The sequence below is a fragment of the Dama dama genome, chromosome 11, assembly GCF_033118175.1.
Source record: "Dama dama isolate Ldn47 chromosome 11, ASM3311817v1, whole genome shotgun sequence".
Taxonomy (NCBI): domain Eukaryota; kingdom Metazoa; phylum Chordata; class Mammalia; order Artiodactyla; family Cervidae; genus Dama; species Dama dama.
In genome coordinates, this window is record NC_083691.1 from 33,507,220 (window position 1) to 34,606,182 (window position 1,098,963).

The 1,098,963-nt window shown below is 42.6% G+C and overlaps 14 protein-coding genes, 3 long non-coding RNA genes, 2 other non-coding genes and 2 pseudogenes across 29 annotated transcripts; 12 read left to right on the forward strand and 9 right to left on the reverse strand.

The window, feature by feature from the left end:
* Positions 1–211: 211 nt before the first annotated feature.
* On the forward strand, positions 212–38,584 carry SPATA31H1 (SPATA31 subfamily H member 1). Its single transcript, XM_061156102.1, has 15 exons — positions 212–355; positions 18,570–18,666; positions 19,276–19,330; positions 19,543–19,638; positions 20,013–21,838; positions 22,847–23,585; positions 24,129–28,175; positions 28,254–28,326; positions 28,471–29,818; positions 29,984–30,157; positions 30,416–30,703; positions 31,568–31,939; positions 32,441–32,515; positions 32,627–37,989; positions 38,438–38,584. The coding sequence occupies exons 1-15, from the start codon at positions 212–214 to the stop codon at positions 38,582–38,584; spliced, it is 14,844 nt and encodes a 4,947-aa protein (XP_061012085.1).
* On the reverse strand, positions 7,266–7,399 carry LOC133065712 (small nucleolar RNA SNORA69). Its single transcript, XR_009694972.1, has one exon. It is a non-coding gene; the product is annotated as a small nucleolar RNA SNORA69 (small nucleolar RNA).
* Positions 38,429–67,096, forward strand: ZNF512 (zinc finger protein 512). 4 transcript variants are annotated; one of them, XM_061155057.1, is made up of 14 exons: positions 38,429–38,613; positions 39,139–39,197; positions 47,495–47,679; positions 48,628–48,723; positions 49,015–49,098; positions 49,750–49,874; positions 50,375–50,461; positions 50,861–50,959; positions 51,550–51,717; positions 54,505–54,699; positions 57,855–57,956; positions 58,833–58,895; positions 60,366–60,464; positions 65,128–67,096. In XM_061155057.1, exons 1-14 carry the CDS (start codon positions 38,584–38,586, stop codon positions 65,434–65,436), a joined length of 1,701 nt encoding a protein of 566 aa, XP_061011040.1. In that variant the 5' UTR covers positions 38,429–38,583; the 3' UTR covers positions 65,437–67,096. The 4 variants fall into 4 exon arrangements, with proteins under 4 accessions (XP_061011040.1, XP_061011041.1, XP_061011039.1 ...); XM_061155056.1 differs by having other exon boundaries at positions 38,433–38,613; positions 47,492–47,679; XM_061155058.1 differs by lacking the exon at positions 58,833–58,895 and having other exon boundaries at positions 38,431–38,613; positions 47,492–47,679.
* Positions 67,097–71,962: 4,866 nt separating this feature from the next.
* On the reverse strand, positions 71,963–74,663 carry CCDC121 (coiled-coil domain containing 121). 2 transcript variants are annotated; one of them, XM_061155062.1, is made up of 2 exons: positions 74,547–74,663; positions 71,963–73,134 (listed from the first exon to the last, which is right to left on the reverse strand). In XM_061155062.1, exons 1-2 carry the CDS (start codon positions 74,636–74,638, stop codon positions 72,180–72,182), a joined length of 1,047 nt encoding a protein of 348 aa, XP_061011045.1. In that variant the 5' UTR covers positions 74,639–74,663; the 3' UTR covers positions 71,963–72,179. The 2 variants fall into 2 exon arrangements, with proteins under 2 accessions (XP_061011045.1, XP_061011044.1); XM_061155061.1 differs by having other exon boundaries at positions 73,943–74,616.
* GPN1 (GPN-loop GTPase 1) lies at positions 74,654–100,697 on the forward strand. The gene is made up of 14 exons (XM_061155064.1): positions 74,654–74,782; positions 75,457–75,550; positions 83,381–83,420; positions 84,221–84,287; positions 85,158–85,195; positions 89,273–89,351; positions 89,563–89,657; positions 90,605–90,650; positions 91,507–91,653; positions 92,424–92,506; positions 93,745–93,784; positions 94,684–94,774; positions 98,034–98,141; positions 100,031–100,697. Exons 1-14 carry the CDS (start codon positions 74,672–74,674, stop codon positions 100,114–100,116), a joined length of 1,125 nt encoding a protein of 374 aa, XP_061011047.1. The 5' UTR covers positions 74,654–74,671; the 3' UTR covers positions 100,117–100,697.
* Positions 100,698–103,415: 2,718 nt separating this feature from the next.
* SUPT7L (SPT7 like, STAGA complex subunit gamma) lies at positions 103,416–114,808 on the reverse strand. The gene is made up of 5 exons (XM_061155063.1): positions 114,486–114,808; positions 112,292–112,909; positions 108,455–108,779; positions 107,266–107,503; positions 103,416–103,778 (listed from the first exon to the last, which is right to left on the reverse strand). Exons 2-5 carry the CDS (start codon positions 112,702–112,704, stop codon positions 103,516–103,518), a joined length of 1,239 nt encoding a protein of 412 aa, XP_061011046.1. The 5' UTR covers positions 112,705–112,909; positions 114,486–114,808; the 3' UTR covers positions 103,416–103,515.
* Positions 114,809–115,005: 197 nt separating this feature from the next.
* On the forward strand, positions 115,006–136,692 carry SLC4A1AP (solute carrier family 4 member 1 adaptor protein). Its single transcript, XM_061155060.1, has 14 exons — positions 115,006–115,665; positions 115,897–116,092; positions 117,885–118,007; positions 118,855–118,915; positions 119,247–119,386; positions 124,500–124,660; positions 125,748–125,817; positions 126,194–126,380; positions 129,571–129,682; positions 130,341–130,578; positions 132,359–132,445; positions 133,126–133,193; positions 134,728–134,797; positions 136,355–136,692. The coding sequence occupies exons 1-14, from the start codon at positions 115,006–115,008 to the stop codon at positions 136,402–136,404; spliced, it is 2,223 nt and encodes a 740-aa protein (XP_061011043.1). The 3' UTR covers positions 136,405–136,692.
* A 39,919-nt stretch (positions 136,693–176,611) lies between these two features.
* Positions 176,612–309,505, reverse strand: RBKS (ribokinase). 4 transcript variants are annotated; one of them, XM_061155069.1, is made up of 9 exons: positions 309,387–309,505; positions 278,713–278,845; positions 266,477–266,540; positions 265,443–265,505; positions 262,101–262,265; positions 254,457–254,548; positions 249,139–249,327; positions 212,865–212,966; positions 176,612–179,826 (listed from the first exon to the last, which is right to left on the reverse strand). In XM_061155069.1, the coding sequence occupies exons 1-9, from the start codon at positions 309,479–309,481 to the stop codon at positions 179,806–179,808; spliced, it is 924 nt and encodes a 307-aa protein (XP_061011052.1). In that variant the 5' UTR covers positions 309,482–309,505; the 3' UTR covers positions 176,612–179,805. The 4 variants fall into 4 exon arrangements, with proteins under 4 accessions (XP_061011052.1, XP_061011049.1, XP_061011051.1 ...); XM_061155066.1 differs by lacking the exon at positions 176,612–179,826 and adding an exon at positions 210,594–210,787; XM_061155068.1 differs by lacking the exons at positions 176,612–179,826; positions 309,387–309,505 and adding exons at positions 210,594–210,787; positions 282,463–282,627.
* Positions 202,354–210,542, forward strand: MRPL33 (mitochondrial ribosomal protein L33). The gene is made up of 4 exons (XM_061155070.1): positions 202,354–202,474; positions 203,341–203,359; positions 204,982–205,088; positions 210,236–210,542. Exons 1-4 carry the CDS (start codon positions 202,453–202,455, stop codon positions 210,283–210,285), a joined length of 198 nt encoding a protein of 65 aa, XP_061011053.1. The 5' UTR covers positions 202,354–202,452; the 3' UTR covers positions 210,286–210,542.
* A 355-nt stretch (positions 309,506–309,860) lies between the features above and the next one.
* Positions 309,861–717,301, forward strand: BABAM2 (BRISC and BRCA1 A complex member 2). Of its 2 annotated transcripts, none has more exons than XM_061155072.1 (12): positions 309,861–309,983; positions 313,325–313,476; positions 356,025–356,101; positions 392,415–392,509; positions 429,412–429,606; positions 446,316–446,390; positions 521,367–521,476; positions 611,507–611,606; positions 615,522–615,592; positions 618,309–618,391; positions 680,383–680,536; positions 716,609–717,301. In XM_061155072.1, the coding sequence occupies exons 2-12, from the start codon at positions 313,349–313,351 to the stop codon at positions 716,670–716,672; spliced, it is 1,152 nt and encodes a 383-aa protein (XP_061011055.1). In that variant the 5' UTR covers positions 309,861–309,983; positions 313,325–313,348; the 3' UTR covers positions 716,673–717,301. The 2 variants fall into 2 exon arrangements, with proteins under 2 accessions (XP_061011055.1, XP_061011054.1); XM_061155071.1 differs by lacking the exon at positions 309,861–309,983 and adding an exon at positions 310,456–310,480.
* Positions 352,260–352,574, reverse strand: LOC133065482 (large ribosomal subunit protein uL16-like). The gene has a single exon (XM_061156227.1). The coding sequence runs from the start codon at positions 352,522–352,524 to the stop codon at positions 352,285–352,287; it is 240 nt and encodes a 79-aa protein (XP_061012210.1). The 5' UTR covers positions 352,525–352,574; the 3' UTR covers positions 352,260–352,284.
* On the reverse strand, positions 352,645–352,784 carry LOC133065708 (small nucleolar RNA SNORA70). The gene has a single exon (XR_009694969.1). It is a non-coding gene; the product is annotated as a small nucleolar RNA SNORA70 (small nucleolar RNA).
* On the forward strand, positions 503,155–504,448 carry LOC133065483 (BCL2/adenovirus E1B 19 kDa protein-interacting protein 3-like; annotated as a pseudogene).
* Positions 641,482–643,303, forward strand: LOC133065484 (craniofacial development protein 2-like). The gene is made up of 2 exons (XM_061156228.1): positions 641,482–642,187; positions 643,059–643,303. Exons 1-2 carry the CDS (start codon positions 641,755–641,757, stop codon positions 643,073–643,075), a joined length of 450 nt encoding a protein of 149 aa, XP_061012211.1. The 5' UTR covers positions 641,482–641,754; the 3' UTR covers positions 643,076–643,303.
* Positions 717,302–744,943: 27,642 nt separating the features above from the next.
* On the forward strand, positions 744,944–745,917 carry LOC133065486 (large ribosomal subunit protein eL13-like; annotated as a pseudogene).
* A 23,401-nt stretch (positions 745,918–769,318) lies between these two features.
* FOSL2 (FOS like 2, AP-1 transcription factor subunit) lies at positions 769,319–792,348 on the forward strand. Its single transcript, XM_061155073.1, has 4 exons — positions 769,319–770,195; positions 779,974–780,225; positions 785,154–785,261; positions 787,615–792,348. The coding sequence occupies exons 1-4, from the start codon at positions 770,094–770,096 to the stop codon at positions 788,134–788,136; spliced, it is 984 nt and encodes a 327-aa protein (XP_061011056.1). The 5' UTR covers positions 769,319–770,093; the 3' UTR covers positions 788,137–792,348.
* An 84,797-nt stretch (positions 792,349–877,145) lies between these two features.
* PLB1 (phospholipase B1) lies at positions 877,146–996,367 on the forward strand. The gene is made up of 58 exons (XM_061155074.1): positions 877,146–877,261; positions 896,388–896,449; positions 897,720–897,801; positions 898,990–899,039; positions 902,631–902,671; positions 903,246–903,289; positions 906,989–907,079; positions 907,435–907,486; positions 907,817–907,903; positions 913,658–913,720; positions 914,464–914,543; positions 915,480–915,555; positions 916,504–916,608; positions 917,642–917,698; positions 922,711–922,782; positions 923,578–923,652; positions 925,903–925,966; positions 932,376–932,434; positions 933,960–934,033; positions 935,701–935,744; positions 939,176–939,284; positions 940,556–940,607; positions 940,931–941,011; positions 942,173–942,238; positions 942,570–942,670; positions 944,666–944,747; positions 947,621–947,725; positions 947,829–947,924; positions 948,153–948,224; positions 949,289–949,327; positions 949,889–949,949; positions 950,777–950,835; positions 951,796–951,869; positions 955,915–955,958; positions 956,404–956,512; positions 958,036–958,087; positions 958,474–958,554; positions 959,113–959,178; positions 960,137–960,237; positions 961,155–961,236; positions 961,877–961,981; positions 962,976–963,071; positions 963,622–963,693; positions 970,011–970,076; positions 973,665–973,725; positions 974,265–974,323; positions 976,137–976,204; positions 976,451–976,494; positions 976,711–976,810; positions 980,876–980,927; positions 982,036–982,116; positions 983,648–983,713; positions 984,271–984,365; positions 985,539–985,620; positions 986,469–986,567; positions 987,294–987,389; positions 994,406–994,480; positions 995,976–996,367. The coding sequence occupies exons 1-58, from the start codon at positions 877,207–877,209 to the stop codon at positions 996,177–996,179; spliced, it is 4,386 nt and encodes a 1,461-aa protein (XP_061011057.1). The 5' UTR covers positions 877,146–877,206; the 3' UTR covers positions 996,180–996,367.
* Positions 961,991–978,321, reverse strand: LOC133064676 (uncharacterized). Of its 3 annotated transcripts, XR_009694672.1 has the most exons (5): positions 976,955–978,321; positions 976,681–976,851; positions 970,281–970,369; positions 969,016–969,094; positions 965,958–968,605 (listed from the first exon to the last, which is right to left on the reverse strand). It is a non-coding gene; the product is annotated as an uncharacterized LOC133064676 (long non-coding RNA). The 3 variants fall into 3 exon arrangements; XR_009694671.1 differs by lacking the exons at positions 976,681–976,851; positions 976,955–978,321 and adding an exon at positions 961,991–962,320 and having other exon boundaries at positions 968,522–968,605; positions 970,281–973,658; XR_009694670.1 differs by lacking the exons at positions 976,681–976,851; positions 976,955–978,321 and having other exon boundaries at positions 970,281–973,658.
* A 5,456-nt stretch (positions 996,368–1,001,823) lies between the features above and the next one.
* On the forward strand, positions 1,001,824–1,012,419 carry LOC133064675 (uncharacterized). The gene is made up of 4 exons (XR_009694669.1): positions 1,001,824–1,002,123; positions 1,004,346–1,004,513; positions 1,009,707–1,009,788; positions 1,011,297–1,012,419. It is a non-coding gene; the product is annotated as an uncharacterized LOC133064675 (long non-coding RNA).
* Positions 1,012,420–1,020,511: 8,092 nt separating this feature from the next.
* On the reverse strand, positions 1,020,512–1,022,223 carry LOC133065487 (protein adenylyltransferase FICD-like). Its single transcript, XM_061156230.1, is given in 1 exon segment — positions 1,020,512–1,022,223. A coding segment is annotated over 1 exon segment (1,377 nt). The 3' UTR covers positions 1,020,512–1,020,846.
* Positions 1,022,224–1,035,281: 13,058 nt separating this feature from the next.
* LOC133064677 (uncharacterized) lies at positions 1,035,282–1,062,674 on the reverse strand. The gene is made up of 3 exons (XR_009694673.1): positions 1,061,910–1,062,674; positions 1,060,896–1,061,034; positions 1,035,282–1,035,485 (listed from the first exon to the last, which is right to left on the reverse strand). It is a non-coding gene; the product is annotated as an uncharacterized LOC133064677 (long non-coding RNA).
* Positions 1,062,675–1,098,963: the final 36,289 nt, after the last annotated feature.

Below are 1,098,963 nucleotides of genomic sequence, written 5' to 3' on the forward strand. Positions count from 1 at the left end.
AGAAGAATCATAAAGGAGCTTCCTTGAGCACTGGCTGTCAGAGCAGGGCACAAAGGCAGCTGCAGAAAAGGGCAGCAGGTGTGTGACTCAGAGAAGGGACTCAAGCAGCAAGCACATTGGCTGGACTCCTGGGATGCCCATTGTGACGTCATATGGAGTTACAGCCTTGAAGGATAAAACTGTTTAGCTGATACGGGCATGGGGTTGAGTAATGGCTCCGATTTGGGGGCTCACCATCCCACTGCCACCATATGTCAGCCTTCTACTATTATTTGGTTCCCTTGTCTGGGGGCTTTGGATGCTGTTTTCTGGGAAACAGAATAGGGAACAGGTGGCAGCCAAGACATGCTCGGAGGTACGTGATGCAACAATCTCTTGAAACTATCTGCTCCTTGCCTCTGCTCCTGGAGACATAGAAATTCCTAATCTTGGCCTGTGGGAGGAACTGACAGTGGAAAGAGGGGAGTTGAGATAGTGCCTATGGATGTCTTCCTATAAGTCGCTCTCAGTCCTTTTCCTTTCAATTCATTTCAACAAACCTTGAGCACCTATTATATATGGCAGCATACTGGGCATTGAAGAAGAATAAAACACCATCTCCACCTTTTCAAGGTGTAGCGGGGGAGACAGACAGATATACATATATACATATAGCCCAAGGAAAGAGAAAGGGATGAGTTAATAGATGTATAAATATTGCTAAAGAGATGAGAGGTAAAGAGTATTGTAAGATCTATAAAATATCTTTGGGGGGAGCTTAGGTTTGAGTTGTGCTTCAGAGGAAGGATAGGATTTTAAAAGTGGATAGGATGGGGGGAGGAGGGTAATGGATGACTTTCTGGACAGAAGGAATTGATTGGGGGAAAGCAAGGGAAGCAGAAGAGTGTTGGGAGTGTTTTGAAGAGAGGTGAAGACACCTACCTGAATGGAGTGTAGAAGTGTAGAGAACGGTTTGGGGAAAACTGAGAGGAAAAGAGGTTAGAAAGAGGAAAGAGGTTAGAAGTCCCCTTGTAGAGGGATTCAAATGCCAGACTGAATAGTTGGCATAAATACTACTCTGTCTGCAATTGAAAGATATTAAAGATTTTAAAGCCAGGTGAAAGTGTGCTTAGATCTGTGCCATCTAAAGATCTGTGCTATCTAAACAGAATTTAAACTTAAAAAAATTTAAGCTTTTCCCCTCAAACTTATCACCTGGGAGTCTAATTAAAAAGCAGATTCTGATTCAGTAGTCAGGGGAAGGGATCGACAGCCTGCAATTCTAAGGAGCTCCCAGGTGATGCTACTGCTGTTAAACTGAGCACCATACGTTGGGTTTTCTGTTCATATTTGTACTTGTTTGGTGTTTTGTTTTGTTTTGGTTTTTGGCCACGTTGCCTGGCAGAAATCTTAGTTCCATGAGCAGGGATTGAACCCTGGGCCATGGCACCGAGTCCTAACCACTGGACTGCCAGAGAGGTCCCAAGTACCATACTTTGGATGTGAGGCTTTACATACCTCCAGGGAGTGCTTCCCGAGTGGCTCAGCTGGTAAAGAATCCACCTGCAGTGCGGGAGACCCGGGTTCGATCCCTGGGTTGGGAAGATCCCCTGGAGAAGGGAATGGCTACCCGCTCCAGTAGAATTGCCTGGAGAATTCTAGGGACAGAGGAGCCTGGTGGGTTACAGTCCGTGGGGTCCCAAAGAGTTGGACATGACTGAAGTGACTTAGCACAGCACAGCACAGTGGGTGTCTACGCTAGTTCTCTGGCTTGGTTAAACCAATAGAGGCTACGTTAAAAACGTAGTGAGGAGAGAAAAGGAAGTGAAAGAGTCAGAGCAGCGAGATGGGAAACAGGACCTTGATTCACTCCCCCAGCGTTTATCACCTGCCACCAGCACCATGTACAAGGCATTCCTCTGGGAACCACGGATGAAGTTAATGGAAGGAAGGAAAATCTGCCCTCTGGGCTGTAAAAGGATAAGGGCTTCGGGTGAAAATTTGGGTGTAGGAAGCAAGGCAGAAAGAGTGAAGGGGGAAATTCCAATGGTTAGAACTCTGAGCTTCCATTGAAGGGAGCATGAGTTTGAGCCCTGGTTGAAGAACTAAGATCCTGTCACACTATGTGACCAAAAAAAGGACAAAGAAAGAAAGTAAAGAGACTGAGTCTTTTTTCCTGATTGGACCTTAAATACAAACAGTTGACTATAAACATTATCATCATTTTCCTACAAGGACTATATTCATCTTTGTATCCTCTATGCCTGGTATACTACCTTTCATGTAGTAAGCACTCCACGTAGGTTTGTGAAATGAAAGAATGGCTTCTCAGTTTTAACCCTGAATGATTGAAAAGATGGCATTTTAAACAACACAGGAAACATCTGACAAAAGTTACAAGTGTGGCAGGAGGCAGAAAATGTATGTAATGTGGAGATATTAATCAAGCTTCTCAAATTAATAGTCTAGACTTGGGCTATCCAGTCTAATATCTGTTGGCTACATGTGGCCATTTAAATTTAAATTGACCAAAATTAAATAAAATTTAAAATTTGGTTCCTTAATTGCACTACCTACATTCAAGTGTTCAGATAGGATGATTTCCATCATCATAGAGTATTCTGTTGGGTGGCATTAACCTAAACTTTAAATCTTGGAGATAGATAGTGGCTGTCTATGTATTTGGACACAAAATCCTTTTAATTTTTTTTCCTCAGAAACATTTCTCAAGTGTGGCAATCCAGATTCAGTGTCAATGTTTTAACTACAATTCCTCTTGAACTGTTTTCAGTCTCTAAGTGGTTTCCTACAAATGTTTTCCAGCCTAAGAACATAGACCCTGGCTCTACAAAACAACACGAGAGCACACACAAAACCTCCCAAAGCTGATTGTGCCACTCCACTAAAAGTAACTCAAGAAACTGATAGGGACTTCCCTGGCAGTCCAGAGGTTAAGACTGTGCACTTCTAGTGCAAGGGGTACACATTTGATCCCTGGTTGGGGGGGCTAAGATCCCACATGTCTCCTGGCATGGCCAAAAACAAACAAAAAGAAACTAACAAAAATTTCTCAGCATCCCACTGCCTGCAGCAGCATTTCTTAAACTTTTTTACTTTCAAACTTCTTTGCCAAAATTTGTCAATCACCTTAAGAATTTAAAAATTGTTTCATCACTTTTTCATAAAAAATTTGGGATAAATAATATTTCATTTTACAACACTGTGTTTTCTTAAAATTGCAAAGTTCATTTTAATATCATCTGTTATAGATAAATGTTCACCTTTTCTCATGTAACAAGTGATGCATGACATTTAATTGACTTTAACTTAACAGATATGAACCCCCCCTCCACATTTAGGTATGAAAAATGGTAAATGTATTTCTTTGTCTACATCAAATATAATCCAGCTTAAACTTCCTATCACCTAGGTTGGCACAAAGTCTAGTATCTGTTTTTCTTCCCCAATCTGTGTGCCATATGAGAATCCTGGAGTGGGTGCAATTTATCCAAAATAGCAGAGGGCAGATCCTTAGCTATGGAAACAGCTTTTCTTCTTTGCCATCTTAAGGCAAAAATTGCAGTTGTGTGCCAAGCTTGATCACAGAGACCTTTGCCAAAGCCCCCAGTCCACTGTATCTGAACTCGTAAGAGCAGGAGGAATAAATTGCATCAGGCTGAGGGCCTCACTGCCCAGCAAACCTGTAGTGTCCCTGTTGTTTCCCAGTTTCAGTGAGTCAGCTCATCTCTTCTTAACTCCAGAAGCACCAAACACTAGACCTCTGGTACAATTCAACTTAAAATCCTCCACAGGCCTAGTTTTATATGAGGGTTATCTCACATATTGAGATATATCATACACTGGAAGTTCCAACCAATCTTTTCAGCACCCAAAAACTATCTCCCTACTCTGGATTAGGAGAAACAAGACTGTAAGAACACATTCCTGGCTACCTTTTTCGGTGAGGGGAAACATTAGTTTCTCTCAACAGAAGAATGCAGCAATAAACACAAAGTGGAGTATAACTTATTCCATGCTGCTCTTCTATATAAAAAAAGAATTCTCACTACATATTTATGTAAGAAGAAGCTATTTTTTTCAACAATCCTACTTTTTATTCACATACACAGGTTCCCCTTGACTTTTACCACAATAAAAAAATTAAAACAAAGAAAAGTAGAGTGACTCTATGAAACCTTTTATAAGCCAAAATGACACAAAGAGAAGCGATTACCTTAGCACATTTCTTTCTAATGGATACATAGAATAAATTGAGATAAAGCGCAGATGCTCACAGACACATTTCAAAGCTATGATGGCCTGATGATGAGATGCTGAGTGTAGTTCTCAGGGAAGCTGTGTGGCAGGGCCATTCTTGCTGCTGGAGTGCGTGCTGCTTCTACAATAACTCGCCACAAAATGAATGTTGAATGATTTTTGCCTTTGTTTCCCCTATAAAAATAAAAATCCTCTGTAGATTTCTTTCAGTTAGCAAAAACATACTAATAAAGGTCTTTCTTAAAATGGAAGCAGCATAAGACAAATTTTCAAAAAGTGGAGGATACTTGTAGTTACATGCAGTAAAATGCACAGATACTAAGTGTACCACTTGATGAATTTTGATAAATTCATACACCCATTAACTAACACCCCGGTCAAGGTACAGCAAGCATTGCCATAATCCTGGAAAGTTCCCTCATGTTCTTTTCTACTCAAAGGAAACATCATTTCTGATTTATATCATCATGGATTAGTTTTGCCTATTCTTGAAACATTAAATACACAATGTTTTAATATACAATGTATATTCTTTACTATCTGGCTTCTTTTCACCCTGCTAGGGCAGGGACTCAGTGCAATTTAGTTGCTCAGTTGTGTCTGACTCTTTGCAACTCCATGGACTGCAGCATGCCAGGTTTCCCAGTCCATCACCAGCTCCTGGAGCTCACTCAAAGTAGGGCAGGGATGAGTGTGAAATAAATGAGGCACTCAACTTGGGGACAACATTTAAGGTCACCATAAAACTTTGTGATTAAGATAATATTTAATGCAGTATTGTTAAAAAAAGACAAACTTAATGTGGAAAATCTATGATGAACAAAACATTAGAATTTTAAAACTGACTCTGCACTTACATGACCATACCTCACCACCTCACTCTAAAATCCTGGGCCTTTCTTCCAACACCATTTATTGAAATAGCCATCATTTTCTCATTGACTTGCACTGGTGACCCTGTCATAAATTAGGTAATTACATATAAGTGTGGTTCTGTTTCAAGAGTCTCCTCTTTGTCACACTGGTTTATTTTCTATACTTGCACTGACAACTGTTCTTAAATATATAATTATTTTGTAGATAGTCTTGAAATCTGGTCTAGTAAATATTCCAACTCTGATCTTCAAAATTGCCTTAGCTATTCTAGGTCATTGAACAAATTTTAAAATCATTCTGTTAATTGTCTCATAAAGACATCCAGGATTTTGATTGAAATTGCATTGGATTTGTAGTTCAGATTAAGGATAACTGACTTCCTAAAAATAATGAGTCATCTGACCTATGAATGTATTTGTGTCTCCATTCATTTAGGTCTTCTTATTTCTTCCAAAAATACTTAGTTTTCAATAAAGAGGGTTTTTTAAAATTACAGTAAGTGATTGTTTCTCATTTTTATTAGGAAATTTTTCAAACAAATCAACAGCATACAGAAGTATATAATGAATCTTCATGAACCCATCACCCAGGTTTAATTCTCATAATAATTTAATTATTAATAATTAACCACATAATTTTGTAGCAAATCTCAGATAATATAATTTCATTAATAATTAAATATGAATATCTGAAAATTAAGTGTTCTCTGAAAATAATAATAATATCATTATTATGCCTAAAATTTTAATAATAACTCTTGAATACCACCAAATATCATCAGTATTCAAATTCCAATTGTCTCATAAATGATATAAATTATTGTTTACAGTCTGTTTAACTCAAGATCAAATAAGGTCCACATATTGAGATTGACTGGTGTGTTTCTTAAGTTCTTTCTAATTTGTATTAATAGATTCTCCACCTCTATATTTTTCTTTGCATTATTTTTTTTCTTTCCATTTTTGTATTAAAGAAAGATTGGTTGGTGGTTTCTTACATTCTTTCTAATTTGTAGATTCCCCACCTCTGTGATTTTCTTTCTTTCCATTTTTGTATTAAAGAAAGGGATTGTTTATCTTCTAGAGTTTTTCAAGCAGAATTTTGCTTATTAAATGCTCCAGTTGTCATTTATCATGTTTTGTTGTCTTCTGCGTTTCCTATAAATGAGGAAGTTGGATCTAAGTCTTATCAGAATTAGGTTTGTTTTTGGGGGGCAAGATTATTTCATAGACGATGGTGGTTATCAGGAGGTTCAGAGCGTTTGGTTTGGTATAGTATAAGTGTCATCTTCTAAATGATGCCAATGCTTGGAAATAAGTAGATGTTTTTATATTGATCTTCTACTCAGTGAAGTGAAAGTCGCTCAATCGTGTCTGACTCTTTGCGACCCCATGGACTATACAGTCCATGGAACTCTCTAGGCCAGAATACTGGAGTGGGTAGCCTTTCCCTTCTCCAGGGGATCTTCCCAACCCACGGACTGAACCCAGGTCTCCCCCATTGGAGGTGGATTTTTTACCAGCTGAGCCACAAGGGAAGCCCAAGAATACTGGAGTGGGTAGCCTATCCCTTCTCCAGGGGATCTTCCCGACCCAGGAATCGAACTGGGGTCTCCTGCATTGCGGGCGGATTCTTTACCAACTGAGCTATCAGGGAAGCCCCCTTATGCTCAGAGACTTTGCTAAATTTGCCTATCACTCCTTGAAACTTATCTATAGATTCTTGTTTGAAAAGTATATTGTGATATTCTACACAACCATATTGTTTGAGAGTGATAATTTTATTTCTTCCTTTTCAATCCTTATGCCTTTTATTTCTTTTCCTTGCTCTTTTGCACTGACTAGAACTTCAAGTACATTGTTCAACAGAAGTGATGCTAGTGGAAATCTTTATCTTCTTTTTATATATTTAAAAAATATATCTGCGTATCTATTTCTTTGGCTGCATCACCCAGAATCTTGGGCAGAATCTTCTGTTGCAGCACACTTAGTTGCTCTACGGCATATGGGATATTCATTCCCTGACCAGGAATCAAACTCTCATCCCCCAAATTGCAAGGCAAATTTTTAATCACTGGAGCACCAGAGAAGTCCCTTCCTTTTTTGTTTTTTATTTTATTTTTTTTTCTTTCCAACTGTTTATGTCAATCTGTCATGATTTTACCCCCATAAATGGCAAAATCAAAAAACGATCAACACAGATTTTCTTTCAGCAGGATAATGTCAGTACTTCCACAAAAGAAAGCACTGTAATTGCAACCTGTTTCCTTTTTTGTTTTTAATACAGAAGGAGGTTTTCCTTACCTCATCCTTCATGTATATTGTTTGCTATGTGATTTTTGCAAATGTTCTTCATTAGACTAAGAAAGCTTTCTTTCATTTCTAGTTTGCTAAGGATTTTAGCATGAATGGGTATTGAATTTTATCAGGGCTTTTTCTGCCTCTATTGAGATGCTCAGATGCCTTTTCTTGTTTATTCTACTAATGTGCTGCATTACAATTAATGTCTAAAATATTAAACTACCTGTGAATTCCTGGAATAAATATGACATGTTTGTGATGTTGTTCATGATCTTTTTTATGTATTAATAGTTTGCTGATATGTCATTTAGAGTTTTTACATCTGTATTTTTAAAAGTATCTTAGAAAACATTTGCATTTTTTTGCACTTGTAATGATGAAAATGATTGACCTGTAATTTTCCTTTCTAGTACTATCTTTATCAGATTTTAGAATCAAGGTTATTCTAGGCCCCTACAATAAAGGGAGAAGTAATCCCTTTTTCTTTCTCATTAACATAGCCAAAGCATTTCTACCACTCAGGAAATTGCAAGGGTTTTTGGACCTTTGGGCCAGGAACCCAAGACAAACACCAAATATATTCTTTGTTATCACACACGACACTGCTGTGCGCCGTGCTTAGTTGCTTAGTCGTGTCTGACTCTCTGCGATCCCATGGACTGTAGCCCACCAGGGTCTTCTGTCCATGGGGATTTTCCAGGAAAGAATACTGTAGTGGGTTGCCATGCCTCCTTCAGGGGATCTTCCCAACCCAGGGATTGCAGGCAGATTCTTTACCATCTGAGCCACACACAACACATGCACACCTGAACACATATGTGAGAGCACGAGAGAGAATTGGCTTACAGAATCATACAGGCTGACAAACCCAATATTCTTATGGCAGGTTGAAAACTCAGGGTTCTATTTTTCAATCTTAAGGCAGAATTCCTTCCTCTTCAGGAAACATACCTCATTCTCTGCTCTAAGGCCATCAACTAATTGGAAGATGTCCACCTACATTATGTAGGGTAATTTCTTTTACTTAAAGTCTACTGATTTTAGATGTTAATCATATCTTAAAAATACTTCTACAGCAACATCTAGACTAGTGTTTGGTTATAACCAGGGGCACCATTGCCTAGCATATAAAATTAACCATCACAACATAAAATTAACATAAAACTAATCATCACAACCTTTTTTTTTCGAAGAATGTTATAGTTTTGGCTCTGCGATCTAAGTCTTTGATACATTTTTAGTTAATTTTTGTAAATAGCATAAAGGGTTCAACTTCATTCTTTTTATTTTTGGCTGTGCTGGATCTTCCTTGCTGTGTGGTCTTTTCTCTACATGCAGTGAGCAGAGGCTACTCTCTAGTTGTGATGTGTGGGCTTCCCATTGTAGTGGTTTCTCTTGTTGCAGAGCCAGGCTTTAGGGCACGTAGGTTCAGAGTTGTGGTTCCCAGGCTTGAGAGCACAGGCTCAAGAGTTGTGGTGCATGGGCTTAGTTGCTCCATGCCATGTGGGATCCTCCCAGATCAAGGACTGAACTTGTGCCTTCTACAATGGCAGGCAGATTCTTTACCACTAAGCCACCAGGGACGCTCCACCCACCCCCACAACTTCATTCTTTTCTATATGTTTATTCAGATGTCCCAGCACCATTTGTTGAAAGACTGGTCATTCCCTATTGAATGGTCTTGGTATCCTTATAGAAAATCAATTGGTTGTAAATATGACAGTTTATTTCTAGACTCTCAGTTCTAGTCCATTAATTTATATATCCATCCTTATATTAGTACCAAACTGTTTTTGACTACTGTAGCTTTGTTGAAAGTTTTAAAATCACAAAGAGAGAGTAGTTCAACTTTTTTTTCTTTTTCAGGATTGTTTTGGCTATTTAGGGTCCCTTGTAATTTCATATGGATTTTAGGATCAGCTTTGCCATTTCTGCCAAAATGAGAAATAAGAGGCATCCAAATTGGAAAGGAAAAAGTACCTGGGATTTTGATAGGCTTATACTGAATCTGTAAATTGCTTAGGAGTATTGCCATCTTAACAAAATTAAATCTTCCCATCCATTATTAAGGCTGGACTGCAAGGAGATCCAACCAGTCCATCCTAAAGGAGATCAGTCCTGGGTGTTCATTGGAAGGACTGATGTTGAAGCTGAAACTCCAATACTTTGGCCACCTGATGCGAAGAGCTGACTCATTTGAAAAGACCCTGATGCTGGGAAAGATTGAGGGCAGGAGGAGAAGGGGACGACAGAGGATGAGATGTTTGGATGGCATCACTGACTGGATGGACATGGGTTTGGGTGAACTCCTGGAGTTGGTGATGGACAGGGAGGCCTGGCGTGCTGTGGTTCATGGGGTCGCAAAGAGTCGGACATGACTGAGAGACTGAACTTAACTTTCCATTTAAGTCTTCTTTAACGTCTTCAACAATGCTTTGTAGTTTTCAGTATGTAAGACTTACATCCCCTTGGTTAAATTTATTTCTACATAGACAAATACTGTATGATATCATTTATGTGGAATCTAAAAAATGATACAAACAAATGTATATATAAAACAGTGTCACAGATATAGAAAAAAACAGTCATTACCGAAGGGGGAAGAGCAAATTAGGGGTATGGGATTAAGAAATACAAATTACTATGTATAGAATAAGATATATATATATATATATCATATAGTAATATTTTATATTACTATGTATAGAATATATACATTGTGCATAAGGAATTATAACCATTATCTTGTAATAACTTTTAATGGAGTATAATCTATAAAAATACTGAATCACTATATGCTGTACACCAGAAACTAATATTATATTGCAAATCAACTATACTCCAGTAAAAAAAATTAAGTATTTTATTTTTTAATTAAAAAACTTTTATTCTTTATGACACTAAAAATGGAATTATATTCATTTTCTTTCCACATTGTTCACTGTATGTAGAAATACAACTTATTGTTGTGTGTCAGTGTTGTATCTTTTAACTTTTAGAGGTAAATTTATTTGTTAGCTCTAATAATTTTTTGTGTATATGTGTTCTTTAGGATTTTCTGTAAGGTTATATCATCTGTGGACAGAGATAATTTTACTTTTTCCTTTCCAATTTGGGTGTCTTTTATTTCTCTTTCTTACCTAATTGCTCTGGTTAGAACTTCCAGCACAATGTTATGAAGAAGAAGTGAAAGTGGGCATCCCTTTTTTAAATTGAATTATAATTGATTTACAATGTTGTGTTAGTTTGAGAATGTCTCTTTTTCATATTTAATTTTTAAAAATTTATTTATTTTTTTATTTGAAGGATAATGCTTTACAGAATTTTGTTTTCTGCCAAATGGATAGTTTCATTGAGTACAAAGGTCTGAGTAGTTATTTTCTTTTAGCATACTGAGGATGTCATTCCACTGTTTTCTGGATTCCATTATTTCTAAAAAGATATAAACTATTAATCTTATTGCTCCTTTGAATGTTATGAGTCCTTCATCTTTGGCTCTTTTAAAAATTCAGCAACTTTGGTTTTCAGCACTTTCTAATGTACTTAAGTTTGGCTTTTCTTTGTCTTTACATTGCTCATAACACTTCTTGCATTTATAGCTTGACTCTCAGGCTTTCTCAGTTTTGGAAAGTTCCCAGGGATAAACTTTCCCCCTAATACATGCTTTAGTTTTTAGAGCAGTTTTTAGGTTCACAGCAAAACTGAGCAGTAAGTACAGAGAATCCCCATATAACCACTACACTATTAAATTTCTCAAATATTTCTCTATTCTCTCTCTTTCTCTTCTGGAATGTCTATCACTTTGTCCTTCATATTTCTTGGTTCTTATATCTTTTTTCTCTTTTTTTCCTCACCATGCTTCAGTATGAATATTGCCTTCAGACTTCTCTTCAGTTAGTTGTGTCTAATCTGCTGTTACACCCATTTTAAGTTCTTTATTGTTGTTCTAGAATTTCCATCAGATTTATTAAAATAGATTCTAGTTCTTGGTTAAGATTCTCCATCTTGTCACTTAATTTCGTGAAGACATAAAGCATATGTATTTTAAACACCATGCCTTTTTAACAACATCTGGATTGCCTGAGAATTTGTTTGTAGTGCTTGTGTTTGTCTCTTAGTTTTCAATCATTCAGTCTTATCTTCAAGTATACATGGCAATTTTTATAATAGATATTTTAAAAGTAAAATTTAAGAGATAATTTAAAGCTCTGGATAAATTACTTTCCTCTAAACAGTAGAATTGTTTTTGCTTCTGGAAGTCATCTAGAGTAAGGAAAGATGATCTTAATCCAATCAAGGGTTAGATTCATTGAAGGCTGAGCTTCAGTTTTAGAGACTAGTTTATTTCAGGTTTATTACCAAGATATGGCCATTTGGAGATACCAGCTAAAAGCCTGGAATTTCTATTAAGGCCCCTCCTTCTTGGTCCCTGAAGTCAGTTTTTGTCCATTAGCCATATAAAACTACTGAATGTTCTGCTTAGACTTTTATACATAATTTAAAAAATAATTTTATTTATTTATTTTTGGCTGTGCTGGATCTTTGTTGCTGCATGGGCTTTTCTGTAGTTGTGGTGAGTAGGTGCTACTCTCTAGTTGCAGTGCAAGGGCTTCTCACTGCCGTGGCTTCTCTTCTTGCAGACAGAGTATAGGCTCTAGGGCACTCCAGCTTCACAGTTGGGGCACATGGGCTCAGTAGTTGTGGCTCCCGGGCTCTAGAGCACAGGCTCAATAGTTGTGGCCCATGAGCTTAGTTGCTCTGTGGTTTGTGGATTCTTCCCAGAACAGGGATCAAACCTGTATCTCTTGTATTGACAGGTGGATTCTTTACCACTGAGCCACCAGGGAAGCCCTTGCTTAGAGTGAACATCAACATTTTAGGAGTCAGTGAACTAAAATGGACTGGAATGGGTGAATTTAATTCAGATGACCATTATATCTACTACTGTGGGCAAGAATCCCTTAGAAGAAATGGAGTAGCCCTCATAGTCAGAGTCTGAAATGCAGTACTTGGGTGCAATGTCAAAAATGACAGAATGATCTCAGTTCATTTCCCAGGCAAACCATTCAATATCACAGTAATCCAAGTCTATGCCCCAACCACTAATGCCGAAGAAGCCGAAGTTGAATGGTTCTATGAAGACCTACAAGACCTTCTAGAACTAACACCAAAAAAAGACGTCCTTTTCATCATAGGGGACTGGAATGCAAAAGTAGGAAGTCAAGAGATACCTGGAGTAACAGGCAAGTTTGGCCTTAGAGTACAAAATGAAGCAGGGCAAAGGCTAACAGAGTTTTGCCAAGAGAATGCACTGGTCATAGCAAACACACTCTTCCAACAACAAAACAGACAACTCTAAATATGGACATCACAAGATGGTCAATACGGAAATCAGACTGATTATATTCTTTGCAACCAAAGATGGAGAAGCTCTATACGGTCAATAAAAATAAGACCAGGAGCTGACTGTGATTCAGATCATGAACTCATTATTGCAAAATTCAGACTTAAACTGAAGAAAGTAGGGAAAAGCACTAGGCCATTCTGGTATGACCTAAATCAAATCCCTTACACTTACAGAGTGGAAGTGACAAATAGATTCAAGGAATTAGATCTGATAGAGTGGCAGAAGAACTATGGACAGAGGTGTGTAACATTGTACAGGAGGTGATAATCAAAACCATCCCCAAGAAAAAGAAATGCAAAAAGGCAAAATGGTTATCTGAGGAGGCCTTACAAATAGCTAAGAAAAGAAGAGAAGCTAAAAGCAAAGGAGAAAAGGAAAGCTATGCCCATCTGAATGCAGAGTTTCAAATAATAACAGGGAGAGATAAGAAAGCCTTCTTAAGTGAACAATGCAAAGAAACAGGAAAACAATATAATGGGAAAGACTAGATATCTCTTCAAGAAAATCAGAGATACCAAGGGAACATTTCATGCAAAGATGGACACAATAAAGGGCAAAAATGGTATGGACCTAACAGAAGCATAAGATATTAAGAAGACGTGCAAGAACACACAGAACTATACAAAAAAGATCTTCATGACCCAGATAACCACAATGGTGTCATCACTCACCTAGAGCCAGACATCCTGGAGTGTGAACTCAAGTGGGCCTTAGGAAGTAGCACTAGAAACAAACCTAGTGGAGGTGATGGAATTCCAGCTGAACTATTGAAAATCCTAAAAGATGATGGTTTTAGAGTGCTGCACTCAATATGCAAGCAAATTTGGAAAACTCAGCCGAGGCCACAAGACTGGAAAAGGTCAGTTTTCATTCCAATCCTAAAGAAGGGCAAAGCCAAAGAATGTTCAAACTACTGCATAACGCTCTCATTTCTCATGCTAATAAAGTAATGCTCAAAATTCTCCAAGCTAGGCTTCAACAGAATGTGAACTGAGAACTTCAAGGTGTACAAGCTGGATTTAGAAAAGGCAGAGGAACCAGAGATCAAATTGCCAACATCTGTTGGATCATCGAAAAAGCAAGAGTTCCAGAAGTCTACTTCTGCTTCATTGACTATGCTAAAGCCTTTGACTAAGTGGATCACAAGAAACCGTGGGAAATTCTTCAAGAGACGGGAATACCACATCACCTTACCTGCCTCCTGAGAAACCTGTATGCAGGTCAAGAAGCAACAGTTAGAACTGAACATGGAACAATTGACTGGTTCCAAATTGGGAAAGGTGTATTTCAAGGATGTATTTTGTCACCCTGCTTATTTAACCTATATGCAGAGTAAGTATACCATGTAAAATGCCAGGCTGCATGAAGCACAACCTGAAATCATGACTGTGGGGAGAAATACCAATAACCTCAGATATGCAGATGACACCATCCTTATGGCAGAAAGCAAAGAGGAACTAAAGAGCCTCTTGATGAAGGTGAAAGAGGAGAGTAAGAAAGCTGGTTTAAAACTCGATAGTAAAAAACTAATATCATGGCATCTGGTCCCATCACTTCATGGCAAATAGATGGGGAAACAATGGAAACAGTGACAGACTTTATTTTCTTGGGCTCCAAAATCACTGCAGATGCTGACTGCAGCCATGAAATTAAGAGACACTTGCTCCTTGGAAGAAAAGCTATGACAAACCTAAACAGCATATTAAAAAGCAGGCACATTACTTTACCAACAAATGTCTATCCAGGCAAAGCTATGGTTTTTTCAGTAGTCATGTATGGATATGAGAGTTGGACCATAAAGAAGGCTGAGCACCGAAGAATTGATGCTTTTGAACTGTGGTGTTGGAGAAGACTCTTGAGAATCCCTTGGAATGCAAAGAGATCAAACCGGTCCATCCTAAAGGAAATCAGTCCTGAATAGTCATTGGAAGGACTGCTGTTGAAGCTGAAGCTCCAATACTTGGCCACCTGATGCAAAAAGCTGACTTATTAGAAAAGACTCTGATGCTGGAAAAGATTGAAGGCAGGAAGAGAAGGGGATGACAGAGAACAAGATAGCTGGATGGCACCACCAACTCAATGGACATGGTGAGTTGGTGAAGGACAGGGAAGCCTGGCATGCTGCAGTCTATGGGGTCGCAAAGAGTTGGACACGACTGAGTGACTCAACAACAACAATAGTCATGGTAGTTGTTTGAAGCTTAGGATGAAGATCTTTCTCAGAGAGTATCTCATCTGTTTCAGACTATGGTGCCATCAATCCAGGATGACTTCAAAATCATGGTTTGGGGACCATGCAGATGATGTGAACTTGAGCTGCAAATTACACAAAAGTTCATGACAGAGGATGAGATGGCTGGATGGCACCACCGACTCAATGGACATGGCTTTGCGTAGACTCCGGGAGTTGGTGATGGACAGGGAGGCCTGGCATGCTGTGATTCATGGGGTCGCAAAGAGTCGGACATGACTGAGCAACTGAACTGAACTGAACAACCTGTAGTTACAACTTCTCAGATACTTCCTTCCAGTCCTCTTAACTTCTCAGGGTCAAGGCAACTTTCCCTTCAGGCCTCTGAGGTTAGAATTGGCAGATTTGTCATTTTGTTGTCCCAGTTGGATATGGTAATCTTCTATGGATTCCCGCCCGCCCCCCCCCCCCCCCCCCGATTCTGGTATTTTTGAACTTTTTTTTAAGACGTTATTCTGTGCCCTAGGTAACAATGGTTTTCTCCAACATTTTTTTTTTTTTAATTTTCTAGTCTACCTTTCACATTTTAGTTTTTAATACATTTAGAGTACATCTCTATATGCAGTATTAGAAAGTGATCCAATTTTATTTTTCTGTTTATATTGAGCCAATTTTCTCATCACTATCTGTTAAAGAATCTTTTTCCCATTCATTTGTAGAATTCCTTTTTTTCATATTAAGTAGCCATATATATAGGAGTCCCTTTTGAGTTCTCTATTCTGTTCTATTGGCTTACTTGTTCTTGTTTCTATTACTATATATTGTAGTGTGTCTTAGCTTTTGGTACAGCAAGTCCTTTCTTTGCTCTTCTTTTTAAGGTTGATTTAGCTGTAAATAGACCTTTATTTAGCCATACAAATTATAGATATTTTTTACAAGTCCTTGAAATAGTCCAACTGAAATTTGAATTGGGAATGTATTAAGTATAATTTAATTGGGGGAGTACTGACATCTTTATAATCTTAAATTATTCCAGCCAGAGCCTAGAATGTCTCTTCATTTATTCAGACTGTGCTCTATGTCCTTTAATAGAGCTCTAATAATCTTTTACATGATGCTGTTCTGTCTTTTTAGTTAATATCTTGGTATTGGTCATTTTATTGCTATTGTGAAAAATATCTCTCATTATTTAAAATTACATTTGTCTACATTTTTTGCTACAGTAGAGAAATGCATTTATAAGGCATTTATAAGTTGTGCTTGTATTCAGAAACCTTGGTGAGTTCTTTCATTAGCTCTGATGGAGAATGTCTTTGATTATCATTTCAATTGCTTTCATGCTTACTGTCCTACTCGATCTATTTTTTCCCCAATTTTGATATATTTTTTCTAAGAAGTTAACCATTTCACTAGGTATTTCACATTTATTATTACAGTTATTCAAATTATTTTTCTTTTCTCTTTTCTTCTACTTCAATTTTCAAGGAGCTTTATATTTACTTTTGCCTTTTGCCCAGGCCCACTTTTATTTTCAGTTTGAGGGCTCCTGACTACACAGGGCATATAAATTAGAATTTCAAATCAGTATGAGGGTAGATTCTTGGTTAAAAATTTCAAAGAAGGCTTTTTCCCCACCCAGAGTTCAAGCTTCCTTGTCTGGCAATATATATATATTTTTAATTTTCTTTTTTTGTCTGTACTGGGTTTCTGTTGCTGCTCGGGTTTTCTCTACTTGCAGTGAGTGGGGGCTACTCTCTAACTGTGGTGCAATGGCTTCTCAATGTGGTGCCTTCTCTTGTTGGGGGAGATGGAGTTCTAGGCATACGGGCTTCAGCAGTCGTGGCGCTTGGGCCTAGTTTCCCTGAGGCATGTGGAATCTTTCCTTACCAAGGATTGAACTGCATTTTTTGAGGAAGGACTTCCTGCATTGCAAGGCAGATCCTTAACCACTGGACCACCAGGGAAGCCCTGGTGGCATTTTTTTCTAGCTATCTTTTTATCAAGTGTGTAGTAATTTGTGAATCCTGGCTTTTTTTCCCTGGGGTCTCATTTAAATACCACTTCACACAGGCCTTGTCTTTGTCCCCACCTTGCTGTTCCCTCAGTGGCTGACACTGCAAATGACCGAGAGCATTTAAGTATTAACAAGTTTCCATTCTTGTTTCTCAGTTTTCTCCTGATTTTTGGCCTGGAGATTTCCCTTACTTTCTTGTAAGGAGCTACATTCTGCATTTAAAAAGATGTTTGTTGTATTTTATTCAGCATTACCAAGTGTTTTATAATGGGAGATTATTTTAGGTCTATAATACATAGAGATCATTTTGAGATAAAAATAGAGAAAGGTTATATGTAAATATATCAACTTGTATTTCAACATTAATTTTCCTTTTGCTTATTTTTTAATCAACAGTCCATTATGGATGTAAATAACATATCATGAAGTATAAAATCAATTTTAAACTGTCTAAAAGTAAAAACTACCACTGCATCTAGGACTATTCTACTGAGTAATAAACTGAGTTTCTTCATTATCAGCATATTCATGAATTCCCAACTAATCGTTGTAGGCTCTTTTAATACACTTTCAGAGACTGATAACCTAATTTAAAGAAAAGAAAAAAAAATGTTTAGTTGAAATTGTAACAATGTCACTTCTGCCTTCAAAAGCACCTGGAACACCCTTGCAGAAACACTAGGAGTTTATTACCTACTGGATGGGAAATTCTGACCTGCAGGATGAAATGAAAATCCCATATAATCTGGCTTCCCACCTATTTTTTTCAGCTTCATCTTTCACTACTTAGCAAAGATGCATCTGACAGGGACTTCCCTGGTGGTCCAGGAATTAAGAATCTGCCTGCCAATGCAGGGGACACAGGTTCGATCTCTGGTCAGGGAAGATATGATATGCCGTGGGGCAACTAAGCACATGTGCCACAACTACTGAGCTCCTGCTCTAGAGCCAACGAGCCACAACTAGAGAGAGAGGGTAGACCTCACTCTTCACAACTAGAGAAGGCCTGAGCACAGCAACAAACACCCACCACAGCCGAAAATTAACTTATTTAAAAAAAGTACCTGACAATTGTGATGCTCAGTGATAGTCCTGCTTGCCTGGACGGCTCTTTCTTCACCTAAAAACCTTCTGTTGATTCTTCAAACTCCAGTACAAATGGTAACATCTTTGAGTAATTCTTCCTTTCTCTCCCAGGCAGTTAATCACTATCCTTTTTATGCCCTCACATTTCTATTTGTGTTATAGCATTTACCCCATGGTATTGTAACTTACCTGTTTAGACTTCTCTTTTCCCTACTAGCATAAGTTCCTAGAACACAGGAATCATATTTATCTCTACAGTTCCAGCACCCCACACATCACATTGAACATAGTAAGTACTCAATAAATGATTCAGTATTAAATGAATGAAGTAACTGTTGCTGTCTTTATGAATGCCAATTGTTTATATTTATGTCTATCAATAAAGTTTCTAACCTAGAGCATTACTTGATTTTATTTGTTCTTTTTGTGCCTTTCTAGGCTTCAAAGCAGCATATATTGAAAAAGATCCAGAAATTCACAGGTCAGAAAGATCTTTTATTCTTCAGTTCAAGACTAATGACAAATCAACTGCAGGGTCTGCTTTAAGACTTTAACCTGTAATAGCAGGTAGAAGGAAGAAGGTTGAAAAGATCGTGTTATTGGAAGAAATATGCCTACTCTTTCTAGCAACTACACTTCTGAAGAAATGTAAATGGCTTCATAATTCTTTTCATGAATGAAAAGAATCATGAATTCTTTCATTTCTATCCTCATACTTCCTTTCCTAATCTCCTTTTGTGCAAAGCTTATTTAAAGTATCAGGAAAGAAACTCTGTGAGAGGGGGTAACTGTGAAGAGTTTGGTGCAGAAGTTTTGATACCTTTTTTCTCTACCATAGAGACTGGATAATACATATCTTTTCCTCCAAAGATATGTATTTCTCTGTTTTCCCCACTTCTCCTTACCATGATTATTCCTGCTGCTTCCAATGGCTTACACTGACTACATGGTGAAGACAGCACACTGTAGCTTAAAAGAGAAACAAACGAAAGGAGACATTGGTTAAATCTGAGCTCTTCCACTAATTAGCCTTTTGATCTTAGGCATGGTTTTGTCTTTGTTTCCTTATTTGCAAAATGAGGGGATTGAACTAAGGTAAGGCCAAGAGTCATAATTCTAACAGATTCTTCACCTCTACTCCCAGATCCACAGTTGGAAAAAAATCTCAGGATGAGTTGCATTGAAGCTAACCTGAAACAGTGAGTAAAATCAATCTTCTCTGTGCCTATTTTTTCTCTCTTCAGCTTACCCTACTGATAAATCCTGTGAAAGTCAGGAGTAAGATACCTGGGATTCTGTTTCACTTTCCTCACTATGATAGCTGTCTCCTTTCTAAGTCTCTTTTTTCATTGTTCTCTTACCAGTATATTAATATCACTTCAATTACACTAACACACTCTGCTGCACCCAGTTTTTCAGAACTCCCTGTGGGATGGACCCAGGAATATGTACTCTGGTCAATGGATAGGAGTCTTCAACAGATCCTACAACACCTGGAAAGTACAAGGTCAGGTGGTTTCTGAGTGGAGGTTGAAAGTGGTAGAGCTTTTAAGAGGGAGGAAGGAAGGGAGTGAAGGAAGGAGGGAGGGAGGGAGAGAGGGAAGGAGGAAAAGAAGGGGAGGGAGAAGAAAGTTTTCGTAGTGGGGCAAAGTTTAAGAACCACTGGTCTGTGAATCATTTCTGATTGGAATGGGGACAAATGTCTCCCTTTTTCCTGGTGGAGGAATTCTTTCCATAAATAAGCAATTAATGTTGGGGAAAGCCACCTTTTTTGTTTTCCCTCACTCCAAAATATTTTGCATTCAAAATGGCCATTGTCTTTCCATTTTCCTACTTTTTCCTGTTTCAAAACAAATGGGAACTTTTCTCTTTATTTCTTAGATCAAGTCTTATGGAATTGGGTTTGCCTGAACCACAGGATATGATTTCTTCTTCCACCTCCTCTGTTTTTGTGGCTCAGGAGCCTGTTCTACCCTGTTGTGACTGTAAGAATGCAGAACATTCTACTGACAGTAGTATCTCCTCTGGATCATCCTACAGCTCGAGCCTGTCTCACCTTCCTGTCTTTTCTGAAGAAACAACTTGGCAATTCCGGAGCCGTAGTTTACCTATTTTACCCCAAAATCAACCTCCTGTGTTCAGGAACCAAGGCAGATCTCTGCCTTCTTTTAGGCTTTCAGAGCTTGGGAAATCAGAATTTTTTCAGAATTTGGAAACTCTTTCATCCTTAAGCCATCAAAGCACTTTTATCAACTCTCTTTTTGAATCCCCAGATCTCCACAGACAAGGAGAAAAAACAAAGGATAAGAGAAGGAGCGAGAGTGATTTGACATCAGATCATAAGCCAAATATTATCTTCAAAGAGAGACCACTATTGTCAGGGTCAACTCCAATCCAGCTCTCTCCTTTGGCTAGGTGGGAGTTAGAGGGACATATGGCTTGGAAGGTTTGTACTTTGCGGGAACAAACAGTGCCTCTGCCTGTGAGGGAATCATGGGCAATGCTGAATTATTTAATTGAGGTGCAAGGAGGAGTCCCTGAACCACAGAAACCCCAAATCCAGCTATCTATGCCCATTCATCAAAGCACTGAGCAAAATATCAACAATGAATCCCCAGACCTTCCATCTCTTCAGCTCCAGGGGAACACTGGAGTGGAATCTGGATTAAATAGAACAGAAACAAGAATTTCTCAGACTCTTATCCCAGGTAAGCAGTCACAACCTGGATATGGCCCGCAAATCCTTGCATCCAGGCCATTAATGACATCAATAGATATTCTACCTCCCAAAAGCTTAGGAGCTGACATCACTCAAGAGGAAATGACTTTACTGAAGAAGGACCCAAAACATGTGCTAGAGCTTAATATAAAGCAGAGGGTCTTAGGTCTTCCAGAAAAAAGGATACAGCAGCAACAGACCCAGGTGCCTAATATGGAGCTGACCCCACAGCGACCATACCAAGTCACAGATAGTGTAAAAGTTACTCCACTGGCATTACTTCAAGTCATGGATTCAATGGGGATGATTCCAGATTCACATTCAGAAGTGATAGAATCTGTGGGTTTGTTCCAATGGCCATCAAATGAAGTTGTAAAACCAATGGAAGCCATGGAAACAGTGCATGTAAACCAAAAACCATCATATAAAGTTATTAAATCAGTGGAGGTAACCCCAAGACCTCAGCAGCAGGTTATGGAATCAAGAAAGATAACTCCAAGACCGCTGAATCAAGTCATAGATAATGTGAAGGTAACTCCGATAGCATTGCTTCAAGTCATGGATTCTATGGGGATGATTAAAAAATCACATCCACCTATCATACAGTCAATGGGAATGACCCCAACAATGCAATATCAAGTTGTGGAGTCAGTAAAAAGGAGTACATTGTTGGACCATCAAGTCATACAGTCAGGAAAGATGAGTCCAAGACTACAACATGCAGTCATAGAAACTGTGGAAATAACCCCAAGGCCACATAAAGTTATGCAATCAGTTGATGTAACATCAAGGCCACAAAGTCCAGTCACAGAATCACTGAAGATTACTCCAGGGCCAGTATGTCAAAATATGAAATCACTTGAAATGATCCCCAGGCCACTGCATCAAGTGATGGATTACATGAAAGTGACTCCAGTAGCACTATTACAAGCTATGGACTTTATGGGGATAATTCCACCAACAAAGTCACATGTTATAGAATCTGGGGGTTTGATCTCAGATACACAGTCTCAAATTGCAAATTTAACCCAAAGGGCAATTCAATCAGATGGTTTGACTTCAAGCTCTCTTACTACTATTGGTACACTTGGAGTGGTAGAATCTGTGGGCTTACCTCCAAAGCCACCACATAAAGTCATGGTATCAGGAGGAGTGATCCCAATATCTCAAGCCAACTCCGGGAGTCTGGAATTGACTCCTGGGTCATGTATTCAAATGCCAGACTTTGAGGGAATGACTCCACAACCGTATTATCAAGGCACAGAATCTATGGCATTAATACCAGGGCCATCTCATCAAGTCACGGAGTCTTTGAGGTTGATCCCATGGCATCAAATTCTGGAGTATTCCGAGATGAGTCCAAGGCAAAGTCATCATGTCATAGAAACTATGGAGTTGACCTCTGACTCCTGGCTAAAAATGGAGAAATCTGCAGAGGTGACACATTCACATCATCAAATGATGGAATCTTTAGGGACAATCCCAAGGTCACTGGGTAGAGGTACAAAATCTATGGGAATGAGCCAAAAGCCACTGCCTCAAGTCACAGAATCTGCAGAAATGTCTACTACATCAGTTCAAGATGTGAAATATAGAGAGATGAAATCAATCCCACAACTTAAGGTTATGGGTTCTATGACATTATGCCCAAGATTGCAAAATTTGAAGTCTGGGAAACTGGTTTTAGCACCAGAGTCACAAAATATAAAATCTGTAGACATAACCACAGGTTCAGTCCCAGAATTGGGAAATTACAGACAGCCAGTCTCAACTGTGAACTCTATAGGACTGGCCACAGAACCACAACAGCAGAGTGTAAAACCTGAGGAGTTGGCCACCACACCACAGGGGCAAAATGAGAAATCTGTGCAGTCAGCCCCAGGGGCTCAGCTTCATGGTGCGAAATCTATCCAACTGATGCTGGGACCCCAACAACAAAGTAAAAAATCTACTGGGTTAGTTCCAGCACCACAGTTGCAAAGTAGGAAATCTATAGATTTGGTCCCCAGTTCACAGTTGCAATGTATGGAATGTGGTCATTTGGCTCTACCATCAGAGTTTCCAGGTATAAAAACTGTGGAATTGTCTCCAAGAATAGTACAAAAAGATGTGAAACCTGTGGAGTTGGCCCCAAAGTCATGGTCACAAGATATAAGATCTGAGGAGACAGCCCCAATACCATTGCTTGAAGATGTAAAAACTCCTCAAATGGTAGAAAGCACAAGACTGACTCCTAAGAGACAGGTAGAAAGTATGAAAAATGAGGAACTGATCCCAAGAGCACACATTCAAGCAGTAAACTCTGTAGAGGTAGACTCCAGACCAAATCATCAAGTCACAGAACCTGAAGGACTGATCTCATGGTATCAAGCTTCAGAATCTTTAGGGATGATCTCAGAACCAGGATATTCAGAAACAGAAGCAAAGCTAACCTCTGACACTGGTCACCATGCGAAAGAGTCTATGGGGTTGATACAATCATCTTTAGGAAGTACCCCCAGGTCATTGAGCCAAGCATCTATGCAGATGAACTCAATGTCATTCAGGGGCACTCTTGAGCCAATGTTCCAAAGTGTGAGAGCCATGGACGAAACTCCAGTGTCAGAGCACACTACACAAGAATCTCTGGAGTTGGTACCAGGATCAGAGATGCAAGGTATGAAATCAAAGATGTTGACCGCAGAGCCTCAAGATACGAAGTTTGTTCATCTGAATCTAGGACCATATTCAGAGGTTATGAACTATGAGGAACTTATCTCAGAACCACGATTTCAAAATGTGAAATCTGTGTCATTGACCTCAGAACCACAGTCCACAAGTATAAAACCTGAGGAATTAACTCTAGGGCCATTAAGGCATGATGATAATTTTGTGGATTTACATATACCACTGGAAGAATCTAGTAGGTTAATTCCTGAGTCACAGTTACAACATGTTGAATCAAGGAAAGTGACTGTGGAACTGCATTTACAAGAACTGAAATCTGTGGGTCTACCTTCCAGACCAAGGCATCAAGACATAGCACTTACAGAGTTAGCTGCTGAGAGCTGGCCACAAGAGGAGGAATCTGTAGTCTTGAAACCTGGTGGTGTGATGCCCAGGCTGCATTTTCAAAAATTTTCAGAGTTGACTCCAGGTCAAGATCGTGAAGACACAGAAACTGTAAGACTGATTTCTGAGGCTTTGCCCCAAGTTAATTTGCCCCAATTAATGCAAAAACCAACAGATCAAGTTATAGAATCTGCAAGAATGACTCCTCTAAGGCCACATCTTCAAGATACAGAATCATCAGAGATATCCCTAAGGTCAGAATATGCAAACACAGAAACTGTGGGGTTAGCAACATTTCCAGTTGAAAACATCCAGGAGGTAATACCAGTACAACCAAATTCAGAAAAAGAATCTCTGGAGTCGACTTTGGAACCAAGGATGCAATATGAGATATCAGAGCCACTACTGCAAAATTTGAAATATGTGAAGTTAACCTCCGAGTCATCCCCATTAGTGGTGGAATCTAAACAGTTTGTTACAGGACCAAAACCACAAGTTACCGAGTTGACTCCAGAGCCACAGTTCCAGGAAGTAATGTCCAGGCAGTTGGAATCAGAGCCAAAACTACAAGACATGAAATATGTTAATTTACTTCAACAGTCAACTACTACCAAAATGGTAGAATCAGAGAAGCCAATACAAGAGTCAGTGCTACAAAGTATGATACCAGAGGAACTGACTCAGGAGGTACAGCTCCAAGGTGTGTCCCTGGGACCAGAGTTGCATAGTGTAAGATTTTCAGAGTTATCTCCCGAGCCACCACTTCAAGGAGAAAGACTTTTAGATTTAATCTCAGGGTCTCCACATCACAGTGTGACATCTGATGAATTGACCCCAGGTTCCCCAATGCAAGAAATAAAATTGTCAGATTGTATCCCAGGACCAAAGCATCAAAGTGTTGTATCTATACAGTTGATGGCAAAACCACAAACTGAAAGTACAAAATTCGCGGAACTAAGCTCAGGACCATGCTTACAAGGTGTCAGATTTTCTGATTTGACTCCAGACCCACAGCATCAAGGTTTTGAACATGTGCAGTTAATGCCAGGAACACAGCTTCAAGATACAAAGCCAGTAGGATTTGTAACAGAGTCATCTTTGCAGTTAAGTCAAGGGCTCCCGGTTGAAAATACGAAATCTATTCTGTCTATTGATGGGTCACAGTTTCACAGCATGAAATCAGTGAAACTGACCTCAGAACTACAATTTCAAGACATGAAATCGGAGGAACTGAACCTAGGGTCAAGGCAGCAAGATGTCAAATTTTCTGAATTGACCTCAGGACCAAAGCTTCAAGGTGTCAAATTTGGGAAGCAAATCCCGGAATCACCGTTTCATAGTGTGACTTCCATGGAGACAACTCTAGAGTTAGGGCTTCAAGATTCTAAATCAGCAAAGATGTCTCCAGGGCTTCAAGGTGTGAAACAGGTGGGGCCATGGCTACAAGATGTCAAATTTTGTGATCTAACATCAGGAGTTCAGTCTCAAGGTGTGAAATCCTCTGAGTTAAACTCAGGGCCACAATTACAATATGTGAAGATTTTTGAGTTAACTCCAGAACCAAAGGTGCAAGGAGAAAGATCTATGAAGTTGGCCTCAGGACCTGAACAGCAAGGGGTTAAGCCTGAGATGTTAGGACCAAAGCCACTGTTTCAAGGTATAAAATGTGAAGCAGCAGACCAAATGTCAAGCTTTGAAGGTGACATTTCTTATAAATTAGTTTCAGAGCCACAGAGACCAGATGTAAAATCTATGGAGGTGTCTCCTAGACTCCAGTTGCCAAGTGTAAACTATTCTGAGTTGGCAAGAAGACCACTGTTACAAGTTATGAAATCTTCTGGATTGACCCAAAGACCACAGATGCAAGATGTAAAACCTGCAGTGAGGACCCCAGTCTCAAAGGTTGAAGGTTTACAATCTGAGGCACTAATGCCAGAGCCACAGCTGGAAGATATAAAATCTGTGAAGTTAACCCCAGGACCACATTTAGGAAGTATGAAATCTATTCAGTTAACATCAAAGCCACAACTGGGAAATGTTAAATCTATGGTGTTAACCCCTGGGTCAGAGGGGGAAGATGTGAAACCGGTAGAGGTGACCCCAGGCTCAAAACTTCATGGTTTAATATCTGAGTTGCTGTCCTCAGAGTTGGAGTTGAAAGATGTGAACTCTGCAGTCTTAACTCCAGGACAACATCCAAGAGGTATGAAATCTACATTGCTAACCCCAAGTCCACAGCTGGAAGGTAAAAAATCTGTGGAGATAACCTCAGGACCACTGAGAGAAGATGTCAAATCTGTGAAACTCACCTCAGATTCCAAGCTTCAAGGTCTGAAATCTGATGTGTTGGCACTGTCCTTAAGAAATCAAGGATTAAAAACTGTGACGTTCATCCCAAGAACGCAACTGCAAGATGTGAAAGCTATGGAATTGAAACTTGGGCCAAGGATGCAAGATGAGAATTCTGTGTTTTTGGCACCATGGTCATTGCTCCAAGGGCCTCAACTGCAAGGTATGAAACCTCGGGAATTGACTGCAAAGCCCCAAATGCAAGATGTGGAAATTTTGCAGCTAACTCCATGTCCAAAGCTTCAAAGTTTAACACCTGTAGAGGAGACTCCAGATCAAGAGCTGCAATTTGCAAAACCTATGAAGTTGACCCCAAGGCTAAAGAAGCAGGTAGTAAAATCTGTGAATGCGAGCAGAAGACAAAAGTTTCAAGGAGTAAAATCTGTGGATTTAGCCCCAAAGCAACAGTTTCAAGAGACGGCACTTGTGAACTTAACTCCTAGGCCAAAACAGGTTAGTGAGATATCTGTAATCTCACCAGAGCAGCAATGTGTGAATTCAGAGTCACTGAAGAGAGGGTCTAAGTCAGAAGATGGGATGTCTTGGGAGTTAATTCCAGAGCTAAAATTTAAAGATGGAAAATTAGTAGATCTCAACTTTGAATTACAGTTGAAAGGTAGGGAATCATCTGAATTGACTCCAGAATCAAATATTCAAGGTATAAAATCTAAAAGGTTAAAACTTGAACCACAGTTGCAAAGTATGAAGTCTCCCAAGCTGACCCCAGGACCACAGTTACACCAAGTAAAATCCTCAAAGTCAACTTCAGAGCCACAGCTTCAAGATGTGAAAACTGCTAAGTTTAAACAAGAGCCACAACCTGAGAGTATGAAACATATTCAGTGGATACCAGGATGTGAGTTCCAAGACGTGAAATCTGCAGGGTTAAGTCTTAAGTCACAACCTCAAGGAGGCAAATTTGTAGAGTTGAAATCTTCAACACAGTTAAGAGATGCGAAGTCATCTGAACTGCATCTGGGGCCAAAAATTCAAGGTACAGCATATTTGAAGTCCGACCTTGGGCCACAGTTGAGGAGGGTGAAAACTCCTGAGTTGTCCCCAGGACCACAGTTGCAAGAAGGAAAAGTTTTGGCATCAACCTCAGGGCCACAGTTTCAAGGTATGAAAATTGTGGAGTTAAACCAAAAGCCACAGTTTGGAAGTACGAAAACTGTTCAGTGGATGCCTGCACCAGTGTTTCAAGGTGTGAAATCTCTGCTAAATCTTGAGTTGCAACCTCAGTGTGTCAAACCAACAGAGTTGATACAGTTGAGAGATATGAAATCATCTGTATTGACTCCAAGGCCAAAGCTTCAAGATGTACAATCTTTGACATCACTCCAAGAGTCTCAGGCTCAAGGTCTCAATGTGAAACCCTGTCTACAGTTTAGCAGTATGAAATCATGTGACCTGACTCCCAAGTCAAAGCTCTGTGATATAAAATCTATGATGTTCAAATCTAGGCTTAACTTGCAAGATGGCAAATCTCCTTTGTCGACCCCAGGACCATGGCTTCAAGAAGTGAAACCATTACAGGCAGCCCCAGGAACACAGCTTCAAGGTGTGAAGTCTCCACTGCTTACACAAGAGCCACAGTTTCCTGAGGTGAAATCTGAGGTATTAAGCCAAGGGTCACAATTACAAAGTGATAAAACCATAGAGTTGAACTCCCCACTACACTTGAAAAGTATGAAGTCATCTGAGTTGACTCTTCAGCCAAAGCTTCAGGGTGTGAAATCTGAGGATTTCAACACTGGGCCACAGTGGCAAGGTCTAAAATCTTCTAAGCCACCGTTTGAGACAAAGTCCCAGGATAAGAAAGTTACTGAACTAATCCCTGGCTTACAGTTGCAAGGTACAATGTTTTCTAAATTGACCGTGGGAACAAAGACTCAAGGTGTCAAATATTCAGATTTTGACCCTGGGTCATTGTTAAAAGGTGTAAACTCTTCTGGGTGGACCTCAAAGGCCAAACTTCAAGATGTAAAACATAAAGAATTTAGCCCCTGTCCCCAGTTGCAAGTTCTGAAATCTTCTGAGCTGATCCCGGCATCAAAGCTTCAAAATGTGAAATTGGTGGTCAACTCTGAGTCACAATTTCAAGGAGAGAAATCTTCTCAATTAATCTCAGACTCAAAGTTACAAGATGTGGAATCTGCAAAGTCCAAATCTGGGCCACCATCGCAAGGTGTGAAATCTGAGTTGACACTGGGGTCAAAGCTTCAAAAAGTGAAATCAGTGGAACTCAAGTCAGGTCCACAGCTGCAAGATATAAAATCTTCCAAGTGGATCACGGGTATAAAGCTTCAACGTGTAAAATCTATGAATTTCAGGTCTGGATCAAACTTGCAAGGTGTGAAATTGTCTGAAGATATCCCAAGGGAGAAGCTTCAAGGTGTGAAGTCTGTAGACCTGAAACCTAGTCCAAAGTTACAAGGTACAAAACCTGACTTGACAAGGAAGATTCCAGTTGTGAGATCAGTAGAGTCAGACTCAGGCCAACACTTACAGGATATGAAATGTTCCGAACTGATCATGGGTATAAAGCTTCAACATGTAAAATCTAAAGGGTTAAGTTCTAGACCACACTTTCAGGGTGTGAAATCTTCTGAAGCGGTCTTAGGGACAACGCTTCAGGAAGTGAAATCGATGTTCAACTCTGAACCACAGATACAAAGTAAAAAATGTTCTGAATTGACCCAAGGGACAAAGCTTCAAGATGAAAAATCCTTAGAGTTCAATCATGGACTGAAGTTACAATGTGGGAAATCTGATTTAACCCAGAAGAGGGAACTTCAAGGTGTGAAATCAGTGGAGTTCAACCCTGAACCACAGAGACAGGGTGATAAATCTGATTTGAGGCTAGGGTGGAGGCTTCAAGATTTGAAATCTGTTGTTCCACCTCTGCAAGGTATGACATCCTCAGAGTTAACACCAAAGACAAAGCCTCAAAGTGGAGAATCTATGGAATTCATCACCAGGCCAATGTGGCAAGATATGAAACCTTTTGAATTGACTCTTGGTACAAAGGTACAAGATGTGAAATCTTTGGGGTTCAACTCAGCTCCACAGTTACAAGATAGAAAATTATCTATGCTGACATCAAAGGCATACCTTCAAGGTGTGAAATCTATGGAATTCAACCCTGTGGCAGAGTTGCAAGGTGCAAAATCTTCTGGACCTATAAAGCTTCAATTGATGAACTCTACAGAAGTCAATCCTGGCCTAGAATTTCAGGTTGCAAAATCCTGTAAGTTGGCCTTGGAATCAAAGATTCACAGTGGGATATCGTCTAAGAGCAAAGCTAGAAAGCAAAAGCAAGATGAGAAATTGTGTAAGTTGAATCCATGGCAAGAGCTTCAAAGTGTAAAAGTCATGGTGTTCAGTCCTAGGACACATTCACAACATATAAAATCTTCAGAATCATGCAAAGGGACTAAGTTTCAAAATGTGAAGTCTTTGGAATTCAATCCTGACCAACAACTGCAAGATATGAAATCTTCTGATTTGCGTCTGGGAACAAATCACCAAGGTATTCAATCTTTAGAGTTCAATCCTGGACCACAGCTGCAAGAGGTAAAATCTGAGTTGAGCACAGAAATGAAGCTTCCAGATGAGAAATTGCTGGAATTTAACCATGAGCCTAAATTACAAGGTGGGAAATGCTCTGAACTGAAGCCAGGGCCACAACTTCAATGTGTGAATTACACACCATTCAACACTGGGTCACAAGTGCAAGATACAAAATCTTCAGAGTTGAATCCCAGTACGGAGAATCAAGGTAGAAAATCTAAGGTGCTCTGCGTTGGGCCAGATTTGCAAGGTGTGAATTCTTCTGCATTCATTTCAGAACCAAAACTTAAGTGTGTAAATCCACCTGGATGCCAGCCTGGGTCACATTTGCAAGGTACAAGCTCTTCTGAATTAACTTCAGTTTCAAAATTTCAAGGTATGGAGTCTTCTAAGTTAAATTCAGGGACAGAGCTTCAAAGTGAGGCATCTATGGTGTTCAACCCTGGACCACATTGCCAAGGTCTGAAAGGAGCAAAATCATCTAAGTTGACTTCAGGGAAAAAATGTCAACATATGGGATCTGAGGTGAGACTAAGCACAGAGAATCAGTGTGAGACATCTATGGTGTTCAACCCTGGACCACACTGCCAAGGTTTGAAATCTGAATTGAGGCCAGAATCAAAGTCTCTAAGTGTAACACCCACAGAATGCAACCCTGGGCCACAGATGCAGTGTGCAAAGTCTTCTAAGTTGAATCCAGAGCCAAAATCACAATGTTTAAATTCTATGGGTTGCAAATGTGGGCCACCCTTGCAAGATATAAAATCCCTTGAGTTGACTTCAGGGGAAAAATGTCAATATATGGGAACTGAAGTTAATCCAGGCACAGAGAATCAATGTGAGACATCTATGGTGTTCAACCCTAGGCCACACTGCCAAGGTCTGAAATCTGAATTGAGTCCAGAGTCAAAGTTTCTCAGTGTAGCACCCACGGAATGCAACCCTGGACCATGGATACAGTGTGCAAAGTCTTTTGAATTGAATCCAGAACCAAAATTACAATGCTTAAATTCTATGGGTTGCATATGTGGGCCACCCTTGCAAGATATAAAATCCCTTGAGTTGACTTCAGGGGAAAAATGTCAATATATGGGAACTGAAGTGAATCCAGGCACAGAGAATCAATGTGAGACATCTATGGGGTTCAATCCTGGACCACACTGCCAAGGTCTGAAATCTGAATTGAGTCCAGAGTCAAAGTTTCTCAGTGTAGCACCCACAGAATGCAACCCTGGGCCATGGATGCAGTGTGCAAAGTCTTTTGAATTGAATCCAGAACCAAAATTACAATGTTTAAATTCTATGGGTTGCAAATGTGGGCCACCCTTGCAAGGTATAAAATCCCTTGAGTTGACTTCAGGGGAAAAATGTCAAAATATGGGGTCTGAAGTGAAACCATGTAAAGGGAATCAATGTGAGACATCTATGGTGTTCAATCCTGGACCATACTGCCAAGGTTTGAAATCTAAATTGAGTCCAGAGTCAAAGTTTCTAAGTGTAACACCCACAGAATGCAACCCTGAGCCACAGATGCAGTGTGCAAAGTCTTCTAAGTTGAATCCAGAGCCAAAATCACAATGTTTAAATTCTATGGGTTGCAAACGTGGGGCATCTTTGCAAGGTATAGAATCCCTTGAGTCAACTTCAAGGAAAAAATGTCAAAATATGGGATCTGAAGTGAAGTCATGTACAGGGAATCAATGTGAGACATCTATGGTGTTCAACCCTAGGCCACACTGCCAAGGTCTGAAATCCGAATTGATTTTAGGGTCAAAGTTTCTAAGTGTAACACCCACAGAATGCAACCTTGGCCCACAGACACAGTGTGAAAATTCTTCTGAGCTGAATCCAGAGCCAAAATTACAATGTGTAGATTCTATGAAGTGTAAATGTGGGCCACACTTGCAAGGTATAAAATCTCCTGAGTTAACTTCAGGGACAAAATGTAAAGGTAGGAAATCTTCTGATTTTAATCCGGGGTCAGAACTTCAAAGTATAAAATCTGTTATGTTCAACCCTGTGCACGATTTACAAGACATAAAATGTGAATTTACTCCAGGGACAAAGTCTCAAGGTAGAACCTCAACAAAGTTCAACTCTGACCCACAGCAGCAAGGTGTGAATTCTACTGGGTTGAATTCAGGGTTAGAACTTCAATACTTAAGTTCTGTAAAGTCTAATCCAGGGCCACAGATGCATGGTATGAAACCCTCTGAAATGAACCCTGGGCCAGAATCTCATGGTACAAAATCTATGTTGTTCAACCTGGAATCACACTTGCAAGAAGCAAAATCTCCTGAGTTAACTTCAGGGACAAAGTTTCCAAAAGTTCAATTTTTGGTTAACCATGCTGGGTCAGAGCAACAAGTTGTGCAGTCTGTGTTCACTTTGGGCCCTCAGTTAAATGTTATGAAACCTATGTTATTTTTACCAGAGCAACTGTTTGAAGATATAAAATCTATGAAGATGAACAAAGAGCCACTGCTTTGTGGTACCAATTCTACAAAACTGAATTCAGACTCTGAGCTACAGAATTTGAAATGGAACGTGTTTGCTCTAGAGCCATGCTTTCAAAAAGTGAAATCTATGGAGTTAAACTCAGGGCCACATCCTCAAGGTATGAATTGTGAGGAGTTGCCCTCACACCTCAGGCAGCATAGTATAAGATCTGTGGTGTTTGCACCAGAGCCATGTTTTCAAGATGGGAAGCCTCTGGAGTTGAAACCAGAGATACAACCTCAAGATGTGAATTCTAATAAATTGATTTCTTGCTTCAGGCAGAAGTCTGTAGTATCTGTATCAGTGCCATGTTCTCAAGATGTGAAATCTATGAAGTCAAACCTACTGCCCCAATCTCAAAGTATGAACTTTTTAGGATCATCATCATGTCTCAGGTCACAATGTGTTAAATCTGAGATCTCTGCACCAGAACCATGTCTTCAAAATATGAAATCTGTAGAGTTGACACCAGGGTCTCAAGAGCAAGGCATGAATTGCCAAGAGCTGACTTCAGGATTGCAAGGTGTCAAATCAGGAATCTCGGCACCAGAGTCAACTAAGAACTTCATACCAGGACCAATGTTGACTAGTGTCAAATTTTCAAATTTGTCTCCAGAATCACAGCAACAAGGTGTGAAACATTTGGAGTTTACTCCAGAACCAAAGTTGCAAAGCACGAGGCATGCAAAATCATCTTCAATGTCTCTGCAACAAGCTATAAAATCTGTGGAGTTAGCATCAGAGTCACTGTTTCAAAGACCAAAATCTGAGGATCTAACTCCAAGAACAAGCTCTCAAATGACAGGCTCCTCTGAAATCATCCCTAGGCCAGGGCATCAGTTTGTAGAACATGCGGAGATGATTCCAAAGCCAATGCATCGAGTCCCTAAATCTGTTAGTTTGACTTCAATACCAATTTATCAAGTTATAGATTCTTCAAAAATGCCACAAAGTTTGGCACATCAAGACACAGAAACTGTAGAGAAATCTGTGAAGATGACCCAAAATCCAAAAGGAAAAGCCATGAAAGCTTCAGGAATGCCTCTGAAACTAAATCTTCAAGTACCAGAATTTGTTGATCTGACTCCAGTGCTAAGGAATCAAGGTTTAAAATCCTTAGAATTAACACCAAAGAAAAGCCACCAAATCCTGGAAACTCTGGAGTTGCTCTCTCAGTCAGGGTCCCAAGTTAAGGAGTCACATACAGGGCAGCTGCAGCAAGTTGTGGAATCTGAAGGGATGACTTCAGGACCCAAGAATCACATTACAGAAACTATGGGGTTGACCTTCAAGACAAAGCTGCAAGGGGAGGAATTTCTTGGAAGGAGTCCAAAACCAATAAGTAAAACCACTGATGCAGAGAGATATTCAAGGCCCTACCCTCAAGCCCAGGAATCTGTGGAGGTGATCTCCGAGCAAAAACTGCCAAGGGGAGAGTCTATAGCATTGATTACAAAGACATTTCAAGATGTCCCAGAATCTTCAGAGATGACAGAAGGGATACAATATCAAGTTCCTGGGTCTATGGGTTTGACCTGTAAGCGATTCCTAAAGGCGAAGCAAATAGGTCAAATTGCAGGACACACAGAATCTGCAGAGGTCACCACTGAGACATGGGAACAAGGGGAGGGAAAAATGAAGCACAGAATCAGTCACAGAATCAGTCACAGAACCCAGTCACAGAATCAAAGTATGAAATACTCAGAAACAGCCCCAGGACTACTGGGTCAAATTACAGAATTCATGAGGATTAGTCCAAAGCCATTAGAACAAGTCACAAACTCTACAAAGACACAGCTTCAAGTTGCTCAAGCAATAGGGGTAAAGCCAGTTGCTCCCATCAGAGTTGCTACACCTGTGAACGTGACTCCTGGGCCACCATATCAAGTTGTGAAGTCTGTAACATTAACATCATGGCCAAACTCTCAAATGGTAGACTGTGTTGAGTTGACTTCAAAACCACAAGATGTGAGACCTTCAACCTCAGGCCTAAGGTTGCAAAATGCAAAATTTAAGAAATTAAGCACAGAACCAAAGTACCAAACTTTGAAAAGAATGGATTTGACAGGGTTTCAAATTGTAAAGACTGTGGGGCCACCACTTCAAATTGTAAAATCTGAGGAATTAGCACCAGGGCCAATTCCCCAGATTGCAGAACCAATAGGAGTGGGGCTTAAGGCAACAAATTACTTGGATTTATTCCCAAGGCTACATCTTCAAGAACCAGTAGAATCTGTAGAATTAACACCAAGGCCAAATACTGAAGTGAAATCTGCAGAATTAACCACACAGCCAACATATACACTCAAGGCACCTACAGTGTTAAATCATAAACAAGGGCTTCAGGCTGTGAAATCTACAGGGGTAAAAACAGGACCTCCTCAAGTCATGGAATCTGAGGATTTGAATCTAAATGAGGTGTGTCAGAATAAGGACTTTGAGGAGGGATCATCAGAAGAAGATTTACAAATAGGGAATTATTTCTCTAGGTTTCTACACAACTCTTCAGACTCACTCATCTCAAGTTCTGTCAGAACATCTGAATTAGATTTTTGGGATTCTAAGATGCCCCAAGTATCAAGTGTATTGGATATAAAAAACCTTGTGACAGATATTTTGCAACCTGAGGAGTCTTTTATAGACCTTGATATGATACAATCTTCAACTTTTTCCTTATCCCTTCATAACCAATCCCCTGATGAGACAGTTATTCCTGTAAAAAACTCAAATTCTGAGATGCCAGGAGTGGATGTCATACCTAATGAAAGGACTAAGAGGAAACATGTGGAGGAGTCAGAAAGCTCACTCCAGAGACCCTCACAACATTCACCACAAGACTGGATATCACCACCTAGGTTTTTCCAGGCAGAGTCAGGGGCTCAAAGAGCCCTTTCCTGGCCTGTCCTGGGCAGGCAACGGAATGTCTGGGAGAGTCGCTCCTCGAGGCCACGACTACCTAGAAAATATCTCTCCAATATGCTAATGCTGGGGAATGTCTTGGGGACCACTATGGAAAGGAAGCTTTCTTCTCCAACATCGTTAACAGAAAGAGCCACTGAAGATACCTGTCAATCTATTCAGAATTTATTTGGGGTTCCAGCTGAATTGATGACATCTTCTGAGAGATTATTTGAAAAGGGTCAAGGTACTATTTCTCAGCCTTCAGTGGTCAAAAACTACATTCAGAGACATACTTCATGCCATGGTCATGGAAAAAAAACACCCTTAAGAATGTGGACACGTAGTTCCATGCCCTCCATAATACAGCACTACTCTGGGAGTAGAACGAGAATAAAGAAAACAAACTCAAAACCCTGCAATATATCCCAGGAAGTCACTCAGTACATGCCTGTTTCATGCACAGGGAGTCAGCCTCCTGCCCCAGCAAAGTCAGAGTCTTCCCTCAACATATTTTTTGCCAGGAGAGATTCTGTTCCAATGGAAGAGACTGAAAACTCACAGAGTGATTCACAGACAAGGATTTTTGAGTCCAAACACTCCCTCAAGCCAAGTTATCTTTCCCAGGCCAAGACTGACTTCTCAGAACAGTTCCAGCTGCTACAAGATTTACAGCTAAAAATAGCAGCAAAACTGTTGAGGAGTCAAATACCCCCTAATGTACCTCCACCTTTAGCTTCAGGTCTGGTCCTAAAATATCCTATCTGCCTACAGTGTGGCCGATGTTCAGGATTTAATTGCTGTCATAAATTACAGGCTGCTTTTGGGCCTCACCTTCTTATCTATCCACAGCTTCACCTTGTAAGCACTCCTGAAGGCCATGGAGAGATTAGGTTACATCTTGGTTTTAGGTTGCGAACTGGTAAAAGACCCCAGCTCCCAAAGTATCACAGAAGAGACAGACCAGTCACGCCAAGGAGCCTTAGATCAACATCATTAAGGAAAGCCAAAGGTTACACACGAGCTTCCAAGAGTCCTACTTCTACAATAGATTTCCAGTCTGGGTCTTCCCAGTCTCCATCTCCTATAGAAGTCCACATCAGGCGAAGGCAATATGACAGCTCTAGCCTAATAGAAAAGATAGAAATTAGAGAGCCTGGACACTATGAGTTCACTCAAGTTCACTCACTATCAGAGAGTGACTCTGAAAGCAATCAGGATGAAAAATGGGCTAAAGTGAGAACCAAAAAGACCCATGATTCAAAATATCCAATGAAAAGAATCCCCAAGGGAGTTAGATCACAAAATACAAAGTTCTACACAAATGGTAGAGCTATAATACAGAGTTCCTCCAGGGAATTACCAAACCAGTTAAGAAGGAAGAGGAGTGGAGCATCTCAGACAACGACCGCCTCTTTAAAAAGACAACCTAAGAAATCCTCCCATCCAAAATTTATTCAACTGCTTTTTCAGGGCCTAAAGCAGGCAATTCAAACAGCACACAGAATTATGGCTTTGGCTGGGCAGAAGCCTGAGCACACAGCAAGGTCAGACTATTTCTGGTCAAGCAAAACCTACCTTCCAAAACAAAAAGCCAGAGACTATTGCTTAACAAGAGACAGCAAAAGACACAGGATGCCAACTCTCAAGCTAAGGCAATCAGAGTCAGTCACCAAGCAGGAGAGCACACGGTGGGAAGAAACAGACCAATTCAGACCAGCTCAACAACCAAAAAGGGATAGCTCTTTCCAACTCAGACCTAAGCAATTACCCAAGCCCACAGTTTCCCAAAGAAGTGCCACTCTCAAAAACACCTCAACTAGCCAGTGTTTGGGTCCTGTTCAAAATGACAGTAGTAGCAGAGCTAAGAAAAACTTTAACAGAAATGAAATCTCTAACCAGGAGTCCAAGAACTTCAAACCAGGAATCAGAGTTCATGCTGGAGGGAGACTCTTACAACCTGGTTCTCTTATGAAGAGGACCTCACACAGTCACCTTAAAGGGAAACCCACACACAAGGAACGAAACCATCAGAGCTTCGGCTTCAGTAGGGAAAGAACCCCATGTTATTCTTCTGGAAGGAGCCAATACAGTCCCTCTGAGAGGGGCCAGCACAGTACCTCTGACAGGAGCCATAGAAGTGCCTCTGAGAGAAGCCACCACAGTGCCTCTGAAAGGAGCCACCGAAGTGCCTCTGGGAGAAGCCATCGAAGTGCCTCTGAGAGGAGCCATCAAAGTCCTTCTCAGAGGAGCCATCAAAGTGCCTCTGAGAGAAGTCATCACAGTGCCTCTGAGAGAAGCCATCGAAGCACCTCAGAGAGAAGCCATCGCAGCGCCTCTGAGAGGAGCCATCGCAGCGCCTCTGAGAGGAGCCATCCAAGCCCTTCTCAGAGGAGCCATCACAGTCTCTCTGAGAGGAGCTATCGAGGTCCCTCTGAGAGGAGATGCCGCAGTCCCTCTGAGAGGAGATGTCGCAGTCCCTCTGAGAGAAGGTGTCGCAGTCCCTCTGAGAGGAGCAATCGCAGTCTCTTTGAGAAAATTCATCGCAGTTCCTCTGAGAGGAGAGAACACAGTGCTTCTGAGAGAAGACAGCACAAGCCCTCTGAGGGGAGCGGACAAAGTCCCTCTGAGAGGAGCCACAACAATCCCCTCAAGGACAGACTCAAACACAGCTCCCCTAGGGAGAGGCCCAGACAAGGTTTGAGTAAAGATTTCAAGAGTAACTCTAACACGTCTCCTAGAGACCACACCAAAAATCCCCAAAGGAGGGCAAGTTTGGAGGCCTGACGCTAGTAGATGGAAGAGACCCGCCCCCGTTATTCATTGCCTAGCTCAAGTCTCCCCTGAGCGGCCCTGGCTTCTTTCCTACTCGGCCAAGGCCTCCACTTCCTAAGCCCTCAGCAATGAAAGAGCTTCTTTGTCTCTCTACCTGGGGGGAGGGAGAGCGGGAATGGGTCTGTCATTTCCCTAAGATAAATAAAGGGCAATAATTGACCTTCCTGTGCATCAAGAAAGACCACTCTTCTCGCGGGGTGGAGCCTGGGGGCGCCGGAAGGGCAGGAGAGGTTGTGCAAACCGAGGGAACGAAAGGGAGGGGCTCACAGGCCAAAGTTGACGCTCCAAACCCCACCCCCAGTTTCCCGGGTCCCACCGCGCACTGCCGGGGCGGGGTCTCAGAGGAAAGGGGGGCTAGTCACGTGACTCGCCCCTGCCGCAGCCCCCTCGGAAGCTGCTAGGCGGAAGTACACGTTCGCCACCGGGCTCGCGGACCCGACTCTACATCCGGGAGCGGAGAGGAGAGCGGAAGTGGCGTTGGTCTGGCCGGAGCCCTTGGGTGAATTTGTTAGGCGTGGAGAGGGAGTGATGTCTTCCAGACTCGATGCAGTGCCCGCTGTGAGTTTCTCGGTTTGACCGTTACGCTTTAGGGATAGCGCTGTCGAGCGCGCCACACGCGGTGTGCCTCGCTTTTGTCCCCTGCTCAGAGTCGGTTTTCTCAGAGCTCAGCGTAGGCCCCACCCTTCTAGGTCAGATCTGTGAGCCCCCATATTCCCCCCCCTCCACTTTCTGCTGCCCGTTCCCCACCCCCTTGGACTAAGTTCCTCATCAGATTACCGTTAGTCTCTATTCCTTTTACATCCCTGATGTCTCCCATATCCTTTGTCCTGTCTTTCCGTCTCCCGTTTAGAGTCTTTCTTGGACCAGGGCTTTGAGAATGGAAGAGATGAAGGCTCTGGTGGTGTCACCTGCCTTGACCCCGTAGGTAGGGCGGCGCACTTTCCCTAAAAAGTCTTGCCTTGTTCAGTGTGCAGTAGTAGCCCTGGGAGAGCTTCAGTTCTTGGCGCAGGGGGATTCATCTTTTTGTGGTCAAGTTTCAGAGGTCCCTAGCATACACTCACTCATGTGCTTACCATTTGCTAGACCCCGGGACCCACACCCTTTAAGCAGCAGAGGAGCACGAGGATCGTGGGAGCTAAGAAGTAAGTGAGGTTTTCTGCAGTCCATTTATAATTGTGTCACCAGTGTTGTCCAGTAGAACGTCCTGTGATGATAAAAATATTCTACATCCACACTGTCAAGTGTGATAGCCACTAGCCACGTATCATTTTTGAGCGCTGGAAATGTGAATAGTAGCAGTGAGGAACTGAATTTTAAATTGTATGTTGATTAGCTTAAATTTAAATAGCCACCTGTGGCTAGTGGCCATCTGATTAGACAGTGCAGGTCTAATCTTGGTGTGGGGGAGGAAAACGTCCCTTGCAAAAAAAAAGTATGGATTATAATAAAAATGGAATGTGTGACTGTGTAGCCCTGCATTTCTTTAGACATCGTGTATGTACTCATGAATACATTGATGAACTTGGGAAGGACTGATGAAAATGACTAAGAAGTACTTATATTTTCAAACTACTTGGCTTCAAGGCTGGTTTATTATATTGTATATTGAATGCGCTAAGCTTTTCCATATTCGTTAATACAAAAAAAAATTCTTGTTCAGGAGATACTCAGAAAGGATTAATTCCTTCATATAACATTTACTAGATACCTGCTTTGTCAGTTGTGTGATAGGTTAGATATACAGACATGAAAAACACAAGATCAACACAATACTGAGTAATGAAATATTTTTATTTCAAGAATTATATATAGTCTTTTGGGAAGGGGAGTGATGTTTGGAAGGGAAGGGTTGCTGGTGCAAATCACTCCTAAACAGACTTGAAAGTCAAGGAATAATGCATTTAACCATAAGGAAAAGGATTTTTTTGTTTGTTTTTCAGAAGAAATAACAGAATGTGAATTTGTAAAAGGTTTTAATGGAATAGCAAATGGGTAATTGTTAGGAAATGTAAAGGCTTATGGGCTCTCATCCATTGATAATCAGAATCATTGGGCATCAGAATCCCTATTTTTAACTGGCCTAGGATATTGTGAAGTTTGAGAATCACTGGTGAGAATTGAGACTAGAAGAGTAAAGGATGAAAACGTGGAAAAGATCAGTGTTTAAGGTTTGGGTAGAATAAAAAAAGGCTGCAGATGATACTGAGATGAACTTAAAATATTTTTCTAATAAAATATAACTATTTTCACCTAGAGAATGAACTAGGGGCTCTTAAAAGTTCTTGGTAGATCAGAAAGGAGTTGAAAATAGGTTAAACTTCTCATCTTCATGATAAGAAGCCAAGACTAAACAACAAATTATTTTAAAGTCACTACCATTATGATAGTCATTGTTGAAGCCAAAAGCTATTTCTTGTCATATTTATGGAAAGAAAGAGAGTGAGTGAGTGAGTGAAAGTCGCTCAGTTGTGTCCGACTCTTTGAGACCCCATGGACAGTAGCCTACCAGACGACTCTGTCCATGGAATTCTTCATGCAAGAACACTGGACTGGCCTGGGTTGCCATTTCCTTCTCCAGGGGATCTTCCAGACCCAGGATCAAACCCGGGTCTCCTGCATTGTAGACAGATTATTTACTGACTGAGCCACCACAGAAGCCCCAGGATAAAGAAGTTTGATATTAATCTGGTTTTTAATAAATAATAAAAAAATTAATGAACCCTGAGTTGATAGGTACTGTAAAATACTTGAGAATTGTTTTTGTTGAGTGCTTTAAAAATAAGAAACCTGGAGAGAGAATTCCCTGTCCACAATGACTTAATCCTCAAGTTAATCATGCTGACATATAAACTAGTTGATTTTTCACTATACACATGCTTATTCATGAGCAGGGAGCTGGGTATGTCTGAGTCCAACATTGACTGTATAGAAATTCCTATGAGGATGTTACCTAAGAGGAGTCAATTGGGACTTGACTCTTTATAGCCTGTTGATACTATCAGGTCTTTCTGGTAGAGATTATTCCCATTGTTTGGTATGGTGGGTTTTGGCCCTAGAGGACTGCCTATTCCCATTAAATTATTTTTATACCTTCACTGAGGTATAATTGAAGTGTAGTTGGCTGCATATATTGAAAGTATAGGGTACCTTCAGCTTTGACATAATGTAAGTACCCATGAAACTGTCACCACAATCAAGATAAGTTTCCCTGTCTCCCATAAGTTTTCTCATGTCCCTTTGCAATTCATTCCTCCCTTCACGCCTGTTGCCAGACACCCACTGACCTGTTTTCTGTCACTGTACAGTGGTTTGCATGTTCTAGGATTTTATATAAATGAAATCAGACACAATGTCCTCTTTTTGCATTCTTTCTTTCACTCAGAATAATGATTTTGAGTGAAAAATAGTTTTTATTGCTAAAAAGAATTCCATTATGGATATGCTATAGTTTGTTTAGCCATCTACCTGAGAGATGTTTGCATTATTTTCAGTATGAGGGTGTTAGAATAAAACTGCCATGAACATTATGTGCAAGTTATCTGTGTGGAAAAATATTTTTGTTCTCTTGATAAATACTTAACACAATATATATTTATAAGATGGTACTTACCATCTTAGATTGATTAGCTCATATGTCAGGAGTATGTTTAAGTTTTTAAGAAATTATTTTGCAAGTTGGTATGATTTTACATTCCTACCAGCAATGTATGAAAGTAAGTCTCTTAATTTTAGCAACTTTAATGCTGTGTAGTGGTGTTTCATTTTGGTTTTAATTAGCATTTTCCGGATGAATAATGATGTAAAACATCTGTTTATGTGTTTTATTGGTCATTCATGTATCTTCTTTTGTCAAATGTGTGTTCATGTCTTTGTGTGTGTGTGTGTGTGTGTGTTCATGTCTTTTGCCACCAAAAAAAAAAAAAGTTTTGTCTCACTATTAAATTTTTTTTGAATACAATTCCTTTGTTACCTATATCTTGACTATTTCCTCAAGTCAGTGGTTTGCATTTCATTTTCCTAATGGTATCTTTTGAAGAGCAAAAGTTTTAAATTTATCATTAAAAATAAAAAGAATTTTATCATGTTTTTCCTTTTATGTTTTGTGCTTTTTGTGTTTTATTTAAGGAAACTTTGCCATCTCTAATTGCAAAGATTTTTTTCCTGCGTTTTCTTCCAGATGTTTTATAGGTTTTGCGTTCAGGTCTGTGGCTCATTTAGAGTTAATTTTTATGCATGGTGTGTTATAAAGATCAGTATTAATTCCTTATATATCTAGTTGTTGAAAAGACTTTCCTTTCCCTATTCAATTGCCTTTGCACCTTTGTCCAAAATCAGTTAAATGTACATAGGTGTGGGTTTCCTTGGTGGCTCAGTGGTAAAGAATCCACCTGCCCATGCAGGAGACATGAATTCCATCCCTAAGTCAGGAAGATCCCCTGGAGAAGGAAATGGCAACCCATTACAGTATTTTTGGCTGTAAAACACCATGGGCAGAGTTGCCTCGTGGGCTACAGTCCATGGGGTCACAAAAGGAGCCGGACACGACTTAGGGACTAAACAACAGCATATATAGGTGTGGGTCTGTTTCTGAACTCCTGTTATCCTATTCCATTGATGTATATGTTTGTCTTTTTGCTAATACTGAACTGTCTTGACACTGTGGCATTAGAGTAAGTCTTGAAATCAGTTGTCATGTACTTTCTTGTTTTTTCAAGATTGTTTCAGCTGTTATGTTTTCTTTGTTTTTTAATATAAATTCTACAGTTTGTCATCTCTATAAAAAGAAGCTAAAATAAAAATAGAAAAGGAAGCATGCTGGAGTATTGATTGGTACATATATTGAATCTGTAGGTAGATTTAGGGAGAACTGCCATTTTTAACAATGTTGCATTTTCTGATTTATAAGCATATTTTCCATTTGTTTTGGTCTTCATTTTTTCTTACCATTGTGTTGTAGTGTTCATTGTAAAAGTCTTGGATGGCTTTTTTTTAAATTTTAATTCGAGGCTAATTATAATATTGTGGTGGTCTTGGATGGCTTTTGTTAGATTTGTTTTTAGGTTCCTAGATTTGTTCCTAGATTCCTGTGTTTTTTGTTATTGTCAATGCTATTATTTTTATAAGTCTATTTTCTAGTTGCTTGTTGCTAGCAGCTACGAATAAGTTGAACTTTTGTACTTTAACCTTGTATCCTGCCACTTGCTAAATTTGTTTTTAATTCTAGTAATTATTTCATATATTTCCTTAGATTGTCTTTGTAAACTGCGAAAAATCTGTTAAAAAAATCTGCAGATCAGTTCAGTTGCTCAGTCGTGTCAAGACTCTTTGTGACCTCATGGAATGTAGCGCACCAGGCCTCCCTGTCCATCACCAACTCCTGGAGTTTATTCAAACTCATGTCCATTAAGTTGGTGATGCCATCCAACCATCTCATCCTCTGTTGTCCCCTTCTCCTCCTGCCTTCAATCTTTCCCAGCGTCAGGGTCTTTTCAAATGAGTCAGTTCTCATCAGTTGGCTAAGATTTGTAGAATTGTCTGCTTTTCTTTTTCTGTCAGTTTTATTTTGTATACTCTGAGCCTCTGTTGTTAGACATGTGCAATGAGTAATTATGTCTTCCTGATGATATTTTTATTATGAAGTGTTTCTTTTTATATCTGGTAATACTCTTTGTCTTGAAGTCTATTTTATCTGATAGTAAAATAGCTACTCCAGCCTTACTGTGTTTGCTGATGGCATAGTATAATTGTTTTACACCTTTACTTCCAATCCACATATGTCGTTTATGTTTAAAGTGTGCCTCTTGTGGACAGCCTATATTAAAATACTTTTTAATTTACTCTCTCAATGTCTGACTTTCACCTGGAGTAATTAGGCCATAAACATTTAAATTAATTATTGACATGATTGGATTTAAGTTTGCCATTTAATTATTTGTTCTCTTTACCTTGTTTTTTTTATTCCTATATACCTTCTTTTGGATTATTTAAATGTTTAGTGTTCCATTTTATTTTATTTAATTTTTACTCTCCCTCCCCCCTGCCTTTTTTTTGGTGGGGGAGAGATTTGGTAATGGTTGCTTTCAGAGTTAACAAATATACATACCTATCGTTTCATCATCTACTTAAAGTTAATATCCAACCACTTTGCTTAAATGTAGAAGCCTTACAACCATATAAATTGCTTTAACTGCCTATTGCTGACTATTAAATTATAGCTGTTGTATATGTTATATCTACATTTACCTTACTAGATAATGTTAAAATTTTGCTTTAAACAGATTTTAGTATTTATCCACCTATTTACCATTTCTCTTACTCTTTCTTCATTATTAAAAATCCAAATTTCCCTCTAGTGTCATTTTTTCCTTCAGTTGAAATTATTTCCCTTTGCATTTTTCACAGAGCAGTTCTGCTGGTGACAAATTTTCTTAGTTTTTGTTCATCTTAAGGGTATTTTTCACTGAATGTGGAATTTCAGGTTGATAAATCTTTTCTCTCAGGATCTTAAAGATGATGTTGTGCTGTCTTCTGTCCTTGGTTTCTGTTGAGAAAATCATCATTTCAATCACTGTTCTCTGTATGTAATATGTCATTTTTTTTCTAGCTGCTTTCTGGATTTTTTAAATCTTCAGTTTTAAACAGTTTTATTAAGATATATCTAGGTGTGTTTTTTTTTTTTTTTTAATTTATCCTATTGAGTGTTTAATTTACAGCTCTGTGAATCTGTGAAGTTTAAGTCTTTCATTAAATTTGGGGGATTTTTTCCACCGTTACCTTTTTAAAAATATTTTTTCTTAGTCTCTATCTCTCTTTCCTCTTCTGTGATTACAACTATATCTAGGTTAGATCTTTTGATATTGATCCACAGGTTGTTGAGGCTCTGTGGACTGTTCTTCAGTCTTTTTCCCTCTTTGTTCTTCAGATTGGTTAATTTCTCCTGATCTGTCTTAAGTTCATAGATTCTTTCCTCTGTCATCTCCCTTTTGTTACTAGTCCATCCAGTGAGTTTTTTATTTTATTTGTTATTTTTCAGTTCTTAAATTTCATTTGGTTCTTTTTTATGATTTTTATTTTTCTGCTGATGATTCCTGCATTTTCCTTTATTTCAAGTGTGTTTTCCTTTCATGAAGTGTAGTTATAATAGCTGCTTTAAAGACTTTGATAGTTCCATCATCTGCATCATCGTGGAATTGACATCTGTTTATCTGTCCTTTAAGAATTGCTTGCATTTTACTGGTTCTTTGTATGCTGCATAATTTTGGATTTTTATTCTCAAGATTGTGAATGTTATTTGTGTAGACTGTGGGTCTTTTTAGAATCTTCTGGGGATCATTGCTGCTTTTATTTCTGTTTAGGTTCAGACCATAAATTCTGTTCTGCTTTCTGAAGGCATTGGTTCAGTCTTAGTTCCTTTCTTTGAGTCTTTTTTATGATGGTTTAGAGCTTAGGGATTAGTTTTAGACGTTTTCAGGTTTTTCAAATCCTGTTTTCAGTTTTCCAATTTTCTAATACATTGGTTTGGATCTGTTTCACACTGATAACTTAGGGGTTAGTCTGAGACTTGTGTGCTTTGTTCAAATCTTATTACATTTTTCAAAGCCTTTGCTAAGCTGGTTTGACTATGTTCCATACATACATAACTCAGGTTAAGCAGTGATTTGTGTGGATTTGTACACAGAATTAGGAGGTTACCTTCTTTGCCTGCCTCTACTCTGTGATTCACTCACGTTCTCTAGTATATAGAGACCCCTTTTCATGGATTCTAAGGCCAAAAAGTTTCTACTGGAATTGTAAGCTGTCCTTGCTGGTCTGCACGTGGAGCCCATCATGTTGCAAAGCCACTTGTGAGAGGGGGAAAAAAACTAGAAAGCATACCCTGTGTAACTCACTTCTACCAGTTTTAACTCTTCTGCACAATCCATCTGCTTTTGTTTACTTTTTGAGGTCCAGAGTTTTTCGTTGTAATCAGCAGGAAGAATGGGCTATAGTGGGTGTATGCCACTATGCAAAAGCGGGACATTTCTATATTAAAGCTGTAATATTGGACCTCATGTACAGAGAGCTGAGAATCATTTTTCCCTTTTTGTAGCATACTGACATTGTAAGCCTCTGTTATTTTTCAATCCCCATGTCTGTCCCCTTCCTCCCAGAGACAGCCATACTAACAAGTTTGGTATTTGTCCTTAAATAGTTGAGTCCTTGTAAAATGGCTAGTGCTATTTGTGTATTTGTTAATTTACTGAGTTGACATTGTACTATAGATCTGTTCTGTTTCTTTTTTTTATTCCACAATATGCCTTTTAGTTATGTTCAAAGATGTGTAGAGATGGTTTATTGCTTCTAACAACTACATAGTATTCTGTAGTAAGCATGTATCACATTTTACTTTTTCCCCCCCTAAGAATGGTCACCAGTGTTACTTCTAACTCCCTGCTACCACAGACCTCTATGTGTAATTCTTACCAACTCTGCCTCTAAAGTATTGTCTTGAGTTTTTTGGTTTGTCATCTCTACTGCGAAACTTTAGTTCAAGCTTAAGCTTTTGTCATCTCTTACCCATACTGTTGCAACAAACTGCTAACTCTTCTCTTTTCATTCACTCATCCTCTGTGGGTCATTTTTCGTACAGCATCCAGAGTGGCCTTTCTAAATCACACATCTAAGGTAGGTCTCACACAGTTGGTTGGAAAGGGGATGTCTCAGAGATCCTGGACTAGACAGTTTGAGAACTGCTACTCTACCACACTTTGAGCCACCTAGAAGATACTATGTTGCTACTCAGTAATGTTTGTTAACTGCGTAAGTGACTGGTCTTAGATTTGGAAATTTGGATGTAGCTGTATACCAGATTTCTGGCCAGTGTAACTCAGATAAGATAGCACCCTTCCTTTAGCTATGAAATCTTAAGTATCATGTTGCTTAAGTAAGACAGGGTGTCCTGACATCAAGGCTTAGGGCTGAGGCTAAGGGAAAAGGAAGATGGATCAGACTAGAGCTTACAAACTGTTCTTTTCCTTCTTTATTCTAAGGGGTACTATTTGGTTACTGTCCCTCTGCCAGAGAAATAGAGAAGCCTGGATATACCTTCTTATAGATCAGGAGATCTTCTGAAGGGTCATCAAACACCCTGTTACTTTTACTACTTTCTTTTCTTTGATGAATTTAGGAAAGAATACCTATTTTGGCTATAAAGTGATGATTTATGGAGAGTGCTTATTCTTTCTGATTATAGCAAAGTGTAATAACAATTTTATGTATTGTATCAGGTCAACTATTTTAATTGTTAGAAAATTACAATCTAAATTGTTTTTATTATCAGGCTTCTTAGTTTTTTTGCACAGGTAACCAACTTGGTTATCTTCTTAGGATATAATATAGTTAATAGGAACTTTATCCCAGACCCTTCTTTGTGGTATTTCTCTTTGTGTCATGTTAGTAGCAGGACCCAGTGCTCCATAAAGGATAATAGTTTCCAGTACACTATCCCTCACGATGACTCCTTAAGCGGCTCATCATCTGCTTCTTCATGTGAACCAGTGAGTGATTTTCCAGCATCTTTCCGAAAATCTACCTACTGGATGAAAATGAGAAGGATCAAGTCAGCTGCTGCTTCCCATGTAGAAGGTATCAGTATTATTATTTTATTCTATCTTATTCCAAAGACAGAGAACTCTCTACTTAATATTTTGAGGTGGTGGTTTAGTCGCTAAGTCATGTCTGACTCTTTGTGACCCTATGGATTGTAGACCAGACTCCTCTGTCCATGGGATTTCCCAGGCAAGAATACTGGAGTGGATTGGCATGTCTTTCTCCAATATCTTGAGGTAGCTATTGTAAATGACTTTTAAAGTGTTAAGTACCACCTACGTGTTTCTTATTAGTGATTGAATTTTTTTTTTTTTTTTTGGCTGTGCTAGGCAGCTTGTGGGATCTTAGTTCCCCAACACGGGATTAAACCTGGGACCCAGCAGTGAAAGCAGAGTCCTAACCACTGGACAGCCAGGGAACTCCCTTGAAATTTTTTAAGGTGTTAGGCTGTCACACACTATTAGTTTCGTGAACTGTTCCTCTATTTTACTGAGTGAAAGTCTGCAGATCTTATTTCTCTAGGCTATACTGGTATCACCTTTCCTTTTCACATGAATTGAACTTTTTTTTCCATTGTTCTAGTTTCATCCTCTGTTGAAGGTTTAGGGACTGGTGGTAAAAGGGCTGGTCTAAGTAGAATTTTCTTAGTGGTTATAGCCTGAGGGGTTCTTAGGAGCCCTTTATCTTGGACAGTTAGCCTCAAATCAGGATCAAACAAATCACACTGCCTAAAGGACCTTATTAGTCATAGGGAACAATTAATCACTTGGAATGGAGAACAATACAGAAGGAAAAGGGGAGGTTGAGTCAATTAATAGAAGGTTATATCAACTTCCCTAAAAAACTTATGAATACTTCATGAGGCCTCGCTTGCTGATGATTTTTTTCCTTTCATGATCTTGTGATAGATGATTTAGAGGCAGGCCTAGATGTTCATATATAAACCATACTAAGATTTTGTTTTGTTTTCTTATGTTATTTCAGGGTCAGGTGGAGTATCAACCAAAGGAAAAAGGAAACCGAGGCAGGAAGAAGATGAAGACTATCGAGAATTTCCTCAGAAGAAGCATAAGCTTTATGGTAAGGGAGTAACTTCGCTAATTCCTTTTCCCTGGGTGCCTAGGTTTTGTTTTTTGAAGGTGAAAGGAACCTTAGGTTTTGGCCTTAAGCACTTTTGAGCCCTTTGAATTTTTTGGCAAGGAATGGCCTCCAACCTGCCTTATTTTTTACCCTTTTCTTCTCTCTTGACTTAAGGGAGTCAGTTGGTTGAGGGAGTGGGGCACAGCGTGTTGAGGAGGGAAGAGATTTTTGGTGGTAGCGCAGGATCAGCAGAGGTGATGTGTCAGGCTTCAAGTTTCTGTTTTGCATCAGGGAGGAAGCAGCGGCCCAAAGCTCAGCCTAATCCCAAAGCCCAGACTCGCCGTATTCGGAAGGAACCACCAGCTTATGCAGCAGGTATGCTTTCAGAAGCTTTGTGAGATCTAGTTCTCTCATTCTGTCTTTGTTGTTGTTGCTGTTGGTAAAGGAATGATGTACCAAAGCATTTCTTTAGGAGGCACTTATTAGGGACATAGGTTTGAAGATAAGTTTGTTCAAGTTTTGGCTCTTTGTTAGTTCTTTGACCTGCCTCTTAATTTCTGCAAACTTCAGTTTCCTAGTCTCTAAATAGGAATAATAAAGCAGTCAGAATTGTTGTGAAAATTAAATGGGATAAAAACATTCACCAATCTCTGGCACATACGAACACTTAGCAAACTGGTTGTTACATATCTCAGTTACATATCCCATTCTTACATGCTGCAATGAAAAATGTTACTCATTGTCACTTATAGGTCAGTAAAACTGGGGAAAAAATTATTGTCCATTTCTATAAGCCACTGGGCTTGGGAGTGGTTCTTGGATGGTTTTTGTCATGGGAATTGAGTAGGAGTTTCAGAAGCTCTTCACTGTCTGAAAAAATTTATTTCTAGAAGTTATATACAGCAAGAGTCTTTACCCCAGGAAAAGAAAAAGCCACTTTATGATACTTTTCCTAAAGTCTGAGATTGTGCTTTTTGTATCTGGAGAATACCGCAAATTTTAAGTGTTCCTTTCTCTCCTTTGTAGGCAGTTTAGAGGAGCAGTGGTACTTAGAAATTGTGGATAAAGGCAGTGTCTCCTGTCCTACCTGCCAGGCAGTGGGGAGAAAGACCATAGAGGGCTTAAAGAAACACATGGAAAACTGCAAACAGGTTAGATAATTTGTGGCATTTCATAACTCTTATGAATTTTTACCCAAACTTGAAACCTCCGGCACTGCGTTGGATATGCTGATTATTGTGGAGAAGAGGCAGCATTGTGTCATAGAGAGTCTGACAGACTTGGGTTTGAATCGTCATTCAGCCACTTACTTGTTGGGTCATTTAGTTTTTCATTTGTAGACCTCAATTTTCACATTTATAAAGTAGCAATTATTACTACCTGTGTAACCCATGAGGATAAAAAAGTGCCTGTCCCATTTCTTGACAAATACTGGCACTCAGTAAATGGTAGTTCTTATTATTTTAAAAATGCGTAGCCTTTACCTCTTTGCCCTTGAGGACATGACAGTGAATTATGGGGGATTTTGAGATTCATTATTATTGTATAATTTGGGAAATGAAGATACAGATGAGAGCGTTTGCATAGGACTTTGTGACATCCTATTTCTTTGTTGAACAGTTTGGCACTGAGCAGCATTTTTCCCTTGTAGGAAATGTTTACTTGTCATCATTGTGGGAAACAGCTTCGTTCATTAGCAGGGATGAAGTATCACGTCATGGCAAATCATAATAGCTTGGTAAGAGCATCTTCTGTCCCTCATGAGCGTGTGATATTTGAATATCTTTACTTGGATGAGTGTAGATACCTCAGTGGAGATGGCTAAAGCTCTGGGACTTAATAGGGATGTAAGGAAGAAGAGATCATTTTGATAGAAGAGTTACACACAATGAAATGTGGATACGGAAGTATTTGAGGTATTTGTGTGTTTAGGTTAGCCCAAAGGTTCATATCCTGAGAGGCAGAGACTTTGAACTCTTAGTTCCTTTACATTCACTTTACTGTTCAGGAGAAGATAAAGCCAGGACTCAGATAACTTAGATTTCGTGATCATCAGCTTAGGTTCTAGTCGAGTCCTTGATTCTCATGGAATTTTTTTCTGTGAATCAGCTGGCTGTTTGTTTCTCTTGTTTTCAAGCCCATTTTAAAGGCTGGAGATGAAATAGATGAACCAAGTGAGAGGGAACGTCTCCGAACAGTTCTGAAGAGACTGGGAAAGCTGAGATGCATGCGTGAGGTAAGAGCCCAAAGACAGAAACTCCATTTGCCTGGAGCCTCAGGTCAATGTGTTTCTGTTACTTGCTCCCATCTCTCCTTCTCCCTTACAGACCTGGTTTTGTGTCATCTTCCAGCATCAGAGTAACTTCTGATTTTCAAGGTCTCCTGAACTCATTAACAGTTCTTTATTTTCTTTCTCATCTCCAGAAATGTGTGCTTCTCCCTTTTCCCTTTGTTTGAAGGAGTTTCTTTGTCATCCTTTCTTTTGTGTGATAAAGAGGATCATAGTAACCTCATATTGAGGAACTTTGATATTGCTGGGTATTTGGTGTTGGATTGGAGCTGGTTCATAGATCAAGGAGGAAGCTCTGACACAGAGGAGGTATACAGTTCTAGTTTGTTGAATGCTGACTAAACTGGTTGAATTTCATGCTTGGTGGTAGAAAGGATAGCACTTGGGCCAGGGAAAAGGAAGGGTTGTGCCAATGGGAAATGTTGAAGAGGGTCTAGTAATATCAGAGTGTCTAGTTGTGTGATATGGCTCTTTAGAAATTAGAGGTTATATCAAAATATGTAAGATTAAAATATAGGCATTTCTCCTGTGTTCAGAGTTGCTCTAGTAGCTTCACCAGCATCATGGGATATCTGTACCATGTGAGAAAATGTGGCAAAGGGGCTGCTGAGCTGGAGAAGATGACCCTGAAATGTCACCACTGTGGAAAGCCGTATAGATCGAAGGCTGGACTTGCATATCACCTGAGGTCAGAGCATGGTCCTGTGAGTACTGATTACTTTCCAGACCCTGTTTGGGGGTCTGTTCTGTGGTGACCGCTTTGCGACTACATGTTCTGTACATCCTTGGTTCCTCATTTGTAGTTCCTTTTATTCTGAATGTTTTTGTTCTCTTTTTCCTTGTTTCTGTGCTCTTCTTTCTGCTGTTTGATCACTATTAGGTTAGAGAAATCAAAGTTTATTGTGTAGTCTGGGTCTAAGTAAACTCAATACTATATTTTTAAAGCATAAGGCATTCTCCTTTAGCTAGAAATTTTATGGGACTCTATCCAGCTGGTTCGGTCCCTCTATTCCAGTTTTCTTGTCCTGACTTTTTCTTTTCCTCATTACATTTCTAGGCTCTCCCACCTCATGTTTCTTTTTAGCACTAAGTTTCAAGGTATAGTTTAGATATGGTCATTAATATTCACCCTTTTTAGTGTACATTATAAGAGTTTGAGAAAAACATATGTAACTACTACCATAATCAAGATATAGAACAATTTAATCATTCCCCCCAAATTCTTTTGTGTCCCTTTGTAGTCAGTTGTTCTTCCCACTCCCAGCTGGCTCACCACTGATACATTTCATGTCCTTATAGTTTTGCCTTTTTTGGAATGTTATATAAATGAAGTTGTACAGTATGTACCTTTTTGAGTCTGACTTCTTCCACTAAGCATAATACATTTGAAACTTGTCCATGTCTTACATGTATCATTAGTTTATTCCTTTTTGTTTCTGTCTAGGATTCCATTCTGTCTAGGATGTTTCACAAGTTGTTTATCCATTCACCAGTTGAAGAGCATTTGAGTTGTTTCTAGTTTTTGGCAATCAGGAATAAGCTGCTGTAAATATTTACATAAAGGTTTTTGCATGAAAATAAGTTTTAATTTCTCTTGGGTAAATAAATACTTAGGAATGGGATTGCTAGGTCATGTGATAAATGTATGTTTACCTTTTTAAGAAACGGCCAAACTTTTCCAAAGCAGCTGAGCCATTTTCTCACCAGCAGAGGATGAGAATTTTAGTTGCTTTGCATGTTTATCAACTCTTGGCTATTGTCAGGTTCATTTTTGAAATCCATTCTAATAAATATATAGTGGTATTTTATTGCTGTTTTAAATTTGCACTTCCCTAATGACTAGTGATGTTGACTGTCTTTTCATGTGCTTATTGGGAATGTCAGTCTTTAGTGAAATTTCTTCTTTAGTGAAGAGTATTGAAATCCTTTGTTCATTTTATTGTTGGAGTATTTGTTGTTTTACTAATAAGTTTTAGGGCTTCCCTGGTGGCTCAGAAAGTAAAGAATGCACCTGCAATGTGAGAGTCCTGTGTTTGATCCCTGTGTTGGGAAGATCCCCTAGAGGAGGGCATGGCAACCCACTCCAGTATTCTTGCCTGGCTTCCCTGATAGCTCAGTTGGTAAAGAATGCACCTGCAATGCAGGAGACCCCAGTTCGATTCCTGGGTCAGGAAGATCTGCTGGAGAAGGGATAGGCTACCCACTCCAGTATTCTTGGGCTTCCCTTGTGGCTCAGCTGATAAAGAATCCACCTGCAATGGGGGAGACCTAACCTGGGTTCAATCCCTGGGTTGGGAAGAGCCCCTGGAGAAGGGAACAGCTTCCCACTCCAGTATTCTGGCCTGGAGAATTCTATGGACTGTATAGTCCACGGGGTCACAAAGAGTCGAACAAAATTGAGTCACTTTCATTAAGTTTTAAATAATATTTTGAATCTTTTTTAATATATTCTGGACACAAGTCTTTAAGCAGATACATGTTTTACAAATATTTTCTTCTGGTCTTAGTTTGTCTTTGCATTTTTTTATAGTGTTTTTCAAAGGGAAGAATTCTTAATTTTCATAAAGTTCAGTTTGTCTTTTTTCTCCCTTCATGGATAATGCTTTTGTTTTTATAGCTATGATATTTTTGCTCAGTATGATGTATAATTTTCTTTTGCTGCATTAAAACAATCATCATAAAATTAATGGCTTAAACAACATAAATGTATTATCTCACAGTTTATTAGGCCAGAAGTTCAGGCTCAGCTGGTTCTCCTGTGTAGAACCTCATCAGACTGGGCTCAGTGTTAGTAGGACTATTCCTTTATGGAGGTTTGAGGGGCAGATCTGTTTGCAGGCTCATTAAGCCCAATCAAGAATTCAGTTCCTTGCAGGTATAGGACCTTATTTCTTTGCTTGCTGGGAGATGTGCTCAGCTTCTGAAGGCCACCTGCAACCTTTGGCTCATGGACCCATTCGTGTTTGAGTCAGCAAGAGTATTGAGTCTCTCTCACCTTGGGAATCTTTCCTGTCTCTTTTTTTCTGTCACACCTGTCTTACTTAAAGTCAGCTGACTGTGGACACAAATTAGATTTACCTTAAAATTAAACCTAGGTTAATGTTTGATTGACTTAACTGATGACAGTAGCCTAACGAAGTGGACACATCAGAACCCATCATGCCCAGGATCACAAGAATGTTCTCCCTAGGTTTCTCCTAGAATTTTTATACTTTTTATGGTTTATATCTAGGGCTATGATGCATGTTTATTTCTTTTTATATGGGTATGTCTTGACTTTTAACCACTTGTTACAATATAACAGATTTTATCCTGCTAAGAAGCTTTTCTACCAGTAAAATATGCAGTAATATGGTGGAGCTTGATACTAGTGGTTAGCAAGCTAGTAAAGAACTATTTTGATTTTTAGGGCAGGAAGGACAGCCTTTAATCACTGGCTCTAATGGAAACCATTTCTCAGGCCTGTGTTTTACTATGTCTTATTCTTGCAGATATCCTTCTTTCCAGAGTCAGGACAGCCAGAGTGCTTGAAGGACATGAGCTTGGAGTCGAAGAGTGGAGGCCGAGTTCAAAGACGTTCTGCCAAGATAGCTGTGTACCACCTGCAGGAACTGGCCTCTGCTGAACTGGCCAAGGAATGGCCTAAGAGAAAGGTGCTTCAGGATCTGGTACCTGATGATCGGAAGGTGAGGCAGAAACTTGTATTAATTTTGAACCGTTAGGTCTGATATTGTGCTTACTACATGCAGAAAGGTAAACACATTTGAAATTACATGACAAACAGTATTTTTCTCCTTTATCCTCGGAGATGGAGTACATATGATCCAGCTTCAGTGTTTGAATTCATGTAGGTCCTAGAGTGACAGTCTTTTTCAGAAGTTCTTTAAGGAGCCCTCTTAATTTTAGACTACTTCCAGGGGAACCTGAATTCCCAGATTTTTGTTTGGTCTTTGCCCAGTGTGTTTTTACTTTGTTAGTTCATATGTAGTAGTTTAATATTTAGTTTAGGTAAGAACTCCTCTTATTTGTTTCAATTTGTTTTTATAGCAGTAGACTTCCTCTTCCCACCTTCTTTCTTTTCCCAAATAAAAGCTTATGCAAAACACCATTTTATATACTAAAAAGGGAGTTGCACTGACTGGGGGTAGTGAGCCCAAAACTGAAAGAAAAAAATCTTAAAAGCAGCAAAGCAACTGGATATGTACAAGAGAACTCCCACAGAACTATCAGTTGACTTTTCAGCAGAAACTTTGCAGGCCAGAATGGGGTGACATAATATATTTAAAACCATGAAAAAACCTACAACCAAGTACCCTACCCAGCAAGGCTGTCATTCAGCTTTGAAGGATAGAGAAAAGATTTTACAAGACAAGTAAAAGCTACAGGAGTTCAGCACCACTAAATCAGCTTTATAAGAAATGTTAAAGGGACTTATGGATATATGAAAGAAAAAGATATAGAATATGTCTAAAACATTTGATGGGGGTAGAATAAAAATGCAGGGTTGTTAGAAAGCTTTCATACTTAAGAGAACAGCAAGTATATATATATATGTGGCTTGCTGTTGGGTTTTCTCTGGTGGCTCAGATGGTAAAGAATCTGCCTTGAGTGCAGGAGACCTGGGCTTGATCCCTGGATTGGGAATAGCCCCTGGAGAACAGAATGGCTACACACTCCAGTATTCTTTCCTGGAGAATTCCATGAACAGAGGATCCTGGCTTGCTATAGTCCATGGGGTCCCAAGAGTCAGACACGACTGAGCAACTAACACTTTCACTTCCAAGGGTTGCTGTATGTAAACCTCTTGGTAACCACAAACCAAAAATCTGCAATAGATAAACATGAAAAAAGAGAAATGAATCCAAAACTGTCACTAAAGATAGTCATCAAATCACAAGGGAAGAGAGGAAAAGAAGAAGGAGGAACAAAGAAGAATAGATAACCTGAGAACAGTTAACTAAACACAGTAAGCACATATCTGTCACTAATTACTTTAGATATACATGGACTAAATATTTCAATCAAAAAACAAGGTTACTGAAGAATGGATATGAAAATAAGATCTGTATATATGCTGTCTAAAAGAGACTCATTTCAGATCTGACTGGCTGAAAGTGAGGGGATGAAAAAAGGTATTCCATGCAAATGGAAACAGAAAGAAAGTTGTTCAATACTTATATCAGACAAAATAGAACTTAAAGACTATAACAAGAAACAAAGTACATGACATAATGATAAAGGAGTCAATCCAACAAGAAGACATAACAATCTCAAATATATATTCACTCAGGGTGCTCATGCTCGGTTGTATCCGACTCTTTGCAACCCTTTGGACTATAGCCCACCACACTCCTCTGTCCATGGGATTTTCCAGGCAGGAATACTGTAGTGGATTGACGTTCCTCCTCCAGGGGATCTTCCTGACCCAGGGATCGAACCTGCATCCCCTGCATTGCAGGCAGATCCTTTATCCGCTGGGCCAGCGGGGAAACCTATTAAACACATGAAATGTAAAAATAATGTGTCTTATGTGGGTTTAGGATGGAATATATATATTTACTATATAAAGTCCATGTGGTATAATGTGTCATTTAAGGCGAGTTTTCCTTATTGATTTTTTTGTCTGGATGATCTGTCTGTTGATGTAAATGGGGTGTTAAAATCCCGTGCTGATATTGTGTTACTGTTCTCCATTTTTGTTTGTTAAATACATAAAGCAAATATTAACAACCAGTTCTGTACTCTGACTTATCAAAGGTTCTTTAGTTTACCTTCCTTACTTCCCCCATTACCTCTCCAGACTTGATTCTGTCTATCTATCTCAGAGAATTAACTTCCTTTCAGATACTTTCATTTTTCAAGTAGGAGGATTCTTTACTCACCAGAAATGCAACTATCTGTTACTAGTGGTGAACTTTGTAAGAACTATCTCTGCAGATGTTAAAACTTTTTTCTGGAAACTAGTTAACAGGACTTCTCTGACGGTCTAGGGGTTAAAACTGTGTTCCCAATACAGGGGGTTTGAGTTCGATCCCTAGTTGGGGAAATAAGATTCCGCATGGCTGAAAGCATGGTCAAAAAAAAAAAGTCACTGGAAACTAATTACAGTTGTAAGAAGAGACCAACTGGTGTCAAAACGTGTGAAAGAAAGTTCTGGGAATAATTCTAATTTTGTAGTATAAGGAAATAATAGGTGTTCTATACCCTGAGTCTTCTCACATTCTTTCAGGTTGAACCTTAGTTTTTTGGTGTTAGAATTTTTTGAATATCAAAAATTAACATGATTTCATTGAAGAAAAATGATAAATGCAGATAAGCAGGAATAAAATGAAAACCACTCAAAATTCTAGCACCCAGATAATACTGCTGTTAACATTTTGATTTCTGTCTTTTGACCTTTATACATCATATTTATATATATTTATATATTATATATGTATAAATATATAATATTTATATATAATATTTCTTGAGTATAATGTATACATATATAGAGAGAGGACATATCTGTATTGCTTTCTCTCTCTTTTGTAACAAATATTTTTACTGTGTAATGCTCTGTCACTAGCTTTTTTATTTTCAACTTTAGCTGAAATGTTATATCTGAAAGTCTCCTGTCTTCTGTTAAAAGTCAAACTATTTTAAGACAAAACAGTAGGCAATGTTTTGAAACAAACAATATGTTTCAGGAACTTAAAAGGATCTTACATGTTTTTTGTGTATGAAAATATACTTCTGTAAATCCAGAATTACATGACCTGAAGAGTTCACATAATTCTTTTACATGGGATATTTTGGTTGACAGTTAAGTTCCTCCAGTAAAATGTTTCCTGTCTTATAGTTAAAATATACTCGTCCTGGGCTCCCGACCTTCAGCCAAGAAGTACTACACAAATGGAAGTCAGATATCAAGAAGTATCATCGCATCCAGTGTCCTAACCAGGTGGTTCTTTCTCATTCATCTAGTCATTAAATGTTAATCAAGTATCTGCTGTTGTTTCAGTTATTTATTCCTTTGTGACAAAGCACGTGAATCTTAAAGAGTTAAAACATTGATTACTTTATTAACAGTTCTGTAAATTACCAATTCTATCCACACTCAAAGTGCAGTTGTATTAATACATGGCATCAGCTGGAATCATTTATGGGTTGCTTTCAGCTGGAAGTTCTGAGTGTTGAATGGCTTCTAAGCAGCCACTTCAGCTGGGATATTGGCTGCCCATATGCACTCTCTATCTTGCATTGTAGTTGGATTACCAGCAGGATGCATGGTGACTGAATTCTCAAGAAGAGTATTCTAAGAACATAAAGCAAAAACTCGGATCTCTTAGGCCTAGCTTCAGAATTTGTTCAGCATCATTTTCATAGCATGCTGTTTGTCAAAGGAATCACAGGACTTACCCAGTTTCAAAGGGAGAGTGTATGACTCATTTCCTGATTGGAAAAGTGGCATAGACTTTCCCACCATCGTTAATCAACTGCAATTGTATATGCAGTGCTTTGGGGAGGAGTAGATACACAAGAGACATTTATACTAGAGAAAGTTGATTTTTGCAAAACCTGAGCATACAATTTTTTATGTTTTTCTAAGTATTGGAAAAGCACAGGGAAGAGAATGTTTTAAGCTTCATTAAGCAGCTTGCTTATCTCTTTTTCTTTTACCTCTTGTTCTCTGGCTTGCATATGTTTCTGTGTGGTTGTGGTGCAATTTATTTGACCTCTTCCTCCCGGGGGCAGAGTGGGTTAATGTGAATGGCCAGATTGCTAAGAAAACGATGCTATTTGGTGTCATCTTCATATGCTTTCTTCTCTTTTACAGGGTTGTGAGGCTGTCTACAGTAGTGTATCTGGTCTTAAAGCTCACCTGGGCTCTTGTACATTGGTTTGTAACATTCTGAACTATTTATCTGAACATGACCTCTAAAATAGTCTGACATGGAAGAGAATTCAGATTCAGTGAACAGCTACTTATCCTGTTGTCTGTTATCTTCAAAGACTGGTTTAGTTTTTTTGTGTGTCCCAAAAATTCTTGGTTTGTTACTAGGTGGGATACCAAGGCATGCCAAAGATGCAGAATAGCCCAAAATAGCCATAAGTCATATCAGTGAAAACATTTGGAGAAAAATACATAGTTCTCAGTGCCTATCAGGGATTTAACTTTTTCTGCTTGAGCCTATGCTACACTGGGCCTGTCCTGCTTTACTGGACCTTCAGCTTCCTAGAATCAACTTAACATGTGTTTATCTAGATGGGTGACGATCTCCAGAGCCATCTGAACTATACCGTCTTCTGGGGATGGGAGATGGGATCCCTGGATGTCAGGTTCACAGCCATTCACTTCACTGAATCTTTTCCATGTTGACCCAAGGGCCCTATAGCCCACCAGCCCTGGGATTGCTGCCACTTTCTGTTCCTGTTCAGTATCTGCTCACACAAAATGAACACCATGGAAACCTGAAGCCTTAGGAGGGGAGAGAAGTCTTAATTCAAGGCAACAAGGGAGTGGTAGGCTCGCAAAACAGACCTGTGCAGGAATGCTTAGGGGTTTGTCATCTTGATCCTAGTTTGAGTCATTCAGCTAGGTCTTATTGAGGGTGATCTTCTAATTCTGAATTTCCAAGGCATTCTTTACAGCATTGGATGATTCTAGTGGGAAGAATTACATGTTGGTTCCTCATTGAACTTAAGGAGTTTGATCATTTAGGGGGAGAAACCTGGAAGGAAGTGGAAGACATAGGGAAGATAGAACAATGTGACATGTTACATAACAAAATCGGGGAACTTCACATTGTGTTGGGGTCTTAGTGGGGGCAGTGTTTGGTATAGAATTACATTAGAATAGATGTATTATGGTGATAATATACCCAAATGAGTTTTCCTAAATATATTGCTGTGCTTCACTTTGCTGAAGTCATATTTCCTCTTTTCATCTCTAATAGTCCCTACCCATTGCCCAGGTAGCACATGTGGCTTGTTGGAAGGGTAGCATTAACTATTTAACATGTAATGGTGCACTTTAACTTTTACCTGGGATGTTGTCTTCTCCATACTTTGAGGAAGGGAGGGTCTCTGCTGGCACTAACTTACTTATCTGCTGAATTAGCTGTTTACTTGTGCTGTAACCATTATTTGTGGGTATGACTTAGGATAGGCTTAAAGTGCTGGGTGGTGATTTGCATTCAAACAATAAATTGTATTTTTTCAATATTGTAAATATATGTATGTGTATATGGGTGTGTGTATACACACACACACACACATAGATAACATAGATACATTCATTACTGTTTGAGATTTTCCTAAATTTGCTCCTAAATTGACCAATCATGCTTTTTTTCTTTTTTGAAAATAGGGAACGTTTGTGGCTGGAAAATACAAGTGTCTTCTCTGTCAGAAAGAATTTGTGTCAGAGAGTGGTGTCAAGTATCACATCAACTCTGTCCACGCTGAGGTGAGGTTCCTTCTTTCCCACAACTTCATGATCTTATGGACCCCATGACTGTGCCACAAGGGTACATGGATTTTGTGCTTCCTACTATGGGCTGGGACCGTCAAGAAAAACTAAAGGGTCTACTGGACTCATTGGAGTTAAACGACTTCCTTAAATCAGATGTAGACTAGTATTTTTCTGTGAAAGCATTTGGGCTTCCTTGGTAGCTCATCTGGTAAAGAATCTGCCTGCAATGCAGGAGACCCTGGTTCAACTCCTGGGTTAGGAAGATCTCCTGGATAAGGGAGTGGCAACCCATTCCAGTATTTTTGGGCTTCCCTGGTGGCTGAGACAGTAAAGTATCTGTTTGCAATGTGGGAGACCTGGGTTTGATCCCTGGGTTGGAAAGATCCCTTGGAGAAGGGAATGGCTACTGACTCCAGTATTCTAGCCTGGAGAATTTGATGGACAGAGGAGCCTGGCATGCTACAGTCCATGTGGTCACCAAGAGTTGGACATGACTGAGTGACTTTTACTCACTCATTCATGAAAGCATTTGAAATAACTGTGGCTATGAGCATCCCTGATTATTCTAATTAACTTGTATGCACGGGCTCAGTCATGTCTGACTCTTTTGTGAGCTCATGGAGTGAGGCCTACCAGGCTTCTCTGTCCATGGGATTTTCCAGGCAAGAATACTGGAGTGGGTTGCCATTTCCTTCTCCAGGGGATCTACCCGACACAGGGATTGAACCCATGTCTCCTGTGTCTCCTGCTTTACCACTGAGCCACCTGGGAAGCCTTCTGATTTCCTGAAGTCTAGTTAAACTAGGCATTTGACAACCAGGTTGCATTTACACCTTTGGAATTCTTGTTTCACAGCAATGTCTATACTCCTGTTTTCTGGTATTCCAACATCTTTGAGTAACCTGTTTTGAATATTGTTGAAATACTGCATAGAAACAATGTAAAAGATGTTATTGAGAGGACTGAGGTAATTTGAATACTAACTACTACAAAGTGATAGTAATAAGTCAATGTTAATATTCCAAAATGTGATAACTGTATTGTAGTTATGCAGGGAATGCCCTTGTTCTTAGGCAGATAGATGACATTTTTAGGAATGAAGTACCATGTCGGTAACTAAACTGAAGATGGTTCAGAGGAGGGAACAAAGGGAGAGTTGGAGGGAGGGAAGGAAGGGAAGAGAGATTAACAGAGCTCAGTCTCGGTGTTCATTGAACTATTGTAACTTTTGTGGAAAGTTTGTAAATTTTCAAAATTAAAATATTAAAAGTTGAAAATGCTTTAAGTTCAGAAGATCAAGAGTTTTCTCTTGGGGAAGGTTTTTAGGAGTCCAGATGAACAGAGAATTTGTTTGCTGTAGAATTAAATCCCTTATTGCAAATGCTCAGGGAGAAGAGTGTGCATTCTCTTGGCATATTTTACTGCAGAAACTATTGTTGCCTGCTGGGGAAAAATAGCAAGCCCCTGCAGCAGTTCTCTGCCCTCAGATATAATAGTTCTTAGCCATGTGAGCTTCAGTTCAGTTCAGTTCAGTTGGTCAGTCGTGTCCGACTCTTTGCGACCCCATGAACTGCAGCATGCGAAGCCTCCTTGTCCATCACCAACTCCCAGAGTCCACCCAAACCCATGTCCATTGAGTCAGTGATGCCATCCAACCATCTCATCCTCTGTGGTCCCCTTCTCCTCCTGCCCTCAATCTTTCCCGGCATCAGGGTCTTTTCAAATGAGTCAGCTCTTCTCATCAGGTGTCCAAAATATTGGAGTTTCAGCTTCAAAATCAGTCCTTCCAGTGAACACCCAGGACTGATCTCTTGTAGGATGGACTGTTTGGATCTCCTCGCAGTCCAAGGGACTCTCAAGAGTCTTCTCCAGCACCACAGTTCAAAAGCATCAATTCTTCTGCACTCAGCTTTCTTTATAGTCCGACTCTCAGATCCATACATGACCACTGGAAAAACCATAGCCTTGACCAGACAGACCTTTGTTGGCAAAGTAATGTCTCTGCTTTTTAATATGCTGTCTAGGTTGGTTATAACTTTCCTTCCAAGGAGTAAGCGTCTTTTAATTTAATGGCTGCAATTATCTGCAGTGATTTTGGAGCCCAGAAAAATAAAGTCAGCCACTGTTTCCACTGTTTCCCCATATATTTGCCATGAATAGTGATGGAACTGGATGCCATGATCTTAGTTTCCTGAATGTTGAGCTTTAAGCCAACTTTTTCACTCTCCTCTTTCACTTTCATCAAGAGGCTCTTTAGCTCTTCTTCACTTTCTGCCATAGGATGGTGTCATCTGCATATCTGAGGTTATTGATATTTCTCCCAGCAGTCTTGATTCCAGCTTGTGCTTCCTCCAGCCCAGCATTTCTCATGATGTACTATTGCATATAAGTTAAATAAGCAGGGTGACAATATACAGCCTTGATGTACTCCTTTCCCTATTTGGAACCAGTCTGTTGTTCCATGTCCAGTTCTAATTGTTGCTTCCTGACCTGCATACTGGTTTCTCATCTGTTATTCTCACTGGCATTCCCATCTGTTTCAGAATTTTCCACAGTTTATTGTGTTCCACACAGTCAAAGGCTTTGGCCTAGTCAGTAAAGCAGAAATAGATGTTTTTCTGGCTTCAGTTAGTGTCATCTGTTGTGGTTCCTGTTGCTTTACTGGTTGAAGCTTTGGGAATCCCTTTCCTCATCTGAGATTTCTTCAGGAAGGCCAGTCCTTATTTTCTTTTTTAATAATACTATAACTTTTTATGCTACAGGAAGTGTTTGAAAGATAATTATCTCCTAACAAAATAGGGTTTTGTGTAGTTCACTTGTTTCTACAGTTTCTTCCTCAAAAGTTGGAACCAACAAATTTCACTTAGTCTTGGACTTGCTCCCAAGCATTTGTTCAATGATTAATGATGGTATTTATGAACTCTGTACTGTGGTAAACGTGTTTACCTTGTTCCTACCATTTTGCCTCACTTTCTTAGGCTACATTTTTTTAAACAGACGTTCAGAAACAGTGTAAGTGGACAGAGTAGTGTAATGAACAGCTTTCACAGTCCTCTGTGTGGCCCATCTTGTGTCACTGATAATTGCATCCACTTTCCTTGTCCTTTTAAGGCTTATTTTAAAGCAAATTCCACATCACATATTAGCTGTCAATACTTCTTTCAACCTGTGTCTAGAAATATGAGGACTTTAACTGCAACCATCATCACACGTTAAAATTTAACAAAGGTTCCTTAATATCATCATATATGTACTCAATATTTATACTTCCCTGTCTCATCAATTTATTTCAGATTTGGTTTATTCCAATCAAAATCTAAAACCGGACTTCCCTGGTGGTCCAGTGGTTAAGACTCTGTGCTTCCACTGCAGGAGGAAAAAAAAACGAAGTAAATGAATGAATTAATTAAAATAAAAAAGACAAATGCAATATATGGACCTTTGTTTTAGATTTTTTTTTTTGCCTCACCACATGGCATGGGGAATCTTAGTTCTCCGAACAGGGAACCAGTGCCCTTTGCATTGTGAGTGCCGAGTCTTAACCACTGTACTGCTAGGGAAATCCTTCTGTTTGTTTTAATCTAGAGCAGTGCTATCTAATAAAAATATAATGTGAGCCACATGTGTAATCCCAAGTTTTCTACTAACTGCATTTTTAAAAAGTATAAAGAAAACTGGTGAAATTGACTTTAATACTGTATTTTATTTAAACACAATATATCTAAAATACTATCTTTTTAACATGGTAGTCAATATGGAATTATTAATGAGATACTTTACATTTTTTTTCTTTTTTTTTTTTTTTACATTTTTTTTCACAGAAAGTCTTTGAAATTTACTGTGTGTTTTACATAGAAAGCATATCTCAATTTGGATTAAGCACATTTCAAGAGCTTATTAATGACACATGGCTAGTGACAATCTCATCAGGCAATGCAGATGTTGCTTTTCCCCTATTATTTAAGAAACCAAGCCCTTGGTCACTTACTTACTTGGTCACTTACTTACTCACGCTCTGGACTTGGCTGTTTGCATTCCTATAGCAGTGATTCTCTATTCTGCTATTTCCTATAAATTGGTAGTTAGAGCTAGAAGACTGAGCAGATTTCTTGATTTAGGTTGACATTTTTTTATTGAATTTATTTCTGTGTTTTGTTTTGGTTTTGGTTTTCTGCAAAGCAGGAATACTTCTTCATTGGGTGCCAGTTCCTCCAGCCCTTAATTTTTTAAACTGAGACTCAGAGAGGTTAAGTAGTTTTCTGATGGTCACATGGTTCGAAACAGATCTGAGATTTATACTTAGGTGGTCTGACTGCAAAATTAAAAATTGAAATAAAAATCTCCTATGGCCAAATGTTTTATGTTTCATGAGGAGATCTTCAAAAGGAGAGGAATGGGTGGGATGATGCTAAGTAATCAGACTTTGTAGATCCCTTACAGTAGTACCTGAAGTCATGTCTTATACAAGAAATGTTTGTAATGACTGCTTTGTACTGAATTTCTCCAGTTTATAAGACACAGTTCTAAGCTCTGGTTTCATATCTGTTTCCTCCTTACTGTGTTCTGCCCTAATCCTACCTTAAAAAAAAAAGTCTTCCATACCGCTTCCTCGGGCACTGTATTTTGACTGGATGGTGTTTCTGTTTTGCCTCTGTAGGACTGGTTTGTTGTCAATCCGACAACAACCAAAAGCTTTGAGAAGCTGATGAAGATAAAACAGCGACAGCAAGAAGAAGAGAAGCGGAGGCAGCAGCATAGGAGCCGACGGTCTCTAAGGCGGCGGCAGCAGCCTGGCATTGAGCTTCCTGAGACAGAGCCAAGTCTTAGAGTAGGGAAGGATCAGAGGAGGAATCATGAGGAACTGCTAGTGGCGACATCCCGTAAAGAACCAGAGCAGGAGCCAGTGTCATCACAGTTTCAGAAAGTCAAGTCCCCAAAGACAAATCATAAACGAGGAAAGAAATAGGCAGGCAGTGTGAAAGCACTCCTGGGAGAGTGTATGGGAGGCTGTGGTCACAAGGACCTCTGTGGAGAGGCCTGAGTCACGGGGGCTGAGTGAAGAGAAATTTACTCTTTCAGCTGTTTGTGTAATGCTGTGACACTCTCAGCTCTTTCCTCCTGTGTAAATTTCACTGTTTTCCCTACTGATTCTTGTGAACCCTCCACCACCCCCACCCCCCCCATCTCCTTTTTGGTAGATTTTCGTGCTATTCTCATTGGAGTCCCCCTGTTTTTCTCTCATCGTGCCCAAAGAGCTCCCCCTTAAGGTCCACTGTAGGCCCTCTTGCCCTGTACAAGACTAAGAAACCTGTTTGATTATCCTTTCCATACTGGGGTATAGAATGTTCTTGGAAGCGCCATTGATTTCGTAGTTACTCCATCATCTATCTTATAAAATGATTCCAAACTAACTTTTTAAAACCATACTGATTTGATGATTTTGTATTTGTGATATAACAAGCCTAGAACCTAGAACTGTTGTCGCTCCTTTAATAAGGGTCCCCTGTCTGCTTGGGTGACAGAATATATGGAGGCTGTTTGTTGTCTCATTATGGTTTTAGGATTGAAAGTGAGAAAATACTTAGAATAATAAAACTAGACCCTCTGGATGCAGGTTTTCCTGGGAAATACTTCGTCCCAGGTGGCAGTAAGTAACTAGATGCACAGGCATTATATGCAACCTTAGGAGGAATATGTCTCACATAAAATGACTGGAAAGAAGAAGGCAGCAGAAATAAATACCACCTCAAATCAACTTTCCTGCAGTTTATTTTGTTCCTGCAGTTTTGAGGATTGAGAAGTAATACCCTTTTTCCTCTGATATTTGATATAGAACCCTAATATTGCTGGTACTGCCATGAAGATTGGTAGCCAGCGTGCACATTCCTTCTCCCCTGGACTTGACCTGATGGTTAGTCTGCACTCTGTTAAGTCCTCGTATCTCCCTTTAGCCAAAGTCTGTCTCTGAATTTTCTGAGAATGTTGTTCTCTACCCTTTTTTAGATGTTGTGTTCTGTCCTCTTTATAACCTGAGACTTTGACACCAGGTGTAGATACTTATCTGGAGTTGGAAAGAAAAGTTCTTTTTCTGATACTCATGCCTAGCTGATAGTATCTGTTAGGCTGTTTCTCCTTGAGGCTGGCTTTCCCTGGAGCATTGATTAGAGCAGCTCTGTTATTGTATTTCTGAATTCTCTTCCCCTTTTCCATAAATATTGGTCTTCTATATTCTTGCCAGTTTTTGTGGCTTATGCCACATAAAAAGCCAGAGACCCTTAACCCTGATGTGGACCAATACTGCCTTTTCAAAATCTAAAAGGCTGTTACCACTATTAACTGTTCTCCGTGCTCCTCCATATAGCCTTAAAATGTGGGCTTTTGTGAAGACCACTTTGACACATAGGAGCATTGAAACCTGGTTGGGATACTGCCAGAACAGGTAGTTTTGAAACGAAGGACATGGTCTATCCACTCGACATTGTCATTGGCAGTTGCTATCTTAAAGCCCTTTCCATTCATGAGGATTGTCAGGGAGGAAAATGGAGAAGCTCTGTTAATTTCTGGTGAGTAAGATTTGGGGAATGTTTGGCAATGGCAAGAAAAATAAATGACTGTGTTAGAATGATGTTTTCCATTGTTCATTGACTCCAATGTGCTACCTGTCTCTTTGCTGACACTCTATGTGAAGGGAGGGAAATGATGACTAGAGATGGGAATGAGTTTTGAAGAAGTAACATACAGTTGTCTCAGTAGTTGCTTAGGTCCAAAATTATGCTGGTTCAAATGAATCTACTCATACCTTGCTTTATTGCTCTTCCCTTTAGAGATACTGATTTTGACTGAAGTATGTACAATTGTTGCTTTAGACACAGTGATACTGCACACTTTAAATCAACTACAATGTAGTGTAGTCTACATTGTATACCTTTTATATGCACTGTTCAGTTCAGTTGCTCAGTAGTGTCCGACTCTTTGCGACCCTGTGAACCGCAACACGGCAGGCCTCCCTGTCCATCACCGACTCCCAGAGTCCACCCAAACCCACGTCCATTGAGTCGGTGATGCCATCCAGTCATCTCATCCTCTGTCGTCCCCTTCTCCTCCTGCCCTCAATCTTTCCCAGCATCAGGGTCTTTTCGAATGAGTCAGCTCTTCGCATGAGGTGGCCAAAGTATTGGAGTTTCAGCTTCAACATCAGTCCTTCCAATGAACACCCAGGACTGATCTCCTATAGGATGGACTGGTTGGATCTCCTTGCAGTCCAAGGGACTCTCAAGAGTCTTCTCCAGCACCACAGTTCAAAAGCATCAATTCTTCTGCGCTCAGCCTTCTTTATAGTCCAACTCTCACATCCGTACATGAGCACTGGAAAAACCATAGCCTTGACTAGACAGACCTTTGTTGACAAAGTAATGTCTCTGCTTTTTAATATGCTGTCTAGGTTGGTTATAACTTTCCTTCCAAGGAGTAAGCGTCTTTTAATTTAATGGCTGCAATTATCTGCAGTGATTTTGGAGCCCAGAAAAATAAAGTCAGCCACTGTTTCCACTGTTTCCCCTTCTATTTGCCATGAAGTGATGGGACCAGATGCCATGATCTTAGTTTTCTGAATGTGGAGCTTTAAGCCAACTTTTACACTCTCTTTCACTTTCATTAAGAGACTCTCTAGTTCTTCACTTTCTGCCATAGGATGGTGTCATCTGCATATCTGAGGTTATTGATATTTCTCCCAGCAATCTTGAGTCCAATTTGTGCTTCATCCAGCCCAGCGTTTCTCATGATGTACTCTGCATATAAGTTAAATAAGTAGGGTCACAATATACAGCCTTGACATACTCCTTTTTCTATTTGGAACCAGTCTGTTGTTCCATGTCCAATTCTTAACTGTTGCTTCCTGACCTGCATACAGATTTCTCAGGAGGCAGGTCAGGTGGTCTGGTGTTCCCATCTGTTTCAGAATTTTCCACAGTTTATTGTGATCCACACAGTCAAAGGCTTTGGCATAGTCAATAAAGCAGAAGTAGATGTTTTTCTGGAACTCTCTTGCTTTTTCAATATGCACTGGGAAACTGGAAAATTCATGTGACTCGCTTTATTGTGAATTTCACATTGCAGTAGTATGCGCCCAAGCCCCCAATAATAGATGTGTGCCTGTAATTGGTTTGAGATTAAACTTGTCCAGTCTCATCCAGGGCCCTCACAGGGGATCCTTTTATTTTTGCTATCTGAGCCAGGCATCAACAGGACACAATAGAGAGGATTCTAATCATTACTGAGTGTTTAAGTTTTTAAACCAAATTCATTAGAATACATTTTCCTGAAGTTGGACTGTATTAGGTCCAGCTAGATTTTGGAGTAGTGTGAACTCCCTGCACTTGGGAACAGACATCGGTACAATTAATTTATAAACAAATTGGCAAGATCTCTTAAAATTGAAGATCTGCCCTGTGACTCAGCACACCCTAGGGCTATATAGATTCCTCCTGCTCAGGGGTTCCAGTAGACATCTACAAGAATGATATTTCAGTCTAAAAATAATGATACTGCAATCTTATTCCTAATTTATATTGGAAGCATCCTTGTACCAGACTACTGACTGTCCAGCAAAATTGGACAGGCTTGCAGAGTTACAGGGTTATAGGACAAATGACTACACTTCCCAGGGCTCCACCCAATCCCCCTATAGTGATGGAGTAACCAGCTAACGTCTCTCCAGTGGAATGTGAGTAGAAATGTGTCAGTTCTGTGCCAGAACTTTTAAGAGGGTGAGTGTGCTTCCATGCTTACTTTCCCCTTCTGGTAGATGCGTATGATAAGGCATCTCTAGGGCCTGGTAGAGAATAGCATGGAAGATGTTTGATTCCCTGAATCACCTCAAGAAAGAGTATTTGCCCTTCAGGATGATCTCAGATGGGTAAAAAATAAATGTTCTTTGAGACATGATACAGTCTGGTCTGTTAGTGAGCCTAGTCTCCTGTATAACCTGTCTGTCCCCTCCCACTAAGAGTCAGTTCCCCTCTATGCCTTCTGTTCACTCCCATGTTTGCCTTTCCATTCTGAACAGTCCTCACCTCTTGGCTTTTCAAGAGCTTCCTTACTGGATTCCTTCTTTTCACTGCCTTGGTATATTCCACATACAACTGTGCTGAGTTTTTTATACTATAAATCAGACTTCATTCACTTGCTCAAAGCCTAATGATTTCCCAGTGCACGTAGAATAAAATTCATCCCCCTTTGTCCTACAAGGCCTCCTTGCTTTCACCGTTAACCTTTTTAACCTCCTTGGTCTCTGCTCCACTCTTTTTTTGTCCTGTCCCCAACTATACTTAGCCACATTGACTTTTGTTCCTTAATCCTCCCAAACTCCTTCCCATCTTGGGGCCTTTGCATTCTCTGTTCCCACTGTCTAGAATGTCTTTTTCCCTAGTTGTTGTACTGCAGGCTTCATTTTATCACTTAAGTCTTAACCTAAATATCACCTCTGAGGTCTTTTCTGTCTAACACACTTTCTGTAACATCATCCTCTTTCCTTTCCAGCATAGGGAAGCAGACAAAAAGTAGACTAAAATCCTAGAAGGCCAACCTACTGCTGGCTTGCTGCTAAGAATTTCCAAGGGCTTTTATCAGATGACCTACCCCTTAAAAGTCTTCAAGTCCTCAGAGGCCTCACTCCCAACAGAGAAAGCCAGAAGTACTACACCAGACCAGATCCTGTTATCTGGGATGAGAGAAATTTATTATTATTATTATTAATTATCCTTAGTTATATATTTTCCTGTTGTTTTTGCATCCATAGAGAATAAAGGTTTCAAATGTGTTTTGGATACCACGTTTTGAAACACGCTCTATTTTCAGCTCCACTGACAAACTCTTTAGGTTTCTGTGTGCTACCTAACAATTTGTACACTAAAACTGCATTTTTATATACACTAGTATGAGGAAGACATTCAGAGTTGGTAAGAAGTGAGAAAAGATATGAAGTAGAAGGTATATTACATTGGAACAATAATGAAATCACTGGGTATTATAATCTTTTTTTATTTTCAATAAAAAATTAGGAACCAAGACATTACACATTTAACAGCAAGTTGTTAAAGCTAGAAGTAAAGGCATATGGAGGCAGAATCCTTTTCTGAATCTTAAGTACAAGAATTCATTTTACATATGAATGAAACAAAACTGGGAAAATCATTCTGAAGTTTTTCATCACTCACAGTTTCTTAAAAACATAAAGCTGATTCTATTTTTTCATCAGGGAGTGATATTAAAATATGAAGCTATATTTCTGTACCAGGATTCAGCATTCAAAGAAATCCCTGATTTGATCATTAGTATGTCCTAAGTGCCAAAAATGTAACTATCCTAAAAGTCTAGACTAATTTAAAATACTATTCCTAGTTCAATTGAAGGGGCGTAGATGTAGGATACACATGACCTAAAGCTAAAGTGCTCTTTCTATTGAAACTTCAGTCATCTTTGTAATCTTAGAATTAGGATGTTGCTAGGGAACAAGATGGCAAAAGATCTTCAAAAAGTTCTCCAGATATATGATCACTTTCTTTTGATACATTTTTCTAAAACAGGCAGAAGCATTCAGTCATCTCACTCAGGTTAGTGGTATTTCTCCACAGAAAACTGACTAGTTATACTGTGCCTTCTACCCTTCCTTCACAGAGTTTGAAAGTGTAAGTGAAAGTGTTAGTCGCTTAGTCCTGTCTGACTGTTTGTGACTCCATGGATTGTAGCCTGCCAGGCTCCTCTGTTCATGGAATACTCCAGGCAAGAATACTGGAGTGGGTTGCAATGCCCTTCTCCAGGGGATCTTCCCAACCCAGAAATTGAACCTGGGTCTCCCGCATTGCAGGCAGATTCTTTACCGTCTGAACCACCTTCGTAAAGAATCTGCTTGCAATGCAGGAGACCCAGGTTCGATCCCTGGGTCAGGAAGATACCCTGGCGAAGGGAATGGCTACCCAATCCTTGCCTGGAGAATTTCATGGACAGAGGACCCTGGTGGGCTACAGTCCATGGGGTCACAAAGTGTCAGACACGACTGGGCAACTAACATCACACAGTTTACTCAAAATTGTATGGGCTGAGCATCAGACAGCAGGTCGTCCTGTTTACACTTGCTGTTACTAATCTTTCAATCATGAGAAAACTACAGAAGCAGCTACTTGATCACCAGCACAGACTTTATAAAGAAGTTTGAAAACAATGCACGTGTGTGCTAAGGTGGCCAAAGAAGGGAGGATACATGGACATTGGTTGTTTACAGAGCACAAAGCAGAATCTAACAATCTGAAATGCTATTCCTCAGGGGTTTCTTTTTCTGTAAAGAAACCTAACTTAGCTAGGGGGAACACACCACACAACTGTTTTTCTGTCACTTTCTCAAGGTGTTTTCTTGAGGTGGTTTCACAGGTGAATTTTTGGCAAATGGTACTGGGTTATCTGGAGGTATGAGGAACAGCCCAGTTATTACCAGGAGCTAATTAAAAAAAAAAAAAAACCTAACTTAATGGGAAGCCAGTGCTACCAATAATCTAGCAGTACTGGTTGAGAAAAACACCTACTCCTTCACATTAACACATTATAATGGGTATTTTATCATAGCAATCTGATATCTCAAAGCCTTCCTAACCAGGGTTATGTTATATAGCACCTAAGAACCCGTGCTCCAGTCTAGACTTAGTGTTATTTTAGAAATTACTTTGGATGCACCTTTGATTTGGTGCCTACGGCAGGGTTCCTTGTGGTCTTCGGAGAACCCTGTCCATTTGGGCACCGATTACGCCTTTCTTGCAGCTGTTGCCTCCCTCGCCTTAAGCACTCCACGTACCAGTGCTCCTGTTGCAGCAGCTGCTGCTTCCTTTTTAATTGGCTGTGAGTATCCTCCAACTGATGGCATTTCTGAACTAACTCCGGCAGTTCCTTCTGTAACTGTTGGTGCTGTCTGTTGATGTTACTGTGGAACTCGGAAACGTGCTGCTTTGCTGCCTTCTCCAAGGCCTGGTTCTTGCTTTTCAGCTCCTTTGTTAACTTCTTTCCTGACTCCCTTGCCTCTAGCTCACTCAGCTGTGCCTCCAGTAATGCTTTGTCCTGGAAGAACTGGACGAGCATCGCCTGTTTCTTTGCAGCTGTCTCAACGTGGGTCTTCTTTATCTCCTGCTGAAGTTTCTCAATTTCTCTGTCCTGTTTTTCCTTTATCACTGAAATGTCCCTCATTGCCTCCAACTGCTTATTCAAATTGGATAGGGTGTTTTCCTTCTCCAAGAGCTCTCTTTTAAGTGCTGAATTTTTGTTCGCATATTTGGAGGTTAATTCTCGTTTTCTTTGTTCAATCTTCACACTTTGTTGTAGATAGTAGTTCCACAGCTTCTCGGTTCTCTGTCTAGACTCCTCCGTTTGCTTGGTCAGGTATTCCTGAAAGAACTGGTTTTCCTTCTGTATGTGATCTTTTTCCTCCAGTAGCTGCCGGGTTTCCACCACTAAGGGTTCTAGCCGAATTTGAGTTTCTTTGATTTCCTTGTCCAGCTTCATCATTTCCATTACTGCTCTTCCCTTAAACCTTTTCTCGACCTTTGTTAGTTTCTCTGGCTTGAGAAAAGTATGTATGAAATTAACATCTGGTTGAAGGGAATTACTGGAGTCCTCAGCCAACCTGAAAGAAGAACAAGTGAGACATTTGCTCATGTTTTTCATGAGAAATTAGAAAATAATTTAAAAAATGCACACTTGTACTGTAATTCATATATCAAGTATTTGGGAGGACAAATCAATGTCCCTCACACAAGGTAAGGGGGTAGGAGTGGTGGGGGGAGAGTGGTAGAACTAGGGGTAAAGACAAGGGAGTGAAATTTACAAGTGACATGTCTTCGCTGCAACCCTGAGAGGTAGTATCTCCAGCTTAAAGAGGAGAAAACAGGTTCAGAGAATTGAAATGACTTCACCACAATGTACACCCCCAGAAATTCCTAGTTTCTCCAAACTAGGCTCTATGTATCTCCGGGCAGCCCAGCAACTCTGGGGCTTGGATCCTTCCAGGGTCCGGAGTCCTGCAGTCCTAAACCGCTTAACGTCCTCAGCTGATGGCCAACCCTCAGTTCAGTTCAGTCGCTCAGTCCTGTCGGACTCTTTGCGACCCCATGGACTGCAGCAGGCCAGGCCTCCCTGTCCATCATAAACTCCCGGAGTTTACTGAAACTCATGTCGATTGGGTCGGTGATGCCATCCAACCTCTGTCGTCCCCTTCTCCTCCTGACTTCAGAAGTTAACTCCAGGAATGTACAATGTACAACAGAGCCTGGGTGTAAAACCCACATCTCACAGCTTACTGAACACTAGAGCCACTCCAAAGGGCCATTGGAGCCAATCGGGTGATTGGGAGGAGCACATGCCTCAGCTCTTAGCTTCAGCTTTCCGGGTGCCAAGGGCTTTAGGGTGGAGGGAGGTGCCCCTTCAGTACCTACTTGACAAACTCGTCAGCCGACTGTTTTTCCCCGATGTCACGGTTCTGTCCCTTTCGGGAGACAACCAGGGAGCGAGAGCTACTTTTGGGGGCTGGCAACACTCGAAAATAGCGTGTCATTACGGGGGTTATCCCCAGTTTCTCTGAACTAGGCTCTGCGGATCTCGGCGTGGCCAAGCAACGCTGGGTCTCGCATCCCGTCAGGGTTCCCTGTCGTGCAGTCCTAAGCCGCCTAACATCCTCGGCTGACGGAACAGCTCTGACGGCCGGTTCTCCAGAGGCTCGGTTCCCCGCTCCCCGGGGGCTGACAGGAAAACGCACTTTCTTCACTAACGTAGCGCGGGAATCCCTGGTCGTCCCTGGGGTTCCTGGGGTCCCCGGGGTCCCTGGTGGACCCTGGGGTCCCTGATCGTCCTGCCCGCCCGGGATCCAGAGCTTTGACCTTCCCAGGCCCTGCCCGACGACCGTGAGCAGCTCTTTGGTTGGCCTTTTCCAGCCGTCCTCCCAGTGCCTCCACTTCCCTGACGGGGTCCCTAGTTGGGCCCCCATCCGGATCACAACGGACAGAAAAAGGTGCACGTCTCGCCCCTTGGCCCTGCCCTTACTGGCCGGTTGGGCTGGATTCGATTTGGTTTTGTTGGGTTCTAGTCTCATTCAGAATCCGGAAAGTCGCGGGTGTCTCTCTGGCAAGTAGCATCTCTATGGTCTAGTGGGCGGAGCCAGGAGCAAGATGGCCGCGCCCGCAGCTGCCACGGAATCTCAAGCTTCAGGAGGTCCCCAGTCCCCAGCGTGTCTGTTGGTTTTGGGAATGGCGGGGTCTGGGAAGACCACCTTTGTACAGGTGACCTACATTGCGCGGGCGTAGTCGGGGCGCGCGACAAGTTGTCTGTGGTGGGAGTAAGGCCAGGGGAAAAAGTGAGGAGGTCTCTCTGGGGAGTTGGAGGGAACCGGCGCCTGCTTTCAGGGACACACCGGCAACTCCGGTTCCTTTCTCCGCGAAGCCTTCTCAGATCCTAACCTGGGTTCATTTAGACTCTTCTACGCACCACCAGTGCCGATTTGGTACGACCGTAGTTGGTATAGAAGTTGTCATGTTGCCAACTCCACAAGGCAGAGGCTTAAAGGAATTCTGGCGGTTAATAGAGTGCTAGGTTTCTGAAGTGTAGATTTCTAAAGAATTCTTTCTGGGATGCCTGCCATGTTTCAGGCACTGGGGATACAGCAGAAATGACAAAGTTCCCGCTTAGGTGGAGCTAATATTTTGGCGGGGAGATAGAAACCCCGCCCCCGCGCCAAGTTAAGTGATGGAGAGTAGAGGAGACTCTTGGATGTGCGACGAAGAAAGGTAGCATTTCAGCTGAGAGTGAATGTTGTAGGTGGAGATCAGAGACGAATAAGGTAGAGGGAAATGGAAGTACAATTCTTCTGGTAAGTTGGATAAAGGGGAGGAAGTTCACTCTTGTCCCTGTGTCCTGCTCTTGGTCTCAGTCCATCCCTCTCTCCATGTCACTGCAGAGGCTCACAGGATATCTGCATAGTCAAGGGTGTCCACCTTATGTGATCAACTTGGACCCAGCTGTGCATGAAGTTCCCTTTCCTGCCAATATTGGTGAGTAAACTCTGCCAGAACTTGTGTAAAGTTTCCTAGAGAATGGGAAGCGGTCAACCTATCCTACCCGTCTTCAATACTTTCATTTTTAATGTTTTCTAAACTGCCTGATTTCATTTCCCTTAGATTTGCTAGTATCCTGAAACAGCCTTCTTCCTATTTCCCATTTTTTTCTTTGTTTACTCCCTCCCCTTCCATGTTATTGTTGTTCAGTCCTTCAGTTGCTCAGTCATGTCCAACTCTTTTAGACCCCATAGATTGCAGCACGCCAGGCTTTCCTGTCCTTCACCGTCTACTGGAGTTTGCTCAAATTCATATCCGTTGAATCGGTGATGCCATCCAACCATCTCACCCTCTGTTGTCCCCTTCTCCTCCTGCCTTCAATCTTTTCCAGCATCAGGGTCTTCTTAAATGAGTTGGCTCTTCCCATCAGGTGGCCAAAGTACTGGAGTTTCAGCTTCAGCATCAGTCCTTCCAGTGAATATTCAGCGTTGATTTCCTCTAGGGTTGACTGGTTTGATTTCCTTTCTGTCCAAGGGACTCTCAAGAATCTTCTCCAGCACCAGGTTTGAAAGCATCAATTCTTTGGTGCTTAGCCTTCTCTGTGGTCCAACTCTCACATCCGTACATGACTACTGGAAAAATCATAGCTTTGACTACACAGACCTTTGTCTGCAAAGTAATGCCTCTGCTTTTCAATGTGTTGTTTAGGTTTATCATGGCTTTTCTTCCAGGGAGCAAGTGTCTTTTAATTTCATGACTGCAGCCATCATCTGCAGTGATTTTGGAGCCCAAGAAAATAAAGTTTGTCACTGTTTCCATTGTTTCCCCATGTATTTGCTGTGAAGTGATGGGACTAATGGATGCCATTAGTTTTTGAATGTTGAGTTTTAAGCCAGCCTTTTCATTGTCCTCTTTCACCTTCATCAAGAGACTCTTTAGTTCCTCTTTGCTTTCTGCCATTAGAGTGGTGTCATCTGCATATCTGAGGTTATTAATATTTCTTCCAGCAATCTTGATTCCAGCTTGAGCTTCATCCAGCCCAGCATTTCTCATGATGTACTCTGCATATAAGTTAAATAAGCAAGGTGACAATATACAGCCTTGATGTACTCCTTTCCCAATTTGAAACCAGTCTATTGTCCCATGTTCAGTGCTAACTGTTGCTTCTTGACCTGCATACAGGTTTCTCAGGAGGCAGGTAAAGTGGTCTGGTATTCCCATCTCTTTAAGAATTTTCCCGTTTGTTGTGATTCACACAGTCAAAGGTTTTAGCATAGTCAATGAAGCAGAAGTAGGTGTTTTTCTGGAGTTCCCTTACTTTTGCTATGATCCAATGGATGTTGGCAATTTGATTCTGGTTCCTCTGCCTTTTCTAAATCTAGCTTGTCCATCTTGAAGTTCTTGGTTCACATACTGTTGAAGCCTAGCTTGAAGCCTTGCTTGCGTGTGAAATCAGTGCAATTGTGTGGTAGTTTGAGCATTCTTTGGCATTGTCTTTCTTTGGCATTTGAATGAAAACTGACCTTTTCCAGTCCTGTGGCCACTGCTGAGTTTTCCAAATTTGCTGACATATTGAGTGCAGCACTTTCACAGCATCATCTTTTAGGATTTGAAATAGCTCAATGGGAATTCCATCATCACCACTAGCTTTGTTCATAGTGATGCTTCCTAAGGCCCACTTGACTTCACACTCCAGGATGTCTGGCTCTAGGTGAGTGATCACACCATTGTGGTTATCCAGGTCAAGACTTTTTTGTACAGTTCTGTGTATTCTTGCCACCTCTTCTTAATATCTTCTGCTTCTGTTAGGTCCATGCTGTTTCTGTCCTTTATTGTGCCCATCTCTGCATGAAATGTTCCTTTGGTATCTCTGATTTTCTTGAAGAGATCTCTAGTCTTTCCCATTCTATTATTTTCTTCTATTTCTTTGCATTTATCACTTAAGAAGGTTTTCTTATCTCTCCTTGTTATTATTTGGAACTTGCCCATTCAGATGGGCATATCTTTCCTTTTCTCCTTTGCCTTTTGTGTCTCTTCTTTTCTCAGCTATTTGTAAGGCCTCCTCAAACAACCATTTTGCCTTTTTGCATTTCTTGGGGATGGTTTTGATTACTGCCTCCTGTACAATGTCACAAACCTCTGTCCATAGTTCTTCTGGCACTCTATCAGATCTAATCCCTTGAATCTATTTGTCACTTCCACTGTATGAGTGTAAGGGATTTGATTTAGGTCATACCTGAATGGACTAGTGCTTTTCCCTACTTTCTTTAAGTCTGAATTTTGCAATAAGGAGTTCATGATCTGAGCCACAGTTGGCTCCTGGTCTTGTTTTTATTGACTGTACAGAACTTCATCTTTGCCATTATGTTTGTGAAGAACATAATCAATCTGATTTTGATATTGACCATCTGGTGATGTCCGTGTTTACAGTTATCTCTTGTGTTGTTGGAAGAGTGTGTTTGCTATGACCAGTGCGTTCTCTTGGCAAAACTCTGTTAGCCTTTGCCCTGCTTCATTTTGTACTCCAAGGTCAGGCTTGCTTGATACTCCAGGTATCTCTTGACTTCCTACTTTTGCATTCCAGTCCCCTATAATGAAAAGGACATTTGTGTGTGTGTGTGTGTGTGTGTTAGTTCTGGAAGGTCTTGTGTGTCTTCATAGAACCATTCAACTTTGACTTCTTCAACATTAGTGGTTGGGGCATAGACTTGGATTACTGTGATATTGAATGGTTTGCCTTGGAAATGAACAGAGATCATTCTGTCATTTTTGAGAATATATCCAAGTACTGCATTTTGTACTCTTTTGTTGACTATGAGGGCTACTCCACTTCTTTAAGGGATTCTTGCCCACCATAGTAGGTATAATGGTCATCTGAATTAAATTCGCCCATTCCGGTCCATTTTAGTTCACTGATTATATTGATGTTCACTCTTGCCATCTCATGTTTGACCACTTACTATTTACCTTGATTCATGGATCTAACATTCCAGGTTCCTGTGCAATATTGTTCTTTACAGCATCAAACTTTACTTTCACCACCAGACATATCCATAGCTGGGTTTCGTTTCCTCTTTGACTCAGCCTCTTCATTCCTTCTAGAGCTGTTTCTTGACTCTTTTCCAGTAGCATATTGGAAGTTCATCTGACCTGGGAAGTTCATCTTTCAATGTCATATCTTTTTGCCTTTCACATTGTTCATGGGGTTCTCAAGGCAAGAATGCTGAAGTGGTTTGCCATTCCCTTGTCCAGTGGACCATGATTTGTCAGAACTTTCCACCATGACCCGTCCATCTTGGGTGACCCTACACGGCATGACTGATAGATTCATTGAGTTAGAGAAGGCTGTGGCATGTGTGATCATTTTGGTTAGTTTTCTGTGACTGTGGTTTTCATTCTGTCTGCCCTCTGATGGATGAGTATAAGAGGCCTGTGTAAGCTTCCTGATGGGAGGAACTGGCTATGGGGAAAACTAGGTCTTGCTCTGGTGGGCAAGGCCATGCTCAATAAATCTTGAATCCAATTTTCTGCTGATGGATGGGGCTGTGCTCCTTCCCTGTAGTTTGGCCTGAGGCAGCCCAATCTTAGAGGCTACAGATTCTATGGTTCAGTTCAGTTCAGTCGCTCAGTCGTGTCTGACTCTTTGCGACCCCATGAATCGCAGCACTCCAGGCCTCCCTGTCCATCACAAACTCCCGGAGTTTACTCAGACTCATGCCCATTGAGTCGGTGATGCCATCCAACCATCTCATCCTCTGTCGTCCCCTTCTGCTCCTTCCCCCAATCCCTCCCAGCATCCGGGTCTTTTCCAATGAGTCAACTCTTCACATGAGGTGGCCAAAGTATTGGAGTTTCAGCTTGAGCATCAGTCCTTCCAATGAACACCCAGGACTGATCTCCTGTAGGATGGACTGGTTGGATCTCCTTGCAGTCCAAGGGACTCTCAAGAGTCTTCTCCAACACCATAGTTCAAAAGCATCAATTTTTCGGCACTCATCTTTCTTTCTTTCTTTCTTTTTTTTTTTTTGCTCATCTTTCTTCACAGTCCAACTCTCACATCCATACATGACCACTGGAAAAACAATAGCCTTAACTAGACGGACCTTTGTTGGCAAAGTAATGTCTCTGCTTTTTAATATGCTGTCTAGGTTGGTCATAACTTTCCTTCCAAGGAGTAAGCGTCTTTTAATTTCATGGCTGCAATCATCTGCAGTGATTTTGGAGCCCCCAAAAATAAAGTCTGACACTGTTTCCACTGTCTCCCCATCTATTTCCCATGAGGTAATGGGACCAGATGCCATGATCTTAGTTTTCTGAATGTTAAGCTTTAGGCCAACTTTTTCACTCTCCTCTTTCACTTTCATCAAGAGGCTGTTTAGTTCTTCTTCACTTTCTGCCATAAGGGTGGTGTCATCTGCATATCTGAGGTTATTGATATTTCTCCTGGCAATCCTGATTCCAGCTTGTGCTTCTTCCAGCCCAGCGTTTCTCATGATGTACTCTGCATATAAGTTAAATAAGCAGGGTGACAATATACAGCCTTGATGTACTCCTTTTCGTATTTGGAACCAGTCTGTTGTTCCATGTCCAGTTCTAACTGTTGCTTCCTGACCTGCATACAGGTTTCTCAAGAGGCAGGTCAGGTGGTCTGGTATTTCCATCTCTTTCAGAATTTTCCACAGTTTATTTTGATCCACAGAGTCAAAGGCTTTGGCGTAGTCAATAAAGCGGAAACAGATGTTTTTCTGGAACTCTCTAGCTTTTTCGATGACCCAGCGGATATTGGCAACTTAATCTCTGGTTCCTCTGCCTTTTCTAAAACCAGCTTGAACATCTGGAAGTTCTCGGTTCACATATTGCTGAAGCCTGGCTTGGAGAATTTTGAGCTTTACTTTACTAGCGTGTGAGATGAGTGCAATTGTGCGGTAGTTTGAGCATTCTTTGGGATTGCCTTTCTTTGGGACTGGAATGAAAACTGACCTTTTCCAGTCCTGTGGCCACTGCTGAGTTTTCCAAATTTGCTGGCATATTGAGTGCAGCACTTTCACAGCATCATCTTTCCGGATTTGAAATAGCTCAACTGGAATTCCATCACATCAACTAGCTTTGTTCGTAGTGATGCTTTCTAAGGCCCACTTGACTTCACATTCCAGGATGTCTGGCTCTAGGTGAGTGATCACACCACTGTAATTTTTTGACTCTATGACAGGGCTATAGATTTCCTTTTTTCCTTACCACTACTATTCTCTCTACCTCTTTTTGACCCGAGGGTGTCAGAGTATGGCTGTTTGGAAAAATGAAGTGACAGAAAGTCAATCCTCTGTCTTCTAAGACATAAACCCTTCAGCAGGCTCTGATACATAAACCTTGTGTATGCAGTTTCTTGTCTTCAAGTTTAGAGCATGAGGGTTTGGTGCATAGTCTGCTTACTGATCTGTAGCCATCTTGCAAAGTTACATGGGAAAATGTGTGTGTATATGCTGGTGTGCATTGTCATGGTAAGAGGTTCCCTCCCTCATCACACTCTGTGAGGATAAAAAAGATTAAGAATGGGTGAGAGCCAGTGTCCTGATACTTGATAGGATCTAGGCCTCCTGATTTTCAGACTATTCCTTGGTGTTAGTCTTTTCTCCCCTGGTCTCTTTTTAATCTCATTAAGATTGTACTCCAAACATACTAATTAAGGAAGACCTGGTATTAAGAAGCAGAAATCATTATGGGAACAATTTTGGAGAAAAAATATTTCCATCTTTTCACTTAAAGGCTCAGTTCAGTTCAGTCGCTCAGTCGTGTCCAACTCTTTGCGACCCCATGGACTGCAGCTTGCCAGGCTTCCCTGTCCGTCACCAACTCCCCGAGCTTGCTCAAACTCATGTCCATTGAGTCAGTGATGCCATCCAACCATCTCATCCTCTGTCGTCCCCTTCTCCTCCTGCCTTCAATCTTTCCCAGCATCAAGGTCTTTTCCAGTGAGTTGGCTCTTCCCATCAGGCCAAAGTTTTGCAGTTTCAGCTTCAGCATCAGTCCTTCCAGTGAACACCCAGGACTGATCTACTGTAGGATGGACTGGTTGGATCTCGTCGCAGTCCAAGGGACTCTCAAGAGGCTTCTCCAATACCACAGTTCAAAAGCATCAATCTTTGGCACTCAGCTTTCCTTATGGTCCAACTCTCACATCCATACATGACTACTGGGAAAACCATAGCTTTGACTAGATGGACCTTGTTGGCAAAGTAATGTCTCTGCTTTTTAATATGCTCTCTAGGTTGGTCATAGCTTTTCTTCCAAGGAGCAGTAGTTGATGGGGTAGGTCTACCAACTGCTGCTTAGGTTTAGTTAGATATTACTGGATAGATCAATTTCCTTTTTATTTTGAATTCCATCCAAATACATTTTTTTCTAGTTCTGTTGAGATATAATTGACATACATCATTGTATATGATTAAGTTGTATAACATAATGGTTTGATTTAGAAATTCAGGAAGTGATTATCATAGTAAGTTTCAGTTCATTTCAGTTCAGTTGTTCAGTCATGTCCAACTCTTTGTGACCACATAAACTGCAGCACGCCAGGCCTCCCTGTCCATCACCAATTCCCGGAGGCTACCCAAAATCATGTCCATTGAGTCAGTGATAGCATCCAACCATCTCATCCTCTGTCGTCCCCTTCTCCTCCTGTCCTTAATCTTTCCCAGCATCAGGGTAGTGAACATCTATCGTCAACAAAGCGGAAATAGATGTTAAATTAAAGGAATGCAAAATCTTTTTCCCCTTGTTATGAGAACTCTTAATAGCTTTCATATGTAACATATAGCAGTGCTCGTTACGATTATAATATTGTATATTACATCCCTAGTATTTATTGGTGTTAGCATTGGAAGTTAGTACCTTTTGCCTACCTTTGTCCAATTGTTGCCTCCCTCTGTACCCACTTCTGGTAACTACAGATCCAGTCTGCTTTTTCTGTGTGTTTATTTGTCTTGCAGTGTAAGTGACCTGCCAAAGTATTATCATTAGTTCCTGGTACACAACATACTAATTTGAAATATCTGTAAACATTTCAAAATGATCGCTGTGACAAATCGAGTTAATATCTGTCACCATACAACAGTATTATATTATTATTGACTATATTCCCCACACTGTACATTTCACCCCCATGACTCATTTGTTTTGTAACTGAAAGTTTGTACCTTTTAATCTTCATCACTTATTTCTCTCCCTGACATCCACTCCCCAAGTTAATACCTTTATAAAAGTATTATCGGCTTTAACTTAGTTACTAGTAAGTGAGGAGTAAGAAATAAGCCTTTTTTTCTTGATTTAACTCCCTTTTTCTATATATATGGTCGCTGAGAAAGTATTTAAGTTGTATAGAACTTTTCTTTTCATCTCAGACCATCCCTACTGTAACTGGAGAACTCCTAGCCTAACCTTCTTTTTGGGTTACTTGGCAGTTATCCTTGGCCATAAGGAAGTAAACCAGTGTGAAACTGGAGAAATTATTAACAGACAGTGCTGAACATAGAAGCTTCAAAAGCTGGTTTCAGTTTCTTGTCGGGAGGGAAGATACTTCCAGGGTACCTTTTCTCCTCCTAGTCTGTTCCTGAACTTGCTCCTTTTGCTATCACAGTTCAGTGATCTTAGCTTGAAAATTTATGAAACAGATTTGAAAAGTGACTTGGATGCTAAGAGAGAAACTGATTTGTTTCCTCAGAGGAAGCAGAGATGACTTGAGAGGTCAATTGGCTTAGATATTATAGAGAGTCTGAAATTGTATTGTTTCTTATGTGTTAAATTCCATTTCTTTTTTTTTTTCCTCTGCAGACATTCGTGACACTGTGAAGTATAAAGAAGTCATGAAACAGTATCCTTTTCCACATCTACTTTGTTGTTGGCTCATCCCTGGTTAGTTACTGTCTGTGTATTGTGTAGCTTTGAAAAAATATCTGTGCCTTTCCTTGTGAATTATACTAGCAAAAGCATTTGATAGCTTTCAAGTGACTTTATAAAGAGGAGGGATGATGAATGTGAGGAGAGGCACTGTAGGTGATTAGACATCCTATTTCAGCTTGTGAGTTCCATTTTCTGCCTTTGTCCCAAACTGCAGGATGTTGTGATTAGCACGGAGGATGAGAGGCTAGCTGGTGGTGTGCCTGGGTCCACAAGGTAGTATTACCTGGGTGGATAAAGCTATTGGTCACCATCTCTTTAGACTGGGAAACTCAAAGGTTGGTAAGATCAACTCTAAGTTTTGGGTTGGTCAACTCTTAGTGCATTGCCCATAAAATGTGTACTTTCCCTTTAGGTCCTACTGAGTAGGAAGACTGACTCCAATCCTCAGGTGACTTGATGAGTGAGAATCAGAGCAAGGAGTGGTACATAGATGATCTTCATGGCTAATGCTCTCAGGCTGTCAATGCCTGAAATATCTGTCCATTCCATTTGGCCCCATTTTACGTGGCTGTTTTTAAACAATAAATGAATGAGGTAGATATAAATAATGAATGTTTCCCTATGAGGTTAAGATTGTATGGTACATTCTAGTCAATGGAACACTAATGTTATCCTGGGTTTTTGTGTGTGTGTGTGAGGGATTGTCAAGATAATAAACTTTATCATCTAAATTGATCTATAAGCAATTTAAATCCTTAACTTAATGTCTAGGTATGGACTTGGACCTAATGGTGGCATAGTGACCTCACTCAATCTCTTTGCTACCAGATTTGATCAGGTATATCTGTCTCTATTTACATAGACATGGCTGTGTTAAAACTTGTGACTCTTAAATGCCTTGGCTTGATCACATCGGGAAAGAAGGGCAATCCATCTGGATGTCCATATAGAACATAAGGAGGCATTTTGGTAGACAGAGAAGTAGGCAATGTGAGGATGATCAACATGGCGAGAGACTTCACACTGAATGTTTGTGGCAGCCAAGACAGCAGACACCTAAGAGACTTGAGTTCTCTTGCTATCTCTTTTTTTCTTTTTGGCCATGTGTCTTGCAGGATCTTAGTTCCCCAACCAGGGATTGAATCCTGGGTCTTTGGCATTGAAAACACGAGAGTCCTAACCACTGGACCGCCATGGAATCCCCCCGGGTTCTATTCTTGATCTGTTGTTGGCATGCAGTTTTACTCTGAGGGTGGGTTGGAGGGATGGGGAGTGGGAAGGTCTGCCAGGCAGAGAATGGAATGATTATGGGGCTTTTCACTTCCAGTAGATAGTTGTCATCTATGAGGTTTTCTCTGTCACATTCCACTTCCTTAAGAGTTTTGCATCACTATTTTTTTTTTAACCCCGGTTTCACCCAGTGAGACAAGCTGTTAATATTTTACCAAAGCACCAAGAAAGAGACTTGGGAGCGACAGATCAAGTCTTCAGCTGCTTAGGCCCTTGCCCTGTGCTCCAGGGGGTTGTGCTGCTGCAGGTGTGGCTTTGCTTCTGTAGTTCCATGAGCATGTTAGCTGGTGTCCTCAGATGGAGAACATAGAGATTCAGTTTTGAATGGTGCCTGTGAGGTGGGCCACTCTGGACAGGGCCCTGCAATTTTTTTTTGTTGAACCTGGATCCTGTTGTAATTGACATCTTTCCCTTTTAGGTGATGAAATTTATTGAGAAGGCCCAGAACATGTCTAAGTAAGTGATTTCAGTCTAATGCCTATTTATTACTCTGTAGTAGACGTGTTTCTAGGTGTTTTGAAAGATTTTGGGATACTCTCAAGATTTGAAAGAGTGAAGTTTGAGATGAAACCATGACAAGTCATTGAGATGCTCCACAATGTGGAGCTCGGTTTAATAGAATCACACCCCCAATCATTTTGGAATATATTTCTGGCTTCTTAGGAGGTATCTTTAGAATTTGAGTCAACTCACTTGTTCAGTTGCCTTCTCTTACTTATTGGCATTAAAGTCTCTGAGATACCTTTCTAATCCTTATTTAAAGTAATATAATTCACATGATTCAGAGAGACTGTTTTTTTTTTTTTTTTTTTTTTCTTTTTTTTATTACTATTATTTTTTTTTTCCAGTGGGTTTTGTCATACATTGATATGAATCAGCCATGGATTTACATGTATTCCCAATCCCGATCCCCCCTCCCACCTCCCTCTCCACCCGATTCCTCTGGGTCTTCCCAGTGCACCAGGCCCGAGCACTTGTCTCATGCATCCCACCTGGGCTGGTGATCTGTTTCACCATAGATAGTATACATGCTGTTCTTTTGAAATATCCCACCCTCACATTCTCCCACAAAGTTCAAAAGTCTGTTCTGTATTTCTGTGTCTCTTTTTCTGTTTTGCATATAGGGTTATCGTTATCACCTTTCTAAATTCCATATATATGTGTTAGTATGCTGTAATGTTCTTTATCTTTCTGGCTTACTTCACTCTGTATAATGGGCTCCAGCTTCATCCATCTCATTAGGACTGGTTCAAATGAATTCTTTTTAATGGCTGAGTAATATTCCATGGTGTATATGTACCACAGCTTCCTTATCCATTCATCTGCTGATGGGCATCTAGGTTGCTTCCATGTCCTGGCTATTATAAACAGTGCTGCGATGAACATTGGGGTGCACGTGTCTCTTTCAGATCTGGTTTCCTCAGTGTGTATGCCCAGAAGTGGGATTGCTGGGTCATATGGCAGTTCTATTTCCAGTTTTTTTTTTTTTTTTTTTTTTCTATTTCCAGTTTTTTAAGAAATCTCCACACTGTTTTCCATAGCGGCTGTACTAGTTTGCATTCCCACCAACAGTGTAAGAGGGTTCCCTTTTCTCCACACCCTCTCCAGCATTTATTGCTTGTAGACTTTTGGGTAGCAGCCATCCTGACTGGTGTGTAATGGTACCTCATTGTGGTTTTGATTTGCATTTCTCTAATAATGAGTGATGTTGAGCATCTTTTCATGTGTTTGTTAGCCATCTGTATGTCTTTGGAGAAATGTCTTAAAACATAAAATAGAGTAATATTCTTATTATCATTATCTATGATTAACTGTTGTTAAATTTTTAATAGGTTTGCTTTTTTAAAAGAAAGGAAGATAATTTATTGTTTTTGTAAAAAGTGTATAGACATTACTGTGAATATTTCCTACCATTCATAGATTTAAAATAGGAAGCTATCATCCTTCTTATCATTAGAAATAACAATCATTATTATCATTATTGCTACTATGAGGATATAGTAGCAGTGATTTATCATCCCAGGTGTTTCTGTTTATATGTACATAGATAGAAGGATGGCTGGATAAGGTGTTTTTACAAAAAAAGGATTATATAGGAGTAGTTTTTTATTTTTATTTTATTTTATTTACTTTTTTTTAGGAGTAGTTTTTTTAAAGTAACAGCTTTATTACAGTATGAATTCACAGACCATAAAGTGCACTCTTTAAAAGTGTACAGCTTAGTGGTTTTTGGTATATTCACACATTTGTGCATTGATCATAATCACCTGATTTCAGAACATTTTCATCTCCAAAAGAACCCCATTCTCATTAGCATTCATTCTATTCCCTGTTCCTCCAAGCTCCTGGTGGCTGCAGGCACCATTTTACAACATACATGCATTGAGGGTTCCATTTTCTATACATACTTAGCAGTACTTATTACTGTTTTTGATTAGAGCCATCTTAGTGGGTACGAAGTGGTGTCACATTGTGTTTATGATATATATTTCATAAATGATTAATGATGTTGAGCATCTTTTAGTGTACTTCTTAGCTATTGATATATATTCGGAGAAATGTCTATTCGAATTTTTTGCTTTTTTTTTTTTAAATAAGTTTCCAGTGCCCATTATAATTTAACATCTGTGTACACTGCAGAGTGATCACCCCCAAAGGCCAGCTATCATCTGTCACCATACAGTTGATCCCTTTCACCTCTGTGACCCACCCACAACCCCTTTCCCCTCTGGTAACCACTGATTTGTTCTCTGTATCTGTGAACTTGCTTTTGGTTGGTTTTCTTTTCTCTTTGTTTCATTTTCTCTCTTTTTCCCAGATTATTCCACCTATGAGTGAAATTGTACAGTAGTTGTCTTTTTGCTTCTGATTTGTTTTACTTAGCGTCATCCATGTTGTCACAAATGGCAAGATTTCATTCTTTTTGTATGGCTAAATAGTTTTCTACTATGTGTATACCACGTCTTCTTTATTCATCCATCCATCGGTGAACACTTGAGTTGCTTCTGGGTCTTGGGTGTAGTACGTAGTGCTGCAATGAACATATGGGTGTGTATATTTTTTCTAATTAGTGTTTTTATATTCTTTGGGTAAATACCCAGAAGTGGAATCACTGAATCATATATGGTAGCTCTACCCTTCAGTTTTTGAGGAATCTTCCTGCTGTTTTTCATAGTGGCTGTACCAGTTTATACTCCCACTAACAGTGTACGAGTGTTTCTTTTTCTGTACATCTGCTTCAACAGTTGTTATTTGTTATGTATTCGATAAGAGCCATTCTAACAAGTGTGAGGTGACATTTCACTGTGGTTTTGATTTGCATTTCCTTAGTAATTAGTGATGTTGAACATCTTTTCATGTGCCTATTGACCATCTGTGTATCTTCTTTGGAGAAATGTCTACATATTATATCCTCTCTCATTTATAAATCATGTTGTTCGTGAATTGTATGTGTTCTTTATGTATTTTGGATACCAATCCCTAATCAGACGTGATTTGCAAACATTTTCTGCTGTTCAGTAGGTTGCCTTTGGGTTTTTTTTTTAGCCATGCCCAGTGACTTGTGGGATCTTAGTTCCCTAGCCAGGTATTGAACCCTGGGCCACCACAGTGAAAATGCCAAGTCCTAACCACTGGACCACCAGGGAATTCCCACCTTTTAGTTTCGATGATGTTTTCCTTTGCTGTGCAGAAGCTTTTTCATTTGATGTAGTCTCATCTTTTATTTTTGCTTTTGATTTCCTTGCTTTTGGTGTCCGATCCCCATCACTAAGACAGATGGCACTGAGGCTACTGCCTCTGTTTTCTTTCAGGTGTTACATTCAAGTCTTTCATCCATTTTGAGTTCATTTTTGTATGTGGAGTCGTCTGGTTTCATTCTCTTGCATATGACTGATTTTCCCAGCACCATTTCTTGAAGAGACTTCCCTTTCTCCATTGTATGTTCTTGGCTCCTTTGTTGACAGTTAATTGTCCATATATGAGTGAATCTTTGTTCTTTTTTACAAACAGCTTTATTGAGATATAATTCATGTGCCATACACTTTACCCATTTTAATTGTGCAATTCTGTGGCTTTTATGGTAGTTATAGAATTGTACAGCCATCACCACAAGTTTAGAACATTGCATCCCCTCAAGAGGAGACCCTCTTCTTTAGTTACCACCTTCTTTTTCTCTTCCTCCCTTCCCTCTGTTTTCTTCCAACCCCACTGCTAAGTAAACAGGTTTCCCAAGAGATTTACATACTGGTTTTGGTTATCTCTCATTTTTAATGCAGTGTGTTTCTAAAACTGTCAGTTTCCTCTGTGACTGCAGTACTGATGTATTGCTGCTCCTGCCAATGAACCTGAATATTGGACACTGACCAAAGCCTGGGGGAATGTGGTCTTCACTTTAATGGCAATGGGAAGACGTGAGACTTGGCATGGGAGGTTATTTCTTGTCTTAAATGCCCAGATGTTAATGTTTTGTGGTCTGGAATATCTTTCAGAATGCGCAAATAAAAACTTCTTTTATGATCTTTTTTGACACAGGTATGTCTTAATTGACACACCTGGACAGATTGAGGTATTCACATGGTCAGCTTCTGGGACAATTATCACTGAGGCCCTGGTAAGTATTTTAGGACTTGTTAATGAGGGTTAAGTAGAGAGCCAGACAAGAAAAACTTCCATCTTTCTGCCTGGGAACTTATGTGGGATAGAGTCATAGAGCTCTGCACACCCTCCTAAAGTGGTTCTTCCTCTCCACAGAGGGTAGGAGAAGAGTTTGGGGACAGGTCAAGGACCTTTTGACTAAAGCTGTGATTATTCTGTGGCTTTAGGCATCCTCGTTTCCAACGATCGTCATTTATGTAATGGACACATCTCGAAGTACCAACCCAGTGACCTTCATGTCCAATATGCTCTATGCCTGCAGGTAATGCATTATTGTTGGGCATAGTATTGTGTCAAGAAGTGAAGTCTCCACTTGTTCTTTTCCTTCATTTTTGAGTTCTGAGTGCTTCCCTCTCAGTTTGTGCTGCCCGCACCCTCTTTAGTGGCTCTGGATTGGTGAGGGAAGAAAAGCACATATGCCTTGGCATCAGCCCCTGGTCGTCTTTCCCCTTTGCTTATTACAGAATAGGTGATGAATGAAAATGCACCTTCTGGTAGATGCATTGCCCCAGTTGAATGAAATACAATTCTGAATAGAATAGAGGCTCTGATCTAAATGCTTTTTCTTTTTCTTTTTTTTTTTTCGTGCTAGGAAAAATGAGATGATAACATGAGGAGAGACTGAATTAAAGATTGATCCGTGACTCTGCATGCACATATTTTCTCAAGTGTGGTGCTATTAGGAGAGGAAGGGCATCTCCTACTAGGCTATGTTAGTGTGTTAGACCTAGGAGCAAGGTGGGCCATTATTAACACTGAGTTTAATTTTAGGCATTTGCAAAAAGCAAGCACTCCAGTTTGTCTCTTCTGATGTGACCGGGGATGTTCCTTCCTGTTAAACACAAGAAATCCTGGTCCAAATAGAAATCTGATGTTTGATAGCATGATTTTGTCTTCAGAGTAGCTGTTTAATAAACAGTTAATTTGGTGAAAACACACACACACACATACACACACATAAATATACCCAGGATCAGTACCAAAGCATTATTACTCCAAGAATAGGAGAGAGTGTGTATGTGTGTTATTTGCTTAGTGGTAGTGGTTTCCTGCTTGGGATGGGAACACACGTGAGTGCTGTGTGAAAATGGATACCTGTATTTAGAGTCTGAACCCCTCTCCCTTTTAATTACTCAGTTTCATTGGATTAATAATGCAAGCAGGAGCTTAAGTGCTTTTACTAATAATGCCTTCATATTTGATTTTCAGCATCTTATACAAAACCAAGCTGCCTTTTATTGTGGTCATGAATAAAGTAAGTGGAGTCTTCTTCCTGTCTTGCCTGAATATTTCTTTTCATTAGAACCTTGTGTTAGAAGTTTGGTTAGGTGAGAGGGATGATTTCAGATGCTGGAGAGCAGATTTAAGCTAACTGAAAGCAAAGTTGTGAGCACTTCTCAGAAATGGACTCAATTAAATTGAATGAATATATGTCACTGATTCTTCTCCAAAGTTAATTTAGGCTAAATAGAGTAGCTCCTGGTCCACAGCATATGGGTTGTCCCTCAAGATCAGGACTGTGTAAATGGGGGAGGGCCTGCCAGTCTATGGGGAGTGGCAATTAAAACAAAACCAAAACTTCTCTGTGGTTGGTTGTTGGCCAGAATGCAAGAGACTGTGTACTTGACTTTGGAGCCTGGAAAATGCTGGCCTCCACTGTGGCCATGGTCACTTGGCAGTGGATAGTGAAGGGTCTGTTTTAACCTGGAATATACAGATCTTCATTTAATTATTTATACTGCACAGCAGTCTTGGCTCTTTGTGGCTTGTTTCAGTGGAGGAGGAAATGGGGGAAGCAGAGAAGGAAAATATATGAATGATTGCTGTTTGTTGGCACCACTTAATTAAAAGAAATTGGGAGGAGGAACTTCCCTGATGGTCCAGTGGTTAAGATTCCACACTTCCACTGCAGGGGTCATGGGTTCAATCCCTGGTCAGGGAACTAAGATCCACATGCTGTGGGATGTGGCCAAAAGTTTTAAAATTTTTTAAATTAAAAATAAATAAATAAAAATTTTAATTAAAAAATTAGTTTAAAAAAATAAAAATTCCCATTGTTTGGGGTCTGACCTCATCTCTGGTTGCTGATAATTGTCTTCTCTCTGGTACAGACTGACATCATTGACCACAGCTTTGCAGTGGAATGGATGCAGGATTTTGAGGCTTTCCAAGATGCCTTGAATCAAGAGACTACATATGTCAGTAACTTGACTCGTTCAATGAGCCTGGTGTTAGATGAGTTTTACAGCTCACTCAGGGTAAACTTTCTCTCTTGCTTATGCTGTCCATCTCTCCAGTTAATCTATTAATCCAGAGGGCTGGCTTTGAACATATCTTTGGAGAGGAAGTTCATTACTTTACGAAAAGTAATTTGTAAGGCATTGCTTATTAAAAACTGGAGATTTAAAAGATAAATATGATAGAGACCCTACTTTCAGAGAGTTTATCATCTAGTTAGGAAAGAACGCTAAACACAGAGTTGAAATACAATGTATTGTAACTTATATTGTGATATATTAGGAAAAATTAAAAAGTTGGCCTGATAGTGGTTAGGTGGTAGATCACTTTTGAAATGAGGGATTTTGGAGGATATAGCACATATAGGTGTGCTTTGAAGGAAGGGTAAGATTTGTGTAAGGAAAAGAGGGTGTGGGTAGCAAGGAGTATATTCACTGTCCAAGCAAAAACATTGAGATACTAATTTTTATAGAGAACAGACTGTGGTTTGATGTGATAGGGAACAGATGAAAAGAACTGCTGCTTGTTTGGTCCTCATTTTCTTTTTCACTTCTCTACTTTCCATGGACTTATTACCATGACTTTTAAACTTAAAAAATTAAAAAATTTTTATTTCCATGACTTTTGAGTAAGCATGCTGTTTTGTATTGTTTTAGCATCATTCTTTACCAGGGACTTCTTAACTTCCAAACTTCTTCTATGAAGATTTTATGAAATTTGAACCAAATAATGTACACTGTTTAAAAATATGCAGTTGTTTCCTCAGTGGCATTAATGATGCTTTTGGCAGGTGGTGGGTGTGTCCGCTGTTCTGGGTACAGGATTAGAAGAACTCTTCGTGCAAGTTTCCAGTGCCACAGAAGAATATGAAAGGTGAGGATAAAAGAACATTTTATTGATGACATTCTTAGTTACTCACAATTCTGATATGACAGCAGTTTTGTTAGGCAAAATGTTTCGGTTTTCATGTTTGTATTATATTTTCCATGTAGATGTGTACCGGGTCTCATCACATTTAGGGTTAACAAGTACCCATTAGTTTAAAAAAAACCAAAAAAACCCACAATAATATAAAATCTTCACTTTATTGAATGATGAAGAACAGGAGTCATCAGGTATTGTAAAAGTCAGATATTAAATATTTTTGGCTTTGTGGACCGTAATAACTCTTATCATTGTGGTGCAAAAGCACCTATAGACAATTCCTAAACAATTGGGTGTGGCTGTGTTCCAATAAGACTTTATTTATAAAAATAGACAGTGGGCTGGATTTGGCCTGTTTGCTACATTTGTTGACCCCCGATTAAGAACATAGACTTTGGAGTCAGATAGACATGAGTTAGACTTCTTTTTCCTTCGTTTAATAAGTGAGTAACTGTAGCATTTATTGTTAAGGTTGGTCATTGTGAGGATTATTTGAGATTATTTGAGATGATATACCTAAAGCACCTAGCATAATTGCCGACACAATGAAAGCATGTTTCTTTATAAATGATTGTTATAACTGTTGTTGTGGTTAATACTGGAGTTCCATTTATCTAAAGGAAAGTGGAGTCAGAGCACCTATACACTTCCCTTAGGTCCGATAACTGGCTGCTTTCTAGCAAGCTTCATACTTAGTACGATCCTAGTAGCCACATTATTATTTTCAGACATTATTTTTTGTTCATCAGACAAGGGTTGTGGGTTTTTTGTGGTTTTTTTTTGCGGGTGTTATCAAAGTCTCAGGATAGACTCTTTTCTGTATCCTTTGTTGCCCAGATGAATGACATAATTTATATACTGGGCTTCCTGAGTAGGCCTAGCTTCTTTTACTCATGATTTAAACATCTTTTATTCATGTTCATCCAAGTGTATGATGAACTCATCAGTCATGGTCTCTCCAGAGTTGATCTTCCCAGCTCAGCAGTCAGTCTTTTGTCTCTGCTGGTTTCAGGGTGGGGGGCATGTACCTTGCTTTTAATTCCTTAGGGATAGAGTCTTAGTGACTAAGATTTGTTACATCTGATGTTTGGTGACATAAGATCTTTTGTTATCATCAAAATACTAGGAAAATAGAAGTAACATGATAAGTTATTAATCAAAGGGATTTAGAGTGTTTCTCTTTCCAGAGAGTATCGTCCCGAATATGAACGTCTGAAGAAATCACTGGTAAGATAAGAGGCTGTTTGTGTTTTAGGGCTACTAAAAAACAGTCTCAAACTATGTCCTAATCCTTCTATCGTAAGTTATTTTGTTTTGGTTTATCCTTTAGATACTTGTAATGGCTTTCCTTGTAGCTCAGCTGGTAAGGAATCCGCCTACAATGCAGGAGACTTGGGTTCGATCTCTGGGTTGGGAAGATCCCCTGGAGAAGGGAAAGGCTACCCACTCCAGTGTTGTGGCCTGGAGAATTCCATGGACTACAGTCCATGGGGTCGCAAAGAATCAGATAGGACTGAGCGACTTTCACTGTCACTTAGATACTTGTGAAGGATACATGTATCTTTTAGATATAATGTATCCTTTAGATACTTGTTAATTTGATCTGTAAATTTGTATGTATGCTGTCTGGATGCAGAAAGATCTCTTTTTTTCTTCTCTAAATTTGAAGTAATAAAAATCAGGTTTATCCTGTTATATGTGCTGAGCCCTTCTAGTGCTACACCTCCACCCTGACTCCAAGGTCCATTTAAAGGCTGTTGTAGAATTTTGTTTAAGAACAGAGAGGCAGTTCATAACTCTTACCCCAAATGATCAGGTGTCCTGTCCCCATTGGCTCCATTGGACATCTTATCATTCAGCCTTCCTGCTATGTATACTTGAGGGTTCTTTTGAAGATTCTGTGTCCAGTTTCTGAAACCTCTAATACAGTCTGCAGAGCCCTTTAGAATGAATTTATGCTAATATGGGCCCACACTGATTAGTGTTTCTGTCATCATTCATCCCTTATCTCCCTCATTGTTTAAGTAGCCTCTAGTATTTGTATAATTTGTCATTTCCATTAGAAGTCTGGCATCTAACTTGGGCCTTCTTTTTTAATATAATGACATATTTTTCTATGTATATAGGCCAGTGCACAGAGCCAGCAGCAGAAAGAACAACTGGAACGCCTCCAGAAAGATATGGGCTCTGTAGCCTTGGACACAGGAATTGCCGCAGGTACTGGAGGGTCTTCTGGTGTTAGGAACTAAAAGAAGGGTACAGTTATCTCCACTTAGTAGTTACGTGTTTGGATTTAAGGGAGAGAAAGAGAAAAGGATAAAGTAAATGTGGTATTTTATATCTGTCAATCAATTTAGATAAATCCTAGATCCAACAAGTAATTGGCCACCCATGTTTCCCAACTGAGCTTTTTTAACCTTTTAGGCTCCTGAAGAGGGAGTGGTCGAGACATCCCATGGCCTTAGGTTACATGGCTTGATGTTAGGTTCTCCTAGAGACCATTCCCTAACAAGCTGAATCCTCTGCTCAGGACTCAAACCCACTTGATTAGACTTTCTCCTGATTATTGGAGCTCAGCCCTTACTTAGTTTCCCTGTGTAGGGAGCTTACTTCTATTAGTATATTCAGTTTTCCATTTTTTTCTATTTTTCTTTTAAAATTAATTTATTTTAATTGGAGGCTAATTACTTTACAATATTGTAGTGGTTTTTGCCATACATTAACACGAATCAGCCATGGGCGCACATGTGTTCCCCATCCAGAACCCCCCCTCCCACTTCCTTCCCCATTCCATCCCCCAGGGTCATCCCAGTGCACCAGCCCTGAGCACTCTGTCTCATACATCGAACCTGGTCCAGTGATCCACTTCACATATGATAATATACATGTTTCAACCCTACTCTCTCAAATCATCCCATCCTTGTCTTCTCCCAGAGTCCAAAAGACTGTTCTTTACTCCTGTGTATCTTTTGCTGTCTCACATATAGGGTCATCATTACCATCTTTCTAAACTCCATATATATGCGTTAGTATACAGTGTTTGTGTTTTTTCTTTCTGACTTACTTCACTCTGTATAGTAGGCTGCAGTTTCATCCACCTCATTAGAACTGATTCAAATGCATTCTTTTTAATGGCTGAGTAATATTCCATCATGTATATGTATCACAGCTTTGTTATCCATTCATCTGCTGATGTACATCTAGGTTGCTTCCATGTCCTGGCTATTGTAAACAGTGCCGCGATGAACATTGGAGTACACGTCTCTCTTTTAATTCTGGTTTCCTTGGTGTGTATACCCAGAAGTGGGATTGCTGGGTCATATGGCAGTTCTATTTCCAGTTTTTTAAGGAATCTCCATACTGTTCTCCATAGTTGGCTGTACTAGTTTGCTTTCCCACCAACAGTGTAAGAGGGTTCCTTTTTCTCCACACCCTCTCCGGCATTTATTGCTTGTAGACTTTTGGATAGTAGCCATCCTGACTGGTGTGAGATGGTACCTCATTGTGGTTTTGATTTGGATTTCTCTGATAATGAGTGATGTTGAGCATCTTTTCATGTGTTTGTTAGCCATCTGTATGTCTTCTTTGGAGAAATGTCTGTTTAGTTCTTTGGCCCATTTTTTGATTGGGTCGTTTATTTTTCTGGAATTGAGCTGCAGGAGCTGCTTGTATATTTTTGAGATTAATTCTTTGTCAGTTGCTTCATTTGCTATTATTTTCTCCCATTTTGAAGGCTGTCTTTTCACCTTGCTTATAGTTTCCTTCGTTGTGCAAAAGCTTTTAAGTTTAATTAGGTCCCATTTGTTTTTCTTTGCTTTTATTTCCATTACTCTGGGAGGTGGGTCATAGATTTATGTGTGATTTATGTCAGAAAGTGTTTTGCCTATGTTTTCCTCTAGAAGTTTTATTGATTTATGGTCTTACGTTTAGATCTTTAATCCATTTTGAGTTTATTTTTGTGTATGGTGTTAGAAAGTGTTCTATTTTCATTCTTTTTCAAGTGGTTGACCAGTTTCCCCAGCACCACTTGTTAAAGAGATTGTCTTTTCTCCATTGTATATTCTTGCCTCCTTTGTCAAAGATAAGGTGTCCATAGGTGTGTGGATTTATCTCTGGGCTTTCTATTTTGTTCCATTGATCTCTATTTCTGACTTTGTGCCAGTACCATACTGTCTTGATGACTTTAGCTTTGTAGTATAGTCTGAAGTCAGGCAGGTTGATTCCTCCAGTTCCATTCTTCTTTCTCAAGATTGCTTTGGCTATTCGAGGCTGTTTTTATTTCCATTACAAATTGTGAAATTATTCGTTCTAGTTCTGTGAAAAATACCATTGGTAGCTTGATAGGGATTGCATTGAATCTATAGATTGCTTTGGGTAGTATACTCATTTTCACTATATTGATTCTTCCTATTCATGAACACAGTATTTTTCTCCATCTATTTGTGTCATCTTTGATTTCTTTCATCAGTGTTTTATAGTTTTCTATATATAGGTCTTTTGTTTCTTTAGGTAGATTTATTCCTAAGTATTTTATTCCTTTTGTTGCAATGGTGATTGGAATTGTTTCCTTAATTTCTCTGTTTTCTCATTGTTAATGTATAGGAATGCAAGAGATTTTTGTATGTTAATTTAATATCCTGCAACTTTACTATATTCATTGATTAGCTCTAGTAGTCTTCTGGTGGAGTCTTTAGGGTTTTCTATGTAGAGGATCATGTCATCTACAAACAGTGAGAGTTTTACTTCTTCTTTTCCAATCTGGATTCCTCTTATTTCTTTTTCTTCTCTGATTGCTGTGGCTAAAACTTCCAAAACTATGTTAAATAGTAGTGGTGAGAGTGGGCACCTTTGTCTTGTTCCTGACTTTAGGGGAAATGCTTTCAATTTTTCACCATTGAGGATAATGTTTGCTGTGGGTTTATCATTCATATATGGCTTTTATTATGTTGAGGTATGTTCCTTCTATGCCTGCTTTCTGGAGGGTCTTTATCATAAATTCTCCTTTTCTTGAAAAATACTCAGCTCCTCTGTCATTTCACCCTCTGTTCTCTTCAGACCCTCTCTGAACTTAAATTTCCATCAGGAAGTTTCCTGAACACTTCACACTTTTATGCTGGACTTACCAGCACACTGGGTCTGCTCACATGTCTTTAGCCTTCATAGGAAAAACCATAGCTGCTTTCAAGCTGAGAGCTAGTAAAAACAAATGACATTACTACTAAGACAAGCTTCTTGAGAGTTGAGTTTTTCCTCGACTTAAAAATGAGACCTCTTGGGTTACTGGCACTTTGTGAAATAAACTAGTGTAGAAATGTTTAATGGTGTGAATAGTACATTTAAAAGAGAAAAGATCCTGCATTTTATCATGATCACTTTCATCCTGCTAATTTTTAATCATAGTTACTTACTGATTCAAAATTACCCTTTTGAGGAGCCCTGTGTTCCTGACATGCTGCTGATAGTATTTTACATGCAGGGAGCTCATCTCCTGTGCTGGACCCTTCTGATTTGATCCTGACTCGGGGAACCTTGGATGAAGAGGATGAGGAAGCAGACAGTGATACTGATGATATTGACCACAGAGGTGAGAGGTGGCTGAGGTGACTCATGAAAACAGAACAACTGCTTATCCTCTCATTGTTTGCCTGGGAGCTTTCTGTCATTGAGAGACTTTAACCATGCAGCCAGTAATAGGGGGGAGAGGAAATGGTAAAGGATATAGCACCAGGAAGGAGTTCCATACATTGAGAGTTCCTGGCCTTCCACAAGAATGGTTAGTACTGAGCTTGATTATGGCCTTTTCTTAGTCTTGTGTCTTCTCATCTTTAGGTCCTAACTCAATTTTGAGGAACCCAGGATTGTTTATTATAATTGTTTTAAGAATACAGGAGGCCTTAGTGAACCTAAACTAGTCAGAAGGGACTGTAACATTGAGGAGAGAATGGCTTTGGAAACCCTAAAGGGTTTTATGTGGCATAGTTTTATGGACTGTGGACAGAATCTATTTCTTGAAACAACCCTTTTAGGTCCTTGCTGTGCTCAAGGGTAAACCTCTATTTCAGTGTGCTGGATGCTAACATGTAAATTGCCTCATTTAATAATATTTATTGAGGTATAATTTACAAACAATAAATCCCACCCCTTTAAAGTGTATAGTTCAGTTCAGTTCCGTTCAGTCAGTTGTGTCCAACTCTTTGCAACCCCATGGACTGCAGCACGCCAGGCTTCCCTGTTCATCACTGCCAGAGCTTGCTCAAACTCATGTCCATTGAGTCAGTGATGCCATCCAACCATCTCATCCTCTGTTGTCCCCTTCTCCTCCTGCCTTCAGTCTTCCGCAGCATCAGGGTCTTTTCCAATGAGTCCATTCTTCGTATCAGATGGCCAAAGTATTGGAGCTTCAGCTTCAGCATCTGTCCTTCCAATGAATATTCAGGGTTGATTTCCTTTAGGATTGACTGGTTTGATCTCCTTGCAATCCAGGGGACTCTCAAGAGTCTTCTCTAACACCACAAGTGTATAGTTAGATGAATTTTAATACATATAGTCTTGTAGTAATTACCATCATAAGCAAGAAACAGAACACTTCCATCACCCTAAAATTTTGCTCATGCCCATTTTTATTTAGTTCCTTTCCCTACACCAGTTCCTGGCAACCACTTATCTGATTTTTGTGCCTATGATTTTGCCTTTTCCACAATGTCATGTAAGTGGAATCACATATTTAACTTGACTTTTTTCATAGTGTAATGCTTTTGTGATCCTTCCATGTTATTGCATGTGTAATATGTTTTTTTAAGATTGCTTAGTAATATTCCATTATGTGAATGTGCCTTTGTTTGTCCATTCACAAGCCAAGTGACATTTGGGTTGTTGCCAGGTTTAAGCTGTGGTAAAATAAATTGCTATAAAGATTGGTTAATAGGTTTTTGTGTGGACACAGGTTTTCATTTCTCTCAGTTAAAAATATGTAGGAGTGGGACCTCATTTTAGTTACTTTATGAGGGAAGCATCTCCCCACCTATTGGTCAAAGAAATTGTACATTTTGGGCAACATGGTAAATAGAACCTGCTTCTAGGAAATACTTCCTTATTGGGAGAAGTGAACATGTAGTGTCTTAGAAAGCGTACAGTTGACTCTTGAACAACTCAGGGACTGGGGTACCTATTATCCTTGGTACAGTTTTTTTTCCCCCCCTTGGTACAGTTTTAACAGTCCTCATACAACCAACTTAGAGTTGGCCCTCTGATTCTGTGGTTCTGCATTTGTGGATTTCATCAACCGTGGATTATGTAATACTGTATGTTGTATTTACTACTGAAAAAAGTTAGTGTGTAAGGTGACTCACCCAGTTCAAGCCCATGTTGTTCAAGGTTACATGTACTATTTCTTATGGATGAGAGACAGTGGCTCTAATCCACCTGTCTAATGGGTAGAGTTTGAAAATAACTCAACTTCTTTTTTCCTTATAGTTACAGAGGAAAGCCGCGAAGAGCCAGCATTCCAGAACTTTATGCAAGAATCAATGGCACAGTACTGGAAGAAAAACAACAAATAGTTTCTAAAGTTCAAAATTTTGGAACTCTGTGTGAAGGACTATCTTTATCTCTGACTGGGGGCTACAATCTATAAAGGATGGTTTTGTTCAGAATAGCAGTTTGTCTTACTAGTGAAACTTTCTGACTCCAATGAAGCCAGGAATAGATTATTTGGACCTGCTGATTACCATTGGCCTTCCCCTTGGATTTATGCAAGGAAGCATATTCTGTTTTTGGACACTGATATCCCTTTGAGCCTAAAACCGTAAGTTGTTATCATTTGAGCTCACATACTTTTGTTACTGATGGATGAAACAGAGAACTTAGTAGGCTGTATCTCTAGCCTCTACGTCCCAAGCATTTGCCTTTGAACTTGCACCATGAGTTCCCTTCCTTTTTAGTAGAAAGGGCGAGAGGAAACAGGAGCTTGTCCAGAATAACAGTGGAGTCTCCTTGGCAACCAGTCAATGTTGGTATGAAATGTGCCTCCCACTGGGGAGCTCATTATAGAACATCAGGTTCACTGAAGAAAGTGGGCAACATGTAGTTATTAAGAATTCTACTTTAGATGCTGGCTTGGATAAAGAGTTTTTAATTTTCACTTTGTTGTAAGCCTGCTTGTCATCATTTCAAGTAAGAAAATCATCACAAATAGTCACTTCAGTTTAGAAGAGAGATTTAAAGCCACATGATGTTTATTAAAGTTCTGTGTACACACCACACCTAATAGCGAGGTATGAAGCCAGGCCCTGTTTGAATTGTACTTTAATGAAGTGTGTCCTTCCTTAGTGATTTACTCAAAGGACATGGGTTTGGGTCAGGTGCACATTCCATGCATAATAGCCCTGGTAAGGGTTTGCTTCGCCTCCACATTCTTCACAGTATCTTAAAACATAATATTATTTCTCTTAAGAAATTTTATTCCTGCCTAACCTGTATTTCAGTTCAATGGTTCTCAAAGTGTGGTCTCTGGAACAGAAGCATCAGCATCATCTGGGAAGTTACCAGAAACGGGACATTCAAGACCAAAATCAGAAACTGGGGGTGGGGCGTGGGGCCTAGCAGTCTGTTTTAAAAAGGCCTCCAGGGGATTCTGATGCATGCCAAGTTCAGAACAGTGCTCTAACTCAACAGGCTATGGCATAATTCCAGGCCAGGTGAATCTCAGGTATCAATGCTCCTATGACCTGCTTTATCAGAGTACCCGAACCTTGGCCATCTAGTGCCTATTCTCCAATTTAAACCTTCTAAAAATAAAAATATTTTGTTTTACATGAAGTATTAATTTCAATACTGTGTAACTAATGGGAACCACTGGTCTAAAAACTTGAACTTGTTCTTTAGGAGGGAACCACTTGCACAGCAAACCTGTGCATACCTGTTTTTCTCCCTAGTGCCTTCGAATACTTTTTCATTAAAGAGGAAATCATCTGGCCTAAGCTATAAGCTCCATAATGGCAGAGACAGTCTTACTCATCTGTGTATCCTTTGCAAAGGACCCAGTACATAACGGGTACTCAATAAATGTTTGCTAAGTGAACCAACTAAATACTAAATGGCTACTTTCTGGAAACTGACCACCAGATGTGTACTTTCATCAGTAAATAAGGGGAAGTGAAGTGAAGTAAAAGTTGTTCAGTCATGTCTGAGTCTTTGCGACCCCATGGACTACAGTCCATGGAGTTCTCCAGGTCAGAATACTGGAGTGGGTAGCCTTTCCCTTCTCCAGGGGATCCTCCCAACCCAGGGATTGAACCCAGGTCTCCCGCATTGCAGGCAGATTCTTTACCAGCTGAGCCACCAAGGAAGCAAATAAGGAGAAATGAAGCTAAACCTGGAACAGGAAAGGTTTAAACATGGCAAGGATGTCCAATTAGCAAACTTATAAATGCTTTGGCAACAGTTTAAATCATAACCTTATTTTGTTGCTGTTGCATTCATATTTATTCCCACTACCTGAGACATTTAAGGCACTCAGTGATATAGGCCTTGATTTCTAGTCTATTAAGAGTGTTCTAAATTTCACAAGACTTGTATTCTGCACCCCCAAACCAAACATCAGCATACTTAACTTGCACACATTTACTAATTACTCCTGATTATTCCAGTGCTACATCAAGTACTTAATAAATAATGATTGACACTATCAGATGCCAAGTAGGGCAGATACTGCGATGGATGAGTAACAGCAGTCAAGTTGTTCAGGACATGATGTAAAGCAGAAAGGTGTATATTGTTAGCCTTTTAGAGGCTGCCCATCCAGTAGAAGCACAATGTGCAGGTGTAGAATTCTGGTAAAGGAATGGACCACTGTCCTCTGATGGCCAAGCAGATGCAACAAATGAAATAGGCACAAGTCTGTCTATGGACAGGTCCTGTTTGCTTCATTCACAAAGTGAAAATGTTAGTCCCTCAGTCATGTCCCAACTTTTTGCGACCCCATGGACTGTAGCCTGCCAGTCTCCTCTGTCCATGGGATTTTCCAGGCAAGAATATTGGAGCAGGTTGCCATTCCCTTCTCCAGGGGATCTTCCTGACCCAGTGATCGAACCCAGGTCTCCTGCATTGCAGGCAGACTGATGAGCCATCAGTTAGTTTCATTATTCAAAGAGAAAATGAAAGGAGCAACTGAAAAATGTACATGCTGAAAATACTGGGTTGCCCTCGTTTGGGTTTTTGTATAGAATATGGAAAAGCCTGAATGAACTTTTTTGGCCAACCCAATGTTAAAAATCTGACTGGAAATAAAGAGGATTGGAATACCTGGACTAAGTCTAGAGAAGGAAGAAGAAAAATATATGGTTGAGATAGGAGAGGGCTATTTAGATAAGCAAAAAGGCTGTTCACAGACTCTTCTGATTTCATAGGAGATTCTGTGGGCAGCAGAAACAGTTCGAAAAAAAAGACTACTGATAGATAAGCTGTGCAATGTTGAGCTATTTTCATGGGATTCCCAATGACTTGAACCAAAAATGAAGCAAGTTAAAAGAAAAAAATTGACATCTGATATCAGCATATATGTAAGTCTGTTCAAGCACAGCTGTGAAGCTTAATAACATCTTCATCATCATAATATCCCTGCAGTGTAGGCCAGACCCAGTGTGATTCTTAGTGTGCAAGAGAAACAGCTTGAGAGAAGCTAAGTCACTTGACACATGGTAAAGACAAGTCAGGGACACTGTTTTGGTCTCTGGATCACCATCCCGGTATGATATCTGTGAAAGGTGGCTTGGTTGTGGAAAACAACAAAAACTGGATGCAAAAGGTAAAAGTAAACTTATTTGGTTAAATCCAGCTCCACTGATATCAGGAAAACCCATTGTGTTTAAGAGTTTAATCACTATTTGTGGAAACAAATAAGAATTCACCAGAGTTTCTGTTAGGTCTTTTAAGTCTGGAGAGGTCTCCCTCTTTGCCTTTTATATTTTCCTCATCCTCTTTTTGCAGCGTTGGTTGAAAACAGGGGAGGAGCCCATGAGGCTGTCAGTGGAATGGGAGCCGTAGCTGCTGTCTGAGTCATCAGGGCTTTGGGGGATCCCAGCTTCACTCATGCCTGACATCGGCTCCTCAAACACATCGCTGCCCAGTACGCCGTGCCCAGAGACGTTGCCTTCTTCACTTTCTTGAGGCTCCATTTTCACGTGGGCCAAGTTCCAAAAAGGAGAAGCATTTACCTCTGTACCTGGGGATGGAAAAGAACACAGAACTAACTAGCAGCAAGAAAGGCTGGAACAAAGCAGGTGGCATACACCACCCAGGGCTGGCTGATGGCCTTTGAACTCAGTTTTCATTCTGATTCACTACTTGCCTAGAGAATATGGTGGTTATTCTCTGCTCAAAAAGTTACCAACTCAAAATATCTTCTTTTCCACTTCCTCCCCTTCCTTTACCTCACCTCATCCATCTCCATTTCCCCTAAACCAGGGAAAGTAAAGCTATGCAGGTGGAAATAGTCACGGTTCAAAGGCAGGCACAACCATGGGTTCTTGGGCAAGTGTTACATTTGCCTGTCCATGTATGGGGCTGTCTTGTTTTTCTGCCTTGTGTTTGGGTCCCTGGTTCTCTCTCACATTATGAAGTTAGTGATCACTACAAAACGGTGGCAGCAGTTCCCAGACTGCTGAAAAGAAACATGACCCTGATGTCTGAAAGAATTTCTTTCTGGCTCTCCTGCCTCTGTGTCTTCTAGCAAAGCTGTTCTGTGGTTATTACGTCTTCCATAGTGAAAGGCTCTCTGCCCAGTACTTTGAAAATGTGCCCTAATTCTGTTTAGGCCACACTGGAGGACTGGCTGTTTGCATCATTAGTTCATTGATGACATAATTTATATTTCTAAAGAAATGGGACTTCCCTAGAAGTCCATTGGTTAAGACTACCACTGCAGGGGGCTCAGGTTTGCTCCCTGATTGGGGAACTAAAATCCCATATGCTGTGTGGTGCAGCCAATAAATAAATAAATATATTGTAAAGAACTGAGCCTCTAGAGTTATTTGCAGCCTTTTTGACTTAGGGATCATTGAGCCATCTGGTTCTGAAGGGAATCACAGAGTCTATCTGGAAGAAGCAGCCAGCTGCCTATAATTGAGTTGCCCTATTTTAATCCTTTCAGGTTCAACTTGTTGGTACTACTGTGGCCAAGGAACCCCAACTATTCAAACATCCTTGAGCAATTAACATTACTCCACCTATCTGGAAGTTGCCTTAATTAACCCAGCACAAGCATTGGGAAAGACCAGAATACAGAGAACAGGAGGCCATCTGTCCACCTAGCTGGGTCGGCTGAATTAATTGTCATCAAGAGAGTAACAGCAAATTTGGAAAACTCAGCAGTAGCCACAAGACTGGAAAAGGTCAGTTTTCATCCCAATCCCAAAGAAAGGCAATGCCAAAGAATGTTCAAACTGCTGCACAATTGCACTCATCTTACATGCTAGCAAAGTAATGCTCAAAAATCTCCAAGCCAGGCTTCAACAGTATGTGAACCATGAACTTCCAGATGTTCAAGCTAGATTTAGAAAAGGCAGAGGAACCAGAGATCAAATTGCCAACATTCGTTGGCTCACTGAAAAAACAAGAGAGTTCCAGAAAAACATCTACTTCTGCTTTATTGACTACACCAAAGCCTTTGACTGTGCAGATCACAACAAACTGTGGAAAATTCTTAGAGATGGGAATACCAGATTACCTGACCTGTCTCCTGAGAAATCTGTATGCTGGTCAGGAAGCAACAGTTAGAACTGAACATAGAACAACAGACTGGTTCCAAATTGGGAAAGGAGTATGTCAGGGTTGTATATTGTCACCCTGCTTATTTAACTTACATGCAGAGTATATCATGAGAAATGCTGGGCTGGAGGAAGCACAAGCTGGAATCAAGACTGCCAGGAGAAATATCAATTATTTCAGATACACAGATGACACCACCCTTATGGCAGAAAGTGAAGAAGAACTAAAGAGCCTCTTGATGAAGGTGAAACACAGTGAAAAAGTTGGCTTAAAACTCAACATTCACGCTATGGAAAACAGTGTGGAGATTCCTTAAAAAACTGGACATAGAACTGCCATATGACCCAGCAATCCCACTTCTGGGCATACACACTGAGGAAACCAGATCTGAAAGAGACACGTGCACCCCAATGTTCATCGCAGCACTGTTTATAATAGCCAGGACATGGAAGCAACCTAGATGCCCATCAGCAGATGAATGGATAAGGAAGCTGTGGTACATATACACCATGGAATATTACTCAGCCATTAAAAAGAATTCATTTGAACCAGTCCTAATGAGATGGATGAAGCTGGAGCCCATTATACAGAGTGAAGTAAGCCAGAAAGATAAAGAACATTACAGCATACTGACACATGTATATGGAATTTAGAAAGGTGATAACGATAACCCTATATGCAGAACAGAAAAAGAGACACAGAAATACAGAACAGACTTTTGAACTTTGTGGGAGAATGTGAGGGTGGGATATTTCAAAAGAACAGCATGTATACTATCTATGGTGAAACAGATCACCAGCCCAGGAGGGATGCACGAGACAAGTGCTCCGGCCTGGTGCACTGGGAAGACCCGGAGGAATCGGGTGGAGAGGGAGGTGGGAGGGGGGATCGGGATTGGGAATACATGTAAATCCATGGCTGATTCATATCAATGTATGACAAAACCCACTGGAAAAAAATAATAATAATAATAAAAAAAAAAAATTAAAAAAAAAAAAAAAAAAAAACTCAACATTCAGAAAACTAAGATTATGGCATCTGGTCCCATCACTTCATGGCAAATAGATGGGGAAACAGTGGAAATAGTGGCTGACTTTATTTTTTTGGGCTCCAAAATCACTGCAGATGGTGACTGCAGTCATGAAACTAAAAGACACTTGCTCTTTGGAAGGAAAGTTATGACCAACCTAGATAGCATATTAAAAAGCAGAGACATTACTTTGCTGACAAAGGTCCATCTAGTTAAAGCTATGGTTTTTCCAGTAGTCATGTATGGATGTGAGAATTGGACTATAAAGAAAGCTGAGCACTGAAGAATTGATGCTTTTGAACTGTGGTACTGGAGAAGGCTCTTGACAGTCCCTTGGACTGCAAGGAGATCCAACCAGTCCATCCTAAAAGAAATCAGTCCTGAATATTCACTGGAAGGACTGATGCTGAAGCTGATACTCCAATACTTTGGCCACCTGATGTGAAGAATAGACTCATTGGAAAAGACCCTGATGCTGCAAAAGATTGAAGGCAGGAGGAGAAGGGGATGACAGAGGATGAGATGGTTGGATGGCCTCACTGACTCAATGGACATGAGTCTAAGCAACTTCCGGGAGTTGGTGATAGGGAAGCCTGGCATGCTGCAGTCCATGAGGTGCAAAGAGTCGGACACGACTGAGTGACTGAACTGAAGAGAGTAACATTGCATCTACATCCTAACTAGGAATAATTTCAAAGAATGTCTGTAAAGCTGTGTTAGTTCCCTCTTCACCAATTAGGAAGAGAATGTTGGTATCTCCAGATCAATGAAGCTATATTTCTTTTTAGACTTTCCACTCCCCTGCCCATCCCTACTTTTGCTCTTCCATCTCCAGACTTTGAGTCTAAAATGCAAGAAGTACTTAGGCTGGCACATCTCTCAGAATCAAGATGGGTAGGTTGTTCTCTCTTACTTGAAGCCTGTGGTGAAGCCTCGACCTCCAGGTTAGATGGGAAGCGCTCGCTCTGAGCCCCAAGGACTCCCATGGGCAGCGACTGGTCTCCAGAAGCAAGGTCGGCCTCCAGTTCTTCACTGACAGGGAAGGTGATGTCGCTCACAGGTTCCTCCTTGATCTTGACAGGCTTCGTGTCCTCTGTGGCCTTCTCAGGATTGACGATCCTCTCATACTCTTCAGAGAGCTGCTTACTAATCTGTTGGCAACCAAGAGTCAATTTTCCAAAGGAATGTTAAAAGCAAGTTGGATAGTCAGCTTGTGGCATCCAGTGGAAACAGAATATGAATACAAATAAAGCATCACTGCTAATGGGAGGAATTTGAGTTTGAAATTTATAAATGACAGGGACATGTAAAGAAAATTTGTTTGGCAGAGAACGTGTATGTAATTAATTGAAAGGTACATAAAGGTAAAATATTTAGATGTATTATATTGGCAGAGAATGTGTATGTGATTGATTAAAAGGTACATAAAGGTAAAATATTTAGATGTATTATATCAGAACTGGGATGAAAGGTGACATTTTTGGCTATAAAAACTAACATTTGACATAAATACAACGGGTGGCTAATGAGCACTGTAGGACATCTGGATCACTTAGCAAAGCCAATTGGGTGTTATGAATTCCTTATATTTCAGATTTGGGGAAACCAAAACAGTGAACAAAATGCTTAAGGCCACAAGGGAGGGAGAGATTAGATAGTTCTGGTTTTAATAAAAAACGGTGTCTCCCCCACCACACTCTACCTTTGAGGGCAGTGTCATCTCACTGTTTTGCTCCTGGTTCATAACACTTAACGCCATCTGAAATGATTCTGATCATTGTTTACCTGTTTTTGTCTCTCTCTCAACAAGAATGCAAGCTCAAGGAACTTGTCCTATTCAACTGCTGAATTCCACAATAGGCACTCCACAAATATGTGTTGAATAAAAGCAGGCTAGCCACATGCTATAATTTCACTGCCTGAAGAAGAACCCTGGGTCTGACCAGGTCAGTGTGGGTCATAGCCGGGGCCAAGAGGAAAGCCAAGTTAAGCTCACTCTATTCCAGGCCCCGCTCTCTGCACCCTAGGGCAAGTGTTAGGGATCCCGCCTGAACATCCCCAGATCACACATCCTTGTGCATCCCTCCTCAGGATCCTCTCACCTGCAGCATGTAACTGTGATAGTCCTTGATGCGGTGCTGCCAGAATTTCTGGAGGGAGAGCACGCTGCCGATGCCCACTTCATGGAACACCTGCTCCATCACGTCGGGGAAGGGAGTCTGCCCCAGCTGGGCTTCCTGATCCACAGCAAAGCGCAGCAGCTTAGTGAACTTCAGGCAGTACTCGTGTGCCACATCAGTCAGGGTCTCCAGGACGCTCTCATTAGCACACTCAAAGCCCGCGTGGGCCAGGATTGTGGCCACTGCCTGGTAGAGGAGCTGTCGGCAGGAGTGCCAGCTGAGTTCAGTCACAGGCTCCCCTTTCCCCCTGAAAGTGGAGACGTGATGAGTGTCATTGGTTCTCTTGCAAAGGGGTGACCTGTCCTATCTTCCTAGGTGGTTTACAATCCTAATTAAACATCTGGCTCAGTTTTCCAGGAGAATTTTAGGCAGGTTACATAGCCTAGTTTTACCTTGCTGCCATTTCAGGGCATGTCTCAACGACCCACAGTCATATCCCTGAGCGGTTCCAATTACATAAAGCTTGCATAGGTTATATGTGTTTATAGTAAACAGTATAAAAGGGTATCTACTGAAAAGTAAGTTCCCATCTTCTTCTATCAACTGCTGATTTTGATCACTTTTTCTGATTAAGAGCATAGCTCAATGGTGCACATTTTCAGCATAGTATAGGTTCCTCACATGCTGGGCAATATATGGACCTCTAGAATTTAACTACAACAAACTGTTTGTAAAATAGGAAAGCAATTCAATTTTATAAAAGCAGTTTAAAACATATATTGCAAAAAAAACCACATATATTGCTTACAACTGACAGAGGATGAGATGGTTGGATGGCATTACCGACTCAATGGACATAAGTCTGAGCAAACTCCGGGAGATAGTGAAGGACAGGGAAGCATGGCTTACTGCAGCATGGGTCGCAGAGTCAGACATGACTGACAGACTGAACAACAATTGCTTACAAAGCATTTTTATCCTACTTTATGCTGTGAAATTGGTAGGGGTCCATATTATTATTCCTATTTGGCAGGTGAAGAAATTGAAGTTCAGAGGGGGTGGTTTGCCAAATGTTTTTTGGTAATATAAAGTAACAGAGCTTATGACTCTAGATCCTGTGTTCTTCACAATACTCTGTTTTGCACCTAATCATTGTGGCAAAAATCCTATCTAAAACAAAACAAAAAAACTTCAAAAGCTGTCTGATTTCCTAAAAGTAACTTTTAATGAGCTCCTAGTAATTTACCTGGTCTCCTGAAATTTCCTATCTTCTGCCTTCCCCTGACAAAGGAAGTAAATAGATAAAAATAAAATAGGGTACAGAAAATGACTCTTCCCTGTCCACACTTGGCATTTGTCACCCTGTGCTTGCTGTAGAGAGTGCCTGAGGAACTATTCACCCACACTGCTATTATCTGCTCATTAGCAACTACTGCAATTCACCTAATAATTGGAAAATAAGAAAACCAACTGTCAAGTAATTTTTCATTTACTGTTTATATCATCATTTCCCATGGCCAGTCTCTCTGGATAAAAAGCTAAAGACTTCAGATGTGCCTAATAAACAGAGCTAAATCAATTCTGTTTTACTTAATACATGGACCCATTTCAAAGGAAAATAATTCTTCCTGCAGCCCCATAACTGATGCAAATTATTTTTGTTACAGTCTCTTAAATATATATAAAATAAACTATGTGTAAACATCTGATGTTCACAGAATCTTCCGAACAATTAAAATTAGAAAACTGACACAAAACTACAAATTCTAAATAACAGCATCAATTTAACATGAGGGACAGTATTATTTTGTTAAAGCTAAGTTGCTCTCAAAATATAAAGTTGGTACTGATTGCTACAGAGTAAGTGTTCTGAAGTTGGGCACATCTATACCAATATGTGCCAAGCATGTAATGACACATTTCTCATTCCCTTTTTCACTATTCCAGTATCTTCAAAACTTCCAATTAGATAACACACCATGATATCATCTCGCCTTAATATGGCCCAACTGCAAACCTTACATAATAAGTCTATTTTTCTTCTTTTTTCATTAGTTTGGGACAATTAAAATAGTAGCAACATCATCAACAGGCAGATGCAATAGGTGATGTACAACACAATTAGTTATGAAGCATTTTTATCAAACATTTAATCTGAATCTTATCTTGAGAAAATAATCAGCAAATCCAGTCTGATTTGGAACAGACAAATGACCTGAACTCTTAAAAAAGATTAATATCATGTATTATAAAAGGGGAAAGTTATTCTAGCTTAAGACACTAAAGAGGCAGAGAAAGACAAATACTGTATGATATCATTTATACAGAAAACAAACTAGTGAACACAACAAAAAATAAGTAGACTCACAGATATTGAGAACACCTAGTGGTTAACAGTGAGGAGAGGGAAGGATGGGGCAAGATGGGGTAGATTAAAAGGTACAAACTACTATGTATAAAATAAATAAGCTACAAGGGTATATTGTACAGCACAGGAAATATACCCAATATTTTATAATAACTTTAAAAGGAGTATAATCTATACAAATATTGAATTACAGTGTTGTACACCTGAAACTAATATTGTAAATCAACTATACCTCAAAAAAAAAAAAAAGACACTAAAGAGGTATAACAAGGAAATGGAATACATGGTCTGTATTAGGTCCAAGACTAGGGAAAAACATACCTAATAAAAGATATTTCTGGGACAACTGGAAAAATCTGAATACAGATGTATTAAATGATAGTACTTAATTCGTGTTCACTTTGATGTGATACTGGTTATTGGGATTATGTAGAAAATTTATTTTTAGGCTAAGATGAAGAATTTAGGGGTGAAATATGTGATATCTACAACTCTAAAAGATATGGCAAAAAAAAAACCTGTATGTGTATATGTATACATAAATATTTGTATATTTGTGAGTAAATGTGTGCATACACACTTATACATATGTGAGAGAAAGTAAATGTAGTAAAATATTAACAATTGTTGCATTCAGGTGAAGGGTATTTGGGTTTTTGTCATTCTATTATTTAAAATTTTCTGTAGGTCTGACGAATTTCAAAATGAAAAGAAAAAAGTACTTATTTGGCATCAAATGCAAACTTTCATACTGAAATCCAGTAGTAGCACTAGCTTTTAAGGCAATCACTCAGCGGATCTGGAGCAGGGTTTCTCAAATTGAAATATATGTATGAATCTCTGGAGATCTTATTAAAATGAAAATTCTGACTCAGGAGGTCTGGGTGAGTCTGAGACTCTGCATTTCTAACAACCTCCCAGGTGATATTGATGTTGCTGATCTCAGATCAGATTTTGAGCAGCAAGGATCAGGAACATTGTTATACTATTATTTCTTGAACTGTGTTATCAAAATGAAAATACACCATTAAAAAATTCTTGTATAGAACTCATGGATTCCTAATAGTAAGAGAATAAGTCCATAAACCTCATCTTGAGGACAATGAGCTAAACCCACAGTATGTCTTTTAATTAACAAGAAAAACTAGATTTGGAGGACCATGAGACCACGGCCTGTTTTACAAACCAGTGTAGTACTCTGCTCCTGGTAAAGTGCTTGGCATATATTAGGGACTCAATAAATATTTGTTGCATCAGAAAATAAAAAAATACAGACTCTGGAATTGTAAGGACATGGTTAACTCTTAGACTTTCCACTAATTACCTGAGCAACTCTGGCCCAGTCATTTACTCTCATCTTCAGTTTCCTCCTGGAAATGTGGTGACATGCTTAACAGGGCTGTTGGGAAGATTTTTTGAGAAAAGTAACATAGAGCAAAGCCTTGCCTTACCGATAAAAGTCACTCTCTGGGTCACTGTGCCGGACCTGGAATGGTGCATTGGGATTCTTACAATCTAAAGGAAGAAGATCATCAGGAAGAGGAGGCGACCCAGGGCAGGATGGAAGAGGTTCACTCTCTTCAGTCTTTACACCTTCTGTCTGTTGCTGATTCTGGGCCTGTGCTGTGGCAATGAGGTTACGCAGACGTCGGTTGTGCTGGATTAGCTGAATGGTGTGGATGGTGAGGCTGCAGGGCTCTGAGGGGATGTCCAGCATAGTGGGGGGCTTGGGCTTGTTGGCTGAGGGTTGGTGCAGAGGCGGGTCATGGACTTCTACCAGTCGGAACTCCCGAGGGAGCAAGTCAAAAGAACTTCTGTTGGTCTGGCTTGATGAGATTGGTATCTCTCCCCAGTATCTCAACATTTTGGAATTACAAAGGAAGAGCTCCCAAGTTAAATGTGGATGGTATCCTAAAGGCAGTGTTTTAAAATCTCTAGCAACTGCAGGTTAAGGGCTTCTGTAGTGAAGAATACGAGGTCTAGCCAGGTATTGACATAAAAACTAGGCAGTTCAAGACCACTTAGAAAAAGTCAGTGTCAGCAACACTGTTGGACCAAGGACGTTCTTCCTGAAGAAATTAAGAGAAATATAACTGTTAATATCACAGTCATACACTGTGACAATTCCTACTGGACTGAACCACAAGGTAGAGTCTGGGTCTTTAGTAGACTAATAGCTGCAAGAGTATATAAGGCTATAGTGTCCATATTTTCCAACCCACCCCACTAACTTATTACCAATCCTGAATGATTTGCAAGGCAAGACACTTAAATGAGACCTGGAATATTTCTCAGAGTATCTTGACACATCTCTCCTAGATCTGCAGGAGAAAAAGGAGTAGAGTTAAAGATAAGAAAAGGTTCTTCTTCTTTTTCTTCTTTTGCCATGCCATGCAGCCTGTGGGATCTTAGTGCCAAGTCCTAACCACTGGACTGCCAGGGAACTCCTGAGGTGGTTATTAATCTGTGAATGCTTCCCAGGTGGACTAGTGATAAAGAATCTGCGTGCCAATGCAGGAGTAAGAGACATGGGCTCAATTCCTGGGTCAGGAAGATCCCCTGGAGAAGGAAATGGCAACCCACTCCAGTATTCTTGCCTGAAGAATCCCATGGACAGAAGAGCCTGAGGGACTACCATCCAAAGGGTCGCAAAGAGTCAGACACCACTGAAGTGACTTAGCATGCATGCATACATGCCAAACATGGGAACCTTTAACTAATCCTGGTGGGAAAATTTATGAACCACTATCCTAAACAGTCTTATGCATTCAACTTCTGACACTCATAGGGAAGAATCTCAGCTATTTGCTATCTCTTAAATAATATCCCTTCCTTTAGTCTTTCCTTGTATCAAATCTACTCCCTACAGTGATGCTGTGCTGTGCTTAAATGCTCAGTCATGTCCAATTCTTTGTGACCCTATGGACTGCAGCCTGCCAGGGTCCTCTGTCCTTGGGATTCTCCAGGCAAGAATACTGGAGTGGGTTGCCATGCCCTCCTCCACGGGATCTTCCCAACCCAGGGATTGAACCCAGGTCTCCCACATTGCAGGCAAATTCTTTACCAACTGAGTCACCAGGGAAGCCCAAGAACACTGGAGTACCCTATCCCTTGGCCAGGGGATCTTCCCAACCTAGGAAGCACAGCACTTCCTATGTCTCCATCACAGCATTTATCCCTGTATTTAAACTAGTACTTGTTTCAATTTTATTCTTCCATCTGTCTCTCACAGCTGTGATCTTGGAGTCTAAGATTTGAGTGTCTACTATACATGCCAGGCTTTGCCTCTACTGTTAATTCAATTCTCCCAACCTTTCTATAAGTAGATATCATTTTTTTTTTTTTAAAAAGTAGATACTATTATTACCCCACACTTCAGACATGGAAGCTGAGACCTTCTGTCTTGCCTAATGTCAGAAACAGCTGAGAGGGAAGATGGAGATGGTCAGGCTCCAGGGTCTGCACTCTTAACAACTACACTATGCTGCCTCAATTGGTTTCAAAAGAATAAAAGAACGAACGAATACATGAATGAACCAAGTGACAACAAAAATCGCCCTCTCCCCTAAATTGACCCAAAGGAGCAGGAAGAACAGGCATCAAGCACAAGCAATGCCCACATCCCTACCAGGGCTCCTCTCTCACCATCAACAGACTCGGGCGCCAGTCACAGTGCCCTGGGGTCGTTTAATGCTGGGGCAGCCCAGACACAGGGAGATCTGGACCCGGACCGAGGCAAGGAGGCTCCACTATAGACTGCCACTTCGCAGGTACTGGACTGGGCGGCTCATCGTTTCCGAGAGGCCTGAGACGAGGTTCGTATCAGGTCCGGAAGGCTGGTGTGTTGACCGGCGGTTCAAGGCTGCCGGAAGCGCTTCTTCTCAATCAGACTCTGCTGCAGGAAGTCATTACGACCCGGTTGCAACCTCTAAAGATGTCCCCATTCTGACAGTACCTGGACCGCCTTTTTCTGTTTTCCTCTTACTACAACTTCCAGGGATAACTCGATTCTTCATACAGCTCTGGGTCGTAAAGGATCAACTCCACTATCGCTGCTAGAGAAGCGGCTGGGGGACTGGAGAGAGAAAGACGTGGAGAGGAATGTAGAGACCCGAGGAGGGTGAGGTTTCCCAGGGACAGATTTTGAGGCTGCTCCCGATTGAGGATGGCTGATAGTCCCTCTCAGTCCGAGCCGCTGCCTTCGCCGGAACTCAATGACGACTTCAAGAAGCCAGCCCTGCCGGTGCCCCCGGTGGCGCAGAGTAAGGCCCAGGCCAACAATCCTCCAAACCCGGAGGAAGTGAAGGAAAGGCCCACGGCGCTGCCGGACTCTGATTCCGGGGAGCCTGATGTCCCGCCGGCCCTGCCGGACAGCGGGGAGACTAGGGGTCCAGCGGAGGAGCAGCCGCGGCCCCACACGGCGGCTCCTTCCCCTGGCGGCCCGGCCCGGGCGCCCCCTTACCGAGAGCCGCCGTGGGGCGGCCCCACCACGGCCCCCTACAGCCTCGAGACACTAAAAGGAGGCACCATCCTGGGCACCCGGAACTTGAAAGGACTGAGTTGCTGCCTTTTCGGGAGGCTGCCTAGCTGTGACGTGTGCCTGGAGCATCCTTCGGTGTCTCGCTACCACGCCGTGCTGCAGCACAGAGTGTCCGGCCTCGATGCAGAAGGCGACGGCCACGGGCCTGGCTTCTATCTCTACGATTTGGGAAGCACCCACGGCACTTTCCTTAACAAAACCCGCATCCCACCCCGCACCTATTGTCGGGTCCACGTCGGACATGTTCTTCGGTTTGGAGGCAGCACCCGGCTCTTTCTTCTTCAGGTGAGTAGAAAACCCTAGAATTGAAATCTCTAGAATTGGAAAACACCCTACAATTGAAATCACCCGGCTGCGTTCCTGAGCTCCTTGTTTTCCTTGAGAGAGGAGATTGTCCTTTATGAAAGTGCGGGAATCTGGCTCCTCATCTCCAGACGTCTGTACGCATTGCTTTGTTTCTGAAAGTGACTTTAGCCATCCTAAACTCTAAAAGAATTCTTTCGCTTGATTCATCAGGGACCAGAGGAAGATCGAGAGGCAGAATCCGAGTTGACAGTAACGCAACTGAAGGAATTGCGCAAGCAGCAACAAATGATGTTGGAAAAGAAGATGCTGGGAGAAGACTCAGATGAAGAATTGGAAATGGATACCGCTGAAAGAAAGAGAAATACTAGTAGTCAGGACGATGAAATGGGCTGCACCTGGGGAATGGGTAAGGCATTAAAACTGCTGCTAGAGGTTAATAAATTCGTTTCTATTGGTACAGTTAATTTCTAAAAATCATACAGCTTTCGTGACTCTTTGAGAAAGATAGGGCAAATACAGTTTGCACATAGATTACCAAAACTTAGATTTATTAACTTTTCTGATGCCAAAAAACTGAATTATGGGCCCAATTGATTTATCTTCTTGTGTTTTACATTGCACTCCCTTGTTCAAAAGTCTTAGAGTATGGAGAAGGAAATGGCAACCCACTCCAGTGTTCTTGCCTGGAGAATCCCAGGGACGGGGGAGCCTGGTGGGCTGCCGTCTATGGGGTCGCACAGAGTCAGACACGACTGAAGTAACTTAGCAGCAGCAGCAGCTTTTGTTCTATCGTGTACAGAAAACAGTAATGGCATCATTGAATATGTTTTTTTCAGAACCATATGTCTGTAACATTAATACTTCCTTTTAAGACAAATATAAATTCAAAAGATTTTATTTAGAGAAACTGTTCTAACTAAAATTGTTTTCCTTCATGCTAAGTTAATATTTAGATTCATAATTGTTGAGAGAAAAGAATTCACTGTAAAATAATGCCAACCTATATAATGCTGTAATAAATTATTTTATACTTAAAAAAAAGTCTTAGCATATAGTTTAACAATTAAAATTTATTTCATTAATTAAGTACTGACTATCTCTAGAGGGAGTGAAATAAAATGGAATGTTATCTAATGTAGTAGTTCTGTCAAATTTTTTGTACTTTGTGTAAACACCCTGAAGTGTGAATTATCTAATCGGAGGGATAAATTGAATTTTCTGTAACACCAGACATTTTGGCGGATAGGTATTCAGGGGTGGAGTCTGAAAAGCTGGATGACCTTAACTGTGTTATGGGGAAGACAGATAAATCTTATGAAATTACTTGTGGTAAGTGCCAAACAAAAGCTGGAAACCACTAGTATGCTGGAGTGAGGGTTCAGAGAAGGGAGCAGCCCCTGACACCTAGACCTGCACTATGCAGTATGGTCATCATCAGCCACACTGGGCACTTACGGGGTGGCTAGTCCAAACTCACAAGTGCCGTAAAGGTAAAATACACACTGGGTTTCAAAGTCTTAGTGTGAAAAAAGAATGTAAAGTATCCATAATGCTTTTATTTTGATTACATGGTAATTTCACCTGTTTCTCTTACGTTTTTAATGCAGCTACTAGAAAATGTAAGATTGCATATATGGCTTTCATTATAATGCCTGTTGGGTAGCACTGACAGAACTTTGGGACAGTGTATTAGTTTATAAACAGAAGGGTTTTAAGCTGGAACTTGAAGGAAAGGAAAAGAAGCCCTTACGAAACTGAGCATTGGGACGGTGTCCAGGGCAGGGATTGATGATTTTTAAGGAAGTACTGAGTAGATCAGTCTGTTGGTGGACATGATAAGTATTGGGAAATTATATTGAAGACAAAGTAGAAGACCTGGCTGTGAGAATGAGAATGCAGGACTGAGGAGTTTAGATTTTTCTTTTTTTACATAGAGAACGTGGTAGGCAGTCTTGCTTTTAAAATACATATAGTGATGGAGAAAAAAGTAAGGTGCCATGAAAACAAGTTTTAACTTGTCACCCAATGTAGAAACCCGAAGATGTTCAGACTGATGGTTTTGTGCTTGTTCTTCCCCACCCCCACCTTTCTTTTCATCGCTGGTAACTGTATCTTTGTGCAGCCTAAAAAGATAGTGAGTGCCATTCAGATAGTCTCTTATGTCTGATTGGCATTGCTTTCTTTCCTGTATCCTGTAGGAGAAGATGCTGTAGAGGATGAGGCTGAAGAGAACCCCATTGTCTTAGAGTTTCAACAGGAAAGAGAGGCTTTTTATATAAAGGATCCAAAAAAGGCTCTCCAAGGTTTTTTTGACAGAGAAGGTATGTATACAGATTCTGACCCTGCTGATAAAAATGTATCCACAAGAGGGTGCTTTTCTAGATCTTCAAGTACTTAGAAATGCTGTATTTTATCTAATGTCCTCCTTGTTCAGTTCTTGCCTGTGTGGTCAGTTGCTTCAGGTTTGTTTTGGAAATTGTAAAAATTCTGTTAGTCTTTTTTCACATCTTGGAAAAAGGAAGTACTTTTTTCCAACTCATCTCATCCTTCTCAGAAGATACAGGATGGGGTGGTTGGGAGACTGACCCAATTTATTACAATTTCTTTGTTTCTAATTCCCCTGATCTTTTGTCATTCTTAACATGGATTTACACTTTATGTGATTTAAAGAATGTTTCCATTAAAAAAATAATTAAAGCTGGAATAAAGCCTTTGAGATAATAATTACAAAAAGAATGTTTCTGCAGAGAATTGTTTCAGTGGATATGCTTTTAGAGAACATTTATATGTATGTGTGTGTATGAATATAAATATATACATATGAACTGTTGGCATTCTTCACTTAATAGTTACACTTCTAAAAACTAAGCAACTGTGACAAATTAACATCAAGTCTACAACTTACAAGTGTGAGAGCTTCTATTTAGTGGACAAACCTGTGTGTGGAGACTCGATTGTTTTGAGTTTGTAGTTCTCTGTCTCAAGCTCATCTTAATTTTATTATCAGATAATAATTCCTAGGAATAGGAAGTGAAATGCTTTGAAATTTAGTGTTCAATGTGGTTTGAGACTTTGTATTCTTATTCAACCTCTGCTCTCTTTTCCCTTTGTATTAACTTGTAATTTTCAGATGCTATTAAAATTGTTTTGCCTTTCTTCCTCCCACAGGAGAAGAATTAGAGTATGAATTTGATGAACAGGGTCATAGCACTTGGCTCTGCAGGGTGAGGTATGTTCTTTTCTTAGTAACATCCATTTCTGGAAAGTGGCTAATTTCAAGTTTAATTTATGGTTACAAACAACAACCCAAAAGGCAATTTTAGTCTTTTTGAGACTATTCGTGAATTTGGGGATTGATAGTTTAGTAACACATTGGGGTTATAGAGGGATGGGTAAAAGGTGTAAGGAAAAGAATTGAAATTCACCCTTGGCAAGATAGAACAAAATGAACTGAGATTAAAAAGCTATCTCAAAAATATGACTGTTATCATAAAATATTAATGTTTTTCATGAGACTTGGAGCTTAGTTCTGTGCTTAAATCCCTCCCATACCAATGCAGATTACCTGTGGATGATTCAACTGGAAAACAGCTAGTGGCAGAGGCCATTCACTCAGGAAAGAAAAAAGAAGCAATGATTCAGTGCTCACTGGAAGCTTGTCGAATCCTCGATACTTTGGGATTGCTGCGGCAGGAGGCGGGTGAGTATGCGGGAACTCTTCTTCCCTTTTAAAAAAAAGATGAATAGAAGGAAGGAAAATTTAACACATAAAGTAATAAAACCTCTTTTAGGGGAAAAATGTAAATTGTACAGAATTCTATGAAATGAGAAGAAAAACATTCTCTATGTCTTTAACCAAAGGTAACGTTTGTTTTGGAGAAGGAAGTGGCAACCCACTCCAGTACTCTTGCCTGGAGCATTCTGTGGACAGGAGCCTGGTGGGCTGCCGTCTGTGGGGCTGCACAGAGTCGGACACGACTGAAGCGACTTGGCGGCAGCAGCAACAGCAGTCTCTTTTTATTTATATTCTCCCAGACATTACCTATAGACGTGTTCAGAACTAAAACCTTTAACAAAATACAAACACTCAAGCAAATGCATTTATGTTTATATTCTTGTGACTTTAAAAAAATTTTATTTATTTTTGGCTGCACTGGGCCTTTGTTGCTATGTGTGGGCTTTCTCTAGTTGCAGAGAGTAGGGGCTACTCTCTGGTTACAGTGTGCGGGCATCTCATTGTGGTGGCTTCTGTTTTTTGCGGAGCACCAGCTGTAGACTGCTGGCTCAGTAGTTGTGGCACATGGGCTTAGTTGCTCCATGGCATGTGGGATCTTCCAGGACCAGGGATCAAACCGGTGTCCCCTGCATTGCAAGGCAGATTCTTAACCACTGGACCCCCAGGGAAGCCCCTTTTGTGACTTTTTAACATAAGAATGTATCATGGATAGTTTTTATATCGTTGTGTTAAATTTACCTTATTTTGGTAATTTATCATTGCATTAAATTTACCTTATTTTTTAAAAAACTGGGTATGTAATTTTTTTTATTCTGAAGTTACTTTTTATTATTGCAAAGTAATTACATATACTTTAAAACTACCAAAGTCTTATAACAGAATATACCTGTTCTTGTCCTGCCCGTCTCCAGTCTTCGACTCTAGAAGGTCTTTAACTCTTTCAATTATTTCTTCTAGCATTTAAATATATCCATATGTCTAATCCAATATCTTATAATAACCTGTAAGGGAATATAACCTGCAAAACAAAAATGAATTACTATGCTGTATACCTAAAACTAATGCAGTATTATAAATCAGCTATACTTCAATTAAAAAAACGTTTAAAAAATTTCATATTTCTAAAAAACATGAGCATGCTATTGTATTTTTAGTCATGTAAACATTGACTATAACAAGTATTTAATGTTTACAAGGTTATGTTTATGCAACTATTAATCACAATTGAGCAGTTTTATTTTGTTGTTTTTCCTGGAGTTAATAATTGCATTTGTGTGTCATATGTTTGATTTTTTTGGTACCTCTTTCTCATTCTTCCCACACATTTCAATAACCTTCTAGTGTGTTTTTCCATATGGTCAGTTACGTTAAGTAATTTATCAGTCCTGATTTTTGGGGAGACATTTCTCCTGAAGAGCACTCTTCTTTTAAGGATGCCTGCTGCAGAACAGTAATCTAGGGCTTCATTTGCTATCTTGAGATTTCCTTTCTTTTTCTCTAGGGTTGGATTTTCTGTTTCATGATTCTCATATTTCTTGGTTTATTCATTTGTTTTAGTGAAACACATCTTTCTGTAGTTTTGACAGGTTAGGAAGCTGGTACCAACAATAAGGGCATGGATGGTAATAATCTTCAGTGGAGTTCACATCTTTCATTTTTCTTGCTCTATTGTTGTTTTGGTGGACATCCTCTAGTAGATTCCTAAGAAAGGACAGATAGCAAGTCAACTTTATTAAACTCTCCACTCTGAACATAAAATTATTCTGACTTTACTTTTGGTTAATAGTTTGGCTGGGAATAGAACTCTAAATTGGAAGTAATTTTCCTTCACAACTTGGAGGGCATTGCTCTTATATGACATCCAGCACTGCTGTTGAAGTCCTAAACTATTCAGGTTATGGATCTATTATATGTTATCTTTTTTCCCCTCCTCTCACTAGAAGTTTGTAAGAGTTTCCCTTTGTTCTTAAAGTTCTGAAACTTAACTATGATGTACCTTTCTGTGGGTTTATTTTTATCCATTTCCCTGGGTACTTGTTGGATCTGTTTGACCTGGAAATCTGGACAGTTCAGGAACATTTTGGGAATTGTGCCATTCCCTCATTTTATCTTTCTGTTTTTTCTGTTCTCCGGAATTTTGTTTGTTAGATAGTGAACCTTTTGGGCTGGTTGTCTATGTTTCTTTTTTCCCTTCTCTATCCTGTTTCTGTGTCTCTTTTGTTCTTTCTGGGATATTTCTATAACTTTCTTTTTGTATTTTGCTATCAAGATTTCAATTTCCAAAGCTCATTTTGTTCTTTGGATATTCATTTTTAAAACGTAATATGCCATTGTTGTTCATGGATTATTAACATATCATCTCTCTGCTAATCTCTTTTCTCCAGGTTGTTTTTTCTGTTTATTTGATGTCTATCCTGCATGGTAGAGGTCTTTCTTAGGTGTCATGTAGTTCTTAGTTGTAAAAACTACTTAGGGACAAAAAGGTGATGAGCAGCTTGGAATATATAGATGGGGCTATTTAAGTTTGAGGAACACTATAGAAGGATGTGGGTGGGCATTTTGCAGGGGAGTTCCTCATGTAAGTATCTTTAGATTTTCCTTTTTCTGCTGGCAAGATTCCCCCAAGAGTACTCCTCAATCTCCTGCATGAAGGGAGAGGACTGGCTGCCAGCATTCCTGGACCTATGTGGTAGAGATAGCTAAGAATGTTCTCAACATTTAGCCATTTTCAGGACAGTGCTAGTTTTTGAACACAGTACCCATGCCCTCAATTATACTAGTCAGTCCATAGTTCAAAGACTTTCTATCTTAAACTCTGGGTTTTTCCTGGGGATGGGAAGGAGGTGAGTAGGTGGGGTGAATGATCTGTTTCTCCGTCAGCTTTTACTCAGGCCTCTCTATTTTGTCACTGCTATCCAGCCCCAGTCCTAGATCCTTTTGAGGATTCTGTAGTATAATCAGATCAGTTCTGTTTTCCCCCCCTGTTGGGTTAGGATCCATTTTTTTTTTTTTTAGTTTTGCTAAGTTAGTTTCCACTCATCTGTCTGCTTTCTAATTTCCAAAAATTTGGTGGTGTTGCTGTCCCCACTCCTATTCGTCCTGTCTTTGTAGATTAGTGTGTTTTAAAAAAAGATCTCTTTGGTGCAGTCTTAGTGGGGTGTGGGGAGAGAATGAAGTTAGATATGTGTGTTCAGTATACCATCTCAACTTGGAAATTACCAGGTTTATTATTAATAAAGACTGTTTTGTTTGCAAATAATAGAAACCTAGTGAAAACTCACATGGGGAAAAGGTTATTGGCTGCAGAAGCTGGAAAGAGTAGCACACAGGATTGAAGAAAGAACTGCATGAACCAGGACTGCAAGTTCTGGAAGCAAAACTTAGTGCTGTGAAACCAGAACTCGGTATCCTGAGGACACATGCAACCTGTATATGTGTATCTATATTTCTGTCTCATGAGTGCATGGTTTTATTTTGCAGAGATTCTAACCCCATAAGGAAAAGCTGGATGCTTACAGCCTGTCTGTAATAACCTCATTGGAAAGAGAGCCTCTTTTTCTCCTATATCTAAATATAACTCTGGGGGAAAGATTCTCGTGAATCTGGTGTGGTCACATGAATACCTAATCTAGATGGAATAGGAGAAGAATTTTCTAGAGAAAAGAGGGCACTTTTACCACACCCAGGGGAGTAAGATGACATAGGATAGAAGTTCCCTGCTGATGGACTTTCTAGATTCTCATTGTTACAATGTTGCATTGATAAATATGTTATAAATTCCTTATAAATAGAATTGCTGGATTAATTGCATCTTTAATGTTGATGGATGTTGTAAGACTGACCATCAAAAACATTGTGTCAGTGTGCATTCCCACCAACTGTTTGAGAGTCGTTTCCCCATATCCTTACCAAGTGAAAGTGTCAGTCGCTCAGTGGTGTTTGACTATTTGTGACGTGGTGGACTGTAGCCCACGAGGTTCCTCTGTCCATGGGATTCTCCAGGCAGGAATACTGGAGCAGGTTGCCATTTCCTTAGATATTATTAATCTTTGTATGTTCTTTTTAGTCTAATATATGCTTCCCTTGTGGCTCAGCTGGTAAAGAGACTGCCTGCAATGCGGGAGATCTGGGTTCAATCCCTGGGTTGGGAAGATCTCCTGGAGAAGGGAAAGGCTACCCACTCCAGTGTTCTGGCCTGGAGAAGTCCATGGGCTGTATAGTCCATGGGCTTGTGAAGAGTTGGACATGACTGAGTGACTTTCACTTTCAGTCTAATATATATGAAGTGGTATCTCATTATTTTAGTTGGTGTTTTTCAATTATTCAAAAATGTTTGACATCTTTTTAAATGTTTGTTGGCCATTTGTATTTCTTTTCTGTGAACTTTGATTATTTTTAAGATTTTCTTTTGGATTATTGGCCCTTTCCTCATTTATTTTTTTCCTTTTTCACTAATTGATTTTTGAGAGCTTTTGCTCGTTAAATAAATTAGCTCTTCCTTTGTTTTAACTTTTTTATTGTGGTAAAACATACACACCCTAAAATTTACCTTTGTAAGCATTTTTATGTATACAGTTCGGTGGCATTAAATGCATTCGTGTTGTGTAACCATCACTACTATCCATCGCAGAACTTTTTCTTCATCTCATACTGAAACCTTGTGCCCATTAAATAGTAACTTCCTATTCTTCCTCCCTCCAGCACCTGGTAACCAGTGTTCCACTTTGTCTTTATGAATTTGACTAGTTTATGTACCTCGTGTAAGTGGAATCATGCAATATGTGCCCTTTTGTGTCTGGTTCATCTCGTTTTTAATAATGTCTCCAAGGTTTTCTCATTTAAATGTCACTATGTCGTGTTGGATCTTTTGAGACCCCCATGGACTGTAGCCCTCTAGGCTTCTCTGTCCATGGGATTTTCTGAGCATGAATACTGCCCTTTGTTTTTATATGTATTTTGGCAGCTTGTTGAGTCCTCTCTTAATAATTGGTGGCGGTGTTTTAAGCTGCTTGCCTACTTGCCTTCTTTCTTTTTATTTTATTTTTCTAATTTTATTGTTTATTTTATCTACCTCTAGTATCTCGGAAAAGGAAAGCCAAGAACTGGGAAGATGAAGACTTTTATGACAGTGATGATGACACATTTCTTGATCGGACTGGCCTGGTTGAAAAGAAGCGTCTGAATAGAATGAAGAAGGCTGGGAAGATTGACGAGAAGCCAGAGACCTTTGAATCACTGGCAAGTTTTAGTTATAGAAGTAGCTGTGGTAGTATTATAAATAATGTATTATTTATGTTTGTTTTTTAATTTTTAAAGCAGTGGCATTGAAATCTGGTAGTGAAGTATAATTTTTGTGATCTGTAAGTTTGATGGTAATAAACAACCATCTAGTCTTATCCAAGTTGGAAAAAAGTTTGGCTTGTTGCTAGAAGCTGCATCTACCTCTAGGTGGGTAGTGATCCATTAATGAGCATTCTTTGGATATGATCTTACCATATCTTTGGATATGATCTTTTGAAAAAGAAAAGGAAAAAGTTCCAAATAGTGACGTTCTGAGGTGCAATTGACCTTGGCTTTTGGTAGTCAAGAATTGTGAAAGGAATTTTTGAGGAGTATAGTTCCAGTAATATAGGCACACCTCAAAGACATTGTGGGTTCAATTCCAGACCACTGCAATAAAGTGAATATTGTAATAAAGTGAGTCACATGAATTTTTTGGTTTCCTGGTGCATATAAAAGGTATATTCACACTATACTGTAGTCTCTTAAGTGTGCAGTAGTACTATCTCTAAAAATATATATATATATTAAAAATACTTTATTGCTAAAAAATGCTAACCATCATTCTGTCAATGCAGAGTTGTGACAAATCTCTAATTTACAATATCTGCAAGTTGCAAGTAAAGTGAAGCTCCATAAAATGAGCTATGCCTATAGTCTTAAACAGTGTGTCCTTCATGAAATTATCATAAGATGGCCTGCATTTTCACTATATTAATTAGTATTCAGTTTAAAACATTACTCAGTGTCTAGCTTTTTGATTCATCAATGAAAACAAATGCCTTGGGTTCTTTTGAGTAAAATAAAGTCTGTGTTTTGTACATTCTTTCTATTTAATTCTTGGTTCTTTAATTCAGAAATAAATTCAATTAGAATTAAATAAATGAAAAATGTTAACTCCATGAGGAGCAGATTTAAATGCACTTCTGAATTAATCCTCTTAAAACTTGTCACAATAATGAAAATAAGAGGAAGAAGAAAAGGAAAGCTACCATATTTTGAAAGATATAAAACATATGCTAACCCTGGTAATTTGGTGTTCTAGGTTGCGAAGTTAAATGATGCTGAAAAGGAACTCTCTGAAATTTCTGAGAGACTGAAAGCCTCCAGCAAAGGTAAGGGAGTGACTCATTAAACAAATATTTATTGAGTGTCTACTGTGTGTAGTGCACTTTGCTAGGTACTAAGGCTGTATTGGTTAGTAAGATATAACAGATATGGAGCCTTTCTAAGGAGCAACATATAATTTTAGAACTACAAAGAACATTATAAATTATTTGTTTCAACCTTTTTATTTAATAGATGAGGAGAATGAAGCCCGTTGAGGCACAGTGACATTCTAAGATCTGGTACAACCAGTTTCCTTATTCCTAATATCAGTATGTTCCTCTGTCCAGCTTCAAGTTAGTGACTTTTCTATGGAAACTTGGGCCGAATTTTAAAATATTTTCAGCCATCTTTCTGAATACGTATTATCCCTTTCTTGGACAGCTCTGTCAGAGTCACCGTCTCAGGACTCTTTAGATGCATTCATGTCAGAAATGAAGTCAGGGAGTGCATTAGATGGTGTGTCCCGGAAGAAACTTCACCTGAGAACTTTTGAACTGAGAAAAGAACAGCAGAGACTTAAAGGGTTGATAAAGATTGTAAAGCCAGCAGAGATTCCAGAACTAAAAAAGTAAGTGAGTCTTAATTATACTTGTAAGTTTAAATAAGCATGTTTACATAGATACCATTCTGAATTATATCTTTGTTTCTTAGCTAATCACTTTGGACTAGAAATAGAGTATAAGAAACTCTTTAAAGCACAAAAGGCAGTGGTTTTGAAATGGGTAAAAAAACATTTCATTTGTGAAATATAAACTGCTACAAGATTTTTGAAGAAAACATATTGATTCCTGTTTCATCGGAGGGCTCTACATTTTTACTTAATCTTTTAGTGCAGAGTAAACTTCTTTAAAAAGCAGAGACATTACTTTGCCAACAAAGGTCCATCTATTCAAGGCTATGGTTTTTCCAGTAGTCATGTATAGATGTAAGAGTTGGACTATAAAGAAAGCTGAGCACCGAAGAATTGATGCCTTTGAACTGTGGTGTTGGAGGAGACTCTTGAGAGTCCCTTGGACTGCAAGGAGATCCAACCAGTCCATCCTAAAGGAGATCAGTCCTGGGTGTTCATTGGAAGGACTGATATTGAATCTGAAAGTGCAATACTTTGGCCACCTGATGTGAAGAGCTGACTCATTGGAAAAGACCCCGATGCCTGGAAAGATTGAGGGCAGGAGAAGAGGACAACAGAGGATGAGATGGTTGGATGGCATCACTGACTCAATGGACATGGGTTTGGATAAACTCCGGCAGTTGGTGATGGACAGGGAGGCCTGGCGTGCTGCGGTGTATGGGGTCGCAGAGTCGGACACGACTGAGCGACTGAACTGAACTGAAACTTCTTTAAAAAACAACATGCACAAAAGGCTAATTTCCCTAATATATAAGGACCTATCCACCAAAGAGATAAATGGGCAAAGGGTATCAACTGAAAGTCTACTGAAAAAGAAATACAGATAACTCTCAACTATATAAAAAGAGAAATACAATTACTATACTTATAATAAGAAAAATAAAAACACTACAATGTATTACCATTCTTACCTATGATTTTAAAACCAGAGATGAAAAGATATGAGTAGATTGTCATTTTAATGCCCATATCTATCATTCTCAAGAACAAATTGATAACCCTTTAGTATATTTAAATACTTTTTAAAAATGGAATCTGTTCCTTTAAAGGGGGGAAAAAGCACAATCCCCTGAAGTTGATTTTATCGTTAACTTTGGTTTTAGGGCAATTATTGGACACAAGTGATATTTGAATTACATTATTGATAGGTGGTAGATTAGCACTAGAGTTAGACTTTCTAGGTTTCATTCTCAACTCTGTCAATTACTTTTTGGGAATTTTTTTTTTTTTTAATACAAAGCATCATTTTGTTTATAAAGTAGATTTGGAGTCTATCAGTAGTTTAGCTTGACAGTCGGTCATAAATTGTACATAAATGTTCTTTTTTTAAAACTCTTTTTTATTTGGAGGATAATTGCTTTAGAGTATACTTTTTGGGAATTTTAAGGCAAGTTATATAACTTCTTTGATCCTTACTTTCCTCTTCTGTAAATTAGAAGAAATGATGTTGCAAAGATTAACTGAAAAGCACTTAACAATGTGCTGGCATATATATATTGTCATCTTGTCATAATTTTTACTGTCGCTGATATACTTAGCAACTATTTGTGGAATTGTTTTTGTGGAACAAAGGTAAAAACTCAGGAACCGTAGTCCAGAGCAAACAAATTAACAGTGAGTTTCAATTCCAATTCTATAATCCTTTAATCTGCTAAGTCAGCTCTGCAAAGTAGTCCAAGCTAGAAGACACACATCAGCTTCCTCCAGAACCTCCCCTCCTGCTGTCTATGTGTCTTCAGAGTTTCTCCTCCCTTTCTTACTTTAGAAAGTAAAGTGAGAAAAAACTGCTTTAGAAAGCATCTGGCCTTCAGATGCTGTGTATCTTCTCCCTTCTATTCTCACTTGAGGGTTGAACTTCTAAACTTCCTACCTAATTCCATTCCTCCTCCACCCACAAGCAACTCTTGATTGTGGTCCCATCTTCTACTTTTTCATCTCCTTTGGGAGTCTTTGCGTGTCCTCCAGGCCAGCCAGGCTATTTAATGGCGCTGAGAAATACCTATGTTGCTCTTGCCTTTGCTTTTCTGTGCTTCCTGACGCTTGTGGGGAGGGGATGTGAGGGATGTTTGACAAAGCATCTTTAAGGGCAGGCAGGCAGGATTTCCTCTGGTGGCCTTCTCAAGGCAGTGGGTCTGTCTCAGTAGAGAAAGGGGGAGAGTACCTCTGAGCGGGGAAGACTAGGTAAAAGAAGGCAGGATTGGAAGTGGGGCTTCAGTCGAGCAGAGTAATCAGTTTCTTGTATGAGTCCCTGTGAACCAAGGGTGCCAGTGCTGTCCTTATGTTCCAGAATGCAGGGTTGTCCTCTTGTCATGCAAAGAAAACATAGGGCTTTCTTCCCTCTATCTCCTCATGCTATCTTATTTCTGCCTACTCTCTGAGTGTCTTGTCAACTCAACTGCTATCCTTTTTGTTTTGCTTTGTTCTTTTTTCCTTGCATCTTTTCTAATTTTTACAGTCTCTTCTTTTTGCTCTTCCTTAGCTTTACCCTCAGGTGCTTAGCTTTTAAAACTATATTCAGCCAGTGATAACATTGACAGCTCACCAACTGTGGGGTCTCTCATTAAGTCTTTGTCAGGATATCCTGCCTCCCACCCCCTACACACATACTTTTTTTTTTTTAAACTTCTGTGCTTAGAGCTGTTGTGTGTGGTTATGATAAGTGTGGCCTCCAGGTAAGTAAGGTATTGAGTACTTTTCAGAGGTTGGTGGAAAGTAGGGCTTTACACCATGGACCCATCTCCTAACACTTACTGGGAATGGGTCATGTCTATGTGTCCTGTCATGTTACGAATAAGTAACATACAGGCAGTACCCAGGTCAGTGTCCTTTGTCAGTACCTGTGTACTGTACGTATCGTTTTATGAATGTGAAGTCAGATGGCACGTTGTAAATTAAGCACCTTGTAAATGACTGGACTGCAGTAGCAGCCTCATCTGACCCTTAATAGCTCTGTGTCTGTGTTGTCCATTCAAATTCTGCTGGCCTGAATCCCTCTTCATTGGTGTATGCGTAACTGTTTACTTTATGGAAAGTTTTGTTTCGCCAAAAGTTTCTTTCTCATGGTATTTTTAGATAAAACCTTGGCCTCACTGGGATATATATATATTTAATTATTCTTTCTTCCTAGAACTGAAAGTCAGGCTACAGATGGAGAAAACAAAGCTAAAAAGCTCACATTGCCTCTCTTTGGTGCCATGAAAGGAGGAAGCAAATTCAAATTAAAAACGGGAACAGTAGGGGTAAGTTGTAGGTCAAGGTCTTAAACTTTTAGCTCTTGAGTTATCCTGAGTGAATTTTTCTCTTTTCTTTTCAAAACTCAGTGACTCATTGCACAGTAATGTAAAAAGAGGCTGTGGACTTGGTACAATCACATCTTTTCCAGGATGTGGTTCTTGGATTTTTCTCTTCAGCCTAGGGTTATCAAGAATTGATGAATTGGGAATTCCCTGGTGGTCCAGTGGTTAAGACTGCACTTCCAGTGCAGGGGGTGTGGGTTCGATCCCTAGTTGTGATCTAATATCCTACAGGCTGCTCAGCTGAAAAGAAAAAAGAATTGATGAATTGATTCATGCCAGTTTGCATGTAGCTAATTTATGAATTAGAATACCAGTTTATTAATTTGTGATCAGTGTTGCATTTAAGAAAGGTTCTCCTGTGTTTTTTTTTTTTTTTCCCTGGTGGATAGATGTTAAAATATTCAGACTCAGCTAACACTTGTTAGTAACATAATCTATACACTTGGTTCTGCTATATGGTTTTTCTTCCTTCATTTAATCCTTCCATGACTTTATGAGACCTTCCCTGGTGGCTCATATGGTAGAGGATCCCCTGCTAATGCAGGAGACATGAGTCATACTGTAAAGCTGCTTGTTCATGGATTTTTTTTCCCCCTCATAGAAGTTACCCCCCAAGCGTCCAGAACTCCCTCCAACTCTAATGAGAATGAAGGATGAGCCTGAAGTAGAGGAGGAGGAAGAGGAGGAGGAAGAGGAAGAGGAGAAAGAAAAGGAGGAGCATGAAAAGAAAACGGAGGCTGGGAGCAGTAGGCTGCAGCAGGAGACAGAGCCGGAAGAAGCAGTGCAGGAGACGAGTCCTCCCATAGACTTCACATGTTCTAAAGAAACAAAAAACCATGGTAATGTCTTCTCTCTCCTTCTTATGCTGTGCAGTGGGCATTTGCATTCATCATGCATAGGTTTGAAAAAGCAAAGCCAGTTCTTGCTTATGCATTTTGACTTTGTGACACTTTGTGATAATGTGATACAACTGACTCAAACATACCTTCCTGGTCTTTCTTTGATTGCCAGTTATTATTTATTCTCACTGCAAAATAAGGGCAAGTATTTCCAGTGTGTTCCAGAATTACTGAAAGTTGAAAGCTGTGGAATCTGAAACCTCAACGGCTGTGAAACAGTCCTGAGCTGCTGCCTCTCTGTGACTGGAGGCCGGTGGAACAGGGTGGATGACGGGGCCTGACCAGATGGTCTCAGGGAAAGCCTTCCCTTAGTCATTTTTCCCCCACAGAGGCTAAACATAATTGTATCTGCAGCTTGCACTTCTTAGGAAGCATCACACCTCATTCATCTTTTTGTCACAGTACCTGGCCGAGAACCTGGCATGTAGTTTTCACCTACCTCAGCAAAGGGCTAATGAAAAATGTAAAAGAGGAAATTGATTGGTTTTTAAATATTAAGTATAGTTTCTTCTGCTTATAAAAGGAATATATGTTCATTTTAGAAACTTTGGATCATACATTAAGTCCAAAGAAGAGGAATCTGCTACCCCTAGATATTATTATTTTTTTAGTAGCCCCTTAACCCTTGTCAGCTGCAGGGGTTATTTTCCTGCTGGTTTGTTGAACTGCTTTGCAAGATTAAGACTGTAGAGAAAATAGGGAACATTAGGAAAAACATAAAACATCGGCAGTAAGCATGTGTGGAAATGTGTGCATATGGACTTCCAAAACAAACCAGGCATGTCCATGTGAAAACACGGAGCCTGCCTGGTATTTTTAAGTTACTTTCAGCTGTTTTAGGCACAGAAAAGTTACTGTTTCCTCATCTATGAGAAGTAAATCTTTTGTTTTTGCATTTTTTGTTGTTACTGGCACAATGCTTAGCCTTTTCAAAAAAGGCAGTTATACATACTTTTTTTAGCATCTAGTCTTTGATGCATTCATTATAAGGATGATACATAAACAGCATTATAGGGGATCAGTAAGTATTGTGGTTTTTGTTTGATTGTTTGTCTAAGGGCCCAAAGCAAATGTGTGTTTCTAAAAATAGCCAATTAAAAAATTTGGCTTATAAGATACATTAATTAGTAAATGCAACTGATTAGGGGTTACTCCAGGCATTCATTTATTTTTTAATTTACTTATTTATAAAACAACATTGGGATCGTATTGTACATGCTATTTTATAATCTGTTTTTTCCTATGCCTTAAAAAAATATTCTTTTAAGTGTGGCTAAGGGGCAAAGTGGTCTATCACATGAATGTGCCATAATTCATTTAATCAACTCTATTTTATTATGCATGTATATTTTTATTAATTTTTGCTGTTATAAACATGCTTGTATGTAATAAACCTTGGTGCTCATCTTTGATTATTTTATTTGAATATATTCCTTGAAGTAGAATTTTTGGTTAAGGAATATGTCCTTTTTTCAGGCTTTCAGTAAGTATTGCTAAAAAGTTTTACTTCAGAGATGGCCAGTTTTTGAAGTAGAAAATTGGTGGTTCTCTGTTAGACATCTGGAGGCACGTTTATCGAAAACCTAATTAAGCTTATTGAAGCTAATGATAGTAAAACTGGATGATTACGTATGTGCTTAGCTTTTCTTGCTTTTTTTTTTCCTTGGGTCCCCACCACAAATTAAGTTAATACAGTATGCTTTGGTTCTGCATTCTATAGAAAACATGTCTCAACTCAGCCAAGTGGAACAGAATAAAGATTACCAAGAGATTAGTGAAGCAGCTGCGTCGTGTGAGGAGCCCTCAGGCAAGTAGAACAGTGACTCCTCTGCTGCTTCTCACACAGGCAGCCAGCCGGTGTCAGAGAGGGGATGGGAGCTGAGCTGCGGGGCGCAGACCGGGGGTTGATGCTGCTGCCAGGGCCAGGGACAGAGTCGGAATGTATGAGAGGTGTCTGTTTGGTGCCATCTCATTTGTCCTTCTTTTCCTCCTCTTGCCTCCTGCGGGTCCCCCAGGAGGTTCCCCCCCAACCTCCAAAGCACCCTAATACCTTCGTTTTCCTCTGGCTCTGCAGAGCCCTCTACAATTTTACCTCTTCCAGAGTTGAGTATGTGCCTATCATGAGGGTAATTCCAACATTATTAAATTGGTTGAAAGATTGGCTTATTAAAAGGACTGTTTTTTTTTTTTCCTGGTTTTTTACTGCTTTAACTATAATGATTAAATTGTAAAATAGTAGAGTCACCCCATTTTCCTTTACCTTTTCAAAAGGTGTGATTAAATTCAAGCTTAGGATTTGAAAACTAAGGTTATTAATGAAGGGACAGCTCTCTCTTTATGTAGTCTTTACAGTAGTCAGAGATTTTGAGAATTAGATTGTGATGTTTTCTTCAATAATTAGAATACTATTTAAGGAGGAATTTTTCTTTTTTATTTTTCTGAAATAGCCATTGCCTCTTTTTTTTTTTTTTCTTTTTCATAAATTAGCATCAAAGAATGAGAATGAGAAAAGCAGAGATGAATTCAAGAAAAAGAAAGCTCCTGGTCCAGGAAAAGTAAGTATTTTAGTCATAATCTTCACTTCTGAAAGTAAAAATGAGTCCCTTTGTCATGAGCCATATCCAGAAGAGTGAATCCAGGGACTGTCTTAGCAGAATTCCCAGATGTCTACTACTATCTCTTCTAGAAATCTGGGCTCTTTTATTTTTATTTTTGAATTTTTATTTTTTTAACCTGTGGTGGAAATCTTTGTATTAATATATTCAGTGCACTGAGAGCTTCCTACTGTGTGAAGTGAAGTGAAATAAAAGTTGCTCAGTCATGTCCGACTCTTTGTGACCCCATGGACTGTCTATGGACTTCTCCAGGCCAGAATACTGGGGTGGAAAGCATTTCCCTTCTCCAGGGGATCTTCCCAACCCAGGGATTGAACCCAGATCTCCCTCATTGCAGGTGGATTCTTTACCAGCTGAGCCACAAGGGAAACCCAAGAACACTGGAGTGGGTAGCCTATCCCTTCTCTGGGGATCTTCCCGATCCAGGAATTGAACCAGGGTCTCCTGCATTGCTGGTGGATTCTTTACCAACTGAGCTATCAGGGAAGCCCTCCTACTGTGTGGGTGTACTCTATTGAACCAGTTCCCTACTGATGGACACCTGGGTTCTTTCTAGTCTTTTATTATAACGGTGCTATAGTGAATAACCTTAATGTATATATAATTGTGTTAGGATAATGTAAGTTCCCAGAAGTGGAATTGCTAGGTTGTGTTGGGAGGTCCACCCTCAGGCTGGGTAATTTCACAAGAGGCCTCACAGGACCCAGCATGTGATGGAACTTACAACTGTGGTGTATTACATCATTCACATGGATACTAAGCACAACCAGCAAAGAGAAAAGGCACGTGGAGTGAAGTCTGGGAACCAGGTACAAACTTCTCAGGGTCCTTTTCCAGTGCAGCCACATAGGCTGTGCTTGCTTCCCTTCACAACAAGTGACAACTTGTGAAACCAGAGAGGCTCATTAGAGACTCAGTCCCCGGGATTAGTACCGGAGACTGATCACATAGCAATCCTGCCTGGCATCTACCCAAATTCCATTGTCCTAGAAGGAAAGCAGGTGTTCAGCATAAACCACATTGTTTTTCTAGTTTTGGCTCAGTAGGCCCCTCTTGTCAGGTAGGGTAGTGGGAACCCTCCTGAAATCCAAGTTCCCAGATGCCAGCCAATAAGTCTTTCACACAGGCCCTTCAAAGGGTAACAGTTAGGTTTCTTTGTGAACTTTTTTGCACCTGGATCAAAAGGCAGATGTCAAATTTTCCTCTCTGCAGTTATATCATTTAGAACTCACACCTGCAATGACTGCCTCTTTTAGAAAAAATGCCACTCTCACTGGCTGAAAATAAGCTTGTTGAAACTTTATGGGAAAAAAAAAATCAAGATTCAGAGAGAGAGTGATTCCCCATTTTTGGTTACTTATGTCAAGATCATTAGTGGAAACTGTTCTCTCAATTTTTGTTTGCTAACAAAGATAGGGACAGTGGTTCTTAGAGTTAAAATTCATTTGAATAAAATAACATCTTTTCTTTGCAGGTTCCACTGATACTTTCCTCCAAATATCCAGAAGATGACCCAGATTACTGTGTGTGGGTCCCACCTGAAGGTAGATGGTTTTTACTTTTCTTTTACTATAAGATTTATTTATTTAAGGTTTCAAATAGGTAATATGTACTGAAGTATAAGAACTTTACAAGAGTATATAGCAGAAAAGTCTCCCATCTGGAGGAATAGGTAGATATTTGATGATACTAGGAAATTATTGTTAATTTTTTTGAAAGTATGAGTGATATTGAGTTTTTCTTTTTAGAGAAAGTCCTTATCTTCCAGGAATATTGTATTGTATAGAGGTGTTTGCAAATGAAATGATAGCTGGGACTTGCTTAAAATAATCCCGTGGTGGAGGATGAGGGAAGATAGAGGAGGGGCAATAGATAAAGCAGGATACCACATACTGATAATTGTTGAAGCTGAGTTCTGGGTACATGGAAGTTCATTATATTTTCTCTTTACTTTTACATATGTTTTAAATTTTCTGTAAAGTGGCACAAAAAAAAAAGTTTTCTAGCTGTGCTTAAGCTACTCAGTTTTTTTTCTTTAAAGACAACCAAATATCAGTTTCTTATCACTTCTTATATGCATTATATAAAATGCCTTTGAAAGCAATAAAATTTCATTACTTTTTTTTTAGTGTAAATGGAAATATATCCTATACCTTACTGTTTTGCACTTAATAGTATATGGAAATCCTTCCATAGCTGTTTACAGATTTCTTTTCTTTTTTTTATGGTAACATAGTTCTTTTTTATGGTATGGATATATCTTTACGTATTTAACCAGTTCTCTCAATGTATATTTGCTGTGTTTCTAGTCTTGTGCCATTACAAACAAGTCTACAATAAGTAATTTCTAATAAGTATAATTTTGCAAGTGTAGATGTGCACTTGTAGAAAACAAATTCATAAAAGTCAACATATTGGAGCAGAGGCTATGAACATTTTTAAGATAGTATAAATTGCATTCTGTAGGGATTGTACTAGTTTATGTTCATACATACACCCTTAAGGCAACATAGGGCGTCCCTGATAGCTTAGTTGGTAAAGAATCCTGCAATAAAGGAGACCCCGGTTCGATTCCTGGGTTGGGAAGATCCTCTGGAGAAGGGATAGGCTACCCACTCCAGTATTCTTGGGCTTCCCTTGTGGCTCAGCTGGTAAAGAATCCGCCTGCAATGTGGGAGACCTGGATTCGATCCCTGGGTTGGGAAGATCCCTTGGAGAAAGTAAAGGCTACCCATTCAAGTATTCTGGCCTGGAGAATTCCATGGACTGTATGGAGTCCCAAAGAGTTGGACACGACTCAGTGACTTTCACTTAAGGCAATATATGAGATACTTGTTTCTCCATGTACTTACCACAAATTGCTTTTTCTGTGGATTGGGTTTCTAATATGTTAGCAATTAATAGAAATGTAGGTACTAAAATGCTTGCTTTTTATTTGCTAGTAAATGTTAGAGTAGTGGTGAAAAGACTGTAGTTTGAAATTATATACAAAAGGTCATGTTTGTTTTACTTTTTGGCCCACTGATGACTGGATATCTTTTCCCTCCTGACTTGGAAATGTGAATATCTATTTTTCTTTGTTTCTTTTTATGCTGATATAGGCCAAAGTGGAGATGGCAGGACCCATCTTAATGACAAGTATGGGTATTGATTGCTTCTGAATCTTAAAGGAAGACCTTGTGGACCATGTGACATGGGGTATTTAGGATAATATATCAAGTTGAATGTCCGGAGAAGGAATTCAGATGCTCATTTGTAAAATCTGGTGACTGGCATTTTCTTCTGTACTCATAGCTTCCTAAATTTACCTACCTATCTGATTCTCTTGAATTTGATATTTATGTTTAAAAGTGTTTGTGTATATATGTAAAAAGGAACCATATATTTTGAGAATTAGTAAAGTGAGAGACATGAGTCTATTAAAGTAAGAAACTGAAAATGTCTCATGTTTATTTAAGGCCACAATGTCTTTCTTAAGCTTTAGGGACTATGGTTTTACTGAGCAATAGGGTACTTTTGTCAGATGGGCTCTAGGATTCACTCATAATTGCCTCCTCAAGTAAGTGCCGAAATAGGAGGTCATGCCAGAGCATAACCCTGAGTTCTGTGTCATTCTTGGAACTAAGAATAGATACACAGTGGGGGTTTCCTACTCCCTCCCACTGTAAGCTTCCTGCCAAGTTTGAGGACAAACCCTGGCCTACCAGGACACAATTCAGGAACATATAACACACCTCATGCACTCAGGCACCAATGCTGATAGAAACTCAGCCCTTTGAATATCCTGGATTCTGACCAATTGGGTTAGTCACTCCTCCTGTGGAAAGGTGCAGATAAGGTCACAGAATGAAAAGCTGGATGTCTTCTGCCCACTGTGGGGCTTCTCACCTCTGTAATGAGGGGAATCCAAGTTCCTTCCTCTCTGCAAACATGAAGAAATGCAGGACTATGTCTATTTCCACTCCACTTCCCATGATTAGTGCCTCTTTTCCACAGGAAAGGAGAGCCTAAGAGTGGAAGCAAGGTGGAAAACCTGTGGATTAGGCTGGAGGCAGACATAGTAAGCAGGCAGGAGAAAGGCTGTGGCCCAGCGAGAGGGAGTGGATTCTACGGGATGATGAGGTGGGCAGGAAGCGGTAATGAGAAACTTCAGTTACCCTGACAGATGTCTGGCCTGCTAAAAATAAGTCTGACTTCTCAGAAAACAATACCAATATTGGCATTAAGAGAAACTACTATTTTGGACTTCATTTAGACAAACAGATAAGAACTTGATGTAAGGAGTGACTGGAATTTGGGGGCCATGCCCAAATATCCCTAGGTAATTCTAGTATCTTCAAAACTGTGTAAAGCACATCTGACATGGGATCCAAGTATTGGAATCAAAAACTTTTAAAATATCCCTGCTGCTGCTGCTAAGTCACTTCAGTCATGTCTGACTCTGTGTGATCCCATAGATGGCAGCCCACCAGAATGGCCATGCCACTGTAGATCTAAACAGTGGACTGATCTGGATCACTGATCTTCAAAGGTAAAACTCTTTATTTAAACAAAATTGCATGTGGAATCCTAATACTTGAACAGGTGAAAATATACCTAACTCTGGTTGAGTTGAAGGCATCAGGATTGGATGTACACACATACACACACCTGCATGCCTGTCTTCCCCTCCTCACTCTACTCTTGCAGTGACCTTAAGGAATCCTAGGTGCTGCACAGAGCACAGTCTGCTTTCGGAAGGCAGATTTCTAAATGTTCTGGGAATGGTAGGTACGGTCCTGTGTCTGGAGAGCATGAGAGCAAGTAGGACTCCACTGGCCAAAATAAAATATAAACATGTAACTTGTACAGTTAACATCAGTGTTCAAAAGACCTGCACATGGATCTTAGCTTCTTTTTACCAAATAGGAGGCTTTGGGGACATGACTTATATGCCTTGAGCCTCGGTTCTGTCATGTTTGAAGCCGGGACAGTAATGCTTTTAGCACTTTGGATATTCGAGTTTATTCTAGGATCAAATGAGATCATGTAGACAGAGGTGCTTTACACAGTTTTGAAGATACTGGTAGCTGTTAATCACCACAAAAAAGATCATAACATCTGGGCTGACTTATCTGTGAGAGAGACTGGGTCATATCAGTGATTCACCACTGTAGTTGTATATTAGAATTACCTAGGGATATTTTACCCCACTCCAGTACTCTTGCCTGGAAAATCCCATGGATGGAGGAGCCTGGTAGGCTGCGGTCCATGGGGTCGCTAAGATTCCGAGATGACTGAGCGACTTTACTTTCACTTTTCACTTTCACACATTGGAGAAGGAAATGGCAACCCACTCCAGTGTTCTTGCCTGGAGAATCCCAGGGACGGGGGAGCCTGGTGGGCTGCCATCTTATGGGATCACACAGAGTCAGACATGACTGAAGTGACTTAGCAGCAGCAGCAGCAGGGATATTTTAAAAGTTTTTGATTCCAATACTTGGATCCCATGTCAGATCAATCTAATCAGAATCTTTGGGCTTCCCAGGTGGTCCAGTGATTAGGCCACTGCACTTCTGCTGCAGGGGACACGAGTTCAATCGGGAACTGAGATCCCACATGCTGTGTGGTGTGGCCACAAATAAATCAGAATCTCTGGGTCAATCCCTTTTAAAAGCAGTCCAGGTGATTTTAATGTGCAACCATAGTGGAGAACCTCTGAAGCAGAGTTGGCAGACCTTTTTTTTTTTTAAATTAATGGCCAGGTATTTTAGACTTGCACGCCATACAGTCTGTTGTGTACTCAGCTCTACTGTTGGAGTGCAAATGGCATAGACAGTATACAATGAATGAGTGTGACTGTGTTCCAATAAATATTTACTCATGAAAACAGGTGGCAGGCCAGGCTCAGCCCAACCTCAGCTCTGGGCTAATTCACTTTTCAGGGTCTCATCATATTGAAGATGTTCCTTACAACTTCTTTAGGATATTTGAAAAGTTTCTAATCAAAAGGCTGATTACCCACTCCTGTACTATATGGGTTGTAGTTTTTTGGTTACCAGAAATCAAAGTGATCCAGTGTCCTTTTCACAAAAATGGAGAGCAAGGTTATTAGACAATACAAAAAATATTGTTAACACCAAGAATTCAACAGGTTATCTGTGAGCAGGGTGTCCCTGGTCTACTCTCCTGGCCTCCTCAGGAATTCTGCATCATATCTGCCTCTGAATTTAAAGAACAATGGGAAGCCACTGGGGTGTCAGTGATAGTGAAATGGTCAGATTTGGGTCTTTAAAAGAACACTCAAGCTACCGGTTGGAGGAAGGATGGAAGAGGAAAGAGAATACAGGAAGACCAGTCAGGAGTCTGCTGCAGAGATCCAGCTGAAAGACGATGGTAACTTGAATTAAGTGGAGATCAAGATGCAGAGACAGAAAGGGGTCCTTGCGACAATTTAACAGGTAAGATGGCTGAGACTGAGTGATGGATTGTCTGGGAGTGAAGGGGAAGGAGGCTGGAGGGTAATTCCTCAGTCACTGGCTTGTACATTTGAATGGCTGATGCTGTTTGCTGAGATGAGGGGACACTGGAGGAGGACCTGCTGGAGGTGGAGGATATCATAGATACCATCTGGACAAGTTGAACTTGATGTCCCTTTAAGACATCTAAGTAAAGATGTCGAGAAAGCAGCTGGATAAAGAGGTCTGGATTTCAGAAGAGGGCTTGAGAACAATTTCAGTCTTCACCAGCTGAGCCTAAGATTCAGACCAGGTGGCAGGCAGAAATTTTGCAAGCAGACTCAAGTCTTAGACAACTGGTCTCCAAATCTTTGGTACTGGGAACAGTTTTTCTTGGCTACCGGTACTCATTTATTTGGGGAAAAAGTAAGTGCTACAGTGAGCAGCATTCTGTAAAGAAAAGGTCAGTGGTGTGAATTTAAACAGAATCTCTGTCTGCTTTCAGACATTTCTAAGGATTTTGCAAAGTACCTGGTATATGCAATAAATTTTTGTTGAATGCCTGCTCTCAAAATTTTCCCTGGAATTGTCCCAATTTAGGATAGGAAGTATGAAGTCCCATTATTTCCCTGTAGCCCATTATAAGCCTTTATCCATTACTGCTTCACTGGAACTGGAAGGGGTTAACTATGTGGGAAATAATGACACAATTCCTATCTATTGAACTTTGAAGTCATCACCACAGCCTGGGGATCTGTTGCTTTACCTTTGAAATGCTGCCACCTCCCGGATAGGGTGTGACAAGTGACCAGCAGCTGTGGACCGCTTCCTGAGAATGGGAGCCAGGGGGAAGCCTGCCAGCCCTGTGGCAATCAAAAGCAGGAACCCAAACCCCTGTTGAGGCTGAGTTCCCATGCAAGGTTCGGTCCACCCCTGTTTGGACCCAGCAGGTTTGATGAACTGCTGGGAAATGACATAAAACTCTCCTTGACCTTTTTGGAGGGTGGGTCACAGCGTCAAGCTGGTATGGCGTCTTCTCGTGACAGGCTGCTCTTTGATCCTGAGATTCCTTACTTGATGTGGGTGTTGAGAACCATTTTTCAAGATTTCTTCTCAGCAATCTGAGAGGACTTTGTGCTGCTTTGTTTTAGAGGTTTGGCGCAAGCACAGTCCAGGATGGGACTGAGAGAGACTTCTATTATAGGGTAGACCAGAAGTTTTTACCCCCAAAGAGGACCCAGCATGGATGACAGGTTTGAGAGCTCAGCGTGTGATGGGAACAGTGGTTCCCACTGAGTGTAACTCCACTTTCTTTGCCCCCCAAATCAATCTATTTCAAGTCTTCATAGAATTTGTTACTCATTTTAATGAGATATCAATAAAATTGATGGTATGACTTTGAACAGATTTCTATTTGGAAAATGTGAAAAGATTTAAGAGTAACTCCTTTTAAACTTAGTCCACATCCTTGGTTCTGACTGTAGTAATTGCCAATTTGATATGGAATTTTAAGTGTAGCATTTAGAGTCCTCACTTATCCTTAAAAGTAAGAGTCTATTTACTACCTGCAGAGGACAATTTTTCTTGCCATCTAACCTGTGAAAGAGCATCTTATAAATCAATGTGTATATCTTATATCTCTTGAGGAAGCATTTCTGCAGGCTTCGTAAACTTTTAGTTGAAAAGGATTCTATAACCATTGTGTCTCAATGTTTGTAGTAGGAGGTAGTATAACATGAAACATATATCTCTTGAGGTCTTTGTCTGAAACCAAATACTATGATTTTGTTTTGCTCAGCCATTTAAAGTACCTTCTTTTTTTCCCTTTTAGCATTAAAAAAAGATGGACCCCAGGTCAATCTCTTTTTTTTTTTTTTCCAAGTCAATCTTAGAAATTTCTCCATGTAGGGGTTTTAGGATTCATTCCTCTGTATCACCCACTGCCCTGACCCAAGCTTCACTTCCCTTATGATTCCTCCCAGATTTCCCTTCCTTTAGTCTGTGCCTCATCCAGCTCTTGTTCACACCTCTGAGCTCTCCTAAAGAGAGAAAAACCCCAAGGAACTTCTTGGGCAGTACATCACTGAGCAGAATCCTTGTGTCTGAAACCTCAAAAGCCTCTCCATTATCCAAATTCATTTGAGGCTTTAGAATCTGTATCATAGGGTTCCTGTAATTTTTTTTATCATAACTCATTCCCATATGCTCTTGTCCCTTCCCTTTCTGCCACCCGACCACCTGTACCCTATACTCTAGTAACCATAGATTTGCCCTGAACAGAACTTTTCCTTTTACTTCTTCCCATATTGTCCATCAAGCCTGCTGTACATGGCCTTTAGCCTCAGTTTCCTTGTTTATTAAATAGAGAAAATATGAGCTACCTCAGAGTATTGTTGTGGAGATTAAATAACTGAGCTGTCTATAAAAACTTTAGCCAATCTTGATACATAATCAGCTCCCCAAAATGTGGTCCTCTTGGGCTTTCCAGGTGGCGCTAGTGGTAAAGAACCCGCCTGCCAGTGCAGGGGACGCTAGAGACTGGGGTTCCATCCCTGGGTCGGAAAGATCCCTTGGAGGAGGACATGGCAACCCACTCCAGTATTCTTGCCTGGAGAATCCCATGGACGGAGGAGCCTGGTGGGCTACAGTCCACGGGGTCACAAAGAATTGGACATGACTGAAGCAACTGGGCATGCGGCATGCGTGGTCTCCCGGCTTGTGTCCACTGGGTAGAGTCCTGCGCATTTTTCAGAAGTTCAGCCTGAGTCTCACTGTCTTCAGGAAACCTTGATCATCCTGGTTGTCACTAAACCCCCCTTTCCCCAGCAGCCCTACAGCAGTTTATTTCTGCTTCTGTGATGGTTCTTGCTTGGATGGCCTGACAGCTGTTAATTATGTGTGTGCTTGGGCATTCTTTGCTCACTCCTTCTAGTTTTCATTTACGTTTGTAAGTGTTCCGAGTTGAGGACAGGAACTATCTTATTTTGTACCCCACCTGCACCTCATGGAACTTACCAGTTCACAAAATAGGTGCTCAGCTAACTTGCTTTACATGACTGAGGGGTGGAGGGCAAGTTCAAGGCCTGGCCCTTCCTACCATTGGGTTTTCCAGGCAGAGAAGGGGCCTTAGAGCTCTTTGTTTCCAGAACTTTTCCAGACAAGCTGGATAATCTCAGCACCTACCATTTTAGCAGCGTTAACGCAGGCAGAGGCCTGGATTCCTGTCCTACTTGGGGCAAAATCAGGCAGAACTACCCCTTCCCATCAAAGAGCTCTGGGTTACAACAGCTGGCTTTAATTTGGGCTCTAAGTCCTCTGCTGGCCCTGGAAAATCTTGATCTGGAGGGTTGGCTCTGGTTTCCTCTGGCTGTCACGCACAGCCCTTCAAAAGTCAATGCAGCTATGTCAGGGAGTGACCACAAGAGGGCAGTAAAGCTCCATCACTATACAGGAGTTGGATGCCAGAAGACAAACGTCTCTAAGCAGAAGAAAGAAGATCCTGAACTCTTTCACAATCAGGATTCTGAAAGACTTCAGGGCAGCAAGCTGGTTCAGGTCACCAGAGTCTTCCCAGGCCTAAGACCCGGAAGCAGCAAATTAGGGACACTGACAAGCTCCCCAAATCTCTTCCCAGCCTGTTGTTTCTGGTGCTTCGTTTCACCTGGAGAAAGTCATCCTCCAGTCTTAATGCAAATATTCTATGGAGGAGCTTGCTGCAGCTGCTGCTATCAGTCTTAAAGGTAAAAAGAGCAGATATTATCACCTTTTGTCTAAGGAAACTGAGGCTCAGAAAATGAAGCGACTTGCTCAAAGGCATGCCAAATTCATGGTGGAACCATAATTCCAGATTCTTTGCTCATTCCTTCTAGTTTTCAGTTGTTTATGTTTGTAAGGTTTGTGAGTTTCTCAAGCAAAGACTACAGCCCATTTGTCTTTTTGTCTCTGCATGCTGCTCCCTTAACCTTTAGGACTGTGAATGGGTGTGCTGTGTAAGACTCTGTCCCTTATGAGTTGGATTCCATGACCTCTCTTATCCCCTCTGTTTTAGTAATTCTGTGATTTGGAGGCACAGCCCTAACAACGACAGTGGTGGCCCTGAGTGATCCTACTGGCTGAACATTTCAACAAGGGCAGCCACTTGGCTGCCAGCCTGTGACAATCCATCATTAGTAATGCAGGGAGGGCGGAGGACAGTTGGACAGTTTCTCGAAGTGTGCACCAGCATCGCTGGCATTATGAAAGTTGACTTTGGGGGAGGAGAATGAACATGTTTAATTTTAGCAGTTGTGAATATAAATACATGCATTATTACTTATACATACACACACGTATGTAATGTTGCATAGAATGAGGTCAACTTTTAAGGTGAGTTTATTTAAAGAAGGACATTAAGTAACAGTGTGGTGGAATGAAACAGCTATACCAATGAGTGAAGTTCAAGGAACTGTGGTGGGACTACCTGGTGGTCCAGTAGCTAAGACTGTGCTCCCAGTGCAGGGGGTCCAGGTTTGATCCTCGGTCAGGGAATCCAGACTACAACTAAGATTCCATATGCCGCAGCTAAAAGATTCTGCCTGCTGCAGTGAAGACTGAAGATCCCACATGCTGCAACTAAGACCTGGCGCAGCCAAATAAATAAATACATTTTTAAAAAAGGGACTTCGATGAGTTGGGAAGATACTGTAATCACAAAATTATTTCACATTTGGCTCTGTGACCCTTAAGCCATGAAGCCCTAAGTTGCTGACCTTAAACAAGTCTTGGTTTTCTCATCTGTAAAGTCAGAGAAGAATTATTGCCCTCCTTAACTCAAATGAGAACAAATGAGAGCACAGTGAAGTCTGGAAAAGTGTCCAGTGGTGCTGTATCACGATTCCCGCTTCCACCCAGCTCTCCCTGGGACCTCCTCTTTACCACCACAGAGGGGGCCCCTCAACTAGCATCCGCTTCCCAGATCCCAAGGACCGAGTCCAGTTCTGCTTGTTGTTCACACCTGGGCCTGCCATTCCGAGGAGGAGGAGGAAGGAGGGGCTGGAGAAACCCTGGAATCAATCAGGGAACAAGTCCCAACACGTCACTGTTTGCTTTGTCATCCTGATTCAATGACCTCATACAAGGAAGGGAGGGAGCAGAAGGAGCTGTTCTCTCCCAGATACCTAAGGAGGCTTCTGACATCTCCTGTTTTCCTTGTCATGAGAAGAGCAGGCGCCAGGCTGCGATTTTTAAGGTCTGAGCTAATGCTGGAAGCGAAGGAGAACAGCACCTCCCATAAACTGGCCAGACTCTGCTTCTTGGGAGCTGCTTGGAGTAGAGGGGCAGAGGTGGCTGTGATGGGCATTGGAATCCAGGCTGTTGCCCCTGCTCCACGGAGGGCTCAAGAATACACAGCCTTGTCCTCGGGTTCTGAGCAATCTCAGCGCTATTTGGGTGAACCCTAAGGATTTGCAGTTAGCTGTCCCTGAGGCTAGGACAGCTCCTGGACTGGTTATTCATCTGGTCTCCAAGGGGCAGCCACTAGAGTTGACAGAGGCTTCAGTGACCCCAGTGTCATCATTCTCATATACCCTGCACCTTCACGTACAGTATCCAGTGAATACTTTCTGAGCATCTACTGTGTACCAGGCCTTTTGGGGAAATGAAACAGCCGTGTGCATCCAAAGGCTACATGGGACTTTAGACTCACCTTCTTACCATGGAGATTGCTGCTGTTGTCCTTACCATCTTCTCTGGTGGCTCAGACAGTAAACAATTTGCCTGTAATGTAGGAGACCCGGGTTCAATCCCTGCATCAGGAAGACCTCTTGGAGAAGGGAAACGCAACTCACTCCAGTATTTTCGCCTGGAGAATTCCACAATGGAGGAGCCTGGTGGGCTATAGTCCATGGGGTCGAAAAGAATCAGACACGCCTGAGTGACTAACACACACACACCCCCATCTCTTCTGCTATCCTGAACTTAATTAATATTTAAATGAATTATCTTGTCAGCCAAACAAACTGCATTTGTAAGGTGTTTATTTCCAAGTTTTTTGTAATCAAACATTTATGTAACTGCAAATAAGTGCTTCTGATCAACACAAGATAGCATTATGACACCGAGTATCTAGTCACACAAAAGCAAAGAAATTCAGCATTTTTGCTATCCTGTTTATCCTGGTTTGGCTTTTTAAAACGTGAAAGGTAGCTGGCAGTCCACCTGGGGAATCAGTTCAAGGTTTTTGAGGCAGTGACATCTCAGCTGGGTTTAGAAAAATAAGCACGCTTTCACAAGCAGGAAGAAAGAGGTCCCTGCAGGCAGAGGGCACAGAGCAATCCAGGTGCTGGGCCCAGCAGCTCCATCCCTGGGCTGGTCAAGGGGATCAAGCTGTGGCTTGAACTCAGTGGGGGGAAGCTGCAGTTTGGGATGGAGCTGATGAGGGTGGAGATGGGAACCAGGGATCTTACAGTTGAGTCTACTCATGTGATGGTCCTGGAGAAACCGAGGCGGGAAATCCTCGGTATGATTTCCTGGCAGTTTTCCTAGGCAGGAGTCCCTTTGGTTCCCAAGGGCAGGAAGGAAAAAGACAGCAGAGGCCAAGCCAAAACTCTGCCCCAGAGCTGGCCGGAACCCCGTCTCCCACCCTGGCTGCCCCACCTCTTAACTCCCAGAGCAAACCATTTTTCTGTGATTTTTTGGCTCATCGCTTAAATGTTCCAGAGTCAGAACAGGCTGTGCCATGGTTGAACAAACCTGTTGAACAAATAAACAAGGCAGGCTGTGGGGCTGGGAAAGCACCAGACGTGGGCCCCCAACCAGACCCATGGGTTCCAGTAAGTCTGTCCCAAGCCTGGGCCTCAGCTTCTTCCTTCAACCATGAGAGGTAGGAGCCTGGCAGTTTGAGGGGGTCCCTCCTAGCTCTGTGATATAAGCAAGTTGCCCACAGAGAGGAAGACTCCAGAGCTGCCAGTTCAAAAGAAGCCTCCTTTATTCTCACTACCCAATGCAGCTAAGGGCAGAGAGAGGGGAGATTACCTCATGGCAAATATTGAAACCAAAGGACATCCGTTCACTCATTCATTCATCAAACACTAACCGAGTGTCCAATCTGCTGGGTGCTGTGCTGCCCCTTCCCCCCAGGAACATACAAGGAGTTATAAATGCTCCAGCTGAGGAGACAGGGTCACAGTTCTTGTGTGTAACTAGTTCCCACCACCTCAGGGCCTTTGCTCCTGCTGTCCCCATCCCCTAGACCACCAACCCCTCCTTCCTCCTTCTCCAGGCTCAGCTTCAATGGCATTTCCACTGCCTACCCTCCAGGTGGTAGGGCTTCCCCATTTCTCCCTGTCTCTCCGGCCACACTGCATCACCCTCATAGAATCTATGGCAGTTTGTAATTGCATGTCTGCCCTTCATTTAGTCATTGATTTTTTTCACCTTTTCGACTTGAGCATGAGCTACCCGAGGGCAAGAATTCTGTTTGCATTTTTCACTTCTGGACACTTAGCAGCATATACTTGTAGAATTTGGCATGGGCTGGATTTTTTTACATGGACTACGTTATTTAGTCCTTTAGATAGCCCTAGGGGAGAGGCATTGCTATTCTCTATTTTGGAGTGAAGAGACAGATGTCCAGAGGATGTTAAGTATCTTGCAGTTGGCAGGGCTGAGTTTGGACCTTGTCTTTTAATTTTAATTCTATTTAATTGTTATATCTCTTTAGTTTTTTTATGATATACATTTTAAGACTTTTTTGATGTGGACCATTTTTAAACTCTTTCTTGAATTTATCACAATATTGCTTCTTTTTTATGTTTTGTTTTTTGGCCTTGAGGCACATGGGATCTTAGCTCCCTGAGCAGGGATTGAACTCACACCCTAAGAAGGCAAAAGTCTTAACCACTGGACCACCAGGGAAATCCCTCAGTCATTTTGTAGAATGTCCTTTTGCTTGGGTTAGTCTGATGTTTGTTAGTGATTGGATTAAAGGTAGGCATTTGTTGGCAGGAATCTCACAGAAGTGCTACTGTGCATCTCAGCGCATCATCTCAGGAGCCAGCGTGCTATCTGTGTGTCCCGGGACTGGTGATGTTAACTGCCGTCATTAGGGCCGGGAGGTGTTGGCTAGGTTTCTCTGTGGTAAAGTTACTATTTTTCGCTTTTTAATTAGTAAGTAATTTAAGAAAAGATACTTTAAGCCTGTGAATACTCTGCCCTCATCAAAATTTTCCATCTATTTTTTATTTATTTGGTTAGTTAGTTATTTGATTTTGGCTGTGCCGGGTCTTTGTTGCTACTCGGGCTTTTCTCTAGATGCGGCGAGCAGTTGCTCTAGTTTCTGTGTTTTCTAGTTTCTAGTTTCTCTAGTTGCTGTGTGAGGGCTTCTCATTGCTGTGGCTTTTTGTGTTGCAGAGCACAGGTTTTAGGGAGCTCGGGCTTCAGTATTGTGGCATGTGAGCTCAGTAATTCCAGCTCCCTGGCTCTAAAGCACAAACACAGTAGTGGCACAGGGGCTTAGTTGCTCCACGGCATGTGGGATCTTCCCAGACCAAGGATCACACCCATGTCTCCTGTATTGGCAGATGGATTTCTTCCCACTGAGCCACCAAGGAAGCCCCGAACTTTTCCACCTATTGATGATTGTTGACTGAATCAAGAATTAGTTGTAAAATCAAGATCCTGGCTCTGATTTTAAGGCTGCCTGTCTGTATTTCAGAATGATAGCATAGGATAGAAGGGAGGAGGAAGCAAGAGACAACATCTGACTCTGTAAACTGTTTCTGAGATGTCTGTCCTGGAAAATGGAAGGTGACTGATAGTGACTTTCTAACCCTATTAAGAAAAAAACTGAGGGGGTGGAGGATTGGGAGCTTAGGATCAATACATGATCACTATTAATACTATGTATAAAATAGATAACTAATGAGAACCTACTGTATAGTGCAGGGAACTCTACTTAATGGTCTCTGGTGACTGGAACGGGAAGGAAGTCCAGAAGCGAGGGGGTGTATGTGGACGTACGGTTGATTCACTTTGCTCTACAGCAGAAAGTAACATAGCATTACAAAGCAACTATATTCTTATAAAAATTAATTTAAAAAAAAAGAAAAGGAAAAAAACGACCTGCAAAATCAGACTGGGTTTTAAGCAATAAAAGCTTTTACTTCCTAATGGAATAAGAATTTCCCCTTATCTAGCACTAACTCCCAAACACCACACCAGCCATTTAGCAGACACAATATTTTAGTGCTCGTAACCATTCTTCTTAAGAGTACTGTAATCTTCAATTTATAGTTGAAGAAACTGAGATCAGAAGGGAGGAGGTGTTTGCCTAAAGTTACACATCTAGGAGTGGAAGAGTGTGGATTCTGACTAAGATCCGTTGGGCTTCACACTCTTACTCTTTTTAGAGGGAAGGAGCTTGGGGTCATGTCATGACTTTCAGCCTCAACACACATCCCGCCAGTGCCAGTTTTCAATGAATTCCCAGCTTAGGAGTGAGGTAATTCCCACTCCCCACGTGGATGTTAAGCCCTGGAGTCCTGCAAAGAGGCTGATGAGGTCCCAGTGCGGCGATCTGGCCCCAGCCAGCTGGTCCTTGACCCCCAGCAGTCCCCTGGCTGCAGTGTCCTGAGAGGACCTCCCTCAGCTCTGCTGCTGCCCCTGCGGCCCAGGTGGCAGGGCCATCCAGACATTGACTCAACAGTTCGCCTCGCCTGCCCAGCACGGCTGCATCTCCCATGCTTAGAAAGGCAGGAAGTCGAACTCCGGTATTTTAGAAAGTCTTTTAACAATGAGCTTGATTAAAAGGGGATTTTCCAGTTAACCCTGGAGAATTTCAGCTAACCAATGACTTATTGTGTTCTAGTTCTTTGAAATGTGGTTATCTATGTTCATTGTGTATTTAGGGTAAATCTCATTTACCAGACGATTCAATTAAACAGGATTTCCCTCTTTAGGGAAATCCTAAAATTACTGTTTGGTATAAGCCACAGAACCAGAGAATAACCATGTTGAAAGGTTTTAGGGATCATTTAATAGGATTTTTTTTATTGTTCAGATGAGGAAACTGAGGCCCAGAAAGGACTATAACTTACCCAAGGTCACATGGTTTATTATTGACATACTATTAAATAGGAACCTCGCATCCAAAGTGCTTTCTGACACATCAAAAATAATTACAAGGCAGGAAACCTTTATGTCTAGGGTTACCTGCAGGCTGAATTTATCTTGTAGCTGTGTCCTTTTTTTGTCCTGCACAGTGTGTTAAAAGTTGGGAAGCTTCCTGTAAAAATCCAAATTTGGTGTTTCTTTGGAAAAGCTGTACAATCTAGCCACACTGAGCCCAATGGCGATGAAGGGGGGCTGAGCTGCAGCAAGCCCTCTGGAGTGGGGTCATGGGATCTACATTCCTCCATACCCTGTCAGCTCACACCTGGGTAAGCTGACATTTCATGACCTGCTGGTCCCTCTAGGCATTGGGATTTGGGTTCTCTGCTCTCTGGTGGAAGGCACTCCTTAGTTAATTAAAATAAATAAATAAACAAAAGAGGGCTGGAGTGGCCAGACTGAAAAATAGGGGAGACAATGAGGAATCAGAAACACTTGTGTTACATGCCAGGGTGCAGTGCCAGGCATGGAGCTGGTCCCAGGCAAGCTCAGATCAGGGGCTAGAAAGAGCTCCAAGAGCTTCTCATTTAGGTGAAGAAGGTAAAAAGCTCAACAGCAATAGGAGGGACTTCCTTCAGGGTCCAGTGGCTAAGACTCTGTGCCTCCCAATGCAGGGGGCCCAGGTTCGATCTCTGGTTGAGGATCTAGGTCCCATATGCCGCAAAGGAGTTTGCATGCTGTAACTAAAGGTTTTGCACACTACAATGAAGATCGAAGATCCTGTGTGCCACAACTGAGACTCAGCACACCCCCCCCCCAAAAAAAAAAAAAATATATATATATATATATATATATATATATAAAGAAATAAACAGTAAAAGGAGATAAAGCACCTGGCAAGATAATAGGTACTGGTAAAGTGAGTGGAACAGGAAAGATGTGCTAGAGTAGTTCAGATGGTCAAGGAAGTTCTAGTGGAGGTGGATCCTGACTCAGAAGTTGACTTATTTTAAAGAATGGAGACACTGTGGGCAGAACAACTAGCCAGAAAGCTATTTCAGCCATCAGAGCCAAGAGCCAGGGTTAGGTGAGTGGAGACAGAGAGGGAGGAAAGAGGTGGACGCCAGAGAGACACCAGCGGGGATGGACAGTACCGGATGCATGCATGGAGGAGAGGGAAAGAGAACAGTCAAAGCTGGTGGATCCTTTGTGCCTGTGTGACCAGGAGGAGGTCATGCCCCAAACAGAGAAGGGGAGCTGGGAGGAAAAGCTGGGTGGGAAATGATGACGAATTTATTTCTAGACATGTTGAGTTTGAGGTGATAATAGGGTCAGGCAGGTCCAGGTGAGGAATCAGAATGTAGACCCAGAGCATGCCCCCAACCCCCAATAAGCACTTTACAATCCAGCCTCCCTTTGCCCATTTGGGAGTGAAATCCTTAAACATACAGATGCACTGATTAAATATAAGGAGGCCTACCATAGGGGAGGGGAACAGCAGAAGGGAGTGGTGAGCATGGTTGGGAGGAGATGAGTACTTAGGACTTCTGTGCTGGAGCTTTTAATCTGGGGTCTTGGGACACCTAGGGTCTCATGTATAGCCCTGTCCTTAGAGGCAGAACTGAAGTCTGTGTGTGTGTGTGTGTGTGTGTGTGTGTGTGTGTGTGTGTGTGTGTGTGTGTGTGTGTGTGTGTGTGTGTGTGTGTGTGTAGTGGAGGGGTGGGGGTTGGACACCTAGGGTCTCATGTATAGCCCTGTCCTTAGAGGCAGAACTGAAGTGTGTGTGTGTGTGTGTGTGTGTGTGTGTGTGTGTAGTGGAGGGGTGGGGGTTGGACACCTAGGGTCTCATGTATAGCCCTGTCCTTAGAGGCAGAACTGAAGTGTGTGTCTGTGTGTGTGTGTGTGTGTAGTGGAGGGGTGGGGGTGGGGGTTGCCTAAGGACATTTTTTGGAAAGAGGGTGCATAACTTTCATTAGATTCTCAAAGGGGACTTGTCTCTCTGGCAAAGTTGAAAACCACTGAAATGGAAGCCCCTGCAGTCCCCCTGGTGGATCTGGAACACAGTGGTGTCATTTATCCTGGTTCCCTGTCATTTTTTTTTCCCAGATCCTTGCCTAGAAGTATATTCTAGCTGGCCTCTCTCACCCGGAACAGGGGGAATGTCCCTCCTCCTTAAAGGCCTGTTTTTTGGGTTGGGCGTGGCTGAGTGAGTCCGAGAAGCCCCTGGGGTGCAGCGGAGAGGGGTCGAGGAGGCACAGCTTTCAGGGGACGGGAGGGGGAGGCTGCGGGGAGCCAGAGCGGATGTCACGGCTTACCTCAGAGCCCGAATTAGAAGGCTGAAAAAATCACAGCAGGAAATAACGTGGTGCCTAAAATAGAAGCATCAACTGGGAGAGAGGCCGGGAGTAGGTGGCATTTGAGGCTCCCGCCGCGTCCTCCCCAGCGGCTGCCTGACAAGCGCGTCGGAGGAGGAGGCGTGTGGATGAGCAATGGGGCCAGAAAAGGCCAGAAAGGCCAAGGCCGCGTTTCTGCTGGGGAGAAGGGGAGGAGGATCAGAAAACAGCCATAGTCTAAGGAGCAGAAGGGGCCCTGCTGTCCTGGTCATCTCCTCGACCCCCCCCCCCCGCCCCCCCCCCCACACACCCCTCCACTGTCCCCCTAACCTCCCCCTTCCTTCTCACCTCCACCCCGCCACAAAGCCCCCTCTCCCCTTCCTCTTCCTTCCCCCACCTTCTGTCTCTCACCTTGCCCACTGCCTCAGTCTGGCCACCCCCCCGCCCCCCCAACCTTTCCAGTACCCTCTGTCCTTCCGCCAAAGTCCCCTCCAGGCTTGTCACCCACAGCAGCGCCTCCACTTCCACCCACTCCCACTGGCCCTGCCTCTCTGCTCCAAGCCTCTGGACTGCAAGGCCTTGGTCTCCAGACAGGAAGCTGTCCAGCGGTCCTCACTGCCTTCCTGGGCCATGTAATCAGAGGTCATTCTAGGAGCAGCAGCGCTCAAAGTCAGCCTCCCTCTGCCTGACTGTAGTAACCCCTCCACCACCCCCAGCCCAGCCCCTTCCCCTCCTCTATGAGACTGCCAGGGCATGGTGCCTTGGGAAAGGCAGGGGTCCTTCACCTGGACTCTTGTCTCAGGAAGGATTGAGCCCACACAAAACCTTTGCCTGCAGACCTGGGCTGTCCCTCCTTCCATGGCCATGTCTATAGAGAGGACTCTCAGAACTGTTCCCTGACTGTTGGTTCTCCCAGCTCATGCCTGCTCAGAGCAAACAGCCAGGAACAAAAACAGTAATGGCCACTACTTATAGAGCATTTATGTGTACATATTAAGTCGCTTAATCCTCACAACTCCATGAAGTAGGTATTTTTATCGTTCCCATTTTAGGGATGATGAAACTGAGGTTAAGACTCTTTACTTCCACTGCAGGGGGCTTGGGTTTGATCGCTGGTCAGAGAAGTTCTACATGCTTTGAGGAATAGCCAAAGAAAAAAAATTTTTTTTAATTATGTAAAAAAAGAAAATGATGAATTAACTTGGCCATATTCACAGAGCTAGTCAGGGGAAGGGCCAGGCTTTGGGCCCAAGGGGTCTGACTGCAGGTCCTAACTGAATTTCACACAACATTGCCTCTCAGCTTAGTGCTGTTCTATGCAGCTCTTTTTTCTAAAAAAGTAGATTTTGTTTTATTTATTTTTTTTTTTTAATTCTGAAAATAAGCATAAGGTATTTGAGATTCTAAGCATGATGAGTGCTTGGAAATTTCAATTTTTAAAAAAATCAGATAGTTTTATTTTTACTTCTCTGGGTTGTTTTTCCCCCCAGCTGTTGCTCTTCTGAAAACAAGTGTTCTCATTTTTGCCAGTCTCGAGTGCTGAGCGTCCTCGTCACCATCTGGAATGAAGGGGCATTCACTCGTGCTCAAGTGCACTGCCCACACACATACGTGCACCACTCGCTCCCTCCCGAATCACGCCTTTGTGTTGTTCTGGGGTTAATGGCTGACGATTGGCCAAACAGAATTCTCAGGGAAGGTATGTGGCTAACGTGGCTTCACGCAGGCTTTGTTCCCTGGAGGCTGAGAGTTATTGGAATCGTGGTAAGAAACAGTGGCTAAGGTTGTGGGTAGGGGACTCAAAAAAATGTCAGAAGGAAATAATAATGTAGTTAACATTTATTCATGCTTACTAAATGCAAGGCTTTGTGCTAAACATTTTACAGGAATGATCTCATTTAAGTGACACAATAACCCTGTGACATTAGTAGTATCGTGACCATTTGACAGAAAATTTGAGGTCATGTAAGGCTTAAGGGCAGAGGTTCTGATGTACTGAACCAGCACTTACTGCCATGAAAACTTGCTGGTTTCTGCAAGGTTTTTTTTTTTTCTCTCTGATATGGAAATATCTTTGTCATCTGCTAATTATAAAAGTAATACATGCTCAGGACTTCCCTGGCAGTCCAGTGGTTAAGACTTTGTGCTTCCAATGCAAGGGGCAGGGATTTAATTCCTGTTGGGGAACTAACATTCCACATGCCATGTGGCTCAGCCAAGAAAATTTTTTAAAAAAGTAATACATGCTCATGGAAGAATTAAAGCAACACAGAAGTGTATAAAGTAAAACATTGAAGTCTTCCCCAATAATGCCCCTCTGTGTAGACTTTTAATGCACTTATCCATTTTAAGATACCTGGTATCCCACCATTATACTCCACAGTGGACAACTTTGCACAGTCAGTACACACTAGATGATTTCCTTAATTCTAGCAGGGGAATTGGTGAGTCAGAAGGTAGAAGCATTTACATTTTGGTCACTTGTTGAAATGGATGAAGTATTTTATTTTAAGCCATGGTATTAAATGGAGGGTAAAGAGGCAGTGAAAATAGGCCTTTGTTCTGCTGGCAATAGTTTAACTAGTACAATCTTTCTTTTTAAAGAAATGTTGTTTATTTATTTATTTGATTGTGCCAGGTCTTGGCCACACGTGGGATCTTTGATCTTTGTTGTGGCATGCAGACTCTTAGTTGTAGCATGTTGGGTCTAGTTCCCTGATTGACCCAGGAATTGAACTAAGGCCTGGGTCTTGGTTGAACTAGACCCTGGGTCTAGACTCAGGGATTGAACTAAGGCCCCCTTGTTGGGAGCATGGAGTCTTAGCTGCTGGACCACCAGGGAAGTCCCTAAGTAGTACAATCTTAAAGAAATTTGTTAACATATATTTAGAGACTTAAAAATGTTCACACTTTTTACTTTAGAGCAACTTATGGGAGTCTATTGAACTCAAGGAAATAAGTGAAAATAATATTTAGCATGATGATAGGCAAAATCTGGGTATGACTTAAATGTCCTTCAATAAAGGAATGGTTAAACAAGTCTTGAAAAGAATTATGACCATCTCCATGCTGGAATACTATATAGTCATTAAAAATGATGGTTTTGAAGACTCTCATAACATGGTGGAAATGCTGAGAAAGTAAAGTCAAGTGAAAAAGTAATATACAAATTAAATGCATGTATGGTTATAGTTGGAACCCCCCTTTAGCTCAGTTGTTAAAGAATCTGCCTGCAATACAGGAGACCTGGGTTTGATCCCTGTGTCAGGAAGGTCCCCTGGAAAAGGGAATGGCAACCCACTCCAGTATTCTTGCCTGGAGAATTCCATGGACAGACCATGGGGTTGCAAAGAGTTGGATGTGACTGAGCAACTTTCATTCATTCCATGGTTACAGTTGTACAAAAAGAAACAGTAAATAAATAGTAGCAAAATGATATCATTGGTATATTAGAGTGTTGGGATTAATGCGGTTTTTCTTTTTCATTCTTTTTGTAATATGGTTTATTTTTGTAGTAAATGTTATATTTGTTAAAAACTGCAGAATTGTTGGAAATTATCAAAAGACTTTGCTTCCTTTTTCGTCTATGGATTTGAGTTCTTATCTCTATAAATGAAGCAGTTAGTTTGAAGTTGATGACTTCTAAGTCATCCCAGTCCTGTTATTGTATATTCTCTGATACAAGCAAGCAGTTCTTTCTGTTACAGATTCAAAGCCAAAAGTCACTCTTCATACTGAAAGTGGACAGATCACACTGGAACCTATTTTGTGACCGTGAGCTCAGGTTATGCTTACATGTGTCAAAGCCTCCTTAGGAATTTGAAGAAGAAAACAGAATGTTGGTAAAATCTTCATAGATACATCTTTAGGCTCAGTGTTTCCCCCCAGAACATGGGGTGTTTGAGCAGTGACTGCCCAGCTTGTCCCAGTGTTGAGGGGCTGTGTCTTAGACCCGCTCTCTCCCTCATTCCCCCTGCTATGAGTCTGTTACATTGGAGACCCAGTAGGATTTCACAGACCCTGGTAAACAATGGGAAATAAGTAAGGCTAGCAGTCAGGGGAGGCATGTTGAATTGAGCTGGAGAAATCCAGTTGATCTGGAGAAATGTGTGTGTGTGTGTGTGTGTGTGTGTGTGTGTGTGTGTGAAGGGACAAGGCTGGAAGAATGCCACTCTGCTGGCACAGCCTTCGTCAGAGCCCTGAAAAGGGCTGAGTGGGCTCTGACTCAGCTCTGTGACTCACCCTCTGTACTGCCGTCTCCATGCTCCATCCTCTAGACCATTTCAGCCCAGCCTCCAGTGGAGGAAGGTGAGATCTGGGCTGGCAGCTCCGGATGACTCATCCTGCTGAGCTGGAAGGAAGGGGCCACAGCCCCCTCTCCTACACCCTTCATCACCACCCTGCCTCCCCAGGGGTTCCCATGCAGGCCCAAACCCCATGTGTTATGGCTGCTCCACTAGAAGCCCCCATCGAGGCTCAACCCACCCACCCATTCACATACCTGCTCCCATACCATCATTTCCTTGGTCCCTTTCCCTAGTTGTCCCCTGTCCTTCCTGTGGGCATCTGAGGTCAGCTTATAGGGAGGCTTGTAAGCTTCTCTGGATTGCTTGTCATTCTGTTCTTTGCCTCTCACAACTTCCCAGCTTACAAAATAGTTTTACATCCCTTTTCTCATTTGATTCTCTGAGACCCTAAGAAGCCTGGCAGGGCAGTAAATATCACCATTCTACAGGGAAGGACATGGAAGGTCACAGAAATGAAGGAAATATTTAAAGGAATTCATGAAGGGCATTGAGGTCTATGATGCAAGAGGCTTGCTGGGAAAGGGCAGAGCTGTTAGGGCAACTGCAAGGCTTTTGACTGGACAGTGAGCTGGGGAAGAGGGACAGTGCTGGCCACTATGTGACATGACAAGAAATGTGCCTGCCTGAGAGCAGAAAATGGGTGAGGTGTTTTGACTTTATCCCAAGACCAATGAGAGGTTCCAGTGAGAGGTTTTAAGTGGGGGGCCTGAGGGTGGCATGCCAAGGAGCCAGAAGGCTATTTCCATGGTTCAGATGAGAGTGGATGACCTACCTGTGAGCAGTGGCTCCTGGGATGATGTCAACCCTGAGAAAATTGTAATTTATTCCTGTAAAGAGGCCTGGAGCTCTCTGTAGGTGGTGACTGGAGCCAAGCAGAGGGTGAGATGGCTGGGGGAAGAGGGAGGGACACGGGGGACACCACACTTAAGAGCTGAGCCAGGGAAGGAGTGCTTTACCCTCTTTACCTGAACAAAGGCATGTGTGGCCCCTGCGACAACAACCTCTCTGGAAGAGGGCTCGTAATAAGTGAAAGCAGTGCCCACCATGACCTCCATCCATGTGGACAAGACCCTGTGAAGGAGACGGGCTAATGTCACCTCACAGAAGCAAGCATGAACACCTGAGGGAACCCCTTGCTCCCCCTTCTGTCATGGTCCTTCTCCTCTTCTACCCAAGCGCTGGGCTACGTGGGTCACCAACTGAGGACACAGTCTTGGCAGGCACCCAGCAAGTGGCCTCTCGGGAGAGTTCCTGGAACCTCCAGTGAGCTGTGGCTCCAGACTCTGGGAAGGGACTGGGCTTCCTGAGCCCTTTTACCCTCGGGCATTGGTGGAGGTGACAGGGTTTCCAGATAAAATAGGGAATGTCCAGTTAAATTTGCATTTCAGATCAACAACAACAACAAAAAGAATTTATTTTTTAGCATAAGTATATCCCAAACATGAGATATACTTATATTTTTAAAGTATTTGATATGTATCTGAAATTCAGGTCTGACTGGGTATCTGTCCTGTATTTTTATTTGCTAAATACAGGACAGACATCCATAGGGGTGCCTCACTGCCCCCTGCCTACCAGGGCCTCAGGGATTTTCCTTTGTCTGAGGTCACAAGAAGACCCAGCCTCTGCGTCCCTCAGCCTGCCCTGGGACTTCATGTGGGGCTCAGGGTTGCCTGGGGAAACATGCCTGCCCTGATGGCCTCCCCCTTCTGGTTAACTAGCATCGAACCCAAGCTACTGTGACCTTCCACGTGTCCGTGGCTCCCCACCTGGATGGACAGCTTGCTGCCTCTGCTTGTGAGGCCTAACTAGTGAGGGGACCAGGGCTCTCCTCCGGCCATCAGCATTCCCCAAGGTGTTGGTCGCATCCAGGCCCAGTTGGTGGCCCCAGGAGCCTGCCGCTCCCAGCCACCAGCAGCTTGCACAGTGGGGCCTGGGCTGAGGAATGGAGGAAAACGAAGGTGTAAGCTCTGCACTTGGGGTAGTGTAGTGTGTGTTTGTTCAGAGGCCTACGTTAGAAAACAGCACAACCACACCTGGCCTGGCTTTACAGAGTTCAAGGTGCTTTCCCATGTCTGAGCTCATTTGACCCTCACCAAGACATGGTCAGGGGAGCAGAGAGGGAGCTGCCTCCTCCTTTATGGATGAGTGACCTGGGGCTGGGAGAGGTTAGGTCTTTGCCCAGAGTCACCTATCCTAACACATGCGAGAGTGGCTGCTTCACCCTAGCACAGAGCAAAGTGCTACAGCTCAGAGGAGTTGGTGAGTTGGTGCTCTGGGCGAAGTTCCTTTGTTCCCACAGTAGGGGGCAGACCTGAGGCCTTGCATTGAGACCCAGGTGGACCAGGTGGACAAGTCCGCTGCCCTGCCCTGGCCGTAAGCAAAAAAGGCAGGCCTCCCCACCCCACACCCTGCCTTGCTCTCACTGGCAGAACTTGGAGAGCTTCCTCAGGATACATCTTATCTCCCTGCTTCTCCGACAGGAGAGGGGAGCCGAGATCTTGGTGAGGACTTCCCTGGGACAGCAGGGCTGGGCGCTGAGTGCCCTGAGTGAGGATCTGACTCAGTCACAGCAGAGTCTTATTGAATGCTGAACAGACTTTGAAGGAGGAGGTCACAGTGAAGAGTGTGTACATGAGGAATTGTATATATCTACTCCACAGATATTTTCTGAGTATCCACTGTGTGTCAATCACCATTCTAGATATTGGAGATACTTAGTGAAAGTCACTCAATTGCGTCTAACTCTTTGCAGCCCCGTGGACTGTAGCCTGCTAGGCTCCTCTGTCCATGGGATTTCCCAGGCAAGAATACTGAAGTGGGTTGCCCCTGGAGAAGGATCTCCAGGGGATCTTCCCAACCCAGGGATCGAGCCCAGGTCTCTCACATTGCAGGCAGATTCTTTACCATTTCTTTACCAAGGAAGCCCTGGGGATGCTTAAGGATAGAACAAATATGCATACACTGATGCCTCACAGATTGCCCTCTCTTGCTTGTGAGCTATCTTGACCCCAGCTAACAGAATGTAAAATTCAGCCCCTTTACCAGTTCCTAGAAAAAAACTTTTTCCTCCAGATATGGGGGTGGGGTAGGGCATGTGTGTATGGGGTAGGGGTATTGTACTAAAGATTTATGGGGCCATGATGAGAGGTTGTCACCCCCTCACAGGCTCTCACTGTGAATTAATCCTCAGTGTAGGAGACCCTTCTCCCAAGTCCCCGTTTTGGCCCTGCAGCCATCCTGGGGGTGCACCTCCTTCCCTCTGCTCTGCCTCCCACCTCGATATCCCAGCCTAGCCCGGCTTTCTCCGGCAGTTTTCTCTTAGACGGCCACTCTTGGGAGGGAAGTCTTTTGAGTCATTCTGCTGTCACTGTTTGGTCTTAAAGGACACAGTCTCTTTCTGCAAGGTCCCTACTTTCTGACATGGGGATGCTGTCCCTATTCCATTTCTGCTTCTCAGAATTATTCCAGGGTGAAATGACCTTGTATCTGAAAAGAATTGTTCTCAGAACCCTCTAGCACCGTAGGTCATGTCAACGAGAAACACATTTGACAGTGACTTGCTCTCAGTGTTAGGTCAGCCAACGGAAAAGCAAGCCCAGTGTGTTTACAGGAGGAAAGCGTGAGCTGAGCCCCTCTAGTCTGAATCGGATGTGATTCAGCATCTTATTCTCACACTTTTGTTAATAAAATAAAACAATAAACACACACTACCATCAAAAGAACATTGACAGCCTGTGTTTATGTGTTTATGTTGTGTCTGTCTCTAATGTAACCGCTATGTAGGTTTTTTAACAAAAACAGTGAGTTTTCACTCACTGTTGGGGGGTATGTTAATTAAACCAAAGAGGGAGAGCCGTTCCTTTTACTGTGTCTTTCTTTCTTGCTCTTTCTCTTCCTTTTCTTTCTTTCTTATTTTTTTCTATCTACCTTGAAACAGAGATGTTGGCCCTTCCATTGATGTTGATTTTAGCCATCTCTGACAAGGCCAAAGCAGAGAAACTGGGTTCTGAGCATGTCTGTTTTCACTCTGCAAAGACTCCAACCAGAGTCAGGCAAATACTCTTTCCATCCGCTGTTCCCAGGGGCTTTCTTAGCTGCTCTACCCTCCCCTCCCTGGAAAGGACCTTCCTGTGAGATCTGGACACCTGAATATGGTGCCTAGGGCAAGAGATGTGTGAATGCGGAGAGCAAGGAGAGAGGAAAAGAATGGAAAAGAAGAGAAAAGAAAAAAGGAACATTGAGAGAGACAAGAGAATTAGTGTAAGCTTTGTGAACTCAGTGACAAGAATGACAGACATGATGGCATCTATCCCTTTTAATGAGAAGTTTGATCTTTTGGCTGAAAGTAACAGAAACACAGCTGTAATTAGCTTGGGCCCCAAAGGAGGAGGCATTAGTTCACTTAAGCTGACTGTGGAGACTGTGGAGAGAGAAGAGTTGGGTTCATGGACGCCCTCAGGACTCACCCTCCTCTTTTGGGTGTTGGTTCCCCGAAGCTGTCAGGGCTGTGCCAGGGTAGAGAGAGCCCCTCCCACCAGTGCCAGCACTGACACAAACCCCTGAGACATCTTGGCAAACAGCAACATACCATTTTTCAGTCGTCAGATTTCAAAAATGTTCAACTCTGATACTCTCAACTATCAGTGAAGAACGGGGAAAATAGAGATGCTAAGGCTCTGATATACTGCTGGAGGGGATGTAACTTGTCCCAGCCACTTTAGAGGGACAATTGACCCTATTTATCCTCTTTTTTTTTTTTTTTTTGGCCTTGCTCTGTGACTTGTGGGATATTAGTTCCCTGATCAGGGATCAAACCCATACCCTGGGTGGCGGGGTGGCAGGCAGTGAAAGTGCAGAGTCTTAACCACTGGAACACCAAGGAACTCCCTCTGTTGTGATTTTAAAGGGCTTCCCTGGTGGTCCAGTGGTTAAGACTCTGCTTCCACTGCAGGGGGTGTGGGTTCAGTTCCTGGTTGGGGAAGTTCGCATGCCTTGAAAGTGAAAGTTCCTCAGTAGAGTCCAAGTCCGAATCTTTGCAACCCTATGGACTGGGGCCTGCCAGGCTTCTCTGTCTGTGGAATTTTCCAGGCAAGAATACTGGAGTGGGTAGCCCTTCCCTTCTCCAGGGGATCTTCCTGACCCAGGAACTGAACCAGGGTCTCCTGCATTGCAGGCAGATCCTTTACCAGCAGAGCTACCACTGCAGCCAAAGGGAAAAAAAAAAGAAAAACAATTTGCAAACTATAAAAAAAAAGTGAAAAAAAAAGTGAATATTATCACTCTGATGATGCCACTTCTCAAAATCCTGACCAGTAACTTTCCCACGTGTACATAAGGAGATATAGGCAAGGGTGTTATTTGAAGTGTTGTGTGTAGCACAAAATTAGGAATAACTTAAAAGTCCATCTTTAAACTATAGTATCTTTTATACTCTGAAAACATGGAAATTTAAAAAGAATGAAATATACACTGACATAAACCCCTAAGATATCTTGGCAAATGAAGAAAGTAATTTGCAGAATGATACATACAATATGGTGTCACTAAAGTATAAACAAAAACAAAAGTTTGAAGTAATAATAGGTATGTCTGTATGTATGTTTATAATATATATTTCTAAATGTGCCCAAATGCATAGAGAAAGTTCTGGTGAGGGACTAAGATTAGGGGTGGGGGGGTCATAGGAGACTGTCAGGCTTGAATTTTTTCAGTGATAACAAATTATGTATTTAGACTTAATTTTTAAAACTTAAATGAAAAAGCTATGGAGGCATTCTGATTAGTTTAACTTTGGTCATGTGACTATTTCTAGACCAAGCACTGTAGCCAGGGAGCCCCTAGGGTTCTATGACTAGCCCCAACTGGGTTACACACTCACCTCTGTGAACCTGGGAGCAACACATTTGATTGGCAGCTCTTTCCATAATTTCATGTTGGAATGGTGAAAGAGGAGTTCCCCTGAAGGAGGGAGGTATTGTTCTAGACAGGCAACATGATAAGTCCCTATAGTGAAAGCTTTTGAGCCAGCATTGTTGTGGGTTTATGTAGGTGTCATCCAAGGCTGACGGAGAAGGCAATGGCACCACACTCCAGTACTCTTGCCTGGAGAATCCCATGAACGGAGGAGCCTGGGGGGCTGCAGTCCATGGGGTCACTAAGAGTCGGACACGACTGAGCAACTTCACTTTCACTTTTCACTTTCATGCATTGGAGAAGGAAATGGCAACCCACTCCAGTGTTCTTGCCTGGAGAATCCCAGGGACGGGAGAGCCTTGGTGGGCTGCCATCTATGGGGTCACACAGAGTCGGGCACGACTGAAGCGACTTAGCAGCAGCAGCAGCAGCATCCAAGGCTGAAATACTTTGTCCAGTATATTTCTATGACAATACAGGATAAGGATTTGTTCTGCTCACTGGAAGTTCACCCATGGAAGTTCTGGGAATACAGTTGTTGTTCAGTTGCTTAGTTGTGTCTGACTCTTTGCGACCCCATGAACTGCAGCACACCAGGCTTCCTCGTCCTTCATTATCTCCTGGAGTTTGCTCAAACTCATGTCCATTGAATCGATGATGCCATCCAACCATCTTATCCTCTGTTGCTCCCTTCTCCTCCTGCCTTCAATCTTTCCCATCATCAGGGTCTTTTCCAATAAGTTGGCTCTTTGTATCAGGTGGCCAAAGCATTTCTTGGTTTAGATATTAGTAGAATGGAGACAACACTACTATAGTCTATGATTATTTTCATAGTAATCTACAAATGGACAACTGCAAAGGCAGCTCCTCCCAATGCTCTCAGCAAGGGTAGAAGAACAAAGGAAAAGGAAGACAAACCACCAGCTCGGGACTCCTCCCAAGGCCAGGGAGTTGCCGTGACACAGGCTGGGACAGTTTGACGATGATGTGGACTAGGTGTGGGGTTGTGCAGGGGGAATGTCTTCAACCCAATTGCTCACACCCACTCATGACTAAGTGGCGATTTCTTTCCAGGCTACTAAGAGTTTGTAAATGCTTGTTTAGCCAGTGTAATACCTCACAGTGCAGCTATGGGAGATGGAGACACAGTGGAAGAGAAGGTGACAAAAAGGCCCAGGTCACCCAGGATGGGAGACCCTTGGAGGGGGGAGTCACCTAACTCATCTAGATCCTTCCCTCCTCTGCAAAGTGACAAAGATCTCATAAACAGTCTCTCCGTGACCCCGTGAACATGTTCCTTCACTATCCATTGCAAACATGGAGACATCAGCAACAACCATGATGAGGGTGTGGTTTTTGAAGAGAGCCCCCCTGGAGAAGGAAGAGCAGAGTCCCAAGGATTGAACCCTGGCGGGTACCCCCAGCAGGGAGGGAGGCTCAATCCTGAGCCCCAGACCTGACTCTGGCCATTGTCACCCCCTCTGCAAGATAACTGGATCCTGCTGGGTCCTGCGCCCATCCCGCCTCTCTAGTCCCTGTGGGCTGAGGTCCTCCCTGGAAGGGCCCAACCAGTTGGAACCTCTCTTCCCAGGCCTGGCCTCCCAAGAGCATGATGGCGGAATGAGCTTCCTTTAGCCAGCTCCAGAGCATGCCTGCCCAGAACCTCGGTGTTCCAGACCATGTGGTTTTCCTGTTTACAGTCTCCCCTGCCAGGTATGCTGTTGAGTTCCCAGCATGCCTCTCACTTAAGCACACTTCCTGAATGGAGAAATAGGGGAGAAATAATATGGTCTTAAGACACAGCACTGAAGTATTATAATATTAGATATATACATAAATATATAAATCATATAACATTGTAATGTATATAGCGTCCATATTCCTATTAATATCAGTTTATTTTAGGGGGTTGAGGCTTTACTATAGATACACAATTTGTATCTCTCTCTCTTTTTTTCTCACATAACACCAAATCACAAGCATTTTACCAGGCCATAAAAAAACTTGTGAAGGCATTTTAATTAAGGCCAGGAGAGGCCAACGTAGAAACGAGTATATAGTTGTAGGCAAAGGAGAAGGTGTGAGTGGAGAAAGAAAGCACAAAGATGCTACAAAATGAAGGAGTTCAGCCAGGGGTCCCAGTGGGGCCACGAGGGCGGAGGCTGAAGTGGCAAGGCTGGTGGTGTCCAGGATGAGGAGTTGGCTTGCCCCCGAGTTTGCTGACCCAAGTTTGATCCCAGGGTTGGGAAGACCCTCTGAAAAAGGGAATGATGGCAACCCCCTCCAGTATTCTTGCCTGGAGAATGCCATGAACAGAGAAGCCTAGTAGGCTATAGTTCACAGAGTCACAAAGAGTTGGACCCAACTGAAGTGACTTAGCACTTACTCACTGCTTTACTCTCACTCCTGCAGGTACTCTAGTGACCCTCAGAGATCAGGCAGGGAGTCTACACTCTTCAGGGTCTATGGGTTTTTCTGGTTGGAGAAACTTGAGAATTTTAATTGTGGCAACCAAACCAATTTAGTTGCTGTACGTTGGGCTGAGTCTAGCTTGGCTCAGTTTTCCCTAAGGAACCAAGAGGAGCTAGAGCTGTGTATGTCTGGTAGAGATGAGAAACCCAAGCCAGATAGCCCACGGACTGTGCACATTCCAGGGTGGGTTTTCAGATACATTTCTTTCATTTCCCACCACCTTGTCCCCTCCCCAGCCTCGTCATCGCTGGCCACCTCACTTCACACAGCTGGGATTCTACCCTGGTGAACACCTCCATCCTTTGCTGTCATCTTTACCCAGCATTTCATTCTTTCATTGGAAATATTTAACGAGCATCTCCTTGGTGTCAGATATCATGTTATGCTGTTGTTATAAATCACACCCTTGTCCTCAAGAAGCTTCCATCTACCCAGCAGTCAGCTCAAGGGACCACAGAGATCACCAAACCTTTTGTCTGATTATCAGACTTCTCCCCTCATCATGAACTGATGACAGCTTTGCACACTTCCCCAGAAAAATACGCACATGCATAGATATGTGCATGCAACTGTGGGCAGCACCAACCTTCTGAGGCCCATTTATCATTTAAGGATCTATGTTCCCCAAGTTGCAAACAATTGATCTAATTTAACTGTCTCATTTTATAGATCAGGAAACTAAGACCTAGAGACAGAAATGACTTGTCCATAGTGGATTATGGGCTGAGTCAGCCCTGGAAGCCAGGTAACTGGCTCCCCAGACACTGCTCCACTGGGCTCCTCTGTCTTCCCTGTTGGCTGGAGGAACCAGGCTGGAGAGGGGGACCTAGGCCAGTTCCCTTTTCAGCTGCCAAGACCAGGGTGTCCAGCCTACAGGCTCTGGCCTTCACCAGCCCTCTGACTCCTGGGGTATACGGGCTGGTGATCAGGAGCTCCCAGAACAGTCTCTCTAACCCTGACCACCCCAACAGGTTCCCCCAGACGTCAAGGGAAATGTGATAGAGGGAACAGGATGTGTTTTCCTGTAAAATCACTTGTCTCACAAGATGATTTGCATACTGGTGGGACACAAATGTCAGTCCCTGCCCATTTCCTCCCTAGGGAAAAGTGTTCCCATCACAGCTTTCCCTTCAAGGGAGGAGACAGCTGTGTGGGCACAGCCCCAGGCCCCTGGGACGACTTCCTGATAGAAGGGAATCAGACATTAGTGAGGACTCCCGGAAGTAAGGAGGTGCCTTTATTTGACTTCTTCCCACTCCCAGGGCTTGGCTGGAAGGGGCTCATGGCTCCAACTCTGGGAATCAGCCTGCTTCTGTGATCCCTGGAGCACTGGGCATCCCACCTGGCTCTATATTTGTTGTTGTTGTTTAGTCGGTAAATTGTGGCAGACCGTTTGTGACCCCATGGACTGTAACCCATCAGGCTCTTCTGTCCATGAGATTTCCCAGGCAATAATATGGATCTTTCCTCTTCCAGGGGGTCTTCCCAGTCCAGGGATCGAACCCATGTCTCTCGAGTCTCCTGCGTCTCCTACATTGGCAGGTGGACTCTTTACCACTGCACCACCTGGGAAGCCCTATATTATTGGAGTTAAATAACTGGAGGTTCCCTTGCTAAAAGAGAGGGTTGACGTGATGATAGGTGAAAAATAATAATAAATACTTAGTGTTTACTCTGTCAGACATTCCTCTAAGCATGTTACATGGACTGTAAATTCATTTAATCCTCACAAGGATCCATTGTCTGTATGAGAAATCAGAGTTCAGAGAGGTTAAGTACCTTGCACGCATTGCATTTAGTTGTCATATTCTCTTCCAGTTTGGAATAGTTTCTCAGCCCTTGTTTACCCTTTAGTGGCTTTGTGAAATGCCCCTCAGTTCAGGTTTATCTGATATCTGGCTGGCTGAGCTTGCATGGTCCATTTGGTGGGCGCCGAGGTCAGGTCCCGCAGCTGCAGAGGGGAGGAGCCCGGGCCGAGCACAACCTCCGGAGAGGGGCTCAGGGGAAGCTGGAGGAGGAACCTGGGCTGCTAGATTCCCCACTTGGTGGATTTACTGGGAAGTGCCCCGAGAACGGCAGAGGCTCTGTGGGGGCTTCTCCGTCACCCTTTCCCAGGAACAGCCAAGAGAGAACGCAAGGGTGTGTCTCGAGGCCAAGTGCTTCCCGTTGTGGCTTCACTGAGGGTTCCTGAGGCCGCAACCAGCCCGGCCCCGCCTGGGAAAGGCAGCAGAGAGAGACGTCGGGATGTCCGGGAAAGGGCGGGAGGGGGGAGACCAGCAGGCCCAGTGCTAGGAAGGAGCTGCCCCTTTCTGGGAAGGACTTTGATGCAAGAGCCCACCCCTTCACCCCTCCCTCCCCCGTGCCCTGCACTCCAGCTTCCGGCGGTCCCAGCCCGGTTCTCTGGAAGGCTCTGGGGGAGGAGGCTGCAGCCTGATTCTAATCAGAGGCTGGAAGTGGAGATGGGAGGATGGAAGGCGGCTGGCTTCGCTTGGCCCTGAGCCTGTGTGTTCCTCAAGGACTTCCAGCGCAAGGCCCTGCCCACCTTTGCAAAAGGCCTTCTAGGAGCTCCATCAACAGGACTGAGGGGAGCAGAGTCTTTGATCCTGCCCCTCAGCTGCCCAGAAAAGTTCTGCCTCAGGCAGTAGTGGCTTGTTTGTTCCTTCATTCATTCCTTCATTTTGTGGCTGAAGATCCGTGTTCCTCATCCCGACCTCACCCTCCTGGGGAAGCTTGGTGGGCCTTCCAGGTGGCTGTCTGGGACCGGGCCTGCTTCTGTTGAGAACACAGGTCCTCGCTCAGCTACAGGGCCTTGAGTTCAGGCCACAGCCAGGGCTGAGCCAACCTCAGCTCAGTTTACAGTGTGGTAACAGTAACCACCTGGGGAGGGCGGTGCCTTAGAGAGCCAACCAGAAGCAGAGCAGGGAGAGGAGGAAGGAAACTAATGCAGAGTGAGCCCAGAGGCCAGCAGGCAAGTGGACATCACCTGAGTTCATGCATTGATCACCAGCAGGTATGTTCTGTTCTGCCCTCACCAGCTGTTGACAATTGAACAAGTTCATGTGAAAAATCCAGACTTCTGATTTTTCTTGACAAATAGAAAGATCTGGCAACCCTGAGCCTGCCTTCTGCGTGGCAGCCATGGTAAATCAGGAAACTTGATTGCAGAAACTCTCTTCACTAGTCCCATTACCTGCCTGTTTCCTAAGGGCACCTGTGATCTCATTCGGGCCTTACCACCATCCTGGTGAGGCCAGAAGCATTAACTCCATTTTAAACATGAATAAAGCGAGGGGAGACGTCGGTAGCCTCACCCGAGTTCTGGCCAGGGAGAGGCAGAGCTGGGCTTCTCATCCAGGTAATCCTCTCCAGGTCTGGGTTCTCTGCATGCTCCTCAGCTTTTCCCTGGTCAGAGAGCTGGTACTCCTAGCAGCAGCTGGGGAGACTGCAGATGCAGACAGCAAATGAAAACCCTCTGACTTTCCAGATCTGGGGCCTCCTAAGCCTCAGCAGAGTCCTGAGCTGGGTGAAGCAGCACTTAGCTGAGGCACTAGAGAGGCAACTCTTTACCCACACACGGAGCAGGAAGTGGCTGGTCATCGGTCCCACCTCCACAGATAGGCGAGAGGACCTGGGCACTTCTGGTCTGTCTAGGTGGTGTCTCCCTTCCTGGCTTCTCTCCCTTTGCTGGAAGCTGGATCCTATGGCAGGATCTTGCTCCATTTAGCCTTTTTGCCACACATGGTGCAGGCCAGAACCATTGCTGGTTGCGAATCACAGCACAGTTCAGACCAGTAAGGCTTCCTTGAGTGGAAGCCCTCTTTCTGGTCAGTTGTATATGCTCCTTCCTTTTGGAGAAGCTTGCTGACCCTTTTCCTGGAACGGTTTGTCCAGTGTTCCCTGGCAGTTTTTAGGAATGAATGGAGGAGCAGTGCCTGAGGATGGCAGGGTGTCGGAGGTGGAAGGGTAACTGCCTTATAAAAATAGCTCCACTGTGTATGGCACCCTATAAATCCATTCACATCCTTGTGTGGTATTTGGTTCTCACAACTTGGTGAGCCAGATAGAGTAACAATTGGCAAATAAGGCTCATCTAGGAAATGGCACGGGATTCTGAGTTCCATTCTTAATCGTACAACTTACCTTGAGCAAGTTTATGCCTTCTCTTTCAGCTTTTATTTCCTCATTGACTAAAAAAGATAACAGTTTCTTTATAATGGGTGGTTTTTTGTTTTGTTTAATTAAAAAAGGTGATAATCTCTCCCAGCAAGGCTCCTCTGCTTTAAAACTTCCGGGAGTATTGTTCACATGGACTACTATGGATCCCCTTGAAATTGTGCCACCCATGGAACGCCTCATGTGTGTGTCGTGATGTAATCTATGTGCTAGCACAAAGCCTGGGAGATAGTAGGTGACTAACAAATGTGTGTTGAGTGGATGAACTAATTTACTCCGTCAGAATGGATTTTGAGGGGAGCTCACAGGAAGAAGGAAGTAGTGCTGGCTCCCTGTGGCTGGTGTTGCATTTCCTGCCCATTTTTACTGTGACTCTTGCCAAGTTGCCCTTTGTCCTAGGCCTCTGGGCTCCGAGCTGGCTCGAGGCACAGACTTATCTGTGGGGACTGGAGAGCTGGGTCTGGACTGGGTAATGACCAGCCTTCCGCTCACTTGAAGTTTCCGCTGAGGGGACTGGAAGCCACAGCATCCAGATGGCTAATTGCTTTGTGCCTGTTTCTGCAAATCACAGTGATTCACTGTCCCTGCTGAAAACACGCTCTCATTTCAAAGATTTAATGGTTTCCAAAATTAATTTAGCCTCATCTGTTATCCCCCTGCCCTTCTGCACTGTCCCCGCCCCACCCCACCCCCCACCCAGTATCCTCCCCCATCCCAGGATGGAGTTTTCCGATCCAGAAAACCCGCTTTCACCCTGTAGGGCATAGTGGAGAGGGGTGGGGAAGGCAGGCCCCTTTCCAGGGTCACCTGAGCACATACTGAGTGTGGATTTTGGGGGGAAGAAGCCTGGGAGGGCAGGGCTAGTGTTAGGAACACGCTTACCTCCCACCATCCTACATGCTTTTGACCACCCAGCTCACTGACTCTCCTAGATGAAGAACTCCCAAGAAGCTCCCATTTGCACTGCTTTGCTTATAAGACTCCCAAATATCATCTGTTTCTTTTTTTTTCCCTTCGCATGTAAGAGACATGGGCAGCTCTGTTTTAGGCAGCTCTTTATGGTTCCATGAGACCTTGGGGCCAGAGCTCTGGTTAAGAGGCCAGACTTTATGAAGTTTTCCTCCATCTGATTCTGAATTGTTTCTTGACCATCTTAAGACTTCTGTTCTTCCCTGTGATATAATCCTTCCCTCTGCCCACTATTCATTTATTTAATAAACAGTTATTGAGCTTCTCTGTATATCAGGCATGTGCTAGGGATTGAGAACACAGTAACCAAAAACCTCCACAGTCCTGGCCTTTCAGGATTAACTTCCAGTCTAGAGTAGAGAAAGGAAAGGCCTGAGGCCAGCAGGCTGATACATTCTGTGTTAGGGAACAGTGGTGGCTAAGTGAAGACCCCATCTGGAGGAGCCAGGAAAGACCACTGGACAAGGTCTTGCCTGAGCTGAGCCCTGAGTGATTAGAAGGAGTTATCCTGAAGAAAAAGGAAAAAAAGGGGAGGAGGAGAAGAGGATAGATGAGCAGTGTCCAGGTAGAGGAAATAGCATATGCAAAAGCCCAAGGCAGGAGAAACCGTGGTTCATTCTGAGGATCTGCACACCAGTGCAGCATGACTGGTGGGAAGACAGGGAAAGCAGGAGTGGTGAGGAAGGTGGCTAGGACAAATGTGGAGCCAGAGCAACAAAGTCCTTTTAGCACTTTGTGGAGTCACTGTGGGGTTCTAAGCATGGTCCAGTGTGTGCTCTGGAGAAATCACTCTGGCTGCAGTGTGGAGAATGGATTGGATGGATAAGACTAGAAGTAGGAAGTCAGTCTGCAATGGCTGCATCTTCAAAGCATTCTGAGACCCTGGGTGAGATATTGCTAACCATATTTTATGATACATATCGAGAAAATATCTTTATGGATTTGTAAATTTCTCTCTAACTCTTTTGGATTTTGCTTTATATATTTCAAGACTGTTGTTGAAAACATTCAGATTCCCAGTTATTACATCTTCTTGGTAAATTGTTCCTTTTATCAGTATGAAATGTCCCACTTTTATCCTTATAATGCTTTTTACCTTAAATTCTATTCTGTTTCGTCTGTTAGTAAGAGAGTCATTGAATCAATCATGGTATATCTATGGCCAATAAAATCACAGAGAGAGGCATTCAGATATAACATGCCTCCTGATGAAAGTCTACAACACTGTCTATTAAGCATTCTGGCCAAAAGCTGAACCTGAATCAGATAAAAATTCTGTATCTTGTTATTGATTGACAGAAAGTACAGGGTACCAAAAAGATGTAAAGAATATACAAAAAGACAATCAGCAAAATCCAGACCAAAATCCAGAAATTCTACAAAAAGGATACAATTCAATAGATATAATAGAGAAATAGAATTTTAAATGTATTTAACATATAATAAATATAATATTTAATATACATAATGTAAGTATATATGAAGAATAAAAAAAGAAGAACCTTACAAATTGAAAGAGACTTAAAAGATATATAGAACAAATACAACTTGAAAAAACTTGATAAAAACATTTTCAGTGTGATACAATAGCCAAGAAGTGGAAGCAACCCTAATACCCACTGACGGATGAATGAATAAACAAAATGTGGTATATACACAGAGTGGACTATGCACTGCCACAGCATGGATGAACCTTGACGACGTTAAACTAAGTGAAGTAAGCCAGTCACAAATGGACAAATGCTGTATAATTCCACTTATATGAAGTAATCAAAATAGTCAAATTCATAGAGACAGTAAGAAGACTGGTGGTTACCAGGGATTAGCTGTTGTTTCATGGATATAGAATTTCAGTTTTGTGAGATGAAAAAGTTCTGGAAATCTGTTTATAATAAGGTGAAAATACTTGACGCTACTGAAATATATGCTTAAAAATGACTAAGATAGTAAATTTTATGTTATGTATTTTTTTTTAACCACCATTTTAAAAAAGAATAGGTTCAAGGCAAAAAAAAAAAAATGTGTGATAACGACACTGGTTATTTTTAAAGAGAGTCTTTAGCTGTTCTGGACATGTACTGAAATATTCACAGTGTAAATAATAAGGAATCTTGGGCTTGCTTCAAAATAATCTAAGACAAAGACGGAGGAGTGAGTGGGGCTAGAGCTGAAATAACATTACTTACGTGCTGCTGATTATTGAAGCTTCTATAATGGGTATCGGGAGCATCATTATACTATTTTCTTTATTTTGCTTACGTTAGAACATTTCCATAACGTATTAGTCAGCTTTTCTGTGCTAACAATTCTTTAAATCTCATTAACAAAATTTAGGGAGGCACTCACTCTCTGGTGTGGACTCAAAGGACATTTTATATCCTAAACTGTCACAGTTTCTTTTTGTACAGGTTGGTAGTTCTTTTGATGATGCAGTTTTCTCGAAAACTTTGCCTTTTTTTTTTTTTTTTAAAGAACTGTTTGATTTCAGTCAACTCTGTGTGTCCAACATTGTACCCATAATTCTTTTGGAGACTTGCCTCTCTTTCTAGGCTTTGTTACAGATGATTTGAGTTAATCTGCTCCTGTGGAATGCTGTCCATACTCCTTTTTTAATCCAACTGAAAGAATTTACTAGGGGCTATCTCATAACGGGCTTCCCTCATGGCTCAGATGGTAAAGAATCTGTCTGCAGGTTTGATCCCTGGATTGGGAAGATCCCCTGGAAAAGGGAATGGCTATCCACTCCAGTATTCTTGCCTCCACACGCCCAGGCTTTAGGTAATCAGTTCTTTTTGTCTCTTGACTTCAAAACTTGAAAATTTATTCTTGATATTCTCTTGATAATGTTTTTGATGTTATCTCATTTCTGGAAAATTCTCACATATTCTTTGAAAAAAATTACTTTTTGTCACTCTTTTCACTTTCTTCCAGAATTCTTACTATTGGACTCTTGCCACTTCTTTCTTATCCCATCTTTTTATCTCTTTGATGTTTCTGGTTATGATCTAGAAAACAGCCCTTACTTACTTCTGTTTTCTAAATCATTGAAGTGTCACACCTCAGAATAGAGCTACAGAGTGTAAAACTGCTTAGCCACAGTCTAGAACTGGCCCCACAGTTAATGTGCATCCCACAGTTCATGTTTCAGTCATCTAACCCGCTTCGTTTCAGTTTGTCTGACTGTTTGGTGTATGGGACCAGGAGCACAGGGAACTGGCATCTTTGGCTTCTTCCTTTGCTGTCTATGTGAGTAAAACATTGTCTAAGTCTCAAGGTGGCTAATTACATCTTTACTGGTTAAATCAGTTAGGTCTTGACTTTGCTTTGCCTTGTATGCATGGACTTGACAGATACTATCTATTGATTTTCTCCATGATAATTGAGGTGTTAGTTCTCTTACATTTCCCCTTTCTCATATTCCCATATAAGTGTAGACATGATTTTAAAAATTAGTAGTCAAATGTGAAACCATACAATCATACAACCCTGGGACTTGACCCACATCCTGGGACACAGCAGAGCCTCCTTCATCCCTGTTGCAAATGCTTATCTTATGATTTTGTAAATATCATTTACTGCTGAAAAATAGTATTATATAATTATATTCCCTCTGACTTTGTGATTTTCTTGCAGTTAACACTTGTCACAGTTTTTATTTTGCTTAGTTTCTTTATAATAGCTGTTGCTTATGTTCAAAATGTTCTTTCATTTCAGTTCAGTTCAGTCACTCAGTCATGTCCAACTCTTTGTGACCCCAAACACTGCAGCACGCCAGGCCTCCCTGCCCATCACCAACTCCCGGAGCTTGCTCAAACTCGTGTCCATTGAGTTGGTGAGGCCATCCAACCATCTCATCCTCTGTCATCCCCTTCTCCTCCTGCCCCCAATCCTTCCCAGCATTAGGGTCTTTTCCAATGAGTCAACTCTTCACATGAGCTGGCCAAAGTATTGGAGTTTCAGCTTCAGCATCAGTCCTTCCAATGAATATTCAGGACTGATTTCCTTTAGGATGGACTGGTTGGATCTCCCTGCAGTCCAAGGGACTCTCAAGAGTCTTCTCCAACACCACAGTCCAAAAGCATCAATTCTTCGGCACTCAACTTTTTTAGAGTCTAACTCTCACATCCATACATGACTACTGGAAAAACCATAGCCTTGACTAGACGGACCTTTGTTGGCAAAGTAATGTCTCTGCTTTTTAATATGCTGTCTAGGTTGGTCATAACTTTCCTTCCAAGGAGCAAGCGTCTTTTAATTTCATGGCTGCAGTCACCATCTACAGTGATTTTGGAGCCCAAGAAAATAAAGTCTATCACTGTTTCCATTGTTTCCCCACCTATTTGCCATGAAGTGATAGGACCAGATGCCATGATCTTAGTTTCCTGAATGTTGAATTTTAAACCAACTTTTTAACTCTCCTCTTTCACTTTCATCAAGAAGATCTTTAGTTCTTCCCTTTCTGCCATAAGGGTGATGTCATCTGCATATCTGAGGTTATTGATATTTCTCCTGGCAGTCTTGATTCCAGCTTGTGCTTCCTCCAGCCCAGGGTTTCTAATGATGTACTCTGCATATAAGTTGAATAAACAGGGTGACAATATACAGCCTTGACCTACTCCTTTCCTAATTTGGAACCAGTCAGTTGTTCCATGTCCAGTTCTAACGGTTGCTTCCTGACCTGCATACAGATTTCTCAGGAGGCAGGTCAGGTGGTCTGGTATTCCCATCTCTTGAAGAATTTTCCACAGTTTGTTGTGATCCACAGTCAAAGGATTTGGCATAGTCATTAAGTAGAAGTAGATGTTTTTCTGGAACTCTCTTGCTTTTTTGATAATCTAACGGATGTTGGCAATTTGATCTCTGGTTCCTCAGTTCAGTTCAGTTCAGTTCAGTCGCTCAGTCATGTCTGACTCTTTGTGACCCCATGAATCGCAGCACACCAGGCCTCCCTGTCCACCACCAACTCCCGGAGTCTACCCAAACCCATGTCCATTGAGTCAGTGATGGCATCCGGCCATCTTATCCTCTGTTGTCCCCTTCTCCTCCTGCCCCCAATCCTTCCCAGCATTAGGGTCTTTTCCAATGAGTCAACTCTTCACATGAGCTGGCCAAAGTATTGGAGTTTCAGCTTCAGCATCAGTACTTCCAATGAATATTCAGGACTGATTTCCTTTAGGATGGACTGGTTGGATCTCCCTGCAGTCCAAGGGACTCTCAAGAGTCTTCTCCAACACCACAGTCCAAAAGCATCAATTCTTCAGCGCTCAGCTTTCTTCACCATCCAACTTTCACATCCACACATGACTACTGGAAAAACCATAGCCTTGACTAGACGGACCTTTGTTGGCAAAGTAATGTCTCTGCTTTTTAATATGCTGTCTAGGTTGGTCATAACTTTCCTTCCAAGAAGTAAGCGTCTTTTAATTTCATGGTTGCAGTCACCATCTGCAGTGATTTTGGAGCCCCCAAAAATAAAGTCTATCACTGTTTCCATTGTTTCCCCATGTATTTCCCATGAAGTGATAGGACCAGATGCCATGATCTTAGTTTTCTGAATGTTGAGCTTTAAGCCAACTTTTACACTCTCCTCCTTCACTTTCATCAAGAGGCTTTTTAGTTCCTCTTTACTTTCTGCCATAAGGGTGGTGTCGTCTGCATATTTGAGGTTATTGATATTTCTCCCAGCAATCTTGATTCCAGCTTGTGCTTCATCCAGCCCAGAGTTTCTCATGATGTACTCTGGTTCCTCTGCCTTTACTAAATCTAGCTTGAACATCTGGAAGTTCACAGTTCACATACTGTTGAAGCCTGGCTTGTAGAATTTTGAGCATTACTTTGCTAGCATGTGAGATGAATGCAATTTTGTGCTAGTTTGAACATTCTTTGGCGTTGACTTTCTTTGGGATTGGAATGAAAACTGATCTTTTCCAGTCCTGTGGCCACTGCTGAGTTTTCCAAATTTGCTGGTATATTGAGTGCAGTACTTTCACAGCATCATCTTTTAGGATTTGAAATAACTCAACTGAAATTCCCTCGCCTCCACTAGCTTTGTTTGTAGTGATGCTTCCTAAGCCGCACTTGACTTCTCATTCCAGGATGTCTGGCTCTAGGTGAGTGATGACTCCATCATGGTTATCTGGGTCATGAAGATCTTTTTTGTATAGTTCTTTTATGTATTCTTGCCATCTCTTCTTAATATCTTCTGCTTCTATTAGGTCCATACCATTTTTGTCCTTTATTGTGCTCATCTTTGCATGAAATGTTCCCTTGGTATATCTGATTTTCTTGAAGAGATCTCTAGTCTTTCCCAGTCTATTGTTTCCCTCTATTTCTTTGCATTGATTACTGAGGAAGGCTTTCTTATATCTCCATGCTGTTCTTTGCAACTCTGCATTCAAATGGGTATATCTTTCCTTTCCTCCTTTGCCTTTAGCTTCTCCTCTTATCTCAGCTATTTTAAGGTTTCCTCAGACAACCATTTTGCCTTTTTGCATTTCTTTTTCTTGGGGATTGTCTTGATCCCTGCCTCCTGTACAATGTCACGAACCTCAATCCATAGTTCTTCAGGCACTTTATCAGATCTAATCCCTTGAATCTATTTGTCATTTCCACTGTATAATCATAAGCGATTTTATTTAGGTCATACCTGAATGGTCTAGTGGTTTTCCCTACTTTCTTCAATTTAAGTCTGAATTTGGCAATAAGGAGTTCATGATCTGAGCCACAGTCAGCTGCCAGTCTTGTTTTTGCTGACTGTATAGGGCTTCTCTATCTTTGGCTGCAAAGAATATAATCAGTCTGATTCAGTACTGAGGTGATGCCCATGTGTAGAGTCTTCTCTTGTGTTGCTGGAAGAGGGTGTTTGCTGTGACCAATGTGTTCTCTTGACAAAACTCTATTAACCTTTGCTCTGCTTCATTCTGTACTCCAAGGCCAAGTTTGCCTGTTGCTCCAGGTATTTCTTGACTTCCTACTTTTGCATTCCAGTCCCCTATAATGAAAAGGACATCTTTTTTGGGTGTTAGTTCTAGAAGGTCTTGTAGGTCTTCATAGAACCATTCAACTTCAGCTTCTTCAGCATTACTGGTCAGGGCATAGACTTGGTTTACTGTGATATTGAATGGTTTGCCTTGGAAGTGAACAGGGATCATTCTGTCGTTTTTGAGATTGCACCCAAGTACTGCATTTCAGACTCTTTTGTTGACTATGAGGGCTACTCCATTTCTTCTAAGGGATTCTTGCTGACAGTAGTAGATATAATGGTCATCTGAGTTAAATTCGCCCATTCCAGTCCATTTTAGTTCACTGATTCCTAAAATGTCGATGTTCACTCTTGCCATCTCCTGTTTGACCACTTCCAATTTGCCTTGATTCATGTACCTAACATTCCAGGTTCCTATGTAATATTGCTCTTTACAGCATCAGACTTTACTTCCATCACCCGTGACATCTACAACGGGGTGTTGTTTTTGCTTTGGCTCCATCTCTTCATTCTTTCTGGAGTTAATTCTCCACTGATCTCCAGTAGCATATTGGGCACCTACCGACCTGGGGAGTTCATCTCTCAGTGTCCTATCTTTTTGCCTTTTCATACTGTCCACTGGAGAAGGGAATGGCAAACCACTTCAGTATTCTTGCCTTGAGAACCCCATGAACAGTATGAAAAAATGTTCTTTATGTATCTGTTAAATATCTAACAATGTTTTTCCCCTCAAATAAATAAATGTATCAAATAATCTATCACTGTTCTCTCTCCACTGCCCCACCCCTCAAATCCTCTGTTTTCCTGCTTCAGTTTGAATGGGTTTTTCTCTACCCGGGGCTCAGGTGTCATCTTAGGACTTCCTTTTATCAGTCTTCTCCTTTGAATTGTTCTTCTGTTTTCTGGAATTTCTTTGTTCCTCCTTCTTGGCTTAGTCTTGCATTTCACTGAATCACACCCTTCACTATCTTCCTAAGAAAAGGTATGTGGGAGGTAAAATTTTTGAGTTCTTACATATCTGAAAATATCCTTGTTCCACACTTACACATAGCCTTTATTTGGATAAGTATAGAATTCTGGGATTAAAATAGTTTTCACTCAGAACTTTGGGTTCCCAACACTACTATCCTCCAGTATCTTGTACCACTGTTGAGGTATCTGACGCCCCAGCTTTTTACTCCTTCACATACAATCTGATTTTTCTCTCTAGACGTTATGATTTCTTTCTTTTATCTGGGCATTCTGAAATTCAAGTTATTGCCTTGGTATTTTCCCTATATTCTACTGGACATTCAGTGGGTGTTTTCAATTTGGATGTCTATCTCTTTCACTAATGGGAAATTTTCTTACATTGTTATTATTTTTAAAATAACTTACTATTCTTTGCTTTCTCTTTCCTGAAACTGCATACAGATGTCAGAACTTGAATAATCCTCTAATACTCTTTCTCTCCTCATTTTCATCTGTCTTTCTATTCTACTTTCTAGGAGATATCTTCAAGTTTATTTTCCTACTCTTTTGTTTAATTTTTAGTTTTAGCTATCTGTTTAAAATTCCTAATTGCTCTTGCTCATTCTCTGATTATTCCTTTTTTTACACCATGGCTTCCCCAGTGGCTCAGTGTTAAAGGATTTGTCTGCAGTGCAGGAGACCTGGAGACTTGGGTTTGATCCCTTGGAGGGGAAGATCCCCTGGAGGAGGAAATGGCAACTGATTCCAATATTTTTGCCTGGAAAATCCCATGGACAGAGGAGCCTGGCAGGCTACAGTTCATGGGGTCGCAAAAGAGTTGGCCACAACTGAACAACTCAACAATTCTTTTTCATGGATGTGTATCTTCTTTTAGCTCTCTGAGGTGACTAAATATATACATAAACTTCTAAAATTCAAAAATCATTTTCTTAAATTATCTCTATTTCTTCTGAGTTCCTGTTTTATTTTAATGTTTGTTTGCTTTAGTCTCTTTCACTTTCATGTGGGATACTTTGTGTAGATTTCTGGTGATTTCAGGCTGTCCATTCCTATGTAACAGTGAGCATCAGTGTGATTGACAGCTGTGTGTGTGGGCAAGGATTTGACTGGTGGGCTTCATCCTCAGGCCATTTCATTGGGAAACCATGAAAAGCCAACACTTTGAGGATTTCTCTCGGGGGCAGGTAAATTTTTTTCCAGTGAATCTTCTATCCCCGGGGACATATGCCTGAAAGTTCCTTTCTGGGAAGGAGTCTGGTGGAGGGCCCTACTATTATCATGTGAACTGACACTTAATCAGACATCTGCCCTTTTTCTTGCTGGAATCCCGGAATTTGGGGATGCTCTGATTCAATTTCTCTAGAGAAACCTCCACTCTCTGGTAGGGGCATGGTTCCTGACCGTGTGATGGAAGGGTATCTAGAGTTGTAATTTCTTCATAGATCTCTTCTAGCCAGTTCCCTAGAGTCTAATCCCATGATTCAAACTTGCTTCTTGCAGAACCTGCTGCCTCTAAGACCCCTGCCTCTCTGGCCTCTGTGGGGAGAGTCTGCTCACTCATCACCATCAGTTCCTCTCCAGGTCCTTTAAGTCTTAGTTTCCTCTATTCTGGCGACTCTGTTACCGTTCTCCCAGCCACTTTTTTTCTTCTAAAAAATATTTATTTATTTGGCTGTCACGTGGCACACAGGATATTCTATCTTCATTTCGGCTGCAAGATCTTTAGTTAGGGCATATGGGATCTAATTCCCTGACCAGGGATCAAACCTGAGCCCCCCTGCACTGGAAGAGCAGAGTCCTAGCCATTGGACCAGCAGGGAAGTCCTTTCCAGCCCAAATTACTGAACTCAATCTTGTCCATCGATGTCCTCATTTCCACCCTCTGTATTCTCATGAGTCTTTACTTTAAAAAGAATTTTGTGGAGTCTGTGGAGGAAGAGGAGATAAAGATACATGATCAGTTTGTTATCTCTAACTGGAAGTTCATACCTACCTTGAAAAATGGTTTCAGATTATATAAATAGTACATACTTGGTAGAAAATTTGAAGCAAACTTGTATGATCCTACCATCCAGAAATAATCAATATTAACATTTTAGTGTATGGTACCTTTTTTTTTAAATAAACTTTTTGTTTTAAAATAGTTTTAGATTTACAGAAAAATTACAATGATGGTACAGAGTTCTCATATACTCCTCACCCAATTCCCTCTATTATTAACATCCTACATCAGTATGGCACATTTGTCATGATTAATGAATCAGTGTTGGTACACCATTATTGTTGTTCAATCTCTCAGCTGTGTCTGACTCTTTGTGACCCCATGAATGACAGAGTCCAATCTTAATTCAGTTTTCTGTAGTTTTTCCTCCAATTTCCCTTTTCTGTTGTAGGATCACATCCGGGATACTATGTTATCTAGTTGTCATGTCTCCTTAGGCTCTTCTCGACTGTGACAGTTTCTTGGAATTTTCTTGTTTTTGATGACTTTAACAGATTGACAGTCAGGTATTTTATAGAATGTCATTCAATTTGGATTTGTCTAATGTTTTTCTCATGATCTGACTGGGGTGTGGATTTTGGGGAGAGGAAGACCACTGTCATCATATCAAGAACACATATATCAACATGACTTCTCCATCTCCTTGAAGGCAGAGTATCTGTAATACACAAGTTATTTGGAATTCTTCTATATGGAGGTTCACCTTTTCTCCCTCATTTATCTAATTATTCAATTTTTTATTTGTATTAATATGTACTCATGAATATTCATTTTATACTTTGGGTTATAATACAATAACACTTTATTTTCTTGTTCAAATTGTTACAGTTTTAGCCCTTAGGAGCTGTTTCAATTGGCTTCTGTATTCCTTTGTATTCTCTAGCCACTCCAAACCCCATCATTGTGGAGTTTTGAGCTTTGTAAGATGCTCCTGGATCATTCTGTATATTTCCTGCCCCAGTTCTAGATCAACCATTTCTTCAAGGTGACCTAGTCCTTTTATTGAAAAATGGTATTAGAAACCAAGTTCTGGGCAGTAGGTGTGCTTGTTGCTACTGGGATGTCATTGCTTCTTGATCCTTTAGACTGACACAGCAAGGAAATAGATGTGTGTATACTAACCCATATATGTGTACATATATCTGTAAATATTTCCATATGTAACCATCTGTATTATATCAAGTTATACATGATTTCCCACTTATGTCTCTTAAGTCATTACCACATGGATCATTCTACCCTTCTCCTGTCTGTCTGTAAACACCTACTCCAACAATAAGAAACCTGGCTCTCGCCATCTGCCATTCATTTACTTAATTATTCAATTCCAGTGTACAGGTGTTGTCAACCACCTGCTTTTTAAGTTAGGAATTTAATTATCCCCAAACTACTTATGTAACATGTCCAAGATTCCATAAAGGACTTTATGCACTCAGTCCTTGTAGTCCCTGATCTGCTGCCAATCTTCAGTTTGCCAAACTAAAACGCCGATTCTCACACCAATGTCCTCTCTAGGCTTGGGTTGACTGAGTTTTTTCTAGTCTCTGTCCAGCTGAAATGTCCTTCTGTAGGTCTGCTGACAGGAATGCATCATTTCAGACACTGCCTGAATAACAAACTTGTATTCTACCAGATCTATGCCTAAATGGTTGACCAAGTGGTATAAAAGGCAGAGCTTGCCTCTGCTGTGAGGAGAGGAGTACGTTCTCTACATTCTTCCTCACTGTAGACAAAGTTCTCAGAAGCCACTTGGGCCGCAATGAGAGATAGAAGTATCCCTTAAATGGTGTGTTCCCACATCACCACACACCACACTGCCTGAGGAAACACTGCTATAAATAGCACATGGTCTCCTTACCAGTCGGCCACAGCCGGGTTAATCCAGACATGATGGAGACTTGGTAGGAAGAGGAAAAAGCAGAAAACTAGATAAAGCAAGAAGAGGGGAGGAAGAAGGATGATGTGGCAAGGGTGGTGATGATATTAATAATACATGTAATTAATGATTTTAGTAATCACTGATATTTGCAGAAATCTTCCACATGCATGGTCTCATTTATTTAATTAAGTGTAACAACTTGAGAAAGTAAATATTTAGTTCATTTTAAGCTATCTTATAGGTTAAAATGACTTTTGTGGGTTCTAAATTCAGAGTTCCTTGAGCCTGGAATCCAAGCTGGGCCAATGAGAGTTCATCCTGGGACTGTTGCTATTAATAGAACTATTGGAAAATAGCATGTTCTCTTTTCATTGGAATTATAAAATAAGCATGGGTGGGTGTTCAATATATCTAGTTATCTGTTTGTTTATTTATTTGTTTATATGCATAGAGGAAGATCTGAAGATAGTATCCCAAATGTTGACATCGATTCATTTTGAGGGGGTTAGGTAATTGGTGATATTTATGGTTTTTACATGTTCACATATTATTTATGTTTTTTATAAAGTAGCATATTACTTTATATTATCATAAATTTTTCTGTTGTAAATTATTGTTTTAAATTTTATACTATATGTATGTTAAAAAATATATCATAATATATTTATGTTTTCTTATTAATAGAGTAATTTTTATACTAATGTAAGACAGAAATCCTTTACCCCCATTTTTTAAGAATCATTTTGCACCTTCATAGCTGTTACTTTATTTTTTAAAAAAATGTTTATTTGGCTGCATCCAGTCTTATAGTTGTAGCACGTGGGATCTTTGTTGTGGCACATGGGTACTGTAGTTGTGGTGCATAGGCAGTTTAATTGCTCTGTTGCTGTGGAATGTGGGATATTAGTTCCCAGACCTGGGATCGAAGCCGTGTCCCCTGCATTGCAAGGCAAATTCTTAACCACTGGACCACTAGGGAAGTCCCCATGTAACCTCTTGATGTCCATTGATTCCTTCCCTTGGTTACTGACTCAAGCCCAGTTCCCTATGCCTGGTAGGACATGCACCCTTAATCCCAGGATGATCCAGTTCCCTAGAATAACTTTTTCAAAATAAAGTTTTTTACCTTTTCAAAGTAAAGTATTTGTGAAAAAGATTTTTCAAAATAAGAATATTTAGGAACTGAGAGGTTCTGTTGGTTTTGGCCACATTCCGTCAGACACTGCTGCTGCTGCTAAGTCGCTTCAGTCGTGTCCAACTCTGTGTGACCCATAGACGGCAGCCCACCAGGCTCCCCTGTCCCTGGGGTTCCCCAGGCAAGAACACTGGAGTGGGTTGCCATTTCCTTCTCCAATGCATGAAAGTGAAAAGTGAAAGTGAAGTCGCTTAGTCGTGTCTGACTCTTAGCGACCCCACAGACTGCAGCCTACCAGGCTCCTCCGTCCATGGGATTTTCCAGGCGAGAGTACTAGAGTGGGTTGCCATTGCCTTCTCCGCGTCAGACACTAGGCTTCATCAAAGAGCAGAGTGGAAAGGTGGGTGAGGTTCTGGTGTCATGGAGGTGCTCCTGCTCCAAGCTGACAGTGGCAGGGGTGCCAGGGGTGGATGGGTCAGTTTCACTTGGTTTTGTAGTCATTTTAGAAGAAGCTCAGTTTTTTTTTTATGTAGCCCTGCCAGAGGGAGGAACAAATCACAACCCCCAGACAAAAGAGAAGCAGCGCCAGTGGCCACGATCTTGCTGGGGTTTCCTCCTCCAGGTTTGTGAGAAATCTGGGAATTGTACGCAGACCTGCCCTCCCTGCCCATCACCCACTCAATCCAGCTCTCTCCCACTGTAGACACAGGCCCCACTCTCAAGTCCCCAAAGCACAGCTAAGGCCACTCTGCAACATTCAGAAAACTTCCCATAAACCCTGACGAGATGCCACTCATTCCATAAGAAAACCACCTTTTATAATTATGATGCAGAGCCTGTAGTTTCACATTGTTCCACATTGCATTGTCTCTTTTCCAGAAAAGGTTTACGTTTTATCCCTGCATAACCCAAAATCCTATTAAAATACTTGCCTAAAAACAAAAGGGATTATTCCCACAAGAACAATTTGCTTCCCCCTCCACAGGAGATAGAGGAACTGGGATGAAAACCCAAACCCACACAGTTTAGACTAGCACTTTGTTCCCTTTTCTCATCATTGCAGTTTTCCAAAATAGTAGAGACCACTTTCTTCTACACATTTCAGTATCTACCCATTTGGAAACAAAAGCCTGGGTCTAACAAGGGTCGCGGGCTTGGGTGGGGTGGGTGTGGGTGGGGAGTGTGGATAAAGGGGTGAGGTGTGTGCTCTGGGATTGACTTTAGGAGGAGGGAGGGAGGTCAGGACACAGAAAGCACCAATTTCCCTTTGGCTTGGATTTTACATCTTGGCGTCAGAAGTAGGGAAAGAGAGATAGACAGCCATCACGGGCAGTTGACCTGACCACTGAGTGTTTATTTCGTCTTTAAAGGAGGCACCTAGAATAGATGACTTCTCAGGTTCCTTTCAGCTTCCAAGCTCTCTGGACCTCAGCCAGGTCAGTGAGGTAAGGGGCTTGCTACCCATGTGTAGGTCGCTACAGACCTTTTCCTGGATTGCAATCAGAGGCTGCCTGCCCACCTGCCAGAGAGCACTCATTCTCCTGATTCCAAGGGCGCCTACACCTCCCAGACTTCTTAGCTTGAGATAACAGCCTTTTGTCCTCTCAGTGACTCCACACCCATGGGGAGAGGGAATGAGGAAACCTTCGGGAGAGTGGGGCCTATCTGATGAAGGTAAGAGGTGGGAGGCTGCCCCGTTGCTTCTCGTGCCTTCCAGGTTCCCAAGGGCCCCCACCCAGCTCAGGAGGCGTTTCTGGGCTTGGCTTCCTGGCAGAGGAGGTTTGCAGGCACTGGGGGAACTGAGGAGGGTGGTGAAGGCCCTTGGCTCATAAATCTTCATCTTGGGGCTTCATTAGGGATTTTTTCCAAGGACTCTTCCAGGGTGGAGGTGGGTGTCTTCTAATGGGTTCCCATCAGACTCAGGATCAGGTCCCAACTCCTCAGCCTGGCATCAGGATTCTGCAAAATCTTGCCTCAGCCTTCCTGGCCAAACCCCTCTTCTGTTATTTTTCCCAGACCCACTGAGCTCTAGCAACATAGAACTACACTCTAGCAACATAGAACTACATTTCCCTGGACACATTATGCATGTTCACATCTCTGTGGCTACTTTGCATATTGTTTCCTCTGTCTGAAGTGCCCACTGACACTTCTCAAAGAACTCCTATTCATCCTTCAAGACCCTACTCATTGCTTCTTCAAAGCCTTACTTGACTCCTTACACAGGGTTGATTGCTCTGTGCTCCCAAGGGATAGGGTTCCTTTCCTGGCTCATCACCCAATAGGGTAATTATTGGGATTTGCATGTTTATCTTCCTCCTAGTGGCTCCTCTAGGGCGGGGACCGTGTCATTTACTTTGGTAAACCCAGGCTAATAATTCTTCAGGCAACATTTGTGTTAGAATGAACACCATTTCTGCTAGATTCATGGTATTTTGAGTAGCATTAAGAGAATGCTTCTGGGGACTTTCCTCATGGTCCAGCGGCTGGGACTCTGTCCTTCCAATGCAGGGGGCATAGGTTCAATTCCTGGTCAGGGAACCAGATCCTACATGTCACAACTAAGATCTGGCGCAGCCAAATTAAATAAATAAACATTAAAAAAAAAAAAAGAGAGAGAGCAAGAGAACACTCCTGTTACCATGGCCATTTCTTGGCCCACAATACTATTTCTCCAGACAGAGGTCATATATCTGTGAGTCTATGTATTCACATAGCATCAGTACAGCACTCTTCAGGTAATTTCATATCTGATTTATTTATTTTATGCATTTACCTGATGGGTGGTTATTATAGTTACCATCATAAGATGAAGAGACTGAGATGCCAAGAGATTAAGCAGCGTCATGTTCAATGTTACAGTCTGTGTATGGCAAAGCTGGACCTTGAACCTGGGTATTCTTACTGTAAGATCTCTGCCGACACCAGAGATTCTCAATAATCTTTGTATCAGCATCACCTGGGAACTGGTTAGACATGCCCATCATCGGGCCCCACCGCAGACCTACAGAATCAGAAACTTCTAGGGTGGGCTCAGCAATGCTTTAACCACCTGCAGGTGATTCTGTTCCGCACTCAACTCCAAGAACCCAGGCCTACATCCTCAGAGCTACTCCAGTGGCTGCCCAGAGCCAGAGGAGGGCGCTCCAAGGCAAACTTTTACCCCTGAATAGTCATGGCTTCTGCGATAGAAACCTAGCCCCTGGGTAAAATGGAAGAAAACACGTTGACTGGGAGTTAGGAGCCAGAGTTCTAGTCCCATGGGTTCTGCAATTATTGACGGTGATTTTGAGCACCTCCCTGGGTCTCAGTTTTCACATCTGTAAAATGAGGATGTTGACTAAATGATCTCATCTCTAATTTCCCTTTATGCTCTGTTATTCAGCTCTCCTTTGGACTATGCTGTCCATGGCAGGACTGGGATGAAGATGGAGTATGTGTGCTCATTTTTCATGAATTTTCCCCGTACTTGAAAATTGATCATTTCCAAATTCCAGATCCTTGGGCCAGCTATCCTCTTATCATCTTCTTCTTTGGGGGCAGAAAATGGGAGCAAACATTTGAGTTGACTCATGAAACTTAATTAGGCAAAAGATAGAGAACTGTTTAATAATGTTGGATTGGACCCCCTCCGGTTGCCTGAGGCTCCTCATCTGAGCCTCTCCCCTGGTTCCTCTCCTGTCGCCTGCTTCCTCACTCTAACTGTGCCAGATGCTCTTGCTCACAGGACTGTCCCCTGTCCCTGTCCCCACTGTGAGCTTCTGTGTCCTCTGCCCCTCTCTGTGGGGTTGCCTGATTCACGGGCTCTTGATAAGTGCCCATCCTTCTGAGGAGGGGTGAAGGGTGATGTGTCAGGGTGACTTCCTAGGTGCTTGGTGACCAAATGGGAGAGCCCCATGAACAGAATGAAGCCCTGTCCTCCTGTTTTCATGTGGACCCCATGGCTCTCCCAGGAGCACACCTGATAGTGGATGATGTTGTGTTCATTGGTACCTGCTGGGGCCCAGCATTTAACCGGCAGCTGGAAAATCTCCTGTGTGCAGCAGGCTGAAAAGAAGGAAAAATGCCTCTTGCCCCTTTGAGATAATGTTAAGAAATTCAAGGTGAATAATTGCATAGTAAGAGTAAAGCCCTAAGGGACTTCCCTGGTGGTCCAGTGGTTAAGAATCTGCCATCCAACGCAAGGGACACGGCTTCGATCGAGGATGCCCCGGTGGAGGATGCCCTGGTCCCACATGCCTCAGGGCAGCTAAGCCCACACATTGCAACTAAGACCCAACGCAACCAAAAAAAAAAAAAGTAGAGCCCCCCTGAATCAGAGAGGTGGATTGAAGAATTTTAATCTCTTAGGACCTGGGTGTCAGCAGGAAAACATGGCTGAGCTCTCAAGTCCTGAGGGGCTGTGAGTATGTGGGCCGTTCTAGAAGTCAGTTAAAGAAGATATTGCCTTCAGCAAAGTCACAGGTGCCAGATAAATAGCACAAGTGTCTGTTAAATCAGTGTCAGGCTCAGAGGGAGACTCAGCATGAGGTTTCCAGAGTCCAGGAAAAGCCTAAAAACTGCAGGACATCACGTGTTGCTGGCAGCCTTTGGGTTAAAAACCAAAAAAGGTGGTTCTTAAACAAGGTCCCAGAGAGAGCAGGAGCCGATGTTGATCCATCATCAGCTAAAGCTCAATGAGGCTGCCCTTCTCAGCTGCAAGTGACCCAGGAAGCTGGACTCCTCTTGGACTGAGCATCGGTGGAACTACACGTAAATAAAGAACATGTGTGTATTCCAAACTCATCAAATTGTGTACATTAAGTACCTTCAGCTTTTTGTGTGTCAGTCATACCTCAATAAAATGATTTTTTAAAAAGAATATGTATGTGGATTTGTGTGTAGCTCTAGCTTCTGTTGTTGTTCAGTCACTCAGCCTTGTCCGACTCTGCCACCCCATGGACTGCAGCACTCCAGGCTTCCCTATCCTTCACTGTCTCCCAGAGTTTGCTCAAACTCATGTCCATTGAGTCAATGATGCCATACAACCATCTCATCTGTCACCCCCTTCTCCTCCTGCCTTCAATCTTTCCCAACATTAGGGTTTTTTCAAATGTTTTTTTGACTCTTCTAGGTTTTTTTTTTTGACTCTTCTAGGGTTTTTTCGTCTCTTCTCATCAGATGGCCAAAGTATTGGAGCTTCAGCTTCAGCATCAGTCCTTCCAATGAATATTCAGGGTTAATTTCTTTTAGGATTGACTGATTTGATCACCTTTCTGTCCAAGGGACTCTCAAGAGTCTTCTCTAGCACCACAGTTCAGAAGCATCAATTTTCCAGTGCTCAGTTTTATGGTCCAAATCTCAATATACCCTTTAAATCAGCATACATTGTCAGTAGTTATTGATCTCCATTCAGTGCCCTGGAGTCCCATGTTCATAACTTCAGCTGATGGATGCTTTCTTTGTGCATCCTGGTCCCCCACAGTGGGCCTGGTAGTTGAGTTCAACCTGGAAACTGATGACCTGCCTTAGTGGACCTGAGACTTCTCAGTATTCCGGGGACTTGAAGGCTGGGGGAAGAGCCAGGCATTGGTTAGGCTTTCTGGGACTGCTCCAGAATGGGTCCCTCCCTTCCCCAGTCTGCTCCTGTCCAGCTCAGTCTAAAATTGGCCTGCTCTCCTGCAAGACTTGGATTAAGGGATTCTTCTGCACAGGTTCAGAATGGATTTCAACCTCACTCATTAGAATCTCCTAAGCATCCTACTCTACATCTTAAATGACTTTACAGATCTCAGAGCACTCAGTTCTGGTGTTGTCTTCCATTCAAATATTTCTCAAGTCCAAATACTTTGGTCCTTTGTTTCTGAGGTTGTGCAAGGAGAGAGGGGAGCTGTGAGCTATAGACTGAGCAAGCTGATTCACTCTAGCTGTGGGCTCTTTGGCAAGTCATTTTGCTTCTCTGGGCCTCAATTTTATCATCTGTAAAATGGGAATGTTGATTCAGGTGCCCTCTGAGGTCTTCTGGCCCTAACATTCTGAGATTCTAGATTCCAGTTTGACCAAAAGAGAAGGCTCAGAAGTCCTGTCTATCACCGCATGATGTCCAGGTGGAGGTAGAAAGGGCTGCGTGTAGTGTTAGGACAGCTGGGAGGACTCCGGGCCCGAAATGTGCTTTCCCTTCACGGACTTGGATTAGGAGTGCCTGTTGGGTGGGGCCTGGCTGGAAGGAGTGAGACAGTCTCTTCCAGACGTCCCTCTGCCTGAGTGGTTGCCTCACAGGCTGTTACGTAGCTCTCCCTACCACTTTCCAGGGTGGGGCGGGGAAGGGCAGCTGGGGAGCAACTGATGCAATAGGCAGGCTCAAGCCTGTGTTCTTCGACAACTAACTAAGCAAAAGTCGGCTGGCTGGGCTGGGCCGACCTGGACAACAGCTTCAGGGCCCTACTCTTTGCAGAGTTTCAGCTTCCTCTTCTTTTCCTGTAATTGAAATGGGGTTCATTCTCTGGTCACCAGAACCAGTAATTGACATTTTGTATTATACGTTTACTCGTGAAGCTCTTTAATCTTATAGCTTAAGAGAATATCCTTCCTTGCTAGGAATGGGGACATGCACGAGTACACATACACAGTGTAAGGACACACACACACGGTGTGGGGACATGTGTGAGTACACACACACACATATACAATGCGAGGACATGCATGAATATGCACGTGCACACACACACAGTGGGGTTCTCCAGAGGTAGGATAGCTGTTTTGAGAATCTGCTCCCACCAGACCATGCTTCCCACCAGCTCTTCCAGGAGGAAGTGGATCCAGTCAAAAGGATCAGAGAGCATCCGAAGATGGGGAAATTTCCTCTGTATAGCCAAAGCCTCCAAATATGCCCCAAGGGATGCCATTTCTATTCAAGGCCCATCTATCAAATATAAATGAGTCTCTGGGCTACTTTCCATCTCCCAGGGATCTGGATGCCCAGAACATAATAACTAATCTTTTAAGTTAGTGAGAGGGAAAAGAAAGGAAGTGCATCAAGTTCTCAACAAAAGGAAAATGGCTAAATATTGCACTCAAACTAGCTTGATAATGAGCAACTATGCCTCCATCATAAATTCCAAGGAACTTTGTCTTACTAAACCCATGCTTCAAGGCTCTGTATTCCTTGCAAAAGGCTCAAGAAGGAAAGTTGAAGTCCAGTTGGGCTCTACGTCCCTTGTAATTATCATAATTTACTTTGTACTTGCTGTGTTTCAGGTCCTACGCTAAATGATTTATGTGAATTATCACATTTCATTCTCACAAAAACCCTATGAGATAGGCTACTATAATCCCCATTTTACAGATGCAGAAACTGAGGCACAGAAGTTTAAGTAACTTGCCCAAGGACACAGGGCTAGTAAGTGGTAGAGTCAAGGTGTTAACCTGATTCTCCTGACTCCAGGGCCTAGGCTCATAACAGTCTGAAAAACCCACATGTACAAATAGAGAGTTTAAGTGGCATAGAATCCTTCAGATTACAAAAGGATTTGTCAGAATGTTCTCTAAATCACAAATTCCTCTATAGCTTTAGTCGATAAAGTCCATAATTTTATTTTCCAGAGTTTGTTTTATTTTTTTATCTGTCATTATTTTTTTTGGAAAGTTTGTTCCAAATTTTTAGGAATGTATTTTTTTCTTTTTTAAAAAGTTATTTTTATTTATGCTGGATCTTTGTTGCTGCACAGGCTTTTCTCTAGTTGCGGCAAGTGGGGGCTACTCTCTAATTGTGGTGTGCAGACTTCTCATTGCAGTGGCTTCTCTAGTTGTGGCTCCCAGGCCCTAGAGTGCAGGCTCGGTAGTTGTGGTACATAGGTTTAGTTGCTCTGCAGCATGTGGAATCTTTCCAGATGGGGGATCGAATCCATGTTCCCTGCATTGGCAGGCAGATTCTTATCTACTGTACCACCAGGGGAGTCTAGGAACATATTTCTTAATCTAACACACAGACTTTTGCTCTTTGGGAAGTGTCACTCCTAGACTTTCATCAAATCAGTTCATTCTGTTAATAGTTAACAACTGACTTGCTGTCTTATTGGCACTGAATACATTTAGAAAGGAGCTTCGGGCAAGGTAGTTCTAATTTAAGTATGAATTGTATAATTATACATTTGTACATATTCACACATAATCACATTGAATCAAAGGGGGACAGCCTGAAAGAGTGAAATTGGAGTGTTTTCATGGTAGAGCAGGAGTTGGGGGCTTTCTTCTTGATTCGGCTGTCATCTTGATTTATAGATGTTTTATCTCATTAACCTTAATGTCATGGAGCTAATTAGTAACTCTGAAAACTGCAAAACACACTTGAAGCACTCCTGTAGCTCTTTAACTTCACCAGGCACCAGATTAAACTGGACTCAGTTATTCTGAATCACAGAAGACATCTTTCGAAAAGTTTTGCCTCCTTCATTTGGAATGGCTTACTGCCATGAAAATCAAGGTGGATGTGGATCCCAATTTTCCCTTTTGGCTGCACATCACGTTACATCAAAACTGTCTGAATCCATCAAATCTCTTGCCTCACAGAGAGACAGACACATGCAGATTGCTGTGATTACCTCTGTTTGGGTTAAGTAGTCCCAGGACCCTGTGGAGGGGCCTAAGGATCTCACTGCCTGCGTTCTGCCTGCTGGTGAGCATCAGGGCAGCCATGTGGGGACCCAGCGCTGTTCAGGAGGCTGCCATCTTCAGGATGCAGAAGGTCCCTTGGGTCCTAAGAGTACTATGGGCATCCTTTTCCTTCTTTCCCTCTTCTCACCTCTGGACCAAGACCCCGATGCACAGGTAGTTACAGTCTCTTCCCTTCTGGCTTTCTATGGGAGGACTCTGGGCTGCTTGGCAAGTCCTCCCTGCCCACCCCCTCCCTTTTCTTATGGCTGAATTAGATGGTTGCTAGGATAGAGGATGGCAGACATCAAAGAGGCTAAATTAATCTACAAGATAAAGGGGAAAGCCATTCTCTGGAGAGAGAATGGGCTAGGTATGGCTATTGAATGGGACTTTGGGTGAGAAAAATGGTCACTTCTCAGGAAACTTCTCAAAGGTTTCCATGATTTTTAAGGCATTTGGAGTTCAACTTATGTTTCTTTTGAATAGGATACCATGTAAAGATGGAACTATATAAGGAAGGAAGGGGGCTCAGGTTTATTCAAGTTACATTTCAAATAATTTTTTTTAAGAAAGGAAAATGATTTTTCTAAGATGCTGACTTGCAGTGGGGTTTTCTGAATTTGCCTGGCCCTGGAACAGGACTGTGAATTGTAGGAGTAATAGAGAGCGACCTGTGATGACATATTATAAGGTGGGGAGCCTTAGATCTGTGCGTGAAGCTGAGATTTCTCCTAGGAGGATTTCGCATGAAGAATAAACTCCAATGCTGGAATAGGTGATAACAAGTGAATCTCTATTCTTGATTCAGTTTGAAAATGGACTAGATTGTTAACATACAGATGAATTTTTGTGTGGGCCTTTGTTCCTTAAGTGCCAAACTGATGTTCTAATGCCATTTGACATGTCTCCCAGCTGAGTGACTCAGCCCTGGCCTCATGGACCCTCCGCAGGCTCTCCCTCCCTCAGGGGTGCAGGTGTGTCCCCACCTCTGTCAGAGGCCAGGAAACTAACCACAATCTCCTGGCTAGAGACACAGGCTTCTGCCTTGGAGGCAAAACAGGGTGAAACACAGGCAGGCAGGATCCCAAACCACAGAAGCTCAAGTTAGGTCATCCTTGTGAACATGACAACTCGCTGTCTCTCTCGATCAACAAAAAAGAAACACAGACCCATTCAAAATGGCCCTAGAAAACTGAAAATTTGCATGACTATGGCAACTCGCCATTGAATGCTATTCCTAAACAACATGAAAAGTTAATTAGCCATTCTTTTCACTAGGCAAGAAAGGTGCAATGATACATTCACGCAAGGACAGTGGAGTACAGGAGTTTAAATCACTTTTCTGGCAGCCAATGAGTACAGTATCAGAGTTCATGATCCCTCCTTATATGCACCTGGCAACTTGGGGGATTGGGTGCTAGGCAGGGACCATCCTACCAGGAGATGCCAAGACATTCAGAGGATTGTTTCCCTCTGTGGGACCCGCCTCTCTGGAACACTTAGAAATTATGTTGAGGATTGGGTTGAAAGGGAGGAAGTCATGATGGAAAATTATTATTCTTTTGAAAACAGTTATTCATGGGGACGTCCCTGGTGGTCCAATGGCTAAGACTCCATGTTCCCAATGCAGGGGGGCCTGGGCTCGATCCCTGGTCAGGGAACTAGATCCCACATGCTGCAACTAAGACCCAGTGAAGCCAAATAAATAAATAAACTTTTTTTTAAAGAAAGGAAAATAGTTATTCATTGAAACTTTGCCATGACTAGTATGGCCATTACCATAGTCATTTTACTTTACCTTAAACATGGACCCCAGTTCAAGACAGAGGTACATGAGCCCTAGGGAATGCACAGTTACTATTTATTCAATTCATTTGCAGGAATCAAGCAAATGAAATTGATGATTAAAATGACATTGCTTTAGAAGGCATTCTCTCGTGTTCACGGTATATTTAAAATAATCATTAGGAAAAAGGTCATGGTGTTTTGAAGAATCTGTCAGAAATCTTCAGCCCAATTTGTTCCTAGGGCAGGTTGAGAATGGATTTCCTTTGGCTGGAATCCTAGCTTCTATTGTTAGGATGATGCAGACATTTTGGATAATAGTACACATGGGAAAAACAAAGAGAAATATTTTCTCTTCTAGACAGACACCCTTGAAGACTACTTCAAATATGAATTATTGGTCTGTTCCTCTAAGGCTAGTTAATAACAAACACGTTTGTCCTTTGTAGGATCTACTATTTCCCCAACCCACAAAAGCCATACTGGTTGCCTTTGACTCTGGGGTAGGTCTTACTGACATCTATTTTAAACAGAGGAAAGAGGAGGTATACTAGAATTGTTGCTGAGTGTAATTAAATTCTACCCGCTATAAACATGTTGGAGTCAGCTTCATGGATTCCCTCCTCCAGACCAGAAGGGTTATTTCTGGAGCTGGGGCTCCTTTGGCCACCCATACCCCACTAGTTGGCTCAGCCCCTGGTTCTTGTAGCAGACCTACTTGAGAAGACCAGTGTTATTTTTTGGCTGCAATTTCGTATAGCCTTTTCATCTTCACAGATGAGACAACTAAATACATTCCTGCCTCACATGGCCATGAGTTCTGCTCTGTGCCAGCATCAGGACCAATCTTGTCTTGGACAGAGGGCTAGAAAGACTTGGACCCTAGAAGTTGGCATTTAGTCACGGTGATTACTGGCCCCACTCTAGCCTCATACCTGGCCCCAGAGACTGGACTCTTAGCTCATCCACTCACTTGACAAATATTTATTGAGCTCTTATTATGTGCCAGGCTCACAAATATGGCAGTAACTGAAAGAAGTGAAAATCTCTGCCCTTCTCTAACTTAGACTCTGTTTTAAGGAGCCGAGCCTTGTCTTCCCATTCCTCTTTCAACCTTGATTCCCTAAGCAGTTAGTCACTTCTAGAACAATCTTTCTCGAACCTCAAGGTGCTTATGAATCACTTTGAGTTGCAGATTCTGATTCAGTGGGTCTAGGGTGGGGCCTGAGATTCTGAATTCCTCACAAGCTCCCAAATGATGCTGCTACAGCTGCTGGGGGTGTTGCCTGGATTACGCTATGAGTGGCATTGATGCACCATCGGTGAGTCTTTCAGAAACACAGAATCTAAAAAAAAAGAAATCTCAAGCCTTACTTTGGACCTCATGGCTGAGAATCTGCCTTTTGACAAGATCCCCAGGAGTTTCTCCCCACGGTCTAAAACAGTGATTCCCAAACCACATGAAACATCAGAAGCACCAGGTGAGAGTTACAAACCACCTGCAGGCCCCCATCCCCCACTGAGTTGTATTATTTGGTGTTGAACACCCCACATGATTCTGATGGATAGTAGGTTTGAAAACCTCAAAGAGCATTTTCGGAGGGCACTTTCCTATGCTCATGGGACCTCACAGCGAAAAAAGCCTTAGAGATGACCTGAGGATAATCATCTGAGATTGTGGTCTCCTCTGAAGTTACTGTCACACAAGTTCCAGGTAAGGAACTGAGGCCATGTCCTCGAGCAGGGCCCCTGGCTGGTACACGGTGGGGTCAGGCCTTATACCAAGTTCTCCTTCCACCGCAGCTGCCTCTCCTGCTGCTGTGATGCAAAACAGCTCCCACCACCCCCCCCCCCACCAGATTGCTTCTCCTTGACCACACCCCAAATCTTCCTTTCCTCCCGCCAAGAGTTGCAGCCCATTACCTCCACACCCTCACACCCGCTTTATTTCAGCACCCACAGTTGCCACCTTCTCCCCACCTGTGTCACCAGCCATGTATTTAACTGGTTGACTTTCCCCAAAGGCTGATTCTGCCAGCCCTTTGATAACGTTGCAGCTCTTCTTGGGGAGGTGCAGTGTGTGGGTGGGAAGGGTGTTGTCTGCGGGCCTTCCATCCATCTCTCAGGAAGGCAATTAAGCTTCCTGCTCTTTGTCTTCAGTTCCAGCGCCTTTTTTGCTAAGTATTCTGCAACCTTCTGGAATGCAGGTGAGCACCTCCTCTCTCTACTGACAGCCCCAAGACTTCCTCATTCTTTCAAGCTGGCTATATTCTCCCCTCCCCTGCCTACACAGGTAGGTGCTGCTCACCGTCAAAGTTAAATGGACACACATGGACTTTATGGTCTACGCTAGGGGCCTTCACTTGGAGTCCACAAATCTACTTTAAAATTTTGAGTGTACACTAAAATCTCCTCAGTTCAGTTCAGTTCAGTTGCTCAGTCGTGTCCGACTCTTTGCAACCCCGTGAATCGCAGCACGCCAGGCCTCCCTGTCCATCACCAACTCCTGGAGTTCACTCAAACTCATGCCCATCGAGTCAGTGATGCCATCCAGCCATCTCATCCTCTGTCGCCCCCTTCTCCTCCTGCCCCCAATCCCTCCCAGCATCAGGGTCTTTTCCAATGAGTCAACTCTTCACATGAGGTGGCCAAAGTACTGGAGTTTCAGCTTCAGCATCAGTCCTTCCAATGAACACCCAGGACTGATCTCCTTTAAAATCTCCTAGAGAGTTTAAAATTCCAGACTGCACTGAGATCAATTAAATTAAAAACTCTGGGGGTGGGAGGCAGGCATCAGTTGCTGATAAATCTCCCCAGGCATTTCTAGTGTGCAGCCAAGGTTGAGAACTACTGGAAAGTCCAGGTAAAATTGTTTCTGGACAAGTATATGTCCATTTGGTGGAAAAACTAAGCCACAGCTTTTAGCAGATTCTTAAAGGCTCCAATGACACTCTTCTACTTCCCTTTCACCCCTTTTCAAAAAAGGTGAGTTGACTGGAAGCAGGAGGAGCTTACCAGTTATTACAGAAACACCAAATACATGTGTTAACTAAATAAGCAGGTATTAACATGTAGGGCAGAGAAAGTGCCTATTGTTGCTTCACGAAATGAAGAGGCCTTGCCAATGTTGTGTTTGGTGAGATGGGTTGGTCCCTGCCTCTCTCCCAGTTAACAGGAAAAAGGTGTGATTTCAGATGCTACCACTACAGAGATCTGATCACATCACTTAACTCCCCTACTGCCCACAGAACCAAGGCCACACCCCCACTACATCATCTTGGCTCCTTCCTTCCTGGTTACCTAGCTCCAGGGATCCCTTCTAGTCACTGTGCTCGTTTCTTCACACACTCTAGCCCCAGGAGGATGTGCACTGCTTATTTTATTTATTTATTTTTTGGACAAGCCTGTGCCTTTGCTTCTATTCTTCTCCTGGTTCCTCCCACTCTCCCTGTCTCAAGTGGACCTGGGAGGGGAGGTAGGATTGAAGAGACGGAGAATGGCTGAAGGCAGGGTTCCCTAGTACAGAAGATGCTCAGTTCATACTTGTCAAAGTTAGTGGGGCACCGCTTTGTGTTAAGAGCTCCTGCTGACAGGGAGTGGAGGGTGGCACAAGTGTGGGATTGGGAAGATATACAGAGACTTGGAAGCTCTGGCTCTCAAGGGACTTAGATGCCAGTAGGGAGGCAGACCAGTGATCCAAGGAGGGCAGAAAACATAACAAGTGCTCTTAGGGGAAACTGTGGAAGGTAGGATGGGAAATGGAGGGTCAGGAGAGACTTCCTTCAAAGAGTAACTGTTACTCTTCCAGGAAGGGCACGCTCCATGGAAGAGAGATGGGGCTGAATTAGGAGAGTGAGGGCAGACTATAGAAGGCACTGAATGCCAACTTGAGGATACTCTCTGCACACAGATTGAACCTGGTTGGTGCCCCTAGGTCTTGCCAGCCTTTAGTCTTTCTCCCTCAAGAAGTTTTTGCTGTAATACTAAGTTGTTGAGGTGGAGGATCCAATTTTGAAACTGTCCAATCTGCCAGGAGGTGCCTGAGTTGGTGAAGTGAAGGTCACTCACTCTCTGCTACCCCAGGGACTGTAGCCTGCCAGGCTCCTCTGTCCTTGGGATTTTCCAGGCAAGAATACTATAGTGGGTAGCCATTCCCTTCTCCAGGGGATCTTCCCAACCTAGGGATCGAACCCAGGTCTCCCACACTGCAGATGGATTCTTTACCATCTGAGTCACTAGGGGAGTCCCTACAGATGTGAGAGCTGGACCATAAAGAAGGCTGAGTGCAGAAGAATTGATGCTTTAAAACTGGTGTTGGAGAAGCCTCTTGAGAGCCCCTTGGACTGCAAGGAGATCAAACCAGTCAATCCTAAAGGAAATCAGCCCAGAATATTCATTGGAAAGACTGATGCTGAAGCTCCAATACTTTGGCCACCTGATGTGAAGAGCTGACTCACTGGAAAAGACCCTGATGCTGGGAAGGATTGAGTTGGTGAAGGTAGAAACTATTTGCACCTTGTCCTGTAGTCTCCCTCCCTCAAATGCCCATGTGCCCAGGCCCCTGGGACAGCCAGGCAGCCAGGATTACTGACCCTGTAGACAAGAACAGTGGCTGTACTTCCCAACTGTAAGTCAGGCAGGATGTAGGTAGGACAGTGGGCTGAACAAATAGGCAGTTAGGGACCTCTCAGCACAGCAGAGAGGGGAACAGCTGTGATCCTAGGTCCTCACGGCCGAATCCCAGTGCTAAGCAGTGTGGGATTGACCAACACAATGCAGACACTGGCTAAGGCCCTGCAAGAGCAGATATTCAATAGATGTTATTGTTTCCCTCCATCTATTTTTCTGGACTGAGAATCTAAGTTAAACAGCTCTACCTTCTCCCAGGTGCCAAAAGAGGATGAGTGCCCCTCCCCTAAGGATTATACCCTTTCCATTTGGGCTGCCAGGATGCTCTAATTGTTCTGCACTTTAATAAGGCACAGAGGGCTCATTATGTAAATTCAGACAAATATACACACACATCCCAGATCATAAATTTCATCTATATTAATAAACATTTTAATTAACACTTACCAACTGCCAACAAAGTGTTAGGTGTAAATAACAGGTGGATGCAGGGTGAAGTAGTAAGACTAGAAAGGCACTGCTTCTCTCTACTCCATACAAAAATTTCAACAAACTGTACATGCTCTTTTTAAAAGTAAGCTTATAAGTTTGCCTGAAGCCTGAAACAATCAACAGTATACAAATTCTTATCATTGTTTGCCATTTAAATGTAAGTATTAATAATTTAACATTTGTATGGTGTATCTCATTCCAGAGTCAATTCATTCATTCATTTATTCATTCATTCAACAGATATTTAATAGAGGCAGCAAGCATTGTTCCAGGCACCAGGATACAGAAGTGAGTAAAGAAGACAAAATTCCTGATCTTAAGATATTTACATTCTGGTGAACAAAGATAGACAATAAGGAAATGAACCAGTATACAAGTAATATTAAATGATAATAAGAACTATCAGAAAATATAAAAGTGGGGTAGAGTGAATAGGGAGTGTGTGCCTGTGTGTGCATGTGCTTGCCCATTGCTTTTTTACATAGAGTGGGCACAGAGGCCTCACAGATTAGGTGACATTTGAGTGACAGGACTTGTTGATGGGTTGGATATAGGGTGTAATAGAAAGAGGTATCAAGTTGGCCGCCAGGGTTTCCATTTTAGCAACTGGAAAAGTGAAATTGCCACATACCGACATAGAGGAAGCCTGTGGGGTGCAGTGCAATTTTGGGAATTTGATTTTGGATGTGTGATGTCAAGGAGGCAATTAAATGCACCAATCTGAAATTTGGAGAAAAGATTGGGACAGGAGACATAAATCTGAAAGTCTTCTGCTTGAAAATTAAAAAAAAAAAATTTATTTGACTGTGATGGGTCTTAGTTGCAGTATGCAGGATCTTTGTTGAATCATGTGGAATCTTTCATTATGGCCCACAGACTCTCTAGCTGTGGTGTGTGAGCTCAGTAGTTGCAGTACACAGGCTTAGTTACTCCACGGCATGTGGGATCTTAGTTCCCTGACCAGGGATCATACCCATGTCCCCTGAATGGCAAGGTAGATTCTTAACCACTGGACTGCCAGGTCCCAGCTTGTAGATTTTTAAAAACATAAGCCAGATGTGACCATAAAGGGAATTAGTGTGGACAGAGAAGAGATCCAAGAACTGGATCTGCCCTCATGACCTCATCACCTCCCAAAAGCCCCACTTGCAACCATCACGTTGGGGATTAGGTTTCAACATATGAATTTGGTGCAGGCGAGGGGATACACAAACATTCAGTCTTTGGCAGATACTGTATAACTGTGGTCCTGATTTGATTCTGAAGTGCTCTTTCCTATCTCTGAGGAGGTGTAGGTTTTGAGTGGTCTTCTGCTGCATGCTGTTCCTGCTGCTGCCAATGTGCCCATAAAGCTCTCTCCTCCCTGGACCAGGCCTCTGCATGGTCAGACAGTTTGGGAAGGAAGACAATGGAAGTATGACAAAAGACTGCAGGGCCTGTGGGTGGGATTTGAAACCTCAAACTGGAATCCAGAGCAATGGCACTGGAAGAGAATGTGGCCATTTCCATAATCCAGAGTTTCCATGACTTGTGGAGTCCAAGATTCTGAGGACATCCCTCAAGAGATGATGCTTCATTTTACACTGTGAGCTCTGAGACAGATTTCATTTAAATGAAAATTCTATGGCTTAAAATAAAACTTGAAATCCCCTAAAATCTAGTCCAGTGCTGTGCATCAAATGGTGACTCCTGTATATCACTTCCTTCCAAAAGAACCAGGGTACCTTGAAGAAATGGCTGATTCCATGTTTGGGCCAGGAAAAGTACAAGGTTAACCTGAGATAGTTGGTGACAGAAAGCAAGGAAGGAAATGCATTGACAAAACACTGGACCAGCTTAAAGGAACTCCTAATGACCTCCTTTGGGAAACTTTGAACATCAAAAATAATAATAACCATGTTTGATTATAAAACAAGGAATAAAAATCCATTATAGTAATACTAAAAATTTAAAGAAAATTACACAAAGGGGAAAATGTCTTTGTCACCATTGGAAGTGATTCTTATGCTAATATCTTACTTGAATTTTAGTAATTAAAGAGAGAACAATTAGCATTTATCTTGCCTTTTTAGGAAGAATTATAATTCTGCCTCAATTGATTATAGAAAGCTTTTCTTTACAGAAGACAACTAACAAATGAATAAGGAATGAAATGTTAGAAAAATTACCACTGTGTACCCAAAAACATAATTCTTGAGTAAAAAAAAAGATCATCAATGAATGCTAAAACCATTGAGGAAAGGTTGATGGGGAGCAAGATATTTTCATATGCTGAAGTATCACCATACAGAAAACTGCAAAGAGAAACAAAATCTACTTTTACAATGAAAAGTAGGGAAAGGTTGTGATGTCTCCAATTTGCTTTTACACAGCTAGGCAAAAACTAACCAAATAATATATATATATATAACATATATATGTACATATATATAACATATATATATACACACATATATGACATATATAACACCTATATATGTTATATATGCATATTAAAAATTCAATATACATAGCAGAATCTTAACATTTACTGAATTGGGTATACAGTTTGTTCATTATACTATCTTTTTTACTTTTTGATATATTCAAAATGGTTCTTCATAGAAAATTGGGGAAGGGGAAGAAATACTGTATAGACTCTGGGCCTTAACTCTGGCATCCAGGCCTTTTAAAGAGACCCAAGATGACTGATACACTCTCAGGAATGAGAATCACTGATTCAGTGCCCACATTGAGCCTGAAACTGAGGTCTGAAGAGTTGAAATGACTTTCCAAGGGACAGAATAAACACTAGAATTCATGTTCCTTGGCTTCCAGTCTTGTGTTTTTTCTTATAAATCTTCAAAAGGAATTTCCTAAATAAAAAAAATTATCCTCTTGAACACCTGAAGCTCTTGTTTGTCAGCAGCTGAACGACACAAGGTAAGGAAGGATTTGGTCACCTAGAGGGTGCTCATTTGTTGGAATCTAGTTATGGGAAAAAAACCATCAGAGGTACCCAGGGCAAGGACAGTCCTAATTTTAAAAATTGAGTTGTAATGGATAACATTTTCTCTTTTTAATAATTTTATTACCTTCAGTGAGGATAATCCATGAGAATAAGTCTTTCACTTGTTTGTAATATTTAATATGTAGATAAAACCACAGATTAGAAAAAACAAATTCTAAAATCCTGATTTTAGCTGGGAAATGAGGTTTTGGCTGAAGTACCTGGTGTTGCAGGTACTTGCAGGTTTCTTGCAGAGAGATGAAGACTGGAAGATGGTAAAGTGGTTAGGTCCCAATGTCTAGTGGGAAAGGCATGAGTCTTTGCAGTCAGACAAACTTTGGGTTCAGATTCTGACTTTGCTATTCACTAGTTTTGTGACATTAAGCAAACTATGTGACTGCTCTCAGTCTCAGTTATTTGCCCCCTATTGCCAGGTAGGTGCTTAGATACAGCAGTTAAGATGCTCAGGGCCCAGCCCTCCTAGAAATCCAACACATAATCAAGGAATAGGGATATTCAGGTGGAGTTCTTAATTCTGGAGGGACTGACAGTAGATGTTAACCAGATGGAGATAGAGCTGGGCTGGAGGAGGAAAACGAAGGCAACAATTTAAGGAAATAATGCAGAAGCCTGATAGCCTGGAGTGGGTGAGGAACATGCAGAGTTCCTGTAGCTTTAATGTAGTCGACTGCGATTATTTAGTGAAACATGTATGGAAAACATCTAACTCTGGCCCAGAAGTAGGAGTTACGGTCTGGGGCGCGAACCCCGAGCGATAACAAAGGTCTTCTCCCAAAATGAAAAGGACTCCACACCTCAGCATCACATAACAGACACCTGGACTGTAGAGATCACAAATAAGAGGCGGGCTCAGCCCTGAGGTTTATGTAGGGGGCGTGGCTGCGGAGAACTTCCGGACATCCTTTTCCGGAACAGGCCTGTGCCCCGGAAGCAGTTGTTTGTTGCGGGAACTTCGGGCCCGTTACCGAGTCTTCAGGGGTACTGTCGCCATGTTCCTGTCAGCGGTTACGTGTAAGTGGGGCTGGAGGCGGCGGCAGGGTCTGCAGCGCGGACGGGAGGTGGTGACAGGTGGGCCCTGGGACATTGCAGGGTGGAGTGCGCGCGCCGGTGGGGAAGCTGCCGCTGCGACTTCCCAGGCCTTCAGGACTACAGCACCCGGCATGCCCCGCGGCGCGCTCCCTGCGGGGTGAGTGGGTCTTGGGGGGGTCTTCGGCGCAGATTTCGGGGCTGTTGCGGCTCATTCGGACGGTAGAGTCTGGCCGGCAGAAGTGGGGCTCTCCCTCGCCCTCTGTAGCGGTGTGTCAGCAGAATCGCTGGACGTTCTAACTGAGAAAACTTCAGAATTTTTAATTCACTCATTTCGAGTTCTTTAGGTGAGAAACAGTGATTGATCCTAGGTCGTACAGCGGGCTGGTAACGAAGCCCACTGGCTCCCAAGACTGTTCTGCGGTGCACCAGGCTGACTTCCCGGGTGGATTTAATTTCCTTTCTCCACCTGACGTGATGGTTGTTGAAGTTTGCATAGGTTAATTTACCAGAGAAAAGGCTTGTTCTAGTGCAAATATTTGCACCTTAGAAGAGGAGCAGATCTTACTTTGGGAGAATTTAAAAGGTAGTTCAACTGAAAAGAGATTGTGTAGAGCATTCCGTCCAGAATTGTGGTGGTCCGATTGGATTTTTGAGAGGCTTCTATAAAATCCTAACGGGATCCCCAATAGCTTGGGAGTAGTTACTTGAGTGACAACTTATGACATATTTCATGATTTAAATATTTTTATTATAATCTTAAAATTTGAGCTTTATTTGAATTTTGCATAAACAAGATAATAAATTGTTTTTTTTTCTTTTCTATCCGACTTTTCCTGCCTATGAAAAAGTTGCCAAGAGCAAGTCAAAGTAAGTAGCAGTTTTTCTTTTTTTTTTTTAAAGCTTGTTTATGTTAGACTCATTAGTTCAGCTACTCTCAATGAATTCTTGTGTTAAATTAAGCATTTGGCTTCAGTTTTCTAAAGTTTGATTTGAGGATTACACTCGAGGAATTGTTTTGGCCCTATGAACTGTTTCCGAAAATATTTTCCCTCCCTCCCAACTGATCTACTTAAGTGAGCTCTCAGTTAATTTACTTAAAAGTTGCTTTTGCTGTCTTGTTCCTAAAGAAATCATCAGGGTCCCCATGCTTTTTGGACTATGACTGCAGTTCTGTTTCCTCAAATTGAGGATCTGGGGCCATTTGTCTGGAGTTCACTACGGGAATATAGCAAAAAAAGCTGTGATTTGACTATCCACAGAGCCAGTTTTGAGTTTTTTAATCTTTTGCATTCATGGTACAAGCATTTCAGAAATCACAAAGGCTAAAGATTCCATGCTGTACCAGAGAGACTATTAATACCAAACTGGTATTTCAAAAATAAATTTTGAAGTAAGATTTTCTGTGTTAAAAATAGAAAAATTCTAAAACAGGCAGCATTTGGTTACAACCCAAGACACATAATCCTTAAAGCTAGGTTTTCTGGATTAAAGTTAATGAAAAACATGTTAGTATTGTTCCCTCAATATCTTTTATTGCTTTATATATATCTTTTCACATAATCCAGCTACTTATTTTTTTTCTTCACATTCTGGGGGAATCTGCTGTGTCTTCAGTTTCTTTAGAGGTGCGCCCTACCGCTCATGTTCTTTGTGTCCTTCTGGTGCCATTTGTCACATATGTCTTGCCTTACAGACCTTGTGTACACAACTCACCTTCCATACTGTTAGTGTTACTTCTCCAGGGTGCAGATGTAGACTTAGAGGGCCTTGCATATAGTGCTTTCCATAGGGCAAATACTTAATATTGTATCACTCTAATGCATGAAGCACTATGCTGAACCTTGAAAGGGATGCAAAGATGTGTAATATATCTTAGGTGCTTCAAATTCTTTTTGGAATTAGACGAGAAATCAAATAGCATGATCTATACAGGAAGATAAGACACCTAAAAAAGTAACAAATGTATGAGGTATTAAATGGTCCAGTGGGACAAAACATGAATTTTGTGCTTTGAATGATTGTAACTTAAACTATGAAAGGGAACAAGGTTTTACACATTGTCAGTATGAAAGTTCCAATCCCTTTATTCTGTTGCTTCCTGATTTCACTCTTACTGCTCATACGTGAAAGATAAAGCTCTTCGGAGACAACTATCTTCCTGACTGGCCTACTAGGGTTACCAGTACTTGTGTATTTTCCTTGTTCTGATTTCTCCTCCTGAAATGTGGGGGCCTGAGTCTATTCCCACAATGCAGTTTGATTAGTCTTCTTGCTTTGGTTAGGTCATTTCCAAAGCACTCTGTGTAATGGAACAAATCCTGGGAATCAGAACCATTCTAAGACATAGACTGTCTTAGAACTGAACTTAAGGTTTAATTGATGTTCCCACAAGTAATACTACTGTATAGTGTTCTCAGAATGTGCCATCCCTCCTACGACTGATTTTAGTCTATTTCCTTAGCTTGTAACAACTTGCTTTTAAATCTTAGAACAATTCTGGTGAAAATGGTGAGCCAAGCTGGAACAGGTTTTTCTTTCAACACTAAGAGAAGCCGACTATGGGAGAAACTGACTCTACTGCATTATGATCCAGTAGGTAAGATTCCAGAAAAGTTGCTCCATAATAAATTCAAGGCCTGTTGCCCTTTTCAGATGACATTGAACAAAGGCAGTTTTGTAGCCCCTTTGTCACTATAGCATTCATTCCTAGTGTATATTGAAAGTTCACTTTGGTGCTAGTTACTATCCCAGGTATTGGGATAGTCATGGACATAAGATAGACTCACTGCCTTCAGTCTTGGCGATCAAAGTCTGGTTTTGGAAGGGAGAGGAAGGAAGACGACAATTAATGCTCAGTGCCGTGTGAGGAAACAAGCAGGATGCTGAGATACAGGATAGAGTTGCAAGGAGGTAGATCCCCTCTTTATTTTTTAGGTAGGATAGTTCAGGGAATGTCTCTCCAGTAAGAGATAACCGAAGATTTGAAGGTGAAAAACCAGATATGTAAATAGAATAGGCAGTACTGTTTGGGAAACAGAAAGAGAAGTATGTCAAGGTTGAGTTGAATTATAAGACACTTGGTTGTTGATTAGAGTTGGAATTGGTGCTAGAATCTTATTTCTTCAAATTAATCCATTACATAATGAAATATAGGCAGTTAATGTCATAATCCCTCAGGGAGGAAATGGCAACCCACTCCAGTATTCTTGCCTGGAGAATCCCATGGACAGAGGAGCCTGGCAGGCTTCAGTCCATGGGGTTGGAAAGAGTCAGACATGACTGAAGTGTCTTAGCATGCACGCAGCATCATAATCAGTTATTTCGTTACTTAAGAACAAGGCCTGATAGACTCACTTCTGGCCAAGATGGAGCAATGGGACTGAATTTACCTTCCCTCCTGAAACAACAACAACAGAAGGATAATATAGGCAACAGAAGGCAGTGACCCTTGAGAGAAAGGAAATGAGTACTTGTGAATAACCAGACAAAATGGAAAATTCTGTCTTCTTTGTTTACTTGCCTAAGTCTTCAGATACATGAATGCATCGCAACACAAGCACCCATACTCTCCAGGCAATCTGAACCCCATTTTATAGATGATGAGCTTGATGCCAAGGATTTTAGTTAAGGACACATAACTAAAATATGTAAAGATTTGAATTTAGGACTGTCTGACTGCAAAACCTAGGCCCTGAGGTCACTCTACGTATGAACCTCTTATGGAGAGAGGAGGCTAAAACTCACTTATTAGTGTGTGAGCTCTGGTTGGGCACTAGTATGAATCTGGCTGACAGCCACCTTAATAACTGCTTTCAGAATTTGCAAAGATCATCTTACAAACTGTTCATTATGCTGAATTCATCAAAATAAAAAATAATATCACCTTCAAAAAAATCAGGGCTGTACCAGTGTAAAGAGGCATTTAAAGAGGGCTCTGAGAGGGATTTCCCTGGTAGTCCAGAGGTTAAGACTGTGCTTCCACTGCAGGAGTGAAAGTGAAAGTGAGAGTCGCTAAGTTGTGTCCGACTCTGCAACCCCATGTACTATATAGTCCCTGGAATTCTCCAGGCCAGAATACTGGAGTAGGTAGCCTTTCCCTTCTTCAGGGGATCTTCTCAACCAGGGGTTGAACCCAGGTCTCCCGCATTGCAGGTGGATTCTTTACCAGCTGAGCCACAATGGAAACCCAAGAATACTGGAGTGGCTAGCATGGGTTTAATTCCTAGTTGGGAAACTAAGATCCTGCATGCCATGTGGCCAAAAAAAAAAAAAAAATTGGTATGCGTTCCATTCTTTAACAGAAATAAAATTTCCTGCTGTTTTTATGATGTGAAACTTTCTGGTCATTCTTTAATAAAAAGGGAATTCTAGGTTTGTCCCTGATGATTAGGAGTCTGAATTTCAGGATGATATATCTCAAATGATGAAAAATTATTAGAATGATAAGGCATATGTCTTAGTCTGGGTTGATATAACGAAGTACCACAGACTAGATGACTTATAAACAGCACAGTTTTATTTCTCACAGCTTTGGGACCTGGAAGATCCAAGATCCAGGTGCCAGCATGGTGACTTGCTGGTGAGGGCCCTCGTCCTGGTTTATAGGAGGGGGTTCTTGGTGTGTTCTCGCTTGGTGGACGGGCAGGCAACCTCTGTGGGGTATCTTTTACGAGGATTCATCCCATTCACAAAGGCTCCACCCTCGTGACCAAAACACCTCTTCAAGGCCCCACCTCCTAGTACGATCATCTTTGCGGGTTAGGATTTCAACATAAATTTGGGGATACACAAACGTTCAGACCAGTAGCAATACGATATTAGATTGATGTGGTGGTTTTCTCTCTGATTTCTTTGTATCAGCTGGTGAAAACCCAGAGTGATGAACTTTACAATAAAGTGGTTTTCTAGCATTTTAGCTCCTTTAGAGCTTTTTTAGGAACTTGTACAACGTTAATAAATGTTGATTGAATAACCTTCTGTGAGATTTTAAGTGTGAAAATGTACTGGAATTTTCAGTCTTAGTATGGAGGTATTAGGAACTTTCTGTTAGATTGATTTTACATTTTGAGATCGGGAAAGGATACAACCATAAACAGTTCTAACCATGAGTTGAAAGTGGAAGAAAATATTCATATGTAAATTTCAGACAGACAATTAAAGCTTTTCTGAGAAGGGATCGTTGGTTCCTTGACAACACAACTTTGTCTCTTCTGAAGAAAAGAATGTTCTGGGATAGCTGACTGCTTGGTTTTCTGCCCACCTACTGAATGCCCTGTAGGCTTGCATGATGTTTGCCTTGCGGCCTGCCCCATTGCCCAGGGTACCAAATAGCTTGGCAGTTGTCCTAGCATGTTTTACTGCAGTGAGAAAATGGTTTAAGGGTTTGGTTTAAGGGTAATGTTTTGCTTGTCTGCTTTACAAAGAAAATCAGGCAAGGAAACATGGAAAAATTCCCAACTATGTGAGTACTTCATGGTATACTCTATGGCTAGAACCAGCCTGTGTCATTTCAGACTTCTTTTCCTCATATGAAACTAGATGCAAATTTCCCAGGAGGAAGGATTAAAGGTTGAGGCATAAGTGTATTAAACTTTGTTAAATATATGAAGGTTTATTATAAAGAAAATGAAAACTTGTCAGTTTTAATTCCTTGGATGACTAAACAAGACAATATAGGCTTTAATTGAAGCAGAATAGGTTTAGGTTAGATGTAGGGCAAGAACTTGACAGATTCATTCTTCTATGAATTAAGCAGCAAATATTTTGACAGAAAATTAATTTATGTTTATGACTGTGGATAGCAGCATGTCATTTGAACTCAGCTAACACATAGGGAGTGTTTGCTCTCTGGCAGCCCTGTGAGGGAGATGGAGTTATCCCTCTCATGGGGAAGAAAACTGAAGGAAGAGTATTTTGAGAAATTTGCCCAAGAACTTACAGTAGATAAATGGTGGAGGCAAGGCTTGAACCCAGTCTTTCTGATTCCAGGCCCACTATTTTTTCTATTACATGGAGCCAATTTAGTCTATTTTTTTCCTTTTTTAATCAGGACATTCCCCTGCGATCAGCACTGTTGTTCTTACCTCCTGCCACCATTTGTCTAAACTAGATGCTCTTCCCTGTTAGTTCATCCAAATGCTTGAGAGCCTAAACTTGACCCTCTTTGTGAGATGCTTGCCTCACCATTCCAGTCCCTTTTAGTCTTTAGGTTCCTGTGGGGCTTACTGGATGTTCCTACAGGTACCTCATGGTATATTGGTACTAAATCAGGGACTCTTCTTAGACTTTCATAAATTCCACATTGCCTAGCACAGTTCTATGAATTTTTGAATTAAGGGAATGAATGCAGCAAGTATATCAAATTTTCATGAATGGTCTTCATCAGTTATTCCTATCCAGGGTCACTTGAATAATCTCCTGACCAGTTTTCCATGAGACAGGTTCTTTTTTTAATCCATTTTTTAGTTCCATGTGGAAAAACATGGAAATACTTCTTGCAGTGAATAACATTGATGGAAAGTTGTTTGGGTTCTTTAGTACTGTCTTACAATGCTTTGTAGTCTTCCTTTGAATTTGAAGGAGCACTGGTCCTACTTATGTTTAATACTAGATCTTTTGAAATATATTAAAAATATTCCTATGTACAAAGTAATAAAATACATTATTAAATTTACAGATAAGTTTCTGTTGACTGGTTAATGGTTATTTTAGCTGCCATCAGAATCATCCTAAGAGTTTTAAAATATACAGACTTCTAGTCCCACTCTAGTTCTATAGAAGTAGAATTAGGGTAGAGATGGAGGTAAAAGTAGGAATGTATTTAAAGAAGCTCCCTAGCTAACTGTTGATAATAGACTGTTTGGGGATCTCACATACAGGGTATCCATATTAATTATCAAAGAATAACAAAAAACAAAGCTAAAATTTCTTGTGTGGTAGGGACAAGTGAGTTGCTGTCATGTCATACATAGTCTTTGGAGTTCCTGGATCTTCCTTGGTACACTGTTCTTGTTTTTTTGCAAAGAAGAATTCAGGTGGGGTGGTTATGTGTGTGAGAGAGAGAGAGAGAGAGAGATGTGATGTTAGTGGAATGCTATATAGGGCATTACAGGAACTATCAAAACCTTATTGCTTAGCATCTAGTCTCTAATCTTTCATCCAGGCAGTGAGCACTTTTGTTTGGTGTGTTTCAGAGAACTATACTCTGTTATGATATTCATAATAATAAGATTTGGGTTATAATAGTAAATCTGTACTTGGGTATATGAAACCATTTCTGGAAAGTACAAGGTTTAATGTGTATTTACTCTTTCAGCCAGGCTTCCTTTTCTTCTGTGGTCTGCTCAGTTTTTCCATTCTTTTTCTGGAGTCCAGCTTTTTCCTACAATCTGTCCTTGCTTTACCTCATACAAGAGTGGGCATTAGCTGAGTGAAGACATTTTTTTGCCTGTAATTTTTTTTTTTAAATTTGAATATTTCACATTGGTTAAATGTGACTTTGTGGGGTATTAGGGATGCCACGGGTTGGCTGATGGGCCTTCCCTGTTTTCCTTACTATTTTTTTCCAGTCCTGTCTGGTCTCTGGGATCAGTGAACTGAGTTTGCAAGTCAGCTCCATCCTCATGACAAAGGAAAGTAAAAGAAGAGAAAGGAGAGGGCTCATGGTCTGATGTGTATTTTTATTAAAAAATGCTGATGATACTTTTTAGTTTTCTGCTACAATCCTTTTCTCTCCTTCTACAGTGAAAAAAAAAGTCCTCTTTGTGGAACAGAAAAAAATACGCTCCCTCTAAACAATGGATTGAAAATGAATTTGATTTATAAATGAGAAGATCGAGGGTGGGATACTGATTCAGAAATTCTGCAGCGTGTAATAAAAGAAGAGGAAATAGCACGGAATCACTGCCTCCTGTGATTTGAAGGCCATTGTGAAGGAAAACAATGCAGTGAAAACAAGTTCTTCATATTAGGACATATACCATTGCATCACATTTATTTATCTTTCTGGATATTTTTATAGCCCTTAATAAAATATATTAAAATAGCCTGAGCTATTGTCTCTTGGTGATGTTTTCCCCCACTATTTGAAATTTTAAAACTACAGTACTAAAAAATAACCATTGTTTCATATAAGAAAAGAAAATTTTCCATAGTGAGATTTGTGCAAGAGTTTCCAGTCTGCCCTCACTTGTACTTCATAGAAAAGGCAGGGTCATGGTCCAGAGAGATCTTGAAAGAACTCCTGTGCGATAACACGGATGGCAAAGGGAGCAGGAATGAAAGGAGGAAGCCAGCCTGTTAACACAGAAGAAACCAAGAGAACTTGTATTTTTGATCTGTGCTTATATAATTAGAAAAATGCCAGTGGTCCACACTCTCCAACTCAGGTCACCAAAGCAGTATCTAGGATTTTCTAGGAACAGTTTGGACTACTTCTAGAATTTTTTTTTTTTAATAAGAGGTGCTATAGTGTATTTCCATAAAGCTCATGGCTCAGCTCCTGGGGCAGTGGTACTACACAGCCAACCAGCTTGGAAGTTCCACTGATTATCCCAAATGTACAGGTAGGACTCCTGCCCTACCCAGATCTGTATGCTTTCCCACCCAAGCTATTGTTTACCACAAGTTTTCAAAATTGCTCATTTCTCTCCCTGTCAAATTTCTTGTTGAAGGTAAGGATCAGCTCATATTTTGAGCTCTGCTGGTATGTATCCTATAGCATTTAAAGCGTTTACAGGGGAGAAGGATGGAGTGTCCACCATGACCACAAACATTAAGAAACCCATGCTGTTGTTTATAATAGCCAGGGCATGGAAACAACCTAGATGTCCATCAGCAGACGAATGGATAAGAAAGCTGTGGTACATATACACTATGGAGTATTACTCAGCCATTAAGAAGAATTCATTTGAATCAGTTCTAATGAGATGGATGAAACTGGAGCCCATTATACAGAGTGAAGTAAGCCAGAAAGATAAAGACCAATACAGTATACTAACGCATATATATGGAATTTAAAAAGATGGTAATGATAACCGTATATGCAAAACAGAAAAGGAGACACAGATGTATAGAACAGACTTTTAGACTCTGTGGGAGAAGGCGAGGGTGGGATGTTCTGAGAGAACAGCATTGAAACAAGTATACTATCAAGGTTGAAACAGATCACCAGCCCAGGTTGGATACATGAGACTGGTGCTCGGGGCTGGTGCACTGGGAAGACCCAGAGGGATGGGATGGAGAGGGAGGTGGGAGGGGGGATCGGGATGGGGAACACATGTAAATCCATGGCTGATTCATGTCAATGTATGGCAAAAACCACTACAATATTGTAAAGTAATTAACCTCCAACGAATAATAATAAATAGAAAAAAAAAAAGAAACTTGTGCTGTTCCTGAGTAACAGGTGTTCCCTCCCTGTGGCCCAGTCTTGTCTCCTGAGGAAATGTGAGCGCGCCTCTCTGGAAATGGAATTAGACAGTTGTTGAGTCTTAGAGGCTTGTGGCATTAGTCAGTCAGCTATTTTTCTGGCATCTTTTGTTAAAGCTCTAATTGAAAGCAATAATAGGTGAGATCTTAGCTATTTTTAGATTGAAACTCTACATTGTGGTATTGGGTTACAAGAAAAATCCTTCACTTGATTCTACCTAAACCCAGTGTAAAGGGGCTGTGACATGCCGGAATCACTTAAAAAAAAAAAACCCAACTTAAAATCTGGCTTAGCAAATGACTTGTCTATTTAGCACATAGGCTAAAAGTGGCCCACAGGTGGTGTTTACAATGTTAAAAAACTCAGTTGCTGATACTTAAATGTTGAAAGATTTCAATAAACATGTAAACTTCTGGCTTCTCTTGCAAAACCAGAAGCTCTGACAACACTCAAGGCAAAGCTGAATATCAGCTGCCCTTCTTAGGAACTGCTTGTGTGGCCCAAGTCATCTTTCCCTTATTTAACATTCTCTGCTCTGATTAGACACAGTTGCTCGCAAATTCTGCGTTTGGTGTACATAACAGTACAACACAGTATGATGTGTTGGCAGTAGAGTTTGCTGGTTCCTGAATGGTGGGGTTGTTTGTACAGGTCTTTGTTGTAGTATCCTTAATTCTGTCTAGTTGACTTTTGCATGAAAAGCAAAGAAATCATTATAAAGAAATAATTGAAGGCTTGAGGATGACTTGGTAAATGAACATAGTATTTGCAAAGAAAGGAGGTGACATTTTATAGTAAGCTGCTAATTAACAGTGACCATCCCTAAGTACATTTTATTTCTAGGTATATTTACTTTGGAGTTAATAGCAATCAAAATAGATCAAGGGGTAGGTCTTTTTTGTATGGATAAGATGACTGTGTTCCTGTGACCTGGACACTGACCGCTGCGATGAAATTAGATCTCTTGAGCATTTCTTCCAAGGATAGATTTGAGTAGTAAGCCAGGTAGAAGGCCAAAGCTCCCACAAAACTGTCACCAGCACCCTGTAATTCAAAGCACATTTGTAGAGATAAGCATATAGTCATTTGTTGCCCAGTCTGTGTTTTCAAAATATTTAAATATACTTTTAACTTTAGTTTTAGATTTACAGAAAACGTACAAGGGTAGTAGAGATTCCGCATTGCACATAGCCAATTCTGTAAACATCTTACATCACTAGGGTACATTTGCCACCACTAATTAAATAACAGTGTTAATAGTATTAACTAAACTCCGTCCTTCATTCTGGCTTCCCTGATGGCTCAGTGGGTAAAGAATTGCCTGAAATGCAGGAGACAGAAGAGATGTGGGTTTGATCCTTGGATGGGGAAGATTCCCTGGAGGAGGATATGTTAATCTTCTCCAATCCTTGCCTGAAAAAATCTAATGGACGGAGGAGCCTGGTAGGCTACAGCCCAAAGGCTCATAAAGAGTCAGACACGACTGAGTGAACACACATACACAGCCATACTGCATTTGGATTTCATTCGTTTTGCTTAGTGTCTTTTTTCTGTTCCAAGATCTCATCCAGGATACCTGAATTACATTTCACTGTCATATCTCCTGAAAGTCCTATAGGTTGTGACAGTTTCTTAGACATTCTTTGTTTTTGATGACCTTGATAGTTTTGAGGACTGGTTGAGTATTTTGTAGAATGTACCTCCACTGGGATTTGTGTCTGTTTTTCTCAAGATTAGACTGTGTTTATGGTTGTAGGGAGGAAGACCACAGAGGTGAAGTGTCATTCTCATCAGAGCATAACAAGGGTACATACTGTCAACATGACTTACCACTGTGTTGATCATGATCGCTTGGCTAAGGTAGTCTTTGTCAGCTGTCTCCACTCTAAAGTTACTTTGGTTCCACTTATCACACTGTGTTCTCTGGAAGCACATCACTAAGTGTAATCCATACTTAAGGGGTGGGGAGTTATGCTCTACCTTCTTGGGGGTTGAGTATCTCCATAAATTATTTGGAATTCTTCTCTATGGCAGATATGTTTCTTTCCCCTCATTTATTTATTTAACTGTTTATTTATATATCAGTATGAACTCGGGGATATTTATTTCATTCCTTGGGCTATAATCCAACACTACACTATTTTGTTGCTCAAGTTGTTCCAGCTTTGACCATTGGGAGTTCTTTCATCTGGCACTTGTGTCCTTCTGATAAACTCGCATTATTTTGTTTTTTGAGTGCTTTCCTTATTCTCTGACATTATAAGATGCTCCAAGCTCATCTTGTATATTCTCTGCCCTAGCGTTCGAATTAGCTGTTTCTCCATTAAAAATTCATCAAGTGGTGAAAGGCATTCAGATGTTATTTTCAAACTAAATGTAAATAAGCCTTATATAAGGCTTATTCCATTTTCCCTGAATTTCCAAAGGCCTACATTGGTGAAGGCCATATAGGAACTCATGGAAACAAAAACCACCAAAGAAAGTCTGTTGACCTCGCCTTCAGATTGGGCAATACTTAGTCATGTGTTCATCCAACAAATGTGTTTAAAATAAATCTGATGACACAATTTCACTTGAAAAATCACTCTGGTATTTAACAGCTTTCAGGGTCACTGTCCAGTTTCCCCAGTTTGTTGCTTCCTTAGTCCCAAGGGCTTTCATAAAAAATCTTGAGGCTCTACTCGAGCCTTTTTAAAGAGCCTTGGTATGCAGTACTGTTTCAGTTGCAGTTTAAGTATTTAATGAGCTATGTGCCTAGAATAGTGATGGGTATTTGAAAAACAGTAAAAAAAAGAAAAACAGTAAAATCCATTGTGGATTAAATGCTAATATGGCAGTACTTTACATATACTGTTGAACTACAAGGAAGGGTTTGAGGAAAGCCTGCTTAAGGGGAGTCCTTATGAAATGGGACAGATTTATAGGGAGAAGGAAGGCCTTAGAACAAAGATAAAGGAGGCGGAAGGAACTGAGTGAGCTCATGAGACAGTGAATGGCTTTAAGGAGAATGACATTTCCCCTTGTTTACACAGATAAGCCTGCAATATTAAACTTGCCAAGGAGTCATAGTAACACAGGTGTGAATTCAACACTTTCCTTCCTCCCATAAATGTTTTCTGAGTACCGAAAATATGTCAAGCACTGTGCTAGGTGCCTTAAAATTGTTTATTAGTGTTTCCTAATGGAAACAATGGAAAAAGAGACAGACATGCCCTCCCTGAGTTTGGAGCACAGCAGTGTGACAATAGGTCTGAAGCAGAGAAATTAGGAGCTAGGTCGAGGGTGTATTATGAAAACATGGGAAATACTACAACATATGAAGAGTTATGGCAAACCCTTTTTTTTTTTGGCAAACTTAAGATTTCACATTAAGATTTCTTCATTCCTCCTTATATCATACACAAAGTTAAACTCCTGGTAGGTTAAAGGCTTGAATGTAAAAAAATAAAACTAATATAATATGAAAATTTAGATGAATATTTGAATAATTCCAAGCAAGGAAACCATAAGCAAGTCACTAAACCCAAAAACCATGATGAAAAAAAAGAATAGATTTAATTTATAAAAATTAAAAAATATATGTCCAAAGACACTGTAAATAAAGTTAAATGAGGGACTTCCCTGGTTGTTCAGTGACTAAGACTCTGTGCTTCCTCCGCAGGGGGCCCAGGTTCAAGCCCTGGTAGGGGAACCAAGAACCCACATGCTGCGTTGCTCAGGCAAAAAAAAAAAAGCCAAATGAAAAAGTACAAATTTGGTGAAAATTCTAGTATATATGACATGTTCCTAATATTCAAAGAACACCTTCAAATTACTGGGAAAAAGACAAATCCAGGATAAAAATGGGCAAAAGATACAGGTTTGCAACTTCAGAAAAGGAAAAGTAAATTGCCAATAAACAAGAAAAGATGCCACGTTATCAGCTATTAAAGAAAATTCAAATCAATATTTTTTACCCATCAGACTGATACAAGAATAAGATTGACAGCAAAAGTAGCAAGATGAAGATAGAGAGGACAATGATACTCTCATATAATAAATTTGTTGGTTGGAATGGAGAAGAGCAATACAGTATTTGTTAAAAAATGTGTATGTCTTTTGATCAGTGGTCTTGCTTCTGGAAATCTACAGAAGTGAAAGCTCTTATATATTGGGATATATGCTCAAAGATGTTTACCGCTGCATTGTTTCTAAAGACAAAATACTAGAAATAACGTGATTTTCTATCAAATAGGAGAATGGATGAATAAACTTATACTTTTGTATTACAGAAAAAATATGCAGCTGTTAATAAGGAAAGGTTAGCAGTATATGTACATACCTGGAGAAATGTCCACTACTTGAGGCAAAAAAGATTTTAATATCACAATCCCTTGGCGGGTTGGTGGGAGAAAAAAGAAAAACACCTGTGCCTAGAGTATGTATGCATTTTTTAAAAAAAGAATACAGAAAAAATCAAGAAGGGTATGTATTAAATTGTTAAAATTTATTTTTCTTATCTGCAAAGAATGGCAAATTCTTCTTTTTCCTATCTACCTTTATATTATTGTTTAACCTTGTTATTTAAGCTTACTATTTTAAGCTTGTAATACTTTTCCAAAAAAATTTAAGGCAATAAGCATATTTAATGAGAAGTTAAGTCATGCCTCTGTGCCTTGCTCATTTTTAACTTGCAGCCTAACCAGAGCAGAGGCACGGGGCTGACAGGAAACATTCTAGCACCAATGAAGACATTAGTCTCACAGACCCCTGTCAGCTAATAGGGCATTTGACTACAAAGGAGATGTTTAAGGAAGTTTAAAAAATACTGTACCTATATCTGAAAAGACTCTACTAGATCACTTAAATATTTTCCCACTATAGCGAAAGTCATGGAAACACAGTGCTTGGTAGAACTGTGTGTGCCAGAAGCATTATTTCGGCACCAACAATTTTTACAGCTTGATTTACATTTATTCTCAGTGCTGTACACTGTGTTGGTAGACAGCAAAGGCAAATCCTTTCTGTATTAAAAAAAAGGGGATTTTTTTTTTTTTTGCAAAGAAAACTGTAGGCTAGATGAAAGAAAACCGAAGTCTAGATGACTTCACCGGAGAATTCTAGCAAGTGTTTAAGCAAGAAACAATACTAATTCTACATAAATTCTTTCAGAAAATAGAAGAGACAAGGGAACACTTCCCAAGTCATTTTATAAGGCCAGCATTACTGTGGTACCAAATTCAGACAATGACATTACAAGGAAAAGCAAAACAGAACAACAGATCAGTTTCTCTCATGAATATAGGTGTATAAACCTTAAAAATTTTAGCAAATTGAATCTATATCATGACCAAGTAGGGTTTATCCCAGGAATGCAAGACTGGTTTAACATTTTTACAAAAGGAATTCACTATATTAAAAACCTAAAAACATTGTATATTACTTATACTCAAAAAAAAAATAGAAGCAGAAAAAGCATTTGATAAAATTCTACATTCATTCATGATAAAAATTCAGTTTGGAATAAAGGTATAACTCGATCTTCTTGCTAAAGAACATTTATGAAAAATCTATAGTTAACATCATTCTTAATGAGAAAGACTGAGAGCTTCCCCCTCTAATACTGAAAACAATTCAAGGATTTGTTCTCACTGTTTCTGTTCAGCATCATACTGGATTTCCTTGCCAGTGTAATCAAAAAGGAAAAGCAGGAAAAGGTATACAGATTTGAAAGGAAGAAGTAAAACTCTTACTATGCAGATGGCATAATCACCTATGTAGAAAATCCTAAGAAATCTAAAAAAGTTACCAGAAATAGTGGCTTTAGCAAGGTAACCAATATTAAATCAATTTTATTTCTGTGTACCAGCAATTATTAATAATAATCATAAGAAATTAAAATTATCAAAGCAGTAGCATTTGCAGTAGCATAAAAAAATATGTTGTCAGTTCTCCCTAAACTGATCTACAGATTCAATGCCATTTCAATAAAAACCCTAGCTTGCAATTTTTAGAAACTGGCAAACTGAGTCTAAAATTTACATGGAAGTGCAAAGGACCTAGAATAGACAAAACAATTTTGAAAAAAGTAGAACGAAGTTGGAGGATGTCAACTATCTGATTTCAAGAGTTACCATAAGTTATAGTAATCACAGATATTGATGTAAGGATAGACATGTAGATCAGTGGAACAGAAAAGAGAATACAGAAATAGACCCACAGATATATATGGTCAACCTATTTTTGACAAGGTAATTCAATGGATGAAAGGACAGTCTTTTCAACAAATGGTGCTGGAACAAATGGGAATCTATATGCAAAACATGAAACTTTATTTCACACCATACACAAAAACCACCTTCAAATGAGTCAGAGACCTAAATGTGAGAGTTAAAATGACACAATATCCAGAAGAAGAAAATATAGGAGAAAATCTTTGTAACCTTGTATTAGGCAGATTTCATAGGACACCAAAAGCATGAAATATAAAAAAAAAAATGATAAACTGGACTTTGTCAAAGTTAAAAGTTTTTGCCCTTCAAAAGAATATCAAAAGGCAAGCCACAAACTGGGAGAAAATATTTGCAAATCATGTGATAAAGAACTCATAACTCAGTAATAAAACTCAATATGACAAGCCAATAAAAATGAGCAAAAGATTTGAACAGAGGTGTCTTCAAAGAAGACATATAGATGGCAAAAAAAGTATATATAAAAATTCTAGACATTATTAGACACCAAGGAAATCCAAATTAAAAACAATGAGATAATACTACATATTCAGTAGAAAGGAAAAGATTAAAAAGACTAAAATACTGACTTTTGGTGTAGATTTGGAACAATCTCATTCATCATTTGTGGGAATGCAAAATGACACAGACACTTTGGAAAATAGTTTGGCAGTTTCTTATGTAACATACACTTATCATATAACCCAGCAGTTCTCCTCTTAGATATTTACCCAAGAGAAGTGAAAACATATATCTCCATAGAGACCTATATGTGCTGTTTATAGCAGCATTATTTATAATTGCACCAAACTGGAAACAATACAAATGTCCTTGAAACTGATGAAAGGGTAAACAAACTGTAGTATATCCATATAATAAAATACTACTTAGCAATGAAAGGAAATGAACTGCTAATACAACATCATGAATGAATCGCAAAAGTATTATGCTTAGTGAAAGAAGCCAGTCAAAAGACTACATACCATATTGTATAATTTCATTGATATGAAATTCTAGAAAAGGCCTAAGTATTGAGATAGAAAGTAGGCCAGGGGCTGGAGAATATCAACTGCAAAGGGACTGCACAGAGAGCTTCTAGAGTGATAAAGTTCTATATTATGATCATATTGGTAAATGATTATATCATTTGTCAAAACTCATTGAATCATAAACTTAAAATGGGTGAAATCTTATTACATACTAAAGTGATATCTCCATAAAGCTGATTTTTAAAAAATAAAGACTGGGATAGGGTGGGGGCATTCAGACATGCAGGGTCATAAATTCTGAAAACCTTAACTTTCTTAAGCACACTGGGCTTACTATTGATTTACTCTAAAGTGCATGGTTGGGATACTTACTGAGATGTTATTACTGGCACATAGGAACCTATCTGTTTTTATATTGAGAGCCCTAATTCTATCACTGTTCTTCCATTACAGATGTCTCTCTTTCTTTTGACAGCATGGGCTTTGAAGTTAGATAGATTTGTGTTTAAATCTTGGCTTTAAACTTAGTATTTTGGGGACATTGGGAAAATTAAATTTTCTGTGACTTAGTTTTCTTATAAATAAAATGAAACTATTAGCATCTTCCTCATGGGGATTTTGGGAATCTGTCATGCCCTGCTGCTCAGTATTCTTACCCAAAGTCATCGAATAGAACTCTTAACTAGTTCACATACCTTTCCACCTTACTCCCTTGACCTCCCTTGCGCTTCTGCACACTCTACCCACAGACTGGGCATATTAATTCCACTTTGGGTTCTTTCCCTGCCCTTCCCCCATCCTCAACATTTCTGCTGAGTCCCCCTTTCTCATTGATTGTGCCTTCTCTCACCTATCTGTGGAACCCCTTTCCTTCCTTTTTCAAAAAGGCCTCCCAGAGTACCCCATTTTGCCACAGCTATTCAAAACACTTCAGTCACCTATGTGTTAAGCTTAAAAGTGCCATAAACGTTTTCTACTTCCTGTTCACCTTTGCAGATATTGAGGTGTAGACTAAATGTTCAAGTTCACATAAAAAAGAGATCCACTTGCAAGTAGGTTGACCTAAAAAATGGAGATGTAATTTATCTAAGGTGTGGATTCCAAACATAGATAAGTTGCTAGCAATTACATTAAAATTTATTGAGGGAGGACTTCCCTGGTGGTCCAGTGGTTAAGAATCCATCTGCCAATACAGGGGACATGGGCTTGACCTGTGGTCCGGGAAGATCCCACATGTCGCTATGGAACAAGTAAATCTGTGTGCTGCAACTGCTGAGCCCATGTGCTGCAACTCCTGAAGCCTGTGCAGCCTAGAGCCTGTGCTCCACAAGGAAGAGTGGCCCCTGCTCGCTGCAACTAGAGAAAGCCTGAGTGCAGTGGTGAAGACCCAGCACAGCCAAAAAGAAATAAATAAAAAATTTATTAATAATCCATAAATCTAGACTGATATTAAATAAAGGGAAAAAGTCCTGGACAAAACTCATCCTTAAAGTAGAATGCCAGCTAGTAAATACAGAAATCTGAAAAATCACCATTTTGAACCCAGAGTAGTAACAGCTAATTCAGGGAAAAATCATCAATAGATACATTAAAACTGCTGAATAAAGGTCTGGTGAAGGCAGAATATTTACAAGTTTCAAAGTATCTCCCCACAGATTACCTATTAATTACAAAAGGGAAAGAGAGTAACTACATGGAGCACCTTGACCAAGTGATTGATGTACCAGTAAAGAGAGAAACTGACATCACACACTCCCTGATGTGGGGCCTTGAAAAGGAAATACGGTCACTTGTGTAGTATTCCTGCCCCAAGTGCATAACCTAACTTGGGTTATGGGGAAGCACCAGACAAACCTAAACTGAGAAAAATTATATAAACAATGAGGTTGTGCTTTTCAAAAAAGATCAATATCAAGAAAGGCAAAGGCTAAAGACTGTTTCATAGTAAAGGAGACGAAAGCAACATGACAATTCAGTGAGATACATAATCTTGGACTGGCTCCTGAACAAAAAATTTATAAAGAACATTATTGCGCTGTGCATGGAAGATAAGATTATCTCAGTGTTAAGTTTCCTGAATTCAGTAATTACATTGTAGTTTTTTTATGTCCTTGTTCTCAGGTGATATATCCTGAAGTATTAAGAGGTAAAGAGTCACCATGTCTGCAACTTACTCTCAAACTGTTCATCAAAAGAAAAAGTATCTTTATGTATTTTGAGAGACAGCAATAAAACAAACTGGCAAATTTGTTAGCATTGTAAAAATGTTAATAATTGGTAAAACCATGAAGAGTATATGGGAGTATTGCAATTTTTCTGTTCTTTTAAAAATTAAAATTTTTGTTAAGAGAAGTTTTTAATAAAAGAAATTTTACTAAAGAAGTTTAAAAAAATCAGTGTCAGTCACTCTTGAACTTTTAAATGGTCCAATTTCAGCCTCTGAATGATTTCCCTCTTTTTCTAAATTCAATCAAGTGGACATCTGAGACAAGCTGGGGAGAACTGAATTGAGAAAACCTCCTTCCTGCAGTTGGGAATATCCCATCTCATTAGGCAATTTCCTTTGCAACTGAGGACTAGGCAGTGACACCCTCCTGCAAGTCCAGGGGACTGGAAGGAACATTTTCTGGCTGTGACACTGACTGCAGAGAAACTGAATTCTGGGATGTCAGCGGTAGCATTGTAATGGTGTCCAGTGCTCCATGCCAGTAACACAACTGGTTTTCAACCAGGAGCTTTGATTAAGGCAATTCCATGTGTCAAAACTCCTCTGAGAGGCCAGAAATCTTTTTTTTTTTTTTTTTTTACATATTTAAGGACTTTATTTTCTTTTTTTTTTGGGGGGTTTTGTCATACATTGATATGAATCAGCCATAGATTTACACGTATTCCCCATCCCGGTCCCCCCTCCCACCTCCCTCTCCACCCGATTCCTCTGGGTCTTCCCAGTGCACCAGGCCCGAGCACTTGTCTCATGCATCCCACCTGGGCTGGTGATCTGTTTCACCTTAGATAGTATACATGCTGTTCTTTTGAAATATCCCACCCTCACATTCTCCCACAGAGTTCAAAAGTCTGTTCTGTATTTCTGTGTCTCTTTTTCTGTTTTGCATATAGGGTTATCGTTACCATCTTTCTAAATTCCATATATATGTGTTAGTATGCTGTAATGCTCTTTATCTTTCTGGCTTACTTCACTCTGTATAAGGGGCTCCAGTTTCATCCATCTCATTAGGACTGATTCAAATGAATTCTTTTTAACAGCTGAGTAATATTCCATGGTGTATATGTACCACAGCTTCCTTATCCATTCATCTGCTGATGGGCATCTAGGTTGCTTCCATGTCCTGGCTATTATAAACAGTGCTGCGATGAACATTGGGGTGCACGTGTCTCTTTCAGATCTGGTTTCCTCAGTGTGTATGCCCAGAAGTGGGATTGCTGGGTCATATGGCAGTTCTATTTCCAGTTTTTTAAGAAATCTCCACACTGTTTTCCATAGTGGCTGTACTAGTTTGCATTCCCACCAACAGTGCAAGAGGGTTCCCTTTTCTCCACACCCTCTCCAGCATTTATTGCTTGTAGACTTTTGGATAGCAGCCATCCTGACTGGCGTGTAATGGTACCTTATTGTGGTTTTGATTTGCATTTCTCTAATAATGAGTGATGTTGAGCATCTTTTCATGTGTTTGTTAGCCATCTGTATGTCTTCTTTGGAGAAATGTCTGTTTAGTTCTTTGGCCCATTTTTTGATTGGGTCATTTATTTTTCTGGAATTGAGCTTCAGGAGTTGCTTGTATATTTTTGAGATTAATCCTTTGTCTGTTTCTTCATTTGCTATTATTTTCTCCCAATCTGAGGGCTGTCTTTTCACCTTACTTATAGTTTCCTTTGTAGTGCAAAAGCTTTTAAGTTTCATTAGGTCCCATTTGTTTAGTTTTCCTTTTATTTCCAATATTCTGGGAGGTGGGTCATAGAGGATCTTGCTGTGATTTATGTCGGAGAGTGTTTTGCCTATGTTCTCCTCTAGGAGTTTTATAGTTTCTGGTCTTACATTTAGATCTTTAATCCATTTTGAGTTTATTTTTGTGTATGGTGTTAGAAAGTGTTCTAGTTTCATTCGTTTACAAGTGGTAGACCAGTTTTCCCAGCACCACTTGTTAAAGAGGTTGTCTTTTTTCCATTGTATATCCTTGTGAGAGGCCAGAAATCTTATCTGGTTCTTTCCTATCAGCTGACTCCCCAGTTACACAATCCTTAAAAGTAGTATGTGCTCAATTAATGACTGCTGATGGGCCAACTCTCAGCTCCCTGATATCCACCTTCTCACCAGAAAAGAGGTGGTGGGAGTCCAGGGTGGTGGTGGACTACATTCTTCTTCACAAAGAAGGCAGCCATCTGGCCTCATTCCAAAAACAGTACAAGAAAGCAGGGAGGCTCCTGGCTGACAGGGGGCCGTCAGCTCAAAGACGTGAAGGCCAGTAAATACTATCTTAGAAGTCACATTGCATCAAACTGGAAAAACTCTGAAATTTAAGCATGAAGGGGTGGGACAGTACTGCTTACGTAGAAGAGTGTTAGGGAAAGGAAGGGAGTGAACTTCTATTGTCTGCTCTGCATCCATCAGGAGGCAGCAAATCTGGGTACTTTGATACACATGAGACTGACCTCATTTCATCTTACAATGTCGTCCCCTCTCCGCCCCCCACGCACTCCAAACCAAGCTGAAAAGAGTCTCCCTCCCTTTCGAATATTTATTTGGCCACACAGGTCTTAGTGTGGCACTCGGGATCTTTAGTTGTGACATGTCAGCTCTAGTTCCCCAACCAAGGATTGAACCTGGACCCTCTGCCTCTGCATTGGGAGTGTGGAGTCTTGGCCACTGGACCACCAGAGAAGTTCCTCCCTCCCTTCTGATGTATTTGTTTGTACTTCTTTAGTCACTGTAGTGACTATCTGGTGTACAGGCCTAGAGTCTAGGACAACTTAAAACTCCTTGAGGGCAGAGACCGTATCTCCATCCCCTCTGTCTCTTTGACTTCCTCACTCAGTGCTGACTGGGTGAGCTGACCTGACTCTCGGTCCTAGCTTCACTGTGTTTTTCGCTCCTGGTGCTCTCTTCCAAGGGGGCCAGATGTCCCTCACTGAACTACGTGTGACTTTGTTTTGTATCGGTGAAAATGGAGGTTAGGTTGCCACAGCCCAGTTACTTGATAGTCTCATTGTTGAATCTATTTATACCACAAGACTTTCAAGTGCCAATAAATTACTCGGCTGTTGATTCACATCTTCAGTATAACTATTTTTATACATTGGTATAATTTTTTTTTAATGGAAAGTGCTTTAAAAGTAGAAGCTGTATTGTATCACTGTGATTTTCCTGTAAGTAACGTTCTTTCCAATCAATCATTCTTGGAATAATGGAATAGTTCTCATTGATACAACATGATGGTTTTAACCTTTTACTGAAAATTATTTTTGTGCCAAAAGGGGTGATGGCATAATTCATCTATCTTCAATAAAAGTACCCAGGTGGCTACTATTCATTGCCTTCTCAACAATAACTTCCTCTTAAGGAAGAGCCACCCTTAGAGAATGGATGTGGCATTCTGAAAGTCCTGCTCTCCCGAGGGCCTGCCTCTCCTGGATTCTGAGGGGTGCTGCTCTGAGGGACCTGGGAGACAGCTGGAGTATCCATGAAGTGGAAGGAGCAAGACACGCCTGTGGAGAACCTGAGGCCTCCAGTAGGGTGGAGGGTGGAGGGCAAGGCACTCTGCAGGGCTGGTGGGGTAGAGATGACACTCATGAGCAGCTGATGACAGGAACCCCAAGGGGAGAATCTGAGAGGTGGGTGGGTGCTCCTAAGGACAGCACCCAGAGGTGGCTTGGGGAGGGGGCAGCCTCTGGCACCAGGACTGGACGTGATGTGGCCCTGGGGAGGCTGGTGGCTCTTTTTCCTTCTCCTCCCTTTCAGACCATCCTCTCTGTCTGCCTGCCCCCATTCCCCATTCCCTCCCACTGCCCCTTGCCTGCCTGAGTCCTGGACTATGACCCTGGTCTGTTCCTGCACTGAGCTCACCGGCTCAGTCTCTCAGGGCTCTGCTGTCTGACAAGAGACACAGTGATAAACCTCACAGGTATTGATGGGGCTGCCGGGTCTGATACAAGGCGGTTCTGCATGAGGGTGCCCAGGTGACAGGGTGACCCTGGGTCTGCAGGCCATGCTCAGCACTCCGAGGGTGCCCATTCAGAGGCACCTTCTGATTTGCACAAAGTGCCTCGGGTTGGCAGCAAGCCTGGGGGATCCTTATTTTAAAACAGAGGAAACTAGGATTTAAGGAGGTTAAGTAACTTGCCCACGGTAGGAATAAAGGAGGTAGATGGCAGTAAAGGCTGTACCAAGGACATCTGGGTGGAAATCTAGTGGCAGAGCAGGTGGATAAGCTATTTTGGGAGTGAGATTAGGCTTCTGGTTACTGCTCAATTTTTCCTGTTTCCCCAGGGGAAGGACATGTTTTCTGTAGTGATGAAGAATGCCAGGGATGAGTGAAGACCATGAATCTTTAATGATGTCCCTCTGGAGGGGGTCCCGTTTCTCTCTGCATGTTTGAAGCAGGAGCAGAGAAGAGTATGGGAATCAGAGTTGTCCTGAGCAGGTGTGGTGGAAGAGGGCGGGTCCAAAGGGAGCAGAGATTTCAGGAAAGAATAACCAGATAAATAATCAGTCTAGCCTGGGTAAGGAAGGAAGAGGTCAGGAGGGGTCAAAAGGTCAGAAGAAAACAGGTAACTAAGGAATGTGAGAACTAGTGTAGGAGAAGAAGGGTGAGAGCTTGTTGTGGGATGTGAGGTTTATTCCCACAGAACGGAAGCGGTGCCAGGTATTAACCATTTCCTGGGAGTCGTCATGGGAGTGGGAGGCTGGAGTGGAGGTGAAGAGTCCCTTGAGGTGAGGGCATCTAGGAACTATGGGACTTGGTGATGGTTCATCCTCATGGTACTGGAGTCATCTTATGTTGGTAGCATTGCAGGGGTGGGAGGGGGATGGAGAGAGAAATGGTGATATGGATGCCAGCATCTTACATAAACAAGAGAATGACCAGGAAAAGAGGTCCGGGCTTTGTAACTGAATTGCATGGGCCTCAAAGATGCAGGAATCTTTACAGGAGGGGAGAGTAGGGGTGGCTGGAAGCCGCAAGAATGTGCCTTAGGACCAGGAGCAGCTTTCACCTACAGGGGCTGTGTGGGGAGTTAAGGATGTGAAAGAGCTTACTTATGAAGAACAGGACAGCCAGAGGTTTAGGGGGCAGAGAAGCACAGAGCAGTAAGGCACTCTCTTGGGGCCCTGTGGCTCTCTGACCCTCCTTTGTCTCTGCCCTGGGTCTGTCTTCCCCCTCCTGCACCATGGCTGTTGGTATTCTCTCAGGTTCTGTCCTTCACCCACTGCCTTTCTCTTCCCCCTAATATCCTGGGTGTGTCAAATACTGTGCTGTTATGGTTTTGACTGCTATGAATCTGAGGAGTCCTCAGTCATTACATTTAGCCCAGATTCTCTTCTGTCTTCAGGCTTGTGTATCTTACCTACCTGTGAGTCAGTTCAACCAGCCTCATGTCTCTGGCAGTCGATTCTAACTCCACATGCCCAAATCGAACTCCTAATCCTAACTAAACATGAGCCTTTTCTTATCTTTTTAGTTTGTGGCACTTCCACCCTAAAAATCTTGGGGTCTTCTAGATAGTCACCAGCTGCCAAGTTTAAATTCTAAATATTTCTCTAATCTGTCCCCTCATCTCATCCCTAGTCCATCCCTATCGCATGCTCACATAACCACCAGAGGACCAGGTTCACTTCCTTAGCTATTCGCCTTGTCTCTGATCTGGCCCTTTCCACTCCATCCTCCATACTGCTGTACATCAGGCCACCTCACTTCCAGCTTAAATCCCTTTGAACATTTCTCATCTTTCTTAGGATAATGTTTTAACTCCTTAGCGTGGCACATGAGGCTCCCCCTGCCTACCTCCCCAGTTTCATCTCTTATTTTTTCCAACTCACACATGTGACCTTGGGTCTTCATTCATGGAGATGTCTCTGCTTGACCTCATTCCTACACTAACTCCAACTCTTCTAAGACTCAACTCGGGTATGAACTTAGTCATCACATATTTACTGACTGGTACCATATTCAAAGCACTGCGTTTTCCCTGATCCCACAAGTCTGGGTTACGTACCCTCCTAGACACCCCCGCCCTCCTCTGTGGTTTTCATCACTTCCATACCCTCGGACTAGTGCAAGGCCAGGCTCACTGCTGAAATATGTGCTGAATCAAGGACTGTCAGGAGGCTGGGTGCTGAGTGATTAGGTGAGGAGCACGTGCTGTCTCAAGATTGCCCTGTAGGAGGGATGACAATGAGACAGACCTGTGAAAGTCCTGGTTTGCCAACTTCCAGTTGATAGAAAAATGGAAGAGTTGTAAGGTGTGATGGGTATTAAGTGTGGCTAGGAAAAAAAAAAAAAACTATGTGGTGAAAATACCCAAGGTAAGAACTTGTCAGGCGCCTATAGCAGAACCTAGATGATCTTGCTAGAATGATGTCATCACGAGGGTTCATTTGTTAGGAATCTGTACCCACACGGGATGATTCATCACCCAAACTGCAGAGGGACCCTAACAGTTAAAGTCCTTGCATTCCTGCCCAATGTGTTAACACATTCCATCTGACAAGCAGATACCACTTTCCTTTCTTCTCAGAACCTCTCCCTATACAAAGCTATTCAAATCCTACACTGTGGACCTGAATTCCTCAGCCAGGCTCGTGGTTTTTGAGGCCAGGGAAAAGGCAAATGGGATGACGCATGACTAAATCCCAAGTCAAGGCGCTACTTCTTCATAAAAACAGAATATTGCAAGGGGCTCAGGAAAGAGACAGAGGACAATGGAAATGCACCAGGTTCCCTGCTCAATTCCACCCCTGTGCAGGCAGGGTTGCTAAGGTGGCACTGAGGTGGCACTGAGGGGCTCACCCTCAGGCTAGCTTGGTGGCAAGTCCTACTTTGCTCTTGCCTCCAGGTTCCAAGAATGGGGCTTCTGCCTCATTCCTGTGTGCTGGAGGTTTAGGCATGAGCATCTGGTTAGACCTGGGAGAAGAAATGTCATCCTTTGTCCTTAAAGGGCTAGTCATGGATGGGCAGGAGACCCGGTGTCATGCACTTTGGTCTTGGCTTTGAAGGAACATAGAGGGAACACACACATAGGATTAAATCCCACCTTCTTCCCTCTATGTTACCTCTGTCATCATTCGGGAATGGTAAACCTACAGTGAAGTCCCTCTGTACACAGCTGGGAAAAATGTGTTTCTCAAGTGGAAACATGTTTTCTCAAGTGGGACAATGCGGTAGACGGTGTGGAGTCAGACAGACCTGACCTGAAGCCCTGATTTCACCACTTTGGCGAGTGACTCAACCTCTCTTGTAAATACTGAACTGGATAACGTATGTGAAAAGGTCTGGTACAGTGCCTGGAGCACAGAAAGTGCTCACCAAGGTGGGGGGTACTGGATGGTACCATCTCAGAGGCCCTTTAACTTGCTAGCGTTTTGGGAAATGAAAGCCTGTGATCTAAGTTGGAGGGTTCGAAGGGACAAAGGTCATGTTCCTGTGGATCCCATGGCTGGGGGTTTCTGCTGTGCCTGGCATTATGTCCCCAGCTCCGAGCAGAAGAGGGCCTCCAGGAATGCTCCAAGAATCAGGGAAGGCAGAGGAGGCAGAAGCATGTCCTGCAGCTTTTAATTACAAGGAGGCCAGGCTCCAGAGAGTTCTAGCAGTGACTATCCATGTGTGCTGGGGTCTCTGAAATCCATTTCTCTGTTGGGGCAAGGGAGATCTTTATGAGGCCTTTATAGAGTTTGTGAGCAGAGACTGAAGAATGTAAAGTGAGAAGCAGAGAGGTCAGTGCAAGACTGGGGAACCTGGTAAATCTCCTGCTTTCATTTGATGAAGGAACAGAGAGAACAGTGAGCAAGGGTTCTGGGAGAGGCTAGAGCTGGGAGGGGCTGGAGGACAGCCCGGGACAGAGGGAGCTGCTGCACAGAAATCTGTGCATCTCCACCTGCGCTGCTGCTCTGATGGAGGAGCTGCCTGCGTCCCCGCCAGCCAGTCACTGGGCAGAGGGCTCCTGCCAGCGAGAGGAGGTGGTGGCAGAGCCCCGAGGGTGGCAGGCAGGCTGCATGGATAGTTGTGGGGACAGTATGACTCAAGAGGACAGTCCTCAAGCTGTGCTGGAACCTGATGTCAGGGCCTCTCCTGGTTAGTGATGGACACTGGGTCACCTGGTCCACCTTCTCTGTGTGACTGACCGTACCACTCCAAATGTGAGCAGAAAGAGAAAGGCCCTGTTAGACTCTTCATTCCCTCCAGGGCATGCATTCTTAATGGAGGGTGAAAATTCATTCTTGTATGCGTGGGAGAACCACAGTATGTAAACAGACATACACATATATACACATATGTGTACATATTATATACATATATAATTATATATACACACACATTTATTTATGTATATATATATGCATATACAGAGAGAGAAAAAATATGAATGAGTATCTGTGGTGTTAAAATTTCATGGGAGGAGATGACAATTAGGGAAAAAAAATCTCTTAGGCTCCTTGGGGTGGTGGGTGGTGATTAATGATAAAAAAAAAAAATGTTTGAGATACACCAAAGTAGGGCCTGTTACCGCAGAGAACTGCCAGTGGCCAGTCATATGCTTCTGGTGCATTAAGGAGCCCTAACCAGCAGCCTCCAAACTGCAAGGCTTGCTAGGCAGGTGTTGGTAACTCCCTGGTTTCTTTCCACTGAGCCAGAAATTCCTCCATCTCCCAGCCAGTTCCTTTCCTGTTTACCTCATTTGACAGTCTCCATGGCCACCAGTGAGCCAAGGGCAAGCCCCAAACCCTGGAGTGAGGACTTTCACAAGGAGATTAGAACTAGTGTGGCCTGGCCTATCTTGCCAAGGCAGGAAAAGGGCAAATGTTCTTTCATGGGCAGACAAAACTGAAGCCTAGACGATAAACATACCACAAGATATGATGCTGCTTATACAAGAGCCCCATTTCATAGCTTGAATCTGAGTATTCCTGTCTTCTCTTATCAACACATATTCCCATCATCAGGATGAGATCACATCCTTTCCAACTTCACCTTCCAGCCTTCCCTAACCAGATCAGCTTAGGGCATCATGATGGACAGTGAGAATTCAGTTTTCTTACCATTATTGTGTAAATGCTGCTGATTTTTATTCTAAATATATCTTAGGGAACATGGACTAATTATTCTGTCATAACTGTTTTTTGACTTTGGTTTCAACTACTAGTCACCTTAATTTATTACATTTAAATTTCAGTTAGTTGGCTGAGATAATCTGCTTTTAAAATAGTGTGATTAAAAGAAAGCAAATATTTTCTGCCTTAATGTATTTCAAATGATCACTATTTCATATTTATCAAGTAGGAAGCCACAAGCAGCAAAGTTTTGATGTGATTTTTATTTCTGTCTTAAATAGACACAGCATTTTCCTTGGCTCCACAATTTATTAGCAATTTGACTTAAAAAAAAAAAAGCTTGGTTGCGATGTAATTCATATTCCAAATAATCTGTCCATTTAAAGTATACAGTTCAGTGTTCTGACTATTCAGTTCAGTGTTCAGTATATTCACAGGGTTGAGCAACCATTAGCACAGTCTAATTTTAGGAAATTTCATCCCCCCTAAAAGAAACTTTGGACTCATTAACAGTCACTCCTCACTCCTCCCTACTCCCCCCAGACCTAGGAACCACTAATGTACTTTCTGTCTCCACAGATTTATTTAATAGGCACACATTTGGAGCAAAATCATTTCCTATTCTAATTTCATAATTAACCAACAGCTTATTTTCCCATAATTAACCAATAATTTAACCATAATTAACCAATTAGATTCCTATAGAATCTCTTGACTTTAGCTGCCACTGTGTGTGAAAAGTAAAGCTGATGTTGGCCTAGCGGGAATTGTTCCATGTCACTAAAACTGAATTCTCAGTAAGCACTAAGGCCACAGATTTAGCTTTCTTCCTGCCCAGATATGGTCCCTCAGGAGTCTATAAAGTTTTCAAGTTAAGTTATAAACACACCAGGAGCTTGGTGTTTATGAATTCCTATGGTGAAGCTGTTTGTAAGTGCTAACCTCTGAGGGAAAATCCACCCACACTCTCCTCAAGCACAGACACATTAACGGGTCTGTTTTAAAATCTTGGTTGCTCTAGATTTGGTTTGCTGGAGGGAGTTTCTCTTTGGCCCTCTTGTAGCAGTGGACACTTAGCTTCCTTTTTGAAGGTCATGATTCCCTTGCACAGGGCTGATGTGGGTGGTTTCAGCATAGACCCTTTCACTGCTAGTGTGTGACACGTTCTGGCATGAGTGTGCAGTGCCCACATACATCGTCCATCCATACTCACCATCACTCATCACGGAGCTTTCCATAGAAAATAGCATGTCTGAAAATGAATATATTTTTCTTGCCCCCTGTAGCCACTAGTCAGGCAATAGTTTCCCTCTCTTAACACCAAATAAATTGGTGGGTTGCAATGGCAGAATCTTAAACATATCTACCAAGGTGATGAATCGGTCATAATATGAACAAAAAGGTGGATCTGGCCAAGTGAATGCTAACTACAGGCCTTTCCCCAACTCTTTGTCCTGACATAACACCAGGACTACCAGAATCCTATCTGCAAAATGACGTGACTTTTGCATTTTCATAGTACTTTCTGGTTTCCAGCGCATATTTGTAGTTGTGACTCACTTTGAATCTCATTACAATCCTGTGAAGTAGGTAGGGTGGGCCTTTCATTTTCCAGATGAGAAATCAAGTGTTAAGAAGTTGCTCAAGGTCAAATGGCTAGGTGGCAGACCTGGAATGTTTCAGTGGAAGACCAGTCTCTATTAAAGCAGTCCCCTGGAGAGGCATACATGTACTCCAGCCTTGCTCAGAAAGGTTTTGAAACCCGTTCTTTGGAAGGTCTTAAAAAAGCAGTAGCACATCTTTGAATATCCTCAATAAAGGCAATAGTTCATCTTGTAAGTCAGTGGTTCTCAAACTAGGATTGCCTTGCTAAATGCAGATTGTTGAGCTCTACCCCCAAGGTTTCTGATCCATTAAACTTGGCCCAGGATATGTGTTTCTTGGAGAAGGAAATGGCAACCCACTCCAGTATTCTCACCTGGAGAATCCCATGGACAGAGAAGCCTGGTGGGCTACAGTCTATAGGGTCACCAAATGTCAGACATGACTGAAATGCATGCATGTGTTTCTTATGAGTTCCCAGGTGATGCTAATGTTACTGGTCTAGGGCCACACTTTGTGAGTCACTATCCTCAGGAATTTATTTCTGGCAAGAGTAAATCATTTAGAATCAAGCCTAGCAATTAAGGTGGGGGATCAAGCTAGGAAGTTCCACCAATGGCCAGAAACAATGGGCAACTGTAAAGAACAACACTGGCTGTAAGGGAAATCTGAATAGAGAGCTCCAAAAGGTGCTGAATAACGGCCACTCATTGGATGAGTGGATGTATGCTAAAGAATAGTTCTCCAAAGTGTCAGGAATACCTTTTGCAGTTGTACATGTCTGAAATGTGCATTATCAACCTTTTATTTTCCAGCTTTAGGAAAATAAAAGAAACCATGGACGTAATACCCACATTAGAAAGAATCCATATTAAGGAAGAATTAATAGCTATCTACAGCAGCTGAACTAGTCAGACTGGTAGAGTGGGGTCCTTTCTGTGCTGAAAATGTGATGGGTGTGGAAGATGAGGGGAGGAAAACGTTGAGTATTCCTACCCTGACTTTTCTGTTGAGATCAGGATGGAAAAAGTGAAAAGATCTAATTTTGGATGCCAAAGATAAACAAGCAACATTTTATGGGGAAAAAAAAAATACCAGCAGAAAAGAAAAATGAACTGCATTAGGTACTTAAGCTGGGAGTCAATCCTTCATGTCACAGTAGGGAAGAAAGAGGTGGAGAACTGCCTAAATATTGCTTCTAATTTTATTTTCAATTCTACATTACATTAAACTCTCCGTGTACTCGTCTTTAATTTACAGCAACTGCTGACACAAATTGGTGTGCCTTCTCTTCTTTGACATCAGTATTTCTCTTGAATTATGCATTTCCATCTGGAATGAGGTTTATGGGGCTGAAGGCTTCTTTCATTTAGATGGATGAAAAAAGAGAGGGATCAATGGGGGGTCGACTGCAAAATCTAAGTAAGGTGGGGCCAGATATGTTCAAGGCAGCATTTCACTCTCCCCAAAGATTGTAAGTGGTATTAAAAAATGACTCTGGAAAAAAAAAAAAAAAAATGACTCTGGTCTTTCAACCTTCAACATATTGATTAAAATTCAACTACTAGAGAATAAGAAAAACTCTACCAACCTTCATCCCAGAACTGCCAGATTCTTTATTTATTGGTACCCTACTAATATTTAATAATAATTTGTAAGAGTAGGGTGATCATAATAACTGCATCACTTTGATCTGATCTAAAATTGAGTCAGGGACTTCTGCGGTGGTCCAGTGGCTAAGACTCCATGCTTCCAATGCACGGGGCCCGGGTTCAATCCCTGGTCAGGGAACTAGATCCCACATGCTGCAACTAAGAGTCTTAACCTATTCAGGAGCAGGGGCAGGGGCATGGCCAGCACGTGCCCAGCATGCTAAACCACACAGAATGGCCTGTGGAGACTGAAATTGATTAAAAACCCCATTCTGCCCCAAATGTCTGTGGTGTATTAATTTATGCTATAATTTAAAGAATCCCACTATTAACGAGAGAGAAGTAAAATCCTGAATATGAGCTAAAACTGGAATAAAAAAGGCCCATTCTTCAGGCACTATTAATGGAAGCTTTGTATATACATAACTTTATATATTGATGAATAAATGGCACTGACAACTAAAATGTCTGTTCATCATTCACTGGGTTCTAAAGACTGCCTTGGCCTTCTGTGGTCAGTGATCTTTTTCCTTTGTCACTCCACCATTCTAGACAGAACAGTTAATCCAATATGATTTAGTATCTCAGAGAAGATTCTTCTACAATATTTTCTGCCAAATGTTCCTCTTCTAACAGCTGCTTTTTTATTTTGGTGAAAGCTACTTGAAATAAAATCATTGTTCTCTGTGAAAACTGCATGCTAAATAATATAGAGCTACCAGATTATTAAACAGCAAAGGCATCTGATAATATTAGCACCAACCACAGGTCCCACTTCTGCTGATGCACAACATTTTGAGTAATTAGTCATTGCACAATATTGTATTTATATCCTTTTTTTTTTTTTGCTTGAGCTGTTAGGCCACAAAATCAGCAGGCAGTTGCTGTTATAAAAGGGTTCTCTGGGTTATTTATAATATTTCTGCTTCCTTACAGTTACTGCTTCACTCTTGGGTCTTGGGCCAGGTCTACACTGTGAAGGAACTGAGCAATTGTTCTGTGACTCTAACTGCTGAAAGCTGGTGTAGGTGATTCACAGTGCACTGTGTGTGCCTTGGCTGGAATACCTGGTATTTTTGTCTGCACAACCCAGATTCATCACATACTGGCTGATGTGTCACTTCATCAGCAGGGAGACTGTGTAGTTTCATGAAGGCTGTGTCTTTATCAGGCGTCAGCTATTGTCTAGGGCACCAGTGGTAGGGCGAGTTAGGTGAACTAGCATTCTGTTGCAAAAGAGTTTCCTTCAAATGTTATTTACTTTAAATGAAGGATAAGTTTCTCTTCCAAATGTTTCTCTGTTGCATAGACCAGTGATTCCCCCAAATGGTGGCAGGCAGCCAGGCATACCCAATAGAAGGGCACAGAGGAATCAACAGAGAATTTCATTTTCTTTTTTTTTGTAAATGACACAGGCGTCTTCCTGTGCCATCTGCAGAGAATCACTGATGATATGAACTATTTCTAATGGGAGGAGGTCTGAGCCTTAGGTGAGTCTGAGCTGAACAAAATGCTGAGAACCAGAGACCAGTAGAATGATCTATTTGTTCTGACGATGAAATAGGCATTTTATAGAGCCCCCACCCTGCCACCCCCATTTGTAAAAAAAAGCAGATAAACTACCATAATGTCCTCTGAATTCTTAAGAGCTCTCAAACCCACGTCTCCACATCCCTCGTTGCCTTGTTGCCAGTCTAGGCTGCCATAATCTCTCAGATCATGCAACACTCTTTGGATGGTTTTCCCTGCCTCCACTCTTGTAATCTCCAATTTAGTCTTCACTCAACAGCCACGTTAATCTTTTTATAAAGTACAAATCTGATAAAATCTATCCCTTGCTTAACCTCTTTTCAATGACTCCCACTGCCTGCCAGAGAAAGTGCAAATTCCCAGGAGTGGCAAACCAAGCCCTTCATGACCCATCCCCGTTCCAGATGTGCATGTGTACATGTGTGCTCAGTCATGCCTAACTCTTTGTGACCCCAGGGACTGTAACCTGCCAGACTCCTCTGTCCATGGGATTCTCCAGGCAAGAATACTAGAGCGAGTTGCCATCTCCTCCTACAGAGGATCTTTCCAACCCAGGGATCAAACCAGCGTCTCTTGTGTCTCCTGCATTGGCAGGCAGATTCTTTACCCCTGCACCATCTAGGAAGCCCTGTCTTCCAGCTGTATCTCATCCTTTCCCACTTTTCTTGTACTTTGACCTCTTTACAATCAGAACTACTTGAAAAAGCACAAGCAGGACCTGTTCTCTTGCTTCTGGGCCTTTTCATGAGCTGTTGCTATAGATTTTAAAGGAAATTAGGAGGGGGAAAGCAAGAGTGACTAGTTACCCCTTTAACCTCTGTCCCACTGTAGTACATTTACTCACCCCCCCTGCCACACACACACACACACACACACACATACAAACACGTGGCATTCATGCAACTCATCATTCACATGAAGCACACATCATCAACACTGAAAATACACAAAGTAGGCATATCACTAACCTAACACACTTACACTTTATAACACACTTATACACAAAGGGCAGACAAATGTTCAGCAAGCTGTGCCCCACACAGCTGTTTTCTCACTTCTGTGTCCCCCTGTCAGCAAACATGGGCACCGAGGGCAGTGGGTTCCAACTCATTGGGCTCTGTGGTTTGGCTCCAAGTGGGTTTTTCAGCTCCTTATTCCAAGCCTACCCAAGAAGTGTCCTCACACAATGGAAACCTCTTAGGAGACCTACAGTACAGTCCTGGGAGCTCTGGTCCTGGGGACACTACTGCAGCATCCTAGGAAGATGAGCAAACAGCAGACTGCCAGTCACTGCTGTGCCCTCACACTGATGCCCAGGACACTGAAGGAGCAGGGAGAAGCAGGCATAGGAAGCTAAGAAGACTTAATCATGGATGGATAAGCAAGCTCCCACAACCTCATCCTATCCTTTCTTACTGGGAGAGGGACTGTTTCCTGTCCCTTCTGTTAGGGGCCTACTGGATTTAGATTTTGCTCTCCTGACTTTTGCTAAGGCTATAACAGTTTTTTTCCCACTACGTCCTACTTCCACACCCTTGCCCCTCTTATCCCTTACCACTGCTCTTCTTTAGTCTCTGGCCATTACAGCTTCTGAAGCAGGGCCAGGGGAGACACTTAGGAGCACCTAAGATGTCCAGCTCTAGGCACATGTACCAATACATGCAAGTCCAGTTCTGGCCATGGGATGGTACTTTAGAAAAATGGAAAACAAACAAACAAACAAAAAAAAGCCTTGTATCTGGCCCTGGTTCAATTCTTCAAAGTGAAGATGATATTTCTGGTAAGCAGTTACAATTAGATTTTTAGAACCCTGGGTTTTCAAATGATCACATGCAGGATTAAGAAAGATAATTTAAAATGTTTAATTCTGCCTGATTAGCTAGTAAATGAGGTGATCTGCTGATGTGGAAATAACGTAATAGAGTTAATAAGGCTCCCCGGCATGACAGATGTCTTGTGCCTTGTCGATCAGTCTCCTCAGCAATTACCTTGTCCTCTGTCCTTTTTTTCTTCATTTTTTTTTTAAGTCAGTGAACTTCATTTTGTCATCTTCATCTTTTCTGGCAGCCGGAGTTGGCAGAGTTTGCACAGACATCATGCCCATTTATTAGTATCATTCCTAAGGTGAAGATGGCTATCTCAGAGCTCATTTAGATGTAGGTTTTCTTTCTTCTATGATGCCGATTTCAGAGATGTCATTTAGCCTCTGTAAGTTTTTTCTGGGGGGACCTGGCCTTTCTATGACTGAAGGTAAAACAATCAAAGGGTATGTTTTAAAATGGGAAAGTGGGTAATTATTTTGTTTGCAAATCATGAAAAAAGAGCATTTGTACCTGAGGTTGAGTCTCTCCCTTGGCGTACTCAATGTAGCACTGAAGTACTGAAAGGCATCCTGTAGCTTCTAGTACCCCGAGAACACGGGGGGTCAGCAAGGCTGCCTGCGTGCATGCTGAGTCGCTTCAGTCACGTCCAACCCTTTGCGACCCTATGGGCTATATAGCCCGCCAGGGACCTCTGTCTATGGGATTCTCAGGCAAGAATACTGGAATGGGTTGCCATGCCCTCCTTCAGGGGATCTTCTTGACCCAGGGATCAAACTCATATATCTTATGTCTCCTGCCTTGGCAGACAGGTTCTTTACCCTGAGCGCCACCTGGGAAGCCACTCAGTGAGGCTAAGTGACTCTTACTAGTTACTTTCCCAGTAGGAACTGGAACTCTTCCCTTATTTCAGGAGGACCCAGCATTGTATTAAGCACTGGGGTTGTCCAAAAAGAACTCTCTGAGCTAGACCTTGGGGATGGGTAGGTGTTTGCCAGGCAGGGAAGGAGTAGTGCTTTTTCTTTCCTTAAACGGGAGGACTAGTTTGGGGGGAAATTAAAGAAGAAGAATTGTATTTTCCTTAGCCTTGCTAGTTAGCAGTTCGTAAAGAAGTTACTTAAAATAATTTAATGAAAGATGTTTTTGGTTACAGACTCTAGGAGTGGTACACATTTCCTCCTTGATCATTCAAAGACAAGAATGAATGAAATGATCTGGGTCTGAAGCTTGGATATCTGGCCTGGCATCATCCTGCCACACGGCTACCTGTGCAATCCAGCTTCTTGTCCTGTACAGGAAGATGCTGGAGTTGAATGGCAGTGGGACCTCTGCCTTTCCCAACATTTCTGGGTTTCTCTCCAACAGTGTACAGAGCCAAGGTCATAACTACCCTGTGTAATGGTGAGTAATGCAAGCTCCTGGTATGTGCCACTGGTTACCCACCCCCACACACCCTAAAAAAAAAGAGATCCAGGTAAAGTGAACATTTAGGCACATAGGGACCTACTAATAAGCACTAAGGATGTATTGAGCTCTTACATGAGCCAGGCCCTGTTCTTAGGACTCTATGTGGGTAATTGCATTTAAGTGAGGCTGCACTGTTCCACACAAAGCAGGTGGTGCTTTGGCAAGATCTGGAACTTTCTGAAAAACTAGAGACATGGAGCAATTTTTCAGAAGCCTCTATCATGACAAATACAAGGAGACCATGCTGGAATGCCAAGCAGAAGAGACTGGACACTAGGTAGACTGCTACCAAATCAAGAGGGTGTGGTAGAGAGTACATGGATGTCAGACAGATGGGCAGGCAGACCTAGAATCATTTCCTGACTCTTTCAACTTATAAGCTGGATGATTCTGGGCAAGTTGTTTACCTTTGGGAGTATAAGTTTCTCCTCTCTAAAGTGGGCATTAGCCCATCTTGCAGGGTTGTTCTCAACATGTGAGAAAATGCACAAGGAGTACAGCACAATGCCTGGCCTAAAGTAGTACTCTGCTTTTCATTATTAGTCAAAGGATCCTTGTGTTCCCAAGAATCTGTAACAACCAAGGAATTTCAGAGGTTGAAGACACCTCAGAGATTGCCCACTCCAAACACATCATGTTTGGATGCACCACCTGAACCCCAAACATAGTGAGTCATTTCCCCAAACTGTCTGCTAGTTACTGGTTAAATGAGGATGAGAACCCAAGACTTCACCTGCCCCTAGCTGCTGGGACCAGTGATTCCAGTTAACCCATAGGCAATCCTCTTGAGAAATTTCATTAAAAAGGTGTTTTACACTGACCCTAAATTTAGGGTTAGTTAGTTTGCTTCAGCTTATTTTTTCCTCAGAGAACAGCTGACCTGTTGAGATTCACTCTTGGTCACCTCTGAAGCATGCTCATTTGGTTTCTTGTGCCAATTGACTTGGGTCAGTTCAGTTCAGTTCAGTTCAGTCGCTCAGCCGTGTCCAACTCTTTGCGACCCCATGAACCGCAGCACGTCAGGCTTCCCTGTCCATCAGCAACTCCTGGAGTTTACCCAAACTCATGTCCATTGAGTTGGTGATGCCATCCAACCATCTCATCCTCTGTTGTCCCCTTCTGCTGCCTTCAATCTTTCCCAACATTAGGGTCTTTTCAAATGAGTCAGCTCTTTGCATCAGGTGGCCAAAATATTGGAGTTTCAGCTTCAACATCAGTCCTCCCAATGAACACCCAGGACTTATTTCCTTTAGGATGGACTGGTTGGATCTCCCTGCAGTCCAAGGGACTCTCAAGAGTCTTCTCCAACACCACAGTCCAAAAGCATCAATTCTTTGGTGCTCAGCTTTCTTTATAGTCCAACTCTCATATCCATACATGACTATTGGAAAAACCATAGATTTGACTAGACGGACCTTTGTTGACAAAGTAATGTCTCTGCTTTTTAATATGCTGTCTAGGTTGGTCATAGCTTTCCTTCCAAGGAGTAGGCGTCTTTTAATTTCATGGCTACAATCACCATCTGCAGTAATTTTGGAGCCCTCAAAAATACAGTCAGCCATTGTTTCCCCATCTGTTTGCATGAAGTGATGGGACTGGATGCCATGATCTTAGTTTTCTGAATGTGGAGCTTTAAGCCAACTTCTTCACTCTCCTCTTTCACTTTCATCAACAGGCTCTTTAGTTCTTCTTCACTTTCTGCCATAAGGGTGGTGTCATCTGTATATCTGAGGTTATTGATATTTCTCCTGGCAATCTTGATTCTAGCTTGTGCTTCATCCAAGCCAGCATTTCTCATGATGTACTCTGCATAGAAGTTAAATAAGCAGGGTGACAATATACAGCCTTGACGTACTCCTTTTCCTATTTGGAACCAGTCTGTTGTTCCATGTCCAGTTCTAGCTGTTGCTTCCTGACCTGCATACAGGTTTCTCAAGAGGCAGGTCAAGTGGTCTGGTATTCCCATCTCTTTCAGAATTTTCCACAGTTTATTGTGATCCACAAAGTCAATGGGTCACCATAACATAAAACCACAGTCTAGGTGGTTTAAACAACAGAAGTGTATTCCCCACAGTTCTGGAGGCTAGAAGTCCAAGATCAAGGTGCCAGGAGGTAAGTTTCATTCTGAGGCCTCTTTTCCTGGCTGGTAGGAGGCTGCCACTTGCTATGTGCTCACATGACCACTGTGAATGCACACACAGGAGAGTGAGCTCTCTGGTGTCTCTTCTTATAAGGGCACTAATCCTACTGGGATCAGGGCCCCACCCTTATAATCTCATTTAATCTTAATTGCCTCCTTATAGGCTCTATCTCTAAATGTAGTCACTTTGGGGGCAAGGGCTTCAACATATAAATTTTGGAGGGGGCACAGTTCAGTCCAAAGGCTTGTATTACATATGCTCCTCCATCCCTCATGAACCCTTCCATTTAGGTTGGTTTCTTTCTTTCTTTCTTTTTTTGCCCTACCATGGTGGCATGTGGGATCTTAGTTCCCCAACGAGAGGTTTGAACCCATGCCCCTTGCACTGAAAGTGTGGAGTCTTAACCATTGGACCACCAGGGAAGTCCCTCAGGTCTGTTCCAAATAGGAGGTACATGAACAGTGAAGTCCATGAACTAGTAAGTACCTCAACCTAAGGCATCTCCTATGGCCTAGCCCCTTTTACAGCTCCTCCAGGTCATCCATTAGCCAAAGATCAAGAGATGTGGTAAAGCCAAAGTCTGGATCATTCATTCTGCTATCAATTGTGAGAATGAGGGTTAAAGAGTTAAACTGAGATATATAAGCAGACTCATTCAGAAAGAAAACCTGAACATGAGTGAAGTTTCTCTGAAGATCTGCTGTGCATTTGAGTGACAAACAGACACAGTGCAGCTCTGACATTTATTCTGATATTTCCAAAGAAAACTGTATAAAATAACATGTTTTTGAGGGAAATTGTTTCTTTAGAAAGATTAAGGAAAAACCTGTCAAAAGTGTGTAGTGAAATATCCAGATTTATGGAGGCTCAAGTACGATGGATCTGAAGGACATGCAAATCTACGTGTCCATATATAATCAGGACTGTCCATTCAGAGGTCATCCGAAATCAAACGGCTACTCAACCTACACATATAGAGACTTGGGAATGCATGAGAGGTTCCTTGTGAGACTGGGAGTGAACTGTGGTCCCTTTGTGAGAACAATGCCCAGTTTGCGCTTTGAGAAATATTACCTGTCTTACTTGCTAGATGTGGCTCCAGATAGTTTTTTTGCTATGTCTGAAAGTCGTATTTACTCCAAATTTCAAAGTAATACATTAAAAATACAGGTTTATGGAAAAATGCAAACAAGTAAGAACGATGTGGAGCAGAACACAGAAGTCCTCGTTTATAACACTTTCCTATCCTCCAGTTTATTCCCTTTTCCATGAGTAATGGAAAACAGTTTGGTGTTTTATCTTTTTTATTTTTATATTTCTTTTAAATTATACTTACGGATAGCTAGAGTTATTTTTAAATCAATGGCACCATACTATACCATTTGCCCTTCTACTTATGATTATGTAGACCTGTCTAGTCAATTTTTTGGTTATAACAAACAAAGCTAAAATAAACATTCTAGGACAAATATTTATATATGTGATCAAGTCTGTAGGACAGATTCTTAGAAGGAAATATACTGGGTTAAAGGCAAAACATGTTTTAAAAATTGCTATTGTCAAATTGCCTTCCAAAAACATTCTGTGAATTTATACTCCCACCAGAATTACATGAGAGCATGTGTTTTCCAATTTATTTGGATTTTGACATTAGCTATTTTTTATTTTTTGTGACCTAATGGGCAGTGAAGGGAATCTCACTATTATTTTGATTTGCATATTCCTGATTTCTTGTGGGGTTGAACAGTGTCTAATTTCTTTATCTTTTGTATTTCTTCTTAAGTGAATTGCCTATTTACATTATTCTAAAGAAATGTTTGATTTTTTTGAGTTGTAGAGCCATCCCATAATAACACATTCACATTTGCTGTTAACAGATATTCAAAATTATGCATAGAAATATCTGGATGGATTTATACTAAAATGTTAACAGTGATTACATCTAAGTGGTAGGATCATGAATATCAGACTTTCTTTTTTATACCTTTCTATGTTGTTTGTTCTTTTCTCCTCTTGAACACTAAGCATGTGTTAATTTCAGAAAGTGGAAAAAAAATAGTGTGATTGAGGGGGTAAAGGTGATGAAGGCTCTCAAGGAAATTCTAAAAGAGCATTTCCCAAGGTACTCTGAGTATTGGCAGTATCAACATAGATGTAATTCTCCTAAGGTCAAAATTTGAAAGAAACAACAGTCACTTCTTAAATAGTAAATTGATAGTTAAAGTTAGCCTTATTATTTTATAGTTACCTCTTTAGCACCCAAGATCCTGTCATTCAGGATGTCATTCATTCATTACCTACCATATTTTATGGCCCAACCCTTTCTGAAGTATTGGCAATCAACAGTGAGGGGCACGCAAACATTTTGGCTATAACAGAAGTTTCTGGACAGAAATGTGCAAAGTCTCTATTGAAGGACAAAATGGCTACTAAGCTTCAAAGACCCCTCAGAAACTCTACCAGTTATTAACAAGTGCAAAGAATGTACATGTTGATCAGAAAGAAGGAGGCGGGAGAAAGAAAGGCTTGCTAGGGAAACACAGTTTAAGGAGCATCACAAAAACTACCACTGGCAGGGCCACATGAGACCTGGTGAGTCCCCAGTCCTCTCAGGAAGACTGTGGCTCTGGAGGAAACAGTACCTAAATCTGCTGGAGTTGAGAAACACCTCTTGATAGCACCTAAATTCAGTGGTCCTAATGTATGGATGTGAGAGTTGGACTGTGAAGAAAGCTGAGTGCTGAAAAATTGATGCTTTTGAACTGTAGTGTTGGAGAAGACTCTTGAGAGTCCCTTGGACTGCAAGGAGATCCAACCAGTCCATCCTAAAGGAGATCAGTCCTGGGTGTTCATTGGAAGGACTGATGTTGAAGCTGAAACTCCAATACTTTGGCCACCTCATGCGAAGAGTTGACTCATTGGAAAAGACCCTGATGCTGGGAGGGATTGAGGGCAGGAGGAGAAGGGGATGGCAGAGGATGAGATGGCTGGATGGCATCACCAACTCGATGGACATGAGTTTGAGTAAACTCCGGGAGTTGGTGATGGACAGGGAGGCTTGGCGTGTTGCGATTCATGGGGTTGCAAAGAGTCGGACATGACTGAGTAACTGAACTGAATTATATCTGACAAATGGCCAGGTGGCTGGGGATGGGAAGTGGGTGGAGGTTGGGGGCAAGGTCACACCAAGATGGAAATAATGATCTTTCCATTGTTGGATTATCAAAGACTGAACTACCATTCTGGATGATATCTCAGAAGTGGGTCAATGGGAACCTATGCTTGAGAGCTGAATAAGCCTGTGCTTGGATGGCTGAAGGCCAGACTCCAGGGTGAGGGCAATATACCAAGGAGGTTACCTTAGAAAGCTGTGGGTAGCTCACCAGCCCCAACAACCTCCCTACCCTCATGAGCTGGCTTCCAGATCAACTTTAACAGTAACAGTTCCACTTCCTACTGGTACAGTCTCCAGTTTGGAGCTGATTCTCCAGCCCTGTATTGTCCCTTGGGGATATCCTAGTTGGGCTGATGCTGTCTAATGCCTCATCAACAACCGCGAATACTACAGGACTCAAATGGATAGAAAGAAAGAGGAATAAAAAATAGGGAAGAGGAATCCCTCATCTCACTGGCTTCTGATTTTTCTCAGCTTACTTATATACCCTGAATTATGATAATTTATTACAAAGTGAGTGATTATTGAGAAGACAGATTTAGCCTTTGGGCTGAATTCTTGAAATTAAGAGTGTCAATGTAGCTTCTAGGACTTAACCATTTACACGTGGAAACTTGTAAATCAAGAATTTTACAGAGTCGACAGACGGTCACAATAATCCTACAGTATCACCATGCTTATCTGTGTGTAACTCTGACAGTGCGGCGAATGTTCAGTGCCGTCATGAACACAAGAAAGCAAGCCCCTGACCTTCAGGTTGGAAGGACCTGAGCGAGGACATGAGTGCAGAGATGGGAAAAGAGACACATCTGTCATGTCTTCCAAACTGAGCTGAGGACATCTGCAGCTATTGCCACCCTCTCACTCTAGTACAACAGGAAAAACAGATTAAAAATAGAAGCGATACATCCAACTATTAACACTGAGGCAAAACCGAACATAGCAGCCTGCAGAGGCCTGGTGTAGAGGGGGCGATGGCTCCTTCTAGGGCTGGCTGGCTCCAGTGGACAACGTGCCTACTAACTAAAGAGGTTTCCACCATCCATGCCATTCCTGATGTACTGAATTCCCCCCAAGCTTTACTGAGATATGACTGGAAAATAAAAAAGGTGGCTATATTTAGGTTGCACAGCAGGATTTTTTGCTAAGGTGTAATGGATGAGGAGGAGGAGAAAAGGGAGACGGTTATAAACCACCTGAGAGCCAGTAATACCCTCCTGACAGGAAAGTGAAGGAGCCCATTTGTTCAGAAGAAAATGCCTCCCTAGGAGTTCCTCACCTCACCAAGTGAATTAGCTCCTCTTTACGAGGCTTATGAAGAAGCTCAACAGTTGAGTGCAGAACAAGCAAGATTTTAATAATGAGAGTGCTGGATGAGAGGAGAAAGACAGCATACAAAAGCTTGAGGGAGATTCTACGCCCAGAAAATAACTACCCTTGTTTCCTGTGGTACCTCCGTTGCTCAAGGTTGGGGAGAGGGATGTTGAGTGCCCATTCAGTAGATTTAGTAGAGCAATTAAGTGAAAGATTCTTTATTACAAGAGTATCCATTAGTGAAGTGGCTTTTTGTTATTTTTGTCTGTTCTTTGTTTTCTCAATTGAGAGAGAAATACACATACCATGAAATTCACCCTTAAAAAGTGCAGAATTCAGTGATTTTGAGCATATCCACATGGTTGTGCAACCATCAGCACTATCTAGTTCCAGGACATTTTTATCACCCCCAAGAGGAACCCCTATACCCAATAGCAGTCACTCCCCTTTCTCTCCTTTCTCCACCCTCTGGTAACTGTCAATCCACTTTCTGTTTCAATAGATAAATGTACTCTGGATATCTCATATAAATTGAAGTGAATTTATATGAAGGCTACAATATGTAGCCTATTATGCCTACCTTCTTTCACTTACTATAATGTTTCAGATGTTTATCCATGCCATAGCATGTATCAGGATTCCTTTCTTAGGCTGAATAATATCCTATCATATGTGTCTACCACAATTTGTTTATCCATTTATATCAGTTGATGAAATTTGGTTTGTTTCCAATTTTGGTCTGTTATGAATAATGCTGTGTGAACACTTGTGGATAAGGTTCTGTGTAATATAAATTTTTATCTCTTTTGGCTATATACCTGGAAGGAGAATTGCTGAGTCTGTTGTAATTCTAAATTTAACCTTCTGAAGCACTTCCATAGAGTTTTCCAAAGTGGCTACATCATCTTGCATTCCTGTCAGCAATGTTTGAGGCTTCTGATTTCTCACATCTTAGTCCACAGTTGCTATTATCTGTTTTTGATTATGGCCATCCTAGTGAGTGTGAAATGGTACCTCATTATCTTTTGCCATTAAAAAAAAAATCCAAGCCATCCATATACATAGTGGATGTACACTAAAAGACAAAACTTAAAGTGTAAATGCCCCATTCCACTCCCATTTCTATGAAGCAAATACTTTAAATTCTTTTATTGCTTTCCTCTGTTTTTATCTTCTATTTCTTGGAGTGTTTATACTGTTTTTTTTAAATCTGTTTTAGATATTATCGGTTGAATTCTAGATAAGGAAGATGAGCATTTAGTTCTCTTATCTTCCCTGATATGCACGCAAATACACACTCACTTTATCTTTCCATTTTCACGATATGATTATAATCTCCATGTTTGGTTAATTAATTATTGTTTCACCCTCAAATTCTGCAAGAGAGCTAAAAATCTCTGGGCATATTCAAACACATGGGATAGCTGGATGTTCCACTATTTCTTTCTTTTTCTTTTTTGTTTCTGGAAGACATTCCTTCCGGAAAGGAAGAGGCCGCCAAGCTCCTGCTCTAATCTGGACTGACTGAGGATGGGGTTTCTGCATAGCTATTGTCCTGGAACTTTCCTTCATTGTCACTGACTTCTCTCTCTCTCTCTCTTTTTAATTAGATTATTTTTTTAATTGAAGGATAATTGCTTTACAGAATTTTGTTGTTTTCTGTCAAACCTCAACATGAGTCAGCCATAGGTATATCCCCTCCCTTTTGAACCTGCCTTCCACCTCCCTCCCCATCCCACCCCTCTAGATTGATACAGAGCCCCTGTTTGAGTTTTCTGAGGCATACAGCAAATTCCTGTTGGCTCTCTATTTTACATATGGTAATGTAAGTTTCCATGTTACTCTCTCCATACATCTCACCCTCTCTTCCCCTCTCTCCATGTTCATAAATCTGTTCTCTATGTTTGTTTCTCCATTGCTGCCCTGCAAATAAATTCTTCAGTACCAAGTTGCATCACCTGTTTCCTGGATCCTACATCTTCCTCAGTCTTAGTTTTATCCCAGTTTACAACAGCATATCTTTCAGTATCTTTATTCCTCTGTCCCTCCATTAACTGTCTTCCTTTGTGTTTAATAGATATTTTCTAGTGTACCATTTTAACTATCTTGATTTTTTCTTTCGTTATTCTTAGTAATTGTAATTAGTTGGTGATTCCAATTAACACCTTAATTTAACCTAGTTTAGATTAATACTAACTTAATTTTAAGAGCATACAAAGTTGTTTATGGATACTTTCATGTTACCATGATAGTGCTGAGTGGTTGTAACACAGCATGGATGCATATGGCATATAAAGCCTAAAACTCTACCATCTGGCCCTTCACAGAAAAAACTTGTCAATCCTGATCTAACACCCTGATCTTCCTGATCCCATCTTCTCTCTCCTGCCTCCAAGTATTAAGTAATCTGTTCTCTCTAAACTATCACTGTCTCTCACCTTTCCTGAACCTTAAAAATTAACTGCAGGAGCTCAGAAACCAAATGAAAAGGCACAAGACAGTATCAATGAAGTGTGAAAACCTCCTTGGTGCACATGGCTGTACGTAAGATGCTCAAAGTTATAATCCATCCTGATCTGTGAAAGCCAGTCCTTCAATATGAAATTACTCAGCATTATTACTATTGATTCCAATTTGAACATTTCCAAGGCTAGTTTCTCCAATCAGTCCTATACCCAAGCAGTGCATTTCCACATGAATGTTCTGTGGTGGGCACAGATGGCTTTCTCTGATCAATATTCACTTCCCATCCTCTGAAAAGAGCTCTTTGATTTCTATTTGACATCGAGGATGGGATCATGATGTGAGACACAGTGTGGGAAGGGGGCTGCCAGGGGCTACCACCCGGAGGGTGCCAGTCTGAGCTCAAAGCCCACCACAAGGCAAGCAGTGCTGACAGGGCGAGGGTGAACAAGTGAGTCCTGAGGACACGGTTTAGTCTCTGCATTCTCCCGTACCTTTGAACGTTCTACTTATGTGCACCAGGTACATCCCTTGTTCTGGGTTAAGTCATTTGAGTTGTGCCTGACACAGATGTTGAGCAGAGGCTGAGCCACTTCTCGGCAGCCACAGAGGTCCGACAGCTTCACAAGGACCCTTCGTTTTATTTTCAGAAAAAGAGAACAAACTCTTCTGCTCTAGTTCAGGACCTGGAATAGTTTTAGTCTAATGGAGGACTGAGTTCAGAAATAATAAGGAGTCTTTCAAATCAAGTTACTGTCTTTCTTGACAAAGCAGAAAAACTAGTGGTTTCAGAAATAAGTAAATATGATGAGAATAACACTGCCAAGTATAGTTTATCAAATTCCTAATAAAGCACATTTTAAAAAGCATTCAGGATGTAATTTTATGTAAGAAGTAATTTCATGTAAGAAGAAGTACTCCTTGCACTTATGTATTTCAATGTATATTTGTGTCTAAAACTTTATCAAATGCCCATAGGCTTCTTTTTTGATAAATAAGCCACATTTTATAGTCTTTCCTAAGCAATGAAATAAACATACTGTCTAAATATAATAAAATGTACAATATATAATACAATAAATTAAATATATATTATCTAGTGTATATATATATATATAATACAATAGTAACTAGTGCTCTTTGCTATTTCATTCTAGGCAAGAGGCTTGTAAGATCCAGCAGTGTGCTTATTGTTTAAAAATCTCGGCCCATGAGGGCAGAGACTTTGTCTTGTACATCACTATACATATGCACCTAACACATGACTGGCATATAGCAGGCATTCAATCAAGGCTTATTTAATGAATGAATGAATAAAGGTAATATGGGTATAATTTTACTGATTTCAGTTTTATGGAGGAAACTGATTCAGAGAGGCTAAGGGGACTTGTATAAAGTCCCACAGTGGGCTAGAGAGGGTTAAGATACAGTTCTCCAGCCTGATTGATTGTTCTTCTCTTCCAACATATTACCTCTTAGGGCCTCTACTACATGATCCAAAAATTCAGGTGCAGTATCTTAGTTACTAAATGATGATTTTCAAAGGCCAAAAGGATTCTGAAATTGAAAAACCTACCGTAGTATCCACAGCCTTGACTTTCTCCGTGGGAATGTGCTTTGGGACAGGTTCTGTCTGTGACAGCATCACACATCCTTCAGCACCTAAGGTGATGATTACGACCTGGCAGCCCCTTTCCAGGAGCACCAACGCAGCCTTCCCAGCTTCTGTGGGGCTGCCGACCTCAAGGCCGGTCAGAATCTCAGCCTGAAATACACAAAAGAGAAAAGAAACTGTTGAGAATAAATGACTGGGTCCACTTCTAGATTAGATCTGTTTTTCTAGGAGATGTCTCCCTTCTTTTTCATAACAACCAAGGCCATGGCTAACATTGGTGGATACTGGCTCAGGAAAATAAATGAAATAATAACAGTGACAACAAAAAAGCTATAAAAGATGTTCCTGGGACAACTGGGAAAATTGGAATGTGGCCTGAATATTAGATGATAGTATAGAATTACTGATAATTTTCCTAGATGTGATAATGGTATTGTGGTTCCTCTTAGGAGATGTAAGCGGAAGTGTTCAGGGTTGAGGGATCATGTCTGCAGCTTACTCTCAAATAATTCAACCAAAACAAAAATAAATACACACAGGGGAGAGGGGAAGCCAATGCAGCAAAATGGTAACAACTGCTTAGGTAGAGAGGATATGAGTATTCATTGCCCATTCAGCTTTTCCTTATTTATGATGATTTCCATAATAGTTAGGGGAAGCAAAGAGAATTTCACAAAAGAAAGAAGGGAAGGGGGAAGGGAGGAAAAGAAGGAAGCAAGGGGCCACTGCCAGTGATTTTTGATGTAAATCATACCCATAACTTTCACACCTAAATCCTTTTAGTCCTCTCTTGGGCCATAATGCCTTTTTCATATTGCTAGTTTGCAGACCATTCATTTCTTCTGTTTGTTTTGCTTGAGAAGATGGAAGCAGAGCAGGAGAGACTGATGTATAGCAGAAAAAGCAATGTGCTGACATTCAGAGACCTCCACTGCTCACTCACTCTGGAAACTTCTCCAAGTCACAAAAAATCTGTAAAATATTGGGCTTGGACAGGATCAGTAGCTTCTCCCAGAATATAAACAAGTCTCTAGCTGAAGTAGGGGTGAAGGGCTGCAGTCCTGCTTCCCTGCCCGCTAGGTACCTGGCCAGCATCTCCAGGGAACCTTTATGGTTTTGAGATAAGCAGCTGAAAATACACTGGACTAGGTGAATCATGTGATGCTTTTTGACTTAAAAAGTTTATAACCAGATTCTGTCTTTTCTGTTACAGTTTAATCATATGCTGTCTTAAGAGTGGGTTTGTCCCTTCCTGTACTTGCTCCAAACATGCCTAGATTAACCCTTCTTGTTGCCTATAAGTCATCCCCGTGTCTGCTCATTCTTGGTGTCAGTTTTCCCAGGAGCATGGGTTTCACTAACCTCACCATGCACCCTGCAACCCGATCTTTTCCATAGACCCTTTCAGTCTGAGTTGGTTATACTGTGAGACCACTTTCTTTTTTCTTTTTATATAAAAGAAGGTTTGCATTGACCTTCATTACTGGGATCACCTATGTACGTTGAGCTGGATGGTTCATTTTCAGAAACATTGACTCCTTATGGTTTTTAAAAACCTTTTAAACAGCTGTTCTTTAATGGAAAAATCTTGAACATGAAAAATAATGCATAAACACTCATGTACTTACCACCTACCTTTAATAAATTTTACTTTATTGTACTTTATTTGCTTCTAATATTTTTCTTTAAAAAAGTTAAATGATATCTTCCACATATATTATTTAGCAATGTACGTTTCCTCTTAACATTTTAAAATTTGTGTTGATATGTATAGCTTAAAAAAGAACTGCTCTGTATTCCATACTGCAAATATGCTATAGTTTAAACAAAATCTCTTCTCTTTTTCATGGACACTTTGATTTTTTTCCACTTTCCCCCTTTACAAGCAATGACATATCAGATATTCTTGATATTTATATGTAATCTTTTTTCCTCTAGCTGTTTAAAAATATTTTTATCTTTATTAAACCCCTTGATTTTATACAGTTTCACTAAAATGTACATTAGTAGAAAGTTATATTTATTTATTTTATATGGTGCTGTTAATACACTTTTGATGTTTTGAGGGCTCATGTCTTTTCTCAATTCTAGAAAACACCCTACAGTTTTTCCTCTAATAGAGTTTCTCTTCAGTTCCATTCTCATCTTCCTTCAGTCCAGTTTGACACATGTTGAAGTCTCTCAAGCTGTCCTTCATTTCTCTAATTTCCTCTTTAATAGTTAACTATTTTTCTTTCTGTACTATTTTCTAGGAGAATTGAGTTTTCTTCCTCCAGGTGAACTGATCAAGATTTTCTTTTAGTTTGCAAATCCTTTATCCCAGTTTAATGTTTATCTTTCTGTGAGTGTTTAAAAATTTTTTTCAATGACTATTTTTTCATTTTCAAGACTTCTGATTGGTTGGTTTTCATATTCACATACCATCGGTTCAATTCTGTTTTTCTTTCACAATTTCTTCTTTTTAAAAAATTTTTAATTGGAGGATGATTGCTTTACAGTGCTGTGCTGCTTTCTGCCAACAACAGTGTGAATCAGCTCTAAGTATACATTATGTTCCCTCCCTCTTGAACCTCCCTTCCACCCCACCTTTCTAGGCTGTCATAGAGAGCCAGGTTGAGCTTCCTGTGTTCTCCTTTTTTAATGAATGAGAATCTTTTTTTTTTCCCATTGAATGAGAATCTTGATCATACTTATTTTAAAGTCTTTTTTGCATTGTTTTATTATTTGAATTTCATCTTGGGCAAATTCCTCTTCAGACTGTTGATTCTGCTGGATCTCTCGCAGCAGTACATTTCTTCATCTGCAGGCTCACTGCTCTCAGTGAGGTGGAGAGTCTGCAGATTTCACTCCCACCAGGTTTATCCCTGCCTTTCTAGTGATTTAATGGCTGCATTCACTAGGTCCCCAGGGGTCTCTAAACCAGAGCGACATGTTACATTGACAACAGGGAGTTCCTCTTCTGGGGTTCTTAGCCATATTGTACCACCTGTCCAGTCTCTACGTCATCAGTTGGCTTGGTTTTCTTTCTGAATCTGAGGCAGTTTCTCTGTTCTCCTATCTCCACATGTTGGGAGCCTTCTATATGTTCTCGGCATAGCATCTTCCACCACTCTTTTTCCTTAGCAGGGAAGCCTTAGCCCAGCCTTCTGGTTTCCAGCCATGGGCACTGCTCCATGCTCCCATGAGTGGCACTCTTTCAGTGCCCATTACCCATCCAGCCACCAATGCCAGCTTCTGGGGCTGGAGTACAGCATACCCAGGGCTAAATGCTTTGTGATTCTGTTCCATTTCTGATCTGTAGAGTTATTTATCTTGTTTTTGAGCTTGTAAGTATGTTTTCATTGTCTTTTTATATTTATGAATCAGTGGTTTGTTTGTGGTGCACAAGGCATATCTTGGAGCATGAATTTACATTGTTATCATGATTAGAAGTCATCCATGAGAATGTTAAGTTTAAAATTTTTTTTTATTACATTAAGTTTTTGAGGTCAGTTTCCTTAAAGACCAGAGTTCAATTTATTTGTTCATTCATTCAATAAGGATTTACTAGGTGCCAACTATGTTCCAAATATAATATAAAAGGTGATAATTTCCAAAGATAACTATCAATATATTATCAATTGTACATGCTCTTTTCACACTGTGACAATGACAGTCTTCCATTGAGAGGGTACCAGGGTGTACTTTCCTATGTCAATCATTAGAATGGGCTAGAAGAGATGCTGTGTGACTTACAAAAGTCACATAAAAGCTACCATGTCTTCTGCCAGGCTCTCGCGCTCTCTCCTTCACCTTTCCTTAGGAGATTGGATCTAGTGAGAACCTAACTTCCATATTGTGAGGAAGCCCAGGCCACAAGGAGAAGCCAAGTGTAAGTGTTCTGGCCAACAGCCAGCATGTGAGTGAAAGAAGCTTTAGATGATTCCAGCCCTCAGTCTTTGAGTCTTCTAGCTGAGACCCCCAGATATCGCAGAGGAGAAACGAACCATGCTGTGTCCTGTCTCAATTCCTGATGCACAGAAACCATGATGGACCATAAATAGTTACTGTTGTTGTAAGCCACTGGATTTGGGGGTAATTGATTATGCAGCAATGATAGCCATTGGGATACAACAGTGAATAAGAGATGTCCATGCCCTTCCAGGAGAAGATGGAGGTATTGAATAAGCAATCCGAGCTGTGATGAGTGTTTGAAGTATAAACAGTGATGCTCTCTAAGTGTCTAACAGGGAAATCTAAACCAGTTTGGCAGTTGAGGGTAGTCTAACATCTTATTGTGAAACGGCCACTATCTCCCACAGTTTCTTTCTCCCCGCACAATGCTTGGCTGTGATGGTTGCTCAAAAATATTGCATAACCTATTGTGGCTTCTTAAAATTATTCTCCTTGTGGCAGTCCTCTTTCTTGGTTTCCTTTATGTTCTGAGAGATGAACTTAACCAAAAGGCAGATCAGGAAATCCTAAAAACCTTCATTTGGACTTTGTACCAAGTGGAAAACTACTTTTATAGTTTATTAATTATAAACTGTCTTTCTCTGTATGTTGCATTGTATGATACGTCTTGCCTCGCAATGGTGGGATGAGTGCTGGTCTAACACTGTCTGGTCGATAAAAGGGAAAACATGGAAATTTTTTCCCTAAAATACTTCAGAATGAGTGGCATAATATGAATCTATATAGACATTTTATGCCGATATATACATTATTACCCTCAGACAGACTGAGCGGGTGGTTTCCCAATAGAGTGGCCACCAAGGGCTTCCCATGGCATCAATGGAGAGCCTGTGTCTGTCTACCAGTGCGGTTACAGGGTCTTCACAACAGAAGGTAGCAGATGCTCCAGGGTTATATGTTAATTATTAATAGCACTGCTTGATAAAATATAGGACTCACAGTTAAACTTGAATTTCAGGTAAACAACAAATAATTTTATAGTACGTTTAGTATATTATTTCTTGTTTATCTGAAATTCAAGTTTAACTGGGTGTCATATTTTTGTTTGCTCTCTCTGGCAGTTCTAATGGTAATTAGTCCATAGATTATGGAATGATTAAATAAGAAAACAGAACATGGGTATGACTCAGGGAATCCTTTTTCTTCTAGGACTCACTACTTTCCTTTTTTCTACATCCCAGTCAACCAAAAAAAATCTGTTTTCATTATGCCCAAGAATTCATATGCAATAAATTTCATGTGGTTAGTCCTGGATTCTTTGCTTTATCCACATACATGAAAGTCTTTTGGTCTCTCAAGGAATGAGCACAACCTTCCATCCTTACCTCACTTTCATTGCAGCAGAACACATCTGAGAGGGTGTAGAATTCAGGGTCCAGGTCAGCAATGGCAGGCGCTGGATTGAACAATGTTTTCACTACAAAGGAGTGAAAAGGGAGTTCTGTGGTTATCGTTTTTAACATGGTGCATTTGTGAACATTCAGTAAGGGAAACCCCCATGTACAACCATTTTCCCCAGCAGATTGAAAAATCAGCTTAGTTATAGATGTAGAAAAGTTTGGAATCTCAATCTCCATGATAGCCTAGTATCAATTCCTTCTTATGTCCATTTGGTCTGCTTTTTACTTTACAACATTTCAGCCCCAAGGACAAGCATCAGTATTTACAACTAATGTGGTAACAAAGTTTTGGCAAAGAGCAAGAAGAACATTAAAGAAGAATTTGAATGATGTGACATGAAAGCACATGTGTAAATGTGAACATGCAGGCTGGTGAACATTTTTGAAGATTACTTTAAGCACTTAGTTGCAAGGCTAGTTCATAAATCCATTTTCTAGGAAAAAAATAAAGACATGATAGAAAAGAAACAATGAAGAGCTCAAAAATTTCCTGGTAAGGATAGTAAGTAGAAGGGTCATGTACATAAGCATGTTTTGAGCACCTATTTTTTAAAATACCTTATGAATATATTTCACATATGCAACCATGCACATTCACACAAAAGCTTACAATCTTAGCTTCTACGGGCAATCTGGGAACATAAGGTAAAGATTGATAAAGGAGGAGAAATTCAATCAGAGGCTGAGAGCTAGCTCAGAATAGGAGACTACAAGAGGAGAATGGATGGGGACAGCAGAAAGAGGAAAAATGAGAATATCACAGCGATCACAGTGTCAGAAGAAGTACATTTTTCAGAGGAGGAAAGTGAGCCTCAGAGAGATGAAGTCAGCCTGAGGACACACACTGGGAGATGGTTAAGCAGGGTCTCTACCCAGGGTCCTCTAGTTTGAAGTCTAGGGTTTAGTCATCTCTCAAGTGGTTGCCTCTCTGGGACAGGACTCTGTCCATAGCAACACAAGCCCCTCCATGCCAGTGCACAGTATTTAACAGTAGTCTTTGTTGTGGAACTCTGTAAACATTTAAAAAAAGTATTTAAAAATTACATTCACAGGAAGTTCTCCTTCTGTCAAAACACTTACGTATACACCAGAATACCTGACTAGATTGGTCGGTCTTTTTTTTAAACTTATTTTTAATTGGAGGGTAGTTGCTTTACAGTGTTGTGTTGTTTTCTTGGTTGGTCATCTTTTCCTTACCCACGTCCACTGACTTATGTGTTTAGTCACTCTAATTTACTATAAACCTGCAGAGTAAAATACTCTAGCTGCAGTCCTCAGAGACTCTTCTAGAACAGTGGTTCACAAACTTGGCTGCATATCCGCCTCACTGGGAGAGCTTATAAAATGCCCGATTTCTAGGCTCCACCTCAAACCCACTGAATCAGAGTCTCCGGGGGTGAGGTCAGTGAGTGTGCACAGTAACAAGTTCTGCAAGTGGCTCTCCCATGGTTAGTTTGGTGCTGATCCATCCACGTTCCTGGGGAAGATGTGTATCCATACGTGGCTAGTGAAAGCTGTCCACTCCTGCCTGGGGAAGCGAGCTGGTGTATGGCTGCACCTTCTTTGGTCTTACTCAACATTTTGGTTTGGTCGGTGGATGTTGACCAGCGGTTTGTAGGCCAATGCTATTCCCACATTTTCATTATTTTAGAATCTAGAATGTCCACCCACAGAAATTCTATGGTATATTTTTGGCTGCTCATATTTTTGCACAGGGCTATTGCGAAGCTTAAATTAGAAAATGGATGTAAAAGCCCTGTGTAAACTGTAAATTCTTGTATAAAAGTAAAGGATTATTACTGTTATTATATTGTCCTTTAGCATAGCCCCATACCCCCGCCTGTCCACCCATCTTGTCTGCCTTCTGTTGGACTTTGGATCCTGGCAAAAATCTCTCTCATTGGTTTTCCCACCTCAGCAAGGTCTCAGAAATGTCAATTATGCATAAAGGCCGTCATTGCCCAGTATTCTAAAACACTCATTTAGTTCTTAGGTTTTCAAAACAAATATATTATTCCCTATTTTCTTCAGGCATAGAGTTGAAACACCATTGTTCATCCTATCCGATCCTCAGTTCTGCACCCAGCAGCTCTGAGCGCAGGTTAGAGCCAGCTGTCAGGCAGGATGGAACAACTGGACAGAGTCATTTTTCTTATAAAAGTTCCATTTTATTGCAAAAGAGCCTTGATCTAGCAATTCCTTTTCTAAACCTGTCCTACACACACATACCCAGGCCTGCAAAGATAAGGTACAGTAGTGTTCATTGAGCTCTGCTTGTAACAGAAAAAAACAAAAGAAACTAAGTATCTATCAGAGTAGATAAAAAATTATGACAAATACTCCCTGCTGCTACTCAAAAAAATGAAGCAGATCTCTGTTTTGTCATAGAAAGGCTTCTATAATTTATTTATAAGTTAAAAAAAAGTATTATAGTAAAGTCTGTGGTAAGATCCCCCTTTTTTTAAACAAAAGAAATAAAATATAACTCTATGTGTATTTATATTTATACACCTACACAGAAGAGAAAAAAGTCTGAGAGATTACTCACTAAATTAATAAGTGATTAGTTACAAAAGGCTGAGAATAAATCTGACCACAGATTAGCTGCATGCAGCTAATATATATATACCATGCAAAGACATAATTCTTAAAATATATATAATATTTCACATCAAAAAACAAGTACACTCTGAGTGAAATGATATAATGTCTTGGCTTCATTTCAAAATAATCCAAGGGTATAAGTGAAACTAGATTGGCCAAGTGTTGATAATTGTTGAAGCTAGTATATATGGGTTTACCATGATATACTCGCATATATTTTAACTTTTTCACCATAAAAAAACAAATTTTAAAGAACAGTTACATTGAATTTTAAACAATAATTGCTGGATTGAGAAACTCTGCAATTTAATTTGACTGTAAATACTATATAAAAACCAGTCAAACCTTATTTGCTTATAGCTTACTAAGGGGAAGCATTCTTACCAAAAGAAATTGAATACATAGGATTAGAGTCCAACTAATAACTAAATTTAGGAGAAAAGTGAAAACACCATAAAGAAAGGATCCTTTTTGGCTCATGCTACCATAAATAAGCATGGATACTTTACCATGATGAAAAAATGAAGAATCAGTAGATGGAGCTCATCAAAGAAGAATGCAAATTTCTAATAGTCAAGATGGGAAAGAAAATGATGTCATCCTGGAACCATGTGAAACTAGAGAACACAGGATGTGCAATGCCATGGAGTAACTTGGAGCTGCAGAGGTGACAGACAGTACCCAACAGTAATTATTATTCATTACCACGTACAATGGACTAAACTCCCGATTGTCTTAGCCTGTCGATGGCTGGCACAATAATATCAGTGAGGAACTGGTGAGGCCCAGGGAGGCAACTGTACGGGCAAAGACAGGAAAACGAAGCTGACTCTTAATGATGTCAGCATGAAAGGCAGAGGCTGGATAGTTAAGAAGGCCCTAAGAGCGAGCTCAGGGAAACAGGAGAAGACATCACCCTAAGTAAAGAAACCATGGGAGAGCTGGGCTACCCAAAACACTGGCTAGGCAGTCTCTCACTCTCGAGCGTCTTCTCTGTGACTTGAGCAACAAAAACACCCAAAGCTTGGGCGATGTGCTGAACCATGTCATCAGAGTCGAGGTGGCCAGCCAAGAAGCCTGGTCTGCTAAATGGAAAAGGGCTAAAGTGGCATTAAAAGATATTTTGTATCCTACCTAGAATTTAATTTCTTGGCGATCTTACAATTTCAATTATTTATAATTGTTCCTGTAATGTTCCATTTGCTTTAAAATGGATATAAAGGCCAGAACCAACATGCATAATTTCATCACAAGCAGCTGCAGCGCCAGCTCTGCCGTGGGCCTCCCTCACAACACTGCGGCCTAGACAGGAGAGGGCTGCAGAGGGATCTCAAGTCATTTTTGACATTGCAGGTGTTGCGTAAGACCAATTCTTTCATTTTGGTAAATTCTGAGACAGTATATTCAAAGATGGAGGGGGGACTTTCTTCTCTGTATTTTAACACCTGATATATAATCCAATTATACAATGTGTTTAAGTCAAACCTCACTGCTTGTAGAGATAAGGGAGTTGTGAAATAAACCCATGGCAATGGGTTTACTGTTGTCAATGGATGACGACCATGATTTTACCATCTTTCTTGTAGATGGAATAATGCTGATCAGCACCTATGCCAGCCCTGGGCAATGGACAGGACACTCAGTGCTCAACAGACCTTCATGCTCTGCCTGCTCTGCTCTGTGACCAGCCCACTCTCACATTACATTAAAGGAATGTGAGGGCTCTTAGTCTGATTCCCATGTTTCACGGAAGAAGCTGAGGCCCAGTGCGAGGGACTGAAGTACTTGCACGAGGTCCTCCATTTGGTAAGTGATTCGATTCTGAATTCAGAGCCATACTTCATGACTCCCAAACCAGTGCTACTTCTATTGTACTATACACTTCTCTCAGGTGAGAATGAAGACACATTAAATTCAAACACACACACACCCACACCACTCATAGTATAGAATCTAAGCCATGTCTGACTGATAAGTACCAAATGGGGACCAACTGGATACTAGACAAAGGCACATGTGTGCGCGGTTGCTTGTGTACGTGTTTTATGTGGGCAGGTAGGGGACACACTGCCGAAAACACTGTAGGGTCTTGTCTCTGTGACTTAAGCAGTAATAACACTGAAAGCTTAGGCTACATGTTGGAGAGTATTACAATTCATTGGTTTCACTTTTCTAGAGATACTTTTCATAAAGGCTCAGTTCCTTGAAATCAATGGGACGCGACAGTTTCTTTATTTAAAGTTTGCCCTGTAATAGCCAGGACATGGAAGCAACCTAGATGCCCATCAGCAGAAGAATGGATAAGAAAGCTATGGTACATATACACAATGGAATATTACTCAGCCATTAAAAAGAATACATATGAATCAGTTCTAATGAGATGGATAAAACTGGAGCCCATTATACAGAGTGAAGTAAGTCAGAAAGATAAACACCAATACAGTATACTAATGCATATATATGGTATTTAGAAAGATGGTAACGATAACCCTATATGCAAGACAGAAAAAGAGAAACAGATGTATAGAACAGACTTTTGGACTCTGTGGGAGAAGGCGAGGGTGGGATGATCTGAGAGAACAGCATTGAAACATGTATATTATCAAGGGTGAAACAGATCGCCAGTCCAGGTTGGATGCACTGGGATGACCCAGAGGGATGGGATGGGGAGGGAGGTGGGAGGGGGGATCAGGATGGGGAACACATGTAAATCCATGGCTGATTCATGTCAATGTATGGCAAAAACCACTACAATTTTGTAAAGTAATTAGCCTCCAACTAATAAAAATAAATAAAAAAAAATAATAAAGTTTGCCCTAGGACACAGAACTTGGGTCTTGGAGTCTGGAATTATGGTTTCTACAGTGACCTTGGTTGAGCTAATTACTTAACCTCTCCGAGTCTATCTTCTCCTCTTTAATCTTGGAGAATAATGTGTGCCTTACTTTGTCATGAGGCTTTTCTGAGGATCAAATATGTATGAAAGTGCCTTCTAAACTGTAAAGTACATATAGGTACAGGTATTACTAGTCCCAGTATTACAATATAAGAAAGATCATGCAGAATTTTAATGAGGCATGCTGGCTCTCAGGAAAAATGTGAAGTAGACTAGGTGGGCTGTAGCTGTCCATCACCTACTCCCACCCTTTCCTGATGCCCCAGGTCCTCCAGCTCCTCAACAGAAAAATTGCCTGGCAGATAACAGAGGAAACATTGCTGGACCCCAACCAAATGACCGCCCAGGTCAGGCTGCCTGCCCATCCAGATAACTCTAGCCTCACCTGTGAAAGGTTAGCTCTTCAACTGTGGTTGCTATACCTTTCTCTCCTCCACAAGCTGGGTAGGTAACAGGCTATTAGACTAGGACAGAAGGAAGAGTCATCTCTGAGAAGCAAGGGATAGCAGGAAAAAAAGAGAAGTTACATGAGAACATGCTTTGACCTACACAAGGAAAGATAGGAGCTTGAATGAAGTGGCTCGTTGTACGCACATCACCTGATTACGATGAGTGCAGTGTGGAGAATGCTCACCATAAGCCTTGGACTTTATCTGTGGCGCCCTGAGAAAATGTAACCAAATGAGTTTTGGCTTAAAATTCTTTCTGACAGCTTTGAGTCCATTAGAAATACATTAAATGTCAGTGAGAATTTGCCACAGCATGTTGTCTTGCCAAGAGGAAATTTGTTAAATCAGGACATACATTTTAAAATTCTCCACAAAATCATTTTGGTAACTTATTTTCCATTTATTGCTATGTAGAACACTTCCACTTTGAGAGAAAGCACTTATTATAAACACACACATACTTTTCTCTTCCTTCTTTTTTTCCTTTTTGTCTTGATGAGAAAGTTGGATCTGGAAAAGTCAGTGTGGTTCTCTCCCTATTTTCTTCTTAGTATAAGTCACAAAACTATGGCCACAATAGCAAGAAGAAGTCACTGTCTTAGATAAGTGGCTACTTTTTATTTTGATTTTTTTCACCAAAAGGTGCTGAGATCAGGATATTATCCTAATTTTAATTTAAAAAAAGAAGTGAAAGAGGGAAGAAAATTGGTGTCTACTGAGAAGTACTACACCAAACTTGGCATCCTATTTTATTTCATTCTTAGAACAATTCTGTAGGGGAGTATGTCTATATGCATTTAACAGTTATGGCTCAAAAAAATCAGATAATTCTGCTAAGACTATAAAGCTAAAAAGGAACAGAAATGGGATTCTAACTCAGATGATTTCCTATTAGTCAGTGGTAAAAAAAAAAAAAGAAGCAAACAAACTCTTTAGATTTTTTTCAAGTTTGTTATATGTTGGGGGTGAGAGAAGGGGAGTGGGTGAGAGAACAGATGAATCAAGATTAACCACGAGTTGACAACTGTTGAAGCTGCATGATGGGTTTCCTTATAGAATTCTGCCTGCTTTTGTGTGTTTGAAAACTTCCAAAGAGTAAGATAAAACAAAACAAAAAGAGCTACTTAAAGGACACTGACAACATAGAAAATATTACATATAAATAATCTTTTGTTGTTTTTAGAAAAGATGATAAAGTTTTACAAAAAGGAGGAAGATTTAATCTTCAGTCCTTGAGATGTTTATCCAAGTGTACCTGGGCAGTGATTATCCATGACCTGCAGCCTAAACTCTTCTTCTCAGAATGGAACTCATTCTACTACGTAGGGTATATCTTGGACAAGGGGCTCTTTCAGAGATTCCAGTTACTACTTGAATTATTTCTGCTAACTAGACTGGAGATTTATATTTCAGAATATCAGAAATGCTACTCATGTTATTTTCCCCCTCCCCATTTGTAAGGTTTTCTAACATTATTGAGAATTACAAGAAGACAGTGAATCTCAGAATGGGAGAAAATATTTTACTGCAGAAAAATATGGCATTGCTTAACTTGAAAGGTTAACTTTCACTGAGACAGTGATAAAAGCTTTTATAGAAAGGACAAATGTGTAAAATTACCTCCATTGCTGTGGGCTATTCTCAGGGCTTCCAAAGAAGTTGCAGGAGTTACTTCTAGCTGGCAGATCATTACTTTGGCTCTGCTAATGGCACTGGCTGCTTCCCTCAGGTCTTCTGTATTCAAAAGTAAATTTGCTCCAGCTACTATAACGATGATATTCTGGCCTATAAAGAATTTCTAGACGTTTATATTAAAAATCAAGCAAAATCAAGCAACAACATCCTGCAGTGTTACATTCACCCTTAGAAAATCATTATATACAAAAATGTGTTATAAGTATGAATTTTAATATTTCTAAGACATTCAGGTTAAATTTTGTATTCCCCATGGATAGTCTTTTATATCTCTGTAGGAATCATATTATTCTGATCATCATGAGCAAAATCTCAAAAAAAAAAAGATTTCCCTTTCAGTTTCTTATGTACACAGAATGTTAGCTGATAAATTATATATAACATACTTAAAATAGTTTCTCTTATGGGAAATGGCTGATACAATGTATATGGTAAAGATTCTGAATCCTAAATGACAGATGTCATAATGATGAGTATAAACAGGAAGAAGCTTGCTTAACGCTAAAAACTAGCATGCAGTCAGTTCACATGTATGTCTCAGGGTATTCTGAAAAGTGTTTTCTATAAATCAAAACACATTTTATAATACTGAACAGATAAAGTCTGTACTAGGTTAGTAGGGAGACAGAACAGAAGCAGGACTGAGGAATCTTGCATGCTCATCACTTGGAGCCACTCTCTACAGTCCAACCCAAGTCGGGGAGGGGTGGTGGTGCATTTTCTCTGTCAGGTGAACTCTCCAGAGCTGTGCTGTCCCTTAGGGTAGTCATGAGTACAAGCCACATGTGGTGACTGAGCCCTTGAAATGTGGCTTGTCCCAACTGAGATGAGCTTCAGTTGCACAATACATAGCAGATTTCAAAGACTGAGTAGTAAGAAAAGAAGGTAACATATCTCATTAATTTTAAAGAACATTTTGATTGCATGTTGAAAGGATAATATTTTGGATTAAGTCAATATATTAAGATTAATTTTACCTGGTCCTTTTTACTTTTTAAAATGTGACTATAAAGGTGGCTCAGTGGTAAAAAGTCTGCCTGCCAATGTAGAAGATGTGGCTTTGATCCCTGGGTCAGGAAGATCCCTGGGAGGAGGAAATGTCAACCCACTCCAGTATTCTTGCCTGGGAAATCCACAGACAGGAGAACCTGGCGGGCTACAGTCTATGGGGTCACAAAGAGTCAGACAAAGAGTCAGACTTAGAGACTAAACAACAACAAAGGAAAATGTAAATTTATGGATATTATTTGCATTATAGTCTATAGGACAGCCTGACTCAGAGGGATGGGCTGCAGCAGTCTTCTGTGCTCTAGGCTGTTTGTGCTAATTGTGTATAGACATGACCTAAAAATCTCTTCCGACTACAGAACATGTGCTAGTCTGTCATCTTACCACAGGTATGTATGTTGACCAAGGAGGACTTGATAACATGGGGATGGTTCAGGGTAAACCCAATCTCAGTACTGGAAAAATTCAAAGTACCTGCATCCTGGAAGACAGCATACCTCCTCTCCTTTCTGCTCCAGTGGCTTCATTCTCTCGGCCACACTCCACTGCTGCTCTGTGTTGCTGATGGGTTTGGCCTGGCTTTGGCTGATGTGCAACAAAGCCCGAGCCTACAGCTGTCTGGTGGACACTGTCATATGGCTAGCTCATTCTTACCTCAAATTTAACTTGTCAGAACCACTCCTCACCCCTCCACTTAAAGATGCTGCGTGTGGCCTCTCTGGGTATCTGTGTTAGCTCTTATCCCATATGCTATAAACCAGACTAAGTCTACTGTAATAGGCAGCCCATACACAATACTAAATTATATCTTTGCATGGAAAACGTGGTATTGTGTCATCCAGATAAGGAAGAAACAGAACTTGACGATATCCCTGGAAACCTTCCCCCCCCCCGCCCAACTACTGAAAAAGAGGATTCAGACAGGGAATGAGCTGTTGTTGGCAGTGATAATTACATAAGATATGGCTTAAAGTAATGGACACAGACTGTTGTTAGAATGAAAACTTTCGCCTACTGTTTTTAAGTGAAATATATTTTTGGGGGGTTGTTACTGCAACTTTGAGATCACTAAAGTAGACTAAAAATACCATAATTTCTGTGGTAAATGATTTTGTGAAACTGCATTATAAATAAAAGACATATTGGGATAGTTCAGTTCGCTCAAATCCTAATTTAATATAGTATACTCTGACTCCTCACAGTGCAGTAGGTTCTTCTGTCCTAGGAGCTCCATGAAATGCTTGGCCCTTCTGAATATTGTGTGTGTGTGTATGTGCCCAGTCATGTCTGACTCTTTGTGACCCCATGGACTGTAGCCTGCCAGGCTCCTCTGTCCATGGAATTTTCCAGGCAAGAATACTGGAGTAGGTTGCCATTTCCTACTCTGGGAGATCGTCCCGACCCAGGGATTGAACCCTTGTCTCCTGCATTGGCACGTGGATTCTTTACCACTAGCACCATTCAGAGGGTGGTGGGAAGCCCTCTGAATATTGACTCTGATTTAAAAAAATCTTATGTAGGTGTTTTTATACTTCAAATAGTTGGCAGAAATTCTAAAAACTTTCCTTGAGGGTAAAGAGAAGTTACTGGTTTTTTTGACGGCAACTTGCGGCATGTGGGATCTTTGTTCCCCAACCAGGAATCGAACCTGCACCCTCTGCAGTGTAAGCATGGATTCTTAACCACTGGACCATCAGGGAAGTCCTGGAAAGTTACTGTTTTTAAAAGACACATTTCAGCTATTGTAAGGTCCTGTGACAGATATCGTTGTATATATAGACTTTTGAGATTTGATTGCTGTTTAAAGAGTAGACGAAATTGAACACTAACGACAAGTTATAAGCAATTGGTTGCTGCCATTTGCTCAATAAATATTCTATAAATATGATTCATCAACTTTCCTTTGCACCTATCTATTTACATGTATTTACTTAGTAACTGAAGTGACAGATGAATACTTAACTACTTTTAGAGACAAATATCAATTCTGGGTTCACATGAAGGGTAATGGGATGCTACAGAATATAAGTATAATTTTGAGGCAACTATATCACTTCATTTGTATTGGACGGACAGTTTTGTATTTGAGCGATCAACTCTGGAAGTATAAATAAAGGGAAACATATATATTTACATTGGAAAGACCATACATTAGGCCTTGGAGTGGTGGGTATGGTAAGAGATCCACAGGAATAGAGTAAAAAATGGATGTTTCTGCTCTAGTTCTGGAAACGATACTCCAATGTGCAAAACATATACCTTCATTATCGACAATGATAGAAGCAGCTCCTGTCGCAGCATCTTTAGTCTGATATGTAAATTCTAAAAGAAAAAAGAAATCATCACGTATGTACAGCCTGGCAGGGATAATCTATTTTTTAACAATTTCAATGCAACACTAATCCTTGGAAAAACTTTTTAACCTTTAACCATCTGGAATGATAAAAAAGAAATAAGTAATTAGTGCTAATTTATACCCATCACCTACACAATGAGGAACATACAAGTCTTCACACTTAGTTGTGCCTTTTTTCTACATTAGTGGCAGCCCAGCAAACCACCCCCGCTTCCAATTCCTTCAGATTATTCACATTTGTACATGTGCATTTTCCTAGACCACCATATTTCTTTTCTTCCGTGAAAGAAATGACAGACTTGAGATGAAAGACTAAAGGTCAAACTCATAAAATGAACTTGTTTGATTCTCTTCATTTTCATAAGCTTTGCATCTCATCAAGGATTATGGTCTGGCGCGTAAATGGAAATGTTGATCAGGCAGCCTTTGGCAGCAGCAAAGAGCCCTGAACTGGAGCCAAAGACCTGCATTCTAGTCCTAGCTCTGGCTCCAGCTTAGCTGTGTGCTCTTGGACACATTCAGAACCAATCTGGCCTTCAGTTTTCTCTCTTGTAAAATGATGGTATCAGCATCAGTGGTTTCTCAGATCATTTCCAGCTATGACATTCAATGACTTTTCTTAAAATATCTTCTGTGAATGCAGCACCTGTTTTCTCTTGTCACCTACTTTTGAAACATTTCTATGAGATGAAGGTTTGTAACCTCCTACCATTTTATTCCCATCTGGAGAAATGTATATGAAAGAAGTAACCAAAGGGTAGTCAAGCAAGACTAGACAAAGCTGAGCATAAAAATTCTCTGGCCACCAGGGGAGGATCTAATAACTCTATTCTACATTCGACTTTTCTTATAACCAGATTCCAGAAGAAAGTTATAAAAACTAACTTTAAGAAAGATGAAATTTAAAAAAAAAAAAAAAAGAAAGATGAAATTTTACCTGTAGAAATATCATTCTGTTTTAAGTTTTCTATATAATCATTGCCAAAGGAATCTTTGCCAACCTGTACCAAAGAAATGATGAACATTAGATGTTTTACACTTAGTAAAATGCTACAATGTAGTTTTTAGAATACTTAGCATTTTAAAAGGGCATATCTGCATGGTACTTTATAAACATTAACTAATTAATCTTCTTAATGTAAGACACTAGACTTGATTTCAACCCAAAGAATTTTTATATATTAATATTCCATTTATATCCTGCCTAAAATGTGAAGCATTTAATGACTGTCACAAGTTCCATAGCTTCATTCTCAATTTGATCTGTTCACATGAAAATTCCCATTGTGATAGAGCTGTCCACCATCAACAATCCTCAATATTTATGAAGAATCTCAGTTATTCATACTATATATCTGTACTATCTATAGTATATACTAATATACTATAAATCACTATACATGAAGACAACTTTGGAATGACCTGCCTGGTGTTTTAGAATCTTCTTTATCTTCTCCTCTGATCCTGACATGGGGGCAAAGAGGAGGGAATTTAAAAAGCCCTAGCTAACTTGGGTAAGTTGGTACAGTTGAATTCTGTTGTTTAGCATCCTAGCATGCATTCTGGTAATGATACTTCTGTTTTTCCTTTGGACTCTTCCAGTCATAGACAACATGAGTAAGGTGGCCTATTTGTTACAATTAGTCAATCTGTATTGACACATCATTATCACTTTAACTCCATAGCTTACATTCGGGTCCACTTGGGTATTGTACAATCTTTGGGTTTTGACAAGTGTATGACATGTACCCACCATTATAGTCTCATACAGAATTTGTTGTTGTTCAGTCACTAAGTTGTGTCCAGCTCTGTGCAACCCCATGGATTGTATCACACCAGGCTCTTCCGTCCTCCACTATTTCCTGGAATTTGTTCAAATTCATGTCCACAGAGTCGGTGATGCTATCTAACCATCTCATCTTCTGCCACCCTCTTCTCTTTTTGCCTTTAGGCTTTCCCAGCATCAGGGTCTTTTCCAATGAGTACACTCTTGCTCTTCGCATCAGAATATATATATAAAGCTATATATCTTATTCCTTTCATAAGAACAATATAGTCAACTGGGAGCATATCTATGCCTAGGTTCCAATGTTTATTGTATTGAAATGTGGACAATAAGCAATGGAGATCTGAGTCCTATTTAAAAAGGACTTAAAAAGTCCTTTTATTCGTGCATTGCAGAGTTGCACAGATGACTTGTGCAATGTTTTGTTGTTGTTGTTCAGTTGCTAAGTCATGTCTGACTCTTTGTGACCCCATGGACTGCAGATGCCAAGTGCCTTTGGCCTCCATCATCTCCCAGACTTTGCCCAAATTCATGTCTGTTGAGTCGGTGATGCTATCTAACCATCTTATCCTCTGCTGCCCCCTTCTCCTTTTGCCTTCAGTCTTTCCCAGCATGAAGGTCTTTTCCAGTGAGTCAGCTCTTTGCATCAGGTGGCCATAAAAGAATGCCATCTTCCCTATTTCCTCTCCCACAAAATGTCTTACACATTTATTTATTCTTCTGAATTTACTTTAAAAAAGGATGAGAGAAATGAACATCTCCCAATCTCCTTTGTTTACTTCTGACTCAAACGTAAGCCTCCTCCCCAGCAACTGGAAGTTGATAACCATAAGACCACTGACAAAATGTGGTCCACTGGAGAAGGGAATGGCAAACCACTTCAGTATTCTTGCCTTGAGAACCCCATGAACAGGCAAAAAGATATGACACTGAAAGATGAGCTCCCCAGGTCGGTAGGTGCCCAATATACTACTGGAGAAGAGTGAAGAAATGACTCCAGAAAGAATGAAGAGATGGAGCCAAAGCAAAAACAGTGCCCAGTTGTGGATGTGACTGGTGATGGAAGTAAAGTCAGATGCTGTAAAGAACAATATTGCATCGGAACCTGAAATGTTAGGTCCATGAATCAAGGTAAATTGGAAATGGTCAAACAGGAGATGGCAAGAGTGAACATTAACATTTTAGGAATCAGTGAACTAAAATGGACTAGAATGAGTGAATTTAACTCAGATGACCATTATATCTACTACTGTCAGCAAGAATCCCTTAGAAGAAATGGAGTAGCCCTCATAGTCAACAAAAGAGTCTGAAATGCAGTACTTGGGTGCAACCCCCAATATGATAGAATGATCTCTGTTCATTTCCAAGGCAAATACCATTCAATATCACAGTAATCCAAGTCTATGCCCCAACCGGTAATGCTGAAAAAGTTGAAGTTAAACGGTTCTATGAAGACCTACAAGACCTTCTAGAACTAACACCCAAAAAAGATGCCCTTTTCATTATAGGGGTCTGGAATGCAAAAGCAGGAAGTCAAGAGATACCTGGAGTAACAGGCAAGTTTGACCTTGGAGTACAAAATAAAGCAGGGCAAAGGCTAACAGAGTTTTGCCAAGAGAACGCATTGGTCATAGCAAATACCCTCTTCCAACAACACAAGAGAGAACTCTACACATGGACATAACCAGATGGTCAATACCGAATCAGATTGATTATATTCTTTGCAGCCGAAGATGGAGAAGCTCCATACAGTCAGAAGAAACAACAGCAGGAGCTGACTGTGGTTCAGATCATGAACTTCTTATTACCAAATTCAGACTTAAATTAAAGAAAGTGGGGAAAACCACTAGACTATTCAGGTGTGACCTTAATCAAATCCCTTACGATTATACAGTGGAAGTGACAAATAGATTCAAGGGATTGGATCTGATAGACAGAATGCCTGAAGAACTATGGACAGAGGTTCATGACATTGTACAGGAGACAGTGATCAAGACCATCCCCAAGGAAAAGAAATGCAAGAAGGCAAAATGGTTGTCTGAGGAAGCCTTAAAATAGCTGAGATAAGAGGAGAAGCTAAAGGCAAAGGAGAAAAGGAAAGATATACCTATTTGAATGCAGAGTTCCAAAGAACAGCATGGAGATATAAGAAAGCCTTCCTCAGTAATCAATGCAAAGAAATAGAGGAAAACAATAGACTGGGAAAGACTAGAGATCTCTTCAAGAAAACTAGAGATACCAAGGGAACATTTCATGCAAAGATGAGCACAATAAAGGACAAAAATGGTATGGACCTAATAGAAGCAGAAGATATTAAGAAGAGATGCTAAGAATACACAAAGAACTATACAAAAAAGATCTTCATGACCCAGATAACCATGATGGTGTCATCACTCACCTAGAGCCAGACATCCTGGAATGAGAAGTCAAGTGGGGCTTAGGAAGCATCACTACAAACAAAGCTAGTGGAGGTTATGGAATTTCAGTTGAGCTATTTCAGATCCTAAAAGGTGATGGTGTTAAAGTGCTGCACTCAATATGTCAGCAAATTTGGAAAACTCAGCAGCGGCCACAGGACTGGAAAAGATCAGTTTTCATTTGTCATTTTGGCAATGCCAAAGAATGTTCAAACTACTGCACAATTGCACTCATCTCACACTCTAGCAAACTAATGCTTTAAAATCCTCCAAGCCAGGCTTGAACAGTATGTGAACCACAAACTTCCAGATGTTCAAGCTGGATTTAGAAAAGGCAGAGGAATCAGAGGTCAAATTGCCAACATCTGTTGGATCATAAAAAAAGCAAGAGAGTTCCGGAAGAACATCTATTTCTGCTTTATTGACTGTGCCAAAGCCTTTGATTGTGTGGATTACAAGAAACTGTGGAAAATTCTTTAAGAGATGGGAATACCAGGCCTCCTTACCTGCCTCCTGAGAAATCTGTATGCAGCTCAAGAAGAAACAGTTAGACCCAGACATGGAACAACAGACTGGTTCCAAAGTGGGAAAGGAATACATCAAGGCTGTATATTGTCACCCTGCTTATTTAACTTATGTGCACAGTAGATCATGCAAAATGTTGGGCTGGATGAAGTACAACCTGGAATCAAGAGTGCTGGGAGAAATATGAATAACATCAGATATGCAGATGATACCACCTTTATGGGAGAAAGTGAAGAACTGAAGAACCTCTTGGCGAAAGCGAGAGTGAGAGAGTTGGCTTAAAACTCAACATTCAGAAAACTAAGATCATGGCATCTGGTCCCATCACTTCATGGCAAATAGATGGGGAAACAATGGAAACAATGACAGACTTTATTTTTTGGGGCTCCAAAATCACTGCAGATGATGACTGCAGCCATGAAGTTAAAGGACTCTTGCTACTTGGGAAAAAAACTATGACCAACCTAGACAGCATATTTAAAGGCAGAGACATCACTTTGCCCACAAAGGTCCGTCTAGTCAAAGCTATGGTTTTTCCAGTAGTCATGTATGGATGTAAGAGTTGGACGGTGAAGAAAGCTGAGCCCCGAAGAATTGATGCTTTTGAACTGTGGTGTTGGAGAAGACTCTTGGGCATCCTTTGGACTGCAAGGAGGTCAAACCAGTCAATCCTAAAGGAAATGAATCCTGAGTATTCATTGGAAGGACTGATGCTGAAGCTGAAACTTCAATACTTCGGCCACCTGATGTGAAGAACTGACTCATTGGAAAAGACCCTGATCCTGGGAAAAATTAAAGGCAGGAGGAGAAGGGGATGACAGAGGATGAGGTGGTTGGATGGCATCACTGACTGGATGGACCTGAGTTTGAGTAAACTCTGGGAGTTGGTGATGAACAGGACAGCCTGGTGTGCTGCAGTCCACAGGGTCACAAAGAATCAGACATGACTGAGTGACTGAACTGAACTAAACTGAACCAGGAGTCAGAGGAATAGAAGCCAAGTAAAGGAGTCATTTGGGCTACTCTGGTAGCTCAGACAGTAAAGCGTCTACCTACAATGCGGGAGACCTGGGTTCGATCCCTGGGTCGGGAGGATCCCCTGGAGAAGGAAATGGCAACCCACTCCAGTACTCTTGCCTGGAAAATCCCATGAACTGAGGATCCTGGTAGTCTACAGTCCATGGGGTCACAAAGAGTCGGACATGACTGAGTGACTTCACTTTCACTTTCAAAGGAGTCATTCATTGCCCATCACTGACAGCTAAGTGAAAGTACCTTGAAAACCACCGTGAATGCTACAAGGGCAAGACCCCTGGAATAATGACAGTTACAAAGAAATCCTCATGGGCATTGTTGGAAGCTTTCCCATTTTCCCTTCACACTTTGGCTGTCAAATGTGTGAAAACTTTAAATGTGGCCATGAGGCAAAATGGCGCTTGTGAGAATCAGTGCATCTGGAACTGAATTTCAGTTCTGCTATTATCCTAATTAAAATGCTTTACAGTTTGCTGTAAACTGTTCCACCTGACCCAGGCTGTAGGGTGGGACTTGTATGAGTTATCTCAGGCAGGTAGGAAGCCAAGATTTCTCAGCCTGAGGATGCCCAGGTTATACCCCAGACCAATTAAACCAGCCCCTGTGGCCGGTGGGACAGTGGCAAGGTCCCCAGGTGATTACAATGTGTGGCCTCCAGTCAAGGCTGCTGGTTGCATTGTTAGAGCTCGGAGAGTGTCTGGAAAGCTGTGTCTGAGTGGAAGTGAAGAGCGGGAGCATAGTCCTGCTTGGTTTCCATTGGGGGGTCAGCTCAGTGGGAGCCTGAAGGGACCTGCAGAATCTGCTGAGGGCAAGGGGCCCATCAGGGTCCAACACTGGCATTAAGGTACTGTAAAATCCGAAAGCTTTCTTTGGCTTGTGTTTGCTGACTCCAGACTGATTTTGACATGGCCCAGGCTTGCTTCCCCTTGCTTATATTTCTCCAAAACTCACAGTTGGCAAAATAGTAGGATTTCTGTTTTTCAGAGTGGTTAGTAGAGGCACTCCTAACTTGAATGGTCAGTGTTTGTGTTAAAAACATGCTGTGAGTACAATATATTTATGCCTATTTCCTTGCCTTCTACTTACAAGAACTCAGAAGTCCTTTCGTCTCTCCTCTACCTAATCAGACCTCACCTGTTTTTCAAGCATCAACTTAAGGCTTACCTTCTCGATTCTAGCCCTTGTTATTCCTTTCATTTCCAGAACTCCTACAGCATTCCTCATGGATACCATATAATTAAACACTTAATTGAATACCATCTTATCATGTTTGCCCAGTCCTAAAGTCTCGTCTTCCTAAAAGCTTACTGGAGACTCTAGCTTAGCATATATTTATCCCTCCCCCAGTCCTGTGCACTAAAGGTGTTCTGTAAGTATTTGATTGTCTTAATTGCTTGTCTGTTCATTTTCCTTGAATCTAGCTTATCATTCTTAAAAGGGACATGACTTACAGGCATCCAGACTATGCTGATTATGGCTACAGGAAGCTTCTAGCCAAGGTTTTTCTTTGAACAGCCTTCTTGAAGGCACCCTCACATTCTTTTGGTTGCAGCAGTGAAATACTTTCAGGAAGAAAGATTCTGGGAAAACCACATAGTCTGAGGTAGCCTGTGTCAGGCTGTTGCAGGTGAAAGAAGCCAAGTCAGCAGCAACTAGGGACAACCACTCACACATAAGCCAAGGTAACTTATGGAACTCAGGTGCTCTTCAGGAAATCCCAGGTTTCAGCCCTACCTGAACATTGTAGAATGGAACTTTCTGCAATCATGAAATGTTCTATATCTGTGCTGCCCAATACAGACACTTGAAAATGTAGCCAGCATGACTGAGGAACTCATTTTTTTTTCTTTATTTTTAATTGAAGGATAATTACAATGTTGTGTTGGTTTCTGCCATACATCAAAATGGATCAGCTATAGGTATACATATGTCCAATCCTCTGGCGCCTCCCTGCTACCTCCCTCCTATCCCACCCCACTAGGCTGTCACAGGGCCCGGTCTGAGTTCCCTGAGTCATACTGCCAATTCCCACTGGCTATCTATTTCACAAATGTTACTGTATATGCTTCCATGCTACCTCCATTTGTTCCACCCCCTCCTTCCCACCCTCTGTCCCCCTGTGTCCAGAAGTCTATTCTCTTAGGTTTGCATCTCCATTGCTGCCTTGCAAATAGGTTCATCAGTATCATCTTTCTAGATTCCATACATAAGTGTTAATATATGATATTTATTTTTCTCTTTCTGATGAAGAACTCAATTTTTAATTTCACTTGAATTACATTGAGATATAAATAGCCACATGTGGCCAGTGGCTAGTGTATTGGACAGTGCGGCTGTGGAGAGATGTGAATTAGGATCATGGAAAAGTAAAGGGCTGGATGGTGTTGGGAACAAGAGCAGTTCCTCATGCTGAGGGCACTGAGGTGCTTCATTCACTCCGAGGACTGGAAATATCTCTCTGCATCGAGGGAGGGCCACTTAGTGGCTTCCACAGTCCAGAGGTATGACCAGTGCTGAGGAGAGTAACTGCGGTTAGTGCAGTCATGATAACCAACACTGTCAAATGGGTGAGGAGTGATGGGCTGCTTGGAATCCTTGAATGGCAGAAAATATCTAGTAATTGCACCCATCAACATATACTTGAGGTAAATGAAACAGGGGACCAAGATAGCATACCCAGGGACACATGAAATGATATATACTGCTAAAAAAATGATCACATGTATTAAAACAGGTTCCTGAGTTTTAAAGTTAGAATACATGAAGATACAATTAACAGTAAATCTAAGTTGAACATAATTTAATCTTTGTGATTCAAGAGATTTTGTGGCTTTTCAGTGCCTGAGGGTCACAATGAACAGCATGTTGAAGAGACTATAAGCTGCATTTGTTGTCGCATAACAAAACTCAGCAGTTGCTTTTTTTTGGAGGAAAACCCTCATAGTAATTTTGTAACTTGTCATTTGTGGCTTTATCATAAAAGATGAAAGAAGAATACATAAAATTCCAGTTTATGCTGTCTGGTTGTTTAAATCCTAGATAAATGGGTGTTTACCCTTACTGAATGATGGCTTTTAACATGCAAAGTTAATGTTTCAATCTCCATTATCAGGCCTGCTTATCTGAGAGTGGTGGTGGGTTTGTGATAATCCAACTGTTTCTTCCATTCTTCCTATATGAGTCATATTGGTTAGGGTCATAGGATCCTAGTGTTTGAACATGCATTTCTATCAATACAGCCAACTAATTTTAGCCAGTTATCTTTCAACAGAGTTCAGAAAAGAGATTTCACTTCCTTATGTATATTATCTATAAAGGCCTGGTGACTTAGGTTTTGATCTTTGAAGATTAAAATCTCAGTGCACAATCAGTGGATTGTCCCACAGTAATCTAACATAGAGGGCTTCTCAGGTGACACTAGTGGTAAAGAACCCGCCTGCCAATGCAGAAGACTTATATAAGAGACTTAGGTTTGATCCCTGGGTCAGAAGATCCCCTGGAGGAGGGCATGGCTACCCACTCCAGTATTCTTGCCTAGAGAATCCCATGGACAGAGGAGACTGGTGGGCTACAGTCCATAGGGTCGCAAAGAGCTGGACATGACTGAAGCAACTTAGCACACGATCTAACATTTAGAAGGGTACTTTTATGGCTAACGTGATGGATACATTGCTTTTCAAGTTTTTTATGGTGAAGGATCAGGTTTCTGTTTTTTTTTTTTTTTTCTTTTTTTCATTTTCTATACATTATGAACTAATAATTTTTAAAATATAACAGTAAAATAAAAATACGAGTCATACAAAATACAAGGCCTAATTTATTACTGTTATATTCAATAGCTATAACGGTACCTTCAGATTGCTGAAAATGCTCCTAACTGCTTACTCTCAAGTTTCTGTACTGTCCTGATCAGTGACAGGTTGCCCTGAGGACCAGATTTTGAGTAGAACTGCTCTAACATACTGCCTCTGTCACAGACCTTTATGCCTTTAAAAAATAAAAAATTTTTATATTTGAGCACAGTGATTAAAAAATGTTGGGTTAGTTTCAGGTGTACATCAAAGGGTTCAGTGTATGCACATACATGTATCTATTCAAATTCTTTTCCCATTTAGGTTATTACAGAATACTGAGCAGAGTTCTCTGTGCTGCGCAGTAGGGCCTTGTTGGTTATCTATTTTAAATATGCATATGAATCTGACCATCCTTAAGAGAAAATAGATGACTGCTTATATGACAGTTTAGACTATCCCATTGTGTGAAGGAGGCGAGACCAGGTGATTTTGTGAAGGTCCTCCCTGTTTGCTGATTTGCTGTGTGGGTTGTCAGGGTCCACACCTGCTCATGGCTTCTTTCTACCCTCATGGGAAGCAAGGACCCTGGGCTCATGCTGGGTTATTGAACCTTGAGCTGTTTATCCTACCATGGTCCTCCTGAGCTGCTGGTTTTTGATGTTTAGAAATAACTTCCTTCTAACATTTGGCTTCAGTGGAATGGAGGAAGAGGAAATACTTAAATCGGGTAAGATCCGATGCAATGTATCCTAACAGGCTTTTTGCCCTGCCAAGTAGACCTTCATTTTCTATATCTGCCTGAATTTTTAATGTCAAAACATCACCTCCAATTATCCTTGGCCCATGACCTTGGCCCATGACTCAGTTGAGTACTGACTGCACAACTCTTAACTTCTGGAAGTCTTTCATTACACGTGTATCACTGTACCCATGTTGATGGATTCTTGTTTAGCAGCCCTCATCACAACTGAGAGACATTTCTCCTGAGTTCAGTGTAAGCTGTACCTGTGTCAACAAACAGTGTTCCTTCGTCAGAGCTCGAATCTGAGCTTGTTGCAAGGCAGTAGTAGAGAGGTTAATGTTGCTAAGAAAGCCATAGAACATTTTCTACCTGTTTTTCTTTTGCTTCATCTGTTCATTTTTATCTTGAGTAATTTAATGATTTTGGTTTTCTACTTGGAATTTGTTATCTTTAAGAAACTGCTATAAGGCAGTTAGGTTAATTTGCTCAATAAAAATATACCTCACAATTGAATGAAATATCATGATTAATGGTTAACAATAACTCTTATTACAAAGGATATTTTATTTTTATTTTTAAGAAGCCTAAGAATACAATGCAATTTGTTTAAGCTTAAATAAATCTACATCTAAAGGTCCCTCAGGGTATCTAAGCAAAGTAAACTTGTGCAGGTTTTAGATGAGGCCGTGTTTCCATGTCCTTTCAGTATAGACAATCAGGGTAAATTTCACTGTGGGGCTAAACAACAGACGACTAGATCAGGCACTGTAGACATAAAGAACTTTCAGAATTGTACAGGTGCTCACATAACCAGCACACACAGATCAGAATAAAACAAACAACACCACTGTTTAATCAACCTTCTTACTGGAGCATTTCCCAAAATACAGCCCTCTGTCTTCTATTCTGCTCACCTCCACTCCTATGGTTTAATGATTCATTTCCAAAGTTCCATTCCACAATTCAAATATTTCTATTTTGCATTTCTCTTTGCCTCAAGTTCAACAGACCTAAAATAAAACCAACCTCAAAATCTTTGAGTTGGATGAGATTGCAGGGGACATCCATTTTTGACTTTAATGGGCTACAGGAATAGCTTTTATAAAGCTTCCAACAGGGGGTTCTCTAAACTCTCCTTTCGTATCTCCAACTCTAGGGGACTCCCCTCTGCCCAGGGTACCCATTTTTGGTACCTTTCTTCCAATACCAGTACTAATTCTCTGTCCAGGTTTCCCAGCCATGGGAAAAAGAGGATGATACCATCCTCTTTTCACTTCCCAAGCCCCACTTAAAGCCTGCACCATCTGATTGTTCCCCAAACCCCCAATTCTAATCAGGTATAGGATGGGTCAGGCCTAATACTTTTAATCAGCTCCTTCTCCCAGTCCCATAATTCTTAGCACATAATAGGTCATCAATAATTAATTGCTAATTGATATTTTAAAAATATTAAAGAGCTCAGCCTTAGCAAGTGAAGGTTTCTTAATTTGAATTTTGTGCTTCATGTGATGTTTTTGACCAAATAGCCAGGTAAGAATTATATCATCAATTAGAATAAAGATATAGTTCCTTAGCAGATGAAGTGATAATTGTATACTTTATACATCATTTGAAGACTCCTGTGAAGAGAAAAGTGCTGTATACAATGGGAAATGACATTTCAGAGAAATTTTGGTAAAATCTACCCAGCTCACAAGAGAGAGATTATTCTTTTAAATTTCTCCTGTTTTTCTTATCCTCTACCGTGCAGACTCTAGCTAGCTTTCCTAAAGCAAATAAATGACTTTTCCCGTTATACCAATAATGCTAGCTAGCATCTTAAAATTTCATTAAAGATGCAAAAATGGAAACTTTGGCAGCAAATTTTGTTTTATTTTTAATAATTTCAGTAGAATGGCTAGAAACAGGATTTCCATATTTTATATGTCTTTTCTTAATATACCTGAAAACAGAACTAAAGATCAATATGTGCAGTTCATTAAGGCCCAGATTCCGTTCTGATCTGAGATATAGCATTAGAAGAAAACAGCTTAGAGGTGAGGAAACCACCAGTTATTAGACCAAGTTTCCAAAAGCCATGCTGCTGGAGTGAAACTTGCTAAAAACAAGATGATTCATGCCGTTGTTTAGAAGCTGGACCACAGTAACCCAACAGAGTAGGCTAATTCCCCTCACTTCTCACTCTCCAGTTATAAACTTGTTAAATTCAGGGAATGCAGCATTAAGTTATTTGAGGACTGCTACTTCCCAGAGGATTCAGTGAGGTAGAAACTAATACAAAGGACAAGGAAGATTACTCTCTCCTATTTAAATCTTTAAAAACAATGAGCCTCTCAAAGGCCCATACAGCTACTTAAACATGCAAGTACATGTACTTGTTTATAGCAGCACTGTTCACAACAGCCAAAAGGTGGGGAGAGCCCATCAACAGATACATGGATAAACAAACTGGTATATACAATGGAATATTATTCAGCCACAAAGGAATAAAAGTACTGATACATGTTATAAGGTAGATGAACCTTGAAAACATTATGCTCAGTAAAAGAAGCCAGACACAAAATGTCACATATCATATGATTCCATTTATAGGAAATATCCAGAATAGATAAATCCATAGAGACAGAAGGCAGACTGGTGGTTGCCAGGGGCTGAGGGGAGGGGGAATGGGGAGAAACTGCTTAATGGGTAAGGAGTTTTACTTTGAAATGATGGAAATGTTCTGGAACTAGATAGATATGGTGGTTGTATAACACTGTGAATATACTAAATGCCACTGAATTGCTCATTTTAAATAGGTTATAAAAAAAAACGAGCTCATGTCTTAACCAGGTTCTTGCCTCTAGAACCCTCTTCACTGTACTTTATGCTTACCTTGCATACCATGGATGTCTTTGCTCCGAGCCTAGCAGCTTGGACACACTGGTTGGCACCTTTCCCTCCAAAGCCAATAAAAAACTTATGTCCATGGATGGTTTCTCCAGTTTTTGGCAGACGAGAAGTAAGGCTATAATTTAAAAGAAAAAGAGGGGAAAAAAGCACATTGGTAACTGCAGTCAATTTGAGTTTTTCAGAAGACAGAGGGAAGTTTATCTGATGGAGCCCTGGTCTTAGCAGCCAGAACTGCAAACAGGAGCAAAAAAGATTCTCTTTTCCTTGAAGATAATATTCAGTAGTTTGTATCACTATCAAGAAGTCATCTGTTTGACAAAATTCCTCGCTCTCAAACTGCTGTAGCTCTACTTCAGGGCACAACTCTTAGAGTCTGTACTGCATCAGGGTTGTTATGGGTGCCTCTGTTTTCCTTCTCGTGGACCTCTAAGAGGGAAGTAACTTCATATTCCCCCTTCCCAGTGCCCAGCACAGAACTTTATTCACAGTGGGACTTAATAAATGGGACCAAGTTAATGTGTTCTGTACAGGTTTATCTAGTCACTTACAAGAAGGAGGAAGTGTGCTATAATTCTGGTAACCATGTGCAGAACCTAAGGAGAAGAGGGAAGTTGCAAATCCAGGCACGGAAGAATCTTATTTGTTTCCTTGGGGGTGGGGTGGAAGTAGGGTATTTAGATGGCAGGATTAGGTTTTAGTCCTAGTCCATCTTGTATACCATCCATTTCATGCACTGACTCAAAAAGAGCATTAATCAAAAAAAAAAAAAAAAAAAAAAAGGATTCTAAAGATCTTAGTTTAAAATTTTTACTATAGAAAATTCCAAACTTAAAACTATAGAAAATGTTATAATGACTTCCCCTAGCCCCATGTACCTATCACCCATATTCAATTATTGTCAACTCAAAGCCAATCTTCTTTCAGTTTGTACCTCTCTGACGTCTCCAAGTGCTAAGGAGTTTTACTGACATGTTACTGCCTAGTGAGGATAGTATTAAGTGAGGCAGAAAAAGTAAAAGACTTTCTCTAGGATAACATTAAAGATGTAAGATGTGAGGAAACAGTACCTTTGAAGAACAGACAACTTTAAAAGGAGAAGGAGTTCTGGGTATAGGGACAAGTAGAGAAGATAGACTCCAGTGGCATGAGGACTGCTCAGCTGGCCACAAAGAAGTGGGCCAAGGGCTATGCGCGTGTGTGCTAGGTCGCTTTAGTCATGTCCAACTCTTTGCGACCCTACAGACCGTAGCCCACCAGGCTCCTTTGTCCATGGGGTTCTCCAGGCAAGAATATTGGAGTGGGTTGCCATGCTCTCTTCCAGGGGATCTTCCCAACCCAGGGATTGAACCTGGGTCTCCTACATTAGCAGGTGGATCCTTTACTACTAGGGCCTGGAGCCAGCGGGGGAGAGAGAGCAGGCATTAACTAGGTTTAGACAAGAAAGAAAGGCCAAGAGATAAGTCCACAATAAGTCAACTGAGAACCTACTCTGCTTTAGCAGGTTAGAAATTTATATTCATTTCCCACATAGGCTGCAATCTAACAGAAGACAGTATCTTACTGAATTAGAGTAACAGAACAGTGCAGTTCCTCCAGGTCCCTAACAGCCTATTTGCAATGGGATGACATATGACTGATGCCAGGAACACATGATCATGTCAATAAAAACCAAGTTTGACCCGTGAACCTCCCTTATGAAGTTATAAAAGTCTCAATAAATTGGGCTAAAACATTGCTTGGTTCCCTAGCAATGCCCTGTCAAATATGGTTATTTGAGATTCAAAAGAGACTCATCAATACTTTGAAAACATCCCACTCTACTCCTCCCCTTTTCAATTCTATTTTTATCTTGGACTCTAAATGCATTTATAGTACCGATGGAAAAAATATACATCTACAAGGTTCACTTCTGAAAAAGGTACTCAATCAAGAGAAAAATGCTCTTAATGTAATGTTATTATCCTGTCATTTAATTTAGCAATGACAAGTGATGATGAGAGTTTGATTTGCATCAGAAATCTTAAGCACTTTAGGATTCTGTTATGAACAGGCAATGATGAGTAATCTGTGTGATTGAGTAACTGTGTGAATTCTTGGCTTATTGATGCTGCTACAAACAACATTCATAACAACCTTAAAAAGAAAAAAGTATCCAATGTGGCTAAAAACAGGCCGAAATAACTTAATTAGTAAGACTGTCACTAAAGAAACTTATGACTTCCACTATATTTATACTTAGATCTGGGTCACAATTCACTGGTTTGAATTAAGTGTATTTTTTATTATCAACTGTGGGAAATCATGAAAAACATATCACCAGATTATTATTGGGATGTACGTGTTTGTGGGGGAGGAGTGAAGTCAAGGGTACAGCGTGTATGTGTTTGACGTGGGAGCAGATGGCTGAGATTTAAACTTATTTCTAAACAACTTATACTAACACAAGCACTGTACTGATTTAGCCATCACTTAAATTTCTCACTCCTTTGGAATGCTACTATTTTCTTTTCTGTCTGCATCTCTGTTCTACTCTTATCTCTTCCTCCCCTCAGTTGTCACCTTTTCCAGCACGAGGACAGGGACCAATGTCTGTACCATCTTATCCCCATTTGCTGACTGGAGGAACCTTTGTAAGAGTCTCTTCTTGTCTCCGAAGGGCAGCAGAATATACCACCCCAAAACACAACTGTAGGAGTTGAGGACATGCCACTGCAAAATGTGCTGCTTTGGCATATTATCTGGAGTTGTGGGCACTTGAAAACCAGCAGATGCAGGGAGAGGTTTGCTCTGAACTCCCTTATCTGCCTATAGGAACTCAGCTGCCATCAATCCCCTTCCTGGAGATTGATCAACCAGACGGGATGGACTCTTGTCACAGGAAAGGAGAAGAGAAGTCAATACCGTGCCTAGACAGCCTTTCTCACAGACTATCACACCTCCCATCTATTTTTCTAAGGACCATCGGTTCATTTCAGTTCAGTTGCTCAGTTGTGTCCGAATCTTTGTGACCCCATGAACTGCAGCACGCCATCACCTCCCTGTCCATCACCAACTCCCGGAGTCCACCCAAACCCATGTCCATTGAGTCGGTGATGCCATCCAACCATCTCATCCTCTGTCGTCCCCTCTCCTCCTGCCCTCAATCTTTCCCAGCATCAGGGTCTTTTCAAATGAGTCAGATCTTCGCATCAGGTGGCCAAAGTATTGGCGTTTCAGCTTCGACATTAGTCCTTCCAATGAACACCCAGGACTGCCATCAGTCTGTCCTAAAAATCATTTACTCTCCCCTAAGGGTTCTACCAGGCTTCCCAGGTGACTCAGTGGTAAAGAATACACCTGTCAATGCAGGAGACGTGGGTTTGATCCCTGGTCCATGAAGATCCCCTGGAGGAAGAAATGGCAACCCACTTCAGCATTCTTGCCTGGAAAATTCCATGGACAGAGGAGCCTGGTGGGCTACAGTCCATGGGGTCGCAAAAGAGTCAGACATGATGCAGAGACTAAAAACAATGAAGAGACCTACCACTCCCCTCTCCCTTCCCTATTAAGATGTTATTTAATCCCAAATTCTAAGTCACCTTGTAGATTCATTTCTTCCCCTGGATATCTCCCATGTATATCTGAGGGATACATGTTACTGAATTTCTGTTTTCCTCTTGCTAATCTGTCTTTCACTACAGGGGTCTCAGTCAAGAACTGAGAAAGGTAGAGGGAAGGTGAGTATTTCCTCACCTACATCTCTTTTCCATGTCTCCCTTGTATGGCATCCTTTGTTTCTTCTTATTTGAAGATGTGGAGGTGTTGATGAATGGGGAAGAGGAGGCTGGGATGACTGTTCAATTGTCTGGCAATAACAATTCCATGTTTTACAAGACCTTGTCCACTGCATTCCCAATATCGGCAGCATTCCTTTTCTATTAATATAAGCAAGAACTGTAACTATCATTCTTACATTCAGACATTAATTCAACACATGTTAAATCAGTGTTTTCCAATGAACTTCCTACAGGGCAAAATCAGCTTGCTGACAAGATAAAATCTAACCATGATGCAAATAACAGAGGAGTGAAAAAAACATGTTACAGAATAAGATTAGTATAACCTGATTCATGTTTCTTAAAAGGAAAAAGATAATATGTATATATCCTCATATGATATGCAAATGTATAGAAAATGAAATGTTAATGACAGATATCCATGAGAAAGACGGGAGTGGGGAGCAAAAGTACACGGAAATGTATGTACCAAGAATATCTTTGTGTTTTGAGGGAAGCCACTTGTAACTATTTCAGATTTATCTGGCCTCCCTGCATCCCAGCACCAGTCGCCTCTAGCTGGCTTCGTGCAGGTGCAACCTAACAGAACCTTGCCTTGGGCGACCCCCTCACCATTTCAGGGTTTCTGTTTCTGTTCTGGGCTGTCCTGCAGGACAGAGAAATCTGTTAAAATACATCAAGTATCTTGGTATAGATGCTTCTGCTTCTTGGCTTCACTTTCTCTGGCTCTTGCTTCCTGGATTATAGTCCAGCATAGAGGACATGCACTCAAGCCTTTGTTTTATCGATCTGCTTTCTGCTGAACCCAGATCAAGGCAGTTTATTGCTGATTTATTATTTTTTAAAAGTGAATGAGTTAAAGAGTGGAAAGTGGACTGGAGAGCAACTAGAAACTTAATTACAAATGGGCAGAAGACTTTCTGAATTAAAGATCCTAATTTACTTTGAATTAGGTTTTTCTATCTTTTACTTTTCTTTATTAAAGCCATGAAATTAAGGTCAGGTTCATGAAAGAACCTGCACAAAGTACTGTCCTCTGTATGAAAGCATCACCATGATTCTTCCCAATTCTAACATGAGCTCTCAGTAGGGTGTCAAAGACTGTACTCAAAGGAAAAAAAAAAAGGGAAGTAGTGCTGGTAGAAATATGGGCATCCCAGGTTGCTCAGTGGTAAATAATCTGCCTGCCAATGTAGGAGACTGGGGTTCAATTCTTGGGTGGGGAACATTCTCTGGAGGAGGAAATGGCAACCCACTCCGGTATTCTTGCCTAGAGAATTCCATGGGCAGAGCAGCCTGGCAGGCTACAGTCCACAGAGTCACAGAGCTGGACACCACTGAGCACACACTGGCGGAAATACCCTGTTGCTACCATTTAAAATTTTAAATAGTACAAATTTCTGAATGAAGGAGAAAACCAGTTATAAGAAATATATTTGAATTTAAAACAAATTTGTAGCTTTAAAGTGTCATGATATTTCAAAGTTGGACAGAAGGAACAACCAATAAATGTTTAGAGGTGGCCCCCCAGTCTCCTGGGCCATGAGAGGCCATGCAGTTAGAGCTTAGTTGTACAAGGCAGGCGTGAGCCACTTACAGACTGCATTACCTTTGACAGCTTTTCCCTCTTTGAACCAGAGTCTTCTCTTGCAAAACAGGTTTAATAATACTTGTCAACTCCTTAAATGCCTGGGTTTTGTACTCTGAGTTATTTCACTGACAGGTATTATCAGAACAACTTATCAATTGCTTTTAACTTCTTGACAATGACGTCCCTGTTAAAGATTCTCACAGATGATTCATACTGAAGGAAGGAATGACCTGGTGAAACAGGGATGAGAAGCCTTTTGACCAAAGAGGTCACACTGATATTGACTCCAGCCAAAAGTCAAAGGATGTGTTGCTTTTTGGCTTTTGAATTCCATCCTTTCTTCTTTTAGGCTGCAAGCTTCTGATACATGGTACACCCCTGTAACAGGGGATTGTACCATTCGTTTTTACCCAGTTAACATTCATTATGCTCATTTATTATTCCTACAGCCTGTATTTTTCACCCATATCTATTCTTCTCAGCATTTGTGTATGTCACATTTACAAGCATAAGAATAATTCCCAAACCAAGCTGGTGACAGCTATTTCTACCCTTGTAAAAAGAACTTAGCCTCGAAACTAAAACTTCATTTTGTGGAGCCTAACCTTACATTTGCAGACATACACTTAAGATTTATTTAAAGAAATGAAACATGAATTAGGCTTTAAATGCGTCTTAACTGATTTCCATTTCTAACTCTTTTCCTGGCTAAACAAGCCTGTGGCTAAAAAGTCATTTTGTCTGAAGATACAGCTACTCTTGAATTTATAGAACAGATAAACAATATTCTAGTCAGAAGTGGCCAGCGTTTCAGCGTGTCATATACTTGACTCTTATTTATTTAAATTTTGCTTATGTGTGAAAAAGCATGCTATGTAGGCACTGGAAGAGCCAGTAAAGCTTTAGCATGTCATGGTCTTCTTCCATGTTATGGTCTTCCATGGCATTTCATTCACTACTCCGCTCAAATGTTACCTCCTCGGAGAGGCCTTCCCAGACCACCTTACAGGTGAGATACCTGTACCTAACTGAATTTTTGTGAAGTATTCATTCATTCATTCTGACAAGAAGCACTGAGTATGTGAACCAGATCCAGGCTTTTAATTACTCATAATTGTGTTAGTTCTCTGTGTACCAATCCCCCTTGGGGTGAGGTGATGAGAGAAACCTTTAAATAATGAATTTTGGGAGCTGATGCAGGACAACCGCCATAGCTGCTGCTCCTCCTGCCGTCTAGGGTGGGACGGGCAAGGAGCGAGGGTGGGAGGGAGGGATGGGGAAGAAGAACATGACCTACTGACCTCTGCTCTGCAGTGTAAACCAATCCTCTTAGGGGAAAGGAGGGGTAGGCCTCTAGGTTTATAACCCCTAGAATGTAAATAAATGTATCCAAGGAAAAGTCTAAATATCTCCAGAGGTCTCTGACTTTTAGGCTTTGTTTGGCATTCAAAAACATTCTTTAATCCAAGTGCCAACAGACTTTCTCAGAAAGTCCTGATCGCACAGCAACGTGAAAACATTTATGGAGAACTGCTTCCCAACAATTTTCTTCATAGCAACACCATTGCCCAACATTACAGCACTCACTTTTCTCCTCTTGCCCTAGTTTCTTCTGAATTCATTGTACTCTGTTTCTTCTTCACTATACTTCCCTGGTGGCTCAGTGGTAAAGAATCCGCGTGCCAGTGCAGGAGACACAGAAGACCTGAGTTCAGTCCCTGGGTTGGGAAGACACTCTGGAGAAGGAAATGGCAACCCACTCCAGTATTCTTGCCTGGAGAATTCCATGGACAGAGGAGCCTGGTGGGCTACAGCCCATGGGGTCACAAAGAGTCGGACACAATTGAGGGAGTAACAGTGATGTGTTATTGACTCTCTTTTTCTATTTTTTGAGAAGTGACTGATCTAGGGTTTACAATATGCACTTTAACTTGGTTTATTTCCCAATGTTACTACTTTACTTAATAATGTAATTTACAGTAGTATTCTTCCATTTCCCCTTCTTAACCTTTGTGCTATTATTGGCATACATTTTACTTTGACATGATATAAATCTTACAATATTGCGTTATTTTTATTTAAATTGTCAACTGCCTTTTAAAGAAATTAAGAAATGAAGAAAATAACTCATTGCACTTACCCAAAGATTTACCACTTCTGGGGCTTTTCATGCCTTTGAGTGCATCTGAATTTCCATCCAGTATTATTTTAGTTTCCCCTAAAGAACTTCCTTCAGTATTTACTGTAGTGCAGGTTTCTAGTAAGAAATTCTCTTGACTATTGTTTTTGTATTTATTTCCCCATCATATTTGAAGGATATAGAATTTTATGTTGACAGTTTATTTTTCCAGTACTTGAAAGATTTCTTTTTTTTTTTTCTCCCCTGGTTTGCATTGTTTCCCACAAGAAGTCTGCAATCAATTTTTGTTCCCGTTATATAATGTGTATTTTTCTCTTTGGATACTTTTAGGAGTTTCTGTTTATAATTGGTTTGCAGGAATTTGATTATAGTGTCCTTTGCTATGGTTTATATTGTTTATTCTTCTTGGGGTTCATTGAAATTCTTAGATCTATGTGTTTATATTTTTTATAACATTTGAAAAAAATTCAGTCATTATTTCTTCAAATATTTTTGTGCCTCTCCCACTGTTTTTCTTCTTAGATTCCATTTACATACATGATACACTGCTTGTCTCACATCATAGAAGCTTTGTTCATTCTGCTCAGTCATTTTTTTCCCTCTGTGCTTCAGTTTCAGTTCAGTTCAGTTCAGTTTAGTCGCTCAGTTGTGTCCGACTCTTTGCCACCCCATGAATCGCAGCACTCCAGGCCTCCCTGTCCATCACCAACTCCTGGAGTTTACTCAAACTCATGTCCATCGAGTTGGTGATGCCATCCAGCCATCTCATCCTCTGTCGTCCCCTTCTCCTCCTGACCCCAATCCCTCCCAGCTTCAGGGTCTTTTCCAATGAGTCAACTCTGCATGAGGTGGCCAAAGTATTGGAGTTTCAGCTTCAACGTCAGTCCTTCCAGTGAACACCCAGGACTGATTTCCTTTAGGATGGACTGGTTGGATCTGCTTGCAGTCCAAGGGACTCTCAAGAGTCTTCTCCAACACCACAGTTCCAAAGCATCAATTTTTCGGTGCTCAGTTCTCTTCACAGTCCAACTCTCACATCCATACATGACCACTGGAAAAACCATAGCCTTGACTAGACGGACCTTTGTTGACAAAGTAATGTCTCTGCTTTTTAATATGCTGTCTAGGTTGGTCATAACTTTCCTTCCAAGGAGTAAGTGTCTTTTAATTTCATGGCTGCAATCACCATCTGCAGTGATTTTGCAGCCCAGAAAAATAGTCAGCCACTGCTTCCACTATTTCCCCATGTATTTCCCATGAAGTGATGGGACCAGATGCCATGATCTTAGTTTTCTGAATGTTGAGCTTTAAGCCAACTTTTTCACTCTCCTCTTTCACTTTCACCAAGAGGCTTTTTAGTTCCTCTTCACTTTCTGCCATAAGGGTGGTGTCATCTGCATATCTGAGATGCAGATAAATAACCTCAGATATGCAGATACTTCAGTTTAGATAATCTCTATTCTGTCTTTGAGCACAGTTATCTGTTCATAAACCCCTCCAGTGAATTTTTCATTTCAGATATTACATCTTTCATTTCTTAAACCTCCATTTGCTTCCTTGATACATCTTCCACTTTTCTCCTCAGTATATTCATGTTCCTCTTTAAATCACTGAGCATATTTATAAGGGCTCTTTTAAAATCCCTTTCTGCTAATTCCATTATCCTTGTTGTTTCTGTGTTGGTTTTGACTTTTATTTCTTGGTTATTGATAACATTTGCTTGATCTTGCACATGTACAGTAACTTTTGAGTGAATGGTGAACATTGCAACTATTATGTCAATGAGTATCTTAATTTTGTTGTATTTTCCCAAAGGGTTGAACTTTGTTTTTTCAGGCAGCTAAGTTGTGAGTCTGTTTGATCCTTTGAGGATTGTTTTTAAGAGTTGTTACAGTGAGTATAGAGTAGCCTTTACTTCAGGACAAGTTTACCCCTTTTCCTAAATCCAATAAATGGTCCTTATTGGGTCTCTACTGAATGCTCCAGGGGTTCAACAATGTCTCTGGCTGGACAGAACTCAACACCTCCCATTCCTATATAATCTCTGGGACATGTTCAGTTTAGAGCTCTCCAGTAGGAGCCCAGTTTTGTGGCGTTTCTTTTTTTTTAAACATTTATTTGGCTGTGCCAGGTTTTAGTTGTGGCACACAGCATCCTTAGTTGGGGCATGTGGGATCTAGTTCCCTGACTGGGGATCAAACCTGGGCTCCCTGCATTGGGAGTACAGTGTCTTAGCCACTGGACCAACAAGGAAGTCCCCAGTTTTGTGGAGTTTCTATGTATGTCCATTGAGGATTTAGTAATAGAATCTAAGGGACTCCGATGCAGATTTCTGGACCTTTCTCTGGTTAGTTTCCTCCTTCCCAGTATGTGTTGCCATAAATTCTAGCCACTGTAGTCTTCCTAAATTATAAACTCGGTTTTCTCAGCTCATGAGAAAATGCTACCATGCTTTCCTTGAACTCCTTCTCTTTGTGCCATGGTCGGTAACATGCTTCCAGGGCTCATTCTATTTGTTTCGTTAGTCTTCTGGATAATACTCCTGTTTGTCCAGTATCAGAAACAGTTGCTTCATATGTTCTGTCCCATTTTCTAGTGGTTTATAGTGGTAAGATAAGTCTAGTATTATTTATTCTAATACGGCCAGAAGTAAGTATTTTTGAACGAATGGTCTGTACCGTAAAAGCTGCTTAGATAGTTCTTCCAATGTAAATTGAGTCCTCTTCCAATAGAAGACTGAGTACAGAAGGCACCAGGAGAGGCATATAGGTCGAAGATTAAAAACTTTAAAGTACCAGCTAATGTCAACTATTCCTTCTGAATATATATATACATACATATGTATACATACACATATACATACACACATACATACATACGTACATACATATATATACGTATATATATATACACACATATATATGGCTTGCCAGGTGGCGCTAGTGGTAAAGAACCCGCCTGCGAATGCCGGAGACATAAGAGATGCAGGCTTGATCCTCGGGTTGGGAAGATCCCCTGGAGGAAGGGACGGCAACCCACTCCAGTATTGTTGCCTGGAGAACCCCTTGGACAGAGGAGCCTGGTGGGCTACAGTCCAGAGTTGCAAAGAGTCGGACACTACTAATGTGACTGAGCACACAAACAGACACACACACACATACATACCTCCTTACTCCCAGCTAAGAAAAGTCCTGGAGAAAGAAGAAAAGCTTGGATAGGTAGGTGCAGAATGAGCTAATTTTTGAACTACAAGTTGCAAGAGGAGAGGGCAGGAGAAATACATATATGTGTTTATGAGAGATCAGTAAGGGGGGACTGGACAAGACAGGATAGCAGAAAGGTATGTAGGATGAGCAAAGAACTACTGAGGCCAAAGCATTTATCAAAGTTCCTGATGAAAATGTTTTAATTCTTTGAAGAAGACAAGCAAAGTATGATAGTGACAAATAACTATAAAATCAATATTTTATTTTCTATTTTTCCAATTAATTATAGTACATTTTAAATTTCAAAATGACTTCTGTCACCACCATTGTAATTATCTGTAGGCTACTTCTTGCCATCTGCTGGTGTGTATGCTAAGTCACTTCATTCATGTCTGACTCTTTGTGAGTCTATGGACTGTGGCTCTCCAGGCTCCTCTGTCCATGGGATTCTCCGAGCAAGAATACTGGAGTGGGTTGCCATTTCCTTTTCCAGGGCATCTTCCCAACCCAGGGATTGAACCCATGTGTCCTGGGGCTCCTGCATTGAAGGCAGGTTCTTTACTGCTAAGCCACCATTCTTTACCGTCTCCTATGACTCCTGCATTGGCAGGTGGGTTCTTTACCACATGTGCCACCTGGGAAGTCCAGCTGTTAGGTGGATGAGCCTAAATTATAATTCTGGACTTAGAAATCTACTGCCATGGTCTTTAAACCACTCAATACTACTTTTTTTGACAATCAACTTTCAATTTTTTTAAATGAAAACTTAAAAAAAACTACTCTCTTAGCAATATAGTATTATTTACTATAGTCACCTTGTTACACTACATCCTTACAATTTTTTTATAATGGGAAGTTTGTTCCTTTAGAGCCCATACCCATTTTGCTCACTTCTGAACCCCACCTCTGGCAACCAATAGTCAATTCTTTGTATTTATGAGCTTAGTTTTTAAATTGAAAAAATTTTTTAAAGATCCCACATATAAGTGATATCAAAAGGTATTTGTCTGACTTATTTCACTTAGCATAATGGCATCCAGGTCTATTTATATTGTTGCAAATTTTAATTTTTTTCTTATGGCTGAATAATAATTCCATTGTATATATGTATAACCACATTTTCTTTAACTGTTCATACATCAATGGGCCCTTAGGTTGTTAGTTCTATTTTTAATTTTTTGAGGAACCTCCATTCTGTTTTTCAGAGTGGCTGCACCAATTTACATTCCCACCAACAGTGCACAATGGTTCCCTTTTCTCCAATGCTTATTTCTTGTCTTTTTGATAATGGCCACTCTAACAGGTGTGAGATGATAATATATTGTGCTTTTGATTTGCATTTTCTTCATGATTAGTGATCATCATTAGTGACTGAGCATCTTTTCATGTACCTGTGGATCATCTATAGGTCTTTGGAAAAATGTCTATTCAGAACTTCTGCCCATTTTTTAGTTATGTGTGTGTGTATATATATATATGCTATTGAATTGTGTGAGTTCTTTATATATTTTAGATATTTTTCCTCAATTTTGACTATAATACTGGACCTTCAGTAGCTATGACAGATATTTTTAATATTTTTATGACCATAGAAAACAGCAAGTGCTGTATTCAAAAAGACTTGTAGTTCATTGCATTCCTCTACTCCCTTTGACTGTGGCACCAAGTGATATTACACAGGAGAGCAGTGGCCTCCACACAATGTCATGATAGAGAAGTGTTCATGTGGCTGCAGGACCTTTGCTGCGTCATGGGGGATCTTTCTGCTGTGCTGCACAGACTCTCCAGTTGTGAAACGTGGGCTTAGTAGTTGCGGTGTGCAGGCTTAGTTGCTTCATGGAATGTGGAATCCTAGTTCCCTAATTAACCAGGAATTGAACCTGCACTCCCTGCATTGCAGGACAGATTCTTAACCAATGGATCACAAGAGAAGTCCTGATAAATGTTCATTCTTAAAATTTAACTTGTATTTTGAATCTCTTTGCATACCCTATTCCCTATGATTGGAAATGTCTTTCCCCTGCTTCTTTTTGGAGCCAGTCTATATGCGTCCCTTAAAATTCAATTCAGTTATTACTCCCTCTTGGAGTCTGAATGTAACTGTGTGGGTTAGCTGCCCTGCCTCCACTCTCTAGCAGTCTCTGCCTGCTGTCTCTCATAGACTGTATCCCATCTGCTTCTGTATCACCCTGGCCTAAGATTTTGCCCATACACACCAAGTGTCCAATAAACGGCTGTTAAGATATATGTACATCAATAGTGCCAGATACCATTTCTTGTTCTTTTTAAAAAATATTTATTTATTTGGCTGTGCTAGGTCTTAGTTGTGGCATGCAGGGTCTTTGATCTTAATTGCAGCATGTGGGATCTTTGTTCCCTGACCAGGGATGGAACTGGGCCCCCTGAACTGGCAGCATGGAGTCTTAGCCACTGGACCACCAGGGAAGTCCTCAGATACCATTCTTTGAGTGCTTATAAGACAAATAGTGCACTAAGCATCTTATGACTGCTAAGTCACTTAATCCTTACAATAACCCCAAGACAAGGTTATTATTTTCATCTCCATTTCACAGATAAGAAGAATGAGAATTAGATTAAAAAACATACCCAAGTTCACCCAGTAAAAGAAGGCAGAGCCAGAATTCAAACCAAGGTTGGTCTGACTCCAAAACCCATATAAGATATTATGTACAAATGTATTCAATGTCCCTTGGAATTATTTATATTTCATGTTTTTATAATTTCTCACATAATTTTTGGTAGCTGTACTTTTGAAGAACATTGGAATTTTGCAAGCTGAACCAAGATGGTAAGGTGGGAAAACCAAATAATGGTGTTCTTTTCCTTAGAGTTCAGAAAGAATTAAGTTGATGGATCAAAGAAGAAATCCACTGATATTTAGGAAGTAATGGATACTGAGTTATAACAACAACAAAAAGTTACAAGCATACCTCAGAGATATTTCTGATTCAGATCCCAACCAGCACAATAAAACAAATATTTCAATAAAGTGAGTCACATGAGTTTTTATTTCCCAGTGCATGTAAGTTACCTTTATATTATACTGTAGTCTATTAATGTGCAATAGCGTTACATCTAAAAAAAAACAGCATACCTATCTTAGTTAAAAATACTTCATTGCTAAAAAATGCTAACCATCATCTGAGCCTTCAGTGAGTCATAAGCTTTTAGCTGGTAGAGTGTCCTGTCTCGATGTTGATGGCTGCTGACTGATCAGGGTGAGATAGCTGTGGCAATTTCTTAAACTAGAACAACAATAAAGTTTGCCACATCAATTGACTCTTCCTTTCATGAACGATTTCTCTTTACAGTGTGCAGTGCTGTCTGATAGCATTTTACCTTCAGCAGAACTTCTTTCAAGTTTTGAGTCAATCCTTTCAAATCCTGCTGCTGCTTTACCAACTAAGTTTATATAATATTCTAACCCCTTTGTTATTGTTTAAACAATCTTCATAGCATCTTTACCAGGAGTAGATTCCATCTCATGAAACCACTTTCTTTGCTCATCCACAAGCAGCAGCTCCTCATCTGTTCAAATTTTGTCATGAGATTGCAGCAATTCAGTCATATTTCAGGCTCCATTTCTAATTCTAGTTCTTTTTCTATTTCTACCACATGTGCAGTTACTTCCTCCATTGAAGTCTTAAACCCTCAAAGTTATTCGTTAGGTTTGGAATCAACTTCTTCCAAACTCCTGTTAATATTAATATTTTGACCTCTTCCTATGAATCACAAATGTTCTTAACAGCATCTAGAATGGTGAATCCTTTTCAGAAGATTTTAAATTAACTTTGCCCAAATTCATCAGAGGAGTCACTCTGGCAGGTTTAGCCTCATGGAATGTATTACTTAAATAATAAGATGTAAAAGTTGAGATTACTTCTTGATTCATGGGCTGCAGAATGGATGCTGTGTTAGCAGGCATCTCGAAACATTAATCTCTTTGTAAACAACATTAACCTCAGTGTACATATTCATCAGAGCTCTTGGGTGACCAGGTACACTGTCAATGAACACTAATATTTTGAAAGGATTTTTTCTTTTTTTTTCCCCCTGAGCAGTAGGTCTCAATAGTGAGCTTAAATAAATATTGCAAACAGATGTGCTGATATCCAGGCTTTGTTGTTCCATTTACAGAGCACAGGCAGAGTAGATTTAGCCTAATTCTTAAAAGACCTAGGATTTTCAAAACGGTACATGAGCACTGGCTTCAACTTTGAGTGGCCAGATGCATTAGCCCCTAACAAGAAAGTCAGCCTGCCCTTTGAAGCCAGGCATTGACTTCTCTCTAGCTATGCAAGTGCTAGATGGTATCTTCTAATATGCAGCTCCTTTGTCTGCACTGACAGTCTTCTGTTTAGTGTAGCCACCTTCTTATGATCTTAGCTAGATCTTCTGGATAACCTGCTGCAGCTTCTACATCAGCACTGGCTGCTTCACCTTGCACTTTGATGTTACGGAGATGGCTTCTTTCCTTAAATATCATGAACCAACCTCTCTGCTGGCTTCAAACGTTCCTTCTGCAGCTTCCTCACCTATCTCAGCCTTCACAGGATTGAAAAGATTAGGGCCTTGCTCTGGATTAGGTTTTGGTTTAAGGAAATATTGTAATTGGTTTGATCTTCCATCCAGACCACTAAAATTTTCTCCATATCAGCAATAAGACTGTTTTGCTTTCTTACTATTTTATGTGTTCACAAGAGTGAACTTTTAATTTCCTTCAAGAACTCTTCCTTGGCAGTCAAAACTTGGGTAACTCTTTGACACAAGAGGACCATCTTTCAACCTCTCTCTGCTTTAGACATGCCTTCCTCACTCAGCTTAATCATTTCCAGCTTTTGATTGGAGCCTGAAATATGAGAGAGAGGTGTGCGACCCTTTCACTTGAACACGTGGAGGCCACTATAGGGTTACTAACTGGCCTAATTTCAATATTGTTGGTTGTCTCAGGAAACAGGGAGGTGTGAGGAGAGGGAGAGAGACGGGGGAATGGCCGGTCAGTGGAGCAGTCAGAACACACAAAACATTTATCAAGTTTGAAGTCTTATATGGACATGATTCAGCAGCTCAAAACAATTACAATAGCAACATCAAAGATCCCTGATCACAGATCACAGTAACAAATACAACAATAGTGAAAAAGTTTGGAATAGTGTAAGAATTACGAAAATGTGACACAGAGACATGAAGTGTGCACATGCTGTTGAAAAAAACGGCATTGACAGACTCTCTCCATGCAAGGCTGGTATAAAATTTCCATTTGTGAAAAACATATCTGTGAAGCACAATAAAATGATGTTATACCTGTACTGAAGAACTGCTTATAATCTTTATCAAGTCTGAAGGACTTTAGAGTTGAATTTCTTTAAGAGTTTTGGCAGAGTACAGTTGACCCTTGAACAACTAGCTTGAATTGTGTTGGTCCACTTATAGTCAGATTTTTTTTCACTAAATACACACTATTGTGCCACATGACCTGTGGCTGGTTGAATCCACGTATGTGGAACCATAGATATGGGGGGGGGGGCGGTGACTTAACCCCTGCATTATTCAAGAGTCAACTGTACTTATTTGCAAACAGGTAACTGAAAATTTGGATTTGTTATTTCTCACTTGAAAAATGAAGATTTCTAATTTAGAAAAAATCAATATTATTGCTATCACAGTCTATGGATTATATAGCATTTTAAACCAGCGGTAAAGCTCCAGATGTAAAATATAATATGTAAGGTTCTTAAAAACTACTGCACAAGTTACTTTCTGCAATATTATGGAAGAATTGCATTCGAAAAAAAATTTTGGCCACAGAGGAAAAGCCAGTATCTAAAATGTGATATATTTGGGAAACAAACTAAAAACAAAACAAAACACCTCCAAGCCCCAAAACACCCAAACCCCAAACAAAACCCCCAAGTTTTGTTTAGAAAGCAGATCGACCATATACATACAAAGATCATTTATACCTGCCTGCCTTCTGCAGATATACAAGAAATGCCCCAAGTCAAGCTAGTATTATAAAAACTGTGAAGAAAGTAAAGTAAGATAGATGGAGATATTTAAAGTGCTCACATGAAGATTTTAAGAAGATAATCAGTTGTCATAAGAACTTTGCACAATTCAAAGAAATCCTCCCCATGACCTTTGTTGTATGACCTTATTATACAACGAAAGGGTAACTCATCACCATGTGGAGAATACTAACAAGTGATTGAAATTATATCCAATGAGGCAGATTTTGAGGTAGTATTCTTGCGTGGGAAATCTCATGGACAGAGAAGTTGGCGGGCCACAGTCCACGGGGTCACAAAAGAGGTGGACATGACTGAGCAACTGCACATAATTATGGAAGAAATACATTGGAATCATCTCAGACCTGTTTGGGATACTCAGTTCAACTGTCAGCACACATTAATTATGGTACTATATTCCAGGCTCTGTCTGGAGGTTCTGGGGACATCCACACCCTGTCCTCACCGAGCTTACAGTCCAGTGCTAACACTGCAAGCTCACTGTCACAATGGAGGAAGATCCAGCCACTTAACTAGGAGGTAACTATCCTTAGCAGAACTCATGTAATTCAAGAACTGATATCCATTTTGTCACTGTTCTGTGACACAGTGTGTCAGGAGTTAACATTCTGTATTATCACAGCTGAGAGACTGTATAACCAGGTATTTGCTGTTGTTTAGTTGTTAGGTTGTGTCTGACTCTTTGTGACCCCATGGACTGCAGCACGCCAGACTCCTCTGTCTATGAGATTTCCCATAACCATGTATGGTGCCACTTAAAAACTGATGTGCTCATCTGTACCAAGGATGACTCCCCAGGGTCAGGAATAACTCTACTCCCATTCTCTCAAAGGGTAATTTCTCCAAAAAATTGAGTGTGTTTTGCCACATTCACATGACTTCACAGTGCCTGGTTTTATTGATTAACCGCTAACCTCTACCTTGGTGGCACATTAAAAATCTATGATGGCAGGATGGGAGGGAGAAGGGAGGCTCAAGAGGGAGGGGACATATATATAATTATGGCTGATTCACGTTATTGTATAGCAGAAACCAACACAACATTGTAAAGCAGTTATCTTCCAATTAAAAAATAAAAACATATTTTTTCTCTCTGAAAAAAAAAAAAAAAAAAAAAAGAAGAAGAAGATAACTGGGCTTTCCTAGTAGCTGAGACAGTAAAGCATCCCCTTGCAATGCAGGAGACCTGGGTTTGATCCCTGGGTCGGGAAGATCCCCTGGAGAAGGAAATGGCAACCCACTCAAGTATTCTTATCTGGAGAATCCCCATGGACAGAGGAACCTGGTGGGCTACAATCCATGGGGTCACAAAGATAATTGTAAAGGTGACTACTTTAGTTATTAAATACTTCTCTATCTTTATTGATCACATTAAAAAAAATCTATGGGAGGAATTTATTTAAAAAATATTGATGACTGGGCCCTATCCCTGGAAGTCTAGTTTAATTGATTCTAAGGGCAGCCAGTGTTGAGATCTTTTTCTTCTTCATTTCCATAGTGTCTTATGCTAGTCAATTTGACTTATGGAGTCAATTTTTTAGCTCTACTTTCACTTTTACTCTGTTAGTTCCTTTGCTAGAGAAAGAACTCTCTTTCATACTAGACTCCTCACAACTTTTTTTTTTTCCTCTGAACACTCTCATTTAAAATCTCAAAGGGAGGGCAACAGAATAATGGACAAGACACATGGACAGGCAATTCTTGAAAGAAGAAATACAAACCAACAAACATCTGAGAAAAAACTCAATCTCACTAGTAGTAAAACAAGAGAACATTTATCACCTTTCAAACGAGCAGTGTGTTGGTTAGTTTTCTAGGAAATAGGTGTTTCTCACATTGCTGGTGGGAGTGTATTTCAGAACACTTTTTATGAAGGCAAATTGGAAATATATTATACAAAAATGTTATTTCCCTTGATCTAGAGATTCTGTATCTAGGAATTTTCCTAAGGAAAAGGAAACAAGTCCAAAAGATAAGAGTTCAAAGAAATTTATCAAAGCAAACAGATCAACTTACAGATATAAATTTAGGACACTCTATCTTCAAGTAATACAGTGGTGAAACCATGCTGTTGCTTAGCGTGGGGTTAGTGGAGAAGGTGTGATGTTTACTGAGCTCCTCTGCTCATCTGCTGCACAGACACCCCCTCCCCCACCAAGCGTACACTTGTAACATGTATGCATGCACAAGGGAGATACATAGTTGCATAAGAGGACATAAAAGAGGGATCACTAGGCAGGACCTGCCTCTTGAGAAACCTGTATGCAGGTCAGGAAGCAACAGTTACAACAGGACATGGAACAACAGACTGGTTCCAAATAGGAAAAGGAGTATGTCAAGGCTGTATATTGTCACCCTGCTTATTTAACTTATATGCAGAGTACATCATGAGAAACGCTGGGCTGGATGAAGCACAAGCTGGAATCAAGATTGCTGGGAGAAATATCAATAACCTCAGATATGCAGATAACCACCAACTGTGAAGAGAAAGTGAAGAAGAACTAAAGTGCCTCTTGATGAAAGTGAAAGAGGAGAGTAAAAAAGTTGGCTTAAAGCTCAACATTCAGAAAACTAAGATCATGGCATCTGGTCCCATCACTTCATGGGAAATACATGGGGAAATAGTGGAAGCAGTGGTTGACTCTATTTTTATGGGCTCCAAAATTGCTGCAGATGGTGATTGCAGCCATGAAATTAAAAGACGCTTACTGCTTGGAAGGAAAGTTATGGCCAACCTAGACAGCATATTAAAAAGCAGAGACATTACTTTGTCAACAAAGGTCCGTCTAGTCAAGGCTATGGTTTTTCCAGTGGTCATGTATGGATGTGAGAGTTGGACTATGAAGAAAGCTGAGTGCTGAAGAATTGATGCTTTTGAACTGTGGTGTTGGAGAAGACTCTTGAGAGTCCCTTGGACTGCAAGCAGATCCAACCAGTCCATCCTAAAGGAAATCAGTCCTGGGTGTTCATTGGAAGGACTGATGTTGAAGCTGAAACTCCAATACTTTGGCCACTTGATGGGAAGAGGTGACTCATCTGAAAAGACCCTGATGCTGGGAAAGATTGAGGGCAGGAGGAGAAGGGGACAACAGAGGATGAGATGGTTGGATGGCATCACCGACTCAATGGACATGGGTTTGGGTGGACTCCGGGAGTTGGTGATGGACAGGGAGGCCTGGAGTGCTGCAGTTCATGGGGTTGCAAAGAGTTGGACACTACTGAGCAACTGAACTGAACTGAACTAGGTAGGAGCTAAAAAAATAACAGACAAAAGAAAAAAATCTTACCCAGGTTTTATAAACTAGAATAGAGAAAGGAGGCTTAAACAGATAAGATGAAAAATAGGCAGTTTAAAAAGAAATGGAAGATAGGAAAGGAAAAGTACAATTGCTACGGAAAATAATATGATGGTTTCTCAAAAAATTAAACAGAATTACCATATGATCCAGCACTTCCAGGTACGTACCCAAAAGAACTGAAAACAAGGACTTGGAACAGATATTATACAGCCATGTTTCATAGTAGTATTATTTACAGTAGCAAAACTGGAAGCAATGCAGTGTCCATCAATGGATGAATGGATAAACAAAATGTGGTGTCTACACACTGGAATAGTATTCAGACTTACAAAAGAAGGAAATTCTGATACATGCTAAAACATAGATAAACTTTAAAGATATCATGCTAAGTGAAATGCTAAGTGAAATAAGTCAGTCACAAAATGACAAATACTGTATGATTCCACTTACATGAGGTACAAAGAAAAGTCAAATTCATAAAGAAAAGTAGAATGGTGGTTGCCAGGGGCTGATGGGGGAGGGGTGATGGAGTTATTATTTAAATGAGGTCAAAGTTTAGGTTTGGGAAAATGAACAGTTTTTAATTATGGACCTTCTGAGTGAGTGGTTCTCAACCCTGATACATATTAAAATTATCAGAAAGTAATACAAAAAACCCCAAGGGGGACGCTCTGTCTAGCCGGAGGAAATCGACCAAGTAGGGCGGGTCGATTTTTAAACCATTTTAAAATTTTCCCTGCTGCAGCTAGGATGACAAAGACTGCTGTAGGCCAGAGGAAATAAAATATTGTGATTTTTCTATAACTTAAAAAAATAAGTCCTGGAGATGGATGGTGATGACGATTGAATGTACTTGATACCACTGAACTGTACACTTAAAGTGGTTAAAATAATTTTATGTCTAGGGTATTTTATCATAATTTAAAAAAATCTGAAGGAAAAAAAACCCTCTAAAGGACAATATTAAGCCCTTTGATACAGGTAATTGCATTATTTGCTTTTTCTTCCTTGCAAGGAAACTGTTCCCTAGTAACATTTTGAATTCCTTCTTATCTCTTGCAAATATATGTCAAACTGCTGAAATGCTACTCTAACCTTCACAATAATGTGTTACTATCTGAGAGTCAAGAGAGGTAAATTTTAATCCGGGCTCCAACCTTTACGGGTTGGGGCCAGATCACTGAAATCTTCCCAAGTCTTGTTTCCAATAATTAAAATGAACAGGGTAGCAGACAGAAAAGAGCTGGACTCAAAGTCTCTAGTTTCATGGTATTTAAGTTTCCAAACCACACTTTTGCTACATTACAGATATCTTTGTTACATGGGTAGTTGAGTTTGTATAGTTTCTGTGTTTTTAAAAGTATTGGTATATTTACTATCTTAGTTTTATTATCTCCAATAAGCAGTTGTGAATTTCCTGAGCCAACTTTGTTATTAATTTCCCATTATAATTATAAAAGCACATCAGTGTTTTTTCTTAAATCTCAAAGCCAAATTTAGGATTCACTCCCTCCCCTACCCCCCGCCCCACCCCCCAACTCCCCACCACCAGGGGATATGACTGCCTTATAGTTACTTGATAACACTTATTTTTATTTTTATTTTATTTTTTTTTTTTATCTATGGGGCTAGCAAGGTGATTTTCTCATTGTGCTATTACAGTACCATAAAACATATTTTCCTGTTCAAGTTTCCTGGTGCATTTGTCAGACAGAAAATGCTACAGTTTAACATCTCTAAAAAGGGATGTGCTTTACAATGAGTGAGCAATAAGATTCAATGGAAATACAGTTGGTGTGGCCTCACAAGTATATACTAGATGAGTATCAGTCCTGCCAGTGGTTATAACCAGGGCAAAATTTTATAGTGTAAAATATAGAGTGAAAATTCTGGAGCCAGACCATCAAGGTTTGAATCCTAATTCTGCTACTTAGTAGCTGTGTGACCCAGGGTGAGTTATTTAACCTCCTGGGCCTCAAGCGCTTCATTTTTTTGTTGTTTGTTATTTCATCGCTAAGTTGTATCTGACTCTTTTGCGACCCCATGGTACTGTAACCCAGGAGGCTCCTCTATCCACAGGATTTCCCAGGCAACAATACTGGAGTGGTATTTTTATTTTTTAAGGAGTAGAATCTTTTTCCCTGCTAAAAAGCATGAAACAAAGAATTCTTTTGTTCCACAAAGTGCGATTCTCTCTAAGAACTCTACTTTCCAGGTCTTGTCAGTGTGGGAAAGCTAACAGGGCTTGCTCATAAAGGAACAGAGAGCAGAAGCTTGACTCATGCCCATTTTACTTAACAGATGTTTTGAAATCTTTTACTCCCTAAAGCTGAGCGCCGAAAAATTGATGCTTTTGAACTGTGGTGTTGGAGAAGACTCTTGAGAGTCCCTTGGACTGCAAAGAGATCCAACCAGTCCATCCTAAAGGAGATCAGTCCTGTGTGTTTATTGGAAGGACTGATGCTGAAGCTGAAACTCTAATAATTTGGCCACCTCATGCGAAGAGTTGACTCATTGGAAAAGACCCTGATGGTGGGAGGGATTGGGGGCAGGAGGAGAAGGGGGAGACAGAGGATGAGATGGCTGGATGGCATCACCGACTCGATGGACATGAGTTTGAGTAAACTCCAGGAGTTGGTGATGGACAGGGAGGCCTGGTGTGCTGCGATTTATGGGGTTGCAAAGAGTCGGACCCGACTGAGCGACTGAACTAACCTGAACTGAATTCAACTCACCAAATATTTAACTTTTTTCTTCTTCTTTACTTTTCACTACTGTCTTAGTTAAGGCCCCTATCAACTTTTGTGAAGACCACTGCTTTCCCTTGGGTCTGTCTTCAAGGACAATATCTTTGATGACTTCCAAACATTGCCTTCTTTTACATCTGCCTTTGGCACTGAGAGCTATGGCACTGAGCAAGCTAAGTGAAATGCAAAGCTGACTGTGTCGTTTCTATACTTTGAATCCTTCCCTGGCTCTCAGAGCCTACAAAATAAGACCCAAGCACCTTAGCATGGCTGATGGGGCCTTTCACTGAAACCTTTCATCTGATGCTCAGTGTACAGTGAACAGCTAGTGGTTGCTGTCCCTGGCACAGCCATGCATGCCCACAGCCATGACTTCACTCCTGTGTGATCATCCCAACTGTCGAGGATGTTCTCCCTTTTCAAGAGGTGGCTGGGGAGGCATCTTATCCAGGAACATTCCTTTGTGCTCCCACAGACCCTGCAGGCACTGAGCATATCACACTACAATGATCTGCCTCTGTGTCTGCCTGCTTCTTTGGTCTTCACGTTCCTCAGGAACTTGTTACACTGTGGCCATATTTCACCAATTGCAGCATCCCCAGCACTTGGCAGTCTCAGCATTCCAACGTTAGACATAAGTAATCACAACACTGGAGCACACTCAGCACCAAGCCCACCTCATCGTGCTCTCCCCACCGTGCCGACACTAGGCCGTGAAGAGCTGGCCAAGGAATGGATCGCTAAGTGAAAGTCGCTTAGTCGTGTCCGACTCTTTGCGACCTCATGGACTATACAGTCCATGGCATTCTCTTGGCCAGAATACTGGAGTGGGTAGCCTTTCCATTCTCCAGGGGAGTCTTCCCGTCCCAGGGATCAAATCCAGGTCTCCTGCATTGCAGGTGGATTCATTATCAGCTGAGCCACAAGGGAAGCCCAAGAATACTGAGGTGGGTAGCCTGTCCCTTCTCCCTGGGATCTTCCCGTCCCAGGAATCAAACCAGGGTCTCCTGCATTGCAAGCAGATTCTTTAACAACTGAGCTACCAGGGAAATCCTAAAGTATAATAATACCAAGCAATAGGTGCTCTTTCTTTGTCACACATAATTTACCTTTTAACATGTATTTTCTTTGAAGGGACCAAAATTCGCAAATTTCCCATGCATAATTGCTTTTGAATTTAGAGAATTCAGTTGACAGAAACATGTTCAATGAAATATTAACTGAAAAACTGATTTGTAACTGATAAGCAACTTTCAAGGCCAATTTAAGGAGCAGAAAGAATAATGATTATATGATATTCTTCTCATATTGGGAATGCATGATACTTCTTGGACCAGCATTACTTTGGCTTTTACTTTCCTGAAAATGGACTGCTAGGGAGATCTTTCTGTTCTAAATACAACAACTCAAGAAGCTTTTGTGAAAGGCAGGTTGCTGCTGCTGCTGCTGCTAAGTCGCTTGAGTCGTGTCCGACTCTGTGCGACCCCATAGGCGGCAGCCCACCAGGCTCCCCCGTCCCTGGGATTCTCCAGGCAAGAACACTGGAGTGGGAAGGTAGGTTAGAAGGTACTATAATTCGCCAAACACATATAACCTTTTCTAGGTATAATATAAAAATTTGGCCTTTATTTTTTGTAATCGAGGTCCAGCATTTCATTCACTTTGGATCTAAAAAGCTTCTAAATTCACTTCTGCCACCATCCAATTAAAATCTTTTGAGAATTAAGCAATCATTTCCTGACTTGCCAAGGATTAAATTTAGATGCTTGGTTGAACATGAGCCTTATCTCTCCAGCCATCACTTTTAATTGGAGCATGTAAAAGGATAACATAGGGTTTTAGTTGACATCATAGTCTATTACCATGGAAATGTAAACATGGGTTTGTATTAAACTTGTCTCCAAGCAAGTTTTAGGGGTACAGAGAGACTGGGAGACAGGAGATAAATTATGTAAAACAGATCCTCTGAATGTTGGAGTGCCCCAGGAGCACAGACCGGGGTGATCTCATCTTGTCTCATGGCTTTAAATACCATCTATACACTGATGACTCTCAAATTTATATCTCCAGCTCGATCTTTCCTCTGAACTCCAAACTCATATATCTGTCTTCTTGACCGCTTCAGCTGGATGTCTGACAGGCCCCTCAAGTCTCACACATCCGGCCTGAGCTGCTAATACTGCCCTCTCCCTATGCAATTTGCTCTATCACCATCTCAGCACATGTCAGTTTCCCCTTCCACTTGCAGAGGGCATAGAACTGGGGGTAATCCTTGACCTGTCTTGTATTCCTCCACAAATCCTGTCAGCTCTACCTTTAAAATATAATCAGAAGACGCTCACTTCTCCCTACTTGCACTGTTCAAACTACCGTCATTTCTTGCCTGGACTATTGTTAATTAACTCTGAACTGGTCTCCCTGTTTCTGTTCTTATGGGTCATATCATGTCACTTGTCTGCTCAAACCCTCCAATGGCTTTTCGTTTCATCCAGGGTAGGAACCACTGGCCTTTAACCATCAATTATCTTCTCCTCTCCCTTATTTTCCTCTTCAGCTACACTGGACTCCTGGTAGTTCACTGATCCTACGAAGTGTGCTCCTGCCTCTGGGCCTTTTCATATACTCTTCTTCTGGTGATTTGTATGGCTTCCTTTCTTTCGGTAGGCCTTTGCTCAAATCACTTTCTCGTTGAGGCTGTCTGTGGCTAATGATCTAAAATTACTATTTCCACCCCCGTTTCATGCTTTATTTTCCTCCTTAGCATTTCTGTAACAGGCTGTGAATTTTACATATTTCTACCGATATTGTTTGTTTCTGCCACTAGAATGTAAGCTCCAAGTGGCAGGGACCTTTGGCTGTGTTTTTCATTGCTGTATCCTCTGCCCTTAGGGAAGTGCAGAGGCACACGGTATAAAACCAATAAATATTTGCTGAGTGAATAATTAAAAAAATGGGTGATACATGTCATAAGAAATAAAGACTAGTGAAGCATGATTAACTAGTGTCTAAAAAAATTCATCTGTTATTGGGTTTTCATGGGAATCTGTCTTTGGAGGAGCTCTGACTTAATTTTCCACAAGAACAGACTTGATTTCTCTTATCTTTGCAATTTGGAACTTCAGAGATGATTGTTCAAGAAGGAAGAGAATAATTAAATAAATACAGGTGGGTAGTAAATAATGTTCATTGTTTGCCATGTTGGATGAGCTAATGATTTTTAAAAATTATTAGCACACAGAGCTTACTATTCATAGTGGACTGAAATTAGAAATGAAAAAAGCTGCTCAATGATTGCATTAGCAGTGTCTGGCACACAGTAATGCAATATATAAAGTGAGTTAGACTTGGATACTATCCAAGAGGGCTTAGTTACTGAAGTAGTTTCATTTCTAAAGTGATTCTACAGTATAGGCATGGGTGTCCAGGTTGGTTATGGTTAAGCTTAGACAGAAACTAAGAAATAGTAATGGAGATCCTATCTTTAGACCTGAAAATGATAAATCTTTAGTTGTTATTCCTTGCCAACTTACAAAGTAAACACTTAATGAATGCACAGACTATAAGCCCTTAAATGAACTGTAGATGAAAAGGGCAATAAATATGTGCCAGAGTTAGCGATACAATGATATAATGGAAAGATAAAGGTTGAGAAACCTGGGTTCCCACTGACTGGCTCTATGATTTGGGGTGAGTCACCTAACCTCTCTTAATTACCTCATCTGTAAAATGTGGAAGATGGACTGATAGGCTTCAGTGGTCCTCCAAGCTCTAAGTATTATAAGATTTTTTGACTTTAACCACTGTGGTAGGCAGAACTATGCCCCACCCCCACCTCAAGAATGTCTACATCCTAATCCCCAGGACTTGTGAATATGTTATGTTATATGGCAAGGGGGAATTAAGGCTGCTAATAAGCTACCTTAAAATAAGAAGATTATTCTGAATTACCCATTTGGGCCCAATGAAATCACAAGGGTACTTAAAATGCAGAAGATGGAGGCAGAAAAGTGAGTGTGAGAGTGAAGCTATGTGAGAAGGACTTCACCGACCATTACTGGATTTGAACATGGATGGGGAAACAATGGAAACAGTGAGAGACTTTTATTTTTGGGGGCTCCAAAATCACTGCAGATGGTGACTGCAGCCATGAAATTAAAAGATGCTTGCTCCTTGGAAGAAAAACTATGACCACCAGCCTAGACAGCATATTAAAAAGCAGAGATATTACTTTGCCAACAAAGGTCCGTCTGGTCAAAGCTATGGTTTTTCCAGTAGTCATATATGGATGTGAGAGCTGGACTATAAAGAAAGCTGAGTGCTGAAGAATTGATGCTTTTGAACTGTGGTGTTGGAGAAGACTCTTGAGAGTCTTCAAGGAGACCCAACCAGTCAATCCTAAAGGAAATCAGTCCTGAATATTCACTGGAATGACTGATGCTGAAGCTGAAACTCCAATACTTTGGCTACCTGATGCGAAGAACTGACTCATTGGAAAAGACCCTGATGCTGGGCAGATTGAAGGCAGGAGGAGAAAGGGACGACAGAGGATGAGATGGCTGGATGGCATCACCAACTCAATGGACAAGGTTTGGGAGTTGGTGATGGACAGGAAAGCCTGGTGTGCTGCAGTCCATGGGGTCACAAAGAGTCAGACACGACTGAGTGACTAAGCCAGTCGCTGAACTGAAGAGGCCATAAGCCAGAATGTGAGCAGCCTCTAGAAGCCAGAAAAGGCAAGAAAACAGATTTCCCTTAGAGCCTCCAGAAAGGAATGCAGTTTTACAAAAGACTTGATTTTAGCCCAGTTAGACCTGTATCAGATTCTGGACTTTCAGAATTATCAGTATTCAATTTGTATTGTTTAAGCCATTAGGTTTTTGGTAATTTGTTATGGAAGGGATAGGAAAATAATACAAGCAAAGTTGGACCCAAGTTTATTACAGACGCAGGCTTTTAAATAAAAATCCTATACTGAGGTATTCTGTAAAGATCTTCAGAGGTAGCAATAATCAGAAACCATGGGAAGCTTGTTAGAAAAATTGTGGGAGAGTGTATGTGTATGTGCATGTGCACACTCGCGCTAAGTCACTTGAGTCGTGTCAGACATTTTGTGACCCCATGGACTATAGCCGGCAGGCTTCTCTGTCCATGGGCTTCTCCATCCATGGGCTTCTCCATCCATGGGCTTCTCCAGGCAAGAATACTGGAGTGGGTTGCCATGCCCTCCTCCAGAGGATCTTCCTGACCCAGGGACTGAACCCTCATCTCTTACATCTCTTGCACTGGAAGGCAGGTTCTTTACCACCAGCACCACCTGGGAAATTTACTAGTGATTCATGTGAAGACTAGAAATGTGGGTATCTTATAAAGAAAAGAAAACGTCAAGAGAAGAGAGATCAAAGATTTTCCACAATGTAAGAGTTTCTTCTCTGGATCTCACTGTACTCATCTATAAGTACAGTGAAGGACTGGGATAAATAATCTCTAAATTTCTCTAGCTCTGAAATAAGCTTTTAAATCCTGACAGATGCTAACATGGGCATTTGAGACCCTCCCCTCCCCAAAGTTTGAAGAGTATTCATTTTAGAAAGTAACTATAATTATGTTTAATGTGTAATAGTCAAGCTTCACAGAAAGCTCTACTTAGTTTAATAAGGAGGGGGCTCTGAATTCTAACCCTGACATTCTTATTCAGGTTGAGTGCATGGGGAAATTGTTCAGCTTTCCTTCTCTTCTGTTACTTCCCCTATAGAAGTATGGTAAAATTTTAGCTAGATGGATTTTCTAAAGAATGAATTATTTCAGATGTCTCAAAGTTTAGTCCTTTATGTACTAACTACATTTTAAATATATTTGATGGAACTATATCTAAAGTATAACTCATGCCCCATTTTTATATACAATTTAATGATTACCATATTCCCTTCTCTTGAAGAGTCATGACTAATAACATCAATCACTAGAGTGAGCTGTCGGACAGCAATGCTCTAGACAGCAGTTGGCAAACTATGGCTTGCAGGCTGTTTGTAAGGTGTAGTTTTTTATATTCTGTACATGTTAAAAATAAGGTGGGGGGGGGGGGATATGTGACCTTAGACCCTATGTGGCTCAAAGTCTAAAATAAATATTATCTGGCTCTTTGCAGAAAGGTTTGCTGACTCCAGCTCTAGAGAAAGATGTGTAGGCCTCTTCATCAAATGTCCAAAACTAGACTGAACTTTGTTATGTAACTAAACAAAGCACATTCATCTTGGCACAAGGTAGCTCAAGTATTCGTGGAAAAATAAAGGCTCTGGGCAGTTTTTTTTTTCTCTTTTTTTTTTGGCTGAGCTGCACAACTTGTGGGATGTTTAGTTCCTGAACAAGGACTCCAACCCCAGGCCCACATCAGTGAAAGTGCAAGAGTTCTGTCCACTGGAGTGCCAGAGAATTCTCCAGGATCTTGGCATTTAAAATTCTTCTGTTGCTTGTTACACGCTCCTCACTTTCAGGGTTTTTTTTGTAATTTCTACCTGCCCCTTGCAGTCTCTTCCCCTTTCTAATCTCAGTCTGGAAATTTGATAACCTAGTTTATAAACATTATAAACAATGGAAGATTTAGTCAGTTATGTGAAGACCCTAAAACTAGTTTTTAAGTAGATCACAGGTGGTTGCAGGGATTTGGTGACTAATTTTGCTGGTCCCAAGGTCTTTTTATTTATTTCCAGGTTCTCAGCTGTCCTTTGAAAAGGCAAGGTGGCAGGACAGATAAGGTCTTACTGTAGTGTGATCATTTTTTTATTTTTATAATATAAAAATAGCAGTATATCTGAAAAGCCACTCACCAAAAAATTAAACTCAAGCAATCTAAATGGTAGGATTTTCTTGGAACATGTTTTTTTTTTTTTTTTTCTTTAAAATAAATAAACATTACTTTTACAATCAAAAAGGCGATTTCACTTAAAAAAAAAAAAGATATCTTGGAAAGATCTCTCCATCCAATCTCACTGCCCTAACTCAACTATTTTCATCTAGCATATTCTGTTTATTCAATCACTTTTTAAAATGGTTGTATATACTGGGTTTTTAACTTGATTCACATTTGGTTTGCCATAGGTAACCTATGATTACTCTAATACTGAAAAATAAGCTGTAAATATGAAATGCAAGAAAGCTGACAATCAATATGGTGAAAGATGACCGCCTAAAATTTAGGCCTTGGCTCCACCCATTTTCTACACATTCACACGTATAATACCCAACCTGGATAGTGTTACAGCTCAAAACACTTTCCTCCATTTAGTGTTGAAAACAACCCTGTTAAGTGGGCACATTCTCAGAGGTAAAATGACTCGGCTAAAGTCACTCGGCTAGCCAGGGAACAGGTTTAGCATCCTAGTCAAGAAAACAGGAGCAGGTCTTTGGAGGCGCTGCTAGTTAAAGGGGAGCTTTCACTACACGCTGGCTTTTATGTTCCCTCATCTGACAATGACCTTTACAAACTCAAACCTGCCTCTTCTACCCTATCGAGGCACGTGCAGCGGGCTGGGGAAATCTGTGGGTTAGTCGCCCAGTTGTGTCCGAGTCTTTGTGACCCCACAGACGGTAGCTCGCCAGGCTCCTCTGTCTATGCAATTCTCCAGGCAAGAATACTGGAGTGGGTAGCCATTCCCTTCTCCTGGGGAATCTTCCCGATCCAGGGATCGAATCCGGGTCTCCCGCACTGCGGGCAGATTCTTCACAGACTGAGTAGCTCACATCCAGACTCAACACTCCATCCCCAAAACCCTAGGGCCAAGGCAGAGAGAAGAGAGCACAGTCCGCCCCTCGCGGGAGGCGCAGCCTCTGCACGATGGCCCCGAACTAACCTGACCAGGTCGGTCATGCAGGAGCCCACCACCACCACCGCCGCCTCCGCCACCTCCTCCTGCCACTGCCTCCCAGGGTCCCCAGACGCGGCCATTGCTCAGAGTCCGCAGTGTCCAACCTGGAGGCTGCCCTTTAACCTTTGCCCCACCCCGTAACCAGAGACGCTGCTCCCACGTTCCCTAACGACGCGGGCCTTCCGGACGCCCGGGTGGGTCGCCCACCTGGATGCCCGAAATAACCCCATTCACCAACTGTCCCTAGTTCCTCCAGGAATTGTCTTCCTGCACAGCCTCTCGTAGCAGAGGCATCCTATGAGTTCCACACTCCGCGCAGCTCGCCGCGCACGAGGTAGGCGCGGAGGCAGGAACTTTCAGGCACTCGGGGGACGCCCTTCCGAGCGCCCGGCCTGGCGCGGCCGGGGACGCGCACGCCGCCCGGCTCCAGGGCCGCCGAGGGGGCGGGGCGGGGCGGGACGTCCGGGGACGCGCACGCATCCGGCCCGCGGTGCGCGCGCAGGTTGGTGCGTCGGTCGGGGGCGCGCTCGGGTAACCTGTACCCCACGTAGTCGCCGGTTACCGATCCGACTTAAGTTCCAGGTACCTGGACTGGGGCTGGTGCGGGGAGGTTGGATCCCGAGTTGCACAGGTGGCGCTGAGGACCGTGGTTTTACATATGCCCAGGGCTCGCCTTCTCTTCCTATAGAGAAGGCCCCTGTCCCAAAGATGCCCTACTCATTCCCGTCACGCTGGTCCCCTCAAGAACGAGCCCCCAAGGCCAGAGGCTGCTTTCTCCCCACACCTAGCCCGCCCCCGGTCCCTGATTAAGCTCAAGACTCTTTGCTTTTTCCTTGCTGATTAGGGGATCATACAGTTTGGGAGAAGGTGTCCCCTTTTAGAGCGGGGTGGTCATTCTTTGGGTTCGAGCTGATTGTTTTTCTTGAATGCTGCCCCTTGGAGAAATTACTTCCCTTGTGTACTTCCCTCGTGCGCCATATGACGTCGACGTGACGCAGCAGGACGCCACCCCTTTCCGTTCCATGACGTAAGCTGGGCACGTGTTTCCGTGTTTGTCATCCCATCTTAATTGCGAGAAGGTAGATGATGCTTTAGACGTGTTTGTATTCCCCAGACTGCCCATCGAAATACCTCATGTGACCCTATCTCGAGGCAGCAAAGCTCTGTAAATTGTAAAGCTCTGTAAATTGTATTTCTGCATTTCCTTCTGTATATTACACGTCAAAATCAGGAAATAGAAATTTCGCAACTAGCTTTCAAGGGAAACGGGCCACAGTAAAATTTTGCCTATCTGGGATCGATTATTGTGCTTTTTTTGTGTAAAAAATACTACTGGGAGATCATCCCCCATCTGTGTACCCCGCTCAGAAGCCAAAGAACTGTCATTTTTAGCTATTCGGTGACCTCCGATTTTGGAGTCAGGTTTTCTCCCCACCCTCTCTTGTCTAGAGAAGTCACAGCAGCTGTGCTTGTAACATTTTAATGCTGCATAAAATCTTGCACTGTCAAAAGATAGTATTATGGCTGTTCAGGAAACAAAGACAAATTCATTCCTTCAGGTGTCATTCTAAGGTCATGACAGTTGCTGAATTGGATGGGGTGTTGTCACCTTAAGTATAGTTTGGTTTCTGGAGCAGGTTTGTTCCCCCTAGCATTTTACCTAGTGAATCACTTAGGCCAGCTTCAGCAGTAGGCCAACATTAGTCTAATTTGTTTCTAGTTGTCAAGCAACCGTTAGTCTAAATTCATGACTTTTTTGTTCATTTTACTAGATGTATGCTTTAAAAAAAACAAATTCACTTTGATGCTTTTCTCTTTGGTGTTTATTTGAGAAGAAGATAGGCATAGTGGACTTTGAGGGAGATCTGGATTTGAATTCCAATGCTTCTGCTTGCTAGGTTTGTGACTTTGAGTAAGTTACTTAGTCTTGCTCAACATTAGTTTTCTTATCTTTGAAATGGGAACAATAATATTAAACAGAGGACGAGGTAGTTGTTGAGAAGTAAATGAAATTGAAGCTAGAGATGGGTAATATAGTGCCTGATATTCAGTAGATTTCGAGAATGTATTGGTTCTGTTTCCGTTTTTCATAGAAATGAGAGATGAAATAATAATAGGTATTGTGGGAAAATACATGGAAGAACAATTTTGTAGTGTAGGTAAGGTCCTTTTGCTTTTTTCCAAAATGAGTATTTCTGTTTTGCATATGATCTAGATAAGCATTCTTTCAAGAACTGTGACATCAATGAGCAGAAATAAAAGTGGAAATGTTGCAGAAATAGGAAAAAAATAGACTTCAAAGTGATAATATGGTCTAGTATACTGTTCAAAGACAAATTATAAAAGTTATCTATGTCATTTGTAAAATGGGAATTCTAATATATGGCTTACCATCCAGAATTGTGGAGGTCAAGTGCACTAATGTTTATGGAAGCTCTTTATGATAAAGTATTATAAATGTACTTGATTTTTATGACTGATAATACAGTGCATTAGATGTTTATTCTTATTTTGTGATGACATATTGGGATGGTGGTGGGAAGCCATCTCTTAAGTGGTTAGAGGAGGACCTTGTTTTATATTTGTAGAAAAGATGATTTGAATACTAAAGTATAAAGCTTTTTCTACTTCAGAGGTACTTTTGGGTGTCACTAGTATGTAGGGTCACAGTGGGTTTTTCTTGTTATTATTTGTTGTTATGATTGTTATTTATTTTTTTGCCTTTTATTACTACTCTGAAATGTTTAAAATGGGTACTAGTTTTCAGCATTTAGCAGGGAGCTGTAAATCCTCATATGGCATAGTATATGAAAACCAGAATGAGCACATCATTTACTTGCAATTGTAACTTGCAGGAAATTAATTTGCTTTTGATGTGGGATTATCCTTTCAGATTGAGGAAGAAAATGATCATTTAAATTGACTTATTCACCTCTGAAAGTGGAGGCTTTCATTTAGAAATCTATTAAGAGGAATTCGTGTATTCCCTTCTCCAGCCCCATGGGTTTCCAAGTAATTTAGAGATGATTTATTGGTTTTACTTTTGTATTTTCAAGTTTAAGAATTTCTTAGTGCCTTAGAATCAAAAACTTTTGGATCTATGATAGTTTGCGCTGCTTAGTATCTGGATAGGTGTGTGTTTTCATGATTTAATGGTTACATAGATTTTTGCTACATCTCAGATATGCTATTTTCTACCAGATTTTTTGAGGGCATAATATCTTTTCTTCATACCCACATATTTCTCTAGCTCTTGTCTCCTTATTCATCTTTATTGAAAGATGCTTCTTGGTGCTTATGGTGTATTAGGTACTTCTGTTAAACACTGGTGAGTCAAGACAGTTCTGCAGGGAAGAGATCAGTAAGCAGGTAATTATACTGTGGAGGGGAAATAAGAGGTGTACCAGTAAATACACCTACAAGTAAATAACTTGTAAGTAATAATTGCAAGTAGGTTTGCTTCTTCTGAAATTTTGCAGTTTTATCAATCCAGTTCTTACTCTTTGTGGGGACACAGGGTTGGGGGGGGACTCCTAACCTAGCAGTGTGTGTGTTTTGTGTGTCGGGGGAGAGGATTGTCAGTAAACCCTTCTTGAGAAGGAAGGACCTGCCAGTTGTAAGACAGAGTAGGGCAGCTTTTAAGTAGAGTGTGGCAGCATAGAAACTGGCTTTGAAAAGGGGGAGGCAATTAGATTTCAAGGGGTTGCTGCTCCTCCTGAAAAGTCTGTGTCTTGAGTAGGTGAGCAATAGTGAGATAGGCTTTTGGAGGGTCACTGCAAGAGGCTGCCATAAGACAGGAGATGAGGTATCAAGCAGGAGACACTTCTGTGTACTGCACCAGTTTCCAAGAAGATTGTTATATCTAACAATTTGGATATTCTGATTTGGATATTCTGATCATCATTCTTTCCTTCTTCTTTCAGTGGTGATTTGCAAGGCAAGTTAAAATGTCTCCAGAAGTGGCCTTGAACCGAATTTCTCCAATGCTCTCCCCGTTCATATCTAGCGTGGTCCGTAATGGGAAAGTGGGACTGGATGCTACAAACTGTTTGAGGATAACTGACTTGAAATCGGGGTATGTACCAGAACCAATTTATCCATTTCCTCATAACAGACCTTTCTCACCAGGCTTGTAAAAGTTGAACACCACAGAAATTCATCAAGTCATGCCCTTATCATGTGTTAAATTGGTTTTGTCCAGTTCTTGACATTTTATGTTTCAGGTTATTTAGTTGTGCTGTGGACCATTGCTTCATGATCAGAATGGGGTGTGTGTGTGTGTGTGTGTGTGTGTGTGTATGATGAAGGCATACCTCTTTGTTAACAGTGTGCTATGTGGTTTTTAGCTAGTGTGTTTTTCATCATTGACTTGTTTTCTTGTTCTGTGTTCTGCAATTCAGTAGGCACTGTAAGAGTTTAGATTTGAGATTGTGAATCTGACATTATTTGATAGTCTCTCCTAATAGGAAAATTATAATTGCTAGCCCAAAGTAAGTCATTTTTCACAATTAAGTTGAAACAGTAATATTTCATACCTAAAAATGTTGCATTAAAAAAACTCAACTTTTTATTTTGAAATAGATTTACTTAAAGAATAATTACAAAAATGCTACAGAAAATTAATGCTGTTACATGCTGATAATTGTTCTTTAAGTCTTATTTGAATTTTACCAGTTTTCCTGTTAATGTCCTTTTTTAGTCCAGAATCCAATCCATGATACAGATTGCATTTAGTTGTCATGTCTACCTTATCTTCCAAATCTGTGACAGTTCTTGTCCTTCATTGTCTTACGTGGTTTTGAAGCTTTTAAAGGTAGCATTGGTTAGTTACTTTGTAAAATATTGCTCAATATGGGTTTGTCTAATGTTTTCCCTTTATCAGAGTGAGTATTTCTCACTCTGATACCCGCCCTTGGTGTTACAGAAGGGATGTATGATTTTCAGTACATCATTAAGATTGTGTGTATCAGGTTTTGCCACTGTGAAACTGATTTTCCCTTTGTAATTAGTAAGTACATTGTGCAGTGTGTTTGAGATTGTGCAGATGTTCTGTTTCTCATCTTACTTTTGTCCGTTAATTTCAACCTCCATTAATGGTTCTTGCCTGCAATAATTGTTACTGTGGTTCTTGGATAAGAGTGATTTTTAATTTCCCCTTTCCTCCTACACTTAGTCATTTAATTCTTCTATAAAGAAGCATTACCCTTTCCCTGCCAATTATTTATTTGTTTATTTATATCAGTATGAATTTTGAGGCATTTATTTTATTTGAGTTATAATCCTTAATGAACTGTGTTCATTTATTTTATTTTTTTGCTCAGTTGTTCTAGCCTTTATCATTGGGAGCTCTGTCAAATTGTCTTTTGAGCATATCCCTATCATTTTTCGAACATTTTCTTTCTAGAGATACTACATTCTTGATTAGTTCTTCTTTTAAAAGCTCTTTTATTTTTACTTTCTACAAATCTTGCTATTTTCTGACTAAGCTGAAGACCTGGATAAAACTGGTAAGATAGAGAAGACTAGGTTAGTTGGACATTTCGTTGGAATGGTAGGATGCTTTTTAAGTAATCATTGGGTATGGGTTTCTTTTTGAGGTGATGAAAATGTTCTAAAATTAGTGGTAATGGTTACTCTCGAAATATACTAAAAATGACTTATTTGTGCACCTGTAAAGGTGAATTTTATGGTTTGTGAATTCTCTCTCATTAAAGTTGTCACTAAAAAGACAAACCTGTGTACCCAGGTTATTTACTGGCTTGAATGGATAGGACATGGAAAAAGATCTTCCTTCTCCAGTTTGTCACAAATACTCTCCTCAGAGATATTGAAGACGTGACAGGACTGATGGCAGAGGACTGGGAACTGGTTTATGTAAGATGATATAAACACATAAACCTGAACTTCTTACTCTTTTGTTGGTATCCTGAGAGAACAGTTGGATTCATCCAGATAAAGTCACTTTACTTCTTCTTTGTAGACTCCCTCTTTGGTGCTCCCAAATTCCTGAATGTTTAGTTGAGTGTCCAGGTGCAAATAGTGGATCTGATGATTAATTTGAAGTGAATCGACTAGACCTGGCCCTGTCTGGACTAACTCTGTGAAAAATACTGGAAAGGGTGTTTAATGACTTGTAGTATTTATGGAGTTTACTTTAGATTTAGAAAAGAAATAAAATTATCTCTACCTACATTAACAAACCCGCTACAGATAAAATGATGTGAAAAGCCTCATTAATCTAGAGCATTATTGATGCCTTTTATGTAGTATTTAACTGAAAGATTCATGAAAGTTCTTTTGAAGCTCATTAACAATTCTTTCCTCAGTGTTTCAACCAAAGTATGAATTCCAGAAGTTTCTATAGCAAAACAATGACAGAGTTAGAGAAAATAATTTTTTTGTTTTGGTGTGTTGCTTTTGGCTTTTCCCTTTGTTTTAGACCAGCAGCCATCTGGTGGCTCAAACAAACGGTAAAGAATCTACCTGCAATGCAGGCGATCTGGGTTCAATCCTTGTGTTTGGAAGATCCCCTGGAAAAGAAGATGGCTACTCCCTCCAGTATTCTTGCCTGGAGAATTCCATAGACAGAGGAGCCTGGAGGGCTAGAGTCCATGGGGTCACAAAGAGTCGGACATGACTGAGTGACAGACACTTTCACTTTTCAGTCCGTTATGAGAATTGGGATCCATGTTTGGAATTTCTCTTAATTCAAATGTTTAAAATGAGGAGACTGATTTTTATAGATCACAGGAGCCAGTATTGTTACCATATATAGCTACTTGTCCTTGAAGAGATGAGGTACCAGGGTTTCTGTATTCTAGGTCTGATTCACAGAGGGACTAGATAGGCAAGACCCTATGCAAAGTAAGTTGTTTGTTTTAAAATAGCAGTTCACTTTTATTTCTCTTATGGCAACTAAATCTCTCTACCTTATGTAAGATTACGTGTGTTTCCAAACTCCATTGCTAGGCTGTCAGTATCAAGGACAGGATTCTTGTTTAAAATATTTTTATGCCTCTGTATAAAAACAAAAAATATTTTTATGCCTTGAGAAACCTGTATACAGGTCAGGAAGTAACAGTTAGAACTGGACATGGAGCAACAGACTGGTTCCAAATAGGAAAAGGAGTACGTCAAGGCTGTATATTGTCACCCTGCTTATTTAACTTATATGCAGAGTACATCATGAGAAACCCTGGGCTGGATGAAGCACAAGCTGGAATCAAGATTGCCGGGAAAAATATCAATAACCTCAGATATGCAGATGACACCACCCTTATGGCAGAAAGTGAAGAACTAGAGAGCCTCTTGATGAAAGTGAAGGAGGAGAGTGAAAAAGTTGGCTTAAAGCTCAACATTCAGAAAACTAAGATCATGGCATCCAGTCCCATCACTTCATGGCAAATAGATGGGGAAACAATGGAAACCATGAGAGCTTCTGGGCTTCAAAATCACTGCAGATGGTGATTGCAGCCATGAAATTAAAACATGCTTACTCCTTGGAAGGAAAGTTATGACCAACCTAGACAGCATATTAAAAAGCAGAGACATTACTTTGTCAACAAAGGTCTATCTAGTCAAGGCTATGGTTTTTCCAGTGGTCATGTATGGATGTGAGAGTTGGACTATAAAGAAAGCTGAGCACAGAAGAATTGATGCTTTTGAATTGTGGTGTTGGAGAAGACTCTTGAGAGTCCCTTGGACTGCAAGCAGATCCAACCAGTCCATCCTAAAGGAGATCAGTCCTTGGTGTTCATTGGAAGGACTGATGTTGAAGCTGAAACTCCAATACTTTGGCCACCTGATGGTAAGAGCTGACTCATTTGAAAAGACCCTGATTCTGGGAAAGATTGAGGGCAGGAGAAAGGGACGACAGAGGATGAGATGGTTGGATGGCATCACCGACTCAATGGACATGGGTTTGCGTGGACTCCGGGAGTTGGTGATGGACAGGGAGGCCTGGAGTGCTGCAGTTCATGGGGTTGCAAAGAGTCAGACACAACTGAGTGACTGAACTGAACTGAACTGAATGCCTCTGTAAGTTCTACCATGGTGTCTTTCTAATGTAGTAAGTAAAGGTTGAATGAATGAATGCATTAGCTGTTTTCCCAGAGAAGTTGCTCTGTTTGGGGATCAGAGTAGTTTGCACTTGGGATTCAGAACATGTTCGTTGGTCTGAGAGTTGATCGCTTAAATTCTGTTTTGCATAATCCTTTTAAATGACATTCCCTGACAAATGAGTTGGTTTTAGAGATTACGGTCAAGTGTGTTACAGTACTGGGCTTACTCTTCTAGGTGAAATTTATATTGAGACCTGGAGGGGCTGAATTTTTAATGTTAGGGAATTACTCCATAAGCCTACTGAACGTTTATTAGCTCTCTACCCTATGTTAATTTGATCACAAGCATGTGTTATTTGTAAGATGCCATATTTTGTCTTTTTTTAGTGATTTACTAATCTCGAAGATGTCTAAGTGTTCCGCATCCTGGAATGATGCCTGAGAGGAAAGCAGGGGAGGACTCACTGCAACCTGTGGCAGCTGAGCCTTAATATCTTTTTTCAGCACATCACAGTGACTCAACCTTACTGGCACATGGCTGTGTTTGGGGCATCTGCTATGACATCTCATCCACCCACAACTACCTGTTGCATTTTTTGGGTCCATGTTCTGAATTTCATTACTTAGTTAAAAATAGATACTCAGTGTAGTTGATTACTAAATGGAACAGTTTTGAAAGATGAGTGCTGTCGGCTTTGAAGACTCATCTCAGATTGGCTGCTTTAGTCTCTGGCTGGCAGGCTGAGCCTCTGTCTTTAGCCTCGTGTCTAGAAGGGAGTTGCTGCCCTGAGAAAGTGTTAGTTGCTCAGTCGTGTCTAACTCTTTGCGACCTCCAGGTTCCTCTGTCCATGGAATTCTCCAGGCAAGAATACTGAAGTGGGTAGCCATTCCCTCCTCCAGGGGATCTTGCCAACCCAGGGATTGAACCCAGTTCTCCTGCATTGCAGGCAGATTCTTTACCATCTGAGCCACCAGGGAAGCATCCCTGAGAGGCAATAGTTTAATTTTGAAGATGGGCAACTTTTAACAATTTAACTATCTAGCTGTTTACTTGGTCTTTCCATTTTACTTTTTCATACTTTTCTGTGATCTTTTTCCTTTTTCCCTGAGCATATTTTTATACTTTATTCATCATGTGTAAATGTATCCCTAAATAATATGTAGTATTGTTTTACATGTTTAAAAAGTTTATGCAAATGATACCATACTGGATGTATTCTTCTGCAACTTGCTTGTTTTGCTTAGTATTAAATTCATCAGATTTATTGATAATTATATTTAATGGTTCTCATTCTTTCATTGCACTGCTGTATCATATTCCATTATCTGAATATGCCTCCCATTTTTAAATTCACTCTCATGCTGACTGACTTGTATGTTATTTTAAATTTCTTTTGACAAAGCAAGCCGCCACGAACATTGTCCCACCTTTGCTCAAGAAGATATTTTGAGATGATTTTCTGGGGCAAAGGTTTTTGAATTGGGTATGTTTACCCATTTTTGGTTGTAAAATCAGTGGAATGAGTCACCCCAACATTTGAAAACTGAATGAGAAGAGAATGGAACTATCAGAATGTGTCACACTTAATAAGAATAAGCTCCTTTTTGTGAATTTTCCTTTGAGTTGTATGCTTGAACTGGGTCACAGTATAAAATGTGTGTGATGATCAAAAAAGTTTGAAAGCTACCCCTTTAGGGTATTCCTAGAAATGGAATTGCCAACTTTTAGGGTATATGGTATTTTATTCCATTAGATATTGCCGATTGTATCAATTTCCTTCTACCAGAAATGAATGAGAGTTCTCGTTTTTCTATAGCCTTCACAATACTCTGTGTTGTCAGACTTAATTTTTTGTGAAGCTGATGAATGTGAAGTGGTATCTCACTATGCTTTTAGTTTGTATTTCCCTGATTACTAATGTAGTGAAGAATCTTTTCCTTGATTTCTTCTTTTGGGAATACCTTTGCTCATCTTTTGGACTTCCCTGGTGGCTCAGATGGTAAAGAATTTTCCTGTCTGGGAGACCTGGGTTCGATCCCTGGGTTGGGAAGATCCCCTGGAGAAGGGAATGGTTACCCACTCCAGTATTCTGACCTGGAGAATTACATGGACAGAGGAGCCTGACAGGCTACAGTCCATGGGATCAAAAAGAGTAAGACACGACTGAGTGACTTTCACTTGCCCATCTTTTAAGTGGATTGTTTATATGTGTGTGTGAGTGTGTGTGTGTGTGTGTGTGTGTGTGTGTGTGTGTGTGTGTATACAGAGATCTTAAAATGTTGTTTATGTAGTTTGGATACTAATCTTTCAGCAGTTGCATATATTACAGTCTCCATTTAGTCTGTGGTTTACGTTCTTAATTTGGTACTACTGATATCTAGCAGTTTTAATTAAATGAAGTCATTCATCAACATTTTCCTTTTTAGATTTGTTCTCTTTGTGTGTGTGTATGTATTTGTAAGAGAGAGAAAAGAACCATTTCAGGAAATTCTGTCCTACTCAAAAGTTATATGTCTTTCTCTCAGAATTTTAAAGTTTTCCTTTTTGGGTCTTTAAATAGGAATTTATTTTTCTATAAAATACATTGTAAGATAGGACTATAGTTTTTTTCCGCCAGTGGATAATCGGTTGTCCCAGCATCGTTTATTGACAAGCTCATCCTTTGCTTGTGGCTCTGTAATGCCGTGTCTCACTTTGTCAAGTGTACAGTGCACATGGATCTATTCCTAGGCTTCCTGTTCTGATCAGTCAACCTCCTTGTCCTTGTGCTAGTTTGTGCTATATTAACTATTACAACTTTATAGTATGTTGTGATAGCTGGTAGGAAAATTTCTCCTTATCCATCTGTTCTGATTCTTAAAACTTGTCTTGCTTAACCATATATCCTAAATACTTTGTTTTATAACCTCATTTATTTTGTTTGTATTTTGGCCACGCCATGTGGTTTGCAGGATCTTAGTAACCCAATCAGTGATTGAACCCAGGGCCATGGCAGTGAAAGTACTGGGTCCTAACCTCTGGAACTCCAGGGAAGTCCTTCATTGAAATGGTTGCATATGTAAAGAATCTGCCTGCAATGTGGAAGACCTGGGTTCAATCCCTGGGTCAGGAAGATCCCCTGGAGAAGAAAATGGCAACCCACTCCAGTATTCTGGTTTGGAGAATTCCATGAACAGAGGAGCCTGACAGGCTACAGTCCATGGGGTCTCAAAGAGTCAGACATGACTGAGTGACTTTCACTTTCACTTTTTACTTTCATACTGTTCTTTAAGGATATACCGTAATTCACTGAACAAAACTCCTTCTTTTTGACTCACTGAAAAAGGAAAGGAAACTGACTTGGTGAGGGGCTAATTGAGAATTGACCATCAGGAAAGCTCTCTCTGAGGAAATGACATTTAAGGTGAATCATGAAAGATGCGAATAATTCAATGTGAAGAGCTGGAGAAGTTGTTGTAAAAGGGAAATATCATGTTCAGACAGGAGAAAGCTTCCATGTTCAAGGATCTGCAAGGCCACTGTGGTTGGACTATAGGGAGGGAGTGTGAGAGGGAAATAACGTGAGATTCTAAAGATAGTCAGGGGCTAGATTATGCAGAGTCTGGTGGGCTAAATTTGGGAACTTAGATTTTATTCTGGGTGGAATGAGAAGCTATTGAAGGATTTTAAGCAGAGTGACATGATTTATTTGTATTAAAAATATTACTGGTTGTTATATGGAAAATGGTTTGTGCGGGATAAGGTAGACTAGTTAGCTGTCCATTACAATAGACCAGGTGAGAGATAATAGAGTCTTGGAATATGGTGGTGCCAATGGAGATGGAAAGAAGTCAATGTATTTATAAGTTATTTAGAAGGTAAAATCAACAGTATGTTGAATTTGGGTTTTGAGAGAGTCAGGAATGACTTCTTTGTTAGCTTGAGTGGGTAGGGTAGGTGGTCATGCCATCTGCTGACATGGGGAGGTGAGAAGATGGATGGAGGAACTGCTGTAATCTGGATTGATTGTTGTCTAGGTCTGCCAGGCAGCTCTCATTGTATCATGTGTCATTCCCTTTACCTCTTTCCTGTGTTGAATCTCATATCTTACTTTCTTGTTTTACCCTCTAGCTTTGTTGGAGCAAGTACTCCAGTAGCATCCTAAGAAAGGGAGAAGAGGAGGTTCCTTTTTGAGTTCTTGAAAGTCTGGGAATGTCTTTATTCTACTTTAAACTTAATTTGGACAAGTACAAAAGTGTAGGTTGCAAGTTGAAATTTGGGAGCCTTGATCTGTAGTCTTGGGGACTTCTAACACATATTGTAGTTTTATGGATGGAGTATTCTCTTTTCTGCAGGGATAGTAATTGTAGTTTTTTTTTGTTCAGTTGAGGTATAATTGACTAAATGTTTAAAAAACACTTCTTCTTTACCTTGTAGTATCCCTATTTTCTCTTTCATCTTGGTGGCTCTCCTTAAACTGATGATTCTTGGCTGTCCATGTCTATTAAAGAGTGAGATTCTGAAATGTGAAACTGAAGCTCTTTGGGCATAGGTGGGCTTGTCAACTGCTGAGCCTCACTACAGTGTTACCAGGCAGTATGGTGTTGTGGTTTATATTTATCTCCTATAAATTTGGTCTTCATCCACAGTTTGAAGCTCATAGCTCCCCAATTCCTTGGAGTTTCCTGAATGATAAGAGCAATGAGATAATATTTGGTCTCTTGTCCTCAGTTCCTGAACCTGCTTCAGGGAGGGTGATTATTCGTTCCCACTCAAGGTTGGGAGCTGGCCCCTTAGATCGTAGTTTTACAATACTGAGTATTCCTGCTATATAATTTTGAGTATACCTCTTCAGGAATATGGTCAATTTCTCTTCTTCACATCTGTTTTTGTATCTGTGAATAAAAGTGTGTGTTTTCTTCATTTTGTTCCTGCACATTTACTGTTAACTTATTCCTAGGTTGTTTATTCTTTGTGTGCTATCAGATAGAAATTCTTAGTGGTTTATTGGCATATATGAAAGCTATTACAGAAGTTAAAGTGGAATCAGGAGATGTATTGAAAAATTTAGTAATTCAGAAATCTATTATCAGAATACTGAAGAATGCTTAGGGGGAATTTGGAGAAAGGAAACATACCCATGACTGGAAGAGCTGAAGCATGTCTGGGGAGTGAGGCTGGGTGGGCACAAGCCAAAAGTCAGGGTGGTGGGACTGGAACCCTCTGAGCCATCTTTAGAGGTGTTGGGTAGCAGCATCATATAGTGGTGAGTATGCAGGCTTTTCAGCTGGTGAGGTCTGAGTTTGAATCCTGACTTTACCACTTAGCAGCTTGTGACCTTTGGCAATTTACATACCCTTTGCATGCTTTTTCTTACATAGGGATGATGGTAATAATTATCTTATTATGTACTTATGAGAAGCTTTGTGGAGCCCGAAGGTGCTGCTATGGGTTCCAGTGGGGCCGATGTGAACATTGTTGGCTGGGCAAATGGAGCTCCTGAAATGCCAGACTACATGGGTGATTGGCTTGAGGGCATCTACTGCCTCGCTACTGATAGGAATGCTGTGTGGAAGAACTTGATCCTCAGTTTGGGACTTTTTGATGTAGGAGTGTGGCTCGCCAGGAGTTTGAGTGACATTGATCTAATGGCACCTCAGTTTGGGGTGTGGCCAGAAAGGCGCATAGAACCTCTGTGCTGCACTCGAACCTTCTAAAAACAGAGCCTCCAGTCTGTGAGTGTCACAAGAACTTGCCCAGAGGGACAGCTTTCCTCCTCTGCCTGATGTCCTTTCTCTGCAGAGTCTCCTCAGAACCCCATTCCCTGGTCAGCAGTCAGGTTTCAGCTATAGAGTTGTTTTCTGTAAAGTTCTGTACATGGTTGCTAAGTTTCTGTAGGGAATTATCTTTGTTCCTGTCCTGTGGAATGACCTAATGGTATTTTAACAAATACTTGAGATAAAGACTACTCATAAAGATAAAAAGTAGTTATAGAGATGAAATGAGATAACTTATGTAAAGCACCTAGAGTAACTTGGTCATAGTGCTCAATAAATGGTAGCAACTGTTATATTACTATTGTTATGTTACATATAGTATATATATATTTTTATCACAGTTTATATGTATATATTTTCATAGTTTATATATTATATATATTTATTGTTTCACTGTATTATTGTCATTTGGTAGTTGGTAGAGTCACATTGGCATTCCAGAATCAGGGACTGTGTGAAGAGTGATTGTCCATGTGAGTGGTATAAAGGAGCTGTCTAATAAAACCCAGGTGATTCGAGCAAGCTAAGAACTCACACATGTATAACAGAGATCAGAAATCATAGAGCAGAAAAGCACAGGAAGGCCAGAGACTTTTGTTTCTAGGGTAACTTTCTATCTTGTTCATTGCTTTTTGGAGATCTATGGAGGGAGGAAAAAGTGTGGCTAACTGAGACCCAGCAGGGGGATATATTATTCATTTGGAATATTTGATTATGTTGAAGAATGAATGGGTGTGAAGATACAAGCTTTCTTTTTTTAAGCAGATGGAACCTAACAGTTTTAAACAGCTATTAGAGGCTGAACGTTGCTTGCCCTGAGCAGAGACAGCAACAGTTTTTAGCAGAGGGTTAATAAGCCTGCCTGGCAAGGCCTGCTAAGATGGTGTGCAGGCTAGATTAGGGAGCTCTGTTGGAGGGTGGAGAGTTAGTGTGGGCAGTGGGTGGGTGGGGTTGTGGATATTACAGAGCAGATCTTTGGCTAGGGTTCAGGGTACTTATCTAGGTACCAAAGCATCTAGAAACCTGGTGAACAGTGCATGGTATTGATGTTTTGAGTGCTGTCACCATGTTCAGGTCATCCTCTAGGAATTAGTCCTTGAGCTTTTTTAACCATTGGAAGCACAGGTTCTTCATCCTCCTCTGCCCCAGCTCCATACTCTTTACTTGTCTTAGATCTTTGTCCTGAGCAGTCGTCTTCTGATTATAATAGTATAATACAGTAATATAAATAATGTTAATGAAACAGTGAATGGGTCTTTTTAACGTTTCAAAGGGCTGTCATTTATTTTATATTTTGTACTTAGGATTTTTGGGGGAAAAGTCAGAGTGGTGATATTGTCTTTGACCCAGTGAACTCTGCCATCACTAGCCTTGGAAACTTTTGCTAGGATTCCACAGTCTTTCCACAGAGTCTGGGGTGGTGAGTGCTAGGATGAATCTGAGTCTAGAGTTTTAGATGGTTGTCAGTCTTGGGCTTTTCGTGCCTTATAGTGACTTCATTTCAGGATGGCTTCGTTTGGGGAAGGGGAATAAGTAGAGGGAAGTAGCCAATTTAATGTGCGAAGGAAAGAACAGAAGATTCATTTAGTCAGTTCCTGGCTCTACTTTGCATTGTTCAAGGGAACAAAAAAATCACTCCTACCCTTATTTTTGTCCTCTCTGTTCTGTGCAATTTTAAGGTAGTATTTTTTGACTAGTTTTTGTTTAATTAAAATGAAAAATTTGTAAGTTGCTTGATTACAGTGAGGCTCTTCCAATACATGCTAATAGGCACATCAGTTTGTTTCAGAGCTCCAATTAACTGTTCCTATGCTATCACTTATATATTAAAGGACCCTTTACATCCATGTAACACAGCCCCCTTTTTAAGCTTCCATGTTGTTTGAATTATCTTGCCTTTTGATGCCATGGTCTTGAGAAATAATTTTGTAATTTTCCTTTCCAGGGCCACATTTCCTGAGTCATTTAGTTATCTTTCTAATGGCATGTTATGAAAGTTGTTTTTCCCATTGACCTTGCTTCTCTTGACTTTTTGAAAAATGTATCCCTTTTGTTTTCTGAAAAGGTTTTTTATCTCAACCTTTGCTCTTGCCAACTTATTGATAAGAGATCTTGAATCAAGTGGAAGTTTTGGGAACCATTTTGATGTTCTACCATTAAGTAGATATACTGCCCTCAGAAAAATTGCTTGTTTCATCTGTAGACACATTTGTAGCCCCCTAAGACTTCTTCAGTTAAAAAGGATTATTTAAAAAATTTTCTGTTTCAGTAAAGTATTAACATGAAGGTTCAATTGGGGACTTAGCACATACTTTGTTTTTAATGTGGTGAAATATACATAACATACATTTGACATTTTCACCATTTTTAAGTGTACAGTTCAGTGTCATTACATACTTTCACATTAAACAAGAGCTCCCCATTCCTTCCTTCCCTCAGCCTTGGCAGTCACCATTTTATTTTTTGTCTTTGAATCTTAGCACTTGAAGTACCTCATGTAAGTGAACTCAGGAAGAATCTGTCTTTTTGTATCTGGCTTATGTCACTTAGCATAATATCTTCAAATTTTATCCATGTCATACCATGTGTCAAATTTTTCTTTTCTTTTTCTGTTTTTTGGCTGCACCTTGAGGATCTTAGTTCTTACAGAATCTTAGTTCTGTGGTTAGGGATAGAACCTGGGCCCTTAGCAGTGAGAGTGCAGAGTCCTTACCAGGGAATTCCCAAAATTTTCTTCATTTTTAAGACTGAATAATATTTCATTGTGTATATATGCCGCATTTTGTTTATCCATTCTTTGATAGATGGACATTTAGGTTGCGTCTACCTTTTGGCTATTGTGAATAATGCTGCTATAAACATGGGAGTACAAGCATCTGTTTGAGTCCCTATTTTCAGTTTGGGAATACACCCAGAAGTGGAAGTTCTGGATCATATGATAATTTATGTTGTCTCCATACTGTTTTCCATAGTGTGCTTTCTGTTCAGTCACTCAGTCGTGTCTGACTCTTTACGATCCCATGGACTGTAACCTTCCAGGCTTCTCTGCCCATGGAATTTTCCAGGGAAAGAATAGTGGAGTGGGGCACCATTTCTTACTCCAGAGGATCTTCCCGACCCAGGGATCAAATGGGCATCTCTTGTGTCTCCTGCAATGGCAGGTGAATTCTTTACCGCTAGTGTCACCTGACTTTTCCACAGTGGCTGCTGCCCTTTACATTGCCCCTAGCAATGCACAGGATTCTAGTTTTTCCACACCCTCACCAACACTTGTTGGTTTTTTTTTTTTTTTATTACTATTATTTTTTTTTTTCCAGTGGGTTTTGTCATACATTGATATGAATCAGCCATGGATTTACATGTATTCCCAATCCCGATCCCCCCTCCCACCTCCCTCTCCACCCGATTCCTCTGGGTCTTCCCAGTGCACCAGGCCCGAGCACTTGTCTCATGCATCCCACCTGGGCTGGTGATCTGTTTCACCATAGATAGTATACATGCTGTTCTTTTGAAATATCCCACACATTCTCCCACAAAGTTCAAAAGTCTGTTCTGTATTTCTGTGTCTCTTTTTCTGTTTTGCATATAGGGTTATCGTTATCACCTTTCTAAATTCCATATATATGTGTTAGTATGCTGTAATGTTCTTTATCTTTCTGGCTTACTTCACTCTGTATAATGGGCTCCAGCTTCATCCATCTCATTAGGACTGGTTCAAATGAATTCTTTTTAATGGCTGAGTAATATTCCATGGTGTATATGTACCACAGCTTCCTTATCCATTCATCTGCTGATGGGCATCTAGGTTGCTTCCATGTCCTGGCTATTATAAACAGTGCTGTGATGAACATTGGGGTGCACGTGTCCCTTTCAGATCTGGTTTCCTCAGTGTGTATGCCCAGAAGTGGGAGTGCTGGGTCATATGGCAGTTCTATTTCCAGTTTTTTAAGAAATCTCCACACTGTTTTCCATAGCGGCTGTACTAGTTTGCATTCCCACCAACAGTGTAAGAGGGTTCCCTTTTCTCCACACGCTCTCCAGCATTTATTGCTTGTAGACTTTTGGATAGCAGCCATCCTGACTGGCGTGTAATGGTACCTCATTGTGGTTTTGATTTGCATTTCTCTAATAATGAGTGATGTTGAGCATCTTTTCATGTGTTTGTTAGCCATCTGTGGCTATGGCTAACTTGTTGGTTTTTTTAAAAAAATTGTTTTTAAATAATATCCAAATGTATATGAAGTGGTATCTCATTATGGTTTTGATTTGCATCTCCCCAGTGATGTTGAGTATCTTTTCATTTGCTTATTGGCTATTTTATATATCTTCTTTGGAGACATGTCTGTTCAAGTCCTTTGCCTATTTTCATTGATGTTGTCTAGGAGTTTTTTTATGTATTCTAGGTATCAAATTCCTTACCTTCCCCCACTCCACGGGTTGCCTTTTCACTCGGTTGACAGTATCCTTTGATGCATAAAGTTTTTATTTTTGTTGAAGTTGACCTTATCTGTTTTTTTCTTTTGTTGCCTGTCCTTTTGGTGTAATATCCAGGAATTTTTTTTTTCTCTTTTAAACTAAGAAGTTATTGCAGAATCCAATGTCATGAAGCGTTCCCCCTGTGTTTTCTTCTAAGAGCTTTATCATCTTAGCTCTTGTAATTAGGTCTTTGATCCATTTTGACTTCTGAATTAAATATTTTAGGGTATGGTGTAAGATTAGGGTTCAACTTATGTTTTTTTTTGCCCATGCATATCCAGTTTTCCCAGTGCTGTTTGTGGAAAAGACAATCTTTTCCCCATTAAATGCTTTTGGTACTATTGTTGAAAATCATTTGATTATATATTCAAGGGATTATTTCTGGGCTCTTTATTCTATTTAGTTGATCTGTATGTCTATCTTTATGCCAGTACCACACTCTTGAGTATTATAGCTTTGTATTAAGTTTTGAAGTTGGAAAGTATGAGACCTTCAACTTTGTTCTCCTTTTTCAGGATTGTGTTGGGTGTTCGTGAATCCCTTGAGTTCCCATTTGAGTTTTAGGATAGCATTTTCTATTTCTGCAAAAAATGTCATTGAGATTTTGATAGAGTTTGCATTGAATCTATAGATTGCTTTGGGTAATATCAATATTTTAACAATAGTAAGTCTTCAGTGAACATAGAATGTCTTTCTGTTTATCGGTGCCTTTAATCTCTCTCAGAAATGTTTTTTAGTTTTGAGTATTCAAGTCTTTTGCACCTTGGTTAAGTTTATTCCTAAGTATTTTATTCTTTTTGATACTGTTGTAAATGGGATTGTTTTTGTAATTTCCTTTCCAGATTATTTATTGTTAATATATGGAACTGTAACTGAATTTTGTGTGTTAATTATGTATTCTGCAACTTTAATTAATTTATTTATTAGTTCTAACAGCTTTTTCCTGGTAGAATCTTTAGGGTTTTCTAAATGTATGACCTTGTCATGTGCAAACAGAAGTAGTTTGCTTCTTTCTCAGTATGGATGCCTTTTATTTCTCTTTCTTGCCTAAGTGCTCTAGTCAGGACTTCCAGTACTATTTTGAATAGCAGTGGTGAAAGCAGGCATCCTTGTCTTGTTCCTGACCTTAGAGAAAAGGCTATCAGTCTTTCACCATTTTTTTTTTTCCCCTTCAATTTATGCTTTGATTCAAGCCTTTGGCTGAGAAGGCAAAGTAAATTAAGTACTGTGAGGAAAGCTACAACAGTACTGAAGTTGTGAACTTATTCTTGAACTGTAAATTCTTATGAAACTAGCTTCTGTAAAGGAGCCTGCTGCAAGATTTATTATTAGCTAGAATAATAGCAAGGGGAACACCCTCATAGTTTTACAAACAGCTGAGGTTCTTAAAACTCAAAGAGGCTTTTTTTACCTTTTCATTCTGTGCAAGCACGTAGATTTGTGTCCACACTGTATTTTTAGCTTTATGGTGTAAATGTGTCTGAGTACATACTGTTCTGTGTAGGACTGAGGGATACAGTCAGGAAAAATAGAGGAGATCAATGTGTTGACAATTTGGGCTGTATAAGAGTGGCTTTTAGTGGACTTATGTCTATAAAATAGTCACAACAATAGTAGCAACAATAGTAGCAATAATCCTGGCTAGGCAGATTAGGTATATAACCTCCTGCAACATCACATCACTGCATAAGGTGTAGATATTAGCATTCTCTTGTTACAGGTGAGGAAGCAGTCCTGAGAGGTCCAGGTGAGGGTCTCAGGCTGTTACATGGCAGAACCAGGATTTGAAACTAAGTCTCTGATTTCATAGCCCTTTTGCTTTCCCCTGAATTTATTGTTTTTGTTTGATTTTAGTTCTGCCACCATATCTTAAGTATGGACCTTGATTCATTGTGGTCCCAAGAAAGTACCAGGTAATAAATGAAGGTACTGCATATATTTTCTTTGGTTGGTTAATTTGAACTCCGAGGTGATGTCACTTGTCTAGCCTTCTCCTTTCTTAGCTCTGTCTGTCTGTGCTTGCTTCTCTTTAAAGGCTGGAGAAGGCTGTGCTGAAATTGAGTCAGGCCTTTGTGTCAGCACCTCTTTAGAGGGAATGGAGAGCCATTTATCAATACACCTGCTTCTACCTAGAATAGAAGCCTTTTAATTGAGAATTGGTGACCTAGAAAATTCCTTGTTATTATTCCTTGTTATTATTACTGTAATAGTGTAGACCAGGCTGGCATTGGTTAACTCAAGCAAGTTTATATTGATCATGTGCATGCTAAGTCCCTTCATCTGTGTCTGACTCTGTGTGACCCTATGGACTATAGCCCGCCAGGCTCCTCTGTCCATGGAATTTCTCAGGCAAGAATACTGGAATGGATTGCCGTTTCCTTCTCCAGGGCATCTTCCCAACCCAGGAATTGAACCCTTGTGTCTTGTGTCTCCTGTGGTGACAGGTGGTCTTTGCCACTAGCGCCACCTAGGAAGCCCCAAAGTGTTAGTTGCTCAGTCGTGTCTGACTCTGCCACCTCATAGACTACAGCCCACTAGGCTCCTCTGTCCATGGTGTTCTCCAGGCAAGAATACTAGAGTGGGTAGCCATTCTTTTCTCCAGGGGATCTTCCTCACCCATGGATCAAACCTGGGGCTCCTGCATTACAGGCAGATTCTTTACCATCTGAGCCACCAGGGAAGCCCTCTTATACTGAGCAGTAAGGACAGTAATATGATAAGAGCTGTTACCATTAATAATGCTATCATTATAAGTGCTTTGAAAAATATTATCACATTTGATCCTTATAATAATCTCTTAAGGCAAATGAGGTAACTGAGATTCAGGTAAGTTAAGTGACTTGTTCAGGGTCATCTAGCTAGATGATACCATCAAAAGCAGGTCTTGCCTGTTTTTCTCCATTACAGGATCTGGCTTTTTGCTAATTTCAAGCTCAGACACACACACACACACATACACACACACACACACTCACACACACACACTCACACACACATATACTTGAAATAAATATATGTACACACACATGTATTTGTTGCCTCAGAGAAGGCAGTCTTCTCATCTGGTATCACAGCTATGTCCTCAGTGCCTAGAATAGGACCCAGCCCAGCAGAGGAGCATTAAGTATAAAGCTGGGAATCTGAGAGTAGAGTTCATGGTTCCAGGTTCAGAGCCATATCACAGTTGTCTCCTGGGGTAAACAAAGTAAGTCATTAGGACCTTGAGGTTCTAATGATCCATGAGGGCATCATGGATCAAAAAAGTGGCTAGTTGTTGCTACTGCTCGCTTCCCCTGGACATTAAAGTTTTAAGCTCATTGATTTAAAAAAACTTTTATTGAAGTATAGAATACATTCAGAAGACTACACTTAATCAAATGTGAATATAACTGAATTTTCACAAACTGAACACATTTGTGTAATCAGCACCCCCCGAAACAGAACATTACCAGCTCATGATACGTCCTCCTGGCGTTCTTCCTTCCCCATCACACACACAACTACTATCCTGCCCTCTAAAAGCATAGATTAGTTTTGCTTTTTTAAAAAAATGTTTTTGGTATAAGTAGGATTTATATTCCACAAGGCACCATTTTGTGTCTGGTTTCTTTTGTTCAACGTTATGTTTGTAAGGTTCTACATTGTGGATATATTGATTCTCCTGGCTGAGCAAGGAGTATTCCATTATTTGAACACATCAGTTATCTCTTTGACTGTTGGAGGATATTTGGGTAGCGCCTGGTTTCTGTATTTTTTAAAAAAAGATTATTTAATTTTTGGCTCTGCTGGGTCTTCCTTGCGACATGGACTTTTCTCTAGTTCAGTGATTGGGGGTGCTGTCTAGTTGCTGTGTATGGGCTTCTCTTTGCAGTGGCCTCTCCTGTTGTGGAACACAGGCTCTAGCGCTAGTGGACCTCAGTAGTTGTGGCTCCCAGTCTCCAGAGCACAGGTTCAGTAGTTGTGGCGCTCAGGCTTAGTTGCTCCACTGAGTGTGGGATCTTCCCGAACCAGGAATTGAACCTGTGTCTCCTGCATTGGCAGGAGGATTCTTTACCACCATGCCACCAGGGAAGCTCCTAGTTTTTGTCTTTTGTGAATAGTGCTGATGTAGACATTGGGGCTTCCCTGGTGGCTCAGAGGGTAAAGCGTCTGCCTGCAATGCGGGAAACTTGGGCTCGATTCCTGGGTCGGAAAGATCCCCTGGAGAAGGAAATAGCAACCCACTCCAATCCCCTTGCCAGGAAAATCCCATGGATGGAGAAGCCTGGTAGGCTACAGTCCATGGGGTCGCAAAGAGTCAGACATGACTGAGCAACTTCACTTTCAGACATTCTGGTATATTATATGTCTTTCGGTGAATGTATATAAACATGTTTGAATCCTCCAGATTTTAAATTAAGAACTGTTCATTAAGTAGAATAGATATTTAAAAATGATTTCCATTTCATATTGTATTTAAATAAGGGAGGAGGTTATGGAGGGCAAAAAGAAGGGCTGGAAAGGAGGCAGAAGGACAATATGGGGAGATAAAATTGGGAGAGGCAAAGATCAGAGAGAAGAAAGGGTAAAGAAAGCCAGAGGCCAGTATCCAGACACTGAGAGGGGCTTCTATGTACGGGGAGCCACTGAAACAGACCCCTGACCCAACCGTGAGCATGGACTTCAAGGTTACTTTACTTCTTATTTTTTTCAAGGAAATTAAAAAAAAAAAGCTTTTTAAATTATTTTTATTTGTAGGGTAATTGGTTTATAATATTGTGTTGGTTTGCCATACATCAATATGAATCAGCCATAGGTATACTTATGCCCCCTTCCTCTTGAAATGCATCTTTTTAGTCTCATCAACTCTTCTCAGAGGCTCTTTGATTTCCAGTCTGCCCATTTCCCTCCATCTACATTGTCAGCATCAACTCTTATCTAACTAGTCTCTTCATAAGTGCTCTAGGTCGTCTCTGTAATTCTCATCAATTTATTTTAAGTTAAAAATAAAAAATAGATGCTGTGACTCATTCAGAATTATTGAACAGCTTCCCTTTGCTCTTAGAATAAAATCTCCAAATGCTTATTGATTTGCCATGTGGTTGGGTGCCTCTCCCCTGTTCTGCCTTGCCTTGTGTTGCTTTCCTCCTTGTTCCCTTCCCTGAGCTTCACTGACCTCTCTGTTCCCAGAAGGCCTCAGACCCTTTTCTAGGTGGGACTTTTGCTCACCTTCTTCCTTCTTCTGGATCATTCTTTCCCATTACCAATTGTCTGATTTTTGTAATGCTTCAGATTTATCTTGAGTACAGCTTTTTTTAGTTTCAGAGGAGTCCCCCAGCCCCTATCTGAATTAGATCTCCTGACTGTGTTCTTCTGTAACATGTTATTTTAGCACTTACTGCCATTTGAAATTATGTGCACAGCTGATTATTTAATGCTGTGTCTTGCCAGACTTTTAGCGCTATGAGGGCAGGCACCATGCCTGTTTTGTTCAAAACTTAAAACCCTGCAGATGGCACAAAGTAGGCACTCGGTAAATACTTGTTGAAGCTCTAAGAAACTGTGCTGTGAGCGGAGTCATCTCAGTGGCTCACCTCTGGGAAGTATTGCCTGTACTGCCCAAGTGCCACTAGAGGAATGTTGGTCAGGACCGAATGCCAAGTAGGTTAAGTGTCAGTCTACAGCATAACACGTACTATATGACTGTGTTACACCTGTGTGCGTGTGTAAACAGGTACTATATGACTGTGTATACTTGCATGCATGTGTGCGTCCTAAGTTGCTCAGTTGTGTCCAACTCTGTTCGACCCTATGGACTGTAGTCCACCAGGTTCCTCAGTCCATGCAGTTCTCCAGGCAAGAGTGTACTGGCATGGGTTGCCACGCCCTCTCCAGGGGATCTTCTTGACCCAGGCATTGAACCTGGGTCTCCTGCATTGCAGGCAGATTCTTTACTGCTGAGCCCTCAGGGAAGCCCATATGTATACCTCTGAATTTCTAAGTGTACAGAGGAAGATTTGGAAGCATATTAAACAAACTTTTTTCAGTGTTTAGAAAGGGAAGGAGTGTGAGCAGTGAAGGGATTCTTGGTACTTTCATTTCCATATTATTGTAGTTTTTTTTTAATAGTAAAAGATTTTTACTTGTGTTTATTTTGAAAAAAGTAGATTTGGCTTAAGAACAGTTTCTGCTGTAGGAGCCCAGTGGGATGAGACAGTAGCAGGAGGTATTTGTCTCAGTATTAGGAGAAAAGACAGACATTGGGATAGAAGATAGAAGAAATGGAACTTGAGGAAGAATGAAATTCCAGAAAAAGCGTATTTTTCACTTTGTGCTTTTCCTGGTGTAGGTTTATCATCAGGATTCATTGTCTGGGTATATATTTTATATTGTAATAATGACAGAACTTTGAATAGTATTCCTGGAAAGAACGTAAAATTTGTTTTATTGTGAATCGAACAGTGGATTTAGAGCTCTAAATAGACAATATCTTTCTGTATATCTGCCTGTCTATCTTTTACCATAAAGAAATGGGTGATAAATGTATTTAGCCTTTGTGAATAGTACAAAGCTCTTGTTTCATTGGCTTTCTTTGTCTTCAGTAAATCCATGAGGAATGTTTTTGTAATCATCCGTTAAAATTTATGCATATATATATTTAAAAACATGTGAGGACATAAGTCTCAGAGAGGTTAAGCAACTCATCCAGGGTTACTTAGCTGATAAGTGGTGGAGGATAGAACTGGATCCCAGGTCTTCTTTATCAGATGTTATTTATTTTTCAGGAAAGCATTGGCCAGAAAAAGATAAGAATCACTTATTAATATAGTATGCTGTGGAATGGGTGTTTAGGCCATCTACATTTGTGAAACATCTTTATATATGACACTAACAAAACCCATTTACTGGATAGATTTTAGAAATTGTTAGACAGTTGAGACTAAAACTTAAACATCAGAAAGAGGTCAGTATTTGAAGTTATTTAGAAAAGGCTATCTGAAATAACATTTTCTAGGCAATAAGTTACTACAAATGAGCTAGTTCTCAGCATTTAAATAATTTGACAAGAGTTTGTAGATGTCTACAAATCAAAAAGACTGTGGGGAGAGAATACAATTTTATAGTTGTAACTGGAGCAGAAATTAAAAATGTGTAGTTTTTTTTATTAAGACTGTCACTGATTCATTCTTTGACCTAAATCTCAGACTCCTTTGTAGTTCTTTTTTTTTTTTTGCTTTTTCCCATTATTCAGGTTATTGAACAGTTGGAAGCTTAAGTGATATTGCACATCTTAACTAAAAGTATGTAATTATTGACATTCTGAAATAATTTCTTATAGTATAGCCTTGTATATTTATTCACCTTTTCCTCAGAGTAGTATTGATCATATTTTTTATAATAAAAATATCTTTGGGAATTTTTTGTTATTGGCAGGTTTTTATAACTACAGCTGTTCCCCTCCTCTCCTCACTTTATCCACGGGAGATACGTTCTAGAAACCCCCAATGACGCCTGAAACTACAGATAGTACTGAACTCTACATATATGGTTTTCTTTCTCTACACACATATTTATGATAAAGTTTAATTTATAAATTAGTCAAAATAAGAGGTTAACAACAATAATAAAATAGACCAGTTAGACAATGGGGCTTCCCGGGTAGCTGAAACCGTAAAGAATCTGCCTGCAATGCAGGAGACCTGGGTTGAATCCCTGGGTCTGGAATATCCCCTGGAGAAGGACATGGCAGCCTACTCCAGTATTTTTGCCTGGAGAATTCCATGGACAGAGGAGCCTGGTCCTATAGTCCACGGACTCACAGAGTCAAACACGATTGAGCGACTAAGAAACATACACAATTATAAAATATACTGTAAAAAATTGATGCTTTTGAACTGTGGTGTTGGAGAAAGACTCTTGAGAGTTCCTTGGACTGCGAGGAGATCCATCCTGTCCATCCTAAAGGAAATGGGTCCTGAATATTCATTGGAAGGACTGATGCTCAAGCTGAAGCTCCCAATACTGTGGCCACCTGATGTGAAGAACTGACTCATTTGAAAAGACGCTGATACTGGGAAAGGTTGAAGGTGGAAGGAGAAGGGGACAACAGAGGATGAGATGGTTGGATGCTATCCCTGACTCAATGGACTTGAGTTTGAGTAAACTCTGGGAGTTGGTGATGGACAGGGAGGCCTGGAGTGCAGTCCATGGCGTTGCAAAGAGTCGGACATGACTGAGTGACTGAACTGAACTGAACTGAAAGTTAAGTGACTGCAGTGTCTCTCTCAGGATTTATTGTGACCACCCTTTTTCTTCTTAGGATGATGTGAGATGATAAAATGCCTGCATGACTTAGGTGAATTGAGGTGAATGACGTGGGAATTGTGACTTGGTGTTAGCTACTCACGACTTGACCATTTGTCAGAAGGAGGATCATCTGCTTTGAGTGATCCTGGATCATTGAATCCTGACGATGTCAGTGACTGGATGTCAGGAGCAGACTGCATTGATGGTTGGGGATTCCTTATGGGATGGCCGAAAATTTCATCCTGCTACTCAGAAAGGACATGAAACTTAAAACTTATGACTTGTATATTTTTGGAATTTCCCATTAATTCTTTTGGACTTTGACCATTGGTAACTGAAATCTTGGAAAGGGGAACTGCATTTAAGGGGGGACTTGTTATTGTTGTTTAGTTGCTAAGTCATGGCTGACTCTTTTGTGACTCCGTGGACTGTAGCCCACCAGGCTCCTCTGTCAATGGGATTTCCCAGACAAGAATACTGGAGCGGATTGTCATTTCGTTCTCCATTAAGAGAGACTATATATGTATTATATCCATCTTTGTACTTATTTGTGTAAGAACTAAAAGAACATGTACGTCAGAAAAGAGTTCTGGGGACCAAAATAGTTCAAATAGAGAATTGAGAGTCCAGGAAGATTGACAGAATTGGAGATATCAGGTCTTTAATCATGAGTTCAGGATGCAGCAGGCTACTACTTCAGGTGTGGAGGCCTAGGATTTAGACTTGAGTGATAACTTTCTTTAGACTTTCTAAAACATTGTGACTTGCTGCCACAGATTCTGCTAGCAGTCATATTATAAGATTGGGTGATCCCCTTCAAACTGGATCTCAAATTACTTAATATCTTTTTAAAAGGAATGAATCCAAGAACATGTTGGAACTACATTTGGATACAAATGAAGTAGTATTACAAATTCTGAGCAGTCAGATAGATAATCTGATGATAAATTATAAGCAGTGAGCTATATTGATATTACTGGCAATTTAGCAGGGATATCCAAAGAACACTTGGCAAGGAATAAATTAATAGTGTTTGTTACTATAGTGGGAAAACCAAAGTGAGTGGAGGGACTGGGGGACTTCAAAGTAAAGCAGTTTATCTTTATAATCAAAGACCTTTGGCATTTAAATAAAGGATATTTAGCTAAATGTTTCTCAGTTGTTTTTGGTGACTAGAGTTTTAAAAAAGCTTCTAGTCTGTCACTAAGTCCTACTTTTATAAAATATAATAAAAAGGAATTAGTCAAAAAATGAAATTAAAAAAGACACATGAAATGCAAGGCCTGGCTTTTTTAATGTTAAACTCACCAGACTTAAAACTGCACTTTTAAATTGCTATAAAAATTTCCAAATTCTTACTCTCAGTATCTGTTCTTGTCTTATCATGTATTAGTAATGGTTTGTAGTCTAGTACTGGTCCATGGGCCTCACTTTGAGTATCACTGTTCAGGGGGTTTCTGCATTCTAACAGTTTAAGAGCTGGCCTTTTCAGAATTGAGTGGTGAGACAGTGGTACACTAGTGATAAGTAATTGCTAGCTACACATGGGATAATCTGAGGTAATTTTTTTCCTTTTTAAACAAATACAGTAGAAAAATATGGTAGAAGGTTGTAAGAATGCAGACTTCTCTCAAAATTACTAAAGTTTTCAATTAGTGGGTCAGTGAAAACTGAGAGCATCCTTACTTTATTTATGCTTTCTGCATATAGACCAAAGAAGCATGACTTTTGAGTAAGGAGAGAATGTTTACAATACAGTTCTTTTTTGGGAGACCTTCTTACTTTATTCCTGTACATTTTAAAGATAACTTTTTTTTTTTTTGCTTTTTGCCTGTTAAAGCTATGTATAGATTTATATTTTCTAAGTTTGTAAACATCTTAACACTATGTCAGTGACTTGGGTGGTAATTCAGTTTTTCTTTCCTTGTAACTGATGAAGGTTTTTATTGACTAGGCTAGGCACATTTAGTCAATTTTTATTATACTGTTTTTTGTTAAAATGTTAACATTTGCCATTTCAAGTTTGTTTAATGTAGTTCATGGTAGAATTCATTTCTTTATAAAAACTTAATATAGTTGTAAAGAGAAAAGCAAATATCATATATTAATGCATATATGTGGAATCTAGAAAAATGGTACAGATGAAAGTATTTGCAGGGCAGAAATAGAGACGCAGATGTGGAAAGCGGTCGGGTGGGAGGAGAGGGACACGGAGGGGAGGAGAGGGAAATGAACTGGGAGGTTGAGGTTGATGCATGTGCATTGCCCTGTGTAAAACAGATGGCTGGTGGGATCCCGCTGAATAGCACAGGGAGCTGAGCTATAGCAGAGCCGTGCTCTGTAATGACCATGATGGTTGGTATAGCTGGCAGGGAGGGAGGTCTAATAGGGAGGGGCTGTATGTAGCTGATCCACTTTGTTGTACGGCAGAAACTTACATAATATTGTAAAGCAACTATATTCCCCCCACCCCCTGCCAAAAAAATAAATAAAGAAAGAACTGGTGTTGGCTTTTGAAGTCATATTATAGTTTAACATTACCTTAATCTAGTCTGGAGTTAACAGAATTTCAGGATTGGAGGCATTAAACCCTAACAGCCGCCGTGTGATCTATTAGCCCCTCGTCATGCTTCCTTGCTAAATACCTACTCAGGCTGTGCCTGAGTATCTCCAGTCACAGGGAAACTTGAGTCCCAAGGCCACTCATTGGGCACCTGGGCTGTTAGAAAGTGCTTTTGTGTCGCTTCTGCTTATTGACACAGTAAGGAACAAACTTAATCAGTCCTCCATGTGACGGCACTTTGAATAAAGGAAGGCAGCTGTCATGTTTTGTATTTTTCTCTTCTGTCGACTGGTATATAGCCTTTGCTTATACCATATGATTTGTGTCCTTTTACCATTCTTGTTGGCTTTTCTGAAAGTGATCCAGTTGATCTCTCTGCTTCTTAAAGTGTAACACCTAGAACTGAGCGACTTGTTTGATGGATAGCTTTGACTGTTGTGTAGTATAGTACTGTTGTCTTCATTTTTCTGGAAGTTACATTCTTGGAGGTTGTTTTGGACAGAGCTTTGGTAGCAAACCATTTGGTAGGTTGTAATCCATTGGTATGTTATAAAATCATGTTAGTGGATCTCGATCCACATTTTAAAAAATATCAAATAAGATAGAGTTGAATAAAAAATTTCAGTGCATTTCATGTAGTATTATAGCTAAGTATTATAAAAAAGTTTCAATTTATGTAGACACATACACACTCTTGTGTACACTTGTATGTGTACATAAATACTCAGCACATGTGTGTGTACTGGGTGGTGGTATAAAGTGGTGACATGTAAGTTTCTTGTTGTGCGTCAGAAACGTGTGAATGTCTCTGGTCTTGACTTGAGGCTTTCTTCCGTGCCTCTCTCTGAGGGCTGCTTCCGGTCTCTTCTGGCTCTGCCACCACGTAGATCTTCCAGCTGATACTCTTTGTTCTGCCATGGGACCTGCTGTGCAACCCGAGGCGCATCCTGGGCTCCATTTGAATTGGCCCCTGGAGAAATAATTTCCCTGCTCTGATTCAGTCTCTGCACAGTGGGACTACTTCTGATAACTTTTGTCTGTAGATTAAAGAAGGTGTAGTAATGAGGTGAGGGGGTACACTGAAGGTTTTTTTGGTGGTTGCTTTAAATTCTAAAAATTATTGCTCAAGTGAAATTAAGGCTTTAATGAAAATAATGTTTGAGATAGTCTTTCCTTCTCCATATTTTTGATTTTGCAGTTGTGCAAAACTGTTTTGCAGTACTTCTAACTGTGAGTACTTACTCTGTGCCAGAATCTAAGTACTTTATCTGTATCATGTCAATGGATCCTCATAACAACTCCATGGAATGACTATCATCCCCATTTTACAGATGAGGAAATTGAGGAAGAGATAGACTATTTAACTCACACAAGGATTTACAATTCATGGTGTTTAACTGTTATATCCCAGCTGACAATCTAAGGAAAAAATCCTCTAAAACAACCTAACAATGTAAAATACATGGATGGTGTGTTTATCCCATTGTGCTGTAGTTCTTGATAAACTTATATTAATATTACTAAATCTTTTCATAATCACTTAGAAGAATTTGAGAATTAAAAATTTTTTTCCTTTCATCTTTAGAAAGGACCTCTCACCAACAGTAGTGGGAATCCTTTAATGACACTGCAGTCTGTTAATTCTCCTGCTTCCCTTCTTCTCTGCTCTCCCATTCTATCCTCGATTTTTATCTCTACCTTGTTATCTGTCTCCACTGCAGTTCACTCTTCTACTTTTTGCTTGTTTTTTTTTCTCTCTCTGTCCTCCTCTGTCCCTTGCCAGTTTCCTATCTGTTCTTTTCTGTACCTTCCCTTTGCATTGTTCATGTTCACTCAGATTTATTAATTTTTTTTAATTAGAAAAGGATATATTGAGCAGCTAGTAAGTGTGAACCACTGTGGAGATACAAACATAAATAAAACGAGTATCATGAAAAATCAGTAAGAGAAAGATCAAGGCTCTGCTAGTTCATTCCCTTGAGAATCTGAACCACTGGAGCCTGCCAAGATAAACACTCTGCAGTCCTTTCTTTTAAGGAGCAGGAATTGAGATTGAGATCTAGATACATAGGATATAAATGATATAGAATATAAAGCAGAGTTCCGAGAATAGGGAATGCATCCATTTAGGTCATGTTTGGGGTCAAGGATTGAAAATGGTGGCATAAAACTGTTATAGGAATATTTTTATTGAACAAATTAAAAGTGTTTAGTGTAAAAATTGCTTTTTCTAAATTTATGTTGTGTAATACATTAAATGTAGAGGAGTAGTATGTAAGTTGGCCTTGTCCCTGGGGATTTCTTATGCAATTTTCTTTTTTTTGTTTTTTAGTGTAAGAATTAACGGCTTTCCCACAGTTGGAATAAGAATCTGTTCAGGATGTTTATGTAACTTATTTTGACTTTGATATGACCTTGGAGTGTGCTTGTCCTCTCTGGCTCCACTTGCTCACCTGTACTATATATGCAGTAGTTATCAGGTACCTCCTGTGTGTTGTCAGGTATGCTGCTGAGCACTAAGGGATCAAAGGTTTAATGTACTCTAGTTCATCATAGAGCTTTTATTCTAGCAGACTGTGTCTTTGGTTTTGCCCTTTTAAGGACACTTGCTGGTAGGTATTTTTCCTTCCTCTGTCTTGATCAGACCCAACTCATTCTCTGAGGCGGCTTATATGCCAGTGAACCTTCTTTGATTACTTCTGCTGTGCCTGGTTTCTCTGCTCCCTCAGCTTCTCTTGTGTTTATTTTCTTTAACCACTAATTTGGTAATTAATCATGTTAATTGCTTTGTGACTTGTATCTATTGTTGTCTTGAGTTGTTATTTAAGTTGTGCCTTGTTTGACTTTCACAGATTTGATTTTTGTCTTCTGATTACAGTTCAGGGTTCTTGAGGAGAGAGACTCCTTTCTGTAACTTACAGCAGTGATCTTGTTCAATCATGAACCTCAAATAATTTGATTATGAACCCCTAATACATGCAAGTTTATTTAATTATAAAGCATGCTTGTATAGTATAAAGCAAATATAAAAAGAATGATATATCCACTACTATATATAAAATAGATGATCAACAAGACCTACTATATAGCATAGGGAACTCTACTCTGTATTCTGTAATAACCTCTGTGGGAAAGAATCTAAAAAAGAATACTTGAAACTAACAATACACTGTAAATCAACTATACTCCAATATAAAGTAAAAATTTAAAAATGATATAAAATGAAATAAGCATTACTGTAAATATAATTTATATAATTGAAAAATTGTTTTTGGCTGTGCTGTGCAAAATGCAGGATCTTAGTTTCGCTACTAGGGGTGAAACCTGCGCCCCCTTGCAGCAGAAGCAGGAGTCTTAACCACTGGACCAAGAGGAAAGTCCCAGGTGTAGCACTTTATATTCATGTTCAACAAATACTTATAATTTGATTTGGAGTAAAGAAATGTGTATTCCCAGTTACAAATTTTTAGAAAACTTTCTGGCTCCATAAGAGTTAAGAAAAATTCAGTTAAGGAGGAGATGAAGATTATGAACATAAACTATTTCAAAATGATTTGGTATCATGGAAAGGAAAATGTGAAGTTGCATATGCAGGTGGCTGTGGTGATCCACTGACAATAGAAAATCCAGCTCAGGTTACTGTGATCATGCTAAGCCTAGACATGGTACATATTCATAGCAGTGGTCAAACTGAGTGTGCATTGTAGTCTCCTGGAGGGCTTGTTAAACCATAGATGGCTTAAAATATATTCTTGCAACTTAATGAATATTAAAACATGAACGTCTTGAGTTACCACTACTCAGATCAAGAAATAAAATGTTTGGCAATGCCCCAGAAACTCCTTATGTGCCTCTTCCCAGTCACCACCCCATTCTTCCCTCATTTGTAGACCACTGTTCTGACTTTTGTAGTCATCACTTTCCACTTTCTTTGTACTATTTTTATCAGTATACAAACACTATAGTTTTTTCCTCTGATTTTGAACTTCATTTTTTTTTAAAGTAATTAATTAATTAATTAATTTATTTTTATTAGTTGGAGGCTAATTACTTTACAATATTGTAGTGGTTTTTGCCATACATTGACATGAATCAGCCATGGATTTACATGTGTTCCCCATCTCGATCCCCCCTCCCGCCTCCCTCTCCATCCCATCCCTCTGGGTCTTCCCAGTGCACCAGCCCTGAGCACTTGTCTCATGCATCCAACCTGGGCTGGTGATCTGTTTCACCCTTGATAGTATACTTGTTTCAATGCTATTCTCTCAGATCATCCCACCCTCACCTTCTCCCATAGAGTCCAAAAGTCTGTTCTATACATCTGTGTCTCTTTTTCTGTTTTGCATATAGGGTTATCGTTACCATCTTTCTAAATTCCATATATATGCGTTAGTATACTGTATTGGTGTTTATCTTTCTGGCTTACTTCACTCTGTATAATGGGCTCCAGTTTCATCCATCTCATTAGAACTGATTCAAATGAATTCTTTTTAATGGCTGAGTAATATTCCATTGTGTATATGTACCACAGCTTCCTTTTCCATTTGTCTGCTGATGGGCATCTAGGTTGCTTCCATGTCCTGGCTATTATAAACAGTGCTGCAATGAACATTGGGGTACACATGTCTCTTTCAGATCTGGTTTCCTTGGTGTGTATGTCCAGAAGTGGGATTGCTGGGTCATATGGCAGTTCTATTTCCAGTTTTTTAAGAAATCTCCACACTGTTCTCCATAGTGGCTGTACTAGTTTGCATTCCCACCAACAGTGTAAGAGTACCTCATTGAGGTTTTGATTTGTGTTCCCCTGATATTGAGTGATGTTGAGCATCTTTTCATGTGTTTGTTAGCCATATGTATGTCTTCTTTAGAGAAATGTCTGTTTAGATCTTTGGCCCATTTTTTGATTGGGTCATTTATTTTTCTGGAATTGAGGAGTTGCTTGTATTTATTTGTTCTGTATAGTTGCTCTGCAGGAGTTGCTTGTATATATTTGAGATTAATCCTTTGTCTGTTTCTTCATTTGCTATTATTTTCTCCCATTCTGAAGGCTGTCTTTTCACCTTGCTTATAGTTTCCTTTGTTGTGCAAAAGCTAGCAATCTATAGATTCAGTGCAATCCCTATCAAGCTACCAACAGTATTCTTCACAGAACTAGAACAAATAATTTCACAATTTGTATGGAAATACAAAAAACCTCAAATAGCCAAAGCAATCTTGAGAAAGAAGAATGGAACTGGAGGAATCAACCTGCCTGACTTCAGGCTCTACTACAAAGCCACAGTCATCAAGACAGTATGGTACTGGCACAGAGACAGAAATATAGATCAATGGAACAAAATAGAAAGCCCAGAGATAAATCCATGTACCTATAGACACCTTATTTCGACAAAGGAGGCAAGAATATACAATGGAAAAAAGACAACCTCTTTAACAAGTGGTGCTGGGAAAACTGGTCAACCACTTGTAAAAGAATGAAACTAGAACACTTTCTAACACAATACACAAAAATAAACTCAAAATGGGTTAAATATCTAAATGTAAGACCAGAAACTATAAAACTCCTAGAGGAGAACATAAATCACACTCTCCGACATAAATCACAGCAAGATCCTCTATGACCCACCTCCCAGAATATTGGAAGTAAAGCAAAAATAAACAAATGGGACCTAATTAAACTTAAAAGCTTTTGATTTTAAACTTCAAATAAATGGAAACACACAGTATGTATTCTCTATTTAAGCAGTATGTTTGTGAGGTTTATCCACCTTGTTGCATGTAGGTATGGTTTATTTATTTTATTGCTATACAATATTTCTTTTGAGAAAAAAAATTTCTTTTGATGATCACATCCTAATTTATCTTCCTAGCCTCTTGAGCTTCCCTGTTAGCTCAACTGGTAAAGAATCTGCCTGCAATGCAGGAAATCCTAGTTCGATTCCTGGGTCGGGAAGATTCCCCTGGAGAAGGGATAGGCTACCCGCTCCAGTATTCCTGCCTGGAGAATCCCATGGACAGAGGAGCCTGGTGAGCTACAGTACATGGGATCACAAAGACTTGTACATGACTGAGTGACTAAGCACATCCTGTAGCTAATAGGCATTTATATGGTTGTTCAGTTTGAAATTCTAGTTTAGTTGTTCAGTTTGGGGCTATTTTCAAAGATTGCTGCTGTTATTGACATAATATTCTTTGGTGAGGGCTTACCTGGTGGCTCAATGGTAAAGAATCTACCTGCCAGTATAGGAGATATAGGTTCAATCCTTGAGTTGGGAAGATCCCCTGGAGAAGGAAATGGCAACCCACTTCAGTATTCTTGCCTGGGAAATCCCATGGACAGAGGAGCCTGGTGGGCTACAGTCCATAGTGTCACAAAAGAGTTGGACACAACTTAGTGACTGTGAACAACAAATTCTTTGGTGAAGTATATGTACATATGTCAATGGGGATCATTTTAGGAGTAAAATTGCTAGATCACAGGGTTGTATATATATTTAGCTTTAATAAATACTGTCCAGTGGGTTTTTAAAGTGGCTGTACCAATTTATACTTCTGCCAGCAGAGTATAAGAGTTCTCGTTTGTCTTCATCCTTGTCAGTACTTGGTTGAGATTTTAATTTTAACTACCCTGATGGGTGTGTTGTGGTAACTTATTGTGGGTTTAAGTTGTATTTTCCTGGTGACTAATTGAGTTAAGCACATTTTCATATGTTTATTGACCATTTGGATCCCCTTTTATGAAGTGCCCCTTTGGATCTGCTAACTTAGTTGCCTTTTTCTTACCAACTATACAGGAGTTCTTTATTTATTCTGCATATGAGCTTTAATCAATTTTGTATGTTGTAGATATCATTTCCCACTCTCAGGGTTGTCTTTCACTGCCTTATGTGTGTGCTAAGTTGCTTCAGTCATGTCCAATTCTTTGAGACCTTATGGACTGTAACCCACCAGACTCCTCTGTCCATGGGATTCTCTAGGCAAGAATACTGGAGTGGGTTGCCATGCCCTCCTCCAGGGGCTCTTCCAGACCCAGGGATTGAACCCACGTCTCTTATGTCTCCTGCATTGGCAGGCAGGTTCTTTATCACTCACACCACCTTCACTCCCTTAATGGTATTTTTTGATGAACAGATCTGTAATAATATTAATGTGATCCTATTTACCCATCTTTTCCTTTATTGTTAGTGCTTTTGGGGAACTTTTGTTCACCCCAAGTTCTTTTTTTAAAGGTTTTGATTTTGTATTGGAACATAGCTGGTTAACAATGTTGTAATAGTTTCAGATGGACAGCAAAGGAACTCAGCCATGCATATACATGTATCCTTTCTCCCCCAAACTCCCCTCCTATCCAGGCTGCCACGTGACATTGAGCCAAGTTCCCTGTGCTTTAGAGTAGGTCCTTGTTTGTTCACCCCAAGTTCTTGAAGATATTCTTCCATTATCTCCCTCCATCCCAGGTTGTCTTCTAAAAATATTTTTCTTTTTTCTCTTTTCTTACATTCAGAGTTTCAGTCCACTTGGACTTGATTTTTGTGGAATGTTATGAGGGTAGGCATTGGGTTTCATATTTTTCACTATAAGTATCAATATGTCCAGCTGACCCAGCATCATTTATTGAAAACAATTTTCTTTCCTCACTTCTGTGTAGAGCTACCTTTGTCAGAAATCAAGTGTTCAGGTATGTGAGGGTCTTTCTCTGGACTCTCTCTTCTGTTTCTCTGTTCTTTTTGTCTATCTTTGTACCAATATCAATACTTTCATGTTTTATAATAATTTTTGTTAGCCAATAGAGCAGGTTCTCCTACGAGTTTTTTTCTTATAGTGGTAAAATATCACACAAACTTTACCATTTTAATCACTTTAAGTTTACGTTCAGTAGCATTAAGTATATTCATGTTATTGTGCGGTCATTGTCAGCATCCATCTCTGTAACTTTTTAATCTAGCAAAATTGCAACTCTGTACCCAGTAAACACTCTTTCCCTTCTTCTCTAAGCCCCTGGCAACCATCATTCTCTTTTTGGTCTCTTTGAATTTGACTACTCTGTGTACCACATATAAGTGGAATCATATAGTATTTGACCTTTTGTGGCTGGCTTGTTTACTTACTGTTGCATTTTCAAGGTTAATCCATATTGTAGCATGTGTCAAAATTTCTTTCTTAAGGCTACTGAATAACATTCCATTATGTGTGTAGACTACATTTTGTTTATCCATTCATCAGTTGATGGACCCTTGGATTGTTTCCACCTTTTGGCTATTATAAATAACTCTTTCAAGTTTTTCTTCATCAAGAGAATCTGGTCTATTCTTAGTTCTTAATATTCCATTTACATTTTAGATTCTGCCATTCAGGTATCAGATCAACTTAAGAACTGTTGTCTTTTCATTGGATTTCTTTTAATTTGTGAACATGGTATCTATGTTCTTTTTTTGGTTTTATTTTTTTCTTAATAATAGCTTTTCTATATAGTGCTCTTGTGCACCTTTTGTGACATTTATTTCTATATATTTGATTGTTTGATGTTTTTAATGGCATCTTTCTAAAAGTTTTTGTTTTTTAACTGTTGATGGTATATCGATATACATATACAGTATACAGTTGATTTTGTGTGTGTTCTTTGTCTAGCAGCTTTGCTAAACTTGAATGTCATTTCCAGTGACAGATGTGAAGATTTTAAAATGCTTTCCACATAAGGTCATATTACCTACAAATGAGTATAGTTTTATTTCTTCCTTTCCAATGTTTATACCCTTATTTCCTCATACTTCAAACTTTCTACTAGCCAGGATTTCCATTTCAATGTTAAGTAAAAGTGGTAACAAAGGATATCCTTGTTTCATTCTCTGTCTCAGAGGGAAAAATTTAACATTTTGTTACTAGCATGATGTTGCTGTAAGTTTTTTATAGATGGCCTTTACCATATTAAGGAAGTTTCTTTTTTATCCTTGTTTTCAAAGAGTGTGAAAAAAATCATGAATGGATATTTAATTTTATCAAACACTTATCCTGAACTTATTGAGATAATCCTCTTAATTTTCTTTTCTGTTCTGTTAACAGTGAATTAAATGCATATATTAGGAAAGAAGAAAGGTTGAACAGTAATGAGCTAAGCGTCTATCTCAAAAAGTTAAAGGATTTCCCCTTGCCTACTTAACTGTTAAAAATAGTATTTGAGCCCATTATTCCTACTGAAACGATATTATAATGTAAACCACGTTTTTGCTATAGAACACCTACTAAGATTTAAAAATATTTCCCACTCTAAAGTAGAGTTGAAACCTCTCACTTGTAAATGGAGATATAGCGGAGAAACTGAGAATAACAGTTGATGCCACATGAACTGGCACACATGTGTTTTTGAATATTTTAATTTTATAATTTTTAAAACATTCTGGGCTGAGTCACTTATTTTGGTAATGGCATTTTGAATTCCTATGCTATGAATTAAATCCCTCACTTTCTAGTAGGGTTCAGAAATAGATTTTAGACTTTAGAGATGTAGAGGATGTACTTGGTATATTAGGAACATCATATGTCATCAAGCGGGTAGTTCCAGTCACCTGGATAATCATCTGAAACATCTACCTCAGTGTGATTTTGCTGCTTTCTTTTACCAGTTTTAATCCATGAGTCTTCTTGTAGAAAGGCCTAAGACTTGCTCTAGTGGGTTTTGATGTAGTCAACTAGTTGCACCATAATTTCCTTCCAAGACTGAAGGTGAAAGATTCTGTGAATCAGAAGTTCAGATACCTCCACAGATAAAATGCCCATTTTATAGATTATTTAGATAGCTGTTAAGATATCCTACTTCAGCCTTCTAGCTTCTTTACTGCTGAATTTCAGTCTGGAAACCATGATAATTTTGAAAGTGCTTTAGTCTGAGTGGAATTTTTGATGTTAGAGTTAATTCAGAGAAAATAACTCTGTAAAATGAAACTGTGCTGAATATCAACTCACAATAATTCACTCTAATTTATGACTTAATAGTTATTTAAAATGCAGTTATTGGTCTTTGAGCCTGTTTTTGCTTCATACTCACCTGGCATTTTAGGTTGCCAAAGCTGAAGACTTCCTTCTTAGCTGATGTTAAATATTGTTGGTTAAGCACACACGTCATTATCAAGAAAACAGGAAGCTATGTAGGAGAACATGCCAAATGGTGAATTAATAGAGTAAAGGAAACTGACGTTTACTCAGGGAAGGAACCCTAGACTCATCTGCTTTGTTCTTTTTAGGTGGCTTGAAGAATAGAAATGGTTTGTCATTACTTTTTTCCAGAAAGTATGTCAAATAATAGGTTCAGCTTTAAACTGGAAAGCATATATTTTGCATTGTCTTAAAAATGCTGATGTCTTAAAGATTGTAGAATATCTTCATTTAACTTTGTTAAATCAAGATTAATTCTTGGCTGTTACTCAGATCGTGTAAAGTGTTGTGAAATTGCCTATCTTTTCTTCTTTATAGTGAAACTCTCCTAATTTGAGTATGATCTCAGTAATTAGGAACTCAAGTAATGATTTGAAAAGGATTCAAATCTAAATTTACATTTCACTATTATTTAAAGACTTTGCTGAATAAATCAAGAGTGTCAACACTGCAGCACAGATTTAATCAAATACATTTGTTGAGAAGAGTTACAATTCACATTTTTCACTAATTCTGATGGTTTTCTCTTTAATTATTGAGAGATGATTTAGTTTGGTGGTTAAGAAAATGGGCCTCAAAAAAGAAAAGAAAATGGGCCTTGGAGCTAGACATCCTGGGCTTGGATCCCAGCTCTGTCACTTACTAGCAAGTTACATAGCTTCCATTTGCCTCAGTTTCCTCATCTGTAAAATGGAGACAATAATAGCACCTATTGCTGAAGGTTGCTGTGGGCTTAAATAGTTTAATTAAAGAACTTAGTGCCCTTTGCACAGTAAACGCCCAATAAATGTTAGCTGCTATTGTTATTATTTATTTTGAAAATAGAGTAATTTTAGGTTATGACTTTAAATTCTGAGTTTCATGGGCAATTCTTCAAAGGGAGAACCTTCCACAAATAGTCACTTTTAACTTTCTCAGAAGTGAGGATGAGAACGGCTTCCCAATTCTAGTTAAATCCTTGGTTCTTGCAGGAAAAAAGCACTAGACTGGGAATCAAGGTTTATGCAAACCTTTCATTCAGCAAACCTTTACCTCCGTGCATAGTTGTTGGATTCTCCGTGTCTTGGACATAAGTGCTGCTGGATTCTGAAGATTAGAGATGATTTAAAGATGCTTAGGTCAGGGAGACTAAGATGGACTAGAGTGCCTTGGAAGTGATTTCCAATCTGTTGTCGTCTATAAAATGACAATTTTTGAGTTTAGTTGATGATTTCAGTCATCAGTGCTGGGTTTGTAGCACTGTGCTGGATTGTTGTACTAAGACATTTTGAAAATGGTAAACCAGTTCTTGGCACCAAGAATCTTAGAACTGGTAGGAAAAACAAACCAAAATTAGAAAATAGATCAAAGATAATATTGAGAGTCATGTGATTAGATGGGAAATAGGAGATTGTAGGGATGATAGTTTGAGAAGGTTATTATGCTTAGCATTTTATAACGTCAGTGGTTAGCTCCAAGTTCTTAATAAGGTACCAGAGTAAACTGCCTATTTGATGTTAACTTGAGAGGAACCTTCTCTTTCTCAGAGTACATCATGAGGAACGTTGGGCTGGAAGAAGCACAAGCTGGAATCAAGATTGCCAGGAAAAATATCATTAACCTTAGATATGTAGATGACACCACCCTTATGGCAGAAAGTGAAGAAGAACTAAAGAGCCTCTTGATGAAAGTGAAAGAGGAGAGTGAAGAAGTTGGCTTAAAGCTCAACATTCAGAAAACTAAGATCATGGCATCCGGTCCCATCACTTCACAGCATATAGATGGGGAAACAGTGGACACAGTGGCTGACTTGATTTTTGGGGGGCTCCAAAATCACTGCAGGTGGTGACTGCAGCCATGAAATTAAAAGATACTTGCTTCTTGGAGGGAAAGTTATGACTAACCTAGATAGCATATTAAAAAGCAGAGACATGTTGGCTTTGTCAACAAAAGTCCGTCTAGTCAAGGCTGTGGTTTTTCCAGTAGTCATGTATGGATGTGAGAGTTGGATTATAGAGAAAGCTGAGTGCCAAAGAATTGATGCTTTTGATCTGTGGTGTTGGAAAGACTCTTGAGAGTCCCTTGGACTGCAAGGAGATCCAACCAGTCCATCCTAAAGGAAATCAGTCCTGAATATTCATTGGAAGGACTGATGTTGAAGCTGAAGCTCCAATACTTTGGCTACCTCATGCGAAGAGCTGACTCATTTGAAAAGACCTTGATGCTGGGAAAGATTGAGGGCAGGAGGAGAAGGTGATGACAGAGGATGACATGGTTAGATGGCATCACTGACTCAATGAACGTGAGTTTGAGTAAACTCCGGGAGTTGGTGATGGACAGGGAGGCCTGGCGTGCTGCAGTCCATGGGGTTGCAAAGAGTTGGATACGACTGAGCGACCAAACTGAACTGAAGCGTCACTTGGGAATTCCTACATGCACAACCTTTCTAAAAGGGAGCTCAACACCCTTTGTTTTCTTACCTGTTAGACTTTAAAATAGTGAATCTCCAGTATAATGAGGTAATTAGAATTTAGTGGAAGGTACATTCTTAGAGCATGGTTCATCCCCAGACCCTTTATATGTTATGATGGTAAGATGATATCTTTTTGTTCTTGTCATTGCTGTATTCCCAGCATCTAGCGCAGTGCTTGGGCTTGATGTGTAGTCAACACTCAAGAAATATAGTTGAGAGGGAATCCCTCAATGGTCCAGTGGTTAGGCCTCTATACTTTCATTGCTGAGGGCCTGGGTTCAATTCCTGGTCAGAGAACTAAGATCCCATGAGCCTCCACTTGGTGTAGCTGAAAATGAATAAAAAGTAAGAAAACAAAAATATAGTTGAAAGGCAAATTTGAAGTTACATTTGAATCGTCAGCAATTTCTAAGTCATCAAAAATTACTTTATTATTAAAAGATATTGGTCTTTTTAAATTTTAGATCTAACTATGTTAGGGCAAGTTGCCATTATGCAAATATAATTTTAATGAAGTTAGTAGCTTTTTACTTACTAGCTTTTTCATACTTGGGTCAGGAAATGCCTTTTTTAGGAGTACTTGCCCTACACAAGGACTAATACTGCATTCTCTGTTACTGCGTTTGACCACAACTTCATGGGAGACCTCACACCAGAGTTGCCCTGCCAAGCCATTCCTAAACCCTGACATGTGAGAAACTGTGAGAGATAATAAATATTAGAAATGTCATGTTTTGTGATGGCATAATATAAAGAGTTTCATACATCTCATTTGAAGACTGTTCATCAGTAAATCACCCTGTCGTATTTCCTTTTGAAAAGGAGTGAAGCACTTTAGAAGAAAAAGATAAATCAGGCCATCATAACCAAGTTTCCTGAGTCAAAATGTAAAAGAATATGTTTAGCTTTAAAATATTTAATTGTAGAATGGTTCATGTTCATTATTAATCAAAACAATGCAGAAGGTCATTGAAGAAAGTTCAAAGGATCACCCTAAATCCTACTACATTTTGGTGATGCTCTTTTTGAAATCTGTTTTTGTACATAGACATAAGCACACTTAGATCTTTCTTTTCTTTTTTTTTTTTGACAGGAAATAGCATTTATTGGTGAGTGTGATTAAGGAGGGAACAGAGCTGATGCTCATGAGTGCAGGGCCTGCCATTTGTCCAGGGGACCACAATTAGGGATGTATTTGACCCCACAGCCGTCCGGGATTAGTCGCATTTCTGCCACCATGTTCTCAAATTCATCAGCATTGAACTTGGTAAATCCCCACTTCTTGGAGATGTGGATCTTCTGACGGCCAGGGAACTTGAACTTGGCCTGGCGGAGGGCTTCAACCACATGCTCCTTGTTCTGCAGCTTGGTGCGGATGGACATTATGACCTGGCCAATGTGGACCCTGGCCACTGTGCCCTGGGGCTTTCCAAAGGCACTGCACGTACCTGTCTGGAGTCTGATTGAGAAACAGCAGGCCAGTCATGAATGCCCACTAGGAAGAGTTGTTTCCAAGGTCCCTTAGGGCTACCTGTACAGGCAACAGGTTGCATACACTACCAAGGAGGCTGCTGTTTGCAGCCATTGCACACAGATCTTTCTTTTCCATACGTGGAACCTTTCTTTTTATCTGTGTTTTTCAGTATTTTTTAACCCAAACCTTTTTTTTTATTAATTGAAAAACTATTGGCCTCCTTGAGTATGATTTGAAATTTCACAGTAAATTAAATAACATGACCAAAACCAGTTTTAGACTGAGGTAATTTAAAAAGGGGAAACAGTTTAATCTTAAACGAACCATTAGGTAAGATGACATTGGCTTGTTTCCCATCAAGCTGTTTATCCGAAGAAATATGGAAGACCGCATAACAAGATATTTTAAGTAATTTGCTCAATGTTTCCTTGGAGGAGGAGCTGAGTGCTGTTTAGGAGGGGGAGGCAGCTTAGCCTTTCTTCTCTGCTCCCTTGAACAGCTTGGTTCTTGGCCCCAAATTTGTGTATACCTTTCAGCCAGACTGAAGCCCTGCAGTTAACTGGAGACTAGCTGATGTAACCCATGTATAGTCCTGCTTGAGGACTGTTACCCCTGCCATCATCCCCACTACAAGTAAGTGATCTTTCCAACATCAGACAGGGCTCTTTTTTGATGAGTTTTTCTTCGATCTTCTGTTTTGTGTGTGTGCAGCTTTAGTGGCTCTTTTAGATTGTCTGGCCCTCCCACAGACCTGCCTCTGTTTCTAGGAAGAATTGGCTGTCAACTGACACTTTCAGCTCTTGACTTCCCTTCTCCCTCAGCTTGCTTCTCTCCTAGTTGTCCCTGTTGAGTAAATCCTCTCATCTCCATCGCCCCTGCTGTTTCCCCAGCCCAAGGGCCCAGCATCTTTCTTGCCTGTAATGGATTCTTCTTTGGTTTCCTGGTTTCTGTTTCACCTTTTCATAGTCCCCTTTTCCATACAGTGTACTGGATAATCTTTTAAAAACTTAGACTCAGATAATAATACTCTTCCTAAAGCCCTCCTTTGTACTCAGAATAAAATCTGAATTAATCGCCACCACTTCCGTGGCTCTGCGTGGTCTGTCCCTTGTGTATCTCTTGTCCTGATCTTTTGCTGTTCTGATCTCCTGTAGTCACTGTGCTCTAGCTGCACTGCCCAGACTTAGCAAGATTCCTTCCCGCAGAAATACCCAACTTGTTCCTGCCTTCACGCCTTTGCACCAGCTGTTTCCTCTGCCTGGAATGCTCTTCACCAGAACTGTGCATAGTTGGCCCCTTTGTGTTATTCAGGTTTCAGATTTCACCACCTCCAAGGGTCTTTTCCAGTCTTCCAGCATCGTGTGGCTCCCGTTTTATTGCAGCTCACTGTGTTTTCTTCATCACATTTAGCAATCTTAAACTATCTTTGTACATTTGTCTCTCTCTCTCTCTTTTTTAAATCATTTCTCCTTCCCTTGCCAGAATTTAAGTATCATGAGACTGTAGCTCTTGTCTATCTTGTCCACCCTGTATTCCTAAGATGTGGAACAATGTTCAGTCAGTCTTATCTAAGTGAAAAGAATCAGTGAGTGAATCACTCAGATGGAGAAATGTATTTTTTCTGCCCCTGGCTGGAACCAGCCATTCAAGTAGAAAGGGAGGAAGGTGAAAGGGCAGAGCACAAAGACACTTTCCTAGTCCTGGTTTAAGCATAAAGTGAATAATATAGAGTATGGCACCACAGTGATTGTAATTATTTCAAAATTTAATTCACATTGTAGAAGGATGAGTTTATTCAAATTAGAATCAGATTAATCTTGAGGATTTCCTGTACTATTAATAACTTCAGTCATTAAGTGATGTAGGTGATTTGATCTTCAGGCCTCCAAAGACACTTGATTGTATGCTTATTTGTTAAATTATTTAAAAACATGGTTGAATATAATGTAAGAGAAAAAAATTCTTAGTGTTGCTTGTAGAGTCATTTCTGTCATTAGATTATACTTCATATTTTATAATGTTAATGTTTAAGTGTTTTCCATGAGTGTTTTCAAAGAACTACTATGTTGTAGGCTAGAAAAGATACTATAAGAGAGATATTTTAGTACCTTCAATAAAATGTGCCCCAAAGAATTTTTTATATTGAAAGGTAAAGGAGGCTGTGATCTTAAAACTTGTAAAAAAAATTAAAGTAAGTTACTCTATAATTATTAGTGCAGCTTTGTTGTTTAGTTTATAAACTAATGTTTTTATTAGCCCCTAAGGATAAAGAGGAATACTCGACCTGGTGTGTGCACTCAGTCACTCAGTCTGGTTTATGCTAAATACATTAAAATTTGTCTCCTTTTCTCTTTCACATTCACAGAGTTTTGGGAAAAAGTAATAGTAAATCTAATATGAGTTCTGAGTTAGTGTTTTTAGAGTCAGCACTTCTCAAATTTAGTTTCAAATGCCGGTTGCCTTTCACAGTGGCCATCTAGGGAAGTGGTACGTTTGTTCCAACAGTGCTTCCTTTCCTTAAACCACTTATGCAGGTTCTTTTTCAGAAATGTTTCATAGGCAGTTTTGGAGTTATGAAAAAACTTAGCCTTCTTACTGTACCAATGAAAAGCTTTGCTTATTTTTTTGACTAAATGAAGACATACAACTTCCTCAACTGACTTCATATTAATATTTTATTAATTTATGAAGCCAATATTGCTGCTACACAGTTGAAGTTATGACTCAGAAGATCATGAGAGATAGCTTACAAAGTAAATCTGTGTAAAGAACAAAGAACATTGTATAACTTTACGAAGTAATAGATTTAAAAAGAAACAACAAGCTGTTGAGACCTGGGTGACTAACTCACCCCCCCTCCCTTTTAAATTTGCATTTTATCTGAAACTGAGTGCAGAGCATTGTGCTCTGCTACAGATGTAAGTTATGGGGTGCCAAATCTAGAGGAAGCGCCTTGTTTTCAGGGAAAGAGAGAAAACCATCTGGTACCAGAAAAAGGCCAAAAGTGGGCTCTTTTTAGTACTAACTGAGTGAAAACTAAGAGTCTATATATAAAATATGACCATAAAACTGTGCTTCTTTTACAATTCTTGGCATCAAAGACTACAGACCTGTTTTGGATCATGTACCTGTTTTCAAAGTTGAGATACACTTCTTTGAGAGAAGTAGCTGAAGCAATGTTGGTATTTAATGTTAGAAGGCATATAGGTTTTATTGTGAGATAAATGAATTATTTCTTTGAGCACAGGTCTTATTTTGTCTTAGCCTCCATGACCATTAAGTGCTTTTATTTTGGTCTATAAGTCAGTGTTTTAATCATTGGTCTGTAAGGTTACTTTTAATTAACTTTATTAAATATAAATATGTGGGGTTTTGAGAAATGCTTTTCTTTTCTTTCTTTTTTAAAAAGCTGCACGTCATTGACTCCTGGACCCAACTGTGACCGATTTAAGTTGCATATACCATATGCGGGAGAGACATTAAAATGTAAGTAAATGATGACTGTTTTACTGAAAATGTAGATTACAGTGCTAGCTATTGGACTTTGTGCTTTAGTGTTTTTATTTCTGGCTTTTAAATGTTATCTCATAAGATATCAATCAGATATCATATGGATTTACCACTTTTTGAAAATTTGTCTCTCAGTCCTAGTTCTAGTCAAAGTAAGACAGTTGGCAGACAGTAAGTTGTGGTCAAGTAGACATGCACGTGTTTTATCTTTTATAACAAAGATCAGAAATATAAACGACTATAAGGCCAGACTGGTAACATGAATGAGGGACATAGGCTAGGGGTGACAAATTGGAGCACTCAACCCAGTTTTGAGTGGTTACCCTTACTGATTTATTGAGAAAAGGTGGAAATCTGTATTTTTATTTGAATTCTCTCAGTTTTAGACATTGGCCACTTCTTGAAAATTACAGTGTGAGCCAGCATTAGGTAGGCCAAACCAAATGTGTGTATGGGCTGCCTTGAGCTCTTGAAACTCTGGTTTGTGACCTTGGTGAATAATATGCAAGACCTCCTGTTGGATTTAGTCCACCACCTGCAGCACTTGCCTAGGTTGCGTCAGCACTTCTCTGCCGTAATCACCAGGACTAAAGCTGTAGCCTGTGATGATGGAGATGATGATCGCTTTGGTTGGTTAGTATCAGTACTCTCATCAGAAATTTTCCCTTGAGCTGAACAGGGTATGAAAGTCTGACTTTTCTTACAAAGAGGAATAAAGAACAAAGATATTGAAGGTGGGACAGATGGGTAAAAGCATTACCTTTCAGACCATGGATTGTGTGTTTTGCCATGTTAGGCCAGAAAAGGACACATCTTAATATTTGTAGAATCATTCTATATTAATTTACCGATTGCAACATGAACTGAAAAATTTGTGACGTGCTGACCTGTTAACCTTTTATTGTTAGTTCATTCTCTGGAAACCATTAAAATAGAAAAGAATTTCACCTGACTGAGATAGTAGGACATATCGGATTGCTACTTTTTTGGGGAAAAATATTATTAAGTAAATTTGAAAGAAATGGTCAAAGTAAATCATTCACATGGTGAAAAATGTAAGTAGTTCAGACATTTTCTAATATATGAAAGCAGTGGTCCTCTGTCCCATTTCTCTCCAATCCTAGACCTGTGTCTCAAAGGAACCACTTAAAACCTTAAAAAAAAATGGTTTCAGTGTCCAGTTCTCCTGGGGATGACCTCCATATACCTAAGCAATATGCTCATGCCTCTCTTTCTTGGCTTACTAGTTTTAGATGTTGCTACTTTTTGACTTCCTGCACTGATGCATGAGGTATCAGCCTGTTTTCATTGTACCAGTTCTCTCTCTTGTCATCTTCATCTTATAAAGTTACAGTGTTGTAATTATCTCACCAGTATTGGTTCCTGTATTGGGAAACAAGGGAACAGTGAGAGACTTTATTTTCTTGGGCTCCAAAATCACTGCAGATGGTGACTGCAGCCATGAAATTAAAAGACGCTTGCTCCTTGGAAGAAAGGCTATGACCAACCTAGACAGCATATTAAAATGCAGAGACATTACTTTGCAAATGCAGGTCTGTCTAGTCAAAGCTGTGGTTTTTCTTGTAGTCATGTATGGATGTGAGAGTTAGACTCTAAAAAAGTTGAGTGCCGAAGAATTGATGCTTTTGAACTGTGGTGTTGGAGAAGACTCTTGAGAGTCCCTTGGACTGCAAGGAGATCCAACCAGTTTATCCTAGAGGAAATCAGTCCTGAATATTCATTGGAAGGACTGATACTGACGCTGAAACTCCAATACTTTGGCCACCTCATGCGAAGAACTGACTCATTGGAAAAGACCCTGATGCTGGGAAAGACTGAAAGCAGAAGAGGGCGACAGAGGATGAGATGGTTGGATGGCCTCACTGACTCAATGGACATGAGTTTGAGTAAACTCTGGGAGTTGGTGATGGACAGGGAAGCCTGGCATGCTGCAATCCATGGGGTCTCAAAGAGTCAGACACGACTGAGAGACTGAATTGAACTGATTGGTTACCCTGTAGCTTCAGTTTTTTTTTTTTGAAAGATTATTTGATGTGGACCACTTTTAAAGTCTTTATTGAATTTGTTACAGTTTTGCTTCTCTTTTTTTTATGTTTTGATTTTTTGGTCCCAAGGCATGTGGGATCTTAGTTCCCCGACCATGGGTGGAACCCCCACCCCTTGCATTGGAAGGCAAAGTCCTAACCATTGGACTGCCAGGGAAGTTCCTTTCTTTTTTTTTTCAAAGACTCATTTAAAGCATTGTATTGTATAGTTGAATGAACAGCTCCTAAAAATTCTTAGTAAGTGCCTGGCACACAGTTACCACTGTTGTTTCTTAAGCAAAATTTCTGTGCAATAATGATGCTCACTTAATTTACCGTGCTTTACGTGTGCTTTTCTTTAGTTTCACATTAGCCTAAAGAATCCCGTGGACAGAGGAGCCTGGTGGGCTACGGTCCATAGGGTCGTGCAGAGGCTGATACGGCTGAAGCAACTTAGCATGCTTGCATGCATTGGAGAAGGAACTGGCAACCCACTCCAGTATTCTTGCCTGGAGAATCCCAGGGACAGAGGAGCCTGGTGGGCTGCTGTCTATGGGGTCGCACAGAGCCGGACTTAGCAGCAGCAGCAGCAGCCAGAGACGGTGTCTTTTGGCTCCCCACTTTGTAAGATGATGATATTAACCCCTGTCCTCCTTCACCTCCCAATTTTTGTCTTCTATTATTTTCCTTTTGCATTGTCAAAGTTGATAACTTATTGTCTGTTCTAAATCTGTAATTGCCGTCTGTGCTTTGTCTGTAAATTGCTTGACTGATTACCTTACAGGCCTGCTCCTGCAGTTACCACTGTAGGATTCACCTTTATTCTCTTGGGTTTGACCTTGCTTTAAAAAATTACCTGAAAAACTCTCAAATTGATACCCTTTGAGGTGCCTCAGTGCTTCAATTTGGAGGCCAAACTAAAACCTCTTTAGATTTCCAGATGGAAATTGTTTTTTAATATCTGTTGACATTAAAATATGATAGTCATCAAAATAAATGAAACCAACTGCATAAATTTTGAAACAAGTTACTGCTCTCTGATAGTATGAACTAGAAAAATTTATATAAATAAAATCAAAACAGATGAACAAACCCTTCAAATACCTAGTTAAAATTCAAGTAAAGATCCATTGAACTTATTGGACTGGTGTTTTGTGACTCTGCCCACCTAATATCAGTGATTGTATAGCAAGGTTATTTTGCTTTCCTTAATTTGCGCAACTTTTAGGCCATGGCAATTAAAGTTTCTCTCTTTGTCACTGTACTTATTTAAATTATTTCAAAATTAAATCTCTTTACAGTATTTTATACAGTTTATCCCTTGGTATCGACGGGATTGGTTCCAGAAGCCCCTGAAGATACCAAAATCCATGGATGCTCAAGTCCCTTAGATAAAATGACATGGTACATTCGGTCCTCCATACTCGTGGGTTTCACATGAATATGGAGGGCTGACAGTAAACGTTTCTAAGCGGAGTTTGTTGAATCATGATGCATCAATGGTAGTAGTAATGTAAACAGCTTCTTTATCTAACAGTTCTCATTGAAAACTTGTGGTATGTGATTTAAACTATACTTTTAACTAAGGCTGAATCAAAGTATTTGGAGTTTACTTATTACATAACTTTAAACTCAGCAAAGTTAGAGATGGAGACCTTTTTGTCTGTTTTATTAAATTATATCTTCAGTCCCTAGCACTGGAAAGATACTCAGTTAGATATTTATTGAAGGAATGTGATGAATGCATGAATGAATTTTTGAATCTTAGTGTTCAGATTTTTGTTGGTTGAAGTATGGTGTAGTAAAGAATGTGACATTCTGTTACTTGTATCAGCCTTTTGCCAACAGAAATTCAATCTTTAGAAGTTATTTATTACACAAGGAATTTGTAATTGGAACATTGCTCCTAACAATTCAGAAAACAGGAAGGACATACAGTATTTTTCAGGTTTGGAATCTGTTTTCATTTTCTTTATATATTTTACTGTGCCTTCTTAAAGCAGATTAATGAAAATCATATGTGACTAAATTTTATATTTTGGAATGTTTTATGTACTAGGAAATAGTTCTTCTATAAATGTTTCATCTGGAATAAAGGAAGCTGAATAAAGGAAGCTTTGCAGTTAATAATAGTGAAAATGAAAGACCAAGGAGAGGGCATATTTCTACCTGTAAATTTATGAATTGATTCCTAAGAATTATCCACATGTATAATGAAGTAACAGACATTAAAAAAAAAACACAGAAGATTATCGTGCACTAGGAATGATGTTTCCTCAGCTCTTTTTAATGTGAAGAGAAAACTGTTGGGCATTGAAAGAGGTGCCAATTTGTGTAAGATTCTCATAGAAAATATCAAAGGATATCTGAATTGAAGAGAAGTCCCTTGAACTGCATGATTGTAAAAGAAATAACTAGTCCTTACTTAAAGAGGATTGGAAAAGTGACTCTTCAGTGATCAAATTGATTTAAATAAAACAAATATTAAGGTCTAGGATAGTGCCACTGAAATGACTCAAAAGTTACAGCAAAATTCACAGAGGAAGATGAGAGTCATGTATTCATATTTGTAATAACTGTCATGTTCTATAACACTTAACTCTTGAAGAAATTATTGTGTTTGTGCTCTGGTGTATCCTATTTAAATAGGGCGGTAGTGAGGCTATTTTGATCATTTTATTTCCAGTCTGTATCTCATATTTTATTTCCAGTCTGTACCTGACATTTAGAGGGGCTAAATACATGTTTGTGAAATGAATGAACCATACTCATTCTTTGGATATAACACTGATGAGGTTTGATGGAGTGGCAGAATCCTGAAATACTCTCAATTTTATAGGTTTTTTGAACAGCACTATTTTATAACTCTAAAGAGAGATAACGGAAATATTTTAAGTTTTATAAAGCAGATCCGTGACTAGTAAATAGAAAGATTTCCTAACATTGGTTTCAAATATGAAATTATCTTTTGGTTTAAAATTGCTATTTTTTCATACTGACTGTTTTAATCAGGGACTGTTTGGTTATAAAAACCCATTGGAACAAACATAAACTAAGGAGTTTGTTTGTTTGTCTTTATAAGGAATTAAGTAAATTCCATGGTGCCCAAGGGCAGGAAGTATAACCAGGCCTTGTAGGGACTGGAAGGATGGTGGGCACGATAGTAACCAGTCAGTATCTGTGTTCTTGAGTGTCTTTGTCATTTAGCATATTTTCTTGTCATCATATTCACTTTATTCTTTTTTAAAAAAATTTATTTATTTTTAATTGGAGGATAATTGCTTTCTAATGTTGTGTTGGTTTCTGCCATACATCAGCATGAATCATCCATAGGTATACATATGTCCCCACTTTACTCTTTTTCCACCAAATTTCTGTTTCTCCTCACAGAGAGTAGAAATGACTTCCTGTGCCCCCCTAGGACATGGTGACTAAGCTCATGGCCAGCAGAGACAGCCTATGGTCTAAATCCCTGGGAGAGAGGGTCTAATTGGCATCTTGGGTTGGGTGTTCACTTGTGATTCAGTCGTATGGTCAAGAGTTCTGGTTAATGTCTTGGCTTGGGTACTAGAGGCCAATTTAACACAAAGTGAGCATGGGCTGGGCAGGTACCCAGGAACCTATCTATCACACTGTTTCAGGAGTTCTTTCTAAAGAGCTTCCAAGTGAAACTAGAGACATTCTCCCTTTGTCTTTAGCAACAGAAGCAAAGCCATTGTTTATCATCTGAGAGGAATGATGAATATTTCAAAGCCATTTGTGACAGAGTCAAGAAGTCATGCCAAAAAAATTATCTCCAAAGGTTTTGAAGTTGAAAGACTTTCCCAGAGGAAAAGCTTTTTTTCCACAGGAAGAAGTGAAAAAAAAAAAAAAGATAATGATTTGAATAATATATTATCTCTTCCGTGTCTTCAGAGGAACAGTATAAAATTACTGTTCATTTCCAAAGCTTTGATACTACGTCAGTAAATTTAAATTTATTTTTGAGAATTATTACAACAAAAAGAAATCAATCTCAGAGCTCCTATTTCAGTAGAATGTACCATTTAATTTAACAATGGTCAGACACATACAAAAATTTTTATAGGCAAATTGCAAATAGTGTTCCAGAATTTCTGCTTTACTGAATCTTGAAATTCAGCTTCATTTTTGATTCTGTCTCAAGTAGTTTGGCTGCTTTATGTGTGTGTGTGTATGTGCTTCTTTCATCTCAGGTCTATTATACGTTACTTTGTCTTAGCCAATCAGCATAGTAAACTCAGAAGACTCTTTTCCTCCTCTTTGTCCTCTAAGACTTCACTTTATGTAGTACTGTGTAGAGACACTCAACGTCTTCATACTGATGACCATCTAACAGAAACTAAACCCCAAACTGGTTGCATCAGAAGGTCCCAGTGGTGTTGTGAAGAAGTTTGTTGTATCAGCTGAAGGAGATACTAAGGTTCTGTTGATATATCTAAAAGAATCTTGCACTTTCCTTAGATTTGTTCTCATACCTTGTATTTTGAACTTTGGTACATCCAAAGGTTGGCTGCTGTGGCTACAACTGTTGGCAGTTTTGTTGGGATGAGAGTGTTATTTTGTGAAAAATTTCTTGTATTGTTTACAATAAATAATCCGTTTGGGAAATGTTAACCACGTAATCTTTCTCGTCTTCCCTTCAATATTTTAGCAGCCGAATCCCACAGCCTAACATTCAGGGCTGTCACAATCTGCCCTTCCAGCCCCTCCATGGGCTCTCTTGTTGGACCTCAGCTGATGACAGTCCAAGTCAAAAGCCTGTACAAATGATTTGCTTGTTGTCCTTCTCAGATATCCTGCCTGTCCTCTTTCTGCTTTTGTTCACACTGTTTAGTCTTCAGTGCTTGTACTTAATTGTTCTGTTGTGTCCGACTCTGCGACCCCATGGACTGTAGCCTGCCAAGCTCCTCTGTCCATGGGATTCTCCAGGCAAGAACACTGGAGTGTCTTGCCATGCCCTCCTCTAGGGGCTCTTTCCACCTCACGGTTCAAACCCAGGTCTCCTGCATTGCAGGTGGATTCTTTACCGTCTAAGCCACCAGGGAAGCCCTTTAGTCTTCAGTAGGGCTTCCCTGATAGCTCAGTTGGTAAAGAATCTGCCTGCATTGCAGGAAATCCTGGTTCAGTTCCTGGGTTGGGAAGATCCCCTGGAGAAGGGATAGGCTACCCACTCCAATATTCTGGACTGTGAGAATTCCGTGGACTGTATAGTCCATGGGGTCCCAAAAAGTCGGACATGACTGGGCAATTTTCACTTTCACTTTCAGGATGGACCAAAGAAATAGTAAAATGGCCTGACAGTTCTGTGACATATTTGGTTCTTCACTTGCGCTCACCAGCCTGCCTCTCCAGTGGCTGCCCTCTCTAGAGGCTCCTCGGCCAGCACTGTTCTTGTCTTCAGGATCACCTGCAAGGAGAGGAGGAGTGAACCAGTTTTACTAGGACTTGTAACAGTTGCGCTAAGTAAAAAGTTGGATGTGCAGTCCAGGGATTTAGTTTGGCATCATGCTGAGAAGCATTATAATTTTCCTTGGTAGCATAGTTCATTTTACTTTATTTTTATCTTTTTAAAAGATTCATTCACTTAAGGATTATTATTATCTAGCATTCAAGGTATTTTTAGCGGCTAATTAGGGAGGCAGGTCACCTTTGATTTAGTGACTGTTCTAAAAAATGGTCATTGAAAGGCAAGTAAAAAGTGCTAATTTTGTGGAATAGACATTAACTCTCCCTTAAACTTTGAGGATTCCTTTGTCTTGGTATTTCAGAATGTTTTTTCCTTGGAATTCATGGAATGTTAGAAGAATTTTTAAGAATAGCAACTAACATTGTTAAAATTTTGTAAAGTGAACTTAGTTATAGCTAACTGTATATGTTTAAATCTGGTTTTGACGCTAATTATTATTTATTAAAAATGATACAATTGTTGAAAGTGACTTATTGAGCATATATTTTATAGAGTATTAGACTTATTTTTATACATCTTCTCATTTAATCACACAGTAACTTTGGGATAGAAATTTATATCCCACATTTTTGTATTAACTTTATAGAGGTATAATTTATATAAAACAAAATACCCATTTTAATGTACAATTCCATACATTTTGGCAGTTATAAATAGCTATTTAACTACACTACAAAGTGTAGAAGATTTTCATCCTCCAAAGATAATAGAACATTTTCTTTCCTCCCTAAGTCAGTCCCTTTCACCATCATCCTCCAACCCATGATCTTTATCTTCTCTCTGAAATTGTAAAACAGTTCTTCCTAATTTAGAATTTCATATAAATGGAATCATATACTATGTAGTTTTTGGTGTATGGCTTCTTTTATTCAGCCTGATGTTTTTGAGATTCATCCATATTATTCCTTATATCAGTACTTTGTTCCTTTTATTGCCAAATGATAGAACATTATATGGATATAACACAGTTTTTTTTTTTTTTTTAATCATTCATCAATTGAAGGTTATTTGAGTTATTTCTAGTTTTTGGCTAATTTTCATAAAGGTGCTATTAAATTTTTGTTCACATCTTTTTGTGGAGATATGTTTTTTCATTTTTTTGGGTAAATATCTAGGAGTGGTATTGCTGTATTGTAAACTCTGTTAATGATTAAACTGTTTTCTAAAGTGATTATACTATTTTGCATTCTACTTATGAGCAATTTGCAAGAATATTTCATAGTCACACCAACATTTGATATTATTGGTCTTTTAAATCATATCCATTCTAGTGGATGTGTAGTAGTGTCTCATTGTGGTTTTGATTTGCATTCTCATGTGCATATTGGCTATTCATATGTCTTTTCTTAACTGTTTAAATGTTTTGCTCAATGTTTTGATTGGATTGTTGGTCTTTTTGTTGAGTTATATGTTCTTTATATAGTCTGGAAAGAAGTTGTTTGTCAGCTTGTCAATATTTTCTAATAGCATGTGGCTTCTCTTTTCATTGTTTTTAATGGTATCTTTTTAAAAGCAAAAGTTTTTAACTTTGATGAAGTCCAATTGAGCAGTTTTTTTCTTTTATTGTTTATGCTTTTGACTTCTTGTTTAAGCGGTCTTTGTCTACCTGAGGTTCTTAAAGATTTTCTCCTAGAAGTTTGATACCTTTATCTTTAACATTTTGATCCATTTTGGGTTAACTTTGACCACATCTGTGTTAACCAAGTGTGGGCCCATTTTTGGAGTTTACATTGTATCCCACTTATTATGTCTGTTCTTATGTGACTATAACACTGCCTTGATTGTAACAGCCTTGTAGTAAATCTTTAAATCAGGTACAGGAAGTCCTACTACTTCTACTATTTCTGTTTCCATAGAAATTTTAGAAGCAGTTTGTCAGGTGTCTGTAGAAATCCTGCTGAGACTGCATTGAATCTGGAGGTCAATTTCTGGACCTTAATAACATCGAGTCTTCCAATGGATGAAAATGATAGCCTCTTCATTTATTTAGGTCTTCTTTAATTTCTTTAAGTATTTTATAGTTTTTAGTGAACAGGTCTTACACAAATTTTGTTAAATAAATCTCTGAATATTTCATATTTTGATGTTAATTTGTAGTACACATATTTAACTTTCTTTTTCTCTTTATTGCTCATCTATTGAAAATACAATCCCCCCATGTTTCTTTTTCTTATTTTAGTGCATTGACTATAATTTTGTACATGTTGTTGGATTCAAGTGATGAGAGCATATATTCTTGCCATGTCCAGATTTTAGAGGAAAGTGTAAAGTCTTTCACCCTTAAGTATAATGTTGGCTATATATTTTTCACAGATACCCTTTATCAGTTTTAGAAGTTCCTTTCTATTCCTAATTAATTGAGAGGTTTTTGTTTTGTTTTAAAACAAAAAATGGATATTGTATTTTGGCAAATACTTTCTTCTTGAGATGATCATGTGATTTAAAAAAATTTTACTAACTTGGTGATTAACTTTTGAATATTCGGCTTATCTGGCATCTCTGATATAAACTCCAATTGGTCATGATGTATTAGCCTTTTAATATGTTGTTAATTCAACTTGCTAAAACTGTTTAGAATTGTGCATTTATGTTCATGGATGATACTGGTTTGTAGTTTCTTTTATACTTTTTACTGGTTTTAGCATCATAGCAAAACTGATTTCAGAATAGAATGAATTGTGAAAGAATCATGAAGGAAAATTGTGAACCATTTTCCTCAGTATTTGGGAATGGTTTCTGAAGAATTCATATTATTTCTTCCTTAAATGTTTGATGGGATCCTCCAGTGAAACTGCTTTCAAGTACAGATTAAATTTCCTTAATAGATATAGGCTTAGGTCATCTACTACTTTTCAAGTGTCAGTAGTTTATATCTTTAAAGAAATTTATCTGTTTCAAACAAGTTGATGAATTTATTGACATAATTTTTTAAAATAATATTCTTTTTCAAAAAATATGTAAAGTCTGCAGTGATGTCACATCTGTTTGTCCTGATGTTGGTGACTTGTTTCTTCTTTTTTTTTTTTAACCAGTCTGGCTGACTTTTTAATTTTCTCTTTTCAAAGAAACAGCTTTTGACTTCATTCATATTCTCTGTTATATTTCTGTTTTCTATGTTATTGATTTCTATTCTGATCTTTAATATTTCTTTCTTCTCTTTGAGTTTTCTTGCTCTTCTTTTTTTAGTTTGTTAAGTAGAAGCTGAGGTTACTGATTTGAGGTCTCTCTTTTCTACTATCAGTATTTAATGCTATAAATTACTACTTAAGTACTGCTTTAGCCTTGTCTCAGAAATCTGGATATGTTATATTTTCATTTTAGTTCATCATATTTTCTTATTTCCTTTTTGATTTCTTTTTTGACCCATGGGTTATTTAGAAACATATCATTTAGTTTCCAGAATTTTCTCGATTTTTCAGATATCTTTCTTTTAGTGATTTTTGAATTTAGTTCCACTATGGTCAGAGAACGTACTTTGTATGATTTACATCCTTTTAAAATTGTTGTGACTTGTTTTATGGGTTATGATTTGGACTGTCTAGGTAAATGTTCTTGTGAGGGTACAAAGTTGGTGTCAATTCAATACATGCTTACCTTAATTATCTTTGGGCAATTTCCCCCCGCTCCCCTTTTTGGCAAGCTTATGGCTCTGGCAGTAGTGTCTTAATATCAGAAAAGAGGGACTTGAAGTTTTTCAGAGTAGATAAAGCAGAGACTTTAAAATTCTGGTCTGACCTAAGAATTAAAGGAAGCCAGCTAGAACCTTACATGGAACAACAGTGGCAGATTTTATTTTCTTGGGCTCCAAAATCACTGTGGACATTGACTGCAACCATGAAATTAAAATATGCTTGCCCCTTGGAAGAAAAGCTATGACAAATCTGGACAGTGTATTAAAAAAGAAGAGGCATCACTTTGCTGACAAAGGTCCATATAGTCAAAGCTATGATTTTTCCAGTAGTCATGTATGGATGTGAGAGTTGGACCATAAAAGAAGCCTGAGCCCTGAAGAATTAATGCTTTCGAATTGTGGTACAGGAGAAGACTCTTGAGAGCCTCTTGGACAGCACAGAGGTAAAACCAGTCAATCCTAAAGGAAATCAACCCTGACTATTCATTGGAAGGACTGATGCTAAAACTGAAGCTCCAGTACTTTGGCCACCTGATGTGAAGAGCCAACTCATTTGAAAAGACCCTGATGCTGGGAATGATTGAGGGCAGAAGGAGAAAGAGGATGAGATGGTTGTATGGCATCACTGACTCAGTGGACATGAATTTGAGCAAAGTCCAGGAATAGTGAAGGACAGGGAAGCCTGGTATGCTGCCGTCCATGGGGTTGCAGAGTCAGACATGACTGAGCAACTGAACAAGAAGTCACATTCTTAATGAAAATGTATGGAGGGCCCGGATGTGCTTCTGTTTGTTTTGAACTAGTCCTTTTTCTTCATTATTTTGGTCCTTAAGTCCTTTCAACTGCTCTCACCTCTAGGATATTTCTGCAGAAGGTAGTATAAGACCTTTTGGGACATTTGATGGGCATTCCAGATGGCATAGGTACTCCAGATCACTGTAGGTTACATGGCAGGATTTGTGTGTTAGTCACTCAGTCATGTCCGACTCTTTGTGACCCCATGGACTCTCTTAGGTGGTATTTTCTGATTGCTAATCTCCATTGATTTTCATTGGGTCATTAGTCTATTTTAGAGGAAATAATTGAGATTTCATATTTCTGTTAGGTAAAAGTTAGACATGAGCAACAAGGGTTGGCTTAGCTGGAAAGGATGCAAGCTGATTTCTAAACCCCACCCCAGACACACCCAGGAGAGCTCACAGATATGCTACAAAAATAGCCACAGAGACTTGCAACTCCTGCATTTGCTCCCTAGGCATGCAGTGGATACAAACTAACCACAGGGGTTTCTCCAACTTGGTCACATGTGCCCTTGATATACAGCTATATCCTCAAGTAACCTTAGGCAGCCTGGAGTCCATTAAAGGTTCATAAATATTCTATACATACATACATCTGGTTATAATAGACTGAATTACGGGAAAGGCATATACAGTAGAACCTATTGTTATTAACTTGCAACTGTCAATCAAAACTCTCAGTCCAGGCCCACCTGGATGAATATGTAAAAGCCCTAATTTGCATGTGTCCAGACACAGCCCTTCCCTGATTGGCATTGAGCATATGGCTATTTGTATTCCCTTTCCTGATTGGCGGTAGGTACAGGCTCTATTTTGCACAGGGCCAGAACCAAGAGTTGAAGTATAAAAAGGGAAGCCAAGAGGGATCTTGGCTTCTCCTTTAGGGTTTGCCTGCTCCCATGTCAGGAGTGTATTATCTACTGTCAGTTTAATAAAAGTTCTGTCTACTTGAGCTGTAACTGAATTGTAACTAGTCTGTTGTTTCAAATCCTTGCTACAGCTGCAAGAGCCTAGAAATCCTGCCTAGTTGAACTGTAATTAGACCCTCTGCCATACCAAATCTTTGTTACAACAAGACAAGAACCAAGGCAGAGAAATAAACCAACCTGACATTTCCATTCTCCCAAAGGATATGAACCATGTCTAAATTTCCTAGTATGTGACATCATTTATATTAACTTGTATGTGTTGGTTCTTAATAATCAGTCTCTATATACTTATTTGTGTGGTAGATATGACTCTTCTGTTTCTACTGAAATTAAAAAGTGAGACTTCTGTCTGATATAAGCAGCCTAACTCTTCATATAACAGCCCTTTTAATACTTTTCCCAGGTTGCTGTCAAACTTCAAATTTATTGAAAGCCTTCTTCACATTTCCAGAATCAAGCAAAATCTTTTGATTCTTCTACAGGTTCTATATCAGTATATAAAAAAGAAAACCAGCAGTGACTTTATCCTTCCCATTTCCCTTTTGATGCCATTCATGTTAGTATCATTAGTAACCACCCCACCAGAAACAAATAAATAAAATTCTTGTTTTTCTTCTGCTTTTGGCTACAGGCAAGGTTGTAAAAAGAAGAGAACAAAATGTTTTAGTATGTTCATGTCTTTAGTGATGGGGAATTAGAGCCATTAAAAAAAAAATAAACAAGTTAACCAAAAATATGGCAAAATAGGAAGGTAGATGCAAGAGGATTTAGGAAGTTCCAGAGCGTTTTACAGATATGGGATTTCAGGTGAAGACCACATACGTCTAACTTTTTGGGGAGATGAAGGGACACAGGAAGAGAGTTAGCTTGAGGAGAAAGAGAAAGGAATTTAAAAAAAGTTTTCATGCAGTCTGAATAAAATTTATAGTTTCTCCCTCCCTGGGCCTTAGAAATTAGACTCTTTTCCCTGCTGCTGTCACTCTGTATGAGAAACCCTGTTTGATAGTGGTGCTGTAAACCTGAATTGATGTGGCTGCATTCAGTGTATAGAAAAGTTCCAACTCCATCTCTAGTTAGTTCTTCCTTTGTACTTACGCCTAAACCTCTTCATCTGGAGAAGTGCCAATTTACCACTAAATTTAAATAAATAAGAACATTTCTCATCAATAGGGGTGGCAAATTTAGCCCCTCTTTAGAGCACTGAGCAATTTATGACCATATGTTAAATACCATAAAACAGCTTTAAAGACTTGGTCCCTGGCCATTGCCAGATTGTACCGTAGGAGTAGGCAGCATTGCGAGGGACTGGGAATGTTTCCTCCGGCCCTTGGAGGCCTCAGTAACTCACTGATGTCACAGCCAGAGAGGCCTGTTTTCAAACATTCCCTTTATAAAGGTGAAATACTAAAAGATTCCATTTTGGCATTTGGGTGCAAAGAAGGCAAGGCTTCTTTTTTAATTTTTAAGGGTCGAAATTAGTATGGAAAGTGTTGTGTGGGAGAATGAGTAACTTGGCAGCAGTGAGTCCAGAAGGCAAGTCTAGGAATAGGTAATAGATATCCTACTCATTCTTTTTCTTGGAGCATGAACTGGACTTTTATAAGGCGTAAGCAAACCAAATATCACGTTTCTCAATCATTTTCTTTTTGCCAACTTTTATGGAATTAATGTTAAAAACAATTTTGAAAATTTCGTCCTATAGGGCTGCCAGTTACAAGGATTTCTTTTCTTCCAGGAGTATGACTCATTATTTGGTGAACTCCAAATATTAGTTTTTATTCTTACCATCATCACAGCCTGTGAATCATTTATGGCATTCTGTGGGCTCATGGCTGAGAAAACGAAGGTGTGTGCCAGCAAGCATGTGATTTTTTGGTCAAGTAAGTGCCATAGGATCTTTGATGGACTTCTGACACGTGAGGAAACCTCTGGTTCAGGCAGGGGGCACTTACTGTTACTAAATAGGAATGGGCCTCAAGACGCTTTGTCCAAGATCTTTCTGACTATTCTATCTGATGGAACTCTTCCTACAAAGGAAGATGATGAAATTGGGTGTCAAAGGTCTAGGAATCCTAGCCTTCTTAAATGTGTCAGTGCCAGCCCGAGGGCTGACTTCCTGTCAGTTCCTGTGTGGTTTGCACTACATCCTCTTTGCCCCAGATCAGTGTTTTAGGTCATCTGTCATAACTGCTATTCTGTGAATTCTTGGCAGTCTGATCTCAGTCTGCAGAAGGCAGCTGGCACCCTTCTCTAGGAAGTGCAACAAGGGAGCTTCTATCTCCCTCTTCCTCAGGCCAGGAAGTACACTATTGTTATCCATCGGTGCTTTCTTCCTTTGAAAGAACAAAAATCTTTCAAATTTTGGCAATTCCTAAAAGTGCTGGGTAGCAGTTTGAAATGACCCTTTCCATTTTGTTGGTCTAGGGCAAAAACGAGTGATCTTTGACATCACTAGTAAATCTTGTCTGGTTTGTCCCTGATGCATGTATATGCATTAGTGGAAGTTTCCCCCGCATTGTGATTGAAGTCATGCTTAAGTCTTCAGAGTCATATCAGAGTGCTTTGTTTTATTTTGGGCTTTGATATTCAAGGCTCTTTTGACTTAGGCCTTTTGACTTAGACTATGTCGTTGCCCAGTTATTTATTCTCTGTGTGTCTTAACAGTGGGAATTTTTAATTCCTGTTACCAGCATTCATTAAAGACTATTCACCTTGGATATGACTTCAGTATTTGCATTGGATTTTCACTCTTTGAAATAAGTGATCATTTAAAGCACATTTCTTCAATATTGAAGACAAATGTCATCGTAGTTGTCCTGATTTGTCATGCCATAGTTTGGCATTTGTCATGCCAAACATGACATAGTTCATGTCATACCATGAACTATAGTGTGGATCTTAGAATAGTTTTCTTCCTTTCTCATGACTCAGAGGTCACATTTGGGCAACTTGATTTTATTCATATAGAATAGGAGTTACCTTTAGCCCAGTTCATCTAAAAAACTTGTTTATAAGGGAATACAAACCCATGGGTGAGTTATTTTAAGTTGCATCCTTCAGTCTGTCTTGGCACACATCATTTCTACTTCTGACTCTTCTTCCTTTCATCTTATGAAAGCCCCATCTTCTGTAAAGTTTCAACATCACTAGTGTAGCTCTTGGTTTCTTTTGTATCCTTCTTCTTAAGATGGGTGAGGGGAAAGGGGAGATAAATTGTGCTTCTTTACAGAAAAAAGGTGAACTTTCTGAAGGTGGATTTTATGTTATATTTATGGACATTGGGCAGTATCATCATATAAAGAACCTGAATCCTACTAATGCACTAAGAACAGCATGAAGGAAGAAATTCGGATTTCAAGACATGAGGGAATTTGTTAGTCAGATTATTTATATCCAATCATATCTGTGGTTCCTGAAATAATACACTGTAAAACTCTAGGGGTGGTAACCCTGAGATCTCTAAGGTTTGTATACCCCACACAGTAGCTGATAAAGAAGTACGTGTTTATTAAATGAGACCAAAGCACTAAAAGAATTATTCATGTGGAAAGTCTCAATTGGAAGGATATTAAATTTCAGAGGGACTTTGAGTAGGGTGCGGGTTATCTAAAGATATTTGAGAAAGAGCATCATGGTTTCTGCATTGAAGACAGGGAAAGAGAGCTCTGAAAGTTTATCTAAATCTACCAGGTTGACATGCATATTTAGAAAGAAACAGGAAAAAGACTCACAAAGGCAGTTTTGCCAACACTTGGCTACAACAGGACTAAATGACTTAACTTTGTAAGAACAACTCTTAATCAATGAATCTCTTATTTTAAAATGATAAGTATAGTATATTGGGAAGGAAAGAATAAATTGAATTTGTCCTGAGGGTAGTATCCCTTTTGATTCTATCTTCAGGATGGATTGGAGAAGCAGATCATGAAATGATTAGTGAGACATTAAATACGTTGCTTGACAGTATGCCTAAAGCCTGTCGTGATGAAGAATGAATGCTCCTTATTGTTGAAACCAGACAATTTGGTCATCCTAATGTAGAGCAAATTGCAAAATGGTTTCTTTTGCGGTTAATTTTTTATTGTTCTTATTTTCCTGTTTCTCCTTTTTCTATTTTTCTGAGTATAATTTCACTACTCTTTGGTAAGACAAGTTCCAGGCAGTCGTCCTCAGATATCAGACCCTTTACCTGCTTTCTCAGGGTTGGCCATCTCCTGTAGAAAGGAGAGGTAAGGATCCATGAATCTCAAAGCACTTCCGCCCATCCACTCATCCAGTCATTATTGAGCACCTCCTCAATCCAAATTCTGAAGCCCAATACTTGAGGGCCTCCGCTGTTTGGCACCATCATAACGTTGTTCACATTCTCTCTTTGCCCACTTTTAAACTCTGAATAAGACTGCTTGAACAATCTGTCCCTAACCTTCATTTTCATCTCTTATCTGCCCTCTCCCTTCTGAACATCTCTTTCTTACCAGTGTAGTCTACTTGCTATCCCCTGGGCACATAATTTGCTTTCTGCCCCCAAGTTTCACTCATTCTCTTACCTTTGTCAAATTTCCCTGTTTATTGAAGCCTACTGTGGACAGCCCTCCGCAGACATTTTAAGAGAGATTTGATTAGACTGAGCATGATTTTAAACTGAAGCAAAGCAGGCAGTGGAGCGGGAGGCTGTGGCAGGTTGTCTGTAGATGGCCATGGCAGTGTCCCCTGCTCTGCCTGCTCTTCTGTACTCAGTGAGACCTTGCCGCCTCTCCTTCGAGAGTTGGAGTGTAATTTTCCTCCCCTCGAATCTGTGTGGGCTTGTGACTGTTTTGACCAACAGGGTATGATGCAGATAATGGTGTTTGACCTCTGAGGCTGGGTCATCAAAGATAATTGAGTTTTTGTCTTGTTAGCAGGGACATTTGTGCTTGGCGCTTTGAGCCACTGCATGAGAAGTCTGACTGCTTTGAAGTTGCCGTGCTGTCTGGTAGCCAGGCCACCTGGAGAGTTCACATGTAGGCACTGCAGTTGGCTGTTCTTGCCTTGGGATTATCCCAGCCCAGATATTGGACCCTTCAAACTAATCTGTCCACTAGCTGAGTACCACTTAGTGATATCAGTCAATGCTGTGAAGAGTAAAAGAATCACTCACCTGCATTCTACCCAGATTTCTTTCTTGCTTTCTCGCTCTCTATTTTTTTTTTTTTTCTCGTTGTTGCTGTTTTGGCTGTGCTTTGTGGCTTGTGGGATCTTAGTTCCCCAGCCAGAGATTGAACCCGCGCCCTTGGCAGGGAGAGTGTGGAGTCCTAATCAGTGGACTCCCAGGGCGTTTCCTCTTCCCAGGTTTCTAACCCGCAGAGTCTGTGAGCACAATAAGAAGGTTGTTGTTTGAAGCCTCTGAGTTTTGGGGCAGTTCGTTAGGTAGCTTTCGTAATTAGAATACAGACACTGATGAACAAGAGTGGATTAAGAGCCTGTAGGAGGGCGGCAGAGGTGGGACCCAGGGCAGAGACCAGAGGTGAGGTCTGCAGAGGGAAGAGGAGAAGACAAAAGGATTAGGAGAGAAATGGGAAATTACTTCTCATTTTATATTGGAGTATAGTTGATTAACAATGCTGTGATAGTTTCAGGTGGACTGAATCAAAGTGATTCAGTTCTATTCTTTTTTGAATTCTTTTCTTATTTCAATTGTTACCTAATACTGAGCAGAGTTCCCTGTGCTATACATCGGTCCTTGTTGACCCATTTGTTTTAAACATATCGGTGTGTACACGTCAATCCCAAACTCCCTAACTCTCTCTCTCCCCTTCCCCCCCAACCATAAATTCATTTTCTAAATCTGTGAGTCTGTTTCTGTTTTGTAAATAGGTTCATTTGTATCATTTCTGTTTAGATTCCTTATATAAACAATATCACAAGATATAAGTGACTTAACTTCAGTCAGTATGACAGTCTTTGGGTCTACCCATGTTGCTGCAAATGGCATTGTTTCCTTCTTTTTAATGGCTGAATGTACCCTTTTGGATGTTTTTCTACAGATGTGTGCCCAGGAGTGGGATTGCAGGATCGTATGGTGTGTCTCTTTTTCATTTTCTGAGGAACCTGTATACTGTTTTCCATAGTGGCTCCACCAGTTTACATTCCCACCAACAGTGCAGGAGGATTCCCTTCTCTCCACACCCTTTCCAGAGATTACTGTTTGTGGAGTTTTTGATGATAGCTGTTTTGACTGGTGTGAGGTGTTATCTCATTGTAGTTTTGATTTGAAATTTCTCTGATAATTAGTGATGTTGAAAATTTTTTCATGTGCCTCTTCACTATCTGTGTGTCTTCTTTGGAGAAATGTCTGTTTAGGTCTTCTGCCCATTATTTGATTGGGTTGTTTGTTTTGATGGTATTAAGATGCATAGAAATGGGTGAATTTTGAGGGAAAAAGGTGGGGAATTCACATCGATGATCTATTATTATTAATTATATATGTATATATATTAAATACATCTTTGAATTATGTTATTTATTTTCATGTTTGGGTGAGTTTGGAGTTGAGATCATCTTTCAAGAAGCAGAAGGTCTGGAGAGGGGCTGGCTGCTTGATGGAGAGCATTGAAGACAGTACAGATAACCTGCTGTCAGGTCTTGGCTTTGACAGATACTCTGGTGAAGAAAGACAGAAGCTTGGTATTTAGTCATTATGGTGTGCTTTCCTCAAGTGCATACTGTCGGTGTGAAGTACTTGGAACCCTCAAAAGTACAGGAGACCCTCCCCAGAGGGGTGCCTTGGACCTCCGTGGCTGTGTGGGAGTTCTGAACCTCAGCAAGGCTCTTCAGGATTTCCAATAACACACAGCTGCCTGTGGTTTTGGGGAATGAAAAGGATCCTACCTTTGCCTGGGGACGTTGTTTTTAAGTAGCAGCTTTCTTCAGAGAAAAGGGGAACACACCTCCAGTTTTAGTTAAGGACCTTCAGAGGGCTTTTGTCCACATTGAAGACTCAGCACATGTTATGAATTGAGTGTTGGCATTGCTTTCATAAAAGAATTGTTTTCTGTATCCATCCAGCAGTCTGGCCGCCAGCCACATGCAAGTCAGTTTATTTCTGTGAAGTATTACATGCTCCCTGTCTAAGTGGACTCTTCAGAGTCTGGGAATCTGAAAGGTAGCTTTCCATTTAGTAGCTTTCCATTTAGTAAAATATTTAATTTGTAGTCGGAATTTTTTAAATTACTGTTGTAAGGAGAGAGATGCTATAGCCTCCTTGAAATACTATTATTGGATAAAAGAGTGCTACTTTTGTGACAAAGTAACCATGATGTATCAATCCTTTGCTTCATGTATTATTGTCAGGATAGAATTTGCCCCTGTGTTATAAAGGACTCTACTATGTTTCACTTGGTCTCTGTTAGGTGCTTTTAGATTTCACTATTTCTTGTCCCCTCCTCCCGCCCCCCGCCCCCCTTACTGTGTTGAAGTGACCTTGGCACTTCTGAGATGTTGTGACTTGTTTTTGTGTACCTCTCCAACCCGTCCCCGAAAATGGCGGGGCATGTAAATAACTTGATTTTACAGATCCTGCTTGATCTGTTTCTTTCTGATTTGCAAAATTTTCCTGTCTGGTGCTTGACTGTCTCCGTCCTTTGTTATTATCAGTTTGAATTTAAATTATCAAACAGAAAACCTGTTATGATACCATCACTTTTAAAAAACTGTTATTTTCTGTTGCTTTCAGTTTTCTTTTTTTTCAGGGGGTATTTTGTTTGAATGTTGGCTAGAGCTTTAACTGTTCTTTGGTAGTGGTTTTATTTTTATGAATTTTATCATTCCTTGCTTTCTGTAAAGCATTTTCTTTTATCTACTTTTGAAGAATTTTATTTAATCTGTTCATCTTTATTGTTCAGCATTCTAAATTTTCATTCATTTGGATAGATTCCCCACCCCCACCTGCCCCCCCCACTTTAGCGTCCATGGATTACACAACTTGCTTTTGTTCATTGTTAGACTTGTTTGACTCTTGTCGTGTGTGAACTCAAAAGGATCCTTCACTATTTATTTATTTATTTATTTTTAGCATCTTTTTGGTCCAGCTGCTGGGCATTTCAGAGTTATTTGACAGTGAGAAGTATTCTGTTTTTTTGTTCTCATGAATTCCACAGGCTAGTCCTTGGTTTTCACAGTTTCTGAAAGTTTATGACTGGGCTTTTGCACGATCTTCCAAGCCCTGTTTTGTGGGAGCTGAAGCACGGGGCCTGGACTGAAATTGTTCTTTGTATGCTTGTTTGATTCTGCCGCTGGTGCTCTGGTTTATGCCAGTGGGTGCAGTCAGCAGAAGACACATTGCTAAACAGTGAACTCAGAATTGAAAGAAAGATTGGTGTGGTTTTTTGCTCCCCATCTAGCGTTCTGTGGTTATTTCTCCTGATTTTTTTGGCAAGTGTTATTTGCCTTTGTCAAGCTGTGGCCACATCAGCCTTAAATTTCTGCTTCATATAATTCAGCTAGGAATTAGAAAGAAGTATTTGCAATTGTATAGCATTCCATGTTTTTCGAAGTATTTATACTTAAATGATCTCACTCTAATTGCCCAACAGCTCTCAGAGGGCCAGTGGCTCTGCTTCTTCACATACAAGAGCGGACTTACAGAGTCTAAGTGACAAAGTCAGATAATTGGGAAGTCAGGGACCCAAATCCAAGACTTCTGAGTACAAGCCTGACGCTTTTCCTGCGGTTACCATGCTAGGAAAGAATTACTGTCCTTATTACCATACACTCATAATTGGCTTTTCAAGTAGGATCAGATAAAGGCAAATCAGCATGGTGAGAAAGTCATGCAGGAAATAAGGACAAGCAGTGGCATTGCTGAATAGGAAGTAAACACAGCATCGAACACTCATGCCTTCTGTCATACATCAGCTGGGAAAGGTGTGGTGGTCGATTTGACTAATACCTGATTGGGAAACTAACTGACATGCTTCCACTTTTGTGTGGATCTCTCTTGGACACTTGGAGAGTAATAGCTCATGGCTGGATATATTTGTTTTGTTTGTTTCTGAAGGCAGAAATCACAAGCAGAAGTTGCTGAAAACAGAATGAGAAGTTAATCAGGTTTGTGAGAGATAAAGGCTTAGTGTCACCCCCGAGATGTAGAGAATAGTCTGAAATGCTGATTTTACTGTGTGTGTCTTTAAGCCTGTGATCTTCACTTATCTTATAGACCTTGACCTAGCAACATAGCTTTATGATTCAGATCTATTATCTGGCCTAATACATCTTTCATTGTCTTAATTATATCTTTGTGATATAATAAAATCTGTTGTTTAATTTGCAGTCAGATCATAAATTAAACATCAGTTTTGAGCAACTTTTCAAAATCACTTGGATGGTTTCTCTTTAATGTGGGAAAGATGAGGGAAGAAAATTTAAAGGTCAAGATAACTTAAAGTCAAGATAATAAAATGGATCAGTTATGGAGAGCCAAACTCTTTGGGTATTTTTGAATGAAAGAATTGGCTTTTCATTTAAAAATGTACTTAATGTTTATTTAGAAATGAAATTATCAAAAGATTTTGACCTTAGCATAAGCTTTAAATATAAAATACTCAGTTTTATTTTATGAAACAAAAGGAATCTTAAAGAAATTAGATATGATCAAAAGCAAATTTAATTAAAATAGAATATTCTACCCTCAACCTATTAGTCTTGCTGTAATTCCTCTTATGAGACACATTGATTTGTTAGAACTTATGTCATCCTAATAATTAACTGAAGTAAAAGAATTTTATTTTTAGAGCTGTAGACTCTTTGATGTCGTGTAATCCACTACCAGTTGTAGCAATTTCTTTGGTAAGTGGATATATAGCTACTGTAATCAATGGGAATCTTATCATTCATAAGACAGCATTGCAGAGTGCTCTTCAAAAAATATTTTTTGTCCCAGAGACAAAACAACTTTATTTCCTCATCTGTATGACAGTTTCATGGTACTAAAAGGAATGCTTAGTGGAATTCTTGTTTGAATTAATTAGCCAAACCAAGATTCTTTTTATAGTGGTGATCTTTTTTGGAAAATGGAATTGCTGGAATTACTAGAATTACCAAATAATTATTAGGGTTGAGAAATGGTGGGTAATAAGCAGACAACAGATGAGGAAAATCATGGACCCAGTATTTAAAGAAAAAAGAGAGTTATATTCTTAAAATGACAGATTAATTTTTGTGTTGATGCTGGTTAAGCTTCAAGAACTGATTGTTTTTTTATTTACTTTTTTATTTTTGAGCTGATTGTTAAGCAAATGGTTTGAGAGCATTTAAAACATGTTATGTGTTTAGTAGCTGGCATAGGTTTACTTAGAAACAAGTTATGCCAAACTAACATTTCTTATTTTTGATACATCAGCTGACCTAGGAAATCATTTCAGCAGAAAGTCTGATCACATCTCTGTGATGTTCTTTTGGATACATATGTTAATAAACCAAAAAATGGTTAAGGAGATTTTCAGTAATATGTATAATCATTGAAAAGTCTCTAAATGAAATACTCTAGGGTTGTATTTTTGACTGTGTTTTAAGATTTTTATGAACGATATGGAACTTGTGGAGAATACAAGTTTAAAGAGGCTAATACAGTCTTTCATTACCAGGCAATATTTAGATTTCCTTGAGTCAATGTATACACACAGATACACACATACATATGTAAACAAATGTGTTTGTGTGTTCACAGTTTGTTTGGATAGTGAGAGTGTATGCATTGCAATAATAGGCTGATGCGTTATTTACAGTCATCTCATCTCCCATCCTTCCTTCTTTCTCTTGTTTTTCCTTTTTCTCTTCATGGTCTTTCATGTCCTGTTCTCTTTTCTCCTCTTCCTCCTTCTTCAGTTTTCTTTCTCTCTTTCTTTTTCAGTCTATTTGTGAAGAAACTGGGGCATTTGTCCTACAGAGTTTTCCCCCATCTGAATTTTGATGATTTCAGCCATGTGATTTAGCATGTTCCTTCACTGTTGTGTATCCTGTATGATATTGGTTATCAAAATGAGTAGTTTCCTTTGCATTTTTCAAAGATAACTTGATTGTTTTAGTGTTTCATTGTTAACTCATGGTTAACAGGTTATTGGAGTTTCCCAGATGGCACAGTGGTAATCTGCCTGCCAATACATGAGACACAGGTGTGATCACTGGGTCGGAAAGATCCCCTGGAGGAGGAAATGGCAAACTCTTCCATGTTTCTGCCTGGGAAATCCCATGGACAGAGGAGCCTGGAAGGTTACAGTCTGTGGAGTCACAAAGAGTCGGACACGACTGAGCACATGGGACTGACTGACTTAGTTGGTTATTAATGTGTTTCAGCCCAGTACGTTTATTGTTGTTGATGCTTGAAGCGACCCATCTTTGGCCAGTGAGAGCCTCTTTGTGATGTTCCTGGGTCTTTTCAGTATGACTCCAAAAGCTTTGATAGCTTTCTTGCTTGCTGGCATGACCAGATGTTCCAGGCTCATCTTGTACTTTTTTTTGCCCTGGGCCTCCAGCTAGCCTTTTCACTCTTTCTCTCCTTCCAGGGAACAACTGGGAAAGGAGTTCATTGTAGGAAATTGTTGCACTTTGCAAAGTTCTGTGTCTGTCTCTAGTAAGTTGATGAGCCAGATTCTCTCAGGTCTCAACCTACACTTTGGTTTGATTAAGTTGGTAGAGGTAGCTTTAATAGTGTGAACCATTCTTCTCTATTTGAAGTAGCTTGGTTTGTTTGTTTAGCCTTCTGTTCTGTTTTTTGCCTTTGGGTACAGGGATTCTACATTCCTTTTCTGGTTGTGGATTAGAAGTGGAAGGACTGAAGCCCAATCTCATGACACTAAACTGTAGGGGCTTAGACAGAGCCCTGAGCAAAAAACTGTTCCAGTGTTCCAACTGTAGAACTCTCCCATACTGTCCCAAGGAAAGGGCAAGGAATGTTTATATATCCATTCTCATCCTTTAGTCTTAGTGTCATTCACTTTCACTTTTTGTAGCCTTTTTGTTTTGTTTTTTGGCCAGGCTCTCTTTTAGGCCAGAGAATGCCCTTAGGGAAATAGGTGAGGTTACTTAAGCTGGGTGGCTGTTAGTTTATTGTGTGTGTGTGTGTGTGTGTGTGTAGGGGGTGTGTAGCAGAATTAAGAGGTGAGGTAGGGGAATGGGAGTGGGGTCTGGGGCAGGGAGGTTGGTTTGCTCCCGAGTGACCATTTGGCAGTATCTGGAGATACTTTTGATGGTCACAGCCAAGGGCAGAGGAGAGTACTGCTGGCTGGTATTTAGTGGGTGGAGGCCAGGGATATTGCTAAACATCTCTCTTTTAGGGTGGTCTTGGACAGCAAAGTATGGAGCCCCAGATGTCAATGGGACTGAGGTTAAGAAGCTCAGGTAGAATCCAGAGCTGCAGTGAGTGCTGCGGTGGAGGGCCAGGGGGTGTGTTGGGAGCCCTGGAGGTGTCTGCTACATTTCTTTACATATGCTTTGGGTTTCCTGCGACTCTGCTTTTTGCTCATGATGTTCCCTTCATAAATTCATTTTTAAATCTTTTTCACTCTTTAATTTTTTGGTATATATTCTGTGTTATTTCACTTTTTATAAGAGAATATATTAATGTATTTTGTAATTTTTTTTCTTTTAGAGCCATTTTTGTTATCTAACACACAGCTCAAGTGCCACTTCTTTGATGAAGCCATCGCTTACATTCCTTACTAATTACTCCATTTTCAGAATTTCCATGGCATGTTATTTGTCTGTTTACTGTGACACTAATCTGTTTTAACCTTATACCATTTTTTGTGTCAAATTTTTATTTTTAAAAATAACATCTATAAAAATTTGGAAGAACTGTACGATGAATATCTGTAAACTCTTTATCTAATTTGTCAGTTGTCAACATTTTACCATATTTATTTCTCTCCTTACTCACACACATGTGCAGATGTATGAAGCTATAGATTTTATTTATATCTATATGTCTTCATTATTTGTAGAATCATTTTAAAGTAAGTTGTAGACATTTTGATACTTCACATGTACTAGTTCAGTATATATCTCTGATGAAAAGGACATTTTTCTTCTACAGAATCTCCTGCCATTATCACACGCAAGAAATTTAACATTGATGCAATGATATTATCTAATATGTGGCTTATATTTATATTTTCAGTTGTCTGATGATGTCCTTTAAGCTTTTCTCTGCTGATCTGTGGTCCAAGGAAGAATCATCACTGTCCTTACTGCTCATCTCTCTGTTATTTTCTTTAATCTTGAAGTGTTCTCTAACCTTTTTTTGTTATTGTTGTCATTGTTGTTTTCTTTTTTTGTTCATGATATCTATGGTTTTGAAGACTCTAGGCTGGTTGTGGGTTTGTCTGGTTGTTTTTCTTCATGACTGCATTTAGCTTAAACATGTTTGTCAAACTGTCTAAACAAGTGATGTTATGTCCTCAGTGTGGTCTTCATAAGGTCCATGTTGCCTGTTCCATTGTTGGTGTTGCTAAGCTTGACCACATGGTTAAATTAAGGTAGTATCTGCCAGGCTTCTCTGTTATAAAGATAGCCTTTTTTCTGTTGTAGTTTATTAGTATCCGTGGGGGTGATGTTCGAAACTATCTGGTTCCTCAACAAGATTTTGTAAAATGGTTTTAGTATCTATTGGCTAATCCTATACTGAATCAATAATTTGTCAGTGTTTATAGTTATTTTCGTATCTCCTAGATTGCAAGCTTTATTAAAATAGAATTTCTTGATTCTTTTTTCTGTTACTGACATGACTTAGAGTATTGTATATGCTTAATATTTTTTGAGATATTGAGTGAATTAATAAGTCAAGATTATCTCTCTAGAAAATGAGAAAAAAATTCTTCTTTCATTTTGCCAGTTCAACCTAAATCTTTACAGTATGTAACTACTTCAGTGGTTACATACTCTTTTTGTTGAGCTTCTTCAAGTATAGAATAATCACTTACTGTTTTGTTTGGTATTGCTTCACATTTCAGGATTTTTTCTATAGTGTCCTCCAAATGACAGTGTCTCTTATTCTTCTCTGTAAGTGCAAAGTTACTTACTCTGTACTTTTAAATTAACCTTTTTATCCACCCAGATATGATATTTAGTTCACAGAATGTGAAATGTAAATGCATAGCAGTTTAGAGGCTATACCTAAATTAATTAACATCAGTTTTTCACTATTTCATGACAGTCATCATTACTGACTGTTTAAAAATTATATTTGATTCCTAACTACTTTTAAAAACTATAAAATAATCATAGAAAGGTTGAGAAAGCTTACTTTCTTTGTATGGTGTCAGATACATTGTAGTCATTAAAAAAGAATTGGTAATAAATTATATTAATGAAACATTTTGTGAATATGCATTAGAAAATTATTACAACTAAAATTGTCTGCAGTAGAATATTTATTACTCAATAAGTAATGCTAATTCACAGCGTTTGGCTTAAGATATTGTTATTTTATGTACTGAAATAAGAACATAGAAATTCAAGGGTAAAGGTTCATTTAAAGCATATTATAGCATCTGAAGATGGGACATTATACCCCTAATTAGCCTAAGTTTCTAAGAATCAGCAACATAGCAAATTCCCTTTGATAAACCTAAGAATTACATAGCTTAGGCTTAATTTCCTGAGGACTGTCTCTTATTGTACACCAACCACTGAAACAACTGGCATATTTTATCTGAAGAAGAGGTTATTTGCAGATAGAAGATTTAGGGACTGCCATGTAGAATAATGCTTAGGGTAGGATTTCCATGAATAGGTAAAAGTGATATACAGGCATATATATTTTTCTTATGTAAGAACGTACTTTATCCATCAACCAATAACTGTCCAGCAACAGAATATGCTGCTTATGAAGTTGTGAGCACATTTTACCTGAAAGTGGCCATGGAAGGTTGACCTCCCCTTCTTTCTTTCCTTTCATTCCCTTTGTTCTCTTCTTTCCTTTTATTTGTTCCTCTAGCTCTGTGCTGCTCAGTGTGGTTACTGCTAGCCACATATGGTTGTGGAGCACTTGAAATAAGAATAATCTGAATTTGAGGTGTGATGCAAATATGACACATCAGATTCTGAAATCTTAATAAAATAATATAAAAATCTCACTAATTACCTTTATATTGATTATGCATTGAAATGATACCATTTTGTATCTGTTGGCTAAATAAATGTTAAAATTAATTAAATTTACTTAATTATTTTATTTATGATTATTTATTAAATATTTATTTCTTAAGATTAATGATCAAGTACAGATAAGAAGACGTAAATGTATTCCACCCTATCTCTCTCAGTGATTGCAATTAAAAAGTCTAGAATACCTAAAGAATGTAAATAGCAGCTACTTGAGGACTCAGAAAAATCAATAATAGATACTAAGAAGAGAGATAAGAGCTTAAAGAATGGCCCATATAGAGGTAAGAGGTGAATTTCCTGCCCCCCATCCTATCTTTCTTCCTTTCCCTGGATCCTGGAACCGTGCAGGGTGTAGACAGAAGAAGTTTCAAGGAAAACCCTTTCTCTTGGGTCAGAAGATCAAAAGGATTGAGCGGGGCTTAGGATGGAGCTTTTTTTAAACTGCTGGCCCTAATCAGGTAATGAAACTGGACTTCCGCAGCAGCCTGGATAACTCTTTTCTTTTGTTCTTTCATCTTTAGGTGGACATAGACTTAGAAAGTGCACTTGGGGAGGCTGTAATTCCTACTTTCTATCATAACACCAGGAAGACGCACCCCTAGGAGCCAGAGAGTATAGAGAGAAATCGTGAAGCGGAGGGAGCTGGAGAAAAGCACCCTTTAGTTTGTGTGTGGAATCTCAGACTTATCCTTGGGCTGCCCGTGTGTGGACTGGACAAAACCAATAGGGCAAGGTCTTTGAGAACTGCACTGTAGTGTAGCCTCTTGCCCAGGTCCTCAACTGGTTTCTGGGTAATAAACACTTGGGGAAAACCAGGATAGCATTAAAAGGCTTTGAAAACTATACTGACATTTGAATCAAGCCCACAGAATGTAGTTCTGCACTTTTAGCCTGAACCTAACTTTTTATCAACTCAGTTGACAACTTAAATGAACAAATTCCTCAAAAGACTTAAATTATTGAAATTCACTCAGGAAGAGGTAGATAATCTGAATAATCTGATATCTATTAAAACAATTGAATTCATAGTTTATAAAAGAAATATTTCAAAAGTAAAACTCCAGGTCCAGATTGTCTCAGGAGAATTCTACTAAACATTTAAGGAAGAAATAGCACCAGTTCTACACAGTCTTTTTCAGAAACTGAAATGGACACAGTTTACCAACTGATTTTATAAGGCCACATTTTCCTGATAGCAAAACCAGTCAGAGAAAGTACAGGAAAAATAAAGCATACTATAAACCAGTATCCATCATTTGAAGAGAGAAACAACTCTTCAAAAAAATTACCAGCACCTTGAATCTGTTCTGTTCTGTTCAGTTGCTCAGTCATGTCCGACTCCATGTTGTGACCCTATGGACTGTAACATACCAGGCTTCTCTGTTCTTCACCATCTCCCAGAGCTTGCTGAAACTCATATCCATTGAGTCAGTGATCTAGTGGGAAAAAAATGTATCACTACCAGATGGGTTTTATCCTAGAAATAGATAACAGGTTCAACATTTGAAAATCAATGTTACTTCCATTGTTTACAGACTAATATAAGCTATATGAGCATACCAATAGATGCAGAAGAAAGCTTGAACAAAATTAAAAATCTCTTAATGATAAACCTAAAAATATTATGATGGGCTGTAAACTGGAGAGCTAAATCTGACAAGATTGAAGTGGAATGGGGTAAATTTAAAATCCTGAAATGGCTTCTGAAATTCAGGTGTCCAAATTAAGACCAAGTCTTAGCATTAGTGTATATGTAAAAGTTTGGGGGCTTTTTTAGTTGACAGGAAGCATAACATGAGTTAACACTGATATGGCTGCCAAAAAAGCTACTTCAATATGTAATCATATTTGTTAGTACAAGTTTAGTATCTAAAATGAAGGCATGGATTTTTATTTGTTTATTTTTTTTACTTGATCTGTGTTCTTTAGAGCACACCTGAAATCTTGTGTTTGATTCTGGGTATTACCCTCAAAGAGGACTGTAGACAAACTGGTACACATGCAGAGAAGAGAGAGGAAATGGTAATAAAGGAAATGGAGACCAAGTCATAAGAAAAGTAGTGCAAGAAGCTGGGATATTTAGCCTGGTTACGAGATGACTCTTGGTAGGGTTGAAAGAGAGGTCATAAGAACTGCCTGTGAATAATTGAAGGACTATGATATTAAAGTGAACCTATACTTGTTCCATAAATTCCTAAGAACCAGTGGATGAAGTTTTCAGAGAAAGATAAAATTTTCAGAGAAAGATAGGTTAAATTTCAGTGTAAGGAAACACTATATCAGGAGTTAGAACTAACTCTTGGAAATGAATTACTTCTCCAAAATCTTTGGTAAAACTATTGCCTAAACCTACCTTTCCAATGAAAATCTCCTTCAACCTGGCATTTCCACAAGGCTCTTGTCTGACCCTTACTTCCTATAGTTGAGAGTTTCAGTAAATAGTCATTTTATGTAGCCTCTGAAAAGAATATTTCTTCCATCACTGGTGGGCTTCCCTGGACACCAGTAATTTGCCATTTGAATTGTTTCTTTGAAACGATGTTTTCCTGGCAGTTATTTCAGCTTTAAGGTAGATGAAGTAGCACGATACTATTCATTGATGAAAATCAGGAAGGGAGCTTGGGAACAAGCTGCATTCCTTCTGTAACTGGGGAGGAGGACAAGTGGCCTACTCTGCAGCTCTGGTGACTGGGCCTTCCTGAGATGGTGCTCGTACGTTCCAAAGAGTATCAGCTGCCAAGACACAAGAATGTAGACAAAAACTTTCTTGCTTCTATTGTGCTTTTTATGAAGAATTGTAGACGTGTATTTTCAAAGAAAAAAATTTCTGCCCCATTGGTCCTATAGTTGTAGTGTGTGAATTTTCAGCGAATCATGAAAAGTAAGACTTAAAACAGCCCCATTTTGTTGTTAGGTGTTTGTACTTCTAGCCATTCTAGGAGTTTTGTTTCTTTACTTACCTTTTTTTTAAACCTCACCTTATATCGCCTCTGATTCTATTTTTATTTCTTTGTTCTCTTGCCTGCTCTTCCTTTTTATGAAAAGTTGGAGCAAGCAGTATCCAAGGGATCTGTCCTCTGAGTTCCTATCATCTTGTCCAGGGTGAAATAAAGGAAACACGTTGTTATTGCTCTTCTCCGTGATTTGTGTTGGTCTTTTCTCCACCATCTCTGCCTTGAGGTCAGGGACTGTGTTTTCTACTTCCTGTATATCTCCCCAGGTGTCCAATATGTGCATCTGTGCATGGTGGGTTTTTAATAAATGTTCTTGACTGATTTACTGACTGTTCTTCCTAGCAAGGAAACAGTGCTGCATTTTATTCCAAAGAGGCTATACAGTATTAAAGTATTTTAGGAGTTCTTTGAGGTTGAAGGTAAAGAGTTTGAGAAATTCTGAAGTGTTTAAGAGTGTGAGATTCTGGAAGACTTTTAAATTTATTTTTTGTTTGGAAAATTACTTGTATAATATTTTTTACTCTGAGTAGTATGGTAATGTCTCTCTCTCTAAAAGGATTGTTACAGTTGAGGATGTAATCATTGGTATACATTGTTCCCTTAAATTTTTTTTTGTGTATTTAAATAATTTTGGCAGCTTAAAATTTTTTTTTAGATTAAAAAAATTACCACCACCCAGTACTCTCCTTTAAAAAAACCCATTGGGAAACTTCTTGAAAAATAAAAATCTTTGTAAGTATTCATCTTATAAAAACATTATTTGCTTTTAAAAAGGACTCATTGCAGAGTTTTTGTTTTTGAATGAAGAACTCTACAATTGCATGTTCAAGATGATTTTATTTATAAAAAGTAATTTACTCATAACCATTGAGTAAACACCTTCTAATTTATTTGTGTTTAAGTTCGGAAAGTGAGGTGAATTTTTGCATCAGAGTAAAAAACAACAACAGTGGCTTTATTGAAATATAATTCACATACCATGCAATTCACTGTTTGAAGTGTATAGTTTAGTGGTTTTTAATACATTCATGAAGTTGTGCAGTCATCAACACTAATTCCAGAACATTTTCATCTCTACAGAGAGAAACTTTGAACTCATTAGCAGTAACTCCCTATTCCGTCCTTTTCAGGCCCCTGGCAACCATCGATCTACTTTCTGTCTCTATGGATTTATATATTCTGGACATTTCATAGAAGGGGAGTAATACAGTAATAATATAATATATGGTCTTTGGTGTCCAGCTGTTTTCACTTAGCATAAAGTTTTCAGGGTTTATCCACATTGTACCATGTATCAGTATCTTTTTTTATACTTGAATAATATTCTGTGTATATACCATATTTTGTTTATCCATTTATCAGATGAATGTTGGATTGTTTCTGCTTTTTGGCTATTGTGAATAATACTGCTACAAACATTCATGTGAAAGTTTTTGTGTGGGCATATATTTTCATTTTTCTTAGGTATATACCTAGGAGGAGCCGTGACATAACTAGCATTCTGAGGACTTGCCAAACTATTTTCCAAAGTGATGGCACCGTTTTATATTCTCACCATCAATAAATGAAGGTTCTGATTTCTCCACAACCTCACCAACACTTATTATATTCTCTTTCTTTCTCTCTCATTTTTTTCTTTAGTCTCAACCTTATAAGTATCAAATTATGAAAAACTCTTTTTCCCCCATTGAGTTGTCCTGGCACCCTTGCCAAAAATCAGTTGACTATAAACAGAAGATTTATTTTCAGACTCTGAGTTCTATTCCATTTATCTGTATGTCTGTCTTTATGTTGTTGCCACACTGTCTTAATTACTGTGGATTTGTAATCAGTTTTGAAATTGGGAAGTGTGAGTGTTTCAACTTTGCTCTTTTTCAGGATTACTTTCTGTTCATACAGAATCCCTTATGTTTCCATATGATTTTTAGGAGTGGTTTATCAGTTTATGTCCAGAGAGAAAAAAGCCAGCAGGATTGCTTTAAATCTGTACCTTAATTTAGGTAGTATTTCTATCTCAACAATATTGTCTTCTGATCCATGTACATGAGATGTTCATCTCCCATATATGTAGGCTTTCTTAAAGTCTTTCAACAATGTTTCGTAGTTTTCAGAGTACAAGTCTTCACACTTCTTTTGTTAAGTTTATTCCTAAGTATTTTATTCTTCTTGATACAGTTGTAAATATTCTTAACTTCATGTTTGGATTGTTTGTTGGTAGTGTATAGAAAAGCAATTGATTTTATACATCCATCTTGTATTCTTGGAACCTTGCAAAACTTGTTTATTAGTTCTCATTGTGTGTATGCATGTGTGAATTCCTTAGGCTTTTCTTTATGCAAGATCATGTCATCTGTGGATAGAGATAAGTTTGCTTTTTCTTTCCAATATAGATGCCACTCATTTCTTTTTCTTGCCTAATTGCCCTGGCTAGAACCTCCAGTACAGTGTTGAATAGAATTGGCAAGAGTAGATATCCTTGGATCAGATTCCTAGTGTTTAGTGGTTTGGAAATATGTATTACTGACAATGCTCCTTTGAGAACTTGAAAATCCAGCTTTGTGTCCTCCTGTAGTAACAAAAGTAACAAAATTTCTTCTATTGGAATTTAGCATGCTATTTATTTTTTGAGCATCAAGGCACAATAGATTCTAGCATGGCTTTCCCCAAAACTTCAATGCCTCTGTTTTATTAACTTATGAGTATAGTTGAGTAAGAATGAATAATTAGAACATTTATATTATCTTTGCCTCTTAGTCTTAGCTTGGGGTAATGCTTTATAGTTAGCACATTTGAAAGAGATTTATAATTTGTAATAGATATAGTTAAAAATCGGAGATGATGATAGTAAGGGTGAAGGAAAGGTAGTGATTTTATTACTTTTGATAATTTAACTCTACACCCAACTTCTGATGAGTGTATTTCCTTGTTCAGATTTATTCACTACAGAAAGTGGTAAAAGTAACTCTTCTATACTTTATTCCTTACTGTAGATTTTGTCAGTACTTAGATATCCAATTCAGAAAATAGAATTTCTTTCATATATTGAACATTTCTTGAATATATTCTCTATGTATTGCATTTTGCCCTGTCAAACACATGAAGTCAGTATAAGAGCATGTTTATTCTCTGACTACGTGTAAGATATGATATGTAGGAAGATCAAGTATATGCACTTATTTTGTACGTCAGTGTATCTGTTCTGTCCCTCTTACTAAATGTGAGCTCCTTGAGGTTAACCATCTTTGTATTGACATGATGTATATCATAATGCCTCACATATACCATGTGTTTATTATGAATTTGTAAAATGAATGGAGCCACTTAAGTGTAAGCCTCCAGTTAAGTATTCTCACTCAATGGCATAACTGATCAGTATTGTTGAATTTCACAAATAACAAGGATCAGTGTGTCCTGGATTTATTAGGAAAGGCTTCATACAAGAGAAGGTAATTAAAGGGGCTCACACAGGATGAATAAGAACTGAGCAAACAGAAAGAGCATTTCAACTAGGTGTCATAGTTTGGAGGTCAGTGAGTAGATTATGTTGGTTGGAATAGAAAATTAGTATTGGCTTTTAGATATCTAAAGAAAAGGGTGGATAATTAAGGAACATTGTGTTTTGGAGGCCTTAAATTCCATTTTGAAAAGTTTGCTCTTACTCTGTTAGAGAACCATTTGAAATTTTTGGAGGCACAGCAGTACTTTAAGAAGATTTGCTTTATGATAGTATGTGTTATGGGTTAGAGGTATTGGGAGAGCACTTAGGAGGGCATGGTAATAATTCTTCTAGTCTGTTGCTTTTTTAAGAACAGAGTTCTTCATTTGCTTTTTCATGCTCAGCATAGTGCCTAGATGAGAGTTCAAATATTTGTTCTTTGGATGCACAAATATATGGACTAAGTCATCTCAGCCTGGGTTGAGCAGTTAGCAGTAGGAAATGGTATATGAGAAGCACTTTGGGGGAAGAATTGAGATGCCTTGTTTTCTAAGAGTATAAGGATGTGGGTCAGGTCAAAGATGACATTGAAGTTTCAGCCTGGGTGATTAAGGAGTAGCAGTGCTATCCTTAGAAATAGGGAAATCAGTTAGGGGAAGAGAGGAGTGAGAAAAGTGACAGTCATGTACGTGTTTTTAGACTTGGTTGAGTTTGAAGTTGAAATCCATAGTACACAGGACTGGTTAGGCTCAAATGAAAACTGAAGTCTGAATGTTTAAATTTAGACGTCACTACCAAGATATTATTGTTTGAGCAGTTAAAATGATTGGACTGATATAGCACTATGTGTGTACCTGGGTGCATCGGTTGTGTGCATATATACAAGTAGATACAGTCTTAAACACTAGAACCCAGTATGTGTATGAGAGTGTGGACGGGTATGCTTATCTGTTAGTGGAATGATGAGGACTGATTCTTTGTGTGAGCAGAGGGGAAAGAAAAGGAAGTTAAAGAAGGAGAAAGGGGAGGAACAAAGAGGTAGAACTTATAGGACAAATTTGCCAAGGAGTTTTTGTCTTATGCTTGAATATAATACTAGTAATAACAGGAGTAGTACTCCTGTATGACTTGTTGAGTGCTTCTAGTATGCTAGACATCTGGCTAGACGTGCTATCTTTTTTACCCTCATAACAAACTTGTGATGTCAGTACTATTATATCTCCTTTTTAACTGATGAAGAATCTGAATACTGAAGAAGTTAAAACTTGCCCAAATGACTTGAACTAATAAATAATTAGGAAATCTTGTGAATATAAACCTGACTTTTTGGTTTCTGAGCCAAAGGTTCTTTCTATTATACCAAAGGTTTGTATGCTTAATTTCTTCAAGGCCAGGACTTTATCTTTAGAAAATCAGTCCTTGATAAAGGCTTATTAATTAGCAGGCAGCGATTGGACAGTCATGTTTGCTATTAACAAAATCTGCGTGTGCTGTGGATGTAGTTGTTTCTACTTTTCTACCTTGGTATTTGTATTTATGTGCTTCTCAGGTGGCACTAGTGGTAAAGAACCTGCCTGGGGATCAACGCAGGAGACAGAGGCAGGTTTGATCCCAGGGTTGGGAAGATCTTCCTGGAGGAGGGCGTGCCAGCCCTCTCCAGTATAGTGTATTAGGAGGTAGCACTTTTGACTGCATGTTGTGAATGTTAATTTAAAAGAAGGTATCAGTTCTTTTTGTTTCTGAATGAAAGTGCTTTTCAGTTTTTTTTTTTTTTTTTTCAGTATTTTTGTTAGAAGTTTTTCTGATGCACTGCTCCGATCATTCATACGTTTGCAAGGAAATAAGAACTGACATTTTCTGTATTACAGGGGATATAATTTTCAATGCCCAGTACCCAGAGCTGCCTCCCGATTTTATCTTTGGAGAAGATGCTGAGTTCCTGCCAGACCCCTCAGCTCTGCATGTGAGTACTACAGGCGTGTTCTGTGTTCAGATGATCTTTATTTGTTGAAAGGAAAATAAAGTTGCCTATTCTTTAACAGATACATTTGCTGAACACATAAATTTTTTTCCACCCCTTTTTTTCCCTCTATCCTGTGAAATAAGTACAACTCGTTTTGTGCCAAAATTGTTTAAATAAAATTTTTTTGTTTTTCTTCATTGCAGCTTTATTTACTTGCAGACTATTTTGAATTAAAGAAAGTCTCTAGCCTTTTGGTTAAAATATTGTTGCTTCAGCTTAAGGAGACATGTTGAAAACATTTTCTTTGTTTTAACTTAATATTTCATGCCTGCAATCAATTTTCTAATGTTTACTAACACTTCATCACAGGACTTGTTAGGGGAGTGTTTCTCGGCTTTTCATGAGGCCTTTTTTTTGCATAGAAGTGAAAGTGGCAAATTTGGACTTGTATGCGCATTATCTCAGTCTTATTATCAGAATGGTAAAGACCAGATTAAGTGTTCTTTATTAAGCAAGACCAAAAACTTTGTAATTGAAGTAAAATATTTCTGGATTTAAAGCAGAGAAAGGGGTGGTAGAATTGATACTTGTTGGAGCACATGCGGTTTGTATAAAAAGTGTTCTTTTCATGGCTGGTAGAGAAAAACATATGCCATTTTGTTTAAAAGGTCTGACCAGACAAAATGTCTCTTTCTTTCCTTTCCCAAGTTTTGATTTTGCTATGATGCTTGTACCATAAGAAGCTCTATTGTTGTTCAAAAACTTTGTTCTTAGTTGCGTTTCTTGTAAAACTTTTTGCTGCATTGAAGTTTTGTAATTAAAAGTTTGAGAGTTTGCTTTGAAATCTTGTCCTCCCTCCCTTTTTTAAAAAGGGAAGTATTAAACAGGAAGTATTAACCCAAGCTTAAAGAATTGTCTTAAATTTTGGAACACAACTGTAAAAATACAGTTGACAAGAGTAGAATGGATTTGTTACAAAATTTCCAATATTTACACATAAACTGCTACTTTAGGTGATTTTTTTTAAATTGTAGTTTATCTATTCAATGTTATGTGGCAGCCTGGATGGGAGAGAAGTCTGGGGGAGAATGGATACACTTACATGCATGGCTGAGTTCCTTTGCTGCCCACCCGAAGCAACCGTCACTTTGTTAACTAGCTATTGTACAGTATAAAGTAAAAAATTTAAGAAAAAAAGAGAAAAGAAATGCCAAAAAAAATTTAATTGAAGCTTTGAAAAAAGAATTTAGTTTAAGTTTGGACCCTTTAAATGCTTCCCTGATAGCTCAGTTGGTAAAGAATCCGCCTGCAATTCAGGAGACCCTGGTTCCATTCCTGGGTCGGGAAGATCTGTTAGAGAAGGGATAGGCTACCCACTCCAGTATTCTTGGGCTTCCCTTGTAGCTCAGCTGGTAAAGAATCCGCCTGCAATGTGGGAGACCTGGGTTCGATCCCTGGGTTGGGAAGATGCCCTGGAGAAGGGAAAGGCTACCCACTCCAGTATTCTGGCCTGGAGAAATCCATGGTCTCTATAGTCTATGGGGTCGCAAAGAGTCTGTCAAGACTGAGCGATTTTCACTTCCCTTTAAATGCTTTGTATTACAAATTCACCCCATGTTGAAGCTGAAGGCCTTACCTGAAGAAAATAAGGCAGAAGTACCCCTATAAATCTCTCCTGTATTAAACCTGCCCAGTGGAAGGTAGCATATGCTAAATGCCAAAGTTATATAACAGGCTAAGTGCTCCAGAAGTTTAAGGATACTTGTCAGAAAAGGCTTTGTTGTGGAGGTGAGATTTGTATCAATATTTGCAGAATACAGTGAAAGTGGGGGCAGTATGTTGGAGAGTGTTTCAAGGGGAGGGAATGACATAAACAAATGATAGGTATAATATATTCTAGAATAAGGTGCTTGACAGGTTTGCTGAAGAGTAAGTTAATATAAGGAAGGGCTAGAAAAGGTTAAAAAGATAAAGTGGGGTGAGATTGTGGAATGCGTTGAATTCTAGGTTAAGCGTCACTGAAGGAAATGAAGCATGGAGAATTGTCTAACAGTAGTGTGGTTAATATGGTAGATTATAAGAAATTGAGGAAGAGAATTGAGAACTGTTGTAGAGATCTAGGTGGAGGTGGGAAAGGGGCTTTAAGCTAAGATGAAGCAAGAGGAAGCTGATGGAAACAATAAGAAATACATGTTTACAATTTACTTTTTTGGAATTGCCTTTAAAATTTGCAAGGCACATCTTCAATATTGGCAAGGATTGTGAGTGTATTAGACCTTATCATTCTATTTATTTATTTATATATTTATTTATTTGTTTTGACTAGAGTGTGGACTTTAAAAGCTGTAAAGGGCTTTAAGTTTTATCTTATTACACTTTTTGGTTTTATATTCAGGAAATTTACCTAGATTTATATTGTTGTGTTGGAGTTTATATTATAACTTCACTTATCTGATGTTTAGTTTTGAGTGGAGTTACCATTAAATGTTTTTGAGAAATTAGCTGCAGAAGAACAGCCCAAAAAATCAAAGCACTATGTCTAAAAGAAAGATCACACATCTAGGGGAACACCTGTGTTTAGCTATAGTTAATCTCAGACCTCAAGCAGTCTACCCAGTGCTGCTTCATTAGACTAGTGAGTGAGCTGGGAAAGCCTGGAGAAACAACTGGATACAACCTTCGCTAGCTGGGTAAAGTCTACACAGCTCTGGAGGGTACCCTGTATCTTTCCAAACAGTACTTTGAAGTAGCTTATAGGATACCCAGAAGGTTAATAAAAATATATGAGGTGGTTATATATATTTAAATATCTTTTTTGGAGAAATGTCTATTCAAATCCTTTGTCCATATTTAAGTTGGGTTATTTGTCTTTTTATTGCACTTTTTCACCATTTGATAAATTTGGGGCTATTTATTAGGTATCTATTTCTGCTCAGGTGACCAAATGCCCTTGTTCAGGAGAGAGGGATTTTCTGGGATTTTTATGTTCACTGTTAAGATGGGACAGTCCTGGGGGAACTGGGATACATGATCACCATGTTTATTCACTGGACCGGAAGCTTCTTGAGAGAATAGAGTTTGTTTTGTTTCCTGCTGTATCCTAGCATCTACAAGAGTGCCGGGTGCATTGAGATTAGATGAACAGTTTGCATTCAAGGTTCTGTATTCCTTAAGGGACTTGTTGGTTTCCAAGACTGAAATGCTTTAAATGAAAAATTCAAACTAGAAGAAAAATTCAAGTTTTGAGAAATTTGGGGGATAAAAATCAGTTAACAGAAACTCTGAAGCAGTGATTTTTCAGCCTTGCTTTTGCAACACCCTGTGGTGTGTTCAACTGCCTCAGAAGGTATTGTGAAATTCTTTCCCCTCAAAGTAACAGTGATAATTCACTTTAATTTAAAATAAAATTGCATAAAGGAGGAAGGGTGGATCATACGTTTAAATGAGAAGAATGTGTTGCAATTATCGTGTGTTAGAAACCACTGATATCTGACTTCCTAATTTAAAGAAGGTGATGATCTTGTGTTTGGGACAAGCGTTTTCAGGGTAGGGAACCTAATGCTACCACAGGTAGTAGCTACTATTGTGTAATTCCTTTGCTGACTTCACACTTGTGTAATTCCTTCGCTGTTCTGCTCACATGGAATGTGAGTGTATAAAGAGTATTGTACCAGCATCTTGTGTCTCCTCCCCTGCTCTTCTCTGTGCTGGAAGACATCTTTTGAATGTGTCCATGCAAAACAGTCCATATCTGGTGTACATAAAAAGTATTTGAAATACATGTGAAGAAAGCACTAAGCTGAGATGGACTTCATGGCCTGTTATTGAAAAATGCCATCCAGGTGTGTGGTGCTCCCGCTCCTGGACACATCCATTGCCATGGCCACTAATGCATTATAAAATAGGATGCTCTGCATTTTTCAAATATCTGTTTAATGTTTCATTGGAGACCTATAAAAGAGTCATCTTTCACCCTGAAGCTGGACATAATGCTGAAAACAAGTAAGTGAACAGAATTGCAGCCTTGGGTGATATGAACAGGAATAGAGGTGTATGCGCAGGGTGCTATGGGACATGTAGGAGAGAAGTTTATCGGATCCATGGATAGTTAAGTGTCGGTGACTTAAAAACATATTATTTGGTTGTTTATGCTCTCTTCTTCTAGAAGGTTCATCGTTCCCTTCTAGAAGGTTCATCATATCATAGGCAGATACGCATTGATGGATCACCTTAATCTGGACAGGGACTCTGCTGGGTTGAGGCTGACTTATGGCTCTTGTCAGGATGTGTCTACCTCTGGTTTGCTATTGCTCTTGAGGTAGAGCTCTTCAGGATTTTTAACCGAGAATCTGGCATGGTCAATATTCCTAGACCCTTCAAAGTGCTTGGGCCAATAAAGGATTTTAAAATATACTGACATGTTATTTGGACTTCCCTGATAGCTCGCTCAGTTGGTAAAGAATCCGCCTGTCATGCAGGAGACCCCAGTTCAATTTCTGGGTCGGGAAGATCTGCTGGAGAAGGGATAGGCTACCCACTCTAGTATTCTTGGGCTTCCCTTGTGGCTCAGCGGGTAAAGAATCTGTCTGCAATGCGGGAGACCTGGGTTTGATCCCTGGGTTGGAAAGATCCCCTGGAGAAGGGAAAGGCTACCCATTATCAAATTATTCCGGTACTCACATGGCATGGATCTTAAATTTATTTAAATTGGAGGATAATTGCTTTAAAATGTTGTGTTGGCTTCTCCTAAACATCAACATGGATCAGTCATAAGTATACCCATGTCCCCTCCCTCTTGAACTTCCCTCCCACCCTCTAGGTTGCACACAGCACCAGGTTGAGCTCCCTGTGTCCTACAGCAAATTCCCACTGGCTATCTATTTTACATACGATAATATATGTTTCAGTGCTGCTCTCTCAGTTCATCCTTCCCTCGCAGTGTCCACAAGTGTGTTCTCTATGTCTTTGTCTCTATTGCTGCCCTACAAATAGGTTTATCAGTACCATTTTTCTAGATTCCATATGTATGTGTTAATATACTATACTTACTTTTCTCTTTCTAACTTACTTCACTCTGGAAACAGGCTCTAGGTTCATCCACTTCACTAGAACGGGACTCAAATTTGTTCCTTTCTTTGACTGAATAATATTCCATTGTCTATGTGTACCACAACTTTTTTATCCATTCATCTGTTGATGGACATCTAGGTTGCTTCAACGTACTGGCTATTATAAATGCTCACAGCATGGATCTTTGTCCTGACAGATCTCATATTCTAAATTTTGCTTTGTAAGACTGCTGATAACTCTACTCTGCTTTTCAGAAGTAGTTGCTTAAGTTTTAGCTTCTTGCCCTGGGCTGTCCAGAACTTATCAGATGTCTTGAGGGGAACTGGCTGCATGTTTGAGGTCTCTCAGGACTCTGTTCTGATGATTTTTTGGAGTTCAGCAGCAGCTTTGTGCTGTGCAAAACTTGGTTTATCAGCTTGCCTGCTGTGCCCAGAGTTTATAAATATCCCAGAGATACCTTTCTCTAATGCTTTCTCCTCTGAATTCTCAGCCCCACCAGTTTTCATTGCTTCAGCAGATGTTGAATACCTTCAGATATCTGGCTTTCTGGTTGTTTTTGTTGAGAATGCTGGTTTATACAGAGTCATTTCATTCTATCTGGAAGCAAAAGACAGTTGTCCTACATATCATTTTGTCCTTTACTTTCAAAGCAAAACTAAAAATCTTTAGTGGACTGTAAATACCCTTACTTTGTTGGTAAGAATACAGAATTTAAAAATTATTATTCATAATAAAAATAATAAAATTTTCAGTAACATTAAAAAATTAATAAAATGTTAAAAACAATGTACTTTTTTGTTTCTTATGAAAACCTAGATTTTAAATTCCAGTAGATTTTCCTAAGGTGGAAAGAAGTAAGGGTAAACATTATATAGAAATGGCATCTCTGGTTCTCTTGGGTTATTCAGCTTGGATTCAAAGGGTACATCAATGTATGGTTTCAAGTGAATGTGAGAGGATTACCAGAAATTTCGGTGTGAACTTGGTTTATATGCTGATGAGTTAAAAACTCTATATTTACACCATTATCTATTTTTACTTACCAGCCATGGAAGTATTTTGTGAGGTAGGAAGATACTGTTATTCTTTGTAAAATGTACCTCCTAAGTGGAGAGAGTAGAAAGGTCCCCAGTCTAAAAATGACAGTTTATATAAGTTCATCTATTTTTTTCAAAGGTGTTGCTACTATAACAATTGTGTATTAAAGAGAGGAGTATTAATATACACACATATGCATACACACAATTTTGAAGGCATGTGTTATAAACAAGGCTTTAAAAGCACAGTTGTAGAAAAACAGAACATATTGAAAGTACAAACAAGGTACATTTAAAATGTTCACTCTCATAAGACAAATGAAAAAAAGGCAAACCAAGTTATTTTTTGAAATCCAATGGCAAATATAACATTTAGCAGATGTTGCCAGTTTTGATTTACTCAATTGAATTTGTAAAAATGCTTTTAGGAAAATGAGGTACTGAATTGAATATGAAGCATTTCCGTTCAAAAATTGCTTACTCAGAGGATTATTTAATGATCGGTTTTGAAGATTATTCATTGTCTTTGGTTGGTCGGTCATCTTTCTTCATCATCCTCTCTTTTTTTAATTCACTCTTTTATATATAATTTTATTTATTTTTTATTTTTGGCCGTGCTGGATCCTCACTGCTGAATGGGCTTTTCTCTAGTTGGGTTGAGCAGGAGCTGTTTTCTAGCTGAGGTGCATGACCTTCTCATTGCAGTGGCTTCTCTTCTTGGGGAGCACAGGCTCTAGGGCACATGAGCTTCAGTAGCTGCGGCACATGGGCTCATTAATTGTGGTCCCGGGCTCTAGAGGGCAGGCTCAGTAGTTCTACCACACAAGCTAAGTTGCCTCATGGTATGTGAAGTCTTCCCAGATCAGGGATCAAACCCATGTTTCTTGCATTGGCAGGCAGATCCTTTACCACTGAGCCACCAGGGAAGCTCCATCATCCTCTCCTTATCACTTTTCTTTCTCTCTAGCACTCTCCTCAAATAATTGGATTTTTAAATTAAAATAATTATTTTTTTATTATTAATGACAGATTGTATAGAATACAGATAAGTACCAAGAAAACACACCCTTAATCACACAGTTAAGAGATGAATATTAAAATGTTAATTATTTTAGTGTATTTACTCCCCATATTTGTCTCTGTCACATGCATACATGTCCTTTGCACTTTTCAGCAGTTATTTTTTTACCTTACATATTACTGAAAGCATTTTTCCTTTGATGTTATGAATTCATCTGAAACACCTTTTAAAATTGACTTCTATTCTTCTTCCCTGATAGTTAGTGCCTCCCCAGGAAAATAAACATGAAAGTCACTCAGTCGTGTCCGACTCTTTGCGACCCCATGGACTATATATTAGTCCATGGAATTCTCCAGGCCAGAATCCTGGAGTGGCTAGCTTTTCCTTTCTTCAGGGGATCTTCCCAGCCAGGAATTGGAAAAAAAAAGGTATATCTAAAACCAGTCCTATTTCTTTATTTTTAAGTTTGTTTTTCATCAGAAACAATGAGCTTCACTTAAGTGAAATTGGAATAATCTGATTTCTTAAAACCTAATAGTTGATGATGGTAATAACTTAAAAAAGTTTTTTACTTCATCATTATAAATCTAATTGCTGTGAACAGGGATTCCACACATATTCCTCTTAAGAAAATAAAGGTAAAAGAAAATAAGAGGTGAAATTGAGGTTTTAGTGAAGTAACATCCATATTGTTTTTGGCTAGTTTGTATACAGCATTGAGTAGAGATGGACAACTCCACCTTTTAAGAGGACTTTGGTTTAACTAGAGAAACAGGACTTAAGCATAAAAAGAGAAATATTGTAGCATATCGCAGTGCATTGTCTTAACACTTTATGTATACTTCTGCAGCACTACTATTTGTCTAGTAGCTGTTTGTTTACATTTTTGTCTTCTCTGACATTCTGAGAGCACCTTGAAGGCTGAAGTACACACTACTGTTTTTTAAAACTACTAAGTTCTTTTTTTTTTTAAATGAATGAATATGTTAAGTACCACATTAATGGTGCAGGAGTTCTGATGAAGTAGTGGTTATTGTGCCTTGATGGTCGTATGAGGTTTTATGGGGAAAGGAAGGGTTTTACCTGGGTCTTTAAATAGGGGTAGGTTTAGAAAATGAACAGAAGGGATGGCGCTGTAGTCAGGAAGAGAAAGCTACAGAGAAGTATCTCAAACCAAGGATAGCATGTTAGAATCATTGAGCAAAACAGTTTTCTTTTCTTTTTTAAACTATTTTCCTTAAAATTGGAGCATAGGTAATTTACAGTGTTGTTAATTTACAGTGTTGTTAATTTCAAGTGTACATCAAAATGATTCAGTTTGATAGTAAGATATTCACTATAGTTCCCTATGCTGTATAACTATACAGTAGGTCCTTGTTTATTTGCTTTATATTATCGTTTAGTTCAGTTCAGTCACTCAGTCGTGTCCGACTCTTTGCGACCCCATGAATCGCAGCACGCCAGGCCTCCCTCTCCATCACCAACTCACAGAGTTTACCCAAACTCATGTGTATTGAGTCGGTGATGCCATCCAGCCATCTCTCATCCTCTGTTGTCCCCTCCTCCTCCTGCCCCCAATCCCTCACAGCATCAGGGTCTTTTCCAGTGAGTCAACTCTTCACATGAGGTGGCCAAAGTATTGGAGTTTCAGCTTCAACATCAGTCCTTCCAGTGAACACCCAGGACTGATCTCCTTTAGGATGGACTGGTTGGATCTCCTTGCAGTCCAAGAGACTCTGAAGGGTCTTCTTCAACACCACAGTTCAAAACCATCAATTCTTCAGCACTCAGTTTTCTTTATAGTCCAACTCTCACATCCTTACATGACTACTGGAAGAACCATAGCTTTGACTAGATGGAATTTGTTGGCAAAGTAATATCTCTGCTTTTTAATATGCTGTCTAGGTTGGTCATAACTTTCCTCCCAAGGAGTAAGCATCTTTTAATTTCATGGCTGCAGTCACCATCTGCAGTGATTTTGGAGCCCTAAAAAATAAAGTCAGCCACTGTTTCCACTGTTTCCCCATCTATTTCCCATGAAGTGATGGGACTGGATGCCATGATATTGGTTTTCTGAATGTGGAGCTTTAAGCCAACTTTTTCACTCTCCTCTTTCACTTTCATCAAGAGGCTTTTTAGTTCCTCTTCACTTTCTGCCATAATGGTGGTGTCATCTGCATATCTGAGGTTATTGATATTTCTCCCAGCAATCTTGATTCCAGATTGTGCTTCTTCCAGCCCAGGGTTTCTCCTGATGTACTCTGCATATAAGTTAAATAAGCAGGGTGACAATATACAGCTTTGACATACTCCTTTTCCTATTTGGAACCAGTCTGTTGTTCCATGTCCAGTTCTAACTGTTGCTTCCTGACCTGCATATAGGTTTCTCAAGAGGCAGGTCAGGTGGTCTGGTAATCCCAAACTTCTAATTTATCCCCCTCCCCACCCCCACTGCCACTGCCCTCTTTGATAACCATGTTTGCTTTCTATGCCTGTGAAACTGTTTCTGTTTCATAAATAAGTTCATTTCTATCACTTTTCAGATTCCACATATAAGTGATATCATATGATATTTTCTTTCTCTGCCTGATTTACTTCACTTGATATGATAATCTCTAGGTCCATTTATGTTGCAAATGGCATTATTTTGTTCTTTTTTTTTAATGGCTGAGTAATGTTCCACTGTAATATATGTACCATATCTTTTTTATTCATTCAACTGTTGATGAACTTTTAGGTTGCTTCCATGTCTTGGATATTGTAAATAATGCTATGATAAATATTGGAGTGCCTATATCTTTTCAAATTAGAGTTTCCTCCAGTTATTTGCTCGGGAATCGTATGGTAACTCTATTTTTAATTTTAAAGGCATCTGCATACTGTTCTCCATAGTGGCTGCACCAGTTTACTTTCCCACTGACATAGTAGGAGGGTTCCTTTTTCTTCACACCCTCTCTGGCATTTATTATTTATAGACTTTTTAATGATGGCCATTCTGACTGGTGTGAGATGGTACTTCATTGTAGTTTTGTTATGTGTTTCTGTAATAATTAGCAGTATTGAGCATCTTCTCATGTGTTTATTGGCCATCTGTATGTCTTTGAAGGAATGTCTATATCGGTCTACCCATTTCTTGATTGGTTTTTTTTTTTTTTTAATATTAAGCTCTATGAGCTATTTGAATATTCTGGAGATTAATTGCTTGTCAGTGCATTGTTTGCAAATATTTTCTCCCACTCAGTATGTTGTCTTTTTTGTGTGGTGTATTCAAACCAGTTTTCTCAGAGTGGAATTTGCATAGGTTAAGAGTAGAAAATTATAGAAGTAGATGGAGGCAAAATTGTTAGGAGTTTAGAATACAAAAGATTATTCATTATAGATTTAGGGTGTGATTTTAAGCAACTACTGCAGCCTTAGGTTTTAATTTGTTTTCCTTTTTTTAAAAAAAAATATGGTTTACCAAGACATTTTTGAGATGTTCATGATTTGAAGATTTCTTTTCCCCTGTGGTCTTAAGAATTACACACATTTTTGATGCTTTTCTTTTTTAGCTACCTGTTGGGGGGGGGTACACTTCTGGAAATAGTTATGAAATTAATATGCATACATTAGTTTTTCAGAGGAGTCAGATTTTATTCTACATTTTTAAAGAAAAATGTGCACTTGATTATTGATTATGTTCCCTCAGAATCTCTAAATTGATTATTTCACATTTTCTACTTGTTTCAAAGGCTAGTCTGCAACTAACTTACTTTGTGTCCTTTTGGTATACAGGGCCTTATGGGTGAAGGGCTATTTATTTTTTAATAAACTTTTAGTTTTAGAATTTTTAGTTTTAGATTTATACAGTTATTGAAAAGATAGTAAGAGTGTTCTGGTGTACCCCTCATTGTTTTGCCTATCACTAACTTGTTACATTACTATGATACATTTGTACAATTATGAACCAATATTGATTGATCATTATTAACCGAAGTCCAAACTTTATTCAGATTTCCTTAGTTTTCCCCTGATGCCCTTTTTCTGTCTAGAATCTCATCCATGATAACACATTGCATTTAGTTCTCTTGTCTATTTAGGTTCCTGTAGTTGGGACAGTTCCTCAGACTTCCCTTGTTTTTGATGACCTTGATAGTTTTGAGCAGTACTGGCAAGATATTTTATAGACTGTCTCTCAACTGGGATTTGTCTAATATTTTTCTCATGGTTAGATCACAGTTATGGTCTTTTGGTAGGAAGACCTCAGAGCTAAAGTGCTGTTTTCATCACATCATGTTTAGGGTGAAAGAAAGAAAGTGAAAGAAAGTGAAGTCACTCAGTCGTGTCCGACTCTTTGAGACCCCGTGGACTGTAGCCTACCAGGCTCTTCCATCCATGGGATTTTCCAGGCAAGAATACAGGAATGGGTCGCCATTTCCTTCTCGAGATCTTCCCGACCCAGGGACTGAACCCAGGTCTCCTGCATTGTAGGCAGACACTTTACCGTCTGAGGCACCAGGGAAGTCTACATACTATCAATATGACTTATCACTGTTGATACTGACCATGATCACTTGACTTGAGAGAGTATTTGTCAGGTTTCTTTACTGTAAAGTTACTCTTTTCTCATCCTTTCTGTATTGCCCTTCTTAGAAAGGAGTTACTGTGTATAGGCCACACTTAAAGATTTAAGAGAGATGGTACCTCTTCAAGGACAGAATATCTGCATAAAATTTTTGTAATTCTTCTGCATGGGAGATTTGTGTGTTCTCCCATGTCACTTATTTATATCAGTATGGGCTGATAGGTATTTATTTTATACTTTGGGTTACAATCCACTACTGTATTATTTATTTTGTTGCTAAAAGTGCTCCAGCTTTGGCCATTGGAAGCTATTCAGTTGGCTCCTATCTTCGTTTGACATGCCCCCATTATTTTAGATTTGTTTGATGGAGCACTTTCTTGCTTTATAGGACTACAAGATACTTATCTAGTTCCTGCTTTAGCCTTAGAATCAACCATTTCCCTAGGAAGGCCTAGTTCTTTTTATTTTATTGGAGAAAGGTATTGGAAACCAAGATCTGGGTGCTAAGTGTGCTTGTTGCTACTGGGGTGTCCCCTTTTGGGTCCTCTCAGCTTATAGAGCAAGGAAATATGTATATCTTGAAATATATGTATATATTAGTCATTTGTATTTATATTAAGTGAAGCGTGGTTTGTATATATTAGCCATTTGTATCTATATTAAGTGAAACATGATTTTATTACTGATGTCTTCAACTTTAATTCACTACCACATGGATCATTCTAGTCTCTGAAAAGTGTTATTTCAAGATACCGTTTGTGTGTGTCCTGATCTCTGCTCTGTTGAAATGCTATTTCCAGCTGCTTGTTTGTCAGTTAATTTCTTCTACAAGCATGTATTGAGTCTGTAGTATATTTAAGCCTTTGTATTAAGTATTAGGAATATAAAGATGGATGATTTAGTCCCGGTTTCTTCAGTGTATGTTTATCCAGTACCTCTCTTGTCAGCACCTGTGCTCCATGCTGACAGTTCAGTAGCAGAAGAAATCTGGCTGTAGATTATTATGATATAAGGTAGAAAGATAATAACAAAATTCAGATGGAGAAATGCTTCAAGAAGGGAAATCACATGATGAATTTTATCAATTAGATTCTGGTAGCATTTGAGTGACAGAAAATGTAACTTAACTGGCTTAAGTAAAAAGAGGATTTATTGGCTCAAATAACAGAAAAGACCGGGGTAGAGCTAGCTGGGGACATGACTGATTTTAGGGTCAAATACTTAGTAGCATCAGGGCTTTGTTCTACCTCCTCCTCTTCTGTCATTGTTCTCAGGTTCTTCATAGCATCTCCTTATAGCTCTAGGTCAACATCACAATACCAGAATAAGAGAAGATCTGACATCATGACATCATGAACAAAAGTCTTAGAACTGAGACTTGTTAGTCTTGGTTAGCCTCATTTGGGTCATCATATCCATGAACATTGTTGCTCTGGGGGCTAGAATGTGCTGTTCAGCTTAGCTTTGTATATGTGTTCCCTTCCTTTCACAGGTGCTGGTTTTATGATTATTAATCGAGTTATACATTTTTGTTTTGTGACCTTGTCTATGTATGTGTTTTATAATAAACCATTAAAAAATTGAATTCATCATTCAAAAAATTAGCATAATTCCTCAAATTCAGAAAGTCCAGTTGATTCTAAGAAGGTAATATAAAGAAAAACACTCTAGATTCATGATGAAAAATTACAGATAACTAGACAATAAGAAAAACGTAAGAATAGCTAGAGAAAACAAAAGCGTGACTGGGAAGACCCACAGGGGTCGGGTAGAGAGGGAGGTGGGAGGGGGGATCGGGATGGGGAATACATGTAAATCCATGGCTGATTCATGTCAATGTATGACAAAAACCACTACAATATTGTAAAGTAATTAGCCTCCAACTAATAAAAATAAATGAAAAAAAAAGACTGTTAGCTGACTTCTTATGGCAATATGGATGATAGAAGACAGTTAAGCAGTATCTTTAATGCAGTTAAACAAAACCACAGTCATTTAAAATTTGTTGCTAGCAAATATATCCTTCAAGAATTTAAGTGAAATAATTACATTTTTAGGTAACAAAAACAGAGAGTTCATCATCAGCAAACCTTTACTAATTCTTCAGGGAGAAGAAAGGTTTCATTTGGACAATTAGAGATTTATTAGGAAGATTAGGATATATTCCTTCAGAAAGGAATGAAGAGCAATAAAATATGATGAAGGGGGATAGCAGTAAAAAGAGTATAAAATTACACATCATCCAGAAGGTATTTCAGCTGCAGTTGTCTTTTAAATTTTGGTGGATGTTAGGACTTATGTTCACAATAGACTTCATGTGTGCGTGCCATGTCACTTCAGTTGTGTCCGACTGTTTGCAACCCTACGGACTGTGGCCCACGAGGCTCCTCTGTCCAAGGAATTCTCCAGGCAAGAATACTGGAGTGGGTTGCCATTTCCTTCTCCACACTTCATGCAGGCAAATATTAAAATTAAATGAGTTTTTCTTGGTATTTGCTAATTTGGGAATGAGGACGTGAATGTATGTAGGGTGAGAAAAAAAATGGCATTAAAGCTTGCCTTTACAAGTGGTTGGCTTAATATTGCCATCCTTCTTGCCATCCTTCTTGTGTAATACTGTGATTCTTTCATGGGGACCACTGGAAATATACTGAGCCTCCTACCTTAGTCTATGTTAGAGCCAGGGCACCAGTGGTTTTAGAAAGCTCATATTCGTGTACAACCAGAGCTGAAAACTAAGGTTACTGAAAAGGAATATGACTGAAACAGATCTGAATTCTAGTTTCAGCTTCGTTGATTACTATGTGGACTATACTGACTAGGGTACTAAACATCTATGTGTTTATTTATTAGTAAAACTACTAATATTAGTACCTATCTCACAAGGCTGTTGTGAAGAATAAAGAAAGTAACATTTGAATGGAAAAATGGAAATTAAAATAGAGGTGTAGAAACCAAAATGACCAAGGGCAACGTATAATCTTAACTATAGAAGGTTTAGCAGATGTTTGTGTTTTCAGAGAAGCCCTCTGGTTTCCCCGTATAACTCAAAGCAGTTTATTCTGATCTTTGAGTTTGCATTTTCATTCATATCTAAGTGAGGTTTTGTACTTATTGAACGTCTTTAGGTTTGGGATTATTTTACTATACTTGGGTTATCTGCGGGGATGAGAACATTAAAAAGGGAAACAGTATTATAAATTTGAAACTTAATTCTAATGTATGCTTTCTCCAACATTTTTAAAAAGAAAAAAAAAAAACTTTAGCCATTTAAAAACATTTTTTGGATAAATTATCTGTATCCGGCTGAGAATTTTATGCCAAACTGCAGCCCCCACATAAGCTTGGAAGAGCCAAGATAATTTAAAGCTGCAAAGTAAAGTGCCAGCACAACCTTTACACTGGTCTGATGTAATCATTTAACCATAGAATGATTTGTAGCCTTGATTTGACAATGACTCAGTAGACCTTGTATACATTTTGAAATGTTTTTAAGTTGTTGGGATTATGAAAATACCATAGGAGCACAGTATTGTCATAAGTAAAACACTTAGCATTTTTAATGAAGCTTCTTGAATATGTTTCAAGAACATTTGTGAAGAAGCCAGATTGAAAAGTAGAAAGTCTGGATTATAATAGATTTTTAAAAGAAGGTCAGCTCATTACTTACAGTATCTAAAATATAGCATACCAGAAGTGATCAGTCACATTTTTAAATCAAAGGAGTTCTTTAGAAGATTTGAAAAAATTAATTGGTAAGAATAGTGATTAGTATAACCCTTGTATATAATTTATATGTTTAAAGGTACATTTTAAAAGGATTTACTTCTTTTATTACTTTGGAGATGTTTGCAAGATTAACATGAACTTTTAGCACAGCCAGATTCTATGAGAATTATTTTAAAAATGTAAAAATTTGTCCTAATGAAGTTTGATTTAATGTAAAAACTAGTATATTATTTTTGTGTTATTATATGAAAAGTGTATGTTAACCATTTGTTTTACTTTCAACCTCTACCTAGGTAATGCTGCTCCTAAAACCAAATTCACTAAATCCACCCATATTAGATTTAAAGCATTTTAGGGTCAGAAAAATATGAAAAACTGTTTGGAACATTTAAGTTTATATGTTTGCCTTGATATATGAATAGAACTGACTAGAAATAATTTTGGTGTAGATTTATGTTATAAATGTTTCTTTTGAATTTCATAGTGAATGTATCATAGGCACCCTTAATTATATTCTTACCGAATCAGAAAATCTGTAATAGTAATTTTCAGACTTTTAGGACTAAAAATAAACAGTTGAAATATACCCATTAACCTAGTAACTTTAACTTCCTGAAGAGAGCCAAGGATACATTTCTTAGTTTTTGTTGGTACTTTTTGTACATTTTTATTTATGACTATTAAAATTGTGATCTAAAATTTTGTGCTGTTTTGCAACATGTCCTGTGAGAATTCTTTTCTAAGACAGTAATGCAGTGTAAAATGTTAATAATATTTATGGTAAAGGATGAATGAAGATTTCGAAAACTGAGAAACTCTTTTAACTGGATTAAAAAATTAAGATTACTGAAAAAGCTTCTTTAACTTTTAGTATGAATTTTTAACTAGCGATTTTTAGAAATCAAAGCATAATCTTAGATATAATTTTTAGAAATCAAAGCAAAACAAAATTCTAACTATAGAATTGCTTTATTTTGAAAAGTGCTTTATTTTCAAAAATTTTATTGTGGAAAATTCCAAGTATATACAAAAGTAGAAAGTATTATATAGTAAATCCTCATGGGTCTGTCACCCAGCTTCAATAATGGTCAGCTCATGATCAGTCTTGTTTTATCTGTACCCTCATCCACTTACTCCCTAACATATTATATTGAAGCAAATTCTGTACATTTTATCATTTCATCTGTGAATATTTTGGTATGTTACTAAAAATGATAAGGAATCTTTTAAAATGCATAACCAAAATATCATTATCTTGTCTAAAAAAAAATAACAGTAATTCTGTAGCATCGTGAAATAACCAGTGTTCAAATTTCAAATTGTCTGAATCAAAATCTATGCATTGTAATTGTTATGTTTTTAAAATATCTTCTAACTTGTCAGTTTTCTCCATCTTTCCCCCCTATTTGCAGTTTATGATTGAAGAAGCATATCTATTTGTCTTATAAAATTACCACAGACTAGATTCTGTTGATTATATTCCCATCGCGCAGTTTAACATGTTCTTCTGCATTTCCTATGAATTGGTAGGTGGAAGTATGTCCCAGATTTTGTGCACCTTCAACCACCTGGTACATAGTCACAAACCAAAAATAACCCCACCCTCCCAGAGAAAGAGGTTCTGAATTTTATGATAGGGACTACATGCTGTATTTTATATATGAGCTATAGAAGCATCTTTAGTTTTTATTTAGATAATTGTGTATAATGTATGACTGAAGATTAAAATTTACAATGGCACTGGATATAGCAAAATGAGACAAATGTTTGTATAGTAGATAGAAAAGAACTATCAAAAGAAACTGAAGGATTATTAAGGTAAAGTATCCTGGATGCATTCATTTTAAGGATAGCCTATTCACTTAAAAACCTCTAATGATATCATTGTTTTTTAAAAACAAACTGGCAGTATAATACACTCTCATAAAAACGACCTTGATTCATCAGGAAAGGTGAATTATATTTAATATGGCTTATTTTAAAGAATAACCACAACTAGAGAGTCAACAGTTTGGCATTTAAAGGACTGAAGAATTACCATAGCTGTAAAATATGGTGTTGTGGTTAATCTGCAATTCCTGTTAATAATATATGTAAATATGTACATTTCAAAGATAGGAGTCATATATAAAAATTACAAAAATTCTGCTTTATCAAGAATAACTGGGAAGTATGTGTATTGGTTAAGTAAATATTCATACTCATAAAAATTTACTGTGGACGTTATATATAGATCACCAGTTCTTTTAAAATAATTGATTTTTGATAAAAATACTCTTTACCCTTAAAGTAAAAGATAATTTGATCTTTTTTTGATGATTCAGAAGCTTTTAAGGGACTGTTTATAGCATCAGAATTATTATTAAGCTTGATTGTCATATTGTAGCTGCATCGTAGAGTTGATTAATGCAGATTTCTAAAGTAATTTTAATTATCAGAGCATTATCACTGGATTCAGAAAGCCCAAATGGGCTTTGCGTCTGTAGTGTTCACAGAGAGTCACGTAGAGAGACTTATAGGAACCAGTGTGCATGCATTTGTATGTATGGCTGCATATGTAGATGTTTACACATGTGCACATGTGTACATATTACTCTTAAATTTATAATCTATATTGTTAAACACATAACGCATATATACTGACTTGTGACATGTGTAGCCATTACCAGTGCTGAGGAAATTGCAAATTGAAGGAATTTGATCAAAATTTACCAAGAGGAAATTGGCTCCAAGGCATAATGATTTTGGCTGGAGGAGAGAGTGATCCTGGCACGGTACGCTCTCTGTTTCCTTGTGAGGGCTCCAAGATGATAAGAATTAGCTACATAGAGGCAGATGCTTGGTAGTTTTCTGGAAGCACAATTATAAGGTTTATGAAAAACAGGAAGATCAACATCTCATGCAGGTTTTTTTGAACGGAGAACTGATTTAATGTGCTATTTTGTACCCCTTAGACCTTGTCTGTTGAACCACGATAATTTGATTTTTAAAATAATTTTTTATACTTATTTTGAGTGTGCTAGCTGTTGGAGAGAAATTGTGTCTTAAAAATGCTTTTAAGATAGTATTTTTCAGATTGTTCAAACTTTTAATGATTGATGACTGTAATTAGTCATATTGCAATATTGTATTTTCAGAATTGCTGTCCCATTTCCTTTTGTCTACTTTTTCTCATAACCACAGATTAACTTGGCTCCCAAGAGCCAGTATCTGAATTGACCCTGGAAAATTTTCAGATCCTTTAATATATTTAACTTAGTTTATAATGAATTGAATAGTAGGTGATCATTTCACAAATAATTTTGAGTGCCCACATTGAATAGCCCATGATGTCTAGCATGCCTTTTGCACGCAGATGAGTAAGATACTGTCCCTATTCTTGGGTAGTTTATGGTCTTATGGAAGAAAGGTATATGAAAAAACTGTATCACCCATTCTTCATGAACATTAGTGGGTGCACTTGAATAGGAGAACTTTCTTTTCATCTTCAGTTTTCAGTGTCTGAGAAACTTTAGCCATTTCTTTTATGTTTTGCTTTTGTGACACCAATAAACACCTTATGTATCTACTGTAAGTGAAGGGACCAAGGAAGGAACTAAAAATTAATCTTAGTAAATTCCCTAGACTCTGAATTTAGGTGTTGCAAACTCAGATGCCTAGAGGAGCCAGCCAAGCAAAGCAAATGAGTGAGAAAGGTCAGTATATAGCAGTTGTAATTGGTGGTGATTGTGTCCTGCAGAAATGTGTATGCTTTATCTAAAGATTTTCAAATAGGAATTTTGTGTAGGTCAAAGAAAACGTGTCTGCAGGCTGAAGCTGCGAATTTGCAGTCCCTCTGTAATTCCTTAATAAAAATGAAACAAAAAAAATTTGAGAGAAAAGATGTGGTTTAAAATTAAACACAAATAGGGATTTTCCTGGCAGTCCAGAGGTCAAGACTCCTCACTTTCTCTACAGGGGACAAGGGTTTGATCCCTGGTCAGGGAACTAAGATCCCACTTGCCACGGTGTAGCCCAAAAAAAAAAAAAACATACACACAAATAAATACTTCCAATTTAAGAATGATCACACCATTTAGTAAACTATTTGATGCTTTCTTTCTGGAGCTTCAGTTCAGTCACTCAGTCGTGTCCGATTCTTTGCGACCCCATGAATCGCAGCATGCCAGGCTTCCCTGTCCATCACCAACTCCTGGAGTTTACACAGACTCATGCCCATCGAGTCAGTGATGCCATCCAGCCATCTCATCCTCTGTTGTCCCCTTCTCTTCCTGCCCCCAATCCCTCCCAGCATCAGGGTCTTTTCCAATGAATCAACTCTTCGCATGAGGTGGCCAAAGTACTGGAGTTTCAGCTTCAGCATCAGTCCTTCCAGTGAACACCCAGGACTGATCTCCTTTAGGATGGACTGGTTGGATCTCCTTGCAGTCCAAGAGACTCTGAAGGGTCTTCTCCAACACCACAGTTCAAAAGCATCAATTTTTTGGTGCTCAGCTTTCTTCACAGTCCAACTCTCACATCCATACATGACCACTGGAAAAACCATAGCCTTGACCAGATGGACCTTTGTTGGCAAAGTAATGTCTCTGCTTTTTAATATGCTAGATTGGCCATAAGTTTCCTTCCAAGTAGTAGGCGTCTTTTAATTTCATGACTGCAGTCGCCATCTGCAGTGATTTTGGAGCCCAAAAAGATAAAGTCTGACACTGGTTCCACTGTCTACCCATCTATTTTCCATGAAGTGATGGGACCAGATGCCATGATCTTAGTTTTCTGAATGTTGAGCTTTAAGCTAACTTTTTCACTCTCCTCTTCACTTTCTGCCATAAGGGTGGTATCATCTGCATATCTGAGGTTATTGATATTTCTCCCGGCAATCTTGATTCCAGCTTATGCTTCATCCAGCCCAGTGTTTCTCATGATGTACTCTGCATATAAGTTAAATAAGCAGGGTGACAATATACAGCCTTGACATACTCCTTTTCCTATTTGGAACCAGTCTGTTGTTCCATGTCCAGTTCTAACTGTTGCTTCCTGACCTGCATATAGGTTTCTCAAGAGGCAGGTCAGGTGGTCTGGTATTCCCATCTCTTTCAGAATCTTCCACAGTTTATTGTGATCCACACAGTCAAAGGCTTTGGCATAGTCAGTAAAGCAGAAATAGATGTTTTTCTGGAACTCTCTTGCTTTTTCGATGATCCAGCAGATATTGGCAATTTGATTTCTGGTTCCTCTGCCTTTTCTAAAACCAGCTTGAACATCTGGAAGTTCTCGGCTCACGTATTGCTGAAGCCTGGCTTGGAAAATTTTGAGCATTACTTTACTAGTGTATGAGATGAGTGCAATTGTGCGGTAGTTTGAGCATTCTTTGGGATTGCCTTTCTTAGGGATTGGAATGAAAACTGACCTTTTCCAGTCCTGTGGCCACTGCTGTTTTCTGAATTTGCTGGCATATTGAGTGCAGCACTTTCACAGCATCATCTTTTATGATATGAAATAGCTTAACTGGAATTCCATCACATCCACCAGCTTTGTTCGTAGTGATGCTTTCTAAGGCCCACTTGACTTCACATTCCAGGATGTCTGGCTCTAGGTGAGTGATCACACCATTGTGATTATCCGGGTTTTGAAGATCTTTTTTGTACAGTTCTTCTGTGTATTCTTGCCACCTCTTCTTAATATCTTCTGCTTCTGTTAGGTCCATACCATTTCTGTCCTTTATCGAACCCATCTTTGCATGAAATGTTCCCTTGGTATCTCTAATTTTCTTGAAGAGATCTCTAGTCTTTCCCATTCTATTGTTTTCCTCTATTTCTTTGCATTGATCACTGAGGAAGGGTTTCTTATGTCTCCTGGCTATTCTTTGGAACTCTGCATTCAAATGGGAATATCTTTCTTTTTCTCCTTTGCTTTTCGCTTCTCTTTGTTTCACAGCTATTTGTAAGGCCTCCTCAGACAACCATTTTGCCTTTTTGCATTTCTTTTCCATGGGGATGGTCTTGATCCCTGTCTCCTGTACAATGTCACGAACCTCCATCCATCGTTCATCAGGCTCTCTGTCTATCAGATCTAGTCCCTTAAATCTATTTCTCACTTCCACTGTATAGTCATAAGGGATTTGATTTACGTCATACCTGAATGGTCTAGTGGTTGTCCCTACTTTCTTCAGTTTAAGTCTGAATTTGGCAATAAGGAGTTCATGATCTGAGCCACAGTCAGCTCCCAGTCTTGTTTTTGATGACTGTATAGGGCTTCTCCATCTTGGGCTGCAAAGAATATAATCAATCTGATTTCGGTGTTGACCATCTGGTGATGTCCATGTGTAAAGTCTTCTCTTGTGTTGTTGGAAGAGGGTGTTTGTTATGACCAGTGCGTTCTCTTGGCAAAACTCTATTAGCCTTTGCCCTGCTTCATTCCGTACTCCAAGGCCAAATTTGCCTCTTACTCCAGGTATTTCTTGACTTCCTACTTTTGCATTCCAGTCCCCTATAATGAAAAGGACATCTTTTTTGGGTGTTAGTTCTAAAAGGTCTTGTAGGTCTTCATAGAACCGTTCAACTTCAGCTTCTTCAGCGTTACTGGTTGGGGCATAGGCTTGGATTACCATGATATTGAATGGTTTGCCTTGGAAATGAACAGAGATCATTCTGTCATTTTTGAGATTGCATCCAAGTACTGCATTTCGAACTCTTTTGTTAACTATGATGGCTACTCCATTTCTTCTAAGGGATTCCTGCCCACAGTAGTAGATACAATGGTCATCTGAGTTAAATTCACCCGTTCCAGTCCATTTTAGTTCACTGATTCCTAGAATGTCGACATTCACTCTTGACATCTCCTGTTTGACCACTTCCAATTTGCCTTGATTCATGGACCTAACATTCCTGGTTCCTATGCAATATTGCTTTTTACAGCATTGGACCTTGCTTCTATCACCAGTCCAATCCACAACTGGGTATTGTTTTTGCTTTGGCTCCATCCCTCCATTCTTTCTGGAGTTATTTCTCCACTGATCTCCAGTAGCATATTGGGTACCTACCAACCTGGGGAGTTCCTCTTTCAGTATTCTATCATTTTGCCTTCTCATACTGTTCATGGGGTTCTCAAGGCAAGAATACTGAAGTGGTTTGCCATTCCCTTCTCCAGTGGACCACATTCTGTCAGACCTCTCCACCATGACCCAACCGTCTTGTATGGCCCCACATGGCATGGCTTAGTTTCATTGAGTTAGACAAGACTCTGGTCCATGTGATCAGATTGGCTAGTTTTCTGTGGTTATGGTTTTAGTGTGTCTGCCCTCTGATGCCCTTCTGGGGCATAGATGGTGGTAAAGAATGCACCTGCAACGCGGGAGACCTGGGTTTGATCTCTGGATTGGGAAGATCCCCTGGTGAAGGGCATGGCAACACACTCCAGTATTCTTGCCTTGAGGATCCCATGGACAGAGGAGTCTGGTGGGCTGCAATCCATGGGGTTGCAAAGAGTCAGACACGACTAAGCACAGCACACAGGTGGCATTAAATTAGGGATAATGGGTTCTCAGGAGGAGCCTGGAAGATAGAAATCTAGGCAGATGAGGGGGATTGAGTTTGTAGGAATTCACAAGAGTGATGTTGGTTCTCCATCGTTAGAGATTTTCCTTTCTGGATATGGATAGCCCTGGATTTCAAATGTTAGTTGTTGTTAAAAATAGGTCACAGGTGTGAAGACACATTCTGTTATTCCTGGGAAATGTTCAGGGCAACTCGAATGGAAAGTTCTAGTGGATGGCGCCTTTAGTCATCATTTAAACGGTGGATCTTATGTGAAGGATCAGTGAGTTCATATGAAATTATTTGGGTCTTTGAGCACAATAAGAAAATTTGTCAGAAAGATGATCTAACTTCCTGGGTTTCTGCCTCGCTATCAGGATCCCTGAACATGACTCCAAAAATTACAAAACAAATTCTCTAGGGCCATGAAGTGGGTGTCCCTCCAGGCTTACTGAATCAGTGTCTAAGTGTGTTATTGTTTTTCAGTCACTAAGTTGTGTCTGACTCTTTGTGACTCCATGGGCTGCAGCATGCCAGGCTCCTCTGTCCTCCACTGTTTCCTGCAGTTTGCTCAAATTCATGTCTGTTGAGTTGGTGATGTTACTTAACCATCTCATCCTCTGCTGCCCAGAGTGCAGGATCTGAGAGTCTGTCTTTTTAATAGATACTTCTACAGTTTTTCTGGTGATAGACAGGATGGGAACTACAGCTGTAGGTAGAAAAGGTTTCATATATTGCTGAGAATACCAGATTTCTTTGGTCAATGAAGATTGTATACTGACAGACCTTTATTAAAGAATTTTTTTAAAAAGTGGTGTTTATTGATAGAAAGAACCCCATTCTGTCTGATAAAGTGTGTTGATGGTAATAGATATTGGTGCCTCAGGTTATAAGGGCATTGTTAAGGTTCTTGAGGCACATTGTTGGCAGGGTATGTATTTGTAATTATTTACTCTGAGACCCAGGGAAGATTGTTTGGGTGGTACAATTTGAGATAAATACTTCTCTTTAGTTGACTGTGAGGAGCACCACAGTTTTGAAAGAAGTGGTTAGAAAAATGGCCTTGGGGACTGGAGAGGGATTTTGAGTTTAAGGAAGTAAAAATTGATGAAACTGAGTAATAATCACTGTGTATTGCTGAGTTGACAAATGGCTTGGGGCCTTCACTGTGGCTGCTATTGTGGGGGCCTATTTTCAATCTCTCTGGAGAGAATTTGTGCAGAAGATGTAAAGGCTTATTAGTCAGAGCTGCACACTTCAAGCTTGGCATGGAACCAGCATTCATAAGACACCTAGTACAGTGTGTCCATGCTGATTGTTTCACTCAAGTGGAGGAAAGGTAAAAAATACCTCCTGTTTACAGGACCACGAAGCCAGTAAAGGCCTCTCTGAGCTCATGTTAACGAAGGGCTGGGCTGCTGCTTGTTGTATACGTTCCCAAGACACATGTCACTAATCAAAATGTTCTTCTCTGGTCTGAAACAGTTGTTCACTTTTCTCCTTTGCAACCTTCAACAGCGCTATGAATTTTTCAGAAATCTCACTTTATTACCCACTGAATCAAATACCTTACTGGTATTTGAAAAGCTCTGGGATGGGGAACATCTCCGATACCTTATTTCAGATTCATTTTAACTTAACATGTATTGAATGAGCTGTGATATATAGCGGTAGAGTCTTCCATCTTTCCTTCCTTCCTTTTAACTTACTTTTTCCTTAAGGGAAATTATTTTAATCATTGTTGGGTTTGTGGAAATAGATTAATCCTCTGTGTAGATTTTCCTGCAATAATGTAAGAAGCTTTCTTTTTTCTCTGGCAGAAAACATAAGGACCCATGTCAGATGTATACTTTAGATTAAAGGGCTCTCAAATAATGATCAGAGTTTATGAATGTTTCCCTCTGTTGTTTGTCTTAGTGAGCTGAAATAGTGACATGGTGTATCAGTACTCTTTTATTTCTTCTCTCCCTCTCCTTTTCCTCCTCCTCCCTCATTTTCTTCCAACAGAAAACCTGATTCAAATTAGCCTAAACAATAAAGGGAGAGTTCATTGACTTACAGAACTTAGAAGACCAGACATGGGCTTCAGATAAGGCTTGGTCCAGTAGCTACAATAATGTCATTTAAGGATCTAGTTTCCATTTCTTTTCTTCTCTGCTCTGCCTTCCACTGTGTTGACTTTATTCTTACTCTCCATGTTTATTCTTACTCTCCATACTTGACCCAGCAGCTCAGGTCTCTTCCTTAGTGAATATAAAATTGTTACTCCAGTTCAAACTTTGTATTCTCCTATCATGGGAAGAAAGAATACTTTTATTTCTCAGAAGTCCCAGCTGATGTCTTCATTTTTCTCATTGCACTTGATCAGATGTGTGCACACAGCTGAATTTCCTCGGTGCATAGGAAATGTTGATGGGTTTAGGCAGCCAGGACCATGGAGCTTGAAGTAGAAGTTCTTACTCAAAACACATGCCTGAGAGTGGGGAGGTGTGGTTTCCCAAGGAAATTTGGGTTTGTCTTAACCAGAAGAAGGGAAATGGATGTTGGAAATCAAACAATAGATGTCTACTAAATGTGGGTTTTGGCCAAGGACTTTATATGGACCTGGGCTGAGGTAGAGTTTTTAGGGGGAAGGATAGACATTGAATGCTTTTACTATCTCCTGTGTTACACTTTTTGGGTTTCTTTTCCTTTAGTTGATGGTCTGCTTTACACTGCTTTTTCTTCCTTGCTCTTATCGTAGTTGCCTGTGGCTGGTGTAACAGGAGGAGCTTGAAGAAGAGCCTTCTTTTCAGTGGGCGTTTCCCCTGATTATTTATATGCAAACTGTGTTACTAGGACTTTGGTTGCTTCAAGGCTGCTGGCCAGAAAGGCCCAAGACTGAGATTTTGGCTAAGAGGATGAAGGTCTGTCAAATACTGCCGGTCTGGAATTAAGTCCAGGGAGCTCGCTATGGTGAGGAGAAGCAGTTGTATAGTATAAATTATTGTAGCCCAGGGGCCAAGTCTAGCTAGGAAATCATTGATAGGGCAGGGGTCAGAAACCAGGTGTCAGAGCTTGCAGGTGTTTGTCTGGTTAAAAATAACAACTTGGTTGAAGCTGTTTGTTCTCTCGTCTTGTTCCATATGGCTCATTCCTATAGGTCTCTTTGTGATTATCATAGTTGCAAAGAAATGAGACTCTCCCCTGAGGTCTGATCCTGACTTAAGTGGAGAAGAGATTATTGTCTTGACAGGGGAGACTGGGTAGGATTCCTGTGGTGTTGTGACTCACCTATGGCTATAAAACACTCAGTGCCAACAAAGGATGCTAAGCTTGAATCATCCTCTTCCATTATTTAAATAATTTGCTCCAAGTTTAAAATCTCTGTGCAGAAATTGGGATTCTTCATCTTTTAAGTTTAAAAGACTCCTGAAGACATTTTTCTAATGAAAAGTGAAATCCTAACAAAGTGTTTGCTTTAACTAAATGGATTGCAGTTAATTTCTTGTAAAGAAACACAGAAGCACACTTTAACTTAAAATAAGCTCACACTGTTGTTTCTTGTAGTACAGCCAGGAAAACCAGAAACAAGCTGTTTCCTTCAAAATCACATCCCTGGATGATATTCGAGCAACCTGGACAATTTAAATGCATCCCCAGGAAAAACAATTTGAGTCAAGTTGGAAATCATATTTGCTAATTTCCTTTCTGTCATGGCAGTGTTGCCTTTTATTCTCAGAGTCCGAGTAGGCTTGATTGAGAAGGTGTGTGGCATTAGTGACTCAGGTGAATAGCAACATTCACTTCAGAGCCACAGCCAATCTGGGGTCATGAAAGGTTTTTTTTTTTTTTTTTTTTTTTTTAATTGGGGTTTTGGTGAACTGGATACATGTACAGCCTAGAGGAATTTAAATTTCTTTGAAACACTTTGCTGACCAGACAGAAGGATTTCTAAATGTTTAGGGATCACTAGTCAAATTTTAGTCTACACTGACATTTTGTTCAAATATTGAACTTAATAATATCATTTATTCATGCTTTTTTAAATTTGTTTGAGAAACAGTAGGTATAAAACTTAAGCATTTTGGCCCCCAATAGATTTGATTTTGTATTTAAAAGATAGCACCTTAAAGTTGCGTATGTAGAGACAATATCTTAGGGAAGAAGAGTGGATTTGGTCATTATTAAATTCAGCAGTCAGTGATTTTAGGGTCTCCAGTCTTAGTTCTTTTATATTCATTTTGGAAAAGATGCTGGTCTGTGCTCTAAGTGGTTGTACTGTTAAGAAAGGCTTAGAAAGGTTCTGGGGAGCCTCTTTTGTTTTCAACTTTGTTCTACTTGCAGCAGGGTTTCCAAGATAGAAAAGAAGCTGCTCTTTACTTTCTTCCTCTTGATAGACAAGAAATGCTGGGTCAACAGATGTGGTTTGAGATTCCTTTCTCCCCCTGCTCTCTCCCACCCTAGGTTGCTCCCATCTCTCCATCCCAGTTCCAAGGAAACAGAACTTAGAAATGTGCCGGGTGATCCTAGAGACCTATTTGAATTGGCAGTTCAGCGTGTCCTGGGGTTGCATGCTGGTCACTTTCTTTTTTAGAGGAGCTGAAAGGTCATTTGTAAGCAACTTCTCATGAGCAAGAAGCGATATTACAGGTTTTTTGGTTTTTTTTTTTGAGTTTTCTAAATGGAGCTAAAGTTCTATTTTTGAGATGTGCTGTGCTGAGTCACTCAGTTATGTCCGACTCTGCGACCCCATGAACTATAGCCTGCCAGGCCCCTCTGTCCATGGGGATTCTCCAGGGAAGAATACTGGAGTGGGTTGCCTTGCCCTCCTCCAGGGGACCGTCTCATCCCAGGGATCGAACCCAGGTCTCCTGCATTGCTGGCAGATTCTTTACTGTCTGAGCCATGAGGGAAGCCTGTATTTTTGAGATACTTTTGTATATTTTAGATTAAAAGCATGCTGGCCTGTGGAAGAAAGCAAACATGTATGTCAGTTCCAATGAGTCTGCTGAGCATAAAACAGGGATGGTAGAGAAATTCTGGTGTGATATACCAGTAGGTGGTAGATATTTGAAGATTCCCCAGAACTCCTCTGTTATTTGGAAGTTTTGCTTACCTAGCAGTTGTTGGTGAGGCTGCCCACTGAATGGCATTTAAAAAAATTCAGATTTAGGATTTATTTTGCTTTTCTCATTTGCAAACCTGTTGGTTCTTTCATAAAATCATGCAGGAGAGTGATTTTTCAGAAACCAAGGTATTTGTATATTTTACCCAACACATTACCTTTGTCCTTCTCAAAGATGTTTATCTGTCATGTTCTATATTGGGATAGGGTTAGTATCACATTACTACTAGTATCCAGAAGATTTAAGCCAGGTAATGGACTGCTGTCTTTTTTATTTTTCCTGCAAGGCAATAAATCAGACCATTTAGAAAAGCCTAGGTCACAAAAAATCCAGGGAAGTTAGTTGTTGATTGAGAGGGAGGTCAGAACCTTGGAGAGCTCTAGAGAGAGAGAGCAGGGACAGAATGCAGCGGAAGCTGCCATGGCTGGCCCCAAGCAGACTAGGTTTTTTTGAGAAGATTGTAGTTCCACTTTGTTTATTGTTAAGATATGTATGATTTAAGGAGATAAATCCCTTTTACTCCCAAGCTATGAGCTCTCTCTCTCTCTCTATACACACACACACACACACACACACACACAGACACACACATATATATATAATCTATAATTTCATGACATGGGGCTACAGCCTTATAAACCAGAGAAAATGCTTTTCTGCAGCACATCTGGAAGATCCTCCAGGCCATTGTATAATTTCAGATTCCTCCTGGGAGGGCCTCCGGTATCATGATGAAGATGGTCACAAATAGGAAGGATAAAAGAAGCATAAGATTTCAGTGAAGTGTTTACTACTTACTAGACTAGATCCATTTCCCAAAAAATAAATTTTTTTTCAAATGACATGTTAGGTAAAACTTCAACACAACCCAAACTCAAACCAAACCAAAACAACCAACCAAACAAAACCAAAAGCAGAATGACAGTGGTGTTCTGGTTAAAGCAGGTTGAGAGGCTGGGGTGCCCTCTACTAGGTTTACTCCTGGTTCCAGCAATAGCCACTGAACGCAGGCTGCAAATTGCCACATTTGACCAGAATACTTCAGTTTACTTCTCAGGCATAGTTCTTAAGCAAGTGTGAGAATTTAACTTAATTGTACTTCTAGGAATATTTTTTACTAGCTCATATTAATCCCAAAAATGGCCGTATGTTGGTCGTCGTCTTAGCTATTCATTTGGATGTCACAGATTTGCATCTCTTTCTAATTAGCTTCTGTGCTTCCAAGAACCCACTGAGTTTTCAAGACTGTAATTAACAACAACTTCAGAGAACATGGCAACATTCTCAAATCTCAGATTCAATAGGCTCTGCTTACAAGAATGAAGAGAAATATTAGACTATTTGAAAATAAAGCCATTGAGGATTATAAAACTACCCTAATTAATTTTTTGCCATACCAATATTTATTTCTGTGAGTACTCTAAATTTTAGAGGTCTCAGTGTGGCTCCACCTGGGGGATAAGAATAGTCTTTCTGGAGAATGGAGGGTTCTGATAATATAGGTTGTGAGGAAGACTTACCTTTATTCTTTATACTCTTATGCTATCAGAAAAAATGCTATTTCTCTTACCATATGTATATTACTGTTTCAATGAAACATTAGTTTATGAAAAAGAAGAAATCAATAAAATCACATTTATTTGCTAATTAGTAAGGTTATATACTTTTTACACATTGTTTTTTAACTTTTTATTAAGATATAATTGATATACAACATTTAGTTTTAGGTATACAACATGTTGATTTATGTATATATTGTGAAATGAATACCACAGTAAATTTAACTTTCATCACCATACAGTTATAGATTTCTTTTTCTTGTGATGAGACCCTTTAAGATTTACTCTCTTAGCAGCTTTCAAATATATGGTACAGTATTATATGTTGTGTACAGTACTAGATAGTTGTACATAATTTTGTAATGTTTCAGATAATTTTAAAGAAGTGTTTCTAATTTATATCTATACTTTATACTCTTATTAATTAACAGTTTTTATTATAAGCATTTTTTAAAAGAAATTTTTTTCCCCTATATAAGATTTTTTTCTCCCTCCTTGTTAGTCAGTGATGGTCCCAGGGCTCATTTGCTAATTTGCTTATTTCTCTTCTTCATCTCCCCAGTGCTGTGAATCTAGTATATTGTTTCCCAACTCTTTTCATATATTTGTGTCATTGTGAGTGAATTTTCTTTAGTATGACTGAGAAGCCTTGTTTTGAATAAGTGAGATGTGATTTGGGGGTGAAGTGAGTTAGGCATTTGCAAGAATTATAATCTGCTGTGTTCTGACATAAGGAAGCTCACATAAGAAGCTGAGGATTGAGTGCTTTTTCAAGTCTGCAGGGCCGTCGATTTGGGAGTATAACATGTGTGGTAGAATGTATTGATGAGAGAGACCTGGGAAGGTTGTGGGTCACACAAACAGGAGCATCCCTCAAGTCAGGCAGCCTATAGAGTGAGCCAGAGTGGGGAATCCAGAATTACTGCTAGATGGGACAGGTTGTGACTACAAAGAGGCAGATGCCAATTCTTCAGTTAGAAACTGATATTTTAGTGAATATCATGTCACTGAGGGTTGGCAGGTTTACATTCTACACTCTCAGTTGTCTACACTTGAGTATCATCAGAGTTGTTCAACCTCTTTAGGTAACCAGCATTTAAAAAGCACTGGCATGATATCTTCCCTGAACTGCTTCATATGTGTTTGGTGAGAAGGAATAAAGTTTCATGATAGTAGTTCATTTTTTCACTTTTGTCTGTTTTCTCTTATTATACTTTTATCACTTTCTCCTAATGCATTTTTACTCCTTCCTATGTTGATATATTACATGTCCCATGCCTACTCTTCTTGACCATCCTCTTTTAAGATTTCCTCTTTCATATATCACCAAAAATAAGTAAAATAAGAACCTTGTGCATAGAGAGAGAAACTTTTCTCTTTTTCATAAAGAGGCTTCTTAATTTATGCTCCCTCACCCTTTCCTTGAAGAAGCTTTGGGCATTTTTCTCTATCTCCTTCTCAAGAGGGTGGAAAACCCCAACGTCCTGCATTGTTAGACCTGTTTTTAAAATATGCTTCAGTCTTAGAAAGTAACCAAAATCTTGTGTATCTTCTATGTTCTCCCCTTCTAGGCCAAGTAATTCAGAGCACAAATGACTTCATATGTAAAAGTGGTCATGCAGCAGCAGTAGAGGAATTTTTATCCCAGTGAACATATCTCTGCTTCCCTTGATGGGAATGTTTTTCAACTAAGTTCTTTTCCAGTGAAGTGCGCTTTGAATGGCCAGAGAGGTCAAATGCATTTCCATGTATTGGGAGGCTGTATTTAATGGAAAGGGACTGCTTGACATGTCTTTACTATGCATTTAATAATTAGATTGAATCACTTGAAATGAATTCAAATTGGTAAGAGGTATTTGCCAGCTTATATGCTTTCATAATTTAAAAAATTTTTGTAGATATAGGCTGTAACTTGCCAGATAGCTAAAGAGAAATGATAGAATTAACGGTTTAAAATGAGAGACTTCCCTGGTGGTCCAGTGGTTAAACATTTGCCTTCCAGTGCAGGGGACACTGGTTTAATCCCTTCTGGTGCAGAGGACACTGGTTTAATCCCTGAACTAAGATCCCACATGCCACGGGGCAGCTAAGCCTGTGTGCTGCAGCTGCTGGGCCCACACGCTGCAGCTACTGAAGCCTGAGCACCTAGAGCCTGTGCTCAGCCACAGGAGAAGCCACTGCAACAAGAGCATGTGGCACCACAACCAGAGAGTAGCCCCTGCTCACCGCAACTAGAGAAAGACTGCTCGTGCGGCAAAGAACAAAGACCCAGTGCAGCCAAAAATAAGTAAATAAATAAGGTAAATAAAGAGTTTAAACTGAGGCAACTGAAGCTTTTTCTTTTTGTATTGGAAGAAGGACTTGAATACTTGACTGAGAAAGGGAAGATTGTGTATTTTTTCTGTATATCAGTGTTTAATGATGATTTCTGAAGGAAATGCATAGCCAGCTATATAATGATCATTTTGAGTTTTATACTGTGTTGTTATATCCTGTTGATACTTTAAATGTGGTCTTGAGTACCTCGAAAGGACCTCAGGCTCCTGAGATTCAGAGGTTTGCCAGTGAGGAGTTTACGCTCTTTTTGTTCAGTCACTTCATAGCAAGGGCTCTCTGTGACTCAGTGCAGAATGCTGAAGCTCCTGCTTTTCCCTCTGTTCATGGAGTCTTTACTTGGATATCCCTGAAGACCTATCTTTCCTATAAGTGAAAGAGCATTTAGTGACCTCTCCATTGTCATTTATTCCCTAAGTCAACACACTCTTTGGGGCAAAATCATTATTATCCTTTTAAAGGATGTATTTCTTTAGCTTCTGTTTGTTTTCTTTTGATAGAAGACTTCTCTGGTGAGATTGGTCATGGTATTAGTGAATGTGATTTTTTGGTGTTATATAAATGAAATGTGTTAACATTTGGAATATCTCCATAACTCAGTGAATCAGTATTTTCTAAATGACCAGTGAATGATGGTGCAAAGTCATACATGAGTAAAAGTTTCATTTAAAGTACAGGATAGACAAATGGAATTTAGGGTAAGAGTGTGAAATATTTATCAATATAATTTTAGCCTACTGTTTAACACAGGGAATTGCATTCAATATCCTGTAATAAACCATAATGGAAGAGAAAAAAAATAGTTTTAGATTCCGCATTACAACTAACCTTTAAGAAACCACCACTTGTTGAGTTTTGGTGTAGTATCAAAGAAGAACATCCAGAATTATTTGGAAAGGCTGTGGAACTACTCTTCTTTTTTCGAAGTACATATTTGAATGAGGCTGGATTTTGTTCATATACTTCAGCCAAAACAACATATTGCAACATTGAATGTAAAAGCACATTTGAGAATCCAGCTCTTTAATTAAATCAGACATTAAAGAATTTTGCAAGAATATGAAACAATGCCATGCGTCTCATGATTTTTTAGGAAAATACAGTTTTTCATTAAAAATGTTTTTATGTTAACATGTAGTAGGATTGTTATTTTTAAATGAATTAATATTTGAAACTTTCTGTTTTAACTTTTACTATAGTAAATTTTGTCCATATAATTCATATATGTAGAAGCTCCTTGGGGTCCTCCATACTTTTTAAGAGTATAAAAGGTTCCTGAGACCAGAATGTATGAGAACCTGTGCTGTAGTGCTTAAGGAGGGACTTGGAGCCAAATTGCTTAAGTTCAAAACTCAGCTTTATTGTTTAATAGCTCTGTGACCTTGGACAAGATACCAAAGTACTTTTGGCCTCAGTTTCTCATCTAAATAAAATGCTATAATAATGTAACTTGTAGGTTGTCCTAGGATTAATTTGAATATATGAAAAGTTCTTAGAATTTATATAGTACTCAGCAGGCTATATAATTATCACCTTTTGAGCATTTGTAATGTATTGGTGTTTTCCTTTATAGATGCCAGATTTCTAAATTTCTGGAAATTCAGTGTTTTGTGGTATTTACATGGTCTATCATCAGTAAAGTCCCTGATACCCTTAACTTCTCTACACCATTCCCGCCCCCCCCCCCCCCCCCCCCCCCCCCCCCCGCCGCCAACCGCCAAAGTCAGTGGTTCTCAACCTTTGCTGCATTTTAGAATCACCTGGGGAGCTTAAACAAACAGACCCTCTGTGCCCAAGACACACTTCAGATTGACTCAGTTAAACCAAAATCTGGAGGTGGGAATAGGGACCAAACATAGTATTTCTCACTCTTGAAACCTGAATATTCAGATCCTCTGCCCTGAGATTCTGTCTTTCCCTCCATGCTCTCAAATAATTTATTTATCACAGCTGATTTCTCTCTCATCTTTTGTATCACTGCACTTGGAGGGGCGGTAGGTGTTCTCCTTGCTCAATGCTGCTGCCAAGGAAATCATCATTCCCTTTTCCCTGACACCCCATCCCCAGCCTTGAAACTTAGCTCATCAGACAGTAGAACACATCCCTCCCTCCTTGTTATCTAGAGACATCCTTTGAAGATTTTAGCGCATGGCTCACAGTTATTTTCTCAGCACTGTTGATTGCTCTTTTTGTGATTGCAGGTGATTTAATATTCACATAAACGCTCCTTCCCACATGTGGGCCTCTCAGTCCCTGACTTCCTTTCCTGCAGGATCTTGTCCTCCCTCCACCTCCCTCAGCCAGACACATGCTCAGCCAGGCCTTGTCAGTACCCATTACAGATCAAACATCCCATTCTCTGACCACACCTCCTGTCTTTTAGAATTCATTCTTTTTAGAATTTCAACGGCAACAATTCTTCCAGCTCAACAGGACCATTGGTCCTGTCATTTTTCCACTAACTCTTACTTCTCTTATGAACTTACTTTGCTTTTTCCTGGCTTAGGGTGTCCATGTCCATAATTACAATCATTCTTCTGCAAGCCCTCAAAGATCTGTTGCCCTTCTTTCTTTGTATTGTACTTACCTGGCAAAATCCCAACCTTTGTTAAATCTAAATTCCTCCCACTCTACATTGCACCCAGGTGAGGGAATTTATGCTGATTGGTCTCACTTAAAAATCATACCTCAAGCTCAGTGGGGCTTTTAGTGCTGTCTGGAATTCCTCCTCCATTTCCCCAGTTCATTCATTGTTTATTGTTCTAAATGACTATTGCACACTCTCTTCTCAAACTTCCTGTATCCCCTCCTTCTTCCTCACTCTCAGCTGATGGCCTTGTTTCAAGGAGAAAATGTAAACTCTTAGAAGAGAACCACCACAAGCTTCTATCGCTGCATAGAACGACTTGCCTACATTTGTAATCCTAAGCTGGCCTTTTCTCTTGTACCTATATTCTCTGTGCTCATTTCTAAGGCATCCCTCTTCGAGATCCCATTCTGCCTACCTAATTGTTACCTTCCCTGATGGTGTTCTGTGACCACTTCCCTTTTCAGCACCATGTTACCCCCTCTCTATGGGGATATTTCCTCAGACTATAAACGTCTGAGCAAAACTTTCTCTTCCCCTCTGGTTACCAGTTTGTGTTGTCTGTATCACATTTCTGATTTCTTTCTACTCATTCTTTCTTAAAGCCTCTACAGTCAAGCTTCTACTTCACCAAGATAGCCCTTGTGGAGCACACTACTGACCTGTGTGTCCACACACCCAGCCGTCAGTTCCTAGGCCTTCTCTTACTCAGCAACACCATTTGGCACAGCTGATCACTTCTCTCTTTTGAAGCTCTTCCTTCACCAGTTTTCTCAGTAGTATTTATTACCATCTGATTTTGTTGATTATTTATTTTGGCCAATGAAACTGTAAGCTCCTTTAGCAAGGACTTGGTTTATTCCTGTCACTGCCTGGAACAATGCTTGATACAGAATAGGTACTTGATAAGTATTTGTTGAATGAATGACTGTGAGCTTAAAAGCAGCTATATACTTGTCAGATCTTTCCCATCTCCTTTCCTGGTCAGGCCTTTTCTCCGGACCTCGCATTTCCTAATTCTTTTTTCTGTCATCTCTACTCCATTCCTATCTTTTTCAGGCTGAACCACCACCATTGTGCTTACATGTCTGTGGGGCTCTAACGTTTACAGAGCATTCATTTATATCTGGTATTATAGATGCAGATGGTCTGTGGATTTGAGTTGAATGACATTAGCATTTAATGCTGAATTTAGGTGCATTTGGAAGAAATTAAAATTATGAAAGAATAAGAAACAAGTCTTTAAGGCTAAAATTATGGTCTTCTTAGGATGTTTTGTTTTCTTGTTTTGTTACTACGCTACTTTACACTTTACTGTTTCTGCCTGCCCATAATGGAATTCTCCTTGATTGTCTGCAAGAATTTTTAGAAAGCAGGAAAAATCAACAAGTTCAAGAGGCCCTTCTGACTTCAGCTCCGAGCTTATCATTAATTAAAAGTAGTTTCTTAATTAGATTATTATTAATCTAATAATTTAGATTAATTAAGAGATCTCTCTAATTAAGAGATCTGTTTCTCTCTTAGATTATTTGTGGGAATATAAATTGGTGCAGCTTCTATGGAAAACAGTATGGAGGTTCCTTAAAAAAATGAAAACTAGAGTTGCCACATGCCCAGCAATCTCACTCCTGGGCATATATCCAGAAAAACTCTTAATTGGAAAAGATACATATGCTCGCCAATGTTCATAGTAGCACTGTTTATAATAGCCAAGACATGGAAGCCACCTAAGTATCCATTTGCAGATGAATGCTAAAGAAGATGTGGTACATACATACAATGGAATATTACTCAGCCATAGAAAGAAGGAAATAATGCCATTTGCAGCTACTTGGAGGTTAGAGATTATCATACTAAGTGAAGTAAATCAGAAAGAGAAAGACAAATACCCTATGATATCACTTATATGTGAAATCTAAAAATATGATAAAAAGGAACTTATTTACAAAACAGAAGCAGACTCACGAACTTAGAAAACAAACATGGTTGCTAAGGGGGAAGGGTGGGGGAGGGGAAATTAGGAGTTTGAGATTAGCAGATACAAACTACTCTATATAAGATAGAGACACAACCAAATCCTACTCTATAGCAAGGGAACTGTATTTACTATCCTATAATAAACCACAATATGAAAAAGAATATATATATACACATATATATCTGTGTGTATAATTGCATCACTTTGCTGTACCCCAGAAACTAACAAAACACTGTAAATCAACTATACTTCAATTAAAAAAAAAAGTAGTCTATTTCGCTTAGATTTTCATCCGTCTTTCCCTCTATATTGATGAGCCAATGTGATACTGGATTTGTGTGAAAACTCATTTGTTACTGGGCTTTTCTTTCTGGCTTCTACAGAACCTTGCCTCCTGGAATCCATCAAACCCTGAATGTCTCTTACTGGTGGTGAAGGAACTTGTGCAACAGTATCACCAGTTTCAGTGCAGCCGCCTCCGTGAGAGCTCCCGCCTCATGTTCGAATACCAGACGTTACTGGAAGAGCCACAGTATGGAGGGAACATGGAGATTTATGCCGGGAAAAAGAACAACTGGGTAAGGTTTTTCGAGAAAGGGAGAAAAAGGTCACTTTATCTGTAATAGAATAAAATAATCAATTCCAACATTCATTTATAATAAACCCTGGCCATTTCCTTAGATAAACATGATTGAGGATGCCCGGATATTCTCTCAGTCTCACACCCACAGCCCCTGACTTCTGAGTGTCTGCAGCTGGGAATATGAGTCTCCAAATTTTACAGGCTTCCCAGGCGATATCTTTGAGAAACCACATAAACATTAAGGTCTCTTCAAAACTCTGAATTATGAGAAAGTATGTGATATCTCAGTCAGACGAGAGAGGTCAGTAACTCCGGAGGTAACTAGCTTATGTGGAGCCTTTTATAATTTCTTTTACATTGTGTGATCCTTTAAAGACACAAGCCAGAGTGTATCACTCCTCTGCCCAGAACTTTCATATCCCTCTCTTTTTCTATCACAGTAAAAGCCACCGTCTTTCCAGGGGTATAGAAGAGCTCAGCCTGATTCCCGTCACCACCATCCTCCATCCATCGTTCCTGCTCTTTCTTCATCTCCTGCTTTCCTGTCAAAATAATCATCTCAGCCACACTAGCGCCTCTGTGTACTGTAGACACACCAGACATGCCCCTGCCCTTGGGTCTGTTCATAGCTTTCCTGTCATCTGGCCTGTTTCCCCTGTGTAATCACAAAGCTAATGCCCTTCCTCCTCAAAGATTTTACTCATATGTGACTTTCTTAGAAATGGCTGTATTAACACCCCCAATTTTTTTAAACAACCTTTTTTGAGGTATTATTTTGATATCATATATCTACCTGTTTTAAGTGTAAAGCAAGTTGAACAACCATCATCAATCCAGTTTTCGAATGGTTCCATCATCCCAGTGATACCCCTCAATGCCCATTTATAGTTAATTCTATTCCCACCCCCAGTTTTGGGCAACCACTAATTGAGTTTCTGTCAATAGATTTTCTTTTCTGAACATTTCATGTATTTGCATACTTGGGAAATACTGTGGGTTTGGTTTCAGACCACTGCAAATAAGCAAATATCAAAATAAAGTGAGTTGCATGAATTTTTTGGTTTCCTGATACACATATGAGTTATGTTTACACTACACTGTAGTCTATTAAATGTGCACTAGCATCATGTCTATAAAAAACTTTTGATATATTCTGCTTAAGTCCAACGTACACACAGGGGAGGCATTACATAAGAGTGTGAATCCCACCAGAGATCACATCGGGAGCCTACCACACTTACTATGTTTGTTGTTTGTCTCCCCCCAATGGAATGTAAAATTCCACAAAAGCAGAGATATTTGTTCACTGGAAATATCGTAAATACTTAGAACAGTGCCTGGCATATTGTTTACATTCCATAAACATTTGTTGAGTGAATGAATGAATGAATGAGTAAACTCTAGTTTATTTAAGCACAGAGTAAGTTTAGGTTCCCTTCTCTGTGTTAAGCCTTTCAGATTTCTCTCAGTCTTTCTTTTCTTAGGTTAAACATACCTCTCCCATCTTGCTCTTCAGCTCTTTCTCAAAGGACATGTTTTCCAAGGTCTTACATGTGATTAATGCCTTTGAATCAGTGAGACTAAAATTTATCCTTGTTACAAATCATCTTGTTTGTTCAGTTCAAGGTTTTTGTTTGTTATTTTGTAAATTTATTTTGTTTATTTTATTGTGGTAAAAGACACGTAAAATTAAATTTGTCATCTTAACCCTTTGTAAGTATACAGTGAAGTAGTATTAAGTTTGTTCACATTGTTGTGCAGTCACTCTCTAGAGCTTTTCCATCTTGTAGAACTGAAACTCTGGACCAATTTAAACACTAACTCCATTTCCCTCCAGCCCTTGGCAGCTACCTTTCTACTTCCCATCTGTATGATTTTGACTCCTTTAGATACCTCATATAAGTGGAATCATCTAGCATTTGTCTTTTTGGGATTGGCTTATTTTGCTTAGCATACTGTCTTTGAGGTTCATTGATGTTGTAGCATGTGACAGGATTTCTCACCTTTTTAAGACTGCTTGGTATTCCAGTGTACACTTATGCCACATTTTGTGTATCCATTCATCCGTCAGTCAGCATTTGTGTTGCTTTCACCTCTTAGCTATTGTGAATAATGCTGACTACACCTGAGTAAGTATAAAGATACTACTTTGAATTCTTCTGAATACATCCCCCAGAGTAGGATTGCTGGATCATATTGCTAATTCTGTTTTTAATTTTTTTTTTTTTTGAGAAATCTCTGTACTGTTTTCCATAGTGGCTGCACCATTTCATATTTCTACAAGTAGTGCAGAGTTCAAGGTTTTAAACTATTATTTTGAAACTTTATTCCTATGGATAGTAAGGAAAACTTCACTGAACTTAGTTTATCCTTTAATCCAAGCATTTCTCTTATTAAACAATCAATTTAGTTGTCCTTTCAAAAGAGTTATTAGGTTAATTTGGCATGACTTCTTGATGAACCTGTTTGTGTTGTCTTTAGTACTGATAGATTCCTTTAAAGACAGGAATCACTGTCAAACTAATTGGTCTTTAGTTTTTAGGATTTTGCTTCCTACCTAATTCCCCCTTTTAATATTAAGGCTGACTTTAAATTTATCCAGTTTTATGGTGCCATTTCTGATCTAAGAATGTTTGAAATTATGTTCATTGGCCCAGCTAATACTTGAGTTGTAGTTCTTCTGAGTGTAGGAGTATAGTTAGATAGTTTGAATTTATAGTATATTTAAAACTTTCAATTTAATGTTACTGATAATCCATTCTTTACTTATAAAACCTACTACTGCTATGTTTACCCCCAGTTTATTTTCATATGCTGTTGAGTAGTATGTAAGCATCAGGGCAATGATTATGGACTGAGGGGAAGTAAAGAAACTGAGAACCTTATAACAAGATAAGGTGGACAATTAGAGGTTAAGCTTACAGCAGACCAACCCAAGGAGAAGATCAACGGAAGTAGGAGCTGAGACACTGGAAGTAAAAATACAGGTATATGAGTTAGTTCCTGGTCCAAAAACAGAACATAAAGGTGAGTCTTGCAGGATGAAACACATTGGAGCTTGATGTGCTGCTTCAGGAATATGTTAAAGGACAACTTGCTACTGGAATTCAAATATACCCCAAGAATTTGGTTGACAAACATGGGACCCTAGCAGAAAGAAAGGAGTTTGATTTTGAGGTGAGATCTTTTGAATCAGAGGCTGTATTAGTTTCCTACTGTTGCTGTAACAAATTACCATGACCTTGGTAGGTTAAAACAACACAGATATATTACCTTATGGTTCTGGTGGTCAGAAGTCCAAGGTGGGGCTCCCTGGGCTAAAATCAAGTTGTTGGCCAGGCTGCACTTCTTCTAGGGGCTCTGTTTCAGGGCTGAAGAAACCAAAGAAATGGGCAGATGTGCTTCAGAGGTATTATCTTTGAGAAATGGAGAAGCAGAAAGATCCTCAGGGCTGTAGAAAGTAAAAACATTCTGGAGATTTTTAAAAGAAATTGCACTCAGGTCTTTAAGTGGATGATTTAAATAAGAATGCAATAGTCAGTTGGAAGAATAGTTAGGTAACTAAGAAACAGTTATGGCAAACTTATTTTATCCTTTTAAGGAAGGTGTATATTATTAGATTGTCTCATTTTCAGTAAAGCATTCAGTCATTCTCTCTTGGTATTCTACTTTGTGCTCCTTTCTTAGTTGTCTGAGTCTCTGGAAGAGCTACATCTAAGAGATTGGATGTATGTCTAGTTTGCCATCAGATGTCTTGTGAAATGTCGCAGAGCTGCTCCTTTGATCCTATTTTGTTCATTCTTTTATTAGGTAATTGAAAGGCATGCTTTTCAGTTTTTCTGATAACACAGAGCTTGGAATGATAATTATTTTGAAAGACTACAGAATCAGTATTTTAAATTATATTTACATGCTCTGGAATGCTGCACCATACCCGTAAGATGTAATTCAACAGGGCTAAGCCAGTGTACAACTGATATAGAAAGTCTACTATGCTGCTAATGATTCGAGTTAAAAAAAAAGTAGTCCTGGCTTTGGCTCTTGACGGTGTTAAAATCCAGTTAAGAAGACTCAGCACGTATTTATAAAAAATGAAATAGCAACATTAAATAGATTGCCTCAAATGGAGTGGACAGCCTGTATATGAATTCAGAAGAAGACCCAATCACTGAGAAATGAAGTAACTATGGAGCCTTCACTGGTGAACCGGAACTGACCTAGGCCCTAAAGGAAGGTGGAGATAAGTAGCACTATAGGTAGAGGAGGTCAGTGGGTTATATGGTTGCAGAAAAACTTTAGAGGGAAATTCCCCAGCGTTCAGCGATTAGGACTTCCACTGCAGGGGGTCCAGGTTCTCTCTGGTTGGGGAACTAAGATCCTGCAAGCCATGTGGTGCAGCCCCCAAAAAAGAAAGAAAAACTTATAGGCATAGCATATGTGGGAGACAAGAATTATAAGTATTCATATGACTGGTTTATGGATCAGTAAATCACATCTATTACGTCTTATTGTAGCAAGAAAACATTTTAATATGAAATAAATTGATATAGGAAATAAAATATGAAAACTAATATATTCTTTTAATAAAATAGAGTAAGAATCAATATGTTCTTCCTGGGCTGAATGTGAATCCATGTATTGTGGTTCTCCTGATCCTACTAGTCCCACCTGATAAATGTTTTCTGTAAGGAACCTAAAACTGTGCATAATGATTGAAGACCTTTGGATTACAACATCCTGTGTTCATTTGAGAGGATGGTGGCTTTCTATTCCCCTTTCTGTTTCCACCTTTGTCATTACTGAAGTTTTCTTTCTAGAACGTATGTTTGCTTTCTTAACCTTCCGTTTCTGCTCTTAAAATCCTGAGATGCCTCTTCCGTTTTACCATCAGTTGGCAAAAGGAAAAATTTAAAAACCATGTAGAAGAGAGAGCGAAGGCTCTCATCTCCTGTCAGCCTTCTGACAAGCATGTTAACTTGAAATACAGTGCTTCTCCATGTCACTGCAGACACTCTTCTTTTTTCTCCTCAGTTTCCAGTTAGAAGATTTCAGCAAGTGCACATTTGAAAGTAAACACTAAAATAAAAAAAAAAAAATCACAAACTCTTTATTAATTCTTTGCCATGGTCTTTTTATGAAGCCATCTCTCTTATTGCTTTGTCCATCTCCTTTAATGAGTAGAGTTTTTAATGAGTAGAGTTTTGAACACTGTTTTCTTAGTCTGTGTTGGTTTTATAATTTTTAATAAATGCCAATTTTTTTTTTAAATTGAGAGAAACACAGATACATTGGGATGCAAGGTTACCTGTTCAGAATGAACAATTCTAATATTCCTGCATGATCAGAGTAATTTTAAGAAGATATAGTAAATAGTTACAGATTCACAAGAAGTTGCAAAATAGTACAGAGAGGTCTTGTATACCCTTCACCTGGTTTCCCCCAGTGGTTGTTTTATATAACCAAGAAATTGACGTTGATAAAATGTATGTGTATGCCATTTTATCACATGAGTAATTTCCTATAACGACCACTGTAGTCAAGATACAGATTACTGCAAAGATGTCCCTCCTGCTATTTGAGCAGTTATTTTTAAGATTAGAATTTTAATTTTAATGAATGTCCTAATGTAAGCTATAGATGCTAAAATTATATATACTGTTTTGATACAATATATCAACATAAAGGTACATTATAAGTTTTCTCAATGGACAAAATTTAAGGTCTCACTTTATACTGTAAATAATCAACTGCTTTCCTGCTTGAGTCAGTAGTATCTAAAGAACCAATGTCAGTTAATAGTAACAATAGTAACAGTAAGCAAATTTGTGAATTTTTCTTTGGCTTTTGTTTTAATTCCTAGAGCTCAAAGTTAGTTTATCATCCCTAATATTTTGATCAAAGACATTTTTCTTTCCTGCTATGAAAAGTGTTTTGAGATGTTCTAAAACCATATATTTTCACATATTTTACATATTAAAGATCACCAGTGGGTAATCTGTGAGATAAAACATTTTTTTAGCAACTGATTTTTTTCCTTTTGTGGGAATTTTCTTAATAATGATATATGATGGAGACTGAAACAATTACCCCCCCTTTTTTTTGCTGTACCTGGCCACAAATCCCAGTAAGATTTTAAGAATTTATGGCTTATAAATTAAACTCTGGCAACATTTAAAAATACCATGAAGAGAAGAAAGGAGCCATTTCATGATAGCTCCTCATCTGAATTAATGACATACTTTTGTCATCCCAGCTTGCTGTGACATTATGTTTGAAGGAAAGTATATGAGCAGTGTTAAAAGATAAACTGAGATATACTAAAATTTTTAAGAGTTTATTTGAGCAAATGTTGATGCAGCGTGGTTAGGAGCATTCTAGTCCTTAGAGTTATGGGCAAGGGATTTACAGAGAGGACTTGGAAGAAAAGCAAGTCTGTTGTTTGGCTAGAGCTTGAAGTGGTTGCATTATTTGGGAAAGACTAGTCGGCTGTTTGTGACTGGCTGTTCTTCTTAATCTTAAGGCATTTACAGGAACTGATTCTGGTTTAGGTTTCCATTTGCCTAAGTTGGCTACCAAGGCATTAGAGTTATCTCATCCTTATTGGTCTCCTTGTTTGATTAATTTTATAACAGGGTGGTTCGAGTGTAAGCTCCTCTAGGGCAGAGGCTTCAACAATACGTGAACAGTGAACTTTCAGATGTTCAAGCTGGATTTAGAAAAGGCAGAGGAACAAGAGATCAAATTGCCAACTCCACTGGATCATAGAAAAAGCAAGAGAATTCCAGAAAAACATCTTACTTCTGCTTCATTGACTATGCTAAAGCCTTTGACTCTGTGGATCACAACAAACTGTGTTATATACTAGTCATATAACATACGTGTGGCTACTGAGCACTTGAAATGTGGCTGGTCTGAACTGAGATGTATGCAAATGTGAAATACACAGCAGAGTTCAGGAAACTGGCACAGAAAGTGGTCTCGTTAATAATTTTTCATGTTGATTATATGCAGAAATGATAGTATTCTGGATATACTGGGGTATATTATTGAAATTAATTTCACCTTTTTTTTTAACCTTTTAAAATATGGCTATTAGAAAATGTTAAATAATGTCAAATTGCATAGAAAGATCAGAATAGCTGGAGGGTCTGGGAGAGGGTGACCCTTTCACTGCTGGCCACGATGATGGAGTAGATATTCTGGTGACACCATTCTGCCACATGGAGCAGGGGATACAGGGGGCTTCTCATCATCTCTGTTTAATTTATGCCACTTGGGAGTTAAACTGTGAGGCATTTCACCTGTGGCAGGGATAAACTTGTGGTTGCTCCTTTGGAAAAATGTGTAGCATGGTAGTGAAATCTATTAGAGTAACTTATAATTGTCCAGGTTTGTTTGTTTTTGTTTTTAACCGCATGGAACTATTAGGAGTTGAACATTATTTAAAGTAATAGAACCAGTGACAGGGGCTCTCACATTTTTCTTGTTTGTGTAATGGAATTTGTTATATTGGATTTTGACCTGTATGTCACTAAGAGTACTTAGGATCTTGTCACAACAGTTTATTTCTCAGGTTTTTACTTTATTCACTAAAAGTACTTGTGTGTGTATATGGGTGTATATGTTTGGGCCTAAATTGCTTTATATCTCAAGATGTTTAAAGTGAATATGATAGGTGACTACTGATCTTTAAAAGGATCTTTATTATTATTATTTTTTTTAATGTAAGTATCAGTAGAAAATTCCAACTTTCCTTTAGCAGCAGGGCCCATCAAGTAGAAAAAACCTGGTTTTACAGAAACAAGAAGCACAGAGGATATCTTTGCCTGCACCTCGCAGAGCAACGTATGAGGAAGGATTGGAATTGGGTCACCTCACTTGTATTTGTGAGGCCACTTGTTGGTTCTGAAGTCTTGGGTGCTTTGCCGCATTTTTGGTGGTACTTAGCTGTTGGGGGCACCCCTTGCACAATTTCCTCAGCATGAGGAGAAAGTGTGAGTATCTTTAAAGGACTGATTGAGTCCAGTTTTTAAAGGTTTCTCTCTACATATAAAAGGAAAAAGATGAAGAATCTCGTATTTGAAGTGTTCTGTAAGACTTTTTTAGGGCTTTGGGGAAGTGTATGTATAACTGTACCCTACCTCTCCCAAAGAGTTGCCTGCTTTTCAATGCTTTTCAATGAATTTGTGGTAACAGTAACTTTTTCATTGTAAAAACTGTGGAAATAGTGTTGATTAGATCAGGAGGCACCTGAGTCAAGCAGAGTTCTCGTCTAGGAGTTTGGAGTTAGTTGTGAGAGTAAGATTGGTCTTGTTAATAGTAGCTGGTCTGTAACATGTGTATCTGGGACCTTTTTTCCCCTCAAATTATCTAGTCAAAAGAATCAGAAAGTGGTAAATAGAGAGTAAGATGAAACACAGAGAGTAGAGATAAAAGACAGAAGGTCCTGGGGGCATTAGAGTTCTTTGAACTGAGGCTGGGCTGCTTTTAAAATCTTAGATTCCCTGAGATACCACCTATCTTTAAAATAAATTATCTTTTATTTGCCCAGTTTAGTTTGAATTAGAATTCTCTCACCTGAAACTAAGAGTCCTAACTTAGTTACCTCCAATGCATCCTGTAAATATCTCCCTCCAGGCATTCCTTTGTAATATTTTGTCTGTCTGTCAAGATAGACTTTAAGCTCTGTGAATACACAGACTGTATTTTGTTGATCTTAACATCTCTATTATCCAGCCTGGTACTTGGCATGGTGGGTGCTCAATAAATGCTTGTTGAATATATGTATGAGTGCATGATTATGAGCATCTCATTATACACACTTCTAGCTTTATTTTTCAAATCTCTTAAATTTTTTTGAGTGGGTAATATATTCTAGTGTTCAGAAATCAAAATGTACATAGTAAAAAGTCTCCCTCCCATCATTGTCTTGTGTCCACCCAAATCAAACCTCCTTCCTTTCTTTCTCCTACCCGAAAAAGCGCTGGTGTAGCTTTTATCTAGTGTAGTTTTTCAGGGTTTCTTTATGCACATACAAGCAAATACAAATACACACATACACACACACACATACATATATGCATGTGTGCCTGCTAAGTTGCTTCAGTCATGTCTGACTCTGTGCGACCCTATGGACTAGCCTGCCAGGCTCCTGTGTCCATGGGATTCTCCAGGCAGGAATACTGGAGTGGGTTTCTTTGCTTTCCTCCAGGGGATCTTCCCGACCCAGGGATCAAACTTGGATCTCTCCTGTCTCCTGCATTGGCAGATGGGCTCTTTACCACTCGTGCCACCTGGGAAGCCCCTATATACATAGATAGTCTCCCCTTTTTATGCAAGTGGTAACATATATTATATACTCTGTTTTGCAGCTTACTTCTGACTTTATATAGTTCAGATCTTTTATCCATATAAGCATACCTTTAAAAAAATTGATTGTATATCATTACACTGAATAATTGAACTGTAATATTAATTTAGTATGAATTTTATTGTTGGGCATTAAAGTTGTTTTAAATCTTTCCCTGTTACAAATAACACTGTGGTAAATAATCTTGTACGTGTGACTTTGTCTGTGTTCCAGTATGTCTATAAGATAAATAACTAGAAATGGAATTGCTGGAATAAAGATTATATGTGTTTATAATTTTATCACCAGAATGCCCTCAGAATGTTTATACCAATTTATTAACCCAGCAGCAACATATGAGAGTGGTTGTTTCTCCACAGCATTGCCAGTCGTAAATTAAACTTATTTGTAGATTTCTGTCATGTTCCGCTTTGCATAATGGCCAGGTAGCTCCTGTTAGACTAACCCATCCACAGATATAAAGCCATGTGCCTTAAGGCACTGGAGAGTGATCAAAAGGAGGCAGATATTAGATGGGAGGTTGATACTTAGAAGGGAAAGCAGAGCTTATGGGATAAAATCTAAACGTCTAATATATGTGAAAGAAAGCAGGAAAATATTTGGTTAAATAATGCCCAGATATTTTCAGATAGAATGGAAGACATGCATTTACAGACTTAAGAATCTCAACACACCCCAGCCAAGACAAATGCAGGGAAAAAACAAGGCACGTCATAGTCAAAATACTGAAAACCAGACATAAAGAGAGAATCTTCACCACCACAGAAAGGAACACTTTACATGTAGGTGAAAGTTACCTATATGTCACCACTTACTTTTCATTAAGAACAGTGGAGGTCAGAAGACTGCAGTGCTATCAGATTTCTCCCAGTCTGTTTGGTGAAAAATGATGCTCAATTTAGTTTTAATTTGTATTTCTTTTGATATGAATGAGGTTAAGCATTTTTTCATACGCTTAAGAGTCTCTTGTATTTCTTTTCTGTTTATCCTTTCTTTTTGTTCTCTTGGGTTTTTAATCTCTTCATTAAAAGCATTGCTGTTTGCGATGGAATTGCAAATATACTTCCCTCAATTTGCCAGTTATCTTTTAACTTTGCTGATGGTGGTTTTTATCATCCCAACAATTTTTATGATCAGGTAGTCAAGTTTGTCTATCTTTTCTTTTATGGCTTTTGAATTATAAAGTCATTCTCTGCTGCAGGGTTTTATAAAGACATTTGTCAGTGTTTTCTTCTATATGGTTTCAGTTTTTACACTGAAATCCTTAGTCCACTTGGAGTTTTTCCTTATAGATGATGTGAAATATGGGTCTAAGTCTTATTTATTTCTAGATGGCTACCCAGTTGTCCCACATTATCACCCAGGCACTAAATCTTCTGGACTGATTTCCTGTTCCATTAGTATGTCTGCTGATGTAACAGCAGACTATCCTGCTGTAATTACTGTGTGTTTATATGATGCTTTGCTGTTTGGTATAGCTAGCCTCCTTTCATTGCTTTTCTTCTTCACAGTTTTCCTGGCTGGTATTTTGTCTTTTCTTCAGAATAGAAGATGTTTATCAGTTCCTGGCTGGTATTGATTGTTTATTTTTCCACACGGTCTTTTGACTCAACTTTTTAAAGTTCCCTCAAGTAATGAGCCCCAAAGCCTGGACAGGGGCTTCAGGCCAGGTCTTCCTGAATATGCTCTCAGAGCACTCTGCCCTTTTATGGATATTATTTTTTGGAGATTTTAATTTATAGGAGTATTATTTTATTTTGGATTAATGACTGACTGACTCACTAGAATATAAGCTCCAGGAGGGCAAGGATCATATTTCTTTTACTCATTGTATTTGCAGTGCCTCATATAAGGCCTGGCACATGTGAGGCTCTTAATCCACAGTAATGAATAGATGAATAACTTTTGAATCTTGAGGTTGAGTTTTGACTCTGTTACACTCTCAATGACTTCAGGCAGGCTTCTTGACTGTTCTAAGCCTTAGTTTTCTCATTTCTAAAGTAGATATAAATGAATTATACCTACTGAACTGGGCTTTGGGAATAATTAAATGATATATCTTAGAAAACAGTTTTGTGAAGTGTGAGATGTTCTAATTAGACTAACTTTGGCTTCCCTTCTCACCTGTGGTAGATAATTACGTGTTTAACAAGGAACAATCTCTAGATTTAGGCTGTTGGTTCTGAGTCCATTTGAAGATTCATCTTTACCAAGCTGTCACCCAGCTGAAGTTAGTCACTCTTGAGTATTTCTTAGCTTTTAGCCACCTAAGCATTAAGACAGTCAATTTCAGATGACAGCTTGTTTGTTGACAGCAGACTGTCTCTAAGAAAGGAAGTACAATTTCACTTTGCAGAGCAACCATATTTTGGAATCCATTCTGCACAAGATGTCTACCTGCCACTTCTGAAAGGAAAAGAGAACTACGACACAGCTGCTGTTACCAGAAGAAAAGCTTAAACCTAATAAACTGCCAAAACTCAGCGTTGTTAGTTTAACTTACTTGCCAATGTACTATAACTTGAAGAAAAGGGAGGATGTGTGTATTTATTGCTAATGCTGGGGAAATTGCCATTAAAGCAGTTGGCAGAACCGCTGACATTTTAACGGTCGTAGGTCAGATCATCTTCTGCGTCTATCAAAGAGAAGATTTGACCAAGGATTGACAAAAAGGAAATCAGATGATTCTGTTGACTTGGCTGCATCTAAATGTCTCCTTTTCGGCTTACAGGAAAGATTGCTATGGAAGCAGTCTTTGATGTTGCAACAGAGTGGCTGTAAATTGCTTGAATAACTGTTGGAACTTCAAATATAAAAACACAGGAAGAGTCACTGTCTGAGGTCGAATGTGAGGAGGAGTTTTCACTTGTGTTATGCTCCTCATGTAATGTTTAGGGCTCAAATTTTACACTAAGATATGTTTTCAATCACTGTTTACTCAGTTTCACAAAAAAGGGTTCACTTACAGGTTGTAAGGAAAATCCGTGGCAACTGAAAACTGAATTCTAGAATCTTAGTCTCCAACGTTTCTAACGCTATTAGAAACAAGTGCAAAATTTTCTTTGTTCTCTCAAAGGTAAAATAAAGAATGTATAGTAGGCTTGAAAGTTAGAGATCATAAAGCACTTTTTATGGTTTCCAAAAAGTTCAAATTATTTTCACACTCTTAAGCTTTTTTTATTATTAATTTAGTTATTTAAATCAGCCCATTTCTGATAAACCAATTAATATTAATCCTGAGATCAACATTTCTTTTATTATGAATTTAGCGTATAAATCAGTCTTTTGCCACCAAACATAAATTTATATTAGTTCTAGGATCAACATTTTGAGAAGGGATAAAGTAGGGATCGTCTGAGCATTTTTAAAAGAATGTTGGTCAAAAATAGCCAGTAGAATAAAAATACATTGTGCAAGCTAAAATAGGGCAAAAGAGCTAAAATGCAGCCCGTGGACTAAAATAACTGGCAGTTCAAATGAGTCCAAGGGCTAAATATGTGAATATCTTCCGATTACCTTATATGTGGAGAGTTTTTAATTTTTTAAATTGCACATTTCACTTCTTTTGTTGTTGTTTTCGAAAATACTATAAGAGCCATTGAGTCTAACAAACTAAAAGGTCGGAGTTTGTTAACTTTAACATTTTAACCTACAGGTTGACATTTTTAGGCTAGTAGGTAGAAATGGCTATTTATTGATTGGTAGGGAGTTTATCTAGTAGGCATTTAATGTTCACTCATTTTATGCGTGATTCTTGCACAGCCTACAGGGGTTTAGCAGTGGTGCACACTGGGGAAGTTTCTAGGAGACCTGAGATCAGTGTTAGTGCTTATTTGTGCCAGAGACACTGACCTTGTTGCTGTTTCTTGAACATCCAGGTGGACTCCTGCATCAAGCCTTTTTATGCTTGTTCTCTTTACCTGAGATATTTCCACCCATGTTTCATATGGTTTACTTCCTCATCTCTTTCACATCTTTGATCAGTTGTTATCTTGTCAGATGCCTCTATGAAGAAGCTAAATCCCTACCATCTAAGACTTTTGAGCCAAGGAGAAATGTAACCTGATGAACGTTGAAAGGACCTCTCTTCCTGTGGTGATGGGAATCAGTTGCACATGAACAATGGCTGAAGCGTTTAGGTGTGGTTGCAGTCATCCAGGCTGGAGATAACAATGGCTTGGGTCAGATGGCTATGGAGATGGTGGAATGTGGCCAGACTGAGGATATAAATTGACAGTAGAGTCAGCAGGATTTGCTGCCACTTGGAATGTGGAAGAGAGAGAAACAGAAGAGTAAAGGGTGATGCTGAAGTTTTTTGGCTTGAGAGATAGAAAGAATGAAATTGCTGTTCTCTGAAATGAGGAATGACTATCAAAGGGAAAGTACAAAATCAAGATTTGGGTTTTTGTTGTCATAGCTGGATAAATGAAACTTGAAGTAGAAAAAGATTTGAGATGGAGATAAAATATTTGAGAATCATCCCAGCATAAAATCAGGAACCTGGTTGGAGTCACCTGGGGAGTGTAAAGAAAAGAGGTCTTGGGGAGAAGCGCTGGTACACAGCAGTGTTAAGAGGTTGGGGAGACCAGAGGGAGGGCCAGTGAAATAAAAAGCTCAAATAGACTGGCTTTTGGAAATCAAGTAGAGAAGGTTCCAGGAAAAGAGTGATCAGCTATGCTGGAATGCTGCTGATAGAACAGCAAGAAGATAAAGACTGAGAAAGGACATTAGATTTAGCAATGGTGTGGTCACTGGTGACCTTTGTGAGCTGTTTTGGGAGAGGGATGTGGTGGCAGGGCTGACTTAAGAGGCTTTTGGAGAGAAAAATAAAAGAGAAAATGTAGACCTCAAATATAGACTAATCTCTAGAGAAGACAATTTTGTATAGTAGAACAGAGAAATGAGATGGGACCTAAAGAGGGTATGAAGTCAAGAAAGACCTGTCAAATGATGTTTGCACGCTGATGGGAGTGAGTGGGTAAAGAGGAAAAAATAGAGTTTACAGAAGATGGAAAAGGGGGCCCATTGCTGGGAACCTGTATTCTTTGATGAGTCTTCCTCCCTCTTTAGCACTATATGCATCACTCATGGGAGACTTTTCTGTTCTTTCCAAAATCTTACTGGGCTGGATTACGCTCTTATGTGTTAGTTGCTCTGTCGTGTCCAATTCTGTGATCCCATGGACTGTAGCCTGCCAGGCTCCTCTGTCCGTGGAATTCTACAGGCAAGAATACTGGAATGGGTTGCCATTTCCTTCTCCAGGGGATCTTCCCAACCCAGGGATGGAACCCAGGTCTCCTGCATTGCTGGCAGACTCTTTACCCTCTGAGTCTGCAAGAAAGCCCCATATTCCCCTCTTGTAAGTTCCTATATAATTCTGTTTCTCCCATACATACCCCTTTCAAAGTATGACCTCTTGTACTCACACTTTACAGGGTATGTTAGTCCTCTAGCAGCTTCATAGAACACTAAAACCACACTTTCTAATAATCTGGGACTATAACAGAAGGTAAGAATTTTATTAGACTCTTTCACAGACCTTCTCCTCCCGTCCATCATGACGAGCTGTTTATAGATCCTTAAATGGCTCTCAGCTGTTCTCTTAAGTGTTCGGTTGTGAGTAACCTGTGCGATTGGGGTTCCATCCTGTGTCAAAGATGATTCTGAGGTTTCTGGCTTGAGAAACCGGAAGAATGGAATTAGCATTTACTGAAAAGAGGAACAAATATCAAAGGAAGAGCACAGCTGCTGAGTCCTAAGGAGTAGCATCATTTCTTACCATTGGCATTCCTGGTGGCATGATGACTTCTGGGACCTCAGCATTGATTCTGGCCATTTGGTTCTCTGTTTTCTGCCTTTTCTGTCATGGGATTAGGCTTGTGGTGTTGAAGAAGTACTCTGTCCTTAGCCAGAGATTGATGTTAGTTAAAAAATGTTGCATGCAGTAAAACAAACAACACACAACTATGTGGATGGTAGCTATCATTTTTATCTTTTGAGCTCAAGGTTTATATTTCTGTTTGCATTTTCAAGGTTTTAGGTCACAGTTAGGGCCAGGACCTTGAAGCCAGTCACTTGGGTGTTTGTAGAAAGGAGTGGTGACTCTTGTGAAATCTTATATAAGAGATGTGCATACATCCTTAAGTGTGTTCATCCACCCATCCATAAAAAGTATTTATAAATGCTTGCTATATTTAAAGATGTGTTAGGGAGTTTGAAGTGCTTGTTTTGTCAGGAGGGAAGAGGTAGAGATTCAGGGAGCTCTTTAATGGTCATAATATGAAAAAGGCAGAGACCACTCTTTAGAGTAGTTCTAGCTCATCCCGAGAGTTCTTTGTTCAAACAGCACATCGTAGGAAAACCCATGGTATCATAAGGAAATCCCAAGCTGTGCTGCAGGCTTTGCTGCCAGAGAGGCTGAAAGATCTAGAACCTTACTAGCTCACACCCCTCTTTGTTGCCTTTGCATAAGTTTCTTAGAACCCTGAGGTGTCTGCATAGCACAGGTGGAAAAACCCCTCCTTTTAGACCATGACGGAGTTGTTTTTCTTTTTTTTTTTTATGTCATTCCTTAGTCTTTCCCATCATAAAAAATACAATAAATTATGATGATTTGCCATTGTAAATTGAGAGGGAAACTTTTTTCTTTTAGATGAGTTTTCTGTTTCAGAAAAAAAAATAGAAGTTATTATTTAACTTGGTTAAGTGTTTTAAATCACAAAACCTCTGTACATCTTGCCTGTAGAGACTAGTTCATAGAACTGCTGAAAAATTTTAGTTGATGATAATGATATTAACAGATCATCAGGAGTTTAGAGTCTTATTTGGGATACCTGCTGATATACTCCTTTATATATGTGGATAGAAGTTTGACCTTTGTTCTTACTTCCAGATGTAGTATAAAGGATGGTGATTTATGTCAATAGCCCATGGGTTATAAATATTAGTGAAATGATCTGAATGCTTTAGTAAAATCAGATGAATTGAATGGGCAGGTCTGTGCCTATTGTTTGGATTAAAAAAAATCACACATTCATGTATTCTTTTTATACTGTTAAAAAACAGAAAGGTAATACTACTGCATTATAATTCTAGTGCACATTTAAAATGCAGATTAAAAATTCTAATTGTATTTTTTAGTAACTAATAATTTAATAATGCTTTTTGATCCTCCCCTACTTTTCCAGCTTTCTTTTCTTGCTTGATGTTAGGAAACCCAAATTGAAGATTCCTACAGTTCAAATAGGTTGAACTTGCGGCCTTGGCTGTAATTGTCACTTCATAATCTATTTTTTATTTTAATCTTATTATTAAACCTTTTTTATTTCTTGCAGACTGGTGAATTTTCAGCTCGTTTCCTTTTGAAGTTGCCAGTGGATTTCAGCAATATTCCCACGTACCTGCTCAAGGTAAAAATGTATGATTATCACTATGAGAATTCAGTTGAGCTTTTTAAGTCATTATTTAACTTTGAATATTTGTATAGTTTGCCAGCATTTTGTTTAGGTGATGAATTCTATTAAAAATTTTATTGCATGAAGATCCAGTGAGTTAGTTACCTAAGAGCTAAAATCGTAGCCCTAAAAATAATTTCAAAATGGACTTTCCTTATAAGATAAAATGAGTATAAACAAATTAAACCTTGGGAAAAAGACTGCCTTTGGTTAATGATCTTTTGGGGATGAGAGACTCTCTTAAAAATTACCTTAATGTTCATTTGTCTTTAAGTAGGATTGCATGTTAACTATTTTGTACTACAGGGCATTTCATTTTCTTTATGTATGTTAGCACTTGATCTCAGGCATCTTCAAAGTTGGACTGCCCTGGAGAGATCTAGAATTGAATTAGGCCAGTGTATGTGGTACTTTAAAATACAATGAGGGCAGGGGATGGCTTGGGAGCCGCTACTTTGGGAAGGGATCTGCAAAATGCTTTATAGAGGAGAGGTGGAACCCAAATCCACATCAGGCTGTGATTGTTGTTGTTTAGTAGCTCAGTCGTGTCCGACTCTTTGCGACACCATGAACTGTAGCCCACCAGACTACTCTGTCCATGGGATTCTCCAGGCAAGAATACTGGGGTGGGTTGCCATTTCTTTCTCCAGGGGATCTTACCAACCCACGCATCGAACTTGGATCTCCTGCACTGGCAGGTGGATTCTTTACCACTGAGCCAGCAGTGAGGTCAGGTGAAAGAAACTAAATGGACCAGTGAACTGGCAAGTTCTGAACAGGAACCCCTGAGACAGGGGCTTAAGTTTACTGTGGATGTGGTTTTGGGTATGGCCTCAGTCATATTTAGCCTGTGGTGATATAACTTTGCTGTAATGTAAGAAAAATTTCTGCCTTCCAAATTTGATGTTATTCAGAGAGTTAATCGTATTTATTACAGTTTAGAGAGAAGACAAAATCCTCGTGCAAGTATTCCTGTGTATTATTGTAGTCGTAAATAACATGAGATTATTCTTAATAGTGATTGGAATTAAAGTATAGTCTGACAGAATATAAACTATAGACCACAGGAAAGATTAGGACTCTTTTTTTTTTTAGCATTTTACCCATGGGATTTATTACCTTTTTTCCCCCTAAGTAAAACATGGGATTTTTGTGCCTCATTAAACTTTCATTTTTAATTTCTAGTTGACTGTTTTCCCACTCTGTATCCAAGAGTTGTGAAATCCAAGTGAGAATGAAAGTTAGCAATTTATATTAGTTTCTCAATACTCCTGTTGTGGAAAATATACATATTAGACCTGTAATTACCAAGCATAATTAATTTGGTTTCAACGGTTACTGTGCTCTATTAGAATAACAAAGTCTCCTTGGAGACTCTTACATAACAGACTCACTGACTTCCATATGTTCGGTTAAAACTCTATTTCTGCTAATTTAAAACAAAATTTAATAGTATATGAGAGGATTATTATTCACATAGTCACTTTAATCCATAATTTATAGTTACAGTGTCTTTGTTTTGCTCTGTTGGGCCTTATCAGTTTGAATGGTTATCCTGTTTATTTGAACTTAGTGTTGCTCTGTTCATGTTCTTGAAGGCCAAAGGCAAAAAAAAAAAAAACACTTCTTGGATCATAATCTATGTAATTTTTTTCCCTCTTCAAAATCAAATTTCTGTATTTTCTGTTCTAAGAATTCTATCTTTATATTGTTATGCCCTTACTTTCCTCGCCAGTCAGATAGGAAAAAGGTAGAACCTATTTGGCAAAATTGGAAAGTGTTTTTTATTTCCTCTCCCAAAGTACAATGAAGTACTTTTTCTACTCTTAAGTAAAACGCCTACCTTGCAACACTAATGTCTTTTTGTCTTTTAGTTCCTGCAAAGAGAGTAAAACAACAGGACAAAAAATATCAGTGTAGGCAGGTTCATTTTTTGCCATACCCTCTCCAGCATTTATTATTTGTAGACTTTTTGATGATGGCCATTCTGATTGTTGTGAGGTGATACCTTATTGTAGTTTTGACTTGCATTTCTCTAATAGTTAGCAGTGTTGAGCATCTTGTCATGTACCTGTTGGCCATCTGTATGTATTCTTTGGAGAAATGTCTATTTAGATCTTCTCCCCCTTCTATTTAGGTCTTTTTTATTTTATTTTTTTATTGAGTTGTATGAACTATTTGTATGGTTTTTTTCTTTTTTTTTTTGATATGGGGTTATATGAGCTGTTTGTATATTTTGGATATTAACCCCTTATTGGTTATATCATTTGAAAATATTTTCTCCCATTTAGTAGATTACCTTTTCATTTTGTCAGTGGTTTCCTTTGCTGTATGTAAGCTTTTAAATTGAATTAGGTCCTGTTGATTTATTTTTCCTTTCATTTTCTTCACTTTAGGAGACAGATCCAAAAAATATTGCTGTGATTTATGTTAAAGAGTGTTCTGTCTATGTTTTCTTGTAGGATTTTTATGATTTCAGAGCTTACATTTAGGTCTTTAATTCATTTTGAGTTTATATTTGTATATGTGAGAAAATGTTCATATTTCATTCTTTTACAAGTAGCTGTCCAATTTTCCAAGCACAGTTTATTAAAGAGACTGTCTTTTCTTCATTGTATATTCTTGCCTCCTTTGTCATAGATTAATTGACCTTAAGTATGTGGGTTTATTTCTGGTCTTTGTTCTGTTCCATTGATCTATACGTCTGTTTTTGTGTCAGTACCATACTGTTTTGATTACTCTAGGTTTGTAGTGTAGTCTGAAGTCAGGGCATGTGATCCCTCCAGCTTTGTCCCTCAAGATTGTTTTGGCTATTTGAGGTCTTTTGTGTTTTCATACAAATTTTAGAATTCTTTGTTCTAGTTATGTGGGAAAATGCTATTGATATTTTGATGGGGGTTGTAGTGAATCTGTAGGTTGCCTTGTGTTGTATGATTAAGAATTAATGACATTAATTCTTCCAGTGTATGAACATTTTATATCTTTCCATCTGTTGTGTTGTCATCAGTGTCTTTCATCAGCTACTTATGGTTTTCTGAATAAAGGTGTTTTACTTCCTTAGGTAAGTTTATACTGAGTTATCTTATTTTTTTTGATGTGATTATAAATGCAATTGTTGTCTTAATTTCTTTTTCTGGTAATTCTTTGTTAGTGTGTAGAAATGCAATGGATTTCTGTATATGAATTTTGTGTTCTGCATCTTTAGTGAATTCATTGATGAGCTCTAGTAGTCTTTTTCTGGCATCTTTAGGATTTTCTACGTATATTATCATGTCATCTGCAAACAGTGACAGTTTTACTTATTCCCAATTTGGATTCCTTTTATTTATTTTTCTTAGCTGATTGCTATGACTAGGACTTCCAGTACTGTGTTGAATAAAGTTGGTAAAAGTGGGATGCTATCATTCTTTTATATAGTAGGGGGAAAGAGGTAATAGCATGATCATTTAAAAAATGTGTGTATGACAGTCAAATTTTGTGACTTGTCATCAAACACTGAATTTTAGTAAATTTGCGTTTTAAAATTCCTCACTCTTCTTACCTTCCCTTAGGAAGAGGGGAGGATTTTGCATTCTGTGCAGCCAAAAAAAGAGAATTAGGCTGATTAATCTCCCTGGATTTTTTTTTTTTTTTTGGATGGATGAATACTTGCTTTGTTCTTTATTATGCAGAATTGTTTGAAAGTCCATATAGTTTTACATATTTACTAGGAAGGAAACTGATAACTTCCCCTAAATAGTTTCTTTTAAAAAATATAGCAAGCTTGTTAGGGTGATATATAATATATTGATTATAGTTTTTTCTCAGAAAGCTTAAAATAGCAAATATTAAAAAGTCCACTGATCCTGGTAAATGAATTTAAATTCAATGAATTTTTATTTAGTGAAAATAAATTTTATCCTTATAAAATTTTTTCTCTGAACCATCCATTAGATGATGCTTCAAAGTTTGAAACTTTTTAGTTTATGAAATTTTTTGGATCCAGTAAAGTCACACTTAATAAGCAGCTTTTATAAATAAAGACTGCTTTAATTCACTCCTGTGAAATCTGGTCTTAAAACAGTTGTCTGGTGCTTGAAAGACCATAAAGAATTCACAGGAAACCCTCATCTTATCTGAAAGGAAATAGTTTCTGTCTAATCAAATAGTAGTAGGCATACTTTTATAAAAGTAGGAATGTGTACCTGGAAGAAAGTGCCATAAAAGTAGGGTGCTGTTTATTCCAGTAATAAGTCTGATTTATCATTGCTAAAATTGAGCCAAATTTGCATTTGAGACTTAATCATGTGGAAAGTAGTGAGATGGTCTAGAAATAGCCTGCAGGATATTTCCCCTTATTCCTTCATTAAGTAGGAGACAAATGACTGCTTTTAGTTCATTGTCCTTGTCCCACGTCCCTTCTGTAGAGAATCAGGGCTTAGAGAAAAGCATACTCTAGATCAGGGGCTCTAGATGTCTGCACTAGAGGGCACGATAGTAAAATTTTAGGCTTGCGGGCCCTGTGGTCCTATCACCACTACTTGACTCTGTTGTCACAGCGTGAAAGCAGCTATGACAGTATCTAAATGAATGATTATGTCTGGGTCCCAATAAAACTTTATAAAAAACCAGACATTAGGTTGGCTTTAGATTGTGGGCAGTTGTTTGCCAGTCCCCTTTGCTAAATTATAGGACGGAAAGTGGGAGAAATATTGCTTCACAGTATCATCATAGAAAGATGAGAAGAAAAAGATTTGGTTCACAGAGTTCAAGTTGTTTTTTAATACTGTGGTCTGTTTGTTTTTATTTAACTAGTACCTTGAACTTGGTTGTAGTCTCCCTCCCTCTTTTCTTCTTCCTCTCTTCCTTTCCTTCCTTATTTTCTTCCTTCCTTTATTCCACCTTCTCTCTTACATTTAAACAGTCTGTTAGCAGCATATAATTTACTAAGTTCTCTTCCAAGTCTTAGTTCCCCTAACTGTTAAAATGTGGTCAGGCTATTGCATACCATATTGGGTTGTTGGGAATATCAGTGAGATGATGAAGATGGTAGTACTTAATACACTTCTGAGGTTGGAGTAAGTGTAGAATAGAAATGGTTTTGATTTTATTTAGTCATTAATTTATATTTCTAAGTATTGAATTTATTGTGGTCTAGGAAGAAAGTAAGCATTTCATTGAAATTAAGATAGAGTTATAGCTACTGCTTCTTTTTTCTTCTGTCCTGTTTTCCCCCCATCTAGAATTCAAAACCCAAATTTTCACTTGCCAAACCCAAATTTTCACTTGCCCCAAATTTTTGTATATAATTTATGGTAATCTGAACATAGTATTTTTCCCTACAGAAAATGAAGAATAGTCACAGGCAGCTTCTGTGAAATTTCTCCTTTTGGTTTTGTTTTATTGTTTTACTGTTTTCTTTTGCTTTTATTTTTTTATGGTATGCTCTTGTTTTTTCCTCTAAATTATAATTTTATAGTGGAGCTGTGTCTCAGATCACTATTAATTGACCAGCTTTGTTGCCTTGTCCCCATATATCTTGTTAGTTCTTCAAGTAGAGTGTATTCTATTACATACAATGCTTTAGTATCATGAATTAGTTCATGCATGATTGATAAACAGTGAAAGTATACCAGTATAAGGCAGAAGTTGCCATGGTTTATAGTTAATAGGTTGACCACCAAATAGCAGCTGAGTGAAAGTTCACTAGTGCAGATGAATTTAGCAAGCTGTGAAGGGTTCTTGTATGGCACACAATGTCCATTCACTTCATTCCTTCTACTTGGCTCAGTTTTGCTGTACATTCTGTTTTAAGTATTTATTGCATAGCTTCTTCCCAACTTTGTGGAAAAGAAACAAACATAAGACAATAAGCCAGAGCTCTTTCTGGCATCATTACATTTTGTCCAAAACCTGCTTCTCTGCTGTAACTTCTAATGGTGATGTCCCTCTATGCTTTCCTGTAACTCATCTGTTTCAGACTTTCCTTGTCACCCCTTTCATTAAGTTATCTTCAGCTTTTTAAAAGTCCTATACTTAGTATAATAATTCTTTGTTTATTACAACTATAGCATGTCATTTTAGGTATATTAGTAGTTTCACTGGATATACTTTGGTTTTTGTTAATGCTATAGTTACAGAGTTGTACAGGCAACTAACTGTAAGGTAAAGTCTAGACTTGCCATAGTTTCTCATAAGCCTCTTATTTTTAATGTGTGATTTATTAGAATGCAGTTTTTTAAAGGAATGCATTTTTTCACTTTCTAGCAGAAGAACTTATATTCAAACAGCCAGAGATTCTGTTCTTTTGTAGACTAGGCATCTTTTGTCCTTTCTACTTATATGTCATACGTTTTTAAATCCTTCTCTATCCTTGTATTTCTCTTCAGTAGGTATTCCAGATTGCTGGCATCTCTCTTAAACTGCGGTGCCCAGAAATATGCACAAAGCTTCAGATAGGTTTGATCAAGGCAATGTTCATTAGAACTCTGATCATCACCATTAGTATTTATTGAGCTTGTGAAGAAAAACTAAACCTCCTTGTTTTACTAATCCTGTTTTATGTAGTTGGTTTTTTAAGGCAAAACATAGATGAATCCCTTAATATTGATTCCCTTTTTTTTATCCCCCAGCTCGTTTATGGGGGAGGTATTGCCACCTATAATTCAGAAAGGAAAGTGTGGGTTGAAACCAGATAGTTCAGTGAGGGTAGCAAGAATTGTAGGATATGATCATTATAGGTTGACTGTTTTTTTTTCTTGGAGCTATTTTCTCAGTGGTGACATTTCCCCTACTCACGTCATAAAGTTACTGCCTGGCACTTGACACGGGTAGTGTCAGTTTGTCACTGTCATCTGTTACTGTTAATCTGTTTTCATCAATCACTGGACGTACAATTCAAATAAAAGTAAAATCTGGTTTGGTGTGTAGGATGATTGCATAGACAATAGTAATGCAAGTCATACTAAATTAAGTACCATAAGAGAAGTACAGAGTTCTCCAGTGGATTGGTGAGAGATTACATCTAGGTAGAAAAGACCTTTATAAAGGATGTAATATTTGAGATGGGCCTAAAAGATTTGTTTTGATAGAGAAAGTATGAGCATGGTTTTAGGTGGCAAGGAAAGAACATTTGGAGACTGTGAACAGTTTAGTTTGCTTAAATCACAGACTATGTGTACAGACTAGTGAGAAATAAGAAAGGAAAGGCATTTTAAATATACATAATGATATAGAGAGAGTCTTAAATATTCAACCACAGAGTTTAGTGATTGTTTTGAGTAGTACTGTGACTGGGATTGTATTCAGGAAAAGAAATCTGCCAGGAAACAGTATATAAAATGACTGGGGAGCAGGTTTCAAGGAATGTAGAGCTGAATATTATGGCTCAAGGTGACCATGTTTCAGACTTGATGAAGTTTTCATACATGTAGGTGGTGTGCTTACTCACCTAACTCAATGATCAACCTGAGAAAGTGGAGGAGAGGAAACGGTATAGTTGGAACCTTCTAGTCAATGCTATCCAAAGTATATGTTTTTACTCATGAAGAAATAAGAACAGAATTGATAGTCTTTAGAAGCATTTGAAGCAATTTGACAGAATAATCATATGTCTGTTGACTGTAATGATAAAAATATTGGGTTTGCATTTTGATGTTTAAAATTTTTTTCTCTTTATAATAACTCATTTTTAATGTATTTTATGAACCCATCAATCTGTGAAGGATTAGAAAAAAAAAAACCAACAACAGTAGCATCTCCTTCATCGTAGATATTTTTAGAAGTACTATACTGACTCATACCTTGTCTTCTAGGACCCTGGCTGCCCTTGCCTCCCTTATCCTGAGACACAGCAATCTCTTAAGTATCCTTGGGGGTTTTCAGTTTTGTTCTTTTTTGCTGAGCTGGGTGTTGTATTCACTGTTAGACAATGTTCCAGTCTCCTCTTTTTCTTTATAAATGAACCACTAGGATTTGGAGTAGGAAAAGGAAACTTCAGCCCTTGATTAGGATGGCATCTAATACAGAACTGGTGGAGAGGGATTTTGTTTTTTTCTTTTATAAAATAGTTTAAAACAAATTTTAACAGCACACTTATATTTTTATCTTAGTTTCATTACAAAATAATGTCACAGTGATATTTGCCCTCTTTCTACTATTTTTTTGAAGATCCCATTCCTTTCTTGAATCCATTTACTGTAGTTTTTTTTTTTTTTACATGATGACCATATTGTTGAAATGGGTGACACCCAGAAACAAGGTTGGTGTCATTCTTTGTTCCAAGGGTGCTTATAAAAAGCTTTGGCTCCCTTGAAGCAGGATGGACAATAATTTAGGTTTTTCACACTTTGTGCTAACTCTGGAAAAGTAGTCTCTAATGCTTTGAATGTCTGTTCAGTATGTGGCTACTTCATGAAAATAGTCTTTAACATAAAATCCTGGAATATTGATGGTGACAGTATTCTTAGTCTCTATTGCATAGCCTAGTACTCCGCAAAAGTGTGGTCCCCAGACCCCTGGTGTCACCAAGACCATTTTAGAGGGTCCATGAAGTAAAAACTATGTTCAAAATAAAATTAAGAATTTATTTACCTCAAGATTGAGTAGTGAAGTTTTCTAGAGGCTACATGGTGTGGTAACATGTAATCATCATTCTGATGGGCAGTGATGTGTTGGCTTATGTGTTCTTGTATTTTAAAAATTTTTCAGTGTTTACCAAAACATATTCAAGAAGAAATGGATAGCTTGAATAGTCTTATGTCTGTCATAGTTAAATGGTTAAATACCTTCCTGTAAAGGAAAGTATAGGCACATGATGCCTTCATTGGTAAGGTTCATCAGTTATTTAAGGAAAAATAATACATGAATTCTCACATTCTTTTGGAAAATTGGAAAAGAGAGAATGCTTTCTGACTGATTTTGTGAGGATAGCATTACCTGATAACAAAAATTAAACAAAGATATTACAAGAAAAGAAAAATACAAATGAATGTCTCTCATGAATATAGATGTAAAATTCAAAATAAAATTTTGTATTGTATTGAAATTCAGTACAATAATATATAAAAAAAGGTAACATATATCATGACCAAATGGAGTTTATCCCAGGGGTGCAAGATAGGCTGTATGTTTAAAAAACCAACAATGTGATTCACTGTATTACCAAACTGAAAAAGAAAGACTGTATGATCATCTTAATAGACACAGAAAGAACATTTGGTAGAACCAAACATCCATTCCTGATAAAAGTCTCCAGATAGAAGCCCAGGACTAAAAAGGGACTTTGTCATCTGGTAACTTGTATCTCTGAAAAGTTTATAGTTAATAATATACTTAATGGTGGAAAAGACCACTGTTTTTCCTCTAAGGTTAATAGCAAGGCAAGGATGTTTACTTTCACCAATACTCTTCAGTACTGGAGTTTCTAGCCAGTGCAATAAGGCAAGAAAAAGGAATAAAAGGCACACAGAGTAGAAAGGAAAAAGCAACTGTTTTTATGCACAGAGGATATGATTATTATGTAGAAAAACCTAAGGAATCTACAAAAATGTTTCTAGAACTAATACATGAATTTTGTCATGTTGCAAGATACAGGATAAATATATAAAAATTAATTATAGCACTTTCACTTTTTTCCCCCTAACAATGAATAATTTGATATTAAAACTAAAGCTGAGAGAAGCTAACTGGGTTATGCAGGTTACCTTTATCTATATGTGGCAGAGCACAGAGTTTCAGTTCAGGTTTGTCTCACTTGAAAACCTAGGCTCTTTCCACTATGAGAGATTGTTGTGCAAGCTCGTGGTAGAGCAGGCCTGTTTCTTGGCACAAAGGGGAGGAACTTTATTGTTACACATTCATAGGTCAACATAGGTCTGTCTAGCCTCTGATATAGTAGAACAGGCACAAAAGGGAGGAAATTTATTGTTACATATTTGTAGATCAGCATAGTTCTGTCCTGCCTCTGACACAGTAGAATTATGAAAATACTTCTATTTTTGACAGGAACTTTTTGGGGCAAATACATTCCACCTCCACCCCTCTCTAAAAAGTTACTTTAGCAAGTCACTTGGCCGTGAATGGAACTTGCTTCAGTCTTGCTTATCCTGTGGTCACATGTGTCCTGCTTTGTAGACTGGTAGAGTCATCTAGCCTTGTTTCATTTGAAATCTATTATAGCCTGTCCAGGAAACTTTATTAGCACCTCTAAACAATTACGTCATTAAAAAGCAAGACTTACGAGCCCTGTTAAGGCTGCATAAAATTTGTTTTCCATCCTGAATATAGTTAAGCAAGTTCCCACAGTAATTTTAGAATGATTCAGTCTTTTCTAGGTTCCATAACTGATGTTGCAAAAAAATTGGAAATCAATATGAGGCTATTCTTTTTCAGTTTTTCAGTCATTTTGAATGATTACAATACTCTACTGTTTAGTTGACAGTTGATCTCTTTTAGGAAATTTGTCATAATCCCATATGCTGAGGATTAACAGGCACAGAGCTGAGATTTTATGCTAGAACATTCAGGCAATCCATAATCTCAGTTAAAAAAAAATTTATACCTGAAATTCAACTTATTTACCTTGTTAGCACACTATCAGCTGTTTAATTATTAGACAATAACACAACAGTTCAAGGCAGTTTAATTTTAGTGAATAATGTGGCATAAAGCTCCCTAAAATTCAAATCTACAAAGCCAAGAGTGCTATCTGATTTACAATGTGAGGTCTGAACCTGCTACCACCATTACATCTCATTCAGAAATTCCATCCATGCCTCTTTTATGCTATGTATTAAAATTTTAAGGAAAAAAAGATAATAGATTCACATTAAGGGTTTTCCCATTCATGATCCTGTCACACAGCTCTTGCTTCTCACCCGCAGGTTTTACAGTTGGCAGGCAGGTCTTAATGCTGTGGGAACTCTGCTCATGAGATCCTGGCCATGATGAGAGTCACCTCTTGGATCTGATTCTCATTTAATTGTCTCTCTCTTTTCTAAGCCTAAGTAGTCTGGTTCTTCCCTTGCTTAGATATGGGATGTAAGGAAACTATATCTGCACACATGCTCTGTTTGGAAGGGCTCTTGGGATAGCTGACAAAGTTCTATTTTTTGACCTGGGAGGTTCTTTTGAGGGTGTTTGTCTTTTAGTAATTCACTGAGCTATAGATATTTTTGTGTGTCAGTTTCTGTACTTGTAGTTATATTTTTCAATAAGAAAGGTAAAAAAAAAAACAAAACCAAAAAAATTGAATGTAGAGGGTTTTAAGGAATTATATTCTAACTCCATTTGTCATGGCTAGTCTTTTGCTAAGAAACTCAGGGCTATAAAATCTATTATAAGAAAATCTGCTTCAGAGTCATTCTCAGAAAGGGGTCCATCCATTCAACAAATATCATTGAATTGTTACTGTATTAAGCTCCATACTTGATACTGAGGATATGTATGGGGAAACCTTAATGAATACGATCTGTGTCCTCACTGTGCTTTCTAATCGTATCAGTGATACCACAGGTTAAGAGGCTTTTTATTCTTTGGTATACTGTTTGGGAATATTGTCATAAAGATTTATATTTATATCTGAAGTAATTCTTCCTGGTAGACATTTATCCCATAGGTAGTATAGTGGTTATTTCCTATTGCATAATAAATTATTCCAAAACTTAATGCCTCGAAACAGTGAACATTCATTATGTCATAGTTCCCCTGGGTTAGGAATTTGGGAGTGACTTAGCTGTGAGTTTCCAGCTCAGAGTCTTTCATATGGTGGCTGTCAGGATGTTGGCAGTGATGTAGTCATCTGAAGGTTTATCTCGACCTGAAGCATCCATTTCCAAGATGGCTCACTCACAGGACTGTTGTCAGGAGAGCGTAATTCCTCATTTAGACGGGCTTCTCTATAGGCTGCTTGAGTGTCCTCACAACATGGCACCAGACTTCCTCCAGGGCAAGCAATCTGAGAGAGTAAGAAGGAAGCTTCAGCCCCAGTGTCTAAAGTCGCACAGTGTCTCCTTCGTTCACTTCGTTAGAAGTGGCTTAAGTCCAGCCCACAAAAAGAGGACTTTCTGGTAGTACAGTAGCTAAGACTTGGCACCCCTGATGCAGGGGCCCTGAGGTTCAATCCCTGGCCAGGGAAGTAGATCCCACATGCCGCTACTAAGAGTTTGCATGCTGCAACTAAAGATCCCCCTTGCTGCAACTGAGACCCTGCACAGCCAAATAAATAAATACATATATTTTTTAAAAGATTTATTGGAGATGGCACATGGAGGCCAGAAGCATAGGTTAGAGGAGACAGCAAATGTCTAGATACGTGATACAGTGGTAGTGGTACCTGGGAAGGAAAGGATCATGTTTGTGAGCTTAAGCTCTTTATGGCATAATTAGTATTCTCTTTATATTTCTCTGCATTCTAGGGTACTATCCTGAACACATTATATACTCAGGAAGAATTTGCTTTGAAAAATGTATGTGTTTGTGTATATCTCACACGCCAGTAAAGTAATGCTCAAAATTCTCCAAGCCAGGCTTCAGCAATACGTGAACTGTGAACTTCCAGATGTTCAAGCTGGTTTTAGAAAAGGCAGAGAAACCAGAGGTCAAATTGCCAACATCTACTGGATTGTTGAAAAAGCAAAAGAGTTCCAGAAAAACATCTATTTCTGCTTTACTGACTATGCCAAAGCCTTTGACTGTGTGGATCACAATAAACTGTGGAAGATTCTGAAAGAGATGGGAATACCAGACCACCTGACCTGCCTCTTGAGAAACCTGTATGCAGGTCAGGAAGCAACAGTTAGAATTGGACATGGCACAACAGACTGGTTCCAAATAGGAAAAGGAGTATGTCAAGGCTGTATATTGTCACTGTGCTTATTTAACTTCTATGCAGAGTACATCATGAGAAATGCTGGGCTGGATGAAGCACAAGCTGGAATCAAGATTGCCAGGAGAAATATCAATAACCTTAGATATGCAGATGACACCACCCTTGTGGCAGAAAGTGAAGAAGAACTAAAGAGCCTCTTGATGAAAGTGAAAGAGGAGAGTGAAAAAGTTGGCTTAAAGCTCCACATTCAGAAAACTAAGATCATGGCATCCGGTCCTATCACTTCATGGCAGATAGATGGGGAAACAGTGGAAACAGTGGCTGACTTTATTTTTAGGGCTCCAAAATCACTGCAGATGGTGACTGTAGCCATGAAATGAAAAGACGCTTACTCCTTGGGAGGAAAGTTATGACCAACCTAGGCAGCATATTAAAAAGCAGAGACATTGCTTTGTCAACAAAGGTCTGTTTAGTCAAGGCTATGGTTTTTCCAGTGGTCATGTATGGATGTGAGAGTTGGACTATAAAGAAAACTGAGTGCTGAAGAATTGATGCTTTTGAAGTGTGCTGTTGGAGAAGACTCTTGAGAGTCCCTTGGACTGCAAGGAGATCCAACCAGTCCATCCTGAAGGTGATCAGTCCTGGGTGTTCATTGGAAGGACTGATGTTGAAGCTGAAACTCCAATAACTTTGGCCACCTGATGTGAAGAGCTGACTCATTTGAAAAGACCCTGATGCTGGAAAAGATTGAAGGCAGGAGGAGAAGGGGACAACAGAGGGTGAGATGGTTAGATGGCATCACTGACTCAGTGGACATTAGTTTGGGTAAACTCTGGGAGTTGGTGATGGATAGGGAGGCCTGGCATGCTGCGGTTCATGGGGTTGCAAAGAGTTGGACGTGACTGAACTGAACTGATATAGTATCTGTAGGATGACAACATGACAATGTAGATGATTTCTTTTATTATTTTAGCAAACTCTGCTTTTTCTGCTGATTAAAAAAAACACATTATCCTCATTATAGCAATTAAAATCTTAAATCTGAAGAAAATATGGAAAAGGATATATAAGTCTAAAACTCATTCTATTTTTATTTGGTATATATATTTTACTTGGTGTGATGAGACTAGTCTAATAAAGGATAGAAACAGACTTCTGATTATGTAATAGCCTGCAATTATTTTTATGGCTATTGCATTCCAGTCTTCTTATGCAATATTTACAATGTACATGTGTAACAAGGGCACAATACAAGTTCTGACAATCTTAACCATAAATCAGAATCGAGTCACGCAATGTAACATCTGTGAACTTGCTTGGCTGATGCAGACAACCTTTGTTAAGAGTACATAAAATTCTAAGTTTACAACTCTGTAGTAGATTTGGGGTTTTAAGCTCTAAAATTTAATTACCCTTCCCACCCTATAATTAATTCTGCCAAGACATTTTGATATTGGTTTAATTGTGAAGATGGGGGAAACTCATATATTACAGTTTGAAAAAAAATGAAATGTTTTAAATATTCTATGAATGTGATGAGAATTTCAGCAGATTATGGCTACAAAAGATTATGATTCAGCCTGAAAACATAACCTATGGAAAATCATCAACTGTGCAGAATGAGCTCTTCCAGATGACAGATCTTACTAGGAAAACCTGCCAATAAAAGAGAGAACGCTAGAAGAAAAAGAATCCTGTTGACTTTCAACATATGGCCTCGACACTGACATTCTTATAGCTTTTAGTGAATAGCAACCCAAAATAACTGGGTTGATAAAAACCAAAAAAATTAAAAAAAAGAATGCATGAATTAAAAAAAATTCTGCTCTGATTTTTTTCTTTACTTTTAGTTTAGAGGACTTAAAAAAATTTTTTTTAATCTTATATTGGAGTATATTTGATTAACAGTGTTGTGTTAGGTGTACAACAGAGTGATTCAGTTATACATATACATGTATCTATTCTTTTTCAAATTCTTTTCTTAGGTTATTTTAGAGTATTAAGCAGAGTTTCCTGTACCATACAGTAGGTCCTTGTTGTTTATCTGTTTAAAATATAGCAATGTGTACATGTCCATCTCAAACTCCCTATCTATCCCTCCCCCTTCCCCTGGTAATACACGAAGGTGATGGAGTGGTACATCTTCCTTATAGTTTCACCTTTCAGGATAATAGTGACTCGTAGCAAACTGAAAATAAAAGACAAATATCCATATACATTTAGGCATTAGTGAGAAAAACTGAATCATCTCATATTATCCTCTCTATTTGTTCTCTCAGCTATATACTCCTTGCATTGGTCTTTTTCTTTCCCACTCTTTTTTCCAAGGATCCTGCATTTTACCCTTTTTTTGGTTCAGCCTTTTGAACTACTTAAAAAGAAGTGGACCACTAAAGATGATTAGTTTACTTCCTTGGAACTATGAAGATTATACAGTGTGTCTCAAAGTTTTGTGATTGTTGACTTGTGTATTTATTTTCACTTTCATTCAATATTGAGTACCTACTGCGTGCCAACCACTGTAATAGAGAAATCTATAGTTTATAGGCTAAATCCTGTCTGATAATGGGTCAAAGAGTTAGTTACAGCAAGTTAAGCATAGAGATCAAGTATACCTCTGATATTTCCTTCCCTGAAATAGAATGGACTCAGAGTATTCCCTCTAGAACGCTCTTAGTTCCTTCTCAATTCCATTAAGGTTGTCCCACTACCATGGGGATTGTGGTGCTAATTTAGAGCAAGCAGTATAGGCACCTGGAGAATCCCAGGGATAGGGGAGCCTGGTGGGCTGCCGTCTATGGGGTCGCACAGAGTAGGACACGACTGAATCGATTTAGCAGCAGCAGCTGCTGCAGATTAACTGCCAGGTAACTGCAAAGCAGTGCTTAAATTAACACGCAAGACACACAGAAGTCTCAGTGTTCCACGTCTGTTGCTTACTAGTTGTGTACTTTGGTACATACAGAGTTGCAGCCTACTTCCAAGAGTGGCTCTGAAGAGTAAATGAGTTGATATCTGTAACTGGTTAGTTCAGGGCCTACCACAGAGCCCTCTAGGAATGTTACTTACCATCATTACTCCTATTGTGACTGGTATAAAAACTAATTCTTAAAATAACAGGGCAAATATTTACTAACGACTGTGATTTACAAACAAATCCAAGGCTAGATGTTACATTGAATATAAGCTTAGACCTACTTTAAGTTAGACCTACTTTAAGGTACAGTTTCAAATAGTTTCATTAAACCTAACTGTAATCAAAGTACTTTTTCATTCTAGTTTTCTTTATAGTTTTAAGAAAATCTTTTAATTCGCACAAATCTTTCTGGTGTCTTTTTATGCCTGCTCTGGAGATGCAGAAAGCTTACCCCTTTATTAGCTAACCTATAAGTTTATGTCCACAGTAGCCCCTATTCTAATATCCCATGCCTGTCTCTTTTTTCTGTGGAGAGAAAATACTTTGTCATCTCTTACTTCCCATGAAGCCATACCCTGGCTTTCTTCATATATCCCCGGGGAAGTATTAATTGGTTAGTAAAAAAAGAAAACTGAAACACTAGATCACATAGGAAGTATCGTCCTGTCTTATCCCCAGTTCCAGGAAAAGCTCACTTACTGCTGTGGTCTCTGAAGTACTTTTCTTGTTAATCTTAAATTGTTAACAACTTGGTTTTGCCCTGGCAATTGTATTTTGTTAAAGAGTTTATGCATTTCTCTCTTTAAATGGATATTAAAACCATCATAAGAAAGCAGTGTTTCAAATGTAAAGTTCATTGGGCTTTACTCTCAAGTAAAAGTTATACTCCAAGTGTATGCACTTTAGTTTTTGTAAGTTAAACCTTAAAAAAAGGATGCTAAATTACAGATAAATCCTGGGCAGGAGCTCAAGTCTGTAGAGCTCAAGCCTGTAGTCAGATAGTCTGTGTGTGAACTACAGCCACACAGCCACCACTTACTATGTTACCTTGGTGAGTTGCTCAAACCCACTAAGCTTCAGTTCCCTTAACTATAAAATAATAATATCTGTCCCTAACAGGTGACATCTCTCTAATGTCACCTATTAGCTCTCCCTCGACTTTCTGTGCCCCATGTCAGTCACAGCCTTCTTCCTCACATCAAGGATAAGCACTACTCTGAGTTTTAGGAAAAACCATTGAGATTCTTTATGGTTTCATTAACCAAGTGTGTAGCCTTCAACTATGTAGTGAAAAATGAAAGGCGCTAAGTGGTGTATGACTCTTTGACTCCATGGACTGTAGCCTGCCAGGCTCCTCTGTCCATGGGGATTCTCCAGGCCAGAATACTGGAATGGGTAGCCATTCCCTTCTCCAGGGGATCTTACCTACTCAGGTATTGAATCCAGGTCTCCCTTCTGCATTGCAGGTTGATTCTTTACCATCTGAGCCAGCAGGGAAGCCCAAGAATGCTGGAGTGGGTAGTCTATCCCATATCCAGGGAATCTTCCCAATCTAGGAATTGAACTGGTGTTTCCTGCATTGCAGGTGGATTCTTTACCTGCTGAGCTACCAAGAAAGCCCCATCCTTCAACTATAGTTGTGTCTTATCTGTTGTTTTAAATTTGATGTGTCTTCATGTACCCCAGTGTTCATTGCAGCAACATTTACAATAACTAGGACATGGAAGCAACCTAGATGTTCCTTCAGCAGACGAATGGATAAGAAAGTTGTGGTACACATACAGAATGGAATATTGCTCAGCTAAAAAAAGAATGCATTTGAGTCAGTTCTAATGAGGTGGATGAAACTGGAGCCTATTATTCAGAATGAAGTAAGTCAGAAAGAGAAACACTAATACAGTATATTAACACATATATATGGAATTTAGAAAGACGGTAGTGATGACCCTATATTCAAGACAGTGAAAGAGACACAGATGTAAAGAACAGACTTTTGGACTATGTGGGAGAAGGCGAGGATGTGACGATATGAGAGAATAGCCTTGAAACATGTATATTACCATATGTAAAATAGATGACTGGTGCAAGTTCAATGCATGAAGCAGGGCACTCAAAGCTGGTGCTCTGGGACAACCCAGAGGGATGTGGTGGGGAGGAAGGTGGGAGGGGGGTTCAGGATGGTAGGGGGGACACCTGTATTCATGTCGATATATGGCAAAATCACCACAAAATTGTAAAGTCATTAAAATAAATTAATTAATTTAAAAATTTGATGTCTTTTAAGTCTTCTTCTCGGAGAAGGCAATGGCACCCCACTCCAGTACTCTTGCCCGGAAAATCCCAGGGACAGAGGAGCCTGGCAGGCTGCAGTCCCTGGGGTCTCGAAGAGTCGGACATGGCTGAGCGACTTCGCTTTCACTTTTCACTTTCATGCATTGGAGAAGGAAATGGCAACCCACTCCAGTGTTCTTGCCTGGAGAATCCCAGGGACGGGGTCACACAGAGTCGGACACGACTGAAGTGACAGCGGCAGTAGTAGTAGTAGTAAGTCATCGTCTTCTTTTTTTTTTTCTTTTGGTCTATGGGTTCCTCCTTTATTCCTTTCCTTTCATCTTTTCCCCCCTGCACAACACAGGTCACTTACATTTAGAGTTTCCCACAGTCTAGATTTTGCTGATTGCAGACTCATTGTCTGTGAAGTGTGTTCCTATGTGTTTCCCTCAAATTGGCAGGTAAATCAAAAGGCTTAATCAGATCTGGGTTTAATTCCTTTGGCAGAACTATAGGTGGTGGTGTGTTCTTTTCTCAAGAGGTACATAAATGTCATTCTTTTTGTGATGGTAGCAACCATTGGTGCTTAATGCTTAGATCCATTAATTCATAGGGAGTTGCAAAATGGTGGTGCTGTGATTTTATCATTGTCTTTCTGTGAATTAGCTGGAATAATTGAATAAGGAGATACTTCCTCTCATCTGCTATTTGGTTACCCAACGATTGAATTCATATGGGAAAGGCTGGTCCAAAACCACTGAATCCTAACCCCTCCCCCCATTTTTGTTTCTATAATGCAAATCTGTTTCTTTGAATTTAATTCTTAGTCTCTTCATATCAATTTACATAATGATTAAATTCCTGAAAAGTAGTTAAAATTTTCTCATATATGTTACAGTACTTTGAAGGAGAAAACAGCTTGGGTTTAGTTTCTTTGGTAAAACTAGAGGTGTTTTTGCCTTTTCCTTGAACAGTGAAGACAATTTGTGGGAAATGGACTATGTTGAAAACTTATTTATGCAACACAGTGATTTATAATGTTCAGTTTTGCTCATTCTCAACCCTGACGCCCCCTGTAAACTTGGCGGTGCCGTCCCACCGTGTTGCGTCCGATGTTGCTCTCTGTGGAGCCAGCGGCCATGCCGGTCACCTTTGCTTTGTCTTCATTGCATCTGAGGACCACCTGCCCCCCTAGTTTTATTCAGTGGTGATAACCCTTTGCTGCTTCTTATCTGGCCGTGATTTCTCTTGGAAGTGTAACACTCCCCCACCCACTAAACCACAAATGAATTCAGAGGATAATCTTGGAATTTTCTTTCAGCTAGAAAGTTGCATATGTGGTGTTTCTGTTGGGGCTGAAGCTGGTGGAGCTGATAGAGACCAGATCTTGAATGTGGTAGAGAGCAGACTGCGTTTCGTCAGTTTTACTTTTCAAAATGTTTGAAGTGGTGTGTAAGGAAATAAGAATCATTTGTTACCACAGCTTTGCTCTTGTGACAGGAGCCATGACAACAGAGTCCTTCTCTGACCCTGAACTCAGTTCCTACCTAAGATTTAGGATTGCAAAAGTGTATCCTAACAAAGAGCTAGTTATGGATTTAGGAAGATGCTTGAAGTGGGTGAAATGTCCACTTGACCTTCAGATTCTCCCTGACTCAGTTAGGAAAAGTTGATGGTGTGCTGTGCTTTGATGTCTCCCCTTGTTACTGTCTATTAATGTGAAGCTCAAGTTCAGAACACTTTTTGGTTGTTCAGCTTAACATCTCTTAGGGCCATACCAAATTCTCTCTAATCTCTGGTCGAAAATCAGATGCTACTGGTATCACTTATATTTCTTTATTCAACAGATTTACAGAGTGCCTTATTTCTGAAAGAAGGGGCTAGGACCAATGCTTATGAGGCAGAAGCAAAATTTTGTACTTGCTTTGTAGATTTGTGTGTGTATCTATAAATAAAACAGGATATTGACTCCCTCAACCCTTCCTAAGAGTGTCATTATACTATTGGTAAATCTTCAATAGACCCATTTCGCTCTCTCTGGACTTTCACATTCTCTCTTCTTTACTATTCTCCATGGCTTTAGTACAGGTAGGGGAAGATGAAAAGTGTGCAGTATTTATTGGAGGGAATGGTCATCCAAGCAGATGAGGACCAGTGGATGGCACTTGTTTATCATCCATAGACATATCTTGTTTGAAATGTAGACTTTCTTTGAGAATAGTGAACTTTATACTCTTAGTGTACATTTAACCTAAATAGTTATTTGAGATCATGCTTCTGCCAAAAATCTTCAGGAATTGGGGGGATTGCTACAGACCAGGAATAGGAGGGCTTTTTTTTTTTTTTTTTAAGAAGCTCCCATAAGGCATGCCTAAGGTAGTCACAAACTTTCCCAGTTCATGGACCATCAAGACCACATCTGTGTTGAACTTTGAAGATTTTCTATACTACTTAGTTAAGAAGTCAGCTGTTGTCTTTGCCTCCTTCCAGTTTTAATACAAAGTACACCCAGTACAGCTAATACAAGTTTGGACAAGCAAGCTTTTTTCTTGATCACAATGGAAACTATTTGAATCTAGTAGAGTATTCTGGGACATACAATTGTCAGGACTGGACCACACCTCTGGTCCAAAAAAGCTGAGAGGGCTGTTTTTTTAATTTCTTCTTTAAAAAAAAAAAAATAACTTGGCCTTCAGGCTCCTAACAAGTTAGTGAGGGAGCTGTATAACTGTGGGGCCCCATCTCTATAGTAAGCAGTGGCTCCCTACTTCATAATGGCATTCCCTTCTAGGCAAGGACAACTGATATTTACATAAGAAAGGATGAAAGTACAGTCATCCCTCAGAATCTGTGGGGGATTTGTTTCAGGACCCCCAAGGTTACCCTAATCCCTAGGTGCTCAAATTCTTTATATTGATATAAAGTGGCACAGTATTTAAATACAACCTGTACACACGTTTTAGTGTACTTTAAATCATCTGTAGATTACTTATAATACCTAATTCAATGTAAGTTCTGTGCAAATCATTGTAAATACAGTGTAAGCACTATGAAATTAGCTGTAGGGCAAATTCAAGTTTTGCATTTTAGAGCTTTCTAGAATTGTTTTTCCCCAAATATTTTTGGTTTGTGGTTGGTTTATTCTGTGGATCCAGAACCCTTGGATACAAGGGCCAACTGTAAGGTTAAGTTTGAAAAAGCATTGCATCTTCTTATTACCATTTCAAATTAGAGCTACCTTAAAAACTAAGTATGTATGTGTGTGTGTGTGTGAATGCACCTACCATCCCAGCTTTTTCCTCAGGTCCATCACTTGCATTTGTTTACAAGTCTTTGTGTTCTGCAGTTTTTGATAGATATGGAAAATCACTTTATTTGTTCAAATGCAGTGTTTGTATACAGCGTTTGCTGTTGTAGTTCAGTTGCTGCAGTTACTGTAGTAGGCAGCTAATCAAATAGAGTGCTCTGTGGCCTGTGATTCCTATAACACTAATAAAATCTTTATTTTCCCTTCATTTGAATAAGACTGTCTACTTCCATATTGTCTCATGGATTTTTCCTCATTTGCTGTATATATTTTATAAATTACATATTATGGATTATTACATTTAATTAAAATATTGAGGTAGAAAATTTCATCCCTGTTTTTTATAAAATTTTATATTTGAAATGTTTATGGAGATAACACCTGTTTTAGTAATTTAATAGTTTATTTGGAGGTCATTTCAATCCTAGATGACCACTTAACATTTTTAATAAAGAATCTTATCACTTCATTTTTTATGCTGTATATCTGTACCATGAGCTCGCAAAAGATAGATTCAGTACCTTATTTATCTTTGTATCATCAGTACCTAATTTAGATGATCAGCAGTGTTTTTCACCTCGACATATTCTTTCATTAATTGTAAATTGGTAGTGGGAGTAAATGACTGAGAAAATCTATAAGTATTCTCTCAAACACTATTATCTTTCATTTTCAGAACCTGAGCAAACCTTTCAGCCTTTAGGTTTTAGAGACAAACACTAAAATTGCCCAGAGTTTTGTCTACTTACTGACAATAGAATTAAATATAATTAATGGGGGTGGAGAGACTATATTATTATAAATATATAAATTATTATAATTATATTATTAATTATAAAAGTACAAAAATGTTTGTAATACAAAGCTTAACTTTCTGTATTTGAATATCTTCTTACAGCATATATAAGTAAACTTTTTGCTCTTTAAGGACTAGATCCGTAAGAGAAGACTGCTGCTCTTTGTTCCTATGTTTTATGAATTTAAAATACTTTTATAGAGTATATAAGATGCTATTAAAATTGTATTGTAGTAACTTTTGGCTTTTATGCTGTGGTGTAATTATCCTTGATTACAGACTTCACATGAGGTAGTGTATGGAAGAGCTGTTTATCTCACAAACATTTTCACATAAGATTCTAGAATTTACATTCTAAGAATAAAGGCTCTTCTTTTTGAGGTAATTTAAACCTAAATGAATATTATTTCAGAGAAAGATGAACTTTATTTTAAAAAAGGACAACTGTCTTTGGTTTTGAAGTACAAATATTCTTTAGCATGGATAGTTCTGAACACCCAGAATGCTCCCAATGTCTAATTTGATCATATCGCTTCAATTCTTTTCCTAACCTCCCTCCCCTTCTTTAATCCCACCCCGAAGAAGATGCTTAGGAAATAGAACAAAGGCACCAGATACTGTTGTCAGACTTCCTTTCTTTACTTCACTAGAGTTTCAGTATCTTGAGAAGGAAGGACTGCATTAAGTGCAGTTTTCATCAGATTATTTGTTGTTCAGTTGCTCAGTATTGTCTGACTCTTTGCACGGAGCCCATGGACTGCAGCATGCCAGGCTTCCCTGTCCTTCACCATCTTCCGGAGCTTGCTCAAACTCATGTCCATTGAGCCGATGATGCCACCCAACCATCTCATCCTCTGTCGTCCCCTTCTCCTCCTGCCTTCAATCTTTCCCAGCATCAGGGTCTTTCTAATGAGTCAGCTCTTTACATCAAGTGGCCAAAGTGTTGGAGCTTCAGCATCAGTCTTTCCAATGAATATTAAGGACTGATTTCCTTTAGGATTGACTGGTTTGATCTCCTTGCTGTCCAAGGGACTCTCGAGTCTTCTCCAACACCACAGTTCAAAAGCATGAATTCTTTGGTGCTCAGTTTTCTTTATAGTCCAACTCTCACATCCACACACAACAACTGGAAAAACCATAGCTTTGTCTATACAGACCTTTGTCGGCAAAGTAATGTCTCTGCTTTTTAATATGCTGTCTAGGTTTGTCATAGCTTTTCTTCCAAGGAGCAAGCGTCTTTTAATTTCATGGCTGTAGTCACCATCTGCAGTGATTTTGGAGCCTCCAAAAATAAAATCTCTCACTGTTTCCATTGTTTCCCCATCTGTTTGCCATGAAGTGATGGGACTGAATGCCATGATCTTAGTTTTTTAAATGTTGAGTTTTAAGCCACCTTTTTCACTCTCCTGTTTCGCTTCCATAAGAGGCTCTTTAGTTCCTCTTCACTTTCTGCCATAAAGATGGTATCATCTGCACATCTGAGGTTATTGATGTTTCTCCTGGCAATCTTGATTCCAGCTTGTGCTTCATCCAGCCTGGCATTTCATATGAGGTTCTGCATGTAAGTTGAATAAGCAGGTGGCAGTGTATAGCCTTGACGTACTCCTTTCCCAATTTGGAACCAGTCCATTGTTCCATGTCAAGTTCTAACTATTGCTTCTTGACCTTCCATTATTATGTCAAGACAATTCAATACTAGTAGTGAGAAAGCAAGGATGACTACTAGGTTTCTGGCTTGGGTAACTGGGTAGATAGTGGTGCCTTTTATATAGATGAGGAGGATGGGGAGGGAGAGGGGTACAAGTTTGGGGTGGGGTGAAGAGGTTGAGGGGTTGACTAAGAATTCCAGTTTTGACATGTTAATTTGGAGCTGCCTAGTGGACATTTGGGCTTCCCAAGTGGTGCAGTGGTAAAGAATCCACCTACTGATCCTACCAATGCAGGAGACACAAGAGATGCAGCTTCCATCCCTGGGTTGGGAAGATCCCCTGCAGTAGGAAATGGCAACCCACTCCAGTATTCTTGCCTGGAAAATTCCATGAATAGAAGAGCCTGGTGGCTTACAGTCCAGGGGGTTGCAAAGAGTTGGACATGACTGCGTGACCGAGCACACACACACAGTAGACATTTAGGTAGAGATATTCAGTAGATCGGATCTGTAAGTTAAGTCTGGAGTTTGGAAGAGAGGTTGAAGAGGAAATGTAAACTTGGAAGTATTGCCCAGATGTATTGGTAATTTGGATTGTTAAAATAAAATTCCTTTCCAAATCTCTTGATACTTGAAAAAATAAAACAACTTGCAAGTTTTTAGCACAGAGACATTGCTTAGACACATTGGAATGCCTGGGGTCATCTGAAGAGAAAGTACAGAGACTGAATAGTCCAAGCCCTGAGGATTATTTAGAGGTCTTGCAGAGGAGAAGCAATCAGTAAAGGAGACTGACAAGGGTGGTTAATAAAATGGTAGAAAACCCAGGAGAGAGTGGCAATGCAGAAGCCGAGAGAGGAGATTGCCCAGAAGAAAGCGCGGTCAACTGTGTCTGTTGCTGCTGAGCACTGACTGAAAGGAAGATAATGTTAAAATATGGTGGCTACGTTGCTTGTTCTTCATTTATTCATTTGTTCACTTTTTATTCACAAACAAATGATTTTCAACTCAGATCTTAAAGTTATTAATATTTGCAACTTGAACCAGTTTTTCATCTCTTATTTTTGTGTCAAACATACAAATTGATATATACTCTCAAATAAATTGGGGAATATTGATCTCAATTTCTCTAGCAAATTATCAATACTTTCTAAGTAATAGAAATTTATAGAAGAGGAAAATGACAATAAAAACCATTACTCAAAAAGGCATCAGGCATGCCAAAGTGGCCTCAAAATATTTCAGGGTGCTGGATAATTGAGAAAGGTGATAGGGGAAGGGATATAAAAGGGTGGAGGATACACAGGCACTTCTTTTGTATTTTATGTGTTTCTTTATCTGCATAATTGATAAACTGGTGTTAATTATATCTGTCTGGACTATTTCATTAAAGGGGAAAAAAACTTTTACACACATGTCTAGAGAAAGTCTTCAGAATTTGATGATGACTTCAGTGACAGTGTTTCTTCATTTTCTTTTTTGTTGTCATAAAAATAAGGCAGGAATTAGAAAAAAGGTAAATAAAAGCTTTTTGCTTCCTTTATTAGTAAATATAGCTTACTAAAGAAAAGTTTTATGATTACGTATTGAATTGCAGTACAATTTTATTTATGTAAACTTTGTTCTGTATAGTAGGTACATTATTTCACTGTTGATAAGTATGACCAATGTATTTGTTTGTTATTTTTAACAGGATAAAACCACAAAAAAGTTCAATAATATGTACATGGGAGAGATCCAGGAAATCTGAGTAACTCTCATTGTATATGTTTATAAATAAAATTTTGAGCTCTAGATCCTGGGTCAAGTATCTTTCCTTCATAATTCTTTTCATGGGAAATTCAGAGTCTAATAGCATTATTTGGATTTACAGTGCTTATTAAGGAATATGGTTCTCTGTAAATGTAAGCGCCCCCTTTAATTTGCAGTAAAGATGGATGGATTTAATTTTATTGATTGAAACAGTGTCAAAGACATTAGAAGATAAAATACTTTACATTTTTGTTCTCAGATGGACCCTTTTGAAGAAAGCAGAATTATCCTAATGTTTTGTTTACAATGGCATAAACAGTGAAAATTATTTTCTACTGTTCTACAAATATATTATGCAAAGATCAGTCATGAATCTGGGCTCATAGTTAACTATGTTCTAGAGGTATATTTCTATGGATTTACTGAACATTTATTTGTGTAATAAGTTCTTAAATAAGGAACTACAGGAACTCATTTTTTAAGGAACCCTTCAGCAGTCCTTTTGTAAAATGAGTAACTTTTTATAAGTACCAATTTTTAGGTTGGATTTTTCAAAACAGTTAGCATTGGATGCCCTGTATCCTATTTGTCCTTAATTAATCATGTTTTCTGGGGAAGTTAAGAAACCTCTCTGAGTTTCAACCTTCTTATTTTTAATTCCAGAATTTGACTAGATAATCTCTGAGGTTCATGCTTAAAATTCTATGATGGTCATTTAAAAATAACTGTGTCATACAGCATTTAAAAAATTATTAAGGGAGGTGGGAGGGGGGATCGGGATGGGGAATACATGTAAATCCATGGCTGATTCATGTCAATGTATGACAAAGACCACTACAATATTGTAAAGTAATTAGCCTCCAACTAATAAAAATAAATGAAAAAAAAAAATAGATAACCAACAACAACAACAACAAAAATTATTAAGGGCCTGTATCTTCTTAAATGAAAGCAATATTGGAACACTGGGGGAAAAGTGAGTGTGATCTCAGTTATGTAGGTGGACAGTTACATAGTCTGTCTATTGGGCAGACTACTTGGATGAGGCAGAAAAATCCGTAAACTACCTGCCTTGCCTAAGAGGAAAAAAAATCTCCAGAACTAGTGGAAGAGATGGTACTGCTTATAGATGAGCTACCTATCAGCTGATGGTTTTTTAAAAGATTGTGGTAAGATATATATGACAAAATTTGCCATCTTAATCATTTTTAAGTAGTATAGAGTTCAGTGGGTTAAATGCATTCACATTGTTGTACAGCTATCACTGCTATCCATCTTCATAACTCTTTTCAGCTTGTAAAAATGACACTCTATGCTCACTAAACAATAACTTCCCATTCTCCCGTCCCTTCAGCCCCTGGAAATCATGGTCACGCTTTCTGTCTCCATGATTTTGACGACTCTAAGTATCTCATATAAATAGAATCATAGAGTGTTTGTCTTTTGTTAACTTGCTGATTTTGCTTAGCATAATGTCCTCAGAGTTCATCTGTGTTGTAGCATAGTGCAGAATTTTCTTCTTAAAGGCTGAGTAATATTCCAGCATATATATATATGTGTGTGTGTGTGTGTGTGTGTGTGTGTCTGTGTTTGTGTATACACTATATTTTGCTTATCTGTTCATCTTTCAATGTACACTTCGGTTGCTTCCACATTTTCGCTATTGTGAATAATGCTGCTGTGAAAATAAGTGTACAAATATTTCTTCAAGACCTTGCTTTCAGTTCTTTTGGGTATATACCAGAAGTGAAATTGCTGGATCATTCAGTAATTCTATGTTTAATTTTTTGAGGAACTGTCATACTGTTTTCCACAGCAGCTTTACCATTTTACGTTCCTACCAACAGTGCACAGAGTTTCAGTTTCTCCACATCCTTGCTAATACTTGTTCTCTGTGTTTTTGAGAGTAGCTATCCTAATGTGGGTGAGGTGGTGTCTTATTGTTTTGATTGGCAATTTCCGTTATGATAAGTGATACTGGACATCTTTTGATGTGCTGATTGATCTTTCATATATCTTCTTTGGAGAAATGTCTGTGTAAGTCCTTTGTCCATTTTTGAGTCAGGTTATTTTGTTTTTTTGATGTTGAGTTTCAGGCATTCTCTCTATATTCTAGACATTAACCCCTTATCAAATGTATGCTTTGTGAACATTTCTTCCCTTTCTGTGGGTTGCCTTGTTATTCAGTTGATACTTACTTTTGATGCACAAAGTTTAAAAAATTCCTTATGGAATCAGATTTGCCTGTTGTTTTTTGTTATCTGTGCTTTTGGTATCATATTCAAGAAACCATTACCAAAGCTAGTGTGAAGCTTTTGTCCTGTGTTTTCTTCTAAGAATTTACATTTAGGTTAATTTTTTGAGTTAATTTTTGTATATGGTGTTACATAAGGGTGCAACTTCATTCTTTTTCATATGGATATTCCATTTTTCCAGCACTTTCTGTGGTAATGGTTATGAATAACAGTAAACAAAACAAGTGATCCTGTTATGAGAGACCAATCCATGCCCTTGATTTTCAGTGCCCTGTAGACCACATTGATTAGAGCATGGTTCAAATAAAAGAAAATTGCTTTTAAAGCCTTGTAAAATTACCTTGACATTCTCATTTTTAGTAGCCCTCAACAAGCATATCAATTTCATTATTTCAGTGAATTCCCTGGTTGATTAGCTGGTGACTTGATTTAGTAAACATTTGTCAGAATATGTCTTCCCTGGAGATATACTAAGCTTGGAGTATGTAAGGCATCTTTTCCTCATCCAACAATGTTAAGTTAGGAAAGTGTTGTGGTAATATTATGAGTACAATTGTCTAAGAACATTAAGAACCTTAGTCTGGATCTTTTGTAACCATAAAAGGCAATGTGTCATGCTTTCCTGTTTTGCATGGATGAGAAGGGAGTAAAAAAACACCAAAAGAATTTTTATTGCATAGAAATATTTCCTTCCTAGCAAGGAGTATGTGAAGCAATAATGAGCCTAAAAAACAATCTTATATATTAATAGTAAGAGGGGAGAAAGGCAGGGAAACACAGTGCCGCCATACAGACTCGAGGGCTGATCATGAAACTGCTGGTTCCAGCCAGGGGCCCTCTCCCTCCCTGCACAGCACTTTGCTTTAATGTGCATCTTCTCACAGCCCTCTTAAGATGGGCTGGATAAGTCGTAGCTTCCTCTGTCTGGAAGAGGAACTTGTCAGAGTCTGTGGTGCAGATAATTGATGAAGACAGGCTAGAACCACACTTCCCTAATTGCCAATCTGTGGCTAAGACCAGAGGAGTGTCCTTTGTGTTGAGAAGTTGTTTTCCATGATGCAGATTGCTCAGTACAGAAGATGTCATTTTTAGTGTATCCAGTGGTAACTTGACCATCATAGACCGTCCCCACAAAATACCATCAGTCCACCTGAACTGCGGGTTTTTTGAGCACAGCTTGACGTGGTCATCACACCTCAGCACATCTTAAGAACACACATTTTCCACCAGACTGATTCACACTGGGCCCTTCTCACATTGTTAATGACATACTGCTCACATTTCTTTTACTACCATTTCCTTCATCTCATTCCTAAAAGAACTTAGGTTGCTGAATCAAAATGACTGTGCATCTCTATTTACACCAAATTAGAAGAGGCCAATGGCTTCCTGAGTTTGTTTCAGACCCATCGCCTTTCGGTAGACCAAATCTGCTTCATTCTCTGGGTGTGGAAATGATACAGCTACTGAAAAGGCACAGGAATTAGTTCTTTCAGGTACTCTCCTAAAGATGTGTTTATGTGCAGTTGATTTTTTTAAACAATTCTGTACTGTGTATAAGAATTAAGGTAATAATACCTTAATATATGTTCTTACATATTGTTGTTGTTTAGTTGCTAAGTTGTATCCAACATCCAACTCTTGTGACCCTATGGACTGTAGCCTGCTAGGCTCCTTCTGTCCATGGGATTTCCCAGGCAAGAATACTGGAGTGGGTTGTCAGTTCCTTCTCCAGGGGATCTTCCTGACTCAAGGATCAAACCCATGTCTCCTGCATTGGCTGACAGGTTCTTTACCACTGAGCTACCTCTCTTATATAATAATAATAAATATGTTCTGTATTTTTTTTAGTAATGAGTTATAGCAACAAAGTGAAGATAATCTAAAATTATTTATTTTCTTCTGAGATGAGGAAACAAATCTTGAGGCTAAACAGAGCTGCCTAACATTTTGTTGGTGTGACTGTGATGTGTCCTTGGGATATGACTGTGGAGGAGAAAATAAAAACCAAGCCATTCACTCTGATACCAGTGATTTGAAAGTGGAGAGCAGTTGTTCTTCAGCATAATGTATTTTTCTGTTTTAGGTTAGAAGTGTCACATTCCCTGGGAAGACACTACAGTGCATTCTTAGTGCAGTGCAACTGTGTGAATTCTCTGATGTGGTTGAGAATTGGTATTGTATAGCTTTAAAAGACATGTTTTAAAGATAAAAGAATGAGGAACAGAAATGTGGGAAGAGGGAATACTTTATACCATCTTAATTCTGTTAGTGGTTAAGAACAGCAATGGCCCAGTTACCCCTGGGTTCCAGTCTCATCTTTATCACTGACTCTGACCATGGGCAAGTTATTTGACTTATTTATGCATTTGTATCCTCTTCTCTAAAATGAATGTAATGTCTATCTCATAGTCCAGTTGTAAGGAACAACAGACTGGTTCCAAATAGGAAAAGGAGTACATCAAGGCTGTATATTGTCACCCTGCTTATTTAACTTATATACATCATGAGAAACGCTGGGCTGGATGAAGCACAAGCAGGAATCAAGATTGCCGGAAATATCAATAACCTCTGATATTAACACCATCCTCATGGCAGAAAGTGAAGAAGACCTGAAGAGCCTTTTGATGAAAGTGAAAGAGGAGAGTGAAAAAGTTGGCTTAAAGCTCCACATTCAGAAAACTAAGATCATGGCATCCGGTCCCATCACTTCATGGCACATAGATGGGGAAACAGTGGAAACAGTGGCTGACTTTATTTTTCTGGGCTCCAAAATCACTGCAGATGGTGCTTGCAGCCATGAAATTAAAAGACGCTTACTCCTTGGAAGGAAAGTTATGACCAACCTAGACAGCATATTAAAAAGCAGAGACATTACTTTGTTAACAAAGGTCCTTCTAGTCAAGGCAATGGTTTTTCCAGTAGTCATGTATGGATGTGAGAGTTGGACTATAAAGAAAGCTGAGTGCTGAAGAATTGATGCTTTTGAAGTGTGCTGTTGGAGAAGACTCTTGAGAGTCCCTTGGACTGCAAGGAGATCCAACCAGTCCATTCTAAAGCAGATCAGTCCTGGGTGTTCATTGGAAGGACTGATGTTGAAGCTGAAACTCTAATACTTTGGCCACCTGATGTGAAGAGCTGACTCATTTGAAAAGACCCTGATGCTGGGAAAGATTGAAGGCAGGAGGAGAAGGGGATAACAGAGGATGAGATGGTTGGATGGCATCATCGACTCGATGGACATGTGTTTGGGTGGACTCCGGGAGTTGGTAATGGACAGGGAGGCCTAGCATGCTGTGGTTCATAGGGTTGCAAAGAGTCAGACACGACTGAGTGACTGAACTGAACTGAACTGAACTGAACTGAAGGATAAAGTTAGATAACTCATGTCCACTTCATTATAGTCTCTTGCATGTTACTCCTCAGAAAATTATTCTTAAGTCATTTCTTCACTCCTTTATGTAGTTTCCCTTCTGTTCTTAGCTTCTCTTATAGCTCAGGTGATAAAGAATCTTTCTGCAGTGCAGGAGATCCGGGTTCAATCCCTGACTCGGGAAGATCCCCTGGAGAAAGGAATGACAACCCACTCCAGTATCCTTGCCTGGAAAATACCATGGACAGAGGAGCCTGGTGAGCTGCAGTCCATGGGGTTGCAAAGAGTTGAGCACGACTGAGTGAATAACACTCTCCTCCTATTCTAAGTGAAAATTGATTCTTTCCTCTTCTGTGGAGGTCTCATTTCCCCCCCTTACCTTGACTTGTGGAGGAAGTATTAAAATGCAATCCTTTGTCAACCTGTACCGTTCTCTTCAAGTAATCATGCTAAGTCTGTCCCCCTAGGACTCATTTCTACCTTTTTAGGCAACCTCAGTACCTGGGTCATGTCTTTCCTCCATCCTCTGCCATCCTCCTTACCAACTTTGGATGTGAGATGGTGATCCACTCATCATTCTTCACCCTGCTGGAGTCTTTCCACCTTCATCTCTGCTTCCACTGCCCCTTTTTGCTGTGCCCTATACTCATCATTGCTTCTCTGCTTCTAAGGTTCTCTCCTCTGTTTGCAGAGTCTTGAGCTACTGCCTCTTCCATCCAGGTCTTTGCCTTGAGCCATTCACTCCCTGTTGTTGATTAGTTGCTACATCATGTCCAACTCTTTTGCAACCCAGTGGATGGAAGCCCATCAATCTCCTCTGTCCATAGAATTTCCCAGGCAAGAACAATGGAGTGGGTTGCCATTTCCTTGGGGATCTTCTTGACCCAGAGATCGAACCCACGTTTCCTGCTTGGCAGGCTGTTTCTTTACCACTGAGCCACCTGAGAAGCCCACTCACTCCTAGAAGCTGCTAATCCCCTACCCTTCCTGGCCCCTAAAACCTGCTTCGCCACCACCTCCTGCTTCAGTACCACTTCACTATCACCTTGCCATGCGCTTGGTCTGCTGTGTGCCTTTTCCCTTTTTGCAATCTGATGGTAGAATATTACAGGAGAAATTTCCAGAACCATGCTGATTTGGTCCACTACCAATTTGTGATTCAAATTTCACTTTGGGCCCTTTTTGTGGCTCAAAAATTTCTTATCAATTCTTTAGCATATTTTCTGCAATGACTAAAAATATATATTCCATTTTCTCTGTGCTTCCAGTTCTAAATAGCCATCCTTCCCCTTGGGAAATTATTTTACCTGTTACTTCATGAGATTACTGATGTTTCTTGCTACTAATGCATGTACGGTCATGATCCCTGGAAAACTCATAACAAAATGTTACCCAGCAGCATTGTGTCTCTGAGGTCTGATTGAACCTTTAACCAGGTATCTAACTCTTGCCTTTGTCTTAGCTTTAGAAAGTGGCCATCTTTGACATAGATGATGTTTTCTTCCTTGTATATGTGTGTTCAGTAATTTGATAATCTGTATTTATTGAGTGCACTGTCCTACATTAGGTAGTAAGAGATGGTAAAAAGAGAGTAAAACATGCAGTTTTTACACTTGTGCTAACACTTAGAGAAGGTCTAAAGACAGAAAAGTCACAGGAAGTACCAAATTGATTAGAATAAGGGTCTGAAAAGGCCTCTGAAGGGGTGTTAAGAGGGAACTCAGAGCTGGGCTTGGAAAAGAGATGTGTCATTTGATGAGATGGTCTTGCAGAGGACATCTCAGGGATGTGAGAGGCATTCTTGGCTGGAACAGCCTGAGAGCAGGCCTCAACTCTGTTGAGAGATGCACACAGATAGGCATTTCTGTAGCAGACAACATAAACATAAACCCTTGTAGAAGCTTATACATAGAATGTACCCATCATTTTTTTGTGGGTGTGTTGAATTGTATTTGAAAGTAGAACTTGGAAGGGCTCCATAACCTAGGCAGTTCCTTTCCTCCTTTCTAGAGTTATAGGTCTTGAGGGAGCCAAAGGATATGTGGAGGGGAGGATGTTCATTTTGGTTGTGTACCTTGGGTATCTCCATTTCAGGTGGTTTCCTGAAGAGAGAGTGTTGATACCTTTTCATGTGCTGTTGACATTTTAGTCTGTTGCTGAGGAGAATAATCCTAGAGATTTAATCCATTGGAGGAATCCAGGAAGCCTAAGTGGTAGACTCTGACAGCTGGTCTAGACCGGTAGTTTAGGGACCATGGTCCATGAAAACAAGGCCTAAGAATCCCTTCTTCCTTCTCATAGTCTGTTAGGAAACCATGATAAAGAAAGAAACCCAAGGTTAACTTTAAGTGCCCCCATTTTTGACACTTTCCCAGTCCTGTGTAATTTATTTTAAAAGATAGAATATGTATTCAGGCATTGCTGGTGTCGTTTTACTTAGTGTAGTGTTAGAAGCACACCAGACTAATCTCTTTTTTATTTTTGTTTAAAAAAAGAAAAAGAAGGTTGCTCTTACAGAATGAAGAGTAATAAATAGTACTAGGACCAATAAAAGGAAGGCATTTCCAGTCCATTTTTACAAGAAATAACACTTTCAACCTTTCCACTTTGTGCATTTCCCAACTTGAATACTGCTCTTAAATGTCATTTATAATAAGATATAACATAGGGAATGTTTTAAATACCACATTTCAGTTGGAGATGAATAGAACATAACTTGTATTGTGTTAACAAATACATAAGTTGCTCTAAGGTGCATATTAAGCTTTAATGGGCAAAGAGATAAATATTTTGTGTCTGTTACTGTTTAACTTAAGTAACAGTAAATCTCTAAAGTCTACCAAAACATGAAATCATTGCACAATGCATGGTATGAATGTATTCTTCAGAAGTGATTTATGCATCTGACTTTTATGGCACTGAATTTCAAAACCTCATAAAGAAGTCTTTTAGAGAAATGTCATGCTGACCTGTGTTGAGGGAGAGGTAAGATTTGCCTGTGTGATCAGCTTCATACCAACTTCACTTTCAGAATTATAGATGTAGTTGAAAAGTTACATATTGCTGATATTCAATAAGTATTTGTTAAATGAGTGAATTACTTGAGTCATGTATTAATGATCTCTCTAAAATTTGAGTTTTTTAGCCCCAATAACTGAAAGTTTATTTCTCATATATCACATTATCATTCTTTCCTTCCTGTTGGGCAAACCGAAGAGAATCTTAGTGTTTTTGGGACTTTGCCTCAGGATCATCACAAACTACTTGTATGTACTTTAAAAATTCATATCATAGCATCTTTAATATATGGCAGTTTTAATATTTTGGCATCTCCTACACATTGACTTATCAGGGAAAATTATGTCTTTATTTTACTTTAAATGAAGTACTGTTTTCAGAGATGATTTCCTTAAATCCATCTGCACTGAAAAAATGTAATTGATCTGACATTTTGTAAAGGTTTCATTGAATTATATTCTTGTCTTATGCTGTGCAAGGATACGTACGTATACATTTTCAGCTAAGATTGGCTTTAGGATGTGTTAAGGAAAAAAGATAACAGTACATATTTTATGATCAATATATTTTAATTAGTCAGTTTTCAAATGAGCTTGTCCATCTGTAAATTGTAGATAGGATATGCCCAACTGCAGAAAAAAATGATTTAGAACTTAGACAAATAGAAGAAAGAATTTTGGATATATCTGTGTGAAGCTCATATCCAAGAATAGGCTGGTTTGTGTATGACCCAGTGTTCTAACACATTGACACAGCCCTCAGTACAAGGAAAAACTTGACTTGGGCTTTAAAACACAAATACTCTTTGAGTTCATAAAACAGTTTTCTTCCCCACCCCCACTTCCTAACTAAATTAATTTAATTATTTATTAACCACTGTGAGTAAATTTGGACCCCAGAGTAAACATGCCTCCATTTTTGAGGAGCTTACATTTTTACTTTACCAGTGGAAGGGTTTATCAATGAATACTTGTTTAATACATGTGGACACCTGTTTCAGGGTTAACAGTTTTTTTCTTAAAGTTTAGTATGGCATGTAAGTTCCTTTTGTGATTGATTGAGGTTTTTTTTTTTTTTTCTTGCATGAAGGAAAGCAAATGTTTAAATATGCTTTCAAGGGCCTTATCTATTTTTCTAGTCCTGTGATTTTATAATTTTACTACTGTAAAACTTCTTAGAAATAGTAAAACAAGTACTGTGGCAGAGATGTATTTTTTTCCTCTTCAAATGAATGATTTCAAAAAGTTCTTAGGACAAGCACAAAAATGCACCTGTAAGTCTCAAATAAATTGCATTTTCCTTGATTCCAACATGGTTTCTTGAATGTTTCTAATGGCTTGTTACATCTTCAAAATATCTGTGTAGTCAGCCTACCCTCAAAATTGTTGTTGTTCAGTTGCTTAGTCATGTCCAGCTCCTTGCAGCCCAGTGGACTGCAGCACGCCAGGCTTCCCTGTCCTTCACTATCTCCTGGAGTTTACTCATACTCATGTCCATTGAGTTGATGATGCCATCCAACTATCTGATCCTCTGTTGTCCCCTTCCCCTCCTTCTCCAAATTAGGAGAAAACAAATGTTGATTTGGTTTTCTTCTGCTCTGCCACCATACTTCAGCAACCTTTTGATATATTTTTGTTTCAAGAATGCAAAATTAATTTTAATATCAATTTAAGCAGATCTTCTCTGCAAATTAGCAGAGAAGCAACCCTGCTGTTTAAACAAAACAAAAAAGTTTACTCATGTAATTCATCATAGTATAGTTGCCTGTTCATTTTTTCCTTCTTCAGTGTGGATAAACAGGAGGTGACTGTGTAGGCAGTTGGGACCCTTTTGGCCTGGAGACTCTTATCTTTCTAGGAAATTGTCTTACATTTTTCCTTTGAAAATGTACTCCATTTCATTTTCTTTGTTCTCTTTCTCTAGAACTCCAGTTTATTGGAAATTAGACTTCTGGATTATATTTCTTTCCTTTTTTTTTTTTTTTTTTTGATTATGCGTCTCCTGATTCTCTTTGCTTTTTTTCATTCTACTTTCTGGAAGTTTTTTTTTCTTTTTTTTGTCTTTATCTTCAGTTTTTCCATTGATATTTTAAACTTTGCTATCATATATTTAGGATATTAATTCTGTGTTTTTTTTAAATTTCAGTTTTTCTCTGAGTTCTTTCTTGTTTATGTTGGAAGGTTTCCTTGAAAAACTGGTAGTTCTTTTATACTCAAGAATGAGATATTAAAAGTCTAAACAGAAGCTGTGTGTTGCAGTGGGTTGGGGGGAGAAGAGAGATTGACTTTGTGTTTGTGGGTGTGTAGGGAATGCTTGTTAATTGAGGGCTCAGCTGTGGAAAAGATCAGACAGTAAGCACTCTTTTTCACTGGGAGATACTCAATGGCCAGTAACAGTAGGTGCTTCTGGAGGAATTTTTAACTTCTCTAGAGGGTAAAATTTTGTCTCCTGCCTGGAGACAGAGGAGAGGTGTGAGAACATAGAGATACGACTGCTGACATTCTAGGAATGAATTTCTGGTCAGAGTTTGAACAGCCTAAGACCCATCCTTACCACAAGAAAAATGCTGGACAGACAGATTTTTGTGAACCCATCAAAGAACCAAGGTCACAAAGCAAATGACCACCCCCAAATCTGGAAAGAGTCAGGGTCCTTCAATAGATAAGAACATAAGCATTCCCTTATCTGAGGTAGAAGTCACCGTATGGTGGTAGGACAATGGAAGTAGAAATTTTGATGAATTGCTGGAAGTCGAGGCTGTTGAGAACCTGATGTTTCTGGGGCCCACAGCCATAAAAGGACTATGTTCCTCTTTTGCAATCCTATACTTAGAAGATTGTCCCCTTGTGTTTTCTCTTAGCTTGTTCTCATCTAGATGTTTAGGATCATAAATGGCTAGTATTCTACTGAAACTTGTCATTTGGGTGCATTAAGTGGTGACAAGCATAGTTCTTTATACCTGGACCCCAGTGATGGCCCTAAAGCTCTCTTAGGATCCCCTCCCAAGCCCCAGGGCTTTAAGTTGAACTGCTCTGGAGCTGCACATGTGGAAGAAGATGGCCTGTGAACTCCTGCAATTATTCTTTCTCCCAGGTGAGGACATTTTTCAGGGCAGGGTGACTATTGAATTCCCAAGAGATTCTGTGCTCTTTGATGACAGTGGTGCTCAACTCTGGCTACATTTGAAGAGCTTTCACAACTCCTAATTGCTTAGATCACACCCAAGACCAATTAAATCAGAATCTCTGGGGAGGGGTCCCAGACACCTATAGTTTTTTAAACTCTTCAGATGATTTCAAAGTCTCTGCTCTGAAGGACAAATTAAATCTTTTCATTTCTAAGTAGCCCTCTGTATCTTCAGAGACAACCTGGAAAAATAATCTCTGACTGTATCTCAGTACACACCTGGTAGGATTCTGTAGCCTCTTTATGCCCTGTGACTGACAGGCCACACTCATTGTGTGTTTGTGTGTGTATATCTGCCTCAATGTGACAAATCTTAGGTAGTAAGAGGAAAGACAGCCTCTTCTGTTTTATTATTGTATCCCAAGGGTCCAAAATCACTGCAGATGGTGATTGCAGCCATGAAATTAAAAGACGCTTACTCCTTGGAAGGAAAGTTATGACCAACCTAGACAGCATATTAAAAGGCAGAGACATTGCTTTGTCAACAAAGGACCGTCTAGTCAAGGCTATGGTTTTTCCAGTGGTCATGTATGGATGTGAGAGTTGGACTGTAAAGAAAGCTGAGCGCCAAAGAATTGATGCCTTTGAAATGTGGTGTTGGAGAAGACTCTTGAGAGTCCCTTGGAGACTGATTGCAAGGAGATCCAACCAGTCCATCCTAAAGGAGATCAGTCCTGGGTATTCATTTGGAAGGACTGATCTTGAAGCTGAAATTCCAATACTTTGGCCACCTGATGTGAAGAGCTGATTCATTTGAAAAGACCCTGATGCTGGGAAAGATTGAGGGCAGGAGGAGAAGGGGATGACAGAGGATAAGGTGGTTGGATGGCATCCCCGACTCAATGGACATGGGTTTGGGCGGACTCCAGGAGTTGGTGATGGAGAGGGAGGCCTGGTGTGCTGCAGTTCATGGGGTTGCAAAGAATCAGACGCGACTGAGCGACTGAACTGAACTGAAGTGTCTAGAACAGTCCCTGTCCTAATAGGTTATCAAAGATATTCATAAAATTAATGAATTCAGCTTTTTCTCTTTAACTAAAAGGGGGAAAGACTGTTAAATGGTCAAAACATCATTCCATAGTCTTGATTGTTAAGGGCTGTACCAGCTTGGATTGTGTGGCATTCAGTGAGGAAAAGACCTTTCCTTTTCCTGTAATTTGTGTTTTGAATACCCATGGTTTGCACAGGGCTGTGATGGCTGTGATAAAACACACACCTTTGACACTGTGCCTCGGAAGAACTAAAACTCAGAGAGCCAAACCTTTAGAGAAATAACAAACATCTCAATACAAAAGTGAAAATCACTGTGAGCTAGATTCATTTTTCCATTTAACATGTGGGTTTTGACCATCCCTATCTTGTAGTCATTGTTCTAACTATAGGAGGCCCTGAGGTGAGTTTAACAAATTCCCTGATATTGGTCAGTAATTTAAAATTTTAACTTTAGGGCCTGGTTTTCATTCTTTTAACAGTCAGATTTTGGACCAGAACCCAAATAATGGATTTCTGGCTCTTATAATAGATGATGAAATCTGTAATTGCACTTGTAGTTTATAGTAAACAATCTGATGAGAAAAAAAGTGGATATTTTTATTATCCTTATTTTACAGATGAGGAAACACTTTAAAAAATTTATTTATTTATTTATTTTTGACTGTGCTGGGTCTTCATTTCTGTGAGGGCTTTCTCTACTTCTGGGGAGTGGGGGCTACTCTCTCTATAAGTAGGCTTCTCATTGTGGTGACTTCTCTTGTTGTGGTGCAGTGGCTCTAGGTGTGTGGGTTTTAGGAATTGAAGTTCCTGTGATCTTAGAGCACAGTCTCAGTAGTTGTGGCTTATGGACTTAGTTGCTCCAAGGCATATGGGATCCTCCTGAATTAGGGATCGAACCTGTGTCTCCTGCATTGGTGGGCAGATTCTTTATCACTGAGCCACCAGGGAAGCCCAAGATGAAGAAACACTTTTAATGTACTTTGAGTAACTTGCCCAGGTTCGTAACCAGTAGTAGGACAGCTGGGATTTCAATCTAGGTCCTCCTGTATCTTCAAATATTCAGAGTAAGAAGCTTAGTATTTTGCTTGTTACATTATGGCAGATTGGATTAATTTTGTACTTAGTGCAATGAAGTTACATACTGTTAAAAATTTAGTTACAATAAATTAGTTTCAATGCCATTAATATTTGTTTTGAAATCACCTAGAAGCTATCCCTTTTAAGCTCTGTGTTGTTTTTGTGCACGTGTGCATACATGTGTGCGTGTGTTTAATAAATTAATGTTATTTTACAGGAAGATGTGACCTTTTGAAGGTGCCTTCAGATGAGCTGGCAGAGCCACTCATTACACTTAGGAAGGGTTTTTCAGTCTCCAGTGTTCAAATAATCTTGGAATAATTTTTACCTGTCTTTGTTAACAGGGATTATACTTATAACTTCTTAACTCCTAATACACGATTAAAAGGTACTAATCAAGAGATGGCCAAATAACAGAGAGGTTGTATCTGGCACAAAGAACTTAGGTCACTGGGAAAAGTAAATTACTTCTTCCAATTTCTATTCTGGCTGTTTTCATGTCCTCATTGTCTTTCCCGAAGATTTCACCTATCAGAATATTTAGTTTTGGACTTAGATAGAAATGCTTCTAGCTCAGGGTGCCTCCAAGGGGGTTGTATTTCTTTAAGATCTCTATTCTTTAAGATAGATGTATCTTCTGGTTTATCTCTGGAAGATATTCATGTGTAAGTTATACATATAGCCAAACAAAGGACCCATGGCCAAGTAGAGTGATTTTGTTTCTGGAATTGGAGGGCAAGGGTGAAAGCCCAGACTTGCCATTTGCTGTAAGTGCAACCTTGAGCAAATTGCTTAGCTTTCTGAACCTGTTTTCTTACCATGAAGATTAGGATTGTACAATTTGTGTTTCTGTTTTCCTGGGTTTTGGGAGAATCAAGTGAGACGTGTGTAAACACACATTCTTAACTACCAAGTGCTGTGTAAATGATGTACTTCATTGTTTAAAATCTACCATGGTGATCATGTAATTTTCCTCACTCTTGAGCCTTAATAAAATATTTTCCTCCTGATACTACCTTTATAATTTTAGTTTTTCAATTTCACATAAAGATATGAAAGTAGTCAATTTGTTTTCACGTAAGTTCTGCTCTCCATCAGTACTTCTTGTTTTCCAGTCCTAAAACAATTAAAATGCAGTCAAATGTCAGTTAAAACCTTGTTTTGATGAAAAATGGTATAAAAAATGCTATTTTCTTTAATAGGGTTTTTTTTTTTTTTAATCAAATGAATACATGATACTTAGGTGTTACTTGCCCAGAGTTTGAGTGTTTTCTGTTGAACTTGCCTGGGAAAGTAGGGGTGCCCGTCCTGGTAGGGGTGGGGTTGGGGTAGGGCCAGGGAGACTAGAGTGTGCCTTGGATGATTGTAGGGATGGGAAGTAGTAGAGTTTCATTGCTGTTTATGGTGTGAATGGAGCAGTTTTGTTTCTCAGAGTCAGGGAAGCATGTGTAAAGATACAAACAGTAAGTAAATACAAATCTCTGATGTTTAACATCATCCTGAATTGCCTCCTTGTCTCTGAAAGATAAATTATTAGGACTAGGGAATATGGAGTTAAAGTGAAATATGGCTTAGTTTTCTCCTTATGCTACCTTGGGAAAATAATTTTGTCAGTAAAGCTTTAGTCGCTCAGTCATGTCTGACTCTTTGTGACCCCATGGACTGTGGCCCACCAGGCTCCTCTGTCCATGGGGATTCTCCAGGCCAGAGTACTGGAGTGGGCTGCTATGCCCTCCTCCAGGGAATCTTCCCAACCCAGGGATCGAATCCGGGTCTCCTGCACTGCAGGTGGATTCTTTACCGTCTGAGCCACCAGGGAAGCCCGAGAATACTGGAGTGGGTGGCCGATCCCTTCTCGGGGGGACTTCCTGACCCAGGAATCGAACGGGGGTCTCCTGCATTGCAGGTGGATTCTTTACCAGCTAAGCTACCCTGGAAGCCCCAATAAAGGTGTACATGCTTATATAATAATTTCTCTAATCGTCTTACATGTAAAATTTAACAACCATTCTCTGAATTTGCCATTTTCAATCTATGCGTTGCTAAAATCAGCTGTAACTTTCAGCCCATCAGTGTAGTTCAGTAAAACTGGTTATTATAAGGCCAGAATAACTCTACCAAAACCTACTAGGATACTGCAAGAATAGAAAATTATAAACTGTTATCTATCATATGTGAGAACACAGAAAGCTTTAATGAAATATTAGCAAATAGAATGAAATATTATATTTAAAATGATAATAATACATCATGACCAAGTAGAATTTTTCCCTGGAATACAAGGTTGATTTAACTTTCAAAAAACAATGTAATTAACTATGTTAACAAAGAATAAAAATCATATGATCACTTCAGTAGAAACAGGAAACACATTTGACAAAATTCAATACCCCTTCATAATGAAAGAAAAGGAAAACTTAGTGAACTATAAGTATTAATAGAAGGTAACATCTTCAGTCTGATTCAGGGCATCTATAGGAAAACCATAAGTAACATCATACTTAATGATGAAGTGTTGAAGATACTAAGATCAGGAAAAACACAAGGATGTCTGCTTTCACTACTTGCATTCAACATTGTATGAGCTGTGCTAATCTGTGCAATAAGTCAAGAAAAATAAGAGGCACAATGACTGAAAAAGAAGAAGCAAACGTGTATTTGCAAACATTACAATTGTGTGTGTAGAAAATCCAATAAAATCTACAAAAAGGCAATACCTTTACAAAGGGTGAATTTAGCAAGAGCATAAGATACAAGGTTAATATTAGAAATTATTATATTTAAATACACTAAGAGAAGAACTAGAAAATGTAATTAACAACAATATCATTTAAAGTAGCATCAAAAACATAAAATAGTTAGCAATAAGCTTAATTAAAAATGTAGAAGATCTCTACACTGACATCTATAGGATGTTACTGAGGTAACTTATAGACCTAAAAAAATGGAAAGATAAAACATGAGGTAGAGCCCAGGAATCTTGAATATACCCCACGATGCCTTGAAACGGGGGCCTGGGGGAAAAATAGGTTAGAATGGGTTCCTGAAACTCCCATAGTACTCTGTACCTAAGCAATCAATCTTAATCATTCTATGCAGTCTCCCTCAGTCCCTCCCTCCCTCCCTCCTTCCTTTCTTCCCTTTTTTACACCCCCCCCCCCCACACACACACTATCGTACCTTAATTACTTGTACTTATTTCTGCCACCCTCAGTGGACTATGAACCCTTATAGGTTCAGGATCACAGGATCATATCTTCTTTGTCTTCATATTTTCAACATTGGGCTTAGTCTCTCTGGCACGTGTTCCCTGAGTAAGCTGTGCAAAATACATTTTGCTGGTGTCATCTTCAGGCCATTCTTTTTGGTTTCCACTGAAGTATAAAATGGCAACTTTTGAGGAACTTAGTTTAAGATGTGAGTTGTCCCTGTTGTGTTTAGTCTCACTGAATTTTAATCATTAACAAATCTTTGGGCTATTTTGATCCAGATTTGAAGAGTAATCTTTTTATTCGTTGTCTGTATATACTTTACCATCACAAAACTCTCATAAAGAGTGTTTTATGTGTTAATCCCAACAATTTCCATGTGGTAGATAGGACATATACTATTTTTCTTTTTTTTTTTTCCACTCTCAGGAGGAAATTGAGCCAGGAGGTAAGCAGCTTGCACTGGGTCTTGTGGCTAGTACCTAGTAATGCTGGGAGGGCTGAACCCATTTCCTTTTTTAAAATAATTTTTGACCGCACTGCAGAGGCATGGGGAGCTTCCCTAACCAGGGATCAAACCCATGCCCCATGCAGTGAAAGCATGGAGTCTTAACCACTGAATCATCAGGGAAGTCCCTGAACTCATATCTTTTTATTTCAAATTCATTTTTCTTTACTCCACCATATCACTAACCACCATCTTAGTTGAGCCATTTGCCCCTTTTGAAGAAGACAGCATGTCAGTAACATGGTGTCAGCACTCGGCTTCCTTTATTCTCTGCATAACCATACCTTCCTTTGGGCAAGAGCCAGCTATTGTGCATACTTGTAATGACAATAAATATAGAACATTAATTTCCTTGTGGTTTCTTTTCAATATTTAACATATCCTTAATTTAGTTTTTTTGTGACTTAACCATTCCTTTGTGTGTTTACTTGTTCATTCTTTTATCCATCCAGCAAATGTTTATTGACCATCTACTGTGTTTTTCAGGTGTTGAATAAAACTGGGGCTGAGCCCTCAAAGTGTTCACAGTTAGTGGAGAAACAGATATAGAAATCAATTACTATAATCATTAAGAGAGAAAAGCAGACTATCTTATGAAATATTTGAACCAGTCTGAGAATCAAACATTAATACTGCTATTAGAGATTGACAGCATGAATCTTTGGCACACCAGGGGGTGGGAGGGCTAACTTACGAAATATGATAACCATAACTTAAGAATATGATAACCATATTCTTATCTGCCCTGAGCCAGGTTGAGGAACACATTGAAATGTCCAGTAGTGTTTTCTGGCCTGTTCAGGGCAGGCCCAGGTTAGATCACCAGAACATTGAGCTGTCCCTTCTCAAATTTAATTTAAAAGTTTTAAATCAGATTTGAGAAAGTTTTCTATAAAAAAAATTAAAAGCAACACAAATATCTATCTTTATGTAGAAAAAGAAATGACAACATTATATTTAAATTTGGTGTTAACATCTGTAATGAGGATAATTTAAGGTCTGTACAGTAAATGCTTTGTTAATTCAGAGACCTAATTTTTACTCTTGGTCATAACTATGCCTGGCCCAGTTAGGTGCTCAGTTAAATCTTCATTACATTTCAGTAAATTTAGAGGCATTAAGAAGATCTAAATATAGGTAGAAAGAGAAGATTATGTTAGTCACATAATATAGTTTTTAAGATACTCCTCTTGGTCTGACGTAAGTATTCAGTTTTTTAAAAAATAATAAGCTTTAAGCTTTCTTACAAATGAAGAATCTGATGAATATTTGGTTACAAGTTAAGTGTAGGTTAAGTCATATAATCACAGAATGTTAAGAGTAGAAGAGCTTTAGAAATCATCTAGTCCAATTTTAAAATTAATGTAAATAAATAGGTTCTGAGTCATTTACATGACTCAGAAATTGAAATACATAAACAGGTATACATTGATTAAAAAACTCACTGCCATCCCATTTTCCTGTGCTCCATTCACCTTCCGGTTCCCTATAGATAATCACTTTTATTACTTATTCTTATATATCATGGACGAGAGGAACCTGGCAGGCTATGGTCCATAAAGTCGAGAAGAGTCGTTCACGACTGAAGTGACTTGGCACATCACAGCACACACGTTTCCTTCCAGGATGTCTTTATACTAGTACATGCGTGTGCGTACATGCAGTCTTATTTATCCTCCTCGTACAGAAGGTGTCATACTACATACACTACTCTGCCTTTCAGGGTTTTTTTTTCTTTAACAAATGTATTTTGGTAGTCTTTTTATGCTGCCATATAGCCCCCCGTTTCTGTGTTTTTCACAAATGCCTAGTAGTTTATCATGTGAATGTATCATGGCTTCTTTAATCATCCACTGGAGACACCTGATTGTTTTCAAACTTTGGTTATTGTAAATAAAGCTGCAGGTGAATAACTTTGTATCTGTGTTATTTCCTGTGTTTGCTGGTATATTTTTAGGCCAAATTCCCAGAAGTAGGATTGCCAGGTCAAAGGATAAATGCATTTGTTATTTTGGTCGGCAATGGCGAGTTTCCTCCATAGCAGTCACTCCATTAGGAGTAAGAGAGTGAGGCCATTTCTCCAGGAGATCTTTCTAGACCAAGTTTTGGTCAGGTGCATGTCTTCCATGCTCCCATAATACCTTTTGCCTCCCGTAGCAAAGCCTTTATCACATGGGCTGTAATTGTTGATTTATTTACCTGTCTTCCCGACTACATGTTCATTACAATAGTTTTGATACTTAGCACAGAGCCTGATGCAGAGTTGATACTCAATAAATATTGGTTGAATGGATGAGTGGAAACAAGTTCAGTCTTTTGATTCATGGTTCTCCTTCCTTCCTACTTTCATTTTCTCTCCTTCCTCCCTCTTCTTGACCACATGAAATCAGGCAGGACCCACATCATACACCGAAAAATCTGGGACTGGCTGGGGAGATCAGTGGGGAGATGGGAACAGGAGGCAAAGCTTTGTATCCAACCCTGCCCTAATTGGATTTTCATAATTTATTCTAAGTTAGTAGTTATGGTTGTGATACCTTAAAATGGTCTTTCATTGCCTTATTAAGCAATGTATATACATTGTATATGCTGTATATCTTCCCAGGATTCATTTTTCTTGGACCACTTTTTAAATTAAATTCTGTTGATTGACTCTTTTTCTTTATATGCTATGGGTAGTAACCTTACATCACATGCATCACATCTCACCAGTTTACTCTCTCTGTCTTTTAGATACTAATATCATATTGCATTATATTGGTATGTTTGATATTTGATATATTTAGGGGAATAGATATTTTTATCATGGAAAGTAGCTTGTCTATGATAATATTTTACTTTTGGGGGAGCAGTTTTAAAGTTGTCTCTCTTCCATAGTTGGAATAAATATGCTATTCTGGTTTCTTTTGCATATATTTTCGCTCTTTAGCTTACATGTATGAATGAGCTTAAGGCTCTAAGTTAGTTCTTTGCATTTGGGTTCACTTCCCAGTTGCTTAGTAGCACCTTTTCCTCTCATAGGATTGCTTTAGCCTGATCACTATTTATGAATTCTATTCTGAGTTTTTTCTGCTTCAACTAATACCCTGTCTTTCTTTAAGAAATAATTTTCCTTTTGTAACAATTTAAATAGTTTGAAACCACTATCGTAACTTCAGTGTTTTTCTTTTGGTGTTTTTCCAACTTTTCAGACAGATGTGTTTTAGTACCAATATCAAATTCTGTAAAATCAGTATTTTATTTAATCTACATAATAATTTGGGGAATGTTGTCATCTTTACTATATTTAGTTTTCCCAGCATGGAGCAAATTATATTTCTCCATTTATCCATCGTTCTTTAAATCAGCTATTAGACCTTATGTCATTTTGAATAAGATGTCTCTAATTTTCTGATTTAAATTAATACCCACTTACTGAATTTTTTGTCATTGTTATGAATGGGGTCTCTTCCACTGCATTTTCTAGCTGTGGCTCTTGTCACTTAGGCCCATAGTAGTTTCACATGGCTTTTTATCCTGCAGTTTTGCTGAAGTCGTTACTTTAAATAATGACTTAGTTTTTTTTTTTTTTTAATTTTAAATATTTTAAAATATTTTTGTGGGCTTTTTTGTTCTGATTTTTGTTTTTTGGCCGTGCCACACAGCATGTGGGTAATTGTCTGACCAGGGATCAAACCTGAACCACCTGCACTGGAAGCATGGAGTCTTAACCCCTGGGCTGCCAGGGAAGGCCCAGCTTATTTTAAATGACTAGTTATTTTAAATTGATTTTAGTAAGTTGTATAATCATGTAATTTCATAACATGATGTTGAACTATGTCATATATAAAACATTTTTTCTTACCTTTCTATGTTTGTACTTTTGAATCGTTTCCCTAATACCTAATGGCTCATTCAGTGAAGTAACTATTAATATCTTCACTTCCCTAAGAACTAGGAAATAGGGGAATCAAATTACCCTGTGAAAGCTGTAGCCAGCACATAAACAGATGAAGATATTAACATGAGATATTCTCTTTGGGAGGTGAAATGGACCCCCAGGTGAGTGATATTACACCTGTTTGAATATGATCATGTATCTGGAGAGAGAGTATATCAAATGAAAACTAAGGAAAGAACAGGAAAAAAAGATTGTTATAGAGTCAATTTGGTAGTAACTGTTCCAGTGTTATCCAAGATATAGGAATAGGTGAATTTTTTTTTTTTTTTTTTTTTTTTTTTTTTTTTTTTAAAAGAGATGCATTTTATTTTTTTTTTTTTTTTTTTTTTTTTTTTTTTTAATTTTTATTATTATTATTATTTTTTTTTTTCCAGTGGGTTTTGTCATACATTGATATGAATCAGCCATGGATTTACATGTATTCCCAATCCCGATCCCCCCTCCCACCTCCCTCTCGACAAGTGCTCCGGCCTGGTGTACTGGGAAGACCCAGAGGAATCGGGGGGAGAGGAATAGGTGAATTTTGAATAATCTGAAAGTTGCAGGATAAAAAGCTGTTTGAAACTACTACAGACCTATGTGCCATGGGTCACAGCTAGAAAATGCACTGGAAGAGACCCCATTTAGAGTTGCATGCAGAAGGATGTTGCTCATAGTCTAAGCACTCCTAGTATCACACTGGCCCCACTGACAAGATTATTCCTAGGGTGAGCTTGATGCATCAGGCTTTATTAAAATGCAGTTCCTCTAACTCACCTGGGTTGCCTGGCAGCCCACGTGGGTCTGCCTCATGCAAAGAGCATGCCGTGATAAAGGGGCTTGAAATATTCCATTCCCCTTGACTAATTTATCGTTACAAAGTGATGGACTGGCATTATGGGGAAAGAACACACTAACCATGTGAACTTGGAATATTTTAGTACCTAATTTCCCATGGTAAACTAACAAGTTAGCATTCTGTTTGTATGTCAACTACCCTTTGGCCATGGCCATGCAGTTGGTGTGCAAACAGAATTGAGTTTCTGAGCTCAGAAGCCTCAAAAAGAATATAAATGTGCTCCTGAGGTCTCTTGGAGAGAGCCTGACAACCTGTCTGTTTTGTTTGCATTGGCAAAAGGCTGAGAATGAGTATTTTAGTTTTCTATGAGCACTTGCTGCAGTGATGCTGTGATTCTTACCATTTCTCCTTTTCATGTGACAAATTTTAATATTTTCTTTGTGTCCAGTCATGCAAGTGTAAGCTTGTGCTTGTTCATAGTGGAAAATTATTTTAGTGTTGTCTTATATTTTATTTATTAAAATTTTTATTTAGTTATTAGAGCCATACTCATAAAAAACTATTGTGACTATCTTGTCTGTTTATGGGAAATAAAACTATATTTGCTTTTATTTCATAATGTATATAAATGTTGAATCACTGTATTATGAAACAAATGTAATATATGTTAGTTGCACATCAATTAAAAAATTATATTTGCTTTGTGAAGTAGATTGAAAAGCATAACATTCTTGTCTATTTTTGGGAAATTTAGAAGCATTCTACACCAAACTGATTGGCCAGAGGCAATTTTTAAAATGGTAGTTCCTAATAACATTTCTTTTTTTGTAACTTGTTCTTTACCGTTTGCTGTTTCTGGGTACTTCTTTTTTGTTCTCCAGTTATTTTGAATTTTTATCCATTTCTATTTAACTGCTAAATTTATTAGCAGATAACTAAAATTTATATTGCCCCAATTAAAAAAAATACTATTTTCTAACATGTAGCCTTGATTTAATAAAATAATTTTTCTCTGGATTAATGTTATGTTTGCTTGTTATGTTTTTTTCTGCTCTTGGTTTTATTTTTGCCTTTTCTGACTTTAATTTGATATTCTTTTTTCTTTTCCTAAATTCTTTTAGACAGATTCTTATTTGTTTTTATTTCTTTCCTTGGCAGTCTATACAGTTGGAAAATCTTTTAAGAGGCCTGATTTTCCTTAAGATGGCCACCTGACTTTTGAAAGTTCTATGAATTGAAATGCTCTGTGGTATACATGTAGGGCCATTCCTGCAGCCACTGGTAAATCATTTGAGAATTGCCTTCTTAGTCTTCACAGTCAAATGATTTTATTACCTTTTATTTGAATAGAGATAGGAAGCACAAACAAGAAGGCACTGGAGAGGAGGCTATAACTGGAAAAGAGAAAATATTATCTGGTTTTTTTTTTTTAATGCCGCAGAGAGAAAACAGCCAGGAAGTGAGCTGTCAGATGAAAGGGCAGATGAAGGCTGCTGGTCCACGAAGGTGTAACCTTGAATTCAAAGTCAAGGGGCTGCCCCTTGGCCAAGCCAAGCAGGAAGTGGCTTTAACATCATCAGTTGTGGGGCCATTCGTTTATCATGGTTAGAAGGGACCAAACTAGAAACTGATGCTGCACAGACAGGCCAGAATTTGCCAACAAAGAGTTTATACAAAGAGAAGGCAACTGACAGGTATCATTTGCAGGTGCACAAGCCAGGATCAGAGTGTGCAGGTAGCAGGAAACAGGTGGGCCAGGTGTTCCAAGGTGATCTGGGATAACAGTGACAGTGATGTGGCCACAGTGATGGCCACCCTTTATTCATGGTGTAACTGATACTGTAGTTTTATATAACTACTCCCATTTTACAGTTGAGGAAATAGAGGCTTATCCAGGTTTTAAATAACTTACTCAGCCAAGTGGACATAGCGAGCAACCAGGGGAGAGCCTGATTCTCACTAGCTTGTCTAATCTGGAAGCCTGTACTCTTTCTATCTTTATCACGTGGTCAGGAATCTAACATACACAGACACATTCACACATGATTCAAACGACTGACACAACAGGGTTACAGCTGCTGAACCTAGAATGGAGTTTATATGTTTTTCCAAGTGTGGTTTTTCCATACTTAGTGTATGTCAACAAGAGCTGGCAGGTACGTGTTGGCAGGTGGAGTGAGGCAAGGTCTCCTGAATTCCTGCCACTGAGATTACAGTTCTAATGCCCTCTGCCTGCTTCTCTCCCCTGTGCCATAAGTGAGAAAGTGTAAGTTTACAGATCAGAGTGAGGGCTGAGATAGTCTGTCTTCCCAGGCTGTGAATGAAAGGGCTTTGCCTTCAGTTGCCCTGCTTCCCAGTCTTTGTGTGTGAGGAACCTGCAAGCCTCTTGGTTTGCCCCACTTCATAAGTTGCAGCCTGTGTAGGCAGCCAGCCGGGTTGGGAGAAAATATTTGTTTATATTTATTTTTGTCTCACCTTCCTAGAATTTCTACTGTTTGTGCATGTTTTAAGATATTTATAATGTATCAGCATAGCAGTCCATGTATATTGCTTATCAGTAAATACATAGAAGATACGTTGATCTTAAGATCTTTGATCTTCAGCCCAAACTTTAAAAAAAATTTTATTGAAGTATAGATTACAATGTATAAATTACAATGTTGTAACTACTGCTGTACTGCAAAGTGACAGTTTATACACACACACACACACACACACATACACATACACAGAGGTTTCCTTGGTAGCTCAGATAGTTAAGAATCTATCTGCAATGCAGAAGGCCCAGGTTTGATCCCTGGGTTGGGAAGATCCCCTGGAGAAGGGAATGTCTTCCTAGTCCAGTATTCTTGCCTGGAAAATTCCATGGACAGAGTCTGGTGGGCTACAGTCTGTGGGGTTGCAAAGAGTTGGACACAACTGAGCAGCTAACACACATACACATATATACATAAACACACATCTCTTTTTCATAATCTTTTTCACTGTGGTTTATCACAGGATATTGAATATAGTTCCCTGGGCTATACAGGTTATCCGTTCTATATATTGTTTTTAATCTATTCTATATGTAATAGTTTGTATCTGCTGATTGCAAACTCCCAGTCTATGCCTCCCACCCACCGCACCCCCAGCTTGGGAGCCACAAGTCTGCTCTCTATGTCTGTGAGTCTGTTTCTTTTTTGTAGATAAGTTCCTTTGTATCATATTTTAGATCCCACATATAAGTGACATCTTTTGATATTTGTCTTTCTCTTTCTGATTTATTTCTCTTAGTATGATAATCTCTGGTTGCAACCATATTACTGCAAATGGCATTATTTCATTCTTTTTTATGGCTGAGTAATATTCCATTGTATACCACATCTTTAGCCATTCGTTTGTAAATGGACATTTAGGTTGTTTCCATGTATTGGCTATTGTGAATAGTGCTGCTATAAACCTGGGGGTGCATATATCTTTTTTTTTTTTCTTTCTTTTTGTTTTTTTTATTAGTTGGAGGCTAATTACTTCACAACATTTCAGTGGGTTTTGTCATACATTGATATGAATCAGCCATAGATTTACACGTATTCCCCATCCCGATCCCCCCTCCCACCTCCCTCTCCACCCGATTCCTCTGGGTCTTCCCAGTGCACCATTGCATATATCTTTTTAAATTAAAGTTTTGTCTGGATATATGCCCAGGAGTGAAATTGTTGAATCATATGGCAATTGTATTTTTAGTTTTCTGAGGAACCTTCATACTATTTTCCATAGTAGCTGCACCAACTTACATTCCCACCAGCATTATAGGAGGGTTCCCTTTTCTTCATGCCCTCTCCAGCATTTGTCATTTGTTGACTCTTTAATGATGTCCATTTTGACCTGTGTGAGGTGGTACCTCATTGTAGTTTTGATTTGCATCTCTCAAGTAATTAGCAGCGTTGAGCATCTTTTCACATGCCTACTGACCATCTGTATTTCTTCTTTGGAGAACTCTGTCTTTAGGTCTTCTGCCCATTTTTTTATTGGGTTATTTGTTTTTTGTTGTTGAATTGTATGAGTTGTTTGTAAATTTTAGAAATTAAGCCCTTGTTGGTCACATCCTTTGCAAATGTTTTCTTCCATTCTGTAGGTTGTCTTTCATTTTGTTTCTGGTTTTATTTGCTGTGCAAAAGCTTATAAATTTGACTAGGTTCAATTTGTTTATTTTTGGTTTTATTTCTGTTGCCTTGGAAGACTGACCTAAGAAAACATTGGTATGATTTATGTCAGAGAATGTTTTGCTTATGTTCTCTTGTAGGAATTTTATGGTGTCACATCTTATGTTTAAGTCTTTAAACTATTTTGAGTTTATTTTGTGTATGATGAGAGGGTGTGTTCTAATTTGATTTACCTGTGGCTGTCCAGCTTTCCCAGCATCACTTGCTGAAGAGACTGTCTTTTTCCCACTGTGTATTCTTGCCTCCTTTTTCAAAGGTTAATTGACTATAGGTGTGTGGGTTTATGTCTGGAGACCAAATATTTTAAATTGACATTTTTAACTTAATGCTTTTAAATGTTTGGAAGTCAGTATTCTAGAGCAGTAGACCCCAAACCTAATGAGCGGTTCAAGCTCTTGATAAGTTGAAAAAAAAATCCACATTTCCTTGGCCCAGATACGTATACTGAATCATCATGGCCAGGGGTAGGGTCCAATAATGTGCTTTTAAATAAGGACCAGGGTTGGAACCACTGCTCTAGAATATGGTTCCTGAAAACTATCTTATTGCTTATAGTTGCTGGGAAAAAATCTTAGTGCCAATGGTATCAAATAGACAGTTGGAAACCTGTAGTGCTTTGAAGAGTATTTGTGAATAGGCTTACTTGTTGTTTGTTTTCCCCTGTGGAAAGGTAAGCTCCAAGAGATGGCCATTACCTAGCCTGTTCCCCACTTGTTCCTAGGACAGTGCCTGATACGTAGAAGTGATCAGCAGTAAATATTTGTTGAGTAAATAATGAGACCCTCTCCCTACTGGAGTCAGTGTGTGTCCCCTCTTTCTTCAAGTACCAATGAAAGAACTGAAGTAATCTGATAAAGTCCTTGGTTATTCCACTCTTATTGCAGTGTTTTAATGTTCAAAAATTATGTAAATTCTCATATTTTATTACATTTTAATGCCATCAAAGATAGTAGTGGAGGTTGGAAGGTGACATAGAGATCTGCTTTGATTTCATTTCTCATTTCAAATCCCTGTGTCTTTAAGGAAAGGGCTAAGCTACAACTTGGTCATTCTCCAGATCCAAGAGGAAATGGATTGTAGCAGTTGTGCCTTTGTAGAGCAGATGTTTTGGTTGGAAAGACTGTCAGCCATCTGACTCATAATAAATCCTCAATTCCAGTAAATTCCCAGTGTTCAGTTACAGTAGGTAGGATGCAAGAAAACAATGTCTTCCACTTTGGGAACTTTGAGCTTATTTCACATATTACCACTGCCCCCTGTGCATTATTGTATGTGAAAGGATGAAATACTAGGGGAGGTTAACAGCAATTCCAGGAATAGACTCAGTTGGTGTTTGTAACGGAGACCATTGGAGGTAAACCAAAGCCACGGACTTGCCTGACATAATACTAATGATGAGAAACATAATAGCATTGAGTCTTCTTACATATTCCCCTATTAAAATCATTTCTAAATTATGCTGATTTGAATAATATATAAACAGGCCTATAGTTTCCTATTGTCTTATAGGGAGGATTCCCTTTTATTTTTTTCTCCATAAAACTTTGAAAGTAAGTATATGATTACTTGCATGTTATCTTGAATTTTAGAAATTTTTTTTATGGGGAAATCTATTCATACATATAAGCTTCTCAAAATTCTGCCAAGACCTATATCCAGTGTTTTATATGGATAAATAAAGATTATAGAAATGATATTAAACATTTCACATTTTGTATTATGAGCTTGGTGGAGGGAATTCATTATTGATGGAGTAAACTGGCATCTCATTGTCCTCCCTCTTCTTTTATGTAGCAGTCAGTTTCTTTTTAACCATCACTAAAATGAGCGAAGGAAATGGCAACCCACTCCAGTATTCTTGCTTGGAGAATCCCATGGACAGAGGACCCTGGTGGTCTACAGTCCACGGGGTCGCAAAGAGTTGGACACAACTGAGCGACTTCACTTTCAAAATGAGCAGAATACCATAATATTCACAGAGATAAATGAGGAATTCAATGTCCCATTGCTTCCTCAGAGAATGACAGTCCAAGCGAGAGCACCATTGCTCTAGTCAGGAGCTTGACTCTGATTTCTGAGAGCTCCTTCTTTTTTTTCCTTAATATTTATTTATTTATTTTGGCTGTACTGGTCTTAGTTCCAGCTTGTGGGATCTTCATTGCAACATGGGGGCTTCTTAGTTGCTGGGCATGCAAACTTCTTTATTGCGGCATGCATGTGGTATCTAGTTCCTTGACCAGGAATTGAACCTGAGCTCCCTGTAACGAGCGACCAGCATCTTACCCTCTGGACCATCAGTGAAGCCCTCTGAGTGCTTCTTAGGTGACCTCTTCTACCAAGTGAAACAACAAAAGTTTGGAAGGAAGCGGTTCACTTGTCCAGAACTCCTGGCATTTCCTGGGTTGGTCTTTGGCTTTTTTCTTATCTAGTATAACATTATTTAGAAGTACTGCTATTTTCTTTATACTCCTTTTGTTCTTTCCATTTTTAGCTGATTAAGTGGTCATTGTATACTCAGAAACCTCATTTAACACAGTATGTTAAGTGCTCATTTTTTTGGTCTTTATATTCTAAGGCACATTTGTACATCTTTAGAATTGCTGTCTCATCTCTTCAATGACAGAAAAGGTAAAGAAAACCGTGTTCCTGAATTCACCCACTGATAAAAGCTGAGATGTGGGAGAGTCATAGCCGGAGGCAAGAGGAAGACGATTCTGACTGTGACATAAAGGGGAGAAAGCAGAAGTGGTTAGTTCCGTGAGAACATGTCTTATTACTCTTGTCTCTCCCATGGTGAATCACATGATGCCTTGCACGTAGCAGGCTACTGGATTGTAGTGGAAAAAGCATGGGCTATGAGTGAGAGAAACCTGAATTTATTTTCTGATGCTCCATTTATTAGTAGAAGATTTTGGACATTTTGCTTAATCTCTTGGAGAAATTTTTAGATCTGCAAAATAGAGATGACAATATCTATCTTGAAGGTTGTTGACAGTGTAAGTTTAGGTATGATGTGTGGTACCCAGACAGAAATCAGCCTTATTAAACTATTTTCTGTAAGAAACTGGGACTACTTTAGGTGTCAGATCTTGACTCCAGGATCAGGTGGCGGTCAGCCATTCCTGGTAGATAATTATAACCAAACCTGGTGAAATTCCTTAATTTGGGGGGAAATGGCAGTATTTGGAGAAATTATTTAACTGTGTTGTGATTTAAGAATTATATATATTTTATTATGCAGTTAAGCATAAACATGTACTTTGGGTTTCTAATTTAAGATTCCAACTCCTCTCCTCCTTTTTCTTCCTAAGAGAACAGTATTGTATCTTTGTATGGTCTGGTCTGGATTTTTATCATCTATTAATTCTTTCCTTTTTTATATTTGGAACAATATCAAATTCATACTAAAATTGTAAGAACGTACAAAGCATTTTTTTTTAACCATTTGAGAGTAAGTTGCAGTGTGATGCTCTTGACCTTCATATACTGTAGCATATTTCTTATAAATAAGTACACTTTCCTGCACAATTCTAGTATAGATATACAAATTGGGAAATTAACATTGTTGTAGTACTACCATCCAAATGTAAGACCTTATTCAAATTTTGCCATCTGTCCCACTGATTTCCTAATGGAGAGAAGAATTCCATTTAGAATCATGGATTCTATTCTTTTGTTATGGCTCTTCAATTTTTAATAGTTCCTCAGTTTTTCCTTGCCATTCACAACCTTTTTGAAGATTATAGACCAGTTTTTTAAAATGTATGAATATGGGTTGTCCGATGTTCCGCCATGATTGGATTCCATGTATGCATCTGTGGCAGGAATAGCATGGAAGTGGTGCTGTGTTCTCACTGCACCTCAAGTGGCACATCTGATCTGTTTACTGATTGATATGATCACTTTGATGACTAGTTTAAATTGGTGTCTGTAAGGCTCTCTACAGCAGAGTTGCTTTTTTTAAAAAATGTAATCAGTAAGTATTTTGTGGGGTGGTCCTTTGAAACTATACAAATATGTTTTTCATCTAACTTTCTTTACAACAGTATGGACCCATGATTTCCTGTTCGAGTTAATGGACTATATAGTCAGTTAGCGTTGTTGTTTATTTTGATGCTCAGTATTATTTCTATATCTAATCTGTGTGTATTAACCAGCCATGTTCATACTGATACCTCTATTTCCAATTTAATATGCTGAATTTGTTTATACATATTTGTATCTTTCTTCTTTGAAAGTGATAAATCCCATTATCCATAATATATTTTGTATATACTTCCCATTATCTATAATATATTATAGCTATATTACATTGGTTATATATGTAACCAATATGTAACCAATTGGTTACATATGTTCCATTATTTCTGCTGTCCCTCCATCATGTGGGCACCTTCTGCCCTCCACTTGGGCTCAGACATCCTGCACCAAATTGCCTTTCTTTGGGGACATCCTTCTTGTTCTGCTCTGGCCCACTGTAGAGCTCCCCCTGCCTACATTTATTCTTGCCCTGCAAGCTGCTAGAATATTCTTTGTAGAGCAATCTGATCACATCATTACTTTGTTTGTAATCCATTATTGCCTTGCCCTTAAAAAAACAAACTCCTTGGTTGTGTTGCTGCCTGAGAACTGGAGAAGGTCCTTGCTTCGGGGCTGCAGCTCTTCCAGCTGCCTGACAATGTCGTCTCATTTAGTAGAACAGCCACTGCCCCTGCACAACAACTGTGAGAAAGGTGAACAGTCTCTGCCACTGCCTGCCAGCCTCAACAGTTCCTGGGTGGAGCTCCCCATGAATAGCAGCAATGGCAATGATAATGGCAATGGGAAGAATGGGGGGCTGGAGCATGTATCCTCCTCATCACAGTGGGGACATGGAAAAGATTCTTTTGGATGCACAGCATGAATCCAGACAGAGCAGTTCCAGAGGCAGTTTTCATTGCAACAGCCCTTCCCCACAGGAAAATGGGCAGGTCATGTTTGATGTGGAAATGCACACCAGCAAGGACCATAGCTCTCAGTCAGAAGAAGTTGCAGAAGGAGAGAAAGAAGTGGATGCTCTGAAGAAAAGCATAGACTGGGTGTCCGACTGGTCCAGTAGACCTGAAAACATTCTACCCAAGGAGTTCCACTTCAGGCACCCTAAACATTCCGGTTCCTTAAGCATGAGTTAAAGTAGAGCCATGAAGAAAGGGGGGATCTTCTCCGCAGAATTTCTTAAGGTGTTCGTTCCATCTCTCTTCCTCTCCCATGTTTTGGCTTTGGGGCTAGGCATCTACATTGGAAAAGGACTGAGCACACCTTCTGCCAGCACCTACTAAGGGAAGAGAGGAGCCCCCAGGCCAGCATGTGACTTGTGAAGTGGTGTCTTGTCACAGTAATTCATTTGAACTTGAGACCATTGTAAGCATGACCCAACCTCCACCCTCTTTTAACATATCCAAGTTCCAGTAATTCTCAAATCCAGTATTTTATTCCAACTCTGTTGAGGCGTTTTACTAAGCTCATTCCCTTTTTGGCCTGTAAAACACTTTAGAATTTTCTAATAAGAGTTTACTCTTGTTTAGAAATTTGCAAGGGCTTCTTTTCCACAGACGCCACCAGCCGATGGTAATTTTGTCAAGAATGCCATTGTCTCCGTTCAGTACCACCAGACCTAGAACTGTACCTTTCATGGTATAAATCTTACTCTTGCAAGATAACTCCTACCTGTCTCTTCAAACTAGACCAGGTTGCAAATAATATGAAAGCTTTGTTGTTTTGTTTCTCAAGACAAAGGCAAGCTTCCCTAAACTTGAATTTATAGTTATGAAAAAAGAAAACAAAAACAAATAAAACAGACAAAATATGACACAAGGAAAGAAAATATCCTGGGCAATAAAGTTATTTAAAAAAAAAAAGCAACTCCTTGGCTGAAATGCATTGAAGTTGTTTATGGTCAGGCCCTTAAACTTGTCCCAGGACTTTCCTGTGGGCCAGTGGTCCAGTGGCTAAGACTCCACAGTCCCAATGCAGAGGGCCCAGGTTCCATCCCTGGTCAGGGAACTAGATCTCACATGACACAACTAAAGATCCCACATGCTGCAACTAAAACCTGGTGCAGCCACATATTTATTTATAGACTTGTTCAGCTTCATCTGTCACCCCTCCTCACTAGTGTCCATTGTTTCAGCCTTTCTGAACCCTACCCTGGGTGTGCCATATGCCTCTGTACCCCCATATCTTTCCACGTGCTCTTCTTTTTTCTTTCACTTCCTTGTACTTTCTATTCCTTCAGAGCACTGTGATTTCTTCCAACTAAAAGCATTATCTCCTTGATGTTGTTTAGTCACTAAGTCGTGTCTGACTCTTTTGCAACTATAGTCAGCCAGGCTTCCCTGTCTGTGGGATCTCCCAGGCAAGAATACTGGACTGGGTGGCAGTTTCCTTTTCCAGGGGATCTTCCCGACATAGGGATTGAACCCGCGTCTCCTGCTTGACGGGGGGATTCTTTACCACTGAGTCACCTGGGAAGCTCAACATTGTCTCCTGAAAAAGCTTCATGTGACAGCCAGTTTTGCCCTTTCTTTAACACCTCTCCTTTTTCCTGTCAGAGGTTCACACCTGTATTATAATATACCTTTATTCTAACAGTTTTAATCAAATGGTTGGTTATTATTTTTTTTTATTGTTTATTTAGTTCTCCTACTTGTCTGTGAAGATTTTGAGGGTGTGTGTTCCTAGCAGCTTCTGGGTAGTGCCTCACACATAGTAGGGCATTAATAATGTTTATAGGGGTGAATGAATGAATGAGTCTTGAGGTCAGCATCAAAGGTGTAATCAGTATAGAAGGAGAATGGAATTAATTGAAGGCAGAAGAAAATAAAAGAAATCTGCAATATATTTTGCCCATGGTGCATAAGCTATAGTAGGTCCAGTCATGGTTTATCTTGGGGAGAAGCCCAGTTTAGTTTGCTGAGGCATTGGGAAGGTGTTCTGTCTGCTCTTGTATTTTTTTTAATAGTTTGCTTGTTTGTTTTTTAACATAGTTCATGAAACCTGTTTTGGATTATTGTGCAGGTTTTCTTGTACACTTAACCAACATTTGATTCTATAATTAACAGACCCAAGAGAACCTGGAACTTAAAGGGTTCAACCTAATCTGCTTAATTACATTCTTTCATGCTTATTTGATATGATATTAATATAAACTTTTTTTTAGTAAGTTTAATCCACATTCCAATGTGAACCAGAAATGTTAAGCTGTTAATAGCTTCCCTGGAGAATTGCAACTTGCTTGGATGCTTCAGTACTTTCATCATCATTTACGCATCGTGAAATGTCACAATTTCTCTTCATAAGCACAAAACTGCAAATGTTCATCAATTGGTCTATCTTCAACCTGTTATTAGCTTAGAAATGAAGTATTCTTCACTAACCCAAGCCAGTGATAAAGTCGAACTCAAATTTTAGTTGATCTAAATCTAGTCATCAGCACTTCTATAATTAGTCAAGTTCTAAATAACAAAGCCACCTACTCAATAGTTATGCTAAGTACAACATTGAGTTTTTCATTTTGGGAACTTTTTAGTATAATAATATGTTCTTCATATGAAAATTTCCACTCTTCATAACTTCCTCCTCTTTTGGGGTCTTAACATTTTCTTTTTGATTCACACAGACCTCATTTAGTAAGTGGCACAGTTTTGGAAGCAGATTTGGATATAGTAGATTGATGTAGTGAAAAGAAGCATTGATGCAAGAGTTAGCAGTCATGAGTTTTGGTTTCAACCCTGTGACTAATCAACTCTGCACATCAGACAAATCACTTCCCTTATCTCAGTTTCTCCATCTATAAATCTACGAAGTGTGGGTGTTGGGATCAGTGGCTACAAACTTTATTTTTAATATAATAGAAACCTTCTTACAAGTGAAATCTTTCTCCCAGTGCCCAGTATACAAAACACAGTCGTAGTTGCTCTTAAGACACTCGTAGGTACACATGATCCCAAGTTTTTCCCAGAGCACAGGGTAACAACCCCTGGCCCAGATCTCTAAAGGGTCTGTGTTTTTTTTTTTTTTTTTTTTCTTTTTTTAACATTCTCTGATTTTATTTACCCTTCACTCGTGTCCTTTCACCTTTGGCACGTTACCAGTATCATTGACCCAAAGGGGATAGTGGCCACAATACCAGCTCTCTTGACCTGGCCCCTTTCTCTGGCTCCTCCATAGCTTATGGATGTGGCCAGTTAGAAGAATGTTTGAAAAATATCTTATTGTACTTTTCAGCTTCTACCACAGTTCTTCCCTCCATTTAACTCTGAGTTTTTGGAATATGCCACAGAGACTTATTTTTAAATCCTAAACTTTGTCTAAGATACCTTCCACACTCTTCCACAGCCCTATGCAACATCACAGTTCCTCTGTGTTCTCCTGTTCAATCACAGGATGAATATCTCAGTCCATTGCTTTTCAGTTCTCTATTTTTGAACCTGTTTTCTCTTCCTTAAGTGTCAGTTCTCTAAGTCAGTGCTTCTCAGACTTTAATGTTCTAGAGATCATCTAGGCCTTTATTATAAGTGTCCCCAAGGTGAAGCTGATGCTGTTGGTCTAATTAGTGAGGCTCCACCCAAATAGGCTTCAGCTGCTGGCTCTTCAGGAAGGTAATGCCACACCTGCATTTGGGATCTGGTACTGGTTCTCTGTCTCTAGGCGTTTTGAACGAGATAACCTGGAATACCGAAGTGGTAGAACTGTTTTCCTGGGAAAACACCAGGACTTGCTGTTTAGCATCTTGCAGGCTGGGAAAGTCAGAGCTGTTTTTCCTGTCTTTTCTACTGGTAAAAGTTTTGCATTTTTCCATTTAGGATGCTCATTACTCTCCTGCTTTATCTCCTTATAAAAGTCTAATGTCAGAAAAAGTCTGATGAATTCACTCTTAACACATAGAAGAACTGATGAGTTTTTCAGCCTTACCTTATTATGATTAATCATGTCCTGTCTTACTGGATCTCTTATTGAAGAAGGAAGGAAAAAATAAAAGCTTCTCATCTTCATGTTTTTACATATGAAGTTGGGAGATGTATTCTTGCCATTTTTTCCCTTACTGTTTCCATCCAAATGTCTTGCACATGGTAGGTAAATCATAAATGAGTACTGACTTAGTGATAGCACATGGTGTGTTATTTGGAAGTTGACTAGAAATGGCAAAAAGATTGCTCTTGCCTTTTTTCTTGTAGGGTTTGATCTCTCAGTCAAGTGTTAGAACTTGAATTTTCCTATTATTCTAGAGGATGACCTGAACCCAAGGATAATGGCTCATTCTGCCCAAAGTTACACTTACTGATTTATATTGGAAGGTCAAATTAATAAGAAGCATAGACCTCTGCTATTTCTTCAAGGGAAGTCTGCTTGTGGAACCCATTTTTGGATCAGTAGTTTCCTGGTAAGCATATGTAGTCATTTTTTTTCATATACATATTCATGCATTTGTTCATCAGATATTTACTGGGTGCCTATTTTTGTGGTAGGCACCATACTAGGCACTGGGAATACAACAGTGAGTGCAACACTGCCCTTAAGGAAGTTAGCCAGATACATGATCAGAGCACACATGTAAGTAACTTTAAAACACAGACAGAACAATCAAATGTTATCATATGAAGGGTGTAGCTAAACATCTGTAGGATCCCCGTGGAGAAACCATTACATCAGAGGGCAGGACCAGGAAGTCTTGTGAGAGGACATGACAGTGACTTTAGAGAGCAGGTAGAATTGGGAGATTTGGGGTTGAGGGATGCAGGGTTAGAAGAAGGCATTCAGGATTGAGTGGCAGGATGGAGTGTGGGCAGCTGCTGTAGTTAGGGTGTGTCAGTGACATAGTGTGGAAATGAGGTGGGAAAGATATCTTGTAGAGGCTGGAATGCCAGGGGGCACTTTTGAGTCTGAGAGGAAAGATGCAGTATATACTTCTCGGAGCTCTTTTCCACTCTGAAATCATTCATCCAGCCAGTTCCAGGGCTCCAAGTCACTAGATTTTTTCAGAGCTCTTAGCTGCCCTTTAGTTTCTGAAGATAACATCAATATGCAAACCAGAAGATCTCATTATAATATTTTAAGGAGAGAGTGTCCAGTAGGTTCCATTTTCTGTTCTTGCACCTGTGGTTTTTGATCGTTGCCAACTAATGAGGGTGCGGTACCAGGTGGCTGAAATCACGTAGAAGTAACCAATTGCCTAGTTGCCATGGGCACCAAACAGTTTGTGTAAGAGACTGGCTGGGTGGGTGGGTGGGTGCAAAGGTGTTATGCGCTTCTAGGGTGCCTTTCCCTTCTGTCCTCACTCACAGAACCTCCCAGGAAGAATCTCTAAGCCCCATAACTCAAAGCCACCTAAACAAGAAGAGGAAAGGGTGGAGCTTTAACAGTAGGAAAAATAGCATGGTAATGGATATGATCTCAGACCAGGAGTCAGGGAGGAAGGAATAAGAGAAATGAAACAGCATTTAACGAGACCCTTCTTCATGCCTGGTTCTTTGCTCAGCTACTTTCATACACTTTTGCCAAAGCCATGAGAACCTGTTGCTTCCTGTAATGCCCACATTTAGCACGTCTTGCTGAAAAAATACAAACACGTGCAAACTCTTAGCAATTTTTATTTTTATTTCTGTAGCTAAAAGATCACCATTTTTGTGCCAGTTGTTAAGTTGTGTGATAAACTTGCAAAGCAGTGTATGTGTTCAAATAGCCAGCCATTATGGTTTAATAGCCATTAGCGTTGGCTCCTCTGATACATTTTCCTTCATTGGTTGAGGTTAGGGAGGCTACAGAACAGCGAGGGCAGGATGTTCCATCCAAGGCTTGGGGTGGGTTACTCTGCCGTTTCAGATCTTCCTGGATGAGAAGCAGTAAGTGCAGGGAAATAGCCTCGTTGCAGCCCCAGCCTGGTGCTGAGGCAGATTGCTCCAGTAAAGCTTTCTTCTGGCACTTGCAGAGACTTGCCATGCCTCTCAGTGTTAAAAGCCCTTTCCAGGTTCTGATTAGAGCCTGGCATTTAATAGTATGCGACAAGCATTTAGATAACCCAGGGATGAAAGTCTCTTTTTAGCACTTAATTCTGTAAATTTCCATTTGCCATGGTTATCATCTGTATGAGTCAGTTTAATCATTTACAAGAGAAAATGTTGGTTGTACATGAAGGAAAACTACCTCAAACCAGCTGAAGCACGTAGGCAATTTATTGGCTTTCCAAAGTCGGAAAAAGGTTGAAGGCAAACAACAGGAGGAGCAGGACACAGCTGGACCAAGCACATGGGTGTGCGTCCTGCCAAGACTCTCTTCTCTCTCAGCTCTGCTTCTCTTGGTTGTCATTGTTACTGTTCAGTCACTAAGTCCATGTCCGACCCATGGACTGCAGCACGCCAAGTCTCCCTGTCCCTCACTGTCTCCCAGAGTTTGCCCAAGTTCATGTCTGTTGAGTTGGTGATGCCATCCAACTATCTCATCCTCTGCTGCCCTCTTCTCCTTTTGCCTTCTCTAGGGTGAGGGCTTTGTTCTCTCACAATGGCCTGGCCTCTTTTGCGGATGGGGAACATGGCTACTGACAGTTTCTTTTGCCTCTACAAAAGGACTAGGTCACTCTTCTAGGGACCCATCAGCTCTTCCCAGGGGTTTGGAACTGGTATCTCTGCCAGGTACTGTAAGGATTGGGGTCTAGGCGTGGGGACTAGATGAGAAAGGGGCTTCCTAGGAGAAGAGAAGGTGTCAGCCAAGTAGTATCACAGATGTCTACTGTATTAGCTTTCATTTCAAATCTGTGTTTTCTATCCTTTGCAAAGAGCTGTATGAACTCCTATGTAAAAGCTTTTCTACCTTTTTGTTAAGTCTTGGAGACATACTGAGGATGTGGTAAATGGTGTTCGTATTTGTTCCATATGTGCTTGAGGAAAACTCACTATTGTTTTAACTTGTTTTGTTGGGCTCCTGAACAGTCTGGCACAAGGTTTGTATCAGTAGGTGTGCGTAAAATCACAACTCAGATGTCTGAGGATGTGGTTTGGTACAATTTGTAAAACAGTTGCAGAAACTGATGCTTATATAAATAAGTTTAGCTTCTTATCAAACTCATTAAGAACACATTGTTAGAGTAATAGGGGAAACCCCCCACTCCAGGTTCTTTCTCTAAAAACGGTGAGGAGAGAAGATAGTGGAAGCCAGGAAATATTCTGTGCTTCTAATGAGGACCCTGTCTGTATTGCAACTCCCCACCTGCTCTCCTGTCCCCCTAGCCTCCAGCTTTCTAGAGAAAAGGCTCCAGTTCACACACCGTTTAGTCAGAACGTTGGTGTTCTCAAGACTGTGTCTGTTAGGTATAATAACTGTTGAGACAGTAGTTGACCAGTGAAATCTTGATTATGATTATTTTGGAAGAGCCAGGAATTCTTTTTTCCCCAAAGTTATTTGTACAACATATGTTTCAATTTAGTTTTATAAACAGAAGCTATAACCAACATATTAGGGGTGAGTACAGCTTCACAAGCAGATTCCTGCATAAATGAGGGCAGTGAAATGTTTTCTGTTTATGAAAATAATAAGCAAGATATAAATTAGAAAAATGCTAGTCCCATACTATGTCATGACATCTCATAGTAATGAACTCAAGATGTCACTTTCAGAAAACACGGGTGGGTGACAACAGCTCCATCCTGGTGTCTCGGACTCCCCCTCTTAGAGCTGCTGTTTCAGGAATATGGCACTTATCCTTTCCTGACCTGATGATCAGCTCCTCTTATTTCCACTGAGTGTAGTTAGTTAATCATGTGCTGTGCTGTGATATGCTTAGTTGCTCAGTTGTGTCCAACTCTTTGTGATGCCATGGACTGTAACTGGTCAGGCTCCTCTGTCCATGGGGATTCTCTAGGCAAGAATACTGGAGCGAGTTGCCATGCCCTCCTCCAGGGGATTGTCCCAACTCAGGGACCGAACCCAGGTCTCCCGCATTGCAGGTAGATTCTTTACTGTCTGAGCCACCAGGAAAGCCCTAGTTAATCACAGAATGTGCCTAATAGTACATACAATTGAAGGAAGGTTGCTATTATGTCTTAGAACCCCACAGCCCTCATTGGTGTTCTCAGAGAAGCCATCCTTCTTTCAATGAGTCTGTGTAAAGATGTCAAATAAATACATTTTGTTTGGCGTGGTGATCTTTATAGCTTTTAGTCTTTGTACTCTTAAAATTTTAAATTTCTTGCTCCACAGTTTCTAAAAGTAAACATTAAAACACATAAAGCATATATTCTTTTCAATTTGCTTTGAATACCCATTGATGCAGTCAGGATAGTCTTCTTGGGATAAAAAGAGAATAGGGAATGGTTCCTTAAGTTTCTCATGGTTGTTTGAAACATACAGGATTTAGACACTAAATGGAGGATGAGTACATGTACAGTAGATCTCTGCTACCTTTTCTGCATGTGGGTTTCCACGTTTTTTACATTTTTCTCTGAGTGCTGATACTTTCTTCTTTGTGCCCAACAGCATGCCAATGGGTATAACATTGTGGCTAAGAGTCTGGGTTCTGAGTCAACATCAGTTCAGTTCAGTTCAGTCGCTCAGTTGTGTCCGACTCTTTGAGACCCCATGATTCGCAGCACGCCAGGCCTCCCTGTCCATCACCAACTCCTGGAGTTTACTCAAACTCATGTCCATCAAGTCGGTGATGCCATCCAGACATCTCATCCTCTGTCGTCCCCTTCTCATGACTTCAAAATGCATTTTCACAATTTAATCACTTTCAGCCTCGGTTTCTCCATCTGCAAATGTGTAATAATGCTATCTACCTTATAAGGTTGTCATGGCGATTATATGAGAGAATGCATATAAAGCACTAAGCAAAGTGATGTTGAGTAAACACTTAATAAATGTCAGCTATGGTTATTAGACATAATAGGAAATAGATCTCTACCCTGACCTCAAGAAATTCACAGTCTATTTGGAATATAAACTATACACTGCTTAAATAGCACGAGGAATTCATAAGGCAACACGTAAAAACTACCTAGAGTAGACATAGATCACAATGCAGTTGAAGGGAATCTTAATGAAGCAAGTGAATTTACAGAGTTAACTTAAAATCACACCAGTTAAGGAAAGGAGAGAGAGAGCATTTTTAAATTATACTTTATTTTTTTATTGAAATATAGTTGAGATACAATATTATGTTAGCATCAGGTGTACTGCATAGTGATTTGACATCTGCATACATTAAGAAATGATCACCATGATCAGGCTAGTAACCAACTGTCCCCATACTAAGTTATTACAATATTATTGACCATATTCCTTATTCTATATATTATATCCCTATGACTTACTTATTTTATAACTGGAGTTTTGTACCTCTTAATCCTCTTCACCTATTCTGCCCTTCCCAACCATCACAAGAGAAAGAACTATTTTTTTTCTTTCTGGCTGCATGGCATGGCATGTGGGATCTTAGTTCCTCAACCAGAGATTGAACCTGTGCCCTCTGGATTGGAAGTGTGGAGTCTTAACTCCACTAGACCAGGGAAGTCCTGAGAAAATGCTTTTTTATAAGGGGAATGGCAAGTGCAAAAGCGTTAATCAGGAAAACATATGAGAAATAGCCCAGTTTTTCTGGACTAAGCAGAGAGAAACATTTTATTCTCATTTTCATTTGGTGAAACCAGATCTGAAGTAACTCTCTTAAAACTGTCGTCACAAGATGTATCAATACATTGAAGTGACTATTAGCCAAGAACTCAGTGTGTGGTGAGATAAGCTGTAACTAGGCTTTCAGAATCCCGACCTCAGTGCTGCAAGCCCTGCTGCATGGAACAGAGGGGCCCGGGGCTGGGAGCCAACTAGCAGGCCAAAGGGCCCAGTATGGCACCCATTGATTCCTTACTCTTGTATCCATTTTGCTTTCTGACTGAACTGCCTTTCCTTGCACTTATATATTTCCCAGCACTTTGATAAAGAGGAAATGACCTGATTTCCAAAATGAGCAGTGTCATTATTGGACAGAGACTTCTTAGCAGTGAGACCGAGGTCTTCCCTTCAGTTCAGTCGCTCAGTCGGGTCCGACTCTTTGCGACCCCATGAACCGCAGCACACCAGGCCTCCCTCTCCATCACCAACTCCCAGAGTCCACCCAAACCCATGTCCATTGAGTTGGTGATGCCATCCAACCATCTCATCCTCTGTCGTCCCTTTCTCCTCCTGTCCTCAATCTTTCCCAGCATCAGGGTCTTTTCAAATGAGTCAGCTCTTCACATCAGGTGGCGAAAGTATTCGAATTTCAACTTCAACATCAGTCCTTCCAATGAACACCCAGGACTAATCTGCTTTAGAATGGACTGGTTGGATCTCTTTGCAGTCCAAGGGACTCTCAAGAGTCTTCTCCAACACCACAGTTCAAAAGCATCAATTCTTAGGCACTCAGCTTTCTTTATAGTCCAACTCTCACATCCATACATGACCACTGGAAAAACCATAGCCTTGACTAGACAGACCTTTGTTGACAAAGTGATGTCTCTGCTTTTTAATATGCTGTCTAGGTTGGTCATAACTTTCCTTCCAAGGAGTAAGCGTGGTCTTCCCTTAGGTACATAGTTTTTCTTATTCTTCCATATTTCTTTTGCTGTTTTTCAGTCGCTCAGTCATGTCTGACTCTTTGCAACCCCATGGACTGCAGCACGCCAGGCTTCCCTGTCCTTCACCATCTCCCAGAGCTTACTGAAACTCATGTCCATTGAGTTGATGATACCATCCAACCATCTCGTCCTCTGTTGTCCCCTTCTCCTGCCTTCAATCTTTCTCAGCATCAGGGTCTTTTCCAGTGAGTCAGCTCTTTGCATCAGGTGACCAAAGTATTAGAGCTTCTGCCTCAGCACCAGTCCTTCCAATGAATATTCAGGATTGATTTCCTTTAGGATTGACTGGTTTGATTTCCTTGCAGTCCAAGGGACTCTCAATAGTCTTCTCCAACACTACATTTCAGAAACATCAATTCTTCAGCTCTCAGTCTTCTTTATGGTCCAAACTGTCACATCTGTATGTGACTACTGGAAAAACCATAGTTTTAACTATATGTACCTTGATCAGTAAAGTCGTCTCTGCTTTTTAATATGCTGTCTAGGTTGGTCATAGCTTTTCTTCCAAGGAGCAAGTGTCTTTTAATTTCATGGCTACAGTCACTATCTGCAGTGATTTTGGAGCCCAGGAAAATAAAGTCTGTCACTGTTTCCATTGTTTCCCCATGTATTTGCCATAAGATGATGGGACCAGATGCCATGATCTTAATTTTTTGAACGTTCAGTTTTAAGCCAGCTTTTTCACCCTCCTCTTTCACCTTCATCAAGAGGCTTGTTAGTTGCTGTTTGCTTTCTGCCATAAGGGTAGTGTCATCAGCATATCTGAGGTTATTGATTTTTCCCCCGGCAATCTTGATTTCAGCTTGTGTTTCATCCAGCCCAGCATTTCACATGATGTACTCTGCATATAAGTTAAATAAGCAGGGTGACAATATTTCTTTTGCTTAATGTGACTGCATTGCATCTTAGTTGTGGCAGACGGGCTCTTTCTTCCATCATGCATGATCTTTCGTTGCTTTGCACCAACTCTCTATTTGAGGTGCATAGACTCTCTAGTTGCAACCCCTGGGCTCAGTTGCCCTGGAGCATGTGGGATCTTAGTTCCCTGACGAGGGATTGAACCTGTACCCTCTTCATTGGAAGACAGAGTCTTAACTCCTAGACCACTAGGGAAGTCCCTTGTTGTCATGTCTTAATGCTAGTAGAATCCAGTTCAAATTTTAACTGGGGCTGCTCATACTGATATGTAACAGTGAGTCTAGAGGACATGTTATTGTAAATCTCCTGTCTCAAGTAATGAGAGGCCACTGCTGAGTCTCTATAAGCTGTCTTGACCACTCTTGAAACTTCTGTTCCCTCCTCACTCTTAATCCTTTTCTCCAGCTTTAATTTTCCTCCATAGTATTTGTAACATACTATATATTTTACTTACTTTGTTCCATGCTTGTTAAATGAATGGTAGCATCATGAGAGTCTCATTCTCTTGAAAAAACTTGACTTGTAAAAACCTAAATATATGTAATCTGATGACAAATCTATACTGTCAAAATTCTGGGGCCTCTAGAGTACAAACTTCATTTAGTATATTTTAAAATAAGGTTCTGTTTTGGAAATTTTTAATTTGCTTATATCTTTTAAAAAATGCATACCTTTTGTATATGAGTTGCTTACTTAGATGTAGTTTTCAGTCACCCTAGGAATCATGATTAATCCTGGGTCTTATTTAATATAATTTTAAATATAACTCAAAATAGCTCTTACTCTGTTTTTGACAGACAGGATAATAGCTTCTTTATAGTCTTTATGTCCACAAACTGGTTTTACTAGTAATGGTTATAGTTTTGTTGTAAAACTTTCTGAATTGAGAAATGCAATTTTTTTTTACAGTCTTCCTGTGTGACATGTGGTTTGTAATATATATTGTCCAGCTAATATTTTCTGTCAGCAACTAGTTAATTGATGGTTTGATCCTACATATAGGATCAACATATAGGGACTTGTTTAATGACTGCTTTCCTCATTTGGAAAATTAGCATGTCAAAAAGGTACAGCATAATGATAAATTGTACTTGTGTCTATTTTCATTTCCAAGGCTAATTATTCTCTCTTTTATACCCTTTTGATATTGCAATGAGCCCCAATGGAGAAAAGGTGTATAAATAAACCATTATAACCTAAGCAGAGTGTTAACTTTTATTGGTCAGTATATCCTTCGCTTATATATGATTTAGATTTGAGTTTTCTATGATAAAATCTGAACTAGTTGTAGATTTAAGGCACAGAAGAGATAAATATTGAGAATCTTTGTAACAGAAAGCGTTTTCTGTTTAACTCCATCATTTACTCACTCTTACAGTCATTCCTGTGCTAATTCAGTTTTTTTTCAACCAATTTGCTATATATTTACTATGTTCCAGACACTGGGGATACAAAAATGAACAGGAAAAACTCCCAGCCTGCAAGGAACTCACCATCTAGTGACTATTCACTGCAAGCCACAGGAAGCCCTTTCTGCTATAACCAAGTGCCATGCCAAATCCACTGATAATTCTCAGCAAAATATCACAGCCATGATTGCCTTGCCATATGCATATCAGTGCCTGACATGCTTTTGTAAAGGTGTGAGGCAGTATTTTTGTTTCAGCTTTAGCAGATTCGGCATTGCCCCCCAACCCCATTTTAGTCTGCTGCAGTTTCAAATGGCACAGATAGGAAGCCCTGAAAATGTATACTTGTACATTTTAAAATTTCCCCTACTACACTGTTACCACCCCCTGTTTTCCAAATGCTGCCATTAGTGGTTACAATAATCATCTGTAATGTTAGCTTCTAAGAACCATGGTACAAGAGCTTCTTTTATAATTTCCCAGATGGGAAGGAACACATGTACAGGCCTGTTAGAGCTGCAGAAACTGGAAACAGCACTGTGTAGATTTGTATTTTTGGAACTCTTTGGGCTTATTTAAGCTCTCAAAGTCAAACTTATGTATCCATTAGATATCAAATACCAACTCGGGGAAAACTCATGTGCCACACACACCAAGGGGAATAAATCTTATTAAAGAAGTTCATAAAAGGAACTTCTAGAAACAGCTATTTTCATACTCAGATTAATGTTTCATGTACTTTTTGCAGGATGCCAGATAATAAATGTTGATTATGTAAACCAGGGCCATTCCGGTTGTTTGGAGGACTGTCTCTGAGCATTTCTGTTCTTTGCTTAAATAGTAGTGAAATGCAAAGTTCAAAAAACAGGAAAGGGAAATAATTATAAGTTATTCATAGGCCTATGGAATGAAGCTGTTAATTAAAAGGATTTTTAGTGGCCCCCGTTTTTTTCAGTGTTTTTTTTAAATTTTAACAGAGTTCTGTGACTTGTAGTCAGAGACGTTTAACAAGGAAACTCAGTTGTTGGGCAAAGGTATCTGAAAGACAGTTTAATGTTAGTTCTTCTTTTACTGTTTCTCTGAAGGTGACTACCCTAACTCCAAAGGGAACTACTTTTGCACTTAGATTATAAAATGAATTTGTCTCTCTGAATGTGAATTTTTTCAAGCTCAGCTTCACCCTTATTTTAGATATTTTATGAGTTTTAGAATCATATAATTACATAGTTTCTATTTGCTGAGGCTATAAGTATTTTTAAAATTTTCCATCCTTACTTTACAGAAAGGAGCATACAAAGTTGGATTCTTTCTCATCTATAAAAGAGTAAAAAGTGATAGATAAACTCAGACTCCCAATCTTGGCTTTCCTTTTAAAACCACTAGTTCTGGGGACTTTGGTTTACTGGGGAGGGGAGGTGGGGGAGAGGACAGGAGCCAGGAACCAGTACTTAGTTCTCAGACATCACTGGTGACAGCAGCTTTTATAAAATCACTAAGTGTGGAGGAAAAAGGTTAGGAATTAACATTAAATTGTTTATTGATTTATGTATTCAGCAGACATCGAGTGGTTTCTGTATTCCAGGCACTGTACTACTTGTTCCTTTTACATACTTGCTCTGTCATTCCACCTAAAGATATAGTCCAGATATACATGCATTGCAAAATCTACATGTAAAAATAAAATTGTAACAGTGTTAGAGGAAAAACTAGGAAAATGGTTAAACAACCTCTGAGTTATTAGCCAGATTTAACCCTATAGCATTCTCAATTTTCTTCTGATGTCAGAAGAGCCCCCAGACAAAGTCAGAAGCCAAAAAGAGAAAATATTTGCATCCAACCTGGGCTGGTGATGAGACAAGTGCTCAGGGCTGGTGCACTGGGAAGACCCAGAGGGATGGGATGGAGAGGGAGGCGGGAGGGGGGATTGGGCTGGGGAACACATGTAAATCCATGGTTGATTCATGTCAATGTATGGCAAAAACCACTACAATATTGTAAAGTAATTAGCCTCCAACTAATAAAAATAAATGGAAAAAAAAGAGAAAATATTTATAATACATGGGATAAACAAGGGTTAGTAAATGTAATAAACAATAACAATAACAACAAAAAAGTCCAAAAACCTTTAAGCAAAATGGGCAAAAGATTTGATGGGAAGGTTTATAGGAGAAATGTAAATTATCCATAAATAAGTAAAAAAAAATTGCCCAGCTTCATTCATTGAATCTAAATTGAGGTACAGTTTTCCAGCTATCAGATTGCCAATGTCGAATGAAAGAGAAACAGCCAATATCATCCAGTTACTCAGGATGAAGAGAAAGAGGCTTTCTCATACTGATGCAAATTCATGGGCCCAAATGTGAATTGCTGCAGAAGTTTTAGAAAAACAATCTATTAAAATGTAAAATGTTTATAGCCTTTGACTCAGCAAGCTGAGTTTTAGTTATCTCCTAAGAAATATAAGTCCCACTACTAAAAGGTGTTTATCCAAAGATACTTATTGCAGCACTATCAAGTGGCTAAGAACTACAGGCAACCTGAATGTCTGTTGCTAGGGGAATGGTTAAATACAAAATAAATCCATGACGTGAAATATTGTGTGACTATTTAGAAAGCAGTGGTAGAGTCCTGTGTATAATAGGACTCTTATTAGGGAAAACAGAACACACAGTTAAAGAGTTATTTATATGCAAGTGTGTGTATGTTTTTATGATCATAGAAAAAGCTGTTTAAGGCCACATACACAGTTACTATTGGTTACCTTGAAAAGCAAGGATGGAAATGCCTTTTTATTTATTTATTTATTTTTGGAAATGCCTTTTTAAAACAACAACAACAACAAAAAAAACCCTTCAGTATCATTTGACTTGTTACAACAAGCCTGAATTTTGTAATGTAAAATGAAAAAACAATTGAGAAGTTAAAAAAGAGAGGAAGAAAAGAGAAGGGGAAGTGGCCAAAGAGACAAGAGAAGACCAGGAACATACAGCTTCTTCGGAGCAAGAAGGAGTATTTTCAGAGGAGAGAGAATTCCATGTCAAATACTGTTTAGAGATCAAGTAAGATGGGGACCGAGAGGCATTTGTTGTCTTTAATGGCTGTCCTGGTAGGAATTAGGGTCAGAAGGCTACCAGAGCGGGCTAAGGGGAGGTTAAGAAGAGGGGAGGGAGTGAGACAGGGAGTGTGGACCACTCTTTCAGCAGCAGTCTATGCAGTGGAGGGGAGATGTGAGAGAAAACCCAGAGAACTAAGCAGAAATCAGCATGATTTCTTTTCTTTCTTTTAAAAATTTTTATATTTTAAGATAGGGGAGACTTCCGTTCCTTGTCTCTATGTATACTTGCCACAGTTTTGCATCCTGTAGACACAGTAGAAAGCAGAGCAAGGAGACCAAAGATGCTAGAGGTAAGCAGGTGAGTGTGAGGACCCGCTTCCAAAGATGCAGAAGAATTGGGCTGAGGCCTGTTTTAGACCAAAGGAAGGACATCATGTCTGAGATTCCCAAGTATCACAGGCAGTGGTTCTTAAAGTCTGGGTTGGGACTCTCCTAGGATGTCTGCTGAGAATGTGTGATCTGATTTAGAAATGTGGGTTGGCTCTTAGCAGTGCCTTAGTGTGAAAAATGTGCAATTCTATTAAGTTTCTTAAAAAACTTGTATTTGACTTGGAGCCATTTGTGTGTGTGTGTGTGTGAGTGAGAGTCACTCAGTCATGTTCGACTTTTTGCGACCCCATGGACTGTAGTCCAACAGTCTCCATCCATGGGATTCTCCAGACAAGAATACTAGAGTGGGATCCCCTTCTTCAGGGGATCTTCCTGATTGAACCCGGGTCTCCTACATTGCAGGCAGATTCTTTACTGCCTGAGCCAACAGGGAAGCCTCTGTAGCCACTTACCAATCAGAAATAAATTAAGGGTTATTAAAATTTTTTATTCTCAAATTGAAATCACCATGCTATGAGAATTTATTCTAATTCAGTATTTGTTTCAGAAGTCTGCCAAATTCTCAGTGTTTGGCAGTGATTGTAAAGTACATTCACATAGTGGTAAGTCCCACAGTTTTAATTCAGGACAGTTTAATATATCATCAGTGTTGGCTTGAGTTGATTATGACATTTGATTGTTGCTATTCTTGTTTTTTAATTATAAATTACAATAAGTTTAGCTTTATCATTATCAGTTCAACCTCTCAATGTTTCTTTGTTTTTGTCTTATAATATTCTTATAACTAGACTTTTAAAATACATACGTCTTGTGGTTCACATAGGAGTCATCCATGATCATTTTGTTTGAACAGGTATGTGTGTAACACCCTGCCATTTGCATGTACAGTGGCACACTTCATAGTAATTTATTTCTTGGCAATGTTTACTATTTAAATATCTTACAGTATATTATCAAGATAGATATAATAAAATTCCTAGGGTATTTTAAGATTTTCTTACTGTCTGGTGATATAAATCATGTTTATAATGCATCTTCTTTCTAGGAAAAGTAAATTTTAAGCCATTTGTATGTATTATATAAATTGTAAGACATTGTATATCTTGCTAGCAGCATGTTTACTGTAACTTAACTACATTTTTGCCTAATCCTTTATTTTAACACCAGATTGACTTGTCCCTTCTTGGAATGTGGGAACAACTGAAAGATTGGTGGGGATCTTTTTATTATTATGGTGGAGTTTGATCAGAATGTTTGAAAGCTGTCAGTATTTTTTTTTTTTTTTTTTTTTTTTTTTTTGAAAGCTGTCAGTATTAAAGAGTGACTAGATATGTGGCAAAGCATGTATGGAGTCTCAAAACTAGAATCCAGGTGACCCACACAGCCTCATTGCTGGCGGACAGTAAGCTGGTCACCAGAAAAATGTTATGAGAGCAAGTACTAATGACATTGTGTTTTTCACTAACTGTTTAAGGATGTGAATGAAGACCCAGGAGAAGATGTGGCCCTCCTTTCTGTCAGTTTTGAGGACACTGAAGCCACTCAGGTGTATCCTAAGCTGTACTTGTCACCCCGAATTGAACAGTAAGTATTGGTGTCGTAGTTTTATGTAGCCTGATGATTCCTCTTGTTGATGAGACGTGATTGCTACTTCTTTTGCCAGTCTTACATTCTTAAAATGGTTTCTCTTTATTAACTTTGGTTTTCTTAAAATGAATTGTATTCAGTGTTTAGATTCCAGATTAAATACAGACAGTATTTGCCATAGTGATCTTTGGATAAGACTTAGCTGTGCACTTTGTGATGTGAATACTGTGCCTGGGTCCAAAATTGTGACTCCTTACGAATGTCCCTGGGTATGTGTGGTTGGGCTTCCCCTGATGGCTCAGTGGTAAAGAATCTGCCTGCCAAGTAGGGTTGGGAAGATCCCCTGGAGAAGGGAATGGCAACCCACTCCAGTATTCTTGCCTGGAGAATCCTGTGGACAGAGGAGCCTGGTGGGCTACAGTCCATGGGGTTGCAGAGACAGACACAACTGAAGTGACATGACACGCGTGCACTGACTCGTGGAGAGTGGGAGCCATGCAGACATGGTGGGGGCAGATCTTTCAGCCAGGGGAGAGCATTCCAGACAGCAGGAGGGAGGCTGCTGGGGACTAGGAATCCCAACTCTGAGGCTGGTGCCGCTCCTATGGGCTCCTGAAGCCCTCCCCTGCGTCCCTAGCAGAGTGCACCCTGATAGTTAATGCATGCGGGTTAACCCTCTGCCTCCCCTCCAGATAGCAACTCTGAGATGGGGCCCTGCTTGCCAAACTAATAGGTTAGCCCTATGTCCCCTGGCAGTTCATGGGGTCGCAAAGAGTCAGACACGACTGAGCAACTGAACTAAAATGATGTCCCCTAGGGCTTCCCTGGTGGCTCAGTTGGTAAAGAATCTGTCTGCAATGCAGGAGACCCGGGTTCGATCCCTGGGTCAGGAACCTCCCCTGGAGAAGGGACTGGCAACCCACTCCAGTATTCTTGCTTGGAGAATCCCATGGACAGAGGAGCCTGGCATGCTATAGTCCATGGTATCACAAAAGAGTCAGACATGACTTATCGACTAAACAACAACATGTATGGTTACCTTAAAGAGGACTGCTGAACAGCACCCTACTCAATTTCTTGTGTATTCATAACTTTTCTCATTGTTTGTAAAAATGTAACCAGTATCCTGACAGTATTAACTTATTCAGAAGTTAGTGAAGGGAATATTAGAAGCAGGTAGCTTAAAAAGATGACATGTTTGAATTATTTTTTTGCATTTAAATAGTTCTGTATCACTTTACACAACATTCAGACTATGTGGTACCAGTAGTTTGATATTACGTCTGTGTTTTAACTCAGTAACTTTGTTCATCAGTAATGGATCTTATAAGCGCTAGCCTCACAATGTGCTTATTGTTGGCTAAAATGCTTTACTAGCTTATTCTACTTCAAAGGAAGTTGAGGTTCATTGAAAATGGATTGTAAGCAGATTTGGTTGGGAACTTCTGACAGGACAGATTTTTCATCAGCAGAGAGAGTTTTTACAGACTCTGCTTGAAATGTATTATTAAAATTCTCTGTAAGTCATCTAGTCAGGGTTGGCTGATTTCTGTCTGAGATGTGGTCACCATCCACATTCATATACCAAGCTCTTTTCACCCCCCTTCTCCTTAGTTGCTCTTAATTCATGAATCATGGACATACCATCTTACTGATAAAAGACATGGCTCTTTATACTCAAATATGGAAGATTATGAGCATTTATAACCCACAGGCATTCTCTCATCTATTTATATACCTCTGACAATACCTGGAACAGGATCTTAAAGTAGCAGTCACTGAATGAATCCTTTAATTTTTAATTGAAAATACTGAACCATAGCAGTAAGAGGCCAAAGGATATTGGAGAGGATACAGTGAAGTGGTAACAGGCAAGGAATCAAGCATATGGGATTTAAACCTGGATTCTGTCACTTACCAACTGGCAAAATAGTTAACATCTCCGAATTTGTTGCCTCATCCGTAAAATGGGGTAATCATACCTTTTTCATAGTTTTGTTTTGAGGATTATATTAAATACTGTTCATAAAGCATTAATTGCAATGCCTGTCACTATAGCAAGTTGGAGCTAGTAATGTTATTATTATTGATATAGTTTACAGGAGAAGAATGAGTGACTGAGTGAGTGGTTTGTAGGACAGATTGGGGCAGAAAAGGAGGGGATGAGTAAACATGTGAGGAAATACTAGTTCCGGAGTAGCCACTCAGTACATACAGAATGCATTAAACTAAGAAGGTATTTTGATGATGAGAAAAGAGAGTTGTAAAACAATCACAAGATACAGGTAATAAGAATATTATCAATTAAGCTGCAGCCACAAATTTGCCAGCATTTACTTTATTGTTCTTTGAAGTGACTGCTTGTAGTTTGCAAGTAAACTTGCTAGTAAAATATTTCTCACTCTAAAAATCAAAGATATGGTGGGAAAAATTATTAGTAAAGGGAATGTTTTAAAAGTGATTTCCTATTTCTAAAATCTAGCTTTCTACATCCCCCCGCCCCTTTTATGTCAAGAACTGGCCACAGCTTACTTTTCCAGATCAGTTTCCTGTCATTTCTCCCCATGTATCCTGTCCTTCAGCTGGACTCCTTCACTTGAAGTTTTCTACATTCACACATACTCTCTTGCCTCTGTGCCTTTACTAAAATTGTTACCTCCATGTAAAATGCCCTTCTCTAATGCTGTCTTTGTGTTGAAATATTATACATTTTCTAAGACTTTTTTTTCAGATGCCGTCTACCACCCATTTTCCCTGAGCAAAATTAATCTAGCCTTCCTCTGAGTTCTCACAACACTAAACTTCTATCACTCTTATAATCTGCACACCATAGATTTAGTTAGTGCTGTGCTTTTTTTTTTTTTCTTCATCTTTTATCTATATCACAAGCAACTCACGTGCAAGGAGCAAGTCTTTTCATTCCTTTAATGCTTTTACAAATGCAGTGCAGGGTAAATAATATCAAATAATAGTAAATAATTGACAGTGTTCTAGGGAAGTAAGTAATTTTCACAAGAAAATGTGAAAATGCATCATTGAGAGATTGTACGTTTTTACTGTTTGGTACAAGTTCCCTTAATAGAACTGCATGTGTAATAGCAAATAAAATGACTAAACGTTCTTATATCCTTGAGTAAAAGTTGTAAAAATGAGCTTTTAGAGAAAGGTTAAAATGGAAAGTGGTCGAATTGTGGTATGATCTTCTAAGGGCTTACATAGTTGCTAAAGTTATTCATATCTTTGCCTGACTCTTATAGAGTTCAGAGCATAGGAAAGAAGTAATGTCATTTCACTAAGGTCAAGGTCATAGGATAGATTTTTAGGAACTGAGTGAAGAGAGGTTGCTACTATCTTTGATATTGTGTTAAGTTCTTGTTTCTGTGTTTCATACAATCCTGTCAACTTTTAACTGTTGAGGCACTGATTATAGAGTCAGACTTGGAGAGTTCTTTCAGGAGTCATGGGAAAAGCATCCTACATGGACCCGCCCGAAGCCAATGCCAGACGCTTGCCCTAGCTCAGGCTTGCACACTTTTTGGCTTTTGCTGTGGCTCTTTCGAGGAAGTCCCAAGTCCCATGCACTGTATTTGACAGGCAGAAGCCCTGGAGATTGACAGCCTGATCCACAGTAGGTAAAAATTGATAAAAGACTTTACATGGCATGGAAAGCTGTCTTGAGCCTGGGAAATAACCCGTTTTATTCTGGCTGGTGTAATGTCTCTGCCCCAGCTAGTTCAAGCAGTAGGCAAGGGCACTGTGCTCACATTAACTAGTCTCAAAAATAGGAAAAGGCTACTCTGGGGTCTTGTCATCACATACAGGAAGAGGGATAAATTTATTTTGCCCTAAAGATTTCTAGGGATATGGATACCAAATGCCCCCAAATTAGAGGCTCCCATAAAAGAGAACATCTGTCAGAGACACTGGGTAGAAAACTCCCAAGTGTATTATAATTTATGAAGCTCTGCAATGTGGTCTCACTTCAGAAATCTGTCCTGGCACAGTTGTCTTGTGTTTCTAGCAGTGCCGGGATGCATGACTGACTGAACGCCTGTATAGTGTTTAGATGCTTGTTGTTTCCTGGTCTCTCGCTGTGTTCCATACGTGGCTTGCAGAGTAAAAGGTTCTGAGAACTTTGTGTTCTCCAACAAGGGACTTTTATAAAATGCGCATGTTTCAGGGTCCATTCATTTGTTTTCAAAGGAACCCAAGCCAATCAATTGAATTAGACACTAAGTAATGTTCGTTTAAATTTAAAAAAAAAAGTGGTAAGGTATGCAAGACAAGCTAATGGTTAGTTATGTAAAGTAGATTTTGGTTGAATAACAGGAGAAGGGGGGTGAAAAACTAGATTCCAAACCAGTTGCCTTTTTTTCCTGGCAGGAAAGCTGGAATCATAGGGTTATGTCATCCGAGCTGGCACGAATCCTTCCTTGCCTTCACCTCCGCCCCAGACTGTGGCAGTTCCAGCGGTGACACCAGAGGTCAAATGGCAGCAGAGACTGCACAGTTCTCTCCCCAAAGGTGTGGGCCTGTCCTTGGCTGCAGCCGGTTAGTGGGAGTGGTTTGAGGAAAACCAGCTCGTCACTCCCTGTGCTGTTCCCCCTCCGAGCATAAAAAGAGGACTTCAGCCCCTGAGGCGGACCAGGTGGCATCTTTCACAAGTACAGAATTTGTTTTTAGAACTTTGCGTTGTTGAGTTACAGTCCCGCCTTGGAAATAAATACTCAAAGCTTACCAGCCCACAGACATTCGCCATTATTGAGGCCAGTGTGCCTGTGAATATCCATACATTCATTCTTTCAGGCAACAAAAACACATTGAAAAGTGACCCAGTATAAGGTCTCTTGCTCAGAGAATATCAAGAAAAAATGAGATATGGCTTATGCCCTTAGTTTGTGTATAATCAGTAAGGGAGATCAGAACAAATATGGCAAGTTCCAACTTGTGTGTAGAAATAGCACAATAAGACTCGGCATGAGAAGCCCTCTGTTCCTCCACTTGCTAACTGGCAGTCTTGCTCAAGATACTTTAACCTTTTTGAGCCTCATTTCATCTTCTGTAAAGGGAGATACATCTTAAGCTTCAGTTTCATCCACTCCAAGGGGGTATGGAAGTGCCTACTGTAGTGTTTGACTCATGGTTGATGTTCTGTTAGTGCTTCTTGAGTTATATAAACACCCAAGAAAAGACATTAACAACTGAAAGACTTCAGGGAAAGAGGAGATCACAGTTCCAATCAACTTGTTGAGGAGGAGACTTTGGAAAACTTTGGAAAGTATGGCTCTGCCAATACGACGTGGTTTTTCTAGAGATTAGATATGGTAATACTGTAGCAATAAAAATGTATTTGTTTAGTGTTTTGAAATATTCAAGTTGCTTTACAATTTACCATCCCATCTAATCTTCATGGTAATATTCTTGGCTTGCATTTTTTTTAATTGAAGCATAATTGATTTGCAATGTGTTAATTTCTGCTATACAGCAAAGAGACACAGTTATATATACACACACACACATTCTTTTTTGTATTCTATTGTGTTTTACCATAGGATATTAAATATAGTTCCCTGTGCTATATAGTAGGACCTTGTTTTTTTCATCCATTCTGTATATAGTAGCTTATATCTGCTAACCCCAACTTCCCACTCCATCCTTCCCCCAATCTCCTCCCCTTCGGTGACCACAAGGCTGTTCTCTATGTCCATGAATCTGTTCTGTTTCATAGGTAGTTTCATTTGTGTCATATTTTAGATTCCATATGTAAGAGTTATCATATGGTATTTGTTTTTCTCTTTCTGACTTCGCTTAGTGTGGTAATCTCTAGTTGCAGCCATGTTGCTGCAAATGGCATTATTTCATTCTTTTTATAGCTGAATAGTATTCCATTGTATATATGTACCACATCGTCTTCATCCACTCATCAGTAGATGGACATTTAGGTTGTTTTCAGGTCTTGGCCACTGTGAATAGTCTAGCATGAGTTTCATAATACATCTTTTCACCTCTAAAAGCTGAGTTTCTTAGATCCTTCCTGGTACCCTTCACTGTCTTTACTTCCTTTCCCAACACATTCAGTTCAGTTCAGTTCAGTCGTTCAGTCGTGTCCGACTCTTTGCGACCCCATGAATCGCAGCACGCCAGGCCTCCCAGAGTTTACTCAAACTCATGCCCATTGAGTCGATGATGCCATCCAGCCATCTCATCCTCTGTCATCCCCTTCTCCTCCTGCCCCCAATCCCTCCAGGCATCAGGATCTTTTCCAGTGAGTCAGCTCTTCGCATGAGGTGGCCAAAGTATTGGAGTTTCAGCTTCAGCATCAGTTCTTCCAATGAACACCCAGGACTTATCTCCTTCAGGATGGACTGGTTGGATCTCCTTTAAATTATGCTAAATTATGTTTCCCATGATTTCACCCTAGGCCTCTTTCATGGTTTCACCTCTTTGTGGACGACCCCCAAATCCCCATTTCGAATCCCAGCTTTTCTCCCTGTCTACAGGTCTGCTTTTCTAGCCACTTGATAGATTTTGTGTCTGTGTGTTCAGCTGACACCTCACATTCAAAGTGTCTGAAATGAAACTCATCATTCCTCAAGTAGATGTTTCTGCTTTGCAGCCTTCTTTGTGTTCACAGCACTCTCATGGTCTTCAGTGCCCAGTGCTGCATCTCAAGATCAATAACCAGCCCATTGTTTTATACTAGAAACCCTCTCTCCGCAGTGTCTTTATTTTTGTCATTCTTCCTGTCATTTTAGTTCAGTTCTTCAATTGCCACGTCTCCTGATAGCCTTTTTTTTTTTTTTTTAACTTTCCCTGTTATTTCAGTTTATTTAGCAGAAAACTCTCATGTCTTCTTAAAGTAAGTTCTAGTCATATCATGTCCTTCCATGATTTCATCCACACCACCAGTGTCTCCCTGTTACCAACTGAATTAAGCACATCTCTCTCATCATCCAGAGTATTCTCTCTTTTAATCCCGTCTGGTCTTTCTACCCTGATCTGGCCTCTATGTATTTCCTGTTGTTCAGCCAAACTGGTATTTTGTGCGTGATTTCCTGTGAACACAGTTTTTATTTTTTTCATTATTATACCTTTGCTTGGACTACTTGTTATACTTGAACATTAAATTTATTTCCCTCTCCCGTAGGGTCTGTCCTCTTAGACCTTCTCCCTCACCACCTCCTCTGTGGAGCTTTCGTGACCACCACCATCTGTGTCCCCAGCATGACTGTACTCTCCCCTCTTTGTGCCTCTGTTGTCGTATTGTCTTCCTGGACTTTAAACCCCTTATGGGTGGACTTCTTCCTCCAACAGTTGAGGCCTGGTGAGCCACAGCCCACCTCCTGCCAAGCTGGTCCTGCCCTTGGTCCCCATGTGAGCTCAGCCACAATCCCCACCGATTAGACTCCCTGGTGGGGCAGAAAGCTCTGAACTCGTTATATCCCGTGCCTGCGAATGCAAGTGGTTTCCTTCATTGTTTCTTGTTGCTGTGCTTTGTGACCAGCCAGCAGGCTTGTTCCCCTTGTGGACCCTGGCTTCCTTTGGAGAGGTGGAATTTATTTCGTAGAGGGGCTTATCAGCTGAATCCTGGAAGTGGTGCATTTGCTTGTGATTACATATAATATATAAAGTATGAAGTGTTAGTCTCTCAGTCCTGCCTGACTCTGCGACCCCATGGACTGCAGCCCACCAGGCTCCTCTGTCCATGGGATTTTCCAGGCAAGGATACTGGAGTGGATTGCCATTTCCTTCTCCAGCGGATCTTCCCGACCCAGGGATTGAACCCAGGTCTCTTGCACTGCAGGCAGATTCTTTACCATCTGAGCTATGAGGGAAGCCCATGTGATCGCATATGACCTGTCAACTCCTCATTTTGTGGCCTCTCCAACCTCCCCTTTCCCTGTCTTTTCTCTATGGTGTGCCTAGCAACAGACATAATCACTGGGAATATTTGGCTGGCCTGTAATCCACAAAGCCTGGGATAAACTGAAATTTGACCAAGGGCCTAGAGAAAAAGGGGATGAGGAGAACTGAATATTGATACTTAGAATTAGGGGTGAGAGTGAATGAGATTGTGGATATTAAATTCAGATAAACCAGATAAAATAAGTTAAAAGCAGTGAGCTAATTCAGTATTTTGTGAATTTTTATTTAAATTTGATACTGAATACAACATCTTAACAGGATGGGAAATTTTCATTTTAGATGCTAAAAAGATTTTTTAGAATAATTGAGGAGGCGTGCGATTAAACACAAATAGATTTAAAAGAAATCTTGCCCTTTAACTTTTAAAACTGCATCGGTTGTCTCAAGAAATGGACCCCAAATCTCTTGGGTTGATTCTGTGTCAGGATTTAAGTAATAGAACATCATAGTAAACATGGTTTAATTTAGCCTTACTTATGTTTACTTGAGTCACAGAGATAATCCTGTAATAAATATTGTGCTGCTGGAGATTTTTTTTTTTTTTTGCCTTTGATAAATACATAGTCCTGAGTATGCTAAGACAACCAGCTGTCAGGAGATGCATATTTGGTTTTAGTGGAGCAAGCTATCTTCGCCTCTGGGGACGTGAGATGTTCGTTTTACTAGTCTGGGAGCAGGGCCAGAAGGGTTCTTCGTGACTTAGAATGGAATTCTGAAGAATAAGTTCAGCAAGTTTTCATTAGCGAGTTTGGCCTTTTGTCTTGCCCGTGCCTCCCAAAAGATCAAGAGCTCAGCCTGCACTTTGAAACATTACAAAAAAGAACCAGAACAGAATTTAGTTCTGGGAGAAAAATCAATCAGTCCCCAAATACCATATTTTTGGAAACATTCTGGTGCAGAACTCCCACCTCCCCAGCCACCCAAGTTAGTGATAGATTAATGTTTTTAATCTAGCTTTCTTTTCAGGCAAACAGTAGACTTCCAGAAAGAAGATGTATATAAGTCTGTGAGCTTAAATCTCGCTGGTACATGGTTCTTAAACTCGTTTGACCTTTAAGCTCTTAGATTCGTTTTGTGTCTTTGGGCAGTTCTCTGCCTTGTTTCTATTAAATGCTTTTCTCTTCTCTATAGTGTAATGATTCGCTTACATTCTTACAACTTAGCTTGATATCTTTAAACTATAAGATATAACTTAAGTGTCCTCACTTAAGAGCTGAGGCCAAGCACCTTTCCATTGAATAGGTCAAAGATTTTGTGCCGAGTTTTTTCTGTAATGAAAATGAGAAGGTGATGATTTTCTATTTAAATGTATATATCTCAACAGTGAAGCTCTGAGCACTGATCATTACATATAGTTCATTTATGTTTCACAAGTAGGAAAATATTCCTCAATGGAAGGTCTGAGATAAAAGAGTGGGTGGTTCTTGAAAACATTAAGTGGTTTTATAGGCAGGAGCAGAGAAATTACGAAGCAGAAGAGAAAATGATCTAGAATGTTCCAGGACTGATGGAAAACACCAAGTAGAGGAAATACAAGGAATCTCAATAGCCTAAATAAAAAGAAATTGACACCCATACACATCATCTGAATAGCAAAGATGTAAAGTATCTGAAATCGACACATCATGTGTAAAGGAATCGCAGACTGACACAGACCTCTTTGAAAATCTTGGAGAGCCATGGACTTTATCCAGGGAAATATATAGGTGCAAGAAGTTCAAATGCAGTTTTGAGAATACCACACCTGCCCCTAAAATCAATTCATAAACTTTGTTTAAGGATCTTTGTTCTTGGTTTCATTTCTGCGTTATTAATTGCCTTCTACAGTACCTCATGCTGGAACAATCACTGAAGCTTCGAATTTAATATCTAGAGTATAAATCATCATCTGACATTACCCATTTCCCCTTCCTCAAAACCTGCTTTTTTTCTATGTTCTTATTTTCAGTAATGATTTAACTATCCTTCTGTTGATCTTAGCCATGAAACCTAGGCATCCTATTTTCGACCTTCCTCCCGCCATTGTTTCCTGAACTTAAAAACTAAGTTCATTCTCTTTTCTCATAAGCAATCACTCACCAGTTTTATCCAACTCGTTACTTTTCCCTGTATCTCCCAGGCATATTCCTTTTTTAAAAAAGAACTATCTATTCTACTTTATGCTCAAGTTCCAGCATTTTTTCCTTTATACTATCTTGAAGTCTGAACTCCTCCACGTCTGTTTCTTCTTATCCCATTGTTTCAGCTACCTTACCCTTTAATCCTTTTGGTCAAGAACTGAGTGGAAGTACAGTAGAAACCCGTGTGTAAAAAAGGTGGCATGAAGGTATGAAAAAGTTGATCATCAGTGCTATGAGACACTCATCCTCATTCTTTTCAAGTGTGAGGACCTGTTTTTAATGTTGAAACTTTTTACACAAGGTTGACTACAAAAAGTCAACAGAAGAAAATTTTTTAGTATGATGGAATTGTTCTGTATCATGATGGTGGTAGTAGATATACAACTCTATGCTTTTATCAAAACTCAAGGAACTGTGTGTCACACAGGGTGGATTTTACTGTGGGTAAAAAAAAATTTTTTTTAATGTTTCACAGACCTGTGTAGAAAGTAGTAGTACTTTTTAGCATTCCACATTATTAGTGATGAATTAAATGTGTTTTCAGTGAACTTACATTTTATTAATCAGAAATAGGTTATATATATAATTGGAAATGGATATATATATATACACACACACACACACACACACACACTTGTTTGTGCTGTATATTTGTGGATAATATGTGTATATAGGTATGTGTATGCATATATGTATCAGTTCAGTTCAGTCACTCAGTCATGTTCGACTCTGTGACCCCATGGACTGCAGCACACCAGGCTTCACTGTCCTTCACCAAGTCCCAGAGCTTGCTCAAACTGATGTCTGTTGAGTGGGTGATGCCATCCAACCATCTCATCCTCTGTTGTCCCCTTCTCCTCCTGCCTTCAATCTTTCTCAGCATCAGAGTCTTTTCCAGTGAGTCAGTTCTTCGCATCAGGTGGCCAAAGTATTACAACTTAAGCTTCAGCATCAGTCCTTCGAATGAATATTCAGGGTGGATTTCCTTTAGGATTGACTGGTTTGATCTCCTTGCTATCCAAGGGACTCTCAAGAGTCTTCTCCAACACCACACTTCAAAAGCATCAATTCTTCAGCACTCAGCCTTCTTTATGGTCCAGCTCTCACATCCATGCGTGACTATTGGAAAAACCATAGCTTTGACTAGATGAACCTTTGTCAGTAAAGTAATGTCTCTGCTTTTTAATATACTATCTAGGTTTGTCATAGCTTTTCAGATATTCCATTGGTTCTCATTTTTCTCAGTATGTTTCTATCTCCACAAGGATCCATGAATTGGTCTGTTGTTGTTTAGTCACTAAATTGTGTCTGATTCGTTGCAACCCCAGGGAATGTAGCTCTGTCCATAGGATTTCCCAGGCAAGAATACCGGAGTGGGTTGCCATTTCCTTCTCTAGGAGATCAACTCAACCCAGGGATAGACCCTGCATCTCTTGCATTGGCAAGCAGATTCTTATCATTGAGCCACCAGGGAAGCCAAATTGGTCTATGACGTTAATATGAATATAATAGCTTGTGGATGTGCATAGCGTGATGAGTCAGTTGGGTTTTAAAAATAAAGTCATTCTACCTCATCTTCTTCCTAAAAGTGTATATGGTTTGTTATGTCCACAACATGATTTCAAAGGGTAATTACTTAATACCAAAAGGTAATGGCATGGTTCTTGATTACAAGTGTTTGGTAGGAGTAGGTAATGACTAAAGCTCTTAATGTATAAAATTAATGTATAAAGTGGAACCCCTATACTGTTGTTGGAGGAAAGGTTGAACACCAATGTTGTCAGATTTTACTGTGTGACCTTTTATTAAAGAACATGTAATTTGATCCTGGTATGTCTGATTTTGAGTCTCATAATACAGGGTTAATAATTATATTGAACGTTTTCTGCACTGGTTAAAATTCAGACATGCTGTCTTTCACTAGAAGCACTAATGACTTTAATGAATGGAGAAGTCTTTAGTTTAAAGCAAAACAAATGATGAGTTAACATAATATTGTAACTAGGACCATAATAGGGAATGGACATCCTGTCTGTGAACATTATCTTTATAGACAGCTTCAACAAAATAGAGGTCATACCTGAAAAAGACTGAAATCTGCTACCTTGCCAAATTTCAGCTAAAACCAAGCCATTAATTTGAAGAATTTATACATCAGTGGAAAATTTATTTTACCAGCAACCTTTTTTTCTCTTACATCTAAAGAGCTTTGCTCTCTTACTTTTTAATCCCTCCCATCCCTACTCCACCCCAGTCTTTGAAAAGGATGATGTAAGATTGGATTATTTTGTGCCAAGTTTTCATCCTGAAACACGTTTTTATAGTCGTGTTTCTCTGAGAAAAGTTTGTGACCAAACGGCAATAACGTTTCCATGTTTCCATTTCCTCCTCTGACCTGGTGCTTTTGTGCAAACTTCAGTTTTGTCAGAGTTTGACGTGACCAGTATAATATGTATACTAAAGAAAACTACGTTGAAAGCTTTTGAGGATTTATTCATTATACTCAATATGTATTGAGTATATGTGGTTCCTTGGGAAAAACATTCAATATATGTGGTTCCTTGGGAAAAAAAGATTATAGAGGGTATTATTATTTTTAAATTTTAGATTCTTATGTTCATACAGTTAAAAAACCCTTCAAAATATTTGTTTGTAGGTATAATTTATTTTAGTGATTGGTTTCTGTTATTTCTATTCTATTAGTGACTCTTCATTTACTTTTTGCACACACTTTCTTAAGGACACAGATAAACTTTGGAACCCTGTTTTTTCTTGGTCAGTAGAGAATTTAACATTGAAGGTCCAGATGGTAGAAACAACGGAAATGGTTGTCAGTAGGAAAATGATTAAAAATACTTCGGTATAGAATGAAGCAGTAAAGAACCAGGTAGATTTCTGTTTACTCACATGGAAAGTTTTCTGAGTTAAAAAAAAAAGAGCAAATATCAGAAAGATGAGCAGAACCATGCATTTTTATGTTTAAAAAAAGCTAAAAATCAAAATCGTAGTGTGTATTCTCTACAAGTGAGTGTGTATGTATGTGGGTGTGTATATGTGTACTGGATACTAATGGTACCTGATACTTAATGAGTACTTGGGTCACATGTTTTTAGTATGCTGTACCCATTAACTCACTCAGTCCTCACAACAGCCTTATAAAGTTGGTTACTACTGTTGCCCCATCTTATAGATGATGAAGCTGAAATTCAGAAGGGGTCTCTTCAGTTCACTGCCTGTCTGCCTCCTATCCTCCCATAATCTCAGGAAGAAAGCCCATAGCTTTTTACTTGGTAACTTATTTAAAGTTTGTTTCTTCATTTGTAGCTTTGATCTTTTTCCTACTTTCCACTCCATACTCAGTACAGACAAATATTTCCTAGTCGGTCTTCAGTTTCCTTACACACTTTGTTGATCAGAGCAGTTTTGCATGTATACCTTTCTAGGCTGATTTTTATAGACTTTTTTGGAAGGATCCCCATTACTTTAGTTCCAAAGGCTTACATAGCTTGAAGACTAACTAGGTCCAAGGTCTGATTCTACCCTTTTGCCCAAATTCTCAATTCTCCATAAATGTAATTGAGCCAAGGCAGACTCCTCCTCTCTGCTTTTAATAGCCACTTCTCTTCTCTCCCTGCCCACCTACCTTTCCCATCAGGAGCAAGTCTTCAGTGAAACACCAAGGCAGAGCCCTGCTTGGCTGTAAGACAGATGGCGATTTTTGGCCTGACTGTAACTTTCTGGTTCTGTGAACCTAGTGTAAATTACATCTCTGTGACTCAGTTTCTTTATCTATAATCCTCATAGAATTTTGCTAAGATTGAATGAGAGAATGTATATAAATTGTTTTAAGATAGTGCCTGGCATATTATAAACCCCAGATGCCTAGTAAGTTGCTATTCTATTATGACTGTCATCTCAATCAACGTCATCATCTTCCTCCTCTTGAAATACCTGGAGATCCCAATTTTTGAAAAATTCCACTCCAGATACTTCCCACCAGGACCATAGGTATTATCAGTCCCCTGAATTCATTTAGGATAGGCTGGTGGGGGAAATACAGGAATAGACATGAGAATATCATGGTAACTATGACAACTATGACCATCAGTGGGCCACCTCAAACTGCTGACAGGCTAGACCTATTGAGTAAATCTGGATACTGCTCACCCTCTGAGATCTTCAGGCTGAAGTAGGCTTTCAGTCAGAACAAAAAGATCTGGGAAGTCTTCAGTACTCTAGTGAATCCATACTGATTTTGGCTTGGGTCTTAATCTTAAGAACTCTTACATGGATCAGATTTCCAGCATTTTTAGGAATTTTAAGAAAGGTCAGTATGGGCTTTTCAGTTCAGTCCAGATTTAGAGGTGTTCAGGATTCCCAAAGAGAGTCCTGGAACTAAGGAAATCTTCTTCTGAATTGACCAGATTGTCTAGTCCTGAGTTGGGCTGGTTGCAGAATGAAGTGGGATCTGAATCTGCCTGTCATTTGGGCCTTTCTGGAGATCTGAAAGGAGGCTTTTGCACATAATCCCTGTTCCTCTGCATGATCACTGTTGCTTGCATACATGACAACTAGAAAGTTTCTGTTACTTGCAGAGTGAAAAGAGGACCTATCCGGACCCTGACCTTGGACTGACGAGTTCTGAACCCAAAGATTACAGTAGGCCTCAGGGCAGCTTTACCCTGTTAAGCCTGACATGGAGCCTTTTACTACCACCAGTTCTTTGGAGCCCTGTCTGTCCTTTCTTGGAAATTAAAGTCGCTTCCTTCTTCATTTTAACAAGTCATTTTTAACTTTTACATCATGGGCTTAACACTCTTGTCAAACAGATTAAGAACTTTAAAAATATTATTTAGATTTTTTTCCCCGCCTTCCTTTTTGTCTTTCATTTTTTAAAGAGAATAGACAAGTGGTAACAAGTACATTTAAAAATTTTAATTAAAAAGTACATCAAAAATTGATTATTTTTCTCATTAGGAACTTCTTTTGGTAACATGACACATTTTCTCATGTGGATGTTATTCTTTGTTTTGTCGTGTGGTCCTGTCCTGTGCAGGGCAGGGCATTTAGCATCCTTAGCCCCACCTGCTGCTTGAATGACCCCTCAGATATTGAGACCACTTCATGGTGCATGTCCCCATGCATTTCCATATCCCCCTAAGAGGGTGCTGTCACCCCGGTTGAGAGGGAAAGTAATAACCTTTTCCCTTTGAGTTCCAGATTATAAAATGAGCACTTTGTTAGACTGTTTATTTGAGAACCTTAGTCCCATTCTTAGCAGAGATTTCTAGGAATCCCAGAAGTACTTTACTCTTACTCTGTGGTTGTCGAGCCTCTTACTTCCAGAACAGGATCTCATCTCTTGGGACATAGCATCCACAGAAACAGTGTCACATAGCTCAGGCTGGCACATTTCAGGTTTGGCCTTGCCCTTCTATGTTATGGCACCTTTCAGTTGGGCTGCACGGAGCCGCAGTAAGGGTATCATGACGTTTTAAGATTACTAATTTTTCCTAGTGTGACCAGCCCCTACTAATAAGTTACATTTCAAATTGTATGCGTATGTTGATTATTTGGACTCTGGGACATGCTTTGCCATGGAAACCATTCAGTACATAGTTAGGTTACCAAGGAAACTAGATTACTCAAGCCATAGTGCCTGCCGTGTAGAGCAGCACATTCAGAGGGATAGGGCCCGCTCCTTTTATTCCTCTTCCGTGGCTGACACTTGTACAGCTTGCCTTGCTGGGCGGTGGCAGGGGGCCAGCAGTGATCCAGTCACAGCAGATTGGGCAGACTCATTTCAGGCCAGTACAAGTCTATATACCATCTTTCTAAATTCCATATATATGTATTAATATACTGTATTGGTGTTTTTCTTTCTGACAGAAAGATGGTAATGATGACCATGTATATGAGACAGCAAAAGAGACACAGATGTAAAGAACAGACTTTTGGACTCTGTGGGAGAAGGTGAGGGTGGGATGATTTGAGAGAATAGCATTGAAACATGTATATTATCATATGTGAAATAGATCGCCAGTCCAAGTTCGATGTGTGAGACAGGGTGCTCAAGGCTGATGCACTGGGTTGACCCTGAGGGATGGGATGGGGAGGGAGGTGGGAGGGGGCGTTCAAGATGGGGAACACATGTACACCCATGGCTGATTCATGTCAATGTACGGCAAAAACCTCTACAATGTTGTAAAGTAATTAGCCTCCAATTAAAATAAATAAATTAATTTTTTAAAAAGTCTATATACCAAGAGGCCTGCAAACAAAGCTCAGGCATAGCTTCTCTCTATAAAGTATAAACACAGGGTAAACCACAGCTGAGCTGTCACTTGGCCCTGGATTGTTGTCTGAAACAGTGGTAATCGCCTTTCCTTTATTCCTTGTGAAACCCCCTATGCATCCCAAAGCCAGGGCAACTGGAGCTGGAATGAACACAGAGCGAATGGGGTACTTTTTTTTCTTCCTTGTGTTATCAAGTGTCCTTGCAAGAAATTACTGTTTCTGAGCCTCCATGTGGGCCCTCTGTCACCCAAACAAAGCCAGCCAGCTCAAACCAGACAGGAGTCTGTGCACAAATGCTTATTAACCCACAATCTAGGTTCTTGAGTATTAACCACATTTCTCTGTTATTTGTCACTTATTCCAGTAAAGATAGGAACCGAGTGACCTCTAGACCCATTGTACTCTTCTGAAGACAGGGTGATAAGAGTATTAGTGCTCTCCTGTTTTTATTGCTTGATTTGAAATTAAGCTGAATTTGGCTTAAATGTTTATAGTGCCTGTTTATCACCTGCCCCGGCATGGTGGGTTAGAGCTGCCCTGCCGAGCAGCGAGTGTATAGTGCTCAGCCCTTCCGTGTTACTCTTTGGCCTCTACTTAGTGTCCTCTAGTCAGGGCGATGGCTGCCATCCTCCTGTCTTGTCATCACCCTTTGGGCCTTCCTCATTTTATAGTCTGTTATTTCTCATCTTTGTATGCTGTCTTACTCAAAATAGTTGCACTTTACATATATATTGCACTTCCGACTTTAGAAGTATATTCTCCACAGTTACCTTTGCAGGCTAGATAGGACATGCATGGCCATATCCGTTTTCCAGAGTTAAAGTCACGGCTCAGATACCTTAAAGGCCTTGCCCAGCTCTCACCCCTTTCCCGACAGGTCTGGAGGTGGGCCTCAGAGCTTCCGAGGCCCAGGTTCAGGCTCTTCCCACTGTGGCGCGCTGCGCACCTATGTGTCGCTGCTTCCTGCGGCCCTGCTTAGGTGCTCAGTCGTCTCCGACTCTTTGCAGCCTCATGGACTGTAGCCCGCCAGGCTCCTCTGTCTATGGAATTCTCCAGGCAAGAGTACTGGAGTGGGTTGCCATGCCCTCCTCCAGGGGATCTTCCCAACCCAGGGACTGAACCCAGGTCTCTCTCATTGCAGGTGGATTCTTTACCGTCTGAGCCACCAGGAAAGCCCATGAATACTGGAGTGGGTAGCCGTGCTAACCATCCCTGGTAGAGAGCTAAACTTCCTTCTCCAGCTGCTCTAGACAGTTCTTGGCGCTTTGGCCCTGGTGTACCTCTTCAGCAAATTGGCAGTCTCAGACTGCCATGACTCCTGCCATGACTTATTTATTAGTGAATTGGTACCTTTGCATATTTTATAAAGTGAATTAATGCCTTCAGGTATTCATCTTGATGGTTAATAATCATATTTTGTTTTTATATAGTGTCTTTTCATCAGAAGCATATATTATCTTCCATTATGTAGGGGAGGTTAACTAGTTAATTACTTGTCTAAAATCTTAATAATGAGAGCAGAAGAGGGGAAAAGGGAACTCATTTCTTTGAGAAGCTCATGTGAAACAGACGTTGAACTAGGAACTTTAAATATATGATTTCATTTCATCCTTGCAAAAGTTCTATGATGTTTCTCTAAGACGGTATAGAAAAACTCAAACGAACTTTTTGGCCAACCCAATATTTTACAGGTGAAGAAACTGTAGGTCAGACAAGCCAAGTAACTTACACTGCAGGGAAAAAGTAGGTGAAATATTGAAATCTGGCCTTCTCTGTTCTGAAACTCCTGTTCAGTCTACTCTCCTGTATCCCTTCCTGTTGGGCGAAGGGCTCAGTTTGCAGGGCTTATAGTAACAAACTAAAAGGTGCCTGGGACACTGGGTGACACAGAGGGGGAGGAAGTAAACTGGAGGACAGCTATTTCTTTTTCCTGATAACTCCCAGGAAAGAGCGAACTCACTCCTTTCCTTTTCCTCTGGAGATCGTTAATGTGTTGACAAATGTTCCAATTCAAGTTAGAGCTTGAACCAGATGGTAAAGAGTCCACCTGCAGTGTAGGAGACCCAGGTTCAGTCCCTGGGTTGGGAAGATCCCCTGGAGGAGGGCATGGCTACTGTAGGGGAAGAGCAAATTAGCCAATATGGCTCTCTGGCACCACATCTTCTCGCCCCATGTTTTGTAAATAATGACTTTGCATGGTTATGCAACCGCTGAGATCATTTGTAGACCTATATAAGCACCACCTGAAAAGCCCTTGTGGCCGTGTCCACTGGGTCAACCACAAGAGAATACAGCATGTCTGCTGCTTGTCTGCCTTGCTGCTATGGCAGCCAAGAGAGAATAAAACATGTTTGCAATTCCTATGACTCCTCACATCTTCTTCCAGCTTCCCCACTTGCTCCTTGCCTACCCTGGGCTCAGTGATCAGCGATGCAATTGGCACAGTTGGCAGGATACAACAAGACAGCTACCCACTCCAGTACTCTTGCCTGGAGAATCCCGTGGACAGAGGAGCCTGGCGGGCTACAGTCCATGGGGTCGCAAAGAGTTGGACACGACTGAGCAAGTAACACTTCCAAAGTAATCAGGAGCAATGAGTCAGTGTTTTAGGAGCTGTTCAAGGAGGGCCCATTCAGAAACATCACCCACGCCAAGCAGTTAGAAAGCTGCTTGGAAAGAGTGGTGCTTCTCTCCTAGAAAGGCAGTGAAACCTGGGAAGCAGAGGGCCAGCCTGGAAGGCAGGAGTACTGTGTTGTGGTTGTGTGACCCTAGGTTAGTAAGTCGCCTCACCCGGCTGGGTCCCAGTTCCCTTACCTGTGAAACGTGGGAACTGAACTTGATGGGCCTCCCAGCAACTGCAGTTTTATTATCATAAACCTGTCTTTAGCATATTTGTAGGAAAAATCTTTAAAAAACAAGACTGAGAGAATGATGAAAACTTCTTGATACTCGGTGTCCTTGCCAATGACGGTTTTTCCTGGGGAAGCTGGTGTCAGTAGCTGCCTGGGGTCTGACTCTTTTTGCAGCAAATAGGGCACCACGGGAGGAAGTGCTGCAGTCAGACTTGTGGGTGAGACGGTTATTGATTAGTGAGTGACTGGGGACAGTGTTTAACGTCTTCAAAGATACTTGTGATTTGAGATTTTGCTCTGTAGGTTTTGAAGAAAACATATCCCAGGTTTTGAAATTTCTCTTGGACACTGTTTACAGCTCTTCTCACTGACTCCAGATGACTTGTGATGCCCTTGTTTATGCCCACATGCTCCAGGCAGATCAGCTGCTCTGGAGGTGTGGAATCATAAAGAAAGGAGGGTAATGGCATACTTGTTCACTGGACAGTCAAGTGTTCCTACAATAATTCTTAAATAGCTAAAGCTAATAGCTAATTACTTATATAATAAGTATGAAAACAAACTAAATTTAGAGCAAGATAGTTAAAAATACTTTGGTCCAATTTGATCTCTTAATGAACTACAAAAATTTTAATTAACATTTGTGGTCTAAACTGCCTCTGGCTTTCTTTCCCTAAATAGAAAATTCAGTTCAAATCCTTTCTTGGAGAAAGACAGGAGAACTTCCAGAGCTTTCAGGGGACCTTCCCTCTTCCTTGAATCTAGCGTGGGCCTTTTATTGGTCTTGGCGAGGAGAGGGGATGTTGCAGGAGCTGAGTAGCAAGGAGGAGCTGGGAGGCTTCCCTCCTCTACCGTAAAGGTGTCTGCGGTGAGAGGTTGGGGAGGCAGGACTGGACAGAAGGAATTGCAGAGAACCAACAATTGAAAGAACCCAGGATGAATGATGCTGCCTGCCCCTTGTGGATTCATGCTGGAGTACCAACAGAAATACCGGTATTTTGATTTGTAAAAATAGTATGATACCAGAATACCAAAACTAGTAAAATTTCCCTTGCTGGAATAAGGAAGAGAAAACTTCACAGAAGAAGTGTGATTTGAGCCAAGCCTTAGACAGTCACCAGCTACTAGGCCCTGAGCCCTAATAAAAGATCAGTTGATTTGGCTGGTGACGATAGGCTGGTGAGGACAATAAGAGTTCCATGTAGTGTTAGTTGCTCTGTTGTGTCTGGCTCTTTGCAACCCCATGGACCATAGCCTGCCAGGCTTCTCTGTCCACGGACTTCTCCATGCAAGAATACTGGGGTGGGTTGCCATTCTCTTCTCCAGGGAATCCTCCCAACTGAGTTACATGCTATTCCTTGCAGGAGTTCAGTCTGTAATTTAGCTGGGGGGCAGAGGAGGGAATGGTGTAGATAGGTCTTCTGTTCTTTAGTTCTGTTCTTCATTCAGCTGCATCTCTTCTACCCCTTCTCCTCTTTGTAATAAAAGCTTCCAGTAATCACTTGAGCAGTTCTGTGTGTTATTCTTAGTGGGTAACACTTTGATACATTAACACCTCATAACATTTCACATAGAGTTGTTTTTTTCTCCCCCGTGACTTTAGCATTTAAGAATGCAAAGACACATTAGGATTTTGGATCCTGTTTCTTGGATGCGCCTCTTTTCAGAGGCTTATTCACAAATAGCTTTTTTTTTTTCTCATACTTTTTCTTTAATGGGCATTAAATTGGCCCATTGTTTGTCACACCTGTTCTCTGAGTTGCTAGTTGATGTATTTGAAAATGCAAAGCATGTAGCAATCACTTTTTCTATCTAAAGGCTTTTGTTCTGCTTTATTCTGTTCATATACGGGCGTATTTCTTGAGGCTGTGTTTTTGGAACAGCTTTTCAGTTCAGCTTCTTTTTGGTCAAGATTTTAGAAATTCTAGTCCAAATCTTAGTCACTTACATTGCTGTTTAATTGAAGCTGTGTTTTTAAAAAAAGTAATTCATTTATTTCACTTGGTTTTGCTGTCTCTGAGACCTCCAAGTCTTTGTTGAATGTGTTGAATCAGAATTTTGCTGTTTTATTAGATGGCTTTCTGGAACCCCAAAGAAGTGCTTTTCAAAAGTGTGACCAGAAGACTGTTCATGTGTAGGATAGATTTCCTGTAGGATAGATTTCCTGAACTCGTCCCAGAACTACCAAATTAGACTTTTGACGGCTCTGAAATTTAGGCTTTTAAAAGCTTCATAGGTTGTGCTGTGCACACAAAGTTTGGAAAGTTCTGCCTTGAGCATTTATTTATATATTATATTTGGGATTTATTACCTAATTGTCTTCAGGACATGCTTGAGTTAGGTTTGGACTTTCTTTCTGCGGATTCTCTTTGATTTGAATTTTGTGAAGCATACTCCTCAGAAAGAGTAGGGTCATACTTTCCCTGGTATTCAATAGCATTACAGAGAAAATCAGGCTCCAACAGTGTTATCTAAACCCAAGTCTTCATACCCTCTTAGGCTTCTTGTTTGTATGACGCTTTGATACATACAAGGGCAGCACACCTACACATGATGCTTGGAAAATCACCCTCCTGGGTCACAGAGGGCCACATAGCACCTTAGACATCAGACTATAGCTAGTCTAAACTCTGGAGCCTTATAATAATAGTAATTAACATAATGATACTTTGTATTTCTCAAGTGTTTCTAAGCCGAAGGCCTTCAAGTGCCGTATTAAATATGGTATGTAACACCCGGGCAAGAGAACTCAGTGTTAAGTTTCTCATTTTATAGATTCAGAACCTAAAACTGAATAAGAAAGTTAAGCTTTGACACTTCGACACTTCTTTGGGATAATGACACATTCAGCATAGAGAAATGGGACTCTTTCCAAGAAAACGTTTGTGATTTGGGGGGAACTGGAGAAGCAGTAGTGGTAGGCTATTTTGGTGTTCCAGAGTATATCCTAAGTGAGAAAACATTTTTTGGTTACTCTAATTAATGCCTTTAATAACTAGAGGTGTTTACCTGGAAAACACCATCATTTTATTAGAATTTCTGTGCATCTTATAAATCCCATGTTCCTTTGTGCTCCTTCGTCTGCCTTTCCTTTACTGAGTCTTCTTTATTTTCAATCATTTTTACAAGTCAAAATATTAAAGATAAATAAAACCTTCTAGAAAGGACCTTAAAGACCATATCATCAGGCCCCTTTGTTTTATAAGACAAGATACTTGAGACTAGAAAGGTTAAGTAAAAGACTCGCCCAAAATGGCCCAGATAGTTTGGATATGAAAGATGCGAACATTTAAATTCTATAGTCTTAACAAATCTCAGTAGTGCGCTACTACAGCATTCTCAGCTGTATTCACCACGTTTTACATTAGACCCTCAGACTTTATTCATCTTACAGCTAAAAGTTGATACCCTTTTACCAGCCTCTCCCTTATGCCCCACCTCCAACAACTTTCCTTCTGTTTCCAGAGTTCTTACATTTGTGTGTTTTATTATATCTCTGTTCTCAAATGAGCTGGAATATACATTAAGTGAACACAGGATAGGCTTGGGAGTTAGTCCAGGTCCTTCGGAGTCCCTGTGTAGTTATCACCATTTTTTCTTGCCATTTTTCTTTCTTTAATGTTCTTTTTTTAAGTTCACCTTTGGAGCCTGAGGTATTTCCTTGTTATTGCTACCTTTTACATGTTCTCCCATTTGCTTTTCCTGTGTTCTTCCCATCATCTCCCTTCTCTTTCTTCTGCTTTTGTGAACTAATAATACTGTTGCATCTTAAATAGTTAAATATCCCAGAAACATAAAACTAAGTTTTTTAAAAATCCTGAATATGTTTATCATTTAGAAAAGGCAGACTTAATTAAAGAAAAGGTACTGAGAGACTTCTGGAATATTTGAGGTTTTTTTTCTTAAGCGCTTTAGCAACTGTAGAAATAAATCATTCTTAATTATCTCAATCTTCAGCATTCTTTAGCTCAGCAACAAGTGTATGCATAACTAGTATTCCTCTTATGGGTTATTTCTGGTGACTTTTGCCTTACAAATAAAATGAAGAACAATTCCTAAGATAACAGATTAAGAATTTGAAGAAAAGATAGGAAATTTATTCATCAAATAATTGATTGATAGAGAGGGATCATCTCCTTATAGCTAGAGTACAGTGTAAAAATCTCAATGCAGGCTAAGAATGCTGGTGATTTATGCAACAGAGTTCTTCATCTTCATACCCAGATGAATTAGCAAAGGTACACAGTAAAAGTACTTGGGAAAAATGGAAAGGGCCTGTTACAAAAGCCTTGAATTAGGAACTTCTTATTTGAAGCAGTTCAGCTCTGTAAATATTTATTTGGAATATGAAGAATAAATATTAGTGTACTAAAGTCCAGGTGCTGGAGATACTGAACTACAGGAAGAGAAGTAGGAACAGTGAGGGAACATAGTATTTATTCTTCCCTCTGGGAAAGGAAAATGGGCAGAAATACTAACCACATAATTCCCCATCTTGACCACCAGAGGGGGCTGTCAGCCATAGGCAGCTCAGTTGCTGTTGCATCATGCTTCCATTTGGAAAGCAATGGGGCAGAAGTGTGAACTAATTGTTATATATGCGGATAATTCATATCATGGCCCCTGTGTTAGGCACAGTGTTTACCAGAATTTTCTACATCACTTTCCTGTTTTTACCTCCTGTACCTGAGAAAAAAATGAGAGTAATCTGATGTGATTTGTTTGTATAATAATGCTAGTTATTATTAACTCCTCTTTTTCTGAAGCTTATAAAGTTATTTGAGGGCACAAGTATGAATAGGTTTTTCTAAGTATATGTACCCACACTTAAGAGACAGCATGAGAAAATTTATGTCCTACTTTTTCTGCCTGTAATCTTGCTATCCTAGTTAGTTTTTAGTCTTCCTTCAAGATCCAGATTAAATGTCATCTCCTCTCCAGAGCCTTTCTTGGCACTATTCTGTATAACAGAGCTAAGTGCTCTCTTCCTAGTCCTGCATGGCTTTTATGCTCAATCAGGGTTTTTAACCTCATTGAATTAAAATTTCTTCAGTTTATCTGTGTCACTAGTTGGAAGATCCTAGAGACTATGTAGTATTTATATTTCTGTTCCCACTGCTGTGTACAAAACCAAATACAAAACCTGGTGAGTATCAGGCACAGAGTAAGTAAATTTTAAATATTTGTGAATTACAGTTCTACATAGACTATTTAAAGAATATTGTATTATATATTAGTAGTTATGGATCCTTTCCCAGAATTATAAATAAACTATCAGGAGTCATCTTAAAAATAACTGATTTTAGAAGACTTTTAGAAAGTAGTATTTATCCTAAAAGGGAAGAGGTTATAGGATTAGCTTCACAGACCCGGCCCTACAGATGGTTTATCTTTTCTTCCTGTAGTTTGCTCCCAATGCAGCAGATTTATGAAATTTTGAGACCTATATGGAATTTTCATTTTGTGACTTGTTTGAAATGCATTTTTAAAATTACTTTGATTAGAGAGAAATAAGTATTTTCTTTAAATGATTTTAAGTAGTCCAGGGACATCTTTGAGTAGTAGGCCAAATTTGATTCAATGTTATAAATTTTTAAGTGGAACTTAATGGGAAAATGTGATTCATTCCATTCAATTCAATTGATAGAAATCTTTTTCATAGCCAGCTTTTCTTTAAAGTGAATCATGTGTTTCTATTTAGAAAACAAATATATTGATGTATAATTTTTAGATTTCTGTAAGGATGAAAATAGTAAGTTCTTTGACTTAAAGAAAATTGTAAGACTTTTTTTTCTCATAGAAATAACATCCCAGTTACTTCCCTGCGTATGGAAAATTTCCATTTCTCTTATCTTGACTGGAGAAGTTTCTCCTGGGCAGTTTAGAACTCTAAAGAAGAGTATTTCATCATCTTAAATGAGCATTTATCAAGTGACTGCTATAGGAAGGTCATATTACAGTCTCTTGGAAAAACCCATGGTTTATCCAAAGGTGAGACTCCTGGCAACCCCCAGGAAAAGAGGCTTGCTCCCTGGACTCAGAGAAAGGGAGTGACTCTGAGTATTGAAGAGCCTGTTTTATTTTTAAATTAATTTTTATTGGAGTATAGTTGCTTTACAGTGTTGTTGAAGAACTTGTTTTAAGGACAAACTCTGATTTTGCTTTATTAATATACTGACCTGGCAAAGTTGGTTAGCCTATTTTTACACCCACAGCATATATGAAGCAACATACATGAAGGTAGGTAGGCTGATCTACATATACTTTTGGTAGCAGTAGCAAATACAGCTTTAAGAAAGCAGGGAAAAAAAACAAAACCCAAATTACATTATATCAACTGACTTCTCCAGTGTTGGCTCTACATCATCAATAGAGTTTAATAGTGTAAAATTAACTCTGTTCAGCAGATTATTTAAGGACTTGAGTGGGGAGATCAGACAAGCCTGGGTTCTAATCTCAGATACATTCCCCCAGCCATTCAAGCTGAACTTTTCTTCTGTGTTAGGACTATCATGAAAACAATTTAAAAACAAATTGGAAAGTTATCTGTCACAAGTATAACAATAATTGACATCATTTCTGCATAAATGATCAGAAGAACACTTAAGATCCCATTGTAAATAGATAAAGAATAATGCCCTTCAGTTTACAAGAGAGGAATAAGACAACTAACAAATATCAAACCATGTTCACTGTCACCTGATGATCCAGAAACTCAAAACAAAAACAGCACAATACTTGCATCAGGTTTAAGTTTGCAGGACAGTAAACCTATACAAACAAACTCAAAGTGAAGAAGCTCACGTAGGGAGAAAAGACACAGATCTAGAGGAAAAACAAAAATGACTGCTTATATTATATAGTGTTCATCAGGAAAGTTTAAAAATGCTGATATACACACAGTTTTCTTAATAAGGTGGCTCCCACTTCATGCCTCACTATTGGTAGCAAAGGTGGTTTTGGTAAAGGACTCCCTGTCTCTATTCTGTATCTCTGTGCTGCTACTGTTTCACCCCACTGAGAGGGTTTATCCCTTAGGACTGGAGTAGTCACACTTAAATTTGTATTTTTCCATTTTTTAGACCTTTCTGGTCTGTCTCCTTTATTATTTAGAAGCCAGTTCTTACTCTTTCATCATTACAAAAGAGGCGGTGAACTCAGCTTGAGACTTCCACCCTACTCTTGATCCTGCTTGCCTAAGGCAGCTTTCGCCTGCATTATTATTATTTATTATTGCATGATTGACACTGTGACTCTTTAGCTAGGGATTGTGGGAGGTTTTTTGAATAGAAAAGAAGTTAAAGTTGGCAGAATAGGAAATCTTTGTTTATTCTCATTAATGCCTTTGTCCTTTCTTTCTGTGTTTCAAGTTATCACCTGTGGTTTAAGCTATCTGGCAGCCTCAATTCTGCTTTTAGTTCATGCCTGGAAATTTTATTGGTATGGAAAGCATATTTTGGAGCTTTAAGTACCATCAACAAAATTGTCTTTTCAGTTGAGTGGGTGAGAGAGAAAGCTTCTGTTTGATCTGAAGTTCCTATGTTCTGAGTGAATCGATTTCTGTCAAAGTATTTCAGGATCTTTTTGTTTATTTGAAGAAATGATAAGTATAGCCCTTTATTCACGCAACCAGTTTTCTGAGAGCCTGTCACATACCAGGTGGGCTTCCCTGGTGGCTCAGTGGTAAATAATCCACCTGCCGAGCAGGGTACTCAGGTTCGATTCCTGGGTCAGGAGGAGGAATCGGCAACCCACTCCAATGTTCTTGCCTAGGAAATCTCATAGACAGAGGAGCCTCGTGGACTACAGTCCATGGGGTTGCAAAGAGTTGGACATGACTTAGCGACTAAACAGCAGTAGCCCACGCAGGCACTTGACTAGCATTGTTTGGGTCGCGGTAGGGAGTTGTGAAATAAGGATAAAGATGTCACTGCCTCAAGAGTGACAGTCTCCTGGTAGAGACAAGCCCAGCAGTAACCAACTGGAACAGTGTGGTCAGTCCTGTACTGGAGGTGGGCTCGCAAAACCGCTGGAGCCCAGCCGGAAGAGTCGTGCACTTGGTCTTCTGGAGGCCCAAGGACTCACAGAAGGTATGGCTCCTGTCGTGAACATTGCAGGAAGAATAACAATTTTCCAGGAGGGGAAGGACAGCCAGAAGGAATGTGTGAACTAGTCCCAGGTGGGAGAATGTGCCTGGCATTTTCAGACACTGTCAGGGAACCACCATGGATATTTAATCTTGTGTCATCCTGGCCGTAGCTTAATCATGTGCCAGAATTTGGTTAGGTAATACATGTTCCCAACTAAAAGGTAATGATCCAGAAGGATTCTACATCCTCAAAAAAAAAAAAAAGAAAAAAAAATCCAAATTATTCTTTTGTTCTGGGCTCTATGCACAGAGCTTACCATGTGTTCAGCTGGAGCCAATGCCCATCCAGGTCCCTCAGCCCCCTAGTCTGCTGGGTTACTGTCTGTCTTCATACATTATGTTGCCAGCATTTTCCCGTTCACTTGGCCAGGGCCCTGAGCTCTGGAAGCAACAGTTTAAAGGAGCCCACACACGTGCCCTTGCGTGCTTAAGCACCACCCACACAGTCACACAAATATGCTTTTTGTATTCCTATTATTCCTAATAGAAAATTGAGCTCCCAGAAGGTACTTTCTAAATATTTGGTGGCTTTTTTTTTTTTTTCTTTTTCTTTTTCAGCACAAGCACTACATTTAGCACATGCAAATATCACATACACATTTATCCAGAGAACTGAATTAAGTGAACTGGGAAGGGACACAATTGTTTAAAAAAAATAAAGATAAAAACAGAGGTAGGTGGAACTTCAAAGGACTTCATAATGAATAGTGAGTGTGGGCAAGTGAGCAAAGGGTGTGATCTGGTGGCTATTAGTGACAGTGGTGAATAGGAGAGTTTGGAAAGTATAGAAACTTGTGGTCTAAGAGTTGTCAGAATCTGGTACATGAAAGATTTCTACTATCCATGCTTTTTTCCCCTTTAATTTAAGGCTATTTAGTCAAATTTCTGGAGACTACTACAAAGTTAAAACTATTAGTGTGGTTTTTTGTAAATTTATTAATGATGGCTTATGACTGTGGTGATCCCAGTTTTCAATTGTGAAGAGCCAGCTTTCCAACAGATTCCCATTAGAGGAAAGGCTCATAACTGAGGAATTAGTTAAACCAGCCAGACATTTTCAAGGAATTATGGGTAAGCAATTTTCTTTTCAAGTGGTTTATAAAGCATCTGAAAAATGGCACTGTGGGGCAGAGGGCACATATCCAACCATTACCCTTCTGGGGGAAGGGACACTAGTTGGCACTTGTTGTCTTTAGTTGCCTGAACCCCAGGACTATTCTGTGACCCTTAGGGCTCTTGGGGTGACTTTAGGACTTGGGGCTGGTGATGGAGGAAGCCAAAGATCTGCCTGCTTGAGCAGGTTTTAATAGTGCACATGACCCCAGAGTTTGTCATGGGGATGAGGACAAGAATTGGGTTGAGAGTAGGTGGAAAGTGGGAATTATATATTGGTTAGATAAGAATATGCCAATTTTAATTTTCCCCATTTTCAAAGAGTGTCTGGTTTGATCCAGCCTCCCAGTGTCTCAAAGCTCCTTCTTCCTTTTATTCTGAAACTGTTTAGAACCCAGATTCTCCTTCCACTTTTCCAGCAAGGATCAGCCAGAGCTCTGTGGCAGACCTGTCCCGGATATTATCCTGAAGCCCCTTGAGCAATGCTGAGTCCTGCATTCATAATGTAACAGGGAGCACAGTGGGTGTGTCCCTTCTGGCGCTTGTCCCCTCCAGCTCTTTTGTGGTCAAAGCATCCTGCGCAGAAGTTGCTCAATGCCAGGCTGGCACAGCTGCAGCTCATTTAACCACTCATCTGTTGAGTGAAGGACTGTTTCCTTTCTACATTTTGGGTAAACAGGGATGAGATGGTTAATTGTTTAATCTAAAGCCAGAGATAGACTCTGGTGGATCTTGGACCAAACATTTGGACATCCTTTTGCTTGCTTTCGATTTCAAACATAATTCACTAGGTTATACTGTTTCCTGTACCTTAATTAGCATAAGTTTAAATCTGAGCAATGGTAACCATCTTTTCAGATCAAATACTATCAAAAAATGAATACTAGTGGTTTCAAATAAAGCCTTTTGAATTTATACTCAAGTGGTTAGGTGATTGGCAGTTAGTTGTTGAAGCATAAAATTTAGAAATTTGAAATGTTGAACTTTTACTGTTTCATGCTGCCCTTAGGAGCTGGTAAGGGCAAGATGAAGACGGTACCACCTTTGGACTCTGAGTACAGGGCTCATACCTGGGCAGTAAAGATACAGGACGCTTGAAATGTACACCACTTTCTGCAGAGGGACACAATGAGAAACTAGAACTTGCATAGTGGTTAAAGTGTGGACTCCAGAGTCAGAAGAACCTGGCTTTGAATCCCACCTTCAGTGCTTACTAGCTGGTAATACTGGACTAGTTCCTTAACCTGTCTATGAGTCAGTTTTGTCCCCGGTAAACTGGGCATAAGGACAGTTGTGGGGATTGAGTTCAAACACATAAAGCATGTAAAGTGTCTGGTATACACAACCACACACAGGACACACCCGTGCAGGAGACCTCTTCCTGGAGTGACCTCCTCTGTTACCAGCCTCTTTCCTAACTAAGCACTGCTATGCTCATTAATGCATTTCATTTTCCCCACCAACCAGCCAGGTAATCCTCTTCCTTCTGCAGCTAGAACAGTGTTAGCTGAACATTTGCATTTTGAAGCATCTTGACTGAATATGACACTGCATTGGTGACATTTTGATAGCTGTCACTGCATGGTTTAGTTCCAACATCTTTCAGCACATTCAGAAGCATCAACCTTTACATGTTGGGGCATCTCCAGCAGCAATTATAGCCACAAATGAAGAAAAGCTATACATGTTCCCATAAAATATCGAGATTTGTGTCACAGGCCTCTGGTGACAAAGACTTGTTGAACTGCTAAGATGTCAGCTTTTTTTCCCCCTTCAGATAAAATTAAACTGTGGCGTAACCATCCACTCCGTTAGAATAAATTGGTTTTTCAATCACAGTTATATAGAAAATCAAAAGTGGTACCATATGTATGCATAAGCATTTTTTATTGTGTGTGGACAGATAGAGGGGGTGTCCCAAAGAAAAGATGTTGGAATTGTGTTTGAGGGCAGACTTCTGGCATGCCCCACCCTGCCCCCGACCCCTGTGAAATCCTTGCTGTTCCCTACACGCCTTCCCAGCCTCAGCTACTCTGCTTTCTCCATGACCTTCTGAATATGAAGCTCTGAGTGCTGGCACTTGTTCCAGCCAACTCAGTAGGTGGACTCTGGTAAGTTTTATAATTAGTTTTGTTAACAGCCCCAACTGGCCACTTTCAAAGTGATTCTGTTAAATGCAGCCTCTTATGTTGTATGGCATAAGTCAGTAGCTGGCTCTACCAGGAGACTTCAGAGATAATAGAAAGCTATATGCCTATGGGGAGAAAGAAAAAAAAAAGAGTTTTTTTTTCCTGGACTTGAGGCAGGTCAGAGCACAAAGATATCTGGGGGAAAAAAAATCCCATATGACTTAGATAATCAAGGCACCATGGTTATCATGACTTAAACTCCTTGTGTAAATAACACAGAGCCAGGGACAAAGGTCAAGGGAAGAAGCATAAGGCCGTCACCCCTGCCTGGTACTTAATAAAATGCCAGATTTAGACATTAATGCCATAATGAAAGAGAATCATAAAAAAAAAAAAGAAACAAACCTGTGCTCATGAGGTGTTAGGAAGAGAAAAGGCAAGTAAATTGAATGTCAGTACAGGTTTTGACTGCAGCCAGAAAGAAAGATGGAGGGTGAGGCAAAGTCTGTCTACATCTTGACACGGTGTGCTGTTCAGAGTGAAACTTGTGTAAGGGGCTGGGCTGACAGACTGGGTCAGAGGGTGCAGAAGTGGACCCACGTGGCCCAAGACACTGAGGTGAGGTGATCTACTGTCTTGAGGATGGGAATTAAAGCCACCCAACTCTCCTTGGGGGTGTTTCCCTCAGGGCACTCACTGCCCACTGAAAATTGCTAGTGTTCCCATCTAATTTCACCTCTCGGCCCACAGCTATTCATATCTACTCTGTTAGGGAGGCAGAAACTAACAGGTGATCCTGGAGACTGGAGAAGAATCTGCCCAAGGATCTCTCTCCTTAACAGAAATTCCCAGACTCAGTGACTGATTGCAAGGGACACATCTGGCACAAGGAAACAGATGCTTTCAGCGTATTGTACTGAGTATCTTGGTACCAGGGACCATAGGGATGGGAAACAAATGCTGATCCCCCTGCATGTGACATGTCTGGTGACTTTAATGGAAACAGTAAAAATGGAGTGTTGGGAGAAACCCGTACAAACAGAGCAAGGCAGTTTTGTACGTACCCGCGACTGGTGTTTGCCCTTCCCTCCTGTGTGCTTTTTGCCATGTCAAACACAACTAAAGGAGAGCTGCCCCCAGCCCCAGCCCTGACTGGAGACAGTGGAGTGTGTCCTAGCCTGGAGTAGGCCTCTTTCTAGGCCACTCTCTGGGCTGTCTGCACAGAGAGAACACAAATAGAAACCTCGGGCATGTAAGGACACACACAGGCCACAGATCCTGTCAAAGGGGCTCCATCGTGTTCCGAGTGAACAGATGTTTATTCCACAACATTCTCCTTGGGGTTTGTCCAATGCATTTAAAAAAAAAAAAAAGCAAAACAAAACAGTTTACACTAATTATTCCCTTTTGCTGCCTTTGCTTGTTTTGCTTTGCTCTTTTCTTTTTCCCATACGTTAAAAACTATTCGTGTGAGGAAAATCTGGCCAGCTGCTTGCTGGAACAGACCCTTCCATAGCTTAAACCAGAAACCCTTTGTTCTTGGATTGGAGTGGAGCTCAGATTGCCGTGTCACATGTGTCTTGGCGCTTCTTCCCTGAAGTTTATAGGCTTTTTAAAATCCATTTCCTTTTTACTCCAAAGATGATCGGCTTTCATAACTTCTCTTCAAGTGAATTAATCCAGAGCCCCTCATTGTTTTGGGTTTTCTTCTATGGTTCAGTCAGTATTTTACTCAGCAATCATGTATTAAGCACATCCTAAGTTTGGTGATTACCATACCACTATACTGGATATTAAAAGAGAAATTAAACACTTTTTGCTGTCACTAATTTGTTCACATCTTCACTTCATTATTCATTTCCTTCGTTCAAGAAATATTTTTTTGCATTCCTGCTGTGCACCAGGTCTGCACTGGGTGCAGAAGAATCAGTAATGAGGAAAACCAGGCTTGCTCCTTGCCTTCAAGGAATTTCCAGTGTAGTGGTGGAAAAAGACATGGAGAGAATTAATTGCAGTTCACGGTGATACATGCTGTAATAGCAGGGTGTTCAGGGTTCTTGGAGGAGTGGGAAGAATGTAATGGGCTCTGCCTCAGGCATCAAAATAACTTCAGAGAGTACCTGATACGGGAGAGTATTGTAGACAGAGACAACAAGATATTCACAGTCAAGGAGGTATGAAAGAGTATGTTTGGAAAATGAACATTGGTTCAGTGGGGTCAGTATCTAGGGTGCAAAACCAGGAGATACAGGAGATGAAGCTGGAAAAGTAAGATAGGCATCCAGGTTGGCAAGGTCATTTTACATGCCACGTTTAGAAATCTATAATATGTTGTATAGAAAACGGGGGGAGGGAGCAGCAAAGGCTTTTAAGCAGAGAAAATACATACTCGTTGCCAGGGGCTGAATTGTGTTCTTTCTAAATTCATATATTGAAGCCCTAACCACCCCCCTACCCCATATGTCAGAATGTGATTATGATTGGAAAGAGGATTTTTAAAGAGGTAATTAAGTTAAAACGAGGTCATCAATGTGAACCCCAGTCTGTATGGCTGGTGTCTTTATAAAAAGAGGAAGTTAGGGGACAGAGACACACAGAGGGATGACTGTGTGAAGACGCAGGGGAAAGTAGGCCATCTACAAGCCTGAGACAGAGGCCTCAGAAAAAACCCTACCCTGCCAATACCTTGACCCTGGACTTCGAGTCTCCAGAATTATGCGAAAATAAAGTTCTGATTTTTAAACCAATGACTAGTGAAACACTTTCAAAGAGAATATTTAAGTAACTTAGCACAGGAAAATATTTTTGAGACTTCTTAAAGACTTCAGAAATATATTTATTTTTAAGTACAATTGGCCCTCCATATCCAATGGTTCTGCATCTGTGGATGTGGCCAATCAGGGATTGAAATACTCAGGGAAAAAGTCTCCAGAAAGTTCTGAAAAGCGAAACATGAATCTGTTGTATTCAGGCAACTATTTACACTATGTTTAAACTATTTACATAAAATTTACATTGTATTAGGTATTATATGTAATCTAATGAGATGATTTAAAGTATGGGGAGGATTGTGCCATAGTTTTTATACAAATATCACACCACTTTATAGCAGCCATAAGTTTTGGTATCTGCTGAGGTCCTTGAACCTACTTCTGACGATTGCTAGGGGACAACTATAATCTGTGTGTTTCCAGTTCAGTCGCTCAGTCGTGTCCAACTCTTTGCGACCCCATGAACCGCAGCACACCAGGCCTCCTCTCCATCACCAACTCCTGGAGTCCACCCAAACCTATGTCTGTTGTGTCGGTGATGCCATCCAGCCATCTCATCCTCTGTCATCCCCTTCTCCTCCTGCCCTCAATCTTTCCCAGCATCAGGGGCTTTTCAAATGAGTCAGCTCTTTGCATCAGGTGCCCAAAGTATTGGAGTTTCAGCTTCAGCATCAGTCCCTCCAATGAACACCCAGGACTGATCTCCTTTAGGATGGACTGGTTGGATCTCCTTGCAGTCCAAGGGACTCTCAAGAGTCTTCTCCAACACCATAGTTCAAAAGCATCAGTTCTTCTGTGCTCAGCCTTCTTTATAGTCCAACTCTCACATCCATACATGACTACTGGAAAAACCATAGCCTTGACTAGATGGACCTTTGTTGACAAAATAATGTCTCTGCTTTTTAATATGCTGTCTAGGTTGGTCATAACTTTCCTTCCAAGGAACAAGTGTCTTTTAATTTCATGGCTGCAGTCACCATCCGCAGTGATTTTGGAGTTCAGAAAAATAAAGTTAGCCACTGTTTCTACTGTTTCCCCGTCTATTTGCCATGAAGTGATGGGACCAGATGCAATGATCTTAATGACAGGTTATTTTCACTATTTGTTAAAGCAGTGTAAGTCCCTTTGGTAAACAACATTTTGTTGGTTGAGATTTAGTTACTCTATATATTCCAAGGTAATTAACCTGTCGTACCTATAACAATAATGTTCACATATTGAGTGTTTTTCCTGTGCTGTCTTATTTAATCTGGATTTTTACCCTATAAGGTGGATGCCATTAATAGCTTTCTTATTACTGATGATGAAACAGAGTCTTAGAGAAGTACTTTTTTTCAAGACCATACCACTATTAAATGTCAGAACTAAATTATTTTATCTATCCAAGTAAATGAGAGTTTTCATTTATATGTGGAAAGACTTTTTTGGACCCCTTCCAAGAGCTTTTTGTTACAGAAGAACTCAAGGAACCCAATGTAATGCACTTTCACCTAAAAGGTGTCCTTGTGGTCTAGACTCGGAAGATACTTTTAAAGAAGATCCAGCACAGAGGTGAACCATTTTATTATAAAGGGTCAGAATTGTCTGCATTGAGTGGATTGAAAAAAATACATATTTTATCTCTTTGGCTATTATAAAAGTTTTATTCTTTGTACTAAATTAAGTAATTTAACCAGAATCTGATTTTGTTGGAAGACCATTATTTCATATTTTGCATACTGTTGTCAGAGTATGTTTGATTCTTTTATGAGCCATGGCCTAATACTTCTAGAAGTCTGCACATGGCCTGGTTTGGTATCATGGGGGTTTGGCTCTGCTTTGTACAGGTAATAACCACTCCTAGTGGCCGTGAATTTTTCTCCTTTCATTTATTCCAAATTCTACCCCATTTTTAGGTTTTGAAAGGTGGGACCATGCAGAAACTGAAATGGATTGATTTTATGACCCAAGGCCCTTTTTATTGTTTTTGCCCAGTGCATTGTTGAAAGTTATCAGCATGTTTATAATTCTCAGAGGACAGGAAAATTAGTTCTGAACAAGATTGTAATCTCTGAAACTTGACTTTTAAATGGATTTGAAGGACCTGCCTAAAAATTGAATGGTTTCAAGTCAGACTGGAAATGCAGACAAGAAATTATTAGAATCTTCACACTTTTTCCCTTTGTCTTCTATCTGGGTGGGCACAGATCTGCTAACTTCCTCCGTGGTGTGAGATAGTTAGTCTCACTTCTCCCCAGATCAGTTACTTCAACTAAACTTTCAGAAAGATAGTGACACTAGGAGTAAAGGTTCAGTCTTATTATTTAGTTATCTATTGGTTTGATTCTAATACCCTGCTTTATTCCCCTCATGGTGTGGTGGGGCTTCTGAGCAAGCTGATACAAGATGTAGCTTACTTCCAATATGTGAGCTTCTGATTATCTTCCTGCTCACATATGAATTTTAGTATGAATTTATTTAAACCTTTGCTTCTTTTTAAACCCCAGGAAGGACTATGGGTTATTTTTTAAGAGCAGTTCTGAGCTCTGTATTGGAATTTTATTTCAAGCTGGGGTAACAACACTTGAAACCTATTACTTTAACTATTCTTATAGCTGTCTTTGGTTCAGGGAGAAAAATCACATATATTTTATGTGTATGATAAAAGACATTTTTATTTTGCTCTAAATATGTCCAGTGTTGTTGGCATTGTTGCTTATTACCCCTTCTGGAAGATAACTTGAGAATATGTGTTGAAAACTTTTAAAAGGTTCATATCAATTGTTCAGGATTTCACTATGTTCATATAATTCTAACCTGGGTCTAATCTAACATGAGGGCTTTTTAGCTGTCATTTTTATGTTCTTTGTGACCTCTTCAAAGAAACAACCTAAATATCCAGTAATAAGGGACTAGCCAAGTATATTGTGACATATCAGTGTAAAGAATCCTGTCATCCATTTGAAAAATATTTAATGTCATGAAAATATATTTATAATACAGAGCATTCCAAAAGTCTTCAGTTCAGTTTTAAGCTTTAATAACCTTAGAAGTATAAATGCTTCAAATTTTCAAAAAGCATTCTTTGAAAGTTTAATTATGTGAATTTCTTTTACCCTGGTTTCACTTTGTGAATTTTGAGTCATTTAAATTTTTTTGATTTCAGGTAATATTTGTCAAAGAGACTAAAACAGAAAATTAAAATTAAAAATTTATCTGAAACTTTACAAGTAATGCATATTTTATAATCTTAAGTACAAAAATTATAAAACAAATATAAGTAGAAGTGATAATTTATTAAAGTAGACTTTTATTTATTATTTTTTTTCTTTTTTTTAATTACTTACTTTTATTTTATTTATTTTTTTTTTATTAGTTGGAGGCTAATCACTACACATCATTTCAGTGGGTTTTGTCATACATTGACATGAATCAGCCATGGATCTACACGTATTCCCCATCCCGATTCCCGCTCCCACCTCCCTCTCCACCCGATTCCTCTCGGTCCTCCCAGTGTAAAGTAGGCTTTTAAAACAATTAGTGCAGCTTGATTCCAAGTATTTAAAATATATATACTTGAATGCATTGGAAATAGAAAAGGAAGGCTATACATCAAAACTAATAGTAACTTTCTCTGGGATAGTAGGATAGTGAATTGTTTTAATATTCCTTTTTGCTTTTCTCTATTTTTCAAGTTTTCTACAGTGAGCATGCATTACTTTTTTATTCAGAAAAATGTTATTTAAATACTTTAAAGAATAGAACTAATATTTTGACTTCTCTGAAACCCAAAGGTCATAGTTACTATATGTAAAAAGCCAGGAACTATTAATTCCATCCACCAATTGTCGTTAAAGTAATTAACTTAGCTATTAATTCTGAAAATAAAGAACAACTATAAAATATAAGAAAGACTTCTCCCTAAAATAGCTAAAAACTATGTTCCAAAGCTTTTTGTTTGATTGGAAGTATCATATTTTAAGATATTTTTAGATGTTAATGAACTACAACAGAATCATACAACTGAAAGTGGGAGATTAGAGGGCATTTTGGTTATTATTGTTTTGTATTTAATGATTCTAAGAGATTATACAAAGATTAATGAATAGAAGCTACAAAGGAAAAGAATTTAACTTTACAAGAAGAAATTCATTTCTCTCTCACATTTTTAAGACATTTTTTAAAGAAAAATCAAGCAGTATATCCATAAAATAAAATTTAAATTTAAAAAATTTTAAGCAAAGAAAATGGTATAAAAGGATATACAATGCAAAAGACATTTTCTTCATTCCCAGACTACCTAGACTTCCAGTTTCTCTCCCCATTGTAGCCAGTTATAAAACTGTGTTCTTCATGAGTATAAAAGTATGAAAGTATCTTTTCTGTCACTTGTATATCATACTATACAAAGTATGCTGCAACCTTCTTTTTTTTTTTTAAACTTCACAATATATCATGGAGATTATTCTGTATTAACCCAGGTGGGTCTATTGAATGTTTGTAACATAATTTATTTTACCAAATCCTTGCTGATGAACATAGCAGTTTTTGTTTTCATTTTTCAGCCTTTTCCTACTGTCCCTAACACTGAATATCTTTATACATACCTTGTAGAATACTGTTCTAGCAATCACATATATCAGTGAGAGATGATGGTGGGATTCTCATATTCCTATAGTACTGCTAGTTTTGAAGACTTTTCCTTTATATCTTCTTTGCTTCATTTGTTTGCCTTCTGAAATGATTAGCTCTCCACTGCTGGAAGTGGGCCACCATCAGGTACATCCAAGGTTGCTATGGAGAGAGATCATTCATTTAATCGTTGGGAGTGCCCTCTGGTTAAGGAGTCAAGAAATGAGACAGTCAATTCATGTTTTCCTGTCTAATAGGTCTTCCCAAAGTAAAGGCTTCCCCCCAGCCCCCGCAGTTGGTATTGTCTTACTGATAGCAACTGAAGGCAAAGGAGGGGGAATCTCATTGTCCTCTAATTGTTTTTCATGTTTCATGCCCTATACTCATTTTTAATTGGAATACTGTAGCTGAGAGTTTCATTTATCCCTTGTTGGAGGCACCTCTTAATTCCATATTGAAAGTGAAAGTGAAAGTCACTCAGTTGTGTCCAACTCTTTGTGATCCTATGGACTATATAGTCCATGGAATTCTCCGGGCCAGAATACTGGAGTGGGTAGCCTATCCCTTCTCCAGGGGATCTTCCCAACCCAGGATCGAACCCAGGTCTCCTGCATTGCAGATGGATTCTTTACCAGCTGAGCCACAAGGGAAGCCCAAGAATAATAGAGTGGGTAGCCTATCCCTTCTCCAGTGGATCTTCCAGACCCAGGAATTGAGTCGGGGTCTCCTGCATTGCAAGCGGATTTTCTACTAACTGAGCTATCTATCAGGGAAGCCCTAATGCCATATTAATGAATAAATTATGTCATTGACACCAGGACTGACTCTTCTAGAATAGGTATAGCACTTGAAATGTTTAGTGATTTGTAGGAGACATGTCAAAGTTTGTAGATTGGGACCTTATTTTCCTCAGATTTTAAAGTTAATGTCTTTTCCTTCTCTTTAGCTAATTTGGAAACAATGGCTACTTGATTTCTTTGTGTGTAAATTTTAGAACAGAAGACTTTCTTGACATGTTGTAAGTTCTTCAGAGTTTAGTTCAGGGATGTGATCAAAAGGGAACAATAAAGTCAGAGGAACTCAGGAAATGCAGCTGTACTAAAGGCAACCTACTTCTGCTGTGTTTTCTTTTCTTTTGAGGGGTGCATGTGTGTGTTTGCATTGTCCAGCATACCATCCTTAATAGAACTGACCAGTCCTTTTTTTCCTGGCATCTGATAGTATGATCAGATAAGTGTGTTTGTTCAGGGCTTTGAAGAACAACATCTATGATATTATGCATGGGTTTATCTCCCTATCCCTAACTTGGACATTCATTGTGTTAATTTTTCTCATTGAAAAGCCAAGAATAGATTCTTGTGTGAGTTTGGAGGAGCTCCTCTGAATGGTTACAGAACAGGGACAATGCAGTTGTGTGTTTCACGCCTCTGTGTTTAGCCCCAGCATGCATTCGCCCCAGCCCACCTTCCGTGCATTTGCTTCCCTGTCCTGCTTCTGGCTTCTCTGGATAAGAAGAACACTGGAGTGGGTGGGGGCCAGGGCTCTGGGACCCTGCCTTGACATGTCTTTTTTTTTTTCACCGGGACATTCTGGAATTGTTCTTTCCATCAGTTTATGGTTCCCTGCAAAGAAGACTTATCTCGGCATGATGTGGCTGCTCTCAGAGTAGTGTGTGTTTGTGTGTGTGTGTGTGTGTGTGTGTGTGTGTGTGTGTGTGTGTATGTAAGAGGGAGGGAGGGAGAGACAGGGAGATGAGGATGGGCAAAAGTATTCCTATATTCTCCTGTTGTGAATAGAAGAAATCAAATTTAGAATGTTGTCAGCAAGCATACAAATATGCTTTCTGAGACTTGGCAATTTAATGCAACTTTTATGCATTGGAGAAGGAAATGGCAACCCACTCCAGTGTTCTTGCCTGGAGAATCCCAGAGATGGGGTTGCACAGAGTCGGACACGACTGAAGTGACTTAGCAGTAGTAGCAGTTAAGATCTAAAACCTCATGTATTAGTCAGCTCAGGCTGCCGTGACAAAACACCATAGACTGGGTGCCTTAAGCAACAGAGTTTTATTTCTCACAGTTCTGGAGATGAAGTCCAGGTTCAAGGTGCCAGTCTGCTTGGCTTCTGGTGAGGGCTCTGTTCCTGGCCTGCAGACAGCTGCCTTTTCACTGCCTTCCTCACAAGGCACAAAGAGCAATCCCTCTGCTCTCTTCTGAGTGTGTTGATCGCATTGGTCCAGGGCTGTACCCTCATGACTTCTTCTCATCTAATTACCTCCCAAAAGCCCCATCTCCAGATCCCATCACACTGAGAGTTAGAGCTTCAGCACATGACTTTGAGGAGAGCACAAACCTTCAGTCCTCATCTAAGGAAGCCTTGGTGGGTGGGGTGCCCTGGCACAGGTCACCATCTGCTTTTGACAAGACCCTAATTGAGCAAAAGCTAACTAATAATAATACATAAATAAGTGACTCTTTACTTTCCCCACTTTGGTGTGTACAATTCACAGCTTGAATTCAAGCCTCTAGGCTTCATAAGACTTCAGGCAAGGACCAGGTGGGCTGCCCATATCCCTCAGGTCCACACAGGCCCAGGAAGGCATAAGAAGGGTTTTTGTTATTGTTAATTATCTGGGGTGTCCTAGGATTCAGAGCACCAGGAGGATGTGCTTTAAGTCATTAAAAGCAGCTATGGTGACCCAAGCCAGCTCCAGTGATCTGGCTCCCAGATTGTAGAGTGCAACAGGGGCGAGGCTTTGGATCACACTGAGTGTGGCTTTAATGTGTGCAGACTGACTTCATGCCAGGATCACAGCGTCCCTAATCTTTCCTTGCTGTTTTTAGATTTTTAACTCAGTCAAATCTAGTTGTTGGATTAACGTGATGTCATTTCTTTTTGATTTATCAATGCATCACTTGACAATGGACTGCCAAGAAATCAATGACAGTTCTGTATTGCCAATGAAAGTTTCTGGCAGCTTAAAGCATTCTGTGGTACAGGTTGATACATGACCTTTGGTTTTGCAAGCCTTGGATATAATCCAGGAGAAAACGAAAAATGAAGATGAGATTGAGAAATCGAATTTCCAAAGTTTAAAGAATTAGGAGAATGAAGAAAAAGATTAACCATAAACTCCTTTAGTATATAGGAATTTGAGTAAAAAAAAAAATTAATTAAGGGGCAGAATACCTTGCTTGAAGTCATTAAAAGCAGCTAGGAATGCAGGGATCAAACCAGTCAATCCTAAAGGAAATCAACTCTGAATATTCTTCGAAAAGACTGATGCTGAAGCTGAAGCTCCAGTACTTTAGCCCACTGAAACAAAGAGCGGACTTATTGGAAAAGACCTCGATGCTGGGAAAGATTGAGATGGGGCAACAGAGAATGAGATGGTTGGATGACATTACCGACTCAATGAACATGAGTTTGAGCAAAATCTGGGAGACAGTGAAGAGCAGGGAAGCCTGGCGCACTGCAGTCTGTGGGGCTGCAGAGAGTTGCACGTGACTTGGCTACTAAACAGCCACAATCCCTTGCTTTAGAGTAGAATGGCACTTTCTAGCCAATTTATTTGTGAAGCACCTTTCACTAAGAAGTTTTGATTTTCCCATTAGTCTTTATAATAGAAGTCAGAAATATAATTTTGCATAGGACTGTGTTGTAAACACTTGGGATGGCCTATTCACCCATTCATTCACTCATTAAACAAATATTTATGGGACACTTACTGGCAGTGTTCCAGGCACTTGCGGGTAGAGCAGTGAGCAGAAGAGATGAAGTTCCTGTCCTCATGGAGAGTACACTGTACCTGGCAGAGACAGACAACAAAGTAAACAAGAAATACGCAGAAAAATAAAACCGGGAAAAGGGGCAGGTGTGTGGATGGGGTAAGGGTGAGAGATGAAGTTGCTGTTTTGGATAGGGTGGTCAGGTAATGCCTCTCTGAGAAAGCAGCATTTGAGCAAAAAGAAATGCAAGAGTGAGCCATGCATAGATCTGGGTGAGGAACACTGTGGGGAGAAGAGTCAGCAAGCATGAAGGCCTGAGATAGGAGGCTGCTGAGAGTGATCCAGGATCAGCCAGGATTCCAGTGTGGCTAGGGCACAGCCTGGCAGTGGGGAAGATAAATGATGTGATCTGTCATTTTATCCAGATCACTCTGACTTCTGTCATGTGAATGGATGAAAGGGATCAGGGTAGAAGCCAGGAGACCAATTAAGAGGCTCCTGCAAGAATCCACGGGAGAGATGATGGTAGGTTTGAGTGGAGTGATAGCAGCACAAGTGATGGTGAATGTCAGGTTTCTGAATATATTGAGGCAGTTGAGGGTTCGCTGATAGACTGGATGTGGAGTGAGAGTGGAATTATTGGAATTAGGGGTAATTTCAGGGTTTTTGTTTGGTTGGTTAGTTTTTATTAGTTTAATTTGAGAAATTAAATAGTCATTTACTGAAATCAAAAGCACTGTGGATAAGTGCAGATAGAGGAGAGAAGACCTAATCTGAGTCCTGGAGCTCCAGAATGAACCAGCCTAGGGCAGAGGTGAAAGTCTTAAGTCAGAGGTCAGCAGATTTTTTCTGGAAAGGGCCACATAGTCAAGAGTTTATGCTTTGTGGGCCAATAGTTCAGCTATGCCGGCATATCAAAAAAGCAACATAGATAATGTATAAAGTAAGAAACAAGGCTGTGTTCAATAAAACTTTTCAAAGCTAGGCAGCTGGCTGCATTTATTCCATGGACCATAATTTGCACATCCCAGTGTTTGTCTCTATGCCAGGAGTTTCCCTTCTTTCTTTCATGCTTTCTTAGACTCAGAGACTTTCTTTTATTCCAGGAGTCCCTTTTAATTAGATAGCCATACTGTGTAATAGAGCCAGGATCTAACATTACACTTTACTGTTAAATTAGTCTGGCCTGATTCAGTCAAGAGAAATCCTAAATTCAGGATACTACTTTTAAGTTCTGTGCCTTATTATTTTTTAATTCACTTATATGAGGAGAATTACAAAAAAATTACTGATGACTTGACGATGGATAATCAGTAGAAGTCAGTTACAGAGAAGGAGACAAATTTGCAGCAAGAAAGATTTAGGCTGTATATAAGTAATAATATTTTGATGGTAAAAGTTGTTAAATATTTTGCCCTATACAGTTCATGGGATAACTGTCTTAAAAGATGTCAGTTTTCTTTAGATTTTGCTTTTTAACATTATTTCTACAATTTGAAGTAACCTATGTACATTTTATAGTCTGAGGACGAAGGCATAAAGCATGGCTTTGAGTTCTCTTTTTGACCATTGATAGTAATTAATCTGTTCAGTTAGTAATATGTGTTTAAGATTCCTTTGTGTCTTATATGGCATGATCATTTCTTTTTAGTGCTGAATAATATTCTATTGTCTGGATGTACCACAATTTCATTTATCCATTCATCTACTGAAGGACGTCTTGGTTGCTTCCAAGTTTTGGCATATGAATAAATTTACTGTAAACATCCACATGTAGGTTTTGGTGTAGACCTAAGTTTTCAGCTCTTTTGGATAAATGTTAAGGCACACAATTGCTTTTGTTTGTTTGTTTTTTTAAACAAAAACTTTTTTTTGGTGTTTAAAGAAACTGCCAAACTGCCTCTCCCAAAGTGGCTGTACCATTTTGTATTCCTGCTAGCAATGAATGAGAGTTTCCATTGCTCTGCTTGCTTCACTAGCATTTGATGATGTTGATGTTCTTAGATTGGGGCATTCTAATAGGTGTGTAGTGGTGTCTCTTTCCCTGATGACATGTGACATGGAACATCTTTTCATATGCTTATTTTCCATCTGCTTATCTTCTTTGGTGTGGTATCTGTTAAGGCCTTTGACCCATTTTTTAATTTGGGTTGTTTGTGTATTTATCTTGGTTGGTTGGTTGATTGGTTGGCTGACTGAGGAGGCAGAATTAAAAGTATATTTCCAAAGAATTGTCACTCATGTGTAAACAGTCCTAAAAACCATCTAAAGAAAGCAGAACTGTGGAGAGTCAGTGTCAGAAAGGATTTGGAGTGTTTGTCTTGAAGTTCCGGGTTCTTAACCTTTTAACAGAGGACCCAAGTTGGGGTGGGTGTGTCTGCTGTGAAATTATTGCAAAGATGACAAACTGATATGAACACTCACTGTTGTTTGTAGACTAAATAATGTCTAACATCTGTATACCATTCCTTTAAAAATGAATGCAGACTCTGCTGTGATTAATAAATTGGAATTTTATTTTCAATTGTCACTGTATCGAGTTTCTTTTTATCATTACTACTGCACAGATTTTTGAAGTGTAACTGCTTTCTAATTGCGCAGATTCTTGAAGTATAACTGCTGCCATTTGATTAGGCCGAGAGAGATTTTAATGTGTTAAAATGCCCCTGGTGCCTGAAAAGTTTGAGAAACGCATTTCTAGTCCAACTGATCAACTTACAGCCTGGCACACTGAGATCAGAGGAGTTACCTGATAGCCTTGCGGTAGTGGAGATTGTCAGTAAGAAACTAAGGACTAGATCCTGGTTCTTGAGTTCCAAAAGTGAGTTGTTTTTTTTTTTAATAGGTCATATATGGTTCCCGTTAATCCAAAACATCCCTTTGAATCACACAATACACTTCTTACACTAATTACACTTCAATACACAATCACACAATACAGTTTACAAAAATATACTTCTCCCCTCAATATAAGTGAAAGTTGTATAATAATGAGGCATGAAGTAAGCAGGCCACAGCAACACAGCATGACACGTGACGGTGCCTGGGTTCACTTTAGAAAAGATGGGACATTTCTGCAGTTCAGCAGCCACCTTATCATGGAGCCAGTCACCAGTGCAGACAGAATCTAAGTAAGCCTGACAGGTGTTCACTCCCTTATCATTCTTAGGCAGATTCCGTAGACATACTGTCAAACCAGCCACACAGCTTTTGACATCACTGTTGGAGAGAAGGTGCTGCACAAAAATAAAGTGCACTGATCTGTTTGTGAAAGCTGAGAGCAGACACCAACATCTGTTAACCAAATGGTGGTGGTGTACAAAATGCGTCTCCTGTTTATGTTTGTGTGTGTGTTTCTTTTTCCTATTTTTTTTTAGACAGGACTTATTTCCCTTGGAATACCTTCATATCAAAGAGCCACAAAGTAGTTATTTGACCACAGAGATACATATATAACGCTTCCCTCTGTGCTCTTATTCACACATAACTTAACTCCCAGTCTGTTAATGACGAAGTTTGCTTTTGGACACGGGAGATAAGTGTGCACTTGCTTAGTTGGGTCCCCAACTCCTTTCCTGTTGTTAGCTTTCTTTTGTAAGTGAAATAAATTCCAGGCTATCTGTGAAGCTTAACCAAAGATTCAGGGCTATGACTTAAAAGGATTATCTGCCCTGCCTTCTATTCAATTCTCTCTCTCTTTCTCTCTAAGTAGTTTTACAATTTATGAAACAGTTACTGTGCACTGCCTTTACATATAGGACATATTTAATATTAAGTACATCACTGGATGGCATGCACACACTACTTTGTGATGTGGTTTTAATTAAGTCACTTATTTTCTTAAGACTTTATCTTGATAATTTTCTTTCTTGGTTCATAATGAGATAGAAAATATTTCTGCCCCTACTGTCCTGAAACCTTTGTGCTCTTGTCTTATGTTTATTGAGACTGAAAATAATAAATAAGGCTGTTTAAATCATGGGTGTCTGTAACCCATTTATGTTGAGAAATGGGTCTTTGAATAGATTAAAAAGAACATAAAGGCAGGTGTAGAAGATGCTTGTCAACTGAGAAGACTCGCCCGGTTTGGAGTAGTGTTAATGCCTCAAAACCTCATTTCTTATCAGAACACAGTTATATTAGAACAAAACTCCAGAGATAAATTCATCTGTCTGCAGACAGAGCCATGCACCTGAGCCCCAGGTGGGTGTTTGTGTTTGGGTTTGTTTCTAGGTAGAATGATCTCATGTTCTGCCCTTACCGCAGGATTGTGCAACACATACACACCTGTGTTTTGATCTTTAAAATCTGTCGTGCTTACATGTCAAGCAATTGTAAATAACTTCATGGATGATCCAGAACACACACCTGCCAGAAACAGCAGTGGGCACAGTTTTGGAACTGGCTTAGACTCCTGTAATATTAAACTCAAGTTATATTGAAAATATATTGGGTCTGAAGTTCCAGTCTTCTGCCTGAGACTCTTGTCTTAATGCGTATTTATCCACAAGTAATCCCCAGTGCAGGGGTCAGTGCATGAGGGATTTCCAGACACCCTTAAAGAGAGTGGGACAAACTACCTAGAAAGTGAGGCAAAATACCTGAATCACCACCTTTCTTTTATTTTCAGTATTTATCTTAAATACTTAAAGTATTTTTTGACCCTTTTAAATACATCTTTATTTTTAAATGTGACAGTTTAAAAATGTGCTAGTCGCTCAGTTGTGTCCAACTCTTTGCGACCCAATGGACTATAGTCCACCAGGCTCCTCCATGCATGGGATTCTCCAGGCAAGAATTCTGGAGTAGGATGCCATTTCCTTCTCCAGGGGATCTTCCAGACCCAGGGATCAAACCCAGTTTCTCTCACATTGCAGGCAGACTCTTTACTGTCTGAGCCAGTTTAAAGTACTTCCAAAATGAGTTGGTATGATGTGAAATATCACTGGTTTCTTTCTTTAAAAACTGGTGTATACCCAAAGGTAGCATTTAGTGTGGGAAATGATAAAGAAGAGTGAAAGAGAGAAAGCTGAAGCCAGGGCTTCCTTCTTTAAAAGACAGTGACTCATGAATGCAAATTAACACATTTCTGTCATATCTGCAAATCCGTGGTGAATTCCTACCTTAGCCTACCACCACGTTTTCATACTGTCCTTTCTGGGCGTCTATCACTTTCTTCATCCTACCTCCACATTCACCTGTGTGACAGTGGCCTAACATCCCAGCCATTCAACTGGCTTGCTGCTTAAAAAACACTGTTGATATTATCTAGGGTGAAACAGATCACCAGCCCAGGTTGGATGCATGAGACAAGTGCTCGGGTCTGGTGCACTGGGAAGACCAAGAGGAATCGGGTAGAGAGGGAGGTGGGAGGGGGGATCAGGGTGGGAAATACATATAAATCCATGGCTGATTCATGTCAATGTATGACAAAAACCACTACAATATTGTAAAGTAATTAGCTTCCAACTAATAAAAATAAATGAAAAAAGTAAAAACCAAACCAAAACAAAACACTGTTGATGACTTCCTTAAACTGTCCCGTATTCTTTGTGGCAAATAAGTTTGGAACTGACTTATTATGTGGGTTGGGGGGATCCTAGAGTTCAAGGGCTTGAAAACAAGTTGGTTACAACCTTAAACTATGCTCAGAAATAGTTAGGGCCAGAATCCAGAGTTCAGTAGTGGGCCTGAAAACACTGAAATAAATTAATGGATATTGGAGGGTAGGTTTGACCTGTATCTTGTAAACAAACAACTGCCTCTATCTTGTAAACAGACTTAATCAGATGCTAACAGCTATTTGTCAGAATGTACATACCAGAGACTGAAATGGAAAGTGGACAGAAGCCACCATGCAACTAGGCTTCCCCCGGCAACAGGCCCTGGGGCCCTTTTAGAACCGCCATCTAGGTATGAAGTGGGATGCTGTCTTCAGTGCTTTCCTTCCTTGTGAGCTCCTGAAGGACAAGAAAGCAAATCTACAGTTCCTTGAACCCCTTAGTCTGCAGGCTATGGTTGAACATAAGAAACACATATTTAATATTTGGTTTTTTTATCTGCTTAACTGTAAGGTAGTACTGAATACAGATAGGCTAGAGTTTTAGACAGGTTTTGTTTGCTGAATTTATGAGTTCCTTCATTAAAAAAAAAGATTTATTTCCTATTTGCCTATCAATATTCTAAGCATTGTAGATTTATAAATAAGTATACATTATAGTTTTACTCCCAAGGGGCTTGCAATTTAGTTGGGCAGATAAGGCATATACAAGAAACAATTAAAGAATACAACAGCAAACATAACAATGTTGTGTGATGCAGTTAGAATAAATGTGCTGTTTGGATATTATAGGCAGTGAGAGCAAAAGGGAAGAGATCAGCATGGGCCAGAGTCTTCAGATCCTGGCACATGGATTGCACAGAAAATATTGGTTGTACGGAAGGACAGAAGATTGGAGATAGTCAGAACAGAACAAAAAAAAAGAAAAAATCTTTTCTTTGAAAAGGAGCTGTTTTTGTTACATACCATTTACAGTAGTATCAAAAATAGGAAGTACTCAGGGATAAATTTAACAACAAAAAAGGATAAAAATCTAGATGCTGAAAACTGTAAAGGAAAAGTTAAAGAAGACATAAATAAGTGAAAAATATATTATCCATAGGTCATAAGGTTCAGTATTAAGATGTCAGTTCTTACCCAAATTGATCTTTAAGATTCAAGGCAATCTCAAAAAAAATGTCAGCAGACTTTTTTTCACAGGAATTGACATCCTGACCCTAAAATATATAGTTAAATGCAAAGGACCAAGAGTAGGCATAACAATTTTTAAAAAGAGCAGAGTTGGAAGAAAGACTTATACTACCTGATTTCAAGACTGACTATAATGTTATAATTATCAAGGCAGAGTGACCTTGATATAAAGAGATAAAAGTAGATAAATGCAACAGAGTATTGAGTCCAGAACTAGATCTACATATACATGAACAATTGATTTTTGACAGAGGTGCCAAGGTGACTCAACAGGGAAAGGATAATCATTCAACAAATGATGCTGGAACAATTGGAGCCATAAGCAAGATGATGAGCCTCAGTCCTTTCCCCATATCAAATACAGAATTAACTCAAAGTGGATTATAGACCTACATGAAGGAGCTAAAACTATAGAATATTTAGAAGAAAACACAGGAAAAAAATCTTAGTAACTTTGGGCTTAGAAGAGATTTCTTAAGGATGGTACACAAAAAGAAAAAAATATTAATAAGTTGGACTTCATCAAAATAATGTTTGCTCTTCAAAGGCACCATTAGAAAAACAAAATGGCAGGCCAATAGGCTGGAGAGAAAAAATATTCAAAACATGTATCTGACAAAGAACTTTGTCAATGTATATAAAGAACTGTTAGAATTTAAAAAGAAGAAGACAAACAGCTCAATAAAATATAGGCAAAAAAATACTTGAGCACATACACAGCCTCTAGGGAAAGATGAATTAAAACCACAATGAGATAACACTAAACAGCCTCTTTAACCGTGGAAATTAAAAACACCAGCCAAACTAAGTGTTGGCAAGATATAGAGAAATTGGAACTTTCATGGGAATATAAAATAGTACATCTACTTTGCAGAGCAGTGTGGCACTTTCTTGCAAAGTAAAGCATACACCTGCCAAATGACCCACTCATTCTACTGTCAATACTTAGCAAAAGAAACAAAAGCATATGTCCACAGAAATGTTTGCACATGAATTTTCATAGCAGCTTTATTTTCAGTAGCTAATAGGTGGAAACAATTCAAGTGTCCATGCAATGGGTGGTTGGATAAATATATATTGTGGTATGTCTATACAGTGGAATATTACTCAGCATTAAAAAAAATGAATGTACTATTGAAACATCCAACCATGCTGAGTGGGGAAAAAAAACTAGATAAAGAAGAGTACATATTGTATGATTACATTTATATAAAGATCTGAACACAAACAAGTCAACAGTGACAAAGCTAATCAGTGGTTGCCTGGGGATAGGAGTGATGTAGTTACAAGAGGGAGAAATTACAAAAGCAGGAGGAAGCTTTGAGGGAAGATGAATGTGTTCATTATCTTGATGGTGATGATAGTTTCTTGGGTGTAATATATACCTATGTCAAAAGTCTCTTAACATTGTATGTTTTGAAAACGTGTAGTTTATTTTATGTCAGTTTTTCCTCAAAGCTGTAGGAAAAAAAATATTGATTGCTTAATATGATCATTTTCATCTAACTGATGACATCAGTCGAAGAGATATTTCCGACAGGAGCAAAGTGTCCCCCTGATGTTGGCAGGAGATTATACGTGATGCCGGATAGAGAAGCTAAAGCATCGCAACTTGTGGGTCTCTATCTCCTGTCTGTTTCCTCATGTGTGAAATGAGAAGAGTCATAATATCTGTCCAGCCTGCCTCCCAGAATTGATACGAGAATCCTGTGACAATTTTAAAAAACTTTAAAATAGCATAAAACTGCAAGGGGTTATTGCTACTTCTGTTGTATCTCGCCTGGGATCTCATTGTCGGCATATTCGTTGCTTAGGAAAATCCAAGGTATCTCACCCTTGCAGTTTACAAGAAGGAAGAGAAGGCTATGTCATGATCACGTCTATGTAGAAACAGATGATGTGCCTAAACTTATGACATGATTGCCATGGACACCCCACCCTGCTCCTTCGGAAGCAGCGCTCTCTCTTCCCTTTTTCCTCTTCCCTCCTCTGCTTCCTCATTTTGCTTCATTCACTTAGTCAGCAGATAATCTCTGAGCACCTGCCAGGTGTCAGGTCCTGTAGGCAATAGAAATAAAACAAGGAAGAAAACAGATGAGTCAATGCCTTTGAGAAACTGCCCTTCTAGTGTGTGGGGGGAGAGTGGAGGGTATGCAGTTTGATATGTATTGTGAGGGGGAAGAAAGGGGTACTGTGGAGCACTTGAGAGGACCCCCTAACCCAGACTTGGGGTGTCTGGGGAAGGAGACGTTTAAGTTGAGACCTGAGGATAAGTAAGGGTCAGCCATGCGAAGAGTGGGAGAGAGAGTTCCACTCAAAAGGAGCAGCATGTGCAGAGGCATGGAAGAAAGCTTAGTATGACTGGAGATGAGAGTGGAAGGCAGGTGGCTGAGATGAAGATGCTTTCTGGGGTTCGTGGAAAGAGCAGGGGAGCCATGGGTCAGCTTGCCCGCTCTCTGGCTCCTGCTTGGTGGTCCTCAAGATTAAGAAGGTTGCTAGACAAGATTTTCTTGGATAGAACTAAGCTTATGGTGACCAAACTGACTTTTTTTTTTTCCCCCAAACTGACTTTGTTTACATTGTTTTCTGCCAAGAAAACAGAAACTTCTGCGAGTAAGCAGTGACTATCACTTATGCTGGTTAGTAAAACCATACTTCTCATTGTCTCCCTCACAACGTGTGATATGTTTGTGACATAGACATTTTAGATGGGAATCCTATACCAGAGAGAAAATTGTGCTCTAGCAGGAACAACTAGAAAGATTTGAGTACAAGGAAAGCTCTGAAGTTAAATGCAAAGAGTTTATTTTTTAACAGTAGAATAATTAGTTTCTGTTTCCCCTTTTCACAAATGTCACATTGGCACTTCTAAACACCTTGGGAGAAAGGCATGCTAACTTTTGCAAGTTGCAGCTTGCTGTTAAGAATGCATCTTCAGTTTTTGCTTATTGGTACTTGCATTGGTCTTCCCTTTATCTTTTTACTTTATCATTTTATATTTGTTTGGACAAGGTTTCTTCTCTACTTTTCAGATTCCTTAGTCTCTTCCAGATAGTAATACAGACAACCTTTATAGGATTTTCCCTAGCTGTCAGGGTAGTTTATTTATTTTTATATCCATGACATAAGAATTCCAAAGGGCAGAGGGCATGGACCTTATGAAGCAAACTCCTGGATTCAAACTGCAGCAACTGAGCAAAATGCATCCTTTTTGGTCGGCGGCGGGGTGGGGGCTGTGTCTCAGAAGGCCAGAGCCTCTAGTGCACTAGTGTATCCTGGTTGAACAAAATAATGTTGTCCTCTGTTTACATTATGTGTGTGTGCGTGTATGTGAACAGCCTGTGTGTGTAACAGTGGCTCCCATTGGACAGAAGGTCTCAGTCAGTGTATTTGACAAAAGACCATTAGTCAACTTACTAGCAGAAACGAGTGTGCCAGGTGAAAGTAACACATTTTCCACTCAAAATAGTTAAAAATTCAAGTCTGTTTAATACCGAAGTAGCTTTGGGCAAGTCTAACACACACATAAAATATTAGCTTGAACAAGTAAAGACAGAATCCCATCCCAGAGGCACTGGAGTTGTAACTAGTGCCAACAAGTTTGAAGGTGTTGCCCTGTGAGCCGCCATACTTTAGAAGTAAGCATCAGCTTCCACCATAGTGAGCAGAGTGCCTCTCACAATTGTGCATAATTAATCCAAAGTTAAAGACTTTTCCACAAAAACAATTTTACATGCTTTGGTTTTTTTTTTTTAAGTTAAGCCTGGCGTTTGCAACCAGGGACTCAGCAACAGTGCCCACTCCGCCATTCACTTGGACTGTGTCTGTGAGCCTGTCCCTCACCCTTTTTTTAACCTCAGTTCCTTCATCTCTGAATTGGCACACTGGTTGACCAATGAAAATGTCAGCTCCAGGAGGACTTGAGCCTTTATTTCCTGCTCCTCAGGAACAACATTATGGGTAGAGGCAAAACATATTCTTTTGAGTAACACTGACTCTTGGCTTAAAGCTTCATGCATGTGTGTCCTTGACCAGTTTATTTAGCCTCTGTGAGGTTACTGCTTTATCTTATAATACTTTACTTACTAGGCTGAAAGAAGTCAAAGAAATAGTGTGTGTGAAATCAAAAATCAGAAGACTTGTATGCTTTTCAAGTGCTCAGAATGTGCCTTCCTCCCTTTTACAAGCCCCACAGATACTCGCAATGGAAAATGGGCATGGCATATTAGAATGCTTAGAATGTTTCCTCTTTACAGTTATCTACATGTCCTACTCTTTAACCTAGATGGGAGATGAAGATGGTAAAAGAGATTAGCTAGATAATTGCTATTTTTGTTAGAAGGAATCAGGAAATTATGTCTACTGCAGCCATGGTTGAGAGCTCTTGTAACCACACCTGATTCCACATCTGAATCATTTGGGGAACTTTCTGACACAAAATACACGTCCCTGCTTCTGTTTCTCCTGGTATGCAAGATTAAGTGCCTAAACAACTCTGACCAAAAACTCTGGAAATGAAATAAAATAAAAACTGAAAGAAAGTTACATAGCTTCAAAGGCCAGAAATAATGTTTAAGCAGAAATCCAGTGGAATAGGTTAGCACTCAAGTCAGCTTTCAGTCCAGGGACATTTACTTAACTGTGATGCCCTTGGGCTTGTGTTCTGATAACTTGGTGGATGTGGGGCTTCCCAGGTGGCGCAGTGGTAAAGAATTCACCTGCCAATGCAGGAGACACAGGTTTGATCCCTGGGTTGGGAAGATCCCCTGGAGTGAAAAATGACAACCTGCTTCAGTGTTCTTGCCTGGAAAATCCCATGGACAGAGGAGCCTGACGGGCTACAGTCCATGGGTTCACAGAGTCGAATACGACTGAGCATGTGCACACACACACACACACACAACTTGTTGGATGTAGGGTACAGGAGCCAAATCCAAGGTTTTGTCCAAGGTGAGGAGTCTAGTAAGAGGGACCTGAACAAAATTGGGGCCCCAAAGTACAAAACCCTCCATATAAGGCAAAATGAGAAAGAAATCTGTAATACAGAAGGGGACAACAAGGAAACATGTCTACCATGACCTTGGGATTGGGTAGAAGGGAACACAAGCTCTTTCCTGAGAATTTACAACTTCAGGCAGCCTTCAGGCAGGTTTGCACCTGCGTTTACACTGTCAAAGGGTCTGAAAGCCTTTAGTGAAAGCCTTTCCTTTAACATAGTATTTGGTTGTTGATACTCAAGCTGCCTTCCTGCTCCACATCCAAAGCACCTGCCCCTCCTTACCTTCTTGCCTTTAGCTCCAGTAACTAAATACCGGGAGACTGAGTCTTTTTTGCCCTTCAGATATTGGAGTTTTTAGTTGGCTGCAGTATTCGTCATTAATATCAGTCTTACCTCAGGCCTTTTAGGTAAGCAGAGATCCCCCTGTGATATCCACAGTCTTTGGTCTTTACCTGCAGGATGCAACTGGGAAGGGGGAAAGAGAAAGGAAGAGGTTTTTTTTATGCCTTAACTGTATTAAAAATCATTTCTGATTGTAATAAATCCCCCAAAATAAGCAACCCTAAAGCAGGCCCTTTGTGGGCTTTAGGAAGCCAGGGGGTGTGGATTAAGAGTGTGGTCATTTTGGCAGCAGGACAGACAGGGGAGGATTTCGACTGTAGCAAGATCCCCTAAGGCAGCCAATGGAGGGTAGTGGGTGGCTGGGCCTTAGGTCCTCCAGGGCCACTCCCACTAAACAGCCTGGAAAGGCAAGCTCAGGAGTGCTTGCTGGTTAGGTGTGGTTATTAAAAACTAGAATTTGGGGTTTGCTGGGTCTAGCTTGTGTACCTGTTCCCATGGTTCCGACCCAGCATATCTTTTTAGAGTCTTTGCGATTCTTGGATTCGTTTTTTTTTTTTTTTTTAATAATAATGCAGTGCTAATCTCTTTGCTGGGTCAGCATTGAGGAGAGACAATTGATTTTGGAAGCATCGTGCCAGTTGGTGTAATCCCAGAAGCAAAGTGGCATGTGCTACATTACACGCTGAATTGACTTCTTGGCCGACGCACAGCCTCTGCTCTTGCATTACGTGCTTGTAGCAAGTTGCGTGTTTTACGTGTGTGTTCTTGGCCAGGCTGGCACAGGTTAGTGCCACCCAGCTCTTCCTGTTCCCAGCCTGTATTTGCTGCTCGGGCAGCTGTGGGTTTTTCTAGCAGATTGCAGTCTTTATTTCTCAGTGTAAAAGTTTAACAAATGATTTTGTCCACTCCTATACACCCAGCTCCTAAAATTGTGTTTGGCGCAAATAGTGAGCACTCAATAAATTCTCTGAATGAATTTTTATTTTTGTGTCGATAGCAGTTAAAGTACAGAGGATAAAACGGAGACTAGGTATGAGCTAAGGAGATTAGGGACGAGTGACCTAAGGCAGGATTGGAGAAGAGCTCAGGAGCTGTGTTGTCCCATTAGTTGGCAGTAAAGCAGATGAGGAATGGAGAACCAGCTAGAGTGCTGGGTCACATTGGCAGATTGGGTTCTGGGAAGGTTAACAATGTGTTTCTGGCCATAATTTAGGAGCCACGGTGAGGCATAGAACAAAACACCTGGACAGTAAGACAAAGTTAGTGCTCTGTAATTGACATTAAAGCAGGGCATGGGTAGAGCTGGTCTGTCCCCAATATCCTGTTATTTTGTAAAGTAAATATTAGGAAACCCCTTTCCATTTTGTGCATGTTAATGAAAATGAACTGTTAATCACAGTTAGCACTGCTCTCTTCTCTACTAAATGTGTGAAATGTGACTTTTAGGGAAATATGCGTTCTCTTCTTGTTCATGGTTGATTTAGAATCTACTTTCTGAATAACCTTCCTGTCTGCTAGACTACTGACAGTGCACAGCACTTAAAGGAAAAGGCAGGACAAAAGACTGTGGTCTTTGCACTAAAGTCCTTTCTCTCATCAGTCACCGATGAGTCTTCTATGTTCATTTTTCACGGATCATCGTTCAGTGTTTGCCTCTCGCTAAGTCCCACGTGTCTCTCCACTGAATGTATGTTATTACTGTCTACTAATGAAAGGCTAAAAAGGCTAATTTGTTAGAGAAGTGAATGAAATATAAAGTAATCTAGATATATTAACCCTCTTCTTCATTCCCTGTTAATAAAAGCAGTGTATCATTGCAGGTGGAAAAAAGGACCATGAACTATCTGTTTGTAACCATACTCTGCACACTCTCAGTTGGCCAGAAGGGTCAAGTGTATATTAGTAGGCAGCTGGGAGTTTGCCGAAGCAATTAATTGGACTTGTCATCTATAAATAATAGTTTAAATAACTTCCTCTTCTTGCTCACTTGACTGAAACAGCCATTCAAATTCAAATCATCAATGACCTTTCCAAAAATAGACTAGAACTACAAGGTTTGGCTGTTTTATTAAAAACTCTATTCAGTACTCTGTGATGGCCTACATAGGAAAAGAATCTTAAAAGAGAAAAAAGGAGTGGCTATATGTATATGTGTAACTGATTCACTTTGCTGTACACTTGAAAATAATACAACGTTGTAAATCCACTATACTCTAGTTAAAAAAAAAAAAAGACTCTAGGCTATTTATAAGTTTACCAGGTTTTTTGGATTTTGTTTATTGATGGGGTGGGGGTCTGGTAAATTTCACTAATAACCAAAGAGTTGTAGCCTGTGTAGAAAACAAACTATGGTTACCAAAGAGGAAAGACAGGGGGTCGTGGGGGCAGGGGGAAGAGAGATAAATTAGGAATTTATCTAATTCCTGTTAATTGTGGGATTAACAATACACACCACTATATATAAAATAGATAAAACAACAAGGACTATAGCGTAGGAAACCATATTTAATAGCCCATGATAAACCATGATGGAAAAGAATATGAAAACAGACACATATATATGTAACTGAATCACTTTGCTGGACAACTGAAACTAACACAATATTTCAACTGCAGTACAGTTTTTTTTTTCTAAGTAGGAAAAAAATAGAAAAAACAGAATTATGTCCTGAGTTCTATTTTTTTTAAAAAGCAGTATAATATTCTATATTTAAAAGGCTTTTTGTTGTTGTTATTAAGGATTTAACTATAAGGAGAGGAATCCTAGTATTATATGACGAGGATAGCAGAAATAAACAAGATGCCAGATTTTAGAGATGAATCTGAATTTCATATTCCTTGGTTCTAGTATCACATAATGATTGTTTTTACCCAAAAATACCATATGTCTAATATGGACCCAATCTTCTCGACATTTGTTTGCTGCTCTATACACACATTTTCATTTATATTTATTTTTTATATATGAGGCTTTGAGGATGCCGAGAGAGATGATACTTTGGAGGAAGTCAGTGCCCACTCAGAGAGGCTGTGGTGTCAGCCTGGGTGTTACATGGTGCTCTAAATCTCAGGATGCGTAAGGAGTAACCTTCAGCTTGTGGCTTTCATTGTCACCAAGGGACAGACCGTTGTAAAGTTTGCTTAAAAGTTCTTCTGTTGTGTATAGGTGGGTTTTTAATATGAAGGGAAGGAAGGAAAAAACAACCACCATGACCCAACTCTCTAGATTTGGCCCTACCAGGAATTTCATCTCCATTTTGTAGCCTCATCTGACCCTCTCCAGCTTCTTGCCAGGGATTTCTTAAGTCTCGAGACACACGAAGATCCTGGCTGGCAAGAAGCTGCAGTGCATCAGCAGGGTCAGGTTGCAAAATGAAGACAAAGCCTCTGGCAAGACACGAGGGAGCGGTGGAGGCCTGGCTGCAGAATGGAGATGAAGCCTGGGTGGTGAAAGATCACCGTGGTCACCACATACACGCAGAGACAGGCTGTTCCTCCCTCAGGGGAGTCATGTGGGGTGAGCCACCGGGAAGGTTGGCCAGGCCGGCAATTGGGAACAGCAGGCCAGGGGCATCCTTTGCCAGAGGAATTTAAAAGCTTTAGAACTGAGGGTGCTCCCGGGTCTCAGGACTGTCTCTGGGTGCAGTTCACTCCTCCATGCTGATAAGGAGTGTGCAACTGTTTGGAAAAGCACTGCAGGGTCAGAGAAGGAAAATAAATCTTAGAGAAGATACCAGAAAGGTTTGGTTAAATACTGCTTAATGGAGTACAACTTGTGACCAGGGTGCTCACCGTGTTCCCAATATTGGATTACTTTAACCCTGCTCTGTTAGTTGTCCTCAACTTTGACCTTCCTCTCACCATCCTTGGCTCCTAACCCACCCATGTGTCCCCTGCTTCCTGTTGCCTCCCCTCCCTCTTCCTCTCTTTCTTTCTCCCTCCTTATCCCCTCTTCTTTTTCCTCAGATTTAAGAAGTGACTCTTCTCTCAATACCTTTATCAAGAACTGCTTATATTCTTACAGTGTTAAGAAGTTCCTCGGAGGATAGAAAATTTTACTTTAATTCCAGCATCTAGTTGCTTCAGAAACAGCAAGGTGAATTGGACTTGCCAAAGCTGAGCTTAATGTTATTGTTCTGGTTAATGTGATGGGAACAGGTTAGCTGGAGGCTTTTGTTAATTTAATACATGCAGCTAGGGAAAGAAGAGAAGACATGGCATTATTTAATTTGTCCACATGTCCGAAAGAATATCTTCAAATGTTCAAAAGAAAAAAATTGAACCTCTGAGTACAGATCATCAAAAAAACCTCTCATCCTTTCTTTAGAGGTAATTTTGAAAATAAGAGAAAATCCAAGCAAAAAAAAAAAAAAAAAAGGAAGAGACTTAAACTTAATAAAAATCTTCAGTAAGTAGTACAAAATACAGCCTATAAACACAATTTAGGGCTTTCCAGGTGGCTCAGATGGTAAAGAATCCGCCTGCAATGCAGGAGACCTGGGTTCGATCGCTGGATCGGAAAGATCCCCTGGAGGAGGGCATGGCAACCCACTCCAGTATTCTTGCCTGGAGAACTCCCATGGACAGAGGAGCCTGGCAGGCTGTAGTCCATGGTGTTGCAAAGAGTTGGACACAACTGAGTGACTGAACACACAACACAATAGGCAAACACAATACAGATGTGTGTTTTTAGCACTTCAAACATGGGGGGGAAATTCTTTTACTACCGTTGATTATGGCAAAGCATTGGCAGGTATTTTGTACTTTAACCTCTGGAGAAAGAATACATTCTTACTGCTAAATCTTTGTGGGACACCTCCTGCCTTGTGTATGGGTAGTCATGTCTCAAAATTAACCCATTCCAGAATTAGAAAAGTCAAAATGAAGTGTCAGAGTGAGCTAAGGTGACGGGTTGTACTTTGAACCTTTGTAATGAATTCACTTGGTTTACTTCTTTTTTTTTAATTTATTTTTAATTGAAGGGTAATTACAATGTTGTGGTTTCTACCATACATCAACATGGATCAGCTGTAGGTATACAGATGTCCCCTCCCTCTTGAGCCTCCCTTTCACCTCCCACCCCATCCCACTCCTCTAGATTGTCACAGAGTACTGGTTTGAGTTCCCTGAGTCATGCAGCAAATTCCCACTGACTATTTTACATATGTTAGTGTTTATATTTCCATGCTACTCTCTCCATTCATCCCACCCTCTCCTTCCTACCCCCGACCCTGTGTCCATAGACCTGTTGTCTATGTCTGGCATCTCTACCGCTGCCCTGCAAATAGGTTCCTCAGTACCATCTTTCTAGGTTTTGTATATATGCGTTAATATATGATATTTATTTTTCTGACTTCACTCTGTATAATAGGCTCTAGGTTCATCCACCTCACTAGAACGGACTCAAATGTGTTCCTTTTATGACTGAGTAATATTCCATTGTATAAATGTACCATAGCTTCTTTATCCGTTCATCTGTCAGTAGACATCTAGGTTGCTTCCCTGTCCTAGCTGTTGTAAATAGTGCTGCAGTAAACACTGGGGTACATGTGTCTTTTTCAATTATGTTTTTCTCAGGGTATATGCCCAGTAGTGGGATTGTCTCTGTGACTGTTTCTCCAGGGCTGCCTTTTATTTTAGGATCTTGGTTTCTCATTTTACAACATCTGTCAGTTAATTCATTAAGAAAGGGGCTTACTTGTAAATGCTACTGTGAAACAATCTTGATCTACTGTAGCTGTTAAAAAGCAAATAACATCATCAGTATTTTTCATTTGCTTAAAGCCTTTTATATTCAGATCCCCATCACTCCATAGCCCATTTCATTTGTCTGCATACTTCAATCAGTAATTTTAGGAAGAACTTCATAAATGATTATCACTTAACTCTTGCCAGTACTTTTTTGTGTGTGGTGGTGGTGGTTTAGTCACCAAGTCGTGTGTGACTCTTGCGATCCTATGGACTGTAGCCTGTCAGGCTCCTCTGTCTGTGATTCTCTAGGCAAGAATACTGGATTGGATAACCATTTCCTTCTCCAGAGGATCTTCCTGATCCAGGAATTGAATCCGGGTGTCCTTCGTTGCAGGCAGATTCTTTACCGACTGAGCTGAGGGAAGCCACTTTTGTATGTGGGTATGAGTATCTGTCGGCGAAGGCAATGGCACCCCACTCCAGTACTCTTGCCTGGAAAATCCCATGGATGGAGGAGCCTGGTAGGCTGCGGTCCATGGGGTTGCTAAGAGTTGGACATAACTGAGTGACTTCACTTTCACTTTTCACTTTCATGCACTGGAGAAGGAAATGGCAACCCACTCCAATGTTCTTGCCTGGAGAACCCCAGAGACAGGGGAGCCTGGTGGGCTGCTGTCTATGGGGTCGCACAGAGTCGGACACGACTGAAGTGACTTAGCAGCAGCAGCAGCAGCAGCAGCATGAGTATCTGTGGAACCTTGGGGTGGAAAGTTGAATTCGTCCTACTGCTAGGTTAATACAGGCACATACCATGACCACCAGTCTGTTCAAGGGTTACTTATTTTCTCTGTTTACTTCTTACCCTCATCTCCATTCAATTCTCATTCCCACGAATAATGTTCTTGATAAATATATTCTGTTGTTTTGTGGACTTTACAGAAGTGATATTTTTCATTCACATAGGTGATTACTAAAGTTCATATTCTATTTCTTACATTTGCTAGGCTTTATTCTTTTAAGATCTTTCCTTTATATCTAGGTTGTTGAACTTGATTGCCATTTGGGGTTCCATATCAGGCATCCATCACATTTTCCTTTTCATCCCCATAGTGACAATCAGCTAAGTTGTCTCGGTGTGCTGTGTGTGGTGAACATTCTTACAACAAGGCCAGGTTGCTCTCCCTCTAGGACTGTGCCATGTTAGAATCTCGTCAGCAGTCCCAGAGATGCTTGTGGTCCCACAACCTCACCAACACTTTGTATTATACAAATTTATAGTTTTTGCCAATCTTTATGGCATCTTGCTTTAATCTGTATTTCTCTGATTATTAGTAGACTGTTCATCACTTTGTTTGCTCTTACACATTTAAGTTTCCCCGACTGTGAATTGCCTGTTCATATTTTTGCCGATTTTTACATTATTTCTTATTGATTCACTGGAGTTCATTACATATCTTAGTTGTTAATCCCTGTTATAATCTTTGCCATTATCTTCTCTCTGTATGTTACCTATCTGTTCATTTTTTCTATTGTGCCCATCTTTGAATGGATATCATTGTTGATTGTATTTAAATGTTTATAGCTTTCCAGGAAAAGTATAATTTTGTATTTGCATTGAACTAGAGATTGGCAATAAATGATATAAAAATTGTGATGTTTAGGCCATGACCTTAGAGAATTCAAGAAGCAGCCTGATCTCTGGGATGAGAAGCAGTGTGCAGAATGTATTCCCTGGGAACTTATAGGGAAACTGTGGACCAGGACTCCATTGCATGCTCAGTCACTTTAGTTGTATCTGACTCTGTGAACCCATGGACTGTAGCCCTCCAGGTTCCTCTGTCTGTGGGATTTTCCTGGCAAGAATAGTGGAGTGTATTGCCAGGCTCTCCTGCAGTGGATCTTCCCGACTCAGAGATCGAACATGCGTCTCCTGAAGTTCAGGTAGATTCTTCACTGCTGGCTGAGCCACCAGGGAAGCCCCAAGACGCCATTAGACAGATGGAATTAGGGAATATTAGAAAGGTCAGCAATGGAGAGTAACCAGAATTGCTGACATCTTGTCTGAGTCTTCATTTTTCGTCTGGATTCTTGATAATGATGATGATGAAGATGATGCTGATCCGTGAGATGATGATCGGGGTCTGAGATCCCACCACTGCTCCACTTACCCAGCTGCTCTTGTTGCCAAACCAGTGCTTTGGCACATTTCTCAATTGAGAGGAAGGGGCATCTTTTTGTCATTTATTTTTCGGGGAGGGGTATATCTTTTTAAAAATCTCTATAAAGATTCCTTATATGACTGCAGCAGCTCTGATTAAGTGGCAGTGCTATGATTTGACTGCAGCCCTACCTAACTACAAACCTTGGTGACTTTGTCACAATTTACTACTGTTACAACAACTACCCCTATTACTACTACAGTTACTAGGGGAGAAAGGGAATATAGCATCTGATAGTCCTTGAGTGCTTGCCGTGTGCCAAACATGGCATTCAGTGATGTACACATATTATTTTATTTCATCTTCACGGTCTCCCTGTGAGGTGAGTACTGACACTAGCTATCTCACCGGCAGTATGGGAATTGAAGCCAATCTTTCTCACTCCAAATCTGAGGGCTCACCCAGTATGGTAGTAGCTCCTCTGAACACTCAAGGATGAAGTTATCTCAGAAAAGAAAATTGCTGCACTATTAGAAATCAAACAACAACAAATTTTTTAAAGCAACAAACTTGACCAGGGGATAGCATTAGTTCAGTGCTCTGTCAATAAATGTTTCACTTAATTTATACACACAACCATCTTGAATGCTGACACTTGAGGAAAAAAATATCAGGTTAAAGTAGAGGACACAGTAAAAATAGATAAAGATTATTGTGAAAACTCTGATGGTGAATTTGGGATATTTCCAAGAGAGTTTAAGTTTGGTGCTATAGGCTGCCTATTAATCAGGTCTAATTCTTCTCCTTTTTCTTAATATGAGTGAATGTCTAGTTCACTGCTAAATCCTGGTAGGTTCTCTGTGATTTAGGTCCTTGGTTTCCTCTGTGTTTTCATTTCTGTTTTGTTCCTTTGCTTTACAAAGGGAACAAACAAAGAGAATACGTTTTTCTTGAGCAATTCATTAAGCATTGTGAGTGAGAGGGGAGGTGTTAAAGGCTGTGTGTGTGTGTGTGTGTGTGTGTGTACACACCTATGAATGGAACAGCCCACCGGCAGTAGATTTCACTGAGCTCTGATAGAAGATCCCTGCCTGCAGGTAGTTAGCTCCAGGTACCCCTCTCCAGAGTTCATACTGCCCAGCTGCAATGAGAACAGACTCAGGGTGGGACAGAGGGAGCCCGGCCCAAGATGTTGTGTCTGTAGCCGGCCGTGTATATTTATGGAACATTTCCTAACAGGGTGTTGCTATTTGAAAATAGAAAAGCTTACTTGTTGAGTTTGGTTTGTAAGTACTGTAGGACAGTGGTTTTGAAACTTTTAACTTATTTTTTTTTTAAGTTAACAAATACCTCCTTTTCCAACCCCCATATTTACAGCTTAGAATCAGGACCCAGCCTGGTGGAACCCTGTTTACTCAGTCTTTGGTATGTCCGAAAAGGGGCCCCTGAGGCACTGCCTTCTAGACAAATTCTTCTTTTTGTACCTTTCCCACAATTTTGGTTTCCCTTTTTTTTTTCTTTTCCTTTGCATACCTGCCTGAGTGTTCACCCTCTTCTCCTATTCTTCAGACCAGTATGGGAGTTCCTAAGCAGCCCCAGGAACTTGAGTCCCTTGGACTGCAAGGAGATCAAACCAGTCTATCCTAAAGGAAATCAGTCCTGAACATTCATTGGAAGGACTGATGCTGAAACTCCAATACTTCAGCCACCTGATGTGAAGAACTGATTCACTGGAAAAGACCTTGATGCTGGGAAAGACTGAAGGCAGGAGAACAGTCGACAGAGGATGAGATGGTTGGATGGCATCACCAACTCAATGGACGTGAGTTTGAGCAAGCTCCAGGAGTTGGTGATGGACACGGAAGCCTGGCGTGCTGCAGTTCATGGTCTCGCAAAGAGTCAGACAAAACTGAGTGACCGTTCTGACTGACTGAAGCAGCCCTATGCTATTAACAGTTTAATCCTGTGTTTAGATAGGATTTGACAAATCTACCAGGTGAGCAGGGGCTCTTGAGGAAACAAGTGATAGTGATCTCTAACCAAGTGTTAGGTGGGCTGATTGATAGGTGTTAGGTGATTGATTGATGATAGGTTTCACCTGCCTTTCTCTTGGTCGCCTTTCTCTGCTGGAAGGTCAGAAGCACAGACAGGTGATTCTAGTTATAATGCTGCCTCCACTGGCTCTGTGATCTCAGGCAAGCCTTTTTACATGTCTGGGTCTCAGTTTCCTAAAATGTACAAGGAGGCTAAATTAGGTCTGCAGGTCCATGAGAAGTTATTTTCAGTAATAACTTAGGATATTCTTGGCTAGCTGAATTGGTCATAGTTGCTGTCATGCCCATTCCCAAAGCTCAGAGATCCTTTACTGGATAAATATGGGCCCCCGGGCTGCATGTGTCCATAGCAGGAATCAACAGCTCACTCTGTGGATTCTTCCACTTGAGATTGAAGGTGGAGTTGGGTGAGGATTGCTTTGTTTATCTCTGAGGCAGTGTTTCCTGTCATGGCTGCATTGGGTGGAGAAGGTTCTGATTACCTATTAGCTATCTGCCTAGGGTTGACATCCCACAAATTGGGGGTGGGGACTTGGCCAATAACAGAAACTTTGGACTTTAACCTGATCTTCAGATTCCCCATAAAAGGTGTGGCCTGGAGGAAAAGAGTTACCTTGATAAGGAACAGAAAAGATTTTGAAGTTTCTACACATTGACTTTTGAGCATTGCCAACTGAGAGTAGGGAAAGCCTGCCAGATTAGTAGATGATGTGTGTGCTATAATTGTGTTGTTATTGTTGTCACATCATTCATTCATTCATTCAACATTCATTCATTCAACATACATTCACTGAACAGCCATGTGGCAGAACTTGTCTGGCTCTCTAGTCCTAAGGGCCAGTTCTGAGAACTGTTTTTACTTATACACATTTGCTCTGCAGTTATGGTTTCCTGCCATTAGGAAGTAGTGAATTTTTATTTTATACTACATAATCCAGTCTCAGTAATTGAGATATTAGACATAGTTTACTTGAGATAGGGATTCTAGTATGATTTTCTTTTTTAGAAATAAAATTATTCCATAAAATAAGCAACTTTAAACTCACTTTGCCAACAAAGCTATGATTTTTCCAGTAGTCATGTACAGATGTGACAGCTGGACCACAAAAACTGAAAAATTGATGCTTTCAAAGTGCGTTGCTGGAGAAGACTCTTAAGAGTCCCTTGGACAGCAAGGAGATCAAACCAGTCAATCCTAAAGGAAATCAACCCTGAATATTCATTGCTGAAGCTGAAGCTCCAATACTTTGTGGCCACTTGATGTGAAGAGTGTACTCATTGGAAAAGACCCTGATGCTGGGAAAGGTTGAGGGCAGGTGGAGAAGAGGGCGACAGAGGATGAGATGATTGGATGGCATCATTGATTCAATGGACATGAGTTTGAGCAAACTCCAGGAGATAGTGAGGAACAGGGAAGCCTGGCATGCTGCAGGCCATGGAGTTGCAAAGAGTTGGACACAGCTGAGCTACTGAACAACACCAGCAAACTCTAAGGCTTGATGTCTATATTTTAAAGTCATTGGTATGGAGAGAAAGCAGAAGTCTTAAGTATAATTATGTACTTTGTTCACATACCTTTAACTTCTCTAATTGTTAACCCTGTGGTTCCATTTCCCTGGTGTCTAGAAGAGGAACTATTTATTCTTTTCTTGCACCTCCTTTCTTAAATGTAGAAATCCCTGGACTCATTGGCTCTGTGGGTTTGAGTAATGCTGTTCCATCTCTACAACGTTATTAGCCTTTTGACAAAGAAAAGCCTGCAGGGGGAGCAGAGCTAGGGGAGCTCCTCTCTTCTCTGATTCTCCTCCCTGCTTCCTGCCTTTTAGTAATTTATAAGGTATTTGGTACCTCTGCCCACAATGCAGAAAACCTGGGTTCGATCCCTGGGTCGGGAACATCCTCTGGAGGAGGAAATGGCAACCCACTCCAGTATTCTTGCCTGGAGAATTCCATGGACAGAGGAGCCTGGTGGGCTACAGTTAATGGGATCGCAAAGAGTCGGACAAGACTGAATGACTAATACACATGTGTCTAGGATGGAGCCAGGTCCTACAGCTCCAAAGGTAAGTAAAATGTGTTTTCCATTCCTGAGCTGCTCACAGTCTGCGAGGAAGAACAACATAGGAAATAGTAAATTATGCTATACCATAGAATGTACTTGTGGTTTTTTTAACTTACATTTTTTTAGTTAGAAAAACTTTATTGTTAAAATTGTTCTTTTTCGTTGTTGCTTTTAACTTTTTATTGAAATGCAGCTGATTTACAATGTTGTGTTAGTTTCAAGTGCACAGCAGAGTTTTTCAGTTATACATATATATGTATGTGTATATATATATATATACACACGCATATACATATATTCTTTTTTAGATTCTTTTCCATTTTGAGTTATTGCAAGATATTGAGTATGGTTCTCTATACTATATGGTAGGTCCTTGCTGATTATCTATTTTATATATCATAGTGTATATATTTTAATCCCAAACTCCTAATTTTAGAGTACTTTTAATGCATGTAAAGAATTACCATAGCACTTGGCATTATGGTGCTACTCAAAATATTTAGCAACCAATATAGCTCTGGCATTGATCAATCAGAATTCATGGAGCTCCATCCTCAGAATGGAGCCAGCTGGTGCTGTTGCTGTGGTGTGTACAGGCTGAATATCTGTGATGCCTGGCACACACAAACTAGGATTGTGGTGCACTGACTGATCAAATCCAGTCTTTATCCCCTTTCCCTAGTAGAAAGTGCTGTGTTTGCATTATGAACGAAGTATACTAGAATAGGAGAGAGTGCTGGTGATGTCCTGAAAGACCAAGGAGTAGGACTTTCACCAAGGTATGACAGTGATTGAGCTGGGTATTAAAGAGGGCCTTGAAGCATGCCCAGTGGCAAAGGTGGTAGCAGGAGATAGTATTTCACCTTGAAGGCTCAAGAAAAGAGAAAGATATCAATAGCATGTGCTCCAGTGACTTTTGTTTTCAAAGAAAAAAGGAAGTATTTTGTTTTTCCCTTAAGAGAGAGTTATAAAATGTAAGAGAAAGGAAAAGCAAGGGCAGTCGAGATTTCCTCCTCCTAATACTTAGTGCCAGTAGATGCTCCTGGATTAGATGTTCCTTGAAACTGAAGTACAGTAGCGGAGCTTAGTCAATGAGTACTTTTGGCCAGCCCCTTGCAAATGAATCTCCAGAAGGAAAGAAAAAAGGACTTCCTCAGAGCAGATCCCTTGAAAAGATTATATTTCTTTAAAACAGAACATTTAAAACATTTAAACATAACACTCAACAGAGATTTTGGAATAGAGGTATAAAGTGATTTCATCTCAGCATTAACTGTTAATTTCTGATGCAAATGAAGACAGAGGTAAAGACAATTCAGATATTTTAAATCTGTTTTCAGAATGTGGTTTATATGATTTGGTTTGCCAAGTTTACTGTGATACTTTTCTTGGCTCAATAATAAAATTAATTCTCATTCCCTATAAATGGGGCTAATAACTGTCTCATGTTGTTATGAGGATTAAATGAGGATTATATATGTATATAGATATACATACATATATATATAATGCTTAACAGATAGTAGACATTTAGTAAATGTTGGCTGTTGTTGTTATATTGTTGTTACAGTGGTTTGTATATTTAACAGTAATTTATTAAGCTCTCTTTAGTTTGTGACAGAGTTAAGTGTAGATTTTCTTATAAGAATGTACCATTTAATTTTCAAATATTCCATATATTTGAGTAAAAGAATAAACAGTCTACTCTTCTGTCAATCCAAGACTGGTCAGTGTTTGGTCCTTATTCTTCCACTCCTTTCCTTTGCACCTGTCCTCTTTTTCTTCCTTTCTCCTTCCTCTTCATTTCCTTGTTTTTTGGTCACAGCCCAGCTTCCCAAGTGGCGCTAGTGATAAAGACCCTGCCTGCTAATACAGGAGATGAGGGCTCAATCCCTGGGTTGGGAATCTCCTGGAGAAGGAAATGGCAACTCACTCCAGTATTCTTGCCTGGAGAATCCCACGGACAGAGGAGCCTGGCAGACTGTGGGCGGGCTATGGTCCATAGGGTCGCAAAGAGTCGAACAGTACTTAGCAGGCACACACACAAACTTAGGTGAGCCAATTTCTACCCTTCCACTCTCATGGGAATTTCCTCTTCTCCTCTTCCTTTATTTTATTTTTTCAGTTTTTCATAGTTCCCATAATTGTATTTTAGGCTTTCTCTTTAATTTCTTTGTTTCCTTAGAGAACGTCTAGATGGCCCAGCAACCTCAGGACAGTCACTCCTCATGGTTTGCTCTTTTATTTCTGAGCCCAAAACGACCATGATCATGACTAAGCCATCTGAGAGACACCTGAATCCAAAGTAATAATAATATAAAATTAGTGACATTAATGTCTAAAAGCCTTGATGGTGCCCAGAATTCCTTAATAGAATCTCTTCTAAATTTTCCATTTCTGTACTCATTTTCTTCTAATTAAACCTTCTTTCCCTCAAATGACAGTATGAAGAAAAGTTAAAAGCTCCAAATTAATTTTTGTTTAATTGCCACATTTCAAAAGAATTCACTTCTATTATTTTCTCAATGCATATTTACAGTATTTCTGCTACTTTATGAATTTTAAAAAGCTTTAGTGGATTGGCCTGAGTCTAACCTCCTTTATAACATTCTTTCTGAGGGAAGATGCATTCCCCAAACTCCTCACAAACAAGCCAAGTTTAGGAACCCACTTTGTTGGTAATTTGTGCCCTCCCTGAACTAAATCTTCCAACTTGTAGAGGATTGCAGTTCTGTCAGGTATTGTAGAGAACCAAATCAGCCTGGAAGTGTATTACTTGGTTCATCCTCCTTGGAAAGAAACCCATCTAATTAGAACTGCCATGACAACTCTTGTTTTCATGTGGTAAAATAGACTTACTGACCTGAGGTCAAGGTTGTTGGAGCAAAGGTACATGATGGTGACAGAAGCCATCATTCATGATCTTAGAGTATTGGCTCCATTTCTCTCCTAGCTGCTTTTCTAATTTTTGCCCCTAATAAGCATTTATTAAGCACCTGTGGTATGGGGTGTTTATATAAGCCCATGAAATATCTACTATAACGAGAAAGAAACAGTGTAAAACCCTTTCACAGATATAGAATGAAATCCAAATATCTTAACCATCATCTTCATAATCTGCTCTCTGCCAGCACATTTGACCTTCTCCCATCTACCACTGTGCCTTCCGCTTTGTCCTCACTTGTTGATCTCTTTCTCTGCTTCAGGCCTGCCAGGCTTCTTACCTGCCGTTTGAGCTTTTGCACTTACTCTTGCCTCTGTCAAAGGGACTTTCCCCTTGGAGGTTTACTTGCTTGGCTCCATGTTAACGTTTGAGTGTCAATTTAAATTTATTTCCTCAGAAAGCCTTTTCTTGATCACACTGAAGTTGCCCCCCACATAAATAGTTATGCTCTTTAACATTATGATATTTTCTTTCTTAGTGCTTTCTGTTCTTTTCAATTACTCTATTATCATTATTGTATTGTTTGTCTCTTATTAGAATGTAAACACTGTAAAAGAAACAACAGTATGTGTCGTGTTCCCTGCCATGTGTGTTAATATTTGTTGAATGAGTGAATGAAGAGGAGGGTGATTGAGTTTCATGGGGGTCAAGAAAGGCTCCGTGGATTGGCCCTTAATTGTTTCGGAAAAGGTGATAAGTATGATTGGGCAGAAATAGTGGCCAGAAAGCATTTTATGTGTGAGGAATGATCCATACGAGTAAGTGCTGTGTGGAGGTCAAAAATCATTTGTTCGGTAAGAGCATTTTTGAGTGTCCAGATCAACTGTGGTGAAGGGACCTCTTAGAGAGTGAGCGTGAAGGAAGCTGGATCAATGAAATTCAGAAATAAGGAAGTAGTTCAGATTTGACTGAGAAACACAGGGACTCATTCCAGATTCAAGAAAATAAACAGCAGACCTACAGTAGAAAAAGCAGAAAGCCTTACACGCTTAAGCAAATCTCTATTTGAAGAAACATGTCTAAAGTTGTACAGCCTCCGAGGAGAGGGGAGGTGGGGCGAGTGAGACTAGTGACCTAGAAAGTTTACAAAGAACCTTTAATTGCTCTTTCCTCCAGGATAAACTGAGTTTTAAAGTTCATTAAAAGCATGATTTTTCAAACATTTGACAGTGGATACCCACGAAATGAATTTATTTTTTAGCTTGGTTTGAATGTTGATTCTCTTTCCTATGAAAGAAATAATTAAACTAGTACAGAAGTAGTAGAACTAAATGACAGTAAAAAATAACATTTAAAACTGTGCCTGAGGCACAAGATTCTTTACTTTTCACAGTAACCCTGTGAGCTTTATTATTACACACATTTCACAAATGAGCAAAACTGAGGCTTGTGTGCATGTGTGCTCAGTTGCTTCAGTCATGTCCGACTCTTTGCAACCTCATGGACTGTAGCCCTCCAGGCTCCAGTGTCCTTGGGATTCTCCAGGCAAGAACACTGGGGTGGGTTGCCATGCCCTGCTCCAGGGGATCTTCCCAATACAGGAATCGAACCTGCATCCCCCGCGACTCCTGCATTGCAGGTGGATTTTTTACCTAACTGAGCCACCTGGGAAGTCCAAAACTGAGGCTTAGAGAAATGTTAAACAACTTGCCCTAAGGTCAGTATACTAAATGGATATTGGATTTCAAATCCTAGAGCCCATCAGTTTCAGATCAAGGACTCAACCTCCTCATTTTTCTGGCTCATTTACACTTGAAGCTAATTTTTTAAAAAGTTTTTATTTCATATTATGTATGTGTCTCCATGCTTTTATTTGGAGTGCCAACTTTCCTACTAAAAATAAATTACTTCTTTTTAGCCTGCAGATACATACTGCTTGCCTACTATAGTCATGGTATTAAATAACATATTAACATTCATTGAAAAATCACCTAGCCAGTTATATATTGTATTACTTCAGAGAAAATTAAGTTCATTGAATTCATATTTTCCTCCTCAAAAATTCTCTTTGTATGTATAATAGTATAGTATAAGCATAAGAATTGAAAGCATAATTTATATAGTTTGGGAATAGAGTTTTTTATGTTGATATCTAAAAAGTGAAAATAAGTTACTAGAGTGAAGAACTGCCTCATACCATTTACCCATTTTCACCAATTGTTTATATTTTGCCCCATTTGCCTTACTATTCTGTGTATTTGTATTTGTGTATTATGATTATCTTTTAACACAGCCATCTGAGAGTAGGCTGGGGACATGGACATTACCCTAAACACTTCCGAAGGCATTTCCTGAGAACATGGGCCTTCTCTTTCATAGCCACAGTGCAGTTATCAAGTCAGGAAGTGTATCACTAACACAGCACTATTATCTAATCCCCAGCCTGTGTTCTAATTTTGTCAGTTGTTTCCCATAATATCCCTTTTAGCTATTTTTTACCCTGGTCCAGGATCACATGTTGCCTTTAGTTGCCATGTCTCTCTATTTTCCTTTAGTCTGGAATGGTTTCTCAGTCTATCTTTATCTTCCTTGACCTTGACAGCTTTGAAGAGTAGAGGCCAGATAGTTTGTTCCTCAGTTTAGATCCATTTGGTACTTCCTCCTGATTGGATTCAGATTATGACATTTGACTACAGACACAATAAGTGTCCTGAGTACATCATTCCGAGATGCACGTGATGTCATACGTGATATCCTTTTGTCTCAGGATTGGTGATGTTAGCTTTGATCATTTGGTTAAGGCAGTGTCTACAAGATTTCTTTACTGTAACGTTACAAATTTTCTCTCTATGACTAGTAAGAAATTTATAGAGACCAGTGTAAAGACTATGTAAGTGTCCTCATCAGACTTTAACCCATTAGTTTTAACATCCATTGATGACTGATGATTTTTCTAGCTTCGTATTTCCTTTTACATTTATTAGTTGGCCTTCTACTGAAAAGATGAGTTTTTCTTATCTATTTATTTATCTATTTATCTATCAGTATAGGACTTAGCGATTCTCTTTTATTCGGTGGAATATGCACCGCTATTATTATCTTGTTGCATAAGGAAAGATAAATTCATCTCATTGTATTTGCTTTAAAAAACAGTTGTATTTGGAGTTCTGTATTAGATTTCTACGGCTACTATAACAAATTGCCCCAACTTTAGGAGCTTAAAACAACATAAATATATTATAGTTCTGTAGGTCTCAAGTCCAGTACAGTTGTCACTGGGCTAAAATCAAGGTGTTAGCAGGCTCTAGTGGAAAACCTATTCCCTGGCTCCCTTGGATTGTTGGTGGAATCCAGTGCCTTGCAGTCATAGAACTGACATCCTGTCCTTGCTGGAGGTCAGCGGAGGGCCTATCCCAGCTTTTCAGGGCTGCCTGCATCCACTGGCTCCTGGCCTTCTTCCTCCGTCTTCAAAAACAGCAGATCCAGTCCCTCTCACACTTCACATATTTTCTGTCTCTTCATCTGTTGTCACATCTCTCTTACCTACTCTTTTGTTGCCTCTTCCACTTTTAAGGACTCCTGTGATCAGATTGGGCCCACTCAGGCAACCCAGGATAGTTGTATCAAAGTCCTTAACCTTTATTGCATTGCAGGGTCTCTTTTGCCATGTAAGGTAACATGTTTGCAGGTTCTGGCAGTTAAGGCTTGAACATCTTTGTGGAGCCATTATTCTGCCCACCACAAATGCTTATTCTTGTTCAAGACTTATGCTGGAGGCTTCTATTTAATCAGACAAAACATCAGGCAGAGGCTTGCAAGCAAATAAACTGTTCAATAAGAGACTGAACAAAGTCTGAACTTTTGTTAACTGAACTTTTAGTTAAAAGTATAGGCTTGTAGGCTACTCTGGTGGCTCAGCAGTAAAGAATCTGCCTGCAATGCAGGAGATGCAGGATCCCTGGAGGAGAGCATGGTAACTCACTCCAGTATTCTTACTTGGGAAATCCCATGGACAGAGGAGCTTGATGGACTACAGTCCTTAGTGTCGCCAAGAGTCAGACACGACTGAAGCGACTGAGCATGCACACATGCACGATAGACTTGTAGTAGTAATAGTCAAAAGTGGAAGCTGAGAAGAATATGTAGTAGCAACAGGGCCTCAACCACAGCGCTTGGAAGGTTGGACAGACCACTGAGGAGCCAAGCGAGCATGTGGGGCTTCGTGTCCAAGTGACCCTGTTGCAAAATAAAGTCATGATGCTGCTGGCTGCAGGGACTTCAGGTGCACCCAGGCTGGTGAGCAGAATCAATTGGACAGTTGTGGCTCAGGGTTTCTGTTTCCTGGATTTAGGACCTGCCCTCTTTACAGCATCTAGACCATCTGTTTATGAATGATGTGCTTTCCTTAGCTAGTCACTATTTCATAATTTGGTGCCAGGAAAGTTTGGGCATTAAGATTGGATCTTCCAGGTGTTATAGGACTTCTTATAAAGCTTTCCTTAATGGGATACTCCCAGCTTTTTGAATCCAAATATCTACCTGTCAGTCTGTAGAGTAGAATGGTGGAACTGAAAGAGATCTGAGAATGAGTTGGCTTCATCCTTGTGCATATAAGGAAACTGAACAGTAGAAGAGTTAAGTGATTGCTAAGGCCTCAGTACCAGATGGTCTGTGGTAGGAAGTAGGGTGTTGGGCAGTGGTGAAATTGTGTGGCTTCAGGAATTAAATGGCCCAGCTCAATCCAGTGTCTGTGATTTACTGGATGAGTTAATTGAGTCAGTTACTTAACCTGCCAAGCCTTACTGTTTATCTGTAAAATATATCAACCTTATAGGGCTTTTGTAAGGAGTAAATAAACATAATAAATGAGAATTCTCAATACAATGCCTGGCTCACAGAAAGTGTTCAATATGTGTTAGGCATTACGACTGCTCTTCTAAATAATGGTAGGAATCAGATCAATAATATAGAGTCCCAAAGTCCTTGGGAATTTTAGGTTCGCAACCCCAGAACCAAACAATGAACTACTCTGCACACCCCTCAGGAGCTCCATCCGTTGGGTCCCTGCCTTTTTCCTTTTCACCCTTACCTGTCCAAGTTTAGTACCTTCTCTTCTTTGCATTCACTTCTTTTTATATCCTGGTCCCCATTACCCTCACAGGTAATAAATGATGATTGTAACTTTCCAGTAGCACCAAAGAACCAAGTATACAGGGCGAAATGTCATAGCTGTGTCCTACTGCAGCTCCCCCTTGGTGTGCAGGTTGTTTTGCAGCATCATCTCCTCAGTCCCACGGGGGAATTGGAATAGAAACCCCTCTCCACTTGGATTTCCGTCAGGTGATCTGGAACTTCTAACCTCTTACCACCTCTACCCTGCTTCTCCCCCACCCACTTCCTCCACTTATTTCTTTTTCCCTGTCTGTCTCCACACAGACACACGGAGGTCCAAGGCCGGTCTCTTAGACACCCAGGCAGACCTTGTTTTCTCTGATTCTCTCCCCCTTCTGCTTCTGTTTCTCTTCCTTCCCTTCTGGCGGATGTGCTCTAGCCGTCTTCTTCCCTGGACTGGGGGCTCATCTGACCTGGGCGGGACCACCCACTTCCTTAGGACAGTCAATGAGCCTCAAGTCTCCACCTCAGTGAAAGGAGGGGAAATACAGATTTACTGGGAAGTGCAAAGTAGGTCGATTTCGTGTTTTCACAGTGTTGTCCCTGCTAGTTCATTTGGGGTTTTTGTAGTTATTGCTGTTGCTTGTGGAGAAGGAAATGGCAACCCACTCCAGTATTCTTGCCTGGAGAATCCCGTGGGCAGAGAAGCCTGGTGGGCTGCTGTCCATGGGGTCGCACAGAGTCGGACACAACTGAAGCGACTTAGCATGCATGCATGCATTGGAGAAGGAAATGGCAACCCACTCCAGTATTCTTGCCTGGAGAATCCCAGGGACGGGGGAGCCTGGTGGGCTGCCGTCTATGGGGTCGCACAGAGTCAGACACGACTGAAGCGACTTAGCAGCAGCAGCAGCAGCAGCAGCTGTTGCTTTAGTCACGTGGATGGTTTGACATCTTACAGGCTGGTCTGCAGCTTGCTTTTTTCCCTTTAACAACACATCATGGCCAATGTTCTCACTCAGGACCTTCTCGTGGTGGCGCGGTACTGCGTCGGAAGAGTTCACTCTAATGTATTCAACTCTGCAGTTGACAGATAACTTCGGTTGTTTGAAATTTGTTGTTTACGTCTGTGATTCGGTCCTACCCATATGAAGCCGTCATTTCTTCTCTAGGAGTTGGCTTCAGTCCCCCCCACCCCCTCCCCCACCCCACTCCCTGCCTCTGAGGAGGCCCCAGTCTCTCAGAATATGCCGACTGCATGTGTCGAGTCTGAAGGACATGGTGTGTTTGCTGCTCAGGCAACAAGCATGGCTGTAGCTTAGTAGTTTGGGGATGTGATGTGAGTTGAGCGCATGGGCTCCCCTGGTTCTGAAATGACCTTGACCCCATTCAGGGAGAAAATACTCAGAAGAGACAGTTGTGCCGAATTTGTCATCACCAATACTGAGAAGCAGTCTCGGTCTGACTGGGAAAGAGAGGTGCTGCTGGGAACCCAGCCCCCTCACAAGGGGCTGGAAGCTCTGAGATGGACCACTGAGCCCTGCGTGCTCAGAACTTGCCAGGTGGCCCTGAAGCTGTGGATCCCTCCCTGCCTTTCTCCTTGAAGACTATAAATATCCACATAGATTTCTATGGGATATTATTCTTGGAGAGTACTTAGGACTCCTGACAATTAAATCATGTCCTAAACTGAATTCTTACACTGAGCAGTCCATTCGGCATCTTCTGTGTGACTCTGGGTGACACTGATGCCCCGCATGCAATATTGACACATTCACTACTGCAGGGTCAAGATTCAATAGCTATGGTTCAGCCACACAGCTTGTTAAGTAAGTCATTTTGACAGTCCCTTGTATGCTCTTAATATTCCTCTGTTAGTAAATTTTGAGTGTTTGATTTTAAAGATTTAAGAGAACAGTAGTAATAAAAATTCTGAAGCAACCAAGAAAGTGAATTGCAAAGAAGTTAATGATAGGCCAACTTCAGTTATATTTGACCAATTAAATTGGCATCATCCTTGTCTACCTTTTCCAGAACTGGTTTCCTTCCTGACACAACCTTTCTGCTTCTGTTGCATCTTGTGCCACTGGGATAAAGAAAGCAAACACATCTCCTTCTGGAGTTATCACGTTTCCCCCAGACAGATTTCCCTGAGCTGCCTGGACCATGGGCTCTCTCAGGCTGCCTGCTGCTCCTCCTCAGGCCTGCCTGGCAGCCTTTGTCTGGGAGTGTGTAGACCAGTGTTTATTGTCGTGGCTGATTTGAATTATCTATTGCAGAGAATTGGATAAAAATAGGATTTAAACCAACGGAGGTATTTTTAAAGCAAAAGATGCAGGTAAATAAATTAAGATATTCAGAAACAGGCTCCAGTTTTGCACAGATGGGTGTTAACAGAACTGAACTCCTACTTCCTTCATTAGTTAGTAAACAGTTTATTTAGTAAGATAAAATGTGTTTTTAAATGACAGGAATCTACTCAATACTTTTTTTTGTTAAAGTTCTGACTACGCTGATAGCCTCCTCAGTCCCTCACCTCTTTAAGTTCCCAAGAAAGGACTTTCCCAAGAGAAAGGACTTTCTTGTTATCTTTTCCTCAGTTTCCTCTCCCTAGTATCTCCAGAAAATGGGTCCTCTGGCTTTCCGGGTGCGTTTTGGAGTACAGGGCCTGGAGGGCTGGGAGTCCCGTGGAAGGGAGCAGTGTTCCCATCCAACATCCGTGCCGTGTTTTAGTATGATGATAGCATCCCGCATCCACGTTTGTAGGCATGTCCTGGGCCAGTAGCTGGCACCAGGGCCTGGCACCTCCGCGGCAGCAGCGCAATGTGGAGCAGAGGTGGGGCTGCTGAGCAGCACCTGCCGGCGGCGCCCCCTTCCCTTCGCTGCCTTGCGTCAGTCACACGCTCTGTCCCGTTGGGCAGCAGGGGTGCGTGGCAGGGCAGCGGGGCTGGGAGAAGGGCAGGACGATCAGTGGGCAGCTGGAATGACATGGATGATTTGGCTCTTAAAGGGGTAATTAGGGCCAGACTGAACATTGCCAAAATTGGGAGACTGGCAGTTTCACCTGTTAGCTAAGAAGATCTTTATCTCCTAAGGATAAAGGACTCCTCCTTCTGTATGTTTGACATGTGATTCTTCTGCTGGTGCGAGGGCGGTTGAGAACCTATCCTATTCATTCACATCAGAACCAGCTACAGGATCTGCTTTTTCAAATCACACATTTTCCTAAGGTTCTAATATGCTGCTCTACAACAGGGATGTATGTGTTAGTTGCGTTAGTCATTTAGTCATGTCCAACTCTTTATGACCCCATGGACTGTATCCCCCAGGCTCCTCTGTCCGTGGGAATTCCCAGGCAAGAATACTGGGGTGGGTTGCCATTTCCTTCTTCAGGGGATCTTCCCGATCCAGGGATTGAACCAGGCTCTCCTGAGTTGCAGGCAGATCTTTACCATCTGAGCCACCAGGGAAGCCCAGAACAGGGATGGGCAGAGATTTCTCTTCTCCCCAGAAGAATCTCTGGAGGGTATCACATCACTTGGGTATAGTGGGGCATATGAAGGTGGACAGTCACTCCCTAGTGGCTTGTCTGTGGATGGCTCATGTTGAATATGCTAGAGATAATGTTCAAGAACAGACGAACTTCCAACATTAACCAGAATCGCATGCAACTATTGGCCAGCTATGGTTACACATCAGTGATGACACATATATCCTGAGGACAGGGAATAGTGACTTCCCAATGTTTGGAGATTGTGGCACCTTACTGTTGTCTCTAAATGGCTTGGATGTTGGGCACATGTTTTTAATTTTTTTTTTTTTAAAACCACTTTAACTTTACATAAGCCCTTTTGTGATAAGTGCAGGTATCATGAGAGCCTGACCTGAGAATTGCTATTGCCTGTAAGCTGAATGTGAATTTTCAATGTCTGCATGCGAATTCAACCCAAACTTTACTCAGCTTGCTAAAATTTGGGGTACTTCGTGCTCCAACCAGTGGTATTTGGAGTGGCTGCCCCCCTTGTAACGGCAGAAGGATGCCTGAATAATGCTTGAGGGCTCTGCTGACAACCCTGAGCTCTCACAAAACTTTGAAGGTTTGGCCCACATACCATCAAGAAGCCAACATCCCGATCCTAAGTACAGGCCTTGCCTAAGGTTAACAGTAAGACCAACATTTTGTTGCTTCATTTTCCTATTAAGCTCCAGATCGCTGATTGAAGCAGAATTCCAATGTATTGACACACCACCACATTGTTAACACGACAGGGAGGATTTGATTATGGGAGAACAAGTCCAAAAACGGTAAACTGGCAAAAAAAAAAAAAGAGAGAGAGAAAGAAAAAAAGACTCTGGGGCCTTGCTTCTCAAGGCAGCTTTTGTGGTTGCATTCCTTTATTTGATGTGGTTCCCTCCTTCTCCTGTGCCAAACGGTGCAATATGGGAAAAATGATGAAGCTGCAAAAAGGGCGGGATGGCAGGGGGCAGGGGAGATAGGGAGTGAACCATTTAGTAACAGGAGAAAGAAAACAGAGCTTAGGGATCAAAGACAGAAATACCTGTCTCTCCAAGCAGGAAGCAGAAAGAAACACAGGAGTCCTTTCCCCGTGCTCAGGGAAAGGCTGAGACGCTGTCAGCTGGCGCCTTTCAGGCCAACCCCGGCGGGCACAGTAGACAGGGTGGCCAAGAGCTGCCTGCAGGTGAGCAGAATCAGCTTGAGAAAGTCAAGGCTGAGCATGCTGTGCCTGCGTTACCAAGAACTGCAGGGTTAACCTGGGAGGGCCCCAGGGAAGAGGGGTGGGGACCAGAGGTTGCCTCCCATCAGCAGATTATGGGAATCGACACGTTTTAACACCAGCCACCCTCAGAGGCCAATCCTCGGACAGCATTAGAATCTAGATGAGGAAAAAGCTTCCGTGCAGAATCAGAATTTTATTTATTTACAATTTTCAGGCTGGGCAGCCTTTCTGTTGTGTGGTTTGTGACTTCCCAAAGTGACATTTTCTGAGTTTTAAAATTATCTCTCTTTGCACTGTGAAAAGAGCATCTATGATTCATCTTAATATTTCTGAGGATCAGTCACCAACGAACAGCTAGTATTTTGGGTAGGAGGAAGGCTTTTGTAGGCAGCTTTTTCACCTAGCATAGAAGTAAAAGCACCAGAATATGCCTCAAGCGTCATTTGAGATCATATAAATAGCTCTCTCTTGCAGTTCTAATCCAATATCATTATGAGAACTCCCACAGTCCACGAGTTGCCTAATGTTCACCTCACCCTTGCCTGAAAAAGGCTAATGCTTGTGGTTTACCTGCTGATTGAATATAGTTTCTGAAAATGCTTGTGGTTTACCTGCTGATCAAATATAGTTTCTGAGAGGTTTGACCAAAGGATCTGCTTTTCATTTTGGCTGATCTAATCTAGGTCTTTTGGCCTGTATTTCTTCCTGGATATTTTCCTCAGCTTCAGCATCTGTAGAACTGTCAAGTGATCCTTTAATCCTAGGTCAGGAGTCAGCAAACTACAGCAGCCCTGGCCATATCTGGCCTGCAGCCTGTTTTGTATGGCCCGGGAGCTCCAAATGATTTGTACATTTTTTAAATGATTAGAAAAACATTTAAAGAATAGTATTTTATAACTTGTAAAAATTATGTGAAATTCACATTTAAGCATCCATAAATAAAATTTTACGGGAACACAGCCGCGCGCACTTATTTACATATTTTGTCTGACTCTCTTCCTGCTACAGCATCAGACTTGAATAGTTTTGACAGAAATCTTAGGGCTGCAAGGCCAATGCTATTTACTGCCTGTCCCATTGCTGAGAAAGTTTGCCAATCCCTGTCCTCGACCCTTAAAACCTCCTTTTTCACAGTGACTGTTTCAGAAAAGATGGGTACATTTACAGACTTCTCATGTCCATTTTAGAAATTAAACTCTCGTCTTTCTTTATTCTTTCAACCTTAATGCCACAAATATTTATTGAGTGCATACAATGGATGTGGTCTTATTCTTATTTCTGGTGTCTTAGCAGTAAACAAAACAAATAATCCCCATTCTGGAGGAGTTTACATTCTAGTGGAGGGTAATGAGGGGAGATGGTAAACAAATACAATATGCAGAGTCTTTTATGGAGCTCTGTGCCATAAACAAAGTAAAACAAAGAAGAGGGGTTACTGGAAAAGGAGGTGGATTGTTTTAAATAGGTTGTTGAGGAAGCTTTCCTGAGAAGGCAGTGTTTTAGTAAGACCTGAAACAGGTGAGGAAGCCCCGCAAACAGCTGGGAAGAGAGCTGAGGCATGTGTGCTGAGGTGGAACAACACTTGCATATCCAAGGAGGCAAGAATCCAGACGAGAAGCTATGCTAGATTGGACTGAGTCTAAGGAGCCAATCGGTTAGAGCTGGCATGTGCTGACATGGGAGAGCAGGAGCAGTAGGTTTTGCAGGCAGTTTGCTGATGAGCAGGTTAAGTTTGAGGTACATTTTATACACCCAAGTAGAGGTGATGAGTAGGCAGTTGGCTCTATGAGTCCTGAGTTCAGTGAAGGTCTAGCAAGGGTATAAATTTAGAAGTTGTGGATATAAAAGAGCTATGTTAAGCAGTGAAGCTGGCTGAGATTCAGGCTCAAACCCTAGACTCTTCCTTCTCTTCAGGACATCTCTCACTGTAAAACTACACAGAACTTCTTTTTAAACCTTGAATTTTCTTTTCCATCAAGTTCACCATTGGTATGCCTCAGGATGGACATCAGAGCTTCTTTTCCCCTCTCCGGGCAGATGCCCTTTGATCAGTGGATATCCCAGGCAGCCTGAAGAATGAAACAGGCTTTTCTCATTGGGGCAGAAAACTGCTTGGTGTGGTCCAGGCCCCACAGCCTGCTGTCCATAGAGTTCCTAGTCTTTGATCACGTGCCTTACCTTGTGTAGAATCTGTTTCCTCCTTCCTTCCGTCTGCAGTCTCGATTTGATAGCTCTTTGCTTTGCCTTTTGGTTACCTGCATGTAACTGGACTTCATTTTGCCCATGTACACACTTAGCTGTAATTGCCTTTTTCTAGTTGTTTCCATAAATGTCTGTTCTCCCATTCTAGACTTTGAGTCCTTGGGAGCACATCCATGTGTTCTTCTTCTCCTCTTGTCCACACTGCCTTTCAAATAGTGACGTCATGCCTTGGGGATGGGAGGCAGATTTGCTTTTTCCACACGCCTTCCCATCCTCATCCCTGTTGTGCATCCTTGGGAGGTACAGGGCAGGGTGTGAGGACCACCTGCACCTGATCCACTGGGAACCAGGTCAGCTTAATCAGTCACCTTCTCTGTGGGTGGGCCTTGGGTATATGAGTTATTAACAGGCTCCTTAGATCATTCTTATGCAATCATGAAAAGAGTGCAGAGGAAAGATTCCAAACCTACTTTGACTATTGCTAGCCTTAAACCTTGGACAAATTATCCATCTCAAGCCTCTGTCTTATCATCTCTACAGTGAGTTAACACTTGTTACCTACTATGTAGTGCTCACTCAGTTCTGTCCAACTCTTTCACAGTCCCATGGACTGTAGCCCACCAGGCTCCTCTGTTCATGGAATTTTCCAGGCATGAATACTGAAGCAGGTTGCCATTTCTTACTCCAGGGGATCTTCCCAACCCAGGAATTGAATCTGTGTCTCTTATGTCTCCTACATTGGCAGGCGGGTTCTTTACCACTAGCGCCACCTGGGAAGCCCCACCTACTATGTATGACTGTTGTAAAAACCCAAATGAGGGGCACTTTGGAAACAAATTATAAAGTGCTGTGTACTAGTAGCCTGACTAACTGCATCTTCTGGTATCCTTTCAATCTTGGTGTGTGAAAGCCAGGCTCCAGCTCCAACAGGTTAGCTCTTGGAGCGCAGAGACCAGTGCTGTGTGTGTGAAGTCATTTATGCTGTTTATAGGCTTATAGCATGTGTGCTTAGTTGTTCAGTCATGTCCAACTTTTTGCACCTCTTTGGGCTGTAGCTCACCAGGCTCCTCCGACCATGGGGATTCTCTAGGCAAGAATACTGGAGTGGGTTGCCATTTCCTCTTCCGGGGGATCTTCCTGACCCAGGGGTCCAACCTGGGTCTCCTGCATTGCAGGTGGATTCTTTACCATCTGAACCACCTGGGAGGCCCATTCATAGGCCTGAACCTTCAGTGAATACCGACAAACAGGAATCAAGTGGATAAATTTCTCTACCCTGGTCAGACAGATGGTAGTTTTTTCCTCTTCTTTTGTCCATGATTAAAACCGTGTACAGTGAGGAGGAGAGAGTTATAAAAATGCTTGTGGGTTTAGTCTAGGGTAACTATTATATGCATTGATTTTTTTCCAGCTTTATTGAAGTATAATTGACAAATTAAAATGTAAGATATTTACAGTGTACAATGTAATGATTTGATATATTTGATATGTATTGATTTTTCTCAGTAAGTATGTTTCAAAAGTAATTCATAGGAAGAACAACCTTTACCTGTGTAGTAGCAGAACAGTAAAGTCATTCATTGGAGTCTCAATGTTGTAAATAACAAATTCACTCATTTCTAATGACTGGGGTTTGAGAAATTGTGATGGAATCATACTGCAGGTAACAGGCCAGGGATCAAGATACAGTAAGAGGGAAAAAAGTTTTTCCTTCCCTTTGCCTGTTCATGTCTTGCGTGGCCAGGCATCATTATAAGTAGTTCATACCAGATCTTAATAGAACATCTGCTAAGTTCATTGTTGTTTTCCAGGGCTTACTTTAAATGCTTTTCCACATGCTAACAAAATCCTGATGGTGGACATCTGTTAAGATTGTCCCTTAAAGGCTTTTCTGAGATGTTAACAAACTTAAACACATTTCTGAACAAAAACTTGGTTAGTGTTCATGTCATTAGACAGACTGTGTTTGCAATTAAAATATTCTCATCTTTTGTATTTCTTGAAGTATAAAGTTTCCTTGCTTGCATTTCCCCTCCTTTCTCCTAGAAAGTGCCCATCAAGTTTTCTGGCCTTCAGAGTTTCTAACAGTTCATTTGATGTTGAAAACATCCCTAACCGCTTCAACTTCAGGTACCTACATAAGTTTAATGAGTATTCCTGGCACTGGCTCAGGGCTCAGTCAGCCCAGGCATCTGCCTGAAGACACCCAGGCCGGAAGAAGCCTGATGGACCTGGCACACATGGAACCGGATGTCAGGCCTGCAGATCAGGATTCAGTAGTCACAGAAGTGATCAGTGAAGACCTGAGATTTGTAGACTGAGGTCAGAGAGACCTAGATTTAGATGCCGAAATGGCCACCCTCTCCAGTATTCTTGCCTAGAAAATTCCATGGACAGAGGAGAGGAGCCTGGTGGGCTACAGTCCATGGGGTCGCAAGGAGTCAGACAAAACTGAAGCAACTTAGCATGCACATACTGCCATTTTACCACCTGTATGACTGCAAGGAGGGTTATGTGGCTTCTCTAAGCTCTAGCCTTCTCATCTGTAAAACAGGACAACACCTCTCTTGTAGATTGATAAGAAGAAGAAATTATATCATTCATGTAAAGCACTCAGAATAGTGCCTAATATTACACATAAAGCTTCATAAATGGAACTGTTATTCACCACTCCGTTCTGTGGAGAATTCATTTTACTAACTAAATCCCCCATATTGCCTTTTAAATTCTCTTCTTTTATACTGCGACTAAGCAAAGAATGTGTATGTGCTTTTTCGCTCTGTCATGTGTGACTCTGTGACCCTATGGACCCTTCGGGCTCCTCTGTAAATGGGGATTCTTCAGGCAAGAATACTGGAGTGGGTTTCCATGCCCTCCTCCAGGGGATCTTCCCAACCCAGGAATCAAACCCAGGTCTAGTAAAGACTACCTGATTCAAATTTGATCATTGTAGTATGCCTACACCTTTTAAAATTACTCTCTTTAATAACTCTATAACCTTCTAGGTAATTTAACTTAGCAATTTCAACTTCTTTAGACTTTGCTCCAAATAGGAACGTTTTCTGAGTGTTTAATCCTACTCACCCTGTCTCAGAACATTTCCATTTTTATATGTCCCTTAAAAAATGGGAAACAACAAATGGAAAACAACAAATGGAATAATAAGACCTGATTTTATGCCATGAGGTATGTTTGGTGGAACTTTTTGATCAGGTACACAAATGGAATACAGCCAGGCCCACATCCATGTCTCAGTGAACCTCTCATCCAGTGTGACTCCCTGGATTTTCTCCTACTTATAAACTTAACTTGTCATTCCGATCTTTTATTTTCCTGTTATATTATTTTATTCCCCTGTTATAGTCATTGAGATTTTCAGTATTTTGAATTAAACTCTGATTTTGTTTAACTGAGTGGTGGAGAGGCTCTTAAGTAAGGGCCTTTAAGTAAGATTCAAAGCTGAATCTATAAAATGAGACAGTGGCTAACAACAGCTGTAGAAAATGCTTTACTAAGAAAAAGAAAATCCAGTTAGGAAAACAACAACAACAAAAACCCAGACTCTGCTTAGTGTAGTATTTGTACTTTTGGAAACTACATATGATTTTTCTTTATCCTACCCAGTTAATATCTTGTGACATGATATCTTAAGAAAAAGTGGGATAACAAGGTGATGAATTTCATGGATGAAGGTTTTCTAAGGATAATTTCAGCCACTTCTACTACTGTTTCAGTATATAGGTAGGGATTAGTAGAGATTAGAGTTTTAGAAATTCCACACCATCCTTCTTATGAAAAAATTTCTAAAGAAGGGCACAGGCTTTGGAACCAGAGAGACTCGGATTCAAACCTTGCAACTTACTTGCTGCATAATCTTGGACAAGATACTTAGACTCTTAGAATCTCAGTTTCCTGATCTGTAAGTTGGGCTAATTAGATCTACCTGGCAGAATTCTTGGGCAGTTTCGAGCTAATGAAACATTTAGTAGAGTGCCTGGCAAAAGTGGATACTCAATAAATAACAGTGACTTTTGTTTTATTGTAATGGCTTTCCTGGCAGGCTACCAAGAAACATACTCTCTCATTGTAGAGTGCCCTAGATTCTTGAGGTCCCTGGCATTTCTCTACTTTGAAAGGAGTTAAAAGTGGTGCTGGAGTCTTATATTCAGAATGGAAAACTCAAGTCCAGAAACAGATTTAGGCATATAGTTCATGTTTATTGGATTGAATTGAAGGCTCACCTTTCTTTAGGATTTCTCTTAACTTGGGGGCCAGTGGCGGCTGGGTCCTTCTATCATCCTTGAAGTTCTCCATTTTCATGCTTCACCCTCACACTCCCCTGAACCTTACTGTGGAGGAGGCAACCAGGTCAACTTCCTGTCCCTCAGAACCGGGTTCAAAGGCAAAAATGAGACACCAAGACCGCTTCACGCATCCCTGACCATGACTTGACATAACCCTGGACGTGAAATACTCACATAAGAGGCATTCTAGCATAACATCTCTCTTGGCGTGTGTGGTGCTATTTTCATATTAGTGTAACTCTAATTGTCACTTTAACCCTTGAGAGAGATGGGTCTTTTTGAGAGTAGTATCCCTACTGTACTCAGGGGAAAGTGAAGAAGGACCAAAGAGAGCAGATTTGATAGAAGCAAGAGCTGCAGTTGAAAATCAGTGGCCCTTCTGGTTTTCTCCAGTGCTAAATCACGTTTTCTTCATTTTTATTTGGCCAATAGGGTAAGGCCCCACAGGAAGAGGGGGGAGTTACTATTTCATAATGGGTTAAAACCCATTATCCCAAGTCAAGCTTGCAGACAGGCTGATTGCCTGCCTTTTTCCAGGTCAGAGTGCCCCAAAATATTTCCTAATGCTATCGACTGTAGCCAAGTCAAGTCTTCAATATTAGAGACACTTTGAATATTTGCAGACAGAGCAAGGTCCACAGAGGCTCAGTTAGCTGTATTTGCATGGAAACAATAATATTAGTACATAGACAGTTCTTGTATTTGACTTTTAGAACCCAAGGAAGACAGACTTGGAATTGTTTTTCTGGCTACCTTTGGGTCTGTTCACCTCCACCGCTGGAAAGGTTTCTCCAGCTCTGGCCTTGTCCTTCTCATTTCTATCCATGGACTCAGTTTCAATTCTAAGAATAATCAGCTAGTTTCATGTTTCATTGCAGCCCATAGGAAATAGAAGATGCTTTCTCATCAAAGCAGCCCTTTTCACCCTCTCCTCTCAAGTTCAGCCTGAGACCCTGCCACACCAATACAGTTTCTCCATCTTTTAACCCAGCTTTCTCCCTGAACCGCTCCAGAGATCAGAAGAGTCTACAGCCCCAGTGGTCCCTTTCATCTCCCCGTCACCCTGTCCCCAGCCCTTACTCAGCCATGGAGTGGGTTAGCGAGGCCCAGCTTTTCGCCAGCTAGCCCTGCATTCCTGAGAAGAGCTGAGTGAGGCTGGGCATGCCTGCAGAGAGAGAGTTTTCTCTTGTACACGCTCAGCACGGTATTTTTTGATTCATGAATATTAAAGGACTTGAGATCACAAGGCCTTACCTCCTCCATCTTGCACCCTTTGAAAACATAATAGCTCTTTTATTTCATGGCACTTGACTTTGTTTATTCAGCACGATCAGGGCAGCATTCAGGCTATAGCAAGCCTGTTAAATATTTACCCATGAGGCGGATATTTATACATGAATCAGCAGCACTTATCAGCATGCAATGCTGGAAGTCAGGTTCAGAATTCTCACAGGCTGAAAAACTACTGAGTTAAATAAAGAGTGCGGCAAGTGTCCGTTAAGAAATCAGCTCTCATTTAAAGCAATCCTTTGTAGTATCTGAAGTGCTTCACACATTGAGGCTTCCTTCCCCTGCACAGCTAAGTCATTCACAGTTGAACATGACAGTGGTTGGTCCATCACATCCGAGATGCAGTGAATCTGGTTGTTTGACCATCTGGGTGTGAAGACAGTCAGGAGGAATGCTTGCCCTGCTGCCATGTGAAAGTTGTAAAGGGAGATGAGCTGTGTAGCACTGTGCTTCCGTGGTGGTCTGAGTGCTTCTAGAAGTCCTTTGCTGCTGCTATAACCTCATTGAAATCCTGACCCTGCTCACTGGTAGTCATCCCCAGTGTGTCTTTCCATTCTTGCAGCCCTTTCAAGATTATACTCCACCCCTGCTGGGGTGGCATAGTGGTAAAGAACCTACCTGCTAATGCAGAAGATGTAAGAGACATGGGTTTGATCCTTAGGTCGGAAAGATCCACTGGAGGAGGGCAGGGCAACCCACTCCAGTATTCTTGCCTAGGAAATCCCATGGACAGAGTAGCCTGGCAGGCTACAGTTCATGGGGTGGCAAAGAGTCAGACACAACTGAAGTGACTTAGCACACAAACACCCTCCCCAGGGAGGTGCATAATTCAGCAGTCGCAGCAGCCTCGACACCAGCAACAGGCTTCCCTGAATTCAGATCCCAGCTGTACCATTTCCCGGTTGTGTGACTGCAGGGAAGTTTCTTCTGCTCTCTGAGCCTCAATTTCTTCACTTGTAAAATCACAGGGATGATTTCCACCTCGTTGAGTTGTAGAGAGGGTTCAATTAGATAATGGGAAAGCACCTAGCGACCAGGGTTAGTTCTTGATAATCACAGAAGCAGGGTGCGGAGAGATGGCCCTGGCAGCCGAGCAGCCGGCCTTCGGGTTTCTCCAGACCTCTGCTTCTTGCTGTTATTATAGGTAATTTTTGTTTAATGGCTGTATCTCAGAAGTAGAGAGGGAGATTCAAGTTGACTTTTCACACACAGTTTTTACTCATTGTATTCAATATAGTGAATGATTTAAAACTTATTCTGTAGTATTTTATACAGATCAAAGTCCATTGCTATCAATTCCAGGGAACTGTCCAAATCATTTTGGGGGGTGCGGTTTATTATGCTAAAGATTGTTTCTCTAAGTAACCTATGAGAAACCTGGATCTTAGTATTCTGTTATGCAGATATTTCACCAAAAACCACAGGCTATAGATACTGGATTTGTTCTCATAATGTAAAATTTTCTTCTTAATCAGTTTTCCATCCTGATGGAACCATTAGACCCTTGGAGTGAGATGCGTACCCTCTGTGTACTTTTGCATACATAAGAGGAAACAGAAAGCCTTCCTCTAGTTCACAGAAAGTCACAGGAATTTTCCTAGCTTTCTTCCTAGCTTTCTCGTCTAGTGTCTACTCTGAGAGTAGCAAGTGGAAATGATGTTCTTGCTAATTCTGTGCAGTTGCAGGGTGTATGTGATTCATTAATGTCATACTTAGTCAAACACTGTCTCAGAATCTTCTCAGTTGTCAGAGTTGTGTGTTTTACTTGTCTTCTGAGTAGGGTAAGGAAACAGCGAATCTTTCCACTCTGTATTGAGTTACTCACATCATCTGGAATTTTGTTTCTTGGGATTTCTCATTCCCATAAATAAACATAATATTCATTTTTACCTAAAAAAATTAATTTCAGAAATCTGTAGTCAACAGAGAGACAGACTGGTCCTAGAGTCCTTTGGCTAGTTACAGATATTGTTCCTTGTACCACAAACTCTGTGTGTGTGTGTGTGTGTGTGTGTGTGTGTGTGTGTGTGTGCGCTCAGTCACTTCAGTCGTGTCTGACTCTTTATGACCCTGTGGATGGTAGCCCGCCAGACTCCTCTGTCCTTGGGATTTTCCAGGCAAGAATGCTGGAGTGGGTTGTCATTTCCTCCTCCAGGGTTCTTCCTGACCCAGGTATCAAACGCGCATCTCCTGCACTTGCAGACTGATTCTTTACCACTGAGCCAGCAGGGAAGACCACAAACTCTAGACTGAGTCTCTCTGCTCTAAACTATTTGAGAATGATTTTCCAGACTGTTATTGTGAAATGTTTTGTTTCCATTTACAATCTCATTACGGTGGGGACTTGGATAATGAATAATCACAGCATTAAGGGATTGAGGGGTCTTTTTATATCCTGTTTGTCTTAAAGAAATGGTTTAAGGGGGTTTTAGAAATATACACATTAAAATAAAATTCAAGTAAGAAAAACAAATTAGGACCAAAGAAGAGTAGGAAAAAAGATGAAATCAAGATTAAGGATGATATAAAAAAATGCATGCTATAAGGTTCTGAACGATTTTCTTAATAATTCTATGCCAGTTAATTTAAGCTGAAAATAGAATCTCCAGGAAAGTTCTGGAAACTGTCTCGAGATCAGCAGTGTGTCTTAGTGCTTGGATTGATGATTTTTTACTGTCCCTTCTTCTTTAGATGAATCGAATATCAGTGTTGACTGTGATTAGTTGCACACTTTCTACCCATATTGGCCCACAGACTCCAGACCAGTATTTCAGAAAATGCTTAACTGCTTAACACCATTTAAAAATTGAGAGCTTAAATCATCTGGATTTCTGGCTTCAGTTGCAAAGTTAGAATCTAATAAGACCAGGTGTGTGTTCCTACATATTAGAAACCAGCTGAGGCTGAGCAGTGGGAGCCCTTCCCATTGTGTGCAAAATCTCCAGTCCCTACCTGGTTCTCTACATTTATTTACAAAACCTGCCTGGGCTGCCTAACCCCCAGGAGACTGCATCCCCTTCTCTCAACACCTACTTCACATGGCTCAGTGGTAAAGAATCTACCTGTAATGCAGGCGACGTGAGTTCGATCCCTTGGTTGGGAAGATCCCCTGGAGAAGGAAATGGCAACCCACTCCAGTATACTTGCCTGGAAAACCCCATGGCCAGAGGAGCCTGGCAGGCTACAATCCATGGGGGTGCAAAAGAGTCAGACACGACTGAGTGACTTTTTCTCACTTCACTCACAAGAAAGAGAAAACTAAATTCCAAAGAGGCTGCTCAAGGCAGCCAAGCTAGTGAGCTGCAGAACTAGTCCCTTTGGTTCTCTATCACACTGGCACATCAATTCAGCATTTAATGAATGATATATCTTTGTTTGGCTCAATTATGAATTGGGCATAATCAAGAGTATAAAAGTCTGTGTTTCAGTAACAGGTGTAACCCATTCGTGTTGGTAAGACATTTACCTGTGCCAGTCAAAATTTGCTTATCTGTTCTTTTGTGATAGGATCATGAGTTGTCATTTATCGTTAGTTGTTAGTTATGTGTAATGTGAACGTGCTGCCGTAACAAAATGGATTAAAATATAGAAATGGAATCATAAAGTGAAGCACCTAGTTTCACCATCATTGATTCAGGCAGTTGGTGGGCAGACTTGGACAAGAGAAACCAAGTGTGTTGGGAATGTCTCGTAAGCTGCTTGAGCCCTAAGAGATGTATCCACTATACTCTTGTCCTTTCAGTGCACTTGGCGGCTCCTCGGCTCTTCACATCCCAGCTTTTCCAGGAGGAGGCTGTCTCATTGATTATGTTCCCCAAGTGTGCCACCTGCTCACAAACAAGGTAAAAGCAAGTCCCCTGCCTCCCCAGCCTTGTAAGGCTCCTTCATCCAGTGTCATTTCCCCAGCATCATGGTGCAAGACACCATCCTCTCCACCCCATCTTAGTTTCAACCTCCATCTGACATGGCCTTTCCTGCTATGAATTAGATTTCATCAGTTTCTCTCCCACTTTGTTTGCCCTCCTTCCTCTTCTAAGGATTCTGACCTCCCTGTTCCAGTCTTATCTTCATCTTTTTTTAAAATTGGAGGATAATTGCTTTACAATGTGTTGTTTTCTACCATACAAAAACTTGAATCAGCCATAAGTATATGTATGTCCCCTCCCTCAAGAACCTCCCTCCCACCTCCCCCACTAACTCACCCCTCTGGGTTGTCATAGGCACTGGGTTAAGCTACCTGTGTTATACGCAATTTCCCACTAGCTATCTGTTTTACCTGTGGTAATGCACATGTTTTGATGCTACTCTCTCAATTGGCGCCCCTCTCCTCTCACTGTGTCCACAAGTCTGTTCTCTATGTCTCTGTCTCTATTCCTGCCCTGCAAATAGGTACCATTTTTCTAGATTTCATATATATGCATTAATATGCAATACTTGTTTTTCTGACTTACTTTACTTTGTATAACAGGCTCTAGGTTCTTCTACTTTACTAGAACTGACTCAAATGTGTTCCTTTTTATGGCTGAGTAATATTCCATTGTATATGTATACCACAACTTCTTTATCCATTCACCTGTTGATGGACATCTAGGTTGCTTCCATGTCTTGGCTATTCTAAATAGTACTGCAGTGAACATTGGGGTACATGTGTCTTTTTCAATTATGGTTTTCTCAGGGTATCTGCCCATTAGTGGGGATGCTGGATCATATGGTAATTTTATTCCTAGTTTTTTAAGGAATCTCCATACTGTTCTCCATGGTGGCAGTATCAATTTACATTCCCACCAACAGTGCAAAAAGGGTTCTCTTTTCTTCATACCCTCTCCAGCATTTACTATTTGTGGATTTTTTTTTTTTTTTTGATGATGGCCATTCTAACCGGTGTGAGGTGATACCTTATTGTAGTTTTGATTTGCATTTCTCCAATAATGAGTGATGTTGAGCATTTTTTAATGTGTTCATCGGCCATCTATATGTCTTCTCTGAAGAAATGTCTGCTTAGGTTCTTCATCTTTTAAACTTTTATCTTCTCATTCTTGAATTTCCATTATGCCCTAAGTTTTTGCTTCTTCTTATGGTTTAAACCTTCTTATGGCTTAAAAATTTTGAACTCTTTCATTTCCCAATTATTATGTGTGTATGTGTTTGCCACTAGTTAATATCACAGTGATTCTGTTGAGCAGCTCTCATCTCTTTCTGCTTTTCTGTACAGCATGTTTTAATAGTTGGTTCCTGATTCTTCCTGTCATGCCCAGGAACAGTTTGCCAAAGTCCTGCTTGTTGGGAAAGGATTTCCAGGTTAGCTTGGCTTATAGCCAGATTATAGCCAGATTATTTAAAGCTTTCCCTTAGCTGCGTTAGTGAGCCTTTACACTGGCAAGTAACTAAGCTTACACTATTGGGTCTTATCAGGTATTTCTGCAAGTATAGAATATACTTGTTAATGTCCAGCCAGTTTATTTAGCTAAAAACTGGAGCTATTAGTCCACAGACAATACTGACTTTCTTTCTTCTCCCACATGGACTTAGTTTGCTTAATTCCACAAATCCTATTTTCTTTGCTTCTGTTGACTTGTTCACAATGGCTTGGAAAATAAATCTTTTGTTTGTCTCTTTCATTCAAAAGATAGCTCATCTCTGTATAGAAAATACTTTAGAAATATAATAATATTTCAAAGTCTTCAGTATTATTTTTTAAATGTCAAAGGAACTAAAATCTGGCAACTCTGCAATCTGTGGGCTTGGCACAGATTCTAGGGTGTTTAACTCTCATGGCGTGGTTGCTGTTCATTGGACCAGATTCCCCCAGCCCCTGCCCTCCCACAAAACTGATCGGAGGACAGCATTCTTACTTACAGTGTAGGTTTTACACTGCCTTCAAATCTGTGTCCCAGTATTATAGAGAAAAATCCAAATTTGGTCTTCCAGAACTGAGAAGAAAAGCCTTTTTAAAGCTCTCCAATTGAGATTAATTTCTAGTCATACATTCTCCTCAAAAAAAATTGTAATACCATTTTCCCAGAAATACAAGAATCAGTCAGTTTTTCTTATCTGGTTCCCTTTCATTAATTTCACTTGTGTTTCGAAATTGATGTTCTTCTGCTTGCTACAAATGAGGACAGTATGGGCTGCTTTTAGAAACAATCTCTTCAAATGAATTTCCATAATTGCATTGGAATCTATCTTTATAGCCAGTTTTGTTGTGGGTTTCTGTTAAAATGGTTTTCTGTTTTTAAAATCAAGTATACAGAACTGTTTTCATCCCCTTTTTAAACAAAGCCACTTAAGCAAACTTATCATCTGTTTTTCTTTCCCCAAAATAACATTTCTGATCCTGCCTTAAGCCTGCAAAGCAAGCACTGTTTTTATAAGTTGACATAAAACCCCTATTATATAAATAGAATTGTTTTACTTTTAAAGGGTACAAATGGCTATCAGTACCAATTGTGTCAAGGTTATTTCAAGCACTTTATCTTGAGCTTTTGTTATGCATGGAGACTCAGTGTGGCTACAGCCAATATAAACTATTTGGGGGGTCTTTTTCTCCCACTGTTTCTTTCAGCCATTATAAAGACATTTTATAAGAAATGTATTTCTGTATTAGAAACTGATGGGTAAATGACTAACTTTCAGATGCCTAGCTTAATGAGTTCACGATTTTTTTTATAGAAACTGTCACTTGGTGTTAAGAAGGAAATATAAAAAGGCAAAATAAAATCGCCTGTTGTAACACTCCTTATTCTGAATGTTACAAACCTAAAAAGAAATAATTGAGCATTACTGTCCTTTTCAATAGGATTTGTAGTTCAAGATAACCAAATAGACCCATTTGATGAGAGGAAACTCTTCTTTATGGAGAATGCCAGCTGTTAAATGAGATAGAATGAGAAAATACAAACATACCATTTTTCAGGCCTCAGTTGAAGTAATTGATTCAGACAAGGATCTCCAACAGATACTAAAACCACTAAGGAACTTGATCTTCCCATGCTTTGAGGAGTGTACCCCTGGATTATTCACTCCGGCAAAAGGGAGCCATTCCCTTACAGTACTGTGGTCTGGCTGACATCACCTTAACCAGTGATCAAACTCAGTATCACCTAGGAAGTTTTCTTGCCAAAAGTGTTTAACCTGGATCTAATCACACCTTTAGCTCTAACTTCCAATTCATAGGAAATACAGAAGGTAGAGAAAAAAGGAAGGAAACCATCGGAGAGCCTAGAATGCAGGATAAGACAGCCCAATCTCTGAAAAGTCAGTATTAGGCTCTTACACTCACATCCCAGGAGCTACTACTATTCTATAGTAAAAGACTTTCTAGATTAAATGCCTGATCCCTGTTTATATCCTTGCTTTTTTCCAAACGTATTTTTGGGACAGTTGGGAAGTTTGGAAAATTGTCAGGGTACTAAATAAATTCAGAGAATGAATTACTGAATTTTGTTGAGTGTGATAACAGTATTGTGATTGTGTAGGAAACTGTCTTGTTTTTCAGAGATGCATGCTGAAGTGTTCAGGGGCACACTGTCATGATGTCTCTAATTTCCTCTGAAACATTTCAGCAAGATTGATTGACAGGTTGATAGATAGGTAGATGGCTAGATAAAGCAACTAGACAAAATATTCACAGTTATTGAAGATAGGTGTGGGAATACGGGTGTTCATTTTACTATTCTACTTCTGTGAATCTTGGAAATTTTACGTGATAAAGCATTTAATAATTCCCTACTGTACTCAGCTGTGGGTTTGTATTCCAGGTGCAGTATGTGATTCAAGGCTATCACAAAAGAAGAGAGTATATTGCTGCCTTCCTCAGCCACTTTGGCACGTAAGTTCTTCATTAAGACCTTAAATCAGTGATGCCCTCACATCCTAGTGACCCTAAGGGGAGGGCTCAGTGAAGAAAATAGCACTTAGTTCTTCTATATGATACCTTTCAGTGCTATTTTGGTTCTTCCTGGTGTGTTACTCATACTAACGCTCCCAGAAAGACACTTTTTTCAGCATTGTTTGGCAAATAGAGTCAACTATCTTCCCTGGAGCAGCCACATAACTAGCCCCAAACACCACAGTAAAAGTGGTTGTCACACCTGCTGCTTCTTGTGCTCTTTACAGTCTACACAGCACTTTCACCTCCGTCATCTCATAGTGGTCATGAGGTGAGCCAGGTGGGCATTCCTGGCACAGTCTACGAAAGAAAGCCTGCAAAACTTGACCAGTTCAGTCACCTGTGGAATTCTCAGAGAGAGCTGGGGCAAGAACCCTGTTCCTCAGAACTCAGGTCTCCTGACAGGACTCCCACTCCCCACAGGGCCGCAGAGATTTGGGAAGGAAATCTGACTTTAGACCCCAGCGCCATGACTCACACTTGGGATTAGTATGTTGGAAGAAGGCCCTGCGAGGGAGGAGGGCAGTGTGTAGCTGCAGTTCCAGGGTGGGCGTCTCCTCTGACCACCCACCCTATACTCTGGCCCTTTCCTTCATGTGGCCCCTGCTGGCTGCTCTGCAGCTGTTTCCTTAATGGTGGCAGAGCCCTTATCAACCTCCCACTCAGGGCTTAGCTTGGGGGGTGGTGGGTGGTTGCATTTTCCTCACAGTCTCTTTAAAAGGTGGAGCACACTCTGCCTAAGCACTAAGCATTTTAGTGCTCTCGTTACCTCCCACCTCATTCCAGAGAAGGTGTGTATATTAAAATTTTAAATTAGTAACTGAAGAAATTAAGATAAAAGGAAAGAGAAGATGAAATCAAGAATAAGGTTGGGATATAATTTTACAAATGTGGCATAATTAAAAGAAAATTTCTGACTCCTCAAGACAATTTTAAGAAATGTTCTCATTATCCATTGTGGAATTTCTCATATCGCCAAAATAGAGTAACAATATCTAAACAGCATAACTGTTAATGAGTCATGAGTCTCTTAACACTTAAGGTATTTTTCAGCTTTCTTTATGAGCATTTTGAGAAAGTACTCATGATATGAACAGTGCTTAATAAATAACTCTGTTAGTCTTCTCATTTTTGAGTAAGATTATTTTTTGTGTATGTTACTGGAAATGAAGATGTTAGCCCAGTGACCTGCAAAGCAGGGTGCATGTACCTCAGGGGCATGTGCCTCCCCTCACTTCATTGGTATTCAAGAAAAGGGTGAAAAATTGCATTTACACTTGTTAACAATTGTTTTTAAATCTCATTCTATGTGTGTACATCTTTGTGTTTTATTACACATATAGTAGTAGTTGTCTACAACTACAAAATCATATACAAATACTACTATATACTGTACTATATGCAGAATGAGAAGGATTCTGTCAGTGCTTGTTTTTGCTTATGGGGTGCAGGGTCTAAAGAGTTTAGATATCAGTGTTGTAATATTGAGTAAATTACATATCCATAAAAGAAATACAAACTGATGAATAAAGTTGTTGACTTGTCAGCAGACTTTAATGATGTGTCAGTCTTTGAGCAAATCATTCAACCTTCGATGCCACAGTTCCTTTACCTTCACAGTGGGGTCACCTGTTGCTTCCTACTTAAACCTAGAGGCCATCGGTATTAATGGTCTGTTTAGCCTGACTTAGCCAGGGAGAACGCATTTCTAAGGACAGCAGAGGTCTCCTTATATGGATGAGAGAGAAAGTTATACTTGTCCTCTCTGTGTGGTTAATATTGGTACATTATGGTGGTGTCACCCCCTGTACACTCAGCTCCAGAGGGAAATGGGGGAGAGGAGCCCATCAGAATTCAGTCTAGGCCCTTCTGTGTTCGGGGACTGTTCTCCTTTGACGCAGGAGGTGTGCATCTCCCATCTGAACCCCACGTCCACCCTGCCAACATTGCTACTTTGTCTTGAGCCCAGTGGGGAAGATCAGGGGACACAAGAGAAAGGATGCCAAGTACTTTGGAAGATAGTCATCTATAATCCTGAACTTAGTCATACTGTCATTGCTTGTGACTGTTCAGTACCTGAATGAAAGTGAGACTAGACATTCAGTGTATAGACCTGGGATCTTGGCTGCCCTGACTTCTTCATTTGTCCTTTTGCTCATCACTAGTGACTAACATTTGCATAGTATTTTGTGGATTGTTATTGTTGTTCTGTCACTAAGTCATGTCCAACTCTCTGCAACCCCATGATCTGTAGCATGCCAGGCTTCCCTGTCCTTCACCATCTCCTGGAGTTTGCTCAAACTCATGTCCACTGAGTCAGTGATACCATCTAACCATTTTATGGGTGACCTTACTTGTTTTTCACAACTCCATGATGAAATTTGCACATGTGATTGTATTTGTTTTACAGATAAGGAAACTGAGGCTCCAAAGGCTAAGTGATTTGCCAGAGGTCATAATAGATAGTAAAGCTGTAACTCAAACCTAGATGCTTTCATTCCAAATCCCACATCCTTCCTGTGGTAACACTCACTTGTCTTAAATGTATCTCGTATTCAATAACCTTGCTTTATGAATACATTCTCTACTTGGTTCCATCTCTTTGATACCTTGTTTTTATGAGAGTTTTTTGTCTGTGTGTGTTTTTATTACTTAGGGGTGTTGTGGAATATGATGCAGAAGGCTTTACAAAACTCACTCTGTTGCTGATGTGGAAAGATTTTTGTTTCCTTGTACACAGTGAGTATACTTTTGCTATTAGCATGTCAACATACATTTTTGAATGCACTAAACCACATGTAATAATGAATATAACAGCCTTTAGTGTCCTGACTTGGTTCATTTTACTTTAGCATAAGCATATTTATTGCATGATCTCAACCAGGTATAATTTGCTACTTGGGGGATGTTTGGTAATGTCTGGAAACATTTTTGTTTGTCATGATGGTTAGGGGACCAGGGGTGGCTTTGTTGTTACTGGCATCAGTGGGTAGAGGTCAGAGATGCTGTTAAACATCCTACAGTGCATAGGGCAGGTCCCTAAAGCAAAAAGTTATTGAGTCTCCAGTGTCAGTAGTGCTGAATTTAAGAAACCCTATGCTAGAGAGGGATCTTCCCCAGTGGTGCTAGTAGTAAAGAACCCACCTGTTAATGCAGGAGACGTAAGAGACGTAGGTTTGATCCCTGGATCAGGAAGATGCCCTGGAGGAGGGCATGGCCATGCACTCCAGTATTCTTGCCTGAAGAATCTCCTGAACAGAGGAACTTGGTGGGCTACAGTCCATAGGGTTGCAAAGAATCAGACACGACTGAAGCAACTTAGCATGCATGCATCCTAAAGAGATTTCTAAGTATCTTTCCAGATTCAGACCTCAAAACTTTCAAGATTACTCAAAGTGTAGTGCCTTGATCATTTGGTTATCATTCTTACTTTTTTTTATTTATTTATTTTTTTTAATTTTTTTTTTTTTATTAGTTGGAGGCCAATCACTTCACAACATTTCAGTGGGTTTTGTCATACATTGATATGAATCAGCCATGGATTTACACGTATTCCCCATCCGGATCCCCCCTCCCACCTCCCTCTCCACCCGATTCCCCCGGGTCCTCCCAGTGCACCAGGCCCGAGCACTTGTCTCATGCATCCCACCTGGGCTGGTGATCTGTTTCACCATAGATAGTATACATGCTGTTCTTTTGAAATATCCCACCCTCACCTTCTCCCACAGAGTTCAAAAGTCTATTCTGTATTTCTGTGTCTCTTTTTCTGTTTTGCATATAGGGTTAATAATGATTACCACCTTTCTAAATTCCATATATATGTGTTAGTATGCTGTAATGTTCTTTATCTTTCTGGCTTACTTCACTCTGTATAAGGGGCTCCAGCTTCATCCATCTCATTAGGACTGGTTCAAATGAATTCTTTTTAATGGCTGAGTAATATTCCATGGTGTATATGTACCAGAGCTTCCTTATCCATTCATCTGCTGATGGGCATCTAGGTTGCTTCCATGTCCTGGCTATTATAAACAGTGCTGTGATGAACATTGGGGTGCACGTGTGTCTTTCAGATCTGGTTTCCTCAGTGTGTATGCCCAGAAGTGGGATTGCTGGGTCATATGGCAGTTCTATTTCCAGTTTTTTAAGAAATCTCCACACTGTTTTCCATAGCGGCTGTACTAGTTTGCATTCCCACCAACAGTGTAAGAGGGTTCCCTTTTCTCCACACCCTCTCCAGCATTTATTGCTTGTAGACTTTTGGATAGCAGCCATCCTGACTGGCGTGTAATGGTACCTCATTGTGGTTTTGACTTGCATTTCTCTGATAATGAGTGATGTTGAGCATCTTTTCATGTGTTTGTTAGCCATCTGTATGTCTTCTTTGGAGAAATGTCTGTTTAGTTCTTTGGCCCATTTTTTGATTGGGTCATTTATTTTTCTGGAATTGAGCTTCAGGAGTTGCTTGTATATTTTTGAGATTAATCCTTTGTCTGTTTCTTCATTTGCTATTATTTTCTCCCAATCTGAGGGCTGTCTTTTCACCTTACTTATAGTTTCCTTTGTAGTGCAAAAGCTTTTAAGTTTCATTAGGTCCCATTTGTTTAGTTTTGCTTTTATTTCCAATATTCTGGGAGGTGGGTCATAGAGGATCTTGCTGTGATTTATGTCGGAGAGTGTTTTGCCTATGTTCTCCTCTAGGAGTTTTATAGTTTCTGGTCTTACATTTAGATCTTTAATCCATTTTGAGTTTATTTTTGTGTATGGTGTTAGAAAGTGTTCTAGTTTCATTCTTTTACAAGTGGTTGACCAGTTTTCCCAGCACCACTTGTTAAAGAGGTTGTCTTTTTTCCATTGTATATCCTTGCCTCCTTTGTCAAAGATAAGGTGTCCATAGGTTCGTGGATTTATCTCTGGGCTTTCTATTCTGTTCCATTGATCTATATTTCTGTCTTTGTGCCAGTACCATACTGTCTTGATGACTGTGGCTTTGTAGTAGAGTCTGAAGTCAGGCAGGTTGATTCCTCCAGTTCCATTCTTCTTTCTCAAGATTACTTTGGCTATTCGAGGTTTTTTGTATTTCCATACAAATTGTGAAATTATTTGTTCTAGTTCTGTGAAAAATACCGTTGGTAGCTTGATAGGGATTGCATTGAATCTATAGACTGCTTTGGGTAGAATAGCCATTTTGACAATATTGATTCTTCCAATCCATGAACACGGTATGTTTCTCCATCTGTTTGTGTCCTCTTTGATTTCTTTCATCAGTGTTTTATAGTTTTCTATGTATAGGTCTTTTGTTTCTTTAGGTAGATATACTCCTAAGTATTTTATTCTTTTTGTTGCAATGGTGAATGGTATTGTTTCCTTAATTTCTCTTTCTGTTTTTTCATTGTTAGTATATAGGAATGCAAGGGATTTCTGTGTGTTAATTTTATATCCTGCAACTTTACTATATTCATTGATTAGCTCTAGTAATTTTCTGGTAGAGTCTTTAGGGTTTTCTATGTAGAGGATCAGGTCATCTGCAAACAGTGAGAGTTTCACTTCTTCTTTTCCTATCTGGATTCCTTTTACTTCTTTTTCTGCTCTGATTGCTGTGGCCAAAACTTCCAACACTATGTTGAATAGTAGTGGTGAGAGTGAGCACCCTTGTCTTGTTCCTGATTTCAGGGGAAATGCTTTCAATTTTTCACCATTGAGGGTGATGCTTGCTGTGGGTTTGTCATGTATAGCTTTTATTATGTTGAGGTATGTTCCTTCTATTCCTGCTGTTTGGAGAGTTTTAATCATAAATGAGTGTTGAATTTTGTCAAAGGCTTTCTCTGCATCTATTGAGATAATCATATGGTTTTTATCTTTCAATTTGTTAATGTGGTGTATTACATTGATTGATTTGCGGATATTAAAGAATCCTTGCATTCCTGGGATAAAGCCCATTTGGTCATGGTGTATGATTTTTTTAATATGTTGTTGGATTCTGTTTGCTAGAATTTTGTTAAGGATTTTTGCATCTATGTTCATCAGTGATATTGGCCTGTAGTTTTCTTTTTTGTGGCATCTTTGTCTGGTTTTGGAATTAGGGTGATGGTGGCCTCATAGAATGAGTTTGGAAGCTTACCTTCATCTGCAATTTTCTGGAAGAGTTTGAGTAAGATAGGTGTTAGCTCTTCTCTAAATTTTTGGTAGAATTCAGCTGTGAAGCCATCTGGTCCTGGGCTTTTGTTTGCTGGAAGATTTTTGATGACAGTTTCGATTTCCTTGCTTGTGATGGGTCTGTTAAGATCTTCTATTTCTTCCTGGTTCAGTTTTGGAAAGTTATACTTTTCTAAGAATTTGTCCATTTCATCCAAGTTGTCCATTTTATTGGCATAGAGCTGCTGGTAGTAGTCTCTTATGATCCTTTGTATTTCAGTGTTGTCTGTTGTGATCTCTCCATTTTCATTTCTAATTTTGTTAATTTGGTTCTTCTCTCTTTGTTTCTTAATGAGTCTTGCTAATGGTTTGTCAATTTTGTTTATTTTTTCAAAAAACCAGCTTTTAGCTTTGTTGATTTTTGCTATGGTCTCTTTAGTGTCTTTTGCATTTATTTCTGCCCTAATTTTTAAGATTTCTTTCCTTCTGCTAACCCTGGGGTTCTTCATTTCTTCCTTCTCTAATTGCTTTAGGTGTAGAGTTAGGTTATTTATTTGGTTTTTTTCTTGTTTCTTGATGTAAGCCTGTAATGCTATGAACCTTCCCCTTGGCACTGCTTTTACAGTGTCCCATAGGTTTTGGGTTGTTGTGTTTTCATTTTCATTCATTTCTATACATATTTTGATTTCTTTTTTGATTTATTCTATGATTTGTTGGTTATTCAGAAGCGTGTTATTTAGCCTCCATATGTTTGAAGTTTTAACAATTTTTTTCCTGTAATTGAGATCTAATCTTACTGCACTGTGGTCAGAAAAGATGACTGGAATGATTTCAATTATTTTGAATTTTCCAAGACCAGATTTATGGCCCAGGATGTGATCTATTCTGGAGAATGTTCCGTGTGCACTTGAGAAAAAGGTGAAGTTGATTGTTTTGGGGTGAAATGTCCTATGGATATCAATTAGGTCTAGCTGGTCCATTGTGTCATTTAAGGTTTGTGTTTCCTTGTTAATTTTCTGTTTAGTTGATCTATCCATAGTTGTGAGTGGGGTATTAAAGTCTCCCACTATTATTGTGTTACTATTAATTTCCTCTTTCATACTCGTTAGTGTTTGCCGCACATATTGCGGTGCTCCTATGTTGGGTGCATATATATTTATAATTGTTATATCTTCTTCTTTGATTGATCCTTTGATCATTATGTAGTGTCCTTCTTTGTCTCTTTTCACATCCTTTATTTGAAAGTCTATTTTATCTGATATGAGTATTGCGACTCCTGCTTTCTTTTGGTCTCCGTTTGCATGAAATATTTTTTTCCAGCCCTTCACTTTTAGTCTGTATGTGTCCTTTGTTTTGAGGTGGGTCTCTTGTAGACAGCATATATAGGGGTCTTGTTTTTGTATCCATTCAGCCAATCTTTGTCTTTTGGTTGGGGCATTCAACCCATTTACATTTAGGGTAATTATTGATAGGTGTGGTCCCATTGCCATTTACTTTGTTGTTTTGGGTTCACGTTTATACAACCTTTCTGCATTTCCTGTCTAGAGAAGATCCTTTAGCATTTGTTGAAGAGCTGGTTTGGTGGTGCTGAATTCTCTCAGCTTTTGCTTATCTGTAAAGCTTTTGAATTCTCCTTCATATCTGAATGAGATCCTTGCTGGATACAGTAATCTAGGTTGTAGGTTATTCTCTTTCATTACTTTCAGTATGTCCTGCCATTCCCTTCTGGCCTGGAGGGTTTCTATTGATAGATCAGCTGTTATCCTTATGGGAATCCCTTTGTGTGTTATTTGTTGTTTTTCCCTTGCTGCTTTTAATATTTGTTCTTTGTGTTTGATCTTTGTTAATTTGATTAATATGTGTCTTGGGGTGTTTCGCCTTGGGTTTATCCTGTTTGGGACTCTCTGGGTTTCTTGGACTTGGGTGGCTATTTCCTTCCCCATTTTAGGGAAGTTTTCAGCTATTATCTCCTCGAGTATTTTCTCATGGCCTTTCTTTTTGTCTTCTTCTTCTGGAACTCCTATGATTCGAATGTTGGGGCGTTTCACAGTGTCCCAGAGGTCCCTGAGGTTGTCCTCATTTCTTTTGATCCTTTTTTCTTTTTTCCTCTCTGCTTCATTTATTTCCACCATTTTATCTTCTACCTCACTTATCCTATCTTCTGCCTCCGTTATTCTACTCTTGGTTCCCTCCAAAGTGTTTTTGATCTCATTCATTGCATTATTCATTTTTAATTGACTCTTTTTTATTTCTTCTAGGTCTTTATTAAACAGTTCTTGAATCTTTTCAATCTTTGTTTCCAGGCTATTTATCTGTAACTCCATTTTGTTTTCAAGATTTTGGATCATTTTTATTATCATTATTCTAAATTCTTTTTTAGGTAGATTCCCTATCTCCTCCTCTTTTGTTTGACTTGGTGGGCATTTTTCATGTTCCTTTACCTGTTGGGTATTTCTTTGCCTTTTCATCTTGTTTAGATTGCTGTATCTGGAGTGGGCTTTCTGTATTCTGTAGGTCTGTGGTTCCTTTTTATTGTGGAGGATTAACCCAGTGGGTGGGGTTAGACGATTGGCTTGTCAAGGTTTCCTGGTTAGGGAAGCTTGCGTCAGTGTTCTGGTGCGTGGAACTTGATTTCTTCTCTTTGGAGAGTAATGGAGTGCCCAGTAATGAGTTTTGAGATGGGTCTATGTGTTAGCTGTGACCTTGGGCAGCCTGTATGTTGATGTTCAGGGCTATGTTCCTGCGTTGCTGGAGAATTTGCGTGGTATGTCTTGCTCTAAAACTTATTGGCTCTTGGGTGGTGGTTGGTTTCAGTGTAGGTATGAAGGCTTTTGGACAGTCACTTATTACTTAAAGTTCCATGTAGTCAGGAGTTTTCTGGTGTTTTCAGGTTTTGGGCTTAAGTCTCCTGCCTCTGGATTTCAGTTTTATTCTTCCTGTAGTCTCAGGACTTCTCCAACTATACAGCCCTGATAAGAAAACTTCTAGGTTAATGGCTAAAAGATTCTCCCCCGTTAGGGACACCCAGAGAGGTTCACAGAGTTACATGAAGAAGAGGAGAGGGAGGAGGGAGATAGAGATGAGCAGGAGGAGAAAAAGGGGGGCTCAAGAGGAGAGAGACAGATCTACGCAGCTGTCTGTTCCCAGAGTGTTCTCCGTAGCCCAGTCACCTACAAAGATTCACAGAATTGGATTGGGAAGAGAAGGGGAAAGGAGGAAATAGAGGTGTTCTGAGGTAGGAAACAGAGAGTCAAGATTGGGAGAGAATAATCTTCGGTTTAAAAATAGGGCTTCTCTTCTTTTTTTTTTTTTTTGTAAGGTTATAGTGTATTGAAAATGAAAATTAAGGAGTAGTAGAGGAGTACTAGAGGACTTTAAAAGAAATAAGAGAAAAAGAAAAATAGAAGAGAAAAAGGAAAGAAAAAAAAGAAGACAAAAGAAAAAATAAAGAAAAAAAAATTTTTTTTCCCTAATTAAAAAAATCATAAAAATCTATGGAAATGAAAGTTAAGGAGTAATGGGGGAGTAATAGGGGGATTTTAAAGGAAAATAAAAGAGAAAAAATAAAAAAATAAATAAAAAAAAAAGAAAAAAGTAAAATTATATCTAGGAGTTTCTCTGGAGCTGTTGCGATCAGTGTGGGTTCGGCTCAGTTTCAGATAGCTCCTCGTTCCACCTTACGCTTCTCCATATCTATAGGCCCCTTCCGGTGTAGTCAGTGTTTTCTAGAGGGATTTTAATCTGTTGCACCAGTCCCTTCTGAAGCGGTTCCCTTTGTTTATTTGGCTTCTGTTTGCCGGTCTCTTCAGAGCCTCATTTCCGCCCTGACACAGGCGGGCGGAGGTGGACTCTTATTCAGGTAGCTAGTTCCGTCGCTCCGCGGGGCGGGGCTGACGCTGCGGGGAGGGGCTGATGCTGTGGGGACCGGCCGGCGCTGCAGGGAGGGGCTGGCGCTGCGGGGAGGGGCTGACGCTGCTTTCTCCGTCTGCGCTGCTCAGGCTCCCGGCTGTTCTATATGGAGCGCGCCCCGCGCTGCGCGAGGTTCCAGCCCTAGGGTGTTCCACAAAAGCGCGGAACGAAAAGCTGCGCCTGCTCTCTGTGCCTTCCCCGTCAGAGCGGTCCAGGCAGCCAGGGGCTTGGTGGGCGCACTCTCCCCAGGTGTGGCGCGCCCCCTCCCTTCCGCGGACCCAGTCTCAGTTTCCGCTGGCGCCAGTCGGGTGCCTGCGCCTTCTGCCCTCCGGGTCCCCAGCCCCAGTCCCCGCCCGCGCCGGTCGGGTGCCTGCGCCCTGTGTCTCGCCGCGACCTTCCCCTCCCCCCTGCCTCCTGCCTCTGGCGGGGCTGGGCCAGTCCGCAGCCTGCGAGCTCTTCTCTGGATTTTCTCGGTCTCTGTTCTGCGAACGGCCGGCAATGTGTTCGGGCCGGTTAATTTACTCTCTCTCTTTTGGTCTCCCACAGTTCAAGTTGGCAACTCACAGAAGCTCCCTCCGATTGTCCTCAAGGCACTCAGGCCCGGACCCTACCCCAAGCAATGCCGCCTAAGACTTCCCAGGACGGATCTCCGTCCGTAGCTCTTTTGTCTCACTTTTTATCTTTTATGTTTTGTCCTACCTCCTTTCGAAGACAATGGGCTGCTTTTCTGGGCGCCTGATGAGCTCAGCCAGCGATCAGAAGTTGTTTTGCGAAGTTTGCTCTGCGTTCAGTCATTCCTTTGATGAATTTGTAGGAGAAAAAGTGGTCTCCCCATCCTACTCCTCCACCATCTTGGCTCCTCCCCTCATTCTTACTTTTTAAGGCAGGGGTTCCCAACCTCCAATCCATGGACCAATCCCTCCTGTTAGATCAGTGATGACATTAGATTAGAAATACAGCAAACAATAAATGTAATGCACTTGAATCATCCCCAAACCATCTCCTCCCTGCCCCCAGTCCATGGAAAAATTGCCTTCCATGAAACTGGCCCCTGGTGCCAAAAACGTTGAGTACTGATGGCTTAAGTTACTTCCCAATAATAACTGCCTTGCCAGGCAGTGCTTCATATGGAGCTCCTACTCCATATAACTAGTCTTACATGGGAGCATCATTTCAAATACATCTGAAAAGTGCAAGCATATTGTCTACATATGCACAGAAAAGCAGAGTTGGAGAGGTGAAGGTTTTCATCTTGGGTGTGCCTCCAACTAATTATATGACCTTGTTCAGATTGCTGGGACAAGCCTCCCCCTGCTTTAGTCTCCTCTTATGTCACTGGGGATCGGGTTGTTAAGTCCTGTAGAGACATCAGCAGACGGAGCTTATCCTGCCATACAGGACCAGGTGGGAGAGGAAGTCCCAGTCAAGGCCTCCTGGCACTCTTCTCTTTGCTCACCATCTCTGTGGCCCTACCCAGCTGAGCTGTATACTAGTGCATCCAGCTCTCACTTTTGATTCTGACCTTATGTATCACAGCTTTGGTTTTCTGTTCTGAGTGTTAATTCCTTTCTGAGATCTCACTTCCTATTTGCCATGTCCGCCTTGCCCCACCATCTTGATCCTGTGATTCTGTGATTCTGTTTCTAGCTTGGTAATCTGACCCCAGGTCCTGAGTGTATGCTTGGTTTGTCTTTCATGACCCTGGACAGCTGCCTGGGAGATTAGTCTGGTGTGTTTAGGCCGGCTCAGCAAGAGGGCCTGTAACCTGCCATGAATGGTGGTGGCTGTGGGCAGAGGCCTCCCAGAGGAGCTGTGAGAGAAGGACACAGAAGGAAGGACACATGGAGAGACAGTTAGAAACAGTAAAATTTTTTCATCCCAAAGTGGCATGAAATCTCAACAGTCTTTCTGGAAACTTACTTTGGTCTCCTGGCCATGATTCCACTTTCAAAAAAGATGTTTGTTGTTCAGTTGCTAAGTTGTATGTATCCAACTCTTTGCAAGCCAGGCTTCCCTGTCCTTCACAGTCTCCCAGAGTTTGCCCAGACTCATGTCCACTGAGTCTTTGATGCCATCCAACCATCTTATCCTCTGTTGTCTCCTTCTCCACCTGCCTTCATTCTTTCCCAGCATCAGTCTTTTCGAGTAAGTCAGCTCTTCCCATCAGGTGACCAAAGTATTAGAGCTTTAGCTTCAGCATCAGTCCTTTCAATGAATATTCAGGGTTGATTTCCTTTAGGATTGACTGATATGATCTCCTTGTAGTCCAAGGGACTCTGAAGAATCTTCTCCAGCACCAAAGTTCGAAAGTATAAATTCTTTGGCACTCAGCCTTCTTTATGGTCCAACTCTCACATCTATACATGACTACTGGAAAAATCATAGCTTTAAGTATACAGACTTTTGTCAACAAAGTGATGTCTCTGCTTTTTAACACGCTCTCTAGGTTTGTCATAGCTTTTCTTCCAAGGAGCATCATCAAAAAAGATGATGTCAGGTCATATCAGATATATGGAAAAAATAAATCCTTGGCACTGATCTTTCTCGCTGTTTTTTCCACATGGGACTCAAGGATGGCTGCTGTGGTGCTGCTGGCAGGAGAGGTGTTCAGAGATAAAAGAGCATCCACCTCTCAGTTCCTGTTAGCTGTCTGCTCAGTGTGCTCAGTGTTAAGCAATTCTTGTTCCTTAGGAAGGTCTGTTCCCCAAAGAATATTTTCTGCATGGAACAGTGTCCAGTATTTCTTACAGCTCCTTCTCTACCTTCCTTTGTCAGACATGCAGAACTAAGTCCCAGAGTCATATTTTCAAAGTTACAGTTTCATTTAGTTTTGATTACTTCTTCTGAAACAGAACCCCCAGACACTCATTAGAGCAGGTACAGGGACCTCGAGGTTTGTTTGATTAATTCTTTCCAAAGTGTTTCCTCAGGCTGTTACTCCTTTCTTTCCCAGCCCATGTGCTCCCTGTTCTTAGCATCAGGGCCACATTCTTGGCTCTTTGGCAGATAAGATCTTATGCAGACAAGGGACAAGATCTTATGCACAATCAAGGGACTTTGATGCTATTTACTACTCCATCATTAACTCACAGCCTGTCTTTAAATAAATTATTTCCACCCTTTTTTCTTCTTATATCTAAAATGTGGGACTTGCTACATCATCAGAGTGAAACTTGGTTGTTCAGTCGCTAAGTCCTGTCCTACTCTTTGTGACCCTATGGACTGCAGCACACCAAGCTTGATTAGGTAATGCATTTTATTCAGTCATACTGTTAAGCATCTGAATCTTGCCTTCTTTGGGAAACACCTGCTTGCTAGGTTATAAACCACAAGGGACCACTTGTTGTTTTTGTTCTTGCCGTGAAGATGGGAGTTGAATATGGAGTGGCAGAGACTTAATGCTAGAACATTGCAGTGAATTATTCTGAGACCCCAAGAACATGAAAAAGAAAGAAGTGCCTAGAGATGGAGCCAGTTTTCTGTGGCTGGCCCACTACTCCATGGAGATTGAAGAGCTGGCAGGACATGAAATAATGTCTCTGATCTCCCCCACCCTCTGTTCTGCCCAGGCCTGGGAAGAAGACTTTTGAGAGGATAGGTGCTGGCAGTAATTCTGAGCCTTTTGGATGCTACAGGAAAGAGACACTGTTCTCTTGAGGCCAGTGGCTCTGACCTCAGACTTTGCCAGGGTGCGGAAGCAAAAATGCCCTAGGGGAAAACATTGTACACATTCTGGGATCTCTCAGGAGACACTGCAACTTCCTGGCATTCTGGTGGTTCCAGGAGTGGGAGCTGTGGCCATGATTATGGCCAGGGAGTATTTTTATCCATTTATTCCTTCTTTCCTTCCTTCATCTAGATCAGTATATCACAAGATTTGGAACCACACAAGAGCAAGTACTTGCTCTCATTCAGAAACTGTTTTCAGAATGGTTTCCTGGTCACCATCTAAGAATAATCTGTAGTGATTAAATAAGTAATTCTGTATTTGTCAAGCTGTTTGTACCTCTGGAGGTAGATGCTGTATTTAAACCAGCAGCTTTTCAGAATGCTGGGTGACAAGGGAACCAGAGACCAAGGCATAGTAATGCAGAACAAAAGTAACCACTGGGGAAAATTGACTCTTTCTTGGGCCCCTGTCAGCCACACTGGACGGAGGGCAGCTGCCTAAGGTCACAGGGTTGCTGCTTGGAAGCAGAGGGTATTAAGATTGTAACAGAATGAGAAGCTGTCTTTTCCCATTACCTGTAATCCCTGTAAATGACCCATTGAGTCATTCAGCTTGGACCACAGGCCTTCTTTCCCCGGCAAAATACCTGTTAGACCAAATCTGACTGAGGTGTTCGATTTCGTTTCTCCTCTAAGCCTAATCCAATCAGTTTAGCCCAATGCAACTGAGTTCTGCGTCTATGGAGAACCTGCTGCGTGCTCAGTATTGTGCTATGTCCCAGAAGATATAAGTAAGTAACTCAGGCTTGACCTTAAGACAGTTGGAGTCTACACAAGGGTTGACTGCCTACAACCTATGGGCCAAACTCTACCCTTAGTCTATTTTTATATCGCCCTCGAGCTGAGACTGCTTTTTATGTTTTTAAAGGGTTATTGAGGAGGGATGAGAAGAATATGCAACAAAAATGATAAAGTCTCAAATATTTACCCTTTGACTCTTTACAAACTTTGCCAACCCCTGACCTAGTTAATGAGACAAGAGATCAGATAAAGGTGAAGTATACTGATATGTATTTTTTAAAAGCAAGTATTTTGTGAGCTTGTTTACTATATACAAGGCACAAAGTGATATGTAGCCCAGAGAAAACTTCATGTGTTTTATAGATGAGAGAATCAGAAAGACACCCTCCCTAATGGAGTCTAATGAGAGAAAGAGACAATAAAGAAGTAAACTAACAAATATATGTTACAAATGGTGATAAATACCATAACGGAGCAAAACAGAGGGCTTTGAAAGAGCCTAAAAGGGGAGTTGTTGTTAGGATGGTCAGGGAAGCCTTCTCATAGGAGGTGACAATTCAACCAAGACCTTGATGAGCAGTTACTCAGATTCAGGGAGATTTCAGGGGCAGGGAATGTCCTTCCACAAAGAGCTACAAAAGGCAGTAAAGAATTCTGCATGCACCCAAGCGGCTGGAGCACAGTGAGCAAGGAGAGAGTCATACAAGAGAGGTTAGAAAGAGAGTCAGGGCCAGGTACGAGTGCCTCACAGGCTGTATGTATCAGGATTGAGTGGCAGATGCTTGAAAAACAATGGCTTAAGCAAAATAGAAGTTTATTTCTTTCTTGGATATGAAGTCCAGGGCCAGAATGACAAATCCAAAGGACACATGGGACCAAAATTCCTTCAGGCTTTATCCTCTATCATCCTTCGGTGTGGTTTCCTTGCTTAAAGTCCAAAACAGCTGTTGGAACTCTAACCGTCACATCCTTTATCCAAGTAACAGAATAGATAAATGATGGAAAGAGGGTGCAGATCTTCTTGTTTACTGAGACTTAGTTCGTATGGCCTCAGCATGTGTCCTCGGGCAGACTGGAAATGTCGTTCTTTTTCTGGGGCAACAAATGCCCAGCTAAAAATCAGAGTTCTTTTAACTTGAGTGAGAAAGAGAGAATGACCATTGAGTAAGCAACTGCTAGTCTCTTTCAATCCAAGGAGGGGACTTTAGATAAAGGTCAAATTTCCATCAGAAGACAGATGGCATATCACACAGGTGGTGGTGGTTTAGTTGCTAAGTCATGTCCCACTCTTGCGACCTCATGTACTGTAGCCCACCAGGCTCCTCGTCCATGGGGATTCTCCAGGCAAGAATACTGGAGGGGGTTGCTATTTCCTTCTCCAGGGGATCTTCGCAACCCAGGAATTGAACCCAGGCCTCCTGCATTGCAGGCAGATTCTTTACTGACAAGCTCTGAGAGAAGCCCCATTACATCTCAGGGGTACCTAGGGAGAATTCAGTAGAATCAAAAGGGCTTATTAGCAGCAGCAGCAGGGAGTCATGACCTTCCCTAGGACCCCTGGGGTGAGAGGAGAGTGTGGGTACCAGAAGCTGGAAAGAACTATAGTTGTTGCTGTAGGAAAGGGTTTTCTGGCAGGAACTGGGGACGGCCTTTCATTGAGAAATGTTGATACTACTAACAAATGCAAGAAGGATTATTTCTACTTTCAGTTCTGTCTGTTTTGTTCTTAGGTACATGTCCATTCATAATTGTTTCATTCTCCAACGTTTTGACCTTTTATCATTATGGAAAATTCCTCTTTGTCTCTAGTGATATTTCAGAACTTAAAGTCTATTTCATCTGATATTAATAACCTGTCCTAGCTCTATTTTGTTTATTGTTTGCTTGGTATACCTTTTCCAGCTCACTGCTTTCAGCCTTTTTTTTTTTTCCTAAATGCCTTTAAATCTAAAGTGTGTCTCATAGATAGCATATGTTTGGGTTTTGCTTTTGTATGCATTTAAAGAAACTCTGCTCTTTTATTAAGATAGCTTACTCCATTGACATTTTATGTAATTGTTGGTATGGTTGGATTGGGGTCTGCCATTTTGATATGTTTTCTGTTTGTCTCATTCTTTTTTTGTTCCTCTTTTACTGCCTCACTTGTGTCAAGCAGAATTTTTTAGTGTACAGTTTTGATTCTTTGTTGATATTTTAGCTACTGTTTTGTTGTTATTTTCTTAGCAGTCTTTTCTGGATATCACAGTATGCATCTTTAGCAGACCCAGTCTACTTCAAGATTAATGATGACTTGATTCTGGTGAAATATAACAATTTTGCCCCTCTGTCTCCCCCTTTTTTGTGCTCTTATCGTCATATATGTTATATTGATATGTGTCATTATGTAAATAAACAGTACAGCTTTTTGTGTTATTGCTATAATCGTATATTTTTCAAAAGAAATTAAAAGATGGTAATAATTTTCTTTGTATTTTGCTCTGTCCATTATTTAAGGTATGTCTTAGTAGGACCTTGTTACTCCATTTCATAGTTGTAGTGGAGGCAGAGGAAAGTGGAAGGGTTTATTTTCTCTAGCAGATGATGAGTTTTTACTATGATTTTTTCCTTTATTTTAAATAATTAAAAGTTAACACAGTTTTCTTAATATACTTTTGGTATTTGTTTTTATCTGTCTCTTTCCATTCATTCATTACTTTTAAGCTTACTTTTAACTGTTCAGAAAACAGTTATTTTACTTTATAAAGAGCTTAGTTTCTGGTAAAGTTTTTTTTTTTTATTTTTAAAGCTAGAGGAGATTGACATCTGCAGACTAATTTTGCTAGTCATTTAAATAATTCTTTCCTCATAGGCCTGTAATCAAGGCCAATAAGCTAGAAATCAGGACAGCTTTTGAAATTTTAAGTAAAAATCAGAGGCTTCTGTTTATTGTTGCAAATGCCCCTTCCAAGCTCTGATTGTGTCAGGCTCTGTGATTGCTGGTCTAACCAAGGAAATTATTTACATTGATGTATCACTGTCTTTTCACCACTCAAGGCAGAGCTATTAAAGTGACAGCTACTCATCTCCTGAGCAAAGTGGTGTGAACTCATCTCTTTGTCACAGAAACAAAGTCTTGTAGAATATTTAGCAGCAGCAAACAAGATAGCTACTAGATAATTTAGTAAAACCACAACTGTGCGGTTTCCCAAACCTACTTACTTTTTTAATACAGATCACATTTTTATATAAATAAGCAGATTTGAAGAGTAAATCAGTCAACAAAGTGATTAAAACTAGGAATGATATGCATGAGAATTCATTTCATACCAGATTTGTGAAAAGTGTAATATAATTTCAGAATTAATATACTTAGCTCAGATCAGGCATATATCAAACTTTATGATTTAATTTTATCATTTTGGTAGAAATAATAACTAACAAAGCCATAAGAACTAAAATTGATTACGAACAAAAGGTGAAACAAATCAATTCTCTGTACTGTTCAAAATAATTTAAAAATACAGAGAAAGATAAAAGAAAATCTACTTTCTAATGCAAAATGCCTTTTTGCTTTGATTAAGAGAACTATGGGTCTTTTAGATACTTTAAACATGTGGGTTAATTTTTATCCTGGACTTCCTTGAAAGTGGTTAGCTCTGCTGGGCAAAGTGGTTTTCGTCTTTTGATTACACATACAAACACACCCTATTCAAGGTTTACAGCTCAAATAACTCCAATCCTTTAGAAACCACTGTCACTATTTTGATTCAAATTGAAACTTCTGTTTCATGTTGAGAGTCTACTTCCAGAAAGTCTTTTTTTGTAATTTCTGACACTGATCTGAGAATTCATTTCATTAATTTTCGTCAGGAATATTCTCTTCTATCTAATACCTTGTGAGACTTTTTCAGTGACTTTAAAGGACTTCTTGTAAGGAAAGAGGTTGTGAATATCAGATCAGTTCAGTTCAGTCACTCAGTCGTGTCCGACTCTTTGTGACCCCATGGACTGCAGCACATCAGACCTCCCTGTCCATCACCAACTCCCGGAGTTTACTCAGACTCATGTCCATTGAGTCAATGATGCCATCCAACCATCTCATCCTCTGTCGTCCCCTTCTCCTGCCTTCAATCTTTCCCATCATCAGGGTCTTTTCCAGAGAGTCAGTTCTTCGCATCAGGTGGCCAAAGTATTGGAGTTTCAGCTTCAACATCAGTCCTTCCAATGAATATTCAGAACTGGATTTCCTTTAGGATGGACTGGTTGGATGTCCTTGCTGTCCAAGGAGCTCTCAAGAGTCTTCTTCAACACCACAGTTCAAAAGCATCAATTCTTCGGCACTCAGCTTTCTTTATAGTCCAACTCTCACATCCATACATAACGACTGGAAAAACCATAGCTTTGACTGACGGACCTTTGTTAGCAAAGTAATGTCTCTGCTTTTTAACAAGCTATCTAAGTTGGTCATAGCTTTTCTTTCAAGGAACAAGCGTCTTTTAATTCCACACGATTCCAAATACCTTCTTATATATGTTATAGGATTCTTTTCAACTGTAATTATTGAATTAGCGCAATTGCTAAAATGAGTTTATCTGATTTAAGAAAGGTCATGAAAACTCAGTGTTTTTAACTTAAAAATGTTTGTAGCTGCTTTGAAATTAACAAATTATAACACAACAGGGCACCTAACTCAATGAAAGAAAGGATGCTTTTTACGGAGAGTAACTTTTATAGTATCAATCTCATTTAGTGTAACCTTTCCTTAGAATTAATTTTGAGGTATTATTGAAATATGGGCATTATTTTGGTGTAAAACTTTTGGTATTGTTTAAGATAATAGTTATGGTAACAGTAGGTAGCAGATATTAACTCTATACCATGCTTCAGACATTGTTCTCAGGATTGTGCATGTATATATATGTGTGTGTGTATATATATTTATATATGTATATATATATATAGTTATTCTTCCTCATCATCCTTCTGAGGATAATTACTAGTAGTTCCCCATTTTACACATGACAAATCTGTGACACAGAAAGAATAAATATATTCACTGTGACAGAGTTGGGATTTAAATCCACGAACCGATTCCAGTGCTTATATGAAAATGAACTGCATTCTACAATGGCTTCATGTCATTGGTTGACAGTGTCCCCATGAATGTGATGAATGTTGCAAGCCTTTGGAGTTTCACAGAGAACTGTGAGTCCCAGGAACTAAAGTAAAGGGTCAGTGTCCATCCATGCAGTGGGAGATAGGCATATAGTGTCTCATCTCCCAGGAACATGGGTGAACATCTCACCAATGACGTTACTGATATGTAAGCAGTGGGGTATGAAACTGGTGTTGCTCCTCAGTGGTAGTAACAGTTTGTCCAGCTTTGATTCCCTGTCGAGTGGCACAGATATATTGGCTCAAGAAGGGTTTCACTCTGTGGCCATAGGAAGAGAAAAATAAGTGGTTTAATTAAGGAATTATCAGCTCCTGCAGCCACTATTAAAAACAGTATGGAAGTTCCTTAAAAAACTAAAAATTAAATTACCATATGATCCAGTAATCCCCCTACAGGGCATATAACCAGAAAAGATAAAACCTCTTAATTCCAAAAGATATAATACATGCACCCCAATGTTCATAACAGTACTATTTACAGTAACCAAGACATGGAGGCAACCTAGGTATCTGTCAGCAGATGAGTAGATAAAGAAGATATGGTATACCTACACAATAGAATATTACTCAGCTGTAGTATAGAATGAAATATTGTCATTTGCAGCAACATGGATAGACATAGAGATGATCAAACTAAGTAAAGTCAGACAAAGACAAATATATCACTTATTCATGAAATCTAAAAAAAATAATACAAATGAACATATTTAGAAACAGAAACTCACACATAGAAAGCAAACTTATGGTTATCGAAGCAGAAAGGGGGAGGGAGATAAATTAAGAGTATGGGATTAACAGAGACACACTATTATATATAAAATAGATAAACAAGGGTTTTTACTGTGTAGCACAGGGAATTCAAAATCTTGTAATAACTTATAATGGAGAAGAGTGTCAAAAAAATGTGTGTGTGTGTTTATCTGAATCACTTTGCTATATACCTGAAACTAATACAATATTGTAAATCAACTATAGTTTAATTTTTTAATAATAAAGATTGGAAAAAAACCAAACAAAAACGAACAAAAAAGAATTACCAGTTCCTGGCCTGAGTTTGAGTAAACTCCGGGAGCTGGTGATGGACAGGGAGGCCTGCCGTGCTGCGATTCATGGGGTCGCAAAGAGTCGGACACGACTGAGCGACTGAACTGAACTGAACTGAGTTGTTAAAAACTAGATTTAAGCTCTTTAGACATAGTGAATGTGGTCAGTTATAATGGTTCATTATATAAAGACTATGCAAACCTACAGAATCAAATGTTATGTGAGCCAAATAGACAACATAGATGGAGTAACCAGGTTCTAAGACAAGAGGGTGTGGTAGGAACTGTGGCAAGCTGCAGACTCCTTTACATGATTTTTAAAATTTTTAATATATAGAGTACAATCATTTCTGTGGGCTTGATCTATCCTGAAAGTCTATGAAACTTAAAAAAAATTTTTTTTAAATATTTTTTATTATAGAAAAAATTCAAACAAAACACAAAAAGGAGAGAAAAGTATCATGAACCCGCATGTACCCATCATCCATATCACAACTTTGTCTACCTTATTTCTTTTTTTAAAATTTTCTGAAATATTTTGAAGCATATGTGAAATATGATCTCACCTATAATTCAACATTTATCTCTAGCAGATAAGAAATTTTTCAAAAAAGAGGTAATCAAAATAACATTACATCTAAAATTCTTTAATATTATCTAATAGCCAGTCTATGTTCAAATTTTTCTATTTGTCTCAGACATGTTTCTTTTTTGTTTTTTGTTCTTTTCTTTACAGTTCGTTTTATTCAAAGCAGGATCCAAATAAGTCAAGACCCGTAAATCTTGAAAAATCTTTCTTTAGAGATGTGGGCCCAAATAATGGGTATCACTACCCATTTTCCTTGCCCTAAATTTAGTTTAAAAAGCTAAGGAGTGAAATCATTGAAGACATCACTTCACCCATGGGCCCATAGAAGACAGCTTCTCACATTAGTCTACTACCTTCCAGTTTCAAAAGTGCTTTTAATCATTTTGTTTACAATATGAGCTATCTATCTCTATGCCAGTTTTGGATAGGATTCCTAGCACTTGAATGAATGGTTAGAGGTCATCTTGCCTAGGGATTTTTAATTTTTTTTTATGCCAAAGACTCCTTTGGTGAACCCTATGGATTCATTCTTCAGTGTTTTAAAATGCATAAAATAAAGTATATAGTATACTACAAGGAAGCCAATTAAAATGCTGTTACCACACCTTTAAAAAATAATAACAGAGATATAATTCTTTTTAAATACCTTAAATAACCATATCCATGGCAAATCTAATAATCACTGCAATTTTGAAGTAGTGACGAACATAGACTATTTTGAAAATATGAGCAACAACCACAATGTGATATAAAAATACCTGTGATTTTTCTTGATACCAAAGTCGGGGTACTGCTAACTGCTACAGATGGTTGCCTGCATTCATAATTAGAAGAAATGCTAAAGTTCAGTTAAAAGTAGTGAATGTAAAGATACACATTTTTCCCATGCAAGTTCCAAGATGCCCTGAATTTTATCCAAGGACCTTTGTGGAAGGGAAGGAAGAGAAGGGGGTTTCATGGACCTCAGATTAAAAATCTGAAAACCTTCTGTAGGATGGAGTAGGATGGACTAAGAATCTGAAAACCTTCTGTAGGAGTAGGATGTGGCTCAGTGGCTGACTTGGGGCCATGCTTGATGTTAGGGGAGGAATAGGACTAGAAACCAGGTTTCCTAAATCCAATTGTTTTTCCTATGTTTGAATGGCTCAGTTCCAAGATACTAAGATAGGTGAGCACTTTTATAACAGTATGTGTTCAGTATTGTACTGCTTATATCTTAACACCAGCCTGAAGAACTAAATAATGTTCAGCATAAGGAAAATGCCAAATAATAATGTTCATATTTGAGGTTTAATGGCTTCTTCATTTACATATTGTATACTTCCTAACTGTACAACTTTCATAAGTCAGTGAGGCAGATTTTACCATGAGGATAGCAAGAAGTTACTGAAGGGACTTCCCTGGTGGTCCAATCTGCCTTCCAGTGCTTTTGACCCCTGGTTGGGGAGTTAAGATCCCACAGGCCATGGCCCAACTGAGCCTGCGTGCCAGAACTAGAGAGAGTCTGAACACCGTAATGAAAGATCCTGCATGACGTGACTAAGACCCCAAACCAAAAATAAATAAATAAATAAATATATTTTCTAAAGTCATTTAGTTTTTTTAAAAAAAGTCACTGAAGAATGCCTAGTAGAGAAGAGACAAATATTTGCTTTTTATAAAAACAGATTATTCTCGTATATAGAAGATGATTTGAGACGTGAACCAGGAAATCGGAAAGATAGATTAGGCAAAAGATGATTAGACCAGAACTAGAGTAGTCATGATAGAGATGAAGGGAAAGAAGATATTTCCAGAAATATTTTGGAAATAAAACAGGCAACACTGAGTAATTGATCCCAGTGAAGGACTGAGAAGAAGTAGGATGATTCCCAGCTTTCTTCCATAAGCATCTGTTAGCCGATGATGCCAATCACTTGAAGCAGAGGTTATGGTGAGGAGGAGCAGATTTGGAAATGCTGAGCCCAGTTTGGGATATGTTGAGTTTTCTGAGCCACTGGATATCCAGGTGAAGAATCAATGAATGAACATTTATATAAAATGAATGTGTGGTGGAATTCTCACGGGCTTCACCTGGAGTCCATCCCAAGCTCGAAACCCCTGGTCATCCGCAGTCTGGACGATTCAGAACTGTTTGGCCTGACTGAACCCTTAACAAAAGGATTCAGTCCTACGTCACACTGACAGAGTTTTGGTTTGAAACTTGAAACCTTGTTGGTAACTTTTCCTCCCATAGTGGTGGTCCAGATTCTTGACATGGCCTGGTGTGGAATGTACTGTAAGAGGCTTTAGGGAGTGACTTCTGAACTGAGAATGACCTTTGGGTAAATTTAAACCCTTGTGTTCAGATAGGTGAAGTGAATGTCAAGACACAATTAAAAGGACAAATACCGTGTGATTCTACTTGTATGAAGTACCTACAGTAGTCAATGTCACAGACCGAAAGCGGAATAGAAGTTACCAGGGACGAGGGTGACGGGGAGTGGGGAATTGTTGTTTAACAGGTAGAGAGGTTCAGTTTGGGAAGATGAGAAAAGTCCTGGAAATGGATGGTGGTGCTGTTTGCCCAGCACTGTCAGTGTACTTAAAGCCACTGAACTGTACATTCAAAAATGGCTGAAATGGTAAGTTTTATGTTTTACCACAATTTGAAAAATGAAGAAATTAAAAAAAACCTATTCATTAGTAGGTAGGCATCTTATTGACCACATGTCTTCGGTCTTAGTCGACCTGGTATTTTTTTTCTCTTCAATTCATTCTCAGAGGTTACTGAGATGATAAGAAGTGCCTTCTGGTGATAGGTGATGATGATAGTGATCATGATGATGCCATTGTCTTACTAATGCATAAATAATATCAATTATTGAATGCTCATTAAGGGCAAAGTACTATGCTTTGCCCTTAAATGTACTTAACATTCCTAATTCCATGTAATTCTCTTAATAGCCTTATAAGATGGCTACTTATCCCCATTCTACACTAAAGAAAACTGAAGCACCTAGAAATAAAGTAACTTGCCAGGGTCACATAGCTAGTAGTTGAAGGGAACAGCATTTGAACTAAAACCTTTCCAGAACTCTTGTTCTCCACGTTCACTGAAGCTTCCCAGCCCATGTACTGGGACACACGCCTGGGGTGGGGACAAGCTCCAGGTAGGCTGCTAATCATTTCAGTTCTTGGAAATGAGAACTGGGCTCAGTTCTGTAGTTAGTGATCTCTGCCTGCCTCACATATTTTTCCTGTTGTGCCATAAAATCATAGCACTTTCTGAGTTCAGTTCAGTTGAGTTGCTCAGTCGTGTCTGACTCTTTGCGACCCCTTGTACCACAGCATGCCAGGCCTCCCTGTCCATCACCAACTCCCGGAGTCCACCCAAACCCATGTCCGTTGAGTCGGTGATGCCATCCACCCATCTCATTCTCTGTCGTCCGCTTCTCTTCCTGCCCTCAATCTTTCCCAGCTTCAGGGTCTTTTCCAGTGAGTCAGCTCTTCGCATCAGGTGGCCAAAGTATTGGAGTTTCAGCTTCAACATCAGTCCTTCCAATGAACACCCAGGGCTGATCGCCTTTAGGATGAACTGGTTGGATCTCCTTGTAGTCCAAGGGACTCTGAAGGGTCTTCTCCAGCACCACAGTTCAAAAGCATCAATTCTTTGACGCTCAGCTTTGTTTATAGTCCAACTCTCACATCCACACATGACCCCTGGAAAAACCCTAGCCTTGACCAGACGGACCTTTGTTGGCAAAGTAATGTCTCTGCTTTTTTTTTTTTTTTTTTTTTTTGTCTCTGCTTTTTAATATGCTGTCTAGGTTGGTCATAACTTTCCTTCCAAGGAGTAAGCGTCTTTTAATTTCATGGCTGCAATCACCATCTGCAGTGATTTTGGAGCCCAAGAAAATAAAGTCAGCCACTGCTTCCACTCTTTCCCCATCTGTTTTCCATGAAGTGAGAGGACTGGATGCCATGATCTTAGTTTTCTGAATGTTGAGCTTTAAGCCAACTTTTTCACTCTCCTCTTTCACTTTCATCAAGAGCTCTTTAGTTCGTCTTCATTTTCTGCCATAAGGGTGGTATCATCTGCATATCTGAGGTTATTGATATTTCTCCCGGCAATCTTGATTCCAGCTTGTGCTTCTTCCAGCCCAGCGTTTCTCATGATGTACTCTGCATATAAGTTAAATAAGCAGGGTGACAATATACAGCCTTGACGTACTCCTTTTCCTATTCGGAACCAGTCTGTTGTTCCATGTCCAGTTCTAACTGTTGCTTCCTGACCTGCATAAGGGTTTCTCAAGAGGCAGGTCAGGTGGTCTGGTATTCCCATTTCTTTCAGAATTTTCCACAGTTTATTGTGATCCATACAAAGGCTTTGGCATAGTCAATAAAGCAGAAATAGATGTTTTTCTGGAGCTCTGTTGCTTTTTCAATGATCCAGCGGATGTTGGCAATTTGATCTCTGGTTCCTCTGCCTTTTCTAAAACCAGTTTGAACATCTGGAAGTTCACATTCTGTCACAGTGTGGTCCACTGGAGAATGGAATGGCAAACCACTTCAGTATTCTTGCCTTGAGAACCCCATGAACAGTATGAAAAGGCAAAAAGATAGGACACTAAAAGATGAACTCCCCAGGTTGTTAGGTGCCCAATATGCTACTGGAGATCAGTGGAGAAATAACTCCAGAAAGAATAAAGGGATGGCGCCAAAGCAAAAACAACATCCAGTTGTGGATGTGACTGGTGATAGAAGAAGCAAGGTCTGATGCTGTAAAGAGCAATATCGCATAGGAACCTGGATTGTTAGGTTCCATGAGTAAAGGCATATTGGAAGTGGTCAAACAGGAGATTGCAAGAGTGAACATTGACATTCTAGGAATCAGCGAACTAAAATGGACTGGAATGGGTGAGTTTAACTCAGATGACCATTATATCTACTATTGTGGGCAAGAATCCCTTAGAAGAAATGGAGTAGCCATCATAGTCAACAAAAGAGTCCGAAATGCAGTACTTGGATGCAATCTCAAAAATGACAGAATGATCTCTGTCCGTTTCCAAGGCAAACCATTCAATATCATGGTAATCCATGCCTATGCCGTGACCAGTAATGCTGAAGAAGCTGAAGTTGAATGGTTCTATGAAGACCTACGAGACCTTTTAGAACTAACACCCAAAAAAGATGTTCTTTTCATTATAGGGAACTGGAATGCAAAAGTAGGAAGTCAAGAAACACCTGGAGTAACAGGTAAATTTGGCCTTGGAGTACAGAATGAAGCAGGGCAAAGGCTAATAGAGTTTTGCCAAGAGAATGCACTGGTCATAGCAAATACCCTCTTCCAACAACACAAGAGAAGACTCTACACATGGACATCACTAGATGGCCAACACCGAAATAAGACTGATTATATTCTTTGCAACCAAATATGGAGAAACTCTGTACAGTCAGCAAAAACAAGACTAGGAGCTGACTGGCTCAGATAATGAACTCCTTATTGCCAAATTCAAACTTTCTAAGTACATGCTATCATTTGAACAAGGTTGGGGAGCACAGTATATAAACCATATAACACTATGTATGCAACATAATACTATATTATTGCCTCTTCTATAACAATCAAAAGACTCTATGTATGTGATCAAGAGTCCCTACCCTAGTGTACATGAGGGTTCGAGTTCTGAGTCTTAGTTCTTTTCTGTAAATGAGTTACTTATCCCTGCGTTACTTCTGATGCTCCCAACTATGAATCTATCTCTTTGTACTGAGTCTTTTGAACTCTCCCAAGCGTTGAAAAGGTGGATTAAGAATTCCCTGTCTCTAGGGAGACCATAGTACCCACCAGTGATCAGCACTTTGCATATAGGGGAGCCTAGTGAAGATAATTACAAAAATGAATCTCTCCATGAGGCCAGGGAATTAGCAACTACATTCACATTTAAAATGCCATGCACCCAGCAATCTCTGACCTAAACCTTTGTCTGCACTCAGTTTGTTTCCCAATAAAGATACAAATTTAGTTCTGTGCATGTTTCCAGTTCGTCTGTCAGGTTAGGTCTTACTTAGCTTTACAGACCCTAACATTTGTAGAAATGGAGTTTGTCTTTTTATGTCCTCCCAGGTGGCAGCTGCATTTAACTCCGTGAACATTTAAGCATATTCTTCGTGACAGGCACCATACTGAATACTAAAGATAGAGGGTTGAAGGCGACATGTTCATTTTCCAAAGGAACTCATAGTCTGCTATACTCAGATTCCCTGAGGCTTTTCCCAATGAACACTCTTCTTTTTTTAAAATCTCTTAGGCTATGCTAATATTTCTTATTTTTCCATTTGGCTGTAGCATGGAAACCTCATGTGTTTTGTAAACTGTCTCCTATGTCAGACAAATTAAAAGAATTTGCAAAGTTTATGCTTCAGTTCATGTTTGGTTGAGACCTCAGAAATGAACTGTGGTCTCAGCAAAGCATCTCCCAATGGCATAGCCTTTGTTTTATGTTGGGAGAATGGAAAGGACCAAACCTTCTGTTCACACCGTTCCACCGCAGTCAGTCAGTGAGAAGCTAGAAGCCATTTCGATTGGGACAGTGCTGGAACACTGTATTTACAAGAAAATGAAAACATGCACACTTGGCCTTCAACCAAGAGGACAGAATACTTCAAAAGGCCCATTCTTCTGGGAGGTGAACAGCCCAAGATTGCAGGCTTAGTGGACTCCACAGAGAGTAAACAAAAAGAGACTATACACTCTAAGGTTCAAAGACGGTTTATTCCACATCATTCACTGTTTCCATTATTGTAGAGATGGTGGAAGCTGCAGAAAACCAACACAGTCAGAAAGAACTGCTTCTTGATTTCAGCTTTTCAAATTTAATTCTTGTAACAACTAGAAAGTCCTTTGAGACAACCCTGGTTTTACTTTGGTACCCTAAGAGCATTTGTGTTTTAAACTGCTTAAAACCCAGAGGAAGTCTTGACTGGTGGTTATAGAGCAGATATGGGAGTAAAGACCTCAGCTGCTATTTCTAATCTCCTTTTGTCTGGTTGAGTGAGTTAGGTCAGCCTCAGTTTCCCCATATAAAGTAATCATTTAATTAAATCAGTCGGTGTTCTGAAACATTGTAATAAGCTAAGGGGCAGAAAATTGAAAAGCAAGGGTAGCAGTTCCAGTGGTTCCCCACTCCATGATTCCTGGGTATTTCCAATTTGGAGAGACAGGAAGGAGGTAAGACCTTGTCCAGAATTCTCTGGCATGTGTAGACTTATACTAAGACACACATACTGGTATACACAAATACACACCCCAGTGATAACACTCAGCAGACTTCATCCTTCTGGAACTAAGGCTTTGAGAAAAACAAAAGTAACTGTCACACCCACACACACAAAATAGGGATCCTCCCTAAGAATGTCCCTTAAATTTTGTATTTTATTGTTTGATTAGGCAATATATATTCACCTAGTTTTTAAAAAAGGCACACTATGAAAAATCTCACCCTCCTCAATCCACCCTATTTGTTGTCTTGTCACTTTTATTAGTTTTTAAATTCAGGCTTGCATAGTTTCTTTATGTGAATAAAGTAAAAATGAGTATATATTGTTGATTTTTTTTCTTTATTACATGAGAAGCAGTGTATCTCACACTCAGTCTGCACCTGGAACAAGGAGGACCTTTATCTTATTATCACAAAGGTGTAGTCCTTAACAGCCCCTCACTCCTGGTCACTAAGTTAACACAAAGACTCAGCGCCCACGGCTTTCCAGTGCTTATAAATGTAGATGGGATTTGTATAATGCTTTGTCATTGACAAGTTGTTACTAGAAATGAGTCTTCAATATCCTGTGTAAAACTTTTCAGTGTTTCAAAGTACTTTCCTATTTATCATCTTGTGTAATTTGTTTCTGCCAAAACCCTATGAGGTTTTAGGGCAGGTACTGTCCTTGTTTTTAAGGTGAAGAAACCAAGGGCAAAGGATGTTCCCTGGGGCACACACCTGGGTCTAAGGGCCATCCTCTGTACCTAACACCATTTTATTTGGCTGCTTTCTGAAAACCAGGGAGAAACTGCCTTCTTCCTTTTGTTTAATACTTCTCCACATTTACCATACTGTCTTTCACAGTTTTGTAAACCTTTTTCTTTTGAGATAATTATATAATACCTGTGAGGGTAGCACATAACACAGAGGGATCCCAGGTTCCCTTCACCCAGTTTCCTCCTTGAAAAACTGTGGTGCATTATCAGCAACCAGGATATTGACATTGACACAACCAAGACACAGAAAGTCTCCATCACCCCATGGATCCCTGGAGCCATTTTATGGGCATACCTCCCTTATTCCTTCCTCACCCCTAGCCCTGACCTGACCCCTTCTGACACACATACACACACTCTAATCTGTTTTAATGGAGGTTGTATTAGTCAGGAAAGCCTTACAGATATAACAAGCAACCCCTGTCTCTGTGGCTAACAGTAAAGGTTTATTTTTTGTGATATCACTTCACCCATGGTATTTGGGCAGTTTGGGGAGGGCTCTGCTGCTTGCAGGCATCCCAGGGCCTGGGTGTTTCTACTCGGTAGCTCCACCGTCCCTTGTGGCCTCAGCACCCTCCACTGCATCTTCTGCCTCGGGCCAGCACGTCCAGGGGTGTAGGGCCAGGTCGAGAAGGGGCATTTATCCCTCCCGTCCACAGTCCATAGGTCAGAATTCAGTCATGTGGCTTCACCTCATTGCAGAAAGGCCGAGAAATTTTGTTTGGTTTTGCCCAGGAAGAAGAGTGTTTGAGGCACACGTGTACAAGAGTAGTCACCGTGGCATTGTTAGCTGTGGTATCAACTAATGAGAGAGTGAATGTTCACTGATAGGGGAGTGGATAAATAATGTTAAACTCACCCCACAGAATATTACGCAGTTGTGGAAATGACAAAACTCTATCTGCACACAATGAAGATGAAATCTTAGAAACTCAATGTTGACTCAAAGAAGCCAGTTACAGGAGACACCCGAGGTGATAGAATTTATATATAAAAAGCTCAAAAATAAGCAGAACCAGACACTATATTATTTAGGGATAGGGAAATAAGCAGTAAAATCATGTTTTTAAAAAACAAAGGAGGGACTTCCCTAGAGGTCCAGTGGCTAAGATTCTGTGCTTCCAGTGCAGGGGTCCCAGGTTCAATCCCTTATCAGGGAACTAGATCCCACATGCCATGCCGCATCTAAGACCTGGCACAGTCAAATAAATAAATAAATATAAATATTTTTTAGAAAGGAATGACAGTGGACTGTGATTATCTCTGGGCAGAGGCAGGGGGTTGAGTGGAGAGGGAGCACACGAAGGGCTTCCAGCTGTAGGTTGTGTCTTTGTTCAGAGAGGGAGTGTGGATTCATGCATGTTCTGTTTTTCCATATGTTGTATGTGCATTACAAGTATTATTTGATATGTATCAGATATTACACAGTAAGTTTAAAAATGAACTGAAACACTATCATTAGTAGCAATACAAATAAAACTTTATTAGTTCTAAGAATGTGACAAGGAACAGACGCATCACTTGAAAAGGTGACATAGTAATTGGTGTTCCTTATGCAGTGAAAGCGACCCACTTTGGGGCTGGGTCCACCTGAGATCACGAACGTTGCTGGCCCTGTGGTCAGGGTCGGAGATCAGCCCCCGTGCCCTGGTCAGAATCCTTGCTGGTTCTCCTGTGTGGCTCAGTCATCATCACACTCTCAGCATGTCACATCACTTGATGTGTACTGTGGCAATTATTCCTTGCAGAGAAACCCTGCAAAGCTGTATTGTGATCCTTCGCCATGAAAGGCAAGCTCTGTGTATCTAAATTTCCTAACAACTGTCCCTTTAAAAGTATCTCCTGCCTACAAAGATGCAACTGAATCCCTCATCTCAGCAAACAAAAGCTGAGGCTTGTAACAAGCAGGAGTCATTGCTAGACAGTTATCATCACAGGTAAAGGCCCAACTTCCAGGGCAACCAAATGACTTAATAAACACGTCAAATCTCCTTTATCGTTAAGTGAAAAACCCAAAGAAGCAGCATGGTAACAGTCGCCAGCCAGGATCCATCCCTTATCGAGCTGCTGGCAAACTGTCTTGTAAATAATCAATCCAGCTCTCTGGGTTCCTGTTTTCTCCACCCCTCTCCCTTCCCCCTTCTCCTCCTTCTTCCAAGTTTCAGCTTCTGCTGTCTCCACCCTCTGTAGGCTCCACCTTCTGTAGAGGACTCTGCTCTCTGCACCCAGAATGAGTCAGCATATGGATACATACCCATGTTTTCAGGGAAATGGACTGAGGTTATCAAAAAATGCAATCCCTGTAACCATAGATAAAAATCAAGGCATTTACAGCAGCCTGGAGAGTGAGTCCAGCAGCTGCCCGCACACTGGAACGGACAGTACATCTCCTTTGGGAAATACCTCCCTGGGGAGTGACTTTTGGTCTCCTGGGTAAAATGTTCACTTGTCAGACAGCAAGCCCTTTGTAAAAGGGAAACAGACTCCGTCAAAACTGGGTGGCGATGAGATAAAGACAGGCCACTCCTGTTTGAATGTTTGTCCTGTTGGTGGGGATTTTGTTTAACAAGGTGCCTACCTTATCTGTCTTCTTTAAGATTTATAGCTTCAGAGCCCATAAAAGGGAGGCCACAGATATGACCGTGGGCTGTAGAAAGATTAAAAACAAACCTAGGCTATTCAATAAAAATAATCTTGAGATATTTTGGATTTTCTTCTTTTTTTCCCATTGAAGATCACATCAGAGGCTCTAACAGTACTTGACTAATAGTACTTAGCAGCACTTGGCTAATATACATATTATGAAAATGCTGGAAGGAATATTGCCTTGGCACTGTTTATAGCACATGTGCTATTTTCCTCTACTCTGCCCTGGAAAAATGGGGTTAAGCCCACTATTCAATTAAAAATTAGTTTTTGAGACCCCATCTTGGACCATGCAGTTTATCAAGTACACAAATAAGATATGATCCTTCCCTCAAAGGAACTTAGAATTAAAAATTCGCCAACGTATCCTGCTGTTTCAGAAAATGATGTGAGAATTGTCTCTTAAGAAAGGACCAGATCTAGGAACAAGCCTTTTTAGTGCTGATGTCTGACACCTGTGTTACCCATTTGCGGACTTTGTGTTTTGAAGAGCATTTCGGCTACTGCTGCTGTTGGTCATGGATCTGATTGAACCTACACTGGAAACCACCTTCATCTTCTCATTCCTGAACCACGAATCCTGTTCTCCCGGATGGCGAGTTCTTTCTCCAGTCTCCTGATAACTACCCTGCTGTTTCTATGGAAGAGAAAGTATCTGGACCCTCAATCCACATCACATGGATAGTTGTCATGGACCACTCGTTCTGAGACAGTCACTGTGCAAGATAGTTTACATGCATTGTCTCCTAATCCTTACAACAATCCTGCCAGATAAAATTCATGATTGCCATTCCCCGAATGGAAAGGTAGAAAGCAGAGAGGGTTACTAACGTACCTAAGATCCCATGGGTGGTAAATGCAGAATGATTAGATCAGGTTCCAGATGTTTAAATTCAAACTCTGATCCCTTTCAGCTCTACCTTGCCTTATCTTACTCACTCAATGATGTAATGCTATTATTTCTTGATTATTGCTGTATGCTGTTGCCCTGTTTCCATGGGATGCAGGCATCAGGTATGCAGTGGGTACATGAACACCAAGTTGACATATACAGAGTATGTGCCAGAGCCTTGGAGACAAAAAAGGATGCAGAGTGTCTTATTTGGGTTTCCTGATATAGAAGATAGCCGTCCGCAGACATACAGCTAAAGTTCAGTGGAATGCTTTACTTGTCTAACAGTGTTGAAGATAAAAGGAGGCAGCTGTGTCACATGTATGCAATTCTTCAGGAGAATACAGACCCAGTCTTTTTCACCTCTCATCCAAATAGAAGGGGTTTTTGTAAATGCTGTGGTGGTTGGCTGTGTTTGATTTGGTTGGGCCTCATACTGGACCAGAGCCACCAGGGCCACTTCCTGCTGCACGAGGGACATTGTTCCTTCAAGGTCTCACCCACCTGCGGAGTGAACCAACGTAACCTCCCCTCCTCACCACTTGGGCCCTCACAGGCACGACTGTGCCTCCAGCTGCAGTGATGTGACTCAGCTACAGTCTTCAAATAGTTCCTGGTGTTCTCGTTCAAAGAAAGAGATTCTAAGAGAGTGACCTGTCAACGTATTGTGAAGGAAGCAAGGCTCTTCAAGATCCATGCCACCCTTCCCCCACCTTTTATTGAGGTATATTTGACAAGTGAAAATTGAGGTGTATCTGACAAGTAAAAATTGTATATATTTAAGGAACACAACTAGATGTTTTGATATATGTATATACTGTGAAATGATTGCCACCATCAAGTTAATTCACATATCCAAAACCTCAAATAGTCACCTTTTTTTTTTCCTTTTCTTATTTTTGTATGTGGTGATAACATTTAAGATCTACTCTTTTAGCAGATTTCAGGTATACAATACAGTGTTGTTAACTATAGTCACTATGCTATACATTAGATTTTCAGAATTTACTCATTTGGTATAACTGAAACTTGGTATCCTTGGACAACATCTCCCCATTTCCTCCTCCCCCACAACCTCTAGCAACCACCGTTCTACTCTCTGTTTCTATGAATTTGACTGTTTCAGATTCCACATAGAAGTAAGATCATACAGTATTTGTCTTTCTGTGTCTGACTTATTTCACTCAACATAGTGTCCTCCAGGTTTACCCATTTTGTCACAGATGGTAAGATTTCCTTCTTTTTAAGGCTGAATAATATTCCATTGCCTGTGTAAGCCATGTTTTGCTGATCCTTTCATCTGTTGATGGGCATGTAGGTTGTTTTCATATCTTGGCTGTTGTGACTACTATGACTGTAGGAACACAGATGTCTCTTCAAAATACTGGTTTCATTTCCTTGGATATATACCTGGAAGTGAGATCACTGGAGTATATGGTAGTTCTATTTTTTATTTTTTGAGAAATCTCTATATTATTTTTCATAATTTTGGAACCAGTTTACATTCCCATCAGTAGTTCCCTTTTCTCCACATCCTTGCTAACATTTGTTATCTTTTGTCTTTTTGCTAAGAGCCATTACTTTCTGTGAGGTGATAGCTCATTGTGGTTCTGATGATTATAATCTTGAGCACCAGTTGGCTATTTGTATGTCTACCCTTGAGAAATGTCATTTCAGGGCCTTTGCCTGATTTTTATTGGGTTATTTGGGTTTTTGTGCTATTGAGTATGAGTTTTGTAAATATTTTGGATATTAACCACTTATCAGATAAATGGTGTACAAATACCTTCTTCCATTCCATAGGTTGCCCTTTCATTCTGTTGATTGTTTCCTTTACTGTGCAGTAACTTTTTAGTTTGATACAATCCCTTTTGTTACCTGTGCTTTTGGTATTATATCCAAAAAAACTTTTACCCAGACAAATGTCAAGAAACTTTTTCCTCTATGCTTTCTTCTAGTGGTTTTATAGCTTTGGATCTTATGTTCAAGTATTCAATCCATTTTGAGTTGATTTTTATATGGTGTGACCTAAGTGTCCAGTTTCATTCCTCTGCATATGTCTGCCCAGTTTTCTGAGCACCATTCATTGAAGAGACTATTCTTTCTCCATTGTGTGTTCTTAGTAACCTTGTCAAAGATAACTTGACTGTAATTGAATAGATTTATTTCTGAGCTCTCTATTCTTCTTTGGCCCATATGTCTGTTTTTAATGCCAGTACCATACTGTTTTGATTAGTGTAGTTGTGTGATATATTTTGTAATCAAGAAGTATGATGCCTCTGGGTCTGTTCTTCTGGCTCAAGATTGCTTTGGCTATTTGGGGTCTTTTGTGGGTTCATATGAATTTTAGAATTTTTAAAATAGTAAAAATTACCATTGGGATTTTGATAGAAATTGCATTGTATCTGTAGATTGCTTTGGGAGTATGGTAAATATCTATGTATTTTACAGTAAGTGTTCCATTAACAAATAGAGAGTTAAGGAATCTCATAATATGGGGTAAGATTTTAGATACATACAGAAGCATGTATCACCTCCATATTCATCCTTTATTGAGTCGTTAGTTAAAAGGGACAAGGCCAACCAAGGAGTTTAACTGTACCATGTAATATTAGAAGACTATGCCTATCCCTTTGAAATTGGTAAGTTTAGAATGGATTTTCTAGATTCACAGATATGTGCTTAAGCTTGGTAATTGCCCTCAGCTTATGAAATTTATGCTAATTGGTAACATTTATTAATTTCAAATTATTCATGAAATAATATTCTAGGCACATGGTAGATTTTAGAGATGGTTTCTACTCTCAATGGTATTAACTTTTGGTCGGCATGTTTGTAGAAAGTATATAGAATGGGTACAATTACCCTTTAAGAGGAAAGGAGAAAGGAGAATTATGTTAGCTGGTAGAGAATTGAGAGAATTCTTTTGGGAAAGCATCCAAGAGGTCTTAGGTTTCTACTGTGAAGGTGGGGTATGGTAAATAGAAGATAAGAGATTCTTTCTAGTGTTTAGACCAGTTTAACTATTCACAAAAACATCAGTGGAGGTCTATGACCCAACTGTGTTCAGAGGTGTAATTCAGAAAGCCTAATAGAAATCAAAACTCGTGGTAAAGTTGTATCATGGATAAATGAAACATTGAATTTTTTGCTTTGGTTTGGAATTCTGTCAGTTTGGCCTAGTAAATATGGCAGTTTCATGGGAAAATCATTGTTAAGGCAAAATCTCTTAAAACCTGTAGCTTCAGGGAGGGAAACAGAATGTAGGATGAACCCCATATAGTAAAAGGGGCAACCAGTTCGTTGGACAAAGGCAGAACAGTCCAGTTGAAGACGTGGTTTGATAACGAGTTTGTGTTTGCTCCAGAGGATGGGGGCGGGGGGTGGGGGGTGAAGCAGAAAGCTGAGAATTGGACAAAAGTTTATTCAGTTTGGTTTAGATTCAGTAGTCACACAAAGTAAGAGCTTCCCAGATGGCGCTAGTGGTAAAGAACATGCCTGCCAATGCAGGAGACATGGGTTGGGGAGATCCCCTGGAGGAGGCCATAGCAACCCACTCCACTATTCCTGCCTGGAGAATTCCATGGATAAAGGAGCCTGGCGGGCTACAGTCCATAGGGTCGCAAAGAGTCAGACACAACTGAAGTGACTTAGCACATGCACGCGGGCACACACACACACACACACACACACACACACACACACACATACAAAGTAAACCAATAGTCCCCAAGTCTCTCCTGTGTCAGGAAACAAGACGGCGCCAGACTGTGCCTGCTAGCAAGTGGTTCCGTGTCTAGCAGGGAACTCTGTGAAACCAAGAAAGCCCACAGCAGGGTAGGAATTTCCAGAGTTCTGTGGAACTGGAGAAAGTTCTGAGGAAGCTGGGGAAGGCTTCACAAAGACCCCGCGTGGACTAGGAACTGACAGGGCTGACGTAGCAGAGGGAGGGATGAGCAATAGGAGATAGGGAGGCCAGGGCCCAGCGGCACCCATGCTCACTCAGAGCCGGGAGAGTGCAAAGCTGCCTGATACACAGGTGGTCTTCACAGCCACTGCTGCCAGCCAGTCTTCTGGAATCCACAGGACCCTTTACTCTGACTGGTGAAGACACAAGATAGGAGCTAAGACAGGCACATGGAGCTGATAGATGGCATCCCCGGCTAGGAGACACTTTTTACAAGATTTCCTGGATTAAACAGCTTCTGCTCCACCCAGCATTTAATGGCAGGACCAGACTCCCATGAACTGAGGCTCCAGACCTTGGAATGGAGGGTAATTTCTCCTCTTCTGTTACCCACTTTATCCACTTGGACTGCACAGGGTTCCAGACCCAACCCTACGTCAGGACCCCTCAAAGTCTTGAAAAAGTCTGACACCTGAACACCTACCTCCCTGCCTCTGTCCTCTCCTCAACCCGCCCACCCCCCCTTGTTACTGAATCAGAATCCAGAATTGGTGAGGGGGAGATGCTGAACTTACATATTTTTATTTTTATTTTTTTAAATTTTTTTTTATTAGTTGGAGGCTAATTACTTCACAACATTTCAGTGGGTTTTGTCATACATTGATATGAATCAGCCATAGAGTTACACATATTCCCCATCCCGATCCCCCCTCCCACCTCCCTCTCCACCCGATTCCTCTGGGTCTTCCCAGTGCACCAGGCCCGAGCACTTGTCTCATGCATCCCACCTGGGCTGGTGATCTGTTCCACCATAGATAATATACATGCTGTTCTTTAGAAACATCCCACCCTCACCTTCTCCCACAGAGTTCAAAAGTCTGTTCTGTACTGTGTCTCTTTTTCTGTTTTGCATATAGGGTTATCGTTACCATCTTTCTAAATTCCATATATATGTGTTAGTATGCTGTAATGTTCTTTATCTTTCTGGCTTACTTCACTCTGTATAATGGGCTCCAGTTTCATCCATCTCATTAGAACGGATTCAAATGAATTCTTTTTAACGGCTGAGTAATATTCCATGGTGTATATGTACCACAGCTTCTTTATCCATTCATCTGCTGATGGGCATCTAGGTTGCTTCCATGTCCTGGCTATTATAAACAGTGCTGTGATGAACATTGGGGTGCACGTGTGTCTTTCAGATCTGGTTTCCTCAGTGTGTATGCCCAGAAGTGGGATTGCTGGGTCATATGGCAGTTCTATTTCCAGTTTTTTAAGAAATCTCCACACTGTTTTCCATAGCGGCTGTACTAGTTTGCATTCCCACCAACAGTGTAAGAGGGTTCCCTTTTCTCCACACCCTCTCCAGCATTTATTGCTTGTAGACTTTTGGATAGCAGCCATCCTGACTGGCGTGTAATGGTACCTCATTGTGGTTTTGATTTGCATTTCTCTGATAATGAGTGATGTTGAGCATCTTTTCATGTGTTTGTTAGCCATCTGTATGTCTTCTTTGGAGAAATGTCTGTTTAGTTCTTTGGCCCATTTTTTGATTGGGTCATTTATTTTTCTGGAATTGAGCTTCAGGAGTTGCTTGTATATTTTTGAGATTAATCCTTTGTCTGTTTCTTCATTTGCTATTATTTTCTCCCAATCTGAGGGCTGTCTTTTCACCTTACTTATAGTTTCCTTTGTAGTGCAAAAGCTTTTAAGTTTCATTAGGTCCCATTTGTTTAGTTTTGCTTTTATTTCCATCTGGGAGGTGGGTCATAGAGGATCTTGCTGTGATTTATGTCGGAGAGTGTTTTGCCTATGTTCTCCTCTAGGAGTTTTATAGTTTCTGGTCTTACATTTAGATCTTTAATCCATTTTGAGTTTATTTTTGTGTATGGTGTTAGAAAGTGTTCTAGTTTCATTCTTTTACAAGTGGTTGACCAGTTTTCCTAGCACCACTTGTTAAAGAGGTTGTCTTTTTTCCATTGTATATCCTTGCCTCCTTTGTCAAAGATAAGGTGTCCATAGGTTCGTGGATTTATCTCTGGGCTTTCTATTCTGTTCCATTGATCTATATTTCTGTCTTTGTGCCAGTACCATACTGTCTTGATGGCTGTGGCTTTGTAATAGAGTCTGAAGTCAGGCAGGTTGATTCCTCCAGTTCCATTCTTCTTTCTCAAGATTACTTTGGCTATTCGAGGTTTTTTGTATTTCCATACAAATTGTGAAATTATTTGTTCTAGTTCTGTGAAAAATACCGTTTGTAGCTTGATAGGGATTGCATTGAATCTATAGATAGCCATTTTGACAATATTGATTCTTCCAATCCATGAACACGGCATGTTTCTCCATCTGTTTGTGTCCTCTTTGATTTCTTTCATCAGTGTTTTATAGTTTTGTATGTATAGGTCTTTTGTTTCTTTAGGTAGATATACTCCTAAGTATTTTATTCTTTTTGTTGCAATGGTGAATGGTATTGTTTCCTTAATTTCTCTTTCTGTTTTTTCATTGTTAGTATATAGGAATGCAAGGGATTTCTGTGTGTTAATTTATATCCTGCAACTTTACTATATTCATTGATTAGCTCTATTAATTTTCTGGAAGAGTCTTTAGGGTTTTCTATGTAGAGGATCATGTCATCTGCAAACAGTGAGAGTTTCACTTCTTCTTTTCCTATCTGGATTCCTTTTACTTCTTTTTCTGCTCTGATTGCTGTGGCCAAAACTTCCAACACTATGTTGAATAGTAGTGGTGAGAGTGAGCACCCTTGTCTTGTTCCTGATTTCAGGGGAAATGCTTTCAATTTTTCACCATTGAGGGTGATGCTTGCTGTGGGTTTGTCATGTATAGCTTCTATTATGTTGAGGTATGTTCCTTCTATTCCTGCTGTTTGGAGAGTTTTAATCATAAATGAGTGTTGAATTTTGTCAAAGGCTTTCTCTGCATCTATTGAGATAATCATATGGTTTTTATCTTTCAATTTGTTAATGTGGTGTATTACATTGATTTGCGGATATTAAAGAATCCTTGCATTCCTGGGATAAAGCCCACTTGGTCATGGTGTATGATTTTTTTTAATATGTTGTTGGATTCTGTTTGCTAGAATTTTGTTAAAATCAAAATATGTATAGAAATGAATGAAAATGAAAACACAACAACCCAAAACCTATGGGACACTGTAAAAGCAGTGCCAAGGGGAAGGTTCATAGCATTACAGGCTTACATCAAGAAACAAGAAAAAAACCAAATAAATAACCTAACTCTACACCTAAAGCAATTAGAGAAGGAAGAAATGAAGAACCCCAGGGTTAGCCGAAGGAAAGAAATCTTAAAAATTAGGGCAGAAATAAATGCAAAAGACACTAAAGAGACCATAGCAAAAATCAACAAAGCTAAAAGCTGGTTTTTTGAAAAAATAAACAAAATTGACAAACCATTAGCAAGACTCATTAAGAAACAAAGAGAGAAGAACCAAATTAACAAAATTAGAAATGAAAATGGAGAGATCACAACAGACAACACTGAAATACAAAGGATCATAAGAGACTACTACCAGCAGCTCTATGCCAATAAAATGGACAACTTGGATGAAATGGACAAATTCTTAGAAAAGTATAACTTTCCAAAACTGAACCAGGAAGAAATAGAAGATCTTAACAGACCCATCACAAGCAAGGAAATCGAAACTGTCATCAAAAATCTTCCAGCAAACAAAAGCCCAGGACCAGATGGCTTCACAGCTGAATTCTACCAAAAATTTAGAGAAGAGCTAACACCTATCTTACTCAAACTCTTCCAGAAAATTGTAGATGAAGGTAAACTTCCAAACTCATTCTATGAGGCCACCATCACCCTAATTCCAAAACCAGACAAAGATGCCACAAAAAAAGAAAACTACAGGCCAATACCACTGATGAACATAGATGCAAACTTACATATTTTTAAAAAACTTTATGGGTAAGCCTGAGGCATAGCTGGTCTTGAGAACCACACACATCGTAGAAGGAACCCTCACCTCACAGTCAGGAAACCTGGGTTGCATCTCCAGCCTCACCTATACACTGGCCCTGAGACTGTTTCCTCATCTCTAAAATGGTATTGTTCCTTATCCTGCCTACTTCACAGGGGTTTTGTGTGGATTAAATCACATGATAGCCAACTGGAAGCCCTCCTGTGCTCTAGAAATGCAGGTGCTCCTTAGCCCTGTTTGCCCCACCCCTGCCTCCACCCAGTTTACAGCCAGTCACCTCACTCCTGGATTGTTTCAGGGCTAGCTGGTTGGTTTGTCGTGCCTGCGCCCTGCCACCAAGTTAATCCTCTTGAAACACCGCTTCTATTGTGTTTCTCTTCTGCTCAGCGTCACCTCTCTCAGGACATAGGCTCCCTGTTCCCACTGCGCTTTCTCTCTCTTTCCCACCTTTGGCCTCTTTGCTGTCAGTCCTTGACCTCCATATATTTCTTGCCTCATTTCTGAAAACCTGTCTCCAGTTTTTCTAATCTGATCACCTCCATCTCAATCTGAATAACATAATTATGAGACTTTATCATATATTATACTGAATGATTCTTTCATTGTTGTGTGTATTTGCTTCATTATTCTGGTTAGTTTGCTTGCCAAGGTCCCAGACTACTAGGGCTGATTGATCTCTTAAATGATATTATTCTTATGTGCAGTGCCCCCCACAGTGATAGGCACTTGGCAGGAGCCCAGCAGCCCCAGGCCAAGCTGGGAAGCACAGCGGCCAGAGCACGCTGACCTGTCTGTAAAGCCCTTTCCTTTATACGTGTCTTTTCATCTCACCACCCTGAGAGGTAGATAGTTATGCTTCCCATTTTACAAGTGAGGAAAGAGAGGCTTGGGAAGGTTAAGTAACATCAAAATTGCAGGAAAAAAAGGGAGGCGAGGGGACTCTGTGTCCTGAGGAGAACCAGAGTGGCTGGAGCCCATGGTAGGGTGCAGATGTGAGTGACAGCTCCTGCAGGTAGTGCTCAGGCCGCAGCAGGTGCCCAGGGCTGAGACTGAATTAGTGAAGAGACATAGCAGAAGGGACCAAACCTGACAGGCTGCAGTGGGTGCCCCTGTAGGGGGCAGCTGCTCCCCTGGGGTGAAGATCAGGCCAGGGTGACCCCAGCTGGCCTCCTGGGGACAGGTCAGGTGATCGGGAGATGGGAAGGGTTTAATGTGACTCGGCCTCTGCCCAGGTAGGAGCCAGGCAGTGGGCTTTGTAGGTCATTTCCTGGGGAATTTTCAGATGGACCAATGGTTTCATCTTCCTATTCTAAAGCACCCTGGTACCCTGTGTAATTATCCAATTGTGGCCAAGTGGTCTGATATCTTAAAGGAGAAGCTAAAACAACAGTGGAAACTTACTAGGTTTTGAGACATCAGTAATTCCGTTCCTGAGTAAACACTGATGAGAAAGAACCCCTTCCAGTCTTCTCTGGCTTCAGCCAGAGTATAGTTTAACAGTACTTTGATATTTCCAGATTGCTCCCTGACTTATGAAGGTGTAAGCTCCTTGCAGGTAACATGCTTCTGCCCTAGGTTGAATTCCTTGCACGTATTGCCTAAGTGGGACAGGCCTGGGGTGGGGCGGCTGAGAGCTGGCAATGCCAGGCCCACAAATGCAGGCAAGCAACCGAGAGGCCAGCAGGCAGGCCTGAGGGCTGGACAGCTATCCAGCAAGTGGGTGGAGTACTGAAGCTTAGTTGTGTGGCTGAAGAACCCAGGGTGTGGCAAAGAAATCGACTACTGGAACAGTAAAAATGAATGCTTAATACCCATGCATTTATTAGCGTGGCTGGGTATTTTGTCAAATGTGTCATACATTCACAGTTTAGGATTTTAGAATAAACAAGATTATTGATATTTCTCCTTCAAAAGCCGATAAGCACTCCTTACTAAAAGTTCAGAGTCTTTGATTAACCTTCAACTTGAAATATTAAAAATCTAGTTTTCATAAGCTATTGGAAATATTTTTCAAAGGAGTCCTTCCCCCATCCTGCAGCCCAAAGCCCTGCCCACATCAAAGATTAGGAGTAAACCATATTTTCTGTAAACCATCTGACGAGATTCTACTCCCTTCCTCAAGTCTACCAAATTTTGATCTTTAAAAAAATACAAAAACAAAGGGGGCTAATGTGACAGTAAGATTTATACCTTCACAAGTAAATATTACAGTTTGGCTGGGTAGCTTGTGGAAGCTTGTCAGGTCACAGTGACTCACTTGCATAGATGAAGTTATTTTTAGAGATGTAATTTGTACTGTTTAGAAAAGAATAAAGAGATGGTAGAAGGCTAGATCGCTCATTATAGTTTACAGAGCTCATGAACCCAGCATCCATGCGAAAGATGACTAAGCAACGGGTCGATTGGTACTTTCTCTCAGAATTTTACAGACATGAGTCATCCACTTGAGATTGCAGACACAGCACCGAGGTACCTGTGACTCAGCTCCCATTAGGACGAGCACTCGAATTCAATTCTGATACACTTTGGTAGTTAAGGACTGAGGAAATTACATAGCAAAGCAAAATATGCCTTTCTAGCACGCAGCCATCGGATGTTTTTAACAAGGATTGATTTATCTTCAGCTCTGGCCTTTGAAAGACTGTGGTTTGTGCTGGGTGATCTGCCCGTTTTATCTGCTGCTCTCCATAGCAGTGCCACCTGACCCTAGGGTATCCACACCCTTTCTGCACTTAGCTGTCCAGCATTCAGGCCCACTTCCTTTAACCAAATGTATGTGTGTGTGTGTATACGAAAGATCTTCAGCCTAACATGGACATTCTAGTTTTCTTAAGCTGGGAGAAATAGCTTTCAAAGACTTGCTTCCCCCACACTGTGCCCAGGTCAGGGAGTAGAAGAAATAAAAAGGTATTTTCTTAGGGTATTTTTGTATGTTTTTTAAAAAGCCATATACACAAACCTGAGCTTCCCTGGTGGCTCAGATGGTAAAGTGTCTGCCTACAATGTGGGAGACCTGGGTTCAATCCCTGGGTCAGGAAGATCTCCTGGAGAAGGAAATGGCAACCCACTCCAGTATTCTTGCCTGGAAAATCCCATGGACGGAGGAACCTGGTAGGCTACAGTCCATGGGGTTGCAAAGAGTCAGACACGACTGAGCGACTTCACTTTTATACACAAACCTACACATCCACATATGTGGTCACAGATCAATAAGAACCATCTGTGTACGTAAGCAGACTTTCCGAAGTGAATGCGTTATTCTCTCTTCAGGGCTGCTGCTTTGTTCTCAGTCACAGGGCTCTGCTGGCCCCAAGGTGCAGCCTCACACTAGGATTGCCCCCTGGTCATCAGCACACCTGCCTTATGCAGCCCCTTTGGAGTTAAGCCCTCAGAACTTGACCCTCTGTTCAAACACACAGAAAATGGTCCTTTGCAGCTTGTAGACATATCAATAGACTATTCATAACCAACAAAGAATATTATGCTTATTACTTTTAGAAACATGAACATGGTTACAAAAGCACATACTCCAGAAAGAAATGCAGTGAAAAGTGAAAGTACTCTGCCTCATACCACTCATGGACAGTCACTGTGAACCACTTCTGTCACCTGGCAGTTACTTCTGAAACCACCGTATTCCTCAGCTGCTCTGCCTGTAGCACTATTACTAAGAGCGTCAGGCCATGCAGAGGCTACGAACTGGGTCCTGTTGTCAAGAGAGAAAAGCCTTGTGTCCATTCAAGTCAACTCAGCAGACATTTGGGGATCTCCTATGGACTGAGCCCTCTCTCAGGAGGGGTGGTCACAGAAATGGGTAGGAGTTTGCAGATGTGCAAATACATGAATACAACCACTGTGCAAAAATACTATAACACAGTTGTAAAATACAAGTGTATAAAACCCCTTCTGTGGGATTTTATAGAAGCATCCTAGAGCTGGGTCTTTAAGTGCTTAATAGAAACATACTGTGGAGAGAATCAGGTGAGGATGCCCCAGGGAGAGTAGCGTACTTATGGACTGATGTGGTACATTCAGAAGACTGGGAGTAATTAATAAACTTGAGTGTTTAGAATGTGTGAGTTAAGGGGGTGTTGGGAGATGAGGCAGGAAAGAAATGTGCCTGATGAGGAAGAGCCTTGCACATGAGGAATTCAAAGAATGTCCTATTCCTGATGGAGAGTCTAGGAAGAATTTTAAACAGAGCTGTGCTGTGATCTCACTCACTTATGCCACAGGTCTGATGGCAGAGTAGAATATGAGTTCTAGTGGGTTTTCCGGGGTAGGAAAACCCTTTGGGATAATAGTCCAGGCAAGACAATATAAGGCACGAAACAGTGGCATTAGGGAGCGAGAAGAAAGGACAGATTCTGGAACTACTTCAGAGATGGTAGAACTGCTTCTCCAGCAGACCTTCGTGAACACTCAGACTTTGGAAGCAAGGGGAAGTGGCAGATGGCTGTGTGATTCATGGTGGGGAAAGCTGAGTAGAGAGTGAAGGGTCCCAGAGTTGAGGGGAAAGACTGTGAGCTTGAACTTGTTGAGTTTGAGGTGTTTAGGTGGTAAGGAGGTGAAGTCAGTAAGTAATCAGCAATGTAAGGCTGAAGTTTGGGAACAGCCCTCCTAGTTGATAAAGATCTGTGATCCATGTAGCACGGGACAGGGGGAATGGCCAAAGGACGAGCCTGTAACAGGAGAGGAAAACAACTGTGGGGAAGTCAGCAGCAGAGTGGCAGTCAGGAGACTGAGGTGGAGACAAAGAAGCAGTGGTGAGGTAAAATGAGAACCAGGGGAGAGCGGCCCTAGGAAAGCAGGAGGTGCAGATGAGGTTGTAGTGAAAAACATTCACTTTGGTAATTAACATGGACAGTGTCTGAGTGGGAAAAGCAGTTGGAAGAAACGTCCATGTGTTAGAGTTGGCAGAAGCCAGGTGTGAATGGGTTACAAAATTAATTGACAATGAAGAAGGTGGACCAGTCCGCTTTATGGGTGTTTAGAGAATGAAAAGAAGAGCAGATGGCAAGTAGCTAGTAGGGGTGGTGGTCACGAGGGGTCCTTATGGGAAGAGGAGGTTCTTTAGCATGATGAGAAGGAACCAGTGGAGGAGAGATTGTAATTTAGAGGGAAAAGAGAGGGATCTTTGAAAGAGCAAAATCCTAGAGGTGATTTAAGAGTATAGACCTGGAACATGGGTCAAGGAAAGAGCTATGGACAAGAAGGAACTCCACCACCTCTGAGGCAATAGGAAAGGATACAGATATTGGAGTTAATTCATCCCTCTATCACCAGCACCCAGCAGTGCCTGGAGTATAGTCAGCACTCAAAAATATCTCTGAATCAGTGAATTTTTAAGTTGTAGTATTTTAGAAGTTATTATTTTGTGGCTCAGCATGAATAGATGATGAGGAGGTTGGGGGTGTGGCCACAGGGAAATGGGTGCTGGGTAGATTGCCTTGTTAGATGCTGATGTTACACTGGATGGTTACAGAAACCCGAGTGGAAAGGAGGACTTGAGGCCAGTGTAGACATTTCTCAAGAAGTTAGTATGTAACCAGGAGACTGAGTAGATAACACACAGTGAGAATCAACAGAAATGATCTAGCCAAATGATAGAAGCTTCAAATAGGGTTGCTTTTCTTAGAGGCAAGATTGAGTGTGTAGGCAAGTCTGGGAAAACAAGTGGCTTCTACTCAAGGGAGTGGCTAAGGGGGAAAGCTAGGTTTCACTTGGGACAAAGAGGTGGCAGGAACATTCTGGGAAGAAAGTGAGAAGGCTTATCTTAGAGTCAGAGCAGAGGTAACGGTGTGATACAGCGGGTATTTGTCCTGAGAGGATCCAGAGTGACAGAGGACATCAGGAAGAGATGGGAGGATGGATTTTTTTTTTTTTTTCCCAACAAAAGATGAGCGTCTCTGTAAGTGAGAGACTAATTAGCTAGGGAGGCAGTGGGTTGCAAGGCAGTCCGAGCAGCCGGGAAAGTCGTGGTGGAGAACTTGACGCTGTCTGCAAGTCTGCAGACCCTCAGAGGGCCACAGTTAGTTGGTGGTCAGATGGTCCAGGATGCCACCTCCACGAGCACACGTGTTCTAGGAGAGCTCCTCTGGAGGCCTGGACTGTCCCTGCTCCAAAAACACGTCAGGCACGCCTCATGGCCTCTCTGACCTGAGGCTTGAAGTACAGTCTGCAGCTGATTACTTGACCATGAAGAGGCATGAAGACATTGCGAGTAAACAGAAACTTTTATAGCTGTTTGACATTGCTACGGCATCTGGGCATGATTGTGTTTCTAGTCATTCAGTTTTATTTTGTCAGTCTATGACAGATTGGAATCTAAAACAAAACACAGTAGGATGTCCCTGGCGGCCTAATGGCTGGGAATCCACTTGCCAATGCAAGCCATTATGCACATGATCCATCTCTCATACCAAGTCATAACTGATTTTTAAATAGTTAAAACCCTATAGGTCTTTCTATGCTGTGCTAGACGGTGCCTCAACTCTCACCAGTCAAGAATCCCATGGTTAGGAATGCTCATGACCACTATCTTTGAGTTTCAGACAAGCAACTGTCTTCTCATTTGTACAAGTCTTAAAACTTTCGAGCTCTTTAAACCAAATACATGCACATATATACCTCCATGTACTTAGATATGCGTGTGTGTGTGTTGTTGTTGTTTAGGTTACTCAGTTATGCCCGACTCTTTGCAATCCCATAGACTGAAGCCCACCAGGTTCCTCTGTCCCTGGGATTTCCCAGGCAAGAATACAGGAATGGGTTGCCATTTCCTTCTCCAGGGGATCTTCCTGACCCAGGGATCAAACCTACGTCTCCTACATTACAGGTGGATTCTTTGCCACTGAGCCCCCAGGGAAACCCATATGTGTGTGTACACACATATAAAAGATGATGACATCTCTTGGTGAAGGATTCCTTTGGACCTGGGGTTCCCACACCTCTCCTATAGATCCAAATTGGTGCCTACTCAGGGCACCCCTTTGCAGACTCTAGTTTAATCTAAGGGTAAGTGATGACTTAGCAAGTTGAACATCAAAAGACTCAAACCTGTTTTTCCATGCAGCCAATTAATAATATACCTAAATTATATTAACCTTTTGGCTTATGGAAACAAAGAGAATTCCATCACCAAGAGCATTGATAAGGTTAAGAGAAAGGGTGGGGCTGGATAGAATAGATACTGTGAGAGCAGCAGGCAGGCTGAACGAGAAGGGGTTAGCTGTTGAGTCCAGATCAGGTTCTATTAAGGTGTGCCCTGGTTTAAAGTACTTTATTTTAAAGCCCTTTGGATCTTCCCTCTCTTTTTTATTCTTAATCTGATTCTTTACATCTGTCTTTCAATGCTCTTGTGTATATGAACTTCAACTTCTATATTCAGACCTTAGTCTTAACTGAAGCCTGATGGGCTGTACCACACACACCCTCTTAAGAAGGGCAAGCTGTGTAGGCCTTTCCTGAGCTGCTCCACCAACATTTAAGAGTTATGTTTTTATCCAGGAGACAGTGGTTAGTCCCTATCGGCTGAAACAAGGTGGGAGAATTAAGGTAATCAAGCTGGCTCCAGTGTGTAGGACAGACAGAGAAGCAGTTCCTGGAGGCAGAGAAAGCTTATTGAATTACTTCAGGTGTGAATTGATTAGTATTTGGAGCTGACCTAAAACGGTTGGCATAGGAGGCCAACCGTTGGCAGTTGTTCTTAGGTTTAAACAAAAGTATATTCAGTTGCATAAAGTGCATTTTAAAAAATACCCATTCACACTTCTGTTTATCATGATGGAAGTAGATGGGCTTCCCACCTTACCAAGTAGGACAGGGCCTTGTGGACTATCCTCTCCAGGATGTGCTACCAACAGTGAGCCTTTCGGAGATGCAGACAGCAGGATGAAGAGTCAATGTGACTCAAAGGTCCTGAGCTTGGCTGAATATTAGACCCAGCCTGTGTGGATGAGCAAACTTACGGCTTTTATTTCATACATGTGGTATGATTCTTCCCCTGTTGATAGTAGGACATCCTGATGATGTCAGAACCATGGGTTTAAAATCTGAAGACTTGAATCCAAGGTCCAGCTCTGTCACATAACCGTAATTTTAAACGAGCTTCTTTCTGCTCCTGAGTTTCAGTGTTCTTACCTGTGAATGGGATAATATGCCACCTTGAACATCACAGATGAGATATGAAAACTTTTAAGCCAAAAAAATGTATGTTATGACATTCGCCAGGCCTCTGGTCTGGAATTATCAGATTGCACAGGTGAGCAGTCAGAAGGATACGGAGATTTTGAAGACATCAGAGGGTAGTGAGATGGAGCTTTCTGGGACTTTCAAAAGGAGGAAAGCTCAGGGCCAACCCTTCAAGGTTAACTATCCCTCACCTGAGCTTTGTGGGGAGCTGTTACACAGATGGAGAAAGGAAACGGTAACTGTTTTAAAAGGAAGGGAAGTACAGATTGATCCAGTGTCATGGAAACTATGAGAGAAGAACAGAAGTGAGCCCCAGGGTCTAAGGCCATTAAAACCCCATAGATATGACCGTAAAATATTTTCCCAATCCAAAAGAAAGAAAACAAGGAAATTGAAACATCAAAAATAAAAATCCTTAAAAGCCTGAGCTCATTGAACCCAGAGGAATAACTCGTGAGGTCTGGAAGGCAGGCACATTCTGTTCTTCCTCTTGGTCTATGAGGACCATGAGAGTCAGTCGCACTTTCTGATTCACGGCCAGAAAACGTGCCTGCCCATAGCAACCTCTGGCTGAGATGGCAGATAAGCCAAAGTGTCCCTGAGTAGAAACTCCTTCCAGAATGTCAGAAACAAGCAGTAAGTTTAATTTGTAGCACTTGTGATAGAACACGGACTCCAGTCCCAGACGGGCCAGGGCTCACCCTGGCACCATCTCTTCTTCCTGGCTGCACGAAGGTTCTTGGGCTTGCCACAAGGCATGGGTTTCCTCCCTAGTGAAAAGGGACAAGAGAACCATGTGGCAGGAAGCACCCAGCACATTGTAGGTATTCAGCAAATGCTTGTTTCCTTCCCTTTTCTTAGCATTAAAAAAAAGTACTTATTAGAACAGAACACAAAAATAACCACCATGCCTAACTTTTCTCTAGTAAGAGATTTTTCATATTTGGGTTAAGGGAGAACCCAAAGTCATACTGTGGACTTCCCTGGTGGCTCAGTGGTGAAGAATCCACCTGCCAATGCAGGAGACGCGGGTTCAATCCCTGGATCGGGAAGATCCCCTGGAGAAGGAAATGGCAACCCACTCTAGTATTCTTGCCTGGGAGATCCCATGGACAGAGGAGCCTGGCGGACTACAGTCCATGGGGTCGCAAAAGAGTCAGACAGGATTCAGTGACTAAACAACAGCAGCAGCAGAGTCATACTGTAAAAGCGGCTTTGGTAGCTGTGGTTTACGTTGTTCCTGTAGGGAGATTTGCTGAGTCACAAGAGGCTTGCTGGATCGGGGGTCAGGACCCTGGGGTTCTCTGTCAGCTGCCCAGGCAGCTCACCACTCTACACCACAGGCTTTTCAGTTAAATGGATAGATGACTTCCAAGGCCTCTTTCTGAACTGTGGTTTAATGAGTTTGTCCTCTGTTGTGACAAGACGTGGAGATCTTTAAGCACCTCACCTGCCCGTAGCTCAGCTCTTCCCTGAAAGTACATCTGTCAAAAACACAGCTGAAAGAAAGGGAGTAGACTAAAGAGGTATTGCAAAGTTTATGTATTTCACTCACAGGGACCTCAGGCCTGACTCTTACACCTGCTGTTAAGCTTGGTGCACTAGTTCCCTGATCCCTAGCAGCTTAACTGCTCAGAGAAGGTCTGTGGTCTCTAGGTACAGCCTAACCTATAGCCTGAGCTGGGTGGTGGGGGTGGAGGGAACTAAGAAACTATAGACAGCAGAATGCTAGACACTTAGGCACACACACCTCATTTGGCCTGGGTTGTCATGACTGTATGGCCCACTCTGAGAGCTAATATTCATAACTGTGATTTAAGTCATTTAAAGGGGGATAGGGAAGAAGTAAATATGAAGGCTGCTTTGGAAAGATTTCAATAAAAAGCAATAGAAAGGGGAAAAAAAGTTTTGGAGCTTGCAAGAAAGAGTTCTCAGTTATTGGGCACAAGCCTGCTCCTCTTAGGAAAACCTTTGCTTGAAAAAGATTTTATTCCTTTACGTTTGAATGTACAAGTCAAGCAGCTAACTTAAGTCAAAGGCTTGCCTCAACATGCTCACCTTGTGTTTATACATGTGTTCTCTATAATTCAAGTTAGGAGAATATGACAGTTTAAAAACATCATTTTAGACAGCTGTCATACTTTCATCTGAAATGAAATTTCTAAATGGAGTTGCTATCAAGGAAGAACGTGAATTAGTTTCGATTTTTCCCACTGTATCCCCCTCCCATTCTCACAGAAGAAATAATAACTAAGGAGATGGCCAAAGAAACAACTAAACAAAAACTTGGATAGTTCATGGACCACATAGCAATCTTTAAATATACAAAGATTGATTACGTTTCTGATCTTTTTTTAATCCAAGCATAATGGAAAACTGTCTGAGTTTTCAACAGGCTTCCTCTCTGTTCAAATGTTTTATTGTCTTTGGTCAGCTCTTGCTGCAAAACCCCATTTGACCTTATATTATCCAGAGCTGTGTTTTTTGTTTTTTCAATTTGAAAGAAGAAGATTGTAGAATTAAAAATGGGGAGTTCTCAAGGACTCTGAATTTGCCCCACATAAAATGATGGGCAGAACTAAGTTGGAAGCTTAATTGAAAGAACCTGGCTACTTTAATCTATGGGTTGTATTTTCTCAGCTGGAAGTCAGGTTGGAGAAAGAAATTAGGTAGACTCGGGTTTGTTTTAATTTCTTCTAAGAGAAAAGTGAGTAATAATAGTTATCATTATGAATATCTGCTAGATGCCAAGTATTCTTTTACATGTATTCATTATGTCTTATAAATCACCCAACAGCCTCCCATTTTAAAGATGAGAAAACCTAGACTCAGAAAATTTAGCAAATTGCACAAGGTCACCCAGGTCATAACCGGTCGAGTAGGAATCAAGCCTGGATCTGCCAAATTCCTAAGATCATATTCTCTCCACTATACCTACTTGTTCTTACATTCCCTTAGGCTCCAACCTTTATTTATTGAGCACTTTCTATGCACCAGATGCTGTACCACATGCTTTATTTTCAACCTGGAGGTTAGAGTTTTTCCAGTTTTACAATGAGGAAGAAGCTCAGAGAGGTCAGTGAATCTACCAATGCTATATGATCACTAAGTGGAACTTGGTCACCATGTGTTCTTCACCTGACCCTTCCGCCTCACCGAGATAAGCTCTTTCCTGTTCATCTCACCAGACGGAACTGAACCTAAAACAACCAAAGAATGGAGTGACTTATCTCTGAACATTTCCACAACCACCTAATCTAGCGGGTCAGACATTTTCCTGTAATTTTGATACCCCAGCCTAGTATAAATCTGGAGTGGAGAATGCTTGGAAAGTGTAATACACAAAAAATAAGTTCTTGCAGCTTTCTGCATAGGGGAATGACAGGGTGGCCAGGATTCTAACACTGTCTTGTAAGGAAACATACAGTCACCCTTGAGGGTTCTGGTTTCCTAGCGCTGCCACATATTTGACCTAAACTATTTCCCATCCCAGTCTTACACCCAGTCCCAAATCTCAGGCTCTGCTGTAGAATTGTCCTCATAGGAAGTTAGAGTTGTTTGAGAGAAAACAGAAGATTTCTATAAGCTGATGACAGCCCATTGCCAAGCTTCCCACTCAGAGCCTCCCTCTGACCATAAGGGACACACTAGTAAGTCTTAAGAGATATTTTGTAAAGTGGAATCGGTTCCCGAACTGAGAAGTGAATGACTGCACTCCTCTAATAATAAATAATAAATTATTTGTGATCTGTGCATGTGTACCTTCTAAAACGTTCTTCTTTCTAGAAGATTTCTACCATTTGAGGGTATTTAAATTACAAGAAAATTTCTGACCAGAGTGGGTGGTGTGGGATATCTTCTCCAGAAATGTTCAAGGATCTCGCTGCTCATGGAAGAAAGTCCACACTGCTTTGCTTTGTGCTCATGATTCTCCATAGTTTGGCGTATTTGTCCAAAGTCCCCCTGCACCAGCGTTGTATCCTCTGGCCAGTGCTCCCTCTGCCCTGATCACCCGCATCCCTTCACCCTCCTCTGCTCTGACTGCTTGATGCTGTTCCTTCTGCCTGGAATCCCCTCACCTTTCTCCCTCCCTTCCCTGTCATAAGCCTCCCACTGCAACTGCCTGTCCAAATCCTAGTGGTCTTTCAAGGTCCTGCTTATCCAACAAACCTTCTAGAAGCCCTTGGATTATCTTTCCACCCCACACCCAGGCAGTTACTACCTCTATTATAACCCACCATCGTTTTCCTGCCTGAGAACAGTGATGGTCGGGGGCGGGGGTGGGGGGTGGGGGAGGACCAGGCTACACTCAACTTGGCCCCCTAGAGCTAGCTCATAGTAGATTCTCCAGGAATGCTTCTCAAATTGGAAACTTGTTGCCATTTTCTCTAGCATATAAAGCTCATAACCAGACCCTTTCAAAAATAAAAATAACTAGTTTCAGATTTTTTTTCTCCTTAAAGCCTAGTTAGTCATCCTTCACTTTGGAGTAGTTGCATTATTTGCAAATTTGTGCCTGGCAGGATGTTCTAATTTTTCAAGACTGGAATTTAAACTGACCAGTGTCAGTCCTCCTCCGTTTCAGAATTTGTCTTATTCCTTCTAATCATCTGTCTTTGGTAAATCATCCATGATTTTTTGAAATTAGAAGCTTATGACTCTTTAAAGACTTTGCCCAGCTTTTAAATGCCAAGGATTTTGCATTTGAATATATTTTAACTTATTTAAGGATTTTTCTAATCAAATTCTTCCTTAATTTAGCCAGATTTCTGTTTTAATCCTCCCAGGCCAGGAGTTTATTTACTGTGACTACATTCTTTTAAAGATAAAAGTTTAAACAGTATTAAATTATGTTGGACTATAAAGAAAGCTGAGCACCGAAGAATTGATGCTTTTGAACTGTGGTGTTGGAGAAGACTCGAGAGTCCCTTGGACTGCAAGGAGATCCAACCAGTCCATCTTAAAGGAGATCAGTCCTCGGAGTTCATTGGAAGGACTGATATTGAAGCTGAAACTCCAATACTTTGGCCACATGATGCGAAAAGCTGACTCATTTGAAAAGACCCTGATCCTGGGAAAGATTGAGGGCAGGAGGAGAAGGGGACGACAGAGGATGAGATGGTTGGATGGCATCACCAACTCAATGGACATGAGTTTGGGTAGGCTCCAGGAGTTGGATGTTGAACAGGGAGGCCTGGCGTGCTGTAGCTCATGGGGTTACAAAGAGTCAGACAGGACTGAGCGACTGAACTGAAATGCTATTTATGATTTTTCTCTGCATCTCTTAAAAACATGCTTCCTTTTTCACATCTCGTGCCGTTGACCTCTCCTCACTTTTATGGTCTCTGCCAGGCAGAGTTCCTAGACATACATCAACTACCTGCTGTGTGTCTAGCCCAGTGTTCACATGTGGAGAATATAGAATTACAATGGGAACACTTCATTGTTAGCAGTTCAGCCAAGACTATATCATGGGGACACGTCACTTAGTGACAGAGTGGGCAAGAGAGGCTTCCTGGAAGAAGGCCACAGAAGCAAGAGCAGCTTATATGGACTGAAGCAGAAGCCAAGCCTGAGGAAATGCCAGGATCCAAATGGGGTGCATCCTCGGGGGACACGGAAACCAGAGGACATCACAGGAAGCGCACAGTGTCGCGCCTACCATTCATTTCCAGGAAGCGTGGGTCCTCAGGTCTAGCCTGGGACCTGCAACATGGGATGTGCTCACTCCATGTGTGCTAGATGAGGGAATGGATGAACCAGGAAAAGCAGGCAGAGAAACACTGGGGTAAGGAGGGTCTCCCATGCGGGGAATCCCTTGGTCCTGGCCTTGGCCATTGGCATTCTCCTTTTCTCCTGGGGAGGACAGCCCTGATGTGTACTTGCTTGGGAGTACAAGTTGAAAGCATGCAGAGTTGTAGGACAGAGGCATTTCCGACAAACTGAGTCGTGACGAGAGGAAAACCTGGGGAAGGAAGGTTCCTCCAGGGAGGGAGAGCAGCTTGGCCGTGAGCTTCCAAGGGCAGCATCGGCTTCCTTCATCTTTGCGTCCCCTGTTGCTCTCCACGTGTGCAACAGTAAGGGCAGTGGGGAGAAAGTGGGATTGGTGAAATAGGACAGGTTATAGCTTCTCTGAATTGAATGTATGCAATATGAAAAGAGTCAAATAAAAATGGAAAATTAATGACTTCTCTGATGATCCAGAGGTTAAGACTCCATGCTCTCAATGCAGGGGTACCCAGTTCGATCCCTGGGTAGGGAACTAGATCCCGCATGGCCCAACTAAGAGTTCACATGCTGCAGCTAAGACCTGGCAATTTTTTTTTTTTTTAAAGAAAATTGTTACGTCTGCACAACATCAAAGCTTTATTGACTTCTTCCCTCTTTACGGAATATCCCCCAGACTCTGGTTCTGAATCAGCCCTTAACCTTCTGGATCCAACTCAAAATCCATCTCTTCTGCAAAGCTTCCACCTCAAGCAGTGTCCCCTCCCTCAGCATGGACACCATGTCCGCACCTCCACTGTCACCCCACGTGAGCTGTGGGAACTTCTCCTCTTCCCCGGTGCCTGCTCAGGGCCCAGACACCTTCATTCTTCCCAGCACTCCGCCTTCCACTCAGCAAATCTGGGAGCAAAGGAGCAGCTCAGTGGACCAGCTGACTGTGCCAGCCTGACAGTGTTCTTAAGAATGTCCCTCTTCTCCAGTGCCTCTGTAAGCTGTATTCCAGGTTTTCCACACCATTTTCTTCTATGTTATTTTATTTTTCTTTACAACTTTGGTGTCTTATTTTTCCCCGAAGACCATTCAACTTTCTAAACCCTCTTAGTTTTATAAATGCTCCCATTTAAAAAAATAATATTTCTTTGAATATATATACAAGGATCATAGTAATAAAACACCACCGACTTCAGAAATAGAACACAGTGCCATTATCTTAGAAGCCCTAAGCGTGTGCCCCTCAGAAGTAACCACTCCCCTGAATTTTATGTTTATGTGATACTTCTATCACGTAACATATACCCATAAACAATATGTCATTATTTTTTCTTGTTTTTGAAATTTATACAAATGGAATCATATTGATTATTTTGTGCTGCTCTGAATATCAATGTCTGTCTGCTTTTTTGAAAAACTTTTAAAAATCATAAATATTTAAAGCTTCAGTTCAGTTCAGTTCAGTTCAGTCACTCAGTCGTGTCCAACTCTTTGCGACCCCGTGAATCGCAGCACGCCAGGCCTCCCTGTCCATCACGCACTCCCGGAGTTTACTCAAACTCATGCCCATCGAGTCGGTGATGCCATCCAGCCATTTCATCCTCTGTCATCCCCTTCTCCTCCTGCCCCCAATCCCTCCCAGCATCAGGGTCTTTTCCAATGAGTCAACTCTTCACATGAGGTGGCCAAAGTATTGGAGTTTCAGCTTCAACATCAGTCCTTCCAGTGAACACCCAGGACTGATCTCCTTTAGGATGGACTGGTTGGATCTCCTTGCAGTCCAAGGGACTCTCAAGAGTCTTCTCCAACACCACAGTTCAAAAGCATCAATTCTTCGGGGCTCAGCTTTCCTCACAGTCCATCTCTCACATCCATACATGACCACTGGAAAAACCATAGCCTTGACTAGATGGACCTTTGTTGGCAAAGTAGTGTCTCTGCTTTTTAATATGCTAACTAGGTTGGTCATAACTTTCCTTCCAAGGAGCAAGCGTCTTTTAATTTCATGGCTGCAATCACCATCTGCAGTGATTTTGGAGCCCAAAAAAATAAAGTTTGACTTGAGTATATAAAAAGTACCAAAACAAATACCATGTACCCACCTTGCTGCTGCTGCTAAGTCACTTCAGTCGTGTCCGACTCTGTGCGACTCCATAGACAGCAGCCCACCAGGCTCCCCTGTCCCTGGGATTCTCCAGGCAAGAACACTGGAGTGGGTTGCCATTTCCTTCTCCAATAAGCCAAATCTTAATATTTTGCTCTAATTGCTTCTGCTTTTGTTTTCACTTTGTTTTTAAAGAAAGAGCACATTACTAATTTGGTTACGTCCCCCTGAGTACCCCTCCATGATGCATTCCTATCCCTCTCTCCTTTCCCATTACCCCCAGAGGGAACTTCTTTCCTTAATCTGGTGTTTATCATTCCCGTGCACGTATTTATACTTCTACTACCTAGGCATTCATAAGCAGTGTGTAATAATGTATGCATGTTTTTGGACTTTGTAAGTATATACTGAACACTGCTCATCTATAACTTGCTTTTTCCACTGAACATTATGTTCTTGAGGTTCATCTGTGTTGGTACATGTAGGCCTAGCTCATTTGTTTGAACTGCTGTAAGGTATTCCATTGAGGAATGTACCACAGTCTCCTGTTGATGGACACTTTAAGATGTTTCCAATTTTTGTTATCACAAACAGTGCTACAGCAAACCTTCTCCTACCTTCTTATGCACTTGTGGCAGTATTTTAGGAGTGGTAATGCTGAGTTATGAAGTCTATACATCTTCACTTTTACAGTACAGGAGGTTATAGAAATTTATATTCTCATTGTCAGTGATGAGAAATTCCAGTGTTCCCCATCTTTGACAATACTTGGGGATTGTTGGTGTTTTTAATTTTTGCCAGTCTAATACATATGAAATGGAATCTCCTTGAGGTTTATAATTTTGCATTTCCCTTAAATGTTCCTTTAGTTCAACAAGCATTTATTGAGTGTCTCTCCTGTGTTATGTCAAGCCCTGTGCCAAGTGCTAAGAATATAAAATAACTAATTCATGACCCCTACCCCTGGAAGCACTCAGCTTCTGTAGTAATTCCCAGCTGGGGAGGCATATCAGAGACACTTCAGGTGCACTTTCAGGAACCAGAGGTCTGAGATGGGACCCAAGGGTTAATTCCTTGGTGATGCAGACGCTGACTTCTAGTTGAGCCCCTCTGAGCTCATGGCAGGAGAAGCTTAGCTGATATGGTTCAGCCTGGGTTCATTTATGGGGCCAGGTGGGAGAACCTGGCTCTTCCTGGGCCTACACTATGGCATCCCTTTCACAGTGAGATTCTTCTGGAGTTTTGTGTGAATGACTCATTGGGGGTCAGAATTATTAATTTGTCTCTAGAAAGTACCTCAAAAGCAAATGCTAAGCAAAATGTAAGCAGGAACCAGATTTCCTATAACTTCACCTACCTGGAAGGAAACAAACAACCGCAGGTGGAAGAGGAGGAGGAGATAGTATCTGAACTCCAAACAGTGACTGAACCAGAGCTCACACGGCATCACTTCACGTCATACAGCCCCTGCTCCACACCAGGTCCCAGCCTATGGATAGAGAATCAAGCACGCTGACTCTTCAGGAGCTGAGACACAGGCTGGATGAAGTAGACAAAAGGCAAAGAGAAGAGGCAAGAGAGAGAGACCATACTGAGACCAGGCTGGCCGTGGTGAGAAGTGGCAAAGGAGCTGGCTGGGGAAAGGCACAGAAATAAATAAAGTTTGTGGTCAGGGGGCGAACAGCACATACATGCCAGTAGCACTGGGGAAACTTTAGCACCACCTCAAAGGCATGTCAGCTCTTTAACTGAATGGTTTTGGGGGTCTGGCTTGTGGTAGAAGGCATTTGTGAAAGAGCAAGTAAAGTCTTCTCTTTTTTAACCTTTTATTTTATGTGGGAATACAGTTGATGAACAATGTTGTGTTAGCCTCAGGTGGACAGCAAAGTGATTCAGTTATATCAGTACATATACATACATCTATTCTTTCTCAAATTCTTTTCCTGTGTTGGTTGTTACATAATATTCAGCAGAGTTCCCTGTCTATACAGTGGGTTTTTGCTGGTAACCCATTTTATTTATTTATTTATTTGGTTACCCATTTTAAATATAGCAGTGTGTACAGGTCAATCCCCAATTCCCTAACTATCCCTTCCCCCCCTTGTAACCATCAATTCGTTCTCTAAGTTTGTGAATCTGTTTCTGTTTTGTAAATAAACTCATTTGTATCATTTCTTTTTAGAGGTGAAGTCTTATTAACACTTGAGACTCTTATGTATAATGATCTTTTCCTGTGTTGTTTGTCATCAAGGCTAAATTCTTTTCAGTATGTTATTTTTACTGAGATGTAAAGGTCTGTACAAAGTTTAGAAAGAGATCCATCAAAATAGTTAAACACTGTGAAAATTTATGCTATAGTTAGAAATTTCACATATATAGAAGTATATAAAACTAGACTGAAAGTAAAATACAAAGTAAGGAAAAGGATGAGTCGGAGGAAAGAATGAATGTTTATTTACTACCTGTTCTGTTTTTGTTCAGTTCTTTCAACAATGCTATAAGAATTATTACCCTCATTTTTCAGGTGAGAAAAGTCAAGATTCAAAGAGATGAAATATTTTGCCTATGGTCTCACCACTAATAAATGAATAGGGCTCAGAATTGAAGCCCATTTTTATCAGACTCCAAAGGCTATGTATACCTTTTCCATCATATCATGCGGTCACCTCGCATGCTAGGATTTTTAGCATTTACAGCAAAATCCAAGAAACTTCAGGCTTTAGTTTGTTAGTATTACTACAACCCCAAAGGTCATCTGTTTACATGATCAAATCACAAAAAAAAGTGAAAAATTAAAACCAGTGTATTAAAATGTGGTTAATATTTGGTCTTCTTGGTCACTTAAATGTAAGGCAATGATGATAAAAAGAGACTCCATTTGATTTTTAATGCCTTGAGTAGGGACACTTCTGAATTGGAAAACTTGTCTTTTCTGTTTCTTATAGGTGAGTATTTTGGATATGTGGTATTTAGCTTTCTAGTGGTTGGAATCCATGTGTCTCAGAGGTTTAGTGTGTAGTTAGTAAGATCAGGGGTGGTCAGTCAATAAGTGGCAACTTCCCTAATTGGTTGTGTGCCCACTGTGGGGGCAGCCTGAGAATGAGACGTGTATAAACTGCTCATAAGAAGAATTGACCTCAGATGGAATCATCATCGGAAGCGGAGTTTACAGCCAGTCAGCATGGGGTTAAAACTAGCTCCTATTGAGGCTTCGAGGAACTGGAGGGGCCTAAGAGGACTGGAAATCAGAACATAACCATAGCCACCACATAGTGAATCCACGAAGCATCTTTCATACTAGCCCAAGCACACAAGAATATAGAGCTGGGAAGGTTTGGAGGAATGAAATAATGGCTGACTTGTGAATAATGATGAAAATATTTGATGATGCGACTTCCAGGGAAGCAATTATGGTTAACCCCTCATTTGTCTGGCATTTTCAAGGGTTGAACTGTCCCACATAACTGAATTTTCCAGACAGCTAAAACTTTCCTATTTATGCGCCTTGAATGTTTTTAACCATGCTTGATGGAAATATTTCTGAAATAGATTATACAATTATCCTGCCTTCTTGAACAGAAGCTGCAAGGAATAACATTTCCTTTAGTTTTCTTGCACTGCAGGTCCAAGAAGACCTGATTAAAAGAGGTTGAAATAGTTAGGTCTTGTAATCGTCTGACATAACAAGGAATCCAGAGGTGGGTGGTACCAGAAAGAGATAAATTCAACAGCTCAGTGATGTCAGGCTGACTTTCCGCTCATGGTCACGAGATGAGTGCCAGCTCCAAGCCTCAAGATCTCACGTGATAAGATCTAGGCAAAAATGAAATGGGGGCTTCTCCAGATGTGTCTTAAATTAGGAAAATATTTCTCAGAGACCCCTGGCCGACTTCCGCTCGGGTCCCATTGGCAGAACTGAGTCACATTTCTTTGCCTTGGTTTTACAGAAGGTTGAGGGAGTGAATGCTCTCTGACTATGGGAGGAGGTGTCTAAACATACAAAAAAAGATGGAGAATGGCTGTTGGTTAGGCAACCAAGAGTGTTGGCCCCTTTACCAAGATTGGGAGTGAACATCACTATGTATGGTAATAGCTTGAGGGCCCGATCAAGCTCTTTGTTCCTACACACTGAATTGCGCGCCCCCCTCCCCCCCCCACCCCCACTGGGATGCTTTGTGATTTCCTAAGTCTGCTGTTATTTATTATTCTCTCGGTGCTTTGTGCCAGACTGCTAGTTATCACTATTTGCTGTTAATGTCCCTTATTCTAATCTTGCCATAATTAGATTTTTTTTCTTTTCCCTGGAAAAACCATATGATCAAACTTGTTAAAACAAAGCCTGAAATGTTGAGTATCTGGCAGCTGTCCTGTAGATCAGATACACAATGTGGAGTTTTTCTTTTGGCCATTCAGTGTCATTTTTCTATTGTTGAGGTCTGAGGCTGAGAAGTGAAGTTTCTCGAGAGTCTTGTGAACTTAGATAAAACTAATGAAGTCTTCTTCTGGTGCAAGGACGAGCACTTAGGAGCAGTTAAGCATATTTACTAGAGAAGATAAAACCATCAGAACTTCAGCATGGTTTGGAGAGAGGCGGCAAAGTTTCTCGGCGCCTCTCAAAGCTGCATGGCGGGCAGTTCTCTGGGACTGTGACCAGTGGAACCTGTCACTGCTGTGACTGTCCAGCATGAGGCAAGCTGGTGCAGAACTTAATTATTTCTGCTTTCTGCCAGGGCGTCAGAGCCCTGTGAGCAACTCCTGTGAAGTGTCCGGGTTAAGCAGAATTAGCAGTGTTTGTGACTCGTTTCAACAAGTTCTTGAAGAAAATAATGCTTAGGAAATGGCTATTGAAAATCATACTGAACAAGGAGGGGACCATTTCTTCTGTGGCTCGAGAGCTGGGCAAAATTCAGTCTCTGAATCCAGAAAGAAGGAAATAGGAAGCACTTGTGAAAACAATGCTGACAATGAGTAACTGAATCCAATGGAATGATTCTACTCTGGGAATCAAACCTGAGCTAGTAGAGTTGGATTCTAAGGAAGCAGATGTTCAGATGCTCAGATTTAACATGGCTGAGACGACGAGCCCAAACTGCCTGGAAGCTAGAAGTTTCTTAAAGTGATTTAGCTGTTTGAAGGCTCAGCAGTCATCATTTTAATGTGCCAGAAAAATCACGACGTAGCCTGTAGGCAAAATGTAAAATGTCAGAAGCATTTGGGGATAAGGAAAACAAATTTTGTTTTGTTTTTTTTTAATTCTAACTAACGTACCATTCAAATCATTATTATAAGAAAAATGCAAAGTATTTCTCATAAGTATTTTAGTTATTAACTCCTTCTTAGAACATTTTTAAAGAAGTCATCCTTCTACTGACTATTGACTGATCCAGGCAGGATACGCCCTTGTTAAACTGAACAAGATATTTATATTTTTTTAATTTTATTTTCTCATATGTGAATTAATGTGTGGATTACCAGTTTTTATCTTTGAAGGACTCTGACCAGTCCTACCCCTTCTAATGATGTAGCCACTGTGTTCAAATTTTAGTATTTACTCCAGCTACACTTTTTAAGAAAAATCTCCATGGCAAAATAATCATGTAATCAAATACTTTTGGGGAGATCTTGGTACATATCAACTAACAGGTTTTTTAAAATCATATAACTCACTTATTTAGGTAAATAAAATTTTGTTTGTATTTTGAATTGGTCCTGGTCTTAATTGGGCATTTTGGGGGTTAGAGTAGATGTTTCAGGACTAGGTGGGAAAATCATTTTTTAGCCTATCAAAATACCAGCGACTCATTTTCTATAAAACAAAATAACAGGAACAAAAAATAGAATGCATTTCAAAGCCCCAGAAAGCTGGTAGCTTAAGAGTCATGAAGCTTCTGATATTATCTATATTGCTTGGATACTGAATGATGACTGTACTTACTTTGAATTGGTAAATTATTGCCATTGAATTTTATTATTGAAAATTACTGCTGTTTTGAAGGGAAACTTGGATGTTAAATATTTTGCACCAGTGCTATAGCTATTGCTTTGAAGATTAATCTGAATCTCATTTTATGTATGAAACATATAAAATATAAACATAGTTGAAATCAAATTAAAATATATGTGAATAGGCATTTTTTTCTAAAATTAATCAGAGGAAATGAAATGAGTAATCAGAAGACAGATAAACAGCTTTGGAAAACGACATTTATTCCAAATGACTGAAGATATTTCATATCAAACTCTGTAAGATGAAGGGATTCAAATGGGTTTTCTAAATCCAAGTGCTTATCACGTAAATTAGTCTGTTTTTCATGTTTTGTATTATTGCTATATGTTACCAAATTTTTGCTTTGGCATAAACAAACATGTATTGAAACTGCATTGAGGCACTTGGAAAATGTGACTAAAGAGTGGACATTCAAAATCTTGCCACTTTTCTTTGGTGTGGGGTGATTCATCTGTAGAAACCCCCTGCAGCACTGAGTCAGAGTCAGATATACTCAGAGGTCTAAGAGGCCTTACCAACTGGACAGTTTTTTGTTTTTTAAGTTTGCTGCAAGCCTAACTTCCTTCAAAAAATCATTTTGGGTACTTAGTGGGCCTATTCCAAGTCAAAGGTCACCCTGACTGACTTTGTGATACATGTATAGCTATCTAGTAGTCTTTTTCTTTCCTGTATTTGCCTCATGGAGCCAAAAGGATGAACCCTGTACGTCCTTCACAGTGGAGACTTTAGCTTACTAAGTTGTAATTTTGACATAGTGAGCAATAAACCCAAGAGCAAAAGGCAACCTGAGCCAGTGGAAGGAGCTTAGGATTTAAATTACAGGACTAGATTTGAGTCCTGCCTCTGTGTAGCTATGGTATGAACAAGTTAATAAACTTTTTGGAGTCTCAAGTATGTCATTTATTAAATGCAGCTGGTGAAAATAATGTCTGCTTCAAGGAATTATAGGTATCAAATTAGATAAAGTATACAAAAGTACTCTGTAAAGCTAGAAAAGTCTATACACATTTTTCTTGTTATTATTTATTTAAACTAATGTGCCTATTCTGTGTCCTCGGAGTAACATTTACAGAAATACATATTATATGCCTTGAGGAATTTGACAGCGAAACAGTCTGTGTTTTTAGTGATAGTTTGCCTGAACTGAAAATAGGAAGTCATTTTATTTTTAAAAATGAAGTTAAAGGATCCCCAAATGAACATAAAGCACATAATATTTGTAAATAGCAAATATTAAAATCAGTATATACTATAACAGTAGACATATGTAGTCCCTGTGGCATTCCATTAAGCAGCTCGTACTGATTGAGGAGGTATATATGGTAACATATACGGAAAAACGTAAAACTGCTCAGTATCAAAATTCACTGCTAGATTGAAAATAAAGTGATATACTTTGTTTTTTCTGGTGGCCCAGTTGCCATCTCCTGTAAAAAAGAAAGATCATCACTTGCCCTCTTGATCCCCTTTCCAAATCCATTCTTTAAGAACAGTCTTCTTCAAATTCTGGATGAGAAAGACACTGCCCAGCCTTTGATAAGTTTATGATATAATAGATACTTAAAAGAGATATACAGCTAAGATAAGAAGATATACAACTTCCTGTGAATACTGGACTGGGTAATAAGTGCCACAGCAGTGCAGGCGGCTGGGGTTGCCCCGCTTCTGAGACCATTTCCTAGTACTCTTTTCAGCGCCTACTCACACATCATGCCTCATATTGGTTAAATTTTTATTTATGGGTGATTTGCCTCTCTACCTGAATCATAAACTCCTTGGAGGCAGGGAAGATACCTTGACTTGGATTGGCCAAAAAGTTTGGAAAATATTTCTTGGGTTCTCTCTCCATACCTGTTACCTAAACGTCAACCAGTGTTGATGATTTAAGTAGAATCTTGTACCCACCATTTGAATTTAGCCAAAAATGTGTATTAAGATGCATTTAAGCCCTAACTTTCTTTTCCTTTCTTCTGTCTTTACAGTTGACCTGCCCCTGTTTTTCCCTCGAGATCAGCCAACTCTCACATTCCAATCTGTCTATCACTTTACCAACAGTGGACAGCTTTATTCCCAGGCCCAGAAGAACTACCCATACAGCCCCCGATGGGATGGAAATGAAATGGCCAAAAGAGCAAAGTAAGTGAATCATTGTTTTTGTTGTTGTTTTATTTGGCTGTGTTGGGTCTTAGTTGCAGCACGAGGGATCTTCGTTGCATCTTGCAGGATCTTCCCTTGCGGTGTATGGATTCTCTAGTTGTGGCACGCAGGCTCAGTAGTTGCAAAGGCGCTTGGGCTTAGTTGCTCCACAGCATGTAGGATCCTAGTTCCCCAACCAGGGATTGAACCTTCTTCCCCTGCATTGCAGTGCGGATTCTTAACCCCTGGGCCACCAGGGAAGTCCCCTGAATCAATTGTTATTTCTTGCAAATAGGTAACACATTGTTTATCTAGGCCAGGAGTTGGCAAGCTACTGCCCTGTGCCTGTTTTTATAAATAAAGTTTTATTGAACCATAGCCATACCCATTTTTAAACTTATCTTCTGTGGCTGCTTTCATGCAACAATGGCAGGAGGAGTAGTTGAAACAGACCACACATGGCCTGGAAAGCCAAAAGTAATTGCTGTTTGGCCCTTTATAGAAAAAGTTAGCCAACTGCTTATCTAGCCTCATCAGGTAGATTGCCTTTTTTTTTTTTAATGGGTTACAGGATATCTCTGAAATCTACCTTTCTATTTAGATTAGATTCTATTTACTAGATGGGAGTTGGAGTTATGGATAAACAGTGTCTATGATGAAAATATCTACAGCTGCTTTCACATTTTTTAAAATGGGAAATTTCAGTAAACAAATAGAATTCTGGTCTTGTTAGTCAACATGTGGATCCAGTACCTAGTTTTTCGTATGGAACTGTAGTGCCTTTGAAGGAACAGAGTGAGTTATATTCCTCATTGCATCTCTGCAGCCATTGCCCAGAGTAGGGCCTGCATCATCTTTGAATAAATGGCTATACAAATAGCTTAGAACTATTAATATCCTTAGGGAAATAAGTTGGGAATTTGAGGTTGAAGTTAGCTGGAATTTGGAATTTAGAGATATAACTATTGCACTTGAAACTCTCTGTAGAAAGTGTTCCCCAGTCATATGGAATAGGTAAATATAAATTCAGAGTGTTTTTTATAGGTAAGACTTTAGTATCTGGAGCACCAGTCTTCATGAATCATGAAGCAACAGTGAGTGGGTCAATGTCATAGTTTCCAAATATAAATTATAGAGTGGCAGGTGGTTATTATTTTATCATACGGCTGTATGCTCACACATGTGATTCCAGCTAAAGGATGATCAGATCCAAAGAATTACAGAGATGAAGAATATCGATTCAGCATCCTCTTCATTGTTCATCCAATATTTATTGAGCATCTCCCATGTTCCAGGCAGTGTACCCAAGGCTGGGGATACAGTGATAAACAAATCAGAAATTTTCCATGTCGTCATGGAATTTATAGCCCAGCAGGAGAGATCAAAGCCTTTATGATATCAAACTTGTGATGGTTTTTTAATGTGTCTACTAGTAAAACCTGGTCTTCCCAGACCTAGAACGCTCTTGATTGGTAAGGCTTCTTGCTCTTTTCTTCCCTGCTGTGGAGAAGGCAATGGCACCCCACTCCAGTACACTTATCTGGAAAATCCCATGGATGGAGGACGCTGGTGGGCTGCAGTCCATGGGGCCGCTATGAGTCAGACACGACTGAGTGACTTCACTTTCACTTTTCACTTTCACGCATTGGAGAAGGAAACGGCAACCCACTCCAGTGTTCTTGCCTGGAGAATCCCAGGGATGGGAAAGCCTGGTGGGCTGCCGTCTATGGGGTAGCAAGAGTCGGACACAACTGAAGTGACTTAGCAGCAGCAGTGGATTCTCTCTCCGTCCCCAAGTGCCCCCGGCATCTCCTATACTTTCAGTAGTACAAGGCTTTCACTGACAGCAGAGTTGGGACTCTTTTAAATAATGACAGGACAACTTTCTCTAAAAACCCAGATTGCCTCAGATTCATATGTGGAATCCAGAGCTGTTGTTATCTGAACCTTCAGTGTGCCCTTCCTCACTGTGTTTTTCCTTTTTGTCCACAATGCCCAAGTCTGGAGTTCTATTTAAGGAAAAAACAAACATGCACAAAGGTAACTAATGACGATGAGTAAGACTTACTTATCTTGAAATAAACTTGAAAAGGGGGATTATGAAATAAGTTTTATGTTCGAGGAATTGCAGTTTAATTTTCTGGGCTTTCCCTGGGTCTACACAGGATCTGCCCTTAAAAGATGGGCTGTTATTTGTGGTATGTGCTGTGCAGTCTAAACTAGACGTGTTTTTGTGGTTTCCATGGCAAAGTTATCTCCGCGTGTATGTATGCACATGTGCATGTGTATGCCCATAGACACACATGCTTTTTCAGTAAACATTTTAGCATGTATGAATTGAGTCTTTAAGGAGTTACAGACCAAAGCCTATGATTTCAGTGTAGGCATATCATAAGTGAAGCCTGTTTATCTTAACAGATTGGATTAGAATTGCAAGAGACATTTGCTTTACGTTACCACCAGCCTAAAGAAAACATCTGAAGTAATGTTAAAAAAAAAAATCTGCCTTCTACTATAGTGAAGATGGATCCATTTTAAGTGTAATAAAAGAGAAAGCCAGCAGCTCATGCTATAAAGAAGTAGTTTAAAAACTCCCTTCTTAAACTGACCCAAGTAACTTCTCTGAGCTGTGTCAGAAGTCCAGGTAGTGGATAAGCACAACCAGAGAACTGTCCTGCAGTACAGACTAGAGATTGGGGGAGAAGGTGAAGAGACAGGACAGAAAGAGACAGAGGCCAACTGCAGCATTCCTTATACTCCCTGCTTCTTTGTCCTGTGAAAATACTGTATGCACACAGTGTGCACAAGGCTGTAATTCACTTGAAGAGCTCTGCCCAGGACATCAACACTCTCATGGTTTATGAACAGCACTACAGCCCTTGGAGTGGAGTCAGCTGTTTATTCCCTCCCATAGAGCAAAATTCTAAACATGTGAACTCAGAAAGGCCACTTTCTGGCACTGACCAGGGATTCTCCTGTGACTTGTACTTCTTGCTCATGGCTGTCCAGCAAATTCTGTCCTCACAAGTGAATCCCTTCTGCTGGTGAGCACAAGCTTTGGGGTCATGTGCACGCCAGTTCCCATCACACGTTCTAATCTGTAAGCTCTGTCGCCTTGGGCAGGGCTATTAATCTTCCCAAACTTTATTCTGTAAAACAAATCTGTACTCCTCCCTATGATAGGCTTGAGGTGAAGGGTCAGTCAGGGGGTGGACATGGAAAAGACCCTTGGTTGGATTTAGCTTCTGCTTTGACTTATGGTGCCTTTGCCTGCTGCTTTCCTCCTACTCTCTTTCTGCTCCTGCAAATCTCCCCTTCCTTCCACAGTCTTCCTTATGGTTTTCCATCCATATTAACTTACAGGCAGTTCTTTCACCTCTCTCCAGTTTTGGTTGACTATTGGTCATAGACTGCTTTGAAATCTCTTTTGTATTGTTCTTTGCTTTTTCACATCTTTGTATACATCTCATTTCTTTCATAAACCGGTGAATCCTTTGAAGCCAAGGGTTTTGCATATTTCTTTTAAAGATATCTTTATCATTTAAATGTATTTATTGTAGCATAATTTAGGTACACTTATAGTTTACATAAGAAAGTGAAGTCGCTCAGTCGTGTCTGACTCTTTGTGACCCCATGGACTGCAGCCTACCAGGCTCCTCAGTCCATGGGATTTTCCAGGCAAGAATAATGGAGTGGGTTGCCATTTCCTTCTCCAGGGGATCTTCCCGATCCAGGGATCGAACCCAGGTCTCCCACATTGTAGGTAGACGATTTTACTGTCTGAGCCATGAAGTAGACAGATTCAAATGTAACTTTTGATGGAGTTTTGACAGAGTTACCTTCTACTCCTTTCCAGTTAGTATTCTCACCCCCAAAACAATGCTTTTTTCCTATCACCATGTCTTAGTTTTTCCTCTTCTAGATACTTCTTATAAATGGAATAATACAGATTGTACTCTTTCATATCTTTTGTGTTCAACGTAATTAATTTTAGACTTATCTGTTATGGAATGCTGTTTCTGTTACATTATTCCTTCTTTTTTCTGCTGAGTAATATTTTATTATCTGAATATACTATAATGTACTAATCCATTCATCTGCATATGTGTGTTTAAGTTGTTTCCAGTTTGGGGATTTTTATGAATACAGCTGCTATGAACTTTCTTACATAAGTTTTTAATAGGCATGCTTTCAATTCTGTGGGTAGATAATTGGGAGTGGGAATGTTTGTATGATTAACTTTGTAAGAAACTGACCACCTTTTTCATAATCATTGTACCAGTTTGTACTCTCACCATTAGTATGTCAGGTTCCAGTTGTTGCGTATCCTCTCCAACACTTGGTATTGTCAGTCTTTGTAATTTTAGCTATTCTAGAGGGAGTGAAGGGATATCACAATTGAGCTTTTAATTTTGATATCCTAATGATTACTGATAAGCATATTTTCATGTGCTTATTGGTATAAGTGTTTGTTCAAATTTTGTATATTTTTAATCAGGTTGTTGGGCTGTTTATTTTTAAGTTTTAAGAATTCTTTATATATTTGTCCGAAATATGTGTTACAAATATTTTCTCCCAATCCGTGGCTTGCTTTTTCATTTTCTTAACAGTATCTTTTGATGAGCAGAAAATTTTTAATGAAATCTATTTTATCAGTGTTTTGTTTTTATGTTAATATTTTTGTATCCTCATAATTACTTGCCTTCCACAAATGCATGAATAGATTCTCCTCTGTCTTTCTCTAAAGCTTTGGTTTTGGTTTGACATTGAGGTCAAATTCAAATGAATCCATCTCAAATTCATTTTGGGGTATGGTATGAGGTAGAAGCTGAAGTTAATTTTTTTTGTTTATATATCTCCAGGTATTTAAGTTGTTGAAAAAACTTATTTTCCCCATGGAATTACCTTCATGCCTTTATCAAAATAAATAGATGATATATGAGTGGATATATTTCTGGATATTCTAGTCTATCTAGTTTTCTGTTTATATACGAATAGTTCTTCAAGTCAGGAAATGTAAATTCTCCAACTTTATTCTTTTTAAATATTGTTTTGGCTGTTTTAAGTCCTTTGTATTCCTGTATAAATTTTAGAATCAGTTTGCCAATTCCAACCCCAACCTTCAAAACAGGCCTGCTGAGATTTTGATTGAGATGGCATTGAATCTGTAGCTCAACGAAGAACTGACTAACATTTTAACAATACTGAGTTTTCCAATCAACAACATGATTTTTGTTTAGATTTTCTATATTTTATCTCAGATATGTCTTAAGATTTCATGTGGAACTCTTGTATATTTTTAGTGGTTTTGCTTTTATTGTGAATGATAGTTTTCAGATTTCATTTTCCAGTTGTTGCAAGTATGTAGGAATATAAATGACTTTTCTATATTGACTTTGCTAAATTTATAATCCTACCAAGTTCTAGTAGCTTTTTTGTAGATTTCTTAGGATTTTTTACATATACAGTCATATCATCTGTTAACAGCTTTACTTCTTTCTTTCCAGTGTTTATAATCTTTTTGTTTTTTTGTTTCTTTCTTTTTTTTTTTTAACCTTCTGTACTGACTGGGACCTCCAGTTCATTGTTGTACACAAGTGCTGTGAGCAGACATTTGGTTTTATATATCACCTTAAGGTTAATGTTAGCATTAAGTTTTACTTAGATGTCTTTAGTAAATTAAAGAAATTCCCCTATATTCCTGCTTTGCTAAGAGATTTTTATCATGGCTGAGTATTAACTTCTGTAGAATGCTTTCTGGTATCTATTGACATGATCCTGTGTTTTTTTCTTTTTTCTGTTAAAATGGAGAATTACATTCATTAGTTTTTGACTGTTAGACCAACCTTGCATTCCAGCAATAAATAAACCCTTCTGAGTCATGAAATTTTATCCTTTTTTATATTATTCAATTTGCTAAAATTGTATTGAGAATTTTATATCTACGTTCTTGAGTCATAATGGTCAGAAGTTACTTTTCTTGTATTGTCCTTATTAGACGTTTATAGTGACACTAAACTGGTTTCATAAAATGAATTGACAAGTTTTCCTTCCTCCTTTGTTTTCTGAAAGAGTTTGTATAGGTTTTGCATTATTTTTTTCCTCAATGTTTGGTGGAGTCTATTTGTGGAAAAAAATTAAATGTCTGTACTACATATAGGGATATTCAGATTTTTACAATTTCTTCTTCCATTAGTTTTAGCAAGTTGTGGGTTATTTTTTAAAGAAATTTATCCATCATATTTAAGTTGTTGAATTGATTGGCATAAAATTGTTTATGGTATTGTCTTACTTTCCTTTTAATATCTGTAGGATGTAGTGATATAACTTCTTTTATTCCTTATAGTGAAAACTTGTATCTTTATCCTCTTCCCTGCTTTTCTTTAAAAAAAATCTAGTTAGGGGTTTATCAGTTTTTCTAATCTTTTCAAAGAAGCAAACTTTTACTTTGTTGATTTGTTCCCCATGGTTTGTTTTCCGTTTTGTTCATTTATGCTTTTATCTTTATTATTTCCTTTGGCTTATTTTCAGTTTAATTTCTTCTTTTTCAGTTTTCTCAAAATGGAAGTTTAGATCATTAATTTTAATCCTTTCTTCCTTTTTAATATAAGCCTTTCAAGCTATAAATTTCTGCCTAAGGTTTGTTTTTTGTTTTAGCTGTCTCTCTCAAATTTTGATATGTTGTTTTTCTTAGTCGTTTTGTTAGAAAATTTTTTAAATTTCCTTTGTGATTTCTTTTTGAACCATGAGTTATTTATAATTGTGCTGCTTGAATTTCAAGTGTTTGGGGACTTTTCTAGATGTTTTATTGTTATTGATATCTAATTTCTATTTTGGTCAATTATAATCTGTATGGCCTTAACCCTTTGAACTGAACTGAATCCTTTGAAATCTGTTGAGATTGTTTTATGACTCAACATGTAGTCTATCTTGATAAACAGTTCATGTGAACTTGAAAAAAATGTATGTCCTGCAATTTTGAGTATAGTGTTTTGTATACACATTAGTTACTTGTTAGTATTATTCAGTCTTCTATATCCTATTTTTTGTGTGTTTTTTATTATATCAGTTACTGAAAGGAGGTGTTAAAATTCCACCTATGATTTTGGATACATTTATTTCTCCTTTTAGTTTTGTCATTTTTTTGCTTTTTGCATTTTGAAGTTTTGTTATTTACGTACATACATATTTGGAATTGTTACATCTTCTTGATCAATTGACCCTTCTATGATTATGAAATGACTCATGCTGTTTCTGATAATACTCCTTCACTTGAATTCTGCTGTGTCTAATATGAATCTAGTTTCACCAGCATTCTTGTACTTATTTTTTGCACGGTATATCTTTTTTCATCTTTGTTCTTTCATCCTGTGTGTGCCTTTATATGTCAAAAAAACCTTTTATAGGTTGTTTTTTTTAATCTAGTTTGATAATCTCTGCCTTTTAATTGGAGTATTTCATTCATTTACATTTCATATTATTAATGAGCTGGTTGCATATAAGTCTGCCTTCTTACTATTTGTTGTTTAATTTCCCCTGTTCTTTATTCCTTTGTTGTTCCCTTCCAAATCTTTAATTTGTTTTATTTGAGTATTTTTTAGTATACCATTCTGTCTTCTCCTTGGTCTTTAAGTTATAGCTCTATGTACCATATTTTAGTTTTTAACACACTAAAATACATTCTTAATTCATATCAGTCTATGATGAATTAATACTATAACATTTCAAGTATAATGTAGAAACCTGCTGCTGCTGCTAAGTCGCTTCAGTCGTGTCCGACTCTGTGTGACCCCATAGACGGCAGCCCACTAGGCTCCTCTGTCCCTGGGATTCTCCAGGCAAGAACACTGGAGTGCGTTGCCATTTCCTTCTCCAATGCAAGAAAGTGAAAAGTGAAAGTGAAGTCGCTCAGTCGTGCCCGACTCTTAGTGACCCCATGGACTGCAGCCTACCAGGCTCCTCCATCCATGGGATTTTCCAGGCAAGAGTACTGGAGTGGGGTGCCATTGCCTTCTCCAATGTAGAAATCTAAAACAGTATAATTCTCTTTATACTTCCTGCTGTCCTCTGATATATCTTCATATATCATGAATCCCACAATATATTGTTATTACTTTGGCTTTAAATAGTCAGTTGACTTTTAAAGAATTTTAGAAAAGAAAGGTTATGCTCCACTTTATTTGGTAATTTCCAAATAAAGGTAATGGAAAATATATTTCCCCTCCAAAAAGAAAAAAAAAACCCACTTATTTTTAAATGCCTTCTTTGGAACAAGCCATCAGAGAGCCATGTCCAGCCTATATGCAGAGGACATTGAGACTCTCAGTCACCAAGAAAAGATACACCTGCATGACATCCAGGCACCTCTGCCTGCCCTGTGGACTTTGCCATTTATCATGCACCCTCACATACTTTCTTGAAATCATCATGGTAGTCCTATGAGGAGTTTAGTAAAGAAATTCTCACCACCCTTCATACATATAAAAAACCTGAGGCTCAGAGAGACTCAGTGACTTTCTTAAGGCACGCAGGTAGCTTCTAGTGGAGTCAGGACTCAATATAGGGCCTCTGACTTTCTGTACATCCACACCTAGGCAGATAGGTAAAAGTTTTCCATTCTCTTTACCACTTCTGAGCCTCATTTTCCAGAGGCCTGGTATTTGAGTAACATAAATATAGAGAAGAAATACATGTGGCCTTTAAGAGCACTGACCCTAAAGTCAAGAGAGAGTTGGGTGTAAACCTATCTCTGCTACTTACTAGCTGTGTGACTTTAGGCAAATTCATAATCTGAGTCTGTCTCCTTATCTATAAAGTAGGGAAGCTAGTTTAGAATATCAAGTCAGTTCAGTTCAGTCACTAAGTCGTGTGTGACTCTTTGCGACCCCATGGACTGCAGCACACCAGGCTTTCCTGTCCATCACCAACTCCCAGAGTTTACCCAAACTTATGTCCATTGAGTCGGTGATGCCATCCAACCATCTCATCCTCTGTCATCCCCTTCTCCTCCCGCCTTCAATCTTTCTCAGGGTCAGGGTCTTTTCTAATGAGTCAGTTGTTCGTATCAGGTGGCCAAAGTATTGGAGTTTCAGCTTCAACATCAGTCCTTCCAATGAACACCCAGGACTGATCTCCTTTAGGATGGACTGATTGGATCTCCTTGCAGTCCAAGGGACTCTCAAGAGTCTTCTCCAACACCACAGTTCAAAAGCATCAATTCTTCGGCACTCAGCTTTCCTTATAGTCCAACTCTAACATCCGTACATGACCACTGGAAAAACCGTAGCGTTAACTAGATTGACCTTGTTGGCAAAGTAATGTCTCTGCTTTTTAATATGCTGTCTAGTTTGGTCATAATTTTTCTTCCAAGGAGCAAGCATCTTTAATTTCATGGCTGCAATCACCATCTGCAGTGATTTTGGAGCCCCCAAAAATCTGTCACTGTTTCCATTGTTTCCCCATCTATTTGCCATGAAGTGATGGGACCAGATGCCATGATCTTAGTTTTCTGAATGTTGAGTTTAAAGCCAACTTTTTCACTCTCCCCTTTCACTTTCATCTAGAGGCTCTTTAGTTCTTCTTCACTTTCTGCCCTAAGTGTTGTGTCATCTGCGTATCTGAGGTTATTGATATTTCAAGTAGGGTATGTGACTTTCTATTGTTGATGAACAGCAGAAATTTAACATCTTAAAACAGCACAAATTGTAATCTCATACTTTCTGTAGATCAAGAGTCCAACACAGCCTTCCTCACTTCTCTGTTCAGGGTCCCGAAAGATTAAAGTCAAGGTGTTGACTCAGGCTGTTACCATATCTGAGGCTCAGGGCCCCTTCCAAACTCATTCAGGTTGTTGGCAGAATTCATATCCTTGTGGTTGTAGGACTGAGGTCCCTGTTTTCTTGCTGAGTGTCAGCTAGAGGCTGTTCCCTGTCATGTGGGCCCCTCCATTGTCAAGCTTTTAGTGGTACCTGAAATCTTCATATTTCCAATTTCTGACTGTGTCACTGACATCTAGACTCAGATTTAAAGGGTTTATTTGATTAGTCCAGGCTTACCAGTTAACACCCCTTCCTTCAAGTCATCAATCCATTCCATGTAACATAAACCACTTGTGTGTGTGTTTGCTCTGTTGCTCAGTCATGTCTGACTCTTTGCAACCCCATAGACTATAGCCAGCCAGACTCCTCTGTCCATGAAATTTTCTAGGCAAGAATACTGGAGCAGGTTGCCACTTTCCTGTTCCAAGGGATCTTCCTGGGATCAAACCCACATCTCTTGCATTTCCTGCATTAGTAACCCACTGACAAGAATGAAATCCATCATTTTCACAGTCCTGGGGCTTATACAGGGAGTATACACCATGGAGTGAGGACATAGGAGATATCTTAGAATTCTGCCACTACACAGGTAATACAGGTGAATTGTCTAGCATAGGATATGGCATGTTGTGAGCATTCAGTAGATGTTAGCTATCAATGTCATCATCCCTGGAGGAAAAACAGATTTTTCATTAGAAGGTAGCAGAGTCAGCATTGCTATCTACACATGTGACCGTGTAAAACAGTCCCTCACCTCAGTGACTTCACCAGAGGTTCTTCAGTTCTAAGCTGCCCCATTCACGGTTGCTACCCTCTGTGGTTGTGTATTCTTGTTGCCAGTATAGCTGGTTTGAAAAGTGGAAAAACTCCAGCTTTCAATTGTTTAATCTACACAAAACCAACAATCACTGAAAAAAAGTTGAACCCACTAGTTACCTACCTTGGTATCTTGTACATAGCTTTAGTTCTCTCTAGAGGAATGAACCAGGTAACTTGTATAATCCTTCCTAGCTTGATAAAAATATGAATAGATGGCATGAGTTTTCCCTGAGTTTCATTGTATAAAACCTTAAGTTGATTCTAGAGGTCTGAGTAGGTTCTTAGAATAGAATTTAACCTCCAAACCACCTACTGCAATGGCTTGTCACACATTAAATCCATTATATAAATGAATATTTTGAAAAATAACTTCTCAGTCAACACATGGGAGTAATTCATTGTGAACCATCTAAAACATCTTGTTGTTTTCCCCTTGCCTCCAGGTCAGAAAGAGATGTTATTTTCTTATTTAGAAACTTATCCAAAGCAGTCTATATTTCCCCATATGTGGCTTTTCACCATGCATACTTCTATTATTTGTCATTCCTTGATTGTCCTTGCAGAATAACTTTCTCTTTCAAGAATTTTTTAAATTGTACATTCTGGACTACTTCAGTTATTTTTCTTCATTAATACCTTAGTATTCCCAAAGACACTGTTTTCTTCAGACTTCTCATTAGCGGCCAAATGCTTCAATCCAGTCTTACACATTCGTCTTCTAAGTCAAACAGATAAAGACAGATCTCCTCTCCTCAAGAGAAAGGGGTTAGATGTCCCCTCATCTGATATACCCACATCCATCCCTACTGTGGCCTCTGGACCCCTCTGGGATGCCATGGAACACAGCATGGAAGTCCCAGTCCTAAGAGGGTTCTTCACAGTAAGGTTTCAGGACCCCTGAGGCCTGAGAATTCCTTGGAGACCAGGGTAGGGCTGGTGATGGGGAGGGGATGATCATGAAGTATAAGTGGTTATAATGTGAGCCTATTTATGTGTTTGTTTCTCCAGAAATTACTCACTTGCGCCTTCTGGTAATATTTAGCTGTGGCATCAGGCCTCTCTCTCGGTCCCTGTGCTTGGCCAGCTGACCACAGGGAGTCCTGGTTGAACCAGCTTTGGGGCCCAGGTAGCCAGTCATCACTCAATGTTAGGGAAAACCCTGATGGGGACTTCACAGCACTCTCCTGGAACCACTGCCCCTCCCCTCTCCCATTTATGGTTATATTTTTGGGACTCCCATCTGGCATCCAAGGGTAGGGGTTGACCAGGAAGGTAAGAATTGCAGCCACTATGATTGCATACCCCCACAGCCCTTCTGAGGCGGGTGGTGTAGCTGCAGAACTGAGCCACTCTGGGCACGAAGCTCCCTGGGCAGAAGGGAGAACCCCATGCTGGGCAAAAGCAACCAAGCTTAGGCTCCCAGGAAGCTTAGCCACAGGGGCCCATCGGGGCTCAGACCTCAGTGGCAGAGCCTGCAAGCCCAACTGCTGCTATGATTCATGTGTTTTCTGTTTTCTTTCTTTTTTTTTTTTCCTTTGAGTTTCCTAGGAATAGTTCCCTTTAAAAACTCCCAACCTCATCTCAGCTGAACTCCCCTCAAGAGAGAAGAGGGAATTTTTCAGGTCCAGGCTAGCCTAGCTTGGGGGATGAGAGCACCTGTTGAGGACAAGAGAAGAACCAGTGATGGTACCTGCAGAGGAACTTGTCGAGGACCCCAAACCTTCCTTTCCTCCAACATGCCCTGGATTCCTGTGTGCACATGCTTACCATCCCCCAGGTTTAGAGATAGAGAGCATATGCATGCATGCTCAGTCATGTCCAGATCTTTGCAACCCCATGGACTATAGCCCATCAGACTCCTCTCTTCATGGGATTTCCCAGGGAAAAATACTGGAGTGGTTGCCATTTCTTCCTCCAGGGGATCTTCCCAACCCAGGAATCGAACCTGGGTCTCCTGCAGAAGCTGTGTGAAATTATTGCATCCTTGAACTTGCACAGAGATTCATTTTGAAAAGTATCTTCAGGGGACTCAGTTTGTTTTTCCTCTGAGAAGAGAGAGCAACAGAGATGGGAGAGAGCAACAGAGATGGGAGAGAGCAACAGAGATGGGAGGAATCCAAATGTGCCTGGCGTCCAGGCCTCCTCTCCAAATTGCGTAGGTCAGAGAGAACATGTTATTTATTAGAACCTGACATCTGTTGCTGTGAAATGATAAGCTCCATTAAAAAGCCTGGCCATCAATTACTGCTAATACAGCCCTCATCCTGGAGTAGGCTGCTCACCATTCTTCCAGCCTGCACAGACCAGGCTGTACCAGGCACGGAGCGTTCACAGCCCCAAGCAGCCTCCCCACTCCTTCCACACGACCCCGCAGGCCATCTCTTCCAGGTCCTCCATCTGTGTTCCTGGCTTCCTTTGATTCCACTCTTTGGCCACTCTGTTTTGGGGACTGAACCCCCTGTCCAGGCTGCTTTCTTATTGGAAAACAGGGTGAGGCTTTACCCTCTGGTCTCAGTCATGCAAGCCTGAGTCGCACAAGAAGCTGCAGGTGGGAGGGTAACAGAGTGATCAGCAGGTTTAATTGGAGGAATTCACCTAGTTGTCCTGTTGTGAAAGCTACTGATCAGCTCAGGCTTGGGATTCTGATTATCCCTCCCAGATGGGAAAATGTTCATGATAACCAAGTACAGCTACTTCCTTGTTTGTGAGTTATACTCCTACATTTTCTTAGAAAAATAGACAGATGTCTTACAGAGTCAGAAAGGAAAGAGTCGGGGAGTTGGTTTGGGATTTTTATAGTGTACCAAAGTAGAAACACATACTTACGGAATTAAAGTTGCCTTTGAATGGATGGAAGGAAAACCGTAAGTAACGAAAATGCAAAGAATAATGGCCTGGGAGTTAAGAGACCTGGGTCTCATCTGGACACCATTATTAATTTCCTGTGTGAACTTGGAAAGGACACTTCACATTTCTGGGCCTCAGGACCCTCATCTTAAAGTATTGGGCGAGTAGCCAGTGATCACCAAGCTCCAACTTATTTCTGGAATTGTAAATGAAAATTATGTTTAAGGTAATTTTACATACTTTTTTATTCTTGTTGAAAAAATTCCATCTCTGTTGCCAGAGGTCAGGCACAAATTGAAAACACTGCTAAATGGAATTAAGTACACTACGTACGTGATGCTTTTTTGTACAACCCGTATCTAATATTTATAGAACACTTCAGCTGTGGAACGTGCACACAGATGCCCTGAACACACACACCCAGTAAAATAATTCTCGATGTAATACTTTTTCAGATGTCAAGTTAAAACAGCTTCTTGGGAATTAGGCTTGACTGTTCAGATGTGCATGTTGGTTTCTGACAGGTGCTGTTGGGGCTGCTCAGGGCTGTCACGTGTGATATGGAGTCCAGCCAAGGCAAGAGGGCCAAGCCTCACGGTTCTATCACTTCTCATTAAGGCATGAATTTTAGAGAAGGGGGAAAGCATCAAAGAACAGCCATCCAATCTGCACATCATTAGTGACAAGCAGAGGCCTTTTTTCTGCAGAAATGAGATTCTGTCTTGTTTGTTGTCAGCTTCCTCAGCACAGGGGCCACCTGTGAAGATGAGCTAGATTCATGACTTGTTAAAAATCACAGCTTTATAGAGGTGAGCAAAAACAGGGCACAGATACTGGGGTAGTTACCACTATGCCAGTGACCTCCCAAATCCACAGCCAGTAACAGAGCTGGGTTAGGTGCCCAAGCAGGATTGCATCTGGGAAGGTAAGTTTGTCAGTAGTGGCCAGTCTCAGGCTGTGGAACATGGAAGGGACATCAGGGATCATCCAGTACAGCCAAGGTTGAGTGTGGTCAGCATTTGCCATTATGGTGGAGATTAAATGGATTGATTGGTATATTTAAAACCCTCAGCACAGTGATTGGCATAGATTTAACACTTCATTTTCATTTTCTGGAAGAACTTGTTCAGGGCCATACAGTACAGAGATTAGAACCCTGTGTCCCTGATCACTGGTCCAGGGCCAGCCCAAGCTATCTCTGACCTCCCCCCTTTTCTCTGCCCGTTTCTTGCTCCCTTGCTCACAGGAGCAGCACAGTGGAGTCAGGGGCTGAAGGGTAGCATGCCTGCATTCATGTGCCCGTCACCTTCCCATGGGGTGACCTGGAATGGGAACCTTCTTCCTAGTGGCTCACCTTGGAGGCTGAGGGCTTCTGTGGCAGTGGAGGCAGCCTGAGGTATTCTTGAGCAGAAACAGCTCTTCTGAGAGTGTGGAGACCTGGCACTGAGTACCTTTAAGGGAAGGTAAACATTCCTGTGGCTTGACTTATTACTGTAACCAATGGGCCAACGAAGAAAAGGGGTGTCGTAGCAGAGCAGGCCAAAGGAAGGACACTGCTTCACAGCTGCCTGCAAACCAGCAGGAAGGCTGCACATTGAGAAAAGGACAAAAAATTCCAGTGACTCCTATCTTCCCAGACAGACAGAACCTCTGGCACTTAGTCATGCCTAATGGAAAATGGAAGCCGAGAAAGCAGAAGTGAGCCTGGAGTGATCTCAGGTAGTCCTTAATCCAGAGTCACTTCTGAGGAGAAAAAATGGTTTGCTTCCTTGTGTGCCCTGGCTGATCAGGGCTAAGTTGCCAGGTAGAGATGCCATGGTGTGGAGAGAACAGGCTTTAGAGCAACTATGATTGTAAGAATCAAATGCAACAATGGCTTCTGCAGTGAAGTTATTGCTTGTATTGCTAGTAAGTCATTCAGTAAATAGTTAAGAGCTATATACACTACAATTGACCCTCAAACAATGCACAGGTCAACTTACAGTCGACTCTCTGTATCCAGAGTTTCTCTGCATCCACGGATTCAACCAACCACAGACTGTAATATTTACAGTTGAAAAATATCCATGGTTAAGTGAACCCTCACAGTTTAAACCTGTATACTTCAAGGGTCAACTGTATGTACAGAATATGTGCAAGGTACTGGGGACAACACACACATACATGCACAAGGTTGCTGCCCTCCAGGTGCTGAAACTCATCCACCTGTTGTGTAGAATCCCAACTGCAAAGCTTGCTGATTGATTTTTGGAATGGTCCATCACTGGGTGAGATTCCATTCCAGAGATGGGGCATCCATGGCATTAATTCCTCAGTATATTGAGTACAAGTCAGAATTGCAAAGCAGGAGGCTCTGTAGCTCTTCTAAAACTCAAATTTAGAAAACCAAAATTTTCCATTATTGATCATTTGGGGGATCAAATAACCCTTAAACTGTCATTATTTGAGTTGCCAAAAAAGTGAAATTAATGGGAACATATATGTAAAGGCAAGATTATATTGTTTCTTTGTCAGAATAGGTGATAATGGATCATTCAGTCAGTCCTGATCATCTTATAGATGATGATAATAATAAATATACATCAAGTACACCAGCACAGCTGTTAACAGCTTATGTATTGGTATTTTAACACTGTGACTCTCACAACAACCCTGTGAGACAGGTAGTGCCATTACACCATTTTATACATGGTAAAGCTGAGGCCCCACAAAGTGAAATGGCTTGTCCACTAGGTCATAGTGTGACTTAGTGTAGGATCTGAGGCAATAGTTTGGGTTTCTCAACTTTTAGACTGATATTCTGCTCTTATAATGCCCTGCCACTCTTCCACAAACTGATTGCCCGAGGTATCCTCAAATTGCCAGACAGCTGAGCTCAGCTGTCTGTTTGGAACTGCAGAGCTTCCGGATGATCGCTCAGGTTTGGTGAGCCATAGTATGGATCTGTAGTGACAGACATTTAGGTTAGGTTCTGTCCAGATCACCAACCCTCTTCCCATTTGTTTATTCATTCAGCAAACATTTATTGAATTCAAAGTAGGTGTCAGGCACTATGTTAAGAGATGCTTGGGATGCAGTCTGCCTTCACTGGACGAACTTTCTGAGATGAAAGTTCTACATAAATGACTTATCAGGCAGCAGCCTGTGCAGTGTGCAGGTGAAACACAGTTGGGAGTCCAGAGGAAGGAGATGGTATCTGTCTCCTGAGATTGAAGTGGCTGGCACTGGAGGTCAGAGGTTGGACAGGAACTGATGTGCAGAGATGGAGGGAGGATGCTTCTGCCAGATGCTCAGAGGCTGGGGAGCACAGGGGTTCCAGGTAGGCCAGTCTGCTTTGAGGAGGGCTGCAGTAGCTGAGGCAGGAAAAAAAGAAAGAAGAGAGGCAGATAGCAGAGTTCTGCAAGGTGGAGAGAATGTGTGCCCTGGGCTGACCCAACCAGGATTCAATTCCTGATTCTGCTACTTTCTATTAGCATTTTGTTACCTCTGTGGATGTTGGTTTTCTCATCTGTACAGGAGGGTGACAGTCCTGTTTCACAGGTGGCCGTGGATGTTTTTTGGTTTTTGTTTTATTTTGGGGTCTTCATTGCTGTGTGTGGGCTTTCCCTAGTTGTGGTGAATGGGGGCTACTCTTCTTTGTGGTGCATGGGCTTCTCATTGCGGTGGCATCTCTTGTTGCAGAGCACAGGCTCTTGGCACATAGGCTTCAGTACTTGTGGCATGCGGGCTTAGTTACTCTGTGGCATGTGGACTCGTCCCAAAGCAGGGATTAAATCTGTGTCCCCTGCACTGGCAGGTGGATGCTCAATCACTGGACCACCAGGGAAGTCACTGTGGATATAAAATGGGAAAATGATTGTAAAATGTCTGGGTTATTGTTGTGTGCAATTAATGATAACTTGTTATTAACTGCTATGCTAAGACACTTGATTCTCTTTTCTGTAGGCAATAAGGTTTTCCTTAAATCAGCAAATTACATACTGATACGGTGACCTGCCTTGGCATAGGATCACAATAGATCCTCCTTGCCTTGGAAATAATAAGAAAAGCAGTAAAAACTGAGATCTGTGGTCACACATATCCATTCCTATAAAGGAATCCTTGTCTTGGGCCCTTTTACCTTTCCTTTGCCACCTCAATGCCCAAAGACCCAGTCTTACTCTCCAAGTTAGGGGCTCCAGTTATAGCAATTGAAAATACAAGTTGCCCAGGGTAAATTTGAATTCTATAGAAACAACAAATAACTTAGTATAAGTATATCCCTTGCAATATTTAGGATATACTTATACTAAAACGTTATTTGAAGTGTACTTGAAATTTAAATTGATGTGGGCATCCAATGTGAAGGGACAGCTCAAGAATCAATTGAACAGTCTGTCCACTGACTTGGGGAGGAGAACTCACTCATTTTCTAATCCTCTCCCTCTGGTAATAAAGGCTCAGCAAGACTTTGGCCGTGCCTTCAAATCATTTCCTGGGTAGAGACAGTAAATGCTGACAGGTCCTGCTGTGTGTCTTTGGGGTGGGAGCAGAGGTGGGGGGCGGGGTGTGGGATGTCTTGTACCAGCCTTTACATCTCCCCAGCCCTCTTTCTTCTGAACATTCTCATAGACAGTTGGCAGAATAAAGACAGCCTTTGTGGTCTAGTAACTTGTCTCGTGAAATAAGGGCAAGCCCTCTTCACAAAGGTTCTTCTAGGAACATTGCAAAAGTGGGGACTGTAGCTGCTCCTGTGATGTAACTTGAAACAGCCAGAGCAGGCGTGATGATAACTGACTGGATGCTCCTTACTCTGGGAAGTCTAGGGACTGAAGAACTGGAGCTCGGAGGATGATCCAGCTGCCTTACTGCAGGTGAAATAAAGAAGACCCAGGGAAGGGAGGTGCTTTGCCCAGGGTCACACAGCTATCCAGAATTGGAGTCTGAACTTCAGTCTGGGTCTGCTGCCTTGCATTCTTTTGTAATAATTCAGGGGGTCTGAAAATTCCCCACACACTTGTTTGGTGGACTTGGCAACATTTTCTCTGGATGACTTGATAACTCTCATCTCCAGATGTCAACTGAATCACGTGTCCTTCAGCACTGCCATGCTCAGCTTCATTCTTGCCACCCTTAAGAGCAAGATTACTACTGATAGAGAGCTCATGGCACTTTCTAGACCAGCTTGATCTTGGCCCGCCCCAACAGTGCCTCCTTGCTGATCCCTTTGCCCCACCCTGACCAAGTGTTCTGTGGTTGAGATGGAAAAATCCACCTCAAAGCAGAGGGCTTTTAACCTCGGTTTCAGAGGAGTAATTTCTCCACATAACAGGAGGTGAAAATTAAAATAAAGCAGGGCGTAGGTTGGAGCAGTACAGCACTCCTGGGTTTAAGAGTGCCTTTGACCTGTCCCCCCAAGACTGGAATGATGATCTGGCTGCCAGAGAGTTCTTAGAGGACGCCTTCTGTTCAGTGGTGTCACTGGCGAGATGGTATTAGCCCTAAGACCAGCTTTATCTGCACACTCTGAAAGCGGACCTGACGGTGCAGGCAGAGCCAGCCCACGTGGAAGCCTGGAGCGGTGATCATGGGATCTTCCACTTTTTATTTTCTTGTTCTTGCCACAACCTGTCATGAGACCAAGAAAACTTGTTTTGAAAATGCTTGACAGCCAAAACAACCTGTTCTCAGCCCCGGACGAGAGGGTTTGTCCTCTCTGACCATTTCTGTACTGTTTGATGTTTGACTGGCTGCTGACTGGAAAAAATGAAGTTTCTGTTTTCTTCTCATATTGTTCACAGACCAGGGCCGGCAGCTTGCCAGGTCCTTGTTTCCCGTTTTGTTCCCCAGCCCTTCACCAAAGAGATTTTAAGACAGTGCCTGAGTTTAAGTGATGAATGTGAACATTAGCAACATAAACTTATGAGGATTTAACCTCATAAGAGCTTGCTTTAACCTCAAGCAGAGCTTGAAATGTGGGTTGTCTTTCCCAGTCCCATTAGATTTCAACCTGTGATTTTCCGCTTGTGTTTTGTCCTCTTTCCTGAAGTTGAGTGTGTGAGTCAGAATCTCCAGTTATGCCAGTGGCTACTTTGGGCTTCCGCATTGATGGCTCTGAGACAGCAACATCTCTTCTCCTCCCAGGGGTCTTGGTCTTAGATGGTCTTGGGTGGGTCCTGTGAGTGGGAAGGAACCACTTCACTTCTATTCTGCAAATAGAGGGGTTGGACTGGATAAAGTATTGGCAAACAATTTGTTGTTGTTTAGTCGCCAAGTCGTATCTGTCTTCTTTTGTGACCCCATGAACTATAGCCCGCCAGACTCCTCTGTCCATGGGATTTCCCAGGCAAAAATACTGGAGTGGATTGCCATTTCCTTCTCCAGGGGATCTTCTCGACCCAGGAATCGAACCGAGTCTCCTGTGTTGACAGGCGGATTCTTTACCACTGAGCCACCTGGGAAGCCCTTGACAAACAATAGCCAGAGGGCAAATTTTACCAACTGCTTGTTTTCATAAATAAAGTTTTATTGGAACATAGCCCCACCCATTTATCTTCATGTTGCTCATGGCAGCTATCACTCCAAGGGCAGAGTTAAATTGTAGACAGGATATATGGTCAGCAAAGCTGAAAATACTTGCTATCTGGCCCTTTACAGAGAAATTTGCTGATCCCTGGATTAGTTGACATTTAGGGTTGTCTAATCCAACTTTTTATGACTTTTTAACTCATAGCATTTTTTTTTTTTTCTTATATAGCAAGAACTCCTGAAGTAACTAATAAGGGGCTAACTAGAAGGGACCTCTCTCTTCCCTGCAGTAGTTACAATGCAAAAGGTTGGGACTTATTTTGCTATGTCTTTAGTTTATTTTGCTGTATGTCTGTATTTGTTTATTGGTCTGGCATCTTTGGTGTCCATCAATTTTGGTAAAAAGACACCAAAGCTGGGTAGGTGTGATTGCCTCCAGTGGCATGGTTCAAGGTGGGACACCCATCTGTACCCACATGGAAGAAAATGAGGATTTGTTTGCTTGATAACTATGGCAGGAAAGGGAGCCAGTGCTGTCTTGAGAACCTGTGTGGCTGCCCAGACCCACCCCACCTGCTGTTTGTGTTTGCCTGTCTGAGTCTGAGCACTGAGATGGGGACAGGAATAGCTCAAAGTGGTAAGGTAGGTTGGTGGCCGTGGCTAGAAAAATAGGAAGAAGCCTTGAAAAATGCAGAGACTAGGGAAGAACTAATCTTTTTAATCTTCTTCCCTTGGTGCCAGTTCAAACAAGAGGCCAACACAAAATTTTCATCCCAGTGACATACATTCCATACCCACATTCCCAGTGCATAACAGAGGATCCCAGGCACAGAGCTGCATGGTCCTCCTGTCAGGCCACCCTAGCCTGTAAAGAACTTTTGTCCGAACTAGAAAAAAGTGCCCCTTTGGGTTGGTGCGGGCTTGGCTAACAGCTTTGAGTAAGAAAACCTTGCCCCTTTCTCTTGGCATCTAGCCCTGGGTAAACTAGCAAGTGGGCAGGGGCTGGATTTCAGCCTCCAGTTGCTCCCTTGGCCAAACTTCTTTTGCAGGACAGACACTGCACTGCCTAATGCAGCAGCCACTCCTGCCAACTGGCATCACTGAAGTCTAGGTGGGGTGGGGGTAGGGGGGTTCATCTCACAGGGGCTTGCTGGCCAAAAAACAGGTCAACTCTGCTTGACTTTGGTTTTTGAGACCACAGCAGCGTGGGCTGGTCCCCTGCATGTCCATTAATACCCACTCGCTCAGCAGTGCTATGGAGCAGGGTGGCCGAGAGCCTCGGATCTGGGAGCACAGGGACATGGTCCCCCCACAGCTGCACCGGGGACCCCGATCTGGTCAAGGTGCTTACTTTGGAGAGCCCACGGCCTGGCTCTTCTTTGCCAACTTCTGACCTAAAACTGGCTCAGCTCAAGGAATGCACACAATTTTCCACAGTTACATCTCAGAGGTAATACGCTGGCAGCACAAAGAAATGTGCTAAGAGGGCCAGAACAGACGAGCTCACGGCAGTAAGAACTGACCTCACCCCCTGGGCTCTGGGTTACATGTAGCCCAGGGTGCACAGTGACGACATTGCACCAGGCCACCCTCCTCTGCAGGGCGTGTTGTTGGCATGGTTTGAGAAGGCTGTTATGCACTCCTCGTGGGTGAGACAACTTTGCGGTGAGATCTGGTTTCCACCTCTCAGCTCACGTTGGAAATTGTATTGGGCCAGCCATGTGGGCAAATTTTGAAAGATCCCTAACCTACCCTTTTCATTTTGCATCTGTCAACAGTTCCCAGCAGATAGTTCAAGGCCAGAGGATTGGGAAGAAAGCCTGGGAGCCCAGAGTAGCCAAAGACCCAATATCTACTTCTGGTCCCCTTTCTTGGTTCTTAAAAGGCTCCTGGGAATAAGAAGGAATGTAGTTTGTCGCTGTTCTGAGCCCCTAGCCAGTGTGGAGTGCTGTGCTAAGGAACAGAGTCCTGTGGACCAGAGCGCTTCTCTCTGTGTACTGGAAAGATACAATGGAGGGGAAAATGGGTAGGGTGTGGGCATTAGTGCTGCTGCACCCCATGGGGGAGATGATGGGAGCCCATGAAGTTGGCACTGGAGAGTAGCCCTGTACCCTAGTTTCGGACCAGAGCCTCAGGGTTGAAAAGAAAGAAACCTCCCAGTTAGGAAATGTTCCCAATTTAAAATTTTTACTTTTCCAAGTCACCGGACGCATGATGGTTCCCAGCACTTTTAGCTGCAGATGTTATGACCAGAGATGGGGTGGGGAGCAGCACTCAGCAGGGCCCTTCTAGTGGAACATGGGTTCCCCAGAGCCATGCTCATCCCTCTCCAAGCCTGTGGCCACGGAGGGCCCCTGGAGCTGGCAGTGTGCTGCCACAGGGCCCTGGCTCATGTCTGAACCTCACTCTGCCTTTGCCACGCACCTGACCCTGGGTAGGTTATCTACTGTCTCCCAGCCTGCCTCTTCGTGTGTACAGTGGGAGCAGAGCAAAATTATCTATTTCATACACATGACTGTTGCTTGGATTAAAATGGGGTTATTTTTAAAAGCACAGTATAAACTGTAAAATACTAAGGGTCGAGTTAGTTCATTTACTTCTCCAGTAACTATTAAATGCCTACTAGGAGCAGGCACTTTCAGGCAGTGCCCCAGGTATTCCAGGCCCTCCCGTAAACATGAACTGTTCAACACATGTGTGGTAAAATCAAGTGAAACGGGAGTTCCTCAGCTAGGTGATGGGAAGGGAAGGTGGGAGGAAAGGAAACTACTCGGGTGTGAGTTCTGACCGTGTGCCTGGCACTGTTGCTTAAGTTTCTCTCTGGGGTCATCAGAGAGAAACACGCAGAGACTCAGAGAGGTCTCCGAGACACACAGCCACCAAGTGACTGACCTACGTTAGAATTCAGTTCCCAGTGATCCCAGATGTTCCCTTGCTGCAGAAGGATACAAGCAGATCCCCTCTCTAGCCCACTTTTCTCCTCCCAAGCTTCCCCCAGATCAATGAGCCAGGCCAAGTCCAAGCCAAAAACGACCACCCCCACCACATTCTAGGCCAGTATAAGTTGGGATCATGTGAAATCAGGGCAAATTGAGGCTCTATCACCACAAGCCAAATCTCTGTTCACAAGGGCGCAGGTTTTAGGAAAACAACGGCCTTCGATGCATGCTCGGAATTCCTTCCATGGCAAGCCACTGTGAGAAAAATCTCACCCAAACAATGTACTCTTGGCCGCCAAGGGAGGGCAGCTGTCTTTTCAGGCATAAAGCTACCAGCAAGGACCCAGAAGTCACCCCAGGGAGCTGTTGGTTTCCCCAGAAGATCTAGCTGTTTGAAATCAACTTAGCAAAGGATTCCATTCACCCCTCTGCCCCACCTCCCAGTGCTGAGGCTTTTCTTGCCTCTAAGTCCTGGGAGAGCAGGAGGGTCATGGAGCTCGTCGTCCTCATGTGGGTTTTCAGTTGAACAGTTGATGAATCCTTTTCTCAAGTGTAGCACCGAATGTTTATTCTGAAAAAGGATTTTAAAGAAAAAAGAACTAAAGAGATCATTGTCTGGCTTGGTCTCCAAAAACCAGTCCAGATATTGTCTAGATTTAAGATGATCGATTTAGGAAAGAAGATTATTCATTCATTGTCATTCAGTCATTCAACAGAAGTTTAGGGTATTTCTGGGTCAGTGAGGTGCAGCCCCCAGAAATGAACACAGGAAGCCTCCCATGTCTACACCATAGGGGGAAACATCTAAAGAACTGCGTTTAGAGATGGACTGACCCAAGGCTCCAGCTGGAGGAGGACGTGACAACCCACTCCAGTATTCCTGCTGGGAAATCCCAAGGACAGAGGAGCCTGGCGGGCTACAGTTCATAGGGTCACATAGAGTCGGAGACGACTTAACAACTTAGCACACACAACTCCAGAGCCAGCAAAATCCAGGGAATTCCTGCCCAGGAAGTCAGCTTGGCCCTGGAACTCAGAGCACATGGGGGAGGCCTCGACTGACCTCCACCATTCAGTTCACAAGGCCTCCCTGAACCTTGGTAACACTGAGCCACCAAGCTCCACCCATGGGTGACTATAGAAGTAGACAACATGTGTACAAGGGACAGCAGCTAGCAACCCCAGACAATTTAGTTGGAATTGTTTTGTTCCAGAAGGCGAAAGTAGACTCCGTGGGTGGGGGTTCCCAGGGGACAAATTCCAGTTCAGGAGAAGGAAGACCATCATAACTGTTCAGTGCTGCAGGCTCTGCTGAGGGCCTGATGCTTATGCCAGACCTTGAGGGTGGTTATGTTTTCAGTAGATATGGAGGCCCTCAAAAAGTGTTGCATGGTTCAGGAAAGTACCCTTCACCTGCAAAGCAAAGGGACTCCTACTTAGCTGGCTCCCAGAATTGCCAAGGGGAATTAATTATTGTTTGTGAAACACTTTAACATTCTCCGATGAAAGACCTTGTATAAATGCAAATTATTATTATTGTCATTAAAAGTGCTAGACAGACGTCTGGCCTGCTGGATAATACGCTGGTATAGTTCTGAGCAGCAAAGAAAGTCAGTTCCAGGCAGCAAGTTTGCTCTAGTTGCTCCGGAGGAATAGCAGGAAGAAACAGTGGGCGGAGGAGGGCTCAGCCCCTGACTGTGAAGTGAAACCACCCAGCTCCCACCCAGGCTGAACAGGCAGCAGTCTGTCTGGGAGTCCAGGCCTGTGTGTCTCCTGAGGGTCAGGCCTTGCTCAGATCTTCCCCTTGCCCCCTGTAGGAAACAGCCCTTGTTGAGTACAAGAGCTCACCATGAGTGAGTGAATGTCTGGTTGTCTGCTAGTCTGACAGATGAATGCTGGCCTCCATTCTTGGAGTCCTAAGTCAGATCTGGAGACAAAAGAGAGATAGATAGAAACCTCTTGTCATGCCTTTGATGGTGCTTATTAAGTCTCTTGAGGGAACCCCTTTAGCAAAGCCCAGGGAGAGATCATTTATTAAATTACTGCTTCCACTAAAGAAACTGTCTCTGGCTAAAGTGCTTGGATTGATACCAAAGCAATAATAATAATAATGGATAATAGTACAATAGGCCCTTCATATCTGTGGGTTCCATATCCAGAAAATATTTCAAAAATATTTGGAGGAAAAAACTCCAAAAAGTTCAAAAAGCAAAGTTTGAATTTGCCAAGCATCAGCAACTATGTACATAGCATTTATATTAGTATTTACATTGTATTAGGTATTTAAGTAATCTACAGGTGATTTAAAGTATATGGGAATATGTCCATCATAAGTTATAAGCAAATTCAGTCAAATCTCCACATTTGTAACATTCCATATCCACATATTCAACCAGTGGAGGATAGGAAATCAGAGTTGGTTGAATCCAAGGCTGCAGAATCCAAAGATACAGAGGGCCAACTAGTATACCACTTTATATACGGGACTTGAGCATCCTTGAATTTTAGTATCTGAGAGGGTCCTGGAACCAGCTTCCTGTGGCAGGTTCCAGGGGATGACTGTATGTTAGACCTGGAAGTAAACGCAGAGGCCATCCCCTCACTTTCCAGATGAGGCATCTGGGACACAGAGAAGTGAAGTGGCTCATCCACGATCACATAGCAAGAGCCAGGATCACAACTCATGTTTAATTATGTCAGGGTAGTAATCCCTCCCACTGTATATAGCATTTTACAGACACATCACTTCTGAACAGCTCTGGAGAGTTTTCAGAAGCCCACAGACGTTACTGTTAAAGGAATCTTCTGGTACCTTTGCTCTTCTGGGGCTCATTATTTGGAGAACATTTCTGGTGCCTGCTGCGTGCCCTTATGGGGATTGCAGGTGCCCTTCCTTCTCCAGACACTCAGACTAGGCCTCATTCTTCCATAGGATGTCTTGATACTTCCAGGAACCAGATGGGCAAGTGAGCGAGAGGTCCAGTTCCTCCCTTCCATCCCTTGTTATCACAGTCATAATTCTACTGGAAAGTCACCCAATGCAAGTTCCTAGATGAGAGCTAAGGATACCAGTCACCACCTCTGGACAAACAGACTTACAGGATGGAGGAAACAGACATAGGTGTAATGGGAGTTACCAGTAAGTAGCCCTCGGCATTCATTACTGGGCCATTGGCAATTCCAGTATTATGGAGTTTTAATGAAGGAGAATAAAAGATCCTAAAATGATGTTTGGGAGGGGAGGATCACCAAATCAAAGAAATTTAGAAATCATCTCACCCACGCCTTCATTGTGTGGATGAGGAAACAGAGTCGTGAGTCAGCGTCACACAGCAGATGCAGACGTGGAGGCCTCGACTCTGCGCTTAGCCACCAGCACTCTTTCCACTGGAAATCCTGGCGGTGTGCAAAGTATGTGCACTCTGGAGTCGAGCAGCATTGCCACCTGTTAGCGATGTGATTTTAGAAAATTACTTGACTTCTCTGAATCATAGACTTCTCATTGGCAAAAATAAAGATATAGGCGTCCCCCTCTTTTGGAAAAGTTCACGTTATGCCACTTCGCTTTTACAAAAGGCCTACATTAGTGCCTGTTTTCAGTGACCCAAAGACATCCAAAGAGGATTTTCACTTTTTTTTTTTTAAAGGCAAAAATAGCTTTCATTGTTTGTTTTGTGGCAAGCCCTTGTAGAGGCAGCGTACACCCCGAGCAGCCGGAGTGGCACCGCCAACCCCATTCCCCAGGAACCATGCTCACATCTCAGCATCAAGCCACCAGAGCTCACTTTCTGGAATTGCTGCTTTTCTATCTGTGAGCCCAGGTGTCTGGGAATATCATTTTAGCTGCTGGGCCAGGGGATTAGCTTGAAAAGAAGAGGGACCATAGCCCTCCTTGCTGTCCCTCCCCCAGATCTTCAAGGGGTATCTGTGAGCACCCACCTAAGAGGGCAAACACCCAGAGTGTTGTCCAGTGACCAAGAGGTGCATTCAAAAGCCAGTAGACAAGGGCCCGGGAAGCTATGGAAGACAGAGCTTTGGCCTCTAGATGCTGAGAGTCTAGTGGGAGAAACCAAATTTACAACCAGGCAAACAACACTTAGCCCCAGAGAGACTCTCTGGAGAGGAGGAGAATAATTTATGCTCCAAGGAGTTGATATCCTACGTGTTCTCTGTCCTTCAGGGGTCCAGTACTCTCCTGGTCAGCTCCACCAGGACCCTGGGCACTTCCTCTCTGTGGGCAGTTCTTTGGTTTTTCCACTCTTGCTGACTAAGGGGGAGAGGGTTGTCTGTGATCTTGACGGTGACTCACTGCCATCAGACAGGCAGCTGGCTTCCCCTCAGCAGTCCAGCACAGGTGAGCTGCATGAGTAGCCCTCCTCCCGACAGGGCCTGTGGACAATCCCAGCACCCTCCACAGGCATCTGCCTGGCCATCAACAGGGCCAGTGCTCGGCTCCTGCCCATACAACCCTGGACAGAGTGAGCAGACAACTTGAGATGCCCATTGCCATGGCACCTACCACCTGAGATATGTCAGATGTAGGTGCAAATAGGGTGACAGGGTGGACACAGAGAGTAGCTCTGCTCTGGGGTCTCGGGCCTCAGGAGGCACCACATTCCTTAGCCCACTATCTGGCCTAAGCTTAGTGCAGCCAGGTGCACTGGGTCATCACAGCCCACCCGCCCCCACCTCCAGGGTAGAGGGGGGCCAGCCTTTCTCTGTGGCCACACTGTCGGCTGCTCCTCCCAGTGTCTCATCAGGCAGGTTCACAGTGGAAAGAGCATCAGCCTGAGAGTAAGGAGATAGGGAGGACAGGCTCAGATTCTACCTACTAGCTCTGGAGTCTCAGGGCAGCCCCTTGGGACAGCCATTCATTCATTCATTCATTCATTCCTGCCTGTGAGGCCTGTGGATGGTGAGCACCACAGGGCACTAAGGATGAACCATCACCCAATTCTGCCCTCAAGGGGCTTCAGAGAAGAGCTCAGCTTTGTGAGAGGGGACTATTAACTTCTCTAGCTCTTAGTTTTACCTTCCCCGTAATGGTTGGAGTATACAGCCGCTGAGGTTTCTGTTATAAAATTTTATCATTCTAAAGTACATCTTTAAATAAACCACATGTTTATTACATCGTTTGAGAAATGTTTGTTGAGCTGCAGTGTGTCGGCACTAGACTTGAAGCTGGGCTGCAGAGAGGGATGAATATGTGCAATGGGGCTTGCAGTTAAGGAGCTTCTGGTCAGACGTGGCAGGGTGAATAGACAGATGCGGGCAGAGCTAGAGCCCAGGGGAGGAAAGCAGCCCTGTGGCTGGGAGAGCCCAGGAGGACTTCCCTGCCCACCCCCCTCATCTTGCCAGCTGGCCGTCTCATGGCCTTCTCCTCAGACCCTGCACCAGGGGATGCCGAGGGAGCAGAGGCACCTACAGTCCACCCTCACCCCCACTCCTGGGCAAGGACTGGCCCTGCAGTTGCAGAAGCTGGCTGCATGCTGCTTTAGCCCCAGAGGAACTGGCTAGGCTCCAGAAGGCCTCCTCCGAGAGTCTCAGATGGAGGGAGAACCACTAGGTAATTTTGATCATTTCAGTACCCATTGACAAATACCCTATGATTTAGAAGGAGCCAGATTTCATCCCAATACTTTGATGTCTAGAAATGGATTCCAGTTGGTTGTTTGTCCTCCTAAAGCAGCATTTTATTTAATTCAACACATACTGAGACTACAGCCAGCTTTCTCATGGGCGAGGAGCCCGAGCTGTATAAGACAGAGTCTAGACACCAATCTAAACATCTCAAGCTCAAGGCAGACCATGACTGAGCCTGAGGTTGGAGGCCAGGGTGCCATGGAACCCGGCAGAGGGGAGATTGATTCCAGCTGAGGGCGAGGGCCTCTGCCTGAGGCTGCGAGCGTGTTCTCAGTGTGATATCAAGCCTTTTGCAGCTCGTGGGTTAGTTTCCTTATTTTGCGAGCTTAGATTCCTTAAAAACAAACCAGCCCTGCCCGAGGATTGGCACCTCAAGGGAGACTGTGTACATGAACCAGTTATAACCACTTGTTTGTTCCTAAAGCCCATACCAGCAATCCAGGCTGGCCTGGCAGGGCACAGCTACAGAATAAGCTCCCATCGTGCCAGGCATTTGCTCACCAGGGCGCCCAGAGTCGGGTGGGCCGTCTTCACAGGGGCTTTTGGAGGGCTTGGGGTGATGGGCATTGAGGCAGAACCAGGTCTCTTTGTGGAGATCCTATTATGAGGATGACCCCTTTGCCACGGGAGAGTAACCCCCGATGAGTCAGTCTTTACCACGGCCATTCAGGACAATGAGGACAAGGCAAGACCACAAGGATGATTAGTGGGACTTGTCTTACACTATTTACAGGACCGCTTTGATTTTCAGACCACAGTCAGCTTGCATATGACTGATTAAAAACATGTGCCAGTTGAAGTCACAGCTGCAGAAGAAAACTGGAAAAAAAAAAGGAGCCTTAGATGTTTAGGAACTCGCCTCTATTTGCAAAAATGAATTCTGACTTGATTTGTGTGTCCTTGATTTCCTGACAGTGAGATTCATGTCCCCAAACCGCTTCTCCCACCCTGTCCCACCCACCCCCAAACTGGCCTGACTCGAGCAAACATCGTAAGGCTCATCTTATGATTGCCCAAAGAAAAGCATTTGGGAATTCCAGAGAGAGACCTCAGAGTCCTATTTCGGAAGAGAGCAGCTGTTTAGGCTTCTGCAGAATCAAAGGTCCCAAGTAAATGAAGTTAAAGGCAGCAAGATCCCAGGGGCTACTCCATCAGGTCGGGCTCCCATGGGAAGACGAGCTCTGGTGGCACTGGGGTCAGCGGCTCTCACCTGCAAAATGGGACCATGACTCCTGCCGCACGCGGCAGTATCATGAGCAGCACCTGCGCAATGTTCCATCTGCTTTCTGGGCTTCCTTCCTCTTTCCCCGGAGTCTCCAACCTCTTGGGACTTTTTATTCTCTGTTTTTTGTTTTCATTTTCTTAAAGTGGTACTGATTCTAATGTTTAGATGTTGATTTCACAGATTTTTGTCCTTTTGAAAAGGTCCATTGAATAAATCAAGGCTTATAAATACCAGTAGGGAAAACCCCTTTTGGTGAGAAGGGCTCCTAATTGCCTTCATCTCAAGGCCTCTGAGGATTCCTCTCACGGCTTCCCTGTCCCTACTCTCCTTAGTGCCCCCAGAGCCTCTGCCCAGGAGCACCTAGATGATGGATTTTCCAGGCATTGTTACCCCTGACAACTTAGCTTGAGCTCCCTGACTCTGGACCTCTGCTCAGTGGGAGGGCAGACATGGCTGAGAGAAACGAGCCTCCCTCCTTCTCACCACTGCCTGTGATTCCCGGAACATGTGTTCGGAGCTCTGCCATTTGTGCAAAAAAGCATCCCAGATAATAACGAGCACTGCCTCCCCCAGCACAAGTCCTTCCAGTGCCTCAAGGCCTGGGCTTGGCTGGTGCCTTGATTTAACCAGTGAAGAGTCAAGACACAAAGAGGTTAAGTGGCTTGCTCAAAGTCATGTGGATTTCTCAGAACCATAACTGGGTGGCACCTGGAGATGACCAAGTATCCATCTGCCTTTTGGAGGTGAGGAGCCGGGCCTCGACTAGAGCCCGTGACTTCTGCCTCGTGGCTCAGGGCTCTTTCTGCTCACCCTGCTGTCTCTCCTTTTCAGTACTTGTTGTCCTGGACAGAGAAAGGTCTGTTCGAGGACTGGGCCAACTGTGACACCCCCACTTCTGGTAGCCAGAGCCATGTGATTATCTGAAACATCTGTCAGGCCCACAGCCCATCTTCCCCCAACCACGCTCTTGACCAGAGCTGCACACAAGAGCACACCCAGAACTCAGGCAAAAGCCAGCCAGGGGCGCAGGTGCCTCCCACTGCAGAGCCCATCCTTAGATACCATGAGTCCACCTCCAGTGGCTCTGGGCTGCATTTCAAGAGGTTCACAGTTTCCTGACAACTTTGGCTGGTTATCAAGTCCTGAGACCAACCATCTCTGTGCCTCCAACTGCGAGCACGTATGATCTATGAAAAGTGATCCAAGAAGGCCCAGAGGAAAGGATGATCTGGGACCTTTCCATCCACACAGGGTTTTTCTCTTTTTCTCTTTTGCAGCCACACATGCCCTGGCTGTCCCAGGGACTCAGTCTTTCCCCCTCAGACCCAACTGGGTCCCCATGGTAACAGTTGACATCTATTGATCAAGTAGTATGCCAGGCATTAGGCCAAGTGCTTACTTGGAGCATCTCATTTAATCCTCATGAGGATTACTCTTTAAGGTAGGCATTATGGCTCCCCTCTTATAGTCAAAGAAATTAAAGCAGAAGAGGTGAGTCACTTGAACAGGTGGGACAGCCAGTAAGGAGCAGGGCCAAGCCTTGAGCCCAGGCGTGGCTGGTTCCAGAACACACACTGCCTATCCTGCACAGCCTCCAGCCTTTGGGGCCTTGGAGATCATTGAGCACAGCTCCCTGCCTTGAAGATGAGGGATCTGGTGCCCAGAAGGGAAGTTACTCCTGGATCCCAGGCCCAGAAAAGCAGACCCACTGAGCTCCCCAGCGCCCTGATTCCTGACCTCGGGGTCTGTCTGCTCTGCCCTCCTGGCAGTGCCTATGAGCTGAGGCCAGGAGCCAATCCTGCTTCCGATTCATGGAAAACCTACCAGACCTCGGCCTGGAGTCAGTTCTTTAAGTTTTATTCTGTTGATCTGAGACTCTGTGATTAGACTAAGTTGTGATTTTATAAAACCCAGAGTGAAGGGACTGAGATCAGTGAAAAGGGTCAGAACCTGATGTTGTCCTCCGGCATATTTAGCTCTAATCTGGTCTAAAAATAATTTCCCTTCCAGTATGAGTAGAATGAGGAGCTTGACTGACTCAAGGCCTCTATCCTGCAGGCCCTTTTGACCAGAGAAGGGGGACGTGAGAAGACCTTCCCCTCACCACCCCTGTAACACGCTTACACTTTTAAAGCTTACCATTTACTTTGTCTTTGGGTCAAAGAGTTTTTTTTAAAGGTGTAGACTAGTGCCATTGGCAAGTGATATATTCTGAGCAGCTCTCCACTTTCTCTGATAAAAAAACTGAAATAAATGAAAACAGTGCTTCAAAAAAAATCTATAAATGGCTGGGAGCCAGTTGTCATTTTCCCCTTCCTCCCCGCTTCCCCAAGCTGACTTTGTGCGGCTCCGCGTTGAGAAGTGCTCACTGACAGCAGCTGGTAGCATCATGCCTTTAAATAGCACTGCTCCGTACTGCTTCCCCTTGGCGTCACACAGTTTGCCCTGGCAGGGAAAGCCCAGGACAGAACAGGAAACTTCAGAATTTTCTGAAGAAGGAAAGAGCTTGCTGTAAAGCTTGCTCCCTCTTGCCAAGACCTTTCCGTCGAAGGAGCTTGCACTGGTGTGGCCCCTTCCGCCAGAATTTTCCAAGGAAAAAACTGAGCTGAGGAGATTCGCTGCATCAGATTCACCCCATGTGACACCGGGCAAGAGGAGAGAGCCCAGGGCCCCGTTTCAGCAGCAGTCAGTCCCACTCCCTCGTCGGGCATCTACTGTGGGGCCAACCGCCTCTCCCCATAGTGTCCTCACCTGGGACCTAAGACAGGGGCGCCGCCCCACCCGTTGCTCGGACTCCGAGATGTCCTTTGGGCAGGAAGGCAAATGCAGCGGAGGTTGGCAGCAGCCCATCGGTGCTGGACCCCCTGAAGAAGGGCCACCAGGCCCCCCTCCAGCAAACACAAATCCTGCTGGGGAAATAGCAGCATGTGAAACACCAGGAAGGAATGAACAGCCCTCACGACTCGTGGCGGCAGCCTGTCAACAAGCTTCCTTCCCACATGTGGTCCTGTGAGAGCATCAAGTCAGGGCAGGCCTGTCGTCCCTTCTCTCCCTGGGGAAGCAGAACTCAGGGCATCTCTTGCCTGGTCCGCCTGGCTCTCCGTCGCGGGCAGCTCCTGCCTCATCGCAGTCCTCCTCCCCATAAGGACGATTGTGGGCAAGGGCTCCAAGGTTCTGCATCTCAGAAAAGGTGGAGGATTGGCTGGAACAGGGATGGTGGAGGGCATTGATCCTTCTCACTGACAGTCGGCACAGGTTGAAGTTTGATAACGGACGACACTTTTGCAGTTTTCTTCCTCAAAATCTAAATGTCACATCTGCCTGCTTTCTGGGCTTGCTCTCTTTCACCCCAAAAAGCATGCAAGGGACTTGCTTCAACTGCTCTCGCAAACCGGTGGTTGTCAGTAGCTACCTTAGTTACAGCCATGAAGTCCTCGCCGGGCACTCTGTACAGGCCAGGCCTGTGGGGTCACCGAGAAGGAGACTCGCTCCCTCCTTTCCGCGGCTAGCAGTGCCGCCCAGAAGAAGCACAAAGAGTGCATTCAGGGAGAGAACCTTCTGGTGACCAGGGAAGGCTTGATGGGGGCAAGGGCATTTGGCCTGAGCATGACTAAAGGCCCGGGGTGGTAATGGCACGTGTGAGGAAGAGCAGGTGGCCAGACGGGAGGAAGTGGGAGTGGAGGCTGGCGTCTGGACCGTGCGTGGGCCTCAGGGAGCTTATGACACCCCCGATTGCTCTCTTCTCACAGGTGGACATCCCCTCATTGCCTCTCATGGCTTCAGCATGTCTGCCATCTGCCTTTAAGTGAGCACCCTGACTCGTAATGTGCTTCTGATCTCCTGTGACATCACAGTGAGGAGACTCACCTGCAGGTTTTCTGGGAGAGGATCTTCAGCTTTCTTAGCTTCTCAGTGGTGGAGGGCAGGGCATGATCCCAAAATGAGACTGAGGAAAAGTGCAGATGGTGACAATCATGGCACCCCAGGCTGCAGGTTTGGGCAGATGAAGGGTCTTGTTTGGGGTAGGGACACAGACCCACGCTCAAAGAGAGTTCATTTACCTGCAACAGGAAGATGAAGCCTTGCATCCCAGGAAGAAACAGCAGTGTTGTAAAAGGTAACAAGGCAGGGAGCCCAGGGTGTGGGGACACCAGGGAGGAAGAGAAAGAAGCAGCAGGATGAATTCGCTGCAGAGGTTTAGGGAGAAGTGGAAAGTGAGGGTTCTGTTACAGAAGTACCAGGCCCCGATGCACTTTCAAATGTGTAATAGCGATGAACACATCCATGTGGCATGCACTGGCTTGGATGAATGATAGACGTTCAGGTCATGATGTCCTGGTTGGAAATGTGAGACAGGCCATTTGGGAGAGAAGGACTGGAGACCCAGATTCCAGGGGCGGGGGGAGGTGTTCTCTGCTGGGGGTGTTTCAAGCCTGAGAGGAAGCGAGGGGAGTGGAGAGCAGGACTGGAAGAGGCCAAGGAGAGATGTCAACTGGGGGTGAGGAGGAGCAGGGAGAGAAGGGAGGGAGCAGGTCTGGATGTGTAATGTCCGGGCAGTAGCTTCCAGACGCAGGAACCACTGCAGAGAGGCTGTAGAGGCTAGGACTGAAAAATCTAAGCAAATCCCTGAACTGTGAAAGAGGGCTTCCCATGACCTGGCTTTGCCGGGAGGGGATCAGGCAGGTGTCATCACTGACGCTGTGTGTGGCTACCTCATGGTGACTCTGGGGCTGCTGAGTGTGTGGGACTCCTCGCCCGACATCGAACCACCCGTTTGAGCTTCTTGACTCCTGAGCAGTCCTCCGCTCTTTTCTCACGGGTGGACGTCACCTCGTTGCCTCTCACAGCTTCAGCACGTCTACCATCTACCTTTAAGTGAATGCCCTGACTCTTAATGTGCTTCTGATCTCCTGGGGGCCTGGAGCACCAAGCTTACTAGGACTGTATCCTAATTATTAATAACATAGATTGGGTAGGGTACCTGAGGCCTTTGTGGTACCGATGGTGACGGGTCATCTAGCTCATGTCACAGGTCCGGGTGAGCCACTGCTGGACAAGTCAGCTGCTCCGATCTCACGGGCACCGGGGCAAGGGAGGGAGGACCGGGAGGCGCACAGGGTGCCCACCCCAACCTCTCCGTCTTGTTGCCTTCCACTTCCCACCACGCCCTTTCTCTTCTGGAAGAGTGTTTAGTTCCCAGCTCACGAGCAGCAGTTCCATGCTCCACAGGCCTCTGATCCTGCTGTGTCTTTCGCTTGGAACATGTGTAAAATGCCTGCTTCACCTCCTCCTCCGTTGATTGCCCCAGGCTGGTGCCTCATGGCACCTCCGTAAGTGCCCTTGCCACAGCAGTTGGTATTTCTTCTGTGTCTGCTGCTCCTCGAAGCTGATCTCATCCGCATGGGGTGCCATGTCTGGGGCATCTCCCAACCCCTGACACCTCAGACAGTGCCGGGCACAGCCTCCTGCTATTGAATGGAGAGTCCGCTTCTACAGGTTCGAATCTGGGTGCCGGAAGAACCAAATGGTCTGCCCCAGATCCTGTCGCTAGTCTGAGAAGGCTCTCCTGACACCCAGCCTGGTTTTCTTTCCAGTAGATCAAACCATGAGTATGTTTGCAAATAAATGGAGACCATGGATCACTTTGAAATTCATCGTATTAGGCCTTGCTTATCTATACACAGGAGACCTGGGTTTGATCCCTGGGTCAGGAAGATCCCCTGGAGAAGGAAATGACAACCCACTCTGGTATTCTTGCTTGGGAAATCCCATGGATAGAGGAGCCTGGTGGGATACAGTCTACAGGGTCGCAAAGAGTCAGACACAACTGAGCGACCAGCACTTTTTCCTTTTCTTTGTCTGTATGAAGTTGAAGATCCAGTTGAGTGAAAAGTACAACCCTGTTGATATTTCAGATCACGAAAATGACTGGTTGCTTGGCTTGGTCACTCTCTGGCTTGTAGCTTGGACCTTGGTTTTGACCTGGGAAAGGGCAGACAGAACCTGAGTACTGATGTCTAATGGGAATTGGCAGCCAGGAAGTTCTGAATACAGGCCCTTTAAGCATCCATGAGAGAGAGCACAGCAGTGAACTGCATGGACCTCTCTTGGAAAAATCCAGAAGGCTTTGCATTAGCAGAGAAGGAAAATCCAGCCCAAGATGCATGAACAATAAATAACAACTGTTCTGAGTTAGGTTGAAAGCTCTGAGTTGCACTTTTTTTTCAAGTTGTTTGTGCTAACCACAATTTTTTTTCTCCCCTTTTCCCACCAGGGCTTATTTCAAAACCTTTGTCCCTCAGTTCCAGGAGGCAGCGTTTGCCAATGGAAAGCTCTAGGAAACACCAGTCTTGAGAGGTAGCCAGCCAGACTTCTCTGTCCACATGCGTGTCAGCACATATGACTGCTTCCTGGAAGCCATTGGAATGTCTTCATGGCAGCGTTTCACTCACACAGCAGCTTTGCTCCCCGACTGGAACCCAGACTTGAGCTGGCTGGCGGAAACCTGGGTCCCAGAGCCCCTCCGCCTCTGGTGGCTCCCTCTTTGTTTCCTGCAGTATATTTCTTAGTTGAAAGAAATAAAGTCACAAATCATGATGCCGTATTTTTCCAGGGAAAGTAAGACATCCTAAATGCACACACCCTGATTCCAAAGCCTTTGTCTCTGAGACCTCTTTTTAAGTTTTCAGATTAAACACACCTTTGCTTTTCTCTTTCCCCCGAAACTAGTGCCTGTGTGTTTCACACCCCAGTGTTTCTCATTTTGGACAGTCCTCCACTTGTAAAGGTGCTGCCTGAATGAGTCTGACCAGCTGGCAGGGTTTCAGCCACTTCCCAGCTGGGCCCAAGACCGGTGCTCAGGAACAACTAGGTTCCAGCACCAGCCTCACTTCCAGGCCCTTGTGTGTACTCCAGGTACAAAGCCCATCCTGACCCAGAAGGCAGTCATTAAAGTCATTAAAGCTTGTTGAATGCCTCAAGAAATTTATCTCTCTTCTCCCGCCCCTCCTCCCGATGCCATTGGGAGAGTTGTTTGGACTTATGAAGCACTGTGTGAATTATACCTGGAAGACACAGGTAGGGTCCCGTGGGCGAACCCTGGGTTCAGGCCTGCCAGCTCCACTGCCACCCAGGAACAGGGCTGGGGAAGGTACCCTGAGCAAGCTCCATCTTCCCTAAATTTGTGGATTAGCAGAGCTGGGCGGGGTTTCAGAAGTCATCTGTTTCCACCCCCAAATCCCTCTCCCCTGCTACTCCCTTTCGGGTCAGAAGTGAGAACCAAGGCCCACAAGCTAAAGGAATACTCCCAGTAAATTAGGGCAAACCTGGGAGCTGGGAGCCTTACATGGCTTCCCTCAGCTTACACCCAGGCTGACCACGGCCAGCTTGTCCACTTGACAAGGTCTAGTTTAGTTTAGCGGGGTTCCACCCTGAGGGCTTTCAGCCCCGGAAGTGGGACCCTGGCATGGAGGCGAGAGAAACAAGCTGACCTGTGTGGCCTGGGCTCCTTTCTTCAACTCACCTGCCTCCCACCCCCTGTAGGGCCTGCACAGGTGGAACCCGGCCCCTCACTATTCCCTCAGCTCCTCTTGTGGCTCCTGGAGCCCATGTCAACCTGAAAGGGAGCCAGCTGAGGACCCTTGTGGGGGCAAGTGAGAGACACCCCTCCTTCCGGCGTTCTCCAGCACTCGAGAATATTCTCAGGAGGCAGGGGAACTGCTAGAAGAGACCTCTCAGCTTGGCTTCCAGCTGAAGGGCTGCCCTCCTCTGGGATCTTTCACCACGTGAGTACTTCACCTTGAAGCCTTGGGAATTCCTGTGACAGAGAACAGTCCGGTGTCCCGTGTCCACACCCCAGCTCTGCCGTCAGCCAGCTGCGTGACCCTGAGTAAGTCCCTTCTCTGTGTAGTCAAAACCACCCCAGGAGCTTTTTAAAGAACCACTGCCCAGGGCCCCACTGCCGGCCTGCTGAATCACATCTTGTTAGCTGAGGCTTGGGTGTCTGGATTTTGATAAAACTCCCCAGGTGATTCTGTTGAGCAGGTGGTCATGACCACACTGAAGTCTCTTCTCACCAGCTGCCTGCCTCCTCTACGTCAGGCCAAGCTCCACTCTCCTGCTCCATGACATGGTCACTTAGGATGGAGGGGCATGGATTGGGCTTGATGCCCACGGAACCAAGAGTAGACTGAGTCAGACTTTGTTTCAGACCCAATAGGGGTTTCCAGCTTGAGTTCTAGCAGGGGCTGGTTGGTGGTTATGAGATGGGTGCGATCACATGGCTGAGACCCTTGGCATTTCAAATAGCCAGTCAGTAGTGGCAGCAGCCAGTCCTGGGCAGTGCAACTCAGGAGTGGCCTTCCTGCCCTTGCCAACCTCTAGGGGTCCAGACGGCTCAGGCTGGCCAGATCGTCCATGGTAGCCCACACATCTGTGAAGCACGCCCGACCAACCAGAAGTGCTATCTGTGCTTTATCTCAGCACATCTCTACAGCAGACCTGTGAAATAAGCAAGTGAGGAGGGTTGCCCTTGTTCCACAGATAAGGAAACAAGATCAGAGAGGTTAACTGAGTTACCCGTGATCACCAGCTAGTCCGTGCCAGTCAGGGCTCAGCCCATGCTCCAGATCCAGTGCCGCTTCTCACTTTTGTCCGTAACTCTAGGAAACAAGGGCTTCCCGGTGGCTCAGCGATAAAGGATCTGCCTGCAGTGCAAGAGATGCAAGAGACTCAGGTTCAATTCCTGGGTCGGGAAGATCCCCTGGAGTAGGAAATGGCAACCCACTCCAGCATTCTTGCCTGGAGAATCCCATGGACAGAGGAACTTGGTGGGCTACAGTCCATGGGATCGCAAAGAGTCAGACATGACTGAGCAGCTAAACACACATGCACACTAATAAACAAACAGATTTTTTCCCCCACTGAAGGATGATGTACTATGTGTAGCTTTGTGAGTGTGGAGATGATAGGACTTTTGAGAAGACTTTCAGCCCCAATAGCACAGAGGGAAGGTTTGGGCTGCTTTTCTTAGGGGCAGCCAAACTACAGAAGGTGACAACAGCCACTTCATAGTTCAAATGCCAGGGACTCAGAACCAGTATTTGTGAGATTTTTATCTCCACCCCCAACAGCAACAGAAGCAAGTGGCACTTGTAAATGGGCGACAGTCGCCTCTGTGTTTTTTAAACACTTCTTGCTGGTTCGGCCCATCGCTGCATTGTATCTGCACACAGAGTGCAGCCCAGGACTAATTAGTAAATGGCTATAAAATGCTTTGAAGATGAAAAGTGCCATATATGAGAGCACATTATTATTACCTCGTAAATCCTGTCTCCAGCTTACTCAGCCCTTGTAATTTCAGTTGCATCCTTAAGCTCCGCACAGACAAGGAAAAGGTGTTATGAGTGTTTGCTGCTAATAACTGGATCAGGGCATCTCCTGGGGTGCCGGGGAGGAGGCACAAGAGACTGGAGAAGCAAGTGTTCATCCTTCTCCCAGCCGTTCAGCTTCCTGAGGACCCACCACCAACAGAGAGATGGTGCTTCGTTAGAGAGAGAAAGATGGGGCCCATTTACTCCTCAGGATGAACTGGAAAGTGGGTGAGCTTTAGGAGGAGAGAGACTTACATTTGAATCCTGGCTCTGCCCACTGAGTCACTAGCAAATATATAACAAGCTGTTCTTCAGCAGTTTAAAAAAGAAGACGAGGATAGAAGACGAGGGTTGGGGGAGGAGGAGCCTTGTTTGTATCATTTGCTGCTTTTCATGGTGTGAATGCTCCCATAATGACCGATTCCAAGCTCCCAGCATAAGGTCACTAGACGCAGGCTTGGGGAGAACACGGAGAGCCACATGGTAGAAGCCTGTTGGAGTGAGCAGGCTCCAGTGTGGATCTTAAATCTCGCTGAGTTTTATTATCCTCATCTGTAAAATGGGAATAAATGCCATCTGCCTCCCGGAGTGGTGAGAATTAAATAAGAAAAGTACATGAAGCTCCAAGTAAGGAGCTTGGTACACAGAAATGTTTGCTAAACCATGGCTGTTACAGAGCAGAAAAAGGATTTTTTGATGTTGACTTTGGCCTTTTCCTAATAAGTCAGAATGCCCTTATTTGAAAGTCCTGCTTGGACTTGCCTGGCAGTCCAGTGGTTAAGACTCCATGCTTCCACTGCAGGAGGCCTGGGTTTGATCCCTGATGGGGGGACTAAGATCCTGAATGCTGTACAGTGTGGAGACCCAAAAAAAAGTTTTGCCAATGAATGTGGCCTTTGGAAGAGTGACCCTGTCTTTACGACTAGGAAGAGAAGATGATGTCATCCTCATTTTAATAAATGAGGGATTAGATGTATCCATGAACGTTCCCTCCTCCCCTGCCCCCACACTAGTCTTGCTTTAACTCAGCAGGTCCCCAGGTGCTCCAAGTGACCTGGTTTATTGCCCCCACCTCCGATGGGCAGGAGAATCAGAACAGCACAAGCCACTTTTGCTTCTGACTCAGTTTCAGTTCCTGACAGCTACAGGTCTTTGTTTTGGAGTCACAGCCTAGCCAGAGAAACGACCACACTCGGTTGGCCTCTTGCTTGGGCCTATAAATAGAAAGAGCCCAGACTCTGCCCCAGTTCATGGGGACTGGCCTGTCCCACAGTTCTTAACGTGAATGTTAAAACAGCATCTAATGGTGACATCGAATTCTCTCAATGGCATCGTCTTAATTCACTGGTGCTTTTAAAAATGAAAACAAGAGAAGAAACATCCCCTTTATGTATCTTTGGTGCTTATGTGAAGTGGCAGGAGAATAAAAGCCAAGAGAGTAGACCAGGTATGTAATAGTCACAGTGTATTGAGTGGCGGTCACTCTGATCACTGCCCTTAAGGAGCTATGAGTGATAATTCCATACTAGCTGCTTTTCTTTCTTTCTTTTTTACAAATATTTATTTATTTACTTGGCTGCTCTGGGTCTTAAGTTGTGACACATAGGATATTTGATCTTAGTTGCAGCATCCAGGATCTTTAATTGTGGCATGTGGGATCTAGTTCCCTAGTCAGGAATGGAACCCAGGCTGCCTGCACTGGGAGCTCGGAGTCTTAGCCACTGGACCACCAGGGAAGTCCCACTAGCTGCTTATCTAATCCTCGCAACAACTAAGCGAGGTAGGTGTTATGATCCCCATCTTATAGAGAAACTAAGCCTCAAAGAAGTTAAATAACTTACCCACAGACAGAAACTGGTACATTTCCTTATTAATCCATCATTTCTAACTTTCCCTCCCTAACCCTCATTCTCTCCCTTTCCATCCCCTTCCTGATTACACAAAGGAAGTGAACTCAGATCTCTGTTTCTACTTCCTTTTTCCAGCTCCCCCAAATGAAGAGAGATTTATTGAGCATCTACTGTGTGTATAGCTCTGTATAAGACATTCATATACCTGTTTTTGCTATTTTTCCCAGGAGGAAGAGGGACTTGGGTGGTTGGGACTGGTCAGGGTCAGATGCCCAAGGCTGCTGGTTCCAAGGTCAGGCTTCACACAGTGGTTCTGTGTGTCTGTGCCCCAAGTAAGATGCTCTGCAGCAGTATTTGTAAACATGGATGGGTCTATCTATGTGGCTACCTAAATATAAATACCAGTTGATTTTCAGATGGTTGAGCCAGGGTCAGCCTACAGTTTAAAAAAGAAAGTCTGACTTCAAAGCTTGTGCCATATTCTCAGGTTAAAGTCCAACACACACTTGGTTGAAATAATGGCCTCATATCTGGGAAAAACAAGATGAAAATAGTTGTTGTAATCATTAAGGGAAATTACCAAGGTATTACCAAAGACAGCAGGATCCATGACTGACTCCAGGTTAAATATGAAATAACTCCAAGGGTTATTTCCTAACATAACTCATGTTTTCTTCCTCAGGGTTTCCACATTGGCTCCTTCATTCTTCTCTGATTCCCTGAGAAGAACCACACTTTACAAGCCTGCAAGGTCATAGTTGGGGTCACGATGAATTATGACTAATGATGGCAATAAAAGTAGCCCCACAGGCCCCAGGAGTGGCCAGATGGCCCTCCCTGCCCTGGGTCAGCTGCCTTGATACCATCTTGGGATGAGCCAGATGGTGTGGGACACACTTGTTCCTCCAGAGCACAGCCCACCACCCCCTTTTTTAAAGCCCCCAGAGGGCAGAGTCCCTCTACAAAGGTCTCCTCATTCCAGGTTCTCTTAGAAAATGCCCTTGGAACCGGTTTAGAAGCCACTCAAGAAAATTCATTACTTTTGATTCCATGACCACATTTCTGCCACAAAATGAAACTCCCCAGCTCCTGGAGACCTGTGGCTGTTTGGGTAGGTGCCAACAGCGTAGAAGCTAGGGGGGTACCAGGTATCTCTAGAAATAAGGTGGTGGGTGGCTCTTAATAGTGACACCATGAGTGATATTCCAGGCCCTTGTTCTGGGTCCTTCGCATCCATTGCCTTCTTGGTCCTCTGACCCTTCAAAGCACTAGGACAGGCCACTGCTGCAGAGAGAATCAAATGGAGGGGTCAGGGCTCTGCTGGCAATTCCTGAGAAGGTCAAGATCATTTGAGGAAGGCAGCGTCTCCTACCTCCCCAGGGGAAATTTTGAATGACACGGATCATGCGGGTGCATGAGTTAAGTAGGTTCTTGGAGGGGTTTTCCCTTGGATTTATTTCATAGCCCAGCTGGAGGCTGGTGTCGTGCCATGCCTGGGAACACGAGGACTGGGGCAGGGGTCGCTGACAGGCCAGACTGCCCTGAGGGGAGACGCAGTTCATCTGGAAGCATGTGCACACCCACACATGCACACAGCCGGGGATTTAGCTGACCTGACCCTGCTTATCCTGTCTCAGTGGTCACTCCTGGGACTCAGCGTAGGCCCAGGTCGGGGCAGACGCCTCATCCCGACTCCACGCCATGGTCCTCGGCCTGTTCTGGCCAGCGGGTTGCACAACCCAGCCATCTCCCTACTTTCCACCTGCACCGACACCCCAAGCTACCCCCAGGCCACCCCGTTGCCTCACCTGCTGTCACCCTAGCCTCCCAGAGCTGGTGACACGCCCCGCCCCCCACCTCGCCCACTCCAGCTGTTGGCCGGTCAGCAGCCGGCAGCCACCGGGCAGCTACCCCTTCCAGAACTGTCCCCAGGCTGGAGCCTCATGTGGGTGAAACAAGCCCTGGGCTAATTGGCTTGTTGTTGGAGTTGAGGCCGTGGGCTCTGGAGCCAGCTGGCCTGAGTCAAATGCCGCCTCCACCACTTTCTGGAGGCGTGGACTTGAGTAAGCCACTTGACCTCAGTTTCCTACCCTGCGAAATGGGGCAACTGCCTGTATCCTGGGCCTGGCAGCAGACTTGGTGAATCCAGCCATGAGGGATGGTGAGACCATAGCTGGCAGAATCAATGTCCAGACAAGGCTGTCTTTGGTATTAGCGCATTTTTGGTCTGACGCAGGCTGTCCCTCGCCTTCTTCTTAATTGCTTCCTTTCCTTTAACATCCCTACCCTTGAGCATCACCTGACCAAAAAAAAAAAAAAAAATCCTTTTCTGTCCCTGCCGTCCAGTCTCATAGATGCGTCTCCTTCCTAGAACATCTGGGAACCCGTGCTGCCAGCCTCCTGCAGTCCCACGGGCCCACAGCCGCCTCCTCCCCTCCTGGGGTCCCTAGCAAGCCTGTGCTGAGTGAACTTGGGCTCCCCAACTTGTCACTTCTGTCAAGCTCCTAAGACCCCCTTATTTCAGAAAGTTTTGCTTATTCCATTGCATTTCTTAAGTAATCATTTGAAACCAATGACTTACATACTTGCTTACATTCCAGTGAACACCGGAGACTGGAAGTTACCTCACTGAATGGGCACGTTTCCAGTCAAAACTAGAACACTTTACTCGCTGGGGTTCCTGCTTGCTGGTAAACAAGCAGTAGGTATTAGCTTTCCTTAAAATCTTGTCAATGGTGGACCTCTTTCCTGCCTTTCGGACCCCCAGTTGGAAAGCCTGGTCTGCCTGGGCCAGGCCCAGGGGCTAAATGAAGAAACAGAAGGACACCCAGTGTAACCATCACAGCTCCCTCTCTAGTACCCCCTTCTCCTCTCTCTCACATGTGAGCCACCTGGGTCTTGACAGGCCGCCCAGAGAGTGAAAAGCAGGTTTCTGGGGCTGGAGACAGTAACGTCATCCAGAAACCTTGAGGAGAGTCCCACACCCATGGAAGGGTGGCCAGCCCTGCAGAGGCTATAGGAAGAGATGCCAGGGCCATCCTGGAGCTGAAAGACAGAGAGTTCAAGGAGGACACAGGTGATCCCAAGCTGTCAGTTTAGGATAAACGGATGTGAAGTAGAACAGAAATCAGTGCCCAGCCAGGTAGCCCTCCATCCCTTCCACACTTATTTATTGAGTACTTTCTATGGGCCCAGATGTGGGAGTTGCTTCCCCAGAAAGTAGTTATTGAATTCCATCTGTCAGCACCCCGCCCCTGATCCTGGCACTGAGGCTGTACTGATGATAAAACCAGCCCTGCCCCAGAAGAGCCAGGAGGATAAGGCAAGTACCAAAGGTCAGTCTAGTCAAAGCTATGGTTCTTCCAGTAGTCATGTATGGATGTGAGAGTTGGACCATAAAGAAGGCTGAGCACCAAAGAATGAATGTGAGAGTTGGACCATAAAGAAGGCTGAGCACTGAAGAATTGATACTTTTGAACTGTGGTTTTGGAGAAGACTCTTGAGAGTCCCTTGGACTGCAAAGAGTTCAAACCAGTCAATCCTAAAGGAAATCTATCCTGAATATTCATTGGAAGGACTGATGCTAAAGCTGAAGCTCCAATACTTTGGCCACCTATGCAAGGAGCTGACTCATTGGAAAAGACCTTGATGCTGGGAAAGACTGAAAGCAGGAGGAGAAGGGGACGACAGAGGATGAGATGGTTGGATGGCATCACCGACTTGATGGACATGAGTTTGAGCAAGCTCCAGGAGATGGTGAAGCACAGGCGAGCTTGGCGTGCTGCAGTCCATGGGGTCACAAAGAGTTGGATACGACTGAGTGACTGAACAGCAGCAACTCCTCCCCTCACCCCCCACTGCTGACAGGGGAGACAGTGATGAGCTGTGTGGTGAAAGCAGAGTCACACTGCTTAGGTCCAGGCCATGCACATCAGGGAGGGCTTCCTGGAAGAGGGGCCAGCTGTGCACACATTCAGCCTCTTGGCCCCACCAATACTTTATCCCTTTACCTCACGGTGATGTTCCATCCTCCTGGCAGGCTCTGCAAAGGGGCTAAGGAGCATGTGATGCTTAGTTTAGATGCTTATTCAGTCATTGCTTGAGCATGTATTTGTTGCCCAGGCACTGTTCAAGAACAGCAGTGCATAGAGCGTAACAGTCCTTGCCCTCGTGGAGCTTCCACTGGGGGGAGAGCACGAACAGGATACGGAGGAAATGGTGCACATGGTAGATAAGAGAGGAGGAAAATAAAGCAGGGAGGGGTAGGAGTACGCTTTTAACCAGGGTGGTCAGGGAAGGCCTCACTGAGGAGGTGGCATTTGATCCAAGACCTAAAGGAGGAAAGCGAAAGGGGCAGGACATGGCCCTCCAACTTCCTTTCCCGGAACCTGCCCCATCCCCAAGGCCTGGTATGGACTTGCCTCGGGTCCCCTGGGAACCCATCCAGAAATTCACTGCTGGAACCCAGAACATCCAGGGGTGGCAGGCAAAGAGCAGTGAAGCCCTCGAGTCTCCCTGGGACACAGGAGGTTTGGGCAGTGAGGAGAGACCCAGAGCCCAGCCCTTCCCGTGTTTCTTACACCCTCAGCCCCTCTCTCTGCCTCTACTCCTGCCACCTGGTGGGAAAGGCAGGTGGCAGGGGGCCCTACCAGGACAACGGGCAACTTTATTGTTTTCTGAGGGCCATCAAGATCATCGGGGCTAATGCTAACACAGGTGGGCAACCTGAGGAGCAGGGACCCAGCATGAAGCTAAAGCCCAATTTGACTCCCGTGATTTTTCACCTTCCTCTTGGACTCGGCTGAGGCAGGGGCCAAGCAGGCTCTTCCCCAGTATCAGGGGGCCAGCATGAGGATGAGGAGGGAAGGAAGATGCCCTGAAGGCGGGAAGGTTCTGATCTGCAGGGGGCCTTCCCCTGTCAGGACCACCTTGAATGGGAAGGTGGAGGAGGTCAAAGTGCAGCACCGCCCCCACCTCCCTGCCCACAGCTACTCTGCAAATCCTAGGGGCAGTAGTCCAGTAGAAGCACCTTTTTCCAATTTGCCCTCAGACCCTGTAGAGACCGCCTGCAGTCCTGATGTAGGTCAGCTGGCCTATTTTGGAAGGGCTCCCTGGCCAGCTGAGGCTGGAGCTGCAGCTTGCTATTGGAGAGCCCGTGGGCCTGGGGGAGGCCAGAGGGGACAGTGGTAGCTGGAATGCTGGCCCGGCCCTGGGCTGGTCACCTTTTTCCTCCTGTCCCGCCTGGGAGCCACGACGCTGCGTCTGTTTTGTGTACTGGTTCCTCACGTGGTGTCCATTCCCATCCAGGCTGGACGTGTCTGCTTCAGGCTCCTGTCTCTTCTTGTCTCAGCCCCTGGCCCACCTAGAGCCCCACCAGAGCCACCCTTCTTACCCCACAGGTGGGGCTGCCACACCTGTCCACTGTGGTAGGCCAGGGCCCGGTCCTCAGTGGTACCTGGCCTGACTCTGCAACCCTGGAGACTACCCATGCTGACTGGAGCCCTGGGGCTGGCGAGGCCACACACACAGGGCCAGACCTGACCTCCCTCTGCCTTGTGGTCTGCATGATGTCGGCAAGACTGTCCCCTTGAGTCCGGGTGTTGGTGTCCACCCCCCTTCCTTACAGGATGCCCTGAGCGGTGGACCTTGTCCCCCCACCCCACCTCCGTCTCCATTATGAGGTTCAGAGCCGTCTGACAGTGACCTAAGTCTGGGGAAGGAAGCTTCGTGTTTGGCGTCTCCTTTCTTCCAGGGGCTCAAAGCATTTTTATAAGCATTAATCTCCTTAATCCACACTGGCTGTTGTCTTGTTTGCTCTTTGTGTTTTATTGTTAGCTGACGTGTTGTGTTTAACCCTTGAGCAGCCAGCAAGGGGGAATTCCCCAAGCCCAAGGTGGTGCAAGCACAGGACGCCTCCTGACCAGCACGGCTGGGACCCTGGGGCCAGGTCCCACCCCGGCTGCTGGGCAACGCCTCCTCCCATACCTGCCTTTGGCTGGGCATCTGCCTTCAGGATCCATCTGGGCAGTGGGGAAGGTATCCCTGTGAGGCCACTGCTGGACAAGCTGTGAGGTGGGGACCCCAGTGGCCAAGATGTGTGGGAAAGAGCACTGGAAGGGGAGGCAGGAAGCCTAAGCTCCACCAGCCGCTGCTGTGTGACCTTGGGCCAGTCACTTCACCACTGAACCTGGTTTTTTTGAGATATACAGCAGGGGTAATGAGACTCTGTGAGTATCGAGTTGGAATCCATAACAGTGATCTGTAAATGCTACAGCTCTGGGAGAACGTCCAGGGCAGAGGGCACCCCTTCTTTGGGATAGGTGTTGATTGAGATGATCCCGTGAGGATGTCAGTCCAGAATCCCACTTGGATTCTAAGATGAAAGGAGCTTTTTCTGTTCTCCCCACACCACCCTGAGCCTGTGTCCCGGGGCCCAAGTGACCAGAGCAGAGGGCAGTGAGGAGAGGGAGGGAGATGTGTCAGAAATCAGCCTCAGGTGCCCCCAGATAGATGGCCTGACCTAACGGGGCTCCTTCCACTGCTGTGCACCACAGGCAGCTTCTATGGTTCACAGCTCTTAGACAATAGGTGAGCCCATGGCATGAGGGTGAAGCCAGCCCCTCCAGTGTCTGTCAGTGTCCGTCAGGGCAGCGCCACGCTATTGGGCTGTGTGGTTTGCTGGCGTGCTGCTGGCTTGCCCAGAGGAAAGGATGCATTCCCGGCTTACAGTTTGGGGTCTGTTTACTGTGTCTCACTCCCGTGGGTGCTGAGCCTGCACAAGGGGATTGCTGTTGTTTAGTCACTAAGTCATGTCCGACTCTTTGTGAACCCTTGGAACTGGAACCTGCCAGGCTCCCCTGTCCCTGGACTTTCCCAGGCAAGAATACTGGAGTGGGTTGCCATGTCCTTCTCCAGGGGATCTTCCCAAGCCAGGGATCCCACCCGTGTCTCTTGTCTCGGCAGGCGGATTCTTTACCACCGAGCCACCTGGGAAGCCCCACACGGAGGGGTGCTTTGCTCAAATTCACACAGAGGTGCCCAGTGCCTGGTGGAGGCCCCGCCTGACTGGGCACTCTCCAGGGCAGGCCGTGGTGGGCGGTCCAGTTGGGCAGGAGGGAGTGCCCAGGCACCCTTCATGTTTGGCTCCACACGTTGCCCACCCTGACCATGGCCCAGAGCCACCGGGGAGCCACCACAGAGCAGTGGAAAGCATTCCAGCATTTCCTCCTGAATAGACCAGCACAATAACAATACACCTTCCCCAGTCCTTCGTCTGCCACTTTAAACTCCCCTAAGCACTGAAAACCCAAGTTTTTTTTTTTTTTTTTTATAGCTTATTTGGCGTAAGAATCTGGCCTGATCAAACATGAGACTGCCTATAATTTTTCCCACTTAGGGTGAATAGCCATGGGCGTTAATGAAGAAACAGCAATGTGTTTCATCATGGGGTGCTGCCCAGACCTCGCTGCATTAGATGAGGTATATTACCTTCCTAAAAATGCAATAATGTATAAATTCTGAAACACAAGTGACCAAAAGTTCTAGATAAGAAATTCCAGATCCATAATAACCAGCACTTGGTGGGCCTTTGAACAAGCTCTGGAGGGTGGTGAAGGGCAGGGAAGCCTGGCATGTTGCAGTCAATGGGGTCGCAAAGAGTCGAACACGGCTGAGTGACTGAGCAACAAAGTGTAGGCCTTGCCATTGCCCAGACACTGTGCGGAGAACTTCACTCATACAATCCTAACAACTCAACTTATGTCCATTTTGCAGATGAAGAAACTGAAGCCTGAGAAGCTATGTAACGTTCATATAGTTAACTGAGGGTGGTGCAAGGATTTGAATCCTGCTATTAACCCTCCGTTGTAAAGATGAGGAGATTGTGGTCCAGAAGGAAGAGGGATGGACTTGAGGTCATCCAGGGAGTCCTGGGTGGAGCTGGAGCCTCGCCACCCCCACAGCCTGCTCCTGCTGATGGGGGCTGGCTGGTTGGGGGAGGTGAGTCCCCCAGCAGTTGCTCAGGGGCTCACAGGCTGCTCAGGCTGGGTTTGCCCAGCCCATCCGGGAGAGTTTAAAATAGAAGACATTCCCTTGGAAAGTTGGAAGATTCCACTGGATTGAAACCAGATGATGCTGTGCAAACAGACCCCATCAGCAGGCGCAGAGTCTGGGCCTGCGCTGAGCCCCATGCCTGTTCCCAGCCCAGGGCAGGGAGAGAAACTGCCCTGGGGCTTCAGAGAGGTCAACGACACAGGACACTGGACAGGACAAGCTCTGGCTGATGGGCAGGGGCAGGAGACCCTCTTGCCAGCAAAGAAGTGTCCCTAACACTTTCACCTGCTCCATCTGTTTTCCAGTTTCTGAAGATGGACAGAGACTCTAACAGAGCATTTCCCCATTGCCGCATGATTCCAGTCATTTCTTTACTCCACCTACTTGTTCTCCTGCAAATTCAGTCCTTTATTTGTACACCCTCAGTCATGCTGCAAACCTACGGGACTTCCCTGGTGTGATGGCTGCATGTGAAGCAGAACACAGTGCTGCCCTTCAGAAAGCCCCAGACGCACTGAATAGTCATCTGAACAGGGCTGGGGGGTTGAGGCTGCGGGCACAGGAGCAACTTCAGGGAGGGCTTCTCAGAGGAGGTGATGAACAGGAACGCTGAGGCAGGGAGAAGTCACGTCTTCCTGGGACCAGGCTATTCTAGGAAGGCTTGTCTCCTGGCAGTGGCCACATGAAAGCAGCCTGAGCAGTTTCCACAACAATCCCTAGGTCATACTCCTTCTAGGAGCAGCAGACTGATTTCTCGGACATAGAAATTAGAGCTGGAGATTGTCATTCAGCACACAGGTCACATCACGGGTCACCTCAGCTCAGTGATCTCTCCCTGAAGAACAGAGCTAGGAGCTGGACTACAGAGGTGACAAGGGCAGGCGCTGACCCAAAGGAGACTGATGTGGAAACTGCTCAGGTCATTTCCACGTGGCCCCTGCCAGGAGACGAGAAGTACTTATTGGTAATAACATGATGTCTAGAATTATTTCCAAATATTTTTAAAAAGTGGAGTGGGAAGTAGGAGAGATTAGAAAATGTTGATGGGTATTGAAGCTGAACGGTGGACTGATGGAGGGGGTAGGGGTGTGGGTCATGATACTTTTTCCTTCTTTTGAGTGTGTTTGGACTTTTTCATGATTTTTAGTTACGAGTAGAGAGAAAGTTTGTGAGTCTTTAGAGCACTGACCCCATAGAGCAACTGGAGCCAGGCAGATAAGACCTCAGTCATCCCACCTTGGAAGCAGATGGGATGGGGGATCCTCTGGAACTAGAGGGTGACTACATAGGCCCAGAGGGGCCTCGGGCTCAGATGATGACACCCCAAGTTGCCAAGAAACATCACCCCCACTCTCTCTAATCCCTCATCCAACCAGGCACTGGCCCTTCTTGAAAGTGAAAAAGTGTCATTGCTCAGTTGTGTCCGACTCTTTTGCAACCCCATGGACTATAGCCCTCCAGGCCCCTCTGTCCATGGAATTCTCCAGGCAAGAATACTGGAGTGAGTTGCTATTTCCTTCTCCAAGGTATCTTTCTGGTCCAGGGATTGAACCCGGGTCTCCTGCATTGCAAGCAGACTCTTTACCATCTGAGCCACCAGGGAAGTCCTTCTTACTCTACCTTCAAAACTGAAGGTTCCTAGGCACGGGGTTCCCCCGGGCATAGTGCTCTTTGAGAGCAGAGCCCTAGCCAATGACTTCCAGAGAAATCGAGGGGCTGATCACTGGTGTCTGACCCTCACCATCCTGGCCACCTGCAGAGGTCATTGTGGCAACCACAGCCACTACACATGAGGTGGCCTGAGAGCCTGTGGTGGCCACATCTCTGTCCCTGTGTCACCCAAGCTTGACCTTTAAGTGGGCCTCACCCAGCTCACTCTGGGGATGGCTGCCATGACCTGGGGTCCTTGCTCCTCCTGAGTTCCACAGCCAGGGCTGCAGCAGGGCAGCTGGATGGCAGGTTGGTATGGAAAAATGCTGCCCACCCCTCAGACAGGCCCTCATTAATTACCATGGCAGCAAGGAGAGCGAGGAGCCTTCTAAGGACCAAAGGAGGCAAACCTGCTTCCCCCCCGGGGCCCGGCTGCCAGGCCAAGTCTGGATAATTGGAAAAGCCTTCCTGCTGAGTCCGTCAATCTTTACCCAGAAGCTTAATGAAGAAAACGGCTTTTCCATGCTTCTCGGGCCCCCACACACAGCCTGGGCCGGCCCCACAGGGCCATGCAGGCCCCACAACTTGACTTTCCCAGGCCCCTCCCACCCAGAGCAGGGCCCAGGAGGCAGCTTCTCAGTCACGAATCAGCCTGTGAGGCCGGCTCTGAGCCTGGGCCTCCTGCCAGGAGCGTGAGCCAGGGAGAGCTGGGCTCAGACACCGGCCCAGTGCCTTCGCTCAGGGCTCACTGCCCTTGGCCCTGCCCCATCCCTACCTCCCAGTCACCCTTGGGCCCGGCAGACCAGCCCAGGGTCCTGCCTGCTCTGGGGCCCCAGAGAGCAGCTCCTGTTGACAGAGGAGCAGACAATGGGCTGACGAGAGGAGAGGGTGGCCGAGGGCACAGAGCGGAGAGGAGCTGCCCAAGACTGTAGCTGTAGAATTATCACCCCCTCCCATCCTCGGGTGCAGGAGAGCCCTCCCCACCCCAACCAGGAGCTGCCGGCAGGGTGGGCAGGCAGGCAGTTATGGCTGCCTAGGAGTGATTCGTGATGACCAGCAATGATCTGGGAACAGACTCCGAGGGGCCTGGAGGCCCTGCAGCCAACCCAGCCTGCAGCGTGGACGCGCCTGCTCCAGCTGAGCTCTGGGAGCCCAGGCCAAGGACAGAGGCGCCCCGCCTGGTTTCCTCTCAGGCTCTCCCGGAGACCACCCACGTGGGCACTATCTGCTCCCGTCATTGTCCAGATCTCCAGCTCAGCCCACAGACCCAGCAGTCTCTGAGTGGCTCAGGGTTTCCATTCGCTCCCGGACAGCTTAGTCCCAACAGCTGACCCAGGAAGGCATCTGGGCCACAGGGAGTAAGGCGGGAGGTTGACACAGAGCTGAGGAGGGTGGCCCAGCCCTGGAGAAGCTCCCACCTGGACTGGCCATTGACCCCGAGGACACAAGCTTCTGTGAAGAGCCTAGGCTGCACCAGGGTGGGGTCTGTCCCCTAGCATCTGCTCTGCCGGCTCAGTCCTTCATCTCTCTCCCCAAAGGCACCCCCTTCCCACGCCCAGGTTCTGTCTTAATGGGACAATTTGTACCATGAACCTTGACTGAGGCTGCAGCCCTCTTAAGAATGCACTTTGCCTCCTCTGTTCCCTTCACAGGCCCTGGCTCCCTTTCATCCCTCCCTCGGCATACCCAGCCCAGCTTTCTGGAATGGGGTTTCTGCTTCAGGTCAAAGTTATTGGAGCTCTGTGGTCAGGACCACAGTCCTATAGTCTTGACTGTCCCAGATTTGAATCTCAGCTCTGCCATTTCCTAGCTGGGTGACCTGGAGCAAGAGACTAAAGCTCATTTTCCTCTTCTATAAAAGAAGCAGTAGCCACTTTGCAGGGTTTTTAAAAAATGTTTATGTACTTATTTATTTTTGGCTGTACTGTGTCTTCATTGCTATGTGGCCTTTTCTCTAGTTGCAAAGAGCTGGGGCTACTCTCTAGTTGCGATGCGCGGGCTTCTCATTGTGGTGGCTTCTCTTGTTGCAGAGCACAGGCTCCAAGGTGAGTGGGCTTCAGTAGCTGTAGCACAAGAGCTCAGTAGTTGCAGTTCCTGGGCTCTAGAGCACAGGCTTAGGAACTGGTGGCTCACAGGCTTAGTTGTTCCCGCAGCATGTGGGATCTTCCCGGATCAGGGATTGAACCTGTGTCTCCTGTGTTGGCAGGTGGATTCTTGACCACTGAGCTACCAGAGAAGCCCCTGCAGGTTGTTTTTAAACCATGGGTCGATGAGACAAGCATATGACATGCTGAGTGTGGGGCTAGGCCCACAGTCACGCAGTGATCATGAACACTGTGGCGGTGCTGGCCCATGCCCTGTCATTATGTCTGCAAAAAGTGCAGGTTCCCCGAGGACGGGAACCAGGTCTTTTTGTCTCTGTGTCCTCTCCCCTTCATTCATTCCCTGCAGCACCCTGTGGAGTGAGCAGGACAGGCACAGGATGGAGGCCCAGTAAGGATTTGGATCAAGTAGAAGGAAATAAGGCCCCCTGGGAAGGTGGAAGGGCCATCACACTCTCCAGCAGTGGACAGGCCTGAACTGAGCTGACTCTGGGTTGCTCTGGCCACCCCCGGCCCCATTCTGAAGTCCAAGCTCTTTCTGAGGAGGCCCTGCTTGGCCAGGACCCCTCCCACCTTGGGTACAGGTGCCCCTGGAAAGGAACTGGTCTTGTGCTGGGAGTCCTGGAGACCTCTGCTTCTCTAGAAGGTACCATCAGGGCTCATTTCTATGCAGCAGACATTCTTGAACACTAACTGTGTGCCAGTCCCATGGCTCACTGGGGCCTTGGGCAAGTTGCAAACCTCTCTGAGCTTTAGGTCTGTCTTCTGTCACTGAGCACTTTATAAACTACCTACTTCAAAGGGCGGTTAGAACATTACTAGAGATAATAGAGCACAAGAGCCTGGGAGAAGGTGGATGTTCAAGAGACGTAAGCTGCCCCTTCCCTGTCCCCCAGCCCTGGCATCCTCCAGACTTTGTGGGGTTGGCAGGGGGCAGGGAGGGGTTTGTGGCCTGGTTTGAGGAAGGGGAGAAGTCCTCTGTGGATCGTGTCTGTGGGGCCTGGTTCTGTAACCTGGGACCCTGGAGGTCCCAGCCCTTCCTGACCAGCCTCAGGGTCCCCAGCTCCTGCCCTGAGCCTGATTCCCACATGTAGAGAGCTCTGTCCAAGCCTGTACCAACCCAGGTTCTCAGAGCTAGAAAACCCCCTTTGGCCATCCCAGGTCAGCCTGGGGACGCCTAGGCTGGGGATGCCTTCAGCTGCCCTCTCTGAACCTTCAAAGGACCGTGAAGGCCCCATTTCCCAGGACCAGCGAGATTTTGAGCAGTAAAGTCTCTTCTGGTTTATCTGGAGGAAGGAAGATGACGTCATGAGGTAAACCGCACAGCCTGAAACCACGAGGCTGGGTGCCCCAGTGATGTTTGCTTTTTAGCAAAAGTTACTCATGTGCACAGAGGGACAGAGAGCTTGGGCCATTCTGGTCAGAGGAGAGCCGGGAAAACAGAGGGAGATTTCCAAACATGGAACCACAAAAAAGGAGAGGGCTCCCAGACAGGACAGACGTCAGAGGCCAGGAAGGGTGGCTTCCTGGGGTGCTGCGGGCAGGGGCCCGGGGTGGGGCGTCTCCTTGGCACCTGAGGCACCAAGGATCATGTTTACTGTGGTGGATATAAAGAGTAATAATGATAATAATATTGACAGTAAGGGCTATTTATGTGGGTCCCTGACCCTGTTACCTCCTCAACAGCACCCCCTGAGATTGCACCCCGTGAGGTCGGCGTGATTCCCATGCAGAGATGAGGGAAAGGGGCTGGTGGGCCTCTGCTGTGTGCTTCCAACCTTAAAACAACAAGTCTGTTTCCTTTCCAAGGCCTGGGTGGAAGGCTCCCAGGTCCAAGCCCCAACCCCCTCCTAGTTACTAGGTTACCCTTGTAGGCTCAGTTTGTTCATTTGTTCCATGTCCTGCCTCATAAGCTAAGAGGTTTCCTAACATGAACCCCACTCTTCAGTCTCATTCCATTCCTTTCTCTATCCTTTGAGCAGCTTTCTCTGGAGAAATTGACTCTGAAGGGTAGGCCCGGGCACTGTCCTGATGGGCTGGTGAGTCAGGGGTGGAGGGGGGTACCCTCTGTGTAGGGGGAAACGTGGACAACTTGTGTGAGGACAGAAAGCTGTCTGGGGAGGCCAGAAGGGGCTTCCACACCCCCTCTCCAGGGCTGCAGGAGTTGGGGAGGCAGTGCCTAAAGGGAATTTGTGGGGTCTGGGTGAGTGTGGGTGGGAGTGTAGGGGTAAGTGTGATGCCCTCAGGGATAGGTGAGATCCTTGATCCTATGGCGTGCACTGACCTGCCCCAGGTCCAGTCCCTCTACCTCGGGGAGGGCCCGTTGCTCCAGCTTTGACCTACTCTGAGAGCTGCAGGGGCCGCTGTGTGGGGCGGGAGATGGGAGGACTCGGTGCAAAGAGTTAGCCAAGATGTCTTCACTGAACTCACAGCTGTTTGGGTTGAGGCTTACCCTTTTCAGATCCTTTTCTTATAATGCAAATACACAATGGGAGAGAGAGCACTTCATCAACCTTAAAGGTCAGAGTGCGTAAGGATGTAGCGACACCCAGCAGGAGCTGTCTTTTTATAGAGGAGAAAACTGAGAGCAGAGAGGGGACAGGATTTCTCCACAAGCACACGCTTAGCTCTCAAGAGCCCAGGAGCCAGAACACAGTTCCACCCCCCTGCCCTCTACTCGCCAAGGGACTTTCCCTCCCTGGCACAGGTGTTACCATCCAGTATAAAATACCCATCAGATTCTTTCCAAGGCACCCCCAGCTTTGTGCAGAGAGCAAGCTTGGGATTGAGGAGCCCTGGCATGATGATGTGGAACTGGGGGAGGGTCCTGGGGGGGGGGGGGGGTCCTGGGGGGGGTCCAGGGCCCAGGGGAGGCTGCCAGAAATAGACTTAGCCTCCCTTGCCATTTTCCCAGGGCCAAGTCAGCACCTTAAGTGTGAGGATTAGTCATAAGCAACTGCTTCACCTCAAAAGTCGTAGTTCACTGGGTTGGTGTCACAGTGATGCTTCTGTGACTCACGGCCCGAGGCGACGCGAGGGCCAGAGGGACGGCCAGAGATCCCGATGGGCCAGCCAAATGCTCTGGGTTCTCGCCTGCCTGCAGCCACCTCGCTTGGCAGCTGGGGCTTTAAGGAAAAAGAACCACCAGCAGTGGAAGGTGGGCCAAGAGGCAGGCGACTGGGATCCAGCCCTCCATCTGCCGGGGCTTAGTAGTGGGCCTACAGAGTTCTCTTCCCTTCCCCAGGATCAGTTTGCTTGTCTGTGCAATGAGAGAGCAGATTAGATGGTCTCTGGGTTTCTTCCCAGTTCTGAGAACCCAGCAGTTCTCCGGGAGGAGAGGGTAGTTTGGTCTTGAGGCCTGGGCCCCAAGGCTATCAGAGCTTGGCGTCCTCTCACCCTGCTCCCATGCCTTCCGGGTTCTCCTGGGACCAGGCCACCGACTCTCGGAGCTCACCCCTGTGCTGGCTCCTCTGTGGGAAGAGCCTCGGTGTGTCTCAGCTGAAAGGCCTCTCAGATTCCTGAATCCCACTGTCTCCTTGATGGGCAGAGTGAGGCCAAGAGAGGGTAAGGAGCTTATCCAAGATCACGAGCAAGCCAGGAACCAGCTTCCCATAGCACCAGCTGCCTTGTGTTTGCACCTGAAGGAACCCTCTCATGGGAGAGCTGGAAGTAGCCAGATTCCTTAGCAGTCCTCCCTTCAGCACCACCTCCACCAGCATTGCCAGCATGGGCTCTGACCCTCCAGCACCATCACCCCTCCCCCATTCCGCTCCCCTTCCTCCATCTCTGTGCTTATGTGCTCTTCTCGCTCATTCTCAGAGGCAGGCTAGTGCCTGTAGGAAGGAAGATGCAGATCCAGGCAACCTTGAACTGGGGTCAGCTTTCATTCTCACTGTGCTTTAGTCCCTTGACTGTGAAATGGGAATGCTAGAAATGTCTTCTCAGAGGGTTATTGGGAAGCTTAAATAAGTCAATACCATAAGGTGCTTAGAACAGGGCCTGGCATTTACGCAGGGACTGCTACCATCCATTCATTCATTCACTCAGTCTGTCCTGACTGTTTCCAAATAGGTTAGAGATGACTCACAATGGAAAATACAGGCAGAAGAGGCCTTTTAAGTCTGGTTTAAAGGAATCCAGGGCTGAGGTAGAAGAAGAGAGAGTTGTCCCGGAACTGCCGGCTGAGTGGCTGTGGCCTCAGAACATAGCTTCCAGGCTGGCTTGTCCTAAAGGTGATGCTCTTGGTGCCAGGCTCTCTTTTTCTGATAAAAGGAAGCACACCAGCTTTTCAGGAGAAAGAAGATTTTTCTGGTTCGACGTTTTAAATGGCAATGTCTGGGGCAGAGATTCTCCCCAGCCTTCCCGTGCCACTTTTTGAATCCACCCCTGAGAAACTCGGGGCTCCTCTTCATGCCATTCCACTCCCCACCTTCGGAAGCCAGGGAACTCGGGGCCCAGGACCGCTGCCCTAAAGCAAAGCCCTCGGCCATCTCAGGAGCAGAGCTAGCAGCTCCGAGAGAAGCCAAGTCAGTGAGACCCGAAGGGCCTTCCCTCTGAGGCAGAGCAGTCCCTCCCACGGGCCGCTTTCCCAGCAGCCGGAGCAGCCAGTGCCCCGGGGAAGGGGGCCTGGGAACGGTCACCGAGAAATCCCAGAGCTGCCCACACACTTCCCCTTCTCTCAAATGCCAGGAGACAAGGGGAAGGTGAGCGGGGCGCTCCATACTGAGTCACTGGAAAGACTGGGGGACCCAGTGGGCAAGGGTCTCATGGCATCTCCTCCAGGACCCCTGACAAGGAGTGCAGTCCTGGGTGTGGCCCAAAACCACCTGCACAGAGCTAGGTAGCACCAGGGGATGGAACCTTCCAAGCCTCCCTCTCCCCCACCCCGTCTGGCCCCTCCACATGTACACACACACATTATGGGGACAATGGGAACTGCCCTCCAGTCCCGTGCAAAAGTCCTTTGCAAAAGACTTGTGGGGCCCCCAGCTCTCACCCACCTCTTGACTGAAGGAGTGCCCCCTTCCTAAGCCAGGTCCCAGGGGTGTTTTCCTAGCATCTCATGGGCTTCCGTACTCAGCTGCGAGCCTCTGTGCAGTGGGAGGAATCCCCCCTGCTTGCTTTCCTCCCAGAGAGCCCGTTGGAGCCCAGCACAAAATGTACCAGCTCCTGGGGGCCCAAGTGCAGCCGACCCCCATCCCAGTTCCCCTGAGCCAGCTGTAGGGAGCAGGGAAGCCAGTCCAGCAGCTGGCCTGGCAGCTCTCCCTCCTGGAGTGGTTGGGGAAATGCCTTTGGTACCAGGATGTAACCATCAGGACGTAATGATTTGCCCACATCAAGGTCTGTCCATGCATCAGTCACAAAAACAGTTTGTCTGTAGGGGTTTTTGAAGGCCAACACTAGACATGAGTGTGAGGGAAGTCCCAGCTGGTCCTTGGTCCCCTCCTATGGTTTATAGCTGGTATCAAAAGGCAGAGCTCAAGAGCTTCCCTTGTGGTTCAGTGGGTAAAGAATCCAAGGGGGGATCGGGATGGGGAATACATGTAAATCCATGGCTGATTCATGTCAATGTATGACAAAAACCACTACAATATTGTAAAGTAATTAGCCTCCAACTAATAAAAATAAATGAAAAAAAAAAAAAGAATCCACCTGCAATGCAGGAGCCCTGGGTTTGATCCCTGGGTTGGAAAGATCCCCTGGAGAAGGGAATGGCAGCCACCATCCCCCACCCGCTTCCCTAGGAGAACCCTCTGCCCCAACCAAAGGCCTCTGGTCTCTTGCGGCTCTAGCCTCTCCTTCTCCTGGCTGGGCCTCCACTCCCTCCCCTCAAGGCGCAGCCCAAGCCCCACCTCCTCCAGGAGGCTTTGTCTGATGAAAACACCCAATGAAATCTTGGCATTCACCTGTTAGGAAAGAGCCCAGTTTTGGAGTCAGAAAGGTCTGGGTTAGCATCTAAGCTCCATTCTGTTTCACTGGTAGGAAGTTTCCATCTCCCACTCAGGAAGTGGGAACAAGCCCACCCTGGGAGTACAGAGGCTGAGAAGCATCTGTTGTTTTGGCCTTCCCAGGGTCCATTCCTCTTTCTTTTGGTGATATCATGGACTTGCACTTGGATGTGTGGTCCAGGTAGGGCTTACCTTACTTCCTGGTTCCCATGTGAACACATGAGAATGAGGATAGCCCATTGCCCTGGCCACAGAGATAGGTTCCCAGGGGATGGACATGCGACTCACCCCAGGCCAGTGGGAATCCTACTTGAAAATTTAGCTGGAATCACTGAGATTTCATTTCCACCAAAGTTCTAGGCTTAGAGAAGGAAAACTGGAGCCCTTAGCCGTTGTTACAGGTTGAAGTGAGTCCCTCAAAAAGATATGCTCAAGTCCTAGCCGCCTCTAAAGGTGATCCTGTTTGGGTAGAGGGTCTTTGCAGGTGTAAGCAAGTTAAGATAAAGCCATACTGGATGAGGTTAGACTCTAATCTAATGACTGGTATCTTAATTGTTGTTGTTGTTGTTTAGTCACTAAGTTGTGTCCGACTCTTTGCAACCCCATAGACTGTAGCCTGCCAGGTTCCTCTGTCCATGGGATTCTCCAGGCAAGAATACTGGAGTGGGTTGCCATTTCCTTCTCCAGGGATCGAACCTGTCTCCTGCATCGGCAAGTGAATTCTTTACCACTGAGCTCCCAGGGAACCCGGTATCTTTATAAGAAGAGGGAAATTTAGAAGTGGAGATACACAGGGAGAAGACCCCATGACAACAGAGACAGCAATGTGAGTGATGCAGCTACAAGCCAAGGAGCACCAAGCCGTGCCAGTAGCCACCCGCGGCTGGAAGAGAGGCCTGGGCCAGTTTTCCTCTCAGCACCTCCAGGAGGGACAGACCTCGCCAACACTGTGGCTTCAGACTTCTGGCCTCCACAGCTGTGGGAGAATAAATTTCCGTGTGTTAAGCCACCCAAGTTTGTGGTGATTTGTTACAGCAGCCACAGGAAACTAATACAGGCCCAGAGGAGAGACTGAGCCTGAGACCGAAGCCAACACTAGAAACGGGGCCACAAACGCACACTCTTGGCGCCAGCACCACACTCGCATCCAACAGGGGCTGAAGCAAGAGGTTTACCGGACTTTTCAGTCATGCGAGCCAATACATTCCCTGTTTTGCGTAAAGCTGCTTCAGCTGAATTTGTGTGTCGTTCAACCGAGAGAGGCCTGGCTATTACAGAGACGGTAGAGGTAAAATGCACAGCACGGTGCCTGGCCCATAGGAAGCTCTGTGTGGTCACTGTTACTGCTGTTGTTGTTTCTATTCCCGACTAGACGGAGCTCTCTTTAGAGCAAGGGTCACATCTCTCCTCGGCGTCACTGGGCGGGTTCCCTGGAAGCAGGCTCTGACGCAGTCAGCAAGCAGGACGTTTCTTAGGGAGGGGCCTTGGGATTAACCCCAAGGGGTCAAGGGGGCAAGCAAGCAGGACTGGGCAGAGGGAAGCCGAGCAGGGCTGCGCAGTGACAGCCTCAGCCAGCCCTGTGGGGGTCCTGGAACCAGAGCTGCTCTCCAGAGTCATTCCGAGGGGACCTTTATGCTCTCGAATGCATCTGGCATGAATCTGTGCAGCCCTGGGAAACATCAGCTCTTGGGAGAGGCGGATCCCTGGAGCTGAGGCCATGCCTGAAGGGCCAAATGGCTGGCCAGCCCCCTTGGGAACCTGGGCAACAAGTCCTCACCAAAGGGGACCCAGCTGGGCCATCATGATGCCCACCACACTTGGGGCATAACTCGGAGCCTGGCACCCAGTAGCTAATCATTGTGGAAAACATCCCTTCATTCACTCAAACCCAAGGTTGACAGGGCAAAATCAGGTGTCCTGGTGGTCTGACATGGAGTCCTTGGCAGAGGGGTCCTGGTGGTGGTTGGGTCTGATGGAAGCACCATGAGGAAGCTGGCGAGGATGTGGTCAGGGTGATGTGACCGGGATTGGTGGTAGGGCCTTGCCTGGCACAAAGTAGGTCAAGTGAGTACTGAGGGATCAGGGTGCTGAGGCAACGTTTCCCTTGCTTAGAGCTTTAGGCTCCTGGGGCTGTAACACGCCGCTTCCTTTTCTGTGTTGATTTCTGTATGTTAGGGTGGAGTCTGGAGGCCGGCTAAGTCTTTAGAGTTTCCTTTCTTGTGTCTCTCCTGCCTCCACAGGCAGCTCTTCTTATAGCTGGGGTGTTCCCCAATCTCAGCCCGCAAGGGTGGCCTCCTGCAAGGGCTCCACGGGCCTAGGGCCTCGGGATCTGTGCTGGCAGGGTCGGGCCCTCCTGAGAAGCCAGGCGCTCCTTATCAGATGAGAAATTAAGAGTCAGAGAGAGGAAGCTTGTTGTTCAAAGTAACAGTCGGTGGTTGAGTCAGGAAGCAGGACCCACTTCTCCCTGCCTGGCCTTCCTCGTGCGCAGCGCAAACCGCAGCTCTAGCCACAGCCCTCCATCTAAGGAGCGTCCAGCTCCTCTGCCTGCAGCTCCTCCTTGCAGAGGGCTGCCTCCTTGGCCTGGCGATCGGGGGCAGGGGCTGCCAGCTGCACGTGCCACGGAGGTTAGCCCGGGGCCTGGGCTGAGGATCAAGAGGGTGTCCGGCCTCCCAGGGCTTCTCCAGGAAGCAGGGAGCAGCCAAAACGCCCTCCCGGGCCACCTTGTCCTGCCCTACCCCCTTCTCCTGTCACAGGTGAATGGAAAGTCTTGAGGTAAGATCTTCCTGAGGCGACACAGTAAGGGGTTGAACTCAGTGGTCATCCTGTTTTCTCGATAGTTACTCACCTCCCCACGTTTCCATAGAGCCCTTAACTCTGTGCTGTGTGCCAAGTCGCTTAAGTTGTGTCCGACTCTTTGCGACTTTATGGACTGTAGCCCTCCATGTTCCTCTGTCCATGGGATTCTCCAGGCAAGAATACTGGAGTGGGTCACCATGCCCTCCTCCAGGGGATCTTCCCGACCCAGGGACTGAACCCATGTCTCTTCTGTCTCCAGCATTGGCAGGCAAGTTCTTTACCACTAGCACCAGCTCATCTTATTTCCAAGTGGTCTTAACAGAGAACAATGCAATAATACACCAACTGGAACAAACACCCCTGAAGGGTGGGTCACCAACAGGGAAGGATGTTGGTGATGGGAAAGGCAAACCCCTTCACCTGTGGGCCGTCCCTGGCTTAGGTGATCTAGGCTGCTGTCTAAGAAAGGTAGCTATACTAGATGAAGGGCATTTTGCTCTGTGAGCACCTGGCTGACTTGGATGTGCAGAGAATGGTCTAGAAGGAGTCAGGCAGGAGGGGATGGGGAAGTTGGGCTGCCTGACAGAGGAAGAAAACCTGAGAGGGCACATAGGGAGGGGAAGGTGGGGGGACGGAACAGAGGGGCAGAGCCCGGGAGAAGCTGACCCTGGGACTCTGGGGCCCTGCAGGGAGAGGCAGACGGGAAGTCTTGTGACTGAAGAGCATTTGAAGAGCTGGAGGGTGCAGTGTGCATTTAGGAGTTCTTTGCTTCTCTGTCCTCCCAGTCCATTGCACCGTGAAGACCTCTGGCTCTGGGTGTGGGAGATCTGGCTTTTGATGGAGAGGAAGGGACAGATTGCCTGGGCTGTCACAGGGTGCCACACACAGAAACTCAGAGGCTGAGGGGCCCTGAACCTAGGTGCTCCCAGTCTCACCCCACTGGGTGATCTGCAGACATCCTGGGGAGGGCCCTGGACTCCTTAGAGCCTGCTGTGGGGTCTCTCGCTGATTCTTGGAGACCTCCGGGGCTGGGGAGACCCCAGCTGGCTCTGTTACAACTGCATTTTTTGATTTGTTCTTCTTCACACCTCTCTGTGGGAGGTAATGTTCTACCCATTTTCCAGCAGAGACACCTGGGGCCCAGAAAGTTTCAGTAACCCCCACCTGACCACACTCCTGGTCGATGGCTGAGCTCGCCCCACCTCTCCAAACACTCACGCTCTGCACATGGAGGGGACTGAAGCTCAGGCCCCGGGCTCCATAGATGGGATCCAAATCCTGCTCTGACCTGACCAGCTCTGGTGCTTTAGGTAAATCAGACTCTCTGAGTTTCGGTTTCCTCATCTGTCAAGTGTGGCTCTGATTCAGGCACGCGGTAGATACTGAATGAGTATTAATATCACCATCACTATTACTCAGCAGCCAGAGCCCGGGATGGAAGCTCTCTCCTGGGGAGAAGCTCATCCTGCTGAGGGGGGGTCTCATCCTCACTACCGCCTTTCTTCTCCCTCCCAGCTCTGCAAGAAAGACAAGCCTCCAAGTTCATCCTGGTGTTTCCGGCATGTCCTGTCCCTTGAGGAGTGAGGGTCCTACCCAGGGGAGAGGTGTCCCTAGCCATAACCCTGGGAAAGGCCTGTGACCATGCAGAGTCCAGGAGGGGCCTTTGGGACGAGGAGCGTGGTCAGAAATGGGCGGGGTGGAGGCGTGTGGTGGCGGCCCGTCTCTTGGTTCCCAGCTTAAATGGAGAACTGCAGAGACCACCCACTGAACCACAAGCCAAGGGCCTCTACCTTCCCTGCCTCTCTGTGCTCCCCTGCTACAGAGTTCCCTGCGTCTGGATCCCATTCCTGGATCCTAGGCCTGATGGATTAGCACCTGTCTGGACTAGAAAACCTGCTCTTGATACCTGCCCACCCCACCCCCCCCCCCCCACCTTTCCTCCATCTGCACTGCAGGAATCCGGGCCCTCTCTCTTCCCCTTTCTGCCTGGGGATCTGCTCAGCCTCTGAGCAACCACCAAACCTGCAGTGCTAGGTGTTCCTGGGCTCAGAGCAGGGCAAGATTCAGTGGCCTGTGGTTGTAGCACTGGTGCCCTGTCCCAACTTCAGGGGGCATCATTGCCCATTTTCCAGATGAGACCCAAGATTGCCCAGGTCCATGGAACTTGCCATCGAGCTGCTGGGATTTGAGTCTAGGGACCGGCTGATGTTGACGGCTGCCAGAAGGATCTGGAAACGAGAAAGGGAAATGGAGGATGGAGTAGCGGTAGGGAAAAATACCCAGTTCTGCCTATAAGTAGAACATGTCAATCACGTTTTGTGGGCACTATCTGCAAAAGCCTTTTAGCATCTACTTGAAGATGTTTAATTACTTAGTACAAACAATAATAAGAACAGTGGTTCTGTTGGGCTTTCTTTGTGCCAGGCAAGTCTATTAACTCATTGAACTGAATCGATCCTCACGTTGAGATTAGAAATGTCACCCCTCCCTTGGCAACAGTTCTGACCTCTGCCTGCTCTGATGCCTGGTCTCACAGAGCAGGCTGTCAGCACCCCTCCCTCACCTCCCCACCTGAGCCCAGGAAAGGACAGGACAGTACTCCTCCAGCATGGTGTGTGTTGAGCCATTTCACCCTTTTTAGAAAGAAAAAGAAGTCACCTTCCCCTTGGGGGTCTTCTCAGCAAGCCAGGCCCCCTGCCCCTCCCCGCTGTTGCAATCTCACTAGCTTCCAGGTCATGACCCCACTGGCCTGGGCTCTGACTCTGCCAGTTTCTTGGCCTCCACTTGGGGAGATTTCGACAGCCAAGTGGGCAGTCTGTCCAGATCCTTGCCTCACAGTTTCTTGACCTTTCCAAACCCCATGACTTACAGCTTTTCTTCAGCAAGTCACCCCTGGGCAAAATGTGAGACTTGACTCCACCGAGAAGGGCTCCATTCTTTAAATTCCGCTTTAGAACTCTCTGCAGCTTTCTGTGCATCTCTCTCCTGTGCCTTCCAGGGAGCACCCCCTCCACCCGCTTTTCTCTCACTTGCCCGCTGTCCTTTCCTCCCTACCTGCATCCTGTTTCCACTCCACCAGGACATCTAACAAGACAAGAAAGAAAGGGGCTTTCCCGGCCATGAGCCCTCGGAGGAGGCCTTTTGGCCGCAGCCAGGCGCCCAGCTGGAATGGCGTGATCCTGAAGCCCCATTTCCACACGGACTGGCAGTGGCGTGTGGCCACGTGGTTCAACCAGCCGGCTCGCAAGATCCGTAGATGCAAGGCCCAGCAGGCCAAGGTGTGCCGCATCGCCCGGCGCCCCGCGTCCGGTCCTCTCTGGCCAGTGGTAAGATGCCCGATGATCAGGTACCACGCGAAGGTTCGCGCCGGCAGGGAGCTTCAGCCTGGAGAAGCTTAGGGTGGCAGGCATCCACAAGAAGGTGGCCCGGATCATTGGGATCTCGGTGGACCCGAGGCACCGGAACAAGTGCACGGAAGTCCCTGCAGGCCAATGTGCAGCAGCTCAAGGAGTACCACTCCAAGCTTATCCTGTTCCCCAGGAAGCCCTCGGCCCCCAGGAAGGGAGACAGCTCTGCTGAAGAGCTCAAACTGGCCACTCAGCTGACCGGACCTGTTATGCCCATACGGAACGTCTATAAGAAGGAGAAAGCCAGAGTCATCACAGAGGAGGAGAAGAACTTTAAGGCATTTGCCAGTCTCCGCATGGCCCGCGCCAACGCCGGCTCTTTGGCATCCAGACAAAAAGGGCCAAGGAAGCCGCAGAACAGGATGTTGAAAAGAAAAAATAAAGTGCTGTTGGCAACTTATGATAAACCTGCAGTGTCCATGTGACCTTCATTGTGTAAGGAGCTAGGGATTGGGGGGACCTCCTCGAGGGGGACCTGAGGTGTGTCTGACCTTTGTCACAACAGAGCTGAGGGAAGCAGCTTTGGTACCTGGGAGGCTTGTGCTTAGTGAGTGTTCTTGTCTGGACCCTCCAGCCCAGGAGGTGCTGTGTGTTCCCGTTACTATTAAAATACTATTTTCTCATCTGAAAAAAAAAAAAAAAGAAAGGGAACACCAGGCTTTTCTCACTTATGAATATTGGATACATAATTCCTAAATATTAACACACTGAATCAAGCATTATATTCTAAAAAGCACATCCCGACCAAATAGACTTTATTCTAACCACAGAGAAAGAGATGTGGTTTTAATACTGCTAAATTTGATACTATAACTCATATTAATATATCAAAAGAGGAAAAACAACTTGACCATTTAGATGAATGCCAAAAAAATCTACTTAATAAAACTCAATACCCATACCTGCTTTAAAAAAAATAATAAACTCCTAATAAAATTGAAATAGAAGGATACTTCTTTAATGTGGTTTTAAAATATCTATGTCAAACCAATAGACAGAGCCACGTGTGATGCTAAAGCATCAGGGATATTGCTTATTAAAGCAGACATAAGAAGAGGGTGCCAGATTTCCCCCGTTCTTTGACATTATTCTGGAATAGACAATCAATGCTATTGGTTAGAGGCAATTGCCTAGAGGCAGTGATACTCTGGTAGCAAGAAGCCATCAAGCGCCCACTTCTTAGTTTTAAAATATCATTCTCCACTAGAAGGAATCAGAGCTAATAGCCGATCCCAGGGCTAAAACAGGAAAAATACAAAATGAGTTTAAAATACCTTTTTGTGCCAGAAACTAAGGAAACAGTCCAAAAATAATGGGGACATGTCAAGATGACATCGGAATCTCCCTGAAGGCTAAATTTTAAACAATCTGAGCATCAAAATAAATAGTGATGGTAACAGATAACAACCTTTGGATTAAAATAAGAATCTGTGCATTTCTAATGATATAAATGAATAAATGGTGGAGAAAAAAAACTTTTCATTACAGTAGAATGCCAACTAATATGTGTAGAATGAGTGATGGAAATAGATCTTCTCCACTTGGCAACCATCAGCCTTGTGGTTGAACAAGGCTGGAGTCATCAAAGGTCGGTGGAGATTTGAAGAGAAATGGGATATTAGGGTAGTCTTGGAGTACCTCCCCACCATATACGTATCAAAGACAAAGATGATGAGTTTACTATGGAGAAACCCGGCAGGCACCAGCCTGACCTGTGATCAAGGTTAGCATCACTGTTGGTGGGCCAGGTCAGTAACGTATGCCCAGATGTGATGCCCTGAGATGAGCACATTATCATTTCTGTGGGATTCTTGCCAAGAATGCATGTCCTGAGGGTGGACATGAGGAAATACAGGACAGATCTGCCCTGGGGGACATACTATAGACTGAATGGCCAGTACTCTTTAAGACTATCAGGGTCATGATAGACAGAAAGATCAGCTTGCTTCAGATTGAAGGAAACTAATGAGGCATGATAACTAAATGCCAGTCAGACGTGGACACTGGGCCAGAAAGGCAAATGAGGCATTGCTGGATCGGTTGGAGAGATCCATCCAAGTCCATGGATTAAGGGATGGCATTAAACTAATTTTGATTTCCTAATTTGGAGGGGTGAATGATAGTAACATGGAGTAGGAAATGGCAACCCACTCCAGTATTCTTGCCTGGAAAACTCCATGGACAGAGGAGCCTGGCAGGCTATAGCCCAGGCTATAGCTCTGTGTTGCAGAGGCAGACACAACTAAGCAACTGAGCACACGCAAGGGATAGTAACAAGGAGAGGGTGTTGTTTGGGGGAAGTACAAACTGGAGTATTTGGGGTCGTGAGGCATTCTGTCTACAAGTTTTTATCAAGTGGTTCAGAAGGGGAAAAAGGCAGATCTATATGTATGTCAGAAGAGAGAGAGAAACACAAATAGAAATTGCACAATTGTGGTCAATGTTTATCAGAGGATCTGGGGGAAGGAGATATAGAAGTTCTTTGCATTGTTCTTGAAAAGTTTCTATAGGTTTGAAGTTATTTCAAAGTAGTAATAAATGATCAGTGAATAAACCTCAACACTGGTCATGGGGCAGACAGCTCTCACATGGCTCTGCTGACAGGTGCTGCCGCAAGAGTGTGGTACTTGATACTCAGGCACTTTTGTGTCCTGTTAACTGCCCCTTTCATTCCTGACACAGAATCTCCAAACTTTCGCCAGTGACTCAAGCCCGTATCTGTCCCTTTCTCCCTCCCATTTTGTCAGATAACTTATTTTTCAGAGAAACTATAGGACATCATGAAGAGTGGCTACTAATTTCCCTAACCTTATCTCGGTATCTATCCTTCCCATTTATTCTCAACACACTGCAACATGGTTCATCTAACTTTGAGACGGGCGTCTCTGATAGTTCAGTTGGTAAAGAATCCGCCTGCAATGCAAAAGTTCCCGGTCTGATTCCTGGGTGGGGAAGATCTGCAGAGAAGGGATAGGCTACCCACTCCAGTGTTCTTGGGCTTCCTTTGTGGCTCAGCTGGTAAAGAATCTGCCTGCAATGCGGGATACCTGGGTTTGATCCCTGGGTTGGGAAGATCCCCTGGAGAAGGGAATGGCTGCCCACCCCAGTATTCTGGCCTGGAGAATTCCATGGACTACAGTTCATGGGGTCACAAAGAGTCGAACATGACTGAACGACTTTTAAATTTTATTTTATTATAACCTTGAGACAGAGTGTAAAAGCCCCCACAGATCTGTGACTCATTAACCACAGAAACCCCTCCCGGAGGCCTCCACCCTCAGGCTCTGAACTGGATGGCCGCCCTCCATGCCTGACATACAGCTGTCACCTGAGGTGTCTCTTCACCACTCATTTCATTCCTGGGTTCCTAGCTCTTCCCCTTCCCACTTTGTTAGGGAAGCAACTCAAATAACAGCTTCCAGTGAAAGAATTCACAGGAGGTAAACTTTTTTGAGATTTTCCATGTCTGAAGATCGTGCACAGCTAGTTTTTGTATATATTTTTCTACCCTCACACTTAGTTTAACTATTCTTAGTTTAAGTATTAGTTTAATACTTAGTTTAAGTATTCATTAAAGACTGTTTTTCTTCATACTTAGTTTAAGTATTCATTAAAGACTGTTTTTCTTCATAATTTTATTTTATTTTATTTTTCTTCATAATTTTAAAAATACAACTTCCTTGTCTTTTTTTCTTTCAAAATTGCTCTTAAGAAGTCTGATTTCATTCTGATTCCTGATCCTCTTCATGTGACCTGCTTTCTTTCCATCCTGGAAGTTTTTAGATTCTTTTATTTCTCTCCATTCTGAAACTTGACAGTGATAGTCCTTGGTGTAGGTCTTTTTTCAGCTATTGTGTTAGGCATTTGGTAGCTCCTTTCATATTGGTCACCTATGTCATTTTGTTGATAGTTTCTCCCCTCAAATTTCTCCATTATCTTTTTCTGAGATTATTTACAAGCAGATGTTGAAACTCTTGGATCCATTCTCTAATTCTCCATCTTGTACTTGTTCCCTTTTCTAATATTTTGCCCTTTTACTCAATTTTCTGGGAAAGTTTCTTGACTTTATCTTCTGACTTTTTCTATTAGATTTTTAAAAAAGGTTTTCTATCACATTAATTTCAAAGCTCCTCATTAATTTTCCAGTGTCACATTTTAAACTGTCACCTTGCTCTTATTTCATGGATGCTTCTCCCATTTCTTTGAATACTATAGGTTATTTTAAAGAGGTTTGTTCTGCTCCCTGATTGGTTAGTTGGAGGCAGAGGAGGCTAGGAATGCAGTGCTTAAGGCTCCCAGCCAGAGCCTCTATCCTGAGGCCTTTCACTTTGACAGTCACCTGGACCCCTTCTAATACCTTCCCTTCACAAAACCCACCCATCTTAAGCCCATTTCCTTAGCAGCCTTCTGCCACGTCTCAAGAAGACACCCAAGGAAAGAGTCTTACAACCCTGGGAGTAGGTGCCTCAGCCCACCTCCTCTCCATCTGTGTCAGAGCTCTACTGGAATTGAAGGTTTCATAGGAATTTCTGGTGACAGAAGAATCAGTGAAGGAACAACTTTGGGTGAGAAGGGCCTCCTGGTTCCCTCTCTATGGTACCAGTAAGCTCCCTCTCTCCTTGGGGAAATGGTCTCAGGGGATGGTGGTGTGAAGGAATTGGCTTGAACCAGCTTAAGAGAACCAACTGTCAGGGTTTTGAGAGATGAGTGAGCTGATTGATGTTACAGCAGTAGCTTGAAGTCAGCGATGGTATTTACACCACTGAAATTGGCAAACGCTACATGTCAATCTTTTTGCTATTTTTTTTGGCTTTGTTTTTTGAAAGGTTGTTATTAAACATTTAGAACACGTCTCTGAATATCAGTATCGCTCATTCAGTGCTCTGCTTCCTAGGGAGTGGAGCTGAGGAACAAGACAAGGACCAGGAGTTGTGCAGCCCCGATGGGGCTTCATGCTCTGAGACTGGGTTTGCTGTGGAATACCTCTTTAGCATGCCACCTTAAAGCACTGATTTCATTCCATGTACTTGGAATCATGGCTCTTTCTGCAAATGAGTGCAACCTGTCTTCAAACTACCAGCTCTGGGATACTTAAAAAAAAAAAATTACCATATCCATATAGCAGGGCACCAGGGAGCCAGTCACAAGCACCAGGGGCTCCTGATTGTTTCCAGGAAGCAAATGGGCTTCCCCCAGAAAAGGCAGATGGGTGTTTGGGCTCTCTAGTCCAATGAGTCCTCAATAGACTGACAGCCCAGAACCACCCACCTCATCAGTCATAGAGAGTCATGCTTCTTCCCCTTCTTGAATGCCCTTGGAGAGACAGCTTGGAAGGTTGGACTCGCGTTGGTTTACTGGAACTGGATATGATCCCACCCTCCAGGTGACAAGAGGAATTTGGGGAGCTTCTGAGCCCAGCACCCAAAGCAGTGAGCTGCCCTGGGTCTCGTCTCCACTTCCTGGTCCCATTGTGCTCTCTGCTTTCATGGTCCTCCTTCCAGTCCCCTCTGGCCAGCTTCTGCCACCCAGCCAGACTGGAGATGGGCTGCCCTGAGGGAAGAATTAGAGGAACAAGTGAGGAAGTACCTCACCTACCCTGTGGGCCCTGGCTAGCTGGTCCAAAGGAAGATGCTCAAGTGTACCCTAGGGGCTGAGGATGTAAGAGCCAGGGTGGCAACAGATTCTAGGAACCTTGGGCCAGCTCTTCCCTTTCCTACCCTGCTCTGACTTCACTTCTCTCTGTGCCTTGGTTTTCCCAAATGTGAAATGGGACTAATCACCCTCAAAATATCCCTGCAAGGTACTAATTACCATTTGTAAGAGACTTTGAGATCTTTGGATGGACTATAACAGTACTAATAATGGATAATAATACTCTGCTCTTCTCTGGGGCCTTTCATCCATGGATCTCAAAGCCTTTTACAAACCTTAATTAATTCTCACTACATCCCAGTGCAGGAGGCTGATGGTCATTAGCCCGATTTTTACTGGTGGGGAAACTGAGAGAAGCCCAGAGGTTGGCTTAAGGCCACACAATAAGTCTGCAGCCCTGTGAGGGCTAGAACTCACAGCCCCTGACCCCCACCAGAGATCACATGATGTAGGCTCCAGCCTAACCTGGCAGTAAGGCTGATGGAGCAGCAACAGAGCCTCCTGCCTGCCAGAGCCCTGGAGTGGCTGCCAAGGGGAATCTGTACCACTGAACTGTCAGAGGACTTGGGCAAATAGGAGGAGGCCCATAGGCATGGGTTTTGCTAGCTGGTCTAGAGATTTGGGGAGAGAAGTAACATTGATAGGGTGCCCCATGTGTGCCAAGCCCCTGTTTAAGGCACTTGTGTCATCTGGTTACATCCCACCTGTGATACGCATAGTGTTCCCATATCGTTCCTGTATCACAGGTGAGAAAACTGGCTTGTTGAAGAGGCCACCATTTATGCTCACCCATGTTGGACCAAACAACGTGTTTGTGGTGCCTTCATTGTCACACATATGGGCCACAAGTCATCCGGGTGGCGTGAAGCATAATTAGGCATCATTTTAGAGATGGGGAAACTGAGGTACCCAGAAGAAAAGTGACTCGTTCAAGGGTGTAACCTTGGACAAGTCCTGTTCTTCCACAACCTCTCCCTCCCTTCCAAGTCTTCAGAGTCCCCCAGCCCTGACTCCCTCTTAACCCCAGCTGGCCGGCAAGGCTATGTGAGATCATGGCAGGAAAGGCTTTGAAGTGCTCTGAGGCAGCACCCAGGTCCTCCCAGGAGCAGATGAAAAGCCTCCTCCCCTGGGTTCTTTCTCATCCCACAGGAAAGCTCCAGAAGATGGAAATGGCACAGTCACGAGGCTGACCAGGGATCACTTGGGGACAGTGGCCCGTGGGCTTCCCTCCAGACCTCTAGAGTGCACCCGCATGTCGTGCCTGGGGGATCCTCTGGGGAGGACCGGGCTTCCTGGGACAGAGGGCTGAGGGTGTCCCTCCCGTCTGGAACAGAGTAGGGAGAGTCTGAGCTGAGGGCATGTGACCGGGCAGTTCCTGCCCCTCTTTGGGGCCCTGGTCTCCCAGGGAGTTAACCTAGAGGACCTCTGAGGTCGCTTGCGGCTCTGATGATCCCTGACACCCTAACTTGGATCCATGCTCCCCAGAATCCTGTTTGTTAATGATTACCCCACAGGAACCCAGAGAATTCGTTAGCGAGCAGATTCCTCCGATATGAGAGTGGTGGAAGCTTTACGTCCGAGCAGGGTATCTGGGGAAAGATTGAGGGCAGGAGGAGAAAGGGATAACAGAGGATGAGACAGTGGATGGCATCACCGACTCAATGGACATGAGTTTGAGCAAGCTTCAGGGGTTGGTGATGGACACGGAAGCCTGGCGTGCTGCAGTCCATGGGGTTGCAAAGAGTTGGACACGACTGAGCGACTGAACTGAGGGTGTCTGGAGACCTGGCTCTGGGCCCCCACAAACAAGCTGTGTGGTCTGGACAAGGGTTTTCCTGATCCTTGCCTCAGCTTCCCTGTTGGTAAAAACAGCAGTGGGGGATGCCTGAGGGGCCTTTGAAACTGGAGGAAAGAAATAGAGATGGCGAGATGAGTCTCTGTCTGGGGTGGGGACGTGGGGGGCAGGGCACACAGGGGACACAATTCTCACTGAGTAAAATGGGTTGGAGGGCGGGGGCGGGATGGGAAGAGAGCCTTGGAGTGATATTTGGCAGCTGGAAGGGGGTGGAATGAAGCTAGAGCAGTGGTGTTGTTGCCCACTGCCTGCTTAATCTTGATAGAAATTCTACCTAATATTTATTTATGCAGCCTTTCATCCAACTTAACAAAATGCTTTCTCCCATGTTGTCTCTTTCGATTGCCCTCCCCATCTGTGGGAGACGTCTATGAGCACTCCCAATCTACAGATGAGGAAACTGAGGCTCAGAAAGATGAAGTCATCTCAAGGACACCTAGGTAGTAAGGAGCAGACCCAGGCTTCTAGCCCCGGTCTGTCCCTGAGACATGCTTCTCTAGCAAGTTCCATACCACAGGGTCCCTTCTGGAAAGAGTCAAGGCAGCCTTGACCTGGGTTGAGGGCCTTGATGGCAGAGTCCCCTCATGGGGCCCTTTTCCTCCTCCTGAGGCTCCTTGGGGGTGGTGGTTGGGTTGAGGGGGGTGCTGGCCCCGAGGGAGGAATCTCAGATGGTGAGTCCAGGGTGCAGCCAGCAGTGGGCGGGAGGCACTGGAAGCTGCTGCTAGCTGGGCTGGGTGGGGCAGGGCGGGCACGGGAACAGTGTGACCTGGACGGTGTGACCTGTGATAATTGAGAGCTGCACGCAGTGGCTGCGATGGAGGCAGGGAGGCCCCCCTGTGCTCGGGGGTGGCCTCACCATCAAGACTGGGGCCTCTGTGCCTCCCGCCTGCTGGTTCCCCCTCACTACAGCTTGGCCGCTTCTAGAAGACGATGCTGTCTCTCCCACCAGCAGGTCCTCCCCTGGGAGCCTGCTCAGACCTGCCTTCCTCACAAAGCTCGGTAGCAACTCCCTGGGGCAGAAAATGTCTCTTCTGAAAGCAAGACAAGAGTTTAATTAAGCTCTAAACGCGCACAGTTGAGCCTGAAATTAGGGTGGTGTTGGGAGGGAGAGAAGGCAATCGAGGACGGGCGGTGGGGGGGGGGGGGGGTGGGGGGTGGGAAGCTTCGACCCAATTCTGGCCCAGCTGAGCCAAACAAGCCTGCAAGCAAACATTTACAGAGCCTGTGGGCGCGGTTACAAAGCCTCTCTGACCTGGAGAGGGGAGAATGCCATGTTTCCTCTTGTGTTTGGGGTAAGTCTGTGGAGGATTTGGAAAGTGGGAGAAGGAGCAGGGAAGTGAAGCGACACCAACCTCTGAGAGCAGATCCTAAGGCTCTAGGGACACGCGAGGGTGCCGGGGGCAGGGGTGGGGGGACACTAGGGGGTCCTGTGAGACTGCAGGTGGGCCAGTGGGAGCCCTCCCCACACCCAAGGCCAGCTGGGCTCTGGGTGAGCCCAGCCAACCGCACGCACAGGTGTGCCAGGGCTGGGGCTCCTGCCCAGCACCCCGCTTGGCTCACCCAGGTGTGCAAAGCTCATTCTGCTCCCTAAGAAGGCAGGGAGCAGCCAGCCAGGTGCCCGAACGGCTGGGCTCCCAGCTGGAGGACAAAGCCGCTGACACTGGGTTTGCCATGGCTGCAGGCCTTGGGGGCAGTCAGGAGCTTTGAGGGGAGCAGAGGCTTCAGCCTCCTCTCTCTCCTGTCCCCAGCTCTCCCCAGGTTGTTGCTCAGACAGTCAAACCACAGCCTCCCCCTCTACCTGGCAATTAATCCTGCTGTGCCCTGCAACCTGGGTTGGGTCTTACTCTGCCAGGGACTGAAGCAAAAAGAGACGGGCCGCTGGGCGTGTTATTGCTTGTCTCCAGGGCAGAGAGGCAGTTGCGACAGAGCCCCTGCGTGCGTGTGGACGTGCCTGCGTGGAGCGGTGAGGGAACAGGCTGTCCTCGGGAGGCGCCCTGGTCCCCCTTCCCTGTGTGTGTGACAGGGAACCCAAGGGCAGACCCCACTTGATTGACACAAAAGCTGCTCTCACAGAAGCTGTCCCCCCCACCCCGGACAGGTCATCTGATCAGTTAGCAGAGATGCTGTAAGTTCTTTGATTTAAGGGACCCTCTGCTGAAGACACCAAAGTGGGGGTCTTTGCCGGGGCCGTAGGGAGCACCAGCCAGGGTTCAGCCACTAAGCGGCCCCCATTGGCTGTTCCTAACTTGGGCCTGATGCCCTGATGGCTTCCCCGTCCCAGGGCAGATGGGGAAATCCTGGCACAGGCTTTCTGTCACTGAGTCACAGGTGTCCTGGAGGTATGATGACCGCTGGGCAGAGGGTCAGGAGAGGCCCCGAGGTTCATCCAAGGAAGCCTCTCTCACCCATCTGTGCTTATCTCCCCTTGACAACATCTCTGCCCCTTATCCTGTGGCTGCTGTGACAAATTACCACAAACAAGCTGGCCTTAAATGACAGAAATTTACTCTCCCACAGTTCTGGAGGCCCGACGCCTAAACTCAAGGTGTGGACAGGACCTCTTTCAGCCCCTGGCAGCTGTGGCGTTTTGTAGCCTTAGCACATCTATCTCCACGGTCTTCACGTGGGCAGCTCCACAAGGTGTGTGACCTCCCTCAGCTTCATTCTTATAAAGACATTTGTCACTGGATTTAGGGTCCATCCAGATAATCTAGGATGACCTCCCCTGCTGAAATCCTTAATTTCATGACACCTGCATAAACCCTTTTTTCCAAATAACACATTCCTAGGTTCTGGGGATTGGAACATGGACTTACCTTCTGGGAGCCATCTGTTACCCCACCCGGTGGTCAGTTAGCGTGAGTTGGACCCCTCCAATGATGGGAAGCTTGCTACCTTATGGGTTGGCTCAGTTCATGCCTAGATAGGTCTAATTATTTTAAAGTTCTTTCTTGGGTGGAGCTGAAATTCCACTCAACAAGAACCTCTACCCACTGGCCCTGGTTCTATCCTTCAGAGCATATATAATATACCTAAATAAATAAACTCTATTCCCACTGCCCAATGCCCTTGATTACAATGCAAAAACAAAATTCAAAAAAGATGACCCAGCTTAATCCTGGAGTCAGAGACAGAGCACAGACCCTGGGGTCAAGAGACCTTAACTCACCAAAAGTTCTCTCCCTAGAATCTTGTGCCTCAGTTTCCTCACCATAATGCCAAGAGGCTGGTTGAATCACTCTTCCCAGGGGATGCTTTTGGAAAATGCATCCTGGATATTCATAATTTGTACTGGCCTACAAAAGCCTCTGAGAAGCCCTGACTAGAGAAGCCCACTGAATTCAGTCTTTTCCAAACTTATTTGGAAATGGAGTCATTTTATTGACTACCATCTTTTTTTTATCACCCTGCAGAACTTCTTTGCTGCTTTGCAAGGAGAATCGGTCTCTGTGATGCCTGAGTGTCCTTTTCAGCTTTCACAGTCTATTAAGGTCAAACCAAATAGTTGAGTTCAAGTTCACTGTCTTTGGTTCCCATCCCTAGAGTTGTTGACAGGCATTTTGCTGGAGGTGACACACGGTCCATTACAAGCTGAGAGTCAAGGATCTGGAAAATGAGAAGCCCCTCCCCCAAGCCACAGACAGCCTGGGTGAGGATGTGGGTGGGGGCCTCCTCCCAGGGGCCGTGGGCCTGCTGGGGTTGCCCTGAGGGAGGAAGCCAGGAAGGAACAAGCATTTCCGCTGTTCTGCCCTCACAGGACCTCCTCTTCACATCCCCGGGGTCCAGACTTCTGCCTCAGACTCCACCTACTCAATCCTCCTTCATTAGGTAAAGCTACCTCTGAGCCTGGAGGCTTTCCAGGTGGCGCTAGTGGTAAAGAACTTGCCGGCCAATGCACGAGACCTGAGAGATGTGGGTTCAATCTCTGGGTCAGAAAGATCCCCTAGAGGAGGGCATGGCAACCCACTCCACTATTCTTGCCTGGAGAATCCCATGAACTGAGGAGCATGGCGGGCCACAGTCCACAGCGTTGCAAAGAGTCAGACACGACTGAAGTGATTTAGCACGCACCTCTGAACCTGGCTCTTCCCAAGCTTTCTGCTGAGGGTCCCAGTGAAATCCCTCTTACATTTGCTGGGGGGAGGGGGTAGTAGGAATATCCCAGAGAAGCTGGATCTTCTGAAATGAGAGCAAGAAGAAACCTAGACCTCCCAAGGGAAAGGCAGGGCTGGTGGGGGAAGAGAAGGGCCTGCAGGTGTGTCCCAAGGAGAAAGGGGAGAGAACCTGAGGATGGGATGGAGGGGGTGTGGGGCTCCTACCCTGGGCCCAAGAGAAGGATGGAAACATCGAAATGACAGCTAAACCGAAGATGACGATTGACTGAGACGGCTACTAGGTTTATTTCTCTGCCCCAAGTGAGATTACAGCAAGGCTATTACCCTCCCCCAGCAGGGGCAACCCAGCTCAGATCCACCTCGTATTGTATGGAGTCCCTGTGGCCTGACGGTTTCATCTGCAGATACAGGTTCACCATGCTCTCAGACACAGCTCCGGGGTTACTTACTGAGCACCAATATATCAGGGGCTATGCTAGCTGCTTTTACGTGTATACTATTTCATCCTTGCAACCTCTAATATTTTACAGATGAGCAGACCAAGACAGAGGTTTAGTATCTTGCCGAAAGTCGAGAGGAGAAGCGAGGAATAAGACCAGCTCTGGCTCCCAATCCACCCCACAGCTTTTGACGGTACTGAGTGATGCACCCCTGGATCCTGATGGTGTGGGCAGTTCTCCCGTAGATCTGGCCCGAGTCTCTCCTACTCTCGTCTGAATTGGATCAGATGGAAGGACCATGTCAGTAGGTCGGTTCTGCTCCCAACCCAGCCTCAAGAGACATCACCCATCCCTTGGTACAGGTGGTAGCCTTCCAGTTACTGGGGTGGGGAATGTTTGCTTTCTGTTAATGAAAAGAAATAGATGTGATAATAAATAAATGCCCAACCCAGTGCAGCAATCGATGTCCCTAACAATGAGGCTCTGTGTTTGCTCTCGGCTGTGGGTTATGTTCATTGGCCACAGTCACTGCTCAGGAGCCCCTGGGCACATCATCCCGGGTGGGGCTCCAGGCGTACTTCCCAGGGGAGGGAGCAAACCTTCCTGCCTTCAGCTGCCAGAATTCATCCCACAACGTGAGGGTCCTACAGACCTACTTCCAGGCACCCCAGGCCAGAGTGAGGGGAAACATGCCAGGTTCACAGTGGAAACAGTGCCTTACCTTTTGCATCAGGAAATGAGTCTGGTCCCAGCACTGCCTCTGCTGCCCTGGGTGACCTGAGACCAGCCTAGTTCCTTCTCTGAGCCTCAGTTTCCTCATCTGTAAAATGGGGTAGGGGTAGAGTAGTAATACATGATCTCTCATGTTCCTTCTAGCTCTGACTTTACAGGACCCTGTAGCCATGGCTTCTCCCAGAGCTGCTTTATGAATTAAGCATATGGGCCCCTAGCTGGTGCCCCTTGGGGCTCTAAGAACCCAAACTCTTCCCCTGTTAGGAGGCCGGATGTCCATTCCTGCCTCAGCTTCCCTCAATCCTTTTCTTTCCCCCTTTCTCTAGCTGTCATGGGTCTGGAACCCCCCCCCTCCCCCCCCGCCCCCCCCCCCTAGTTTGCAAGGCATTTTTCAGAAACATTATCCCATTTGAGCCTCTCCCCAGCCTCATGAGTTTGGCAGAGAAAGGGATGCAGTGCTTTCAGCCCAACCAGGTGTCAGGCCCCTCCCTTGATGCTGCAAGGAATCTTCCCCATAGCTACAGAAATCCTTTTGGGAATAAGCAGAATATAAGTAAATAGACGGTGGGTGGATATTTAGATGAATGCATATGTGCGTGATCCTTACCACACCCTGAGGTCTTGGTGTTATGATGGTCACCACATTACAAGGGAGGAAAGTAAGGCTTGGAGGGGTTCAGTAACTGCCCTGGGTCCCTTGGCTCTCAGGCAGCAAAGTGAGGATTGGAACCCAGACCTCTCTGATCTAAGCCCACAGCCCTTTCTGAGCACCTACGTGGGCACAAATCAGCCTTCTCCACCCTACTTTGCAAACGAGTGAATTTGGTGTCTAGAGATGATGTGATCTTGTCAAGGGTTTGCAGCACCGAGTAGCAGAACCAGGATGCCTTGTCTTTTGCCTACAAACTGAGGGCTGTTTCTGGAAATATCTCAGTTGCCTCCAAAGAAGAACCAGTGGTGTCCCTTCCTCCCTCCCTTTCTGCCTCCCTTCCTTCCCGGAACATCTCTTATCTCTCAAGTGTTTCCTTGTCTGAGGCAGGGAATCACGTGATGTGCTCACTGTGCAGATAACAGGGCCACCACCCCCTGGGCTCGGCGTGGCTTCAGGGGTGCAGGTCCCCATGGCAGCCCATGTGCTCCGTGGCCCACATCAGCTGATCCACAGGGGTGCTGGGTGGGGTGTACCGACATCCAGGGGGCTCTCAGTAGGGGTAGCGCCTGCACCCTCTCTGTGTGTCATTCTTGGGGTACCCTCGAAACTGTACATGGCTGCCCTCCCCAGGTGAGCATACCCTGGATGACTGGAGTGTTGGGGACTTGAGCATTGAACACGGACACGGCTCTCCCAGGCCCTTGCCCTCTGTGGTCCCCCCACTTCTCTCCTCTGGGTCTCCAGTCTGGGCTCTTCTCACTCCCTCCCACCCTCTACCATGGTGACTGGCTTAACGCTAGATTTTTGTCTTCTGGCTGCAGCCATGATGTGTGTCTCTGAGTAATGCAAACACAAACAACACTTCTCCCTGAGGGGAGCATTCAAACTTGTTTGGAAAACTCAGGCTTAAGGCCACAGTTCACACCGTGTCTTCTAAGAAATTATCAGTGGAGGAGTGGTGTGTGCTTCAGACCGCTCTCCCTCTCACGTGTATATCACAGTTCTGGTCTCTGTACCACTTATATGCCCGTGTGTGCGTGCACATGTATGTAGGGTTAGCATTTTAGGGTAAATTCATGGATGTATAAAACATACATCCAGAGGGAGGGGACATGTGTATACCGTGGCTGATTCGTGTTGATGTGTAACAGAGGCCAACACAATATTGTATAGCAGTTGTCCTCCAATAACTGTATTTTGTTCTATACTGCCTCATATTGTACAATTATAATATTTGATAATTATTAGTTACTCAAGAGTTATGTTTTATGAATAATGTTTAATTGTCATCACCAACAGAATGATACTCAGAAAACAAAAACATCCAGCCAAGTACACAAATTGTGTGCAAATTCACTGAGTTTTTACAAAGTGAACACACAACACACTTGTAAGCCTAACGTAGCCAAGAAACAGGACTCAGCCCATACGCCCCTACAGTTTGCCTGACCTGCAATGACTTCTAAATTCATTTTGCCTTTAAAAATTATATAATAGAACAACACAATCAGTATCACTTTCTATCTGATATCTTTTGTTCAACATTATATTTGCTAATTTTGTATATGTGTCTAGTATACATATACACACATATACATATACTTGTGTTTATCCACACATACACAGGTATGTGTATGGGAAAAAAATACATCTTTTCTGCCTCTTTTCTTGCTTAAATATTCTAAATCAAGATGCAAACATTATGTCGTTTAATCCCTATGTTCTTCAGCATGCATCTAGAAAATATGGCTATTATCTTATATGAATGAATACCATTATCCCATCTAACAACAACAAAAAATTTCTGGGCATCACCTCTGATCCCATCCATACTAAAATTTCCCAAACTGTGTGTTTACAAAAGAAAGTCACAGATACAGATATATATCTGACCCTATCACTGTGCCTGCTTCCTTTCCTCCCTCTTCAAGTTGCAAAATATTAGCACTGCCTTTGAAATGAAATCCAAATCCCTCTAGTATGAGCCAGATTTCCAAGTCTGGCTCAGTATTCACAGAATGGTGAGGGTCAGCCAATTCAGACTCCCTTCTGCTTTCTGAATCCCCTTATAACACTCACCAGAGTCTGGCCTCTTTTTGAACATCTTCCCACACTTCTCATGATATTGACTGGCAGGGCTGCCTTCCTTAGGCTAAGGTCAACTCTGCCTCTCCCAGTACCAGCATCCACCCTTTGCCCTAGCCTCATCCTTTGGAGCCATACCAAATAGACCTAGCTTTTTTCCCCACAGGGAATGCCTTCAGATATTTGGAAATCATTCAAAACAATTCTCTCCTCACCAACCCCCCATGCTATAAATTTTAGAATGTTCCCTGGTCTCAGTCAACCCCATCATTTGATTCTTGCCCTTGCATATGCATACTTTCCTGAACTTGGGCTTTTCCTAACACTGTCTACTCTGCAACCTCCCCCACCTTCACCTGTAAGCATCTCATCAGACTCTTGAGGCCAATGTCAGTGCCACTGCCTTCAGAAAGCCTTTTCTAAGGTGTTCCACCTGATATGTTCTCACCCTGTGCATCAGCCAGAGAATCCTGGTGGTTGCCTTGTGGTGTTTATTGTGCTCTGGCTTGTTTTAAAGTTGTTTGAGAATCTTTTTCATGCCTCACCAGATTCCAGATACTTTGAAGACAGCCACTTCCTTACCTGACATTGCTTATTTCTGAACTGTCTAGAAACAGTAAGAGCTAATAGTAGGTGTTCTTTAGGTGCTCACTGGTGGACTCTTTTACTTGAAACTGACAGATTTGTTGTTGTTCAGTTGCTAAGTCATGTCTGACTCTTTGCGACCCTGTGGACTGCAGCACCCCAGGATTCCCTGTCCTTCATTATCTCAAACTCACATTCATTGAGTTGGTGATGCCATTTAACTATCTCATCCTCTGTCATCCCCTTCTCCTCCTGTGTTCAATCTTTCCCAGCATCAGGGTCTTTTCTAATGAGTCAGTTCTTCGCATCAGGTGGCCAAAGTATTGGAGCGTCAGCTTCAGCATCAGTCCTTCTGATGAATATTCAGGATTGATTTCCTTTATGTTTGACTGGTATGATCTCCTTACTGTCTGAGGGACTCTCAAAAGTCTTTTCCAGCACCACGGAAACTGACAGATACTCAACTGAAATTGACTCCAACGGAAAAGGGAATCTCTTGTAAAATGGAAAGTCTAGGAGCAACCATTCTAAGCTTGCCAGTGTCCAGGAGGTGCAACAGAGTCATCAGAACCTGTTGTTCTCTGTTGAAAAGAGAGGACATCTTTCCCAAAGGTTTCAGCCAAAGCCTCAGGTCTGCCTCTTAGAAGCAAGTCTTGTGTCATGAACACAAACCTGAACTGGTCGGTAACTGAGGCCAGGGAAATGGGTGTTCTGTTTGATTAGGACCGCATCATGTGTCCTTATGTCCATCCCTGCAGCCCAAGGGTCAGGATCAATGGGGAAATGGAGGTTCTCCCAAAGGAAAATCAGGGTGTTCCTACTAGAAAGGGAAGTGGGTGCTAGGCTGCCACTCAACAGAGATTCATGAGCACTGGAAGGAGACCTGCGACAAGCAATGAGGTCTCCTGCTCTTGGTTGTTCTATGAGCTCCTTTTGTATCCCCTGTGGCCCCGTGTGTGGAGGAGAAAAGCAAAGGCCAGGCACATGGGAGTCTGAAGACCTGGGTAAACTGTGCTCTGCCTGCACGGTAGGTGTGGCCTTGAGCCCATGGCTTACCTTTCCTGAACCTCAGTTTCTCTGTTTGGAAAATAGGCCAATAACACAGGTCCTAGCTACTGCATACCCAGGTAGGCAGAGATGATTTGTCATGATTCCATTTCAAGCTAGGGGAAGATACATTGACCCCTCCCGTAACAAGAGTCTGGGGCCTAAGTCAGTTAAGTCACTCAGTCATGTCCAGCTCTTTGCAACCCCATGGACTGTAGCACACCAGGCTTCCCCGTCCATCACCAACTCCCAGAGCTTACTCAAACTTATGTCCATAGAGTCGGTGATGCCATCCAACCATGTCATCCTCTGTCATCCCCTTCTCCTCCCACCTTCAATATTTCCCAGAATCAGGGTCTTTTCCAATGAGTCAGTTCTTTGCATCAGGTATCCAAAGTTTTGGAGTTTCAGCTTCAACATCAGTCCTTCCAATGAATATTCAGGACTGATTTTCTTTAGGATGAACTGGTTGGATCTCCTTGCTATCCAAGGGACTCTCAAGAGTCTTCTCCAATACCACAGTTCAAAAGCATCAATTCTGTGGTGCTCAGCTTTCTTTATAGTCCAACTCTCACATTCATACATGACTACTGAAAAAACCATAGCTATGACTAGACAGGCCTGAATGCTCGTGTTCAAATCCCAACTCTGTTTCTCTTTTGCTCTGGAATCTTGAGAGAGTTTACCTCTCTTGACTTCAGTTTTCCTCATCTGTTGAATGGGGATAATTGTAACTAACTCATAGAGTTGTTGTGAATATTAACTCAGTTAATATATATGACAATTAAAACACTGTCTGGTATGGGGAAGCCCTATAAAAGGTTTTTATAGGTGTCACTATTGTTGTTGCTTCCTGCCCAAATTATTGTGTGTTACTCTCTATTTTTCTCAGCTAGATTGTGAGCTGCCTGGGGGCAGGGTCCATCTAGGTTCCAGACTTCTCCTACTCCTCCTTCCTCAGGAAGTGCTCAGCAAATCCTGGGGGCAGGCTGATGGACAGCTATGAGAGCCCGGCAGGTCTTGGACTCTGACCACATTAGAAGTGGAGGGAACCTGCCTGGAGCCTCTGGCCTGGGGTGGAGCAGGAGGGGGAAAGCTCATGCTGGAGTCTGAAGAACGCCCTGGGTTTCTGTAGTCCTCAGGAGAGAGCGGATAGGTGTTTCTGTGTGAGACTTGAAGATGCCTGGCAGGAGACTTGTCTTGGATGGAGGAGTGGTGGGGAAAGTGTCTCCCCCTTTAGGGCTTCTCTGTATCCCTTGCCCTATGACAGGGCTTGCGTTCAGTCCAGCCTCTTGGTGGCAGATGAGGAAGCAGAGGCCTGGAGATGTCAAGGGACTTGGTCCAGGTCACACAGCCAGCCATAGCAGGGCCAGCCTTGGACCGCTGTTTCTCAACTCAAAGCCCAATCTGAGCTCCTCTCCTTGTGCGGATCTTGGACCCAGAAGAGGAAGCGAAGGAAACTGTCCTGTTCTTCCTCTCCAGACCCAACAAACATTCCTACCAGGGGTCACTTCTGTTCTGACTCATAAAGATATTTCTGAATAATCGCACTGGTCACCTTATCTCTGGAATGTATCCTGCTTACACACACACACACACACACACAACTGGGGAAGTACCTTCTTCCTGCCTGAGTCTTCTAAGGCAGTCACTACTCAGAGTCTCTCAGGGGCCACGAGCTGAACTGGGACCAGAAAGGCCTCATTTGCATATGCTTTCTGAGAAGTCTTGCACAAACTTCAGTATAATGCTAAATGTGGTCTAAGTCAATCAAAAGGATTTGCTGTTGTTTGTGTTCTTTAAATTGGAGGTAACCTACAGTAGAGGGCCCTAAGCTGAGGGCAGAGCTTGATGAGTCTGTCACATGTATGCAGATGTAACCACCACCCAGATGCAGAATATTCTGTTTTAATATTAATGTTAGGATGGCCTCTAGAGCAATAGTTTTTGGACTCCCTTGCTTTCACATCTCCTCCTTGGTGTGCATCCCATACGTGAAATGGAACTCATGGTGGGTAAGGGCACGTGTCACGTCTCAGAATACTTCAGCTGGGTGGGCCCCTCTTGGAATGTAAAGGAGTTGTGTAAGGCCACAGGGAGGAGTCAAACTTTGCTTATTCACCCTGCTCTTTCTTCCAGATGCTGATCTCTTTTGATCCATGGTTCCCAGCCTTTCTTTCTGCCCCCACACCTGAGGGATACAACACATTCCCTTGGGATTAGTGGCTGAGTGTATCCCTGAGGTTTAAAGGGAGGGGAGGTGCAGCTTGAAAAGCTGTGTGGGTTATTCTGATGTTTACCCCGACTCGGGGTGAGATGTGAGAGTCACTGATGGACCGTATTTCCCCCCATCCTGAAATGCCACCCGTGAGAAGATACATCTGGCTTTAACAGCATCTGTGCTGGTTTTTCCTTACTTGCTGAACGTGTCTTTCCCACCCCCACCAGATCTACTGTTCACCCTTCCTTGCCCTTCTCTGCACCCTGGGAGGCTGACAGGGGTGGGAGAGATGGGCTTGTGATCTTGTCGCCATCCTCTTCAGGGCTCTCTCTGGCAGGGGCAGCTTCTCTTTATCCTGCTGGATGGCCTTCTTCCATGGTCCCAGTGTGCACAAGGCTCTTAATAACTCTGTTTTCTTCCCTTTTCAACCCTGGGGGTGGTCAATAGTTTCCACCACCTGTTACCAGGCCTGGGGTGCAACAAGGTCCCTTGTCACTCTCTTCGCCCTGCTCACACCTCTTTATGGAAATGTTCTATTAAAGCCTCTTCCTTTGAACCATCTGGGCTGAAGTCTGTTTCCTGATGGACTCCTGACTGATCCAGAGATCTTGGGACAAACAGAAATGCTTCCAGGTTAGTCACTGATTATAACTTGCACCTGACTTTCAGAAATGTTCAAAATGTATGGTTTACAATAGAGAAAAGATGGCAGATTCACTCAGGCATGGTGGATAGAGGAACATTTATCATTAAGTCATGGACTTTGCTTCTGACCTGACAAGGCTGGGAGCACAGGTAACAGGCGAGCACTGAATGTAAAGGCGGGTGAGAAGGGTTTGCGTTCAGACTCTGGTTGGGAAATCTTGAGGAGGTTGCCTTGCCACTCTGTTCCTCAGCCTCCTCTTTGCCAATCCAGAGTGACCCTGATTGTTGTCACGTCCCTGGAAGGGATGTTGTATGAGGAGAAACGAGACCATGTATGTGAAAGGGCTTCATGAACTGTCCAGCACTCAGACAGGAGAGCCAGTACAGTCCAGCCAGGCAGTCATTTTGGTCAGGAGTCAGACATCAGACTGGGAGGGACAGAGGAAGAAACACCTCACTTTAGTGCAGGGAGGTCCCAAGACCTGGAGAGGTAATGAGAAGGCAGCCCAAGTTACCTTTTTCTCCCCATCTCATTTTATGATCTCTTCTTCTGGCACTTGACATGACCTTTCCTTCACCTGAGTGATAGTGGTGGGCAGAGAATTAAGGAGAACCTCTAAGTGTAGGACAGAGTCACGCACAAGATGAAGTCCATGCTTTCTGGGGACCAGTAAGAGAGAAACAAAGACATTCTGGTAGGAGGCAGGTCATGCATGTCCTGTGTAAGAGGAGGAGCCTGGTGTCATAGATCAGCCGCACTTCCAGCTGGGTCACTAACCCTCTAACTAATTCTCCTGGGCAAGTTACTTCATCTCGTTTTCTTGATCTGCAACCAGGGAATAATACCCACCTCAAACTTTTGTTGGGAGGATTGCATGAGACAATCCCTTAAAGTATTCCGCCTGGTAAGTGTTCAATAAAGATTGGCCCCTATTCTTCTTAGTATCTTATTCCAGAGAGTCAGAGAATCCTTTGTTACTGGGTGATCCTGGAATGATTCCCCACGGAGGGGGCCATGAACTGGGCTTGAAGGCTAAATTCTCGGTTTGGCATTCAGTTAGTCGGAGGCACCAGCTGCACCAGTTGGTCGGCCCCGCAGCATCAGGGCGCTGCTCTGTGCCTGGCGCTCAGGGACTGAGAGGTGAAGGCCGGCTGCAGATCGCGGGCCTCCCGGCGGGCAGAGGGAGCCAGCACAAATTCTGGAGCCGGGAAGGCCAGGATCAAAGCGCTTCGAGGCAGGCCGGGGCGCACCAAAGGGAGGCTAGCGACTTACATCAGCACAGATTCCGTGATGCTCTGCAGACGTCTCGGGGTTGCTGGGCTTTACGGGAACCCACAAGAAAGGAAAAGGCTGGGGAGCAGGCAGGGCGGGGGCGGGCGAGGGCGCGAGGGTGCGCTCGCCCGCCCGCGCGCTCCCGGCGGCGCCTGCCCCGGCCTGGACGCGCCTGGGACGGCGGAGGCCACGGAGGAAGCATAGGCTCCCTTTCCCCCTCCTTCTTTCCCCCCGAATTACTGGAAGGACTGTGTGGGAGAGACCCAGAAGCACTCGGATTTTCAAGCGCAGGGTGGGGGAGGGCCGGGTAGCCGCTGCCGCTCAAAGAAAAACTAAAAGTGCGTCTGTGAGCGCCGCTTGGACACGCGGCTGCTCCCAGGAGGGCGCTGGACGCCGGACCGCGCCTGACTTTGTAGCCCCACCTAGCAGCTCGCCAGGGCGGCCGAGGACCGTGCGGTGCGGGAGGCGACGAAGGGGCGAGTCAGAAAGTGTCACGATTTCTTCACCTGCGCTCCCCCCACACCGTCCCCACCCCCAGTTTTCTGGGTTTTGCCGCTGCCGCTGGGGAAAGGGCTGAACGGTTTTGCGTCAAAGGACTGCATTTACTCAGTCCTGCTGGGAGAGGAGCGTAAACACACCCCAGGCAGGCAGGACGCAGGATTAAAAAAAAGAGAGAGATGGCAAAAACGCCAAGCCCCGCGCTGGGTGCGCGCATCCATCTGCCTCGCACTTCTCGCCCCGACCCGCGGAGTTGGGACGCTGCGCTGCAGGCAGCGAGGGAGGTGCGAGGAGCTCAGCCAGCCTCGCCTCTCCACGCGCGTCCTTGGGGATGGAGCCGAGGACAGAATGTGTTTTATAGTTGTAAACAATGACCCCGAGTATTGTTTAGGATTACCGTATCTTGGGGCCATTGGGGCGGCCAGATGCCGCCAGCCGTCCCGGAAACGCCAGCGCTTTATATAGAGCCACGGGAAAGCTTTGAGTTCCCGGCTGGGTTCTATTTTTCTTTCCTAGCAACACCCCCACTTTACAGATAAGGAGACTGAGGGCCGAAACTGTGATGTGTTACAGTGCACAACGCTTCACAGCCTTCACGCATCTTCCCGCTGGTACATTAAGAGCTGGGTACGAGACTAAGGCAAAGCGTGGAGCAGAATTCGATTTCCTTGACTCCTAGTACAGTGCTCCTCCGGATCATCATCTCTGCAGAAGGACTGAAGTTCCAGAACTGACAAGGGCCTTAGAAGGTCATGTCTCAATCCCTTCGTTTTACAGAAAGAAACTGAAGCCCAGAGAGGTTAAGGGACTCGCCCAAAGTCTCACAGCTCGTAAGCAGCACAGCCTGGCGTTCACACGCCAGGGCCTGTGCTCTTTACCCCGCACCTCGCCCCGCCCCGCCCAGTGAGGCGGGGGAAGCTAGGAATCCGGACTACCTACTGCCTGAACTTCGCTCCAAAACAGCTGAAGACGACGTTGGGGCACGCCCTCTCTCGGGCCTCCCTCTTCCCGGTTTTTTTTTTTTTTTCTTTCAAATTCATAACAGTCGAGGTTGCTTATAATGCCCGATTACTCCTATTAGATGCGTCCTAATTGCCCAGCATAGAGGGCGGCCGGAATGTCTTGACTGGTTAATTTCGTCTTCAAGGCTACTCCTAACAAATTAATTGCAGGGCCGAAAAGGGGAGGGGGGAGGGAAGCAGTGGGCAGCCAGCCGCGGAAGGGAAAATAGGCAGGCCGGCCCCGCCCGGCGGCGTTGCGCCCCGCCAAGGCCCGGCCGCAGGGAGGCGCGGATACCCAGGGCGCCCAGGGCGCCCAGGGCGCCCGCTGCTCCGGGTGGCGCCGCGAAGGGCGCCGACGACCGTGCACGGCCGCGCCCTCCCTGCGAGCGGCTCTGCGCGCCCGGCTCCCGGCCTCGCGGTGGCGCCGCACTGAACCGCCCGTCTAGCTCTTCAGGACTGTGATTATTTTCTGAAACCCGGCGCCGAGGCCCGCGCGGCGGCTCTCAGGGGCCCCGCCCCGCGCCCCTTCCCCGGGCGGTGGAGAAGGTGGGGAGGCCGTGGCGCTCTCGGGAGCCGGCGAGGGAATCCCTCTCCCTCCACGTCACCCGAAAGCGAGGAAACCCGCACTCGCGTCCTCTAACGCAAATGACCATCTTTGGCAACGTGCGCCAGTGGAACAGACCAAGGGCACGTGGCCCGGGGGGGTGGGGATGGGCCAGGCTGCCTCGGCTCCCCCAAACCGCGCCAGCGGTCTGCTCCCACCCCCGCCACCGCCTTCCTTCCTCGCACGGGGTGTGCGGCTGGCGTCAGCGCGGCCAGGAGCCGGGGCAGATAGGGGAGCGCTGCGCCCGCCTCCTCCCGCGCGTCTTCCTCCTCCTCCCCCTCCTCCTCGGCCTTCTCCCCCCGCCTCCCCGCGCGCTCCTCCCTGCAAGGTGGAGTCGGGTTGACGTGAGGTACAGGGGCTGGAGAATAAAGAGTGTGGAGTTGAAATCGTGCCATTGTAGTGACTCATCTCGGGCAGAGCGCTGGGGCTCCGAGCAAACCAGCGAGCAAGCGAGCGGTGCTCGGCGGGGACCGAGAGAGGGAGAGAGAGAGGCGCGGACGGGCGAGGCGGGCCCGTCCGGGAGCGGGCGCCGGGGAAGGGGTGTAGGTCCGGGCGCCGGAGCCGCGGCACCGCGTCCCTCTCCACGCCGGCTCAGCTGGATCCTCGCGGGCCGGGCGCAGGCTGCCTTCTCCTAGTCAAGTGTCCGAGCCGCTCCAAACTCCGGCGGCGAGTCGGCCACAGGAAGTTTATTCTCAGCTCCTTTTCTAAAAGGAGGAAATAGAAGTTTCTCCAAGCGGGCTGCCTTTCTTTCTGCCTTTTTTTTTTCTTTCTTTCTTTTCTGCCCTGACATCGGGGGTCCCCAGACCTGGCAGGCTTGACCCGCCGGGCTGACTCCCATTCTTTTTTAATTACCGATTTTTGATTGAGCCGGCGGTCCAGGCTGGGCTCCGATTGCGCGCGGGGGCGGGAGGGCGCGCGCAGGGGAGGGACCGAGGGACGCGCGGACTTTTTAGAGGGAGGGACTGGGTGGACAACTGGTCCCGCGGCGCTCGCAGAGCAGGAAAGAAGTGGTGTAGCGCTCGGCGCTCAGGGGGCCCTGTTCCCGGGGTGTCTCCGCCGAGGGGGACAAGCCCGAGGCGCGGCCAGCAGACAGCCAGCGCACAGCAGCCGGTGCGCGGCCGCGGCGAGGGCGGGGGAAGAAAAACACCCTGTTTCCTCTCGGGCCCCCACCGCGGATCATGTACCAGGATTATCCCGGGAACTTTGACACCTCGTCCCGGGGCAGCAGCGGCTCTCCTGCGCACGCCGAGTCCTACTCCAGCGGCGGCGGCGGCCAGCAGGTAGGTGCGGGCCCCGGGTGCACCTGGCGGCGCGGGTGGACCCCCGCCTTCCTCTCGCCGCCACTGCCTCTTTTGCTTTCTTTGACCTTTCTCGGTTTGGCGAGAAAATTCCTACGGGCCACCATTGTAAGTTCTGAATTCCCATCTCCTGCCTACACCTCCTTTCACCCCCTCTATCCTCGCCAACACTTTTTTTTTTTTTTAAACTGGAGCGGCGAGTGGGCTGAAAGAGCCTACAAACCCTGTCCTTCACACTACATCGTATCCAGACAAGCTCCTGGAATTGCAGGTCCCGTTCCCAGAAGCCTGTACCTCCCTCCTCTCCCAGGAATTCATCTCCATTCCCCTCTATCTCCTTGGTGGACTGCCCCCCCCCCCCCCCGCCAATTTTTCACGCACGGGCCCCTTCCGACATCTAGGGAACTTATTCCTGCGAAAAAGCCCTCTCCTTCTTCCCACACCCCGACCCCGCACCTTCTCCCGCCGTTGGTCTTAGTTAATTTCGGAAAGAGGTTGGGGACTCGGAAACTGGTTGGACTCCTTCAAGTGATCCAGAGTGAGGGCGAGAGTTGTCACTCAGGGAATCAGGTGCGAAGGTCAGAAAGGAGGAGGTCAGCCTTGATTGGCTCTGGCTGCGTGCGCCTATGTACCCTGCGCCCATCCACCTCCTGTTAGGGTCGGACTAGGAGCCTAAACTGCCACCCAAAGGGGCACCTTGGGGTCTGGGGAGTACCTGGGGCCAGGACGGCTGCAGAGAGAAGGGAAGCTGGAGAGACCTCCTCTAGGCTCCCGAATGGTTCTGGAAGCCGAGAAATAACTTGTTTCTAAAGCAGGCGGACTGGTTTGCACTGGAGGGGTTGTGCCTGCCATCTCTGTCTGTAACTACCGGAAAGGTGCTGCTAGGTTGGTGGTGCTGGTGGGCTGCCTGCCCTCTGCAACAGCCACCACCCACCCACCCACCCACCCAGAGGCTTGTGAGGGAGCTGACTTAACAAACAAGGCTGCTAGAGCCTGAAGCCCGTCTTGGTCAGGATCTGCCGAGTCTCTAGCCCAGTTGACTGCAGCAAGAGTTGCTCTGGTTAGGCGGTGGCCTTGGCGTCTGTCTATAAGCCAGCCAACCAGGAAGGGCTGGGGTGGGCTTCCAGGGAGGAGGGACCCTGATGGAGAATAAAATGGAAACGTGGCTCTCTTTAGTAACTGAGGAGGGATCTCTTATTCCAAAGTGGTTCCCCATACCTGGTGGATCCTCAGAATGGCTTTTCCGTGTCTTCTCTCTACCTGCCCTGGTATCCCCATAAGCACCCACTGGAGAGAGCCTTGTCAGTGCATTGAGGGTACAGTCAGTGCATGCACCCTTAATAATGAACACTAAGGTGATGAGTTTCAAATCTTGTCCCAAAGTGATTTTGTTTGCTTTCCAGCCCCATTGGTGGTTTCTGTTGAATCCAGCCATCATTAGGCAATGGGTTGGAGTCATTTGAAATCCATTCCCTCATTCTCCAGTTCAACAGCCCCAAAATGTCCCCTCTCTGCCTCTCCAAATCAGGAAGGAATCTTTTGATTTCTCATCCGCTCCTTTGGCTGCCGTTTCTGTGGCAGTCATCACTGAAATGTTACAACCTTGCAGCCGGGCTTTGCTCAGACCCTGGGGCCTGGATGGGAAGTCAGACCGGACATCAGTGCCCCGATTGAATAATCTGTGTCACTAGGGCTTTGAGCCCAGGATGTGAGTGGAGGCAATTCCCTGTTTTGGAAGAAAATCAGACAGGAAACCAGAGCTAGGAAGAAGGAAGAGAACTCAGTCCAGCAGAGTGTAATGGGGCCTCATTACCGAAGCAAAAAGCAGCTGTTGGCTAATTCCTAGCGTGCTGTAACACATGAGGATTTTGCAATTAGTAATAACTGGTGCACGGGGTTCTTGCGTATGTGCCTGTCCATTCGGCCCAGCAGCTCAAGCAAGGCGCCTTTAAACCAGAGGGATTGGTAAGGTAATGCCGCTTTGGGCAAGTTTCTCAGCCTGTCCACTCCTGAGGGAGGAGGTGGCGAGAGGACGGGAGAGGGTTTTTCCATCATCCCTGTAACTGGGAGCAGAGCTGTTCTGTGGTCCTAAGAGCTGACGTGAGAAGCTTTTGTTACTTCACATGTCTGTGACCCCACCCGGGCTCAAGGTAACTTTATTGCATACCAGATAAAACCTGTAATCACTTTATTTCTCTTAGCTTCCTTTATGGAGAGACTTTCCTGGCAGTTGGTGATGGGCCTTCCTCCTTTTGTGGCAGCTCAGTGTAAGAGCTCTGGTTTTACCTTGGGCAAGTGAATATTATTTTTTTCTCCTCTCTTTGTTTTTGTGGGGTCTAATATTCCTTAGACATTTGTTGCTGTTTACTCAGCCTAGTACTTTCTTCTCACTTCATGAAGCTTGGTCTTAACACATGGCCGTGAGTTTCAGTGACTTGAGGGGGGCGGCAGATAACTCTTTGTTAAAACCTCTGTTCTTGTATGTGGCAGGAACTTGAAGCATGAAAAATATTTCCTGTTCCAGTTATAGTTTTAATCTCAGACGTTGGTCACTGGTGATTTGATTTGCCCCTAATAGTTGCACACACACGCCCACCCCTGGCTTTTTCTTTTTATTGTTGTTTTCTCTCTTTCCTAACTTTCCTAGGAAAACACCTCCCAGATATATGCCCTGGCTGACTGCTCGACTCACGGTTTCAGGCCCTGAACATTACGCAATCCAGCCAGTTACACAAACATAGGTCATTTCATAACTTGTTTTCATCAGCTTGGCCCCCTTTTAATGAAAAAACAAAACAAAAACAAGACCCAGAACTTTTCCAAGGCTGCCATTTGTCTGTTTCTCAGATAACTTGTGAAAATAAATCAAAGGGGACAGTTCCTTTTTGGAAACAAGGAATACCAGACTAACTCTCTTCTTTGGCAACCATTCTTTTCCAAGAGACAGACAGACACACATACATGCACACACACACACACACACACACACACAAAATTCCCCAGAGTGAACTTTTGCCAACTGTACCAGGCTGGGACATTCCTCACATCAAAGAACTTTTACCAGAAATGACTGTGATTCCCAAGTCAGCCCCAATCATGCCTCTCTAGTGCCCCCTACGGGACATTCTTAGAAGAACTATCTGGGGAATGTATTTTTCCAGCCCCACAGAGTGTTAACTTGGTGAGTTTTCCGAATTCTTAGGACTTTTTTTTTTTTTTTTTCTTTTTAATTCAGGACAAATAAATGCCATATATTTAACAGTGGTTAACTAGGAGTTGCTTGACTCCAAAATGCAGTTTCTTTTCTAATTTTATTTTGTTCTAAATAAAGCGTGGTTGAAAAAGGAGTGCTTTTTTCTTTCTATTTTTATATCTGTTCATTGCCAGCACAATGTCTTCAAATTCAGAAGGCTTGTTTTCTTGATATTGTTTGTAGTAGGACACTGGAAATTGTTTGAGGAGATGGTCTTCAGAATTGGTGGGAAGGTGGGAGCTGTATATTAAGGGTCTGGTGCCCTTTTTATTTTTTTGCCTTGATCTCACAGATGTTGTAGATTAGGATCAGACAAAATGTTATCCCAGGAATTTGTCTGTTCCGCTGATTCTTGCTGGTGGAAGTCAGTGTCACTGGTTCATCAAAGTGAATGGGGTGAAGCAGCAGGCACGTCTTGTCTGAGTGGCAGTTGAATTTTCCTATCCAACCCCCTGAGTGCATTTCCATTGCTTTATTTCTGCCTGCCTCATTATTCAAGGTGAGTGTAGAGTTAGGAGCCTCTGTTTTTTTCTTTCCTGTCTTAATACAAACACACCAGAACTTAGGCATCCAAATCAGCTATTGTCCCCTTCATAATCGTTCCTTTAGGAGACTAAATTCTTACTTGGATGCTGTGGCTATTAGTCAGACTCAGAAAGATTTTACTTTGGCTTCAGCAAATTCTTTTGAAAACCCTCCCTCCTAACATATTTTTGTCTTTTGAGGGTGAATTTAATATTTGGAAGTTATCAAAAGATCTGGCATAGAAGGAACCAAGGGTGATGTGTGAGGTCTGGGTGATCTGGCAGGGTCCGAAGCAGGATGTGACCCCAAATCCTGCTGGTCTCCATCTCAAGAGTCTTCCTGGGAGAGCAGTCGCCAAGACAAGGCACACCAAAGCAGGCACCTCTGCCACCTAGACCTTTCGATTCCCACCCCCCCGCCCCACCCCTGGCCTGTTACAGAGGATTAAAGGCACTGATTTTGAGAATTCAGGAGGCTAGGTTTCTCGTCTATCCATTGAAAGAAAGAAAAAGAATTAGTGTTTTGTGACTACGTCTCTTCCATGCTGTGTGGCATCTTTTGTGGCCACAGCATTTCAAAATGACAGCAGCTGCCCTGATGGAGGCAAATAAATCTATTCCCATCCCCAGTTGGTAACTCTGTCCCTCTTGGACTCACTGGGCCTGAGAGGGAAAGTAAGAGTCGTCTTATCCAATGCCATCTCACCCCCGTCATGGGGCAATGACTTGGCCGTGCTCACCTGCTGTGGTTGTAGAGAGGATGAGATGGCCTGCCCTTCCCAAGGAGTGCAGAGCTGTCTTAGGATTGGTGGGGGTACAGAGTGGGGTCTACAGAAGGGTGGAGGGAATTCCCTCTTGCTTTGGAGTGGAATTTCTGTCCAAAATGGCCCTGGATGGAAAGACATCAGGGGACCTGGTAGACAACTCGGTATTGATCACCTTCTTTTCCTTGCTTTTTTCTTTTCTTTGCTGTCCTTCACCCTAGCAGTTAGGTGAAGGAGGATAATGTGATTCGTTCAAGTGAACCTGGCAGGAGGCAGATCACTTGGAAAATGGGTGGGGGGGGGGGAATTATGAGTTATTGAGGACCATTTCCATGATGACATTAGTACTGATCCTCAGGAATGAAAGGTCAAAGGTCAAGGTGATGTTGCATATAAAATCTATGAAAATTGGTCAAATTCCACAGAGAAGCCTTTGGAGAACACCCCACATTTAGTAAAAGTACAGAGCATTTGAGTCAAACTGAACCTCAACAAGTTTATTCCGGGGCATTTGAGGCAGCATTCTCCCTGCCCTCTCCTCTTCTCCCAAGCGAGTCTCCTGGATGTTGGAATTTTCCTTTTCCTGTGTTGGGAAACAGAAAAAGGGGTTCTTAAGAGAGAGAACCCAGTCTCTTCTCAGACATGTATAATCATTTCTACCTGTTGAGGCAGGTCCCAGGTATTCAGGGTTTTGATGACTTGAGTGCTTGGTGGCCCAGTCAAGAGTCAGCCTGGTGGAGAAATGCCTGGCTGAGGGGATGGATCCTGAACACCAACTCTGATTCCATCTTAAATGCCACTTCTGGGCCCCTCACCCCAGGAGTTTCTGGGATAGGCCCTGCCACATCCATGTCTGCAGGAAAGCAAACCCCACTTCCTAGATCTTTCTGAACCTGAGGCCCTATAAAGTTCAGAAAGGTCATTTCCCCAAGTTAGCAACTTCTGGACTGTAGGGACCTCTCTGATCTGATGAAGCTGGGTAACACTAAAGGCCCCATGTTCTGAGCTTTCTCATAGGCAGCAGGAGGATACACATACTTACTGAGTGGCCCCAAGGCTCCCTTAAATTCAGGTTGCTTCAGGATAAGGAGGTTCTGCTGCCCAAAGACCGGCATCAAGGCTTGTAACCTCAGCATTCGGCTTCAGGTTCTGGAGATTCACGCTGTCTAGTGAGAGTCCATTGTTTGACTCCCTGGGTTAGAAGAATGGTTCTGCTTTTTTGCTTTCTCATTTCCTCTCTTAATTCTTTTCCCCTCAACCTGAGCTTATGAGATGAGAATAATCTTCTAGGACAGAGGTCGCCAAACTATGGCCCAAGTATTTTTGTAAATAGGGCTTAAGAGAGCACAGGCACGCCTATTTGTTTACATCTCGTCTGCGGCTGTACTCACGCTACAGTGCCCAAGTTGAGTAGCTGCAACAGAGACCTTATGGCCTGCAGAGTCTAAAATATTTACTATCTGGCCTTTTACAGCAAAAGTTTGCCAAACTGCCAAAGGAGGTTGGGGGGAGGGGGGCAATTTGTCCTTTTATAGGCATTCTTGCCCACCCAGAAGTCAACAGGATGACACAGTTAAATAAAGCATTTGGAGGCTCTGCCAGACTGGAATACCACATAGCCATCCAGCACCTTCCATGCTGTCCTTAGAGGAGGCGTTTCCAAGGGAGTGGAGAGCCCCAGGGGGGTCAAGTGAGGGCCCTGGGTTACCTCCCCTAGCCCCCCACCCCCAGCACACCAACATTCCTGTTGGTGCTACAACAGGGATCAAACCACCCTATACCTACAGCTGAGAAGCCCCATCTTGGTTTCTGTTCGGTGTTAACTCATTGGTAGAGAACTGTAATTTCTCCCTAACATGACATGTGACTGATTCTTGGGTCCTTGGGAGAGAAAAATGCCAGGCTAACTCCTGGGACCACAAACTCTGAGGCTCACCTCTTCTCTCCAACCCGTGTCACTTTCTGGAAAATACTTTCAGAGTTGACACAAAACACAAATCTGCCAGATCTCACTTAAAAACTTTAGTGTGTGTCTCAGAGAGCCTTCTCCTGGAGACAAAAGACTTCTTTAGCAGAGCCTCAGTCCGCTCTGGGGCTGAGACATTGTTTTCCTTGCAGTTCAGAAGCAGTGTGTTACCCAGATGCCTTTTCCTCCCTCTGAAACGAGTTGTACATGCATTTAGAGGCAGTCATTACCTACTGCCTTGTTTTTATTGCGTCTTGTTTTGTCTAGATCAAGCTACTGCTGCAGGGAATCTGGCTGATGGCCGGGCACGGCCTTCTGTAGACCTGCCATCACAGAGAGAGTGGACCGGAGGACCCCCTGAGAGGGGCTGAGAGTCTGCCACTTAGTCCTAAGCAGAATTAGTCTTTTCAGCTTTGCTTCAGGCTTTTGGCTTTCCTCCCCTCGCCTGAAATGGGAGCTCTTTTGTTTGTTGGAATGAGGAGTCAACTTCTTGGGTGCTCTCCTGAGAGGAAAGCTGACAGCCACCCACCCCTTCAAGGAAGGACATTAAACTGTCCTATTAGATGCCTTGGATGTCTTTCAAACCCAGAACCTGACTCGGGGAGAGAAACAAGAAAAATATTGGGTGCTTCCCATGAATGAGAAGCTGGCAGTTCTGCCAGGAGCAACCCCTTCCCACAGACACTTCCAATGACAATGCATGTGGTGGTGGTGATGGTGATGGTGGCCATGATGGTCATCGTCGTTGTGATGATGATGATAGTACCTTCCATTTATTTGGAGCATCATTTCTCAACCCTGACTGCACATTAGAACCTCCTTAGTTTTGTTTTGTTTTTTTTAAAACACCTTATCAGAACCCCACCCGAAAGCAGTGGTTTTAGAACTCTAATGGTAAGCCTGGCTCCTGCATTGGTATTTTTGAAAAGCTCCTCAGAATATTCTAATATTGCAGCCAGGGTTGAGCACCACTGGTGTGCTTTCATAGCCTGTGATTACAAGTAGCTCCTTATTTAATCCTTGTGATAGTGCAAAGAGTTTGGTGTTACTGTTCCCCTTTCCAGACAGGGAAACTGAGTCCCCAGTGATTCACCAAGGTCTCACATCCAGGCCTCCTGACTCAGATGACCTCCCAGCCTCCCTCCCAATTCAGCATCCAAAGAGAGACATCGCTGCCTGGGCTTTAGTGCTTCTGCACACACTTAGCTGCTCATGTGTTCCCAATGCCCTCTTCCTTATGGCCAGCCCTGGTTGTCTGTTTTTCCTCCTTGAAGATCATTTCCCACTTGGATCCTTCCATGTTCACTGCACCCATCCCTCCTTCACACACACCACACATACTCAGATACACCTGCTACTTTTCAGTCAGCTCCTGATAAAAAGCCCAGTTGTTTTTGCCTTGGGACATGACTCAGAATCCATTCATTGCACTGGGCAGCTCTCTTCATTGCCTCCCAGAATCCATTGTGCTGGCAACCTCACAGAATCCCAGAATCCGTTTCATCCAGGTTAGTCTGGAAGGTGAGGCAGCCCCATCCCACCACCTCAATTGGGGTCAGGCAGGGGAGTGAGCAAGGAAGGGTCCCCAGCTCCCTGAGCTGCAATGAAGTACTCTAAGCTTCACTTTATTTACACAGAGGAACACAGATGGGCATCACCAGGGGCAAAGACCATGGCAGAGTCAGCTGCCACTGCTGCTGATACTTCTAATCTTGGTTAGGCTGCAAGAGCAGGGATGCTATAGCATCCGTGCTAATGTCAAGTGGGCTTTCATCTGGGGTCAAACAGACCTGTGGGGCCTCCTGGGTGAGGGAAGGTCTGTAGGGACCCTGGGTGGGAATGACCCTGATGCTCTGTCCGGGTGCATTGGGGGTGGATACCAGCACTTGGGGCTGGATTTCAAGACTGGAAAAACAATTCTACAATGTTGTTGCATTGTGTGGGAGAGACCTGGCCTCTCTGTCAGACCGAACTGGGTTTGAATCCTGACCCCACTGCTTATTAGAACGTGGCTTTGGATAAGTTACTTAATCTCTCTAAGCCTAAATTTCTGCCTCTAAAATGGAGATAATGGTAGTTCTTACCTCAGAGGGAGAATTAATGGGATAATCTAGGTTAAACACTACTGTGGCGCCTGTCATTTAGTAAGTGCTCAGTAAGTGTTAGTTATTATTGTTGTCATCATTTCATCCCCCAAGTTAGGGAAGAAAGGATGTGCAGGACCTTTTTGTGGGAACAGGAATCATCTGAGGCTTAGGATTCCAGGAGGGGGGCTCTCCCTTGAAAATCTGGAAGTTGAGGTGGGGGGGGGGGTTTCCCCTTCTCCCTCCTCCTCGCTTTCTAGTAGCTGCCCTGAAGGAAGGTCAGGCCCAGCTGCTGAGGAGCATGGCCCATTTTAGCTTTGGTACTCTGTCATCATGTTATATTTTAAATAGACTGCTTCCTGCAGCATGTTCCACAGGGCTCTGCAACGTGGTCTGGGCATAAATTAAGTGACAGGGAGAAAACTCAGATCTAGCAGCGCCAAAGTTTCCCATAGGCACGCCTCTGAGCTCAGATAGATAGATACATGAATGGGTAGAGAGAGACGCAGTGTCTCTCAAGATGCGGGTGAAGGTCAAGGAGGGCAAGGACAGCAAGGGGAAGTCTGGCAGCAAAGGCTACCACTTTCAGTCTTATGGGTCAGGGGACATCTTTTCATGGACCTGGTTTCATGTGACCCTAATGGGATCACAGCCCCATGATGAAACTGTTTGGAAAGTAACAGAAGCAGACATGATAAGCTTCCTGGTGATCTTTGTTGCTGTAGAGCAGTTGGTCTGCAAGTCTCCTCAAAGCATCCTAAGCTGGTACCTGGGGAATAAGAGCAAGTGACCCAGAGGCTCAGGTGGCCAAGATGGGAGGCCTGCTTTCCTGCAGATGGGGGCATAGCTGGCCTGGAGGGTTTCAGAGAGGGCCTGCTGGGATGTGAGCTGCTGAGGACCACATCTGTCCTGGCAGCCATTGGGGATATGACCACATCTTTCCTGAGCCGGTGGGGGGATGGAGTTTCCAGGACCTCAGTCAGGGAGTGGATCTGACGTGGAAGAGTTAAGATCCCCTTGATTCTTGGATGTGCAGGAAGCCCGCCCAGTTATCCTGACCTCGGCACTCCAGGCACTGACCCTACTTTCTGCTGGCTTTGGCCTCCTATCTCGGCTTGGCCTGTTTTGCAGTATTTGTTGGCTCAGTCCTATCTTCCTCTTCATTTCAGAAATTCCGGGTAGATATGCCTGGCTCAGGCAGCGCCTTCATCCCTACCATCAACGCCATCACGACCAGTCAGGATCTGCAGTGGATGGTGCAGCCCACGGTGATCACTTCCATGTCCAGCCCATACCCCCGCTCGCACCCCTACAGCCCGCTGCCAGGCCTGGCCTCTGTCCCCGGGCACATGGCCCTCCCGAGACCCGGCGTGATCAAGACCATTGGCACCACGGTGGGCCGCAGGAGGAGAGATGAGCAGGTACAGTTCCGTTCGGGAGCCACATCAGTGGCTTTATAATGCAGAGTGTTTTCCTGCAGACTGGTGAGGAGCAGGGTGTGTGTTCTGGGAGCACTGGGGAGATGAAGGAACTCAGGACCCTCATCATTGGAGGCAGAGCATGCGACCTGAGAGTCAGGCATCTTGCCCGTGTCCCTTAGAATCTCTGAGTCTCAGTTTCCTCAGCTGCAAAAATGGGGATGGTATTTTGCCAGCCAGGACTTGCTGCCACTGGAATGAGATCATGGTGGGAAAGCACATGGCGAATGATGAGGTGTCAGCACATGGGTAGGACTGTTCGGACCTGCCTACAGCAGTATCCTCTAATCCTTGGCAGAGGGACTGTGGGACAAGTAGCCGATGAACCCTGGCTGGGAGCTTTTGTGGGCTTCTCCCTTAAGTGTCTCCTAGTATCTAACATGGGCAAGAACCCAGCTGTCCTAGAGGGGCCCCCCTCCAGGCCAGTACTGCCCATGGTGTGTCCATCGCCCTTCCATGTCCCAGGCCTCCAACTCGAGGCTGGAGCCCATTTCAAGTGCCTGGGATACACATTCCGGAAGTGCATGTGGGACCCTGGGGTCTTTGGAGTCTGCGCAGCTCCTTAAGCTCCAGGCACATGCGGGGGAGTGGGGGTCAGACAACAGCAGCCTTTTTTCCCCTCAAGCGGCTTAGCTTTGAGCAGGAGCCAACCTGGCTGGGAGGGATGCCAGAAAGGGGCGGGGCCTATGCTCTCTAGATAGCATCTGCCCAAGACTCCAAAGGCCCGTCATCTGTATTAACGGAGAGCAGGGCAGTGATGGCCCCTGGCTTCCCAAAAGAGAAATCCGAGTCGTGCATAATTCTAGAAAGGAGGGAATGAGCCTTGTAAGAGCCCTACCTGTCCCCCTTCACAGATGACACAGCCAAACAGCTACCTGGGGCTACTTGGCCAGTGAGTGGGGAAGTGTGGTCTAGAACCAGGCCTCTGGGGTTCCGCCCCTCTCCAGTGCTCTTTCTACAATACCATGCCACTGTGAGTCCAAGGAAGGGAAATTCTTTAGTAGCAGAATCCCTTTTTCAACTGAAATGTTAGATTGGAGAATTACTTTGGTTACAGCTTTGGAACCCCTTCCCATTTCAGCCACTGTCCACCTCCACTCTGGGATCCCCAGGCCCACAGTTTTCCAATACAAGGACCTTTCAGACGTGGTGCCCAGTGGATAACTGTGGATCCAGTGCCACTACTCCCCTTGCATGTGTGCTAAGTCACTTCAGTTGTGTCTGATTCTTTGCGACCCTATGGACTGTAGCCCGCTAGGCTCCTCTGTCCATGGAATTCTCTAGGCAAGAATACTGGAGTGGGTTGCCATGTACTTCTCCAGGAGATCTTCCCCACCCAGGAATCAAACCCAGGTCTCTTATGTTTCCTGCATTGGCCAGCAGGTTCTTTACTGCTAGTGCCACTTGGGAAGCCCATCACTAGTCCCCAGGACACTTAGAATTACAAGGATCACTGCTTTGAGGAACCAGACGCTTTCACACGAGTCCCGTTCCTCTGAGGACAAAGCTGGGCCTTGTATCCACTACTTGTTGGCTTGTTCTCTTAATGGCAGGACCCTGTGCAGGGGCAACATGGGGAGATGTGTGTAATAGACACTAACAGACAGTTCCCAGGTCCTGTTGGGCTTCTGCTCCTGGGGCAAGTGGCCAATATCCCCCCACACTGCTGCTTCCATACTTGTAGTTATAAATATGCAGTAGCAGCAATCCAAGTGTCCTCTATAAGTGTGCTTCCTTCAGGGAGCTCAGGATACCAAGCTTTATACTCACTGGTGATCTGGATTCTCCTGGTATGTAAAGGACTCCTTATCCTTTAACAAGCTAGTCTTGTGAGGGACTCCCAGGTTAGCGGGACAGCCAAGCAAGATGTGCTAAATACTCTTCATTCTTTTGTCCAACTCTTTGCGACCCCATGGACTGTGGCCTGCCAGGCTCCTGTGTCCATGGAATTCTCTAGGCAAGAACACTGGTGTGGGTAAGCCATTCCATTCTCCAAGGGATCTTCCCAACCCAGGGATCCAACCCGGGTCTCCTGCTTTGCAGGCAGATTCTTTATCATCTGAGCTACCAGGGAAGTCCTTTTTCTGGACCCAGGTCACACCAAATTTGCAAGATTAGAGAGGAAGAGACTTTGGAGACTGGCTTTTCTAAATTTCCCTCTGCATCCATTTTACAGATGAAGAAACTGAGGCCTAGAAAGAGGGGCCTTGCCCAGGCTCAAGCAGTGAGTGGCAGCAGAGCCAGGACTGGAATCCACTCCCTTTCCAGGACTGGCATCCATTCCCTTTGACCTTCAGCTTTGTGATTTTTCCCATCACACCACCCAGGCGTGCCCTTGGAGACTTTCCTTCCATTTTTGAGAGAGAAGGAGAGCCAGGAACATTTTATCCCATGTCAATTAGGAGTTCAGACCATCATTCAGCAGCTTGGAGGAAGCCTAGGCAGCAGCATCCTAGAACTTGGCTCTTTGGGTTCCTAGCTCTAGGGTCTTTTCTCTGAGGCTCACTTCCGCCTTCCCAGCCTCCCCCAGGGGGCAGAGGCTGTTATGGCGCTGGCCTGGTGCCTCACTGCCCTCCTCCAGGGCCTGCCCCAGAGGCTCCCTCTGAGGCCAGCAGTGGCGGGGAAGGGAGGGTGTGTGTGGCTTGTGGGTGGCTACGTGGTGGTGTGACACACTCATGCTGTAACCATATTGTCACCGCCCCTGAACACTTCCTATGCCAGGAGCTCCCACAAGTTGCCCTGTATCTCACCAGACAGGAGAGAAACTTCTAAGGCACTGGGGAGGCCAGAACCTGTCCAGGGGGGATGGAGGCAGAAGTGGATCAGGACCAGCTCTCTGTCTTGTCTGCCCCTCATCAGTGAGGGAGTGGGGTGCTAGTGGGGTGCTACCAGGAGCCCTGGTAACCTTTTGATGCTGAGCCCTGGACCTGGGGCTATAACAGGGCCATCAGGCTCTCTCCGTCCCTCTCGGGCTCAGGCTGAGATGGATTTTGGAGCGGCAGGTATTCAGGGCCTTGGCCAAGCGGCCTTTTGTGACCTCAGCCTGTGATCCTCTGGGATCCCACAGAGAATAGGGTGCCCCAGTCTGTGTTCTCTGGGTGTCTGGTTGATTTGCTGCTCAGTGAGTGCAGCAAGGGTATCAGAGAGGAGACCTCTGGACTGCGTCGTCGTCTTTCCAGCACTTTCTGGTTTAGAGAGGACTCTCACACTGCGTCTCATCTGATCCCTGCAGAAACTTCGTGGGAGGCAGGGCAGGTCCTATTAACCCCACTTTCCAAATGAGGATCTGAGGCTCGGAGGGTCAGTAATCTGCCTGGGTCCTCCCAGAAGTGCCACATCTGCATTTGGCCCTGAGCCACCTGACACATCTCAGGAGAGAGACCATGGAGCCATCAGCTTTCCCGGGAAGGCGGAGCAGGGGCTTGAGGAGGGAAGTGGAGCCAGGATTCAGTGTGGGCTCAAAGACCCGGCCTTTGTAAGAGGGTTGAAGACTAACAGGAATGTAATGTTACCAGCTGGATGGGCTCAGGTCAGTGTGCCCCACGTGGAGGCTGCTGCAAGGACAGATGATGCTAGGGAGGGACACGGTGATGCTATGCCCTGCTCTACAGGCAGCTTCCTGGGGACTCTGGCCTGGGCACAGCCCACGGAGTGGCTCCCTCACTTGCAACCTGGCTGGAGGTCCAGACAGCATCCCTCAGTGGGGGTGGCTTCTCTCTCAAACCCTCCAAAAATGGCTTTGGCCTTTTCCCTACATGTCCCTTGAGGGGAGGACTTGGGCCTTACTGCCCCCAGAATCTTCTAAGCCACCAGTTCATCACTTGGCACCTAGGTGGTGTGCTGTCAGGGTCTGATCACTGAAGGAGGGGGTCTTTCCTTTTGAATTCCTTCCTGCCTTGGCCCACAGCCATCTCCTCACATCACCTCTGGAAGGGCTGTATGTAAACAGAGTATCAGCCCTGCTGGTGGAGCAGAGTTCTTGCCCTCTGGCCTGAGCTGCAGGCCCCTAACCAGCTTCCCGGTGAGCAGCTAGGTCATAAGCTCTGCAGGCGGATTTTTGTTCATTTGGTTCGCTGACACATCTCTAACCCCTCAAACCATGCGTGGCATGTTGAAGGGCTGGCTGGTTGAATGAGTAGGTGTGGTGGGCAGCAGGGTTTTAACCTGCCCCAGGGCTCCTCCTCCTTTTTCCCCATCCTGCCCAATCCAGCACTGTGCCAGGCACACTGGTGAGTCCTCTGGGTTGAACTGCGAGCAGCCAGCACTTGAGGGCTGGCAGAGGGATTTGGGAATGGGGTGGCTCTTCCTCCCGCCCTCTGGCAAGAGAACATGACCACCCCCCCCCCACCCCGCCACCCCGGGTGGTTCTTACTCTGGGCCCAGCTACATAATCAAGTGGGGATAATGAGGCTTGCAGAGCAGGCAGAGTGTTGGGGAGGAGTAATTAGGCCGAGTTGGGAGGAAGCTGCTTAAGTGGGTGGGGCCAGGCCTGGCACGAGGGGACTCTCTGGGGAACGGTCCCCGCTCATTCTCTCGGCTCTTGGCACTGAATCAGGGCCGACATGACACATGCTGCCATCATGCCTGGGCTGGTGAGTCTCTGACCCATGGCTACCCTGCTCTCCCTTCAAACATGTGACATCACCTTCTGGGGGCTGGGGTTTAGTTCTGAGTGCTCCCCTGACCCCCAGGCACCCAAACTGGGGTGAGGTACATGTTCTGGGGCCCCTGCGCCACGTTCCTCTTGCCTTCCTCCTTTGCCGCCCGGTCCCAGAAGGGCTTCTTCCCCTACTTACAATGCGGTTAAAAGCGGAAAACCTTGGTGAGCCACGCACCCGAGCCTAACCGTGATCCTTGGCTCTGGCCTCTAGCTGTCCCCTGAAGAGGAGGAGAAGCGTCGAATTCGGAGGGAGAGGAACAAGCTGGCTGCGGCCAAGTGCCGGAACCGCCGCCGGGAGCTGACGGAGAAGCTGCAGGCGGTGAGGAGCCCTGCGTGGGGTGGGCGCGCTCCTGGGTGGGCTGGAGCTGGGACCCCAGGGCTCTCGGACCTCTCCCTGCCCTCCCTCACCCCTAGTGACTGACAGGAGGGTTAGTGTGGGCAGAAGCATTCCTTCTTCTGAGCACATGGGTCAGCCCTGCCCTGATTTGAAGGAGGGGGGATGGGGAGAAGGGAGCTGGCCTTTATCACCCAGCCTGGACCCAGAGAGAACTGGACGAGCTTCTTGGGCCTGGCACCCTGTCAACCTCAGCACCCGAAGGATCCTGTGCTGAGACCTGCTGGGGCTCCTGGGCAAGGGATGGCAGAGGGTGTCGCCGTTGCCGGCCAGGACCCAGGCAGGCCCAGGCCTGCCCACTCCAGGGTTCTTCTTCCCAGGCTCCAGCCGCCCCCATGCCTGCCTGCCTGCCGCCGGCAGGAATGGGCCCAGCCTGGCTTCAGCCATCTGGTTCTCTGGGCTTCTCCACCTCTGCAGGGTCTTGGCGCTCCCTGGGTCTCATGGGGATGGATCATAGCCAGCTGAGTTGTACTATCTTGGGGTTTTCTCATATCCTCCGTGGGCGGGAGGGTTCCCCACCTCTGCTCTGAGCCCGAAGCTGTCACCTCATTGGTACCTCATTCTGCCCTGTGAGTCATTCTCCCCCGCTGCCTAATTGGCCCCACCTGGGGGCCCTCAGCCCCGCCCTTCCCTCCCCAAACCTTGACCTGACCGACATCACGTAACTCCCTCCAGGAGGGGCCATGTGGAGGAAACCCAGAGCCAGGACTGACTCTTCCTGGGTGGAATGTTTTCCAAGTAAGGAGATGAGGTGGACTGTGTCAGCGGTCCTTGCACTGAGCAGCCAGGTTGGAGCTCTGGAAACTGCAATGGCCTTGCACATCCTATTATTTTATTTAATCCTCCCGGCTACCATTCCCCTGCTTCCACTTCCCTTTGTCCATCACGGAGCCCTCGTTCGTGGGTCTTAAATGTGTACTGGGTGAATTCTGTGATGCCCGTAGTAGTGTCCTGTGGAGGTGTTAGAGGCGGCAGGAGAAGTGGGAGCTCTCCGATGCCAGGTGGGGCGGATCCATTAGTGATCAGCACTTCCCGGGAGACACCCCCAGAGAGCCCTCCCCACTGCTAACCTTTCGAGGATCCATATCCCCGTGGGTCTACCCCCAGGTGCTTCTGCCACCAGCCCCAGAATAGCCTGCCCCCCGAGGCCCCTTGGTTTTCCTCCCCTCTCTCCCCTTGAAGCCTCACACCCTACGCCCCCGCCTCCCCACGACCCAGCCACCCAGGCCCCTGAGCCACATCCTGCACAGGAAGCCTCTCAGAAGCTCATGACGTTCATCAGACCCTTGAGACAGATGGAAAGTTTTTTTCACTCCGGAATATGCTGTACTCTGCTTAGCGAAGCTCTGGCCCATGTCATCTCGTTCTCAAACAGGAATCTGTGTTCGGGAAAAGTGGGGAGGAGGCTGGTGACATGTACCTCTCCATAAATTCCGTGACGACCTCCCCACCCCCTTCCACCACGTGCATCTGTTGCTTCTCTGGCTTTGTGTGAAAGGAGGGGCTGAGGTCCTTGCAGAGGGTCCCTGCTGGCCTTATTTGCCCACTCAGGCTGGCAGGGGTCTCATCTGTTGAAGCATGGGGGCTGAACTGAATGTTCTCCTGGGGTTCTGTGAGTCCTGAAGCATAGGCTTTCTACTTAAAGCAAAAAAAGGGAAGAGGGGCAGGGAAGATCCAGTGGGATGGATTGAGCGCTTCCTACAAGCCAGCTACTCCTAGGCTTGTGGGTGCAGGCAAATATCCAGTCATGCGGCTCAGAGTTCAGTGTCAATATGTCCATGGCAAGCTGGAGGGGCTTGAGGAGGCATGGGGGGAGAGGGGTGCAGCTGCCTGCTCTGCTCCCTTCCCCCGACAGGTCTCACTATTACTCACCCCCTTGGGGTACTGGGGGCAGTCCTGACAGAAAAGCATAGTAGCACGTGGACTCTGCAATCAGATACATTGGAGTCAGATCCAGGCTACCCTATCTGCTTGCTCTGTGCCATTGGACAAATGATTAAATCTCTTGGAAACTCAGTTTCATATCAGCACTCAGTCATGGCCACTACAAGGGTTGATTCGCCCTTCCTCCAAGCTGACTTACCTCTCCTCTCAATCTGGAGTTCTGGAAACAGAAGGAATCCTGAACATGCAGGTGGCCCAGAAGCAGTTGGGTGTGAGCTCGCTAGCTTCATGGTCAGCCCTCTGAGGACCGTGTTTGGTTTTCCCTCTCTCACCCAGATTTGACACCCCCTGGCCCATCCCCTACCATCCCTCACAGAGCCCTCTTCCCCTGCAGGAGACGGAGGAGCTGGAGGAGGAGAAGTCAGGCCTGCAGAAGGAGATTGCCGAGCTGCAGAAAGAGAAAGAGAAGCTGGAGTTCATGCTGGTGGCCCATGGGCCCGTGTGCAAGATCAGTCCCGAGGAACGCCGGTCCCCACCAGCCTCCGGGCTGCAGTCCCTGCGCGGCGGGGCCAGTGGAGGGGTCGGTGCCGTGGTGGTGAAACAGGAGCCCCTGGAAGAGGACAGCCCCTCGTCCTCATCAGCGGGGCTGGACAAGGCCCAGCGCTCCGTGATCAAGCCCATCAGCATTGCTGGGGGCTTCTATGGCGAGGAGCCCCTGCACACCCCCATCGTGGTGACCTCCACTCCTGCCATCACTCCGGGCACCTCGAACCTCGTCTTCACCTACCCCAGCGTGCTGGAGCAGGAGTCGCCAGCATCGCCTTCTGAGTCCTGCTCCAAGGCTCACCGCCGAAGCAGTAGCAGTGGGGACCAGTCATCAGACTCCTTGAACTCCCCTACTCTGCTGGCTCTGTAACCCAGCTCCCAGGGGCGGGGGTGGGGATCCTCGTCACTGCCTCCTGCCCAGGGACCAGCACCTTCCAGCACTCCAGGGCCATGAGGGGAAGAGGGGGACCCTGCCAGAGAGCTTCCTGGCTCTGGGGAAACCCAGGTGGGATTTGGTGGTGAGTCGCCGGAGGACTTGGATGAGCTCTTGGATGTCACAGGACCTCCTCCTCCCTCGTCCGTCTCGCAAAGCAAATCCTGTTTCTTGAAAAACATTGGAGAACTTGGTTTGGTGGACTCGGGCATCTCCCTGGCTTCTGAAGAGCTTGAAGCTGGTGTGGACCTTTCCTGTCCCTTGGTTCCGACGTGTCTCTGGAGTGATGGCGTCCTTCCCGCCCCACCAAGCATGCTCAGTGCCTTTTTGGTTTCACCTTTCCTCTGTTTGCCCCTTCCTTCCCCCAGTGTCAATTTCACTTCCTCTTAGTTTTTTATCAAATTTGCCATGACATTTCATCTGGGTGGTCTGAATAGTAAAGCTCTTCATTTCTGAAGAGGGGGCAGCAGGGTGACTCTTTGGCTGGGGCTGACTTGTCCAGAAGGGGACAGTCCATGTGCAATACAGAACCTTCCCTCCTCTGACACTTCTGGTCCACCACCATCTCCGGAACTGCCAGCAGGGCTCCTTGAGCTCTCCAGGAGAGGCCACCATCGCTAGGAGGTTTGGAGGACCCTTCCTCCCCATCCTCGGAGACGGCTTTTGGAGGAGCAGCTTGGCCAGAAGACAGGGTGTGAGTGAGACAGCTGGGGCACGGATTGGGTTTGCCAAATGCCTAATTACCAGGCCGGGGACGGCCAGGAATAGTGCCAACGAACTACACGTTGTGTCCCAGCCAGCCTCTCTTCACCCGTGTCTTGAGTAGGACGTCTCTTGTAATTACCGCCTCGTCATTCTGCCCCGGACCCTTCTCTCCTTCCTTCCTCGGAGCCACACATCACTCCAAGTCCCTGCCGGCTCCACCCTCCCCCAGCCTGCCTCTCAGGGCGACGCCACCCATGGAGGTTTAATGAGTGTGGGCCCTCCCCAAGCCTCAAAATCACCTCTGCTGTGGATGGAGAGGCCGGGGGAGGAAGGAGGGAGGCAGTCGGAGTGGCGTTTGCCTCGCAGCAGCCCCAGCGCCTGCTTCTCGCCTCTCACCGAGGTGCTGGGCCGTGCTACCCTCTGTGGTCATCTGCTACCTGATGGATCTCGCGCTTTTTCTCTTACACTCCCCTGCCCCCTCACCCCAGTGTGCTCCCCAGGTCCACCAGCCGGCTGTGAACAGCTGGCCCAGAGCTGTTGTTGTGGCTTGCAGCTTACGCTCCATTCCCCAGGGGCTGCTGAAATCAGAGATGAATCCCACTGCAAGAGAGCTGCCCCTTCCCGTGGGGTGGGGGATGGGGAAAAGGGGTCCTCCAGTCCCCGGGAGCACAGCTCCGCAGAGCTCCGCAGAGCTCCACGGAGTCCCCGCCTGCCACCCCTTGGAGCCTTTTTTTCTCCCCAAGGCTGGTCTTCCAGCTTTGGCCTCTGCTGGGCTAGTGCTCTGAGGGAGGCCCCGCTATTGTGATTCAGCTGTAGAGATCATTGTATGATAATTTAAAACTATATAGATATTATTTAAATCAACCCAGTGGGGGTTAAATCTCAAAGTTGGACTCGGGAGAGAGAGAGAGAAAGCGATGACAGGGTTGCTCACCTATTCCCTTCACAGACCCAGGCCTGACACGCCGGCTGGTATTTAATGTTCATTACTCGTTTGCCATGTCCTAGACACACAGAATGGAACAGCCCAATGCCTAAAATACACAGCCCACTATGCCTGGGAGTGATGTGTGGAGGGGTAGGGCTTGCAAAGAGAGGAGACTAAAAGAAACAGGATTTTTTCCCAAAATGCTTTACATATGTTATTTCCCACATTCCTTGGCTGTGACGCTGCCCCCCAGTTCCCCAGAGGTTCTGGGAGGGGCACTCCTAATAAGATGGGGCCTTTGGGTTTCTGGCTTCAGATTAATCAAGGACACAGAAGTCGGCTAGGAGTAGCAGGAGACAGGCAAAAAGAACTGGGGTGAACTCAGCTCTGAAAGACTTAATCATCTCAAGTGGTATTTGAGGCCAACTGGGAGCTATTTACTTCTTTTTGAATATATGTATTATATATTTCTTAAATGAAGCTGCTCTCTGGTGTTTTGTTTCTAAAGTCCCTTTGTGCCCTGCTTTGCACAGCCCTGATCCCAAGGCAGGCCCCGGCATGTGACTTGGGGCCAGGCTGGACATTCCTGAGATGGAGTCTGGCTTTAGTTCAGATTTCAAACTGCATTGGCTTTGGGACCAGCAGAAAGCAAGAAACCAGCCGACTTGCAGGACTTCGAGGCCTCTGAGCTGTGTTTCTATTCAGGACCCTCTAACTTTTTTCTCGGAGGTGGTTTGGCTTCCCCAAAGCCAGAGGTTATTTGGAGAAGGCTGAATATTCACTCCTAACTCATAGGCATATCCTCAGTCACTGCCTTCTGGCTGGTTCTCTAAAGCTGCTGCCAGACACCAGGCCTGCTGCTTCCTCCTCCTTCCTTTCTCCTCCTCATCAGGAGCAGTGGCAGGGGGAGCCTTTGGACTTGGGCAGGGAACCCCGTGCCCCCCTCTGTCCCCAGCCGTGAGGCAACTGGTGTGGACTCCAGTTGGGCTGCAGGCAGCTCTGGGACAGCATAGGGCAGGCACTCCTTGACAGGCTGGTGTGAAACACACAGTCCCCTTGGCCACCTGGCCGCCTCTTGGGAACAGCCCTCTTCCTGTTGAGTGGATGGGGACAGCTGCTGACACAGGACAGAGAGGCGATCCCAGGTGAAGCTTAGGCAATTACCAGAGCCAACTCAAAGCAGAGAATTCACCGGGGAAGTTTTCAGGAAGAAATAATTGTTCTGCCTGTGAGACTGGCCAGGTGTCTTCACTGTGGCCCATCACACAAGCATCTCAAAGCCAGGAACCATCAGAGGCTACTGGTTCCCTTTCTCAGGCTTTGGGGAAGGGATCTCCTCTCTGTTCCCACTAGGCTCCATTTTAAGGTTGAGCTCAACTTACAGGCATTGGGACTTTTCTCCCCTTTCCTTGATGGACCAACAGTACTTGCAATCTCACCTTGTAACTTTTAGGTTGATTTCCTCCCTTGATCAGACATCCATGTGGCCTCTTTAAGAAGGAAAAGAATAGCACCTACTATGTGCCAGGCACTGTTAGGCACTTTTATATATATATATATACTCTCTCTAGGGTGAGACTACGTGATGAGGACTTCCCTTATTAAAGGCCCACCACTAATGGATCAACAAAAACACTTGGAGGTGAGAAGGTCTTTCTCCAAAGATCCAAGGCAAGATTGCCTTCAGTCTGAGGTTTGTTCTTAAAGACCCACCCCCTACAATATCCTCCCACCTCTGAATTTGTTTTCCCTGTGATGTGCTCCTTTGCACTCATCAGATGGTTAACCTGAGTCCTTATAGAATTTGTGGACCAATAGGATATGTGGTGTGTGTAACTTTCTTTTAAAAACTTAAGTAAAGTGGTCTTGCTACTTTCTGCTTGTTGAGTCTTCTTGGCATTCAATCTTAAAAGCCAGCATCTCACTATTTATTGACGGGTTGTGTGTATGTGTGCGTGCGTGCGTGTGTGTGTGTGTATACATTTCTAGGTGTGCCCATGGTCCTCCTGCACCTTTTAAAAAGGAAACCCAGTCACCTCACTACCTATTTGACATCTTCTCATGCTTCTAGTATATTGGTCGTACATCAACAAAGGGTTTTAATTTTCTAATGCTGACATGTTCAGGAGGAGCTGGGTCAAATTTTGAGCAGGGCATGGGAAGGGAAGGGGGAGAAGTAATTGACATTTATTTTATTATTTATTTTAAATGTTTACATCTTTGTAGCCTGAATAGAAACAGATAGCATTAAAATGCTCAGTTCCTCTCTCCCTCTCTTTCTTCTTTATAATTTTTTTTTAATTTAGGCTAATGATGGCTTTGTTGTTTCTAAAATGATTTGTGACTTGTGCTGTATAAACTGTATAAAAAAAGGTTCTGTTTTTAAAGATGGTGTGTCATTCCCTCTGGGGACAGTGGTCACCAAGAACTCTACGTTAGAAGAGAACACAAGGAAAGATCCTGCTCTGTTCCTCAAAAATTATTTTCTGTGTATGATTAAAAGTTTATTCCATTTATTTTAGTTTGTGGTTACTTGATGTCGAGGAAGAAAAAATTTCACGTTTGTATAAAGAATAGGTATCAGGGTGTCTTTTCTGAAGTGAAAGATGTATATATAGTATTTTGGTATATTGTGGCAAATCAAAAGCTTTGTGCATCTGTGTTTGAGGTATGTTGATGATGTGGAATAAAGACTCTGCTCTAAGATTCTGGAGGTAAAAAAAAAAAAGTTGTACAAGATTCCTACAGCTTGATGGGGAATTTAATTATCTTTCTGAGCACCTTGTCTTTTTTTTTTTTTTTTAAGTATTGGTGAAATGGTCCCATTGGAAAGGCTTCTAAATAGGCCTCTCCAGGCAGGACTATGAGCTCAAAAATCTTTGTATAGTTTTGAAATTTGAGGAGTAGCTCAGCTCTGAAGCATCTCTGGTGGTGTTTTGTTGTTGTTGTTCTGTTTTGTTATTTTACTGTAATACAAGCCTACAGTATTTGCACTAAAGAAAGCTTGTTAGAAAAAGCTTGCTGCTATGGAAGAAAGAACATATTACAACTCTTTTTCCTTTTTTTTTTTTTTTTTTTGTTAGCTTTTTCACTTTCCATTGAGTAGCTTTTTGTAGAATAAAATGAATTAAGATTGAAGAGCCTCTGATGGTTGGTTTATTCTGTCTTCCTATCTTTCCTGTCACTTCTCTTTTTTCCTTCTAGGCTTTTCTACCTTTGGCTCCGTGGGCAGAGTTGGTCTTTTTATTGGGAATGGGGAAGCAGGGAACAACTCCCTGGGAATCTCTTTTGGCAGAATTAGAAGGTGAGCTGCTGGGGGTGGGGCTGCTTAGACCTTCCCCACCTCCTTTCTCATACTTCTTTCTCTTTACCCTCTCCAATTCCTCCCAGTCCTATTTCCCACTTCTTAGGGCCTGATTCTCAGCTAGCTGCCAAGTACTGCTAAGTGCTAGCCACTAACAGTTCACAGGGCTGTCCCTTCCTGGGGGCACTTTGGATTTTGTTTCAATAAAATTGACTCTGGAGACTTGAGAATCTTCAAAAAGCCAATTTAAGGTATTGCTCAGAGGGTCCAGGTGGCTGCATGAGGTCATGCGCGGGCCTCTGGAAACAACCAAGGCATGTACATAAGTGGGACGATCACATCTCCGGATGTCCTTTTTGAACAGACACAGGTTGGTGGGTGTGGAACACTGAGAAGTGTCAGCCAAACCCTGCTGCCCAGGAAGCTGGGGGTAAATGGGAGTGTCTGTCCTGGGTGCTCTTCCCCTGCAGTGTAAAGGCTAGGGAGGCACATGTGTCAGTGGTCAGCAGTCAGGATGGTCGGCAGCAGCTGAGCGTTAGGTGCTGAGTTAACACCACTCACTCCTAATCTGTGGAAGAGGAGCCCAGAGTGAAGGCCTCGTTCCTTGGATGGACCCAAGAGCTCTGGACTGTGAGAGTTACAGGCACTTTGAATCCTAGCCCTGCCCCTCTACCCGTAATCTCTCTGAGCCAGTTTCCTCTCTGTAAAGAGGGAGGGTAATGATAGTGCTGTGGGAACCCCCATGTTTTATCTCCTTTCCCTTTTGAGAAGGCCTGGGGTATGAGGGAACCGGACATTCAAAGCTCTTGGCACTGGACCTCCTAGCAACAACTTCTGCCTGAGCAGACAACACAGGCCGTGGTACCCGGGGCGTCTCAGTGGTACCTGCATTTTTCTGAGCAGTTGACGTGGCTCTTTTCGGTGTAAGTGTCGAGGAGGGAGATGCTGGGAATGTTCACATTGGCTTCAGTCGGCTTTGCGGGTTACGCTGTCCTGAGAGAAGCATATGTCTCTGCTTGCCTCTCATGCCTAGGCGCTTCTGTCACATTTTTCATCTTCCAGGAACACTTCGAAATCTCCTTCGTTTGTTTGAATTCCCACCTCTTCGCCCACATGGCAATTAGAGAGGTTGGTGATTGCCAGGTGCTTATTAAGTGGAGTCATAAGTAGTCCTGCTTCTTTGGGCAGCTGTAAATGCCTTAAAAGCATGCAGAGAGCTTTTCAGTTTTTTTTTTTTTTTTAATTGAGAAAAACAATAAGGGGCCACCTCCACTGGGTTTTAACAGAGTCTGTCGGGGAATTCTGCAATTCCAGCTGAGTCTAGGTCTTGGTCCAAACTGGTTCAGTGATCTGGGTTGATGGTAAATGCTGTCAATTACTTTTCTAACAAAGTTGGAGTTCTTCAGACTGAGTGGGGTTCTCTCCCAGGAAAGACGTCTTGGTGAGGAGCTTCCAGGGCCGTCTCCTATGCTGGACCTAGAGTTTCCCAAATGGATGCTTGTCACTGGGCTTTCTTTGTTCACTGGACCGCTGCTGGGTAAGGGAACAGGAATTTCCCCTGGAGTTGCTATTTTCCAAGGCTGTCAGCAATGTTTGTTTCTTGGGCTAGTGAATGAGACGGTATATGTGAAGGCACAAGGAAAGGTATGACGTGCTAAAAAAGGGAAAAAAAAAAAAAAGGAGACTTGGTTATAAAGTTGACTGATGCAACTTGATTACAGCATAGCCCCTGGGTTTTGGGCTCCGAGGTGTGTTTGGAATGAAAAGGTGTGATTTCCCCTTGGGTCCTGTGTGTTTAAAGGATGGATGGGTACTTGTTCGTGGGCAGCCCAACCCTGCTGGCCCAGGGCCCACCAGGCCTGAAGGTCGAGGAGTGCTGACGGCCTTCCCTCCCCACCAGCCTCGCACCTGCCCTTGTTCTCAAGTCTGTTCCTCCCCTGACACAACAAAAGGACTGTTTCCTGAGAAGCTGTGAGCTGTTAGGACAAGTCCACCCGCCCTTCTTCACAACTGGTCTTCGCCTTTTCGGGCCCTGTCTGGAGTGGAGAGAAACTATGACCCCCGACTCTGCCCTCTGGGATGGGATTGTCCTCCTTCCTCCCCACGGGCCCCACTGGACAGACAGATGGCCCAGGAGAGCATCTGGGGCACCATCTCAGGCTGTGAGCTGTTGTCTCTGGGAAGATCCCCCTGGTTTAAAGGAAAAAATAAAACCTGCTCCAGGCTCCACCTCTGGAACTATCAAATCCTTAATCAAACTAAACACCTTCAGAAGTCCTTGTTAAGGACTCAGCCAGTGAAGTAAAAAACCAAAATACACACACTCAGCTGGTTGGTAATAGTGCTCAGCTGAGTGTCTCTGAGGACACTTGGAGGTCATGCTTATACATGGGGGAACTCCAGTCTTGATCCAAAGGTGCAGTACAAGGGGCTATGGGACCTTGACTCTGGGGCTGCCCTAGAATATAGCACTGTTGTGCCCTTCAGGACATTTAGAGATGATTCAGTGTTTAGGTATGCAAATTTTTTTAATTGAGGTAAAATCCACAAAACCATAAAAGCCAACCATTTTATGAACGTCTCTGGCAGTCCAGTGGTTGAAATTTCCAATGCTGGGGGTGCAGTTTGGATCCCTGGTCAGGGTGCTAGGATCCCACATGCCTCCTAGCCAAAAAAAAAAAGCAAACAAACATAAAACAGAAGCAGTATTTTTAACAGATTCAGTATTTAGACTTAAGAAAAAAATGGTCCACATCAAAAAAATCTTTTAAAAATTAACCATTTAAAAGTGAACAATTCAGTGACATTTAGTACCTTCACAGTGTTGTGCAATGACCATTTCTGTCTAGGTCTAAAACATTTTCATCACTGTGAGAGGAAGCCCTGACGCATTACACAGTTACTCCCCGCCCCGCTGCCTCCAGCCCCTGGCAACCACCCATCTGCCTACTGTCTCTATGGATTTATATTGAGGTAGAACTTCTGAGAATCCCAATGACTCTATTTTTTGAACTAAAAAACAATCGTGAGACCTTAGCATGGAAAATAATATCTATGAATAGTGATGTAGTTTCCTTCTTATTTTAGCGCTTTGTAGATTTTATATGCTTTCACATACCCAGTCTTGTTCAGAAGCCTAAGAGACAAATGTTGCTGAACACGTTGGAAATTATCAGCTCCAGGAGAAATTCCTTTTCCCTTATGCAGTGGTGTGTCTGGTACGCTGGCAAATACAGTCACCACCTTGATCTATTGCATGAGGCATGCATTTGTTTCTCAAGGAAAGATGGAAAAAATCTGAAAAGACAGATTTTGTTCATGGATAAAAACAGGCACCTCTTTTTGTGTTGTAAGCATAGGAAAACCACATTTAAATTAACTTAAAAATTAATGTTGATGGAAACTGTCACCATCATATTCTTATAGGTATGATGGAGAAAATATTCATTCAAAATTATTTTTGTGTTCCTACCAAGTCCATGACACCATGCAGACACCACTGGGGATGAAGTCGTATAAGACTATACAGATGTTATATAAGGTGTCTCTTTGCCTCACAGTCAAGTGTTTTCATTTGAAATAACAACTACTATGAAGAGGTTTCCCTCAAGGAGGTTGCAATGTGATGGGAAGACAGGGACAGGAAAGACATATTCACAGTAGAATATGATAAGTGGCTCAGCTTGTGGCTGGTGGGGGTTTCAGAGAAGATTCTGCAGTGGAAGGGTCCCTGGGCTGGGAGGGGAGTGGGGTCTGTATGGACAGAGTAGAGGGTGGGCATGCTGGGCAGGGAAGAGTCTGAGCAAAGACCTGTGCAGAAGGAAAGCATGGGGCGGCCTTGGGAACCAGGAAGGAGTACCCAGCATCTGCAGCATGGGCAGCTTTGGGGGATGCTGGAAATTTAACCTGAGATCTTAAGAGCCTCAATGACAGGCCTGAGTCTTGCTGTCAGTTGGTCATTCAGCCCAACGTAGTGCCTGTTTTTGCCAGGCTGTCCTCTGTGCTTTGGAGGTAGAGGTGATAAGCAATCACATACATACACACACACACACACACACACACACAGAGGTGATAAGTACTCACATGCACACACACCCACACGCATACACACCAGCCATTGTCTAATGGAGCAGTCTGATCACATAATTACAAGGTCAGTGAGTGCCTCAAAGTCATATAAGCTATTTTGGCTGCAGATTATCACTGGGACTTTCCCTAATCTGGGGGGCTTTTCCAGAACTAGCCCCACTTAAGCTGAGACCCCAAAAGTCAGCAGAAATGAGACCTTTGTTTTGAGGTATTGGGAGCTGTAGACGAAGGATCGGTGGATGCGGCTACAGTCACTCTAGGAAGATTAAGGTAGGTGTCCAGGGTGGTGGGGGTGGGGCAGAGGGAGGCCAGGGGCTGGGAGCTCTTGAGAAGGCTCTGCCCACAGTCCAGGAGAGAGCCAGCCTGTCTCCCGTCTGCCCTCCTTCACCTGCTTTAACAGAGAAGGGGTCCTCCTGCTCCCCAAAACTCATTCCTGCCACCTTCTTCTCAGGGATCCTCTTCAAGCAGCTTCTTCCTCTTCTTATTCCATCACTGACCTCTACCTCTCTAAGGGTCCTTTCCTTTAAATGAGGTCAAGTCTCGCCCATTTTAAACATAAGAATCCTTCATGACTCCACCCCTAGGTCAGCTCCAGAGGAGTTATCTCTACGTGCTGGGCCCACTTCCTCACCTCCCACTCTTCCTTCAACCCACTCAAGTCTGCCTCCACCTCCACTGTCCTGAGGCTACTTCCTTGTGACCAAATCCTACAGACTTGTCTCAGCCTGCATCTTCCTTGACTGTAGCATCACTGATGGCTCTGCTCACTGCTCCTTCCTTGCAGTGCCATTTTCTTTGACTGCCTTCTTCCTGTCCTCATCTCTCCCTCACCACCACCAACTCCTGTCTTACCTCCTAAGTGTGTTTCAGATCTGAGTGTTCTATCCAGCTCTACTGTTACTGTCCTTGTATGAGCCTCTGTCACCCCTCACCCAGACAACTCCAATCCCCACCTGCAGCCAGAACATCAGCATTGTGTCTGCAGGTTTTGGGTCCCAATCACTAAACTGAAGCTATAATTCTCCCACTTGACCCCTGTCTTAGAGGTATATCAATTAGGATTACATTCAGCTGCCAGTGACAGAAAAACCCAAATAAGCAGAACTGTGAATACACAGAGCTTCTTTCTCTCCCTTAAAAGTCTGGAGCCAGAAGCTTGAGGGCTGGTCTGGTGGTTTCAGGAGGTTGTCAGGGTCCAGGATCTTCTTTTCTGTCTGTTCCCAAGATATGCCTCTAATTTCCATGATCTACATTCTGGCAAACTCTAGCCATCATATTTGCTTTCCAAGAAACAGTCTGGCAGAATGGGAGAGGGGCTTCCCCTTCCCTCTTTTATTTCAACTCCCATTTTACAGAGACTTTCCTGAAAGTCCTTTTGACATTTCTGCTTATATTTTGCTAGCTAGAACATATACACATGGTCAGAGCTAGCTGCAAGGGAGTCTGGGAAATGTAATCTTAAATACAGCCTTAGTGGTGTACAGCCTTAGGGTGTAAAACTGAGGGTTGTGTTATTGAGGCAAAAAGGGAAGAATGGGCCCTGGAGTAACCAAAGAGCAGTTTCTGCCATAGTCACTCCAAAATTCACATGCCCCCTTTCTCGTACATCAAATTCGTTCCTCTCCTCCCTGGGAGAGATGACCCCAAAGCCTCATGCAGATCAAGAATCAGTAGGCTATGTGCAACCCTTTTCATGGGCTCCACGTGGTCTGAGCACATAGAAATGAAAACACTCCACCCCATGCTTACTATGGCAGGTGGAATAGGAGCAGGATAACTGCAGTGAGGGCTCCCATTCAGAGAAAAGAAGCATGGGAACACATCTGGCACTGGTTCCTGACAACGATCAGATACTCATGGGCTGGAGGAGGGAGCCCCGCCTACCCCAGCAGTGGAGCTTTGTCCATTGTCCATGTCCCTGGGCTTTTCCTTCTGGGAGGCTCTTATCCCCCACAGCTACACCTGAAACAGGCATTGGTGAGTGGGGCCCCTGGGAGCTTCAGAGTGTTCACCTCTACTTCCTGCTGCTGCAGACTGTGGATCCCAGTGATTGTATTAGGAAATAACGGTCATAGTCAATACTTTTTATTGTTTGTTCAGTGCATTAAAAAAAAAAAAGCTTAGCAGGCTTTCAATCTATCTGCTTCTGATCAGTTTCTTATATAAAATCCACAACTACAGACCTAGTGCAGCCATCATTCTAACACTGCAGGGGAACCAGGGGGTCTTGAGAAAGCTAAATTCAAACTTCCCCTGTGCCTAACCATACTGCAGTTTACTTTGATGTGAAGACCTTTAGAGTGATGTGTAAGGACATCTCCTCCCAGAGCTCCCCTCCCTCCCTTTGCTGTCCGGGACTTCAACTGGAGGATGGACAATGACGATACACACCTGACTTCCTCCCACACTTACCTCCTCTCTCACTTCCTCCCCGCCAACCTCCAGACCTGAGATCAGGGCTCTCCCATCTGTTCTCCTCTTTAGATAAAGCTCTAAGGTCAGTTCTGTCCTGCTAGCTTCTTGATATATTACAGAGAAAGTTAAAGACATCCAGAACATCCTTTTTCTTAATAAAGACTGTCTTTTAAGACCATTGTCTGGCTGAGGAATCTGATTTTGAATGTCTGCAACTCAATACTCCTTATCCCCTTCTCTGAATATTTTTTTTCCTTTGATCACTCTAACACTGCTTTCAAGGCAAGCAGACCAATGCACTGACCAGGAAGGTCACATACACAGAAATGCAAAAGAGAAATGTAAGTGATCCTATTTTTCAAAATAGGATCCTGCTTACATCATTCAAGACTTCCTGTTTTACTGAGGGTAAGTCCAAAATGTGTAAGAGTGTTTCATGGGGTTTGATTCCTGCTACCTCCCCAGCTTCATCTGGTCAAACTTCCAGCCTCACATTTTCACAAGAACCACACTGGACTTTTCTCAGTTCCTTCAGCACATATTGCTGAGAACCTTCATAATAACTTTAGTGTAGTCTGGAAAACTTTGCCTCTCTCACTGACCATCTCCTGTTCATTCATTCCTCAGGTTTCAATTTAAAGTCTCTGCCATGGCATCCCTTAGAGTACCTTGTACCTTTGGGACTATTTAACTAATTATTTTGAATAACACATGATGTATCTCTGCTTCCCATTGGAAATCAGCTGCAGGGGGCTGCAAGAATGACCTCTCTTCTGTCTGCCTGGCACATCATTAGATCATCATAATCTCTAATCTACATTAGAAAAATGAGTTTCTAAAATGTAAATCTGCTTGAATTCCTTCTCTTTTCACTCAGGTTAAAGTCAGTCTCCTTTATGCAGCTTCCAACGCAAAGTGTGATCTGGCCCCATCTTTTCTCACTTGTCTCCCTCTCCCCTTCCACATTCATCTAGATTGAAACACTCTTCAGGGTATTGTAGGGGCTGAACTTTTGCCTACAAGTCTTCAGGTAAATTATGCCTAATTCCTGGTATAAACGACTCTCATCCTCTGGCTCCTAGCTGAGAGAGCTGCACTGATGGATGGATGAACGTGTCATTCATCCTGTTCTAGGTGCCAGAAACGGTGCTAAGTGCAAAGGAAACAGCATGAACAAGGCAGATAGCATCCCCAGTCTATCTGCCCTGGATAACCTCACCCTGAGGCTGTTACCTGTCTTTCCTGTGGGCTCCCCTGGCTCTATGAAAAACATCTAGCAGTGCCTCATCACACTGCTGCAATGATTGCAACCTGTTTATCTCCCCTGCCAGCCCAGAAGCTATTTTTTGAATGAATCTAGGAAGCATCAAAGTCCTCTTCTGCGGGTAGTTACAAGAAATAGGAAATGGCATAGAACAGATGAGCTGGGTCACAGACACTGTGGGCCAGGGTGCAAGGCAGCACGGACCAGGGGGAGCAAGGATAGACACAAAGGAAACAGAAATGGCCCTTGCTCTTCCTCCTTTCTTAGGGAGTTACAGAAAGTGTGGTCCAAGAAAGGTGTTTGGAGTCAGACACAAAAGGTCACATACTGTATGATTCTGTTTCTTCCATTACTGGAATAGGTATACCCAGAGAGGCTGAACGTGGGTTGGTGGTGGCCAGGGGCTGGGGAGAGAGAGGATGGGGAATGACAGGTACAGGGTTTTCTTCTGGGGGCAGGAAAACATTTTAGAACCAGGGAAAGGTGGTGGCCACGACACTGTGAACTGTGATAAATGCTGCTGAACCGTACACTTTATTTTATTTTATTTATTTTTTGGTGGTACTGTTAATGGAATTGTTTTTTTTTAATTTATTTTTTAATAGTTGGAGGCTAATAACTTTACAATATTGTAGTGGTTTTTGCCATACATTGACATGAATCAGCCATGGATTTACATGTGTTCCCCATCCTGATCCCCCCTCCCGCCTCCCTCCCCATCCCATCCCTCTGGGTCTTCCCAGTGCACCAGCCCCAAGCACTTGTCTCATGCATCCAACCTGGGCTGGTGATCTGTTTCACCCTTGATAATATACATGTTTCGATGCTTTTCTCTCAGAACATCCCACCCTCGCCGTCCCCCACAGAGTCCAAAAGTCTGCTCTGTACATCTGTGTCTCTTTTCCTGTTTTGCATATAGGGTTATCATTACCATCTTTCTAAATTCCATATATATGCATTAGTATACTGTATTGGTCTTTATCTTTCTGGCTTACTTCACTCTGTATAATGGGCTCCAATTTCATTCATCTTATTAGAACTGATTCAAATGAATTCTTTTTAATGGCTGAGTAATATTCCATGGTGTATACGTACAACAGCTTCCTTACACTTTAAAAATGGTTGATTTTATTACGTGAATTACACCTAAAGAAGGGAGGGAGGAAGGAAGGAAGGAAGGACTTGGAAGCTGGAGGAGGGGAGAGAGAATTTCTTTGCCAGTCCCTGATGAAATCACAGCGACTCCTGGGACCCTGGGGCTTGGTCAGCTTTGACAGGAGAGTCTCCTAGGGGGTCTGGTTCTTCTACAGGTACAGGTAAGCCTGGAACATCAGGACACTGGCCCCTATGCACCCGGGCATTGGCAAGAGCATCACAGTCTTCTCAGACGCAGGGACTAGAATGACAGGCCTTCCTGGATGCAGAAGAGAATGCTCGGCACACGTGTGCACCAAGAACTAGGTCTCGAAAGCCAACAGTGAGTAAGTGTTTGTGAGCGTGTGTGATCAGTGTGTCCAGCTTAGGGGCAGCATGGTCAAAGGGCAACCACCCAAAGGGGCACTGCTTTCGAGTCCTTTCTCTGTCAATGAATGACTATGTGATCGTAAGCAAGTTACTTTTCATTTCTGAATAAAAATGAAAGCCACAGCCATTGCTAGGGAATGAGAAATGGTACAGTCACTTTGGAAGACAGCTTGGCAGTTTCTTATAAAACTAAGCATACTCTCAAAATTTTTTTCTTATTTTATTGAAGTATAGTTGATTTACAAGGTTGTGTTAGTTTCTGGTGTATAGAGAGTGCCCCAATTTTTTATATATATATATAATAGTTTGTATTTGGTAATCTCAAACTCCCACTCCATCCGTCCCCCTTACTCCATCCCCTTTGGCAACCACAAGTCTGTTCTCTATATCTCTATATCTGTGAGTCTGTTTCTGTTTCATAGATAAGTTCATTTGTGTCATATTTTAGATTCCACATATAAGTGATAGCATATGATATTTGTCTTTTTGACTTCACTTAGTATGATAATCTCTAGGTCCATACATGCTGCTGCAAACAGCTTTATTTCATTCTCTTTATGGCTGAGTAGTAGTCCATTATACACACACACACACACACACACACACACACACCCCACATCTTCTTTATCCATTCATATGTCCATGGACATTTTGGTTGTTTCCAACACATACATATCTATCAATAGTTACCTTAAATGTCAATGAACTAAATAATCCAATTAAAAGACAGAATGGCAGGTTGGATAAAAAACAAGGGCCTACATTAAACATACTCTTTATGAACCCACAGTGGTGCTTCTAGGTATTTTCCCAAGTGAGTTGAAAAGTTATATCCATGCAAAAACCTGAGCATGGATGTTTACAGCAGCTTTATTCATAACTGCCAAAACTTGGAAGCAACCAAGATGCCCTTCAGGAGGTGGATGAAGAAAGAAACTCTGGTTTCCATTCAGAAAATGGAATGTTATTCAGTGGTAGAAATAAATGAGTGATTAAGCCACAAAAAGGCATGTGCAGGGTATTGTGTAGACATAGAAGATGTGCTTTTATTTGATGAACTTGCTATGTAAAGGGTATGTGTAATAAGCTCTTGGAAAGAAGACTTGCTTTAAACCAAGGGCAGTGGCCTTTCTTGGACTCGTGGGAACAGCAGCAGGTGTGTGGGTTGTGGAGGTGCCAGAGCTCTCACTTCCTCTTCATGTTCTCAGGCGTCCTGGTGGCGACCTGGGTCATCCCCACCCACACTCTGCATACCAAGCCCAGGGTCCAGCCCTCAAACAGCAGTGAGATGGAGCATAAAGGAACCGGGGTGGCCCTTCTGGATTTTTCACACTCAAGATGGAGCCAAGAGCTGACCCTGAGGGATCTAGCACTGGGGTTAGCAGGCATTCAAGGCTTTAAAGTCCTATTGGGTGGCTCATTAGCTGTGTGAATTTGGATGAGTTACTTAACCTTCCTGATCTTCCCTTTTCTTATTTGCAAGATGAGGATAACCCTCCAGAGGATTATTGGAAGGATTATGTGATATAACATACTTAAGGTGACTCAAACCCAGTAAGCTCTGCATAATGATTTACGCCATTGTCATGCCGCCATCCTTCCTTCTTACAACACGAGGGAGGTGCAACCCAGAGAGTGGAAGCAGCTGGTTCATGGCTATACAGCTGGCTCACGGCTGGCTGGAGCTTCCTCTGAAATCATTTCCCCTGCTGCCTTGGTCGGGCCTTTTCTGAGAATCCCTAACAGATAGGATGAATTGATAGCCTGCATTTCACATCATCGTCAGCTCCCTGTGCCCATCAGACAATGGAATTACAAAACCATAGGCTGCTACTTTTTTCCAGCTCTGCCACTAGTTTGCAAACTGGGATGGTTTGTTTGAGTTCCTCTGTGCTGAGCTCCACCCTCTTCATGGAGCTGGCCTCCCTGTAGGAGACAGCAGGGCTCCAAGGATCAGACACCTCTCCTCTGCAAGAGCTCTGTTAGCATTCCAGAGCCCCTGGCCTGCTCATCCTGCAGCAAGACCCAGTGCCAGACACCATACCCCCACCCCTCCTGAGTGGACCCAGACTCATCAGCATTTCCCTGACTTTGTGACACCTTATCCCCTCCTCGAAAGTGCTGCCTGACATACAGATCTTTTGTACAATTAAAATGAATTGAAAGTATGTTATTCTCTTTGGAACATTTCACAACAGCCCTGGAGATAATGAAAGACATGTTGGTGTTGGGAAATAGAAGCAGGAGTTCCAGCTCCATAAAGCTGTCTCTGACACCTCAAAGCCAGACATTTGCTGACCAGCAGTGTCTGCCCTGGGCACATCTCCCCGTGGAAGTCTCTGCTACTCTGGACCCCTCCCATCCCCTCCTCCCACGATGTCGGAGCTCCTGCCCCCATAACTACTGTCTCAGAAGCCATCACTCCTTCCCCTTCCCTGTGCCACAGGCCCTGCTGCTCAGACCACCCCAAGGGCTGGAGGAACAGGTGTGAGCAGGTTAGGGCCATAGCCAAGAAATACATGTAGCCTTTAGAAGCTGGAAAAGACAAGGAGATGAATTCTTTTCTGGAGCCTCCGGTAGAAATCTTGATTTTCGTCCAGTGGGATATCTGATCTACAGAGTAAGATAATAAATATTTTAACATGTTATTGACCAGATATGTATTAATATGTCTTTTGCTCAGTTCAGTTGCTCAGTCATGTCTGACTCTTTGCGACCCCATGAACTGCAGCACGCCAGGCCTCCCTGTCCATCACCAGCTCCCGGAGTTTACCCAAACTCATGTCCATTGAGTCGGTCATCCCCTTCTCCTCCTGCCCCCAATCCCTCCCAGCATCAGAGTCTTTTCAAATGAGTCAGCTCTTCGCATCAGGTGGCCAAAGTATTGGAGTTTCAGCTTCAACATCAGTCCTTCCAATGAACATCAGGACTGATCTCCTTTAGGATGTACTGGTTGGATCTCCTTGCAGTCCAAGGGACTCTTAAAGAGTCTTCTCCAACACAAAACACTTCAAAAGCATCAATTTTTCAGCACTCAGCTTTCTTTCGAGCCCAACTCTCATATCCAAACATGACTACTGGAAAAAGCATAGCCTTGACTAGATGGACCCTTGTTGGCAAAGTAATGTCTCTGCTTTTTAATATGCTGTCTAGGTTGGTCATACCATTTCTGTCCTTTATTGAACCCATCTTTGCATGAAATGTTCCCTTGATATCTCTAATTTCTTGAAGAGATCTCTAGTCTTTCCCATTCTGTTGTTTTCATCTATTTCGTTGCATTGATTGCTGAGGAAGGCTTTCTTATCTCTCCTTGCTATTCCTTGGAACTCTGCGTTTGAATGGGAATATCTTTCCCTTTCTCCTTTGCTTTTCACTTCTCTTCTTTTCACAGCTATTTGTAAGGCCTTCTCAGACAACCATTTTGCTTTTTTGCATTTCTTTTCCATGGGGATGGTCTTGATCCCTGTCTCCTGTACAACGTCACGAACCTACATCCACAGTTCATCAGGCACTCTGTCTATCAGATCTAGTCCCTTAAATCTATTTCTCACTTCCACTGTATAGTCATAAGGGATTTGACTTAGGTCATACCTGAATGGTCTAGTGGTTTTCCCTATTCTTCAATTTAAGTCTGAATTTGACAATAAGGAGTTCATGATCTGAGCCACAGTCAGCTCCGGGTCTTGTTTTTGCTGACTGTATAGAGCTTCTCCATCTTTGGCTGCAAAGAATGTAATCAATCTGATTTTGGTGTTGACCATCTGGTGATGTCCATGTGTAGATTCTTCTCTTGTGTTTTTGGAAGAGGGTGTTTGCTATGACCAGTGCGTTCTCTTGGCAAAACTCTATTAGCCTTTGCCCTGCTTCATTCAGTACTCCAAGGTCAAATTTGCCTGTTACTCCAGTGTTTCTTGACTTCCTACTTTTGCATTCCAGTCCCCTATAATGAAAAGGATATCTTTTTTTGGGTGTTAGTTCTAAAAGGCCTTGTAGGTCATCATATAATCGTTCAACTTCAGCTTCCTCAGCATTACTGAAGTTCATTCCAATCCCAAAGAAAGGCAATCCCAAAGAAGGCTCAAACTACCACACAATTGCACTCAACTCACATGCTAGTAAAGTAATGCTCAAAATTCTCCAAGCCAGGCTTCAGCAATACGTGAACCATGAACTTTCAGATGTTCAAGCTGGTTTTAAAAAAGGCAGAGGAACCAGAGATCAAATTGCCAACATCTGCTGGATCATCAAAAAAGCAAGAGAATTCCAGAAAAACATCTATTTCTGCTTTATTCACTATGCCAAAGCCTTTGACTGTGTGGATCACAATAAACTGTGAAAAATTCTGAAAGAGATGGGAATACCAGACCACAAGTCCTGCCTCTTGAAAACCTATATGCAGGTCAGGAAGCAATAGTTAGAACTGGACATGCAACAACAGACTGGTTCCAAATAGGAAAAGGAGTACGTCAAGGGTGTATATTGTCACCCCGCTTATTTAACTTATATGCAGAGTACATCATGAGAAACGCTGGGCTGGAAGAAGTACAAGCTGGAATCAGGATTGCTGGGAGAAATATCAATAACCTCAGATATGCAGATGATACCACCCTTATGGCAGAAAGTGAAGAGGAACTAAAAAGCCTCTTGATGAAAGTGAAAGAGGAGAGCGAAAAAGTTGGCTTAAAGCTCAACATTCAGAAAACTAAGATCATGGCATCTGGTCCCATCACTTCATGGCAAATAGATAGGGAAACAGTGGAAACTGTCAGACTTTATTTTTTTGGGCTCCAAAATCACTGCAGATGGTGATTGCAGCCATGAAATTAAAAGACGCTTACTCCTTGGAAGGAAAGTTATGGCCAACCTAGACAGCATATTAAAAAGCAGAGACATTACTTTGCCAACAAATGTCTGTCTAGTCAAGGCTATGGTTTTTCCAGTGGTCATGTATGGATATGAGAGTTGGACTGTGAAGAAAGCTGATCACTGAAAAATTGATGCTTTTGAACTGTGGTGCTGGGGAAGACTCTTGAGAGTCCCTTGGACTGCAAGGAGATCCATCCAGTCCATCCTAAAGGAGATCAGTCCTATGTGTTCATTGGAAGGACTGACACTGAAGCTGAAACTCCAATACTCTGACCACCTCATGCAAAGAGTTGACTCGTTGGAAAATACCCTGATGCTGGAAAGGATTAGGGGCAGGAGCAGAGGGGGACGACAGGGGATGAGATGGCTGGATGGCATCACCGACTCGATGGACATGAGTTTGAGTAAACTCCGGGAGTTGGTGATGGACAGGGAGGCCTGGCATGCAATTCATGGGGTCGCAAAGAGTTGGACACGACTGAGCGACTGAACTGAACTGAACTAGGCTGGTCATAGCTTTTCTTCCAAGAAACAAGAGTCTTTTAATTTCATGGCTGCAGTCACCATCTGCAGTGATTTTGGAGCCCAAAAAAATAAAATCTGCCACTGTTTCCACTGTTTCCCCATATATTTGCCATGAAGTGATGGGACCAGATGCCATGATCTTAGTTTTCTGAATGTTGAGCTTTAAGCCAACTTTTTCGCTCTCCTCTTTCACTTTCATCAGGAGGCTTTTTAGTTCCTCTTCACTTTCTGCCATAAGGGTGGTATCATCTGCATATCTGAGGTTATTGATATTTCTCCCAGCAATCTTGATTCCAGCTTGTGCTTCTTCCAGCCCAGCGTTTCTCATGATGTACTCTGCATATAAGTTAAATAAGCAGGGTGACAATATACACCTTTGACGTACTCCTTTCCCAATTTGGAACCAGTCTGTTGTTGCATGTCCAGTTCTAACTGTTGCTTCTTGACCTGCATACAGGTTTCTTAAGAGGCAGGTCAGGTGGTCTAACTGTTGCTTCTTGACCTGCATACAGGTTTCTTAAGAGGCAGGTCAGGTGGTCTGGTATTCCCATCTCTTTCAGAATTTTCCACAGTTTATTGTGATCCACACAGTCAAAGGCTTTGGCATAGTGAATAAAGCAGAAATAGATGTTTTTCTGGAATTCTCTTGCTTTTTCGATGATCCAGCAGATGTTGGCAATTTGATCTCTGGTTCCTCTGCCTTTTCTAAAACCAGCTTGAACATCTGAAAATTCATGGTTCACATATAGTTGAAGCCTGGCTTGGAGAATTTTGAGCATTACTTTACTAGCATGTGAGATGAGTGCAGTTATGTGGTAGTTTGAACATTCTTTGGGATTGCCTTTCTTTGGAATTGGAATGAAAACTGACCTTTTCCAGTCCTGTGGCCACTGCTGAGTTTTCCAAATTTGCTGGCATATTGAGTGCAACACTTTCACAGCATCATCTTTTAGGATTTGAAATAGTTCAACTGCAATTCCATCACCTCCAATAGCTTTGTTTGTAGTGATGCTTCCTAAGGCCCACTTGACTTCACATTCCATGATGTCTGGCTCTAGGTGAGTGATCACACCATCATGATTATCTGGGTCATGAAGATCTTTTTCATACAGTTCTTATGTGTATTCTTGCCACCTCTTATGTCTTTTGCTACCTGAATGTTATTGACCAGAGTGTTTCAATATTAACCTACATAACAATTCGCTGGCCACAGGCATTTGTTTCTGCAAAAATACCCCAGTCGATAATGTGTTAAGCCAGAATATTTGAGATGATTTGTTACAGCAGCAAGTGAACTGTGAATTTGCTCAGTCATGTCCAACTCTTTGAGATCCCATGGATTGGATTATAGCCTACCAGGCTCCTCCATCCATGGAATTTTCCAGGCAAGAGTACTGGAGTACTTTCTCCTTCTCCGGGGGATCTTTCCGACCCAGGGATCAGACCCAGGTCTCCCGCACTGCAGGCAGACGTTTTACTGTCTGAGCCACAAGGGAAGCCCAGTTATAGCAACAGTAGGAAACTAATACGGTGGGTGTACAGCTGAGATAAGCAATAATACTTATGGCAGTAATTAGTGTTTATTGAGTGTATATAATATGCCAGACATTATTCTTCTGCTTTGGATAGTGTATTAGTGGGCTAGGGCTGCCATAACAAAATACCACAGACATTTGTTTTCGTAGGTTTCTGGAGGATAGATGTCCAAGATCAGTGTGCCCACAGGGTTTATTTCTCCTGTGGCCTCTTTCCTTTTGCCATCTCTTCACTTGGTCTTTTCTCTGTGTGCCCATTTCTTTGTCTTTTCTTCTTCCCCCAAGGACACCAGTCGCATTGCATTAGGGCCCCACCCTAGTGGCCTCATCTTAATGTCATCACTCCTTATAGGGCCTGTCTCCAAATAAATTCTGAGGTACTGGGGGGTTAGGGCTTCAGTGTGTGAATTTAATGGGGAACACAATTCTACTCATAATATGTGGATTATCTCATTCAATTCCCAAGTAACCCATGTGTTAGAACCCATATTGTCATAATTTTACAGATAAGGAAATAGGCTCAGAGTGGTTAAGTTGTTTCCTCAAATTTACACAGCAAATAAATAGCAAGGCCAGGTCTGAGAATAATCAGTTCATATCCTTTGCTCTTTGTTTCTATGAGAGAAATGTCTGCCGTTTGGGGTTTGCAGGTGCATGGGGGCTAAGGAAACATTGATTGATGAAGGGATGAGTGGGAGTCGCTCCCACGACTTCTAGAAGAACACGGGCCAGGCTGGGCTGAGCCTGAAGGCAGCTTATGCCCCACTTCCGCAGGTTGGCAGGGAGTGCTTCCAGGGGAAAACCAAAAACCAAGCAGGAGGTGGGTGGCCAGGAGGGGTGATGAGGTAGGAAATGTTGCCCACTATTCCCCAAATAAGCACACTCCTCAGAGGTTTTCTGGGTGAGGGAGTGGTCTGGTTTCTCTTAACCCTCAAAGAGCTGTGGCAGACAGTTTTGTAGCTTGAGGTATCCCACGGACAGCGCTGGGATGCTAGTGTCAAATCCCTCCACATCTAACTCCAGATTTCAGGTACTCGGATGTCCCAAGAGAGCTCCTCTTCAATATGGACAATCCTGGCCAACTGCAAAGGAGGAATGGACAATGACATGGCCAGCTGTCTCTTGGACACAGGTGGCTGGCCAACACCCAGGGCCGAGGCTGGACTTGCCTTGACCTGGCCTGACTGCTCATTTTGGTCACTGTGGCAAAGGAGACAGCTGCCCATGAGGGCCAGGCAGGTCTTTGGCTGGTCACCCAAATCAATGGGAATGTCCCAGTTACCTCTTGGGACTACAGAGAACAATGGCCTCGGAGTGCTCAGCCCTCAGAGCATGGAGCTCCAGCAGACCCTTCCCCAGTCAGACTCTCAGCTTGCTGTGGTCCAGAGCCCACCATGCAGCCCACCACACAGCCCACCATCCCTGCTCTTGACACCTTCTCTCCATTCTATCCCAGTCTGTAACAGCAGGAGGTAGAGACACTCTGCAACAACTTTATCGTGATCCAATACGGAACTCACAGAGGGTCGCTCAGTCATGTCTGACTCTTGGTGACCCCATGGACTGTGGCCTTCCAGGCTCCTTTGTCCATGAAATTCTCTAGGCCAGAATCCTGGAGTGGGTAGCCATTCCTTTCTCCAGGGGATCTTCCCAACCCAGGGATTGAACCCAGGTCTCACGCATTGTAGGCAGATTCTTTACTGTCTGAGCCACCATGGAAGCCCCATAGAGGGGAATTTAAGAGGCCCAAAGGGTCAAATAGAAGCTGATATGGCTCCCATTTCATCCTAGGCTCTTGGTGTAGAATAAATATCGTGTAGCCTTGTTCTTCCCACTCACCATGACAATAGTTGAATTTCCTATATAACATTCCCAGTGTAGAATGATTACCCAGCCTTTGCTTGAACTCCTTCAGCGATGGGGAGCTTACCTCTTTGTAAAGCAGCCGATCACACCCCCTCACTAGGCTGGAGAGTTCATCTTCATACTGATCCTTCCCTATATTGTGTCCCATCTGCTTGCTGCTGCTTCCACCCATTGTTCCCACCAAAGATGGCCATTCCCTGTTCCTCACAGCTCTTCAGAGAACGTCATGGGGTTGAGCAGGAGGAAGGAGGTTCAGCCTTGTCAATCCTCAGGCAAGGTTTGCCCTGAGTCTCAGGCACACTACAGAATGACTTTACTTTTTTGACCTTCTCGATGAACTGGCACTGCTGCCAAGGGCAGAAGCGCGGTGGGCCTCTAGGCCCTTTGGACCACAGATACACAGCCGTGCTGACTGGGAAGGCCTCAGCCCACTGTCTGAGTTCTGGTGGGGCTTTTCTGGGTCCCTAGGGCCTGTAGTGAGGGACATGACATCCCAGAGACAACGATGACCTTGGAATTTGACCACCTGGGTCCCTGTCCTGGATTTACTGCTTTCTAGTTGGTATCCTTTAAGCTTCTCACTTAAACTCTGAACTTTAGTTTCCTCCTCTGTAAAATGGGGAAATATTGTTTTGTTATGAGAATCAAGTGACACCACATGTGGGAAAAAGGTTTATCAACCAAAACAGGCTCTGCCAATGAGTAACCAGTTCTAGCCATTAGCAAAGGGACTTGTGGGGCTTGGAGATTTCTCTGGTCTGGGCCTTCCTGGGAGGGTGAATGTCTGAAGCAGAGTTGGTTTAAACAGGACTTTAAACTCCTCCTCAAGCCCTGTGGCTGGTCCTTTGGCACCCTCAGGGCCTCCCTGTGGCAAGGCAAGATGACAGAGTTCCACGCCTGAGTCTTCAGGGGCAGATTCTGGCCCAGGTGCCTCAGCCCTGCTTTGGAGACCTGGATAAAGCAGGTAAACCTCACCAAGTCAGGGTTTGGAGTGGGGGCGAGGTGGGAAGTACCAGGCAGGGCCCCCTCACCCCCAGCTATCAGGTGGTTTTCCTCTCTTCTCAGGAGACCCCAGGGCTGCCTGCCCAGAGCCACACACGCATGGCCTCTGCCCATCATGGCCCACCATCCCTCCCTGCCCAGCCTTTAATATGCTCAGTCGCTTCAGTTGTGTCCAACTGTATGGACTGTACCCTGCCAGGCTCCTCTGTCCATGCGATTCTCCAGGCAAGAATATTGGAGTGGATTGCCACGCCCTTCTCGGCCTTTAATATAGACACAGGTTAATTCTCATTCCCCAATGGAAGGGTTTACTGAGGGAAGCAATTGAGGAGTGGGTGTGGGGCCCAGCCTGACGATAGTGGAGGAGCATAAAGTGAGGGGATCTCATCTAATCCCACCCCTCACTGGACAGATGGGGCCCTGGGAGGGGAGGGCTGCCCCAGCCCAGTACGAGGCGGCTAGTTTGCTGTGCGTCCCAAGCCCGGGTTCTTTCCTGGCCACTTCCCTGGCGGTCTGCAGACTCCGGGCCTCCAGGCTGGCTTCTGGCAGCCCTGAGCCCCGTGACGGGGCAGAGATGGCAGCTGCCCTCACCCTGCTGATGTCACAGGAGCAGGAGGCCAGGAGCCTCCACAAATAGCAGCATGTCGCCACCCGCCTAACCCCAATCCGGTTTATCCTGAGTTAGCAGAAGCACCTGTGGGACGGACTCCCCAGGCGGGGCCGGCTGGGTGGCTCCGTCCTTCCTCATGTCACATGCCACAAACGTGGGGGGTGGGGGGCGTGGGGAGGGGAGCTAGGTCTGGATCATCCGGGGCTGTGAGATGATGTGGGTCTGGTTGGGGGCTGGGGGCAGGCAACTTGTCTCAGGGGGCACATCCCCGCCCCACAATGGCAGTGTCCATCCAGGGGGCTGAGGGCAGTGCGGGCAGGGCCAGTCCCCTGGTTGGTTCCAGATACAGGGTAGATGCTGGGCTGTGCCCGTGGCCTCCCCTCTCTGCCTGCTCATCCACTCAGCTTGGGCTCCCCTGCTATAAAGCAGGAACAAGTCCCATCCCTTACCTGCCTGGGGGGACATTGAACTGGAGTGAGATAATGTCTGCACAGCTCAGCCATCCACCAAGGAAGGCAGCCTCTAAACACGAATCTATTTTTACTGCCTAGAGCTCTGCCTGGCTCCTTCTGGGGGCCCCTGCTGCTGCCTGGCCCCCTGGAGACAGACACGAGAGCTGAGCCTGTGTGCAGGCCCTTCAGGCCCGTCCTAGGCATGGCAGTGGCAGAGGCAGCTCCGAGCGAGCGCCCAGCCCCTAGCTTTCTGAGCCCCCTGGCTCTGGGACTGGATTAACTCCTCACAGGCCATTGTTCAGGGTTCAAGGAGCAGCCCGCTCCTGGCATTCTGGTTCCACCAGGAGTCTGGGCGGACAGGCGTGGCCAGGGCCTAATGAGTAGGGTGTGCCCCGAGGAGTTGTTAGGAACAGGGTGACAGCTGTGGGCAGGTCCCCGCCCTCGGCTGGTGGGCGGGCCGGCTTGCACAATAGTCACCTGGGCTGGGGGCACTGCATGGCATCCTGGCCAAGTGTTTATTTTTAAAAAACAAATACTCAGCTTTGGTGGTGGGGCGGAGAATGTTTCTAAATATTTAAAGGACATCATGCCAACACTTTTTAAACCCCCAAATCTATTGTATTAGGAAAGCTGATGCAAATTTATAAAATTGCTCCCAACTACAAACTCTGGGAGATACTGAAAGACAGAGAAGCCTGACGTGCTGCAGTCCATGGGGTCACAAAGCATCAGACACGACTTAGCGACTGAACAACAACAAAGAGGGTAGAACGCCAGACCTATATCTGGGTTATTATCTCCTTCAGCTTACCCCTTCCCCACCAGTTTTAAAAGGAAAGGATTTCTGCAATCACTAGGCAATTGTGGGCAGGTGGGCCTCACACCGTGGCCATCATCCATGCCTGTGTCAGGATGGGTTTCCTGGTCTCAGTCCTCTGCAGGCAAACATAACTGCCTGCTGTTGTTTCCTGGGATGAAAATGCTGGTAGGAGGGTGGGTTCCTGGCCTGCCTGGTTTTCATGGTAGAATTGTCACCTAGATCTCCAGCAGCTCATGGAGTTTGGAATGAAATCAGTCCTCCAAGTAATAAACAAGTGGAAGTGGACTCAAAATGCTGAGTGTTTGTGTGTCTTCGGGGGACTGTTTCTCTGTTTTCCAAAGCAGGTCTCCTGCCCGGCAGCAAAGGTTAGTCTGTCTGTTGCGTACGTGGGAGAGGGCCTGTTGAGACAATGCTGAAGTATGTGTGTGTGTGTAGTGTGGAGTCTTGCATCCTGGGTCCTGCTGTCGTCTGGGAGGCTTCTAGCTTAGAAATGGGACTGTGGAATCCAAGGGCTCAGTGGGAAATGCTGTGGGGAAGACAAGGGCAGGCAGGCCTGAGAAGAACACGGTGGTGGTAGCAACGTGTTTTGGAAGCTTTCCACAGCTGCTGCTGGGTCTAGCAACAGGGCAGACCCTGGAGACACCAGAATTTCTGTGGGGTGGGGCTCAAAATAGAGACCGTTCCTCTAGAATCTCTTTCTAGGATCGTAAGCACTAGGGCCCCAGCGAGGACATCTGCTACAATCCACCAGTCAGCCATTTCTGTCCTCAAGCAGCTTAGTCATGCACCACGGCAGACTCTGAGAAGACCATGAGATGAGTGAGCCTGGGGTGATCTCCAGTCAGCCCAACTTCTGTCTCACTCTAGCCTGGATCTCTCTGCTGAGCCCCAGACCGTGTGGACCGCCCACCTGACACTACTCATCCAGTCTTCACAGGACTGCAGGGCGAACACCATGGTCTCTGCTAGGAAAACTCAGGAGATTAAAAAATGCAAACCTCATCTCTCCCACCTCCCCCGCCCCCGCAGGTCCCTGTGTTCCAAACAGTGGCTCCTTCAGCCTTGTGGGATAAACTAAGCTCATTCTTCCATTCACCTCTGCAACACACTATAACTTATATCCTTCCCTCCAGTTTTTCCAATTGATTTCAGAAAAATTTAAATCCCACCTCCCTTCTTCTGGGGAGCATTCTTCAGTCAAACCCTTAAACTCTATCTCAGTGGAGGGGGTTTCTATCACCAGCAAGGGTAGAGGGTCACTGAAAAGAACTGGAAGTTGTTAAAGCAGATGACAGCCACTGGGAAGGGAGGAGGTCAGAGTAGAGCATCTAGAAGTATCCTCAGTCTTACAAATAAGACGGTTCTATGTTGTGATGGAGGGATTGAGGTAAGGAGGTGCAGGGGCAATGACTAATTTAGTAGGAGACCTTGAACAAATCCACTCCCCATTCTGAGCTTTCATTTCCCCACTGACAAAATGGGAATGATGAGTTCCATCTCTCAGGGTGTATGATATACCCCTTATGAGTTTTAACACAGACCTGACCATGCGTGCTAAATGCCAGCTCTCCTTCCCATTTTCACAAGGCAGCAGTCTGCTCCAAAGGCCGGGGGAGTCTAGAAAGTGCCCCCAGAGCATTGACATCCCCCAGGGCACTCTTGGGAGATTGAGGAGGTAGAGGGACCAACCAGCAGGGGTGACAGGGACTCTGAAAACTGGGAATCAAGACATTGCCAGTACCATGGCTGTCATGCTGGTCTCTTAATTAGCCTGCATTAATGAACAGCATGATTCATGATTTGCTGCTTCTCAACGATGCCCTTTCTGTTTGTCTTCCTCCCACCTTAGCCCAACAGCTGTTGCCACCCCAATTCCACCGTCCACATCACCCATCAGCCATGTCAGGGAGGTGGGGTCTGTTCTCCTTGGTCCCCTGGGCCTCCGGCTCTGCCCCTGTCTGGTTCTTGGACCGGCTGAGCCAGAGAGGAGTCCCAGCCAGTGCTGAGGAACTTTGTGTAGGAGGCCTTGAGCGAGTCCCTCCAAGACAGGTGACAGATGACAGACTTGGCAGAAGCCGCACAGGGTGTTATAGGTGGAGTTCAGGCTAGCGGACTGAGGCCTCCCGGTGCAGGGATTCCACTTCCTCTCCTCAACCTCCTTCCTTCCTTCAGCCCCCGCACACACAACTGAGGCAGGGCCTTGCCCTTCTCGTACATGCAGACCTCTAGGGGACTGGCAGTGCCCAGTTCTCAGAAAATGCATTCATGAGAGAGGTCTCCTGAACTTTCCAGCTCCATCTATCTCTGTCCTCTGGGGTGCCAAGATGGGCTGAGACCTGGGAACTTGAAAGAGTCTGCCATGTTCCTCAGTTTGGAGCAGGGCAGCCCGACAGAGAGGACTCACATCCTTCTCAGTGCCCACTCACTTGTCCACGGCCATCCACAGCAGCTTCCATGCCCCTGAGTTACCTTGCCTTCTATTTCAAGGACTACATAAACATTATGAAATTAACTTGCTTGTGTTTGATTCCTCATGAGTAACATTTGTTAGGCTGTATGTGGTAGAATATTTAGTTTTTTAAAATCATGCTGTGCTGTGGCCAGTTGCTTCAGTGGTGTCCGACTCTTTGTGACCCCATGGACCATAGCCCACCAAGTTCCTCTGTCCAGGGGATTTCCCAGGCAAGAGTAGTGGAGTGGGTTGCTATGCCCTCCTCCAGGGATCTTCCTGACCCAGGGATCAAACCCAAGTCTCCTGTCTCCAACATTGCAGACAGATTCTTTACCACTGATCTACCAGGGAAGCCTTAAATTGTGGTGCAGTACATGTTATATCAAATATACCGTCGTAACCATTTCTAGGTGTACATTTCAGTAATGGCAAGGATTTTCACATTGTTTGCAACCAATCTCCAGACCTTTTTTTTTTTTTTTTGTAAGACTAAAATTCTAGACCTATTAAACTAAAACTCTAGACCTATTAAATTGTAGAAAGTAGGGAAAATACTAGACTATTCAGGTATGACCTGAATCAAATCCTTTATGATGATACACTAGAAGTGACAAAGAGATTCAAGGGATTAGATCTGATAGACAGAGTGCCTGAAGAACTTATGGATGTTTATGACATTGTATAGGAGGCAGTGATCAAGACCATCCCCAAGAAAAAGAAATGCAAAAAGGCAAAATGGTTGTCTGAGGAGGCCTTACAAATAGCTAAGAAAAGAAAAGACGTGAAACGCAAAGGAGAAAAGGAAAGATATACCCACTTGAATGCAGAATTCCAAAGAATAGCAAGGAAAGATAAGAAAGCCCTCCTTAGTGATCAATGCAAAGAAACAGAGAAAAACAATAGAATGGGAAAGACTAGAGGTCTCTTCAAGAAAATTAGAAATACTAGTGGAAAATTTCATGCAAAATGGGAACAATAAAGGATAGAAATGGTATGGACATAACAGAAGCAGACGGTGGCAAGAATACACAGAAGAACTGTATGAAAAAGATCTTCATGACCCAGATAACCATGATGGTGTGATTACTCACCTAGAACCAGACATCCTGGAATGTGAAGTCAAGTGGGCCTTAGGAATCACTATGAACAAAGCTAATGGAGGTGATAGAATTCCAGTTGGGCTATTTCAAATCCTAAAAGATGATGTTGTGAAAGTGCTGAACTCAATAGGCCAGCAAATTTGGAAAACTCAGCAGTGGCCACAGGACTGGAAAAGGTCAGTTTTCATTCCAATCCCAAAGAAGGCAATCCCAAAGAATGTTCAAACCACCTCACAACTGCACTCGTCTCACACACTAGTAAAGTAATGTTCAAAATTCTCCAAGCCAGGCTTCAACAGTACGTGAACCGTGAATTTTCAGATGTTCAAGCTGGTTTTAGAAAAGGCAGAGGAACCAGAGATAAAATTGCCAGCATCCGTTGGATCATAGAAAAAACAAGAGAGTTCCAGAAAAACAACTACTTCTGCTTTGTTGACTACACCAAAGCCTTTGTGTGGATCACAATAAACTATGGAAAATTCTTAAAGAGATTGGAATACCAGACCACCTGACCTGCCTCCTGAGAAATCTGTATGTAGGTCAGGAAGCAACAGTTAGAACTGGACATGGAACAACAGACTGGTTCCAAATCGGGAGAGGAGTACGCCAAGGCTGTATATTGTTACCCTGCTTATTTAGCTGATATACAGAGTACATCATGAGAAATGCAGACTGGATGAAGCACAAGCTGGAATCAAGATTGCCAGGAGAAATATCAGTAACCTCAGATATACAGATGACTCTACCCTGATGGCAGAAAGTGAAGAAGAACTAAAGAGCCTCTTGATGAGAGTGAAAGAGAAGAGTGAAAAAGTTGGCTTAAAACTCAACATTCAGGAAACTAAGATCATGACATCTGGTCCCATCACTTCATGGCAAATAGATGGGGAAACAGTGGAAACAACTCACTTTATTTTTTGGGCTCCAAAATCACTGCACGTGGTGACTACAGCAATGAAATTAAAAGACACATACTCCTTGGAAGAAAAGTTATGACCAACATAGACAGCATATTAAAAAGCAGAGACATTACTTTGCCAACAAATGTCTGTCTAGTCAAGGCTATGGTTTTTCCAGTAGTCACATATGGATGTAAGAGTTGGACTATAAAGAAAGCTGAGCACTGAAGAACTGATGCTTTTGAACTGTGGTGTTGGAGAAGACTCTTGAGAGTCCCTTGGACTGCAAGGAGATCCAACCAGTCCATCCTAAAGGAGAACAGTCCTGGGTGTTCATTGGAAGGACTGATGCCGAAGCTGAAACTCCAATAATTTGGCCACCTCCTCCGAAGAGTTGACTCATTGGAAAAGACCCTGATGCTGGGAGGGATTGGGGGCAGGAGGAGAAGGGGACGACAGAGGATGAGATGGTTGGATAGTATTACCAACACAATGGATATGAGTTTGAATAAGCTCTGGGAGTTTGTGATGGACAAGGAAGCCTGGTGCGCAGCAGTCCATGAGGTCATAAAGAGTCAGACATGACTGAGCGACTGAACTGATTAAACCCATTCCCCCCATTTCTCCTCTCCAAAGCCTCTGACAGCCGTCTTGTTCTTTCATTGAGGTACACTAGATATGGTGAGATAGACTTATGTGTAAAACCCATGTATTTTGACATATCTGTGTGTGTGTAAACATGTCTCTAAACAAGATGCAATTTCTTTTTATCACCTCACAAACTGGCGTTATTTTCCTTTCCTTTTCCTTTTTTAAAAAAATTTAGTTTATTAAAGCTAAAGCTAACCAAAAAAACAATTCATCTATTTCTCCTCGCTGTCCCCCTTTCCTGCCTCTGGCAACCACCAATCTGTTCTCTTTATCTGTTAGCATGGTTTTTAAATTAAAAAAATTTTTTTTTAGATTCTTCATATAATCCTTCTTTTAAGAAACAGTTTTATTAACTATAATCATATCACCATGTTGTATATTAGGTCTCCAGCACATATCTGTCAATCCCCACCTGATTTCTATCATCATAGATCAGTTTTGCTTGTTCTAGAACTTCTAGTAAATGACATTATACTATATGTATTTTCTTGTGCTGACATTTCTTTCAGCATCATATTGTTGAGATTCACCTATGTCATATCTATCAGTATAGGCACACCTACAGAGACACTGTAGGTTCAATTCCACTGCAATAAAGCAAATATTTTTGTACTTAATTCTTTGTCTGATCTGATCTTTTAAAAAGACTCCTTTATCTTGTTAGTTTGGTGACTTTAAAAAAACTTTTTATTTTATATTGGATATATCCAATTAACAGTGTTGTAACAGCCCCTGGTGCTAAAGCAAATATTTCAATAAAGCAAGTCACAAACAATTTTTGGTTTATAGGATAAAGTTACATTTATGCTATACTGTAGTCCATTAGGTGTGCGATAGCATTATGTCTTAAAAAATAATGTACATATTTTAGAGAATACGTCATTGCTAAAAAATGCTACCCATCATCTGACAATACAAGGTTGCCACAAACCTTCAGTCTGTTTAAAAAAAAAAGTATCTTCAAAGCGCAGTAAAGTAACGCACAATAAAATGAAGTGCAGTAAGACAACACATGGCTATGGCTTGTTCATTTCTATTGCTGAGTCGTATTTCAGGGCACAGAGATACCACAGTTAGCTTATTTACCCACATATGGATGGACATTTGGGCTATTTCCAGTCCTTGTTGTTATGAGTAAAACTGCTGTGAACACTTTTGGACAAGTGTTTGGTGACTATATGTTTTTATTTCTTTTGGGCATATGCTTGGGAATGGAATTGGTGAATCACAGGGCAGATGTATATTTAACTTTATAGGAAACTGTCAAACAGTTTTCCAAAATAGACCATTTTATAGCCCCGCTAACAATGTCTGAGTCCCAGTTGCTCCATGTCCTTGCCAACATTTAGTATTGTTGGTCATTTTAGGTGTAGCTATTCAGTAGGTGTAAAATGTGATTGTATGGTGGTTTAATTTGCGTCTCTTGATTAACTCAATGATGTTGAGCAATCTTTAATTGTTTATTGGCCAATCTTCTTTTGTGACATGTCTGGTCAAGTTTTCTGCTTTCTTTTATCTAATATTTCTTTATTTGAGGGGAAGTTCCTTTTTATTGGAGCTTCCCAGGTGGCACTATTGGTAAAGAACCTGCCTGCCAACACAGAAGATGTAGGAGATGTGGGTTCAATCCCTGGGTTGGGAAGATCTTCTGGAGAAGGGCAAGACAACCTACTCCAATATTCTTGCCTGGAGAATCCCATGGAGAGAGGAGCCTGGGGTCGTGGGGTCACAAAGAGTGGGACATGACTGAAGTGATATTGATCTGTTGGTATTCTGTATATATTCTGGATACCAAAACTTTGTCAAATATATGTTTAGTGAATATTTCTTTGTTAGACTGGCCTGCCAATTTTTGTGACAATATCTTTTGATTTTTAAAGAAAATTTTGACGAGGTCTAATATATAAATCTTTCTTTAAAAAAATGGTTTGTGCTTTTCATGACCTGTTTAATAAAACTGTCTTCTGCAAGGTCATGAACATTTTCTGCTCTGTTTTCTTTTGGAAGTTTTATGGTTTTAGGTTGCCTGTTTAGGTCTATAATCCATCTTAGCATAGTTTTTGAATATGATGTAAGGGTCAATATTCATTATTAAATATATGAATATACAGTTATTCTACCACCATGTGAAATTAAAGACTTCTTCCCCATTGAATTACCTTGGGGTTTTTTGCTGATGATCAGTTGACTGTATGTGTGTGGATATAGTTCTGAACTCCGTTCCTTTGATCCTGTTGTCTATTCTTATGCCAAGACCCACCATCTTGATTACTAGAGCTTTAAACCAGCTCTAGTAATCAATCAAGTCCTAAACCAGGTAGCAAGAATCCTCCATGGGGCAGCATAGTTTTGAAATATGAACCCATTCCCTCAAGTATGTGTCCTCTGCCCTTTTCACCACAGTTCTGTGCTGATTGCCAAGGGGAAGTGAGCACAATCCTAAGAGCAGTCAAAAAAGGGAGACTTCCTGGCTTTGGTTTTGAAAGCCCAAGTCCTCTGAGGACTAGAGACAAAACATTTGGGGAACACAGGGTGATAAAAAGTGGCTCATCCATCCACTTCTAGTTAACAATTCTTCTAAGATGAGAGAACCCACCCTAGGCTTAGTGGAAGGAATCAGAACAACCATGCACCCCTGCATTGGAGTTAGGATCTCAGGGAGGCAGGGGAACCCTTGCAGAACACCCCCTGTCTCTGATGGCCCAGGGAAGCAGAATGAATCCTGGACCCTCACTGTGGCCCTGGGGAAGAGCTATGCCCTGAACAGCCTATGGATCAGAACAATGGCCATCCTAGCAGAGGGATGAAAAGTTACCCTAGTGCCTTGGTTCCCTATCTGTTCTGACCCTAAGATGGGAGAAGGAATCATGAATTAACTGTGATTAATGTCCTGCCACTCTGGTAGCAAGGGGTCTAAGCTGAGTCATAAGGAAGTAAAGCAAGTAACATACTGAAGCACATGAGTTTATTACTTAAGGTTTATCCTGCTTTAAATGGAACTTCTAACAATCCACATTTAAATAACTGAGGCTAATGATAATAAAGAGTGAAGGTGGAGGAGAGGAGCCCTCCCTTCTGCTGGGAGAGGGACTGGCAAAGAGGATTCAGGGGCACACTGGCCAGTTCGTTTGCCTGCCTCACTAATGTTTTAGCTCCTGGATCTAGGATCTCAAGATGCTGTGAAACAACTCATCCTATGTTCTTCTGAGATCTAGTGCCTTCTCTGTTCTGAAATGCCTTATTAAAATCCCTCCACCTGATGCATTGATTTTGTCTTGAGCAATTCAAAAGACATCAGAGTGGGTCCCATGTGTCACCTCAAGATCCTCGTGGGGCAAAGCTTGGAGGTGAGTCCCATTTCCTACATGAAGGGACCACCTGGGAAACCGAGGCTCAGAGTGAGGATGCCATCTTGTCCTGGCTGCAGAGAACATCGACGTGGGTCTGTCTCATGCTTCACAGTCCTGGTGCTGTTGTCCATGCTGTCCATGTCGACTGCGCCCGTGTTAGGAATGGGGAAACTGATGCTTCAGCTCTATTTATCAAGTGCAGGAAATCTAGTTTGCATGTTGTTTTTCTTATAGTAGTATGTTCAGCTTGTACTTTAACTCCAAGAATGTAAAGCAAACATTTCAGAACACGTTGAATTAACACCTCCCCTTTGCTGAGATACCATTTCCACCAAATGTCCAGAAATGGGACATGTGGATAATGGAAAACAGACCAAAAATATTTGCTTGACTGGCACTGTGGATTAGGGTGTAAGGAGAGTGTAAACACACACACCCACTCCACGTACGCACCCTGCAGGTTGAGCCCTGGATTAAGGTCCTTTCAAAGCAGCCAAGGCTAGGCTGCCAAGTTCAGGGTTGCCTGGGGCCTGGCTGTGCTGGGGTGAGGCTGGGGTGCTTGGGTCAAAGAAACACAGCGTCTTGGAATCCAGCGAGAGCCCCTGCACCCACTGCCCAGAGAGGGGTGGGGGCTGTCAACCCATGTTGAGAAGACTACCATCACCCAAAGGTTGGCAGACAGCCTGGGGGAAGGTGGAAAGGACTTCTAGCTTGTTGCTGACTGGCTTTTCTAGCTTCCATCTAGAGTCTTGTGGCCCCTTCCACCAGCAGGACTCCTGGCACATGTCTAAGTAGCCCGGCTCAAGGGAGCATTGAACTCATTCACCCTCCCAGCAGTTGGGCCATGACGCGCATGGGCCTCTTACTCATCCTGAAGTCATCAGTCATGTTTCCAGGAGTATGAGTAATTCAGGGAGGGAGGGGGAGGGGAGAGGACTCACGATTGTGGGGGTGGGATGATGTTGAAGAGGCAACGTGGCCCAGAATGAGCCCTCATCCCTCTTAATCCAAAGCTGGAAATGTTACTTGTTTTGAAAAGTAATGCATCCTTCATCTACTGCAATGTGTGTGTGTGTGTGTGTGTGTGTGTGTGTGTGTGTGTGTAATGCTGGCAGTTTAAGGAAATTGGAACCCAAAGCAATATGGACTTCTCCCTTCATTCCTAGGAAGCTGAGAAAGTGGTAGCCCAGAGGAGGGTTGCCAGTAGGATACCTCTAGGACTTATTGATAAAATATGAACTCGCATTGTTCTAACACATTATCCCATGTGTCTCTCTGAGGGGAATGTAAGCTCAGAAAGTCTCGTGAATTGCCCACCACTGGAGACTATCAGAGCTGGGAATAGAACCTGGGTCCCCACACTAGTCCAGTACTCACCTCTCTGGACTGTGAGGTCTGGTCTATGCAAGCCCCTGGACTTGTTTTCTCTGCCTGGCCAGCTTCTATAGCTGGGTCAGCCTGGACCCGATGGCTGTCTCCACCCTTTCCTATATCACACTCTCACAGAGGTCCTGGCAGTGGGTACTGCTGATGAGGTTCAAGTCCAGATTGTTTTTCCCTCTTCCTGCATTGGGGCCTGGCTGCTCCAGAAGAGTGTGGAACCTCTCCTGAGGCAGTAACAAGTGGAGAAGTCAGGAGTCTACCTGTGGGATGGAGAGCTGGTGAGCTGGTCAGCCTGGACTGTAAGAGGTGCCCAAGGAAGGGTCCTTCTGGCCCAAACCTGAGAAGTCAAGTATGGCGGTCAGGCATTTGGGCTATGGATTGGCTGAGGAAACTGATGTCTTAACCCTGTATCTGAGTTTCTTACATTTCCTGGCACAGTCCTCTCCCGGGAGTGAGACTGGATGGAATACATGAAATACATCCTTAATACCCTGGAAGAGGAAATTCTGCAGGAGATATACCTGGAAAAGGCACTAGGTGATCAGGCTTCCCAGGTGGACTAGTGGTAAAGAACCTGCCTACAAATGTAGAAGACATAAAGAACCAGGGTTCAATCCCTGGGTTGGGAAGATCCCTGGAGGAGGGCATGGAAACCCACTCCAGTATTCTTGCCTGGAGAATCCCATGGACAGAGGAGCCTGGCGGGCTATAGTCCATGGGGTTACAAAGAGTTAGACATGACTGAAGCAACTTAGCACACATGTACTTGGTGAGTACTTACCGTGTTCCCAGACATTGTGCTCTGTTTCACATGTATTATCTTTTTGGATCTTCACAAAAACTCCCTGTGAAACAGGCAGTATGATCCTCATTATACTGTGAAGAAGCAGAGGCATCAGAGCCTATGTAGCTTGAGCTACATCACCCAACTAGTAAGTGAGGGTGGCAAAATTTGAATTCTGATCTGACAGTTCAGTGCCTATTCCATAGAGTCATCCTGCCTTAGAAAGTCTACAACAGCACAGGAAATACATCCTAAACCACCTCGTCTCAGGGGCTAACCTCAGATGGCAATCAAAGAGAAAGCTGTTGTCACAGGAGAACGCCTTCTTCAAAGCCTCTTATCAGCTGAATTGTGTTCCTCTCAAATTCATAACTCCAGGAGATAGTGAAGGACAGGGAAGTCTGGCGTGCTGCAGTCCATGGTGTCACAAAGAGTCAGACACAACTTGGCAACTGAACAACAACAAGATTCATAAATGTTGAACTCCTAATATGATTGAATTTGGAGACAGGATCTTTAAATAGGTAGTTAAGTTAAAATGAGGTCATATGGGTGGGCTTTCATCAATATGACCAGTGTCTTTATAAAAAGAGGAGGTCGGGACACAGACACACACATAGGGAAGACCATGTGAAGTCCTAGGGAGAAGGTGGCTGTCTGCAAGCCAAGGAAAGAGGCTTCAAAAGAAACCAGCCTGCAGACCCGTTGGTCTTAGACTTCCTGCCTCGAGAATCGTGGGAAAATAAATTTCTGTTTAATCTGCTTCATCTATGACACTTGGTTATGGCAGCCCCAGTAAATTAATTCAGAACCTCCTTTAAAATTCACCTCTGTGTTCTCTGCACACAGTAGGCACAGCATCCATGTTGGCTGATGGGCAGGGGGAAAGAAATGCCGCTCCAATAGGCAGAGAGAATTCAAATTTTGACTTTTGCAACCAGCCTCTATCCTTCTGTTGTAACTTCCTGTTTCTGAAGAACAGAGATTTTTACAGATCCCAGAGGGCATCCAGTAAACCCAGCAGTGATTACCAAATAATTCTGGTTTTGATGAGCTCAGTGGGTATGAATCAGAAGCAGACAGAGTAGCGTTTCCCTTGAAATACACTCAAGGTTAAATGTTAGAGGGAGAAACAAAAATATGTTTGGGAATTTGTTGCCGGTCAGGAAATATGGGCAGTGTTGGCACCCCAGGCCAGGTGGAAAAGGTCTTTCCTTCCTTCCGTGCAGAACAGAAGCCGCCATGGGCCCGGGCGAGGCCTGATGCTGATGTTGTTGTTCATGCCAGGGCCTGTCCTCGTGGTGCTCACCCGGGTCTCCTTTTTGAAAAAGGAAATTCCAGGTTAAGAGTCCCTCATGCAAGCCCCATCATCTTGTTAGGCTGTGGCCTAGAGCAGTGGTCCCTAACATTTTTGGCACCAGGGACTTATTTCTTGGAATACAGTTTTTCCATGGATGGGGGGGTAGGGATGGTTTTGGGATGATTCAAGCCCATTGCATTTATTGTGCACTTTATTACGGGCTTCCCTAGTGGCTCAGTTGGTAAAGAATTCGCCTGCAGTGCAGGAGACCGCCTGCAACACAGGAGACGATGGTTCGATCCTCTGGGACAGGAAGATCCCCTGGAGAAAGAAATGGCTAGCCACTCCAGTGTTCTTGCCTGGGAAATCCCATGGACAGAGGAACCTGGTGGGCTATGGTCCATGGGGCCGCAAGGGTTCGACTCAACTGAGAAACTAAACTACCACCTACTTATTTCTATTATTATTACATTGGCTCCACCTCAGATCAACAGACAGGTTCTGGAGGTTGGGGACCCCTGACTAGAGGATAACCTGGCTCCAGCTCCCCCAGGAGAGAGGTGTAGAGGTTTGGGACAGGGAGGCAGTATGGGGTCCTCACAGCTAGCAGCCCCCCAGGCCCTGACTTGGGGAGCCAGGGCTCTGGGTCCTGTGATGGGATCAGAAGGAGCACGGGTGAGAAGGTTGAGGCAGGGAGTTTGAGGCAGGAAGGTTCACATCATTGTGAAGCCTGGCTGTTGTTAAGAGCAGCCTATGAAGCTTCTGTACCTGGGGAGGAGCTGTGAAAAATCATGGAAAGTGAGTTCAAGCAGGAGGTCCTAGGAAGGCCTCATGGTAGTCGGGTTTGGAAGCAGGGCTTGAGTGAAAGCTTCTGGTTTCTCAAAGCAGTGATCCTTGTAATTCTAAGTGTCCTGGGGACTAGTGGCAGGCTTCCCAGGAGGCGCTAGTGATAAAGAACCTGCCAGCCAATGCCGGAGACATAAGAGACGTGGGTTCGATCCCTGGGTTGGGAAGATCCCCTGGAGAGGGAAATGGCAACCCACTCTGGTATTCTTGCCTGGGAAATCCCATGGGCAGAGAAGCCTAGTGGGCGGCAGTCCATAGAGGTGCAAAGAGTCGGACACGATTTAAAGTGAGATTTAGCATGCATGATTTAGCACGCAAGAGCTCAGAAGGCCTGGCTTCTGATTTTGGTTCTGCCACTTATTGGCTGTGGGATGTGGGCAAGCTTCAACACCTGTGGCACCTCAGACCTTATATCCATCCACAGGGGAAATTGGATCTACCTCTGAGGGCCACTGAGGGTGGCAGGGGGTGATGTGTGATGAAACCTCCAATGCAGGCCTGACCCTGTGAGAGCACCCTACTGAGGCCAGTCTCTCTTCTGAGCAAGCCGGTCATCCATCCATCAGAGTCACTTGCCCGTATTAGACATGGGGTCTCCTCTCCCAAGAGGGGGCCTGATCCATGCTCTCCTGGGTTTACACCTTCCAAGGACCTTGATGCCTAGAAAGAGCATCTCAGCTCCTTCAGGATCAGCTGTGCTTAGGTCTTCAAACTCATTCTCAGCACCGTCCCCTGCACCCTTCTCAGGAACTACATACAGTTCCCCAAACCTCCCCCACCCTGCAACCTCCGTGCCTTCCAGCACGGTGCTCCTTCCTCTGCCTGTAACTCCCTTCCCCCTCCCTCTGTCTGTCTGGCGACTGACACTACTCCTCCCACACCACGTCTCCTCCCCACCCTCCCCTTCCCTCCTGGGGGGCAGTCTTTCCTGCCACTCCCTCAATGCCGCCAGGCTCCTGCCCTCCGGCCCCATCTCCCTCTGCCCCTGCACACCCATGCTCTGCAGTGGAACCGTCTTTCCTTCGAGGCCACCAGCTCCCAGTGTCTTGTCAGTTCTCACTCCCACCCGGGTGCCTAGTGCAGTGTCTAAAACAGGATAACAGCTCCATCAATGTGTATTGAAAGACTTAATGACTTACTAAATGAATGACTTCTCCTGGGTATGGGGGCCAGACTTATGAATGAGTCACAGGGCCTTGCCCCCACCCACTGACCTGGGTTTAGCACTCCCCATGATAACATCACTAGTTACCCTTAATTCTCAGAATCACCCATGCCTTCTTTCTTCTCCTTTTGGTCCTGTCATCCCCCTCCTCTTCCTTCCTTCCTCCTCCGGGGCAGCACGTCTAAATAAGGCGATGCTCTTCCTGGGGTCGGCTGTGTACAATCATGTCTTTTGTCCAGTTACTCTCTGGGATAATTGTGAGATAGCCATGAGTTTGATCCCTGGGTGAGAAGGTGGGATGCATGACACAGAGACCCTGCAGGAAATGTGGGACCTGGTGATCAAGTTAACTGAGTAGGAACCTGGGAGGACGTGGGTAGGGAAAGGAAGAGCATGTCTGATGAGACCTGAACCAAGAAGAATGGGCACAGGGTGAGGGAATCTGGCAGGTTTGGCCCCTTAAAGCCTCCATTTTCCAAGGAATTCCTGGTTCTGGTTTGGGTGGCTGGGGCGGGGCGGGGTGGGGGGAGCAGGGGGGACCACTCTCACCCAAACACTCATGTCTGGCAGCCTTCAGGCCCTTGGGGATGCAGTCGTCCTCCCCTGACCCAACTCAGATGATCAGGCAGGAGCCCAGAGGTTTTTGTCCTGGACATGAGCCCTAGCCATACCCAGGGGACACCCTGCCTCTTTCCTCTCATTTCCTCTCCTTTTCCCCAAGACGCCCCCCAACTTCATTAAATTTCATGGAGGTGTTTCAGGCATGTTATGAGGCTTGGCCTTGCAGAGGGTGCCTCTAAGTCACTGCCATTTTCCAGTTGTATACTTTGTCATGAGAATGAAAAAATAAATTAGCACCCTGCTTCTGGAACATTGATGTTTACAGGATCATGAAGGAGCAGACAGGCTATCTGTGATTCTTAAAAAAGAATGCCCCACGATCTGAATGGAAGGCAGCTCCTGAGGCTGGCGAAAAATAATATTATAATGAATAAAAGGAGTGCTACTTCATGTCCCTGGTGGAAAATGTATGGCATGAACTGACCTAAAAAAGTTGGTTTGTACATAAGTAAAAGTAAATTAACCCAAGGAGAGAGAAATCAAAGGAGGCTTCTGCGTAGGGTCTTAATGGGCAGAGGGGCACTGGTTGGCCACACTTCTCCAATCATCTCATCTATTTCCTCACTAGCTGGTGAGCCCTATATAAGGCTTTATAAGCCCAGTGGCCTTATGTAGCATTCCTCTCTCTCAATCCTGAGGGCCTAGCACAGGTTCTGGCACACTAAGTAGCGTGATCATACAGTCTGTCATCCAAAGCAGGACACCTCAAGAGTGAAAGGAGGCCATTAATCATTATGTCAGGACAACAGTTATAATCTGAGACTAATGCATGAATGAATGCATGAATGAATGAACAAATGATGCTTTAAAAGGTTGAGGCTGTTGGCACTGAGGCAGCCATGGCTTCCTACATCCCCTGATGTCACTGTCAAATAGAAAATTCATCTGCATGTAACATAGGTACCATCACATGTTTTATGGTCCATCTTTGTTCTTCTCTTGCAGACAAGGACTCCGGCTAAAGAGAGAGAAGCTGGGCTGGAACTGAGGAGCCCTGCTGGTGCTTCCCAGAGTCTCCTCCACCAAGGGCACCGCGTCCTCAGATGCCAGGCACTGAACTAGGTGCTCTGTGTTCTTACTGCATTTAATCCTCCCACCACCCTTGTGAAATAACTGCTCTTATAACCTTTGGTAGGTGAGTCAACTGAGGCTTAGAGAAGTTAATTAATGTGCCCAATGTCACACATCAACCAATATCAGAGCTGCAACCCAGGCCCAAGTCTGTTGGAAGTCAAAGCATGTGGTTTTAACAGTCCCCAACCTTGCTTTTGTGTGGCCTTCTCTCTCCTGCTTGGGGCCCCAGTAATATTGGGTTCATCAAGGAGAGGGGTCATGGGGGTTGGGGGCTGGAGAGAAGAACAGGAATGGAGAGTTTGCCTCCCTGGAGGCTGATCCTGTGTCCAGTTGTGGGTTGGATGGGGCAGTGGCCAGGTCAGGATGGTGAGCAGCAGGCTCTTGGCAGGTTATATGCCTTCCAGGCTCTCCACGGGAGTGGATGCCCAGACCCAAGTGTTGTGTCTGAGTCTGCACAATGGGGAGGGTGGGTTAAGGAAGAGAAAGCAGGCCCCTCCTACCTCCTGCCAGCCCCCTCCCCCACTTCACCCCTGCAGGGATGTGGGGTTTCCTTTGACCCGGCCGGGCCATTTTTCCAGAATGGCCATCTGAAACCACTGGGAGACCCAGTGGTCTGAGGCCTCCAGCTGGGGTGGACCATGCCGCACCCTGGGGAGAGAGGCTAGCAGGGACTTCGTCAGGCTGAAGTGGAGGAGGGGAGGCAGAGTGGGCAGGGCTCAGCACTCCGCTGGGTGGACAGGGGCAGTGAGAGGGGTGGGCCAGGCTGGGTGCAAGCCAGGAAGGGTTCGACTAGGGCTCTGCTGGGCACTCGCCCCAACCTGCATGTCTCTGCCTGAGACTCTCTGCAGAGAGGTCTTGGCCCTGGCTGCCAGTCTGGCCCATCCTGGAGACTGCCCTCCAAGCACAGCTAACTGGCGCCCTCTAGTGTCCACCTCTCTGGGCCCAGTTGCCCCTTCTTGGAAACCACACATCACACACAGCTCCCCTGAGCCCGTCCCCCAACAATCCCCCCAAACCTATCATGTGTCTTCCAAACCAGGACACCTCTGAGAGTGAGAGGGGGGCTCTGAGGATAACGAGGCTGAGACAACAGACATAAAATGGCACTGTCCCCAAAACAGGGCATCTGATCCCCTCCAACCCAGGTCAGAAGCAACACCCCCACCCCCCCATTGTGGCTACCAGAACCATCTCTGGGAGGTATCCCATCAAGGAAATGAGAACCTCATCAGCACGAGGCCTGGGAGAGCAGGTGATCAAGGAATGTGGGATCAATACACAAGTACCAGCTGCATGGGTGGTGGTCACCTATTGGTCTAGCTTGCCCAGTTCCAGCTGGGCAGCAAGGGAAGCTGCATCCGAAGCTCCTTGTGATGTGGGAAGGAGGACCTGATTCTGGAGTCCAGTGCAAAGCAGGAGGGCAGTGGGTCATGGAGCCAATAGACTGACCGAAACCTCGGCCTATGAATAACTGAGACATCCCTGCTCCTGCCATTTTGGGTCTTGCTGGGGCATGTGGAGAGAAAATCACCACTCCACCAAGAGAAGGACAAGTTGACATGGCATCTCTTCTGGCTAGTTTTCAGGTGGGTCCTCCGTCTCCCCGCCCACCCCTTTTGGGGTGGCGTTCGCCATGACCACATCTCTGCAGGGCATGCTCCATGCCCTCAGTGATGAACACAGGCCAGTGTGTAGGCCGCCACCTCTCCCCGCCCCAGTCGTCCCCCTCCATTTCCTCGTCATTGCCTCGTGGCTTCTGGAACAAGGCTTCAGGGTGGTGATAACTGCTGACTCCCTGGGGCTCCCTGATGTGGGCTGATGTAAGGTGGCTGGCATCCGTGACCCCTGCATCCACTGGGGCCCAGCACTGGGGCTGCCTCCTACCCTGGGGAGCCAGCCGAGAAGCCCAGGGGCCAGAGCCTGGGCAGAAGGACCAAACAGGCTTGGGAGAGCAGGGGAGAGGAGGTGCCTCAGAACTGGGGGGTGGGATGGGAGCGAGGGTCTCCACAGGCGAATCTGGGGCAGGGGGGCGCAGTGCTGACTTGGGCTCAGCCTGGGGACCCCCGGGGGAGGGCTCTGGGGTGGCAATCTGTGTGTGTACGATTTGAAGAGACTCAGGTGTGACTCTGGCGAAGTCAGGCAGCTTTGGAGGCAGGGCAGATGTCGTTCTGGAGAATTCCTTGGCATAGGGATGACAGGGCAGGTCTGGTGCCTTGTGTGGGAAAGGGAAGAAAGCTTTCAGTTGGGTTTTTGTGTTCCTCAAACCAGTCTGCCCACATCCTTGGCATCTGTGCCCCGGGAAGGATCTGTTCGCAGCCCTGCATGTCTGGGCCTGAGGGGCAGAGCGCCTACGTGAGGCCTGCGGTCTCTCCAGCCTCTCCCGCAGGGGTCTCGGCTACTGCTGGAGGGGAGGGCGCCTCCGGCTCTGCCCGCGCTCCTCCTGCTCCTCACTCCCTCCTCCCCCACCCCACCCCCCCAGCCAGCGGGCTCTGCTCTCTGTGCCGCCTTTTCTCTCCTGGGGTGCTGGCTCTAACATAACGCCTTCTTCTCCTGCCACATGCAGGGCTCTGCACGACCAGCAACACACAGACATTGGGGCTGGAACAAAAAACCCAGGGTGTGAGATCAGACTCTGCCATTTACCAGCTATGTGACCTGGGGTAAGAGAAACTCTTTGAACCTCAGTCATCTCTTCTGTAAACGGGGGATAATAGCACTTGATGGTCCTTATCTCATGGGGCTGTCATGAGGCTCAAATGCATGATGCATGAACACTGTGCAAAGGGCTCCACCCATGGGAGGGATTATTATTACTGTTTTCATACCACACAGGAGACCCAAACAGAACACTCATCCAAGGCTGGAAACACGTGCTGAGGGCTGTGCCTTGACTCATTCCTCACTGTCTAGTGAGCCTACAGTGTGCCAGGCCCTATTCTAGGCACATGGGCTGCATAAACAGATATGAGCGCTCACCATCCTAGAGCTCACATCGTAAAGGAGGAACTCCCCCACGCTCCCCTCTGCTCGGCTCACCCTCTGACCCATCTGCATCTGCAGACCTAGCCTGAGAAGTCAGGAAACATCGATCAGGCTTCTAGGAACTCTCTTCCTAAAGACCTCGCAGTCACCCAGGAGCCTGACAGAAGTCCTTGAGTGGAAAAACAAGGTCATTCTGATACTTGCTGGAACATTCAGAGCAGTGTAGCAAGAAGAGAGCACAATCATTAAGTCTAATCGCCCATTTTACAGTTGAGGAAATTGGGGTCCAGAAAAGTTTAACTGCCTTGCCCTGGGTTATGCAGCTGGTTACCCGATTACTCAATCAGTCAACAAACATTTATTGAGCTCCCACTCTGTGCCATCCACCAGGCACCAGGGACAAGGCTCTGCCTTAGTTTTGGCCTGTGTAAGCAAATAAGCTAATTTCAGGTGGTAAGGAGGGTTGGGCAGAAAACCAGGCCTCCAGATAGGGAGGCGGGATGACTAGGGTTTGGGGAGGTCAGGGGAGGCCTCGTGAGGGGTGACATTTAACCTGAGGAATCAAGTAGAGGGCTTGAAGGAATCGCCTCTCCACACTTCCAAGGCAAAGGAGCGCCTCTCCATCCCCGCCCCTGGGAAAAAGAAATGGCATCGGAAAAGAAGATGGGGCTCTGAGCCCTCCTGCTGGTGAACATGTGTCTCTGAGCCTACAGCTGAGTCACTGTGTGTGAGGAGTGAGCCCTCTCTGGTACCCAGATCTCAGGGTGTCTGGAGCTGCTGGTTTTTTTTTTTTTTTTTTAATAGACTTTCTTCTTTTTTTAGAGTTTGAGGTTCATAGCAAAATAGAGCAGAAAGTACAGAGAATTCCCATATGCCCATGGTCCCATATATAACCCCACCCCACACACGTACTGCCTTCCCACCATCCATATCCCCCGCCAGTGATGTCCATCTGTCATAATCCATGAACCTGCACTGACATGTCATTATCACCCAGAGTCCCTTTTAGGTTTCCCTTTTAGGGTTCACTCTGGATGTTGTACACTCAACGGGTTTTGACACTTGTATCCATCATAATAGCAGCACACAGAATAGCTGCACTGTCCTAAAAATACCTTGGGCTCTACGGATTTGTCCTGCCCTCCTTCCTAATTCCTGGCAACCACTGAGCTTTTTACTATCTCTGTCGTTTTGCTTTATCCAGGAAGTCATAGGGCTGGAATTGTATAGTACGTAGCCTTTTGAGCTTGGCTTCTTTCTTTTAGTCATCTGCATTTAAATTCCTCTGTGTCTTTTCATGACGTTATAGCTCATTTCTTCTTTTTTTTTTTAGAAATTTATTTTAATTTTTGGTTGCACTGGGTCTTTGTTGCTGTGTGGGCTTTCTCTAGTTGTGGTACCCAGACTTCTCACTGTGGTGGCTCCTCTTGTCGCAGAGGCTGTCTCAGTCGTTGGGGTGCCTGGGTTTTGTTGCCCTGGGGCAGGTGGAATCTTCCCAGACCAGGGATCAATCCTGTGTCCCTGGCATTGGCAGGCAGATTCTTAACTACTGGCCCATCAGGGAAGTCCTCATTTCTTCTTAATGCTGACTGAAGTTCTGTCTGGGTATAGGGGCTGTCTTTGTTCTGGTTTTGGTTTTTATCTAGCTTTTCCTGCAGTGGTTTCAGCTTGCAAACCTTTCCTTCCCTGGTGGTGAGGTTGAAGCAGGCATGCTGCTGCCTGGTTCTTGTGGCAGGTCTAGCTGGAAAGCATGGGGTGTCTCTCTGGGCCCCAAGGCTGCACCACCCCTGGTTCCCAACAGGTGGCCACACCACCCTGCCCTGACCAGCTTCTAGCTGGCAGTGACTGAGGACAAGGGCATCTTGGGAGACTGTGTGAGGGAACAAGATAGAAGTGGTGGCTCTCCCCATCGGCCACTTCTCTCTCCCTCTCCCCAGGCAGCTCAGGTGACCAAGCTACATTTCTTGGTTTGGAGCAGCAGGAGGACCTGGAGCATTTTGCCATCCCTGTTCTTCAAGGAAAGGCACAATACTGTCTTCTAGAAGACTGTAAACTACCACTGTTCTCCCAATGGGATCTGATTCCAAGGTGGTAATTCCCTGTGCAAATAACCCCATTGCATAGGGAGAGCTTCCCTGGGGTAAAGAGCAAGGATGCTGGCACAGTCTGCTCTTGGAGCTGGCAGCCTAAAGGTGGAAATATTTCTGGAAAAACAGGCTACTCCTTTTGTCAGCAAGATTGAACCACAAAAACTGAGAATGAACACAGACAATGTGGTATCTAATACATACAGTTCGGTTCAGTTGCTCAGTGGTGTCCAACTCTTTGCAACCCCATGGACCACAGCACGCCAGGCCTCCCTGTCCATCACCAGCTCCCGGAGTTTACCCAAACTCATGTCCACTGAGCCGGTGATACCATCCAACCATCTCATCCTCTTTTGTCCCCTTCTCCTCCTGCCCTCAATCTTTCCCAGCAACAGGGTCTTTTCAAATGAGTCAGCTGTTCGCATCAAGTGGCCAAAGTATTGGAGTTTCAGCTTCAGCATCAGTCCTTCTAATGAATATTCAGGACTGATTTCCTTTAGGATGGACTGGTTGGATCTCCTTGCAGTCCAAGGGACTCTCAAGAGTCTTCTCCAATACACAACACTTCAAAATCATCAATTATTCAGCACTCAGCTTTCTTTAGAGTCCAACTCTCACATCCATACACGACTACTGGAAAAATCATAGCCTTGACTAGATGGACATTTGTTGGCAAAGTAACGTCTCAGCTTTACTGCTGTTAATATGCTGTCTAGGTTGGTCATAACTTTCCTTCCAAGGAGTATGCATCTTTTAATTTCATAGCTGCAGTCACCATCTGCAGTGATTTTGGAGCCCAAAAAAATAAAGTCTGGCACTGTTTCCACTGTTTCTCCATATATTTGCCATGAAGTGATGGGACCAGATGCCATGATCTTAGTTTTCTGAATGTTGAGTTTTAAGCCAACTTTTTCACTCTCCTCTTTCACTTTCATCATGAGGCTCTTTAATTCTTCTTCACTTTCTGCCTTAAGAGTGGTGTCATCTGCCTATCTGAGGTTATTGATATTTCTCCCAGCAATCTTGATTCCAGCTTGTGCTTCATCCAGCCCAGCGTTTCTCATGATGTACTCTGCATATAAGTTAAATAAGCAGGGTGACAATATACAGCCTTGATGTACTCTTTTCCCGATTTGGAACCAGTCTGTTGTTCCATGTCCAGTTCTAACTGTTGCTTCATGACCTGCATACAGGTCATGCATGTATGACCTGCATACAGGTTTCTCAAGAGGCAGGTCAGGTGATCTGGTATTCCCATCTCTTTCAGAATTTTCAACATTTTATTGTGATTCACACAGTCAAAGGCTTTGGCATAGTCAATAAAGCAGAAGTAGATGTTTTTCTGGAATTCTCTTGCTTTTTCGATGATCCAACAGATGTTGGCAATTTGATCTCTGGTTTCCCTGCCTTTTCTAAAACTAGCTTGAACCTCTGAAAGTGCACGGTTCACATATTGCTGAATCCTGGCTTGCAGAATTTTGAGCATTACTTTACTAGCATGTGAGATGAGTGCCATTGTGTGGTAGTTTGGGCATTATTTGGCATTGCCTTTCTTTGAGATTGGAATGAAAACTGACCTTTTCCAGACCTGTGGCCACTGCTGAGTTTTCCAAATTTGCTGGCATATTGAGTGCAGCACTTTCACAGCATCATCTTTTAGGATTTGAAATAGCGCAACTGGAATTCCATCACCACCACTAGCTTTGTTCATAGTGATGCTTCCTAAGGCCCACTTGACTTCATATTCCATGATGTCTGACTGTAGGTGAGTGATCACACCATCATGGTTATCTGGGTCATGAGGATCTTTTTTGCATAGTTCCTCTGTGTATTCTTGTCACCTGTTCTTAATATCTTCTGCTTCTGTTAGGACCATTTCTGTCCTTTATTGTGCCCATCTTTGCATGAAATATTCCCTTGGTATCTCTAATCATCTTGAAGGAATCTCTAAGTCTTTCCCATTCTATTATTTTCCTCTATTTCTTTACACTGATCACTGAGGAAGGCTTTCTTATCTCTCCTGGCTATTCTTTGGAACTCTACATTGAAATGGGTATATCTTTCCTTCTTTCCTTTGCTTTTTGCTTCTCTTCTTTTCACAGCTATTTGTAAGGCCTCCTCAGACAGCCATTTTGCTTTTTTGCATTTCTTTCTTGGGGATGGACTTGATCCCTGTCTCCTGTATAATGTCATGAACCTCCGTCTATAGTTCATCAGGCACTCTGTCTATCAGATCTAGTCCCTTAAATCTATTTCTCACTTACACTGTATAGTCATAAGGGATTTGACTTAGGTCATACCTGAATGGTCTAGCGGTTTTCCCCACTTTCTTCAATTTAAGTAGGAATTTGGCAGTAAGGATTTCATGATCTGAGCCACAGTCACAATACATCAGTGAAATATTATTCAGCCTTCTAAAAGAAGGAAATTCTGATAAATGTTATGATACAAATGAAACTTAAAAACATTTTGTCACATGGAATAAGCCAGACACCAAAGGACAAATATTGTTTCATTCCAAATAGGAAAAGGAGTACATCAAGGCTGTATATTGTCACCCTGCTTATTTAACTTATATGCAGAGTACATAATGAGAAATGCTGGCTTGGATGAAGCAGAAGCTGGAATCAAGATTGCTGGGAGAAATATCAATAACCTCAGATAGGCAGATAACACCACCCTTATGGCAGAAAGTGAAGAACAAAAGAGCCTCATGATAAAAGTGAAAGAGGAGAGTGAAAAAGTTGGCTTAAAAGTCAGCATTCAGAAAACTAAGATCATGGCATCTGGTCCCATCACTTCATGGCAAATAGATGGGGAAACAGTGGCAGACTTTATTTCTGGGGACTCCAAAATCACTGCAGATGGTGACTGCAGCCATGAAATGAAAAGATTCTTGTTCCTTGGAAGAAAAGCTATGACCAACCTAGACAGCATATTTGAAAAGACCCTGATGCTAGGAAAGATTGAAAGCAGGAGGAGAAGGGGATGACAGAGGATGAGATTGTTGGATGGCATTACCAACTCAATGGACATGGGTTTGGGTAAATTCTGGGAGTTGGTGATGGACAGGGAAGCCTGGTGTGCTGCAGTCCATGGGGTCGCAAAGAGTTGGACACGACTGAGCGACTGAACTGAACTGAACTGAGCCACTTATATGACGTACCTGGAATAGTTAAATCCATAGAGATAGAAAGTAGGACAGTGGTTGCCACGGGCTGGGGAGGGGGACAGAGCTTCAGTTAGGGATGATGAAAAGTTCTGGAGGTGAATGGTGGTGATGGCTGCACTATCTTGTGAGTGTACTTATTGCCACTGAACTGTACACATAAAAATGATTAAAGTGGTGCCTTTTATGTCAGATATATTTTACTACCATAAAAAAGCTTTGTAAAAAAAGATTGAACCAAGATCGTGAAATCATAATGTGCACAGATTCCATCATGTTCTTCTACTGTGGTTCACATTCCCTCCCCCCCACCCCTCCATGACAATCCAACATGGAGCCCTATTGCTCTCAACCAGCACTTCAAGAATGGAGCTATCAGAGCCTCAAATGAACTCTGAACTTCAGCTGAAAGGACCCGAGTTGAACCTAATGGCCGAGTCCCTGCTGCCTCAGGTATAAAATAGGGAAAGAATACTTGCCCTTTCCTACATTACAGAACTGTCACAGAATCAGTGAGGTTACGTATGTGAAAGCACTTGTAAACTCTGAAGTCCTCTGAACAGATAAGGCATCATTAGCAATATCATCCTTATTGCTTGCCTCGGTCATTGGCTCCATTTGGGGACATCTCTGATTGTTGGAAAGGTCACGCAGAATTGTGAAGTAGCAAAGGTTGCTCTTGCTGTCACCCTCCTTTTACGTATGTCTTAGGATGTCCCTCTCCATTTAACAACTTTGTCTTCCCTCCCGACCCCTTGATACTGTGAGCGATGCTAATCTCCTGTCTATATCTTGTCTCTTGAGAATTGTGCAAGGGAAACACACTTCTCTGGTGTGTTTCCTTTGCTCTCACACTTCTGTCACACTTACAGCACTCCTGACACCAGATGTGTGGGGCTCGGCCCCACCACCCGACATCAAGTAAATTTGTGACACCAACTGTTTGTCCTACATGGAATTTCATCCAGTTCTGACACTGTCTACCTGGAGATAACATCAGATGACACCGGTTAGGGCTTAGTCCCACAAGGTTGCCCCCTTCTACCCCCACTTTCTTTTTTCCTTCCTCCCTCCCTCCCCCTTCTCTCTCCCCTTCTCTCTCTCTTTCTTTTTCTCTCTCTTTCTGTCTTTCTCTCTCTTTCTCTTTCTCTCTCTCTCTCCAAGCAGCATGCAGGATCTGTTCCCTAACCAGGGTTCAAACCCATGCCCTCTGTTGTGGAAACATGGAGTCTTAACCACTGGACCTCCAGGGAAGTTCCTTCTACCTCACTATATATTTTTTAAATTTTTAATTTTTTTAGACTTAAAAAAAGATATACTTATGATTGTGCTGGATCTTCATTGCTGCACGTGGGCTTTCTCTAGTTGTGGTAAATGGGGGCTTCTCATTGGAATGGTTTCTTTTGTTGTGAGCACAGGCTCTAGGGTGCTCAGGCTTTAGTAGTTGCAGCTCTGGGGCTCTAGCATGTGGGCTCAGGAGTTGTGGCTCATGGGCTTAGTTGCCTTACAGCATGTGGGATCCTCCTGGGCCAGGGATCAAACCTGTGTCCCCTGCATTTACCATCCCCTGCATTGGAAAGTGGATTCTTTAGCACTGAGCCACCAGGGAAGTCTCTCCCGCTTCACTTTAGATGCCAGTTTGCAAATCCAGGTTGCCACATATGCTGCTGACTGACTGGCTATAAATCGGAGGAGGTTCAACTAATTTGCTGCTGTTGCTCATAGACCTCAGGAACAGTTTCTTTACTATTTACTAGTTTATTGTGCATGTGTGTTCAGTTCTGTCTGACTCTTTGTGACTCCATGGACTGTAGCCTGCCAGGCTCCTCTGTCCATGGAATTCTCCAGGCAAGAATACTAGAATGGGTTGCCATTTCCTTCTCCAGGGGATCTTCCAGACCCAGGGATCAAACCCGAGTTTCTGGTGTCTCCTGGGTTGGCAGGTGGATTCTTTACCACTGGCACAGCTGGGTGATCATCAGCTCCATTTCCCTTCTTCTCTCTCTGGAGAATGTGAGGTGGGGCTGAAAATTCCAAGTTTCTGATTGTGGCTTGGTCTTTCCAGAGACCAGCCCCCACCCAAGAACCTACCAAGAGCCACCTTATTACAGCAAAGGCATTTCTATCCACCCAGGAAATTCCAAAGGATTTAGGCATTCTGTGTCAGAAACCGGGGTCAGAGACCAAATATTAGAACAAAAGATGCTCCTAGTGCTCTTATCATGTGGGGAATTATAAGGGTTTTAAGACTCTGTGCCAGGAACTGGGAAACATGTAAATATTTTTTCTCTTACCTCACAGGATTCAGAATACCACCTCCTCCAGAAAGTCTCTTCAGATACTTCTGATCTCTCCCTCATCTGAGCTAGATGGGGGTTGGGGAGTTGTGTGAGGCAATGAATGTATCAATGAAATTAATAGAGCCCTAGGTTGAATTCTGCCACCTTCACTTACTACACATGTGACCTTGGCAAACTACCTTTCTGATCCTCAACTCTGTAAATTAGTGGCAATACATGATTTAACAGGTTAGTAATAAAGATTAAATGATATAACCAATAGTGATAGAATATGAAGAATGCTCAGTTAATAATAGTTTCCTTCCTTTAAACTCTCATAACTCTTTATCTGAACTTTCAGTCTTGTGTTGTAGGTATTTGTGTCATTCATTCATTCAACAAATGTTTAAATAATTATGAAGCCAAAACGTGTTATGAAGAAAAGTGAAAACAAAGGAGGCTGGTTAGGAAAGACTTCACTGATAAAGCATCATTTAGGCAGAAAATTGAGGGAGTGGATCCTGAAAATACCAGAGAAGGAGATTGGGGCAAGAGCAAAGTCCCTGAGACAGCAACATGCTGGTGTGTTTGAAGATTGAAGGCGGGAGGAGAAGGGGACAACAGAAGATGAGATGGTTGGATGGCATCACCAGCTCAATGGACATGAGTTTGAGTAAGCTCCTGGAGTTGGTGATGGACAGGGAGGCCTGTTGTGCTGCAGTCCATGGGATCACAAAGAGTCTGACATGACTGAGCGACTGAACTGAAGGAAGCCAAGGTGGCCAGATCAGGGTGAGCAAGAGAGGGAGGGAGGAGGAGCAGGGACCACATCACGTGAGGTCTTTGTAGACTGTGGCAAGGACTCTTTTTGTTTGCTGGTGAGATAGGAAGTCAGCAGAGAGTGATGAGCAGAAGAGTGAAAGAACTGACATAGGTTTTAAAAGGATCCCTTTGGGGGGACTTCCCTGGTATTCCAATAGTTAAGACTTCTCCTTCCAGTGCAGGGGGTACAGATTCAATCCCTGGTCAGGGAGCTAAGATCCCGAGTGCTTCATGGCCAAAAACCAAAGCATAAAACAATACTATAACAAGTTCAATCAAGACTTTAAAAATGATCCACATAAAAAAAAATCTTAAAAAAAAAATTCTTTTGACTGCTATGTTCTATGCCATTGACTGCATGGTAGCAAGAGTAGAAATAGGGAGATTGATTGGCAGGTTAATGCAGTAACCCAGGCAAGATATCCTAGTGGCTCGGACTGGAAACGCAAATGGAGGTAGAAAGAATGGTCAGATTCTGAATATATATTGATTTGAAAGGAGAGCCAAGATTACTTTCTGGGGAGTAAGAGAAAGACTTAACCCTAGTATTTTTGCCTGGGGAACTGTGAAGATGGAGTTTTCATCATCAAAATAAGGAACCTACAGGGAAAAGCAGATTTGGGTGGGGCAAAGTGGAAATTACAAATTTGATTTTGTATTCATCCAGTTATTACTATTTGCCATGGTCTTAATTTGTTTCTAATCCACATTTCCTTATATTACTTTCCTTCAGCCTGAGAACTTCACTTAGCATTTTCTGTAGTGAAGATCTGCTAATGGTGATATTTTTAAGTTTATCTTTAACTAGAGATATCTATTTTAACTTCAGTTTTGAAGAATATTTTTGCTGGGGTAGAATTCTGGGTCAAAAATGTTTACTTTCAGTACTTTAGAGATGTTTCTCCATTGTTTCCGCTCCCCACTACCTTTTCCAGTTTTATTAAGGTCAGTCCAGTTCAGTTCATTTCAGTTGCTCAGTTATGTCCAACTCTTTGTGACCCCATGGACTGCAGCACGCCAGGCTTCCCCTGTCCATCACCAACTCCTGGAGTTTACTCAAACTCATGCCTATTGAGTCACTGGTGCCATCCAACCATCTCATCTTCTGTCATCCCCTTCTCCCACCTTCAATCTTTCCCAGCAGCAGGGTCTTTTCCAATGAGTCAGTTCTTCACATCAGGTGGCCAAAGTATTGGAGTTTCAGCTTCAGCATCAGTCCTTCCAATGAATAGTCAGGACTGATTTCCTTTAGGATGGACTGGTTGGATCTCCTTGCAGTCCAAGGGACTCTCAAGAGCCTTCTCTACCACCACACTTCAAAAGCATCAATTCTTCAGTGCTCAGCTTTCTTTATAGTCCAACTCTCACATCCATACATGACTACTGGAGAAACCATAGCTTTGACTAGATGGACATTTGTTGGCAAAGTACTGTCTCTGCTTTTTAATATGCTGTCTAGGTTGGTTATAGCTTTTCTTCCAAGGAACAAGAGTTTTTTAATTTCATGGCTGCAGTCACCATCTGCAGTGATTTTGGAGCTCCAAAAATAAAGTCTGACACTGGTTCCCCATCTATTTGCCATGAAGTGATGGGACCAGATGCCATGATTTTAGTTTTCTGAATGTTGAGTTTTAAGCCAACTTTTTCACTCTTCTCTTTCACTTTCATCAAGAGGCTCTTTAGTTCTTCTTCACTTTCTGCCATAAAGGTGGTGTCATCTGCAAATCTGAGGTTATTGATATTTCTCCGGACAATCTTAGTTCCAGCTTGTGCTTCATCCAGGCCAGCATTTCTCATTATGTACTCTGCATATAAGTTAAATAAGCAGAGTGACAATATACAGCCTTGACCTACTCCTTTTCCGATTTGGAACCAGTCTGTTGTTCCATGTCCAGTTCTAATGGTTGCTTCCTGACCTGCATACAGATTTCTCAGGAGGCAGGTCAGGTGGTCTGGTATTCCCACCTCTTTAAGAATTTTCCACAGTTTGTTGTGATCCACACAGTCAAAGGCTTTGGCATAGCCAATAAAGCAAATGTAGTTGTTTTTCTGGAACTCTCTTGCTTTTTTGATGATCCAATGGATATTGGCAATTTGATCTCTGGTTCCTCTGCCTTTTCTAAATCCAGTTTGAACATCTGGAAGTTCACGGTTCACATAATGTTGAAGCCTGGCTTGGAGAATTTTGAGCATTGCTTTGCTAGCATGTGAGATGAGTGCAATTGTGTGATAGTTTGAACATTCTTTGGCATTAGGGTAGAGCTGATAAAATTATAAGATATCTAAAGTACATAACACAATAATTTGATATGATATTTATTAAGGTATAACTGATAAAATGATAGGATATCTAAAGTACATAACAGTGATTTGATATATGACCCATGGTGAAAGGTTGCCCCCATCTAAGTTGATTAGGACATCCATCACCTCATATATTTATCTTTTGGGGGGGCTGGGGTGAGAACATTTTAATTTTCCTCTCTTAGAAAATTTCAATTATACAATACAATGTTGTCACCTTTAGTCATCATGTTATACTGTAGACTGTCAGTCCTTATTTGTTTTATACCTGAAAGTTTGTACACTTTTACCAACTTCTGCCTGTTTCTCTGACCTATAGCCCCTGGCAACCACTCTTCTGATCTGTTTCTATGAGTTTGACCCCTGTCCCCTTTATTTAAGATTCCACATATAAGTGTAAGTGATACCATAAAGTATTTGTCTTTGTCTGACTTATTTTACTTAGCACATTTCCCTCCAGGTTCATCCATGTTGTTGCAAATGACAGGATTTCCTTTTTTTTTTTTTTAAGGCTTAACAGTATTCTGTTGTACCACATTTCTTTATCAATTAATATTTTGAAAGGCACTTCAGTTGTTTCCATACCTTGGCTATTGTAAATAATGCTGCAATGAACATGGGGTACAGATATCTCTTTGAGATAATGGTTTTACTTCCTTTGGATATATATCAAGAAGTGGGATTGCTGGACCATATGGTAGTTCTGTTTTTATTTTATTGAGGCGCCTCCATACTATAGTGACTGTACCAGTATACATTCCCACTGACAATGTACAAGGGTTCCCCTTCCTTCACATCCTTACCACATTCTTCTCTCTTTTTTTTTCCTCATAATTTCCCTGATGATTAGTGACGCTGAGCACCTTAGCATGTACCTGTTGACAATCTGCATATCTTCTTTGGAAAAATAGCTATTCAGGTTATTTGTTCATTTTATTTATTTATTTAATTTTATTTTTTATTTATTTTTTATTGTTTTTTTATTTTTATTTTTTCATTTATTTTTATTAGTTGGAGGCTAATTACTTTACAATATTGTAGTGTTTTTTTGCCATACATTGACATGAATCAGCCATGGATTTACATGTGTTACCCATCCCGATCCCCCCTCCCACCTCCCTCCCCATCCCATCCCTCTGGGTCTTCCCAGTGCACCAGCCCTGAGCACTTGTCTCATGCATCCAACCTGGGCTGGCGATCTGTTTCACACTTGATAGTATACTTGTTTTAATGCTATTCTCTCAGAACATCCCACCCTTGTCTTCTCCCACAGAGTCCAAAAGTCTCTTCTATACATCTGTGTTTCTTTTCCTGTTTTGCATATAGGGTTATCATTACCATCTTTTTAAATTCCACATATATGCGTCAGTATACTGTATTGGTGTTTATCTTTCTGGCTTACTCCACTCTATATAATGGGCTCCAGTTTCATCCATCTCATTAGAACTGATTCAAATGTATTCTTTTTAATGGCTGAGTAATATTCCATTGTGTATATGTACCATACCTTCCTTATCCGTTCGTCTGCTGATGGGCATCTAGGTTGCTTCCATGTCCTGGCTATTATAAACAGTGCTGCGATGAACATTGGGGTGCACGTATCTCTTTCAGATCTGGTTTCCTCAGTGTGTATAGAGTATATCTACCTAAAGAAACGAAAGGCCTATGTGTAGAAAACTATAAAACACCGATGAAAGAAATCAAAGAGGCCACAAATAGATGGAGAAATATACCGTGTTCATGGATTGGAAGAATCAATATTATGAAAATGAGTATACTACCCAAAGGAATCTATAAATTCAATGCAATCCCTATCAATCTACAAACGGTATTTTTCACAGAACTAGAACAAATAATTTCACAATTTGTATGGGAATACAAAAAGCCTCAAATAGCCAAAGCAATCTTGAGAAAGAAGAATGGAACTGGAGGAATCAACTTGCCTGACTTCAGACTCTACTACAAAGCCACAGTCATCAAGACAGTATGGTACTGGCACAAAGACAGAAATATAGATCAATGAAACAGAATGGAAAGCCCAGAGATATCCATGTACCTATGGACACCTTATCTTTGACAAAGGAGGCAAGGATATACAATGGAAAAAAGACAACCTCTTTAACAAGTGGTGCTGGGAAAACTGGTCAACCACTTGTAAAAGAATGAAACTAGAACACTTTCTAACACCATACACAAAAATATTTGTTCATTTTAAAATTGGGTTACATGGTCTTTTGCTATTGAGTTGTACATTTTTTTTTTTATATATATTTTGGATATGAACCCCTTTTTGAATATTGGTGTCCATTATTTCTGATGAGAAGTCAGGGTCATTTGAGTTGTTTTTTCCTCTATATGGGGTTCCCTTGTGGCTCAGCTGGTAAAGAATCTGCCTGCAGTGTGGGAGACCTGGGTTCAATCCCTGAGTTGGGAAGATCCCCTGGAGAAGGGAATGGCTATCCACTCCAGTATTCTGGCCTGGAGAATTCCATGGACTGTGTAGTCCATGAGGTCACAAAGAGTTGGACACAACTTTCTCTTTCCCTTCTATATGTAAAACATCTGTTTCCTCTGGTTACTTTCAAATTTTTCTCTTTATCTTTGATTTTTAGCAATTTAACTAAAATGTGCCTTGGGGAAATTTTCTTTGTATTTGTCTTGTTTGGGGTATACTGGTCTTCTTGAATTTGTAATTGTATATCTTTCACTTTGAGGGAATTTTGGCTATTTCTTAATTCTTTTTTTTTCTGTCCTGTAGTCTCTCCCCTTTTCTTCTGCAATTCCAGTTACATGTGTTAAACATTTTGATAGTGTTTCTTATGCTTTGAGGTGCTGTTCATTTTTTTCAACTTTTTTTTCCTCCTTGTCTTCAAATTGGATGCTTTCTACTGATCTAACATCAAGGTCATTGATTCTTTCCTCTGTTATCTCCATTCTGTTGTTAAGCCTAGCCAGTGAATTTTTTATCTCAAATATTACCTTTCTCAGTTCTAGAGTTCCCATTTAGCTTTTTAAAAATAGAGTTTATTTTCCCCCCAAGGTTTTCTATCTCTTCATTTGTTACAAACACATAACCACTTACCTCATGAAGTATAGTTATAACAGTTTATTTTAAAATTATGATCTGTTGATTCTAACGTGTGGGTCATCTCAGTTTTCACTGATTATCTTTTGAGTATAGGTCACATTTTCCGCATTCCTCATGCATTGAGTAATTTGGGGATATCCTGGACTTGTGATTAAGTCATATGACTCTGAATTCTGTTGTACAACTCCCCCCAAAATGCTGGACTGTTTGTTTGCTTTAGCAGGCAATCTACTTGATTGTATTATCAGACTATAAACTGTTTCTTAGGCCACAGTTCAAATCTCAGTTCTTTTATTCTTATCTGGGCCTCTTAAGCCTGCCTCATATATTACATTTCAGGAATTGTCCAGAGATCTGGACAGAGCTTATACATAAAAATGTATGGCTTTTCATCTCTGGGTCTCTTTTCTTGAATTCCTCCCCTCATTTTCTATAGACTATGGCTGCCTTAAATTCTCTCCTTTGAATTATCAGGCCAGAAGGACTGCAGGTTTTCTATTATTTTAGCTGCCCTGTGTGACTCTACTGTGGCCTGCTTCAGGCTAAAAACCATTTAAAAAATAAACAAACAAAAGGAAACATGCCCTATGCATTCTCTTTTTCCAAATGTTGATTCCTCTCCAGAAACTGCTTGCTTTTGTTCACTCTCCAGGGTAATTGGTGGTTTCTAAGAGTTCATAGCTGCTCTCTGCAGGAGTCTATCTCCTATGAGCTTAACTGAACTATCCTGGAAACAGAACTGCTAACATTTTTGGTTTGGACACATTAAGTTGCAGAAGTCCATTAGACATCCAAGTGGAGGTGTTCACTATCCAGTTAGAAATGCACCTGGAGTTTCTGGAGAGAAATTATTCAACATTTGAATGGATGTAGCTGGTGTATAAAGTTATAGGTGTAGGAAAATCAACCAAGATGTGAATATACCTGTAGAAGAGGGAACCAAACCCCATTGTATTCCAGGGCTTAACGATCAGTATGATGAGGAAGAATTAGCAAAGAAAATCAAGAAAGAGTGGACAACAAAGGAAGAGAAAAACCAAGACAGTGTTATCGTGAAGTCCAAGTGAACAAAAAATTTCTAAAAAAAAAAAAGGCCAGGCAGTCACATGTATCCAATATTGCTGAGAGATTAAAATGAATAGTAAAAACTGACTTCTGGGGGACTTCCCTGGTGGTCCAGTGGTTAAGACTCCACATTCCCAATGCAAGGGACGTGGGTTGGATCCCTGGTCGGGGAACTAAGATCTCGCATGCTGTGTGGTATGGCCAAACAAATAAATAAAAACTGGCTTCTGGATTTAGCAACAGGAAGGTTGTTGGTAAACCTAAAATAATTGTGTTGTTCAAGTGCAGTCAGTTCGGTTCAGTTCAGTCGCTCAGTCGCTCAGTCGTGTCTGACTCTTTGTGACCCCATGGACTGCAGCACACCAAGCCTCCCTGTCCATCACCAACTCCAGGAGCTTATTCAGACTCATGTCCATTGGGTTGGTGATGCCATCCAACCATCTCATCCTCTGTCATCCCCTTCTCCCACCTTCAATCTTTCCCAGCAACAGAATCTTTTCAAATGAGTCAGCTCTTCACATCAGGTGGCCAAAATATTGGAGTTTCAGCTTCAACATCAGTCCTTCCAATGAATATTCAGGACTGATTTCCTTTAGGATGGACTGGTTGGATTTCCTTGCAGTCCAAGGGACTCTCAAGAGTCTTCTCCAACACCACAGTTCAAAAACTGTGGAGTCAGAACTCACTGAAATAAAGTGAGGAATTGAAGTCCAGGAGAAAGGAGAAATCTAGCAGGGAATTTTACCATCAAAGAAGGAAGAAAGATGTGATTGAAACCGAAAGGGGTTGTGTGACATCAAGAAGTTTTGCTTTGCTTTTTGACATCAGGAAAAATTAAACCATCTTAGTTTGCTAAAGTAGAAAGTAGTTGAGAGGAAATAACTGTTGTGTTGAGAGAGAGAGGACAGGCTTCTGTGCACAAGTGGGGAGTTGGTCTTAGATAAAATCGTGAGCAGCTCTTTCAGAGCAGCCGGAGGCAAGAAAGGAAGCTGTTAGATGTCGGATGTGATGGGGGTGGGAAGGTCTATTGTGAGAGGACCCAGAAGAGGGAGAAGTAGAAAGAGGCACCACACCAAAAAGAAACCCCCTTCACTTCTTAAACCAGCTTGTGTCAGATTTTGTGTTGCTTAGGATCAAAATTATCCTAAATGATAAATGTACTTCTTATGAATCTTTCAAAAATGAATTTTCATAGACCAGAGCATTACCATTTATAAAAAATTACCACAAGGGACTTCACCACTGGTCTAGTGGCTAAGAGTCCACACTCCCAATGCAGGGGGCCTGAGTTTGATTTCTGGTCAGGAAACTAGATCCCACATGCTCCAACTAAGAATTCACATGCTGTAACTAAAGACCCTGCATGCTACAACTAAGACCTGGTACAGTCAAATAAATATCTATATATCTATATCTATAAAGAAATGACTACAAAGTCATAAACTTTCTTATTAATGGACAGATCAGAAGTTCTGAGTCCAAATGGGTATTTACCATGCTTTCATTTACTTCTGGGAACCAATTCCAAAGAATGTCACACCTCAAAATATCTTTGGACTCTATTCTGTTTTGAATTCCTTTAAAAATCTGTTACGTGTTTTGAGTACTCTCAAAGATGACAGATTTGGTCTTTTGTTGGTAGATTTAGTGTTGGAAATATACATAAGCTATTTGGAGTTGAGTCTGGCAAAAACCTTTTTATTTTTAAAGTTTTAAAAAAAATTTTGGCCATACCACACAGCATGTAGGATCTTAGTCCCTCGACCAGGGGTTGAACCTCTGCACCCTGCACTGGAGACCTTCCCAGGTGGCACTAATGGTAAAAACAAACAAACAAACAAACAAAAAAACCTGCCTGTCAATGCAGGAGACATAACAGATGTGGGTTTGATCCTGGGAAGAACCCCTGGAGGAGTGCATGACAACCCACTCCAGTATTCTTGCCTGGAGAATTACCATGGACAGAGGAGCCTGGTGGACTACAGTCCATAGGGTTGAAAAGAGTTAGACACGACTGAAGTGACTTAGCACACACACCCTTAACCCTGCATTGGAAGTGCAGAGTCTTAATCAGTGGACCTCCAGAGGAGTTCCTGGCAAATACCTTTTTAGATCAAAACTTGTTCCATGGAAAGTCCAGTGCAACCTGGAGCCTGAGTATGGGAAAGAAAAGTCACTATCCAGAGCTTGTCCTTTTGGAGTAAAAAAGTCATCTCAAATCCTTCTTGGTTAGCCTGACCATTCAACCCTGTGGATTATTTTCTTTAGGCATCATATGGCTGATGGCAAGGAAAATAGCCAATGTGGACTTCATTTCTGATGTGCAGGAAGTTAAATTTTCTGCTTTGACACAGGATTATCCTCAGATGTGTGTGAGGCAAGAGAGCCACAGAAGGGTCTCCTCTTCTCATTTATCTTTCACAGGGAGTCTGCATCTTTCTTACTTTTTCACTTTCTCCCTCTCTTCCTCACCCCTTTCTCATTCTCATGCCCCCTCCTCCCCTTTGTTATTGAAATATAATTGACATACAGCAATGTAAGTACCAGGTGTACAACATTGTGATTGATATTAATTATCACAACAGTAGGTCCAGTTACCATATGTCAGCATTCAAAGATATTACAATATTATTGACTATATTCCCTGAGCTGTTCATTTCATCTCTATGACTCATTTATTTTATAACTGGAAGTTTGTACCTTCTAATCACCCTCACCTGTTTCACCCATTCCCACCTATTCCTCTCTGCTCTAGCAACCACCTGTTTGTTTTCTATCTCTATGAGTCTTGTTTTGTCTATTCATTTGTTTGGTTTTTAGATTCTACATATAAGTGAACTCATACAGTTTGTATCTTTCTATGTCTGATTTATTTGACTTAACATAATACCCTCCAGGTCCATCCACATTGTTGCAAATGGCAAAATTTTATTTTTTGTGCCTGAATAATATCCCATTGTGTATATACACCACATCTTCATTATCCATTCATCTATCAACTGACCCTTAGGTTGCTTTCATATCTTGGTTATTATAAATAATGCTAGTATGAACATTGGGTACACATAACTTTTCAAACTAGGGTCTTTGTTTTCTTTGGAAAAATACCTACAAGTGGAATTGTTGGAAAAAGTTGGCTTAAATCTTAACATTCAGAAAACTAAAATCATGGCATCTGGTCCTATCACCTCATGGGAAATAGATGGGGAGACAGTGGAAACAGTGTCAGACTTTATTTTGGGGGGCTCCAAAATCACTGCAGATGGTGACTGCAGCCATGAAATTAAAAGACGCTTACTCCTTGGAAGGAAAGTTATGACCAACCTAGATAGCATATTAAAAAGCAGAGACATTACTTTGCCAACAAAGGTCCGTCTGGTCAAGGCTATGGTTTTTCCAGTGGTCATGTATGGATGTGAGAGTTGGACTATAAAGAAAGCTGAGCACCGAAAAATTGATGCTTTTGAACTATGGTGTTGGAGAAGACTCTTGAGAGTCCCTTGGACTGCAAGGAGATCCAACCAGTCCATCCTAAAGGAGATCAGTCCTGGGTGTTCATTGGAAGGACTGATGCCAAAGCTGAAACTCCAATACTTTGGCCACCTCATGCGAAGAGTTGACTCATTGGAAAAGACCCTGATGCTGGGAGGGATTGGGGGCAGGAGGAGAAGGGGACGACAGAGGATGAGATGGTTAGATGGCATCACCAACTCGATGGGCATGAGTTTGAGTAAACTCGGGGAGTTTGTGATAGATAGGGAGACCTGGCGTGGTGCAATTCATGGGGTTGCAAAGAGTCAGACATGACTGAGCAACTGAACTGAACTGAACTGATAATAGTTCTATTTTTAATTTCTTGAGGAACCTCCATACAGTTTTCCATAGTGGCTGTACCAATTTACATTCCTACCAGCAGTGCACAAGTGTTCCGTTTTCTCTGCATCTTTGCCAATACTTGTTATTTTTATTTGTTTGTTTTTGATAATAACCGTTCTAACAGATGTGAGATGATATCTCATTGTGGTTTTGATTTGCATTTGCCTAGTGATTAGTGATGTTGAGCATCTTTGCAAATATCTGTTGGTCATCTGTATGTCTTCTTTGAAGAAATATCTACATATTCAGATCCTCTGCCCATCTTTTAATCCAATTGTTTTGGTTTTTTGAGTTGTATGAGCTTTTTGTATATTTTGGACATTAACCCCTTATCAGATATATAATTTGCAAATATTTTCTTTCACTACACAGACTGCCTTTTTGTTTTGTTGGTGGTTTCCTTTGCTGTGCAAAAGCTGTTAGTTTGATATGGTCCCATTTGTTTGTTTTTGCTTTTGTTTCCCTTGCCTGCTGTGACTGATCTCAAAGGGTGTACTTCATATGTTTTTTCCTAGGAGCTTTATAGTTTGAGGTCTTACATTTAAGTTTCTAATCCATTTTGAGTTTATTTTTGTATATGGTGTGAGAAAGTAGTCCAGTAGGATTCTTTTGCATGTAGCTGTCTAGTTTTCCAAACATCACTTATTGAAGACTCTATCTTTTCTCTATCATATATTCTTGCATCCTTTGTCTTAGATTAACTGATAATGTAAGTGTGGGCTTACTTCTGGGCTCTCTATTTTGCTCCAGAGATCTATGTGTCTGTTTTTGTACCAGTACCATACTGTTCTGATTACTATAACTTCATAGTATAGTTTGAAATCAGGGAGAATGATACCTCCAGCTTTTTCTTCTTTCTCAAGACTGTTATGGCTATTTGAGGTCTTTTGTGTTTCCATACAGATTTTAGAGTTATTTGTTCTAATTTTGTAAAAAATGCCATTAGACTTTTGATAAGGATTCCATTGAATCTGTATATTACCTTGGATGGTATGGTCATTTTCACAATATTAATTCTTCCAATCTGTGAGCATGGTATATTTTTTTATTTGTTTGTGTCATCTTCAATTTCTTTCATCAGTGTCTTAGAGTTTTTTTGAATACAGCTCTTTTACCTCCTTGGTTAGATTTATTCCTAGGTGTTTTATTCTTCTTGATGGAATTGTTAAATGTGATTGCTTTCTTAATTTCTCTTTTTGATACCTCATTGTTAGAGTAGAGAAACACAACACCTTTATATATATATTAATTTTGTATCCTGCAACTTTATTGAATTCATTTATTCATTTAAGCTAATAATTTTTTGGTGGTGTCTTTAGGATACCCTGAATATTCATTGGAAGGACTGATGCTGAAGCTGAAAGTCCAATACTTTGGTCACCTGATGCAAAGAACTGACTCATTGGAAAAGACCCTGATGCTGGGAAAGATTGAAGCCTGGAGGAGAAGGGGACGACAGAGGATGAGATGGTTGGATGGCATCACTGTCTCAACAGGCATGAGTTTGAGTAAACTCTGGGAGTTGGTGAAGGACAGGGAGGACTGGCGTGCTGCAGTCCATGGAGTTGCAAAGAGTTGGACACGATTAAGTGATTGAAATGAACTGAACTTAGGATATCATGTCATTTGCAAACAGTGACAGTTTTACTTCCTCCTTTTCAATTTTGATTATTTTATATCTTTTTCTATCTGGTTACTGTGGCCAGGACTTCCAATACTATGTTGAATAAAGGTAGTGAGAATGGACATCCTTGTTTTGTTCTTGATCTTAGAGGATATGCTTTCAGCTTTTCACCACTGAGTATGATGTTAGTGGTGGGGTTCTTATGCTGTGCTGCATTCAGTCATATCTGACTCTTTGTGACCCCATGAACTGTAGCCCACCAGGCTTCTCTGTCCACGAAATTTTCCAGGCAAAATTACCTGATCCTACTCCAGGAGATCTTCCCAACCCAGGGATCAAACCCGCATCTCTTGTGTCTCCTTCATTGGCAGGTAGATTCTTTGTTTTTCTAATTTCTTTAGGTATAAGGTGAGATGGTTTATTTGAGATTTTATTTGCTGTTGTAGGCCTGAATCACTATAAGCTTCTCTCTTAGAATTGCTTTTCCTACTTATCATAGATTTTGGATCATTGTGCTTCCATTTCCACTTGTCTCCAGATTTTTTTTTTTAATTTTCTTTTTGATATTTTCAGTGACCCATTGGTTGTTTAGTAGCATGTTGTTTAACCTCCACATGTTTGTGTTTTTTTGCAGTTTCTTTCTTATAGTTGATTTCTAATCTCATTTCATTGTGGTCAGAAAAGATGCTTGATATGATTTCAGTCTTCTTAAACTTATTGAGACTTGTTTTGTGGTTTAATAGGTGATCTTTCCTGGAGAACATTCAATGTGCACTTGAAAAGAATATGTATTCTTCTGCTTTTGAATGAATGTTTTACATCAGAAGTCCTATATGTATTTAATCTGTCTGATCTGTGTCATTTAAGATCAGAGTTTTCTTTGATTATCTGTCTGAATGATTTGTCTGTTGATGTCAGTGGGATGTTAAAGTCCCCTACTGTTACTGTCTTACTGTTAGTTACTTCCTTTATGTTTGTTGATATTTGTTTTATGTGTTTAGATACTCCAGGGTTGGGTGTGTATATATTTATAATTGCTATATCTTTTTGTTGGATTGATCACTTGATCATTATGTAATATCCTTCTTTGTCTTATTACAGTCTTTGTCTTAAGTCCCATCTTTTATGATTGTATTGACACTGTAACTTTCTTTTTGTTTCCATTTACATGGAATATCTTTTTTTCATCCTCTTACACTCAGCTTGTGTGTACCTTTAGATCTGAAGTGAGTCTTTTATAGGCAACGTACATATAGGTCTTTTTTTTTAAATTCAATCAGCCACTCTATGTGTTTTGATTGAAACATGTAGTTTATTTACATTTAAAGTAATTATTGATAGTTAGGTCCTTATTACTGTTTGTTCATTGCTTTCTGTTGTTTTTATAGTTCTTTGTTGTTCTTTTCTTCTTTTGCTCTCTTCTCTTGAGATTTGATGGCTATCTTTAGTGTTATTTTTAATTTCTTTCTCTTTTTTGCATGTATATATTATAGATTTTTGGTTTGTGCTTGCCATGAGATTTATAATAGCTCTAACTGTGTATAAAAGCCATATAACATATATACATTATTATTTTAAGTTGATGGTCTCTTAAATTTGTACACATTCTAACAACCCTGCATTTTTATTCTCCTTGCCACATTTAATGTTTCTGATATCATATTTTACATCTTTCTGTTTTGTGTATCCCTTAACTACTTATTGGGAATACAGATGATTTTTACTACATCTGTCTTTTAATGTTCCTTCTAGCTTTATAAGTAGTTGATCTACTACTTTTACTATGTATTTACAGTTGCCAGTGGTATTTCAGTCATTATATTCTTCAGTTCTGATTGATTCTTCTATACATTTTATAACTCTTTGTTAAACTTCACACTATGTTCATCCATTCTTCTCCTGAATTCATGGAGCATCTTTATGATCATTAACTTGAACTCTTTATCAGGTAGATTACTTATCTACACTTTGCTTAGTTCTTCTTCTGGGATTTTATCTTGTTCCTTCATTTGGAACATATCCCTGTTACCTCATGTTGATTTTCTGTTTTCATTTGTATGTACTAGGTAAGTTGGTTACATTTCACAATTTTGAATAAGTGGCCTTATGTAGGAAACATCCTCTGGGATCCACCAGCATACTTCCTTTTGGTCACCAGAGTTATATGCTCTAGGGGTGCCTATGTGCTGCATGGATCCTCCTTTTGTAGCATGTTGACTACCATGGCGCACTGGTAGATGGGGCTAGTCACCATCCCTGTTGGCTGTCAGGCCCTACTTTGTATAGAGGCTGCTGGCTGATACCTGGAGGGTGGCCTCAGGACTGGTGCCAAATGACTGGTGAGTGGTAAGACCCTGATGCTAATAGGTTAGAGAGTGGATTCCAAAATGGCATGTGCCAGCACCAGTGTATTTGTGATAGAATGAGCTCCCCCAAATGCTGCCACCAGCATCTTTGTCTTCAGCAGGAGTCCCATTTCCTTCTGCCTCTTTGGGGAGGCCCTCCAGGATCAGCAAGTGGATTTGACCCCAAGCTCCTTTCAGATTACTGCCTCTGTGCTTGATCTCAGAGCAGGTGAGATTTTGAGATTTTGTAAGAAACAGAAGCAGAGTCTAGTCTCTGTTTCTTACAGTCCTCTGACTCTCCTGTGTGCAAAACCCCCTGACCTTCAACACCAGATATTCAGGGGATACATCTTCCCATTGCAGGACCCCTAGGATTGAGGAGCTCCCTGTATGGCTCAGACCCCTCATTCTTTAGGAGGAATCTCTGCAACCATGATTATCTCTCATTTGTGGGTCACCTACACAGGAGTATGGGTCTTGACTACACTATACCTCTCCCTTCATAACTGTCTTTTGTAGTTTCTTCTTTACACCTTTGGTTGTGAAAAATCCTTTCTGCTAGTCTCGGTCATCCTCATCACCCTGTAAACAGTTGGAATTCTGGTGTGCCAGTCAGAGGAGGAGCTCAGGGTCTTCCTATTCTGCAGTCTTAACCATAAACCCAAGTCTGCATCCTTAGCTAAAACAAAGTAACGAGTAGGCATTTGGACTATTAATTTTTTTTTGGAAAACTTTGTATTCCCCAAGGAAAACTACTTATTGGTCTTCCCTGGTAGCTCAGACAGTAAAGAATCCACCTGCCATGCAGGAGATCCAGGTTTGATCCCTGGGTCGGGAAGATCCCTGGAGGAGGAAATGGCAATTCACTCCAGTATTCTTGCCTTGGAAATCCCATGGACAGAGGAACCTGGTGGGCTACAGTCCGTAGGGTTGCAAAGAGTCAGACACGACCGAGTGACTAAGCACACACACAAGGAAACTACTTAGGCAGTGTTTGAAAGTGTGAAATACAAACTAGAATAGGGGTCAGAAGCTACTGGCTCACTTTTGGCTCTTGCATTTATTAGCCCTGCAACTTTGGATGATAAACTCACAGGGGCCCTAATTTCTCCATCTGTAAATAGCGGTGATTCATATTCAGCCCAAGAAGATTGAAAGAGGAAAGGTTTATGAAAGCACCTAGCAACATGCAATAAAGGAGTCATCTTGCTCAAGTTCAGATCCTGGCTCTATTGTACTAGCTATGTGACTTCAGGCAAGTTACTTAGCTACTCTGCCTCAATTTCTGCGTAAACATATGTAATAATAATACCCACCTCACAGATTTTATATCAATCAGAGTTTAGTGCAGAAAACAGTAGACAAACAGTTTCTGCCTTCCTTCTGTATTCCAAAATTCCTTCTAATTGGTGGAACCTATTTCATATCAGGGGCCTCAGCTGCAAGCTCCTTTCCAGCCTCTGCAGTAGGAAGGTACACAGAAGGAGGATGCTGTGGGGGCTACGGAAGCCAGTACACACACACCTCCCGAGTTACCATGAGGATGAAGTGAAATGATGTGTATGAAGGCTTGGTAAGTGTTCAATAAACATTAGCCATGGTTATTTTTAGCATATAGATAATGCTTGAAATCTATTTGTTTATTCATTTGTAATAGGTCAGAATATAATCTATTCTATTTACACAAAGAGCAACTCTCTACCTCCATGTATTATGGACCCAGGTTTTCCCATAGCAAACTGAAGGTCTGAGTTTCCCTATTTTAATCAATATTATTCAGGCTTTAGACACTGGTGTCTACTGTGGACCATTGCTTCCCTTCTTTGAGAAAACTACTGAATGATTTGAGATAACATGTGTAGAATGTAAAATGTTCTCAATATCTTTGGAGAGATACTTAAGAAACTATGACAGTAGTTTCAGTGGTGTGTGCAGAGCTGGGGGTGGGGACTGGTTGCATGTGGAAAAGAAGGGGGAGATTCGCATTTCACTTTCAGTGAGAAGAGTTGACATTGTCTCGTTCCTTTGAATTTTGTGATATGTTCATATATTACCTATTCCAAAAGTTATAGGAAAGGGTAAGTCTTTGAAGCATTTTCTGATTTATTATTGGCATTCCACTTCAGAAAAAGCATCCTAGGATCAAGCTACTTGAGTCATAGCATTCTGGTTTTTAATGCCCATTTAGGGCACGCATCACAAATCGGCTGCCTGCAGTACGGGAGACCAGGGTTCGATCCCTCGGTACGGAAGATCCCCTGGAGAAGGAAAAGGCAACCCACTCCAGTGTTCTTGCCTGGAGAATTCCATGGACAACCAGGCTACGGTCCATGGGGTCACGAAGAGTTGGACACAACTAAGCACACATCAAAATCATGTGTTGGACTAACACATGCACACATCAAAAATCAGGGTGGGTAGAAATGGATTATTTACAGAAGTTCCAGTGTGAAAGGCAAAAAGCAGTGTATAATTCTGCCCCAACTCCAGTTCTTGTGAAATGGTGTCTAAACAATCTGCTCCAGCCCTTCGGTAAGTCCGAAAGGGTACATGTGTTCTCCAATTCTGATGGCCAGGTACCTTCCAGCAGGTCATTGAGGACTAGCTGCTCCTAGGAGGCAGCTCCTGCAAGGAGAACAGCTCAGCATAGACCACACCATTGTGCTTCTGCTCCCCCCCCCCCACCCCCACGTTGGTCAGTTCCTTCGGTCTGCAGATAATAATAAAGGAACGTATTTAACAGATTACGTAATTCAGGAAATAGGGAAGGGATACGGATTATGCAGCTAGTTCCTTGCCGTAACTCGGGGCACTTAGGCAATCTTGGGTGAAAGGTATCAAGGAGCTGAGGTGGAAGGGTCAAAGGTCATGGGGCAGACTCCAGAGGCTCAGTGGCTGTAGAAGTTTCTGGCTTAATCCCAGGGTGAATTAAAGCATGTGATCAATGAAATTACCAAGACAGTAGCTGTCATCATGGAGAGGTATTTCTCCAAGTGGCAGGATACTCAGGGGAACAATTTCATCTGAGAAGACTGACACCACCCTCCTGACGAAAGTCTGGGATCGGCCAGTGCAATCTGCCACTGCCTCCTTGACTTGCGTACAGTTGTTAGCATAACTGGCGCCATCTTTGACCCTTACAGTTTCTCCTGTCCTTTGGCTGACCCCACCCAGGACTGTGCTGTGCGGTGAATCACTCTTCTGTCATCAAGGGCTTTGTAGTTAATAGATATTGCTTAATAATGATTAGGACTGGGTAGCCACTGTGCTCTGTTAGTCCCCAAACAATGATAAAGACATTTGGTGATGTATTCCTGGTGCTCATGTGACTTGGTACCCATCATAGGAACATGCATCCCATTTCCAAGCTCCTACCCCCACACCTTGCAGTCTTCTTGCCGTCCTTGCATCTCCATTGGACTGCAAAGGGATCCAACCAGTCCATCCTAAAGGAAATCAGTCCTGAATATTCATTGGAAGGACTGATGCTGAAGCTGAAACTCCAATAGTTTGGCCACCTGATGTGAAGAATTGACTCGTTGGAAAAGACCCTGATGCTGGGAAAGATTGAAGGCGGGAGGAGAAGGGGACAACAGAGAGTCAATGAGATGGTTGGATGGTGTCACTGACGTGATGGACATGAGTTTAAGTAGGCTCTGGGAGTTGGTGATAGACAGGGAAGCCTGGTGTGCTGCAGTTCATGGGGTCGCAAGAAGTTGGACACAACTGAGCAACTGAACTGAACTGAACCCCCACACCCCAGGTCAACTATAAAGTTGTCCCAATGGTGCTTTGGCAACACAGAGTATAGCTGCAAGTGATTCTAGATCATTGCCTGCCTGATCAGATCCCACCCTGTGAGTAGGTTACCCTGCAACAAACTAATCCATGGATTATATGGAGCTGCCGGCCTCAATTTTCAGTCTCCAGATGCCGTATCAGTTTGGTGGGCACTTTTGTTCCTCTGTCCTCCAACAACTGGGAACAGAGCCCATCAAAGTTTGGTTCAGGAGGTTGGCTTTTATTCACCAATTTCACATTATAAATCAACACACGCACACATATGATATGTGCACTTACCCATTATTGAAACTAAACTTTAAAGAAATAGTTTGTACTAAGTTGTGATGCACTCTTTTTTTTTTTAAATGCTGGTTACAACCAATCAAATTGATTTCATAACCCACAGATGGGTTCCAACTTGTAGTTTGGAAAACACCACCCTAACCACATAAGCTAATCAGTTCTGGGTCTCTCTGGTTCTCAAGGGTGGGGAGCCACACAAAGATCCTGAATCTCTTACACAACCTATTATCTCAGCATATCTATCCATTCCCCACAATTTGCATATACAAACTTCAGAGTGCACTTATGTAAATGCACACTTTGTCCTCCTTGACCTAACCTCAAATAGCCTCACTTTCCTGACACCGAAGCCACAGTGCTGAGTTCACCTCTTTATTCCTTGCGTCTGTCCTTTGAACCCAGCACTCCGCCTTTTCCATTCAATGCCCATGGGAGGTCCTGGAAGGTAAAATATTTGAGTCACAGAACGTCAAGGATGAAAGAGACCTTGAGAATCATGTAATACAACCACTTCTTTGATGCATCTTGGTAGTCTCCAGTCTCTGCTTGCATTCCTCCAAGGACAGCAAGCTTACTACTGCCAGGGACAGCCCCTTCCCTCCTTGAACAATTAGTTAAACCAAAATCTGTTTTCCTATGCTTCCATTTATTACTTTTTGTGTCAAAATTAGTCTTCTTGAAACAGTGCCTGGCACATAGTGATAAATATTTGTTACTAGTATGACAAACCTAGACAGTGTGCTAAAAAGGAAAGACGTCACTTTGCCAACAAATGTCCGTATAGTCAAGGCTATGGTCTTTCCAGTAGTCATGTACAGTTGTGAGAGCTGGACCATAAAGAAGGCAGAGCACCGAAGAATTGATGATTTCGAACTGTGGTGCTGGAGAAGACTCTTGAGAGTCCCTTGGACAGCAAAGAGATCAAACCAGTCCATCTCAAAGGAAATCAACACTGAACACTCTTTGGAGGGACTGATGCTGAAGCTGAAGCTCCAATACTTTGGTCACCTGATGCAAACAGCCAACTCATTGGAAAAGACCCTGATGCTGGGAAAAATAGAAGGCAGAAGGAGAAGAGGGTGACAGAAATTGAGATGGCTGGATGGCATCACTGATACAATGGCCATGAACTTGGGCAAACTCCAGGAGACAGTGAGGGACAGAGAAACCTGGTGTGTGGCAGTCCATTGGGTCGTGAAGAGTCAGACATTGCTAGATGACCGAACAACTGTATAACTAGCAGGGGTTGGTTACTACTGTAAACAGTAATGACTAATCTCTAAACTTTTCTCACACAACTTCTCTTCACGTGTTCAAAGGAAGGCATTGCATTGCCCGAGTCTTCTCTTTTCTCTGCTAAACACCCACAATTCCATCAGTCCTTGCTGTAGTGTGCTTTCCTGCCCTTTCCCATCCAGTTCACTGTCCTCCTGATGCAGGTGGGTCTCTGACAGGTTGATACTTCCTCTGGAAACACCAGCCTCCAGAATTGGCCCCAGTCTTCCCCGGTGGCTAAGAATCTGCCTGCCAATGCAGGAGACATGTAGGAGATGTGGGTTCGATTCCTGGGTTGGAAAGATCCCCTGGGAGAGGAAATGGCAACGCACTACAGTATTCTTGCCTGGAAGATTCCATGGACGGAGGAGTCTGGCAGGCTGTGGTCCATGGGATCTCAGAGTTGGACACAACTGAACACACATGCACTCCCTGTGTGTGGCACCAGGGCAAAGAACAGAGACTTGCACCTCCTGTGACCTGAGAGCTTGGTGGCTAATTATGCTGCCCAGAATTAATTAATAGCCCACATCAGAGCAGAGAGAAGCCTGCACCCACAAATAATGGAGAAGCAGGAGAGATGGCATTGCTCCCTCCACAGCAATGGCCTTGGGGGAAATGTACCAGCTGCTCTCCTGGAAGGAATGAAGCCTGCAGGCATGTAGTGAGCCCACCCAAGAAGAATTAAACATCCCATGGCCGCACCAGGGAGTCGGTGTGATCGAGTGGTGGGGCTATGATGATCTTTGGAGGAAGCACTTAACCTGCTCCAGCCAGTTATCACCATCCAGGAATGTAGGCCCTCGTGTTTCAGGATCACCCACCTGTTCTAAAAAGCCAGAAACATGAAGTTTTAAAATAGAATCATCCCACTTGAAAAAGTCAGCTAGTTCCAATTTTTTCCCCCCAAATATGGTGTGAAGCAAAAATGTCCAGGCTAGACCAAATGCTGTGACCTCAGCTCTCCTGTTGGACTTCTGTTCTCTACCTGCAGAGCAGAGGGCCTTGGAGGGAGAGGCTGGGACTCAGTGGAGCCTGCTGACTTCCAGGCTGGAGCCACCCTCCTCTTGCTTTCTCTCCAGAGAGTTTTCGAGCCACGTGGCGGCCAGGGCCAAACCTGGAAAAACAGCTCTCTTATCTGAGCAGCCCGAGGGAGCTTGCCTGAGTCTCACACGAGTGTTTTCTGGGCAGGTGGAGAGGGCAATTAAGCCTGCCATATGGGGTGGAGGAAGGTTTTAAATGGAATCCACCCCCTCCTCTTGCAAGAGGTGGGAACGCTACCACCTGGTCAACATTACCTGCTCCGTGGGGCTGAGTATCAGGCTTTCCTCAGCCCCTGGCTTCCTGAGTGACCTCATCTCTCCTTCCTTGTCATTGCAAAGCAATGAACATAAAAATGCTTATCTGTGTTTTCAGATATAAAGCATGCAAGACAGGGTTGAAATGTAATCGGTTTTCCTGAAATTTTTTATTCGTTATGGGATCCACAGAACCATAGATTTTTAGGGCAAAAGGGAGCCTTTCAACTGGCGAGCTGGCCAGATGGGATAAACTAAGGCAGAGCGTCATTTGCCTAAAGTCTTGCTGTTGGTTCACTAGTTCCTTTATTTCACGTCATCCACCCTGTGCTTTGAAAGAATGAACCCCAGTTTCCCCTCACCCCATCCCACCACTCACAGCTGGCCTGGTCAACTCACCGTTGCCATAGTATCATATCTTGTGCAGAGTATAAAATTTGGACAAAATATAAATAAATTTTAAGATACAATTTTATTTTTAAAAGTTAGTAAAATAATTAACAAAGCCTTTATTTACATGTAACACATGAAAGGATGTGTTCACCGACTGCATGATTTGAAACCTGGCAGGCCAAGTGAACAATAAACTGTTAATACCACTCCCACGTGGTGCTACAACTTCAGTGAGTAAACAAAAACTACTACCAGACACTGTCAGAATTGGTTTTAATTTGCATGAGCTTAAAATGTGCAGGTTTCCAATATTCATGTTTCACATAAAATGAAGTCCCTGGTACTCAGCTAAACAGGTTTTATTGTTTTCCCGACTGATGAAGCCTGCTCTGACCTAAGAGCTCTCGGTGATGAAGGAGACATTGTTGGCTCCCTTCCCAACAGCTATTCCTGCTTTCTACCTCGTGAGAAGAATCCCACTTTTGCTTAGATATTGATCAACAATATGTTCAAAGAAGGTGGTACCAACCCTAAGAGATGAGTCGTGCTTGCTCTAGGCCAGACATGGTAATACCATCTCCCTTGCCAATGACTGATCCAGTTCTGCCCCTGAGGAGGAGTCAGCTGGAGACCTCTGGGAACAATTTCCTCTGACAAAAACCAGACATACACCACAAGAGCCATGTTTCTGCTCTGCCTTTGACATTGTTATATAAACATGACAAGCTTGGAGATGTGGCAGCCATTTTGCAACCATGAGGAAAAGCAAAAGAGACTCGTAGAGAGCTCCTATTTGCCAGGCTGAAACATGTGTTTTATGGTAACAATAAAGGGACAGGTAAGAAAAGGGAATAGACACAGAAATGTGAGGCATATAGGGCCAGACCTCCCAGCAAGTCAAGACCAAAGCTGAAGTGACAATGGGCTCCCCCTCTTAGCCCTGGAAAGAAAGGAGCTCTTTCTCCTGCACCAGGGACATGAAAGAAACATATGTACTTGGAATGGGAGCAAAGGGTTCTCAGAAGGTATGGGACACCCAGAGTGTCCTGTGCACCCTGAGGGGAGTGTGTGGAACGCTCCCGCATGTGTCACATGCAAGGGGGCTCCAGAGAGGACTTGAGAGTCCTTGTGCTCCATACGTATGTATGGAGTTGCCTTATAATGTGGAAAATCTTCTCCCCTGGAAATGAAGCCATTTATCAATTCACTCAGTCATTTTATTAATTTACAAAATGCTGACTTTGGGCCATACTCTGTATTGCTTCTTTGTGGGATGCAAAAAAGGAGAACATAGCCTTGCTGCCTTTTTGGCATTTGCTATCCTGCACAGAGAGACAGATTATGCTTGCAAATTCGGAATCAAAAATAGGACAAATCAAATGGCAGGTGAAGGGCCCAGGCAACCAGGGCTTGAGGGTTGCCCTGGGGAATGGTCTCTGGAACCTGGGTAGTCAGGAAGAGCTTCGTGGTGGAAAGGACAAGAAGAGGAAGGAATCTGATGATGTAGGTTTGGGATCTGGAAGACAGGGAGAATGGAGATTCACAGAGTTTGCGGTGTCAGAAGGAGGCTTCATCTTACTTCTTGGCACCAGTGGGAGAAGTTTAAATTCTAGATCTTAATCTACATCCTAATTTGTGGTTTAATTCATGTCAATACATTTTCACTGAGCAGTTACTGTGTGCCAGCACGTGCTGGCAATTGGGGCCAAAGAGAGGCAGATCCCTCCAGGAGCTCTTTGTCTATGATGAGACAAAGACGGGGTGAAGTGCTATTCTAGCAGAGACACAGGATGCCACCAGGCCTGGCCAGAGGAGGGACACCAAGGAGGGCAGAGGGGATGGCAAGGTGGTTTTTCAGGGGCACAGATGGAAATTTATCTTGGGGCTCCAGGGAATCTGCTAGGCTGGGGGTTGGGCTGCCAGTCTGCTGATGAACCCATCCCCCACTTTACGGTTCAGTCCCCAAGAGCTCACCCTGTCTATTTGTGCGATGGTACCCCCAGTCCATCTGATCATTTTGGTCTCTTATCCCAGTTGTTGTTCAGTTGCTAAGTCGTGTCCATCACACCGGCTTCCCTATCCTTCACTATCTCCCTGAGTTTGCTCAAATTCATGTCCATTGAGTCAGTGATACCATCCAACCATCTCATCCTCTGTTGTCCTCTTCTCTTGCCCTCAGTCTTTCCCAGCATCAGGATCTTTTTCGATTAGTCAGTTATTTGAAACAGGGGGCAAAAGTATTGGAGCTTCGACTTCAGCACCAGTCCTTCCAATGAATACTCAGGTTTGATTTTCTTTGGGATTGACTTGTTTGATTTTGCTGTCCAAGGGACTCTCAAGAGTCTTCTTGAACACCACAGTTCAAAAGCATCAGTTCTTTGGTGCTCAGCCTCCTTTATGATCCAACTCTCACATCCATATATGACTACTGGGAAAATGATAGTTTTGACTATATGGACCTTTGTCAGCAAAGTGATGTCTCTGCTCTTAGGAAGGGGATTGAACAAGGAAAGACTCCGCTTTGCCACACTGAGCAGATTCTCTTTGCCTTGAGTTATATGGATGTCTGTAAATTGACACCTGTTGTCCGGGGGTGAGGAAGGATGTGACAGTACAGTGTGGACCTGTCCTACACACATAGTTCTCTGTAGGCAGAGCTTGAAGACTGCTGGGAGGAGATGGGCAGCTGTGAGCTGTCTTGAGGGCCTGCTTCCTGCTCATGGAGGGGGAACCATCAACACTAACATTTCTACTGAAAGTGACTCTGTCTGAGGTTACCTGGTGGCAGAGAGTACCAGGGGCCTTGGGAAGGAAACCCCTTGAGTGTGGTGCTCCACTGGCACAGTGCAAAGACACGAGGCCATGTGGAGTGGCTGAGCTGGTGAGGCAGGAGCCCCTGGGGCACAGCTTCTTCTTTGGTGCTTGTTAGGGGTCTTTTCTGCTCAACTAGGCCTATTCCTGCCTAAGGTCACTGTGTTGAAGGGACAAGAGAAACAGGGAGGTGGCAAAAGTAGTCTAGTACATTGGGATGTGGTGTGAGACCAGATGGGGAGGTAATTTCGGGATGAAAAGGCAGCTGCTGGTCTCTGTTGGTTTTGGGGCATCTTCAACCACAGGAAGTCTTTGTCCTTCCCAGGTTGGGTCCTTACTGGTCCATCCTCATTTCCATTCAACAAATACCTTCTGTGTAGGACCCACAGGGGCACAGAAGCAGTTTCTGTTTTAGGGAAGTTTGTCACCTATAATAGAGGGCCAAATTGGGTGAGACCCCAGATGTTCCAGAGCTTCAAAGCAGGGTGAGATCACAGCTGGTAGGAGGGGAATGGAAACAAGCCCCAGTAGTTAGCTTTCCTGAGTCTCCGCCAGGAACCACATGCTGCCCTGAGCACCTCGTACACCTGGCCTCCTTTCATCCTTGCTTCACGGAGGGATGGATCAGCCCTTGCTTTTATAGATTGGAAAACAGGCTCAGGAGACATGAAGTGACTTGCCCAGGGGCAAAGAACTTCAAAGTGGCCAAGCAGAGATTAAGGTCAGAGGTCTCTGGCTCCAAAGTGCATAGTCATGTACATTTGCTTGGCTGCCAGATGAGACAGATGGGGTTTGAGATGAATCCAGAGGGGAAAGAACTTGTTAGATGGAAAGAGGAGGAAGGTAGTTCAGGCTGAAGTTACAGCCTGATAAGAGGTGTGGAGGCAGCCTGGTATCAGTGATGTGTGGTTTGCTCAAAGGGAGTCTTTCAGGGCAAGGAAGGAAGGGAAGGTTTTGACTCATCATGGAGGATATTGAGGGCCCAGGCCAGGGGCCAGAGGAGGCCTTGTGGAGGGAAGAGCCTCAGTGATGGAGAGAAGTGATGACAGAGAAGACTGAGGACATTTTGCTACCTCCCTGTTCCTCCAACACAGTGACTTGGAGCAGGAATAGGCCTGGCTGAGCAGGGAAGACCCTTAACAAGGAAGCGTTGTTAAGAACCTTGATTGAGGAGGAAGGAGGGCAGCTGGGCATGTGGGCTGGAGGGCAGGGGACAATGGAAGGAGTCGCCTTCCTTGTGTGGGCAGTGGAACTTCTCGGAGAAGAGTGCCCAGAACACTGCTGTCTTGGGCTGAAGGTGCAGTGGGGAGACCCCAGGGAGGAGCCTAGCAGCACCCACCACCCTGGGGAGGAGAGCAAGAGGCCTGGCACAAGGCAGGTGAGCAGAAGGAGAAGGGGCTTGTGATTGGTCAAGGTGAGAAAGGAACCCACTGTTGGCTGGGTTGGGGGCATGAGAAAGGGCCGGGGTCTGGTGAGAGCCACAGTCAGTTCTCGAATATTCTCCTACAGTCCCAGACCTGGCTGTGACATGTCATGAGTCTGTGAGTTCATGTATCTTGGTCAGGGCTGAAGTCACTCTTGGAGGAGCAGGTCCCTATGGGGTGATACCTGCGTTCACAGGTCCCATGAGGCATTTGACCCGTGGTGCTGGCTCTGCCCTGGGGCAAGGTCTGTGCCCTGGACCCAGACGGAAGCAGCCATGCCCACATGTCCCCATCTCTGGGGATCCCCACCCTGCCAGACCTGTCAGCCAACCTTTTATCAGTCTGCTCATGGCTCACCTCCATGCCTTTGCCCAAGTTCCTCCAATGAGTACACATCCCTTCTTCCAGACCTGGGTCAAGGTTTGCCCACTCCAAGCAGCTTTCCCGCATGGACCCAGCCCTTATTTTCTGCTCAGAGGTTCCATGTCCACCTACAGACTCTTTCCTCAAACTTACACAGTCTCTAGGCTTTATTTTTGTGTATGTTCATTGTATCTCCCCAAAGAGATGATAAGATCATTGAGGGTAGGGATCACATCTTATATCTTTTCTGTCTCCCACATAATACCTACACTTGGCTCATGGAAGGCCCAGCACTCACAGAATGTCAGATGAATGGGAATTCCCTTCTACCCACATGTAGGTCTTGCACCTTTAGGAATGTAACCCTAAAACATACCCAGAGGATGCAGTAAGATGCAGGTGGGGAGCAGGGCCAGGCAGGAGCCAAGGCATGCCTGCATCGTGATGTTTCTCTGGAATGATGCTCAGCTGGGAGGGACCTTGTTGATGATCCAAACTTCTTCCTCCACTGACTGGTAAATGGAAGTCTCAGGTGGGGGCATAGTTGCCCCAGGGGCACAGAGCTGAGCTGAGGCTCCAAGGCAAACCATGAAAACCAGCAACAATGCCCTCTGCTAAAACCCAAATTCCCAGGTCTCAGATCCTTGGCTTCTCAGCAGCATCCCCATGCTTCTCTCTGACACAAACCTTCTACTTCTTTGGCCAGTTTTTCTCTGGCTAATCTTTAAATAATTTGCAGTCTAATGATTAGGACTAGGATGCAGTCCTTGGAGTTTTCTCTTTTCTCCCTCCATCCTCTCTCCCTAGGCAGACTCATCCCACATCTGGAACAGCCATCTGACTCCCACATGACTCGTTCAGAATTCTCTGCAGAGTTTTCGATCCATTCATCTGCTGCCCCTCTGGCATCTCCTGAGTGTCCAGAGTGACACTTCTGAAGACTTCTGAAGTCTTCCCTCAGCATTCTTCCAAACCCTTCCTCCCTGCCCCATGGTCCTTACTCAGCGTGTGAACCACTGTCTGGCTCAGTTGCCCAGGCCAGAAATGGAGACAGTTTTCCTCCCCTCTTGTGCATAATCCGTAGGTTTGACTTCCTGAGCATCTCTACATCCCCACCACTGTCAGTCTGCTTCAGACCTCCTCCACCTCCTGCCCAAATGCTGACAGCCTCCTGACTGGTCTCCCTATGGTCCCTAGTCCACTCAGCCATCAGTCCACTTTTAAAAACATCAGGTAGATTCTGTCACTTTCCCATTTCGATCCTTCATTGGCTCCTGGTCTCTCTTGGGACAAAGGCCCAGGTGTGACTGAGGCCTATGAGGCTTGAATAGCCCCTCCTACCTCCCCTGCCTCCGTCTCCCTTCTCTCCGCATTGCAGTCACCCTGGCTTTTCCCAGGGTGACTTGAATGTATGATTCTTGAAATGAGCCCAGGAAAGATCCCCTGGGCACACGTTTCCATATCCTCCTCTTACATGCATTTGTAAAACGAATTCATGTTTCCCTCTGTAGCTGCCTACAATCTAAGCTCCATGAGGTCAGGGGCCTCCCAGGGCACACAGAAGTAGCTCAGGAAGCATGTGTTGGCTCTTAGGTCTCTCTCAGGGATGATGTGCCGGGGTTCTGCTCACCGAGCTATGGGCAGATGCGTGCCATCCTGTGCTGGGTAAGGTGTGAGCACCTGGGCTGGGGACAGGGGATGCGGAGAGGGCTTGGAGTACAAGCTCCAGGGAGGAGATGGCCACAGGGGAAAAGGCATGCTGACTAAGGGACTTGGCCTTGAATTTGGGGAAGAATTGTTTTGTTTCCTGGCAATATGTGATGGGAAGAAGGATAAGCCTCTTGATCACAAGGTGGGCAGTTCTTGTTTTCTCCTTAAGTCATCAGCACACACTGGAGACTCATGAGGTGATTTAGGGTCCAGAATTAATGGAACTCAGCAATGAATGATACGTTGGGGCTGAGGAGATGAAGTTTTTAAGAATAATTCTTGGGTCTGTCCACAACCACTGTTGCCATTTGCTGTAGGAATGCAAATGAATGTGGGAAAATCGTACATTCAGTTCTTAGTTTCTTGAGTTTGAGGTCCTATGAAACATCACAGTGGAGATACTGAGTCAACGAATCCATGAGTTCATGGGATTTGAAGGTTGAAAGAGAGGACTGGCTGGGAATTGAAACGTAGGAGTTACCGATGCATAGATTTTAAATGAAGCCATGAGTTGGGGTGGGGGGTGTACATGAGATCACCTTAGGAGATAGGGAAAGAGACAGAGGAGGGCCCAGGCCAGCATCCTGAGAAGCCGGCAAAGGAAGCTGAAAAAGAACAGCTGGAGAGAAGAAACCAGGAAACTAGAAGCATGGGGGTCATTTTCTGAGAAGAGGGGTAGCAGTCAGGGAAGGAACAAACTGGAATGAACAAAAGTAAGGCAGTGCTGTGTCTAGGGTTTTGAGGACAGGGCTTTGGGGCAGAAGAATCAGTATTAAAAATCAGGCCTCATCACCTGTATTCTGTGTGATCTTGGGCAGGTTTCTAAACCTTTCTGTGGTTTATCAGAGTCTGTTTTCAGATATGTTACAGTATGAAAATGTACAAGGCTTAGAATGAAGAAAATCAGGAATTTGAAAATTCCTTTTTCTCAGGCTTTCTCTTTGGGTTAGAACCAATTATAAAACCCTCCAGTTATAAACAAGATCCTTCTAGAATCAGAGAAATAAGAACAGGCTGGCCTGTCTCTATCAACAGTGCCCTGAAGAGAGGCACACAGGTACTCCCTGGAAAACAGAGTTTGTGGTGAAAAAGGTCCTCAGAGCTAAGCCTGATCCAGGCCTGTCTGTCCTGGTAGAGGGAACTCAGCATGGACCTGCCCAGCAGGCCCCCTGCATCAGCGCCCTGGGACAGAAGGGACCCCACCCCGCCTGGGTCACTTGCACAGCCCTCACCCCGGGTGATGCTCATCAAAGGTAAACAGGGAGCCAGCCAAGCGGACACACTCGTGTATCATCATCATTACCGAAGCTATTAACACTGCACACGGTGTGTGTGGGGGTGGCTGGTGGCCCAGCCCCACAGCAAGCTGGTGATGCCAGACAGCAGCCATCCCCGGTCCCACAGCCAAAGGCCCAGAGGCCCCCTCCTGGATCAGCAGCGTGGATCAAAGACGTTGACAGCCGGTAAGCTGCCCTGATTCGGTGGTAGACAGGCTCTCTTCCTCCTTTGGCTCCGTGGTCTGGGAGACACCCTCCCGGCTGGAGGTCTGCTCTGAACACAGGCCAGGGAGGCAAGTGGGGTCAGGCCATGATGACTGGGGCTGCGGGAGCCAGGAGCCTCCTAGCGTGGCCTTAAGCATGTGAGATTCCCAGGAAAAACCAGGAGACTTTGGTTATATACCCTTTGGATTTGAAGGACAGATCATAACTCTCCAAGGATGCAAGAAGGATCAAATAAGAGAAAGCTTAGCCACACAGCACAATTCTATGTGTCCCCCTAGCCCCACCCCGCAGTGGGCAGAGTACTCTCACCACCACTTCTCTCCCCCAGGGCATTCCCCGACTCCTGCCCCAGGGACCTTAGCTCTAGAAGCTCCCAAGAAGAGCTTCTCCCATGTTCTAGTGCCTACTGGCTATGCTGGCCAGCCTGTCTCCACAGGAAACCCCTTCCCAGAAAGCCCAGAGGTGTGGGCCCAGGGTTTTAGTTGGTATCTGCTAGTACAAGGTCTGTGCCGAGTCTCTCTGACTTGAACTTGGCCATTCCTGGACTGTGGTAGAGAGGGCAAGTGCCCTGGGCTCTATCCTGAGTAGCTGAGCAACTGGGCAAGTTCCTAATCCTCTTTGGGTTTTCATTTCTTATCGGTAAAACTGGCCTAAAATTTCCATTGCTGCAAGTGTTCTGGGGTGACTCAGCCCTGCAAGATGAGTGGGAAAGAGCCCTGGACTTGAAACAGGGACTACAAGACCTAGCTCACACTCACAGACCGGCCCTGCTGCTTTCTTTGCGTCACTCTTCTCCACTGTACAATGGGGGTGGAGGGGACTGACGAGATGGCTGCTGAGGTTTAGGTGCCCTCTAACCAGTTCTGACCTAATCCCTGCTGCTTTTCTGCCTCTGGGTGGGATCCTCCCTGGGAGGGGAAAGTATGTCACTAGCAGAGATGGAGCAGGGTATCCTTCTTTGGTCCGCTGGTCCTCCTGAGACGGAGCCGAGGAGGACAGCATCTCCCCTACAGGTTAGTGGGTGCCCCAGGCCTGGCCTGTGAGGCAGTCAGGCCGGGTGGTCTGCTCAGACTCTGCCCAGGAGGGAATGGTCACATGGCCAGACTCTCCCACCAAACTGGGTGCATGGGCCAGAGGCTGCCCTCCACCAATGCACCATCAAGAACCTTCCTGGGCTTCAGTGGGTTCATCTCTCAATCATGCCAAGGAGAAACTAACAGACATGGAGGTAGAAGCCTTGGGTTAGAACCTCCTGTTTACAACTTACTGGTTGGGTGACTTTAGTCATGGCTTTTAACCTGCATGGATATAGCTGGTATTAAACAAGATAACATTCATTTATGAGTTGGATTAGAAGATGCCTGGCACCTAGCAGGTGTTTAGCAAATGCTGTTCAAGTCTTCACCTGGGTGTAGGTGCATAAGGTGTACAGATGTACAAAGGCATTGGCGATCCCCTGTACCCAGCCCTGCTTGGTGTGGCAAAGGTGGGGAGGGGGGAGGAGGGGAAGAGGTTTGGGAGCAGTCCTGGCTGATCATTTCAGGCTGCAGATTGCCCCATTTGCTCACTCAGTGTTGTGCGCGTACCTCCATCTTCCATGTGCTGGGAGGCATAGAGGTTGGGAAGAACTGGGGGGCCTGGGGGGCTCGGTGTCTGGAGATGGTGGATAAGAGAGGGGAGAGAGGGACAACAAGTGTGTGACTTGAGGATGTCAGGGTTCATGCTAGGGGTGTCTCACACTCCCCATCTGTAAATGCTAGTCAGATGATGCCCTTCTCTGTGCAAAGGGCTGTGTGGGAGTGGGTACCCTGTATGCTTGAAGGAGGCAGCTCATCTCACCGCTTCCCTAGTTGCCATGCTCCTGTTTTTTATATTGCATGTAAGAATGGAATTCATGCCATCAATTTCACAGATCAGGAAACCAAGACAGGAAACCAGGAAGAGAAAAGACCTGCAGGTGAACTGTAGCCCACACAGCCTGGAACTCAAGGACTGGGCGTCTCCAGACACTAGGATCTGGCCCTGTCCCATCTACTCCCTGACCTCAGAGGGAAATCCCAGAGTTTTTATCCAATATGTTCACGTGGGTCTCCTCTCTGACTTTGTCAGCATCCATAGCCTGTTCTGGTATCAAGCTGCATCCCCTGGACCTTTGGTTCATCCAGAACAGCAGAGATGAAGCCTGCTCATCCCTCAGTGCTAGGCACTGGGCAGGCCTGGCTCCACTAGAATCCATCATTGAACTTGATGCCCAAGTTCCTGTTTAGTTTAGAATGTCCAAGGGTAAAACCAAGGCCAGGGTATTTTTTTTTTCTTTCTTTTTTTGGCTGCTCAGCATGTGGGATCTTAGTTCCCTGTCTGGGGATGGAACCCACTCTCCCTGCATTGGAAGAATGGGATCTTAACCACTGGAAAACCAGGGAAGTCCCCCACAGGTATTTTTCTTAAAAAACTGTCCAGGTGATTCCATTGTGCAGCCAGGCTTGAGAACCACAAGGTGGGAGAATAATGGTATGACCTGTGGGAAGACCATGGGCTGAGTGCCTCAATATTGCTTCTCCATTATTTTTCCCATCCTGCGACATGGTATTGGAATATCATGCCTCTTTCTCCTCAGTGCTCTATTCTAAAACAGAACGTGTATTCCCTTCATCTTTTCTGTTCTGCACTATTGAGCTGATCTTTTAATAGCAGTCTTGGTTTCTTTCCTTTTTATTATTTCATTCATTCATGTATTTGTCCAACATTGAATGAATGCCTGCTACAACATGCAATGTGCCAGCGGCTGGGGACATAGCAAAGGACAAAGAGGTCAGGTCTCATGAAGTGAAGTGTGCATTCTACTGGGATTTATCCTCTTGTTCTTTTTCTTTTTATTAAAAAAGCTGTGATACTTGAAAATCATATTTTTTTTCCTAGACCTCCATTGCTGGTCCCTTCTTCACTTTGTCTCTTACTGACTCACTTCTTAACTGAAATCTTATCTTTAGTACATTGATTGTAAGAAAATCCTCTGCCCCAGGCAAGCTAAATCTGTCAGTCACTCAAACTGGACAGTGTTTTATTGGTGTGTGTGTTCATATAGGCTTGTGTTTTTTATCCACAGGAACACCTGTGTGGGTAACATTCAGGTCTGGAGATGCCTAATCTAAGCCTCCTTTTACTTCTGTGACCAGGAAGGGCTAGGAGAACATAGGTTTGGTTAGACCAGTTGTCTCTTTGCCCTTGGAGAATATCCAACCAATGAATGAAGATTTGATGAGGGCCTTGTACGTGCAAGACATTGAGGTAGGTGTTCTACAGGGAGGGGTTCCAGGAATGCTAAGATGGCAGGAAGAGAAAGCCCCAACGTCTCCCTCAGGAAACCCACCAGGATCATGGGACTATTTCCATGCAGGACTGAGTGACACAAGGCTGTCATGGTGAAGGCCAGTAGGTGCTTCAGAAAAGCCAAAACATGGGGCAGACACTTCTCAGGACCTGACTGTCATCTGTGCAGATTATTCTGAAACTGACACTCCTGGTTCCACCCCTCCCACAGTTCTGGTGTGTACCCTTCCTCTTCCAGCTATGGACCTTCTTTAGAACAGGCCCCAATGGCTACTTGTCCTAAATAACAGGCACACACTTCTACCTCATTGCCAGAGTGCACCTAGGAGCCAAAGACTAGATTTTCCTTTGTTGAAAGAAGAGAATAATTTTATTTACTTCTTGCTCACAATCATCTAAAAGCTTGGTTTGTACTTTCTTCCCAAGGCCCAGATCTAATCACAAGTATGGTGGGCTTCCCAGGTGGTGCTATTGGTAAAAACCCACCTGCCAATATAGGAGAGGTAACAGACATGGGTTCGATCCCAGGGTCGGGAAGATCCTCTGGAGAAGAAAATGGCAACCCAGTACAGGATTCTTGCCTGGAGAATCCCACAGTCAGAGGAGCCTGGTGGGCTACAGTCCATGGAGTCCCAGAGTTGCACATGACTGAACAACTTACTCACTTTCCATAATGGCTTCTAGCTCCTGGAGCATGGGAATTTGGGGTAGCTGTAACCTTCCCCAGAGGGAAAAGCAAATCATCTTTCTTTTTAGTGGAGTCTAGGGATTTCTTTGTGGATCTGATCAACTACTCTCTGAGGTAGTGGGTTTTTTTTTCTTTCTTTTTCACTGTGATCCATGTTTAGAAATACATATTGTAATATTGTATCACCAGGTTTAGTTGAAATTAAAGTTTCTTAGAACATTACTTATCCTTACTACATACAATGCACTCCATTACATTATATCCTTTTCAGTTTTTTTTTTAATGGGATTATCATCCACCAAATAAAATTCGTGGGATAATAATAGATTGTAACCCTTCAGTTTGAAAATACTCTTCCAAGGCCAGTGCCCCTTTAATCCACACAGGCCCTGTGGCCGAGGCTTGGTCTAGCGCCCCCTTGTGGATTCTTGGACAACAGCAAAGTGAAAGTGAAAGTTGCTCAGTCTTGCCGGACTCTTTTCGGGCCCCATGGACTATACAGTCCATGGAATTCTCCAGGCCAGAATACTGGAGTGGGTATCCTTTCTCTTCTCCAAGGGATCTTCCCAACCTAGGGATCAAACCCAGGTCTCCCACCTTACAGGTGGATTCTTTACCAACTGAGCCACAAGGGAAGCCCTTGGCTTTTTCAGCCCCAAGAACTAACAGCAAGCACATGGCTTTTTCAGTCACCAAAAGGCCTTCTGACCAAGGCATGGACTGCCATCCCTGAAAGATTTGAATTCCTAGGGCTGTGCCTTTCCCTAAAGGAACATCTGCTGAATGTTGCTAAAATCTGATATGGAGCACCTTCCAATCTCTAAATGTCTACATGTCCTCATACGATATTTTAGTAGCAAAAATCAGAGAACAAGTTTATAAACTTTGGGAGTTTGGCAAGTCCTTTTTCTCTTGTTTTCACAACTGCTAACAGATCACAAAGGTCAATGGTGCTAATTAGACTAAGACGTGTGAAGAGCACCCCACAGAGGGGGACAAGTGTGCCCAAGAAATGCTATTCCCCCACTGCCACACAGGTGGTGAGAATTCCTGATGCACTGAGGACTCAAAGATTTTTTTTTATCTAAGAGGTAATTCAGTATACAAAAATGCTTCACAAGGGTTCAAGATGATTTTTAAATCACTTCTCCATTTTTCTAAATGGGAAAGGGGTGAGAGATTGGTACATATGTCACTCCAGTTGGGCCATAATGGTCATGCAGAGAAGCAGTAAGAGATGGAAGGGGATACATGGACTCTGGGCTATTTCTGTCCATTTCTCATTGTGCTTGCCATCCCACCTGCAACTGACCTAAGCATGAGTGGGGACATATGAACACTCATGCAGTCCAAGCAGGTTCAGGGGTGCTCCTCAAAGCTGCTAGTGGCCTGGAGCTGACTTCTGGACTCCAAACATCATCTTAGAATGGGAGCTTTGGGTCTCTCATTAAGCTTATGGGCAGATTGGTGAAGATAACAAGTGTCACGAACTTCCCCAGGCAGTCCAGTGGTTAAGACTCCATGCTTCCACTGCAGAGAGCATGGGTTTGATCCCTAGTCTGAGAACTTAGATACCCCATGCTGGGCAATGAGGCCAAAAACTAAAAATAAGTTAAGAATAAAACAGAGAACAAGGGTCAGATGCTCAGAAGTATCTATGCTCAAATGACCCCTGCAGACTCATTTTGGGTTTACTACTTCTTCCTTCTCTGCCTGTGTGCCACCCTCTGCCAGGCTCCAGGACCAGTGGACCGCCAGCTGGTCAAGTTGAATCAGTGCCTCCGCACCCCTGGTGTGACCTGAGACCTTCGTGTCGCCCTGAGGCTGAGCCTTTGGTATGGCTAAACCTGTGGTCACCCATAAGCCACATTATTCTGAGTAGGTGAGAAAGGAAGACATCTTAATATCTGGAAGTCAAAAACAAAGGGGCCACCCACTTGGTCTTCACTTTATACTTGACAACCCAACTATGATTTTATGCAATTGAGAAAAATGTCAGCAGATCAAGACTTGAGCTGGATGATAGAAACCAGCTCCAGTCTCCTGGTTAGATCTCAGGAGCCAGGCTCTCGGCTTTGGTGCTGTTAGGGTGGCCGTAATGCAAGGATGATTTAAATACATCTGTTTTATTAACCATGGGCCATCATTCCTTTATACTTGCGGAAAAAATTTCAGCTTCACACTCAAGGCTGTTTTGTCACCCACGCTTTAAATTCCAGCTCCATCTGCTCAACCTAGACCCAGGGCAGTATTCTGGCTTCATTTGCCCAAAGGAAGCTTCTGGTTCTATCCAATGAGCTCCATGGCTCATCTCTTGATTTACATCTGTCAATTCAACATGCAGCCAGTAAGTGTATGGCATGCACCTCAGCCCCACACTCCCGACCACCCATGGCTCTGGGGGTGGGGGTTCTGAGAAAGCCTCTCTGCACCGACCAAACCAGGGAGCCCGTCGGCACTCCTGAGACACTGTGGGAACACATTGCACACTCAAAGACCTCATGTTTGGAGGTGGCCGTTTGGTTTACAAATGTTACAAGTTACTTTCAATCCTCTCATGGCTTTCATTTCCATAATTTACAGCAGAAAAACTGGGACTAACCTAAGGGATGACCCCAAGCTCTGACCCAGGATTCTAGCCCAACACCTTCCATTTCCATGCCTGGACACTAGCAATTTCTGGACCCTCACCATCCTGGAAGGCCACTCAAAGGGGGCTGTGTGGTCCTGGTCTTCTGGTGCCTTTGCCTAGAATGTGCCACCCATCTTTTACCCATCTACCTTGAGAAGTCTTCTGCCTAAATGTTAATATTTATCATTTATAGCTGGCCACGGCCCCTCTCAAAGGTGAAGACAATAAAATTTATGACCGGCGCTCTATCAGACAACAGAGGAGCATAAAAGCCGCAGGAAGAGTGAGAGCCCATTAGTCTGCAGACATCTGGAAGGTTCCGGCATGGGGCTGCTGCCCTGCGCGTTCCTCCTGGGGCTGCTACTGCTTCTGGGGCAAGGTAAGTCCACTTTTTCTCACTGGGCAACCAATGTCTCGGCCCTGCAGGTGTCCCATGTCGCTTCTGCTCGGAGCTTGGGAGAGGAGCAGGCAGGTTGCAAGGCAGAGGTTTGAGTGCCTCCAGCTGTGGGGAAGAGGCGGGTCGTGAAACAGGCGAGAAGGTGCAGGCGGGCTGCAGCCCTGTGGTGGGGAAGCAAGCAATGGGGGTAGGGCCCCGGCTGCTCCTTCTCTGTGCTGTGTGGTCTTGGGCAAGTTCTACCTCTCTGGACCTTGATTCTTAACATGGAGATATTGATACCTCTGCTACCACTAATGGTAAGCCCATTTATATGATCGCATGGGCTTTGCTTGGTTTTTGTTTTTGTTTTTGTTTTTGCTGAAAGGGGAGAGGGAGGCAGATATGAGGATGATAAATGCTAAGGGATGGCCCCACGCTTTTTAGGGATACTGGCCCTGATTGAAACAAGAGGTCACCCAGCCAGGGCTCTGGACTCCTCAGAACTAATAGTTAGAAGACTGGGCCTCTGCCCCTCTTCTCCCGGCCCCTGGCTCTTCCTTTCTCCCTTTGTCCAGAAAGGCAAAATCTCTTAAATCTGAAGTAGGCCTTAAAGATGACTTTTTTACTCTCTCCAAATAAGAGGCCTGGGCCCAGAGTGGGAAAGCCCTGGAGCCCCCTGACGGAGAGAGGAGGTGGGGATAGAGGCCAGGGCCCGCTGGCGTCCAAGCCCTGCTTCTACTAATTACCTAGGACATGTCACCGCTTTCTCAGAGTCTCTGGGGTGGGAGGTAGGTATGGTGGTGGAAGATGGTGCCTGCTTAGCTCCCTGTGTGGGAAGACTGCATTTTCCTGGCTACTCCTGAGGCCTAGGAATCTTTACTGACCATTTGAATTCCTCTTTTGTGAAGTGCCTATTCTTGTGTGTTTCCCATCTTTTCCCCAAAGGTTTGTCCTTTTTCCTACTTTATTTTGTTTTAGTTTTTAATATGCACTGTGCACTTGCTGTTCATTTGGTATAACCAAAAATACCTTTTGCTCTGGGCACTTGTTTTTCCAGTCTCTTTGTAGAGACTTTAAGAGAGCAAAATTCTAAATTTAGGGGGAAGTAAATTCACCAGGAAACCCCAGAGGGAGACCACCCAAATGAGAACAATTGGAGGCATTTATTCTGAGGTTCTTCCCAGGTGGCACAGTGGTAAAAAAATTCACCTGCCAATGCAGGAGACTCCGAGAGACGTGGGTTCCATCCCTGGGTTGGGAAGATCCCCTGGCGAAGGAAATGGCAGCCCACTCCAGTATTCCTACCTGTAAAATCCCCTGGACAGAGAAGCCTGGCAGGATAAAGTCCATGGGGTCACAAAGAGTCTGAGCACATCAGTGTGTTACTCCAAAGTTGCTATGGCCAGAAGGCAGCTGCTATCATTTGCGTTGGGCAGAGATGCCTTCAAGGCAGGCAGAGGAGTGGGAAAGCTTGATGACCAAAAAGGAGAAGGTTTCAGGGGTGCTCTGATTGGTGGCAGTTGCCAGAGGGAAAATAGCTGCAGGTGGCTAACTGGAAGGCAGGCCCTAGGAAACATACTCAGCTTCTCTGGTTCATCCTGTGTTGGAGGCAGGGACAAAAGTAGGGGTAACGTAGACATGGACCAGGTCCTGACTGTTCTGGGCTGATTGCTACGGGAGTGGTGGGGGGGCTTCCGTGACTGCTGCAGATGTGTGGGTCAAAGTTGTATTGTCATCTATGGTCTGGCCATTGTCTGTTTGTATATTACCTGTCCATTTCTAAAGTTTTTTAATCTTTTCTGGTTTGTGCTTTTTGTGTTGTCTTTAAGAACTTCTCTCTGGTCTCTGGGTCAAGAAGATATTATCCTATATTTCCTTCTAAAAATTTTATAAGTTTGCTTTTTTCCATGGATCATTTCAAAGACATCTGGGATTGATTTTTGTGACTAATGTAAGAGGAGAACCATCCCCCCCCCCACCCGCCGCCTTTTTTTAAATGGCACAGACGTGTCCGACTCTGACTCTTTTAAACCCTGTGGTCTCTACAGTTCATGGAATTCTCCAGGCCAGAATACTGGAGGGGGTAGCCGTTCCCTTCTCCAGGGGATCTTCCTGGCCCAGGAATTGAACCGGAGTCTCCTACATTGCAGGTGGATTCTTTACCAGCTGAGCTACCAGGGAAGCCCTAGTGGGTTTTTTTCCTTTCACACAATATCTGATTGTCTCAGCACCATTGAACAGTTGGCTGCCTCCTCACCTCTGTTCACATATAAAGGATTCACAAGTGCCTGCATCTGTTTGAAATCTGTTTTGCTTTATTGGCTGCTTTGTCTATTTTTGTGCCAGGAGCACATTATCTTAATTCTATAGGTTTATAGTAAGCTTTATTATTGGGAAAAACAAGTCTATTTTTTCTTCTTCTTTAGAAGCGACTGGGCTTTGAACTTTCATATAAATTTTACTATTTGTCAATTTCTACCCCCAAAAAAACCTGTCAGACTTTTGATAGAAATTGCTTTTAATTCTATAAATCAAGTTTAGGGGAAAATAAATATCTTTACAATATTGAGTCTTCTTTAATGTCACTCAATGCTTCATAGTTTTCTTTGAGGTCTTGCATATGTCTTATTCAATTTTTTTCTTAGTTATGTGATTTTTTTTTTTTTGGTATACGATAAATGGAATGTTGAATTATCATTTTGAAAATGTTATCAACATATAGAAATAAATTTTCATTTTGTACCCAATTAAACTCTTGGGCTTCCCTGGTAGTTCAGACAGTAAAGAGTCTACCTGCATTGTGGGTTTGATCCCTGGGTTGGGAAGATCCCCTGGAGAAGGAAATGGCAACCCACTCCAGTATCCTTGCCTGGAAAATTCCATGGACGAGAAGCCTGGCGGGCTATAATCCATGGAGTCGCAAAGAATCAGACACAACTGAGCGACTTTACATGTACAAACTTAAAAATTTTAATAAGTTATCTGGTATATTCTTTTGAATTTTCTGTACATGCCATCCTGCTAATGAGGACAGTTCGGTTGCTCTTTTTTCAACCTGTGTACCTTTTCTTTCTTTAGCCTTACTGTGCTGGCTGGTGCCTCCAACTACAATTTTTTTCATAGCAGTGATGGTTGGGCTTTTCTGTAGGTATTCTTTATGAGACTAAGAAAGTTCTATTTTATTCCTAATTCGCTAAGAGGTTTTAAAAAAAATCATGTGTGGGTGTTGAATTTTATCTTATGGGTTTTTTGCACTTATTGAGATGATTGTATGATTTACTCTAATATGATGAATAAGTTAATTGCCTTTGTATTATTTTGTTCATTTTTTCAGTCATTGCTTGTTGGACTTACCAAAGACCACACACTGCATTTATTTTCCTGCCTCTTTAATCTCTTTTAATCTAGAATAGTTCTTTAGCCTTTTTTCCTGCTTTCTTTTCTATTTTATATTTTTGTGTTATTGAAAAATTGAGGCTTGCTTTTTTTGTGCACTGCAGTTTGAATTTTTCCAAATTGTTTCTTTACTGCTACAGTCAGACTAAACTCTTCAGGTAGAAATACAGCATAGACTGCGTTTTGTCCTTGATGTGTAACATTTAGGGATACATGTGATATTAACAAATATTTTCATTGATGTTAAATTTGACAATTTGGTTAAGGTGGTATCTGCCAGATTTCTCCCTTGTAAAGGTACCTCCCCATGTGATTTATAATTTGTAGGGAGATACCAAGTGACTGTTCTTATAGCTAATGGTTTTAGCATCCATTGATAATTTTTGCCTGAATTATTATCATGATGAGTGTAAGATGGTGACTTTAAAATGTCTATCTGTTTCCTCTTCTATTGTTAGTTGGCATTCCTCTTTAACAAAATTCTCTTCTAAAAATACCCCATTCTTTTTAGATTTATCTTTCATAAAAGATAAAATGGACTTATGGATTCTTTTTTCAATCAGTATGTTATAATCCAGCCTTGTGCTTATTCATTTTGATGCTGAAGTTTTTGGCCTGTGAGAGCCTCTCCAAGCTGACTTCTGTTTCCTTATCAATTTTTAAGCACTTTTAACTTGATGGAACAAGTTATTCAGACTAATCTATTTCCCCTATTTCAGCCTTGCAGTTAGCAATGCCTTTAAGATGCTAATTGATAGGGGGTTTTATTTAGATCCAGGTGCTAGTGGTATTCATTGCTGCTGGAGCATCATTATGTCTAAGTTTTCTCAGCGGCAGAGCCAAGAAACATAGTTTTCTTTTTAAAAAGATGTGTTTATACAGATATCTCCACTTTTAGTTAGGTTAGGGTTTTATCTCCTTGTCCTGTTCCAGATTTGTATTTTCCTTACCCTGCAGTGCAAACCAGCTTTACAAAAACTCGATACATTTATTCATTTGTTAAATCCTACAGTACATACAATATTAAAATCACCACAATACTACACCACAAACAAATGAAGTTCAAAATCTTTGTTTTTTTTTGTCCTTAGACTGTCCTGTTCCACTCAGGGTATGTAATCAAAATATTTTGATCAAAATCACTTGTATTGACTCTTTTCTTCTCTCTGTGTGGTTATCTATTTGACATATAATTTTGTTTCTGTTTGTATTCAATTACAGGGTTTCTCCTGTTCTTGTTGATTTTACTTTTTTTTTCCAAGTTGTTGTTGTTGTTTTTTTTTTGATGAGGACTATTTTTAAAATCTTGATTGAATTTGTTACAATATTTATTCTGTTTTATGTTTTGTTTTCCTTTTTTTTGGCCATGAGGCATATGGGATCTTAGCCTCCCGATCAGGGATTGAACACATACCCCCTGCACTGGAAGGCAAAATCTTAACCACTGGACCACCAGGGAAGCCCCTCACTTTATTTTTTGAATATATAAAACATTAACATGGTTCAAGAGTCAAAGCTATGTGAAAAGATATACTCAAAATTTCCATTCCTATCCCTAGTCTTTCCATCCCATTTCTACCTGTCCCTATAGGTAACAGATTTAATTATTGTCATACCCTTTCTATGTTTCTATCCTTCTATGTATATGCTTTGCAAACATACATTATTTTTCTTCTTGCACAAAGATAAACTATTATAAATTTCTTTTTCATCCTGGGTTTTTTTTTTTTTTTCATTTAACAGCATATCCTGAAATTACATTATATCTGTTCAGACATCTTTTTAACTTTTTTCCCAGCTGTAGGATATTCCATTATGTACCACGTGTATTCAGTCAGTCTCCCAACATGGGCATTGGGTTGTTTCCAATATTCTGCTATTTTAGGTAATGCTGTCATGAACAATCATGTACATCTGTCTTTTTTTGTTTTTGGAGGTATAGCTTAAATTTAGGGTAAATTCCTAAAACTGGGATTTCTGGATCAAAGGATAAGTACACAAATGGTTAGATATTACCAAAATTTCCCCCGGTCATAGGGACTGTATCATTTTACATTCCCACTGGCTATATATATATATATATATATATATATATATATATATATATATATGAAAATGCCTACTTCTCCATAGCTTGACAATAGAGTATATTGTCAGGCCTTAGAATTCTTGAAATGTCGCAGATGAGAAGTAATATTTCAGTTAAATTCTCTGATTGCAAAGGAAGATGTCTTTAAAAAAAATCATATATTTTCAGGTGCCAAAAAGCAATGAAAGGGTAAGTTCCAAAAGTATCAACACTTTTCAAGTCTCATGCTTGCATCATGTTTGATAATGTCCCATTGACCAAAGCAATTCATACAGCCAAGCCCGGGTTTAAGGGGTAGAGAACTTAACCTCTCCTCTTACTGGAAGGAACAGCAACGTGATATTGCCAAGTGACATACATTCAAGGATAGGAAGAATTTGTGATTGTTTTGCAATCTACTTTACCTACTTCCTTGCTCTTGTTTTCTAGGATTTTCATAGCTATTTTTGCAAGTTTATTTGTCTATATGAGTCTTAGAATCAATTCACCTAGCTTTAGAAAAAAGAAAGGTATTGCTGTTTTATTGAAATTGCCTTAAATTTGTAAATAGAGGAAAATAGACTTATTCAGAAGTGTTTTATCTTATGTTATTATAAGTGTCTTCCATTATATTTGCTAACTGAGCCAGGCCATATACTGGTGTATATGAAGGTTTTTAATTTTTATGTTAATTTTATACTTTATATCTTGCTAAATCATTTTATTGTTTGAAATAGTTTTAACACTGATTCTCTAGAGTTTTCAAGGTTACTCTCACACTATCAACAAATAGCTTTCCTTTTTCTGACTTTACTTTTCTGATTGCATTGTCTGCTGCTCCAATACAGTGCTAAATAACAAGGGAGATAGTGGGAATTCTCACTTTGTTCCTGACTTTAGCAGAAAACAAATTTTCCTTGTTCAGTTAGATGATGGGCTTTGGGAATTATACATACATATACATAAATTATGTTTTGTGTGTTCACATTAAGGAAGTATCCACAAATTTCTGTTTTCTTGAGTGTGTTTATATTTATCAGAAATGAATGTTAAAGCTGTTGAAGGTCTTTTCAGCAGCTATGGAAAAATCTTTTTCCTTTCAGATTTTTGAAAATTGGTTTCATTTTTCAAATTTAGTTTACATTTAGTTCTCTATCAAATTTGCAATGTCACTTTTAAAAATAATTTTGTATTCCTATAAATATCCTCAAATTTGTCTTTTATTTTTAAAAACAGCAGTTCTATAATTTTTGTCTATAATTTCAGTCTACAAAGTTTTTGATCTATTTTCTGCTTTGTTTTTTCTGCTAATACTTGTTCCTGGATATGTTGTTTGTTTATGTGCTTGGTTACTTTTGAGTGTGTGATGCTTTAACTCCTTGAAAAACTAAGATTCGTTGAGGCCTGGGATGATGATGCCTGTCTTCAGAGACTATGAACATTATCTGTCAGGCACCTGGGGCACTACCATTATACCCTTCAAAATAAATTCATGGTGTGAGGTTAAGTAGAACAGCCAAGCCCCATGCTAAGCACCGTACATATATAACAACTTCCCTTTAAGAGGGGTGTACTATTCTCTTCGTTTTATAGATGAGAAAACTGAGACTCAGAAGTTAAATAACTTGCCCAAGTTCATCCAGCTAATAAGGACCGAAGCCAGAATTCAGTTCTGAGTCTGAGTCCACAGAAAAGGCCTTTCACCATCTTCCTGTGTCACAATAGAGCCCAACGGAGGAAAGAAGCAAACCAGAGCTTTTGTTCAAGCTTTAAAATGGACTCAACAAAACCCATATGAAAACAGATTCCTGTTCTGAAAGTTTCAATTTAGAAAAGTTTTGATTTAGAAAACTGAAACATCCTTATCTCAAAACTGCAATTTGCTAAAGCAAGTTGGCAAGGAAGCCCTATGCCTAATAAAATACAATTTTCTCTAGAATTTCACTTTCCTGGCAGGGGTCAGAAGTTCTCCAGGAGACTGTCATACTAGTAAATGAAGGCTCTTGGCTTGGTAGCACACCCACGCCAGGCCTGTCGCTGCAAAGCCAAAGATGGGAACTGGGCGAAGTCATTGTGTGAGGAAAGGAATGCCTCTTTTAGTATTAGAACAAATAAAGTTAGTCAATGTTTGTTTTACAAGGGCCTGCAGTCCTTCCTGCAGGTTACCAGCACAGTCTTCTAGATATAGGCTCTTTCCAATGAACAGAAAGCAACCTTGGAGGACTTCTGGTTGGCCCAGATCCTTCCTGTTATTGATGGGGTGGGGTGGGGGGCAGGGGGACTTTCTCAGGTCACCCGTCTAGTTGGTGCGGAGCCATCCCTGGAGCTCTGGTGTCAAACTGTCTCTTCTACATCAGATGCCTGAATCCCTATTCCCACCCCCACTTCAACTCTCTTGCCTCTGAATTCCTGCCCTGAGTAGTAGGCACAGGTATGGGATTTTCTCTGGGGGCTCAGGAGTCCTACTTTTCTGGAATGTCATCTGCACCTTGTAGATATTGAAGACTTTATTGTTACTCATCATTTTCATCTAGTTGCATTTTTGCTACTGTCAGTTAACTGTCTAAGCACCCTTCAAGAACCCAAGTAGGGCTGAACCTGGTTGGGAAATAAAAAACCAAATGTAAGGAAGCCTCTGGGGAGAGAACTGATCTGCATAAAATCACTGGAGAAGAATTAAGCTCCAAAATAGGTGCAAGTAGATGTAATAAAAGCAACAGGATTCAGAGAACTGAGAGATGAATGTGGGCTGGAGAAGTTTAACGTGGGAGTTGAAACTCAATTAAGTGCTGGGGATGAGTGGGATTAATGTAAAGGCAGAGGAACAGAGAGGGCATCCAAGTGGGGGAAACAGCATACCCAAAGGCAGGGTCAGGGCTCAACGTGATGGGTTTGAGGAGCAGGGAGCTGGCCGGCCGACTGCAGTACAGGATTGGTGTCAGGGGAGGTGACGAGTTAGGTAAAGTGTGATTTTGAAATCCTTCAGTTCAGTTCAGTTCAGTCACTCAGTCATGTCTGACTCTTTGCGACCCCATGGACTGCAGCACGCCGGGACTCCCTGCCCATCACCAACTCCCGGAGTTTACTCAAACTCATGTCCATCAAGTCGGTGATGTCATCCAACCACCTCATCCTCTGTTGTACCCTTCTTCTCCCACCTTCAATCTTTTCCAGCATCAGGGTCTTTTCAAATGAAATTTCAAATATGAAATCCTTAGATGAGAACAATAGAGTATCAGAGTGTCTTAAGACTTAGAGACTTCTAAAATGATTTAATCCAAACCTATTATTTTACATTTTAAAAAACTAAACCCTGTATGTAAAATAGATAAATAACAAGGTCCTATGGTATACCATGAAGTAAAAATGTTAGTTACTCAGTAGTGTCTGACTCTTTGCAACCCCATGGACTGTAGCCATGGGCTCCTCTGTCCATGGAATTCTCCAAGCAAGAATACTGCCATTTCCTCCTCCAGGGGATATTCCCAACCCGGGGATCAAACCCAGGTCTCCTGAATTGCAGGCAGATTCTTTACCGTCTGAGCTGCCAGGGAAGCTTAGCAAACTATATTAAAATCATGTAATAAACCATGATGTGAAAGAATAGGAAAAAGTGTATATGTATATATCTATTTATATAACTGAATCACTTAGCTGTACACCAGAAGCTAACATAACATTGTAAATCAACTATAGTTCAATTAAAATTTAAAAACCCAAAAAACTAAGCCTTAGAGAGGTTAAGTGACTGGCTCAAGGTCATGTAACAAGCCTAAGGTTTGGATTTGCTGTATTGGGAAGTGGGAACTATTCAGTGTTCTTCAGCAGGGGAGTGGCCTAATGGAAGTGGTATTTTGGGCAGGATGAGTCTGCTGGCTTCAGATATAAAAGGTCATGAGCTGAAAGAGGCGACAGACTGGTGAGTCAGTGGGCCTGGCTCCTAGAAAGATGCCCCGCAGGGTGTTTGCTGGGCTCTGGGAAGGCCTGCTTTCCTCCTGGCTTAGGCAGCCATTTCCTCTTTACACTCCTGTGTCTCAGGGAGAAGCAGTGGTCCTCAGGCAATGCTCCCTTCTTCACACAAGCAGGTAGTTTTTCAGGGAACTCCAAGCCCTTCATAGATCCATTAGCTTGAGAATAAAGCAGCTTTCCAAATGGGAAAATTGCCTTGGGATTCCATGATTAGTGTTCAAGCAATTCACAGATGCTTTGACAATTTCTCCCTAAAGGCCTAAGGGTGATGTGAGAAAGGCAAGAATTTTTCATACCATTTACCTGGTGGGAAACAGAGAACTGGGGTGAAGGCCCAGGAGTCAGTGGGGATAGGTCCGAGGGGTCCCGAGTTTCCATCTGGGTCTTCAAGTCTAGGCACTTGGATTCCAGGAATAGCCTCTTCGTGATGCCTTAGAGCAGTTTTCAGGGATGAGTTAAATCACTAAGGTAAACTACACATGGTGATTGCAGCCATGAAATTAAAAGACGCTTACTCCTTGGAAGGAAAGTTATGACCAACCTAGACAGCATATTAAAAAGCAGAGACGTTACTTTGTCAACAAATGTCTGTCTAGTCAAGGCTATGGTTTTTGCAGTAGTCATGTATGGATGTGAGAGTTGGACTGTAAAGAAAGCTGAGCGCAGAAGAATTGACACCTTTGAACTGTGTTGTTGGAGAAGACTCTTGAGAGTCCCTTGGAATGCAAGGAGATCCAACCAGTCCATCCTAAAGGAGATCAGTCCTGGGTGTTCATTGGAAGGACTGATGCCGAAGCTGAAACTCCAATACTTTGGCCACCTGATGTGAAGAGCTGACTCATTTGAAAAGCCCCTGATGCTGGGAAAGATTGAGGGCAGGAGGAGAAGGGGACGACAGAGGATGAGATTGTTGGATGGCATCACCGACTCAACGGACATGGGTTTGGGTGGACTCCGGGAGTTGGTGATGGACAGGGAGGCCTGGTGTGCTGTGGTTCATGGGGTCGCAAAGAGTTGGACATGACTGAGCAACTGAACTGAACTGAAATGTGATTTCTCTAGTTACATGAGGAAATCCCAAAGCATTGGGACTGGAAGGATCTGCACAATGGTCTATGCTTGGTCATCTCTCTGATATTGAAATTTGAATAATCATAGCTGCCAGTTACTGAATCCTTACCATGTGTCAGATGCTGCACTTCGTGTTTACCTGTGTTTAATCCCGACAGCAACTCCATGAGGCAACTATTATCAACCTTACCTTAAAAGTGAGAAAATGGAGGTCTGGAGAGACTGACCAGACCAAGGGTGTCCAAGCTCCTAACACCTGTCTGATGTGTGTGCCACACGCCCACCTTGGTCCTCAGCCTCTGCCTGGACCAGGTGCCCTGAGTGGCCCATTCTTATTGAGGTAGCCCAAGCTATTCTACCAAGGGACAATCTGTCTCCACTGGTCCTGTCCTGATTTAGGCATCATGTGGAACAACACCATCCCCCTTGGTTTTCCAGTCCTTTCAGATACTGAAGGAAGTTCTCATATATCCCCCCTAAGCTTCCCATTTCTGGTCTTACCAAGTGTGATTTAAAATGATATCTGACTATTCTTCAATGTGTCCTACCTGTTCTTTGATCTTCTTTCCTTCTTTCTTGTCTTCTTCAGATTAAATATTTCTGTTGTTTCAGTTGCCCCACGCTATCCTGCTCAGTGTTAGCTTGCTGGCTATACAGTTTTGTTATTTTGGCATTAGATTATAGCATGCATCCTTGTCCTATGAAAGTCTAATATAAATAAGTGAATGGGCTTCCCTGGTGGTTCATACGGTGAAAAATCTGCCTGCAATGTGGGAGAAGGGAATGGCTAACCCCTCCAATATTCTTGCCTTGAGAATTCCATGGACAGAGGAGCCTGGTGGGCTACATAAGTCCTCGGGGGTTGCAAAGAGTTCGACGCGACTAAACGGCTAATATTTAATCATTTCCCAGATAAAGGGAAAACCTCACACAAGTACAGCTCCATTTGCTCCATTCAAATCTGCTCATGTTACATATATTTCAAACTCTACACTGTATTCTTTTTAAAAAAAAAATTATTTATTTATTTGACTGTACCAGGTCTTAGTTGAAGCATGTGAGATCCAGTTCCCTGACCAGGGATCAAACCTGGGCCCCCTGCATTGAGAGCACAGTCTTAGCCACTGGACCACCAGAGAAGTCCCCTTTTTTATTTTTTTATATCAAGTTTGGTAAACTTTTTTTTCTGTAAATGGTCAAATGGTAAACATTTGGTTTTGTGGATCATGTATGGTCTCTACCACAAGTTCTTATTTGTTCTATACCACTTTAAAATGTAAATAACATTCTTGTCTAGTGAGCCATATAAAAATAAGCTGTGGGCAGATTTGATCTATGGGTCATAATTTGCTGACTTCTGTTCTATACAGACAATTTTATTTTGGATTTACCTCATATACTCTTTGTGTACTTCATTTCTTTTTATATTACCATGCTTCCACATGGGATCATCTTCCTTTTAGCATTTTAAATTCATCGTTCCACTGCCTTCTGGCCTCCACCATTTCCCATAAGTCAGCCGGTAACCATAATTTTGGTCTCCTATACATGAAAAGTTGTTTTTCTTCTGTTGAGTTTTGTTTACCTTGGCTTTAATCTACATCTAGACACTCAGTTATTACAGTTGATGTGTCCAGGGAAAATTGTATTTTTCTTACCTAAAGTGGTTTTTTTGTTTGCTTTTGTTTTTTCCCTGCTTCTTTGATCTGTGGCTCAATGTTCTTCATCAAACATGAAAACATTTCAGCCATTATCGCTTAATCTTTCTCTGCCTCCCTCTCTCTGCCTCTCTGGGACTCATTACCTGGTTATTTGTATGCTTGACAATATCCACACACTTCTGATGCTCTATTCATTTTTCCTCAATCTCTTTTCCTCTGTATTTTTCAGAAAGGTACTTTCTATTGATCTATCTTTAAGTTTACAGATTCTTTTTTTCTGCCATCTCAAGTCTGTTACTGAAACCATCTAGTAAATTTTTCAATTATTTTACTTTTCACTTTTGGACTTTTTATTTTTTTTAGCTTCTATTTGTTGAGTCTCTAAACTTTTTTTTTTCTTTAAAGAAGAAATTTTTCTTTAATTCTCTGAACATATATATAATAGCTACTTTGCAAACCTTGCCGGCAAAACTCAACATCTGGGCCCACTCAGAGCCAGTTTTCATTGGTTCCTGGACTAGTTTTTCACTGGCTAGTTTTCATTGAAAACTGGACATGTCTGATAAAATTTAGCATTCTGCTTTATTTTTCTGAGGATTGTTGGTTCATTTTTCAGTTTCTTGCCTCGACTTAAACTGCTTCCCTCACAGAGGACAGACAGAGATGTCTTTGCTCAGTTTTTTCTTTTCTTTTTTTTTTTTAACCTGGCATTCTAGGAATCACCCTGGGTTTGCATGGTTAATGATTTTGAAAAAGATAGTGGTGGCCAAAGACCTTGAGTTTCTAAGACTCAGTTTGTTGTTCTGTGTGTAGGGTGGGGAAAGAACACAAATTTGCAGCCAATTCTTAAGTTTCTTTTCACTTAAATTTTACGTGAGTTGTACAAGTTGTTCATATATTTTGGAAATTAAGCCCTTGCTGGTCACACCTTTTGCAAATATTTTGTCCCATTCTGTAGGTTGCCTTTTTGGTTTTTTGTTTTATAGTTTCCTTTGCTGTGCAGCTTGGACAGCAAAGAGATCCAACCAGTCCATCCTAAAGGAAATCAGTCCTGAATATTCATTGGAAGGACTGATGCTTAAGCTGAAACTCCATTACTTTGGCCACCTGATTCGAAGAACTGACTCATTGGAAAAGACCCTGATGCTGGGAAAGATTGAAGGTGGGAGGAGAAGGGGATGACAGAGGATGAGATGGTTGGATGGCATCACCGACTCTATGGACATGAGTCTGAGTAAGCTCCAGGAGTTGGTGATGGACAGGGAAGCCTGGCGTACTGCAGCCCATGGGGTTGCAAAGAGTTGGACACGACTGAGCGACTGAACTGAACTTGCTGTGCAAAAACTTGTAAATTTGATTCAGGTCCCATTTTGTTCAGTTTTATCTGTACTGCCTTGGGAGACTGACCTAAGAAAACATTAATATGATTCATGTCAGAGAATGTTTTTCCTATGCTCTCTTCTGGGAGTTTTGTGGTGTCATGTCTTATGACATCTTTATGTCATGTCTTTACATCTTTAAGCCATTTTTTTTTCTTTATTGTAGTGGTTTTTGCCATACCTTGACATGAATCAGCCATGGATTTACATGTGTTCCCCATCCCTATCCCCCCTCCCACATCCCTCTTTTAAGCCATTTTATTTTTGTGTATGGTGAGAAGGATATTTTCTGACTTCATCAGTTTACATATAGCAGTCTGACTTATCCCACACCACTTGCCAAAGAGACATTTTTCCATCATATATTCTTGCCTCCTTTGTCAAGGATTAATTGCCTATATGTGTCTGGGTATATTTTGGGGCTCTCTATTCTGTTCCATTGATTTATATGTCTGTTTTTGTGCTGATACCATGTTATTTTGATTATTGTAGCTTTATGGTATTGTCTGAAGGAGGGTTATGCCCCCTGCTTTATTCTTTTACTTCAGGATTACTGTGGCAATTCTGGATCTTTTACAATTCCATGTCAATTTTAGAATTATTTGTGAAAAATGTCATGGGTAATTTGATAGGGATCACGTTGAGTCTGTAGGTTGTTTTGGGTAGTATCATCATTTTAACAATATTAATTCTTCCAATCCAAGGGCATAGGACAGCTTTCCATTTACTTGAATAATTTTCAGTTTCCTTTATTAATGCTTTACAGTTCTCACAATATAAGTCTTTCACCTCCTTGGTCAATGTTTGTCTGACTCTTTGTGACCCCATGGACTGTAGCCTGCCAGGCTCCTCCATCCATGGAACTCTCCAGGCAAGAATACTGGAGTGGGTTGCCATTTCCTTCTTCACCTCCTTGGTCAAGTTTACCCCTAAGTATTTTTTAGTGCAATATTAAAAGGTTTTTTTTTTTTTTTTTGTATCAGGTCTCTTTGATATTTCATTGTTAGTGTAAAGAATTGCAGCTGATTTTCATATGTTAATCTTGTATCCTACTGCCTTGAGAATTTATCAGTCTTGTAGTTTTTGTGTGGAGTCTTTAGGGTTTTCTATAAATAAAATAATTTCACCTGCAGTTAATGACAATTTTACCTCTTCCCTTCCAATTTGAATACCTTTTATTTCTTTTTCTTGTCTGATCTTTGTGACTAGGACTTCAAGCACTATGTTGAATAGAAGAGGTGGGAGTGGGCATCCTTGTCTTGTTCCAGATTTTAGCAGGAAGGCTTTCAGCTTTTCATTGTTGAGTATTATATTGACTGTGGGTTTGTTGTAAATAGCTTTTATTATGTTGAGATATATTTCCTTTATACCCACTTGTGGTAAGGGTTTTTATCATGAATGGATATTGAATTTTGTCAATGCTTCTTCTGCATCTATTGAGATGATCATGATGTTTTTGTCTTTTATGTGGTATATCACATTGATTGATTTGCATATATTAAACCATCCTAGTGAACTTGGGACAAATCCCATTTGGTTGTGGTGTATGACCTTTTTTATGTGCTGTTGAATTCAATTTGCTAATATTTTGCTTAGAATTTTTGCATCTATATTCATCAGAGATACTGGCCTGTAGATTTCTTTTTTGGTGGTGTCTTTGTCTGGTTTTGGTACCAGGGTAATGGTGCCTTCATAGAATGTCTTTGAGAATACTTCAATTTTTTGGAAGAGTTTGAGAAATATTGGTATAAGTTCTTCATTGTATGTTTGGTAGAATTTACCTGTGAAGCCATCTGGTCCTGGACTTTTGTTTGCAGGCAGTTTTTTTCTTTATAGATTTTATTTCACCTCTAGTGATCTTTCAACTTACCTATTTCTTTTATTTTTTTTTTTCAGATTATCTATTGATTCAATTTTGGTGGGCAGTCTGTTTCTAGAAACTTGACCATTTCTTCTAGGTTGTCAAATTTGATGGCATATGATTGTAACATTTCCTTGTGTTTTTGGTATCTCTGCAGTATTGGTTGTTATGTCCCCTTTTTCATTTCTTATTTTGTTTATCTGGGTTCTCTTTTCTTCTTGGTGAGCCTGGCCAGATGTTTGTCAATCTTGTTTATCCTTTTAAAGAAACAGCTCTTGGTTTTATTGATTTTTTTTCTATTTTTTTAATCTCTATTTTATTTATTTCCTCTCTGGTCTTTATTATATCCTTCTTTTTGCCTAGAGTTTAGGTTTTGTCTGTTATTCTTTTTCTAACTCTTTTAAGTGATAGGTTAGGTTGTTCGAGATTTTTCTTGTTTTTGAGGAAGGCCTATATAGCTAGGAACCTCTCTCTAAGAAGTGTTTTTGCTGTATCCCGTAGATTTTGTATGGTTATGTCTCTGGATTGATAATGAAACACTTTTCAGCAAATTTAATGTATCTCAACATACACTTTGTATATTGTCCTTCACCTCTTCCTTTTTAGAACAGTGCCTCATGCCCTACATTCTCCTTCATTTCTCCATAAAACTTTACTTCATTGTTGAAGTGAAGTAGACACTGGGCTAGATCTTTTACTTATATTATTCAATTTTTTTAAATGTATGAACTATAGAGTACAAGTATATCCTTGGTCATAAAAAAAGTTTTTTTTTAATTAAAGAAGACTTCTATTTACAGCAGAGACCAAAAGATTTCTTTGAAGAGCAGTTTATACCCCACCCCCTCAGGCATGAAGCCTGAAAGACCAGGAGTTGTGCTGAGTGGGACATTTCTCAAAGATCAGGGAAGAGTTTCTCTAGCACCTGTATTCTTCTACTTGTGAAGGTGCTGGCAAAGCCCAGTGAGGAGCTGTGGCAGTAGCAAGCAGCCTGGTAATCTAGAGGTAGATCCAGGCTCCCACCTGGGATGCCTGGGGCTCAGGGCCATTGCTGATCACTAGAGATGTCATCTTCCCATTTCACTTTGGCCTCTTTTTAGTAGTGTCTAGATCAGACACTGGTTCTCATGTTGTTCTCATAACAATAGCCCATGGGCCAAATCCAGCCTTTACCTCTTTTTGTATGATCTGTGAGTTAAGAATGATATTTACATTTTTAGATTGATTTTTTTTTCCATGTGAACTTCTGGTTATTCCAGCATTTGTTGAAAAGCTGTCTTTTCTCCCTTGTGTTGCCTTTGCACTCTTATCAGAGAGCAGTTGACTCTCTGTGGGTCTATGTCTAGGAACTCTCTCTTGTTTCATGGATCTATTTGTCTGTTCTGCCAATATCACCCTATAGCTTCATAAAGCTTTATATCACCCTAAAGCTTCATATAGGTAACTTTTGAAGTTGGGCAGCGTCAGTCCTCTGACTTTGTTCTTCTCCTTCAATATTCTGTTGGCCATTCTGGGTGTTTTGCCTCTCCATGTAAACTTTAAAATCAGTTTGTTGATACCCAGAAAGGTTTTTACATTTTTTTAATGGTTAAGAAAAAAAGATATTTCATGGTACATGAAAATTATATGAAATTCAAATTTGTCTCTATAAAGTTAATTTGTTTACATATTATCTATTGTAGCTTTCACAATACAATCAGAGCTGAGTGTTTGTGGCAGAGACTGTATAGTCAGCAAAATCTAAAAGACTAACAATCTGGCCCTTTACCAGAAGTTGATTGAGCCCTGGTCTAGATTCTAGGCTGTGACTTACACTTAGTTTGGTTCTGAGCATGGCCTATGGGGCCAGACTCCCTGTTTTCAAATCCTTCCATCACCATTTGTTCACTGTGTTACCTTTAAAATGTCACTTACCCTTTCTGGGCCTTTTCTTAACTGTAAGGTGGGGAGGATAGCATTTATCTCACAGAGTCATTGTGAAGATTAAATTAATTATTTCATGTAAGTGTTTAGAATAGGGCTGGGTACCTAGAAACTGTGTATACATATTGACTTCCATGCTTGTTTTTATCCTGGCTTAAAAAGAATATTACCAAAATGGTCTCAAATCTCTCCCCTGCTAATTCATCTACCCTACTACTTCCCAGAGTGATCATCATCTTAAAACACACCCTAATGCTCATCTCTTCAAAGACCTGCCACAGCTTCCTGTTGCCTGTGGAGTAGCCTGGTGTTCACAGCTCCACAGCCCAGCTGCCATCTGTTGGAGCAGCCTCATCTACCTTGCCCTCCGGTTATGATCCCTGTGCTCCAGCCCTTTCAAGCACTCTGTGTTTGTCCACATCTCAGCACCTTCCCATCCTGTGGTTCTTTCTGCTCAGAAATATTTCTTCTGGGAATTTCCAAAGGGTCACTGAGATCTGGGGGCAGGATACAGCCCACATTTCTGTTACGACTTCCTACGTGGAAATCAATGCCAGATTGCACTGTAGGCATGAAATGGAAATACACTCTTGTCCCTCATGAAACTCCAGATAAATTCTTTCCAGGTTCAGGAAGAAAAACTGCAGAAGAAGGCTGGAGTGGAAAAGAAATCAAGTCCCCTCTCCCCAAATCAGGCCTCCCTTCGGCCTTGTCTGATGATGTCTGGGGGTTCTCGCATGGCATGCCCATTCAAGGAATGTGCACCCTGGACAGAGAACTGGGTGGAGAGAAGCCAGAGACAGCAAGGGAGCCAGACCTCTGATTACATATCAGTATCATAAATGTTTCTTGATGCTGTTGAAGTAAGCATCAAGATTATATATCAGTGTGAAAAAGAATGCTCAAGATATAGCATTAAAGGAGCTTGTAGGATACAAGATTGCATCCACATTGATTACAACTGAATGAAAAGTGAGACTGATCAGGAGCCTGATGGTGGACATGAGTGTGAGCACATGAAACTACTCTTGGCTATAGGGGTGCTGTCACCGCGAGTGATTATTTTCATTCCTTTATTTAGAGTGCTGTTACTGTGCTATACCCTTATTTGTGTATTTAAAAAGCTAAAGGTTTGATGGGGAAACTCATTGGCTTATAAAGTGAATCTCTCATTGTACATAAAATTTTTTAAAAACTAAGTTTTAAAAGACTGGCACGTAGTAAGCTGGGATGAGAACAGTGTCTTAGCAGTCTCTCCACCTGCCTTTTCTTCTTCTTCATTTCATGTTCAGTAAGATATCTGAAGACAGCCCTTGTCCAGCCACTGTGTACAGTCATGGCTATTGGGAATGCCACTATTAGCTCTTGTCTTAGGCTCACATCACCCTTCAGACTGTTCCAGAATGTCCTCCACCTTCCCTGATTCGTCCTGGATCCCCAAACAACAGCAGTTATTTGTCCAACATCACTCTCCCCTAGAGTTCTGCCCTTCACTAAGGAACCCACAAAGTGATCTGTGGTAATGTGTCCATGCAAGATATAGGGTTATTGCTAACCCCTCCCAGATGACACTTTTGCTTCTCAACCTAGGGATTCCACCTTAAGAGGCTGTATTAATGGATGTACAGGGTCCCAAACAGTGAAGGTGATAGTTGGAGGGATGGAACCTGGACTTTCCTAACACAAGGGACATTAATGAGCAGGGCAAATAGGTAGGGCAGAGAGGAAAAGCACTAGAGCTGGGAATCAGCAGGGAGTTAATTCCAGATAAATAACCAGGACAGTTCTTGCTTTCTTTTAGGAACGACCCAGGCCCATACCTCCCCTGGAGAGAACACATTGAAAGAGCATCTATGGCCAGAGGTAAGGGTTTTGTCCTCATGGGAGAGGTAGTGACTTCCCTTCTGAAGGGTGAGTCCAAGTCTTGATACAAGTTGACAGGCCCTTCCCTGAGGCCTTGAGGGTATAGGCTGGGTGAGCTGCTTCCCCAGGAACAGGCAGGTTACCTGGCAGAGTGGAGGCAGCATAACTGTAGCTCCTACAGCATAACTGTAGGAATTTGGGGCTCAAAATCTCTTCAGACTGAGCAGGTGATTCCCAGAAGTGCCCAGAAAGACTTATAAACAGCCTGGTTATCTCTGTGAACCTTGAAGCAGATGCTGTGAGTTATCTGAAGTCATTTGGGTGAGGTTTTCCCAGAATATCTACAAGATAAGAGTTGAGAGTAAATGCTTTATCTCTTACTGAAATCAGTAATTCATGAGAAATTAACTTGTGTCTCCTTGTGACAGATGTGCAACCAATTTACTGCACGTTTTCCCCCATTGGAATGTTTCCCCTTTTGCTCTCAGTTCTGGGGAGAATACATATGATCTCCTTTCCCAAAGTCCTCCACCTGATTCACAGAAGTGGAGGTTGCTCTGGATGTACATGGGCATCTGAGGCAGCCAAGTGGACTTGAGGACCAGCCCTCCCCCCGCCCCCCACCTGCTTTCAGCAGCCTCTCTGGGCTTAGGACACATTCTGTTCCAGTGGGGACAGAAGAGTCTCCCAATTTCCACTTTATCCAATTCCCAGCTTTAAATAACATAATGCCCCATATACCCACTTTTGTATAAGCAATCAAATTTAAAGAAGGAAAGTAGATGATACGAAAAATATAACATATAGAAGAGATTTAATTTTTTTTTAGTCTAGATATATTGGGTCTTTTCTTAGTGATTTCCTTTTTATTGTGATAAAATATACATAATATAAAATTGATCATTTTTGAGTGTACAGTTCAGTGACATTGAGTATATTCACATTATTGCGTACCTATCACCACTTTCTATCTCCAGAACTTTCTCACTATCACAAGAGTTGGTTTTTATTCTTTATCCTGCCTCCCTCTCTCTCCACCCCACTGTTCTGAGGCATCCTTACTTGCCACCTCTAAAATCATTCTCAACAGGCATAAGTCTCCTTTTACTAAGTGAACTGGGTAAAGGGTTAATAGAACATGACTATGGACAATTGTTGCTTTTGGATTTTGAGCCTCATAGAATAAGTACATGGTCATCTCTACATCAAGCTTTTAAGACCTGTAACGTTTCCTTATAAGGCAGTTAATATTTCTGACATTTGGTTTCAGGGGCAGAGCCTGAAGAGTTTTTCATTCTTTTGCAACCCAGAGAATGTGCCTTCTCCAGGATCCACTGTGCCTTCTAACTCAGGTACGTGACCCTGAGCCATGAGCCAGGAAGGCCAGCATCTTCTCTTTGATGTGGCTGTCAGAGGCTTGAACTCCACTTACTTGCACCTTTGGCTATTCACATCTTCCCTCTTCCCTGTCCTCAGCCCCTCTGCTTTTGATATCCTCAGTCACTTCTATGGAGGGACACAGCCCAACACACTGCTCAAGAGATAAAACCAACATGGCCCCATGGTGGTTTTACCTGGGTGAAGGTGACCCCTGGGAGCTCACTTCCAGGTGGGTGGACCATGTCACAGGAGCTGTGGGTTGGATGGATCTGTGCTACACAAGTACCTTCCCAATCCTGTAATGTAGCCACAGTGGGTGCTCTAGACATATTTTTTCCTATAATGGGTTAAGTTCATCTAATACCTGGATGCTATGAATGTTGCTGTTGAACTGATCCTCTTTTCCAGCTTTATCTTGTTACATGGCTGCATTATGGACTGTGTTTAATGGCTTTGTTTGTTTGCATTGTACTGGCTTATCAGGGTTTCCAGTTAAGCATGCTATTCTTACTATTCTGTCATGTAAGAAGTGTGGTTGGAAAAAGAAATCAATGTACTTCTTAGGAAGTGGCTTCTTTAGGAAGCTTACCCTTAATGCCCCCATAACATGACCAAGGAATATATCAGTGTTTTCTAAGGAAATTTAATTTTAAGGATGCTGGTGACCCAGGTAGGTCGTGGAGGCTTCCTGCAACTTGTGTCTGATATTTATGAGTGTTCACAGGCTGTTCACAGACCTGTTCTCTGGCAAGCCTCCAAGCTGACATGATCCCTTTTGAACCCAGATGGTTTTCATTTTACTGTGTTCCTCTCTTATTAATGGTGGCCGAGAAACGCAGAGTCAAGGGATAGAGGGAAGTGAGAGGCAGAAAGAACGCCAGATGAGAAGGAAAGGTGGTCCGTGAGTAACCTTCCATGCGACACCTACTTGGAGATCTTGAGACCAGTCAGCAGTGTGGCCTCTAGCTGAGGACTGAACCTCTTTGGAGCAGGTTTAGGGCTTCCAGTGACTTCTTAGTCTTCAGATTCCCACTCCCATGGCCAACCTTGGGGCATCCTTGGGGTGAGGGCCTTGGGTCTGCTTCTCCCATTTGGCATCCTGGGCCCACACTGTGAGAAATGTAGATCTAATCTTCTTACATGGGTTCTTGTCTTTGCAGTTCACTCTCTGAGACCTTCTGATATTAAATTTGTGGCAGCCATTGGCAATGTGAGTATAGCAAAGGGATGGAGGTTGGAGGCGGGGTTTGGGATGGGCATTCTTTGAATGAGCTCCTGGTAACCAGGAAGAATGTTTCACTTGGGGAGAGAGAATATTTTCTGAACTGGAAAAATCCTAAGACATAGGGTTCTGAGTTGATGTTGTTGTTTTAAATTGAGTGACTGACTCTCTTTACATTATGATGAAGAAACTTTTGAACTTTCTCATGAGTAAATCAAACCTATTGATAAATAAGCCAAAGATGACACAGAATTTTAAAAGCAATCTCTTAAACTTTCTACTTTTGAGATAAAGAAGAAAAATTTCCTTACCTGCTTGGCAAATTTTTAAAAATACACCCATCTTTGCTAATAAGTTTGAAGTGGTATGGTTTTATGTGGTCAGGAACTGAGAAAGGGAGCAATAAGGGAAGGATGGAAAGAGGAGAGAGGGATAAGCAGAAAGAGAGGAGGGTAGGAGAGCAGAACCAGTGTGATTTCCTGGTCAGTCCTGGCTTCTCGCAGGCCCACTCCCTGGTCTCAGCACTGCTGCCCCACAAGTCCTAGCAGTCCCAGCTGCATGGACCACTAATCAGGTGTTCTCAGCTCTGCCCTGTACCCCTCACACCTGAACCAGTACACCGCCGCCTCTCCCCTTCCATGTCTTCCTCCCATCTCTGCCTACCTGTTTCCTTCCCCATGTCCTCTGTCGCCGCCGCCCTCTGCACCCCTGCAGCCTCAGCCCCTGCCCCTGGCCCGGGCTGCCTCCTTGCTGCAAACCCATCCCACTACCCTGCGCACAGCACCGGCCATAGGTGAAGACTTCACGTTAGAAAAACTGATCAGGGACCAGTGAAATCTTCAGCCAGGGCTCCCACCCTTGTTCTTTGCTATTTGTGATGGTGGGGTTAAACCTGCATGTGTGACTGTGTGTGTGTGTGTACGAGCGTGCACGTGGATGAGGGTGAAGGTGGAGGTGTCCCAGGGGGAAGGATGTAAGGAGAGGTGGGAATAATGAGAAGAGAGATTTTCTGTCACGAGGAGCACATTACCGCTGTCGAGCCTGTGTGTCCCTGCATGCTGATGGTGACATCGCAGAGCCAGGACTGTGTGACACTGGCTGGAGGACTCGCGAATTCTCCTTCCTGAGGCAGGGAAATTCCCTGCAGGGAACTCTCCACTCCAAGCCCGGTTTCTAAAGTTAAACCAATCAGTGGTTTCCACTCTTTGGTCTTGGCTCTGAGAGAGTTCTTTGACTCATGAATTATTCAGCCTCACAGCTCCTGCTGTCACTCAGCTCACCCTCTCTCCTCCTGGGAGCCCAGGGTGCTGGGAGATGCTTTCAGTCCATGATGGTCTCCCAGCCCCCGATCATTATCCTCAAGCTGACGGCACCTCAACCTTCAGGATAAGCCCCAGGAGCACAGTTCTTAGGAGGCTGCCTGCCTCTGTCTGCCCTGAGAGTCAGCTCTCATGAACTCAGCCTGGTTTATGAAAGACATCAGGATAGGGAAAGATAATGGAAGATAGTGAAATGAAAAGGAAGGAAGGTGGAAAGCTGGTGCTTTTGTTCCAAGTTCCTGGAGCTTCCAAGGCCTAGCACTTACTTGTGACCAATGCTAGCACTTGTTTGTTAAATTGCTCTGGACTTCCTCTTTCTCACAGAATGTTAAAGATCAGAGTTGTCAGAATTGTTTTCAAACTAACACTTGTGACAGACATTTATTATAAGGAAAAAATGAAAACACACGTAGATAGTATTAAAAAATGGAAGATCTCACTCATATCTCCTATTCTCTTGCCTCAACAGCCACATACATACTTCAGTATATAGCGTGTGTGTGTGAGAGAGAGAAAATGTGTATGACCTAAATAGGGTTACACTGCAATATGCTATCTGTGACCTTTTACCCCTCTTAACTAAGAGTCACAGACATTTGCCATGCCAGGGAGGTTATAATCCACTCTATCAAATTCCTTGAAGCCAGGGATTGTGTCTCAGTTATGTGTCTCTAGGGCCAGGCCACAGAACATGCAGCCAGTGAAGAGCATGGGGGGAAAATGGCCAGCAGTTGGCAAAATGGCGGCAGAGGAGTTTGCTGGGTTTGTTCCAGCCTTCCCCTCTGTGACCTCTCCCTTAGCTCTCCCATACTCTCTCTACCTTGTTCCTTTCATCCTCTCCCTTCCTTCCCCTCAGCACCCCCATCCAGCTTTTCTGAGGAAAACCTCTACTGTCAGTCAGGTCCACTTTGGCCAGGCACAGGCTGACCCCTTTGCCTCAGCCCCAGAGGCAGGCCTCCCTCAGGATTTCACCTGACTTGTATTTGCGTGTGGTTTTCTCTTTAATGTGTTACCTTCCCTCAGAAAACTTTTTCAAGCTCCCTCTTGTTGAAAAGAAGAAAGGACTCCCTCCCAGTCAGAGGAGAGTCAGCCTGCCATCCCCAGAGGGAGCCAGAGGTGTGGCCCATTTTTACAGACTGACTGGCTGTCTTTGAAGCTGGGTCCTTAAGGACAGGCAGGCCCTTTAAAGGGAAGCAACAGCAGGCTGGGTGTAAGGTAGTGAGGGTACAGCATCACCTGTCATCACCACACCTGGAGACACTGTCTTCTAGGAGTTTTGAGAGAGACAATTTGTGTCAGAACCTGTGAAAATACTACTATTGACAACAGCTAATATGTGCTGAGCATTTTCAGTGTTCTGGGCACAATTCCAAGCATCTCTGTGCTTAGTCACTCAATTGTGTCCGACTCTGTGTGACCTCATGGACTGTGCCAACCAGGATCCTCTGTCCATGGGATATTCCAGGCAAGAATACTGGAATGGGTTGCCATTTCCTCCTCCAGGGGATCTTCCCAACCCAAGGATCGAACCTGCGTCTCTTATGTCTCCTGCATTGACAGGCGGGTTCTTTACCACTAGCACCATCTGGGAAGCCCCCAAACATCCCTGGGACCTCACAAAAGACAAGATTCTCATGGTCTCACCTCAGCCCTACGACCAGGGAAACTCTCCAACTTAGTCCTGTGTGGTTCAGCTTTTACCAAAAGGACAATAAAACACTTACAGTGTTCATTCAAAAAATAGTATTGAGTGAGTGTTTATTGAGTACTTATGATGCATCAGATGCTGTTCTGGGTCTGAGGAATATAATCAGAACAAAACAGAGGCAAATTGCTGTTCTCCTGGAATTTACATTCTAGGCAAGGGAGACAGACCACACACATTTTAGATTGTGTATTAGATTATCTAATTATTTTAGAGTATGGAAAGTCACAATGAAACAACCTATTGTGTTTCTATGAAGGATGTTAACATTCTACAGAGACACATTTAAGTCTAAGCTCTCCCACCCAGTTTTCTCATCTGAAGAAAACTTTTACACCTGTTATTCCCTGAGTTTGGGCCAGCAAACCTTGGAGAACATCTAACATCCTTTCTTCCCTCCCTGGAAAATGAATGCAGGCAGGTCTGGCCATTTTCTGGATCCAGGGATTCCCTTTTGTTGGCGGGAGGGGGTGTATGGCAGGCAGCGGGAGTCTCCCCAGGACAGGCTCTGCCACCTTCCCTGGCTGGGCTGCTCACACCCCGTATCTTTTCCAGCCTCCAGACTCAGGGACGGATGACCTGGAGGAACAAGAATGGTAATTGTTCGGGAACGCCAGAGCAAGAGAGCTGAGCTGAGCCTCCAGATTGATCAACTCTTGTCTCCCTGCTTCATTGGCGGGGAGACCTGAGGGCCAGGGAGGAGATGCTTGCTCCAGGCTCCCTTAGGGGCAGGCAGAAGAGTGGAGACCAGAACACAAACGCCTGCCTCTTTATCCAGTGCTCTGTGCGGGAATCCCCCTGGCTCCCTGGGGTGAATAAGGGAGGAATAGCGGGAAGGGCTGAATGAGAGGTTCTTGCTCTCTTCCTCCAGCCTCTGTGCTCTGCTCCGGGGGATGTAAGCAGAGTTGGACCAGGGTCAGGCTCATTCTACGTAGTGGTCTGTGTCCCCTTCCAACTTGGGACCGGACTAGAGGGGCAGGGAGGAGGGTCCAGAGCTGCTCACCCCATTTTGGCAACTCCATTGCCCTCTGAGGTGTGCCTCTGTCTCCAGGAAGGATAAATCCAGAATCAGAGCAATGCTGAGCTGATGCCTGTTGTGAAAGAGATCACAGCAGTTGAGGGCAAGCATTGGTAGGCGACAAACTCAGGCTGACGTTTTTATGTCTGCAGGACCGAAAAGCAGGAGCCGCAAACGTGCATGGGAGTGGTGACTGGTGAGTTCGGTGTTTTCATGGCCGGAATCCAGATTGTCCCTATCCCCTCAACACAGCAGCCCTTTGGTGAAAGAAGAGGATGCGCCCTACTGGCCACATTGTGGCAGAGCCTGAGGAAAGGAGGAGGCATTCTGAGAGGACAGAGGGAGCCAGGGTGTGAAGAGTCACATCCCTTGAAAGGAAGGCATGAGAGATGTGTCCAAGGGTCCCTGAGTGAGAAGACTCCAAGAGACATGGGGTTAAGGTTAAGGCATGTAGGAGAGGGGACAGGGGTGCCTGGGCCAACATCCCGAGGCTTCTTCTCCCCCAGGACCCCAAACAGCACTTCGTCTGGGAAACTGTCGACCATTCACTGCCCCCACTGCCACACCCAGGAGAAGACCCAGCTCCAATTATCAGTTCATTTCATTTTGTAGTAACTCCCTTACTTACAAAATAGATATATCAATTGACTTCAGCAAAGTGAAATGAAAAAAATGAAAACTGACTGTAATCCCTCCATCTAGAGATAATCATTGGGCTTCCCTGGTGGCTCAGATAGTAAAGAATCTGCCTGCATTGCAGGAGATCTGGATTTGATCCCTGGGTCAGAAAGATCCCCTGGAGGAGGAAATAGCAACCTACTCCATTATTCTTGCCTTGAGAATTCCATGGACAGAGGAGACTGGCATCTACAGTCCATGGAGTCGCAAGGAGTCAGATAATCAGTATTAACATTTTGACCTTTTATATGTGAACATGCTTAGGAATATGTTATATGTAGCATTTTTTTTTTTTTTCCCCCACTTAATATCAGAGTTGCCTTGCAACTCGATTAAGTCATCCTGAAACCCCTGAGTGCCTTGACGCCAGCTGAGTTAGCCTGGTGGATAGAGTCACCTATGGCTGGTGTTCACAAGCCAAGAGCAAGAATACCACTTTTCACTCCATAATTAGAGTGAAAAGACTCTGGTGGCAATACAAATGCCCTCCTGAGCTGACACTCGAGCAGAGCATAATAACAAGTGAGGTAACTGGTGCCCTGTCAGTTCAGCTCGTGAATGTCACCAAGGACCTGGGAATTATGAGGCTCCCTGCAAAGTGAGGGATAAATAAGACACTGGTCCTGCCATTTGCCCTTGCCATCCATCCGGGGAGGCAGAGGCCTGGTGTCCAACCCTCCAGGATCTGATTGACAGGTGAGGGGACACTGGTGGCCAAAGTGGTGGGGGGGTCCTCTTGCAAAGGGGGAGGATGCTCACCCCTTCTTTCACTTTCAGAAGAAGCGTGCCCCTGTGACTTGGTGACTGTCTCAGCTCAGGCTAGGTTTAGCCCTGTTTACCTTTAACTGGTAGGAAAAAAGAAATGAAGTGTATTTGGGGGAGTCTAGGAAGATGGGAGAAGGAAATGGCAACCTACTCCAGTGTTCTTGCCTGGAGAATCCCAGGGACGGGGGAGCCTGGTGGGGTCCCACAGAGTCTATGGGGTCGCACAGAGTTGGACATGACTGAAGCAACTTAGCAGCAGCAGCAGGAAGGTGGGAAAATCCCAAGGACGGAGGAGTCTGGTAGGCTGCAGTCCATGGGGTCACGAAGAGTCGGACACAACTGAGTGACTTCACTTTCAATTTTTACTTTCATGCATTGGAGAAGAAAATAGCAATCCACTCCAGTGTTCTTGCCTGGAGAATCCCAGGGATGGCGGAGCCTGGTGGGCTGCCGTCTATGGGGTCGCACAGAGTCGGACATGAGTGAAGCAACTAAGCAGCAGCAGTAGCAGCAGGAAGATGGGATGTAGTTTAGACCCTGAAACCATAAGCACAGCTATGGCTTTACCTGATTTCTCAGTCTGTCTCCATTTTGGGGGTCCCTGACCCACCTGGTAACAAGTCCTACTAGCCCCCCATTAAGTACAGCGTGGCCAGGAGCCCCACTGACCAGAGGAGCAGCAGAAGGCAGGGCGGTGAGGGCAGGGTGACCTGCGTGCCCTTAGGGACAGGACTCACCTCGAGCTGACAGTGAAGCCAGTCTACCTAAGAGGGATGGGCCAGGGAGGGGGGTGATATTGGGTAGTCAAGCCCGCAGAGGAGCAAGTGGTCTTCCAGGAAAAAGTGCTACAAAGTCATCCAGGCCTGAGCTCAGCCCATCTGTCCTCCAACCCCAGAACCTTAGAGCCCTTCCAGTCTAGCTGTGTCCTCTCACCCATCACAGACATTGTGCCATTGTACAGATGGGAAAACTGAGTCTCAGGAAGGTAAACAGACCTTTGCAGTTACACGGTCAATATGTGGCAGAGTCCCTAGGAACCCAGGTGGCCCAGCCCCACAGCCTGCGTCCTTTGTTCTGACTCCAGAGAGAGCTAACGAGGACAGAGCAGGTACACAGCAGCCCTCGAACAAAATAATGGGCAGATTTATGTGAAAAAATCGAGGGTCATGTTTGGTCACAAAGAAGCAGTGCTTTACAAATGCCCTTAATTTGATCTTCCTTGGTGGCTCAGCTGGTAAAGAATCCACCTGCAATGCAGGAGACCTGGGTTCGATCCCTGGGTTGGGAAGATCCCCTGGAGAAGCGAATGGCTACCCACTCCAGGATCCTGGCCTGGAGAATTCCATGGCCTGTATAGTCCATGGGGCTGCAGAGAGTCAGACATGACGGAGCGACTTTCACTCCCTCACTAACTTGGAGAGCCTTTCACTTTCAAAAACGTCACTCCAGGCTGTTCTGTCATTCCTCCTTGCAGACCCTCCTGATGTGAGGAAGAGAAAGTGTCCCATCACACACCCACTCACACGTGCGCACTCTCACACAGACACACCCACATGCCCACACCGTCCCTGTCACCTTCAGCTCTGGGTTCCCACCACGCCTGGGGGATGGGCTCCGTCCACGGGCTGGTCAGGGCGCCATAAAGGAGGCTCCTGAGTTTGGGTTGAGGATGAAGATGTTGTGGCCCCAGGTGACTGAGGGGGCTGCCCAAGCGGACAAAGCCCAGCGGGCGACTCCCGCTCTCCTGCCCCTTCTCTCCCTGCTACCTGCACAGTGTCAGCTCCCTTCAACAGCAGCCCCTCTCAAGCTGTCTTTTGGATTCTGCTCCAGAAAGCCCCAGGCACTTGTGGATGGGGACAGGAGAAATAGGGGCCGGGGAGGGGGCACCACTTCACTGCCACGGCACTCTCCCCGTCTGCCGTCTCCGCTCTCGGGAGCAGACACAGCCTAACTGCTCCTGACAGCACTATTTTTAGCGGTCCTCCGGCTGTCAGCTCTGGGACACGTCTTCCGTGTGCTCCCGGGAGCCTTCCTGTTCTGCTGTCACTCTCAGGAGGAGGGAGGGCAGGGAGGCAGCCTGCCGGGTCCCCAGTCCCAGCACACTTTCCCTAACGAGCACGCAGCACAGGACAGTGAAGAACTGTGGGATCTGAGTGCTCAGGCTCAGATCCCAGCCACCTCAGGCAGCTGGTGTAGCCTCCCCCAGCCTTGGCTCCTCTTTACACACACACCTCAGGGCTTGGCACTTGGCTGGCCTAGCACCTGATGGATGCTCCTTTTTCTCAACTCCGTTCACTTCTAAGGGCCTGCTACAAGGTGGACCTCACAGCCCAAGGCAGGGCATGCTTTGGGACAGAGGCAGTGACCCTGGCTCCTCACCCCAGCATGGGTCAGTCTTTACAGGTGACCACTGGCTGCCGGGACCACAGCCTCAAACCAGCTCTCTCTTTAGTCCTTTCAGAGGTCATCAGACACTTCAGCCCATCTGTTCTGAAGCCCATATGTGCCCTTGGGACGGGAGTGGTACGCCGTGATGCTACTGAGTAAGCTCTTTTTCTGGCTCTTGGTAGGGCTGGGCACCCTGTTGTCCTGGGCATCCAGATGGGAGGATTTGATGGGTTTGGTGGGGGGAGGGTAGTGGTGCTGGAAGAGTCAAAGAGGTTTTAAAAGAGAGATCTGTGTTAGGTCAAAGCCAAAATGTGTCTCCCGTGCTGACTTTAGTCTGTTGATGGGCCTAATAAAAAAAATCAGGTCAATGTCTGCCTTCTAGGACTCAGGAGGGGTGCAGTGCAGCCTCCTGCTCAGAGCCTTGTGCGTAGGTTGGGGAAGCGGCAAGCTTTCAGCCCCTGACAAAGTTGTATTTAACTGACTTTTCTCTTGACTTCCTTCCCTCTGCAGAGACTTGTGGATTCAGGCAAAAGACCTGGTGAGGAACATGAAAGAGAACCAGGTAAGAATCCATCCGACTCTGCTGGGGGCTGTTCTGTCTGCTGGGAGGCCATCAGACCAAAGACACCATGCAGCTGAGGCCCTTAAGCCATCATGCCCTGAGCTTGGCAACCGGTGTGGCCTGGGCCCTCCAAGAACACCTCTGCCCCTGGTATCCTCTGGAGGCCAGTAGAACACAGGGCCTCTTCTCATATCCCTAGTATGGTCCTGCCAAAGTTGGCAGATGAACTAAATACCTGCAAAGAAAGAAGGTCTTTAGGCACCAGGTTTCCCTGCCATATCTTTTTCATGCTATCGTCCTTTCTTTCTTTCTTTTTTTTTTTTTTTACAGCAACTTGACTTTCAAAATGATTGGAAGCTCATCAATGTGTTCTTCAGTAATGCTAGTCAGTGTCACCTGTGTTCCTCCACCCAACAGGTAAACCGCAGGCGGGAGGCAGAGGGATTGCAGATGCTGGGGTGGGTGCCGAGTGAGTGAACTAAACCTGACTGATCTACCCCTGGCAGGCTGGGCCTGATGACACATATTTCCAAGTTAGGGCAGGCAGGTAGACAGACAGACAGATATCTAAGGGTCAAGGAACTATATTGAGGGACATGTGTATATGCATGCTTAGTCACTCAGTCGTGTCCGACTCTTTGCGACTTCACAGACTGTGGCCGCCAGGCTCCTCTGTCCATGGGGATTCTCCAGGCAAGAATACTGGAGTGGTTGCCATGCCCTCCTCCGGGGAATCTTTCCAATCCAGGGATCAAAACCACATCTCCTGCATTGCAAGAGGATTCTTTACCACTGAGCTATGGGGGAATTTTTAACTTACCATCCTATCAGGAAAAGGAAACCATGATATAGATAAACTGAGCCAATGATCATTCTACAACTGAGGGATATTCACTTTCTGATAAAAGATCATTTTGCCTCTTGTAGCTCCAATTTCATTTAAATGCTAACATCAGGAGTTAAAGCGGGATCTATACTTTTGGCATTGCCTCTTAACCAGTACACTGTGAACTCCAGTTTTAAAGGAAAGTTGTCGAGTTGTTCATATAGGTTGACTATATCATCAAGGCTCTTTGGCATTCCCAGGAACGGGATATGAAATATGTGACTTTTAAAATATTTTATGTAGGTGACTGGCTGTGACTTACATCTTTATTGAAGAGTGTCTAGGTTAGGATCAGTTGAAGGTGAGAGGGTGGCTTAGGCTATGGTAACATAAATGGCACACGGATGATTCTTCAGGAGCCTGCTTGCCTCCAAGATGGCCCCACCTCTTATGACAGTTCAATTACTTGCCCACTGTCCTTTCAGTCACCTTCCAGGGCCTCCACCAGGCAATAGCACAATCAAGGGTAAAGTTTCTTAAGGTGCTGTCCTCTTATTTTCTGTGCCCCTCTCCCAAACACACTCTTGCCTTCCTCCAAATGCCCCATGACTCCCGGCCTACCATCAAAACTCCACTTCCTTTAGTGATGTTGGACGTGTAGATCTTGAAGCTTGTTCTACTTCTCTGCTGTTTTCTCCATGGCAAGTGAAATTTACACCTCTGTTAGTTCTTGGCACCACCCCCTCCACTTTAGCCATTACACAAACCAGCATGTACTCATGAATTTACACGTTCACACACTGAATGCTCAAACAAGCGTTTAGGCACTGCTGTATTCCTCTGCATATCCACTCATGCATCCATTTATCCATCCATCAGTTATCTGTTCATGCATAACTTCATTCTTGCTTCTTGCATGCAGGCACATATTATGGTATTTATGATGAGTTTTTCATGCTAGCATTTGACTCTTTAAATATTTGAATGTATTCATTGGCACTCATTCTCATTCATGATTTCTTCCATACATTTTATCTTGGGTTCAAGCATTGCTGTGTGAATTCTTGCATTCTTTCATGTATTTATTCCTTCAATACATTACATTGATTCTTAAATATGTATATGACACATTCCTGTGTGCATGTGTCCATTTATGTATTATTTACTTTTGTTAATTTATGACTGCACAAGCAGTACACAGATGCTTTCTCCTTTTAAAAATGAAACATTACAGTTAAAGCTAAAATATTCTTTAGCCAACACCTCTGATCCTCTCACCTTTTTTCTCCTAAATATTTTGCACATTTGTAATTCCTAGTATTCCTTTATGTGTATGTATATGAGAGAAGTTTAACATAAATACTGTTATATTGTATGTACTATTGAACAATTTTTTTCACTAAATATTTTTGAGATATAGTCATGTTGATACTTACAGATTAAATTTATTCCTTTAATTGCTAAATAATATCCCATAGTGTATAGTTACCAGATTTTATTTTGCTATTTCTATATTGGTGACCATTTAGGTGTTTCTAGTTTTTCACTATTGTAAACAATCTTGTTCATTTACTTGAACATAGTGTTTTTCTAAATACAGTGATTATATTTCATTGTATTCAATTATAGTGTAATTATATTTCAAATTGTAGATTGAAGTATATTAACAGGTCAAAAATCAGTTTACAAGATTATAACCAATAATTATTGAAAATAGAATAGAATCAGCTATAAAATACTAGAGTTTATTGCACGTAGAAAGGTCAGTGTTGGCTTGTGATTATTTTTGTTTCATTTGTGTATCGATCTCTATGTACTGGGTTGTGATGTGAAATATACCTCACACCATGGGTCATGATCAAGGCAGTTTGAAGAGAAGTGCCTTGAGTAGATTCTTAAACAGAGAATTGCTGGTCATCAGATACATACACTTTAAATCTTGAAGGACTACCTAATTGCCCTCCAAAGGGGCTAAATCCATTTATAGTCTAATATCCTGGGACCAATCCCAACATGTAAGGGACTTTTCCATACCACTAAGCAGTTCTCAGATACCAGCTGGATGTCCTACAATTCAACTCAATTCTACCTGGAGATAGCATCAGATCCCACAGGCTAAGGGCCCAGTCCTCCAAGACTGCCCCCCACCCCACATTTCAGATGCTAGTCCCAAGTCCAGGGTGTCAACTGAGCTTCTGCCCAACTGGCTATAGATTGGAGATTCCAACAAGCCCCTCCTTGAGTTCAGTTAGTTTTCTTGAGTGGCTCACAGAACCCAGGGAAACATTTTACTTATTAGGTTATTGGTTTATTATAAAAGGACATAACTCAGGATCAGCCAGATGGAAGAGATGCCCAGGCAAGGTATGGGGAAAGAGCCAGGACCCTCCATGCCCTCTCCAGGTGGGCCACTCTCTGAGCACATCCAGTGGTCACCAACTGGGAAGCTCTCTGAACCTATCCTTTTGGGCTTTTATGGAAGCTTCATTATATAATACAATGATTGACTAAGTCATTGACCAATGGCAATTGATTCAACTTTCAGCCCCAGGTAGGGGGTGGGGTGGGGGAGGAAACTTAAGTTCCAACTCTCTAGCCACAGGGTTGATTCTCCTGGCAACCAGCCCCTGTCCTTAGGTGTAGTCCAAAAGTCACCTCATTAGCATAGCAAAACACACTTTTATGCTCTCATCACTTAGGAAATTCCAATGGTTTATAAACTCTGTGCCACAAAAAGGGACAAAGACCAAATATATACTCTGTATTATAAATCAAAATATCATATATTCTCACCAATGTCTGAGTGCACCCATTCTCTACAACCTTCCCAACACTGTTATCAAACCTAATGATTTTTTTTGTCAGTATGTGAAATTCCCTCAAGATCTAGTCATGTTGATACTTATGGATTAAGTTTATTCACACTTAGAACCTCACACTTTTAATTGACTGTAAACATATGACAAAAGTAATCATGCCTCACCTCTGATTTCCAAATGGCTATACACCAGTGACTTAATCTCTGTAAAGTGAGCTAGCTGTAGCAATGTTTACTAGCATTCACTTAAATTCCCAGTTCGTTGCATTTTTTCTTCTATCTTGATTTTTGTTTTGCACAAAGACCACCAAGGCTTTGGCACCTAGAATAAATCCTACCTCCACTGCCATTGCCCCCGAGCGACTTAGTGGCTCACAGGTCTGGCTCTCAGTCTCCTTGGCCTGGGTTGGCTGCTTCCTCCCTTCACTCCTCCAGTCTTGCTTCCGCAGCACAGACTCACCCCTCACATCCTAGTCTTCCTGGTGGTGCCTCTGGCCACAGCTAACCCAGAACCCCCATCTGAGAAGCTCTTACACAGCAGTTTGCATCCCTGTGTCAGCCTGTTCTGAAGGTGGAATTCAGGGTCTTCTGGTATCAAAAGGTCACCAATGGAACTCTCAACACATGCCCAATTGGAGGTCTCAACCACTCTTGTTCAGTTGGAACTCGAGCCAGTGAACAGCTGACTCCAAATTCCTGAAAAACATCTTGGGCAAACATTTCATTGTTTATGCTATGTCATGCTTGGAGGACATACAAGGTATTGTAAAAACAATTAAAGCGAGCTTGATCAGTGAAGGCAGGTTGCAGTTCATTATTTATTAAGCAACTTATAATTTAATGTACCTAATAGATAACAACCCTTGGTTTCAAAAATACACTCGTTTATTCTTGCAGATGCCTTTAGAAATGGATGTCAACATTTTGGAGGGCACACACTGGCAGTATGACTCAAAAAATCTAAAAGTGTTTGTGCCTTTTGGCTGAATAATCTTACTTCTTGGAACGAATCCCAGGGAAATAATTTGTTAGAAAAAGTTGTCTGGTTGCAGGCACACGTTTGATAATAGAGCATTCTTCTGATTCTAGGGAAGTTCATTTGAAGAAATAGGGCTTCCCAAGTGGTGCTAGTGGTGAAGAACCCACCTGCCAATGCAGGAGACATAAGAGATATGGGGTTTGATCCCTGGGTCAGGAAGATCCCCTGGAGGAGGGCATGGCAATCCAATCCAGTATCCTTGCTTGGAGAATCCCATAGACAGAGGAGCCTAATGGGCTACAGTCCCTAGGGTCACAAAGAGTCTGACACACCTGAAGTGACTTGGCATGCGTGCATTTGAAGAAATAAGCTTTTTCCTGATTTCAACTTATGGAGGAGTTTATCATATGTGACCTCATAGGCAAGGGACATTTTATAGGAGTATCATGTTTTCCACTAAAGAACAGGGACAGTTGGTGCCCCAAGGGCAAACCATTCAGCACTTGGAAAGCCTGGGTGGGCCCCAGCTCACTCTGCAGCAATGAATAGGCACCTTGACCAAGAATTTTCTAAAGCAGGGTTTGCAGTCCAAGGAGAACCATGCAGGGACTCCCGGAGGGAAGAGGGATGCCCTGAGTATGGTCCAGAGGGACAGCGAGGCCCTTTCTCAACAGACTTCCCATGCCTCTTTAGAAGGGAAAGTGTGATGCTGAATGTCATGCTCAAGAAAAGAAAAAATGAGACAGGAGGCTTTACTGCTGGCTGTGGCAGCAGCATGGGCAGGAGTGGCTTCCAGGGGATAGCCTCAAGTGGAAGCAGAGACACAGGAGTGGGGAGACTGCCCCAGCCCGAGTGATTGACAGCTGTCTCCAGAGTCAGTGCCTGTGAGTGTGCTTTGTCTTCCTCTGAGCCACATTGCCTCGGGGGGACATCAGGCTTGCAGGCAGCTGAGGAGTTTTTCTTGTTGAAAAGTTTACTTTTATTTTGTTTTTACACTGAAAACTGTAAACCGGGGCTGTTTTGTTTTGTTTTGTTTTGAGGTGCTCTCATTTGTTTATTTTCATTACATGAGAGGAATTGGGTGGGTAGGAGGTGTCTTTAAATAGTCAATGACAGGACTCCTTTTCTTGGGGCGGATGTGGCAGCGAGAGGCCTGCTAAGAGTGCCATGGAGAAGTTTGGAGTACCTTCCGAGTTCTTAAATGGACCTGATTTTCTTTAGGTCAAAGTGATTCCATCAGCCTTTGGGAGTAAGTCTGGTCTGTCCCACATGTCAGCTTTATAATTGCCTTGATCTTGGGTTTGCTCTTCCCTGACATGAAACTTCTCATTTGAGGAAGTTTACTTTTTTGTTGATGGGTGATGGGTTGGGGAAGTCAGAGAATGGTCTGTGGGAAACTGGGATCTAGACAGGGCCTTTGTCACTATCAGGTCCATCGAGGAGGGTGGGAGTGGCTGGGGAAAGGAAGAGACAGGCCGGCCTGAGCCTGGGCATCTTTGCCCATATCCCTCATCCCCACCCACACTTAGCACATTTCTCCTTCCACAGCAAAGACATGTGACGAGCAGCATGGACCAGCTGACTAGGATACTGGACTACCTGCACCAGGAGGTGAGGCTCCCCTAGGTCTGGGGGCCCAGGCACCCAGAACCCCATCACGGGCGTCTGCAGCAGCCAAGAGAAACTGCCCTTCTGCGGGTTGGTGGGGTTCTGGTTTCCTTTAAATGGCCTCCACTGGGATGGGGAAACGGACTTCCAGGAGGGAGACCAAGACCCCAGAGAAAGGGAAGGCATTGGAGGAACCAGATTTCTTGCCCTTTTGATGAAAAACGGATCAGATATAGAACTCTTTACTCTTGCAAAGGATATTTCTGAGGGACCTCTGGAGAGGAGGAAGGATATAGGCCAGTTCTTCCCTGGGTTCTTGGTGTCCTGCTATTTCCTGAGGACTGGCTCTGACTGCGTCCAGGGTGGTGATGGCATGGAGGGGCCTTGAGAACCCACAAAGCTCCCTTAACTGACCAGTGAGAGCACTGCATGTTTTGGAAACCCCAGGGGAGCTCTGGGGGGAGAAGAGAGTCTACAGTCCTATTACCACCAGGTCTTGCTGCCCTGTCCATACTGTGGTGGGGAGGCGCCCTGCCCACCATGGGGGATAATGGCACAGGGGCAGGGCTAAAAGCTTTGAGCCAACCCCAACCAACCATCTCCCAAAGGGCCTACCTGTTTAACAAAGAGAGCCCCATCGTGCTCAACCGGATCCCAAACTAGGCTCAAACCAAAGGTTCCAGAAAGGCCAGGGAGCTGTGACCCTGACTTTGCAACTGTTCATCTTTTCCTTTGTATCCCCCTAGGTCCCCAAAGCATTTGTGAACCTGGTAGATCTCTCCGAGGCTCTGAGGGGTTCACACTGGCATCAGAAGACTCTGCTTAGGTAAAAAGGGAAGTGGAGGGGGACTAGCATTTGCGGCTTGGTGCCACGTGCCAGGCACTGTGTGAGACACTTCACGTGCTTTAACTGATCCAAGGGATGGAGCTGGAGAGGGGCTAGGGGACCTGTGTGTGATCACACAGCCAGTGGGGGCAGAGTGGGGCTGCAGGGGGGGCCTGAGTTAGAGGATGAAATACTCACTCTGACTGATGTGGTGCCAGGTGCCCTACCCCCACCAGAATGACTTGAGAGTTTAAAAAACAGCTTGAGCAAAACATCCAGAAGCCAAGAAGTGTTACTTCAGGACACTGGAGAGACAATTTAGCCTAAGTGGATTTTATTTTCACACAACTTGATCCCCATATATTTCTGAGACGTTTCGGAGAATTTAAACTCTTTGAACCCAAATCTTGAGGTTTCTGGCCTTGTATCCAGAAAAGATATCCTTGGTGATGTCCTTGGCGATGGACAGTGCTGCAGTCCATGGAGTCACAAAGAGTCAGACACGACTGAGTGACTGAACTGAACCCAGAAAAGAAGTTCATGTGGATAAAGTCAGGACAGGGATGGCTGAAAGTGGTGGCAATGGAAAGAAGAGGAAAGGGGCATTTGAAGAGGAAGAAGGGAGAGGGGCTCAGAGTAGGGGAAGGAAGGAGAGGAGGTGGGCTTCTGGGGGAGAGGGGGAAGGGAGGCGGTACATCAGGAGATTCAGGGATGAGTGTCTCTATAATGTACCCTTTTTCTCCCCAGTGTGTCCCTCCTGTCCTGCCTTTCTTCTTTCCTTCCTTCTTTCTCCTGGACCCTCTGAGACCCCCAACTTGTCCCTTCCCTGCTCCCTAAGCAGCTCCCAGTCCCCGCATCCCCATCTTTCCCCAAGGGGCTGCCTGGATGGTCCCAGCACTGCATCCACACTCACTCCTGGCTTGTATTAACCTGCAGCCCCACGGCCCAGACCTGCACGTGCTCAGGGGAGAACTCGCGGCTGTCCAGCGTTGTGACCCAGTGGGCTTATCAGGTGAGCTCACTCTGGGACACTGGCTGTTGGCTCACAGGGGAGGGCGGTCATGAGAACAGAGGTCCAGGAACAATTAGGGTGCCAGCTTGCTGAGGTGGGACCCCACCTACTGAAGTCAGGACTAAGAGTCAGGAACGGAAGGCAGCAACTCCTCTTGGGTCACTTCTGGGTGGTGACGTGATTTTCCTGTATGTAAAGTGGGGACTACAGTACTGGTTGGTGGGAGGAGAGTAGATGGAAGTGTGAGAGTGGTGGTGGTACCTACGGTTAAGGATGCTGAAGAACTTTGTAGATCACTCCGAGATCGTTTGGTCATCATCACCGCTTATACTGTGGCTGCTGAGCTAGTTTGCCTAGATTAGGCTTGTACCCCAGACTATAGTCAGGGACAATAGCCCCTGAAGATGTGTATCTAGCTTACACGTCTTACATGACAGTGTGGATGGCTCGGCAGAAGCCTTCATCCCCACCAGCAAACAGCACAGAGCACAGCTCCCACTGATACACGTTACCGCGATGATTTTTATCTAAGAAGAAATTTATACCTGTGAAGCTGTATGGCACTTAACTCACTCGGGAAGGGACAGTTTCTGACTGGGTCATAGCATATCCCTCCACAGAACTCAGCCCTTGAAGAGAGCGTGGGGGCCCTAGCTATGTGCTGGGCAGCTGTATACTTCTTGAGCTCTCAGAGAGTATATTTCAGGTCTAACTCTGCTATTACCTGATGCTAGCACTTCAGAGGAGAATGAAAACCCAATTTAGTCAATCATAGGGCCCCAAAATATGAGATGAGAGGAGCTTCCAAACAGCATACAAATCAGACCAGCACGGGTGGGTCATTCTGACTGGGGCAGGGGTGAGGGAGCTGCTGGGAGCTCCTTGCTGGGAGGACAGGAGGACGGGAGGATGGGGCAGGCTGAGCCTTGACAGTGCTCCTTTCTTCAGGAAACCTGGGAACGTCTCCTGGCCTCCAGCAAGTACAATGAGCAGGAGTCCTTCGCGGTCGTCTTCCAGCCTTTCTTCTGCGAGAGAGCCCTGCCACCACCCTCAGTGAGTGAGGCCGGCCCACACCATCTCCCACCCCTGCCCTCTCCTCCACAGGAGCCCCATCCCAGGACGTGCAATCTCAGAGGAAATGCTGCCGTTTTCTCTTATACTCTGGGGCCCATTTCCCCGTGGGACTGGCTAACCCGGTGAGGTGGGTTCTGAGAGGCAGAGCAGCCCGGAGGTAAAGAGCATGGACTTCACACAGACAGCTTCCAGCTCTGGAGTGGGCTGGCTGTGTGACCGTGGGCAAGTTGTCTGAACTCTTTGTGCTTTGGTTTCTCACCTGGGATGTGAGGGCCATTGTTAGTAGTCCCTCCTTTAGGGTGGATGAGTAAATACGTGTGAGGAACTTAGAACAGCGCCTGGTGTATGGAAGCCCTCCATATCTCTCAGCCATGGTGACTATTCAGGGTGGAATTTCCAGGCACTACGCCACACTCCTCTCTCTGCAGGCTCCTCCACACCCATCCTTACAAGGGAGGGTGATTCGAGTTGCTTCCTCACCCAGGTCACTGGACCAATGCCTCTCACCCCAGGAGGCCCGCAACCACAAGCGCTGTGGTGGGTCCAGGCAGGCTCAGCTCAGCAAGGTCTCTGACGCCTCTGGGGCTTTAGCACTGAGCATCTGGGGCAGTTTTCCCTCCAGGCTCTTGGTTTCTGTTTCCCGGAGTCACTGTGATGTTTAAATAATGGTTTAGAAAGAGGAGGAGGAGGAATATTAGTTCCCATCCCCCTCCTACTCAGACCACAGCTGAATCGCTTCCGAACCACCTGCTCCTTCTGCTGTTTAGGTCAGTGTGTACAACCACACCATGACAAGTAGCAGCCAGGTGTGTAACCCGCCCCCCCAGGCCCTCACCTCCCAGCCCTGACCCCAGACAGCAGTCCTCTAAGTTCCCACCATTCTTAATGGGGAAGCATGAAGGATCGAGGCACATCAGGGCCCCCCATCTCTGCCAGGAGAGCTTCGAGAGTATGTGGCAGGGCTATCCCATCCCTTGGAGCACACAGGGCTCTTCATCTGGTTCTCTTTCAGGGGGAGCGGCCATTCCAGGATCCCACTGCTCTCGGCTTGACTCTCTGGAACAGCATGGTGAGTGGCTGGGGGTCCTGGGGCTGCACTGATAACCTGGGGTTTGTTCTGTGGAAGGAGGGGCGGGACTCTGCCGTCGCACCCGGCCTGCCCACTTGCTGCCGGAGGGGCTGCAGAAACCAGAAGGACTCCAGGATGATGGTGATTCTGGGCCACCAGGGGTCCCTCCTACACCTAGTGATGGCCCAGCTGGGACCCCTGGGAGTTTCCCTCCTCTTCCCAGAAGCTGGGCTGTAGCCCTGACAGTGAGCAGGGCTCCCTGGAAAGCCTCAGTTCTGCTCTTCCTGGAGGCAGGGACACTTCCCTGGAGTCTGTCTGGGAGGCTTCACTGGGAGTCATGCACTAGGGATCAGGCTCACGTAGCGAATGGGTCCCGGTTTCCCTCACTTCACACTTAAGGGCAGTCATGTGATTTCCAGTGCCCAGGGTGGTGCCTGGGGTGAGCGTAGACTCTAGAGTGATAAAGACCTGGGTTCAAAACTTTCACAGGCTCTGTGAACCTAGGGTCTCAGCTCCCTTTCTGCAAAACCCCTGAGCCGACACGTGGTGAGCGTGTGGCTCCCTCCCTCCCTCCCGGCCCATGGCTATTACTCACCACAGTGACCCTTCCTCCTCTGACTGGGACAGGCTTTCCCCAGACTCTGAAGTTTCCCCCAGGGCTGTCTGGGATTCGTCAGTGGACGGGATGTTCTGTCAAGACTCTGAGCCTCCCCAGGACACCAGACAGAGACCTGATGTTGCCATTTACTTTTTTCCCCATCCAAGCTGTCTTATTTTTAGAATTCCCAAGACAGAAACTTAGTTTTCTTCTTTCTTGAATTAGAAAATTTTTTCTCTCCGTCTCCTCGACTGGGGTGCTGTGCTGAGTCCATGAGCAGCTGCAGTTGGGTGTGTGGTAGCTGATGAGACAGGGAGGGCAAGGCTGGCCCAAGCAGCCCAGGTCCATGGAGTCACACCAGCTTTCAGAAAAGGCATTTGATTTCTCTGGATGAGGACCCTTGTTAGTGGGCCTGACCCCCTGGGCAAGATATTCCCCCGGAAATCCACTTTGCTGCTGATCTCCTGTGAAGGGCCGAGCAAAGGAGCCTGACCGGCCCTGCACAGGCTGCCGTCCCCCACTCTCTCTCTGGGGGAGAAGAGCCGATGCTTTAAGCTCAGCCAAACCTCTCTCCTCCCCAGGAGCCCAGAAGGGAATAGAAGGTCTCGCATTCCAGACCAGGGACTGGGACCTCGCTGGTGTCCCAGGGGCTTTGAGGTGGAGGCAGCTTTCCTAGGTGGGCAGTTAGCTGCCTACCCCAGACAGCAGCCATTTCCCAGCAAGAGGCCTCACGCTTCCTGGAGCTGAGTCGCTAGGAGAGAATTGTGTCACCAGGAAGGCCTATACCCTTCTTCCTCTCCGGTGAAATGACAGGCTATCCCACTGTCTCACTCCCAGACCAAGCACTGCTGCCAGAACACACGGATAGTTCCTGCAGGCCCAGGGTAATTTATGAGAAATCAGGGCAGTAACGGGTTTCAGGGAAGGGCACCGGGTGATAAGCCAGAAAACCTAGGTTCGGGTCCAGCTGTGCTTTTGGTTGTTTCTTGAGGTGCATCATGTGGTCTTTCTGGGCCCCATTTTCTCTCCTGGCCAGCCTCAGAGGGCCTTGGAAAATACAGGAGCATCTCCCCTTGGGTTCCCTCCTATGTCCTCCCAAGGACATGGGGCGACCACGAGTCTCCCTGCCTCCACCTCTGTGTGTCTCTGCCGTGTTGGGCTCCACTGAGACCACAGAGTTGTCAAAGCCAGTTATGTCCATCATGCCCAGATTTGCAGACCGAGAGAGGGCCACCCTCTTGCTTGGGGAGCAGAGAGGCGCCAGCAGAATTGCTGTGACCATAGGGATCTGGATTCTATCGCTTCTCTCCTCAGCCTCACCCCAGGACACAGCAGTGGGGCTGGCTGGGCGAACCACACAGTGTCTGCTCCCCTGGCTGAGCTTGGGATGGGTGTGAGCTCTGAGAGTTGGTAAAGGAAAACCCCACATACCTAGCACCATCCCCGCCGAATGAACCACTCAGATGGAAGTTGAGCTCCCAACACAAAGCAGAGGAGGATTTGTGTTTGGGATGTAATTCATTCCCAGGCCCTTCCTGCCTCCCCGGTAATTTCTGATAATTCTTATGCAACAGTAGCATTGACGAGACCCACCTGTGGGGGTCAGTTGCCAGATCCAGTGGCCAAGGACCCCCACCTGATGCCAAGCCCTATGCTAGTGTTGGAATCTCAGGGCAGAGCAAGAAGGCTGGGGAATGGCTCCCAGTGGAGTGGGAATCTCAAGAGCATGTCTAAGGTCATCCCCCTGCCCCTCCCACACTCCAGTTCATCTTGGGGGCAGGGAAGCCATGCGCACGAGATGCAAGCAATGAAAGTACTGAAAGGAGACCAAGAGCAAAGACCCACATCAGGGTCCCCGGAGTATGTGCGCGTGCGTGCAGCGTGGGGTGGTGGATGGAGGGACACACGAGTGTCCTTTTGATGGAGCAAGCCATTTTCCATCCTGAGGATGGAGGGTCAGAGCAGGTGTAAAGGGAATTAATGGCAGCAGGAAGGATGTAGGTGATGGATAAACAGACATTTAGGATAAGATTATCCATGCAAATGGGTTTATTGGGAAAAAACCTATGAATCTTCCTTTGGAGTCCTCAAAAAAATTAGGCTCTGTGATATCCATTTGACTAAAATAATCGTGATGTGGTTTTCTCAATGTTTCTTTCCAGATTCTATCATTGATTAAATTCTTGAAAGATTGGAGGAATCAGGCCAGTTCGACATCAGGCCACAAGCCAGGCCCACTAAACACTTCCTTTCAGAGCAGTCCTGAACCTCATGGGTGGGACTTCCTTACTTAGAAGTGTCCACCATCAGAATAAAACTGAAAGGAACTGAGGAGCCCTGTTTTTCCTCCAGCCCCTGAGCGAAAGGTTGCCACTCCTTTGCCAAAAGGTTAATTACACCCTTTTATCTGACCCGGTCCGTTTGGGTGACAAGCCAATCCCAAGAAGGGTAAAGTTCTTTCCTGTTCACTGGGCACAGATGCTGGGATAAGATACTGCTGAGGAATCTAAAAGGCTCTTGCAAGATGGCAGAGCCCATGACTGAGCCAGACAGGAGGCCCGTCCCATAGTCTACTGTCTCTTGTGTCCCTTATTGGGGTCCTTGGGAGGGGAAGAGAGTAGCAGGATGGGGTGCCCTAGGACCCCAGCCCCTGGGGGCAGCAGTGGCGGCAGCAAACATGAGGTTTCCAAATAGTAGAAGTGCGGGCAAGAGAAAATCTATGATCTCTCAAAGCCACTGTGTTTTTCCCTTAAGTGTTTACAAATGTATGTGTGTGCATTCTAAGTTGCTTCAGTCGTTTCTGACTCTTTGCGACCCTTTGGACTGTAGTCTGCCAGGTTCTCTGTCCATGGGATTCTCCAGGCAAGAATACTGGAGTGGGTTGCCGTACCCTCTTTCAGAGAATCTTCCCGACCCAGGGATCTTGCCGACCCAGGAATCAAACCCATGTCTTTTACATCTACCTTCATTGGCAGGCGAGTTCTTTGCCACTCATGCCACCTGGGAAGTCCCTTACAAATGTATAATGAACATTTTAAAATAACAGAAGGAGCTTAAAATTTCTCCCCTTTGAATTCTCCAACCGCCTTCATTTTCTCATCTTTTCTCCAGTGAATTTCCCTGAGTGGATCTTCCGTTGCTCTCCCTGTGGATACACCACACGCTTTTTGCTATGTCACTTTCTGCTATGTTGTTAGATAGGCTTCAGTTATCATTTAAGTAGCTGCCTCTATCAGCGCTGATACCACTATCACTGTTCCTGAAATGCAGACACTCTCTCTAGTTGTTAGCATGGGGCCGTGCTGCGCCCCATGCCCCCGTGCCTCTGTGTTCCAGGTAGAAACATGGGGCTTGCCAGGTGACCAAGGGTTTCATTCATTCCCTGCTGATTTACACCATGTATTTGCCTTTCCTTCCTATTCCTATTCTCCTCTCAGAGGGAAACGTAATCAGGGAGCCAGGCAGCAGCAGGGCAGCAAGGACAGGGGACAAGAAGTCAAGCAGAATAAATAACTGGCTGCTGGAAGGTCAGAAAGCCGATAACTGCATGAGAGGGATTCAATTGGATCTGGACACCCAGGTCCTCGTGTCAGTCCAGTCTCTCTGGTGTTCAGTTTCCCTGTCATAACAGTGGACTGGGAATCGGCGGTTCCTCTCCTGCAGTGGAACTCAAGTTCTTGTTCAGTGGCTCAGTCATGTCCGACTCTGCGACCCCATGGACTGCAGCATGCCTGGCTTCCCTGTTCTTCACTATCTCCCTGAGTTTGCTCAGATTCATGTCCATTGAGTTGATGATGCCATCCAACCATCTCACCCCCTTCTCCTCTTTCCCTCACTCTTTCCCAGCATCAGGGTCTTTTCTGATAAGTCAGCTCTTCGCATCAGGTGGCCAAAGTATTGGAGCTTCAGCATCAGTCCTTCCGATGAGTATTCAGCTTAGGATTGAATGGTTTGATCTCCTTGCTGTCGAAGGGACTCTCAAGAGTCTTCTCTAGCATCACAGTTTGAAATCGTCGATTCTTTGGTGCTCTACCTTCTTTATGGCTCAACTCTCACATCCATACGTGACTACTGGAAAAACCATAGCTTTGACTAGATGTGTTCAGTTCTCTCTGGTGTTCAGTTTCTCTGCAATAGGAGCAGTGGGCTGGGCATTGGTGGTTCCTCTCCTGCAGTGGAATTCAACTTGAGCTGGCATCAGAATCCCTGGAGGACTTGATAAAACACAGGGAGCTGGGCCCCACCCCAGGGCTGGGGGCTGGGAATTGGCATTTCTAATGTGTTCCCAGCTGATGCTGCCCATCTAGGGTCATACTCTGAGAAACACAGGGCGATTGAGCCTCTCTCAGTGGTACCCTAGGATGCTGCCACCTGTGTAAGACTTTGCTGTTCTAAATATTACCTTCTATTCCAGATGCAACCAGCAGGACAGAAAGATGAACCATTCAGTGCAAAAGAGAGAAGGCCTCTGAAATGTCCCTCCCAGGTAGGCAAGGACTGGAGGGGATGGAGGTGGGGGCGGGGGGAATCTCCTACTGAGTTGGGAAGAATGGTGGGGTCACAAAGAAGTGGGCTTTGCTATGAAAGTGGGTCTTACCTGGATGAGACATTAGTCCCATTAGAGTCATGGGTCTGTTCTTCTGGGCCTGGGCATACCTAAGGTTTATACCTGTGGGTCAGGAGAACTGTTTTAATAGAACTCAGGCCCCTTCCATACCTATGCAGGGCATAGGAACAAAGCCTCAGCTTACTTGGCCCCAAATGCCAAGAAGGGTGTCTTAAATATGTGCCTAGTATATAGTAGGTGTAGAATTAATGTTGATGAATAAATTAATTTTAAAAATGACAACATAAATGAGTAGAATTCCTCTTATCACTTAATGCTGGTCAAATTTTTGGCTTTCTTGATGAATTGGTAAGTTTTTTGTTACTGGGCTATAAGAACTATGCAATTCATCCTATTTTCTCTTGGCCTTGGCTCTCAGGAAACTTTAAGTTCTCTTTTCATGGAAATATACCTACTGCACCTTGTGGCATGAACCTCAGGTAGAGAGCAAGAGATGCTGACTGTGGCAAATGGGAAATTTCAAAGTGTTAATGAACTCCTGCAGGGAACTAGTGGGCAGTACAGAGAAGAAAAGCCAGAGAATGGTTTTCTCATCATTTCAAGGATGGTATGAATGTTTCAAATTGGCCAAAGGCATTGCTGGATGATAAGACCTGATGATTCAAGGATATGGATTCCTGGATCATGGTTACAATACATTATCTTTCTCTGCAGGAGAATCCCTATCTGTTCACCTACAGGAACAGCAACTATCTTCCCAGGATGCTAAAGCCCCAGGTGAAGATTGAGGTACGGAGAGGTGTTCTGTGATTGACAAACATGCAAATGAACCAGGGGCAGCCACTTGATGAGTCTTCGGAAGCTTCCAAGGGTTTCTTTAAGTCCTGGACCCCTGGGGGCAGGCTGGAGAGGATGAAGGAACATGTGTGTGGGTGTCCCCTAGGTGCTTGAAGCAGGGCTGCCCTCCAACTCCATCTTTAGAATGATCTTGGCAACCAACGTCCCATGGCTTCACTGGGTATGCTGGGGGCTCAGTGCTGCCTGCTCCCTGTCTATTTTGACGTGAGGCAAGAATCTTTGTATATGGTTATGCTCAGTCATGTCCGACTCTTCGCAACCCTATGGACCATAGGCCACCAGGCTGCTCTGTCCATGGGATTTCCTAGGCAAGAATACAGGAGTGGGCTGCCATTTCCTCCTCCAGGGGATTTTCCCAATCCAGGGATCGAACCCATGTCTCTTATGTCTCATGCATTGGCAGGCAGGCCCTTTACCCCTAGCACCACCTGGGAAGCCCTAAAGATCTTCAGGCCCTCCTCAAATCTCTGACAAGTCCTTTTAAACTCATCCCAGCCCTTAATCTGAAGAGAAAGTCAAGACAAGACAGAGAAACAGGGTGAAATCTGAAAGCAGTCAACGTGGAAGTCCTCAGCCGTCAGCTGAGGACCCCTTAGGGGCCGCCTCACACTCACTCACGTCTTCCTTATGACTTATCTCATGTGTCTTTTTCTAATACTTCCTGTTGAGATTAGATAGGGCACTCCACAGTCCTCTGAGGACACAAGAAACACTTGAAGGTTGTCATCCTCCTCCTCAGAGGACCAGGGACCAATGTGGGTTGAGATGAATTCAGTCCTAGGACCACCCCTGCCTCCCTACTGGATAAAAGAGGGTGCAGTTTGCTCTGGGTGGTGAAGACAAAGCTGATGGACAGGGCCTGCATCGCAAAACCCGAGAGAGAACAGTGTGAAAGACTTGATTTATCAACTCATCCCACACTTTCTCACTAACATCACAGCAAAAAGGATACATCTAAGAGGCAATACGGCTCAGTGAGTTGAGCAAGTGTGCTCTGGGTTCAAATCTAGGCTCTTCCTATCACTGGCTCTGTGTCAGCAGGCAAAGTACTTAACATCTCTGTGCCTTGGTTTTTCAAATCTGGGAAATGATGAGAGTCATCATCCTACCTCATAGAAGTATTAAATGGTAATAATTTATAAAGTATAATGCACATTTAACAGTATCTACTGGGCCACGAGTTTTATATAAGAGGGAGCAATACAGCCCTTCAGGATAAACTTACTGAATACCAGCTGTGTACCACTAAGATGCAGGCTCCGTGAGGGCAGGGGCTCAGGGCAGGTATCTCGTCACTGTTAGTTAGATGAGAAACTAAATGAGTGGGTGGATGGAGACCAGGCATAGGAGATGAAAATACAAATAATCTAGCAGGGTCGGCCAGCAGAGGCAGCACAATGTACCAAGTGCGGCGGGGTTTCCATGGGTATTCTGAGAACTCAGCTCAGAGCACATGATCGATAGGAGGGAGTCAAGAAGGCTTCCCCAAGGGTTCCCAGGACCTCAGCCTTGGGGGTGACTAAGGTGCAGCCAGGTAGGTGGGAGGGAGGGGGACAGGGAGAGGGAAGAGGAAAGAAAGAGCAGAGGTAGGTGTTTGGGCAAAGACACGGAGGGGACAGAGAGCTAGGCAGATGGTTTGGAATGTCAAGGGCCTCCTAGGCCATGCCAAGGATGATGGACTTTATACTGCTGTTAGGACAGAGTAGGAACATGCTTATTTAACCAACAAGCATTTACTGAGCTTCTACTACGCAGTGTTATAGGCTCTGGAAACACAATAATCAAAACAGACAAAAATTCCTGCTTTCACTGAGAATTTGGGCAAAGGAGTGATTTTTATGTTGAGAGAAAAAGAGTCCTCTGAATGGATTCAGAAAGCTAAGGAGGAAGACCACAGGCCAGCAGCAATGATGCTGAAGAATACAGCCATATTTTAGAAAGAAGTGATGAAGCCTGAAATTAGGCTGAGGGCTGAGGGACTAGAGAAGAGGGGCAGGCCTGGGAGCAGCTGGAAGGGGTTTTGTGGACACTCGGTGTGAGTGTTGAAAGAGAGGGACAGCTCCTAAAAGATACCCAGGTTTCTGTATTAAGTGGTATCTCCCCAGTAGAGGCACATTTCTCACCCAGTTTCTTATGTGGCAAGAACCATTTCTTATTATTTCTCCACGTGTCTCCTTTCAGGTAAGAGATGGAGCGGAAATCAGGTGCTCTGACAAGGATCCCTCTGACACGGTTCCCACTTCAGGTACACAGCTTAAGTCCAGTGATTTGTAAGCTCACGTGAGGTCTAAACCCATCACAGTAAGAGCAGCCTTAGGATGTCAATCCCCACAACCTGAGATATACCTGAGAGGTTTTCAAGGCCATCCAGTTCTGTGTGTATACTTGTAAGTTCATGCCTGTATTTGATTATTCTTTAACAAAAATGTGATAACATTATCAGAAAGCATTTATTGAGCATTAACTGTGTGCTAGGCCATGCTCGCAAAAGGCCCAGTGTCGGGTGAGTGAGCTGATGTCATTGTCCCCGCTGGGAAGCCTCGATGAGGCAGATTTGTTCTGTGAAAAGCAGAACCACCTTTAAGCAGGAAGCAAAAAGCCCACACTCCGAGTAGAGCCGTATCAGGGTGTACTCAAACACCACACAGCACGGGAAAGCACAAAGTCTTACACACGTGCCATTTTCACTACTTCTTGGTATTTTCAAAATAACCGTTGCTGGGTAATGAAAGTGAGACTCACGGAACGTTCTAGGCAGAGACCTTTCCTAAGAGGGGCTGCCTAAGGGCTGAACCTTTTCCTCCAAATGAGTCAGCCTGGGGGTGATAGCTGTGTGCACAGGACCGTGGAAGGTCCCAGGTAGGGGGGATGTGGTGGCCCACATGACTCAGAACCTCAGCCTAGGAGCATCTCTGCAACCGTGCAGTGGGTTCGCGTGCGTCCTGGGGAGTGACTCGTGTGTTCATTGATTCATTCCTTTGTTCACTCGTCTATTAGATGATTGTTGAATGCCTCCTACGTGCCTTCCAGGATAGAAAGCAAAGTTTGGAGATGTCATGGTATGCAAATCTTTGTGGTCAGGTTGTCTCCTTTTGCTGAGTGTTAGTAGAACAAATAAGTGTCAGCTTGCCCTTCATGCCTGTCTTAGCTCTACACACTCTAATCAAGCCAAGTGACTGGCAAGTAAGTTAAAAATCTTCTCATGGAACACTTCAGTATGTAACTGGCTCTTGACTAAGTTGCAGAAGAATGGAATAGGTGATAAAAGTCTTACACACACAGCGTCTTAATGCTTTTTCCCCATATTAGTGACAACCTCTTCCTGTTGGTTAGTTTGCTAGTAGAGTTTTAGTAACAGAAACAAATTATTAGCTTCATATGTAGGCGCTCCAGTAGCAAAAGCTCAAAGATGTATATGTATATGTATATTACATATGTATGTATGTGTCTATACATATATGTATACACACATGTCTATACATATATGTGTGTATACATATGTGTGTTTGTACGAGGAGAGGGAGGGTGGTGTTTATTTTAATAGCCATATTCTCTACAGTGAAATGATATCTATCCTCTTTTAATCTTATCATTCTAAAAGGATGGTCTGTAAAGATTTTGCAATCTGTCCAGATTATGTTCCTATCACAACAGTGATAAGCAAGCAATCCATTAGAGCATATCTGGACATCTGAAAGCCAAATGAAACAGGAACCTCTCCTTTATCCTCTGACCCTGGAGATGGTCCTGTTTATTGGCACTTGAAGATGTAAGCACAAGAAATCTCAAGACCTTGAGATATGAGATGCTCTGGTGATAGTTGTTTGGATAAGCAGATGGACAGATACAGGCATCCTTGATCTAACCAAGTAGGCCTGGGAACAAAACACCGGCACTGTCCACCTGGGGGGCAGTACTCATGGGCTAATGCTGGGTTGGCCCCTCTGAGTACCCCCCCTAAAATGCGTCATTTTGAAAAATGGCCACAGCTAACTGGACAAAAATGAAAAACACATTTCATTACTGCACTTGATATCTGATTGGACATTTTAATCATACTTGTGGCTGTTAGGGCAGGAGAAAGACTTAGCACTGGGTCACACTATTATCACCCTTGATAATTGTCACATTTTTGGTGAGGTCATTCACCCTTCTGGAGACTCATGTTTACAATTTCTAATTGAGATGAAGGCATCTGATACGTACTTACAAGAGCAGATCATCTATCTTTACATCGCCAGTGACTCGCACATGGTGGGAGCCTGATAAATGCTTGTTGAACTTATCTTTATTGCAGAGTATTTCTACTTCACAAATCAAAAATTCCCAGGGTTGAAAAAGATCCTAAAAACCCATTGCACCAAAGTGCCTTCCATTAAGACAATTTTTCACTGAGACTATCTTATCAAATAACTGTTTTACCTTCAGAGTTATTTTCAAAAACCTTTGTAGTCCCCTTTTCTAATGTCTCTCTCAAATCAATCCACCAATACACCCAGCTAATGAACAAGTGGTAATTTCAAAATAAGATACTGCCTTCATCAACAGGCCACAGCCCCTGGCCGCCCGGGTGCCTCACATCACTCCATCCGGAGCCCGTAGGTGATGAACCTCTTCCGCTGATCTGTGGGGTTTGGGATGAGATATGTAGAGCTGATGTAAGTAATTTTTATTGCCAGTTGCTATTTGGTAGCATGAATAAGTGAATGCATGCATGCACACTTCTAGTTTTTTCCTTCTGGTCAGTGGACTGTGGCTTGTGTTCATGCTCAGTAATGTCTGACTCTTCGCGCCCCTATGGTTTTCAGTGCACACATAAAATGTATTGAATGCTACCTCCTGTGGGCTTTATAACTTCATAAGTACTTACATCATTTTGTATTACTTCATGGCCCTGTCCATAAGATCACTGGGATAAGTTAAAAAAAAAAAATACAATGGGCCTTGAGGATGACTTAAGGTTTTCCCAGTGAGAAAAGGAATAGCATTTTGTAAACAGAATACTAGCAATAAGGAGCCAGAGAAGGCACTGGCTGTCTATTGAAGCTGGCTATCTTGAAGTCAAGCTGCTAATTCCATGCAAAGGGGGAAAATTCATAGCATTTGAAAATAGAACAAAGTTAATTCTATGCCTCTGTCACCAATAGTATAAATTAGAACAACTCATTTCTAAGTCCCTGATGTCATTTATTTAAAATGAGTGATTCCAATGCTGATATTGAAAATGCCCAGGTTACAGCACTGTGACCACCAGGGGCTTTGCTTCATTGTGAGTCCGTGGCGAGCTGTTCAGTGTACATCTTATCCAGTGTATATCCTGAAGCTCTTTCTAGAGTCACCACATGCTCCTGAGTCTCAGGACCTAACTAGTCTGTGACTAGGAAGTCATGATGCCCCGCAAGAAATAACAGCCTGCCTGTCCCCTGGTGGCACAGAGGTTAAAGCATCTGCCTGCAATGCGGGAGACTTGGGTTCGATCCCTGGGACGGGAAGATCCCCTGGAGAAGGAAATGGCAACCCACTCCAGTATTCTTGCCTGGAATATTCCATGGACAGAGGAGCCTGGGGGCTACAGTCCACAGGGTAGCAAAGAGTCGGACACGACTGAGTGACTTCACTTTGTCCCCTTGGCAGGACCCACCCACTGAACAAGTTCAAACTCACCCCAAGACACTTGGATGAACGTATTTCCCTTTCCTGCAATTTCTATCATTTAGAGCTTTGAGAACTGTAAAGTCTCTGATACAGAGCCTCTTCCTTAGCCTTTAATTCAGCTGAACACATTTCTTGAGCTCCTATGTGCCAGTCACATTTTTTTAAATATAAACTCATGCCAAAGCACTTCAAAGATGGAAACACAGACTAAGCTGGGCCAGCAGTTTACCACCACTGCAAAAGTCCTTATTTAAGTCCCTAAAACCTGAGAGCAAAGGGTTGGGCAGCTCTAGCTGACAACTGAGAGAAAGTTGGTTTTTCAGATTATGGCCCCAGGTAGTTTAAGAACTCCCAAACGTCAAAACTTCTCCCTGCCATTCCTTTTTGTGTCCAGTGGGCAGTTTCCCCATTCTGTACTCTAGTCAACCATTTTCTGGTAATTCGTGATCTTTTATCATAGTTTAGATGGCCTTCTGATAAGAGGCCCCTTCTGTAAAAATTTTGATGAGTTAACGATATGTTTATCAACTTCTTTTGAGGTGATGGACAATCTGTACCAGATAATGTTTAGGCTAATCAGCCCACACAAATTTAATCTTATCTCTGCAGAGTTCTCTCCCTAAGGAGAGCAATTGCTAAAGTGCTTTGCTGTGGTTCCTGGCTGTGTCTTTATGATATATGATGATATTAACAAAACTCAAATCAAGGTTTCTGGAATAACAAACCAATGAAATGTGTGTGGGGTTCTATTTTAATAAGATCCCAGATGAGTCAAACTTCTTCCATCTCTATTTGGTTCTTTTTGGTTTATTATCTCTTACAGGTCATTTCTTACAGAGTGACCAACAGGAAGCCACCCCTTCCAATATACATATCAAGCTATATACATGTATGCACACACACAAATGTGGACATACATGAGCATACATGTATGTGTGTGTTTCCTTTCTGCCTGCTACATTTGAGGCAGAAATGGCCAGCTTCAGCCACCCCTTTATAATACTGTAATGTGCTTTCAAAGCAAATCTCTCATCTCCTCAACATTTTACCAGCCCCAAAGATTTCCCCTAACCTTTGCACAGTAGTTAGTGTTCCCAGAATTCACTGTATTACACATTATGGCAACAAGAATACGGTGATTGGCCATCATCATCAGAAGCTAAAATAAACCCTCTAGAGTTGAGGAGAGGAGGTCTTATTTTTCATTTTGTTGCCTTTTTTACCCAGAGCCTGATTTCTTTGAGAAGAGGTCATTTCAGAGTTCTCAGGCTCAGCCCCGTGGATGTGTGCTAATGTCTGCAGCTGGCTTTGTGATTTGATATTGTTCTTCTAACCACAGAGCCTTGGGCCCACCCCAGACCTACTAAATCAGAAACTCTGAGGGTGAGGACCAGCCATCTGTGTTTTAACAAGCTCTTCAGATGATTCTGATGCATGCTCAAATTTGAAGACCACTAATCTCTATATTTTGCATACACACATTCACAGCTATGCATGTTTTAGTTTGCATGCTGTCATAGGAAAGAAGCAGGGACTTTTACTTTTCCAATGAGAGCAAATTCTCAGTGGGAGCAACAGTTCCCCATAGGCGGACAGCATAGAAATCGGGTAGACAAGATGTCTCCATGGAGGGAGCGAGACCTGGAGATTGCTTTGAATATTGTTTCTGCTGAGTGTGAACGCAGCTTCCCATGCAGATGTGATCATACCACATGCTGATGAGTGAAGTAGACTCTAGGTAGTCAGGTGGTGTCGAAAGCATCTTTTTCTCTGTGTTTCACCGCCCTCATCATAGAGTGACTTGGTAAAGAAGGGCTGTTGAGAGAACCTCCTGGAAGATAGATTTTAATGTCTTTATCTTAAGCAGTGGCTCACTGAAATGAAAGGTTTCTTTCCCTGTTGGAGTAGTGGGCCACTCCCTGGTATAAATGCTACATTAGACTTCTTCCAAGGCTGAAATGTAATTGACCAGTTAGTGCAACATCACATAGCTAGAGACCATGGTAGGCACATCTGAGGATAGATGGAGCTGTGTCAAAGTCGGGGTGCCTACGGGAGGAGGTACTCCAGGGAGGTGGGAGATATAAGGGGGAGTAGGAGGTGAGCTTGTGATTTGACGAAGGAATAGACGAAAGGTGGTATACCCACACAATAGGATATTAGCCATAAGAAAGAATGAGGTACTTGCACCTGCTACAACATGGGGAACCTTGAAAACATCATGTCAAGTGAAGAAAGCCAGACACACAGGTCGCATTTTGTATGATTCCATTTATATGAAATATCCAGAACAGGTGAATCCATAGGCAGAAAGCAGACAATGGCTGTCACAGGCTGGAGGGAGGGAAGAGTGACTGGCTTAGTGGGTACAGGTCTCCCTCGGGGGTGATGAAAATGTTTTGGAACTAGATAGAGGTCATGGTTGCATAGCACTGGGAATGTACTAAAGGCCACGGAATTGTTGACTTTAAAGTGGTTAATTTTATGTCATGTAATTTCACCTTGATTTTTTAAAAAATAGTCAACAGTATAAAGGCATTTCCCTTTTCACTTCAGAAAAACTGAGCTGAATTTTTTCTAATAAAATATAAATATAAAATAAAATATATTTTATCCCAAATATCAACAGCTCCTAGCATAGATGAAGTATAGGTTTCACCTCCACCACAACCCCCTCCTCACTCCCAGATCAGGTCATCAGGGACCGTTTACGCCCTGAGGATAACTGCCCGCCTGTGGCATCAGGTTCACCCAACACCAGCAGATGCCCCTCTTAAAGTGGGGCCACCTTCCAGTTCCCCAGCTCTGTGCCCAGGCGCCCCAAGGAGGAGACTGGCAGTCAGGCTCTACAGCTGCTACTGCTGGGCTTTAGAACAAGGATGGGCTTTTAGTATCTTTGTCCAAATGGAATTTCCATACTTTGTGTCAGTCTTCCTAGAACATTCTCCCCTGATTCAGAGGAGACAGGAAGCTGATCTCCTGTTCATCTTTGCATTCAGTTCACAGGCTTAAGTTGGCTGACATCAAGGTCATTGGAGCCCTGGGCGACTCACTCACGGTGAGTTATGGATGGTGGAAGGAAGGGCAGGAGAGGAGAAGATCTTGGTTAATAGGAGAATCTCACTTCGAGCCCGTAGAGCTGCCATCATCCGTGCAACCTCAGTCCCTCTCCACCTTCCTACCCACCCTGGAATCCAGCATTCCCTACTGGCGTCGAGTTTTCCACTGCCATTCTAACCTCATCTTTCTTCTCCTAACATTGGATTGAAAGAGAGAGCAGGAAGTGGGGGGCCCAGAGGGAGCCCCTGAGATAGAAGTGACCTAGCCCAGACCACACAGCCTGTCGGTGGTGGGGTGAAACAGTATGAGGTCTCCTACCCACAGTGTAGGGCCCCTTCAAATACCAGATGCTTTGCTCTGTCCATGTAGGAAAGCTAAGGGATCATGCCAAGGGCCATGTGATGATGCAACAGGAACTAGTACTAATGGAGGGGGTGAAAAACCAGGGTCAGTGGAAGAGATGGAAATACTAAAGATGACCCAGCCTGTGTCTGCAACTGACCCGTGGTAACCTCCCAGTCCCCACAAAGAGTGATCCAGAATAAGCAGAATCAAGTCCTTAGAGAGCCGGGGTGGGAGGTAGGGGTCCCTGCTTCTGGTCCACAGCAACTCATTACAGAGGAGTCCAGCTTCTGTTCCCTGGGTCAGTAAGGTCAAGGGCCTCCAGCTGAATTTTCCCGTCCAACTACCAGCTGACACCTTTCATGTCTGTGGCTTGTTCACATTGATATGATCTCACTCAGTATACTCAACAAAATCCTGTGACGTATATCTCTCCTCAAACTTAAACCAACAAAGAAGGCGAAGCTGGCTGAGTCAAAGTGAGTACCACAGCCACAGAGCCTGTAAGTGCTGGATGAGGACAGAACTCTCAGATCCTGACTCTGAGGCCAGAATCCTGTCTCAATCCCATAGCCCTCTTCTCCATGACCCCTCACGGACTCTTTACCCCAAAGGCAGGGACACCTTTCCTGGAGGTCAGCCTTCCCCCACTGACTGCCCGGGAGGTTAGCCTTCAGCACAACCTTGAAATGGCTCATCTCAGAAATAACAGGCTTCAGGCAAGGGACATGAACCTGCAGTGTGTCAGGTGGTGGTTTTAAAAGACTCTGCTCTTTCTTTAGCTGAGGAGTAGGTACATGGCATTTCGTTTTAATTTTTCACATTGTACATATGTGAAATCTATTCATATCAAAGGAGTATAATACACTTCCTTTTATGATATAGTTCACAGCTTTTAGAAAAATGGGGCCCTGCAATGAGTCCTTTGGAAAACCACACTGCCGTCTAATTTCCAGAGCACTTTTGCCAGCCTGGGGTCTGGGCAGGGTTTCCCAGGGTGGGTTCCAGGATTCCCATTGGGAGCTTGCACTCATTTCTGACAAGGCAGGATTCAGATCAAGATGTGGTGCTGTCAAGACTCTGGGTTCTAAAGGGCTTGGCGTTCTGGCCTGGCCAGGACAGGAACACAGAGCCTCTGATGAGCAGGCAAGAAAACCACCCCCATGTTGTTCTCTTTTCAGGCAGGTAACGGGGCCGGGTCCAAGCCTGGAAATGTCCTGGACGTCTTGACTCAGTATCGAGGTCTGTCCTGGAGGTGAGTACAGCCGTGGCGAGGTCCAGAGACGCCTCACCGTCACAGGACAGGGGAGGATCCCCCTGAGCAAGTAGAAAACAAGTTCTCTAGCAAAGAGATGAGTCACCTGGTACTTTTCCGTGAGAAATTTCTAGGTTTAATTTAAGAAAGGTATTTATCAGCTTCCCCAAACCACTATTTTCCCCCAAACAAGTCTGGACCTAAGCAGGAGGAGTTTAGGGGAGAACCTATTCAAACATTTGGGTTGGAAAAGTTTGGGCTTCCATTTCTTCCTCTGGGCAGTCGTCTCCAAAGGAGGCAGCAGCCTTCAGAACCACAGTTGTGTCTGAGTCCCAACCGCCTGCTCTGTGTGACCTTGGGCAAGTTATTCAACCTCTCTGAACTGGTCTCGTCTTTGATGCAGAGACAATAATACTGGCTTAGCATTGTCACAAGACTTGCATGCTAAGTCGCCTCAGTCATGTATGACTTTGTGCGACCCCATGGACTGTAACCCACCAGGCTCCTCTGTCCATGGATTCTCCAAGCAAGAATACTGGAGTGAGTTGCCAGGCCCTTCTCCAGGGTCTCTCCCAACCCAGGGACCAAAACCACATCTCTTAAGTCTCCTGAATTGGCAGGCAGGTTCTTTAGCATAAGTGCCCAGGTCACAAGGCTTAGAAAGAATTTAAATGCCTATCACAGTGCCTGACAGAAAGGAAGGTATAAATGGTAGCTGGGATCTCTATTGAAGGGCCTTCATTTAACAGATGAGGAAGCATGGCTCAGAGAGGACAAGTAACCTGTCCAAGATCACACAGTCAGACAATAAAAGAGCAAAAAGTAGGGTAAATGGCTCTTGACCCCTAATCCAGCACCTCTCCTATCACGTATATTTATCTTGTGCATGCTGGTCCTGCTCCGCCTATAATCAAATCCAGGCACCACAGACTGGTGAGCAGCACTCCAGCTTCACCTTTGAAAGCCTGGCTCATGCCAACGTGAGACGGCAGGTTTGGTGTTTTCTCAGCCTGCAATCCATCATCTCTGGCACCAGCTTGGACCTGAGTGCTGAGTCCCTGGCCTCCTCCCTGATGATGCTCTGCAGAGTTAAACCCCAAAGGTTTTGAGAACCTTTGAAATGTTCCCAGATATACTTGGCAGAGAAGGAGGAGATATGGAAAAGCAGGGAATCCAATCAACTCTGGAATGCTGTGTATTTTCATGCCTAGAAACCCATCCAACTTTGATTTCCTTGGAATTTTAGAAGTGGTTTGGAAGATGGGTTGCTCTCTAGAAGACACCCTTTAAGGACGGGTTTTCCCCAAGCCAAACAGGAAGAAAACCAGGGCAAACTTTTTTTTTTTTTTTTCCTTTTTAATGAAGGGGCCCACTTAATTCCCTTGCCTCGAGGTTAAAGCTTAAACTTAAAAAACAAATAAATCAGCCCCACCGGTTTAAACCAGTTTTTTATTCGGACATTCTGGTTTGTGGGGCAAGTAGAGAGAAGTTGCTGTGTTCTGGTTTTTTTTTCAGTTTTTCTACAGAAATAATGAGGAAAGGGAAAGCCCCAAGCCCCCAGAGTGTTTCTCAGAAGGATAAAGGTGTGTCTTGGTGGTGTCTGGGGTGTTTCAGCGTCGCTGGCAGTTTTAACCTTCATTTTCTTTTTTGTCCCCACGACGACGCAGTGTGGGCGGCGACCAGAACCTCAGCAGCGTCATCACCCTACCCAGTGAGTACGCGCTCCCCTGGGGTTCGGGGCGGGCCCGCCGCAGCCCTGCGCGTTTCGGCAGCTCCCCCTGGCGGTGACCGCGGGCTTAGCAGAGAACCGGGCTGCAGAAGACAGCCGTGTTCGGCAGGGGGCGCTGCTTCCCCAAGACAGTCTCCTCGCTCTGCTTCTTGCGAGTAATTAAAGCATTGCGGATTTTTTCTTTTTTAAAAAAAAAGAGAAATTGTATTTGTCTGAGGAAGGAAGAGAGTAAGAGAAAAAGAATGTTCCATCCAGCTCTTAGTGCAAGTTATTATTAAGAAGTTATTGAAGAAGGAAGGAAAGGAAACCCCTCTCTGCTTTGCCTGTCATTCTGATCAGAGTACCTTTCTGGGAGGCGTTGACTTAAGCTTGGACTGCGTTAGGCACCACTGCATACAAAGACGTTGAATTCCTGTGTGTCCAGTTTAGGAAAAGCTGCTATGGCAGCAGCAGAGATGAAATTACCTTGTTCAGGCCATGCAAACACAGCCATATTTGGGGCGCAACATTTTCCTTAAATTGCTTCATCAACAACCTGTTTGGAATGATTTGTTTAAGCCTGATTACATTCTTTCAATGGTCTTATCTTATTCATCTTTTCATTCTCCTTAGTGCATACACAGTGCTTGTTCTTAAAGCACACCTAAAATGTGTGTTATTTTCCCTTAAAATCTTCTGGCTAACAATTTTGCCAGAGAGAAATTTAATCGGTCCCATTCTCATTTGCTTTTCTTATAATTATCCCTTTGTAATATATCTTTAGCAGTTAAGAAATTGTTTCAGCTCTAAGTCACCCAGACTTTGATGATAAAGATGGCGTGATTGCTACATAGGCAGAACTGGTTGGACTTCATGTGCTATCTGTTCTTGCTATTTGCAAATCCTGTTGAGTGTAGGTAGGTACAGTTCTGTGGCACAAGTACTCCTTGTCTTCTTTATTTCTAGGTCCACACAAAAGAGCTCTGAATAAACTCCACTATCGCTAGGAGTTGGTTGGCGTTGCTTTTGTGAATGTAACTGACTGGGCTGTGAACTGGACTAGCATACACAACGGTTTGCTGGGCTCTCTGACTGCCATGCAGTTGTGGTCAATAAAATGACTGGAAACCATCTGATTCAAGGTCTTCCACTAAAATGATTTGTGGAAAAATTGAGAAAAAGTCACCCCTTAGATGGATGCCCCTGCCACACTTAGCTCAGCAGTGGAACATTGCCCATTCAGACTTCCATACTAGAGTTGTGAAGACAGGTTGATGGTAGGGACCAGATAATCTATGTGGAAATAGTCATATAGCCATATGTTGGAAAACTTATGAAAACATAGGGTCAGAGCAGAAGCTCAGTTCAACTCCCTCTTCATTTTAATCCAGCAAATACTCCTGCGCTGGGTGCTTGCGAAACAGGACAATTAGACAACGCCCCTGCCCTGATGACATTACTAATGTCTGTTTAGGGCCATGTCTCCCTAAAGACAAACCCGCATACCAATCATTATTGCCACGTACAAAGTTTAGGGGGAAATAAATAAGAAAGTTGTTAACCTTGCCTTTTGAAAGGGGGGCTTTAAGAACTGGAATTCATCAGATAAGGAAAGGGAATGGAACGTTCTTGGCAGAGGTAACTGCCTGCCCCAGCAAGCGCTCACCCTGTCCAATGACTAGTGCCTTTCTGTGACATTCCTCATAATACCTAGGTAGCCAGAGATGGATTCTTCCAGTAATGAGGAGTCTAGGACAATCCCTTCCATTTTCAGATAGCTCTCTAGTGATTGCACAATGCTTCCTTCTATTGAGTAGAAGTCAGAATAGTTATCATCTGTTCGTACAATGTCTCTAGAGCCACAGGGAATGAGTTCAGTCCATCTGGGTTGCACAGGCCCTGCAGCAGTGCTTGGTTCCAGAGAGCACCCTGCTGGATGGCATGGTGCCTGAAAGTCCGGACTGATACATAGCCTGTTCCTTTCCCACATCCGAGAAGATTGTAGGTCTGGAAAAAATACCCTGTGTTAGAGCTGAAAGACTAGGTTTCTAGCTTAGGATTCTATTCTTAGTAACTGTAGGACTTTTAACAGTTTTCCTAGCCTTTCTGAACTTTGAGTTATTCTTACTTGAGTCATAAACATTTATTGAGCACATGCGAGGCTCTGGGGTATATACAGACCCTGCTTGCAGGAGTTCTCAGCCAAGTTGTATACAGGATGCAAAGTGAAAAGGGTAGATCCAGCATGGAAAAGGCATTAGAATGAGTGAGATTGAAAAGATGAACAAAATTGGCAGCAGGTAGACTGACCAGAGTAGAGGTGGGAATAGAGCCTGAAAATCAGAAATGAAAGAGGAGACGTTATTACTGAAATACAAAGGATTATGAGAGAATATTTTTAACAATTATATCCATACAATAGAATATTATTTGCCAATAAAAAGGAATGAAGTACAAATACATGCTATAACATAGATGGAAACTGATAACACAATAAGTGAAAGAAGCCAATCACAAAAGACATTGTATTCTATGGTTCCATTCTTATGAGTGTCCAGAGTAAGCAAACCTATAGAGACAGAAAGTAGATTAGTGGTTGCCATGAGGCTGGAAAGCTGAGCACTAAGGAATTGATGCTTTTGAGCTGTGGTGTTGGAAAAGATTCTTGAGGGTCCCTTGGACTGCAAGGAGATCAAACCAGTCAATCCTAAAGGAAATCAGTCCTGAATATTCATGGGAAGGACTGATGCTGAAGCTGAAACTCCAATACTTTGGCCACCTGATGCCAAGAACAGACTTATTAGAAAAGACCCTGATGCTGGGAAAGATTGAAGGTGGGAGGAGAATGGGATGACAGAGGACGAGATGGTTAGATGGCATCACTGACTCAATGGAAATGAGTTTGAGCAAGCTCCGGGAGTTGGTGAAGTACAGGGAAGCCTGGCTTGCTGCAGTCCATGGGGTTGCAAAGAGTCAGACATGACTGAGTGACTGAAATGAACTAATGGGGCTGGAAGAAATGGGGAATGACTGCTAGTGAATACCAAGTTTCTTTTTGGGGTGATGAAAATGTTCTCAAGTTTATAGGGGTATGGTTGCACAACTGTATGAGTGTACTAAAAGCTATTGAATTGTACTTTGGTGAATTTTATGTTATGTGAATTATATCTCAGCAAAGTGATTATATATTTAGAGAAAAAGCAAAGTGCCGAGAGCAGCACCTGAGCCAGACTGGCACTTATTCAGCACCAATTCATTGAGCCCATGTGGCTCAGCATCGCCCTTCTGGATATTTTCTTCGGGGGCTGAGTGAACTGTAAGGGTGAGACCTGTAGGGTCGGGGGGCTCTGCTTTGTTGCCAACACCCATTGGCACTTATCAAAGGAATTCAAAGATGGCTTTGGGGTACTGACATCTCTTCCTTGTATTTACAGACATGCTCCGGGAATTCAACCCTTCCCTGAAGGGCTTCTCTGTTGGCAAGGGAAGAGAAAGCAGTGCTGGGGCCTACCTAAATCAGGCTGTGGCGGGAGCCCGAGCTGAGTGAGCAGGAGAATCTTTGGGGTGAACCCCAAGGGTCCCCTGGGGACCTGGTCGGGCCCTTGGCCTAGACCAGGGTGTATGGCTGAAGACTGAGGGGTTTGGTCCAGGGGAAGGATCTGAGGGTCAAAGACGGCTGGGTGGGCTCTCTTGGGGGGTGTCCCTTGCTCTGGGGCACAAAAACCCACTAGCCCACCCCTAACCACACCCCCCAGGAACTAGTCACAACTGGTTCTGATGCCAGGTACAAGCTTTGAGCAAATTACTTTGCCTCATCCCTATTTCTTCTAGAATAATCACAAACCTTACTTTACCACGTAGTTTCTAGGGATTCCTATGTTTTGGTTCCTAGATCCCCTCATATCATTCTCTCAACTCTCATGGCCACCCTGAGCATGAGCCCCCATCCCCACCCCCACCTGAGTAACTATTATTTATTCAGGACCGGAAAGGTGACAGATTATCCAAAGCAGAGATCATACAAAGCCTAATAGGCTTTATCATGAATTCTGTGACTTCCTTTTCCTTTTCATGGGGGAAGGGTGAAAGGCTACCACTTAATGGCTTAAAATTTGAGGCTAACCTTAATCTTGCTTTTTTCCAAGTATATGTCAACTGGTAGTATAATAAGAGAGGCAGTTCTCAGAATGATTAGATCAGGAAGCCATCTAAGAATGAAGCCTGAGTTGAAAGCATGGAAGTAACCAAAGCAGAGTGTGATTCATATGGCCCTAGATTTCTTCCCTGCTTTCCCCCAGACCCCAGAGCTCTTCCATGCGAGAAATCTATGTATCCAAGCATGTCCTGTATTGTAGGGGGGAGTTAAGGATTATTATTTCAGATTATTGTCATTACAGATGAAGGCACTGTAGCACCAAGAGATGAAGTGACCTGAACAAACGTATTATCTCGACCACACAGTCTCTCATCTTTGTGCCTCACAGGCTTTATCTCAAGTTCCGATAACAACCTGTCCTACTAGACAACAGTGTGCAGTTTAGAAAGTACCTTTGTTATCTCTCATATATCCTGTGTAGTGACTGTGAGATCGAAGAGAGGGTCAGATGCCCATGTTTCCTTGGTGATGCTGCTGAGGCTCAGAGAGGCCAAGTAATCACCCCAACACTCTGGTCCATAGAAAGAGCAGCAGCCCTGCTAATTTCAGAGCAATCGATAAGGAAACTGAGGCTGGAAAAGCAAAGTGTCCATCCCGGTCGCCTGATACCTAGCCTGCTCTGCTGGTCACGTGACTTTTTTCTTATGTCTGCCCTCAGGGATTTACCTGTTCAGGCCAGGAGGCTGGTGGACCTGATGAAGAATGATGTGGTAAATCTGGGGAAAGTGGCATCTGGGCCTACTTGAGGTAGGATAACCAGAGCAGGGAGTAGGCGGGAGGAATTATGGAGATGGAGAGTTTCGGCTCTGGGGGAGGACAGAAACACACAGGAATCCAGAGAGGCCACCTTTAAAAAAAAAAAAATGGTTTAGCACCTGTGACCTCAGTACCCCCAAACCAAAGAAAAGAAATTAATGTTCCCATTAGACCTCCAGTGTGTCCAGACCCATCCCTGTAGCATTCAGCACTTTGTATTTTCCTAGACTTGACTCTGGGGCAAGACATTTACTTGTTTGTTTCCTATTCATTTCAGAATATAAATTTTCAGGAAGACTGGAAGATAATAACCCTGTTTATAGGCGGCAATGACCTCTGTGATGTCTGTGATGACCCGGTAGGTCTCCAGGCCCTAACCCAAGATTCCCCCGGGGAAGAATTTCCACCCCGGGTCACTGGAACAGTGCAGCTGGGTTGGGACTTGGCTAGTGGTCAGGCATGGATCCAGCCTGGGCAATGTACTGGGGGCCAAGCAGTCACTGGAACACTGCTCTCCATAGGGAGCCCACACCTCCAGGGCAGGGGGACACAGACAGCTCACCTTCAGGTGTGATAGAGCTGTACCCAGAAGAGAAGCCTGGGATCAGGAGTGCCATGGGATTTGGCCTGGGGCTGGGGGTGGCATCAGAGCTTTACAGAGAGCAGGAGAGTCTGGGTCGTGAACACAAGAAGCTTTGTCAGGCAGAAAGGGGACCAGCCGAGCAAAGTGGTGGGTCTGGCTGTGGCTTGAGAGCACCTGCCCCCAGGGGTGACCCTGCCCCCCGAGACTCCTCAAGGCCTGCTTTCCTGGCATCAAAGTCACCAGAATCTGGGATTTTCAAGCTGTGTTGCAGAGGGCCCACAGTGGGGCCTGAGGGCCACTGGCTGCAGGGTGGAGCAAATGAGGAGGTGGGGCCATGGGTTCCTCCCTCACTTCCCCTGAAGCTTTGATCATTTGGTAGAACAGGGCTCTTGGCTAAATTTCATTCAGAGAAAGGGTTCCGCTGCTTTTAAAAAAAAAAAAGTTTGATAACCACAAGATGAGGGGAAATCACCCTTAAAATGTTTTACCCTTGGGGAGGGGGAGGCAGGACCCTCTTCCCCTCTCCTTATCTCAAACGGTATGGTTGAACTGTGAGTTCCCAGGCACGGGAGACTCCAGCAGAAGTGATCAGCCACTAGGATGTTCAAGCTGCAGGAGATCTTAGAGGCCCCCTACTCTAGCATCCCAGTTCAAAGGTGTGATGTGCTTTAGCTAAGGCCCTACCTCTAGTTGACACGAAGTGGGTCCAGAGCTTTCCATAGCAGAAGAAAGGGTGTTTCCCTGAGGGTCACAGCCTTAACAACCTTGAGAACTGTGAGGTTAGGGTGGAGGCTGGGGTCCCAAAAGACAGCTTGTGCTTCAGTGTTGCCCGTTCAGAGTGAAAGGCAGGGAGGAGGGGACCCAGGAAAAGACATGGTCCTTGTTACAGAGAGACTGGGTGGTGACTGGGGTTAAAGACATCGCCTCTCCCCGCAGGTCCGCTACTCTCCACAGAACTTCGTTGGCAACATTGGGCAGGCTCTGGACATCCTCCACGCTGAGGTACGAAGGCTGGACCACATGTCCTCTGAGCCGCTCAGCCACGGGCCTCCTCCTTGGGCCTCTGGCTTCCTGCTGAGACCCTCCCACCTGATCCCCTTCTCCTGGAGACCAGCGCCGGTCATGCTGTCCGTCCTGGGCCCAGGAGCCTGAACACACGCGTGTTAACAGCAAGCAGCAGAAAGGAGGAGACAGGGATGATGGATGTGGGGGGGGTGCCCAGGTGAAAGGCCGCAGACCTGACACCCAGCAGGAGGCACGGGCCCCAGACCTGGGGGAGAGGCTGGCGCTGCCCAGCCTTGACCCTCTTGGGGATGATCTTGCCTTTGCTCAGGTGCCTCGGGCCTTTGTGAACCTGGTCAAGGTGCTAGAGATCATCAACCTGAGGCAGCTGTACCAGGATAAGAATGTCAGCTGCCCGAGGCTCATCCTCCGGTGAGTTGTGTGTTCTCCACCTGTTCCCTAAAGGGCCCATGGGACCCTTAGCAGAGAGTGACTCTGGCTGGTGAGAAAAGCCAAGGGCAGGAGTGTGAGGAGTGCTGAGACCCCCTGGTCAAACCTGACAAAGCCTCCTGTAGGAGACCCCCCAGGGCATTGTGACCCCAGTCCAGGCTCCTATGCCCTCAGAGGACATGCATTTGCCACCCAATGTACGTCTTTTGCCATGACAGCTCAGGACACTCTTCAGTCCTTCAGGGAAGTGTAAAGTATGAAGGGTGAATGAGCCTTTGTGGGCCAGGCTCACTAGGGCCACATCTTTCTCAGTGTCCAGAACTTCCCCGCTCCCTCCCAGAGGCCCAGCTCCCGGATAGAGGAGCCTCTGTTCAGCATGGGTGCCCCGGGCTGAACATTCACAAAGGTACAGCTGTGGTCACTTTCTAGAAGACAGGGTGGTCAGGTCAGAATCAGCATGGTAGAGGACAAAGAACTCTTGCCTCGAGAGGCCACCTTCATCCCCAGCCTCCAGAGCTGAAGATGGCTCCCCTGCCCATGTTGCATGTGACCCTAGGGAGTAAGACATCCTTCTGCCCCAAGCGTGAGCCGTTCCTGCCTGCAAGGTCTCCTCTGGCCTGTTAGCCCAGATCACAGTGGCTGTGCCCCCCACCCCCTTCTTCCCTCCCAAGCTCTCTACAGGCCTCCACCGTAGGCCTAAGCACATCACGTGGTAATGACCCTGAGTGCCTCTCCCTCCTCAGCCCTGAACTCTGTCTGAGTCACTGCCAGTGCAGAGTCAGGGCTCCGTGGTTGTTTGCTGAATGACTGAATGAATAATTCACAAGGGCCAGATCTGCTCTTGGAAATGAAGGGGTATCTTGGCTGTTCCCTGAGGATGCATGCCAAAGTGCCCCCGGGGGCCTAGACTGCATGGGTCCCCTGGGGAAGGCCCGAGGATGCTGTGAACAGTGGGAGGACGGCTGCCCGGTGACACATGCCTATTAGCGCAGCTGGTGTCAGGCGGGCTATTTTTGGCTGCTGACTCATCCCCTGGCTCCCACTTTCTCCAGTCACTGGGGCACATGGGGCGGGGGAGGGGATGGAGAGAGTTCAGCGTTTTTATTCCATTTCAGAGCACCTCACCTAAACGTCTCTGGCTGCCCATCACTACAAGGTTTCTAGATGATTAAAGCTGAAGGTTCAGAGTTGGCATTTGTCTGACCTGGAATGGCCAAGTTGCTGATGGCGGGATTAGGAAGGCTCAGGGTCACCTCATTCTGCCACCTGTCCACTGTCCTATCTCAGTGGCTGTGCTTTCCTTGGTGGTGCTGAATCTGCATTGAGCCATCCTCACTATTATTGTCTCCTGCCTATGGACCATAAGCCCAGATTTGTGAGATGGCTAGTCAGGACAGAAGCAGCCAACAGGGGTTGAGAGCTCAGGTTGAGACCAGAGAGACTTGAGTTCAAGTCCTGGCTCCCACACTCAGCATCCACTTGAACTTGAGAAACTACTAAACCATGCAGAACCTTAGTTTACTCATCTATAAAATGGGGGCAATGAAAAGACAGCTTCTAGAATAGCTAAGAGGACTCAGCAAGTTAATAAAACTCTCAGCACAGTAAACATTCAGTATGTGTTATCATTATTATTGTTGTTGTCACTGTTATTTAAAAGGAGGCATGCCTTATCTCTACTACACTGTTCTCAGACATTAATCTGGTAACTTGGCTTCATAAAAGTCACTCCTGCAGGTGTCAGAAGACATAACTATTTCATTTTCATGAGCAAATCCAGGTCTGGGAAATTTTCTTAGGTTTCAGCTGGTGCAGTTGGCAGGTTAGCCAGCCAGAGCTCCCCCCACCGCCCCCTGCTTAGCACAGGCATCTGGTACCTCTGAGTTAAATATATTCTGAATCTCAAGCCAGTGTTCCTGTGTCATGCTCTCACACGGTGGTGCTGGTGCGTGAGCACCTCTGTGGTTTGGTCTGCAGGAATCTGTGTCCCTGTGTCTTGAAGTATGATGATAATGCGACAGAACTTGCCTCCCTCGTCGAAGTGAATAAGCAGTATCAGGTAAGCTGGGAACTGCTGTGTGGTTCATGGTTCTGGTTAGAAAAGGAACAGACACTTAGATTATTTCAACCTCGACTGCGTGTGACATTACCACTGACCAGTTTGCAGATATAAAGACCGCCCCCCTCCCCCGCAAGGCAGCAGATTCAGTTTATTTGAATCAAGTTTTACAGAGCCAAGTCACTCAACACACATGACCAAATCTCAGTTCCTGGCCTTATACCAAAATAAGTATTTCCAATTGTCCATGGAGAATGGGTATGAGGTAGAATCTGGAGGATTCAGTGTGATAACACATACTCCCTCTGCCCTCCCTGCCCAGGGGGAGCAGGTGTTATTGGGTGTTACTGGGGTGCACAGGGAGAAAGCTGATGCTCTCCCAGCATCCTGTGGGCTGTCCCTTTGAGGCTTTTCTCCATCAAATCTTTGACCAGAGCAGCAAACTCTCTTGAGTTTTGTCCCAAATAATCATCCAATCACTTGAGAACAATGGTCACCTTCCAACTCTTCCAGAGTGGGTGGGATGCAGAAAGCTTCCAGGGTGGATCAATCCTTCAAGCCCATGGACCCCTTGGAGCAGAACCCCTCCTGGCAGCCTCTTTCAGAGCAGCCTTATCCATGAGTGGTGTCTGGGCTCAGGGCAGTGACCTGTGTGTCGTTCTTAGAGGCCATTGCCCGGCCCCTTGGGTGAGTCCTCAGTGCACTTCCCTCTGTTCCTTTGTGTCTGCTGAGGAAGTCGTGGCCCTCACCAGGCAAGGGAAGGCAGCCAAGGTTGTGGCTGTGAAAGCAACCCTTTTGCAGGTGGGGTTTGGGTGCAGAGCACAAGCGCTTAAGCAATTCTGGTTGGTTTCTTGTTTATTATTGTATCAGACATATTATTTTCTATAACTTGATTTATTTTTGGCTGTGCAGGGTCTTTGTTGCTGCACAGGATTTCCTCTAGTTGCGGAGGGCGGGGGCTACTCTCTAGTTGAGATGCTCTGGCTTCTCATTGCCGTGGCTTCTTTTGTTATGGAGCTTGGGCTCTAGGCACTCGGGCTTCAGTAGATGTGGCATAAGGGCTCAGTTGTGTGGTTCCCAGGCTCCAGACCAGCGGCTGAATAATTGTGGCACATGGGCTTAGTTGTCCCTTGTCATGTGGGATCTTCCTGGATCAGGGATGAAACCCGTGTCTCCTGCATCGGCAGGTGGATTCTTTACCACTGAGTCACCAGGGAAGCCCCAGATGTACTATTTAAGCAGACTATCTGGAAGAACTAAGCTCAGAGGCCAAGCCACCAGAAATTGAAGAGTCATGGAGTTCTGGGGCCATGCCATAAGAATAAAATCAGGCCAAACAACTAGTTTGATGGAGTCCCCATAGACACCACTATCACTGCTGTTTCTAGAAACTAGATGCACCCTCAGCAAAATAGACTCTGTGCTGTCCCTCCATCTTTCAATCTCTAGCTTCCAAACCAAAGCCTGAGGCAGGAGCCCCCACACATCTACTGGGGGACCCACGGGTGTGTGGGGGGGATGTTGGGAGAGACAGCATCTGGGCTTCTCACCTACAGTGTGAGGCGGGCTCTTCTTCACATGATGGAGTGGGTTCAGAGAACCAAAGAGAAGGAGAACGGTTCCCTTAAATGGTCTTCACAACCTCTCTAGATTAGCCAGCTATTCCCAGGTCTGCTCTTGGTGACCACTGAGATCCTGCTGTAGCGTCCCAGACGAGCTCACAGCTTGGCCCCATGAGGCCATCATGTCCCCTCTCTGAATCCTCTGACTCTCTACTTCCTGTTCCCCTCTCCTTGAAGATGATCATTGCTGTTAATTATTACCACCATGTGCCAGGCCTTCTCCACACTATTTACACCATTTCTGAAAAGTTGGGGTGGCGGGGGCGGGGAGGCCTCCACTCTGAGCCATTGTGGCTGATTCACAGAGGCCCTAGCAGCATTTAAAAGAATTTAAGGGATGGTCCAGGCCTCAGTGAACATCCTCCACTTACAGATGAGGAAATACAGGTCCAGAGGGGGAAAGCAGCTTGCTGAAAGTCACACAGCTAGTTAGTGGTATCGTACCTTCTGCCTGCCTCAAGGCTCTGTCTGTAACTGGAAGAGTCTCCCCCTGGAGGTCAGAGCTGACATATTCCCAGCCTGGGGACTGGCTGACTGTGGAAAACAGGTGTCCTGGTGTCTTCTGAAGTGACTGCACTAATGTTCTGGCTGTGGAAGCCTGACTTCCCCCTCCAGACCGGGTCCTGGCTCCGAATGATGGAAACAACAGCAAGCACTGAAATGGCAGAGTGTGGCAGAAGTGGGAGCCAGAATTAGGGTGACTGGTCCTTCTGGAACTGAGTCTAGGTATAAGCTATGATAGTAACAGCTCTGCTACCTCCTAGGTAGATCTGAGCACTTCAAGGGTGCGTGGAGAGGAACACTCATGCTCACACACACTGCATGCATGAGTGATACAGATGGACATTAAATGTGATTGTTAGTTCACCTTTGATTTCCTGAACCAATGTAGGACAGAAATAAATGTAAGGATAATCCCCCAAAGTCATTAAATCAAATTCATACTCACTCTACCGCCACCCTAGTCTTTAATCAGAATCTTTAAAAGAGGATCAAACTGATGGACTTAGGTTTTTCGTTTTTCCCAACCTGGGTCAAATAGATGCAATGGCAGCTGAGGTTGGGGGCAGGGCGTGAGATGAAGTCTGATCTGCAACATAACTAGCTGGCTCCTGATCAGTAGGGATTTTGCTGCAGATTGATTTCACTCAAAGGTCAGATTGTGTTTAATTCTCTGGTGGAGAAAAAGTCCACACAAAGACCAGACAGGTGCAGAGAGCCCCCTGACCCCTGACTCCCTTCCTCCTGCAGGAGGGGACTCACCAGCTGGTCGAGAGTGGGCGTTACGACACCAGGGAAGATTTTACAGTGGTCGTGCAGCCGTTCTTCGAAAAAGTGGACATGCCCAAGACCCCGGTAAAGCCTCATGGATAAGTGGGAGCCACAGGTAGTGCCCAGCTTTTTCTGAACACCACTGGTGTTCCTATGACACGGCCCCTCTGTTCTGTCCTATGACCAGGAGGGGCTGCCTGACAACTCTTACTTTGCTCCTGACTGTTTTCACTTCAGTAGCAAGGCTCATGCCCACGCAGCCAGTGCCCTGTGGAACAACATGGTAAGATGACCGAGATAGGGAAAATTATGCTTCCTCTGATATTAAAAGATTCCGAAAAGTGTTCAGAGGACTTCAGAGACCCATCACTCAGGCTGTGAGATTCCCCACGCAGCACTGATGATAAACCTCAACCCCTCTGTCCCTCCCTCCCTTCCCCAGCCCTGCCTCCTGACGTCTCCAGTCTTGCCACCTGTTTATCACTCCCCATCTTCCTGCTTCTTGGTTTAGTTGCAACCTGTCGGCCAGAAGACAAGACAGCATAATTTTGAAGACAAGATCAATATCACATGTCCAGACCAGGTAGAGTGAAGAGCACAGCCTTGCCAGGGGTCTACCTAAAGCCTCTTTTGCATCCTTTCGAAACTTTCATTCAGGTTTCTCAGTTCCTTTCATCCCAGGTTCCCATCCACACCCCCAGCTCTGTTCCCCTACCCTCCCAATCCATACTGCAGTTAACCATCCACAATGCCCCATCTGATTGGACTGTGAAGGGTGACAGACAGTGGCCAGGAGGCCCTAGATCTCACCTCTATCTCTCACTGTCCCCACGAGCCCTCACACAAGTCTGCACCCAGGCCTCTTTCCAGCTGGGAGGAGGAGGGTGGTAGTACCGTCCAGCCCTCATGTTGAATCTGAGGCTGGGAGGACATTAAGGGCAGGATGGGACATCTCCATGTAGTCCCCATGGCAGGATGAAAGAGTGAGGGGCTGAGACCTGGAATAATATCTTCTAGGATGGAAGTGGGGGTGCGGGTGGGGAGGTCCACTGGAAGCCAGAGATAAGAAAGCAGACATTCACCAGGAAGGCAAAGCAGATCTCCCTGTTCACTCACAGATTGTCAGAAAGCTTCTTGGACCTTTGCAGCTGCTCCCTCACGTCTATCAGTTTCTTCCTCTGGATTCCCAGAGGGGTCCCAGGTTTGGGACAGGAACCTGAGTAGGGGCTTCAGGGGATGGAACCTCAAAGCGCTTGGCTTTTCTTGTCTGGGTGTGAGGCACCTAGGCTACTACAGGGCGGGAGTGGCAGGGGTGGGAAAGCGGGCTAGGCGTTCAGGACCTGGGCTTGTATTAGCAGACAGTGGGACTCTGCTAGAAAGGGGCAGGGTGGGGAAAGAGAGGTGACCTAGCTACCCCGGCCAGCTGGATGAGAGGCAAAGTGCAGAGGTGCTTGTTCCTGGGAGCCCTGCAGGGTTTATTGTGGTTGGTTAAGGGGGTTGCAAAGAAGGCTGGGTGCATCCTGGGAGGGGGCCCAGCGGTCACCCTGCAGGGCAGGGACTTGGGCACCTGGAAGGTATTTCTGCATGTGGGAGCAGAGCAGGAGGCAAGTTGACTTGCTGCGGTGGTTCGCCACCCTCTTCTCACAGGCCCGGCCATTTCTGAGCACCTACAAGAACCTCGTGCAGGTATGTACTTGTTGCTTCCTTCCAGCTCAGCCACCAGTGTAGTGGGCAGCCCCTAGCAGGCACCAGTTCTGCGAGGCAATGGGAATGTGGTGAGCATTCCTGATGGACAGTTGGGGGGTATTCACACTCTTCTATAAAGTCCATTCACCTATACCTTCAGACAGTGGGGAGGGCAAAGTACCCACTATTGGTAACAGTTCAGACAGGGGGCCAGCCGGTCAATTCTCAGCCTCTTTAGACATAAGTGAAGAGAACCATCCCTTATAAATCTGCTGCAGAAGTGGGGAGGGGATGGGAAGGGTGTGTTTGCAGTGGGCTGGGCTTATCTTGTTGATGTCAATTTTGGCATTGGATGGTAGGGGTGGTGTGGGAGAACTAGGTTAACAGAGGGAGCCTGGCCTGACACTCAGAATCACCTGGGGCACCTTCTTCAGATGTCCCACTAGGCCCTCCCCTGGGTGGGGCCCAGGAATCTGCATTCATTAAAGCTCTTGGGTGAGTCTGATGCCCAGCCAGCTTCTCTGGCCCCTGGCAACCCTGGGATCTATTCTGCATTCCTAGGATCAGGGGAGCCAGCTGCTCTGCAGTGACAGAGCCCCTTCTGCTTCGCCACCCACCTCAGGTAAGCTCCCGCTGGCACACCAGGACCCTGGGCCCCTCTACAAGAAGTCAGCGAATGGCCAGTGCTTGCTTCCCGTCTGGGTGGCTGCCTAGGAGAAGCCCCCTCGTCTGTAGCAGAGTCTGACCCAGCAGAACCCAGAGCAGGCGGGGTCCCCCCTGTTCCTCCCACTAACAGGAGCACATGTCGGGGAGCCACAGGAGAGCTGCCTTCAGTGGCCCAGCCTGGGGTGTGACCTCACCAAGGCCCAGAACCAGGGTGTACGGTGCCCGCTAGGGAGTCGCCACAGGGAGCCAGCTCTGTGGGTCCCTCTGTGGCCCCAGGCTCTGCAGTCACTGCTGCCGCCTGGAAAGTTCTCAGCAGTCTTCAGAAGACACCTGGGGGCAGGAAAAGGCCCAATGTGATTATTCCTCAGAGTCTTGGAAATCCAGAACCCAGCTCGAAAGGGGCCATGCATCAGACTGTGACCTCCTCTCTATGGGCCAGTGCCCATCTGGTCGTGTCCTCCAGTCACAGCTGGTATCCCATGTGACTGCTGGCACCAAAGTGCTGGGATCCCATGGTGCCCAAGCATCCTGCCCTCTCCTTCCTCCTCCCACCCTCTCTCAACACCTCTCCCTCCCGGTAGGTCCAAGTTGATTGGTTGTGTCTCTGATGGGGAAGCTGTTTTCCCCTGCCCTCTGCCTCCACAGAACCACAGATGCTCAGTCCTACACGGCCCAAACACACACGCGGGTCATGTGCCTGGTCTTACTGAAAGCAAGTAGCACTGGACTCTGATGGTAGCTTCCTCCCCACAGACTCAAGTGTGTGTCTGTCTATCTTTCCAGTGCACACCCTGAGACCTGCAGACATCCAAGTTGTGGCCGCTCTGGGGGATTCTCTGACCGTAAGGACTCTTGGGCCCCGTCCTTGCAGGGTGGGGGTGACTGTGTCAGCTCCAGGTCCCCGTCCTCCTAGCTCCAAGGCCTGTGCTCCTGGCCTCTGCGCTCTCCCACCCCTCTGTCCTGACTCCATCAGGCTGAGAGCAGGACGAGGGTTTGATTTTGCAGTCACGTTCTCAGTCAGGTATGTAAGCAGGAATCCTTCAGGAGTGAGCTGAACTGCCTCAGGCAGTAGAGGTTATGAACACTTAGCATCACTTTTGAACAACTGTAAAAAATAATGTCATTTTTGACTCAAAAAATCTTCTAAACCTTCCGTGAGGGTGCTTTCCCCTTGGATTATACTTTACAAGCAGCTCCAACCCTCACATCTGTTTCCTCTTTGCATCCGCCGCAAAGCAGGAAAGACTCTGTAGTTATGGTAAGTTATGCTCTTAAGTTCCAAGAAATAGGGCCATGGTATCATCCCAGAGCACCACTTTCTGGCAGCACTTCTGAAGCCATGAGATTGCCTTACAGAATGTCCCCAAGGGAAAGAGAACTGTGAAATGCATGAGAAATCTGTCCACTGCAGATCTGTAGGCTCTTTCTTCATGCACGTCAAGAACTTAGGAGTAGAATGCTGCTACTGGTGTTGAATCTCACGTTCGTAAAGCACTTTAAAGGCTTCAAAACTGATTTTGCAATGACCCAATTTGGTCAAACAAAACAATCCTGTGAGATAAGCAGGGCATGGGCTCAGGTCTGTAAGGAAGCAGCTGAGATCTGGGGAAGGCACGCAGCTGGAAAAACAGCAAGCCCAGGAATTCTGACCCCGCCACCCCCCGCCCCCCAGGGTGATGCTCTGCGCTTGCTGCAATGCACTCACGGGGAACACCTTGAGAAGCCCTGCACGTACGCAGCCTCCCTTTTCTCTGACTTGCTGATTTTCCCATGGATTTTGATATTTGGATATGTTTTCAAAGGCCGGCAATGGAATTGGCTCCAAACCAGATGACCTTTCTGATGTCACCACTCAGTACCGGGGGCTGTCGTATAGGTAATGTTAACCCGTGACCCCCTCCCACCCCATGCTCACTGCTCCCCCGCCCCCAACCTCAAGAGATGGAGCAGGGATGTGTCTCCTGTAAAATGCATAAATACCAAAGAGCAAGGACCAGGTCTGGAGGGGGCTTTCAGAAGGAAAACCTATCTTATTTCTGGAAAAATGGAACAATTTGATGAGTGGAGAGGATATTTTTCTTTGATAACTCTTTTCTTTTAATTGTGCAGAAGAAGCAAACCGAGGTTCTTATCAGACTTCTGGGTCAACAAATTCAACATGAAATGCACCAGAAAAGCACCAGATCTCTGAGTCTTCACCTGCCTGTTTGCATGTATATGTGCCCATGTGGTTGTTCCTATGTTTCTTGTTTACTGTCTGTCTGTGTTTGTTCATGTTGCTTATTCACATTGTGTAGCCACACCTCTGCCTTTATGTATATGCATACATCTGTACAGAAAGTTCTGAAATGCGGCACCCACTTTAGGTGGAATCAGCCGAGACAAAAACCCCAACCAATAGGCATTCCATGGCCCCTCACTTGTGCCTGCATAATGGGGGGAGTGGTAGAGGGTAGTATGGGAAGCACAGGCTAAGCCTTATGCTCAGTTGGCAAGTGCCTGATGCTACAGGAATATAGAAGAGGGGATACTCAATCCTGCCAGCTGGGAGAGGAGGGCTTCCCAGAGAAGGTGGTACCCCGTTATGCCTTGACATGTTAGCAGTTTGGTAGGTAAGAAGAGTATTCCAGACAGGAAGTAGGATAGCTTAAGGCATGTCAGGAGAGTGGTTGCACGGGAGTATTTGTGTCTTTCTTTCCTAATAAAGTTCATGTTTATGAGCCCTTCGAAGTCATTGGTGGCGAACTCAGGACTCTGCCAGGAGAGGGCAGAGCGCTGATGAAAAGTGGGGTAGCCCAGTGCTGCCCCTCCCTTTCCTGCAGAGAGAAACAAATGTGAAATGTTTCTTTCAAGGAAGCTAGAGGGGACGGTGTGTGGCTGATGACGGCCCTGAGGACCATCCCAGAGAGAAAGTTCTTCCTGGATGAGGGGCATCCTCACTCAGCCAGGAGCCACCCACAGAGAGGACGCAGGTGTGGGTAGTGTGGGGACATCACCTAGCGAGAGCTGAGCAAAAGGCCTCCCAGTGCGAGGTCCCATACACTTTCAGGCAGGGGGTCTCTGAGGAGCAAAGTCAAGGTTGCCTCTTGCCCACTGGGTCCCAAGTGTTACTGAGGCTGCAGGAGAAAAACAAACCAAAAGGAGGAGCAGGAAAGTGGAGGGTATTATAGTCGAAAAAACATGAGGTAGGGGCAGCTTTACTTGGTCTGAGCTAAAGAAGGAGGCAGTATTGTCGCATCCTCGTGTGGGAAAACAAATAAGACAGGCCAGCCAGCAGTTGACGGATGAGCTACCCCTGGTGTGGTCAGGGGAGCAAGGTGACCTAACTTCACAGTTACTGCGCAGATTCCAAGGATTCAGATACAGATAGGCCATCTTCCGCTGAACGTTTCTCTGTGCAACAGTGAAAAAAATCCAGCCACTGATGTTTCTTCCTATGAGTGAGGTCTAGTAAGGCCTGATGTTTTAATCTGCTGGTTCCGTTTTCAAGGCTTCATATAGTCAATGGCTCCTGTCGCTTTAAACCCTTTATTCTAAGTGTTTCAAAGACCTACCCCAAAACCCACATGCGTTAAAAGCAGAGGTACTTGGTCAGAGTCTAAGAGATAGTTTGACTCTTCATAAAATGTGTAATGTTTCCCAAAGTGTGTTCCATAGAACACTAGCCCCAATCTTTGTTTTGGGGGAAATTTTTCCTACTATATCCTTCCTCTGGGAAATTCACATGCCTATAAGCGTATTAAAGGCTCTGAGAAGCCCGACAATGAAGAAATCTATTTAAATTCTGTCTGTTTAATCCAATATTTCCCTTAACCCCAGAACACTTTTTTTGTTCAGAGTACCTGTTAGCGTCTCTTGGGAAATGTTCATGTAGTAGACCAAGCTGAGAAAAAGCAATTTTCTGAAGCCATTAAAGCTTCTGAATAGGAAATTAATGATTCTAGGTAAACTAAGAATGCAATTTGAGCCTCTTTCTCCAAGGAAACAAAGTGGAGGGAGTGGACCTCACGGAGTCAGACTAGGGAGAAGAGTTCTTGGTAGATGGGTAGCTATAGCAGGCCTTGCAGGAAGAGGTTAGGCTGTGAACATTTCCAAGGCCCCTTGGCCTGTAAGAATCACATAGCAGTGAAAGGCCCCAGCTCTGGCTAGCTTACTAGTGTGCCAAATCTGGAGGTCTTTAGAGAATTGCCTTTCCTTCATTTGAAATGTTGGCTTGATTGCTCATTCAAAGGACCAAAATAAAATTTATTTATAAAAAAAAAGCATTTCCTTGTCTTATTAATTAGGAGTTCAGTCTCACATTATAGAAACTCCTTTGATAAATGTTATCAAGCATCAGTTTTGCATTTCTCTGCATACTGTGAGTGACTCTGGAACAAAACCCATTCTTTGAGCTTATGGAGTAATATGAATTCCATTCATCTGAAGGGTCTTGTCTAAACTAGCTGTTTCATGTGGGTCTGTTTTCTTTCATGTTTCCCATAGTTCTGATCAAAACAAGGGTTTTCATATTTTTGTTTCTCCATATTTATTTGTATAATTCTCTCTTTTCTCCTGGAAAGGGGCTCTGAGAGGTTTCTGTAGCCTATTGTCTTAATCAGCTACCACACTTGTAGAACAAAGATAGTTTTAGATAAGAAATTGCAATAGAACATACTTGATGTGTATGCATTTATATATGTTTCTGTGTTTATAATTTTTTAGCTTTTATATGTTTCTAGAAGGAGGAAAGGAGGCAGGGTTAGAAGACAGTGATGGGAGTAGGTATAAGTCTTTGTCATTTCCTGCCAAGTGAAAAGTGTTATGATGAAGTGCTTTTGGTCCAAAGAAGGCAGGCTCAGGAAGCAGCTAAAGTAGTAGCTTCATGCAGAGTTGGGAAAGGATCAGAAGCTTTAAAAGCAGTGTCCAACCAAAGGCCATGTTCAGTTCAGACACTGAATGAGAGGTGCGAGAGAGATACCTGAGTGAGAACAGAAGGGTAGAGTGTACCTGGCTACTTTTTCTCTCCACCTTTTGAGGATCTTGACCCTTTGACTTAAGCCCTTGACCCCACCCTAGTGAAAAACAATCAATTTCATTCCAAGCCTTCTCTTGAATGAAGAACAGCCATAACTTTGATTCATGGCCTGTCCTTCGAAGTCTACACTGAATGCTAACACTGTATTCTCTGAAACCTCTTGGCCTGTAATAATATACGGGGATGGAGGAGGGAGTCACAGAAGAAAAATAACAGTAAATATAGTACATCTGAACAGTGGACTTCATTAAAACAGAAATACTTCTCCCCTTGCCTCCCACATGTGTTCAGTTTAAATGCATGAAAGAAACTGACACTTTGAGTGTGTCTTGAAGTTAGATTGAGGGCCAAAAAACTAGATTATATGAAATTAGATCGGGTGTTGAAAGGCAGTGAGATGACATCCCCTGAACCTTCCAGTGGAATTTACCTGACCACTGGGCAGAGAAGAGCTTATCCATTTTCTAAAGGTTTCCAGTTCAAGCTGGTTTTTAGTTACCTTTTTGGTTTTAAGTTTCCATAGAAAGTTGATTAATCCCTGTGTGCCTCAGCTTCCTACTCTGTAAAATGGAGATAATTCATCTACATCCCAAGCTTGTTTGGAGATATGAGATAACTAATGTAGAGCATGGCTGGGTGCATGGTATAGAATCAGCTAAGTATGCGCCCTCCTGACTTGCAGAAGGAAAAAACAGCCCTCAGATTTCACCTTCAAATCCTGGATTTGGAGGATCCAGCCTCTTGGGGAATTCACATTTTTTCAGAATCCGTCAAACACAAAGAGGTGGCTCTGGGGCATCTGACAGATGCTGATGGTGTGGGTGTCTTTAAAAGATGGGGGCCCTTTTCTATAAAGCCTGTACATTGATTCAGTCTCTCTCACTGACCTGCTCACTTTCTACAGCTCAGGAGGGGACAGCTCCCTGGAGAACGTGACCACCTTACCGAGTAAGTAACCACCAGTGTCTTGAGTCTGTCCACTGGGTCCATCTGATGCCCAGACTTCCTGAAAGTGCCTCTCGGCTAAGAAAGGGAGAAATGACATCTTCCTTAGGGACTGCCATTGAAATGAGAGGAGAGACCTGTGGACAGGCCATTGAAGGGGATGGAAAAAACTAAGTTCAAGCCCTGGCCCTTCTGTATGCTGGCCAGGTGACCTGGCCCAAGTTACCAAACACCCTGAGCCTCAGATCTCTTCACCCAGCCCAAAGGGTATGGAGATAGATGAGCCAGTGAGTATGGCTGAAAGTATAAAGAAAGAAAAGAAAAGCTGAGAGGCTCTTGCTGCCTTGGCTCAGCCTGTCATCAAGTCTGAGGCCTCATCTCCTTTCTGGGGCATACTCCACCTCCCATCCTAAGCTCTCTGTGTCCTGTGCACCCCCTTCTCTTCCAGATATCCTTCGGAAGTTCAATGGGAATCTCACAGGCTATGCGGTGGGCACAGGAGATGCCAATGAGACAAATGCATTCCTCAATCAAGCTGTTCCTGGAGCTAAGGCTGAGTATGCATTTTGAGGGGGAGGGGGCTGTTGGGCAGGGAGTGGGAGGCACATCATTCCCTTTAAGGCTGTAATTCTGACCTCTGTGTGCACAGGGGACCTTTATTTACGGCAATGATTTGAGAATCTCTTGGCCGTTCTCTTCGCTGGTTGCCTCTGTGACTGCAGGGAGGCTGGATGGCTGGATCTTGGACAGAGACCATGATCCTGGAGCCTGGACTTGGTCTTGCTTTCCTGTGCAGCATGGCCTAATCTTCCGACTACCTGACCCACCATATCGTTTTTAAAACTTACCATGGCATAATGGCATTCTCTCCAGTGCCTCATGAGTGGCAGTTGCCCCCATAGATCAGGGAGTATCAACCAAATGGATGGGTAATACAGAGTCTCCACATTAGAGGCTGCTTAAAGGAGCTGCTTAGAGGAGTGGCGAGTCATGTCCTGTCCTTATGCCCATTGTGGGGCTGCAGGAAATGCAGTTGAGAAGCTAGAGGCAGCTGGAGCCAACCACTCAGCCCCCCAAGCTGACCTCCAAGGAGACCCCTCCTCCCACACCCCACTCCTAGAGGCTTCAGCCACCTGGGTCTCCTCACTCCTGGCCCAGCCTGGGAAGACCCTTCTTGGTAATAGAAACAGCCAAGATGGTGGTACACATGGACCCACCTCCAGGTGCCAGGAGACCTCTGGTCTGTGGCTCCATCTCACACTAAAACAGGGGCCAAACTAGTGAGGAGCTGAGGGTGCCTGAGGGATAGTCTTTCCGTGGATTATAAACCCAGGTATGTGTAGCGTGTATGTTTAATGCCCCACCTCTTTCTATGCATGTGTGCTCAGTCACTTCAGTCGTGTCCTCTGGCTCTTTGTGACCCTATGGACTGTAGCCCGCCAGGCTCCCCCTGTCCATGGGGTTCTTCAGGCAAGAATATTGGAGTGGGTTGCTATGACCTCTTTCTAAGAGAAGCATTTAGCTAAGTTGTGTCATTACCAAAAATGACACAACTAACATATACCGAAGAAAAATCAGCCACTGGTGGGGGGAAGAGGGGAAGAAGCAGCTGTGTCAATATGAGACTTTTAACTATTGTACTTGAGCATCAAATGCTCAGCTTCCTGGCAGCCAAGGTAAAAGAGGAAGCATGCAAAAACTTTCCTAGATCTAATTTCAGAGTCTATACCAGTCCTTTAAAGGAGATGAACAGTTTCCTGCACGGAATTGTTAAAGACACTTTGCACGTGGAGTCCTAGAAAGGACACCATGCATAACAAATATAATTGGCAGTATCCTTGACTATAGAGGCTGAGGACAAACACACAGCTAGTTCTGTGAAGGGTTATTTGTTGTAATAACTTCTCCAGAAGAGGCAAGTAGCTTCTTGTCCCTGAGCCTCAGGGTCTCTGCCAGCTCATGTTAGAGGGTGGGGGGTCAGGGGTGGGGTGAATGCCATGGAAGCCTCCAGTTCAGGCCATTTAGGGATGAAAGATTCAGGGGCTCTTCCTCAATGGGACTGATTTCCTCTCCTCCTCAGGGAACTTGTAAGCCAAGTCCAGACTCTGATACAGAAGATGAAATCCGACCATGTAAGTCAGATTTATGATTATCTTTAAATACTAGCTTGCTAGCCCAGTAAAATCCCCAAATGGAATTGTTGGCCATGAAAACAGTGAGCCCCCGGTCCCTAGAGACATTCAAGTGGCAGAGGGGGCAGCCCCTGTCGAAGGCCGCCTGGAGGAGATTACGTCAACCAGAGGGAGGTTTGTCGCTGATCACAGTGACCCTGAAAGTCCTTCCTGATGCTAAGAATCTGTGGTCTATAAATAAATCTCTGAAGTGCTGTCAGCTCTGAGGTTCTGATCCTGTTATTTCAAAAGGGCAAGGAAGTTTTAGAGGTTTGAATGGATTTCCTAGAGCTGTGTTGTTTTTTGGTTTATTGGAAATCATCAAGTATTTTCCTCCCTCTGTACAGAGAGTAAATTTCCATGAGGACTGGAAGGTCATCACGGTGTTGATTGGAGGCAGTGATTTATGTGACTACTGCACGGACTCGGTAATGGCGGCTGGTCAGACCTACTCATTGCTCTTGACTTTGACCTGTGGGCCCTGGAGATCCTCTTTGAGAACAATCCCTAGAATTAACCTCAGGATTGTCCAAGGATACCTGTGTGTGTGTAAATGCACACACAATTCACACATGTGCACATGTACACACACACACTTCTTTCCCCAGCCCCTCAAATTTCTGGCCCCACCTCCCTGTCCCAGGTAGTGAGAGTCAGCAAATGGCAGATATACAGGGCTTCTGTTCCCCTCTCTTACAATTCCTGAAAGAAAGAGAAGAAACCGTAAACCCCAAGCAATTAGAAGTGGGACTTGACACGTCCTACTCCTGAAGTAAAGCTCCAACTGAAGGTTGCAGTCTTCTGTCTGGCCCAGCAAGTCCCCAACTGTTCATCTCAGATTCTGACATCGTGAACTGGTCACGGTTGGAGGCCAAGGGAGAACGAGTCCTTGGGGCTGGAGTCCTTGGGGGCCTGGGGGAGAACCCAGTTCTTCCCACTGCCCTCTCTCCCTAACCAGCTTCTCTTCTCTCTCCTGTCTCTTCCAGAATCTTTATTCTGCAGCCAACTTTTTTGACCATCTCCGCAATGCCTTGGACATCCTACATAGAGAGGTGGGTGGGGGCTCCCACAAACTGGACACTGCTCAAGCCTGGTGGGGAGAAGAGGGTAAAACACCCCTTCCCAAGGAGCTGGACAAGGACATGGGCTCCTGCCCCTTCCATAGTTTGGGGGTACCCCCAAGGAAGCCTCATGCTATTTGGGACCAGCTCCAAGGGTCCCCCTCCGCTCCAAGGCTTGAAGGGGAAAGCATTGTGTGCACTAAGCATCCCTTCACCAGTACTGGCAACATTCTCTGGTGGTGGCAGCTGGGTGGCTCCCAGGCTGGGCACTGCACCCTGAGTGGCAGAAGTGTCTACGGCAGGCCCCCTTCTGGTCCTGCACCCAACGTGTTCTCTCCCTACCCCCTGGCATGGACAAGACTTTCTGGCTGCCTGGGAGGGGCGCTCGGACAGCCAGATGCTTCTCTGGTTTTGCCACAACCCTGAGCCTGCTCAGCAGAGTTAGTCCAGGCCAGGCTGGAGGGAACCCATTAAGGGCTTATATCCTGGCAAACGGGCCTACCTCACCAAATTGAAAGCTAACTGATAGCTGAACAGAGCTAAGTCGTATCTGATTCTTTTGCGATCCATGGACTGTAGCCTGCCAGGCTCCTCTGTCCATGGGATTTCCCAGGCAAGAATGCTAGAGTGGGTTGCCATTTCCTTCTCCAAGGGATCTTCCCAACCCAGGAGTCAAACCCAGGTCTCCTGCATTGAAGGCAGATTCATTATGAGCTGAACCCTCAGCATTTAGACCCAAGACTGCCATGTTGGCCCACTCTGGGAGGCCCATTCACACTGCTGCCCATGTGGGTGGCACAGACTGCAGGACTCTAGGTGCTCACCTTTTGCTGACACCTCCCAGAACTCCACTCAGGGACCCCGGAACCCGGTCCCACTTCTCAAGGTGCTAAGGCACCTGGTAAAAGAAGCTTCCCAGGCCCTCTCTCACCTAGAGCCTTGCACATAGGTACCCCGGGCGCTGGTCAACCTTGTAGACTTCATGAGCCCCAGTGTCATGCGGCAGGTGTTCTTGGGGAACCCCGACAAGTGTCCTGTGCATCAGGCCAGGTAGGCGGGTACTTGCTGATCTGGTTCACATGGTGGGGACTCCTTGGGGTCTCTGGGACTTTATCTGTCCATGTGTGCATCTATAAAGGGGTCTCTGTCAGGATCACCTCCTTCTGGGAGGTCGAAGTCAGGGCCCCCACTTCCCTAACCTCAGAGTGCCAGTGAACCTCTGTGATGGGGGAAGTTGCCGGGCAGAGGTCAGGACTGGGACACACACTAGTGTTTGGGAGACAGTGCAGCCCAGCCTGTGAGAAGGAGTGACATACAGGTGTGTCCACACATGGTGAAACCATAACAAAAGCAAAGTTTACTTACCTTTGCGGGGAAGAAGTGACCTGGGGAGGGACATGCAGAACTTCCAGTTGGGAGTGTTTTGTTTCTTAAGTGGGGTGAGAAGTACACAGGTGTGTGTTTTATTGTTCCTCCTGCCTTACACATCCATTTATTCAGTTAATAAATGCTTTTTAAAGTCTTACTGTGCACCAGGCTCTGTTTTGAGTAGAGAGATCTTTTTTAACATCCAGTAGATTTTATGAGTGTGAAATAATTCATCATAAAACAAAAGGGAACACAGCAGGGCACTAGTATGAACTCCAGAGGTGTCTGGGGACGTGAGCAACAGAGGCTCACCAAAGCGTGCATTTGTACTTGTTTTTAAACACTAAACATGGGTTTCTCATTGCCTAAATGCATTTGTTCAGTGTATTTTGTTGAAGGCCCAGGGCCTGTGGTCCAACACTTAGTACTCTGTTAATGTGAGAGGGTGCCATCCATACATCCTCCCCTTGTGCATCCCTGGGTCAGGCCTGAAACCTGCCCCTGAGCATGTGTAGCAGAGCCTCCAGTGAGCCATTCCCCCACCTCCACCCTGACAGCAGCTTTGGCTCTGGGTCTTTCTGTCTCCCCTCTTTTTGCAGCATTTTGTGCAATTGTGTTCTGACCCCGCGGGAGAGCTCCCAAGAGCTGGCCAAGTTGGAGTCCATCACCCGAGCCTACCAGGTAAGACCAAGAAGGTCTCTCCTCCGCCTCAATCAGCACGCCAGCCCAGAGCCCCCCTGGAGAGGCTCATGGGAAGGGAAGAGCTATTCAGAGTTTGAGAGGCAACATCACCATCCAGGCCACTTCCTGGCTGAGGTATCTCAGGCACCCCAGGCAGGTTCACAACGTCCTCATGGCTGAGCTGTCTTGCTGGCTCAGCCCCAACCCTTGGCCTGACAAAGGGACTAGCCCTGGGTGCCCCAGGGAACTGCCATCCCCTCCCCTGTCCCCCAGATGCCCAGCTGCCCCTCCAACCCCCCATCTCTCCAATAGGCAGGCCACAAGCCAATGGGGGTGTTGCAGGTCCCAAGCCTAGGGGCCCTCTGGAGGTCTCTCCTAGGTTTCTGCTCCTTTTGGGACTTCTGGCTGGCCCTTCAGAACTTGCGGTCCACTTAAAACCAGAACCAAAAGGAGACACAACCCATTTCTAATTCCCTGGAAAGAGATTTGTCATCAAGTGTGTTTGTGTTCTCAAGAGAAGAACTGAGTTAGCCCACCTGTTGAGGGAGATGGGGACAAGGTCACTGCCCATCACCCCCAGCCTTGCACTAACGGGTACCTGGAGCGCCTGTGCTGAAGATGCCCACGGGTGTGTCCACAGAGCAGCATGCGCGAGCTGGTGGAGTCCGGTCGGTACGACACACGGGAGGACTTCTCTGTGGTTCTGCAGCCCTTCTTCTACAACATCCGGCTCCCTGTCCTGGCGGTAGGCTCCCTGCCCTCCCTGACAGGGCTCCCACAAAGAGGAGGAAATTCAAAGTGGAAATGCCAAGTGCTCCCATAGACTGGGAACAAATGGGGCGGATCCAGGCAGCTCTCTAGCTGCTGATCTGGTGGCTGGAGCCTCCTTGAACATCAGAGCTGTATTCAAGAGGCAGCCCAATGTTTGATGTTCTCATGACTGCTCATTGCAGCCTCCATTTTACTGAGTAGCTACTACATGCCAGGCACTGTGCATACCATATGTAAAATCTTCACAATTACCTTTTGAGGTGAGCTTTATCATCCCTGCATAAGAGAGGCTCAGAGACATGAAGACTCCTTCCTAAAAGCATGCAGGAAATAAGGGACAGAGGTGAGATTTGAACACATCCAACTCCAGACTGCTCACTTTCGGCCCCAAACCCAACACTGTGGTGATTGTTTCTCTCCCTGGCTCTGCTCTCCACCTGATTTCCATTCTGAGCAGAAGGGCTCTGTGAATGGGCCAGGGTGGGGACTTGGGTCTGTCCACCTGGGCCTCCATCCCAAGGGCCTGGTCTACCGGAAGAAGCTTTAAGCACGTAGACTTTGCCCAGGCCTGAAGCCTATTCTCCCTACCAAGCTCACTGGTACCAACTGGTCAAGAATTGGGAAACAGCTGTTCCCAGCTGGCTGGCTAAGACTTCCTCAGGGACTAGTATCTCATTCCCTCATCCATGGCATGGGTTGCATAAATGCACCTGAAAATATATATCGCACTTTTAAAATTAAATAATGGGAATTGTGAGATCCAGAAAGCAGGTTGGGGGTTTGGGGTCACTCAAGGTTGTTGATGTGTGGGACCACTCTGAGCTCTCTTAGGAAGCTGCAGGCTGGGAGCGCCCCCCAGAGGAGCAGGGTGTTGAGAGGTCCACTCCAGAGGGCAGGCCTGCCAGTGAGGCCCACTCTCCACCCTCGGCGCCAACAGGATCTTAAGGATGTCTATTTCTCTCCTTCAGGATGGGCGCCCAGATGTGTCCTTCTTTGCCCCAGACTGCCTCCATCCAAGTCAGAAATTCCACTCCCAGCTCTCCAGGGCCCTTTGGGTCAACATGGTAAGATGAGTGGGGTTTCCTGGTTCTCTGGGGTTCTAGTCTAGAGCAAAGTACCAGGCCCTCCAGAATGGAGCTTGTTCTTGGCCTCCCTTTGCAAGCAAGGTGTGGAGGAGAGCGACTGGCGCCTCTGTAGAAACCGATGTAGAACGAAAAATACAGTCCTTAAGATTCCTGGATCAACTGCATCCTCTCTGACGGGCTTTGGACTGTGATGCAGGACTCTACATGAATACAAGGCAGAACCCTCATGTTTATTCAGTATTTTCTATGTGCCAACAACTCTGCTAGGCAGTTTAAGCCATGTTTATCTCATTTAAGCTTCTCAGCAGCCCTGCAAGACTTATAAGTTTACAAGGAAGCTGAATCCTGCAGAAGCTAAGAGACTTGCCCAGTATCCCACAGCTGGTGACTGGCAGAGCCAGGAGGAGAAGCCAACCCCCCTGAAATCAAATTCTGAGCGTTCCCCCACTGCGGGATGCCCTGCCAGGGAATGTTCACTTCAGCAGAGACAAATGAGTACACTCACGGCTCTCTTTTCTTCCCCCATCAGCTTGAACCACTGGGAAGGAAAACAGATACCCTAGATCTGACGGCAGACATACCTCTCTCCTGCCCTGCTCAGGTAATGCTGCTCTCTGGAAACCCAGAGCTCAGGCCCTGCCCGTCTCCCTTTATACCCACCCCAGCCCCCCGCACCCCTCGCACCAGCATTTCTCTGTCACCCATCTTGCCCCTTGCCTGGGAGCAGATGGATTTGGAGGATGGAGGGGAGTGGAGGAGAGTGGAGAGGGGAGAAGAGGGTACAGAAGCACCTCTGTCTTTGGGAGAAGCAGGTGGGAGAGGAGGCCTGAACCCAGCAACGGGAGAGGAGCAGGACATGTACGGATCCTTCAGGAGGGGAGTTAAGAAGCCAGAGGTGGCCAGACTGAGCATTTCAGCAGAGACACATGGGGCCAGTGGGAAGGTCCACCGGCAGGTTGGTGGCCTAGTGTGAAGCCAGCTGAGCTCAGAAGTTGCAGTTAGTGGTCATGGAGTCTGGATCGGGAGTGTCTGGCAGGAAATAGGTCAAAGAGGAAAGCCCTAGAGCCACCTGGGGAAGGGACAGGCAGGACCGGCTTTGCGATAGTTGGAGTGAGGCTGGCCTGGGCTCATTTGAAGGAGGAAGATACTGTAAGTGGTTGTTAGACCTGATTCAGGACTAGGAGTGGGGTAGGTACACATGCCCTTTGCCTTCAGCTCCCTCTTCAAGCCCCTGTCTTAGGGCTTTTTAACCAAATAAGGTTGAGGCCAGAGAGCCCTCGACAGCAATGAAAGAGGGACAGCCTGACCCAGTCTGGGAGGCCGGGTTTCCTGCCTGGGTCTGACTGCGTCACCCTTTCCCACCCTCCCGACTGAACAGGAGAGGACCTACATCTCCCCCATCTGTCTGCCGGGGGTCTAGAGGCAGTGGGCACCCTTCTCTGTCTGCTGCCTTCCCCACGCCAGTCTCAGACCCAGGCTTAGCCTTGGATACCATCACAAGTCTCGAACCCAGGCTCAGCCTTGGGTACCGTTAGCCTCACCAGGAGCGTGGGTTGAAGGGATGCAGAAGTAGAGGCAGTGATCGTAGAGGGCCAAGTTGCTGGGTCCAGGGCTCGGGGCAAAGATGATGGTCAAATGATGTAACAATCAGTGCAGTGTGGATGCCTCCAGTCCAGATGGTCAGATGCGGGCTGAAGGGGTGGGGCAGAGGCCTAAAGGCCCTTCTGGACCACGTGTAAATGCTTAAATTGCTAGATCCTGAGCTTGTCCAGTGCATTCTAGGGGTAGGACCAGGCAACCTGGGTAGTAGAGGCATTTGGGGACTCAGAGTGGTGGCTATAAACCATATTGGGGGGGGGGGGGAGTATTTCAATATTTTAACAACCATATGGCCATACTGAACATCAGCCATGGGAAACCCTCTCCAATCTGCCAATTCTCCTTCTATTTAATAGTGAAAGTAATAACAACCCAGTCCAGGGAGCCATCCTGTGCTCTCTTTCTTTCTCACAAATATCTACTCCGTACCAGGTTGGAGCCTTAGGCTCTGGGTCAGGTAGAGCCCTGTCACCACCGGCCTCAAGGCCCCAGACCAGGCAAGGAGCCCCGAAAGGCTGCTGCCTCAGCCAGAATCTCAGGCCACTCCTGAGGTGGGCTCCGCTCCTCCTCCTGGACTAGCGTGACTGAGCCGTTGGTGAGCAGAGGAGAGCAAATCCAGCCTCCTGGAACTGTAAAAGCCCCGCCTGGGAGAAGCGGTTGCCAGGCAACCCCAGAGCCCATTCCAAAAGATCCATCTGTTGGCCGGCCCAGCTTCAAGGCGCCAGGCACTGTGGAATCCTGCACTCCTCAGGTCCCATCTGCTCCCTGCAGTGTGCCATGGAGCTATATAAAAGTCCACCAGCATCTCAGTGTGAGCTGACAGGGGCCAGGCAGCCCATATTTTAATCCTAGCTGAGTCTAAACATAGAGGCAACAGGCAGGACCCAGTGGGGAGGAGGGGCTGAGACAGATGCAAGCACCCGGGAGCTTCTTTCTCAACTTCCTGCCTGCCCCTCCCCCAGCTCCAGTCAAGGGCAAGTGCATTCTGCCCAGCCAGGTCAGGCGCTTAACTGCGCTCTGTGGATTTCTATTAGACTTTCAGGTTGGACATGTGATTTTTACGGCCAACTTTAGCTTATTTGCTCTGTGAACTGTGACTGTGGTCCCCTTACTGCCCCCTATCACCTCTCTGCCCACTCGTTCCCTAACCCAGGGCAGCTGCCTGTGGCCCCTCCTCAGACTTTGAAAAAATGGGCTCAAAGACCAGCAGAGTCCTTTTTCAGCTTTTATTTTTCTTGCCCTTGAAAAGCATTTGTCAGAGTTAACCACCTCCTCCATGAATTTATTCATCCCTGCATTCGTGGATGGAAAACCACCTTGACTGCTTTGATTTTCCTAGTTTCTGCCCCCTCCCATCTCCTTTAATGACCCCTCCTCCCTTCTCCCAGCCTCAAAAATGTGGACATTCTCCAACTTTCATAACTCAGCCCTCTTCTCTTTTCTCTTTCTCTACACTATCCTCACTCTGAGATTTGTCCATTTCCAGGGTTTCCTGTTAAATTTCCTTGCCCAGGATCCCCCAACCTATATCTTCATTTCTTATTTTTTTCTCCAAACTTGAGCTATATTTCTAACCCTTCAAAGGTCTTTCTCCCTTGGATGTAAAGTTTACCCAGAAGACAGATAAAATATATTATCAGAGTACCAACAAAATAGAAAGACATAGTAAGACAAACAAAGAATTTCAAGTGATACTTCATCATTCAGTCTTTCCTCTTGAGAAAAACTGAGATTTTTTTTGGATTCTCTTATACTTACTTTATTGTTTAGTGATATTTCTATTTTAGCATTATGTATGCAGGGCTATTCTCTTTTGAATGCTTTGGACTTCCAAATCTCCCAAATCTGCCCTGACCCCATCATCTCAAACTCAACATTCATTTAGAAAATAATTTTTGAGTAAGAATGTCAAATAGGACTGAAATCGATGTCTTCCCAGACTCCCTAATCCTGAAGACTTCCTCTGTCTGTCCATATTGTCGTGGTGGTCACAGTTCTGCAGGCGTGAAACGTCAGGCACCTCACCTGATAGAATCCTTCCTAGTCCTTCCTCTTCCCACTTCCACCAACCCAGTTCAGGTCCTCGTCACTTTGTGTGTTAAAAGTTACCTGCTCCTTTCCATCATAAAGCAACAGAGAATTTTATAACCTTAGAATCTCAGTGGGGAGGGCTTTGGAGTCCTGTTGATGCAATCTCTCATATAATTGAATTATTCTACCACATCCTGCCAGGCTTCCCAGGTGGCACTAGTGGTTAAGAACCCACCTGCCAATGCAGGAGACATGAGAGATGTGGGTTCAATCCCTGGGTTGGGCAGATCCCCTGGAGGAGGGCATGGCAACCCACTCCAGTATTCTTGCCAGGAGAATCCCATGGACAGAGGAGCCTGGAGGGCTACAGTCCATAGGGTCGCCCAGTTGGACACACCTGAAGTGACTTAGCACACGTGTACCACATTTTCCCAAGGCAAGCAGAGGCTTATGGTCTCTACTTAAACCTCCACACTCTCAAGGCAGTACATTACTAACAGTCAAGTCGCTATCCATTAACAGGTTGTGGAATCAGCCTAGTAGGTCATGTTTGGGATGGGATGATGAGATGGGATAGAAATGTCAGTGGGTACTCCTATGTCCTCCTCTTCTTTACCACTACCACCCTTCCCTGGATCTTCTCTAATTTCCTCAACCATGTATGGCAGACAAGTATTCCAAACCCTGCCTCGTATAGTAGGTATGAGTCCTTGGAATGTGACCCCCACTTATGTCAGTGCCCGGGCCTGACTATACACACCTGGTTTGGTCCGAGCAGCACAGAATAGAAGACCACCAGCTCTCCTTCACTGTGGAAGTTTACACCTGTTAACAAGGCCAGGACGCACATGCCCTTTTCCGGCAGCCACTGACTCACGTCGCTGACTCACATCAGTGGCTGACCAGGCTCTGCCCCCGGGCAGGCTGCACCGTCTTTTCCCAGCTGTACCAAGGAGGATAGTTCCTTGTGCTGGCATTCAGTGGGCTTAGCTTTCTGCTTACTGGTGTTACCAGCCTAGCCTAGGAGAGCCAGCAGACTAAGTGGACTCCCTTTTCCCTCTGCTGAGCTCCAGGCCTTTCACCCAGTCTGACTCATGTATGCACAATGCAGCCGACAATCAATAAAACAGGCCCCAGGCACTCCGGCCTCTTGCCTGGCCCTGTCCTGGACCTGTTCTCATTGTTTCTTCTCTGGCCTCACTTCCCACCAATTCTAGTGTCTCCCTGACCTCTGACCTCTTAGGTCAGTCTCTCCCCTTTGGCCCTTCCTTCTCCCCTTGGATCATGTGATGAAATAAACTCCCTGGCTTGACTTTCGGCACATCCAGAAGGGCAGGTGGAGTCTGCCCTCCGGTTCCTCTTATGCTAGCTACTCTGAGAAAAGCTCTGGCTCCCAGGCCCTGTGCTCAATCAGGGTCCTGGGAAGTGGGGGGAGAATAATGAGGAGTGACCTACCTCCCGCTGAGTTTCATCTTTAAGGACCACACATCCCCAGATCTTGCAATCCTTCCTCAGCAGTTACTACACTTACTGGACACACTGTTCTTTGATGCTTCGCTACCCAATACTTGTCATGTTTTCTGCCTGACTGAATTGTATGCCTCTGGATCCTCCCTTCATCCAGCACCTAGAACAGAGCTCTGAACACATGGGGTTTTACAAAGGTGAGTCAGTTGTTTATAGGATGCTACATGCCCTCAGCTGCTAGGGAATCTCAGGGGACAGGGGACACTGAATAGCATTGGCCGGAGACAAGTCTTGTTAACCATGGTGACATGCCACTGTAAGGTCTCTCTCACCTTGTGCTGTAGCAGATGGTCCAGGGCACACTTCCTGCCCTTGGCCCTGAGTGCTCCTCTGGCCCGTGTTTCGGCTAGGAACACCTGGACTCAGAGCAAAGGAGAGGCGTGTCATGCCCCAGAGGGCAAGGTCTGTGCCGAGGGCTGGGGGTTTGGGTTTTGTGCATGTAGATTTCATCCTCCAAGCTAACCGCTGAGACTACCTGCTCATCCCTCTGTCTGGCCAGCAGGTCTTTTGCAGGCCTGACCCCAGTGTGTGCAGTGGAATGGGGGCATTGCTGGTCGGGAGGCCTGATGGGTCAGGCCCCACTCTGTCCTCAATGCTGCTCTCCACCGGGGGCAGGTCCCTGCTCCACCCTGCACCTCAGTGGCCCCTCATCTGTAAAGCAGGATCACTCAGGGTTGGAAACTCAGATGCAGTGCCAGGCTGGAACATGACTATGTGGGTGGGATGGACAAGAGACAGTGGTAGGGCAGAACTGAAGGGTACACACCTCTTGTGGCAGCATTCAGAGTTGTCGTCTTCTCTCCTCCTTTTAAAACACCTTTCATTGTGAAGTAATTAGCCTCCAACTAATAAAAATAAATGAAAAAAAATAAAAAATAAAACACCTTTCACGCCAAAATAAAGCAGATGGGCAATAGGCTTTCAACCCCTGAAACAGATACCCAATGACGTCTCCTCCAACATTCTGGTTCTTCCTACTTACTCCCATATTATTCCCAGATTTTCAGACCATGGCCCTTCTACTCCACTGAGCATGACTTGTGAAGGTGCTGACAGCCCTGGGCTATCTGGGCTGATCTCTGTCTTACAAACTTTTTCTTGCTTCACTATCATTTCCACATTTTCTCATTACTTGCTTTCCCCTGCTACCTCTCTGTCTACTTCCTTCTTCCTTCTTTGACTAACTTATCACCCACAACTGAATAGACCTGGGTTCTTGACTGGGCATGTATGAAACCGATGGTGAAATAGATAGGTGAGCAGAGAATGAAGAGGCTATTTCATGAGAAAAAAATGCAACCAGCGTGTGTGAAACCAACCCGAAACAGGTAAGGGACATAACTCAGAGGAGGCAAAATCATAGCAACCGATGTTAAAATACACTGGTGATTGTAACATTTTTTGGAGACTAAGAGATCCCTATAATATCAGTCTTTTGCCAGAGCAACAACAAAGGAGAGAAAGTCATTCTGATGATTAGGGAGATGTTCCATTGTCAGGGTGAAAAGAAAAGCCCAGAACCCTGAAAAGAACGTGGATGGAACCCTTTTTAGTCCTTTTATTGTGCATCCCTTGTCAAAGCTGTTATGTAAAACCCTCTAGGGAATGAATGAAATTATGTCTGTACGATTCTTTCTATTTAAATGCAGAAGAATCATGTTAAATGAACCTAGAGGACAGGATTGTTAGTACTTAATATTTCCTAAGCAATCTTCCAGGCTGTCAGGTAACCTTTCCCTGTGGTTTCTTTTCCTCTCTTAGGTTGAGCCCCTCCTGCGAACCCCCCGGAACAGTAACTACACGTACCCCACCACGCCAGCCATTGAGGTAACCCCTGACACGTGTCTGCCTCTCTCAGAGACAAACCGTTTCCACCCCCCCCGCCCCCAGCGACTCAAGGAGTGGTGCAGATTTCAGAGAGGTAGCTTAAGCAGAAACATACCTTCTTACCTACTGGAAATTGGAATGTGAAACAAAGGCTCCTGAACCACAGAGTCCCAGGATTGTCCTAACTTGTTCTCAAGTATTTACCTGACGTCAGCAACCAACTAGAGGAAGTGCCTGTGGATCAGTCTTCTTTGGCTTTTGCACAGACGTCATTTCTGATCAGGCAGCTCAGCCTTTCAAGAAGGGATGAGGGGGAGGCAGTGAGTATAATGCACATCAATTTCCTGTAAGGTGGGAGCTGAGTAGGAAGAGCCTCAATTCCAGGGGCTGGGCCCCCAGGAAGCTGATGTATATGCAGGTGGGTCTCCAGGGCTTGTCTGGTTCAGATCAGTCATTCTAGCTCTGAGGCTTTAGGGTCCATGGCTTTAGGGACAGTTGCTGCAAAGATGGCCTGGAAGATCCTGAACCACACCAGGCCTTGCGGGACGGGCTTGGTCCAGGCTACGTCTGTCGGCCACCTGGACAGGGAATCAACCACCAGTGTCAGCTGAGCACCTATGGTTTGCTGAGTCTTGTGCTAGGGGCCAGAAGGGATTCAGAGTAGTGTCAGGCATAGTTCTGTCCTCAGGAGTTAGAGGTCATTCTAAGCTGGGCACCTACTGTGTGTCGGGCACTGTTTCAAGAAGATAGAGCAGTAGAGCCGACAGACGGAGCCCATCCCTTTTACGGACCCTACAGTCTACTGAAGGAGGCATCCAATAGACAGTGAAGCATAGTCATGTCAGAGAGTAAGGACAGTCTTGACAAAGTGTGATGGGATAAGGAAGGCACATTCTGATGAGCTGTGACCAGGACCAGTGATTGCAGAGGCTCAGAACTGGGGCTGAGTTGGGTGTATTTGAGGGGAGAAAGAAGTCAGCATGGCTATGGGCGTGTGAATGAAGTGGAGAGTGGGGTCATGATAAGTGGGGTCATCAAGGGCGTAAGCATACAGAATCTGAACCCCTGAGAAAGAAGGTTGGACTTTGGTGGAGAGCTGTGGGAAGCTGTTGGAGGTTCTAGAAGAAAGTGATGTAATCTGGTTCACCTTTTTAAAAGAGCTCCCTGACTAGTGTGGAAAATGGATGGGGGAGTAGCAGGAGTGATTGAGGAAAGACCTTTTATAAGCCAGATGAAGCACTGAAACTAACTTACATGAAAATATTGAAGAACTGTCAGATGCTCAGCTCCGGGATACAGGCCACACCAGCTTCATGGCTGGAGTAATGCCACCGTTCAGCCTCTCTGAATTCTCTCAGCTCACATTAGCCCAACAAAGGCTTATTTCAGGCCAATCGTGGACCAAAATCCATTAGGACTGAAATGTCAGCTGCATCTTGTCAGTTAGGCATTTATTTATTTATCTGATGTGTGTGTTTATTGGATGCCTAAATGATGCAGGTACTGTGCTAAGTGCCAGATACACATACACTGATGAGCAAAGTGGTTCTGGCCCACTGTCTTGGATCTTAGTCTCACATGCCTTTGCTTCTGTTGCTGGAAGAGTGAAAAACTCAGGCATAGAAAGTGATTTAAAAAAAAAAAAAATACTTTGCTATTTAAAATAGCCAGACGAGCCACGTCAACATTACTTGAGAACTTGTTAGAAATGCAGAGTCCTGGGTGGCACCCCAGTCCTGCTGACTCAGGACCTGCATTTCCCAAGACCTGCAGGTGATCTGGGTGCAGCCTTTGCACCCTAAGCAGTTCTTCCCTTGGGACAGACAAACGTGCTCCAGTTCCAACCTGCGTCTCTTCGTCTGAAGGGGATGGACTTGTCTCTGGCTCATCAGTTCTCTGAGATGTTTCTAAAGCACTCATGGCTATAGAATTATTTTAAATTGCATCTTCTCTGGATATTTGTCATCTACACACAAACATGTTCTTGATTTCAATAGAACCTCCACACGGAAGGAGGACTCCATCAATATGACTAATTGAGCAGCTCCTTGGAATAAACTCATTTACATCAGATTAAGCAAATAATATGTAAAGGCAGTTGCATTGTTGCTCCCTTGTGAGAGGAGTGTTTTAACAAGGTGTGTCTATGTCAGCCTCTGGTCAGATGAAAGAGACAAACTTCCAAAGGTTTGGCAACCACACACCTAGAAAATCAGTCAACTAGACAACACCTATGTGTGGGGCCCTACTGTGCACTCAGCACTGGGCTTGTCCCTCAAGCCTCTCTGGGGATGTGCAGTTGTCTGGGACACTAGGGAAGGATGTCTGTTTCTCTCTCAACTTCTATGCCATCTGCTTCCTACCTCATCCCCTCCTCCAGCACTTGGAAAGTATGATCTGTATTCTAGAGTCAAGAGAACGTGACTAAAAGTACACAGGTCATGGGCTTCCCTGGTGGCTTCGTGGTAAAGAATCTGCCTGCCAATATAGGAGATGTGGGTTTGATCCCTGGGTGGGGAAGATCCCCTGGAGAAAGAAATGGCAACTCACTCCAGTATTCTTGCCTTGGAGATCCTATGGACAGAAGAGCCTGGTGGGCTACAGTCCATGGGGTTGCAAAAGAACTGGAAATGACTTAGTGACTAAAACACAAAACAAAAAAATCCAAGTTATAGACTTTAATTTATACATATGCAAGGAACTGGTTGGATATTAAATACACAAAAAGACATACACACGTTTGGAAATGATATGCAGAAACTAGAAACTTTGCATTTGCAAAAATTTCATATTGCTTTCCTAAAAATATTGTAATTATTGTTTTGGTCCTAGCATTGTAATTAGTGTCCATTAGTTTCACATTAAACACCACCACCTAAACCCATGTGGAACCCTGTGGTTGCCCTATGGCGAGGAGATCTAAGACAGGAGTTGGCAAACTCCATGCAATGATCACCTGGGGAGCAGCTAAAAGGTGTCGAATCCAGGTGCCACCCCAGACAAAGTCAGAATTCCTGGGGACAAGACCCAAGCACTGTTTGGTGCATGGGGAGGTGGCAAACACCCTTTTTCTCTTCTCCGATTCCCCTCTCACTCCATCTATAACCCACAGCTCTTTGCCTCACATGAGCCTCTACAGTGACATAGTTTTAGCTAAGGAATTCTTGGTGGAGACTGGAACTAAGAAGGTTGAGGAGGCATTTGTGTTTATGTTGGTGCCTGTACAGAATCTTAGGATAAATTCTAGATTAGTGAAAGTGAATGTGTTAGTCGCCCAGTAGTGTCCGACTCTTTGCGACCCCATGGACTATAGCTCACCAGGCTCCTCTGTCTGTGGGCCTCTCCAGGCAAGAATACTGGAATGGGTTGTCATTCACTTCTCCAGGGGATCTTCCCTGGATTTAACATGAAAGAATCAATGACCTATATCCTGGATGCCAGTGTCTCTCAGCTGCCTCTGCCAGTTTTCATCAAGGCACCATGTTCAGGGAACAACTGTGTGCGGAGGAAGAATTCTTTAGCTAACTCTTGGGCTAACCTTCCTGCACCGTGAGTGTCTGCTGTTGTGTGTTTGCTTTGTTGATTTAGAACTGGGGCAGTGACTTCCTGTGTACGGAGCAGAATCCTTCCAACAGTGTCCCCACGTCAGGTGAGTATAAACATCATCATCCCCTTCAGTCAAGGACTAAGTGTCAGGTTGCTGGAAGAACCTACAAGTACATCTCAGAGCCTTGAGCAGGCCTCGCTGATTCTTGTGCGCTGGAGACTTTGATCCTGGGAAGCTGGCCTGCAGCACTGCTGGGCTCCCAGGTGCTCCACAAACCACACTTCTCATCTCAACTTATTCCTAATGGCAACCCCTCAGGCCTCCCTGCCTGGTGAGGTAGGTACAGTCAGGGATGGGGGTCCTCTCTGCCTGTGCTCCTGATCCCCACAGCTAGAACTTTCTTGGACCCCTCAAGAATGAATTGGGCTCCTCTCCATATGGCTAAGAGCCACCTAGCCCATTACCTTCAGCGCCTTGGTTGCTCTGGATGCATGGAAGAGACAAATTTTCTAAAGCCTTAAGCTGGAAATAAGTGTAATGGGGATGGATGGGATGAGAACGGAATCTCAGGCTTCTAGTCAGGTTAATAGTTTAAAAGGAAGACCTCTGCCAACCATCCATCTCTTTGCCTGTCTCCTTAGTCCATAAGCTCCGGCCAGCGGATATCAAAGTGGTGGCTGCTCTGGGTGACTCGCTGACTGTGAGTACTAAGCTGAGCCAGGAATCAACTCTTCTTCCACACTGGCTCTGCGTTCAGCATCTAGCTGACCCTGTCGAGAACCTACCTGTGTCTGGCACTGAAACACAGTCAGGCAGCCACGAGACATCACCAGGCAATCTAGAAGCCCTGCCCTCCACCCTTCCACAGCCCTGCTCAAACACCACCTCTTCCCATGAGGCTTCCCTCCAGCCCCAGATCAAAGCCATTCCATCCCTTCTTCCCCCCTGTTCCCAGGCATTTCATCTGTATGTGCTAAGGTACTTATCCAAGTCTGCCCGACATCCCTAGGGAACTTATCTCCCTCACTCCCTCACTCACTCACTCCTCAGGTGGTGGGTCTACCCACATACTGCCCAGCTCCCCTTCACCCCATTCAAAAATGTGTTCTTCAGGGCAGAAGGGACCCAATTACTGCACATAGTATAGTTTCACGAAAGGAATTCTATTGGCCAACCAAAGATTTCACTATTGCTATGTGTGAGACAGTCTGCTAGCTTTTCAGAGGGAAAAGAAGTATGAGATGTAGTCTTAACCCTCTTGAAACTTGTCCAGCTGGGGAAATAAAAAACTTACACTGAAGGAGATACGTATCCAGATAGGTGACAAATAGGACTCTTGAAATCAGGTATTCATTTCCATAGAAAAACAACTTCCCCAGATGTGTATGAGTGTATCTTAATTTTCATACGAACATGGGGAAAGCTGTGGAAGGATACACATCAGGCTCTTAACCATTCATCAGCTCTGGTGGTATGTATATGTGGGTAAGGGGTGAGGAGGGATGTAGAACCTGTGGCAGGAGGCAAGGTTATTAAGAAAAGTGAAGTCGCTCAGTCGTGTCCGACTCTGCGACCCCATGGACTATAGGCTACTAGGCTCCTCCGTCCATGGGATTTTCCAGGCAAGAATACTAGAGTGAGTTGCCATTTCCTTCTCCAGGAGGTCTTACCAACTCAGGGATTGAACCCAGGTCTCCCACATTGTAGGAAGATGCTTTACCATCTGAGCTACCAGGGAAGTAAAAGTAGGGATAAATTATTAACTAAAAAGTCCTTGTATTATTTCACTGGTTCACTTACTTTTGTAAGTTTCAAAGAGGAATTTCTCTTTTTCGAGGGCCTTTAGGTAAAGCTTGATGGAGGAGGTAGAAGCTGACCAAAGTCTTAGGGAATGAACTGGAGACTTAAGGGCTAGAAAGGAGGAAGTTTAGCATTCTGGGAAGGGATGGAGTGGCTGTTAATAGGTTGCCCCGAGGTTCTCATGCTTCAGGTCAACTTGTTTAGACCTGAAGGTGTGTGGACAGGAAAGGAGGGAGTGAACAAGAAAGGAAAGTAGAAACCAGGTCGTGGTGAGCTCAGAATGTTGGTGAAGGGTCAGAGTCAGGGGAAGTGTGAAGAAGCATGTGTGCTTGGAAGAGCAGGTGGGCAACCAAGTGAGAAGGGAAGAGACATTGGGAGCTGGGGTCAAATGGAGGCCAGAGCTGTCCACAGCGAGGAGATGAGAGTCTCACCGGCAAGTATGGCAGAGGGAACACAAAGAAAGTGTCAGAAGCCAGAGAAGTTGGGGAGGAAGAATCTTGCTTCTTCCATGACTTGGTTACTGGTTGTGTGTGGAAGGTTGGGGAGTCAGGACAACTCAGAGATTAAGTGGCCTGGAGAAAAACTGTTACCATTTTCAGAAAAGGTAAATCCAGGTCCCAGCTGCAACACCAGGGCCAGAGGGGCTCTCCCCAGTGCCCCCAGCCTGCCCCTGACCCAGCCCAGCTATATAGCCTTCTCTTTGCCTTTTTCAGACAGCAGTAGGAGCCCGACCCAGCAACTCCAGTGACCTCCCCACATCCTGGAGAGGACTCTCCTGGAGGTGAGGCTGTTCTCCTCTCATCTCTCTTGATGGTGCTCCCCATAGCGGCATGGGTGGTATATTTCCCCATCACTTGTCAGAGATGAGGCCAGGTACTCATGACCCAGCGCTGGAATGCAAGGCGATGCCTTGATACTCATGCTGGTCCTAAGGGGGATAGGAATCCTGCCCTGGGGCACCCTCTCTGGTTCTGACTTAGAAACATGACGACTGGTAATTTTAACAAATGTGCTTTCTCTTCCCCAGCATTGGAGGGGATGGCGACTTAGGGACCCACACCACGCTGCCCAGTAAGTAGCAACACAGAGAAGCACCATCACTATGACCATAACAACCCCTCGCTGTGGCCAGGACCCTCCCCTGAGGGAGGGAAGAGAAGGTTATCTGTAAGGAGAGGGAGTCAGCCCACCCAGAAAAGACAAGGAGCATCCGGTCCACACCTGTGCCCCAACCTTGTACATCCATCTCCCACTCACCTGTGCACTCTTCCATCTCCCCCTTCAAAGACATTCTGAAGAAGTTCAACCCCAACATCCTCGGCTTCTCCACCGGCACCCGGGAGGAGACGGCGGGACTGAACGTAGCCACGGAAGGGGCCAGGGCTCGGTGAGTAGATGTGGGTGCCGGAGGGACAGAGGAGAGCAAGGCTGAGAGATGGGGAGGGGAGAAGGGTGGTGTGTGAGCGGCAGTAGTGGCTGTGCACAGAGCGCTTCTGCTCCCCAGCCCCGAGCTGCCCCTCACATGGATTACCTCCTGAAGTCCTCACCCACTTTGAGATGAGGACCCAGAGGCATAAACCGTTTCCTGAACAGCCCAGGGTCATCAAGAGCAAGTGCCCAGAGAAACCAGGATCAAACAGCTGAATCAGAGCCTTCGCTCTGCCTGCTGCACTGTTAGCACCTCTCAGGGCAGTGGGAGGAAGCGCTTGAGGGTGGCTGGATGACAGGCAGGCAGCCGGGGCCCAGGATGCAGCCTGCTGACTTCAGCTGACCTCCCCACCCAGGGGAGGCCAGAGGGGAATGTGTGGGTGACTCTCAGCATCCTGGTAACGCACAGCAGGGCCCCACAGAGGGCCACCCTTCCTTTCTCTCTCTTCTCACCTCTGAGCCTCTAGTCTTGGACTCGGAAAAGGCTGTATTTGACACTAGGGAGTCAGGTGGTAGAGCCCCTGAAACACCGAAGCAGTCGTTTGTTTTCACTTGGATTTCTGTGGTTGCCAACAATCCAGATAATTAAAGTTGAAATGCCTGACCGAGCTCATTGATTTTCTGCACGGAGTGTGCTGGGTCTCTGCTTTGTAGAAGGGCTGCTGCAGTCACGTCACCAGGGAGACAGAACCGGCTTGACTCACTCTGTTTACAGGCAGCATTCCTTTCAGACACGGTAAGGAGGGCCCCACGCTCGCTAGGTTTGAGTCTCTGAGCCACAGGAAGCGATGTCAGTTCCTCAGCGTCACAAGCAGGAAGAACTCATTTTTCTGTGAAAAATTGGGCTGCCTGGGGCTGAAATATCAACATCTAGTTGCTGATATTGCCATTATTATTATTATGATCATTATGCTTTTATTAATATCGTTATAGAGCTCAGGCTTCATTAACCAGGAATTGATTCTTTAGTCTGTTGACGTTCAAGCCCCCTTCCCCTTTCTTGCTTCACTTCTCTTAAACTGCCTTTTCTGTTTCACTGCTTCTTGCTGCCTCCGTGAGAACATGGAGTGGCAGGGGAAGTGGCTGACACGTGCAGCTTCTTGTTAGGCTCTCAGAGGTCCCGTGTTAGGGGAAAGGACAGCAAGCCATTAGCCAGCTTAAGTAAGCAAGGATGGAGCACTGTTCTGTGAGCCTTCCTTATCTGCACTGTGGCACGTGGCATGGTGTGGAAAAGGATGAGTTCACCTAAAGAGAGAGATGAATGCCCCAGCAGGTCAACCAGGATAATGAGACCTGCGGATAGATTATTTATGTCAAGCCCCCAGCCTTGCTGGCTGTGTGACCTTGGGCAAGTCACTTAGTATCGCTGAACCTGAGTTTCCTCATCTATAAGTGGAGATACTAATAGTACCTACTTCTTTGGCTGTCACAAAGATTCAATGAGACCAATAACCCACCTAGTTTATAATATGTATGCAAAAAAAAAAAAAGTTGGTGGTCATTAGGGTATTTTGTTTCAAAGTTTCATTCAAGATCAAACTTCCTTTCTATCAATCAATAAGCAAGAATTCACTGAGCACCTGGGAAGGACTGAGCCCCATGGCTGTTACTAAAAGATAGAGAAGAATCAAGTGAGCTAAATGTCTGCCCACAAAGAGCTTGCTGTCTAGTTAAGGAGCCTAAACCAATAGGAAATAATTTTGGGGGGAAGAAGTATTGTTTCTGGCAATGTTGCAGACTGAAATGATTTTGTACTCAGAAAACAGAAAAGTGTAAAATGTGAACTGGGCAGTCTAGTTACAGACAGGTACAGACCCAGAAGGGACCCCAGAAAACATCTAGTCCTGCCTCTTTGTATAAAGGTGAAAAAATTCAAGGTTAGCAGGGTTCCATAACTTGGGTAAGCTCCACAGCAAATTGGTAGCAGAGCTGGAAGGGGATCCCTGGTCCCATAGCTCCCAAAGCATGGCTCTGTACACCAAGACTGAAAAAGGAAAGGGAGCAGGTGTGGGTAAACAAACCCAGAGGGAGACTCCTAGGGGAGGTAGGGCTTGCTCTGAGCTTGAAGCATGAGAAGAATTTGGCTAGAGAGAGGGGAAAAGAGGGCATTCCTGGCTTCCGCTAGTGTTCTGGAGGGCTTATCACCCACAGATACCCATGTTCATATCTCGAACCTGTAAAAAGATTACAGAGACTTATGTGGTCACCTTTAACCAAGCCAGGCTTTAAGACTTTCTGACATACCCATGATAGCAATAGCATATGAGATACGGTCCTGAGTGAATAAATGAGAAACATGGCAGAAATGGTACATACATACATGTATGCTTGGCCACATGCTCAGCTCATTGTGGACATGCAAATATTTAAAATGCCCATTCTGTACCAGTTCTTCTTATATGACTCCTTCCATGGAAGCCTCCATTTGCTGTATGCCTTCTGTTATGCATATCTGTTTTAAATAATTGCTTTATTGAGGTGTAATTGACCTAAGTACACTGTCCCAGTTCCCCGATGGCTCAGAGGGTAGAGAGTCTGCCTGCAATGCAGGAGACGAGACGTGGGTTCAATCCTGGGTCAGAAAGATCCCCTGGAGAAGGAAATGGCAACCCACTCCAGTATTCTTGCCTGGAAAATCCCATGGATGGAGGAGCCTAATGGGCTACAGTCCATAGGGTCACAGAGAGTGGGGCACAACTGAGTGACTAACACTTTCACACTGCACATATTAATAGGGTGCAATCTGATCAGTTTGTTATATACATATACCTATGAAACCATTACCTCAATCAAGATGATGAATATATCCATCACCTCCAAGTTTCCCTATGCTGCTTTATAATCAGTCCCTCCCTCCTGCCCCTTCTGGTCTCTACCCCACTTACTTCCTGGGACCCGGGTAACCACTGACCTGCTTTCTTGTCACTATAGATTAGGTTTAATTTTCTAGAACTCTATAGAAACAGAGCCATAGATGATGTACTCTTTTCCCTTTTTAAAAAAAATATTTATTTATTTATTTGGCTGCACCAGGTCTTAGTTGTGACTCATGGGATCTTTGATCTTTATTGCAGCAGGCAGGATCATTAGTTGCGGCATACAAACTCTTAGTTGTGGCATGCAGGATCTAGTTTCCTGACCAGGGATCGAACCGGGGTCCCCTGCATTGGGAGCACAGAATCTTAGCCACTGGATCACCAGGGAAGTCCGTGTACTATTTTCTTGTCTAACATCTTTCACCCAGCAAAATTATTTTGACATACATCCCTGTTGTTATGTGTATCACTAGTTCATTCTCCTTGATTGCTGAGTAGGGTTCCTTTGGCATGCCTGTCTCTAACCCAGAAGCATTCATGGCACACATCTAGCGGTTGAAGTGAGGACTAGCCCTGTCGGTATTTGTCTCCCTCATCCTGTTTTGTTACCAGCGGGGAAAGTGAGGAGATGGGGAATGATTTGGAAATCCAAAGGAATGATAGAGAAGAAAAACAGAAGGATTAAAAGAAGAGAGACTGGGACTTAGAGGTAAGGGTTGAAGGAGTCATGAAGAGTGGAAGGGAGGAAGCTGAGGGATCATTTGGGGTGATGGCTTTTTTCAAATATACAAATGGTTATTTTTAAGACAGGCAGCCAAATAAGAACTGAACAGGCTCAGCCTGCAATGAAAAGAGCTGGATGAAATATAAGGGAATGTCCCTGACGGGAAGGTTGAGCAGATCCCCACTGCCCACCCGCCACCCCCCCCCCACCACCACCATTCCTGCTGCCGAAGTGGTGGTGACATGCGTGTCAGCCCCATGGCAGAGTCAGGATCAACTGGGGCTCCAATGCCCACAGCAAATCTTTGATTGTTCACAGGTTGAGATTTCTTGAGAATTGAAAGCCTTTCAATACCTTCTGAAGGAATAGGTCTTTATATAACTTTTTTTTTTCCCTGAAACATCTCCTCGCCAGGCCCAAATCCTACAGCTTGAGCCCTTGCTCGTGAACCAGCTCTAATGTTCCCTTCTCTTCTCCTGCCCAGGGACATGCCAGCTCAGGCCCGAGACCTCGTGGAGCGAATGAAAACCAGCCCTGTGAGTAGAGGCCCCGGGCCACCCTCTGTCTTTAGCTGGGGTGGGTGTAAGTGGCCCTGAATGAGCCCCCTTTGCGCTGCTGCAGTTCAATCTCTTGGCTCGTCTTTACAAGGGACCAGGTGAGCAGGTCTTGCCACCAAGACAACATCTCTGCTGCACCCCTTCCCCAGGTACCCTCCCCTCCAGGCCGGCTGCAGGAGGAGAGATGAGCAGAGAGCTGGTGGAGGTGGCAGGCCTTGGCCTTTGGCAGCTTTCCACTGCACCCAAGAGCTGGCTTCCCAAACCTATTATGTAAACTTTGGCTTCTAAAAATAGGCTTCTCATTCCAATCCTTCCTCCTTCCCGCTCACCCGGCCCCTCTAAACCTCCTCACCAGCACTTTTTCCAATGCTCTGGGTTTATGCCTTGGAATTCACTGCCTGGCAGCACTCCTATTATGGGGCTGCTGAGTGGAAAGCAGGCTCCCTAGAACCTCTCCAGCCCCCTCCTCACCTCTCTGTCCAACCGGTCCCCTTCCCTAGCCCCAGGCAGCTCTGGGCTTTTGCTTCTAGTTGTGTCTTTTGCCCTGGCTCCTTGGAAGGCCTTTGGATCACATTTTTTGTTCGATTGCTAAGTCGTGTCCGACTCTTTGCAACCCCATGGACTGCAGCATGATGAGGCTTCCCTGTCCTTCACCGTCTCCCTGAGTTTGCTCAAACTCACGTCCATTGAGTCAGTGATGCCATCCAACAATCTCCTCCTCTGTTGCCCCCTTCTCCTCATGCTCTCAATCTTTCCCAGCCTCAAGGTCTTTTCCAGTGAGTTGGCTCTTTAGTAGTATGTTAATACAAGCCACCTCCTCCTGGACTTCAGCTTTCTTAAGATCTCAAAGGGAAAAAAGTTCTCTGTACTGAGTGAGTAGACACACAGACACACGCACACACACACACACACACATACAGTGGAGTCCTTGACCAGCACCAAAGTGAGGACGAGGGAGCTCCACTTGCCATCTTCTCTCCACTGTGACATAGAGGATGAAAGGCACTGGGGGGAAAGGGTGTCTAGCACATGCATATGCTCCCCCACCCCCTCACCAAGGCCTAAGTGGGCTCTTCTGTCCCCTCAGGAAATCAACCTACAGAAAGACTGGAAGCTGATCACGCTCTTCATTGGGAGCAACGACTTGTGCCATTACTGTGACAATCAGGTAGGCCCCTGACCGGCCCCCTGGGGGATGGAACTGAGAAGGGAGCTGCTGGCCAAGGTCACTGTCTGGACCCAGGCTGGGACGTCCCTCGTGGGAGGCACCCTGGCCGGCTCTCCCAGGCACCTGAGTCTGCCCAGACAGCCCGGCTCACACACGCCAGGACAGGCCAGCCATCCCCACTGCTGAGTGTCTGCTGCATTGGTTCCCTGATTCCAGACGTGTCTGGACGTCCCCACTCTCAGGCACTGATGAGGTGGTCTCTCTTACACCCTTAATTACTGTTCTCTGGTAGCCAGTATATAACCAGGGAGCCCACTCACCTGTTTGGAGTCTCTGCCCATTTTTTTTCGGTGTTTCTTCAGGGTGAGGAGGTTGCAGGGGGAGGCTGAAACAATGTCATAAATATGGCTGATACAGTTGAACCAATCCTGATCCCTGGCTCACTGCCCTTCAGGGACACCATGTGTAAACCACCTTCAGCCAGCCTGTGAACCCAACTCACTCCTAACCTTGTTTCTATGGGGAAATACGTCCAGACTTACAAACTGTGGGAAATAATAACTTCTGGAATTCATCTTGTTCTAAGTTGAGGATGAGCTATATTTTATTTGGCCAGGGGAAAAAAAAAAAGCAGCTGCCATAACTCAGAGGTTGTGCTAGAATGTTTGACAGTCACAGGCAGCAGGGAGAAGACATTTATCATTCCTTGTGGCTCAGAGAGACAGTCTCCAAATTCTAGATGAGAACCAGCCTCCCCCACACAGGGACCTCTCTTCCTCTCTGCCCAGACTAGAGGAAGAAGTAATCCAACCCCATGGGGTTTTAAATGTCATTGTGTCCTGCACTCCATGGGGTCTAGGAAGCCAGAAGTGACCCCAGAAGATCTGTCTTCATGCAAAGTCAGGTTTACCTTCCTGAGAGCAGCGTTTTGTGGAAATGACTTGGGGCCACCACCAGGATTCAGGCCATGTTTTGGAAGGGGCTAAATCAGCCTCCAGTTGGGAGAGGGGCCAGAAGAGGAGACCCTCAAGCTGAGTTATAAGGGTAGAAGTGATGGGGAGGCAATGCAAAGGGTCCCAGGCAGGGGGGCCAGCACTGTCAAGATCTGGGTTAGAGATACCATGGAGCAGGGTGAGGTGGGGGCCGTTGATGGTACCTAGTAGGCATCAAGGGATGACTTTTCCTTTCCTTTTGTTTGGCCTTGCTGGGTCCTTGTCATGGTGTGTGTGGGCTCTTCATTGCAGGCTTCTCTGGTTGCAGCATGTAGGCTCCATAGTTGCTGGGCACTGGTTTCTTGCTAGTTGCAGCATGTGGGCTTAGTTCCCTGACCAGGAATCAAACCCACATTCCCTGCATTGGCGTCCACTGACTACCAGAGAAGTTCCCAAGGAGTGACTTCTTACCAGAGACTGTGTCCATCAGCAAGGAGCGTTGGGCTTCCCATCTGGTTCAGGACCCTCCTGTGCTGGGCATCAGGCCACCTTCTCCCCCTCCTCCCAGGAGCTGAGCAGAGCCCCTTCCTTCTTCACAGGAGGCCCGCTCCGCTGAGGAGTATGTTAAGTACATCCGGCAGGCCCTGGACATCCTCTATGAGCAGGTAGGGAGGCACAGTGGCACGTTCCCGGGTCCTGTTTCCTGCCAGCAACCAGGCTGTCTGCTGGCTCACCGGGGGTCGCTCCCTGAGTGCAGCTAGAGGACTTGTGTTCAGTGAGATGCACATAGATGTGTTCACAGATGCACACTGCACAGAGTCCCCCAGGAGCAGGTACCCAGATGGATGGGATGGGAGGGAGGCAGCTGCCAAGCTTCTCTGTGGGGTGGCATCTAACTGGATCTGACTGCCTTGGTTGGGTGGCAAAGAGCCTGCTTCTGGAGCCAGTTGGCCTGACTTATAGCTGGACACTGTGGCTTCCTAGCCATGTGACTTTGGGCAAGTTGACTTTGTCTCAGTTTCCTAATCTATAAAGTAGGGCCAATAAAGACCATTCCACAAGATAATATAAGGCATGTTCCTTCTCTGGACCTCAGTTTATTGGTAAAATTGGGGAGGGGGAAGTAGACTTTAGATGATCCCTCAACCTCTTTCCAGCAGTAAGCTCTGCTCCCCCACAAGTGCCTGGGGACTACTGAAGCTCCCCCCTCCACTCTCCGCAGCTTCCACGGACTTTCATCAATGTGGTAGAGGTCATGGAGCTGGCTGACCTGCACCAGGGTCAAGATGGAAAATGTGTCATGCCACTGGCAGCCCAGTAAGTAGATGGACGTGGTCCCAAGGCGAGGGCACCTAGGGAGAATGGGGATCAGATGCCAGCGGGTGAGACCGAGACAGGCAGAGCCAGACAGTCCTGTCCAAGGGGCAAACATCAGCAATTAGCCAGGGGCTTGGAAAACCATTCTATAGTGTTGCTACCTTATTGAATGCCTACTGTACACAAGTTGCTTCATTTCTCTGGACCTCACTTTGCCCTTCTGGAAATGATCTGTGAGGGCTCCAGAATTTCTGTGATGCCAAACCCCAACTTCAGCAAGTTGTTCCATTTGAGAGGCAGCACAAGGCAACGAGCTTTCGAGACAGCTCTACTGGGCCTCACATCCTGGCTTTGCCATTTAGAAGCTGTGGGAGCTTGTACAAACCACACGACCTCTCTGGGCCTCTTACTCCTCACATGTAAAAATCTCGTGGGGAAGTAGAGGTGACATCTAGGGGAAACACATGTAAAGTGCATGGTCCCCCTTGGGCAGGCACTCAGGAAACAGTAGCTATAATGTGCTTCTTAGGACTGGCCTTGAAAGCCAACCTTAGAGCTAAGTTACATCATGCAAGAATCTCTGTTGGGCTGGAATTTGTTAAAGCTCAGCTCTGACCCTACAGGAAGTTGCCCTCTTTAAGGCCAGAGGGTTGCCCAGAGTTCCTGTGACGGTTGTTTTGGGGGAGGAGATTCTATGGGGTGGCCAAGAAGCCCTATCTGGGATCAAATGGATTTGTTGGGAAGGTGACCAGCTGGTTCCAATCTTGCCTGGAACCTGGTCCATGTGTGGAGCATCTTCCTGCAGGAGAGTCCTCAGCCGCTGAAGGTAGAGAAGGGAGGCCTCGGGAACATGAGGAAGAAAGGCTGGGCCACTTTGGGAGTCTTCCAAAACCCCAGCCCCCCTGGAGAAACTCCAGGAGCCACAGGCTAGGGAAGGAATAGTCAGGTGGCCAAGGAAATGGACGGCCTGTCCACAGGAGCCCCAGGCACTGTTGCCAACACTTCTGCCTCCTCTCCTAATAAGCACCTTCTGGATCTCATGTCCCTGAGTCATGCTTCTCTGACCCAGGCCCAAGAGGCAGCAAGTCTGTGTTGTGGGGGGCACCTGTGTGTATGGAGGGGGTGGGGGCAGCCTCCCAGGGTCCCTGAGCCTCAGGACTCCTCACCCCACAGGAGCAACTGCACCTGCCTCCAAGGCTCCCAGGAGAACTTGCCAGAGATGCAAGAATTGAAGACAGTGAACTGGGACTTCCAGGTGACCCTGTCCCCCTTCTCCCTCCCCACCCTCCTCTTTACTCCCGAAGCAAGGATTGGGAACTTAGGTGTTTGGCAGGGTTCTGCTGAGAGCAAGGCCACTTCCTAAAGGGAGATCACAGCCCCTGAAATGTGTGTCCAGGTAAACCAGCATCAGGGGAGGGGAGTGAGAAGCTCAGAAGGGAAGCTGGGAGAAACCCCTCCTCTCAACTCTCAGAGGAGGCATCACCACTTCACCCCCCACACCCACCGCCCCCACCAGAGGAGAGATGGGCTGTGTTCACTGCCCTTGGGCTCCCTCCCTCCTTACTTTCTCATGTCTGTCTCTGCTCTTGCTGTCCTCTCCCCGGACCTGCCCGCCTGGGCCTTTCTGCAGCACATCCATCTCATGCTCGGAATTTTGTCTTCTTACCTGAGAAGCTTCCCTTGACTAAGCTCCCTGCTGGCAACTTCAGTCAGCACTTCACTGACCCTTATGCCATACATGATTTTGACTTTTACATCTCACAGATGGATGACCAGCTCCTTGAGGGTGAGCACAGCTAGTCTATCCCTTTTACAGTCCACCTTTGGGCGCTTAAGCAATGCCAAGACTGTGGAAAATCATCCTAAGGTCTAAGGCATTTTGAGGAGCTGGTGTTGAAGAGTTCCCCATTGGGACTGGAGTCCTGTGTTCTAATCCACTTCTTCATGCAGTGAGAGCAGGGTGGTGTCCATGCCTGGTGCAGCCTAGGTGGATGCTTATGCACTAGAGCAGCTCCTCTGGGTCTCCTGGCCCTGACCCACCCGAGGCCTAGCCTGTCTGTCCAGCCTCGCTGTGGGACTGAACGCCTCTCTCCCCATCCCTAGAGTGCCCTGTCCACACTCTCCTACCAGTACCTGCAGCGTGAGGACTTCGCCGTGGTTGTACAACCTTTCTTCCAAAACACTCTCGTCCCCCTGAACAAGGTGAGCAGCTGGGGGGCACGTGTATAGCGGCCATTATCTTGGGGAATGTATTTCCTTCTCCATATGGCCTTTTTTGGACCATCTCCCTCCAGGAGTGCTCCCAAGGAGCTGCTGTTTCTGCTTTTGTTCCTTCCCCCCTTTTGAGTATTACTTGAACTTAGATGTAGTTGGAAAGAAAATGTGAAAATTAACAGTGACCAAGCTCCCCAGGTATGGCCCTGATATTTGCCAGGTTGGAATAAAATGAAAGCTTCCCCAAAATATTCTTTTCAACTATTAGGGCAGGGATGCTGAAGGAAAAGTGATGGACTGTAGGTGGCTATGGGCTTCCGTGGTGGCTCAGAGGTAAAGAATCCGCCTGCCAATACAGGAGACCTGGGTTCAATCCCTGGGTCAGAAAGAGCCCCTGAAGGAGGAAATGGCAACCCACTCCAGTATTCTTGCCTGGGAAATCCCATGCACAGAGGGGCCTGGTGGGCTACAATCCATGGGGTCCCAGAAGAGTCAGACACAACTTAGCCACAACAAACAATTAGATTGCTACAAATTTTTTAAAAATAAAAATTCCAAAACTAGGTAGTTTCTCCATCAATATCTGAGCCAGCTGGCAGCAGAAATGAAAGGATGGAAGGTGGAATGCCCAGGGTGCCATTGCCTGGGGCAGAGGGCTTGGGCAGGTAGCAGTGCTCTCAGCTCAGGAAGATAACCCCCTTCTTTTGGTCACAGAGAGGGGGCGCTGACCTCACCTTCTTCTCCGAGGACTGTTTCCACTTCTCAGAACGTGGGCACGCAGAGATGGCCATCGCTCTCTGGAATAACATGGTCAGTACCTAAGGGTCGAGTGGGCTTGGGTCACGGGTACAGCCGAGGACGCTCTTTCCCACAAAGAAAAACCTGTTGGTTGATATGGCTCCTTTCTCCCCAGAGTTCAATATGGCAGCTCATGTATTTCTGTAATTTTTCAGTGCTGTTGGGGGATAACTTTGTCATCAGATAGACTAGATGAAAATATCAGCATCAACCCTTTACTGTGTGATCTTGGGCCATTGAGCCCACTCTGGCCATTTGTGGGCCTCCCAGGTGGTGTGAGTGGTAAAGAATCCACCTGCCAATGCAGGAGACATGGGTTCAACCCCTGGGTCAGGAAGATCCTCTGAAGTAGGAAATGGCAACCCAGTCCAGTATTCTTGCTCAGAAAATTCCATGGACAGAGGAGCTTGGCAGGTTACAGTCCATGAGATCACAAAGAGTCGGACATGACTGAACGACTATGTACACACTGGCCATCCGTATCTGTATCTACAAAAACAACAAAAGTGACACAGATCTTAGAGATAACGTGTGTACCACATCCAGCACAATAATCCCCACACTCCCTACTGTTATTTCTTTAAACATTAAAAAGAGACGCTCAGCCAGTTTTCCCAGGCTGCCACCTAGTCTAGTCCTTTTTGGTGGGGGGAAAAGGGGACCTTACGAAATGAAGGTACAGCCCAGGGGCCACAGCCCTGTGCCTTGCTCTGCCCTTTACAGCTGGCCACTCATGACTGGACAGTCAGCTATGTTTGCACAGAGCTTGACAAGTAACCCTGAGTGCTGTATCCTCTTGTGCAGAGCAAATGAAATGCCTTTCCAGTCCACTGGCTTCTTTTGATCTAGGCTCAGCAGGTAACCCAATCCCCACCCCAACCTGCATGTTCTCTCCTTTCTCCCATGGTGATTAAACCATCCACACGCCTGCTCCTTTCCCTGCAGCTTCAGGCCCACTGTGACTTTGCCAGGCACCACTATGCAAATATTCCCACACCTGTCAGCTCCGCCAGCGTGGCCAGTATCTTCCTCGGCTGACTCACAATATTGACTTTCTCCTTAGCTGCACCACCTCCTCCTCCTCCTCTCAGAACAGCATGTAAGGAGGTTTTCTCCTTGGCCTACTTAATTGCAGGCTCAACCTCCCTCTGCTTGTGTTTTCCTGGTGTTTTCCTCCTGTTGACATCACAGTCTGCCCACTCCTGGAACTTTCGTCATCTCTGTCCGTCCAGGACCGGGAATTGCAATTAGAACACTTTGAGTTCTCTCCCAACCCTACTTCCACAGTGGATTTTTTAAACCAAAGTTAAAACAGTATAATTCCTGGGAGCAGTTGTGTTTCTCTTGATGATATTTTGCTTTGAAGTCCAGTTGTCTTTCAGTGACTAAGTCATTCAACTTCATGCTTTTAACCACCCTGCGCCTCTGCCCCAGTAAAGCCTGGATATCTCTGCATGGTTTCTTTTCTCCCCCTGCAACCCTGGGGGAATCCATGGATTCCAAGGAGGGGTGGGAATGCTAAGCCCTTGGCCTTTCCCTCCCAGTGTCCCCATCAGGGTATGGTTTTCCTACCTGGGGGTATTTGGGGTCTCCTGGGACAGATGGCCATATTGATGACTTGAGCATTACAGGACCCACCTGTCTCATTCTGCATGATTTAATGTAGTTCTGGCCTTTCTCTTCCAAAGCAGCTCGGTAGGTCTTCCCATTAAATGCTTCTGTTTCATAAAAGCAAGTGGAAGGGATTTAGATCTGAAAACAAAAGGCAAATGCTGCATGGAGACATATTATTACTACCACAAGACTGTTCATAGCTCCCCAGCCATACCCCAAATTTAAAAAACAGCAGCAAACAGAAAGCAAAACAAACCTAAAACAATCTATGAGTATGTTATCCTGCGCTATATGACTTGTGGGAATAATTACATAGTCCAGTGTTTTCCTCCAAAAGCATCTCAGATATAAACCTACAGCATTGTGCCAACTTCTCAGGTCATCTTCTTCCTGGAATTTCACCCCTAGAGTGACATACCAATAGTGACAAACCAATAGGACTGGAGAGGATCTTAGAGGTAGGTCATCGAGCCAGAATGATCTGTAACTAAAATACAGAGACATGGAACAATTTGTGAAGGGTTAAACAGCCAGCAAGTGGCAGAACAAGGATTAGAACTCAGGTCTAATCACCAAGCATCCTGGCTACAGCACCAGCCTGATAAGCACATATGTAACCGGTGAATTCATGTCTCATAATTAGAGTCCTATGACATAGTGTCTGCAGGCTTTGGCTGATACCCCGGGTGCCCCACTGTGGCAACAGATGCTCTTGAAACTGTTCTATCTCATGCCCCTCCTCTAGGAACAGTTTTTGCCTCCTTTTTCAGAGACTTTCACAAAGCCAGAAACTCCAACAGCACTAGGGCATGTTTTTCTCTTCCTTTTTCTTTTTTCTTCTTACCAACAGTCTCGCTGCCTCTTTTCTGATAACTATTCCTCCACTGCTGCCTGCTCCCTCTTTTGTGGAAATCTTAATCTCTTCTAACATTGACATCTCCCTGGGCATCTCCCCTAACACAAATCAGGAGACAATGCTAGCCTCCTAATTGGCGTCCCTATCTCCAAGGCTTATAGCTGTTAACACAGCTCTGGCTGTGTATTACAGTTATTTGGGGGCCCTTAAAAATAATGAATACCTACAACCACTTTGTATATCTACTAAAGCTGAACACATGTATTCCCTATGACCCAACAATTCTACTCCTATGTATATCCCCAACAGAAAGGTATATACTCATTTCACCAAAAGATGGACAAGAATTTTCATAGCAGCACTATTCATGACCCCCAAACAGGAAAACCCCCAAATGTCTACCAGTAGCAGAACGTGTAAACAAACAGCACATTCATGCAATAGAATAACCTCACAGCAATGAGACTAAAACTTTAACATACAACTATATATATAAATTTCAAAAACAAGTAGATATATACATGGTCTTATTGGGATGTGGATAGTGCTAGAAGAGAGCAGGAGGGAGCTTTTGAGTGTTTATTGTATTCTATTCCTTACCTGGATGCTGACTATGTGAGTATGTTCATTTTGTCATAATTTATCAGTGACTCATTTTTTATATTTGTTTCTATATGTATGTTAGCTTCAGTGAAAAAGAAAACAGTGCCTGGGCCTGATCCCCAGAAATTCTGACTTTGTCTGGGGTAGCATCTAGATTCAATACCTTTTAGATGTTCCCTAAGTGATCATTGCATAGGGTTTGTGAACTACTGCCTTAGATCTCCTCTCCACAGGGCAACCACATGCTCTCCATAAATGAAATATGACCAAGTCACACCCCTGCTCTCAAATGTCCGAGGCTGGCCCCTCCCCGGGGAAGAAAGGCCAGGCACACCAGGCCTTCCGGGTCTCGGCCCCAACTAACCTCTCCAGCAGCCACTCCTACCAAGTGATCTGCGCTTGGCAATAGCAAGGAGTGAAGCTTCCTGCACCACCCATGCTGTCTCCTGCCTCTGTGTTTGCCCTTGCTCATCCTGTTCTCTCTGGCTGCCCTTTCTGCCTCCTTCCCCTGGCTAGCCTTGACCCACCTCAACACTGGCACTGGCACTCAGGTGCCAGCTTCAACAAGAAGCCTTCTCCAAGTCCCCAGAGCAGGCTAGAGCCCCCTGGGACCCATCCTGTCTCAGTCCTGTCATTTGCCACATTGTTGTAGCCACCGTGTCTGTCCTTAGGAAAGGTGGGTTCTAGCAAATACAACTCCCTTTCCTGTGGGCTCCAGGTCTGTGTGACTCCAGTTCATCCATCCATCCACTAGGCCACTCTTTCCTGAGCACCACGATGCCAGACGGGCTGCCCCAGGTGCTGGGGAAAAGAGATGCCCTGCTCTTGGGGAGCTTCCAGTCTAGTGGGGAAAAGAGATGAAAAAAAAATAACAAGGTAATTTGTGACCACATTCAGGGCTTTTAAAAAGTTAAAGCAGGGTGCTATGACAGAGAGAAATGGTGGGGAGAGGGAGGCCTCACTGGAGAGTGACATGTGAACTGAGAACTGAATGTCAAGAGGCTGCCAGGCATGCTGAGGTTTCAGGCCAGGGTGTTCCAGGCAGAGGAAACTGGACCTGTGTGGGCCAGGAGTCAGGAATGAGCTTGAAGTGTGTGAGGAGCGTAAAGGCCAGTGTGGCTGGAGGGAAGGAAGCAAGGTCAGAGAGGTGGACAAGAGCAAGGGCTGGGTCCTTGGATGGCTTTCAACAGGGGAGCCATGAGACCTGGTGTACCCTCTGGCTGCTACATAGAGATGGATAGGAGGGAAGCAAGAGAGGAACTCGACCATTAGGAAGCTGCTGAAAGTCCAGGAAGGTGAAGGTGGCGGAGACCACAGGATGGCAGCGGAGAAGGGAAGTCGTTAGATCTGGGATGTGGTTTGGACTGGTTGGTGGTAGACGAGGAATAAGGGATGACTCTTCAGTTTGGGGTCAAGGAATCGGGGTGGACAGTTGAGGTGCATAGAGAGAAATACAGTTGGGAGGGGAAAATCAAAAGTTCTTATTTTGGACATGGTCACTGTGAGCTGCATTCCAGAAGTCCACCTGGAGGAATCAGGAAATGTGTTAAATGTATGATTCTGGAGTTCAGGGAGTCAGCAATGGAGATTTTGGAGGAGGGGAGAGAGAATGTGGGGATGATTAGCCTAGAAGTGCCATTCAAGGCCATAGAATTGACTGAGAGGCTCCTAGAAAAAGATTAGGGGGAAAAAAGCATAGGGCCAACCACCAAACCCTGGGGCTTTCTTCCAACTTTTGGTCTAGCAACAGATGAGAAGGACAGAAGGAGGAGGGGGGAGGGAAATAACAGTGTTGTATCTTGGGAGCCAAGAGAAGTATTTTGAAAAGGAAGCATCAACTTTGACAAATTCTGCTGAAAAGTGAAGCAAGACAAAAAAGAAAGTGAGCACTGAATCCAGCAATATAGAGATCACTGGTGACTTGACCAGAGCTTGAGTCAAGTGAGAGAGACAGATAGAATGGAAGATTGGGAAGTGCAGTTCAGTTCAGTCACTCAGTCATGTCTGACTCTTTGCGACTCCGTGGACTGCAGCACACCAGGCTTCCCTGTCCATCACCAACTCCTGGAGCTTACTCAAACTCATGTCCATTGAGTCGATGATGCCATCCAACCATCTCATCCTCTGTTGTCCCCTTCTCCTCCCACCTTCAATTATTCCCAGTATCAGGGTCTTTTCCAATGAGTCAGTTCTTCGCATCAGATGGCCAAAATATTGGAATTCAGCATCAGTCCTTCCAATGAATATTCAGGACTGATTTCCTTTAGGATGGACTGGTTGGATCTTCTTGTTATCCAGGGGACTCTCAAGAGTCTTCTCCAACACCACAGTTCAAAAGCATCAATTCTTCAGTGCTTAGCTTTCTTTATAGTCCAACTCTCACATCCATACATGACTACTGGAAAAACCAAAGCTTTGACTAGATGTTTCTTTGTTGGGAAGTGCAACAGGGGCTAAAAACTACTCTTCTAGAACTATGGGGAATAAGAGTGAAGGCAGTCCAAAAAAAAAAGGTGAAGGCAGCTGGTGGAGAGGTGGGAGGGGATTCAACCTGGGAGATAGAGGATACAGTAGATTGTGTACCAAGCCCAAGGAACCAGTAGAAACAGAGAAACGGATACAATCATCAAAACCATATGATTATCACCTTCCTCTACGCCAGTTAGTTCCTAGGTTCCTGGAATATCACTGGGAGTCAGCCAACCTGATCTGTAGCATCTGTTCTGTCTCTGGGTGGTTCTGTTACAATCGAAATAATGCTTTGTTACCTATATAAACCACCTCCTGCTCACACCTGTTTGATCTTCTCATTTGATGCTCACGACACCAGATGTGGAGTTGTCCAGTCACAGTTTAATGCCCCACCCCTAACCCTGGGGCAGTTCTGGAGTCCTCCTAGCCCCACACAGCATTATTAGCAGAGCCAGGACCCCAGCCAATGAGCCCACTGTGCTCTGTCCATTCACAGCAGCATCTCTCCCAGGACCAGAGCACCCTGTCCTCCTCTAATTGTTACTAACAAACAGGTACAAAAAGGCTTTAAGACAACAAAAAGCAAGGTCCTGGGCCAGGTGTGGTCATTAGCTGGCATCGTGAACTTGCACTTCCCTCCTGGGCAGTACCTGGGTATCAGGGGCTGATGAGGTCAGGAACAGGCGGGGAGCAGATCACGGGATGGGTGGAGGTCAGATGTTCAGGATGGAGTCTGGATAGGTGAGTGCCAGGGATCCATCTCCTTGGTGCAGGCCACGTGTCACAGGGCAGGGTACTGGCTAAAGATGCTGGGGAGGAGGTTACAGCAGCCTCCAGCTCATTCTCAGAAGGTCCCAGGATCAAATGCATTAAGCTAAACCTGAACCATAATTGCTCCCCAGGAGGTTTCAAGTAAACCTTTTCATCTATACAAAAAACACACAAAAGTAGCTCAAGCAAGAAAGCTCCAATTTCTTAAGGATCAACAAGTCAAGCGTAGTAATGATGTCATGGTAACCAGTGCATTTTCAAAGTGTTCCTGAAATTGACTATCCCCAGACACTTCAAGAAGTTGGGAAATATGCTCATCACCATTTTGTAAAGTTGAAAATGCAGAGTATCTGCATTCACAGCCACCCACAGGGATGCAGGAGATGGAGGTCCTGAGCCCTGCCTCCCCCTACCCCGACTCATCATTCACTGAGGCCTGTGAACGGGTCAGACTCCCCTGGGTCTCAGTGTCCTTTGCAGTAAATCGCAGATACGAACTCGGGGTCCCTCTGCTCTGATGGTCTCTGATTTGCCAATCTCTGAGTTAGAAGTCAGGTCCAGCTCTGGCCTCAGGGTGGCGAATGTCGCCCGTGGGTCTTGCCCCTTTGCTGGTTTCAGCAAAAGCGGGAACCTGGTGTGAGATACTCCTCCCTCCAACAGCGGGGGAGTGCTCAGCCTGGGAGGAAATCAAGGTTTCCTTTTCTCTCTCCAGCTAGAACCCGTGGGCCATAAGACCACCTCCAACAACTTCACCTACAGCCGAACCAAGCTCAAGTGCCCCTCCGCTGTGAGTAAGATCCCTCCTGTCTGGTATGCAGCAGGTGTCTGAGCTGGGGAAGGAGGGCCCTGGCCACCTGGAGGCACCAAAGTCCCCTGGGAGGCTTTACCATCGGACATGGTCATTCACGACCACCCTTCTCAAATCTCACCTCCCCTGCCTGCCCCTGACATTTCTCAGGTCCTCAGGCGCTCAGCCGGGAGTGAGGCAAGGGAGAAAGCACAGGCTCACTGAAGCAGGACGAGGCCCAGGGGAGGCAGATGAGCAAACACTGGCCAGACCCTCATCACCCACCATGATCCCGGAGGGTCTGAGGCATCCTCTGCCTTAAACGTGCACCAAGGAGCCCTCCCGCACTAGGCATGCTCCTGGTACTGGGGGCTGCAAGGCAGAGAAATAAGACGCCATGTCTCTGCTGGGTGCCTGCATCGTCTTTCTGGCTTGCCAGCACTCCCAGTGTCCAGGCCCAGACACCCTCCCCCAGACCACTGACAAAGCCCCCCCTCCCTGGCTCTTCTCTGTCCATCCTGTAATCATTGCCAGACACAGAGTGGCATACCTGGGAAGAATTCCAGTCTTCTCAAGACTGCTTGAAACCTTTCCCTGGTCCCCATGTCCCACCAAAGAGAGTCCAGACTGGAGGCCCACCTCCCTGTATCACCTTAGACACACAACTCTGCTCCTGGAAAACGGAGCCACTTCCCAAACAAAACCCATGATGGCCCCCGTCTGTGCTTCCACTTCTGCCGTCTGCTCCCCTGGAGGCTCATCCCTCATCTCCGCCTGTGGAAAATGTTCACATTCTACAGGCCCAGGTGTTGCCCCTTCTCTGCTGTTGTTCACCCTATCTCCTCTACACTCCCACCCCAGTGTTGGTGTCTTTTCTCTGCCTGCCTCTCTCAAGCCCTGACCCAGGCCCCTTGGTGATGTGATTATTTCTAAACATTTCTGTCTCCCAACTGGACCATGAACAACATCACATCTCAACCCTCAGGCACTCTCTGAGCTCCCAGCACATGCCAGCATGCCATCAGCCTTCACTGGGGGAGCAGAAAGGATCCAGGGAGGCAGGCCCTTTGCATTTGGGGTGCTTAGTCCACTACAGAACCAGCTGTCCTTCCACACCAACCTTCCCTATTCACAGGCACCCCTGGGATGGGAGGAGGGAAGTAGCTCTCCAGTGGAGGCCTAGAGGAAACAGAGGTAGGGGCTCTGCCAGCAACCCCAGGTCTCCCTTCCATGGGTCACCTATCACTTCCTGATCATTCAAAACTGAGTCGACAGGGAAGGAGGTGCTGGTGAGAAACCAAAAACCAAAGCGGCATCCACTTTGGATGCCCCTCCTCATTCAAGGGGCTGGGGCTCAGTGCGGCTGAAGGAGCTTTACAAACAAGAGAGGGGCTATGGAAACAAGGCCATTGCCCCCTCACTGGGGTGGGAACCGCACAAGCCTCAGATGGGCGGTTTTCTGGTCCCTGACCCAGAACTCTCACCTCCTCCACAGGAGAACCCCTATCTCCGCACCCTGAAGAACAGTCAGCTGCTCCAAGAGCAGGCTGACGCAGAACCCCCAGTGCTCTCCTGGGCCGTGCCAGTGGCGGCAGGAGGCGGCCTGGTGGTTGGTGTTGGTGCAGTGATGACCTGGAGAGCCCTAAGAGGTCGCCAGAAGGAAAACTCTCCCCTAAGTCTGAATACCATGAGCTTCTAGGCCTGCCAGCCTTGTGTGGGGCTCTCATCCTGAACTCCCCAGCCCTCCACCTCAGTCCCCCTTTCCCCACTTCAGAGGCCACTCCAACGCCAGGACACAGGAGCACAAATGGATAGTCATGACTTCCTGGGGCCTGGGACCTATCCTCCTGGAATTGGTGCATTTGAATAAAGGCCAAAGCTGTTCTATTCTTGAGTTTGCCTGCTTGGAGCGCTCACCTTCCACCTGTTGCATGCTGCAGGTGTGGGAGCTGGAAACTTTCGTGTCCTGTCTCAACCAGAACTGCCCAAGGGACGGCCAAACGAGCCTAGACCATCACCCTACAAGCCCGTTCTCCATCACCAAAACCCTATTTCAAATGTGGGGAAAATGCCAGTCACCATGGCTGGAATTGGAGGGCTTGCGGGCCACCACTGGGTACAACCCAACACACATCTGTTATGCACATTTCTGTACTCAGGGCAAGGTAGAGCACTGTAGTACCTCCAAGGTTGTGCATGTCATGGCCCAGCCCAGAGATGAACTCTTTTCAAAAGACAAGATGCTCTGTGACCATGTGATTCAGTCCTGGGCAGCAGTAGGTAAATGTGTCTGCTCTTGAGAATAGGAGTTCCTTGGGAAAGGTTTCCCAGAAGAGAGCAATTTTGAAATGTCATTTTACAAAAGGATTGGGACATGAACACGTCATATATCCTCAACCTGATTTTCTCAAGGTGCTACATTTAGGAAAGAATCCCTCTTTCTACACTATCAAGTTTATGAGAGAGCTAGAGAGAGTCTGTTAACACAGCCTCCCTTCATTCAGCCCCTACCAGCAGCAAGGCCCTCAGCTGAATTCTTACATAGATAAGCTCTTTTATTCAGCACAAAAACCCAGGGAGGGCATAATGAAAAACTCTGAAGACAGAACTAGTGATTGCACAACATTGTCAATGCACTAAATGCCACTGAATTGCTCACTTTAAACTGGCTAATGATATGTCATGGGAACCTCACCTCCATAAAAAACAAGCAAAAGTCCATTATCATCAGGATCTATGTACCTTTATGATCCCAAAGCCTGAGATGACAAAGAATATATCATCTGAATGTGTGGCTTTCATCAAACACCATTACCAACCTGAGTCCCAGTTTCTCAGACATTTCATCTATACAATGGGACAATGGAAATAAGAGTATTTTGCCTGTCTCCCAGTCTTGCTTTAAAAAACAAACAGAAGCTGTATAAAAGTTCTCTGTTCCTCTAAAACACGGCACACATGAAAGTGGGTCATTTTCTCTTCTATGAAGAGTTGAGCTAGGGTCTAGATTATTGGGGTCTTAGAGGTTCAGAGATGGGTTTGGGGACCTGGGAGTAATGTGTAGATGAAGACTACTTGCCTTCCACTCATGGAGGTTCCTCATCTTGTTTCTCTTTAGCAAAAATGAATAGTCTCTCCAGAGGACCTCCCAGTCCCAGTTTTCTAGTTTGAATTTCTGCTTCTGAACAAGAGGAAGCAGTATACCTGCCCCCACTTCTTCCCGTGGACAAAAAACAATGACTAAATAATCACACACCCTACAGAATGACCACATCCCAGCTTGTGTTCTTGGCTTAACACAGCATAACAACCAAGATAACCCATGAGGTTGAAGAATTCAACATTTTTTTAATTCCCTAAGTTTCCATTTCAGTAGCTCCTACTTCAAAGAACCATGAAATTCATAAGTCTACCCTCACTTGGATTGGGATTGAAATTTATACTACCTGAGTAATCTAGGAGCCCCCAGTCTGAAAAATTTATGAAAGATGTGGTCCCACACGGGGAACCAAGGAACACTTTGGAGAAATAAAGGGAAACCCCCGCTGGAGGGACTCAGCCACAAACCCACCCACATTCCCACCAAACATATGCTAAAAAGCCAAAATTTGAAAATACATGAGAGCACTTACTTGAACCCAGTGGTAGTATATATACACTGGAACATGCCCTTCTCCCCCAGGAAAATGTTCAGTCTAGTTAGGAAGTCAACCATGGCCACACCAGGAGCAAAGTCACCAAATCCTAAGAAAGCTACACCCTATGATACTTTCCATGGAGACTTTTTCATTCAAAAAAGATGGAATGAAAAGCATTAGTCCTTCAGTCATGTCTGACTCTTTGCAACCTTGTGGACTTAAGCCTGCCAGGCTCCTCAGTCCATGGAATTTCCCAGGCAAGAATACTGGAGTGGGTTGCCATTTCCTTCTCCAAGGGATCCTCCTAACCCAGGAATTGAACCCAGCATCAAAAAAGATCAGTGTGGATTACACTTGGTCAAAAGCCTTCATAAAGGATATGGAAATTTCAGTTCTGAAGGATGAAGAGGTGCTTTGGTTAGAGGCTGAAAAGAATGGGGTCATGGAGACTGGAAAACTCCATTTAAGTAGAGAGATGAATGAGTATGGTGTGTATATAGGACAAGAAGAAAGATGTTGTCCAGATAATGAGGATGTTTGAGCCAGATATCGTCAGGTTAGGGGGGACACTATGGCAAGGACAAGGAATTAATATGATTTTATTGTTATAACAGTTATAGTATCACGCTGTATTTGATTTGGGACTGAATGCTACTGGGAAAAGATTGGTACAAGACAAATAATGCCCATAAAAATTGACATACAGTGTTTACACTACAACAGACAAATGGTGCACAATTAAGCTTCCATATGCCTTTGATCATCCCCCCCTTTTTTTTTTAAACAGACGAGAAACCCAAGACTCAGAAAGTGTTAATTGGCCCAGAGTTATGGTTTCATTCCATAATGGAACATTCATCAAAATGAATACTGGTTTTCAGAGTAGGAGAATAACCCAAAAATACAACATAGATGATTCTAGCTGAAAATTGGGCTGAACTGCAAATAAATATGATATAAAATAAAATGTGATCTAGAAAAACAGGGATACATATTATCATCACAAGGCTGTGATGGCACCGTAAGTTTTTGTGCTTCCAATTGGTCTGAAGAATTCAGCCATCTCTAGCTAGTAAGCTTTTAAAAACTTACTATAGGACTTATCTGGTGGTACAGTGGATAAGAATCTGCCTGTCAATGTAGGGAATGGGTTCAATCCCTGATCCGGGAATATTCCACATGCCGCAGGACAACTAAGCCGGTGCACCACAACTACTGAAGCCCACACGCTTACAGCCCATGCTCTACAATAAGAGAAGCCACTACAATGCGAAGCTTGTGCATCACAACAAAGAGTAGCCCCACAGCTAGAAAAAGCCTGCACACGGCAACACACACAGGCGCAGTGCGGCCAAAAAGAGGAAAGAAAAATTAACTATAGGGACTCAGATTTACTTTGCTAGGATGTATGTGGGGTTATAGCAGTTAGCGAATCTTTTAATTAGGAAAAAAAAAAAATGAAGAAACAATCCCAGTGAGAATTAGTAGACATAATATATGACAGGAAACATAGGATTAGAGTCACATTTTATGTAATAGTACTGAAGACAGACTATATACAAGTAGATTTCAGAAGATTAAAGAGAAAAGACACTTAAAAGGTAAGAAAAAGGTAGTATTTTTTAATAAGGGCAGATTTATAAAAAAAAAACTAAGAACCAAATGGAAATTCTAAAAATAAAATATATTGTTATTAAAATAATCTTCATTAAATTTGTTCAAATAACAGATTAGAAATTCAATAAACCAACATGTCTGGTGTATTTACTGTGTATCAAGTACTGCTTTTAATAGTCTATATTACTCATTAATTCTCACAACAGCCCAATGAGATAGGTACAATGGTTATCCCAGTCTTCTAAGACAGAGAAACTGAAGCAGATTCACTATCTTTTCAGTCTTTTTGTAAGAATTCAATTTAAAAAGTAGATATGTAATAATGCACTCCCTTCCTATATCCATATGAAATCCAATAGATTCAATGGGGACTTGGTGAAACAACAATAAGGAAAATGTATTTGGTACCTTACAGTTTACAAAGCATTTTTATATGTTTTCATTTGATCCTCACCACAAACTTGAAAGCAAATTGCTGTATTGTTAAGAAAAAAATATCCCAAACTTAGAAGGCAGGCAAGAGAATGACCACATATCCTGTTAATGTCACTGTTGAACAAGCTTGCTAAAGAAATATTGTTATCTAAAATACACTTGTGTTTGACTTTTCTATTTGATTTAGAGCCCAGATACTCTGAAATTATGTTAACTAATGTATTTCTGACTGATAAAAAAAAAAGATAAAATCAAGGTTATAGTTTTATCACCCTGTAGAACATTAACCAGTTTTCTATTAGCAACATATTTCAGCATTCCTTTGGCCAACTAACAAAGTAAATTTCCTTCCTGAAATTCTCCTTTAAACCAAACTTGACCATCATGATGATTCCCTCGTTGATAACTGAGTTAAACTCTAGACGGTGGGATGGCATCACCAAACTCAGTGTACATGAGTTTGAGCAAGCTCCGGGAGTTGGTGATAGCAGGGAAGCCTGGTGTGCTGCAATCCATGCAGTCCATGGGATCACAAAGAGTCAGACACGACTGAGTGACTGAACTGAACTGAAAGTCTAGACATATGTTCATCCTATATTCATATGAGAATTTTTTTTAACTTCTTGAAAATACCTTTTAAAATTCATAAGGGGAAAACTTTTATTAATTATGAGAAAATATATAAAATGATATATTATAAAAAACCTAGTAAGGCTGAACAAGTGGAAAGCAATGATCCATTCCCTAGGTGATGGTTCTCAAATAAACATTTGCAAATGTGTCTCTTTGGGGAGATGTGTACAAGAATATTTGTGGCAGTGTTGCTCATAAAAACAATAAAGCCAGACATGAGATGACTATCCATCAATAATGGGCTGGGAAAATAACTTATGGTATATTAATCTAAGTGAGTATTTATTCATCAGTGAAAGTAACTACAGCTGCTCAGCTTGGGTGACTAACACATAACTGAGCAAAAAGAAAGTATGGCAAAGAACACATGTAATATGACTCCATTTAAACATGGAGATAGGCAGTAGAAGTAGTCAAGGAAATCAGTGTAACAATTATCAGAAAAATCAAAAATGTTACTTTTGAGAGAAGGAGGGGTTGGCAATTGAGGAAGGATGTACAGAAGGCTCCTAAGACACTGGAATGGCAATTTCTAAATGTGGGTGGTAGTTTCCCAAGATCTTGCTTGATTACTGTTCTTATAATTGAATGTATATATACTTCTTTTTGTATATATACAGACTTTTTCTGTATGTGTAATTCATATTTTTTAAGTTAAAAGAATGAAGGAGGAAGATGTTTTTATAAAAGAACTAAGCTAAATTAAACTGCTTATTCATTCAATGACCAGTTGAAGGGGGTTTTTTCCTGATTGCCACCTACAGAATTTGTGAGTATTCATTCCAAAGTCACTTGAGTGAAATAAATAGAAGTCAAAGTTGACCCAGGCAAAGAAAAAGAGATCCCACATCCAGCTGGCAGGGAATCTGCCTACCCGCAGCAGATCAGTTTGAGGCCAGCTCCTGAGCAAGCATGGGCTTCCCTGGTGGCGCAGAGGTAAAGAATCTGTCTGCCAATGCAGTGGAGCAAGAGATGCAGGTTCAGTCCCTGCGTCAGGAAGATCCCCTGGAGTAGGAAATGGCAACCCACTCCAGTACTCTTGCCTGGGAAATCCCATGGACAGAGGAGCCTGGAGGCTACAGTCCGTGGGGTCTCAAGAGTCGGACCACGGCTGAGAGACAGCACACCTGAGCAGCGTGGCATTGCTGGGTGGCAGCAGGACTCACCAGGCTTCCGCAACAGGAGGCCACTCGTGTGTACCCGCTGTGTTCTATGCGAAATCCAGAAGACTTGTCACTAGAAGCTTGTCCCACTGTTTTGCATCTAGCAACAAAACTGCTGCCATCAGAACACTGTCGCCTGGTGCTGGGTGAGCAGAAGGTGAGGACAATGAGAGCAGCAGGAGAAAGCAGAAGCTTCTCCTGAGTATATTCACTCGGATGGTGTTTCAGTCGCTTGAATTCCATTCTTTACAATCAAATAAAGTTTCAAGCACATGCGGGCTCTGGGAGGAGGGGAGCTGGGGAGCAGACAGGAGTATAAAATGATTCCCATCCTGAACTATTAGGATTGACCTTCTTTCTTCAACTGCAATAAAGCAGGGATAACGTCTACCTTAAAAGGCTATTAGCAGATTAAATGAACAAAACACATGAAAAGGTGCTGACAAAGGAGGAGTTTGATCAATGGCAGCTGTCATTTTTCTCATCCCCTGTGTGCAAACTGGGCTGACAGAGTGTCCACGAGACCTGCTCTCCTTACCCTCAGCCACTCTGCATTGTCCACTTGGGTTCTCAACCTAAGAATAAAATGATTGGCCTTCCAGCAAAAACTCAGCCTCCCCTGGTAACCTAGGAAGAGGCCTCTCCTCTGGATAGAACAACCAAGGCAGCAGCCGGGGTCTCCCACTCAGAGGTGAACAGGGCAGCTTCAAGTGCCTCTGATGGTTCCTTTCTGAGCATCAGTTAATTTGACTTGTCTGTCTTTGCTGATATCCCAAAAGGATATGAAAGAGGTTGACAGGACTGCTTCCTTCCAAGCGATATCATCTCGGTTCCTCTGACTTGGGGGATATCTCAGGGTCTAGGATGTAAAGGAGGGCAGGCTCACACCACCTGGTCCCCACATCACCTGGGAGGCAGCTGTTTCCTCTGCCCACTCCATCAGGGGACTCTGTCATGGAAGAAAGTCTGGTTTTAGTTGATTTCTGTACCTGCCTAGGTTTAGAAGTGGAAAAGCTAGCCCCGCCTTAGACTACTTAGTGCTCTGTGCTCTCAAAAGCCAGACAGGACCTCCCTGCACCCCTGTTCCCCATTTGTGGGCAGAGGAACACAGGAGGCCAAAGGGCATCAACCCCCTAGAGAGGAAGTGCCGGGCCTTGGAGTAGAATCGAGGATGCCCTGCCCACAAGGAGGCCTGCAGGGCAGGTTGGTTTTTTCCGCTTGCTGGAAAAATCACTCAGATCATATCTCCCGCGCCCAGGAAATCAATGATAATGTCATTATTCATGGAGCCTCCATTTCAGCCTTTCTCTTGCAGTTCTGTTTCTGTAACTCGTTTTACACAGGAAGGCACACGATCGGGATCTCCTTGGGTCTGAATTCCCCTGAGCAGACAAGAAAATAGTTCTCAACATTGGTCCCCACAATAATTCACCTTCTAGAAGGTGGCACAGGGGCCTGTGACAGCAAGCCCTGTGCTGGCACATATCACAAGGCCGTTGTGAAAATTCGAGAGGGTCTGAGCATTAAGCACAGAACACTCCTGGCACGGAGTAAACACCCCGTGAATTTAGCCACTATTAAGTGTTTTTCATAGGATGCATTTGATTGTTTTTGTCCCTCTGCCAAATGCTTATTTATGTATTCAATCCTTTCCCCCTGAGTTGATATTTATGTTGTTCCTATGACAGAAACATTTTTACCAATAGTTTTCATTCAGCCAGTCAGCTTATGGAACTGAGGTTCATAATCATGTGTCCTGTGTGGGCCATGAGTAAATCTCAGTGAGGAAGACAGGTCACCTCCAAGGTATTTACAGTCTGCTGAAGGCATTGCCACACACTTTCAATTATGTACCTGCAAAAAATATTAGCACATGAACCACAATGGAGAGATGTTTATTTATAAGTTGTACTAGCCCACTAAGCTCCTCTGTCCATGAGATTCTCCAGGCAAGAATGCTGGAGTGGGTTGCCATGCCCTCCTCCAGGGGATCTTCCCGACCCTGGGATCAAACCCAAATCTCTTCTGTCTCCTATGTATATATGTATCAGGAGACAGATATATTAATATATCAGTTACAAAATACATAAAAATAGATATTTGTAAAGAACAAGGTAGTTAAGATTTGGGAGGAAGAGAGCATTTTGATTGAATATATTTCACTACTTTCAAAATCTTGGGGAAATTCCCTGGTAGTCCAGTGGTTAGGACTCCATACTTTTGCTGCCTAGGGCATGGGCTCAATCCCTGGTCAGGGAACTAAGACTCCACAAGCTGCATGATGCAGCCAAAAAATAAAATCTTGATTGAGAGCTTTGTGATATGACTATGCAAAGGTCTGGTTTTAGGTTAATTTTCTCTCTAAACTTGTCTTCAAAGGTAGTCATGGCTCAAAAATAAGGAGAGAGAGAAGAAAGAACTGACCGCAGTAGGAGAGGCATCCTGTCTAGTCCTGCTCTTGGTTTCCTGTGTGTACATCGCCTCTTCCCAGTCAGAACAGGACACACTGTTGCTTTCATTTGCTTCCCAGAGCTCGGCGCACAGAAGGTATTAAACATTTCTTGCTAGAATTTTGTTAAGGATTTTTGCATCTATGTTCATCAGTGATATTGGCCTGTAGTTTTCTTTTTTTGTGGCATCTTTGTCTGGTTTTGGAATTAGGGTGATGGTGGCCTCATAGAATGAGTTTGGAAGCTTACCTTCTTCTGCAATTTTCTGGAAGAGTTTGAGTAAGATAGGTGTTAGCTCTTCTCTAAATTTTTGGTAGAATTCGGCTGTGAAGCCATCTGGTCCTGGGCTTTTGTTTGCTGGAAGATTTTTGATGACAGTTTCGATTTCCTTGCTTGTGATGGGTCTGTTAAGATCTTCTATTTCTTCCTGGTTCAGTTTTGGAAAGTTATACTTTTCTAAGAATTTGTCCATTTCATCCAAGTTGTCCATTTTATTGGCATAGAGCTGCTGGTAGTAGTCTCGAATCCAACAACATATTAAAAAAATCATACACCATGACCAAGTGGGCTTTATCCCAGGAATGCAAGGATTCTTTAATATCCACAATTCAATCAATGTAATACACCACATTAACAAATTGAAAGATAAAAACCATATGATTATCTCAATAGATGCAGAGAAAGCCTTTGACAAAATTCAACACTCATTTATGATTAAAACTCTCCAAAAAGCAGGAATAGAAGGAACATACCTCAACATAATAAAAGCTATATATGACAAACCCACAGCAAGCATCACCCTCAATGGTGAAAAATTGAAGGCATTTCCCCTGAAATCAGGAACAAGACAAGGGTGCCCACTCTCACCACTACTATTCAACATAGTGTTGGAAGTGCTGGCCACAGCAATCAGAGCAGAAAAAGAAGTAAAAGGAATCCAGATAGGAAAAGAAGAGGTAAAACTCTCACTGTTTGCAGATGACATGATCCTCTACATAGAAAACCCTAAAGATTCTACCAGAAAATTACTAGAGCTAATCAATGAATATAGTAAAGTTGCAGGATATAAAATTAACACACAGAAATCCCTTGCATTCCTATATACTAACAATGAAAAAACAGAAAGAGAAATTAAGGAAACAATACCATTCACCATTGCAACAAAAAGAATAAAATACTTAGGAGTATATCTACCTAAAGAAACAAAGGACCTATACATAGAAAACTATAAAACACTGATGAAAGAAATCAAAGAGGACACAAACAGATGGAGAAACATACCGTGTTCATGGATTGGAAGAATTAATATTGTCAAAATGGCTATTCTACCCAAAGCAGTCTATAGATTCAATGCAATCCCTATCAAGCTACCAACGGTATTTTTCACAGAACTAGACCAAAGAATTTCACAATTTGTATGGAAATACAAAAAACCTCGAATAGCCAAAGTAATCTTGAGAAAGAAGAATGGAACTGGAGGAATCAACCTGCCTGACTTCAGACTCTACTACAAAGCCACAGTCATCAAGACAGTATGGTATTGGCACAAAGACAGAAATATAGATCAATGGAACAGAATAGAAAGCCCAGAGATAAATCCACGAACCTATGGACACCTTATCTTTGACAAAGGAGGCAAGGATATACAATGGAAAAAAGACAACCTCTTTAACAAGTGGTGCTGGGAAAACTGGTCAACCACTTGTAAAAGAATGAAACTAGAACACTTTCTAACACCATACATAAAAATAAACTCAAAATGGATTAAAGATCTAAATGTAAGACCAGAAACTATAAAACTCCTAGAGGAGAACATAGGCAAAACACTCTCCGACATAAATCACAGCAAGATCCTCTATGACCCACCTCCCAGAATATTGGAAATAAAAGCAAAACTAAACAAATGGGACCTAATGAAACTTAAAAGCTTTTGCACTACAAAGGAAACTATAAGTAAGGTGAAAAGACAGCCCTCAGATTGGGAGAAAATAATAGCAAATGAAGAAACAGACAAAGGATTAATCTCAAAAATATACAAGCAACTCCTGCAGCTCAATTCCAGAAAAATAAATGACCCAATCAAAAAATGGGCCAAAGAACTAAGCAGACATTTCTCCAAAGAAGACATACAGATGGCTAACAAACACATGAAAAGATGCTCAACATCACTCATTATTAGAGAAATGCAAATCAAAACCACAATGAGGTACCATTACATGCCAGTCAGGATGGCTGCTATCCAAAAGTCTACAAGCAATAAATGCTGGAGAGGGTGTGGAGAAAAGGGAACCCTCTTACACTGTTGGTGGGAATGCAAACTAGTACAGCCGCTATGGAAAACAGTGTGGAGATTTCTTAAAAAACTGGACATAGAACTGCCATATGACCCAGCAATCCCACTTCTGGGCATACACACTGAGGAAACCAGATCTGAAAGAGACACGTGCACCCCAATGTTCATCGCAGCACTGTTTATAATAGCCAGGACATGGAAGCAACCTAGATGCCCATCAGCAGATGAATGGATAAGGAAGCTGTGGTACATATACACCATGGAATATTACTCAGCCGTTAAAAAGAATTCATTTGAACCAGTCCTAATGAGATGGATGAATCTGGAGCCCATTATACAGAGTGAAGTAAGCCAGAAAGATAAAGAACATTATAGCATACTGACACATGTATATGGAATTTAGAAAGGTGATAACGATAACCCTATATGCAGAACAGAAAAAGAGACACAGAAATACAGAACAGACTTTTGAACTCTCTGGGAGAATGTGAGGGTGGGATATTTCAAAAGAACAGCATGTATATTAACTATGGTGAAACAGATCACCAGCCCAGGTGGGATGCACGAGACAAGTGCTCCGGCCTGGTGCACTGGGAAGACCCAGAGGAATCGGGTGGAGAGGGAGGTGGGAGGGGGGATCGGGATTGGGAATACATGTAAATCCATGGCTGATTCATAGCAATGTATGACAAAACCCACTGGAAAAAAAAAAATAATAATAATAAAAAAAAAAATAAAAAAAAATAAAAAAAAAAAAAAACATTTCTTGCCTCAATCCCCACTAATACTGGTTGTGCTCCGGGCAGGGCTGGGGGACACAATGGTCACCACCTTCCAGGGCCCAGGACTGTGTGCAGGACTGCCTTGTGACTTCCATGATCCTTAGACACTTTGTCTTCATGGGTACCCTCTTCCATAAAAAAAATTAAATAATATATTTTACAAGTGTTTTGGCATAAAGACAAATATAATCCAGGCAGGATTTTAAAAAAGCAAAACGTGGTCATAGCTGAAAAAAGATTCCTCACCAAGATGGATAGTTCCAAACAGAAGATGTACCTGGTTGGTTGTGCTAAGTCATGATCCTCATTCAATCGTATAAAGGTTTTTGTTAAATGTCACTCATGAAAAACTCTTTTTCTTAAAGTTAATCTTTTTATTTTTTAGCAAACTAACTGAAAAGTGTCCCATTTTTCACAAATGGGCTCATACTCCCCGCTGAAGCCATTTTCAAGTTTTGAAGTTTGAAGTTTGTTTCCTAGATTTCTTTAATGTACACAGATACAAGAATTTATGGAGGAAGTTCATGATTGTCAGAAGCACAATCACATAAGCAATGCTTCCAAACATCCACTTTCCAAGTCAACTCCCAACACCACCTTTGTTTTCATTTTGTTGACTTTTAAAAGTTTAGTTTATTGAATTATAGTTGATTTGGTGGTTTTAGTCGCCAAGTGTCTGACTCTTGAGACCCCATGGACTGTAGCCCGCCAGACTCCTCTGTCCATGGGATTCTCCAGGCAAGAATACTGGAGTGGGTAGCTGTTCCCTTCTCCAGGGAATCTTCCCAACCCAGGAATCAAACCCGGGTCTCCTGCATTGCAGGCAGATGATTTACTGACTGAGCTATGAGGGAAGACCAATGTGTTGATTTCTGTTGTATAGCAGAGTGATTCTTTTTCATATTCTTTTCCATTATGGCTTATCACAAGATGTTGAATATAGTTCCCTGTGCTACACAGCAGGACCTTGTTGTTTATTCATTATCTATAATAGTTTGCATCTGTTAATCCCAAACTCCCAATCCTTCCCTCCCCACACTCTCCCTTTGCTTTTTTAATTATTATTATTTTGCTTTAGGCTGCTCTGGGTCTTCGTTGCTGTGTGTGGGCTTTCTCTAGTTATGACAAGTGAGGGCTACTCTCTAGTTGCACAGTGCTTTTCTTTGAGGTAGCTTCTCTTGTTGCAGAGCACAGGCTCTAGGGCATGCGGGCTTCAGTAGTTGTGGCCCATGGCCTTAGTAGTTGCAGCTTACGGGCTCTAGAGCTCAGGCTCAGTAGTTGTGACACACAGGCTTAGTTGCCCCAAAGTATGTGGGATCTTAGTTCCCAGATCAGGGATGGAACCTGTGTCCTCTGCACTGGCAGGTGGATTCTTAACCACTAGGTCACCAGGGAAGTCTCCCTATTTTTGTTTTTAAAGAGTACCTTTGCATATCACACTCTACAACTTACTTTCTGGAAGCAATTACTTCCTCTCCATTTTCATGAAATGAGGTTTTTTTTTTTTTTTTTTTTTTAATATATGCTAGGTGACATTATCAACAGCCAGTTGTCATCATTTCAGCAAGTTTGAAACAGTTGTCTATTGACTTTAAAAATGCATAATCCATCTTTAGTCTTGGTGGCTTTTACAAGCACATTGCCAAAATATTTACATGGTGACTCCCTATCTCCTTACAAAATGTTATAAGGATTCTATGACACTTAAAAACCTGGCTCTAGAAACAATAACCACATTGATAATATCCTATCTCTTCTCTATGCTTTTGGCTTTGCTGCGACAGTTTGCCAACAGTGATACAGTGAAAGAATTTTATTGATGGTGCTGTGTTTGTACTCTTACCCAGGAATCTTTTATTCTAGTCAAAGCAGTTAGCTCTATTAGTGAAGACATTTCCACAATTTTTCCAAAGTATTGGTTTTATTAAAAAGTAATTTTCTGTTGAGTATATACCTTCACTGGTACATTTTTCTTTTTTTAATGGTACACATAGAAAGAGAAAGAGCAACTGCGTATATATTTCTTAAGTGAAGTGATTCAACAAATACCATAGGCTAAGACATATTGGGTTTATCTATATTTTATCCAGATGCCCAATGCTTCATAATTTGTTCAAACACTTGGCAATATTTTCTGTGCATCTTCCAACAGTGAGGCCAGACAAGCATGTACCTATTCTTTTTGCAGTGTGTGGTTTCTCTTGTTTTATTTTAGTCATCATGGCATGTGGCTGTTTGCCTCGGCTAGTAAGAAAACCAGAAAAAGAAAGAAAGAAAAAGCCTCTAAACATTTACTGGTAAGTTTAGTGAATTTTATAAGATGTTGAATTCAGAACCCTATGATTTCAAACATCACTTTTATAAAGTGTAGTGGTTTGCTGACATGTTATCAAATGCTTAGTTTTTAAATGTCTTGTGAATCCATATGGCTTCATTTCATTAGCTTAGATCTGAATACACCATAATGCACTTAGGGAGGGGGTTATTATTACTAGGAAGAGGTACTTATAAATTCATAGTCTAATAGACTTCTCGACTTCTTGATAATTTCAGTGTCAATGTTTTGGGGCATGTGGTGGTTGTTTTTGTTTTGTTTTTGGAGGGTTTTTTATCTCATCAGGTCTGCTTAGATCATGGTTTTTCTTTCACAATGTGGCTTTGAAAAGCGCTTACTCTCAGGGCTGTCAGCTCCGCCATTTTTCTTGTGGCTTTAATTTGTCTGACAGCTTGTTATCAGACAGCTTTCAGCTCTGGTTCTATTACTTTCTAACTCTATGACCTGGGAGGACAGTCATCACACCACGTTGGAAGTAGACGATTGAGCAAAGGACCACTTTCAACCCCTCTGTGTTGGGTTCACATTACCACCCCTGGGAAACCACTCATACTTGTGACACTTGCATGAGAATGCCAGGGTCAACCCACAGATAAGATATTAGGGAGGTCAGCTTCTTTCACTGATATCAGAATCACCTGGAGAAATTTTAAAATTTTTAAAATGCAGATTACTGGGTTGCATCCCAGATCTTCAGAATCAAAGTTTCCAGGATGTCTACAGAGAGCAATATGTATTTCAACAAACTCTGCAACTAAATTTGTTTTGCATTACTCTATCACCCCACTGCTTTATCTCCACCCTGAACTGTTCAGGGGCATACTAAAAATTGAGAATAAAAACTAATAGAAAAAAACTTAAGAAAAAATAATTGAGAATACATTATTTATTTTAGAAAACAACTGTGTGGTTGGTTTGTAAGATAGAAACATAATCACTTGCTGATACATTCTATCTTAGCATTCCTGATAGTTACCTAAATTACTCTTAGATTCAAACTTGAAATACAGTGCTCATTATTTTTTCAACGTTAAGCCTATATTGTTATTAAAGAGTCTAGCTTTTCCCCTCTCTCAAACTTGTATCCCTCTCCTTTTCCTGGCTCCCAAGTTTTACATAAATCATGTGGTCAAAGCCAGGTGCTTTATCTTTTAACATTGTATCCTTACAACAACTTCATGAGGGAGACACGATTCTCATTTTTAAAATGAGACTGGAAGCTGGACCCCAATAAGAACCAATAACTCATCCACAGTTAAGAGGTTAGCAATTAGGCTTCCCTGGTAGCTCAGTGGTAAGAATCCACCTGCCCGTGCAGGAGAGACAGGTCCAATCCCTGGTCTGGGAAGATCCCACATGCCTCGGAATGACTAAGCCCATGTACCACAACTGTTGAGGCTGTGCTCTAGGGCTCAGGAACTAAAACAACTGCACCCATGTGCCACAACTAATGAAGCCCTTCTGCCCTAGAGCCTGAGATCTGCAACAAGAGAAGCCACCGCAATGGGAAGCTCGTGTACCACAAACTAGAGAAATAGCTCGTGTACCACAAACTAGAGAAATAGCTCCCTGCTTGCTGCAACAAGAGAAAGCCCCAGCAGCAATGAAGACTCAGCACAACAAAAATAAATAAATAAAATAATTTTTTTTTTTAAAAAGAGGTTAGCAAGTAACAGAACTTGAATTTGAAATCTGTCTAGCTTTGAAACCTGTGCTGTTGAAATTTTAAACACTAACAAGTGTTGGTGAGGCTGTGGAAGAACTGGAATCCCCATACACTGCTGTTGGGCATGCAAAATCATACAATCACCTTGGAAAACAGTTTGGAAGTTTCTCCTAAGTTTAAAATGTACCCTTACCATATGACCCAGCAACATATTCCTGTGTTTTCCCCAAAGAAAAGAAATATACATCTATATAAAAAGTTGAACAAAAATGTTGATAGCAGTTTTTCTCATAAAAGTCCAACACTGGAAGCTCAAACTAATGACAGGAAAATGGAATGAACAAATTGGTATACCCATACAATTGAATACTACTCAGCAGTGAAAACTACCAAGCCTCACAACATGAATGGATCTCAAAAAGAAGCCAAATATGTAGGAAATACTCTGTGGAACTTCCCTGGTGGCTCAGATGGTAAAGCATCTGCCTGCAATGCAAGAGACTGGAGTTCAGTCCCTGGGTCAGGAAGATCCCCTGGAGAAGGAAATGGCAACCCACTCCAGTATTCTTGCCTGGAGAATCCCCTGGACTGTGGACCCTGGTGGGCTACAGCCCACTGGGTCACAAAGAGTTGGACACAACTGAACAACTAACACTTTCATATACTCTGTGTGAAATTCTGTTTATATGAAATTCTAGAAAAGGTAAAATAGATCTATAATGACTGGAAACAGACATGTGGACTCCCTCGGCTGGGGCAGTGAGTGCAAGAGGGCTTGAGAGAGGTAATTTTGGGTAGTGGGACTGCTTTATATCTTGATTGTGGTGGGGATGCATTTGTCAAAACTCATTAGATACACTGAAAATGGGTGCATTGTATCATTTATGTTACACCTCAGTAAAGTAGATTTTTTAAAAAAAGCAACAACTTCCTGTGCTCTTTCCACTGAACCACATTGCCTCTTTCTCTGACTCTACCATAAATCACACACTCTGACCACCGGCCAAGTGAATGATGTAACATGCTGTGACATCTACAATGGAGGCCTGGGAGGCCACACAGCTGCCCCTGGTGACCGAGTGAGATTTTGGTGCAATATCATGTCCAAGTTCATTCCTTTACTGGGCTGTTTGAACCGAACTGAACTGAAATGTAGTTTTAGCCTGAGGCTCCATCCAGTGGCGGGAGAGGGGGGGTGAGGGGGGGCAGTTTTTGTTTTCCTTGTCATCTGTGCTGAGGAACAAAAAGGTAGGGTCTCCCTGGAAAATTCTCCACACAGGGCTGGAAGGACACCACCAAGGAGAGAAGTACTAACCATGCACCTCCCCTGGCACCACCAAGAAACCTAATGGGAGCCCAAGTCAGGAACAATGGCAAAGTTGTTGCCTACCCTGGCCTCCTTCTAAGTGTCTCCCGCACTGAGGAGGGGCTCTGGAAGAAGAAGGAGTGCATCTCCTCCAATCCCTGGAACTCAACATTTTTCAGTCACCCAGATGCAGCTTCATGTCCACCTTCTCCTTGACTCTTTTTCCAACTTCTAACTGCCAGCACTGCTACTCCCTAAGCTCTGAATTCGCTTGTTACCTTGCCTGCATAGGAACAGCTTAATTATACTGCGTATAAACCCAAAGCAATCTTGAGAAAGAAAAACAGAGCTGGAGGAATCAGGTTTCCTGACTTCAGACAATTCTACAAATCTACAGTAATCAAACTAGTATGATACTGACACAAAAACAGAGATCTAGATCAATGGAACAGAATAGAAAGCCCAGAAATAAACCCATGCACCTATGATAAGTTTATCTATGGCAAAGGAGACAAGAATATACAATGGAGAAAATACAGACTCTTCAATAAGTAGAGCTGGGAAAACTGGACAGCTACATACAAAAGAATGAAATTAGAATATTCTCTAACACCAAACACAAAAATAAACTCAAGTGGACCAAAGACCTAAACAGAAGTCCAGATATTATAAAATTCTTAAAGGAAAACATGGGCAGAACACTCTTTGACAGAAATTGTAGCAATACCTTTTTTAATCTACCTCCTAGTGTAATGAAACTAAAAGCAAAAATAAATGGCACCTAATTAAACTTAAAAGCTTTTGCCAAACAAATGAAATCATAAATAAAATGAAAAGACAACTCACAAAATGGGAGAAAACATTTGCAAATGAAGCAACTGAAAAGGGGTTAATCTCCAAAATATGCAAATATCTTGTGCAGCTCTTTATCATAAAAACAAACAACCCAATCAAAAATGGGCAGATCTAAATAGACATTTCTCCAAAGAAGACATATAGATGGCCAGAAAGCACATGAAAAGATGCTCAACATCACTGATTATCAGACATAATGCAAATCAAAACTACAATGAAGTATTACCTCATACTGGTAGGAATGGCCATCATCAAAAGTCTACAAACAATACTGGAGAGGGTATGTAGAAAAGGGAATTCTCCTATGCTGTTGGGTGAGGTGTAAATGGGTGCAACAACTATGGAGAACTATATAAATGTTCCTTAAAAAACTAAAAATAGAACTGCCATATGATCCAGGAACCCATTCCTGAGCATATATCTGGAGAAAACCATAATCCAAAACGATACATGTGGGACTTCTTTGTGGTTCAGTGGTAGAGAATCCACGTGCCGGTGCATGAGACACAAGTTCAGTTCCTGATCCGGGAAGACCCCACATGCTGCAGGGCAGCTAAGCGCATGCGCCACAACTACTGGGCCTGCATCGTAAAGCCCGTGAGCTGCAACTGCTGAAGCCAGTGCACCCTAGAGCCCAAGCTCCGCAACCAGGGAAACCACTGCCATGAAAGCCCATGCACTGCAATTGGAGAGTAACCCCCACTCTCTGCAACTAGAGGAAAGCCTTCACAGCAACAAAGACCCAGCACAGCCAAAATTTTTAAAAGGTACATGTACCCCCAGTGTTCATTGCAGCACTATTTACAATAGCCAAGATAAAGAAGCAACCTAAATGTCCATTGACAGAGGAACAGATAAAGACAGATACATATATACAAAGGAATATTACTCAGCCACAAAATAAGATGAAATAATGCCAATTGCAGCAACATGGATGGAACTAGAGATTATCATACTAAGTGAAACAAGTCAGAGAAAGACAAATACCATATGATATCACTCATATGTGGAATCTAATTTTTAAAAATGATACAAATGAAGTTACTTACAAAACAGAAACAGATTTCAAAAACAAACCTATGGTTACCAAAGGGGAAACATGATATAGGGGATAAATTAGGAGTATGGGATTAACATACACACACTACTATATATAAAACAGGTAACCAACAAGGACCTACTATATAGCATAGGGAACTCTACTCAATATTATAAATAACCTATATGGGTAAAGAATCTGAAACAGAATGAATTTATGAATATGTATAACTGAAATACTTTGCTGTACATCTGAAACTAACACAATATTATAAATCAACTATACTCCAATAGAATTTTTAAATAAATATTTAAAAACTACAAGATATCACTTTACATTTGTCCAGTTCGGTCGCTCAGTCATGTCCAACTCTTTGCGACCCCATGGACTGCAGCACACCAGGCCTCCCTGTCCATCACCAACTCCCAGAGTTTACTCAAACTCATGTCCATTGCATTGGTGATGCCATCTAACCGTCTCATCCTCTATTGTCCCCTTCTCCTCCCACTTTCAATCTTTCCCAGCATCAGCGTCTTTTCAAATGAGTCAGCACTTCGCATCAGGTGGCCAAAGTACTGGAGTTTCAGCTTCAGCATCAGTCCTTCCAATGAATATTCAGGACTGATTTCCTTTAGGATGGACTGGTTGGATCTCCTTGCTGTTGAAGGGACTCTCAAGAGTCCTCTCCAACAACAGTTCAAAAGCACCGATTCTTCGACACTCAGCTTTCTTTATAGTCCAACTCTCACATCCATAACATGACTACTGGAAAAACCATAGCTTTGACTAGACGGACCTTTGTTGGCAGAGTACTGTCTCTGCTTTTTAATAAGCTGTCTAGGTTGGTCATAACTTTTTATATCTGTTAGGATGGCTATTATCAAAAAGACAACAGATAATAAGTGCTGGCTAGAACATGGAGAAAAGGGAACATTTGTACATGGTTGGTGGGACTATAAACTGGTACAACCACTATGGAAAATGTTTTGGAGGTTCTTTAATAAACTAGAAATAGAACTACCATATTATCCAACATTCCCAAGGTGAATACATATCCAAAGGAAATGAAACCACGATCTCAAAGAGATATCTGTACTCCTGTATTTACTGAAACATTACTCATAGTAGCTACAGTATTGAAACAGCTTAAGTGCTGATTCATGGGTGAGTGGGTCAAGAAAATATGATATTAATATATATATACACACACATAGTGAATATTATTCAGCCTTAAAAGAAGAATATCCTGTCATTTGCAACAACATGGATGAAACTGGGGAGATATTGTGCTAAGGATCAGTAAAATAAGTCAGACAAAGGCAAATACTGCATGGCATCACTTATATATAGAGATTCTTGGAAAAAAAAAATTTTAAATAACGTCAAACTATAGCAACAGAGAGTTGAAAAGTGATTGCCAAAATCAGGAGAAGTTGGCAAAAGGTTATAATACTTTCAGCTATAAAATGGAAAAGGACTGATGATCTAATATGTAGGATAGTGACTACAGTTCATAAGACTGTATTGTGTACTTGAAATTTGCTAAACAAGTAGAACTTAAATATTCTCACACACACACAAAAAATGGTAACTATGTGAGGTGACAGTGTTAACACCATAGGGGGAATCCTTTCAAAATGCACATGTATATCAAATCACATTTTACACTTAAAACACTTTGCAGTTTTTGTCAATTACATCTCAATAAATCTGAAAATAATTTAAATACTGTAACCATAAACCAACCAACTGCTCCCACAGATAGCTTCTCATTTAATTTCCCACAGATCAAATGGTTTATCTGTGTTTTGTGCCTACAACATCTCCATAAAATATCTCACCAGGTAGCTTAATGTAAGATTTCCTTGTTTCTTTTCCAGAACAATCACCTGAATTTTATTGACATAAACTAAATATAGATCGTTTTTGCCCTTTGCCAGCTGAGGTTATATTGCTAAGTCCTTCTATCCAGCAACCACTTGAAACAGCCTAGTGAATCAGAGGCCAGCCCAGGTTCAACCCTGGCAATAAATGAGTTTACTTGTATAACTCACATGTAATGGCTAGAAATGGATGGAAGTGCTCCTAGTTGGTGTTTTTACTATGACCCCAGTTGAGGTCTGCAATGCATTGATGTCTTGAATATACTGTGGCTTTTACCATGGCATATAGTGCCCCAAGCCTGGCTAGACTGAACTGGAGTAAATGCAAGTTGGTACTGAAAAGAGACAAAGGAGGGGATGGCTAGAGAACGAGGATCCACAACAAGGCAAGAACAACATGAGCGGGCAAGTCAGAGACAAGCAAGGCATCCAAAGCTAAAGAGGTAAAGGACAGAACAGAAAGGAAGAGAATGAAGGGAGAACTGCATAGACACTTGGGGATCGGGGCTTAAAATGAACTTGGGTGGTAGATACATGGATGGAGGAACCCTGAAAGGCCAGTCTTATTTTGTTCCCCAAAGAGACTGTGTTCTTGGAAGACCTTTCAAAAACCTGTCCCTTAACAAAATGATGGCATATCAAGAGGGGCTAGAATTGCCAGGTAACCTAAAAGACACTTGGTTAAATTTGAATTTCAGATAAGCAATAAATAGTGTTTTAGTATAAAGGTGTCCTAAGCAATATTCGGGACATACTAACACTGAAAAGAATTCATTATCTGAAATTCAAATTTAACTGGGCATCCTGCCATCTTAAATCTTAGGAGGGGTAGATAATTAATTTCTCACCAAAGAAAATGTTTGTTTGAGAATCATACCTTGACAGAAAGCTCCCACCCCAACAGTGAGATACGAGTGTAGACACAGTGAAAATAGAGGAGAGAGCATTTGAAGGGAGCAAGCAGGACCATTAAGAAATTGAAGAGAGAACAGTAGAGGCAGGAAAAGAAAAGAAAAGAAGTGAGATTTAAGATGTAGAACAGGGGCAGAAAAGTGCAAGTGATGCCAGCCTTATAGGGTATTGAGTTACTTGCAGAGGGAAGCAATAAACCCAGGCTTCAGTTCTGAGCAAAGTAAGCTGACACTGTTCCAAACAGAGGAGAGAGCCAGCAAAAAGAGTGAGGTCAAGTAGGACAGCCTGAGATCAAGAAGGGTAGCCTGCTGGCAGTGTATCCTGGACAAGCTATTTTACCTTGCTGAGTCTCATATTTCTCAGTTGTAAAATGAAGATTAAAACACAGGGTTTTAAACCCTAACTCAGGCACTTATGCTTTCTAAGTTGTTTCAGTCATGTCTGACTCTTTGTGACCCTATGGACTGAAGCCCGCCAAGCTCCTCTGTCCAAGGGATTCTCCATGCAAGAATACTGCAGTGGATAGGCATACCCTCCTCCAGGGGATCTTCCTACCCAGGCATTGAACCCGCATCTCTTTATGTCTCCTATATTGGTAGTTGGGTTCTTTACCACTAGCGCCACCTGGGAAGCCCCCAAGCACTATAGATTTATTTTACCTTTTCCAGAAATGTCATATAAATTAGAGAATACATTCATTGATGTCTGGCTTATGTTTTTCCTCAGTTCATCCATGCTGTTATTATTTTTTATTTCTAAGTAGTATTTTTCTGTGTGGATATACCACAATTTATTTATCCCATTCACCTGTTATTGGATACCTTGGTAGTTTCTGGTTTGGGATTACTGTGAACAAAACTATCAAGTACATGTCTTTGTGTATGTTTCATTTCTATCAGGTAAATATCTATTAGTGCTAGATGACTGCTGGGTCACATGATAAAGGTTGGTTTAACTTTAGAAGAAACTGTCAAACTTCTTTTCAAAGTGGTAGCACTATTTTTCATGCCCATCAGTAGCATATAAGGGTTCCATTTTTTCCACATCCTCACCAACTGTAGTTATTATTCATCATTTTAATTTCAAGAGCACAGTTTTAAAGTCAGACAAACTTTAGATTCTAGTTCTGCCACTTGCTACCCTCATAGCCTTGAATAAATCATTGGTCTCATTGGGTCTTGTTTTTAAAATGAGAATAATATTCATACAATGAAATTTTATGTGGCAAGTGAAAATGAGAACTATGTGTTCAGACATTTAGCACCTCTAATTACACTCATATTGCATTTACTCTATCAATTCTGAAGACTGGTTTGTCTGAGGTTTTAATTTCAGAGCTCTATCAAGATGTTTTTGTATAAAAATTACCTGAAATAAAGTGCAGCCTGATGCCATGAGCTCACCACAGTGATCAGACAGAAGTATTAGGTTTGCCTTCACACCAGCCCCCCAGGTAGAAAGGGGAGGAGATTATCCTCAAAATCAGGTATAAAGACACCCTTCTAGATCTTTCTCTCCAGCACTGGACAATAGGAAAATAATGGGACTTGGAGTCACTGGCCAATTTCTTAAACCTTTTGAGGCACAGACTCAAAGGGGTTTAACATGGAGCTTATGATTCTTTACAATATCATATTATTGTTGAAAATCAATATTTGACAAATTGTAAGTGCTATGCAAATAATAGTTTTACTTCCACTAGAGAGAGGAAAAAAAAAAAATCACATCCAGATAGGCACCTTCTTTAAACTAATCAAATGGCAAATACAAATCCTCATCAACTCTTCTAGCCACACTGGAGATGGTGGATTTCTTTTTCTTTTTTTGTAACAAAATACTTTATTAGTAGTTTGTTAAAATAATACCCTTCACATATAGCTAAAGTGCAAATTTCTCCCTCCAGTACAAAGCCAGCCCTTCAGTCAGGCTTCCTTGGTGTGCTTACAAAAAGCAAAACGGTAGAAGAGGCAAGGTTTAAGAAATATCTTATGGCATACAAATACAAAAATACTTTGTATCAAGGCTTGAATAACTCACTTGGGGCCATTGCATACATCGTTTCACTTCTCTTTTAGAAAACTACTCTGCTTGTTACACAGTTAAGTAACTGTAGAAACACTTACTACATCAGAAGAGGGTCCTCCTTACTGTCAGGATCTGAACTGTCTCCCCACACAGCACTCGGTGGGCATTCACCCTCGTTCAGACACCGACAGTCCAGTGCTGGACGTCACCGGCTCGGTCCCCGTAAAGGGGCTCGATGGTGTCCAGCCTCTGAACAGCGGCAGTGGTGTTGGCACCTGTGCCAGGTAATGATTGAGAAGACTCTGCCTCTGTAACGACAGTTTGGGTGTGTTACATGTAACGTTTCACATCTATGCTGCTGCCCACAAGGGGACAGGGGCCATGGGGCAGGTAAGTGGATGAGAGGGATGCATCCTGGCTGTGGTAGAGGGTGTTTCTTGGTTCCTACAGAGCGGCATCCTAACTCATCACAAACGCTTGTCTGATACTGACTTGGCATCTGTCTTCTCCGATGTGTCCTAACACTTGACTTGGAGCAGGATTTAACTGTCGGGTGACAAACCCAGAGAAACTTTAGACTAAAACATCTGGTCTGAATTGCTGCAAATATGAGAAACATCAATAGAAACCAGGCTAGCCACACCCCTGTTCTTAATTAGAAAAAGTCTCGATGCGGAAAAACAGCCATATCTGGTACCAGAGGTTTGGAAACTGGCTCAAAGCATGTTCCTTGGACTAAGCAAGGTGTCTAACTAGATACATGGTGAATGCTCACTTCCTGTCTCAGAAATCTGCTCTAGTAGTAAGATTAGTCACAACACTAATCGCTTCGTAGGGGCGCCAACACCTGTAAGAAAGCAAGCTTTCAATCCTTTCTCAGACCTGCAGCCAGGTCCTCCTCAGCTGTGCTGACGTCCCAGGGAGGCACAGACCCTCTCAGCTGGTTCCAGAAAGTGCTGGAAGGAGTTACTCCTCCAGGGCTCAGCCCACACGCCTCACCTTAGTACAAATTTTGCTCCAGAACTTGTGTTCTAGTTATACGAGCATGGATGCCCCTGAAGCCACTGGGACCACCCCAAGGGCCAGGGCCACCAGCAGACACCACACGTGTGCCAGCTCAAAGGAGAATAAATAACTTGGCTCAGTTATAAGTTATCTTGGGGACAAGGCTTAATAATTTAGTTTTCTTCTTTAAAGAGACACTTGGAGGTAAAGAATGTTTTCAGTTCCTTCCCCATCTCCTTCTGCTCTGGGAGACGACTAGGTTTCTAGAAATGTGGAGTTTTTTTCCCTCTGCTGGGACATCCCTTGCCACCAAGGAGGGATTTATAGCGTTAGGGCTTCACCGGCAGCGTCTCCTTGAACCCAGAGTGGTTGGGTCTGGCCTCTGGCAGTGCTACCGGGTACTCCGTGGTGACGAAGAGCAGAGTGTCCAGGGTGGTCTCCGTGCACTTGGCGATGAAGCGGATGAAGGGCCTCACGTCGCCCTCGTTGGCGACCTCCAGCACGTGGTAGTACTCGGACCGCTGCTCCTTGCGGATGGTGATGGGCGGGTAGCCTGCCTGCATGAGGATGAGGTTCATGAGCAGGCGCAAGGTCCTGCCGTTGCGGTCGATGAAGGGGTGGATGTAGACGAGCTTGTAGTGGGCCAGGGCCGCAAACTCCACGGGGTGCAGGTTCATGGCGTCCTCCGAGATGAACCACTGGACGAACTCCTGCATCTGCTTCTCTACCTCTTGTGGTGGGGGCGGGATGTGGTGGCCCACCAGGACCTGCATGGTGCGGAAGCGGCCAGCCTCCACGGGGTCCACGTAGCCCAGCACCCGCCGGTGGATCTCCAGCACGTCGCCGATGCTGACGGAGCCCACGCGGGACAGCAGCGTCGTGTTGACGTACGTCATGGCTGCGTGCACGCCGATGACCTTGTTCTGCTCCTCCAGGCTCTTCCCCGGCACTGCGTAGCGCGTCTCCAGGATGTGCCTGATCTCCGAGAGGGTGAGGGTGTTGCCCTCGATGGCCACCGTGTGGTAGATGTGGTGGTAGTACGTCTCCTCCATCACCCGGCGCAGCGCGGAGTTGCCCTTGGGGATGGACATGACCTTCTTCACTTTGCTGTCAATGATGCTGAAGAAGCGCTGGTCGATCTCCTCCACCAGCGGCAGCGTGCGGTCGCGGTTGACCAGTGCCTTCTCATGGTGGGGTGCGATGGTCAGCGCGCGGGTGTACAGGTAGTCCGCCTGGATGATGTCCTTGTCCTCCTCCGAGAAGATGCTGAACTCGTTGAGCGCGTCCACGAAGCCCGGGTCCATCTTGAGGGAGTGCAGGAAGAGCTTGTGGGCCTTCTGCCGCTTGCCCTACCGTTTCATTTCCAGGGCCTGGTTCAGAGCTGCTTTGGCCTCCAACTTGCCGGCTGGAGAGGCCTTGGTCTTGACCCCCAGCGGCGCCGCACCCCTGGAGGTAAGACTGAGCTCCGTGGACGGCCTGGTGCACTTGGTGATGGCGGGCTGCGCCCGCTCCAGCTTGCTCCTAAGCAGGTAGAAGCCCTTGAGCACAGTCAGACAGTGTTCTTCCACCGTCCCCAGCGGCAGCAGCAGGGCCAGCAGGGAGCCCAGCACCATGCTCAGCAGCATCTCCCACAGGAAGCGGCCCCAGACTGAGACCCACTTTGGTTCAGTCACCGCCATCACCGAAGCCATTGGCGTGAGTGTCATCTGGGCCCAGAGGCAGGCCCCTTGCACACATCCACAGAGGCCTGGGAGACAACAGGACTAAACACTTGCTGTGTGCCAGGCCCCGTGCTGAACCCTGGTGGCAGCCTCGTACGATCTCTCCCGCGGTCTTCAAGCAGAAGCCCGGCTCTGCAGCTCGCGCCGCTGCCGGGCCCTGTTGCCACCTTCTCAGCGCTCGCAGTCTTGGCTGGCGGCCGGCTCCCCGGACCTCCGCCGCCGGCAAGAGATGGTGGATTTCTGTGCCAACAGGCAATTGAGGAAGAGAACTACAGAGGGGCCAGTAACCTGGTATTACTATTTGGCACCAGAAAGAGGGAAACTGGCCCCTGGAGGCCAGACGAGAGAGAAGCAAAGGAGATATTGACCCTTGGCAATCTCAACTCAGTAGGGCTGGTGAGCTCCAGGAATCTCCATGTAAACAAGCTACCCAGTTGACTCTGATATACAGGTCTGGAAACTGCAGATAATAGTTCTCAAAAGGTGGTCCTATTAAAAATAACATCAGTATCACACAGGAACATATAAGAAATGCAAACCCTCAGGTTCTAGCCCATCAAAAATTCTGGGGGGGGGGGGGGGGGTGGACCCAGCAATCTGTGTTTTCAAAAGCCTTCCAGATAATTCTGATGAACATCCAAGTCTGAGAACCACTGTAGAAGATCAGTGACTATTGAAGTAAAGTGAAAGTTGCTCAGTCGTGCCTGACTCTTTGCGACCCCATGGACTACAGTCCATGAATTCTCCAGGCCAGAATACTGGAGTAGGTAGTCGTTCCCTTCTCCAGGGGATCTTCCCAACCCAGGGATCGAACCCAGGTCTCCCACATTGCAGGTGGATTCTTTACCAGCTGAGCCATCAGGGAAGCCCAAGAATAATGGAGTGGGTAGCCTATCCCTTCTCCAGGGTATCTTCCTGACCCAGTACTGGGGTCTCCTGCACTGCAGGCAGATTCTTTACCTGCTGAGTTACCGGGGAAGCCCACTGGGACTTTCCAATACAGAGGGGCTGAGGCCAGAGCAGGAGGAGCAGCAAGGGAATAGATCCCATGAAGAAAAATCAGGAAGCATTGCTGGTTTCAGTCCAAATGGCTATGGTTACACATCAGACTTGGCTGATTCAAAGAAACAAGGATTGACTGCACTCTGCTCCACTCTGTCCCTCTGGGTCCTGCTCACTTGAGTGAACAAGGTGGGCAGCTTCTGTCCTGGTAAGTATAGAAAGGCCAGAGTCCCTAGGCTTTGCAGATCTTTTCTTCTGAATTTCAGTATAGTTTGGCACATTGACTGAGATAGGCTGCCAATGCCCGTGCACAAGACCCCAAACACTAGCTTTAAACATGTTAGACTGTGATAACCAAGCTTTAAAAAGGCATTGAAAAAAAAAAAAAAAGGACTGGAAGGAAACATGCTGAATTCAGGATGAAAGGGTAGGCTAATCTTAAAATTACAATTCTGATTTGTTCAGGTTTCTAACCCTAACCACCCTTCCCTACAGCACACTCAGGAGGAGGCAGAAGGCCAGGGCCCCAGTATAGAAGCAGAAAGCATTGCAGGTGTGTACCACTGGCCCAGCTGAGCATGGGTTGGACTGAGTTTCCCAGTGTTCCAGGAGATGTTAACATGTGTGCCAAGGGAAAAACAAAAAAGGCTATTAAAAAAAAAAGTTTGGAAAACTCTGCTTTCTATAGCTCTCAGCTAGAAATTCACATTGCGTATTTGCACATTAAAGGTCCTGAGGACTCCTGTGATACAGGAACCTGTGCGGCTTCCTTTGATCCAGTATTTCCCATCTTTACTGAGCACAGACCCTGCTGTGCTGTCTGGACACACTCAGAAGCATCCTAGGGAACAGTGTTCTGCAGACCATCAGCTTGGGAAACAGCTCTACAAAAAACTGTCAGACATTCTTGCACTCCATCTCCTGCTTCTCTCACCGCAGTCCACTGGCCGGCTTGCCTTCCACCGTGGATTCAGACCAACCTAAGCACTTACACCTAGTTCTGTCTTGGACAGGAAGTCTAAAAGCAGCCTCTGCCTAGATAGTGTCTGTCTTGGTATTCTTGGTCTCTTGTGTAGACACTTTCTTTTTTCCAGACTGTTTGTTGCCAGACATGAATCATTGACAATTCTCCTTCAGAATTCTGGGCCTGGGTTCTGAAAACCCAGACTCTGGGCTTCACATGCCCCCTGCCTCAGCTCTTCCAGATCAGAGCCTGGCTGGCTCTTGCTGGGTGGCGCACCCTGCCTGCTGCTCCCCATATCAGCTATCTCTGGGCATGACCTTGGACCTGCTCAGTTCTATACCTGTGTCCTTCCCTCCAGAAGCATTCCTGTCCCTCCCCTGGGTTTTTCAGGTCCTGTTATTCAGATGCCAACTCAGCTCCCAGAGCACTTTGGGTAATTTTCAGATGTTTTTCTAAAGAGTTGTATTTGGGGGTGATAAAATAAGGAATGACAGTTACTGGTAGTAAATCTGCCAGGACTTGGTGGAGCGCCCCCTCTGAAGATACTCTGTTGGCTAGCGACACTGTGCATCCACGGCAAGTGACCCCAAAAGCTCTGGAACTGGGGACAGACAATTTGCATTGTAGACCTAGAGCTGAGACCTTGAGCAAGTCCATTAACCTCTTTGAGCCTCAGTTTTCCCATCTATAAGATGAAATTAATAACACCCGTCCTGCCTGCTTTAAAAGAAGGCGTCAGGAGGAATAAGATGAATTAGTCTCATCGGCTAATTAGAAGTGACCATTGCCATAACAATGGAAGGTGTTATTACCAGTGTTTTACAATTTAGCATCTTTCTGCCCACATCATAGGCTCAGGATGCGAGCAAGGCCAAGGGGGCTGTTGCTTTTTTTCCCCAAAGGTTGGCTTTATAAGCAGTTGTGAAGTGATACTGACATTGCTGACCATTTTCCCATGTCCCCTTCATTGAATTCAAAGGTTCAGTGAAGTGACCATTCAGCCTGCCGCTTTGACACAGAAGCATGGCCATAAACAAATGGGGTTGGTCACTGGACTCGGGAAGATTTGATTTCCCGCTCTGGCTGGATAAGCACCATGTCCCAGAGGAGAATAAATGTGCCCCTCTCCATGGAGCAGGCCCTCCCTGCTAGGATAAAACCACAGACTCACTGATGAGACTCAAGTAGAAAAGAGACCTATGGCTCCTTTGAGGAGACAGTGGAACAGGGGGTGATGACACTTGCTCCGGAATCAGGGGACATGGATTTGTATTCCAACCCTGCCACTTGGAGAAGGAAATGACAACCCACTCCAGTAATCTCGCCTGGAAAATCCCATGGACAGAGGACCCTGGCCGGCTACAGTCCATAGGGTTGCAGAGAGTCAGACACAACTGAATGACTAAGCCCCTGACACTTACCAGCTCTGAGACCTCAGACATAGAGTGTAGTTTCTTTTACCCTTATACTTTTTTTTAAAGCAGGTAACAGTGCCTACCACTTTGGTTGATATGACAACACCATGAAACTACCAGAGCGCTACATGAGGACAAGCTAGAGGCAGAGGAGGTTGAGATGATGGAGTTGGTGCTGGAGAGGCAGAAGAGGCAGTGGTAGAAGTGAAATGTTGGTGGGAGCAGAAGTGATGGTTGTTGTGTACAGCTGGATTGGATTCCAGAGGAGAACTGGGTGTGTACAAAATCTCCGCAAGTAATGTCCAGGCTAGAAAGAGAACCTCAAAGATCCTAGAACTCAGCCAAGACCCCTAACATGACCATGGGATTCTAGTGACCACCTCCCTGGAATCCAGGAAGGCTTTGGTCACAAGGGGTGCTCAGTGAGGCTGAGGACACAGACCTCTCCACCGTAGGGATGTTCCTGGGGGCCAGCAGTGTGAAGAGGGGAGATGCTTGCCTCCTCTTTCTTCCTGGTCCTGGGGCTAGACCACAGGGCTCAGCAAGTGGCAGACAAGGCTGGGAACTAGGTTCTTTTCGAATTCCAACCTATCATCTTCTGCTTTCCAGTGAAGATAACTTCAGCCTTTCTAACCACCTCTCAGTGAGGCCCAGGTGGGGATGTTAGATCAAATCAGTAGGTGACTGGCCAGCTTTTAGGAAGGATGAATATCTCTGCTCCAAGTGTGGCCCAAGGACCAAGAGGTTCAGCATCATTTAGGAGTGTTAGAAATGCAGAGTCTCAGGCCCCACCTAGACCTACTGAATCAACATTCAAACTAGATTCTTGAGTGAGTGATTTTTTTTAGGAGGTGTCAGCTGAAGGCTTGCAAGGGGGTGTGTGTGTGTGGCGAATCTATTTCTTTGCATTTTGCAGCGTATAGAGGCTATCTGTATTGCTTGGCTCCAGACTCCTTGCTCCATCTTCAAAGATAGCAATACAAGACTCAAAAAAAATTTCAGAAGTGTTCATTTAGTGAGCTATGTCTGGACTTAAGTCCTTCCTCAGTCTCTGGTGTCCTTTTTCACAGTATTCAATTAAATATTCATTCCTGTTCATGCAACAGATACTCAAGTATGCATCTACCTGGTACCAAGCGTTTACCAGACTCTGGAGACAAGGTGGGAAACACCACCAGCATAGTACTGAAGAGCTCGTGGTGACATCTTCCAAAGGAATGGAAACCAAGGCCATGGTCAAAGCCAGTCCTCCAGGGCAGAGGCTTCCCTGGCTGCATTCTGGGAGATGTCCAGAGCTCTGGACACTCACTATAACATATTCCCATGTGGACAGTTCACCTTGCTGTAAACAGCAGAGCACAGGGCGTGTTTAGTACGGACATACTGTACGCACATAGAACTGAATTGCTCAATTCCAGCTGATTGCCTCTCCTCCCCTTTGCTTTGTCCCCTTCTCCTCTCTTCTTTCTTCTCCTCCAGAATTGTCCTCCTAAAGGTTTCCTTTCATGTGATTTCCCCCCTACCTCTTCCAAAAATCTCCATGTTGCACTTACCAATCTGTGTAGCAAAAACAGCTGGGGACCCAATGGCTCTCCAGAGTTTGTTTTAAGCCAGGAGGACACACACACACACACACACATGCCACAAACCCCTGACGCATAGCACTTAGGAACATTTATATTTTGTAACGTGACTCTTCCTTTTGAAGGCTCTTCAGCTCAAATGCATGGTTGGGGCAAGCCAATCACCCGCCCACAGGCGCCAGGACGCTGCGGTGCCTCAGCCACCCACTCCAGGAAGATTAGATGCAGCTGTAAGGGTCCGATATGCCAGGAGGCCTCGCGTCTCAATGACATTTTAAAGGGCCAAGGAACCACTCTCTTTTGACTAATAGCAGCAAATACAGCTCAAACTCAAGGGGAAACAGGGGGCACAGGTGGAACACAGAACAAGCAGGGCTGTTTGAAGAGAAATTCATTCCTACAGAGAATGAAGTATCGGGTTGTTCCAAAGCGGTGGCACAGAGCAGATGGCCTGTGCAAGTGCCTGAGGCCACACTCCACCCTGGCTCTCTCACCAACATGCAACCGGACCTAGACTCTGTGTCCACAATCCACACTGTGGGTGAGGCCCAGACCCCAGCCTTCCCTGTAATTGTGATGGATATTGTGTGACTCCATGCCCAGAGGACCGAACTTGATCTCTAGGATAGAATATCCAGCATAGATTCTCTTTTAGGAAAGAAAGAAAGTTGCCTCTGGCTTTCCAAGGGAAAGAAATAGACTCTGTCTCCCCAACCTCCTGTTTACTGCAAAGCTGACGCAGACGTTAAATTGTGTTTATGCAAGGCACTCACTCAGATTTGCAAAACACAGAGGGCTCAAGTCCCCTGTAGGGGATGCGGGCTGGGACGGGAGAGGAGGGAGCGCCTTGGTGATGACCTGGGTACTTCACCCTTGTGACCTCCTTCACCCTCACGACTGTACTATTTGTGAGGTAGGCATGAGGGAACCCATTTTAGAGATGAGAAAACTGAACCTCAGCAGGATGAAGAGAAATTTCCTTGAAATACCCAGATTCCCAGAGCAAAACCAGGGTTCAGAGCTGTTTGGCCCGATTCCAAAATGCTATCCTCTGCAACCCTCTTGGTTCCTGCCAGAAGCCTCCCCCAGGGAGGACAGTGTGGGAAGGCGGGGGGCGCATGAGTGAAGGTAGACTTGTAATTAAAGCTCGGAAAATCCATGACCTCCTTGGAAACAATCTGATAACTCACCCCACGTTGTTTCCCAGCAATGGAATCTGGGCTCAGGCATCAACAGTCCCTCCCCCCCCTGCCCCCACACCTTTCCTGGTCTGAAGCCAATCCCGGAAGGCGTCCAGCCCTCTCAGCCCCCAGCCTTGGGCATTGACTTCACCTTTCCAGGCGCACATCTGTTGCAACAGACACCCACATGCCCACTTACCTTCTCTTCTCTAACCATCCAGTCACCAATTGAGTTCTTGCATAGCTCTGGCTTCTAGGCCTGGAGCGCCCACCTCCTCAGCTGGTCCCTGCTATGAGACCTTGCCCTGCCTCACCCAGCTCCAAACCTGAGGGGCTTTCAGGTGGCTACCCCCCAACCCTTGCTTCCTTCTCCCCATGACCAAGAGACTCCCCTTTCCGCATCCCACACTTGGGCTCTAGCAAGCCCTCATCATGTGTCAAAACCAGTTACTGATTTTGACCAGTAAGATTTTGGCCCCCTCCCTCAGAAACCAACTCCGCAAATGAGTGCCAACTTCCTCTCCACTCCCACCGCTAAGATCCCCAAATTCCTTCCAGCCCTGCCCACCTGAGCCAGGACCTTCACAGGTGCAGACAGTAATGGTGACGTGCCTGCGAGGATTGGTGCGTTATTTAGCGTCAATGGGCAAAACATGGAGGCTGGAACGCTCACTGCCTGCCAGCAAACATGGAGTTGTGGGATTTATTTACAGCTCTGGGACAATTGATTTTTACCAACAACTTTTCATAAGATGATTTATTGATTTTAACATGACACATCCAACTCGGGCATGCCAGCCCCTGACCGCATGTAATATTGATATCCCATTCATCTTCCCGTCCCTGGAATGACAAAGCACCGGCAGGTAGAGATGTGAAACAGAAACCTGAAAGCCTAGAGACAGTGCTCGTGGTGTAACAGCCAACTGCACCCCTTCCAAGGGAAGGGATGCCCCACACTTCACCAGGGCAAGGAGCTGGAGGAGGATGGGTGACGAGAAGTGTGGGAGGTGCCAGGCACACTGTGAAATGTGGAGAATGCAAATTGCTCGCTGACAGTGTTTTCTCATGCAAGGCAGTTATGAAGGTTACTGCCAAGTAATAGGGCAGAAATCAATAACTCACTAACAACCAGGCAACCTAGAATCTTTGGCCGGTACCCAAGAGCACAAGTGAAAGTGGCTGAGAGGCCAGCATCTGCTCTGGCCTGGCCCGCACATTGGGGCCTGGCATCCCTAACCAGGCTTGCCTGTCCCAGCGGCTGCCCACCCTCCTTCGCGATGGAGTCCCACCGGTTCCCTTACCTGTTATCCCTGGCTGCCAAGGTTCCTGCTTCAGGATGGACCTCCTCTTCCCAGGAAGCAGCATGTTCTGGACAGACACCTTAGTGGCTCTTCACAGCCAACACTCCAAACAGGCCAGGGCACACCTCACTAGCCTGCCCACCACTCTCACTGTAGCCCAGAGAGCCTATCAGCTCTTGCGTCCAACCCTTTACACCTCTCACCTGAGCGCCTACGAGAGCAGTGTTTCTCGGATTCATCTAAAATTCAGATCCCTGCTAATTCAGTTAGCCTGAGGGAGTTCGAGAATTTGCCTTTCTAACAACTCCCAGGTGATCCTGATGCTGCTGGTCCCAGGACCACCCTTGGAGAGCCAACCACTGAGTTAGAGGAAGTGTGAGTGTCCTCTGAACCAGTCTAAGGCACAGCAAGGGCTTCGTGCATGCAAGTACGTGCTCAGTCACTTCAGTCGTTTCTGACTCTTTACAAACCCGTTGGCAGTAGCCCACCAGGCTCCTCTGTCCATGGGATTCTCCAGGCAAGAATACTGGATCAGGTTGACATTCCCTCCTCCAGGGGATCTTCCTGACCCAGGGATCGAACCCACGTCTCCTCCATTGGCAGGTGGATACTTTACCACTGTGCCCCTAGGGAAGCCCCAGCTAGGGGCTTCACTATCTTGCAAAATTTGTCCTGAGCCCATGACGGAACTAGACAGAAAAACACGTCAACAGCCCTACTTTCCTGTTGAATATAAGACTTCCTTCTCCCTGAGCGAGGCCTGGCTCTAATGTTGTCCTTGGGTTCCTGTTTGGGGGCAGTCAACAATTAAATGAGACCTTTATGGCACTTTAATAACACAGTGTGTGGGATGGGCCCCGAGATAAACTTTTACTAAAGTCCAGGCAGCTGCAGATTACAGGTCCAGGGCCTCCCACGAATTTACAAGGCTGGCAATGGACAGAGGCCAGACAGGCCTGGTGGGATGGCCCCGCCTGGGAAAGGCAGGCTCTGAGGTTCCTCTCTGGGCTCCCCTGGAGGTGCTTGCTTCCTTCTGAAGCTGGTCTCCAGGATTTCATTTATTTACAAAGCAAAGGAATGTGGAGCTGGTGCAGAGAGGTAGATGATTCAGCAGTCTCTCTGGCCTCCCCCTTCTAGGGAAGAGACGGCTGGGCTAGGAGTAAAGGAATGCATGCTCAGGTCTGCTGAGTCCTAACTGGAGCACTAACTGATCTGTGACCTCGAGCAGCATCTCTACATCACTGAACAACTTATTTCTTCTGTCAAGGGGAAAAAATTGTCTTTTCTAACTCATAAGGTCATGGCAAATGCATAATGATGCTGTAGGACATTATTTATTTTCATTAGTATTATTGTTATTTTTCTTAGGCTCTAATTCATAAGGTCATGGCAAATGCATAATGCTACTGTAGCACATTATTTATTATCATTAGTATTATTGTTATTTTTTCTTTTTTTTTTTTTTTTTTTGGTAATACATTTTTTTTTTTTTTTTTCCCAGTGGGTTTTGTCATACATTGATATGAATCAGCCATGGATTTACATGTATTCCCAATCCTGATCCCCCCTCCCTATTGTTATTTTTTCATAGGAGAGGATTATTTATCCCAAAGCAGTTTCTTCCCTGTTTTGGGACACTTTCCTGGCCCCTCCCTCCTATATATTTTTGCCAGTGGTATCTGTTTATTCTGTCAAACACTTGTTGAGCCCCTCCTCCTTACCAAGCACTGCACCAAATACCAGAGCCCAGAAATGAAGCAGACCAGATTCTCAGCCTTAAAGAGCTCTCAGCCTAGCAGGACTAATAGCAAGTGTCAAATAATCCCATTCCAGTGAGACATGCTGATACCAAGGTATGCAGAGGACACTCTGAATCAGAGGTGAGGCCTAACATTCCTACCTAACATTTAGGCTTCCTTCTTCCTTAGTAACAAAACTCCCAGTTTTTAGTACACTATGCAGTCCCCCAAATAAAGATCATAGTTTCCATTCTGCCAGCAACTAGATTTGATAATATGACTAAGTTCCAGCCAATGAGATGTAATTGCAAATGGTATGGGGATACTTCTAGGAAATAGACAACAATTAGCATGTGCCCTTTCGCTATACCCCTTTCTTCATCCTGTTGCCTAGAATGCAGATGTGATGGTTGGAGCTTCAGCTGCAACTTAAAATCATGAGGATAGAGATGTCTTTGAGATGATAGAGCAGTGAACTAGAAGGGGTCTGGTTCCCTAATAGTTTTGTGTACCAGTCCTGGGCTGCCTGTCTCCAGAATTCATTCACATGAGAGAGAGTGAGTAAACTATCTCATTTTAAAGCCACTATCCATTTGGGCTTTCTGATACATGCAACTGAGCTTAATCCCAACTAATTCAAAGCTGGGTTGAATTAGTGACCTGAGAACTTTTGACTTCTTTATATAGGCAATAATGAGCTACAGACAGTTTATAAGCTGTGGAGTAACTTGAGGTGGAAAGATAAAGGGAGAAGATAAAGAAATGACCCAAAATATAAAAAGACTATGGAAATTTATTTCTGTTGATAGAAATGAGGAATTCTGGTTTGAAGGGATGGTAGGTGAGCATGGTTTTAGACTTGTGGTCTTTGAGGTGACTAATGATTCCATGTTAAAGAATCCAAAAGGGAGCTGAGGTTGTAGATGCAAATCTTCAAAGAGAGGTAAGGACTGAGCTTACGAATTACTTGTATAAAAGAGCTAACATACTGCACCACGGATAAACTTTGAAAACATTGTGCTAAATGAGACAAGTCTGTCACAAATGGACAAATACTGTATGATTCCACTATGAAGAACCAAGAGTAATCAAATTCATAGAGACACAAAGTAGCATGGTGGTTGCCAGGGATTGGGAAGGTGAGAATTGGGAGTCAATGTTTAAAGGGGACAGAGTTTCAGTTTTACAAGGTGAAAAAGACTTCTGCAGACAGATGGTGGTGACGGTTGTACAATATGAACATACTTAACACCACTGAACTGAGCTCCCCTGGTGGCTCAGTGGTAAAGAATCTGACTGCCAATGCAGAAGACTGGGGTTCAATCCCTAGGTCAGGAAGATTCCCTGGAGAAGGAAATGGCAAACCACTTCAGTATTCTTGCCTGGAAAATCCCATGGACGGAGGAGTCTGGTGGGCTGCAGTCCATGGGGTTGCGAAGAGTCAGACATGACTGAGCGACTGAGCACATATGTAATATAACTGAACTGCCCACCTAAAAATGGTCAGGAATGTAAATTTTAAAAATATATATATATATATATATAAAGGAAATATCTACTGACTTTTAAAAGCAATAGTCCAACCCCAAGAGTAGGTGAAATTTCCTAGAAAAGTGAGATAAAAGCACTCACTTTTGAGGAACAGGAGAAGGAAGCTGATCTAAAGAGAGACAGTTGGTCTGAGAGATGGGAGGAGAGGGAGGAAAGGCGTTGCCTCACAAAAGGCAAAGAGGTAGAGAATTTGTGACGTGATTCGAAAATTTTGGAAAGTGGCAATGCCAGAGAGAAACAGGTTGTTCAGCAAAATCTAAACAAATTGTTTTGGTAACAGAAGAGTCTGAGTTAGCATTGCAGGCAAGACTGAAACTGCTGGAGGTGCCAAACTAAATTGGATTTTTCAAAGCTGATCAAAGAAAATGTCATGTACAGCAAGACTGGGCTTGCATGAAGGGCAACCCAGGCACCCATTCCATTGTAATTATTTCCAAAGTAAAAGGGCTGCCTGCATGAAGTACAATGGAGAATCCACCCAATCAGAAGTCAGTTTCTGAGCCATGTTAGAGAAACCCAGGCTTCCGAGGTGGCTCAGTGGGTAAAGAGTCCACCTGCAATGCAGGAGACACAGATGTGGGTTCAATCCCTGGGAAGATCCCCTGGAGGAGGGCATGGCAACCCACTCCAGTATTATTGCCTGGAGGATCCCATGGACAGAAGCGCCTGGAGGTCTACTACAGTCCGTATGGTCGCAAAAACTGAAGCGACTGAACATGCAGGCACACATGCTGAGAAACCTAGAAATGCAGGGTAAAATGTGCCAGCAGCATTCTGGGGGAAATGCGTAGGAGGAGGGAGAAAAATGGTCTCAGAAGAGAATTCTAGAAAAGTGTCTTCCCTGTTCCTCCAATTTGAGTCAGTCAGGAGAAGTGACCTTTAACACGATCCATCTGTGTTCTCTGTAAGAATTAACTGAGACCAAAGGGAGAAAAAACGAAAAACCTTCATTTAAGGTCTGGTAACAGAATTCCCCTTAGGGCAGAAACTGTCTTCCCACAAGATAGTACCTTTACTTTCAGATGGCAGGTGTGACTAGAGGCACAGGCTAGCTGGAGACAAATTTATGAGGGAGAAAGTTAAATCGGGCTGCATGGGTAAAGGGATGGGAGTACAGAGTGGGGACCAGCAGGAGTATAGAGTCACCAAAGGGCTTCTAACAATAGAGGCTCCTCATAATCCATTGTGTGCAACTCAGTAACGAAAATGCACTCCTTCTGTCTCCTCAAACTTTATTCAAGTAGGAAGGTTTGGGTAAAAAGTAAGGAACAAAGGATAAATTCCCTGTTGGTACAAACACCAGGGTAGCAATAAAGGGAAAGGCCTATTGCCAGAGCAGAGAACAAGAACTCATTGCAGACAGGAAGCTGGAACCAGAGGTCACCTTGAAAATGAGAGCAGGAAGCCCCCAGGCAACGTCTGGGGTAGATTACAGTGAAGGTCTGCCTTTGTGAACAGCTGTGCTGGTACTTGGGGCTAGTGGAAGAGCCAGTCCATTTTATAGTATTATACCACTTGTATCCTTATTCCGGCTCCATCCTGTCTCCTTCAGTTCAACATTGTTGCTGTTCAGTCGCTCACCCCTGTGGGACTCTTGGCCCCATGGGTTGCAGCACTCCAGGCTTTCCTGTCCTTGGCTACTAATTCAACATAACAAGTTGCAAAGAGGAGGGGGTGGTTTACATCGTCACACGAAACTAAGAGAGCAAAGAAAAGGAGAACTAAGGAAAGATCATCAGTTTTGATGACACTGGAAAGGAAATTTTCAGCAGGAGTAAGGTACCTGCCGTGGTATGGATTGTGCACTGCACCAAGGCACCCCATCTGCAAGGCACCCTCCCTTCCTAGTCCTCATGGAGTGGATATTCATGACAATTCTCCACCCAAAGGGAGAAAAGTATCTCAAGGAATGGGTTCCCCTTGCCACTCTTTTGTTGACTGTGCCACAAGCGAGGCTTGCGGGATCCTTATTCTCCAGCCAGGAATCAAACCGGGGCCCGTGGCAGTGAAAGCACCAAGTCCTAACCACTGGACAGCCAGGGAATTTCAGGGTCCCTTTTCTTAATCGGCACAGGTGCCTCATGGGCCAGCAGCAGCCTTGGTGGGGACAGAAGGTAGATGGCTTAAAGGTTATAAATGAATCACTAGTGAAGAAATGAAAGCCATGTATTCAGAACTCTTACATGGGGATATGTATTATTTATCTATAGCTGCATAACCAACTACTCCAAAATTCAGCAGCTTAAAACAACAGATATTTATCATCTCACAGTTGTGTGAGTCAGAAAGCCAGGAGAGGCTCAGCTGAGTGGTTCTGGCTCAGGGTCTCCCGTAAACCTGCAGTGAAGCTGTCGGCTGGAGCTGACGGATCCACTTGAGAGCTTTCTCGTGGGGAAGTTGGCAAGCTTCCGCTCTTCCAGTTGTTGAGCTGAGGGTCTCAGTTCCTCACCACACCACATGACTGTTTCCATAGCGTTGCCCGCAACATGGCAGTTTGCTTCCTCCAATCTGAGTGATGCAAGAGAGAAGGATGATGGACAGAAGGGATGAGGAGAGGAGGGGAGGAGAGGGGAGAGGAAGATGGGAGGAAAGTGTGGCTACATTTCTAATACAGAAACCATAGTTTTTTCATAACCTAATCTCAGAAGTGACATCCCATTCTTTTTGCTCTATTCTGTTCTTAGAACAGGTCAGTAAGTCCAGCCCTCATTCAAAGAGAGGAGAGTAACCTAGAGTGTGAATACTGGAAGATGGAGACCACTGGAGACATCTTAGGGGAGGCCTGCCAGGATATCAAGGCTCAATCACTATTTCAGAGAGAAAGTAAAATCTCTCTCTCATCCTGGGGGTGAGATCATTAAGAGACAAACAGAATTTGGAAAAAATTCTAAGGTCACTCTCAGTGGAAACCAGATTGTGCTCCAAGTTAGTGACATGGACCCTGAGTTGAGTCTGATGGCAGAAATCTTTGCCACTGAGCTGCCCCTTTAAAGGGACCTGGTCACTAGCTTTACAGGGATTTAAGCTTCGGTGCCCAAGCAAAGCTTTCTCTGCATCTACCTCACATGGATGTGAAGAAAGTTCGTGAATGCCAACAAAGGTTTCTAATCAGGAGAAACAGCCCATGCAAACATCTACAGAGGCATTCAAGAAAAATAAAGCACCTCACAGGCCAGCTTTGATTCTGTTTTCCGTGTGGGCAGACCTGTTATACAGAAGCATGGAGGGAAGAAAAGGCTCATTAGATCTGCCAGTAACAGGCAACAGCTGTTCCCTCACCTCCACTATCAGGGGCCCTGTCCAGGCCACCTAGAAGGCTGGGCTTGAGGCTGCCAACTATGCTGGAGAATAAACGTCCTGTGTGGAGAGCAGCCTCTTGTCTCATCCTGACTCACACCCTCATGGAACTGTCTATGCTTTCTTTTAAACTTCTGGACACAGAGAAGCACAGGGATGAAAGAGAAGTCTTAACTTGGAACATACCATTAGATGACAGCCAGCTCTTCTGGATTCTCTTTTAGAAGTACCTGGAATTTCTGAACCACTCTGAAGTTGACTCAAATCACAAATATTTATTGACGACCTGTTAAACATGATGGGTCAGCTCCAGGCCATTGGCTGTGTCGGATGAAGTGGGTCAGGCACTAGGAGGTGGGTCAAACTGATGGGCATGGTGGCCAGAATTTGTCATGTCAGCATTTACAGTTCGGGGGTCAGTTCATTGAGGAAGGAGATGTGTGGTAACCATGAACCCAAACATCGAAGTCAAGGGCAGAGACTGACAGGAGATCAAAGGCAAGACACACATAAGACAGAATCTGGGTAAGAGAGCCAAGGCTAACGATCAGCACTTCCAGGTGAACAGAGAAAACATGTATAGCTCTGATCAGAGAGTAGAAGCCAGGAGCCAGCATCCTTTCCTGGAAACAGGCTCCCTTCTGCCATGTTCAGCATCCTATCCCTATCTGGCACAGTGATCCATTTAGATGCTCAGGCCAGGCAGGAGAACACGGAGGTGCGGTCATCTCTGTGTGTGTGTGCTTAGTCGCCCAGTCATGTCTGGTCTTTTCGACCCCAGGTACTATAGTTCACCAAGCTCCTCTGTCCATGGAATTCTCCAGGCAAGAATAGTGGAGTGTGTTGCCATTTCCTTCTCCAGGGAATGTTCCTGAGCCAGAGCTTGAACCCAGGTCTCCTGCATTGCAGACAGATTCTTTACCATCTGAGCCACTAGGGAAGCCCAGTCATCTCTGTAGATACCTATAAGTCAAGGTTTGGGGTCTAAGATGGGCATCAGGAAACAAGCAGGGAAAATTGTCCAGACCCAGCAGCTAGGAAAGGCAGCTCAGGATCCAGAATAGGTGGGTGGGGCCACCTAACAGCCAGATCAAGGTATGAATGCTGATTCCAGGAAATTCTCAGGATTAATTATAGAATTATTTTAAGCAGGATTCTGCTGGACTGAGGACTGAAGCCATGTCTGTCTTACTTATTGGGCACAGAGCCTGGCATGAAATACATGCTCAGTAAGTATGTGTGGAGGGAGCAACTGATCCCAGAGAAAAGAGGGATTCGCAAGGGTTGGAGCACAAGCCCAGGACCCAGAGAGTCCCCACAGTCAATGCAGAGGTAGAAAGGTTTTACTTCCAGGTTATAGGGACTCGGGTGAAGCCAAAGGAGCCCAAATTTCAGATTGAGAGCAAGGAATAAGGTGTCAATCTTCTATTTCATGTCCCTATCACCCTCCTGGCTGTCCTTCAGAATAGAGCAGAGGATTTAAATGACAACAGCCATTCACCTTTCCCAGAGCCCAATCTCCAGATGATGGCTCTCCATAGGCAGAAACCAGGCTAACAACTTCAACATGAGACTGTGAAATATTCCCTATGCCCAAAACTAGGTTGGTGGCCTTGAGCAAGTCATTTAGCCTGTATCATAGCTTTAAACTCTTTCCTTATCTGTACTGAGCAGAAGCTTTTTAATTTGATGTAGTCCTGCTTGTCTATTTTTGCTTTTGTTGCCTTTGCTTTTGGTGTCAAACTTTAAAAATCGTTGCCAAGGATAATGCCAAGGAGCTTGATTTCTCTGAATTTTCTTCCTAGAGTTTTACAGTTTCAGTTCTTGTGTCCAAGTCTTTCATTCATTTTGAGTTGATTTTTGTATATGATGGAAGATAATGGTCCAATTTCATTCTTTTGCATATGGTTGTCCATGTTTCCCCATTTATTTCAGAGACTATCCTTTCCCCATTGTGTATTCTTGGCCCCTTTTTTGAGAATTAATTGACCACATATACATGGTTTTCCTTCTAGGCTGTCTATACTGGTCTATGTACCTGTTTTTATTCCAGTACCACACTGTTTTGATCACTATAGTTTTGTAATATAGTTTGAAATCAGGAAGTGTGATGCCTCCAACTTTGCTCTCCTTTTCTCTAGACTGCTTTGACTATTTGGGGGTTTTGTGTTTGCATAGATTTTAAAATTATTTTTTTCTATTTATATGAAAAGTGCATTGGAATTTCTTTTTATTACTTGTTTATTTTTACTTGGAGGATAACTGCTTTACAATGCTGTGCTGGTTTCTGCTGTACAACAAGGTGAATGCCATAAGCATACATACATATCCTCCCTCTTGAGCCTCCCTCCCATCCCTCCCCCCACTGGAATTTCTATAGAGGCTGCATTGAATCTGTAGATTGCTTTGGGTAGTATGGACATTTTACCGCTATTAGTCCTTTCAGTCCATGGGCACAGAATATCTACAGGAAGCCATCACAAAATAAAAAGGCAACCTATGGAATGGGAGAAAATATTCACAAACTACATATCTGATAAGGGATTAATATCCAAAATATATAAGTAAATCATATAACTCATCAAAAAAAACAAATAATGACAAATAAAAAAGATCTGATTAGACATTTTTTCCCAAAGAAGACATATAAATGGCCAACAGGTACATGAAAACACACTCAACATCACTAGTCATCAGGAAAAGAAAAAAAAAAAAAAAAACCACAATCATGTCACACCTGTTAGGATGGCTGTTATCAAAAAGACAATAATGCTGGCTAGGATGTGGAGAAAAGATAACACCTGAACACTGTTAGTGGAAATGTAAACTGGTACAGCCACAACAGAAAATAGTATGGCTGTTCCTCAAGAAATTAAAAATAGAACTACCATATGATCCAGCAATCCCACTTCTGGGTATATATACAAAGGACATGAAATTGTCTCTAAGAGATATCTGTATTTTCATGTTCATGGCAGTAATATTCACAATAATCAAGGAATTGAAACAATATAATGTCCATTGATGCATGAAAGCATCAAGAAAATGTGGTATAAAAATATAATGGAATATTATTCAGTCTTAAAAAAGAAGGAAATCCTATCACTTGCAAGAATGTTGGATGAAACTAGAGGAAATTATGCTATATGAAATAAGCCAGACAGAGAAAGACAAATACTGCATGGTATCACTTACATGTAGAATCTTAAAAATAAAAAACATTTTTTAAAAAGATCAAGCTCATAGAAATGGAGTAGAAAAACAGTTGTCAGGGCTGTGGGGGGAGAAATAGGGAGAAGTTGGTAAAATCGTACAAAGTTTTAGTTACAAGAGGAATACAGTCTGAGGCTCTACTGTATAAAACATGGTGATGGTAGTTGATAACACTGTATTTGTGTAATTGAAATTTGCTAAGACAGTGTAGAACTTAAATGGTCTCAAACGCACATACAAAGGTAAGTATGTGAGGTAAAGGGTGTGGTAACTGGACAGGGCAGAGCGGAGGAAGCCTTTCACAATGCACACGTGTTTCAAATCATCACATTGTAATGTTACATATCTTACCATTTTGTAAATTATACCTCAATAAATCTGAAAAACGAAAGAAAAATTTTTTCCTCATCTGTAAAATTAGGGTATTCAACTAGAAGAAGACTCTGGTTTATTTTCTGATATTCTGTGATTCAGTTCTGGCTTTGAAGAGGACATGGGTCAGAATTGACCCACCATGAAAATACAGGGTGGCTCATCAGCTACTAATGAGAAAAGGAGTGGGTCTAGAGGAGACACCCGTACACACCCTCTGTGTTCCGTTTCCATGGAGTTTGGTTCTGGAACGCCGTGTCTGTGAGGAAGGTGAAGCATATTTCCTGTAGGCAGTTGCTTATGCTCCCTAAGCCCTCTGGGAAAGAGGCTGCATGACAAAGCTGAAAGCTTGTAGCCTTAAATATGAGAAGGCCCAGATCCTGGTCCTGAACCAAGCGTGCGAGTCAGCAATTCATTCACCCTCTTTGGGTCCCCATTTGCTCATCTCTAATGGACAGAATGCCCACTCCGACAGCCTCACGAGACTGTGGAGAAAGTCCTCCCCAAAAAATTAAGTGCTAAAACAGACGTATTGTTAGGAGAGTCCTGTCAAATGGCTGGTGGGAAAGAATTAAGAATGTAGTCCACAGTTTGGAGACACAAAGGACTCCTTAAAGATTTGTACATTCTGGAAATTAAGATGAAGGCTGGACTTTGTGAGTCTGTCTGGTGAGAGGCAACGTGGCATAGCTGTCGAACCTGTAAAACTGGTGGATCTTGAGTCCAGCGTTGCCATTTATGAGCTGGGTGGCTGCAAAAGTCACCTTTTTTGAGTCTCAGTTTTCTCATCTATAAAATGGGTATAATCTTTGGCCCTGCCTATTTCCCAGAGTTATCCCTTGATCATATAAAATCATTGTTTCTAAAAATGTAGTTCACTAGAAAGGCCATCATGTGCTGGGCGTCAGTACTCCTGGGAGGGTCAGGCACTTAGCAGGAACTCTAAGTAATTACCCCAGCTGAGCACCCAGCAAGGCGCATCCAGGCTATGGCATCGGCTCCGGCATGAGAGTAGATGGACAAGACAGACACTACACGAGACAGTTTGTGGGCAACTATGAGACTTCATCTGTGTCCAAAACTTTCCCCTCCTTCCTAGTCTAGAGACTTTCCCATTAGATTCACTCCTATGAAGCATACTCAGTTGAGAGAGAGCTCAGAGCCCAAGGGTGTCCAGGCAAAGGGCAAGTAGGGACAAGAATCCAACCTCATTTCCACCTGGCAGGGTCTGAGCCTGCCCAGAGGGAGGGACGTTTTTCTCTAATTCTCATGGACAGCCTGCCATATGCACCAGTTCATCCATCCGCTGGAGGTTAGGAAACAAGTGATCAGGGTTTAAATGAACAAACATTCCCCTGAAATGTGAGTCACTCTTCCACTGCCTCCCTTTAGTAAACAGAACTCTGGAGAAATAAAATGCTAACTGGTGAATTGTGTGTGTGTGTGTGTGTGTGTGTGTAAACCTTAGTCCTGGAGGGTATGGCAGGAGAGGGTTGTATAATGAGACCCACCCAGGAAACCTAGTGTTGGCCCTGGGAGCTGGTAGATGTGGGCCAACACAGGAGGAGTGAGCAGGACAACATGGTATCCCATCTGGGTTCCAGGATATAGCGGGTAGCTTGACCATCAGAAACTGGCTGACCTCAGACTCTTGCTGAAAATCAGTGCTTCCAGCTTGGGCTGTGGGGGAATAACCATAGCGCATGATATTGCATGAGGGATCACAGGGCTCCACCCTCAGACCTCTCAGGCAAGCCCTTAGCCTTCCGCCAAAGTGCTTGCTAGAGTGCCTTCACCCCCTCTCCTCCTTTTGGCAACGTGGTAGATCTTGAGCATAGCTAGGTAGCCTCAATCCAACAGGAAGAAACAGTCAAGGCCACTCTGAGGTCACTGAATCCGCAAGGATTCCGGGGACTCCCATGCCCCTCCTTTCTCTCCAGATGAGACGTCTTATTGTCTGGGGCTCACCAGTCCTCCAGGGAGTTCTGGGAACTGGACTCTGGGCAAGACAATAAAGAGAGACGGTGGATTGTGCCATTGTGGGAAGGGAAGAACGTTTTCCTTCAGGGAGGGCAGCGTAATTGCCCGGGTGTAGCTCCCTATGAACCTTGGCAGTGCAGCCTTGCAGCCAAGGGCACATTCATCTCATAGGCGTGTCTACCAGCTTTCCAGGCAAGCAGAAGGGCCACAGCAAAGGGCTTTCCTTCTGGTGGAATGAAGGCTCTAGCCTACCCCCTTCCCATGGAGTCCATCTTTCCTCACTTTGGAGTTGAGAAACTTATCCATGGAGAAAAGGAAAAGAAAAAGGAAAAGGACATATCTAAGGCAAATTGCACACCAGCCCCCAAAGCTCCAGTTTTGAGGAATGGGAAATAAAGGCTACTTATTATCAAAGACCTTATTGGTATGGATGAAGGCCTAGACATAAACACTTCAAGACATTTATTTATTAATTTATTCTTGGGTATGCTGGGTCTCCATTTCTTTCTCTAGTTGCATCAAGCCTGGGGCTACTCCCATTGCAGTGGCTATTCTTGTTGTGGAGCACAAGTTCAAGGTGCACAGGCTTCAGTAGTTGGGGCCTGTGGGCTCAGTATTTGTGGCTCCTGGCCTCTAGAGCACCGGCTCAGTAGTTGTGACACACGGGTTTAGTGCTTTGCGGCATGTAGAATCTTCCTGGACCAAGGATCAAACCTGTGTCCCCTGAAATGGCAGGTAGATTCTTATCTACAATACCACCAGGGAAGATTCCTTCAATTTTGATGCAAAATTGATCCAAAGGCCAAAGAATCACCTCTTTTCACAAATGGATATTATATTAGTACAATAATGCAGTTGATTCTTCTAGCTCTCATTTACAGCCCATTCACATTTCTCATACTGTCGTCTGTGCTTTTTGATATGTTTGAACATCTACAGAGCGTTAGAAGAAGCACTCAGCTATGTTCTCCCAGTTATGTCAGAGAGCAATGGATTTTCTTTTTTATCAGGCTTCCCCCTGGGGATCTCATAATAGATCACTATGAAACAGCCCACCCCTAAAGTTTGTGGGGCCCAGCACAAGAATACAAATAGAGCCCCATTTATGTAGATCTCCATTTATGTAGGTCTAATATTTAAAGGTTACAGATCAACCTAACAAATAAATGTTATACCTAATGTTATACCAAAAAATGTTATACCATCCTAACCAGGGCTTCCCAGATAGCACTAGTGGTAAAGAACCTGCCTGCCAATGCAAGTAGACATAAGAGACCTGGGTTCAATCCCTGGGTTGGGAAGATCCCCTGGAGGAGGGCACAGCAACACACTCTAGTTTTTTTGCCTGGAGAATCCCATGGACAGAGGAGCCTTGAAGGCTGCAGCTCACAGGGTTGCATAGAGTCGGACACAACTAAAGTAACTTAGCATGCACACACACCATCCTATCCTAATGAATACATGTTCACATTGACTTAGAAAGCCATTTTCACATTTAGAATTCTCTTCCTCCTCAGAATTCAGCTAAAAATGTAGAATTCACCCCCAAATGCTCAGATCTGGGCTCATGGACATTTCTTCCCATCCCCCATCACTTGCCCATATCCCAGCCCATATACACAAGCTTCCTCTATACACCCCACCATCAGCCTCCCATATGCCACCCTTGGTACAGACTGGCCACATTGGCTGTGACCTCTGCTTTTGGTAGGAAGAACCTGGTAAAGAGACCTGAAGAAGGCTGGAAATAGGCTCGGGATCATTTAGGCAGCAAATTCTAGGTACCATAGAGAATCTCTAGGTAGCCAGAGAATGTTCTAGAAGAGGTAAATGGGCTCAAGACAGTCACATTTCCTTGTCCCACAGACTCCTTACCCATCTATACCTATAGAGGCATAGCTGAAAGTCATAGTGGAGGTCCTGTAAAGTCCGGGGTCCAGGGTAAGAGAGGGTATCTGAGGGCATTATTATTATGTAAAATCTGAATCCAGGAACTCAGTGCTCACCCAGATCACTCCCCATGACTTTGGACAATCCCCTTCAACTCTCTGGGCCCAATTTCTTTGTTTATGGTTTGAACCAAGAATTTTTCAATGCCTTTACAGACATCAAATCCTATGCATCCTCTCCAGATTAAATTCCAGTAACACATGTGGAGTACTTATCATGGGCCAGGTGAGTGCTTTTGTGTACATGGTCTTATTTAACCCATGATTCCCTCACTGCACACCCATTTCCCAACCAGACAAATTTATGGAGCTGTGCCCAGGCCAAACATCCCAAAGACTTTCAGAGATGCCCACTAAAAATGATTCAATGCTAAGAGCATCCAGGAGGGAACTACTAAGATTCAAACAAACCCACAGTCCACCTACGGCAGCAACCACGAGGGGCTGGCAAAGAGGACACTATGAAACAGACCTGGAGGGAATGGGTTTCTGCTGCCTAGTCTACAGATGGAGAGCGAGCTGGTTAGGGCTGCAGGGCAGACACAATTTCATACAAAAAGCAACTAAAAGTTCCTGGGTCATTCTATTTGTCTTTTGTTTTTTACTTTTTGGTGGTGCCACAAGGCATAGGGGGATCTTATTTCGCTGACCAGGGATCACACCCACAACCCCTACACTGGAGGCACATTCTTAACCACTGGACCACCAGGAAAGTCCCTCTATTTGTTCTTAAAGGGAGAGATCTGGGCCAGGCAAAGAGAACAGCAGTGGGAGAAGAGAAGCTAAGATCGGAAGAGACATTAAAGTCAGTTCTAGGTTTCTTGTGCTAAGACTTGAGGCAGGTCTGCAGACGTCTGGGGATAAGGCTTCCCATCCTTTTTCTCATTCCCTAAGATTCTCTAGCTTGTGAAACCATCTCTGCCTGAATACCCCAGTTCTTGAGGTCAAGTTGACTCATGTACTTATTCTCCTTGGTTAGCTGGCCCTCCTCAGGTCACGACCTACTATTTGACCTTGAGCGAGTATCTTCATTCTCCAGGCCTCAGTGTTCTCAATTGTAAAATGAGCCTTCCGAGGACTAAAAGAGATAGCACCTGTTACGTGCCGGGCGTAGGATAAAGCAGTCAGCAATTGTCAGATACTAGTGTTATTATCCATTCAAATGCAAGAGCAAGAAAAAGAGAGAAGCCAGTTTTGAGCCGGTCAGCCCTGCCGTGTCCCTGAAGGACAGTGGGCCCCTTATTCCCTGAGGACATTGCTCTCTGGCCTGTCACATCAGATGCAGGACAGCTGGTAGTCACACAGCTGAGTCGGTCAGCCAAGCACACCGCACACCCGGGCCTTATCAAATATTGATGGAGTGTATAATGTCTTCTGAACACAATACACCTCTTCTCGAACGTGAGCCCAACCTTCTCTGACCCCAGAGGAGGGAGACGGCTTTCCATACCCCTTAAGCAGCTGTACATCTATGGAAACTTGCCCTCGTCAGAGGCAAATATCTCAGAGTGTGTTATCTTTTCTGTGGCAGGAGGAAAACTCCCACTGCCTACTTTCAGGATTTTCCTACTAGGCCAGCTCCCCAAGAAAGAAAGGGATGGAGATGAAAACTGATGTTGGAAGCATATCTTCTATGCCAAGCTCCGTACAGAGGGCAGTGCATACATGGTCCAATTTAACCCCAGCAGGCCCCCTATAACATGGGTTTGTAGTTGAAGGCAGTGAGATGCAAGGCAACTCACTGGGTAGCTCAAGCAAGATCATGACATTTGTCCAGGGTGGAGCTGACATGTAGACTTGTGTCTAAAATCAGTGTGCTTCTGTTGAGAGTACTCAGAAAGTAAGACCAGAAGTCAGGAAGTCCCCAGGATCCAGGTGGGTCTGTTCCTGGGACCACTGCTCGGGCTCAGGCATGCCTGGCTGTGCAACCTTCCTCAAAGGCTGATCAGAGTAAAGCCAAGTCAAAACTCTAAGTTCTCTCTGTGCTTCCAATGCAGGACACATGGGTTTGATGCCTGGGCTGGGAACTAAGAGCCCACATGCTGTGAAGTGTGCCCAAAACAAAACAAAAAGACAAAACAACAACATCAACAACTCTAACTTCTACAAACTAGTGCTTACCAGTAAGGAGAAGGAAGTGGGTAGGCACACTGTAGGAGTAGAAGATTAAGAGGTACAAACTATTAGGCATAAAATAAACTACAGGGACTTCCCTAGTGATCCAGTGGTTAAGATTCCGTGCTTCCACTGCAGGGGGCAAGAGTTTGTTCCCTGGTCAGGGAGCTGAGATCCTGCATGCCATTCAGTGTGGCCAAAAATAAATAAAATAAACTACAAGGATATATTATACAACAAGGGGAATATAGCCAATATCTTATGATAACTATAACTTTTAAAAATTGTGAATCACTATATTATACACCTATAGCTTATATAATATTGTGCAACAATAAACATCTACTTCTGCTTTATTGACTATGCCAAAGCCTTTGACTGTGTGGATCACAATAAACTGTGGAAAATTCTTCAAGAGATGGGAATACCAGACCACCTGACCTGCCTCCTGAGAAATCTATATGCAGGTCAGGAAGCAACAGTTGGAACTGGACATGGAACAACAGACTGGTTCCAAATAGGAAAAGGAGTACGTCAAGTCTGTATATTGTCACCCTGCTTATTTAACTTATATGCAGAGTACATCATGAGACACGCTGGGCTGGATGAAGCACAAGCTGGAATCAAGATTGCCAGGAGAAATATCAATAACCTCAGATTTGCAGATGACACCACCCTTATGGCAGAAAGCAAAGAAGAACTAGAGAGTCTCTTGATGAAAGTGAAAGAGGAGAGTGAAAATGTTGGCTTAAAACTCAACATTAAGAAAACTAAGATCATGACATCCAGTCCCATCACTTCATGGCAAGTAGATGGGGAAACAATGGAAACAGTGATAGACTTTATTTTAAGGGGTTCCAAAAATCATTGCAGATGGTGATTGCAGTCATGAAATTAAAAGCCACTTAATCCTTGGAAGGAAAGTTATAACCAACCTAAACAGCATATTAAAAAGCAGAGACATTACTTTGCTAACAAAGGTCCATCTAGTCAAACCTATAGTTTTTCCAGTAGTCATGTATGGATGTGAGAGATGGACTATAAAGAAAGCTGAGTGCTGAAGAATTCATGCTTTTGAACTGTGGTGTTGGAGGAAACTCTTGAAAGTCCCTTGGACTGCAAGGAGATCCAACCAGTCCATCCTAAAGGAAATCAGTCCTGAATATTCATTGGAAGGACTGATGCTGAAGCTGAAACTCCAATACTTTGGCCACCTGATATGAAGAACTGACTCATTGGAAAAGACCCTGATGCTGGGAAAGATTGAAGGTGGGAGGAGAAGGAGACAAAAGAAGATGAGATGGTTGGATGGCATCACCGACTCAATGGACATGAGTTGGAGTAGGCTCCGGGAGTTGGTGATGGACATGGAAGCCTGGCGTGCTGCAGTCCATGGGGGTCGAAAAGAGTCAGACACGACTGAGTGACTGAACTGCAGCAACTATATTTCAATTAAAGGAAAAAAAAAAAAAACAACAACGAAGTTCTATGGTTCCCTGTCAAGCAATCCCTGACCAGCTCATGTCCCCTGACCCTCTGAACCGAACCTTGTTTTCAGATTCTTTGTAAATAAAATTCCATCTATTCTTTTAAAATCCTCATTGATAGTAGATATTTACTGAGGTGTCCCCTGTGATGGGGCCCTGCATAGGTTGGGGCAGGATGGGATAAAGGTGTGGCACATCCATTTCTCAGCACAGCTTCAATCAGTATTTGCCCTCAAGTTATTTATAATCGACTTACAAGTCACAGGGATTGTGCTGATAATCAATGGTATTTATAAAATGTATGAGAATTTAGAAATTAACTCCATATTAGGGCACCACCAAAGGAAGATTACACGTCTCCTGGGATCTTCATGACATCCTGATGAAGTCATCGGTATTTTTATGAAAAAACCGAGTCAAAAAGTGTTCAATGACTGTCCCAGAGGTAGTGCTGAGCCAGGACTGGAACCCCGGTCTTTTTTTTTCTTCCTTTCCTTTTTTTTTTCTTTGCTGTGCCATGTGATATGTGGGATTTTGGTTCCCTGACCAGGGATGGAACCCAGGTCCCCTGCAGTGGAAGCGTGGAGTCTTAATCACTGGACCACCAGGGAAGTCCCCCAAGTCTGTCTTATAAATGATATTTAATATGAACCATCATTGTAGAGGGCTTTCCTGGTGGCTCAGATGGTGAAGAATCTTCTTCCAATGCGGGAGACCTAGGTTCGATCCCTGGGCTGGGAAGATCCCTGGAGGAGGGTATGGCAACCCACTCCAGTATTCTTGCCTGGAGAATCCCCATGGACAGAGGAGCCTGGTGGGCAGCAGTTGATGGAGTCGCAAAGAGTCCAACACTACTGAGCGACTAAGCACAGCATAGCACATCATTGTGGGAGCCAGCGATTTTAGAGATTAAATAAATAGTTGCTTTAAAAAAAGACTGGAGCAGAACAGAGAAGTAAAGTGGAATGGCTTGACTCTGATCACACAGCTAGCCAGGATTTGAACCTAAGCAACCTAGCTGCAGCGTCTGGTACTTAACCATCATTTCTTCCTCTGTAACAACTTAATTTCTACACCAAGTTCCCTTCCACTGGGGAAGCAGAAACCTAAGTTCTGTCATTTTGTGATTTTTCTTCCCTTTTCTCTGAAGTGTGTGCAAGTTCTAGTGGCCGGGGGTGGGGCGGGGGGGGGAGGGCAGGGTGGGGTTGGGGTTTGCCAAGTGCCAAACGGGCATCTCATGCTGAGGTGGTCTGGGGTGGGCTGACCCCTCAGGGCCTCAGTCATCATGCCCCATGTGGGTAGCCCTCACTGTCCACTGTCCCCACCTCCAGAGGGGTGCCATGCTCAGGGCAGCAGACTCACTCCCCTGTTCTCTGCCACACTGGCCCTAGGAAGTTCTGTGAGGCAGGCCAAGGCTTGGTAGACCAAAGCTCACCACATGGCCATCCCCTCTGTGGTCTGGCGACCTCCCCAGGGCTCCCCTGCAGGGCGCCAACTGTCTCTCATCCTCCCCTTCTCTTGCCCCCCAACTTCCTTCTCTTGTGTTTCCCCCAATCTTTCTGTCTACACCTGTAGCCCCCTCTGGTCTCCTAAAGGTAAATTTATGGAGCCCCAAAGATGAGGGGGAAAAAAACCAAAACTTCCCTGGTAGCTCAGCTGGTAAAGAATCCGCCTGCAATGCAGGAGACCCCGGTTCAATTCCTGAGTCAGGTCGATCTGCTGAAGAAGGGGTAGACTATCCACTCGTATTCTTGGGCTTCCTTAGTAGCTCAGCTGGTAAAGAATCTGCCTGCAATACAGGAGACCTGGATTTGAGCCCTGGGTTGGGAAGGTCCCCTGGAGAAGGGAATGGCTACCCACTCCAGTATTCTGGCCTGGAGAATTCCATGGACCATATAGTCCATGGGGGTCATAAAGAGTCGGACACAACTGAGCAACTTTCACTTTCACTTTCAAAGATGGGAAGGGGCTTCCTAGGTGGCGCTAGTGGTAAAGAACCCACCTGCCAAAGCAGGAGACATAAGAGACAGGTTTGATCCCTGGATGGGGAACATCCCCTGTAGGAGGGCATGACAAACCACTCTAGTATTCTTGCCTAGAGAATTCCCATGGACAGAGGAGCTTGGTGGGCTAAAGTCCATGGGGTTGCAAAGAGTTGAACATGGCTGAGCAACTAAGCATAGCACATAGCACAGGTAATTACCTACATACATACACATATATATGGAGGAAGATCCAAGAGTGGATATAATAAGGCTTCACAGTCTAACATGTATTTGAGGGAGATCTTACAGCAGGTAAACATTGATCAACCAAGAAGAGAGAAAAGGCAAGTATTACTATTTCTACCCAGTCAACCCAGGGATAATAACACCACCCTTCGCAGCGCCAGAGGAATTGAGGGGAGAAGGTGGTGAGTTGTTTCCTTCACACTCAAATTACAGTAAAGGCAAGACAATTAACTTCATTCATTCTTGAGCACCTGCTATGTGCCTGGTACTAGTACCTAATACCAGCACCTGGTACTGGGGATTCAGCCAAGAACAAAACTAACACAAAAAATGTGCAGTAGGTACAGTGCCAGTAAAAGGCCACAAAGTCCAGCATTCCAGGTGGATGCCATGGCCATGCATCCTGAAGAGACAGCAGCTCCCAAGGTGAGGGGTGGACCTGAGGTCAGAGACAGAGGGATCTTGGCAGAGAACCTGATCACAGTGAGCACCCAGTAAATACAGCTACTGAGAGTCATTATGAGTCTTCCCCAGTCAGGAGCCATTGCTGTTTGGACTCCCATGGGCATCTGCATCGTGGACATGGGGCCAGGCCAAGGAAGCCATGTGCTCTACATCAGGCTTGGTGACCCCGGGGACCAGTGTCTCCAGTGTTGGCAACACAGCCCCCAGATGTTGGCTCTGGCACAAGCACTCCAGGCCCCTGAGCCTAGAGAGAAACCTGCTTCCCAGCACGACTCCCACATTCCTTCTGGGTGGAATGCCTTTATATGGCCAAGTCCCATGGGCAGGGATTTAATTAACTCTTTACATGCCTTCACAAAACTCCGCATGGGAGAACAATTCCTCCTCTATCTACGGAAAACGCTGATGCCAAGGGAATGTTTATATTTGGTGATTCTCCAGTCTCCTCTTTATGAGATCCTGCAGTGCCAGGTAACCAGGGCGGGGATCTGTCTGAGCACCTCAGGGGCAGGACTGAGTCATTCCTGAGGGAGTGGAAGAGTTTGTTTAGTTGGTTTTGAGTTGGGCAAGAATGTTGCATGCCTACTGTGTGCAAAGCCTGGTGTGAGATATACCAAGTTAGGAAAGATGTAACTCTTGATACAAGACAGTAAATACATAGTGGTGAAAAAAAGCAACAAGTAATCTGGGTTTCCCTGGTGGCTCAGACGGGTAGAGAATCTGCCTGCAATGCAGGAAACACAGAAGACTCAAGTTCAGACCCTGGGTCAGGAAGATTCCCTGAAGGAGGAAATGGCAACCCACTCTAGTATTCTTGCCTGGACAATCCCATGGACAGAGGAACCTGGCGGGTTACAGTCCCTGGATCACAAAGAGTTGGACACGACTGAGGGACTAACACTACTTACTACTACTAACCTGGAAGAAGCATGACCCCCCTAGACTATCCAGAGCTCAAAACCCTGAGTTTTAACACAAGGGTCTGACAGGAAAGGGGAAAGCCAGGGCAGCTATTTGACCCTCCCCTCCCCCCACCCAAAGGGCCTGGATAAGGTCAGTCTGAGAGAGAGGATCTCCGCTTATCTGTGACACACCCGCTGAACTGGCCTATGTAACCTGGCCGCCTTATCAGAAGCCCTGTCTCGCAAGGCCAGTGAGGGTCAGCACAACAAGGAGGGTGGTGAGGTGGCTCCAGGTCCCCAAGAGGAAAATTGAAAAAGCTCAGGCTTCCACTAGACTGCAGAAGAGCCTTCTAGAAGGTCCTCTCGGCACCAGGCACTCCTTACATCAACCTATGGCGGGTGCAATTTCCATTCTGAACTCTCTGAAACCAGTGACCCATGTTCATATTATCTGTCCCCTGCCCTAAACCTCCGGGGGTTATGTCCTTACTGCCAAGCTCCTGTGTCAGCTGCTCAGCCCAGCATCCCAAACCCCAGCCCCCGTCATCAACAGCAGGGACCCTTCCAGCCTCTCCCCAGTACTCAGGCTGCTCAGGCCACCTAGAACAGCCTCCCCTGCCTCCACCTGGTGAAATCCTGCCCCCTCCCTCAGGGTGACCTCAAATGCCCTTCCCCTCACAGAGGCTTCTCTGTTTCCCCAACCCCCACTTTCTGCCTGCCATACCCCCAACTCCTGAAACGCCCCTGCATTTCATACCTGCCTGGTGTCATGTGTCTCACTCCAGCCAGGACGGGCCTCTCTTACTTCATTAACCTGGCAGCTCCCTGAGACCAGCCTCTGTCCTATCCCCTCCTTCTCCCTTCACCAGAGCCCCTTGCAGTAAAGGAGTTCTCTGTGCTTCTAGCCTCTCCATGATGTCTGGGGCCCTGTTTCCCTGCACAAGCCTTGCCTGCTCCCCCTTACAAGGCGATGGTCAGGGCCGCTGGAAGCCCGCTGGGGAGATCGTTTGTTGTTCGGCTTTGGCATTCATTCACATAGAATCAAATTGCTATGAGGTCCTAATGGATCCTTCCCACTCCTCCTTTTCTTGAAAGTCTTGGTCTAGTATTTGGATTTTTTTTTTTTTTTTTTGCTTTAATTTTTGTTGGAGCAGAGTTGGTTTCCAGTGTTGTATTAGTTCCTGCTGTACAAAAAAGTGAATCAGTTATACATATATATATATATATATGTCTCCACTCTTTTTTAGATTCTTCTTTTTTTTTTTTCCAGTATTCTTACCTGGGAAATCCCATGGACAGAGGAGCCTGGCGGGCTATAGGCCATGGGGTCGCAAAAGAGCCAGACACAACTTAGCGACTAAACAACAACAACGTAAAAGCAGCCAGTCCCCAGCTCCAGCCCCACACCCTTTATGGAACCTGTCTGATATAGCCTCTAATTCATGTGCCCTTCTTGTCAGCAGCCCACAGTGGTCACTTAATGTGAACGGCCTCAAACCATTAAGGAACTTGGAGGGTTCTGTCCTCAACCAAACCCACAGCCCCAGAGGTCAGCATAGTCTCATCTTAAACTTCCCTAAGCTCTTCTCTTAGCACCTAATTCTGTACATATACATTACAGATATTCACTAAAGACATTCTGAATTTTGAATAACCCCTAGGTGTGCAATTCTAAGATTATCTTGCCTTTCATTTACATCATGCACCAGGTAACCAGGACGTATTCCTGTGATGGAGTTCTGACCTTGCCACAGTCATAGGCCCCTTCTCTGCACTCAAGACCCAGCAATGCTACTTCTTGGCTGAGTGATTCTTGCTCTTTTTAGTGTCCTCCGTCTATAAAATCAGACAAGTAATGCCTACTTCATAACATAGTTGTGAGGATTAAATAAGACTGTATGTGTTCATGCATGTTTTAAAAACAAAATGCTATCTAAATATAAAGTAATGTAAATCCTACAAGGTACTGAACCAGGTTTAAGATCTGATTCCAAAGTGGCCTAACCATTTAATTTGGACTAGCCATTTAATTTCTAGTCTCTTCCATCCTCATATGCACTCTCTCCCGTTGAAGGCCCCATGGTCCTCTTGACCTGCCTTTTCCCACCCCTCCCCACTCCCAGGCTCTAGGAATCAATTTCCTTCTCAGCCTTCATGGACTGGCTTAAAGTCCTAATGACCACTCAGGTCAGGGTTCTTTTTTCTAGGTCATCAGTTTAGATAATTTACATTCTCCTGCAACTGGCTTCATCCTGATTATACATCCACCTTCCTCTCTAGACCAAGGGTCAGCAGACTTTTTCTGTAAAAGTCCTGATGATAAATATCTTGGACTTTGTGGGTTATATGGTTGCAATGACCTGATTCTATAACTGTAGCCAGAAAGTCATCACAGATAATATATAACTGAATGGACTTGGCTGTGTTCTAAGTAAGCTTTATTTACAAAATAGGCACAAGGCCAGAATTGACCCAAGGGCCATAGTTTGCTCACCCTGCTCTACACTGCCAGCTTCCTAAAGTACTGACAAGCTTTTCCTCTTCTCTCTGCCTTCATGTGTAGCCTCAATGCCAAGCACAGAATTTAGCCCCGAGAGGTCTCAAATAATTCTTAAATGAATAAATAGCAGTAATAATAATAGCATCCTTTTACTGAAGCCTTATCAGGTGCAAAATACTTGGAACTTTGTAAGAAAAGTATAGGAGTTGCCCTGGTGGTTCAAATGGTAAAGAACCTGCTTGCCATGCAGGAGACCTGGGCTCGATCCCTGGGTTGGAAAGATCCCCTGTAGAAGGGAATGGCAACCCACTCCAGTATTCCTGCCTGGAGAATTCCATGAACAGAGGAGTCTGGTGGGCTACAGTCCATGGGGTCACGAAGAGTTGGACACAACTGAGCGACTAACAACAACAAAAAAAGGTATATGTTATTTCACTTTACAGATGAGGAAAATGGGAGCTGAAGGACTTTGCCTGCTGAGCTGGCAAGCAACAGAGAATCACACCCAGGTGTGTGCAAATCAAACCCGCCCATGCCATGCCACGTGTGTGTGCAAATGTTAACTGCATTGCATCTGAGTGGTGTGGTTGAACTAGGTGTCATCTAGTTTTTCTGGCAGAGTTAGCCAAAGAATCTTCAAATCCCAGCCTGACTTCCCGGGCAGTCTCAGGCTGCCGTGCTGTGGGGTGAACACCATCTGAGTTGTTCTGTCTCCTTCTCACTCGCCCAGGGCCAGTCCCTCCATCCTCTGGGGCATGTACAACTCAGCTGCAAGCACAGTGGGACCTCCCTGAGCATGAACACATCCTGCCTTGGGGGGGTAGGGGGGGTGCTGGGTTGTTTGGTGCACCAAGAGCCTGGCCCCTCCCTCTGCCCATTCTCTCTCGGGAGCCCAGAGAGGGAGAACCATCGTGGCGTCCTCCCAGCTGCAAAAGTGGGACCACCATCCCAGACTCTCCAAGAGACAAAAGGAATTTATAGGAGGGGGAGAGAACAGGAGATGGGGGTTAAGGGCCAGATCTGAGTTCAGCTACCTAACTTTGTGTTCCCCAGGCCTGTCTCAAATCAGCTTAGAATCCCAGGCCTTAAAAGGACAAAGATAGATAGGGAGGAAGCCGATCATTTTTAAGTAAATGATCTCCACGGTGTTCCAAGGTTGAGAACAACGTGAAGAATCCAGGTTGAAAGCAGGAGGTTTCTTCTGAAAGCAGAAGAATCCAGATTGAAGCTGATACTTGGAAGCACACAACAGAATTTAATCTCGACACTTCCAGGAGCCGCTATAGCATTGGCTGAAGCAACTGAGAATGAGATTTTGGGAAAGTCCCTGAAGCAGTGGTCAGGTAGATTGGAGGAAACCAGTCAGGAAGCTGCCGTCCCGGGGGGAGCTGTTCAGAAGCCCTGAAGCCGGGGATGCAGGGGGAACGGGGAAGTCCTGCCTGGTTCTTTGCTAGCACTGCCCAGGCTCTCCACCTTTTCCTTCTACTTCCTCTCATCTTTCATTCATTCGACAAATATCACTTGAGCCCTACTATGTGCAGACATGTGATAAAGATGTATACACCTGTTCCGTTCTCTTCCCCATCTTTTCCCTTTTCTTTCCTCCCTTCTTCATGCCTCACAATCTCTCTTTCCTTGCTTCCCCGACATCCTCTTTCATGCTACTTTTCCAATTGGAATTCAGGAGTGAAAGCCTAACTCCTATCTTCTCGCCAGAGGCAGGGGGCTGGCAGTCAGGGGGCTGCACAGATATCCTGGAGGGAGACTGTGCATAGAGGGCCCTCAGAGCTCAAAGTGAGCATCATTGTGGTCTGGAGACCAAAGAAATGCACCCAACCTCCCACCCATCCAGGCTAAACATATACACCACGCACCCTTACCCCATCATAAACCAGAAAAAGACAGAAGTACACTACCTCCTCCAAGGTGCACATCAGTGACCTCACTCCCTACAGTGGGATCACAAAACTCAACTAGTCAGGGTCCAACCAAAAAACAGAAAGCACCAAATATGTCCCACAATGGGGATCTATTTAAGGCATGAGATTAGTTACAGGAGTGACAGAGGAGCTGGTAAGTCTATCAGGAGATGATGAGGCAACCCTGAGCAGTTGGAAGCAACTATCACCCCCAAGGACCAGTGGGACGAGGAAAGAGAGAGCATTACCTGAGCCCAGGGACCTGCCAAAAACCAGAATAGTAGCAGGCCATCTGGCAGGTACCCAAGACCCCAAAAGAGTCACTGCCAACAATGCCCCAGCTTCCCACCAACAACCTGGTCAGAAACCACTGACACAAACCCTGTGGTGTCAGCCTCGCTGTGATTCAGAGCAAGCAAGAGATCTGGACGTTAACGGGCTCAGTTTGTTCGCCTTTGCATGTTCCCTTACCAGGTACCTAGGCCTCCGGAGGCCCACCTGGCTTTGCCTTTGATCCACAAGTTTGGGTCCCAAGACTCGAAGAGAAGCCACTTTCATCCTGGAGGCCAGATATCATCTGGGCTCCATTTCCCCACACCCTTGGGTCTTGCCTTCTGGATGTTCGAACTCACTTGCTTCCATCACATCTCCCTTCCTTCCTTTCTCCTTCCCTCCTCCCTTCCTCCTATTCTGCCTCCATCTCTCTTCCTTCTTTCCAGTATCCCTCATTCACACATTTGGTGACATGTGGCTCACCCTCTATGTGTCAGGCACTGTGTTGGGCACTGGCCACATGTTGGAGGATGAGAACTACTCCCTGCCCTCCAGGAATTCACAGTCAAGGGACAATTCCATCTATAACCCTCTGAAGCAAAGACAGGGCTGGTCAGTTCTGACTGGGAACTGGACAGGGAAGGCTCACAGAGGTGCTAATGTTTAAGCTGATTCTCGAAGAACATTTCACAGGTAAGTAAGAAGAAGCAAGGCTTTCCAAGCAGAGGAAACAGCAGATTCAAGGATCTGGAAGCAAGAAAAAATTAAAATCCAGTGGGGCAGAGGATGTGATGGCATGACAAAGGATGGGTAACATCTACGAGGCAAGGGCTCATTGCTGAATGGCCTTGTGGGCGTACGTCTCCTGGGAGCTATCGAAGGATTTTAAACAAGAGAGGAAGCCTATGAGAACTGAACTCTAGAAAGAGTAATCTGGCTACAACATAGAGGAGGGACTGGGGTCAGACCTGAAGCTAGAAGACTGGGGAGAAAGCTGGTGTCCATGCAGGAGTCCAAGCAAGCCAGGCAAGGTAAAATCAGCATCTCTGGGAGAAATTCACAAGGACCTCATCATAGTCAAGGTCTGATTGTTTGAAAAGAAGGAAAAGAAAAGAGAAAGGAAGAAAAAGAAAACCTGCTTGGAGAAAGTCAAGCTTTTCTCCAGTAAATCAGTTGTCAGGGGCGCGGGTTGCTAAGCTACAGCCCGCTCTAAAAGGAGCTTTGGGGGAGGTGGGTGTCATCATTCAGGTTGCCCCCTCCCCCAGGCCCAGAGGAGGGGAAGGGGTCGCTCCACCTCCAGGAAGGACCCACAGGGTGCAAATGGCAGCAGCACAGCAGGGAGACGAGGCTGCAGGGCCTTGGCAGTGTCTGATGTTCAAGCTGGGTGTGCATCTCATCAGCTACTCACCATGGCTGCGGTGTGCAAAGCTCCGGGGCCAGTGAGCACAGCAATGCTTTGTTACGTAGGGTCACAAGCTTCCATCTGTCTTTTAACCTGTTTCTAGGCCATGGAGATATGGGTTTTTCTACATCCCTACTCTTGCAGGTTTGCCCTGTGCAATCAAAGAGACTTTCAAAAAAAAAAAAAGTCAATTTAGTCATCCAATGATTTAACTACTATCACCTGTAGCTTCTTAAAATTCAGAAGACGGGGGTGGAGAGAGTTGCATTGCAGCAAGAAAATCAGCAGTGGAGGCTCAGTTTACTTTCCAATGTCTTAAATTGATGGATTTTCCCCTGGAATTCAAACGTGAAGCAATAAGGCCTGGGGTCTTATAGGGGGCTCCTCATGGGGTCTGGTCATACTGTGTGTGGCCAGGAGCTCCAGCTGCACATTCCTGAGACTTTGTTTCCCCATCCAGGCCCAGCACACATCAGCTTTGTGTTTATCAGGGTTTTTTATTATTATTTACTTATTTTTGGCTGTGCTGGATCTTCATTGCTATGCAGGCTACTCTCTAGTGGCGATGTGCGGGCTTATCATTGTGGTGGCTTCTCTGGTTGCAGAGATCAGACTCTAGGGCGCACAGGCTTCAGTAGTTGCAGCGCATGGGCTCTGCAGTTGGAGTTCCCAGGCTCTAGAGCACAGCCTTAGCAGTTTTGGCACACAGGCTTAGTTGCTCTTCGGCAAGTGGGGTCTTCCTAGATCAGGAATCGAACCCATGTCTCCTGCATTGGTAGGCAGATTCTTTACCACTGAGCCACCAGGGAAGCCCCATCTTTGTGTTTATAATAGTCACTCAGAGACAAAGTACTCTTAAAGGTCAATCACATCCTACCTCGCTCCTTCTCTGATTTCCAGATGTCCTACAGCCTCTGCCACATTCCACTGGACCAAGTGCTCCTGGAAGTAACTGTTTAGGGAGTGAAGCCAGTGTAAGCTGGCTCCCAAGATTTGGCCCTGAGAAGTAAGCACAGGGAAGTGACGGGGTACCTAGAAAGAGAGAAACCTGAGGAGCAAAAGACAGGAAACTGGAGTCTGTGGATGCGATGATGGGGATTGATGACCGTTGATGGAACCAAGACCTGACTGAAAAGAGAAAGCCTGGCAGGAGAGGTGAACTGAATCACAGGGGCTGCAGCTGAAAAACAGCAAGCAGGAAATCTAGGCTGGAGATAGAGAAGCCGCTAGAGGAGATGACCAGGGCAGGGAGAACCTAGAGGAAGAAACTGATCATTGTCAGCCTCACCTGTTGAACTCCCTCCCGCCTGTTGAGTGAAGACCATGCAGGGCCCAGTGGTGGCACAAGGCGAACTCTTCCTGAATCCTTTCAGATCTGCACGACCCAGGCCCCAGGGGTTTTTGTCTGCCTCTCTTACCAAACATAACTTTCCCATTTACTATACTACCTAGGGGTCCCTGAGCAACTTACTTAACTTCACTGTGTTTCCTCATCAGTAAAATGGAAATCAAATCATCCCTACTTGACAGAGCTGTTATAAGGATTAAATATGTTAATATATGAGAGATGCTCAGAGTGATTACTCAATAAATATGAACTGTTAAGATTTATATCATTACTGTCATCATCTTCACTTTAGTGAAAAATGAATAGATTCTAAAACATGGATGGGGGTGGGAACCTCTCATCCTCTTTCTGTAACTAGGCAGAAAGAAGGCTGAGAAGGTCAAATACTTTCTGAGCCCACACAACAAAATGAGTGATGGAGCCAAGATCCAAACTCAGATCTGCTGGCTTTACACCTCAGGTTGCTTCCACTGTATTTGTTCATCTCTCTGGGTTCCTTGGATCCTAGATAATGATGGATGTGGGAAGCAGCCTGGGCTGGTGGGAACAGCACAGCCATGGAGTTGGATACCTGGATCCCATGTCTTACCTGTTAACTGGTGATCTGGGACATGGTACTTCTACCCTCTGGCCCTCAGCTTCCCCACATCAAATAATAAGACCACCTCGCCAGGGGTGTTGTAAGGACAGTGAGGCTATCAAGGTGAAGAGGACAACACAGAGCATTTACTTTTGATGACAAGACTGTCATCAAAAATCAAAAAGCATGAAATGATTCTGCTTCTTCTTCCCATTGCTTATGGATCACTCACTGCTGTTTCCTGGCTTTCTGTGTGCCCTGGGAAGTCATTTTTACCTCAATTTCTGAAATACCTTTGCTCACTCTGTTATTTTCTTTCCCTTTAGTTTCCACCTACTTCTAAGTTTCTAGTCCCTGTTTATGGTTGGTGCTGGCACCTGGGCCTTTAGCTGGAGAACTGAAATACTGTTTCAGTCCAAGGACCCATTCCAAGCCAAATATGGGATTGGGTAGAGCTGGTTTTTTACTTCTCTGACTTTGTATGCACCCTCGCTTCCCAGCCCCTGGTACCAACGCTCCCTAGTTTCCCTAGGTTTTCTCTTCCTCTAACCAAAACTGATCTCTGGACAGAATCTGAAATTCCTTCCCATTCATGTAAAAGTGACAGACAATCACTAATACCTCTAAAGAATATATATATACACATATATTATGTATAATATTATATATATATTAAAGCAATGGCAACCCACTCCAGTACTCCCGCCTAGAGTATCCCATGGACAGAGGAGGCTGGCTGGCTACAGTCCATGGAACCACAAAGAGTCAGACACAACTGAGCAACTAACACACACACACAGACACACACACACACATTTGGCTGTGCGGGGTCCTTGTTGCTGTGTGGCCTTCCTCTAGTTTCAAGTAGCAAGGGCTACTCTTCGTTGCAGTGTATGGGCTTCTCAGTGCAGTGGCTTGTCTAGGCAGGTGGGCTCAGTAGTCGCGGCCCCCAGGCTTTAGTTGCTCCAAGGCATGTGGAACCCTGCCAGACCAGGAATCAAACCCATGTCCCTGCATTGGCAGGTGGCAGGTGGATTCTTATTCACTGTGCCACCAGGAAAGTCTGCAAGAGCATTTATATATTTTTTAAATTTTTTTTTTGTCACTCTGCAAGGCATGTGGGATCTTAGTTCCCCAATTAGAGATCGAACCGAGGCCCCCAGCATTGGAAGCACAGAATTTTAACAGCTGGAAACCACCAGGAAGGTCCCAGCATTTATATTTTAATAAGAGTGAGAACCTTCTACCAAGCACTGAAATCTCCCTGCAGAATTTCAGTTTGGTGTGTCTCCAAAGTGTAGGGCCTTCCCTATACCATGCAGGTGGTTGGGACTCACCTATGTATCATCCAGGCCCTTGCAGTGTTTCTGAAATGTTTCCTTGCTTTGGGATCAGTATGTCACACCTATGACAGCTCTTATCTTTCTATCTTAAAGAGCTCTGGGAATGTTAATTAATGCAAGACCTTCTGAAAAAGCAGAGTTGCAGGCAACAACCTCCAGCTACAACTGCAGTTCCTTTTATACTTATATCCTTTTATACTTATACTTTTAGACTTAAGTCTCCATTAAGAACAAAATTCAAGGTTTGCTAGCCCTTGTTCTAGCAAAGAGGTAACATGCCTCGAGTGTTTTGGACATGTTTGCGTTCCATTCCTAGCCTATTTCTAAAAAAGTATTTCATTATTATTATTCCATTTGTATCAGGTACCGATCTCAGTGTGTAGTTTCAAGTTCTAGCTCTGAATCCCAACTTCATGACCTTGGGCAAGTCTTTTGAGCTTTCTGTCTCAATTTCCTCATCTGTAAAGTGAGATAATATTATAGTACCTAATTCAGGGGATTGTTGTGAGCCTTAAATGAGATAATATCTGCAAAGTACCTACCCAGTGCCTGGTTCTTAGAGGCACTCAGTAGAAGTCAGTTTCTTTCTCTCTTCTTCCCCCACATCCCCACTCGTTTGCTCCAAAACACTCTAGGGGAGTAAACAGAGCGATCCATTCAGGTTCATCCACACCATGAGTTCTGAAAGGACACACACTTGATTATTAAAAACCTCAGACACACATCCTTTTTGTTTAAAGGCTTTTCAAAAAGGAATTTGTTAGAAGTTTGAGATTAAAATATACACACTATTACATATTGGAGAAGGAAATGGCAACCCACTGTAGTATTCTTGCCTGGAAAATTCCATGGACAGAGGAACCTGGCAGGCTACAGTCCATGGGATCGCAAAGAGTCGGCCACGCCTGAGCATATCAGCACATTATATATAAAACAGATAACCAACAAGGACCTATGGTATAGCACAGGGAACTATACTCGTATCTTGTAATAACCTATAATTGAAAAGACTGTGAAAAAGAGTAAATATATGTATATGTATATATATGTATATATAACTGAGTCACTTTGCTATACACTTGAAACTAAAACATTGTAAATCAACTATATTTCAGTTTTTACAAACTAGGTGTTTTGTCCTTTTTTTCATTTTCTGCTTGTGCTAAGTCTTCACTGCAGTATGTAGGCTCCCCTTGTCGTGGAGCACAGGCTCTAGAGCATGAGGGCTCAATAGTTGCAACACATGGGCTTAGTTGCCCTGTGGCATGTGGGATCTTAGTTGCCCCAACCAGGGCTCAAACCCCTGTCCCCTGCAATGGAAGGCAGACTCTTAACCACTGACAACCAGGAAAGTCCCCCCCAAAAAAATTTTTTTAAGACTTTTCAAACACTCCCTTTTCACTTTTTCTACCCTTTCCTAGGAAAGAGAAGAGTAGAAAGTGAACTGAAGAGAAAGTTGTGGAAAGCTGTGTATGCTGATCATTAAGACACACCAAAATAAACAGATTGCTTCGAACAAAGAGATTATTTACAGTCTGCATAGTAGAATTACCAACCTGGCCCAAGTTGCAATGTATTAGAAAGAAGCCAGCCAACTGTTTCCTCCTTTGGAAGCACCGTGGCAATTAAACTGTCAGCTGGTGTGGCTGGTATTCATCTGAAGGTTGCAATAACAAAATCTTGTCCAATTTGCTACAGCTTTCTTTAACCTGCTCCAGGTGCCTCCACTGTCCTAGATCCAGGTTGGTGGGGCAGGTGGATAACTGCAAATCACTAACGTCTTTCTGATTTGGGATCAGAGCCAGGAGATCAAGGGCAGTGGTTAGATCTAAGAACAAATGTGAAGTTATACTCAGGAGACAAAGCTGGATGTTAAGAGACCAGGTCAGAAAATAGAATCACAAACTGTGGATGGATCCACCACGGGTGCTGGATAAATGGAACAGTCGGCATCAGTTGACCCAAATGTGCCAGGCATACAGCAGGAGCCAAGTGCCAACCCTGGAAAATGAAAGAAGCAGACAGAAGAGAGCAGAGACCAGGAAATAGCCAAAGGTGTAAACAAGTAGAAGAACAGGTTAAGGTCAGAACTCTGTGATCCCACTGCTAAATCCAACAGTGAGTGACAGCGAGAACAGAGGCTAAGACCCAGGCTGAGGGCTGGTGCATTTCCACCAGAGCAGGACTGGAACACTCTGAGGGGAGGGACCCTCCTCTGCCTTGGACACTGCCTTGTGCTCAAAGCCTGGAGCAGAGTTCAGCAATCCCACAATAAGAACTACAGAAATCCTGGCCATGGACCAAATTAGCAGAAGCCAATGAGTGAGCAAAATGAGAAAGACTGGGAGGTCGGCCAGACGGAAGGCACAGCATCTGAAATGGACCTTTCTCTACCTGCCTCAGAGCCCTGGTGTACAAGATCTTCAATGGGCCACACCTCAGACCTTCCACTCTCTGCTTCCTTAGTTCCCTGTGGTTACCATAAGGAATTCTGACCAAGTTGGTGGCTTAAAACAGCAGAAAGTTGTTACCACATGGTTCTGGAGGCCAGAAGTCCAAAACTGATATCAGTCTGCCAAAATCAAAGAATTGGCGGGACCACACTCCCTCCAGAAACTCTAGGGGAAAATCTGCTCCTGACTCTTCCAGTGTCTGGGGGCTGTCAACATTCCTTGTTTTATGGCTGCATTACTATAAGCTTTGCCCCTGGTTTCACATGGCTTTCTGTGTCAGTATGTCTGTTTCTATGTCTGTGTGTGTATAAAATCTCTCTGCTTCTCTCTTATAGGGGCACTTACAATACCATTAAGTTCCACTTGGATAGTCCAGGATAATCTTGCCAACTCAAGATCCTTCATTAAATCCCATCTGCCGAGACCACCACCCCACCCCACCCTTTTCTCTTACAAGGTAACACTTGTAGATTCTAGGGATTAGGACCCAAAGTCTTTGAGGGACCATGATTTTGCCCACACAGGGCCTAGAGCATCAGTGATTTGGACAAGATTCCAGGTTCCCCCTCACTGGAGTGACTTTCCTGGGTGGCTCAGATGGTAAAGAGTCTCCCTGCAATGCAGGGGACCTGGGTTCGATCCCTGGGTTGGGAAGATCCCCTACAGAAGGGAGTATGAACCTACTCCAGTATTCTTGCCTGGAGAATCCCATGGACAGAGGAACCTGGCAGACTACAGTCCATCCCTGGAGTAGGTGGCAGGGCCAGCAGCAGAGCTGTCACCAGGGCAGAGATGAGATGAAGCAGGGCAGAGCAGGGATGTGTGGGAGGCTGGTACAGACCACATGGCAACGGGCAGGGTGACCTCAGTGAGGCCGCGGGGCAGAGTGTAGCTCAGCACCAGCGTCTGGGCAGGGGCGTGTTAATGGAAAAGGTATGAGTCACTTGAACACCTGGCCTGGGGAAGGAAGAAACCAAGGCCTAGCTTGTTGCACTGCTTAGGTTCAGAGTCTTGGTGGATGGTACTGGGAGCCTCAGGCCTGAGAACCTGTGTCCAACCTCCCTAAACTGGGCCCAGCTGGTGAGTTCAATGAACAGGACCCAGTCCCTGATGAGTTCACATCCTGCTGGTGGAGGCAGGCACAGCTCCAACTTCACAGGGCTGTCTTCCTCTGTGTCTCTTATAGGGATGCTTGGCCTTGAATTGAGGCCCACCTAGATAATCCTGATGATCTCATCTCTAAATCCTTAACTGGATTACATTTGCAGGGATGCTTTTTCCAAATAAAGTCACACTCACAGTTTCCAGGATGTGGACATGTCTTTTAAGAGCTTCCCTGCTGGCTCAGACAGTAAAGAATCTGCCTGCAATGCGGGAGACCTGGGTTCGATCGCTGGGTCAGGGAGATCCTTTGGAGAAGGGAATGGCTACCCACTTCAGTATTCTTGCCTGGGAAATTCCACAGACCGAGGAGCCTGGTGGGGTACAGTCCATGGAGTCACAGTCGGACACAACTGAGCGACTAAGCACACTAAATACATTCAACTCCACTTTCCCTGTCAAAATTTACCTGTCCTGTGGTTCATCCCTTAAGTCCTAATGTGATGTTAAATATTTTGAGCAAAAATTGTTAATAATTTAACGCATTACCTCTCTACTTTATCAGAGAACTCCTAGAAACTTAATGTCTGTCAAGAGACAAAGGCTCTCTAGGAATTTCAAGCTCTCTGACAAAGATAGCTTTGGGGAGTGACTCTTTTATCAGCAGCCCTTTTATCAATTCACTGTTTACTGTGGATCTGCCCTGGTATCCCAATCACTGAAAATCTTGGGAGAGTTTGGACATGCTGATTTCACCATTTCCTCTGCTAGCTTGCTAAATAATGTTTGCTTCTTTTTATTCCTAATCCTTCCCTTTCAAACCAGTAAATAGTAATCCTGCATGGTGCTAAGTAATTTACAAGTATCTTCTTTCATGCTCAGAACATCTCTAAGAGATCAGAACTATCAATATTGCACAAGAACCTAGGCTCTCTCTTACCCCAAACCCATGATGTTAAAATTCTCAACAGGAAGTTCCTACAGACCTTAGAATGGTGTTGCTCTGGAAAATAGACTATCAGAAGCATGATGGGAGTAGTCATGGGAGCCATGGTGGAGGGTGCTGGCTCTGTTTCCAGGAAGTCAGGATGAAGGAGAGTGATGATAGACCCTTGGGGTCTGGAATGTGCATTTATTAGGACCACCGTGACTGAGAGACCCCTTATTTTTAGTAGTATGTAACCTCAAATTGGCCAAGTTGAGAGGCACAGATGTGTGTGTGAAAGGACCAAACTGAATCTTTCTGCATGTTTACTTGTGAGCATAGTGGGAGGGAAGAGTGAGAAAGAAAACAGATTTGAGAAAACAAGCAAGTTTAATTTCTGGTAAGATAGGATGCCTTTAATACCCATAAAGGTAATAGGTAACGTTATTGTGCCACCCCAAGCAGGATGAGACTTTGCCCCAGTGATGGTCTATCAGACTAAGCTGCCTTACCTCTCAGGAAGGGGAAAAATAGCATTTATTTGAGCATGTAGATTTTTAGACCATTTTCCCAACATTATTTTACTTAATCCTAAAAATCATCCTCTGAGGAAGATGTTAACCACCCTCACTTTACAGACGGGGCACTCAGGCTCAGAGGGCCTTGATGGTTTGCCTGAGGTCACAGAGGACAAAGTCACTTGTGGACAAGGCAAAGTGAAATGTGGGCACACAGCTGGGCAAAGCAAAGCCATGACTCGCGCTTACATGTTCTAACTCCAGATTCGGAGTTCTGTCATGTATTGTAACTCTAAATTGAAGATAAACCCTGGCGATGCTCAGCTGCTTGTTTAGATGTGAAGGAGCTGCATGCCTCACGGGAAGGTGGAATTAGGAAACCTACAAAGACACAGTTAGTGTCCCCAACCTCACATGTCTCCTTGTCTTTTACCCAGACTTTGCCCACCTTTGCCTAGAAAACTCCTTGAACTTGAAGACTCACTTCAAATTGTCTCTTGGAAAGTTTCTAGATCCACCACCCTCTGGCTCCAGGTAGAACAACTATTCTTAGACCCATATAGATATGAGTTGTGTGAATAGAGCACTTTGAATATGCCTGCCTCTGCCAGTAAGATGTGAACTCACCAGGGACTTGGTCCTATTCGTTGTGGCCCAGCTGGGCCCAGTTTAGGGAGATTGGGCACAGGCTCTCAGGTCTGAGGCTCCCAATAGTTGTTGTTGTTGTTCAGTCATTAAGGCTCTCAGTACTGTCCTCCTAGACTCTGAACCCAAGCAGTGCAATCAGCCAGGCCTTGGTCTCTTCCTTCCCTGGGCCAAGTGTTCTAGTGACACAAGCCTTTTCTAGAGGCTGTTAACATGTGCCTGCACCAGACCAGAACACTGGGGCCCCTGCCTCAGACGCTGGTGCTGAGCTCCACTCTGCCCCACGGTCTCACTGCCCGTTGTCACCCTGCCTATTGCCGTATGGTCTGCACCAGCATCCCCCATGCTCCTGCTCTGCCCTGCTTCATCTCGCCTCTGCCTTGGTGACAGCTCTTCTCCCCTCCTGGCCTTGCCACCTACTGCTGGGAAAGAGAACCTGGAATCTTGTCCCAACCACTGACACCTCAGGCCCTGTGTGGGCAAAATCATGGCTCCCCAAAGACCTCAGGTCCTAATCCCTAGAACTGGCCAGTGTTACCTTATAAGAAAAAAGGATCTTGGCAGAAGTGATTTAATGAAGGGTCTTGAGCTGGTGAGATGATCCTAGATTATCCAAGTGGGACCTAATGGTATTTAAAGTGCCTCTATAAGAGAGAAGCACAGGGAGATTTCAGACACACACATACACACACATGTGCGCACACACACACACAGAGGGCCATGTGAAACCAGAGGCAAAGCTTAGAGTAATGCAGCCATAAACCAAGGAATGTCAACAGCCCCCAGAAGCTGGAAGAGACCAGGGACAGATTTTCCTCTAGAGCCTCTGGAAGCAGTGTGGTCCTGCCAACAGCTTAATTTCAGCCCATCAGCTGCCTGCCTCCTCCAATTTCTTATGGCCCCTTTCTCTAAGAACCTAGAATGATAACCACCATTTATTGAGCACCTACTACATGCAAGGAAGTAAACCAGGGCTTTCCCATGGGCTGCATCACTAATCCATCCAATAGCCCTATGAGATGGGTATTGAGTCCAGAAGAGGTAAGGTCCAGGATCATTCAGCTACAAAATGCTGGTGCTGGAATCTATTGATAAACACAGCTGTGTCTGACTTCAAAGCTTGTGGCCATAGCCCTGGTGCCTCACTGCCTGAATGGGGACCTTGTCTAGTTGACCTGCCATTCCTCTAGAAATCTACTAAGATCTCATATGAATAATAAGAACTGGGACTTCCCTCAGGGTTTAGTGGTTAAGATTCCGTATTACCAATGCAAGGGGTCCAGGTTCCATCCCTGGTCAGGGAACTAGATCCCTCATGCTGCAACTAAGAGCCTATATGTGGCAACTAAGATCCATCCCAGCCAAATAAACAAATAAACATAAATTTTAAAAAGTAACAAGAGCTTAATATGTGCAAGGCATTGTGCTCAGCACTTTCCGTACATCAATTTATTTTTGTCATCAAAGCAACTCCAGGAGGTAGGAGCCAGTAGTAACCCCTTCCACAGACAAGAAAGCTACCACTAGTGGTAGAGCCAACCCCAAGCCCTGGGTTTGCTGGGGGTCCTGGACCAGTGTTACTTCCTGTGATCCATTTTGCCTCCTGTTCACACTAGCACACAGGCTATAATTTGACTTGGATGCAGTTCAGACTTCTGAAAGGTTTCTCTGTTGTCCCAAGTCTGGAGGACTTCCATCAAGTATATGTGTGGAGCTTGCTTATTAGTTTCCAGAGTTCAAAACACCCACCGTGCTGAGAAGTATTCCACTGCCCAGACATTCACAAACACCCTGCCCACATTTTCAAAAGTGTCTCTACATAGTCCAATCCACCCTCCTCCCCCTTCTCATTAGAAAAATTGAGAAAAATATAAGGTATAATTAATATACCCCAAAACCTGCAAAATATAAATTGTTGCAGCATTTGTCATTATAACAATGATCATACAAAAAATAGGAAAGAAAATGTTAAAGATTTCAGCAGATTTTGTATCCAAGTCATTAAAGAAGAAAAAAAAAAAATCTTAATGGAGGCAGGTAGAGGGAAGAAAGCCAGGGAAGAGATACAATGAGACAGAAAGCAAGATTCTTTATATTCATAAACCCTGAATATCTGAATTGATTTACTTAGAATCAGTGGTAATTTGCATGCCCTCCTATGAAATGCTGAACAGCTTAATTGAATCAGTAAGCCATACAAGATGGCCAACAGACAACAAATTCCTTTTGGAAGTGAATTAGGACTTCCTGCATCATTTTGGTTCTTTATGGGATTTGGGTAAAGAGAAGAGATGATTGGAAGGGAGAAAAAGTTTGCCCATTGCTGTCCACAGAAGTAGGATAATGAAAAGAGAATAGGACCAAAGCAGAAAACCTAGTTTCAGTCTTAGCTCTGACACTCATTTGCTATGTGAGCTTAGACAAAGCACTTGCCTTCTCTGGGCTTCAGTTGTTCACGTCCGCAGTTCATTTCCATGGTGCTTTCAAATTCCATAATGATATTTTTAAGTTATATAGAATCACAACCATATTTTTTTGTTTTGCTCTGCTTTTGCTTTTCTTCTCACAGTTGTACAATCAAGTAAAAGACTGAGATGTGCTTGCTGCTGAACACACACATTTATCCAGAGGGCAAAGCCACACAGACATTTGATTAAAAATCTTCTGACAAAAGCTGTGTCTCGCATCCAAATCCCAAGTTCAATAGAACTGCCTTGAGATGCCGGCCGGGGCAGCCTATGCTAGGAGGAGGCCCATGAAGGCCTCTGAATTTCTTTCATTGCAACACTCCCAGAAAGTCCACCCTGTCATTAGCCTGCAAAGTAAACACCATCCTCTGCAAAACCTCGGTCAGAGTCACCTAGAGTCAACCTCGCTCTTTTAAAAAGAGAGCTTTCACCATTCATCACTCCGCCAGGCCCTGCTTTAAAACATGAAAACAAACATGGGACTCCCCTAGGAAATCACCCTGCCCTTTCATCCAAAATCACAGAAGGCTGTGGGTAGAACTCAGAATTATGTTTCATTGGTCCAGATCACAGTTTGTCTGGAAAGAAAAATCAACAGAGGGGAGAGAGAGGCAGGGTCCTGAGGCTGGGGTAAGAAAAGAGCCTTTCTGCTGTGATGCCATAGAGCTGTGTGTGGTATTAACACAGTCAGAACATTTTACCTAGAGTCTAGAATTTAGACCTATTAATAAGCATTTCTTTACATTGAGGAATTTTTACCATGTCATTTTGTTCTTGTTAATTCAGATTCTGCTTCATTACATTAAAGCTGCATCTTGTGTTATGTCTTGAATCCCCACTGAGTTAGCAAATTCTTCAAAGGCAAAGGAAGTTCCAATTCTTTGGTTTCCAAGCCCCGCAAAGAGCCCAGTGGTGTACTGAGCCGAGGTAGGCAGATCGCCTGGGCCAGGGTGTCAACTGCAGCTCTTCAACCTGCCCCCCAAGCCCTTCTGCCACCAGTTTATACCCATCCATTTCTGTGACTCACAACACACTACTTCCTCCCCCAAGTCTGAGAAGACTAAGGAGGCCAAAGCGTTACGAGGTTCCTACACAGCCCAGATTAGCCTAAACTCCATCTTGGACTTTCTGAATAATGATTAATAATAATAATAGCTAACACTTACTGAGTACTTACTATGTGCGGGCATTGCCAGGTGATTTCTTTTTGCCACACACTTCATGACAACCATATGTATGAAATAGCTACTTTTATCATCACCATTTTACAGATGAGAAAACTGAGGCCCAAAATACACACCTAAGAAACAGTAGACCTGGGATGCGGATCAGGGTTGTCTGACTTGAATCCTGTGTTTTATCATCTCAGATATATTGCTTCCTAAACTGGTTTGTATATGACTTAAGAGGAGAGATTCTTTTTTTTTTTTCTGAACAATCAAAGAACCAAGAGAAATTCTGAGCAGTAAATAGTAGACTCATGGTACGTTCCTGATAACTGACTGATGGGAGACCCTTGCCCAGGGTAGTCAAATGCCAGAGACAAGAGTGACAGAAGGATAGACAGGGATCCTGCAGAGAGTTTGGAGAACTGCTTAAAGCCAGGCCAATTTAGGATGTGGTAATGTAGGCACAGAGACCCCTTGTAGGCAATACCCGGAAATTTCCAGAAAGCTCTGAGAAGGAAGATGGCTTTCTCTCCTCTGAGAAAGACTCTCCAAGGTATAATGAGGCATCCAGATCTACAGCTAGGGCACAGGGTGGCTACTGAACCAAACCTAATTCACTGTCCCCATCCATTGGTGGTCAGTAAGGAGCCAGTGTTGATCTTTGCAAGCATCTGCTGATTGGCTATCCCAGCTGACATCCAGTTTAGAAAAAGGTAAGCACTCAACAGTTCCTATGCTTTGGGTGGTATGCAGAGGTTTTTTTTTTTTCCTTTTCATACACTAAAAATATGAACTTTAGTAGGAGACTTCCCTGGCAGTCCACAGGTTAGGACTCTGCACTTCCACGGCAAGGGGACCAGGTTCAGACTCTGGTTAGGGAACTAAGATACCACAAGTTGTATGGTGTAGTTTAAAAAAAAAAATATATATATATATATATGTGTGTGTGTGTGTGTGTGTGTGTGTGTGTGTGTGTGTGAAGGAAACATGTCATTTAAAGAGATTAGGATCTCAGATAGGTTCTAAAGGCCTTATTTTACCCATTGTTAATAGTATTGAGTTCAATGGTACAAAGAATCATGCTTGTATAAGAAAATGCAATCTCAGTTCTTTATCAGCCTTTCAGGATCCCCTAGCCCTTGGAGTAAGGATTCAGAACAGGAGCCCTTCATTGTTTACGACTGATTTCTAGTCAAGAGAGGCCAAATATGATTATGATACACTGAATGAATGAGGGTTTTACAGTGGATTGAACAGAGACAGATCACAGGAGGCTTGCCTCCTCATGCGGTCACACAGCACATGGTAATATAGGTATGCCAAATTCACAAGGACTTGCCCCTTAGATACCATCCTCAGATTGGAAGCATTTACCTTACATAGATTCCACCTTTCTCTAGCCAGCATTGCACACTATGTTGACTCATCATTTTGGAAACTAGCTAATTGGCTGCTGAACTGCTTTAGTCCCCACTGCGAATTTTTAAGAAATAAAGTTCTTTACCACATCTCTTCTTAGCTATTTTTCTTTTCTGATGAGTAATTGTAAATATCCTCTAGAATCTTCTCATTTGCCTACTTAGAAGAAACTCAAAGAAACAAGACAGAAACCTGCTGGTTCAATCATATATAAGCAGCCCAGGAAACATGTTTATGCAAAAGGAAGAATCACAAAGTTTAACATTAGAAAAAGTGGGAGAGAAAAAGCAGTACACATAGGAAGCACAAAATGAGATGATAGAAATAAATCCAAATATGTCAGTAACCACAATAAATATGAATGGACTAAACTGACCTATTAAAACTAGAGAAAGTATTAGATTGAAAAATATTATAAGTCCAACTATATTTTAGAAGAGACTTATTAAACTATAAGGATGCAAAAGGACAGGAAAAAGCATGAAAGAATATAGAGCTGTCAAATACTCACCAAAAAAAGAAAAAAGAAAAAAAGGTAATGTGGTTATTATATCAGACAAATGAGTTTAAAACAAAAAAGCATTACTAGGGAAAAAGTGAGTCACTACATTTTGATAAAAGGGTTAATTCATCAGGTAGGTGTAACAACTCTAAATGCACATGTACTTAAAGTTGACCTAGGAGGAGTCATTTGAAATGTTCTTAAAGGATAAGGAGTTCACCAGAAAGTCAAAGGGAGAGGGCAGGGAGAAGAACATGCCAGACAGAGGAAACATAAGGCACCAAAATCCAGAGAGGTAAGAAAATGTAGCATTATATGGAGGTCTAAAGCACTGGATAATTACACTGATGAAATCTTTGTTTCTTTTACACTTTCACGTACCAGGAAGAACTAGACCAAGTTCCTCTTCAGCATAAAACCAAAGCCACTAGAAAAAGAGTATTTACTTACACAGGGCTGAGAGGACTGAGCTATGGTTTCATTTTCTCTGGCAAGTCCTGCACTGCAGATTTGCAAAATCCCAGAGTAATTCACTCTGGTGATGTCATTTTCACCCTGGATGATGACACATCCTAAACAATCATGTGGCTGATACCCTCTGGCTGTCAAGGAAAGGTCCAAACAAAACCAGCAGCATTGCTCAGCCTTAGATTGCCAGTAGGCCACCTTGGTTCCTCGCTTTCAAAATTACAATCTGACTTGTTACATGTAATAAAAAGAGGGTAAGAAAGGAGAAAGAAAAACAAGTGTGGAAACAATTTCATATTAATGTCATGACCTAACGCATCCATCTGATCTCAGCTGGCAAAGAAAGCAGAAGATCCAGTCTGACAAAAAAGATCCGGGATAGTTGCACAATGGGGTTCTGAGCTAGGATCGTCTTTTATTTATTGTCAGTTTCTTTGTATATTGTCAGTTTCTTTGTATATTGTCAGTCAATCGCGAGCAAAATACCTCAAAGATCAGCCCAAAAGTTTCAGTACGTAAGGCACACTTGATGAGGAATTGCTTTTTAAAATTTCAGATGATTTAGATAATTTGTGGCCTTTGAATTTGGACTGATTTTTTGCTGATACTTTAAACAAAGAAATTATCTAATATGTGGTAGGAATTGGCGCTTATCTGGCTCAGACGGTAAAGAATCTGGCTGCAATGTGGGAGACATGGGTTAAGTCCCTGGGTCGGGAAGATGCCCTTGAGAAGAGAATGGCTACCCATTATAGCATGGCTACCCATTAATGGCTACCCGTTGCCTGGAGAATTCCATGGACAGAGAAGCAAGGCGGGCCACAGTCCATGGTGTCACAAAAGAATCAGACATGACTGAGTGATTAACACTTCCAAATATATATATACCCATTTTTAACTTTGGTGATGAAAACTGGAAAATCAGAGGGGGAGGCAAGAGGGACGTGAGAAAGGATTGTTTCTTTTCCTGACTTCTTCTAAACTGTCCTTTTCTGCAAGGTAAATCTTGTTTTTCCTTTAATCATAGCAGAAAGCATTCCCCATATCAGAGAAAGTGAAGGGCAGGTCTTGAACTCTGTGCTCTATTTTCTCTCCAGCTATCCAGGTTTGTCCTCTGCCCTTCAAGGAGCTCTGTCCCTCTCCTCTCTTATTGATTCCTCCTTTCTTTGTACATTCCTCAGTTCCCTTCTTGCCCAACACAGAATGGCAGAATGTTTGCAACCTAGTACTTTATGTAGAGGCTGCTTTATTTTATAAATTCACCAAGTGTTTATCAAGCCCCTGCTGTCTGCCAGCACTGTTCTGGGTGCTGGAAATACCGCAATGAACAAAGCAGACGAAATCCTTTCTGTCACCAAGTTCCCTTAGGGGGCCGCCAGGGAAGGTAGCGCCGAGGAAGTGCCCTCTGAGCTGACATCTGAATCATGGAAAGGAGTGAACCCAGGGGAGCACACTTGGAAGAGGTTTCCAGCCAGAGGGACCAGACCCCCCCAAAAAAACAGCTTTGAGAGGAGCATCAGTTCCATGCATTCCAGGAAAAGGAAGGAATTCCATGAGCTATTCCTGAGACCCAGTCACCCGCCCATGAAGGGCACTTGTAGCTGCTAGGTCACGGGACTAGAGCCTTGCCAAGAGAGGAAGACATGCCGCCTGCTCAAAGTGAGAAGTTCAGATTCTAAAGTGTGGCTTCTAATTCCATTCCGAGCTATGGAGTTAGAGGTTGGGGTGGGGGATCCTGTGCTTCCAGAAAAGCAGTGTGATAGCTGTTGGTGCTGGCAGAGTAGAAAGACTAAAGCCTGAGGAGCAGAGAGGGGAGGCCTGTGCGACAGTCCAGTCTCCCAGGGTGGTGGCAGAGAACAAGAGAAAGATGAGGGCTCTCTAAGAAAGGGAGAAGTGGGCACAGTATCTTCCAGAGAAAATGTATCAGTTTGGATGAGGAAGAATGGGGGTTAGAAATATGAAACAAGGGAAATTAGCTTAGGACATTCTGCTCACAGAGTTCCGGAGTCGGATTAAAAGCAGTCTCAAGAGAGAGAGCTAAACACCTGGGGGACCAACGGCCTGGAGCTAACACACAGATAGGTGTACTTACCTATACACTTACCTGACTCACAGGTATAGTCACACGCTCATGCAGCCATCACAGGTGCCTTTTCATTGTGTGCCAGGTTGAGGGAAATAAGCTCAAAATATTGGATTGGCTAAAGTTTTTGTTCAAGTTGTTGTATAACGTCTTTGGAAAAACTCACATGAATTTTTTAACCATCTGAATACCTTTTATTATATAGAAGGCAGGAGGACCAGTTCATTCTTACAGACTTATCCTCAGCGCCTTTTAACCTTTGTTCCCCTTCAGTAAAACATGGAAGTCACAAGCGTGGGTGTGTCCAGTTGGTAAGTCATGTCCAACTCTTTGGAACCCCGTGGACTGTAACCACCAGACTTCTCTGTCCATGGTATTTTCCAGAGAAGAACATAGGAGTTGGTTGCCATGTCCTCCTCCAGGGGATCTTCCAGACCCCAGGATGGAAAGTGCGTGTCTTACATCTCCTGCATTGGCAGGAGGGTTCTTTATCTGCTGAGACACATTGGAAGCCCAAATGTCACATATTACCTCTCAAAGCTATTTGAAACCTCAAAGTAAAAATAGTAACTAAAAACAAAGCAAGGTGATTTCAGAATGTTTCTTCAAGCTACATATGTCCCCTCTGCCCAGATTTTGGTCTGCACCTTTCTGATCTAGAGGCTTCCCTTCAGGATCTCTGCTGAGCTGCAGAGCCCGAAAGGGTGGCCATATCTGCACACCAATCTCGGGCTGCATTCATTAACCCAAAAGAGAAAAGGAAAAGGCAACAACTTAGTGGACTGCCAAAGCTTATCTTTAAAAATATGTAGATGGGTTTAGTCAGGAAAGGAGAAGGAGCCTGGAGTAAAGAGAGAGCTTACCTGGCTTCAGAGAGCAAAGCTAGGACCAGGAACTAAAAATTTCAGAAAAAAAGTTTCATATTAAAAAAAAAAAGATCTCACTAAAGATGCTAAAGATCAGAACTTTCTGACAGTGGATGAACTGCAGGTGGGCTGGGTTGCAAGCAGGAGCCTGCCCTGGGTCTAAAGTCCCTTCCAACACTTTCGTTCTATGACTTGGTTTCTACCTAAACACCATGAGTGCGGCACTGAGTGAGGGTTTTCACCAAGATTTTTGTTTCCTTTCTCTTCAGGAATATTCGATTAAAAAGAAATATCAACTTCATTAGCCGTTAGGGAAATACGAAGCAAAATCCCAATGAGACACCACTTACCACTCACTAGGATGGTTATAACCAAAAAGATAGACCCTAATGAATGTTGGGGAGGATTGAGTAGAAACCAGAAACTTCATGTATTGCTGGTGGTGATCTCAGAGAAACAGCAGTGGGTGGTCCTGAACAGAGATCTTGGTTCCCTGCCCAGGACTTGAACCTGCATAGCCTGTATGGAAAACCAAGAATCCTAGTAGCTAGACTACCAGGGGCTAGAAGCTAGAAGCAAAGTGGCCCTGGTCCTTGCCCCTGTTTGAAAGCAAGAATGTTTCAGGGAGGGAAAAACTGTTAAAACTATTGTTCAGTTGCTAAGTCATGTCCGACTCTCTGCAACCCCATGGACTGCATCACACCAGGCCTTCCTATTCCTCACTATCTCCAGGAGTTTGCCCCAGGTTCATGTCCATTGAAACAGTGATGCCATCCAACCATCTCATCCTCTGTTGCCCTCTTCTCCTTCTGTCCTCAATCTTTCCCAGCATCAGGGTCTTTTCCAAAGAATAAAAGCAGGTACAAAGCTTATTATTAGAGACAGAGCACAAGAAATGGGAGAGCATACAGAGAAACAGTTTATTTAAGACAGAAGCAAGGCAGAAAAACACACACTGAGAGAAAGGGTATGGGTGTCCTCTCTAATGAGGAGGAACACAGTAAAGAGGCAATTAAATTATTTATATAAGGCAGTTCTTCTGGGTATTTGTTTACCTTTGGCCAATTATCTCACTTCTTTTTTCACACCTGAGTGGTCCTAGATTCCTCCCCAACATGCATGTGCAACTTTTTGCTAAGATGGATTCCACTGCAGAGGCCTGTGGGGGTATGTCTGTGTTACTATGGGGTGGCACTCCCTACCTTTTTGACCCCCAAGGAGCCTTCCTGCACATGTACAGACAGGGAAGTGTTCCTTGACCTTGGGAGTGGTCATCTCATCTCTTTACTCCAGCAGAGCTCAGCTCCTGCCATTAACTTTGTCCTTGGAGTGTCTGGGGAAAACTAAAGCTTCAGTTTTACTCCACTTAACAAATATCAGCTGTCGACCGAGAGGCCCATCTGTCTCCTACCTCAGTGGGAATGTAAGATGGTATAGCCTCTTTGGAAAACAGTCTGGCAATTCCTCAAAATGTTGAACATAGAGTTGTCATATGACTCAGCAATTTCATTCCTAGTTATATACTTAAGAGAAATGAAAACATAAGTCCACACAAAAACTTATACGTGAATGTTCATAGCAGTATTACTCATAATAACTGAAAACAACTCAAATATACATTGGAAACAATTGAAATGCCCGTCAACTGATGAATGGCTAAACGAAGTGTGGTATATACATATAATGGAATATTATTCAGCAGCAAAAGGGAGTGAAGTCTTGATACACGTTACAACATGGGTGAACCTTGAAAACACTGTAAGTGAGAGAAGCCAGTCATGAAAGACTACATATTATAGGATGCCAGCTATGTGAAATGTCCAGAATAGGCTCATCTATAGAGACAGAAGACATAAGTAGATTAGTGGTTGTCCAGGTCTGGAGAGGGGAAGGAAGGGTGAAAAATGGAGGGAGAGGAGTTGGGGAGGAAATAGGAAGTGACGGCTGATGGCTACACAGTTTCCTTTTGGAATAATGAAAATACTCTAAAGTTGGTTGTGATGATGGTTGAACATCTATGCAAATAAAGAAACCAAAAAAAAAAAAAAAAAAAAACCCTCACAGCTAACACAACATTGTAAATTAACTATTGTTGTTGTTGTTTTTTAGTCGCTAAGTCATGACCAGCTCTTTGCAACCACATGGACTGCAGCACACCAGGCTTCCCTGTCCTTCACAGTCTCCCGGAATTTGCTCAAACTCATGTCCATTGAGTCAGTCATGCCATCCAACCATCTCTTCCTCTGTCATCCTTGAACTTCTGCCTTCAATCTTTCCCAGCATCAGGGTCTTTTCCAAAGAATTGGCTATTCGCATCAGGTGCCAAAGTATAGGAGTTTCAGCATCAATCCTTCCAATGAATAGTCAGGGTTGATTTCCTTTAGGATTGACTAGTATGATCTCTTTGCTGTCCATGGGATTCTCAAGAGTCTTCTCCAGTACCACAGTTCAAAAGTATCAGTTCTTCGTGCTCAGCCTTCTTTATGGTCCAACTCTCACATCCATACATGACTACTGGAAAAACCATAGCTTTGACTATGCAGATCTTTGTCAGCAAAGTAATGTCTCTGCATTTTAATACACTGTCTAGGTTGATCATAGCTTTTCTTCCAAGGAGCAAGCTTTATACTTTAATTAAAAAATCACATGCCATTAAAGAAAGAAATTGATAAATTTTTAAAAAATTGACAAGTACACAATGAAAAAAATGTATATATGTGGATTATATTAATATCTCAATAAGACTGCTAAAAAAAAAAAAACAAAAACAGAATGCTGGCACCAAGTTCAGAATGCAAATTGATTAATATATTCCAGACCAGTTTAGATTTCACTGTCAATACATAGGGGCAGTGGGAGAGATAGAAAGAGAGGGATCAAGAGAGAAGGAAAAAAAGAAGGGGAAGAGGGTATAAAAGAAAAAGAAAAAAGAACTATTCTCACAGCACAATGGGAAGTAGATTTTTAGCATAAATATTATTTGTAATTTGCTAATTAAAGCAGGATCTCTATCATGTAAATATGTACTTCTGAATTCTGACACCAGAGGTGTTTTTAAGATGATTTATTCTGGATTTTCCCCTGAGACCCAAACAACAGAGCAGTCTGAACTGCACCCAGTGTTTAGCGCGTGCGCGCGCGCACACACAGACACACAGACACACAGACACACACACACACACACACACACACACACACACACACACTAACTTGAGGAAAGGCCTCTGCCCCTGACTCCCCGATATCCATCACTTCATGCTGGCTCAGCGCAACCCATGATGCTAAACATTTCTTCTTGAGATAACACCATCCTGAACTCACGGGACCAGTTCTGTACCTCTTTTGCTCTCTGTCTTCTAAATAAAAGGTTTGTAGGTCGTTACGCTGCCCGTATTAGAAATAAAAACTACTTTGGGGAGATTTGAGTGTCGGAAGCTCTTGGGTAAGAAAAGACAAATGAATTAAGTTGTCAAACCCTTCTTTTCAGAGTATGAATGCAATAGATCCTTGTATAATGAAATATCATTATCCAGGGGTGCTGAGAATCCCTTTTCTTTCTTTTCTTTGTGTTCCATCTCATAGTCCTGGAGGTACTTGAGAATTATATGGCACTTGTAACAATTGTACAGGTGACTGAAGATATTTCACAGAGGCAAACCATTCATATTACTTTTAAAATGTAAATATGTAGACGTAGATGCATGAAACATAATACTGATTCTTTATACTGATAACTAGATGGATATTAAACACAAAGATTGCAATCATTTAAATTTATAAATATATTTAATAAGATTTAATAAAATATTCAGTTAAATTTAAAAGTTCAACTATAGTTAAATAATTTCATTTAAAATGGTGTATTCATGTATTATTTTCACATTTTGACTTTAATTTTAACAGATAATACAAATAGTTTAAAGCAGTAACTTTTTGAAAATATTCTAAGTAATTATAATTTAAAATGTACATTCATTTTAACTTACATTTTGATAACATGTACTCAAATTTTAAACATTTTGAATGAGATTGCACTTTATTTTTAATTTATTATTACTGTCAGTTGAACACAAATTGCATGAAAATCTTTAAGAATATAATCGGGAATTCCCTCGTGGTCTAATGATTAGGACTCTGAGTTTTCACTGCCCTAGGCCTGGGTTTAATCCCTGGTAAGGAGACTAAGATCTTGCAAGGCGTGCAACATGGCCTAAATAAACAAATAAACAAACAAATAAAATATGGCTCTATTTTTTATTTTTAAAACAAGAACATAGTAATTTTGCTGAAATCAAGAAAATGTTCTGAAATAAATGAATGATATATGGATTACTTATGTCTTTTGTCACTCTTACAAAATGTCACTAGCTCATCCAAACTCCTTTATTAAACTGTTCCCTCATAGCTCAGTTGGTAAAGAATCTGCCTGGAATGCAGGAGACCACGATTCGATTCCTGGGTCTGGAAGATCCCCTGGAGAAGGGATAGGCTACCCACTCCAATATTCTTGGGTTTCCCTTGTGGCTCAGCTGGTAAAGAATCTGCCTGCAATGTGAGAGACCTGGGTTTGATCCTGGGTTGGGAAGATCCCCTGGAGAAGGGAAAGGCTACTCACTCAAGTATTCTGGCCTGGAGAATTCCATGGACTGTATAGAGTCAGACACGACTGAGCAACTTTCGCTTTCACTTTACATGACAAAGCAGACAAACAACATACATTTTTTAAACACTCACATTTGAAAATTCCTCTAGGTACAATTCCCTGTAATGCACAGCCAGCAAAGCAACCATGACATTCCCTCATTTTCTTGGCTAAATTTAGAAGCAAATATTTTCAGAACATGAAATTAAATTACAAAGGTCATAGGACAAACGAATAATATGCCATGTGTGGTTAATTACACTTAGTTCTAAAGAACAAAGTCATCCTAGCCTCTATATAAAAATGGTGTATATAGTTATTTCATTTTGAAATGTCAAAGGGTTACTTGGTTTCAAGAGGAAAATGGATAAGCACAAAGATATTTATGTAATACTGGAAAAAAATATTTCTTAAGAGAATGTAATATTTAATTCTTTATTGCTTTCTTTTGTCCTGTGGCTGGCTTATAAATATGCAATGCACAATTCTTTGTGCCACTGAAATTAAGGGTTCACAGTATTTTTAGTCTTTTCAGAGAAAAGAACCAAATAATTAAGATACAGAGAAGATATGATTGTTTCCCAACAGTTACTAAATCTGATGAACCATTGTAGTCATAAGATACACAGAGTTACATTTAATCTTTTTCCATGAGATAACCTGTACTTTTAACTTCAAACCAGATGCTGTTTTTATCTACCCTTAATACTTCAGACTTCAAAGGAAAACATTTCTGAAATGCTTGAATCAAAGCCACTTGTCTGCCTAGTTTTTATTTCTACTGTAATTAAAGCAAGGAACTTAATTGTGAGTGAACTCATTCTAATACTCCAATAAGACAAAATAAGCAAGCCATATTGTTAATAGCAATGATGGAAGTAATAGCTCTGGGCAGCCTAGCAAATGCTTACCTGTGACTTGGGGTGTTCACCTAAAAAAAGACACACTGAGGTCAGCTCACTTTTTGGTTTTGAGGGTAATTTTGCTCTGCCATGTTCTGGGAGATCAGAGTTTTTCCCTCAATATTTTTTTTTTTCCTCTGTTGCCCTAGGACTTAACGTTCTAGCTTATTCTGGTTGGTTTAACAAGCATCACTGGACCCTTATTGTCAGACACTGTGCTCAATGTTAGGAAATCAAAGATAAAGACTACAGTCTTTGGGGTCAAGAAGCCCAATCTAGAGGATTCAGATAATGGGGATACTGTGTGATACGTTTTCTCTGGTAGAGGCATGAATGTATTCTAGCCCAACCTACAGATTTTGAGTCCAGAGGAGGGAATCATTAACTTCATCTGGATAACTCCTCTAGGGCTCATTCAAACTGTAAAATGTATATGATTCTAGTTGATGTATATGACTGATGTGTATGTATAAGATTCTGGGTTTCTTATTATTTCAGCTGAGGCATTTAACAGACCTTCCCCAATGCTGATGCCAAAATTGGTCTTACAGCCTCTTCCAGGCTTCTCTTAATGTTTTCCTTATGTTATTAACTTATCTAAAACCCCACAGTTACTTTCTATCCAAGGAGGGCTGTTTTGAAAGTGCAGTACCCCTTCAGCCTGATTTGGTGAAGAATGACTTTGTCATCTTTCTCAATTTACTTTCCACAGACTCAAATTTTAAAAGACATTACTTGTCTTTAATCCTTTTGAAATGAATACAAGTCTGAGACTTAACTCCTCTCTTCTATTTTGGAAAAGAGAAGCCTTAAATTGGTTCTATCCTGTGATTTATTGGGCAGCTTCTTGCCAGTGTCTGAGGCTGGTCCCAGTCTCAGTCTCTTGGTTTGCATCATGCAAGCGCATAGGGTTTGCTGATTCAGGAATCTTTCTGTTCTTTGTAGCTCTTCTGCTGGCCACTTCTAAATAAGTAGAAGCTTATTGAGTTGTAAAACTCATGTTTTGTTTTTTTGCTTTTCTGAGGAGGTTTCAAGAAGACCCAAGAGATGAGTCTTGGGTCATGAATGAGATAAATTGTAGATCAGTGAATTTCAAATGGGAATAAGGAGGGATAAGAGTTTTTTCAAACCACACAGCACCCCTCTGCCCATCCCTGTCCACTGCCACATCCGAGAAGAATGACTGCTGGAGAAAGTGATAATAGCAAATTAGAACCTGGAGGCCAAGTTCCCTTAACATTTCTGTCACCAGCTCCCCAGATGCTCTGTGATCCTGGTTTGCCTTCTGGTCAATATACTAATCTGTTCATCTCTGTATTTTGAATTTAAATAAATAAAAATTTTAAGTGAAATCTTAAAGAATGAAATATATATTGAAAAAGCTATCATAGAAAAAAAATATGTATTTCAACTGTCTACTATACTTAATCCCCAAAACAAATGGCAGAGTTGGTTGAATTGGGTTCATTCCGTAAGCCTCATTTCCCCCACAAAGAAGCAGACATTCAATTGTAGCTGGAGGATGCAGTTTCAAAATGATGCCCATTCATTTTCTGGGATGCAATTGAGGTGTGTTATCCAAACTCCAAGGGCATATCCCTTTACCCAAGGGATAGTAGAATGCTGACAGGGCCCAGCAGAGCCAGGCAGTTACAGACCCACAGGGGGTGAGGGTGTAGCTTGGAGACCCTCATGAGAAGTCTCAGAGAGCCTTTGAATTTGTTACTCTCTACCAGTTACCTGAGTTCATCTCATTCCTGGCCAAAGGCATTTTCTTGTTAGCTTTCTCTAAAAAGTCTCATCTTGCCCTGCCTCCCCCTCCAATTTAGTTCTAAAAATCCTTGCTCTCCCTAGTGTTCTAAGAGGCAACAGCTCTTGTCTGGCCCCTCCAATCCTTGTTCCTCTCTTGGACCTACCTATCTTTATGGCTTTGTTGCTGTTCAGTCGCTAAATCACACCCTACTCTTCGAGACCCCAAGTACTGCAGCACACCAGGCTTTCCTGTCCTTCACTATCTCCTGGAGTTTGCTCAAACTCTGTCTATTGAGTTTGTGATGCCATCCAAGCATTTATCCTCTGACACCCTCTTCTCCTGTCCTCAATCTTTCCCAGCATCAGGATCCAATGAGTCAGCTCGTCACATCAAGTGGCTGAATACCTTTATGGCTAGCAAAATCTAATGTATTTATTATCAGACCACTTACAGAAAAAAAAATGTGTCAACACATGGTCTAAAGCAGCCATGGCTCCTCTGCAGGGGACATGTCCAGCACCGTCACTCCTGACCTCTCATCTTTCCCTTGCTCAACATCCCCTCAGGAAGTCATATGAATTGTATTACTATTGAACTTGGGAGAAGGTACAGAGCTTAGGTCAGCCCTTATTTCCGCAGAGCCAGCCTGTCACAGCAGGATAAATTCTGGTCTATTCTCTGCTATGCAGTACAGGGCCAACAATCACCCTGCTCTAGAACTTTGTCTCAGGATAGACTCCAACTAACCCAAGCTCATAGAGACTGCTATATAGCCAGAATTCAAATTTTTTCCATTTTAATGATAAATGTAATCAGCTAGCCAATGACCCCTCACATCAGCAGATTGGGGCATTTGCTCCCTGTAATCAGGGAGCAGAGTGATTTAAATTCTGTATTTACAGCATCACAATTGAATAGGGAGAAGTAGGGAGATGATTTATCAAAGGATACATTTGCCACAGAGACGAAAGAGCTCATATTCTTGGGCCAAGGCCCATTCTCTCCCAAAGAGTATTTGGGAAGCTGCTACCAACTTTGGTTTCCTAGGCTTTGGTTTTCTGTGCTATAGGCTGACAGCACCTCTGCGCACCACCTCTGTTCATCCAGGTTTTCTCCAAACCATCAATTAACTTTACACTTGTTAAATTAACAGTTACTTTCTGGTGCTTGCAAACCTGAGATTACCTCCTAGGTCTCCTTGGCTGAATTTATAGGTGTTCCCAAAGTTTTCAGTTACATACTGATTATCTATCAGCTTACTTCAACTGACTTACCATAATCTCTGTGTGTGTGTGTGTATGTGTGTGTGTCTTACTCATTTAACTCCCAGAAGGAAAGCTCATTTCCTACTTCCAGGTTTCTTTGGAAGCCATTACTCCATTTACTGCCAACAAAGGCATTTTTGAGCTCTCTGGAAAGAAAGCTTTCAGTGTAATTGTTTTTATTATACTTTAAAACTTAACCACCTGAATTCAAGCATTTAAGCAGTTTTTGCTGATTTCATATTGTAATAACTTCTTACAATATGAGGTAATGATGACAAATACCTTGTAAAGCCTCTCAGTATAACTCATCTGGTTTTTAACCACTGTTAGTCTTATGCAATAAGCTCAGCACATCTTTAAGATCTCTGATTTGTTTCCAAAGAAGGTGGATAAAAATATTTGATTCTTGAGCAAAGAAAAGCTAGCTGGATGCCTTCTACAATCAGAATCAGTCTCAGATCAGAAGCATCTACCCCCACTGTCTCCCTTTTTTTCCTCACCAAACATCTCTCCTGTGTGAGGCATAGTTTGGGGAACTGTAGCTGTAACAGTGAAAATATGACATGATAGATTATTCTTGACCTAATGGGTCTTGCATTCTAGTTGAGGGAGACAGACTATAAAAAAGAAAAAATAATAAACATGAAAAATAGCAGCACCTGGTAATTGCTACAGAAAACAAAACTGAATAATGTAATAGATGGAGGTCATCAGTTTAAGCTGAAACCTGAACAAAAAGTAGGAGCCAATTATAAGAAAATAAGGGTAAAGAACATTACCAGAGAGGAGACCTGGAATAGGCCTGAGAGGAGAAACAGGCTTGGTGAGTGAGGGAAGAGAAAGAAGGCTGGAGGATGGCTGGTGGGGAGGAGAGTAGGAATAAGAGTAAGACTTCCATCTAGAGCACGGGATGGGGAATGTGTCAGGGGCAAATACCATGATAATTTCCTCATTTAGAGGGACTGTGGAAACTGTAACTGCCTTACCCTGCCTTATGTTTTCACTCCATCTTAAAAATATATAATAAGCAAAAGGTGGGTTTATAATATGGGTTTGTTCAGTCTCCATAGCATTATCTCTGGCCAACTTCATCTGTGTAAGTCTTTGTAAGATTTATCAGGTGATACCCATGTTCCAAACAAATGAAATGATGTTTGAGAAGAGCAAAAGGGCAAGGACGTTAAAAATTCATCACCACGCCCCTCAAGATCTCAGAGGTCATAGGTGGTTAAAAGCCAAGTGCAGAAAAGTAAGGCCCAAGTAAATGACTTTCTATGAATTGTTTCACTAAATTTGATGAAATTATCCCTTTGCGGAGGAATGGAGGTATCAGGATTCTGGGTCTCAAAATGTGTCTTCCAGCTCCGTGGGACCAAGGAAAGGATAAGTCAGGCCTCAAAAACGTATGTTGGCCCTGAAGTTTGCAGGTTTGTGAACTCATTGTTCTCAGTTCATTTGGGAGAGAGCTGGCTCTGGGGAAATGATTCACATTAATCAGAGTTATAATAGACTAATTAATAAAGTACAATGTCATTTATTCATTACCTACGAGAGTTATAACCACCAACTGAAATTCATATATTTGGTCAGCACACACTCTTCCTGGTAGAAAAATCTATTTAAGAAATCAAATTAAAGTCGGATGGCTAAAAGTTAAATATGGAAGCTGAACAAATTGAGTTGGATATTTGGAAAGGCAATATTCATTAAGCAGTGTTTTTTCTTTACAAGGACATACAGTCCTAGCTGGGCAAATGATCTACTGTTCAGCTGGACAGGGAAGGCCAGTGTTGGACAAACACTGGCAAGTTTTTACGCCCAGTCTCTCTGGTTTTCTAGAACTGGGGCATTGATTCCCAGAGGGTGGTCTGAAGGCCACCTACAGAAAATACTCCTTGGGTAGTTATTAAAAATGCATTTTGCAGCCCCTGTCCCACACTTCTGAATCAGAATCTATAGTCTTGGGCTGGGAATACTGATTTCAATTATTTTTCTGTGGAACTGGAAGCACACCAAAGTTTTGAAAACCACTGTTAGCTGCTAGGCTATTACAGCCTTAGGCAAGTTAGTTACTTAACTTCTCCAAGACTTAGTTTATTTGTCTGTAGAACAGGGATAATAATAGGTCCTATCTTCCAGGGCTATTGCAGGGATCAAATGAGTCAAAACATGTAAACCCCTTAGAACAGTGTCTGGCACCTAGTAAGTGCTCGGTACCTGCTTCCTGTCATTATTATTACCACGATTATTGTCATCACCTTCATTGTCATTATTTGGTTTGCTACATTCTTGCTTGCTCACAGATCTTATTTTTTTTTAATTAAGCAAAGCCAAGTTTATTGGTTATCATAGGAAGGGAGACCATACCCTTGACAGAGTCTTAGAAACATCTCCTAGATTGTTTTTCAGTGATGACATTTCAGGATTTCTGCTTCTTAAAGGATGGAAAAAATGGTATTCTAAGCCATTTCTAACTCATGCATCAGGATGGATTTGTTTTCCGGAAAGTTTCTCATGGCATCCATAGTATTTGAATTTTGATCTCAGTTTATTTTGATCTCAGAATTTGGTACATCCTTGCCCCTGCTTTGAAAGTTAGGTTGCATCTTACTTGGGGCTAAAAGTTATCTGCCCACTGGCAACAGCAACATATCAAGTTATTTAAAGTCATTTCTTTAAATGTTGTCACTTACATGAATTACCCTCATCTCTACACCTTTCTTTACAAAATGAACACAATGTAGAAATAGAGTTCACTCATCTAGAAATTGTTGAGTGAAACCTCTTACAGTATGGAGGTCTTAAAAATCTAAAAACAGAATATAAGAATAGAACTACCATATGACTGAGCAATTCTACTCCTGGGCATATATCTGGAAAAGATGAAAGCTCTAATCTAAAAGGATACATGCACCCTAATGTTCATAGCAGCATTATTTATAATAGCCAAAACAAAGAAATAACCCAAATGCCCATCAACAGATGACTGGTTTAAGAAGATGCAGTATGTGTATGTGTACACACACACACACACACACACACACACACAATGGAATATTACTCAGCCATAAAAATAATGAACTATTGCCATTTGCAGCAACATGGTTGGACCTAGAGAATATCATTCTAATTGAAGTCAGACAGAGAAAGACAAATATTTGTATGATATCACTTTTATGTGGAATCTAAAAAATAATACAAATAAATCTATACAAAATAGAAACAGACTCACAGACATAGAAGTCTGTTTACCTTATGGTTACCAAAGGGGAAGGAGTAGGGGAAATAAACTCAGAGTATGGAATTAAGAAGACTACTACACATAAAATAGGTAAGCAACAAGGGTTTACTGTGTAACACAGGGAACAATATTACAAGTGGCTTCCCTGGTGGCTCGGTGGTAAAGAACCTGCGTGCCAATTCAGGTAGACACAGGAGACACAGGTTCAACCCCTGGGTCAGGAAGATATTCTGGAGGAGGAAATGGCAACCCACTCCAGTATTCTTGCCTGGGAAATCCCATGGACAGGGAAGCCTTGTAGGCTACAGTCCATGGGGTCACAAAAGAGCTGGACTCGACTCAGCAACTAAACAACAACAACAGCAAAACTATAATGGAAAAATAACCTGAAAGAAGAAAACAATGTACATATACAAAACTGACTCCCTTAACTGTACACTTGAAACCAGCACAATACTGTAAATCAACTATACTTCACTTTAAAAAGATAAAATAGAGTTGTTGAAAAATGAATACATTTTTGCTAAAGCAAAAGCTGAGTCTAACCTTGTGAAGAAAAAGGGACGGTGTACCCTGGGTTTAGACAGGGCTTAACTCCTCTGACTTCTTTATGTCCAATCTGCTTCCCAGGGCTGGGTCTCTCCCATTCTCATCAGTACGGATTCTTGTCCCTCCCTCTCACTTCTACTCACCAGTAAACTGTGAGCCTACACTACCCACTGGTCTGCAGTGGAGGGAACAGCCTGAGTTACTGATGACAAGCAGGGCTCAAACAGCTTGCTGAGAGCGAGCCATGCCTACCAGACGCACAGTGCTCCACTTGGCTCTCCCCCATTTCACTCACGTGCTGGTTTCTGCTAAACATAGCCCAGTTCCCAGGTCACCAGCTGGCAAGGCTCTGAACTATTTTTAGCTGGGTCCAGGGCTCAGGGCACTAAATTGGGATAGGTAGCTGAGATACTGCTCTAGCTTTTAAAAATAATAATTTCTATTTTTCTCTCGTTACAATTTATCATGACTTCATTTTAGACTTTTTGGAAAATATTGCTGAGGAAAAGGTGAGAACATTGAAAACTCGTAGTAAAAAGAAGAAAATTAAAATTTCCCTAATTTTAGGGCAATACTCTTCATTGAGGTCATATATCTATACATAGTAAAGCATATTAATCTTAAATGTACATATTGATACATTATGTAAGTGTGTACCTCCTTAACCCAAACTCAGATCAACATTACAGATATTCCAGCATCCCAGAAAGTTCTCACTTGTTCCTCTGCAGTCAATATCCCTATGCCTCACACACCTATAATTCCTATTCTGACTTTTATCACTTTTGATTTATCTATTTTTGATTTTCATATAAATGGAATCATGTAGTATATACTTTTTTTTTTTTTGCCACACAGCACAGCTTATGCAATCTCAGTTCCCTGACCAGGGATTGAACCTGTACCCCCTGCATTGGAAGCACAGAGTCTTAACTACTGGACCACCAGGAAAGTCCCCATCATCATGGTTTTCTTTTACGTTTCTCTATATATATGAGAAGGGAATAGCAACCCACTCCAGTATTCTTGCCTGGAGAATTCCGTGGACAGAGGAGCCTGGCAGGCTATGGTCCATGGGTTCCAAAGAGTTGGACACGACTGAATGACAAACACACACACACACACACACACACATAATTTTTACTTATTTATTTATTTATTTTTGGCTGTATTAAGTCTTCGTTGCTGCATGGACTTTTCTCTAGTTGCAGTGAGCAAGGGTTGGGGGGTGGTGGGGGCGGCGATCGAGGCCTACTCTCTAGTTGCAGTGTGTGGACTTCTCGTTGCGGTGGCTTCTCTTGTCATGGAGCATGGGCTCTAAGGTGCACAGTCTTCCGCAGCTTCGGCATGTGGGCTCAGCAGTTGTGGCTACCTGACTCTACAGCCCAGGCTCAATAGTTGTGGCACAGGGGCTTAGTTCCTTCGAAGCATATGATATCTTCCCAGACCAAGGATCAAACCCATGTCTTCTGCATTGGCTGGCAGATTCTTTACCACTGAGCCACCAGGGAAGCCCTCATCATGGTTTTCATTTGCATTTCCCCAGTGACTAATGACACTGAGTACTTTTTCAGACACTTATTGGACATTTGAACAATCTCATCTGCAAAATGTTCAAATCTTCAGCCCATTTTAAAAATTGAGTTGATTGCCTTTTTTCTTATTGGTTAATAGGATTCAAGCTATTTATTGGATATCTATCTGTCTGTGTCTCTATCGATCTATCTTCTCTCTGTCTGTGACTTGCCCTGTCAGTTCAGTTCAGCTCAGTTGCTCAGTCATGTCTGACTCTTTGCGACCCCATGAACCACAGCACACCAGGCCTCCCTGTCCATCACCAACTGCCCGAGTCTACCCAAACCCATGTCCAAGGAGTCGCTGATACCATCCAGCCATCTCATCCTCCGTTGTCCCCTTCTCCTCCTGCCCTCAATCTTTCCCAGCATCAGGTCTTTTCCAATGAGTCAGCTCTTCGCATCAGGTGGCCAAAGTATTGGAGTTTCAGCTTCAACATCAGTCCTTCCAATGAACACTCAGGACTGATCTCCTTTAGGATGGACTGGTTGGATCTCCTTGCAGTCCAAGGGACTCTCAAGAGTCTTCTCCAACACCACAGTTCAAAAGCATCAATTCTTCTGTGCTCAGCTTTCTTTATAGTCCAACTCTCACATCCATACATGACTACTGGAAAAACCATAGCCTTGACTAGATGGACCTTTGTTGGCAAAGTAATGTCTCTGCTTTTTAATATGCTGTCTAGTTTGGTCATAAGTTGCCCTTTCACAAAACTTATTAATTTTAAGGAAGTCAAATTTATCAGTCTTTCCTTTTATGATTACCTTTTCCATATCCTGTTTAAGAAATATTTGACTGCCCTGCAGCCATGAAGATGTTCTCCCATGTTTTCTTCAGAAGCTTCATTGTTTTACCATTTAAGTCTATGGTTCAGCTGAAGTTAATTTTTTGTGTATAGTATGAAATAGAGGTCAAAGCTCATTTTTTTTTCCCATAAGACTATCCAATTCCTACAGAATTGTTTACTGAAAAGGCCATTTCCACCACCACATATGTGTAAGTCTGTTTCTGGACTCTATTCTCTTGTCTATTCTTGTACTAATGCCACATTATCTTAATTCCTGTAATTTTATATTAAATATTTTAGTTTGGTAGTGTGTGTGTGTTTATTCACTCAGCTGTGTCTGACTCTTTGTGAGCCCCCCAGACTGTAGCCCACCAGGCTCCTCTGTCCATGGGAGTCTCCAGGCAAGAGTACTGAAGTGGTTTGCCATTCCCTTCTCTAGGGCATCTTCTTGACCCAGGGATCAAACCCAGGTCTCATGCATTGCAGGCAGATTCTTTACCATCTGAGCTACCAGCTGAAGCTCTTGGTAGTATAATCCCCAGCTTAGTTCTTTCTCTTCAAGATTGTCCTATCTGTTTTAGATCCTTTGCATTTCTATATACATTTTAGAGACAGCTTGTCAATTTTAACCACCTCCTCCCACTCCAAAATAAAAAAAGTAATTGAGGTTCTGATTGAGTGCCTTGAATCTGTAATTAATTTGAAGAAGACCAATATCTTATTCTCATTTCCCCAATTCATGAACATAATACATAGATCCATTTATTTGGGTCTTTAATTCTATCCTACTTTTTTTTTAACTTAGAAAAAGATTATGCATAGGGTTTTCCCTCTGTGGGTGTGTCTGTGTGTTTTGTTCTCTTTTGCTTTCCTTCTTACAGCTCTCAGACATCCATCAAGATGTACGCACACACAGAGTGTAATAAATAGTCACTGGAAGGTGACTTCCATGTTTCTTCTCATGCTCTGAGTAGTTAAAACATTATATTTACATATCTCATGGCTCAAGCAAAACCCATTCTATACAGGAATAGCTGGAATTTCTTTTAAACTAAAAAACATTTTATTCATTCAAGCTACAGGAGAAAATTTGGTCTTAGCTACTAAAAAATGACAATTTTGTGATATTAAGTCAGATTCTTGGACCCTCAGAGTCCTCATTCATAAAAAAAGTAAAGACCAGGATATAAAATTCTTCTAAGCTAAAACAGTCTACTATTTTACTCAATGGATACTTTTGGTAGAGACTAAATAGATGAGCTTAAATAACAAAACATATTAGAACATAAAATACATATTTAAAGGAAAACACAGGATGAAGAAAATACATATACTCAATATATAGACTAAATAGGATCTTTCCATCCAAAATATATTGATAGAAATTGATGCAAAATATAGATCCAAATATGTATGGTCAATATACAGCTGTATTCCATAAGTAATTAAGAAAAATGAACCCAAAGTTTGCACACACGATTATAAATGTAGTAAGTCACTATATGGAAAAATGGAGAGGCTTGTTAAAAATGCAAATTAAAATGGCATTCAGTTCAGTTCAGTTCAGTCACTCAGTCATGTCCGACTCTTTGCGACCCCATGAACTGCAGCACACCAGGCCTCCCTGTCCATCACCAACTCCTGGAGTTTACTCAAACTCATGTCTACTGAGTCAGTGATGCCATCCAGTCATCTCGTCTTCTGTCATCCCCTTCTCCTCCTGCCCCCAATCCCTCCCAGCATCAGGGTCTTTTCCAATGAGTCAACTCTTGGAATGAGGTGGCCAAAGTACTGCAGTTTCAGCTTCAGCATCAGCCCTTCCAATGAATACCCAGGACTGATCTCATTTAGGATGAATTGGTTGGATCTCCTTGCAATCCAAGGGACTCTCAAGAGTCTTCTCCAACACCACAGTTCAAAAGCATCAATTTTTCGGTGCTCAGCTTTCTTCACAGTCTATTAGTGTATCACTATCTACCTATTATACTAGCAAAAATAAATGGAAGTTATAAAAATCCCAGTAACAGCTATACTATGGAAAATTAAGGTATTTATTGGGTACATAATATTTTGCTACTCAAAAATATCATTGTTTAATGATTTTCCTAGAGTTGGGCATTGTCACAGGACAAAATTTAATGAAGAGCAACCTGTGAATATGTATAAAAGAGCTGTAAAATTGTTTATCATTTTTACAGACAATGGAAATTAAAATTTTAAGTTTTAAAAAATATCAATAATAGCATTTTATTAATAAAAGCTTGGGCACAGTCCAAATTTTTCAATGAGGAAAAAATTAAATAAAAGAGGAAACAAAGTCTTTAAAAAAAGATTTATTTATATCTCTGTTCAACAAATGTTTAAGTAACTATTTGGAGGAGATAGAAGATTTAAGAAAATCTTTAAGACTAAATCCATGGTCTCATCCTTTAACGAACTCAAACTCAGGAAGACAGATGTAATAATTACAGGCAATGTTTCTTGAGGGCTTCCTATGTAGGAGGTAATATTTAAGCACTTTAGATATATTAACTCTCAATATTCAAAACAACCCTGTGAGGTGGATATTATTGTCCTGAAGCACAATGATGAAGTAACTTGCTCAAGGTCATGGCATTCTAGTTTAGGGAAGTATCATCCTTTATTTAATTAATCTGCAATCATTAGGCCCAGCTGTTAAGTAACAGGACTGGGATGAGGATGGAGGTTGGGTGGCTCCACAAACTGAGCTCTGAATTTCTGCATCAAATACCTTGGTATTTTTATACAGAAATAATAGGAGGTAAGTATCAGTAGGTACGAAGTGCCATGGAAGCACAAGGAATAAAACAGTGGACTCGGCAGGGGTGGAAGATGGAGAGTGGGGCCAAAGATGGGGGTAGGTCAGGGAGGAAAGTTTATGGAAAAGTAAGCAGAGGCAACATGGACAGTGCAAGACTAGCTCAGGTGTTTAGATTTTTACCCTGGAGATGTTGTGGCCTAAAGGATGTGAGAGCATAGGTTGGAGGATGGGGAGACTGGCTGGGAGGTTTCTGTAACTGTCCCACTGGAAGGAAAGGCACATCTGAACAGAAACAAAGGAAGGAAAAGAACCAACTGTCCAGTGTTGTGGACTCCACCAAAGCATAGAAGTGTGTTAATGGAATATAGAGGCTGGTGAGTAGGGAAAGGGGGCCAAAGAGCACAAAATGACATGTATGGTACTGATCCCTTCTGAAAATGTGTAGAGACATGGCCTGAACTCCAAGGGTACAAACAGAGGGAGAGGATGAGCCCAGACTGAGGGCTCAGCATTGTTCTGAACTAGGTTCTGTCTGAGTGTTACCTCATTCAGGGCTCCCAGCTCTGCCAGGAAGGTGTCAGCATTCCCATTTCACCATCAGGGGCACTGAGAGTTCCAGGGTTTAGGTGAGCTGCCTGGGTGGTATGGCTTGTCCACAGTGGAGACACCGTGTGAGTGCCGGACTGTGAGATCCCAAGTGCCTGCTCTTGCTATCATGGAACCCTCCTCATTCCAGGAGAAAACTTCATGATCTCTGAAGTTTGGATCAGGACAATTGAGGGAGAAATTCAAACTAGGAAAACAAATGTGCGAGAGACTAGCCTGGAATCATCTTTGATTCATCACTCTCCTTCATCCCCCTGTACTATCCTGCTGTTAATTAACTTCTGTTAATCTCATCACCAAGGCAACTCTAGATGTTTCCTCTTCTCCACTCCCATCCCCTGCTCAGCCCAATACTGCCCAGGCTCATCTACTTGAAAGGCATTGTATACTACTCTCTCTCTGATCAAACATTTTTGAGAAGGAACTCTTCAAGACTTTCTAATGACACTGCTTCCTAGATGGTCTTCCTGTTTCCACTCTTATTTTCCCATTCCCATCCCTAATCCCATTCTGAGGGATTAGGTTGTGTCTCTGTTCTTAGCCCTCCAGGACCTCCCATCACACTCAATATAATCCAGGGTCCCTGACAAGGCTCACTCTCTTGGGACCTTCTCTGCTTCTGACTCCTCCTTTCAACCTGTCAAGGCTGTTCTTTCTTCATCTATGCCACGCATGTTGCCACCTCAGAGCCTTTACATGGTACTTCTTTTTGTTAGAAGTAATCAACTCTCACCAACCCACCCTGAGATATTTACACAGACCTGCTCTCATTTTATTCAAATTGCTGCTCATTTATCACATTCTCAGAGATCCTCCCTGACCACCATCTCTAAAAAACCAGTTTTCTTTATCCCCAACCTCTTACCCTGCTTATGTTTCTTTATGGCCCCTGAGAGTGAAGTTGCTCAGTTGTGTCTGACTCTTTGCGACCCCATGGACTGTAGACTGCCAAGCTCTGCCATCCATGGGATTTTCCAGGCAAGAATCTTGGAGTGGGTTGCCATTTCCTTCTCCAGGGGATCTTCCTGACCCAGGGATTGAACCCGGGTCTCCCACACTGCAGGCAGACTCTTTACTGTCTGAGCCACCAGGGAATCCTTTTATAGCCCCTAGTATTACACATGTATGTGCATGCACACTCCACATCCTAGTAAACCAACCATTGTTCTTTGCCCAGGGGGTTCCTGGGCCAAGGCACCTTCAGTGTTAAACCCAGACAGTCCCAGGCAAATCAGGATGGATTGATCACCCTACACTTGCTCTACCAGAATATAAGCTTGACAAGGAAAAATTTTATTTTGTTCTCTGCTGGATCCCCAGCAGGTAACATCGTGCCTGGCACTGAGCAGGTGCTCAATAGTCATTGAAGGAGAATATATGAACAGTTTCCTGTTTCAAATAGCTCTAGGTTTAAACTTTTCTTCCCAGCATTCTAGTTCCTCCTAGACTGCTTACCTTAATCACTCCACTCTCTGTGGACACTCTCTGCCCCAGGCATTCCAGTCTCTTTATACTTCTGCAAACTCCACCAGAAATGATCCCTTCCCCTGAAGAACCCTCCTGTGGGTCTCCTATCTGAGCCAGCCTCTTTGATATGCTTTGTCTTATTTTTTGCAATCTACGCCAGTGAAAAATGGAGGATGGATGCATGGGCCCCTATCAGAACTTCCTAGGGCATTATTTCAAAATCTACTCCTCTCCTCCCAGTGCTGAGAATTATTAACAGATAGGACTTCCTGAGGGGAGGAATTTGAATTTGAAGTTTATTAGAATTTTAGTCTGTCCCTATGAGGATATTGAATACTCTGGGATGTCTTTGTTTTGTTGTACTCTTTTTCATCAATAAGAAATCATTGGTTTGCTGTTGTGTGGTGGTATTTCCAAGTGTTATGAATTACCCTAAGGTATCTGACTTTGGTCTTTTGCTTTTGGTTTGAGTATGGGAGTGAATGGGCTTCCCTGGTGACTCAGGGGGTAAAGAATCCGCCTACAAGGCAGGAGACCCAGGTTTGATCCCTGAGTTGGGAAGATCCCCTGGAGGAGGGAATGGCTACCCACTCCAGTATTCTTGCCTGAGAATCTCCATGGACAGAGGAGCCTGGAGGGCTACAGTCCATAAGGTAGCGAAGAGTTAGACTTGACTGAGCAACTAACACTTTCACTTTCAAGGGGAGGAGGGGAAATTAAACACTGGTATTTTCAAAAAGCTCCTGAGATGATTGACAGCAAACCTACAGCACCTTGTGTGAAAGGCACTGATGTAAACCCCACAGCGCTTCACAACCCAGCTCCAGCCCCTCAGCTGCACCACTTGTTTTATGGTCTTACCTGCCCTCTCCCATTCCTCAGGATCTGAACCACATTCCTAAGACTGAGCCTGGGGGCCTGGCGTAACATATGGACAAATCAGGGTTGCATATGTGGGACTCTTGGTCTGGCTTGGGAGCCCTCTCAAGAGGATGAAGCAATCATTTCCTACCCTTCTCCAGCTATTGATGTGAATGGACCTCTCTTCCCTCTCTTTCTGGAAGTCTCTGCACTACTGAAAAACCGCTCACCTTCTGCCCACTCACATCCTGCTCTGAGTGAACTATCCCTGCATCAAAGCAGATTACAGCCAGTGCCAGGGCCCACCCCCTCCTCACCTCCTCTTCTCACAACCCTGTCCCAGAACTGGTCTACCAAACCAGCCCTGACCTCTAAGTTGTTCTGTGTGGTTGTTCCAGCCAGGTCTTAGACATCAGACCGAGATGGTGACTCAAGGTAAGCCAAAGTCTTTGAGCTTTCATTCCCACATCTATACAGGGAAACATACTGACCTCACAGGACTTTTAGGGGGATTAAGTGTGACAATGTCAGTAAAAATTCCCAGCACAGGGTAGGAACCACCCCCACCCACGCCCCTGGAAGCCTTTTTTTCTGACGAAGGAGCAATGCCTGTCACCTGGGCATGGGGACACTGGTTCTCCCAGCCAGTTTGGGTTCTATCCTAACAGAAACATCACTACTAGAAGTATCCCAGTGTCACTAGAGTTTGGGATTACTCCGGCTTGCTCTCTGGATGGCTTGTTCAAACCTGCACTGCTGTACCAGAGGCTTCTTTTGAGCAACTAGAGGGTCATTCTTTGAGTTGGAGGCACTGTTACACCACACTTGGCAAAACAGAAAAGTGCTGTGCTAATGGTTGAGCAGGCTGTCCTGGAAGACCAGGGGATGAAAAAGAGGGGTGCAGGCTTCTAGGGATTCCAGTGCAGGAAAGAGGGGGGTGAAAAGAGCGTGTTCTTGCACAGCATGGTAGCTTTCAAGTAAAAAATCAGAGGGAAGGGGAGGGAGTGGGGAGGGAGGTGTGGGGCTGGAAGGAGTGTAGACGAAGAATCCTAAGTCTCCATTCAAGTCCTAGTTTTGCTAAATGCAATGCAGCCTTTCTAGTTCTCAACTTCCTCAACCACAAAGTGAGTGAGATCAAAACAATTGTATCTTTTTAAAAAAGTTCCCAGCACATACATGTTCATGCCCTTATTTTCTGTCTCCTGCCCTTACATTCTCTATCCTTTGGTCTGGAGCCAACTTCTTAGTAACAGATCTCCAGAAGCCATGAACTATCCTCAGCATCCCCCCACCACTTTATGAGATCAGAGGTATCAGAGCCTCCCTCACTCTCCATCTGCCACTCCAGCCTTTGTTTCACATTTGGGGCTTGGGTCTGCCTGTAAATTAGAACTAGAATTGCTTCATGCCTATTGCTTCAGATAGTGGAAAACACTGATAGATGTTTTCTGCCATGCCAAGTTAGAATCCTCAATGGCTTTTCCCATAAACTTTGTTATATGTAATTGGTGGTTGGAGTCCATATTACCATGGATACTCTTCTACAGTTACATGAAGGATTAAATTGACTTTGCAGATGGATCTGGGATTTAACCACCACTTGTACCACAGTCTCTGTGGGAAAATATATTATGTGTTCCAAACAATTGACCTTTTGGAGTTGATCCAGTTCCTAAATTGGGGACAGCCTGTACCATATTATGTTACATTTTGGATTTCAGTTTTGTGTCCTAGAATCAAAGATTTGTTAGAGCTGGAAGAAGTTTTGGATATCTAATGGGGCTAATTTTGTGGGTAATGAAGCCAAGATTCAGAAAGATGGAGAGATTTATTTAAGGTTATTCAGCTACTTTGGTCTCCCACCTTCAAACCAATGCCTTTCCCACTATCCAAATCATTTTGTGGTCATTTTCGCAAACAGCCATTAAACCACTTGAAAGTTGAGAAGATCATGCCCTCTTCAGTGCAGTATCAAATGTACCAAATAGTTCATAAATACTGAATGAATTCATCATTCACTTTGCTTTGGAGGTCTATTTGCTGTAAGATGTCTTCAAATAACAACATGAGGACATTTGAATTAAGAATGTATTAATAGTATACTAGATTTGGTTTAAATCAAGATAACTCAAAAATAACTTTAGAAAAAAAATCTCAAAGCAAACAACCCTCAAAAATATTCTATTTAACTAGTGTTTCCTATATAAAAGGGTCTATTTAGGGTTGGATATCACTCCAATAACTACTTTTCACAGCTCACAGGCACATCTGGTTTTAGTTTTAGGAAATACATGCCATTAATTTTAATGTGGTCTTAAGGGAGAGTCACTCATTTTATAACTACATTAAAAAACTTAATAACCCTTTGTTTTATTTATGAAAGCCAACTGAAACAGAGACTAACATCATTTGGATACACTAAATGAGGTGAGCTACCATCATTAGAAACAAAACATTTAAACTGTTTTATTTGAAACAATCTTTCCATTTGGTATACTTTTCCTCCAGCACACACAATGAGCTATTTCTTGAATATCCTTGAATGAGCAAGATGGGAGAGCCTGAGAGAGAAACTATCTTACATATGTAGATATTGTGGCTTTATTGTAACAAACTATGGCATGACCTAAATAGACAGCTGGTCCTGTAATCTAATTGCAAGAAGAAAAAAGAGCCACAGATCAACTCTTCAAATATTAAACAGCTATCCTTTGTGATTGTTGCCCAACCGACTTTGTCTTATAGTTAACTGTTCTATGCAGCCAGTTAACTCCTTCAATTCATAGGCATTTACTTTGTGATCACAAAGGATATACCAGAGAGTTACTTTAAGAGACAGCACTCCACACACAGAGAGAGTTAGAAGTCGGGAAGGGGAAGGTTTGAGACCAAGGGTGGGGGAAGAGGCATTTTGTTATACCTGGCTTTATAATTTGGAGGGCTAAAATGACTGAGGACATGCCTTATGACTTAAATGATCACTTTGGTGCTTGATTATTCTCTCAAATGTGTATTGAGATGAAACCAAAAGTAAATCCTAAGCAAAATTCTTGGTCCTGCCTGGGTGTACACCGAAGCTTGGCTCTGTACTGACAGAGGTAGCCTCCTACCGATGCATGTGTCTTGGCCTGGTTTCTCAATATCCTTGAAGTAAGCTGACTACAAAAGCCTGTGATATTTGATTACAGAATGGCTGCCCTCAAGGTGTGTCTAGTAAAATTTAGAACTTACTGCCATTTAAGACTTACTCAAGACTTAATTGAGAGGAATCATATTCATGGAAGAACAGCTTGATGCATGTCGATTCATTCATTTATAAGCTATCTTGGATTAGTCAAGGCAACAAAAGTCTATATGTCACTATCACAACCTTCATACTTCGCTACCTAAACCTACTCAGCTTCACAACCTATTGGCTATTGACCAATATCAAGAGGCATATAAAACATCCCTATGAAAGTCTGTGCTGTGTTTACTAAAAGGAATCATGAGGCTACTGCTCACTGTGTTCCAAAGTGCCTTCTTTGAGGACAATCCACAGGGACATCTCTCTGGTCTCAGTA

What these genes read in the sequence shown, in the direction of transcription:
- BABAM2 (XM_061155072.1), top strand. Translation starts at nt 313,349, where the DNA reads ATGTCTCCAGAAGTGGCCTTGAACCGAATTTCTCCAATGCTCTCCCCG. An exon ending in TTCCTCAGCCACTTTGGCAC is followed by an intron (nt 615,593 to 618,308) that starts GTAAGTTCTTCA and finishes TTTATTACTTAG; the next exon opens with GGGTGTTGTGGAATATGATG. An exon ending in GAAATGGCCAAAAGAGCAAA is followed by an intron (nt 680,537 to 716,608) that starts GTAAGTGAATCA and finishes TTTTCCCACCAG; the next exon opens with GGCTTATTTCAAAACCTTTG.
- FOSL2 (XM_061155073.1), top strand. Translation starts at nt 770,094, where the DNA reads ATGTACCAGGATTATCCCGGGAACTTTGACACCTCGTCCCGGGGCAGC. An exon ending in GCGGCGGCGGCGGCCAGCAG is followed by an intron (nt 770,196 to 779,973) that starts GTAGGTGCGGGC and finishes TCTTCATTTCAG; the next exon opens with AAATTCCGGGTAGATATGCC. An exon ending in GCAGGAGGAGAGATGAGCAG is followed by an intron (nt 780,226 to 785,153) that starts GTACAGTTCCGT and finishes TCTGGCCTCTAG; the next exon opens with CTGTCCCCTGAAGAGGAGGA.
- PLB1 (XM_061155074.1), top strand. Translation starts at nt 877,207, where the DNA reads ATGGGGCTGCTGCCCTGCGCGTTCCTCCTGGGGCTGCTACTGCTTCTG. An exon ending in GAGCCCTGCCACCACCCTCA is followed by an intron (nt 916,609 to 917,641) that starts GTGAGTGAGGCC and finishes GTTCTCTTTCAG; the next exon opens with GGGGAGCGGCCATTCCAGGA. An exon ending in CCTACAAGAACCTCGTGCAG is followed by an intron (nt 949,328 to 949,888) that starts GTATGTACTTGT and finishes CTGCATTCCTAG; the next exon opens with GATCAGGGGAGCCAGCTGCT.
- ZNF512 (XM_061155056.1), top strand. Translation starts at nt 38,584, where the DNA reads ATGTCTTCCAGACTCGATGCAGTGCCCGCT. An exon ending in GCATCCAGTGTCCTAACCAG is followed by an intron (nt 57,957 to 58,832) that starts GTGGTTCTTTCT and finishes TCTCTTTTACAG; the next exon opens with GGTTGTGAGGCTGTCTACAG. An exon ending in TCAACTCTGTCCACGCTGAG is followed by an intron (nt 60,465 to 65,127) that starts GTGAGGTTCCTT and finishes TTGCCTCTGTAG; the next exon opens with GACTGGTTTGTTGTCAATCC.
- LOC133065484 (XM_061156228.1), top strand. Translation starts at nt 641,755, where the DNA reads ATGAGTAAAGGCATATTGGAAGTGGTCAAACAGGAGATTGCAAGAGTG.
- MRPL33 (XM_061155070.1), top strand. Translation starts at nt 202,453, where the DNA reads ATGTTCCTGTCAGCGGTTACGT. An exon ending in ACTGCATTATGATCCAGTAG is followed by an intron (nt 205,089 to 210,235) that starts GTAAGATTCCAG and finishes CTCCTTCTACAG; the next exon opens with TGAAAAAAAAAGTCCTCTTT.
- GPN1 (XM_061155064.1), top strand. Translation starts at nt 74,672, where the DNA reads ATGGCCGCGCCCGCAGCTGCCACGGAATCTCAAGCTTCAGGAGGTCCC. An exon ending in TCCCTTTCCTGCCAATATTG is followed by an intron (nt 75,551 to 83,380) that starts GTGAGTAAACTC and finishes TTTCCTCTGCAG; the next exon opens with ACATTCGTGACACTGTGAAG. An exon ending in GGACACAGGAATTGCCGCAG is followed by an intron (nt 94,775 to 98,033) that starts GTACTGGAGGGT and finishes TTTTACATGCAG; the next exon opens with GGAGCTCATCTCCTGTGCTG.
- LOC133065482 (XM_061156227.1), bottom strand. Translation starts at nt 352,524, where the DNA reads ATGTCCATCCGCACCAAGCTGCAGAACAAGGAGCATGTGGTTGAAGCC.
- SLC4A1AP (XM_061155060.1), top strand. Translation starts at nt 115,006, where the DNA reads ATGGCTGATAGTCCCTCTCAGTCCGAGCCGCTGCCTTCGCCGGAACTC. An exon ending in AGGTTTTTTTGACAGAGAAG is followed by an intron (nt 118,008 to 118,854) that starts GTATGTATACAG and finishes TTCCTCCCACAG; the next exon opens with GAGAAGAATTAGAGTATGAA. An exon ending in GTCGTGTGAGGAGCCCTCAG is followed by an intron (nt 132,446 to 133,125) that starts GCAAGTAGAACA and finishes TTCATAAATTAG; the next exon opens with CATCAAAGAATGAGAATGAG.
- RBKS (XM_061155066.1), bottom strand. Translation starts at nt 309,481, where the DNA reads ATGGCCGCGTCTGGGGACCCTGGGAGGCAGTGGCAGGAGGAGGTGGCG. An exon ending in ACAGAATGATATTTCTACAG is followed by an intron (nt 265,506 to 266,476) that starts GTAAAATTTCAT and finishes TTTTTCTTTTAG; the next exon opens with AATTTACATATCAGACTAAA. An exon ending in TCAAGGCTGTGGATACTACG is followed by an intron (nt 212,967 to 249,138) that starts GTAGGTTTTTCA and finishes TTTGAATTACAG; the next exon opens with GGTGCTGGTGACAGTTTTGT.
- SPATA31H1 (XM_061156102.1), top strand. Translation starts at nt 212, where the DNA reads ATGGCTCCGATTTGGGGGCTCACCATCCCACTGCCACCATATGTCAGC. An exon ending in CAACACCTGGAAAGTACAAG is followed by an intron (nt 19,639 to 20,012) that starts GTCAGGTGGTTT and finishes TTTATTTCTTAG; the next exon opens with ATCAAGTCTTATGGAATTGG. An exon ending in CTCTGACCCACAGCAGCAAG is followed by an intron (nt 31,940 to 32,440) that starts GTGTGAATTCTA and finishes CACATCCTCAAG; the next exon opens with GTATGAATTGTGAGGAGTTG.
- SUPT7L (XM_061155063.1), bottom strand. Translation starts at nt 112,704, where the DNA reads ATGTTGAGATACTGGGGAGAGATACCAATCTCATCAAGCCAGACCAAC. An exon ending in ATCACAGTTACATGCTGCAG is followed by an intron (nt 107,504 to 108,454) that starts GTGAGAGGATCC and finishes GGTTGCCAACAG; the next exon opens with ATTAGTAAGCAGCTCTCTGA. An exon ending in GGCTTCACCACAGGCTTCAA is followed by an intron (nt 103,779 to 107,265) that starts GTAAGAGAGAAC and finishes TTCCATCCCCAG; the next exon opens with GTACAGAGGTAAATGCTTCT.
- CCDC121 (XM_061155061.1), bottom strand. Translation starts at nt 74,595, where the DNA reads ATGAGACTAGAACCCAACAAAACCAAATCGAATCCAGCCCAACCGGCC. An exon ending in TCGGCTGACGAGTTTGTCAA is followed by an intron (nt 73,135 to 73,942) that starts GTAGGTACTGAA and finishes TTCTTCTTTCAG; the next exon opens with GTTGGCTGAGGACTCCAGTA.